This window comes from Typopeltis vanoorti, chromosome 19 (genome assembly GCF_054136105.1).
Source record: "Typopeltis vanoorti isolate ZY-2024b chromosome 19, IOZ_Tvanoo_1.0, whole genome shotgun sequence".
NCBI lineage: Eukaryota > Metazoa > Arthropoda > Arachnida > Uropygi > Thelyphonidae > Typopeltis > Typopeltis vanoorti.
The window spans coordinates 35,410,642-36,531,447 of record NC_143567.1 but is presented as its reverse complement, the minus strand read 5'-3'; the positions used below and the strand labels follow the sequence as shown (position 1 = coordinate 36,531,447).

Genomic DNA, 1,120,806 nt, shown 5'->3' with positions numbered 1-1,120,806 from the left:
ATGACTCAATCATATCTCCCCTTTTCCGCCTATCAACTAATTTCTGCAACCCACAAATCTTCAACCTGTTCTCATAAGGTTCATTTCATAGATCTGCTATCATCTTGGTCACTCGCCTCTGGATCCTCTCCACCTCCTTCCCATCAAGAAGAAACCTAGGTGACCAAATCGTGGCACAGTAGTCGAGATTAGGTCTTATCAATGCTCGATACAGAGGATCAATAACTTGCTTATCTCTGTTTGTAAAAGTATTCTTCACCATCCAAGTGATTTGATGAGCTGATTTTAGCTACCTTTGCAATGTGCCCACTAAACTTCAAATCCTTTTCCTCCAACACTCCCAAGTCCCGGGCCTCATCAATCTCCTGGAGTACAGTTCACCAATGTGATATACTCCTGCTAATCTTTTCACCCCAAAGTGCATAACCTTACATTTTGTCACATTAAATTGACATCCATTCTCCTTAGCCCAGAACTCCAATCTATCCAAGTCGTCCTGCCTGCAAGATTGTGACATCTTCTGTATTCACTATTGCCCTGCCCAACTTTGCATCATCAGCGAACAAATGAGCTGTTCCTCTTAGATCCTTCCCTATATCGTTAATGAACAAATTAAACAGCAGTGGTCCAAGAACAGAACCATGCGGCACACCACTAGACACAGGCCATCTTTTGGACTCTATTCCTGAGTAAACTACTCTCTGGTATCTCTCCTTCAACCAACTTCCTATACATCTCACTAACCTTATTTCCATTTCCATATGTTGCAGTTTACTGATTAGAATTCCATGTGGTATCCTGTCAAATGGCTTAGCCAGGTCCAGCAGTATCACTTTAAACCCATTACCCTTATCCAGTTCAGCCGTCACTGTGTTATAGAACTTGAGCAAGTTACTGAGGCATGATCTACCCTTCACAAAGCCATGCTGTCCCCCATACAGTGTCTCATTTTCATCAATCCATTCCTGTAATTATCCCATCTCTGTAGTAGTTCTCAGTAAGATCAACAAAATACACCTCTACAGCTGCAATCACCTTTAGAAGAAAAATTCTGACCAGTGGGGTAGAATTTTAGTTTTGGGAAGAGATAGAAGCTAGAAGGAGTCAACTCTGGGGAATAGGGTGGATGTTCCAACAATTCATAATGTGCTGATCCCTTGATTTTCCCACTGCCAAAACACCTTTGTGGGCAAGTGCATTATCCTGATGAAAGACTATTTTTTTCTTCTGCAAACCGGGTCTTTTCTCACGGATTTTTTCGTTGTCTGGTTAAAAGATCGGAATAATATTCCCCGGTTATTGTTTTATCCTTTTCAAGATAATTAATAAACAAAAGCATCCTAAAACACCTATTCCATGACCAGGAGCGGCTTGTGCATAGGCACTACGGAACTGGATCACCCCCAATTTTTCTCGATATATAAATTTATTTATTGATGTATTCATATTTGCTTGTAATACAGGGTGTTTCAAAAAGAATGTCCCGATTTGAAAATTGTACATCTCTGTAACCACGAACCACAAATGAATGCGACTTATACCCCGTGAATGGCCTTGGCCCATAGTTTGATATGGCGACCGCTAGATGTCACTGCTAGCGCCCAATCAGAAGATGGCGTCTAGTCAACAGAATGCGTTTTGTATCTGTACCACATTTTCATTATTAAATATAATTATTTTAAATCGGGTCATTCTTTCTGGAACCCCCTGTATTTAATTTTATCATCGCAATCCTGTATAATTCTCTTATTTTGTATAAAAAATAATAAAAATCCATCTTGGAACACTTAAGAGGGCGAAGGACGCTAGCAGCGCAGTGTTTACCGGAGTGTCATATTGCTATGCGCGCAAGTATATGCACGTCATAGTGAGATGCGAGCTATTAGCGTAATTCGGCCCTGTTCTTTGCTGGTAACTGGTAACTTTTATGGCAAGATGGATGACAATCCCGTGAATTTTTATCCCTTCATCGCTAAGGAGTTGATTAAATGTATAAAAGATTGTCGGTCGAGCACCTGGCTTGCCCAATTTATGGCCGTGTGAGAGCGCTTGTACCGATCAGCAGAGCTGCCTTCAGGCGCTTGTGTTCTGTCGTTCTCATCATAGTTGGATGACCCTTGAATGAGTTGATTGCGGTGAATAGCCGCCTGAGCGATGTATGTAGAGGCAGTTCCGCAAAGCAACGTGGGTATATCCGGTATATTAGCATCACGATGGAGGAGATCATTCTTGACATAACACGGAGCATCAAAAATCATACAGAGACACTTATTTTGAATTACTTGTAGTTGTTTTTATGTTTCTGGGGAGAGTGTGACCCCAATCCGGTGATCCGTATGTTAGAGTGGGTCTGATGATTGATTTGTAAATCCGTAACTTGTTTTCAGTGCTAACTTGGCTTCTCCGGTTGAGAAGAGAGAAGAGCTGGGCATTTGCGAAATTTGATTTATTGCAGGTATGTACAATGCGAGGGTTAGAACTGAGGCCGTTGTCTAGTTGAATACCAAGATATTTGATTTTGGATTGCCATGGAATAGCTGCATTGAATAGTTTAATTTCTGCGCGGTGAGATGTTTTTTATCTTGTAAAAAGTATGGCTGTGTTTTTGTGAGCAATAACATCTATCCTCCATTTCTTAAACCATTTTTCCTGTTTTTTTTGCTGCGTTTTGTAATCTCTGAGTAGCTAAATGCGGTCTGAGAGATCTGGTCAAATTTGTCATATCGTCCGCGTAGCAAGCCATGGTGGTTGATACCATGCTTGGGACGTCTGCAACGTACATGTTGAAAAGCAAAGAGGGATAGCAACGACCCTTGGGGTACGCCTGCAGTGATTCTTTGCACAGAGAATCTGAGTCTGCACAGCTTAACTTGGAATTTCCGGTTTTTTAGATAACAGTCAATGAGTTTAGTAAGTTATAGTGGAATGTTGGCTGTAATGAATTTGTAAATAAGGCCTTTGTGCCAAACCTTATCAAAAAGTTTTGCAACACCAAGAAAGATAGCTCCTGTATGTTGTCTCCAATTAAAAGCAATTATTATAAACTCTATCAATCTCTGGACTTGCTGAGTTGTACTTTGCCCAGTATGGAACCCAAACTGCTCTTTCGGGATAAGGCTGTTTTTTGTTCACCTCATCTTGCAGATGGTTGAGAATAATTTTTTCCGCAATTCTCCCCAGGCATGACATGAGGCTGATAGGCGTATAATTCTGGGGGAACTGAGGTGTTTTCCCCGGTTTGTGAATGAGGATCATATTTGTTTGTTTCCAGCCAGTGGGAAAATAATTCAATCTGAACATTGAGTTTATAATGGATACCAGATGCATAACTGCTTTATGTGAGAGTGCCTTTATATTTTTTGTTAGTAATCTTGTCAGGAGCTGGGGCTATTTGTTGTTGAGTTTTCTGATGATAGAATAAACTTCGCTAAGCGAAGTATGACAAATATATTCGCGGCTGCAGGGCTGACGGAGCGCGCAACGAACATGCCGGTGGATTTTCTCGATGAAAAGCAAATCCGCATGCGTGTAGTTAGGACTACATTGAAGCTGCAGGGCGTCCGCAAAAGCTTCTGCCTTTTCATCATCTCTATAAACTATGCCCCTTTCTCCGTGAATAGGCTGGAAGTTGTAACGATCAGTGAAGAGAGCTTTAGCCAATTTCCACAGCGAGTTATCCTCAGCTTTTAAGGAACACAGCTTCCTTTCCCATTGTTGGTCTTATGATCACTGCATGGAACGCAAATGGACTGAGTAACAAAATTCTGGAATTGCAAGAGTTCACTCACAGACACGAACCTGACATAATATTAGTAAATGAAACACATCTCAGGCCAGTTAATAACGCCAAATTATGGAACTATATTATGTACAAAACAGACAGACTCACCAACAGTGGAGGAGGTACAGCCATATACATTAAAAACTACCAAACCACAATGTTCTGACAAATCCACAAACCAAGAACCTAGAGATAACAGGCGTTGAAGTTCATGCCAACAATGCTGGCAGTATCAAAATCTATGCTGTATACAATCCACCCAGCATTCCATTACTGGTATCTGATTTGGACACCATTCTCTGCTTCACGGACTCCATCATCATGGCTGGTGACTTTAATGCCAAACATACAGCCTAGTATAGCTCCACAATCCACGACAAAGGTCGATCTCTAAATCTTTACTCAATACAAAATTCTATAGTTGTAGCTGGACCCATAGAGCCCACACATCACAGCTCAGCTGGAAGCGCAGATGTTCTTGACATAGTCATCCTCAAAAACATCAGATACCAGTATCAGTTGGAAACATTAAATGAACTTTCTTCCGACTACAATCCCATTCTGCTTAAACTCGGTACACAAGAGCAATTCTCCCCTCTGCACTCTTTCATATCTTGGGACAAGCTCTCCAGAATTCTCCCTGACCACACTGGTCCAGTCCCTGTTATTCACACTAAAGAGGAGATAGACTTTACTGTAAACAACCTAACCAGTCAAATCAAAATAGCAATAAAGTCAGTCACCCAAACTAGTCTTTTACTCTAGTGGTCGGATGCCCGAGGAAATCATGGATCTAATCAGATTGAAAAACAAAGCCAGAAAGAGGTACCACAATACAAGAGCCCACAAGATAAAACAAATCTGTATAAACTAAAGAGACTAGCCGTGAAGCTCTCCAAAAACATGGAAACCAAGATTGGGAATCCAAGCTTACGAAGCTAATCCCAGAGGACAACTCCATTTGGAAGTTCTTGAGAACCCTCCGCACTAAAAGGCAACTTTTACCCTCAATTCAGACAAAGAAGGGAATAGCCCATACTCACAAGGAAAAGGCAGAGGCTCTGTAGACAGCTTGGAAACTCAATGTAACCCTTCTTATGAAAATTTGAACATCAATCTTATCTACAAGATTCACCGCTGAGTCAAGCAGGCCATAACACAACAAAAGGATGACCCAGAACCTCTTACACCAACTTCTCTAGCAGAAGTTCTGAATATCATAACCCACCTGAATAACAATGAGGCTCCAGGTTCAGACGGAATCACAAACAAAATAATCAAATTACTCTCCAGAAAAGCCATTGTGCATCTAGTCAACATAATCAATGCCATCATCAGACTCAAGTATTTTCCCTTAACATGGAAGATGGCAGATATCATGCCAATCAAAAAGATTGCAAAGGACACCCAGATTCCTGAAAGCTACAGGCCTGTCAGTCTTCTGTCCAGCCTTGGAAAGATTGCGGAAAACGACATCCTTAGAAGGCTTCAATGAGAAACGGATAAACTTGGTATTATTCCTAATGAGCAGTTCGGATTCAGAAAAAACCACACTACCATACAACAGATTCACAGACTGGTCGAATTTATCATCAGAGGCTTCAACTGGAACCTCCACACAGTTGCAGTCTTAAAAGATGCTGCGAAGGCTTTTGATAAGGTGTGGCATCAGGGTCTTCTCCACAAGCTCATCACATTCAATATACCAACTAATCTAGTAAAAATAATTCACTCGTACCTCAAAGACAGATTCATTCAAGTCAAAATAAATGAAACTGTGTCAACTAGATGCAAGGTCCAGGCAGGTGTGCCACAGGGCTCACTTCTGCCCCCCCCTGCTGTTTTCTATCTGCATAGCTGATATCCCTCAAAACCCAAGCTCAACAATCACTGCGTTATATGCAGATGATACTGCATTATTAGCAAGATCTCTCAGCCCGAAACTAGCCATCAAGAGACTCCGAAGCAGTATTCACACATTAGAGAAATGGTTGATAGATTGAGGGATCGAAGCAAACCCACAGAAGAGTTCAGCCATACTGTTCACTAGAAAGAAGTTTCAGACCAAGGAAGAATATATATCTACTAGGAGTAAAGATCCCATGGACAGTGTTAAGTCAAGTATCTCGGCGTAATGCTCGACAAAAAACTACAATTTGCCAGTCATATAAAACACATGAGCTCGAAGACATCCAAAGTAATTGCGCAGCTCTACCCCATGATCAACAGAAAAAGCAAACTGGACACTCAGAACAAACTACTCATATACAGGATGGTAATACGCCCAGTCATCACTTACGCATCTCCTGCATGCAGCCATACCTCGAATACAAATATTCAAAAGCTGCAGAGAATACAGAACAAATGTCTGAGAATGAGTTTAGATGCTCCATGGTTTATCAGAAACTCCCAGATTCACAGAGAAGTCAACATTCCCTACATTACGTCCCTCCTCCATGACCTAGCAGTAAAGTTCTTCATCAAGACAAATAATCATCCGAACCCGCTGATGAAGCAAGCCTCAGACTATAATGAAGCAGAATTCTGCAAATACAAAAGACCCAAGTCAATTCTATGCTCAGCTGAACACAGCTAATCAACCTGCCCTTTCAGGACAAGCTTAAAACAATAATTTCTCCACTCAAAGAACTTTCCTTCGCAGACAAAGGGGAATATGAAAAGCATTTATGCTTCAACCATCAAACCAGTATCGTTCTGCGTTCTGCCACTGTTGGTTCCTGTGATCTTTCAGCGCATAGCGGACTAAATTGGGTGTCCTATTTAGTTCTTAACGGTCCTGGGGAGATAATATGTTGTGATAACGGCGTCTGATTCTGTTTGTATTACGGATTAGATTTAGAATTTCTTCCGGAAGTAGGTTGTCTTGAGCTGGGGTTGTAACAGTGGAGGCTGCTGCCAAGCCAGTATGAATTGTACCTTCTAGATCATTGACCGCTGCGTCTATTTCTTCACAGGAGGAGATAGTTGGTACTGAGCCTACAAGAGTGCGGACTGCGATGTTGAATTTAGTGAAGCTTGTGCAGGTCTGACTGGGGATGAGTTCAGGGTCCCCTCCTGGGCTTAATAGTACTGGGTTGTGATCAGAACTAAGGACGTTAATCACCTGCAGCTGGAATTGATGAGAGGTGTTCTTGAAGATGGCTATATCCAGCACATCAAGTCTGCCTTGCTGTCCGCAGTGCGTTGATTCAATCGGACCTGCAATGACGATGTTTTTCTGGTATAGAAAAGTCGTAAAGATCCATGCCATTATTATTGAAACTTTGACTATTCCATCGAACAGTTGAGAGAGATCGGAAGTTAGGAGAGGTTTGCTAGAAGGATTATAATCTAGGCATATTCTTAGTCTGCCTGCGTTATTGGTGTGGATTTCATTACCAGTTTCTTCCAGATTTGTTGTAGTGGTCTTCTTGATTTCGTTTTAACAGATATTTTCTTGACAAAAATAGCTCTGCTGCCACCTCTGGCATTGAGTCTGTTATTTCTGAGTAGCGAATAATATTTAAGTTTATGGTTGTCGCAGGGCCGAAGATAAGTCTCATTAATTAAGAGAATATCAATTCTGAATTGGTCTGAAGATTCGTGTAGCTCCAGGAGTTTGTTACTGAGACCTTTAGCATTCCAGAATGCAACCTGTATGGAATTAATTGAGATAGTCTGATTATCCATTAAGCATTGAGAATATGACTTGAGTATTTTTCAGAAATTTATTTGTATCACTCTGGTTGGTTGGGGTTTGTTTTGCTGAAAGCAGTTAATGTCTCTCCTAAGGTAGTGGCTAGAATAGCAGCTGAGTTTTGACTGCTTGGAGCGGATTCTGCCGGTTTTGTTCGCGAGGAAACCACTGAGGCGTGCGATCTGTTAGTTGTAGTAGACTGCAGAGGGCTTTCTGTTGAAGAACGTGTTTTACGCTTCTGAGTTGATTGGGATCCTGTTTCCCTAGCTTTCATCAGGTTAGATGAGTGGAGGTGCAGCCTTTGTAGTCCGCTGGGTGCTGACTGTCAAAATTTGCGCACTTACCGGGAGTAGTGGTGGTTTGGAACATGTGTGAGAGTGGTGATTGTCTCCGTATTTTACGCATTTGTATTCTGCTCTACAGAGCTTCTGCTCATGCCCATATTTCTGGCAGTGGTGGCACTGTCCTGCAGATTTTTTCCTTCTGAGTGGTTCAGTCTTGATTACTAGATTACAAACAGTCTTCAGATCATAAATCTCACTCTCTCTCTCTGATCTTTGCTGTTTTCCACTAAAACCAGAGGCATGGAACGTTTGTCTTCTTGATACATACGCGAGACTTTTATCGGCTCTACTCCTTGTGACTTGAGGTCATTGGGTATCTCTTCTGGTGTTATTGTTTCCACTAGACCTCTGATAACAACCTTTAAGTTTTTCTCACTCTTTAGCTGAAATGTATGGTATGGAATTTCCAATTCGTCCATGAGCTTAGTAAGCCGACGGTAGTCCGCCGTCGGCTTACTAAGCTCATGTTTGCATCCATAAGCGTTGAATGCGGACTCCTTCATCGGAGTTTTTAGCCGATGTGAACTTAATTTCGGTGTTTTTCATCACCTCCCTAACTGCTACTATTTTTCTTTGGCTGTTAGAATCACTCTCTCTCTTTGGGCTGTTAGTGCACTCTCTCTTTGGGCTGTAACGCCGTGTCCATCGTTGCTACTCTCCCTTTGGGCTGTGCCACTGTGTCCATCGGTGCTTCAGGCTCTGCCTGAAGCCTCCTTCCTACGCTTTTTTCTGCTGACTACTTGCTGGTCGTCAGTGTCTTCTAAGGACTGAATGTCAGCTGTTGACACATTCTCTCTCGTGTTGTCTTGAGAAGTGCTAGGGAGAGGGTTCGTATTCCTCTGATTCAACTGCAGGGATCTTATGGAGCTCTACTCTTCCCGGCCATTTGGTATGTAGCAATGTTCCTACTTGTCTGAATACTGCGAGCAGTTGTTTAAAATTTAGGTCTTCGAACGGAAAGTCCATGTCTAGGCCTAACATGTGATTTAATGGGAGTTTTGCATGATTCAGGACTTGCCTTGTCCCTTCCTATCATCAAGTGTAGACCGACTGTCGAAATCTCCTTCTGGAGTCGGAAGACTCCAGAAGGAGATTTCGGACACTGGGAAGGGAACAGGAGAGGACCTGAAGAAGACGCATTAAAAGTCAAAAATCTTACCTTGCTCTGTACAATTACTGAAAAGAACCATGCTCATTCTATCACAAATCCCAATCTTCGACGATCCAATCACTTATTCACAATCATTCCACAATTACGATAAAACTCCTATTGACTACCACTGTCCGTAGCGTAATCCTACTGTTGTTTATATGCAGTTTGCACCAGTATTAGAGTGTTTGTAGTGCTTATCGTGTTTACTCCGTAAACACGATATATCCCATGGTCAACAAAGAACAACTTGGAACTGAACTTCGAGAATTCTACAGTAGAACCGACCTGCATGATTATTGTAAATTAATTGACTTGATAAAATTTATAACAGAAAATAAATTAGATTGTGTTCTTAGTGAAATTACTGTATAAATAAAAAATTCTCTTGACAATTCCTATGAAAACACCAGAGCCTGAATGCTGTTTTCAACATTAAAGAGAATAAAAACATTTCTGAGGATCACTATGAATCAGGATAAGTTAAATGCACGTGCGATGATTTCAACGGGAAAAAAAAATTCTTCAACAGTCACACAAACATCAAGAAAAAAGTTATTGAACTTTTCGCTCGAAACAAAACAAGAAGAATGGATTTTATTTTTAAGTAAATTTGAATTATACTAAACTGTATAATTTTATCGATAATAAACAATATTTTTTCATGTTTAATTTTTTAAAAATTGTTTACCATAATTTTGATATTTTATCCAAACGCATATACAGTGCACTTACAGTGTGTGTGTGTGTGTGTGTGTGTGTGTGTGTGTGTGTGTGTGTGTATTTCGAAAGTTGCAGCACCCCCCACGATTTCAAGCCATGAGCCGCCACTGGCCATGATCTTTCCTGTTGATGGAACGGCTTTGTCTTCTTTGGTTCTGAACAACCAGCTTCTGCCCACTGTTTTGACTGCTGTTTGGATTCTGGTGTGTAATGGTGAATCCAAGTCTCATCTCATAATAAATCGACGCATAAAATCAATTTTATTCTTGCTATATTGCTCCAAGCACTGTTCAGAGATTTTTAGGTGAGTGTGTTTTTGATCTGCTGTGGGCAAACATGGCACCCATCTTGTGCAAAGCTTTTTCATTTGCAAATCTTCATGCAAAATATATCCTACGCATTTTTTTTCAAATGCCTATAGTCTCAGCAATTTCACACACTTTGACTTGCCAGTCATCCAATACCATATCGTGCACTTGATCAATGATTTCTGGTATTGTTACACTTTTTTGGACGTTCTTCACGTGGATCACTTCAAGGCTGGTACGGCCACGTTTAAACTCGGCAGCCCATTTCTTAATTGTCGAAAACGAAGGAGAAAAAGAGTGCCCATAAATTTTTATGAACTTCGAATGAATTTCTTTTGGCGTTAAACCTTCTTTTACAAAGAATTTCATAACAGCACGATACTCCATTTTATCCATTTCAAGGGATATCGACAGCACTTTTGCTTCAGACAGGTGTAAAAACAAACTACTTGATAGAATGACCTGTAATTTCACATGTATGCTTATGACAGATGTATACCAAATTAGAAAAAAAATGCCGATAGTGTTGCATCTCAGGTCGAGGCCGAGAAAAGTTCTCGGCCTCGACCTGAGATGTCCCACCTGAGATGCCTAGATCACCCACATATAAGGGAAGAGGCAAAACCTTTAAATCCTATCTAGCTTTTGGAGACTGAGAGGGCAGTTCAATCTCCACTGGTAGTCTATCAGAGATAGCTGTCCCAAGATTATCACTAATGATAAGCAGTAACCGATGAAGAGACTGGCATACAAGTGCTCTCATCTCTTGGTGCCTATCCCTATCAGTCGAATTTCTTGAGTTTCTGAGACGAACAATCCGAGTTTCCGGGAGAACCAGAGATTGATTAACTCGGGAACCCGTCGAAGTAAGGCTTATAAAAAGTTCCTCCTGTTGGCAAATAAACTATTACTGAAGGCTATCATCAGGCAGTTTAGCACAGAGGATGTAATTGCCACTTGCACTGAGCTACACAAGCCTAGTAAGGAACTTGAGATTATTAGCATTCAAGACGGTGTCAGCTGAGCTGACCAAAGGTGGTATGACCACTTAAATTGAATGGATTAGGAAAGGTTAAAAAACAGGTGTTTGATGCCAAGATGGTTGAGAAGACCCAGATGAAGGTCTAGGTGGTTAGAAGTGGCTTAGAAACACAAAAAGTTAGATATGACAATATTGGAGTGCTCACAAGTAATATATTGATTTGGAGGAAAATTGTTGATAGGAGATTAATAATAATGTAAACTTATTCATGTAGTTCTGTCATAGTAACCTGAGCACCTTTTGAGGGTACATAACAGAATATTGATGATGGTGAGATCTTGACAGATGGTAAGGTGTCACCTCGGACAATGGTTAAGAAAAAAGAAGGAATAAGTTGATTTGTCTTTTTCTGTTAAGATGGTATGTGCTTAGAAATATACATAACAGAAAATTAAACAATGCTTCATGGCTAGGCTCATGTTGTTGTTGTTGTTTTTTTTTTCTCACTTCGGTATCACCCCAGGGATTAGTATCATTCAGGGTTTCTCAACCTTTCTAAGCTCAAGGACCAGTGAAATACCTAAATGAATTCTACGGACCATTAAGTTATGTAATTTTATTTTAATGTATGTGGGGTTTACCAACAATTTGGAAAAACTGTGCCTTTTATAACATAATAAATCTAAAAGCATGTTTTGAATACATATGGAAACATAATTAAGTTGGAAGAAAACGATTAGAAGTGTATCATCACTGAACAAAGTTTTAATTTTTATTAAACAAATAACGGTATCAGTTTCCAATTTGCGGTGGGTAAATGAATTGGTATGTCCGCACCGTTCTGCTGATACCCCATTCATCTGCCCACTGCAACGTTTATATTTTATATGATGTTTTAAGGATACTTGTGACATAAAGACTGAATAATGTATGAACGTAAACACAAGAAAGATATTTAATTAACCAAATATTTCCGTTTGGAAATAGCAGACCATCTTCAGTGGCACTACAAGAACAGTTTTAAAAAAAATACAAGGTGGAATACTAACAATATATCATTTAAAAATAGAACAAGCCGCATGATGTTATATCACTAAGTATTAAAGGAAATATTTTTAAGCAGAGACATGATTGAAATAAAGATATTAATTAATAATATTAAATAACATAAAATTAATATGAATTAATGAGTTATCCTGATTAGACTTTCCCAGATTTTTGATATAGATATACAGTCATTCCGATTCAGGTTAGGACGATGGAGTAAGGCCTCTACACTTTCTTTGAATATACATAACAGAAAATTAAACAATGCTTCATGGCTAGGCTCATGTTGTTGTTGTTGTTTTTTTTTTCTCACTTCGGTATCACCCCAGGGATTAGTATCATTCAGGGTTTCTCAACCAAATTAATTAACCAAATATTTCCGTTTGGAAATAGCAGACCATCTTCAGTGGCACTACAAGAACAGTTTTAAAAAAAATACAAGGTGGAATACTAACAATAGATCATTTAAAAATAGAACAAGCCGCATGATGTTATATCACTGATGTTATATCACATTCAAATTTATAACGGGATCTATGTAAGAGGCGAGTTTTTGATCAAAGGATGTGGCTAGTTTCAATCCCGTGCTGAGCCAATCCAGATTTTTCAGGTTTGTTGTGATAAATGGAGGATTGATGTTCTTAGATTCTTTTTTCAAGAGAACGTCCAGTTTGTCCAAAATAGGAGAGATCACAGTGGCAGGGAATTTGATAAACTCCATGAAGAGATATAGTTGAGCGTTTGTCTTTAGGAGAAGAAAAATGGGAACATAATTTGTTAATAGATGAATACGTAGCTGTTAACTCATATTTCTTCAGAATTCTTGCGATAGGTTCTGAAATCCCGGAGATATAAGGAATTGGAACTCGACGTATTGAATCCTCGTTGTTTTGTGGCGGATTATAAGAATCGAGAAGATGTTGAGTACTCTTTTCGGAAAAGCTATTGAGTTTCATCTGTTGTTGGATAGTAGAAAGTTTTTCTGTAGAAAATTAGAAGCAGAACAATTAGTTTTGGCTCTTCTGATTAGACATTTTATGATTCCTGTTTTTTGACAAGGATCATGGGCTGATTCTTTAAGAATATGCTGACCTGTGAACATTGGTTTCCTGTAAACTGTAGTTGTAAGAGCATTTGAAGGTGACCGGATGAAGAGAACGTCTAAAAAAGATAACTGGTTGTTTTCTTCCATTTCCATAGTAAACTTTATACGATAATGTAAAGAATTGATAGTGTTTTAAAAAAAAAAGAACGTATGGAGTCTTTGTTGTGCGGCCATACAGTAAAGATGTCATCTATATATCTTACCCAAAAGGATGGTTGAGGGAAAATAGATGAGAAGAGGACTTTTTCTAGATGTTCTAAATAAAAGTTGGCTAAAGCAGGAGAGAGAGGACTTCCCATGGCCGTTCCTTCTACTTGGCTGTAAAATTTGTTTTGACATAAGAAATACCCAGAGTGTATTACGAAATCGAATAGTTTTATAATGTCTTCTGGAAAGATGTCATGAAGTAATTTTAAAGTCTCCTTGATAGGTACATTCAGGGTTGGCCTTCTCTATAAAGGGGCCCAGGTCAAGAAACCTTTTGGGGTTATAAAATATTTTTCAAAGATAAAAATTATAGGATTCGAAATAAACGTATTGTAAAACCTTTTACCTGCAAATGATTTTGCACAGGAAAACAAAAAAACAAAACAAAAAAAAAACATTCGAAATTTAATACGTTTCCGCAAATGTGTACCGACTGTGCCCACTCGATCGTGGGGCCCGGGTGCATTGCACCCATCGCACCCCCGAGATGGGCGGCCCTGAGTACATTTGTATATAAATATTCTATATCAAAGCTCACCATAAGATCTGTAGGTTGCAATGAGACATTTTTTAATTTTTCTAAGAAATCTGAGGAGTTTTTTAGAAAGGAACTAGAGTTGCCTATGTGAGATTTCAATAATTTAGCTAGATATTTGGCTATACGGTAAGTAGGAGAATCAATACAATCTACTATTGGACGAAGAGGAAAGTCAATCTTATGTATTTTAGGAAGACCATAAAATCTAGGAGGTCTTGCAAAATGAGTTTTAAGTCTTTCAATTGTGCCTTTATCTAAACTGATGACTTCATCTAAGAGAGAATTTAATTTCTTTAGTTGTCTGTTGGTTGGATTATAATCAAGTTCTTGATATGTGGAGCAATCTCGAAGTAAAAGAGAAAGTTTTCTTCTGTAATTTGCTGCGTCCATAACTACTGTTACTTTCCCCTTGTCAGCTTTGGTGATAATGAGGTGATTTTTTTTCTCAAGGACTGTAAAGATTTCATTTCAGAAAGAGATATGTTGGAAGGAGGTAGTTTGGCCTTAAGTAGAGAAGAAGCGACTTCTAGGCGAAGAGCATTAGCTTTATCAGTAGTTAGATGACTGAGATTCCGTTCAATGTTAACTAGGAAATCTAGATATGGTATCTTATTAGGAACAATAGAAAAATCATGTCCTTTTGACAGGATGAGGGTTTCGCTATCAGTTAGAGGACGTCCGGATATATTAACAATCCGATTATCTGGAGTTTTGAAGGGCTTGAATTGTTTAGACGAAAGAGCTTCATATTTTCAGTTTAGATGTTGACTTAGTTTATTATATGCTAGTTGAGTAGAACGTTTAGCCACATTTAGAACTATGTGTGAAAGATGTGGATCTAAGTTTGTGGAAATATAGGTGCGAAGATCATAAATATGATGACTGTGAACAGCAAGATCACGTTTAGCAGCTTTAAGTTGGTTACAGATTAACGATAAACTGGTGTTCCGGTAAATATTATGAGCTCCAGGAGATTTTATAGTTTCTTTAATCTTAGCGAAATTGGGAATAATCTTGTTGTCGCGGCATTTTTTTAAAAAATTGATCTTTGCTCGTAACCTACCTTGTATAACTGAAAGTTTTCCTAATTTACCGGTAATTTTGGTGGCATTTTCCCAGTAAAGGATTAAAATTTTTCTCTTGAAAAAAGAATCCAAGAACATTAATCCTCCATTCATCACAACCAACCTGAAAAATCTGAATTGGCTCAGTACGGGATTGAAACTAGCCACAACATCCTTTGTTCAAAAATTCTCCTCTTACATAGATCCCGTTATAAATTTGAACGTTTATTCAAAGAAAGCGAAGAGGCCTTACTCCATCGTCCTAACCTGAATCGGAATGACTGTATATCTATATCAAAAATCTGGGAAAGTCTAATCAGGATAACTCATTAATTCATATTAATTTTATGTTATTTAATATTATTAATTAATATCTTTATTTCAATCATATCTCTGCTTAAAAATATTTCCTTTAATACTTGGTGATATAACATCACGCAGCTTGTTCTATTTATAAATGATCTATTGTTAGTATTCCACCTTGTATTTTTTTTAAAACTGTTCTTGTAGTGCCACTGAAGATGGTCTGCTATTTCCAGACGGAAATATTTGGTTAATTAAATATCTTTCTTGTGTTTACATGCATATATTATTATATTTTATATGTTATCCACATTCATCTGCCAAGACTCATTAAGCTCACCCCACAACAACTTTTTTAGTGCCCTTGGGATCATGGGCAAATAAATGGGGATTGTCAGCGACGTCCCCAGGATACCTTCATTATCTGCCCACAACGACGTTTATCTTTAATCCCCCTTCATCTACCCATAGCAATTTTATATTTTATATGTAATCCTCATTTATCTGTCCATACTCATGAAGCTAGCTCCACGATAACTTTTATCTTCATGCACTCTCTGATTCGACCTGCAACATGTAAACTGTTTCATTTGCTAAGAGCGTTGTGAGCCGAAGGGAAAATTTTGTTCTTATCTTACTCCATTCATCATAATACTGAATACGAACTTCACATCCATTTATTCCATCATGGATGACATCCCTTGTCTTGTCCAAACCATCCCCTGCATATACCCAAAAATTTCACTCAGAACATCCCAAAGTCCTTCCCGATATCTATAAACAGTCCAACTCATGATGATGTCAGTCGCAAAGTGGTCAGGCGCATTTTCCTGCCAGCGACCGTATGCCGTATATGCCATACGCATGTGATTTGTACTAATCGTGTTATGATGGTGATTTTAATTATATCCATCCTGTTTTATCCAGAGGCACAACAGTGGTCATCGTATATCTGGCAGATTCATTAATCGTGTGGTGGTTTTTCAGGGGCAGCTCATGCATAGGCACTGAAGAACTGCAGCACCCCCAATTTTTCTCGATATATAAATATATTTATTAATTTATTTATATTTGCTTGTAATATTTAATTTTATCATCAACAATCGTATACAATTCCCTTATTTGGTATAAAAAATAATAAAAATCCACCTTGTAGCACTTAGGGCATAGGACTCCTGCAGCACTGTTGACCACAGTGTCATATTGCTACAGGCGCAAGCGTATGTCCGCTAATAGCATTATGCTATTAGCGTAATGCAGCACTGTACGTCGCGCAGTTCCACTGTTGTTTATGTGCAGTTTGCTTCAGTAGTAAAGTGTTCGTAGTGCTTATCATGTTCACTCGATCTCTTTAAATATTTGGACATTACAATTAAAGGATTTAATTGTAATGTCCAAAAATTGTAAATGCATTCCTTTAATTACAATTAAAGGAATGGATTTTATTTTTAAGTAATTTTGAATTATACCAAACTGTATAATTTTATCGATAATAAACAATATTTTTTTATGTTTAATTTTTTTTTTAATTTTTACCAAAATTTTGATATTTTATCCAAACAAATATACATTACTTAAAGTGTGTATGCATATTTCGAAAGTTGCAGCATCCTCATGATTTCAAGCCATGAGCCACCACTGGTGGTTTTATTTATATCCGTCCTGTGTGCTTCTTGTATTCGTTACATTGCGATGTGTGTTTCTGTATAATCCATTATCATACGGATGTTGTTGTCTGCATGCGAGGGATTCGGTGTGCTCGGCTGCATATTCCCGCAAACGACCATACGAGATACAGAACTTCGCTAAACGAGACGCTGACAGCTATCCTTCAGCAGAACTGAGCCTCACCGTGACGTCACTTTATGTAACTTTCATTTTATCCCCGATTTTAGAAATGGATTAATTACAAAACCAGTAACGAGAATAATTGGAGACTGTAGTTCCAAATAAATAATATAATATAGTTATGTTACTACTTACTTTTAATGAGATGGTTCAGCTTCTTAGCCTTTGCAGAGTTGCTGGATATCTGGCTCAATATTGGCCGGCTTCATTCGAAGATCGGCACACACACACTAAGATGATTTCTGTATTTTGTTTTTATTTGAAGGAGCGATGAAAATCCTTTCCCACTAAGAAGGTTGTAGAAAACTGCATGACGATTTTCAGTGCTTCTTCGGATAAATCGGGAAATTCACTTCTCCCTGATGGCGTGATCCAGAATCGAGCCAAACCAAGATCACGGAATTGCATTTTAAGCCCACTGTCACTTGAAAGCTCAATTAACTATTATTTTTTCGATAACGAAAGGTTGTTCTCGTGACTATAAGCCCGAAATAGATCTCGAACCCACATTAATTTCTTATGAAAGTTATTGTTATTATTACATAACACCTCCCAGGTGTCCAAAGACTCATCGAGGGAGGGCACTACTATACAACTCTCCGTCTTCCTCACCAATCCACCACCAGCAACTACCTTCATCATCTACACCAACGCCATCTACCACCGACCACCACTAGTATTTTCACAGACAATCACAAACATCCATGTCCATGGCATGATTTGAACCCACAACCTTTTGGCTGGAGAGCGAATTCGCTAACCACTCGGCCAACCAGGTCTTGTTTCAAAATTCTGTTTCAGGGTTTTGAGGTAGTCACAAACCCTTTCCAGAAACTCAGAATCAATAAAAAAGATCATTTTCCACTAAATAGGATCCCAATGAAGGAAAAGGTGCAAATTATCTGTCTTTTACATAACTAATGCACAACGCCAGTTTCTTTTTTTTTTTTTTCCCTCGAATGCCTTTATTTTGTCGTAGGCATCAAGAACAGTTAAAGAATTTCCCTGAAGGAAGAGATTTAGTTCATTTAATTTCGAAAAAATGTCTGAAAGATGGTATGGTGTTAATAACCATGCTTCATCAACAAGGGTTGATGCAAAATTAGAATTACGTTCATTTACAAACAATAAAACTTCATGCCTTAATTGAAATAATCTTGTTAGTACTTTGCCCCTGGAAAGCCAGAGAATTTCAGAATGAAGCAAGCCTGTGTAGCTCAGTGGATGTGGCGTTTGCATACCACCGCGCTTGGCCGCACGAAGGAAGTCTTGGTTTCGAGTCTAGTCGGCGACTAGAGGAAATTTTTCTAAGCCTTTTTTCGACCAGTTCCCGAGTTAGTCGATCTCTGGCACGGGCAAGCAGGTTTTTCCTCCCGGAAACTCGGGTTTTTCGTCCTGTGAACTCAAGAAAATCGACCGTAGAACCCACATTATTTCAGACATTAAATATATTGTGGTAGGGTTAGGGACCACGAGATGGCGGCACATTTGAGCCGTCTCTCTTCACTGCGTACCGCTTAATTAGTGATAGCCTTGGGCCATCTGTCTCTGATTGGGTACCAGTGGAGATTGAACTGCCCACTCAGTCTCCAAAAGTTAGATAGGGCTAAATGGCCTCGCCTACTCCCGTATAAACGGGAATAAAAAGGCGTTAGCTGATTTTTTTTTTTTTTAGCAAAAGTTGTATATATATTCACTGCCCATTTCATCACAGAGTACTGAAAATAGCCTGTTATTTAATGGTCAAGCCTTAATAAAATGAACTAGCTTTACAGCGTTGTATAGCACAGTTTTAAATTCTGGTGGCATTCCGTTGGAGGCCAACTTTTCCCTGTGTATGAAACCATATATCCGAAGCTACTTCCTTGACAATAGAACAACCCCCCCCCCCCCCCAACCATACTTGCCTGTAAGGGCGTGAGCTCCATCCAAACAGAAGCCCATGCATTTTTCCCACTGGATCCCTTTGTGTATTATGTAATTATTGCGAGTGTGAAATATTTCTTCTCCAGTTGTTTGGGATGACAAAGTTCTACAAAACAGAATATCGTTATGAATGTCGTTATCTTGGGCATATCTTACGTAGCATATTAACTGCGCATCATCTGTAACATCAGTAATCTCTTCTATTTGTAATGCATAATAAGGGCTCTTCTTAAGTCTTTCGACTAACTGAGATTCTATGTCACCTGCCATATCATTAATTCTGCGACCTGCAGTGTCATTGAAAGAGGAATGAAATCAACATCTTATAGTAACTTGTTGTCAAACATAGTCTTTGCCACATCTTTTATAGCTGGAAGTAGTAAATTTTCCCTGATAGAATGAGCTTTCCCTGTTTTCGCTATGCGCAAACTTAAGAGATAGATGCTTCCAGTGTCTTGCTATTAATCGAACCCGTGGCCAAAAGTACATCTTTTTCATGATTTAATCTCCCTAAGCGTCGCTGAAATTGGCTTTTTTTTTTCAATTTGCTTATTTTTCACATCACGTTTAATTTCTAAATGTCAGTTTCGCAGGTTTCATGCACTCGTTCGACAACACTTCATAACATAAAATACATTGAGGTTCCTGTTCACCTTCATCTCCACATCAAGTAAACCCGAATTCCAAATATGAATTGTTATATTTCCTACTGTATTTTTTCTTTGAACTGATTGTTTCTTCTATTTTAATAGTATCGGATTAATTTGCCGTTACAACACGTGTATCACAATTAGGGTTAGCATCACCTGTTTCATTTGCTCTTCTTTTCAAAGTCCTAGTTCTAAGCTACTTTTCCATTATTAAAAAAGGTTTCCGAAAAATATATAAATACTGGGGTTAACTCACGACACACTTTGTCCAAGTATCATTTAGCACTTCTGAAGGTATACTGAGCCTTGGTTGAATTAGGAAAACCTCAGTACAGTCGACAGGATGTAGAATAGAGGCAGAGTGCCTCATGATGCGGCTTAATAAGGGCGCTCGTGCAGCCATATAGGTGCCGTCGTTACGCTAACAATTCCTGATAACGTAGCAAGTGCGGAAAGAAGTTTTCCAAACTTAAACTGGTTAAAAATTATTTGCGAACAGCAATGACCCAAGAAAGATTGCTTGGTCGAGCAACTATATCGATAGAGGCGGACATAGCTTATAATTTAAATTTAGAAGAGCTTATAAACAGTTTTATTGTGCGATATTCCCATAGAGCAAACATTTAATATTATTATGTAATCGTTTTGCATTAATGTTTCTCTTGTAATAAAAACAAAATAGAATTCGAGATTTCTTATATTTTTGTCTAATAATCCATCAGGGGTGATTTTTAATTGTTTGCTTCAGGGCGCAATCTAATCTAGCGACGGTCCTGGAAAACCTTCAGTAATAAAAATCAATAAACAAGCAATTGGTTGAAATGTGGATAACACATGTTCACTTCAAATCTGACAAAATAGCAAGGGAAGGCGGAAGCAATAAAACTAATTGTTGTTCACTTCACTCCTCTTATTATTCGTCATTCTGCTGTTTCAAATTATTGTAGTGCCAGAATGACACGTAATAAAAGAGGGGTGAAGTGAACAACGATATAGTTTTATGCTTCTGCATTTGCTTTTTTTGTTGTCTCCATTTTATTTCAATATTACTTACTTATTCAATTTCGATTTGTTTGGATAACTAAATAAATATATATTTATTTAATTTAAGTCTGCCTGCAGACGACCTGATCGATCATCACGGACCACTGGTTTAGAAACACTGGTATCATCAGATTATTAATACTCCATTGAATCTTATTTCATGTAGCAATACTGTTTTTTTTTTTTTTTTTTTTTGCATGTTCTTTTATTCCAATCAGTTCATACAAAACACATATGCCATTGGGCAAAAGGATTAGAAAGTGCTTATTTAGCTCATACTTTTGAGCAGTCAGTCTTCATCTCTCAGCCAACAGTGATGGTGAGAACATTATTTTCTGTAATACTGAGTTGTCGATTTTTGAGATGCAATAGAAAAAATTCGTTTATGAGAGAAAAATCCTCTAGCTGAGGGGTTCTCCAAACTGCGAGGTGTACTTCTCTTGGGGAGATACAGGAAGAGGCTAGGGGGATGTGTGAAGAACCTTTTAGGTGTACAGTTTGTTACAATAAATCCTGTTGTCATAAAATACTAGTTTCAAGCGTGTAACATGGTAATGGAGGCACAAACACTGCTTTTGCTTACAGTCGGCTGGTCGAAGTTGTACACCTACAAATCAAATCGGATTTGATGTATGATTCTGATAAGAAGGATGATCTCATTGAACTACAGAGCAAATGTTTGCTATGGAAAAATTTCGTTAATCAAAATCTTGAATTCTGGTGTTCCCAAATGGTTGCATATCCAGTTTTGACAATTAATGATCTTTTAGCCTTAACTCCATTTGCTTCATCTTATATATGCATCTTAACATTAGTCAGTGTGAAGACAAAGTTTAGAAATCGATTGAATGGCAGATATGTTATTCGTCTTACACAGTCATGTTGCTCGATTTTCTGTGTTAACTAGGCGAAAGCAGCAACATCCATCTCATTAAATTGTTATGATTATTTTATAATTGTTTATGTTAATTAATTTTGTTTCATTTGAACATTTTTATTTTTTATATCTTTATTAAAAATAAAGTTCATTGTATATAATTTTCATTGTTAATTTTAGTGCTTGGATTTTTAGGGATGGTATGTACATTAAGATTACACTCAAGGGAGGTGTGATGGCAAACTTTGGTAACCCCTGCTCAAGCTCATGTCAAAAATGATTTAACTCAGGAACCAGCAGAAGAAAGGTGTAGAAAAAGTTGCTCTACTCAGCAACTAGAACTGGGCCTATAATATTATTTCATCAAGCTGATTAGAGCTGTAGAAGGAAATTCCATTGGATTATGCAGGCACCTGGAAGATCTGTGATAATTATTTTCTCAAGTAGGTTAACTGTTCAATTATTATATTATTTCTTAAAATCCCTAAAGAAGCCAAATGTTGAGAGAGAGAGAGAGAGCACAGCATACTAAACACAAGAAAACGGCTATTTTTAATATGGAGAAAAACTAGCCAGTTTCTGTAATCTGGCTGACAGGTTGAATTTTTTTGAGATGTTTACAATGGGTTCATACAAATTGGCCATATGCATAAGCACCTTTGTGTTTTTTATGATTATCTAGTAGAGAGAGCTTTGTTCCACCAAGCATGCTGAAATGCAAATTCAGTTAAACTCAAGCAATTAGGGTGGAAGCAGTTGAGTCTGCGTGTATGAAAGCATGAATGGCAAGTGAGTGTAAGAAATCGCCAGTCACCAAGTGCAGAATCTAGTCTCTCAAGCTAAAATAATTGAATATATTTTATAGGGTAGTCAATTCAGGAAGTGAGGGTGATTGGGATCCTAAAGGGACGTTGCAGCTTCTATATACCAATCAGGTAGAAATTAGATGGATGAGTAATATCATTAAGCAGGAGCTGCAGAAGAAGAAAATGCTGTGGAGGATATATATATATATATATATATAAGTAGAAAGATTACCAGCAAACTCATGAACAGTACAAGGGTCAGACAAGAAAGGTGACAAGCATGGTAACGAAGGCAAAATAAGATTACAAGAAGAATCTAGTGAAACAAGATAAAGAAAATCCCAAAGTTTTTTTATGTGGCAAGAGGAAGAATGATTATGGAAGATTAACCTTAATAAGCACCGTTGGTGATGAGGTTACAGAAACAGAAAATAGTTTGAGTTACCATTTTGCAAGGGTATATTATCCAAGTGGGATTACTGCTGTGACAGACTTTATGTGGGAAATGAAGTGGATATATTGGAGATTCTTGGGATATCGCAGAATGTCATAGCTGTGGGATTAGATGGGATATTAGCTTGCAGTTTGCAGGAATGTGCAAGGGAACTGGAAATGCCTCTGACTAGGCTCTTTAAGTCTCAGCTCTGGTAGAGTTCAAAGGGAGTGGAAAGAGGGCAAAATAATTCCATTACATAAGGGAGGTCTATGCCTGCAGTAGCAAATTATAGCTTAATCAGTATTTCACGAGGGGGTGATAAAAGTACTGGAAAAATTGGTCAAAAAGAGAATTCAGGAATGGGGTTAAGATCATCACTCAAGTTCTTCAATGCCCATCTCATCAAATCATTCTCTTGCACAGATCTCGCTTGGTGGATGTAGGCAATTCATGTTAATAGAAGAAAGAGTCCTGTTGTTGCCATAAAGTTGGAAAAACAAAATTGTCTAGATCATCATTATAGGCAATATTAAGATTTCCAGTCAATGGAACTAGTGGTTCAAGCCCAATGATGCCTCCTCCAACCAAATTTCACAGTTGGCACAGTTCATTTGGGCAGATAGTGTTCTTCTGGCATCCTTCAATCACAGACTAGTCTGTTGGACTGCCAGATAACACATTTACACTGTTTCAAGGTCCAATGGTGGTGAGCTTTGCACCACTCCACCTGAAGCTCAACATTCCATTCTTCCCTTGCTAACAGGCTTGTGTGCAGCATTGGAAACCCATGTTCTTCAGCTCTTGATGAACAGTGCTTGCAAAGGCATTTTGGAACTCAGTAGCAAGAGGAGAGGTGATGTTTTTTGTGCTACATGCTTCAGAACTCAGCAGACCCATCCTATGATTTCATATGGCATACCACATTGCAACTGTGCTGCTGCACTTGTTTATACTTCGCAATGTCGCTTAGTTGATCAGAGCAGCTGCAGCAGGATGCCACCTTTACAAACTGAGTTGTAAAGGTGGCATCTCAAGATAGTGTCATGATGAATGTCGCTGGGCTCTTCAATATGGCCCTTTTACTGTTAGATTGCAAGACTGTTTCATTTTATACCTGTATGAGCCATATTTGTGATGTATATAGTCATATCAATTACTATGAAGGAGTGTCCAGATATTTTTGATCAAATAGTGTATTAGTGCCAAGTATATGATTTGTTACCAATGGTGCATTCTTTTCTAAGTTCATATTAGTAGATGTGAAATCTTCATATGATATTTAATATAGGTTATGAATAACTACATATCAGAATTAAAAAACAGAAGATATTATCATCTAAAAAAAAAAAAAAGTAGGCAGATTGTGATAATGCAAAACAAACAGCTGATTGCAAATTGCCTACAGGGAGAGTCTTTATTAGACAAGAGGTCATAAGATCAATCTGCTAAACATCATTTCCACATTTTGCATAATGACTGATTATCCCTCCCCCACACTAAAAAAAAATGCTATAAACTTGTAAGGATTTATACTGGATAGTATATAAAAAGATGGACTTCATAATAGCATTATTGGGTTTTTTTTCTTTGTCTCCCTCCCATGAAAAGTTGTAAACATATAGTAGAAAATAGTGTGGGTGGGCTAAGGAATTTATTTTTTAAAAATTTATATATATTTATATATTTTCATCTTTATTTTTTATGTAGACTGAGAACTTTGCTCCAGAGACCAGATACACAGACATCCAATAATCAGGACCGGTGTGATGAAATTCATCTCATATCTAAAGACAATCACAAAACATACCATGTTCACAGCAAGATTTGAACAGCAACCTGCTGGTTGGAAAGCAAATACATTCACTACTCAGTCAACCAGGCTGATATAATCAGAAATTGAACATGTTGTTTGTGGCATTGCTTATTCAGAGAATTTTGATTTGTTTATTTTTGCTATTAAAATATCATTCTAAATCATTCTTCTAACAAAAGCAGAATCATAATAAAAAACAAACACTTGCATCAAGAAATCAAAAAACTTTCACAACAAAAAGGACTGCACTACAGCAAAGATAATTATTACAAAGATAATTATTACAAAATTTCATAAGTCATACTGTAAAAGATGCACCTTTACAATAAAATTGAATTTAACTTTAACATCCTGCAATGCAAAGTTTCACACTTAAAATGCCTCAAACATTAATTAAGGTTAAGGCAGTTGCTCTCTCAACCATCCATAGAGTCTCCATAGCACTGCAAATAGGACTTAATGATGTAATAACACAGATCCATATGTCAGATCACTTGGGTATCATCATCATCATAAACCATAGGCACCAACGTTCCCTCTAAGCTGTGTGCGTGCACACATTTTACAACTAGCGCACAAAGCAAAAAATATGCACACACTAGATTTTCAAGATGAAATTAAAATTTATTAATTAAAGACGTTCCACTTAAACATTAACCTATAAATTCTTTAAAAAATATGGTAACTCAGCAATGCTCAAGCGTATAACCTCGCATTTTTTATTACATTCTCGAAGTTGCACAAAACTTATAAATTATTAACAGTAACCCTATTTGAGGCTAGCGATTTGATGCCAAAGTGAAAGGGGTGTGGCTTAAATGTGTAATTTTTAAGTAGTATATAGAATGGCGCACGGTTTGTTTACATCTCAGGCCTGACTCATGGAAAATTCCCAAACGTGATTGGCTGATCAAATTAGTTCAAGATCATGATGAATTAAAACAATGGTTTCATAATTTTAATAAAAATAATTAAATACTTTTTTAAAAGTATTTAATTATTTTTAATTAATATTTTTAATTGTACTCTAATTTAAGTTTTTAAACTTAAATTAGAGTACAATTAAAAATATTGCAGCGTTTCAAAATTCTCTAATTTTTAAAAGGAATTTTAAAATAGTAGACTAAATAATAACATTCGTGTACACGCATTGAGATACAACCAAGTTAATTAAATCTAGCCTCTAGGCATATCTTTTAGCTCTTGTGTTGCCCCCGGCAATGTTTAGTGTTGGTTCAGCTTTAGCCTTGCCAAGTTATTCAGTGAATAGTGTACATTTGTAAATTTATAAAAACAATAAAAACCATTCTTCAAATAACAAAATTGCAAAAAACTGATGCACCATGTTAAATTCAAAGGAAGCAAAAGGTGTGAAGCGAAAATGAACTGCTAGCTGCTTTAAAGGCTGTTTACTGGGGAGACTACTGCTGTGTGTGGGAACACAGTGGGGAGTTGGGGTAACCTGGCTGACATCCTATTGACACCAGAAGGTAAAGAGTGAACTAAAATCTTTTAACATTTTTGCTTAAATGATCAGTATGGTGACTCATATGGGTGTGCACATACTTTTCAAAAGAAGGCAAATTTTGCACACATGCAAATTTCTGTGCACACTCACAGCAAAAAATTAGAGAGAACATTGATGAGCACACTGCCCATTGGTGTCCGATGTCTCCTTCACTATCTTCTTCCATCTTTCTTTGTCCAGTGCAGTGTCTGTAACCCCCATTCCACACCAGTCCTTTATGTAGTCTATCCATTCTCTGTATGGTCTACCTTTTCTGTTTACACCATCCATAATACCAAACATGAATGTCTTTACTTCTTCCAATGTGTAATTGCAGCTTCCACTGTATAATCTTATGCATTAAATTCTCTTTTGGTTGTAGCTTCTAATAGAGCTCTTCATTTGTGATTTTCTGTACCCATTCTATTCTTAGGTGTCTTCCTTATTTATTACCCATGTTTCTAGTACTTTTAATTTCATTCGCAGGCTGATTGCTTTACTTTTCTAGATGTTACCCATGGCCTTCAGATTTGTTCTCCCCCTTTACATCCTGATCTTTATTTATTTTTTACAGTCCAAGTCATGTCATTTTACTTCTCAAATATGTGAATTATTCTACATTTTCTATATCAATTCCATCCACTTGTATCTTTTATTTCATGTTCTTCTCACCAAATACCATTGTCTTTGTTTTTTCCAAGTTCATAACAAGTCTAAATCTCTTCCCTTCCTCATTTAACAATTTCAATGATTTTTGTAGTTCCCTTTTGTCTTCTTCAATAATAACACGTGTGAATCTCAGATTGTTAATTCTTATCTCGTGTACTAATATTTCTTTTGCATCCTCCTTCATTTTGTCCATTGCTCTTTCTAAATGTACGATGAAAATGCTTGGTGATATTGGGTCCCCCTATCTAGTACCTCTGCTTGTTCTAAACCATTTTCCCAAATTCTCACCTAAATGCTACCATTGCATTCTTATAAACATCTTTTAATATGGCTATTAGTGTTCTGTCAATTCCATAGGATTCTAGCACTTCTAATGTCACTTTCTGGTCAATGCTGTCAAATGTATTCTGAAAATCAACAAACCAAGTATATATGTTTTTGCTTTTTGTCTACTTGGGTATAGGAAGAAAGGCATTATATTAATGCCATTTGCTGAGATCAACAAGGTTGGAAGAGTGATCAAGAGAAATTCAAAATGAGAATCATTAATGGAATATTTTGTGTGTTTGCATGCATGAGAGAGTGTAATCAGTAAAAAAGAACAGTAGTTAGGTTTTCCTAGGGAATGCCAAACAATGAGTAAAACCTCTTTTGCATAGGCCACATTGCCCAAAGATTGTAAAATTAAGGATTTGATTTGAAAATTTTCTGATGCTTTGAATCCACAAGAAAGTGAATGTTGAATTGAAGTCGTTAAACTAACCGTACAGTAATTAAAGGAATCCTCATTGTCTTTGTCATTGTGTAAATTATAAGCTGACAAATTATATTCTGATTTTCATCCTTTACTCGAGCATGAGCAAACAAAAGTTTGCAAGCAAAACAATTTCAGAACAAGGCTATTTGTATAAAGTTAGTTTACTTTATGTCAAATTGTCCCACTGGCCCATTATGTACAGCACACTTCTATTTGAATGTGTATATTGCCAAGCATTATGAGAAGAACCACTGCCTAGACCAGTAGAAGACAGTGAGAACAAAATTAATGACAGAATTTGTAGTCATGGGAAAGAATGTTCCTGTTGTCATTTGTCTTTATCCTTTGTTATCCCTTTTCATTTGGGCATAGCTATAGAATTCTGATATTCTAATCAACTTGTTCCAGAAATTTTGCCTTGGTCTTTCATATCATCAATTAGTCATTATCTATCTTTCAGAAATTATTTTCAAGAAATTTCTCTGCCTCAGAAGAGGTTCTATCTATTTACCTTTTCTATTTTCCACTGCCTTGGCATTTTTATCCTCTTATTCACCAGAGTACTTCCTCATTGGTCATTTTTTTCATCAATTTAATTTTAAGTAATCTCTTGTCAACACCACAACTTAAGTGCCTCCAGGCATAATGTTATTTCAGACTGGTTGGCCAAGTGGTTAGAATACCCACTCTCTAAGAAGGTTTGAATCCTGCTGTGAGCACGGATGTTTGTGATTGTGTTTAGGTTGGAGATGAATTTCATCACCTGGTGTGAGACCGTCATCCTGCTTAGTGGAGGACTGAAGTGGCTTGATAAAGTTTCATGTTTTAGTCTCTAGAGAAGGGCTTCCAGACTATGTAAAAAATAAAATTAATAAAAATAGAAAAAAATCATTAGCCTATCCATGATACTAATGTATTACAGGTTTACAACCTTCCATGGGTGGGACTTACATAAAAAAAATTATCATTCACTCAATTAGTAAATTGAATTGTGTCCCCCCCCATCAAATCTTCATAAAATTGGTGAGAATTTCATGGATTTTCTTGTGAAAAGATAGTTTTTGCTTTCTGTTTGGCCTCATGTCACACTATATTCTTATATATGTGACACTATATATAAACTGGTTCAGATTACATTAGGGTTTCCTCTTTTTTTTTTAAGTGAAAAAAAAAAACTGTGCAGAGAAATATTTATTTTTATCCCTGAAACTTAGAAGATATAGTGAAGAAGGATAAATTTTCACAGTCTTCAGAGTAAGCAATGAAGAAAAGAAAAACAGAAGTAGACATTATGATAGTACTTTAAAAAAATACAAGTTTTCTTTAACTGTACTGATGAAGATGATTGGCTTTATTTTACACAAATATAACATACACACAGTATAACATACAGTGTGCGTTCAATGCCAGCATGAAAAGAATGTAAACAAATGCAGCTGAAGGGCTTAATACCAAACATTCCAATAAACTGGGAACAACTGAATGTATCCATTTTAATTAACATAAATATATTGCAAAATTTCCAAATTACACTATTTACTTATTCAAAAGAAAAGGTAAACAATGCAAATGATATAATGCAATAATACAAACATGTTCAAAAGCAACTGTTTTAAAATTTGCTTCAATATTATTTTGAGCAACCAACAAATGGGTTTCAGGCTATAAATATACAGTATTTGTTAAATAACAGATATACATATATATATATAGTTAATACTTAACTATTTGCATTTCACCAGATTCATTAAAATTTAAAAACTGCAATAAAATCATTTTAATGCACACAAACAAGAAATTTCCTATGTAATGACTGGTTTAGGGGCATTTGGATACTTAAATTTTACAGATAAAATTTTCAAATGAGTGAAACAAACACCAAATGAAATTTTTGCATAAATGAGCATATCTGTAAGAAAAACTTGTAAACAAATTTCAGTTTGTTAACTCATGACATTAAAGAAAGGAAATTCAGATGACTGGGGCTGGAGAAGATCTGCCAAAAAACAAGCTGTTCCTGCAAGCCCTTCATATAAGCTATATGGGCAATCTGGGGTACGGGCATTTTTAAATTCATCAGTGAAAATAAATTCAGCAAATTGAAGTGCTCGGTGTAAATATTTTGGATCTTCAGTTAAACGGTACAACAAGAGAAAAACATATCCACTGCCTGCCACTCCATGACAGATGCCTGGTCCTTTTCGTAATAATCCTTTTCTCCAGACAAGTTCACCACATCTAATACAAGACTGAAGGTATTTTGGATCTTTCCACAATAAATAAGCTTTTGCCATCAGATATATCACTCCTATAAAAGAAAAAAAAAAATTAAAAAGATGATGATAATCAAAATCAGATGGTCATGAACAAAAATAACCATTATGTTTGGTTCAACTTGTTTATTAACATCTTACAACAATTTTTTTTTTAAAAAAAACTCTCTCTCTCTCAAAGCATAAAATAAATTTCAAGACTCAGCTAAACCAAGTTTTCAAAATTAATCTTCTCAGAGTTTTAGAGTTAGGACTCATATATAAATGTATGAGTCCTAACTCTAAAAAAGATTGTCTGAGGCAGCTAAAACATCATGTAATAAAATCAGGTATTCTATTTTTTATGCCATTTCATGAGTACAATTCTACTCTGTATAAACCATAATAAAATTTTATATTATATACATAGGCTGAAAATGATATTAGATTGGTAAGTTGTGAACATAAATGATTCTATCAGCAACAATACAGTAGACTGGTACCAACCAGTCTGCAGTATTACTACCTAGAATGATGGAGCCACTGACTCATGTAGACACATCTTGTTCTGATGTCAGAAAATACTCGAGGATCTTCATTCACTCCTTAAGTGTCCAGAGTCAGCGATACTATATCCAGAGTATCAACTATTTAGTTGACAGGACTGAAATTTTGCTGCTAATTACCATCTGTGATAGAGTCAAATTATGCATTCTGTAGAATAACAGATTGGCCACCATCAGTCACATGACAGGTCAATACAATAATGATCTGCAAAATAACATTTGCAGACCATTATTGCATTAGATGCTGAGGAGGCAATTATAATTATGGTCATGCAAGAGAGACATGAAGAATTTATTCATTTAAATAAATGCAACTGACATTTAAATGAAAACACTCACAACATACTGTAATCCTGTAGTGCATTACTATTGTGGATGAGCTAGGGATACTTTTTTCTATTTTTATTAATTTTATAACTTGCTTATACTTTTTATTTATTTATTTTTACATAATCTAGAAGTTTTGGTGATTTGAGTAATACAAAACTGGTCAAATGAAATAGCAGAGTACAGTATATAATATCTTCAGCAAAACTGTGGACTGAATATGCAGTCAACTATAGGAGGTCATTACAGAAAGTAGATAGGTGAAAGAACAGAACACTGTGGAACTCCAGCATTAGTTTGTGAATAATGATCCATCACCACATGCAATTTGCATCCACACAGAAAGATGGCTACTCAAGTTGCATAAGTTAGACCATACAATAAGAGCTTAGTTAATAGACCTCTGTGTTGAACCCACAAAAATTCCACTGTGATATCAAGAGCGATCACTTGTGATTCCACAAACTTTTCCATGGCATTTATCCACAGGTGGGAAATGTAAGCAAGAAGAACTACTGTTCGTTGAAAGTGAAAGAATCCACACTGGAAATCATTTATTAGTTTAGAGGCTTCAGGCTAGCAGAAAGTTGGATGCTAATGGTTTTTCTCCATTACTTTAGAAAAAAAAGAAGCGAGTAAAACTAGACAGTAAAGTGTTTACTCACATACATAAGTGAGTGATATGTTTATACTGCAAATGAAAGAGAGTATTTTTATTTTATTTTTAAATAAATATTGATAACAAAAATTTGTCACCTCCTCTCAAGAATGCAGTAAATATCCAGATGGAAAGAAACCAGTGGAATAAGAGAAAATAAGGCAACAGACTACAGGAGTCAAAAATAGCAGAAAAAAGAAACCGTCAGTATAATCAGAGTAATGATATTGGGATCAGGAGGCTTTTTAGTATCCAGTTTGGACAAGATTCTTCTGATCTCTTTCTGGAGAGAATTAAAGAAGGCATATTGAATGTTTGTTGCTGTGTTTGCAAGTTTAAGGGAAAAGCACAGAAATGGCAGTAGCTAGTTCATCTAAACAACCTCATGAAAATATCTATAGAAGAGGCATAAGGCAAAAAAGGGGCTGTGAAGTAATCTGCGTGAGAAGGATCATCAATTGATCAGATTCCCTCTAATAGAGAACAGTTTGGTTAACTAATGATCAGTATTAGGTGTAACATCTCAAATTTTAAAAATATGCCAACATTTATATGGAGTTAGAAGTTGTAGAATTGTAGTTTGAGTAGAAAAGGGCATCTAGTTTTTTGGAGTGGTGTGGATGTGACATGTTTATACCAGAGTCGGCTAGAAGTATAAATCAGCCCTTTATATTATGAAAGGTGAGAGAAGGTAGAGTTTTAATCTTTCTTGCATGAAATAAGACAGCACTATGTTTTAGTAGCACTGAGGCTGACATGATTGTCCTCACTCTACTGAAATATGGCAAGAAGGGAAGGGTTTAAGGCATTGGCTATGGAGGATTGTAACTAGGAATACCTGAGTACTGCAAGATTTTCCAAATGAAAAAGAGTGTTTTTTTAAAAAATAAATGTGAATCCAACCCATGAAAAGATGTTAGCCTATAATGCTATGATGGAATTAGTACTGTGTGTGTGGAGGTGGTTAATGTCAGAAACTGTTCAAGAGACCAAAACAAGGAACTTTTTTCCAAGCCACTTTAGACCTCCAACAAGTAGGGTAGTGTTGGTGGTCTCGCACTGGATGATAACATTCACAAAACATCCATATCCATGGTGGAATTTGAACTCACAGCTAGTTTTTAGAGCAGAATATAACCACTCAGACAACCATGCTGCATTTACTGTCATCAACAAAATTATGAACAGTTCAGGTTATTGAGAGAAATCATTTATGAATAGGAGGAAAAATCATGGCAAATAGTACGGAGTCCTGGAATATACTAGCATAGGTGAAGAAATCTAAAGAATGGAAGCCATTCATCACAACATGTGCTCAATAACTAGAATAGCAATCCAACTGCAAAACGTGAGTAGCAGATCATAAAGGTGGTACTTCTAGCATGTCGACCTCTGTCCAGACAAAAGTCCAGGGCACTTGTTTATGTTGCTCCCACCTATGGAAGACTATTTGTAAACCTATAGCACATTTTGTACCATGGATGAACTCAAGATTTTTTTTTTTTTTTTTTTTTTGTATCTTAATTTATTGTTTGCATAGTCCAGAAACCCTGCTCTAGAGACCAAACATTCAGAGTACCATATGAATTTCTCCATACCTTTTCCTGGCTTGTGACCAAAGGTAGGTAATACTGGCAAAGTAACCCATTATAAATTGATAGTGGCATAAATCACATTACTGGTGAATCATTAATTTGTGGGGATCTAGCAGGTAGTGAAAAATGCCCACAGTATCCCTCTTTATTTACCTATCTGATTTATATAGCTTGACATAAATATACAATTTTGTCTCTGACAAAACAATGAATCGATCCCATAGATGAGAAGGAATGTGTGCCTAATAAACTGACTACTATGTGTGTGCGTGCTAAATTAAGTGTCACAAAAACAATTTTTCTGTATCAAGCCTTCATGCCAGTTTCACTAATCAGTACAGAAAACCACAGTAAATCAAGTACTCACTTGATTTACTGTATATCTGGATCATCTTGTAAAGAACATTTATCATCTATAAGTGTGTATGTTTTATGGGTACTATATTTGTTAGAATTTCTTAGGGCATTATTAAAATTTCAGAATCTTTAAAACTCAACTGTTTCCTACCACATGAATTATTATCATTCAGCAAAAGAATTTACTGAGGAAAAAGCATTTATCTTATATAGCAGAGATGATAAAATGATGAGATGAGTATCACAAAACATTTGAACATAACAATAACACTGTTGCTTAGCCTTTTTGCCACTATGTTCAAGTTATCTCAAGCAGTTTAAAAATAGTGTCCTTGCTGAGTTAAAGTATTCTCAAGCATGCTTTTGCATTTAAAAAATCTCCACTAAAAGAACTTTTAAACCGGTTTGTATTTCGTTGGCTTGTGGTGAAAATGATTATGAATATAATTCATTTCAACTCAAGCAGTTCTTAGTCTTTGTCTGCTATCTGGAGGAAAATTGCACTTTTTGTATTGTGGCAGCAAAGGTTGGTCGATCGGTAGAGCCTCTGCTACTAATGGCTTGCAAAAATTTAAGCAAGTTTGAGCGCGGTTAGTAGTTGGCAGGGATTCAATCGTTCGATGCTGTTGGCACACTCTCCCGCGATGAGCCTTTGGACTCTCTGGAGGTGTCACATAATAATAATAATATAACAGAAATTTCCCAGCTGATGTGTCACATGGTCATGTTTTCCCAGGGATAATAAAAATAGCAGGAAATCTGCATTCTAGCCAAAGGCATGAAATCATCAGGAAAGAGAAACAGACCAATATCAGCCAATAATGAAGCCACAAATGTATAATAGAATACAATAACACAAGCAGTTGAAAGGTCAGACAATGAGTAGTTGAGCTGCTTTGTATAAGGCCTTTAAGTGGTCCAGGAGGTTTTATTTTCACCTCCTGGACATAACAGTTCTAAACTTTTAGACACTGTACAAAGCAAAAATGTGGGAAAACATAATATTTGCAGGAAGTAAACTGACTGTCATATGAAAAAATGTTCAAAACTTAAACACACAAAGAATAACCATTAAAATTAGATGAATCACCTGGTGATCAACCCATCAGATGGAAAGAAAGACACCTTCAATATTTCTGCAGAAAAAAGAAAAATTCCACCATCTTTGCTGTGTGTTCAAATGCTTAATTTGAACAGAGAGAGAGAGAGAGAGAGAGAGAGAGAGAGAACAGATGTATTTGTGGCAAATGTTGTGGTGCTCTATGTATGTACCGCTTGTTTTTTTTTTTTTTTAAAAAAAAGTCATATAATGGCTAAATGTTGAAAGGATGATGGAGAAGAATGTTAAGTATTGCTTATAAATACTCAGCACTAAATATGTTTTATAACTAAAACATAATTTATAGATCACAACCAAAGTTGTGACCTATAACTTAAATTGAAAACACAGTCATTACATGTTTTTATTTAATTTAAATTATAAAAGAAAATAAGTAAGCAAGGAAGTTTGCTGACTTCTATTTTCTTAGCAGTCATCATTCAGGACATTTGTTTATGTTGCTCCCACCCACAAAAGGAACTTGACACTATTAGCATTCAAGAATGTGTAAGCAGAGCTAATCTAAGGTAGTATGGCCACTTAAATAGAATGGGTGAGAAAAGGTTAACTAAACAGGTGTTTGATGCCAAGAAAGAGACCCAGAGGAAGACCAAGGTCTAGGTGGATTGATTCAGTCAGAATTGCCTTAGAAGAACGAAATGTTAGATATGACAATATTGGAGTGCTTACAAGTAATAGACTAATTTGTAGGAAAATTGTGGATAGAAGATTAATAATAATTTAAACTTAATCATGTAGTGCTATCATAGTAACCTGAACACTCCTTGGGGGTACATATCAGGAAATTGATGATGATCGCACAGACCTTGGAAAGAAGTCATTGGACACCACCATGGGCAAGGTGCATCATGCTATGTAATGAGTCACATGGATGGGTGCAGGTGTGACAGATGCCCAGTGAACGTCTCTTACCAGAGTGCGTAACCCCGACTATAAGATTTAAAGGTGGCAGTGCGATGGTATGGTCCTGTTTTTCCTGGTTTGAAATGGTTTGTGGACATTAATGCCACCACACTTGACTGGCCTCCAGAGAGCATTGATCTCAACCCTATTGAACATTTGTGACATGAACTGGAGCACTGAGGGAGGTCAAGAGACATCTGGTCCACAACAGTGCAGACCTCATTACATGCCTACAGGAAGAATGGCCCAAAATTCCCATTGCTCATAATTGTACACTTGTGGAAAGTATGCCCTGTAGATTGCTGTGGTCATCGCAGGAAAGATGGAAAATTTGTCAAGCGTAGATGAAATAACTTCAGAAGCACTAAAAGTGTGTGTGTGTGTGGGGGGGGGACTATCATAGATGCCCTGCTCAAAATTTGTCAAGATGTGTGGAACAATGAATCATGATCTAAAGATTGATGCATCTCAGTTCTGATTCCTATTCTTTAAAAAAAAGAAATAGTAAAAAATATAGCAATTATAGAACCATCAGTTTAATCAATCATCCCCAAACAAAATTTCCCTAAAAATCTTACTCTAAGATTGAGAGGAAAATAGGAAACCTACTTTCAGAGAACTAAGTAGGATTCTGTAAAAACAAGAGTACAATAGATCACTTTTACAATACAATCTCACTGGAGACAAATATATTGAACATAATAAAATACTATGTCACAATTTTATAGATATACAGAAGACCTTCGATGGCATGAGACATCGTAGAGAATACTGAACCAGTATGGAATAGATAATAAAATAGTAACCTTAATTAAAACTCTTCACGGTTGCTCAGAAATGTTCCTTCCTTTCCATGCGATGGTACAGTAACCCCCCCCCCCCTTTTTACGGGAATATACAGCACCATCTGAGTCCCTCCAAATTTTATCCAGTCTCCAGAACTGGCACAGCTGACGAATCAAGTCTATGGCTGGGTCAGTATTCCTGGCTGTAATCCGTGTGTGTTCAGAAGACCAGTTTGCCTGCTTGTGGGATGAAAAACCCCTGCTGTCCACGTCCAAGACCAGCTAACTTGGCTATGGCTGAGGAAGATCCTTTAGCTCCTCACGTCGTCGACGGGAATCGATCGATCCTAGGACACTCCTTCCCCAGGCACATGCCCAAAGCGCAAAGCCACTAGGCTAACTGCACGGACCTCAGAAATGTTAATAGAAATCAATGGCAACTACAGCAAACAGCAAGCCTTGTAAAATGGAAAGAGGCGTGCATCAAGGCCGCATACTTTTGCCAATGATTTTTAACTTTTATTTGGAATATATAATAAACTTAGCCTTGGAAAACAGTGGTATTGGAATTACAGTTAGTGGCAAAAAAACTGAGATATGCTGATGACATTGACCTAGTAGCAGAGAATGAACATCAGTTACAAGAATCAACAGAGTTTCTAAGGCATTTAGTGATTATGGATTAAAGATCAGCACTCACAAATCAAAAACAATCTCATCAGGAAATAAGCCTATGAAAATTTCAATTAACAATGAAAAACTGGAAGAAGTAAAAAGATTCACCTACATGGGAAGTGTATAACAGAGATGGCTGGTCTAAACGTGACATTAAAGAATGCATTGAATGATATAATCACGTAATCACAAGAAAGATATTTATTTAACCAAATATTTCGGTCTGGAAATAGCAGACCATCGTCGGTGGTATTACAAGAACAGTTTAAAAAATATACAAGCTAGAATACTAACAATCAGTCTTATGTCGCAAGTATCCTTAAAACAACAAATTCTTATCCTTCACGGGGAAAATGCTACCAAAATAACTGGTAAATTAGGAAAACTTTCAGTTATACAAGGTAGGTTACGAGCAAAGATTAATTTCTTAAAAAAGTGCCGCGACAACAAGATTATTCCCAATTTCGCTAAGATTAAAGAAACAATAAAATCTCCTGGAGCTCATAATATTTACCGGAACACAAGTTTATCTCTAATCCGTAATCAACTTAAAGCTGCTAAACGTGATCTTGCTATTCACAGTCATCAGACTTCTGATTTACGCACCTATATATCCACAAATTTGGATCCACATCTTTCTCACATAGTTCTAAATGTAGCTAAATGTTCTACTCAACGTGCTTATAATAAACTAAGTGAACATCTTAACCGTAAATATGAGGCTCTTTCGTCTAAACAATCCAAGCCATTCATAACTCCAGATAATTGGATTGTAAATATATCCGGACGTCCTTTGACTAAAAGCGAAACCCTCATCCTTTCAAAAGGACATGATTTTTCTATTGTTCCAAATAAAATACCATATCTAGATTTCCTAGTTAACATTGAAAGGAATCTTAATCATCTAACCAGCGATAAAGCTAATGCTCTTCGCCTAGAAGTCGCTTCTTCTCTACTTAAGGCTAAACTTCCTCCTTCTAACATATCTCCTTCTGAAATGAAATCTTTACAGTCCTTGAGAAAAAATAATCACCTCATTATCACTAAAGCTGACAAGGGAAAAGCAACAGTAGTTATGGACTCAGTAAATTACAGAAGAAAACTTTCTCTTTTGCTTCGAGATCGCTCCACATATCAAGAAATTGATTATAATCCAACCAACAGACAACTAAAGAAATTAAATTCTCTCCTTGATGAAGTCATCAGTTTGGATAAAGACACAATTGAAAGACTTAAAACTCATTTTGCAAGACCTCCTAGATTTTATGGCCTTCCAAAAATCCATAAGATTGACTATCCTCTTCGTCCAATAGTAGATTGCATTGATTCTCCTACTTACCGTATAGCCAAATATCTAGCTAAATTACTGAAATCTTACATTGGCAACTCGAGTTCTTTTTTAAAAAACTCCTCAGATTTCTTAGAAAAATTAAAAGATGTCTCATTACAACCTACAGATCTTATGGTTAGTTTTGATATAGAATCTTTATACACCAATGTACCTCTTAAGGAAACTTTAAAACTACTTGCTGACATCTTTCCTCAAGATATTATAAAACTATTCGATTTCGTTATACATTCTGGTTATTTCATATGTCAAAACAAATTTTATAGCCAAGTAGAAGGAACAGCCATGGGAAGTCCTCTTTCTCCAGCTTTAGCCAACTTTTATTTGGAACATTTAGAAAAAGTCCTCTTCACATCTAGTTTCCCTCTACCATCTTTTTGGGTAAGATATATAGATGACATATTTGCTATTTGGCCTCACAGTAAAAACACTTTATCTTCCTTTTTAAACAGTATTAATTCCTTACATCATCGCATAAAGTTTACTATGGAATTAGAAGAAAACAACCAGTTATCTTTTTTAGACGTTCTCCTCATCCGATCATCTTCAAATATTCTTACAACTACAGTATACAGGAAACCAACATTCACAGGTCGTTATATTCTGAAAGAATCAGCCCATCATCCATGTCATAAAACAGGAATTATAAAATGTCTCATCAAAAGAGCCAAAACTAATTGTTCTACTTTTGATTATCTACAGAAAGAACTTTCTACTATCCAGCAACACATGAAACTCAATGGCTTTTCTGAAAAAAGTATTCAACGTCTTCTTACATCTTATAATCCTCCACAAAACAACAAAGATTCAATACGTCGAGTACCTATTCCTTATATCTCCGGTATTTCAGAACCTATCGCAAGAATTTTGAAGAAATATGATTTAACAGCTACGTATTCTCCTATTAACAAATTGTCTTCTCATTTTCCTTCTCCTAAAGACAAACGCTCAACTTTATCTCTTCCTGGAGTTTATCAAATTCCTTGCAACTGTGATCTCTCTTACTTTGGACAGACTGGACGTTCTCTTGAAAAAAGAATCCAAGAACATCAATCATCCATTCTTCACAATAAACCTGAAAAGTCTGGTTTGGCTCAACACGGGATTGAAACTGACCACAGCATCCTTTGGTCCAAAACGCGCCTCTTACATAGATCCCGTTATAGGTTCGAACGTTTGTTCAAGGAAAGCGTGGAGGCCTTGCTCCATCATCCCAACCTGAATCGTAATGACTGCATATCTATATCAAAAATCTGGGAAAGCCTAATCAAGATTACTCATTAATTTTTTTTTTTTTTTTTTTTTTTTTTTTTTTTAATAGCAAATTCAATCATGTTTCTACTTCAAAATATTTCGTTTCATACTTAGTGATATAACATCACGCGGCATGTTCTAATTTCAACGATCTATTGTTAGTATTCTAGCTTGTATATTTTTTAAACTGTTCTTGTAATACCACCGACGATGGTCTGCTATTTCCAGACCGAAATATTTGGTTAAATAAATATCTTTCTTGTGATTACGTGATTATATCATTCAGTCTTATGTCGCAAGTATCCTTAAAACAACAAAGAATGCATTGCTAAAGCAACTGTTGCTCTTACTTACCTAACTACCTAAAATAACTTAAGATAATTGTAACTTACCTAAAATTGCACTAGAGGGCTATTTTACAAACAGAAAGATCAAAGCACATTAAAGATCGATCATGAATCAGTTAACTGTGAAACAGATGGTAATTAGGGTAGCTCTCAACTTCCAGACTGTTGAGATTAACTCTACAATCTGAATAAAAAATTCTAAGTTTTGCTACGGAGTGGTACTAGTGCAACATTCTTTGTAGGAAGAACAATAAACTTGTTTTCATTTATACTATACCACATGTACTAATGTATGTATTTCATTACACCATTTAATTTGAATTTAATACTTTTTAATTAATAATTCTATTTCATTGATACTAATAAACATGTACTGTTAGCATTTATGCTAACATATTTAATTTAATTACTTAATTCAGATTTGATTTACATTTAATATTTAAGTTTCTAGTGGTTCATGATGTTCAAGAGACATATGAGAGACATAATTGGTGAGTAAGAAGTGTATATACACTAGTGCCCAAAAGCTAAGGACAAGCTACATTTTTACTTATATATGAAAAAATGTCCACGATCACAGCCAAACGTGGACATACACTTATTGCCAGTATAATATCCTATGAGTGGTCCTAACAGGCACCTAAGTGCCCACGACCTTTCAAAGTATTCTTGAACTTTGCAACTGCAACTTGAGGATAAGGTGGTTAACCCTATGCCTCCCAATGTGTCCTATGACTGTAGATGCATATGTTCACGAGGCTGGTTCTGGGGGACAAAAAACCAGTTTCCTCCGTATGAGAGCTAATTCACCTTTCATCGAAAGAGACCAGATAAGGTTCCTTCCTAGATTACAGAAAAACTATAACACTCCCATACATTAAAGGGTTATCAGAAAAAAATCAATAGAATCCTACATCATTATAATCTTAATGCCACTTTTAAACCACCTTTAAAATTAAAAAACATATTCAACACCTCTAAGGATCCTCTCTCCCCATTGGCACACCCTGGAGTTTATTGCATCTATTGCACCTGTAACTTACCTTATATTGGAGAAACTGGACGTACAATCCCTATTCATAAAAAAGAACACAAACGACACATTAAATATAATAATTTTGGTGAAGCAGGCCTCTCAGATCACACTCTACATCGAACTGACTGGAAAAGTACTTGTTCTTTGCATCATACAAAAACTTGGTATGAATGGAAATTTAAAGAAGCCTGTGAAATTTTGATTAACCATCCTAATCTTAATAATAATGGGGGCTTAAAAATCCCAAGAATTTGGATGGCACACATTCAGTCCAGTTAGTTTCTAGCAAACCCGGACTTTAGGACTCTAAGCAATTTTTCATGTTTTATTGGCCACTATCCATACCAGTTGCAATTTATATGTATACTTATATAAGTAATTTTATTTTCTGTTTATTTATTTATCTATTATTTTATGCATGAACATGTTACTCTCCAGCTTAATTAACTTTGTAACCTAATAGATAATAATAGGGCTCTAGCTTTGATGTAGTGAGGGTTTTTTTTTTTTTTTTTTTTTGAACACCAGATGTCAGGTGAATAGTTTTAGCGGTTGATCAGTAACTTTAGCATGTCATGTAGATTGTAGTGCAGCTTGTTTCTTTGTATATATACGTATACTCCAGAAGATGACCTTAATGTGAGGGTCGAAACGTTGAGTGTATATATTTTGGTTTATATTAAACTAAAGTTTTACTCTAACATGGTAGTTACCATCCATAATTTTCATAATGTATTCTGATCACCATGTAAGCATGAAAGAAAGGATACATTTTTGTATACTTCCAGTAGGTCTTGAGGTCCAGGAATAGGTAGTAACCACTACCTATTAGTACTGGAAACGATCCATAAAATAAAAATTGAAAAATGTAGAAAAAGTAGCAAGGAAATAAATCTTAAGATAAAGAACTATAAACTAAAGAAAGAAGAAACAGGCACTGAGTATAATAGTAAAATAGAAGAGAAGATGAAAGAAGTAGAAAATGAGGTATACAAAGACCAAGGCATAAAATGCCTATGGCACAGGTTCAAAACACTTCTAGAAACAAGTAAAGAAATTTGTGGGTATATATCAATAAACAATAAACACAAGAAACATAAAACACCCTGGTGCACTGAAGAACTAAAAGAAGAAATTTAAAAGAAAAAGCAAAGCAATTGTGGAAGATATATAGTATCAAAGTTGCAGGTCGGCAGTGAGCTATACAACAATCAAAGAAATAAAATTAAAACCCTAGTGAAAGAAGAGAAAAGAAAGTGCTGGCAAGACTTTGGACATACTTTAGAACAAAATTTTAAAGAAAACCAAAAACTCTTCTATAATGTTTTAAGAAGAATGAGATCAGAGAAAGAATGCCCCATAAAGTTTATAAGGATGGAAAGTTGCTCACAAATCCTGACGACATCATGGAAAGGTGGAAACAGTACTATCAGAAATTACTGGAAGATGCAGGACATGGAAAAAATAGAACCCTAAGGGCAAGACACACAAGCAAAACAGAAGAAGATCAAAGTGAGGAAATTCAGTAAAATTAACTGCTAAGAGCAATAAGTAAAATGAAATTGGGCAAATCAGCAGGCCATGACCGAATAACACCAGAAACGGTAAAGAATTTAGGAAAGAAAGCCATAAAATTTTTATTACATCTATTCAATATTGCATAGAAAAAAAAATTATTTCCAAAGACTGGGAAGTAGCAATAATAATCCCTATATTTAAGAAAGGGGGTAACCATGAATGTGAATATCATAGCAAGATTTCACTTTTAAGCATTCCAAGAAAACTGTATGCCTGTATTTCAGAACAGACTTAGGAACCAAATAGAGGATACATTGGATGAAATGCAATATGGCTTTCGAGAAAATTGAAGTACACAGGATCTCATCTTCAGTTTTAGACAAATATCAGAGAAAACATTGGAATATGGAAAAGAATTACATGCATGTTTTATAGATTTTGAAAAGGCCTTTGATCGAGTTCCCAGACATTTAATATGGCAAATATTAAAGAAAAACAAGGTACATGATGACTTAATAGCGGCCATACAAAGCCTTTATAAAAGCAATAAAAATTATGTAAGAACCTGTAATGATATATCGAAGGAATGTGAAACAAATGTAGGAGTAAGGCAAGCCCCCTTCTGTTTATTATATTAATGGATGAAATTTAAAGGAATGGCAAACAAAAACAACAACAAAAAAAAGTTTCACCTAGGATACAGGAAACTAAAAGAAACCAGGATTTCACACATGGTTTTTGCAGATGACGTAGTGATTCTAGAATACAGCTGAAGATTTGCAGCATAATGTTAACATGATGTTAACACTGGAAAGAAGCAAAAGAACAAGCTTTGGACAGCATGGCATGGAAATCTCTGACAAAATCTTGACCCTTAAAAGCACAAGAGATCACAGATGAAGAAGAACAAAAAATCTTGTCTTCATGCTCTGTGGTAGAGCAAGGGCAACCTCTTAGCAAAGATCTGGAATACACTCCACTGGTTTGAAAGGCTGCCCAGAGCCTGGATATAACGCCATGTGAGATTCCAAACTCTGGCAATATCAGTAATTCTGCGGCCTTCTTGAAGCTTTCCAATAATTTTTCCCTGCATGAAATCATTCAGATGATGTCTGAGATATTACAAGACATCCAAGTTTGCAACTTTATTCCTTCAAGAAAAGAGCTTACTTCAAACACAATCACAATTTGCTTAGCACAGCCTTTTACTTTTTGTTGAGTGCTACCATATGACCCCTTTGCACACAATTTGAAATGTGTACTTGCTTTCTGCTCAAAATCATTAGTTATACAAATTGTCACAAGCTGATTCATCTGAATTTGCAACTGTAATCTTTAGGAATAATGTTCGCCCATAGGTTTTGGACACCGGTGTATGAATTATTAAGTGACATTTGTACCATCCTGAAAAATTACTAATCTGGCAAGCCTTTGGAACCAATAGTAATGGAAAAGCAGTGGTATAGGTGTGTGTGTGTGCGTGCGCGCGCGCACGAAATAATTAAATAAATTTAATGACTAGAAGCTGAGAGATACCAAAATAGAAATATTAAGTGCACAACCAGTTTCATTTTCTTAGAAAGCTTCATTGGGTGCATAACATGAAAAGAGAAATTCAAAAATATACATTACTAGAGAAACAACAGCTATAAATTAACTTTCAAACATATTGCTGACATTTGAAGGCATTGTGGATGTCATAGTACTGTTGGGTATGTTCACATGGGCATGATCTCATGAGCACCAAAACTAGATAGCTGAAGGGTGACAATCAGATAGGTTATAGCTAAGGTTAGTATTAAGATGAACTGGACTATGGACAATTTCTGTTGATTCCACAATTCTTCTCTCCAGTTCATTGTAGCATCTAAAAATGTTTTCTGATTTGTCCCAGATTACTGAATTAATGATGATCACTGGATGAAGGTCAACTGTGTTAAAACTGGGAAGGCATTAGGCTTTTAGACTAATTTTTCCACTTATAAAACTTTTGAATATCTCATTATGCTCTTGGGCATAACCTTTACACTTATCAGTAAGTGTAAAGTTCAATTATTAACATTGAACTGATAGCCATTATCATTTGCACACACACACACTCCCAACCTATTCAAATCACCCTGTAAATGTTGTACATCAGAAGCATCTTTCAGTTTTGTGGATCTACATCAGTAGATCAACAAACCTGATCTGGCAGATTCATCTCCCCCAACCCATATACCACTTTCTTATACCTGTCCATCAAGACACTCCCTTATGCAAGCCAACAGATTATATTCCAATCCCATATTCTCCAGTTTATGCAACAGTTTTTCATGTGATATCTATCCAATGCCTTAGCAAAGTCCAACAGTATCATAGTGTATTGATCCCTTTTTTCCAACTCAGCCATAACAGTACAAAATATGAGCAAATTGATTAGACATAACCTCTCTTCGGTAAACAAATGCAGTTGCTTACAGAGTACAGCTTGTCCTGTCCACCCAGTTCTTACCAACTTCTCTAAAATCTTCACAACCACTCCAGAGACATTGACAGGTGACTATTTTAATATGTGGGTCTTTGCACCACCCTTGTGCAATGAGGATATCATACATTCTTTCCATTCCTGTGGGATCTTTCCTGAGCTAAGACCCAAATTATACAAAAACGTCAAAGCTTAGCCAGTAACTAGTATATGTAACCTAGTATATGTTACATATACTAGGTTTATAGATCTTGGCAAAGTGAGCACTCATTATTTGAGTGCTCACTTTTGCATCTGTTTCTGATTGCAGAAGGATAAAATAAAGTCATTTGTCTGTATTTATTCCTTCTTTTACTTACAGCTTGACATTAAAATTCTTTTGAGTTGCCTTCAGCCTGTGCAGTCAATTTCTTTTCATACACTAATTTAGCTTTCCTTACAATACTCATAACTTTGATGACCAGTACTTTATATATTTCACTCCTTCACTCTTATTCTCACGACATTTCTTCCACATCATCATCTTATCAATGTCTCTTGCTTAATAAGATTGCACTTCCATTTCACTCCCATTCTATTTATTGTAGAAAGTTTTTTGCTTGGTTATAAATTAAATTAAAAATGCCAAGAAATTACATTCTTGTTTAATGAGGATATCATACAATCTTTCCATTTCTGTGGGATCATTTTCATTCCTGAAAAAAGTTGGTGTGTGAAGTTTTTTCACGACTAGACTACTTGTATATAGAAACTGATGACTTCACATCAATTACCCAAGTATCCTTAATGCAAAGCACTCATCTTTTCGGATATGCATAATGCAATGCATTATGGAAAGAGCCGATACCCAGACCACCGATTTCAACCTTTATTGAGGTCTCATCAGCAGGAGTCAGACCCAGAGGAGATAAACCTCGTTAAGTAATGCAGAAGTCATACAAGTGGAAAAAAAATTTCCACAACTTGCTCTAATCCAGAATATTTTATTTAGGTCCCCAACATCTTCACCAAAGGAACAAATTCAACCACTTTGTTTCTAATCCTGATTCCTAGATTTAGAAACTCCTGACATTTGTGTATACACATAAGTTACTCTCTTGCTTTTTCTTATACTTAAATGCACAGTTTTGTAATTGGCCCACTTGGGCAACATTTTATTTTTTCCTCCACAGACACGTTCCAAATGCCTGACCACAAAGCATAGTCCAGTCTTTGAGCAGATTCATGACCAAATTCACTAAATCTTTGTCTTCTCTCATTTCTTTGGCACACACCTAAAGCACTTTCTCACTGTTGTTTCTTGCCCTTTGCAGTTAAAGTCATCATCAAATTTCTGACATGTACTCTCAAGGAGTGTACAGGATATTGTGATAGTACTACATGAAGAACTTACATCATTACTAACTTTCTATCAACAATTTCCTCTAATTCACCTATGTATTGGTCTTCCTCTGGGTCTTTTTCCTGCCAACCTGGCAGAGAACATTTGTTTTGCTAATCTTTCCTCTCCTATTCTGTTTAAGTGACCATACCACCTGAGATTAGCTCTGCTAACACATCCCTGGATGCTAACAATGTCAAGTTCTTTCCTAATATCGTCATTTTTAATATGATATTGCCACTGATGCCATCTGTTCACACCCTAATCTGTCTCACTCTCATATCTGTGGTCTCTAGTCTTTGGTCAAGTGTTTTATTTCTAACCCAGCTCTCAGATCCATAAGTTAAAATTGGTTTGAACATTGTACAAACACTGATATGGTAGGACTTTCTACCATATCAGCTTTGTTGATTGTGTTGTCTATTTCCATATTTAATTTACCATTTTCACTAAAAATTATGCCTAAGTAGCTGAAATGTTTTACTTGTTCTATAGGTTCTCCATTCATGATGCAGTTGATATTTTCAATCTTTCTACAGCTAAAGTCTCCCATAATAATATTTGAATGAACTATCACTGAGTGTTGGAGATAATAAAAAACTGCCAATTTCTTCATCTGAATGATTGGAGGTAATGCAGATATATTTGTCTTAAACTTAAATCAAACCACTCATTGTTTTCAATCTAAGAATTGTAATTATCTGGAAGTTTAAATTCAAAAAGTTTACTTACCTCATTTGCCGACGTATAAACACACTTTTTTCTTTCAAAATAGGTCTAAAAAACAGGGTGTGTCTTATACGCCGATACTCAGTTTTTTATTATTTTCATTTCTGGAAATTTTCTCTGTTCCAATTTACGTGATTTCTTTCTTGCTTCCTTGTGGTGTGTGAGATTATTCCAGTTACGTAGAGTTCAGTGGAAGAACATGCACTGTGTTCTTGTTCGTTTAAACTTTCCAATTGTTGTCACAGTTGTCGTGAACGGTGATAAATTTCTGCCGTTAAATTTTCTCCAAATTTCTTGGCAAATTATGGCTGAAAAACATCAGCATTGCTACAATATTGCATGCAAGCTACGTGTGATTACATGTGCTAAAGAACACGGAAGCAGGGCTGCAGAGAGGCATTTCGGGTCAACCCCAACTGAGAAAATTATAAGAACTTGGCAGAATCAGGAAGAGGATCTAAAAAATCTTTTTTTTCCTAAAAAATGTGTACAAAAATGGGGGTGCACTTATATGCCGGCAAATATGGTAATTAAGGATTATTAATTAAATAACATTTTTGAATTTAAACCAGTACATATTTAATATACAACATTTAATCACTTGCCTGGTGCTCCATGACACCAATGTACTAATTCATTTTTTGGATCCCTTGGTACTGAAACTTCATCCATAGCACAGGGAAAGTTTCCACTGGGAGTCTGAAGACTAAGCATAAAATCTACAGAAGATTTAATATCACTCTCTGCACTAGGGTTGGATTTTAAGAAATCTGGAAAACTAAGCAATATCTGAAGTATTGAAGAAAGCCCATGAGCTGCTCCTAAATTGGTCAAAAATAGATTAAAAAGATTAAAAACAAAAACAAAACTGTCATGTGTGCATTTGTTCATAAACAAAGTCATCTAAATCTAATAATTAAAGTATAAAAAAGAGCATAAATGAACCAAATATTTCAAATACATTAATGGAACATCTTATGCTCAACAGATAATCCTCAGCTCAAAATGAATTAATATTAATTAATAAAATTCTTTGCACGGAGAGTGGTTGGCGAGTGGAATGTATTGCCTGAGTGTGTTGTGAATGTAGATACATTGAATCAATCTAAAGCACAGCTGAATGAGCATTGTGTGCAATAGCATATATCTCCCATGATGAGTCTCTGACTCTATGGAGGTCAGAAGTTAATAATAATAATACAGATTGTGTTCTCTAGTTAATGCCAGAGAATATATATACATACACTACAGAATTTATATCACTTTGACTGTATGATTGTATTCTTATCAATGTATGAAAGTTTTAAGAGTGTATAGCACATCAGTGCTCATCTTAATTGGTCCAATGCAATTAATTGTAACCAAATCTGCGCAGAGTGGGGAAGGATGTGTTTGTTTTAAGATACCATATAACGAAGGAGTATGCTATATTCGGTTGGTATATCGTCGCTTGGTGTCGCACTGATTAGATCGTCGGCTTGTCGAGAGCTCCTGAAAAGATTAGTATTATTTTGTGTTAACATTAGATATTTTACTAGAATTTTAAGTAGTATTGTTTGCTTTTGTTTCTTGGTATGTCTGTACAATTTTTGCGTGTTTTCTGTTATTTTAATTATTATTTTTAAGAAAAGATAGCGCACACATGGCACCGATAAAGAAAAAAATGGCGGCCAGATCGCCATGTTTGTTTAAGAGTATTGATGTAAACGAATTTATGCAATGTGCTGTCTGTGAGATGTATGCCTTGCGAAGAGCGGTGGGAGTCTGGTTAGAAAGTGATAGTGGAGTTAATATGTGTAAAAAGTGTAAAGAGAATGAGGACTTCAAGCGTGTTTCGTGTGTCGAGAGCGATATCGTGAACGATAGTCATAATGTAGAAAATGGCGGTGTGCTAGAGAATTGCGTGGTAGTGCCAGATAGGTGTGAGAGCATCGCCGAAAATGTAATTGAAGGTAGAAACACAGAAAGAATGGATGATTTGTTCGATAATGAAAATGGTGAGATAAATGCGAGTAGCGAAATTGCCCGTTTGAATGGTGCCATACACAGAGCTAAACGACAACTGGAGCGTATGGAAAAATGTGTGTTGAACGTACCGACAAATAACCGGCGGAAGTCTGCGACGGCAAATAATAGAATGTTTGCAAACGTCAATAAAATGAAGGAGCGAGTGCTGTATGGGGATTCGCTATTAAGAGGCGTAATAATTGAGAATTTAACGAAGTCGTACCAGCCGGGTGCGATCATAAAGGACGTCAGCGAATCTATTCGACTGCAAAAACAGAGGGTGAAAGAGATGATAATCGTGGCAGGAACGAATGATTTGAAACAGGACAAAATGGAAATGATAGAGGATGTGAGGGAGTTGTTTGAGGTAGCAAAAGAGAAGAGTGAGAGAGTTAGGATGGTGAGTATCTTACCGCGGTATGACAGTGAAGTGTTTAGAAGGAGGGCCATAATTGCCAATGACTTTATGCGTGGGTTATGCATGGAGAGTGGTGTGGAATTTGTGGATGTGTGGAATGAGTTCGATGGGCGAAAGGACTTATATAAGATGGATGGATTGCATTTGAATGGAGTTGGTGTACGGAGACTTGAAAAAGTGTTGATGAATGAAGTGGATGTACAGACTCAGGGAAACTAGATTTATTAAGAAGGGGGGGGGAGTAGATATGCTGACTTTAGGGGGGCAGTTAAGTGTATGAATGAGTATATTATGCCCGAGCGAGTACGACAGACAACAAATCAGAATGGGATAGTTAGTATAAGGCATCAAAGTAAGGATGGGACAAATGGGCTTCTGCGATTCATGTACACTAATGCCAGGAGTATTAGGAACAAGAAGGAAGAGTTTTTGGCCATGGTTGGCACTTCCAGGCCAGAGGTTGTCGGTATTAGTGAAACATGGCTGACAGAAGATGATAAAGCTAGTGGGATTGAATGCGACGGGTATAGCGTGTTCAGGAGTGACAGGGTGAATAAAAAGGGGGGAGGAGTGTTATTGATGATTGCTGATGATCTTCAGCCAAGGAGTATAGAAGTTGAACTGCATGATGGGGAAAAAAGCGCATTTGAGGCTGTTTGGTGTGAGATACAATCCAGCAGAACAAAATATACAACTGGGTGCTGCTATAGACCGGGTGATGGAGTGGATGGTGGGGATAGTATGCATAAGCAAATAGAAGAAATGAGTGCAAGAAGGGTAATTATTATGGGTGATTTCAATTATGGTAACATTGACTGGAAAGAGGAGAGGGCACATGGGAGGAAGGAATTGGATTTTATGCGGTTATTAAGGGACAACTATCTACGGCAACATGTATTGGAAAATACCAGGGGGCAGAGAGTGCTGGACCTAGTAATTGCAACTGAGAATGTGGCTGTAACGAACATGACCTTGTTGCCACCAATTGGTGAGAGTGACCATAAAGTCATGACTTGGGAGGTGGCTAAAAGAGTCGAATTTACAATTAAGACAGGGTACATGTGGAATTACCGGGCTGGTAAGTATGACAAGCTTAGGTGTGTGCTTGGCTCAATGCCATGGCATGTAAAACTGCAAGGGCTGGATGTTGATAGTGCATGGGAGGTGGTTAAGAACTGTTTGCAGGAGGCAATGGTTGACTGTATACCAAGAGTCCGAATAATAAATCAATTAGGGGTTAAATGGATGAATAACACTATTAAGCTTGAGCTGCAAAAAAAGAAACAATTGTGGAGGAATTTTAAGGAGAAGGGTGACCATCAGGCGCAGGAACAGTATAAAGCTCAGGCCAGGATGGTAACAAGGGTGGTAAGAAAAGCAAAAGCAGATTACGAAAGGAAATTGGCCACGCAGGCTAAAGAGAATCCCAAACAGTTTTTTCAATATGTTGCAAGTAAAAGGAAAAATGCTCATGGTAGAATGATCTTAAAAAATGCTGAGGGTAGGGAGGTAACTGAATCAGTTGATATTGTGGAATTACTGAGCGAGCACTTTGCAAGAGTATATCACCCAGGTGGTGACTTTGCAGGAATGGAAGAACCAACAGCTTATACTGGAATTGTGATGAATGAAGTAGAGGTAACTAGTCTATTACAGAACCTCAATGTCAATACATCTGTGGGATTGGATGGTATACCAGCTCGTGTCGTATGTGAAGCGGCCAAAGAATTGTCAGTGCCCTTGACCATTTTGTTTAATTTGAGCCTGAGGACTGGGTCAGTCCCAAGGGGGTGGAAAGAGGGGAAAATAGTTCCACTGCACAAAGGTGGTTCCAAGGCTGCTGTTGAAAATTACCGGCCAATCAGCATAACAGGAGTCATTATCAAGGTCTTAGAGAAAATAGTCAAGAGGAAAATACAAGATTGGATAGAAGAAAATGGGATACTGTATCGGGGACAGCATGGTTTTGTGAAGGGTAGGTCATGCCTCAGTAACTTGCTCACGTATTATAACACAGTGACGGCTGAACTGGATAAGGGTAATGGGTTTACGGTGATTCTACTGGACCTTGCCAAGGCCTTTGACAGGATACCACATGGAATTCTAATCAGTAAATTGGGGCATATGGGGATGGACATAGGGTTGGTGAGATGGATAGGAGGGTGGTTGACGGAGAGATATCAGAGAGTGGTTTACTCAGGAGTAGAGTCCACAAGACGGCCTGTGACTAGTGGTGTGCCACAAGGATCTGTTCTTGGACCACTGCTGTTTAATTTGTTCATAAATTATATAGGAAAGGATCTGAGAGGAACAGTTCATTTGTTTGCGGATGATGCGAAGTTGGGTAGGGCAATAGTGAATACAGATGACGTCAAATTTTTGCAGGATGATTTGGATAGATTGGAGGTCTGGGCTAAGGAGAATGGATGTCAGTTTAATGTGGCAAAATGTAAGGTTATGCATTTTGGGGTGAAAAGATTGGAGGCAGTTTACTGCATTGGTGGAACCGTGCTCCAGGAAATTGATGAGGCACGAGATTTAGGAGTGTTGGTAGATAAGGAATTGAAATTTAGGGGACACATTGCAAAAGTGGCCAAATCAGCTCATCAAATCACTTGGTTGCTGAAGAATACGTTGACAAGCAGAGACAAGCAGGTTATTGTTCCTCTGTATCGAGCCTTGATAAGACCCCATCTAGACTACTGTGCTCAGATTTGGTCACCTAGGTTTCTTCTTGATGGGGAGGAGGTGGAGAGGATCCAGAGGCGAGTGACCAAGATGATAGCAGGTCTGTGGAATGAACCGTATGAGAACAGGTTGAGGATTTGTGGGTTGCAAAAATTAGTTGATAGGTGGAGGAGGGGAGATATGATTGAGACATTCAAATTACTAAAGGGTTTCTATAAAATTAATTCAGAAGATATTTTTGAGAACAGGGCTGGTTGTGGGAGGACTAGGGGACATCCATGGAAACTGGGCAAAAGTGTGGTTAGTAAAGGTGTTAGAGCTGGGTTCTTTACTTTTAGAGTAGTGAATGAGTGGAATGCGCTCCCTGAGTCTGTGGTGGATGCTGTGACAGTGAATGAGTTTAAGGCGAGGTATGATAGGTACTGTATGAATGTCAAATAGTTGTGATGAATATGATTTGGGGCCTCCCTCGATGAGTCTAATGACTCCCTGGAGTTGCCCGTAATAATAGTAATAATAGTAATATTTGAATTACTCAAAAGGTGTAAAATTTGGAAGAGGAGGATGAGACCTACCTCCTTCAACTACAATACTGTTTCTGAAAAAAAGTTATAAATTTATCGAAAATTATATATTAAAAACTTGTCTATATTATATATAAAAACTTGCCTACCATGTCAGTTCACACTTCATGCATACAAAATAGATGAAACTCAGAAAACAAAAACAGCAACTCATGACAAATGACAATGTTCAATTGGATTGGTTGGCACAATAACCAACCACAGCCTCTAGGTGCTGTCTCAGAGCTCACCCCTGCCTTGCCTTCTGAGAGATTTAAAACTACCAGATTGCTAAGAATTTGACCCACTGCACTATCTGTATATCTTTTCAAAAGGTGTATGTATTTTGAACACATACCTGGGATATTAACACAGATGCGATGCAATGTTTACGCGTTGAAAAGTGTCCTTTTCATGAAGCATGTATATTGTGTTTACTTTTAGGAATCACACGAAGTCTGAAAATAATAAAAGGAGTCTTTAATGAGAATAAATGCAAAAATATAATATCAGCACATCTTGAATATTCACCTCTGATATATATATATATATATATATATACATTTTTTTTTTGTTAAAAACTTGCTAATCTAGTGGGTAAAGTCATCAACTTACACACTGGATTGATGGCAGTAAAAATACTGCTGTAATTATCTCAAAAGTATAAGAAGTATCCCAAACAGACAAACCCAGAAGCTATCAAAAGTCAAGTTATCATAAATCATTGGAACCATGAGTGCATAACATGTTAGTTTGTTTTGAAGTTTTTCACTCACTCACACACACACACACACACACACACACACACACACACACACACACACAGTAAACGATTGTATATTTTAATTGATTCTACTGTGTTTTCTGAACTTTTTTAAGTTTACTGTGAATACAAGGCATTAAATTTTGATTTATAATTACTACTACAACTGAACTTCCAAAAGTAAAAAGACTCACTCAGGAGGTCCACACTACACTTAATTCTTAACTTCTAAAGTTTCTATGAATGAAGACCTTCATTCTGATAAGAATTATTTCAGTAACTGAATCAGAGAAAGTGCTTGAAAGAGGAGAAGGTGGAATAGTGTACTCTGATCACATAAAAAGTAAATGGAAATCACCAGGCTTAAATCTCTGGGCACTACTATTTTGTCTATTGTGATGATGTGAGGCTGAGAGTGGCAGTGAGGTGTTCTACAGATGAGGAAGCTATCAGGGTATGTTCTGGGTTACCTAGAGAAAAATAGTATGAACATTACACTTAGAAGGAGAGATTGTTAGGAAAAAAAGATCACGATGTTGGATAAATGATGAATAACAATAAGGAGTCTTGTATTTTAGTTTGCAAATGGATGATGCATTAAATTACTACTTACAGCAAATTTGCCATTTTAACAGGTGTATTGGTGAAATAATTGGGATCTGGACATTGAAGTCATGTCCAGGAAATAAGATTGCAGAAAAATCAAACATTATGAATAAAAAGTTGCAGGCTGTGGAATGATTTCCTGATAAAAGCCAGTAAAAACAGCAAATGAATACAACGGAATGGAGTAAGAAAACTGATTTGCCAATAAATACAAGCATTTCCACATACTTGCTCCCATTCACTTTTAAAGCTACTATTTTGTTTCTCATTTGGGACATTTTTAGGACACCATCCTGGATGTGACAGCAATATTCTAAAGTTGGACAGCTTTATGTGATATGTTTATACCAAGATAGGCTAGATGTGGTTTGGTAGCATTAAAATTTACTAAATTAATCACTCCACTTTAGAATAGCTAGATCAGTGTTTAAGGTATCACCACATAAAATCTTGAAGCCTGAGTAAAAAGGTACAAGGTGGTTTTGTGAAAGACAAATAGAAATCGAGCATACTGTCAGCAGCAAAACTATGAATAGAATTAGACAGCGAAAGAAGATCACTGATGTACAGTAGAAAAGTGTAGGTAAAAGCACAGAGCCTTGGGAGATTTTGGAACAGATTTTGATTATCGTCTGATGGAAAAATCAGATGATAATCAAATCATATGAAATATATGAGAAATTAATTTATGGTGATTCTGATTAAAGAGAATGCATGAATTTAGGATAAATATTCAAATATTTATCCTAAAGTAATCCAAAAAGATGGTTTATATGGTTTGCAGCTGCAAAATATGTGAAAATAATAAAAAAAATATTGCTGATATTCTGAAATCTGGTGTAGGTAAACCTCTTGATTCTCATTAAGAAAAAGGGGGAAAAAAAAAGAGAGAGAGAGAGAGATAGATAGATAGATACTGAAACAATTAATGCAAACTGGAGGGAAAAAAAAAAAGTAATCTTTGTAGTTATCTGTGTTCTAGAAAGATTTATGAAATTCAGAAAACTCTTTGCTTGAATACTCCACTCATCCAAAATATCAATGATTTAATTAATTCCACGGAGGTAGAAAGAGGTATAGCTGACAGTGAAAAAATTGTAAAGTCATTGGCTACAATAGATCACAACAGAATAAAGAAAGAAATGAATGTGAAGAAAGAATGTGAAAACAGACAGGAGGAGTGCTGCTGAAGGTAGTAGAGGCATTATCCCCATCTAAGGTGGATATGAAAGAAGCAAATAGTGGCAGTAGTTTTGAAGCAATAAAGTGCGAGTGGGATTCATAATTGTATTTCATGCTCGTGAAAGTAACATCATGCAGTAGGAAGGGAGGAGAGGTTCACGAGAACTGAGTAAACTTTGATGTCATGTCCAGGTTGTAGGATTTGATGATATATCACATGTCTTGAGATAATGTTCCAGGGAGTCAATATCTCTAACTCACCTCTTTAACATGAGTCATAGATTTGCCAATGTCCCAAAGGAGTGAAAAGAGGACAAAATTATTCTGCCTCATAAAGGGGAGTGATAAGATTAAGGCTAATCTGTCTGAAGTTGTATTCAAGGTGTTAGAGAAACTAGTGACCAGGATTCAGAACTGGGCTGACAACAGCAACATTCTCTTTAATTGACAGCATGAGTTGGCTAAAGGAAGATTGCAATATACTTATTTATTATAAGATGACAGATGCATTGGAAGGGGGATGCATACACAATTGTATATTTAGATTTTTTTAAAGTCCTTGATAGACTGCCACGTGACAAGCTGGCAATTAAATTGGAACAGATGAGGTTGAATAGGCCGATTAATGCACCGTATTGGAGACTGGCTGTCAGAAAGGTATTAGCAAATTATGTATCTGAAAAGGAAAGTCACTAGTACTGTGCCCTAGGGATACATTTCAGAGCCCCATTGCTGTTTAATTTGTATATGTTATATTGGGAAGGCCGTGAATGGTGACATACAGTGGTTTGTGGATGATGTGAAGTTGGGAAGAACTATGAGGAGCAGAATGGATGTTGTAGTCTTGCAAGTGGACTTGAATAGACTATGAATGGGCAAATGAGTGAAGCTACAGTTCAGTGTAGCAAAAGTGTAAGGTCTTAAAATCTGAGAAACAGAGATGAGATAAAATATAAGAAAGGTGGGAATATCTTACAGGAAGTGAAGGAGATAAGGGATCTGGGGGTGTTAGTGGGTAAGGACCTGAAATTTTGAAAATATTTTGCTAAAATTGTGAGGACAACACGGTGAATTATGGCGATGATGCAGAAAACACTGACATGTAGGAGTAACGATGCTATGATTCTATTATATAAAGCTTTGATCAGACTGCATATGGATTACTGTACAGATTTGGCCACTTGGTTTTCATAAGGATGAAGAGATACTGGAAAGAGTTCAGAGACAATTGACTAAGGTGGTTTCTGAAATGTTGAGCATGAAGACACATTGAGGGAATGTGCAATCTGCAGTCTAACAGATAGGACAGGAAGGGGGGGGGGGAGAACATGACAGACATATAAGTTCGTAATGAGTTACTACCAGATTAATGTGGATGAGATTTTTCATAGAATGGGTGGAGAAAGGGTGGAAGAACGAGAGATCATTCCTGGAAGTTGTATAGGAGGATTAAGCAAGCGGGGTGAGGAGCGAGTTTTTTGCATGGCAAGTGGTTGGAATGCATTGATTGAAAGTGTGGCGAGTGTGAAGAAAGTGAATGCATTTAAGTCATGGTGTGTGTGTGTGCGCACGTGCAATAATAGACCTCCAATGATGAGTTGTTTGACTCCATGGAGGTCTGATAATCATAAGAAGCAGAAATGAAAAATTAAGAAAGAAATTTGGAATAGCATTTGACAATGTTTCAAGAAATCTATATATGGTAAACATATATTTTATCTATCTCCGTAGAGTGCATGATCCCTCTCTGAAATCTCAAATGTTCAAGGATTTTGACTTTTACAAGATATTACTGAAGACATTTCCATGTGATATAAAGAATATTAAAAAGAGTTTTTCATTTATGCTTCAAGATATTTCAACAAATACTGAAAGTTCAACTACTGACTTCTGGAAAAGTGAGAAACAAAGGTTAGTAAAATTAAGTCAATTTGCTCTCAACAAGCTTGTAATTCCATTATCTGATTGTAATGAAGGGTTTTTCAGTTTATATTGTAAAGTTCAAGATAAAAGATACCTCTACCTTTCTTATAAAAACCTAAGCCAGCTTAATGTATTCTTTATTAGCAAAGATTTAGTGAAGAATTTGAGTCCAGACAACGAATGCCAGTGGAATAAGTGGACTGCAGCATAATGAGTAGTTCAGAAAGTTAATAAGTGAGTAAGTTATAATTTTTCAATGTTTTGATGGCATCATCATGCACTTTTCCTATAGTACAATACTTTTTTTTGGGTATGAGAATTACTCTACAGTTACCAATATCAGATTATTATTATTATACAGGTATCCTTCATGGAATCAAAAGCTCATTGCAGGAGACCCATTATTCACACAACATGCATCATACTTCTTAAGCTTATTCACTGATGAAGCAATCACAACCACCTCTGGCAACACATTCCACCCATTCACTCCCCCCCCCCCTTCCTGAAGTAAAAAATCTAGTCCTAATACCCATAAAACTACGCTCTTACACATTTCCATGGGTGACTAGTTCTTTTCTTTCGTGCAATGAACCGAAATAAGTCAGTGTCAATCCTATAAAACTCCTTTAATAACTTATATGCTTGTATCATGTCTCGTCTTTTTTTGTCTATTAGGCTATTTTTGAAGTCCACAGACTTTCGGGCTATTCTCATAGAGGGCATTCCAAAGACTTGTCACAATCTTTGTCACTTGTCTCTAGATCCTCGCTATCACTTTATCCCAATGGAATCCATGTAACCAGATCTGCATGCAGTATTCCAGATGTACCGTATGAAATCCATATAAAGGGGGACAAGAGATTCTTAACCCTGCTTGTTAGTATCTTCTTCAACAACCACAAAATCTGATTTGCTGTTTCGGCTACTTTTGCAATATGCCCCCTAAAGTGCATCACCTTACACCTGATCACATTAAACTGGAAGCCATTTACCTTTGCCCATACTCTCTATATCACCTTCATTTATTATCACTATTCCTAGTTTTGCATCATCAACAAACAGAATATTTCCCATCAAATCATTTTCTATATCACTGATGTACAAATTAAACAACAGAGGGCCAAATACTGAGCCCTGTGGTACATCACTAGTGACCTGCTTTGTCCTGGACTCAGTTCCTACATAAACCACTCTTTGATATCTGTCTATCAGCCACCTTCTAATCAAAATCATCAGATCAATATTCATTCCCATTGGTTCCAAATTTATGCAACAGAGTTCTATGTGGATTTCAGTCAAATACCTTTGCAAAATCCAACAGTATCACTGAGTAGCCATTTCCCTTATCCAACTCCATTGTAACTTTATATAAAAAGTAGCAAATTACTAAGGCAAGACCTACCCTTCACAAAACAATGTCCCTTATAAGATATCATATTGCTGGCCTGGTTGGCCAAGTGGTTAGTGTATCTGCTCTCCAGCCAAAAGGATGCGTCGAATCCCACCATGGGCATGAATATTTGTGATTGTCAGTGAAAATAATAGTGGTGGTGATGGATGGTAGAATGCATTGGTGTAGTGGGTGGATTGAGTGGTGGACGGAGAGTTGTAGAGCAGATGCCCTCCCTCAATGAGTCCTTAGACTCCCTGAAGTGTCACGTAATAATAATATTCCATATTACTGCCATAGGATTAGCTGGCATACTGGCATTATTGTGCAAGGGAAAATTATTAGCTCCTCTAACCAATCTGTTTAATTCAAGCCTCAGTACTGGGAAGGTGCCAATGGAGTAGAAAGAGGGCAAAATAATTCCACTGCACTGAAGCCCCAAGACAGAAGTAAATTATAGGTCAATCAGTATTTCAGGAGTGATGATTAAGGTACTGAAGAAACTGGTAAAAGACAGGAATGGTGGATAGGAAAATTCAAATTTTTCCATTTTTTTCTCAATAACATCTATATACCTGAGTCTACAGTTAACCTTTGAAAGCTGCTCGACTTTAATTATTTAAAAAATTTTCTTACATATTTTTTTAAACTTTTTTTTACATATTTTTTCTTTCCAATATGACATTCATTTCTATCCTGCTCGAAACTAAACAGCAATCATTTCCTATTTCAAAGCCCCTTTATACTTGTGTCCTGAATCAGTGTGAAGATATCACTATCCACAATAGCACAGTCAATAAGACTTTTCTTATTTCTTATGCCTTCTCTCCATGTGAATTTGTAAAATTATGCTGAAATATGTATTAGTGATGATTAGCTCAGTCCTAACAAAAATATAGCAAGCACATCAGCTTTACTGTTTTCTCAAAATTTTTCTATATGGCTGTGATTCATTTTTTAATCTGCTATTTAAATCTCCAACAAGAACCAGCTTTTGTTTTTGTTTCTTTCTTTTGGTTACCCACCTTTTCTAATGACTTGAAAAATTCCTTAGCAGAACCTTTTGTGAGATCACAGGTACAAATAACTTGATCACATTAAAGACAGACAAGGCAAAAAGAGAGGAGGAGTGCCATTGATGATGTTAGAGGAGAATTGTGACAATCTAGGGCAGAGATGTAAGGAGCAAGTACTGACAGTGATTTTGAAGCAGTATGGTGTGAAGTGGAGGATGACAGGATGAAATATTTAGTAGGGTGCTGCTATTGATCTGGCTAATAAGAAAAGGGATGACCATTATGGTCAATTTCAATTATGGTAATATAGACTGGAATGAAGAGAAACCTCAGAAACCAAAGAGAAGGAATTTCTTGAGTTTTTAAGGGACAACTATCTTAAGCAGTATGTAACAGAGGCCACACATGGATCAAGGGCCTCGAATTTGATTATCTCATCAGAGGATGCTGTAAATGAAGTGTCACATCTTCCTCCATTTGGTGAAAGTAACCATGAAGTGATCAGTTGGGTGGTAGCCAGCAAATCAGGACTTTTGTGAAAAGGGTTATATATGGAGCTATAAGGTGGATGGTCCACACAGTTATCCTAGTGACTTTGCGCTTTGCAACCATATTCCTGAGGAAGGAGTGTCCTAGGTTCGATTCCCATCGACGACGTGAGGAGCTTAAGGATCTTCCTCAGCCATAGCCAAGTTAGCCGGTCTTGGGCTTGGACAGTAGGGTTTTTTCCGCCAGTTTATCTGGGGTTTTTCATCCTGCAAGCAGGCAAACTGTACCCGTGAATACACAGGCTACAGTCATAAATACAGCAAGGAAGGCAACGGGAAACCACCTTGCGTCACTATCTCCCTGGTAATCAGCTGCAACCCTCTCAAGAGAGGAAGCCACAGGATCAGATCAGAAGGTGAATGATTATGATAAACTCAGGAGGCAGCTTGCAGTGATATCATGGAATGAGGAATTAGATGGGAAGGAAATCACTGTTGCTTGGTCTCTACTAAGGAACTATCTGACAAAAGCAATGACAGTGTATTATTCCAAAAGTCATTAGGAGATTAAGTTAAAAGTTATTAAGAGATTAAATAAGGTATGTGTAAAATGGATGACTGAAGTATGCAACCTGGAAGAAAAAAGCATTGTGGAGGTGGCACAAGATGGATGAAGATAATCAGTTACATGAGAAGTACAAAGAGCAAGGAAGGTGATTTACTTGGTAAGAATAGCAAAAGTGCAGTATGAGCAGCAGTTAGCAAATGAGGCCAAAAGAAATTCTAGGGAGTTTTTTCCAATACATGGCCAGTAGAAGGAAGAATGATTATGGGAGGATGATATTAGTCAGTGATAATGGGAGAATGATAAACATTGAGGAGGATATAGTAGAGGTGTTTAATGAGCAGTTCATTAAAGTATTCTATCCTTGTGATTGTAACATAATGCAGAACTTGAGAATAGTTGGAATGGGAGAGGAACCACTGAGCAGGAGGTATATGAGGAATTGGGTAATAATGTCAACAAGGTCATGACACTTGATGGTATATATCACTGTGTGTGTGTGTGTCTTGAGGGAATGTTCCAGAGAGTTAACAACAGCTTAACGTACATTTTTAACATGAGCCTTAGATTAGCTCAGGTTCCAAAGGAGTAGAAAGATGGCAAAATTGTTCTGCTTCATAAAGAGGAAGGGGTGATAAGACTAAGGCTTCGAATTATAGGTCAATCATCTCTGGAGTTGTGGCCAAGGTATTGGAGAAGCTGGTGTTGTTATAACAAGGTGACGAATACATAGACAAGGGGGGATAAATATACAATAGTATATTTAGATTTTTCAAAGGCTTTCAATAGATTGCCACATGACAAACTAATAGTTAAACTGGAACAAATTGGGGTTGGATAATAGATTTGTGCTTTGGATGTCACTTCCACACATAACCTGCTGACAGGTATCAGCAGGTAATGTGTGGAAGTGACATCTAAAAAAGAGGAAAGTCACTAGTGGTGTGCCCCAAGGGTCTGTTTTGGGGTCATCATTGTTTAATTTGTATGTAAATGACATTGGAAAGGCTTAAATGGTGATATACAGTTGTTTGCAGATGATACAAAGTTAGAAATAGTTATGAGAAGTAGAGTAGATTTTGTAGCTTTGAAAGGACCTAAATATTGTCTGAACGAGTGAATGTGTGTGGAGATGTCAGTTTAATGCTGCAAAGTGCAAGGTTTTAAAATTTGTGAAGCAAAGATGGGATGCTGAGTATAGGATTGGTGGATATTTTAGAGGAGGTGGAGGAAATGAAAGATCTAGTGGTGATGGTGGATAGGGACTTGAAATTTCATGGACATTTTGCTAAAATTGTGAGGACTACACAATGGATTATGGGAATGATGCAGAGAACACTGATGTGTAGAAGTAAGGATGTTTTGATTCCATTGTAAAAGGCTTTGATCAGCCTGCATATAGATTACTGTGCACAGATTTGGTCACGTGATTTTCAAAATGATGATGAGATGTTGGAGATGGTTCAGAGGCGATTGACTAAAGTTGATTTCTGGTCTCTGAAATGTGGAATATGAAGACAGATTTAGAGAATGCAAATTATAGAGCCTAGTCAATAGAAGGAAAAGGGGAGACATAAGTTGGTAAGAGATAATTACCAGATTAACATGGATGAGATTTTTCATAGAATATCTGGAGATGGGGGAGAACAAGAGGCTATCCCTGAAAGCTGTATAAGGTGGGTATGAACAATGGAATGAGGAGTAGATTTTTTGCATGGAGAGCGGTGGGTGATTGGAATCCATTGCCTGAGAGTGTGGTGAGTGAAGTGACAGTGAATGCATTTAAATCGAGGTATGATGTACATGTGAGAGTGGAACCTCCTGTAATGAGTCTCTTGACTTCCTGAAGGTCTTGGATAGTATTAATAACTTTCATCATCCAATTCTCCATCTTGAAATCTGCCCACATCACTCTACTTGAAACTGTTAGAAAATCAAGAGGTTTGAATTATGTTGTAGCTACTCCTTTCTTTCTGCTAATCACTACTTCATAATTAATTCTCTTGAGTAGAATTAATTATGAAGACATATTTCTTTAGTTCTGAAAATTCTTTTTCATTAGTACTTCTTACAATGATGGTGCCTATCTACAATTCTGGGGATTTTGTGGTAGTTCGTTCCAGCAGCTGACTTCCTGCTGTTTGCCCTTGTTCTCTGATGAAAACAGTTGGGAACATCATTTAACTAGGTGATGTCTCAGCCAGCATGTTATTTTGGACCATCATTTTTTGATTTAAGCCAATACAGAATATACTTTGGTTGGCTAAGTTTCAAATTGCCAGCTCATCTTCAATCATCCAGTATCCTGATGAACTATACTTACTAACAAAGCACTCCATATGAAAGTGAGAAGTGGACATTAGATCAGAAGCACCAATCAATTCTCAGCACTCATTACATAGATGAAGGACCTCTCCCAGTTATCTAGTAGTGATCCATTAGCAACCCTGTTATTCACATCATAATAGTGTAAATAAGTTAAACGGGGTGAAATGAAGTCAATGGCTTCTCACCCATAAAGTGCCTCAAAACTCTACAATAAATGTGCAAGATTCAGTAACAGTTCCTTTACAGCTAAATCCAACTTGGTGATTTAGGATTATATGTATTGCATTAGTTCTACTTTTAATCAATATAAACACTGAACAGCCCATGAGACTCACATAATTCTGTTTTCATAGATTGCATAGATTGGCCGAGTGGTTAGCGTATTCGCTCTCCAGCCAAAAGGCTGTTGGTTCGAATCCCGCCGTGGGCATGGATGTTTGTGATTGTCTGTGGAAAAACTAATGGTGGTGGTTGGCGGTGGAGACAGAGCTGTAGAGCAGATGCCATGCCCTCCCTCGATGAGTCTTTGGACACCCTGGAGGTGTCAAATAATAATAATAACCACACTGCATGTGCAGTGTGGTTAAGTTACCTGTGGTTCATACCTGTGCTGGCATGAACTATGCAAAGTACTTGAATAAACAAATGATATTTATCTTTCTCAGCAGTAAGGCTGCCGACTGAAACCTGTTCTCAGGGAAAAACTGAACCATGAAATCCCATGCATGAGATTTCATGGTTCAGTACATTATAACAAACCTGAATAGGTTCTGTTATAATACAATTTTTTTAAAAAAACAGTTCCACCAAAAACTGCAGAACCATTATAATATCAGTACTGTGGAGAGAAAGAGCAATGAAAAGGAAAATACAAAAATTGATTGCTAAGATAATACAAAATTAAAAGTAATTTTGAACTTACCCAAATACTCTGTATTATAATAAGAATACATCAGTGGACAAGATGGTGACCTGTTTTTGGCATATTGCTTCCCAGATTGAATCATCACATCACACATTTGATGGACCTTTTGTTGTGGTACTATCTATTTAGAAATAAGTCTGATTAATAAGTACTAAAAAAAATTCTGTACAATACATTTATGGGGTTACATAAACTTTCTTTAGAGTACATATCATCTACATGATACAACAAAGTTTCACCAAGGGGGTTTGAGTGCTATTTGTAACAGCAGACATGCTGTGGCAAATCAGAGTTGAAAGATAGAATGAAAACACCAGTGGCTGTCTAGAATATATGGAATGAAATGGAGATGTATCATATAAAATATTTGATGGGGTGGTTGCTATGGACCAGGAAATGTAAAGGATGTTGAGCATGAGAAATTTAGACAAATTGGGTTAAATTAGGTTAGTGCAAAGTTTTCAACTATGACAGCACAGACTGGAAAGAGGAACTGGTGTATCATAATAAGGACTCGTGGAATACCTGAGGAAGGACAATAACCTCAGACAACATGCAGTGCAGAAACAAACATAAGTTTTTGGATATGATCACAGCATCAGAGAATGCCACTGTGAATGAGTTTTGTTCCTGCTGGAGAGTACAAGTATGTGGTCTTCAAATATTATATCAAGCAGGCTGAAGGGAGTCTGAGAACTAATTCAGTGAGAGCTTTTTCTATATACTTGGAAACCTACAATAGTCTCTAGAACATAATTTACAGAGTATATAAAAAAATAAATTAACAGAAAAATATTTTAAAAAAATAATAATAAAATCCTTAGCCCACCCAAGGTATTAATATATTATGGATTTACATTTCATGGGTAGGATGAAAAAAAAAAAATGGCAGAGGTAAAAGCAGAAAGGTAGAGAGATGTGACATGGAGAGTACAAAAGTCGTTAGAAAATAGGAAGGAAGGAGAAATTAGAATAAAATAGGACACTAGATAAAGTCAAGGAAAATACCAGAGAGTTCTTTCATAATTTCATTATGGATAGAGAAGGCAATCAGGTGATTTATGCAGAGAAGACTGAGGAGCATTCCCTCTGGCAGAAGAGTTTTATTCCTAGAGGTATCGCAAGTGAATGACAGATGTGTTTTGAAAATTAAGTATTATACATGTGAACAAGCCAGCGAAACAAAGTGAGATTTTGCCACGCATTTTAAGAGAATGTACTAAGGAAATGATAGAGCCCCTGACCTGATAACTGGTGAAGTCCATAGGGAGTGGAATGAAAATAACAGAGTGAAACAGCATAAAGGTAATGCTAAAATGGAAGAATTAACTATATAAGAGTTTGCATTTCCTTGGTAGTAGTTAAGATTTTGGAAAAACTGACAGGTCTCATATACAAGAATGGCTGGATGAGAGATGTTTTATGGAGGCCAGCATGGATTTGTTCAAGTCTGGTTTCTGTCATCTGATCATATTTATAATAATTTTACATGAGCAGATGACAAAGATATTCGTTATAGACCTCCTATAATGAATATCTTGATTCCAAGAACAGTGTCAATAAATGTTCAAATGCATAAATTTGCTTTTAGTGAAAATGGAAAACTAAATATAGAATTAACAAACTGGTATGGTAAGAAGTCAACTAAATAAATTTATATGGAATAAGAGAGAAATTAGTCATACTAAACTAGCTGTATACAAGACAGTGTTAGAACCATTTTTAACTTATGGATCTGAGAGCTAGGTGAGAAATAAAACACTTGATCATAGACTGGAGACTACGGATATGAGAGTTTTGAGAAAGATTAGAGAAGTGAACAGATGGCTTCAATGGCAGTATCATTTTAAAAATTAGGGAAAAAACTTAATGTTGTTAGCATTCCGAAATATGTCCGCAGAGCTAAGTTCAGGTGTATGGTCAACAAACAGAATGGAAGTGGAAAGATTAGCAAAACAAGTTTTTTTTTTTTTTTTTTTTTTTTTTTTCAGGGCAGAAGGAAAAATACCCAGAGGAACCAATATCTAGATGGACTGATACAAGTAAAACATTATTTTGTGACACCTCCAAGAAGTCCAAAGACGCATCGAGGGAGGATACCTGCTGTACAACTTCCTGTGTCCACTTAATCCACCAAGGGGGTGCTGAAGGTGTGCTGCAAAATGATGAAATGTGCAATAATTAATTGCTGCTGTTTGATTATTATTATTGCCGTTTCCAAGACATTTTTTGAGTTTTTTGTTGGTAAATTCTAAAGTGGTCCTTTTTTACATTAATAGTATTGAGTGTGTTATAATGTATTTCCCCATATTCTTGTTTACTCAACAAAAATGTGAAGCTTTTAGCTATGTAAGTGTTGTGTCACAGCTTGGCAAATTATAGGTTATGTTATATTGTAAGGATAATAAAATAAAGATTATTATTTACAAAAAAACTGTTTTCAAATATGTATGTAAGCTTATTTCTGCATGTTCCAGAATAGAAATGGCAGATGCAGATATGTCAAAGAAGAAATGTAGGCAGTATAGCATTGAATACCTAAAATATGGATGAATACCAGCACCAACAAACCAGCAGCTGCCAACGTGCCTGTTATGTGAAAGGGTCTTCTCTAATGAGGCCATGAAGCCTTCCAGAATAATCGAACATTTGAAAAAGGTACATCCTGACAAGGTAAATAAGAATTTAACTTTCTTTCAATCTCTCCGAGACAAATTTCAAAAGCGGCCAACAGTTTCAAGCATGTTTTGCAATGCTCCACAACAAAACACTGATGGTTTTTGTGCATCATATATTTCATTGTTGATTCCAAAGTCTGGAAAACCACACAGGATTGGTGAGGAATTCATTCTGCCAGCTGTTAGTGAGGTTCTGAGTACTGTTTTACATTAGTCATCATATGACATAATTAAGACGATTCCTCTCAGCAACAATTCTATGCAAAGGCAAGTAGATGAAATGGCTGCTAATGTTGAAGAAACATTATGCTGCATATTAAGGAAAATAGAATTTGCATTACAACTGGATGAGTCAACTTTAACAGGCAATGAATCTTTGCTTTTAGCTTATGTGTGCTTTGTAAAGGAAGAAAGTTTGGTTCAAGAGTTGTTATTTGCAAAACTACTAGATACATACACTAAAGGGGAGTTAATATTTCATGTTGTTGAGCAGTTCTTCAAAGATAAGGAAATCCCACTTATTAACATACTTTCTTGTGCGAGTGATGGAGCACCATCAATGACAGGTAGCTACAGTGGGTTTGTTGCCTACTTGAAAAAAGCAGTACCAAATATATTTACCATTCACTGTGTCATTCATCAACAACGTCTGGTTGCAAAAAACCTCAGATATATTTGCAAAATTTAATGAAATTAATTTGCAGCTGCAAAGCAATGATATCAATCTAATCAAGGCCAAATCTTCTATCTCGACATTTATTTCAAAGTTAAATCTGTTGAAGAAACCTAGGCCGTCATGAACTCTACCAATTTCCCAGTCTGTCCAAGTTAGATGGAAATCGTAGGGTGCAAACTGATGATCTGCAAGTTTACTGTGACCATCTGAATATGCTGCATGAAGATATGACTGAGTGATTTAAGGATCTACTTTCATTGGAAGTTCCAGATTGAGTAATAAATCAATTTTCTGATACCGAGGCAGTGGGAGCCATGGATGAAGAACTAATTGAGCTACAAAATGATTTTGCGCTGAAGCCAAAATTTAAGAAATCTTATCAAGAGTTTTGGTTGCAGAAAGAGATCTCTGCTTGCTATCTTTCACTGTGGGGAGTGGTTAAGAAGTTTCTCATTGCATTTCCAACATCATATTTGGTGGAACGTAGTTTAGTGTGGTCATGCAACTTCTTTCGAAACAAAGAAATAGACTCCAGATAACTCAACATGGAGATTTAAGACTCCTGCTAAGTGATATTAAACCAGGCATAGGAAAACAGTATCACTCCATGAAGCCCATCCATTGCATTAAGGATTTTCTGAACATTCAAGTCAATAGATGCTATTGAATAGCATTATAATACAGTGTTTTATTACATTTTAATGTAAAGTTGCTATTAAAGTTAAATGTTTTTTTGGATTTAAAATAAATGTAAATTGTAAATTAATAATTTGTTTTAAAAATATTATTACCGTTTCTTGTGGGATGTGTGAATCGCTTTTCTGAATGTAGGGTGGGATCAGGTAAGGAAGGGGGGCACTGACGATGAGTTTATGGAGTCGAGGGGGCAGTGGCCCGAAAAAGTTTGGGAACCACTAATCTACATCAATGCCATCTAATGCCTACCACCACCACTAGTATTTTTAATCTGTAAATTGCATGTGTTGTGAAGGCCGATTTGTCTGTATGTGGGATGAAAAACCTGAGTTTCCCTGCTACCTCCATAAAAATGCTTTAGAACAGTGGTTCCCAAACTTCTGGATGTCAGGGCCCCTTTGGAAAAATTAAAATATTTCATGGCCCCCCCCTCGAAAAAAATCCTTATATAGACATGTATTATTATAATATTTATTGTATTTATATTCAATACAAAACATACACAGCGAATGTTGCAAAAATCAAATGCAAATATTACATTTTTAGCATCTTACATACACATTTAACATGGGACATTGTCTCATATTTTTATTTAGAAAGATATCTTGTTATTGTACATTTGCAGTACAAGCACATGAAATGTAAAACGATTAGTAATAAAGAAAGAATTAAAAACATAAAAGAAGTTTAATAACAATTTAATGTGATGGATGTGTTTCAATACTGTTGCACAAAAAGTCAAAATCAGGTGAAATATTTGAAACTGCAATTCTCAGCTTTCTGCGTTGAAATGAAACTTATATGAATCAGCATATATTTACTAATATTCATTAAGTGCAGAAATACGCAGGAAGCAAAATTTGTGAACCCGCACCAATGTGTGATTTTTTCATTAAAATATAAAAAATAACAGAAAATAAATAATAAAAAATAAATACGTTTCTTTTAAGATAAAAAAATCTACTTAGTCTTAAAACATTTTAAATTTGTTTTCACTATTTGACGGCCCCCTCAACAAAACCTACGCCCCCCGAGGGGGCCGCGACCCACAGTTTGGGAAACGCTGCTTTAGAAGACAGAAATTTAAGATAATATTGGAGTCTTGATAGACAACAGATTAATTTGAAAAAAAATTGTCAAAAGGAAGTTAGTAATAACGTAATTTTTTTCGCGGTAGTACTATCATAATATTCTGTAGACCCTCTGAAGATATGTCAGGAATTTGATGATGACACATACATTTGTAAAAATGTCACAACTGTTCATTATATTTTGGAGTATTCTGATTTTTGTTAAATCATTACATTCTATGCTGCAGTGTGGTGCAAAAATTTTTATATCAGGACTTCTTTCAGTGTGAAAACTGTCTTTAAGACTAAGATTTTATTTATTATTTAAACATAAACAGTAACAGATACTTGAATAAATAAAATGCACAAAACTAGAAATGTCAAAATAATGCATCAAAACCATTCATTATGAACTAACTAAGATAATTATGATAATAGACAAAAGGTTCATCTTTTTAGATAATATGTTATTACTGAAATTTTTTCATAAAGCTCTTCTATTTAAAATTTATAATTTTCAAAATGATTATCTTTAGTAATTAATAAAGAAGTATTACACACAGGCTGCAGGTTCAAATCACACTATGAGCAAGGACACATGATTGTCTTTAGGTCAAAGAGATGAATTTCACTGCCCAATGTGAGACCACTGCTTATTATTATTATTATTATTAAAACAAGACCTCATGGAGTCAAAGACTCATCTAGGAGGTCCTTTTATCTCACACACATCTCATCATACCGGGTCTTAAACACATTCAAACTCCTTGCAGACACCACACTCTCAGGCAAGGCATTCCGATCATTCACAACTCTGCACGAAAAAAACCTGCCTCTCACTCCCCTACTCACACCCTCTTTATACAGTTTCCAGGTATGACCTCTGGTTCTCCCCTGATCTCCCACTATTCTCTGTAGAACTTCTCCACCATTGATCCTATAACAACCCCTTACCAACTTGTAGGTCTCTATCATATCTCCCCTCTTCCTTCTCTCCACTAGACTCTGCAAATTACATCTTTTCAATCTTTCCTCATACTCGACATTCCAGAGGTCAGAAACTACCTTAGTCAGTCGCCTTTGGACCCTTTCCAACATCTCTTCATCCTTCTGAAAACCAGGACCAAATCTGGGCACAATAGTCCATGTGTGGCCTAATCAAAGCCTTATACAATGGAACAAGAATCTCCCTACTTCTACACGTCAGTGTCTTCCTCATCATTCCCAGAAGTCTTTGTGTTGTCTTCACAATTTTGGCGATGTGTCCCCTAAATTTTAGATCCTTATCCACTATCACTCCCAGATCTCTTATTTCCTCTACTTCCAACAATATATTCTCACCAAGCATAAATTCTGCATCCCATCTTTGTTTTCCAAATTTTACAACCTTACATTTTGCAACATTGAACTCGCATCCCCATTTGCTTACCCAATCACTCAATTTATTCAAGTCTTCTTGCAAGGCCACAACATCTTCACTACTCTTTATGGTTCGTCCCAACTTTGCATCATCTGCAAACAACTGAATATCTCCATCCAAATCTTCGCCAATATCATTAATATACAAGTTAAATAGTAATGGCCCTAAAACAGATCCCTGAGGCACTCCACTAGTGACTTTCCTTTTCCTGGATATTGCACCCCCATACACAACTTGTTGATACCTATCAGATAGCCAGTCTCCAATCCAATGCACTAATCTAATATCCAACCCCATCTGCTCTAGTTTGACTGTCAACTTATCATGAGGCACTCTATCAAAAGCTTTTGCGAAATCCAAGTATATTACTGTGTATCCTTCTCCTCTGTCCAAGGAAGCAGTCACTTTATTGTAATAAGTAAGTAGATTACTAAAACACGACCTCCCTTTAGCAAATCTATGCTGTCCATCAAAGATTATACCATTGTTGTCAACCCAACTCTGGATCCTAGTTCTCACAAGCTTCTCCAACAACTTAACCACAACACCTGACACACAGATAGGCCTATAGTTTGATGCTTGAGTTCGATCACCTCCTTTAGGAAGTGGCACAATCTTGCCCTCCTTCCACTCTTTAGGGACTTGACCAAGTGCAAGACTCGTATTAAAAAAATATGTCAAGGCAGGTGTCAACTCTCTGGCACATTCCTTCAGAATACGCGGTGATATATTATCAAGTCCCACAGCCTTATTTACATCTAGTTTACTCAACTCCCCAAACACCTCTTGCTCACTTATAGTCAGTCTCTCCTCCCCATCATCAACTGCTCTTAATCTCTCCATGAAGTCACATTCACAAGATTGAAAGATCTTTATGAACTGCTCATTAAGTATCTCCACCACACATTCTGCAACAGCTGTCTTTATACCATTTCCTCCAATCAATGTCATCCTTCCATAATCATTCTTTCTTTTGCTGGCTACATATCGAAAGAACTCCCTAGGATTCTTTTTAGCTTCATTAGCTAACTGCTGTTCATACCTCTCTTTAGCTACTCTCACCAACCAAGTCACTCTCCTTGCCTGGTCTTTGTAGAACTCATGAAATTGGTTACTTCCACTTCTCTTATGCTGCCTCCACAATGCCCTTTTTCTCTGTATTGCATGCTTAATCTCTTTATTCATCCATCTCACACCTAACTTATTTAACCTTCTCACCCGTGGTATACATTTAGACATTGCATCCACTAAATATTTCTTGAAAATCCCCCAAGCTGCATTGATCTCTTTTCCAGCTAACTCCTCATTCCATGCTACACCTGCAAGCTGTCTCCTGAGCTCTTCATAATCACCCCCCCTTGTAGTTCCACATATACCCTTTTTTCACAGGGGTCCTTGCACTGCTGGCAACCACCCAAGTAATCACCTCATGGTCACTTTCACCAATTGGTGGATGATTTGATACCTCATTGATAATTACATCCTCCGATGAGATGACCAAATCCAAGACCCTTAATCCTCTTGTGCCCTCTGTTACATACTGTCTGAGGTAGTTATCCCTCAAAAACTCAAGAAACTCATTTTCTTTACTTCCAGTTGCTATCTCTTCATTCCAGTCTATATTGCCATAATTAAAATCACCCATAACGATCACCCTTTTCTTATTTGCTTGGCTTATTTGACTATACATTTCACTATCACCACCATCCACATTACCAGGTCTATAACAACATCCCACCAAGTATTTGATTCTATTCACCTCTATCTCACACCATACTGCCTCAAAACCACTGGCCCCATTTCCCTCTTGCATCTCTACCTTGTATGGACATAACTCTTTCTCTATCATCAAGACTCCTCCCTTTTTACCCCTTCTATCCTCACGAAACACATCATACCTTTCCATCTCTATTCCTGTCAGGATGTCATCCTCATCTAACCATGTCTCACTTATTCCGACAATCTCTGGGTGCACAGACGCAATTAGTGCAACCATTTCATCCGCCTTGTTTCTTATACCTCTAGCATTGGTATACAAACACAACAACTCATTTCTGGATCTACAGCTAGTTCCACTGATACCACTCACTCGATGTGATCTCTCCATGCTGGACTGGGGCCATTTCCCTTTCTGCTTCTTCATTTTAGAACCCTTTGCAATTCCATCTGTTTCCTTTTGATCCCTGATCATCCCATTTCTTTCCTGCCTACACATTCTCTCACCTCCTCTTGGAGCATCCACCTTTCTCACGCTGTGTATTATCAGAGATTTGAACTCACTAGAAAAACGTTCTGGGTTTAGTCCTTTCTTTCATGCTTGCACGGTGATCAGAATACATTATCAAATATTATGGAGACAACTACCATACTCTAACACGGTAGTTGTCTCCATGATTTTTGATAATGTATTCTGTATTTAGTCTCTAATATATAAAATTAATAATAATAAAAAAATATCCTTAGCCCATGGTACTAATGTACTATATGTTTACAAGCTTTTGCAGGTGGGAGTCACATAAAACAAAAAAGCAGCAAATTTAGGATAAACAAGTAAGGAAATCATTGTGGACAATTATAAATTGACAATAATAATATCATTCTTATAGAAGAGCATCACATGTATTATTCAGATAAATCTTATTTTTAAATATTTGTAATACTGCTAATCATTACTGGTGGTATTTTCCTTATTTCAGACTTTTTAATTGTTAATCTTATTATACAATATTGTTTAAAAAGGCATTCTATATGACAATGATGCATCTGAGCAAAATGGTGGACAAGATTTTTTTGCCCGATGGTGTGTTTGACATACTCATTGCTGAAAAATGAAAGTGAGAATATATATATATGTATGATGATTCATTGACTCGGTTGAAATACATATTGTAAAATAGAGTTGAATGACTTAAACCGAGAGTTAGGTAAAAAAAAAAAAAAGGGGTTTAATAGTAAAACGCGACTAGTTTTGGCTTATAACAACCTTCATCAGGTGACATTATAAAAGAAAAGAAAAAACACTAAACCTGAAGGTTAAAAAAACTATGAACAATATAGAGAGTCTCTATACATAATTAGAATGAAAATGTTGTAGTTGTATCTAAAGCTGTTCTTTCGTTTGTTGCATTGTTGGGAGAGTGCATGCTTGCAGCATCAGGTGAATGGCAGTACATGATTACAGCTGAATGACTATCTGGGAGGTTGTAGCTCAAGTTATTATTTAGATGTTCAGGGTTGAGGTTGATTTCCCTAGATTCTATGATTTCTCTCTCCAATTCATCATGGCATCATAGTAGATTTGTCCCAGCAGACTGTATGACTTGGGTTTTCATCATTAGGATCAGCCGAGAAAAGGATATGGCTTGATAAGACACTGGCTCGCTGTCTCTTGTAAGCAGTGTCCCTCATGTGTTCCTCCATATGTAATTCAATAGATTTGTCCGTCTGGCCAAAATAAGGAATATCACAATCACACTATATTTTGTACAGACCAGGATATTTAAGATGATGATGACAAGGTTTTGGATGACTTATTAAGGCAGATTTTTGGAAGTGGAGTGAACAAAGTTCTGATATTGTATTTTCTTAGAACCTTGGCTAATTTTTGTGAAATTGAACTTATGTAAGGAATAGATATATTGCCTTTAAATGTATTTATTTCTTTTGTGTGATGACTAGGAGGATCAAGAAAGAATTTTTCAATAATTCTTTCAGAATATCCATTAAGTACGAGAGTAGTTTTGAGATAGTTGATTTCTTTTTGAAGTTCATTTGGGTCATCAAGAAGAGAGCGAGCTCTATGTCCCAAGGTAGAAATTATTCCAAGTTTTTGGGGAGGGAAGTGATGGGACTGAGTATGAAGATATCTGTTAGTATGTGTAGGCTTTCTATACATCGAAATTTTAAGTTTACCAGAAGAGCGGGTCAGTTTTACATCTAGAAAAGGCAGGGAACTATCAGTTTCAAGCTCTGCTGTGAACTTTATATTTGGATGTCGACTATTGAGATGTTCCAGGAAATCCATTAGGGAATCATGTCCATGGCTACAAATGAGGAAAATGTCATCCACATAACGTTTCCAAACTTTAGGTGTTAAAGCAAAGGAAGAGATAGCCTTGGCTTCAAAATCCTCCAAGTAAATATTTGCAAGAACAGGGGATAAAGGATTACTCATTGCCAGACCATGATTTTGCTTGTATATAGTATCTTGGATTCTAAAGTAACCAGACTTGATGCAATGGGTAAGTAAGGCCAACATCTTTTTGGATAACTTGTCTTTGAGTAATGTTATGACTTCGTCTGTTGGGATATTAGTGAACAAGGAAATTATGTCGAAGCTAGCCATGATTTCATCTTCATTAATTGTCATATCCTTAATGTATGAAACAAAGTCCGCTGTGTTATTGATAAAGGATGAAAACTTTCCTGAAAAACATTTCAGGTATTTTGCAAGATTATTATTATTATTATTATTAAACAAGACCTCATGGAGTCAAAGACTCATCTAGGAGGTCCTTTTATCTCACACACATCTCATCATACCGGGTCTTAAACACATTCAAACTCCTTGCAGACACCACACTCTCAGGCAAGGCATTCCAATCATTCACAACTCTGCACGAAAAAAACCTGCCTCTCACTCCCCTACTCACACCCTCTTTATACAGTTTCCAGGGATGACCTCTGGTTCTCCCCTGATCTCCCACTATTCGCTGTAGAACTTCTCCACCATTGATCCTATAGCAACCCCTTACCAACTTGTAGGTCTCTATCATATCTCCCCTCTTCCTTCTCTCCACCAGTCTCTGCAAATTACATCTTTTCAATCTTTCCTCATACTCGACATTCCAGAGGTCAGAAACTACCTTAGTCAGTCGCCTTTGGACCCTTTCCAACATCTCTTCATCCTTCTGAAAACCAGGTGACCAAATCTGGGCACAATAGTCCATGTGTGGCCTAATCAAAGCCTTATACAATGGAACAAGAATCTCCCTACTTCTACACGTCAGTGTCTTCCTCATCATTCCCAGAAGTCTTTGTGTTGTCTTCACAATTTTGGCGATGTGACCCCTAAATTTTAGATCCTTATCCACTATCACTCCCAGATCTCTTATTTCCTCTACTTCCAACAATATATTTTCACCAAGCATAAATTCTGCATCCCATCTTTGTTTTCCAAATTTTAAAACCTTACATTTTGCAACATTGAACTCACATCCCCATTTGCTTGCCCAATCACTCAATTTATTCAAGTCTTCTTGCAAGGCCACAACATCTTCACTACTCTTTATGGTTCGTCCCAACTTTGCATCATCTGCAAACAACTGAATATCTCCATCCAAATCTTCGCCAATATCATTAATATACAAGTTAAATAGTAATGGCCCTAAAACAGATCCCTGAGGCACTCCACTAGTGACTTTCCTTTTCCTGGATATTGCACCCCCATACACAACTTGTTGATACCTATCAGATAGCCAGTCTCCAATCCAATGCACTAATCTAATATCCAACCCCATCTGCTCTAGTTTGACTGTCAACTTATCATGAGGCACTCTATCAAAAGCTTTTGCGAAATCCAAGTATATTACTGTGTATCCTTCTCCTCTGTCCAAGGAAGCAGTCACTTTATTGTAATAAGTAAGTAGATTACTAAAACACGACCTCCCTTTAGCAAATCCATGCTGTCCATCAAAGATTATACCATTGTTGTCAACCCAACTCTGGATCCTAGTTCTCACAAGCTTCTCCAACAACTTAACCACAACACCTGACACACAGATAGGCCTATAGTTTGATGCTTGAGTTCGATCACCTCCTTTAGGAAGTGGCACAATCTTGCCCTCCTTCCACTCTTTAGGGACTTGACCAAGTGCAAGACTCGTATTAAAAAAATATGTCAAGGTAGGTGTCAACTCTCTGGCACATTCCTTCAGAATACGCGGTGATATATTATCAAGTCCCACAGCCTTATTTACATCTAGTTTACTCAACTCCCCAAACACCTCTTGCTCACTTACAGTCAGTCTCTCCTCCCCATCATCAACTGCTCTTAATCTCTCCATGAAGTCACATTCACAAGATTGAAAGATCTTTATGAACTGCTCATTCAGTATCTCCACCACACATTCTGCAACAGCTGTCTTTATACCATTACCTCCAATCAATGTCATCCTTCCATAATCATTCTTTCTTTTGCTGGCTACATATCGAAAGAACTCCCTAGGATTCTTTTTAGCTTCATTAGCTAACTGCTGTTCATACCTCTCTTTAGCTACTCTCACCAACCAAGTCACTCTCCTTGCCTGGTCTTTGTAGAACTCATGAAATTGGTTACTTCCACTTCTCTTATGCTGCCTCCACAATGCCCTTTTTCTCTGTATTGCATGCTTAATCTCTTTATTCATCCATCTCACACCTAACTTATTTAACCTTCTCACCCGTGGTATACATTTAGACATTGCATCCACTAAATATTTCTTGAAAATCCCCCAAGCTGCATTGATCTCTTTTCCAGCTAACTCCTCATTCCATGCTACACCTGCAAGCTGTCTCAAGATGTTTAGAAAGTTTGTACGTTGGAGAATCTCTCTCTCTCTCTCTCTCTCTCTCTCTATATATATATATATATATATATATATATATATATATATATAGAGAGAGAGAGAGAGAGAGAGAGAGAGAGAGAGAGAGAGAGAGAGAGAGAGTGTGTGTGTGTGTGTGTGTGTGTGTGTGTGTGTGTGTGTGTGCAAAATATTTCATGAGTAAGTGCCAGAAATGCAAGGCATGTCAAAAGTGTGAAAATGTCCAATGCAAGGCCATGACCATAGTCACAACTGCAGATGCATTTTTTTTATGTTTTCCATGCAGCAGATGGTTAGCTGATTTTCCTGTCTGTCCATAGTAGAAAGTAATACACATAATACACATATAATAATCTTTCCATTTTCCTCTGGGTAATCCTCAACTTGTTGGTCAATTTTTTTAGTCAAAGTCCATGTTTCACTTCCATATGTCATGTCCTGAAGTATATAACTGTCAAATATTTTGCTTTTAAGGCAGATTTGAATGTTTCCTTTGAGTTCTTCCCAATTTTTGACTATCCAACCAAGTTCAATTCTACATATCATTTCTTCTCCACAGTCTCCCTCTACTGCAATTGTCCCAGGTAAACATAGGAGATTACTATATCAAGTTCCTGGCATTTGATTTTATATTGGTTTTTGGTGATCTATTTATTATGCATTATTTTTGTTTTGTCTTTGTTTATATTTAATCCATTCTTTTTTTACTTTCTGCATTCAATCCATTGATCATTGGATCTTCTGCAGAGTTTACTAAAAGAACAATGTCACCAGCAAATCGTATGTGATTTAGTTCTTTCCCATTTACCATAATTCCTCTATTTTTTCAACCCAGGTTTTTAAAATAACCCTAACCCTGAGTCTAAGGACTCCTTGGAGTTGCCCATAATAATAATAATAATGGCATATATATCATCAATAGTGCTGTGAATTTTTCTGAATTCTGCTTGTTCTGGAGATTGGCAAAAATCTAGTTTGTTTTGTATTCTGTTGCTAATGATTTTTGTAAAAATTTTGTATATTATTGACAGAAGATTGATAGGGTAGTAATTTTTAATATCTTCTTCATCTCCATTTAAAAAAAAAAAAACCACAACAAGGATAGCATTATTCCAACTGTTTAATATTCTCTCCTGTCTTAGGCATGATGTTTAAATTTACTTATCATAGTCATGATTAGTTCATCACCTGCTTTCCGAACTTCTACTGGTAATGCATTTTCACCTGGTGTCTTTCAATTACTCGTGCTAACAACTGCATACTGCACTTCTTTTAAAACAGAGCATATTTCTTCCTCTTCTATTTTGGGTCTCAGAACAGGGAAGATTCTTCAGGAATGGTAATCCCATTGCACAAGGGTGGTGTAAAGACTGATGTATCCAATTATCAACCAATCAGTATCTCAAGAGTGCTGATGAAGATTTTAGAAGCATTGGTTACAGCTCACATTCAGAAATAGGTTGACAGAGAATCTCTACTTTGCAATGAACAGCATGGGTTTACTAAGGAAAGGTCATGTTTTAGCAACTTGCTCACATTCTATAAATAATGTTACCATTGAACTAGACAAGGTAATAACCAGACAAGATATACCATGACACTTTTGGATTTTGCTAAGACTTTTGACAGAATACAGCATGTAAGACTGTTACATAAATTGGAGATTATTATTATTATTATTATTATTATTATTATTAAGGCCTCCAAGGAGTCAAAAGACTCATAGCAGGAGGTCCTTCCTAGGAAACACAGTTTATCGAGACTCATCATGGGAGATCCCTCCTAGGAAACACAAAGTCTATCATACCACTCCTTAAACTCATTGACCATTCTCGCTCTCACCACTCTATCAGGCAATGCATTCCACGGTTCAACCACCCTCCATGCAAAGAAACCACTCCTCACCCCCTTGCTCACAGTCTCCCTTCGTAACTTCCAGGGATATCCCCTTGTCATCACTCCTTCCTGCTGTTTAACCAAGCAAAAAGACTCTCAACCCTGTAACCACCTCTCAATCATATCACAGATTCTTCTTCTTCCATCCACCAAACTCTGCAGTCCACATTCCCTCAGCCGATCCTCATAACTAATACTGTACAGTCCTGAAACTGTCTTTGTTATCCACCTTTGTACCCTTTCCACAGTTAATTTATCCCCTTCAAATCCTGGGGAAAACAAGGGTTTGGATTATAAAATTAGCATGGATAAGAGAATGGCTGACTGACAGATATCAAAAAGTGGTATACTGGGGGATGTGAGTCTGCAAACTTTAAGGTTATTAGTGGTGTACCACAAGGATCAGTCCTTAGTCCAGTGTTATTCAATCTGTATATTGATGATACTGGGAAGGATTATTTGATAGGCATCATACAGCTATTTGTTAATAATGCAAAGATAGGTAGGGTAATCAGGAATGCTGCTGATATGCGGTATCTGCAGAATGATTTGAATAGGCTGGAATTGTGGACACGGGAAAATGGATATCACTTCAATGTCAGTAAATGCAGTCATACACTTTGGCTTGATTAGATATCCAATGTCGTATTATATAGGCAGGATTATGCTAGAAGAAACTTATCAGGCTAGGAATCTTGGAGTGTTAGTATATGCTAAGTTAAAGTTCAGGTGCCATGTAGCAAAGATTGCAAATACAACTCAAAAGATAATTGAAATGCTGAAACGAACTTTCACATTTAAAGATAAGGATGTTGTTTTGCCTCTTTATAAGGCATTGATAAGACCTGACTTGGACTATTGTGCACAGGTCCAGTCTCCTGGTTTCCATTGCGATTCTAATACAGTAGAGAAAGTGCAAAGGAGGGTGTTAAAAATATATCAGGATTGTGGAATACTGATTATGAAGCAGATTGAGAATTTACAGACTGCAGATACTAGCAAACAGGAGAAAGCGGGGTGATATGATTGCGACTTACAAACGGTCATACAGGATTTCAGTTGATGGAATTTTTCATTTTATGGAAGGTGGGGGAAAGAACAAGAAGGCATCCTTGGAAGCTGAGAATGAACGCTGCTAAGAAGGGGGTGAGGACTAGATTTTTCTCTCATAGGGTGGTGCCTGATTGGAATGGATTGCCATTAGATGTTGCATATACAAGCAGTGTGAATGAATTCAAGAATAAGTATGATAGCCGGTGCGTCTAGTATGTGGCCATCCTTGATGAGTTCCTGACTCCGTAGAGGTCTCTCTTAATAACATACAGTAAAACCCTGTTTTTATGTTCCAGCAATTTACGTTATCCTGCCATTTACGTCATTTTCCGTTGGTCCTGCCTTAAGGCCTATTCTTACGATATATTGTTTTCCCGCCATTAACTACTTGATGTGGACATTATTTCCCATGATTTGCGTTTTTTTCTTGGGTGGCAATACTGATTTTCGAATCGATTTCTGCCGAAATCTGTGCATTTTTTTCGGCTGTAGTTTCGCGTCCGCCATCACGGTGACCTGCACGCTTGCAGCAGTAATGTAGTGATGAGCGATACCGTGATTTTTCAATCATGGTATGAATTGATATTGCAGAATTTCTGCCACGCAATTTAGCATGTGAAAGTTGCTTTCAAGTTGCGGTGGTGGATTAATATATGGAGATAAAAGACAGAAAATGTTAAAAATACCAATGTATTTAGGTAGAAGAAAAGATGGCAATTCTGCGACGTGTAGATTGGCATGCCGGAACACGTGTGCACTTAGCAAAAGATCTTGGACTCTCTGTGTCCACTTTGAACACTAGTAAGAAACAGGTCAAGCATTGAACTCAATGCAAAGCAATCTGGTGCTATGTAAAAAAAAAAAAAAAAAATCAACAATTAAAGATTTTTTTAAATAGATAAATGTAAGTAATTGTAAATTCGTTTATTTTTAGTTATTAAATTTTGTAATCGAGTATGTAGACTCGCATACTAGCAGTAAGTCATCTTTTAGCCTTTTTTAAAATGTTTTTTTACATTTCCTGCTATTTACACTTTTTTCCATTAGTCCCCTGAAAAGTGTAAAAAAAGGGGCTTTACTGTGTGTGTGTGTGTGTGTGTGTGTGTGTGTGTGTGTGTGTGTGTGTGTTGTGTGTGTGTGTGTGTGTCTGCACGGTTAGCCTAGTAGCTGTGTGCTTCACAACCATATGCCTGGTGAAGGAGTGTCCTAGGTTCGATTCCCGTTGGTGACATGAGGAGCTGAAGGATCTTCCTCAGCCATAGCCAAGTTAGCCGGTCTTGGGCATGGACAGTAGGGTTTTTTCCCCAGTTTATTTTGGGGTTTTTCATCCTGCAAAGCAGGCAAACCGGCCTTGATAACTCAACACTATGGACATAGGATACACCGGGGCATAGGGCTGATCACTTTATCCTGTGAACAACTTGAGGCTCGATGATTAATAAACTCTCGACACCGCAAGGTAAAAGAGGGAAAGGAAGATGAGATGATATATATATATATATATATATATCGTATTTTCTGGTGTATAAGACACTCCTATGTATAGGATGCACCCAAGAAATTTAATACAATTTTCTAGAAAAAACCTAAACTTTAAAGTATGATTTAAAAAAAAAAAAAAAGATAAAATAATAGGTAATTTTTAATAGTAAACTGACCTTTCAGAAACCTGCAAAATCCATGTCACTGTCATCTGACTCTTCTCTATCATCATTAATTTCTTATAATACAGAAATAATTTTGTCTTCATATTCTTTTGGCATTTTTTGACAGAAAATATCTCAACACGTCAACTCAATACTGATCAACATCGGTAACTGATTACTCGAATAAGATATTATGAAACTTGAATAGGGGTTCCCCGTTCTTAGCCAATGACGTGCTAGAAGTCATGCATCAATTTGATTGCACCATTAACTGCCTACAAAGATCTTGGAACATAAAAGGGAGTGCGTATGACTTTGAAAAGAGGAAACAATCTTTACCTTCATTATATAAGACGCACCCCATTTTTAAGATGAATTTTTAAGATAAAAAAGTGCGTCTTATACACCGGAAAATATGGTATATATACACACACAGCAATCCTTCGATTAGTGCGCTCTTTAAAACAGGCACATTAATCGAAAACGTACTAATCGAATATAATAACCTATGGGAAAATGTATAATTTGTTCTTCAGATTTCTTTTTTGACCCTTGATTTTTTTTTTTTTTTTTTATAAAAGAATTAGGGTATGTCTCAGGGTCTATTAAAGGAAAACCATGAAGCTGAAAGACAATAAAACATATTCAGAATATAAATTTATTATTCTACTTCTTAACAAAGGATTGAGCTAACGTAGTTTGGTGGGCATTCTGTTTCTTTTTTTTCATACAACCGACGGTATGGCCCTATTGCCTCTTCTACTCTTCTGCAAATTTTACTGCTTCTCTCTTCATCAGGGTCAGCCTCTAAGCATTGCCGCTTAAAAACTTTGATTGTACGAAAAATATTTTCAAATTGTTTCTGTGAAATCTCTTTTGGCTGACTATCAGTGGTTAAATTTTCTTCATATTCTTTTGGATCTTCCCGCTGTGCATCTAAATTTAGCAGATCGGAATCACTTAATTCTTCAGAATGAGATTTAATTAACTCTTGGACGTTATCATTGAAGAGGAGAAAGAAATGAAGGATGTACGAATTGGTTGCCAACACGCGAAATCACATGCTTTATACGTAAAATTTCCCAATTGCTATACAAGCAAAATAGTTACCAACGTCAGAAAATCAAGAGAAGTTAATTTTCCGACGTGTAATAATAAACAACTCATCCCAGAAGACGGATTGATTACCCTATTATCGGAATGGATTCTCTTTTTTGTGACATGCGCAAAAGTGTCGAAGGATCTCGAATCTGTGGGCATACTATAGCAGAGGACATAAATTTTGGCAGTAAAAATTTGGAACATAGTATACATAGTGTATATGGAAGTAGTGTAGTATGCCATTAAAAATAACTTTGTAACTCTGCTATAATAAATTTTTTGCTTTCCTAAAGATAATAAAATTGTCAAATATTAAGGTACAGAGCAGAGAGGCTTCCATTTGGCATCAGTAAAATACAGAAAGGAGAGTTAATACCCTTCTTTCTGTATCTTACTGATGCCAAATCAAGTAGTGGTATGATAGACTTTGTGTTTCCTAGGAAGGACCTCACACGATGAGTCTTTTGACTCCATGGAGCTCTGAATAATAATAATAATAATTTATAGTCAAATGTAGAAGAAAAGTTACAAAAATTTGCCAGACCTTATGAGAACATATTCTTATAAGCTCTCTGGTAAATTTTTGAACCTTTTAAGACATTTGGATATAAAATACAAATGAATTCATAATATCCTCCATTGTAGTATATTATTTATTCTGAATTAAAGTATTCTTACTCTATGTAAAAATACTTTACATAGAGGAACAGAAGGGGAAGTTATTCCAAACTATGGTTCAGCTATTGACTGAACTGTGCACAGATACGATCACCTAAGTTTCTCCAGGATCAGGAGTGGGAAAGAATTCAGATGAATGATCAAGCTGGTGACAGGTCTGTGGAATGCTCCCTATGAGGACAGACTGAAGTCGTGTGGGTTGCAGTTTAGTGTAGTTGACAGGCAGAAGTGAGTGGACATGACAGAAATTTATAAGTTGTTAAAAGGATGCTATAAGACATGAAAAAGAAATTTTTCAATACATGATAGGTAGGGAGGTCATCCCTGGAAGCTGCATAAGAGTATGACTATCAAGGGGTGGGCCAGACTAGATTTTTTGCTTGGAGAGTGGTGAATGAGTGGAATGAATTGCCAGAGGTATTTGTGAGTGCCCCAATAGTAAATGAATTTATGGAGAAGTATGATAGCTGATGTGTGAATAATGGTTAGTGTGAGTCTCCCGCAATGCATCTTGAGTCATACTCATATAATGTACTCATATAATAAAACTGTGGTAGCATGCTTGCAACTGAGGGAGAATTCAAAGGTATACCTCAGATCCCAAAAATTGATTTAAGATTTCCACAAAGCATTTTGCAATTATTTTGCCACTATTTTATTTTATTTATTTATTTCACTCTCTCCTCTCCACTGTCTATTATAATCTGAAACTGCTTTAACCTATAATATGCCTTCAGTACTGCAAGTGCCAGAAAACAAACCAACAATTGGATTCTAGACACTATTTCTATGTGAACTTTTTTTAATATCAGTTCTGTATACAAGAGATTGCAGAACCTAATGTTTCCTGAATTTCCTGAACATCCTTGGACAATATTTTAGTGAAGAAGATTATTATTATTATTATATTAGTATATGGATGTAACTCGGAAAACTCATTGTGGGAGACCCGTTATTCATACCATACCACTCTTTAAACTCATTGTGGGAGACCCGTTATTCATACCATACCACTCTTTAAACTCATTGTGGGAGACCCGTTATTCATACCATACCACTCTTTAAACTCATTGGGGGAGACCCGTTATTCATACCATACCACTCTTTAAACTCATTGTGGGAGACCCGTTATTCATACCATACGACTTCTTAAACTCATTCACAACCAACAACTGCCAACCCATTTGCCACCCTCCAAAGCAGGATGATGGAATGAAGATGTGGCTGGACCATGAACTGATGTGCAGTAGCTGCTGCTTATGTTATTATATGGGCAGAAAAAAAAAATTAAGAACTTGATATTAACACCAATTAAATAAATCAGCACTTATGGAAATATCTACTGAAAAGGTATAAGAAAGAAAACGGTTGCAAGACAGTAGATGGAATAAGAGTATAGAAAAAGATTAGCCAAAGTGCCCTCTTTTAGACAGCATTGATGATTCTGTGGAAGATTTTTGATGCACTAATTCAAATGTGATAATAGTACAAAGACTGGATGAAACTGGAATTTTCTGAACAGGTGGAAAGCAATGTCTTCAGTAGAAAAGGACACAAAGTTTTTTTGGAAGCTGAAGAGGCTATGAGTTGATATCATCAGATGAAGTGGGTATTGAAGATTGGATGTGAAATTAATTTTTTTTTTTTTGTAAGAAGGAAGACAGACTGTGTTCTGCTGGTAGCAGTGAAGTTAACTATACTGCTTCACTTCATTACCATCTATACTTACGTATGCACATCTTTTTTTAATTTTTTATATCAATCGAATATATTAACAAAAGCAATGGTTGTAGACTGAAGCTCTGAATGCTTGAGTAATATAAGGTCTGCAAAATGGAGTTGTGCTATCATCAGCAAAACTATGGATCAGATTTAACATTATGTAGATAGAGGAGAAATTGTGAGAATATTATAAGATAGGAGAAAGAGCAGGACATCAGCAAACTGTCTAGCCAGTTAAAATGTAATGGAAATGTCATGACTGAATGCATAAGTTTCTCCAAAACGATGATACATTTTAGAGGCGAGTGTGATGTAAGCTACAAAATCCACTGAAGGTTGGCAGAATTGATACTGGTGTAATTGATTAACTGACATGATTTCAGATGATGAAGAAATTAACCATTAATGATAGGCTTGTGGAGCCCAACATTGAATACAATTTCTTTTTATAGATGTTGGAGAGAAGAATGATGCTAGGTCAGCTTTGTCTTTGGATGATGTTACAAACTGTTATGACAGAGATGGAAGCCAAGATGAGTAAAAGCTATATATAAAAATGGACTTTGCAATGGACCAGAAATAATGACTGCCATTTTACAGAGTTTTCTATATATGGCATTTCTAAAGTCAAATTTGGAGTGGTTAATTTTTTCATTATTTCATCCTTCAATATAGGTCGATACAGAAGCAAGAGTTTTTTGATGCGAGCCACCTATGATAAACTGAATTTTTCTCTGTACTGCTGGCCATATTTGTTGGAAAACCAAGGCTTAGTCAATAGCCAAGGATTCTGAATGGAGTGAGGGTTAATGATCTTCATTCTGGATTTCAAAGATTGATATTTTGTGAAAGGAAACTCTATTAAAAATTAATTAAGAAATGCTTACCTGCAGTATGATAAACTATAATTTTTCTCTCCCCTCCCCCAACAAGCTGTGTGGGCTCCATAAACAGTATCTGTAGTGTCCCTGAGCAAGCTTCCGTAGCTCAGTCAGTAGAGACTAAGCCCTTTGATCAGAAAGACCTGAGTTCGATTCCCCATCAGCGATGTGAGGAACCTTTATTTGGTCTCTTTCGATGAAAGGCGAGTTAACTGGTCTCAATACGGAGGTAAGGAATTTTTCACTCGGAAACTCATGTTTTTCAACCCACAGAACAGACAAACTGGTCCCGTGAACACACAGATTACATTCATGAATACATCCCACCCATATGCTGAGCCTGGATTGGTGAAGCAATGGTGAATTGCCCTGTAAAAATCTCATCAAGAATACTTTGTAGGCAAGCCTACAAAGTCACCTAGAGTCGGAAATGACAAAGGGATAAACCAACACCAGTTCCTACCCCCTCCCCTCCCGCAAACACCACCAGCACCCCTGCATGCTTCACAATTTTACAGTATGGTAGTCATGCTCCTAATGTTCATTAATGCATCACATAGGTTTTTCTATTTGCTTTTAGCATAGAGAAGCGTTGCTTAACTGCCATATTTTTTATATTAGCATGCTGCCTAAATGTATTTCTGCCTAAATAATCAGTGTGTTGATTTCTTTGATTCTATCAATAGAACTATAAGAGTGTTTCTCCAAAAATACTCGTTTTGATATATGTAACAAATCATAAGACAATTCTAAATTTGTAATTTTGATTATTATGCTGTACTTTGGGAATATATTTTATTACAGGGATAAGTACACGGCATTTGTTATTTGCCTTTTTTTTTTTTTTGCAATGAAATTCCCAGAGTACAGCATGTACAAAAACAACGCTGTACAATATTTTTTAAGTACTTACCTGTTTTTTAAACTTTTTATTTAACATTATTAGTCCACAGAGATATCCTGCTCTTCCAACAAATAATTCATCCGAACCACATCTCAAAAAGTTTATTGGCATACACAGATCAGCGAGTGATGCATACTGATTGAGGAAATCTTCACACTGCTCGTATTTGCCTAAAGCATCAGAAAGCAGGGCAGCGGTAGCAATCACACCAGCTGTACCAAGAAGAAATGATGGTTGATTTAACCGATCTCTAACGACACTAGGTTGTTCAACATAAGATAAGGCATAACGCATGTAGTTTTCTCCTTTGTAAAGTAGCTCCTTCTGTTTCTCTTCTAGACCTTGAACATGTGCTAAATAATAGCACATATATCCAACACCAGCAACACCAACGTATAAACCACCATCACAATCTTGGGCTGTAGTACCTAGCTTTTTGAAAATGGTTCCTACAACATCAAAGCACCGTTTCTTTAAAGTATCTTTGGGTATTTGAATATCATTACCCTCGAAATCTGGCAAATTATTAACGAAATACCTTTGCGCGTGAGACATTTTACATTGCAGTAAATTACAATTACTAATACTGATAACCTTTAATTGACGTTTAAGGCAATAAAAGTCGCAAGCGCTAAACGCAGATTTGTTATATTTCGTTATTTTCCACACTGTCCGCATACCGGCACACATAACATTGGTTATTTTTATTTAATAACTTTATTTATTTATTTATTTCTGAAAATAATTTATAAGAAATAAATGAAAGGAACGAACATCGATAAATATTAAAACATTAAATACAAAACATCTTAACTTTAACCTATTTTGCTATGGTATCAGCAAGATTAGCACAATGGATCAACTATTTCTTTCACAAGTATTGTAAAAGTTTATGTTTCAAATTTATGCAAGCCCAGCATACACTCATGGTAACCTGATGCTAGGATTGTAGAAGAATGAGCTTTATAAGTTTGAATTGACTCATTGATAGGAAATTTCTTTTAACTTTTTTTTCACCAGATTTCAGTGTTAGTTGATTTTCGGTACAGGTACACAGTGCCATTTCTGTAAATGGTGTACTCTGGGAATTTTATTTAAAAAAATAACAAATAACAAATGCAGTGTACTTCGCATCCCTGTAATAAAATCAAAAGAAAAATCAGTTAATGCTTTTTATTCCCCAGTAAAAAGGGGGTAGAGGAGGTCTTTTTAACCCTATCTAACTTTTGGAGACAGAGGGGGGGGGGGGGGAATTCAATCTCCACTGGTAGCCAATCAGAGATAGCTTGCCCAAGACTATCACTAATTATACACTGTATCTAGCATCCGGTGAAGCGAGGAGGCTGACAAGTGCTGCCATCTCGTAGTTCCTAATCGTAACACAATGTTTACTGTCTGAAAATACTGTGGGTTTTATTTTTTTTGAGTTTACGAGACAAAAACCCAACTTTCCCCCGGGAGAAGACACTGGCTTATCCATGCCAGAAATCGACTAACTCGGGAACCGATCAAACAAAGCTTAGTGAAAGTTCTTTTACTTAGCGACTAGAATTGAACTTACGACGCCTTTCTTCGGGCGAACTAGCACCATAGGTGGTACATGCAAATTCCACTGAGATGCACAAGCACGCCTGTAAAAAAACAAAATGTATCCCCAAATTCAACTCGTGTTTTTAATTACACATATCAGAAAAAATCGACTATAGAACCCACACAATTACATATAAATAAATATGACCTGAATTAGGAAACAGTGTCTGTTATATAACATACTGTGGGACTGCACTCGCCTTGATGACGAACAGAGGGGTAGTCGAATGCCTACCGATTTCTCAAAAGTAGTGCCAAAAAACAGTTTCGTGCTTTGTTTGGTGAATCAAAATGTGAGACCTTAAAAAATAATATATCTATCACCCTTGTTATGCAATGTGCTTTGTACTTCCCAAAGCGAGTATGCAGAATTCTTTTAGCACTAACTTTTCAAAATCAGTAGGATGCTCTCTCTTAGTCATCACCAATAGTTCATTTAAGGGTTACTGATAATTTTTAAAAAGAACTTCCAAAGTCCGTTGGCTGGAAATTCGTTGAATGGTTCGAATGCACTCCACGAAGTGAAAAACTCTTTCAATTGAAGGTGAAGGGTTCATACAGAGGTAAAAGGAAACTGCCACCTATCAGTTTATATCACATATAAAGGTTATTTATAGGCAAAGGACTAACCAGCTTATCCTAGAATTGCGGTTACAAAATCCAAGGATACTTGGAAGGTATTAGGAGTTTGTGTCTGTTACAACCACAAATGATGATGATGATGATGATTTTTAAACAACTAGGATATGAAATACAATTTCAACTGTTGTTATCTTGTGATTCAAAAACCTAATTGGTATTAAGTATGTTTGGAATAGTATGGATTTTTGAATTGAAATGAAATTTCTCATGGAAATGCAGATAAATATCAACATTTACATGAGAAAAAATATCTATTGGTCTGTGGCAAAATTCGAATAATTCATGGAACGGTTGCAAAGAAAAGAAATAGGAAAAGAAAAAACCTAGGAAAAAACATTCAACATGAATGGACTACTCATGACTTATTTTTCATGGTATTAACAACACCACAAACAGTTTTATCAACAAAGATGTTTTATTAACGCTTATATTTCGCCAATTTTCAACTCAGCATCATCAGAGCACAACACACTTGTAAACGCGACAGTGAGTGAGTGAAACAATATAATTGCAAAACACAAAAGATCTAAAGTCCTATTTTTGGCGCCCTCTAACGGGAAAAAAACAGCAGTTATCCAGGAGTTTTTCTCAGGATAACCGACTCCCGAATTTTTGGCAAATTAATGCAACCATATTTGTTAAGGTTTCGAGAATCCTTCAAAGCCATTGCTGACTCAAAAAAATAATCTTTCAGATCTATAACGACTCCTAAATAGCACATTCGTTTTCCTCTATCTAATCCTGTGTGAACGAGTGTCCAAAGCGTGGTCAGCCAGTCCCGACTTGCCATTAGTAATAGTAGCTAATGTATCTGTCATATTCTTCCAGGTGGGTATTGGAGTATAGTGGTCAGAGCTGTATCGTTAGAACAAATGGCTCTGGCTCTGTGTGTAAGTGTTTTTAAAATGCCGTACTGTTGGACTGGATGATGATGAGATTGTTTAAGTATGTATCTTCCTGTGTGTGTGTACGCTTTCTGTAAATAGAAAAAGATAGTGATTCATCTGAAAGGTGGGTAACTAATGTGTCAAGAAATGGTAAAGAGTTATTTGATTCTTTTTCTACTGTAAAGTGAATTTTGGGATGTTGGCTGTTTAGGCAGGTGACAAAAGCATCCAAAGTGTCTTGTCCATGGGGCCAGATGGCAAACACATCTTCTACATAGCGTAACCACACTTGTGGCTTGTATGTAGCTGTGGTAAGTACTTTGTTTTCAAAGTGTTCCATGTAAAAATTTGCTAACGGGGAAGAGAGGGGGAAACCCATACCAGTACCATTAATTTGTTTGTAGACTCCTCCCCATGTAAAGTAACCTACATTCATGATAAATTGAAATAATTCAAAAATATCTGGGGGAAATTTAGACTTGATTAAATCAAGAGTGTCTATAAGTGGTACATTGGTAAATAAGGAGATGACATCGAAACTAACCATTATGTCTGAATCTTTTAGGATTAGATTTTTAACCAGTGTTTTGAAATGGATTGAATTTTTTACAAAAGTAGAGGAGTTGCCAGTAAGGGGGGCAAGCGACTTGGCTAAATGCCGGGCCAGTTCATATGTGGGACTATCTATGCTATCAACTATGTGGCGTAGGGGAATATTAGTTTTGTGCATTTTTGGTAATCCATAAATAAGGGGTGGTTTAACATGAATTGGTTTTATTTTCCTGATGATTTCTTTGGGCCATGATGTCACTTTTTTCAGTAATTTTCGGACTTTTTTCTTTTGAGACATCGTAGGGTCTCGATGTATAATTTGATATGTGAAACTGTCACATATGAGATCTTGCATTTTTCTGTTATACTCTTCTTTTTTCATGATAACTGTTGCATTTCCTTTATCGGCTTTTGTAATAATAATATTTTTATTATTATATAACTTTTTAGGGCAGTTATTTGCTTACGTGGCATATTGCTTTTTGGAGGCTTAGCCTTGTTTATAATACTTGCTATATCTAGTCGCACGTTATTGGCCATTGCTGGCGGAAGATCGTGGATACCCCGTTCTACTTTCACCATAATTTCTAGTTTAGGAATTTGTTTGGGCGTGACGGCAAAGTTATGTCCTAGAGTTATGTCTCCATTACAAAAGCCGATAAAGGAAATGCAATAGTTATCATGAATAAAGAAGAGTATAACAGAAAAATGCAAGATCTCATATGTGACAGTTCCACATATCAAATTATACATCGAGACCCTACGATGTCTCAAAAGAAAAAAGTCCGAAAATTACTGAAAAAAGTGACATCATGGCCCAAAGAAATCATCAGGAAAATAAAACCAATTCATGTTAAACCACCCCTTATTTATGGATTACCAAAAATGCACAAAACTAATATTCCCCTACGCCATATAGTTGATAGCATAGATAGTCCCACATATGAACTGGCCCGGCATTTAGCCAAGTCGCTTGCCCCCCTTACTGGCAACTCCTCTACTTTTGTAAAAAATTCAATCCATTTCAAAACACTGGTTAAAAATCTAATCCTAAAAGAATCAGACATAATGGTTAGTTTCGATGTCACCTGCGTATTTACCAATGTACCACTTATAGACACTCTTGATTTAATCAAGTCTAAATTTCCCCCAGATATTTTTGAATTATTTCAATTTACCATGAATGCAGGTTACTTTACATGGGGGGGATTCTACAAACAGATTAATGGTACTGCTATGGGTTTCCCCCTCTCTTCCCCGTTAGCAAATTATTTACGTGGAACACTTTGAAAACAAAGTACTTACCACAGCTACATACAAGCCACAAGTGTGGTTACGCTATGTAGAAGATGTGTTTGCCATCTGGCCCCATGGACAAGACACTTTGGATGCTTTTGTCACCTACCTAAACAGCGAACATCCCAAAATTCACTTCACAGTAGAAAAAGAATCAAATAACTGTTTACTATTTCTTGACACATTAGTCACCCACCTTTCAGATGGATCACTATCTTTTTCTATTTACAGAAAGCCTACACACACACAGGAAGATGCCTACATAAACAATCACATCATCATCCAGTCCAATAGTACAGCATTTTAAAAACACTTACACACAGAGCCAGAGCCATTTGTTCTAACGACACAGCTCTGACCACTGAACTCCAATACCCGCACCATACGTTCTTAGCCAACAGCTACTATCCCTACCAAATATATAAAATACTACATTGGCCCATTATTCTGCCCTCCCCTAATACACAAGAATACAACATGACCATTTCTATTCCCTATATCAGAGGTACATCGGAAAAGATAGCCAAAGTATTGTTGAAACATGGCCTTCACACCACTTTCAAACCTCATGTCAAGCTGGCAACTCTGATCCCCTCGCTTAAGGATAAACTTCACCCTTTAGCACACCCAGGAGTGTATGAAGTTCCGTGTGACTGTGACTTGGCCTATTATGGGCAAACAGAAAGATCTGTGAACATCCGCCTGGAAGAACATGAAAGATACATTCGCTACTATTACTATGGCAAGTCCGGACTGGCAGACCACGCTTTGGACCCTCCTTCACATAGGATTAGATGGAGGAAAACGAATGTGCTATTTAGGAGTCGTTATAGATCTGAAAGATTATTTTTTGAGTCAGCAATGGCTTTGAAGAATTCTACCAACCTTATCAAATATGGTTGCATTAATTTGCCAAAAATTTGGCAGACGGTTATCCTAAGAAAAACTCTTGGATAACTGCTGTTTTTTTTCGTTAGAGGGCGCCAAAAATAGGACTTTAGATCTTTTGTGTTTTGCAATTATATTGTTTCACTCACTCACTGTCGCGTTTACAAGTGTGTTGTGCTCTGATGATGCTGAGTTGAAAATTGGCGAAATATAAGCGTTAATAAAACATCTTCGTTGATAAAAGTGTGTGTTGGTGTTGTTAATACCGTGAAAAATAAGTCATGATTAACCATCAACACCTCAGTTTATCTGTTAGATTAATGGACTACCTAGCAAACCAGCTGGCTTAGTACAAGTTCTATCTATACAGAATATGAATATAGCACCCACATAGTGTAATATAAATGCAATGCTGTTTTTTGATTTGCTAAATTCGTCATGAATTATAGTGCAAAGCAAATTCAGGAAGGAATAGATACAAAGCAGATCCACCTAAGAAACAAACAACGTAGAAGACATGCATAAGTAATTGAAGAAAAATAAGTTACATATGTTACTCTCTTTTTATGTGGAAAGATAATAATAACAAAGAATCCTAAATAGATCGATTAGAAGCAATTCAGGTTCTTTTAAGCATAAAATAAAAAGTTCCCTAATGCCTTTTATTTTGCAAAGTGAGTAGGCTATTCCTTTTAGCACTGTCGGTGCCAGGTTATTTTGCGCCATAGGCAAAGTTTACAAGTGCACCCCTTATTTCATAAACTAAAATGTTTCGAATTGACATTGAACAAAATAAAATTGTCTTTCAGGTTAAATTAATAGGTAAATTAATAGGGCTTTTTTTCTTTTTTAATTAATTTGAAAATTCTCTGTTATAATTCATTTACAAAAAAAGTTGTAAAATACCGAAATTTAATATTTTAAAATGGTAACGTTTTAAAATATTTATCTTAACTGAATTTTAAATTGCGGTAAGTTCAAATCCTTTAGGTAAGGAACAAAAAAGAACCAAGAGTTAAATAGTAAAATAGTGTGATGTGTGAGGGATAAGGAAAAATAATCGATACCTAAATCATATATCACTATTTCATTTTGATATTTTAGTCAAGTATGAATAAAGCATAGCTTGAAGTTTTGCACCCTAGGCGGTTGCCTAGTTTGCCTAAATGGTGGCTCTGGCCCTTTCTTTTAGGCAAAGCTTTTTAAAGAAAAGTGGCAGCCAAACTCCACCCGTAGCAATCACTGACACCTGGCCCAAGATGAGCATTTATTTTCATACACATCCAAGAAGGGGACCACAGTAGATAATTACTACCATAACGCCTAACACCAACTTTATATTATTACTTGAAATGACCTATCTAAGTTTTGCTGTTCGTTTTCTTAGGTGGCGTGATTTATCGTATTTACTCGAATATAACTCGCCCTCGCGTATAAATCGTACCCCTGATTTTACTTTACAAAAAAGAAATTAAAATGTTTCGCATATAGTTCGCACATGTAAAAATTTAAAACTTTAAGAAATAGTGAATGTTGTTAAGGCAGTGTCAGATATTTTGGAATTCGGTTGAAGAGAATCAGCATTTCAACTCAACAGTCGTTGAGTCGCGTGATGTTTTGTTAATACCGCACCAATCATATGCATAGAGATGAAAACAAATATGTGGGAGTGAGAGAATTGACTACTACTCGCTCTTGGATTGCGCGGGGTGGATTATAGATTACGAGACCGTCATTAGAACTATTGTGAACTGGATTGTAAGAGCTTGGGACATGATTTCGCCAGAAATAATGAAATTACAGAAGCATTGTTGCTAAAAGATTCAAGTATATCGAGTGATGAACATGAGGGACAATCGCGTAAATAACATTGATAATTAAAATTAAACCCATTCATTTTATAAATAATGTGAGCAATTATAAATTATAATGAATTCTAATGAATTTATAAATCAATTTAGTTTTTGCCTGAAAAAGCCTTAAAAACGTACAATAATTAAAGACTAGAATAGAACTTATGTCTATTTTCTAGAGGTTAGAGCTATGAAAGTAAAAGCTATTTCCTCAAGAATGACATAAGCATTTTTATGTATCCCTATGTATGAAAGGTTTTTTATAAACTAAAGTGCATTAGTACTGTAGATGGCATAAGGATTTAATTTTTTTTTTTCTGTCTGCGCTGCTAACACGTTTTCAGACATTAAATACTGCATCAAGATTAGGGACCATGAGACAGCGGGAATTGTCATCCTCTCTTTACTGGATGCAGTTTATAATTGGTGATAGTCTTGGGATAGCTGTCTCTGATTGGCTGCGAGCAGATCGAACTGTCGAACTGTTCCTTTAGTCTCGAAAGGTTAGATAGGGCTTATTTCTTTTATTTTTTAATGAATTTCATATATTTATTGCACTTTTTGCATAACCCAGAAACCCTGTTGTAGGGACAATGGAATTTTTTCAAGCAGTTCGAGGCCGCTATAAACGGGGTAGTGGTCTCACCCAGAGCAATGAAAATCAGCACCCACCTAAAGACTGCCATATACATCGATGTTCAAGGCAAGCATATGACACAAGCATTTTAATGCTGTTTGTATTAAGCTAATTTTGCATGAATTATTTTGTTGGTTCTGTTGACTTGCTTTTGTTCTTGCAGATAACAACGGTCCTGTTGTTAATACGTGCATTAGCCTTCTATCTTTTTAATAAAGATGGCAAGGTAAATTCCATTAATTTTGCAATTAAAATTCATGGTGCTCTTAATAAGTGAAAACCTTTCCTGTGAAAGTAGAGAGCAAGATAGAAAGCTGCTTGCAGAGTTTATAATGAATTTATTAATCCACCTTACTGTAGGATCTGAAGGGGGCCAGGAGAAAGATTATAGTCAGTAAATATTCAATGTGCTTTTCACAACATACTGCATTCTTTCTGTAGCAGATTTTACACACAAAAACCCGCGACTCTTTCAACAACTCATCATCTTATGCTGTGGGGACTATTGAGACATAGTTCGAGAAATTATGTGGAAAATTAGCTTATGTGAAGTCCCAATCTCATCCCAACAGAATATGTTTAATACGAACCATAAGTTTGAATGCAGTCAAACGGATGCTTCTAACAACGCTATGCGGACTGCAGCATGCCGAAGAAAGAATATCCACGATACTGAGTATATTATCACGAATCAGTTGAACCTGAAAGGTTGGAAGCATTGATCATGGTCATACACTTTAAACACAACACACCTTGAGAACACTGTCTTATGATGTGGTGTGCAATTTAGGTTTATCTGAAATATATCCTTATCCACCCCGGTAATGATAAGATAGTTGTAATTTTAAACTGAAGAAGGACTTTTAACTAAAACAGATTTAAGTTTGAAGACAAACATACCTTTGCTTCATTTTGATTCCACAGACCCAAAGAAAAATTTGAAAAGTCAGTTAACCATTTCCAGAGTTCATTTTCAAGATTCTTACTAATGGTGGCAAAATAGTATTTATTCTTTCTGACCAACCACTTATTCATGAAGAATTATTAGTATTATCTAAGTTTTATGTAACTGTGCTGTTCTCCATCTCTCGGCCCCTACTCACATGGTCTTTTTCACTCTATGGAAATAGAGAATACTCTATTAGGAGGAATATGATTTTGTGAAGGGGCCTTAGTAATTTACAAACTTTTATACTAGAATAACAGTTGAGTTGGTTAATGGAAATAGCTACATGAAGATTCTGCTGGATTTTGCAAAGACATTTGACAGAATACCACATGGAACTCTGTTATGCAAATTAGAACAAATGGGGATGGATATGACAGTGATTAAATGGATAAGAGGGTGACGGTTGAACAGATATCAAAAAGTGATATACGGAGAAGCAGAATCGAAGCGCAAACAAGTGATTAGTGGTGTGTCCAACGTTCAGTGCTGAGAAGATTGCTGTTTAATTTGTACATAAATGAGATAGGAAATAACCTGAAAGGAAATATTCAGTTGTTTGTTGATGAGGCAAAATTAAAAAGAAAATTAGCTAATGCCTTTTATTTTCTTATAGGGAGTAGACAAGGCCGTTTTAACCCTATCTGACTTTTGTAGACTGAGTGGGAAGTTCAATCTCCACTGGTAGCCAATCAGAGATAGCTAGCTCATGGCTATCACTAACTTAAGCGGCCAGCAGTGAAGAGGTGGCGTATCAAGTGCCGCCATCTTGTGGTCCCTAACCCAAACACAATATATTAATGTCTAAAATAGCGTGGGTTTTACCGTTAATTTTCTTAAGTTTACGAGACGAAAAGCCCGATTCGGGCTTTTCGTCTCGGGGAGAAAAAATCTGTTTGCTCGTGCCAGAGATCGACTAACTCGGGAATCGGTCGAAAAAAGGCTTAAAAAGAGTTCCTCTAGTCGACGACTAAACTTGAACTTAAGTCTATCTTTGGGCGGTTTAGCGCTGAGAAGTGCAAACACCACTTTTAATGAGCTATACAGGCTCCTGTGATGTAAAATTACCTTAGGTGGTATAATAGTTAATCAAGGCGATATAGAGAACTTGCAAGACAACTTAAATAGGCTGTCAGCATTGGCAAAAGATAATGAGTATCAGTTTAATGTGGAAAAATGTAAATTATTCATTTTGGGATAAATAGATTATAAGCAGTGTATGACATTGATGGCACTGTATTCTAGGAAATAGATGAAGCTAGAGATTTAGGGGAGGTGGTAGGAAGAGAGTTAAAGTTTAGAGGACGTATTGCTAAGTTTGCTGAGGTAGCAAATAATTTTACTTGGTTAGTGAAGAACACATTAACAAGTAGAGATAAGGAAATTATTCCTCTTTATAAGGCTTTGATGTTCCCACATCTGGATTACTGTGTCCCTGGGTTTCTTGGGGATAAGAAAGCAGTGGAGAGGATTCAGAGGCGAGTGACCAAGATGGTGAGTGGCCTCAGGAATGTTCCATATCAGAACAGATTGAAGGTGTGTGGATTGCAGAAGTTGGTTGATAGGAGAAAAAGATGGGATATGATAGAAGCATTTAAGTTGCTTAAAGGGTTTTATAGGATAGATTCAGGGGAAATGTTTCATCACTTGGCTAGAGGGAACAGAACAAGAGGTCATCCCTGGAAGTTGAATAAAAGTGAGGTAAGGAGGGATGTGAGGATTAGATGTTTTGCTAGGAGAGTTGTGAATGAGTGGAATGGGCTGCCAGAGTCAGTTGTGAGTGATTTGTCTATTAATGGGTTTAAGGAGAGGTATGATAGTTGTGTTGATATCTTGGATCTCCCGCAATGACTCTTCAGACTCCATGGAAGTACTGGGTCAACAACAATAATAATAATAGTAAAATAACAAAATAATAATAATAATATAGCTCATAAGATTCGTTTTGAAGCCGTTCAACTGCCTTTCAAAACTTTTCCTTCGAAAGGCACTTGAGTGGTGGCCGCTGATTCACTGTTCATTGTTCTCCACCCTTATTTTTCACTCAGTGACACCTGAGAGGGGGGGTGGAGAACCACTAAAGTACGGCTCTCCAAAAGATTAAGTCTAAAAGAATCCAATTCCTCTGTTTGGCGAATTTTTTTCATTTTTAGCATATAATGGAAATAATGTATAAACAGACTAATTCACTTATATAATATTTTTAAAGTTCACAATTCCCAGCCATCTTTTATAGCTATCCGCAGTATAAATTAAAACGGATAGAATATTCATTATAATCAAACAGTTTTCTTTGGTTTTCACATATGCTGCGAAGCATGAGTAGAACTTGACATGTACTGTCATTAGAACTAAAAGTAAAAATTCACTAGCATATGAATTAGAAAAAATCCTTTAATTCCAAAAAGAAGGGCGTTTAGCACTTTTAGTCTTAAATTTCGAAAATGAGAGGAAGGCTATTTTTGCCATCAGGCCAACAGTTGAGCTAATTGTTATACATTTGATAATTTCTGTGATTAATTAGATCATATAAGTGCCACCACCTTCTGTTCCTAAATGCTAACAGCATCCAAAAGTAAATTAAATTCCATGGTCGACATTTCCAAATTACAACGTTAAATTTCCGAATATTTACGAGTTAAAATACTGTTTACTGAAAAAGAGCGAATAGCTCGGGAAATGTATGAAAAACGTCCAGAAATAGTTCCATTCTAGGTCGTTATATTTATTAGGACTGAGAGTCAGGGGAAACTAGATCATCATGGAAATCACATCATTCTATGCGATGTCTGTTACATAAGTGTAAGGAGTATCAGAAAAAAAACAGGTAATGTTTTTTACTTGGTGAATATGTTATATACTTAAACTGCAGTTTTATGCAGTCATTGGTGAGATCTCGCTCTCAGAGGTATATATATTAACTGGAACTGAGGTGAAAAGGTGGAGTATTTTTAGGAAGAACAGAAAACGTTGGAGAGAGGATGGGGTGCTGCAAATGATATCATACAATTTGAGTCGCAATAGGGAAAAATATACACTGCTTGGAAAGAAGTCAACTGACATTCCCATGAAAAGGAGAATCGTGGCATGTAATGGGTCACGTGTTTATAGCCGGTATAAATTTGAGTAATATGATGCTTCCCAGTGCAACGGAGTCCGGGTGAAAGGTGAAATGGTAGCAAGAAGAGAACTGAAAGAATTTGAAAGAAGACGATGCTTTAGGATGCCAAGTTTCAGGCCTATCTGTTCAGACAAATTGGGCCATCCTAGGTCAACAATCAGCGACACCATACTGAGATGGAAGCTCAGGGAGTCAATTGCAAGCGTCAACTGCAGTGGATGACCCACCACACTCACCGAATGGGACAGTAAGGTGCTACGAAGTCAAGAAGCAAACCAAAAAAATAATAACTTTTTATAATCTTTGAAGGAAATGCTACAATTATCGGACTCCAGAAAGATGACCGAAATATAACAACCGGCATTCGTCAGTGGACTCTTTGATTGCGGAGTTCGGTTCATCGACTGGAACACGAATCTGATCTGCACTAAACCATTCAGAATATGGCTCACAAATAGATTTCCATAGTAGGACCGCAATATACAAGACCCGCATGACCCAAACTAATATGTAGCGTCGTTTTCAGTGGGGAAAAGAGTGTATCATGGGACATGGAAACTTGGAAAGGTGTTATATAGCGACGAATCACGCTACACCCTCTGCCTAGCAGATTTACAGTGTGGGTGTGGCTGATTTCTGGTGAACATCTCTTAACCAAGTGTATAACCCCAACTATGAAATTCGGAGGTGGTGGTGGTGGTGGTATGGTCCTCTTTTACTGGTTTGGTGGGGTGCAATTCTAGCTCGCCTCCTCGTGGTGCACCCTCGGTCACGCTAAAGAGCTAGAGCAACTGGCGGCCAGTTGTGCAATTGTGCAATCCCCTGACCATATTTACACATGGATCAAAACCTTCACAATGGTTCCCCCCCCCCCCCCAGAACCAGATGACAAGGAACATCGGACATAGTATCCATATCTGCCAGTTAAATGTTGAGGGTATTAGCGCATAAAGTGTCAATATCTTTCTAAATTTCTACGAGATGAAAACATCGATCTACTTCTCATTCAAGAATCACATATTGAATTTGAAGACCAAGTTAAATCTAGACCAACAATTCCTGGATATACGGTATTCTTGGAATAACATATAGTTATTGCTACGGCAACATAACATATGTCTGAAATGATATTGAGAATGCTGTGCTGATGACCTCTTCTACTGATGACGAAATCCATTAGATCGTTGTTAGAATAGCGGACATCACGATTGTGAATGTGTATAAACCACCTGCAACCATTTGGCCAAATGATGTTTTACAGATATATCCCCATCCAACGGTGTACTCTGGAGACTAATAGTCACCATACATCATGGAAATATGATTGGAATGATCAAATTGGGGAAACATTAGCTGACATGGGCAGATCTACAACGTCTCCACTTGGTTTTTGATGCCATGGAAAAAGGCACCTTTAGATTAAGAGTTTGGGAAAAGGAACATAACCCTGATTTGACATTCCTTTTCACTGATAGTGAAAATCCGCCTTTACAGGTCTCCAGACGTATTCTCGAGGTTTTTCCAAATAGTCAACACCTTAATGGAATTAGGCACCCAATTCCATTAAGACGTGACATCATTTCCTACACCAAGATGGAATTTCCAAAAAGCTGACTGGGAAAAATTTTACTGTGAACCTAGATGCATATCTTAGAAGAATTCCCCCGTCCCATACAAATTATACACGGTTCACTGGAGTAGTCATAGCCGTACATCCCTCGAGGCTACCGAAAAGAATATGTGCCCGAATGGACTAACGAAAGCGAATCCCTGTATCGTGAATTCATTGAGAGTAAGGATCCTGAGATAGGAGAAGAACTACTTCATAGTCTTAATGCTGCTCGAAGGGAAAAGTGGATCCAATTAACTGAGATCATAGACTCTAAACACTCTAGCAGAAAAGCCTGGTCGCTACTCAAGAAGCTCAATCACGCCCTTTGTACCAAAGAAACCTTCACCTGTTGACTCAAATCAGATAGCTGCTCGTATTGTTTCGCTTTCTAGAACCCCTATGAACAAAGAACAACTAGAGAGGTAAAACGTGAATTAAAGACCATGAAGGCTGTAATTCAAAAGAACCTACAATTCTCCTTGCCTTTTTCTTGTGAAGAAATATCTTTGGCGCTTCAAAACAGGGATGGCTCCTGGATTCGATAATATTCATAATGTATTCCTGATACATTGCGGACCTTATGCTATATTGTGGTAAGCCAAATTCTTTAGCGACATACTTGAAAGGGTTGCGTTCCTGTGGAATTTAAAAGGACGGAAATCATCGCAATGCTAAAACCTGCTAAGCCAGCAGACAGAAGTGAAAGCTATCGCCCCATAGCCCTTTTAACTGCAACCTACAAACTGCTGGAGAGACTGACTCTGAATAGGATCGGTGGGAAAATTTTGGAATGTGTTCCAATAGAACAAGCGGGATTCAAAAGAGATCGTAGCTGCACAGATCAGGTCCTTAGCTTAACAACTTACATTGAAGCAGGGTTTCAAAGATTCCTAGAAACTACTGCAATCGTTGTTGACTTGACAGAGGCCTATGATACTGTCTGGAGGGCGGGGACTCATAAATTCCTTACGATCATCCCATGTAAAACACTGGCGCACCTCATAAACAAATTATTATGTGATCGATATTTCAGAGTAGTAAATGGGGGAAGTATCAATAAACAGAGAGTGCTTAAAAATGGGTTACCACAGGGCTTGGTGCTAGCACCACTGCTTTTCAGTTTCTACATCGCAGACGTCCCTGAAACAGTTAGGAGAAAGTTTGCTTATGCAGATGATTTAGCTTTGGTAATCAGCGATAAATTTATAGAAAGAACTGAAGAAATATTAATAAATGATGTGTTGGCATTATGGCAGTTCTATAAAAATGGAGATTAACACCAAATCCTTGGATAGAATTTTGTCATATAAACACATGGGATAACCTTGGATAGAACTTTGTCATATAAACACATATGATTAATCTCGCTGCTCAAGTACGTACTAGAAATAATATAGTTCAAAAGCTCTGTGGTACTACATGGGACTCAAGTGCCATAACTCTATGGTGCACCGCTTTGGGACTGGTCTACAGCGCAGCAGATTATGGTGCCACCACGTCAACAAATTAGATGTTCAACTTAATTTCACTATGCGCTTAATAACAGGCTGTAACAGAAGCACACCCTTAGAATGGCTCCCCATGCTATGCTGAGACATATTTCTCCTCCAGAATTAAAATGACAGGATGCTCTGCTTCGTGAATATAAAATAATCTGAAATAACCAAAATCTCCCAATACGTGAGTTTATTCCAGATGCTTTATCTGATAGATTAAAATCCAGAAGACCTACGATAGTAATCTTCTGTCAGAATGCCAGCTTGATGAATAAGTGGGATGCACTGTGAACTCAAGCAGTATCACCTGAAGTCCGTAGCTACATAAATATTCTTCAAAAACCACCTGGATTTGACATGCCCTGGAATATATGAAGGACTGCTAACAGGATCCGTACAGGTCATGGTGTATGTGGTGACTTACTATCAAAGTGGGGAAAGACACCGAATCCCCATTGCCCTTATGGAGCCGAGACCCAAACCATTCGTCATATAGTTCAGGAATGTGAGTTAATGGCATATCCAGGTGAACTAAAGGACATTTTTGACTTATCCCAAGAGGAGATCAGTTGGATTAAAAATCTAAATGTAAAAATATGACTATTTGTTTGCTTGATGCTTGTCATATATTTTATCTGTTTGTTTATGTTTTACTCAGCTAAGCTAACGCCTTTTTTATTCCCGTATATAGGGAGTAGGTGGGGCCGTTTAGTGCTATCTAACTTTTGGAGACTGAGTGGGCAGTTCAATCTCCACTGCTACCCAATCAGAGATAGCTGGCCCAAGGCTATCACTAATTAAGCGGCACGCAGTGAAGAGAGACGGCTCAACAAGTGCCGCCATCTCGTGGTCCCTATCCATAACACTGATATTTAATGTCTGAAATAATGTGGGTTCTACGGTCGATTTTCTTGAGTTTACGGGACGAAAACCCAAGTTTCCGGGAGAAAAAAACCCGTTTGCCTGTGCCAGAGATGGACTAACTTTACTTTATATTTATAATTTTATATATTGTATCTTATCTATATTCATATGTATTTTATTCTATTTCCTTCTAACCATGTGTATATGCCATACCATAAATAAATAAATACTGGTTTGGCCGCGGATCTTTATTTGTAGTGCCGGGAAGATTGAACTCCTAGAGGTATCTGAACATTCTGGACAATGCAATGCTTCCTAATTTGTTGTGTTTCTATGGAACTGACCATTGTGTTTTTCAACAAGACAGTGCACTGTGTCATAAGGTTGCTTCTGTAACTGCTTTGTTTGTGGACATGAACGTCCCACACTTGATTTGTCTCCACAGAGTCCTGATCTCAACCATATGAACATTTGTGGGATGAATTGGCGTTTCGGGTGAGGACAAGGGGGTATCTTCCGCACAGCAGTCCAGGAGCTTATTACATGCTTACAGGAAGAATGGTCTAAAATTTCCATTGATTGCTATCGAACGCTTGCGGAAACTATGTCCCGTAAGGTTGCTGCAGTCATTGCAGTGTAAGAAGGTCATAGATCTTATTAAAGTTGGTGAAATTTATGTTTGTTCTTTCCATTATGGTGTCCGTTATCTTCTCTCCAATCAATGTGGATATAATTCTTAAACAGCAATTTATAATTTGACACCTCCAGAGACTGTCCTCTCAGAGATTACCAAGTATATCCCCGAATAGAATCATTTCAGGAAGACAATCAAGAAGCAAACCAAAAAAAAAAGAACTTGTTTACAATCTTTGAAAGAAACGCCACAATTATCGAACTTCAGAAAGATGACAGAAATGGCCAGAGGTAGAGCCATATGGCGAAGATTTTTTATTCATAGGAACTTAACTCGTGAACTGTGGGATGAAAAAGAAGATGATGAACCTTCTTTACCTATTAAATTAAAATTTCGGAAGCCAATGGTACTTAGACAGTTGTATGCCTTAAAAGGCATGAGGAATAGAACAGATTTGAATAGTATAGGAGTACATTAGACAGGAAAAAATATACTTTTAAAGTATTAACTTTACAAAGTGCTTGAAAATATAACAGGAACGAGTTATTAAATAATATTTAGTTCACTCATCGAAGCTTCACGGCTTTTTTTATATACTCTTCCTGATAAAGAGTAGCTTTTATTCAAGAAACGAGTCTCTTTTCTGCAGGTAAAAAACTACAGATATTATGACTCTTTAATCTTGTTTATGGAAGAAATCTATGTGCAGTTCAAGAACATATTTGTTCCGTTCTGATATCTTACATAACTCTGATCTGATGTTTTTTTAATGTTTTTAATCATATTGCCAACATACAATTTGTTACGTTAAGAAACATATTTTTCCCCATTCTAAATTTGCCATTAGAATGGTTTAATTTAAATGACTACTGAACTAGAGAAATTTTAGTAGAAATTCAAAATCGAAAAAGTATATTTCATGAGTTTTCGTTACATAACAGATTTCATTAAACTGAATAAAGGCCAGCTAGTGCAGTTTATTACATAATATGATATCGAATCGTGTGAACAAACTTAATCACTAAATATGCAAACCAAAATTAAATGTCACGTGTAAACATCTCAAGTTTTGTATGAAGTACAAACTTTAGATACCAAACACACATGAGTAAAATTCATCCAGATAGAGTACAGTAATTATACGCATACGGATAAAGATTGTTTATATGCATATAATAATTGCACATAAGAAATATATCTGACAGTTGCTTACATGCATTTCTTGAAACTTCCCTAAAAACCCTCTAAGCATTTCATTCCCTTACAGAGAGTAAGCGGGGATCTTCTAGCCCTATCAAGCCTTCGGAGACTGAGTGGGCAATTCATTCTCTACTAGCAGCCAATCAGAGACAGATTACCTACGGCTCTCACTCATTATAGACTGCATCCAGTGAAGAGAGGCCGATGACAGGTGCATCCATGACGTGGCCCCTAATTTTAACACTATATATTTATTGTTTGCGATAGGGTGGGTTCTACGATCGATATTCGTGAGTTTATTGACGAAAAAGCCCGAGTTTTCAAGACAAAAAACGGATTTTCCCTTGCCAGATATCGACTAACTCGGAAAAAGATCGAAGAATGTTTAGGAAATGTCCCTGTAGTCAGTGGCTAGAATTGAACCTAGGTCTTTATTCTGGTGGCTTAGTGTCACTGGCGTGGAAAAAAACACAGTTTCCACTGAGACACACGATGAGGTCTCCAAAAATCTATATGCATTTATCTTAATATCTATTGCTTTTGATCTCAGAACTGTAAGTAGGACCAAGAAAATCAGTTCATTAATAAAGGACTTTAACAAAGTGCAGTATGAATTTTAATATACTGAATATGAAATACGTCTAATTCAATATCGTGTGATTTCAAGTAAAGTCATTGAGATGTAGAAATATGTTATTTAATTAAAAAATCTGTACACTATTATGTTTATGCAACATGAGGTATTATGGTTAAATAATAATACAATTTAAATGAAAAATTACGATAGTACTGATTTGCATAAAGTATTTGCCAATCAGCGTCCTCTAAATGGCTTCTGATCACAAGGACAGTTACAATTTGACTGACGTCCATTTGCAGTGAAAACTGGCCTGCGAACAGGTCGTGAAAGCTCCATAAGAATTCCTTTCTTGGGTTCTGGTATGGGTTTACCTCGGACTCTTCTTGGCACAGGAGGAAGAATAGGCAGAACAGGCTTTTTGAACAAGTTCAAGTTATAGAGGCTTGCTGTAGTGGAACAGTTAAAGTGGAACCACCAATCACAAACGAAATATCGTTGGTGGAATACGGTGCCGTTCACACAAAGGAAGCTTGCGTTTCTGCCATCAGGAAAGCAAACATGGTATGCCTGGAATACAAGAATGTTCACATTAATAACATTATGAGGATTATTGTATGCTTTGTGTGTGTTATATTAAGATATACGGGGGAAAACAAACTGCTAATACTATTTGTATTCTGCAAACGAAATATTTCAATAATTTAAAATAATCATCTGGTTTAATGGCTTTTTTTATGATTCATAAGAGAATACATATAAATGATACATATAAACAGATCACAGCAAAATGAAAATGACTCGTAAATTATTTTGAAATATATGTCCATTATCAGGCAACGTGAAACTGTTCCATATTCTTCGGATCTTCTTGTTCCTGAACTATTGTCGGTTCCTTTATCCACATGAGAATATTTGAGTGTCTGTCAGCATGTGTGAAGAAGTATAAAATAGATCTTTTGTTTCAAGAATATTTTGATTCAAGAATATAAGGCCAACCAAACTAGCTCGATAAGCTAGTTTGGTTGGCCTAGTGCAGTGTTTCTCAAAATGTGGAACGCATACCCCTGGGAGTATGCGAAAGGTTGTTAGGGGGTACGTGGCAATTTTCGGCTATTCATAATTAAAAGAGTCATTATATTTTTCAACAAACAGTGCAATTAGAGACAACCGGGATAAAACGGCACTAACTAATGAATCACATCCCCTCTCCAACAGAAACTGCTATATACACCAAGCAAAACGATATGTTGCCGGTGGAACATATGGTTTTGTTTGATACCATCCCCGTCGTTAACGTGTTAAAACTATGAAATATATAGTGAATGGGTTTCAGATATTATGGAATTCGGTTGAAGGGAATTAGCATTTCAACTCAACTGTTGAAAATACTAATTTGTCTTTGGTTCACGCGATCTTTAGTTAATACCACACCAATCGTATGCAGCTCTTTGCTGCTCTACGTATTTCAAGTCTTGTAAATAATTGGTAATTTTTGCTTGAAATAATGGGAAAGAAGATGACGCTATTTGGGTAGATGACTTTGACGATGCACACAAAGAAACTGTTCTCGATGCCAAAAGTAGTGATAGCGAGTAGGAGCTTCTTGGTAAGTCGCACCATTTTCAGTTTTTTTCTGAAAACTTTAGTTTCCGAAAATTCACGCACGTATCTCGCAACACGATTTTTTAGCTTTAATTTTCGGAAAAAAGTGAGAGTTATATTCGAGTAAATACAGTATTTTTTTACCTTTCAAATTCTTACGTATGGATCATTGGTTAAAGATTGGATTTATAAAACCCCCAAAAGAGAGCAATATAGCAAATACAAGTAGCTGTAAGCAACAAGAAACATTGATATTGCATCTGGATCAAATGAAATTTATAAGAGTGTATCGTCTGACATCTCTAGAGAACCAAAATGTAAAAATAAATCATAATTTTTGTTTACATGAACATATAAATTCAAATAAAATAGATATTTAATTTTAATTAATATTGTAAATTAATTTATTATTTTTAATTAATGGATTTATTTTTTAATTAATTAATTAGGGGATACTTGGTAATAATGAAAATTTAAGAAGGGAGTGCGCAGATATCTGAAGTTTGAGAAACACTGGCCTAGTGGATAGTGCATCGCTCTTTGCACTGTTCATCCAGCAGGCTGTGGGTTCATATCCTATTGTAGCATAGGTGGTAAATGAGCTTCATCTCCCAGCATGAAACTGTTATCTTGCTTAATGAAGGCCTGAAATAACATGAAAAAGTTTCACAATTGTCTTTGGAAAATTTTTCTGAATAATCCAATCTTTCCACCATTCCTGGTACTAATATACTACAGTTTACCATTAAAAGGAGAAATTCGGCCTGTCTAAAAATTGAATGAGTAAGTTAAACACACGTGATTATTTTCTGAGTTTATCAAATCTGGGAAGAAATAATGTTATAAAACGTGATGTAATGGTGGTCTGCTAATACAGATGGAATCAGTTAATCTTTGGATCTGAAGTTTCTGCACAAAAACTGTTAGGTTTCGAAAAAAGCACACACAGCATAATAAAATAAATTATTTTTCATGAAATAATAAATCACATGTGACATATGACCCTGCGAAGATGGCGTTTGCCTCTTAGGTCTAGACGACAGAAGAAAGACCATTATACCTTCGATTTTATTCGAGGCTAAAGAAACGTTTTCTAGGCAGTTCCCGAGTTAATCCATGATTGTCATAGGTTACTAGGATTTATTCCTTCGGGGAATATCGTGTTTTTAATCCGCAATTCAAAATCCGACTGGGAATTCACACTATTTCAGACAATAATATATACCTGTTGGAATTGAGGACCAGAAGATGACGACGTTCTGCCTTGCTCTCTCTCTCTCTTTCTCTCTCTCTCTCTCTCTCTCTCCTCTGACACCTATGAAATCATTTATAGCCATGGATTCAGTGAAATCTAATGGTGGCAATCGGCTACTTCCGATCTCTGAAGGCGTTTCAGGATTTATTTATTATTTGTTTTATAAATGGCATTCTACTTTTCCTCAAAGATTTTAAAATTAATTTCATTTAAGCTAACTTCATTAAAATACCAAAATACAGTGTGAGTAACTTAAACACAATGAAATATCTTCAGGTAAAGGGTTTGGAACTAAATAATCATTCTCCGTTGTGTAAACAGGATGTCCCAGCTGTGTCCTAAAAATTAAGGAACCAACTGCAACCTCTCATGAGCTCAAAACTCATTTACGATATTATCATCTTACTCTAGACGAAAGGTACAACTTCCAAAATAGAACAAATACTAAAACTTTGCAGCTGTAACTTTAAATCAGGACTGCATTGACATAATTATATAAAATTTATGGTGTGAAAAATACATTAGACATACAGGACTCTCGTTTCTTTTTCAAGAATTTTTATCATTCGATCTTAGCGTAGTTTCATATACTTGTACAATCAGGAACAAATATCCCTTTTAACCATGATTTTTGAAGTGTCATGCAATCCGAGGATGCATCGTGAGCACAAGCCATCATAACGCTGCATATTTCGGAAGGTTTTTTTTTTTTCTGTATACATCATCTGCTGCACAACATTTTTGTCTGTAATTGCTTGTGGCACATTTTCATGCTGTATACCAACATTCTTGTATTACTATGCAATATTTAGCAAAGTGGTAATTTGTTATCATTCTTATAATTAGTTATTTATTTTTAAAAAATCACCTAACGTCTTTTATTTATAGGGAGTAGTAGGTGAGGCCCTATCTAACTTTTGGAGACTGAGTGGGCAGTTCAGTCTCCACTGGTAGCCAATCAGAGATAGCTGGCCATAGGCTATAATTTATTTAGCGGCCTGCACTGAAGAGACGGCTCAACAAGTGCCGCCATCTCGTGGTTCCTAACCCCTAACACAATATTTTTAATGTGTGAAATAGGGTGGCTTGTACGGTCGATTTTCTTGAGTTTACTGGACGAAAAATCCTCTTGCCTTGTGCCAGAGATCGGCTAACTCAGGAACCAGTCAGTCGGGAAAAAAAAAAAAGGCATAGTAAAAGTTCCTCTAGTGGGCGACTAGACTTGAACTCGATACCTATCTTCCGACATTTCAGGGTTGCTGAGTACAAACACCACTTCCACTGAACTACACAGGCACCACTAGGTATTTATTTAATAACTAAATTCACAGTTAGTTAGTTTTTAATTACATGGTTAATTCCAGTTGTGTATTTTTCTCTTTATTTTCCTTATCCAAAAATGGGAAATTAAATTAGATTAAAAAAAACAAACTGTAAATCGGAACCAATCTTCTATAAATAGAGGTCCAATGCCGTAGTTGCAAAAGGTATATCGACTGCAAATCCATTCTCCCTTTATAAGCACTGCTTTGCTGAAAATTGTACAGAATCTCTCCAAGGTGGCTTTTGGTGAGATGAAATTTTTCAAAATACATAATACGGAGGCCATATGAGTATATTAAAACACTTAATGAATTAATAACATTTAATTAAAATATTAAAACACAGTGAACTAATTTCATTATTATTTAAACGATTTTGATAACTTTTGGTTTAATTTGAATATTTTTATTACTTGGCATCCAGCATCCATATCACCAAAGTATCCAGCGTAATCATAATCTGCACAACGAAATTTGCTCGAGGGAACAGTGTTCTGCACCGGATAATCAACTCCTGCTCGTCCAGGAATATTATCTTGGATGATGTTTAAATCAGGATCCGCATATGCTGAATATAATGCATTTCTCAACTGCGACTGCTCCTATAATAAAAAAAAAAAAAAAGAAAAAAGAAAAACAGAAGAAGAAGAAGCAAGTGTGAAATGCAGTTTAGAACTAAATATAGGAAATTAACAAGGACATAGTGTTTTTTTTTAACAAGGACATAATTTAATAGTCGTGTGATTTTCAGTTTGTTTTGTCCAAAATAAGTTTTAGATTTATATATATGAACACTTTTAAACCAACCGGTGTTGTGTATCGTGTGGTAGCTTCTCTAACACTACATTGTTAGAAGAAAGATCATTTTTATTCATTCTGGTCATTAACCTGGAGAATGTTTTCCATGCGAATTTTCAGCCCGTTTTTGATTTAGATGAATGTTCGTGCAAGCAAATAGATTTTTTTTTTTTTTTCAATTTATAAACAGTGTTAATTCGAGAGGCGCACTAATCAAACCTTCGTTAATCGAGGGAGTATTGTATGTGTAAATCCTCTAACTCTTTTTCATTTTCCAAAAAAAAAAAAAAAAAGAAAAGAAAGAAAGAAATTTCCCATAGCCCTAAGCATTTGAAATCGATTGATAGCTTTGTCATCGTCGGAATTGAATGCACCTCACTGTGTGCTAGATAATATTGCAAATTCTCAATTCCTAACTATTATTTATTTGTATTTAGATGTACGATTGTTTCTGCTGAGTTCTGAGATTCAAAGTATTGCTTTGTTCCCTCCCCCGAAGAGTTTGAAACTTCCGGAACAAATTATGTTGTTCAGGTTGTTGCTGCGTTGTCCGGATATGACAGAATCAGTAGCGCACTCAGGGTTTGAGTAGACGTTTTGAGAATACACACTACGCATCGCATACGACCTATGACTGAGCATCTGCAATGATCGCTAATTCATAATCGGTATAAAAACAGAAGACACGACACAACATAAATAAAAAAAAAGAATTTTATTAATTAGGAAAAGGTTTTTGGAAATTTTTCTAGTATATTTTTCCCTTCTTCTTTGGGGGAGCGAGGACTTCATGCCCCCCCCTCCCCTTCTGGGTGTGCCACTGGACAGAATATACAATTCTAGCTTACCGGATGTGGACTCTCAATCTCAAAATACAAGACGAAGGGTATTGTTCTACTTTCTCTTGCCGAGGAAGCAAAACAGCATCGTCTATACTTATGGCTTATATTCAAGAATTCTTGTTGGATTTGTCCACTGTACACAATGTGAATCACTTCACTTTCGTTCCTGATAATGGCTTTTATTTGGGGAAGTTGTTAACTGCTTAGATTTAATGCTAAAGATAGGTTACATTTTGTTCTTCGAAAATTGAATTTTTAATTTTTTTTTTTTTTTTTTTTTTTTTCGTGTCTAAATTTCATCTGAGGTGAGAAAAGTTTTCCAGCGTTATAAAATGTCATTCCTTTTTTTCCCCCGCCTGCAGTTTCCGAACAAATTTTATCTAAAAAAAAAGGGAGGGGGAGGTAAATAATATTGTTACAGAGAATAAATACAACAACAGAAATAAGGCTAATTGAGTTTTGCAAATTATCACAAACGGTGACATTTTTCCTGTTTGGATATATTTCTATTGAAATTACACGAGTACATGACGTTTACTTTTCCCGTTTTTCTTTATATGGCATAAAGAGTAGGCCAAGGCATGCTAGTTGTGTATTTAATTAATGTTTCACCCATTTTTAAAAGAAAAGTCTTCAGGTTTTTACTGGAAATTAAAGGTTAAAATATTATGATCAATCAAGTATGAAACAGCTTAATAATATCGTATAAAAGTAGCTCTTAAACCAAAACAACAAACGCATTACTGACAAATTAGTTTTCTTGAGTAGGAAATATATGTCACTGCTGCGTTCCGAGATTTTTTTTTTTTTTTTGATAATAATGATAATTATCATTTTTATTTTTTATGAGCTTTTTCATATGCTGATTAACAAATCTAAAATTTGTAAGACGAGAAAGACAAGTGAAATTAAATTCCACGATGTAGTTTATTTCACATAAAACGAAAATTTAGATAATCAAATAATCATCTAAATTATCTAAATTTAACTTATAATTAATCCCTCATTTACTGTTTATTAACAATTTATGACGTTAGCGGTTCTAAAATTAGCCTAATTAATGAATACATAAAAAATTTAAAATAATTAAAACTGAAAATGAATTTTCGATTAATCGAAAATATATTCGTCGTGAAGATGAAGATCTGAGTATAGAAACTAGAACCTTTTTTTGCTAGTTCCATGAGAGTACACAGTAGCAAAACGACTTTAAAAATGAAAACACACACACAGACACACAAGTCCCCTTATCCGAGTGCAAGTGACTTAAAACAGGCCATTGTAGGATCCTAAAAAAGATCATCCTTATGAATACACTGCCTCGATGGTTGACTTTTTCCTATTGGCATTCATTGTGCAAAAGGTTATCCAGGGCTGTACTGAAGTCGATATAAAGTCATTTATACTATGCTGAAATAAAAAAGATAGTCTGCTTTTTGTTGTCTATTTGTCATATATACTAAGACAAACGGATATAATCTTATAATCAACTGCACTGGCACTTGGAGAAGAAAATAGTAAATGGTTATTATAGTAAATCTTATCGCTACTAGATTTTCTGTTCGAGTTTCATCATATAATACTAGAAGCTAACTGAATAAATCCCAAACTGAATGCACAAAATATATTTAGCAGACAAAAACGGATAAAGAAAACGATCCATGTGTTGTATATTTACTTATAGGATATTACCAGCTAGATGGGTTTATAATATTAAACAGGTGATTTCAGTTTAGCAGTCAGAAGGCTTAGAAATACACATACCTGCCACTGAATTAGAAACTTTATGCAGAATTACACAGCGTATATGCAAAATACTTGGTCACCTGCGTTACCACGTCTTCTAGGTATTGCAAGCTGTCCATAAAATAACTTTCCCTCTTTGGAGGCATCTGTAGCTAAAACCAATAAACGGAATAAAACCAAATTTTATATTGAGACTTTTGAAGGCACGGGGAGATGAATTCCGCGAAAAAAATATTTAGTACCAAAAGTCGCCGACAGGGGAAATTTTGTCGCTGGTAGAGCCGAAAGCACTCAAATATTTGCAGTAAACGAATGTAAAAAGGATTATTCAAATTTTACTGTGCGTACGTGACAGCATCGCCACCAGGTGAATTCCACTTAAAAAGGTGTCAGTCAGTTCTCAGTCAGTTCTTTCCGACGGCATGGCCGTCTCGATCCCCAGACATCATTCCATGTGACTTTTGGCTGTGGGGTATTTGAAATCCGTTCAAAGACATGCAAGTCAGTGGCGTTCCCAACTTGCATGTCTTGAAAGAGAACATAAAATGGGCTGTTATGAACATCCAATCCAACTCCTTACCCTCAGCTGTACAGCATGTCGCACACCGGATGCAATTTGTTGTACACAAGAAAGGTCAGCACATTGAAAATCGTGTATGTGGTCCAGGGGACCCTGATTCTGATGAATAAAACATTATTTCCTGTGAGTTCAATCACTACATTAATTTCTGTGTCTCTCGCAAATTGTTGTTTTAGTTAATTATTATTATTCTTATTATCATTGTAACGCGCCACATATCCAGCTGGAATGAGTAACGCGGCTGTTGCTTACACAGTCCAAATATTATTATTCCATTTTATCTGCCTATAATGTAATTATCCGCTTGTCTTTGGCTCCGCCAGCGCCAAAATTTCCCCTATATGCGACTTTTAGTACTAAATCTTTTTTTTTCGCTGAAATGATCTCCCCATGCCTTCAAAAGTGTCAATATAAAATTTGGTCTCATTCCGTTTATTGGTTTTAACAACAGATGCCCCCAAAGAGGGGAAGTTATTTTATGGCCACCCTGTATTTAAGGTTGTTGCTGGTCAGTAATCGGTAATAGCTTTGGTCACAATGGGAAATACAAAAGATCTTTCGGAGTTCGAAGGGGCCGTTAACGTCCGTCTGGTTGTAGCCACGATTTTCAAAATAGAAGAGCTGATTGGTTTCTCAATAAGTGGAATATCCAGGATGCTTAATCAGTGAGAAAATAACCCACATTACTTTTGCAAGACCAGTAACTGTATTTCTAAGACTGTCAAGAAGGAGATCGTCGTCGTCTGAGAAGGCTTTTACGTACAAACCAGTGGCGGCCGGCGAAAATTTTAAGTGGGGATGCTGCATATACAAAATAAGAAAAATACTTCATTTTTTCCTAATCAGTAACCGATTTATTAATAAATAAATTTATTAATAAATAAATTTATATATTAAAAAATTGCTTTATTAAAAATATTTCACCCGCACCACGAACACATAGCAATAATAAAAGTTTCGTATCTCACAGAAATAACGCGCGCAAGCATACAATTTACCTGTAGTGACACTACTCAAACGAGCAGTGTCGGATTCACTTGTTACGTGCAGTGACAAGTGCAAACGAATATCGGCGAGTCTAGCTGCAATTGGCCGAACGTGATAATTCCGACACTGCGTTAAATCGCAGTGCATTTGTTTCGTAATCGAAAGCATTAATCGAACAATTCCAATTATTAACTATTCGATCAATGCGAAACATAAGCTGTAACCCTTAACATGTTGTATTGCATTTATATAATGTTGTCAGTATTATTATTTATAAACACAAACAAAATTTATTTTTTTCGTTTTTTTCTTAGGGGTGCTGCAGTGTCGCAGTGCTTATGTACAAGCCGCCACTGATACAAACAGAACTTCTGTGTTCAGCAGTTGACCAAAGCATTTAATGAAGGCTGTTCCTAACCCATATCTTACCGAACTATGTGCAGGGAATTGAAGAATTAGCTTTCGCATGCTTTTATGGAAACCGCAGTATTAAATAAAAGATTCTAATTCAGTGATATGTGTAGAATTCACGTTGAATTTGCTGATATATTAGATTAGATATAATCGGTAACTTACCTTCGTAATCTTGAAGAAAAGAAATGTACCTATAAAATAAAAATAATATACATATATACATACATACATACACATACGGTATATTACAATACATTTATACAAATATTACTAGTTTTATAAAAAAAAAAAATTGAAGCCAAGAAATTAATGATTACTATTATCATTAATAATAGTAAATTTTACTGTTCGTATAAATTTCTTGGTTTTGTATAGTATTTGTATAGTATTTCTTCGCCTGTGTAGTTCAATAGAAGTGGCGTTTGCACTCTACAGCACTTGACCGCACGAAGAAAGGATTTGGTGGTTCAAATCTAGTCGCCGACTAGAGGAACTTTTTCTAAGCCTTTTTTCGGCCGGTTCCCGAGTTAGTCGATCTCTGGCACGGGCTAGCGGGTTTTTTCTCCCAGAAACTCAGGTTTTTCGTCCCGTAAACTTAAGAAAATCGACCGTAGAACCCACACTATTTTCAGATATTAAAATATTGTGTTAGGGTTAGAGACCACGAGATGGCGGCACTAGCTTGCCGTACCGATGAATCAGTGATAGCCTTTGGCCAGCTATCTCTCTGATTGGCTACCATTGGAGATTGAACTGCCCACTCAGTCTCCAAAAGTTAGATAGGGTAAAGTTGTTCTCCCTATACAGGAACAACATAGGCGTTAGCTGATTTTTTTTTTTTTTTAAATTTCTTCGTTAGTATATTATTGCACGATGTAATTGTTTAGTGGCAAAAATTTTGTAGAAGATTATATCGTATATTCTAGTTCGTCTCTCATCTCATGTAACCTTTCTTTGTAGGTAAAAGAATGATGATCAACTTTTCAAACTTTGCTTATATTTTCTTCCTTACTGAATCATTATCGTAATTAAAAGACTTCATACTTCTAAGTCTGGATATATTTCAGTGGAACTGCAGCCACTACAAGACAAATATTCGGTTTTACGTACCACAAAATCACAAATGACATCGCAAGTGAATAACTAATGTATATATGTGCTCTATAGTTAATTATTCATATGTTAAGTCATTTTGACGCCTTACGGTTACTCCCATACCTTACTGGGTTTTGGGAGTGAAGTCTTCTGCTAGAAGTGGTAAGGTTGCGGATGCCCTTTCTTCAAACAGTTAGTAGGACAATCACAAACATCCATACCCTGGAATGAAATTGGATACGCTAACCACTCGGCCGGCCATTTGCTCTATAAATTATTTTTTAATTTAAAGCATATTTTAAGAAAGAGTAGTAAGCGGAATTATCTTAAAAATATATATTAAAACCTATAGATGTTCTAATGTCTACAGACACCTTTACTTTATTGTTAATTTCTGTTAAACTCTCTCGGTAAATACTACCACAAATCAAACCAAAATAAAATCAAAATAAATTCTTGATTTTATCTTGATTTTTTGATTCAATTTTGATTTATTTTGATTTTTAATTCTATTATTTCTTTTTCCATCTGATAGCAATAGGGTCTAGAAACGTTTTGGAGAAGTTTTTGTCACCATGTCAATATTTCACTTAAATATTGTATTTACGTTAATTTTTCAGCGAATGCTTTTATGTCTGCTGGAAATCTATCTGAAAATCTGTAATGCATTCTTTGAATTGTATTACTTACCCAATATCACGTAATACGTAGACCTCTTGAACATTTTACTCAAATGGTTGAAGGTCAGGATTCAGTATCTGAAATGATAAAAGAAGAGGGAAAAGAGATATTTAATCATTATTTTATTTTTATTGTACACTCAGAAGAGTATTTTAAAGTTTTTTTTTTCCTTTTTATGGAAGAAAAAGTATAAAGATATGAACGATGAAGTTGCTCATAAAAGGCCATTGATAGATTGCTTCGATAAGACAAAATGTAGTTAACGTTCCAAAGTTTCGGACTGTTTTTTCTTGGATCATGTGATTAACCCCGTGACTTCGTACCGATGTTATTCCCGTTCCTCGGGGATTAAGCCACCATCTCTTACATTGAAGAGGGACGATTTCGTCTATCGCCGGTAGACGATTTGCCTTGCCTTACGGCAGGAAAGACACGAATTTGATTCAAGTCTTGAATGAGGAGAACCTTTATAAGAAGTTTTGATCTAAGGTGAGTCAGCTACTCTCATATGGTGGATGACAGGATTTTTGATTCCGCAAAACAGGACATGTGATGTTTTCCTGAGTAGAAAAACCAGTGAAATCAATAGATACAAGCATAAAATTTACTACATCCCAAAATTATGGTAACGAAAGCCAAAGACAATTTGGAAGGTCGTGGGCCTGATTAATTTCCAGTAAGTATATTATCTTCTTCCTAACGTGGATTTTAGGCCAGGTGTTTTTTCTGATCTCATGCCATCTCTTTCTTGGTCTTGCGATTCTTCTTTTCCCACTTATTTTATATCTGTATGATATTTTTGGTGGTCTGCTGTGTCCATTCGATTTAAATGTTCTATCCATTTTTGTTTATACTGTCTTACATAGTAATTAATTAGTTTTATACGATTACTCCCGTATCTCACTGGGTTTTGGAAGTGAAGCCTTCTGCTAGAAGTGGTAGGGTTGCGGATGCCCTTTCCTCAAACAGTTAGCAGGACAATCACAAACATCCATACCCTGGATGGAAATTGGATACGCTAACCACTGTCTGCTGTTTGAATTCATCTTTCTTTTTTATGGTCCATGTTTCGCTTCCGTATAGTAGAGTTGGTTGTGACAAGACATATAATCTGATTCTAGTGTGATTTTGTACTAAGGATGGCTTAAATTTATTATGCTATTTACTTTGACATAGTTTGATATTTTAGTGTGTATGTCTTTTTCTTCTTCCTGATAGATCACATCCCAAGTATTTGAAAGTAGTTCCTTGTTCTAATATTTTGTTATCTATCACCCTTTTACTTCTTATTGGGTTTTCTCCTTTGAATGCAATTATTTTTGTTTTTTCTTTAGATATTGTCATATTATATTGTTTTGAGATATCGTTTAATGATTTTAACAATCTCTGTAAATCATCTTCTGATGTAGCTAATGCTATTTGATCATCTGCAAATAGTCGTGTATATATCAAGTATGTTATTATTAGTAGTATTATATATGAATATATAATACATGCAAAAAACACAAATAAGTTGTATTAATCGTTAATCTCCCTCTCTTCAGAAAAGATAACTCTAGTTTCGAAGTTGGCGGGATTAATCCGCCTCATCATCCTTTTGCTATTAATATTAGCACTCAACTCACTTCATAAATTTATTCTATGCATAATTTACACGCAAAAAAAAAAAATACAAAAAGTATGTAATGTACGATATATAAAGGTTGGTCGATTGGTAGAGCCTCTGCTAATGGCTCACGCGAAAAGTTAAGCAAGTTTGAGCTCGGTTAGTAGTTGGAGGTGGATCAATCGTTCGATGCTGTGGGCACACTCTCCCTCGATGAGTCTTTGGACTCTCTGGAGGTGTCACATAATAATAATAATATTATATATCATTTTATACTTTCAGATCATACTTTGTTAACATTATACAATTACTCGTCTATCAAAAACGTATACCCTGGGCCTACGGCACCCAACCCCCGTTCCGGGCAGATAAGCAGGTTCTCCTTCAATTTTGATGACTCGAGACATGAGACAACAATGTAACAACCATGCGTTTGTCTCATGAAGGCAAACCCATTGTTGGACGTTTCAAAACAACGAAGAGACAAAAAACGTGACATAAAAAAAAGGTTTAAAATTTCGGCTTATATTTTTATATATATAGAATAGATATAGTATGTTCTATTTTTCATGGTATTTTGAACACTAATTATGCTAGCTGAAAGAGATAACAAAATATTAACGGTAATAAATCTGTGCAAACTAAAATAAAAACCAACTGCATATATGGAAACCAAAGCTTTGTCATCTAAAAAAAAAAAAATCTATTAGTGATAATCTTCGAATGATATAGCTTAAGATATTTTTGATTAACTTCGTTAATTACTAATTAAATAATATAAATCACATATTAGATTCATAAAAAGGGTTCGTTAAACACACAACAACTAAACATTGTAGAAAATGGACTATACAAGCACCTCAGGGCTGAACCTTGTTAACATCTTGGAATGTTACTTAAGGCTGTTGTATTTATGTTGTATATATAAATATTGCAAAGATCAATCAAACAATAAACAGAAATATAATCAGAAAATATAACATGCACATCATCGTATGCTTCCTTACTTCTCGTATTATGTCTTTACTCCAGGTTTCTTAATCTTCATTTGTAATTAATATTACTGTTATATTTAATGCTGTTATTTTTATAACCAATTATAAAAAAGAACTTTAAAAAGTTTCGAAAATTTACCAGAGAGCTTATGAGAATGTCAAAAATCAAAAACCGTCCATTACCGTCAGCTAACCGGTAAACGAGGTGCATGTCTGCCATTTCAGTGTTCGTAGAACGACGCATGTTCTTCGTACGACGTCGAAAGCTTGAATGAGGAAGCCCCAAATACTCACCTGGAGCGCTGGCGAACAGCGCCACCTATCACTTTCGGGTAGTGTTTCCAGTCATGCTTTCCTATGTGAATGTGGTTGATTTTGATGTTCTCTACCTCCCCCTCAAAGTTGGTAAGTGGAATTTTGAACTACCCTATATATGTGAGAGGCGAATTCTCCATGCTTGCTATGCAAGCTCATTAATTGAGAAAGAAGTAATATTTATTTGTTAATAAATGCATGCATTTATAAGCATTCCGTTTAGGCTTTTATTTTTGTAGACAGAAGACGTCTTAAGCTTGCGCGGCAATAAATGAGCTTTGCGTTATGTATCAAAGGCCGATGCTTGCTCGTCTAGTCAAAGCTACCTTGACTTTCTCGGTTATAGGAACTTCCAGGTCCTCGCTGCAGCACTGTGATTTCATGCGCGCGCATAGCCACCATTTCCGCTCCCTTCACGTCGTCTTAAACACAGGCCATACGCAGTCAAAGTAGCTCTAGCCAATGAGCTTCAGCCAGCCTTTACAAGTGTGCGTGTTGCTTGGGGAAATTAAATTACAACCAACATTTTATGACGATGTTATTGACCAGTTCATAAAGAAGAACTGTAGGGTAGAATTTGTATTCAAGTAGCTAAATTGAAAAAGATAGAATATCATTTGTAAACTAAATGTTGTATTTGTATGATTAAATGTACATGAATTTCTAAATATATAGTTTTAAATGATCAGTAATTCGTTATTTCGCCGATCAGACTTCAATCACACCTCTCACTCCTTGAATGATAACAAGAGCAAGCGTGAATTTCAAGACCAGCATTCTCCCCTGATACTATAAAATGATAAGCTGAAATTGGAAACGGATGTGACGTCGGCTTGAAACGGATGTAGGCTGTAACGTTTTTTTTGTGACGTTTTTGTCAAGTTATTTGAAACGTTTTGAAACTCAGGGGCTACCCTGAGTGTCGAGTGTTCAAAATTCGAGTCATCGGAATTCAAGGAGAACCGGCCTACCAGTCCGGAACACGGGGGGTTGGGGCCGTAGGGGTCAGGGGGCGGAGCCCCTAGTGTATATATATATATATATATATATATATATATATAGAGAGAGAGAGAGAGAGAGAGAGAATTCTAGTCTACTTTAGTTAGCTTTTTAGCATCTATTTCAGTTTTCTCATTCACTTAAAATAGCAGAAGCGAATTATAACTGCAATACTTTTTCTAAAAATACAAATTCACAGTCTAGTAGTCAGTTGATGTTTTGTGATTCCTGAACTGTCTTTCCTTAGCTAAGCAAAATATTTTACTTCTAGGAAGGATATTTCCAGTTTTTGTTTATTTACACATTCGTAAACTTTAAGGAAAGATAGTGAGATTTTTCCATTGAAGCTCTACAGTTTTTTTTTTTTTTTTCCGGTTTGAAAAGGCACGTCGCAATTCACTCATAAGCCGTGACGTAATTTATAGACGAGCCTTAAAAAGTAAGTCCTTCAGGAAGCAACATTCCCCCCCTCCCCCTTTTAATGCCTGAGACAAGAATATCACTGCACACGTGACAGGACTAGTAAAAGAGTTAATGTCGACAAAGTTCATGGAACAGGTCGAAAATAGTTTTTCGCCTGCTGTGAAAGGACAGTTTACAACTTGATCACTTAAAAACATGTCTTAGTCTAAAGATGTTGTCATTAATAACTATGTCAGTGACGGTTTAACGGTAAAAATTGGTATGAATGCTTGTTATGTTACTATGGAAATCAATAAGTATAAGAAATTGACAATGTTGACACGGAATTTGAATATCACTAGGATTACTAATTATCCAATAATGTATTGAAATATTTGTTCGTGCTTCTGAGTTCAGCTTTAATACTGTTAATTCTGCAGCTTCAAAAACTAAAATTACAGAACCCGAGATTTAGAAAAGGCACACTGAGGGCATTCAATTTTCTGGCTATTTTTCTGCATACTTCCTTACTTACAGATGTCTGTCGTATCAGTTCCTTGGATTTACTTTTGGATCAGGCTTTGTAATTAACTTAAAAGTCCGTGTGATAAATTCATAAAAACTGGTGACGAAAGTTTATGCAAAGGAGATAGACACAACGCTGGAGACACAATTCAATATGTTAGGTCCTCACAGAGCAAATGGAAGGTACTATTTGTTTCTAAGTTATAAGTTGGTGATTTTGTAATGGAGGGTAAGTTCACAATTACTGAATTGAGCGATATGCATTTATATTATGGACGTGCGAAAGGAATGCACTTGGGGCACATTGACTTTATCAAAAGGCTTTCTTTGGTGGTCGAATTCAATGTTTCAAATTCAAACCTGGTAGAAAACATCTTCCATAATGTGCCTCGATTATGTTTCCTTGGTGTAGAGAAACGTATTCCTACATGTTCCTACATCCGCCACATTTCAGTCGTGAGGCCCGAAAGTATTTTGATCAAAAGTTTCTTGAAAATTGGATTGGCTGGGGTTGAACTAATCATACAGCTTCCTCTTCACTTGTAGACAGCCTTGTGAATATTTATTTGTTGAATCCCATGAATCATTGGCGTTTTTTCTACTCCTACGAGGGAATGTTGACAGGAACGTGTTGAATATGCATAATCCTACATCAGGCGCCAACCAGAAACTTTCAAAGCTTGTTAAACTGTGAATAATGCTCGCAGCAGAGGATGTCATTTTGAATATCTGCTACGAGGTACGTTCATCTTGCAATATTTCTCTGGGCAGTCACTGAGGAATTCATGTTTTTTTTTTTTCCCTTCTCATTTTGATTTCTATCTGCATATCAAGTTTCTAAACAGTGGCGTTTGCTATACAAAAGGTTGTACTCGTGACTGCGCAGTTTCTGGACCCATATAAATTGGGACTTGTTCTTCAATTTTGTAGTGATAATATGCTATCCGTTAAGGTTTATGGCTGGATAATTAAATTATCTCATCTCTAATTAAAAGTCTTATACAGCTCATTTTAAGTGATAAAAGTCATAAAAAGGTTAAATTTTAAAAATAGGCTTGTTCAACAAAAAAAACACAAAAAAAAGCACTCAAAAACAAAAATTAACGCGGTCATGTGACAACCAGACGAGCACCGAAATTAAACATAATTAACATTTTTACCTGCTTTGGTAAGGAAAACTCACACTTACAAACACCAATGGACGACTTTTTGTAATAAATATGAATCATTATAAATAAAGTTGAGTCTCGATAGATGTACTCGTCCAGGCTGAACCAAAACTGAGTTTACACCGATTTAAGAGACAAAGGCCATGACACGGTTTTGTGCTGTACAGCGCCTCTGTAGCCATAAGATTCGACGTAATTTTTCGTTTGTAGATAATACCTATCGTTCGCTATTCTCAGTAGTAAAAACAAAAGTTTAGGCTTCTAGTTGTTTGCGATGCGTGTCTTTAGGCTTAACAATGCGATTTTTTTTTAATACAACTCAAACTGTATGTTATCAAAGAAGCAAGTCACGGATGAATGGTCTACTGTATATTTACTAATCCGCCTCCATAGAGTCATTTGCTTTATCCGTCTACAAATAAATTTGATGTACAGAACTGAAAGGATCGTTTAATTATTTCTCTTCATTTGGCAATGTTACGTGACCTAAAAAAAGGGGTCCACAACTTGTTCGTGATATCATCATCATTATCAGTATAGATTGTGTGTGTAATGAGTGGGAATTAAGCGACCAAGGTGAACAACACACAATTCCCACATCCACGAGAAGTCTTTCAGTATAAAGATAGTAGTTAATGAAGTAAGTCTGGCCTTGCAGCATTGTTTTATTTAGTATTATTTATTTATTTTCTCTTAGAGATTCGAAAAATGAGGTATAAACTCTCCGAATAGCTGATGGGTATAAATCAACACCCGAACATAACCTATTTTGAAAATCTTCCTTCTGATTTGGATCTTTCTAGACTCAGACTATTCATTTGTCCCTACATTTGTTATATACAAAGGTGATTAGATAATGAGGGAATCCTGTTCTAGACACTAAAAATGATATTCTCAAATCACCTTGGGCCTCTAAGAGGATAGGAGTGTTACATCGGACAATGAAATTCATCTAAAAGGCATTCACAAACATTCAGGTCACCTTGGAAATCGAACTCACCTTTTTTATTAGTTGGAGAGCGGATACGCTATTTATTCCTCTAATTAGCTCCCAAATTGTGTATATGCTTATACTCGGATTTTCTATTTGGCAGAATGCAAAAGGTGTGTTTCAGTCTACCTAGTCAACCTTCGGACAAGACCGGCTAATTCATCTTTAATTGAAAGCCTTCGTTCTTCATATTTCTGCATAAAAATTCTAAGAGAGAGAATTCGATTTTTCTATTGTTGCGTGATTGGAATGGATTGCCGTTGGAGGTGTTGAGTGCAGGTAATGTGAATGAATTCAGGAACAGGCATGACAGCTGGTGTGTTTAGTATGTGTCCTTCCTCGTTGAGTCTCTGACTCCCTACAGGTCTCTGCTAATAATAATAAACCTGATTTTTGTATCCGTATTTAAGAAATCATCTTCATTTCTGCAATGAATGATAAGTCGATTCTGGCTAGTAACGTTACTTATTTTCCCAGAGCTTATCCTTTGTGATTTCTGACTGTTCGAGGATATTGTAAAAGCATGAGAAGTGGCGGCTCGCGGCTTGAAATCATACTGCAACTTTCGAAATATACATACACACTGTAAGTACAGTGTATACGTGTTTGGATAAAATATCAAAATTATGGTAAAAATTAAAAAAAAAAAATTAAACATGAAAAAATATTGTTTATTATCAATAAAATTATACAGTTTAGAATAATTCAAAATTACTTAAAAATAAAATCCATTATCATAACCCCAGTAATCTAAAATAAAAACTATAACAAATGTTATGTCTTTAATTGTAATGCCCAAATATTTACTTGGAACTGCGCGACGAACAGTGCCGCATTACGCTAATAGCTCGCATCTCACTATGACGTGCATGTGCTTGCGCGCGTAGCAATATGACACTGTTAAACACAGTGCTGTTAGCGTCCTTCGCTCTTCTAAATGCTACAAGATGAATTTTTATTATTTTTAATACAAAATAAGAGAATTGTATAGGATTGTTGACGATAAAATTAAACATTACAAGCAAATATAAATAAATTAATAAATATATTTATATATCGAGAAAAATTGGGGATGCTCCAGTTCCGTGGTGGCTATGCACGAGCTGCCCCTGGGCATGTGCCCCACGTGTTACAGGACACTGAAAGTAATGCAATTACGGACAATATGTGTACCAATTGACTTGACGATAATGCTATTTTTCCCCGTAGTGGTGGGGATGTGAATGGCTCGTTAGTTTTTTTTTTTTTTTGGATTCATGGCTATGAGGCAAGTGTATCATGCCTAAATCGAAAAAAAAAAAAAATAGATTGTAACGACGGATAGACGGATGTGATTGTAACGTCAAGTATAGTTTTACATGATTTGATACTGAATTTGTTTTATTTCTCTTGAGTGTAATACTCAAACTTATACTTTATTTAAAATCCATAACTAAGTATTCTAAATACATTAAAATAGTTTAAAAATATTGAAAGAAAATAATAAAAAAAGGTAGTTATTGTATTGAAAAGATGACAAGAGTTATATGAGTTCTTAATGTTAGTGTTAATGCAATCAAATTATTATTATTATTATTAATGATTATCCATAATTATATTAATGATTTAACATCGTATGGGATCCAAGTTGTGCATATCAGCTAAAGTTGCCTCCTTTTTATCATTACATTGAATATTTGGAAATATTTTTATAACTGTGGAAGGACACTACGATCAGAAATATAATTGGCAACATTTATGTTAAAAAAACATTCTTTAAAAACATTAAAAAAGAAATGATTTTATTTACAACATAATTAACAATCTTCAAATCAAATTCCGATTTGCATTTCTTATCTAAAAATGTATGTAGTCATTGTTAAGCACTGTTTTCATGTGGTTGAGTCTATGTATCAGCAAAAATCAATGGTTTACAATTCCCCCCCCCCCGCCAAAAAAAAAAAAAGAACGCGGTATAAATGTTTTGAATTTATATATTTATTATTGAGCTATTGTGAGACAATTACCTTAGCAGCAGGTGACAGAAGTAACTCGTAGTCATAGAGTACTGCATTGGAAAGTGCGTAGGTTTATGAATGTTCCATTCATGGTTTCCGTTAATACCGTGCGATATATTGAAGTCTGAATGCTTAGCGTTCAGCTACCAAGAAACTTAAAATCGTCAGAAGACTCATCTCTCTTTATGCAATGTGCAAGTCTAATGTTGCACAAATCATCCAGGAAATGAGTGGTCAAATGGTAGCTTGCTGGAATTTCCTTGCCCAGCTTTAGTGAGACTTACTGAAAACAATAATTCACAAGGACGGCATTTCTCGTCAGACTTTTTCTAAAAAGTTATTCATACTCATTTCTTTTGACATGTATTAAGTTACTCAGTTTAGAGTCGAATATGGAATTGAACTTTTATCATCGTCGTTGATCACAAGTAACATTCAATACGAAAAAAATAATTCCATGAAAAAACTTTTATACATACAGATTAAAAGGAATTTACTAAAAATGTGTATATATAATCTTCTTCTTCTTCTGCAGCTTTTCCCACTTAAGTAGGGTCGCTGTTTGTAGTGAGTCTCCTCCACAACCTCCTGTCTTGGGCTGTAGCGCCATCCAAGTTCTTTATCCTCAAGTCCTCCTCCATCACCTCTTCTTTGGCCGTCCGCACTTCCTCCTCCCCTGCACATCCATCTACATGGCCTTTTTTCCCACATACTCTTCCTCCCTCCTTATCACATGACCAAACTATCTCAACCTTGCTTCCTGTATCTTCGCTCCTAAGTTCGTAACTTTCACTGTTCCCCTCACATAGTCATTTCTCAGACGATCCTTTCTGGTCCCACCGCACATCCACCTAAGCATTCTCATCTCCGCTACCTCCATCCTGCTGATGTTATTTTTCCTTAGGGCCACAGTTTCCATAGCATATGTCATAGCCGGTCTCACTACTGTTCTGTAGATTTTGCCTTTCAGATTGATCGGCACCCTCTTATCGCATAGCACTCCAGCCATCTCTCTCTCCAGTTCCTCCATCCTACTTGTATCCTGCATCCCCACTTCCTTCTCAGCCTCACCATCCACTTTCATTGTTGAACCTAAGTATCTAAAGTCACTGATGACATTTCCTTCCAGCTCCAGATCTATCTTCTGGCTGCCATCCACTTTGCAACACATATACTCTGTCTTACTTCTGCTCAGTCTCATACCTCTCCCTTCCAGTACTTTCCTCCAACTGTCCAGTTTAGTTCCCGCTTCTTCTCTTGAATCCGCACACAGCAAGATATCATCTGCATACAACATTGTCCAAGGCGCATCTTCTCTCACCTCCTCCGTCACCACCTCCGTCAAGGGTCAGCATTAACACTTGATGCAAGCCAACTGTTAGTTGAAAACTTTCTGTCATGTCCCAGACAGGTTCGAACACTTGTCTTCACATTTCTGTACATCTCCCGCACCAACCTGACATATTTCTCCGGAACCTTCTTCTCCCTCAGACACCTCCAGACTTCTTGCCTTGGCATTCTATACGCTTTCTCCCGATCAATAAATACCAGATGTAGCTCCCGTTGCTTCTCTCGAAACTTTTCCATCATCTGCCGTAACCCAAAGATAGAATCTGTCGTCGAAAAAGGTGTATATATAATATTCCGTTATTAAATAAATATAAAATTTCAGATAAAAGTAAACTTACTTTTTAAATTTATTATTTATTATTTATTTTATATAAATATTTATTTTATTATTACTAAAATCTGTGTAACAAGAGTACACAGATTTTAACGCTGGCTCATATTAATTAATTACAAAAACAATTTGCTAACTTAATGTTTTAATGCATGTCAAGCACAATTAAGATCAAAAGAGAAAAAAAAAAACAACTTGTTGTCGATTATATGTGACTAAAAATCTGAAAAACAAGTACCCTTGTTTTTCAGATTAAGTTATGGACACCACATGAAACACAACATAGCAATATTAACACTTTATGCCTGCTCTGCTATAACCGACAAAATATACCAGTGCAAGCAATTAACATGTTTGTCAATAATTAATATTTTTTATTAATGTACAATCACTTTCTCGTTTATATGTTATGGCATAATGATGTAAATCAATTCAGATTATCTGTTTTTAATTAAAATTGAATTGAAACTAAAATTAAATCCCCCTTTGTAGTTTTTAGTAAACATTACTGCATATCAGAATTTATTACAATCTTTCGTGCGATTTTAAAAGTAGATTTTTTTTTTTTTTTTTTTTTTTTTGTGTTGATAATCGATATATGTCCTTCAAGTTTTATCTTTCATTCTCAGATTTTCCAGTAAAGAACATTTAATAAAAACGAAAAATGTTAATAAACTCATGAAAAGTTTTCCAAACTTACCAAAAAAAAGCAGGTGAAAACTGAATTCAACTATCTTCAGTACCAGTGGGTGAGTGACGGTTTATCTGACAGCGAATCTTCAAACACAAATAATGCAAGTATCTAAAATCTGGACAATTTAAGATTTTCGCTTCCCCATCCTTTTGTGAGGAAAAGAAAAAAAAAGTATTAATAGCTTGAAAAATGTGTCGCGAACTCTTCCGCTGTCTCTTTTATAGAAATGCAAATATGAGAATAGGGAAGTTCTAAAATCCCGAAGAGTATTGAAGGGAAAGATTTTACCAATCAACCTACTTCACTCCCATGGATATACTTCGTGGAAGTCTCTTGACAACTGCGTACCTTTGGGACTTCGTTCTATCTCGTGGCTAGCGGCAACTAATTGCCAAAGGCGAAGTACGCCTACAACATGTGAACATCAGGAAACCAGCCAAAGTTCTTGACTTCCGAGAGGGGTCGTGTGAAGCAGAGGTGAGAGTGCTTCAAATGAAGCGATTCTAGGTATTGGGGTCACCGGGAATTTTTTTATATTTTTTATTATTTTTATTATATTTTTTCCCCCTTAAGATTTGCATGATACTGTATACGTTTTTGTATTCTCCAGTATAATTGCCTTCGTAACTGTTATTTCCTACTTTGTAAGCCATTTAGCAAATCAACGAAAATAATCTTGAGTTTGCATTCGAGTTTTGTTTTTTAAATTCGTGAAGTGTTGGAGCTTTTTTTTTTTTTTTTTTTAAAGAGAACAAAAGGTGAGATAGCTCAGTTTAAAGAGAATGTTTTTCTCTTTAAATTAGCATTCCATTTGGAACAAAAGAATGCTCTCTGGAGAAAGCTATTTACAAAAGTTACCTTTAAAAGAAGTGTAACGTAAGTCTCTACGTTGGCAATAGGATTAAGATAAAAATACTAAATTATCGTTACATTGCTATTGTAAAAAGTACAATAGAATAAATGATAAAGAAGAATTTATCTTTTTCTTTTAAGCTTTAGCTTCTTGTATCTATAATACAAGAAGGTATTAAGACAATCGGTATGCAGGCAGGCTGTGCATCATACTCATTGATCTACCCAGCTGGTCGTTGTATTTGGTTTCGTCTCAGGCTAGTTTCACTATTCCTTCTGGATCTATCCGATTAACATCATTCTATTCTTCATTTTTTTATCTGGTTTATGGGTGGTACTTGACATTCTTCATAAATCTTTTCATTTATAACTCTATCAAATTTTGTTTATTTAATAATTTTTCTTAATGTTTTCATTTCACACGTTGCATTTACCTTTTGTATTTTTGATGTTTTTATTCTTGTTTCATATATATATATATATATATATATATATATATATATATATATATATATATATATATATATATATATATATATATATATATATATATTATAATGTTTAAATATTACGATCTGACAGGCTACACGTGCATAAAAAATATTCACTTTACAAAATGATAGCTTTTGATAACTTAATGATAATTTGCTAACTTTATGAGCATAATAGGTTCCAATTATCGGAACCACAGTTATCTATCCTATTTTTTTAATTACTTGCTAACCTTCTTGGTTAGGAATGTAAAAGCCATCTGTAAGCAAGCCAAAACGAGAAGTAAAGTACACTAAAAAATCATCAAAATATCTTTCCATTATTCTTTCCTTTTAGCTAAGATGTACGACTTCCCAGTTGTGTAAAGAACCTATTGCACTTGGGGGGGGGGGGGGGTGGGGGGGGGGGGGGGTGGGGGGGGGGGGGGGTGGGGGGGGGGGGGGGTGGGGGGGGGGGGGGGTGGGGGGGGGGGGGGGTGGGGGGGGGGGGGGGTGGGGGGGGGGGGGGGTGGGGGGGGGGGGGGGTGGGGGGGGGGGGGGGTGGGGGGGGGGGGGGGTGGGGGGGGGGGGGGGTGGGGGGGGGGGGGGGTGGGGGGGGGGGGGGGTGGGGGGGGGGGGGGGTGGGGGGGGGGGGGGGTGGGGGGGGGGGGGGGTGGGGGGGGGGGGGGGTGGGGGGGGGGGGGGGTGGGGGGGGGGGGGGGTGGGGGGGGGGGGGGGTGGGGGGGGGGGGGGGTGGGGGGGGGGGGGGGTGGGGGGGGGGGGGGGTGGGGGGGGGGGGGGGTGGGGGGGGGGGGGGGTGGGGGGGGGGGGGGGTGGGGGGGGGGGGGGGTGGGGGGGGGGGGGGGTGGGGGGGGGGGGGGGTGGGGGGGGGGGGGGGTGGGTTTAAGTAAAGGTATCTCTAAATATTGGGTGATCCCCCCCCCGGACCACTCCCTACAAGTGGCAGAAAGATCGTCCAATTCAGCTTTGGTTCCACTCAGTGACAGGCTCACCCTACCACCGAGCAGAACCTTTCATTCCAGGGAAAAGCATTCACCGATAAATCCCCTCACGGGCCACGCCGGAAAACACTCTCCCTGGAGACTCAATAATCCCCCAATATCCCAAGACTCAATAAACCTAATCCCACCCCCTCACCGGTATCCATGTTTTACGATATTACTCATTTATTTTGCTAAATTAATTAACTCCTCAGAAATAGTAAAATCTGTAGACGAAGAAATGAACAAGTTTTTAATAATATACTAAAAACACTGGACTTCAAACCCACTGTACGGAACAGAAACCTACTTCAAATCAAACTGCGACGCGAGCAATGAATTGAAATTCGTACAACATCGATATATTTCGTTGTTGAAGTTTGAAATTTTTTAAACATCTGACTGTTTAAATATCCCGACAATTTCATTGTTGTGTGCCAAGTTTTAAATGTGGAGCAAACGTTTTAATTAATGGGGTCCAAATTACGCTTGCCTGAATAAAAGGTGGTCACTCATATTAAAATATTTAATTTTTCCACTTTATATTGCCAGTGATGACTTATAACGCGCGAGAAGTGTTTGAATAGCGAAGAATATATTTTTTTTGGCTAATGCCAGTCGGATTGCGTGGGTATGAGATCGTGGGGGGGGGGGGATTAACGAACAGTAAGAGTGGGGAGGAAAAAAAAGAAATCATGCTTGTGTTGCTGAATGTGACATATGGGGAGGTGAGAGAAGAGAAAAATATTAAACTCATATGTCCAACTCTGATGTTGTTGTTATTCGGTAGGAAGAATGTACTAGATCTGTTGGTGAACGTACCAGAACACTACAAATTTATAAAAGGTACCAGATCTAGTACGAAAGTACTAGTGGTGGAATTGCACTTTTCTATCTAACGAACCATGGAGCGTTTAGGATTATGACAGGATATCTTAAAGTTCTTAAAAGAACACTGGGCGATGGACTGAGTCCTTGACTCTTTATCCCGTCATCTGAATGAAGAAAATCTGTGTGGATGGGGTGTTATTGAGCTAAAGCTCTAATCATGGCTGGGTAACGGCAATAGCCAAGCCTCAATTAAAACTTCATTGGCTACAGCATTGCCATTCGTTACCCTGGAAATCCTGAAAAGGACTTTAGGTTGTTGGATAGTAAAATTATCTCATGACAGGATATAGTCCTTATAAGGACTGGCTTAAAGGGGCGAAGCAAGAATGCTTTTCATCTTCCCCGTTATATGTAGAGGACAGTGTATGGATAAGGTGTTATTGAGCAATTAAAGCTCTGATCGTGGCAGGAGGGTAACAGCAATAGCCGAACCTCAGTTAGAACTTCATTGGCTACAGCATTGCCATCCATTACCCTCCAAGGGTATTGGATTGAATGAATCAATCACCGCATCTCACGGTCGATTGATCCCCTCATGACAGGATAATATTTCGAAAATAATCTTCATATAATTGTAATTTGCAATAAACAAAATGGTGTATCTTTATACCATAATGAAATTCCAAAAAACAGAACAAGATATCAATAATATAATTTATTATATATTATGATAAAGTATTAATTAACGTTATTTTATAATTGTTTTATATATATATATATATATATATATATATATATATATATATAACAATTATAAAATAACGTTAAGTAATATAATTTAATGAACAGTGAGAGTGGGATGAGAACTTAACTGTTTCACACAGAGAGAGAAATTGACCATTTTATATTCTTTGAAAACGGCGTTAGAAAGCTTTATGTTGTAAGAACAGATTTTAATCTCCCCCATTTTTTAACATTAAGAGAATTTAAACGAAATATTATTAATACATTATGGAAATTATGGAGACAACTACCGTGTTAGAGCAAAACTTTAGTTTAATATAAACCAAAATGAACACTCGACGTTTTGCCCTTCATATTAAGGTCATCATCTGGAGCACACACATATATACAGAGAAACAAGCTGCACTACAATGCACATGGTTTGCTAAAGTTACTGACCAACCGTTAAAACTATTCACCTGACATCTGGTGTTCAAAAAAAAAAAAAAAACCTCACTACATCAAAACTTGAGCCCTATTATTATTATTATTATTATTATTATTATTATTATTATTATTATCTATTAGGTTACAAAATTAAATTGGGCTGGAGAGCAACATGTTTATAGATAGATAGATAGATATAATAAAAAAATAATAATAAAAACACTGTGATTATACATACAAATTTCAACCATATTGGCATGGAATAATTTCGAATAAAAGTTTCCTGAAAATTGCTCAAAATCCTAAAGTATGCCAGATACTATAAATTATAATCCAACTAACAGAATAAAGAAAAAAACTTAGAAATTACTTGAGTCCGTCACTTCTTGGCCGTCAGACACTGTTATAAAACTGATACCCCATTACGCCGTTCTCCCAGAATATAGATGTTCCTAAAGTACACAAACAAAACGTTCCTCTTCGGCCGATTTTTGAAGGAAGAAACAGCCCTAATTATCACCTAGCCAAGAAATTAGAGTCAACACTCAAGGAGTTGGTAGGTCATCCCCCCCCCCATATAAAGAACACACAACCCTTTATAAACAAAATTAAAAACATAACACTCAGCAAAGATGACTTATTAGTCAGTTTTGACCTTTCTGCTCTTTTCACAAATGTCCCAATCACTGACAATTCTTCTCCTACAGAACAAATTTCCGCCCGACATTACGGCCCTCTTGGTCCACGTACTACGGTCCGGTTACATCGTGTGGCAAAATAAATTTTACCTACAAAAAGAAGGTACGGCCATGGGCTCACCACTATTCCCCCCCCCCCAATTGCTAACTTTTATATGGAAGCTTTTGAGCAAAGTGCTCTTGATTCCTTGACTCTAAAACCTACAGTGTGGCTTAGATACGTTGACGATATTTTCGTTATCTGGCCACACGGCAGCCAAACGTTGAACACATTCCTTAGCCACCTGAACAAACAACATGAGTGCATACAATTTACTATCAAAATTGAAAATCAGAACTCGCTCCCGTTCCTGGATACATTGGTCGCACGTCTTCCCTCAGGCAGTCTATCCTTCACGGTTTATATATTAATAGGTTATGTTAATAATATTTCTTTCATGCTTACAGGTGATCAGAATACATTATGGAAATTATGGAGACAACTGCCATGTTAGGCAAAACTGTAGTTTAATACAAACCAAAATGAACACTCGACGTTTCGACCTTCATATCAAGGTCATCATCTGGAGAATACAAACCGACACATACTGGCAAATATATACATACTAACTCATATCACTACCCATCGCAAAAATTTGGAGTCATTAACACCCTTAAAAACAGAGCTATAACAATTTGCTCTAATCAGCAAGCTCTTAAATAAGAATTAAAGATTATTAACAACACATTTATAAATAATACTATAACAAAAATACTATTAATAAAGTTCTTCATAAAACTTCATCAAAAAAGAATATAGATTACAGTAAAACCATAGCCATCCCATACATTACCAGAAGTTACCAAAAAAAAATCAATGGACTCCTATCAATGCTCCTTTTAAAACACCTATAAAATTAAAAAAACATATTCAACTCCTCTAAAGACCTTCTCCTCTCATTGGGACATCCTGGAGTTTATTGCATCTACTGCACCTGTAACTTACCTTATATTGGTGAAACTAGACGTACAATCCAAAAGAATACAAAAAAACACATTAAATATAACAATTTTGAAGCTCAAATCACGCTCTCAACACCCTTCACCAAATTGATTGGAAAAGTACCCGCTCTTTACACCATACAAAAACCTGGTATGAAAGAAAATTTAAAGAAGCCTGTGAAATTCTGATTAACCACCCTAATATCAACAATAATGGTGGCATAAAAATTCCAAGAATTATTTAGATGGCACATATTCAGACTACTTAGCATAATTTAGGAGTTGAAGCAATTTTCAGCTCATTGGAAACTATTCCATACTAATTGGTTGAAATTTATATATATAATCACAGTTTTTTTATTATATATAAACATGTTGCTCTCAAGCCCAATTTAATTTTGTAACCTAATAGATAATAATAATAATAATAATAATAATAATAATAATAATAATAATAATAATAATAATAATAATAATAATAATAATAGGGCTCTAGTTTTAATGTAGTAAAGGGTTTTTTTTTTCACCAGGGACCAGGCAATAATTGTTGTAACGGTTGGTCAGTAACTTTAGCAATCCATGTAGATCGTTGTGCAGCTTGTTTCTCTGTATATATGTGTATTCTCCAGATGATGACCTTGATATGAAGGTCGAAACGTCGAGTGTTCATTTTGGTTTGTATTAAACTACAGTTTTGCCTAACACGGCAGTTGTCTCCATAATTTCCATAATGTATTCTGATCACCTGTAAAGCATGAAAGAAATAATATTAATATAACCTATTAGAAATCTAAATGAAATATTAACCGAAATGAGTCCAACATAAATCCAAAATTAATGGATTTATGTTTGACTAATATCGACGATGATTTTTTCAATTTCATAAATTATTTTGAACATTTCACGCACTATTAATGATATATACACAGCATAGCTGGAAACGTGATTAATACGATTCTCAGATGAAAAATCCAGGATCAGGAGAAAGCATGACGCCCTAACCTAGTGCCTAGTCGGAGGCCATACAGAGGAGGATACTTTGATCTGCGGTCTGAATAACACCCGCATTTTGTTCTCTGATTAAATTCTATGGTCAGCCGTTCCATAGGACCACTGCTGTTCTTCCTAGCATCCTTCTACTCTTGGAATACTTTGACTAGAAAATTCAGGGAACAGCCTATATAATACAGGCAGATTCTTGATTGTTGTAATTCTTCAAGAATTACAATTCGACCATGTCCTTTGCCCATGCCAATCAGCAATTTCATATGAAGGTACATCACGCACCTCGTGTGTATTGGGTTTCATCGTGATATGAGCGCCACCTGCCAGGGTGGAATGTTTGTTCATTTAATATGTGCTTTCCGAGACTGTTTATGTCGAGATGAGAAAAACAAATCCTTTAGGAAATGCAAATCCATCTGCATCTGTATGAGACTATCTAACTCACCTGCAATTTGAAAAGCCGTTAACAAAGATTAATTGTATTCTAAGCTGGATTTGAATCCGAGTCTTTCCGAATAAAGGACATCGTCGTTACTGACTGAGCTATAGATGCTTCCTCTGTAGTCCAGATACATGTAATGCCATTAATAACAGATGATCCGTACTCAATAAGGAATTAAACTCATTTTTTAAAGAGAAGAGGGGTTCAAAATGGAGCAGTGAGCATGCGTACGTGTGCGTGTGTGTGTGTGGGGGAGGGAGGGTGGTTGTGTGTATGATTTAATAAAACCATCCATATTATCGTTATCTTTCGATATGGTGCATTATTCCTCTTGTCGGATGAATAAACTAAGCGGGATATTCAAATAGGCTGGCATGCAGAAGCATAACGTCGCTCTTATCAATCAGCCCACAATGCTGCCACCTTGGAGTGATGGATTCATGAATTAATTTGGGACCTCAACCAAAACGGAGGTATGGTTGAGGTCCCAACCATTGTGGGATCACAGTGAATCAATATACAGAACCACCGGGACAAGGATTGGTTAGAACAGGAGTATATTTTTCCAACTCTTCAGCTGTCTAATATTGTTGGACTTCCTATAATCACTCTCTCTCCGTAGTTTGTTTTCAGCTGATGGAATGCAATCTCAAGAGGAATTGGTTGATGTTTGTAGTAACAACTGGTACTAATGGAACAACTTTGGAATTTTATTATAAACATATTATTTAAGTTAACTCGCCGGCCTGGTTGGCTGAGTGGCTGCCGTATTAGATCCCCAGTCAAGAGTCTGCGGAGTCGAATCCCGCCATGGGTATGGATGTTTATGATTGTGCTATTAACTCTTTGTGGAACGGACATCTGCGATCCTGCCGCTTCTTCAAGCAGAAGGCTACACTCCCAAAACTCAATGGGGTACGAGAGTGACCATACAGCGTCCATATGTGAATAACTAACTAAGCTAACCAGGAGTCTCAATGCTATATTTTTTATTTTATTTATAGAGAGTAGATGAATTTCTTCGACTGGTGAGAGCAGTGCCTTGCTTACTGGAGGGCACTTGAAGTGTTTTCAAAAGTACCGTGTTTGATTCCACAAATAGGAGTTGAGTATTATTCTACCCTTAGCACACGAACGGTAATGTTTATTTAATCCGTGCAAGATGCACATAAAGAAAGTGATTAAAAAAGTGGAATTTTCCATTAAACAAACAAAAATTCACGATAGTTTAATATCAAGATTCTAGATCCACATTGAAGCTCATGTTTATAATAAAAAAATATAACTCTGAGAGAAGAGAATATTGGGTACTCACTAACAATATGCTTAATCGTCTGCACCAAGTTGCCATAGTTACAGCATGGAGAATCACTCCACTGCCATTTATAGAACATCGCCCATATTCTTTCCTATAATGATCAGGTTATGTATAAATGTTTTAGAAACTCGTATGGTTAGATCAGGAACAGTGATATGTAACGAAGAGGTGTGTTCTTCCAGTAAAGACCGGGTTACTGTGATATCAAAGACCCAAGCTCTCTAGGCGAGGGGGGGGGGTCTAAATTTAAATCTCTGAGTGAATGTGCTAATGACATGGTTGAAGAAACGGTGGTGCTTAAAATATTGCAATACCTCAATGAGACATCGTCCATGGGATTCGATGGCATATCTGTTCGTGTTATTACGAGACTGTGCAAAGAAATTATCAGCTGTTCTGATCAAGCTATTGAATTAAAGCTTCAGAACTGAGAGGTGCCAGTGGAGTGGAGTGGAGTGGAACAGAAGACAAAATAGTTCCGCTGCATAAAGGGGGGCTTCAAGATAGAAGCAGCAAATTATAGGCCAATCAGCAGCTCAGGAGTGGGAGTTAAGGTATTGGAGAAACTGGCGAAAGAATTCAGTACTAGGTGGATATAAATATTATACTTTATAAGAGGTAACATGGTTTTGTGATGGGTAGGTCTTGTCTTAGTATTTTGTTAACTTTTTATGATATATGACAAAATGATATATCCTAACATCTATAACTTATTAAAAATATTTGCAAAGCTTCCGGTAACAACATGCGTCAGTAAAAGGTCATTTTCTAACTTACGCCTTTTAAAAACACCTATTTAAGATCTACCATGACACAGTCACGATTGAACGGACTGGCTTTGCTATATATACACAAAGAGATTAATGTAACCACGACAGAAGTAATTCAAGAGCTTTGTAAAAAGAAAAGAAAACTGGATTTTATTCTTTAAATAAATTTTTCTAATCGCCTAATGAATTTTATTGAATTAATGACATTTAACGAATTTTAGTTGAACGTATAAAAATATTTTTAATGTTTTTAATGCAAATTCATTGCATTAAAAATATTTTTATCCGTTCAACTCCCCCCCCCCCCAAGATTAAATCCTGGGTGCGCCACTGATCATGTCAGAAACATTAACCCCACTAGCGCCCAAATCACTATTTCACTCTACAGCAGACAATGTTTGACTCATTTTGCTTTTCCTAACTAATAAATGTCTTTTTCCCTTTTCCGCCCACATATTCCTTTCCTGTCAGGGGAAAAGCTATCTGTCTCCCCAAACCTCTTTAAAATTGCATTAGCCGTACCCAAGCTAACACCACACACTGACAAATTGTCTTCGAGTCATGGATATATGCTGAGAAAGAGCGCATATTTTCGAACACTTTCTTGGGGATGTATCCAGTTTATAGCTACACGAAATGAATGCCCCAAACTATTAATCTAAATAATCTTAGAGACAGTTAAAACACGCAACACTCAACCAAAATAGTAAAACTAAAAACGAAAATTTAAATGGAACAAAAACCACAAACTCGACAAAAATTCGGCTTGTTTGGATTAATTTGTTCGCTGCTGTAAGCTGAAGATTCAGTGGTTCTTCCGTTTATTAGAGTATCAGCAGTGTTTTTGTTGTTCTTTTCAATTCGCTCTCCTCTATTCTCTTAACGAAGTGCGAATTCTTAGCGAACCTGGGATTAGAAGACAAACTCGATGCGTTTGAAAGCGCGGGGAGTCAACTGCAAGCAATGGTACGCGTAGTGGACTACCCACCATACTTACCGAACGTAACCGTTGGTTGCTACGAAGGATAATATGTGAATATACAAGTCGGCAGTCACGTTGAATGCGGAGTTTCGAGTATCGATTGGAACACGAATCTGCACAAAAATATTCAGAATCGAGGCTCACATCATCAGGTTCCATGGTAGGACTGCAATATGCAAGCTCCACATTACCCGAACCAACATGCAGCGGCGTCTTCAGTGAGCTCAAGGGACGTTCGCCCTACAAAAGTCCAAAACCTCGTTATATGCCTAAAGGAAGTATGGTCGAAAAATTCGCATGGATTGCTCTCGTACACTTGAAAGTGTTCTCCCTATGTTTGCTGCAGTCATCGCAGAAAAAAGAGGCCCTACGTCTTATTAAGGTGTGCGCTATGGTGGCTGCTTGTTCCTCACACTATGGTGTCCGTTGTTTTCTTTCCAAGCAGTGTATTTCAAAAGATTTTTCTGAAATTGTTAATGAACAGTATTGGATTATTATTTTGCTCATTTACGTTCATTTCATACCATGGCTATTATTTATTTTTTATCTTCCGGCTTGATATCTTTAGGACGGAAGCAAAGTTTATTCAGTCTATATAGTGAAATATTAGCTAACACATACGCTCATGTAATCAGTTAAGTCTAGATAAAGTTGTATTCGTCTGTTCTTTCTACTCTTTATTATTAATTACTACTGTTATCGTACTTGTTATTAAGAGGAACTGTTTATTTTTAATTATACTTGTTAAGTATGTTTACATTTTAATTTTAACTTTAAAATGTTAAACTTTAAATTTATGGACATCCTGAAGCCCATAAAAGAGACACCGGATGTAATCATGGCGCTTTATGTGAATAATGTTACACTCTCCAACCCAAAGCAGATACCAAGAAACAAGTAATATACCCAGGGGCGGCTCGTGCATAGCCACTACGGAACTGGAGTATCCCAAATTTTTCTCGATATATAAATATATTTATTAATTTATTTATATTTGCTTGTAATATTTAATTTTATCATCAACAATCCTATACAACTCTCTTATTTTGTATAAAAAATAATAAAAATCCATCTTGTAATACTTAGGATGGCGAAGGACGCTAGCAGCACTGTGTTTACCACAGTGCCATATTGCTACGCGCGCAAGCATATGTACGTCATAGTGAGATGCGAGCTATTAGCATGCGGCACTGTCCGTCGCTCAGTTCCACTGTTGTTTATATGCAGTTTGCGCCAGTAGTAGAGTGTTCGTAGTGCTTATCGTGTTTGCTCCGTCTCTTTAAATATTTGTAAATCCATTCCTTTAATTACAATTAAAGGGATGGATTTTATTTTTAAGTAATTTTGAATTATACCAAACTGTATAATTTTATCAATAATAAACAATATTTTTTCATGTTTAATTTTTACCATAATTTTGATATTTTATCCAAACACGTACGCACTGTACTTACAGTGTGTATGCATATTTCGAAAGTTGTAGCACCCCCACGATTTCAAGCCACAAGCCAGCCACTGATTATATACCAAATGGTGCACTTTCTCACGAAGTGATATAAATTATTGCAATCGTGAGCCCAATATTTTACGGAAAAATTATGCTTTATTAAGAGCATATATAAAATATGCCTGTAATAAAGAGAAATAGTGAATGCAAAAAATTAATACGCATATCATTATTTTGAAAGCTGTTATGTGCAACCTGTTCGTTCTGTGATTTTGATGAATTTGTATTGTTTCAGTTATAAATTACTATCTGCTTTCATCTTCAAACAATAATTTTTATTTTTTTGTCATTTTAATTAAATAATTATTTAAGTTTTGAATAAATAAAATTTTAAAATATAATGTTGTTATATATTTGTAATATGAATTTTGGTTTTAAATAAAAATTCAGTTAATAATCTTTTAAGATCATCACACACCATTTATGAAACAAAAGAGTACAAGTTTATGAGATAAAATTCAGGAAAAGGTGCTCGATGGCAATGCTGACATCCTGGATATGCAAGACATTAAACTTCAGTAAGTATAGCTTTAAATAACTAAACGAGCTGTCATCGGATCACAACCCAATACTACTACAACTGGGAGAACAAGAAGACTTGTGTCCTTCTTCTCACTCATGCAAATCGTGGGACAGATTGTCTAAAGTACTTAGGGATCAAATTGGACCTGTCCCTCGCATATGGACAGAAGAGGATGTGGAATCTGCAATGATTAGCCTCACCCAACAGATTAAGTCCGCTATAACGGTTGCAACCTTCCACAAACATGTTCTCAAGCTTGGTCGTTTGCCCGAGGATATTATGGACCTGATCAGAGAGAAGAACAGAGCTAGGAAGAGATTTCGTAACACTCGCGCTCCTCAGGAGAAAACAGTTCTTAATAGATTGAACGGGGCAGTGAGAGATGCACTTACAACTCATAGAAACCAAGTTTGGGATGAAAAGTTAGCCTCTATCTCATCTATTGATCACTCTATCTGGGGATTACTGAAGTTACTAGTGCAGTGCAAACCTTCACATAACAACTTAGATTTCAATCACTTATACAAAATCCACAGACACATATTAAAACTCCCAGATACCTGTGCTGACCATATTGCACCCACATCACCTGTTAAATTATATGATATTATCAAAAAACTAAAGAACGACAAAGCTCCTGGACCAGACAGCATTTCAAATGGGGTGATAAAGCTGTAGTGCACCTGACCATTATAATAAATGCAATCTTAAGACTTCACTATTTTCCTTCCACCTGGAAACTGGCTGATGTAATCCCTATACATAAGCCAGACAAAGATCCACACCTACCGCAAAATTATCGTCCAATCAGTCACATCTCCAATCTGGGTAAGGTTGCGAAGAAGGTCATCCTCTCACGACTTCAAACCTCAGTAATGACCTAAACATCCTTCCTAAAGAACAGATTGCTTTTCGGCAACACCATAGTACTACCCAGAAAATCCACAGAATTGTGGAATACATCACCACCAGCTATAACTGGCGCCAGTACACAGGAGCTGTTTTCCTAGACCTATCCAAAGCATTTGACAAAATCTGGCATTTCGGACTCCTACACAAACTTATCTCAGCCGGTATCTCACTAAACATGGTTCATCTAATCCATTGATATCTTCAGAATAGATCAATACAAGTCACAATCAACGGTTCTACCCTCATCCCAGCGCCATATCTTTGCTGGAGTGCCGCAGAGATCCCTACTAGCTCCATTGCTGTTTTCTATATACATGTCGGACATCCCGCATAATCCGATGTCTTCCATTTTGGCCCTGTATGCGGACGATACAGCAATACTAACCAGATCTCTCCGACCCCATTTCATTACCAGAAAGCTTCAAGAAAACCTTCTAAAGCTGGAGGGTTGGTTCTCCAAATGGAGATTGGAAGTCAACCCCCAAAAAAGCTCAGCCATTCTTTTCTCGAAAAGGCCAATATCTCCTGCAGGAGATGTGTTACTATTCAATACTAAAATTTCCCTGGCAGACAGAAACAAAATACCTGGGTGTAATTCTCTACAAAAAGCTATCTTTCAACCAACATATCAAGTTTACGTGCGCAAACGCATCTAAAGCCATAGCTCAGATCTATCCGCTAATTAATAGAAATAGCAAGCTCAGCAACAGAAGCAAATCGCAACTATACCAGATGACGATTCGTCCTATAATCACCTATGCCTTTCCGGCCTGGAGCCACACCTCTAATGCTAACATTATCAAGATACAACGCGTACAGAACAAGTGCTTGAGAATGATTCTGAATGCCCCATGGTATGTTAGAAACAATCAACTTCATAGAGATACAAATATTCCTTATATTTTCTCTTTCCGACAATCTTTAGCATCTAAGTTCTTCCTAAAGACGTCCACACATCCTAACGATTTGGTTCAGCAAGCTGCAGCATACGAGGCAACGGACATATTCAAACATAGAAGACTATTTTAATCTCCTGCAGCGATGCATAATATCTATGCCCAATCAGGGCGAGCAAACTACTCATAAATGTTACCCTCACTGTAACCGCAACAGATAGCGGGGAATATGAAAAGCATCTTGCTTCACCCCTAAAGACATAAATGTCAATTGTCGGTTGTTCGATGAAACGTGAATAGTGAAATTATAGAGATGAAGAAATTTATCGCTGTTGATGCCTTTTATTGAGTGAAATTAAAGGATGGAAATCGCTGCCATTTGTATTTACATGAATTTCAAACATTACAGAAAAGAAAAAAATCCGAAGTGGTCGAAGTAATTAGGTATCAACTTCGCAAAAATAGTCCCGACCTGTTTTTGAAATCTGTGTATTATTATGTCGTGCACCAGTACATTCATTACTGCAAAACAGTCGCCTCGGCACTACTCCTATCCCGTGAGATTCCACCATCACTACACAACAACCAGCCTAACGAAACCAGCCACGCTCTTGTGTTTAGTGTTTACTTTGAATGGTCATTTATTTAACATTAGTTAGTGATAGAACTATCTTATTTTAATACATTTTGAAATCTAAAAGGGTGCTACAAAAAAGGAGCGAAACGTATTATTTGCAATAACACTAGCTGACTTATTTTGGGATGATAAAAGAAAAGTGTTTTAATATAATTAAATGTTTTAATTATAATAATTTATGATTACTAAATAATTTTTTTTGTAGATTCCCGATGTTTCTTGGCAAATTATTAAACTTCAGTGCTTTTATTTGAACTCCTTTATATCTGGTATATAGTAACGATTTAAAATCGATAAATTTTATAATTACCAATAAAATAAATATATTTTATTTTATTTTGCCAACTAACAGGCTGACAAATTAACACTTGATTTAATTCAGTAATTACTTGTTTTATTGTTCACGGAGAGAGAGAGAGATCAGTAAAACATATAACTCTCTATCAGAAATTGTTAACGTTATTAGTAGCACATTTAATTATGTAGCTTCGATAATATTAGCAAAGGAAATAACCGCATTCCATTCATATACGATCGATATCTAGATGAAGCGTGATATCTAGTTCACAGTTGACAATGGGCACTGCTCTCAAGGGAACTCCTCACAGTATAGCATTGTTATTGCGCAGGATGAAAATCCTGTGTTGTACACAGCATGGTTTTCATCAGATGTACCGACAGAGTATCTCCTGTGGCGCCATCTCACGAAGAGAAACTAAAACGTAAACTCTCTCTCTCTTCCTCATCGGTAAAAGAATGCTGTTCAGGTGCGATGTATATATATATATATATTCATGTGATTAATTTACGAGAATTAATCACACATGAACCGGTAATTATTAATACTACCCAACTATTGATGGTAAATGTAATAATACCAAGACATCGCAGTCTCTATGAAGCTAGGTTTGGCTGTAAAGCTAAGGTAGGTTTGAAAACATACTTGCCAGTCAATACCTTGTCAGAAATCACGAGTGAAGAAGATTTCGAGGTGATATTAAAAGATCAAATTAATAAGGATGTTGAATGTGAGAAGATAATCTCAGAGAGGGAAAGCGGTTTTAGGACAGAGAACGGTGACAATGGGGAAGAGGCAATAGATGACACGAGTGAAGACTTATCTGTTGGAGATCCAAACAAAAACAGAAATAAGAGTGTTAGCCAAATCGAAAGAAAGCAACATTCTTCTGAAACAGGAACGATCGACAAGGAAGATAACAAAATAAAAAATATAACTAATGTTGAATTAGAAAATAATGAAAAAAGTATGGAAAACACTTCTTTTGCACTCAAGGAAATCTCAGAAAAAATTCAAGAATCTCGAAACTCTGCTAAGCAATCACTTAAGAAGCAAGCTGAAAAAATGTTATGGCTTTCAATGACTAAATTTCCAATTGCAAATGTAGGAGAAAATGTTCGGATAAGAATTGCAGAAGTAGATAGACAGGGCTAAGACCGATAACCGGAATATTATAGCGGTTGTAATTTCTATTGAGAATGAAAACCTGTATAAATTAGGTACAAAATATGGTATTTAACTCTATTCGAGGAACGAATTTACCGTTTGTAAGAAAACTTTTATTTCAGTTAATGAAGTTCCTGATATTGAGATAAGTCTAAGAGAATGTGCCCGCAAGAATTCTAATTTAGGTGGTCAAGGTTACCAAGATTGCAATTGTACAGCCCATTGTAACTCAAATCGCTGCAAATGTAAAAAGTCTGAAATCCTTTGTACCTCCAAGTGCCACAGAAGTCTTTCCTGCAAAAATAAGTAAATTGTTCTTTACTGGACAACAATATAATATAATAAGGTATTTGTCGCCTACTTTTTCTGCTATTAAATAAAATATTTTTTATAAAACATGTTTTTATTTACATTTACCAGACTCCTCTAGGACTTATTAATAATTACCGATTCATGTGATTAATTCTCGTCAATTATTCACTTTAATCTCGTTGTTATTTCGTTTGTATTAATACTAACCGGATTTATTACTTTATCCGTAACATATATATATATATATATATATTATTATTATTATTATTCAATAAAAATATTAAAAAAAATACACTAAGGATGAGGATTGAACCAAATAAGTACATGTATAATATAATATAATACAAATCATTAAATTTATAAAATATTATTATAAAAATAAAATAATAATAATAAATAAATAAATAATAGTCATTCATTTAGATAATGAGGGAATTCTCTACTTATCAGTTTTCTATTGAGACACTAGAATCAATGGATACGCTTCTTCAAAGGAGAGGGAAATTTTAAATTATTAATACAGGAAACAACTAGCTCTGTATACTCTGTTTTACCCCTCTCTATCGTAGCAATAATTGACAATAATGAATTTGCAATAATTTCGCTTGTTTTAATCTTTATTGTAAAGTGAAATTAATTTGTTAAATTTTCTTCAATAAAAGGTTAATTGTATAAAAAAACATTTAAATTTTATATTATGTTAATTTTTTAAATAAATATTTTGATTTTATTCTAAACTTCTCTTTATAATTTTAATGTTATTAAAACACACCTTAAAAATTAAGCAATAAATGTATCTATGAAGCTAGGGAAAGCGACATGCTATTTCAGTTGAATTAGATTATTAAATCGACCATGAGATGCGGTGATTAATACCCTTGGAGGGTAACGAATGGCAATGCTGCAGCCAATGAAGTTCTAACTGAGGCTCGGCTATTCGCCGTTACCCAGCCATGACTAGAGCTTTTAGCTCAATAACACCCCATCCACACAGATTTTCTTCATTCAGATGAAGGGATAAAGAGTCAAGGACTCAGTCCATCTCAAAAAAAAAAAAAAAAAAAGATAACAGAAGAATGCTCAGAAAGTGCGGGATTTTTAATAGCAGCAAGAAATTCTTTATTTTCAAGTTATTGATAAAAATAAAAAAAAAAAATTCAAAAAGAAATAATAGAACAAAAGAAATCTCCGAAATACTCACATGAACATGATTTAGTGCAATTTCTGTTCGCTGCAAGATATTTCTTTCCGGTTCATCATAGTGTCTATATATGATTTCAGATTTTTCCCAGTTTACTGAGTGTTTAGTGGATTGGATGTCGTCGGGATCAAAAGAATTAAGAACATGACTAGTAAAGCCGAGGCCCTTATTCTGTCTTAGGTGATATCTTTGACATGCTCCTCTATACGAAGCTCAGTTCAGTTCTCAGTTTGCGCATAATTTATTTGGACGAAAAGTGGTTTATGTTTCTTGTATGTTTTCACAGTAAGAGGGGACTTTTCCAATCGGATTCAAAATATCGTAACCCTTTTCATTATAACAACAGTTAAGTTCCACAATTGTTCGTCTTCAGTCTCATAAGGATGCAACAGTTCTTTTGTAACTTTTTAATGATTGTTTTGTTAATATTTTGTACGTCATGTGTTTGTTTAACATGATTCAGTCATGTTAAACACAGTGATACCAGAAATTTTATTACGAAGAGCACAAAAATAAAACCAATTATCGAAAGATCTACGTCTGTGGTGTAGATCTCTCGATCATATATGTATCGAAGCTTATGAAATAAATCAGTACTCGTATATTCAAAACTATTTTCCATTAGAAAAATATTTTGATACTCATTTTTAAACCGAGAAATTTCAACTTTTCCAAGAATTCCGTGTTAGAACCGACTGTCTACACTACAGACAGCGGGCGATAAAGCCCTGCTACCTCTGTAGGAGACTGGCTAACTTCAACTAAACAAACGTCCATAAAAAACACCACAAAGACCTGTTCGCCTTCTTCCCAATGAAACTCAACCATCTACAGTCCAGCTATCCAACCAGCGAATTCATAGTCCAAGGTGACCCGAATGTCCACAACTCCAACTGGCTTCCCTTCTCCAACACTACCGATCAAGCTGAGCTTGTGATCTAACACAAATCGGGCACCTACGTTCCCTAATTCCACATAATCCTCTCCACTTTCCCAATACTCTTGATCTTTTTAAAATTAGAGATTTAATTAATACACTTGCAGTAGATCGTGCTCAGCTGGCACTTATTCCATTTCATGGAAACTAACATACACTGCTTGGAAAAAGTCAATGGTATAATATATATATATATATATATATATATATATATATATATATATATATATATATATAATCACCAGGAGTCGAAAACGACTCGATGGAACACAACAACAATAACATGTCTGATTGAAGGTCTGAAAAGAGACTTCTATCAGGATACCATTAGAATGTTACAAAAATGTATTTAAACCCGTGCCAAATTAAATATAAAATAAAAACGCATAAAGTAAATAAACTAAAGTGTAAAAGAATATATTAAAGTAAAAATATGACTGTAATTTACATTAATAAAGCAAAAATAAGAAATTATACAATTAAAAAAGAACACCTTTTTAATTTTAATTTCAAATTTATATTTAAGAGAACTATTAATAATTGAATTTGTGTTTCCCGTGTGGTGACCGGGATAAGAATAGTCCCAATCTATCTCATGCATGTCGTATGAGGCGACTAAAATGGGTGTCCTGGGAGGGTAATGGATGGCAATGCTGTAGCCAATGAAGTTCTAACTGAGGCTCTGCTATTGCTGTTACCCTCCTGCCATGATCAGAGCTTTATTTATTTATATAGCTCAATAACACCCTATCCTTCACTGTCCTCTACAGATAACGGGGAATATGAAAAGCATTCTTGCTTCACCCATCTAGCCAGTCCTTTTAAGGACCTGAATTTGTGTTCACATAATTTTAATTTATAGTAATATTGAACAATTTTATCTTCGCACAATGTTAATTTAGGAACAACGTTTCGTTAGTAAATTTTAATATTCACATTTTAAAACTGCTATTCATATTCATTTTAAAACTGACATTCATTCAAATTCCCAACGACCTATCAAAAATCATATTACTTTGTAAAGAAATCTATAATCCTACAATCCTCAGTTTATTTACATAGTTCGAGTCTTCTATGAACAATATTCGACCTTCCGTAATCGGATGCCATCCCCGCCCCCTTATTTTTAGCTCTTATATTGAAAACGTTTCTGAAGATATTTATGAAGTTTTATTTTCCAGTCCTGTTCTTTCCATTAAAAAAAGCTACATCTATGTTCCTTGCTAAAATAAACTAAACAAATTCCCAACGACCCATCACAAACTAATGATTTGTAAATGACCTTTAGATTAAAATTAAATCTAAATGAACAAGGTCTTCGTCTGTATAATAGTAAGTTTTTATTTTAATGAGCAACCATACTGATTGAAAGGTTGGTGATAATTTGGTAAGCTGAGGGTTACATTAGCGCCATCTCTCTGTGTCATCATCATCATCACGAACCATGGGCTCACTGCATGTTGGTGTCCGATGCCTCCTTCACTATCTTCTTCCACCTGTTTTTGTCCAGTGCACAGTGTCGCACTTTCTGTACACCCATTCCACACCAGTCCTTTATGTCGTCTATCCGTTATCTGCATGGTCTACCTTTTCTTTTTACACCATTCATAATACCAAACATGAATGTCTTCTCATGCACTTTCCTCACTCATTTTGAAGATGTGTCCAAATAATTGCGGCTTCCATTTTACGATCTTCTGCATTAGATTCTCATTTGGTTGTCTTTCGATAGAGCTCTTCACTGGTGATTTTCTGTACCCATCCTATTCTTAGAATCTTCCTGTAACAAGTTCTTCCAAATGCTAAAGTTCTTTTTCTTGATTCCTTATTCATTAACCACGTTTCCGATCCATACAGTACACCGCTAAAGATGCATGTTTCCAGTACTCTTAGTTTTGTTTGCAGACTGATCACTTTACTTTTCCAGATGTTATCCATGGCCTTCAGATTTGTTCTTCCCTTTACAATCCTGATTTTTATTTCTTGAAAGATGAATTGAAGTCAAGGACTCAGTCCATCCCCCCCCCGAAAAAAAAAGATCTTAAAGGATGTGATAGTCATCAAGTGTTTGATCTTTTGAGTTTGAAATACTAATGATACCAGAAAGAAAATAAACAAAAATGAATCAAGTTTTATAGACACAGCAATGTGCGCATTAGTAATAGCTTCAATGAAATTAGCAAAACAAGATGATTTACATTAAGAATGCTATTCTATGCAAAAATTTTGACACAAAGTTAAATCTTCTAAAGCATATCATCTGCAAATATCAGCAATCTTATCTAGTTAGGGTAAATGCAATGGGAAATTCAAGCAGATAATTAATTAATTAATTAATAAGAACTAAAAGAGAAATGCAGAAAAATATTAGTAGTACTATCGTTGAATTCAATACGATACGGATATCTGCTCAATCTGATTTATTGCATGCCAAAGGCTCAGTCAGTATCCATGAGATCCTTGGTTGCGAAAATCTGGATTCAAATTCCATCGATAATGCGAAAAACGTTCTGTTAAGAAGTTTTATCTGAATATGAGATATTTGGTTTCATATGGAGGCGAAAAGGTCTCCCCTCCCCCTTCAACTAAAGTCGATTTTTTCCCCTTCTCCTAAAACAAGCAAACTAACCATGAGACACATGGAATTAACAGACACAATATTCCAAATTGTAATAACAACATGTCATAGTGATGCGATGCAGTAAAACAAAGACAAAATGTATTCGCTGGAATACAGAAGGAACAACGAATAATAGTAATTATTATTATAAAAGTTATGCCTGAAAATAAAAACATTACTTTTTTCAAACACTACCTAACACTAAAAAAACGTTTTAAATTTTCACTGAATATTTGTAAATTTAAGACGTTTCACTTAAACAGATTTTAGTGTTCGAACTACTGGAACAATCAGTAACTGTTGAGTCAATTACCTCAATCATTATTTTTGTGTTTAAAAAAAAAAAAAAAAAACATATATTTGTGTAGTCTACATTACTTATTAATAAGCAGACTTTTAAAGATACTGTTAAAATGGTAGATCATGCAATATATTTTGACATATGAGTTAAATAAAATGATATAAATAACAATAAATAAAAATTGCATTTCAAATATAGGTTTATTTTATGGTGTACATTTTTCCTTTTCTACTATGATGATTTTAGAATGCCTCATTTTAATACCTGTTGCCAACTGGGTGCCACTCACCTAGGCCAAGTATCCCTGTTCTATTTTATCGTACGGCACTTCGAACTCACGAAAGCTCAGCCGTGCAAAGATTTTTATCACGAAAGCTCAACCGTGACAAAATAAAAGTTTCTAAAAAGGAAAGATGTTTTGCGGAAATGCAGTGTTCATTAATATCTCTAATGTGACTTCAAATAAAGATTCACTGAAAGGTGACATATTTGTATCGCTTCATTACCTATGGAAGTAGTTTATTTCATGTGTTACGGGGGAAAAAAATAAAAAAATAAGAAGAAGAAGAAAAAAGATAAAAGTACAAGGAGAGAATTCATCGAAATTCAGTATTCTCGATTATTCCCATATTTATATTTATTTTCATGTATTTATTCATTTACGTTTATTATAATTTGATTTATTTATTCTATTTGCACTGAAAAGTTAATTTTTTCCCCTATCTGGAAATATGTTTTTATGTATATATTTTAAATGTAGAATGTAAATGACCGTAGACATTTTGTAGTCCTAGTAAATTTTGAAAATTAAATTAACGCAAAATAAAGAGTCACATATTAAAATAATAAGAAGACAAGAAAGAATAATAAACATCCATTATTGTTTTATAGCTAAACAGCAAAACAGTATTTGTTGAAACTATTGGAAGTCACCAAAATATTACGATAATACAATCTTCTATTGTGAGTTAGTTTCGTATTTTATTTTTGTATGCTTTTTCACTTCCGAAACTTTCAATGATTTAAAGTTCTAAATATTCAGAGGTAAATAGATTTTATAATTTATAATGTCATTTGTTGCGTTTTATATGTTTTATATTGTTTCATGTTTTTATAATGTCAGATGTTGCGACATTGGTTTTATGTTTTAATTTTATATTCTGATTATGTATTTATTTTTGACAAATTTTAGATGAGGATAGCCGTTCTAGCTGTTCATATTATTATTATTATGAAACCCTTATAATCTTTATAAGGGTTTCATATATACGAGAATACAGCTATACCACTCTACAAGGGTACATTATACGAGACATTTCAAAAGTTCTGTGCATTATTTCCTATCTGGAAATATGTTTTTACGTATATATTATTTTAAATGTAGAATGTAAATGACCTTAGACATTTTGTAGTACTAGTAAATTTTGAAAATTAAATTAACGAAACATTTTTCATAATAATCTAAAATATTAAAAATTCTAATAAAATAAAATTTATTTATTTATTTATTCGTGACGAGTGGAACGAAGTATTACACATAGTGGCCAGTGAATTACAAACTTCACAGAAATCATTGGTTCTGTATAGGCATGCCAGCGCCAATATAGATCTTCAATTCCCTGTGCATATCGGTGAGATAAGGGTTAGGAGCAGCCTTCATAAATGCTTCAGTCAAAAGTTCTATTTATCCTTACAAGGCCTTCTCAGACTAAGGCGACCTAGTTCCTGACACTGTCTTAGGAGAGCACAGTTACGTTTGTTAGACAAGCAAAGTAGGTTATTTTTCCACTGATTAAACACTCGGGATAGCTGACCTTTTGAGAAACCAGTCAGTTCTGCTGTTTTCACAATCGTGGCCTCAGTCAGACGGTCACCCACAATATGCCCTCTATCGAACTCAGAAAGATCGTTTGTTTTTCGGAGTTCGATAGAGGATTCACAATGGGATCAACACTACTGACGATTACTGATCAGCAGCATTCTTAAATAGTTGTCTAGAACACGTGGTGACGCACGTGACCAAGTATTTTGTATGTACACTGCGTAAGTGACGTTTACGTACATCTGCATAAAGTTTTCTGGTTAAGCGGTCGATATGTGTAGTCTCCATCTTCGCCATCAGCTGTAAGCCAAATTAAGAAAAACGTCCTAACTGCTTTCTGTATCTGGTGATCGTGTTCAGCTAAGCAAAACTTTAAAATGGAGGAAGAATCCGAGTCAGGTCAGATATCATGCATTTTGCATGATAACAATGAGAGGCAACGTTTCACTTGAAGTACTGATCTTATGGAAAAGTATGAACGAAAAGTCTTCCCCACCCGTACAATCTTCAAGAGAGGTACTTCGACGGAGTTGAAAACGCTTCATTGCCACTGATGAGTTACTGCTGATGGTAGGAGCTTTTTCCTGCTTGAAATGCTCATAGAGGATTCGGCAGAAAACATGCAGTACATTGAGACTTCCTTATATAAGGACTGGCTTAAAGGGGCGAAGCAAGATTGCTTTTCATATTCCTCGTTGTCTGTAGAGGACAGTGTAAGGATAAGGTGTTATTGAGCTATAAAGCTCTGATCATGAAAAGAGGGTAACAGCAATAGCCGAGCCTCAGTTAGAACTTCATTGGCTACAGCATTGCCATCCATTACCCTCCCTGGATACCAATTTTAGTCGCCTCTTACTACATGCATTGTTGGTGCTATTCTTATCCCGGCAACCACACGGGAGTTCAGTACATTGAGACGACAACGTTTTCTAATTTTATATTTTTATATGAAAAATAAAAAAAGGTGTTACTTAATCATAACTAAATTCTGAATTATTTTATTTAAATTTACTAAATTATATATTATAATGTACAAGAAACTATTGTTATTTTTTTAAATATTATATGATAAAATCAAAATAATATAAAAACTTTTTATATATGATACGTATGATGTTAAAACCTTGGACTGAACGTCGCAGAAGTAAATGCATCAAACATAAAAATACCATTAAATTCACACTGCAACAAAAAATGTATACACTTTCAGCCAAAACAACAGCTATTTTAGTTACAATTAAGAAAGAGAAAAATTATTTAAGATCATATTTTAAATTGCAAATAATCTGTGTCAATGTCGAATGTTTTTCGCTGAATATTGTGTCCGATATTTGTCTCTGACACACATTCTACATTCTGTGTCGATAATTTTACAGATAAATATTTTATAACCTCACATGCTAGACCGTTATGCAATGTCCGTTGCATGTTATCTCTAAATACTTGTTGTTTTCTAGAAGTAATGCTTTACGATAAGCAGTAAATTGCTTTGAGTTGTAGAGTAGTAAATCACTTAGTGAGTGACCTACATTTTGCGAAGTTACTTTGTGACACAAAAATGCAGCAAATATCCAGTTTTCAAACCATTCCGAATGACAATTACAAGATGAAGTAGCGAGTTGTTGATAATCCTGATCAATACGGTTAAACAAGATATATATAATATAATATGCAATGTTTTAATTTTATATTTTTATATGAAAAAAAAAAAGTGTTACTCAATCATAACTAAATTGTGAAATATTTGATTTATACCATGAAATTCAGACTATAACAAAAATTTATACGCTTTTAGCCAAAGCAACAGAGATTTTAGTTACAATTAATCAATTATCGATATACTTTAATTTATTTATAAAATATCGAGATTAGAATTTACGTATTCCTATATCATACGCGTTCAACTAATTTATTTATTCAGTTCAATTTAATCGTTAAATAAGATGTCGATTTATATTATTTTAATTTATTTTTAATCAAAATCATTATAATTTATTTAAAAAAAAACTAAACCAATTGTAACTCGTTGTTGATGATGATGCAAATAAGTTAATGTTATATGCAAAGTAGATCTTTCACAATGAATCCTGTACTCAACGGAGTGAGGTATCAAGTAAAATAGTAGTAGTAGTAGTAATGATAATAATAATGTCATATACATAATAACCACCATTATGCTTATTACAATATATAATAATATTATAATAATTATTATATATGAAACATTAAAATTATCTATCGTAATTTTTTGAATTAATTTAGAAAAAAAAAAATAAATCGAAGGTAAAATAAAAAGTAAGATACTAAACCTTTTTTTTAATTAAAATAATGAAATTTAAAATAATGAATTTGATTAAAATAAATTACGATTAAACTTGAAAGAAGTTATGATTAAAATGAAGTATATTATATTGACATAGAAATATAAATAAAGTACTTTCCGAACTAAATTTTACAGTTCCCGATAAAACATCTGACTTTCTAGACAAGCTTCATATTTCTTTCCTTTGTTTTTGATGCCATTTCTCTCTTCGTCAATTATGTTTACAACTTACAATAGATTTGGTTCCCCATTGGAGTATATTTCCCACACCGAGTCGTTTGCTATCACAGTATTACATAACCCACAGTCGAGTTTGGACAAAGTTGTACAAAAATGTGAAATAATTTTTAAATAATCAGAATTAGATATTTCGAATTCTTATAAATGTTAAATTTAAATGTCGAAGGTTATCAACGGAATGTTATTTCTTTAAAGTTTTATTGGTTGATCAAATTGTGAATGCTACACAAATGTTTTAACCTTTTTTTTTTTTTTTTTTTTTTCAGTTACACGCTTTTGCTGCCAGTTACACGCTTTTGCTATATTATATATATATATATATATATATATATATATATATATATATATATATATATATATATATATATATATATAGAAACTTTCACAGATCCAGAAAACCCAGCTAATTATCTTTACCACCGATAAAGTGAAGTATCACTTTTGGAAAATCTGAAGGACCAAAGTCTTCGGAGATTGGAAAGTAGCATTAGAATTTGCTCCCGTTCAGCAGATCCTGTAGTTCATTTCATCGGTTCCTTAGCCTAAAAATCGTATGGCAAAATCGTATTTAGAACTATCTATGGAAATAGATAGTTCTAAATACGATTATGGGTTGATCAAACTCTTCCCCATGAAGAGTTTGATCAACCCATCTGTAGGATGATGATCATCCCATCTTTTAGTCGATTATTATCTGAATTTGATCAATAGAAATCCCCCTTTGGAATCCACTGAACATTGTTGATTAACCACTTTCGTTTTATTTCTGAGTGAAAGACAAGAAAGAGTGCAGATAATTCCTCAGGGTCATCATGATAGTAATGGCCAAATTCAAACGGTTTTCCAGGGTTTTTCACCACGGACTTTGAATATATGTCAGGAAAATTTCAAATAAGCCACTAAATGGGATATGCAGCTCGCCGGTGCGAGTTGAGGGAAACATGAGGTGTGTGTGTGGGGGGGGGGGGGTGGCTTGGTAACTCTTGTTGTAGGAAGTCAATTGAATAAATTCATATGGAATAAGAGAGAAATTAGTCGGAACACTAAATTAGCTGTATACAAGACAGTGTTCAAACAAACCAGTTTTAACTTATGGATCTGAGAGCTGGGTTAGAAGTAAAACACACGACCAAAGACTAGAGACGGCAGATATGAGAGTTCTGAGAAGGATTAGGGGCATGAACAGATGGCATCAATGGCAATATCATATTAAAAACGAGGATATTAGGAAAGAACTTGATATTGTCAGCATTCAGTTAGCAGAGCTAATCTCAGGTGGTATTGTCACCTAAATAGAATGGGAGAGGTAAAATTAGCAAAACAAGTGTTCTCTGCCAGGTTGGCAGGAAGAAGACCAAGATATAGGTGGATTGATACAGTACAAAGTGCCTTAGACGATAGAAATATAAGATCTGACAATATTGGAGTCTTGACAGGTAACAGACTGATTTGGAGGAAAATTGTAGATAGGAAGTTAGGGATGATGTAAGTTTCATGTAGTACTCTCTCTCTCTCTCTCTCTCTCTCTATATATATATATATATATATATATATATATATATAGAAGCAGTTGAGATAAGCATCGTTCGCTGTCGCTCGTAGTTAGTCTGCAGGGGTAGTTATAAAAGAAACACGTGTGAAGTTGCTTCGCCGGATTAATATCTAACGTTAAACTCGAGCAACGCATTAATCTGAAATCCAGACTTGCAGGAGAAGATCATCACACGTGATGAGACGTAGATTTTTCAGTACGATCCAGCAAGAATCAGCAAGTCAAAACTGAGGGCAATGCTGATTGTTTTTTTTTTAATTTTTTTATTTTATTTTTTATTTTTTATCAATGGCGTGGTATTGGTTGATTGGGTACCAGAAGGTCAGACAGTTAACCAATATTATTACCTCGAGGTTCTGGCCAAGTTGAGAACGAGTGAGGAAGAAGAGACCAGATCTGTGGGAAAACAATTCTTGGATTCTGCATCAGGAGAACGCTCCAGCACACAGTGCAATGTCTGTAAAAGCAGTATCAGGCTGATAAGAAGATCCTAGTGTTGGATCATCCATCTTACTCGCCGGACTTAGCTCCATGCGACTTTTACCTTTTTCCAAAGTTAAAATTCGCATTGAAGGGCAACTTTTTTCAGTCAGTGGATGAGGTAAAGGAGAAAACGGCAGCCCTACTGAAGCAGATAACACCTGATGACTTGCAGCACTGCTTCCAACAATGGAAGATTCATATGCAACGGCGTATAAGATAGAGGAGGGGAGTATGTTGAAGGGGATAACAATCAAGTTGTACCATTGTAATAAACCACATTTTTGAAATCAGTCTCGCTATTTAATAGTCACACTTCGTGTGTGTGTGTGTGTGTGTGTGTGTGTGTAATGAGACGTAGATTTTCTTGAAATGATACTGAATAAGAATTTTACTGTAAATTCATAAACATTATGAAGAAATTTTATATACGTAGAATATTATTTCTATAATAATCTACATGCATTTAATAATATATGACAATTCTTGGCTTTTATTAGTCTATGCTAATAAACGTCAAGAATAAACTATTTAAATAAACAATGTCAGCAATAACGCGTATCAGAGATTCAAATGCTGCGAATCGATTAGCTCCCTGTTTTGATTCATCATTTTTGCGTATTATATAATACATTTCTTCGACATCTGAGTTGGCCAATTTCAGATGGATCATAAAGACCCGTTCTTATCTCAGCCAGCATCCATACAATATACCCCCTTGATTGGAAAGGCCTGGGTTCGATGTATAGGATACAAGGAATTCTTTATAAGAACTTTCTGGCATTGACAATCACAGTCTAAAGAATTACTGGCATCATTCATGAAATCGCGTATATATATATATATATATATATATAGTTGCAACAAGGTGTTTTTATTTTTAACAAAAATCTCTGGAGGAGATATAGATGTAATAAATTTTTTAACTTGGGGATATTGTATATTAGGATAACCATGTAATTTTATAAATTTGGTTATTTTGACTCCTAATCCCAAGTAACATCTTTAGACTTGAACTTTGTTTCAGGCGCAAACTTAATTGTTTGCATACTTGGAATTAGGAGTTAAAATAACTATGTTTATAAAATTACTTGGTTATCCTAATATACAATATCCCCAAGTTAAAAAATTTATTACATCTATATCTCCTCCAGAGATTTTTATTAAAAATAAAAACACCTTGTTGCAACTTCTATAGGTAAAGGTGATAAGGCTCCGTATTACTAGAACCTTGGTATAGAATAATAATGGAACGAGAAAAGTCCTTTTTAGGACTCCCAGGGTAACAAACGGCAATGCTGTAGCCAATGAAGTTTTAACTGAGGCTCGGCTATTGCTGTTACCCAGCCATGACTAGAGCTTTTTAGCTCAATAACTCTCCATCCACACAGATTTTCTTCATTCAGATGACGGGATAAAGAGTCAAGGACTCGGTCCATCGCCTAGTTCTTTTAAGAACCTTGGTATAGGGGAATGATCGACCGTGAGATGCGGCTATCCATTATCCATTATCCCCTTGGGGGATAATGGATGGCAATGCTGTAGCCAGTGAAGTCCTAACTGAGGCACGGCTATTGATGTTACCCTCCTGCCATGATCAGAGCTTTAATAGCTCAATAACACCTTATCCCTACACTGTCCTCTACAGATAACGGGGAAGATGAAAAGCATTCTTGCTTCGCCCCTTTAAGCCAGTCCTTATAAGAACCTTGGTATGGTATATTTAGGGTCTAGTTACTCACTGAGGAGACCTCAAAAAAGGTTGAACCGGTCTGGGTAGTGACCCCACCCATAATGCATTGCAGTATATCTTCTAGTGAGATGTGCTTTACATTATGGGAAAATTCGTAAATATAGGATTTATTTATTAAATAGTACAGTGATATGAGATTTAAATTACTTGATTAGAAATTGGTTCGAATAATTAAAAAAATAATCTGAAATAATTTAGAAATCTTATTTATTTCTTAATTTTTTTATACATTATTTACTTCTTTAAGTTAATTACTTAAAAATAATGCTTTTCAAATAGTAAGTAAATTACAGTTTATAAATGAGTAATATATATATATATATATATATATATATATATATATATATATATATATATATATATATATATATATATATATATATATATATATATAATGTAAGTGTTGAACCGGGAAAGATTAAATCATAAAGTAAGTTGGTATTGATATTTTTCTATCAAATACTTCCCCACTCTGATATTCAGCAAAACAAGATTTAGTAATTTTTTTATTTGCACCAGTAGTCCAAAAAATATTTAAGGCAAACGATTAAAATTGACTGGCATGAGACCCCCCCCCCCATTCCCTAACCTCACCTTCCTCTCCACAGGAATACGAAACCAATGTGAACCGAACTCAACTCTTTTTGTTAAGTTTCAACTTCACGTTCACATAACCGCAATCTCGGATACGGGACACTAAGTCAGATTTCAAAGTACTTTATACGCGCACGTATCGACACACTTCTCAACCAGAGACAACTCTGTGGATAACTGACGAAGGTGCATAATCGTGAAATATGTCTGCTACGCTTAAACAGAGCGAACCACGACTGTATCGCATCGCTGCTCTGTTCGTGTCAGTGAACATTTCGGGGTGGGATAAGGAAAAACCACTAAGTGAACGATGTGTCTGTATCGTGACAAACACTTGTCGTAGTTCACGGTGACGTGTTATCAGGAAATCTTTGAAAAACAATTCGCTACACAAAACACACAAAACAGATGCAGTTAGAGCATACTGGAGGCTAACGAAAGTCATAGCCCTCCTTCGGAGAGAACGACACAAATTACTGAGAGTCTGGAAAGTTTTGTGAAGCAACGATGTTATTCATTGCATGCGGTGAACATCCCCGTTGCTTTAGCGTCAGTTTAAATCTGGCGGGGTTTCTTCTGGTTTTGAGCATATCAGGTAAGCGAACATTGCTAAAACATAAACTAAGTGTAATATTTTAATCACTTTAATACCGCCCTCTGGTGTTATGTTGATTTCTAAAGATCTGATTTGTGTTTTTTCTGTATAACAGTGCGAAATTCCTCGCATTAAAGTATTACCTGCAGAATTTAAGAATAATGTAAATAAATATCCTTATAAATAAATAAAATAAATATCTTTATAAATAAATAAAATAAATATCGTTATTCTATTAAAATTAATTAGAATATTGCAAGTAAATAGGTTTATTATATTACAATTCTAATAAATAAAATTCTCATATTTTAAACTCTTTATTACCGCCCTCTGGTGTGTATGATGTTGATTTCTAAAGATCTGATTTATGTTTCTGTAAAAGTAATAGTAAGCATTTCACTAAATTCAACAGTGTTACAAGTGCAATATTTAGAATACTATAAATAAATATCTTTGTTATATTCTATTGTAATTAAGTAGCACATTGCAAACAAATAGCTTTATTATATTATAATACTGTAATTAAATATGTTTATTAAATTTCAAAATCACTAAACATGAAATATATTTAGAGAAATTATTTATTTCTGTTTGGTTGGTCATGTAATATGTATTGTTTCACATTATGTGCCACTTCATTTACATAAAGAGTAAAAATAAATGCACTGATGGAACAGTGGTTACATGAAAACTCAGAAGTGTTTTTATTTGAAACTGGATTTAAAGTTTTAATAACCTTAAATTTAAGAATACTAATGCAGCTGTTAGGATAAAAAAAAAAAAATTAAAACACACAACTGAAATTCTTTGAGGATATCTAAACGAAAACCAACTCCTTTAAGTGTTTATTTTATGATATAATATTCTTTTATGGAATCTCATCATGATGAGAGAGAAATCTTTATATGGGCATTTTCAGAGGAAGATCAATTCGACCATCCCATAGAAGGTAGCAGAGATTTTCCCCAAAAAGTCTGGTTTTTCGTGAGAACGCACGCACGCACACACACACACACACACACACACACACACACACACACACACACACACACACACACACACACACACACACACACACACACACACACACACACACACACACAAATTTTCGATCATAATCGATGGAAAATTTGGAATGGGGGCGAAGGGGAAGGGAAAAAAATGATATTTATCAGGACACATATTTAATGGTAAAAACGAGTGTTTAGATTCATATCTAATTCTTACCGTTAAGTATCCGTTCTGATGAATATCATTCTCATCCCCCCCCCCCACATCCTTTGTCTGCATTCTTGTCTATCTGGTTCATTGAAGGTCGACCTGAATTCCCGTATTTAACGCTCGTTTTTCCATCAGAAATTTTTTGTCTCACATCGAATTTTCTTTATAAACCAACTGCAATTAATCATAAACATCCTTAAGATGTTCGCTGTTAGGTTCAAGCAAAAGAATTAATAATCTCATGTGTTCAAATATGCCTTTAGCTCTTTTCCTAACGAGGTTATTCGATTCATTAAACAACATCGGTGGAAAGAGTTACTTTGAGAAGAAACTTATACTGGCTATATAGTAATGATGACAGGTAACGACAGTTGTCATGTCACAAAAAAAAAAAGTTCTCAAATCAAAAATCAGGCATGGATGGCACTTTGGTTGAAATATTAAATATCAGATGTAGTGGGAAGATGGTCTCACACTGGGCGAAGAAATTCATCTCCCACCTAAATGCAATCACAAACTTCCATGCCCAAGCAGGATTCGAACCCGCGTCCTGGTGGTTGGAGAGCGGGCACCCTAATCACTTGGCCCATCAGGCTGGCAATTTCATTTTTGTGTTCGTTTCTGTAGAGTGTCTTTCTACTATCATCATCATCATCTCAAGAAATATGATGAAGAGACATTTGACTGCTTCATCTGAGTTTGCAGTACAAATTTCTTGTGATCGATCGAAAAAAAAAAAAAAAAAAACGTTGAGCGTAAATTTCACCATTGAACTCAATCGTTGAGCTTCCTTGTTTCCTTTGACAGGAGGAAACACATAATTGTTCTGATGCGTATTATCAAAATTTCAGAGGATTTTTTTTTTTTTTGTCCAATTTTTAGAAGAATTACACTTATGCTATTTTATACTTAATAATTGATCTCCAACGCACATAAGAGATTCGACCTTAAACTATAAATACTAACAAGTCACTGAACCATCCTACAATATAGTCAAGTACATAAAATTATGAATGGTTGTTCTAACACTGCAAGGTTTGACAAAAAGAGAAAGAAGAATTATTCATTATTCTTATCAAGCGTTGAACAGGATATGGCCCAGTGAAGAGAAGATAAGGATTCCGGATGTGATGATGTCGTTTTTGTAATTTGGACTGAATTTTATTTTTAATACACGCCTGGAATTGTTAACATTATTTATCTGTTTTATTTACCGATTGTCAGTGTCGAGTACTGTTTTGATCATTTCAGAGCAGTCATATTTCTTTAATAGGTTTTGCAAGAGGAAGACACTTTCAAAACTATTTAGAGGAACCCAGTACTTACACTCCGTACACAGGTAAACAAAAGTGCCTTTTAGATATAATACAGTTGTTATCAATCTTGAGTTATTGACGACCATCTGTTTTGAGACGTTCATAAATAACCCAAGATTTATTTTTATATTTTAATATATAAGGATTGATTTATCTGTGGTATACGATATGTTATATTTAATTAAGTATGTTAAATCCTACCTTAATTGAAAGGAAAATCGTTCGAGTATACTCCATGATTAGGATTGAAATATGGATTTTCAGTCCGAGTAGGAATATTAATTACAACACTAACGAGTGTTTCGAACAGAATTTATACTCGTCAAGAATCTTTAAGTGAATATGGTTCCTTGGAATAACATAAAAATGAAATAATAATAAATAATAATAATAAACACTTAGATGAACATATAGGTATAATGTATACTTACTTGACTACTTGAGTGAGCTTGGAAACTCTCTTTGTCTTTTTATTGTTATTATAAGTAAATATGTAAATTCGACATAAAATACATTATCGTAATTTTTAGTAATGAAAAAATAAATTATGACAGTGTCCTTAAATTTCAGACTTATGAATCCACTCAAAGCAGATTGAGTGATCCACGATATAAAAGGATTTTGAAGGCACAGTTATGGTGGTGACTTTGTCATAGGTGCTTATATATATTGTATTATCCAATACATTATATCTGCCAATTAGATTTGATTTACGGAATAAAAAAAAATCTTAAGTTTTATGGAGGGGAATAAACATGTATTCCCCCATCTTTGTGTATGACTATCCAACTCAGCCTCAGCTGAAATGCTTTTATGAATATTTCTCGCTTCCTAGACTGGACTAGACTCAGGTCTTTCCAAATAAAAACACAGAGTATTGTCCTTCCAGCTGGACTACGAAGGCAAGGAATAATATATTTAATTAGAATTAACCTATTGTGTAACAGTATTTTGCTGTATGATCCATAAAATAATATGAAATTAATACAACAAGAATATGAAAGAGTAGGCGCCATTTTGAATTGCTCCTTTGATTTGGAGTTGCAAATAAACGTGAGCCAAAGACCGCTTTTATATATATCTTTGAGGATATTGAAAATGTTTTAACCTCTGAAATCGCAAAGTTAAAACAGATTATTAGACAGATGATGCGGGAATTATAGAAAGTCGATGGCGTTTTAAAGGAACGCAGGAACAGTATGAAAAGTAAGCAGCAAAATGAGAAAGAAATAACCACAGAACAGTTGGCACACAACGAAAATTAGGTGGGTAAAGTCTGTTATGAAAAAATATATTATTTGGTGTGGTGACTATCCCCATTGATGCTCAGGTTATAACTGGAAGTTTTACCGGAGCAACAATTAAAAATATAGTACATGCAATTGAAAAACAGATAAAAAAAAACGAAAAGAGATCGTGATTCTGATAGGTACGATTCACTTAACGAGCGATAATTTCAGTACAAGAGAGGATCTGAAAGAATTACTAGAAGAAGCAAGAGTGAAAAAGTGAAAATCGTAGTATACTATCCGCATGTGATATAAATGAATTAAGAAGAAAGGCTATGATGAAAAATTATTCGATGCGTAGGCTACGTAGAAGGAATGGATGCGAGATCTTGGATATGGGAAGGGAGTGTGAAGAACGAATGAATTTGAATAACATGAACATTTGGATGCGTTTGATATCAGGAGACCTGAGATATTATTAATTGGTATGAGACTTAACAGACCCAGTTAAACTAGCTTATGATGGGAGGAACGGCGAGAATCTGTGTGTATAAGAGTAACAATGTTAAGTAACTGTTTTTGATGCAATGGGCATTATTGTGAAAATAATTGTGAGGTGAGAATGATTTTGCGTTCGTCTGGTTTGGACTTAACAAGCATGTGCAAGGATGTCTGCATAAGTAAGGCACTAGATAAGAACAGAGAGATGCAAGTTGTCAAACTGTGTAACGCAGACTACAGAGAAGAGTATACAAAAATCAAGCACGAAGATAATATATTATCTCTGGAGTGATGGTGAAGATTTTGGGAAAATTGGCTACGGCCTGCATACAGAAATGGGTTGACAGAAACTATACTTTGCAATGAAGAGTATGGCTAAGGGAAGGTCATGTTTCAGCAACCTGCTCACATTCTATAATAATGCTGAGTTAGGCAAGGAGGGGGGATGGATATACCATGATACATTTGGACTTTGCTAAGACTTGAGAGAATACAGCATGGAAGATTATTGCATTAATACGGGATTAGCGTGGATAAAAGAATGGCTGAATGATATATCGAAATATGGGGGATGTGAGTCTGTAAGAGTTAAGTTAACCAGTGGTGTACCACAAGGATCAGTGCTTGGTATTTTTTGTTGATGCAAAGATAGGCAGGGTAATCATAAATGCTGATGAATATGCAGTACTTGCAGAATGATTTTAATAGGCTGGAATTGTGGGTATGGAGAAATGGATGTCATCTCAATGTCAGTAAATGTAAAGTCATTCACATTGGCCTGATAAGATGTCCAATATTGTATTATATTGGTGGGATTATGCCAAAAGAAACTGATCAAGTTAGGGATCTTGGAGTGTTAGTAGATAGGATATTAAAGCTCACGGGTCAGAGATTGCAAATATAACTCCGAGGTTAAATTGCCATGCTGCAATGAACCTTACTGTGTAAAGATAAAGAAGTTATTTTGCCTCTTTACAAGGCCTTGATAAGACCTCCCTTGGATGATTGTACGCAGGTCTCGTCTCTTGGTTTCCAAGGGGATGTTGAGTGTGTTAAAAATAATATCAGGATTGTGAAATACTGATTATGAAGATAGATTGAGAATTTGTGGAGTGTAGCTACTAGCAAACAGGAGAAAGAGTAATAATATGGTTGATAATTACAAACTTCTCAAAGGTTTATACAGGATATCGGTAGATGGAATTTTTCATTTTATGGAGGGTAGGGAAAGGACGAAAGAGTAGCCTAAGAAGTTGAGAATGGATGCCGTCAAGAAGCGAGGGAGTGAGTGCTCGTTTTTTCTCTCAGAGTGGTGCATGATTAGAATGGATTGCCATTGCATATGATGAGTGCACGTAGGGTGAATGAATTTAAAAACAGGTGTGCCGGCTGGTGCGGATAATACATGAGCCCCTCTATTGAGTACTTGACTTCCTAGAGGTCTCTCTTAATAATAATAATAAATAATAATGTGATTCCCTCCCACGTACTGTCGTAAACCTGCAGTATATTAATACATGGAGCTAAAGAATTTCATTTTGATTATAATATATTTATTTATTTTTTTACATGATCCGGAAACTCAGAGAACAAACCGGGGCTGTGATTTCACAGCGTACGATGAAATTCTTTCCCAACTTGAATGTGCCTTCCTGATTGGCTAGGAAATAAACATATGTGAAATGGCTTTTCTTCCTGTGTTTTATCCGCTGCTCTCCGGGAAGAAAGGCTGTTCCAGATACGTGTACAGCTGAGCTGTAATTAGGACTACAGGTTCGAATCCCGACATGCACGGATGTATGCAATTACTTTTAGGCGAGAGATGAAATTCATTTTGTTCTGTGAGATCACCATTTTGGTTATTGGAAGCCTGAAATGGCTTGAAAAAAGTTACAAGTTTGGTCTGTGGAACAGTATTTCCTAACTAGGAATAAATGAATAAATACTACTAAATATTATAAAAATTAGTTAAGAAAATCCTTAATTCACCCACAGTATTAATGTACTATAGGTTTACACGCTTTCGTGGGTAGGAGTCACAAAGAAATCGTCCAAGAAGGCGATGTGATAGCCATAGTTTCTTTGACGTAATTCACCCCCGGACAAGTACAACTACAAGAATAATTTTTGCGCATCAGTGGAGTGCCTGACATATTCATCTAAAAAAAAAAAAGTACGAACTAAAATATACTTTGTTTATCACAATCGAAATGTCTCGCTTTTATACATAAAAATATCTCGACTGGCATTTGGAGGGAAGAGAAAATTTGTTATGTTTCAGCTGAGTTCGTGAGATCAGTTCACTAATGAACTGACTTGATAAATTACACTTCGCATCACATAGGTTGATTTTACGAGGATTGGTCCCGCTCTCTGTTGGAAATCTCGATTTAATGATGTATTTTTAGTAACGTATTTAATAACACTGAGCGTCTCAAGTTTCTATCAGATCAAATATATTTATAATAAAATTAGAATTAGAAAGAACTTCTATTTCATTCAAGATTAATATTTCAAGTTTCTCGAAGATTTTTGATTTTTTTTTTTTTACTATTTATTTTAGTTGAACCTCAGAGGAGCACCACAACTAGTTATTTTTTCTACAGACAGATTCCTGCCTCTACTTTTTCTACAACTCCAATCACTGCTGAATCCAGACCAAGTGCGCTAACGAAATCTTTTGAGCGAATGCATCAAACTACGAACTTTCCAAGTAGACATCCCACTAGAACATTACTGACTTCTAACATAAGTTATTAAAACATACAATGCAGTTTTTTTTTCTCCCTAACATGATACATAGTAATGATGTAAAAGATTGCTTTGTTTATCGAACCGAATAAAAAATAAATAAAAGCAGAAAATGTCTAAACATGTTTATTTGAATTATTTTCAAAGTGTTGATGAAACGAAAACACCTCGGATGGATACTTAGAAGCTGATTATTACTCTTGTTTATGCTTATGAAAATTCCCTCTCATTAAAGTATTTTCATAAACACGGGGTTATAGAGATGAGCACACAGGAGCAAAAGCAGTAAGGCAAACAACAAGCTAAGTTCAAAATGTCATGATTTTTACAGTGCTAATTGGCGCCCTCTATAGGCTTGGTGAAGGAACCGGCATTTAACTGACCTCATGTTGACAGTTCCTAGATAGCCTTATTAGTAAATTACAGAGTGTAAAAAATCGGTACAATGGTACAGATTATATCCGAGAGGTTTCTTTCTTTTAAATGTTATATCTTTTGAGAACGTGATGTTTTTTTTTCTGAGATATTCTGGTTATAAGGAATGAAAATGAATATTTTATATATTTTTGTGATCTGAGATTTCGAGAGCAGAATATAGATTTTTGTTGATTTTTTTAAAGGAGTAGAAGCAATTGGGTATAAACGTTTTTGATTGTATGGCTCGAACAGACAGAGTTATCTCTATTTTGTAAATTTTTACAAACAGATTACCGTTGGAAGGAGTGATGGTGTGAGGACTTATGTGGGTAGGTTTCTTATACATATAAAAGAATAAAGATTAAAGTAGCAAAGGTGACTGGTGTTAAGGAGGAGTATACTTATTTTCTTTTTTAATAGTAAAACAGATTTTACGGTGTGGGCCTAAAACTATCTAAAAAACCTACCTTGGCTATTTGACCACTCAAACAAGAAGACGTTATCAACATGGCATAGACATATTAAGGATTTGAGTGATGAAAAGTTTAGGAAAATCACCCACAGACTTCCACCCCTTTCCCCTCAACTAGATCAAACTTTTACAGTAGATTTCACTGCAAAATAAAATCTTTTAAGTCCAACAGGACGAACATCCTAATGCGGAAATGGATACATCAGTATCCACACACACACACACACACACACACACACACACACACACACACACACACACACACACACACACACACACACACACACACACACACACACACACACACACACACACACACACACACACACACACACACACACACACACACACACACACACACACACACACACACACACACACACACACACACACACACACACACACACACACACACACACAGAGAGAGAGAGAGAGAGAGATTTATATCCTTGTAACCCTCAAAATGCCTTTGTGACTATGGCAAAATATTGGTTAATAACTGAATAAAAAAGTAATTATCCTTCCATGTCTGTTTCTTCATTTAATACAAAACTCTCACAAAAATCAATGCAATTTTTAGTTTACCTGTTATTTTTAATGCAGTATGGCCATACCCTTCTGGTAACTTAAAAATCTTTCAAGTACTTGTGCGTTCAGCTCACACTCGTTTAACAAGCTTCTCTTAATATGATCCTCAACAGGAAACTATCTTTTCTGTGTGTTCGCTGCAGGTAAGTTATAAATAATCGTGTTATGCTAATTTATATCCCTAGACGTGTAAGTATTTTGGTTCTATTAATTGAACTACCTGAGTATTATTCAAACAACTAGATAATTCCACCGCTGATATTTATTAAAATGCTTTATGCTGACTGTTTTGGAAAACTTTGAGGCGAATTATTTACAGGAGACAGACCCGATAAAGCTTTAATATAAGGCTTATTACATTACTAAGTGAAATTGTGTTGCCAGAATTGTCTATCGTTTAGTTTATCCTCAATACTCAAATGTACAAGACATTTAGAACTTTTCGTGGGCGAGACTGACATTTAATAACTATTGGTATTATAATCCTTCAGTGAGTACAATTACCTGAGAGTTCTGTGTGGATGTCATCATCTCGATTTCTGCAACATAAACCTGAATGATCTTGGTCATTTTTTTAGTCTTTCAGACCTCAATATTTCCTCACTCATAATTCAGTGATTTTTAAATTCAATCTGATAATTTTCGTGAAAATCTACCCTGTTTAAGTCATTTATAGCATTCAGTCCGGTCAAGATTTATCACATCTCTGTTGCTTTGTATGCATTTTGCTTTTGAAGAGCATGAAATGAAGGGTTTTCACGTTCCATAATATGTGACGCCTATCAAAAAGCCAGTTTACTGTTAGTATTCGCTCATATTCTTGCTGAGGCCTCAGATACATAATTGAGAACATCAGTGATAAAATAAGATCAAGTCCCCTAATATCTTTTATTCTTCAAAAAAGATCATCGGAACTCTTAGCACTGGCTGTATGAGACATGCGGTCAACTTGCTTAAGGATCGAATGAAAAGGTGATAGGAATACCAATTCCTATTTTGGGGAGTAGTGACATCGCATCACATCAACATTATTGTATGATATTGTCATGTAAAACGATTTACAAAACAAACCCACATGTAACGAATAAATGTGTTATGCAAAACGCAGAACATTACTGTTTCATAGGATGAAGCAAGAGGCTTTTTATATTCCCCGTTGTCTGATACCTAGAAAACAATGAAGGGGAAAAAATTATGAGCTTTTAGCTCGCCCTGTGAGGGCAGGGGATTACGTATCTTCACTTGATATTAAAATGACTTTAAGTCTTTTATGATTGTAGAGATCTCTTTCATTGTAGTTTGCAGCTTGCTGTACCAGTTGATTAAGTGTTTAGTTGTCTCCGAAAAGAACTTGACTGTTAGAGTGTAAGAATATGAAGATATCAAGGATATTTGTGTCGCGGTGAATCTGAGCATTTCCGACGAACCACGGAGCAACTAGTATCATTTGTAAACATTTGTGTTGTACTCGTTATTATTTAATTATATTAGCATTAGAGTTATGGCTACAAGCTGGAGAAGTATATGTAATTATAGGCCGAATCACTATCTGGTAGAGCAGCAGTTTATTTACTTATGTTTAATTTGCTGTGTCTATTAATCAAGGGGTAGAGTTGGGGCCATAACTTTAGATATATTTGTTCATATGTTCCTAAAGCTATCGCCCAACAAAAAGCATAATCGTTTGTCTAGTAATATATATCGAGGCATTCGGTTTCAGTTTGCTAAGCAATTTTGGTATTAAACACGATGTTTCCTTTGGGAGATGTTCCCTTTGGGAGATTCTTCTAGTGAAGAATATGGCTACTATTTTCTGAGGCTTTACATTTATTCTCCAGTCCAGTGGCGCACTCAGGATTTAATCTTAGGGGGGGGGTGAGTAGACGATTTGAGAATACACACTACGCATTGCATACGACCTATGACTGAGCATCTGCAGTGATCGCCAATACATGATACCCATGATCTCCTCTGGCCCTGCTCAGGCAAACGAAGTAGCACTCGGTCTGCCTTGCGTTCACAGCAGCTGTGATTCCCGAGAGCTATAGGGTATACCCATCTTATGTGGTGATCGCTAATTCATAAGGCTTCTATTTTTAAAATGCTATTTTGAAGTTCTTTGATTACAAGGTACGGATGAAGTGATCTGGCTAAAACTGCCGTGTCATCTGCATAAAGAGCCATAAGGGACGACATAGGATTGTGTGGGATATCTGCCATGTAGATAGAGAATAGAATCGGGGCTAGTAAGGATCCTTGAACTCCAGCCAAAACTCGACGTTGGGTTGAGACTATATCATTTATCTTGACTTGCATCTTTCTATTTGTGAGATATGATTTGATTAATTGTATCATCTTCAATGGTATGTTGTAGATGATAAGTTTACAGAGCAGTCTGTAGTGCCAAATTTGGTCAAAAGCCTCTGCGATGTCAAGGAATACAGTACCAGTGTGTGGCTTCCAATTGAATCCCGTAGTGATGTGTTCAATCAGCCTATGAATATGAAATTGTTAGATGTTGCTATGATTTCGACGAAAGCCAAATTGTTCTTGTGGAATGATTTTTAGATTGCCCATTGAGTCTTGGAGTCTGAAGAGAATGATTTTTTCAGCACTTTTTTCTAGATTTGATAGCAAGCTAATGGGACGATAATTTTGAGTTAGATGTGGATCCTTGCCTGGCTTGAAAACTGGAAAAAACGTCAGCAATTTTCCAAGAGGGAAAGAAAATATTGCATTCTGGGGATTGAATTTATAATGTTATCAAGATTTACAATAGCTTTGCGGGGTAATAATTTGATAAGTTTGTGATGCCATCAGGACCTGGAACTTTTTTATTCTTGAGGAGCTTGATGATGCCCAAAATTTCCGCTTGTGAGATAGGTGTGATCGGGATAGAATTATTGTCAATTTGCTTTAGTGTGTCTGACTTGGCAATGAACCTTTATATATATATATATATATAAATATGATTGATATTTAAATTTTTATATGCGGTACTGCATTGTTTTTCCAAATGCCTTCCTATAGTTTCTGCTTTTTCAGCATCAGTGTGCAACTAGACCCTGATCTGATTGGAGAGGAGGGGGGGGGGGTAGATTTATTTTTGTTTCTGAGACTTTTTTAAGAGCATCCAGATGGAATGATCTGCAGGGGTAATAGAAGATAACTTGTTTTCCCATTGTTGATTTATGTTCATTCTGAGATTCTGTGATTTTTAAGAGCTTCTCTGACTGAGTTATTCGGTTTATTAAGGATTTCTTTTTTGTTTTGTTTTGAGGAGCACGTGTGTTATGTTATGATATCTTTTCCTTGCTTTGTTTTTCTTTCTTACTGAATTCATGATATCTTCTGGAAGACGATTGGGCTTGAGGTCAGCTGTAATTTTGTTGATTGCTGCTAGAGCTTTATTGATTTGATTTCTGAGATTTTTTACTGCTTTGCCAACTTCTTCCTTTGATCTTATACAGCAAACAGGGCCAATATTATATTCGGGAAGTATTTCAGCTTATTTTAAACAAGCTATGAAAGAGTGGGGGGGGGGGAGTTGTTCTTGTTTTCCTAAATAAAGTAGAATGGGTTTATTTGATGAGTTTCCGGTGAGTTGTACGCAGCATAAATTTTTAGTTTACGGCTGTGTTAATGTAAACTTCAACGCCTGTAATCTCTAGGTAAGTGGTTGGAGGGTTGGTTAATGAATGGTGTTTCATGTAATTTTTGATAACGATGGCAGTGCCACCGCCTCTGTAGTCTAGTCTGGTATTCTTTCAGTTTAGGGTTATCTGCAGGTCTTAGACGAGTTTCGTTTATTAAAATAATATCTGGGTGATATCTCCGTGAAAATTCTTGGAGTTCTAAGATCTTACTAGTCAGGCCTTAGGCATACCAAGCTATAATCTGTAGTGAATCCAGGAGAAGTCTCTTTCTGATCATTTGAGATTGCAGCAATCTCAAATGATCAGAAACGATTCCTTCAAGTGTTTCTTGAAGGAATCGGCAGAATTTAATGATGGGTTGGATTTACTAAATCCTTTGAGCATGTTAGCGTGAGAAGCTGTAATGATAGTACCCAGATTTGGATGTGATTGTGATTGGTGTCGATTCTGGTGCGTTACCTTCATTGGGCGAGGCACGTCGGCATAGGTCCTGTCCTGGCGGTGGTTATTTACCCTCTTAGAAACCTCTGCCTGCGGTTGGGGAGATTCTGCTTTCTTGTGTTGAGCTTCGTGGAATTGGGGAATCGAATCCTCGATACCTAATGAATGCGATAAAGAGAGATGGACTGATTATTTTTAACTGTCCTCTTATTTTTTGGATAGTAAATACATCCTCTATAATTGGATGTGTGAGGGCCACTGCAGTTGGTACATTTGGCCGCGGTGGTTTTGGACTTGGTGCAAGTGTTAGTGGTGTGGCCTTCACCACATTTTAGGCATCATGTAATCGGATCTGCAGAGCTTTTGTGCGTGGACGTATTTCTGACATCTGTGGCACTGTCCCGAAGAAGCTTTTTTCTTTAATGGTCCGGGTGTGAACTTGAGTCTACAGATCGATGTTAAATCTTAAATATTTTTGAAGGAGTTTTGAATCTCTACAAGGATTAGTGTCATCCGGCTCTTGTCAGCTCGTAACATTCTGCTGACTTTAACTGGCGGTAGTCCGTGGTAGCAGAGAATCTGCTGCTATCTCCTCAGTGTTATCTTAGTGTTGATATTCATTTGTAATAATGATTGATATTATTAATATGATATTGATATAAAAGAAGTGCTAAGCATGCCTGTCTCAGATTAATTCAGTTGTTTGGCTCCAATACTAGTTCAGCGAGAAAACAAAATTATTTATTTATTTATTTAATCATAATGATAAACTCTTTAGATGAATAATCTCAAATAGGGAAACAAATCAGAATGGGAAACTGACATTTAATTCATCAGATGGTTCTGGTAAACAGAAAGTAGCGGAATTCTAGTCATTAGCAGAAGCAGCTAACATAGAAACAGAAAAGCCAGTTCTTGTTGAAATCGGTGGAAGTAGAGTAAGAAAATGAACACCGTCCATTGAAATGTATGGTAAAAATTTCGACAAAACGGTAAAGATAATAATACTTGAATCTGCGATTTCTGTCCAGAACATGGACAGAAAACATTAATTATATTCTTAAAAGATGCTTGCAGAAGAACTTTATGCAGTTTTTAGTGATATGGCAAATTAAATATGGAAACAAATAATGGAATATGTAAAATAATACTAACAGTATTCAAGATTGCATTCAAACTAATTTTATTATAATTTATAATATAATTCTGTAACTAATAATAAAATTAAAATATAATAAATTTTAAACTATAATATTGAAAAAGAAAGAGTAATTTTAAACTTTTTATATATACTTTTTTTTGTAATATATAATTATGCATATATAAATAATTGTATGATATCAACTTTACCTGTGATCGATCAGTTTTTTCGAATTAATTTTTTTCGAAAATGTAAGCCAAGACATGGGCGAAAATCAAAGCAGATTTGTTTTTATTGGTTAGCAAAAGTTTCATGTCTAATAGCTAAATTGCTGTAGATAAAGCGTCAAAAGTTAAGTAATTTTTGAAGATTATGATAATCTATAAATTAAGCGCATCTTATATTTGTGAATATAAATTTCCTTAATATTCCATTCTGTTTAAAACTGGATACGATATATTAAAATAATATATAATTGTTCATAGTTAATTTATTCCTCAGGGGCTCACTTTAGTGAGTACGGGCGTGGCAAACCCGAGATACCCGATGCTGTACCATGCCTTACTTCATGTAATATATATCTGTTATATTATCTGTAGATTGGTCCTTCCTCGTCCTTACTTTCTTCCCCTCTTGCTCCTTACCTCCAATGCTATTAGAGTATTCGAGGGCTAGAGGTGAATCTTTCCTATTTTGCTGTGTCATTTCATCTTATGCACTATTGTGAGGCACCAAGCCGTCTGTCCAGCGTAGTGCTATAAGGCCAAATACCTCCCCATAAGGACAATGCAAATGATGAATAAAGTAGGAAAATTACCTACTGGCTCGTCCGTCGCCCAGCATAAAAAGGGACGCGTCCTGGACTTAGGCAGAGGGTCTAGGTCGAAAAATATGCTACCGTCTCCACTAGCTACAACGAGTCCACCTACAGTGCACAATGATAGAAGGATATTAGTAGGAACATATAACTGCAGATCTCTACGGGATGATGATAGATTGGAAGAACTGAAGAAGGAATTGGACCATATAGAATGGGATGTTGTGGGCCTTTCAGAGATAAGAAGGAAAGAAGAAATACGATTAATCATACGATTAAAAGATGAATATCTACTCTACCACTGTGAATGTGACAGAAACTCAACTGTTGGTGTAGGATTCCTAATAAATAAAACAATCAAGAACAATGTCCTCTTTGTTAATAAAATAACATCAAGAATAGCTGAACTAAGTCTCTTCATAAATAAAAGATACCAACTGAAAATTATACAAATATACGCCCCAACATGGACCATCCAGATGAAAAGATAGAAGATTTCTATGAAACATTAGAATTAAATAATTCTAAAGAATTGTACATAATTATAATGGGTGACTTTAATGCCAAGATTGGAAGCAGAGATGACCATCTGAACTCCATCGGTAAATTTGGATTTGGAGAGAGGAATGAAAGAGGAGAAAGACTTGTTGAATTCGCAGAAGAAAATAACTCTTTATTATGAGCAGCTTTTTCAAGAAGAAAATCAACTGAAGATGGACTTGGAGAAGCCCAAATTGACAAACCTACAATGAAATAGACTTCATCCTCTTCAACAGAAGATATATAATAAATAATACCGAAGTGCTTAACATGTTCATTGCCAATCACGCAATATCGCGCGATGCGAGTACTCACCAAACTTCCGATCGCGCGTTATCGCGTGGACGTCGCTAACTAAATAAAAAAATAAAAAAAATTTGGCCACCACACGAAATTCCAATTTTCAGCTTGGCAATGAAAGTGTTAATAGATTTAACACAGGAAGTGACAACAGACTAGTAAGGGCAAAAGTATGGATCAACAAAAAATGGGAACGAAATAAGCTCATAAGAAAAAAGTCCAATTTAGTGAATCTACAAAATCTCTACCACAATAGAAGCTGTTATAGAGAATCACTCAAAAATGAACTAAAAAATTTCAACACAGTACCACCATCGATGATGCTAATGAAATCTTAACAAAATCTATCTTGAATTGTGCACTAGAAATAGGAGGTGTAAAAAGGCACCAAAGAGAGGAAAAACTAAGACAGGAAACCTTAGATCTGATGAAGAAAAGAAGAGATATGAAAAGAGATTTGAATGACACCAATAAAATAGAATATGCGGAAATTTGTAAAACTCTACGTAAAAGGATGAAACATGAAATTAGATCGTATAATACTAGGAAAATTAAAGAAACAATAGAAAACAATAGTAATATGAAGGTCCTAAGAAGAACATTATCAGTTGGAACAAAGGAAATAGCTGCTGTAAGAGGGAAAAATGGTTATAAAAAATAGAGATGCAATAATCAAAAGAATTCAGGAAGTTTATACTGAACTCTATGAAGACAAAGACATCCAAGAATCATTTATGGATAACTCGAGTGAGGAAGAACAGGATGTGCCTGAGATCTTACAAGGTGAAGTGGAAATGGCACTGCGGGATGATGAAGAATGGAAAGGCCCCAGGAGAAGATGGAATTATGGTATATTTCTTAAAACTGGAGGAAGCCCTGTTATCAAACAGCTGACAAAACTCTTTAAAAAATGCCTAAAACAGAGAAAAATTCCAAAAAATTGGAACAATTCACTTCTAAAATTAATTTTTTAAAAGGGCAATAAGGAAGAAATTAAAAACTATAGACCTATAAGCCTACTCCCCACCATATATAAAGTCTTCACAAAAATTATAAATAATAGAATAAAATCTAAACTAGAGGAAATGCAATCCTGTGAACAAGCTTTGGAAAGCTTGTTCACAGGATTGCACCTTTTCTGGATTTAGAAAGAATTTCAATACTTTGGAGCATATTCATACATTAAGACAGCTCATTGAAAAATCAATCGAATACAATAAACCCTTATGTCTGGCCTATATAGACTACGAAAAAGCATTTGATTCAGTTAAAACATCTGCGACACTAAAAGCACTTAAAACCCAGGGAAATGAGAAACCATATATTGAAACACTAAAACCTATTTATAATAATGCAACTTCTGTAATTAAATTATATAAAAACAGTGAAAAGTTCCCAATACAAAAAGGTATTCGGTAAGGCGACACCATATCTCAAAAATTATTTACAGCTACACTAGAGGAAGTCTTTAGAAGCCTGGATTGGGAAACCAAAGGAATCAACATAAGTGGAGAAAGGCTGCATCATCTGAAATTTACAGATGATATTGTCCTAATAGCAGATAATCTTGAAGATCTGGAAGAAAGGCTAAATCAGCTAAATGAAGCCTCCAGAGTAATTGGATTAAAAATAAATAGAGGAAAAACAAAAATAATGATGAATAAATACATAAACCATACAACTGTCAAAGTTGAAAAAAATGAAACAGAACAAGTTACTTCCTGAATACAAGAACTGTATATTTGGGACAATTGTTATCCTTTGAGGATTGCCAAAGAAAAGAGATTGAACGAAGAATTCACCTTGGATGGATGGATGGCTTATGGGAAAATGGATGTTACTTCTGACATATTCAGAAGTAACATCCCTATGAGTATAAAAAGGAAAGCTTTCAACCAGTGTATACTTCCTGTCCTAACATATGGAGACATGGACTTTAACAGATGCCCTAAAAAAAAAGCTGAGAACAACATAACATCGCATGGAAAGAAGTATGCTAAAAATAACATTAAGAGATATGAAGACAAATACCTGGATAAGATCTCAAACAGATGTCATGGATATTGTAAAATGCATTAAACAGGCTAAGTGGAGATGGGCTGGCCATATTGCCAGATGCAGTGATGGGAGATAGACTAAAAAAACAACAGCGTGGAGACCAATGGATGGGGTAAGACAAAGAGGAAGACCGAGAAAAAGGTGAAGGGATGAACTGGAACAAATTGCAGGAGTGAGATGGATGGGAGAGGCAGAAAACCGAGTGGTCTGGAAAATCATGGGGGAGACCTTCGTCCAGCAGTGGACAGAACCAAAAGGACAGAAGAAGAAGTTAATTTATTATTATTATTATTATTATTATTATTATTATTATTATTATTATTATTATTATTATTGAAACAGTGTGTTTTATTATTATTATTATTGTACAAACTACAATAGCCTGAAAAGAGCTCTAAGGACATACTGAACAAGAAACACGCACCCAAAATACCATACAAACTTAATGAAACACAATATATTCGTTCAGGCTTCCAGATCAGCGACGCATCAATACATTTCAATTTATTGTGTGTGTGTGTGTGTGTGTGTGTGTGTATGTGTGTGTGTGTGTGTGTGTGTGTGTGTGTGTGCGTGCGTGCGTGCGTGCGTGCGTGCGTGCGTGTGTGTGTGTGTGTGTGTGTGTGTGTGTGTGTGTGTGTGTGTGTGTGTGTGTGTGTGTGTGTGTGTGTGTGTGTGTGTGTGTGTGTGTGTGTGTGTGTGTGTGTGTGTGTGTGTGTGTGCGTGCGTGCGCGCGCGCGCGCGAATTTCTCAATCATAGATTTCCCAACACAGCAAACAAACCAATAAATAGTAACTAACTGGTGTCATCCTCAGATAAGCTTACATATATGCTTCGAGGATGAAAGCAGAGAAATTAATTCTCATCCAAGATATATCACATGTAACCAAATGCATGTAATGTAGTTATCACATGTAAACCAATATACGCAATGTATGTTTTATATCTAAACAAATGTATGTAATGTATGTAATAACTGAAACAAATGTATATAATGTAATAAAAAAATTATTATTTTTTTTTTTATTATTATTACGTGAGACCTTCAGGAGAGTGTAAGAACTTATCATGGAAGCCTACTCTACAACACACTACGCCATCTACCACCCACTGGTATTTTTGTTACAAAAATATACATAAATCTGCGCGTATTCTCTGGTCGAATTGTTATATATGAGATGAATAAAACCATTGTTTCAGGAGGAAAAAACGAAGCTACCACCGCATGAGATCGGCTATTTGATCTTCACTTTCATCTGAAGACCGATAGAAGAAAAACCTTCATAAATTAATGCTTTGTGACATTTATTAATGGTTGCAGTTGTCCAAAAATACCAATACAATTAATCAATTGAATGAATCCTTTTTCCCCAGAAGTTATATATTTTTCTTTTCACGGGAACGAAGCAATAAACCCAAAAAACCTTCCTTAAATATCTTGCACACCCTATTTTAAATTTCCTGACGCACTTTCTACACAGAGAAGTTTGTTCAGTCTTTGGGTAACTGTGTAATGAAAATTATAGGGTCATATCGCTTCTGTCCATAGGCGAAAAATGTTATCTAATATTATCCTAAAGAGAATCACACCATATGCTGAAGGATTCATAGTATAATAGCAAGGATTTCGAAGGAATGGGTCCATAATTGGCCATATTTAAACGTTAAGATAAATTTTAGGGAAAAAAATATATATTCACTCTGTTCATATTCTATTCATAGATTTTTAAAAAGCATATGACAGCATTGAGAGAGAGAATAATAAATTTAACAAGAATTTGTATCACTGACAGCTGAAGCATGTTATTGTCTAAAGAAATTAGATCTGAACCTTTCGCTATTAAGATAGGATTGAGACGGAAAGATAGCTTTTCAACCACAACATTTAATTTAGTTTTAGAAAAATGTATTAGAGGAGCTGTAAAATAAAAGATAACCAAAGTAGAAATAATATTAGCATATGCAAGTGATATTTGCCTAATTGGAGAAAATACTAATTAATAACATTCAGAACTGTTGCTAAAAACTGGGATTACGCATCAACCAGGATAAAACCGATTATTTTTAAAAGTGCGAAATTGTGTGTGTGTGTGAGAGAGAGAGAGATGGCGGGAGGAGTGACCATTTATATAATTTCCATCAGATATCTAAGAACACTGGTCGTTAATTACTCGTTATGATAAAACTATTGCGGAAATACACGCCAGAATATGTGAATTCAATGGATGGTAATCATTTACTACATTATTTAATATGTTAATACAATTTTATTGTAAACAAAAACAAGAAATTTTGTTTACAATTTAATTGGGGAAAAGTTTTATTAATAACCGCATCTCACCCGAATCACCACGCACCGGATGAATTCCTTATAAGTCCTTATAAGGACTGGCTTAAAGGGGCGAAGCAAGAATGCTTTTCATCTATCTGTAGAGGACAGTGTATGGATAAGGTGTTATTGAGCAATTAAAGCTCTGATCATGGCAGGAGGGTAACAGCAATAGCTGTTCCTCAGTTAGAACTTCATTGGCTACAGAATTGCCATCCATTACCCTCCAAGGATATTGGATTGAATGAATCAATCATCAATCACCGCATCTCACGGTCGATTGATTCCTTCTCTCCCACCGGATGAATTAGCCTTATCCTTATAAGGACCGGCTTAAAGGGGCGAAGCAATAATGCTTTTTATCTTCCCCGTTATCTGTAGAGGACAGTGTAGGTATAAGGTGTTATTGAGCTATTAAAGCTCTGATCATGGCAGGAGGGTAACAGCAATAGCCGAGACTCAGTTGAAACTTCATTGGTTACAGCATTGCCATCCATATCCATTACCTTCCAAGGGTATTGGATTTTGGATTGAGTGAATCAATCACCGCATCTCACGGTCGATTGATTCCCCTCAATTTGAACTTCTGAATTTATTTGATATAATTTAATATAATTATAAAAAGGTGTACGAGATTTATATTATTTTATTTAAGAAATTTACTCAAAATTAAAATATTTCTACAATATTCTTAATTATTTTAAACATTTTTTCTAATTTATATTAATTTTATTAATAAAATTCTAAATTTTTTAATTCAAATAAATAATGTTTTGTCAATGTCAAAATGCGTCTAGTAGCCAATCAACGATAAGTTTGTCCTTTTACCGTTTCCTTTAGAAATTATCCCATGAGGTTTTTTTTGCAATGTTATGCAATGTTTCACATATCTCTTAGTTGCGGCAAATATGTAAGATATAATTACCTTTTCTCATTGGTGAAGATGCACTTTTAAGTAACATGACTTTTAAATTTATTATTTTTTTTTTATTTCTCTATCGAAAAAGGTAGCATTTCTTGCAGTGAGATTTAAAACTTAAAAAAAAAAAAATTAAGATTAAGTTTATACAGTATCATTTTAAAACTTGTTCATAATCTTTTCTTTTTAATTTATAAAGTATACAAAATGTGTTAATTTTATGTACATTTATAAATATTATGTAATATTCATAAACCATGCTTCAAAACACCAATTGAAAAATTAGTTTTTGTTCAAAAACTCATCGCTGTTGTTGACAATTGTTTCATTAACTAGAATGCATTTATTTGCAGTGGTTCTTTCAGTTTACCAATTTCCAATTATTAGATTCATGTTGTAATACCGACCATTAAAACATCTTTACTGAACATTTTAAGAAATAATTAACCTGCAAATTATAAAGTCGTGATAAAGGTAATTTTTATTTTTTGAACTTCATTAAAAGTCATTTATTTTGAAGTTAATATCTGAAGAATATCAATGTTGTTTGACAACAGCTTTTTGTCATAAAAGTATTCCACACCAGATGGCGCAGATGATGTTTTATGTTGCATGCTATCTGTGATGAACCAGACAACAAGAGATCTAAATAGCTTATCGTTGCGAATTGTTTAATGATTCTTCTCTGAATTTGTTTGTCAAGAATTATTTTACAGGATCAAAAATTATTACGTAGATAATTAGAGAATTATATTTCTTACTGCACAGTTCCTGTTCATAATGTTAGTATCATTGTTTTTGATACTATTATAGAAGATGCTAGCAGTTATGGGTGTCCAGAACACTTATTTTATTTATTTATTTTTTTTTCAAATCCCATCAGCTATCTATAACTTCTTAAAATGAACAATAATTTCCACTTGACTCTTTCCAATTTAAAAGCCGTATCTTAAATCAAAATGAGATACGGTACACTCGTGTGCTTACAATCATTTTTGATATCTGACCAGTGGCGTATTTAGGTATTTCCAGCCCCTAGGCCTGCAGAAAGTGCCGCCCCTCATGACCTGCCTATGGGCAGGTCATGATCTCAACCTGCTGTGACTGAATTTGCTTTAGAATTCCACTTGCTTCACATCGGGTAACTTTCTTCTGGGTGGTGTCATTTTCAATTTCGGACATAGTGGAAACCATTTCCGTCCATCCCTCACGAAGACTCCGACAGGCATTATCAAGACCCGACCAACGAGTAGGCGAAGGACGTTTGATTACTTTTGCAAAAGTTTCCAGATGCTTTCTTAGAACACTCCACCGATGTATTGAAGATGTGAAAAATACGTACAGTTTCTGAAGGACATCCAAAAATTCGAAAGAGTACGGAGAGGATTCGTCAGCTCAAGTACCTATTAGAGACAAAGAATGTCCAGCGTGCGTGTGAATTCTGCCAATGAATTTATTTCAAGAATTCTTGCTTGCAGTCCTGTGTACTTGCCTGACATGTTACTAGCATTATCATATGCCTGCCCTCTGCAATTTGCTACATCAATTCCAAGCTCGTTTAGTGAAGTCAAAACCGCCTCTCGTAACTATTCAGATTCGTCACTTATGTTAGGAATGAAACGCAAGAAACGCTCCACAGGAGTTCCATGTTCTTTCCCATATCGTACAATGAAGGACAGCTGATCAACATGAGACAAGTCTAGTGTTGAGTCAACACTTATGGAATAGTAATTAGTTATTTTAAGTTCTTCCACAATAAATTTGATTACTTTCTCGCCTGTTATTTTAATAAATCCCTCATGCGTGGCAAAGGAAAGATAGGAAACGAAACTTTTTCCTTTTTTTCCCCGTTTTTGGCAATGTGCTCAGCAAGAAAGGGATCAAATTCACTAATCCCTATTGACTTTGTGTCAAGTTACCGACAACAATACAGTAGCTTTCCGTGCACTTGTCTCGGTCTGTATAGTCATGCAGAATCTGATTACATGCCAATATGCTTGCAGACTAAACTTACAATGAGGAAAAGAAAAATATTTCTCTACTTGTGAGTAGATGCGGCATATAAGGAACATGTTAGAATTACAAAAATGAGAGCCTGGAAATTTCCGCCGATCCTCAAAATTTGCCGCTCTAGGCCCGGGTCTATACGGCCTATACCTAAATACACCACTGTATCTGACAAAATATTCTTAGTCATGAAGTAACAGAATTTTTCATTCTTTTAATATGCAGCAACTTTACCATACGGTATTACACTCTTTGCTAGTAACTGTCTTCTGAATCATTTTTATAAGATTTATAAAATAAAAGTATGAAAAAATTAATCAAAATACTAGTGGCGGTGGACGGTAGATGGCGTTGGTGTAGTTGCGGTTAGTTTACTGATGTCAATTATTTTTGTCAATGTCAACTATGTGACACTTCCAGGGAGTCCAAAGACTCATCGAAGGAGAGTGTGCCAACAGCATCGAACGATTATTTCCCTTCCAACTACTAATCGCGCTCAAACTCGCTTAACTTTTTGCGTGAACCATTAGTAGCAGAGACTCTACCAATCAAGCAACCTTTGCTGGCAGTTGGTAGATTGAGTGGTGGAGACAGACAGAGAGCTGTAGAGTAGGTATCACGTAATAATAATACAGTACAGTAATAATAATAATAATTTATTTTATTTTATTTTATTTTATTTTTAATAATAATAATTTTTTTTATTGATATCTAAAATATTTACACATATACAATGATCATCTTGAGTGACATTCTAACTTATAATTGAGGAACACACTAATATCCAGAGATAAAGAGGTTATTATTCTCCTTTATGAAGCGTTGATACTTCCACATTTGGATTACTGTGCTCAGGTCTGGTCACCTGGATTGCTTGGAGATGAGGAGGTTGTGGAGAAGGTTCAGAGGAGAGTGACCAAGTTGGCGAGTGATGTAAAAAATGCTCCCTACATTGATAGATTGAGAGCTTGTGGATTGCAGAGGTTGGCTGATAGGCGGAGAAGAGGGAATGTGATAGAAATATTTAAATTACTAAAAGGTTTTTATAAGATTGATGCAGGGGAAATGTTTCAGCTGTGTGATAGTGATGGAAGAATAAGAGATCATCCCTGGAAAGTAAGAGGGGTGTGAAAACGAGGTTTTTCGCCTGGAGGGTTGTAAATGAGTGGAATTCATTGCCTGACTCAGTTGTGAGTTCTTCATCTGTAAATGAATTCAAGAAGAGATATGATAGACATTGTTTTGGTAGTTTGGGTCCCACGCGATGAGTCTACTGACTCCAAGGAGATACTCATAATAATAATATTTTAAAATTAACCTTGAAATAAGAATGTAATGCAATTTAACATGTCTTGTTCATAAAAGCAAAGAGAGTTGTTTACGCAGTATATATAATGTTCAAACCTTACTTATTGCAGTAAATTTTAGTTCTAGCAGTTTTTGTTTTCTGAAATATTTTAAAAACAATAATTTCCACAATATTTTCTCTAGCACATCTTCCAAATTACACACACACACACACACACACACACACACACACACATATATATATATATAAGAAACAACCAACGTATGTTGACTTGGAATTTCCAATCTGCTATAGTTAAGTCATTCTCATTTTTTGCGATGTTCAGTTCATAAAAACAGCCAGAAAAATATCGTGCACTTTCTTAAAAAAAAAAAAAAAAAAAAAAAAACGCACAAAGAAAGTACATTATAAATCACATAATGTCCACTCATTGAACAAGAAAATACTACGTATATTTCTTATAATCATTATTATCTGGTATTTTCTTTTAGTACAAAGAAGTAATCACCGCATATTTGGAAAAGACATTTACCACTAAATTAGATTAGTGGCAAAGTAGCTCTACTTTTACTACAATTTTACACTGAAATTTATGACTCCACTCCCCAAGTGATTCTTGTTAACAGTTTTGAAATAAGTGGAACCTTGGTTGTCGAATGTAATTCGTTCCTAAAGAGACTGTTCAGAAACTGACTTGTCTTAAAACTGAAACCATTTTCCATTAAGAATTAATCCGTTCCTGAATCCCAGATGATTGCTTATTTATTTGAGAGTGTATTTGAGAAAGCCGATATAAAGATTCCTCCCGTCATGACAAGACTTGAACTTAAGCCTTTTCCAATTGAAGGGCGCCACATATCATCGTTCTTCCAATTGCGTTATCGAGGATATTACACGATTTTCTTTGTGCTTCTCACAATCACGAGCTCTGATAAACAACTGCTAATCTGCTGTTCTATTTTTGGTTGCTGACAGTGTTGCCAACCAGAAAATACCAAAAACCGCTACGAGTCTGTCAGAATTCCGCTACGCCACGTTGCAATAATGTTTGCTTGTCAGTCGCTGGAAGATAACGCATTACAGGAAGCTCCAATCCTCCCAGTCCCTTTCCTCACGCGTTCATAATCAGGCGATTGTCGTTATTGACTTTATATACATATTGAAAACTGTAAACAATTGTTGAATAATAATGGTGGCGTAATTACCGTAAAGGGAGAAAAGTCACAAAACAGAAAAATGTTCGTGGTCCGGGCCCGGTACATAAAAAAGTTCCAAGGGCGGGCCCAAGGCTGATTTTAACAACTGCGCTAATCAAACGTGACCATAGTATGAAACAAATCATTATATGTAAAAACCACCGTTCGTCGGCCAACACGTATGCGGGGGTTGGGGTTGTCGACTGGAATATGAATTTGAACAAAAACATTCGGAACCTATGCTCACAACATAGGTTTCCGTGGTAGGAGAGGCATATGCAAACCCTACATTCAGTGCCGACTAGGAGTTATGGTGCCCCAATGTAATTTTAAGTTGAGTGCCCCTTACTTTTTTTTTAATGTACTTAAAATTTAAAGGTAAAAAAAAAAAAAATCAAAGCACATACTTTTATTTAAAAATGTGTACTTTGAGAAATACATATATTAACCTCCCAATTGGCTAGGCTTTTTATATATGTCTAGCAAAATCTGGATGCGATGCATGATTTCTGTTGAAAGAATGTGGATACGAATTGCAATTTGGCCGTCATGTCCATTAAAAAGGACCATAATCCTTCACGCTAAGGAGAACGCTTAATCAGATAGGAAGAAATGCCGTTGCTTGCGGTTTGTTCGGTAACCGGTATCTAAGTTATTTTAGACTAAATACCTACAAGTTCTTTTTTCTCCTTTTATCGTATTATTGTAGTTTTTAATCCCAGTGCAAAATAAGAGATCGTTTCATACTTCACTAATATTGCATCACCTTAGAAGACCAATATCACTATCCATTTTTTTGCTGATCATCTGAGTTGTCAAATACATTTTATTGACCCAGAACTTGATTCAAGATAATTATTTTGGTCAAAGAATTATTTTATAAATTCATGAAAATCGAAATCTTAAAATAAGTATAGCCTCCATCTATTCCAAATTACATTTTCTTTATTGCTTATTCATAATCTTAATTCGAAGGTTAGTTCATAAATTGCGTGAAGATTCGCAGATTTACAATTTTGCTTTATAGAGAATCATACGTCAACTTGATTCATGTCACGTGATGTATATTTAAATGTAATCTGTAGTTCTTTCCACTTCAATTTTCTTGGTTTCCCCTAATCACTCATCGAAATATACGGTTATGACGTCAACTGTTATGTACATATTTTCTGCTACTTTTGATAATATGCGGCAGTTTTGAAGTAGCGATACTTTCTCTATGGCTTATCATTCGAAACATATAAAGGTGCATGTGTCGAAATCAAATTTTATTTCCAGAAATTTCATAATAGAATTAAAGCTGTATTTCACATTATTAAATTTTATTATTATAAATTAGCAAATTATATGTATTTTCTCATTAATATTATTTCCTGATAATTATAAATCATTAATCATCATAGGAGACCCAAACTATCAATATAATATAATAAATAAACAAAAATAATTGTTTAGTAAGCTTACTTGTATGCTCATTAACGTATATTTTAATAACTTTAAATTTATTATTAATGTTTGTAGCTCGAGTTTCTTGTATTCCTTTGCTTTTTTATGCAGATGTCGCTAGTCCTGCTATCTTGGAACTTAATAATCATCGACTTGATTTTGTCTTTATTTATTACGGCCACTCTGTAACCAGTTAAAATTTACGTTTAACATGTAAATTTATTGCGCGTTGGATTTGCGAGAGATATAATAGTTAATCGGAATGAATTATTATTAGGTTGGAATTAAAGCGTGCCGAAAAATTGGTGGTGTACCTGTATATCCAAGTATTGTTTCGATTTTTGTCACAGCTAGGCATTGCCTTGCTTGTTTACTGTGTTACGATGACCTCTATTGTTCAGTGATTTCTGCAATGGGCCACTTGAACACTACTCATCAGAGCAGCGTTTCCCAGATTTTTCCTACGACAGAACACTTCACAAATCCTGAAATTTTCACGGAACACCTTGGTTATTTTGTAATGTATTAATTATTAATACATAACAATATTAATAATTAATTATGACACAATCATAAAGGGTATTAGTATTTATGTATATGGTGTGACATGTTGACAAATATAAAATTACATTTAAGTCCGTTATCGATAACTGGGCTAATGAAATCTTGTAGCATATTGTAGTTTCCTCAGACTAACATCGTTAAATTAATTTTTGCTGATTTTCATTGATATATTCCATTCTGATCACCAAAAATTTATAATATACGTACTTACGAGTGAATGCAGACTCTCCTGTGTGCTGGTAGTTTTCCCCTCCTTTTGTACATCCTAGAGATCGCTTTGTAGGGTGGAGGTGGAAGAATCACTATGTGTTGCATCACAAACACCTTCAATAAGAGATTTCTTAACACCAGAATTATACAAAGTCCCTTGTCTCTTATTCATATTAAAATTTAAATCTGCGGGCCTATTACTTTTAAAAATCACGGCACTACGGTTTCGAAACGAGCACTTTCACCCTACAATACGAACTTGCGAAGAAACTATTAGGTATTACTAGATTTGAGAACCGGATGCAGATCTTCAATTTGAGTGGAAACATTTTCTTTATACTTCCTTGCTGATTCGTCACTAGCATTTGCAACACAGATGTTATTCTGTTCAGTTTTGAGAACAGAGGATATGCCGCCCATTGTTGTAATCGGCTTGCAGGCAATTTTTATGACTGGTCGTAAACAGCAATATTCCCTTTCCCGAATTACTTCCATGTTTAAAAATACACGGCTTGGTCACTGACATCACGGAACACTTATTCACTTTCTGCAGAACACAATTTGGGAAACCCTGAATTAGGAATCTATAGGAGACCCAAAATCGACCTCTTGAGAGCAAGTTGAATATTATCTCTCTGTAAGTTTTATTCGGACAATTTCAGCAAAAATGAATGGGCCATATTGTTTATTCATTGTCGACGAAATTAAGAGTATACTGCTCTTTTACATTTCTTGAAGTTTTCTAAAAGAGAATAGGCCTGTGTAGCTCGGTGGTAGTGGTGCTTGGTCGCTCGAAGTTAAGTTCAAGTCTAATCGCTGACTAGAGGAACTTTTTCTAAGCCTTTCTTTGACCAGTTCTGGAATTAGTCGATCTTTGGCATGGGCAAGCAGGTTTTTCCTCCCAGAAACTTGGGTTTTTCATCCCGTAAACTCGAAAATCGACCGTAGTACCCACATTATTTCAGACAATAACATGTCTTGTTAGGATTAGGTACCAAGAGATGGTAGCACTTGTTTACCAGCCTCATCATCGGTGGCTGCTATAATTAGTGATAGACATGGGCCAGCCATCTCTCATTGGCTACCGGTGGAGATTGAACTGCCCACTCAGTCTCCAAAAGCAAGATAGCGTATGAAGGCCTCACCTACTCCTTATAAGGGAATAAAAGGCATTAACTGATTTATTTTATTTTTATTATAAAAGAGGTTTGAATGTTTGTATGGGGGGGGGTCTTCCAAAGATGCCTACGGGTGGCACCAATGGCAGGTTTAACGGATAAGCTTAAAGCTGATGTAAAGCTAGTAGACCTAATATTTTCATAGAAAGACCTTTTAAAATGTATACTTTATGTGCAAAGGAATTTGCTGCATAATTATGTGCAAATTTGCTGCGTAAGATCTTCATCAGAGAAATATTGATGGTACGATCATTGTGAAGCACTTTCCTTCTACACCTACTAAATTTTTGTATAGGTTCTGTCACTGAAGAATAATGGTAAACTCAATATGTTTATGTAATAAAGCTTAATATTTAAACTTAAACTTAATTAAAACAGAATATTACATAACCCCTGTCCCGTTTTTTGGCATCCCAATGTCCCGTTTTCGCCTTAAGGAAATATGGTCAGTCTATTTATTTCAAACATTAGCAGGATGAATAGGTGGGCCTTCTTCCCCCACACCCTCGCAAAAAAAAGATGAACTCTTATGCAACACATGCACTTTTTTTTTTTAATTAAAATTCTTTCTTTACTAAATAACTGCATCAAATTACGCCTGCAATAATTAAAGTGAAATTGTGATTATTGTAAATTAAGAAATTATTTGATGTAAATATTGTATCAGACTATAATTGAAAACTAAAAAAGACATTGCTGATGTATTAAGCATTACTGCTCGAGTCTCTTTAGTGTCACTTATATCTCACTAGCACTGAGAGAAATCTAAGCTTTTAGCCTTTACCTCCAGTGGAGAAATTATTGTTATGCCAAACTTTTTTTTTTCATATATTTGTAATTTTTTTAAGAAAAAAAAAACACTACTGAACTTTTTTTTTGTTTGTTTGCATACATGTAAACGATATTTATATGGTGAAAATATAGAATAGAATTTCTAAAAATTTAAATAATGTTAACATGTAAAATCGATGCAGCGTCATAATCTTTCCAAAATTTTATTGCATCGACTTTTACAGGAACCACATCAAAAATTTACAAAAAGTAAACTTGTAAATTTTATATGTAAATAATGCTAACAGCCCATATAAATTAGCATGATGCTGCGTAAATAGAAGATATATGAATATGTACTTTAAGGGAAAATGTCCTAGAAATCAGAAATATGTTAGAATTTATCTATGTAAGTAAATACCAAAGCCCATCTATAGTGACCCAGATGAATTAAACATGTTAGAATAGAGTAAACAAATATCTTAAAATAGAAGTTCAAGGGCAGTATTTTAGAATTCGGAAATGTATTTGATGTTATGGGTGAAAAAGAAACCTATTGTAACCAAAGCATTCCGATACCGCCTTCAAGGTCAATAGCAAAAGAGGGTAGTATACATCAGAAGCTGTTACGTTATGCTGTAGAAGGGATTAAACATACACTTCAGGGAGATCTGGAAGTCTGCACTTTCTAGAAGGATTTGCACGTGAAAGGTACGGGGGGGGTGTCAGACCTTAATTCAAAGTTTGCGTGGGAATATCTGGGATCTAAAACCTTCGCGCAGGGTCCCACGAGAAGCCAAATAAAAGGATCAGAGAATCGACTATCAAGCATCGGCAGATTTGACGCCAGGAGAAAAGGAGTCGATCCATGGACTACGTCAGATTCCAGATGAAGTCGTGGAGGGTAACCGGAGGCGAAACCTTACAGAGCGAATAGCGGCCCAGGACCAGGATGACAAAGCCTTGACCGTCAGAACTTACGTCTGAGTGCCTACAACGCCGGAAGGTCGCGCTCCAGCCCCGCGAGAAATTCCAGAGGAAAACGCGTTGTCCATGAAACCTCTAAAGTGATAGATCAAGCCCTATAGCATAGAGGGGATCCGGAATAAGTCTGTAAAGGAAATACGACTAAGTGCATTGTACCTATGGAGGATTCATGTGAGTTGAATTTTGTTGAAAAACTTTTTTTTTATTTATGATGTGAAGGACTGTTTAGAAAGACTGAATTCATAGAACTGCTGTGTGCATTGGATTAAATACTTGTTCGCATTGAGAGAATGTGTTTTAAAGTAATTGTAAGACATTAATGAAAATTTTAACTTACATTGTATTGTAAAGAAATGGTTCAGAAGACCTCACAAGATTATAGAATTAAGAAATATAATGTTATGAGAAGTGGTTTGCTTGAAGAATGTTATATTTTTATGTGAAGGTTGGAATTGAAGATTATAATTAATCAGAGCATGGATTTTCCTAAACTGTACATGGGCTGAATTAATAGTTATCTAATTAAATTGTTTAATAATTTACGTCACTGGTATTTATTGCATGCCTAAGCATTTGTCCTATATGATGTTTTTTTTTTTTTTTTTTTTGTGCTTAGCTTAGAGATTAAAGGAAAGTAGCATCCATTTAGTGCATACCTTGTATTAATGTTTTAGTATAAATAAACATGTTTGTTATATTTAAAAGGAGTGCCGTCCGATCTTTTTCGCAACTGCACTGTTCTCAAAAAAAAAAAAAAAAAAAAAAACGATCGTGTGAGCGGGGTAGATTGGAATTTGGTACGAATTTTGAATTAAGAGTTAGCCACGACTGTATATAATTATAGAGGAGGAACTTTACTGGAAGTATAAATAATTTCTTATGCCATTTGGAGAACTTTAGTGTCGCAGCTAGTGATAATTAAATAAATTTCTAGAGATTTCCGGAATAGGGAAAGAACACTGAAAGTAGAGAAAGGAAAATAAGAGTACATGAAAGAAAAAAGAAAAGGTTAAAGTTTAACGAGTAAAAATATAGAAGTCAAGAGTAAAGGAAGCAATTTTATACAACAAATAGGCAGGTAAAAAAAAAGTAAACAAACGCATAATATTACAATGGCACAGACGGTAAGATAGAAAAACTCATAAATATTACAAACAGATGTAAACAGCTAAACAAATGATTCTATATTACGAAGAAACAGTCCGGAATTAGAAGTATCTGCTTCGCCGGATACAATAATATTATTGGCTTCTTCTTTTATCAAACAGTAAAATTAAGTAATAGGTATTGAATACTGTCTGTAAAAACTTTAGAATTCAGTTCCAGGAGTTCTATTCTGAAATAAAAAAATCAATTGAACAAAAATTTGGTAAGAGATGAAAAAATAAAAGTAAATAAAAAATAAAAATAAATGCATACATTTTTTCTTTGATTTGTAAAGCCTTTAGATTAAATTTTGAATCTACTTACCTCTGTGAATTAACTACACATTCACTGTGTGTAGTTAATTCACACTGTGTTTAGCAAACAATAATTCGATGATTTAAAAACAGAATTTAAGCCAGGTACACGTGCACACCTCACGACCTAACTGCCGTATACTTGCTGCATGTAAAACAAAGGAAGTTGTAGTGTAAGAGTGCTTCCCCCCCCTCCCTTAACACGACCCCCATGGTGAACACCTAGCTTGTCTAGTGCTTTTGCCAGCTCTATACTACACATACAGCGAAAAACAACTTGCAGTTTTTGCTGAATGTTATTGATGAAAGTCACAATATTTATTACAATATATTTAGTGCACATCCACATTTAGTAAACTCTAATATTAAAATGTCAGCTCTTTGCTTTATGCGGATGATGTTGTACTTCTAAATAAATCCGCTACAAGTCTGCAAGATTCTCTGACTAAATTGAATAGCTGTTGTAATAGATATGGTATGAAGGTCAGCAATAAAAAGACAAAGACAATGAAAATAGGCAGAATCATTGAAAATGTCAACTGTGTTGTGAATGGAGAACCAGTGGAACAAGTAAAACATTTCAGCTACTTAGGCACAATTTTTACTGAAGATGGTAAACTAAATATAGAAATAGACAACAGAATCAGCAAAGCTGGTATCGTGGGAAGTCAATTGAATAAATTCATATGGAATAAGAAAGAAATTAGTCGGAACACTAAATTAGCTGTATACAAGACTGTGTTCAAACCAATTTTAACTTATGGATCTGAGAGCTGGGTCAGAAGTAAAACACTTGACCAAAGACTAGAGACCGCAGATATGAAAGTCCTGAGAAAGATTAGAGGCGTGAACAGATGGCATCAATGGCAATATCATATTAAAAATGAGGATTTAAGGAAAGAACTTGACATTGTCAGCATCCAGGAATGCGTTAGCAGAGCTAATCTCAGATGGTATGGTCACTTAAATAGAATGGGAGAGGAAAGATTAGCAAAACAAGTGTTCTCTGCCAGATTGGCAGGAAAACGACCCAGAGGAAGACCAAGATATAGATGGATTGATACGGTACAAAGTGCCTTAGACGATAGAAATATAAGATCTGATAATGTTGGAGTCTTGACAAGTAACAGACTGATTTGGAGGAAAATTGTAGATAGGAAGTTAGTAATGATGTAATATTTTCATGTAGTACTGTCATATCCTGCACACCCCTTGAGGGCACATGGCAGGAATTTGATGATGATGATGATGATGATGATAATATTAAAATGTGTTTTTATTTTATTTTTTTCTGAACTTTAACACTACTGAACTTTTTTTTTGTTTGCATACATGTAAACGATATTTATATGGTGAAAATATAGAATAGAATTTCTAAAACTTAGAATAATGTCAACAGACAGGTAAACTTAAACCCGACTCGGCACGCGCGCGCGCGCGCGCACACACACACACACACATATATGCTGTCTAACCACAGATACCAGAACCTCGGTTGGCAATGTGCCAAGAAGAATCAATTCATGTTGAAAGGGAGAAAGAAATAAAGCGATGTACGAATTGGTCAACAACGCGCGAAATCACGTGCTTTATACGTAAAATTTTCCAACTGTTATATTATGCAAGCAAGATACTTACCACTTTAAAAACTACAATGTTCATGAAAGATAAGTTAATTTTCCGGCGTGTAATAAGAACTCATCCCACAATATGGATTCTCCTTGTGTGTGTGTGTGTGAGTGACCAAACACACATAAACAGTTAAATCTACACCTAGCTTGTGATGGGTATGAAAACAGAACCACAAAACGTCATCTATTAACTTCCTCAGATAAGCTCTGGCGAAGCTTTAGCAGAGCTTATGCATCCAAACAAACATTAGCATAGTGAAAATAGCATTGTGAAAAAGTGAAATTAATGCATTCGGCTTTCCTATTGCATGTTAACAGAAAAAAAAACTAACAATGTGAATTGTAAATCAAAAGAAAATGTAAATTAAAATTGGAGAAAGAAAAAAAAAATAGCAATGTTAAAAGTGAAATAAATCCATGCAGCAATCTCTCCTGATAACAAAAAATAAACTGTAAATATAATTTATGATTTCGAGTCTAGTCGGCGACTAGAGGAAATTTTTCTAAGCCTTTTTTTCGACCGGTTCCCGAGTTAGTCGATGTCTGGCACGGGCAAGTGGGTTTTTCCTTCCTGAAACGCTGGTTTTTCGTCCTAAACTCAAGAAAATCGACCGTAGAACCCACATTATTTCAGACATTAAAAATATATTGTGTTAGGGTTAGGGACCACGAGATGGCGACACATTTGAGCTGTCTCTCTTCACTGTGTACTCAATTAGTAATAGCCTTGGGCCATCTATCTCTGATTGGGTACCAGTGGAGATTGAACTGCCTACTCAGTCTCCAAAAGTTAGATAGGGCTAAATGGCCTCGCCTACTCCCCGTATACGGGAATAAAAAGGCGTTAGCTGATTTTTTTATTTTTTTTTAGATGAACTGCAGATTAAAATGTAAATAATCAAATGCAGAAAACACTTATGTATATGTACATAAAATTATTCCAGAACTGATATCGTTAGTAGGAAAATTCTCTCTTTTTCTCTTAACACATTAAATGAATCGTAAATATGTATGTGAAAAAACTTGTAAAATACAGGTAACTCTCGTATAACGCGGTACTTGTATAACGCAGTATACAAATTGTGGTGTCCCTTGTTCAACGCGGTTTCGATATAACGCGGTCTACACTTTCTAGTTACCCTTTATTTTTTTAATTTTTTTTTTCATATTTTTCACCGCAGGACTTAAAAATCAAATTTTATCTTCGTTAAATTTGTGTCTGCCCGTATCGAGTAAGTAGTTATAAGTATCGAATTTAGTGTTATTGTATCACCGAATAAGGTACTGTACAGAGGCTTTTGCAGTCTGTGTCATTCTCAACAAACAGTGCAATTAGAGACAGGTGGAATAAAAACGGCGCTAACTAATAAATCACGTCCCCTTTCACAGAAACTATGCTGTATAGACTCAAGCAAAACCATATGTTGCACTGAAACACAGTATCTAACTAAAAACTCTTGTCCAATTTTTCAATTATGAAATAGTGATTTTTTATTGCATTTGAAATTCTCGATGTCATGACAGATCACAAAGGCTAACTTAAAATAAAAGACTACCAAGAATTGAATGAATGTGCGAGTTCGCCTGCCACCTCAAACGCAAACAAGAAGCCATAAAATTCAACCAAGGGTTGAAACGTTTGTGTGAGTTGAGCCAGTCAGTAATGAGAAGTTCCATCGGAACGATAAATGACACCTTGTTGTGAATGTGTTAAAACTAATAGTGAATGTTTTTATGATAGTTTCAGATGTTATGGAATTCGACTGAAGAGAATTAGCATTTCAACTCAACACTTGTCGGTTGCTTTTGTCTTTGGGTCGCGCGATCTTCTGTTAATACCGCACCAAAACGTCTTTATAGCTGCTGTCTTGTGTAAAACAAAATTCAACTTGTACATATTGTAACAATTAAAAAAAATTTGAATAATTTATAAGTGTATAAAAGGATATCACCTGTAAATCGTTGACGTGCCAGCAAAATTCTCAGACGTGACACCTCTGGCACGAGTGCCATAGGTTCGCCATCTAGGGTTTACTGAAGAAAGTGTTTATTGTAGAAAATTGTCTTCGTTTTCTGCCAGGAAAGCGCATATATATATATATATATATATATATACAGACCGCAGATATGAGAGTCCTGAGAAAGATTATAGGCGTGAACAGATGGCATCAATGTAATATCATATTAAAAGGATATTAGGAAAGAACTTGACATTATCAGCATTCAGGAATGCATTAGCAGAGATAATCTCAGGTGGTGTGGTCACTTAAACAGAATGGGCGAAGAAAGATTAGCAAAACAAGTGTTCTCCGCCAGGTTGGCATCAAAACGACCCAGGGGAAGAACAAGATATAGGTGGATTGATACGGTACAAAGTGCTTTAGACGATAGAAATATAAGATCTGATAATGTTGGAGTCTTGACAAGTAACAGACTGATTTGGAGGAAAATTGTAGATAGGAAGTTATTAATGATGTAATTTTTTTCATGTAGTACTATCATATCCTGTACACCCCTTGAGGGTACATGGCATGAATTTGATGATGAAGTTTATTTTTGTTGTAATGGCCACTAAAACTGGAATGAAAGGGAAAAAACGAACATTGAAGAGGAAATTCATTTTTCTCGAAGAAAAAATTCAAATCTTGGATTGATTGAAAATTGGAGAAAAAACAGGAGTAATTGCAAGGACTCTGAATTTAAATGAATCAACAATTCGAACAATCAAACAAAATGAACATAAAATCCGAGAAAGTGTTATTGCTGGGTCAACGGTAAGTGCAAAGCGCGTTGCTCGTGTTCGCGATATTTTAATAGAAAAAATGGAGAAATATCCGATTTGGAAAGAAGATTGCACTCAAAAGAAAATTCCTTTGGATGGACACCTAATTAAGCAAAAAGCTCTCAAAGGTTATAAACATTTAAAAGAACCTGATCAAGATTCTTCAGAAGAAATCTCCCAGCATGGATTTTCTGCCAGTACGGGTTGGTTAGAAAACTTTAAAAAGCGGTTTTCTTTGTATAATCTTCGAATCCAGGGACAATCAGCATCAGCAGATGTTGAGGCTGCCCTGAAATACCCAGCAGAACTTTTAAAAATCATTAGAGAAGGTGGTTAAGTGCAGACCAGGTGTTCAATGCGGATGAATCTGGGTTATATTGGGGGGGAAAATGCCAAAACGCACCTATATTTCGATAAATGAAAGATCGGCTCCTGGATTCAAAGTTTCCAAAGATAGAATTACTCTACTGTTTTGTAGTAATGCATCAGGTGATTACATGACAAAACCAATGTTTATTAACCGATCTGCAAATCCTCGTGCGATGAAAGGGCTCGACAAGTCCATCCTACCTGTTTATTGGGGGCCAACAAAAAGACATGGGTTACAGCTAGCATGTTTGAAAATTGGTTTTTCAAGTGTTTTGTACCCGATGTACAAAGCTACACAAAGAAAAAGAACATGGACTTCAAAATTCTACTAATTTTAGATAACGCACCAGGCCACCCAACAAATTTAAGCCATCCGAATATTAAAATAACTTTTTTGCTGCCTAATACTTATTCACTTATTCAACCACTGGACCAAGGAATAATATCAACATTTAAGTCATATTATATTCGGCGAACATTCCAATTAATTCTGGAAAAAATGAAATCTAATCCAAACATGGCACTGCCTCAAGCGTGGAAAGAATTTTAAATATTGAATTGTGTAAAAATTATTTCTCTGTCCATTAAGGAATTACAACCCTCTATTCTGAATGCTTGTTGGAATGAAATTTGAATAAGGGAAGAAATTGTATTGTTAAGTATGTCTAATTCATAAGTTGCTTGTGATAATTTCTGAATTAGTGTCAGATAAGTATTGAATGTGTTAGAAGAAAGTTAATGTGATCCCTCTTGGAATATTTATGCATGACTGTAAGCCAAATGAAGTATGATTTACGCTTCTCTTCTTAATTTCCTACTTTTTTTTTTTTTTTTTTGCTACAGCACTTCAGCTTTTCATAATCAGCAATACTGCTCCCTCTGTTCTATCTTCCTTGAAAATATTGTACATACACTTCACATGCCAATAACCACATTTTCTGCTGTCAGTCAAGTTTTTCTAACTCCTAAACGTTTTGGCGAAAATTGTACTGATTAATGCCAAGAACTCGTTTTGCATTACTGTACAAAAACTGTAGATGCCTTTAAGTTCTTATACCGTCTTTACAACTGATATACATTTTGCTAGTTTCAGTATTCATCGTATTCCGATTTTTATCTGCTCTATTCTCCAAATCATTATAACCCAACTATCACGAGGACCTCAAAAGACTATATGCTAAATTCGGCCAGTGTCGCATTCATGGCAGGTTGCATCGATCAACAGCGCAGCATGCCAAAGCCGTTGTTTTCAATTCAAGAAAAACTGAATCACATTGATAATACAAAAATCGGTTTCGACGAATTTGAAACATAATCTTTCTTGCGACTAGATTCTGTGGACAATATCAGCCCAAATCGCAAAAATGAAGGGGTGGTTGTTGAAATTTTTTACAGACATTTCTATGGGCCACATTATTTAATCGTCTGTGCAGTCTTTTTTTAATTAAATAGCTGGTGTGTGTATGTTGGCTATACTACGTGTACATTATATCCCCTTAATATATGTGACAGGCAGAAGAAAGAATGACAGCCAGTTTAATTCACTACTTGTGCTCTTTTCCTTCTATTAAATGTGTAACATATTCTATCCAGTACTTTTTTATTATTATGGAGAACCCATTCACAAGAGGTTAGTCAACTTATAGTATGCTAGTATCATGGATGGGCAATAAGGAACTTATTCACATTTCACTTGAAAATCTGTGGGTTGTATTCCTTGGGAAACCTTGTGAAAGACTGTTCCAGAGGGCAGTAATAGAAGGGAAAAATGAAGAAGAGAAATTTATTCTATGAGTTTGGAGTTGAACTGTGAGAGGATGTTGGTTAACTGCTGCATTTGGATGGATTTACAAGAGTGGGGAGGGGGGGGGATTATTAAGACCAATTCTGAACAGTGGCCATAGAAGTATTTATAAAGGATTTAGGCTGAAGAGACTTGAATGCCTGTGTAAAAGTGAGTGGAGTGTATTAGTGAGAGAGGGGGTCATCAATCAATCTAACTACTCTTTCCTGTATAGAATTCAATATTTTCAGGGAGCCTCTTAGGGACACTGCCCCAAATATGAATGCAGTATTCAATGGTCGGATGGATTTGTGATTAGTATAAGATTAGGAGCTCCAACAAAAGAGAGTCTAATTTTTTGGATGCAGAGGCAACAATATTTGTGATGTTTGTGCCAAGAGAGATTTGAGGTTATTCCAAGAAGGCGAATCTAATTTTGAATAGAGGTTTCAGTATTGTCAAGGTTAGGATTGGAAGAAGAGATTTCTTTTTTGTTGGAAATGATGCAGAGCTGTGTTTTGCCAGCAAAGTTGAAGTGGGGGAATTAATCAAAGCCCATTGATGCATGTTTTGATGATCAGAATTTAAAGTAGTAGAGGTTTCAGAGATTTGTGCTATTATCAATTAATAATAAAAAAATCAGCTAACGTAACAATTAATTATTAATTAATACATTACAAAATAACCAAGGTGTTCCGTGAAAATTTCAGGATTTGTGAAGTGTTCCGGCGCAGGAAAAGTTTGGGAAACGCTGCTCTACAGCCTGGAAACAAGCCTGAACACAGCTCATTCAAAAAAAAAAAAAAATTAAAAAAGTGCGATCAATCTATTTGTTAAACCTATTTTGTGTTCGCACGAATTTTTAACTAAAACTTTATCCTTTCATAAATCACCAATATCATCAATTATAGCTTATAATTCTCAATTTTCCAGTTATCTGGAAGCAGTAGGTGGTGGTGGTGGTATATTTGTACCTTGAAATGGTATTGAAATATCGCGGGGATACTCATAATACTATGCAGTCAGCTAAATGCACAATCCTTCTCTTCATTTTTTTTTTTTAATTTTAAAACAAACTTTGTTTTGTAAAACGTTTAATGCTACGCATTATGGGAAGATATTAGCTTCTCTATATAAATATTCCAGTTATGAAGATACTTCAAGCGAAAACTTTGCTTACAATTGGAAAAATTTCTGGTCAGAAGTGTCCCACTAATCACGACACGAATCCTTATCTCTACCATCACCCATTATAACATACGCGAACCAAAACACAAGAACTGAAGCCATTGACACATATACCCTCAGGGAAATTCCTAACATTCCATTCTCTATAACAACAAACATTCACGTCACGATCCCTTATCTTATCTTGATCTTCATCTGGTTCAAAGTGTCCCACCAATCACAACACGAATCCTTATCTCTACCATCACCCATAATTCCATACGCGAACCAAAATACAAGAACTGAAGCCATTGACACATATTCCCCCAGGGAAATTCCTAACACTCTAATCCCAGGAAGCCACGCCCACAATGACGTCAACCAATCACGTCACGATTCCTTATCTTATCTTGATCTTGATCTGGTTCAAAGCGTCACCCCTACTACTCTGTTCCTAGACACATGAGACCACCATTAATGTCTACTCCTGTACAGCAGCCAAAAGTGATGTATTTCTTTAGGAAAAAACAGAGTACGTTAAGTTGAACATTATGTGCAAGATTTTAGAGCTATCTGGCCAGTTGTGTGTGTGTGTGTGTGTGTGTGTGTGTGTGTGTGTGTGTGTGTGTGTGTGTGTGTGTGTATACCATATATTTGTGAACAGTTCTTCATAAAATCTTGAAGGTTTGACTTTCAAAGGAAGAAGATAGGTGTACATAACTTATACAAGTAAATTTGTGATTATTTGTTTTAAAAAAAAATAATAATAATTATTATTATTATTATTAGCTTCGAGGAAGAAATTAGAAATGCTTCCCAAAGAAACAAAAGAAACAATTATTATTATTAATTATTCATTGTGTCTATAAAAGGCTCTATAAAAATAAGCTCTGATATTGATACTGAAAAAAAAATATGCACGTTTATATTAAAAAAAAATGACTGTACTACATTTTGTACAGAGCAGAAATTATAATAGTATGCTTTATCGTATATATGTAAATATCCTGTATGATGATAAATAAAATGTTATTACAGTTCAAAAAAATTATTGATATTAAACATATTTATATATTATTTATATGAATGATCATATTATGTATGCATATGATCATATTTTGTTCATTACACTTAAGACACAACACTCGCTTCCGTACATCTTTAAATATCCATAGATAAGCCCGTATTAACCGACATTTGAAAAAAAAAAAAAAATTAAATTTCAACACGCAATGTTACAGTTTACATTGCAATGTTAACTTTAACAATAAGTACACGTAAATTATTGTGGTATTATAATTGTTACTAATAATGCATGAATAATCCTGTTATAGAATTTGCACATTATGCAAATTATAATGATATTAATTAGAAATTGTTCTCGAATCACATGAAAGAAAATGTAGTATCATTGCTTAAATTTGATATTATATGTATGCAATTTATCTGAGACAAAATAAAGAAAATATTATTATTATTATTATTATTATTACTATTATTATGAGTCTTATAATTTGAGTTCCGTAAATTTATTACTAGAAAAAGGTTTAGAAAATATAAAAGCCAGCCTGGTAGATCTTGTCCAAGAACTATTTGATAAACAGAATAAACAAATAACAAAAAAATTAGCGAATATGAAGAGTTTGTTAAATTTAATAATTCAAAAGTCGAAGAAGTCTTACAAACGGTAAAAGACATTAAAACCAGCATTAACGCACTAACTGACAGGCAGCACAAATTGATAAAAGACACATCGGAACTCCGTCAAGAATTTAACTCCCTGAAACTATAATACGCAGTTTTAAACCAACAACAACATAAAGAAGACCTTGTCATAAACGGTCTTCCAGAAACTGAATCCACAGAAAATCTCAGAGAAGTAGTTTTAAAGTTAGGCCATGCAATTGACATCCCCCTACAGCATAATGATATTCAGACCATAAATCGGATTCCCAGGAAGAACAAAAAAACAAGGCTTGCCACCACCCACACCAGTAATAATCCGTCTGACAAGCAAGGCTGCAAGAGACAATCTCATAAAAGCCAGCAGACTGAAAATAAACAGTAGTCAAGGATTTAAATGCATCGCAAAACAATACGCTAATATTTCTATCTGAGTATTTAACAGCTTTCAATCAGAATCTTTTGAACCAAGCAAGAAAAGAAAAAACAGAAAAAAAGTATCAATTTTTATGGATCAAAATACTGCAAAATATTCTTGAGAAAGTCACAGACTTCAAAGTCTATACAAATAAAAAGCTCGGAAGATATGGATAGGTTGCCAGAGTGAAACAAAAGACTGCAACTTAGTTCAATAAGAAGATCTCAACACAACAAAAATGAATGTGAACCATCAGATAGATGTAATTACACCAGAATACATCAGTAATTGTACTTTCGAATCACTTGATGCATGGAAACAACACACAGTACAAGTGAGAGGTCTCTCAATCTTGCATATTAACATCAGAAGCATCCGAAAACATTGGTTATTGTTACAGGCTTATCTGAGGAATTACACTGATATTATTGATATATTGAGTCTAACAGAAGTATCCGTAACTAATGACGAAGCGACTGCTTTTCAAATTCCAGGCTTCAACAACATAGATCATGCCGCCAAACAAACAGAGGGGTGGAATATTAATATTTTTCAAACAAAAATTAATAGCAAAAGAAACGGCCTATCAGTTTGAGCATGCTGAAACCCTTTGCCTCGAAATCACTAATACCACCAATAGACAGCATCCCATAATACTTAATGCTCTTTACAGGCCACCAAACCTAAACATGATAAAATTCTTGCAAACTCAATTGCTGGCTTTCACGCCAAGAAATATGATCAACTGAATACCTAATGATAATTGGCGACATAAACATAAATATTGCAAACGAAAACCAGAACAACACTGTACAATACCTAGACACGTTATCCATGTATAATCTAATACCAACAATAACATCATATACTAGAGAAAAAATATTCGGAAATACTATCACTGCCTCCTGTCTAGATCATATAAACGCCCGAGCACCACCAAACAGTTACACTGCATCAATCATAAAGTGTAAAGTAGCAGACCATTACTTCACCGCTCTAAACCTGCACACAAAGACAATATCCATGCAATGTCCCACAGAAGAAAAGCGACAGAAAACAATAATAGACGAAGAAATAGTCAACCACGAAATAAGAAAAACAGACTGGGAACACCTGCCATCAGATTCAGCAGATATCTTATACAACAACAACATTAAACTCACACTGGAGGAAATATATAAGAAAGCTACAAAGAAAGTCAGAATTCGTTCAAAAACAACACAAAATCCTTGGATAACACAAAACTTAATCCTAGAAATACACAGAAAGGACTCTTTATGGAAAGAATTAAGGCGACATCCAAATAACACAGCTTTAAAAACTGAATATAAGATAACAAGGAATCGTCTTACAACACAAATTAGAAATGCAAACAGAAGCTAGTACAGAGACAAAATAACCTCTGTACAAAACAACATGAAACAAACCTGGCATCTGATCAACGAGATGCTAGATTGTGTTCCCAAAGCAACCGCCTCCGAAACCATAAAACACAGCTTCATTAAAGACGCAAAACTTATCCAACAACTAGCAAATGACTTTAACCAATACTTTGCAGACTCCATCCAAGAACTGCACAGAAATATTCCCCCAATCACAAAACGTGACCCTCCACTTGGACCACAATCAAAACAGACATTATGGTTCCCAACCATAAAAGAAGCAGAACTTCTCTCTGCAATACATCAAATCAAACCAAGCAAAGGCCCAGGAATTGATGGTATAAGACCTAAAGATATAAAGCAACATGCAACTAGTTTAAGTCCTATCCTACTAAAATTAATAAATAAAATATTTAAAACAGGACAGATACCAAGTATGCTAAAGACCGCCATAATCACACCCATATACAAACATGGAAAAAGAAATTTAATCAGTAATTACAGACCTATAGCAACATTACCAATTATCAATCAAATTACGGAGCGGATCATACTGAAGAAACTCACAGCATACACAGAGACCTTTCATATTATCCCCAAAACACAATATGGTTTTCAGAAAAATAAGAGCACAACATCTCTCTTGGAAGACTTCGCAGACGTAATTAATACCGTCTTAGACAAAAACAAAATTGCATGGTAGTCTTTATTGATCTAACTAAAGCATTCGATACACACACACATCAAACCTTGTTAGAAAAACTGAGGCATGTTGGAATAGACGGGCCTCTTCACAGGTGGTTTACAAACTACCTTCAAAATAGAAAGCATATCACACGTATCGGATCAAACCGAAGCAGACAGCTACTAGTAACCTGTGGAGTACCACAGGGAGCTGTACTCTCCCCAACTCTATTCAACATTTACACGCACAATATTAATCAGCTACCACTCAATGGTAAGATATTCCAATACGCAGACGATACAGCAATAATATCCATCCACAATAACGCAAGCATAGCCCAAACAAATATGCGACATGACATAAATCTGATCATAGACTGGCTCACGAAAAACTCCATACACCTAAACTCAGAAAAGACAAAATTGATGATATTCAGAAATCCACTGACGCGACCAGTTGATAACAAATATATAACCATCCAACATCCACTTTCCAACACAAAAAAAAAAACTACACAGAACAGCAAAACCACTACAATCACTCAGGTTGAAATAATACGATACCTTGGAATTTACTTCGATGCAGATATGAACTGGAATAGCCACATAAACCATCTACACAACAAACTCCGAACAATAAGTGGCAAACTCTACAGGTTAAAAGACATAGTTCCCAAACGCCTAACAACACTAATATACAAAGCACTATGCCAAAATATACTAAGATACGCTATAACAACGTATGCTTTCTGTGCACCCTACAAATTAAATAGATTAATGTCGCTACAGTGCAAAATGATAAAACTGATCTTTTGAGAACAAAGAGAAAATAACGACCTTATATACATTGCAATGTCAGAACACAAAACACTGACAGCAAAACATTTATGTCACTATGCAGCTTTGCTAAAACATTATTTCGATGCCAACCACAGGATAGTCAGAAATACATACCGTATAACAAGACCTCAGACAACTAATTATATCACATATAAATACAATAATCACTACGGAAAGGCCACACGAAACTTCTATACCCCAGACATGATAAACAAATTACCTTTAGAATACAGAAACCTTACAAACTACAACAGCCTGAAAAGAGCTCTAAGGACATACTGTGAACAAGAAACACGCACCCAAAATACCATACAAACTTAATGAAACACAATATATTCGCTCAGGCTTCCAGTTCAGCGACGCATCAATACATTCCAAGTTATTGTGTGTGTGTGTGTGTGTGTGTGTGTGTGTGTGTGTGTGTGTGTGTGTGTGTGTGTGTGTGTGTGTGTGTGTGTGTGTGTGTGTGTGTGTGTGTGTGTGTGTGTGTGTGTGTGTGTGTGTGTGTGTGCGTGTGCGTGCGTGCGTGCGTGTGCGCGAATTTCTCAATTATAGATCTGGTAGCTTCCCAACACAGCAAAAAAAAACAATAAATAATAAATAACTGGTGTCATCCTCAGATAAGCTTACATATAAGCTTCGAGGATGAAAGCAGAAAAATTAGTTCTCATCCAAGATGTATCATATGTAACAAAATACATGTAATGTATGTATCACATGTAAACCAAATTATGTAATGTATGTATCATATGTAAACAAATGTAAGTAATAACTGTAACAAAAGTATGCAATATAGAGTGATTATATCCATTGATATTGTATATATAGAGTGGACAATTGTAAAGAAACATCTGTAATAATCAGCAATATGAATATTATAATAATATACGTTGTAAACAGTTATTGTTATTATTATTATTTTAAAAAAACTGTATGTACGAGAAAGTATTTGTTATGCATAATTGTGTTCATATAATGTATGTAATTTATCTGAGAAATAATAATAATAATAATAATAATAATTAATATTATTAATATTTTGGAAGGCGTTAAAAGCATCTTTATAAGTGAGCATGCAAAACCATTGGACGTAAGGCTTTCGACGATACCATAACATAATGCATTTTCATGACGAAGAATTTCTGGTTGATAACGTCGGTAAAGACTTTCATTGGCATTTTTGTTATCAAGAGCTTTATGAAATGATCACTATACAAAGTAGTCAAAATTAAATGATCAAATTAAACATTCCCGTCCCCTTATTTTCTTTTATTATTTATACCCCTATTGCCTTCATTAATAATTATGTTTCAGTAAGGAAATACCGTGAGTAGACATATTACTAACTATTATAATAACGGAATCACATCACCATCCCAGCCAAAAGGCAGGTACTATAAAAACACTAGTTCATAGAGCTAACTCCTTTTGTTCTTCAGAAGGACTTTTACAAAAATAATATGTTAATTCCTCCTTCATATTCAATGGCTATAAGAAGTCTTTCATAAAAAGAGCTTTAAGTAGTCGTGTTCCAGCATCCTCTCCAAGTACAGAAGAACCTACACGTATACCTATCCCCTATGAACACGGGGTTAGTGAAAACATAGCTAAGGTGCTAAAACCACTAAATATCTGTGTGGCTTTTTGACCCATCAGAAAAATCTCCACATTCCTAATGTCTCCAAATGACAAGCTCCCACATCTCAGCTATCCAGGTGTCTACCATATTCCCTGCTCGTGTGGATTATCATATTTCGAACAAACAGGAAGATCTGCTCAGGTCCGGTTAGAAGAACACCAGTCGTACATCCAGTACCTTGAACCCGAACAGTCTGGAATTGCAGAACATGCCATCAACACCAGACATAGAGTTAAGTGGAACAAGACAAAAGTCATTCACAAAAGTCGGTTCCTAATGGAACGGCTATACAAAGAAATATGTGAAACATTACTTCACTCCCCCTAACCTAAACAGATCCGATGGTCTACGTCTTTCCCCCTTGTGAGAGATAGTACTTTATAAAGTAGTAAATCTTTCCTAACATATAATTATATATACACACGCACACACACACACACATATATATATATTTATAAATTTTAAATTATAATAATTGAATATTTAAATAATTATTATTTAAAAATTAAATAACTAATTAAATAAATTAGTTAGTAAATTAAATAACTAATTAATTAAATAAATTAATTAAAAGCTAATTAAATAAATAATTATTTAAATAATTAAATTTAAATAATTTTTAAAAAATAATAATAATTAAATAAATTTAGGAAATTTAACCTTAGCTACTTAGGTGGCGCTTTGTGAATATAACAGTTATTGTTTAATTAGCCTTATACTTGTACTCATGATGCCTGTGATTCTCAGGCGGAAATTCTACGAATAAAGAATAATTGACCTGAGTTAATTCCGTTATTATAATAGTTAGTAACATTAATAATTACATATTGAAATCTAATTAGTCTGTGCACACTCTGAATGAAACTAACTGAAATAACCTTTAAAACATCTTAATGCACTACTGCACGCACGTACTGTAACAATATAAGCAATTGAGTGAATCACGTGCGAGGGGATTTTTTAAACCAGACTTACGTAAAGTTTGTGAAACGTAATTCTTACGTAAGTCGGGGACATTCTGTATTTGGGGAATGATTTTTTTTTTTTTTTTTTTTAATGCTGGATGGTAAAATGGTGGGCGAGGGAAAGACAAAGTTGTGGTAGGATAAGGGAATGCAATTATAAATATCAAACTTTCAAAAGGAAATAAATTACAGGAATGCCGTAATTTTTTAATTGACAAATAAAAATAAAGCCTACCCAGCTCGGGTCTAGCCTAAAATGTATTCTGTTCTATAATTTGTCATAAACTGTGTTAGTATTTTTTAATTTGGAATTTTAAATCAATTGAAATAATAATAAAAAAAAAGGTATTAGGCTTCACGTATCAGCTCGACTTTACGAAATGAAAACTAATAAGATCAAAATCATCTTATACTAATGTTGAAATTAATAGATTAAAAAATAGTCTCATAGCATGATAATCAACAAACCACGTAACAAATAAGGGTTAATTTATTGAGATACAATATAAGAAGTTTCATTTTCAAATTTCAGGTTTTCGAAATTCGTATTTTAAATTAAGGCACAACCTTCATGGATTACCAAGTTTTATTAAATTCTCCATTGAAGTGAATTAAGCTGAATTGATGAAATATTGTAAACGAAGAAAACAACCGAGACATCAATTTTTAAATATTTAAATTAATTATATGCACTTAATTAAAAATAAATAGAAATTTATATATAATAACATGGTATCTAAATTATTCATATAAAATATCGCCCGCCAGTTAGCCTAGTGGTTATGCACTTGGCAATCATATGCCTGGGGAAGGAGGGTTCTGAGTTCGATTCCCGTCGATGACGTGAGGAGCTTAAGGATCTTTCTCAGCCATAGCCAAGTTAGCCGGTCTTGGGCATGGACAGCAGGGTTTTCCCCCCAGTTTATCTGGGGGGTTTTCATCCCGCAAGCAGGCAAACCGGCTCCGTGAACACACACGCACACACACTGCTACAGTCAAAAATACATACTTAATCCCTCATTAGGAAGGCTCAACCAGTCTAAAGGATGGTCGAGGAACGAGGAGAACCCCACACAAATAAATAAATATAAAATATCATATGAAAATAAAAATTTACTATTTGCCAGCAAAGATATAATTATTGGAGTTTGTCTGCTAATCTATTTTAATAATGCAAGAAATAAATAATATCAAAGGCATTGGGATTATTATGTTATCCGTGGGATGTAAAAAATGGATATCGATTTTTAAAAAAATCGGAACTGCTGAGGAGGATTCTAACTCCAAACAATATATATATATATATAGGTTTAGGGACAGAATTGCAATAGGTGCAGTAACTTCTTTTTTTTTTTTCTCTTGACAGACAGCAGAATATTATTATTATTATTTTCACCTTCAGGGAGTCCAAAGACTCATCGAGGGAGGGCATCTATCAACTCTGTCTCCACCACTCACAATCCACCAACAGCAACTACATCAAAGCCATCTACCGCCAGCTACCACCACCACTAGTATTTCCACAGACAATCACAAGCATCCATGCCCACGACGGGATTCGAACCGACAGCCTTTTGGCTGGGGAGCCGATACGCTGACCACTCGGCCAGCCAGGCCGGCAACTTTATTGAATGCTCCTTCTTTACTATAATTAGACATTATGTAGTAATTTGTCAAGCACCTTTGTCGTTCAAAATGGAATGAGATTTTTAAAAAAACAACAGAAATTGAAAACCAGCTTTAAATAAATCAATACTGCTTAATCTCTTTGTGTGCTTTCATGATTTAATCAGGTCGAATTCGAACTGCATTATTTTCCTTAAAAAGCGTTTTAAAATGAAGTTGATAGCTTCATCTCTGATTTAGGTCATTTGAGAGTTAATGATCGTTATACGACTAAAAAAAAATCGAAAGTGAAAAAGCACAGCGGAGACAGACAACTAAATGGTTCAGTTAACCCTCGTTTTGTATTAACGCAGTAATGAATTGGCATTCTGTAAGTTCCCCTAGCGGTAATTTTCGTAAAGTTTGATAAGAAGCATAACATGGCCGGAAATTTGTAATTTTCTTGTAGGCTATCTCAGATACGAATCTGCGGTATTGTTCTGTAGACAGGAATGCATGCTATTTCCTGATGAATTTCAGATGCGTACTTTTATTTGAACTCACGCGATAGATCTTTTACAATATAGGTTACGCTTCGAATCATAAAGAAGGGTGTGTTTGGATGATCGTAAATCAGAATATAATGAACTGATTTATTTAAGAACATAACAGGAAGTAGCGCATACTTTCTCTGTCTGAACGACAATGACTTTTCTCTTTCATATTAGTTTCGTATTCAGATCGAGTTCAAGAGCAGAAGATAAAATCTTTATAACTGAAACCTTGCTTGAGTTCCTATAAAAGACAATGAATGTTATTTTCTACTGGAATGGTATGAGGAAATATATCGCAGCCGTAAATAAAATATAAAAAATAACGTTATTTACATAAATAATCAAAATATTTTCCATATATAGTATAAAATAATTCTAACGTGTTTAGTGTCTACGGAAGACCAGAACCTTCTGATTCTAAAAAAATCTCATGTAGTATTGGTGTTGTTGAATCTCAGCGGAATGGCCAGTATTTCCAAATTACTATAACCAAAGTATTAGTAATAGAATTAGTATAACCAAAGCTGATGAAATAGCTTTGCCTGTTCCTTCTATTTGTTTGTATAATTCTTCTATTCAGTATCCTTCATTGATGATATCGTGGAAAAGTTTGGTTTGGTCCTCAAAAGTCTTAAATGAGACAATCTGAGCGTTTGGGTATCCTGCACTTCTGCTTTCGCAGTATAATGTTAACTGAATCCAGTTCAATCGAAGGATTGAACTGGATCATTCTCCTCCGAATACAGTCTTCTCCGAATAAGTTCAAAGGTCGAAGTTGCTAACAATTTATCATTTTATGTGTCCTTCAAAATAGAACAGATGCAGTGACTAAACAATAGTTTAGTCCCTTCATCTATTCTCGGTTTTCGGCTTTCTGCTTCCTTTTTAATGTTTCTTTATCTATGTAGAGTGCGAATGACGCTTCAACGATGTGATAGATACAGACGGCTGGAAATGCTGAACCACTGTGGACTCACTATTTCCGTCCTATATCTATATTGCTCTAAACATCAAAAATGGTTCTAAACATCATCGACAGATGGAGCACTAAATGGAATCAAAAACTAGCACGTTGTGAAATATCATGTTCAGCTGGGGAATAATCTCAATGGCTGCTGCTTTTCAATTCCACCTGGGGAAATCACAGCAGTAAGAGATGGAACCACGACTCTTGTTCACTTTTGCGAGAGACTTGATTCGTTTCCCAGCAAATATAAGTGTTTGGTGTATTGTCAGCAATCCAAAACAGGTTCACTAATTAATACCGCATCCCTGCATTATTTATTATTTTTTTATTGTTATATTTAAATTTAATCCTAAAAAAGCTTGGAAAGTCCGATGGATCCGAGTAAAGACAGAAATGTTCTCTTTTATTTCGATTAAAATTATTATTAAGTCTGAGAAAAAAAAAATCATGAAGATATCACCCCAAGTTTATGATAATTAGTTTTGCATGAATCACAAAATAAATTATTAACTCCAAACCGCACCGAAAACTGCTCTTAATGATATGAATATTGATATTTGGAAGCTGTGTGTGCATAAAATAAAAATACTCAGCAGTGTATAATGAATTAAACAGCATAGCGTATAATGAAACCGAAAATCACACCCACCCGTTAACAGTGACATGGATTATAGAACGAGCAAAAGTCAGTTAATGACAAAAAACCAGCTCATTGCTAAAGTAGCTGCATTGCTTGGAATTATTTCAGAAACCTAAGACAAAGAGGCGTCTATGTTATGTGCATGTACCTTATGCATGCTATCAGGTCAATTTAGTTGTTTTGCAAGAAGAAAAATTCGGGTTTCTAGAAAAATCTGAGACATTTTTCTGTGTATAGTGATAATTCAATTACCATACATGTCGACGTATAAGACAACTCTCTTATACGGCGGGTATAAAAAGGGAAGCTTAATTTCTTGGATGAACATTTAGGAAGTTACAATACAAGAATATATAAGAAAATAGGCAGTGTTTATAAACAAATCAGATTAATTTTTTGTTACATAAATTTATTTAAAATATTACAATAGATGTAAGTCTTAAAAAACAGATAATAATTATTAACCTAAATTTTCATGTTAATTTTCTTTATCATCTGTTGCAAATAGTTCTTCAGATTCATTGTTTAAATGACCGTCATATGGATCCCAGTTCGAATCCAGACTGATTTCGTTTTCATCGTCATCAGTGTCCCACAACAGATCATCTTCCATACCATCCAAGAGATTAGAGAAACCACACTTTTTAAACGATTTTATTACAGTCTCTACTTTTACTTCATTCCATGCTTTGATCACAAAATTGCACAACATATCAAGCGCGCATAGATTCACCGTTTGTAAATGATTTTTCACCAGTCAACATCCAATTATTCCACTCTTCCCGTATGCGATCTTTAAATGGTTTGCTCGAGAAGACGTCTAGTGGCTGCAATAGAAGTTAAACCACCTAATATAACAGCAATTTTTGTGTTTTTTTTTCTAGAAGATTTTTAGTATTCTCAGTTAAATGACTACGAAACATATCACATACTAATAAACTGCGATTCTTCATTATACCCCCCTGGTCGCGTGTTCCACACATTATTTATTCCTAATTTCACACCATTTTTCCATTCATCCTTTTTCGTGAAAATGTACAAAAATACCTGAAGGAAATTTTATCTGAGGTTTAGTTTTACGTTTGAAGATGATCATTGGTTTTAACTTGGTTCCATCCGCCAAACATGACAACACAACCGTAAACCTTGGTTTTTCATGACCTGTACTTCGAATTGGCATCTTTAGACTCCACTGTTTTATTGCTTATCATATCAAAGCTCATAGGAGTTTCATCCATATTTCCAATATTTGACAATAGAAATTTATGTTCTTGTCTCAACTGAATAATAAATTTATGGAAACTGGTAAGTTTGTGGTCAAGATCTGCTGGTAGTTTTTGAGCAATTTTCATTTTTTGTCGTATTACCAGATTTTTTCTGTTCATAAAACGATTACACCATCATGAAGTAGTTTGAAATTCTATACTTTCATCCGAGTTCAATCTTGACCATTTTAGTGCATATGCTCTAATCATATTTCTTGTTACAAGATAAAAATTCTGCCTTTGTCCGAATACCCATTCTACAACGTGATTTTCCAGTTGCGGCCATCGGGTGATCCCCGATGGCCGCAATCGGGTGATCCCCGTTCTCATCGCACATTTTTTCTTGGCAATTTTTTAAAAATATCTTCTTTCTTCCTCCATTCTCTTACCATCTTCTCGGTTATGTCAAACTTTCTTGCAGCAGCACAGTTATTAGTTTGCTTTGCCATTTCAATGACCCTTATTTTAAATCGAGCTTCATACTTTCTTCGTTTTGTTGCTGGTTCCATGATTTTAAATGATAACCATTTTAATAATCCTTAAATTAAAAAAAATGCAAAATTAATAATTAATTAAAATTGGGGCTAATCACTTTTAATTAGGGTAATTCGCGTAAATACTAAATCTATGCTATGCAAAAAAAAAAAATAATAATAATAATAACAGATATGAATAAATATAAAAATAACGGATATAACAACAATACAAAACGTTGCATTAATACAAGAAAGAAGAAATTGGGGGGGGGGGTCGTCTTATGCAACTGACATAAGCTTAAAACCTAAAAATAGCCTAAAATTTAGGCCTCGTCTTATACACCGACATATACGGTAGCTATATTATCAGCATACGTACAATCCTAATTTAATGCGGTTCTCTTTTATATTATTTTAAAGAATCATCTCAACTATTATTATTATTACCTACTCCCTATACGGGAACAACATAGGCGTTAGCTGATTTTTTATTATTTTTTTTTATTACTATAATTATGTAATTCCTCCAAGGGATCCAAGTATTCATCGCGTAAGAGCACTCACCACCACAATTCACATGCTAATTACGTAATCCCCCATCTACACACTACGCCATCTACCTTCGACTAACTTTCAGACAATTTTCTAACTCAGCAAAGACTTTTCAACTGAAGGTGAGTTAGCCCCTACAATAAAACCAGGATTTTATAGTTATACTTTTTAAATATTTTCTTCTAATAATTTGAACTGGCTGGAGGCTTGAAATTGAGCAGATGGTGCAACAACAACAAATAAATAAATAAAAAAAAAATAATAAATAAATGAAATAAAATAAGCTCGGTAATCGATAAAAAAAAAAGTTTTCTAAAAGAGAAAGATCTCTCTAGAAATTTTGGGAGAAAATCGCTCGACAGTAACATATATGGCATTTAAATTAGTTAAGGCGAATGTAAAATCCATTATTTAAATCTAATCAGTATAAAAGAAGCAAGCATCCCCTGTGATTTGTGTCCATCTGATATTTTTGTATAATTTCTATTGAAAAATCTAGCAGTAAGTTTGCTTATTATTACTATTGTCTATTATATATCGTCGTACACTTAGACTATTGTTTTATTTTTTTTTAATTATCCAGAGCCTTCAGATTCCGTATATATTTAAGTACTTTCAGTGTCAATGTATTCTGCAACAATAGATCATTAACTATGCCATAACATAAAAGATAATATTTATTAGTGATTGTTATCGACTATTGAACAATACTAGATAAAATAATGGTCCTTTGTACACAGGATTTGTTTACAAGCGAAGTTTTTTCCAGCAAGTGAATCCATTTATGCACGAAGTACCGATTATTTGGTTGTAAACTTTTTACTTCTTCAACGTTTAGAGCTTTCCAGATATAAAATGACAAACAGAGTGAGTAGTTTCCAGTGTCATTGATTACTTTAACATAGGAACTAAAAATATTTTTTTAATTGAAAACATTTTTTCTAAAGTCAAAATAACTTTTATTTTTCAAACAGTTTCTAACATGTTTCGTGAAATATTGGTGATTAAAAGGTAACGTGACTTCAGTGCAATCTTTAACATTATGTGAGTTAACAAGCAAAATTACCTAAGTAGAAATATTTGGTTCTAATGGACCATACAAACAGATGAACTATTCTGGTTGCATTGGCAGGTTAATAAAAAATATAAAGAAGAAATTGAACAAACTTTCATTAATTTTCAGATGTGTTTCTTAACTTACTACCTTCGCCTAAGGTCAGATAACTTAGCTTAGTTGAAGGAGCGAAGCATTGCCATTAATAAATAGCAATGCTAAACTTCTTAGGCCTTGTTAAAAGAAAAGGAGAAAAACAAGTGTCAAAACGAAGCACTACCCTCATTTTCGATATAAGAATAAAGCAGGTTCAACCGCAAGTACATTAAGATCCTTCAAATTATTTCAAATGCTATTTGAGGTTTTGTTCTTCTTTAGTTAGAAATGAAACATTGCAATGCGTTGTGTGCATACCCAGTGCAGTTCGACGTACATCATTCTGTTTTGACAGCTAAATATTGATTTTGCCTGATCACATTCTTTTAAAAGAACGCAGAGCTAATGAGCATTCATTTGCTGTAGCGTGATGGTCTCAGCAGAAAACTGGAACACAAACAGCTGTCAGCAGACACTTTCTGAATCGCATTCGACACGCACACGTTTTTAAAAGTATTAACAGTAATCGTTCAAGTTTATAAAGTTTTCAAAAGATAATGATATATTTTCTCCTCGCATTTTAATCAATAGAGAGCCAATTCATGGAATTTAAATATATCGGGCTAATAACAGTAACACACACCTATTTTGACCTGATTGCAGGGAATCAAAGCAATTCTAGACAGAATTGATCAGGCAAGAGTACAAGTTATTTGGACGAAATGATAAAAACGAGAAGTGTAACTGTAATAACTGAAAAAATTGAAATATTCAATTTGATGATGCAGTTGCTGCAGAGGATACACAAAACTAATATCTCAAGACAAAATTATTTTGTGTCGAGTAATAGAGAGAGGAAAAGGTAACAAATATAGAAGTGTATACATAAAAAGATTTGTTTCGATATTAAATTATCATGAGTTGGTATAAAAACAGATTAATAAAACCAGAGGAAAAAATCATACTAAAGTTATTTATTTTAGAATTTGAATACTCACTAAGTCCAGACTGTTCATGCTCATGCTATTTAATATAACGTTAATGTTCTTCAAGAAGAAAAAAAAATGATTTTCTAGTTTGTCTAAAATAAGATAAACTAAAAAAAAAAAAAACAATAATATATATAATAACAGCAATTATAATAAGAGCATATCTTATATCCAGACGCCTGGATGACCAAGACGTTAAAGCTTATCCTTACGAGATGTAAGAAAGTTGAAGATTTTTCTGATAGGGCGAAAGGGAACAAAAAATGCTTAGCAGTTTTAAAAGTTTTGCTGTGAGTTCGGAAATGCCTTGCACATAAGGGATAGGAATGCAAATTATTTTTACTAAATTAGAAGAAGCAGAAATTCCATCACTGTTAATTGCTTTTGTGATGAAGGTATCATTGAAACCATTTGATAAGAATCCATCTATCGAGCTATCAATATCTCTGGAGTGATTGTGAATTTCTCGAAGTTAATAAGAACTAATATACAGAAATAAGTTAACACATAAGCTATACTTTGAAAGGAAAGCATGAGTTCACTAAAGGGAGATCAATCCCATTCATGTGCCGTCTCCTGTCTAGAAGGGTGACTACCATGATGTGACTCATGGTTAACTACGGGAGTAACAACATGTGGTGTTTACCACTATCTCTTCGACGTATTGTCGTATGTGTTCACTGGGGCGGTTTTCCTGTTCTGAGGGACGACAAACCTGCGTTTCAGGGTGAAAAAACCCTCTACATCCGTATGAGACCAGCTAACTCACCTTTAGTCGAAAGAGACCAGATAAAAGTTCCTCACGTCATAGACGGGAATCGAACCCACGTCTTTCCGACCAAATGGCTTCGTCTATACCGACTGAGCTACGGAGGCTCATGTCTGAGTAATTTGCTCAGATTTTATAAATATGTTATGGCTGAATAAAGAAAATGGATACACTACGATATTGTTGGACACTAAGACATTTGATAGAATACCACATGAAATGCTGTTGCATAAACTAGAGAATATGTGATTGGACTATAAACTATTGGCTTGGATAAGTGGGTGGTTGAATGACAGAAAGTGGTACATGGAGGATGAGAATCTGTCAGATTTAAGGTAAGCAATGGCTTGCCTCAGGGATAAAGTCCATGGACCATTGTTGTTTAATCTATATTTTAATGACACACTATCTACCAATAATTGCCAGGAACCCCATTTATTTGAAGTTATGGTTCAATCCTGGTTTTTAATAACATAAAAACCGGTGTAAAGATAGTAGGAGGCAGTATTTCATCGTAGCAGGTGGTATGGCAATAAGAATACAGGTGGTATGGCAATAAGACGTGAACTGGATCACTTCTAGAAAGGTGTCATCATGGACTGTAACATTAGTGGCACGTCCGTTATTGCCACTCAACTTGAGTATCCAAAATCAACAGTTGTCGATGTTGTCAACAAATGGAGACGTTCTAGCATCCCCAGTGCAGGAAAACACCTAAGGCGGTTGCCAAAAATGACAGACAGGGACAGGAGGGTGTTAAAACGGGTGGCATGTAAACACCGGCTACAATCGGCACAGACCATTCGTGATGAGTTCCAGAGTACCACTAACAGCATGGTGAGCACTAATACTGTACCAAAAGAACTCCATTTACTGGGTTTCGGTGGAAGACCAGTGGCACACAAGCCGAACATCAAAACAACGAACAAGGCGGCTCTTCTGGCCTGGTGCAAAGAGCATGTTAACTAGAAAGCGGGTGAACCTTGATTTATCTGGAGCGATAAATCAAGGTTCACCCGCTTTCAGTCTGATGGTAGGGTGTGGAGGCAGCCTGGTGAACGCTTGTTACTGCAGTGTGTTGTACCCACAGTAAAGTTTGGTAGTGGAGGAGTGATGGGGTGTGGGGTGCATTCAGCTGGTTTGGGGTGGTACCACTGGTCATTGTACGTGGTTCCACGAAGGCAACTCAGTGCCTTGATATTCTGGATAATCAAGTGCTGCCTACATTGTGGAATTTTTATGGAACAGACCCCTGTTACTATTAAGACAACAATGCCTCATGCCAGAAAGCTGCAGCTGTTATGGAATGGTATGAAGAGATGGGTGTTAAACGACTGTCCTGGCCTGCACAGAGTCCTGACCTCAACTCTATAGAACACCTCTGGGAAGAATTGGAGTGGTGATTGAGGTCAAAATCAGCACGTCCTCGATTTGTCGCTGAACTCAGTGCTTTGATAGAGGAATGGAGACAAATTCCACCTGATGTCTGCCGCACATTCCTGGAAACCCTCCCTCGAAGGGTGCAGGAGGCGATCAAAGCCAAAGGTGGACATACCCGATATCAGGGTTTGCCTGGTGGTATCAATTGTAAATTACTAAAGTGTCCAGAAAGTTATTGGTAGATAGTGTAATTTTATTACGTAGTTAAGAAGAAGACATGCACCAGAGTATTCCCCACATGATCCAGTACTCATCTTTAGTACGGATACTTTAAATCTGGAGAAAAAGCAGTTTGTCTGATTGATACTTCTGCTTTTGCCTTCTTTTCTTAGACAGCCTATATAGACACGCTAAGGCATTTTCTACTTCTTTCTAAATAATTCAGTGTCATTAGCACCAAAAACCTGTTCTGGTTTATAAATATCAGGGTATCCTTCTCTCGATGGGCTTCTTGAGATGCACAGGGATAAAATGCACCTCCTGATATGCCGAAACAGGCTCCGAGGAATCTTTACATTATGGAGCAAATAATGCTTCTTGAATATCTGGAACCAACCTTTTCTGGCAATGAAAGTGTTTCCGTGATGCTTGCTGTGGATGAAGGGATTTTGATGCATAACTATATTGTAAAGAATTAGCGATATAGCAGAAATCACACCAATATTCACTGACAAGTTTTACTTGTGCTGGTCTTTGGACCAAATGAACAGTACATTCTTCATTTTTAACATTACTTTATCACGTATATAATCCGCACTTTCACGTTAAGAGTTATCATTTTCTTGGCCATTTTAGGCTTTTCTCCCTCACTAGATGCGCTTCTTTTAAATCCACGGGTATTCACATGTGCGCAGTAATATTTTAAGCATAGGTAGCCTAAAGCTTACTGCGAAACTTAAGACAAGCGCGATTTAATTACTGTAACTGCGAAAGCACGAATCTGCAAATACAGATGATGCGAATATGGAGACCTGAAACGTGTGAGTGTGTGAGATGATACGTTAGACGAAATTTATGACCTCTGAGGGTATGAGGGATAGCTGATGTGAGGGGGGGGGGACGAGAAGTGGAGAGAGGGTGATGTGTTCTTTGTTCTCGGGTACCAGATGGTCATATGTGGCTAGAGGGAAAGACAGGGAGGAGGGGAAGGGGAGAGGAGGCGAGGGAAGATTAGATGAGATGGGTGTGGTGGGTTGGCAGAGCAGCAGTATGTTGAGGGGTGCGATACAGAGGGCGACTTGTTCGTTTTCCCTGGGAGGGGAGAGCCGAAGGAGGGTTCTCAGGTGGGTGCATCTACTGTATTTTTGTGGGATGGTGGTGTGGAATTCTATGCACATATTATTTTTGTATGGTGGGGAGAATAGTTGTGTTTTCAGTTGTATTTTAAGTTTTCTTTATGTTGCGTTTGAGTTAGTGTGTTGTTCTCATGTTTTGTGGACGGGGAGGATTAGTTAATTTTGTTTGTACATACATTTTTTTATTTTAATGCACAGTAAGATTGTATTGATGTTTTGGATAAACACATATCATTCTTGGGTTTTGCATTTCTTGCAGAAGATGATTTTGATATTTCAGATTATTACCGATTTCTTGATCTTCTATATGTAGAATTGAATATTCGTAAGACTGTAATTGAATTTTGAGATTTATTTATTTTATTGATGTTCAGATACACTGCAGTGGAATTTCTTCAGGATGTCATGATTTTTCTATTGTAGCATCGATTACTGGACTTAAAAATGAATGACACAGTGAGGAATACAGAATCAAGTTCAGATCGTCCACAGGAAATACGAAACACAGAAAAATAACAACAGTACAATTTAAAAAAAAAAAAAAAACGCAACCACCAAGCAAGAAACTCCGATACATGCAGGGAATTGATCCCGACTCATCCTATGCATCTACAAAAACTCTGGCAGTCAAACAGAGCAAAAGTAGAAAGTTTTCCATGAATGCATACATTTTTCACATATTTATTTCGTTTAGTTTTCGGTTACTTGTGCTGAGAGTAAACAAACACCATAATTAAAAAAGCATGCATGACACAGAAAAGAGATCAAGTGTGAACCAGGATACGTGTTTATTTCCAAACTCAAAACATACAGAGTAGAAATCAATCAAAACTCTTCTCTTATTAAAATTTTTATTTCAGATAACATTGTCACCCCAGCATTATAAATCTGAAAACAATTCAACCGACTTCGTAACTGGTTCACTTTCATTAACTCAGTAAAGTAGTTCACAATTTCATAAGGGTATACAGTCCGGGAGTAATGTAGAAATATCATGAAGAAGGTTTATTCTTGGTCGAACTAAACGAATGCCGGTAGGTCTTGTCGCTCCACAGAGGTTCGCAGATGAATTGCAGTTACATAACCCATTATTCTGGAAGATGCACTTTCCAATTCTAAGAGCAGAAAGAAAGATTGTATGGGCTGCAAGATTGATGAATATCTAGTTATTTTTTCATCTTTACTCAGAGTAAAGATTTTTGAATCCCTATCTTGTTTGCTTCATGGAGAAGACATTCGTGTTACACTTCCAAACCAGAGTTTCATCCATTATAATGTTCGTGATGGTTCTACTAAGGTAGAAGTGGAGGAATTTTTTGAGTCTTTAGAGAAAGCAACTGACACAATGAAAAAGGAAAAGTTGGTCCTTGTTGGGGATCTAAATAACAGTGTAGCAAATGATTGTGAGACATACAAAAATATTTTGGGAAAATTTGGAGAAAAGAGCAAAGCTAATAATAATGGCAAATATCTGTTGGATTTCTGCTCAGGACATGGACTGATTATTACTAACACCATATTCAAACATAAAAATGTGCACAAATTATCATGGAGAGAAGAGGCTAGGAATAAGAAAAGTCTCATTGACTATGTTATTGTTGACAGTGATGTTTTCTCCCTGGTTCAGGACACCAGAGTGTACAGAGGATTTGAAATTGGAAGTGATCACCATTTAGTCTTGAGCAGGATAAAATTGAATTTCATATTCAAAAGAAGAGCATGTTAAAATGCTTTAAAGTGAATAAAAGTTAAGCAGCTCTCAAATGTGAACTGTAGACTAAAATACACAAATATTTAAAAAACGTTTAATTTTCTTGAGTCTTTCCAAAAAGCTCTGGAAAGACTTTTAATGGGATTATATTGATCAAGTGCATATAATAAACAACTAAGTTATACCAACTAGTTTCACCAACTAAGTCTGTTGGCATCTTCAGGGTACATAACTGATGTAAGGCACTAAAAAGTAAAAAACTGTTACAAACTACAATCAACTGATTCCAATTATATTAAACAAAGAACAGAGCGCGTACAATACATTCATAGAGCGTGGATGATATCACTTGCTGTTATTTAGGAACGTTCTATAGTTGGCACTATAATTCAGTTCTGGCGAGTTGAAGGATCTGATAAGGGTCTTCCAGATCACGGGCAAGATTAGTCCTTGGTTCCTGTTAAGGTTTTGTATACAGCGGGCAACTGTTGTGGCCTTAAAAATTCGGGAACGGAAGTCCTCCATGTAAGGAATTGTGCTTCTATCCCACTCTATGGTATGCTTCGTTCTTGAGAAATGAAAAGCTAACCCCGATTTTTCTTCTCTGTTATTATTGACGTCACCAATGTGTTCTTTTTGCCTAATTTCAAGGCTCCTTGAAGTTTGGCCGATGTAATTCAAGCCGCAAGAGCAGGGTATGTTACAAACTCCAGCATATTTGGAGAAAGGATGGCTATCTTTTGGAGATCTTAAGAATTGTCTAATCGTTTCTGTGGGTTTAATGGCCACTCTTATTTTATGTGGTCCTGTCACCACATTTCTCAGAAACTTAGTATTGTATACATGTTGAAGAACCGTGCCTCTCTCCTTACAACAGATAAACAAGACCTCCAGAAAGAACTATCCCTGATATCCACCAACCTTACCATGAATGGATTTCCTCGAAGACTCGTCCACAAGATACTTTTCTCTGAACCCCGACAAAGACAAGATGATATACGTTATATTTCTACCATCGTCGTTCCATACTTAGGGACAGTTTCCAATAAGATTGCTAGACTCCTTAGACCACATAAAATGTTAGTGCCTTACATCAGTTATGTACCCTGAAGATGCCAACAGCCTTAGTTGGTGAAACTAGTTGGTATAACTTAGTTGTTTATTATATGCACTTGATAAATATAATCCCATTAAAAGTCTTTCAAGATACACAAATATTATTCAAGAAAAAATGAAAAAGTTTGAGAACAGGAACAAAACTTTGGAGATTCAAAGGCGAGCTCTGAAGAAAACTTTGATTGATTCAGTGAGAGAGGCATGTGGTTAGATTATCTGCAAGGATAGAAAAATTAGAACTGTATGGTGAACACAGGAAGTTAAAGACGCAGTGAAGAAAAAGGAGAAAGCATATCAAAAGTTCCTGGCGAATAAGTCAGCTTGTGTTCTTAGAGAATGCAGAGACAAATTGAAACATATTGATTGAAAGGAAAAAGCCAGATGTGAAGTCTGAATAAAATCCTTCCCGATTCTAAATAATTTGAGAAAGAGGAAAAGGAGTTCCACAAAATATTTATATTTGCAGAAAAAAGAAACTAATACTGATTATGGATCTAGCAATAAGAAATTCATATTCTCTGAAGAAATACAAAAGTTCAAATTTAGCTTTTAACATTTTTTAAGGTATTAAAATTTTATAACTTTCGAAAATTTAAAACTCAACGTTTTAATTTTTTTTAAAAAAAAGTATAAAATTACAGATAAATTAATATGAAAAATTATCTTCTCAAATTTTACCACGAATAATTTCAATTTTTCTGGTCGTGGATTAGGCCTACTGGGGATACCACGTAAAAAAAAAAACGCGCCTCGTACTCTACCTCAAAGGTGGTGTGGAAAAGAGTATGACTGTCCCTTTTTTGTATATCTCTCTATTCGTATTAACATTATTGAGACTGAACTCAAAACTCACTTTCCACATAGCTTTAGCTGTTGCGATTGCAATTTTAGCCCTATCTCTTGTAGTGGGACATGATGGAATACCACATTGATATCCATCTGGGTCTTTCGCATAACATACCCACAGTGTAAACAACACATAATTGCCTAACTCCTGAGAACGTAACTTTGATTACAGCAAGGACTTCTTTGGACTATAGAAAGCACTTCGACATTATAACATCATCACACTTAACTTATGAGACGAGACATTGAGGTTAATGACTCTTTATTATTGCGGCCATCATGACTGAGCAATGAATACCTCCTGTTGATATGGCGTGTAGGACGGGTATTGTGCATGTCATTCTGTTGCAACCAATTGATGGGTTCTGCGTACAGTAGCAGTCATTTCATGGAAATCTTGAATTCCTCTTTCCAGTACTTTATCCAGGGAGGGACGTCAACTTATTTTAACACTCATCCATTCCTCTTCTTCCGTTCCTGTGGTCAGCTTGAATGTTCCGTTCATCATCTCTTTTCCGTATTTTGATGACGTTAACCACAGCTGATACATAATTTAAATGGCATTGCAGTCACATAAATTTATTAAAATACGAAAACGTCCGAAACATCACAGCATCTATCCACAATTGTCTTACAATAACTCTCTAACATAGCTGGCTTCCATTTCCATTCATTTCGTTTGTCCATTGGATAATATCTTAAAATGAAACATTTTTCACTTTTTGTTTATTGCACACATTTCTCAGACTGGCTGGAAAGAATATTTAGGTAAAATGAAGACTGAACATTTCACTTTTATGTCTTATTTTAGCACACAGGAAACTACAGGAATTCGACTTCCTCCACTGTTAACAATGGAATACGCAGGGTCCTACTAATGCGAAATCAGGTACATCTTATCAGAGCACAGTAGTAAAATTAGTGATTAGCTGTTTCAAGCTGTCCGCATATGAAGCAAGTTGGATTGTCTGTCTAACATTTATTCTATTTTATCTCGCTCCAGGACAGGAAAATACCAGTGTGCTGTTCTCCAGGACAAGCCTATCCAAGAAAGATAACGGCGAAGTTCGTAGAGGTCGCTTAAAAAATGTTTACATCCATATTCAAGTCAAAATATTGTCAATTGTCGAATACAATATAATAATAATAATAATTATTAAAAATATCAAATGCAATAAAAAAAATAGTGGATATTAAAGATCCAACATTATTTAAAAGGCGAATATATGTAGAAACTTCGGAAGTTTCGAAATTTTCACCAGATAGCTTATTGAGAATACAATCCTCGACATCAGAGTTGTCTTAGCTTGCACTACTTAATAGACTCGAGCATTGTCCAAGCATCTGTGTAGTCGCCTTTTATTAGTTCTTTTGATAAAGATTCACTGGCTTGACAGCTATTTCAAACTGGCTGGTTCTATTCAAAGACCAGGCAGTTCAAGTTGTTCAAATTGCCAATTTCCAGACTCTTGAGTTACCTAAAAAGATACTCTCAAATGGCTCCAATTCTTTAATGAATCTCTGCACTCCGTCCGATCACCGACCCGAACTTTAGCCGAACAACCAAAGACAAGTACCGCCACAGATTATGTTCAAGTGCAGGAATACCTCTCTACTCTAAATGATCTACAATAGGGCTGGCCAACCTTTGGTAATCAGAGAGCCGCGTTTACAAAACAAAGCTCTATCTGAGAGCCGCATCACAATGCGTCGTATCTAGTCATTTGGTGAGCAGCAGCAGCGACACAACCTCGATAGCTGAACAAACGAACAACACTAATCGCGCGCTGGCGTTCCCCGTGAGCGACCAGAGCATGCGCGTTTGAACAAAACAGTGTAAAAACGCTTCTTTGACACATCTAATATTTGGTGATGTGAAAACACCAAATAAAATGATCAACATCGGGATTATCGATTAGCGATAGAATTGAAATATCTACTACGCATTCGATTCAAATTGTTATTATTTTTTTTTTTTCGCTCGTGAAAATCAAAACCCACAGGCGGGCCGCGCTTTAGACAGCCCTGATCTACAAGATCACTCTGTATCTCACTGTTTGACCAAAAGGATCACTGCTAAACACAGCACTCCTGACCTGAATCGCTCCAGGACAGGAAACTCAGCGATGGTTCCACTCAATGACAGGTAAACACCAGCCATCGAGCAGACCTCTCTACCGCCCTGGAAGCAACATCAGTGGTAGTCACACCAGAAGAAATACGGGGATCACTTCAGATAGCTTGAGGGAACATTCGATACTAAAGTCCTTATCCTTATAAGGATTGGCTTAAAGGAGCGAAGCAAGAATGCTTTTCATATTCCCCGTTATCTGTAGAGGACAGTGTAAGGATAAGGTGTTATTGAGCTACTAAAGCTCTGATCACGGCAGGAAGGTAACAGCAATAGCCGAGCCTCAGTTAGAACTTCATCGGCTACAGCATTGCCATTCATTACCCTCCAAGGGTATTAATTAATCACCACATCTCACCATTATTTTCCTTATTAGAGTCCTTATAAGGACTGGCTTAAAGGGGCGAAGCAAGAATGCTTTTCATCTTCCCCTTTATCTGTAGAGGACAGTGCAGGGATAAGGTGTTATTGAGCTATTAAAGCTCTGATCATGGTAGGAGGGTAACAGCAATAGCCGAGCCTCAGTTAGAACTTCATTGGCTACTGTATAAGTAAAGCCATCTCTAAAAATAAGGACGATCACTCCATAGTGGCCGAAAGACCGTCAAACTCAGCGTTGGCTCCACTCAGTGACGGGCTTCCCCAACACCGAGCAGAAACCGCTCATATTCCATTCCAGGGTAAAGCATCCACCGACACAGCCCCCCCCCCCCACACACACACCGGAGAACACCCTCCCCAGAGACTCCAAATGCTCTCCCAGAGCAAACCCCTGAAATCTAAGCCCCCTTACTGGGAGCGAAATTTCGGAAGAAACCTGAGAGAGCAAAACTCAGCATCTCAGGGGGTAACAGCAACAGCCGAGCCTCAGTTAGAACTTCTTTGGCTACAGCATTGCCATCCATTATCCTCCGTGGGTCTTCAATTTCATTCCTACTCCTCAATACTAAAGCAATAGGATGCCGGAATATTCTATTTTTCATAAGTGAACTCCCGATCTGTGTATGATAGTAATTATCAAAGAAAGATACTTACGTCTTCACTTTGGTTAAGCAAACTACACAAAAACATTGCATATTAAAGATTAAACATTATTTCAAACTCGAATATAAGTAGAAATCCGAAATTTCTATAAAAAAATTCTAACAAAAGGCAATATAGGAAGCTTCGACAGTTTCGGAGTCTTTTAAATAGTGCAAGTTAAGTAACTCAGCCGTGGATTATATTCCCATAAGCTCTCTGGTCAAAATTTCGAAACCTCCGAAGTTACTACAAACATTCGGCTTTGAAATAAGGTTAGATCTTTAATATCCACTATTTCTGTATACTTTACTTCGTCGAAATGAAGCCGTATGGCTCTTTCTTTGATAATAAAATTCAATCATTGTACATATGAACCGACTTTACACGATGTTTTTTTTCCCTTGTTTACTTCCCTAGAAATAATGCGTTAAGAAAAACAGATCTCAAAGAGAAAAGCAAAAATAAATATGGATAAGTTAGTTTTCCACTTGTTTTTCACCCCCCCTCCCCCAGTTTTATACATTAAATAAACCGGATACAAATGATACAAACCTAAGAAGAACATCGAAAATATCTGTTATGTTTTCGATAATAAAATACTTGACTCCTAAACACGTGCGTTTGTAATTAAGTACTATATTATGGCTTTGCTTATTGTTCTTACATGCGTCATATAACACGGAAGTTTAAGAGAAACTTAAATCGTTGTTCGCAACATTTTTTTTCCTTTATAAATCCAGACTGTTATGATCGTTTTTGAAGGTTCAACGCCAATATTCATACGTGTTGAATATCATTTATTCATCAAACTTTCTATAAATAAAATAAATATTTAGAAAAGTTTTAAGAATTTTTTAAAATTTTTATTAATTTTTTTTTTTTTGTGAATTTCTATTTCTTCTAAATACTTAAATAATCTTAATATTTTTTAAGAATTTATATATAAAAAAAGAAAATATATAAAAACACCTTTTAATTTTATTTAGTATCATTATATTTCAAATAACAGTACCAAATGAAAAACATCCCAGGAAGTTTGAAGGTTGTTGAATGTGAAGAATGACCAAAAGTCCTTTTTAGGACTTCCAGGGTAACAAATGGCAATGCTGTAGCCAATGAAGTTTTAACTGAGGCTCGGTTATTGCCGTTATCCAGCCATGACTAGAGCTTTTTAGCTCAATAACACTCCATCCACACAGATTTTCTTCATTCAGATGACGGGATAAAGAGTCAAGGACTCAGTCCATCACCCAGTTCTTTTAAGAACTTTAAGAACTTAAGAAAAACATCCCATTACCTTTTGAAAACACCGAGTGTTTTCTTGATTGTTAAATTTCTTGATAATTAAAATTCATTATACCATTAACAATATTAGGAATTCTCTTCCTTGCGTGCTGTGTTACCAACACAAAAATTGCTCAATTCTCTCCACTGACAAACTCATTCCCTTTAAACTAAATTATCTATCTTTCAACGGTGAAGCAACAATCAGAACCAATAAAATAATAATGCTGTTACACACAATCAACTTAACGAATATCACAGACGCAAAGATTATTTATAGGTAGCTCATCAACTTCTGGAGTAATAGGAAACACGAGGCACGCAGGGCTTTTTCTCCATCTCCCCACCACGCAAGGAGGGTTTGCTGTGCCGATCTTGAAATATTCATATTTCACTAACACTGTTCGAACTATATGGAAAGCATCGCATCAAATCATCCACTGGCAATCTAATTAAATACTTCACTGGATATTTCCTACCCTGTTGGGATCACTGGCCACGCTAGACCACGTGAGGAGATGGTTCCAGAGTGGTGGTACTACACAATATGTAAAACACTAGAAAGATTGGGGACAAATGAGGTTCGAGTGCTTCAGCTTAGCCCAAGCAGCTGTGCTGGAAACGTTTCGATGTCTTCGGTTTCGAAACGTCTTATCTGGGCATGAAGGGAGAGGTGCAAAAACATCTGGGGAGAACCTCAAGGGGATTTGGCTTGTAGAATCGCTTATGGCCGACTCCCGGTGAAATTAGTGAAATTACAATATCGACCCCGACCTTATGACCCCTTTTGCGAAGTGTGCAATGCAATTGAAACTGTGGGATAATTGAAACTTAGGATCCCGTTGCCCATTTTTTTACTATTTTTTTCGGATAACTATTTTTTCTGATCAATGTTTTAAAATATCACATATGGAAAATACGTAAAAAACATCTCCTTACTGAGGAAGACAGAATTTACCATCGAATTAGGAACTGCTTCTCCCCCTATCTCCCTCATTTCCTGGAGCAGGAAAGATACCTCGTTGGCGAAGAACGGTTCCTAAGGAGATGATGCAGGCCATCAACGGTATGTCAGATTACACAGGGGAGAATTAAAGTGTGCATATACGGTATTTGTAACATTATTTTTTATGACCTTTTAAACTCAGATTTTATTAGCTTTGTCATTAGAATCTAATTTCATTTCATTCTAATATAGGGAGATCGGCCTGAACAATCCCGGGCTGCGAAGGCCAAGATCGAAGCAGTGCTGAGCCCTTTTAGGGCGGAATCTTCCCAGGCAGGTCTCTTCAACTTGTTTAGTTGTTTGTATCCGTTTATTAGGTTCTACTGACTTTTATACTTCGTATACTGCTTTTTATAGCGTTTTAAATATTATTTTATCTATTTACTTTGGTTAGATTTTTAGTGTATTTTTTTTCCTTTTTGGGACTTTTCTTTTAATGAGTGAAAAGTCAAACTATCTTTCTAAAAGTACCCGTATGCCAACGGCTAAAAGTAATCAAGTGAGGCCTCTTTCTCTCCTCCATCACTATTTCATTCTATCTTTTTAACTTCTCTCTGCTGAATCTCAGCGCCACTTTTATTCTCAAAAGGCCAATGACGAGAGACTTGACTCATGCAATATAAATAACCTCCTCGTATTTAAATTCTTGATGATTTCGTAATGTTAACAATCGTACCTGAAGTTCTTAAATTAACTATGTTATACTGTGATGTGATTTATATGTTAATAGCATATTATAAGTTAATGAGATCGTGCTATGATTAATGTGTATCTAGATAATATTATATGCTTATATCCTGATAACATGCAAACGTTTTACTAAAAACTTAGTTCACGTTGCTCCGGTAAAAAGGAAGTGGAGACTTGTGGAAATGTCTCAAGAAGTGAGACTACTCTCCCTATTTAAGGGTTTGAATTTTGTCTAATTGATACTGTTCATACTGAAGCTCCTAAAACGAAGTGAAATTCAAATGCGAGAGAGGGAAAGGTCTAGGTACTAGTAAATTGCGAGGGTACCCCTACAAAATATCTTCAGTGATCTACAAAATCACAAAATCTCACTGAGTGACCTAAGGAATCACTGGGAAACTCACCGGTCCTGACTTGAATCATTTCATGAAAGGATACTCAGCAGCGGTTCCACTCAGTGACAGGCAAAAACTCACCACCAAGCAAACCCCAAAGACGAATATTATTAAACTTCAACAGTGGAAGCCTTATGAATAAGTAAAGCCGTCTCTAAAAATTCGGACGATCCATAGGCCACTCAATTGTGGGCGAAAGACCGTCCATCTCAGAGTTGGCTCCACTCAGTGATGGCCTTCCACCGACCACCACCATCAAGCAGAACCGCTCATATTCCGAAGAAAAGCATTCAACGACAAAGCCCCTCACCGGGCCGTGCCGGAAAACACTTTCCCCGGAGACTCAAATTGTCCCTTAAGGCAAAAACCTTAAGAGAGCGCGTACTCATATCAGCAATAGCTGAGCCTCAGTTAGAACTTCATTGGCTACAGCATTGCCATTTTTTGCTTACAGGCAGCTCTTAATTTTAATTACATGTACTCGTTTTCATATATTTATAATCCTTATAAGGACTGGCTTAAAGGGGTGAAGCAAGAATACTTTTCATCTTCCCCGTTATCTGTAGAGACAGTGTAGAGATAAGGTGTTATTGAGCCAGTAACCTCAGTTAGACTTTCATTGGCTACAGCATTGCCATCCATTACCCTCCCAAAGTTTCATCATTCTCCTTATAATATAATAGTCTTTATAAGGACTGGCTTAAAGGGGCGAAGCAAGAATGATTTTCATCTTCCCCGTTATCTGTAGAGGACAGTGTAAGGATAAGGTGTTATTGAGCTATTAAAGCTCTGATCATGGCAAGAGGGTAACAGCAATGACTGAGTCTCAGTTAGAACTTCATTGGCTACAGCATTGCCATTCATTACCCTCCAAGGGTATTAATCACCGCATCTTACGGTCGATTTTCTTTCTCCCTACCCGATCTTTTTTTCTCGTTTTTCTGTTAAAGCACATATAATTCTTAATTAAATAAATAAAAGGTGTTTTTTAAATTTATATATTAGTGTATCAAAAACCTAAATTATTTAAAATTAAATAAAATTTATTTATTTAATACTTATTTAAAGCTTAAGCTTATAATAAAAATTATTTTAAAATTTATGTTTATTTTTATTAGATTTTTTTTAACTTTGAATACAGATATTGAATGTACAACGCCATACTAGTAAGAATGTGTAGTACTAATTAAAACAAGACTTTTTTTTTTATTAAAAGTGTTCAAAAAATTTACTACATATACTGTACATTATCTCTGGACACACCCTAACAGTAAAGCATTCAAATACCTGCAAGTGTTTCTGAGAATGTTTCTAAGTAAGGTTTTTAAATGGTTTCCGAAAACATGAAAGCAATTTTTTTACAAGATTTTGGAAATCCACATCAGCCTACATACATTTCACATAGCATATTGAAGAAACAGGAAAATGAAGGAAACGGCAGCTATTATTATTATTATTATTATTATTATTATAAGTGTAAAAACCCTCAGAATTCGAGAGGAATATTTCGTTTAAAAATTCATAAAAATATAGTTACAATAATGAACAGCAGAACACTGTTCGATGTTTTTTTTTTTTAAATAGGACCTTAAAAACAATTCAAATGGCCATAACTCAACATATTCTTGAATTTTTACAAGTATAAAAAAAAAAAACCTTATACATTTCATTTATACGGAGATACAAGCGATTCCTTTCATCCATTTAAGTGGTTATGTATATATATATATATATATATATATATATATATATATATATATATATATATATATATATATATATATATATATATATATATATATATATATATATATATATATATACATACATATTGAATCATATTGAAACTTGCAGTGCTCCTATGACTCATATTTAATATTTGAGTAAAGGATCGTGTTGACATCTAATACAGATTCACTTTAATGAAATTATTAAAAATAGTAAAATGAATAAAAAAAATAGCAGAAGAATAGCTGAACATCAGTTATAATTAGCTTTCATTGAAATTGAAGCATGAAAATAACTTCCATATTTTCCCCTTTTGTGAAACTAATAAATGTTTGAGAATTTTTTTAATTAATTTAACTAAACTTTTAATATTAAAACAAAAAAATTGATCTTAAAATAAAAAAATTATTATCATTATAAAGAAAATTAATATTTTAGATTAAAAATTTTCTCTTTAAATTAACATTAATATAATTAAAATTTTTATAAGATACTTATTTTTAAAAAGTTATTTTAAACTGATATATGAACATTCAAAACAGAAACGTCTACTATATCAGGATTTCTATATATTATTGAATGTTTAAAAGTATTAACTGACTTAAATACCGAAAAAAAAAAAATATATATATATATATATATAATGTTTAAAATTATTAGCTGACTTAAACACCGAGAAAAAATACAAAAGTTTAAATAAGGTTTTATTACTAGTTTCGTCGGAAATGCTGACTTCGTCAGGTGAATACAGTACCATGGAGAAAACAACATCCCAAAAATATATTGTACTTTAGACAAAACAGAGTTTAGAACAAGTAGTAGTTGTGTTTCAAATCGAGCGTTAGTTCTGGCGTGAAGCACTGTGTGTGTGTGTGTGTGTGTGTGTGTGTGTGTGTGTGTGTGTGTGTGTGTGTGTGTGTGTGTGTGTGTGTGTGTGTGTGTGTGTGTGTGCGCCAAAACTGGATTACAGCGCTATGTGAATCGGGCAGGCTGTAACTGAGATTGCTGTTTAGATAGTCAAGGTCGAGAGCTATTTCTTTGGATTCTAAGATACGTCTTTCTAATTCATCAGAGCATTTATGAATATTTGAAGTTGAGTTCCAGTCTATTTGATGTTGTCGTCCTTCAACATTAGTATTAGCCGAGAATAAAACGTGGCTGGATAGGGCACTAGCATGGACTCTGTTATAAGAAACTCTGAACTTCAAAGAGACCCCACGAGAGAACTACATAACCGGACAAATAATCTCCTCAAATCCACCTCAGAATTATCTAGGAATATCCGCCTATCGCTCCGCTCTCTTCATCTTCTTATTCCCCGTTTATATGGCCTTCCGAAGATCCACAAAGAAAACACTCCTCAGACCAATAGTTGAAGGCATTGATTCCCCTACATACAATCTCTCGAAATATCTCGCTTCCTCCTTAAAACATCTCACAGGAAAATCCTTTTCATATATCAAAAACTCGGCTGATTTTATTTCTAAGATAAAGAACATCCAACTTAACGAAGCAAACAGAATGGTAAGCTTCGACATAGTCTCAATATTCACCAACGTTTCAACTCAGGAATTACTTAGTCTTTTAAAAAGCAAGTTATCAAAAAAGAATTTTGGCTTACTTGTGCATTGTGTGGATTCAGGCTACTTTTTATTTGAAGACCAGACCTACAAACAGAACAGCGGTTTGGCAATGGGTAGTCCATTGTCTCCGGTGCTAGCCAACGTTTTTCTGGAAGATTTTGAGGAAAATGCCATTTTCATAGCGACACTGAAACCCAAAATATGGCTTTGTTACATGGACGACATTTTCCTAATTTGGAAGCACGGCTCAGAAAACTTACAAACCTTTCTGGAGCATTTAAACAAATTTCATCAAAATATAAACTTCATATCCGAACCAGAAATTAATGGTGTTTTAGCTTTTGTAGATGTAAAACTTACTAGAATAACGGATGGTCTCAAGATTTCTATCTTTAGATAGAAATCTTGAGACCATCCGTTGTTCTAGTAAGCCAACACACACCGACAGATACCTACATGCTTCGTCTCACCACTACCCCTTCCCCCTCAGAAATTAGGAATTCTTTCCACACTAGCTCATCGGCGAGATCCTTCTCAGAAGAAGAAGACTTCAACAAGAACTTAGTTACATCAAAAGGACTTTCTTAAATAACAGTTACTCTCCTAAAAATATCTATAATAGTCTTAGTGTACGTAATCAACATAGTAATGAAGATAACTCAACCCCAACGGCCTACATCTCCCTTACCTTATATAAGTTCTCTTTCTCCTAAACTAGCGAAAATCCTGAAGAAATTTAATGTGTTAAAGCATATTTCTCCACCTTTCCAAAACTCCGATCTTACCTCAGTCAACCTAAAGTAAAACACAACCTTCTTCATTTTCCAGGAGTATGCAAAATCATTTGCAGTTGCAACAAACCATATTATGGCCAGACAGAAAAGTCCATCTCTCTCTCTCTCGATGTCCGCGCTGTTAGCCTAGTGGCTATGCCCTTCGCAACCATATGCCTGGGGAAGAAGCGTCCTAGGTTCGATTCCCGTCGGAGACGTGAGGAGCTCAAGGATCTTCCTCAGCCATAGCCAAGTTAGCTGGTCTTGGGCGTGGATAGCAGGGTCCCCCCCCCCAGTTTATCTGGGGTTTTTCATCCCGCAAACCGGCTCCGTGAACACACGCAGACTACAGTCATGAACCCTTAGGGGATGCAGCAGAGGAGTGGCGAACCAACTGCGTTAATATACCAGTAACCCCTCATTAGGAAGGGACTCAACCCGTCCTAGGACGGACGAGGGGGATAGGAGGATATATATATATATATATATAAAAAGATAAGCCGAAATTTGAAACGTTTTTATGTCATGTTTTTTTGTCTTACCAGCTTACCAGCCCGGAACTCGGGGGAGGGGAATAGGTGCCAGGGGGCAGTTCCCCCTAGTATGTATATATATATATATATATATATATATATAAAATATATATATATAATATATAATATAATATATAAATATATAATATATAATTATATAATAATAATAAAAATAATAATAATAATAATAATAAAAATAAAAATATATAATATATAATAAAATATATATAAACCTGCTCCAATACACGCGTGTATTGGAGCAGGTTTAACGAAGTATTACGACCCCATGCTTCTCTAAATCTAACAGCCTGGCGAGACTGCATCACATACCTTCCTAGCCTTCTTCAAAAAAGACATCAGAAGAATTGTGATCAACTTCGATAACAAAAATGGCTTCTAGTCCTGATGCGATCCCACCAACTGTGAACAAGAGATGCTTTCCTGAACTGAACTAACGCCTGTTCTTTATTGTCTATATAATTTATTATATTCAGCTGGCATTCAAACTACATCATGGATGCAAGCTCATAGACAGTCGACTTCTTTAACTCCTGAAAAATGTCTAATCAGTGACTACCAGTATGAATTCAGAACCAAGAGTCACAGCGATCTTTTAGTTCACCTACCTCTTAACTCGTGAGTATCATGGATATGTTTGTAGAAAAATGCGCCCTAGCACTTGATGTTTCTTAATATTTTCACTTCTTTTCAGCAAATTGCCGTCTTTTGATCTGCTTTCTTCTTTCTTTTATAATTGGATTACCACTTTTCTCTAAGACTTCATACGTGTAATGGCAGAAGGAATTATCTGTTTTCTGATGATGTTCGTTTTTATACCGGGTTTCTCAGAGCTCTGTTATTTCAAGTACTCGCTTCCTCGTGTACGGTAAACAGCTTCTTTCACTAAGCCCAAACCATATTCACAGTATTTCTAATGATGGGGACAAACTGTGCAGTGATCAAGTATCTCAAGCTTGAAGATCGTCTTAAATGGTGATCTCCATTCCATCCTAGCCATCTTGGTGATCCCAACACACAAATTTGTCTTTCTTTCTCTCAAAAAACATAACTTAATTATTTTCATATCAAGATAATGTCAAACTCTCTCTTCTAGGACTGACTGACTTTCACTCGTTGACTTTTCTCTCATAATCAAATCAGATCTTAAGAATTCTCAGCTCCCATAAAGCTTGGTATTCTTTTCTCTTAAGACGTTATTTCATCTATCCAGTTAGTAATCCTATACAAATCCCAAATCCGTTAACTATTGAAGATGTTGGCGAGACACTTAAGACATCTCTCAAAACAAAAGCCGTATGCAGTGAAAAACTAATTAATGATCTGTGCACTAAAAACACAGAAGTAACAAATTAAAATACTCGAAGCTCAAATGAACGAACTGAAATGGGAAGTTAATGAAACTCAGCAGCGCTCTAGACTAAATAATATCGAATTGAACGGTCTACCAGAAGCTCGGAATGAAAACTTGCATGCTATTACTGAAAAACTAGTGAATATCCTTCGAGTAAAAAGGGGAAGACATCTTGCACGCCCACAGAGTACCCCCCAGCAGAAAAACAGACATCAAGCCACTTGTTATCCAATTAGAAAGCAAAAATATTAAAAATAAATGGATGACGGAGGCAAGAAAACTCACGATTACAGCTCAACAATTTGATGAACAGTTAAAACCGGTGCCCGTCTATATAAACGAACACTTGACCCAACTCAATAAGCAATTTCTTTATGAAGTGAAACGAAAGAATGCAAGTGGTGCAGTTAAGGATGTATGGGTAAGAGATGGTAAACTATTCATGAGAAAGAACGACAAAACAAAAGTGATACGGATAAAAACACCGGACGACCTCAAACGAACACAGTCAAAGGAGGGAGTAAATCTAAATGTTGCCTATGAATAACTGGAACAATGAAAACCTAAATGGATTTAAGATTCCACATAAATAGCTTAGATTCTGATGCAACTGTAAACTGTAAAAAAAATGTATAATCTAACTTCTGTAAAAAAAAAAAAAAAATTGATACTACTACAAACTCATCCAAGAATTTCAACATATATCATGTCAATATTAGGTCGATAAGGTCAAATTTTGATAATTTAATGTTACTTTTCACAGAGATTGAATCATATATTGATGTACTAGTCCTTAGTGAAATATGGATCAAACAACTTGAGGTTGATCGTTATTCTCTCGAAAATTACGACACGTATTATGATTGTCTCGAGTATAATCGTTCAGGTGGATTAATTCTATACGCTAGGAAAAATATTTATAAATTTCATAGACTGGAATAAAAAATGCAAAGCGCTGAAACTGTAGTTATTTACGACACTGCAATGAATATACTTATATTTGCTATATAACGTGCACACGATGGCCTAGTTGATATCTTTCTATTAGAGCTAAATAATGTCCTAAAAACCTTAAAGCACGACAATATCATATGGGAGATATAAATCTGGACCTAAATAAGAATAATATTAAAACTGAAGAATATAAAACTATACTATCTACTCATGGGTTTTTTGCTTACATCAATGGCAATACGAGAGAAGCAAACAACTCATGAAGTTGTATTGATCACATATTCATAAGAAACAGACGGGCCTATAAGGTATCCTCTGAACTCTACTTTAGCAAAATAACAGATCACCATTCGATACTGTTGAATCTATCCTTACCTAATAGCGTTGACATGATCTGTGCAGGTAGTCATAAAAAATTCGAAATTGGCACCAATTATAATAAATTTGAGAACTACATAAAACATCATCAACTGCCTCAAATCGACATACTAGATGCAAATCAGCTATATGAGGAATTTATCAATGATTAAATATGCAGACAGCAAATCGCAATATCACAAAAGAGTTACTATGAAAAAGGATGTTCACACACGCTTAAGCATAGGAAAAATCCCTACAATTTAATGTTTGAACACGACTACAAAAATTTCGCCTAAAGGAAAAAATAAAGCAGGCATAAGAACATTATCTCCTATCGAAATTTCTTTCTTGTATGAATGATAAATGTAAAGAATGGAGGTTAGTTAATATGATAATAGGAAACACAAAGCAGAAAACTCGCGAATTCCCAGAGGGCAATGATGTCACCGATGTACTAAGCAAAATGAACAACCTCTTTACAAACTACGGTAGTTGTGTTTTCGACCCTGCAGAAAGGGCAAAGTATGTCAGTCACCCTCCGTGGATTAAGAATTCCGTGTATCTACACGCAGTAAGCGAAGATGAAGTAAAGCGTTTAGTAATTGGATTTAAAAAAAAAAAGGGAAAAAATGGGATGTGACAATATGAACTTCAAAAAATTAAACATTATCGTTAAACACAAATTACAGTTCTTCACAAATATCATTAATAAATCATTTGAACGCGGTAAATTTATAGAACGCTTAAAGACCGCTTCAGTTGTACCGCTATTTAAAGGAGGTAACAGAAATTAAATCAAAAATTACAGACTGATATCTATACTATCCACAATCTCAAAAGTTATTGAAATCCTAATAAAAAAAACAACGCTTAAATAGCTATAAATACCACATCACATACTTTTACGCAACTAATCAATATGGGTTTAGATCTGGGTACAATGCTGAAAAAGCGCTATTGGAGTTTCATAAAACGGTCTGTGGTGGAATAAATAAAGGGAATGTACACAGCAGCCTTTTTTCTCGATATATCTAAGGGGTTCGACTGTGTTCATGATGACTTATTGCTACTGAAAATGTCCAAATACGGCATTAGAGGAATTACTAATAACTGGTTCAGATCCTATCTGAATAATAGAAAACAATATACCAGCTACGGTACATTTAAAAGCGCAACAAACATAATAAAATACGGAGTCCCACAAGGGTCGGTACTAGGACCCATCCTATTTATAATATATGTTAATGATCTATGTAAATACAAACTTTTTGGCAAAATGATATCCTTCGCTGACGATACGGCATTAGTATACACCGAAACGACCCTCGAGGATCTAAAAAAATCGGATTAATCGTGATATGTTAAAACTAAATAAATGGTTTAGTAATAATGGACTTAACATTAATACCCATAAAACAAGATATACGTACTTCACGTTAACAGATAAGCTAGACCACGATATAACCATAAAATAGCATGAAAGGAAATGTAGTGACATCCTAAATTGTAACTGTAGCTTAATAAAAAAACAAACAAACAAACTCCGTCAGGTATTTGGGCCACCATATCGATAGTAATATGAAGTGGAACTCCCACACCACTTTCTTACCAAATAAGTTCAGGTTCATAATTAACAGAATATATTATGTTAAAAAATTTGTAAATTCAGCATTCTTAAGACTTATGCTATTCTTGGGTAAATTCCTCACTGCAATATGGCATCACCTGTTGGGGTGGAGATTATTACAACAACCTGCTTCCATTAATAAGAATACAAAACAGAATACTTAGAGCCATAACCCCTACTGACTTTGCGCATTCAACCAACGATTTGTATGTCGTTCATAATATTCTGCCACTACAGAAATTATATCTCTATGGTTGTTTGTTATATGTAAAAAAAAAAAAAAAACCGCTGAAAATTTCTTGGTATACTGTATAATGGAATATGCTGCGGTCGGAACATGCTGGTAGTACCCAAGGCAAACAAAGAAATTTTTCATAAATCCTTCGAATATCTAGCGACAAGCAGCTACAATAAACTCCCAAATGAAATCAAATCTATAACCTCAGCTTATGCATTCAGAAAAAGATTGAGAGACTACCTCATGGGACAAAACAATGTTGACAATTACTTTAAACGTATAGTATAAGGGATCATTAGAACTCGCATATCATATGCCAAAAATAAGTGTAAGTACCAACAGAAAATGATAGTACTACTCGAATTGTAGTATAATACTGTGAATTGAATTGTACAACTTGAATTGTATTGTAAAATATTGTACATTGAATTATGCAACTTGAATTGGATTGTAAAATATTGTACATTTAATTGTACAATTTGAATTGTATAATATAAATATCTTGTAATAAATATGAAATAAATATGATTAGCAATAAAAAAAAAATTCGAGCCGCCTGTTTGGTCCGATGATGCCAAAATTATCACTGGAGCATCAACACAGTACGAAATATAACAAAATTCCACGTTTGGTCGAAATAGGTTGGACGTGTAACCCGTAAACTTTTCTCTGGCAAATGAGCTGGAGGAGAAGAAGTCAACGATGATTTATCGCCTTTTCCAAATTTTGTTACGTTTATGTACAGTGGTCCGCTCGGTTAGCCTAGTGGCTAGGCTCTTCGCAATCATATGCCTGGGGAAGGAGTGTCCTAGGTTTGAATCCCGTCGACGACGTGAAGAGCTTAAGGATCTTCCTCACTCATAGCCAAGTTAGCCGGTCTTGGACGTGGGTTCAGGGTTATTCCCCCAGCTTATCTGGAGGTTTCATCCCGCAAATAGGCAAACCGGCCCCGTGAAAACACACACACAGTGTGTGTTCACACAGGCTGCAGTCATAGGATATAGTAAGGCAAAAAAGGCAACGGGAAACCACCTTGCTGATTGTCATTTCCTTAGATGGTGGCGTATATAGCTGTCCCTAAACAGCCGAAAGGCTGTAACCACAACAACATATGTACAGTGCAAGATATCAAAATACTGTTTAGACAAACGTCAGTGGACTTGCTTGCAAAACCAAACGATGTATGAGTTATCTGCTGTTATATGTAAATCTTTTCAGTGTACATTAATTACATATAAGTAGCACACAACGATATCACACGAAGGTGACGCACTGACTTTGAGAAAGGAATGATTGTAGGTGTCACATGGCAGGTCTCTACATAGCAGTAAGGAAGACACGTTCAGCTGAGATGGCCAACGTCATCAGGGATGAAGGGGAACCGAATTCACCAGGAAGAACTTTTATTAAGGATCATAGAGGAAGGATGTCCCCATTTAACATTTGGGAGGATGTACAAGTTATGCATCATGCTCTAGAATAATGATCATCGTTTGGTGTAGTATACAGGGTGCTACTCCTGGAGCAATGGACAATCGTCATATGGACATTGAAATTACTCTACACAGTTCACCGATCGGATAGCTATGTGGTTGTGGAGAATGCCATGAAACGCATTCTGCATTGAATACCTGAGTGCATTGTGTTTATACAGTTCAGAGATGGCAGCGTTATGGTATGGAGGGTGCTCTTCGTGCCAAGGACTGCTCATTGCCAGCAGTGCCGAAAACCAACCTGTCTTCTCATCTTGTATAGTTCGGCACGCCTGATTTTGGGATAATGAAGTTTTCGAGATGCCCTAGCTTGACGAAGCTCCAGAAATGGTATTTCAATCCTTCGTTTAAAATACAGCATTGAATGAAAACTGTACTAAATCAGCCCTCTTTAGTGGAGTCATATCTAAGCAGCTATCTAACAAACTTAGTAGCTAGTGTGCTTACAGGGCTCAAGACATGTAGGAAGCTTCTCACTGTGCCACTTTACTAATTTTGTAAAATCAGGAGCACTTACTATTGGTAGGATAATCAGCGAATTTTCGTCTGCATAGTGCAATATTAGAACACTTCGGTTGAAGAGAAATTCTTCAGCAGTCTAAAGACATTCATCGAAGGCTCAATCTGAAGTAAGTTGCAATGAGGAACGAACTGTGGATTTGAAAAAGTAGGTACAATTACAAATCACAGTCATTCCACTGCTGACACTCGTGAGTAGCGTAATTAAAACAATAATATCAGTAGTTGTTTCTGGTTGGAATGGAAAACGTTGCTATCTATGACTGTGGCTGAAGAGAACGCAGCAAAATCGTAACCAGCAATTGTTTAACTAATCGTATTAATAAACCTCTTGAGGGCCTCTAAAGACTGAATTACAGAATCGTTTTCAAATGCTCTCACACTGACTGTTGGTCATAGTAGATGTTTTTCTTTCATTTAATTTCAGCTTACACAGTAGGAAGGAGAGATTGTATATTTTGATAATATTATATACAAACCCGTGTGCATGTGTTGTTTTTGTATAATTTTCCAACATACCGAAGATTGACTTTAGTAGTTCAAGTCTAGTCACCGACTGGAGGAAATTTTTCTAAGCTTTTCTTTGACCGGTTCCTCAGTTAGTCGATCTCTGGCACAGGCAAGCAAGTTTTTTCTCCTGGGGAAACTCGGGTTTTTTGTCCCTAAACTCAAGACAATCGATCGTAGAACCCACATTATCTCAGCCAGTAACATATCCTGTTAGGGTTAGGTTAGCAAGAGATGGCAGCACTTGTTTGCCATTCTCTTCATCGGTGGCCGCCTATAATTAGTGATAGACATGGGCCAGTTATCTCTGATTGGCTCCCAGGAGATTGAACTGCCCACTCAGTCTCCAAAAGCTAGATGGAGTTTAAAGTCCTTGCCTACTCCCTATAAGGGAATAAAAAGGCGTTAACTTATATATGAAACTTATATAATTAAACTGAAACAAAACCGAATTTTTGTACTAATCAAACATGTAATAATAGTGTATTTAACTGAATATGTGTAAATACTAATAAACTTTGATATTGTTATTGAAAAAAAGAAAACATTATTATTATTATTATTATTATTATTATTATTATTATTATTATTATTATTATTATTATTATCTCCTTACAATATTTGAAGAAACGCATAAATCAAACTAGACATTTACTTCAACATAAATGATTTCATTATCGTAAAAGTGATACTATTAAAATTTGAACTTTTACTTCTATTGGTTATTTTAAAAATGCGTTATTTTCAGTTAAATTTAGCATTTAAACAGGGAATTATGGGACATGTGCAACTTTGGGTTTAACGGACTTTATGTGCGCTATAAGGAAACAATCACAATAAAAAAAAATGCTAATTTCGTACTCACTTCTCTGTTATTGTAAAGCCATTATTATAACAGCGCACAAAGATGTCAACTAGGAAAGTAGAGGAAGATAAAATGGAAATTAAAATAAACATGATGAAGTGTGCCATGAGATATTTTAAGTCTAGTTGCCAATCTTATTACGAGTTGTTATAAAAAGTAGCCATGTGGAACGAGACGTCTGAAATTTAACTTTATAACAAAGGTGACCTTTGCATAACAACAAGGTCGTCGTTATAACAAGAGCGTCACGTCGCAAACGACAAACAAACTCATGTCAACAGTACCATTTAACAGTTGGAGTACTATGTTCAATTGGTATTGAAAGTGCGTTAAGATTCGCTCTACTTTACAAGCAAAAGAAACTTTAGTTTAAAACAATCTACTAGCAGTCTTACGCGACACTGGTATTTTTTATTGATCTGTTTACTAATTAAATTAAAAGAATTTCATAGTTATCGTAGTATAACACTTATTAAAAGCAAAGTTGCTATTCAACTTTAATTTTAAAATTAATTCCTTTTATGAAAATAAATTAAAAATAAATCAACAACTTGTCTTTTTACTAATCATTATGAAAATATCAACAATAGTTCGGAATTTCACCGCTAGAAGGAACAATGGTGCAGTTACTAATAAATTTATTAATTATTCTAAATTTTCTGAAATACTACGTGTTAACGAATGATTGCACTTACATGGTATAGAAAATAATAAATCGAACGGATTCACACTAAGTAACCCTTTCTCAGATCTGTTGTCATAGTTTCCAGAAAAATGAGTGTTGCATATCATGGTGAGGTCGCGGACAATCTTTGTTGCCTGTTGTGTGGTGGTTTGGTGCAAATGTTCTTGGAAATATCAACATAATAATGTTGATAAACGTCTTAATATGTTGAAGTATTTTGAGGAAATGGTGAGAATGACCATTTTAGATGCTTGTTCATGCGAATTCCATCCATGAATGATCACAGACCTATTGTACGTTAGCATTAGACCAAGTGAGTGGCATCTGTAATTGTAGACAAAGGCAAAAAAACAGTGAATTAAGATAGGTTCTAACAAAGAGTTTGTGAAACACTCAAGTGTGCGCATAATTTTTTAAGCATAGTGTGTATATATATGAATGTTTTCAATGTACGTTATGCTGGAAAAAATACTTCAGGTTATTCTACCTGAAGTATTGGATAAGAGTAAAGTTAAAAATTATATTATAAACTAGGATCCACTTAAAAGGACCAGCAAATGTATGGCAGGATGTTATTAAGATTTCTTCTTTTGTTGCAGTGAATACCAGATTTGCTAGTAAATCGTAGTTTTCCCAGCTTAAGTGCGGGGTTACCTCTCCAGAGATCCCTCGGATAACCCAACAATGAGCGACCCGCAGGATCAAAAGCTCAGCGTTGTTCCCCTCAGTAACAGACTCACCCTGTCACTGAGAAGAACTCTGAGTTTTGGCTCTACCCCGTGGCAGGCTCATCCCACCACCGAGTAGAACCGCTCATATTTCATCTAGGGGGTTATAGCGACAGCCGTGCCTCAGTTAACTTCATGGGCAACAGCATTCAGCATTGCCATTCATTACCCGGCCCCCAGGATCTCGGTGACAGCAACAGCCGAGCCTCAGTTAAAACTTCGTGGGCTACAACATTGCCATTCATCACCCAAGCTTCCAAGACCACAAAATAATAATGGAACGCAACTTTTAGTTCGTTTCAAACTTACATTTATTGCCATTCGTCACCCAAGCTTCTAAGAACATTCATTAATAATGGAACACAACTTTTAGTTCGTTTCTGTCCTTATAAGGACTGGCTTAAAGGGGCGAAGCAAGAATGCTTTTCATCTTCCCCGTTATCTGTAGAGGACAGTGTAGGGATAGGTGTTATTGAGCTATTGAAGCTCTGATCATGGCAGGACGGTAACAGCAATAGCCAAGCCTCAGTTAGAACTTCAAATTTGAAATAAACCTAGTAGGTTTTCTTCTTTTATGCAGTACAATCTCGTAGAAGGCAGTGTAACATGAATCCTGCTTTTATCCAAGAAACTGGCTGATAGTTGTTTCAATACAAATTGCGTACAAAGCATGAGTTGCTTGTTCTGTAAATCCAAATCAACGAACACCAAGCCTAGTAGAGAAAAGCAAGTTCTTATCGTATTAAGTTACTCTAATGATAAAGTAAAATATCCAGTTCTTATTTATATTAATTTATTTAGCTTTTTCTACTTCCAATATTTATTCTGCATTCGAAATACTCTTTATAAATTCAAGGCTTGTTGTCTAATATATCTAATTTTACTGATGATTTCCTCAATAGTATTCTAACACGAATTTACGTCTATTATGGCCGAAGTCCTTTTAAACGAAGACTTGGCTTTGTTTTACAAGATGATTTATATTGAAATACCTCTGGATAAACTTCGGATAATCTTGTTACATTGAAATTTTATTATGCAATATTAAATATAACAAACATTTTATTACTAATAAAATATAAAATGAACAAGATTTAACAAAAATAAAATAACAAACATTTTATTATTACTAATAAAATATACAGTAATCCCTCGATTAATGCGCCCCCGATTAGTGCGTCATTTTTTTTCCATACCCAAATTCGATTAGTGCGCCTATATACATCTTAAAAATAAATGTTACAAATTTTAAAAATTTTATATCTATACATTTTTATGGCTAACTATTTTAAAAAATCACTGACCAGGATGAAATAATTAGTTACCGATTTAAAACATTTTACAGTTATTTTTTAATGGCATATTGCATTATTTCCATGTACATTTGGAACATGTAACTATGTTCCAAATTTTCCGCCAAAATTTATGTCCTCTGCTAATTACATAGCATTTTGATGATCATATTTTGGTCCTCCTATGCAATTATTTTCCTTACTTTTTTATTTTAAAGTATTTTCCTAACCTTTAATCATGAGTAAAAGAATTAGCGAGAAAAAAAGTGGAAGTGGTTTAAAAAAAAAAAATTAAAAAAAAAAGATTCGGAAAATAATCTCACTTGAAATAAAAAGAAAAATGAACAAGGCGAGTCCAGAGAAAAGATACGACACGAACGCAAAAATGGGTGGATCAATTATAAGAGCAATTTTAAGCAAAGCTGCTGAATAAAAGAGAAAGGTAAGGCTGCTTCAAGTTCATCATGCATGCACTCGAAATCAAAGTATTATAATGATTGAATTAGTGAGACTTCTTTCTACATGGATCGAAGATTGCAACCCAAAACGGATCCCGCTAAGCAATGACCTTATTAAATCCAAAGCATTAAGTCTCTTTGCAACCTTGAAAGAAAGGGCTATCAAGGATGAAAAAAAAGGAGTATTCCACGCTAGTGCTGACTGGTTTGAGCGTTTCAAAAAGAGAAATCGCCCACATAATGTTCTAATCACAGGCGAAGCTGTAAGTGGAGATAAGGAAGTGGCCGCAAATTATCCAGAGATTTTGAAGAAAACTGTAGAAAACTGGGGACTATTGTGACCAACAAATATTTAACGTCGATGAAACTGGCCTTTTTTTTTTTTTTTTTTTTTTGGGAAGCGAATGCCTTCTAAGGCGAGTCCAGAGTCCAATTTTCTGGCCAAATCAGAGAAATCTCAGCCTGGTTATAAATAAAATCGCAAAGTCGAATGAAATTACTGCTAGAAATATGCGATCTATTTGGAAGCACATTCTTCCACATTGTGCAAATGATTTTAGAGGCTTTTCAAATGAATCGAAGTTAATTAAATCTCACTCTAAGAAATTGAGTGATTCCGACCTGCTAAATTTAGATGCACAGCGGAAAGATCCTGAAGAATATGAAGAAAATTTAATCACAGACAAGCCCAAAGAGATTTCACAGAAACAACTTGAAAATATTTTTGGTACAATCGAAGTTTTTAAGCAATGCTTAGAGGCTGACCCCAATGAAGAGAGGAGTAAAATTTGCAGAAGTAGTAGATGAGGCAAATAGGTCCATACCGTCAGTTGTATTGGAAAAAAAAAAAAAATAGAATGCCCGCCAAACTACGGTACCTCAATTCTTTGTTAAGAAGCAGAATAATGAATTTATATTCTGAATATGTTTTATTGTCTTTCTCCTTCATGTTTTTCCTTTAACTAAGCCCTGAGACGTACCCTAATTAACTCTTTTACAAAAAATTAAGGGTCAAAAAAAGAAATTTCAGGAACGAATTGTACTTTTTCCCATAGGTTATTATATTCGATTAGTGCATTAATCGAGGGATTGCTGTATTGAAGTACCTCTTTGTATAATCTTGTTATATTTATTATGTAATAATAAAATAACAAGATTTAACAAAAATAAAATAACAAATATTTTATTACTAATAAAATATTGCGAAAACAAAGTGGCATACGTTATTAAGGTAAAGTATCATAGTGTATCAAATAGATACGCACATTTCACTAATATGTACAATCGATTTTAAATGCAGATCACGTGTGTGTGTGTGTGTGTGAGAGAGAGAGAGAGAGAGAGAGATGACATAATAAGAACAAAAGTAGATGGACACAAACAGTAATTTTGTCATGAATTGTTTGAAGCCTGTCAGCGTAATGTAATATCTTTAATATTACTAAGTGCAGCTGTGTGGAACAAATACAGAGAATTTTCCCTTCGTGATAAAGGTCAACTATGGCTGAAATTCTGCACGACTGTCACGTTACAAATAACATTCAATTCATGTCTAGTAAACCCGCCTTCAAGTTATGTGTTATTATCCATTGCGCACTCGGAAGTTGTAATATGTTTGTGTGTGTGTGTGTGTAATATTACAACCTTGCTCCATGTTTAACTTATTACGACGAGAACATTTTTTTTTTTTGTTTAATATTTTCCTGCATTACCTCCTTCAAAGATAATTTAAATAGGCAATTCGCTATTAAATAGTAATATTACTTTTAACAAGCCCAAAAGCAAAAATAATTAAATAATTCACTAGTATCATTATTATGTTATAATTACTAAATAATTTTTATCTTGCTTTTTATGTTTCATCTCACGTAAAAGACAATCACAAACATCCATGCCTATGGCGGGATTCGAACCCGCAAGTTGTAGAAGGAGTACGCTAAGCATAAACTGTATGCAACAGCTGAACTTCCCAAAATCGTTCATTTGGAAAATTTCATTCTTCAATGAAAATTTCCTTATTAATATGCAAAAACTGTATTGATTACATATTAGTAAGGAAAATTTCATTGAAGTATGTTAAAACTTCAAAATACATTGAATTTTCTCAACCACAAACAACTCTTAGCTAAGATTCTGATTAAATTTATGCATATGAGAAATAAAACCAAGATTAAAAGATATAACGTTCCAGTACTCTTATAATAAACAGTCATATGTACAAAATATTTACCACAGCTTCTTTATTTTTAAACTTTTATTATAATCTGCTAAGACACCATACAATTTTTCTGATAACTTTATAAATAATAATGGGTTAATGATCAGTTTTGTGAATGTTTCAGAACAGATCAATGCAAGTAAAAATCAACGGTTCTACATCCTCCCAGCGCTACATCTTTGCTGGAGTGCTGCAGGGATCTCTACTGGCTCCATTGCTGTTCTCTATATACATGTCAGACATCCCACACAATCCGATGACTTCCATTTTGGCCCTGTATGCGGACGATACGGCAATACTAACCAGATCTCTCAAACCTCATTTCATTACCAGAAAGCTTCAAGAAAACATTCTAAAGCTGGAGGGTTGGTTCTCTAAGTGGAGATTGGAAGTCAACCACCAGAAAAGCTCAGCCGTTCTTTTCTCAAAAAGGCCAATGTCTCCTGTAGGAGATGTGTTACTATTCAATACTAAAATTCCCTAGCAGACAGAAGCAAATTACCTGGGTGTGATTCTCGACAAAAAGATATCTTTCAATCAGCACACTAAGTCTGCGTGCACAAAGGCATCTAAAGCCATAGCTCAGATCTATCCGCTAATTAATAGAAATAGCAAGCTCAGCAACAGAATCAAATTGCAACTATACCAGATTCGTCCTATAATCACCTATGCCTCTCCGGCCTGGAGCCACACCTCTAATGCTAACATCATCAAAATACAGCGAGTGCAGAACAAGTGCTTGAGAATGATTCTGAACGCCCCGTGGTATGTTAGAAATAATCAACTCCACAGAGACAAAAATATTCCCTATATTTTCTCTTTTCTACAATCCTTAGCATCCCAACGATTTGGTTCAGCATGCTGCAGCATACGATCCAACGGACATATTCAAGTATAGAAGACCAAAAGTTATATTAGCTTCCTTTAGTGATGCATAATCTCCATGCCCATTCAGGGCGAGCAATCTGCTCATAAATTTTACCTTCACTGTAACCACAACAGATAGTGGGGAATATGAAAAGCATCTTGCTTCACCCCTAAAGACATAAATGTCAATTGTCAATTGTTTTGTGAATGTGACGAGAATTCCAGAGGGTAACAGATGGCAATGCTATAGCCAATGAAGTTTTAACTGAGGCTCGGCTATTGCCGTTACCCTGGGACGCTGAGTTTCGCTCTCTTAGGTTTCTCCTGAAGTTTTGCTCCCAGTGAGGGGGGGGGCGGGCTTAAATTTCGGGGTTTACCCTGAGAGAGCATTTTGAGTCTCCGGAGAGGGTGTTCTCCGGCATGGACGGGTGAGGGGTTGTGTCAGTGGATGCTTTTCCCTGGAATATGAGAGGTTCTGCTGGGTGGTGTGGGACCCCGTCACTGAATGGAGCCAACGCTGAGTTGGACAGTCTTTCGGCCACTATGGAATGGTCTAGGGATCGTCCTAATCATAATTTTTATTATTAGTATGATTAATTTTGATTTTTTGGTTTTCACAGTATGTAGATAAACTTTCAATGGCTTTGTTTAAGTGACATTCTGCTGTTTCCAGCTTGTTGTGAACTGAGAATAGGACCAAATCATCAGCAAACATAGCTATCGTTGTTTCTGTATTTATATATTTTTTTCTAAGTCGTTTAAGTAGATGGAAAAAAAGGAGTGGGCTCAAAATGCTGCCTTGAGGAAGTCCCTGTCTTATTTTCACTTTCTTGGAAAAGGTATTATTTATTCTAACTCAAATTGTTCTATTTCTTAGAAAGTCATAAATCCAGTTTAGAACTTTCCTTCTATTCCAATATCACAAAGTTTGGAAAAGAGTTTCTACCGCCACACCTTGTCAAAGGCATTGCTAAAATCTATAAAAGCTGCAATGGTGGATTTGGTAGGTTTGGTCAGGAAGTTATCTTGAATTGTCTGGGTTAAGTAGAAAAGTTGATCAGTTGTTGAGTGATTTCTTCTAAAGGCAGCCTTAAAAAGTGGTAGTATACGATTTTTGTTTAGATAGTAATTCAAACGTTGGAGTATCATTTTTCCCATTAATTTGCCTGGAATTGAAATCAGTGAAATTTGTCTATAACTTTCTGGTTGGTCTTGCGGTTTGTTAGGCTTTAGGATTGGTATGATTGTGGCTGTCTTCCAGTCTTTCGGAACTTTTCCTTGTTTTAGGCTATTGTTGTATAGGCGAAGTAGTCAATCTAGGGCTAGGGTAGGAAGATGTTTGATCATAATTCCTTGTATGTTATCTGGTCCATATGATTTATTTATATCTAGTCTCTCCAAGGCATCTCTCAATTCAGAGATTGTGAATGGATCCCAGAATAATTTGTTTTTATATTTTGGGGAATTTGCAGCATTTTTCTGCTGTCAAGCCTGTTTTGACATTTCATTGTCTTTCCTAGTATTCATCTCTAGTTTGCTTATGTTTTGAAAATGAAAGGCCAAAATATTTGCGATCTCCCTGTCTCCAATTTTGATGTTTCCATCCAGATCTTTTAGCGTGTTAGTCTTATCTGCCTTCGGTAGGCCTCTGTAAATTAGCAGTCAGTTTCCAAAGTTTTGTATCAGAAGTGTTTGGATTTAAGTTGTGGCAAAATTCTTGCCACCTAGTTCTTTGTAATATGATATATTTTTATTTAACTTCAGCATTTATCTTGTAATCGATCCTGGTTTCCCAAGAGCTTCCAATTTTTATTTTTATTTTATTAAGATGTTAAATAATTCATTTCGTTTAGTTATTTTACTAGCAAGTTCTTGATGAACCTTTGTGTAGTTCGAAATAAACTTTTCTCCTGTACCCCTTTGTGATACTTTTCTTTGCTGCATATAGGATAGTATCCTTCCAAGTTATGTAGTCTTTGTCTAAGTCATCATGGTATGTGTGATTTTTCAGCATTTTACTTCCTTCATCCTTATATTTCTCCCAATTTGCCTCCTGGAAGTTCCAATGACATTTTCTTTTTTGGATGGGTCTAGTCATTTTTGGGTGCAGATTGATTAATATTGGGGTAAGGTCGCTTCCTACTGCTTCCAAAACCGACCAAAGAGCTTTGTCATGAAGATCTGGAGACACTGCAGTAATATATAGGGCATCATTTGTGCCATAAGAATGAGACAGATAAGTGGGTTCTCCCCTCTTAAGAGTTATTAATCCTGTTTCATCTAAGATATTACTCAGGTTTTCTCCTATTGGGTTTATTTCCTCCGAATTCCATAACAGGTGTTTGCTATTCATGTCTCCTAAGATAATGGAGTTTTCTTCAATGAGATGGGATAGGCTGGAAAGATTTGGTCCAGGTTTGTCAGGAGGATGATAACAATTGAATATGTTTAATGGCTTTTTACTTGGTTCCAGTATTTGGATTCCTTGTATTTCAGTTCCTTCTGCTACAATGTCTAGTTGAACAACTTTATATGACAAGCTTCGGATTAGTGTCAGAAGCCTACCTCCATTTTGGTTAGTAGGCCTATCTTGTCGTATTATATCATAGTTTTTAATGTTTAGTCTGCTGCTTTGTCGAAGTTTGGTTTCCTGGATGCAGATAATATCAGCATCGTGTTTGTCAGCTAGTAGTAATAGTTCATTTAGTTTTTCTTTGCTTGCTGCAGGAACGATATCATTTAAATTACATTAGATGATATTAATATTTCTTGTAAAGAGTAGAATCATTTGCTCATTTCTCAACTCTGACATTATTTCCAAATCAAGAGTCACGTCGGCTTCCCCGTACGTGGTACCATAGATAAAATCACTGAAATGTGTCTCCATGATGGGGAAAAAAGAAATGCTGCTGTCGTTAGATCATCCAGAGGGCACCACGAGGAGGTAACAGTCAGACTTTGCCCTCCACTAATAATTATTATTAATTATTAATTATTAACTATTAATTATTAATAATAATTCTTAAGAATTATTAATATTTATCATTTGTGATATGTGTATCCTATAAGTTGCTGGGTAAAGCGAATAGCACGATCCTATAAAGTCTATCCATGAATAAGTGAATTTATGATGGCATAATTTAAAAAAAAAACTAATGAAGAGAGAGAGAAAGTATTGCAGCAATAAATATCGTTTGATGGAGCAGCAAATCATCTGGTAAAATTTGTTGCATATGTTATGTGTATTTCCCTCGTTTGTGTATATTTCGCTCAGTTTTCCAAGGATTTTATTTTGTTTACTCAGACTCAGTATACATAACATCCGATCATTATAGGAATTATCCACACTTTCGGGATTCCTACCTTCATTAGTTTTTGTTTTTTTTCGTTTCAGTGGTTCTTCTGCCTTATCAATCTCGCATATGCTGGTATTTTGTTGTAGATCAACAACGTCTTATAATACACAGACTATTCATTTTTATTCAGGAATAGATATTTTTACTGTCTATTGTTTCCGAAGACTAGAATAAAAATGTCTCTATACCATTAAAAAACTTCGGAACCTCAACAGATGCTGAACTGCACAAGCAAAAGAAAAAACAGCCATCGGATATAATAATCTCTCAACTCATGACGACATTCAATTGGATTGGTTGACGCAATAACCAATCACAGCCGCTAGGTGCTGGGTGAGCTCAAAATGTTAGCTCACCCAGCCTCGCCTTCTCGGCGGCTTAAACATACTAAAACGCTAAGAATTTGATCCGCTGCGCCCTCTTTACATCTTTGCTCAAAAGTGTATGCATTTTGAAAGCACACCCGGGCTATTAATGCGAATGTGACGCAATGTTTACGCATCGGAAAGTGCCCACTTCATGAAGCACTAATGCTTTATTATCCTCCTGAAGAGGACAATGAAGCATTAGTATAGCGCGTTCAATTTTAGGAATCGCCGAAGTCTGAAAACAATTGGGTGAGTCTAAAATGGGAATAAATGCAAAAATATAATATCGGTGATATTGCTATTTCGTGGATGAGCACCGCACATCTAGCACACTCGGAATATTCGCTCCTAATATATACAATTTAAATAAACATCAAAAATTTTTCAAAGAAATAAAATATAAATAAACTTTGGATTTTTAGGGAAAATCGTTTTTAAAAAGAACTTTTTTAATTTTTAATAAAAAGTTAAAATTATATTACAAAGAAATATTGACAACAAAAATATAATAGAGAGAGATTCAGAAAAATTTCTTCTTAAAGGCCATTTTTGAAACTTTTCCATTTCTACTCGCATTTTATCCCAATATCTGACCGTGTTTTCCTGACACAATTTAAGTAGACAGAGTTTTGTATTTCAACTTTATAGTTACATTTATTTGTGTATATTTGCTACTTGCAGATACATTCAATGTTTGCTTTTTTGCAGTTGTTTGAAACTTAATGGGTTTTTAAGGTTGTTAACATATATTAACTTTCTGCTTCGTAAACTTCAAAAAATAAAACAATATGTCACGATTTCCTTGTTAGAATAACAAGGAAAACCTGACACACCAAAAAAAAAAAAAAACCTATAACAATAGCTGCTTTTTTAATCTGATTTCTATTTAGTTGAATGTACTAGCGCGTGTTGAACTGAAGATTTTGCTGAGTTCATGGAATAAAAACTAGAGTCAGTTCCAAGAGAAAAACACTTGATTTCTAAAAAGACAAGCTAACTCTAGACTAGACTGAAAACAGGTATATTTATTAAAAATTTTTCATCAGTAAATAAAATCGAACCTATATTGAAGTATCTTCGGATAAAGATGTCGAATTTGGTAAGAAGTTATTGCTTTATAATAATGATCCTGGGTTAACACTGTCAAAGTTATAAATTACTCGATATATCCCACACTTTTCTACTTTAAATATGCAGATCCATTTGACGGCGTATGACACAGGAAGTCAAACAGAACAGAACAGATGAAGTGACTAAAAGAACAATTTGAGTTAAACCTCACGGTTTTCGGCTTTTTGTTTGCGCTTTATGAAGCACACTGTGATGCAGCTTGTTCAGCTGGCGAATAATCTCTCTACTTTGCCAACAAAAATACAAAACCATAAAAACTCAATTTAGGTCATAAACTGAGTTTTGTATCTGCTGTAATCACAGCTACTGTTAATGGGTGGTCATGATTTTAATGGAATAGAAAATCATGACCACCCATTAACAGTGGCTGTGATTACAGCACATACAAAACTCAGTTTATGACATAAACCAGCTCCTTGTTACGGCATGGGCATTGTTTCGAAGTACTTTAGAAACATCCATGTTATGTGTATGCATACGGCATGCACATACAGAGTAAAATCTGCTGCTTCCAGAAAGAAAAGCTATGCTACTTCCTATAAACTGCATTATGAACATTCAATCTATAATATTCTGGCTCTTGTAGTTTGTTTTTTATTCTAAAGAATTAGATTACCGATAATTATCATTATTTTGTCTCATCCAAGGAGTCCAAGGTTTTATCGTGACGACAAATTTATTGACACTCTCGAAGCCAACTCATCGTCTAGTTATACACACCTCCGTCTATACACAGTACGCCATCTACCTTCGAATATAAGGTTCAGACAATTATCTCATGTATTAAAAGTTATTAAAAGGCTTTATAGAGATTGGTGTCCTAGACAGGATTAGAACCAGATCTTTCTAACTGAAAGATAAATGCTATTTCATCCTCGCGAATGTGCTGAGGAGGAGGAAGAGCCGGTATTATATGGAAATAGGTAACACACCATCAGAAGATGCCTTTAGTGAGATGTAGTTATCCTTCGAATCAGAAGATGCTCTATTTACAGAAACAGGACGCCTCTTATTCCTTTGGGATAAGGTTGCTAATAAAGAAATTGCTTTTCAAGAGAGAAACTACAAATGCATATTCTGGTTTTGTATTTCCCACCACCTCACCCCCCTGCGTGTGTGCTCTAAAATGATCTTTCCATTGAAAAAATTCACTTCACGTACTCAGTCATCTCTGTAGTTAATCATCGCTTGCCTCTTCCACACCAAAAAAACAACAACAAAAAAAAACCTCAACATAAAACGATTATGAATACCTCCATATACATACGTTGCATACACCCACTCCTCTCCTCTGCATGTATTAAATATATTAGGTTTCGTCTAGTTAGAAGAACAAAATGACCAATCACGGATGTGTTCCTCCAAGGGAAGTTCAAAGAAAAAGAAAAAAGATCAACTCGCAGGACGCCCAACAATGAATATAGAAAGGCACTATTTATATCTTCTTTCATTAGGCGTTATTCCCGCTTCCTATGCAGGGTCCGCGTGTTACTTAGATGCGATTTCTTGTTAGTACCACTCCCAACCGACCTGTTGCCTAGCCTGCCGCTTGGAGTCATACATACTAAAACTAAACATTTTAGAACCCACTTATTAGATACTTAAGGAAACAACCCATAAAGTATCATATGATGTGAATTTCATAAACTTTTATAGTCTATATATATATATATTGAATTATATTATGCACGAATTCTCCTACTGAAATTGCGAGTCACTACCCCGACTCTCTCGCTCCTTGCAGTAAACAATACGCCCTACACAACAGCAACTATACTGCAGAAACACTAAAACCAATTACTTTTATCATGTCACTGAATAAGGTTCACAGACATTTGCAGACTGTGTAATATATTTCTCAACAAATAGTGAAATTAGAAAGAAACTGCTGTATAGACTCGAGCAAAACCACACGTTGCCGGTGCAACATGTGGCTTTGCTTGACACTACCCCGTCATGAACGTGTGAAAACTAAGAAATATAAAGTGAATGCATTTTAGATATTATGGAAATCGGTTTAAGAGAATTGGCAGCTTGTTTTGTTTGGGTAGCGCGATCTTTTGTTAATTCCGCACCAATCATATGCACTTCTTAATAGTTGCTTTTTCTCTATTATACTGGCCTACAATCGCGCACATCTTTCACTTCTCATTAGTAATTTGTCAAGGATTGTTCATTTACGTATCTCAAGTCTTAAATTACTGGTAAATTTTGCTTCATATAATGGGAAAGAAGATGACACTATTTGGGTAGATATCTTCGAGTTGCGCACAAGACAACCGCTCTCGAGGACAGAAGAAGTGATGGAGAATAGAAGCTTCTTGTTAAGTCATACCCATTTTCAGTTTTTTTTTCCTCAAAACTTTAGTTTCCAAAAATCCCCGCATATATCTCGCACCACGATTTTTTAGCTTTAATTTTGGGAAAAAAGTGCAAGTTATATTCGAGTAAATACGGTAATTTTTTTAGCTTTCAAATTCTTAAGATGGATCATTGGTTAAAGACTGGACAAAACGCACAAAAGAGAGCAAATATAGAAATAAGCAATTTCACTCCTCTCATTGATGATAAATTATTTATATTAATTAAAAATGTATAGTATCTTTATAAACTTTGTTCTATTAAAAATAAATCATATTTTTTTGTGTTTAAATGTACATCAAAATTCAAATAAAACAGACATTTACAATGAAATCTATTTTTATTTATTATTATTATTTTGATAACGTACTTGGTAATAATAAAAATTAAAGAAGCGGTACACGGATATCTGGAGTTTCAGAAACATTGATCTATCGAAATATTTAATCTGAAACATAGGTGTATATTACGCAGTTCGTTTTCTTAAATTCCGTTTCGAATTTGGATAGACGAAACAGCGTGATATGCACTTCTTACATTTTTTTCAGCGTCATTTCAATTTTGAATGTCATATTGAGTATTCTATGTTTAAGTGACTTTGGACAATTTTTGACTTTGATTTTAATTGTATAATTATTGTTTGGATTTTTGATAGACAAATAAAATTTTGAAGATAATAGTTCATAAAATTATAAACATATTAATCAGAGGCGCATTTTGCTAAAATGCCAAAATCGCTCGTTGGGCAGCATACGTTATGTCTCACATTGTCCTCAATAATTAGAGTTTACCTTTAATTATCAAATTTTCAAATTATTGTATAAATTAATTATTTATAGTAAAAATCCTAGAAGGCAACTGTTTTAAATAGATTTTTTTTAAAATAAGATTTTATTGTTTTAAAACTCTTTAAAAATAATAAATTAATTAACTCAAAATTAATAATTAATAGAAAAAGAATAATTTATCAATGCGAAATTTATTGTCATTTAGATCAGTAATTTGAAAGAGAAAAAGTTATCGGGAGCTGCTTTTCTCAAAAGGTAAAGAGAAAAGTAAGAACAAGTAAAGAAAGCAGCAAGTGATATAAAGAGATTTGGAATTTTAACGAAAGACACTAAAGAGAACAAGTTTTCAACAGAACCAGCACCAAAAGTTATAAAAATTTCAGCACCAGCCGTTAGAGCAGTTTCTACGGTAATTCTCATTCACCAATACCAACGATCCCCCCCCCCCCCCTGTATCAGGCACTGATACTGACGTAACAACCATTTGTGGTAATTCCAAAAATGATGAGGTAAACGATGATAGCGACAAACAGGAATTACGAACAGATGATCCAATTAAAAATCAAGATTATTTTATTGAAACAGATCCATTCTACTGGCCAGAGAAATTTGATGACAAAACTAGAATTGAACTTATAAAAAAGGTCCTATTCAAGTAAAATTAAATAAATATCCTTTGAATGATCAAGGCAGAAAATTTTCGAATAATTATTATGAACGAATGCTTAAAAATTATCAAAATATCAAAAGTAGTGATGTTTCATGTGAAATTGAAACAGAAGAGAAAAGTACAATTGAATATCAAAACCATGAATTCGAGACGCAGTGTAATAATGATAATTATATGGTGGATGTTAAATTACAAGATATTAATAATGCAAAAATAATAGATTTTAATGACCCCGCAACATGGCACATAACTAACAGTAACATACAACTATTTGTTCAACATGGACCCGAGTTGTGCGATAATATAAGTGTTTATCCTGATACAAAAAATCGGCATTTCGATAAAAAATGGTTTGTAAAAACCATGTCAAACGGAGAACAAGCACTCAGAAATTGGTTGATATATTGCAAGCGACAAGATGCACTGTTCTGTTTTCCATGTATTCTTTTTGGAAAAAAAACAGAATGTATGGACCACTGCGGGGTTTCGAGACTGGCAGTATTTGAATCCTATGTTACCACGTCATGAAAATTCATTATATCATAAAAAAAAATACGTCGAATGGAAAACTTTCGAATCAAAAATTAAGAAAGGTGGTTTTATGGACGATCAATTACAAGAAGCAATTTTAAAAGAAAAAGAAAATCGGAGACATATTTTAAAAGTTATTTTGGATGCCATTCTGCACTGCGTAAAAAATAATGACGCTTTGAGAGGAACTTGTGAAAAAATTGGTCATCCCAAATGTGGAAAATTTTTGAACACGAGAGAATTAATTAGTCATTACGATCCTATTATTGCGCAACATATTCAAAGTCATAAGAAAAATCAAGTTTAATTATTTCTCTCCTATAATACAAAATGATATAATTAATATAGTTCCTTCTAAAATTAGACAGCCTATTATTTCAAATATTCAAAGAGCAAAATATTTTCATATTTTATTTGATAGCACACCTGACACTTCTCACCAGGAACAGATAACTCAAATTTTGCGCTCTGTTAACATTGATCCTAACACGAATACATGTAGAGTTGAAGAAGCCTTCATAGATTTTATTGTGACACATGAAAAAACTGGCGAAGCACTTGCGAATGACATCGAAAAAAAGTTAATATTAGACGGATTAAATATTAGAAATATAAGAGGACAGTCATATGATAATGGAGCGAATATGGCAGGTAAATACAAGGGGGAAAGCAAGAATATTACTTTTAAACAATATGGCGAGGTTTGTTCCATGCACTGCTGACAGTCTTAATTTAATAGGCGTTCATGCTGCACAAACATCTGTTCAAATGATATCATGTTTCGGAACAATTGAACAATTGTTTAACTTTTTTGTAAATTCTACTAGTTGATGGGATCTTTTAAATGAAAAGTTATCTGTTCGTCTTAAAGGTTTAAGTGACACGAGGTGGTCCGCGAAAGCTAACGCGGTAAAAGCCTTACGAAATTAAATGCCTTTAATAATACAACTTCTTAATGAAATGTGTAATGGACAAAGACAAGCTACAGTCGACTCTGTATCATATGCTCGAATGTTGCTAAAATTATTAACAAAATTTAATTTTGTTGCACTATTAATATTTTGGTACACAATATTAGGAAAGATAAATAAAGTAAATTTACTTTTACAAGTTTAGCCGAAATAATAAATATTGAAACTTACATTCCAGAAAAGAAACGGCGCAAAATAAAAAATATGCTTGGTGAGAAAGCTGAAACTGAATTACCAAAAAAAGAAATGTGTGAAGTTTTAGATCTAATATTCATACAACACAATGATAGATTTACTGCTTTACAAGAGGTCGCAAGCGACTTCAGTTTTTTAAATGGGCACGCTTTAGAAATTACGCAGCTAGATGATCTCAAACGATGCTCATCTGATCTGGCATTGAAATATAATAGCGACTTAGATGCTCCAGAATTTATGCGAAATTGAGAGTTTCAAATATCAAGCCATGGACGCTTTTCAAATCTTGCAAAAAAAATTACGAACTCTCATTACAAAACACGTATCCAAATCTAGACATAGCAATAAGGATTTTCATAGTAATGCCTGTAACAACAGCTTCCTGTGAACGTTCGTTTAGCAAAGTGAAAACTGTAAACTCATACCTTCGTTCTTCTCTTGGACGAGAGCGATTAATAAACATGTCTATAATATCAATTGAAAAAGATATTGCAAAAACATTAAATGACGATATAATAGATGTATTTGCAAATGAAAAAGCTAGAAAATTTTTTTTATAAAATATGCTGAACTTATTTATGTCTTTATTATATTATTTTATATTATACCTAACCTATGTCGTGTATTTCTTTAATTTATTTGTCATTGAATATGAATACAAATGTGTTCTTATTTAATAGATTATTTATTTATACAAATACATAATTGGATTTACAAGTAACTCATTTTGATGGGGTTAATAGTAAGTATTTAACATATCGCATTTAGTAAAATTTAACTTGTTACATTTAAATTTTTCCAAATTTTTGTCATTTTTAGGCTAGGGGAGCGCAAGTTAGACACTTGCCACAGGCGCTTCATACCCTCGTTACGGCACTGCTTGTAGGCAGCCTTTATTCTAACGAGCAACTGCATGCACAAAAACTCCAAATAAAATTTGCAGTGGAAATCTAAAATATGAGGGCAAAATATTATACAGGAAAAATATATAATTAAACTGTGAAAAAAAAATTAAACTGAAATTAAATAAAAGTAAAACCATCCGAAAATATACAGAACGTTCTGTAAATTTATTTCTCGAAAGATGTTTCACCCAGAACAACTGCTATAATAATAAAATACACGTATAAATATAATTTTAAAAATTATATTTTCTCTACAAATATTTGGAAAATAATTTTTTTAAATAAAATGTTTGTTTAAAATGGAATTTTTATAATAAAATTCCGTTATTAAATCATGTATCTTTAACACACCATTTATTTTTTTAGAGATTTTTTTTTAAATTGATCAACACATTTCTGAAAAATTTAATCCAGCAGGACCAAATTCTTCCAAACATGACAACAGTCATCACAGCCTCATTGGCAAACATGCTTCAAGACTTCAGTAAGTCAAACCCTTCACCAAATTCCACAAAGAGATTTCTAAAAGAAACTTAAACCATCTTATCAATGCTTGTTAATGAACAAAACTAGATTATTCCCAGACTCACTACAGATCGCCGCTTGGAACGAAAATGCCCTAAAAAACAAGACACTGGATCTTCAAGAATTATCTCACACACACAACCCGGACATCATCCTAATTAATGAAACTCATCTAAGACCTGCAGACAATCCAAAACTAAGAGGCTACACACTATATAGAAATGACTGACTGGACTACAGAGGTGGTGGTACAGCCATATTTATCAGGAACTGCATCAGGCCCAATGGAATACTCACCCCCTCCAACCTAGAACTCACCAGTGTCAAAGTCCACACAAACTCAACTGGAAGACAAAATCTACGCCGCCTAAAAACTCCCCCGCTAAGACCCGGCTATTTTCTGACTTGGATGCTTTACTAGGCAGAAATGAATCCATTATCGTCGCTGGGCACTTAAACTCCAAACATCCCTCCTGGAACAGCAGAACCACAAATAAAAATGGCCGTATCCTCTTCAGCTACACAGGATTAACAACGCTGTCGTAACAGGACCCACTGAACCAACCCACCACAGCCCAACTGGCACAGCCGACATCCTAGACATCGCCATGCTACACAACATCAAATACCAGCACAGCATTCAAGCACTGATCGAATTATAATCAGACCATAACCCAATCCTACTTCACTTAGGGAACAAAGACCAGTAACCTCCCCCACAAACCTCCACTGTCTGGGAGAAACTTAGCATCCTAGACATCGCCATCCTACACAACATCAAATACCAGCACAGCATTCAAGCACTGAACGAATTATCATCAGACCACAACCCAATCCTACTTCACTTAGGGAACAAACACCAGACACCTCCCCCAAATATCTCCATTGTCTGGGAAAAATTAGGAAAGTGCTATCGAACACATTGGTCCGGTTCCCCATATAAAAGCCAAGGAAGAAATAGACCGGGCAATAAAGAACCTCACCAATCAAATCAATAAAGCCATAACAGCAGCCGCAGTATCCATGATAACCCACAAACAAAATCGTTTCCCGGAAGAAATCATGGGCTTAATAAGGGAAAAAAACAGACAAAGAAAAAGATATCACAACACTCGTGCTCCCCAGGACAAAACAGCCCTCATCAGATTAAACAAATCTGTCCGAGAAGCTCTCCAGAACAACAGGAACCAACAATGGGACAACAAGCTCCCCTCCATCTCCACAGCAGATCATTCCATATGGAAATTCCTAAACAACCTCAGGAACAAGCAAAAGCTACCCCCACCTCTGCAAGCAGAACAGCACTTTGCATACACAAATGCTAAAAAAGCCGTAGGCATAGCAAGAGATCTAGAGAAACAATGCCGTCCTGCATATGAGAACCTAAACATCAGCCATGTATACAAGATCCATCGTAAAATCAGGTTCACAGTAAATCGTTCCGATGTCAATCCAAGCCCTATAATGCCTACCTCACCTACCGAAATAATCGGCATCATCAACCATCTCAAGATCAAAAAAGCCCCAGGTCCTGATGGCATCACTAACAAAGTCATCAAGGCACTACCACGCAAAGCCTTAGCACATCTGGCAAACATCATAAACTCCATTCTCAAATGGCAGCACTTCTGCCAGTCATGGAAAATAGCTGACACCATCCCAATTCACAAACCAGGCAAAGACCCGGCCCACATCTACCTGAAAATTACGTCCTATCAGCCAGCTATCCAACTTTGGGAAACTAGCTGAGAAAATCATCCTCATCAGACTCCAAAATCATGTCAACCAACTAAATATCATTCCACAAGAACAATTTGGCTTCCGTCAAAATCACAGCACCACCCAACAGATCCATAGACTGGTAGAATACATCACCACAGGATTTAATTGGAATCAACACACTGGAGCCCTCTTCCTAGACATCTCAAAGGCCTTCGATGAGATCTGGCACCAAGGCCTCTTCTACAAACTTATCATCGCTAACTTTCCACTAAACCTGATACACCCAATCAAATCATACCTCTGGAGGATGCAAGTCAAAATCAATGAAAGAGTCTCAATCCAACGGAAAATCCTGGCTGGAGTTCCTCAAGGATCACTGCTAGCCCCGATCCTGTTCAACATCTATATGGCAGACATCCCTCAAAATCCTCTCACATCCACCATCGCCCTTTATGGTGATGACACGGCTATTCTAGCCAGATCCCGCCAACCACATGTCGTTACCAAAAAAACTACAAGACACCATCCCGAATCTAGAAAAATGGTTTAAAGACTGGCGACTACAATTAAACCCCCAGAAAAGCAAAACGATACTTTCACAAGAAGACAAGCATCCCCCAAAGGAAACATCACCCTGTTCAACTCTAAAATTCCCTGGAAAACTGAAACCAAATACCTCGGAATAATTCTCGATAAGCGATTATGCTTCAACAGCCACATCAAGAGCACATGCACCAAAGCTTCAAAAGTGATCGCCCAGCTATACCCCTTGATCAACAGATACAACAAACTAAGCACAAGAAACAAAATTCTACTGTACAAGACAGTGATCCGTCCTACAGTTATATACGCCTCCCCAGCCTGGAGCCATACCTCCAAGACAAACATCCTCAAGCTACAAAGAGTACAGAACAAATGCCTGCGAATGATTCTGGACGTCCCGTGGTTCATGAGGAACGCACAGATCCACCGGGACATAAATATCCCCTACATCTCTCCATTACTACGCTCCCTAGCAGAAAAATTCTTTATGAAGACATCTACGCATCCAAACCAACTAATACAGCAAGCCAGAAACTATGACGGTAATGACGACTGGAAACATAAAAGTCGGAAACCATCCTAACACTCAACGACGAATAACCACTTCTTCCCGCTCAAGGCGAGCTAAAATAATTCACAAATCTTTCCCATCACTGCTCCCTAAACAGACAACAGGGAAAATGAAAAGTGTCAAGCTCATATAAGTCCTTATACAAGCTCATATAAGGACTTATATGGCTCTGCGCCATATATTTCCTGTGTCCTGTGTCTTGTCGTAAAATAAAATAGCTCAATAGCACCTTAACCCTACACTGTCCTCTACAGATAACGGGGAAGATGAAAAGCATACTTACTTCGCTCCTTTAAGCCAATTCTTATATAAGGACTATAAGAACTCGTAAAATTCAGGAGATGATAAGGTGACTTTTGACGAGATCGGGCTTTTTATATATTTTAGACAGAACCTGATTGAATGATTCAATTTTATATAAGGTTTTTCGGGAATCTCACATTTCACTGGAGCTAACATAGATCGAAACCCACTGTCTCCCACTCTGCATGAAAAATGCACGAGGTCTGATGGCCGTGTAGGCCCCACCTGCAAAGAGGACCAGTGATGGATGTATGGTACTTTTGGGAGGTAGGTTTTCGCTCTGTGACCAAGTGAGTTCTTGACACTCCTTTCCACTGTTATTAGGGCATTATAAACTTTGACATATATTGTTTTGCTGGTAGACACTACAAAGTCTGCAGGATTATCTAAAGTACCCGGAATATTCTTTGACAGTATACGGTGTGCAATGATGGAGAACGTAAAAAACATTAAGGACGCCATTCAAAATTTAAACAAAGAACTGACACTCGACGTTCTTAAATTTACCTTAAGAAAATTTGAGACAGAATATTATGGCTGTCTGAATCTCTACACTCAGGTTAATGACACGGAGGAGGAGGATGTGGACACTGAAGGGGGACTTCACACCTGTTCCACCACCAAAGACTCCCGACAGTACGATTGTTCCCAAACGGAACAATCAAACAAAAGACGAAGAACATGTGAATATGATATGGCAGAGGATGTATCAACACATGATACCAAGATAGTAAAGAAAAGGTCCCTCCAGTTATCCTCCTAGATAAAGAGAAGTGGACCTCAGTCTCAAGGTCCCTAGGAGAACAAACCATCATCTTCTCCAGGGCAAGAAATACTGATGAAGGTGTAAAGATTCATCCTGCTACTGTTTCAGATTATCGTAAGATGACGAAAATGCTGGACAGCTCCAAATTTTCCTATACATTCGCGCTAGCAAGCGATAAAAATCTTAAAGTGGTGCTTAGAGGGGGTTACTGAGGGCATCACAACTGATCAGATCACTGCCGACCTCATCAGTCAAGGACTAACCCCAATCAAAGTCAGCAGGATGCTGAGATCTGACAAAAGGACAATGCTGCTGGTGTTGGTCGAAATCAACAATACACAGAAAAGAACATATGATGTGAAAGGTATTTGCACGCTCAAAATTACAACCGAGCCTCTAAGAAAGAAGGCATCAGCAGTGCAATGTCACAGATGCCAAAAATTCAGGCATGTCCAAAAGCTGTGCAGAGCTGACTACAGATGTCTGAGATGTGAAGAGGGATACCAGATCAACACCTGCACCAAGCCAAGATCTACACCTGCCTGTTGTGCTAACTGTAGAGGACCACATCCCGCTAATTACAACTGGTGCCTTTTCCATACAAAAAATCGTGGGTCTGAACCATGCTCCCCCATGCAATGACAACATAAGCGACCAAGCAGGTTGCCTTCCTGATCGAAATAGCTCACATTCAGCAGCAGAGGAAGACACTCGACCTTCATCCATGTTCAAATCATATGCAGAGGCAGCATAAACTCAGATTCCTTCATCTCAAGAGCAAACAAGCTCCACACTAACATCACTTCTAACCGCTTCACTTGCCACAATGCTGCATGAATTCAGCAAACACAAAAAAGCACCTCACTATCTTCCAGACACAGATTTTATCTAGAAACCCAGTCCATATTGATAGTTCACTATAATGTTTAAAAAATTCAAACCAAACTCCCTTATGATTATAGAATGGAAAGCTAATGGCTTGACAAATAAAATTCTTGAGCTGCAAGAATTCGCAGACAGATACAAGCCGGACATAATCTTGATCAGCGAATCCCACCTCAGACCATCAAACAACCCAAGATTAAGAGGTTATGTTCTATATAAGACAAACAGACTTAACTCAACTTGTGGCGGCACAGCCATTTTTATTAAAAATTATTTAAGTCACAATGTTTTAGCCAACCCTCAAACTTTAAACCTTGAAGAGACAGGTTTGGAGGTGCACACCAACAACGCAGGTAGACTTAGAAATCTATGCAACGAACAATCCTCCCAGCATTCCACTATTGACATCAGATTTAGACTCCACGGATTCCATAATTATAGCAGGAGACCTCAACTCCAAACATACAGCTTGGTTCAGTTCGTCAATCAACTCCAAAGACCGTACTTTATTTAACTACACGTCACTCAACTAATCAATAGTAGCTGGACCTACCGAGCCCACCCACTACATCCCATCAGGAAGTTCGGATGTACTAGACATAGTTATCCTCAGGAACACCAGATATCAATATCAGCTGGAGACATTAGAAGAGCTTACTTCAGATCATAATCCTATCCAGCTCAAGCTAGGTACCCAAGATCAGCTCTCTAAGGTTCTCCCAGATCACATCGGCCCACCTGCTGTTATTCGCAAATAAAGAAGACATAGACGTAGCTGTAAGCAATCTAACAAGACAAATCAGCAGATCAATAACTTCAGTGTATTCTACCACTGTATTCTATGCGTCCAGTTGGATTCGGGAAGAGATAATATATCTGATTAGGGCTAAAACCAAAGCCAGAAAGCGATATCACACACACTAGAGCCCGCAGGACAAAACAACCTTAAACAACTTGAACAGACAGGTTCGAGAAGCTCTCCAGAAACACAGGAATTCCGAATGCTAATCTGAACTTACGGAAATCAACGCAGAAGATAACTCCATATGGAAATTTCTAAAAACTCTTTGCACCAAAAAACAACTTCTTCCCCCTATGAAGACTAAACATGGAATTGCACACTCCAATGAAGAAAAAGTAGAAGCCCTAATTGACAATCTGGAAAATCAATGCAGCCCAACTTACGAAAACTTAAATATTAATCTCATTTATAAAGTTCATCATCAAGTCGGAAAAGCCTTAAGACAGCCTAAGGATAATTCAGATCTCATCACCCCCGCAACACTATTCCAACAAAATTAAATAAATATTATATCCCAATTGAAGAATAAAAAGGCTCCTCGCCCCAACGGCATCATCAATAGAATAATAAAATTACTCCCAAGGAAAGCCATAATTCATCTAGTTAATATAACCAATTCCATATTAAGATCCCTGTACTTTCCCACAGCTTGAAAAACTGCTGACATCATCCCTTTGAAAAAGCCTGGTGATAACCCACAACTTCCCCAAAGCTATAGGCCCATCAGTTTTCTTTCCTGCCACGGCAAAGTAACAGAAAAGGACATCCAAACAAGACTACAATCAGCAGTGGACAAACATAAAATAATTTCCAAATGAGCAATTTGGTTTTCTCAAAGCTCACAGCACATTGCAACAAATTCACCGATTAAATGAACACATCACCCATGGTTTTAAGTGGCACCTCCACACTGCTGCTGCTGCGTTGTTGGACGTTGCTAAGTCCTTTGGTAAGATCTGGCATCAAGGCCTTATCTTTAAACTTATTGAAAACAACATCCCAATTAAGTTAGTAAAACTTATTTACTCATACCTTAGAGAAAGAAACATGCAAGTAAAGCTTAACGGAATTATTCCATCAAGGCACAAAATTCTAGCTGGTGTACCTCAAGGTTCTCTTCTGGCCCCACTACTGTTCACTATTTACATATTAGACATCCCTCTTAATTCAAGAACAACCATTACGATCCTATATGCCAACGACATCGCTATTCTAGCAAGGCCTCTCAGCCCTCGACTAGCAATCAGTAGACTACACGGAAGTATCAACGCGCTATAAAACTGGTTCAGCAACTCGAGAATTCAGCTATACTGTTCTCCAGAAGAAAGGTCTGCATTAAAGAAGACATCTTGCGCTCTGGTCGAAAGATTCCATGGCAATCAGAGACCAAATATCTTGGAGTATTGTTGGACAAGAAAGTTCTTTTTAACAAGCACATCAATCTCATTGGCTCCAAGACATCCAAAGTCATTGCACAGCTCTACCCAATGATCAACCGAAAGAGTAAATTGAACTTACAAAATAAATTGCTACTTTACCAGGTGGTTATGCATCCAGTTATTACCTACGCCTCACCAGCACGGAGTCACACTTCACGATCAAACATTTCAAAACTGCAAAGAATCCAAACTAAGTGCCTAAGGATGATCCTGGACGCCCCGTGGTTTATCCGAAATTCACAGATTCATCGTGAAACCGGCATTCCATACATCTCCTTCTCCGCGATCTCGCAGATTACAAGCTGTCCATTACAATGAAACAGAGTACTACAAATACAAAAGACCGAAGGCTATTCTGCTCCCAGCTGATCATACCTAATACTTTAAGCTCTCCCCCAGAGGGCGAGCTTAAAGCTCACAAAACTCCCTTTCCCAAATAACTTCCTTTACAGACAAAGGGGAATATGAAAAGCACTTGTGCTTCACCCATCCTGACAGTAGCGTTATGCGTTATACGTACAATTAAACACGCACAGATATACGCATGCGCGGTGCAACAATCGCTTGAAGATGCTTAAAATTAAGATACGAATGATTCCGAAATTTACCACAGTTCCGACTCTGGCAAATTTGAACTGCGTAATTTGAACTATTTGAATTCAAAGTTTGATGTTTAAAATTTAAAATTTAAAATTTCCTTTAATTTTTTTAAGTATTTAAACACTAATTGGGGTGCTTAAGGGTCAAAGCAGTATAACTGAGAGGAGACCTCCACATAGCCTTTAAAGGAATGCGGAGAACCGACCAGTGCTTCTGACCTAATTTCCAATCCTCACCTTCTCGTGGTGCACCCTGTTGGGCATCTACCTGCATATACTGAACGAACGAGGATGGGCTGCCAATTTGGGATTTAGCCGACCAAATTCTATTCTTATTTAAACGGAAATTCAAATGATGGTACAACATGACAAAATTTCATGCCGGCGCTGGGGCGTCTCCCGGTTAAACAAGGCCCCCGTTGTTTTCGCCAGGGAACCAGTACAAACAGCGAAAAGTCAGCTACTGGAACAAATCGGAGAACACATCCCAAGTCAACATCACCTGAGTTAAAGATCGGTACTATCAAAAAATACGAGTCTAATCTTCGTGAATGGCAGGCAGTCTCAAGCAGAGTAATGTGGGCAAATATGAGAATGGGTAACTGGACAATGAGACTTATTTGTGCCTATGGTCCCACATAAGGCTCTACTAAGATAGAAGTAGAGGAATTTTTTGAGGCTTTAGAAAATGCAACAGACACAATGAAAAAGGAAAAGTTGGTCCTTGTTGGGGATCTGAATATCAGAGTAGGAAATGATTGTCAGACATACATAAATATTTTGGGAAAATTTGGAGAAAAGAGTAAAGCTAATAATAACGGCAAATACCTGTTGGATTTCTGTTCAGGACATGGACTGGTTATTACTAACACCATGTTCCAACATAAAAATGTGCAAAAATTCACATGGAGAGAAGAGGCAAGGAATTAGAAAAGTCTCATCGACTATGCTATTGTCGATAGCGATGTAGTCACCCTGGTGCAGGACACCAGAGTGTACAGAGGATTTGAAATTGCAAGCGATCACTATTTAATCTTGAGCAGGATAAAATTGAATTTTTAAAGCAAATAAAAGTTGAGCCGCTCTCAGATCGGAACTGTAGACTAACATATTCAAAGATTATTGAAGAAAAAATGAAAGAGTTTGAGAACAGGAACGAAACCTTGGAGATTCAGTGGCAAGCCATGAAGAAAACCCTGATTGATTCAGCTAGAGAGGCATGTGGTGAGGTTGTCTGCAAGGATAGAAAAATCAGAACTCCATGGTGGACACAGGAAGTTAAAGAGGCAGTGAAGGAAAAGAAGAAAGCATATCAAAAGTTCCTGGCAAATAAGTCAGCTTTTGCTCTTAGTAAAACTAGCTAAACAAAAGTCATGGGAGGACTTTGGCAAGAACATAGAAAATAAATATCAAGAAAGTGGTAAGATATTCTGGAGGTTGTTGAAAAAGCTTAGGAATGGAGGAAAGAGTGCTGTAAAAGGAGTTAGAGATGATAAACGTGACATGAAAACAGGAGAAAAAGATATCCTTGAAGTATAGAGTAATTACTTCGAAAAATTGCTAAAGGAAACAAGCAGTGATAGTACAGTGGTAAAAAACACTGAACAGGCGTACAGTCAGGAATATATATGCATACTTGAAGTAGAAAAAAGCCATCAAAGGCTTGAAATGTGGAAAGGCAGCAGGAGTAGATGATATTCGACCAGCAAAATGCTGAAGTATGGTGGTATAAAAGTCTTACAGTGGTTACACTGCATAGTTCGGAAAGCCTGGACAGAGGGATGAATTCCCGATGATTGGAGTAGAGCTCTAATAGTACCTATATATAAAAAGGAAAATAAAACTGAATGTGAGAATTACAGACATATTTCCCAACTGAGTGTTCCTGGCAAGATCTATGCAAGTATACTTGAGAAACGGTTGAGAAGAATTGTGGAAGAAAAGCTTGGTGAAGAACAAGCTGGATTCAGGCCAAATAGAGGCTGTCAGGATCACATCTTCACTTTACGAAAAATATTCGAGAAAGCATGGGAATATAGCAAAGATCTGTATTTAAGTTTTGTTGATCTGGAAAAGGTATGACAAGGTGCCAAGAGAGAAGCTATTCAATACGCTACAGTTATATGGTGTCAATGGGGCATTATATCAAGCAATACTTAGTCTGTATTTGAGTTGTAAGTCGGCAGTAAGAATTGAAGGATGTACAGGTAGATGGTTTAATGTTAAATATGTGTGAAACAAGGATGTACATTATCCCCTCTGTTATTCATTATCTATATGGATCACATTATGAAGGAAAGTGGTATTAAACATGATATCAGAATCGAAGATGTTAATGTCAGCTCTTTGCTTTATGTGGACGATGTTATACTTCTAAATAAATCCGCTACAAGTTTGCAAGATTCCCTGACTAAATTGAATAACTCTTGTAATAGATATGTTATGAAGGTCAGCATTAAAAAGACAAAGACAATGAAAATAGGTAGAATTGTTGAAAATGTCAACTGTGTTGTGAACGGGGAACGTGTGGAATAAGTAAAACATTTCAGCTACTTAGGCACGATTTTTACTGAAGATTGTAAATTAAATATGGATATAGACAACAGAATCAACAATGCTGGTATGGTAGGAAGTCAATTGAATAAATTCATATGGAATAAGAGAGAAATTAGTCCGAACACTAAATTAGCTGTATACAATACAGTGTTCAAACCAGTTTTAACTTATGGATCCGAGAGCTGGGTCAGAAGTAAAACACTGGACTAAAGACTAGAGACCGCAGATATGAGAGTCCTGAGAAAGATTAGAGGCGTGAACAGATGGCATCAATGGCAATATCATATTAAAAAGGGATATTAAGAAAGAACTTGACATTGTAAGCATCCAGGAATGCGTTAGCAGAACTAATCTCAGGGGGTATGGCCATTTAAACAGAATGGGCGAGGAAAGATTAACAAAACAAGTGTTCTCTGCCAGTTGGCAGGAAAACGACCCAGAGGAAGACCAAGATATAGATGGATTGATACAGTACAAAGTGCCTTAAACGATAGAAATATAAGATCTGATAATGTTGGAGTCTTGACAAGTAACAGACTGATTTGGAGGAAAATTGTAGATAGGAAGTTAGTAATGATGTAAATTTTTCATGTAGTACTATGATATACTGTACACCCCTTGAGGATACATGGCAGGAATTTGATGATGATGATGAGCACTAATTATAGAACATACTCGAACTTATTTGCGACAAACAATCCTCCTCGTATCGACACTGAAATCTATAATTAGATTTTTTCAATCACCCACCTCATACAGCATGCCTCTTAACGGTCTTATTCCCCTAAGGGACTAAAATAATAAATAAAATAAAATAAATCCTTTCCTGTATACCTCTAACAAAAACTTCTAACTTCCAGAACGTATTCTGCTGTAATCAACAAACATCTCTTTCTCTCTCTGGCTATATCGAACTTCCTGTGCGGAAATACATAATCTGAGCAAGCGCACTACTGTTTGGTTTGGTGTTATTTCATCGCCTGTTGAAATACTTTCAACAGGCGATGTTCAATAATTCAATACTTCAATAATTCAATAAATAGTTTAATACTTTCTTCCTTTTTAAGTTTTTACAATGCATAAATAAAACTACTTTAGAGGTGAGTTATTTTTACTTTCTTGATACCACTAATTTTCGCATCTGAACTAAGTACATATTTCGTTTATATATATAAAACTTACTTTCTCTCACGACTCCAAACCTCAGTAAATGATCTAAACATCCTCCCTAAAGAACAGTTTGGATTTCGACAACACCATAGTACTACCCAGCAAATCCACAGAATTGTGGAATATATCACCACCAGTTACAACTGGCGCCAGTGCACAGGAGCGGTATTCCTAGACCTATCTAAAGCAGTTGACAAAATCTGGCATTTTGGACTCCTGCACAAACTTATCTCAGCCGGTATCTCACTAAAAATGGTTCATCTAATCCGTTCATATCTTCAGAATAGATCAATGCAAGTTAAAATTAACGGTTCTACATCGTCCCAGCGCCATATCTTTGCTGGAGTGCCGCAGGGATCTCTACTGGCTCCATTGCTGTTTTCTGTATACATGTCAGACATCCCACACAATCCGATGACTTCCATTTTAGAACTGTATGCGGACGATACGGCAATACTAACCAGATCTCTCAGACCCCACTTCGTTACCAGAAAGCTTCAAGAAAATCTTCTAAAGCTGGAGGGTTGGTTCTCCAAGTGGAGATTGGAAGTCAACCCCCTGAAAAGCTCAGCGGTTCTCTTCTCAAAAAGGCCAATGTCTCCTGCAGGAGATGTGTTACTATTCAATACTAAAATTCCCTGGCAGAAAGAAACAAATTACCTGGGTGTGATTCTCGACAAAAAGCTAACTTTCAACCAACATATCAAGTCTGCATGTGCAAAAGCATCTAAAGCCATAGCTCAGATCTACCCGCTAATTAATAGAAACAGCAAACTAAGCAACAGAATCAAATTGCAGCTATACCAGATGACGATTCGTCCTATAATCACCTATGCCTCTCCAGCTTGGAGCCACACCTCTAATACTAACATTATTAAGATACAGCGAGTGCAGAACAAGTGCTTGAGAATGATTTTGAACGCCCCGTGGTATGTCAGAAACAGCCAACTCCACAGAGACACAAATATTCCCTATATTCTCTCTTATCTACAATCCTTAGCTTCCAAATTTTTTCTAAAGACGTCCACACATCCCAACGATTTGGTTCAACGGACATATTTAAATATAGAAGACCAAAAACTATATTAGCCTCCTATAGCGATACATAATCTCCATGCCCATTCAGGGCGAGCAAACTGCTCGTAAATTTTACCCTCACTGTAACCACGACAGATAGCGGGGAATATGAAAAGCATTTTGTTTCACCCTTAAAGAATAAATGTCAATTGTCAATTGTCAAAACTTACTTTCGAGCGGTGATTAATACCCCTGGAGGGTAATGGATGGCAATGCTGTAGCCCTAACTGAGGCTCGGATATTGCTGTTGCCCTCCTGCCATGATCAGAGCTTTAATAGCTCAATAACACCTTATCCCTACATCTTCCCCGTTATCTGTAGAGAACAGATAACGGGGAAGATGAAAAGCATTTTTGCTTTGCTCCTTTAAGCCAGTCCTTATAAGGACTATGCTAAACTTACTTTCGTACTACATGACAGGCATTGCAGAGAAATTCTTCACAATCACAGATAATCACCCAAATCAGCTAATTCGACAAGCAGCAGACTACAAACCCTCAGATCGTTTCGAACATAAAGAACCGAAATCCTCCATCGCAAGAGAAAGCTGATACAGCCTCAATGCTCACAATGAGCGGGTAAATTACCCACAATAAACTCATCACACACAAACTAAAATCCAGATGAAGGGATAAGAGTCAATACTCAGTCCATCAACCAATTAAGTTCAAAGTTACTTTCGTAAGAGTCGACTAAAATGGATACGCAGGTAGGATAACGGATGGTATATAATGGTGTAGTCAGTGAAGTTTTAACTGAGGTTGGGCTATTGCTGTTACTCTCCTGCCATGATCAGAGCTTATACACTATATTACTCTATCCACACATTTTCTTTACAGATAACGGGGAATAGGAAAAGCATTTTTGCTTCATCCATCTAGCCAAAAAAAAAATAAATAAAAGTTACTCTAGTATTACCTATTTTCTAATTAGAAATTACAATTAGGTGTTGGTATTCATTAAGTAGGATGCCTGTAATAAAATTCGACCTGCAAAATTAAATGGATGAAAAACAAATACTGCGAAACCGACACCATCCAATTAAATAATTTCACCATAGAAAGTGTAGAATTCTACACATATCTTGGTCAAAAAATAAACATGGACAACGATGTTTCTGAAGAAATATCAAAAAGAAAAACAACTGCATGGACCTCCTTAAATCGTATCAAATCCATAATCACAGATCCTAAGCTAGATATCAAAATAAGAGCTAGTCTGTTCAACAGCTGTGCCCTTCCATTTCTAACCAATACCTCCGAAACTTGGAGCACTACACAAAAAAGCACTTAGTCTACAAACTACCCAGCATGCCATGGAGAGAAGAAGCTTAGGAATAAGTAAAAAAACACTCCATCACAAATACAGTTATCAGAGAATTAACCGGAATAAAGGAAGTAGTGAAAATCATATATTACAAGGCACAGTGGGCAGGTCATATTGCAGTATGACTCAACGACAACACGTGGATCTACCGTGTCACCCGTATCACAAATTGGTATCCAAGACCAACCAAGAGAATACCCAGTAGACCTCCACCTAGATGAGAAGAGCCTCCAACCAGAGTGATAGGAAACAAATGGAGAAGAATGGCCCAAGACTTCATTGCTGGAAACTTTGCGACCTGCGTTCGTGGAGACACCCAGAATGAAACAACAGGCCCATCAAGGTAATTTATGGATAAACCCTAAGGTTTTCTGTAATACATAAGAAACCTTCATGTAAAAAAAAAATAGTGGTATTTATTCCAGTAACCTAGAGATTTTAAGTGCTCCATGGATCCTACAATGAACAGCATGCCGAAGCATCCTGTACTGGCTTTTAGCTAAGTATGACATCAGTCATCAATCTTATTCCAAAGAAAGGGAACATTAAAAAACTTGAAATTTGTAATCCATCTATATTATAAACATGACTGTAATATAAGATGAAAAGTCATTTCTTACAGATACAAACCTGCTTTGAATGAAATAATAGATAGAGATTAGACCATTTTCACTCTAGGAAGCTCCATCCACGAAACCTGCACCTCCTCATTAGGATCTGGTATATAGCTGAAGAGAAAGACAAAAACTTGGGCCTTGTAATAATGGATCGAAGAAAAGCTTTTGATGGCATTGAAAATATTTATTCAGCTTTAGCTTATTGAAAGCCTACGGTTTTGGACTTGGCATCCTTCAAGCGATTAGAAGATGAATTTCGTCGCGTAAAACCACCTACCTTTTGAGCAACGATCCGATTGCTGATATTTTCTGCAAATATCAGTAATATAGGAACGAGAATTACACCCTCTAGTGCGAACAGTTTGCAGCATTTCCAATAATCCCAGAAGAATACTTCATCAGGGATTTATTATCGCAATAAACATCATTCTAATAGGGTCTGTCCTACCTAATAGAGCCACCGCATCTGATGCCTGCATACAGTGGAGAACATGACACTACACCCACCCTATTATTTTCACGTAAATAACAATTTAACCATTGAATAAGTTTGCTATTTTAATAAATATATAAATAGCTTTAGTTGCATGTTTCGAGCGCTGCTTTTTATTGTTATTTTATTTGATTTATTTAATCACAATATACAATACTCACGGAAAGGTTCTGTATATGTGTACGTTACTTACTACGGTTACATAAATTGAACTTTTAAGCAACTTTGGCGGCCGATAAACATAGTGGGTTAGAAGCAACGGAAATACATTCAATTATTTATATTTTTCACAAGATTATTTCAAAATAGTCATAGAAAACATTTTTATACTTTATTTACATAATAAAAACTTGTATTAAATTAAAATAGAAAGAAAATATTTAAAAAATAAATTAATTAACTTTATACACCGTTAATTTATTAGAGTATATTAAATACATTAATTTTACTAGAGGAAAGGCGTTTGTGATATTTGAAGTGAGTTTTGGAAGTCAATTAAAAAGCCGTATACTTTTTATAAAATAAAATAAATTCTTTTGCTAAAAAAAATAAAATATTTTAGGTTGTTTTCTTCCTTACTTTGGAATCGCTAACATGGTACTAGTCAGATAGTGCATGAATGGTATTACTCAATCTGATGAAACAGTTTTCAGCCAATGTGATCTAATATATACGATTAACTTCAAAACAATTATATCGAAGGTTTTTCAGATATTTTGGATATGACACTTTGGAACCAAGTGCTAACTTAAAATTACTATTCACTACTATAAAAAATAGCTGAGGACAATAGTTTCACCGTGATTATCATTCTCTTCGAGTAGATCTTTTTAAGCACTGGAAGTTGTGGCTAATTAGCTCTGCACTGAATTTGCGCTTCTGTTTCGGCATTGTTTACCTTAGTGGGATAGTAACTGATTTAATAATAACATTAAAAATGTAAGTTAACAACATTTACGATCACGTGAGAATATTGTGTACATCATTCACATGCATCTTTTTTTCCCACTGATTTCTCAAAATTTAAGTTCATTAAAGAAGGTATGTTCGGGGAAACGAGAAAGTATGGTAATAGCCAATTACCATACTTTCTTGGCTATTACCATATGGTAATAGCCAATTACCATAATTACCATATAACTGCATTGGCTGTAGCCAATGCAGTTATAACTGAGGCTCGGCTATTGCTCTTACACTCCTGCCATGATCAAAGCTTTATATAGCTCAATAACACCTTATCCCTACACTGTCCTCTACAGATAACGGGGGAATATGAAAAGCATTTTTGCTTCGCCCCTTTAAGCCAGTCCTTTTAAGAACTTAAGTTTACAATTGTTATCAGCCAGCCTACAATTGTTTTCACTAAATAAATTTATTATGGTTAATATTTATTAATTAATACTCACATATTCTTTGCTGATGAGGGCTTTCGATAATTCTTTCATCACGATGGATGGAGCGATTCTGTATCAGCCTCATCTAAATCTAGTAGAGGATTTATAATTTTCCCCCCCTTGCCTATGTATCCTTATAGCACTCGTTACATATTTTCATTATTTCTGCTCTATTGAATTGTATTATTCCTTGCTTATTTTTCAATTTTGGAATCCATTTTTTCCTTCCATATAACACTTATTTGATCATTTTCAGAAATTTGTATTGTTTTGTATGTTCTGAATTGTTTTTAATTTATATTTTCTGATGTTGTTTTTGATTTCTTTCTTTTCTAATTTTTGCATTTCCACAAATTCTATATTATTGCTAGTTTTGTGTCTCCTTTTCCATAATCCCTCCCCCCACCGCCTTTTATTAGATCAAGTGTCCATAAACTATGTTTTCCTCTAGAAGTTCTATTTGCTGGTAATGATTTTCTTAAACTTCCATTATTTCCTCAAAGCTTCTGGATGATGCACAACCATATGAACAAGAAGGATTCAGAGAAAGCGTCTCTGCAATAGATCATTGCAGAGACACACTGCTAACCAAGTAATAGAAAAAGAAAATCAATATAATTTTCCTGCAAGTGTTTGTAGAGTTTTTAAAAAAGTCTTTGATTCTCTATATCAGTAGAAATATTAAGCAGCTTAAAACAACAAAAGACATCACGTTGGTGATATCTGATTGATCAGACATCACCAACGTGTCAAGTGCACTGGTAAGAGATGCGGAATATCTTGCTTAAGTCAAACCAACATTTGTGAATTATGAAGTACTGTGCATTTTATTATTAAAACAATGGTATATTTTACACGATTTTATTATTTATAATGAGTAATGGAAGAATTCAGGTCGTTCATAAATAATAATATTTTTGTAAAGATTCTAAATTAGAAGGTTTCACAAAATCCGTCTCGATAGAATCATGGGATGACTTCATAGCGCAGTTGGGAGAATAAGTGTTTTTTTTTTTACCCCTTCATTAATATAATTTATATTGTCCACTCCTTAATGGTAGATAGGAATCGTCGGTATCTTTGTATAAATCAAAAATACAGATAATTTAAAATATTACTTAGAAAAATTCGAGAATACTGTTGAGAATATTGTTGAGAATACGTAGCACCGAACTTGAATATGGATACAGGAATATTTTTGAAGTAGCCCCTAGAAATTTCCTTCCTGGGAAGACCTGTCCTGGAGAGGAGCACATGGGTATTTTCCAGTGGAGTGGATAAAGTACAATTAATGTTAGACAAACATTAATTGTACTTTATCCACTACGTATGAAGTAAGACGAGCAGACTTACTTCATACGTAGACAGCTTGAAACAGTTAATCACTTATTTTACCACCGTCCTTTAATGGTTTCGTATTAACATGGCTCTACGTGTGGAAGTTGTACGTGTAGAAATACAACTTCCACAGTTGAGGAAGTTGTACTTCTGCAGCTTCCTCCACCAGTCACTAATAAAATCAAAATCATCTTTCTAATTATATCAAGTACAATTTATGGAAGGTTTTGCTTGCTCGGTTTTGTGCATCCAGAAACTGGATGTTCAAAACGTCACTTGCCTTCAGTTGAAAAGTCTAGAAAACATTCTTCCTTTCTTAGAGGGAATGCGAACTCATTCTTCTCAAACGATGGAAATTTAGCAGTTCTTCTGATTACAGCACTGAGGTGCTCTCTTACCAAGTTGTTTCCTCGCAATTAACACCACAAGCATAGCTGACGATTCTCAGATAATTGGAAGCTTTGTCCGCAACACTTACAAACAGGAATCTTCAAGATGTGCCTCGCACTTCTTTTATTACAGCATTTTGAGATGATTATGTTTTATTTTAGGAATAAAAAAGGAAAACAAAAAGAAATTAACGACTTTCAAACATAACATCTGATTGAAGTCTGTAATATAAAGAAAATAGCAAGAAGACTCAGAACGGAATGTAGAGACGAAATAAAACTGTTTAAAAATGCTTTTTAATTGGCTATTTTATTCAGCTAACTTGTTTGTGTTGAAAATAGATCAAGATTGATGGAAATAGACTGAAAAGAGAAAAAAAATCCATACAGGATCGATTTGAAAAATAATATTAACAAAATAGTTACAAGAGGGCGTGCTGAAAGGGTGTGATAATCACCATGAAGGAGATGAAGTAGAACCATGTCAAAACCATTTATCAGAACTTTCAGCAAATCCCACCTCCTCGTAGGATGCTATTCAGTAAAACGGAATTAATACAAATATTAAAATTAAATAATAACTAATGAGAATAAATCTCGTAAAACAATCATCATAGATATAGCAGCTTTCTTTTTCGTTTATGCGCATGTCTCGTTCATCTATGATACCACGTGATAAATGTTAATATAAAGTTAGAGAAAAACATTTCTAGAAAAACGTTTCAACGATATTATGTACAAGAGAGATTTTTGTATCAAATTTTTGATTGTTTTATAATTCTAACTCTCTCTCTGTTTTAAATTGGAATAGAGAGATAGACAGAAAAAGGAGCGTCGTACTCTTTTCCACACCACCTTTGAGGTAGAGTACGAGGCGCGTATTTTTTTAAGTGGTATCCCAAATAAGCCTAATCCACGAACAGATAAACTGAAATTTTTCGTGGGAAAGAAGACTTTCTCACAAGATTAGACTACTCTTTTATGTTTCATTAATCCACAGATTCGATTTTTCATTTCCATAACAGACAACATGTGGTGCCAACAGGAGGCCTGTTGCACACATACAAGACACTGAATTAGAAACTTTTATGCAAAAGGCTTAGTTGCACGTGTGTCACCACAGTTTCTAGACAACTATTTAAGAATGCTGGTCAGTAATCGTGAACATTGTTGATCACAATGGAAAAAACAAACGATCTTTCAGAGTTCGATAAAGGGCTTATTGCCGGTGCCCGTCTGACTGGAGCCACGATTTGGGAAACAGCAAAGCTGACTGGTTTCTCAAAAGGTGAGAGATCTCGGGTGTTTAATCAGTGGAAAAATAACCCATATTGCTTGTCTAAGAGACGTAACTGTGGTTCTAAGATAGTATATCAGGAACGAGGTCACCGAGGTGACTTGTACGGACAAACAGAACTTCCTGTGTGCAGCAATTGACCGAAGCATTTAATGAAGCCTGTTCCCGACCCATATCTCAGCGAGCTATGCGCATGGAATTGAAGAGTTCAGTATTGGCAGCATGCCTATACAAAAACCACTGATTTCTACGAAAGACCGGGAAGTTCGTCTACAGTGGTGTCAGGAACACCGTGAACGGACACCAGAAGATTGGAAAAAAGCACGTGGTCCGACAAGTGACGGTACATCTTGTTCTGTACCGAGCAATTCTGTACAATCTAGTGAGAACTTTCATAAAGTGTTCACAAATTAACTATAGTCCTTAAATACACCATAAGAATCTCAGAACTTATATCTCGACTTCAGTACCTACACTCCAAATTGAAATGCAAAAAGGACAGAGCAGAGCAGAGGTTAACAAGTGTAAGCGTATTTACTACCTAATTAATGGGCTATAAACACAATACCAGGAGCAATATTAGATTATACTTATAATCGACTTTTTTTATAAACATAATGTCGTTGAGTATTTTTTCCTCTCAATGCAAGAGGAGATGTTTTTGTGTTACGCAATAGAATAGTCCTTGACTAAGTACAGAAATACCATATAGATCTAATACTTCTGCAAAAAACAAATATCAACTAATCATTCAATTTATATACAAAATGAGCGGAGTGCTCATATAACCTTTATTACTCGCAGTCCAACAGCATCATGGAGCAGAAGTTAACTTAGCGTCCATCTTGGATCTCGTTACAAACTAAAAATGATTACAGACATAACAAGATTCGCCCAAAAATACCAAACATAATACTCTGCTACATAACACAACAGGATTAGAAATCTTGGGCTTCATAAAAAAAAAATAATAATAATAAAATTAAAAAAAAACATCTTTCCACCATTCAAGAACATGTCATAATAGCTGAGACTTAAACTGCACTCTTGACCAAGAAAAATAGCAAACTTCAATGTGCTGAATATCGTAGCCAATTAATAAACAAACTTCAAACACAGATAAACGATAACGAAATCAGTGATGGCTTTCGGCATCAACATCCAGATTAAGAGGTCCTACCCATGGAAGTCAGCAAATATGCCTCTCTAGCAATCATGATTGGACAGATGCTACATTTACAAACACACAGTTCCTCTAGTTAGAAGCATCTCACAAATTCCTTTGTACATCTTAGATCATTGCTTCATCAAGCTGCAACTTCTTCAGAGGCATCCAAATCAAGAAGCGCCTATTGGATCTTCAACAATACCCTCTTGCAAGATTACAATTATGTAATAAACATTTAGGCTTTCATATTTACAATCAAGCACTCGAAATAGAATATAGAACCAATGAAAACATGGTGGCCTTACCCTAAATCACACCAAATCCTTTGCACATATTTAAAGTCATCAGAAAAAAGTGATAGAGGAATATTATCATCCGGCAAGTCAAAAAACAGCTCCAGTAACTCCTAGAAGAAAGTCTTGAATATTAGCTTTCCAAACCATTCAAAGCCCTTAGAATTATCTGTAAAGTGTGCCCTACTTAAATCGCGGCAAACATATAAATCTCTCAAATAAGCTGAGGAAAAAACTTAGGCGTAAACCTTGGGTGTTGCCAAGGTGTACGCCTAATTTTCTAGTTTGTTTTGTTCCGAAGGAAACGTGTCATTACCTTTTGAATGCGATGAAGAAAGTCTTAATTGGGTATCAGTACTTTGGGGGAGTACCAGAGCATACTCGTAGCCATCTGATTGATGATTAGGACTCTTCTTCTAAGTGAAGAGGTTGTATGTATAAGAATAACTGAAATTGGGTTTTATTGGTCGGGATTTGATACAACTAGTAACCAACTAGTTTCGCCACGTTAACTAGTGGCTTCTTCTGGGTTTCATGAACATGCAAATATAAATTTAAAACAACAAGCTTTGATTATGAATCAAAACATAACTGAAAAAAATACCGAGGTCATAGGAACCGTTGCACAATATAAATACGTGAAGAGTGGATGTTGGCACATGGTCAGTCATTGTTCAGCAGTTGCATCCGATAGCTAGCCGCGAAATGAAATTCTGATGTATGGAGAAATCTTATAAGTGATTTCCAAATGTCACACAAAATCATCCCTTGGTTTCTGTTCAGGGTACCTTGTGAGCGGATTACCACTGTAGTCTATTTGATGTTGCGGGAGCTGTGGTCTTCTTCTTCTATATATGGCATGGAGCTCTTATCCCATTCAATGTTGTGGTGAGTGTGGGAAAAATGGAATGCCGCCTGAACTGTCCTCTCTGCTGTTGTTGACGTCTCCAATGTGCTCCTTTTGTCTTATTTCTAGACTTCTTGATGTTTGTCCGATGTTATTCAGGCCACAAGAACAAGGGATGTTGTAAACTGCAGGATGTTTGCGTTGTGGTCTTTAGGTGAGCGTAACATATTCCGTATTATCCTAATCAGTTTGAAGGCTACTCTGAGACCTTAGGAGATTGACAATTTTTTGTGAAAGTACGCCAACAAAAGGAATGGAAATTGAAGTCCTGGATTTGCTGTGGAGAGGGATCGGAGAGTAGTATTTTTTTTTTTTTTTGTTATTTTCGTAGGACATCCATTGCTGGTTAATATTTGGAGAATAAAATGTAATTTTTCTGTTAATATTCTTTCATCTCTTTTAATAGAAATCGCCCTGTTCTTCAGCATATGTATAATGCTCAATTTCTGTGAAATATGGTATAATGAGGCCAAATGCAGGTAACGACCTGTGTGGGACGGTTTGCGGTACGCATTACGATAAATGCTTTCGTCCATTTGTTTTGTAATTAAAATGTCCAGGAAAGGTAATTTCCCTTTATTCTCAAGTTTTAAGGTGAATTTGATTTTATGGTGAAACGAGTTTATGGATGCTAGAAAATCATATAACTCTGCTACGCTGTGTTTCGATATTATGAATATGTCGTCAAGATATCCCCACCAAATTGACGGTTTAGGATTTGTACGTAATATGATGTCATTTTCGAACTTTTCCTATGAATAAGTCAGCAAAAGGAGGAGATAGAGAGCGATTTTAGTAGATTTTTCCATTCTATCGGAAAATAATTGAGTTGAGAGAATGTTTATAGCGTTGGGAGATGTTCTTAAGGAAAAGGGCTATTGAATTTCTCGGCTAACTATAGGGCATATCTACTGCACAATGGCTGACCATGTGCTAGCATCCACTCTCCACATATTTATATTGTTTAACGGTTCTTATGCATTCGATATAATTTTTTCAGTTATGTATTGATTCATAATCAAAGCTTGTTGTTTTAAATTTATATTTGTATGTTCATTAAACCCAGAAGAAGCTACTAGTTAACGTGGTGAAAGTAGTCGGTTACTAGTTGTATCAAATCCCGACCAATAAAACCGAATTTCAGTTATTCTTATTTAATTATTTTTGTGGTCGAAAATAACATACTGATCAGGGTTATACGTATGCTGAACTGCACAATCGTTTCAAACTGGTGTTAGGAAAAGAGAACAGCATAAGTACAACGAGCTCACTTAGAGAAAGAGTCCCAATCATCAACTAGATAACTACGAGTGTATTCTGGCACACCCACAAAGTACTGACACCCTCTTAAGACTTTCTACATCGCATTCAAAAGGCAATCACATGTTTCCTCAAAAACAAAATTAACTAGAATTCTGAAAGATCTCGTCTTTCAGGGTCGTCTTAAAGTCACTTCGTACTTATGCAACAACCTTCCACCACATTATGAAATCATCCACCAGAGGACTTACACCTGCTAACAATCCTCAGAACTGCTAGTTCCGCACTATCTCCTCCTGAGGTATCCCCGTTTTTCAGATATGCTCTACTGAATTGGAAAAATACAGAATCCCATCATACACTAACAGAATGAACAGCAAACAGAAACATAACTAGTCCCGCAACTGGCCATCACTTTCTTTTCCCTACATGGAACTGGGCAGGAACAAGTTGCACAGGGGACTTCCTGACCCAGAACTTTAAGTGAAAGACGTTCACAGGCGTGTAGCTATATTATGCGACTTTTGAACTTCAACTTTCTATCCATTATAACTTCAAGATCTCTAGGCACATAGAAACTCCAAGTTCACTCCTACCCATGTGATATACTGCTGGATAACTTTACATTTACTAACAATGAATTGATAACCATTATCGTTTGCTCTCACTTCCACCCTATTTAAAAGACCCTTGTAAATACTGTATGTTAGTAACATCTGTGATCTTTAATCTTTACATCAATAGCAAATAACTGAATATCACCTGCAATCCCCTTAACGATATCATTAATGTATAGACCGAGCAACAGTGATCCAACGACTGAACCCTGGGACCAATGCTCACCTTTAATCTGGCAGATTCTCATCCCCCATATACTATTTTCTGATACCTCTCCTTCAACCGCCCGCATATCATAGCCAATAGTTTATAGTCAATTACTGAAAAAAGAGCCAACAAGCTTCACTTCGCCGAAGTGAAGCCTGTTGGCTCTTTTTTCAGTAATTGTATTTGTGCACCTTTTGACAACTCGTACAGTAAAGAATAAGCTCTGACTATTGAAACCTCAGTATTATATCTAGGTCTAACTACTCACTGATGAGACCTCAATAAAGGTCGAAACCGGTCTGGGTAGTGATATTCTCTCATAATGTAGAACAGTAATACATCTCTTAGGAGTTGTGTTTTACATTATGGGAAAATACTAAGAACAGTGATCGGAACTTGCTCCACCTTTACTACGAGTTGCCCTAGCATTGCGCTACCAGATGTTGGCTTACGCTTGGACTCGCCGAACTTTATATAGTTTTCAATATTCGGCATGAAACTCTTAGATTAGATTTTCTATCTTTGAGTTGCTTATTAATCTCCGAAAAAACCTCGTAACTTCTAGAGAGCGCGTCCCCTGGGTGGCGGATAGGGGAGCCCACCAGATATGGCGGGGTGGTCCGAATATGTTAAATAAGGACTAGTGGACCAACAGGGCCACAGGACCTATCATCTTGGTAGCAAGGGAAGTAGCTTTCCCATGGTCACCTAGCTGGATCAATTCTCTCTCTCTCTCTTTCCTCTTCTTTGAGGTAGGCCCCGTAGCGCTTTAATCTTTCCTATATGGCATTCCTCGCCCAACTCTTGTAACTCACGACCCTAATGCTATTAGAGTAATCGAGGGCTATGGGTCATTCTGTTTCTATCTCTACTCTATCTATGTCTTCTCTTTAAAATTCTCTCCTACCACTTAAGGCAAGCGTGAAGGCCTCAAGATGGCAGCCCCATCACCAACCTAGACTGCAGATGGCCAGTAACCCTCTCAGTCAAAATTTTAACCCACTAAAAAGACTCATGAAGATAATAAACGGACAGACTTTTTTGGTAACGAACCGGCTTGGAATAAGGATTCGAGAAGAAAATTACCGAAAACAAAAAAAAAAAGCAGAAATACAACTATTGGAATATAGCCACCTGGAATGTGAGAAGTATCCACCACAAAATCATAGAACTGGACCAAGCACTAGAAGAAAGAAATGTAAAAATAGCAGTAATTACTGAATCTAAAAAAAGCAGAGAGGAACAGACGAAACTGAAAATTATATCTATATATACAGTGAGGTAAACGCAGAAGAGAGAGCTAAATCTTGATCACATTTTGGTAATAGGAAATCTCAACGCAAGAATTGGCAATAAACCATATGAATCAAACATAGCACCTATCGGAGAACTTAACTGTAATAGAAATGGAAATAGATTAAGAGATTTTACTCTAAGCAATAACCTTAAAATAATGAACACCTTCTTCAAACATAAAGACATCCACAGATACACCTGGGAAGCATTATTGATTACATAATTAGTAATATCAAAATGTCAGAAATGATAATAGAAATAAGAATATACAGAGGATCTGAAATATAATCATATCATTACCTTTTAATCAGAAAATAAAATGGAAACAAAGATGGAAAACAACAAAAAAGCACAAGGAAAATAGAAATTTTGAATCTTTCAAAGTTAGACTTTTGGACGACAGTAGTATTAAAGACTTGTACCAAAAAAGAATAAAGAACTGGATGACAAGTATAAAACAAAATCAGAACATAGAAGAAGATGGTCAAACCTAAAAACCATAATGACAAAAGCTGCAAAAGAAAGTTTAGGAACAAAGAAAAAGTGGAAAAGAAAAAAAGGCCTTAGGGACTGGGATGATGAAATTAAATGCGTTATTGAAGAAAAGAAAAAAGCATATAAAAACTGGCTCAACCTAAAAACAATAGAATCAAAAATCGAATACAGCAGAAAAAAGCAATAGCAAAAGCAGCATGCAGGAGAATAAACAGAAACAGATGGAACAATTTTGTAACAAAATTAGAGAGAGATTGTACGCTCAAAAGACCTAATGCATATAAAATCCTCAAAGATCTAAGCAATGAAACTAGAGAAAAAGCAGATATTAATACCATTAAAATAGAAACATGGCAAAATTACTAACAAGATCTATGGTATGATGAAAACATTCAAAACAGAAAACTGCCCTTTGTAAACATCTCTGATAACTTGGAAAACATCACTGTAGAAGAATTAACAGAAGCATTAACCCAAAGCAAAACAGGAAAGGCTCCAGGAGAAGACAATATAAACTTGGAACTTATCAAATATGCAGGACTTGAATTCTCACTCAGGTTACTTAACTTTTATAATATGATCTGGAAAGAAGGAAAATGCCCACAAGATTGGATCAAAACAATAGTTATTGCCATCTACAAAAAAAAGACACAAATCTGATTGTAACAATTATCGTGGAATCAGCTTACTTAGTACCTATTATAAAGTATATGCAAAAATCTTAGCATATAAACTTAAACGTATAGTAGACCCAAAATTAATAGAAGAACAAAATGGATTCAGAAAAGGCAGGTCTTGCATAGACTCTGCATTTACGTTAAAATTATTATTTGAAAAACACAGAGAAATGTACATAGAAACACACACACCAAAGCATTTGATAAAATTATCAGAGAAAAACTATGGGAAATCCTAGAATATGAAATACCAAACCAACTCTTTAGAGCCTTATATAATATATATCAAGATAATAAAATATCTGTGAAGTATAATAATTCAACATCAAGCTGGAAACCAATAAATCAAGGAGTACGTCAGGGTTGCCTTCTCTCACCAATTTTATTTAATATATACATAGATAAAATCATAAAAGAATGGAAGATAACTAATGAAGGAAGATTCAAGATAAACCATAACACCAGATTAGCTACTCTTGTTTTTGCTGATGACCAAATAATCCTTGGAAATAATGAAGATGAACTACAAAAATCATTATGGAGTCTAAATAATCTGATAAAAACATATGGTATGAAAATATCAACAGACAAAACAAAAGTCATGGCCTTCAAAGGTGTTAATCCAATAAGAAGCAAAATAGTAATAAACAATAAAATAATAGAGCAAGTAAATACATTCAAATATTTAAATATTTAGGTTGCACAATGTCATATGAAAATGAAGCTGATATAGAACCAAAGATATCAAATTTTTAAAAGTAACAGGCATTATAAGTAAAATTTTTAAACCCAATTATGTACAAAAACACACACGAATAAGAATCTACAATACAGTAGCTAAACCAACTTTACTTTATGGCAGTGAGATATGGACAATAAAAAAAGCAGATGAAAGAAGAATTGAATCATCCGAAATGAAATTTCTGCCAGAACTGAAGGAGAATAATGGACAAAATGAAAAGCAGCGAAATCAGAAAAAAACTTGGAATTACAACCTCCCTAAATGAAACAGTGATTTGCTATAGAGAAAAATGGAAAGAACACATACTGAGAATGAATAGAAGCAGAATACCTAAGCAAATTCTAAATTACCACCCTAAAGGTACTCGATGCAGAGGAAGATCCTTAAAAAGATGGAATTGAGTCCGGAACAGACCACTTGGCCTATAAGCCTGGAAAGGAAGAAGAAGAAGAGTTTCTTATTCGGCTAAAAAATAATGTGGTATTCAGTATCCACTTAATTTTGAATAAGTTTATAGTCAATTTCTATAAATGTTCTTCTAACGAATATATATTTTTTTTACTGCGAAATTACAACAAAGTACCTTCTGATCAATTGGTTTCAGTAATATCTTCATCATAAAAGAATTTAACAGTAAGTATCTCGAGGTAGAGATACCATAACTGTCGCATTCCAATTCCCTTATGTGCAAGGCATTTCTGAACGAAAAACAAAATTTTTAAACCTCCGTGCATTTTTGTTGCCTTTCACCCCTTTAGAAAAATCTTCAACTTTCTCATATTACCTAAGGATAACATTTCGCCTCTTCATTTTTCAGACGTATAGAAGATTCCTTGCTCTTGTGGCTTATCTTATTTTGGACAAACTGGAAGATCTGCTTTTATTCTTCTTGAGGAATATTAGTCTTATATTAAATATCGTGAACAGTCTGGACTTGCTGATAATGCTATCTCCACTAAACATGGAGTTCATTGGCACAAGATAAGTCCTTCATACAATCGTTTACGCATAGAACGGCTTTATAAAGAAACGAATAAAACATTTCTCCATTGTCCCAATTTAAACAGATCCGATGGCCTAATCTTCTTTATGGGAGATATTGTTGACCGCTTTAGTTGTCTTACATTACCTACCATATTTTAGAATTTCTTATGATTGTTTGATTAACGTTTGTAATTCTGTACTAATATGCCTATAAATCTTAGAATTTATTTATTTAGATTAAATCTTAGATTTATTTGTAGAAAATTCTACAAATAAATAAGTTTCAATGCGAGTTTTCCTCGTTTTAATAGTCTGCTCTCATTATATGCCAATTCACGCCAATGTAATATTGAAACAAATCTTTCTATGTACACATACTGACTATTGAATTAGAAAACTTTATACAAATAGCTTATATGCAAAATACTTGGTCACGTGCATTATCACGTTATATAGGCAACTATTCAAGAATGCTGTTGGTCAGTAATCGTCTTTCGGAGTTCGATAAAGGGCTTAATGTGGGAGCCCGTCTGACTGGAGGCACGATTTTGAAAACAGCACGGAAGACAGGTTTCTCAAAAAGGTGAGATATCTCAGGTGTTTAATCAGTGGAAAAATAACCTACATTGCTTGTCTAAGAGGCGTAACTGTGGCCTTAAAACAGTCTGTTAGGAACGAGATCGATGTCGTCTGAGAAGGCTTGTACGGACAAACAGAACTTCCTGCATGCAGCAACTGACCGAAGCATTTAATGAAGGATGTTCCCGACCCATATCTCAGCGAACTATGCGCAGGGAATCGAAGAGAATTGGTACTGGCAGTCGCATGCCTATATGGAAACCACTAATTTCTGAGAAGAGCTGAAAAGTTCGTCTACAGTGGTGTCAGGATTATCATGACCGGACACTGAAAGACTGGAAAAAAGACATAGTCCAACGAGTCATGGTACACCTTGCTCTGTACCGAAGGTAAGCAGAGAGTTTGGCGGGAGCCGCAGGAAGCAATGAACCCAGCTTGCTTAGTAAACACAACTCACCCACCTCTATGTTCTATAGGTGATGTCATCGTGTGGGAAATGTTCTGTTGGTACGGAACAGGTCCCTAATATTGCTAGACGGTCGACTGTATTCCAAGGAATATCTGAACATTGTTGCCGATCAGGTTTCTCCTGCAATGTTGACTTTTTTTATCCAGCAGGTGACAGTTGCTTCATGGACAGTGCTACTGTCCATCGTGCAAGAATTGTTCAGCGAGCATGACAGACTTCCACCATCTTCCCTGGCCACCACAAAGCTCGGATCTGAACCTTATTGAGAATATATGGGACATGTTAGAAAATCAGATATAGGAGCAAAATCCTCTTCCCTCAAATATGAGCTAGTTAAAGGACTGTCTGATGAACGCCTGGCATGTTGTAGACGACGTAGATGCAACCCAGCACCTTGAGGAATCGATGCCAAACCGCATCTGTGCTGTAATTCGGTCTAAAGGAGGTTCAACATGGTATTAAATAAAAGTTTCTAATTCATATTCTTAGATAAGAATATCTAAACATTTTTTTTGAGACTTTTTTATTTTTATGTGTACTTTGCTGTGATTTCATCAACTGTAGTATCATATGTTATGCATCATAACTTGTGTTTGTGACCATTTCTCTCGCTCTTACTCAACAGAAAAAACATTTGTTTTGAGTAATGCCTAATTCTGTCGTTATTCTTTGTGTATTCTCCAACATACCATTCCGGCTTCAAATTATTAACAGTCCAATTTTTTAAGCGTATATTTGCATTATGGTGAGTATTTGCTTTTTAACTTCAATCAAATGCGATTACGTTTCCGATGCATTTCTGCTATCCTAATCTATTTCATTATTGTCTTAGTGAATATTTAGGTTCGCTTTTGTTAAATTACGATATTTACTTTTGCTTATACTTATCGGCTCTCTACACATTAAAATGCGACCAGAAGATATATAAGTATCCTTTGAAAACTTGAGAAACCTGAACGATTACTGTTAATACTTTTAAAAACGTGTGCATGTCGAATACAATTCAGAGAGTGTCTGCTGACAGCAGTTTGTGTTCCAGTTTTCTGCTGAGGTCATCACGCTACAGCAAATGAATGCTCATTAGCTCTGTGTTCTTTTAAAAGAACGTGATCAGGCAAAATCAATATTTAGCTGTGTCAAAAGAGAACGATCTACGTCGAACTACATTTGGTATACACACAACGCACTGCAATGTTTCATTTCTAACTAAAGAAGAACAAAACCTCAAATAGCATTTGAAATATTTTGAAGGATCTTAATGTACTTACGGTTGAACCTGCTTTCTTCTTATATCGAAAATGAGGGTATTGCTTCGTTTTGACACTTGCTTTTCTCCTTTTCTTTTAACAAGACCTAAGAAGTTTAGCATTGCCCTTGTCATGATGATCGTATACAAAATAATTGCAATGAACAAAATAATTGTAATGAATAGTATTTGATATTAATAGTACGTCTCTGTGGTTTAGCAGTTCCATAGAAAGCTTCCGATGTTGAGACCACATGCGTTAAGATTAATAGCAAGATTAATAAAACATAACTCTACAAGTTTCGTAAGTAGTCAGACTTACATCGTCAGGAGTATTAGCAAAAGTTGCACAAAAAACAGACTAGAAACAATTAAGTACAGATATTAGATGTTATCAGAACTTCAAAACTGGTACATATAAATAAATAACCAAAATAAAAACGTTTAATTAATTACTACACACGTATTGGAACAATGCCAGTTGCTGCTGCTGCCACGTTCTGTAGCATCGCGCGTATCCTATTCTAGGTGCTCGGCAATTCAATTTTTAATGAAAGCGGAACTTGGTGTCGGATTATGCTTTGAGTTTTGTTACTTTGTGTGGGCATATGCAGCATTTCCAAGGCTTTCTTGAACTTTCTTGTAAAATAATGATGATCAATATAAGACATTTTTGTTTGTTGCCAAACTGCTTGATAGCCTGTGGTAGTTGGAATACCCAACCTGATTTATGCTATCTTCTTTTTTTTTCGACATCTTTTACATGTTTAGACATGTAGATTTCTCCGACCGTCCCGCCTGGCCTACATAGCAAATGTCAAAAAAGCAAAGAATTTCATAAACGCCCGGTTTACCATGGGTTCGCTCCTATCTCCAGCCTTAGCCAACCTCTTTATGGAAAATTTCGAAACGAATGCAATTAAAACCATCAAAAGAATCCAAAAGCGTGGTTACGTTACACTGGTGATATTTTCCGTGATTTGGTATGGAACAATGGACGACTTAAATCATTGCAAAGACTGCATCCCAGTATAAAATTCCGTCTTCAACTGGAAGATCACAAAAATTACCGTTCCTTGATATCCTTGTAGAAATAAACGAAGGAAAAATATTATCCTTTTTCGGTATACAGAAAACGGGAAGATTTTTAAATGCCGCCTTATACCACAATCCATTACAAAAGATAGGCATAATTAAAAATCATGAAAAAGAGCATGCAAGATGTCCAGTACGTCAATTAACAGGAATGGAGAACTTCGCTATCTGAGGTATAAGCACTCAATGGTTACGAACCCAATAAGATCATCAAAATTCTTACTACACTTCCGACAGCTTATTTACTTATACTAGATTTTAAGAATGCAATCACACTACCTTGCATCAAGATTGCTACAGACAAAGTGATTGCTACAGACAAAATTAAAGCGACGTAACTTTGATAATTTATCTAAAAACATGTGGTGTTAATATAGGAAGCTGCCTACATTTTATACATGTCTGAATGTAGAAATATTTATGTTGTTATTTTAACTTCAGCCACCCTTCCGTTGGACATCTGTACCTTTAAGCGATCATCTTAACTCTTCCTTTGAATCTTATGGAGAATGCGGGATGCGTTATTAATATTTTTTGAGCTCATTCAAACAAGGCTGGGTTAATCAGTCTTAGGCTATGTTAGTAAATCAAGAAAAAATGCCTGAAAATTAATGAAAGTTTGTAACAGTCCTTTGTATACATGTCCCATCAAAACAGAATATTTCTACATAAATAATTTAGCTGGTTAATTAACATAATATTAAAAATTAGAATGAAGTCGCTTTACGTTCTAATCGCCAATATTTCAAGAAACATGTTATGACCTGTTTGTAAATTAAAAAATTATTTTGACTGTAGAAAAAATGTTAAATTTAAATTCCTTTAAAATTGCACCATTATTTAGTAGTCTCAATCATCTTCTTTCTCCAAGACTAATAAAACATAAAATAAAAACTTCGACATTTGTACACAAATCATTGTTTTATATGACATTCTTATATAAACTTCAATTATCAGCACGAATATTTAAGGTTGACAGTGAGATGCGGTGATTAATACCCTTGTAGGATTGTAGGATAATGGATGGCAATGCTGTAGCCAATGAAGTTCTAACTGAGGCTTGGCTATTGCTGTTACCCTCCTGCCATGATCAGAGCTTTAATAGCTCAATAACACCTTATCCCTACACTCTCCTCTACAGATAACGGGGAAGATGAAAAGCATTCTTGCTTCGCCACTTCAAGCCAGTCCTTATAAGGACTATAAGGACGAATATTTAAGATGCGGCCTATGCATGTCGTACGAGGCGACTAAAATGGGTACCCAGAGAGGGTAGTGGATGGCAATGCTGTAGCTAATGAAGCTTTAACTGAGGCTCGCCTATTGCTGTTACCCTCCTGCCATGATTAGAGCGTTTAGCGCTATATTATCCCATCCATACATTTTCTTCTACAGATAACGGGGAATATAAAAAGCATCATTCTTGCTTTGCTCAACTAGCCAAAAAAAAAAAAAAAAAAAAAAAAAAAACACGAATATTTAAATAATGCAGATTATCTGCTATTTCCGTAATCTAAAGTTGACATTCCTGGTAAATTTGAAACGGTTATATCATTTCCCAAGTTAAAGTAATTAATAACATTGAAAACTGTTGACTCACGTTGATAGCCATTTCCTAGTTAGAAAACCCTGAACGTTGAAGAAGTAAACATTTCACCTAGGCAGAAATATTCGATTCCTCCAATATTTAAATTGTTTCACTTGCTTGAAAAAAACTGTGAAAGTAAACAAATCCTCTGTTCTTAGAACAACTTTTCCAAAATCTTTACCACCACTCCAGAAATACTGACTGGATACGTCAGTCTTTGTAACCTCGTGCAAGCAATGGGATTATACATTTTTTTTCCATTCCTGTGGAATCGTCCCTGTTTGGAGACTCAAATTATATCGCTTGGTCAACAGAATAGCCACTTCAGCTTAACACTCGTTTAGCATCCGTGTTGATATTCCATCAGTTCCTCTTGCAGAATTCTTATTCAGTTTGTGCAACAGCTCTAATACCTTCTCCACATACACCTGAGTTTCTTCGTACATTGAAGAGGTAGTAATGAAAGTAGTTTTGCATACACCACGTTGATAGCTTTTAGCAAAATGGCTACTCACCCATTCGTTCTAAATGGCTGATTCATTCTTTCTTTTACTTGTAGCATGACGATAAAATTCTTTTGGATTGTCTTTAGCTTGCCAGTTTCTTTTCCTACTGAGACTTAACTTTCTTTACAACAGTTGTGACTCTTCTGGCTTGCTGCTTATAATATTTATAATGACAACATTCTTATACACGTGGTATTCCTTCCACATCATCTTTTTCTTACGAATCTCTTGCTCATTTAGATTACGATCCATTGCACTCCTACTCTGTTTATTCTTCGAACTCTCGGGACATATTCTGATATCGCATCATTAAATATTTTAAACGATTAACATGCACTGTTGATATCCTTCCATTCCAGCAACTGGTACTATGGCGCCGACTTCAACATTTTCTTCAGGTGGTCATAATTTCCTGCTTTGTAGTTTAGCACGTAACCTTTTCTGAACAGAACATTCATAATCTTAGCCACTTCCCAAGTGAGCTATTACATGATTTCTCTCACCAACCGGAGGTAGAACTGTCACATCTTTAACTAAAATCCCCTCTGACACTATAGTTAGATATAACACTCTTTGACTTCGAGTTTCTTCTGTTACATGCTGCTTGAGGAAGTTGTCTCACAACAGTATTTGGGTTTTCTTTATAAAACAAATAGATGAATTATGGGAACTACTTCTATGTTTTAGTAGAAACTAGTCATTACTGCAACTACATTTCGTTTTTAGAACTAACGACATTGTCGGGAGGGGGACGGTAGCAAATCTACCTTACGACAAAGGTCTTTCCGATCAAAGGGCTTCGTCTATACCGACTGAGCTACGGAGGCTCTGTATCCCTCCCTGCATTGATGTTTTGTGAATATGAATAGGCGAGACGTGAATTTCTGCGCACGGTGTTACGCTATCCGCTTATCGGAGGCATGGAGTGGCTTGTAAAAGTTCCTTGTTCGGTCTCGAGAAAAGGAGGTTTAGGATTATGTAAAAATAAATAAATAACAAAAATAAATGTAAAAATTAATAACCCTTTATTCCACCCCAACGGTTTTAAGTTACTATAGATTTCTTACTAAGTTCGTATAGAATGAGAGCTCTATTAAAGAAAAAAAAAAGTCAAAACATTGCTTAACTAATAGAAAAAAAAAATACTGAGTGGAAGGTAAAATACAATTCGATTAGATCGTGCTCTTCAATTATGCCATTCCGCACTGAACTCTCAACAAAAGCAGAAAATGCGAAATGCTATTAGATTAGCCCCATTACGACTGCTTACACTATTAATTATACTCGACACCTTTTTTTTGTGCTTATTAGCAAATCATTACTTCGCAAATAAATGTTCATTTCATATTAAATGTTTATGGTTTTTTGTTCTGTGTTTTTGATTTGGCAGCCAGAGGCATGCGCAGTGAAGAGGTCTTATCTACATGTATCTTACAGTTATGGTGGCATTCTCTGGCCACACACAAATAAAAAAGCAAACATCATTGATATAATGATGATTTGAATATAAATCATACTTTAATTTTTAAAAATATGCATAAATAATAAATAAAATATGATTTTAGATACGTCTATAAAAATACTTCTAAATATTTTATAAAAAAAAATTAAGTTTTCTTTTGTAATCTTAAATTTGTTAAAACACCTTTTATTTATTTAAATAATAGTCATATTTTAAATAACTGATAAGCAGCCAAATTATTACGTTGAGCGGAGGTAAATGAAATGAAAGTCCTTTTTAGGACTTACAGGGTAGGTAAAAAAATGGCAATGCTGTAGCCAATGAAGTTTTAACTGAGGCTCGGCTATCGGCTATTGCCGTTACCCAGCCATGACTAGAGCTTTCAGCTCAATAACACCCCATCCACACAGATTTTCTTCATTGAGATGACGGGATAAAGAGTCAAGGACTCAGTCCATCGCCAGTTCTTTTAAGAACCAAATTACGTTGGATTGATTGAATCTCGATACGAATAGATGTGTTTTACTTGCTGTGCTTGAAAACCGCATTCCCTTAGGCTGTACCACACAATTTACCTCTGTGTATGAGGTAAATGTGAAATGTGTATGAGGTCAATGGCCGCGTAGGCCTCACCCACAATTGATGACCAGCGGTGGATGTATGGTTTTAGAGAGGTAGGAAATCCGAGCTGAGCCAAGCAGTTTCACGATCTCTTCCCACAACACAACACCGCTTCTCGATCTTTGCTAGTTGACTGTTCAACTAAGGTTCATTCATATTTACGGAGGTATTCTGTGAATCTTGCATTGCACTTGCTCTAACCCTGCCCGAATTCCTACTCTCTCCCCCTATACACGAAATGTGTATGAGGTCAATGGCCGCGTAGGCCTCACCCACAATTGATGACCAGCGGTGGATGTATGGTTTTAGAGTGGTAGGAAATCCGAGCTGAGCCAAGCAGTTTCACGGTCTCTTCCCACAACACAACACCGCTTCTCGATCTTTGCTAGTTGACTGTTCCAGTCAACAGGATTGTGCTTGCAGGGCCTGCGGGAATATAATAGTAGGCTCACTGTCCTACTTTATTACCAAGTCTTTCACAGCCCTTAAATAACTCCAGGAGAATCTTGGAGGGCATCACGGAACAGATTCGGACTCTAAACAAGGAAGGGTCACTAGAAGAGCTAAGGTTCATCATGACAAAGTTTGAGATTGACTGGCCGGGTTGTTTAAACCTGTACGCCCCAACAAACGCTTCAGAAGGAGAGGATGAGGAATCTCAAGGGGAATTCATTACTGTTCAGCCATCTAAAACCCCCCGCCATAACAACTCACAAGGGGAGCATTCAAACAAACGGCGAAGAACAACAGAAGATCTTATGGAAGAGGACTCACCCACACAGGACGTTCCGAAAAATTCGGAGAAGCCCCCCCCCCCAGTCATATTACGTGATAAGAGAAATGGACGTCTGTCACATCAGCCCTCAGAGAGCACAAGATCACATACTCCTGGGCAAAAAACTCAGATGAGGGAGTCAAAATCCAGCCAGCTACTGTCACTGACTAGAGAGAGATGACGAGGCTAATGGACAACAAAAATCTTCCCTACCATACCTTTGCTTTACTTCCCTACCATAACTTTGCTTTGCTTTGCTTCCCTACCATACCTTTGCCAAGCGAAAAAAACCCGAAAGGTGGTGATACGCCGTATCACAAAAGGAATCACCCCCGAAGAAATCTCCTCTGATCTAAGCAAACAGAGCCTGATCCCAATTAAAGTGAGCAGGATGCTCAGGTCATCTGAGCATCCTGCTCAGATGACCTGAGCATCCTTTTGTCAGTGTCCTGACATCTGAGCATCCTGCTCAGATGTCAGGATGCTGACAAAAGGCCAAAGCCTTCAGTACTTGTAGAGATTGATAATACTCAGAAGAAGAAGATATATGAACTGACTACTATTTGTGGCCTTAGAATTACTACGGAACGTCTAAGAAAGAGAGCGTCAGGAGGAAGGACAGTGCCACAGATGTCAGTGGTTTAGGCACGCCTAAAATCTATGCCGGGCCAACTTCAGGTGCTTAAAATGCGGCGTAGGTCGCCAGATCATCGCATGAACCAAGTCAAAATCTACGCCGGCTAAGTGCGCAAACTGCGGAGGTCCTCATCCTGCCAACTACAAAGGGTGTGTAGCACACCCAAAGAACTGGGGCTCAGCAAAAGCCGCCCATCCACCGCCCAGCAGTGACACTTCGGGCAACCGTTCAGATCGCCATCCAGTCCAAACAATCTTCACTTTGAAACTCAGGAAGGAAAACAACCTGAAAACAGGACTAAAACATACGCCGAGGCTGCACGAGCCAAGGATATTTCCTCCAACGAACTCACAAGCTCCAACCTAAAATCAGTACTAACTGCCTCATTAGCTACCATGCTTGAGGAGCTCCACGAAGAAATTCCTGCAAGGTACCCATTCAATTCTGAAAGCCCTCAATCATGAATAAAAGGAAATATAAGCCTAACTCCCTTATCGTAACTGCGGGGAACGCAAATGGACTGAGAAACGAAATCCTGGAACTGCAAGAGTTCACTCACAGATACAAGCCTGATATAATCTTAGTAAATGAAACACATCTCAGGCCAGCTAATAACCGTAAATTACGGAGCTACATATTGTACAAAACAGACAGACTCACCACCAGTGCCGGAGGTACAGCCGTATGCATTAAAAACTATCTAAGCCACAACGTCCTGACCAATCCGCAATTCAAGAAGCTAGAGATAATAGGTATTGAAGTTCATACAAACAATGCTGACAGTATCAAAATCTATGCTGCTTACAATCCACCCAGCATTCCATTACTGGTATCTGACTTGGACTCCATTTTCTGCTCCACAGACTCCATCATCATGGCTGGAGACTTTAATGCCAAGCATACAGCTTGGTTCAGCTCCACAATCAATGACAAAGGTCGTATTCTAAACCATTACTCAACGCGAAACTATTGTTACAGCCGGACCCATAGAGCCCCACCCATCACAACTCAGCTGGAAGCTTAGATGTACTCGATATCGCCATTCTCAGAAACATCGGATACCAGTATCGGCTGGAAACGTTAAACGAGTTATCTTCTGATCACAACCCCATTCTGCTTAAGCTCAGTAACAAAAAGCAATTCTCTCCTCCGCACTCCTTGATATCTTGGGACAAACTCTCCAGAACTCTCTCAGACCACATCGGCCCAGTACCTATTATCCACAATAAAGAGGAATAGACCCATAGCCGTAAACAACCTTACTTTACGGCTATGTCTATTTCCTATGTCTATGTCTAACTCTCACTCTAGTGGTCGGATCCCTGAGGAAATCATGGACCTGATCAGATTAAGAAACAAAGCCAGAAATAGTTACCATAATACAAGAGCCCCACAAGATAAAACAACTCTGAATAATCTGAATAGTCCGTGAAGCTCTGCAAAAACATCGAAACCAAGATTGGGAAACCAAACTGACTAATCTAAACCCAGAGGACAACTCCATCTGGAAATTCTTGAGAACCCTCCTTACTAAATGCCAACCTATACCCCCAATACAAACCAAGAAAGGAATTGCCCTCACACAGATAAAGAAAGAGCCGAAGCTCTAATTGACAGCTTGGAAACTCAATGTAACCCTCTTATGAAAATCTGAACATCAATCTTATCTACAAGATTCACCGCCGAGTCAGGCAAGTCTTAAGACAACAAAAGGATAACTCAGAACCTATCACACCCACTCTCCAGCAGACGTTACAAATATCATAACCCATCTGGACAACAACAATGCTCCAAGTCCAGATGGAATCACAAACAGAATAATCACACTACTCCCCAGAAAAGCCACTGTGCATCTAGTTACTGTAGCACAGCATAATCAATGCCATCCTCAGATTCAAACATTTTCCCATAACTTGGAAGATGGCGTATATCACGCCAATCAAAAATATTGGAAAGAACACTGAACTCCCCGAAAGCTACAGACATATTAGTCTTCTATCCAGCCTTGGAAAGAATGCGAAAAAAGTCCTCCTTACAAGGCTTCAATCAGCAACGGATAAATTAGGTATTATTCCAAATAAGAAGTTCGGATTCAGAAAAATCCATTGTATAACAAATACACTGACTGGTCGAATATATCACGAAAGGTTTCAACTGGAATCTCCACACAGTTGCGGTCTTTATAGATGCTGCGAAGGCTTTTGATAAGGTGTGGCAGGGTCTTCTCTACAAACTCATCAAATTCTATATACCAATTAATCTAATAAAAATAATTCACACATACCTCAAAGAAAGATACATGCAGGTCAAAATAACTGAAACTGTATCAACCAGACGCAAGATCCTAGCAGGTGTGCCGCAGGGCTCACTTCTGGCCCTCCTGCTATTTTCAATCTACATAGCTGACATCCCTCAAAACCCAAATTCAACAATCACTGCATTATATGTAGATGATACTGATTTATTAGCAAGATCTCTCAGCCCCAAACTAGCTATCAGAAGACTCCAAAGCAGTATTTATACACTGGAGAAGTGGCAAATGGACTGGAGGATTCAAGAAACTCCCAGAAGTGTTCAGCCATACTGTTGTCCAAAAAGAAGGTCCATACCAAGGAGGACATATACTTGCTAGGAGTCAAAATTCCATGACAGACTGAAGTCAAATATCTCGCCGTGATGCTGGACAAAAAACTCCAATTCACCAGATAAAACACATGAGCTGGAAGACTTCCCAAGTAATCGCGCAACTCTACCCCATGATTAACAGAAGAAGCAAACTGGATACTCGGAACAAACTACTCATATACAAGATGATAATGCTCCCAGTCATCACTTACGCATCTCCTGCATGGAGACATACCTCGGATACAAACATTCAAAAACTGCAGAGGATACAGAATAAATGCCTGAGAATGATTCTGGACGCCCCATGGTTCATTAGAAACTCCCAGATTCACAGAGAAATCAACATTCCTTACATCACATCCCTCCTTTATGATCTAGCAGAAAAGTTCTTCACCAAGACAAGCAAATCATCCAAACCCGCTGATCAAGCAAGCTTCAGACTACAATGAAGCATAATTCTACAAATACAAAAGATCCAAGTCAATTCTATGCTCAGTTGAACACAGTTAATCTCACTGCCCTTCCATGGCGAGCTTAAAACCCTATAACTCTCCACTCAAAGAACTTCCCTCTCAGACAAAGGGGAATATGAAAAGCATTTATGATTCACCCACCAAACTAGTAACGTTCTGTGTTCTCTGCATTCTGCAAATTACGTTGTATGCGTAAGTAGGAGTAAACATAAACTAATTACATATCTTATCAAGAAAGTTCTATTTTTTTAATTTAGTTGAAAAGCTTGAAGCATTATTGTGGGTAAGATAAGGATAAAATAATCTCGAAACTTGTTCTCAGACGAAACATGGAGCGTTTGTAAACCGTTTTCAGACCTCTAGTAAGCAGGGTGGTTTTCTTAGGCTCGCAGATTAAACTATTTGCTACATAAAGATGCTGTCAGCCAACCAATCCGAAAATATTACTATAGTAGATATAATAATCTCTACATAACAAAAGTGTATTAGTATAAGGATATTTTAATGCTTGTTTACTATGCATAATACAAGTGATCGCAAATTAGAGTTTAATTCACCAGTTCTATGATACACACGACCTTGAAAGATAACAATTTACGTTTTGGTTCTCTGTTGAAATTCTTAATTCTAATTAATCTACGCGGCAAGCAATTTGGGTCTATCAAAAGACATCAAAATTGTTTATTTGAAGGGAACTTCTTATAAAACTTCTTAAGTCTGTAGTTAAACTGTTTAGAATAAAAAATAAAATATTCATTTAATTATTGTAATATTCATTAAATTTTTCATTTCTAAAAAATTGTTATTTCTTCTATTAGACTGGATTCAAATAATTCCAATTTCTTCCATATTTTCTACAGGGTTGCACTACATGAAAGAACTCTCGTTTCTTTTAAAATATTCGTGCGTATATTCGCTAATGATTTTAAAAAGACGATAATATAAAATAAATAAATCTTCAAATTATAATTATAAACTATAAATAACAATTAAAAATAAAATAAACCCTGCAACGACTTTTATTCTCAAGGTTAATAGATACAGTTCATTTAACCTTAACTAACTTTTTGAAGCCAAATGAGCAGCCAGTTCCTATCCTTCAGCCAGGAAGTAATCACTGAGAGAAAGAGAAGGAGGAAAGGAGGGAGAGAACAAGAGATAATTGGCGACATATTGTGACCCTAAACCCTAACAGTTGTAGTATTGTCTGTAATCTAATCGTGTGATCAGCAGGATTTTAGGCAGAACATTCACGGTCGATGTTTGGAATCGAACCAGTAACTAGCACGGAAGCAAATGCTGTTACTGGACTACACAAAAATTTTTGTTAAACTATCTGTTTATTTTAAAAAAATGGATACTGCACAGTAATTGAATTTCATTTGTTCTTTCTTAAATTTTGACAATATGTAAATAAAGCCTTTAATAACGTTCTGCATAAAAGCTAACTGATCAATATATACCAAATAGTGATGATTTGCCAAGTAGGATGGAGTTAAGAAACTGGTTGACTCACAGACGATAGTGTTCAGAGGAGAGTCTTCACAGAGACAGGTTGCTAGAAGTGGAATGCCACAGGATTCAATGTTAGAACCCTTGTTTTTAAAACATTCATATGAGATTTAATATTAAATATTAAGAGTGAAGTCAACTGACACCATGGTGTGAAGAACAAACAGCCATGGCGCCCACCTTAATAAGATGTAGGACCTCCTTTCGCTGCGATGACTGAACAAATCCTCTGGGCACACTTTCCACAAGCGTGCAATAGCGACCATTGGGAATTTTGGACTAGATATGTAAAGGGCTCCTGGACTATTGTTGGATCGAACGTCCCTTGACCTCATCCAACAATTCAGTTCATCCCGCAGATGTTAAATAGGGTTGAGAACAGGGCTCTGTTCTCAACCCTATTTAACATCTGCGTTAAATAGGGTTGAATAATAATATAATATTAATATAAATATTAATATAATTAATATTTATAATATAATATTAATATAATATTAATATAATAGCGTTAAATAATTAACAATATAAATATTGTTTTATATTGTTAATTATAAAATATTATATTATTTTTATATTATTATTTATATTATGTAGACTTTGTTGCTGTTTTTATCTAGAACATTTATTCTAGATAAAAACAGATGACAGTGAAAGTAATCGCCAGGATATAGCATGAGGTATTCTAATATCCCAGAATCAGTTCTACTTTTGAAACATTATAATTGGATGTTTCATTTGATCGGAGGTTTATCTTAAAATTATAACAATAAATCTGCACTCTGATGGTTGTTTAGTGATCTTTTATGAATATTTCAGATTGCGTTTACTGAGATATCAGAATTTGAGAATTCATAGTCATAAAACGTCTTTGACCCACCTCAGGAAACCGTAAATTTGTCTATTAATGCATGTATTACTAGTTTCAAGTGGCCTAACAACTGCTATTCTCATTACAGAGCATATAAAACAATTCTGCGGTGGCCAGAAATCTTTCGTTTCCATAGCGACTCATGTTTCAGACATACGAAATCTGTGCATAATTAAACTATTCTGTCCCTCACCACTCAATAAAAAAATTCTCATAAGCATCTATTTTATTGAGTGGTTAGGAACAGGCAGGATGGCCACCCAACAAAAATATTTAGTACTAACTTATGCAGGAAAAAGGTACTAAATCTGAAAAAAAAAAAGTACTAGATCTTTATTTGCTTTCGTTTCAATCTATTTTGGTTGGTTTTTTCACTGAGATTTAGAATGAAATTTAAATTTAGAAAGTTTTTCTTGCAAATTGTCCATGTTTAACAGGAAAATCTAAATAATAACATTTTTGATGAAAACTGAACAAATTTTTAATAATATACGAAAAACACTGGACTTCAAACCCACTGTACTGAACAGACACCGACTTCAAATCAAACTGCGACGCGAGCAATGAATTGAAATTCGTACAACATCGATTATATCTCGTTGTTGAAGTTTGAAATTTTGCTGCACACTCTGGAGCAACGGTTTACGTAATGGGGTCCAAAGTTACGCTGTGCATCAATAAAAGGTGGTTACTCATCAATGGTGGCCGGTGAAAATTTTAAGTGGGGGTGCTGCATACAAAAAAAAAAAAAAAAAAAAACTTTTTTTCCTAATCCGTAATGAATTTATTAATAAATAAATCTACATACTAAAAATTGCTTTATTAAAAATATTTCATCCTCACCAATAATAAATAATAAAAATAACAAACACCAATAATAAAAGTTTCGTAACCATAGCAACGACAAGCGCAAACGAATATCGGAGTTAGATCGCAGTGCATTTGTTTCGTGTAACGATAATTGAAAAAATATTATTCTTTTCATATTCTCAACAGTGACACTCGTCATAATTCAGCCCTGTATCTATAATAAATAAATAATTATATGTCATTTTAACAAAATAAAATAAGATTTACAAAAAAAACAGTTCACCAGGCACACGCACCAATGATAAACGTTTCATATCTCACAGAAATAAGGCGCATAAGCATACTAAAAATACACTGCCGTTTGAGCAGTTACAGTTGGGAATGACGTAAACGTGCAATGACAAGCGCAAAGTATCGGCGTTAGATCGCAGTACATTTGTTTCTTAATCTAAAGCGTTAATCGAACAATTCCAATTATTAACTATCCAATCAATGTCAAAACATAAGCTGTAACCTTTAACATGTTGTGCTGCATTTATATAATGTTGTAAGCATTGTTATTATTTATACAAAATTTAATTTTTTCATTTTTTCCTTGGGAGTGCTGCAGTGTCGCAGTGCTTATGTACGGGCCGCCACTGTTACTCATAGTAAAATATTTAATTTTTCCACTTGTTTTTATTGTTGTAATGATCTTAAAATGCGCGAAAAGTGTTTTGAATAGCGAAGAATATATTTCCATTGGCTAATACCAGTCGTGAGTATAAGATCAGGGGGGGAAGAGAAGGTTAGCGTACAGTGGGGAGGGAAAGAGAAATCATGCTTGTGTCACTGAATGTGACATATGGGGGGGGGGGAGGAATATTAAACGCATATGTCTAACTCTCATGTTGTTATTATTATTCGGAAGGAAAAAGTACGAAAGTACTAGGTGGTCACATTGGGAACAGGGTAAGTATCTATTTTAGACATAAATACCATATATTTATATTTATGCTATTTATGACTCCGTGGAGACACTGCTATAATAATAATAATAATAATAATAATAATTAAAGCTCAACCGAACTTAAGAAATTAGGGAACATAGATTTAAATAAATATAAACTGTATTTATTAAGTAACTGATATTTACATTAAAATAATAAAAATATTGAAGTATCATTTAAATAATTTAATTAATTTTAAAGATAAAAACTTTTATATAAAAATATATTTTATAAATCTTCAAAGGTTTTCAATATTTGTAAATAATTAATCTTCATTATTTCGAAGTTGTCAAATAATTTGAATATTTGAAAAAAAAAAAAAAAACATTTCGATCTTCATTATTTCAATATTTGTAAACTGCGTCTAATTACTTTGGATACACGTATATGTAAATATAACTACAGAAATAGTTATATTTATAAATATATATACGGTTTGTGCTTTCAAGTCAAAAGTTGGATGTTCATTTGCAACGAATTGAACTAAAGTCACTAATCGCACTTGCTATATTGTCCAACGTTTATTTTCTTAGGATATTACCGAAAATCAACTCGAGATATTTATGCATCAGATTAGCGTGAAGAAATTAAGCTCTCTTTATAATATTATGATAAGTATATTAATATTTTGTACTCATCCATTCTGTATTTTGTACTTTAAAACTGAATCATCCTATTAACCCAAGTTTATCTTTAAAGATCTCGATCTTTATAATTCATCTTATAAATATATCATCTTAATAAGTCTAATATTGAAATACAATTTGAACTGGCAGTTGATTTAGTGTGATAGATTTGGGATAAACAAAACGTCATAATTTTATTTATAGTTTTTCTAAAGTTGAAAATCATTTATGCAAAGTTCTAAAAAAATTTAGCAAATAAAATGAAACTTGGAACTAAATTTTTAATCTAGTTATTCCCCAAATTCTGTGAAAATAATAAAAACTTCTTTACATTCCTTTCTATAACTCACTAGACTAAATATTAAATGAACTTGGAAAAGGACCTCGTGTAGTGGCCGGTATAAGAATAGCGCCACTGTAACCCATGCATGTCGTACGAGGCAACTAAAATGGGTACCCAAGGAGGGTAATGGATGGCAATGCTGTAGCCCAATGAAGTTTTAACTGAGGCTCGGCTATTGCTGTTACCCTCCTGCCACGATCAGAGCTTATTGCTCCATAACACCCTATCCATACATTTTCTTTTTGCAGATAATGGGGAATATGAAAAGCATTTTTGCTTCACCCATATAGCCAAAAAATAAAAATAAATAAAAATAATAATAATAATAATATTGAAGTTATGTATTTGACTGTGAATTTATATTTTCGTTTTGATGGATTTGTTGATCTTATTTTGAACACATGAAAGAAACTATGATCAATTTTCAAGTCGCATATTAAAATTAAAAAAAATGTGATTGTTTCAATTTTAATATGTTCCTTATTTTCGAAATAATTGGCAGATTTGATAGGAAACTCTTCCACTTGTTTCATTATCAGCTTGGTTGTTATCAGTCGATGATTGAAATGGTTTCCCTTTCGTTCTTTCTTTTCCTTCTTTTTTTTTTGTTTAATCGTAGCCACATAAATAGTCGAAAATGTCATTTCCTGCTAACGAGGTTCCAGCCTGTTATGTTGTTTCAAGAACTTAAGATAAATTCAGAAATATGAAATTTTATAACTTTGAAAACCAAGCGAGAAAAAAAAACGAACCTTTTTTCTTCTTCTTTTTAATGCTATGTTTCAATATAGCATTAAAAGCACATGCGAAAGTTTTCATTAATATACTAAATTAGAAATTTAAAAGTTCCAATTTTTTAAATTAATATTTCTGTGTGTTATTTTACTTTTAGTTTGGTTCGACGTGTAATTGGGTACCATCAAAAAACTGTAAGAACATCTCAATTTTAATAGAATGAAATGAATGCTAAGAAAATTAGAGTTCATTGCTTTATGAGAGGTGTTGGGAGTGCAATATTTTTTTATATAAAAATAGGAGGTCGTTTCTTTAAGGCAGTGGCTTTCTTTTGAGAGCTATTCGTCCATCCTATCCTAGGATGATTTATCCTTTTAGGGGATACCGAGGAGGCTTACAGCTAATGAATGCAAGCTGGTTGCCACTATTTGCTGCATCCCCTAAGGGCAGTATTTCTAACTGCATGTGTATTCATAGGGTCAGTTTGTTTGTTCTGGGGGATGAAAAACCCGAGTTTCCGGGTAAAAGAAAACCCTACCTTTGTATGAGATCGGCTAACTCGCCTTTCGTCGAAAGAGACTAGATAAATAACTCACGGAAATCGAACCCAGGTCTTTCCGACCTGCAATGTAACAATTTTCATAATACAATAATACAACAAATTTTAGAAAACCTGTAGTTAGATGCAAAACGCTCCTTAAAACAAAATTGTACATCTAGAGTTTTTTGGGAATGTGAAAAATCCATTTCATATACAAAGGTCACCAAGATGTCGATATCGTATCTCATTGATTTCTTTCTTTCGAATTTTTAAAGGCTACTGTCTGTTGAAATCATGTTCAATACACCCCATGAACTATCAATATGTAGCTCTTTCAGTGTGTGTGTGTGTGTGAAGCATATGTAGTAGATATATCAGACACATTAAAACAAAATTCCATATTATTGTAATGTATCTTCACCCACTTCTACCAGATAAGGACAATGATTAATCTTTTCAACAAATTCTTAAACATACTATATTTTGGATATTGACGCAAATAACCTCAAAGCAAACGCTCACTGCAAACCTTTAGCTCTAAGTCCATCTCTAATACTGTATTTACTCCAATATAACTCGCCTTCGCGTATATCTCGCACCCCTAATTTTACTTTCAAAAAATAAATTAAAAAGTTTCGCATATACCTCGCACACGAAAAAAATGTTAAAACTTTAAGAAATAAATAATGAATGTTGTTATATCAAAAAAAAAAAAAAACTTTCGGATGTGAAGACCGATGTGGCCATTACTCCTGGGTCTTACACCTTGTTTACAGCCCTTGGATGTATCGGTCACCAAACCATTCAAGGACTACCTACGAAAATTCTACACGGAGTTGATGGCAGCCACCAATTACGACTTGACTCCGGCAAAGAAGATTAAGAAACTACCATTAGAATTGTTGTGCAACTTGAATTTGAGAGATTGGGACATGATTTCGCGAGGAAACCGCTCTCGAGACCGGAAGTAGCGATAGCGAATAGGAGATTCTTGGTAAGTCATACCAATTTCCAGTGTTTTTAAATAACGATGACCTTATGATTCCGAAATGATAAAAGGACAAGCAATAATGAAGTTTTTTTGTTTTAATCACAGAAGCATTGTTGCTAAAGGATTCAAATATATCGCGTGATGAAGGTGAGAGGCCGATGGCATAAATAATATTGATGATTAAAATTTAAATGCATTCATTTTATAATTAATGTGAGCAATTTATTTATTCATTTGTATGGGGTTCCCCCTTTCTCCCCCGTCCATTTGGACAGCTTGAGCCCACTTAATAAGGGATTAAGTATATGAATTTTATGACTATAAATCCGTGTGTGTTCACGAGGCCGGTTTGCTTATTCTGAGGGACAAAACAGGATGAAAATACCCTCTACCCTCTCCGTATGAGACCGGCTAACTCACCTTTAGTTCAAAGAGACCAGATAAAGGTTCTTCACGTCTTGGACGCGAAGCGAACCCAGGTCTTTCCGACCAAAGAACTTCGTCTATACCGACTGAGCAGTGGCGGCTTTATGTGAGCAATTCAAATTATAATGAATACTGAAGATTTAATTATAAACGTCAATTTAGTTTTTTCCCGAAAAACTTTAATTTCCAAAAATCCCTGCATGCATCTCTCACCACGATTTTTTAACTTTAATTCTGAGGAAAAACGTACGAGTTATATTCGAGTAAATACGGTACTCATTGCATATTGTCTTTACAGTATATCCTATTTGTCAGGCATCTAACCTGAACTGAAACTACTCACGAATTTCGGCTTTCAGCCATATCAAGAGAGAGAGAGAGAGAGAGAGAGAGAGAGATCCCAACGCCCTTACCACAGTTCCCTCGAAAGTAATGGAGATCTTCAACGATTAACTTCACCTGGAAGCCCACCTATTTGGCATTTGGATGGTCTCACATAGAAATCTACTTACTAATTTACCATTTTGTGATCTGCCTTCGCAGTTGGATCGCTAGTTTCTTTAGTGATAGTTCCTTACGTATCATCGTAGATAGCTTCCTCTCTTTAGTTTGCCTATTCTTAAAAATTCTTAAAACCCAATGTTGGAATACTATGCTCATATTTAGAATGGTGCACTAAAATCCTCACTAAAAGTGTTTCATGCTATCAAAAAAAAAAAAAAAAAAAAGCAGCCAATTAATAGCTGAACCTGCTTTCGTTATTTCCTCCGATCACTTTCTTTTTCTACCTTATCGGTTTTCTATAGATATCTTCATGAGTACTTTACTGTTGAACTGTTATCATTATTTCTCCACTTTCCTCAAAGTGGAGAAGTAATGATGAACAATTCCTCACACAATTTCCATTTCACTAAGGATCGCAACCCTCAGCTGTTGAAGATACACATTAGCATTGATTCTTCTTACCATTTAAACAGTCACACCTGACGTTTAACAGCGTAAAAAATTCTCAATATTTTAATACCCCTTTTATCACAGTGGCTAGACGGTTGTAAAATAAAATAAAATAATAAAAAACCCAAACCGAACTTAAAAACTCGAAGAAATAGCAACCGAAACACAAGGGGAAATATAAATGGCATTCAGATAACTTTCAATATCGATGTAAATAGAATTTCATGATGATCCAATGAGGCAGGCAAAATATTCGAGTCATTTTGTTGTTTTAAGGACACACCATCTGTCGAAATCGACTAACACTCTGATAGCACTTCAGAGTGCTTTTAGAATGAATGCACTTGTTTATGAATGAGTTTGACCATCAGTGAACTATATTGTTTATATATTTCTTTAACAATCATTGCTTCATTTTAACCGAAAATTTCTGAAAGAGATGATGTCACCGAGGTTTGTACTATGCTTCCTAATACCAAAGAAAAAGGAAATTAACATTTTATGGTATGTGACACCAAAAAATAAATAAATATAAAATAAAAATAAAATAAAACAAAGAACACCTGTTAGAAATTTCCTGCTTGAACACATTTTTTTGAGATTTTAAGATTACGTGTATGCAAACACAATGAACAAGTTCAAATGCGATATCGTATTTTTTTATATCGTATATCATATATATTGTATTTTGTAGTCCTTATAAGGACTGGCTTAAAGGGGCGAAGCAAGAATGTTTATCATCTTCCCCATTATCTGTAGAGGACAGTGGAGGGATAAGGTGTTATTGAGCTATTAAAGCTCTGATCATGGCAGGAGGGTAACAGCAATAGCCAAACCTCAGTTAGAACTTCATTGGCTACAGCATTGCCATCCATTACCCTCCCTGGGTACCCATTTTAGTCGCCTCGTACGACATGCATGAGCTGCATTGGTGCTATTTAGTTCTTAAAAGAACTGGGCGATGGACTGAGTCCTTGACTCTTTATCCCGTCATCTGAATGAAGAAAATCGGTGTGGATGGAGTGTTATTGAGCTAAAAAGCTCTAGTCATGGCTGGGTAACGGCAATAGCCGAACCTCAGTTAAAACGTCATTGGCTACAGCATTGCCATTTGTTATGTTACCCTGGTAATCCTAAAAAGGACTTTTTTCATCACATAATTCCATTTATAGTCCTTATAAGGACTGGCTTAAAGGGGCGAAGCAAGAATGCTTTTCATCTTCCCCGTTATCTGTAGAGGACAGTGTAGGGATAGGATGTTATTGAGCTATTAAAGCTCTGATCATGGCAGGAGGGTAACAGCAATAGCCGAGCCTCAGTTAGAACTTCATTGGCTACAGCATTGTCATCCATTACCCTCCAAGGATATTGGATTGAATGAATCAATCACCGCATCTCACGGTCGATTGATTCATCGGATTCATAATTCCATTTCTTATCTGTAAATTTCTTATCTGTGAAATTTTATTATAACTATAGTATATTAAAATAAAAATGGTGTATTAAATATTTTTAATAACTTTGTAATTTTAGGAAACCTATAAATTAATTTAAAAAAATTAAGTATACCATATTATAGTCTATAATAAAAAACATTAAAAACATTTAATAGTTCATGAAATTTCAACGGTATTATTATTGGATCGTTTTCATAGACGTAATCAGGGAGAATAACCTTTTTTAAATACTATAGTTAATTACTAATTGCACAAATGCGAGCAAAGATTAATATAAAAACATATCAAACAGAGGAAATCAGATAGAGAAAGTATAGCAACAGCTATTACTTGACCTATATTTTTTCTCATAAAGACGAGCATTAAAGGGAAAGCTAAGGAAAATACCTGCAAACAAGCATTCTGTTAAGTTCATTTAAGTCTCGTAATTACGTTTTAAATCCCCTCCCATGTAATATTTAAGTGGGATCATGACAAAGCTCTCTTTCATAATCTAGATCAGTGGCTGAAGGGTGAAAGTAGGCTACGTGACTGCAGATGTCCGAGAAGAAGGGAAGGCTATTAATCGAATTAAACCATCCACTTTGTTCGAAATGTAGGCCATTGTCCGACTGTTGCCGGATTCCTAGTCTATCGTTATCAGATCTTGGCAGGTGTTAACTGGTCAAGCCATTAGACTTCTGAGCATATTACATAGAAAAAAATTGGAACATCTTTAGATGTCATCCAACCGGAACGTCCTTCGCTTCCCGTCATCTTTACACTGTAAAGGAAAGAAGGGAGGGAGGGAAGGCAAAAGGACAGTGATCTTGCACTATATAAAGCAGTCAATGAGAGGTTGGACGACAGCTTTTAATCTGAAATTTAAGTGGATGTTCGTTTTGGGAAACCTCAAAAGGTAAGTGTGAAAATAATTTTTCAAGCCTATCAGGCTAATAATGGAGCGAAGTTACAGCAAATTAATCAATAATTCAAGATCATCTGCTCAGCTTTTGGGAAGTTTCTTTTATAATTTTAGCTTATTAAATAAAAACGGTGTATTATATATTTCAAGGAAACGTTATAAAATTCGCTTTATTTTTAGAAACATCATTGAAAATGAATTAGTAATATTAATTACAATATAATTAATAACAAATATGTAATAATAATATAAAGAGAAAAGCGAAATGCTAACAGATCCTAACCCCTAACAGATCCTTATCGCGAAATATAAAGCAAATAGAATGAATCAAAGCTGAGTTAATATTCCACGATAGCAGTCTACTAGTCGAGAAAAAAAGAAAGAAAGAAAGAGAGAGAAAAAAAGATAAATTACTGAGACAATATGTACAAATAAACCACTTATCTATTATGCTAGACCTCAGTAACTGATTTTAAATCATAACTTATTTATATCTTCATTTTATCTGTCTCAGTCCACAGTGTGATCTCATTATTCGTGTATGTAAACTGAAAGAGAAGGTGAAAAATTCAGCTTCTGGGAGAGTCTCCCCCTTTCGGAGTTTATCGCTTAGAGTTTGCCTTCGCAGCCCAGGTTCGCTTTGAACTTCCTTTTCGTTGAAGGAATTCCATTCCTTCAACGAAAAGACAATTTAAATTAGTGTTGCTGGTACTAAATAAACGAAAGAACAAACTGAATGAATGTGAGTTTACCTTGATCTCATTTTCAATGATAGCTGGGTTGTCCACTGTTCTACAAAGCCTGATATACTTAAAAGAGCTTTTCCAAGACAAGGAAGCCGAAAAGAGTGAGAGAACGCACCAATAATAGTATTATATAACTTTCTTAAAGGTCAAGTATGTCCTTTTGTCTGGTCTTCCAAATATGGTATTTTAATTCGCTAATGAGAAACTTAAATTTTGACTTAAGTATAAAGAGCTAATAAGCTTCATTTCGGCAATGAAAATATTACTTAAATTAAGGGGATATTAAATCCCGCATAGTTTTAAAACCGAATAAGAAACTCAAAGATCGGAATCAGATATTAGGTCTAGCTAATATCTGATTCCGATCTTTGAGTTTCTTATCGGTATTAGGTCTAGCTAATATCTGATTCCGATCTTTGAGTTTCTTATCGGTATTAGGTCTAGCTACTCACTGATGAAGCCTCAAAAAAGGCTGAAACCGGTCTGGGTAGTGACCTCCCTCCATAATGTAATAACAGCATACATTTCCTAGGAAATGTGTTTTTACATTATGGAAAATACCTAAGAATAGCGATCTGAACTTCCTCCACCTTTGCAACGAGTTGCCCGGTATTGTACTACGTACTAGGATCACTTGCATTGGCTAACGCTAGTGTCGCCGATACTTTATAGTTTACTATATTCGGCAAGAAACTCTCTGATTCCGATCTTTGAGTTTCTTATTCGGTTTTAAAACTATGCGGGATTTAATATCCCCTTAATTTAAGTTACATTTTGATTTTTTCCTTATTCATTTGGAGAGGGGGGGGGATTTATAAAGCCTTATCGATATTTATTGACGTATTCTGAGCAGATAGACAGTCATAAATGGAATATTGCATTGTTTCTATAGCACTGCATACCCAGTAAATGGATTTGTTTGCTTTTTTTTTTGTGTGTTTCCATTGAACTGATACATATCAGTTCAATGGAAACTGTCCGATTCTCCAAACAAGCCTTGTTTAGCTGGTTAACAACGCACTTTAGCGAGCTTTTCAAAGAATATATGCGCGTTAGCTCTTAGATCAGCCAGTTGATGATCATAATGGTCAAAAATTATCCAATATCTGTCTTGTTATTCGGCAGTGATTATGTTGATACATCTCTATGAGATTTGCCTTATAACTGTACAGATTTTCGGGTAGTAGTCTGGCACGGTTTCATCGTTTAGAGTTGTGAGACCCAAAAAGAGGTAGCGAAAAACCTAGCAGATAATGCATAACATATTCTTTGCTGGGGTGATCAGAGGGCGAGATTTACCGTGTTACTCATATAGCGACATTGTAATACTGGTAACCTTGCGTCTCCTTTTTTTTTAACTGTACGTCCACTGCTTGATTAGTTCTTGAAGGATAACAATGGCTGATATAGTGCTTTTCGTCAGCTTCTGCAATACCAGTAATTAGAATTACGTTCAGCAATACAATACAAGCAAAGCTACAACTTTAATAATTGTTGTTTGTTTCTCTTTTGATAACTGATAACTGATGTGGCATGATGGATATCAGTCCCATGGACTCCGATCCCTTCGTCGCTATGAAATAGTCTTGTATTAAAGATTAGCGAGCACCTGGCTCACCCTATTTAGGGCTGTACGGAGGCACCTGAACCGATAAGCAGAGCTGCTTTCGGGCGCTTATGTTTCCACCTGTCGTGTTCGTCATAGTTAGATGACTCTTGAATGAGTTGATTGGGATGAACAGCTGCTTTGGCAAAATAAGCAGCAGCACTGTTATGGAGGAACGTGGGAATATCTGAAATATCGGCATCACGGTGTAAGAGAGCATTTCTGACAAACCACGGAGCGTTGAAAATCATACGGAGGCACTTGTTTTGAATAACTTGTAGCTTTTTGATGTTGGTGGGGGAAGTGTGACCCCATGCCGGTGATCCGTAAGTTAACGGTGGTCTGATAATTGTTTTATAGATCCGTAGTTTGTTTTCAGTGCTGACTTGACTTCTTCGATTGAGGAGAGAATAGAGTTGCACAATTGCAGAGTTTGCTTTTTTGCATGCATAAACTATGTGGGAGTTAAAGTTTAAATAGTTATCAAGTTGAATGCCTAGATATTTGGTGCTAGTTCTCCATGGGATGGCTATGTTAAAAAGTTTAACTTCTCCAAAGTGAGATGCTTGTCTTCTTGTGAAGAGAATTGCAGTGCTTTTATCGGCATTTACAGAACCAGTTTTCTGAACCAGTCTCTGAACCAGTCCTCCAAATTTGTTGCTGCAGTTTGTAAGCGCTGCGTAGCTATATGTGGCCTGAGAGATCTGCTAAGAATTGCCATATCATCCGCATAACTAGCTATAGCGGTTAGTGATGTGCGAGGAACATCAGAAACAAAGATGTTAAAAAGCAACGGTGAGAGCAGCGAGCCTTGAGGGACACCAGCAGTGATTTTTTTTCAATGAGGATCGAATTCCACGCAACTTGACCTGGATTTTACGGTCTTGTAGAAAGGAGTCAATAATTTTAGTAAGGTAAAGAGGGATGTTGGCTGAAATTAATTTATAGATGAGACCTTTGTGCCACACCTTATCAAATGCTTTTGCAACATCTAAAAAGATAGCTCCTATGTGCTGTTTCCAGTTAAAGCCTGTAGTGATGAATTCAGTCAGTCTGTGAATTTGCTGTGTAGTGCTATGTCCGGTAGAAACCAAATTGTTCTTTCGGAATTATGTTATTTTTATTCACTTCCTCATTAAGTCGGTTGAGAATGACTCTTTCTGCGATTTTTCCTAGGCATGATAAAAGACTGATAGGTCTATAGTTCTGTGGCATTTGAAGTGCCTTACCAGGCTTGAGTATAAGGAATATATCAGCTTGTTTCCATCTTGAGGGGAAATAATTAAATCTCAGCATTGCATTAATAATGGCTACTAAATGCATGACAGCTTTGTGTGGGAGGGCTTTAATTGTTTTGTTGGTAATTTCATCTGGACCAGGGGCTTTTTTGTTTTTAAGCTTCCTAATGATTGAATAGACCTCTTTAGGTGAGGTGGGACAGATATTTTCACGGCTACAAGGTTGCCGAAGCGCGGAGCATACTTGATGGTGTATTTTCTCTATGAAGACCAGATCCGCATGCACATAATTAGGACGGCACTGAAGTTGGAGAGCGTCAGCGAAAGCTTCTGCTTTTTCATTATCTCTGTAAACAAGACCTCTTTCTCCGTGAATGGGCTGGATGTTAGAGCGATCCGTACGGAGAGCTTTAGTCAATTTCCACAGAGAATTATCTTCAGTTTTGAGAGAACAGAGTTCTCTTTCCCATTGCTGGTTCCAGTGATCTTTTAATGCGTAACGGACTAGGTTGGACGCTCTATTTAGTTCTCGACGGTCTTAGCGTGTTGTGATAGCGGCATCTGAGTCTATTTTTGTTCCTGATCAGAGCAAGGATTTCTTCAGGAAGTAAGTTTACTTGAGCTGGGGTGGAAATAGAACAAGCTGCGGATAAGCCAGTGTATTTTACATTCAAGATTGCTGACTGCCACGTCAATTTCTTCACGGGAAGAGATAGTAGGTACTGAGTCTATGATAGTGTTCATTTTAGCCTTGAATTTTGCAAAGTTGGTGTGCGATTGGCTGGGAATGAGCTCAGGCTCCCCTCCTAAACGATGAGTCTTTGACTCCATGGAGATTTTTATAATAATAATAATAATAATAAACTTAAAAGTACTGGATTGTGATCTGAGCTAAGTTCGTCAACCACTTGAAGTTGGAATTGATGAGAAATGTTGTTAAATATAGCAATATCCAAAACATCAGGTCTGCCGATCACTCCGTAATGTGTTGGCTCGATCGGGCCTGCAATAACAATATTTCTCTTCAAGGCAAAATTGTAGAGGATCATTCCGTTGTTGTTAAAACTCTTGCTGTTCCATCAAGGATGCTTGGAATTGAGATCTCCTGCTACAATTATTGCTTCATTGGTGTCTAGTAGCTGAGAGAGATCAGAGGGGAGAAGAGGTTTGCCAGGGGAGTTGTATACAGAATAAATCTTTAAGCTGTTGTTGGTATAAATTTCTATGCCTGTCTCCTCGAGGTTAGATGTATTAGTGTTCTTAATCTCATTATAGCGGATGTTTCTTCTGACAAAGATGGCAGTGCCTCCACCTCTAGCACTGCGTCTGTCATTTCTAAGTAACGAGGTAGTTTCTGAGTTTGGGATTATCGCAGGGACGTAGGTGAGTCTCGTTAATGAGGAGAATATCAATTTGTAAATGATCTGTAAGTTCCTGTAGTTCCAAAATTTTGTTGTTGAGACCATTTGCATTCCAGAATACTATCTGCATAGAATTTGATGTTGAGGCCGGATTAGTCATTAATCATAGAGAAGATGACCTGAGTATTCCTAAAGAATTTGTTGGTGTTGGCCTGGCTTGGATTTGTTTTGCTACAGGCCGTTAACATATCCCCTAGTGAGGCAGCGAGAATTGCTGAGGAGTTTTGACTGCTAGTTGCAGGGAGTATCTCGGTGTTACGCGAGGAAACCACCGAAGCATAAGATTTATCTGGCGTAACTACCGCGCTTTGATTTCAGGCGCAGATATAATGATACTTTTCTGAATGGATGGGACTGACTCCTGTCTAGACTTTTGGAGGTTGGATGGATGTAGAGAACAACCCTTGTAATTCGCAGGATGTAGACCGCTGCAGTTCGCACATTTAGCAGGTATGGTCTTTGGCTTGATGCAAGTGTGCGAGGGATGGTTGCAACCGCACTTTACACACTTGTAATCTGCTCTGCATAGCATTTGCGCATGCCCATATTTTTGGCAGCAATGGCATTGACCAGCCGATGCCTTTCTTCTCAGTGGCTCAGTCCTGATCACCAAGTTGCAGACTATTCTGAGATCGTAGATTTCTCTCTGATCTTTACTGATCTCCACTAAGACCAGAGGCATGGGACGCTTGTCTGCTCGATACATGCGCGAGATCTTGAGCGGCTCCAAGCCTTGTGATCTGAGGTCAGTAGCTATCTCTTTTGATGTTATGTTTTCTACCAATCCTCTGATAACTACCTTAAGGTTTTTTCACTTTTCAGTTGGTATGTGTGATATGGTAATTTCTGTTCATCCATAAGTCTGGTGAGCTGGCGGTAGTCCGTTGTTTCTTCGAGCTGTATGCGGACTCCATCATTTGTGTTTTTGGCTGATGAGAACTTGATGTTATTGTTCTTCATCGTTTGTGCAAGTGACGACCATTTTTCCTTAGATCTCAGGATTACTGGCGGAATCCTCTCTTTGGGCTGTGTCAGTATATCTGTCTCTGTTCTTGCACCAGATAGCGCTGATGTGTCCATTTGATATACTATTTCAGGCTCTGCTGCTGGTGAACTCTTCTTACGCTTTTTTCTGCTGACAACCTGATAGTCTGTAGAGTTATTTGAGTCCACTAGATTATGTCACCGGTCATTAACCGGTGACATAATCTCTCTGGTGTTATCTTGAGAAGTGCTGGGGAGAGGGTCAGGGGATTGACAGTCCTCTGTATCCACCTCTTCTACTTGGTGGATTGCCACCTTACCTGGCTATTTCCTTTGTAGAAGGTCTCCAATATGCTTAAAGACAACCAAAAGTTTGAAATCAAGCTCGTCGTATGGAGAATCCATAGTTTAGCTTAAGAGAAACTAGCAGTTTCCCGGGTAATCCTGTAGACTGAGAGTCTACTAGCAAATCCCGTAGCTTAGAATAAGCGTCTACCAGCAAAAGGTTAGTCTGTTATAGGAGACTATCCTAAAAACGAGGAAAAAGGAGTTTCAGGAGTTTACTTGGACACAGTGCAGCGATCTACCTCCCTAAAAACCATTCAACCACCACTGGTCCTCATTGCGGGTGGGGCCTGCCGGCCATTAGACCTCTGCATATTTTATACAGAGGGAGAGATAGTAGATCACGGACTGTGTTAGTTCCAGTGCAATGCGAGCTTCCCGAAAAACCCTATATAAAAATCAACTAGGCATAGTCTAAAGGAATACGTCCGATCACAGTGACAGCAAAAACCAGAATCCGACTCTTTTTCTCTTTTCATCTTTAGCAGCTCTAAACAGTTAAGCTTATGAATAAAAGTAAATGATGTATTTTCTGAGCTCTTTAATATCTTAATAAAAATTTAAAATTTGACAAATTATTTTAAAATAAATTGTTATTATTTATAAATTAATAATTGAGATATTATTATATAAACATTAAAAAGATTTAGGAATCAAAAGTGATTTCTTCCGCTTCAAAAAATATCAATTTGAAAGTCGTTTTGGTTTTTCAAAATGGATTCGAATCGAATTCGACCAAGTCTGCAGTTGGAACTGATGACTGGAGGTTAAATCAGTCTAAGGTAAGGAAGCACATTATCTCCACTCTTATTCATAATCTATATGGATCACATTATGAAAAAAAGTGGCATTAGGCCTGATATTATAATAGGAGACATCAAACTTGGCTGTTTGTTTTATGCATATGACCTAAACATTTCCAGTGCAAATCTCCTGGATTCTTCTAATAATTTTGCAATCATTTCAACTATTTAGGCAAAATTTTTAGTGAAGGTAGCAAATTAAATCTTTAAATAGACAATAGAATAAGCAAAGCTGATATTGTTGTGAGCCAGTTCAGTAAATGTATATGAAATAAGAAATAAATTAGCCAAAACACGAAACTAGCAGTAATATGGGAGTATTCAAACCAGATTTAAACTACGGATGTGAACAGCTGGGTTAGGAATAAAGCACTTGATCAAAGCCCACAGATATGAGAGTTCTAAGAAAGATTAGAGTAGCACACACAGATGGCATCAATGGCAGAATCAGATTACAAATGAAGATATTAGGAAGGAACTTGAGATTGTTAGCATTCGAGAATGCGTGAGCAGAACTAATCTAAGGTGGTATGGTCACTTAAACACAATGAGAGAGGAAAGGTTAGAAAAGTAAAACAGGTGTCTGATGGCAAGAAGGCAACAATAAAGATCCAGAGGAAGATCAAGATGGATTGATTCAACATTAGAAGACCGAAATGTGAGACACGACTATATTGCAATATCGTTTTATTAGGATTTAGGGTTCGGAGAAAATAAGTTATCTGTTATTACGACGAACAAACTGTATTTACATATCATAACGTAAAACTCAGTTTCTCGCAGGCTTCTTTATTCAAACCACTCTTGGGAGAATATCTAGAAATAATTAGCATTAACAGTGTAATCATATGGTGGTTACATAACTTATCTATGAAAATCTGATGGATTCAATCTCTTGATTATGGGATGTATTGTGCCCTTCTATATGCATGAAATGTTTCAACATTGTGGACTAAATTATTTGGCAACTGTAAATGGGCTAAGATTTCTATGAAGTTACATCGTTGAACGTACAGTTCAACAGTGATATGGCTTTTCTTCCCTCCTCCCCTTCAACTTGAATAATTTCCTATACGTCATTATTATAGTTTATATTATGATTGATATGCTCTTACAGAAGCGTTGAATTTATATAATTTTGAGAACATGCATGGTCATCGTGTTTTTATTTATTTATTTATTTTTATGTTATTCGAATTACTATCGTATAATTATTATATCTGTAAATGATAACAATGCACACTAAACAGTAATGACTATGGGCTCTGTATACAGGTAGCATTCTGTTCAATGTGGATGAAATACAACATTTACTTCGAAAATTGCGAGGCATGTCAGATAGAATCCAACTAAAATTTCAGTGTTCTGTAACAGGATGGTATTCCAGTTCAGTCAAAACAACACAAGATAAGCTTCAGCTTTTTGTTTCCAATAAATTCTATTTCCCAGATGCGCAATGAACAAACAAATAAATAAATTATTTAATATGTCAAAAATAAATAAAGAGTCACTCATGTATAAAACATAGTGGCAATTAAAATCCGTACACTTTCTATTATAGATTTTTCTATTATAGATTATTGATCTTTATGATAATCTCATTCCGAAAAGGTTATCATGTAGCAGATTAGTGCAGTGAATGGGAAGAGAATTAATGAAAATAGAAGATTCCTGTTAAGGTTGAATTTGAAGACCTGTAGGTTGTTTTCCTTAGGAAATAAATGGGAAGACTATTCCAGAAGACAACAGTAGAGGGAATGAATGGGGGATTGTTCTGTGAGTTTGGAGCTGAATTGACAAGTAGTTTTGAATAGTTAATGCAATCATTTTAAGAGATTTAGAAGCGGAGGATTTATGGATACCAATGCAGATGAACAGTGTCAGGAATATTTGTAGAAAATGCAAGTAGCGGAAAATGAATGTCAGTGAGAAAATAGATTGAACTGATTAGAAGAGAATCATTAATCAAGCAACTACTCTTGATATTATTAGTCAACTATTATGGACACTACCCTAAATATGAGATGCTCGAAATATGAGAGCAATATGCAATGCTTGGACGGATTTGGTGCAGAGAAAGAGAATCGACCGTGAGATACGGTGATTAATACACTTGGAGGGTAATGGATGGCAATGCTGTAGCCAATGAAGTTCTAACTGAGGCTCGGCTATTGCTGTTACCCTCCTGCCATGATCAGAGCTTTAATAGCTCAATAACACCTTATCCCTACACTGTCCTCTACAGATAACGGGGAAAGATGAAAAGCATTCTTGCTTCGACCCTTTAAGCCAGTCCTTATAAGGACTATAAGGATGGACGGATTTGTGATTTTTAATAGTATTACTAGTTCAGAGGTAAAGTCAAGTCTTGCGCAAAAAAAAAAGAGAACAATTTTTGGATGCTGAAAAGGTGATACGTGCAATATGCTTACGTCGAGAGAGAGAGAGAGAGAGAAAGTTGGAATAATTCCATGAAGAGAATTCTCGTCTTAACTAGATATTTTGTTATCGTTAGAATACCGCTGGAAGGAAATGATTTTCTATTTTTTTGCCAAAAATATAACAAGATCATAATCATCCCATTGAAGAATGGATCGGAGATGTTTGGACTAGAGAAGTTGATATTCTAGAAATTTGCATTTTCTGTAGTGAAAGATGTGTCAAATGAGCATGAGGAGTACAGTGTGCTGTCATCAGCAAAACTATGTTGGTTTTGCAGTCAAATGGAGATGGTCATTGATATATAGAAGGAAAGAAGAAAGCTTTGTTGAATTCCAGCATCAGTTTGCATACTTTGAGGATAAAGAGCCATCCACGATCACATACAATGAGTCCAGGGAGAAAGCTGGCAACCCAGTTTTAGAAGTCAGAAAAAGAGATCACATCATCGAAGTCTGCTTCAAACGTGCTTGTGCCAAACTCGGTAAAATGTCTTAGAGACATCAAGAGCAACCAATTAACTGTCCATCAACCAATTAACTGTCCATTAAATCTTTAGTTGATTTAAGAGTTTATGGGTGTCTTGTGTGAGCTTGGTACTGCCATTTATTATTATTATTATTATTATTATTATTATTAGATTAAATTTATGTTTTATAACTGTCATATATGTATTTGAAAGGTAGTTTGCAGTTTGAATGTGTGTATGTTGGGTGGAGAATGCTGGGTTGTGATTTAAGAAACAACTTCTAATTTCAGGCAAATTTGGATGAACATGGAGTTCTTGCTGGCCATTTTGTTCTGTAAGTATGTGATTTAGTATTTTAATATACTGTAATTTTGTCTATTTTTTAATTGTATTTTTAAATATGAAAAAAAAAAAATGCCAAGGTAGCAGATCACCTAGATGTCAATACTGGGTTTCTGCCAATACAGATTTTGTCAATGAAATGAAAATTTCATTTTGGAACATTGTGGAGAAAATATTATACTATGTTAAAAAAATAATAAAAATCAAAATAAAGATTTTTCAGTGAACCAAAAAGCATCATTAAAATTTTTCCAAGGTACTTCCCGGATCATGTCATCTTGTCCACGGATTTGAGGAATGCTTAATTAAGAAATTAAAATAATTATATTTAAATAAATTTAAACTAAAATTACAAAAATAAAGAGATTTGGTTTTATATTAAATTAAGTAAATAAGCAAATTAAAGAAATTTAATTACTAGAAGCTGAGTGATAAAATTAGAATAAACTATTTATCATTTGAACACCCAACTAGTTTCGTCTTCTTAGAAGACTTCATCGGGTGCATAACATGAAAGCAAAATACAAAAAATATACATTACAAGAGAACAACAGCTAGAAATTAACTTGATTCAATAATTCTTCTCTCAATCTCACCAAAACACCTAAAAATCTTCTCTCAATCTCACCAAAATACCTAAGAATTTATTCCAAGATCACTGGAGGAGTGATAGAATCGTCAAGGTTAGGATTAGCAGAATTAAGCTACGTGATTAGATAGAGTGCTGGCTCTAGTTCTTCGTATGGAAGAATATGTGAGAATTTATTCTTCCATACGAAGACTACTCAAGCGGTTTCTCCGTCTGACCAAAATAGGGTACATTGTAGTTACACCAAAGACGGCAAATTTCGGGACATTTTCGGCTGCCATGTGTCAGAAGATTGCTATAGAAAACCCATACATACCAATAGATACCTTAATTCGCAATCACATCATTATCCACCCCAAAAGTTGCCATCATTTCTACATTCGGTAAACAGACTCACTCCCTCCTCAGTGAAGAACAAAATATCACTAAAGAATTACAGTTTCTTCTTACAACCTTTCAGAAGAATAGTTATCGTAACAGACTATTGAGAAGCTGCTATTTAATTCATATGTTCACCATACCGAAGACAGTACTGATGTAAAAGGCTTTATATCGCCACCGTATATCAACTCCGTTTCATCAAAGTCATCTAAACTTCTCAAGAACTTTAAAAGCCGCACTTCTTTTACTCTATCCAACCTCCGTTCCTTACTTAGTACACCTAAACCGAAACATGAGAGCCTAAACTGTCCCAGAGTTTACCGTCTTTTGTGAACCGAAATGTGCCCTATTTTAGTCAGAGAGAAATTCCTTGAATTTCTTATGGAAGAATATGTGAGAGAGCCATCACGTATAGCAGAACTAGAGCCGGCACTCTCTCTAATTACGTTACTTAATTCTTCCCACCCTAACGTTGAAGATTCTATCACTCATTCAGTGATCTGGAACAAATCAGAAAACATTTTTTGATGCTACGATGAGCTGGAGTGAAGAATTGTGGAATAAACAGAAATTGTTCTCAATCCGGCCCGTCTTAATACTAACCTCAGCTATAACCTATCTGATTGTCACTCTTCAGATATCCGGCTTTGGCATACACAAGATCAAGCCCGCTTGAATGTGGCCAACAATACTAAGGAATCCAGAAAGCCGTCATTCATATGTTAGGAATGTATTTATTTCTCTTTTCACGTTACGCACTCCATTAAGTCTTCCAAGAAGATAAAACTAGTGCTTTCAAACAATAAATTGTTTTTCTAGTCATTAAATTAATTTTTTTTAATTATATCATATAGCCGAGTAAATCGATTGCATGATATAAGATCTGATTTCCTAGTTTCCTAGGTAATTCTGATACAGTTGAGAGAGCGCAAAAGAGAGATTGAGAATTTGTAGGCTGCAGACACTAGCAAACAGGAGAAAGATGGGTACGATTGAGATTTACGAGAGTGGTGTGAAAAGTTCTCGGCTGAAAAATCGAATTTATAATTTCAAAATTATTTTTATTTTTCAACATAATCTCCCTTAACACTGATACATTTTTTCCAGCGATGCTCCAGCACCATTATCCCATCCCTGTAGTGGTTCTCAGTAAGATACCCCTCTACAACTGCAATCACCTCTGCACCTCTTGATTCAAAGAAACACGCTGATCAGCGAGGAAGAGTTTTAGTTTGGGGAAGAGATAGAAGTTAGAGGGAGCCAAATCTGGGAATAGTGCAGATCCCTTTATTTTCCCATTGCCAAAAAACTTTTGTGAGCAGGTGCATTGTCCTGTTGAAAGATGATTTTTTTCTTCCGCAAACCGGGTCTTTTCTCACGAATTTTTTCATCTAGTCTGGTTAAAAGATCGGAATAACATTCTCCGGTTGTTTTACCCTTCACAAGATAATTAATAAAAAAATTGACTTTAGCATCCCAAAACACCGATGCCATGACCTTTTCTACTGATGGAACCGAATTTGTCTTCTTTGGCGCTTAACAACTGTTTTGACTGCTGTTTGGATTTTGGTGTGAAATGGTGAATCCAAGTCTCATCCATAGTAATAAATCGACGCACAAAATCGGTTTTATTCTTGTTAAAACGCTCCAAGCACTGTTCAGAGATTTTCATGCGAGTACGTTTTTGATCTGCTGTGAGCAAGCGCGTCACCCATCTTGCGCAAAGCTTTTTCTTATGCAATTCTTCATGCGAAATATGTCCTACACCTTCTTTTGAGATGCCTATAGTCTCAGCAATTTCACGCACTTTGACTCGCTGGTAATCGAATAACATATCGTGCACTTGATCAATGATTTCTAGTGTTGTTACACTTTTTGGACGACCTTCACGTGGATCATCTTCAAGGCTGTCCGCGTGGTTAGCCTAGTGGCTTTGCGCTTCTCAACCATATGCCTGGGGAAGGAGTGTCCTGGTTCGATTCCCGTCGCCGATGTGAGGAGCTTAAGGATCTTTCTCAGCCATAGCCAAGTTAGCCTGTCTTGGGCGTGGACAGCAGGGTTTTTTCCCCTAATTTATCTGGGTTTTTACATCCCGCAAGCAGGCAAACCGGCCCCGTGAACACACATGGATCTACAGCCATAAATGCTTAACCCCCCATGAGGGAGCTCAACTCGCCCAATAGGGACGGAGGAGAAAAGGGTGGAAACTTCATATAAATAAATAAATAAATCTTCAAGGCTGGTACGGCCACGTTTAAAGTCGGCAGCCCATTTCTTAATTCTCGAAAACGAAGGAGAAGAGTGCCCATGAACTTCGAATGAATTCCTTTTGGCGTTAAATCTTCTTTTACAAAGAATTTTATAATCGCAATACTGAATTTTATCCATTTCAAGGGATACAGATAACTTTTGCTTCAGACAGCTGTATAAAACAAACTACTTAGAATGACTTGCAATTTCACATGGATGTTTATGACAGATGCACCAACTTAGAAAAAAAAAATCTTACCGATAGTGTTACCATCCATGGTCGAGGCGGAAAAGTTCTCCGCCTCGACCATGGTACAACCATCGTACAAACTTGTAAAGATTATACAGATTTTCAGTAGATGGAATTTTTCATTTTATGGAGGGTGGGGAACCGAGGGCATCCTTGGAAGTTGAGAATGAATGTTGTCAAGAAGGAAGGTGAGGACTAGATTTTTCTCTCAGAGTGGTGTGTAACTGGAATGGATTTGCCGTTGGACGTGTGTGTGTGTGTGTGTGTGTGTGTGTGTGTGTGTGTGTGTGTGTGTGTGTGTGTGTGTGTGTGTGTGTGTGTGTGTGTGTGTGTGTGTGTGTGTGTGTGTGTGTGTGTGTGTGTGCGCGCGCGTGCAAGTATAATGAATGAATTCAAGAAGAAGAGGCATGACAGCTAGTGCGAATAGGATGGCCTCCCTGGAGGTCTCTCTTAATAATCATATTATTATTATTATTATTATTAAATTGAGATAAATGATATTATTCATTATTCAACTAAAGTGCCTAACATCCCTGCGATTGTACATTATACTCTATAGGATATTATTAAATCACTGATGTCATAGCCAAATAAGATAAAAAAAAGAGAAAAAACAGCAAGGTTTGAAATTTACCAAAGAGTTTATGAAAATGGGAGTTGCCTAACAGCTCTTTCAAAACGTTGGCTTCTACCGTAGAGACCAAAGGCAAACCAAAATAATTGCATCGTTATAAAGGAAAGTACGAATGTGAAAGAATTAGAAGCGGATGCGATAGTTCAAATAATGTGTACATTTCGCCAAGATCGAGCAATCCGGTTGGATGAAGAGATAGAAGTTCGTGAGCATGAAGATCATACGTTGTATAACCTGGATAAGCATTTGACAATAGAGACATACGCACACTAAAGAAATGTTCAGCGGAATTGGCTAAGCCCTTGATATATTTGTATAACTTGTGTCTAAGCTCAGGAAAGTTCCCACGGGAATGGAAAAAATGCATGATAGTTTTACTGTGCGAGGTTAGTGCAAAGACGTGTAACAACCGACCTGTAACGCTCTCTCCAGTGATCGTAAAGATTTCGGAGAAGTTGGAAACAAGTCCTGTACAGAAATGGGTTGAAAAGACAAACTATACTTGACAAGGAACATCATGGGTTTACTAAAGGGAGGTTATGTTTAGCAATTTGCTCATATTTTATAACAATGTTACAGCCGAGTTGGATAAAGGGAATGCATACACTATGATATGTTGGATTTTTATGTACATCCTATCATATAGGATGTACATAAAACGTTGTTTGCATAAACTGGAGAATATGGAATTGGAACATAAACGAACAAGTATCAGAAAGTGGTATATGGACGGTTAATCTGTCAGATTTAAGGTGATTCAGCGATCAGGCCATAGATCATCGTTGTTTAATCTGTAGATTAATGCTATTTGAGAGGGCCCGACAGGAGATCAATTGTTTGCTGATGATATAAAGATAAGCAGGGTATTCAGAGATGCTACTAATAAATAGCGCTTATAGGGTGATTTGAATAGGCTGGAAATGCAGGAAAATGATGCTGGCTATAAGTTAAATGTTATTAAGTGTATAGTTATGTTTGGCGTGATGTGATATCCAGTAGCACTTCGTATAGGTAGGATTATGTTTGGAGTAACTGACGAGGCTAGAGATATTGGAGATATGGTGGATAGAAAGTTGAAGTTCAAAGGTTATATAACAAAAATTGCAAATACAACTCAGAGAAAAATTGCGATGTTGAAGTGAACATTGACATATAAGGGTATCGAAGTCATTTCTCTCCTTTATCAGGCCTTGATAAAACCACACCTGGACTACTGTGCGCAGATTTGGACTCCTGGTTTCATGACATCAGGATTATGTAATGTAGAATACGAGGATAGAAGAGTTAAAAAAAAACATTTGAATGGAAACCATTAGGACAAAGGAAGAAAGGTAGACCAAGAAAAAGATGGATTGATGATATAAAAAAATATTTACAACTTTAAAAGTTAAGAATTGCAAGAATATTGCACAGCAAATAAAAGAATGGCTAAAAATTGTTTTGCAAGCTAAAACTCATAGAGTTGTAAAGCTAGAAGAAAAAGATTACCAGGATAGATTGAGAATATGCGGACTGCAGACACTGGAAGACAGAAGAAACAAGGATAACACGATAGAGGTCCATAAACATTGGAGAGGGCGTTATAGGATATCGTCCAATAATCGTTTTGCATTATATGGAAGGCAGGGAAAGATCAAGGGGAGCATCCGTCGGAGTTAAAAGTTTTGTGAAGTTAATAATAGGATGAGTGCTAGACTTTCTTTAACAGAAAAAGGGGTGAGTGGAACCGAACCGTTTGCATGTTGAAGTAGTGAGTGATGTAGTGTGAAGAAGTTTAAGAGAAGGTATGACAGTTGGTGTGGGGAATGTATGGCCTCCCTCGATGAGTGCTTGACTCCCTGGAATAATTTATTTATTTTTTAACATTTTTTTATTTCTCAGATAAATTACATGCATTATATGAACACAATTATGCATAACAAATACTTTCTCGTACATAAAGTTGTTTTAAATAATAATAATAACAATAACTGTTTACAACGTATATATTATTATAATATTCATAATGATGATTATTACAGATGTTTCTTTGCAATTTTACACTCTATATATACAATATCAATGGATATAATCACTCTATATTGCATACTTTTGTTACAGTTATTACATACATTTGATTACATATGCCCATTACTTACATCTGTTACACCATTACTTACATACCGTATGTCCTTAGAGCTCATTTCAGGCTGTTGTAGTTTGTAAGGTTTCATTCTAAAGGTAATTTGTTTATCATGTCTGGGGTATAGTGATTTTTTTTCCGTAGTGATTATTGTATTTATATGTGATATAATTAGTTGTCTGAGGTCTTGTTATACGGTATGTATTTCTGACTGTCCTGTAGTTGGCATCGAAATAATGTTTTAGCAAAGCTGCATAGTGACATAAATGTTTTGCTGTCAGTATTTTGTGTTCTGACATTGCAATGTATATAAGGTCGTTATTTTCTCTTTGTTTTCAAAAGATCAGTTTTATCATTTTGTACTGTAGCAACATTAATCTATTTAATTGGTAGGGTGCGCAGAAAGCATACGTTATTATAGCGTATCTTAGTATATTTTGGCATAGTGCTTTGTATATTAGTGTTTTTAGGCGTTTGGGAACTATGTCTTTTAACCTGTAGAGTTTGCCACTTATTGTTCGGAGTTTGTTGTGTAGATGGTTTATGTGGCTATTCCAGTTCATATCTGCATCGAAGTAAATTCCAAGGTATCGTATTGTTTCAACCTGAGTGATTGTAGTGGTTTTGCTGTTCTGTTTTTTTTTTTTTTTTTTTTTTTTTATGTTGGAAAGTGGATGTTGGATGGTTATATTTGTTATCAACTGGTCGCGTCAGTGGATTTCTGAATATCATCAATTTTGTCTTTTCTGAGTTTAGGTGTATGGAGTTTTTCGTGATATTATTACTGTATCGTCTGCGTATTGGAATATCTTACCATTGAGTGGTAGCTGATTAATATCGTGCGTGTAAATGTTGAATAGAGTTGGGGAGAGTACAGCTCCCTGTGGTACTCCACAGGTTACTAGTAGCTCTCTGCTTCGGTTTGATCCGATACGTGTGATATGCTTTCTATTTTGAAGGTAGTTTGTAAACCACCTGTGAAGAGGCCCGTCTATTCCAACATGCCTCAGTTTTTCTAACAAGGTTTGATGTGTGAGTGTATCGAATGCTTTAGTTAGATCAATAAAGACTACCATGCAATTTTGTTTTTGTCTAAGACGGTATTAATTACGTCTGCGAAGTCTTCCAAGAGAACGAATATATTGTGTTTCATTAAGTTTGTATGGTATTTTGGGTGCGTGTTTCTTGTTCATAGTATGTCCTTAGAGCGCTTTTCAGGCTATTGTAGTGTGTAAGGTTTCTCGTAATCATAATCAGGCATGACTTAGGTTCAGGTAAATATGACATGTTTATTGAAATATCTAAACAGAATACACAAAAAATTCATATTCAATTTGACTCAGTACTAACTAAAAAGACTCGATTTAAGAGGTTAACGTATTCTAAATTAATTCAAAGGTTAAGAAACATCGTAAAACACAGTAATTGAAAATTGGGATAGATAGCAAATGATATGAAGTTAAACTAAAATTCCTTTTTGTAATGCTGTTTATAAGATAATATAAAAGCATTCTAATGTTACTCAGTTACTAAAATTCACAATTCTGATCTCATTAAGTTAATCCTATCACATACAATTACTAAAGATCTTTTCCAAACAATTCTTCTTACTTTCTCAAAGGAGGTTAACTTTCTAATTAGAGACTGTCCACAGAGTTCTTTAGAATACTGTTCTTAATTTCACATTCGCAAACAATCTTCTCTCTTCTAATGAATTTTATACACAAAAATAGAGTAATTTCACCTTACCGAACTTTTTCCGCGTCTTTCAGCACCACGTGTACGTCTGGTTACGTCTTGTCTATTGGCTGTCCATACGCTAACGTAGGGGTTACGCTATCTTCATTATTTCTGCCGAAAACGGACTCAAATCTTTGCGTTTCAGGAACGATCCGATGGGACTTTTCAGCGACGGCTTGATTCTGCTAGGACTGGAAATTTTACCTTCAGCTCTGCGTAAAATCCTTCTCCATTTTCAAGAAAGCCTGCTGTCCGACATCTTATCTTAGCACTTACGTTTCTTCCCCCCCCCCCTTACGCGAACTCCCGCGCCACTAAACAGGAAAACGATATGACAAGAAGAGGTTTCTCGATACGGCGCTCGTCCCCCGGCTCCTTAGAGCGCCCTCTTTTTTCGGAGTCCCATTTGAACACGGCCCTTATCTTTTCACCCCTTGGGTTCATCCCTTGCTCTCCCTCCCCCCTCCCCGACGCTGTTATGCTCTTGTATTCCCTTCCAAGAATTATTATTTAATAACTATATGATGATTCACAGTTAATTTTACACAGCTTAAGTGAGGCTTAAATTAAGTCAGATTATCCCTCTTATAAAACATACTCTAATAAAATCTTAATATGAACACAATAGATTAAATATATGGTACATGAAATAAAGAATACAAATTTTATACAAAAAATGAAGAAGTTTCACTTTTGATTTCAGCTGATGTGCAGGTATATTTCTTTATTAGTAAGTTTAGTATGTTAGATTCTGAATAAACGATTTCTTTGCAAGATTCCCTCATTCAGGATTTAACAGTATTTACATATATACAATAAAGCATACTATTACAATTTCTGTTCTGTACAAAATGTAGAGTACAGTGATTTTTTTTTTAATATAAACGTACCTATTTTTTTTTTTTCAGTATCAATATCATAGCTTATTTTTATACAGCTTATTCACATATACACAATTAATAATAATTGTTTCTTTGTTTTCTTTGGGAAACATTTCTGATTTCTTCCTCGAAGCTAATAATAATAATAATAATAATAATAATAATAATAATAATAATAATAATAATAATAATAATAATAATAATAATAATAATAATAATAATAATAATAATAATAATAATAATAATAATAATAAATTCGAAACTATAAGGATGTTATATTTTTTTTAATAATTAATCCATTGATGTTATAGCCAGATAAAATGGCTACAGGTTTTTACATAATTTGTTGATTGTAGTCTACGAGAGAGTGGTTTCAAAACTTCTTGGTAAGAAGAACTTCGTTGTTTTTTATTACATTTTTTTATTTTTATATTTTTTTTCGTTATATTATTTTATTATTAATATTTCAGTAACTAAAAATATGTAAAGTAGACGTCTTAAATAAATGTGTGTCTTGGTGCATATTTATTAACCTCGGAGTTGCTTCTGAGTGACGACACAAACCCATTGAGACTTGCTGTGTTATAAGTGCACTTACTATCAATAACAGTGACTTCAAGTCATAGATGAAGAATTAAGTAGAGCTGTCACCGGTGAAAGAATGCACTGTTGTTGTACCTGTAATCCTAGCTTTAAGACAATGCATGTCACACTCAAAGAATGGGTTAAAAGAAACCTCACGGACTGTTCTGTTTTAATGACTGTTACTTCCTTAGTAATGAGTCAAGTCCTAAATGTTGGTTAATACGGGCTTATCTAAGGAGTATTTAAAGATGTACGGAAGCGAGTGTTGTGTCTTAAGTGTAATGAACCCAACATACAAAGAAGAGGTTTTTTCTTTCTTTAATCAAAAGTACAACCAACAATTAATATAAACAAAAACATCAGTAAAGCTTCAAGTTAAATGATGATTTAATCTGAATCCCCCCCCGCGGAAAAAAGCTACGAATATGGTGGGAGCTGCAAATAGCTGCGACCATCTTCGATGGGATGCGATTGCCCACATTCTTTGCTTTGTCACTGTTAAAAGTATCCATCTGTTATCATTATTAGAAAACAAACTCCTTAAACCATTTTAAAAACAATTAGTGATAACTCTGTATACTATTTTCAATATTTTCGAACATTCTATTAATAATTTCTAGTTTAATAATAATTTCTCATTCTTTATTACTAATTTAAATAGCACTTATTTTTGCTCGTTTCAGGTATCATCAACATGACTTTCTCTGCGGTAAGTATTATCTAATTTCTTTCCACATCATACATTTTAAATACAAGAATACTTCTCAAATTATATTATTTCATTATCTTTATTTCACTTAATATTGAGAATACTTCACAAATTATATCGTCCAAAGAGAAGCATTATCGTTGCTGCTATGTTATATCACCCTGTCTCATTTTTTTAAAAAAATAAGGTTGCGTTTCTTATATATCAAGACATAACTATTATTTATGATTGATGTCGTTGATTAATCAAATGTCTGTAAATAATTATTGTAAATTACAATTTTGTATAAATTTCCAAATTATTATTTAGAAACATTATTATTATTAAATTTAATTTAATATTATATTATTAAATAAATCATTTTTGTTAATAAAACATTTGTTATTTTGACATTTAAAAACAACAACTTCTAACTTACCAGTTAGTCTTCAAACGCGTCCAAAAGATACCTGTTAAGAACGCACTTGTCACAATACGCCAATTCTGTTAGAGGGCGCTTATCATTATAAAAGTACAACAGTGAAGAATTTAAGCGCCACTGTAGCGCAATTGGAAAAACGACCGACGGTATTATTTTGCGCCATTCGATTGGAAAAGGCCTAAGTTCGATTCTCGTCATGACGGGAAGAACCTTTTATGGGCTTTTTCAATCGAAGGTGAGTTAGCCGATCTCATACGGAAGTAGCAGGGTTTTTTCTCCCCGAAATTCGGGTTTTTCATCCACATATAGACAAATCGGCCCTTCAGAACACACGCAATTTACAGACAAAAACGTGACACCTCCAAGAAATCTTCGGACTCCTTGGAGGTGTCAGAATAGTAATAATAATAATTTTTCTACAGTCGACTTTGTTGTTTTCTCGTGAATTATCATGGTGTTTGCGACAAGGTTATGCTGTTCAAAGAATTCTGTCGAATGATAATACTTTCTAAAAAATTTCAACATTATTTATTTATTTTGAATTCAACATAGAAACACACACACAGCATTTCTAGATTACAAGAAACCTTTGATAGAGTTTTAAGGAACAAACTGTCGACCACACTGAAGATCTAAACATTACAAATCTGATACTGCAGCAATAACTAACATGTATAAAAACAACCAAACAGCTGAAAAAATCGAGTTACAGAATGAAAATCAACTGAGGAGTCCATCGAAACCAAATGAGGAAGCCCAATGGAACTACTCTTATTTAATATCTGTATGGATGAAATACTAAAGAAATGCAAGAAAAATATAAAACCAGCATAAACTGGATCTTGGAACTATACTTAATATCCTTTTGTTTGCAAATGACCAAATAATCATAGCAAGAAGTGAAATGAACTCCAGAGATCAATATATTCCTTAAACATAATTGCTAAAGAATTTGGAATGCATACATCAGCAGACAAAACAAAAATTTTAAAGGACCATCTCCAGTTAGAAGTAAAATCATGACTGAAAATAAAAAATTTTGAACTGATTAACTGCTTCAGATACCTTCGATGTGCTGTATCATATACAAAAGAAACTGGCACTGATATCAAACTTTTAAACTTTTTAGAGATACCAGGGATGATCAATAATATTTTCAAACCTAACCAGGTTCAAAAGCATACAGGAATAAAGCTGTGTAAGTTTTATCAAGACCTTCTCTACTGTGGTGAACTGTAGAGAAGGTCTTGCAATTCTACAATTCCCTACAATCTTCGATCTTGCAATTTTTTGGGAGAAAATAAAAGAAGCACAAAAATACGTAAAGAAGTAAAAATAGACTCAGTATTCGACAAAACATACGAATACCGAAAAAAGTGGATTGAACATATCGAAAAAATTGACAACTCGAGACTAACCAAAAAGATACTTTTATATCATCCAGTTGGATTGTCGACACAGAAGTAAAGGACGACCAAAAAAAAGAAAAAAGGAATGAGATCCGAACAGGCCATTGGGCCTAAATTCCTGAAAGGATGATAAAATTGTTGACTTATATACACTGTTTGGAAAGAAACCAACGTTCATCCCCAGAGGCAAGGTGCATCCTGCCATTTAACAGGTCACATATTTGTAGGTATAAATTAGAGGAACATGATGCCCCAAGTCAGTGCAACTGAGTCAGGGTGAAATGGCTGCAAGAAGGGAACTAACGGAGTTTGGCATTGTGATAGGATGCCATGTTCAAGGTCAATCTTTTCGGCAAATTGTTGACAAACTAGGCCATCCCAGGTCAACAATCAATGATATCATACTAAGATGGAAGCACAGGAAATCAACTGTAAGAGCTACCCGCAATGGACGACCCACCACTTGCCGTACATGACCTTAGGGTGCTGCGAAGAATAATACGCCATTCGTTGGCCGACACATTGAATGAGAAGTTCCGGGCATCGACTGAAACACGAATCTGCACAAAAACATTCAGAACTAAGAGTCATAACATGGGTGTCCATGGTACGACCACAATATGCGAATTCCACATTACCCTAACAAATATGCAGTGTCATCTTCAGTGGTGCAAAGAACGTGTACAGTAGGACGTGGAAGCTTGGAGAGCTGTGTTACGAAGCGACACACCACTACGCTTGTACCGAGCTAAGGGAGGGTGTGCGTATGGGGATGTTCGGTGAAACGTTTCTTACCTGCTTGCGTAACCCCAACTATGAAATTCGGAAGTGGCATTGTGATAGTATGATCCTGCTTTCCTGGTTTGGCCTCGAACCTCTGTTTGTGGTGTCACTAACATTGAACTCCGAGAAGTATCAACGTTCTAGCCAATGCAATGCTTCCTACTTTGTGATATTTCTAAGGAATTGACATTGTCTCTTTCCGCAAGACGATGCATCGTGCCATAAGGCTGATGCTGTAACTGTGTGGTTTGTAGACATGAACGAAGACACCACACCTAACTGGCTCCACAGAGCTCTGATTTCAACCCTATTTAACATCTGTGGGATGAACTAGATTGTCAGGTAAAGTCAAGGGACGTTCGATCCACAATAGTCCAGGACCTCTTTACATTCCTACAGGAAGATTGGTCCAAATTTCCCATTGATCACTGTCTTACGCTTGTGGAATATAGCCCCGTAGGATTGCTGCAGTCATGGCATTCGCAAGGAGGTCCTACATCTTATTAAAGTGGGCGGAATGGCTGTTTTGTTCCTCACACTGTGGTGCCCGTAGCGTTACTACAAATAGTGGCATTAAAACAAAAAATTGAAAAGACAACAAACTTTAATAATTATAATTATCAAATGTCATAAATTCTATGGAAAGAATATGAATGCAAATAGCTACCAACAGGAACAGAGAAATAATGATTTGCTCCCTAATCAAGGATTCTTGAGTGACTAGTCAGCAATGCATTATTAATAGTAATTTATTTTGCAATATTTTACTAATAAAAATGAGTCGGTTTAAGTTAAAATTGAATGACATAGACATCTTTTTTTCCTCTTTTTCTTTTCTTTTTTTAAATTCTTAATTAGAAAATTTTATTAAATTTCACGGATGTTTTCCCTGCATCTTTGGGGGTCCATGCAAATGGTCCAATTGAAGCAAAGATTAAAACGTCTCAGTAATTATTCTAAGGAATTAAAATGCATACCAGATATGAGTAAAATCTCTCATAGACACTGGATTCAGTTTCAGGTCTTTCCAACCAGCAAGACAAATTCGCAACATCACGAATGCGCTAAGGATGCTTCTGTAGTGCATTCGTGATTCACGTTTATATTAAAGCAATCCATTATTGAAATGACGAACTGTTTTATTACAAAGAACTGTTATGATTTTAAATTACTAAGGTTGTGGATTGTTAAATTTCCAAATAAATAATAATTTATTTATAAATGCAATATAATAAAATGTATTTTATTTGCAGCAGTACAACAATAACTTCCATTCTGATAGCAACTACAACCCACACGTTGACCACAACAGAGTCCCCACCAATAATCTTCCATCTGTGGAAAACAATCCAAGCATTCAAAATGGCTACCACAACAGGCAAGACAACTTTGTTCATCCAGGCAATTCGAATGGACATTACACACAAAACTATGAAGAAGGACCTGATTTCAGAAAAAGTAACAATGGTGCAAATGGCTACCAGCAGGAACAGGGAAATAATGGTTTATTCCCAAATCAAGTATCCTTCAGTGACAAGTCATTGACGCATAGTGACATTCCAAAGACAAATTTTCGGTGTGCAGATCAGGAATTTCCAGGTTATTATGCAGATATTGAAGCAGATTGCAAAGTAAGTGCTCTCTCTCTGTCTCTCTGTCTCTCTCTCTCTCTCTCTCTCTCTCTCTCTGCGCTTCCCAGGCTCAGTCGGTGTCGATGATGGTTGGCAAGATCCAGATTCGAACGTCCAGGTCGAGACGAATCACTATAATGGCTTTTCAACTAAGGATAGGTTAGCCAATCTCATGCGGTGGTTGAAGTTTTTCTGAAAAAAACTTCACGTTTTTCTTCCCACACAGCATAACGATCTTGTCTCTCAATAAATGGCAAGTGCGCATATTAACTGAGCACCAGAAATAGAGTTCTTGCTACACAGTACCTATGACTCAATAGTAGGCTTTCATACTTTGTTCAGACATATATTATACCATTTATCATCAAAAGACATAAACATCCCTTCTGCAGTAGAATTAAGCCTAATATAAATGCAAACAAACGTTTATATTTAGATCATGCTAAATATTGGGAATTTAGTTTATATTTAGATCATGCTAAATATTGGGAATTTAGTTTATATTTAGTCAAGAATAACCCGTTCTTTACTATTCTAAGTAAATGTAATGAAACTGCATGTATTTTAAAATACTATAAAAAAGAGCTATTCTTGATTCGACTTTTAAAATGGAATATCAGTACAAAAGTGTGATACAGCGGCGATATTCATAAAGTTGTAAATTGCAATTTTTTATCCAGACAATTATTATTCAAATATTATTCATTTGTGCTCTGATTATTTAATATTAATTTACTGTTTTTAGATTAAACACGAAATATTATTTACTGCTAAGTTATTGTTTTGTATCGAATAATAAATAACAAATAAAAGTCTAATTTAATAAAACGATTACATAATAATGTTAAAAACCATTTCTTAAATTAATAAAATAAAATAAAAATCACTTACATTCTTAAATATTATACTTTAATTACTGTGAAACTTTCAACAATAAATAAATAAATAAATAAATAATTGTTTGATTTTATTACAGCTTAAATAACGTTTGGTATTTCGAAGCACATACTTAAAATTGATTCTGTTCACTAACAAAACAGATTTGTTTATTTTGAGCGCAATTATGCCTTTTTTTTGTGAGTATCTTTTATTCCCTCCGCTTCTTTTTTTTTTTTTTTTTTACAAAGCATTATAAAACTATGTATTTCTGTGCTATATATATTTGTCATGAAATAATAATTTTATATTTAGTATACGAGAATATTACTTCAAAATTTAAGGATAAATTTTATTTATTATTTTATAATTGTAACTATAAGTATTTAGAATTTTTAAAATAAGTTATAAAAGTAAACATATTTATTACAAAAGTTTGAAATCAAATAATTAATTTATCATCAACTAAAGTTACCATTAAAATTTTTGAATCAGTTAAGTATATTAAAAGGGTTGTATAGGTTTGATGTAGAATTGGTTGTTGCGAGGTGACAATCGACCGTAGATGCGGTGATTAATGTTTAATACTCTTGGAGGGTAATGGATGGCAGTACTGCAGCCAATGAAGTTCTAACTGAGGCTCGGCTATTGCTGTTACCCTCTTGCCATGATCAGAGCTTTAATAGCTCAATAATACCTTATATCTACACTGTCCTCTACGGATAACGCGGAAGATGAAAAGCATTCTTGCTTCGCCCCATCAATCCTTATAAGGATTGATGTAAAATTAGGATTACTCTCAATACCTTTGGAGGGTAATGGCTGGCAATACTGTAACCAATGAAGTTCTAACTGGGGCTCGGCTATTACTCTCCTGCCATGATCAGAGCTTTAATAGCTCAATAACACCTTATCCCTACACTGTCCTCTACAGATAACGGGGAAGATGAAAAGCATTCTTGCTTCACCTTTTTAAGCCAGTCCTTATGAGGACTATATTTGATGTAAATGTTCTTAAAATTCTGAAAAATTTCAGATATGAAGATAAATGATACAAGAAACTCCAAAATTACATTTAGTTATAATAATATAACAATAACATGTGATCATTCGCACTGGACTATAATTACCACTGAAGGCAAAGAGATAAAGTATAATATTTTCTTAATTCCATATGTTCTCCGAACGGATTATCTGTTTGATGGAGGAGGAATAAAAGAAGGTCATCAATAAAAGAAAGGAAAATCCCTTTCAATTCAGTATGAGACCAACTAACCCACCTTCACTAAAGAAAAAAGTAGTTGTTGGAAACTGAGTCTGGGAATCTTAGGAAAGTCGCTAGAAAGTTTATTTTACTAGATTTTAATAAGAATTTAATTTGAAAATTAAATTTACCACCCAAAATTGTCATTATCAACAAACAAAGAACCTCAATTATAAACAAAACAAAAAGCAGATTAAATCATTAAATCTCGCACGCTTATTATGAGAATTTTGTTGCGACTCCACTCAGGATAATTCAAATTCAAAACCTAAGCTCTCTACTCTGTCATATTTGAAGAAATACTGTATTACTAAGGTCGCTTGCAAGACAAAGTTACATACTTGAAATCTAGATCACAGTGAAAGAGAGTAATCAAAGTTCAAAACGTTGATGATTTATAGCAGCAAATTCAAGTTATATTGAAAAGCATCACACACACACACACACACACACACACACACACACACACACACACACACACACACACACACACACACACACACACACACACACACACACACACACACACACACACACACACACACACACACACACACACACACACACACACACACAAAAGAGGAAAGAATTCAAAAAGAATATGCAATCGTAATTAAATTTATATGGCAGTTTTGTAGACAAATATATAACTCAGAGAGCACTGAGTTATTAGTATTTTTCACCATCCCCATTAGAACAGACTAATTACTGAAGACCTGAAAGTTCTGTGATAAATAAAAGAGAAACAAAATGCAAATTCTGAAGATATTTCAAAATCTGCTCCATGCACCAATGGCGAAATCTTTTAACTAATTTAAAATGGATTATTTTATATTTCATGTTGAAAGCACTGGTAACTGCGCAGAGATGTTTTAGTGCTATACAACTACTTCCTGTTTATGCGGATTTCAAAAACTGGCTTTCGGCAAAAAAAAAAAAAAAAAAAAAAAAAAAAAAAATCAGCAGCTTTGAAGAACTATTTGAAATCCTTTTAATAAAGTATATAAATTTATTTTCATAAAATAACTATATATTTAAAAGAAGTTAAATATTTTACTTAAATAAATAAAATGTTTTAAGAATTTTTCAAGTAAATTGAAATTATATTCTTAAGATAAATTATTTCTTTTATATAAATTGTATTTGTAGGTAATGAAAAAATTTAAAATATAATCGAGAAATTATGGATTAATACCCTTGGAGGGTAATGGATGGCAATGCTGTTGCCGATGAAGTTCTAACTGAGGCTCGGCTATTGCTGTTACCCTCCTGCCATGATCAGAGCTTTAATAGCTCAATAATACCTTATCGCTACACTGTCCTCTACAGATAACGGGGAAGATGAAAAGCATTCTTGCTTCGCCCCTTTAAGCCAGTCCTTATAAGGATATATCGATACATGAGTGGTTTTTGAAACTCGGATCTAGTGATTACGACAATGGACGTCTTCACCAAATAGCTCTTCTTCTTTAGGTTTTACTATTCCATTATCGGAGGTTTCGTGATTCTTGCATTGCACTCGCTAACCCAGCTTAAATTGCTACTCTCTCCCCCTGTACACGAAATGTGTACGAGGTCAATGGCCGCGTAGGCCTCACCAGCAAAGAGGACCGGTGGTGGATATCTGGATTTTAGGGAGGTAGGATATTTGCGATGAGCCAGTTAAGGTCACGGCACCCCCCCCCCCCCCACACACACAACACTTAAACATTTTCTTCTGTTAGCAGACTCCCTCAGTCTACAGGATATCGCTGACAGATCCCCGGAGCTGCGGGATATTAATTTGTGAGAAGTAGCGCCGTCATCACTATGAGCGAGGAGGAAGATGATGCTTACATTGAATCGCTGAACAAAGGACGGGTGCTCATCATTCTCAAAAAGAGTCTAAGAAAATTTGAACACGAGTGGTCCAGCATCCTTAATTTCTACTCCTTGCCAGGAGACGCAAGAAGCGCAAAACAAGACCACAGAGGCACCCAAGGACAATGGAATGGATGAATATGGCCCCATCACGGACTCCTCTGCTTTCCCAAAGAGAAGGTACCCCCGATCATTCTTTGTGAAAAGCGCAGATGGACATCCTTAAAGACCACTATGTCCGATCTGCAAATATCATACAAAATAGCCAAAAATGTGGACAACGGCATGAAGATCCAGCTCGCCACTGTAATGGACTACAGAAGATTGACCAAAGAGATAGACTCGAAAGGTGCACAATATCACACCTTCTCCCTCAGCTCAGAAAAAAACGAAGGTGTTTCTGAGGACATATCTCTGAAATCGCTGCTGATCTCCACTATCAAGACCTACCACCCATCAAAGTCAGCAGAATGACCACCGCTTACAAGTGCCACAGATGCCAGAAATTTGGCCATGCTCAGAAACTGTGCTGAACAGAGTTCGGATGCCTTAAGTGCGGAGTGAGCCATCCAACCAACGCCTGCACCAAGCTAAAAACCACCCTGACTAAATGTACTAACTGCGGTGGCCTCACCCAGCCAATTATAAGGGATGTATTCAACACCCGAAAAACAGACGGTCGGAGACAGTCAAACAGTCTTCCTCTCCTAGTACACGGATACCAGAGGCTCCTGCACCACAGCCAGAGGCTCATCAGCTACAGAGGCCTTCAAGAAAAGAGATCACCAATGGCAGAAAAGAACATATGCAGATGTGGCCCATTCAAACAAGTCAACACAAGAGCAGAATCAGCCAGCAGCACCTACAAATCTGACCCCTGTTATTACTGCCTCTCTAGCAAACATGCAAGAAGACTTCAGCAAGTCAAACCTTTCAGCAACCTCCACGAAAAGATTCCTACATGAAACACAAGTCATTCTCACAGCACTTATAGATGAATAGAAACAAACTAATTCCAGCCTCTTTACAGATCGTTGCATGGAATGTAAACAGCCTCAGAAACAAAATTTTAGAGGCTCCAAGACTTTACTCAGAGATGTTGTTCTAATAAGTGAGACACATCTAAGACCCCTCCGACAGCGCTAAAATAAGGGGATATCTCCTATTCAGAACCGACAGGCTAATCTATAGAGGCGGCGGCACTGCTATCTTTATTAAAAATTATATCAAACACCATTCTGTAAATAACCCTCCAACCACTAACTTTGAGGCCACAGGCTTGGAAGTATTCACTAGCTCAGCTTGCAGACTGAAAATCTACTCAGCCTGCAATTCACCATTAAAAACTCTACTCCATTCTGATCTAAATGCCATTCTAGGCGTTAGAGAGTCCATCATTATTGCTGGAGACTTAAACTCCAAGATGTTGGAATTGTAAAACCACACAAGAATGCTGCATCCTTTCCAACTACATAGGATCAAGCCATGCTGTTGTGGCAGGCCCCACCGAACTAACTCATCTCAGTACGTTTGGCACTGCTGACATCCTGGATATTGCTATTCTACAAAATATTAAATTTTAGTACAGCCTAAAATCATTGAACGAGTTTTCATCCGATCATAACCCAATTCTGCTACAGCTGGAAAACAAGAACATATGTCTCCTCCCTCTCACTCATTCATATCGTGGGAAAATTTTCAAAAGTACTCTGGGACTACATTGGACCTGTTCCTCATATAAGAAGATGTTGAAACCGCAGTCACAAGCCTCACCCAACAAATTAACTCCGCTATAATGGCAGCCACCTCCTTTAAATCTGTCCCTAAGCCTCGTCTGCCAGAAGACATTATGAAGTTGATCAGAGGAAAAAACAAAGCAAAAAGTTCTTAACAGACTAAATGGAATGAGAGATGCACTCAAAGCTTACAGAGATCAACTGTGGAAAGAAAACTTAGCTTCTATCTCACCTACTGATCACTCCATTTGGGAACTATTCAGGAGTATCAGAAACAAAAACCGATCCTTTCCTCCTCTACATTCAGACCAAGGCCTCGTTCATACAGATGAAAAAAAGGCAGAAGCTATAGCTAAAAATTTAGAAAAGCTGTGCCAGCCTGCATATGAAAACTTAAACTACTTGTATAAAATTCACAGACAAGTCAGATACTCATTAAAACTCCCTGTTACATGTACTGACCAAATTTCACCCACATCACCAACGGAAATTTATGATATTATAAGGAATTTAAAGAATAAAAAAGCTCCTGGTCCGGATGGCATCACAAACAAAGTGATCAAGCTGCTGCCCCGAAATGCTATAGTGCACATGACCAATATAATAAATGGAATCTTAAGCGTTCATTACTTTCCGTCCACCTGGAAACTTGCAGGCGTAATCCCAATACATAAGCCAGGCAAGGACCCACACCTGCCTGAAAATTATCGTCCCATTAGCCTCATCTCTAACTTGGGTAAAATTGCAGAGAAAGTCATCCTTTCCAGGCTTCAAGCTTCAGTAAATAAACTCAACATCCTTCCAAAAGAACAATTTGGTTTTCGGATACACCACAGCACTACTCAACAAATCCTCAGATTAGTCGAATATATTACTACCGGATACAACTGGCATAAATATACTGCAGCTGTTTTTCTTGATTTAGCCAAGGCGTTTGACAAGCTATGGCACTTTGGATTGCTCCACAAACTCATTTCAGCAGGCATTTCATTGAAAATGATACACTTAATTAAATCTGATCTTCTGGACAGACACATGCAAGTCAAGGTAAATGAGACGATTTCAACCCAGCGTCATATCCTAATTGGAGTCCCACAGGGTTCCTTACTGGCTCCGATATTCTTCTCAATATATATGTCAGATATTCCGCACAACCTAATGTCATTAATCATGGCCATCTATGCGGACGATACAGCAATATTACCTAGATCTCTTCGGCCACACCTTGTTACAAAAAAATTCAAGTAAACCTCAAAAGCTAAAGCAGTGGTTCTCCAAATGGAGATTACAAGTGGATTCCCAAACGAGCACAGCCATACTCTTCACTAGAAGATCGATATCCCCTGTAGGGGACGTCTTCCTGTTTAATACCAAAATTCCTTGACAGACAGAAACCAAATATCTCGGAGTTGTGCTGGACAAAAAATTAACTTTTAACCATCACATCAAGACCTCGTGTGCAAAGGCATCGAAAGCCATCACCCAGCTCTATCCTCTAATAAATAGGAACAGCAAGCTAAACATCAGAATCAAAGTGCTTCTATACCAGCTGACGATTCGTCCCATAATCACTTATGCCTCTCCAGCCTGGAGCCATACCTTCAATACTAATATTCTCAAATTGCAACGTGTACAAAACAAGTGCTTACAAATGATTCTAAACATTCCATGGTTCGTCAGAAACAATCAACTTCATCGAGACACAAATATTCCTTATATCTTCTCTTTCCTACATTCCTTAGAAACAAAGTTTCCTTAAAAACGTCCACAGACCCCAATGATTTGGTTTAGCAAGCTGTACACTACGATGAAACGGATCTATTCAAACATAAAAGACCAAAAACCATTTTAATGTCGTGTAGCAATGCATAACTGCAAGCCTATTCAGGGCGAGCAAACTGCTCATAAAATTATTCCCTCATTGTATCCCTATCAGATAGTGGGGAATATGAAAAGCTTCTTGTTTCACCCCTAAAGCCATTAATGTCAATAGTCAATAAATATCGATACATTTGTACGTAATTAAAAATTATAAAGCGCAAAAGTCCATTTTATTAATTGTGCACAGCAATATCTTATCTTTAATTTAATATATGGATTTCTTTTAGAAGCCGAAGCACTTTTGGTAAAATATTTTGCAGCATAGAACCCATTCCATCTTGACTGCTATGATTTATTCTTTCGTCTAGGATTCCTTAAGTTTTCTTTAGGATATTCATGTAATTGTTCTAGGCAATGATATTTAACGATTTATCTTGTAGATGCTTTCTCATATGACGGCTTCATTTCTGGCATCACGTGCAGCACTTGCAACCAGGACATTGATAATGGAGATCCGAGGTGTTTCCACGTTCGGTTTTTGTTGTTTGTAATCAAGCCAAAGCAACTAAGGCCTTAAGGCGCCTTTATAAGAGCTTTTCAACTGAAGACGAGTCAGAGGAAAACATTCTAGTTGTGTTGGAAAAAAGGATATGAACATCTAGCCAACTAGATCCATTTTACTATACGACTCCACTTTTCCTGACAAAAAAAAAAAAAAAAAAAAAAAAAAAAAAGAAGATAGAAATCTACTGAATGACATAACACGTTAAACAAGCATGAACAAAACTCTCTTCCTTCGTTTCAAAATTCGACGTAAAGAAAAGCATAGTGATTGGAATGATTATGTTGTCTCTGTAATATCATTTTCCCTACTGTTCAGTTTACCAAATGAATTTCCAGTGAGCCTGAAACTACATTTGTCATTATCTCTGTCATTAACGCACTACTTGTAAACAGAACCGAGTGAATTCGTGCAATCATGCACCCTTTAATGCAAAGACAAGCGCGCTGCTAATTGTTACAAATGTTATAGTACAAATATTACAAATGTGCTGTCATATTATTGTAATGCTATTATATTAAATTTAGTAAGGTGTATGACACATGATTTATATATTTTTTAAAAAATAAATATTAAAAATAAATTTAATTTTAATTTTTTATTAAAATATAACTTTAAATGTTATTTCTAAGAAAAATAACCTATATACAGGTTTATACAATTCTAAATTGTATAAACCTGTTAAAAGAGGTGCAAATGACATCACGTCTCCAACTATACAAAAAGTTTTTATAGATGGTAGGTCATAACAAACGATGTAATAATTTATTTGCAAAACTTGTGTCAACGATTATGTTTATCTTATTTCTGTTGTTTAGGTGTTCCATATTTGTCAAGCAGATGGACGTCAAAATTCATTCCTTTGTCCAAAGGGCACAGTTTTTAATCAGAAACATTTTGTGTGCGGTTGGTGGTTCGAATTCGATTGCTCCACAGCGCAAAGTCTATACGGTTTGAATGGAGAAATCTTGAGAGAAGCAACCAGTAACAAAGGACAAGGAAATGGAAACAACCACATCGATGGCGACTTTTCCAGAGACAGCGTACCGACTTTTGGTAAATACAACGGTGGACAGAACAACGGATTCCAGGAAAATATTCGCGATGATAGTAGAGGTAACTTTCGAGGTGATGAACAATATGGTTCTGTACGTAATGACTTTAGAAAAGACTTCGACGGCAACCAAGGAAACCACGAAGATAATCCCTTCAATCGCAATGGTGGGAATCATTTTGGTAATACAGGCTTTATTAATAATGAAGGAAATGGTGGTATTTATGGAAACGGTGGTTCTTTTAACAATCACAACCACGGCAACCAAGAAAATGGAGAATTTCAAGGGCATTCCAATAGCTATCAAAATGGTCCAACAAGTGTGGGACTTAATTATGTAAATGGTAATAACGACAACGGACATGAAGGTAAATATAACAATGGTGAGTTTGGTGTACAAGAAGATCACAGAAATGGTCATGAAAATGAAAATGATTTTCATAACGGCAGAGATATCTCAGGTAATGGAAATCACGAACCGAGTAATACAGAGTTCAATGGGGAGCATCCTCCTACCTTTAGTGACTCTTCACAAAATGGCGGATTTAATGGTGACTATGATGTATTTGACAACACAGACCACTCAGCTAATGGTGACTTCTCCAGCAGGGAAAATGCAGAGAGTGTGTATTTTCCTCCCGGAGGATATGGAGTGAGTTATGGCATTAATAATAATCACCAAAATTCAGAAAATAATGGGGTTCCATCGACTGATGGAAATAGTGGTTACGTTAATAATATTAAACACTAATTAACAAAAGCAGTAAATTTCCTATTGAAAAAAGATAAGAACAGTCAGGACAAATAAAGCATGTTAAACGAAGGTAAATGTATTTACCATTTAATTATTCAACAGTACTCGTACATGTACATTCATTTGGCAACGTAGTGTAGCCGTCAATTTTGTTAATAATAACTGTTTGATTAATTTGAAATGCTACTTATTTTAATGTCATCGTCTGCGAATGCTTCAATTTTATTTAAGAGTTTATGTTTAAATGCCAAAACTTGTTATTGTAGCTGTTTATATTAAGCTTGTATATTGTTATTTAATATGTAAAGTTTGTGAATGTATAATAAATAGTTTATTTCCCCCCGTTACTATATGGACTGCATTGTCTATTTTTTATCTGTATATTGTACTGTATTGTATTGTATTTATTGCAGAAATAAATTTTATTTAATCCCAGTTGATATCATATATCTTGTGAAACACGTTTGCTATTAAAAAAAAAAGGGCTGGCAACCAAGAGAAAACGATTCTACCATTACTTAAATTTAATCTTTAAAATAAGATAAAATATGAATTAAATTTATTATAAACCATAATATTATATAATTTTCCAAAAAAAAATGTAAAAGTTTTTTTTTCAAATTCCATAATAAAAATAAACTGAAACACCATTTAAAGTAATCCTCTTCGTCCCTCATCGTATTACGCTTTCGCGCAGGCCTACACATTTTACCGCGTAAGCTTCGGTAACCGATAATCCCGCGGAATAGGTCAGTTGCTCCTTATTTCCGGTGGTGTCCCAAGTCTGTCAAAGCGTGTGTTCACGGGGAGGAAACTTTGCTTTGCGGGAGAAAAAACCCCAGGATAAACTGGGGAAAAACCCTGATGTTCACGCCCAAAACCCGCTAACCTGACTGTGACTGAGGAAGATCCTTAAGCTCCCCACGTCGACGACGGAAATCGAACGAGGACACTCCTTCCCGAGGTATATGGTTGCAAAGTGCAACGTTGCTAGGCTAATCCCGCGTCCTTCACGTCACTTCTATTATTACCGTCAAGAGCATTTCCATCCGTTCTCATTTTGGAAACTCCCCAGTCTTCGATCCCACTTCTCAGAAATTATAATAAGTCACTTGTTACCATTTTATGTAAAACTCCATAAATATTTAACATTTCTGGGCGCATCAATAAAACAATTGTCGTGTCGTATCCACTGCGAAAAGTCCAGGAAAAAACTCGATCTCTAATTTGAGACCTTCGCATTGTTGGCATACACTTCTTTACCGCCACTATTTTTGTAAAGTTAACTTGCACTTCCACGTTTTAATCAAAATAACAACCGAAGCGAAAACTTTTAGAACCACAATACCACAGTACAATGATTATATCCAGTCTGGCTAACACACAAAAGGACTATTGTACAAATTTATACGATATAAGTAAGAAAAAAAAAATATTTTCATAGCACTGTTCAAATACACCGGAATTTATGATTATTATTATTCGTAGTATTATTACACAGGTATCTCACACAGCTCTATTATCTCATCCTCATACATCTGAGTTTCTTCATCCAGTATAGGGGTAGCATTAAGCTCCATGTTGCACACCTTAGGTTGATAGCATTTATCAGCATGGGCACGCATTGGTGAACAATCTCTTCTGCATCTGCCACCAGCATTGATGAGAGTTATTCTTTCACATTCATTCTTCCTATTACTTGCAACATAATGATAGATTCTTTGGGTTGCTTGCAGTGATACATTCTCTTCATACTCACAGTTTTCCATACAATAGCTGTAAATCTTCTGGCTTCGCCTTATAATTTTCATAACTGACATCATCCTTAGGCATACAGTATTCCTTCAACATCATCTTTTTCTTAAGAATGTTCCGTATCCGTTTCATTCCACCCAGTTTATGTTTGTTAATGAATATGTTAGAACAATGTTCTAAAGTAGGGAGGATTTGGGATTTATGTTAGATGTTAAGCGAATGTTTTGAGCAGAAAAAGATACCGCCTAGTATTTTATAGGGAGATGATGCTATGAATGTGACATGTTTATGGCTAAGAGAGGTTGGAGGTGTTCAGTTCAAGGAGAGATATGTGATTTTTCTTGGAGATTTAGGAATTATGAAAGGTGAAGAAGGCAGGAGTGTGCCTTTCTTGAATAGCATCAGATAAGATCGTATTCTGGACGCAACGAAGTTGCTAGAGTTGTCCACATGTTATTAAAATGCCGCGAGAAAAGCTGAATTTAAGGTATTGATTATGAAAGACTTTGTAACTTGAGCTATATGAGCACTTGAAAAAGTTTCAAGTGAAAAAGAGGAATAGAAAGAATTGTTGTTAGCAAAACTATTGATGGGATTTATGGTTAGTGACAGAAGGTCATTTATGAACAAAAGAAAAAAAAAGCGTTGGCAAAAGCACAGGGAGGTATAAGGACCTCCAGAATTAGTGAAAAATTTGAAAAAAATAAGTAATCCACCATGACACTTAGTGAAATACTAGATAGAAGGAGTCTTGATCTGGACACCAAACATATGGTACTTTTTTTGAAGACCCTTCAGACACCCATAAGGAGAGTGGTAGTTTCCCACACGGACGACGACAACTGTCTACTATCTAAAAGACTTTCATAAGGCCGGCCTGGTTGGCGAGTGGTCAGCGTATCCGCTCTTCAGCCAAAAAGCTGTGGGTTCGAATTTCGCCATGGGCATGGATGTTTGTGATTGTCTATGAAAATGCTAATGGTGGTGGTGGGTTGGAGGTAGATGACGTTGGTGTAGAGGATGAAGGTAGTTCAAAGTGGTAGAGATGGAGAATTGTAGAGTAGATGCCCTCCCTCGATGAGTCTTTGGAGTTCCTGGAGGTGTTACATAATAATAATAATAATAATATATGCTTCCATGTTTTGTTCCTACATTCCTGCTCAAGCAAATGACGAAGTAAAACAAAATGGCACTTTTTAAAGTGATTTCTTACGTGTATTTAGTGTAGCTTTATGTAGAATACAATGATTCCCCCCCCCCCCTTATCCGCGGGTTCGCTTCCCGCGGTCAACCCCGGTCGAAAATATTAAATGGGAAATTCCAGAAATAAGCAATTTATAAGTTTTAAATTGTGCTCCGTTCTGAGTAACGTGATTAAATCTTGCGCCGTCTCGCCCGGAACGTAAATCATCTCTTTGTCCAATATCCACGCTGTACCGTATACGCTACCCGCCCGTTACTCACTTAGTAGCGGTCAAAAAGTATTAAATGGAAAATTTCAGAAATAAACAATGCATAAGTTTTAAATTGCTCCGAACCCCTAGTATATTCTATTACATGCTGTCTCAGGTAGTTATCCCTTAATAACTGCATAAAATCCAATTCCTTCCTCCCATGTGTCCTCTCCTCCTTCCAATCAATGTTACCATAGTTAAAATACCCCATAATAATTACCCTCCTTCCACTCATTTCATCAATTTCCCTATGCATACTATCTCCACCATCTATTCCATCACCTGGTCAATAGCAGCACCCAACTGTATATTTTATTCCGCTAGTCTCAATCTCACACCAAATAGCCTCAAAAATGTGCTCTCTTCACTATCCTGCAGTTCAACTTCAGTTCTCCTTGGCTAGTTCATCAGCTATCATCAATAACACTACTCCTCCATTCTTTTCTCTCAGTCCTTCCTAAACACACTATACCCTTCACATTCTATCCTACTAGATATATCATCCTCTGTCAGCCATGTCTCACTAATGCAAATAACCTGTGGCCAAAAAGAGCCAACCAAGGCCAAAAATTCTTCCTTCTTGTTCCTAATACTGCTGGCATTAGTATACATGAAGTACAGAAGCTTGTTAGTCCCACCCCTATCTTGATGACTTATGTTAACTGTCCCATTCTGATTTGTTGTCCTTCGTACCAGCTCAGGCATATTATACACATTCTTACACTCAACTGCCTTCCTGATATCTGCATATCCACTTCCCCCTCCCCTAATAGTTCTAGTTTCCTTGATTCTGCACATCCACTTTCACTTCATTCAGCAACACTTTTTCCTGTCTCAGCACACCAAATTCATTCAGATGCAAACCATCCGTCTTATATAAGTCCTTTCGCCCATCAAACTCACTCCATACGTCCACAAACTCTACACCACTCCTCCTGCATAACCTGCACATAAGATCATTTGCAATTATGGCCCTCTTTCTCAACTCTTCTCTATCATACAGTGGCAACAGATTTGGGATTAAATTAATCCCAAATTCACAGCGAATAATAACCTTAGTACTACTTACAGTTTACTCTATCACCTATCTCCATAGCAAATGCCGTTTCCCAGTTTTTTTGACCATTTACTCCTTTATCAATAAATGTTCTAAATGCCAAGCGCCCAATTCATATAAGTGCAAACCATCTCTCTTAAAATATTCCTTCCTATTATCAAACTCATCCCAGACATTCATAAAATGAATATTCAGTTTCATTTCTTTGCAGAAACTTTTATACATCATTCCATTTACTATAATTTTTCTTCTGTTTAATTCATCACTATCAAATAATCATGTCATGGAAAGGTGGAAACAGAACTTCCAAGAATTATTGGAAGATGCAGGACACGAAAATAATAGAACCCTAAGAGCAAGACATGCAAGCAAAATAGAATATCAAAGTGAGGAAATTCATACAAATGAACTGTTAGCGGCAATAAATAAATAAATAAAACTGGGCAAAATCAGCAAGCCATGACCAAATAACAGAAATGGTAAACAATTTAGGAACGAAAGCCATAAAATTTCTTTTACACCTATTCAATGTCGTATGGAAAAAGAAAATTATTCCCAAAGACTGGGAAGTAGCAATAATAATCCGTATATTTAAGAAAGGAGATAACCATAAATGTGAAAACTATAGAGGGATTTCGCTTTTAAGCGTTCCATGAAAATTTTGCCCGTATTTTAGAAGAGAGGCTTAGGAACCAAATAGAAGATATACTGGATGAAATGCAATATGGCTTTCGAAAAAAATAGAAGCACATAGGATCTTATCTTCAGTATTAGACAAGTATCAGAGAAAACGTTGGAATATGGAAAAGAATTACAAGCATATTTTATAGATTTCGAAAAGGCCTTTGACCGAGTTCCCAGACACTTATTATGCCAAATATTAAAGAAAAATAAGATACAAGGTAACTCAATAGCAGCCATACAAAGCCTCTACAAAAGTAATATAAATTATGTAAGAACCTATAAAAATAGATCAAACGAATTTGAAACAAATGTAGGAGTGAGGCAAGGCTGTATCTGAAGCCCTCTTCTTTTCATTATAGTAATGGATGAAATTTTAAAGGCATGCCAAACGAAAACAAAAAAAGTTCCACCTAGGATACAGGAAACTGAAAGAAACCATGATTTCACACATGGCTTTTGCAGATGATATAGTGATTCTAGCAAATACAGCTGAAGATTTGCAGTACAACATCAACATTTGGTATGAAGAAACAAAGGAATATGACAATAAATATAAATAAAACTAAAACAATGATCATATCTAGAAACCAATCAAAACACATAATACAAAATAGAGAACCATCAACTGGAACAAGTTCACTCCATTCAATACTTGGGATCATATATACAAGAAGATGGTAGACCAGACACAGAAATTAACAGGATAACGGGGGGGGGAACAAAGCTATTCTATGCAATGAAAGGCCCACTCCTAGATAAGAAAGAAGTTACCCAGAATACCAAAATGGCAGTGCACCGTTCGGTGTTTGTACCAATATTAACATACAGTTGCGAGTCCTGGTGTTTAATAACAGGAAACACAAACTACAAATAATTGAAATGAAATATCTTAGGAAAGTGGCAAAAAAAAAACAAGACTAGACCGAATAAGAAATCAAACTCTAAGAGACAGCCTTCAAGTTGCACCTCTGAACTATTTCAACACAAGTCCAAAGAGGTGGTTTGGACATCTTAATCGAATGGAAGAAGGAAGAATAGCAAAAACTGTATATGAAAGCCAGAAAATAGGAAAAAGAAACATAGGCAGGCCCGGAAATGTTGACAAAAAAAAATTAAAGAAAAATTGGAAAAGAAGGGAAACTGGAAAGAAGCAAAATAACAAGCCTTGTACAGGACGGCATCGAAATCTCTTTGGCAAAATCTCGACGCTTAAAAGCACAAGGGATCATAGACGACGAAGAAGAGGAAAACATCTGTAGCAGAAAAGACGCTTAAAAGCACAAAAGATCATAGACGGTGAAGAAGAAAACATCTGTTGCAGAAAAGTTTTTTGTATCCTACTTTTTCTTCCATTACATCAGCTGAAGGCATCGTTTCAGTCACGTGCTTCCACACTGATGGCGTCACTAGTTGATGAAAGCACGTGACTGAAACGATGCCTTCAGCTGATGTAATGGAAGAAAAAGTATTGTCTCTTCGTTTGTCGCAGAGAAAATATACATTTTTGTATTAGAATAGTATTAGTATTTTTGTTTATTTTGAAAAAGTGAAACAAAAGACATGTGGCTACATGGCATAAAATATTTAATTCTTTCCACTGTGCTGTGTTTAATTTCAGTAACTGGAGATCGTATTTTGAAATCAGCGGAAAATTCATTGCTGCGTGCACTCGTCGATAGTGCAACTCATGCGTTAATAGCCGTATTCAGTTGGTATCTCATTTTATTAGACATAAACAAATATATTTCATCGAAGATTCTGGAGTCTCTTCTTTGTGGATTTGTTGCATCTTTTTTGGATATTGACCATTTTATTGCCGCAAAGTCCTGTAGCCTAAGAGTATGTATTAAAATATTTAGCACTGACAATATGGTATTTTAATCCTCTCAGTAGTGCGTCATATTAAGTATTTTTCCATTTATCCCATACATTTTCCATTTATCCAATTCAAGTGAAGGCTGGTTTCTACATGGTTATTTCATAAATTATGAATTTTGTAATATCAATCATCAATTGTAAATAAATATCGATTTTTATCAGTGAAATGAAATGAAATGTTTTTTAGTAGTTGGTAAGGTCATATCTAGCAGCACGCATTCACGCATATTTAAAAGTAAATATTTGTCTCTTACATATAAGTACAGTTCACGACTGTTCGAATGAGCATTGTGTTTGATAATGAGACCATCTCTGATTATGATCACTTCGTTGTCTGAGGATAATAACATTGGTATAAAATAACCTGTTAATGTAGAAAACCTATGAGAACAAATTCCTACTGGACTTAAAATTTTATCCTTTGTGATACCTTAAGAGAAACTTAAATATCTCTTTAAAAGCATACCCTAATTAAGTGTTAATTATACACACAGCTTTATTGTTAAGGAAAAAAACTTTAGAGATAAACTTTTTATTGAAAGTTCATCCTGTTATTTCAAATATTCTAAAAAGAGTCCAGAAATTATGTGAAATTTCAGTACTGTAAATCAGTGAAGCAGCATATAGTATCTGGTACAAAACAAATCAAATCATGAATATATTGCTCTTTATTAAATCATTTTTCTTAGTCACTGTAAAACCTTTTCATTTTCTCTTTATTCACCAGGGATAAAAATAGTCCACACCTCTTTGGCTTGGTTTTATATATGTTCTGTATCAGTGATCATCAATTGGCTGAAATGCTTATGCAATGGAAAATGTAGTAGCTAGACTCTTCTGGAACTTACCGACGAAAAAAAAGAGGCTTTCACTATGCTTTTGAGATGTGGTGTTATAGAAAGCAGTTGAGGAACTCATATACTGAAAGGCAGACAAATGGATGGGTGCTGGAAAGGATCAGTAGAATTTTAAGGTTCCTTAAGGATATTGACAGAAGACAGTTGAAATACTTTGGATAAATTGAAAGAATGGAAGGACTTTTCAGAAGAGTAATAGAAGGTGAAGTTCTTGGAAAAAGAGGAAGGGGGTAGACTGTCAATGAGATGGATGGATGTTGTGTCTGGAGTGCCTGATCTTCAGAGAGTTGAAGCCCTCAGCATACAACATGACCACATGGCGAGGACTGGTGGCACATCAGTGAGCATCTGAGTGACTATATGGCATCTGTTGATGTCTAGTGAACAGATAGATGATGACTATGCCCAAGAGAGAGAGAGAGAAAGGATATACAAAACCAGAAATGTTTGCAGTGCTTGTGCAAGTAGGTTGAGACTAAGGTGGCAGTTGAAACTTATTGTGGTTAGTGTCCCATAAAGATAGAATATTACACAGTGTTTTTCTCCCATAAACAGGTGTTTTTATTAAATGTATGGTATCACATTTATTATGAACAGCTTCTTCAGAATGTAGGTTTACAGAGTCAGTAGGCAAAAGCTGTGATATAAGAAACTACATATGTCAGATAACACAGCACAAAAATATAAATCTGTTAAACAACAAAAAATGATTTGACAGTTAATATCTGAAAACATTTGATGTACATGTCACAATCCTATTCTTAAGTTTAACATATTTCCTGTTTTGTGCTGATCATTTGATTAGCACAAAACAGGGGTTGCAAATTTTGCAAAGATTATCTGCTTTTTCATTCCCTTTCAACCCAACATACAGTGATATTCTTTTGATTATTATTAACAGACACTCTTGTTACTTTATTATAAGCAGCAACCAGTAATCTGGTTGCTGTTTAACAAGAGATGTTTATAAGGAAAAGGTAAAAACTCTACTTTTGCTTGATTTTTGTAAAGATATTTGATAGGATGCCACATGAAAACTTACTATTGAATTTGAAGTATACAGATTTAGATATCAGTCTTTGGATATAAGACAAAAACTCCAGCTTCTCTCATAGCTTACACAGAAGACAGATAGGCACATAACTATAATTAATAGGGCTAGATGGAGAAACTCTCTTCTTCGTATGCCATTGGTATTGTGCATTTTGTTCATCTATGCTGCCATCTTTGTCTTCTCACCCAGAAGGTATTATTGCAATATCACTAAAAATTAAGCACCCTTCCTGACATCATTCTTCTCATCCAACTCCTGCATAGATGACCAAGGCAAATCACTTCCACCTGAAAAACCAGAAGAAGAAGAATCTTGAACAACCTAGGTACCAAAAAGCCTTCTAGTCCTGATGGTATTCCACGATTAATGGGATACCATCTGGCCATGCCCCTTCTGCATTTTGGTGGGGAAGGGTATGACCAGATGAGGCAAAATGATATATATTGTAATGGTGAAACTTGAATTCAGGAGGTAGAGGAGACAAGGATCTGGACAGGGTGGAGTAAAAGTTGTAGTTCAATGGACATATTGCAAAAATTGGAAAAGTTAGGGATGAAATGATTATGCTAATGTTATAAAACACTAATAATGACCATATAATCAGCATATCAGGAGTTGTTGTTAAAGTATTGGAGAAGTTGATTAAAATACAAGAATGGATAGATGAAAATGGGATACTGTATGGGGGAACAACATGGTTTTGTGAAGGGTATGCCTCAGTAATAGGCTCACGTTTTATAACACAGTGAGCTGAATTGGATAAAGGTAATGGGTACAGGTGACCAGCTGTGATGCATAACCTTACACTTTGCCACATTAAATTGACATTCATTCTCCTTTGCCCAGACTGCCAGTCTATCCAAATCATCCTGCAAAATTTTAACATCATCTGTATTAACTATTGTTCTACAACAGCTTTGCATCATCAGCAAACAACTGAACAGTTCCTCTCAGATCTGTTTCTATATCATTAATGTACAAATTAAACAGTAGCAGTCCAAGAACAGAACTCTGCAGCACATCACTAGTCACAGGTCTTCTTTTGGACCTATGACTAGTGATGTACTAGAGATATCTCTGATATCTCTCCATCAACCATCTTCTTATTCACCTCACCAAACATATATCCATCCCCATGTGCTGCAGTTTACTGATTAGAATTCCATAACTTTTGAAGTTCAGCAGTATCACTATCCAATTCAGCTGTCACTTTATTATAAAATGTGAGCAAGTGACTGATGCATGATCTACCCTTCACAAAACCATGTTGTTCCCTATATAGTATCCCATTTCCACCTATCCATTCCTGTATTTTACTCTTGACCAACTTCTTTAATACTTTGACAACAGTTTCTGATATGCCAATCGGTTTGGTAATTTGCTACATCAGTCTTGGAGCCTCCTTTCTGCAATAGAATTATTTTCTCTTCTTTCCATCCCCTTGGGACTAACCCAGAGCTGAGACAGATTAAACAATGTGATCAATGGCACTAGCAATTCCCTAGCAGCTTCACATAAAACTAGAGCTGGTATATCATCCAATCCCACAGCTGTATTCACATTAAGGTTTAATATGCTATGCACCTCCATTTCATTTACCTTAATTCCCATGTAAACCTTTGCCTTTCTCGTTACTGCAATATCTCCACCTGGATGATAACTCCTGCAAATTGTTCACTTAGTAATTCTAGTATTTTGACTGATTCGGTTATCTCCCTACTATCAGCATTCATTAAAATCATTCTGCCATAAACATTCTTTTACTTGCAGTATATCGAAAGAACTGTTTGGGATTATCTTTGGCCTGCACTGTTAATTTTCTTTCATACTCTGCTTTTGCCTTTCTTACCACACTTGTTATCCTTCTGGCCTGTGCTTTTTATTGTTTATGTGCCTGCTGGTCACCTTTTTCCTTGAATTTCCTCCACAATTGTTTCTTTTTTTGCAGCTTCAGCTTAATGATGATATTCACATATTTATTTCTCACTTGATTTACTCTCCTTACTCTAGGTATGCAGTCTGTCATTACTTCTCTCAAATAGTCCTTTACCATTTTCCATGCACTATCACCATCCAGCCCTTGCAGTTTCACATATCATGCCACTGATGCAAGCAATCTCTTTAGCTTGTCATGCTTAACAGCCCTGTAATATCACATATATTTTGCCTTAACTGAAAATTCCACACGTTTAGTCACCTCCCAGATCAAGACCATATGATCACTCTCACCAGTTAGCAGCAACATGGTCATTCATTATAGACAAATTCTCAGGTGCAATTACTAGATTGAGCACTCTCAAATCCCCTAGTATATTCCATCACATGCTGTCTCAGGTAATTATTCCTTAGTAACTGCATAAATTCTATTTCCTTCCTCCCATGTGTCCTCTCCTTCCAATCTGTGTTCCCATAGTTGAAATCCCCCATAATAATTACTTACCCTCCATTCATTGAGTCTATTTGCCAATGCATACTATCTCCATTATCTTTTCCATCCCCTGGTGTATAACAGCATCGAACTGTATATTTTGTTCTGCTAGTCTGCATCTCACACAAAGATATCCTGAAATGTGCTAGTTTCACTGGTCAGCTGTTGAACTTCTACTCTCTTTGGTTGCAGTTCATCAGCTGTCATCAATAACATTCCTCATTCTTTTCTCTTTGTCCTCCCTGAACACACTATACCCTTCACATTCTATCCCACTGACTATATCATCTTCTACCAGCCATGTGTCATTAATGCCAGTGACCTATGGTCAGGCTGTTGGTGAATAACCAATACCAAAAATTCCTTCTGCTTGTTCCGATGCTCCTAGCATTAGTGTACATAAAGTGCAAAAGCCACTTATGCCCACTGTGATCCTGATGCTGTATACTATCTCATTCTGGTTTGTTACCAGTGGTACTAATTAAATACACATTCTTGCTCTTAACTGCCTCACTGATGTCTGCATATCCACTCAACAACCCCCCCCCCCAAAAGCTCTAGTTTTCCTGATTTTGCACTTCCACTTTCACTTCATTCACCAACACTTTCAACAGACACAACACCACAAATCCATTCAGATGCAAACCATCCTTCTTGTATAAGTCCTTTCATCCATCAAACTCACTCCACACCACTCCTTCATAACCTACACATCAAGTCATTCACCATTATGCTCCTCTTTCTCAGTTCTACTCTGTCATGCTGCGGCTACAGATTCACTATCTTGACTCTCTCTCTCTCTCTTTTCTTTTGCTACTTCCAGTAATTCTTTCATGTCCTCTCTCATGCCATACTTTTCTCCTTTCAAATCATTCATTCCAGCCAATATGATCATCTCTTTCATTGTACCCATTTGTGCTTTAATAGCCTCACTAACATTATTTTGTGCCTGGAAAGCATGATTTTGCCAACCTCTTGCCGATCACACCTTTTATGATTGAATCGCTGTACAAGACTCGCTCCTTGATTTTCCCTTCTCTCTTAGTCAAGCCATCATTTCTCTTATCCTGCACTTCTTTCTTTCTGATATCAGCTGACCTACTCGCCAGATGTTTCTGCATTCATTAAATTCATATATGATGCTTTCTTGTGTAGAGGCTTAAGTGTTGTGAGGACATTATGTTGGAGGTTTAATGGATTTTTTACAACACTCAGAAAGAATTAAATTAGAATTTAATACTCCTATATTTCGTCCTAGTCACTAGGACATCTACGGGGATTACAAACAATTAATGTAACATGCACACAAAAACTTACAATACTAAGCCCAACCACATGGGTGACTCTAAAGTCCTATCTAGGTGGAGCGCCCTCTAAGGGCGGTAGTAGGTGGCCTGGAATGTAAGGTGGGACCTCTGGTGATGAGTGTTTCCCAAATCTTCGGAAGCTTAATGCAACCGTATTTGTTAAGATTTGGTTGGTTTCTGAGAGCTGCTGCTGCTGCTTCTAAGAAAAGTCTCTCTTTCTTGAATTTGCTGTGGTGGAGCATAGTGGTTTTCTTCCATGATTTGGACACCACCCACAGAGTATCATGGAAGAAAACCACTATGCTCCACCACAGCAAATTCAAGAAAGAGAGACTTTTCTTAGAAGCAGCAGCAGCTCTCAGAAACCAACCAAATCTTAACAAATACGGTTGCATTAAGCTTCCGAAGATTTGGGAAACACTCATCACCAGAGGTCCCACCTTACATTCCAGGCCACCTACTACCGCCCTTAGAGGGCGCTCCACCTAGATAGGACTTTAGGGTCACCCACGTGGTTGGGCTTAGTATTGTAAGTTTTTGTGTGCATGTTACATTAATTGTTTGTAATCCCCGTAGATGTCCTAGTGACTAGGAACGAAATATAGGAGTATTAAATTCTAATTTAATTCTTTCTGAGTGTTGTAAAAAATCCATTAAACCTCCAACATAAAAATCATATATGATGGGAATATGGTCTGGCTGTCCAAGTAGTTAGTATATCCACTCACCAGCCAAGACATCCTGAGTTCAAATTCCACAGTGGGCATGGATGTGTTTGTCTATAGGTGGAAGACGAACGTCATCTCCCAGTATGAGATGTGTTCATTTATTGGAGGCCTGAAGTGGCTTGAAAAAGATCTATGTTTGATTTTTAGAGCAGGGTTTCTGAACTGAACTGTGCAAAAAATAAATGTAAAAATACAAAATAAATATAAATATTAATAAAAGTATAAAAAAATAATAATCTTTATCCCACTAACTGCACAGATTTACTTTAGGTTTACAAAAACCTTCGATAGGTTGAGAGCCACATTAAAAAAAAAAAGTTCATATTTTGAATGATTATGCAGCTAGATGATATTATACCTAATATTGCAGCCGAATTTAATCATATAATTTCTTGTTCATGTTAAGCTTAATCCACCCGTGGTACTAGGATACTGTACCATGAGTGGTTGTAGATTTACAACAACTCATGGGCCAGACACATGAAAGGTTATATAATATTTTAGTGCATAAATTAATTTACATTCAGTTCATATCTTAAGTGTGTTAAAAATTTATATTTTCATCATTAAAAATTAAATTTATAATGTTATTTTCTCTGATTGCAGGATGCTGTCAGCTTACTTCAAAGGCCACCATTTCACTGTACAAGTGCTGTTTGGCTAGCTTTATTTTCACTTTTTTCTGTGTCTTATGTTTTCCAACTGGAATGGTGCAAGAGATTACTTTGGATCATATTTGTTGCTGTGACTACACATCACTTTCGGGATGCACAAAGGCATGGACTTTGGTTTTGGCCTTATGGATCAACAAAGCCTTTAAATTCATGGATATACTTTATATTCAGTTGCGTACTACCTCTACTTTGTAGAAACTTTGTAAACCAGACATCATGGTCAGGAATTGGTGTGGGACAGAAGTTTTCCTCTCTGAGTGAAGCTGTAGTATAACTCGTAAGATAAATGGTGATATACTTGTAAGAATTTCAGTCATATGAACTACAAATGCAGTACATTATAGGATGTTTATAGTACTTAAAATTTGCATTGTGAACTCATTTTTAAAATCTGAATAAAAATATTTGTGAGATTTTTGAAGAAAGGTAGATTTGAAGAATTAAAAAATAAATGAATCATATTTTATAGGAATTTTAGTAGTAGACAAGTGTAGACAAAGTTCTTTGGTTGGAAAGACCTAGGTTCAAATGGCATCTAGAAAGCACAGAACCTTTATAATGACTTTTCATCTGCAGGGTGAGTTAGCCAGTCTCAGTAAAGTGACAGAGTTTTCTTTTTATTTGGAGGGAGGGGAGTGGGAGTCACAAGACTCGTGGGCAACCTATTTTAACACAGAGCCTGTCATACTACTACTTAAACTTGTTCCTTGCTTGTATCTTCACCACCTTTTCAGGCAATGCATTCCCTGGACCAGTCACTCTTCAGAAAAAGTCCCTACTCACCATCTTATCACTTCCAGAATGGTCTCTTGTCCTGTTCCTTCTCTATTTTTTACCATAAGAAAAATCTCAGTGTTATGACTGCTGTCCTGCTTAGAGAAAGTGGTTTGAGACTCGCTAAAAAAAAGTTCCATGTTTGGTCTCCAGAGCAGGGATTCAAAATAATTTCTGGATTATGTAAAAAATAAAAATACAGAAAAATTAGAAAAAAAAAATCCTATTCCACTTACAGTACTCATGTACTGTAGGTTTATAGCCTTTCATGAGTGGAGTCATAAAAAAAAATCTGCTAAATACCTCTTAATAGCTTAAATGGTTCAGTCATATCATCCTTGTCTTCTGTGTACTAGACTCTGCAGTTTGCATGCCCTCAGAACCAGCATTGTACAGTCCTTGATATCATTTTTGTTATCCACATCTGTGCCCTCTCCCAAGTTATTTCATCCTCTTCAAATCCCAATGATAATTTCTGAGAGACCATATCAAATTTCTGTTGACTGTCACCCCAAGATCTCTTCCACTTCCTATAGTATAGTTCCACCAGTAGTGTATGCAGCCTCCTATGAGTGGTTCTCCAATTTTAAAACCTTAAATGTGGTTGCATTAAACTGATATCCTGATTGATTCATCACCTACTTTCCTGTTTATTTGAGTCCTCTTGAAGAGCCTCATCATTAGCACTATTACTAATAACCTTCCCAAACTTATCATCTGCAAACTACTGAATATCTCCTTGCATTGCAGAGTGAAGATCTTAGTACTGAGCCTTCTGGAACTTCACTTGTGATCTTCCTTCTCCCCAACACTACTCACCCTATACAAAACTCTTCGTTATATTTTAAACAGCAAATTTCCAATCTAAACCTGTACATTGCATCTTAAATATCAACTTATGTAGTACCTGTCAAATACCTTTGTGCGCACGCACGCACGCACGCACGCACACACACACACACACACACACACACACACACACACACAAAGGCAATATTTACCTTTTCCTCATCAACTGCTCTTTTTGCTTTATTACAAAAGACAACCAAAGGGGCACTCTTGTTTCAAATTATTGAAACAAGAGTACCCCTTAATAAATCAATGCTAACACTCAAATAATATCATCCTCATCTGCCTGATAGTGTATACACTCTCTTACTAATTTCCCCAAATCATATCAACTGCAGAAGAAATAAACTGGCCCATAGTTTTTGCTGTCTCCATTCTACCTCCACCTGTATGCACTAGCACTATTTTACCCTCTTTTCACTCCTTAGGGACTTTTCCAGTAGCTATACTTATGAAACATCCAAGTCAATGAATCTGTTAGTTCCTTAGCATGTTCTCTTAAAACACATGGCGAAATCGCATCCAGTCTCACTGTCTTATTGACTTCCAAAATACTTAGCATTTGAAAGACATTCTCCTCATGTACTTCTAAACCTTCAACCCTCCCTATCTCTCTTTCTAGGAATAAAACCTGCTTTTACAGGATGAAATACCACAATAAAGTGATCATTAAACAAATCCACTATATCTTCATTTGTTACTTGATCCTTTCTCCTCTTGGTCCAACAAGGTCATTTGTTCATTTCTCCTCCTCCTGGCCACATAATGAAAGAGTTCCTTAGAATTTTCTTTGGATTGCTCTTTCTATATTGCAATTTTTTCTTCCTTACTATACTGTTTCATCTGGCATGTATTACATATTCCTCATGCAAGCTGCTTTCCACCTCTCTCTCTATCTCTTTATACTTTCTTCATCTCCAGTTCCTGTTTGATTTCATTAGTCATCCACTTGACAGCAAATCACAACTCTTTTTTACTCGAAGAATGCAATTTGCCATTGCTTCCGATAAATATTTCTTTAACTGGCTACAGTGCAATGCTGATATCCCTCCCTTCAAATTCTTCCATCCATACTGCCAAACTGGTTTCTGAGTCTATTATAAATCACTTACCTTATAATTCCATATAATTTTTTTCTCTTTGATACCAGTATGTTTGTCCTCCAAGGCAAGACTATGTGGTCACAATCACCAACTCTGGAAAGAGATGACTTCTCTGATGCTAGGACCAAATCCAAAAGTCTTGATCCTCCTGTTCCCTCTATCACATGTTGCCTAAGACATCTGTCCCTCAAGAATTCCAGAAATTCAGTTCCCTTGCATGTATGCCATTTCTTCTGCCCTAATCTGGTCACCTGGATTTCTTGGAGATGAGGAGGTTGTGGAAAGGGTTCAGAGGATAGTGACTAAGTTGGTGAATGATGTAAAAAATGCTATCTACATTGATAGATTGAGAGCTTGTGGATTGCAGAGGTTGGTTGATAGGCGGAGAAGAGGGGGATATGAGAGAAACATTTAAATTACTTAAAGGATTTTATAAGATTGATGCAGGGGAAATGTTTCAGCTGTGTGATAGTGATGGAAGAACAAGAGGTCATCATTGGAAATTAAGGAAAAGTGTGGTTAACAAGGGTGTGAGAATGAGGTTTTTCACCTGGAGGGTGGTGAATGAGTGGAATGCATTACCTGACTCAGTTGTGAGTTCTTTGTCTGTAAATGAATTCAAGAACAGATATGATAGATATTGTTTTGATAGTTTGGGTTTCCTGTGATGAGTCTACTGACTCCATGGAGATATTTATAATAATAATAATACTTGTTATATTGCTATAGTAAAAAATTTCCTATAATGATCACTCACTTTGCACTTGGTAGACTAATTTTCCTAAATATTTCCTTATCCCCCCCTCATGTTCCCTGGCTTATAGCAACATCTCACTACTTCTCTCAACCACATTTCACTGATCAAGTCATCTTTGTACAGGGTATCAATATCAAAGCCTGATACTCCTAGCATTTGTACAAAGAAATATCATTGCATTATTAGTATTTTTTCTAGACCTATTATTCCCCCAGACTCCACTTGATTCTGCAGTATACCATAAATCTCCCCAACTCTAGTCTCCCTGCCTTAACACTCTCACTTGCTCAGAGAACAACAGTCTCTCTCTAGATACCTTTGTCCTTTGATGTTCAAATGTATCTCTCTTTTCTGTCTTTAAATGCACTGCAATCATCTACATATCCCAGACCCCTTGTGACACATTCTCATTAGCAATAATGTCATTTTTTATTGCTGCTTTGAGTGATACACTCATAATCTTCCCTCTCATGCTGTTCTTCTATGCCATTCCTAACATTAACCGCAGATCTCTCACCACTCAATTCACACCTCCTCTGAGGTCGTTCTTATCAACCACTATTATTATCTCATATACATTCTCACCTCACTTCATTGCCATGTCCAGGAAAGCAGTCCTCTAATCTTTTACTCTTCACACCATGAACCCTTGGATCTCCATACATCATGCCCATCACAGATCCTTTCATTTCTTGCTTGCCTACATCTCTCACTCTCTCCTCCATTACACTCCCTCCTTATTCTCTCATTTACTTGCCTATCTCTCAACTTCCTCTCATTCTTTTTCTGGTTTCTCATTCACTCTCTCCTCCTCTCATTACCATAATTTTCTCTTACTTCTACTTATGTTTGTCTTACACCAGTTTGTTTGTCTAATCTCTCCCTTTGCATTCCTCAAATCATTTTTCATACCTCCCACTTTTCTCACTGATTTAAGTAATCTTTGGAAAGGCTATCAATAGTTGCCATTCCCTTTATTCCTGATACTCCTGGCATTTGTACAGAGAAACATCATTGCATTATAAGTTTTTTTTTTTCTATACCTGTTATTTCCCCAGACTCCACTTGATTCTGCAGTATACCATAAATCTTCCCATCTACCAAGTGACTATCTCCACAAGAGGCCACCTCTGCTATAATACCAACCACCATTATTATCTTATATACATTCTCACTACACTTCATTGCCATAGTCATGTTCTGCATTGTTCCTGTCTATTGTTCCAGTACCAGTCTCTCTCTCTCCAAGCATCCTATCCTCATATGAGATTCATTGACACTATCTGCCAGGATCTCTAAATCCATAGTTACACTACTAATATTAAGTCCATCACCATTTCCTGCTTGCCATTCCTCCCTTTTGATCATGTTACTTGTATTTCTCTGCCAGCACTCACTTGTTTCCATCACATTACTATTGCAGCACTTAAACCAAAGATACTGATATCAGAATCACCTAGCTCTTTCCATTGTTTACATTTTGTGCAGACATGCATTCTTTCATCACTTTTCCACACTTTTAACTGACAGAAAGCATACATGTCGCAGGTGCACCATGCATCAAAATCTTATATGATACTATGCAAAATGTAATCATTAAATGGTAGTGGACTGGACAACATGTCAGTTAACAGAGGCATAGCAGTTGCCATGCCTGGAAGAAAGAAATGCACAACACATACAAACACAACATATCAGAAAAAATACTTCAAATTTTCAAAAACTTCACATCCAGTCATAATTAATTCAGGCTAAATTTACAATAAAATCTCTAATAATATCAAAACTTTTATTTCACCTCTATCTGCACACTCTTAACCCTACAGCCATCTCAGTTTGTACATCACTTGTACAATACATCTGTTAATTTATTTTGGTAATAGTTATATTTGATACCCATTAGTAAACTGTAGATAATCTCATTTGAATAGTTTATATAAAACTTTTATAAAGTGATCTGTATAAACATAAGAAATTAAAATTAAGAAAGATAACTAACCAAGGAAGAAGTAGAGGATTGAAGATTTGCTTCTATATACTTAGTTATGGATTTATAAATTAGATATTAAACCACGTAATATATGTAGCCAAGTGGAGAGCATTTTTCCCCCATCCCATTATATTATGGATGTTTGTAGAATAATAATTTTCCAGTCATTAGATAGGTTTGTACTAATCCATGAAAATTGTCAGAGATCTGGTGGTTTGAAAAAGTACTGTATTTAGTCTCTAGATCAAGGTTCATTTCCTGACTTATCTATTCTTTGATAAAGAGCCAAGAGGCTATTTTTTTTTTTTCCAATCTATTCTTCCTTAGGTACACTCATACTAAAGTATATGCTGTGGATTTCCAATTGTTCATGGGTAGGGTTACTATAAAAAAAAATTAAAAAAATACAACTTAAAAGTGTAAGTACAAATAAAATATTATTTTCTTACTTAATTTTTATTTTGTAGAAATTGGGTGGACATTTTTAAAGACCTTTAAATGGTTTCTGCTGATTTATTTGTCTTTGTCAGTCTAATAACTTCATTTTGATTTGTGTACATGCTCATCAAATTACAAAAATACGTGAGCCTTACTTTAGAAATGAAAAGGGTGGGTGTTTTCAGAGTCTGCACATACTAGTTTAAATATGCAAAACTTCTTTTGGTTTGGTTTTCTCTCCTATAACCAATTAAATATAAATTTCAAGTAATTCATTCCAGAACCATACTGTATATAGCTACGAAATCTCACTTTAAAATAATTGATCTTCCTTCTTCAATGAGAATTACCTACACACATAGTAACACATTTCAATCTCCCCTTCTCACTTGCAAAACTTTACTATTTCCCTTTCTCTATACAACTTTTATGCACACCCTCTCATTCATCCCTCTTAATTTCAAATTTAGTTTGTGGTGGGAACTGCCTAGTCCTTATGTATGCAAAGGCTAGTCATAATACATGCAGTTTGCAGATATAATACACTAATGCTTTGTTGTTAGCCTTCCTGATTAAAATGTCTTAGCAATAATTTGAAACATTCCATCTAGCATCTTACTACCATAGTTCTTGATAGAAATCTCAGTGCAGAACATCTTATGTTGTATGTATTTATCAATCCCCCCCGCCTTCCTTTCCTGTATGCAATAAAACTCTGCAATCCACAAAATCACTGATGTAAATCAACAGTGTCTATACAGGGTGTCCCTAAATTCATGGCCCAAACGTGAGGGGATGGTAGTATACACTGAAACCACCAATATTCGCCACAGAATATGCAGCCACAAACACAGTGAGGAGTCAGAAATGAAGGACAGATCATTACAACAAATGCTGAAACGTCCACCCACCAATGCTGATACACGCTGCACAACAGTGGAGTAGTGATTGGCATACCTGCTTGTAAACACTGGGCTTGTTGCGCACATCGCCGGCTGCAATGGACAGTCGGGCTACCAGATCCTCTGCGGACTGCACGGGCATCTCGTACATGACACTCTTCAAATGTCCTACAGAAAGAAATCGAGACAAGAAAGATTGGCCGATCTGGGGGTGGAGGGCACAGGATGGGACCACCGCACCCAATACATCGGTTCCCAAATGTGGCATTAAGATGCTGATTCACGTCCATGCTGAAATGGGCGGGTGCCCCATCGTGCTGGAACCACATACAGAAGTGGATGGCGACTTGAACTTCCTGAAGCAATTCCAGCAAAAACTGTTGCAGAAAAATACAGCACGTTCACCCATCGAGGCAGTCCGGCAGTAGGTAGGGACCAATTAAGTAGTCATGCGCGATCCCCGCCCAGACATTGATGGTGAACCGTTTGCTGGTTCAACTGTGGATGGGTACCATGGGGGTTCTAGGCTGCCCACAATTGTGCATTATGGACATTGACTATGCCTTCATCTGGGTTGTACAGATGAAGTCGTAAAGTGTCGTACAGCAAATCGGGCTGTATGACACTTTGCTGCAGGAACCACTGGGCGAAATCCATGTGCAGGGGATAATCAACAGCTGTCAATGCCTGCACTCGCTGCAAGTGATAGGGGTGTAGCCCTTCTTCATGCAGTACGTGCTAGACAGTATTCCGATGCACAGTGAGGCTCTGGGCAGCAGATCGCATGCTTGTACCTGGATTATCTGTCACCATAAACAAGATGTCCTCGCTCATAGCTGGCATTCTGACCGTCCATGCTCGTCCGGCATCATGTTGACTAACGTGGAAGGTGCTTGCTTCACACAGCCGATGGTGCAGTCGTGCAAACATTTTATGATCAGGCACACGGCGCATAGGATATCGCTCACGGTACAGTCTTTGCACCTCTCTGCCAATGCCCTTGGCTACGCTGTACATCAGGTGCATATTGGCTTTCTCTGCATTCGTAAACTGCTCCATCTCGTGTCCGATTGACACTGAGAATACTGGGGTTTGGCTGATCCAGCGCTTTTAAGCCATGCCGCCTCGTTTGTGGCCACATATTCTATGATGAATATTGGTGGTTTCGGTGTGTACTACCATCCCCTCACGTTTGGGCCATGAATTCAGGGACACCCTGTATAGTTCATTTGAAGTCTGTGAAATTATGTAATATTGAATTCAAAGTAGGGTGGTCCTGGTGGTGTCTTTGAATTTCTTTCTCATCTTACCTTATACATGGACTATTATTATTAAGAGAGACCTCCAGGGAGTCAGAGACTCATCGAGGGAGGTCACATACTACACACACCAGCTGTCATACTTATTCTTGAATTAATTCACACTGCTTGCACTCACAACATCCAATGGCAGTCCATTCCAATCACGCACCACCCTCTGAGAGAAAAATCTAGCCCTCACACCCTTCTTGGTGACCTTCATTCTTAGTTTCCAAGGATGCCCCCTCATCCTTTCCCCACCCTCCATAAATTAAAAAATTCCACCAATTGAAATCCTGTATGTCCCTTTCAGAAGTTTGTAAGTCTCAATCATATCATCCCTCTTTTTCCTGTTTGCTAGTGTTGGCAATCTACAAATTCTCAATCTGTCTTCATAATCAGTATTCCAGAATCCTGATATTTTTAACACTCTTCTTTGTACTCTCTCCAATATATCAGAATCACAACGGAAACCAGGAGACCAGACCTAAGCACAATAGTCCATGTGAGGTCTTATCAACGCCTTGTAAAGAGGCAAAATAACATCTTTATCTTTACATGTGAATGTTCTTTTCAGCATTGCAATTATCTTTTGATTTGTATTTGCAATCTTTGCCACATGGCCCCTAAACTTCAACTTCCTATCTATTAACACTTGAAGATCCCTAGTCTCATCAGTTTCTTCTAGCCTAATCCCACCAATATAATACTACATTGGATATCTAATCATACTGAAGTAAATGACTTTACAATCATGATGGCCGAAATTAATTTCTTAGCATGTTCAGGTGCATACACTATATGAGACCAGTTAGTAGATCTCAATTTAGAAAAACAGACTAAACTAAAACCATGACAAGCATCAGTACATCTCAGTGTGTGTAGTGAGATGTACTGAAACAAATGCATGTATCATTTTGAGAGCACAAATTGCGTTTGCAACTTCAAAATAGCATCCCTGCATAATACTCAATTTTATGTTAAAAATGAGCCTTGAAATGTTTCCACAGTAGTGTGACAATTTTCAGTTCAGTTAATAGTAAAGTCAACACCTTTTTTATAGTTATTTCTTATTAACTTGAGTTTCACTAATTGATTTTCACAACTTGACATAGTTTTTCAGCTTTCACACTTTGTCAGTTACCTACCATGCAGCAGAGCTGTAAAGAAACATACAAACAAAAAAAATAAAAGTGCTATTATTTCATGACTAATCCTGTATATGAAATAGCTATAATTCTATGATTCTGATGTCGAATGAGACTTTTCATTTGATTGGAAAGGCTAGATCCAAATCATCACAGGATGCAGGAGTTAGTTTGTCTTCGAAGTCAGTCGGTCTCATATGGAGGTCACAGGATCTAACTGCAAATTTTTTATCCCTGCTAAATAGACAAACCAGCCTAAAAACACATGCAATTTAAAGAAGTTATGCACCTTCGTAGGCTTTGGCATATTTTGCTGACCTGGCTGGCTGAGTAGTTAGTATGCCTGCTCTCCAACCAAAATGCTGATTGAATCCCACCATGGACATGGATGATTGTGGTGTCTTTAGATGGATGAACTTCTTCACTCAGTGAGAGACCCCCCCCCCCACACACATTTATTGGAGGCCTGAAGTAGATTGAAAAGTTCCATGTTTGCTCTCTGGAGTAGAGTTTCCACACTTAGTAAAATTGAATAACAAGTTCAAGTTTTAAAAAATGTATATGAAATTAATAAAAATGAAAAAACATCATTAGTCTTCCCACAGTACTATAGGTTTACAATAACCTTTCGTAGGTGGGAGTCATAAATAAAATATATATATATATATATAGAAACTATCAATATACCATTTAAAAGTATTCTGAATTACAGCATTAGCCTCAGTAAATGGCCTCCATACTCTCTTTGGGAATAAAAGGTTCACTTCTTTCCAGTCTGATGGCAGGATGTGGGTGTGGAGGCAGCCTGATGAATGCTTGTTACCACAGTGTATTGTACCCACAATAAAATTTGGTGGTGGTTGAGGAGTAATGGTGTGGGGTGCATTCAGCTGGTTTGGAATGAGACCACTGGTCGTCTGTGGTTCTATGATTGCAGCTCAGTATCTTGATATTCGGGATAATCAGGTGCTGCCTACACTGTGGAGTTTTTATGGAACAGACCCATGCTACTATCAAGAAGACAACAATGCCCTATGCCACAAAGTTGCAGCTGTTATGGAATGGTATGAAGAGATATTTGTTAAAAGACTGTTCTGGCTTGGGCAGAGTCCTGACCTCAACCCCATCAAACACCTGTGGGACAATTGGAGTGACGATTGTGGTCCAGAACAGCAAGTCCTTGATCTGTTGCTGAACTTAGTGTTGCTTTGATGGAGGAATGGAGACAAATTCCACCTGATGTCTGCTGCACATTGGTGGAAAGCCTCCTTCAAAGGGTGCAGGAGGACATACTCAATATTATGGTTCACCTGCTGGTATTAATTGTAAATTGCTAAAGTGACAGGGACAATTGTTGGTAGATAGCATATGTTACAAGAGGAATAGTTTTTAGATAACAAATGTTTCCCAGTGGTTAACATTAATCTAGTTAACGAATGAACCTTGGTTCGATTCCAAGTGCAAAATGTGACAAAATAAAAGAAAGCAACAAGTTATCAGTATGATCCTTTATATAACTTATAAAAGCAGCTTCCAACTACTTTGCTATTTCTAAAAAAGTAGGCCTCCACTGCTCCCTATGAAAATGAAAGGGCATTATATGGTTTTCATTTTTATTGAATTTGTTAATTAGGATCACCTGGAATTACAATATATCACTCAATATGTAATAAATAATCTACAACCGTAATAAAAGAAATGTATCCAGAAATATAGTGTTTGTGAATAATAATTTATAAATCTTAAGTTTTTAATCGAATATAAGTGTACTGTTGCATTCTATCAGGAGAGAGAGAGAGAAAAAAAAGGGAGGGAGACTAGGGATCGAAGAAAGTCACCACTGACTTAGTGGTGTCCAACATGTCCACAATAGCCAGTCCTGTTTGGTGTGGTGTCCACCCCACATCCTGACTGACAAGACAAAAATGAAATTCTGGTGTTATTAGCCTTCAGTTGAAAATGTATGCTGCCAGTTGTAGATCAAAACTGATCCTCAACTCACTGCTTCAGATGAAAAAAATAACAGTAGCTCTTAATTATATGAATATCAATTAAAACTCTACATGGGCTTGCTGCAATAATAATGATGATAATAATAAAATCTTATTATTGCAATATGTAACTCATCCAAATAAAATGCCATCTTTACTCTTTTCACAAAGCTATAAGTTCAAGGAAAAATTTTTTGATTTTTATAAAAAATCATTTTTTTTTAAAAATAGAGGAACTCTTTTTAAACTTTTAGGTTGGCAAGTTAGTTGATCATCGGCACAGACAAGTATGGGTTTTCCTCTCTCTCTAACTTGGGGTTTTAGCTCCACAACTCAGAAATCAAAATAGAGCACACGCTATTTCTGGTAACAATACTAGCATTTGTGTTTAGGACCATGCAATGACATCTGTTGTCTGATGTATTCCATAGCCTTGGGCTCAGCTATTAGTAATGGCTAAAATCGGAGGCTGGCTCTCCAATGATTCCTTAATAAAGAGGATTTATTTTATTTTAGAAATAAATTGGAGCCACATAAATCAGTTATATTATCTAATGATAACAGATTTCAATAAGACATTTGTATTTTCTACATGCTAAGAACGTACACTATCTACCAATAATTGTCCAGACACCCCCTCTGATTTGAAGTTATGGAACATTCTAGGTTTGTTAATAACATAAGAACTGGTGTACAGATTGTATGTAAGCAGTATTTCATCGTAGTAGTTGAATACAGGTGGCATGGCAACATGATGTGAACTCAGTGACTTTGAGAGAGGTGGCATTGTGGGCTATTGTATTGGTGGTATGCCTATGTGTGCCATTGCTGCTCAACTTCAGCACCCAAAATCAACAAATGGAGACGTTCTGGCCATTAGTGCAAGAAAACACCCAGGGCAGCCACCAAAAATGACTGACAGGGACAGGTGGGTATTAAAATGGGTGGCATGCAAAAACTGGCTACAATCGGCAGACCATCTATGATAAGTTCCAGACCTCTAGTAACACCATGGTGAATGCTGTTATTCACCATGGTGTTACTGTATGAAAAGAACTCCATTTAGTGGGTTTCCAAGGAAGAGTAGCGGCAACAAGTCAAACATCACAACAATGAACAAGGTGGTTCGTGTGGCCTGGTGTAAAGAGTATGTGAACTTGACAATTAATGGAAACCAGTACTCTGGAGCGATGAATCAAGGCTCACCACATTTACAATGTGGAAACAGCCTGATGAATGCTTGTTACCACAGTGTGTTGTACCCACAGTAAAGTTTAGTGGTGGTTGAGGAGTAATGGTGTAGGGTGCATTCAGCTGGTTTGGAGTGGGACCACTGGTTGTTGTCTGTGGTTCCATGATTGCAGCTCAGTACCTTGATATTCTGGATAATCAGGTGCTACCTACACTGTGGAGTTTTTATGGAACAGACCCTTGTTACTATCAAGAAGACAACAATGCACTATGCCACAAATTTGCAGCTGTTATAGAATAGTATAAAGAGATATTTGTTAAAAGACTGCCCTGGCTCGTGCAGAGTCCTGACCTCAACCCCATCGAACACCTGTGGGATGATTGTTGTGGCAGTTGACATCCAGAGCAGCAGGTCCTTGATCTCTTGCTGAACTCAGTGCTGCTTTGCAGGAATGGAGACAAATTCCACCTGATGTCTGCCACATATTGGTGGAAAGCCTCCCTCAAAGAGTGGAGGAGGACACACTCAATATTATGGTTCACCTGCTGGTATCAATTGTAAATTGCTAAAGTATCTGGACAGTTGTTGGTAGATAGCATATGTTACAAGAGGAATAATTTTTAGATAACAAATGTTTTCCAGTGGTTAACATTAATCTAGTTAACAAATGAGCCATGGTTCAATTCCAAGTGCAAAACGTCACAAAAAAAAAAGAAAAAAGAAGAAAGCAACAGGTTATCAATATGATACTTTATATAACTTATAAAAGCAGCCTTTTAATAAAAAGTTCCTAAAAGATTATTATTATTATTTTTTTTTTTCAGAATAACTCAATTCATTTGTAGAGAGTGTGGTAATGCTATGACAACTATTTAAGTTATGGTATTGTTATTGTGTTCATCACTTGAACAGCAAATTTTAGTTCAGAACAAGGTATTAGATTGGGATAAACTGTAATTAGTTCTGTGATTACAATGATAATGATAAACTTTTATTAAGTAGGAGATTGTTGCAGTTTATTGTAGTATTTAAAAAATAGACATCTAAATCATATTGGCAATAAGAAGGAGAAAGTCTTGGTTCATGTAAGGTGTTGATGTTAAAATTGAAACTATAATTATATCAGTAGTACTGATGGATGGGAAAAAGTTGACTTATACTCATTTCCTTTAGCTGCTTAACTAATTTCCTCTTAATCTGATTCTGCCTCTCAGAATGCCAGTTGCCCTTCTTTCCCATGCATTGAACTACTCATTATCTTAACGATCACTTTCCCTTATTATGCTCCTCATTCTTTTCTTGCTATTGTTTCTCTTTTTTTTGTGTGTGTGTTGTGCATCTCCTGCTTATTGATGCTACCCCTTCATTTAACTCCACATGAGCTATCCTTCACTACCTCCAGCTGTCTTCTGAGTATCATAATCATTAGCTATGTAGTTCCACACATAACTCCTTTATTTAAACTTCCATATGCTCAGCTATCTCCCAAGGTCAAAACTGTATGATCATTTTCCCCAATTTTAATAAAAGCAGTTACCCTTTGTTATGGACATATCCTCTGAGGATATCACATAATCCAACATTATTAGTCCCCAGATCTCACATGCTATTCTTAGGTAATTAAATTTCAGTTCCATCTCCTCGTGCATTTTTTCAAGTTGAAACTTTGCATGATAATTACTTGCCTTTCTCTTGTTGAGCAAATTTTCCAATCCACGTCATCCGCATCTCCTTTTATATCTCCCACTCTCTCCCTATAGCAGCAACCAACCATATGATTTGCTCTGTTGGCTTTTTATCTCACACCCGATCTTCTTCTTCTGCAGATTCTCCCACTTAAGTGGGGTCACTGTTGATAATGAGTCTCCTCCACATCCTCCTGTCTTGGGCTGTCACCACATCCAAGTTCTTCATCCTCAAGTCCTCTTCTACCAGTTCCTTCCATCTCTTCTTTGGCTGTCCATGCTTCCTCCTTCCTTGCACATCCATCTGCATAACCCTTCTTCCCACATATTCGTCCTCCCTCCTCATCACATGACCAAACCATCTCAACCTTGACTCCTGTATCTTCGCTCCTAAGTTCGTATCTTTCACTGTTCCCCTCACATAGTTATTTCTCAGACGATCCTTTCTGGTCACACCACACATCCACCTAAGCATTCTCATCTCTGCTACTTCCATCCTGCTGATGTTATTTTTCCTCAGGGCCACAGTTTCCATAGCATATGTCATAGCTGGCCTCACTACTGTCCTATAGATTTTGCCTTTCAGATTGATCGGCACCCTCTTATCGCATAACACTCCAGCGATCTCCCTCCAGTTCCTCGAACCCGCTTGTATCCTGCATCCCACTTCCTTCTTAGCTCCTCTGTCTTCTTCCACTGTTGAACCTAAGTATCTAAAGTCCCTCACCTTCCTGATGACATTTCCTTCCAGCTCCAGACTTTTATCTCACACCTGATAGCCACTTCAAATCCACCTGTCTGCTGAACTTTTAACCCTTTTAAAGGATTCTGGTATTACTGTAAGAATCCTTTTGAAATAAATAGCAGCAAGCTCTTTTTTTTTTATAATAGCAGTTATGAGGTATCATGGCATAGCAGTTTTCTTAATTATTATTACTATCATCATCATCTGACCTCTATGGAGTCAGAGACACATTGTGGGAAGTAAACACTATTTCACACAATTCTCATCCAACTGTGCCTTTAACTGATTCAACATGTCTACATTCACAACATACTCAGGCAATGCATTCCACTCACCAACCACTCCATGCAAAGAACCTGCTCTCATTCCTCTGCTCATGCCCTCCTTATACAGTTTCCAGCAATGGCCTCTTGTTCTATTCCTCCCTCTCCCATTTTATGAAAAATCTCTTCCATGTCAACCTGATAACAACCCATGACTAGCTTATTGTACAATGAAACCTGTGGAGAATTCATGACTAAACAAACACATGTAATAACCACAGTAATAAGTTTTAATAAGTAAATATTTCATCCTAAGTATCTTAGGACATTGTCAGTACAGTTAATTCAAATAATGCTGGGAAATAACATACAATTAGGGTGCATGATTACAATGAAATCCCAATATGTGTGCAGTAGCGTGTTATAGAGTTGAATTAAAATATATCTGGAGGAGGAAAAAAAAAAGATTACATTAAAATAAGATAACATATATAAAAATTATTTTACATAATTTTATGACAATTTCCCATACTTTAGGAATAGCAAGAATGTCATCACGGTTTAGATTTGGTCTGTGAAGTAGGGCTTCAGCACTTTCTTTATAAAAACATAATGTAATCCCCCTTCCCCCAAGATATATTTTAATTTAATTCTATAACATGCTACTGCACACATATTGGGATTAATCATGCGCCCTAACTATATGTTATTCCTAGTATTGTTTGAATTAACTGTACTGACGATGTCCTAAGATACTTAGGATGAAATATTTACTTATTAAAACTTATTACTGTGGTTATTACGTGTATTTGTTTAGTCATGACTAGCTTATATGTCTCAATCATATCGTCCCTCTTCCTTCTAATCACAAGACTTTCTCAATCTGTCCTCATACTCCACATTCCAGAAACCACTTAACACCTTTGTGAATCTTCTCTGGACCCTTTCCAACATATCCTCGTCACCATGAAAGCCCGGCAACCAAATCTGTCACCAATAATCTATGTGAGGCCTGATCAAGGCCTTATTACAGTGGTATCATAATCTCTCTATTCATATTTACGAATTTAGGGACACAAAACACACATGTTGAAATGATTATTTTACTTATTATTAATAAAATAACACTTCTAAATAACATTTTATTAATAATAAGTAAAATAATCATTTCAACGTGTGTTTTGTGTCTCTAAATTCGTAAATATGAATGCTGATCACTGTAACCTTAAACGAAAGAATAATCTCTCTATTTCTGCATATTAGGGTCCTCTGCCTGCATCATTCCCATTATCTGATGTGACGTCTTCACAAATATGCAATTCAGGGGTCACATTGAATTGCAACATTGAATTGAAAGTTCCACTTACCTGCACATTCATGCAATTTATTCAAGTCCTCCTGTAAGGCCATAACATCTGCTTGACTCTACGTTGCTCACCCCAATTTTGTATCATCTGAAAACAGCTGCATATCACTAGTTAAACCCATCCCAATATCATTAATATACTAATTGAGCAACAGTGCTCCCAAAACTGACCCCTTCAGTACACCACTGGTGACCTTCCTCTTTTGGGATACTACCCCCCCCCCCCATATACAACTTTCTGATACCTATCTGACAGCCAGTCACTGATCCAACTCAGAAGTCTGTTATCCAATCCCATCTGTTTCAATTTATTTAAGAGGTTGTTGCTTGGGAGCCTATCAAAAGCTTTTGCAAAATCAGTGTACCACTGTATATATGCATCTCCTCTGACCAAGGTAATTGTAATGTTGTTATGGTACATAAGAAATTAGTAAAACATGATCTCTCTTTAACAAATCCATGCTGATAACAAGAAAGAATACTGCTGTTTTCAATCCATTTCTGTATTCTGCTTTTCCCCAATCTCTCTCTCTCTCTAGTATCGTCACCACGGCTTCAGATATACAGATTGGCCTATAATTTGAAGGCTACAGTCTTATCACCACCTTTATGCAGTGGCATAATTTTACTTTCTTTCCCACTCCCTTGGAACCTGAGCTGTTGTAAGACTTATTAAACAATTACGCCAATGCTACTGCCAATTCTCTGGAACATTCTCTTAAGACGTGTGGTGATATGTTATCAAAGCCTATCACCTTATTGACATCAAGTTTATTTATTTCCTCAGTTAACCTGTATATACATCTCCCCTGTCCAAGGTATGTCACCTTGTTATAGTACATAGGTAAGTTAGTAAAACATGATCTCCCTTTAACAAACCCATGCTGATAACCAAAGAGAATACTGCTGTTATGAACCCTTTTCTGCATCCTACTTCTCACCAATCTCTCCAGTACTTTCACCACAACCAAATATACAGATTGGCCTATAATTTGAAGCTACAGCCTTATCACCACCTTTATGTAGTGGAATAATTTTACTCTCCTTCCACTCCCTTGGAACCTATGCTGTTGTAAGACACTTATTACTGTTTATTAGTAGCATGCCATTCCCTGGAATTCCCTTAAGATGCATGGTGATATATCATCAAATCCTATCACTTTTATTGACATCAAAGTTATTTATTTCCTCAAATACCTCCTTCTCACTCACAATTAAGCTATTCTCTCCTATGTCCTCTACACTTAACTGCAACCAAAGAGAGTAGAAGTTCAACTGCAGACCAGTGAAAATAGCAGATTTGAGGCTATCTTCATGTGAGAAGAGGCTAGTAGAACAAAATGTACAGTTCGATGCTGATATACTCGTAGACCAGGGGATGGAAAAGATTATGGAGATAGTATGCATTGGCAAATAGACTAAATGAGTTGAGGACGGGTAATTATTATTGGAGATTTCAACTAGGGAGCATAAATTGGAAAGAGTGGTCACATAGGAGGAAGGAAATGGAATTTATGCAGTTACTAAGGAATAATTACCTGAAGCAGCATCTGATGGAATGTACTAGGGGTTTGAGAGTGCTAGATTTAGTAATTGCATCTGAGAATTTGTCTATACTGAATATGACCACATTGCCAACAACTGGTGAGAGTAATCATATGATCTTGACCTGGGAGGTGACTGAATGTATAAAATATTCAGTTAAGACAGGATATATATGGAATTACAGGGCTAGTAAGTATGACAAGAGATTGCTTACATCAGTGCCATAGTATGTGAAACTGCAAGGGCTGGATGTTGATAGTGTATGGGAAGTAATAAAGGAGTGTTTGAAGAAAATAACTGTAGACTGCATACCTAGAGTCAGGAGAATAAATTAAGTATTTAAATGAATAACATCAGTAAGGTGGAGCTACAAAAATAGAAGAATTTGTGGAGGGAATTCAGGGAGAAAGGTGATCAGCAGACACATAAGCAGTTGGTCAAGCACAGGCCACAAGGGTGACCATTGTAGTAAGAAAGGCAAAAAAAAAAAAAAAAAAAAAAAAAAAAAAAAAAAAAAGCAGAGTATGAAAGGAAGTTAGCAGTACAAGCCAAAGATAATCCCAAAGAGTTCTTTTGCTTTGTGTGCAAGTAAAAGGAAGAATGTCCATGATAGAATGATTTTAATGAACGCTGATGGTAGGAAATTAACTGAATTAGGCAAAATAGTAGAATTACTAAATGAATACTTTGTATGAGAATCGGCTGAGGGAATGTGGACTGCAGAGTTTGGTGGATAGAAGAAGGAGAGGTGATATGATTGAGACTTTTAAGCTGTTGAGAGGTGGTTACAGGGTTGACACTGGGGAGTTCTTTCACTTGGTTGAACAGCGGGAAGGAGTGATGACAAGAGGCCATCCTTGGAAGTTACGAAAGGAAACTGTGAGCAAGAGGGTGAGGAGTGGTTTCTTTGTATGGAGGGTGGTTGAGCCGTGGAATGCATTGCCTGATAGAGTGGTGAGGGCGAGAACAGTCAATGAGTTTAAGGAGTGGTATAATAGACTTTGTGTTTCTTAGGGGGAACCTCCCCTCGATGAGTCTTGACAGACTTTATGTTCTTAGGAAGGATCTTCCACGATGAGTCTTTTGACTCCATGGAGGCCTGAATAATAATAATAATAATAATATATGCTCACCTAAGCTGGTGAGTATATGCTTTAACTTTTTTTTTTTTTGAAGTGAATAATGAACTTTTGAAATTTATCAAGAGCAAAGTAAAAAGAATGTGACCAGGAAAAAGTCTGTGCCAATCGACATTACCATAAAGGCTACAATTACAGACACAAGCTTCTTGTCTTGGCACTGAATCCAAATATATTATACAATTATAAACAAATGTAAGCATAATGTAATATTATGCCTAGAGAATTTTTTAGGGAGATGAGTGAGATATAAGGTATTTGAAAAAAAGAAAAAAAAGAAAGGAGATGAAAAACAAATAAAATAAATAACGTCAGTGGTGTACAACCTATGACCTTCAGACCAAGCCTGGTCACTCACATTTAAAATGATAACTTAATCTTTTAATCTGACAGAACGATCCGTGTTTCATAGAGATTAAGCTGGCATAATATAAATAATAAATATGGATTATTTATGTCAGTGTTTCTCAAACTTCAGATATCTGCGTACCCCTTCTTAAATTTTCATTATTACCAAGTACCCCCTTATCAAAATAATAAATAAAGTATATTTCATTGTAAATGTCTATTTTATTTGAATTTATATGTTCATGTCAACAAAAAATATGATTTATTTTTGTTTAGATTATATTTGGTCATTCAAACATATAATTAAAATGAAATATTGATCTTTAATTGACCATGATTTATAAATATCTAATACCAAAATGTTTTGCCGACAGGGCTGTCTGGCTTCAGGGCTTATAACGGTAAGAGAAAAAAACTCAAAGTGGCTAGTACAGAGAAAATGGAGTAACATTATCATATAAATTAAACATTAAAACAGAACACGTAACATTACATGCATGGAGCATGTTGTGTTAGTCACTGTTATGAGAGCACGTTCTGTAGTTTTGAGCAAAATTAGATTCTGGCAGACTGTGAGTGATCTTATTAAGGTTTTCCACATGCCAGCCATTATCATTCCCTGATTTCTGTTAATATTATCTCCAGAACGGAGGACTACAACAGCTTCTTTGAAATTTCTACAACGGAAATCTTCTTCTAGGTAAGGCATGGAGCTGCTATCCCAATCAATGATTACAAACCATACTATTCATTGCTATGGTTAGTAATAACCATATAATTTATTGAGAAATATATACATTTATAATAATTATTATTTTCTTAATAATGATTCCATGTGTTAATGATGCATAGCCGAAAATTGCCATGTACCCCCTGAAGACATTAAGCGTACCCCCCCCCCCGGGTACGTGTACCACACTCTGAGAAACTGATTTATGTGAACATAAATCAGTTTCTCAGAGTCTGTTAAAAGTGTATAAGATATCTCTTATACACTGTGGGTATAAGAGATATCTTATACCCGCAGTGTATATATTACTTTTGCCATTTCCATACAACGATTACTAGAAGAAGACTAGTTCAATGCAAAAGCAGGTTCCTTAGGAAAACTGTATAAAGAATCTGAATAGATAAAATGGAATACATTTGCGTGGTCATTGATGTCTTAACATCTACAGCAGCCTCATATCTCTAGCTTACCAGGTTTTCTGAAAACAGATAGCATCTGTGCATTCTTTATGAATAATATCAGGTGAAACTAACAGAAATGCTTACTAATATAAAATTACTATTATTGCAATATGTAAGACTTGAATAGATTATAAAGCAATACATGATATTATTCACAAAACTTCCTTACATAAATCTTGTACATAAATGACCTACCTTTCAGTCATCACTAATCCTATTCTGAGCTCTGCATGATAGTACTTTCCATTCATCCTGCTCATTTGACAAACTATGCAATGTTAAGACACCCCTAGCTTCAAAATAATCTTCAACGAATCCTTTAAACACAATCTCCATACCATCCTTCAGTGGGGCAAGAATAATCTGGTCACCTTTAATGCCACCAAAACACAGTCCTGCCTTCTCTTTCACAAAAGTGATCCCAGCTCACCTGTCCTTTTCCTCATTAATACACTGCAGTGACTGTGAACCAGGTAAGGTGCAGCTGCACAGGCATCTGCCCTATGTCAGAATGGCCTCTGTTTAGGGGATTGATAGTAGCTTGCACCAGTCCTTGGCTAAGAAGTAGCAACTTCTAATACCTAACCTTGTCAAAATACGAACTATGGTATCCTGGACACTGCAAGAAATGAGCACACAGTATCGAAGTAGATATAGTAATTTGAACATTGCCAGGTTCACCATCCATAGCTTAGGCAGAGGGCTATGTTTGAAAAAGCACTAGTCTTCAAATAATTTCAGTCACCTTAAAAATGAATGAACACAACCAAACAAGAACACTGGGAATTGCCTTACTACCTCCTTCAGTTGAATATCGAGGGACTCAGATATACTAAATAATATTCTTACCAGGCACAAAGCAAATATTGTTACTCTACAAGGACTCATCATACCCCATAGGGAAATATTACCATTTCTGGCTACATTCTTCTTGCTGATAAACCTGATGAAAGACATGGCCTGTCTATGCAAAATCAAATTTGTAAAGAATCTCTGGACCATTCACAAAGTGACTTTTTTGTTGGTATCTGGCTGGACAACTCAATCTACAACATACAGGGTGTTCGGGATAAATTTGACAGTTTCGTAAGGAAAAAGAAAATCTTCTTTGTATCTATTAAATTTAATGAATTGACAAAAAAACATTACAGGCAGAGTTAATTACAATACTATCAACAAGATTTACTCAAAATAACCACCATTAGCATCGATCACAGCTTCAATTCTGCTACGGAACCTCGAACAAGCTGATGCTACAGTCTCCCTGGGAAGGGCCGCAAAAACTGTTTTAATTTTATCCATTAACTGGGCTTTTGTATTACTGGAAGTGCGATTGGTGTCTTTTTCAACTGCGCCCCATACAAAATAATCCATGGGGTTAAGGTCTGGGGAGTTTGGAAGCCAAACATTTGGACTGGTGAAGTCGTAGAAATTTTCAGACAACCATTTTTGACTTTTCCCAGAGGTGTGGCAAGGGGCCGAATCCTGCTGCCATACATACGGCCTACCATTGGCTACCCTTGTTATCCAGGACTTGACTACAGTTAGCAACTCCACGAACAAAGCCCGAATTCCAATGCCAGGGTTCTTCAACACCTGTTCCTGCAGATTTGCGAGGAATTCTGCTGTACAAACGCAATCAGATCGTCTGCTAGGGATCTTTCTTCTTGCTACATCCTCGTAGTCACCATTGCAAGTCTCTAGTTCATGCCTGATTGTTTTTACTGTATTCAGGGAGCATTGGGCAGCAGTCGTAATATCCTTATTTTGATGGCAGGCACGAATCATCATGATACAAGTTATTCTCTTCCATGATTCAGGTGGGTTCCAGCTATCCATCCTTTCTGACATCTTGTATATGAATGAAGAAGGGTCCAAACTTTTAAATGAAGAGAAGTGTGTGTTAATACATGTAACTTACGGAAAAATATAATTAATTATAAATATGTCAAATTTATCCCGAACACCCTGTATATAAGCCTCCTCTACTTGATTGGCCAAGCCCTGCATTTCCTCAGTTAGCCCATCCTGGCATCATATTTCGACATTAACTTGCACAGTACCTTATGGGGATTCAATAATGATGACAATCCAGGCCTGCAACTGAATGTTAGCAAACAGCTTCCAACCTGGAACTCTTAAATCTGTAAGATGAAGATTAGAGACAACTCCAGCCTGTTTTAGTACTGATATGGAAGAAATCTTTCCCTCAGCCTATCAGGCATTGTTTTCTTTTCTCCACAGCCAGCAGAGTCTCTACCTAATTACTTTAGGGCTTATAATCACTAGAATAAACAGATTTCAAATACCCTGATGGAATCTTAGGAAAGCAAACTGGCCAAAATTTACTGAATTCATTGAAAATAATAACATAATTCCACCTAAAATTGACAACTATGAAAGATTCACTAAACTTCTCATAGCATCTGGCAAGAAACACATCCCTCTTGGGATGTGTTTCGTGCCAGATTCAGAAAACTACATGCCATGCCGGTCAGTTGAAAGTAGTATGAACAACAAAATCATCAAGACACTGCTTCTGCCCTCTTAAGGTCTTTGGATGATGGTAGAAGAGGTTGCTGGCATGAAGAAATGAACAACCTCAACTTTATCAGATCAAGTTGCAAGGCTTGGTCACTTCTCTGTCGACTGGTAGGTACCCACACTTCAAACAGAACTAAAGGAAAAGTAAACCCTAACAGTACTGCAAAAATCTTAGCACAAAAAAGCTAAACCCAAAATTTAGCTTTTTTGTGCTAAGATTCTCACAGATACCACCAATGAGATCCATCATCTTTACAAAAAAGTTTTCTTATCAGGTCCTACATTAACAGCAAACTCCAATCCAGTAACTCTGGATGACGTTGATGCTGCACTTTAAAGTTCCTGATGTTTGATGGCATCCTTTCAGATTTTCTTACCCACCTTGGTCCAAGAACAAAATTCTGGTTATCTAATTTATTCTCAATAATAAATGACAAACAGCTTCCAAAACTTGGGCACAAATCAAAGATAATAGCTTTGCCAAAACCCAATAAGTCAACTGATGACTCTAATAACTTACCATCCTATGGCATTACTCTGCACTCCTTACAAACTTTTTGAGAAGATTATACTCACGAGGATTTCTCCAAAAATAGAAACCATCTCACCTGATGAACAGGCTGGGTTTTTACCTGCAACCAAGTCCTAGCTCTCACAACCCATATACAAGCTGAACACCAAAAAGGTTTAAAAACAGATAATGCCTTCATAGACCTAACATCAGCTTATATTATATTATATTATATGAAAACACGATTTACTGTATAAAGCAGCCAAGATAATCAACTGCAAAAAACTTTAAATGCTCTTCAGTAGGAAAATAAAAGTTCACCTGAATTCACAAAAAAGTAGTGCATTTATCCTGCGGGATGGATCTGTTTTCACCCCAGCTTCGTTCAACCTGCACACAAGCAATATCCCTCCAACTAGTCAAAAGTTTATCTATGCTGATAAAGATATCACCACCCAAGACAGCACTTCCAAGCCCATGAGGAAACACTGAGCAAAGATCTGAACTTTCCACAAAATTACTTTGAAAGCTGGGGACTATCTCCTTATCCTAGCAAAACTATTGTTTCTGTTTTCCACCTAAATAACCATGAGGCTCAGAAAACTAAAAATGAACTTCTGCAACAGGACTAATCCATGAAAGTAATTCTTGTTACCTTGGTGTCACACTTGACCCTAGTCTAACTTACTGAAAGAATTTGGGAAAAAACTAAGTTAAAGATATCTGCCAGGAATATCACATAAACAAGCTGACATACACTATTTGGGGTTATAATGCCTCAACTCTTAGAACATCAACCCTGGCTCTAGTCTTCCCTGTTGCAGAGTACTGTTCACCAGTTTGGAGCCAAAGTCAGCACACAATTCTCATGGACACACAGCTTAACATTACAATGAGAACCATCTCTGGTACCTTAAGATCTGCTCTTCTCCCATGGCTACCTGTTCTTTCCCACATCACTCCATGCTTCAACAGAGAAGAAGTTACCATCAAAGAAATAAAGAAAATCAGAAATAGCATGTACCTTCCTATACATCACGATATCTATTTACCAATTGATCTCCCACATGACTTGTGAAAATACCAGATGATGGTGCCCAAGACTGGAATGAAGTACAAACTACAAAAAAAGTAACTGAGTACAGACCCAACTATAAAACCTCCACGATTCAATCTACCTAGATACCTCTGGAGCTAGCTAAACAGATTTAGGACTGGACAAGGCTGCTCTCCCCACTTATGTATGGGGAATTTCACATTCATCCTTTTGCATGTGTGTGATGCTGTGCAGCATAATATCACTGATGACTGCCCCATACACTCCTTCCCTGGAGGTCTCAGGAACTTGCATTTAATTCCAGATAGTGTCATCGATTAACTGATCTGTCAGTCTGTATATAGTTTTGTTCATTAATTTTTTGTACCCCCCCCCTGCATATGCTAAATAAATAAATATACAAATCACCAGACAGGATGATCTCTCTCTGCTTGGATTAACATTACCTCCATTGGCATAAACACCTCAGATCAATAGCTTTTCCTCAGAGTTCAGAAAACTAGGTATTCTCTTCTGCACAAGATGCTAATTTACACCCACCTAGTTGTATACAACTATCAAATCTGCCCATCCTTAGAATACTACTCAAATGTTTGGAGTGGTGCACCTAAAATTTCCCTGAAAATTTTTGATGCTGCCATAGGAAAGCAATTTGGCTCATGGATGATCCCTTACAGACCTGGTTCATCCTCAAGTTCACAGATGCAATGTTTCAACACTATCTATTCTATATACCTCCATGGTCATTGCTCCACTGAACTAGCAACCATCATTTCTCCACTTTTTGTTGTAGCTGTTAAAGCAAGATTAACTGCTGCTTAGCATCCCTTTTCAGTTTAACTACAAACACACCTTGCCTATTTCTCCTTTTCCTCTTTTATTCCATCTACATCTCTTCTCTGGAACAGCCTTCCTCATGAAGCATTCCCAAACATCTGAATAAATTTCTTTCTCAATCTACACCTGGCACTGATGTGCTTATAGGTTCTTCAAACTCTCATGTATTAGATCAATACACTCAATGGACAAAACATTAGAGATAGGAGTGGTGGGAAGTTCACACTGGCATCCTCCGTGCAGAGTGAAACTTACCCAAACCGAACACAGGGATAAACAGGCACTCAACAGGGCTGCCCAACAGTGTATCGCAATCAACAAACATAGGTACATGTGGCGATCTTAGATCATGGATGTTGAATCATTATATCAGCCAAGTGGTAAAAACTCTAGGGTTCTTGAGGGCAACCATATCAAGGGTCTACTGCAAGTATACCATGCCAACACCACTTGCCATTGATAACCAAGGTTGATGAAGACTGTCCGGGCTCATACAGACCAACTGCAGCACAAATTGCATCGTTTCAATGTAGGAGGTTCAAGCAGCATCAGCGAGTGAACAGTATGGCATACCCTGAATACCACAGACTACAGGAGCTGACGCCCTAATCAGGTACCACTGTTGAGAGCTGGTTATCAGGCATTGCGCCTCACCTGGTGTCGGGACCATCAAAACTGGACCTCTGCAGAGGGGACCAGAGTCATGTGGTCTGATGAATCCCATAATCAGTTGTACCAAGCTAACGGGGGGGGGGGGGTGCAGGTGTGGTGTCGACAGCATGAGACCATCCCAGGTTGTTTCTAATGGTTTGGAAAGCCTCATGTGACACATTAGGTTCCTCAGCATGTTTGGAGAGGTCCTTAAATGCTGCAATCTACCAGAATGTGCTGAGTGATCACCTACACACTTTCATGGTCTTCCTGCAGCCGATGGTCTGTTTCAGCAGGATAATGTGCTACCCCCCACTGGGCTGCAACTGCCCAGGCATGAATCGAGGAACACTCATCAGTTTGGGACCATTCAGTTACCCCCAAGGTCCCTGGATTTAAAACTGATCAAATTTCTCTGGGATGCCATAGAGTGAGACATCAGATTCGTGTATCCAGGACTTGGTGCAGTTGTGGACAATGCTGCAACAGCCATGGTTGGAATTACCTCTGCCATTTGGTGGAGTTAATGCCTCAGAGAGCACAGGCTGTTATTGCACTAGAGGAAGACAGACACACTATCATTAGGTATCTCTAATGTTTTGTCCATTGAGTGTATGTGAATATATTTTTATTATTATTATTATGGGCAACTCCAAGGAGTTCTTAGACTCATCGAGGGAGACCATAACATCATGTCAAGAACAACTATTCAACATTCACACAGTATCTATCATACTTCGCCTTGAATTCATTCACAGTCATGGCACCCACAATAGACTCTGGCAAGTAAAAAAAACCTAGCTCTAACATCCTTGCTAACCACACTCTTGCCCAGTTTCCATGTATGGCCCCTAGTCCCCCCCCCCCCCAAAGTAAACTAATCCTGACTCTCAATCGTAAACTAATCTATCCACTCTGAAAAATGGCCGTAAATCTTCTGACATATATAAAGATGTGAAAATAAATTTTTTTAAAAAAAGCACAGTATTACCATTGTGTCACAACACTTCTACATATGAATATGCCAGCTGGGATTGTATGTATCTGTGACAATTTTTTTAGATGATATGCCTTTTGCCATAAACAGTGAAGATAATTATTGTGTGATATGCTATTTATTATTAAGAGAGACTTCCAGGGAGTCATGGACTCATTGAAGGAGACCACATAGTACACACACCAGCTATCATACTTATTATTGAATTCATTCACACTGCTTGCACTCACAACATCCAATGGCAATCCATTCCAATCATGCACGACTCTATGAGATAAAAATCTAGCCCTCACTGCCCCTTCTTAGTGGCATTCATTCTCAGCTTCCAAGGATGCCTTCTCATCCTTTCCCCACCCTCCATAAATTGAGAAATTCCATTAATTGAAATTCTGTATGATCCTTTCACAATTTTGTAAGTCTCAATCATATCATCCCTCTTTCTCCTGTTTGCTAGTGTCTGCAGTCTACAAATTCTCAATTTGTCTTCATAATCAGTATTCCATAATCCAGATATCAGAATCACGACGGAAACTAGGAGACCAGACCTGTGCACAGTAGTCCAAGTGAGGTCTTATCAATGTTTTGTAAAGAGGCAAAATGACATCCTTATCTTTATGTGAACGTTCGTTTCAGCATGGCGATTATCTTCTGAGTTGTATTTGCAATCTTTGCTACATGGCCCCTGAACTTCAATTTCCTATCTACTAACACTCCAAGATCTCTAGCTTCAACAGTTTCTTTAAGCATAATCCCATCAAGAGTGAATGCTGGTCTTGAAATTCATGCTTGCTCTTGTTATCATTCAGGGAGTGAGAGGTGTGATTGAAATCTGATTAGCGGAAAAATGAACTACTGACCATTTAAAACTATATATTTAGAAATTGATGTACATTTAATCATACAAATACAACATTTATTTTACAAATGATATTCTATCTTTTTGAATTTAGCTACTTGAATACAAATTCTACCTACGGTTCTTCTTTATGAACTCGTCAATGACATCGTCATAAAAAGTTGGTTGTAACTTAATTTTCCCAAGCAACACGCACGCTTGTAAAGGCTGGCTGAAGCTATTTTGACTGCGTATGGCCTGTGTTTAAGACAACGTGAAGGGAGTGGAAATGGCTATGCGTGTGCATGAAATCACAGTACTGCAGCGAGGACCTGGAAGCTCCGACAACCGAGCAAGCATCGGCCTTCGATACACAACGCAAAGCTCAATTATTGCCACACAAGCTTAAGATGTCTTCTTTCTACAAAAATAAAAGCCTAAATGGTGGAATGCTTATAAATGCATGCATTTATTAACAAATAAATATTACTTCTTTCTCAAGTAATGAGCTTGTGCAGGAAGCATGGAGAATTCGCCTCTGAATTTGACCAATATAATACAACATTGGATATCTAATCATGCCGAAGTGCATGATTAGATATCTTTACTTTTACTGACATCCATTTTCCCATGCCCACAATTCCAGCCTATTCAAATTATTCTGCAAGTACTGCATATCAGCAGCATTCCTGATTACCCTACCTATCTTTGTATCATCAGCAAATAGCTGTATGTCGCTTGTTAAATCCTTCCTAATATCATTAATTAGATTGAATAACAGTGGACCAAGCACTGATCCTTGTGGTACACCACTGGCTACCTTAAATCTTGCAGACTCACATCCCCCATATATCACTTTTTGATATCTGTCAGTCAGCCATCTCCTTATCCAAGGTAATATTCTATAATCCAAACCCATATTTTCCAATTTATGCAACAGTCTACCATGCTGTATTCTGTCAAAAGCCTTAGCAAAATCCAAAGGTATCATGGTGTATCCATTCCTCTTGTCTAGTTCAATGGTAGCATTGTTATAGAATGTGAGCAAGTTGCTAAAACATGACCTTCCCTTAGTAAACCTGTGTTGCTCATTGCAAAGTAGAGATTCACTATCAACCCATTTCTGAATGTGGGCCCTAACCAGTTTTTCCAAAATGCTATCAACCTTCACCACCACTTCTGAGATACTAATTGGTCAATAGTTGGATACATCAGTCTTTGCACCACCCTTATGCAATGGAATTAGCATACATTCTTTCCATTCCTGCTGAATCTTCTCTGTTCTGAGACTCATATTAAACAGCCTGGTCAAAGGAATAGCCAGTTCAGCTGAACACTATTTTAACACACATGCTGATATCCCATCAGTCCCTATTGCTGAATTCTTATTCAGTTTGTGCAACAACTCTAATACCTTGTCTTCATACACCAGAATTTCTTCATCCAGCAAAGAGGTAGTAGTGAGCTCAGTGTTGCATACACCAGGTTGATAGCTTTTAACAAAATGCACTCATTAGTTGAACAACCTCTTCTGCATCTGTAATCCTCACTCCATCTGCATTTAAAAGAATTATTCTTTCTTTTATTTTCAGCATATTGATGGAATTCTTGTGGGTTGTCTTTAGCACACAGAGCCAGTTTTTTTTCATACTCAGACTTTGCTTTCCGTACAACAGTTGTGACTATTCTAGCCTGCTGCTTATAATTTTCATAACGCACATCATCCTTATGCACATGGTATTCCTTCGACATCATCCTTTTCTTACGAATCTCTTGCTTAATAAGATTACACATCCATTTGATCCTACCCTATTTATTCTTCAGACTCTGGGGACATACTTTGATATTACATCATTTAAGTATTATTTAAATGCTTCCCATGCACTGTCGATATTCTTCCTATCCATCAACCAATCCTATTCCACTGAACTCAGTATACTCTTCAGTTGGTCAAAATTTCTTGCTTTGTAGTTCAGCATGTAACCTTTCTGAATGGAACATTCATAAACTTAGTCACTCCCAAAGTGAGTACCACATGATCACTGTCACCAACTGGAGACAGAATAGTTACATCTTTAACTGAAATGCTCTCTGACACTATATTCAAATCTAACACTCTTTGACCTTGAGTTCCTTCTGTCACGTGCTGCTTGAGGAAGTTGTCCTGCAACAGCTCAATAAACGTATTTTCATTCTTCTCATGAGATTCTACTGCTACCCAATCAATATTTGGATAATTAAAGTCTCCCATTACGATTACTCTTTTTGCACTCATCTTGTCTATTTGGTGATGCATTTTTTCATCAGTAGCAACCAATCCACCAGGTCTCTAACAACACCTCACTATGTAATTGATCTAACTGTTGAACTCACTATGTAATTGATCTAATTGAAGTCATCTAATGCAAAGTGGAATTCCACTTTGCATTAGATGACTTCAAACACGCTGCCACATGAAATACTGTTAGTAGTAGTACTACACTTATAGGCTTCAACTCATCCATATTTATACTTAAAAATTTTTCAATTTCAATGAAAAAAGTTTTCTTGCAAATGTATGGCAATAATTATGTGATAGATATTAGAACAAAAACAGAAGTAACAAATAATTTGGTTGTGAATGATGTGTGTGTGTTTATCACACATATGTGACTATTAAAGTGTGAGTGCTAGAAAGTGTACACTATCTGTTCATATCTTTGATGGTTTGACATTACATAGATGCTTTTTAAATCAATTTCTTGATATGTATATTCCCACAGGTGGATTGAAACCATAAAGCTGGCCAGATATGGTGCACAGGATTAGGTCCACTATCCTGTTACAATATATTCTCATTTAAATAAAAATCACCACAAGAAATCAATGAATATATTTTATTTTGACTCCATATATAATATATATATATATATATATGTAGGATGATTTATTTTACAGTAATACTTGAGTATGAAGGAACCTTTATGAACTAGATAGTTACAAATTATTTTAGTATTTTACAAAAGGCATCTAAATCATCATACCAGCAATAAGAAGGGGGAAAAAAGAAAAGCTTGGTCCACATAAGTAGGTTTTTTTCTCTGAAAATTTTCATTCAATCACTCAACTTGCATGCACGCACACATGCACTCATACACACAAACATTACAATATGCAAGAAATGAAAACAAAGTATTAACAATATTTACCAGTATCTACCATATGATATTTACAATGAACATAACTTTCCTGAGAAGTCTGTTCAACAAATGACTGACATCCAGCTGCCAATTTTAATAATATACATTTTAACAAGAAATGTTCTGTTGCAAGAAATTTAGCAGCACACACTCTTTTTAAAGCTGTGTAACATACTCTTGACTGCATTATGTATACACCCAATTTATTTCATTTAAACAAAAGTAGGATTTTTCAGTATAATGTATGATAAAAAAAAATAAAAAAAAAACTTTCCAATTAACAAACATTATCTAGTTTATTGTATCCTCCTGAATACTGAATTTTGGTACTTTTACAAACTTGCATACAATTTTATAAGAAACCTTTTAAAAAAAAACATGCACAAATGCAGCATATAATGATGGTTTCAAATGCATTCATCCATATCTATCCAATCAGTATGGTTATCATTATTCAAAAACCAATGTTTTATATATATAAAATGTATGATCATACAAAGGCGAAACTTGAGTACTTACTCTTAAATGAAAATAAACATCTCATGCTTTATTCTGATTACTAATAAATTTTGGCAGTTTTTTTTTTTTTTTTACAAACTTCTATCAAATTATACATGAAACATTTACAATAAATATATACAAATATGATTAACGAATATATTATTTAAAACTAGCCTTATGACAGTGATAAAGAAATTATTGCTTCCAGATGCATTCATAATTAATATTATTATGTGCATAAATAAATAAAATGAATATCATTAAATCATAACTTTCAGCTGAAAAAAAAATTTAAATTAAATTAAAAAAAAATATTGATGAATATAGAAGTGTCACTAAGTACAGTAAATCCTTACAAAGTTGTTTAGGTATGAGATTTAATAAAATAAAACCCAAATTAGAAAGGTTACCAAGTTTTCCTTGAGATCAAAAGCATATGACAGAAATCTGATTGACTATGAAATAAATGTAACACTAAATTGAAAATTTAATAAAACAATGGCTACCCCAACAATATAAGTAAAATTTACTAAATACTATAAAAGCAGGGAAAATTGTATTTTTTGACTAAGTCATTTTATTTTTTGAACTAGAAGTATATTTTCCCGTTCTAATATTATACTGGTGTTGCTTTCGTTCCTCTTTCACATATGCATAATCTGAAAGGCAGTGATAATCATTTAACTTCTCATTGTTATATATTATTAACACTAATGCTGAACCGCTTTTAAGAAATCTGGCAGTAGTTGCAAAAGACTAACAGCATGGGTAGATATACAATCACAGAAGAACTAGTTTTTGTGAGACAGAGCAAGAAATCTGCAACTACATAAACAAAACATAACATTTTAAATATATATGTATATATATAAAAAGGTCTATATAAATTATATTGATCAGATCACTATAACCATATATTGTTTGACGTCATAACACAAAACTGACATACTTTACTATACACTGTTAATGGAGATAATTTTATGCTCAATATATTAAAACCTACTGTAGCTAGTAATATTCTTGTGCTTTTTTGAGCTTTAGTTACAAACATATACTTCAAACACATGAAAAAACATTACTTTTAATGTACATCAGCATACGTTTAACTAAATTGTTGGGAAAATTTTCAGTATACATCAAATTTTCCAGCATGTATAATTTTTTTTAACTGCTACTGCTATCATTAGATATCTTAATGCAGCTTCTTTTGTTAATTTCTATTAAAAAAAAAAATTCAAGATTCTTAATTGGTTTTCCCTCTCAAAGAAAACTAATAACATATACAAAAGAACACACCAAGTTATTATAAAGTTTATGCAACTGTTATAATTTGATTGCCAACTCTTCAAATGCTATAGAATTTGACTAACAGGTCCATAAAATTCAAATGAATCAACAGACTGAGGCAATGTTCACCCAGAAACTGCACTTGGGAACTACTTTATATCCTTCAAATCAACTAATTTTTATTTTGTAATAAAAGTAAATTTAATTCGCACACCACACTCAGTCTAACCTGAAATATACTAACTTCATAAAAAATAATGCCTATTTACAGAAGAAACTAATTTCCCTGAAACTGGTTATTGGAAACTTCTTTTACCACAGTTTTTAACTTAGATAACACATAATTAATAGGGAAAGGAGAAGAAAGTTTATTGCATATACCAACAATTGATTTATTACCCTGATCAACATTAACAAAAACAATTAAGTTAAATAATTATTTAACCATTAGTTTTTCCTTCTACTAATGACTCATTTCAAATTCTTGCTATCAGTGACAATAATTTTCTCCCTGACAACCATATAATTTATTAGATATTCTAACTAGTTTTCAAGATGTTATAATCCTGTATTATTAATCTATTTTTAAATTTATCATATGCATTTGTAATCATGTTGTCAAGTTAATGTTATTAAATGGTTTACATTTTATAGTAGAACTTCAACTTTCTGACCATATAGTAACAATTATTTTAAACATAGCAACCATTATATGGTGCAATAAAAAATAAAAATTTTAAAAAATTAATAAAATAACCCAATATACAAATACTTTGAGAGAGATGTTATACAAGGTTTGTTATAGTGAATTTCCTTTACAAAGCATTCATGCTATGGGAAGCCTAGGACCTTCAGATAATAGAGTGAATGAATTCTCTACTGTGGTTTGCTTAGTAAAAGTTGACTGTATACACAGCCATATCGATGTTAGGTGGAGATTAACTTAACATTAGTTTAAAAAAGGAATGTTTAATGAAAGGGAATTAGCTCTTAAAAGAGTGTATAAATAATAAGTGTGCTGCTGAGCTCAGCAAATGTGAAAGTCAACATGTCCTCCAAATGCTATTTAAAAAAATTGCCTGTCTGGTAGAGTAAGGGAGTCTGACAAAACTTGGATACAGCAGCCATTCCACATTTGCCTAATTGTTTTTGTCTGCTTTGAGAAAATAATGTAGTCCTTATGTTCCGAGGGCTCTGCAATCTAACCAGAGTACCATAACCTGCAAGTGCACAATTATACCCTGATAAATGTGTTTAGTGGAGATAGACAGTCTTTAGAGAAGAGGGGGGGGGGGGGAGAGAGAGAGGATTTTCATGCTTTGTAGAAACCCACAATTTGTATTTATTAAGATTATAGTAATTTCTTTCATAATGGACTTGCCTCCACTTACATTCAGAAATATATTGATGCATTATATATATATAATATATATATATAATGAAAATTATTTTTGTAGCAAATCATGATAAAGATAACTGTTTTTCCTCCCCCCATTACTGTTACATTATTTATATTTTTAATGAAGCAAACATGCTTTGCTACCTATTCTAGCTGGTAGATTTTTCAAGGTAATGAACAATTAATCAAAAAAATAACTGATTTAAAAAAACAAACAAACAAAAAAAAAAAAACCCAGCTATAATACTAGTGAGCAACGAACTATAGAAGAGACCATCTCTTGCTTCATATGTAACATCATATAATCACAGCAAAGCTGGAATTTGTTGAAATAAGACTTAAAGTTTGAGCTGTCACAAGATTTAATTACTGATATCCAATTGCCATGGAAAATTAAGTTAAGTGTTGGCTTCTATTAAGGATATCATGTGAGTGGATGACACTGGATTCTTTGAAATCATGGAATTAACATAACCATAGGATTTGATAGAAGTCAAGGCTTAACTTAATTTTACATGGCAATTGGAAATCAGTAATTAAATCTTGTGACAGCTCAAACTTTAATTATTTTTTTTAAATCAGTTATTTCTTTGATTAATTGTTTATTATCCTGAAAAATCTACCAGCTAGAATAATCAAGCAAAGCATGTTTGCTTGATTAAATATATAAATAATATAACAGTAATGGGAAAAAAAAAAGCCCAGTTAACTTTACCATCAGTTTGGTTGATCATGACTGCCAAAACATGGATAACAGTATCAAATCATAGCATTTAAGATTCATATTATGCTGACAGTAGTACAGTATTTGAAAAAGACTTTACACAAGTCATGTCAAGTCTTTTTCAAATACTGTACTACTGTCAGCATAATATGAATCTTAAATGCTATGATTTGATACTGTTATCCATGTTTTGGCAGTCATGATCAAATTGAAAGACCAAACTGATGGTCCTTCTAATTATTATCATCTTATATTATTACTATAAATTTATTATTATCAAATAATAATTATTAATACTGTCATACAGGCACTTGCATTTGTAAAAAAAAAAAAAAAATCTTGGGCTTCACTACCTTTATTTTCATGTCATTCTTTATATATAGTTATCTCTGATGATGTCTGTGTGAAAGCTCAGAGTTAAATGATTTTATTAATTATTACATGTAACGCTTTTCATATTTAAAAATTTCTACAATATAAATAATCTCTGTCACTTCATCAATATAAATTGTAGTGTATTTTTAAATACATATTATATATTTGAATTATTTTCCATTCTAGTAATATTAGTAGACCAGATACATGAATTTTCCTACTCTGTAAATATATATATATATATATATATATATATATATATATCTAGTCTGAAAAAACTTGAAAAACCTAATAATAATAATAAATAATGAAATAACTTATTATTTTAAAACAAAGTGGCATTAAAATAAAAGAAACTTGATTGTCAGGGATGCAATGCAAAATAGAATACATTACCCAAGTCATATTAGAAGAAACATGCATGTTAATATTAGCACACACATGAGTTCATAGACTGATTTGGAGGAAAATTGTAGATAGGAAATTAGTAATGATGTAATTTTTCATGTAGTACTATCATATCCTCTACACCCCTAGAGGGTACATATATATATATATATATATATATATATCAGGAATTTGATGATGATGATGAATTCATTGCTGAAATTTCAATAGTAGAAAATAGAGTATAAATGTATCAAAATCCCCCCCCCCCCCCCAAAAGCAATTTTAATTACCTAGTTAATAGAATGCATGTTTAATGATGATTCAGCCTTAAAATGCAATGCCTGGTGATATTTCTTGCTATAAGTGAAAGTGTCAAGTGTAAATGAGATGCTTATTGTTGAAAGTTTATTTTTCACTTGGTCAAACTATAATAAATTTAGTTTAATCCTTTATCCAAGTGTGTGCAAACAAAGTTTGTGCCTGAAAGTATCTTCAGGACTGGGGTAAAGTGGTACAACACCGGGCGACTCCTTGCAAAGGTGGAGCAAGCTACCAAAGACCTCAATCTTTATTGAGGTCTCTTCCACTTGGGCCTGGCTCCCACTGAAGAGACCTCAATAAAGGTCGAAACTAGTCTGGGTAGTGGCTCTTCCCTTAATGCATAACATTATACATATCTGCAAGGAGATGTGTTTTGCATTATGGGAGATACTGAGATAGGAGTGTTGGTAGCTTTCTCCACCTTTGCAAGGAGTCGCCCGGTGTTGTACCACTTTACCCCAGTCCTGAAGATATTTTCAGGTGCAAACGTTGTTTGCACACACTTGGATAAAAGATTAAACTAAATTTATTATAGAGATGCTTATTACCTCCTGCAAAAATTTCATCCCCGAGTAAGTTCTTTACTAACAATGAATTCCTGCTAAAAAGTGAAAAACTTTTAATTAAACAGGATCATAGCATATATAACTGAAGTTGTTCATGCAATTATTTCATTTAAAAAATCCAAAAATTTCAGATATTGGAAAAAAAAAAAAAAAAAAAAGAATGAAAATCATTTTGGATTTAGTCAAAATATTATGCCATATTTAAACAAGATGAGTCTTCCTCCAAACAATTTCGATGGAGAGAAGAGTACACTTTCTGAAAGTGAAGTAATACCTAGGAATCACTATATTCTTAGTATTATTTCAAGAAAATGAGTAAATAAAACATTTCTTTATGAAATACTTTGACACAGCAAAACAAAAGTAATCTTAGTTATATAACTACAAATTCTGCTTAGTTAGATCTCCCCCCGCACTGTATACAACAAAAATTAACTTCTGTTGAGAGCTGCATCATAGTTAAGGTTGAAATATAGGTTGGTAGACATCCTATATTTCAAAGAGCAATCCTTTATTTTACCCAAACTGTCCTTGTCCTTTATTGAAGCAAGGAAGGATGCAGTTTATCCTTTATTTTCGTTTTTCATGCCTATGCCTCATAATGGCAGTGGTGGAGTTCCAAAGTATATGTTTGGGATCCTGCATGTGCACGGTCCCCAAAACTGACAAAGAATATAACTTTATTTCAAAGCTTTAACTCATATGAAGGCATACTTTAATTGGTTGAAGTAGCAGGACATTTTAAATTAATATAAAAAAAAAATAAAGTTGGTTATGAATGATTTATTTGATGAGGTTTTAGTACTAAAACAAATTATGAAACTGTCAACCACAAAAAAATGTAAAACTTGTTCGAGTTAATGGCATTTAATTTTGAAAAGCGGTGATTTTAAGCTTTCAAATATTTTCAAGGTTATTTCATGTTTTTTTTTCAGTGTGCCCAAGGACTTGGGCAAATTCAGAAAGGATTTTTAGTGTAATGAACACAAAGTGGAGGGATGAGTGAAATAGTTGTTCAGTTTCACTCATAAAAGCAAACTAATTAACGACTTTAATTTTAAAGATAACTGTTTAGAATTTTCTGAAAAAAAAAGAAAAAAGAAAATTAAAACTGATGCCGAAATTCATAAGGCTGCTCGAAGTACAAAATATATTCAATGTTGAATGATTTCTAGCTATTCAACTAGTACTACTATTTTTTCGCCTATGAAAAATTACTTCATCTTGATGTCAATTAATGTACTAAACTTGCATTAAAATATTTGGATTAATTCATGCTTTTTATATCATCCATATTGTGCATTATCCTTATATATCAATCCATATCCTTCTCCCCACAGTTTACTATTAAATATTTTAAATTCTAAATTAAACTAAAATTTGTAAATATTTATAGTCAATATGAAATTTTTAAACCAAATTCTAAAAAATACAACAGAATATTTAATATTAACTAAAAAATCATTCAATTTTACTTTTTTAGGGTGGAAGGATAGTAGGAAAGTGGTAACATTAATCATTTTTGAGTGTCCTTTAATCCAGTGGTAGAAGTTTTCGGTAGAAATCTGGAAACTCTAATCATACCACACAAAGCATGAAGCAAGCAAGCTCAAATCATTCTATACACATATAACATTTCTTTATGAAAAATGTTCAATATGTTCAAAAATTCTGTCCAGATAACTGATTGAAGTTGTCAGTTACAATATTTAAAAAAAATAAAATAAAAAAATCTTAAAATAAAATCCAGCAATCTTTTTTAAGAACTGACAAATCAGAACAATTAAAAAAAAAAAACATATATATACATACTCTATTCATTTAGTCAAAGTAATATCATTCTCCCAAATTACACTACATTATAATTTTGTCTTTTGCCAATTGAAGAGTCTCCTTTGCGATCCTTTCTACTTGAATCATTTTTTGAGCACCAAATATAATAAACTGATTTCTAAATATAATTTGTTTTGCCAAATTTTAAAGAACTCCTCCTCACCCATCACACAAGACATTAGCAAGAATAATTAAAAAAGCCATTTTGAAAAAAAAATTTCTTAATAATATTTGCATAGGGATAAATGATCAATTTTATACAAGTAGAAAAAAAATGCTCATTTTAATTCATGGTCTGATTTACCTTTTCTTTATTCTTAATCTAAAAAAAAGTACTGTGGAAATAGATTCCACATGTCCACTATTTTTAATATAATTTACATGATAATATATACTTTGAAAATAAAAGATCTCGGATCTTTCTCTCCCTAACATTTGTAGAGTTATTCAAACAGAAAGGACTAAAAGAAAAGAACAAGCCACAAAAAATATGGATGCAAAAGTTTTAAATAACAAAAAGTTCAAAATATCAATAATTACAAACAATAAAGAGAAATTTTTTCATTGGCAGATGTTTCCAGTGGCCTGGCCCTTTTAATGGTTATAAAAATTAAACTATATTCTAGTCATCATAGTCAAAGTTTAAATAGTGATAAGTGGCAGCAAAAGTTAGCAGAGAGAGAGAGAGAGAGAGAGAGAGATTGAAAAATCCTTCATGGAAGGTGAGCAAACTGACTGTTGAGCATTGCAGGCTGCTTCCTGCAACGAGCATTATTACAAATCATGGGAATTTTTGCCACGATGACTCCCCTTCTTCTCCCAAGACAAGTCAAACTTCTCTGTTGGGACGTTTGGAAATACCTGTATTATATCATATTATAACTAACTTTATAGGCAATATTTTGATTAATTAATCCGAAATAAAACAACTTAGTCCCTTCTTCAAGACTAATATTTTTCTGGGCACTGTGCAGAATATTAATAATGCACAAAGATAAAAAAAATCTCTGAGACAAAGACCAATTTTGAATTTTTTGGATATTTGACATATACTGACTGCAGATTAGTGGATTGAACATATGGGAACTTAACCAAGTATTTTTATACCTAATCCAAGTTATAAGATATCTCTTTGTAATATACATAACACAGAACATTGATTTTAGGATTTAGTCTTCCTAACTGTAATATCATTATTTTGATGAATTTAACAAAATGTAAACATTTTATTTATTCATTATTATAATACTGCAAACCAAGTATATAAACCCCCCCCCCCCCAAACAAACACTGAGAGAAAGAGGTAACACACGCACTGCATTTTGAGCATAACTGTGTACTGAACTTGATCTGAATATTCCTGAACAGTTTCCCTGGTCTTTGTGTTAGCTCTAACAATGCTAGTGTTATACTGGAGCACTATTAGCTGTAAAATATTTAATAAACTTTAACCGTTCAACATTTTTATCCAGTTTAATTCATTAAAAGAATCTTATGCAATAAACAAGCTTAAAATATAAATGCAACATGTATTATTCCCTTACCAGCACCCTACCTGAGACAGTTGCTTGAATGCAGTCTCTTAATATTTCAAGTGTTGTCATTATGGTGGACTTGCATAAGAATGGTGGGGGAAAGGTGTATAAAGCTTACGTTTTCTACTGTATGTGAATTTTTTGGTGACAAACAAATGTTATGCTGAGCTAAAAAATTACTTCACTTCTGAAGTAATTTTTTTAGCCAGTCATCTAACAATAGAGAATTTTAATTAGGAATATTTTAGAAATAAAATTTTGTTCACAAAGAATGAGATTGTGTTACAGTGAGTTATATGACTTGTCAAGGCAAGGGATGGAGTCCCTCCAGGAGATAAAACTATAGAAAAATGAAAGAATGCAGAAAAAAATAAAAAGTGGCAAAAAGATGTAAAGGTATGAAAATATAATGAATAACCAACTTTCCTAATGCTTCTTACCATTTCTCTAATGTTTTTCATCATTTCACTATTCTACTGCAATGGCATCTTGATTTCTTTTCTAAACTAATTCCACTTATTTTTCATTTTATTTTTGCTAAAATAATTTTATGTAATCCTATCATGTTTACTTAGCCTTATTTTTCTCTTCCCAGTTGTTGCTGTTCAAATGACTCTCTGCTAAAACAGTTTCAAGAAAAAAGATGTTCACCAATAAGTAGCACTGTGCCATTATACAAAACCATAACTCTTATTCAGGTCCAATTAGAACATCATATGCAATCAAAGTTTGTATTAGCAGAGATTCTCTCAATGTTTGTTGGTACTATTTAATTATGATATAAGAAGGCTGATCTGAAATACATTAAGTATACTATCCTGTGAAAAAGTTTTATTTTCAGCTTCCATAGAGTAATTTCAAAGAGTAACTTGGTCCTCTAACTGAACCAATTCCATTAGTTAGACCTTTAATTAATTGCTCTTTTTTAAAACAAAGTCTAACTTTTACCAGTTGCATACTATCTCTCCTCAAATGCATATATAATACAGCTAGCAACACACTTACATAATAGCTGTAGCTGACTACTGCTAAGCAAATGCTGGTAGTGAATTCATTCACTATAATAACTTTCAAAAAGTCCCAGCTAACCTCCAATAATGTGAATGCTATTCTAAGGGAAATTCACTATAGCACACCTTCCTTTATAATAAATTTGTTCTTTTGGTCCCTACAAGTGTGCGTGTGTGTGTGTGTGTGAGAGAGAGAGAGATGGCTGTAGAAACATGTTCAAAAAATCAGTAGTAGTTTTTTATTTACACTGCATAGTGGATACGTTTAAATACACCATCTAACCTATACCTTGTAAAAAAGTTTTGCATGGGTGGTATATATGAAGATTGGTTACAGCAGAGATTCTTAAATGGCAAAGGGGAGGTTGTCTTCTTTTATTTATTTTTTAATTATTATTATTTTTTTTTATGATAATCCAAATTACAAGTTGTAAATATATCATATGTTACTATCATGGGGTGAGGTAAAATTTGGGTAAGATGGTAAACCTTACTCTAGAGACTAAACATAACTTTTGCACTGGAAGATGTACTGTATCACTTAAGAGAGAGTCTGTTTAGAAAAGTGACACTGAAAATTGCATACACTTATTTAACAAAACAATAAGAAAATGAAATATATTGTTCTAGAAAATTTACTTAAACATCAGGATTGAAAAATAGCAAGTTTGCACAGGAACTCTTTGTTTAAAATCTTTGCATCAATGAAACCATAAATCACAGGTCAGTTTAGTTTGCATAAACATCAACAGCAATAAATATATGGGAAAAACTTAGTTATATTACCTAAGAATCTGAATGAATTATGTATGTTTTGGGTAACTGGTTTAGGTATGCACAAATAATGTTGTCAATTTCATACTTGTAGTTTTCCTAACTTTCCCTCAATAACATGTCTGAACTGTTCCTCCATAGCTAAGGAGTGTGTGGGATTGTGGGGAAATTTTGCTTTAGAGAATATGCTTACTTGTTTTTCATAGATAACAGGAAACTTTATTTCTAGCAGAATTTAGAAGAGTCAGAGTAATCTCTGGTTATATTTTCAGAAGCATCAATCAACTAATCTACTAAAAGAAGAGAAGGGAAAGATTATAAAGTTTACAAATTGTGATGTAAGCATGTGTTAATCAAATGCAAGAATTGTTAGGTGAATACTTCTTTTATATATAGTGGACTCATTATAGCAAACTTGTAGAGACCACAGGAATAGTTTATTATAGCAGATAGTTATATGGCGAATTTCTTTTAGCATAGCATTGTACCATAGGGTTTGGTTGGACTTTTTGGGAATTTGCTGTAGTGAATGATTATTATAACACCATTTGCTATAATGAGAGTCAGCCATGCTCTGTATGCTTTCCATTCATAACAAAACTATAAATAAAAAATAAATTAATCAACTTTTACAGATTTCATTTATACATAATACACATATATTATGAAAATAACTTTCCAATTGCCAATATCACCAAAACTCATAATTCATTTACTGTAATGTGAACTATTATATAGGATTACTCTTTCCTTTATAATATAAAATTAAGTCACAGTATGAGGGTAATCTCACTAGAGTAAATTTCGTTTAGCAGTGCATTGATCCTTTGGCTGGAACTCTTTGGTAGTTTGTTATAGTGAAAGATCACCACTGAACCTCAAGTCATATGCAAGGTAATCATTGGTTTATATTAACCTCAATATTCGACTGTTTAATGCATAACATACATTGTTTCCTACTTTATTTTTTTATGAAATTAAATTTACTTGGATATCTCAAATTTTAGTTATTTGTCACTAGTTATTTATTAAACTATACTGGTAATTTTCAATACTGGCCAGCCAATATTCAATTTCCAGAAAACATTCTTTTTTCAAATATTAATGATCCTATTGACATAAAATAACACAAATAATATTTTACACATATGCATTATATTATATATAATCAATATAAGAATAAGCTGGATAAATTTGAATATAAGCACTTTTAAATTAAATACTATGCTATGCTAGCAGGAATACATCATACAAAAAGGATTATTGTTTTGTTTTTTCATCCCCCCCTTAATTGATGATGCTTTTAATACACTTACAATTTAATGTATTATATACAGTTTGTCTTCCTTATAGGCTACCATTAACCTAGAGTATCCGATTGCTAGGATAAAATTTATATAAATAAGAAATACTGCAAAATCATTAGAATTACACTAAATATTTATTTAAAAATTAAACATTACAGTTGAACATCTTTAATCCAGCAAACTCTGAATACAACTTCAGATACCTAAATCCTCATCTCTCTGTAAAATAGTTGTAGGCACACAGTTACACTGCATTTAGCTGTATTGTACTTACAAAAAATAAGCTGGAAGGTATATTTGTTTATTTATAAAAGTTTTTATTGTTACATAATAAAGTGATATAGTAAACTACCAGGGAGCAGACTTGTCATGGAAGTGAAGGTCTTGGTCAAAAAGCCAAATATCTATCAAACTAAATCTTAAACTAGTTAACACTCCTGGATTTTCAATACACTAACTATGTCATCTGCATTCTCCTTGTAAAAAATGTACTGTTCACTGTACTCTTCACCACACCTTTACACAACTTCTAGGGATGGCTTCTTGTTCTTCCCCCCACCTCTACTACCCCTACTATGTATAATCCTGTAATCTACATTTCCTCAGCCTATTAGTAACTTATCTCTGGATCCTCTCCAACATTTCCACATCAAAATGGAAAAAGAATAACCATTTGCTTACCTCTACTTGTCACTGTGCTTATGTTGTCTTTGCAACACTTGCAATATAAGAAAATATCAGAAAAAATGCACAGTTTTAAGTAGGTATACAATAATAATATCCTGTGCTTACATTCTGTTGATCGACCTCAGGTCTACTTGTTGATCTGTTTACCATACTAGGGTTAAAATGACAGCATTAATGTCCGTTGAAAAATAATGCATGTGAGATTTAGGAATGTCACTCAATAACATGGCTAATCTGATCAAAGAGGCATGTCAGAAGAGAGAGAATGGTCAGAAAATAGAATGACAGGTTAAAGAAGTTCAACTGTATAATAAGAGTTTTTTAATAATTACAGTAATACAGTCAATCCTCACTATAACAAACTAATCCATGCTATAGGAATAGCCTGGATAGCTTGCAATAGCAAATTTCTTTAAGCCCCATACCTACTGGAAATCCGAGTAGGAATTTCATTATTTGTTAACTGGAGAGTTTTCTATAGTGAGAGCTAACTTGCTTGAATTCATTTTAATTTATAACATTAAAAGAATAGGAATGTTGTTTAGAAAATAACATATGCAGAGAGTAACCAATATTTGTAAATTATTTGATGGTGATATGAAGATAACTTAAACTTTTTTATTAATTCTATATTTTTTTTAAGGATAACCTTGTTCTCATATATTAAAAAAAAATTCGCCAGAAAAACAGAATAAAAGGAAATAAAACATATCCTGTTTCATTTTAAAATATGTAACAAAGCCACCACACATATCCATCCAAAATACTTATTCCTAAGCATGACACGAGTTTATAACAGTCACACTGGCTGATTAAACTTATGTATTATATATTGACGATGCCTATTTTATGAAACCTTTCATCCATACTTTTCAAAGGATGTTTATTTAATAACAGAAAAACAAAATTGAAGTTACTTGTCATGTAACTAAGTTTGGGGAAGCAATGGTAAATATATTAAAAAAGAGAAATGCCTAGATTGACAACTTTTCCACAAACATAGAAATAAATTTCACAAATATACAACTATAATGTGTTACTATATGATTGTAATCATTACTTACTTGTTAATCTAAATTGATATTACTTTTCAGGATTAACCTGAAAATGTCTAACATAATTTTATATCAATGCTCACACCATACATCAAAAATAGTTAAATGCCAGCAATTCTGAAATCACAGCAATGAAATAAATAGCAATGATTAGAAGTATGTTATTACATTATATTATTTATTATTATTGTTCTTACTTATCTATCTGGAAATGAAAGCTAAAGTATCAAGCAATTTTCAGAAACAAGATTTTAAAGAGAAGGGCAAGCACTTTTTCCTTTTTTATACTTTACAAAGATGCACACAAGTAAAAAATGTAATGTAGTAATGAACAATATTTACAATGATGTAATTGAGTAGCAGACAGTAAATACATACATACATGAGTGATCATCTGTGATAAAAAAAGTGACACAACACTCACTTCTGAGCAAAGTTTACCTGGCGATAATCAGGTAAGGCTTTTTTAACCTGACTGTGCATGCTGGACTGTAATGAGCTTTATCAGTTTTTTCTGATGTCCAATAACATTTAAATTAGAGGAAAGAAACTATAATATAAAAATCAATGTCATCCAAAACCTGCAGACGTGTGTATACACCCATATCCATACAACACACATGGAATTAATAATTTAATAACAATTTTTTTTAGTAATTTTCCAAATTCAAAGTTGTACTTGCCAAATGATTTTAAGTAACCTAAGCTCTTCAATATCTATGAATCACAAGATTTATCACACTGCTGTTTACCAGCTTATTCTGACAATAAAGCCCTTGCATGACGAGTCAGTTTCCGTAATCTCCCTCGACTACTAATTGAGAATACTTCTCTAACTTGAGAACCAACACTTTTGTCAGAGTCATCATCATATTCAAAATCACTTTCTTCTTCCTCTTTGTAACGCACTGTTCGCTGACCTCTGTTTCTAGTCTGAATCCGGACAGATAACCTTGAGGTAGCATCTGTCTGCCTTGAATGTAAGGCACTCCGAGTTGCTCTTGTGCAGTTTCTTGTAGTAGTCCGGGCAGATCTCCGAACAGGAATGTTTTGTTCAGAGTTATCACTTTCTTTGGAGCCTACATGGGATTCAGAGTCACTACCTGAGTTGGCTTGTATATTGGACTTTTCACTGGCACTTTTTCTAGAATCACTACTTGAACTTGATGTTGAGCTAGAGCTACTGCAGCTGGAATCAGAACTAGAACTAGAATCTGAGCTGTCTTCATGTTCACTTTCATTTTTGGTATCACTTTCATTGTCTGTTTTATCAGGAGATGGTATTCTTCTTAGCCTCCTTCCCCTGAGAGATCTAGGAGGTGACAGGGCTTTTGCCTTTGCTTTTCTGGTCATGATTTTATTTTGGATATTATTTTGAATTCTAGTCCTCATTCTGATCTTTCTTCTCCTCCTCATCCTTGTAACTTTTTCTTGTTCTGATTCAGATGCACTGCTAATTTCAGTATCACTATCCATATGATTTATTTCTTCTAATTCGTTCTGCATTAACTTCCCTTTCCATCTTCTTGTCCTCATACGTTCATATATTATAGGTTTAGAAACTGGTTTCTTGGCATTCATATTTTTTACTTTTGGTTTCATCTTTACCATTTTCTTTCCTTTCTTTACTTCACCATTGACAAGAGGAATACCTAAAATAAAATTTTATAAAATTATTATTTGCTTTCTGAATTATGAAACATATAACAGAATAATGAGAAAATAATGAAGTTAATATTTTACTACTACACAGGCATCTCCATGAAGTCTACAGACTCACAGCAGGAGGCTCACGCCATCATCACACAACTCCTATCATATCTCTCCTTAAATGTATTTACTGACAAAGCACTGATATGACAAACCTATTCCATTCAGTCATTCATCACTCTACAACCAAAAATTCTAGTCCTTCCACTTGTGTTAGCAGAGGTAATCTAAGGTGGTGTGGTCACTTAAACAGACTCATAGAGGTAAGGTTAATAATTTTTTGCACAAGTGTTTTTTGCCAGGATGGTAAGAAGGCCCACAAGACAACCAAGATCTAAGTGGATAGATAAATTAAGAAGTGCCTTCAAAGACCTATATATAAGATCAGATAAGGTCAGTCTTGACCAATAACAGATGAATTTGGAGGAAAATTCTCAATAGGAAGTTAGTAATGATGTAATGTTTTCATATAGTACTATCATAATATCCTGTATACACCCTAAGGGCATATATCAGGAATTTGATGATGATCTTCATATCAAGTTCAATGTCACTTTCCTTCATAATGCAATCCATATAGATGATGAATATAGTGAAGATAAGAGTACAGTCTCATCTTACATCAAATCATTTTTGGGTATCTCCATCAATTCTAACTGATTTCTTACAACTTGAATATAGACTATGTACTGGCTGATACGATGACCCATTTACTCTATATAATCATAAAATTTTGAACCGGTTTTCTCCTGCCACATTGTCATGTGCCTTTTCCAGTGTTATAAAACTTACATTTCTCATCTGTTTGTCTTAAAGTGAAAATCTGATCCTGTAAACCTCTAAATCCAGCCCTTTTCTTCTTGAAGTCTCTCTTCCACAATATTTCTTGCCTCTACTAAAGTAGACCAGCATAATTTTATGTGTGGTTCCTATCCACAAAAGGTTATTAGTAAAACTACAGTACATTTCTACCATGGTGGGATAAGGATTTTTATTTTTATAAATTTTATATATTTTTTATATAACACCATGACCCTTCCCACAATGCATAGCAATATACATGGTCAAAGGGAAGTGTTCTTTGCATTACTAAGACAATTGATGTGAAGTCAACAGCCTCTATATACAAGTAGACTTGTCACTAAAGTACTTCATATGCAAATTTTGCTCGCTTGCACTTGGTTAATGATTAAAACAAGAATATAGTCTTGTTAAGTATAATATACAGTAAGCTCTCGACTTACATAGTTAATTCGTTCCAGAGGTTTTCATGTAAGTTCAGAAATTCAGCTTACATGCAATGCATTTTTTGACATATATGTTCATTTCAAAGATAATTAAAGCTTCAACAGACTGTGTTTATCAAATGAAAGTTTATTCAGTATCCAATACAAAAAAATACAAAAATATATCTAAGTAAACTAATAGAAACAGTATTACATATCATTATGAATATGTTGATTGCATGTATAGTCTATACTTTTGCAGCTCTGTTCCCCACCTATCCACCTGCCGTAAATCAGTTTATAGCATGAAATAGCATATTGAGTTTTCTCTTGCATAAGCATAAGACTTATCAGCATTCAGTGTTGCCTATCAAAACCACCTCTTTTGCAAGTGATCACAGATTGCACTGACTGAACTTTCAATGTGTTGCATAATGCAAACTTCTAATGATCTATTCATCATTTCATAAGAGTACACAGTCCACAACTTATTACCTTTTTCATGTTGTTTAATAATTTCTACTTTTAGTCTCCATATTTATAATGCTCTTCTTGTTGCAATTGTAAATACATGTATTTATTCTCATTGCTTTTAAATGTTTCACAGACATAGTTAGGGTTTATATTCTGTTTACAATAAGTACCAATCTAGTTTCATCTAGCAAAAGGCAGAAATGAACAAAATGGCGAAGACATTATCATCAGTATGTCAGCTTACTAGGACAGTCATGTATTATATTAAAATGAAGGATATTATCAATCCAGCCATATTTTATAGCCAAATATAGAAGAAAACAAGAAACATTAAAATGCTTGTAAACTTCTCCAGAAGCCCGTATGTTCACCTAATAAAAGGCAAACATACAAACTCTGTGCCCAGAGTTTGTATGTTTGTCGCTGTATGTTATTCTTTAATTACTTAAAAATCAAGGCAATTCCAGTGCCAAAGGTTACATTCTCAAAATCTTCCCAGCAAATTTTCAAAAATTTTTCTAAGTGTCTTTTATATTGGGTTATAAAATATGAATTGATCCATAATATTCTCCATTTCAATACCTTACTATGTCAAACTGAAGCCTTTTGGTTTTATATATTTTCGTCATCTGTTATATGAGAGATTATGATAGTATACAGGATATTATGCCCAATCAAAGTTTTTGTTTATTAAACACAATCTATTGAAGCTTTAATTATCCTTTGAAATGAACATATATGTCAAAAATTATATACAAAAATGTATGTAAGCTGAACCTCTGAAATGAATTAACCATGTAAGTCAAGGACTTATTGTATATTATACTTAACAAGATAATATTCTTGTTTTAATCATTAACCAAGTGCAAGCGAGCAAAATTTGCATATGAATTACTTCTTCTTCTGTTCATTGAACATCCACAGATGCTGTATGGTCACTCTGATGCTCAGTGATGTGCCACACCAGTCCTTGCCATGCGGTCCTGTTGTATGCTTTTTTGGAGGCTTCAACTCACTGAAGATCAGTCACTCCACACACACACACACACACACACACCATCCATCTCATTGACGCTCTTCCCCTTCCTCTTTTTCTAGGAATTTTATCTTCTATTGCTGTTCTGAGAAGTCTTCCTTCAATCCTTTCAATGCATCCAAAATATTTAACTTTCTTCTGTCAATATCCTTAAGGAGCCTTAAATTTCTACTGATCTTTTCTAACACCCATTCATTTGTGCACCTTTCAGTATATGATATCCTCAAGAGCCTTCTGTAACACCACATCTCAAAAGCAGCTATCCTTTTCTTATCCGATTTCTTTAGGTTCCAAGACACACATCCACAAGTCACTGTTGAAAAAACAACTACATCAAAAATGCTCAACTTTCCCTTGGAGATAGACCCATCTTTCCAGATTTTAGACATCTCTGCTGACTGTTGTTTTAGCCATTCCTAATCTTCTAAACAGCAATTCTTCACACTAGTAATGGATCCCAGTACTCAAACTTGCTGACTTCCTCAATCTTTCTCCATTAAGGTGCACTTGTTTCTCAAGAGCTTCCCTGTTGTATTTCCTTTGAGAATCATAGTCTTTGTCTTGATAGGATTGAGTTGAAGTCCTCTATTATTACTGATCTTGTTAACATTATCAAGAATTTGTCCTAGTTCTTCCTTGTCATTACAAAGGAGTATGGTATTATCAACACGCCTCAGATTACTGATCTACCACCTACCCTAATTCCTGTCTTGAGCTCATGCAATGCTTCATGCATGATGTCCTCGGCATATATACTAAACAAGTGAGGAGAAAGTAAACATCCTTGCCAAACTGAAGCTAATCAGTTAATCCAACACCTGTTCTTACCGTGGCTTCCTGCTCTCTATACAAGTTGGCTATCAGCCTGATGGTGTGTTGAGGAAAACCCATTCTTTTCATTGCTTCCCACAGTTTCACATGCTGAACACAGTCAAAAGCTTTGGAGTAGTCTAAGAAACACATTACCAGAGGGAGTCTAAATTCTTTATATTTCTCTATGATCTGTCTAAGGCAAAGGATCAGATCTCTGGTGCCCTTACCTTTCATAAAACCTGTTTGTTCCTTGGGCATCTCTGCCTCAATTTTGGTCTCAATCCTATTTAGCATGAGATGGTGTTGCTAATCATAATTCGAGGTTCCATAACCACTTAGCTATAAATCCATGTAAGTCGAGTACTTTATAACCAAGTGAAAAATGTCTCTATAAGAAATCTATTCTTTTCATGCTGCTGATAAAAATAATGTAGTGCTCTTGAATTTTTCACAATGATAAAAAAAAAAATTGAGGCAAATTAATCAATCATTATTGTAAAAGGAATATATAGAGGAAGAGGAAGAAAATCCCACTCCATCTGGAGTTTTAACTGTAAAAAGTGGTAATTGAAATCAAGGATATGAACTTTGCATAAACAACCCCCCCCCCCCATAAACTGGCTCTCAGAAATGATTTTCTTGTGAAATATATTTTTAACATTTTCGCAGAACTTGCTATTCAGGAGATAATCATATGAATATTAGAACATATTCGTAGTGATGGCAAAGGCAATAAGAAAACTAGCCAGCCCTAGCTATCCATAGGCACAATCAGGAACTAGAATGCAAGCTTGAGTATTTTTGCATTGTTATGTACTGTTGCTGAATATTTCTATGATCATACTTTGAATGCTATACTCTTCAAGAATACCCTGGAAACTTAGGTGGTAGTGAATTTCATTAAAATTAGCCAGGTAAGATGTTTAAGGATCATACTTGCTTTGTTTCAGAATGCTGTTCTGTAACAGCATTGTGAAACAAATTTCTAATCTTCTAATCTTTTGTGAGTGGGATTAATAAAAACAAAAACTAAAAATATCACTCCCAAGGTTTGTATTATAAATTGTTTATTATAAATTATATGCTACAGAGCTCACAAGGATTAAAGGAATAATCTTAATGAGTCAGACTTTAAAATAAGATCGAAGATAAGAACCTCTGGAAGCCATGGGAAGAAGACAATTAAGTGGTTTCGCTTAAAAGAAGAGAGAGTGAGGAATCGTTTTAGGGAGAGAGTGTTAGAGAGGATTTCGGATGGACTGGAAAGTGTACAAGATTGGTAGAAACATAATTCAAAAGTAATCCTGAGTTGTGCAATCGAGGTGATTGATGAGACATCTGGAAAGATTAGAGAGCAGGAGGATTGGTGATGGAATAATAATGTACAAGTGGCAGTGACAGCTAAGAGGAAGGCAAAGCAGAAGTGGGATGAGTCAAGAGTGGAAGAGGACAGAGAGGTGTACAGAGAGAGAAAGCAAGAAGCTAAGAGAGATGTGGCACAGGCGAAGGCCATGGCATATCAAGATCTGTATGATCAATTAGAAACAAAGGAAGGACAGAGAAAAATTTACCAACTCGCGAAATGTAGAAATAAAGCAGCAAAGGACATCTTACATGTGAGGCAGATCAAAGACGCTGAAGGAAGAGTATTATGGAGGGATGTGGACATAAGAAACAGATGGAGAATATACTTTGAGGGACTTTTGAATGAGGAAAATGCAAGGACTCACAGAGAAGATGGGCAGCCTTCTGAGGGGATGGTGCAGAACATCAGTAGAGTGGAAGTGAAGGAGGCCATGAAGAGGATGAGGAATGGAAAATCGGTGGGCCCCGACAGGATTCCAGTGGAGGCATGGAAGGCACTAGGGGAAGAGGGAATTGACCTGCAGTGGGACCTGTTCATGAAAGTTTGCCAACAGGAAAATATACCCGAGGAATGGAGGGAGAGTACTCTTGTCCCCATCTACAAGGGTAAAGGGGATGCACAAGTCTGTAAGAATTACAGAGGAATAAAGTTGATGTCCCACACAATGAAAATCCTAGAAAGGGTTCTTGATGGAAGATTGAGGAAGGAGGTGGAGATTGCAAACGAACAATTTGGCTTCATGCCTGGTAGATCAACAACAGATGCTATCTTTGGGTTACGGCAGATGATGGAAAAGTTTCGAGAGAAACAACGGAAGCTACATCTGGCATTTATTGATTTGGAGAAAGCATACGATAGAGTGCCAAGGCAAGAAGTCTGGAGGTGTCTGAGGGAAAAGAAGGTTCCGGAGAAATATGTCAGGTTGGTGCGGGAGATGTACAGAAATGTGAAGACAAGAGTTTGGACCTGTCTAGGACAGACAGAAAGTTTTCAAGTAACAGCTGGCTTGCATCAAGGGTCAGCATTAAGTCCGTTTCCGTTTAATATTGTGATGGAGGTGGTGAGGGAGGAGGTGAGAGAAGATGTGCCTTGGACAATGTTGTATGCAGATGACATCTTGCTGTGTGCAGATTCAAGAGAAGAAGCAGGAACTAAACTGGAAAGATGGAGAAAAGTACTGGAAGAGAGAGGTAAGACTGGGCAGAAGTAAGACAGAGTATATGTGTTACACAGTGGGTGGCAGCCAGGAGACAGATCTGGAGCTGGAAGGAAATGTCATCAGGAAGGTGAGGGACTTTAGATACTTAGGTTCAACAGTAGAAGAAGATGGAGGAGCTGAGAAGGAAGCGGGTTGGAGGAACTGGAGGGAGATTGCTGGAGTTTTATGCGATAAGAGGGTGCCGATCAATCTGAAAGGCAAAATCTATAGGACAGTAGTGAGGCCAGCTATGATGTATGCTATGGAAACTGTGGCCCTGAGGAAAAATAACATCAGCAGGATGGAAGTAGCAGAGATGAGAATGTTTAGGTGGATGTGCGGTGTGACCAGAAAGGATCGTTTGAGAAATGACAATGTGAAGGGAACAGTGAAAGTTACGAACTTAGGAACGAAGACACAGGAGGCAAGGTTGAGATGGTTTGGTAATGTGATGAGGAGGGAGGACGAATATGTGGGAAGAAGGGTCATGCAGATGGATGTGCAACGAAGGAGGAAGCGTGGGCGGCCAAAGAAGAGATGGAGGGAGCTGGTAGAAGAGGACTTGAGGATGAAGAACTTGGATATGGTGACAGCCCAAGACAGGAAGATGTAGAGGAGACTCATCATCCACAGTGACCCCACTTAAATGGGAGAGGCTGCAGAAGAAGAAGTCTGCTTTAGTGAAGGACTATTCTGGAAATCAGCAAATGCTCTGTAGAACACTTGTAATTTAAATAAATTTGGCTGCAAGAAGCTACAAAACATCCAGTAGGAAGCTGCTCTAACAAAGGCTATAACAAAACTAGGCAGCCCTAGCTATCCATAGGCATAATCAGGAACTTGAATGCAAGCTTGAGTATTTTTGCACTGTCATGCATGCGTCGCTGAGTATTTTTATGATCATGCTTTGAATGCTATACTCTTCAAGAATACCCTGGAAACTTAGGTGGTAGATGAATTTCATTAAAATTAATCAGGTAATGCCCAAATGATGAGATATTTCATATATTTACCATCATGTATTCTGTATCGTCTTAAACCATATTGATAAAGTATTGATAAATGATTGCAGAATATTCCTTTGAAATAACAGGATCAAATTTGAAGCTGCACACACATTTTAGTTAAATATAAGACAAGGGTAAAAGTTGATGCTGTCCAAGGAATAGGCTTTCCATAATGCTACAGGATCATTCAACTTATATATAACTGTTATTCTACACAGAGCCAAGTCAATATTCTGAATAAGCTTTTGGATAATCATTTCCTGGAATGATGATCTTAAAAAGAAATAGTTTTTTATAATTACAAAACCATGTCAGTTACATAGCCTATCAATGGTTTACCAAGGTCAATATTTTTCTGTTTACCAATAACTGTATGAACAAACCTTAGCAAAAAATGACTTTTTTCCATCTTTCTCAATTTTGGGAAGAAGAATCATTAAACTGAAGTTTATAAATTATTATTTTATTTAATTTTTTTTGGGGGGGGGGGGTTTACAATATTCACTCGAATATAACTCACACCCCTGATTTTACTTTACAAAAAAAAAATCATCATCATCATCATCAAATTCCTGCATGTACCCTCAAGGGGTGTACAGGATATGATAGTACTATATGAAAAAAATTACATCATCATTAATTTCCTATCTACAATTTTCCTCCAAATCAGTCTGTTACTTGTCAACACTCCAATATTATCAGATCTTATATTTCTCTCGTCTAAACCACTTTGTACCGTATCAATCCACCTATATCTTGGTCTTCCTCTCGGTCATTTTCCTGCCAACCTGGCAGAGAACACTTGTTTTGCTAATCTTTCCTCGCCCATTCTGTTTAAGTGACCATACCACCTGAGATTAGCTCTGCTAATGCATTCCTGGATGCTGACAATGTCAAGTTCTTTCCTAATATCCTCGTTTTTAATATGATATTGCCATTGATGCCATCTGTTCACGCCTATAATCTTTCTCAGGACTCTCATATCTGCAGTCTCTAGTCTTTGGTCAAGTGTTTTACTTCTGACCCAGCTCTCATATCCATAAGTTAAAACTGGTTTGAACACTGTCTTGTATACAGCTAATTTAGTGTTCTGACTAATTTCTCTCTTATTCCATATGAATTTATTCAATTGACTTCCCACCATACCAGCTTTGCTGATTCTGTTGTCCATTTCTATATTTAATTTACCATCTTCAGTAAAAATCGTGCCTAAATAGCTGAAATGTTTTACTTGTTCCACAGGTTCTCCATTCACAACACAGTTGACATTTTCAATGATTCTGCCTATTTTCATTGTCTTTGTCTTTTTATTGCTGACCTTCATACCATATCTATTACAAGAGCTATTCAATTTAGTCAGAGAATCTTGCAGACTTGTAGCGGATTTATTTAGAAGTATAACATCGTCTGCATAAAGCAAAGAGCTGATATTAACATCTCCAATTTTGATATGTTTAATACCAGTTTTCTTCATAATGTGATCCATATAGATAATGAATAACAGAGGGGATAATGTACATCCTTGTCTCACACCAGATTTAACATTAAACCATCTTCCTGTACTTCCTTCAATTCTAACTGCTGACTTACAACTCATATAAAGACTAAGTATTGCTTGATATAACGTCCCATTGACACCATATAACTGCAGCGTATTGAATAGCTTCTCTCTTGGGACCTTGTCATATGCCTTTTCCAGATCGACAAAACTTAAATACAGATCTTTGTTATATTCCTATGCTTTCTCGACTATTTGTCGTAAAGTGAAGATCTGACCCTGACAGCCTCTATTTGGCCTGAATCCAGCTTGTTCTTCACCAAGCTTTTCTTCCACAATTTTTCTCAACCGTTTCTCAAGTATACTTGCAGAAACGGTTGAGAACTTGCCAGGAATACTCAGTAGGGAAATACCTCTGTGATTCTCACATGCAGTTTTATTTCCCTTTTTATATATGGGTACTATGAGAGCTCTACTCCAATCATCGGAAATTCGTCCCTCTGCCCAGGCTTTCTGAACTATGCAGTGCAGCCACTATAAGACTCTTATACCACCATACTTCAGCATTTCTGGTCGAATATCATCTACTCCTGCTGCCTTTCCACATTTCAAGCCTTTGATAGCTTTTTCTACTTCAAGTATGGATATGTATTCCTGACTGCATGCCTGGTCAGTGTTTTTTATCACTGTGCTGTCATCACTGCTTGTTTCATTTAGCAGTTTTTCGAAGTAATTACTCCATACTTCAAGGATATCTTTTTCTCCCGTTTTCATGTCACCTTTATCATCTCTAATTCCTTTTACAGCACTCTTTCCTCCATTCTTAAGCTTCTTCAACAACCTCCAGAATATTTTGCCACCTTCTTGATATTTATTTTCTATATTCTTGCCAAAGTCCTCCCATGACTTTTGTTTAGCTAGTTTTACACAGTGTTTAGCATTCTTGCATTTGTCTCTATATTCTCTAAGAGCACAAGCTGACTTATTTGACAGGAACTTTTGCTATGCTTTCTTCTTTTCCTTCACTGCCTCTTTAACCTCCTGTGTCCACCAGGGAGTTCTGATTTTTTTATCCTTACAAACAACCTCACCACATGCCTCTCTGGCAGAATCAATCAATGTTTTCTTCAGAGTTTGCCACTGAATCTCCAAGGTTTGATTCCTGTTCTCAAACTCTTTCATTTTTCCTTCAATAATCTTTGTGTATTTTAGTCTACAGCTCACATCTGAGAGCTGCTCAACTTTTATTCGCTTTAAAACTTTCTTACATGTTATTCTTTTCAATATGAAATTCAATTTTATCCTGCTCAAGACTAAATAGTGATCACTTCCAATTTCAAATCCTCTGTACACTCTGGTGTCCTGCACCAGGGAGAAAACATCACTATCAACAATAACATAGTCAATGAGACTTTTCTTATTCCTAGCCTCTGCTCTCCATGTGAATTTGTGCACGTTTTTATGTTGGAACATGGTGTTAGCAATAATCAGTCCATGTCCTGAGCAGAAATCCAAGATATTTGCCATTATTATTAGCTTTGCTCTTTTCTCCAAATTTCACAAAATATTTTTGTATGTCTGACAATCATTTCCTACTCTGCTATTTAGATCCCCAACAAGGACCAACTTTTCATTTTTCATTGTGTCAGTTCCTTTTTCTAAAGCCTCAAAAAATTCCTCCACTTCTACCTTAGTAGAACCTTCTGTGGGACAGTAGGCACAAATAAGTCTCATTGTCCAGTTCCCCATTCTCATATTTGCCCACATTACTCTACTTGAGACTGACTGCCATTCAAGAAGATTAGCCTCGTATTTTGTGTTGAATACTATGGCTACTCCTTCTTTTCCTTGATTGTCATTGCCTGAATATAACATTCTGTATTTATTGCTCAGAAAGATCTCACCAGTTTTGGTCTTTTTTGTTTCAGTCACCCCTATTATGTCGATCTGGTACTTATCTAATTCCTCAGCTAGCTCCATTTCTTTGCCATTCAGGCTTCTTACATTGATAGTACCGATCTTTAACTCTGGTGATGTTGATTTGGGGTTTATTTTCAGATTTGTTCCAGTAGCTGACTTTTCGCTGTTCGCCCTGGTTCCCTGGCGAAAACAACGGGGGCCTTGTTTAACCGGGCGACACCCCAGCTGGCATGAAATTTTGTCATGTTGTACCATCATTCTATATTTTGGTTTAACCAATAAGAATACAATTTGGTCGGCTAAATCCCAAATTGCCAGCCCATCCTCGTCTGTTCAGTATCCAAGTAGATACCCAACAGGGTGCACCACGAGAAGGTGAGGATTGGACATTAGGTCAGAAGCCCTGGTCGGTTCTCTGCATTCCTTTAAAGGCTATGTGAAGGTCTCCTCTCAGTTATACAGCTTTAACCCTTAAGCAACCCCCCCCCCCAAAAAAAAAAAAAAAAAAAAAAAATTAAAAATTTTCACATATTTTCAGACAAAAAAGTTTAAAACTTTAACTGTTCATGCCACTAATCTTTCTCAGGACTCTTATATCTGCGGTCTCTAGCCTTTGGTCAAGTGTTTAACTTCTGACCCAGCTCTCAGATCCATAAGTTAAAACTGATAAGTTAAAACTGAACACTGTCTTGTATACAGCTAATTTAGTGTTCTGACTAATTTCTCATTTATTCCATTTGAATTTATTCAATTGACTTCCTACCATACCAGCTTTGTTGATTCTGTTGTCCATTTCTATATTTAATTTACCATCTTCACTAAAAATCATGCCTAAATAGCTGAAATGTTTTACTTGTTCCACAGGTTCCCTATTCACAACACAGTTGATATTTTCAACAATTTTCCTATTTTCATTGTCTTTGTCTTTTTAATGCTGACCTTCATACCATATCTATTACAACAGTTATTCAATTTAGTCAGGGAATCTTGCAAATTTTTTGCGGATTTATTTAGAAGTATAACATCGTCCGCATAAAGCAAAGAGCTGACATTAACATCACCAATTCTGATATAATGTTTAATACCAATTTCTTTCATGTGATCCATATAGATAATGAATAACAGAGGGGATAATGTACATCCTTGTCTCACACCAGATTTAACATTAACCATCTTCCTGTACTTCCTTCAATTCTAACTGCTGACTTACAACTCAAATAAAGAGTAAGTATTTCTTGATATAATACCCCACTGATACCATATAACTGTAGCGTATTGAATAGCTTCTCTCTTGGCACCATGTCATATGCCTTTTCCAGATCGACAAAACTTAAATACAGTTCTTTGTTATATTCTCATGCTTTCTCAACTATTTGTCGTAAAGTAAAGATCTGATCCTGACAACCTCTATTTGGCCTGAATCCAGCTTGTTCTTCACCAAGCTTTTCTTCCACAATTCTTCTCAACCGTTTCTCAAGTATACTTGCATAGATCTTGCCAGGAACACTCAGTAGGGAAATAACTCTGTAATTCTCACATGCAGTTTTATTTCCCTTTTTATAATATGGGTACTATGAGAGCTCTATTCCAATCATCGGGAATTCGTCCCTCTGTCCAGGCTTTCTGAACTATGCAGTGCAGCCACTGTAAGACTTTTATACCACCATACTTCAGCATTTCTGGTCGAATATCATCTACTCCTGCTGCCTTTCCACATTTCAAGCCTTTGATGGCTTTTTCTACTTCAAGTATGGATATGTATTCCTGACTGAATGCCTGGTCAGTGTTTTTTACCACTGTGCTGTCATCACTGCTTGTTTCATTTAGCAGATTTTCAAAGTAATTACTCCATACTTCAAGGATATCTTTTTCTCCCGTTTTCATGTCACCTTTATCATTTCTAATTCCTTTTATAACACACTTTCCTCCATTCTTAAGCTTCTTCAACAACCTCCAGAATATTTTGCCACTTTCTTGATATTTATTTTCTATATTCTTGCTAAAGTCCTCCCATTACTTTTTTTAGCTAGTTTTACACAGTGTTTTGCTTTCTTACATTTGTCTTTGTATTCTCTAAGAGCAAAAGCTGACTTATTTGCCAGGAACTTTTGATATACTTTCTTCTTTTCCTTCACTGCCTCTTTGACTTCCTGTGTCCACTATGGAGTTCTGATATTTCTATCCTTGCAGACAACCTCACCACATGCCTCCCTGGCTGAATCAATCAGGGGTTTCTTCAAGGCTTGCCACTGAATCTCTAAGGTTTGGTTCCTGTTCTAAAACTTTTTCATTTTTTCTTCAATAATCTTTGTGTATTTTAGTCTACAGTTCACATCTGAGAGCTGCTCAACTTTTATTCGCTTTAAAACTTTCTTACATGTCATTCTTTTCAATATGAAATTCAATTTTATCCTGCTCAAGAGACTAAATAGTGATCACTTCAATTTCAAATCCTCTGTACACTTTGGTGTCCTGCACCAGGGAGAAAACATCACTATCAACAACAACATAGTCAATGAGACTTTTCTTATTCCTTGCTTCTTCTCTCCATGTGAATTTGTGCACATTTTTATGTTGGAACATGGTGTTAATAATAACCAGTCCATGTCCTTAGCAGAAATCCAACAGGTATTTGCTATTATTATTAGCTTTGCTCTTTTCTCCAAATTTCCCAAAATATTTTTGTATGTCTGACAATCATTTCCTACTCTGCTATTTAGATCAACAAGGACCAACTTTCCCTTTTCATTGTGTCAGTTGCTTTTTCTAAAGCATCAAAAAATTCCTCCACTTCTACCTTATTAGACCTTCTGTGGTACCATAGGCACAAATAAATCTGATTGTTCAATTCCCCATTCTGATATTATCCCACATCACTCTACTTGAGACTGCCTGCCATTCAAGAAGATTAGCCCCGTATTTTGTGTTGAATACTATGGCTACTTCTTCTTTTCCTTGATTGTCATTTCCTGAAGATAACATTTTGTATTTATTGCTCAGAAAGATCTCACCAGTTTTTGTCTTTTAATTTCAGTCACCCGTATTATGTCGATCTGGTACTTATCTAATTCTTCACTTAGCTCCATTTCTTTGCCATTCAGGCTTCTTATGTTGAATGTTGATAGTACCGATCTTTAATTCTGGTGATGTTGAGGTGGGGTGTGCTTTCAGATTTGTTCCAGTAGCTGACTTTTCGCTGTTCGCCTGGTTCCCTGGCAAAAACAATGGGGGCCTTGTTTAACCGGGCGACGCCCCAGCTGGCATGAAATATTGTCATGTTGTACCATCATTTTGTATATTGGTTTAAGCCAATAAGAATACAATTTGGTCAGCTAAATCCCAAATTGCCAGCCCATCCTCGTTCGTTCGGTATTGTTGGATTCTGAATGAAGAGAAATTAAAATTATTAATACTTCCTCCAGAATCCAACATAATCCATCATATCAAAGGCTACATTTGTAGATATTATTTAATGTAAATCTCTTGTTATAAACTATTATTCATATAATTACCTTTGTTTTTTTTAAATCTATTATATGTATTAATAATGGAAAAGACTATGAAAATAACGTTCAGATTATGTTGAATTTTTTCTTGACAATTATTCATAAGACTATTACACTTTTTTTACATATAATCTTTGTCTAGTAGCTTTATTTTATCCTCCTACATGTGTCGCCAATTTTTTCTATTGGCATCCTCAGGGAATACAAACTAGTAAGCTAAAATGAAGGTTACAGACTAGGTTATAACTGATGGTTCTAATTCATACCAAAAATTGGTATTGTGCATGACAATGGGCATGTCTCGTTAACGTGATTTATTTGTTATGGTTCATGACGTAATTGTTATGAAAGTTCATTTCTTTGATGTTTAATGATCTGATAAATGTTTTCCAAATTTCTGGTAAAATTAGTCCTTGATTCTTGTTTAGGTTTTCAGTTTTACGGGCGACTGTAGCTGCTTCTTTAAAGGTTCTTGAATGGTAGTTATCTTCTATGTATGGCATAAGGCTCTTATCCCACTCAATGTGATGGTTAGTAGAGGCAAAGTGGCATGAAAGGGCTGAAATGTCTTGTCTGTTATTTCTGACATATCCTATGTGTTCTTTCTTTCTCGTGTCAAAGCTTCTAGAGGTCTGACCTACGTAACTAATACCACATGTATGGCATAAGGCTCTTATCCCACTCAATGTGATGGTTAGTAGAGGCAAAGTGGCATGAAAGGCCTGAAATGTCTTGTCTGTTATTTCTGACATATCCTATGTGCTCTTTCTTTCTCGTTTCAAAGCTTTTAGAGGTCTGACCTACGATAACTAATACCACATGAGCAAGGTATATTATATACTCCAGAGTACTTGTAGAATGGGTGAGGATCTTTTGGTGATATTAAAAATTTCCGAATAGTGTCGATTGGTTCGAATGCCACTCTGATCTTGTGTGGTTTTAAAAGGTTAGCTAATTTTTTGAAAAGGTTGCTGACAAAAGGAATCGTAATTGTACTGATGTATTGGACGTCATCACGTTGTCGATGTGGTATATCAGTAAAGAGAATCTTGTTGTAGAGTCTTTTTGGGTAACCATTTAAAGAAAGTTCTCTGGATACTGTGGTTAATTCCGTTAGTAGGTCATTCTTGTCTGTCGTATACTGTATAGCTCATTTTCTTGAGACTATGGATAATGCTAAGTTTCTGAGCTGAGTTGAAATGGATGTAACGTCCAGTATTTGTAGGTTTTTTTGTATACAGATAGGTTGATACTATTATTGGTTTGTTTCTTTATTAAAATTTCAAGGAATGGCAGTTTTTTATCTTTTTCCATTTCTAATGTGAATTTGATGGTATTGTGAAAACTATTGATTTTGTTGAGGTAATTCATTAGTTCTTCTTTTGTATGATCCCAAAACTATGGGTAGCCCCCTCTCACCTCCTTGTGCTGACTTATTCATGGAAGATCTAGAGAAAAAAATCTTAACCCAGATCATTCCAAAACCGAAAATTTGGTACAGATATGTAGATGACATCTTTATCATTTGGGATCATACGAAAGAAGAACTAATGAATTACCTCAACCAAATCAATAGTTTCCACAATACCATCAAATTCACATTAGAAATGGAAAAAGATAAAAAACTGCCATTCCTTGACATTTTAATAAAGAAACAAACCAATAATAGTATCAACCTATCTGTATACAGAAAACCTACAAATACTGGACGTTACCTCCATTTCAACTCAGCTCAGAAACTTAGCATTATCCATAGTCGCAAGAAAAGAGCTATACAGTATACGACAGACAAGGATGACCTACTAATGGAATTAACCACAATATCCAGAGAACTTTCTTTAAATGGTTACCCCAAAAGACTCTACAACAAGATTCTCTTTACTGATATACCACATCGACAACGTGATGATACATCAGTACAATTATGATTCCTTTTGTCAGAAACCTTTTCAAAAAATTAGCTAACCTTTTAAAACCACATAAGATCAGAGTGGCATTCGAACCAATCAACACTATTCGGAAATTTTTAAGATCACCAAAAGATCCTCACCCATTCTACAAGTACTCTGGAGTATATAATATACCTTGCTCATGTGGTATTAGTTACGTAGGTCAGACCTCTAGAAGCTTTGAAACGAGAAAGAAAGAACACATAGGATATGTCGGAAATAACAGACAAGACATTTCAGGCCTTTCGTGCCACTTTGCCTCTACTAACCATCACATTGAGTGGGATAAGAGCCTTATGCCATACATAGAAGATAACTACCATTCAAGAACCTTTAAAGAAGCAGCTACAGTCGCCCGTAAAACTGAAAACCTAAACAAGAATCAAGGTCTAATTTTACCAGAAATTTGGAAAACATTTATCAGATCATTAAACATCAAAGAAATGAACTTTCATAACAATTATGTCATGAACCATAACGAATAAATCACGTTAACGAGACACGCACATTGTCACGCACAATATCAATTTTTTGTATGAATTAGAACCATCAGTTATAACCTAGTCTGTAACCTTCGTTTTAGCTTACTAGTTTGTATTCCCTGAGGATGCCAATAGAAAAAATTGGCGAAACATGTAGGAGGATAAAATAAAGCTACTTGACTAAGATTATATGTAAAAAAAGTGTAATAGTCTAACGTTCAGATTATTTTATTTATTCCTATATTAATAGTAGAAGAATTTGTGTTCATCTTATTTATTTGTATATTATTTGAATTGAAAAGTATCCTTTTCTTTTATTTCTGTATGTAAAGGTAAAATGTTATGTAATGCTTATGTACTGCTCTAATTGTTGTCATGGAGACAGATTTAAAAGTAGAAAGCATGAGCGTGGTAGCGCGTGCGCTATGGATATGAGATGGAATCGATATAAGCTAGATGGTGAGAACAAGTTTTGGCGGGCAAAAGGAGTGAAAGTATATAAACAGAAAGCTATAGTAAACAAGAGAGGAGTCGGAGAGTCAAGCAGTCAGCACTAGAACTGGAGAACTAGGGACTGAGTGCAGTTGGTACACTCAGCACAGTACAATAGAGATGAGGAAATTGTTTATTGGCAGCACGGAGTTAAGTAAGAGGCTGTAGTAATAAGAATTAAGTGCTGTAATTAAATTATGAAGGATCGAGATATAAATTAACTACTCAGAATATAGATATGGAATTCTGAAGTTTATGATGAATTCCAGAGCCTCCAAGGAAGATTAGTGGAAAGCTGATTCTATTGCAAAGTAGTATATGAGGAATAAGTGAATTTTCTAGTGCAAATGTGTGTCTGCATTTGTGATGTGCTGAGATTAATGATTAAGTTATTTTAAAGAAGATTACTTTTGAAATGTGTAGCTCCAGTGTGATAGTTAACTAAAGTTTTAAGTGTGCCTCAATGAATAATATGTGTAAGGATTTATTCCGGTAAGAACAGTTGTACTTTATAGCATTTTAGAGTGAAGTTATAAGAATTAACTCCTCCTGTTAAATCCTAACATTAACTGTGGTGCTTATGCTGAAATTAACCGAAGCTAGAAGATTAATAGTCTCCCCCCCCTTAAAATGATAACTACCTCTTGACTGAACTATGTGATTTCTGACTAAAGGATAATTAGAGAATACAATTGCTGTGAATTTCAGTGATATTGAACTTTAGAACTATCTTTGTTTGTTAGGGAGAAATCAGATTTTAAAGACTCAAAGTTTGATACCAAGAGTTGAGTGAATGTTATGAGTTGTTGAACTGAGTTATTTTTGCATTATCTTGTATCAAAAGTATGCTTATGTTTATATTATATAACCTTGCATTAAATGTTTTGTTTTATCGTTTTCAATTTGTTGTTAGCCTGATTCTTTTTCACTGCACCGTTCATAAAATTATCGGACCTAACAGGAACCTTAAATGTTGATGTTAAACTCGGCCTATATATATAAAAATTAGACTGCTAAAGTTAATTAATATTTGATTCCACTATTTTGCATAGACTAATATGAATATAGGGTGGCACAGTATAATAAAAATTTCCCTATATTTGGCTTAGTAATCAACATACAATTAATTAACCTTAATAAGAACAACGTTAAAACAAGATGGCGGATCAAAAGACAGGATGTACTATTACTACTATGAAAGGACAAACCAACAGTATCCAGGTAGATACCCAACAGGGTGCACCACGAGAAGGTGAGGATTGGACATTAGGTCAGAAACCCTGGTTGGTTCTCCGCATTCCTTTAAAGGCTATGTGGAGGTCTCCTCTCAGTTATACAGCTTTGACCCTTAAACACCCCTATAGTAGATTCTTGGTAAGTCATACCCATTTTCAGTATTTGTAAATCATGGTGATCTTATGATTCCAAAATAATAAAAGGACAAGCAATAATGAAACTGTAATTTTAATTTAATTACAGAAGCACTGTTGCTAAAGATTCAAATATATTGTGTGATGAAGGTGAGCCCCATGGTATAAATAACGTTGATATTTAAAATTTAAATGCATTCATTTTATAAATGATGTGAGCAATTATGAATTATAATGAATAGTGAAAATTAAATTATGAATGTCAATTTAATTTTTTACCGAAAACTTTAGTTTCCAAAATCACTGCATATATCTCACACCACGAGTTTTTGAACTTTGGGGAAAAAAAGTGTGAATTATATTCAAGTAAATACAGTACATAAAATAGTAGGAAGCAGGAATTTATTTCTTGGCTGAACTAAGCTCTAAAAGAAGGTATAATAATAAATACCTTCTTTTACAGCTCAGGTTTTTTTTGTTAGGATTGCAAATATGTAGAATGACTGTCAGTAATGGTTTAGAGTAGGTGTCAGCAAACTTTTTCTGAGAAGGACTGGATAGTAAACATTTTATGCTTTGCAGGCCAAGAGGTGAAATCAAGGATATTATGTACTTATATATAAGGGGAAAAATAAAATAAACTGTATTTTTTTTTTTTTTTGCTATTAACAAAATATAATTTTGTACAAATACATTTTTGCAAAATTAGTGAGAAATATGGATTTTTTTAATTATTTTTTAAATCAAACATAATTGCTGTTAACTGGGTTCAAAGTTAATGTTCCCAATCAACAAAGTTGGTTGAAAAATTCTCATCACATAAGGTTGATTTGCAATGAGATTTTATGTATTTCACCTTAGAAAATCTTTTCACATCTTGGAAAATGTCTGACATTTTCTACCAAATTCTGAGCTACCAAACTTGAATATAAACAAACATGTAACAATATTTACCAATATAAACTTGTGATACACGTGACTTAGAAATATGCGACACCAAAAATTATCTAGCTAGCATAAAACATAGAACTAACAATGTGCCTTTTAGTGGACAAAAACTATAAAGGTAATTTGAAGAAGTCAGGCTATATTTGGGTCTCAGATTGACTGTCTTCCAGATCTCTGGCAAACTAATGCAACTATACTTACTGAGGTTGGGAGAGTACTTCATAGCCAAAGCTGATTCTATATAGCCTCTCAGACCTATAGCAACTTCTATGCAGCACAAATGTCTTCTTCCATTTAATCCTGTGCGAAGGAACATCCAGAGCATGGCTGCCAGTCCCAACTTATCATATAGATGAAGTTTTATGTTCTTCAAGGAGGATGTTAACCAATCTACCAATCTGTCCAAAGTAGGCTAAACTTGCAGGCACACTCAAGGATGTGCAAGAGAATGAAGTTGATTCTTAATGGAATGGACGAGCTATCTGAATGAGTATTTGAAATCACATATCTCCCCAGCTGAGTCAATCAATGTTTTCTTCAGAGTTTGCCACTGAGACTCCAAGGTTTGTATAGTCGAGTCTACAGTTTACCCATAAAAGCTGCTCTGCTTTAATTCTTTATGAGACTTTCTTACATACTGTTATTTTCAATGTGATATTCATTTTTAGCCTAACTAAATGATGGTCACTTTCAATTTCAAATCCTCTGTACACTCTTGTACAGAGGATTATCTTGAGTAAGTATGAATAAATCACTATCAACAATGACATAGTTAATAAGACTTTTCTTATTTCTAGGTGTCTTCTCTCTACATGAATTTGTACATCTTTATGTTGGAATATGGTGTTAGTAATGACTGGTCCATGTCCTGAGCAGAAGTCCAGCAGATACCATTATTATTATTATTATTAGCCTTGTCCTTTTCTCCAAATTTTTCAAAATGCTCCTATATATCTGATGGGATTCACTTCCTACTCTGAGGTTTAGATCTCCAGCAAGAATCACTTTTTCCATTTTCTTTATGTCAGCTGCTCCTGCTCTAACAACTCAAAAAATTCCTCTATTTCTTCCTTAGTAAAATCTTCTGTAGGATTGTAGGCACAAATAAGTTTCATTGTCCATTTCACCATTTTGAAGTATGCCCCACACCACTCTACTTGAAACTGCCTTCAAATCAAGAAGTTTATTTTCATGTTTGGTGTTGAATGCTATCACTACTCCTATCTTTCCTTGATCATTATTACTCGAATATAACATCCTATGCTTATTATTCAGTAAGTTCTCACCTGTTTTTTATTTTCTTTGTCTCAGTTGCCAATTATGTCCACATGGCACTTTTCTAGTTCTTCTGCAAGAATGATTTCCTTTCCATTAATACTCCTTAATACTAATGGTTCCTATCTTAAATTCTTCTGATGGCTCAAGTTCTTCTTCTACCAGATGCTGTTTGTTTCAGTAGCTGACTTTTTACAGTTTGCCCTAGCTCCATAATAATAACAGTGGGGGCCTTGTTTAACCAGGCAATGCCCCAGTTGGGGCATTGCCTGGTTAAATGAAATCTCTTATATTGTACCATCATATATATTTGTGGTTTAAGTCAATAGACAGTGCAATTTGCTTGGCTAAGTCCCAAATTGCCGGTCCATTCTTGTTAATTCATTACTTAGTGGATACCTACTAATGGGGTGCACCATGTGAAGGTGAGAATTGGACATTAGGTTAGAAGTTCCACTTGGTTCTCCACATTCCTTAAAGGTGTTGTGGAGATCTCTTCTCAGTTATTTGACTTTGACTCTTAAGCAACCCCGATCATAACCAATGTTTAACATATTTTCTGTTGTTGTTGTGTCATTTTATTATTATAATTTTATAAATATTATGTTTTCATGGACTTAGAAGACTCATCACTGGAGACCATGTTAACCATTATTCACCTAATGGATAATTCGTACTTTGAACTTCTTTTAAACTCATTCACTGCGATAACAATATCCAGTAACACTGTTCAGATCTTGCTAAACCCTTAACCTTAAAATAAATAACAGAACATTATCAACGTATATCAAATTTAGCAATTCTAGCTCTTACATAACATTTGGGAGGCATTTTAAATCACAGACAGAAAAATCAACTCTCTGAAATATCCAACACATTTCTATTGTACAGGAATATTTACATAACTCATTTGGAGGAGAGCTGAATTTAATTCACCTGTTTTGTTTTTGTGGAGCATTTTTCTCACTGGTCTCAATGGGAGTTTACATTTTCGAGAAATCTGTTCCCTTTTCTCCTTATGTTCTCGACGGATGACTTTTTTCTTTTTCATATCCTTGGACACTAAAAAAATCAAGTTTGCAAACAGATGTAAAATACTACAATCAATCAGATTTTTATACAGGATGATCTAATATAATAATCATTTAAATTACAAATTTCTGATCAACGTGATTTTGTTTTTAGTAATATTTAATTAAGATCAACTGAGCTGCTCAATAAATGCGCTTACATATCTTGTTTCATAATATTTGATTCAGGAATGAATAAAATCACACAAATTTGATAAAAACTCAGCAATTCAGGATACAACCATTATTCTGAAAAATCCTCTTTTCTTCCTTGATTCATATTATTATTTTTTATGCAGTGCGTGTGTGTGCATGTGCACACACACACACACACACACATGCACACAGATTTTTCAGTGGAGCTACAGCCTTCTTATCACGGCTAATGGTTAACGTATTTTCTGTTGTTGCATCAGCTTATTATTATAATTCAATGAACATTTCCATGGATTCAGATGACTCATCACAGGAGACCCATGTTAATCATTATTTACATAATGCCTATCATACTTCTCTTAAACTTTCCACTGATAGAAAACACTCATGACTAGGCCTCCAGAAATTCAACTTGCCACAGGCGAGTTAACAGACACAAATGGCAAGTGAATTTTCAGCCTTGTTCTAAATGCATTCAAAATGTATTATTATTATTTTTTTTTCACATAATTTACACGTCATTTTAAAACATCATCTCTAATCAAGTTATTTGATCACAGGCAGCTGCCAACGAATTTATTAAAGAAGTGTTATTTCTAGAGAGTTGGAAATAAAATTTCTGGATCTGAAGTTTTATCCTCCCACCCCCAATAGTTGTTCTATTATCATTGTTGTAACCTAACAATTGATAACTTTTAAATGTTTTTCTTTCTATATGAAAGATTTCATAAATATTCACTTTCGAGTTCCAAAAACCTCATTTCTCTCACAGCAATATTACAGTGCTCTTTTCACTCCGTGCATGCTCCACTATACATCACACTTCTGGTTTTTATTTTGGTCATGAAGTGATAAAAATGAGCCCCCATTGTGGTGCTTTGCTTGAAAACAGTAAATCTTTCACACTTCATGTGTGTGCAAAAAACATGCACATTCTTCATTGCAAAACAAGTAAGTTTTTTTGTATCATATATACATTTAAATTATGTTATAGTTATCATTACCAATAAATTAATTTTTAATCAGTCATATGCATTCATTTAGTTTAGTATTAACCCTACAAATATATATATACAGTACGCACAACATATGCAATAGACAATCTATTATTTAAAGACAAAGCAGGTGCACAATATATGGCGAAGGTTTTTCATTTGGTTATGCTATAAGTTAAAGATGCCAAGAAATTATATTCTTAGATTAACACTTTATCCAAGTGTAAGCAAACAAAGTTTGCATGCGAAGTACCTTCATGAGTGGGCCACTTGTTAATGGATTAGCCCAAGAATATAATTTCTTGGCATCATTAATTTATAGTGTAATATAGTATTGTCATAAGCTTATTTAGTTTCACAGTTCACAACATGAATTAGCTTAATGCAGATTCTTTTTTAATACTGTTATTTAAAAAATACAAGATAATTGTATTTTTTAAATACCAAAATAAATCGATGACCGGATCATGTTACTGAGTGCTTTGTGAAAAGTGAGTCTGGCTCCACATCGAGTGCCACCTACTTTTTTGTTTCATGAATAGTCTTTCCTGTTAAATTATTGTTTATGGATAATTTATATAAATTCACCTTTCATCATAAACAATAAACAAAAGAACAAACAAAATGAGTTGTGATGAGCTGTATTGTGGCATACATTTTAAACCCACATTAAAGGAAAGCCTATTTCTGTATAACTATGTGTGATGTATAGTGAGAATTAAAGAATGTATTACTTTGTTTTGTCAACAAAATCGCCTATAACAACATTTATATAAAATAGACTGGAGATACCTTGAGCAAATAAGATTTTTCTTATCTAGTAGAATTAAGTCATATTTCTGGACCCTTGCTAAGGACTACCTCTGGCAACCCATTCTACATATTTACCACTCTCTAACCAAAAACTGAGTCCACAAGACCTTGTTAATCACACTCTTACACAACTTCCAGGGATGGTCCTTGTTCTCTCTGCTGTCTCATGATTTCACAGACATGTGACCATCTTGGTCACTCACCTCTGGATCCTCTCCACTGCTACTTCTTTATCACAAGAAACCCAGGTGACCGAATCTGTGCATAATAGTCCAGATGTATATAGAAATAAAAAAACAGGCCTTATAAAGAGGGGATAATAGCATCCTTAACTTTACTTGTCAGTGTGTTACTTAACATGCAGTGATCTTATGAAATATTCTGACAGTTTTTGCAATATGTTCCCTGAATTTCAACTCTCTGTTTACCTCATCTCCAAATCCCTAGCTTCATCAATTTATTGCAGTTCAGTTACATCTATGTAATATACAGCTGTATCCTCGTAGGCAAAGCTGGATTTTGCTCTCAAATCATTCTTAATATCTTACTGTACAAATTAATCAAGGAGAAGGCAGTGCCCCACCCACAAAAGGCTATTATACCTATAGCATATTAGTACTGAAGACTGGCTAAGTGTTTGACAATCTGGAAACAATCCTCTAGAGCAGTGATTTTCAACCTTTTTCATAATATGGCACACCTAGACTAATTATTAAAATTCTGCAGCACACTAAAAATATATTTTTTAATTTTGTGATGATCTGGCAAAAAAAGCAGGCATAATTATGATTGATTTATACACACGAGATAAATAAATGCACAAATTACGACATTATTTCTTTCAATTAATTTGTTTTCACAAATCTTGCGGCACACCAATGTGCCGCAGCACACCGATTGAAAATTGCTGCTCTAGAGACCAAACATGGAACCTCTTTTTAACTGAGTATTGAAGCTACTTTCCAAGTTCAATATTTCATGCTCAGTCTCGAAATGGAAGCAAAGTGATTATTTTGGTTATGGACAAATAACCAAATTCTTTTATGCTGTCATCAAGTTCAGCACACTCTCTCTCTCAAACATCACATGCTGTTTTTTTGAGCCAAATTCCATAAATTCCAAATCCTTCTGCTTATGTGCCCTTTCCTTTCACATCTCCATGGCTGAAGTTCCCCATAATAATTACAATTGTCCTGCACTTGTTGAGCATTGCTCATGCATATGCTACTCAGCCAATACCAAAAATTCACTATACCTTTTGTCCTGTTTACTTTTATGCTATACTATACTAGACAGCCTTGAATACACTAACTCTCTTAATCTATCATTACAATACCTGCCTGTTTTCCCCCCTTATTCAGTAAAAATACAACATCCCTTACATTCTATCCCTGTAACTAGAGCTTCCTCCATAAATCAATTCTCACTAATACCTGTAATCTTTGGCATAGTTGATCTGACCAATGCTTAAGAACTCCTCACTCTTGTTCCTAATACTTCTTGGTATTAATATACATGAACTGCAATATCCCCTAGAGCCAACAGGTGTCCTTGCATCTTTTAATGATCATCTCCCATTCAACATCTGAGAACTTAGAAACTATATTTCAGCATTCTTTATCTTTTAGATTCTAACATTCCCCTTTACATGTGTTCACCCCCCCCCCCACACACACACCAAACAGCCTGATTTCCGTTGTTCTGCACTTCCATTCCACAACACTTTCTATAGATATTTAACTCCAAGTCATCCATTAAATTCATTTCATAATCTAAAAACTTAACACTATTTCCCCCTATATAATCTGCACATTGCAAAAGAGCAAATTTTGGCAAAAGAATCCCGCCCATTTCCAGCCAGTACCTCTTTTATATCTGCTTGCAAAACTTCAAGAAGGAGCTAATATTTGTATCTGAAAAAACCATTAGCTCCTTCACTTTCCCCTCTTTGCAGTCTTATAGACAGCACCACAACACTTAATCTTTGCATCTGAAAAACACAATTTCATCACAAGCATACACCTGATCATGAAATCATCATAAAATATCATTTCTTTACTGATCCTTTCTTGCTTTCTGACTCTCCTTTCTTTTCACTCTCACCTCTCTTCTCTCAGTCTTCTTTGCTGTATCACTTGCAGATAATTCTCCATTCATTAAATTCACGATTTATCATATGGAAGACTATGTAAGAACTTCATTCTCACATTACAGCCAGCTTGCCATTTCCCCATCTTGTATTACTTCTTGTGTTATTTTTCTACAAACTAACAGTCCTATCATTTACATTTCTTTCACTTGCACTCCTCCATCATCCTTCTCTCATTTTCTGTGACCTTTGCATTTCACATTTTTTATCACATTCACCACACTGCTATCTCAATAATGTACAAATGCATATGCTAAGTTACTTGCCAGGAACTTTTGATGGCATTTTTGTTTTTCAGGACTACTCTTTAAGCTTCTTAAAACCACATGATGTTCAGATTTTTCTCTCCTTGCAGACTTCACATGCCTTCCTGTTGGAAATCAGGTTTTTGTTGCTGTCGGAAGAAAACATGTTTTCTTCATGTTTTAGCATTTGGTCTTTAAGGATTGGTTGTTGTTTTCAAACACAATTTTTCCTTCAATAAATATCCATATATTTGAGTCGACAGTTCACCCCTAAAATATGCAAATTCACTTATTCTTTTTAAACTCTCATACATGTTTTCCTTCTCAATGTAAAACTCATTTTTATTTTGCTCAAACTCAAAAGATGATCACTTCCTGTTTCAACTTTATCTCTTGTGTACTTTCTATCCTGAAGATATCACAAATAGCAATCATTAAGACTTTTATTCCTTGTGCCTCTTACTATGTGCATTTATGCTAGAACATGGTGTTAGTAACAACTAGTCCGTATCCTGAAGAAATCCAGCAAGTACTTAGCATTATTAATAGCTTTGTACTTTCTCCAAATTTTCCTAAAACATTTCTATATGCCTGGAATACTGTTGTTTAGGACCTTAACAAGAACCAGGTTTCTTTATAATGACTCAAAAATACTTTTTTTTCAGGTGTTTTTTGGTCTCATAGAAGTCCCAATGTACATTTTGAAAGAGGCTCACTCTTCTTGAAACTGCCATTTATCTTGCCAGTTAGTTTACTTTGTCTTGGTTGTACCAAATACATTAACTTAGTATTTCTATAATTTTGCTGCTCATCTCAGCTATTTTCTTGTGATGCTTTCTTATGATAATGGTGCCCATCTTTATTGTTGAGTTTGAGCTTGTTCCAGTAGCTAACTTGCCATTCTTCATCCTGGTGGGTTCCTAATAAAAACAAGAAATGCCTAACCTAGCAGTGCCATTTAATCATGTTGTACCATCACATTTTTGTGTGTGGTTTAAAGGCAATATAGGATACAATTTGGTTGGTTAAGGTCCAAATTGTCAGCACTACAGAATCGTGAGGAATGGACATTAGGTTAAAAGCTTTCATTGATATTTCTTACTGGGATGAGTTTTCTCTTGGTTATCTAGCTATGATCCTTAAATGATTAGTGATTAAAAAAATATGGTAAACAAATTTCATAGTGTGCATGCATATTTGTAAAACTGATATTTCTAAATTATTATGTTAACTAACATATATAACCAAGGGGGAAAAAAAAAAAGATAGAACATGCTATATTACTGATTATACCTGAGCCATTAGCTTTAAAGCTGTGTGAAGTCAAAATAGCACCTTTGTTTGAAGAATTTGTGCTTTCACGATGCAGAGTACTATTACGGCTTGTGCTTGGACGTGCAGATTCATCTCTGCTGCGATGAATAGAGGTAGACTGGGAAGAGGTTGTGGCACTTGTTCTTGTAGTGACAGAACTGCTATTGGGACGGCTTAAGGCACGAGAGGTAGAGGGTGATGGGATTAATTCAGTTCTTGCTTGAGGTAAAGGCCTTCTCCTACATTAAAAATGTATACTTTTTTAAAACCTGAAGTAAGAAAATTATAATCATCCAAACAATTTAATATACTGTATATGTCTGGGTATAAGATGATACCTGAAGTTTAAAAAAAAAATTGATAGAACCAGGGGGTTGGCATATATTCTGGGTATAAAACCTGAACTTTTGAATTCTGTGATAGAAAAAGCTCCTGCAGTAATGTATAATGGGTAGCAATGTTATGTTAGATGCATGTACTGTGTTCTATTAAGCTTTTAGTATGCTCAGTCTACTGATATATTAGGATATTAATATTAATATAACCGTCTTTTAAATTTCATTTAAAAGACAGTTAAGTAGTAAAAAACAAGGAGATGAAATTGAATATATAAAAAGAAGAGCAATAGCCAAAAGAGAAACCAGAAAGAGACATAGAGAAAGCTGGAAAAAATTTGCATCATATCTAGAAGGAGAAGATGGGATAAACTCTGAACTGTATAAATTTGCTGGAAAAAAAATTCATCTGAGATTATTAAAATTTTTAAATAAAATATATACAATGGACAAATACCAATAGAATAGAATACAAGTATATTATTATTATTATTATTATTATTATCTGAGACCTCCATGGGGTCAAGGACTCATCGAGGGAGGCTGTAAAATATCTATATTTAAAAAAGGGAGATAAAATAAAACTTGCTAATTATAGAGGTATTAGTTTATTGAGTACATGCTATAAAATATATAGTAGAATACTTAATGAAAAATTGAAAATATACAGTGAAAAAATATTATTAGAATGTCAAAATGGATTTAAAAAAGGATGCTCTACAATCTTTTTTTGTTTAAAACTACTTATGGAGAAAAGAAGAGAATTTAATTTAGAAACTCATCTTTTGTTTACAGATTATGAAAAAGCGTTTGACAAATTAAAAAGATATATACTATTTTGGTATATAAATATTTGTATTTGATAAATGTATTCAGTAGGACAAGCATGTAGTTTTTTCATTTAAATCCTATAAAGCCTTATTAGTAATAACATGTACAAAATATATGAAACCAAAGGTTGGTATAAAAGCAACAAACAGTTTTATTGATCATCTTGTACAGGAAGACAATGCTCATAAATGCAGCAGTAAAGAAAGCACCTGAGATGATTGCTATGTCTACATTATACTAAAGTGAAAGAAATGTAAGAAGCTTACAGTGTAAAAATTTTTTATTGCCTCATAAGTGGCTGGTCTGGTTGGCTGCATGGTTAGCATATACATTCTCCAGCCAAGAGGCTGTAGGTTCAAATCCCATCACAGACATGGATGTTTGTGATTATCCTACTAACTTGGCGACTCTACCACTTCTTGTAATGGAAGGTTTCACTTCCAAAACCCTTTGAGGTAAAAGAGTAACCATATGATGCCCAGTGATGTCACATATAAAAAGCCAACTAACTTATATGGTGAGATAACACAAAATGAACATTTTGAAAAGAGATTTTGGGGACTGTCTTATATATATCTTAAACAAGCTATAATACAGTTATTTATTGTATGTTTTGTGAAGCACACTCTTGATATATATAGCAATTAAAATAATACAGGTGTTACATACATAAAGAACTGTTTGATTATATGAGGGAGGGGGCTGAAAAGTTCTGATAAACACCTAGAACAAAAACGACTGGTTTGTGCAACAAGGGAAAGACTTTTTTCTCAGAGGATTGAAAATGATACAGCAGTGTTGTAACAAGTGTATAACACTTCTTGGGGAATATGTAGAATAATGTCGAAGTTACATAGTTCAACCTCAATTTCTTGATGGTGATTATCAAAACTTCTCGGCTCAACCTCGTAAATGCATAATTTTGGTTACTTTAGGAATAGCAAATGAAGAAATTACTTGGCAGAGAAGAGCAGTTTCTTCATTTGCTATTTCTAACTCATTACACTTGAAATAAAACACAAAATTCAAGTAACGAGTAAATGCAATCAGTTGTAATTGCAACTCTAGTAATAATAACATATATGTCCTTAATAACATATCTACTTCACTCGTGACCTCCTCTACTTTAGTAGAGAAGTCTGAAAAGAGAATGCCATCTGTCATTACACACAGAGAATAACCTCAAAGAAAATTGTTCCAATTATACAGAATGAATGACAGACCACAGGATGATAATTTGCTGAGAAGCCTCTATGTTAGACCCTATCAAATGCCTTGGAAACATCTAGTGTAGCAGCAAAGGTTTATCCCAATCTTTTCATGGCATGTATCCAGAATAAGTTCTTTAGATGAGAAGATCTGCTATTGATCTTGAGTAGTGGAATGTATCCTGATGGTCACCAATTAGCTGGCAGTTCTTCAAGTAATGAAGTGGACTGTTAATGACCTTTTTCCATTAATTTAAAGGGCACCAACAAGAGAGAGAAAGACTGATAGTTTGAGTGCAGACTTTTTTTTAATTTATTTTTTATGGGCTAAATATGGGTTCGCTTCCATGATGTGGGATAGATGCCAGCTGAGTATAATATAATTATTTTCATGAACTGAAACTTAAGTACAAATTTAACTATATAAAATTTTCAACCAACTATCAAGAGTATCTTCAGTATGAATTAAAATTAAACAAAGGCACAACACAACAAAGACTCAGCAATGAGAACTGCCAGCCACAAATAATAAAGTAGAGCAGTATAGTCCATATATATATTTAAAAAATATAAATAGGAATGCCTGTGTGAAAAACAATATCCCATAGAGGGAATAACTTAAGCCCATCTCCTCCAAATATAGGATTCCTTCAAAAAGACTAAAGTCCTACATAAAAGCCATTTTTCTTATTTGAAAAACAAATAAGAAAAACAATATCCCATAGAGGGAATAACTTAAGCCAATCTCCTCCAAATATAGGATTCCTTCAAAAAGACTAGTCCTACATAAAAGCCATTTTTCTTATTTGAAGCAATTGTATAAAGATCCAAATAGATCTAACAGGCTTAAGTTATCACCTTTATGGGAAATTGCTCTTCTCACAGTCCTCCCTAGTTAATTTTATTTTTTTTTAAAATAACGTATTAACTTTAGAGAAGATGGACTGTGCTAATCTTACTTTATTCATGTGTTGTAGAGTGCTCATTGTGTTACTTGTGCCTTGTTTTTTTATTTAAATAATATAGGATGAAGATAAAGAACAGATGTTAGTTCTACCATTACTAATTGTGCTCAAGAAGACATCTTAAGCACAATTAGTGATGGTAACAGGAGGGAGAACTGTCAGAACAGAAGAATCCTTCTTGATATCTAAGTTGTTCAAGATTCTTTTGTTGTCTTTCTGGCAGAAGGCTAGAGGCAGCATGACATGCATGTTCTTAGTATAGTTGGAGGTGATTTGTCTTAGTCACCTATGCAGGAGTTGAAAGAGGAGAATGATGCCAGGAAGTCAGCTTTGTCTTTAGTTATTGTTGCAATAGTGCCACCTGGAGGAGAGCACAAACAGATAGAAAATGTTTGTAATGGACCAAAACACACAACTGCCATTTGTGCACAAGGTTTCTGTATTTTGTTCTTTTAAAGTCAGACTTAGATTTGCAATTGTTGCAGGGTTCAGTGCAATTTGAGAATGAGGCTCGAGTTTTTGTGATATGCTGTTTTTAATTCCTGGCCTGTTTTAGTACACTTTTGATAAACCATGATTTGGATATTGGAAGGGAGTCCTCTTATTCCAACATACATAATTTCTGTAACATGACCACAGCAAGTATTTGAATCTAGAGATTATGGTGTATTGAGTTACTGAGAGGACAGGTAACCACAACAGTGTATCTGAAAGGAGGAACAGTTAAGAAAAGATAGGTAGTTGGGTAAGTTGAGAGGATTTTTCTCATATTCTGATTGGTAGATGAATAAAATAAGAAGTCAAAGAGATGAATGTTGCATGAAGGACAGTGTTAAGCAGGAGAAAGTCAAGAGGAGATTCAAGGATGGAAAAAAAAAAAAAAAAAAAAAAAAAAAAAAAAAAAAAAAAACGCCGAATGACAGAAGGAATCATACAGAGTGTAAATTAGACAGTTTAGACAGTTCAGGTAAGTGTGGATGCTGTAGTTGCAATTTGGGGTTCAGCCTAAAAAAAGAGGCCAGGTCTGGACATCTATACATCATTTTGGTAAAGTGAAAATGTGGAAGAGATTTTTTTTAAAAATGAGATGCAAATGAATGGTTTGAGCAATTTCCAAATCAAATCAACATGAAACTGATGATGCTATTGGCATAAAAACGGGAACAACCAATTTTTCAAAGTTATGAATTAAAAACATTTAAAATTTTGAAAGAATTCTGCAACGCCAAGATGCTAATAACAGAAGTTATTAGAATGTGATGATAGCAATGAAAGTTAAATTAAAGTCACTTTTCGTTTGCAAATACCACACATCTAGATACCTCAAACAAGAAGCATATTTGTTGTATGGTTACAGATTAAATAAAATTGCACAGATGAAGGAAGAAAACTATTTATGGAGTAGAGATCAGTAATCATCAACTGGCAGCTAAAAAAACAGCCGATGTGTTCTGTCTGATTATTTTCTGTTGGGCTAAATTGTGCAATAAATGTTTTCCTTATAAAAAAATAAATGTGCTATTGTATTTTAAATTATAAAATATATATATTATTATAAAATAAAAATATATAATATTTTATAATTTTATATATTTTTTATATATATATATATATATATATATATATATATATAATACAACTTATAAATATATATATATTATAAGTTGTCTGTAAGGATAGAAAAATAAGAATACCATGGTGGACACCAGATGTTAAAGAAGCAGTTCTAGAAAAGAAAAAGCACATATCAAAAGTTCCTAGAAAGTAAGTCGGCAGATGCCCCAAAAAAATATAGAGAAAAATGTAAGGAGCTAAGCTATGGATAAAAATAGCCAAACAAAAGTCATGGAAAGACCTTGGTAAGAATATATAAAATAAATATTAGGAAGGTGGCAAAATGTCCTGGAGGCTACTGAAAAAGCTTTGAAATGAAGAAAAAAGTACTATAAAAGAAATCAAAGGTGATAAAGGTGACATGAAAACTGAAGACAAGGATATCCTGGATGTCTGGAGTAATTACTTTGAAAGCCTGTTCAATGAAATAAACAGTGACAGAACTCTACTAGAATATTTTCAAGAGGAATGCAAAGAGAGTACATATCAATGCTTGAGGTAGAAAAATCCATTAAAAACTTGAAATGTAGAAAAGCAGCTGGGGTAGATGATATTCAACCAGAAAAGCTTAAGTATGGAGGTATAAAAGTTTTGTAGTGGTTACATTGCATACTTCAGAGGGCCTGGTCAGAAAGTCAAATTCCAGATGAATAGAGCTCTAACAGTTCCCATCTATAAAAAAGGAAATAAAAATTGAATGTGAGAATTATAGAGGAATTTCTCTACTATGTTCCAGGTAAGATTTATGCAAGCATACTTGAAAAGAGGTTGAGAAAGATTGTGGAAGAGAAACTTAGAGAGGAACACACTGGGTTCAGGCCAAATAAAGATTATCAAGATCAGATTTTCACTTTGTGACAGTTGAGAAGTCATGGAAATATGACAAGGTGCCCAGAGAAAAGCTTTTCAAAACATTACAATTATATGGGGTAAATGGAACATTATACAGAGCAATACATGAAGATGGTTTGATGTAAAATCCAGGGTAAGACAAGGATGCACATTATCTCCACTCTTATTCATCATCTATATGGATCACATAATGAAAGTGCCATTAGGTTTGAGGATGTCAAACTAAGCTTTTGCTTTATGTAGATGATGATGCTGCACTCTTAAACACATCTAGGACAAGTTTCCTGGATTTTCTAACTAAATTGTATAACAGCTGTAACAAATTTGGTATGAAAATGCAGTAAAAAGACCAAAACTATGAAAATAGGCAGAAACATTGAACACATCACCAGCATTCTGAATGGAGAGCCTATAGAAAAAGTAGAATATTTCAGCTATTTAGGCAGAGTTTTTTTCTTTTTTTTTTCTTTTCGTGAAGATGGCAAGTTAAATCTGAAAATAAACAGAATAAGTAAAGGTGGTATTGGTGGGTAGTTAGCTGAATAAATTTATATGGAATAAGAGAGATATTAGTCAAACACCAAACTAGCAGTATACAAGACAGCATTCAAACCAGTTTTAAGTTATGGATCAGAGTTGGAAGAATAAAACACTTGATCAAAGACTAGAAATTATAGATATGAGAGTTCTAAGAAAAATTAGGGGAGTGAACAGATGGTATCAAGGCAGAATCATATTAAAAAATGAAGATATTAGAAAGGAACTTAACATTGTGAGCATTAAAGAATGTGTTAGTAGAGGTAATCTACAATGGTATGGCCACTTAAGCAGAATGGATGAGGAAAGGTTAGTTTATTTATTCTTATAGCAAAAGCAGCTACAGGTCAATGTCCAGACCAGAAAGGCAATCCATGGCCTCATCTGTTACCCTGTGGATGTCCTGGAGGCCACCACCATGAAATTGGTGCCTTGAGCAGTCATTCACAATAAGGGTGGTCTGATATTCTCCATTTATGCAGTAGGTAGCCACATCTGTTCTGGTTAGTTCTGATCCTGTTGACAGATGACCAAATCTTCCTAGGAAGGGCAAAACCAGGATGCGAAGCACAAGGATCTTTAACCAGGAAACCATTTGTTGGAAGATTGTTGGACCAGTGTTCTCTCCACATGTCAGGTGTTGATGGTAAGGCAGCTGAAGAGAGTTCGTTCATGGACCAGAAATGGTTTTGTGATTTTAGGCGAATAATACTGTATATTATCGTGCATAATGCAAACTAGAAATTTTGTTTGAAAACTAGCCCTAAAATGCCATGTCCACGTATAATGCGATCTGTTAATCTTGTTCCATAACATTATAAATAATACAATACGAATTACCGAAAGAAATATTTATTTTAAAACAAAATGTCAAAATCCTTTAAATTCTTCTTAATCTTTTGAGTTGTCAAACATTTCATTTATAAATTCATCTGTAGGGATTGCGTCATTAGTGTAGCAGTTGTCGTCATCATCTTCATGCTCTCCAATTTGTTGTGCATCATCCTCGCTTTCGTATATGACGTTATCTTCGGATCCATCCACTGAATTACTTATTCCACATTTAAGAAATGAGCATTGAATCATTTCAGATGGTATCGAATCCCATGCTTCTTTGGAACTCCAGATCACCCCAGATGGTGACTAGGGTGATCTCAGGCTTCTGAAAATTCCTGCCCTTTGTCATCTTCACCAAACCAGATGACATCCATTCTCTCCATTTTTCACGTAAGTGATCTTTAAATGGCTTATTCAAGCTGACATCAAGCGGCTGCAAAACGGAAGTTAGACCACCTGGCATGACTGCTAGGTCTGTACGTAGCTCATGTGCTTTCTCTTTGCTTGCCTCTGTTAAATGCACCCAGAACATATCCCAGACTAGCATGCTTTGTTGATGTAACAAGCTACTTGGACGTATGTTCCATACTTGATCCAGCCACAATTGTACACCTTCTTCATCCATCCAACCTTTCTGATTGGCACGAACAATTACACCTGGTGGAAATTTCATATGCTTCGGAATTTTCTTCCTTTTAAATATCACTGTTGGCTTTAATTTGGTTCTGTCTGCCATGCATGCTAGAACAATGGTAAAATGCGTTTTTTCATGTCCCGTTGTTTTTATGAAGACACCCTTTTTACCAACTGAGTTTACTGTTCGATTCCCAGGCATATCAAAGTACATGGGCGTCTCATCCATATTGCCAATTTGGTAAAGTTCATATCTGTGACGCTTCCGTAATTTTATGATAAATTTATGGAAGACTGCACTTTTTCTTCAAGCTGCTTTGGTAACTTCTGTGCAATTTTTGTTCGGTATCATAACGTTAATGCTTTGCATTCCATAAATCTGTTGCACCACCCAGGCGAAGCAAGAAAAGATGAAATACCTGGTGTGTCCTTGAATTTACCATTCTTGAGTTGTAGAGCTTGAAAATGAATTGCATTTCTTGTTACTATAATGCCATCTTGTCGTTGCATCAAAACCCATTCATTTAGCTCTTCTTCAAGTTCTGGAAAGGATGCTACATCTCCACGATGGGCATGTTTCGTTTTGGGGATTTTTTCAAGGCTGTCTTTTTGCTTACGCCAAAGTCTAATATTACTCTCTGCTACACCAAATTATCTCATAGCAATGCTGTTATTATGTTCTTCTGCAAACTGCATGACACGCAATTTAAATCCTGCTTCAAAAGATGAACGTTTACATTTCTGTTGGCTCATTTTCAGGCTAGGTTTGTTTAACAAATAATATTTAAAATGAACTGTGGTTAAACCGATATACCTAACTGTGCTCTATCATTCTTCGGCAGTGGAGAGCGCATGCGCAGATACGATGAGCGCTCGGTCGCCGAATGCGAGTGGGTCAAGTAGATTTGGTTGCATAGGCATTAGGTAGTATATATTGTCTGTGCAAGTCTAATAAGATGTTATATTTTTTTTAGGATCCGCATATAATGCGAACCCCTAACTTTAAGTAGTATTTTTTACCATAAATTTTTCGCATTATACGCGATAATATACAGTAGGTGGATTTATGAGAGTCTGGTCCAGGGGTGGGCCAGACTCTCATAAATTCATTACTTTATTAAATACTTTAATTGAGGCTTGTCTTCTCCATATATTTGGTGAAGCAATATTAGATAGAACAGGCAGCCAGCCTTCCCATGTTGCCCCCCCCCCAAAAAAAAACTACCAGTAGTGTCATCCTTGTTGTACATTGCTGGTGCTTCAGACACAAGAAGCCCCAGAGATGTAGCGCTGGTAACATGAAGCTAATGTCTCAAAACCAGGCGTCGAAAGGTACCAAGCCTCCTGGACCACTGCAGCAACAATGATAAATGTTAGTAAAACAGGTGTTTGATGCAAAGATGACAGAAAAGAGACCTAGAGGACGACCAAGGTCTAGGTAGATTGATTCAGTCAGAAGTGTCTTAGAAGCATAAAATGTTAGCTATGACAATATTGGAGAAAAATTGTTGATAGGGGTTAATAATGTAAACTCAATCATGTAGTGCTGTCATAGTAGCCCGAACACCCCTTTGAGAGTACATATCAGGAGTTGATGACAATGATGACTGATTATAAACACAAACTCTTTCCTTCCCTTCCCAATTGTAACATCTTGTTTTTCTATTTTGAAATCTGAGTTCTTGAGTATAAACAAAAGAGCTATCACTGAAATAGGTCATGCAGGTGGAGCAGAAGATAGCAAGCCAGATAGACAAGTTTTTCTGATCATGTTATATCACTCAAAATCAAGTAGGCAAAAATATGAATTAAATGTATTTCTCTGCATGCCAATCAATCAACAAACAATGCATGCCTACAGTGGGCAGATGAATAATATCCATGTATGTATTATTTCATTTGGCTTTTAGAAGATACTACCAGATAGTTTTTTCTATCATTTCAGGGTGATCATGTTATACAGTTTAAAAGCATCATCTTTTAAATAAGAGAAATAAGTACTTTTTACTAACTGGTAACATATGCATATGAAGAAAGATTTTCCTTAATATATGTAAATTTTCATACCTATGGCTAACATATTGATTATTCCTAAGTTTTTCTTCATATTTAACTGCAGACCGCCAATCGCTAACAATACCCCGAATATGTTCTTCAAACATTGCAGATAATCGAATTGTCATAGAATATATCTGGAATGAGGATAAAAATGATTGTTTATATAGAATTTTCTTTAAAAACAATTTTGATAAAGGACACAGTTTCACAAATTTATATGTTAAAGACTGAATAGCACTGCATTAGTTTTAATCACTTTTGTTACATACAATTATTTTTTTAAATTTTCAATTGTTCACCAGATAATTTGCTATATTATTTTTGAAGACAGCAAACTAAGAAATTCAGATCTTTTTGCAAATGTAGATCTTTTTTTTAAGTACTTAACCTACTCAGAAAGGAAACAATGATACCAACGCAGAAACAGATATAATGAAAAATAATTAATAGGCTGTATAGTGAGAAAATAAGAAATGATAGTAGCCTGAGGTTAACAGGGTTATCAAAGAGAACTGGACTTTTTCCCTTATCATTTCAATAATCATTTTGGAACTTTCTGGAAAAGAAAACTATGCAGACACTAGAATATAAATAAATAATTTACTATCTAAAATTAATTATTTATAGCTGAAATTTCACAAGCTTAAGCTATAATTATCAGAGGCAATTTAACACTATACTCTCAGTGAAGACACAAACTAAAATGACCTGGATAACAAGGGTAGTCAAGTGGTGATTACTGTTGTCGATGCTGATGGGTATATAGGGCAGTGTAAAACCTGTGCCACTTCCAGGAACAGTCTCTCCAATTTAAACTGGGATTTTAGTTATTTATTTAGTGTATGGGGGGGGGGGGGAATACAGGAAAATTACTAAGCAAAACTATATACAGACTGACAGTTCAGTTAATCAGTTGATGGCACTGTCTGGGAGTAAATGCAAATTCTTGAGGACTCCAGGAAAGAAGTATATGGGGTAGTCATCAGTGATATGATGCATAGTCTGCACAGCACCATACATAGCAAAAGGTGACTGTGAAATCCCCCACAGATGTAATAAGTATGCACAGCAGCCTTGTCCAGTCTAAATCTGTTTAGCCAACTCCAGAGGTGTCAAGGTAGATTGAATCCTGGCAGTTTGATAGTTGGATCTGTGATGAGGTATTTGTTTGTACTTTATTCCAGAATCTTCTCCACCAGTCCTGAGGACCACCATCTAATAATTCCACAAGCCATATGGGAAATCTGGAGGCAAGGCAGTGTGCTGGAGGTAAAGAGATATCTTGATGAATAGGAAGATACATGTTATTTCTGATTTTCTTTATTTCTTTCATGATAGCTTTTTCTCTTCTGAAGCATGGAAGAATGATGTGGGAAAGAACAGGCAACAACGAGAGAGGAGTAAATGGTAAGGCACCACAGATGGTATTTACTGTTATGTTAAACTGTGTGTCTATGAGAGTTGTGTGGTAACTTTGGCTCCAAATTGGCAAGCAATATCCTGCAACAAGGAAAACTAGAGTCTGGGCTGCTGTTGTTTTAAGAGTTGAGGCATTGCAACCCCAAGTTGTGCCTGTCAACTTTTTTATGATGTTGTTTCTGGTAGATATCTTTAACTTCAGTTTTTTTCCAAGTGTTTTCAGTAAGTTAGACTGGAATTTGTAAAGTAACATGGAAGAAAGCTAGTCTAGTTTACAAATCCCAGTTTCACCTGTTTCATCACTACATAGAATCCAATTCTGATAGAAGGATCAACTCTGAACACAAATGTTTTATTCTGCAAACTGACTGTAACCCAATCCTTGTGATAAATATCATCTAGTAAATTCCTGATATGTACTGCTATGGGAGCAGAGAAGTAGGATACTATGATAAAGATAAGCTGAAGATAAGTTATGATTAAGATAAGTTGGCATTATTATCAGCTTCCTATCATCAATATTTTCCCAAATTAGTATGTTATCTATCAGAATTTGAATACTGTTAGACATAATAACTCAATCTTCTGTTCGGTCTTTACCTGCAAACCTATCATCAAACAGCTGTTTTTATTTAATGAAAAGTTCTTTCCTATTTATTTATTTTCTTATATATGATTCTTATACAGTAAACCCTCCTATAACGCGGTTTCCATATAACGCGGAGCCAAAACTGCGACAGCCCTCCTATAACGCGGTACTCTTATAACGCAGTTTCCATTCAACAACATTCCATCAACTTAATTGGTTTAAGAAGATTCTCTATAGCATGAATTTATCTATGTGTTAAATTTTTACAGTTGAAATTAACGGGGAATTCCCTTCTTTTTGGTGAAGGTACATCACCATTTTCCAATTTCAGTTATCAGGGAATTCCCCTATAAGCGAAGAAACGATGCGAGATTGTTCACAGTGCTCTGTTTTAATGCTTAAAATAGACCGTATGATTGGCTGTTGTGTATTTGTGTCGATTTTTTTTTTTTATCCAATAGCGCTGCCGAACATTCGCTGTTGCAACCACCCACTTTGTCATCAATTTTAAGTGCAACTTAGTAGGAAACTGTCTGTAAATCCGTGCAGACGTACATATCACGATTAGTGTTCAATAAAGGGCCTTTTGCTCGCTTAATTTGTGTTATCGTAATTGGACAACATTACACAATACTGTAGGTAATATTTTTTATTTGTTGTAAAATAATTGTTAACCCCAGGTTTGCATAATGTCAGACACAAAAGAAACAAGAAAACAGTTAAAAAGAAAGTTTATATCTCTTGAGGACAAAATCCAAATTTTAAATCGTTTAAAGGGTGGAGAAAAAATATCGTCTGTTGCAAAATCGATAAATTTGAATGAATCTACAACTTGAACCATAGAGAAAAATGCGGAAAAGATAAGGAAAACTATGGCAGATGGCTGTCCGTTAAGTGCAAAACGTGTCACCCGCGCGCGAAACATTAATATGGTTAAAACCGAGTTTCACTCCACGCGGTTCCCATATAACGCAGTATGAATCAATCTGATTCGTACTAATTCTGAGTTTCTTATAGCGCGGTTTCCATATAACGTGGCACGAATTAACCTGGTTTGCACGTTAAATCTGAGTTTCTTATAACACGGTTTCCATATAACGCGGTACGAATTAATCACGTTATAGGAGGGTTGACTGTAATCTGAAAACAAACCCCAACTCAACATCACCAGAGTTAAAGATCAGTACCATCAACATAAGAAGCCTGAATGGCAAAGAAATGGAGCTAGTGGAGGAATTAGATAAGTACCAGATCGACATAATAGGGGTGACTGAAACAAAAAAGACAAAACTGGTGATTTCTTTCTGAGCAATAAATACAAAATGTTATATTCAGGCAATGACAATCAGGAAAAGAAGGAGTAGCCATAGCATTCAACACAAAATACGAGGCTCATCTTCTTGAATGGCAGGCAGTGTCAAGTAGAGTGATTTGGGCAAATATCAGAATTGGGAACTGGACAATGAGACTTATTTGTGCCTATGGTCCAACAGAAGGCTCTACTAAGGTAGAAGTGGAGGAATTTTTTGAGGATCTAGAGAAAGCTACTGACTCAATGAAAAAGGAAAAGTTGGTCCTTGTTGGGGGATCTGAATAGCAGAGTAGGAAATGATTGCGAGACATACAAAAATATTTTGGGAAAATTTGGAGAAAAGAGCAAAGCTAACAATAACGGCAAATATCTGTTGGATTTCTGCTCAGGACATGGACTGGTTATTATTAACACCATGTCCCAACATAAAAATGTGCACAAATTCATATGGAGAGAAGAGGCAAGGAATAAGAAAAGTCTCATTGAATATGTTATTGTTGATAGTGATGTTTTCTCCCTGGTGCAGGACACCAGAGTGTACAGAGGATTTGAAATTGGAAGTGATCACTATTTAGTCTTGAGCAGGATAAAATTGAATTTCATATTGAAAAGAATAACATGTAAGAAAGTTTTAAAGCGAATAAAAGTTGAGCAGCTCTCAGATGTGAACTGTAGACTAAAATACACAAAGATTATTGAAGAAAAAAATGAAAGAGTTTAAGAACAGAAATCAAACCTCGGAGATTCAGTGGCAAACTCTGAAGAAAACATAGATTGATTCTGCCAGAGAGGCATGTGGTGAGGTTGTCTGCAAGGATAAAAAAATCAGAACTCACTGGTGGACACAGGAAGTTAAAGAGGCAGTGAAGGAAAAGAAAAAAGCATATCAAAAGTTCCTGTCAAATAAGTCAGCTTTTGCTCTTATAGAATACAGAGACAAATGCAAGAATGCTAAACACTGTGTAAAACTAGCTAAACAAAAGTCATGGGAGGACTTTGGCAAGAATATAGAAAATAAATATCAAGAAGGTGGGAAAATATTCTGGAGGGTGTTGAAGAAGCTAAGGAATGGAGGAAAGAGTGCTATAAAAGGAGTTAGAGATGATAAAGGTGACATGAAAACAGGAGAAAAAGATATCCTTGAAGTATGGAGTAATTACTTTGAAAAACTGCTAAATGAAACAAGCAGTGATGACAGCACAGTGGTAAAAAACACTGACCAGGCATTCAGTCAGGAATACATATCCATACTTGAAGTAGAAAAAGCCATCAAAGGCTTGAAATGTGGAAAGGCAGCAGGAGTAAATGATATTCGACCAGCAATGCTGAAGTATGATGGTATAAGTCTTACAGTGGCTGCACTGCATAGTTCAGAAACCCTGGACAGAGGGACGAATTCCCGATGATTGGAGTAGAGCTCTCATAGTACCCATATATAAAAAGGGAAATGAAACTGAATGTGAGAATTACAGAGGTATTTCCCTACTGAATGTTCCTGGCAAGATCTATGCAAGTATACTTGAGAAATGGTTGAGAAGAAAAGCTTGGTGAAGAACAAGCTGGACTCAGGCCAAATAGAGGCTGTCAGGATCAAATCTTCACTTTACGACAAATAGTCGAGAAAGTATGAGAAAATGGTGTCAATGGGGCATTATATCAAGCAATACTTAGTCTTTATTTGAGTTGTAAGTCAGCAGTTAGAATTGAAGGAAGTACAGAAAGATGGTTTAATGTTAAATCTGGTGTGAGACAGGGATGTACATTATCCCCTCTGTTCACATTATGAAGGAAAGTGGTTTTAAACATGATATCAAAATTGGAGATGTTAATGCTTTATGCAGATGATGTTATACTTTTAAATAAATCTGATACAAGTCTGCAAGATTCTCTGACTAAATTGAATAGCTCTTGTAATAGATATGGTATGAAGGTCAGCAATAAAAATACAAAGACAACGAAAATAGGTAGAATCATTGAACATGTCAACTGCATTGTGAATGGAGAACCTGTGGAACAAGTGAAACATTTCAGCTACTTAGACATGATTTTTACTGAAGATGGTAAATTAAATATAGAAATAGACAACAGAATCAGCAAAGCTGGTATGGTAGGAAGTCAATTGAATAAATTCATATGGAATAAGAGAGAAATTAGTCGGAACACTAAATTAGCTGTATACAAGACAGTGTTCAAACCAGTTTTAACTTATGGATCTGAGAGCTGGGTCAGAAGGAAAACACTTGACCAAAGACTAGAATGCTGATATGAAAGTCCTGAGAAAGATTATAGGCATGAACAGATGGCATGAATGGCAATATCATATTAAAAATGATTATATTAGGAAAGAATTTGATATTGTCAACATCCAGGAATGCATTAGCAGAGCTAATCTCAGGTCGCATGGTCACTTAAACAGAATGGGCGAAGAAAGATTAGCAAAACAAGTGTTCTCTGCCAGGTTGGCAGTAAAACGACCCAGAGGAAGACCAAGATATAGGTGGATTGATACGGTACAAAGTGCCTTAGACGATAGAAATATAAGATCTGATAATGTTGGAGTCTTGACAAGTAACAGACTGATTTGGAGGAAAATTGTTGATAGGAAGTTAGTAATGATGTAATTTTTTTTTCATGTAGTACTATCATATCCTGTACACCCCTTGAGGGTACATGGCAGGAATTTGATGATGATATATGATTCTGATATTGATGCCATTTTTTCATTCCTCTAATTTTAATCTTAAGGCTCATATCAGTGATCACTAGATACTGTTTTATTTCTAACTCAATTCTCCATAAATCAAAACTGGTTTGAACATTCTTGTATAAATAAAGCAAGTTTAGTGTTTTTGGCTAATTTCTCTCTTATTCCATTTATACTTTTTCAATTGCTCCTGACCATATCAGCTTTGCTTATTCTACTGTCTATTTCCATATTTAATTTGTTATCTTCATTAAAAATTGTGCCTAAAAATAATATTTTACTTGTTCTGTAGGCTATCAGTTGTCATTTTTCATGTTTTCATTGATGAATTTTTTCTGATTTGATCACCACCAATTCTGTTTTTTTTTTTAATTAACTAATACTGATCTGAAGTCAGATAAATCAGGGGTTCTCAAACTTTTTAAATTTTGTACCACATAAATAAGAATTAAAAAATGTATGTACCACCATAAAAGCATTTCCCGATTTAAAATAATACATCCTAAATGGAGTGTTTATAATCAAAGAATAAAACATTTTAAATTTATATTATTTATTTATATTCGTAAATGAAACTTTTACATTATAATGAAATATAGTAAATGGTGGGTAATAAATACATTTTTCTGAACATTTATTTAAATATTTTGTTTAAAACTTGTATCACCAAAAATAACATTACGTACCATTAGTGGTATATGTACCACAGTTTGAGAAACGATGAGATAAATAACACAGCTCTAGCTTCTTTGATATACCCCCCCCCCCAAAACCACACCACAGATCCGACTAGTAGTGTAAACAGTTGACCAAATCAGTGAGACCTCAGCATACTGTATGGTATGGTATGTAATATAGCTTGTCTCAATGTATGCATATATATACACTATCTGATCAAAAGTATCTGGACACCCCCTCTGTAATTTGTAAACTAACATCTAGATATTACTATGACTCACTTACCGGTATAAAAGGAGGCACAGAGCTGTGAGTTGTTCAGTGATAAGAAGTAAAAGAATGGGTAGGTCAAGGGAGCTCAGTGACTTTGAATGTGGACAAGCATTGGTTGCTACATCAGTAAGAAATGTCAGAGACATTTCAACCCTTCTCAAGTTGCCCAAATCAACAGTTGGTGGTGTGATTGTGAAGTGGAAACGTGAAGGCATACCCACAACAAAACTGTGGTCGGGTAGACCGCGTTTAATGACAGACGGGACCGTCGAACGTTAAAGAAGGTAGGTTCGTGGAAATCTGCTCGCCCTTGGACTCCCATTCCTCTTATCGAGAGTTAAGAGGAATGGGAGTCCAGGGTCAAGCAGCAGCCCATAAACCAAACATTTCTCCTGTGAATGTTAAGCACCATCTGCAGTGGTGTAAAGAGCGAAGCCACTGGACAACTGGAAATGTGATTTGGAGTGATGAATCACGCTTTACCATGTGGCAGTCTGATGGGAGGATCTGGGCGTGGCGAATGCCTGGAGAACGATTCATGCAAACGTGTGTAGTCATTCAAATGTCATTGACCACAAGTCATTCATGCAAGAATGACTTGTGGACAACAACATTGCAGAAATGGACTGGCCACCCCATAGCCCTGACCTGAATCACATAGAACACCTTTGGGATGAATTAGAATGCCGACTTCGCTCCAGACCCCAACAACTCACATCACGAACTGCTCTGGCTACAGCTCTTCAGGAAGAATGGGCTGCCATTCCTCCAGAGACGTTCCGACAACCGATAGAAAGTCTCCCTGGCAAAGTTTATAATCTGCTTGCAGGCAATTTTTATGACCGATCATAAACAGCGGTATTCTCTTTCCCAAATGTTGAAAGGTTTCGATGTGTGAAAATTAACGATACACAAATGTTATTAGGCATTCTGGGTTCTAGCTTTTCGAGCTATCATAGAAGCAAAGGGTGGACTCACCCCATATTAATGTCGACTACTGGAAAGTGTGTCACAGGGAAAGTCTCATTATAGTTTCGAGTAGATGTCCGGATACTTTTAATCAGATAGTGTATGTGTGTGTATATATATATATATATATATGAGGGTGGTCTGAAAAGTTCTCGGCCTCAACCACAGATGGCAACACTATCAGCAAGATTTTTTTTCTTCTAAGTTGGCACATCTGTCATAAGCATCCACGTGAAATTGTAAGTCATACAGGTGTCTGAAGCAAAAGTGTTGTCTGTATCCCTTGAAATGGATAAAATTGAGTACGTGCGGTTATAAAATTCTTTGTAAAAGAAGGTTTAATGCCAAAAGAAATTCATTTGAAGTTCATAAAAGTTTATGAACTTCAAACGAAACTCCTTCATTTTCTAAATTAAGAAATGGGCTGCAGAGTTTAAACATGGCCATACCAGCCTTAAAGATGATTAATGTGAAGGATGTCCAAAAAGTGTAACATTACCAGAAATCATTGATCAAGTGCATGATATGGTATTGGATGACCGGTGAGTCAAAGTGCATGAAATTGTTGAGACTATAGGCATTTCAAAAGAACGTGTAGGATATATTTTGCATGAAGAATTGCAAATGAAAAAGCTTTGCTCAAGATGGGTGCCACGCTTACTTACAGCAGATCAAAAATGCACTCGCATGAAAATCTCTGAACAGTGCTTGGAGCATAACTCTATCCATAACTTCATTCCTCCTCCATCCATCCAGCCTTTTGCATGAACATGTACAAACACTCCTTTAAGCAGTTTTTTCTTCGGGTAGCATCTTCCTTTTAAAAATCAATAGTGGCAGCAATTTTATCCCATCAGCACAGCAGGATAAAACAACCATGTAGTGAGTTTTTTTTGTGCCCAGAAGTTTTAACAGTAACACTTTTTGTGCCCTTGGAATCTACAGTTTTGTTTGAGGGTGCATCAAAAGTCAGCAGAACCTCGTCCATGTTTTCTATTTGCGCAAGTTCAAAATTTTCTTGTTTCCTTGCGTTAATGATGAATCGATGAAATTCAATTTGCAGACACTGAAAGTCCCGCTTTTCTGTAGTCTAAAATCCAAGTATTCAGTTCTGTCTCAAGTTCTGGCCATTTAGCAGTTCCACTTCGTAGATTATGTTTATTGTGAATTGCTTTTTTTTAGATCCTTTTCCTGATTCCGTCAAGTTCTTATAATTTTCTCAGTTGGGGGTAGCCCGAAATGCCTCTCTGCAGTCCTGTTTCCATGTTCTTTAGCATATGCAATCACACGTAGCTTGTATGCAATATTGTAGCAATGCCGACATTTTTCAGCCATAATTTGCCAAGAAATTCAGAGCAAATTTAACGGCAGAAATTTATCACCGTTCACAACAACCGCGACAACAATTGGAAAGTTTAAACGAACAGGAACACAGCTGTGATCGTCTATGACAGCGCATGGGCATCCACTGAACTCTATGTAACTGGAATGCTCTCACACACTGCAAAGAAGCAAGAAAGAAATCGTGTAACTCGGAACAGAAAAAATATCCAGAAATGAAAGTAATAAAAATCTGAATATCGGCATATAAGACGCACCTGTTTTTCAGACCTATTTTCAAAGAAAAAAGTGCATCTTATATGCCGGCAAATACAGTAATTATCTTAGTTTATATTAAATTAAAGAATAATGATACTTCTGAAATTATGGTAAATTTTCAGAAGTTTCATTAGGGAAATCTCCAGGGAAGAAGTATCCTCAAAATTTACCATAATAAATCTTCTGAAACTACATACTGGTAGATGAAATTTTCCATTTTATAGAAGGCAGATAGTTGAGAATTAATACAGTCAAGAAAGGGACAAGAGCTAGATTTTTCTCTCATAGAGCAGTTCATGACTAGAATGACTTATTTTATGTGGAGGTGAGAGCACATAAGAAACATTCTACAGCTTGGATATAAAGTCATCTGGTCCTGATGGTATCCCTCAAAAATTGTGCATTAAATTTAAGCTCCTGAACTAATGCCCATCCTGTACTATCTTTATAAGTGTTCATATTACTCATCTGGCATCTATTGTACAGCCTGGAAATAAACCTACATCCAACCCCATCCCTAAAGAAAGGAGATAAAAGTTAGCCATCTAACTATTACTCTATTGCATTAAAACCTGTCTGGGTAGTGACCTTTCCCATAATGCATAGCATTATACATGTTTGTAAGGATATGTGCTTTGCATTATAGGATACTAAGGCAAGTGATGTAAAGTCATCAACTTCTATATACGAGTTGCCCTGTCCTGAAGTTACTTCAGGCACAAACTTTGTTTGCTTACATAAAGGATTAAACAAAAAATATAATTTCTTAGCATCTTTAATTTATATATATCATCATCAAACTTCTGATATGTAGCTTCGGAGGGTGTATAGGATATTATGATAGATAGTACTACATGAAAAAGTTACATCATTACTAACTAACATCAATGATTTTCTTCCAAATTAATCTATTAACTGTCAAGACTCCAACATTATCAGATCTTATATTTCTGTCATCTAAGCCACTTTTTACTGTATCAATCTGCCTACATCTTGTTCTTCCTCTGGATCTTCCTCTGGATCTTTTTCCGGCCAAAGAATACTTGTTTTGCTAATCTTTGATCTCTGCATTCTGTTTAAGTGACCATACCATCTGAGATAAGCTCTGCTAACACATTGCTGAATGTTAACAATGGCAAATTCCTAATAGCCTCATTTTTAATACAATACTGCCATTGATGCCATCAGTTCACTCCACTATTCTTTCTCAGAACTCTCATATCTATGGTCTCCAGTCTTGGACCAAGTGTTTTTATTTCTAATCCAGCTTTCAGATCCATAAGTTAAAACTATAAACTGAATAAATAAATTTATTCAGTTTACTTCCTACTGTACCAGTTTGCAATTCATTTGTTTATTTCCATATTTAATTTGCCATCATTGAGGATACAATTGATGTTTTCAATGTTTCTGCTTAATTTTGTTGTCTTTGTCTTTTTATTGCTGAATTTTATTATTATTATTATTATTATTATTATTATTATTATTATTACGTAACATCTCCAGGGAGTCCAAAGGCTCATCGAGGGAGGGGACCTGCTCTACAACTCTTCATCAACTACAACTAACCGCAACTACACCAACGCAATCTACGGCCGACCACCACCACCACTAGTATTTCCACAGACAATCACAAACATCCATTCCCACGGCGGAATTCAAACCCGCAGCCTTCTGGCTGGAGAGTGGATACGCTAACCACTTGGCCAACCAGGCCAGCATTTTCACACCAAATTTATTACAACAATTATTCAATTTAGTCAGGGGAATCTTGGAGACTTGTACTGTATTTATTCAGAAGTATAACATCATCTGCATAAAGTAAAGTGTTAAGATTAACATTGCCAATTTTGATATCAGATTTAATACCAACCATATAGATAATATTCACCCTTGTCACAAGGCTTATTTAACATCAAATCATCTTCCTGTGCTTCCTTTAATTCTAGCCGCTGACTTACAGCTTAAATAGAGACTATATTGCTTGATATAATGTTCCATTTACACCATGTAACTGTTGCATTTTGAAGAGTTTTCCTCATAGCACTTTGTCATAAGCCTTTTCCACATCTATGAAATTTAAATACAAATCCTAGTTATATTCCAAAGATTTCTCAATTTGTCTTAAACAACCTCTATTTGGCCTGAATCCAGCTTCTTCATGAAGCTTCCCTTCCACAATTTTTCGTAGCTGTTTTCTCAAGTATTCAAGAATTCAAGCATAAATTATGGCACACATCTTGCCAGGAACATTCAGTAAGGAAATACCTCTCTAATTCTCACATGGAGTTTTATTTCACAGGTGGGTACAATGAGAGCTCTGTTCCAATCATCCAGAATTCAATCCTCTGACCATGCCTTCTGAATTATGTGGTGCAGCCATTATACAACTTTAATACCTCCATATTTGAGCATTTCTGGTCAAATTTCATCTACTCAAAGTGCCTTTCCACATTTCAGGTTTTTGATGGAATTATCTACTTCAAGTATGGATATTATGGATATGTATTCCTGATATGAATATGAATGAAACACTGCTTGTTTCATTTAGCAGTCTTTCAAAATGATTACTTGAGACATTTAGAATATCTTAATCTTCAGTTTTCATGTCAATTTTATCATCTCTGATTCCTTTTACAGTGCTCTTTCCTCCATTTCAAAGTTTTTTTCAATAGTCTCTGGAATATTTTGCCATCTTCCTGATATTTATCTTCTATGTTCTTATGACTTCCCATGACTTTTGTTTAGCTAGTTTTACAGAGTGCTTCAATTACATTTTTCTCTGTATTCTCCAGGAAGCAGGAACTTTCGATATGCTTTCTTCTTTTCCTCAACTGCCTCTTTAACTTTCTGAGTCCACTATAGAGTTCTGATTTTCTATCCTTACAGACAACTTAGCTACATGTCTCTCTCTCTCTCTCTCTCTGGCTGAATCAATCAATAAACAACAAATTACATGATAACCACAATAATTAACTTTAATGAAATGCAAGTACAGATATTCACTAAAGTTAATTACTGTGGTTATCACGTAATTTGTTGTTTGTAGTCATACCACAGGTATCTTTAAAGATTGAAAAGATTGAATCAATCAATGTTTTCTTCAGGATTTGCTACTAAATCTCCAAAATTTGGTTCTTGTTTTCAAACTCTTTCACTCTTCTTCTCAATATGAAATTCAATTTTATCCTGCCTATTTCAAATCCTCTGTATACTCTTGTGTCATGAACCAGTGCATAAACATTGTTATGAACAATAACATAGTCAATGAGATGTTTCTTATTTCTTGCATCTTCTCTCCATGTGAACTTGAGCACATTTTTATGTTGGTATTAGTAATAACTAGTGCATGTCCTAAACAGAAATCCACTAGGCACTTACCATTATGATTAGCTTTGCTCTTTTCTCCAAATTTTCCCAAAATATTTCTATATGTCTAGTAATCATTTCCTACTGAGCTGTTTAGATCTCCAACAAGGATAATTTTTCCCTTTTTCTTTGTGCCAGCTACCTTCTCTAATGCCATTAAAAATCCCTCCATTTCTTCCTTAATAGAACCTCCCATGGAACCATAGGCAGAATAAGTCTCATCATCCAGTTCCACATCCTGATATTAGCTCACATCACTATACTTGACATTGCCTGCCATTCAAGCAGATTATCCTCTTATTTAGTGTTGAATACTACAGATGCTTCTTGCATCGATAGTACCAATTTTGAACTCTGATGTTGAGCAGATACAAGATCTTTGTTAAGAAATCATAAATACATTCCAAGGAAAAACTTAACTTATGCTTTTCCAGGAAAAGCACGAAACAATGCAGTTATCTTTTCCTTATTTCAAGCAATGAATAAACTATTCCACTCCCCCCCCCCTTCAGTTATGGCATTTTATACAAAAATAACAAAACTATAAAAATGATAAAAAGTTTAATTCACGAATACTAATTTCACAATGATTACAGAACTTACCCTAGATTTCTTATTAATATTATAATTCCTAGAATTCTGGAACATTAGTCTCATATCTTTACAAAATGCAACGGGATCACAATAATGGTAACTAATTAATCGTTCTTTTATTGTACTCAAATCCATGGGGGTGTCTATGATGTTCCTGTAGTCCTGTAATATAACAATAAATTATGCTGGTGTTACTTTTTGTAGTGATTTGAAAACTAATGAAAATTATGAACTAAATGTTATTTATGCAAAATTTCAAGAGATTATTCTTTTAAGGCTTAAATACATACCTATGAGCACATGCTCATAGGAAACAAAGGAAAAATTCAAACAAATGCAAATTATAAAGATTCAAGCAAATTAAACATTACATCCTGACTTTTCATTTCGATGATTGACATTAGACAGACATCTAAATGGAAAGCAAATAATGGAAAGATTGAAATCGTGTCTCAATTCGGGAACCAAGTTCAATTTTATAGTAATGTTTATGAATGCTGTAAAATGATTCAAAAAATCTGCCATCCCATTCTTTTGGCAAACCACCTGAAAACTGATAATTCATCAGCTAATAAAAAAAAAAAAAAAAAGATATTATTTGTTAGGCCAGTATCCAACCATAACTGTAAACTGTGGATGGAGTTGTAGTTGGAACACATGACAAGAATGTGTCATGTGCTCCAGAACCAACAAGAGTGAAAATATCAAATTTTTCTTAACCTTTCCCTTGCTTGTGTATAAATTGATTGTGGGTGAAATTGTACACTATTAATTAGGTGATGGGAGGAGAGGTGGTAAAGAATTTTGTAACAAATAACATCCATTATTTTTGAGAGAAATTATGTGGGAGCAATGAGGTGATGGTTTGATGGCAGACTTATCTCCTTTTATTAGGATGGGCTGAATATAAGCTTGCTTCTAAGTTATATGGATGACAGTCTCTATTGTATGTTTGCAAGACATGCACATTAAAGACAAATAGAGTTTCTGTTAATTCTACAGAATAAATTTTGAGCAAAACTGGAGATATCATCAGAAAATTTGTATCCTAAGTATTCAAGATTCTTTTGATGGCTTTCTGGAAAAAGATCAGATAAGACATGAGAAGATTTTAATCCCACACACACAAGAGGTATAAGAATCTATAGCCTATCAGTGCCGTGTGTAAGGTGCAGTAAGGACTGAAACAGAAGAAAGCAGACATTTTCTTAAAAAACTGTAAGGTGAAATTGTTGGAAAACACATCATGGGGAAGGCTGTTTCAGAAGACAGAGGTAGATGGAATAAATGAGGAAGATGAGATGAGAAACAAGTTTGATGAGTTTGCAGTTGCAATGTAAAGGGATGTTGGACAACTGCTGCTCTTATTTTTAACACACCTAATAGCAAGTGGAGGAATGATGTGTGCTGATTCACAGGAGTAGTAATCATGGAAGTACTTGTAGAAGAGACACAGAGCTGAAACACTGCATCTGTGAGAGAAAGATTGAAGCGAGCCTGTAAGGGAAGGATCATCTATGAGCGAAATTGTTCTCCTCTAGAAAGAATGCACCACCTCAAATGTGTAAACAGTATTCTAAGGGCGGGTGGATTTGTATAGGGTTAGTAGCTGGGTGGGTCTAAAGTACAAGGGGGGGTCTGGAAAGTTCTAATAACACCTAGAACAAAAATGATATTAAAGCAATTGATACAACCACAGAAAGAACATACTAGTAGCAGTTATGAAGGTAACTTATGTTCTTATACCTTCTTTTTTGTGGTTATATCAGCTGTTTTAATATCATTTTGTTCTAGGTGTTTATCAGACCCCCCCCCCCGCAACTTCTTGAGCAGAAAAGAATGCCCAGTTTTTTTTAGAAGCTGCCAGTGCAAGGAGAGTTCATCCTGTCTGGTGGCATGTATTACTAAGGATGAGGGAAGGTGAATTGAGCTCCCTTTTGCAAGAGAAAAGATAGGATTGTGTTTTAGCAGTATGGAAGGTCACTAGGTTATCCCTGCCCCGCTGAAGGACATGCAATGAATAACTAGAGGGGAAGATGGCTATCCAGTTATAGAGGGTGGCAGGTAGACCAAAGGCAGTTTGCAAAGCAGGCCTTAATGCCAAACATGATCGAAAGAGTATTGAAGGCCACTAGGTTATCCTTGCCCCCACTGAAGGACATGCAATGAATGACCAGAGAGGAAGATGGCTATCCAGTTACAGAGGGTGGCAGGGAGACCAAAGGAAAGCAGTTTGCAAAGCAGGCCTTGATGTCAAACACGATTGAAAGTCTTGGAAATATCAAGGGCACACATTTCTCTGAATCTCTCCATGGCACATGTCCAGTGATGAGTAATGTAGGTTGAGATATCAGCTGTAGATCTGGATTGGTGGAATTCATACTGGTGGTTGCTGATTCACTGGTGAGCTTCTAGGTAGTGAAGAAGTTGCCCACTGACAACTTTCTCCATTATTTCAGAGAGGATTGAGGCAATGGTAACTGGTTGGTACTTGAAAGGTAGGTTTTGTCTCTCTTTTCTGGAATGGATTGGATATATGTTAAGTATCCATGGGGTAGGTGCCAACTGAGTAAAGAAGAATAATAATAATGGAGGACAGGTGTTAGCTCTGGAGCACAACATTTGAGTTCAATAGGAGAGATGCCATTGGGAACAGATGACTTTATAGTGTTCAGGTTACCTAATATTCTTCTTATATCTTCCTGCCAAAAGGTCACAGGAGGCATATGGTGCTTAGTACTGGTATGGAAGGAGGTGATTTGGGTACTGAGTACAGGTAGCAGTAGTTGCTTCCAATGGCTTTTTGCGAGAGACCAGAAGGCACGGCTACTGTTTGGACAAGAGATGAGTTTTCTGTTATTGATATGAAGTTGGATTTGGATATCCTGATAGATTTATATTTACTGCAAGCTTCCACACAGGCTGTGTATAAAGCTTAGGTTCTTGATGCAAGTCACCTGCGGTAAGCTGAGTTTTTTTCTTCGACTGCTTTCATACATCTTCTGTTGAACCAGGGTTTTTGAAAGTGGACAGGAATTTTGGATGGAATAAGGGATGAATGCCTTCATGCCACTGTGGATGATTTCTGTAACTCACTCAGTGCAGGTTTGGGTCAGAGGAGCAGAAACAATAGTCATTCTATGGTAAAGAAGAGTAGTAGTTGTAGTTCCAGAAATCATCCCATTTTATAACTTTGCAGTGACAGAGAAAATAAGTTTGGGTGTGGTCAGAAGAGAGGGCACTTTGTGAGACTGGAAGCTTGCACAACATTGTAGTCTGAGTTGCTGATAGGACACGTAACCTCTACAGCATGTCTGGAAGGAAAACTAGTTAAAAAATGATCAAGGGTATTGGGAAAATGGAGGGGATTACCTGGAATTTTGGTAGGTAATTGATTGAATTGTGTTAGATCATTACTTACAGCAAAACCTTCTACATCACGTCCAGCTTGATCAGCAGTGTTGGAGTGTAGACATTCAGGTCACCTAGGACGATGACTTCGCTGTTTGGATAGCTGGATTGTAGATGGTTGAGTTTCATGGAGAGAAAGTTGAAGAGGTCTTTGTGGTTTTCAGATTTTGGAAACCAGTAAATGCAGCAAATGAATGTTACTAAGCTGGGCAAGGTCAAAAGCAGGGAATTCTCTAAATTTGGCATTCTCTGGCAGGCAATGTCAGAACATACAAAAGCACAGGTGCCACCTTTGTGGTGAAATGAATTGCAAAGAGTATAATTTGGGTTGGAGGTGAGGTAAACAGTGGTTGATGTAGCTATAAATTAAAGGTACCAAGAAATTATATACTTGGCTTAATCCTTTATCCAAGTGTAAGCAAACAAAGTTTGCACCTGGAGTATTTTCAGAACTGGGGTAACTCGTATAAAGAAGCTAAGACTTCACATCACTTGCCTCCTTAGTATCCCATAATGCAATGCACATCTCCTTGCAGACATGTATAATGCTATACATTATGGGAAGGGTCACTACCTAGAGCTGCAATTTGTGTTTCTGTTAAAAGAAGGAGGTCTAGTTTGGATGTCTGTAAGTGGTGATGAATATCGTTTATGTTGAAATTTATGCTGCAGATGTTTGTAAAGTGGATGTAGAAATGATTTTTTTTTTTTTTTTGCGTGAGGATCCTGGTATGTTTGGAATAAATATTGTTTGATTTGTTTGGATGAATTGGTTGTTCAGGGAGATTTATTTTGTTTGCAGTGTTGCCTTCAAAACTGTCTGTTTGTTTTGTTTTTCATTTTTGGTTTTTATTAGATGAAAGTGAAGAGTGGGGACATGCAGTGGGGATATACTTATGAACATGACACCTATACAGAGAGCGACCAGTCACCTTGCTGATTCCATAGTCTTAACAGTGCCTCCCACATACCTCAGCTACTATGAACCATTACATTGACTCACTGCAAAATGGGAGTTTCTGACCTCATCCACTTTTAGGAATGCTGAATAGCACTGCTAAATTTTAATGAATCCATTTTCATGTGAATACTTTTCCAACTGAAAAATTATTTGTATCAAAATTGGTTAATATTAAACCTTAATTTTTCTAAATTACCTTTAATATTAAAGAAAGTAAGTAAGTTAAATTACCAGTATAAAAAGTAATTACTGTGATGATAAAACAGTTATTTTTTGACCACAAGAACTATAGGAGAATGAATGACTACTATTTGGGATTTTTTTTTTGGTCAAATTTATTTTAAAACTAAGTTATACCAACTGTGGCTGTTGGCTTCATCAGGGTAAAAGATGTATAAAAAATAAGAACACTTAAATGCTAAAAACTGTTTACACTAAAACCATAAAAGTAGACACTAAACCCACAGTTTGGTGGAGATAATTTTGGTGGGATTTAATATCCCCTTAATTTAAATAATGTTACATCGCCAAAATGAAGGGCTCTTTTATTTAAGGATCTGTTTGATTTTCTAAGCAAGATTAACTTGTTGCATCAAAAAATTAAATTCACTCTAGAACTTGAGAAAGATAACCAATTACCATTTCTGGACATTTTAATCAAGAAACGAATAGATGGTAGTATCAGCCTTACAGTTTATTGCAAACCCACCAATACAGGTAGATACTTGCACTTCACTTCTTCACACCATATTTCTCAGAAACTTAGCATTGTACACATGCTAAAAAATAGAGCCTCTCATATTATGACAGATGATAAAGACTTCCAAGATATCAAATAACCTTACAAAGAATGGTTATCCTAAAAAATTGATACACAAGATTCTTTTTTGTGACTCCCCCCCCCCACAAAGACAATCTGAAGATATACATTATAATTCTACCATAGTGATTACGTTTGTGGGGACAATTTCCAATAAGATTGCCAGACTCCTTAAGCTGCATGGAATGCGAGTGGCTTTTAAACCTGCACAGACCATTCGCCAATTTTTATGATCTCCGAAAGACAGCCATCCGTTTTTTTAAATATGCCGGAGTTTACAACATACGCTGCTCGTGCGGCTTGAACTATATTGGCCAGACTTCAAGAAGTTTTGAAATCAGGAAGAAGGAACACATAGGAGACATCAATAGTAATAGAGAAGACAAATTGGGGTTAACCTTTCATTTTGCTAGGACTAACCATATGATAGGATGGGATAAAAGCTCAATGCCCTACTTAGAGGAGGACCTCTGCTCCCGAATTATAAAAGAAGCCACAACAGTTCTCCGTTCAGAACAAAACCTTAATAGAAACCACGGATTGATTTTGCCTGAGATCTGGAAGACCCTCATTAGATCTTTCAACATGCCAGAATTAAATTTTGCTACCAACTACAGAATGTTCCTACATAACGATTAGTAGATCATACACGCGCTATGCGTGTCATGTATGCATTCTTCTGCTTTTATAAATATGCAATTGTATTCAGTTCATTTTATGGTTTTAGCGTAAACAGTTTTTAGCGTTTAAGTGTTCTTATTTTTTTATACATCTTTTACCCTGACGAAACTAGTTGGTATAACTTAGTTTTAAAATAAATTTGACCAAAAAAACCCAAATAGTAGTCATTCATTCTCCTAAAGTAATTACTGTTCCTAGCTTAACAACAGATGAACCTGCTATGTTACACATTGTGAACTCTTACTTTAGCAGAGGACACACCAATACAGCAAAATACTCACAATACCAAACAATTCTTTTAGTTCTTAAGAGTTCGCTATAGTGACCGTGACATATTTCTACATCCAGTTTAAAAATTGATATATACAAAATTAACTGGTCATCCATCTCCTCAGAAATCTCACTGAAGTTGTTGTTTATACCTATTCTCTCTCTCACTCTCTTCTAAATTTCTCAACATCTAATAGTTGGTTGTTTGGTCCCATTATGAAGGAAAAAAGAAAGCCAAGAGTTGTCCCGCTATGCCTTTAAGGATTGCTGATGGCAGAGAAGTTGGAAGTCTGATTTCTGATGCTGCTATGACAGAAAAACTGTTACATTTTCTTAGGTCAGCTTTAAGCTAGGGTCCGTTAGACAGTGGTCAATTTCAAGATTGCTTGGCTTGTTAGTCAAAAAGAGAAAATAGACTATTCTTTAGATGCAATTTTCTGACTTTAGACATGTGGAATAAATTAAAGCCATGTCCATGTGGTCATTTAGATTAAATTAAGTTCAAATTATTATTATTATTATTAGACACCTCCAGGGAGTCCAAGGACTCATCGAGGGAGGGCACCTGCTCTACAGCTCTGTCTCCACCACTCAATCCACGAATGCCATCTACTGCCGACCACCACCATCACTAATTTTTCCACAGACAATCACAAACATCCATGCCCATGGCGGGATTCGAACCTGCAGCCTTTGGCTGGAGAGCAAATACGCTAACCACTCGGCCAGCCAGGCTGGCCGAGTGGTTAGTGTGTTTATTAGTGGTTATTATCATCAACCCTTGAAGATGTCATAATCGTTTGTTCAAAACCGAAAATTTTATAGGTTTTGAACAAAAAAAGAAGTGGATGATTATAGATGGCAGTTAAGTCAATGGACCAGTCTATATGGACATTTATTATTCTACATCTGATTATTTAATGTATTACTGAGAGAACTGAGTTTCAAATTTGCCACTTATAAATAATTATATTCATAAACACAAAAACATTACAAATGAAAAATTTAAACGCTGTAATACCAACCGGATATTCAAACAAGTCAACAGGATGTCGAAAAGGTGTAGAATCTTCACATTGGAAAATGACATTTAAGAAATCCAAACATTGTTGTCCCCAACTTTTTGATGTATATTGCTGGGTTTCTAAACGAACTCTTTTGCTTGGCTGCTGAGTACTTTCCTATAAATAAGAGGTAAATTAAGATAAAAATGAACAATGAATTAACTGATACATCATAACATTTATGAACACTTTTTTAAGAGATATATAATAAACCCTTTAAAGCCTTTTTTTCATTCCCCAAAATGATCTTTTTTAGTCCTAATTTTTTTTTGAAAACTGGGAGGTAGTCAGTCTCTGCCTATCACCAAAGCCAAATGCTGACTACATTTCCTATGACATTTTTGATAAAAAGAATGTTCCTAATAATAACTTGTGTGTACACATAGATGCACATGTGATTGTGTGGTCTTTGAATGAATTTGCTGAATTGTGGTATTAAAAACCTATTAAAAAACATAATTAAATAAATAAATCTGCATGCTTTTAGCATACACCACTTTTGAAGCATTATAATTTTTAACATTATTTTTTTTCCAGTTATTAATATACAACTAATAGTCAAACAGACTGCAGAACAATTTATTTTGGCAGATTTTGCATAGAGAAGTATGCATAGCAGTAATGACATCTACAAAAAAGAGTAATGCGGTAATCTGATATCATTTGCAAGTAATTTAGCCTGGAGTACATGGGTTGAGGGAGAAGCAAACCAATATCATTAATCATTGGGTGGATGAAACACAACAGCCTTTGGCTGACACATTCTTGATGTTTACAGTGCTAGTGATATGGATAATATAAGTGTTCTATAAATATATTATGAGATGAAACATGCCTGTGACTAAATTTTTGCCTCTATGATTTTTACTTGACAGATTTTAGTATAACATATTAGAAACACATGTATGTTAGAAGGAAAGCTTTGTTTGTTTGTTTGGGATTTACTGGTACAAGGACAACAGAGGTCATACTGCAACAATACAAAGGCTCAAACAGCAGACAAGAGAATAAGTAACAAAGACTTAAATAAATAACATCTTACCTACAGGAAAATTGTTAGTAATTGTAGCACATAAACAAGTATAAAAATAGGTGTAAAAGGAATGTATAAAAATAAGTATAAAAGCAGGTATTAAAAAAAAAAATCAACACTAATGCAATCTATAAATAAAACACATATACAATCTATATATGATTATAAATATTAATCCTCTCTAGAAATTTATGAACAAAATGAATACTTCAGGCATCAGATAAAATCTATCTGGGTGTATAACACTCAGACAGATCTTTAGAAGCACTAAAATAGTGATTGTGCTCATTGATGAAAATGAGAGCAGTTAAATATGATATGCCTTAATAAAACTGAAGCACAGCACTCACGCATGCACACACACAAGCATGTCATCACTAATGAATAGGAAGGAGTGTGTAAGATGACTATGACCTATGCAGAGGCAAGCAAGAACAAGTTCCTTTTTACAGACCATGTACTGACTAGACTGCCATAATTTAATTTGAGGCTTCCGTACCGCTGGGATAAACGTTTTTGTCCTATACCTTACACTAATTATATGCAGATGATGATATCCTGACAAATGAGCTGACCTAGTTGCAGTATATGCAACCTAATTTTCCTTAACCATAGTATTCCAGACTTCTTATTGCCTGCAGAGAGTTGAACGAGTCTCAATCTTATGTAGTTTAATGCAAATTCTATGGCATGCAGATCTGCAGTAAAGTTACATCTCAGTGTGACCTCAGTAGATATACTGTCTGGGAAAACAGCTGTAGACTACACTATAGCCTTTGAGTTTGAACCATCTGTGAAGATAGGTGCCAAACCCAGACATGGCTTGGGATACAACAGAGGCACACATCATGATGTAGTCTCCATAACTGAGAGAACAGATGTTGGATTCAAGAGAGAGAGAGCATGAATGGTGTTGGCATTCCAGACTTCTTATTGCCTGCAGAGAGTTGAACGAGTCTCAATCTTATGTAGTTTAATGCAAATTCTATGGCATGCAGATCTGCAGTAAAGTTACATCTCAGTGTGACCTCAGTAGATATACTGTCTGGGAAAACAGCTGTAGACTACACTATAGCCTTTGAGTTTGAACCATCTGCGAAGATAGGTGCAAAACCATAGTATTCCAGACTTCTTATTGCCTGCAGAGAGTTGAACGAGTCTCAATCTTATGTAGTTTAATGCAAATTCTATGGCATGCATATCTGCAGTAAAGTTACATCTCAGTGTGACCTCAGTAGATATACTGTCTGGGAAAACAGCTGTAGACTACACTATAGCCTTTGAGTTTGAACCATCTGTGAAGATAGGTGCAAAACCACAGTATTCTGTTCTGAGAATGAAAGAGCTGCTGGTTGATTGTGAGAAGAGTGCAATATTTGGCTAACCTCTATATAGGAAAGCTGCAAGCTGTTATGCATGAATACCACAGTGGTGTGTATTTGGTGGAGTCCATGAAATGTTGTCTGCTCTGTTATGTCCAGCTTCTAACGATGGTACAAATTCTTCCATAATGGACAAAAATTAATTTGCTATGTGGAATGGTCTGGCAGGGATTTTATTTTGGAAGCACATAATATGGACAGGTCGCAAAGGTAGTTCATTTTCTTTGATGTAAAGACTAGAAATTGGTGAAGTCTGAAATGCTCCAGTTGCAGTTCCGATTACTTGATGGTAGATAGGATCTAACCATCAAAGAGGCACATATTTAGGACTCAAAATAAGTTTTGATTTGATAAGGGCACAATACAGAAGGAGCAAACATTTATTGGGACCTCAAGAGATGGACGCTAGGGTGAAGAGGATGTTCATCACTCTTTGGCACTCATCATGCACTTGGCATGATGAGCAGCATAAATTTGTTTGTCAAATACAAGTCCCAAGAACTTGGCTTTTGTTGCAATTGGAATTACATCTCATCCTAGTCTTACTTCTCCACCAGGGTGAAGATCATGTCTACTACAAAAATGTAAATCACCAGAAGTTTTCTGAGGTGTAAGAAAACTTCTTACACCTCAGAAAACTTTCAAAATGTGCATTTGTAAGCACATTTTGAAACATGGTCAATCGGTTGTTCAGCTGTTTTATGATGACCTCTGTAAAAATCTCTCATAATTGTTTTACTTGTAATGTTCTTTTTTTACGGTATCATATATGATGAGTAAAAATTTCATTAAAAAATTCACACATTTTGCATTTTGTAATGAAACTGTACAGGAACTGCCATGTGTTAAGCGGTAGCATAGCAAAAGGAGACTTAAATATAGTTATAAGTAGTAAAGTTGCTTACCATATATTGTAATCCTTAAGGAATATCACAGAAATTATATATGTATAATATTGTATGCTTGTTTACAAAAGTGTTTGTATGTCACCCTATTATTGCACAACATTTGAGTGCTGCAGTAATGGCAGTCCATTACTGCAGCACTCAAATGTTTATCAAACTTAAGTGTTTATCACTTAAATTTTGCTCTGAATCTCGTTATCAGGCATGCACATTATCTGTTGTTTTAAGAACTGCTGTCACTGAGTAATATGTATGCTAGCAAGAAAAGAGTAGGTAAGCAGCAAAAGGAAAGCCAGAGTCTAATAAATTACCAAGTTCTCTAATCTCAGAAGAGTTTTTATATGTTCCAAGAAGAAAAGTGGAACTGGTAGTAAAGTTCCTTTTATTGGAAGTGAATTTGGAACTGTTTAATTAATGTATTCCTATTGTTTGAGTGAGTTTTCTTCATGTCTACGTCAGCAAAAATTGATGTTTAAGGAAACTTGCTTACCGAAAGAAGATATATATGTAAGTATATTAGTTAAGTGAGACTTTTTAATTTGATTGGTGTAGTCTAAGGAATTTGAAAGATAAGTGAGAGTGAATAAATGATTAAAATTTACTATTTTTATAATTGAGCTTCATTCTTTGAATATACACAACATGATCAATGAAGTCAATGCACCATCACAGATACTAATCTGAAACATTCTAACCAACTAAAATAAAAGTACAAACTATCTTACTCCCAAACTGACTTTAATATATAGGTTGGATATAGGTGGGGAATAACAGAATTGAAGCAATCAAGCTTCAAACATAACCTGCATATTACATGAATAACAGAAGATGGCAAAGTCATTCATAAAGAGGAAATTACTTAAATTTGCAGGGAGTTGTCTAGTTATAAAGTTAACCTGATTGCAAAAAATGATAGTATTTACTGAACCTTTTGGGATTCTCGCCTCTTGAACATATAGTTAGGAAAGATTGGTTCCCACATGGAATATTTGGTTAGAGAAAAAGTTCTTGATAAGAAGAGGAAGGGTTCCATCTATGACCAAAGTTGTGTATGTTTTCAGCATCAAAAATCTCCATGCAGAGTTGTATGCTTTCTTTATATCAAAGAAAATTTCATACTAAATGCTCGTGCTTTCAGAAGGCATCTCTAATGGATGCTTCCAGTCAAACTAGATAATCAATTGTTGAATGATATATGTGGAGATCAGACTATGTTCTGTAAAAAAAGAGGCTCTCTTTTACCAGAAACCTAAAAGATGAAACTCTCACCCTCTCCAGGATTTTACACAGGCAGCAGTCAGAGCAACTGGACTAATGTTAGTTTAAATTTTTGGTTCCTTCCCTGGCTAAGGAAGGGCAATAATTATTATATTTTCTAGGATTCCAGAAACATATTCTCACAGATAATTTTGTTGAACAGATAGAGGCTGACATTAAAAGATGTTCAATCATCTTATAATGGATTGTTGTCTGGTCCAACAGTTGGGCAACATTTTAGCAAATTAGTTTTCTGTTCTTGTTTTGTGAATAGCCTGTTGTAATCTTCCATACTGTCTGAAGAGAACAGAATTTGGTACTCTGCTTTTTTGGGACAGTAGCTTGGGGAAATAAGAAGATAGTGCTGATAATTTGGGAAAAAATCTTTTGAAGAATAATAAAAATGCTACTGGGTGAGCAATTTTATATCCAGTCTTCAAGGACAGAAAGTGGATGAGTGGTATATCTTCCCTTCATTTTCCATATTTTCTCTCAGAACTCTTTGGTATTAGTTGATCTGGTTATACAGGATGTGTATAGCATTCAGTCTTTCTGGCTCCAATGAAGTCATATCCTGCTAGGGAAAGTATGCTTGAAAGCAATAAGATGTGCTGCTGTGAGGTATCTGCAAAGATACCCAAGCTTTGTTCTGAGCTTCCTTGGTTAGTATGTAATCAGCATTCCAGCATGGTTCAGGAAAAAGTGGAAATTGACTACGCATTTTAGGTATTGCACTAGCAGCAACTTGCATAATATGCAAAAAGATATTGCATGATTAACTGTGGCACTGAGAGGAGACGAGTTGACTCACATCATCAAAATTCTGCTAAGGAAGATTATGTAAGCATGCTATCAAGGGTATTGTGATACCATTGATAGTGGTAGAAAATATTGAACGGTCTGAAGGTCAAATTCCAGATGACTGGAATAGAATGTTCATAGTATGCATTTATATAAAAAAAATCAATTCAGGCCACCAAAGGTTGTCAGAAACAGGTTTTCAATCCAAGATGGTTAAGAAATGATGTGAATATTACAAGTATCACTATTTAAGTTTTCATTCAGCTGTAATTAAGAATTGAAAGAGTTACAGGAAAGTGATCTGGTGTAAAGTCAGGTGTGAAACAAGGGTTCACACTATTGCCACTTATTCATCATCTAAATCTTTTTGACTAAAAGGTAATTTAGCTAGTCTCATATGGAGGTAGAGGGGTTTTCCACCCAGAAACTCAGTTTTTTCATCCTTCAGAACAGACAAACTGGCCATGTGAACATGCATGGATTTACAATGAATACTTATGACAATATGTGGAAGAGATAGGGTTCTCACCACATGTCATTATGCCTGTAGTCAACCATAAGTTACATTATGGCAGTCAACCTTCTGGATAGGAGATGGCACATGAATGGAATGGGATATGGATTGCATTATGAAGGAAATTAGCATTAAACCTGAATTTGGAGATATTAATCTCAGTTCTTTCTTTATGCAGATGGTGTTGTAAAACAGATTGTCAAAGACTGGAGACCCCAGATATGAGATTTCTGAGAAAAATTAGGGGAGCAAATAAACAGCATCAATTACTAAATCACTTAAGGAATTGACATGCATAAGAATATAAATTAAATTACACTTTAATAAATATTTCCGATATTTCGGCAACGTCACGTGCATGTAGGCACCAAAACACAGTAACTGAGAATGAAGTGAGGAAGCTATTGTTCTCCTAAAAGTCCTGATGGTGCCCCCCTCCCCCCCTAGCGGACTATGTAGGTGTTCTTGGCCATTGAACTGAAGGTCTGCTGATGTAAGCCTCCCAAATTTGGGAACAGTCTCATGCAAACCAAATTTGTTGAGGTTTGGAGAGTTTCTTAAGGCTGAGGCTGATTCCATGAATAGTCTTTCGAATTTGAACTTGCAACGGTGTATTATTATTATTACGGGCAACTCCAAGGAGTCGACAGACTCATCGAGGGAGGCCCTAACATCATGTCAAGAACAACTATTCGTCCTTCACACAGTATCTATCATACCTCACCTGAAACTCATTCACGGTCATAGCACTCACAACAAGCTCTGGCAGCTTATTCCAATCATTTACCACTCTCCAAGTAAAGAACCTAGCTCTAACACCCCTGTTAACCACATTTTTGCCCGGCTTCCATGTATGGCCCCTAGTCCTCCCAACACCAGTCCTATTTTCAAAAATATCTTCTGGATTAATTTTATAGAAACCCTTCAGTAATGTGAATGTCTCAATCATACACCCCTTTTCCACCTATCAATCAATTTTTGCAACCCACAAATCTTCAATCTGTTCTCATAAGGTTCATTCCACAGACCTGCCACCATCTTGGATCCTCTCCACCTCCTCCCCATCAAGAAGAAACTCTGGCACCCATATCTGGGCACAGTAGTCCAGATGGGGTCTTATCATGTCTCGATATAGAGGAACAATAACTTGTTTGTCTCTGCTCGTTAAAGTATTTTTCGGTAACCAAGTGATTTGATGAGCTGATTTAGCCACTTTTGCAATGTGCCCCTTAAACTTCAACTCTCTATCCACCAACACTCCCAAATCCCTGGCCTCATCAATCTCTCCTGGAGTATGGTTCCACCAATATGATATACTGCTGCTAATCTTTTCACATCAAAATGCATAACCTTACACTTTGTCACATTAAATTGACATCCATTTTTCTTAGCCCAGTCCTCCAAACTATCCAAATCATCCTGCAAAATTTTGACATCCTGTGCACTCACAATTGCTCTACCCAACTTTGCATCATCAGCAAACAAGTGAACACTTCCTCTCAGATCCTCTCCTATATCGTTAATAACAAATTGAAAAGTAGTGGTCCAAGAACAGAACCCTGCGGTGCACCACTAGTCACAAGCCGTCTTTTGGACTCCACTCCTGAATAAACCACTCTCTTGTATCTCTCCATCAACCACCCTCCTATCCATCTCACCAACCCTATATTATCCCTATCAGTTTACTGATTAGAGTTCTATGTGGTATCCTATCAAAGGCCTTGGCAAGGTCCAGTATAATCACTGAAAACCCATTACCCTTATCCAGTTCAGTCGTTACTGTGTTATAAAACATGAGCAAATTACTGAGGCATGATCTACCCTTCACAAAACTATGTTGTTCCCCATACAGCATCCCATTTTCATCTATCCAGTCCTGTATTCTTCTCTTGACTAGTTTCTCCAAGACCTTGACAACGATTCCTGATATGTTAATCAGTCGGTAATTTACAACAGCAGTCTTGGAACCTCCTTCATGCAGTGGAACTATTTTCCCCTCTTTCCACCCTTTCGGGACTAACTCAGATCAGAGACTCAGATTAAACAGAATGGTCAAGGGTACTGACAGTTCTTTAGCCACTTCATGTACGACATGAGCTGGTATACCATCCAATCCCACAGATGTACTGACATTGAGGTTTTGTAATAGACTATTCACCTCCACCTCATTCACCACAATCTCTGTATAAACTTTTGGTTCATTCATTTCTGCAATGTCACCACCTGGATGATATACTCTTGCAAAGTGCTCGCTCAAAGTAATTCAACTATATCAACTGATTCAGTTACCTCCCTACCATCGGCATTCTTTAAAATCATTCTGCCATATACATTTTTTCTTCTACTTGCAACATATCGAAAAAACTGTTTAGGATTGTCTTTAGCCTGCATGGCCAATGTTCTTTCGTAATCATTTTTTGCTTTTCTTACCACGCTCGTTACCTTTCTGGCCTGTGCTTTATATTGTTCATGGGCCTGCAGGTCACCTTTCTCCTTAAATTCCCTCCACAGTTTTTTTTTTTTTTTTTTTTTTTTTTTTTTTTTTTTTTTTTTTGTAGCTCAAGCTTAATGGTGTTATTCATCCATTTAACTCCTACTTGATTTATTATTCAGACTCTAAGTACATAGTCAGCCACTGCTTCATGCAAACACTTCTTAACCGCCTCCCATGCACTGTCAACTTCTAGCCCTTGCAGTTTTACATGCCATGGCACTGTACCAGTCAATCTCCTAAGCTTGTCATACTTACCAGCACGATAATTCCACATGTACCCTGTCTTAATTGTAAATTCCATGCCTTTAGTCACCTCCCAAGTCAAGACCCTATGATCGCTCTCGCCAATTGGTGGCAATGTGGTCATATTCTTTACAGTCAAATTCTCAGATGCAATTACTAGGTCAAGAACTCTCTGACCCCTAGTATTTTCCATTGCATGCTGTCGCAGATAGTTATCCCTTAATAATTGCATAAAATCCAATTCCTTCCTCCCACGTGTCCTCTCCTCCTTCCAATCAATGTTACCATAGTTGAAATCTCCCATAATAATTACCCTCCTTCCACTCATTTCTTCTATTTGTTTATGCATACTATCTCCACCATCTATTTCATCACCTGGTCTATAGCAGCACCCAACTGTATATTTTGTTTTCTGCTAGTTTCAATCTCACACCAAATAGCCTCAAATATGCTCTTTTCTCTATCCTGCAGTTCCACTTCTATTCTTCTTGGCTGTAGCTCATCAGCTATCATCAATAACACTCCTCCACCCATTTTATTCTCCCTGTCACTCCTGAACACACTATACCCCTCACATTCAATCCCACTAGCTGTGTCATCTTCTGTCAGCCATGTTTCACTAATGCCAATAACCTGTGGTCTGGAAGTGCCAACCAAGGCCAAAAATTCTTCCTTCTTGTTCCTAATACTTCTGACATTTGTATACATGAACTGAAGAAGCCGATTTGTCCCATCCCTATTTTGATGCCTTATACTAACTATCCCATTCTGATTTGTGGTCTTTCCTACTCACTTGGGCATATTACACACATTCACATACTCAACTGTCTCCCTAAAATCTGCATATCTACTTCCCATCCCCCTTAATAACTCTAGTTTTCCCTGGTTCTATACATTTACTTCCACCACATTCGACAACACCTTTTCAAGGTAATTAGTTTACGGAATTAACAACGTATATAAAGTATATTAATTAAAGATAACTTTAATGAATAACTTCTATATTTCGGCAATGTCACATTGTCATCTTCGGGAACATAAAGATATGGTATGTGCACTCAGGAACTAACACAAAGCGAATGAGGAAGAAAGCAAGAAACTAATATTGTTCCTAAAGTCCTAATGGTGCCCCCTTGCAGGCTAATTTGGTAGTCTTGGCAGTTGGGCTGAAGTTCTCATAATGAAAGTCTCCCAAATTTGGGGCAGTTTCATGCACCCAAATTTGTTGAGGTTAGGAACGTTTTTTAGAGCTGCTGAAGATTCTTTGAATAATCTTTTGTATTTAAACTTGCTGCGATGGATTATTACTATTATTATTACTATTACTATTATTACGGGCAACTCCAGGGAGTCATTAGACTCATCGAGGGAGGCCCCAAATCATATTCATCACAACTATTTGACATTCATACAGTATCTATCATACCTCGCCTTAAACTCATTCACTGTCACAGCATCCACCACAGACTCAGGGAGCGCATTCCACTCATTCACTACTCTAAAAGTAAAGAACCCAGCTCTAACACCTTTACTAACCACACTTTTGCCCAGTTTCCATGGATGTCCCCTAGTCCTCCCACAACCAGCCCTGTTCTCAAAAATATCTTCTGAATTAATTTTATAGAAACCCTTCAGTAATTTGAATGTCTCAATCATATCTCCCCTCCTCCGCCTATCAACCAATTTTTGCAACCCACAAATCCTCAACCTGTTCTCATACGGTTCATTCCACAGACCTGCTATCATCTTGGTCACTCGCCTCTGGATCCTCTCCACCTCCTCCCCATCAAGAAGAAACCTAGGTGACCAAATCTGAGCACAGTAGTCTAGATGGGGTCTTATCAAGGCTCGATAGAGAGGAACAATAACCTGCTTGTCTCTACTTGTCAACGTATTCTTCAGCAACCAAGTGATTTGATGAGCTGTTTTGGTTTTTTTTTGTTTTCTTCCAACGGATTTTATGGTGGGTATCTAAGGCATGGTCTGCCAGCCCAGAGCGGCTGTACTGGTGAAATCGGATGTAGTCTTGGTGTTCTGAAATCCTGATATTTGTTGTTCTGCCTGTTTGGCCAAAGTAGGACAATTTGCAGCTGCAAGGGACCTGGTATACACCATTAATTAATATACTTTATATGCGTTGTTAATTCCGTAAACTAATTACCAATTATGTCTAACCAACGTATAAGTCTTACTACTAGAAACACCTTTTCAAGTCTCTGCACACCAAATCCATTCAAGTGTAATCCATCCATTTTATATAAATCCTTTCACCTATCGAACTCATTCCACACCACTCATCAAACATAATTCACGCATAAAGTCATTAGCAATTATGGCCCTCCTATACTCTTCACTGTCATGCCGTGGCAACAGACTCACCACCATCCTAACTCTCTCACTCTTTTCTTTAGCTACCTCAAGCAATTTCTTCACATCCTCACTCATAGCCTTTTTGTTTCCTTTCAAATCATTTGTACCCGCTACCACTATCAGTTCCTTCACCTGCTGTTTTTGCATTCTAATTGACTCGCTTACATTCTTTATGGTCGCAGCGGGTTGGTATGATTTTGTTAAACTCTCAACTAACACACCTCTTACTAGGGAATCTCCATACAACACACGCTCTTTCATTTTGTTTACACTCACTATCATACCCTTATTTTTTCTATCATTCTTTTGCCGATTATTAGTCGCTACGCTTGTTAAAGATTTTTGCCAACATTCCAGTTGCTGGTTTACTACATGTATTGCTCCGCGTAATACAGCTATTTCACTCATTGCGTCAGTTTCATCATTTTATTTTCCGATGATTCATTCAATCGTTCTGTATGCTTAACTTCATTCTCTCTTACAATGCCACTCTCACAGCTATACCACCTCGCAAATATCCCCATTCATACCTCTAATATCGATGTTATCCGCGTAATAGAGCTATTTCACTCATTGCATCAGTGTCATCATTTTTATTTTCCGATGATTCATTCAATCGTTCTGTATGCTTAACTTCATTCTCTCTTACAATGCCACTCTCACAGCTATACTACCTCGCAAATATCCTCATTCATACCTCTAATACCACTGTTATCTAGATTCTCACTTTCGACAATGTTATCACTCACACGACCTGAAACACTCTTTAAATCCTCACATTCTTTACACTTTTTGCACACATTCACTCCACAATCATTGTTTAACCAGACTCCAACCGCTCTCCTCGATGCATACATTTCACAAACGGTACACTGAATCAAGTCTTTTAAGTTAAGATTTTCAGACAAATATGGCGACCTGGATGCCATCTTTGTATTTCTCTTTATGGGAGCCATGTGCACAGATAACACAGTCCAACACAATTTTTGCTGACTTTTATACGAGACTTGTTTTTTACTAATTTGGGTGTGCTGATTTCAAATATCAAACCCATTTTTCTCTATCACGTCAGGTTTTTATTCTATGGCATTTTCTTTTTGCTAATTTGTAAGTTTTTGATAGTTTTAAGGAGGCAGTACTATTCAGAGGATCAAAAAAAAATCGATTTTTTAATATTATTTTCTGAAAGTATGTACTTTTAAAAATCTGTTCCTAACTTTTTATCAAGAAATTTGAAAAATTCCCGAAGATATAGCCTATTATTCAAAGCGGTGCGCAGATCAGAATCGGAGCACTCACTGCTCTCGCTTGTTAGTAAATGAATAAATGCGTAAGAACCTGCAACGGCACGTACTGGCACTTTGAATGCGAGAGAGGCCGATAATTAGATATAACAACTTAACAATATTCGTTAAAAATTACAAGAATATTTATAAAAAAATAACAATTTGTAGCAATTTCTGCTGTGTGTTCTATTTTGGCAATCCCTTTGAATACTCCAACAGTAGTCGGCCATCATGTGAGAATCCCATCTTCCTTGGTACTGATCTTCCATAGTTTTTAAGTCTTGATGAAATCTTTCGCCTTGTTCATCGCTTACAGCACCTAAATTCTTGGGAAATCTATCAAGATGACTGTATAGGAAATGAAACTTTATGCTCATGTTGCAACCTAGCATTGTTTCCACTAGATCTTTGTAATTGCACGCTTTTTTGTTTCCAAGAAAATTATTCGCAACCATCGTAAATGAAGTCCAGGCCTCTTTCTCAATTTCGTTCATAGAGTTGATGAAATTTGGGTCTCTCATTAAAGTTCTAATTTGCAGCCCATCAAATACACTGGCTTTAATTTTTTCATAACTAAGTCGTGGAAATTTTTCACATATGTATTGGAAACAGTCACCTTGTAAATCTAAAGCTTTAACATACTGCTTCATAAGACCTAGTTTGATGTGTAGAGGTGGAAAAATGATTTTTTCTCTGTCGATTAAAGGTTGATTTATAACAGTCTGCTCTCCAACATTTAAGGATATTCTAAGAGGCCAATGTTTCTGACTCCAGTGTTGGTTTCTAGCTCGACTATCCCAAAAGCATAGAAAACACAGAAACTTTGTATATCCTCTTTGAAATCTAAGTAAAAAGTTCACCATTTTAAGATCCACACAGATGATCCAGTTATGGTCTGTATATTTTAATAACTTCAGAACCTTTTTAATGTCCTCATATGTTTCCTTTAAGTGGACTGAATGGCCAATAGGAATTGAGCCATATACATTCCCATTGTGTAGTAAGACACACTTGAGACTTCTGCTTGAACTGTCGATAAATAAATGCCACTCATTTGGATAATATTGTACAACACTCATTTCAGTTAGTAAACTTGACACATTGTTACAGTAAACAAACCCACACTCGTGTTTAAAATATTGTACAAGATTACTTTCCCTGCTACGATAAAAACTTATCTTCATATCTTGCTCCAGTAAGTTTTTTCATTTAATCTTGAAGCTAACAATTCCGATGATTCCTTTGATAGGCCCAAATCTCTTACTAAGTCATTCAATTCCGCTTGAGTAAAACGTTGCAGTCCAGAACTAGAAATTAAATTTTCATTGTCTAAATCAACATCCAGGTCTTGCTCCTCAAGAACATCTGGCATATCACGATCATGCTCGTTCTCAAGTAAAGGAAGTCCTTTATAAATTGGCATGGCTATTTCATTGGAATGAGCAACTGGCTGAATTGCTGAGTCGAGATTTGGATACACAATTTTTTCTTATTCTTCTTATTATAACCAGAAGTCTGAACTAAACAAAAATAGCAATCATCTATGTGATTTTTCGGTTCATGCCAAATCATTGGAATGCCAAAAGCTAATTTTTGGTGTTTTCCCTTGCTCCACTGTCGTAAATTTTCTACACGACTTACACACTTTATTTGGAGCCCATGAATTGTCCTGATCTGCAAGTTTTACGTCAAAGTATGCAAAGTACACTTTCTTAACGAAATCAGTAATATTCGTCCTTTGACTGGAAACAGTAAAGCTGCCACAAATGTAGCAGAAGGAATCTAAACTATTGACATGTTTTCGAGTAGTAGACATGATGTATTTTCTTCACTGCCGACTAACATGCAATTAACAAGACAAAAAAAACTAGAGACTTTATTGAAACATTATAAGCGCTCATCATACTTTCACGATCGATTAACGATTGGCTGATTTCGATCGTTCTTTGTCAGCTATGACGCATATAGCATTCATTTGTTTTAGGCAGTTGTCATCGCCTACTTTTCATCACCTAAATGTATTAGGTCGGTTATCGGCCTCTCTCGCATTCAAAGCACCAGTACGTGCCGTTGCAGGTTCTTACGCATTTATTCGTTTACTAACAAGAGCAGTGAGCGCACCGATTCTAATCTGTGCACCGCTTTGAATAATAGGCTATATCTTTGGGAATTTTTTGAATTTCGTGATAAAAAGTTAGGAACAGATTTTTAAATGTACATACTTTCAGAAAATAATATTAAAAAATCGATTTTTTTGATCCTCTAATAGTACTGCCTCCTTAAAACTATCAAAAACTTACAAATTAGCAAAAAGAAAATGCCATAGAGGAAAAAATCTGATGCGATAGAGAAAAATGGGTTTGATATTTGAAGCACCCAAATCCAAATTAGTAAAAAACAAGTGTCAGATCATAATCAGCATAAAAAAATTTTTTTTTTGTTGGCTAGTGTAATCGATCTATCAATCTATTATTCATTTTAATTCATCAATTTTTACTCAAAATATCACTTATCTGGTCAGGAGCTATCCTCAGACACTACATACCATATAGCCATTTAGTGGCTAATTGTTTCTTTCTTCCACCATATTCTGTGGCATGTATCCAGAGCATGGTCTGCAAGACCCAAGTGGCCGTACATGTGAAACCGGATGTAGTCCCTGTGTTCTGAAATTCTGATATTCGCTGTCCTGCCTGTTTGGCCAAAGTAAGACAGTTTACAGCTGCAAGGGACTTGGTATACACCAGGTAGGTCTAGAGCAGTGGTCGCCAAAGTGGTCAATATAATAACCCCTAGGGGTAGATATAACATTGTTAGGGGTCAATTGGGGTCGATAGAAAAATATAAGACATCATTGTATGGGTAATATTTAATTCGGTTAACTTGGATTACCTCCATCCTGAATGACAATGCAATTAAGAGTGAATCGTAGGAACAGTGACATGAATAAGACCTGTAAGATGGAGCAGGGTCATGAAAATAGTTACGGAGGCCAATCAAGTTGGCCAAAATGACATTTTTACCAATAAACGGATGTCCGTGGTTCCCGCCCAGTCGGCGCGGCAAGAGCGAGATGGCAACACGTGCACTGTTGCTTATTTACTTATACTTACACGTATTCGATCCCAGTCTCATTTTTGCACATCGACATACAAGTGAGTGTTAATGTTCTAAAATTCATCAACATACATATTATAATTCAATCGTTATTCATTCACGAACTAAACTTCTCTATGTTGAAGAATTGAGAAGGGCTGGTAGTAATACCAGTGATATTAATACCAGTATATTAATATCACTAGTAATACCAGTGATATTACTAGTGATAAGTAACAGTAGTAGTAATAGTAATATAATAATATATACTATATTATACATACAATAAACACTGTAACCATAAAATAAACAATCTAAAAACTCACATAAGCATCTTTTTCGCTTGTCCTATTATAATTATGTAATAGTAAAATAGAGGGGGTCGATAAAACATCAAGAAACTCTTCAAGGGGGTCAACGGTCCTCTAGACCAGGGGTTTGGTGACCCCTGGTCTAGAGGAAGTGGTTGGAAGAAAGCTACAATAATACACCGTAGCAAGTTCAAATTTGAAAGACTATTCATGGAATCAGCCTCAGCCCTAAGAAACTCTCCAAACCTTAACAAATTTGGTTGCATGAGACTGTCCCAAATTTGGGAGGCTTACATCAGCAGACCTTCAAGCTCAATAGCCAAGAATACCTACATAGTCCGCTAGGGGGGCACCATCAGGACTTTTAGAGAACAACAGCTTCCTCACTTCATTCTCAGTTACTGCGTTGTAGTGCCTACGTGACATTGCCGAAATATCAGAAATATTTATTAAAGTGTAATTTAATTTATATTCTTATGTACATTGTCAATTCCTTAAGTGATTTAGTAATGCATAACCAATGTATAAGCTTGTCTACGAGAATTACCATCATCCACGGAGATTCCATCGCACGGAAGGCCCACCGATACAGTAAAATGAAGTTGAGGTTATCAAGACAACTAAATCATCTGATTTTCCTAAAATGCTGCCAGGATAATCAGGTAATCCCAAATTGTGTAAAATTCAAGCGCCGTTTCGTTTCACAAAAAGCTCTCTGTATCTATAACCATGGCAGCTAACAAATCGCCGCCACACAGTTTCTCTTAGCTGATATTAAAAAAGCTATTCATGCACTTGAAGAAGAGCTTTTGGAGCTTTGGTCAATTTTACTTGATGTCTCGTGTACCGCAGCAGACAAAGAATTTGAGAAAATATGGGGTCGACATATCAAAAAATTAAAAAAGAACTCTACCGTCAATCCAAAACTTCTTCCCAACATTGTAATCAACCTTTCTTCAGTCACCCTGAAGCACTCAACACGCTTTCACATGGCCACAACTTCGCCGTTGCTCCCAGAAAAATACCTAGTGAGGATATCATGATCCAGATTGAACGCAGAATCTGCCAGCTTTCGAATCAAATCGCCAACAGTGTAAGCCTGGATATAGCTTGTGCCCTCTCCAAAGCAAGACCACCAAAAACCAACATATTCAATAAGGAGTATAAAGCTCTGCAGGAAATGAGGAATAATAAAGAAATAGTTATCACCAAAGTGGATAAGGGAAATGCAACTGTAGTACTTAACCAAACGGACTACACAGGCAAGCTTAATGCTCTTCTATTAGATCGGGCTACTTACCTCCCTATCGAATACAATCCCACCAACTCACAAATCAGAAAACTTCACAGGCTCCTTAAGAAGGTCACTTCTTGGCATGTAGAAGTTACTAACAGATTAAAACTGTTTAACTCTATACCCCCCCCCCCCATATTTATGGACTCCCAAAAATACATAAAGAAAATGTGCCATTACGTCCCATACTGGATGGCATTGATTCCCCCACATACAAATTAGCTAAACATTTGGCCAAAGCACTCACACACTATATGGCAACACACCATCACACAAAAAACTCAGCCCACTTCAAAGCCAGCATAGAAAACCTTACACTCCAACATACTGACACAATGGTCAGCTTTGACGTCTCCTCCTTATTCACAAATGTCCCACTCAAGGAAACTTTATAGAGCTAATCCAAGCTAAATTTCCTCCCGATATCTCAGCCCTATTTCAGTTCACAATGAACTCAGACTATTTTGTTTGGCAGGGAAAATTCTACAAACAAATAGAGGGAACAGCCATGGGTTCACCACTCTCCCCACCCTTGGCCAATTTCTTTATGGAGACCTTTGAAGAAAAAGCCTTAGCCTCTGCCCCACAAAAACCAACCATATGGCTTCGCTACGTTGATGATGTGTTCACTATTTGGCCACATGGCTCTGATACACTCCTCTCCTTCTTAACACACTTAAACAACCAACACCCCAGAATCAAGTTCACTCTGGCAAAAAGAGGAAAACAACAGCCTCCATTTCCTAGACACACTAGTCACCTGCCAGCCTGATAGAACCTTGGTTTTCTCAGTTTATAAAAAACCTACCCATAGAGTCAGGTACATTCACCAACAATCCTCCCCCTCCACAACAATATGGAGTGGTGAAAAAAATGTACAACAGGGTTAAATTAATCTGTTCTAACGACAAGGCCTTAAACACTGAACTAAATTACATCTTCAACACTTTCTCAGCCAATGGCTACCCCCCCCCCCCCATAAAATCCAAAAAATATTGAAACCAACAACCCCCCCCTTCACAACAAGATTACTCTAAATCCATCACCATTCCCTATATCCGAGGCACCTTGGAAAAAATTATCAAAATCTTAAAAAAACATGACTTGACCTCCTGTTACAGACCATACAGAACATTGGCATCCCTTATCTACTCCACTAAAGACCAATCACTTTCCCCTAGACCTACCTGGTGTACACCAAGTCACTTGCAGCTGTAAGCTGTCTTACTTTGGCCAAACAGGCAGGACAGCAAATATCAGAATTTTGAAACACAAGGACTATATCTGGTTTCACAAGTACAGCCACTCGGATCTTACAGACCATGCTCCGGATACAGTGGAAGAAAGCTACAATAATACACTGTAGCAAGTTCAAATTCGAAAGACTATTCATGGAATCAGCCTCAGCCCTAAGAAACTCTCCAAACCTGAACAAATTTGGTTGCATGACACTGCCCAAATTTGGGACACTTACATCAGCAGACCTTCAGCCCAATGGCCAAGAACGCCTACATAGCTACTAGGGGGCACCATCAGGACTTTTAGGAGAACAATAGCTTCCTCACTCCATTCTCAGTTACTGTGTTGTAGTGCCTAAGTGCACGTGCCTTTTTTGTAAGTTCCTTTCGAAGATGGCAACGTGACATTGCCGAAATATCGGAAATATTTATTAAAGTGTAATTTAATTTATATTCTTATGTAAGTTGTCAATTCCTTAAGTGATTTAGTAATGCATAACCAACATATAAGCTTGTCTACAAGAAACAGCATCAATGGCAGAATGATATTAAAAATGAAGACATCTGAAAAGGAACTTGACAATGTTAGTATTCAGGAATGTGTGAACGGAGCTAACATCAGGTTGTATGGTGACTTAAACAGAATGGGAGAGGCAAGAATAGCAAAGTAGATGCTTGATGACAAGATGGCAGGAAAAAGACCCAAATGAACACCAAATTGTAAGTCAAGTGATGCAGTTAGAAAACCAAAATGTAAGCTCACAGTATTGGATTCCTAGCAGATAAACTAATTTGGAGGAAAACTGTCAACAGGAAGTTAGTAATAATGTAAACTTTTCGTGTGGTACCATCACAGTATCCAGTAGACCCTTGGAGTGTACATATCAGGAATTTGATGATGTCTATGATGTAGTAAACGATTGATTGATTAGTCTCATCTGTCACTTTAGGATAGGTAGAATCTCCTAATAAGGGATTCATGACAAATTATAATGTGGCCAGTTCACATCACTCTTTGCTGCATCCCCCAAGGGCAGTATTCATGACCGTAATCTGTGTGTTCACGGGTCAGTTTGCTGTTCTGGGGGATGAAAAATCCGAGTTTCCAGGTGAAAAAACCCCTACCTCTGTATGAGACTGGCTAACTCACCTTTTGTCAAAAGAGACCAGATAAAGCTTTCTCGCATCATTGACAGAAATCGAACCCAAGTCTTTCCAACCAAATGGCTTCATCTATACTGACTGAGCTACGGAGGCTCAGTAAATGGTTGCCAAGACAGAAAAGTGAATACCACAGGGAAAATTACTCCCATACAAGTTGCCATCAGTTCCCCACTTAAACAGTGGGTATAGGTAAATTGAGCACATTGTGAAGTAAGTCCAAGGCAGTGAACATTCAGGTTGGCATATGGAAGATGTTACTTCTTGTGTTTAAGGAGAGATTTGTTGTTGTTAAATGTATGCTCTACAATTCTCCCTCTGATCTTAGTATGGGCACTACTTACCCAGAGCAGTGTGTTCTTTAAATCCTCCATTATACAGAGGATGATAATTACAATATGAGGTCAACAAGGTCATCCTATAAGATATCTGCACCAGGAAGTAAGTAGACACAACATACTGTAATAATACATCCGAAATGAGCCAGATGGTAATTACCTCTATGCATGTGTCAAGTGGGACTTGCTGACAAGGATGGCAACAACTCTGTGGACAGATCCATTCCTCATCATGGCCCTATGAATGATGTTAACACATCACAGCGTGTGATCACAATCGGGCTTCAGGTATCGTCTCCTACGGGCAGCAATGCACCAACTTATACTTCTGCTAGAGAGCTTTGATGTTGTCAATATTTTGATAGAATGCTGAAAATTCCATTGAAGAAATGCTATCATTATTGATTTCTGGTGGATCCATCTGGTTTCTGATGTTGTGAAGTCTTGGTTCTAATCAGCCTTGTATTCTTTCTTTTTGGGGAATTTTGACTCTGTTTCTCCTCAGGAAAATTCTCCTGGATATTTCCAGGACATTATCAAATTCAATTTTGTCCAGGATACTGGATATTTTAATGTTTTTTTTTTCTTGTATGTGTCTGTATGTAGTGGGGTTACAGAATTATTCATTCCATCAGGTCTGGAAGCATGTTCTTGATTTTCCAAGATGCATGCTCCATTTTAACTTATGGGTTCTTATATAGCAAAATCATTTAATCATTTTTGGTATATCCTCAGGATCAAGGACATATTCATTTTTTTCTCTTATTTGATATAAGAAGAGACTGCAAGCAAATATTCGAAGTATAATGCCTCCACAGCACAATGGTATATTGTGCTCTTTGATTGGAAAATGCCCGAGTTCGATTCTCATCATAACAAGAGGAATCTTTATATGGGCTTTTTCATTTTGAAGGTGAGTTAGCCGATCTCATATGGAGGTATCAGGGTTTTTCCTTCCAGAAACTCAGGTTTTTCATCCCACGTATAGGTAAATCAGCCATCAGGACATGCATAATTTACAGACAAAAAATGCTGTTGGTGATGGTGATCATGGGCTGTAGATGACGTTGATGGTAGTTGTGTATAGTAGGAGAATTAAGTAGTAGACAGATGTGTGTAGCGGAGTGGAGCAGAGTGTCCTCCCACAATGAGTCCTTGGGGGTGTCACGCAATAATAATAATAATATTGTAATTGAGAGAAGGTGGAATAGTCATGAGTTATGATGGCTTTGTAGACTAAGTTTGCAGACTGCAGACACTAGCAAACAGGAGAAAGAGGGGTGATGTGAATGAGACTTACAAACTTCTGAAAGAGTCATACAGGATTTCAATTAATGGAGGGTGGGGAAAGGATGAGAGGGCATCCTTGGAAGCTGAGAATGAAGGCTGCCAAGGGCTAGATTTTTCTTTCAGAGGGTGGTGCGTGGTTGGAATGGATTGCCTTTGGATGTTGTGAGTGCAAGCTGCATGAATGAATTTAAGAATATGTATGATAGCTGGTGTGTGTAGTATGTGGCCTCCTTTGATGAGTCACTGACTCCCTGGAGGTCTCTCTTAATAATAATAATGATGATATCCTTTGGTGACTTTATTTACAATTGTCATCTCGGTATAAGAAGGTTTACCACTAGGTGCTGTTACTATTATTGTAATATACATCCTCTTTATCTTCTTATACAGCATTTCTGTTTGGTTCTGATTTTCTGAATATCCATTTTATCCTTCCACCTTTGCCACACTCGAGAGTATGCCAAGTGATCTCCTTCACAATTAAGACATTTTGGTGTTTTGCACCTAGTCTTTGTTCTCATGGTTCTTTACTGCCACAATGGACATATATGGCAGAGCTATGACAGGCAGTCTGGGAATGATCATATTTTTGATATTTACAGTATCACAAAGGATATGGGATATAGAGCCTAAGAGGAAGGTTGAGATACCTTGGCTTCAAAGAATTTGAACATTTAAATGTTCAAAGAATTTAAACATTTAAATGTTTAAACTTTGAAGCCAAGGTATCAAAGTTTAAACATTTAAATGTTTAAGAACATTTAAACATTGTCTTAGATGCCAGTAGGTTCTATTCCTTGAAGAAGTATAGGAAAAAAGCTATTCCAAAAATACAGAGACAAATGATATGCAAGTCAAAGAACTGATCTGGTGAGCTTAAGGTTAGATTGCATAAGGATATTAATACCTATATAAATACCTATAATGGATGAGTATGGGTGGATTCCAGTTCTGTTTAAATGCACATGAAAGCACCTATAGAAAAGGTGGAAAGTATAAATATAGTACATTCATGAGAAAAAAGTGATCAGTAAGGAGGGGGTCATCAAAGAGCTGAACAGAATTGGAGGAAAAATACCCTAAACAGGAGATTTGGCATTTGCACAGAGTAAGAAGTTCATTTATTTTTATTTATATCAATTCCAAATGTGTGGACAAGTCAAGAAGAAAAAATGGACATGTTCATATGTTCTTTCTTCTTGACCATAGTTTTCTCACAGGACTACAATCTTCAGTTGTAGTCCTCCAAGGAAACTGTATGAGGAGGACTGTTCCAAAGCACAGTGGTAGAAGGTATGAAAGAGTTGGACAAGAAGATTTTTTCACATGTTTAGAGCTGAAAAGTGAATGAATCTTGACCATCATCTGCTAATATGTTTATGAATTTGAAGAAAAGTGGAGAAATCGTGTCTGCAGTTTAGTGGAACAACACTCATAAAAAATGTCTATAACTAGGAGATAGTGGATGGAGTACAAAGTATTGACTGAATTACTCTCGCATTCTTAGAGAATTTTTGGTAGACAATTCCTTATGTGTAAAAAATTTTCAAATGTAAGATGGATTTAGAATTTATAAAGCATTAAGTGCATAGGTGAGAATTTTGTCTTGAGTGGCAAAGTACATCTAGTTTTTAGATGCAGAAGAGGTTATGGATGTGATGTACTTATGCCAGGAGAAACTGCAGGAGTCAGTCCAAGAAGAGATAAATATCTGATCTTGAATGGAAGTCTGGGTATTATCAAAGTTGAAGGGATATGAAGTCTTTCTTGAGTGAAATAAGACAAGATGGTATGACAGCATTAAGTTTGGTTGCCCTCACCCCATTGAAATATACAGTCTTGCCCTAAATACTGTTACAACTTCTACCCCCCCGCCTGTGCTGCCTACAGAACTGCACAAGCCCAGTTCTGTTAGTTGTGCTGTGCATAGCCAACAATCATGTGTTTATCAGGAGAGAGAGAGAGGTCTAGCTGTAGGGGTTAACATGCACTATGGGATTATGAGAACTGCATAGCTGTAATAGCACCTCACAAAATTGGAATACAGCCACCTGTTATTTTCAACATGTTAAAAACACTTGGGATCAGTAGGACGTTTCTATATCAGACTATCAACCATTATAATGATACAGAAGATGTATCTGACCACCAAAGAACAGGTCAACCACACTGTTAGGATGCAACAGCTTATGAGAACTGTGAAGGCATGCTTCTACCATAATCCTGTGAGAATGCAGAAAGTGATGCAAGAAATGAATATTTTGCAGAGAATGATAGCACATGTACTGACTGATGACCTTGGGTTAACCTATCGTCATTCTACTCTGAACACTTCCTAACACCACAACTTATGCAGCAGAGGGTGATAAAATTAAAGGCACTTCTCCAACGGTATGTGAACAACAGATGCAAAGATATCCTCTTTACAGATGAGAAGATTTTCACCACTGAAGAGTTGTTTAACAGCCAAAACGATCAGGTATGTGCCATAGCACCCAGGATTCAGAGAGGTCATTACCCATGTCGGTGATGGTTTGGTGGGGGTGTCCAAGTTACATTTCTCTGAGAAGAGAGTCAAAACTTCTACCAAAGTGTATCAAGACACTGTGCTGGAATCATGGCTGGCAACAGATCTTCCAAAAGGACTCAGCCCCTGATCATAAGGCAAGGACTACACAACAGTAGTTGGAGGTGATTGTGTCAAACCACATATTGCCATCTGATTGGCTGTCTGAAAGTCCTGATCTACATCCATTGGACTTAAAATTATGGTTGGAGCTTGAGAGAGTAGCTGGAAGAAACAACACTCCAGCATCGCCAGCATCTTTTTTTTTAATAAAAAAAAAAAAGTTAAATAAAAAAAGGTTAAAGTTGTTCCATGCTCTGTCTTCATTTGTAAGGAATATGCTTCAACTTTATAAAATGACATCATTCTTAATATTCACACGAGTGTGGCATCCTTTGATTTTTTGGGAGAAATAAGACCAGAAAGTATTTTTTGGTTACACAAGTTAAAAGTAGACTAAGTTGTTCTAATTTCAAAGATGATCAACATTTGTCAAGATATGAGGTTATGAAATAGAATAAAGGTGTACCATCATATAGACCAGGGGTCTTCAACACATGGTCCGCAGGCCATTTTGAAAAAATAACTACTTAACTTTAAAACGCGATTAAATAAAAAATAATTTCAATGAAGCCCGCAGGCCACTAAGCTATACTGCAGCATTTAGAATTGTAAGATGCTTTCCAGATTCACAAGGAATGCTGTGCATTTGATACTTTACATAAAATCCTATAAAAATAAATATTAAATACACATGCTTCTTCGGCTATCTACCAGTGCCAAGCGGTACTCAAGTACTAGTACTAACGTCGCAGGTTAGCTGCAGCAGCAGTTCATTCGAGTGCACTGTCTAGTGCCTTCCAGATACATCTCGAAGATTCTCAATACTTCATTACTTTCATATAAATACAAGAGGATCTCATCCACGGTCAGTCGGTCGTGATAAGTGTGATATTCATGTATAAGCGTACGCAGGTTCGTCGTGTCAGCATAGCCTATTGTGGTTTTATATTGCCAGACTTTTTTCATTAGTGTGAGACATATTCAGTGGATAATAACCATTACAATGCCATTTTGGATTATTTTTTTGAGTTCACCTTCCATCACTATGGCGTCTATGAGTAAAAAGCTTAAATCAAGTGATTCTTGTCGGGTTTTTAATGAAAAGTGGACCAATTTGTACTTTTTTGTGCCGATCGATGATAAGCCAGTGTGTTTAATTTGTCATGAGTCAGTGTCAGTATCAAAAGAATACAATATAAATCAACACTATGAGACAAAGCATGCATCCAATTTCGATCACCTTCAAGGGTAGCTTCGTGTGGACAAAGTAAAGCGTCTCCAAATTGATTTAAAATGCCAGCAGGTACGTTTAAAAGGCAGAGGGAAGAGAGCCAAGTGTGTATCAAAGTAAGTTATGTAATAGCTGAAAAAATTGCTAAAAAATCAAAAGCCTTCTTGGACGGCGAGTTTGTGAAAGAGTGTCTCATCGCTGCTGGGGATATTCTGTGCCCAAATAATAAGGAAGCGTTTCAAAAACGGAGTTTGTCTGGGGTAACTGTAGCATGACATGTCGAAGAACTTGCCAATGACATTGAAGGAACTATAAAAAAAAAAACGGTCGTCTGAATTTCCATCATATTCACTTGCTTTAGATAAGAGCACAGATGTGAAGGATACAGCACAACTGGCTATCTGTCTGTGGCATTCATCAACAAATCAATGTGACAGAAGAACTGCTAGCGCTTGTACCTATGAAGGGAACGACGAAAGGCAATGATATTCTTGAAGCCGCTAAGAAAATGCTCCAGCATTTCAACCTCAGCTTAACCAACTTCGGGGGTGTGATAACTGATGGTGCACCTGCTATGGTGGGAAAGAACAAAGGGTTTGTTACGCTGATACAGAAAGAACTGGAACTAGAAGGAATAGATTTCGTCCATTACCATTATGCAACCCACCAGGAAAATCTGTGAGCGAAAACTATTCTATTTGAGAATGCCATTAAAGTTGTTGTGACTGTCGTCAACATTATTAAGACAAGAGGATTGAATCATCATCATCATCAATTCCAAGAGTTTCGACCCAAGAGTGCGAAGCTGATCATGGTGATGTGGTTTATTACAGTGATGTGCATTGGTTGAACAGAGGGAAGGTTCTTAAGAGTCTTTGACTTAAAGAGCGAAATACAGCAGTTCATGCAAACCAAGATTTGGATGACAGACTTTGCCTTTGTGACTGATATCTCGTTGCATATGAATGACCTAAATACGCAGCTACAATCCAAAGATCAACTGGTGCATACTTTGTTTGATCACATCAAAGCTTTTGTGGCTAAGCTCATACTTTGGGAGGCACAACTTGCAAAAAAAGACTTAACTCATTTTCAGCTTCTTGCTGAGTTCACTGTTCGTCTCTTGATGAATATGTTATAAAATTAGCTGTGTTGCGAAGTGAGTTCGAAGAGAGAGATTTAGTGATTTTCATAATCAACAGTCTTCTTTAGATTTATTTTCAATGCCACATTCAGTGTCAATTCTGCCAAAATGCCAGGCTCAGTACAAATGGAGCTGCTTGAACTATGAAACAACTCTTCTTTGAGAGAAAAATTATTCATTGTGCCCTTGCTTACATTTTACAAAGACTACATTTCTGAGGATGCATTCCGTAATCTTGGTGGCATGCTTTGAAGATGTGCGCTTTGTTAGGAAGCACATACTTATGTGAGCAGTTCTTCTTCAGAATGAAGCATGTGAAGTCGAAGACAAGAACTCAGATTACGGACAAACATCTTGAGAATACTCTGCGCATAGCGACTTCCAACATTGATGCCAATATCAACAAGCTGGTCAAGGAAAAGCATTGCCAAATTTCCCATTGCCATTGTTAAAAATGAATGTTTTCTTCATTAAATTATCTTTTTTCAAGTATTGATTATATTTACTTATCATGAACCCGACTCCTACCTACGCTCTTAAAGCTGAGTTTGTTTATTTTTATAGGAGTTTATGTAAAGTATCAAATGCACAGCATTCCTCGTGAATCTGGAAAGTATCTTACAATTCTAAGTACTGCAGTATAGCTTAGTGGCCAACGGGCTTCACTGAAATTTTTAATGCGGTCCGCACCGTCTGAAAGGTTGAAGACCCCTGGACAGGATGGACAGGATGTGTAATCAATCATAAAATATCACTGATACATGGCAAAGAAGTCTTCCAGCAAGACATGTATTAGTGAGCACAGGTGAAGAAACCAGCTACTCAATCATAAAACGACGAAGGAATGATTAGAGAATGGGTGCATATGAAAAACCATTATACACTCAAGTGGTTATAACAAACAACAAAGAGAAAGATAATATCTTCGAAATTACAAAAATTTTAAATCATAATTTCACTGCAGCTAACTGCATCACCTGTTCACGAATTTAGGATTAGCTTAGATTCATGAGATTACTTTGGGAGCAAGACATGAGTGTGGTTTCATATGGGTTATCAGAAATACAGCATAACTTTTAAATCTAAAATTTAACCTCAACGTCTTTGTTTCTCCGTTTACACTTCCATTCTTTTAAGATCATCATGCAAAGAATGTAACATTATTAATATTCAAGAATGTGTGAACAGAACGAGACAGGCAAGGTAAGTAAAATAGGTATTCAATGATATAAACAAAGTAAGTATAGTGGAGAGTCAAATGAATAAATTTATATGGAATAAGAGAGAAATAAGTGTATTCAAACCTCAACTTATGCATCTGAGGTGGGTTAGAAATAAAAGTTGATTGAAGATTAAAGTTCAGAGATATGAGATTTCTGGGAAAAATTAGGGGAATGAACAGATTGCATCAATGGTGGCATCATAATAAAAATGAGGATATTTGGAAGAGTAGACCTAAGCTCAATTAGTATGGTCGCTTAAACAGATGGCAAGGAAAGGTGTAATTAAATAGGATGCAAAGATGGCAGAATAAAGATCCAAAGGAGAACTAAGATATAAGCAGATTAATGCAGCTAAAAGTGCCTTAGATGACTATAAGATCTGACAATATTGGAGTCCTGACAGATAACAGAGTAATTTGTAGGAAAACTGTCAATCAACAGGAAGTCAGTAATAACATAAATTTTTCACTGTATTTTATACATCCCTTGAGGGTACATATCAGGAATTTAATGATGATGATAATAAAGTAATAAAAATCTCAATATGAAATTTATCTTACAAATCATTTTTCTTTTTTTTTTTTTCAGCAAACTAATTTCCACTCTAAAAACAGCTTATTTTCAATTCATCTCAAGTTCATTTGTAATAATTTGTATGGTCTGCTTATTTGCTTTAAGCTTAACAATGTTTTGTTACCAAAACTAATTTATGAGAGGATGTCATAGAAAATTATTCAAGCTTAGTGATGTGACTGCAGGGATGACTGTGAAGAACCCCATCCTCCACCCCAACTCACCCTCAGAGAATTCCCTTTCATATTTGCCAACCTGGAGTGAACTTTTTTGTGGGACAAAAATGTAAGGAACAGAAGAAGTAATATAAGAGGCAAGAAATTATATAAAAATAAAGTATATAAGAAGTAATGTTTGGTATTTATGTCTCTCAGAAGCACAAACTGACCAACTCTAAAACATAAAAAGTACAAAAAATTGATGATGTTATAAACATTGTTCTTTAAAATTTAATTTGAAATGTACAAACAAACAAATATTCTACAGTGAATTATTTAAGATGTTGGTCAGTCGTTTGGTATCTGAAAAGTTAAGCACTAATCATGTGTACAGATACTACAAATGAGAAATTTACAAAAAGTGGAGTTGATCAGTTGATCTGGCCTTCAATGAATCGGGTAGTAGTGGTTTCACACTGGTCAATGAAATTCACTTCCTACCTAAAGACAAGAAAACACCCATGGTGGGATATGAGCCTGTAGCCTGCTGACTGGAGAGAGGGTAAGTTAATCACTTGGCTAATCAGATTGGTAAACTAAATCACAATTAAAATCAAAGTTAAAATAGACAATTCATTATTTGAAATCTACTAGTTTTGTGTATTATAATAATTAGTCTTCAGGAAGTGAAATAAAATTACTTGATATTATAGCAACTCCATTAAAACTCTGTTAACTCTGTCAATAACAGAGAACTTAAATAGACCCACAGTACCATGCATGTATGAGTCATAATACATGACTATGTATAACAAGGTAATGCATAAAATGCCTGAGATGTGCGTGTTCTGGATTCTTGATGAAACAAGACCACACCTGATGTAGGCCACTTCCTTGTTTCGTATTACATTGACTAGAGTGCCTTACCATTTTCAACCATTCCTTCAATGTCCAATTAAGAAATTATAATCAATAAATACATTTCTGCACACTGCCACTTGATGGTTGTCACTGTCATAAGACTCATCTTGATTTATCTTCTGATAGCCTGTTTGTAACACATTTCTCATAAACAAACGATTCTGTAAATATCCCTGGTTTATTGAATTGTTAATGGGCAGATTTTGGAGGAAGAAACAATAACAGAAATGGTGGGAAACTTCCAGTATCAAGACCACATTTTAAGATAAATAATGAGTAATAAAAATGAGCAATTATAACCCTGCAAGTTTTGTAAGTCTGAGGGTTATAATTGCTTATTTTTATTAAACTCATTATTTACCTTAAAATGTGGTATCAATACCAGAAGCTTCTCACAGAAACTTAGATTTTCATTTAAAAGGGAGGATGCCACCTAATTAAACCCTGGTTATCACATATTTAAAGATCTTACCCATCACAGAGTGGATATAATCATAATCAAAGTCCTGATATGTACCCCCAAAGGGTGTGCAGAATACTATGATAGTACTGTTTATATTACTAACTTCCTCTTGATAATTTCCCTTCAAATTAGTCTGAACTTCAACATTGTCATCTCTTAGATTTCAGTCTTCCAAGGTCTTGGTCATCTTCTGGGTCTTTTTTCCTGTCATCTTGGCATCAAACACCTACTTTGCCAATCTTTCCTCTTCCATTCCGTTTAAGTCACCATACCATCTGATGTTGGCTGCATTCACGCTCCTGAATGCTAACAGTGTCAAGTTCCTTTCCAGGTTTCTTTTCTTAATATGATCTTGCCAGTGATGTTATCTGTTTGCTCCCCTAATTATTCTCAAAAATCTCATATCTGTGGTTTCAGTCTTTCGTCAGCTTTACTTCTAACTTGGCTCTCTCTAATAGAATTAGCGCTTTGCTAATTCTATTGTCTATTTCCATATTTAATTTCCCATCTTCACTAAAAATTGTGCCTAAATAGCGAAATGTTTTACTTGTTCTAATAGGTTTATCATTCAGAATGCAGCTGAAGTTTTGCATGTTCCTGCTTATTTTCATAGTTTTGGTCTTTTAATTGCAAATTTTCATGCCATATTTGTTACAGCAATTATTCAATTTAGTTAAGGAATCTGGCAAATTTACAATGAATTTATTCAGGTATATAACATCATCTGCATGAAAAAGAGCTGAGATTAACATCTCCAATTTGGATATTTTTAATGCCACTTTCCTTCATAATGTGATCCATATACGATGGTGGTCTGAAAAGTTCTTGGCCTAACAATGAAAAAACGAATTTATAATTTCAAAATTATTTTTATTTCTCAACATAACCTCCATTAAGACTAATATATTTATTCCAGCAATGTTCCATTGCCATTATCCTGTCCCTGTAGTGGTTCTCAGTAAGATCTGCAAAATACCCCTCTACAGCTCCAATCACCTCTTGATTCAAAGAAAAACGCTGACCAGCGAGGAAAAGTTTAGTTTTGGGAAGAGACAGAAGTCAGGAGTCAAATCTGGGGAATAGGGTGGATGTTCCAACAATTCATAGTGTAGATCCCTTAATTTTTCCATTGCCAAAACACCTTTGTAGGCAGGTGCACTGTCCTGATAAAAGATGATTTTTTTTCTTCTTCTGCAAACTGGGTCTTTGTTCACGAATTTTTTCATCTATTCTGGTTAAAAGATCGAAATATTATTCCCCAGTTATTGTTTTACCCTTTTCAAGATAATAAACAAAATGCCCTTAGTATTACAAAACAATGATGCCATGACCTTTCCTGTTGATGGAACCGACTTTGTCTTCTTTGGTGCTGAACAACTGGCTTCTATCCACTGTTTTGACTGCTGCTTGGATTCAGGTATGTATGGGTAAATCCAAGTCTCATCCATAGTAATAAACAGATGTACAAAATCGGTTTTATTCTTGTTAAAATGCTCCAAGCACTGGAGATTTTCATGCGAGTGCATTTTTGATCTGCTGTGAGCAAGCCCGGCACCCATCTCGTGGAAAGTTTTCTCATTTGCAATTCTTCATGCAAAATACATCCTACATGTTCTTTTGAAATGCCCATAGTCTCAGCAATTTCACACTTTGACTCGCCAGTCACCTAATACCATATCATACACTTGACAATGATTTCTGGTGTTGTTACACTTTTTGGACGTCCTTCACGTCGATCATCTTCAAGGCTGGTACGGCCATGTTTAAACTCGGCAGCCCATTTCTTAATTGTTGAAAATGAAGGAGAAGAGTGCCCATAAACTTTTATGAACTTCGAATGAATTTCTTTTGCCATTAAATCTTCTTTCACAAAGATTTTTATAACACGATACTCAATTTTATCCATTTCAAGGAATATAGACAACTTTTGCTTCAGACAGCTGTAAAAAACAAACTACTGTCTGAAGCAAAAGTGTTGTCTGTATCCCTTGAAATGGAAAAAATTGAGTATATTGAGGAAAAAAAAAAAGTCCTGCCTATTGTGCTGCCATCTACGGTCAAGGCCGAGAACTTTTCAGACCACCCTCGAAGATGATGAACAGCAGTGGTAATAGTGTGAAAACTTGTTTCACAGTTGATTTTCATCAAATCATCTTCCTGTAACTTCTTCAATTCTAATTACTGCTGAATTACATCTTAAATATAGATTTTGTATCACTTGACACAATGACAATTACATCATATAACTGTAGTGTTTTGAACAGCTGTTCTCTTGGAACCTTGGCGTATGCCTTTTGAATCATGTAGAAAAACTTTAAAAATTGATGCTTGTCCCATAATTTCTCAACTATCTGCCTTAAAATGAAAATTTGGTCCTGACAGTTTTCAGTGGCCTGAACTCAGTTTGTTGTTTTTTCTTTGTCATTTTTCTTAGCCTCTAATCAAATATGCTTGAATAAATCTCACCTGGAATGCTCAGTAGGAAAATGCATCTGTAATTGACACATTTGGTTATTTTTTTTTTTTAACAGAATGCAGAATAAATGACACTATATAGCTCCAGCAAATGGGCAACAGAGTAGAAAGGATAACTCCCATTTGGACACAATGCAAGCTGCCTAATTATGTTTCTTTAATACATCATCTTCATCAAATTCTTGCCATGTACCCTCAAGGGGTGTACATGATATGATAGTACTATAAAAAATTTACATCATTACTAACTTCCTATCTACAATTTTCCTCCAAATCCGTCTGTTACTTGTCAAAACTCCAACATTATCAGATCTCATATTTCTATCGTCCAAGGCACTTTGTACAGTATCAATCCACCTATATTTTGGTCTTCCTCTGGGTCGTTTTCCTGCCAACCTGGCAGAGAACTCTTCTTTTCCTAATCTTTCCTCGCCCATTTTGTTTAAGTGACCATACCACCTCAGATTAGCTCTGCTAATGCATTCTTGGATGCTGACAATGTCAAGTTCTTTCCTAATATCTTCATTTTTAATATGATATTACCATTGATGGCATCAATGGCAATATTCATGCCTCTAGTCTTTCTCAGGACTCTCATATCTGCAGTTTCTAGTCTTTGGTCAAGTTTTTCACTTCTGACACATCTCTCAGATCCATAAGTTAAAACTGGTTTGAACACTATCTTCTATAGAGCTAATTTTGTGTTCCGACTAATTTCTCTCTTATTCCATATGAATTTATTCAATTGACTTCATACCATACCAGCTTTGTCGATTCTGTTGTCTATTTCCATATTTAATTTACCATCTTCACTAAAAATCGTGCCTAAGTAGCTGAAATGTTTTACTTGTTCGACAGGTTCTCCATTCACAATGCAGTTGACATTTTCAATACTTCTACCTATTTTCATTATCTTTGTCTTATTATTGCTGACCTTCATACCATATCTATTAAAACAGTTATTCAATTTAGTAAGGGAATCTTGTAGCAGATTTATTTAGAAGTATACCATCATCTGCATAGAGCAAAGAGCTGACGTTAACATCTCAATTTTTGATATCATGTTTAATACCACTTTCCTTCATAATGTGATCCCTATAGATAATGAATAACAGAGGGGATAATGTACATGCTTGTCTGACACCAGATTTAACATTAAACCATCTTCCTGTACTTCCTTCAATTCTAACTGCTGACTTACAACTCAAAGACTAAGAATTGCTTGATATAAAGCCCCATTGACACCATATAACTGTACCATATTGAATAGCCTCTCTCTTGGCACCTTATCATATGCCTTTTCCAGATCTACCAAAGTGAAGTACAGATCTTTGTTATATTCCCATGATTTCTCAACTATTTGTCGTAAAGTAATGATATGATCCTGACAACCTCTATTTGGCCTGAATCCAGCTTGTTCTTCACCAAGCTTTTCTTCAACAATTCTTCTCAACCATTTCGCATAAACCTTACCAGGAAAACTCAGTAGGGAAATACCTCTGTAATTCTCACATTCAGTTTTATTTCACTTTTTATATATGGGTACTATGAGAGCTCTATGCCAATCATCAGAAATTCGCCTCTCTGTCCAGGCCATCTGAACTATGCAGTGCAGCCACTGTAAAACTTTCATACCACCATACTTGAGCATTTCTGGTCAAATATCATCTACTTCTGCTGCCTTTCCACATTTCAAGCCTTTGATGGCTTTTTCTATTTCAAATATGGATATGTATTCCTGACTGTATGTCTGTTGAGTGTTTTTTACTACTGTTCTATCACTGGTTGTTTCATTTTGCAGTTTTTCAAAGTAATTACTCCATACTTCAAAGATATCTTTTTCTTCTGTTTTTATGTCACTTTTATCATCTCTAACTCCTTTTACAGCAGTCTTTCCTCTATTTCTATGCTTCTTCAACAACCACCAGAATATTTTGCCACCTTCGTGATATTTATTTTCTATGTTCTTGAGAAAGTCCTCCATGACTTTTGCTTAGCTAGTTTTACAGTGCTTTCTTACATTAGTCTATGTATTTTCTAAGAGCACAAGCTGATTTATTTGCCAGGAACTTTTGATATGCATTCTTCTTTTCCTTCACTGCCTCTTTAACTTACTGTGTCCACCATGGAGTTCTGATTTTTCTATCCTTGCAGACAACCTCACCACATGCCTCTCTGGCAGAATCAATCAGAGTTTTCTTCAAGGTTTGCCACTAAATCTCCAAGGTTTGGTTGTTCTAAAACTCTTTTATTTTTTCTTCAATAATCTTTGTGTATTTTAGTCTACAGTTCACATTTGAGAGCTGCTCAACTTTTATTAGCTTTAAAACTTTCTTACATGTTATTCTTTTCAATATGAAATTCAATTTTATCCTGCTCAACACTAAATAGTGATCACTTCCAATTTCAAATCCTCTGTACACTCTGATGTCCTGCACCAGGGAGAAACATCACTATCAACAATAACAAAGTCAACGAGACTTTTCTTATTCCTTGCCTCTTCTCTCCATGTGAATTTGTGCACATTTTTATATTGGAACATGGTGTTAGTAATAACCAGTCCATGTCCTGAGCAGAAATCCAACAGGCATTTGCCATTATTATTAGCTTTGCTCTTTTCTCCAAATTTTCCTAAAATATTTTTCTATGTCTGACAATCATATTTAGATCCCCAACAAGGACCAACGTTTCCTTTTTCATTGTGTCAGATGCTTTCTCTAAAGCTTCAAAAAATTCCTCCACTTCTACCTAGAACCTTCTGTGGGACCATAGACACAAATAAGTCTCATTGTCCAGTTCCCCATTCTGATATTTGCCCACATCACTCTACTTGAGATTGCCTGCTATTCAAGAAGATTAGTCTTATATTTAGTGTTGAATACTATGGCTACACCTTCTTTTCCTTGACTGTCATTGCCTGAATATAACATTTTGTATTTATTGCTCAGAAAGATCTCACCACTGTAAAAAACTCACCAGTTTTTGTCTTTTTTTGTTTCAGTCACCCCTATTATGTCGATCTGGTACTTATCTAATTCCTCAGCTAGCTTCATTTCTTAGCCATTCAGGCTCTTATGTTGATAGTACCGATCTTTAACTCTGGTAATGTTGAATTGGGGTGTGGTTTCAGATTTGTACCAGTAGCTGACTTTTCATTGTTCATCCTGGTTCCCTGGCGAAAACAATGGGGGCTTTTTTTAACCGGACAACGCCCCAGTCGGCATGAAATTTTGTCATGTTGTACCAGGGGTGCTTAAGGGTCAAAGCTATATAACTGAGAGGAGACCTCCACATAGCCTTTAAAGGAATGCGAAGAACCAACCAGGGCTTCTGACATAATGTTCAATCCTCACCTTGTCGTGGTGCTCCCTGTTGGGTATCTACCTGGATACTGAACGAACGAGGATGGGCAGGCAATTTGGGATTTAGCCGAAAAAATTGTATTTTTATTGGCTTAAACCAAAATACCAAATGGTGGTTCTTTAATGCATTCAGTGAAAATGTTTGAATATTAAAACTAAAAACAACAATCCAACTAAGGAAATAAGGTACAAAAACCATATGGATGAGAGTGGCTATGCAAATATCTACTAGATGACAAACAACCACTCAGGTTATTAGTGAAAAGGATCTAGGGTGTTTGGATTATCTGGTATTCTGGTCAGCATATGATCAATTTGCATAAGATCACTGGTGATAGGATATGCCTTGGCATCTCTATCTGCTAGATCAATGCAACTGGAAATGAAAAGCAAAGTTGGAGCTGTGAAAATTAATATTCAAAGAATTTAAATATTTAAAGAAAGAAAATCAAAAAGTTCAGAACATATGGATGCATTAGGAGAGCAGTAGAGAGAAAATGAATTTGACAGAATAGAATAAAGAAATTTTCCAATGCAGATCAAAGGAGGAGATTCTAAGTTAGAAACTCTATGGCATGATATCAGAGTGAGCATATGACAAATGCCACCTTGGAGACAAAAGGAGTTAAGAACAGATGTAATTAGAGGAAAAGTTCCAAACATTTCCTTGTCATATAGAATTATACTTGGTCTATGAATATATCTAAATGCACTTTTAAATGCATTCAGCTTAAAAATAAAATTATAACATTTATCTCTGATGCTTGCAACTCTTAGCATGCATAGTTGTAATAATGAGTAAATAGAGGTGCCATTTTATTCACTTTTTTTTAGTTCATTTTTATGGTTCAAACTACCAGATAGCATGTTTTTTGAGCTTTTTGGTTTTCTTTAATTTTAGTAGGAGCCCATGTTATTAATGACTTACAGTATGATCTATAAGACGCAGAGAAAAGACAGTATCAACAGCTAATTGCACTGTATTCCTATTGGGTCAAAAATAGGAATACAAGCCTCATGCTAAAATAAATACCATAATATATTCCATCTGAGGTCCTACATCTGCTGTGAATATGATCAAGATATACATAGTATTAGTTTTCAAAATTGGAGAATATTTCTACCATGTTTAAAATGAATGACTTCATTAAAAATGAGTATTTTGTTCATACCTTTTTCCTCTTCAAATTGCTTCGGTGCTCAGCAACTTCTTCTTCGCTTTCAGTACCGCTGTCTTCTGAATCAAGATCTGTGGAAGAATCCTGTGAACGAGACTGTCTGCTTTCCATCATTTCCTGATATAGCTGCATGGGATCTTCACAATTAGTATTCCTAAAACAACATATTTAAAAGCTCTTATTGCATATATGTATACACACACACAAAATGCACAATTACAAATCTGAACATGAAAAAGTATAAAGTATAATAAGTGTGTGTGTGTGTGTGTGTGTTCCCCCCACCCCCCAAATGTGCTAATATTGTTACTGTTTGAGAAAAATCTTGAGATCTATGTATTAATTCTAGTATTGTCATTGCAAAGACAATGCTGGAATTTTGAATGAAAGGCTGTATGAATGTTGAGCTAAGAAAAACATTACTTAAAGGATTACTTAACATTAAAGGATGGTGCAGTACCCCCCCCCCTTAAAAGGGGGCTCACAGCCGCTGTATCATCATACAAAATAAAATAAAAAAACTTAAAGGAAATATACCACCGAAAGGATATGTGCACTTGCACAGACATCGAAGTGATGCATTACTTAAAGGAGTTATTATGTAACTATTATTAACTACATCATACTTTGTTTAAAACATAGAAAAATCTAAGAAGCATGGAACAATGAATTAATAATAGTTTACAAAAAAAGATGAAATGGAAAATATTAAAAATTATAGGCCCATTAGTTTATTACCAACAGTGTGTACAACATATCTGCAATCAGAGAAGGTAAGGTTTAGACATAATTACAGTACAACTGATCATATCCACAGTCTTAGCCAAATTATAGAAAAGGCAAACTAATATAATACAGTCACCCCTCGACTTATGTCAGGGTTCCGTTCCATCTGGCAGGACATAAGTCGATACATTAAATCAATAGAGTTATAGGGGTTTAGGGACACCATAATAAGCATACTCTCATTTTAATTGTTAAACTTTATTATAAACTTGTACTGTGCATTACTGCCACTATAAAACAGGAGAATAATCACCCAAATCTTCTTCCACAACCACATCTTCATTACCTTCCCAATGTGAAGGACCAGGTTGCAGCTCTTCTGGTGTAGCCTTTGTTTTTATTTTTATGCAATGTCCAATGTGCTTTGCTTATTCCTCTTCTTTTCATCAAAAATTTGTTTATAGCAAGTAAACATATTACGTACTTTCGTTTCTATTAATAAGTAGTGTTCAACATTGGGATCAATGTTTTCAGCCATTTTGAGAACATCGCTAACTGCAAAGAACATTTCCGCAAGACCCTTTACTGTGAATTGTTTAACTACCTCTTCTTGTTTCTCTTTTCCATCTTCCTTTTCTCATTCTTCCTCCAGTTTGACTAATTCTTTGTTGGGTCAACTCTCCAGGGGCACTCTATGAGTTGAACTGTGTCGTCATCGCTCACTTCGAGATTCAGATTGCTAGGCCCACTATTTCTTCACTCAATTTACAAAGGTCTTCATTTTTTTTTCAAAACCTCCAAAATCGGGCACAAAGCTTTTTAATGTCTTTTTCCATCTGCCACTCATATATTGAGAGGTCACTTCGTCCCAAGCCACAGCAATATTTTAAATAGCATGAAAAATGATGAACTCTTTCCAGAATTGCATGTGAGTCCAATCATTTCCTTCAGTGGCAGAAATGGCTTGTGAAAAAGTCCTCTGTAGTGTTTGCCTTAAACACTGCAAGAACTTCCTGATCCACCAGTTGGATCAATGAAGTAGTGTTTGGAGGAAGAAACATGACCTTGAACTTAGTGAAGATCAACGATATACACCCTCTGTCCAAAAAGAAACCGAACTTTTCAAAAATAGAAGAAACTAGTGACGCCACGCTTGTATCTTTTTGTTGTCAACCTTCATTAGTGTTGTGTCACCTGTTTATGACATTTGTTTCATTAGAAGCCAAGTTATAGTGCCAAGAGTGACAGTGTGTTCTGACAAGCGGTCGGAAAATGAATTTCAACCAGAGAGCTGCAATCGACTTTTATGTTAAACTTGGTAAAAGTTTTACCGAAATGCATCAAATGCTTCAAAAAGCATACGGTTATGAATGCTTACCCCATACTCAAGCTTACAAGTGGTTTAAGCGATTTCAAAGTGGTCGTGAGACACTTAAGGACGACAAACAGCCAGGCCATCCAAAAACTGGACTTAGCAAAGTTAACATCCAAAAAGTGCATGATTTCATCAAAGAAAACTCGAAATTGTCCGTGAGATTGATTGAAGATGAATTGGGGGTTCCAAAACCAACTGTGCACAACATTTTGACTGAGAGTTTGGGCCTTTGTAAATTGAATTCACGATTTGTCCCCACAAGTTGACTGACGACCAAAAAATGTATCGAATTGAACACTGTAAGGATCGCATTAAAACTACTCATAAGGACTCAAACTTCCTTGAAACGATCATTACTGGTGACGGAATGTGGTGTTTTGAGTATGAGCCTGAAACAAAGCACCAAAGTGCTGAGTGGAGACACCAGAAGAGGGGCATCTGAAAAAAAGTTGCTTGGAGAAGTCAAAAGTAAAGACAATGCTGATTTGTTTCTATGATTCCAAGGGCATTATCCACAAAGAATTTGTTCTGCCTGGCCAAACGGTCAATGGTGAGTTTTATCTCGAAGTTTTGAAGTGATTGATAGCGAGAATTTGTCGCGTATGACATGAATATCATGATGCAGGCAGCTGGTCACTTTTGCACGATAATGCACCATCTCATCGTTCGAATATTGTGAGACAGTTTTTGAGCAAAAACCAAGTTTGTGTGATGGATCACTTGCCGTATTCACTTGATTTAGCACCCTGTGACTTCTTTCTCTTCTCCCGACTTCATTTGCCGATGAAAGGAAATTGATACGACACCATTGAAAACGTTCAAGCGACAGTAACCACGACTCTCAACAGTATAGCAAAAACCGATATAAAAAACTCATTTAACGAATTAATTGGCTGTGCCAAATGCTGAATCGAAGCTGAGGGAGAGTATATTGATTGAAATAAATAATTTGAATAATTATAATTGGCCTGTGTTTTATTTTCTATCAAAAGTTCGGTTTCTTTTTAGACAGAGGATGTAAGACGGATGACCTGGAGCATTATCTAGAATTAATAAAATTTTATATTCTACATTTTCTTTCACATAATAGCCTTCCATTTCACTTGTATAACAGTTGATTAAAGCATCCACAAACAATTTTTGAGTCATCCAAGACTTCTTGTTGCTCCTATAATGAACTGGAAGAGTATGCTTTCTAATGTTTTTGAAGGCTCGTGTATTATCACTGTGCCATATCACAAATGGTTTCAGTTTATATCCGGTCACATTATCCCCTAACACAATCGTAATGCAGTCTTTAAGAGCTTTGAAATCAGGGATAGATTTTAGCTTTTTGCAGATGAATTTTTTTCTTGGGGATTTTTTTCTGAAACAAGGAGGTCTCATCTATATTAAATATTTGCTGTGACAAATAATTTTCCTCTGCAATAATTTTATCCAATTTCTCCACAAACTCCTTGGCAGCCTTCTCATCAGCACTTGCAGATTCACCATAATTTTCACATTATGCGGTGCAAAACGCTACTTGAATCTCATGAATCAACAGGAAAAAGCATTGAATTCGTAGTCATAATCGAATCCTGCTTTCTCATTCAACATACTGAAAAGACTTAGTGCCTTAGCAGTTATGGTCATAGTGCTAAGGAGCATGCACTTTTGGTTCAGGTCCTCTATCCATTATGCAAGCAGCTTTTCCATATCACTGATAGGACCTTGTTGTTGCTTCGTCACTATCATCGATTTAATGGAAGCAGATCCTTTCACAGCCTCTACAATTTTATCCCTATTTTTCAAAATGTTCGTCACTGTAGAATGAGACCATCCAAAGCTGTGTGATCACATTGATGGGCTTACCAGCTTTATATTGCTTTATAACTTGCAACTTCGTTTCAAGATCAATTGTTTACCTCTTTTTCTGTGATTCCTCTCTAGGTTTTTTGATTGTGTGTGTAGAGCTACGCTGCACAAAATATCGTGAAATAATTAACGATAAATACACAAATAACCTATTTCTCAAACACAATATCAATAGAGGAACTGCTGAAGACACATGCCGACTGCCGAGGGAGGTTGCCGCTAAATGTGCTGTTGCCACTGTGCATGATGCACTGTTGCTAAATAGAAACCTTTTTACTTTACACTTGCTTGTGTCTTGTTTGAAAGTATAGCCGAAAATGCTATTTATTCCCTTATGGGATCGCGGACATATCTCCAAACGGACGTAAGTCGAGGGATAACTGTAAACCTATCTGTTTAGCTATTATGGACTTTGAAAAAGCATATGACTCAACGAAAACCTCAGCTATTCTAGAATCACTGTTAAAAAAGGAAATATAAGAAATAAACATAGAAACCTTGAAAAAAAAATATAATCATGCCATTTCTGTTATTAAACTGCAAATAGTGGAATAAAATTCCACTATTTGCAGTTTAACATACAGGGAGTTATATATTAGGCAGTTTAATATACAGGGAGATATATCCTCCAAACTCTTTACATCTGCCTCAGAGGAAGTTTTTCATGAATTGAACTGGAAGAATAGAGGAATTAAAATTAGTAGAAAGATTCTAATTCTTCTGGGTTTTGCTGATGACATAATTCTCTTGAAAGAAGATGCAAAAGATCTAGAAATAATATTAAGTGAATTAGCTCAAGTGTTCATTAAATTTGGTTGAAGATGCATATATAAATAAAATGAAAATAGAGGATGAATGACAAACACCAAAAAAAGAATTATGCTTGAAGATAGACAAGAGAGGGTAAATTCACATGTCTATCTGGAACAAATCATAAAAATTAAAGATGGACAAATAGAAAAACTAAAAAGGATACAAGTAGGTTGGATGGCTTTTGGGAAGATCTTCAAAGGCTATATTCCCATTAATTTATAGGGGAAAGCATTCCATCAGTTTTCTTTCCTGTAATTACATAGAAAGTGAAAGAGGTCTCTTTATATATGATCCACAAACTGAAAGGGGGTGCTTAAGGGTCAGAGCTGTAATAACTGAGAGGGGACCTCGACATAGCCTATAAAGGAATGTGGAGAATCGATCAGGGCTTCTGACCTAATGTCTAAGCCTCAACTTCTCGTGGTACACCCTGTTGGGTATGTACTTGGATACTGAATGAATGAGGATCGGCTGGAAATTTGGGATTTAGCCAACCAAATTGTATTCTTATTGGCTTAAACAAAAATACAAAATGATGGTACAACATGACAAAATTTCATGCCAGCTGCACGTCACCCAGTTAAACAAGGCCCCCATTGTTTTCGCCAGGGAACCAGGGCAAACAGTGAAAAGTCAGTACCGGAACAAATCTGAAAACACAGCCCAACTCAACATCACCAGAGTTAAAAATCGGTACTATCAACATAAGAAGCCTGAATGGTAAAAAAATGGAGCTAGCTGAGGAATTAGATAGGTACCAGATCGACATAATAGTGGTGAATGAAACAAAAAAAGGCAAACACTGGTGAGAACTTTCTGAGCAATAAATACAAAATGTTATATTCTGGTAATAACAATCAAGGAAAAGAAGGAGTAGCCATAGTATTCAAAACAAAATATGGGGCTAATCTTCTTGAATGGCAGGCAGTCTCAAGTAGAGTGATGTGGGCAAATATGAGAATGGGGAAAGTTTATTTTTCACTTGGTCAGACTATAATAAATTTAGTTTAATCCTTTATCCAAGTGTGTGCAAACAAAGTTTGAGCCTGAAAGTATCTTCAGGACTGGGGTAAAGTGGTGCAACACTGGGCGACTCCTTGCAAAGGTGGAGCAAGCATAATGAAAAAGCATATCTCCCATAATGCAAAACACATCTCCTTGCAGATATGTATAATGTTATGCATTAAGGGAATGGCCACCACCCAGACTAGTTTCGCCTTTTATTGAGGTCTCTTCAGTGGGAGCCAGGCCCAAGTGGAGATACCAAGGCAGAAGCATTAGCAAGGTCATCTCCTCCTATAGGCGCTGCCAAACGGTGTGCCACCTTTTTATTAAATTACTTTGGATTTAGAGAAAGATGTTGAAAGTTTATTTTTCACTTGGTCAGACTATAATAAATTTAGTTTAATCCTTTATCCAAGTTCCTATTTGGATAAAGGATTAAACTAAATTTATTATAGTCTTGACGGATATTATACATATCCGCAAGGAGATGTGTTTTGCATTATGGGAGATACCGAGATAGGAGTGTTGGTAGCTTGCTCCACCTTTGCAAAGAGTTGCCCGGTGTTGTACAACTTTACCCCAGTCCTGAAGATACTTTCAGACGCAAACTTTGTTTGCACACACTTGGAGAAAGGATTAAACTAAATTTATTATGAGAATGGGGAACTGGACAATGAGACTTATTTGTGCCCATGGTCCCACAGAAGGTTCTACTAAGGTAGAAGTGAAGGAATTTTTTGAGGCATTAGAAAAAGCAACTGACACAACGAAAAAGGAAAAGTTGGTCCTTGTTGGAGCTCTAAATAATAGAGCAGGAAATGATTGTTAGACATACAAAAATATTTTGGAAAAATTTGGAGAAAAGAGCAAAGCTAATAATAATGGCAAATATTTGTTGGATTTCTGCTCAGAACATGGGCTGGTTATTACTAACACCATGTTCCAACATAAAAATGTGAACAAATTCACATGGAGAGAACAGGCAAGGAATAAGAAAAGTCTCATTGACTTTGTTATTGTTGATAGTGATGTTTTCTCCCTGGTGCAGGACATCAGAGTGTACAGAGGATTTAAATTTGGAAGTGATCATTATTTAGTCTTGAGCAGGATATAATTGAATTTCATATTGAAAAGAATAACATGTAAGAAAGTTTTAAAGCGAATAAAAGTTGAGCAGCTCTCAGACGTGAACTGTAGACTAAAATACACAAACATTATTGAAGAAAAAATGAAAGAGTTTGAGAACAGGAACCAAACTTTGGAGATTCAGTGACAAGCCTTGAAGAAAACCCTTAATGATTCAGCTAGAGAGGCATGTGGTGAGAATAGAAAAATCAGAACTCCATGGTGGACACAAGAAGTTAAAGAGTCAGTGAAGGAAAAGAAGAAAGCATATCAAAAGTTCCTGGCAAATAAGTCAGTTTTTACTCTTAGAGAATACAGAGACAAATGTAAGAAAGTGAAACGCTGTGTAAAACTAGCTAAACAAAAGTCATGGGAGGACTTTTGCAAGAACATAGAAAATAAATATCAAGAAGGTGGTAAGATATTCTGGAGATTGTTGAAGAAGCTTGGAAATAGAGGAAAGAGTGCTGTGAAAGGAGTTAGAGATGATAAAGGTGACATGAAAACAGGAGAAAAAAAGATATCCTTGAAGTATGGAGTAATTACTTTGAAAAACTGCTAAATGAAACAAGCAGTGATGACAGCACAGTGGTAAAAAACACTGACCAGGCATGCAGTCAGGAATACAGGTCCATACTTGAAGTAGAAAAAGCCATCAGAGGCTTGAAATGTGGAAAAGCAGCAGGAGTAGATACTATTCGACCAGAAATGCTGACGTATGGTGGTATAAAAGTCTTACAGTGGCTGCACTGCATAGCTCAGAAAGCCTGGACAGAGGGACGAATTCTCGATGATTGGAGTAGAGCTCTAATAGTATACCCATATATAAAAAGGGAAATAAAACTGAATGTGAGAATTACAGACGTATTTCCCTACTGAGTGTTCCTGTCAAGATCTATGCAAGTATACTTGAGAAACGGTTGAGAAGAATTGTGGAAGAAAAGCTTGGTGAAGAACAAGCTGGATTCAGGCCAAATAGAGACTGTTAGGATCAGATCTTCACTTTACGACAAATTGCTGAGAAAGCATGGGAATATAACAAAGATCTGTATTTAAGTTTTGTCGATCTGGAAAAGGCATATGACAAGGTGCCAAGAGAGAAGCTATTCAATACACTACAGTTATATGGTGTCAATGGAGCATTATATCAAGCAATACTTAGTCTTTATTTGAGTTGTAAGTCAGCAGTTAGAATTGAAGGAAGTACAGGAAGATGATTTAATGTTAAATCTGGTGTGAGACAAGGATATCCCCTGTTATTCATTATCTATATGGATCACATTATGAAGGAAAGTGGTATTAAACATGATATCAAAATTAGAGATGTTAATTCAGCTCTTTGCTATATGCGATGTTATACTTCTAAATAAATCCGCTATAAGTCTGCAAGATTCTCTGACTAAATTGAATAACTGTTGTAATAGATATGGTAATGAAGGTCAGCAATAAAAAGACAAAGACAATGAAAATAGGCAGAATCATTGAAAATGTCAACTGTGTTGTGAACGGAGAACCCATGGAATAAGTAAAACATTTCAGCTACTTAGGCGTGATTTTTAGTGAAGATGGTAAATTAAATATCGAAATAGACAACAGATTCAACAAGGCTGGTATGGTAAGAAGTCAATTGAATAAATTTATATGGAATAAGAGAGAAATTAGTCGGAACACTAAATTAGCTGTATAAGACAGTGTTCAAACCGGTTTTAACTTATGGATCTGAGAGCTGGGTCAGAAGTAAAACACTTGACCAAAGACTAGAGACTGCAGATATGAGAGTCCTGAGAAAGATTAGAGGCATGAACAGATGGTATCAATGGCAATGGCAATATCATATTATAAACGAGGATATTAGGTAAGAACTTGACATTGTTTCAGACAAATGCAGGGGGGGGGTGTAAATACAGTCTAATTGTGATTTTTTGAGTTTATTTTCGTGCTCTCTTTCAGTAAGTGAAATTGACTTTAAGTGCTCAATAAAACAGTCTTTAGCATTATGGCAGAAGCAAGTAAAACATGTAAAGATTTATCTTTCCAAGAAAAGCAAACAATTTTGAAGGGCTACGATAAGTTGCGGAAAATGAGTCAGTGTACTGTGGCATACATTTAAAAATTTCACTTTGTGTAAGATCTTAAAAAACAGATCAAACATTGAAACTTCAGCTCTTACTAATAAGAACATGGATAGGAAAAGAGCCAGATCTGGTAAGGATACTCAAGTTGAATCAGTATTAAAAATTTAGTTTAGTAATGTTCGTGAAAAAAATGCTTCGATTAATGGGCCTTTAATGCGTCAAAAAGCAAAAGAACTTGCAAAAACAATGGGCAAAGAAAATTTCACTGCAACTGATGGATGGTGTAATAGGTGGAAAAAGTGAGAGACCATGTGACCTAGTCAAACGTTTGTCTATTGACTACTGTTCTAGTGCAAATGCTTGGATGACTAATGACATTTTCAACAATTGCTTAGTTAAGTAGGAACTTAAAGCGAAAAATTGTCTTGTTTAGTAGACAACTGTACTGGACACACAAACAATTTATAGTTAAAAAACATCAAAGTAATCTTCTTGCCTTCGAACACCATCATCAATTCAACCATGTGACCAAGACATCATACGAGCTTTTAAGGCTTATTATCGCAGGGAAGTTCGTGCGAGAATTATAGCTGAACTCAATTATATAAAAGACCAATCTGATGAAGTCTCAGAGAAGGCTATTGAAAACTGCTTCCAGAAAGTTGGATTTTTTGTAAGACAAACTCTGAAACTTCTCCCAAAGAATTTGAATATCCCAGACATCCCAGATATTATGTCAAGAGAAGAATTCGAAAATTGGTTGAATATTGATAAACAACGTGCTTCCAATGAGAACTTTAAACTAATAGAAGAAAGTGAACCTAATACAAGTATAGAAGAACAAATTTTAGAAGCTTCTCCAACCAACACCCAGATGCAAGAAGCTCTATGAATACTCCATTGAGGTGTGCAACATACTTGTAGAGCAACAAACTTCGAAAGGCATTATGAGTATGAGCAATTTATTCATGAACTACTCTATTCAAAGACATGACAGACAACACTAGATACATTTTTAAAATAAATTTTATGTTGTTGCTTATTAAAAAGTTGTTTATAACAATAAATTAAATAAAATAATGTTCATAACAATAAATTGAAATAAATGATTTATATCCTTTGCTTAATATTATCAGCCGGCTATTGTTATTGAAAAGCGACTGTCCCAAAGTGATCACAATAAGCAACATCTACTGTATTAATCTGCTATCCAAAATTTTCTTCTAATTAGTCTATTACCTGTCAGCACTACAATATTGTTATATCTTACTTACTATTATAATAACGGAATTAACTCACGTAAATTATTCTTTATTCTTAGAATTTTGCCTGAGTATTACAGGCATCATCAGTACAGGTACAAAAGCTAATTAAACAATAACTGTTATATTCACAAAACGCCACCTAAGTAGATAAGGTTAAATTTCCTAAATTTATTAAAAAAAAAAAAATTTCCCAATATATATATATAAATATATATATATGTGTATACAATTAGGAAAGATTTGCTGATTTATAGAGTACTATCTCCCACAAGGGGGAAAGAAGTAGACCATCGGATCTGTTTAGGTTAGGAGAGTGAAGTAACATTTCACATGTTTCTTTGTAAAGCCGTTCCATTAGGAACCGACTTTTGTCTTGTTCCACTGAACTCTATGTCAGGTGTTAATGGCATGCTCTGCAAGTCCAGACTGTTCAGGTTCAAGGTACTGGATGTACGACTTGTGTTCTTCTAACCGGATCAGAGCAGATCTTCCTGTTTGTTCGAAATATGATAACCCACAAGAGTTGGGGATCTGGTAGACACCTGGATAGCTGAGATGTGTGGGAGCTTGTCCTTTGGAGACATGAGTAATGTGGAGATTTTTCTGATGGATCGAAAGGCCAAAAGGCCACACAAATATTTAGTTGTTTTAACACTTTAGCTATGCGTTCGCTAATGCCTTGTACATAGGGAATAGGTATATGCGTAGGTTCTTCTGTATTTGAAAAGGATGCTGGAGCACGACTACTTAAAGCTCTTTTTATGAAGGAATTCTTATAACCATTGGATATGAAGGAGGAATTAATATATTTTAATTCTTTTTGTAATAGTTCTTCTGATAGAACAAAAAGAGTGGGCTGTATGAACTAGTGCTTTTATGGTACCTGCCTTTTAACACACTGGGATGGTGATGTGATTCAGCATGGATGTACTGGCCTGTATGAGTCTCCTTCCTATAGACTGTGAGTTGTAGGTTACCATCTGGTTGATGAAGAATTAAGAGGTCTAGAAAGGCTAACTGCTTATTTACTTCTACTTCTAGAGTGAACTGAATCCTTGGAAGTGTATTTATTTTTGAGAGAAACTGTTGTAATTCTTCCGAAGTGCCCTTCCATATGGCAAAAATGTCGTCCACATATCATTCACAAAAGTCGGTTCCTAATGGAACGGCTTTACAAAGAAACATGTGAAACATTAGTTCACTACCCTAACCTAACAGATCCGATGGTCTACGTCTTTCCCTCTTGTGGGAGATAGTACTCTATAAATCAGCAAATCTTTCCTAATTGTATCTTGTAATTGTATACACACACATATATATATATATATTTATATATATTGAAAAAAAAAAATAATAATAATAATAATTTTAAAATAAATTTAGGAAATTTAACCTTAGCTACTTAGGTGGTGCTTTGTGAATATAATGGTTATTGTTTAATTAGCCTTTGTATCTGTACTGATGATGCCTGTGATACTCACGAAAATTCTACGAATAAAGAATAATTTACGTGAGTTAATTCTGTTATTATAATAGTAAGTAATATGTCTATTCACAGTATTTCCATACTGAAACTTATTGTTATATCTAACATTTAGTGATTCTAATGCAATTCTGACTGAATCAATCCACCTAGACCACGGTCTTCCTATAGGTCTCCTTCCTGCCATCTTGGCATTAAAGACCTGTTTTGTTACTTCTCACATTTTGTTTAAGTGACTATACCACCTTAGATTAGCTCTGCTTACACATTCTTGAATGCTAATAATGCCAAGTTCCTTTCTAATATCTTCATTTTAAATATGATTTTGCCATTGATGCAATCTGCTCACTCTCCTAATTTTTCTCAGAACCTCCCATATCTGTAGTCTTTGATTGAGTGCTTTATTTTTAACCAAACTCTCAGCTTCATAACTTAAAACTGGTCTGAACACTGTCTTGTATACTGCAAGTTTGACGTTTTGGCTAATTTCTCTCTTATTCCATATAAATTTATTCAGCTGTCTACTCAACATATCGGCATTGCTTATTCTGTTGTCTATTTTCAGATTTAACTTGCCATCTTCACTAAAAACTGTTCCTAAAAAATTCTAATATCGGACCAAATGCCACTTTCTTTCAAAATGTGATCTATATAGATGATGAATAAGAGTGGAGATAATGTGCATCCTTGTCTTACACCTCATTTTACATCAAACCATCTTCCTGTATTTCCTTCATTTCTAACTGCTGACTTACAACTTAAATATAGACTATGTGTTGCTCTGCATAATGTTCCATTTACCTCATATCATTGTAGTGTTTTGAAAAGCTTTTCTCCGAGCACCTTTTCATATGCCTTTTCCAGATCTAAAACTAAGGACAGATCCTTGTCATATTCCCATGATTTCTCAAAATTTTTTCAAATATTTGAAAATCTGGTCTTGATGCTCAGGCCTGAACCCAGCTTTTCCTTCACATTCAGCTTTATTCCCTTTTTTTTTTATAAATGGTGGGTATTATGAGATCTCTGCTCCAATCATTGGGAATTCAAACTCCTTACCAGGCCCTCTGAATTACGCAGTGTAGCTACTACAAAACTTTTATACCTCCATATTTAAGCATTTTTAGTCTGCCTTTCCACATTTCAAGTTTTTGATGGCTTTTTCTACCTCACATATTTATATATATATACTCCTCTTTGTATTCTTCTTGAACATGTTCTAGTATGGTTCTGTCACTCCTTGTATCATTTAACAGTCTTTTAAAGTAATTACTCTAGACATCCAGCATATACTCATCTTCAGTTTTTATGTTACCTTTATCATCTTGGATTACTTTTACAGTACTCTTTCCTCTATTTCTATGCTTTTTCACTAGCCTCCAGAATATTTTGCTACTTTCCCGATATTTGTTTTTTGTATTCTTACAAGTCTTCCCATGACTTTTGTTTAGTTACTTTTACATGTAGCTTAGCTTTCTTATAATTTGCTCTGTATTCTTTTAGAGCATTTGGCAACATATTTATTAGGAATTTTTGATACATTATCCTATCCATTTTCTAGAATGGCTTCTTTTACTTCCTGTATCCACTGCGGGGTTCTTATTTTTAATCCTTATGGATAACTTCACTACATACTTCCCTTGCTGACTCAATTAATGTCATCTTCAGAGTTTGCCACAGAGACTTCAAGGTTTGGTTCTTGTTTTCAAGCTGCTTCAAATTTTCTTCAATAATATTTGTATAGTCAAATCTACAGTTTACCTGTAAAAGCTGCTCAACTTTAATTCTTTTTAAAACTTTCGAAAACACTGTTCTTTTCAATGTATTATCCATTTTTATCCTGCATAGCACTAAGTAATGGTCACTTCCAATTTCAGATCCATAGTATACTCTTATATCTTGAGCCAGCATGAAAACATCACTATCAACAATGACATAGTAAATGAGACGTTTCTTATTTCCTGTGTGTTCTCTCCACGTGAACTTGTGCAGATCTTTATGGTGGAACATGGTGTTAGTTAATAACGTGTCCTGAGCAGAAATCCAGAAACTACTTATCATTATTATTAGCATTGCCCTTTTCTCCATTTCCCAAAACATTCCTATATGCCTGGTGGGATTCATTTCCTATTCTTCTGTTTAGATCTCCAACAACGGCCACTTTTTCCATTTCCTTGGAACCATAGGCACAAATAACTTTCGTTGTCCATTTCCTCATTTTGAAGTGTGCCCACATCACTCTTCTTGAAACTGCTTTCCAATCAAGCTTATCATTTGGTGGTGAATGTTATTGCTACTTCTTCCTTTCCTTGATCATAATTATTTCATTACTTCTTCCTTTCCTTGAAATAATGATCAAGGAAAGGAAGAATATAGAAAGTATAACATTATAGAGGTAAATATAGAAAGTATAGTAAGTAAGTAAGTAAGAATAAGTATAGAAAGTATAACATTCTATATTTATTATTTAGTAAGATCTCACTTGTTTTTGTCTTCTTTGTCTCAGTAATGGCAATTATGTCCATATGGTACTTTAAAAATTCATAATATCTATTTTCTATATTCTTCTGAACATTTCCTTGCAACTTTTGTTTAGCTACTTTAGAACGTAGCTTTCTTATATTTTTCTCTTGTATTCTCTAAGGAAATATATTGTCTCTGGCTGCATTAATCATTGGTTCTCTTCTTATTGAGTCTTAGGTTTGGTTCTGGTTTTCATGACTCCACTTTTCTTCAATAATATTTGTATATTTTAATCTATAGTTCTTTTCAGAATGCTGCTGTTTGACTTTGATTCTTTTCCATACATATTTTACTTTTTAATATGTTAGTTCATTTTTATCCTGTTCAAAACTAAATGGGTGATCACTATTTCAAATCCTCTATGTATACTCTTCTATCTCAAGATAGAAGAGTATACATAGATTTGTCTTATTTGTTGTGTGTTCTCTCCATGTGAATTTATTCAAGTTTTTATGTAGATGATGTCAATAATGTCAAGCCAATGTTTTTTTTCCAAAATAGTACTCGTATGTTTGGGATTCATTTCCTCTGTGCTTAGATAGAGAACCAGCTTCTGTTTCTTTATGCCAATTGCTTTCTCTCTCTCTCTATAAAAAAAAAAAGAGCCTTCTCTACTAGAACCTTCTGTAAGAACAGAGGCCAAAAGTCACTGATGCCCAATTTCTCATTTTGAAATTTGCATGTCACTTTACTAACACCATTTTCTGTGTAAATGCAATACTATTTTCTTTCATTTTTTTAAAATAATTATTTTTATTGTTTTCATTGTCATCATCATCATTATTATTATACTGGGTATGCTTTTTAAATTTAAATTTAAAGGTGATTTTGTATTTTGTATACAAATGTTAAATCTGGAAGACAATCACTTAAATTGTCTTTCAGTGTTTCATTCGGGATTTAACTGAAATGCAACATCTTCCTAAAAAAAAATGACTTGTAAATAGATAATAGTTGAATCTTTGTACATATAGTATTAATAGTCCTTTCATGTAAATTTTTTGTATAATTTTGTAAATGGTCCTTAATAAACGACAAGAAATAAGGTATTGCAAAGGCGACTTTGTAACAAGAAGGTTGAAGTTTAGCATAAACAATCGTAATCCGATTAATAACATGACCACGGGTGATTGCGATATGAACCAAAGGCACATATAAACCAACCTCACGAAGACGCAATGAGAAGGAAGGTGCGATGTGCAAAATTTGGCTGGTGTCTGCAAAATCAATGACATAATAGGGAGAACAGACGCAGAGCCTATAAAAGTTTTAGCGATGCTAGTTCGAGGCTTCTTTTTGGTAGTTATTTTTCAACTTGTTCAGGTTTTGGATGTTGGCTGTCCCCTGCGGTTTTCTGTGGCTAGTTGCTTCGATGTGATGGGAATGAGCAAGTGATGTTCGGCGGCAACGATGTGGCTAAGTAGCGGGCTTATCCAAGCATAGTATTTCATGCGACGAGACGAACAGCAAACGCCAAGGTTTTGAGTAGCACCAAGCGCACATTCCTGAGCATAAGGTTAGAAAGAAGCACATGGCTGAAGAATAATCGACTGGCCAAGACAAGGAAGCGATCGGAAGAAAGTCTAAAGGAACAGAATGAGAAATATCGTCTAATTGAATTCGTCAGGCTGGTAAAGTAGAGTTTATGTCTTATTGTATATTATCTTGAAGTCAGGGTGAGCAATTGTGTGTAAAATTTGTAAATCGGACTCGTTAAAGCAGAATTCAGGACTTTAGCACCTATTCCTTTAACAAGGATCTTTAGTATTAGAAGTGTAAAGTTTCAAGCATTATTGTTAATTTTTGGTCGATGAATTGTATTGAAGTTAATTAAGGAGAAAGTGACACTAAATCTACTTATTTGTATTAAGTAAATGGGATATGGGCAGGTTGAAATTTTGTTATATGTCATCTGATGAGAAATACCTATTGTGAACCTTATCTTGTGTGTTAGTTTAGCTTATTTAATTTTGAGGACCTTTCAACTCATTTAAGTTTTGTTTAACATGTATTGTATTTAGTATGAATAAATTTCTTTGTCTTTTAACCTAAAATACATGTCTGATCAATTAGGTCAATGCACCACCTGCTTTAATTAAAGAACCTGTATATGTAAGAAGCACAGGAGTTTAAGAAGGAAACAGTTACGACTGCAGTTAAGAGTAAATTAGTAAGGGCTTGAGTAATTCTGATAGTTTTGGAAATCGTTATAATCTGTGAATCATATCTGACAAGAAATTCTATCTTGTATAGGAACTAAGATGGCGCAGCTAAACAAATAAATTCTCTTAGTTCTGAAAAGGATTTGATACCAGATTTTTAATCAGGGAGAAATTGGCTCTAGCCTGAGGCATTCTCTTTGTTTGAGAGTTTTGCACATGATTCTAATTCTAGGATAGGCTACGAAAAATCATAGAAAGAGCGCAGCACATAAGAACTTGATTGGAGTTTTGATGTAAGATAAAAATTTTGTTATTTAGAAATGAAAGAAGTAATAAGTTTTACAATAAAAATATAGAAAAACAACAACGTTACACTAAACATTAATGCACAAAAGATTTTTCATAAAAATTAATAATAATAATTAATTTATATAGTACAAAATATAAACAACAAAAATCAATTAAAAATTCACTCACATAATAAATTTCAGACATAACTCAACCATACTCCTAGCTTGCTTTACAATATGACTTCCTGGTTCATTGAATTTTTTAGCATTAGTCAGAATAAACCTTACATCAAAAGTTACTGCTTGCAATCTCCTAAACAAGAAAAGTGAAGATTTTAAAATCACATAATATACTATAAAGCAAAATAATTTCAAAATAACTTCAAAACAAATTAAAAACTGTATAATAAGACATTAAATTGGATGTTTAAATGGTAGTTCACATCTTTATCCATTATACTGTAGAAGAAATTATTTTCACCTGATACTTTATCCTGCTATAAACAACAAAGTTTTGCACATGAAATACTTATATGACTAGCTGCATGCATAATGAGAGAGCATTATGGTATATAAAGTAATAATGCAAAGCACATATCCCAAAACATACAGTATATATCTTCTTTACAATAGAGAAAGATTCATTCCCCAGACTTTACTGTCTTGCCAGTGGGTATCTAGATATATGGAGTGATGGAGCTAACTTAACATCAGACATATTTTTCGCATAACTAACAAAATGGTGTATTTATTGCATGTTTTTACTAAGCTTCTGATTTTGGACGTAACAAGTTTACTGCTACTTAGATGATATTAGATAAGAAATTATATTCTTGTTTTCAGAAAAATTTTATTCTAATACTAAGTATTAAGTGAGTAAACAAAGGCTCAAATATGAAGTATTTTCATGACTAGCTATGGAAAATGAAAACACACATCCTGTAATGTGTGTACTGTTTTACATTGTGGAAGAGTAATTCCTCAGATGACTAGTTATAAAAAAATTTTCTTCCCATAATGCAGGGCCATATATACATTCAAGGATGTGTGCTTTGCATTATAAGATACCCGAAACAATTTGAAGTGAAGGTACTTTCCACTAAACTGTTATTGTGGCTTACATGGTGAAATACAGATAACAAAAGAATATGATTTTAGTCACTGTCAATTTCACAAATAAATTTAAACATAAGTGATTCTGGTAATAACATTTTATGATGCATACCTGAGCTGTTAGATGCAGCTCAGGTATGCATCTAACAGCTATTGATTCAAAACAGATGCATCTAACATCTGTTTTGAATTATGTTTGAAACAATTATGTTTATGAGGATGGTATTTGTTTGTCTGTGTTCTATGACCAATCTGCCTGATTTAAGGATGAAAAACCAGTTTTTGGGAGGTAAAACCCTGCCACCTCTGTCTGAAATTGGCAAACTAACCTTCAGTAAAAATCCCTTATAGAGATTCTTTAAAGTCCTACATGGGATTTGAACTCTGATCTTTCCAATCTAAGGGCATTTTCAATACTGAATGAGCCACAGAGACTCAACAGTAGCATCTTCAGGCATAAACACTCCAGACAAGCATCAAACAAACTAGGCATTCTCTTCTGTTCAAGAAGGTGTGCTCAAGATGAATACATTAAAAAGAATCTGACATGATAAAGCCAACAGCTTTTAATCTCAGAAAACTGAGATTAAAGATATTCTGAAATCAGGATCTTACAGAAATTATTTATTGGGGTGAGACTTAATTCAGAAAGTCAGGGAAAATAGATCATGGAATAAACAATGAGAATCCATGTAAGTTCAGCTAAGGTATGAAAATATGCTAATGATATGAAATATTGGAAAAATAAAATATTATTTTTAACCCTTTGTCAGTGATGTTTCATTCCATTAAGCCTCTAACATGAGTTTTCTCCTAGCACTTTAGCCTGAACACACAGATTATGTTTCAGGTAAGATTATGCAAGCATACCGAGAAGAGGTTAAGAAAAATTGCGAAAAAAAAACTTGGAAAAGAACAAGCTGGATTTAGACAAAATAAAGGTCATGATCAGATTTTCATTTTAAGACATTGAGAAAACATGGAAATATAACAGATCTGTACTTAAGTTTTGTACAACTGGAAAAGGCATATGACAAGGTCCAAGAGAAATGCTGCTCAAAGTGCTACAATTATATGGATGAGAAGTAAAATACAAAGACTTAAATCTCATTGCCTTTGCGATTATTGGTTACTATGAGGGTGGTCTGAAAAGTTCTTGGCCTAACAATGAAAAAAATAATAATTTATAATTTCAAAATTATTTTTATTTTTCAACATAATCTCCCTTAAGTTTTGGGAAGAGATAGAATTCAGAGGGAGCCACATCTGGGGAATAGGATAGATGTTCCAACAATTCATAGTGCAGATCCCTTAATTTTCCCATTGCCAAAACACCTTTGTTGGCAGGTGCATTGTCCTGATGAAAGATGATTTCTTATTCTGCAAACCGGATCTTTTCTCACGAATGAATTTCTTTCAGCATTAAACCTTTTTTTACAAAGAATTTTATAACCGCACGATACTCAATTTTATCCATTTCAAGGGATACAGACAACACTTTTGTTTCAGGCAGCTGTATAAAACAAACTACTTGATAGAATGACTTGCAATTTCACATGGATGCTTATGACAGATATACCAACTTAGAAAAAAAAATCTTGCCAATAGTGTTGCCATCTATGGTCGAGACCACCCTCGTATTTCTTTTTAGATTATAAACAGTTGGAATTTACATATGAATGAACAATTTGCTCTCTCTCTCTCTCATGCATTTCAGATTTAAGCAACACCTGTTCAATGAATTGACTGTCACATGCCTTTCATGCAAAATGAAACTAATCACAACATGGTAACAACCAGTTCATGGAAAATTCAACAATAAACAACAAAAACTACTAAAGTAGGACAAAATTATATATGATTTCAGCATCATCTTACATAATATCACCAAGGTAAGTAGTTTTGTTATTCATTTTAATTTGCATCAAATCTTTTTGTTGATGCACATAACAAGTTTAGAAACAACATCAATAATATAAATGCAACAAGAAAAACACCATGACTTACACGAACAAAATTTAAATGCAGAACAAAGTTTATGAATTAATATATTTGCAATACAGCAAAAAACTTAACTTGCATTTATGAAATTTTTGCGATACTACTTGTCAGACAATGTTTTAACTTTAAGATTTTCCTGCACATGCACACAACATCAAATTCCTGATATGTACCCTCAAGGGGTGTACAGGATATGATAGTACTATATGAAAAACTTACATCACCACTAATTTCCTATCTACAATTTTCCTCCAAATCAATCTGTTACCTGTCAAGACTCCAACGTTATCAGCTCTCATATTTCTATCTTCTAAGGCACTTTTTCTGTATCAATTATATCTTGGTCTTCCTCTGGGTCTTTTCTTTCCAACCTGACAGAGAATACTTGTTTTGCTAATCTTTCCTCTCCCATTCTGTTCAAGTGACCATACCACTTGAGATTAGCACTGCCAACTCATTCCTGGATGCTAACAATGACAAGTTCTTTCCTAATATCCTCATTTTTAATATGATGTTGCCATCTGTTCATGTTCCTAATCTTTCTCAGGACACTCATATCAGCTGTCTCTAGTCTTTGGTCAAGTGCTTTACTTCTGACCCAGCTCTCAGATTCATAAGTTAAAATTGGTTTGAACACTGTCTTATATATAACTAATTTAGTGTTTTGACTAATTTCTTTCTTATTCCATATAAATGTATTCAATTTGCTTCTTACCATACTTGCTTTGTTGATACCATTGTCAATTTCCATATTTAATTTACCATCTACACTAAAAATCTTGCCAAAGTTGCTGAAATGTTTTACTTTTTCTATAGGGTTCTCTATTCAATTTGGAGTTGATATTTTCAATGCTTCTGCCTATTTTCATTATCTTGTTATTGCTAACTTTCATACCATATCTATTAAAACAGTTATTCAATTTAGTCAGGGAATCTTGAAGACTTGTAATGGATTTATTTAGAAGTATAACATCATCCACATAAAGCAAAGAGCTGACATTAACATCTCCAATTTTGATATCAGGTTTAATACCCCTTTCCTTCACACTGTGATCCATATAGATAATAAATAACAGAGAGGATAATGTACATCCTTGTCTGACACCAGATTTAACATTAAACCACCTTCCTGTACTTCCTTCAATTCTAACTGCTGACTTACAACTCAAATAAAGACTAAGTATTGCTTGATATAATGCCCCACCGACACCATACGACTGTAGCATTTTGAATAGCTTCTCTCTCTTGGCACCTTGGAATATGTCTTTTATAGATATACAAAACTTAAATACAGATCTTTGTTATAATCCAATTATTTCTCAACTATTTGTTGTAAAGTGAAAATCTGATTTTGACAGCCTCTATTTGACCTGAATCCAGCTTGTTCTTCACCAAGATTTTCTTCCACAATCCTTCTCAATCGTTTCTTAAGTATACTTGCATAAATCTTACCAGGAACACTCAGTAGGGAAATGAATCTATAATTCCCACATTCATTTTTATTTCCCTTTTTATATATAGGTACTATGATAGTTCTACTCCAATCATCCGGAATTCATTCCTCTGTCCAGGAATTCTGAAAATGTACTGCAGCCACTGTAAGACTTTTATACCTCCATACTTGAGCATTTGTGGTAGAAAATATCATCTACTCCAGCTGCCTTTCCACATTTCAGGCTTTTCATGGCTTTTTCTACTTCAAGCATGGATATATATTTCTGATTGCATGCCTGATTAGTGTTTTTTTACCACTGTGCAATCACTGATTGTCTCATATAGCAGTTTTTCAATGTAATTACACCATACTTCAAAGATATCTTTTTCTCCAGTTTTCATGTCACCTCTAATTCCTTTTACAGCACTCTTTCCTCCATTTCTGAGCTTTTTTAACTACCTCCAGAATATCTTGCCACCTTCGATATTTATTTTCTATGTTCTTGCCAAAGTCTTCCCATGACTTTTGTTTAGCTAGTTTTATGCAGTGTTTAGCTTTCTTACATTTGTTTCTATATTCCCTCAGAACATAAGCTGGCTTATTTGCCAGGAACTTCTTTTCCTTCACTGCCTCTTTAACTTCCTGTGTCTACCATGGAGTTCTGATTTTTCTATCCTTGCAGACAACTTCACCACATGCCTCTCTGGCTGAAGCAATCAATGGTTTCTTCAGAATTTATCACTGAATCTTCAAGGTTTGGTTCCTGTTCTCAAACCCTTTCATTTTTTCTTCAATAATGTTTGTGTATTTTAGTCTACGGTTCACATCAGAGAACTACTCAACTTTTAATTGCTTTAAAACTTTCTTACTTGTTCTTCTTTTCAACATGAAATTCAATTTTACCCCACTCAAGACTATATATCATGATTACTTCCAATTTCAAATCCTCTGTACATTCTAGTGTCCTGCACCAGTGAGAAAACATTACTATGAAACTATGAACAATAACATAGTCATTGAGACTTTTCCTATTCCTTGCCTCTTCTTTCCATGCGAATTTGTGTATACATTTTTACATTGGAACATGGTATTAGTAATAAACAGTCCATGTCCTGAGCAGAAATCTAACAGGTATTTGCCATTATTATTAGCTTTGCTCTTTTTTCCAAATTATTTTTGAATGTCTGACAATCATTTTCTATTCTGCTATTTAGATCCCCAACAAGGACCAACTTTTCATTTTTCATTGTGTCAGTTGCTTTCTCTAAACCCTCAAAAAATTCCTCCACTTCTACCTTAGTAGAACCTTCTGTGGGATCATAGGCACAAATAAGTCTCATTGTCCAGTTCCCCATTCTCATATTTGCCCACATTACTCCACTTGAGACTGACTGCCATTCAAGAAGATTAGCTCGTATTTTGTGTTGAATATTATGGCTACACCTTCTTTTCCTTGATTGTCATTGCCTGAATATAACCTTTCGTATTTATTGCTCAGAAAGATCTCATCAGTATTCTTTTTTGTTTCATTCTCTATTTTTTGTCTCTATTATGTCGATCTGGTACTTATCCAATTCCTCAACTAGCTCCATTTCTTTGTCATTCAGGTTTCTTATGTTGATAGTACCGATCTTGAACTCTGGTGATGATGAGTTGGGGTGTGTTTCAGGACCTGTTTCAGTAGCAGACTTTTCGCTGTTCACTCTGGTTCCCTAGAAAAACAATGGAGGCCTTGTTGAACTGGGCGACACCCCAGCCAGCATGAAATTCTCTCGTGTTGTACTACCATTTTATATTGTGGTTTAAGCCAATAAGAATACAGTTTGGTCAGCTAAATCCCAAATTTTCAGCCCATCCTCATTTGTTCAGTATCCATGTAGATACCTAACAGGGTGTACCAAGAGAAGGTGAGGATTGGACATCAGGTCAGAAGCCCTGATCGGTTCTCCATATTCCTTTTTTGAATCACGTGCAAAGGTGTGGCACCATCGAAACGATGCATCGCAGCAGGTTAGCTCCATTCAAGCACAGGTACATGGATATCTCAACAAACTGTGGCAAGACGTCCAAGCATACAAAGCCTGTAGCCTGCATCCCGTTATCCATAGTTCATCGTAGAGCACGTTTTCAATTTTGTTGTGTCCATAAAATTGGACAAAGACACTAATGAGTTAATGTACACTTGACAGATGAAAGTCATTCTAGTTTTTCCTCCGATTCTAGATGACACTTGATCTGGTATGAAAGTGGTTCTGCTTACCATTGTGAGAATGTTCTTGAAAGGAATGGATATGGTGGTGCTGAGGTCATGGTGTAGGGGAGGCATTATACTTAATGAATGAACAGAGCTACAAGTGCAATGAAGATACTTCTAGAGACCTAGGATATTAATTGGATCGAGTAGCCAATAAGTTCCCCAAATCTCAACCCCATAGAACAGGTTTGAGACGCAATAGGGAGGAACACTTCTGCTTGAAATTCATCTCCAGAAAACTGCTTCAAACATTGCAGAAGAGGTTTTTATGAAAGCATAACATCTACAAAAGATAGTGGTGGCAGAGTTGAAGAAATTTTTTTAACACCAAAAGGCGTGATCAACAGTCAAAGTGTTAATGTTACCTTCTCTTAACAAAATAAATTTAAAACTGTCTCAGAACTTTTTTTTTCTTTTTTAAAGTAAAATATTGACTGATAAACTATATGTACCTATAAAAACGGTTTTCAAGGCGTGCCTTAATGGTACTCAGATCTATTGGGTATTCTACTACCATAGCATACATTGGGTATCGGTTAAGATCTACTGGAGCAGTAAAAGGTTCAGCTATAGAAAGTTCCATTATCCTTTCAAAGCCATGAATAAGTCTTTCTGATTCAGCATCACGCCCACATGATGGCCATTCTTTACGACTTGGCACATACATCATAGCTTTTCTTTCTGCAGCTGTGATTTCTACGCTTCCACCAACTTCCTGAGGCATACCTATATTCAACAAAAACAAACATATATAATATCTATATCACATTTCAGTAATATTGATTAGTAATTACTTTTACACATGTATACATTTACTGGCCATATTAGTAAAAGATAACGTTACTTTGGAATGTAAATAAAATCATCAACTAAATTTATTCCTTAGAAGGTATAAGTCAAGCTCATTTAACCCTAGAAATCCATGGGAGTTATGGAAATCAGTGGACATCTATTTTACACTCTTAGATATTACCAAAAGCTACTCATGACTATTTGATGAATTTCAAGGAACTGGGAAGAGAGTACAGGGAACAACTGCCACTATGTAATGATCTTAAACTCTAACATTCCTATCATTGAAACAGTGCAAATTCTAAAGCAATTTTTCTGAGATGCAGGATTTAAAATCCAAGTTTATGGGAGGAGAAAACTCTATTTGTCTACATCAGAGATCAAATGACCCAGGAACTAGCTGAAAAAGTTAGACTAGTTAACAACTAGAATTGAACTTAGAAAAAATCTTTCTTCTGGAAGTCTAGCATAATGGTACTAGAAAGCACACCTCCACCAACTTCCACAGGTATAACTGTAACTCAATAAAAGACATATATATATATATATATATATACAGAATATCTAGATTGTATTATTATTATTATCTAAGACCTCCAAGGAGTCAAGGACTCATCGAGAGAGGCTATATATCACACAAACCAGATGTCATAACTTCCCTTCACACTAGATGCACTCACTGCTCTGTAAGAGTGGGTGAGTTTCTGCTCAGGAGTCCACACACTCACTCTATCCTCATAAGCTATGTTCCTGATATAATCTATGTTACTCTTCTTTGCACCCTATCCACAGCTTCTTTGGAACCCAGAAGACTAAATCTGTGCACAGGACCAAGTAGTCAAGGCCTTGTAAAGAGTCAAAATGACGTCCATATCCTTACATATCAAAGTTTGTTTCAACATCACAATTATCATACTCTGAGTTGTATTTGAAATTTTTGGAGGAAAGATGGGCTGGTGCTAATTATAATGACAAGAACCTGTTAGATTTCTGCTTAGCACATGGACTAGCCATTACTAACATGGTCAACATTAAAACATGCATGAGGGCAAACATGGAGAGAACATGCACTAAACATGAAAAAGTTCAATATCATCCTGACAGGTGCAGGATAATATAATAGTTCTACATGAAAAAAGTTACATCATTACTAATTTATGATCAACAAATTTCTTCCAAATTAATATCGAGTCTTGACAGACTCCAGTATTAATTTGGAGGAAATTTGTCATATCTTATACGAGGTGTGACAATTTAATTCCCAGAATGCACCTGTAAAAAAAACCTATGTTCAGAACTACACATTAGTGGCTACTGTCACCTTCGAAGTAGCCCCTTGTGCATTTATACATTGGTTTAGATGGCGTTCCCATTTTTGGAAACATGCCTGGAACTCTTTTTCCAGAATACTCGAGTTCCTTTATCATATTATGCTGGATATCAGTGATGTCAGAAAATCTTCATCCTTTTAGCACAGTTTTTAATTTTGGAAACAGCCAGAAATCACAGGGAAGGGTAAATAAGCAGGATGACTTAATTTGGTAATCGATTTTTTGGCCAGAAACTCTCTCACAATGAGTGCACTATGGCTTGGCGCATTGTTGTGAAGGATGATCCACTTGTCAGGCCACAATTCAGGTCTTTTTCCCCAAACAGAATCTCGTAATCTTTTCAGCACCTCTAAATAGCATTGTTGGTTGACCCTTTTGACCATGTTCTATGAATTCATAATGGACTATCACCTTTTGATCCAAGAAACACATCAGCACGGTCTCGATCTGCGAAAGTGACATGCATGCTTTTTACAGACGTGGTGAACTCAGGGTTTTCCACTGTATGCTCTGTTTCAGGATTGTACTGGAAGCGCCAGGTTTTGTCACCTGTAATTACTCTTGGAAACATACTTATTTACAGAAGATCAGTTGCAAATTGAACTCGCCGCTGCTTCTGTTCGTCCGCCAAGATCCAAGGCACAAACTTTGAGGAAATCTTTCGCATACTCAATTCTTCAGTTAAAATTACCCTGACTGTTTCTCGATTCATTTGCAAATTCATCATCCATTAATTACACACTTAATCGTCTGTCAGACCATACCAAATCTCGAACTCTGTGCATATTTGCACCCATCATTTTTGTTTTTGGCTGCCCATTTCTGGGGTCGTCATTCACATCTTCTTGCCCACCTTCGAATCTCTTATGCCACTTAAAGACACTTGACCTTTTCAGGGCATCCATACCATATGCCATTTTCAGCAGCTCCAACATTTCAGTAGCAGTGTTGGAGCTGTTGAAAGTGGCAATATTTTGGTAGCAGTTTTGCCGATTTCTACACAAAATTTGATGTTAACACACCGCCCCAAATTTTAATCACACATTTTTATGCCAAAGTTTACATGCAGATCTCTATTGTTTTTGCAATCACCAACTAGCAAATGACTATCAGCTTGAGGTTTATGCACGCATTAGTTAAAAGATGTACTAATACGATTACTCACATGACTCCAACCAAATCACTACATGGGCGACACTACACGGTCGTTCTGGGAATTAAATTGTTACACTTCGTATGTATTATAAGATCTTATATTACTGTCTTCTAAGGCACTTTTTATTATATTAAGCCACCTAGTTCTTGGGTTTCCTCTGGGTCGTTTTCCTGCCAGTTCAGCAAAGCACACTTGTTTTGCTAATCTTTACTCTTCCATTCTGTTTAAGTGGCTATACCACCTGAGATTAGTTCTGTTAAAACATTCCTGAATGCTAACAATGTCAAGTTCTTTCTTAATATCCTCATTTTTCATATGATGCTGTGATTGATTCCATCTGTTCACTCCCCTAATCTTTCTCAGATCACTAATATTTGTGGTCTCGAGTCTATAATCAAAGGTTTCATTTCTAACCAAACTCTCAAAGGTGAAGGGACGTCTGCCCAAATAACAGTCCAGCACCTCATTGCATACCTGAAGGAAGAATAGTCCAAAATTCTCATTGATTGCTATTGTATGCTTGTGGAAAATATGTCCCATAGGAGATGGGTGTCATAGCTGTTTGTTCCTTGCACTATGTTGTCTGTTGACTTCTTTCCAAGTAGTGTGCTTGTTATTTGGAAACATATCACCTATCTGTCTTCTTCTTTGTTTTGGTAATACAATTATGTTGACTTGGTATTGCTGCAATTCTTCTGCTAGTTCCACTGATGCTTCTTACACTGCTGGTGTCAGTCTCAAATGGACAGGAATATTGGTAAAGAGGCTATTACACGAAGACTAGTTGTGGTGCAAAGTTGCAACTGTTTTCTCACTTTAGTGATCAGATGCACAGATTTTTATTTTTTTTAGTGAAAGATGGAATATTTGTATAGTCTTAACAGCTTGGCTAGTTTATTATTATTATTTTAAATGTGGATCCCACTGATGAAAGGTTTTATACCAAGAGCATATTAGTAACCATGGGTGGGCTAAGGTGTGCTCTTAAGATCAAATACGAAATATTTCAAGACACTTCAAGATGCTAATAAACATGAGTTTCTCATACCAAGAAATGAAATTCATCTACCATCTAAAGGTAGATGAACTACCATCTACCTTCTAAAGATGAAATTCTAAAGGTAGAAGGTAGATAACAACTGAATGCAAGATCTCATTCTATCTACAATGGAATGAACTGGGACTACTGGTTTACAAATGATGCATGGAGTTCAAGAGTTTTGGACCTGAATTTTTTATTTTTTGCATTCCATCAAATCTTTTGTTTATTGAAATGGTTTGTTTTTTTATCATCATCATCAAATTCCTGCCATGTACCCTCAAGGGGTGACAGTACTACATGAAAAAAATTACATCATTGTTAACTTCCTATCTACAATTTTTCTCCAAATCAGTCTGTTACTTGTCAAGACTCCAATATTATCAGATCTTATATTTCTATCGTCTAAGGCACTTTGTACCGTATCAATCAACCTACATCTTGGTCTTCCTCTGGGTCGTTTTGCTGCCAACCTGGCAGAGAACACTTGTTTTGCTAATCTTTCTTTGCCCATTCTGTTTAAGTGACCATACCACCTGAGATTAGCTCTGCTAACGCATTCCTGGATGTTGACAATGTCAAGTTCTTTCCTAATATCCTCATTTTTAATATGATATTGCCATTGATGCCATCTGTTCACACCTATAATCTTTCTCAGGACTCTCATATCTGCGGTCTCTAGTCTTTGGTCGAGTGTTTTACTTCTGACCCAGCTCTCAGATCCATAAGTTAAAACTGGTTTGAACACTATCTTGTATACAGCTAATTTAGTGTTCCGACTAATTTCTCTCTTATTCCATATGAATTTATTCAATTGACTTCCTACCATACCAGCTTTGCTGCTTCTGTTGTCTATTTCTATATTTAATTTACCATCTTCACTAAAAATCATGCCTAAGTAGCTGAAACGTTTCACTTGTTCCACAGGTTCTCCATTCACAACACAGTTGACATTTTCAATGGTTCTGCCTATTTTCATTGTCTTTGTCTTTTTATTGCTGACCTTCATACCATATCTATTACAACGGCTATTCAATTTAGTCAGAGAATCTTGCAGACTTGTAGCTGATTTATTTAGAAGTATAACATCGTCCGCATACAGCAAAGAGCAGACATTAACATCTCCAATTTTGATATCATGTTTAATACCACTTTCCTTCATAATGTGATCCATATAGATAATGAATAACAGGGGGGGGGGATAATGTACATCCTTGTCTCACACCAGATTTAACATTAAACCATCTTCTTGTACTTCCTTCAATCTAACTGCTGACTTACAACTCAAATAAAGACTAAGTATTGCTTGATATAATGCCCCATTGACACCATATAACTGTAGCTTCTCTCTTGGCACCTTGTCATATGCCTTTTCCAAATCGACAAAACTTAAATACAGATCTTTGTTATATTCCTATGCTTTCTCGACTATTTGTCGTAAAGTGAAGATTTGATCCTGACAGCTTCTATTTGGCCTGAATCCAGTTTCTTCTTCACCATGCTTTTCTTCCACAATTCTTCTCAACCATTTCTCAAGTATACTTGCATAGATCTTCCCAGGAACACCCAGTAGGGAAATACCTCTGTAATTCTCACATTCAGTTTTATTTCCCTTTTTATATATGGGTACTATGAGAGCTCTACTCCATTCATCAGGAACTCGTCCCTCTATCCAGGTTTTCTGAACTATGCAGTGTAGCCACTGTAAGACTCTTATACCATTTATGATGATGATTTTGGTATGGTTTTAATAGTGCAAGGACAGCAAAGGTCATACTGTGCCATAACGAAGATTATAGCAGTACACAAGGTAAGACAATCACAAACAACCATGAATGCAGTGGAATTCAAACCCATGATCTGTTGTTTGGAGAGTAGTATGCTAACCACTCGACCTACCAGGCTAGCATCATTTTATGATCTACATCTAAATATGTACGATTTCCATTTCCAGTAACAATTTCTATATATTTTTGTTCCAGTAGGTAGTCATCAGTTTTGATATTGATATTTGCTGTTATCTTTATGCTCATTTAAAATCAGAATATTTTGCTATGATAACATGTTGCATGGTTTCAAAATATGCCTTGTGGAAAATTCTGTACAAAGATAATGGAGTATACTGTTTAATGGCATAGAGATCACAATTCTTTTTCAGAAGTATTTTTTTCTGCTGCTGAGGTTTCTATTTGGATAATATGCATAGCTTGTAACCTATAGGGAGGCTCAACCATGGCACAAGATATCTAATAGCATGAGATCAAAGGAGACAATGCAAGCCTCTCTGTGACAAAGTAGCATCCACCACAGAGAAAGTTTTGAAAAATATAAAAGATAACACAAAGGACAGACAGCAAAATGTTTTGAGCTACTTAGAAATGGAGGAAAGAGTACTAAACCAAGAATCAAAGATCCCAATAGTTACTTAAAAACTGAAGCTTTTCTGGATGACTGCGACAGTCTCATCTAATCATTCACTTTAATGTGTTAAGCTCAATGACCAGTCATAGCCATGTATAACATGTTAAGCTAATTAATGATATTTGGACAATAAATCAAATAATAGTAGTCCCCTATATCTCAATTGTATGTCTTCTCTGATAGGTCTGTCTGTTTTGTGAATGAAAAACCCAAGTTTCTGGGAGAAAAAAACCTTTAACATCTCCATGAGACTAGCCACCTCATCTTTTGCTGATGTGTCAAGACAGGATCTGAATCCAAACTTTTCAACCAACCAAAGGGCATCATCATTACCCACTGGAATAAGGAGATCTGTTTGTAGCAATTATTTAAAAAAAATTATTGCATAAGATAACACACAACACAATCACTGTAGAAAATAGTCAAAAGGAAAATTGACAACATGAAATGTGAATAGGCAGCTGGAGAAACTGCCTATCCACATTTGACAAGTTTTAAGTGTTAACAATACATAACTTTGAGAGACCTCATCAGATCAAATTCCAGATAATTAGAACAAGGTCTCACTGTATCGAATTTATTTTAAAAAAATGTTTTATTTATTTATTTTATTGTTCATCAAGACATCCAAGATAAGATAGAATTACCCAACTTCAGCTCTATGTAAATTATATTTTGTATGGCACAGTTTCAGTAAATGAAAAGAACTCTTTTCCTTAAAATATACAGGAAACCAATATATTTGTCAGACAACCTCTGTGCCATATTTTATGTTATTTCACACAAAATTCAAGTATGAATTATGTGTGAAATAATGATATTCCACATAAAATTCATTATAAGATGAACAAGCAAAATGCAGAACTAAATCTCCTCCTCCTACATTTATTAATAAATGACTACAAAAATAAATAAATAAAATAAAATAAAAATTAAAAAATTGCCATTCAAAGGAAATGTTGTAATCTTCTGTATGTGTCAAACTAGATACAAAAACACTCTGGGACTAGTCTTTGATTACCTTCAGAAACTGATTCAGTTATTGTTATACTTAAAAAAGATATATTTTCTAGTGAAACATATCCAGAATTATACCAACCAAATGCAAATTGCAGAATGTGTCCCTAGAGTTTGAAGAATAATGGGTAGGAGAAAATGGATATGTAATCTAATTAAGCAAGACATTCGTAAGAAAAGATGATGTGGAAGGAATAATGCACGGGTGAAAATTATAAGCAGTAGGCCAGAAGAGTCATAACTGTTGTAAAGAAAGTTAAGTATGAGTATGCTGGCTCTGTAAGCTAAAGATCCCAAAAGAATTCTATCATTTGCCAAGTAAAAGAATGATGAATATGAAAAAATAACTCTACTGAATGCAGGTGACTGCAGAAGAGACTGTTGAATAATGGTCAACATATTCATTAGTTGAACAATGAGGGAACATTTTCCTAAAAACTAACAATCTGGACCATGCAATATTGAGCTCACTGCTACCTATTCACAGTATGAAGAAACCAGATACATGAGGAGGCAGTACTAGAACTGTTGCACAAATTGAATAAGAATTCTGCAATAGGAACTGATGGGATATTAGCACAAATGTTAAAAGAGTGTTCAGCTGAAGTGACTATTCCTTTGACCAGGCTTTACAATTTGAGTCTCAGAACAGGGAAGATTTCACAGGAATGGAAAAAAAAAAAAAGTATGGCAATACTATTACACAATGGCGGTGCAAAGACTAAAGTATCCAACTATTGACCCATTAGTATCTCTGGAGTGGTGGTGAAGATTTTGGAAAAGTTGGCTAGGGCTCATATACAGAAACTGATTGCCAGAGAAAATAAATGAACAGCATGAATTCAATAAGGGAAAGTCATGTTTGAGCTACTTGCTCACATTCTATAATAATGTTACCATTGAGTTAGACAAAGGAGAATGGATACTCCAAGATACTTTTGGATTTTGGACAGAATACATCTTGAAAGAAAGTTGCATAAACTGCAGCATATGGGATTGGATTATAAAATATTGGGGGAGTGGATAAGAGAATGGCTGATTGATAGATAAAGTGGTATAAGGGGGGGATGTGAGTCAGCAAGATCTAAGGTGTGTGTCACAAGATCAGTCTTTGGTCCATTGTTGTTCAATCTCTACATAAACGGCATTGGAAAGTATTTGACATGCAACCTAGCTATTTGCTGTTAATGTAAAGGTATGTAGGATAATCAGGAATGCAGCTGATATGCAGTACTTGCAGAATGATTTGAAGAGGCTGGAATTGTGGGCATGTGAAAATAGCTATCAGTTCAATGTTAGTAAATTGTAAAGTCGTGAACTTTGGTGTGGTTAGATATCCAATGTCATATTATATTGATAGGATTATGCTAGAAGAAACTGATCACTTTACAGATCTTGAAAGTTTTAGTAAACAGGGAGTTGAAGTTCAAGGACCACATAGCAAAGATTGCAAACAAAACTCAGAGAATAATTGCAATGCTGAAATGAACCTTCACATGTAAAAATAAGGAAGTTATTACTAAAATAAAGAGCCAAAAGGCTTCAGTTCAGCGATGCAAAATTACATAAGCAAAGTGGATATTAGATCCAGCAGTATTTCAAAACTGAATGTAGAGACTGCAAAAGTAGTTTCTATTTGGCTTCCATTGGTTGACACCAACTTCCAAAAATGCACATCATTCTTGGAAGTTGAGAATGAATATTATCAAGAAGGGGGAAAAACTGCTAGACTGTTCTCTCATAGAATGTCTAAATTGGAATGGATTGCCACTGGATGTGGTGTGTGTGTGCAAGTGGTGTGAATGAATTCAAACATAGGTATGACAGTTGGTACAGATAGCATAGCCCTTCTCTATGAGTCCCCGATTACCTAGAGTTTCTCTCTTAATAATAACAATAATAATAATAATTTGCACATTCAAGTTTAGAAATAATTATTAATAAACATTCTGCTATAATAAACTATTTCTTTGATGCTTAAGAATTCATTACAGTATTCACTAAAAATGAAGCAATTTGAATGTTTTGCAACAAACTTACGTCTTTCGTCTACTGGTTCAAAATCCCAGGGACTCATTTGCTCCCTTTCTCCATTATCCCATTTGACTAGAAAACACTGGAACATAGATTCTGGATACATTTCATTGAGAGGTTTGTGCTCTTCCACAGTTCCAAGCCACCAAGCATTATCTATGGCAGACCTAAACCGATCACCTATATTGAAAAATAGATGAAAGTAAAAAAAAAGTAACAAGATTTTAAACTGCACAGAAAATTTACATACATATGCAGTTACCAAATTAATTAATAACAAAACTTCACAGTGGTATTATTTCTGTATAAGAGGAAGAAATGGGATAGATAAATGGAGGAAAAAAGTGTGCAAGGGAAGAATATATATATTTGTACGTGATTTAAAGCATAGAAAAGCACTAAATTTCTATTTGCAAAGGACAGTAAGATTTGAGATTAATATCTAATTAGTTAAGGCCATCAGACATCAGTGTATTATGTCATAGGTTCTCATGATTTTGCAGCTATTTGTGAAAACATCTTGTCAATCTCCTATGGCCTAAATCTGCTTCTTTTGCACCAATTTTGCCATTCAATTTTTCTTAGCCTTTTGAAACACAATATCAAAGTTCTCCTATCTCATGTTAGCTTTATTTCCCTTTTTTAGAAATTGACATGAAAGAAACTTTGCTCTGATCCCTAACAATTCAATCTTAAGACCAACCTGTGATATGCTACCTCATGATAAAGATTCCATGAAAATGCATCTACACAATGTTAAACACACACACACACACACACACACACACACACACACACACACACACACACACACACACACACACACACACACAACATTAATTACATCATTCAAAAGATAAAACCTACTATTATAGATAGCTTCCTTTAATAACCCATTTATTAGTAGGAGTGTTGCCAGCAGTAAATTTCAGCTCACAATATAATGATTCATATTTATGTATCAGTCTGAATGAATGTCTTTCATAAGAGAAGGTAAAGACTGTTTTGAAACATGTAGAACCATATCCAATAATTTGTCGTCCATAGTCGTGCCTTCAAGATCAGAAATAGATTGAATATTAGATGCTAAATCTTTTTTTAGCTGCAAAGTTGGTTTTGTATCAAGGAAAAACTTGCGCAAGTATAAACTGCATGAGTTTCTAGGTGACGAAACTAGTCCTAAATCTAACAAACATAAGACAATCTGAGCTTACCTTGTAAAATTGATTTTTGAAACATCTGAATAAATCTTGTTCTCATTGATTCATCCTCTTTGATTTTGTTACATAGATGATGATTTTGCTGCTCGGCCTGAATGAACTTACCACCTTCCAATTCACCATGGAAAAAGAAAATGCGGATAGTTTACCATTCTTGAACAACCTTCTTACTTGCACAGCCTCTGGTACTTTATCAACTAGCATTTATCAGAAACCTGACTTTACTGACAGATACACTCATCAAAAGTCAGCTGATCACACCATCCACTTCTTCTCTCAGTGCTTTTATCTCTCTCTCCAAGCAACCTACTTCCCATTCAGCCACATAATCATCACCAAAGCTACACTTGCTAATGAAATATCCATTTTTACATGACGCTCATCTTTCTCATCCTTGATTACACTACTCATCTCTCTCTGCCAGCATTCACTCATTTCTGACATAGCTACTTAAATTGATGTAATATCTGTGTCGCCAAGTTCTTCCAACAAACTCTTGTAGTATACAATACATTCAAGGACTGCACTATAGTATACAGACGAATCCTTGAATGCTGGCAGGCTGGGCAATAATTTATTAGCAGACTGACTTAATGACGATCATCATTACTGAAACACAGTACAAAGAACACTGACAAGATATACTAAAAAATACAGTAAACAGCAAAAACCTCAAAATGTAAACTATTTGCAGTCATTTATAACCTAACTAGACAAGATTCCTCAGCTGTTGTGTTTAAAGCTAAAGCTCAATTTTTTTAAAATCTGAATTATTGCCATATATAGATTATTATTATTATTGTTATAAAGGCACCTCCATGTTGTCCAAAGATTCATATCATACCTTTCCTTGAACCCATTAATAAAGTGCTAACAACTGACTCTGAACTCTTGTTCTGCTTCCTCTAGCTAAGTGCTGAAACATTTCCCCTGCATCAATCCTATAAAACTCTTTAAGTAACTTAAATATATAGCCTCTGTAGTATAGGTGAAGCCCCTTGGTTGGAAAGACCTGGGATCGATTCCCAGGTCTTTCCACCCACCCACATGGATCTTTAGTCATGAAATACATAATTAATCCCTCATTAGGAAGGCTCAACCCATCCTAAAGCATGGGAGAGGAAGGGGGGAACCCTATACCAAATAAATAACTTAAATGTTTCTATCATATCCACTCATTTTTTTTTGCCTATCAACCAACTTCTGCAGTACACACACCCTCAATCTATCCTCATAGGAAACATTTCACAGACCGCTCACCATCTTGGTTGCTCATTTCTGAATCTTCTCCACCACTTCCTCATCCCAAGAAATGTAGGAGACTAGACCTGAGCACAGTAATCCAGATGTGGATGTATCAAGGCCATATAAAGAGGAATACCAACTTCCTTATCTCTACTTATTAGTGTGTTCTTTAATAGCTAAGTAATCTTATGAGCTACCTTAGTAACATGTCCTCTAAACTTCAACTCTCTGTCTACCACTACCACCACCCCAATATCCTTAGCTTCATCTCTTTCCTGGAGTACAGTGCCATCAATGTGATACATGGCTGTAATCTGTTCATCCCAAAATGAATAACTTTACATTTTTCGACATTAAACTGACATCCATTAACTTTTGTCCATACTGATAGCCTATTTAAATCATCCTGCAAGCTCTCTACATCACCTTGATTAACTGTTACTCTACCTAATTCTGCATCATCAGCAAACAACTGAATATTTCCTTTCAGGTTATTTCCTATATCATTTATGTACAAATTAAACAGCAGTGGTCCTAGCGCTGAACCTTGCAACACACCGCTAGTCCTTTGCATGGATTCTGCTCATTTATATACAATTTTTTTATATCTGTGCAGCAACTACTCTCTTATCCACATAACTAGTGTCATATCCATTCCCATTTGTTCTAATTTGTATACCAGAGTTCCATGTGGTATTCTGTCAAATGCCAGCAGAATCATTGTGTAGCTATCTCCTTTATCTAACTCAGCTCTATTATAAAAAGTTAGTAAATTACTAAGGCATGATTGAGGCTTCACAAAGTTATGTTGCCCCTCATGGAATATCGTATTCCTATAGATAAGCTATTTTAAAAATGAATATTAAAATTACCAATATATATATATATATATCACAATTTGACATATTCTGTGGTTTATTATTACTATTCACATCAGATCTCGATGTAGTCAAGAGACTCATCATGGGAAGTATAATACATTAAGCTGTACTTGAAACTATGCCCAGCTAAATGCTAGCAGGCGAAGACAGAAGAGAAGATTAGCACCATCTGTCTTAATTTACTGCCCATTAGACATTCATGGCGAAGGATTTAACACAGCACACCATGCCGGCTCGGACGTCGCCCGGCTCAACAAGGTCCGCATTGCCATTTGGTAGCAGCTCAAGAGATAGCAATGAGAAGTTAGCGACTGGCGCTATCACTATCACTGACAAAAATAATGGAAAAACTGGATCCATATTCAGACTCCACAACCATTTAATGACCAGAACTTGGAATATTAGGACTCTACTACAATCAGGTCAACTCAATTACTACAGCATGAACTAAAAAGATATGAATGGACTATTATGGGACTTTGTGAAATTCGATGGCCCAAAACAGGAGAGCTAACAACAGATGAAGGACATTTGCTTTTTTACTCTGGATGTGACTGCAGCGGAAAAGAAGGTGTCAGGTTTTTTGATACACAAATCATCACGAAATTCTGTCATGGAATTTAACCCTATCAACAGCAGAATTGCTCTAGTCCGCCTGAGAGGAAAACCACTCAATATCACCATCATAGAGGTCTATGCCCCAACCACAGATCACGAGGACTCCGAAGTAGAGGAGTTTTATGGTCAACTTAATGCAACAATCACCAGAGCGAATAGAAAAGACACCTTTTGATTGTACAGGGCGATTGGAATGCCAAAATTGGGACAGACATTGGCAAGGATTATCTCCCATTTGTCAGACCGTATGGCTATGGGGAGACAAACGAAAGAGGTTTTGAATTGATCAATTTTGCCTCACAAAATGAACTTACCATTACTAAACACTCTATTTCCCTATAAACCTTCCAGAAGATGGACATGAACTTCCCCTGATGGTAAAACACACAACCAAATTGACTTTATCCTTGTAAGCACAAGATTTAAAAACTCCATCAACCTCACAAGAACCAGATCATTTCCTGGAGCCGACATTGGCAGTGACCACAACATGGTCATCGCAACTATGAATATGAAAATGAGGGAAAGATTACCTACAAAATCAACTGGTAAAATATATAATATAGAAAAATTAAAAGATCCCCAAATAAATACAATATGTAAATACAAATTAAAACAAATTTTTGACACAAGCTTCAAGAAATAGAATAGTATCGAATTTAAAATCAAATACTTCTCACAAAAGATACTGAGACAGCTGAAGAAATCCATGAATACAAAAGGAAAATAAATAAACCATGGATAACCAAAAATATTTTGGACCTATGCGACGAAAGAAAATATTTGAAATCTCATATTAATAGCGGTGATAATAGAGAACAGTATAAAAATATTACTGAGATTATTAAAAAAGAAATCAAATATGCTAGAAACTTATGGATATTGGATGAATGCAAAAACATAGAAGAGGACTTAAATAAAAATAATTCTAAAAGTGCTTTTCAAATTATCAATAAGTTAACCAAACCTTTTACCGCAATTAATTGGAGCATAGAAGATGAAGATGAAACTCCTATCACGGATAACCAGAAAATAGTTGATAGATGTTACGCAACCAAACTTTTTCTAAAAGACGCTCAACTGACTGATGATATTTTGGATGGAATTTTGCCAGGAGGTTTGGAGGATGGAGATTACCCGATATTAAAAGAAGTTATTGCAGAAGTTAGCTCCTCAAAAAATAGGAAAATCATAGGGAAGTGATGGTGTCACAGTGGAACTGATACATGAAGGAGGTGACATCATCATAGACACCTTGCTAAATTTATTCCAGGATGTATGGAACACAGAGACTTGGCCTTCTGATTGGTGGACTTCTGTCCTTGTACCTATTCCTAAAAAGGGAAACAGCAATAAATGTAGCAACTATAGAACAATAAGCCTTATTAGTCATCCAAGCAAAATCCTGTTAAAAATATTATTGTCAAGAATCGAAAAGAAAATAGAAAGCAGACTATCAGATGAACAAGCAGGTTTATGGAAGTCCAGAAGAGACAATTGACCATATTTTTACAATACTAGGTGAAAAATACATAGAACATAACAAAATAATCTGTCACAACTTTTTAGACTTTCAAAAAGCTTTTGACTCAATATGGCACGAGGCATTATGGAAAATTTTAGAACATTATGGTATTGACAACAAAATTATTAGGATTATTAAATCTCTTTATTCCTCATCTGATATGAGAATTGACATTAAAAATTACAGCAGTGAACCATTCCCGGCAGAACGGGGGGTAAGACAGGGATGCATCTTGTCCCCCTCTTCTTTTTAATTGTTTTCTGGAATATGTCATAGATGAATATGACACTGGAATAGTAGTTGGCGGACTAAGAATAAATAAGCAAATTGAGAATGTAAAGAAGTTCACTTATCTAGGTAGCACATTGAATCAAGATGGTCGTTCAAAAACCGACATTAAATACCGAATTGCTAAGGCAACCGTAGCCCTACAGAAGTTAAAACCACTGTGGGGAGATAACAGAATAGCAATCACAACCAGACTAAGACTAATTGACACCGTGGTGAATTCTGTCCTCTTGTATGGTTGTGAAGCCTGGACTTTATTGAAAGAAGATGAGAGAAGACTCCTGTCTTTCGAAATGAAAACTTACAGAAGACTTTTAAGAATTCCCTATACCGCTCACGAAACTAATGAAAATGTCTGAAAACTGATTGACTCATAGATGGGAGAAAAAGGGAAAATATTCTGACAGTCATCAGAAGAAGACAGATGAAATGGTTCAAACATGTGGAGAGGGCTAATGGCATTCCAAAGCAAACCCTAGAAGGATCGTTCTGGGATCAAGGGTTAGGGGCTGACCTCAATTAAAATGGACTGATAACATCAAAAAATGGACAAATTCCTCCCTTTCTCAACTGACATCAAGAACAAGAGACCGAGACGACTGGAGGAGGCTAGCAAAGAGTATCACCTACCAGCCATGAATGACCCAACGGTTCATTTAAGACTATGGGAGAAGAAGAAGTACTTTAAACTCATTCAACTGCATTCCCCGTACTGTCAGACAATGCATTTTACTCACCAATCACTTCATGAAAAAGAACCTGATACTTGCTCACACCTTTCTTATATACAGTTTCCAGGGATGGCTTCTTGCTGCTCCCTCTCCCATTCTAAGAAAAATTTCTCCCACATTAATCCAGTAATAACACCTTGCCAACTTAAATTCAATTATATCCCCTCTCCTTCTCCTTTCCAGAAGGCTTTGCAAATTGCATTCCCTCAGTCTGTCTTTATACCTCACAATTCCAAAGACCAGTTAGTGCCTTACTCAATCTTCTCTTTCTAATATATCCTCATCACCACGAAAACCAGGTGACCAAATCTGTACATAATAATCTATATAAAGCCAGATCAAGGCCCAAACCGTAACCTCTTTATTTAAAAGTCATTCACATCACTGCAATAACCTGATGTGATGACTTCACAACTTGTGTAAAATATTCCTTAATTTCAGGTCTTTGTCCACCACCATTCCCAGACCTATTTTCTCCCCAATCTCTCCAAAAGCAGCTCTTGCATAATTATGTAATTTTGATTCACTCAGTTATATAATCAAGTCTACTTTGGTTTGAGCTGTAAAAATTTTGCAATTATTAAATAATGAATTTGACTAAGAGCATGAGATTGACTAGACAGATCCCAATACTTATTAATAATGATCAACAAATGTTGCAATGAGTTTTCCCTCTCCACTCTCTTTGTTACAAAGTAAAACATACTTAACAAGAAATTATATTATTTTTATCCTTTGCTAAAGAGTAAACATGTGAAGCAAAATGACAGGTTATTTGTATATGGAGAGAGATGATTTTTGTATCAAATTTCCCTAATATCTCATAATGTGCAGACCACTTCTTTTGAACATGTATATTGCCATGTATTATGGAAAGAGTGACCCTATCTACAATGACAGATTCATAACTGCATGGTGTGTTAAATTGGAAATGCAATATGAACAAAATATTTGCAAAAATCATACCTGACTTCCAATTATGACGCATGGCTTGATCATAAGTCTGACGAAGAACAACAAAATCAATCACATCAGCCATATCATGATATTTAATAACAAATGCATCTCCAAGCTCTCCAGAAGGATGAAGAATGGCCATTTTCAAGCAGCAAAGACGAGGAGGACGGATCTCATATTTAATATCCAAAATTTTCACCACTTCTTGTTCCTGAAATAAGCAATTTATGACAAAAATATATTAAAACAATGAAGACAATTAAGTAATAAGTAATAATAATACAAAGGACTCAAGATGAAATAAATACAGAGTAATATGGATATGGTTTAGTAAGAGTAAAAACAAGACATTATTTTCATCAGCCTTGCAGAAATTTTTTTCTAGGATACTATTTAATCCTACAGGGAGAAATAGTGCCAAGAAAGAACTATGGATTTCAACTAATATTTGTTCTTTCTATTAGTATGCAATATATATATATTTTTTTATTTCATAATTTAGTCAGAATTCCTCCATGCTTTTGCTGTTATGTAATATATTTTGATAGGAGCACATTGATAAATTTGTACTCAAAAATCACATCCAGAAACATACTAAGTGCTGCTGTAATTCATCTAATTCAAGTATGACTTCTTTTTTTTTTTTTCTTTAAAAGAAATAAAAGTCCATTAGTATTAAGTCAGGAATTCTTTGAAACCAAAATTCATCCTTTGTGGGTAGATGTTGAAGTCTTTTCAGTCCTCATTCTTGTTGTCCTTTTACATAATACATCATAAAAGGAAAAGACAAAATATCACTGATTTCAACCTCGGAAGGAAAAGTCCTTCAGAGGTTGAGATCAGTGATATTTTGTCTAACAGGATACTGTTGGACTACCAAAGCAAATTGCTTCTTACTATCCCCTCTGATCTTTCTGCAGATAGATATCTTAATCATCTGGATATCAACAAGTCTTCTGGTATAGATGATATTCTACTCTTCCCCTATTGAACTCAAATTTTGTGTTTCTGAATTAACACCCATCCTATATTGACTGTGCAAGTTGTGATACTCATTTGGAATTTACCTGGAAGCTCAGATGCAAGTCTGTACACAGCATATTCCCCCAAAGATAGAGCATAAAAGTCAGTAATCAAACTCTTGTCTCATAGCACTTCAATCTTCTCAAAAATAATCAGGAAGGACATCAACAGGTAGCTTCTTCACTACATGAAAAATTATTGGTGCTAATTCTTCACTACATGTGGAATCCATATTTGTTATGTACTGGTAGGTAAACTGTTGATAACTGGTAGGCTGGTGGCCATCAGTTAATTAGTGATCACCAATAGGGATTCCACCACTCTCATTCCACAATAGATCTCCTAGCCAACTTAACCCCTTTTGACACCAGCTATGAAGAGGTTTGGATAAATTTGTATGGTTACTCTTGACATTTCCAGTAATTTGATTGGCTTGGAAATGTCAAGAGTAACCATACAAATTTACAATCATATGGCCTGAATTCTCCCATTTGTAAATGCATCACCAATTTCATCTCATTTGCCTACAGTGAAAATTAGTTCTTCCTTTTTCTTTGCATGGGCAAAATTATAGTGACTTAGCATATTCCAGACCAGAGCAATGCACTTTCACATAACACTCTTCATCCTATACATTAATAACCTTCTCACACTAAACTCAAATTTTATTTATTGCTTTGTTGATCTCTATTCCTCTTCTTCATTTCACAAGCTTCATAATATTATCTATAACTATAAACACTGCTTCCTTGTCATTCTCCAGTGGAGTGAGGAATACTGAGTGAATTGGTGCCCATTAAGTCTGAAAGCCCCACTTGAAACTGAGTCCTTATCTATTCCCTTAAGGATGGGAAAAGTGTCTTTTTTTATTTTTGTAAAACAATAAGTGCCAATACTCATTCTTAGCCAGATGGAAAAATTGAAACTAAAAAAAAAAAACTAAATAATTATTTACTGATATTTTTATTTTATAGTTTGATAATGTTTTTAGGAATAAGAACAGCAAATTAAGTACATAACACACAGTTTATTAAGTATACATTTATGATACATAAATATAAAATGCACATAATTTTAATAAAAATTTTATAAAGCAAATCTAAACAGCTTTATATAGCAAATATCTTAACAACAGACACATTGAATGCAAATATAAATTTTATTAAATAACTAAGCTTATTTGTATACTAGGTAAATGAGTAAAAAATTACAGGATATTATAAATTTCTAAATATACTTGCATCTGAATGTCACACATCACTGTTAATGAAGGTGCAGGTATGCCATACTGTTGCATATCATTCCCAGAAATGCACTATATATATATATATATATATGATATGATATGATAAAACTGATTTACTCGGCTGAGAGACATTTTCGAAATAGATTAAATGAGTATAAGCTGAGAGATTAAAAAAAAAAAAAATAGAAAGACTATTCTCATTTAAGTAAACTGCACAACCAGTTTCGTCTTCTTAGAAGACATGATTATATATAGATTAAATACATATGATAAAAATCAGGATTTTGTCTACTAAGTTTCACTTTAATCTGTGCTGCAGGTGTGTGGCAATTTTATATTGTATTCCATGATGTCTCTGTGACTGTGATAAAATACTAAAGGCATTAAACACTGGTTTGACTCTTTCCCTGTCCTGTTCACTTCATTAAACTTTTAACATGAATTCAAACCAAGCACTTAAGCAATAACCACACAGTGAGTAAATTCAACATTATTGTTGGTGTTCTCACATTTGGAGGTGTGCATCAAAAGCATCTCTAAAAATGCTTGATGTTATCCAGAATTTCTCCACTTTCCTCTAAATATTTAAAAACTTCAGCAGTTTCTACACAACACCCATGCAAGTTCAGCTTCCAATTAACAAAACCAATTCCCCGTATTTCTTTCTCACTTCAGACCCCTATTCTTTGAAACAGCACAACTTTCCTCACATCATTTTAACTAAGGACTGCAACATTCAGATGTTCAAGGAGCACATCAACAGATTCTTGCTTCCTCCTTAAACTACAGGTTTGCATGATGCTCTTGTTTATAGGATTCTATGACCTCTCATATGTAGGACTGACATATAAAACAAAAAATACAGCTGATAATCACTATAGCAAACACAATTATAACAAACCTGCTAACTCTAACAAACTACTGAAAAGTCCTGAACAATGCTATGCTAAAAGATACTCATAAAAGCAAACTACCACTGTAACTAAACATTTTTGAAGTCTCTACAAGTCTGCTATTAATGACAAATGCTGGTATTCTTCATTGGACACTGTTATTTTGAAATTTTATGTAATACATTAACAGAGATGATCTGTGATTGTATTCCTGTTTTAAAATAAGTCCTTTAAAGTTTTTTTTTTAAATATAATTTCATTTATGTACTGTATGTATATATAAACTTTAAGAAAGGTAATAGAGATGACCCTAAAAACTATAGAGGTATCAGTATACTAAATTCCTGTTGAAAATATATAGCAGAATCTTAAATAATAAACTAATGAAATATTCCAAAAACTTTATTCTAGAAGTACAGAATGGATTTAGAAAAGGACGATCATGTATAGACCCAGCCTTTTGCCTAAAATTAATAATAGAGAAAAGAAGAGAATATAATTTAGAAACATATATTGCATTTATTGACTTTGAAAAAGCATTTGACAAAGTTAAAAGAAATATATTATTTAACATATTAAAAGAAAGACAAATACCAAATAATATCCTAAAAGCTATCACAAGTGTATTTGAAAATAATCCAATACAAATAAGATTAAATCACGAGCTATCATATACAAGAGAGATAAACCAAGGGGGGTCCGACAGGGATGTCCCCTCTCAGCAACTCTTTTTAATATCTACTTAAACGAAATAATAATAAAATGGAGTAAAAATTTACATCAAGGAATTAAACTTTCACCTACAGTTAACTTAAACACTCTCCTCTTTGCCGACGACCAAATAATAATTACAAATTCTGAAGATAACTTACAGAAAGCTATTTTAAATCTAAATGAGATATCCAAAGATTATGGTATGATAATATCAATGGAAAAATCAAAAACTATGGTCTTTGAAGGGCAAGATCCAGCAAAAACTAAAATAGTAATAGATAACAAGATCTTAGAACAGGTGAATTCATTTAACTACCTAGGATGTATGATCACATATGAAAATGAAAAAGATATAAATGTAAAAATTGCAAAATATTTAAAAATGACAGGTGTAATTAACTCTATATTTAAACCAAACCTAGTTCAAAAACAAACCAGACTAAAAGTATACAATACATTAGCCCTACCGGTCTTAATGTATGGAAGCAAAATCTGGACAATAAAACAAAAAGACAAAGATTAACAATAGCAGAAATGAAGTTTATGAGAAAAACTGCAAAGTATACCCTATTTGATCACAAAAGAAACGAAGATATTATGAAAGAATTAAACCAAGAACCAGTAATAGAAAAAATTAAAAAATATAAACATAAATGGATGGAACACGTTCAAAGAATGAAAACAGAAAGATTACCAAAACAAGCCTTAAAGTACTTTAAGGCCAGGACGTCCTCTTAAACGATGACTTCTAAGGCCAGAACAGGCCATGCTAGGCCTAAATCCTTGATACGTATGATGATGATGATGATGATGTATACATAAAAAACAGGAATGAGCTAAGTGTGCTTCAAGAACCACACTTAAGGAATCAACACCAAACTAGAGCTAGGGTGAACAAACGGTAAATAAATAAATATATATTAAACATAAAATGACACATACGAAACAATATGCAAATCGATAATGTGAAAGCAGTATTATGTCTTGTTTGCTTGTACAAATCAGGCTTATTTACTATAAGGACATTGATATGTTGTAATAATCTAGTAATTTTAACTACAGTAATCTATCATTCAGCTGACTGTGTTGTTAGATTTGATTCAGGATCATTCTTGAAGAAATGTTGCATGTGCAGTAGTGAAACACTACTCTTGGGGCTAACAAATGCTTTCTATGCTATTGTGAAATTATACACATGTGTATAATAACTGAAACTTTCACCTGGTTTCTTCAAAAATAGTAAATAGAAAATATTAATATTTTTGACATAATAGCTTTCTCACAAGCAAACAAACAAAGAAGGTAAAAAGGTAACAGAAGATTCTTGAAGCAGGGAGGGAGGATTAATCACAACAAACTGTAAACAGAAGAGATAATGGCTTTGTTATATAATCAGTCAGCCTAGTCAGCAAAATGGTTTCACAGTTTCCATACAACAAGCTATAGGTTCAAATCCTATTGTGACTATGGATGTTAATGAATAGCTTTATTTGAGGATGAATTTCAAGACATTGGTCTCATACCAGGCAATGAAATTCATCTCTCAACTAAACATATTTAATGAGTAATTTGAACAATTTCCACAGGTCTCTGGATTATATAAAAATACATTCATGAACCAAAACATTATGACCACTGGGATCATAACTGGCAACCAGACTGCACAGTTCTCTGGAAACGGGCCAATAGTGGTGGCATCCTGTATGGAGGTTGTTCTCTTAGACATTACTGAATCCTCTCAACCACACTTAACACACCTTGACCGACACTATTACTTACTTGGAATTGTTTCAGACAAGAAGTGAGTAAATTTGATAAAAATTTTGAAATTTTGTAAGTGGGTTTATGAACTTTTGGAAAACCATACAATTTTTTTTTTTATCAAATTTACTCACTTCTTCAACTAGAAGAACTGATACTTATATAAAAAATACTTTGGATTTCAAAAATAAAATTTCAAATCTTCATTTGGACGTTTCGGATACCATGATCAGTTTAGATGTTGTCTCTTTATTTACAAATGTTCCTTTATCTGAAAGCATTGAATTACTGCAACAGGAATTTCCTTCAGACATTGTAAAAATATTTAATTTTGTAATACATTCTGGTTATTTTTCCTTTAAAAATAAGTTGTATCAACAAATTGAAGGAACAGCAATGGGCAATCCTCTTTCTCCTGCTATCTCCAACTTCTTTATGGAGCATTCTGAACAACGTATCTTTGACACCATTTCTCCAAGACCTACTCATTGATTCAGATATGTCGATGACATTTTTGCTATATGGAATGGCTCTTTTGATGAACTTAAACAGTTTCTCTCTAAGTTAAATGCTTCATCCAAGAATCCAGTTTACTCTAGAAGTAGAATCAAATAAGCAGTTAACCTTTTTAGATCTTCTAATTCTTTGCCAACCATATGGTAACCTACATTTCTCAGTCTATAGAAAGAAGACTCATACATGGCATTATATCCATGCTGAATCTCATCACCATCCCAGTCAAAAGGCAGGAACTATTAAAACACTGGTTCATCTGGCCCACTCCTTTTGTTCTTCAGACAATCTTTCACAGAACGAACCGCAATATATTACTGCTTCCTTTCTATCTAATGGATATAAGAATTCCTTCATCAACAGAGCTTTGAGTCATTTTAATATGTCTTCCTCTTCAAATACAGAAGAAATAATGTGCATTCTTATCCCTTATATACAAGGCATTAGTGAACGTATAGCAAAAGTTTTAAAACCACTGAATTTTTATTGCCTTTTGACCGTTCAAAAAAAAAAAAAAAAAATCTCCACCTTTCTCACTTCTCCTAAGGACAAGCCTCCACATATTAATTTTCCAGGTGTCTACCAGATTCCTTGTTCTTGTGGATTATCTTATTTCGGACAAACAAGAAGATCTGCCTCTATTCAGCTAGAAGAACACCAGTCTTATATTCAATACCTTAAACCTGAACAGTCTGGACTTGCAGAACATGCCATCTTCACTAGACATAGAGTTCATTGGAAAAAGACAAGAGTCCTTCACAAAAGTCATTTCCTCATGGAACAGCTTTATAAAGAAACATGTGAAACTTTACTTCACTCTCCAAACTTAAACAGATCTGGTTTATGTCTATCCCCTTTATGGGAGATAGTACTTTATAAATCAGCTAATCTTTCCTAACTTTTTATTATGTGTGTGTGTATATATATATATACTGTATTTGCTGGCGTATAAGATGCACCCCCCTTTTTTTGAACACATTTTTTAGTGAAAAAAGATTTTTTAGATCCTCTTCCTGATTTCGGCCACCCCCAACTGAGAAAATATCATTTTCTCAGTTGGGGATGGCCAAAATGACTTTCTGCAGCCCTGTTTCCATGTTCTTCAGCATACGCAATTACACGTAGCTTGTATACAATACTGGAGCAATGCCGACGTTTTTCAGCCATAATTTTCCAAGAAATTTAGAGAAAATTTAACGGCAGAAATTTATCACCGTTAACAACAACTGCGCCAACAATTGGAAAGTTTAAATGAACAAAGTTTAAAGGAACACAGCTGTGATCGGCAATGACAGTGCATGCGCATCCACTGAACTCTATGTAACTGAAATGCTCTCGCACACTGCAAGGAAGCTAGAAAGAAATTGTGTAACTCGGAACAGAGAAAATGTCCAGAAAAGAAAGTAATAATAATAATAATAATAATAAAAAAAAAAAAAACTGAGTACCAGCATATAAGTTTTTCAAAGAAGCTATTTTCAAAGAAAAAAGCATCTTATACGCCGGCAAATATGGTATATATATATATATATATATATTTTTAGTTAGGAAATTTTATTGACCTTTTTAGTTATCTTACATTAGCTACTTAGGTGGCGCTTTTTGGAATTGTCAGTTATTGTTTAATTTGAGCTTAAAATATACTGAAAATGCCTGTGACACACACAGGAGAAAATTATACTATTAAATAATCTTTTTACGTGAGTTTTGCAGTTATTAATTTTATAATTATGTCTACTCACGGTATTCCCTTATTAAATCTGACTCGGTCACATGCATCACCACATGTTCTTGGCAACTATTTAAGAATGTTGCTGGTCAGTAATCATCAACAGTGTTGATCACAATGGGAAAGAACAAAGGATCTTTCAGAGTTCGATATAGGGCTTATTGCAGGTGCTCTTCTGGCTAGAGCCCAGAGCCGACAAGTTTCTGTAAAGGTGGTGAGATATCCTGGGTGTTTAATCAGTGGAAAAATAACCCACATTCTTGTCTAAGAGGCATAACTTTGATCCTAAGAAGGTCTCTGTCAGAACAAGATTGCTATAATCTGAGAAGGCTTGTATGGACAAACAAAACTTCATGCAGTGCAGCAATTGACTTAAGCATTTAATGAAAGCTGCTCCCAAACCATATCTCACCAAATTATGTGCAGGAAATTGAAGAGTATCAGTATTTGCAATCTCATGCCTATACGAAAACCACTGATTTCTGCAAAGAGCCAGAAAGCTCATCTACAGTGGTGTCAAGAACACTACAACCGGATACTGTGAGACTAGAAATAAGTCACGTGGTCTGCCAAGTCACGAAATGCCTTGTTCTGAATTGATGATGGTATGAAGAGAGTTTGGCAGGAGCCCCAATGAAGCAATGACCACAACTTGTCTTGTAAGCACAACTCAAGGTTCTGGAGGTGGAACAGGTTCCCTGATATTGTTAGTAGGCTGGGTGTTCTCCAAGAAATATCTGAACTGTTGCTGATCAAGTGCATCCTGTAATGTTGACTTTTTATCCACCATGTGATGGCTGTTTCATGGAGACAATGCTACTGTCCATTGCATAAGAATTGTTCAGCAGTGTTTCAATGAGCATGACACAGCCACTTCCACTATCTTAGAAAAGGACATGTTAGAAAAACGAATCTGGAAACAAAGTCCTCTTCTGTTAAACCTGAGCCATTTAAAAGACTGTCTGGTGAATGCATGGTATGTTATAGACATAGATGCAATCTATGTGGAATCTATGCCAAACTGCATATGTGCTGTAATTCGGACTAAAGGAGGTCCAACACTGTATTAAATAAAAGTTTCTAATTCAGTGGCTGGTATATGTAATAAATTTGTTATAAAAATCCACCTTTAAAAGACTATTAATTATATTTCCAGTAAATTAGTAATGCATTACCTAATCTAAGTGACAGAACAGCAATAGAATAGAACAATTCAACTACATGTAAGGCACAATTTTTAGTGAAGATGGCAAATTAAATACAGAAAAAAAAAATTAACAGGTTAAGTGATGTCATGCTGAGGAGTCAGCTGAATAAATACATATGGATTACGAGAGAGGTTACCAGTTTTCAAAATGCAGATACTTTATACTAACCTTTCCTTTCTTTTTGCATTCTTTTAAGTGCCCATAAATTTCATTCTGTTCATGTATTCTTGAATGTGTGAAGAGAGGACATGAAAACCAAACCTCTGTTTGATTTTTAAATATGAAAATTAGATATGAAAATTTCTATATTCATATAGAAATTTTCATATCACTTAGATAAGGAGGCCAAAGGACATTTAAAAATTTGTTAAATATAACATATGATTCGGTTTTAATGCTCTGACAATGTCAGGAGAATTGGAAATCTGTCTTATTGTTTAGGTAAGGCTTAGAAATTTTGTGATTTAGGTAGACTTCATCATTAATGTTGAGAAACACTAGCTTAGGCTTACTGCGCATGTGAATATTATGCCTGTGTGAGCACTTTAGTATTTTAGCTTTCTTAGTAATTATGTGAATTCACTGCATTCTCACTAGAGGAGAAACAATCAGACAATCAGAATGCTATCACATATCTCAGTGTCCAGAGCTTAAACACAACTAAATGGTTTTATGCTCAACCAAACCATGCTGAAGGAGATTCAAAATTTTAAAATGAGTAGCATGAAAAGCATAAACAATTTTCAGATTCTCATCTTCGAAAAATGGTTTATATAATGTTATGTCTGTTGTGTGCAGAAATGAACATTTTCTGCAACATTTGTAGAGAAAGCACACTGATTATCATGAATTATGAGTTAACATAAAAAAAAATGACATGTAAATCATACCCTAATATTCAACCTTCTCCAAGGCTGATTTTTTATATTGATATCATATATCTTGGACTTTCTCACTGCTTGACAATAGAGTTCATGACCTTGCCTAAAATATACCACCTCATCTCCAATTTGTGGGACATAGGGTGCTTTGTGTGGCATCACATCAGTTAACCATTCTGGGGGCCGATACTCACCAGGAAGTTCCTTAACACGTCCCTAAAAAAAAAAAAAAAACAGAAATACAACTTATGAACAGGAGAGAAAAGAAATCAAATATGAATATGTAATTTACTTTTATAAGCTGTAAGAACAAATCAAGATAAAAGAAAGAAACTGATATTTATAAAGAGCAGCATGAGAAAATGCAATAACACAATAACATCTATTAATTAGTTCGTTTTTTTAAAAATAGAAATTGATAGGGAGAAATCCCAACACTAATTACCATTGCCATCTGCTTGAAAATTAATACTGCAAAAGATTATGAACAGTGGAATGGGGATAAAAAAATATTTCTTAATGGCTAAGAAATGGCTTAGCATCTTCATAGCATCTGTGCAATTACGTTAGCTGCTATTTGCAATTATTTTGACCTTTATCTAAAAAAAAATTCAGAAATTAAAAAAAAAAAAAAAAAAAAAACAGAACAAGCTGATGTAATAATCTTTTATAAGCATGACTATTATACTACATCATAAGAATGTGAAACTGAAAGCAGAGAAAGATTCTGGAGTATAAAAATAAGTCTTACTATTTTCTTCCTTGACTTTTTAACATCCTTCTTGGTTTTAGTTTCTTCTGTCTTTTTATCACTATCATGCTCTTCTTCTGTTTCATCATCATCATCAGTTGAAACTTGCCTTCGGGCACGTGATGATGTTGATGAGGAGGATGTTGACGGCTTTGCTTTCTGTTTAACTGGCTCAACAGTCACTCCAGCATCAGCTGTCCAATCAGAATATTCACCAGAACCACTAATGGAATAAATGTAAAGAGTACACATGGAATAAATGTAAAGTGTAAAACATGCATTTATTTAAAAAAAAAAAAAAAAAAAAAAATCCTGTTGTAAATTTTACAACCAAAGCTTTAAACTTAAATGGACATTAGCATAAATGTTAATAATTACTAAAGTTGGCAAAAAGAATGAGACCTTTGGTCAACTTTAGTAATTATTAAAATTTATAACAGCATACCCATATCAGAAGCAAGCCAGCTAACATATTCTACCTTTTTAGATAATTAAGATTCCCCATCTAAGAACAGTATGACAGAAACATTTTTTTGTTTTAAAACATTTCTACAAAACTGGATTATCCTACTATCTTAAGTTTTGATTTTAATTTATAAGGATCGGATGAAAAAATCTATTTATTATTTGAATTGTAAAATACACGGCTCGACAAATATGCTTGCCTACTTGCCTGTGGCGAGTAGCTGCAAACTGGACACAAAAGAATATGTTTTATTCAACGAAAAAATACAGAAGAATATCATAATAAAAAGAGGCCATTATTGTAACAAAAATTAACTTAATAACTTATTCCAAAAAAATTAATGTTTTACCCTTCTTTCTATTCTTATTATTTATTGACTTCTTAGAATAGTTCTAAAAAAACAAACAAAAAAACTAATGTTCTCCAAGCAACAGTACAGCACCACAAATCATTTTATGAAATGCTCAATGATTTGGGACATATCATTAAAAAATGGTGGTGAGGGGGTGATCAAATACTTTTTTTTTTTGTGACGAGTACAATTTTGCAGAATTTCTTGAGCCCTGGTAAAATGTGATATTCCAAACACTTGTAAATGCCAAAAATTTAGAAACATTAAAAACAAGATACTGGTAGCAGAAAAATGAATCCAATATTTCAAATCTTTGTGATACTTTTTTTTTGTTTACATTAAGACACAAGACAGTCAATCTGAGATAAGCTTCATGATAATTTCTACTAACTCCCATATGTAACCAAATGATTAGAGAACAATTTTAAGTGACCCAGTAGATATAATTTTTGATAAGACCATTCAACTTAAATGGAGATTGGATAAACAAGTTTCATAACATATATATATACACCATAAACAAAAAATACTGACATGACATCTGAGATCAGTAAGCCTGGCTTCCTATTATATTAGCTGTTATTAATCTTAGCAATGCAAAAAGTGTTAGAATATAACAAGTGAGGCAAAGCATACTGCATGTCATCACTTCAAGATATTAGATGATGTTAAAGCATATCAAAATATCCTGTTGTTTACCCCATACAACATACGAGGGTGGTCTGAAAAGTTATCAGCTAAACAATGAAAAAACGAATTTATAATTTAAAAATTATTTTTATTTTTCAACATAATCTCCCTTAAGACTAATACAGTTATTCCAGCGATGCTCCAGTGCCATTATCCTGTCCCTGTAGTGGTTCTCAGTAAGATCTGAAAAATAGCCCTCTACAGCTGCAATCATCTCTTGATTCGAAGAAACACACTGACCAGTGAGGAAGAGTTTTAGTTTTGGGAAGGGATAGAAGTTAGAGAGAGCCAAATCTGGGGAATAGGGTGGATGAATAATATTCCCCGGTTATTGTTTTACCCTTTTCAAGATAATTAATAAACAAAATGCCTTTAGCATCCTAAAACATTGGCTGGAAGCCGGTTGTTCAGTGAACAACCCGGCTTCTGGCCACTGTTTTGGCTGCTGTTTGGATTCTGGTATGTAATGGTGAATCCAAGTCTCATCTATAGTAATAAATTGACTCACAAAATCAATAGGTGGATATACATAACACAAGGTATAGTTTTATTCTTGTTAAAATAGTCCAAGTACTGTTCAGAGATTTTCATGTGAGTGCGTTTTTGATCTGCTGTGAGCAAGCACGGCACCCGTCTTGTGCAAAGCTTTTTCATTTGCAATTCTTCATGCAAAATATATCCTACACGTTCTTTTGAAATGCTTGCAGTCTCAGCAATTTCATGCACTTTGAGTTGCTGGTCATCCAATAACATATCGTGCACTTGATCAATGATTTCTAGTGTTGTCACACTTTTTGGACATCCTTCATGTGGATCATCTTCAAGGCTGGTATGGCCACATTTTAACTCGGCAGCCCATTTCTTAATTGTCAAAAACGAAGAAGAGAGTATCCATAAACTTATGAACTTCGAATGAATTTCTTTTGGCGTTAAATCTTCTTTTAGAAAGAATTTTATAACTGCCCAATACTCAATTTTATTCATTTCAAAGGATACAGATAACACAGACAGCTGTATAAAACAAACTACTTGATAGAATGACTTGCAATTTCACGTGGATGCTTATGACAGATGTATTAACTTAGAAAAAAAAAATCTTGCCGATAATGTTGCCATCTATGGTCGAGACCGAGAACTTTTCAGACCACCCTCGTATTTACTTTTTTAACTTATATTTTTAATTCTATACACTATTTATATATAGAAGTAGAAAGTTTTTTTAACCTTGTGGCAACTTGTTTAGGTAAAATTCATAAGCTCTGCATTACTTTAACCTTAGCATTGTCAGGTCTGGCTCCCACTGACGAGACCTCAATAAAGGTCGAAACCGGTATGGATAGTGACCATTGTCTTTAATGCATAGCATCATACATCTCAGCAAAGGGATGTTTTACATTAAGGGAAAAATACTAAGGAAAGTGATCCGAGCTTAACCCACCTTTACCATGAGTTCCCCAGAGTGGCACTACCACGAGTTGTCTCAGACTTGTGCTACGTGCAGGCGCAAACTTGACTTACTGGCGTTTGCTTACTTGGGAAATAGGAATAAAAACCAAGTTTATATAAAATTACTCGGTATCTTGAATACTATTTATATAGTTTTATATAATGTGTAATCCAGCAGTTCTAAGGCTAGTGATATAATCAGATATACTATGAAATAAAATAGCTAGTTCCGTGATTGTACATATGAGTCATTCTCATGCACTTCACTTATTGCTACCTGCCTGTGATACACTATCTACCAATAATTGTCCAGACACTTGAGCGATTTACAATAGATACCAGCAGGCGAACCCTAATATCGAGTATGTCCACCTTCGGCTTTGATCACCTCTTGCACCCTTTCAGGGAGGTTTTCCACCGATGACAGACAGACATCAGGTGGAATTTGTCTGTATTCCTCCCTCAAAGCATCACTGAGTTCAGCGATAGATTGAGAACGTGCTGCTCTGGACTTCAATTGCCACTCCAATTTGTCCTGCAGGTGTTCGATGGGGTGGATGGTCAACTGTCCAGTGTTGTGATGTTTGGCTTGTGTGCCGCTGCTCCTCTGTGGAAACCCAGTAAATGGAATTCTTTTCATACAGTATTAGTACTTGCCATGGTATTACTGGCACTCTGGAACTTATCACGAATGGTCTGTGACAATTGTAGCTGGGTTTTGCGTGCCACTCATTTAACACCCTCCTGTCCCTGTGAGTCATTTTTGGTGCCCACCCTGGGTGTTTTCCTGCACTAGTGATGCCAGATGTCTCCATGTGTTGACCACATCACCAACTGTTGATTTTGGATGCTCCAGTTGAGTAGCAATGGCATGCATGGACATGCCACTAATGTGACAGCCACAATGACACCTCTCTCAAAGTCACTGAGTTCAATAATAAATTTAGTTTAATCCTTTATCCAAGTGTGAGCAAACAAAGTTTGCGCCTGAAAGTATCTTCAGGACTGGGGTAAGGTGGTACAACACCAGGGCACTCCTTGCAAAGGTGGAGCAAGCTACCAACACTCCTATCTCAGAATCTCCCATAATGCAAAACACATCTCCTTGCGGATATGTCTAATGTTATGCATTAAGCACCACCTTACCCAGTCCTGAAGATACTTTCAGGTGCAAACTTTGTTTGCTCACACTTGGATAAAGGATTAAACTAAATTTATTATACTCTAACCAAGTGAAAAATAAACTTTCAACACTGAGTTCAAGTCGTGTTGCCATACCACCTGTATTCAACTGCTAGGATATACTGCTTCCTACTATCAGTAAAACCAGTTTTTATGTTATCAACAAACCTGGAATGTTCCATAACTTCAAATAACAGGGATGCCAAATAACAGGAGTGTCCAGATACCTCTGTATCTGGACACTCCTGTTATTTGGCAGTGCATTTGTTGACTTTCATACAACCTGATGACAACTTGTTAACTTAAGAGGTAGTAGAGACAAAAGGTGTGTGTGTGTGTGTGTGTGTGTGTGTACTAAATTTTTTGAAATGTTTAAATCAGCATCAGGAAATGAATGCTTGTGTGTGGCAATTTGTGCCATTTAGAGTTCTGAATAAGGCTATGGCTATGAGGGCAGCAAGTTATTAACACACATTTTATACAATCTGATTATACAACTTGTCAACTTAAGAGGTAGTAAAGACAAAAGGTGTGTGTACTAAATTTTTGAAATGTTTAAATCAGCATCAGGAAACGAATGCTTGTGTGTGGCAATTTGTGCCATTTAGAGTTCTGAATAAGGTGTTATGAGGACAGCAAGTTATTAACACACATATTATGTACGTTAACTGCATGTGTTCTTCTGGCGTTTGCAGGATAAAAAAAAAAACCTGAACTTCCAAATGAGACTAGTTAGCTAGCTCAGCTTCATATGAAAAGCTGTTATAACAGTTCCTTCTTTAACAGACTGAATTCAATACCAGGTCTTCACAACCAAATATTGTGTTAGTCAATGAAACAAGCAGTGATAGAATAGCAGCAGAAAATATTCAACAGGAATTCATGGGGTGGGGGGGGGGGGTAAATAGATGATACAGATGGAATAGATGATATCTGATAGGAAGAAATGCTCATATGTGAGCATCTTAAAGTGGCTACACTGCATAGTGAAAAGGTCTGGTAAGAAAGTTGAATCCCAAATAACTGGGGCAATGCTCTCACACGGGGAAGAAAAATAACTGGGAGAATTATAGAGGAATTTCTTGCCCAAGTATTGTAAGTAAGATTTATACAAACATACTTGAAAGAAGGATAAGAAAACCGTGGAACAGAAATATGTGGAAGAAAAAATTGCATTCAAACATCAAAAAATTATGGGAATACAACAAAGAAGGTTTAAAAAGAACCAAAGATGAGCAGCTTTCAAAAGGTGAACTGTAGACTCAAATATACAAGTATTATTCAAGAAAAAAATGAGAGTTTGAAGACAAGATTCAAACCTTTGACACTCAGCAACAAGCTAGATAGAAAACACTGAACGTGGACTGAAGAAGCTCAAGTACATCCTAAAAAAGAGAAAGAGCATTGAAAGTTTTTAGCAAGTAAGTTAGCATGTGCCTCAGAGAATATAGAGAAAATATAAAAATGCAAAGCAAGGCATATAAAAGTAGCTAAAAGTCAGAGGAAGACTTTAGTAAGAGCAGAAAAGACAAATATCAAGACAGAAGAATGTTCTGGAGACTATTGAAAAGTTTAATTGTGTGAGTGAGTGGAAGACAGTGCAGTAAAGGGACTTTAAGATGGTAAAGGTGAAATGAAGATAGATATTCTAGATGTCTAGGGTAATTAATTTGAAAGATTGTGAAATAAAACAAGTGATGGAACAGTGGTATAAACTATTCAAGAGGAATGCACATCCATATTTGAGATTGAAAAACCATTAAAAACCCTGAAATAAACCAAGGAGCTGGAGTAGATGATATTTCACCAGAATGTTCAATTATAGAGGTATAAACTTTTTTTTTTTTTCCAATTATGCAGTGCAGCCACCACTGGATAAATTCAGAAGGCTTGGTCAGAAGGTAGAATTTCAAATGATTGGAGTAGAGCTCTTATAAATACCCATCAATAATAGAGGAATTTCTTTCTCTACTGATTGGTCCAGGTAAGATTTATGCAAGCATACTTGAGATGAGGCTAAGGAAGAAAACTGAAAGCACAAGATGGGTTCAGGTCAAAGATTGGTTGTCAAGATTAGATTTTCAACAAACAGTTGAGAAAATTGTGAAATATAACAGAGATCTGTATTTAAGTTTGCACCACAGATCATATTAGACTGTAGGAAACAGAAATATACAATAATAGTAGCCACCCTGTAATAGGAGGTGGCACATAAAGAAGAGGAATAAAACCTCAATCACATGAAGTTAATATCATGTGTTTTAATATTCGATGATTGTATGAGTATGCCAAGAGAAAAGCTAAATGGGATATTATAGAGTACAATACATTCTATAACTTTTCTAATATGATCTGTGGTGCAAACTTAAATACAGATCTCTGTTATATTTCACAATTTTCTCAACTGTTTGTTGAAAATTGACATTTAAGTCAGTAATTTTAGAACTGAAGGAGGCACAGGAAGATGGCCTGATGCAAAATCATGTGTAAGAAAAAGATGCACACTATCTCCACCATAATTCATCATCTGTATGGTTCACATAAAATGAACTGGCATTAGGGGCCTGATATCAAAATTGGAGATATTCAACTCAACTTGTTATTTTATTCAGAAGATGCTATACTCTTAAATAAAATGAGTATAAGGCTATGGGATACTTTAACTGAACTGAATAACAACTGTAACAAAATAAGCATAAAAAGACAAACAGCTATGAAAACAGGCAAGAACATAGGATGTTATGGGACATGGAAAACATCAGCTGCATCCTGAATGGGAAACCTACAGAACAAGTGAAATATTTCATCTGTTTAGGCACAATTTATAATGTAGATAGCAAATGAAATATGGAAATATAGTAGACTACACAATTAATAAAGTTGACATGGTGGAGAGCTAGATGAATAAATTTATATGGAATAAAACAGAAACTAGTCAAAATAAACCAGCAGTAAGCAAGACATTTTTCAAACCAATTTTAACTTATGGATTTAAGAGCTGGATTAGAAGTAAAAAAGTTGCCAAAAGGCTGGAGACTACAGATATGAATTTCTGAAAATTAGGCAAGTAAACAAATGGGAAAACAAAGATATTAGAAAGAAACTTGATATTGTTAGCATTCAAGGATATGTGAACAGAGGTAATTGAAGGTGACATGATCACTTGAACTTAATAAGAGAGGAAAAGTTAGCAAAACAGGTTTGATGTCAGGAAAAAAAACATTCAAGGAAGAAAAAAAGATATTGAGTGCATTGATGCAGTTAGAGGTACCTTCATCATCTGTTCATTGGACATCCTCAGATGCTGTATGGTCACTCCAATGCCTGGTGATGTGCCACACCAGTCCTCACCATGTGGTCCTGTTGTATGCTTTTCTGGAGACTTCAACTCTCTGAAGATCAGTCACTCCACACACAATCCATCAATCTCATTGACAGTCTACTGCTTCCTCTTTTTCTAGGAACATTACCTTCTATTACTGTTCTGAGAAGTCCTCCTTCCATCCTTTCAATGTGTCCAAAATATTTTAACTTTCTTTTGTCAATATCCTTAAGGAGCCTTAAAGTTCTACTGATCTTTTCTAACATCCATTAATCTGTACACCTTTCAGTATATGATATCCTCAAGAGCTTTCTGTAACACCACATCTCAAAAGCAGCTATCCCTTTCTTATCCGACTTCTTTAGGTTCCAAGACTCGCATCCATAAGTCACTGTTGGAAAAACAACTGCATAAAAAATGCTCAACTTTGTTCCCATGGAGATAGACCCATCTTTCCAGATTTTAGACATCTCTGCTGACTGTTGTTTTAGCCATTCCTAATCTTCTGAACAGCAATTCTTTACATTAATAATGGATTACAGGTACTCAAACTTGCTGACTTCCTCAATTCTTTCTCCATTTAGGTACACTTGCTTCTCAAGAGCTTCCCTGTTTATATTTCCTTTGAGAACCATAATCAGTGTCTTGCTAGGACTGAGTTGAAGTCCTCTGTTATTACTGATCTTGTTAACTTTATCAAGAATTTGTCCTAGTTCTTCCTTGTCATTACAGAGGAGTGTGGTGTAATCAGCATACCTCAGATTACTGATCAATCTACCACCTATCCTAATTCCTGTTTTGAGTTCATCCAATGCTTCATGCATGATGTCCCCAGTATATCAGAGGTACCTTAGAAGACTGAAATATAAGATATAGCAATACTGGAGTCCTGATAGATAACTGACCAATTTGGAGGAAAACTGTTAACAAAAAGAAGTCTTCTTCTTCTTATTGTGCTATCTTCTATCGAAGGTCAGCGACCATCTTGGCGAACAAACTGCGCTCTTGTGCTAATCTGAGCAGTTGTGCACTGCTCTTTCCTGTCCACGTCTTGATGTTGTCAAACCATGATATTCTTTTTCTTCCTCTAGTTCCTTTGCCATCAATTCTTCCTACCAAAATAGTTTGTAGAAGTTGGTATTTGCTGTTTCTCATGATGTGTCCAAAATATGATGTTTTTCGTTTCTTGATTATTTGTACAAGATGTTTAGCTTTGCCAATGGATTTTAAGACATCTTCATTGGTAATTTTTTCTGTCCATGATATCTTTAGCATTCTTCTGTATAGCCACATCTCAAAGGCTTCGATTTTCTTGATGGTTGTCGCCTTCAATGTCCATGTTTCAACTCCATAGAGCAGAATAGACCACACGTAACATTTCAGCATTCGGCATCTGACTTCCATGTTTAGGTCTTTATTGCAGAATAGTGTTCTCATTTTCATGAAGGACTGCCGTGCAACTTCAATACTTGTCTTTATATCTATTTCTGGATCCCACCGTTCATTAAGCCAGCAACCAAGATATTTATATCTTGACACTTGATCAATATTTTTCCCATTGAGTGTCAGTTTCATTGATGAGGCTGGATGTTTGCTGATGATCATGTATTTTGTCTTGTTGATGTTTATATTTATTCCCATTCTTTGGCTTTCTATGTATACTCTGTCAACGAGTTTTTGGAGATCCATAATGTTATCTGCAATTAGCACGGTGTCATCTGCATATCGTAGGTTGTTAACAATCTTTCCATTTATTGTGATTCCCTCTGGACATTCTTCCAATGCTTTTTTAAAGATTACCTCTGCATATATGTTGAACAGGAGTGGTGAGAGCACACATCCTTGTCTCACTCCTCTTTTGATGTTAATATCACTGGTGGTAATGTTGTCTAATTGAACGGTAGCTGACTGATTCCAATACAGATTTGTTATTAGTCTTATGTCTTGTTCGTCTAGCCTTATTTGTTGAAGGATTTCTATTAAGTTGGTGTGTCTGACTTTGTCAAATGCTTTTTCAAAATCTATGAAACACATAAAGACAGATTTCTGTTTTTCTATGCATTTTTGTATCAATATTTGGGTACAGAAAAGGGCCTCTCTAGTACCAAAACCATTCCGAAAGCCGAATTATGTTTCACTTAGAGTTTCTTCACTTTTTCTATAAATGCGATTCTGAATTACTTTCAAAAATATTTTTAATGTTTGGCTCATTAGACTAATAAGTCTTAAGTCACCACAGGAATTCGCTTTGGGTTTCTTTGGGATAGTGATAAATGTAGATTTGAGCCAATCTGATGGAAATTCATCACTTTCATATATTTTATTAAATAGTTTTTCAAGAAGTTTGATGTTATCTGGTTCGATTAATTTTAAAAATTCTGTTTGCACACCATCTGGTCCACTGGCTTTTCCTGTTTTACTTGTTTGTATAGCATTCTCTATTTCGCATTTCATGATTGCTGGTCCTTGAATGTTATCTTTTATATTTATAGGCTTCTGTCTCGTATCATTGAAAAGTTCTGTTACATATTTTATCCAAATCTGTGCTTTATTCTCTTCTTCTAGAACTATTTTTCCATTTTCGTCTCTTAGAGACACTATTTGCTTTTTCCTCAGTTTTCCGGAAATTTCGTTGATTTTCTTATACAGATTGAAATTATCATGTTGTTTCTGAAGCAGTTCAATTTCAGTACATAAATTTTTCATCCAATTTTCTTTGGCTTCTTTTATTTTTTTCTTGATGATGTTATGTGTTTCTGTATACCTGGCTAGGTCTTTGTTTTTATACATTCTTCTTGTATCAATAAGAGAAAGAATCTCATCTGTCATCCATTCCTGTTGTTTTATATTATTCACATAACCTACTTCTTCAATACTTGTTGTTACGATGGCATTCTTTAAGCTATTCCAAAGAGATTCCACACTTTTATTTTCTTCTATGTTAATCTGTTGTAATCGCAGGTTAAGCTGTGTCTTGGCACTTTTATTTATGTTCGGGTCTTTCAGTTTTTCTACATCAATTTTCTTTTTCTTCTTTTGTGATTTTTTAGCTGATTTTAATCTAAGACGTACTTCTGCAACTATGGGATTGTGGTCTGATGAGATATCTGCTCCAAGATAAGTCTTTGCACTCTTTATACTACTGTGGAATCTTTTATTTATCAGTATATAATCAATTTGATTTCTGACAATATTATGTTGGTTATTTTGAGGCGATTTCCAAGTGTACAGTCTTCTGGGTGGAAGTTTAAACCAGGTATTTGCTATTGTTAGATCTTCTTCCTGACAGAATTGGACTAGGCGATCTCCTCTGTCATTTCTGGTGCCTAAGCCATGTTCGCCAACAATTTCTCCATCACCCCCTCTTCCTACTTTTGCATTGAAGTCACCCATTACTATGTTTATATCATGTTTCTTTGTTAGGTTTTTAATCTCTTTTAGGTGTTCATAAAACTCTTCAACATCTTCTTCACTTTTGTCAGCTGTGGGTGCATAAGCTTGGATGATATTTATGTTAACGGGGTTTCCCTTAAGTTGTAACAGCATTATCCTTTCAGAAAATGGAATCCAATTTATTACTGATTTCTTCATCTACTATTACAGCTACACCATGTCGATGTTTGTTCTCATCATTCCCAGAGTAATACATTGTCATATTATCTTGTTGACACTTTCCAGATCCTGGCCATCTTGTCTTGCAAATTCCCAAAATCCAGATGCCCAGCCTCTTCATTTCTCTTGTGGCATTTCTTAATTTGCCAGCTTCATACAGAGTTCTGACATTCCAAGTTGCAATTTTAAAAGTGGACACCATTTTGAGCCCGGAGATTCTTCGCACCCCTGTCCCATTTAAGGGACGCCGGGAACTTGGGGCCAATTGTAAGGGTTTGCTCGCCATGGTGGTTGTTCTGGAGATAAGGTAGAGCAGTAGTTTCTCCGTTTGCTTTCTGCTCTGCAGTATTACAGACGTACACAATATAATCATATTGCCATCTGCAAATCTCTGATCACAAGCTTTTCCGTCATCATTTGGCTTCAACCTTGTGTCAGTACTGACAATGCTGCTTCCCAATGTCAGGGGCGGTGACCCCAGCAGGTACTTATTTAATGGCGGCACTACTTGCCATGTCACCGAGTTGTCATTGGGCTTTGTGAGGTTTTAAGTGAGACAGAGTTGCCACTTCTGCTCCCCCATGCCCTGATAGCTATGTCGCTGTTGGTCCACGGCTGCTTATTCGCCAGATTGCTCTGCTTATATCGCAGCTAACCTCCATATCTGAAGGCTGTTCCCCGATCCGCCACCTGGGGACGCACCCGGTAGTAGTCAGCTCTGCTGGTAATTTTCGGCTATGCATAATTAAAGGAGTCATTATATTTTTAAACAAACAGTATAATTAGAGACAACCGGGATAAAAAGGCACTAACTAATGAATCACATCCCCTCTCCAACAGAAACTGTTGTATAGACCAAGCAAAACCATATATTGCTGTTGGAACATATGGTTTTGCTTGCCACCACCCCCATCATTAACGTGTTAAAACTAAGAAATATATAGTGAATATGTTTCAGATATTATGAAATTTGTTTGAAGGGAATTACATTGCAATTCAACTGTTGAAATGCTAATTTGTCTTTGGTTCGTGTGATCTTTTGTTAATACTGCACCAATCATATGAAATCATATGAAAAAAAGAAGTCACCATAACATAAACTTTTCATGTAACACTACCATTGTATCTCGACCTCCCCCTCCCTTGAGGTAAACAAACTATAGCAGTATTTCTCAAAGTGTGGTATGCATACCCCCGGGGGTACGTGGTAATTTTCGGCTATGCATAATTAAAGGAGTCATTATATTTTTAAACAAACAGTACAATTAGAGACAACCAGGATAAAAAGGCACTAACTAATGAATCACATCCCCTCTCCAACAGAAACTGTTGTATAGACCAAGCAAAACCATATATTGCTGTTGGAACATATGGATTTGCTTGCCACCACCCCCATCATTAACGTGTTAAAACTAAGAAATATATAGTGAATATGTTTCAGATATTATGAAATTCGTTTGAAGGGAATTACATTGCAATTCAACTGTTGAAATGCTAATTTGTCTTTGGTTCGTGTGATCTTTTGTTAATACTGCACCAATCATATGAAGTTCTTTGCTGCTCTACGTATCTCAAGTCTTGTAAATTACTGGTAATTTTTGCTTGAAATAATGGGAAAGATGATGATGCTATTTGGGTAGATGACTTTAACGATGCACACAAAGAAACTGTTCTCGATGCCAAAAGTAGTGATAGCGAGTAGGAGCTTCTTAGTAAGTCGCACCATTTTCAGTTTTTTCTGAAAACTTTAGTTTCCGAAAATTCCCGCACGCATCTCGCAACATGATTTTTTAGCTTTAATTTTGGGAAAAAAGTCAGAGTTATATTCGAGTAAATACAGTATTTTTTTTAGCTTTCAAATTCTTACATATGGATCATTGGTTAAAGATTGGATTTATAAAACCCCCAAAAGAGAGCAATATAGCAAATACAAGTAGGCAACAAGAAAACATTGATATTGCATCTGGATCAAATGAAATTGATAAGAGTGTGTTGTCTGACATCTCTAGAGAACCAAAATTTAAAAATATATCATATTTTTTATTTACATGAATATATAAATTCAAATAAAATAGATATTTAATTTTAATTAATATTTTAAATTAATAATTTTTTTAATTACCACTAATAACTTTATTTTAATGAGACCATAAGTTTTTTAATAAAGATCATACACCAGCCAACTAGTTTCGCTAGCTTTCTCAAGGCAGTAACTGTGCTAATACAAATGAAAAAAATTAAATGAATACAGAAACGTCAGTAACTGTCAAGCAGCTCCATTTGATATTTTATGTGGTGTAGCGTGCATGCGTTCGGATGCTTCAGTCAGTATCAAGTACGTGACTACGCGTCACATGTTTATTCGCTAATTGTAGTTCTGTTGAGCTGAGAGAAGAGATGAGGTTTTTCCATATATCTTTAAGGATAATACCCTGATTTCTATTTAAATTATTGCCTGTGCGTAGTACTACGCTACTTCTTTGTAAGTTCGGTGTCTATAGTCATATTCGATGTAAGGCATAGAGCTGTTTTTCCAGTCTATAACGTGGTTGGACATTGAAAAATGATGAGCTAAACCTGATGTAATGATTCTGTTGTGATTGACATCCCCCCCGTGTTCTTTCTGTCTTATTTCAAGACTTCTAGAAGTCTGTCCAATATAAGAAAGGCCACACGTGCATGGAATTTCATACACCCCTGGATATTTAAAAAATGGGACCTTATCTTTTAGGTGATCTTAAGATTTGTCTGATCGTGGTAGTTGGTTTTGAAACCACTCTGATGTTATGATCCTTCAACATTCTTGCTAATTTCTTGGACACTGTACTCACATATGGTATGACTGCTGTGGACACGTGTTGGGGCACTGTTTCACGTTGTTGAAGGTTATTTTTAAACAGAAATTTCTTTAAAATGTTTGTAAGGTAACCATTAAGAGATAAGAGTATTTACGATTTGAGCCAGTTCTAACTATACATCTTCTTCTTTTGAAATAAACTTTTGGGCTCTGTTGCGTAGCATGTGCATTATACTCTGTTTCTGTGACCTATGATGGTTTGACAAATAATGTAGATATCTTCCTGTATCTGTAGGTTTCTTGCAGATAGAAAGTTGGAAATTGTTATAGTGTCTCTTAACCAGTATGTCCAGAAAGGGTAGTTCTTTGTTCTTTTCAAGTACCATAGTAAATTTGATCTTACTGTGTAGTGAGTTGATTTTATTAAGAAACACCAGGAAGTTTTCCATATTATCTTTCCAAAGGATGAAGATGTCATCCACGTATCTCCACCAAATCGAAGGTTTGGGAGAAATGTTAGAGAAAATATCATTTTCAAATTTTTCCATAAACAGGTCTGCACATGGTGGTGATAAGGGGCTGTCAAACAGGCTCGATGGAATAACACTTTTTAACATCACTAGTATGAGCATTAAAAAAATCTTTATACATTTATTTTAATGACAAATTATTAGACTTTATCCATTTTACGAAATGCAACTTTATTTTCTATTTAAATTTAAATTTTTTAATTAATTAATGAATTTATTTCTAAATTAATTATTTAGGGGGTACTTAGTAATAATGAAAATTTATTACCAAGTACCCCCTAAATTTGAGAAACCCCTGAAGTTTGAGAAACACTGAACTAGAGAAAAAAATCTAATTACAAAGTAAGACTACTAAATGATTCAAGTATAAGAAATTTATACCAACAGAGGATTAATAACTACTTCAAAGTGAAGACATTGAGAAAGAATGGAATAATATAAAAGAAATTATCGCATCAGCAGCATATGAAAGTCTAGGAATACACAAAAAATATTATAAAAATAAAAAATTACATATATGGGACAATGAAATAAAAACAATAATTGAAAATAAAAAGCTGGCTTTTAAAAGATGGTTAAGTAGCAAAAAACAAGAAGATGAAATTGAATATAAAAAAAAGACGAGCAATAGCCAAAAGAGAAACCAGAAAGAGACATAGAGAAAGCTGGGAAAAATTTGTATCATATCTAGAAAATTACATATTTTCTAGATATGATAATAATGAAAATTTAAGAAGGGGTACGCGGATAGAAAGTGAGTACAAAATACTAAAACACATGAATGTAGATATAAAAGAAACTGCAAATATAAATTGTGAAATAGATGTAAAAGAATTCTTGGATCACTTTACAAATCTTTGGACGGATAATACTGGCATCAAAAATAATTACACCAGAAACTTACAAAATACCTTAAATGATATGATAAAAATGAAAGAATTAAAGGACAACCTAAATAAAATAGAAAATGGCAAATCAGCAGGAGAAGATGGAATAAACTCCGAACTGTATAAATTTGCTGGAAAAAAATTTCATCAAAGATTACTAAAATTTTTAAATAAAATATATACAAATGGACAAATACCAATAGAATGGAATTCAAGAATAGTAATACCTATATTTAAAAAAGTGGATAAAACAAAACCTGCTAACTACAGAGGTATTAGTTTATTGAATACATGTTACAAAATATATATAGCAGAATACCTAATGAAAAACTAAAAATATACAGTGAAAAAATATTATTAGAATGTCAAAATGGATTTAGAAAAGGACGCTTTACAATGGATGCAGCTTTCTGTTTAAAACTACTTATAGAAAAAAGAAGAGAATTTAATTTGGACGCTCATCTTTTGTTTATAGATTATGAAAAAGCATTTGACAAAGTAAAATGATACATACTGTTTGTTATATTACAAAGAATAAATATACCTAATATTTTACTACATGCAATATTGAATATATATAAAGATAATGAAATAAAAATAAATGAAAAGTTGCCTGAAAAACAATCTATAAACCAAGGAGTAAGAGAGGGATGCCCTCTGTCTCCTCTATTGGAGACAGAGGGCATCATTTTTCAGTATTTACATTAATAAAATATTAATACAGTGAAACACCTTAAACAATCAAGGTATAGACATTTCTGGAATAACAAAATAAATATGCTATTATTTGCAGATGATAAGGTAATAATATCAGATAAGGAAGACAATTTACAAAGAGCAATATATAATTTAAACATTATAGTAGAATGGTTTGGAATGAAACTTTCCATTGATAAAACCAAAACAATGACATTTTGCTTCTAACTGGACAAACTCCAGTTAGAAGCAAAATAGTTAATAAAAATAAAATAATAGAACAGATAAATACTTTCAATTATCTTGGATGTAAAATATCATATGAAGGAGAAAAAGACATAAAATTAAAAACTTCAAAATTTTTACAGATTATAGGCCTGATAAATAGAACACTCAACCCAAATATAGTACAAAAAAGAAACATGCTTGAAAATATACAATACTTTAGCAGTGCCCACATTATTATATGGCAGTTGAAATTTGGGCAATAAACAAACAAGATAAACAAAGAATAAAAACAAGTGAAATGAGATTTATGAGAACTGCAAAATACACATTATTAGATCGAAAAAGGAATGAAGACATTTTAAAACAACTAAAAACAAAAATGGATTGAACATGTAAACCGAATGGCCAACACCTGATATCCTAAACAAATACTAAAATATAAGCCAATTGGAAAGCGAGGACAGGGTAGACCTCTAAAAAGGATATTGGATGGATAATGAGACCTGAACAGACCAATATGGTTTATACCCGTAATTAGTGTTATGATGATGATGATAACTACCATTGTAACTCGAACCCCCCCCCCCCCCCCCCGAGGGTACATATGAGGAACTTGATGATGATAATGATAATGACAGCTCATACATTATGAGGTTTAGTATGACAAGATATGGCACACTAAACAACCTGCATAGTCAGGTGGATGGTGTCTTTTCTACTCTCTAACCAACAGGCACTGGTTGAAATCCCACTGTAGGCATGGAGGTTTAGGGATGTCCGGTCAGGTGGATGTGCACAAAGTTTATTTTTGTAGATAATTTTTATCAACCAGTTTGAGACCAATTTATTGTTTACTGAAGTCCTGAAATGGCTTGCAAAAATTTGATGTTTGGCCTCTAAAGCAAGATTACTAGATTAATTCTTAGCCAGCCCTACATATGGAAGTTTACATTTTGTGAATGGTATTCACATCTCATTTAGGTTAGGACTCAAAATACTGTTTAACAGTAAAGCAGTGAGTTTTTGCCAACTACTTTGTTGGAGCCTGGCACTTGCATTGAAAGTATCATAGATATCACTGTAAGAGAAACAAGAGCTCCTGATCTAGAGATAAATTGGAAAAAAAGGAGTTTATTTTTACCTGCCACTGTCGTCTGAACTGTCATCCCAACCTCTTCCTTCAGTGTCAGAGCTACTGCTACTACTCAGATTTATATTCTCTGGATTCTGTTCAGAAAACAAAAAATTTTAATTTAGAATTAAAATGCATGTGAAATCATATGCAAGCATTAATATTTTCTTAATTTCTTGAACAACAGAAACTTAAGATTTCTGCAAGCAGTATTCAAGAAAATACAGCTATCTAGCCGCAATCACTGATGTTTTTATTAAACATCAGTGATTGCGGTTGATATCACCAGGAAATTTTAATATTTGAATTTTTTATTCATATAGTATAAAAAGTGTTATTAAACTAAATTATATAGATGGTTAGACAACATAGACACAGATTAGTTAAAAATACTTTTAAAACAATTTACATTTTATAATATGATATATAGTATACAAAATCAGAAATTCACACAAAGACAATCACATTGATGCTTATTGGTCAGATGGATTTCCAACTTAACTAAATGATATAATTCACAGTTGATCATGATTAGATTAAAATCCTAAACAAGAAGAAAGACACTCATTTAGTATGTGATCAAGAATGCGGAGTCAAGTTTTCTTTAGAGCAACACTGATGACATGGCTAAGACTTTTCAGCAGTTTGTCATAATAAGGAGTTCAATCTTGAGCATCTTCATGGTATCAATGACTCACTGTGGGAGACCCACTCCAATCCCTGTTCACACAACTATCACTACTCTCCTGGAACTCATTCAGCGATGCTCCTTATGGCCATTTTTGGCAACCCATTCACTACCTTCCAAGAAAAATATCTAGCACCTTTCCTAACCATACTTTTATAGAATTTCCAGGAATAACCCCTTGTTCTCTTCCTTTCTGCAATGTATTTTAAAAAAGTCTTTGGTGCCAATCCTATAAAATCCCTTTAATAGCTTTATATGCTTCTATCCTGTCCTCTATTATTCACATCAGCAAGCAATAACTGATATAATTTTGGCTGTTTACCTCCGGATCCTCTCTGCCACTTCATTTCCAAAGAATCAGCAGGAAATCCAATCTGTATGCAGTAATCCAGATGTGTCCTTATTAAAGCATTATAAAGAGGAATAATACCCTCCACATTTTGGAGTGACATCACTGCAAGAAAAAAATGGCAGGGTTGCAGAAGCCCTTTCCACATATCTGAAAGGTTTTGGTCCCAATTCATCCCATGTTGCCCAGGAGGGTTGGGACTTCAGCCTACTAGGTGACACAAATATCTAGGAGAAAAGGCACTCTCACTGCATAAGACAAACTAGAAAAAATTCACCCCTATCCCCTCACATACTACAATAGTATTTGGGGAGGGGGGAAAGGGGCAAGAAAAAAGAAAGAAGGGGAGGCTTCAACAGCCACATAATATGATATAGCCTCAAAACTTCACAACTCCTTGTTCACAATAATCACCATATCCCCAGCCTCACCAATTTCCTGAAGTTTTATCAATCTAGTACACAGCTTGTGATCTCTTCATCCCAACGTGGATGACTTATATTTGGCCACATTAAAAGTGACAGATATGTTAACTTTGCCCACACTGCCAGTCTATTTAAGTCATACTGCAGGATCTCTACATCATCTTCACTGACCATAATATTACCAAGCTTTGCATCATCAGTGAAAAAAAACAACAACAACAACTGAATATTTCTCCTTAAATCATTACCTATGTACAAATTAAACACAGAGGACATGTACTGAGCTCTGCAATACTCTATAATTACTTGCCTCCTTCCATACATCTCTTTTTGACATCTGCCCATCACCCAGTCTCTCATCCAAATCACCAGCTTTATATCTTACCTCACTTGCTCCAATTTATGTAATAGAATTCCATGTAGAATCATGTCAAATGCCTTTGCAAAGTCTAGCAGTATCAATGAATAGTTATTTCCTTTATCCAACTTGATTGTCACTTTATCATAAAAACTAAGTCAATCACCAAGGCAAAACCTACTTTCACAAAATCATATTGTCTCCTATAAAGTATCATATTCCTGTCCACCCATTCCTGATTTCTTGATTTCTGTCTCTTACCAACTTCTGCAATACCTTAACTGCCACTCCTGAGATATTGATTGGTCTGTAATTTGCTATTTCTGTCTTTGAGCCTCCTTTATGTAGTGGACCTATTTTTTCCTCTTTAAGCCACTTCCTTGTTGTCTTATCAGAACTGAGTCTCAAATTAAACAGCTTGGTCAAAGGTGCCAATTCCCTTGTTCATTCTCATGTATTATGGGAATGTGCAAGAAACTGACCATCCAATCCCATGGCTATGAAATTAGATGGCCAATTCGTCTACCTCTATTTTCTGAATAGTCAATGCCACATATGATATTAGAATATCTCTCCACTGGATGGAACACATTTGCAAAATGATCACTCAGTAACTCAACTATTTTGTTTCCTTCTCTTACATTACATTACAGTGCCACCAGCACCGGCTTTAACAAGTCATTCTACCTTTACTTGATGTAATGTGAAAGAACTATTTGGAATTTCTTTTGGCCTCAGCAGCTAGCTTCCTCTAATAATTAGCTTTGGCATTCCTTACCATACAGATCATCAACATTTTTGCCTATGCCTTGTACTGCTCATTGTTTTGCTAATCAAATTGTTCTTTATATTCCCTTCACAGCTCTCCCCCCCCCCCACAACTCCTGCTTAATGATGTGATCCATCCATCTAACCCATACCAGATTTATCTTCCTGACTCTGGGTATACAGTTTGATACTGCTTTCTTCAAACAGCCCTAGTAAAACAGTACAGAAACAGCACAATATTCTTTGCATTCTCTTTTATTTTATATAACATTATTCCATTAATATAAATATGTTTAAAATATTTAGATCTGCCCAAAAACAATACTTTTGTAATATGATGCACATTCACACTTGAATCACTTATCCAATTAAACTTATTTTGTTAAGACTTTACAATATATTTTGAAGCATTTGCATTTTTAAAGAAATTTCACATCAATATTATAAATTAAGTATGTTTTCATATTATTCTATGATAATATTCTAAGAGTAAGATCAATGGTTTGTGAGCAGGTCATACAGAATAATTGCTGACCATAACATTATAGAGGCATTGTGAAGAATGTTTAAAACATTTCAAATACAATTAACACATGATGTACAATTGTTTTGCAAGGTTTGCGAGAAACATCACATAAATACACATACACCACAGAGCAGCTAACATGTTAAACAGAGCTACAGCCGACTTTCACTATTGCAAACTAGTAAGGATCATAGGAATAATTTGTTATAGTGGATAGGTTGCTACAGTGAATCTCTTTTTAACAGAGTAATACACCCATAGTGCTTTGGTCGAGACTTTTCAACAGTTTGCTATAGCGAATGATTTTGTTATACTAGTATTTTCTGCAGTAAGAATTGACTGATCATTGTTAATTAAAGAAAGCAGAAGAGGTTGCCTGTCATTCAACAACAGCAGTCAATCAACATAAGGTCTCCCATTTCTGTTTTAGGCTGATTAGTTATTAATGGAAAATAGGAGAGAAGTGAGCAAAAAAAGCTTTCTTCCTCTTGGTTAAGCAGAAAATTTTTCCACCCATCTCCAAAATCCTAAACAGACACTGTCTCACACGTTCATGTTAACTGGCTATTAGTGAACTATATAGTCATTTACACAGGAGTTGGAGAAAAAGAATGATGCCAGGCGGTCATCTTTATCTTTAGATGTAATAGTGGTGTCATCTGGATGAGAGAGAGAGAGTGAGGTGGAAGTGCAAGAATGAAGAATATTAATTCACATTTACTAAAATTGTGCTGAAATAATGTTGGATTTAACATCCACTTGATTTATATAATTAATTCACATAGGGAGGCATGCAGTATGTGGTGAAGTTATCTGCAAGGAGAGAGAAATCACAAGTACAGAGTAGATGCTAGAAGTTAAAGAGGCAGTCCTGGAGAAGAAGAAAGCATATTGAAAATACCTAGTAAACAACTCAGCAGATACCAAACAGAATACACGGAAAAAAATAAGAGAGCTGAGGTATGGATGAAAGTAGCTAAACAAAAAGTCATGGAAAGACTTCTGTAAGAATATAGATACATATCAGGAATGGAGAAATATGTTCTTGAAGCTATTGACAAATAAAAGAGTACAGTAAAAAAAAAAAAAAAAAATCAGAGATGATGAAAACTAAAATATTCTGATATCTGGAGTAACTTCTTTGAAGGACTATTAAGTGAAATAATCAGCAACAGAACAGTGATTGAAAATATTTAAGATTACTGTAACTAAGAATAAATATCAATACTTCAGGCAAAAAAGCTAACAAAGTCTGGAATATGAAAAGGCAGTTGGAATAGATGATATTCAACTAGGAATGTTCAAATATGGAGATTATAAAACTTCCCAATTCCATATGGCTGCTATAAAAAGGGAGAATTACACAGACATTTATCTACTAAGTGTTCCAGGTAAATTTATGCATGCATAGTTAGGCTAAGAAAAATTGTGGAGGAGAAACTTGGACTAGAAGAAGATGGATTTAGGTGAAACAGAGTCAAATGGTTGGGAGATCATGGGAATAAAACATAGATGCGTGCGTAAGCATTGTGGATAAGCATATGAGAAGATGCCAAGAGAAAAGCTGTTCAGAATGCTACAGTTACATGGGATAAATCAGACACCATACAAACAATATATAGTCTATGTTTAAATTGTAGTCAGCAGTTAGAATTGAAGGAAGTACAGGAAAATGATTTGATGTAAAATCAAATACAAGACAAGGTGCACCACCATCTTTACCTTATTCATCCTGTAATATGGGTCATATTATGAAATTGAGTAGCATTAAACCTGATATCAAAATTAGAGATATCAAACAAAATAGCTGTTTGCTTTATGTAGATGATGTACTCTTAAACAAACTCAGTGCAAATCTTCAGGATTCTTTAAACTGAATAACATCTGTCACAAATGAGGTGCACTCTAAATTAGCAATAAAAAGAGCAAAATTACAAACATAGACAGGAATATGCAAAACTTCAGTTGCATTCTCAATGAAGACTCTATACAAATAAAACATTTCAGCTATTTTGGCACAAATTTTAGTGAAGATGGCAAATTAAATATGGAAATAGACCACAGAATTAACAAAGCTAGTGTGGTGGGGAGCTAAATGAATAAATTTATATGGAATATTAGAGAAATTAGTCAAAACAATAAACTAGCTGTATACAAGACAGTGTTCAAATGAATTTCAACTTATAGGTATAAGAGCTGAATTAGAAATAAAATAGCCAATGAGAGATTATTGATCACATACAAACGTTCTGAGAAATATTAGGCAGGATGAACATATTGCATCAATGGTATAATCATATTAAAAACAAAGATATTAGGTTGGTGCATGACACTGTTAGTACTCAAGAATATGTGGGCAGAGCTAATCTTAGGTAGTATGGTCACTTAAATAGAATGGAGCAAAACAATATTTGATGTCAGGATGGTAGGAAAAAGCCCCACAGGAAGATCAAGATTTAGGTGAATTGCTGCATTTAGAGGGTTAATATATAAAGATCGCAGAATATTGTAGTCATGACAGATAACACACTAGTGTAGTGGAAATTTGTGAATAGGAGGTTAGTAATAACATAAACTTTTCATACAGTACTATGATGATGAAGTAAACTGGCAAACAAGACAAAGGAGATAGTGATGGGAAGTCCTCTTTCTTTCACTTTGGCTAATTACTTCATGGAGAATTTTCAATGTCTTCACAAAATGCATACCAAGCTTCCAGTGTGATACAGGTTTGTTTATGACTCTCCCCCCCCCACTATAGTAAGGCTCAAAAAGTTTTAACAAGTAATAGTTCCAAGAATTTAGCAACAAAATGTCTTTTGCTATGAAGAATGCAATTAGAAATTGTACGAATAATTGTATTTCCTTTGCAGACCTCATCGTTATTTGCCAACTAGATGGAAATCTTTTGTTCTGAGTTTTTTTTGGAACACACACACACACACACACACACACACACACAGAGAGAGGCATTAGTCCGATCAAAGATCTGAAACTGTGTGGAGCTTCATTCATTTGGCCCACTCTTCTAGACACATTCAGATAAGAAACAAAACATGTAAAATCTATTTTTTTTTTCTATCCAATGAATTCAGTGATATTTTCATCCACAAGCCTATGAATAAAAACAGGATGCTCTATCTTCAAGCACTCAAGAATTAATTAATGGGTTTACCATTTCCTTACTTTTGGAGAATCTCAGATACATCATAAAGATAGGTGTATATGCAAGTCTTGGCATCCAAGTTGCATCCTGTCCTGTTCAAAAGTTTTCTCCACTAGCATTTCCTGATATATATCAGACCCTTTCCAATCTGAAACTGTTTCTTTTGAGGAATATAAAAATCATATTAAGTGCAAGGGGTTTGCAGAACAAGTTATTACCTAAACAGAGTTTATTGAAAGACTTAAGTTCCTTCACAAGAGGAGATTCCTTGAAATAATGTAAGCCATGGAGAATTATTACATTATCCTAATCTGAAAGTTGCAGTTATCATCCTTATTGTGAAAATGGCTTTGCTTATCACTGCATATTAGTTATTTTATTTATTATTATTAATCTTCTCATGATTTCTTACCTACATTATTAAGCCTGACATATAAACTTATGCTATCGTATAAAATTTTATAAATATATTATTTATTTTTTTTATGAATTTTTTTTTGTGATTTTTTGAATTATTTTTTATGATTATTTATGAATCCAAATGGTTAAATGTAACAGTATACATATTTTTTCTTGTGTATGTATGCAATTTTAGCCTTGTAAAAATAGATTAGTCATGAAGTTGCCTTAATTATATAACCAAAACAAGACAACAATTTATAGTAAAAATACTGCAATAATTTATTGCACTATGTTTTAAGTATGAAGGACCTCATCATGTAGAATAATTGACAAGAAATTTGAAAAAGACAATGGAGGTAGCCAAATTGCAGTAACAAAGAGCTGCTTTGAAATGAACAGACTATGTGAATCTTCCTATCTAAACGATTTTAGATAGGAAGAGATTTTCATAGTTAAAACACTATGTTCAAGTCTTCAAAATAGGGTTCTTAGATTATCCTCTGATTATTTCTGGGCTTTAAACTGAGCCCATGAACAAGATGGTGATGTGCAAATACATAGCCTCTTCCAGCCAAATTAATCCCATCTTCCTGTGGTATGTAGCTTGTTTACTGAAAGCAGATCTACCTAGGCTTTATTACTGATATTGTGCAATCACTTTGGCAATGAAGCCCCCAGTAGTACAGAAGCACTAAGGTAATCATTGAGACTATGCAGGCATCAAATTGTCTGCTGGCAACCTTTATTCATGTGTGGGTTCCCCCTGTTCCTTGACCACCCCCTTAGGACAAGTTGAGCCCTCCTAGTCAAGGATTAAGTACGTATTTTATGACTGTAAATCAGTATGTGTTCACAGGCCGGTTTGCCTGTTGTGAGGGACGACAATCCGAGTTTCTGGATGAAAAAATCCTCTACCTTCATATGAGACTGGCTAACTCACCTTTAGTCGAAAGAGACCAGATAAAGGTTTCTCGCATCATGGATGAGAATCGAGCCAAGGTCTTTCCAACCAAAGGGCTTTGTCTATACTGACTGAGCTATGGAGGCTCTACTGCTATACTGCAATGTACTGAATTATCTTCCAATCATCTTATGGGCTCCCTCGAACCCTTTGTGAGTGGATTGCCAGTTTCTTCTCTGGTTATTAACTGTATGTCATAGTGAATAGAGAAGTGTATTGCAGCTAAAGAACTTTTCAGTCATTCATTGTATTGGATCTCTAAGAAGCTGCCCTTCTAATAAGTGGTGATATATACATTTAACTAAATAAAATGCGAGTATTGGGAATATCAAAACTCAGAAATATATCAAATCTACACGTTTTCCATTAAAACTCTAAACTGAGATTGGATGCAAACTTTATCAGTAAACAATTATATCATCATATGTACCCAAACTGTGATATTATTTCAAATTCAAAACAATAATTAAATTTCTGATTAATAAGCGAGTAGTTTTGCAGACTACTGGCCCGCTTTTTCAAGATTAAACTTGACATATACCTTGAATTTCTAACTCAAGAGTAATGTTTAAATATCTTGAGTTAGAAATTCAAGTGGACTGATTGATGGGAAGTAGCTTCTGAAAAGACACTCCAAGTAAAGCTCCAAGATACAATAAGAGATTTGGGATGGATGTAAAGATTAAAATTCAGATACTATTCTGATCATTTTTATGTCATTTTCTTTTTGATCAAGCAATCTTAAAGAGAAATTAAGGAGTAATTTCTTTTATATTCAGAAGCAATAATATGAATGCATTTTTCACATTATTTCACATGCATGTTGATTATTTCATTAACAATTAACTCTCTATAGCAAACTTATAGGGACCACGGGAATACTTTGATATACTGAATTTTCTTTAGAGTGGTATTGTGCCTACTGGAATTCAGTTAAAACTTTTCAAAAGTTTGTTAGAGTAAGCAAGTTTGTTATAATGGTGTTTGCTATAGTGAGAGTGGACTATATCTGTGCATCATAAACTTCAAGTTTCACTAAATACACCAAATACACAAAACAAAACAACAACAAAAAAAAGATTTAAATAAAAGAAGAAATAAATAAAAAACAGTTACCTCATAAAAACCAGTTACCTCATAATCATCGCCATACATTCTATTCTTTCCAGAGTTCTCTCTTTGAGATCTTGTATGCAATGAGTATTTCTGCTGATTATTCCGCCTTTTGCGCCTGCCATTTCGCATTTCCAGGTCTTCAGAAACCTTACAAGAAACAGAAGAGAAAAAAAAAAAAATTATATACCAGCATGCTTTTCATTTTTAACAAAGATAAAAAATACATGAAGTGTATTTCTGGCAAGTCATTCATGCATTTTTCTTTTGTAGCTAAATGATATTTAATACTAACCTTGTTAAAACCTGATCTATTGATTAAATGAAAAAATAATGCTATTTATGGCACTATCTATATTTATTTACATGTAAAGTATATTTACTTTACATTCCTTGCGTCAAAGCTATATAACTGAGAGGAGACCTCCACATAGCCTTTAAAGGAATGTGGAGAACCGACCAGGCCTTCTGACCTAATGTCCAATCCTCACCTTCTCGTGGTGCACCCTGTTGGGTATCTACCTGGATACTGAACGAACGAGGATGGGCTGGCAATTTGGGATTTTGCCGACCAAATTGTATTCTTACTGGTTAAAACAAAATAAAAAATGATGGTACAATATGACAAAATTTCATGCCGGCTGGGGCATCGCCCAGTTAAACAAGGCCCCTGTTGTTTTCGCCAGGGAACCAGGGCATACAGTGAAAAGTCAACTACTGAAACAAATCTGAAAATACACCCCAACTCAACATCACCAGAGTTAAAGATCGGTACTATCAACATAAGAAGGCTGAATGGCAAAGAAATGGAGCTAACTGAGGAATCAGATAAGTACCAGATCGACATAATAGGGGTGACTAAAACAAAAAAGACAAAAACTAGTGAGATCTTTCTGAGCAATAAATACAAAATGTTATATTCAGGATTCACTGTAGCTATTCAATACGCTACAGTTATTAAATGACAATCAAGGAAAAGAAAGAGTAGCCATTATTCAACACAAAATACAAGGCTAATCTTGAATGGCAGGCAGTCTCAAGTAGAGTGATGTGGGCAAATATGAGAATGGGGAACTGGACAATGAGACTTATTTGTGCCGATGGTCCCACAGAAGGTTCTACTAAGGTAGAAGTGGAGGAATTTTTTGATGCTTTAGAAAAAGCAACTGACACAATGAAAAAGGAAAAGTTGGTCCTTGTTGGGTATCTGAATAGCAGAGTAGGAAATGATTGTCAGACATACAAAAATATTTTGGGAAAATTTGGAGAAAAGAGCAAAGCTAATAATAATGGCAAATACCTGTTAGATTTCTGCTCAGGACATAGACTGGTTATTACTAACACCATGTTCCAACATAAAAATGTGCACAAATTCACATGGAGAGAAGAGGCAAGGAATAAGAAAAGTCTCATTGACTATGTTATTGTTGATAGTGATATTTTCTCCCTGGTGCAGGACACCAGAGTGTACAGAGGATTTGATATTGGAAGCGATCACTATTTAGTCTTGAGCAGGATAAAATTGAATTTCATATTGAAAAGAATAACATGTAAGAAAGTTTTAAAGCTCATAAAAGTTGAGCAGCTCTCAGACGTGAACTGTAGACTAACATACACAAAGATTATTGAAGAAAAAATGAAAGAGTTTGAGAACAGGAACCAAACCTTGGAGATTCATTGGCAAGCCTTGAAGAAAACCCTGATTGATTCAGCCAGAGAGGCATGTGGTGAGGCTGTCTGCAAGGATAGAAAAATCAGAACTCCATGGTGGACACAGGAAGTTAAAGAGGCAGTGAAGGAAAAGAAGAAAGCATATCAAAAGTTCCTGGCAAATAAGTCAGCTTGTGCTCTTAGAGAATACAGAGACAAATGTAAGAAACTTAAACACTGTGTAAAACTAGCTAAACAAAAGTCATGGGAGGACTTTGGCAAGAACATAGAAAATAAATATCAAGAAGGTGGTAAGATATTCTGGAGGTTGTTGAAGAAGTTTAGAAATGGAGGAAAGAGTGCTGTAAAAGGAGTTAGAGATGATAAAGGTGACATGAAAACGGGAGAAAAAGATATCCTTGAAGTATGGAGTAATTACTTTGAAAAACTGCTAAATGAAACAAGCAGTGATGACAGTACAGTGGTAAAAAACACTGACCAGACATGCAGTCAGGAATACATATCCATACTTGAAGTAGAAAAAGCCATCAAAGGCTTGACATGTGGAAAGGCAGCAAGGGTAGATGATATTTGACCAGAAATGCTGAGGTATGGTGGTATAAAAGTCTTACAGTGGCTGCACTGCATAGTTCAGAATGCCTGGACAGAGGGATGAATTCCCAATGATTGGAGTAGAGCTCTGATAGTACCCATATATAAAAAGGGAAATAAAACAATGTAAGAATTACAGAGGTATTTCCCAACTGTGTTCCTGGCAAGATCTATGCAAATATACTTGAGAAACGGTTGAGAAGAATTGTGGAAGAAAAGCTTCGTGAAGAACAAGCTGGATTCAAGCCAAATAGAGGCTGCCAGGATCAGATCTTCACTTTACGACAAATAGTTGAGAAAGCATGGGAATATAACAAAGATCTGTATTTAAATTTTGTCGATCTGGAAAAGGCATATGACAAGGTGCCAAGAGAGAAGCTATTCAATATGCTACAGTTATATAGTGTCAATGGGACATTATATCAAGCAATACTTAGTCTCTATTTGATTTGTAAATCAGCAGTTAGAATTGAAGGATGTACAGGAAGATGGTTTAATGTTAAATCTGGTGTGAGACAAGGATGTACATTATCCCCTCTGTTAGCCATTATCTATATGGATCATATTATGAAGGAAAGTGGTATTAAACATGATATCTGAATTGGAGATGTTAATGTCAGCTCTTTGCTTTATGTGGACGATGTTATACTTCTGAATAAATCCGCTACAAGTTTGCAAGATTCCCTGACTAAATTGAATAACTGTTGTAATAGATATGGTATGAAGGTCAGCATTAAAAAGACAAAGACAATGAAAATAGGTAGAATTGTTGAAAATGTCAACTGTGTTGTGAACGGGGAACCTGTGGAACAAGTAAAACATTTCAGCTACTTAGGCACGATTTTTACTGATGATGGTAAATTAAATATGGAAATAGACAACAGAATCAACAAAGCTGGTATGGTACAAAGTCAATTGAATATATTCATATGGAATAAGAGAGAAATTAGTCGGAACACTAAATTAGCTGTATACAAGACAGTGTTCGAACCAGTTTTAACTTATGGATCCGAGAGCTGGGTCAGAAGTAAAACACTTGACCGAAGACTAGAGACCGCAGATATGAAAGTCCTGAGAAAGATTTGAGGCGTGAACAGATGGCATCAATGGCAATATCATATTAAAAACGAGGATATTAGGAAAGAACTTGTCATTGTCAACATCCAGGAATTTCAGGTGGTATGGTCACTTAAACAGAATGGGCAAGGAAAGATTTGTAAAACAAGTGTTCTCTGCCAGGTTGGCAGGAAAATGGCCCAGAGGAAGACCAAGATATAGGTGGATTGATACGGTACAATGTTCCTTAGACGATAGAAATATAAGATCTGATAATGATAATATTGGAGTCTTGACAAGTAATAGACTGATTTGGAGGAAAATTGTAGATAGGAAGTTAGTAATGATGTAAATTTTTCATGCAGTACTATCATATCCTGTACACCCCTTGAGGGTACGTGTCAGAAATTTGATGTTGATGATGATAAATTGAATAAAGAAATTCTAAGGATTAACCACCGTACTTGCCTGGAAGTGTATGTACATCCATAATTACATGGATGCAAACTGAAGTCAAGATAACCATTGGATATTATAGAATAATATGATGTAGATATGACGCATATATTTCTGATATATTTGATCCATTTGGCCAGTTGGCTAGTTAAAGTTACATAACCGAAGAAAGATTATATTCTATAAGGAATGTATAAACACCGATCAGGAATTTCAATTTGATGTCCAATCTTCTTTCACTGTATTCACTTTGTTAATAAGTATTTATTTGGTTACTGAACAAGGATAGGCTACTAACTCTTCAGTGAGCTGTATTTTACATTAGCTGAAAACTAAATACCCTATGGTATATTATGTAATTATGGCTTGTGCTGACTCTGAAACATGATCTCGGCTGTTTTTGTGAAACTGGAATAAATTTAGGTCAGCTATTTATAAATTATTTATAAGAAACTTATTGATGCAAAGATGTGGGAAAGTTTCATAATGAAAAAGTGGATAATGCAAATTATCTGTGCCTAATCTCCAGTACAAATTATCTTATAGGAGACAGGTATCATTTCTCTCCCTCTCTCACTTATAATGAATAAAAAAAGAGAAATAATGAGCTGAGCAGGAAATAAACTGGAGAAGACAAATTTGTTATACTTCCATTATGGACAAAGATTTGCATGAAGTGACCACAAAATGAATAAAAGCCTGACTGATTATATCTGTGACCCATAATTTTCAATACTGTTCATTCTTAACTTCCAAGAGTGCCCTCATGTCATTTACCCGCCCTCCATAAAATAAAAAAATTCCATCTACTGAAATCCTGTATGATCCTTTCAGAAGTTTGTAAGTCTCAGCCTTATCACCCCCCTCACTTTTTCCTGCTTCCTGGTGTCTGCAGTCTACTTTCTCGACTTGTCTTCATAATCAGTATTACACAATCCTAGTATCATTTTTAACACCCTCCTTTGCACCTCTCTCCAATGTATTAGAATCACCACAAAAACCAGGAGACCAGACCTGCATGATATAGCCAAAGTGAGGTCTTGTCGAGGCCTTGTAAAAATGCTCCTTATCTATGCATGTCAGTTTGTTTCAGCACTGCAATTATTCTCTGAGTTGTATTTGCAATATTTGCTATATGGCCCTTGAACTTCAACTCCCTGTCTACTAAAACTCCAAGATTTGGAGTTTTAGTAGACAGGGAGTTGAAGTTCAAGATTGTAGATTGATCTGTTTCTTCTAGCATAATCTCACCAATATAATATGACATTGGATATGTAATCACACCAAAGTGTATGACTTTACATTTACTAACATTGAACTGATTGCCATTTTCACATGCCCACAATTCCAGCCTCTTCAAATCATTCTGCAAGTACTGCATATCAGCTGTATGTTGCATGTCAATTCTTTCCTAATGTTGTTAATGTACCAACTGAATAACAATGGACCAAGGACTGATCCTTGTGGCACACACCATTGGTTACCTTAAATCTTGCAGACTCACATCCCCAAAATATACCACTTTTTGATATCAAGCAGTCAGCCATCTCCTTATCCATTACAATATTTTAAAACCTAATCCCATATTCTCCAATTTATGTAACAGTCTTTCATGTTGTATACTATTAAAAGCCTTAACAAAATCCAAAAGTATCATGGTGTATCTATTCCCCTTGTCTAACTCAAATATAACATTATTACAGAATGTGAGCAAGTTGGCAAAATAGCCACTCATTAGTTGAACAATCTTTTTTTTTTTTTTTTTGCATCAGTAACCTGCATACCTTTACATTAAGTAGATTTATTCTTTTATGTTCATTGGGTTGTCTTTAGTTTGCAGAGCTAATTTCTTTTCATACTCATACTTAGCTTTCCATACAACGGTTATGACTCTTCTGGCCTGCAGCTTATTATTTTCATAACCGACATCATTCTTATGCGGACAGTACTTCTTACACATTATATTTTTCTTATGAATCTCTTGCTTAATTAGATTAAACATCCATTTCACTCATACCCTATTTATTCTTCGAACTCGAGGAACACATTCTGATATTGTCACTTTTCTTGCACTATCGACATCCTTCCCATCCAACAACTGATACCATGGCACAGAATCCAGCATATTCCTCGGCTGGTCATAATTTCCTGCTTTGTAGCTCAGAACGTAACCTTTTCTGAATTGAACATTTATACACTTAGCTACATAATCACTTTTCACCAACAGGAAGCAAAACAATTACATCTTTAACTTATTTTGTTAAACAAAGTTAAACAAAAATTATGAAAAAGATCAGAGATGATAAATTTCATGGAAATGGCAAAATGTTCAGGAGACTACTCAAGAAACTTAGTAACTGAAGAAAATAATGACATTCTGGTCTGGAGAATCATATTTATAATCCATTCAGTTATTCAATGAAGCAATCAATGACAAAACAGAAAGAAAATATATAGCAAGAATCCAGTTATGAATATATTTCAATATTTGGAGTAGAAAGTTGGAAATCTGAAATGTAGAAAGGCAGTTTAAGTAATCAATGTTATGACAGAAACAGAGAACTCTTGTGCCAATCTATAAAAAAGGGAGGATTATATTAAAATCAGGAGATTACTGAGTAATTGTTTAGGTGTTATCAAATTAATCATCATAATCATCATCATGCATATCAAGGATTTTAGGCCTAGCATGGCCTATTCCGGCCTTAGAAGTCATCGTTGAATCGTTTAAGATGATGTCCTGGTTTTCTTTTTCCTAATGGCTTGTACTTTAAGGCTTGTTTTGGTAATCGTTCCGTTTTCATTCTTTGAACGTGTTCCATCCATTTATGTTTATATTTTTTAATTTTTTCTTTTACTGGTTCTTGGTTTAATTCTTTCATAATTTCTTCATTTCTTTTGTGATCAAATAGGGTATACACTTTGCAGTTTTTCTCATAAACTTCATTTCTGCTGTTATTAATCTTTGTTTGTCTTTTTGTTTTATTGTCCAGATTTCGCTTCCACACATTAAGACTGGTAGGGCTAATGTATTGTATACTTTTAGTCTGGTTTGTTTTTGAACTAAGTTTGGTTTAAATATAGAGTTAATTACACCTGTTATTTTTAAATATTTTGCAATTTTTACATTTATATCTTTTTCATTTTTATATGTAATCATACATCCTAGGTAGTTAAATGAATTCACCTGTTCTAAGATCTTGTTATCTATTACTATTTTAGTTTTTGCTGGATCTTGCCCTTCAAAGACCATGGTTTTTGATTTTTCTGTTGATATTATCATATCATAATCTTTGGCTATCTCATTTAGATCTAAAATAGCTTTCTGTAAGTTATCTTCAGAATTTGTAATTATTATTTGGTCGTCGGCAAAAAGAAGAGTGTTTAAGTTCACTGTAGGAGAAAGTGTAATACCTTGATGTAAATTTTTATTCCATTTTATTATTATTTCATTTAAGTAAATATTAAAATGAGTTGCTGAGAGGGGATATCTCTGTTGAACCCCTTGGTTTATCTCTCTCGTATCAAATTAATATATATCAAATTTTTAATGCAATTCTTATTTTTCCTATACAAATAATTTACTTTTTTAGAGCTGTGAAATGAAAACTTTTTTTTTGGCTCATTTCAGCTGTGAACTAGAACAATTTTCTGAATTTTTATTGGACTAAAGTAAATCGCAAAGCTATGAACCATCCTTAAACAGAACCTCTTTAAAAGTGTTTGGAATGTACTAGCTGAGCTCAACAAATACATTTCCCAATCATACATGGTGAGTACATTTTGCCAGCTCATGAGACCAGATAAAATAAAATAAAACTTATATATGACCATAGGGTGTAACGAAGGAAAATATGTAAAAACCACCATTCCTCAGCTGACATGGTGAACGCAGAGGTCTGGGCATTGACTGGAACATGAATCTGCACAAAAACTTTCATAACTGAGGCTCACAACATGGATTTCCATGGTAGGACAGCAATATGAAAGCCCCTCATTACTTGAACTAACATGCAGTGTTGTATACAGTGAGATGCAAAGCATAAAAAATGTATAACTTGGAAAGCTATGTTATGGAGTGACAAATCTTGCTACATCCTCTTTTAAGCAGATGGACAAGTGGGTGTGACATATATCAACTGAATGCCTCTTACCAGAGTATGTAACCCTAACTATGAAATTCGGAGGTCGCAGTGTGATGGTTTGGACTCAGACCTCTGTTTGTGGTGCCACGAACACTGAACTCTAAGAGGTATCTGAACATTCTGGACAATACAATGCTTACTACTTTGTGATTTATCTATGGAACTGACTATCTTCATACTTCAACCATGGTATCCCTTCTGGGTCTGGCTCCCACTGATGAGACCTCAATAAAGACCAAACCAGTCTGGGTTATGGCCATTCCCATATGCTTAGAATTATGGGATACTAAGGATACTGATGGGAAGTCATTAGCCTCTATATACAAGTAGTCCAGTCATGAAGATACTTCAAGTGCAAATTCTGTTTGCTTACACTTGGATAAAGGATTAAACCAAGAATATAATTTCTTGGCATATTTAATTTAGTATTATATAATCTGTTTTGGGTTTCCAACTTTTTGTAGATGGAATCGACATCAAAGAAAAAAAATAATAATAACAAAGTGTAATCAGAAAAAAAAAATGTTTATATATGTGCACAGATATAGGTAATGTAATTACCTCTGAAAGATAAACATGGGGTTTTTTCTTTTTTTCTTTGCTATAATGCACCTGCTCTTGATCAGCTAAGTGAATGCGTCTCTGATTTTCATGCATATATAAGTGAAGAGGCATTGGTTTCACAACAACACGCTTAGTCCAAGCAGGCAATTCTCCTTGATTTCCCCGAGACTGCCAATTACCAACAGACTGTCTGACTCCCTCTATATCACCACTTCGTCGCATACCAACTCTACTGTGACCTATAAAATGAACAAGAAAATTATTCAAAATTTTAACTTTATGCATGAAAGAATTTATACAATTTTCGAATATAAAATACTTATCTTTAGCTTACTTAAAAGAAACATTGAAATATGCATATTACCTAAATTATTTCAAATATTTTTATTTGTTCAGAGATTCATTCCCCCTCCCCTTACATAGTCATATTTTAATGGAAACATTAAATGTCTGCTTATATAGTAATTTAGATAAAAATGATTTACTACACATAATAGGCCAGTCAGAGAATTCATACTTAAGCAGAACACAACATATATGCAATATATGTATAGAACATAATATTCAGACATAACAAAACAGAGGCTAGTTGTAGATATTATAGTACAAAATAATAATGAAATTGTACTGATTGTTGTTTCGGCAACTGCTGTATTACTTCTTGACTTTACTGTGTGTGTGTGTGTGTCCCACCCACAAAAGGTTGTAAACCTACCTATAGTAAATTCTGTTATAAAAGTGTTTGCTATAGTGAGAGTTGGCTGTATTGTTATTAATATACTGCATTAAAGTGTTTTTTTTTTTAATTTTATTTTTTACATCACATTCTAATGCTATTCTGCTAGATGAAGGAATGAATTGAGTCAACATATATGCAATATATGTACAGAACATAATATTTAGACATAACAAAACAGAGGCTAGTTGTAGATATTATAGTACAAAATAACAATGAAATTGTACATCGCATCATTAGCATTACTCTAATATTATCATTGTTATTATATATTATTATTTTTTTAATAATAATAATAAAAAAATGCTGCTGATTGAAAAACTTTACATGCTATCCACAGGCTTCAAAATGCTTTTGATCAGATTTGTGAAATAATGAAAGCACTCTAAATAAAAAGCATTCACATCAACTTGATCAAAAGCAACAAACATAAACCAAACAGTGAAATAGTCACACCTTCAAGAGATATTAATAAACCCAAAACATACACATATCCATTCAAGAAAAAAATATGAAAGAATCAATTACATTTAACAATCATTTCATCAATCTATCAGAAAGTTTATGTTCTAACAATGTACCACTTAAATGTAAGCCAATCATATTATTTATATTTCATGCATGTTCTTACATGTGTGCTCAAATCTGGTAGTAAGCAAAAAGAGAAAACTAAGACAAGCAATGAAAATGAAATTCAAAAGAAGAATGCTAGTTAAAACAAGCAGGACTGCATAAACAACTACAGCCATTATTCAAAACACTATTTGCTAGTGTTTTGAATATGGCATGACATCATTAGCATTACTTGAAAATCTTGAATTAAGCATATAGCATTGTCAGCAGCATCACAGAAATCTGAAAATGACCTGTACTTAAAATCAACATCTGTTTTAATACAATACCATAATGCCCATATTTCTACTACATAATGCTGTTATGTTAACAACATGCTGCTAACCAATGAATTAAGCTCCATAAATAGCTATACAGGAAACTGATTCTAGGATCCTTGCAAGCAGAGAATATAACTCTCCCCAGTTTTTTAAAGATAATGCTTATGGCAGAAATTGCATTCTTTGCTTTTATAATTTGCACATCAAGGATCAAACAAAATGACACATTTGGAAAAACTCTTTCGTTACAGATATTAAAATGGGGAAATTGTATTTTAGTCTGTTGTTTCATTTTCACATGATTCTAAAGCTTTTAATTCATTTTATAAACTTTAAGGTACATTTAACGTTAATAGCTTAACTAAAATTTATTGAAAATAATGAAATTGTCAAGAGATCATTTGAAGGAAGCACTCTAAGGCTGAATACCCAGTGTAAGGAGGATAAATCATGCAAGTTAAACAGCTAAGAAACATCATTAAGCAGGAGTTGCAAAAAAATGCTATGGAGGGAGTGTAAAGAGAAATGTGATCAGCAGGCTCAAGAGCAATACAAAGCACAGGTGAGGAGCATAACAAGCATGGTAAGGAAATGAACATCAACAGAGTAGGATGAAAGAATCCCAAAGACTTTTTTCCTGCTATATAGCAAGAGAAAGCATAATTATAAAAATCTTTAATGTACTGTTTCATCATACTTGAACAGTATTAACACCATCAAAACAATACTTGTTAACTGGCTAAAATTTTGATGGCCTTTTAATTACTATTTTCAGAGACAACTACTTTCTGTGATACAAAAGCAACAATAAGTATAGGAAACAATTAAAATTGTAATGGACAAAAGACCCAGAGTCCCATTTTAGCACCTTTTAATGGTTTATAAATAGAATTTTTAGAGTTGTGTTGGAATTCATCTTAAAATAACTGTCAATGCTTCAAGATTCATACCCGAGATGGTGCTTTGATTTTAAAATCAGTATATTGTATATTCCAAAGAATAAAGCTCAAGTATAAAAAAAATTAAAATTGCTGGAAACACATGCACACACAAAATGCAACTGATACTGTTCAGTATATTAAATCATTCTCTTCATTGTTTTAAGGAAAAACTAACAGAATCATGATCTCTATACATTTACAATTAATAAATAATTTCAAATATTTTGCATGTATATATATATATATATATATATATCAGATTTTTGGAAGTGTAGTGAATAACGTTCTGATGTTGTACTTCTTAAAGACTAGCCAATTTCTTCCAGAATTTCATCTCATTTAATGAATATATATATATATATATAAATTCTTATTACACACAAAAAATAACTATATAGTCATTGTATCTACAAATTACACAATATGAGCTCAAAGAAAATTCTCTCACTCTCTATTCTTACAGTTAAATTCAATTCTCCGGGTTAACATGAAATACTACACAAAAATATTAACATAGCACTCAGCAAAAAAGTTCTTTAGCTTCACTTGACTAAATGGGACCCCTCTTCTGCAGCATTTATTCCACCATCATTCTTTTTATCTTCCTTTATTATATATCAAAATCATGAAATTCCTGGCATAAACCCTGCAGGATATTATAATAGTAACGATGCAACTTTTTCATGTAATACTAACTTCCTGTAGATTATATGTGAAGATTCCAATATTATCATATCATATAAACACTATCTCTCTGAAAATATTTCATGTTGCTCCTCTAAAATGCAAATCAATACAATATAACAAATTTACCTATATACTTAAGGGGTGCCCCAGGTATAGAAACACTCCTGTGATTAAACATTAAAACATGATATATATATATATATATTCAAAATTCATTTTTACTTGGTTGGAATATTATAAAAAAAAGGTTTAATGACTATTACCGAGAGAAAAGATGACAAGATATATTTAAAAAAGATACTACTAGTTTACTAGTTTCGTTACATGAACATCCTCAGGTATCACAATCAAAGAAGTATATAAAAAATTACAGACTTAAAATTGTACTAACAGAACAAGTATAAAAAACAGTAGCGTGTTTGAAAAAAATGCAAGCATGAGTTCCAAACAAACGAATACTACGCGCTGTCACGAGTGCGCCAGTACTGAACAGAAGCAACGTGTGCATCAGAGAGATTGTAACTCAGGCTGTTGTTGATATGAGAGGAATCTAGAGAAATTTCCCTAGATTCAACAATCTTTCTTTCGAGTTCATCATAGCACACATGGATGTTAGAAGTTTGAGTCCAGTTTACAATGTGCTGGCGGCCTTCATCTGGATGAACACCGTAGAGATATCTTCTATAACAGGACTAGAGCTAACGCTCTCTCTAGCCACGTTCTCTTTTCAGCTAACTCAGACTTTAGTGACTCAGAATTTAGTACAGAATTTAGTATACAGACCATCGTACCACAATATGCTCAAGGACAAGTATGCACATCAGAGATGCTTGTCTTCCACCCCTGGAGAGTCATGGAATGTTTGGGGTCTACAGATGGGTACTCTTGAGATTGTCTGTAAAGAGATGGATAGGTATAAAATTGACATCCTGGGAATTACAGAGACCAGATGGAATGGAGAAGGTCACTTCAAAGACAGGATGCTAAGCTAGTTATTTACTCAGGTGGTGACTCAAAACATTATGGGTAACTGTGATACTGAAGACAGCTCAGGCAAGAAGCCCTCTTGGTTATAATCCCATTAAGATAGGATACTTTCTATTAGACTTAAGGCTCAGCCTACCAGTGTATCAATTGTGGTAGTTTATGCACCCCCACACGAATAGGCCTGAAGAAGAGAGTGAGGAATTCTATGAAAACTTACAAACTGTTTTGGACTGCCTATCAAGGACATAATGAACTAATAAAAAATAAAAATTATGGTACATTGGCCATTTCGAATGGGAGTCATCTTCAGAGGGGGCGAGAGAAAATAAATTGGTAAAACTGGTTTCAACACTGTCTTGTATACAACTAGTTTAGTATTTTGGCTAATTTCTCTCTTATTCCAAATCAATTTATTAAGATGACTTCCTCCCATAACAGCTTTGCTAATTCTGTTGTCTATTCCCAAATTTAATTTACCATCTTCACTAAAAATTGTGCATAAAGATTATTTTCCCTCACTCTTCTGAAGATGACTAAGTCAAAATGGCCCATTCAACATAATTTTGTTTTTTTGCTAGTTCATTCTTCATGGAAGTCCATTATGTCACACAGTATGTATTCCACTGTTTTTTAAAATAATTTTCCATATTTTTTTATCTCTATTTTGTTCCCTTCTAATTAAGAAAAAATTTCAATACTTTTTTCATCTACATTAAAGGTTTTAAATTCCTTTTGTAAATTATTTTTCTCAGTGGGTTCGATTCCTCTTGTAATTTATTCTTTTAAGAGTTCGGGTTATGAGTTAATCTACCAACATTGCTCTATTAAAATTATGTTCCAAAAATTTTAAAATCAACAAGTCAAGAATATGAAGATCTTACCTAAGGTATATCTAAAAAACATCTTTCATGCAATCACATTTTTAATATATGGCTGAATATATATTATTATTATTACATGACACCTCCAGGGAGTCCAAAGACTCATCGAAGGAAGGTACCTACTCTGCAACTCTCTTTCTCCACCAATGCATCTAACACCCACCACTACCACTAGTATTTTCACAGACAATCACTAACATTCATGTGCACAGCAGGATTCAAACCTATAGCCTTTTGGCTGGAGAGCGTAAACGCTAACCACTCAGCCAACTATGCCGGCATAATATATATATAAATATATATATAGATGTTACGGTTAAAGTGAATAATTCCTAGAGGAGTCTGGTAAATGTAATAAAAACATTATAGGTTTTCATTCTAAATAGAAATTATAACAGCTTAGGATAGGTTAGTTTATAATGAAAAAAAGTAAGGAAAGTACTTCTTTTGCACTCAATGAAATCAGAAATCATTATAAACTAACCTAACCTTTATTGGTTAGGTTAGCTTATAATAAAAAAGTAAGGAAAGTACTTCTTTTGCACTCAATGAAATCAGAAATCATTATACACTAATCTAACCTAACCTAAACTAACCTGGATGTTGCATGTCGAATCAGAGTGTAGTCATAGTTTGTCATGGGCAGATTAATGGGGATGAAAGATAAACGTTGTTGAGGGCAGAGCTTAGCAGGCAGATAAATGGGGATAACAAATAAAAGTTGTTGTGGGCAGATGAATGGGGATAATAGATAAACATTGTTGCTGTACCTCTTTCCTCATCAATGGAGAAAAACACTGATCACTTCCTCTCTGATTTATCTATTATCCCCATTTATCTGCCCGCAATCATTAAGTTCGGCCTGCAACAACATTTTTCTTTCATCCCCATTAATCTACCCACGACAAACTACGACTACACTCTGGTGTGACACGTGACATCCAGGTTAATTTAGGTTAGGTTAGGTTAGTTTATAATGATTTCTGATTTCATTGAGTGCAAAAGAAGTACTTTTCTTACTTTTATCATTATAAACTAACCTAACCTGTTATAATTTCTATTGAGAATGAAAACATATATACAAAACCAATAAACATGTTTTTATTACATTTACCAGACTCCTCTAAGAATTATTCACTTTAACCGTTAATTATTAATAATAACTGGATTTATCACTTTAACCGTAACACACACATATATTACTATGTCATACTGATTATCAGATCTTACATTTCTGTCTTCTAAGGCACTTTTTTCTTATCAATCCACCTAGATCTTGAATTTCCTTGGAGTCTTTTTCCTGCCATCTTGTGCATTACTAACTTTTCACATCCCATTCTGTTCAAGTGGTCATAACACCTGAGATTAGCTCTGCTAACAATGTTAAGTGCTTTCCTAATATTCTCATTTTTAATATGATATTAATGATATAAATATAATTTTTATATTATATACTAAAATTGGTTCGAGTTTCATTTCCAACCCAGCTCTCAGATCCATTAGTAGTTAAAATTGGTTTCAATACTGTCTTGTATATAACTAGTTTAGCATTTTGGCTAATTTCTCTCTTATTCTGTATATAAAGTTATCAAGATGACTTCCTACCAACCAGCTTCACTAAAAATTGTGCATAAATTGCTGAAATGTTTCACTTGCAGGATGTGGTTGATATTTTCAATGTTTCTGCCCATTTTCATTGTCTTTGTATTACTGATTTTCATACCAAATTTGTTACACGGTTATTTAATTTACTCAGGAAATCCTGTTGATCTATACTGGATTTATTTAGCAGCATAACGTCATCTGCATAAAATAAAGAGCTGAGATTAACATCTCCAATTTTCATATCAGGTTTAATACTACTTTTTTTTCATAATGTGATGCATATAGATGATAAATAACAGTGGAGATAATATACACCCTAGTGACACACCTGAATTAACATCAAATCATCTTCCTGTACCTTCTTCAATTCTAACTGCTGACTTACAAATCACATACAGATTAAGTATTGCTTGATATTATGTCCCATTTACACTGTATAACTGAAGTGTTTCGAAAAGCTTTTCTCTTGGCAAGTGATCATATGCTTTTCCCAAATCTAAAATATAAATAGAGATCCTTGATATATTCCCATAATTTCTCAACTATCTATCTTAAACAAAAAACCTGATCGACAACCTATATTTGATCTGAACCCAGCTTGTTCTCCAAGTTATCCTTCCACAATTTTTCTTAACTTTTTCTCATAAATCTTACCAGCAGTAGAGAAATTCCTCTGTTATTCTCACATTCAGTTTTCTTTCTCTTTTTATAGATGGGTACTATGAGAGACCTACTCCAATCATCTGGAATTCGACCCTCTGATAAGGCATCTGGATTATGCAGTAGCCACTGTAAAACGTTTATATCAATACCTCCATATATGAGCATTTCTGGTCAAATATCATTTACTCCAGCTGCCTTTCCACATTCATGTTTTAGATGTCCCCCACCCCAATTCAAGAACCTATATGAATTCCTGCTGAATGCTTTCTACCACTATGCTGTAAATGCTTGTTCTGCAATCTTTCGAAGTCGTTACTCCACACATCCAGAATATCTTTATCTTGAATTTCTATCATCTTTGACTTCATTTTTTATTTTGTATGTTCTTACTACAGTCTTCCCATGATCTTTGTTTAGCTAGTTTTAAACAATGCTTTGCTTTCTTCTATTCTTCTCTTTATTCTCTAAAAGCACAAGATGACTTACTTGCCAGGAACTTTCAAGACCGCCTCTTTAACTTCCAGAGTCCACCATGAAGTTAGGAACTTAAAGAGGCAGTTACATATAATGCAAGCATGCATATTTCTGTTTGTTTGACTGTTCCTACTCATTCATTTAGTTTGTCTTTCTTCTCAAATTCCTTAGATCACAATAAAAGAAGATGAAAGTCTCACTTGACTTACACTTGGAAATATCTTTCGGCAAGTTTCTGAAAAATGTCTTCCCTTCATGTGCTGGAAGTAGGGATGAAGTAATCGTTTTGAACAAGAGGAGTACATTTAATTGAGCAGTTCAAAAAGCATTTACAAGAAAAATAACTTTACTGCAGATTCCATTTTGCTACATGGAACATATGCCACTTGTTTACCAACTGAACACATAACATTCTCACTGATATTGATTTCAATAATGAATACTGTGAGTAAGCAATTTAAAGTAATTATAATACTGGAGGAAAACTCACATAAAATACTTTATTAAGCATAGAATTTTTGCCTTAGTATCATAGACATCGTCAGTACAATAACACAAAATGGCAATTGAACATTAACAGAATATTATCATTTAGTATTTTACACGATTTTTCTCCAGTATTATAATTATTTTAAATTCTCACTAATAAATGAAGGCTTGATACATTGTACTGACTGTTAACATTAACTTCACAGTTTCAACTTGGAGAATAAGAAGATAAAGATGCATACAAAAAGTTTTCTGAAATCAAAGAATATAATTCAGCATTTTTCCCCTCAGCTCTCCTTCTTTCCTTCCTCTCATGCTTTCTGGCTAGCATTTCGTATTTGCTAAGTGACAGCTGATTAAAAAATTCACAACTCATACATAAGACCATTGCAAAGATCCAAAGTGAAACTCAAGTAACAAGATGGCAGCTTTTACTACAGTGATTGTATGTAAAAGTGTATAGTACTACTATAAATAAGCATACAATAACATATGCTATCAATAGTACATACATCAGGTCCCTAAGGAGTGTAAGCAAGCGAGTACTAAGCTTCTTTTGTATTGCCACCACTTACTGCAATGATGTTACTAAACAGAAACAATTTAAAAAAAAATTACTTGCATAACAAAACATAAATTCTATTTATGAAAATTACACTCAATTTATATACTAGTGAATGAACATAAGTGAATCATGATTATGTGAGATTTTTATATACTACTTGGTGTAAGACCACAATCCTGTTGCTTATTAGAGGTCTTAAAAAACCTCTAGAGAGAAGCTTTTCATATTACTGAAAACCCTTAGTTGTTCCAGAATACTAATAATATATAGGTTTTAAATCTTCTGTGAGTAAGACTCACATAAAGACCAATGAATTTAGCATCTTTATCTGGTTATATATAATTACTGAATATGGTATGAGGTATGGTACTGTAAAAGTTTTTTTTTTTAAACATATTTAAGTGTTACTTTTTCATCCTTAAAGAGAAAAACAGGCATTTTTTTTTTTTGTTTTTCTAAACCTTATTTGACTTACTTTGTTGTGATCGTGAAGCTGATCGAGGAGAAAATGGAGGATCTAGAAAATTTCTTTCTATATTTTCACCACTCCCTGATGCAGCTGCAAGAAGATTATCTTGTCTTTGTTGCAGTCGTTCTATCATATCATCAATAGTGGCACGACTTGGGTCCCCAAACACATCAATTGGTCGCACAGGCTCAAGGATTTCACTTTCTCCTAAGCATCATTAAAAAAAAAAAAAAAAAAAATTAAAACTTATGAGAATAATTATATTCTTATAGCTAAATGCAGTCATTCTGCTTATACTAAATGCACAAAAGCTGCAGCTTTTGTGCATTTAGTATAAGCAGTCTTCAACTTACAGAGGTTACGTTTTGATAATCCCATTATAGTTGAAAAGATAATAAGTCAGAAATTACTATTTGAACCATAAGGATATGTCAACAATTAACATGACAATGCTAAATGTGTAGTTTTTTTTTTTTTAAACTAATTTGACTATTTGTATAATTATAGTTGAACTTGGTTATAATGAGCACCAGGGAAGAACTGACAAAAGTTCCTCATTATAACTATTATTCACTACATCAGCGATCAGTTAAATCTACCTCCTATTTTCTTTTAATTCTCAACAACTTGATAAAAAATAGATTCAAAAAAAGAAAAGTATTACAGAGAAAATATAATCACATACCTAGATATTGTTTGTATGTATATATATATATATATATATATATATATATATATATATATATACACAGGTAACCCTCATATAACGCCGATGTTAGGTTCCACAAAAATGTCGCGTTATGCGAGACTCAGATCACATAGAAAAAGTAGGGTTAGGTTCCGAAATCGTTTTTTTTTAAAGATTATATAAACAATGACATATCCAACAAAAATACATTTTTATTTAATTCAGGTAATTCATGTAAGTTAAGAAAACATATAAACCATGAAACAAATACATAGTATAAAATTATAAAAAATTATAAATTGTACATAAACTTTATTGCACATAATACATAAATGTTTTAGGCAAAATTAAATGAAGTGTACATTTCATTTGTCATTACTTTCTTCACAACTAACATTTCGTAGATGTTCTTTATTTACGAGTGGCCGGACGTCGTCATCACTTGAAATCACTTGGACATAATTTGTATATTTCTCATTGCATACTTCGGTTGGTTTAGTTATCAAGAAGTCAGTAATAAGATCTTGCTGTTTTTTATTGCAATTTTTTATTAAGTTCATAATACGGAGCTAAACAAATATCCAATTGTCTCGTGAATTTTCCGGAGCGCTCTATTGGGAGATCATTATCTATAAAATAACTTTCTTGCCAAGTCCAATCCTGCTAATTTCTTTAAATTGAATTCTTTAATGGATTCATCACAATCACAATCTTCGGTAGAACTTTCCTCGCCATTTGGTTCGACATCATCTATTAATTTTACCAGTTCCTACTCATTTAAATCTATTTCTCTATCAATTAATTCACTAATTTAGTTTTCAACCATATTGCAAAAGCGCTCTAAATGGCCATTACTGTAAATTTTTTTTTTTTTTTTTACAAAAAAATAAAGCATTACATATTGTATGTAACTCGCCAAAAAATAAAGTGCTCAGCTTGAGATTAACACACCTATGATTTTTAATGCGCTTTCCTGGCAGAAAACGAAGAAAATTTTCAACAATAAATACTTTATACAGTAAATAACTGATGTACATGCATGCTAAGGGGTATTTTCCCCTAATATAAATTCGCTACTTATAACTACATGCGATATGGGCAGACACAAATTTAACGAAGATAAAATTTGATTTTTAAGTCGCGCGTTGAAAAATATATGAAAAGATAAAGGGTTACTACAGTTTGTAGACCGTCTTTTATCGAAACTGTGTTGTATAAGTACCGCGTTCACAAGGGTTACTACAATTTGTAGACTGCGTTATATCGAAACCGCATTGCATATGTACCGTGTTATATGAGGGTTACCTGTACTTGTAAAATTGTAATACACTTCATATTAAACACAACGTATTTGTCCATAATTTTAAAACCATAGACTTATTATTAAATACAGTTTGTTTCTCCATAATTAAAAACAATACTAATTAATAATAAATGTGATTTCAATTATCCAGCCAACTGTTGTTTCATACAAAATTGGTGCATCCAAACTGTTTAGCAAATTTTTCTGCTCGAGACTTCCAAGATCAGACATTATACTGAGAATCCACACTTCTTTGTGCCACGAACCATAGAATGCTTCATTGACATTTGTAAGCTTGTACTTTTTAAATTTTTTTGCTCTGGTTATGTTGTTTTCCAGTGCTGATATATAAACATCTTTATTCTTTCACAATGTCAATACTATTGAAGAAGACAAAGAAAACTTTTCATTCACTTCAGCATTTTTTGTGAACTGAGAGACACTTTTTTAGCAGACATGATTCCAATGGACGGGTTCATTTTTAACTGATTTTATAGTCATGGCAGTGTTTGGGTAAAGTAAGAGAGGAGAGCCAGAGGCTCTCCACCTTGTCACTCTAGTCAGAGAGGTATGTAGAGTGGGGATGGTTTTAATATATGCTTAAATAATTTTTAAATAAAAAAATAAAATAAGTTAAAAAAATCAAAAAGTTAATTTAATTTTACTTATTTAATCTCTGAAGGTATCTGTGGAATAACTATAAGCAACAAACTATGCGATAACCAGTAATTAACTTCAATGAAAGTACATATATTTCGTACTGAAAATAACAGTACATCAGTATATAGCACAGGTGGCCAAACTTTTAGAAGTTGGGGACTACTTACCTAGTGAAAATATCTCTGCGGGCGACTATAGATGCGACCAAAAATTGTGGAATATTTTCGAGATTTTTAAAAGTTTATAAGGCAATAAATATAACAAAAAAATAATAACAATAAAAAATACAAAAAACTAAATAAAATTATACAAACAAAATTGAATATTTTAATTTAATTGGATGATACTTGACATCGCATAGATGCAGCTAAGCGATCATAATCAGGATCGTACAAACTTAAAGAAATTCGTAAACACGATTCCAGATGTTGATCACTTTGCTGCGAATTATGCTTTCTCTTAATAGCATTCATACATGAGAATGCTGATTCGCACTAATAAGTTGATCCAAAAAATGCGTTAAAATAAGCGACGATTCTCCAAATATTTGGATATTTACTTTTGTGGATCAACTTCCAAAAACTATTATTTGAAGCAATTGATTTGAGGTGGATATCGCATTTTATATTTATAATTTCTTCTTCCAAATCTACTCTATTTGTGTCAAGAAATTCATTCAATTTTGAAGCTGTATTCTCAGCATTAATATTTTCATTGAAGGGATATGATAAAAAAGCGATATCATCGGGTTTACTGATTCCTACAAATCTTACCTCAAATTCGTTCATTAAAAGTGTTATGCTTTCAGCATGTTTATTAAAGGTGATGTTTTGTATATCCCTTGACTGGTCGGCCAAATTTTTAAAATTATTATTATTATTCAGGCCTCCATGCAGTCAAAAGATTCATCGTGGGAGGTCCCTCCTAGGAAACACACAGTCTATCATACCACTCCTTAAATGCATCGACCGTTCTCGCTCTCACCACTCCATCAGGCAATGCATTCCACGGTTCAACCACTCTCCACGCAAAGAAACCACTCCTCACCCTCTTGCTCACAGTTTCCTTTCATAACTTCCAGGGATGGCCTCTTGTCATCACTCCTTCCCGCTGTTCAACCAAGCGAAAGAACTCCTCAGTGTCAACCCTGTAACCACCTCTCAACAGTTTAAAAGTCTCAATCATATCACCTCTCATTCTATCCACCAAACTCTGAAGTCCACATTCCCTCAGCCGATCCTCATAACTATCCTTGTACAGTCCTGAAACAATGTTTCAATTCGTACCGATTAATTGTATTTCAAGCATGTTTTATTTTTCCTTGAATGATTTTAAGGAGCTTATCATATGTGATTGTTTTATTTTTTCCTTGTAATTCTAAGTTTAGGTTATTTAGTTTTTCTGCAATGTCACAGAAAAAGGTGAGGTCAAGTAGCCATTCCTTATCATGTAATTCTGGATGTGAATCATCTCTTTTTTTCAAAAACGAATTTATTTCTGGAAGAAGTTCTCTGAATTTTGCTAAAAATGTGGTGCAGCTTAACCATCTTATGTCACTATATAATAATAATTCACTATGATCACTCTCGCATTCTTTTAGCAAAGCCTGAAATTGATGACGCAGCAAGTTATTTGATCTTATTGAATTAACAATTTTGAAAGCAACATTCATAACATGATTGAATTTCAGTACTTTTGAACACAAGGCCTGCTGATGGATGATGCAATAATAGTCCACAAAACTTGGTATATCTTCATCGTTTTTACAAAGAGTGACGAAACTGATTTTATTACCTACCATTGCAGGCTCTGTCCGTAGTTATTGACACCTAAGTTATGAATTGGAAAACTTGTATGTACAATGTAATTCTTAAATAAATCATAGATATCTTGACCTCTTGTTCGTCCTTGAATTGGAATAATGGTTAATAATTCTTCTGTGGCCGACATATCCTCAAAAACCATTCGAATAAAAATACATAATCGTGCAGTACCACCATAATCAGTAGATTTGTCAAACTGTAGTGACAAAAAATTGCACTTGTTTATGTTTTCATGCAGAATCTCTTCAAGGTTTCGGCTGGTTTCTTCTGCTCTACGCATGATTGTGTTTCGTGATAATGACATCTTGTTAATAGCAGTTATTATTTCTGATTTATTCTTAAAATTTTGAAATACTATTTCACCAGCTTTGATGAAGGCTTCTTTCCATAATTCTCCATCTTGAAACGGCTTATTACGTTTAATTAAAGTTTCAGCAACTTTAAATGATGCAATTGTAGCAGTCTTTGTGTTTGTATTATACTTGACGAAAATATTTTGTTGTGCTGCCAGTAGTGTCTTCATTTGATGTACCTTTGCTTTTCTTAAGGTAGTGCCCTGTGGATAATCTTCTTCATAGTTTTTATGAACAGTTCAATAGTGTTTTTCAACGTTTGCTTTTTTTCGGTAAAGCCACATTCGCATTGCAAATTATACATACGCATTTGTCTTTCATCATAATAAAGAAAAAATGTTCTTCCCATTCTTTATGATAGTGATAAGTTTTTATTTTTTTCACACTTGTTCTTAGCTCACTCATTGTTATCCTTAATTTTATTTTATTTTATTTTTTAACAATACTAATTGCATTCACTTGCTTAATTTAAAATAATATACACTAAAGATCGATAAACGGAAAATGATTTCATGGGATTACTCGGTACTAAAATACTAGATAATCGGGACACTTTGGCTGCAAGAGTCTTGATCAAGAACAATACACAGATGGACTGTCAAATGCCAGTGTGCACGTCATAAAACATGTTACCATTGGGTGCGTTCAGAACGAACCGTCAAGTGAACGTTTCTGGATGAAGCAAATCATGTGACTGCTGTAAAGCGATGGCTTAGTTGTTAACTGCTAAATTATAAACTTTACATCAGATTAGAAATAAATTAGTTTGGCATGTTTGACAATTTTTTTATCAATTAATAATTTTGATTATCATTTATCTATTCATTTTCAATCTATTAATTCATTTAATTTGCTACATTCGTTAAGAAACGAATAATTTACTACATTCAGGTGCCTTGCAGTCGACGTCATGGCCATCCCTGATGTATATAGTGTGCAAATCAAAGAACAGAATACAAGCTCACAGCAACTGTTTTTAATTGGTAAACTGATTGTTGTATGTATCTTGGATTCCTAATCTTTGATTTGCCTGTTTCTACACACTGATGATGTACTGTTATTTTCAGTATGAAATATCTGTATTTTCATTAAAGTTAATTACTGTGGTTATCGCATAATTTGTTATTTATTTATTTAGTTTTAATATATACTTATATGTATATATATTGTAATATATATGAGTTTTAATACGTACTATGGCCAGAGAGGTATGTAGAGGGGGGATGGGTCCCAAAGGCAAGATTAAGTTATAAAGTGGAACGTAATCTGATGCAGGGGGTCATAAAAGCTAAATCACTCCTTTCATTTTTGCCTATCCCAAGAATTGGGTATTCCCCAAAATTTGTATGGTATATCCATGTAGTATACTCATTATGGCGTTTTGCTCATTACAGTTGTGATCTTGTTATTTCTGTGCTTGTTATAACAGTTTGACTGTAGTGGAGTAATAAAATGTACAAATCATAACAAAATGTTTGTATATAGTACTGTACTGCAATAAATAATGAGTCACAAGCACACACAGGTCTTCTATACATTTATCAGTAAAATAACTGGATGGAAACACATAGAACAAAAGTAATTCTTCATAGCTGCTGCATTATTAATTGGACAATTCCCCTGAAGAGGCAGGGGAGGTTAGGTAATCAACAACAAATTCTTCAAATTCAGGAAATGCAACAAAATGTTCTAAGGATTATTCACCAGATGCATAACTTGTGGAAGGGCTCATCTTCAGGGAATAAAGTAACAAAGAGGAGTAGACTACAGTAAAAATTTGTATATTATGTCCGACTTAGTCTACACAGGTTTCCTTTTCTTTTCTGCATAAATTTCTCTGTAGCAAGCAACTGCAGCTTGAATCATTCTGTCCCCTTTGAAAAATCTCTCAATGTTTTGAGATCCATTCCCTCAAATAACTAAAGTGACTATTAACACGTTTGCTACCATGCTACTTCAGCATAGTCTGTTCCCGCACGCCGAGTAATTTCACTTCTTCAAGGTCAGTACGGTAATCTCGTTGCCGACGGTAAGCATCATACAAGTATTACTTGTAGTTGGCAGCGAACGTATTAAGAGGTGAATACTTCTGCTAATTTTTTCAATGTAAACTTTTTTTTTTGGAAATACTCTACTTCCTGTTCTTCTACTTTTTTCTTTCTTCTTTTGCAGCATCTATCCTTCTAATTCTATTAGGTCTTGTTTGAGAGCTGTTCTTTCACAGCCTCCAACAAATGCTCTACATCTTAATTTTAAGCCTCCAACTCTTTAGTTAGCAGCATGATCACATCATCAATCTCTCATAAGGCTGTCTCTTTCACATCCTTTGGCCGTCAGCAGCTGCTTCTAAACACCATTCATACACTGCTGTTACTGCACTTCATGTTACATCTGCATGATATTATATTGCTTCCTCTGAGGGTTTTCTCATCTTCAGTAGCAGCAACAGCATGAGCAAAGTATTTCTTAAACAATATGCCTTGCAGACAGCAATAACACCCTGGTCCTAGAAGAGGGAGGCGGTATTCAGTGAATGTGTTAATGAGATGGCTGTAGTAAGCAGATAATTTCTTTCGTGAAGAGATGGGATAACGTTTATGGTCTGCAACTGTCTGCTGGTCAAATAAGGAGCACCTCCACTTTTCAACCAATAGGTTGTAGGTATAGATGTTTGAGAATCTCATAATTAGGTGGCAGATAAATTTCACTGCAAAGTTTGAGACTACTACCTTGCTTAGTAGGCCTGAAGTGGCTCAAAAAAGTTTGATTTTTGATCTCTAGAATAGAGCAATTCTGGATTACCTAACCTTTGCCCTTAGGTAATCCTTATGAAATCCAGGTTTTTTTCAAACCTTTCATTTGTGAAATTCACATACAGTATAGAGTTTAATGAGATGCTTTATATCGATTTTTAGCAGAAATGAGTCCTTAACTCATATTTAAAATTAAAAAAAAAACATGTTTTTTCAGTCTATTTTTTTAAATGATTTTTTTTTTCTAAAGTCATTTCTCAGAATCTTGATAGCATTTCAAAACTAACTCACCAATTGTCACACTCTCCCCACATTCCACTTCAATAAACGTTATCTGGAGAAGTTCATCTCAGTCTTATTCCAAATGTGAATTCAGAGTATTTTTACCTATGAATTTTCACATTATCATCATCATCATCATCATCATCATCATCAAATTCCTGATATGTATACTCTCAGGGGAGTACAGGATAATTATGATAGTACTACACGAAAAAATTACACCATTAATTTAATCAATTTTACTACAATGTAAAATGATGGTACAACATGACAGAATATTCTCGAAAAAAGTAAAGCATATTTTTCTTAAATAATTTCTTAAAACAGCAAAATCACTTCTTGAACTATTCAGTAATTGACTTTTTTTTAGCTGCTATCCTTTGCTGATTTGGGAGAAAAAAATTACAAAGAGAAAGGAAGAAAACAAATCTCTGGTAAAATTTTTGTGATATTCATTTTGTTTTCAGGAAATGACAACTTAGAAGATTTAATAACTGATTTAATTAATAATTCTAATATGTCAACAAAGTTAAATTGGCATTGTCAGGAGAACAACATATCTATACTATTGTGTAGCAAGCAAGCACTATATAAGTGAGATTGAAAAAAAAGAAGAAAAAACACAGGGAGGACTACAGTCCAAAATAGAACTACCTATTGAGATTGATTGTGTGTTCTTGGCTACTGGTAAATGCAAATATGTGGCAAGTCAAAAGCACTGCTGCCAATATTGCACATGCTTTATTGCAACGGTATGAAGATATATTTTCAGCAGCTGCTTCTAAATACCATTTATATACTCTGCTGTACCTCACTCCATGCTGCATCTGCATGACGAATTCTCAAACAAGTGGAAAGGGTTGTGTGTTGACAATACATGTTAGTCTATTTCCATGGTACTGATTACAACACAGAATGATAAGAAAATAATTAATATTTATCAACTTATTAGATGATATTCTGCTGGTATTATATCCAGCATCTTCAGAGCAGAAGAACAATTTATCACAGTACACAAAACAACAACAATTTGGTATAACCGGAACTAGTTTAAAAAAATTGTAACAGATAACACAAGGAACTAAAGTCCTAATTGGCACTATCTATGTTGTAAAAAGAGAGAAAACAAGTATTAATTAGATCCTACCTTGTGTGTCCAAAATTTTATTTCTCTGGTTTGGACATTGTAATATGTTGTTACTATCTTGACTAATGGTATCTAACCATCTTGTTCTAATTTTTCTTGGTCTTTTAAGCAAGAATTTTGATAATTATTGTCTTCTTAAAAATACTGTCATTTTCCATACAAAAAACATGTCCTGCCCACTGCAACTTTTGAAACTTGATTAAACACTAGATATTGTGGGTTCTTGATAAAGTTGATGTAACTCACAGTTGTATCTGATCTTGCAGAGAACATTATCATTAACTGAGCTAATATTTTCTAAGTATTTTCCTTTCAAAAGTTGAAATCAAATTCTCTCCCCTCACCATAAATATGTTTCACATCCATAGGTAACAAATGGAAAAATTATCAATTTATATATTTGTACTATAGTCCTCAAATGAATATCTTTTGAAGTGAGTACACATGGAGAGAATAAAAAGCCTGATTACCCCTCTTTAATGTCTCTCATCTGGTTGACTTGTAATCGTTACTCCTAAATATTCGAGCTGTTCCACATTTCTTATTTCAAGGTTCCCAGTTTTTACACTTGTAGCAACAGTTGACTGATACTGCCTAGTATCCACCATTATTTTAATTTTTTGTTGATTAATTTTTGGTTCCACCTCACATGTTAATTTTTCTTTCCAAACAGGTTTCTTCTGCTTTTCTGTTTGGTTTTTGAGATGACATTCATGTCATCTGCATATGCTATGATCTGCACTGACTTGTTTATTAAAGTAGTTTTAGTATCTACTGGCAACGATAGGGTCATATGTCCAAAGCTAAGTTAAAAAGTATTGGAACTAGACTATCTCCTTGTTTTAACCATTGAGTTACTGGAAAGTTATCTGTTTAAATCATTTTGTATTTTAACCTGTATGTCTGAATTTTCTGTTGTTAAGCTTGTAAGCCTTACTAGCTTATCTGTTATTCCAACTTGTATCATATAATCTCATATCATTTTCCTCTATTAATGCTGTGGAAATCAACAAAAATCTCATGACATTTATATCAAGTTCCCAAAATTTCTCTAATAGTTGTTTGACTATAGGTATCAATTGTGGATTTGCCTTTCCCAAAACCTCCTGGATCAACAGCAGACAGAGTATTAGAAAAACTCAATAGAGTTAAGTACAACCATTGGTTTGATGTGGAATGTAAATGTGTGACTGTATTAAAACATGAGGCATATAAACATCAAAGCAGCAAAGGAATCACATTCATAAAACTGTGGAGATATTCATCATTTGGCTAGAAAAGAAGAAAAAAGAGTGCATAAGAATAGAAAGAAGAAACACTATGAGGATGAACTTAAGGAATTTCAACATCTCAGAAGTATGAATGAAAGCTGATTCTTTCTATCAAAAGTTAAATAGTAGTCAGAAAGATTTCCAGTCTAAAACAACGTTATGTAGGGATAAGGAGAGTATAATTTTGAGTCAGAATGAAACGATACTAGGAAGATGGGAAGAGCATTCCGATGAACTATTGAATTCAAATATATCTGGCCAATTAGATGATATGATATGATCTAGAAGCAGTTGAACCAGTACCAACAGATGCAGAAGTCGAGGCAGCTATTAAAAAAATTAAGAACAATAAGGCCCCAGGAATGGATAGGATACAAGTAGAATTAATTAAAAATGTAGGTACAGAAGAATACTTCAAGCAGCTGTGTCAACTTATCAACAAAATCTGGATTAATAAAACAATTCCAGAGGAATAGAATCTGAGTGTCATATGCCCCATCCATAAGAAAGGTGATGTAATGATATGTTCTAACTATAGAGGAATTAATTTACTATACGCGTGGATAGGCTATGTGTTCATCAGACATTTTTGTAATAGATTTCACGCTTTGATATGAACACAGATGATTAAGAAAATAATTATTTATTAACTTAAAAGCTAATATTTTGCTGGTATTATATCCAGCATCTTCAGAGCACACAACACAAAGTTTGTTACAAAAGCAAAACAACCACAATCCGGTGTAACAGTGGGGCTAGTAAAAGTAATTGCAGCGTGCAACACAAGACTAAAGTCCTAATGGCGCCATCTAGGTTTAAAAAAAAGTTTTGAAATAGTAATCCAAATGATAGTCTTAGAAAGTTTGAAAAAATGAAATAAAATAAAAGTAATAAATGTTAATTTGGTCTTAAGATGACTGTCTCCCAAATCTTTGGTAGATTTATACAGTCATACTTGTTAAGGTTTGGAGTATGTTTTAAGGCTTCTGTTGATTCCAGGAACAACCTCTCTGACTTGTAGAAGCTTCTGTGCATTACTTTTGTTTCTTTCCAATTGATCCTGTGTGCAGGGGTATCCAAAGCATGGACTGCCAGACCCGAGTTGCCATAGTGAAAGTGTCGGATATATTTTTTGTGTTCACTGAGGCGGATGTCCACAGTTCTTCCTGTCTGTCCGTAGTAGGCTTGATGGCAAGAACAAGGCACTTCATAGACTCCTGGATGTGATAAAGGAGTGCATTTGTCCTTAGGTGAACGGATGAGAGTTGCTAATTTTACATAAGGTTTAAATACTGTGCATAGTTGGTGTTTGTTAAGCACCCTAGATATCTTTTCAGATGTGCCTTTAATGTATGGGATGGTGATAGTTTTGTTGTAGTCTTCTGTGGTAGATAGAGGGGATTTCTGGGTAGCTACTATGTACAACTTATAAAATTTTTTCTAACATTCTAATTAAGAGACTTTATCCCTATGTACAGAATATTATTGGCGATTATCAATATGGATTTCATCAAGGAAGATCTACAAATGATCAGATTTTTAATATACACCAATTACTTGAAAAATGTAATGAATTTGGAATTGAAACACATCACCTTTTCATAGATTTTAGAGCTATGATAGCATAGATAGATCTAACTTATTTATTGCAATGGAGAAACTGCAGATTCCACAAAAACTTATTGCTTTAGTTAAAGCTACAATGAGAAATACTGATTGTCAGATCAAAATTCAGAACATGTTAACTGATCCAATATATATAAAAAATGGTTTTTGACAAAGAAATAGTTTATATTGCTTTAACATAGCACTTGAAAAGGTTTTCAGAGATGCTGGCATTAATACAAGGGGAAACTATTTTCTACAAGTCAGTACAAATTATGGCATATGCAGACAATATTGATATTATAGGAAGGACATGAAAAGCAATGGAAGAAACTTTTATCAGTTTAGAAAAGGCAGTAAAGAAGATGAAATTGCAGATTAACCAAGAAAAAACAAAGTATATGCCAGTAACTAGAAAGATTTGTAATAATAATCCTTCTCAAATTGAAATTGGTTCTTATAAATTTGAAATTGTATATACATTTTAAAAATTTTATGGAATTTACAACCGTGTTAAAAAAACTTTTTTTTATTATCCCAACGTTTCGATCTTCACATCAAGATCATCATCTGGAGCGTACATAAATATACAGGACAAGCTGAGTTACATCATTAATTGTAAGCTAGAGAAACAATGATTTGATCACATGTTATTCTACTGGCATGACCTCTGGTGGAAAAAAAAAAAAAATATATATATATAATAAAAATAAAAAATAAAATAAAATAAAATAAAAAATAAATTTTTACATCACGCTAAATTCTATTTTACAATGACAGGAATAAACATTCTTTTAGATGGTTTTCTTTCAGAAACAATTGGTGTCCTATTTTTAGTATTATAATTCTTATTTTTGATTTACAATACTGGATTTTCTACAGCCCTGTTTATAGTTGTTCTTGGTGAGGAAGGTCGAATATATACCTTCCATATGTTTGGGATTTTTAAACCATCATTGTTGTTCAGATTAGCGGCAACACTCAAGGAGTTGGTAGGTCATTCCCCTTCCTATATCAAAAACACACAACACTTCATAAACATCATCAAAGACATTACATTAGAAAAAGATGATTTATTAGTCAGTTTTGACGTCTCTGCCCTCTTTATGAATGTCCCAATCAATGACACAATCCTTCTCCTACAGAACAAATTCCCTCCAGATATCACGGCGCTTTTTGTGCATGTATTACGGTCAGGTTATTTTATATGGCAAAACGCCTTCTACTTACAAAAAGAAGGCACAGCCATGGGCTCGCCATTATCCCCCCCTATTGCTAACTTTTACATGGAACATTTTTAGCAACTTGTCCTAGATTCCTCTCCTCTAAACCCCAAAGTCTGGCTTAGATACGTTGACGATGTTTTCGCGATCTGGTCCCATGGCCGGCAGACATTAGACACATTCCTTAGCCACCTAAACAAACAACACAAATGCATACAGTTCACAATTGAAACACAACACACTTCCGTTTCTAGATACACTTGTCACACATCTTCCCTCGGGCAGCCTTTCCTTCACCGTTTACCGAAAACTGACACATACGGGACAATGTATACACATAAACTCCTACCACCACCCAACACAAAAACTAGGTGTCATCAACATGCTAAAAAACAGAGCTCAGACGATTTGTTCCAGTGAACAGGCAGTGAAAGAAGAATTTAAAATTATCAGTAATAACTTACAAAAAAATGGATACAGCCAAAACACTATAAACAAAATTCTCTACAAAACCACAATAAAAAACAAAGACAAACCAGACTACAGTAAAACTATAACCAATCCCTACATTAAAGGAATATCAGACAAAATAAACAGAGTACTACAAAAGTACAACCTCAAAGCCACCTTTAAACCTCCTGCAAAATTAAAAAGCTTACTCAACTCATCCAAAGCCCCACTCCCTCCACTAGCTCACCCTGGAGTATACCGGATTTATTGTACTTGCAACATACCACATATAGGAGAAACAGGATGCACTATTCCTATTAGACAAAAAGAACATAAACGACACATTAAATATAATAATTATGGTGAAGCTGGCCTTTCTGATTATGCCCTGAATACCTTACACAGAATTGACTGGAAAACCACCAGCTGTCTACATCACACTAGAACCGGGGTCGGCAACCTTTTGAGTCGGAAGAGTCAAAAATTACAATTTACAAAATTTCAAAGTTTTTAAAGAGCCACAAAATTTTAAAAAGTTTTTAAAGAGCCACAAGATCTTATTGTCTTCAAAGCATTTTTGCACGGCATTCGCTATATCTTCCCCTCTAGTTTGTCCCGAGAGCGGTAGCAATCTTAGAAGTTCTTCTTTTGGACCTTGGGAAGACATATACCTGACAAAAAGGGCAACTTGTGCCGTGTCTTTTATGTCGCAAGACTCATCTATAGCAAGTGATAAGGCAGAAGAAGGTTGAATATCTTCCACCTGCAAATATGTTACATTTGAAGACATTTTAGTTATTCTATCTTGAACTGTTTTAGCGGATACGAGAAGCTGGGCATAATGAAATATAATTTATCAAAAAACATTTTACAACGATATTTCCCAATTAAAAATACCTACCTAAATAAAATAAATAATTCTCTAATAATTTAATTATTAAAATAAATAATTTAGACACGAAACACTGTTTATCTCACTCTCTCACGTACTGATTGAATATAAGTACATAGTTTCGTCGCATCTGTGGTCGCCTCCCGTGTGCGGTGATCGCCGACTGGCACGAACGGACTTGTCAGAACGTGTTTATCACGGCGCAGTCTGCACATTAGTTTTTTTTTTTAATTTTGGCAAATATTAGATACTTAGTTTACGAGTAAAGGTATTATGCCCAGCTATGCCGAAATCAATGAAAATTGCCAAACATATAAACTTCCGAGAGCTTCCGACGGACTGACGACAGTGACGATGCGTGTCACGGGTGCATTGAAAAGCGAGTACAAGTGGCTGAGAGATAGAATCGGTGCCTAATCCTCGTTAATCGATTCAGAACGATTTTTAAATTTTTTTTTTTGATAAAATAATATTTGCGTATGGAACTAAAGAGCCGCATATGGCTCGCGAGCCGCAGGTTGCCGACCCCTGCACTAGAACATGGTATGAACGGAAATTCAAGGAAGCCTGTGAGATTATCAGCAACCACCCCAATCTGAACAACAATGATGGTTTAAAAATCCCAAACATATGGAAGGTATATATTCGACCTTCCTCACCAAGAACAACTATAAACAGGGCTGTAGAAAATCCAGTATTGTAAATCAAAAATAAGAATTGTAATACTAAAAATAGGACACCAATTGCTTCTGAAAGAAAACCATCTAAAAGAATGTTTATTCCTGTCATTGTAAAAATAGAATTTAGCTTGATGTAATGTAAAAATTTATTCTTTATTTTATTTTATTTTTTATTATATATATATATATTTTTTTTTTTTTTCCCCACCAGAGGTCATGCCTGTAGAATAATATGTGATCAAATCATTGTTTCTCTAGCTTACAGTTAATGATGTAACTCAGCTTGTCCTGTATATTTATGTACGCTCCAGATGATCTTGATGTGAAGATCGAAACGTCGGGATAATAAAAAAAGTTTTTTTAACACGGTTGTAAATTCCATAAAATTTTTAAAATGAATGCTGATCACCGTGTAACCCTGAAATGAAATTGTACATAATTTTATATACTTAAGATCAAAAGTTAATTGTAAAAATCATATCAGTACTGAGATTTAGAGATGTATTCTTTCTGCCAATATATTCTTTTGTGGACTTAGGAAACACCTAAAGTCACATCACATCTCAAGAAAAACAAAGAGAATGATGCACAAAGTACTTGTAAGACCAATGTTAACTTATGCCTTTGAAAACTGGGTATTCTCAATGGCAGATGAAAGATTGCTAGATGTTTTGAAAGAAGAGTTCTCAGATATAATTTTGGAGCAGTACAAGAGAATGGTTTGTGGAGAAAAAGACATAACCATAAACTATTAAGTACATAAAAATAAATAGATTAAGTTGGACTGAACACATTACACACGTGGATAGTAATAGAATAGTTAAGATGTTTAATGCTAAGCCAGAAGGAAAAAGAAAAATTGGAAGACCTAAATTAAGATGAGAAGATGGAGTGATGCAAGATATTAAGGTTTTAGGAGTCAAAAATTGGAGAAGTTTGGCTTTGAATAAGGAAGGCTGGCAGAAGTTTCTGAAGACGGTCATGGCCCACATAGGGCTATCGAGCCAATGATGATGAGAAAACCATTTGGGTAGATACCAATTATCATCTCTATAAATGGGTTTAATCTCTTCTTCAAAATAGAGATAAAGACTTTATATGGTGTACATAACAAAGAAATACATCTATAATTTCCACAAAATTCTTCTTATGTATCAGAAAGATTGGACTCTTTCTTCATTCTTTTGGCATTTGTTCTTTCTTCTATATGGTTAAAATAAATCTATATCTTTTGTCTTCTGGTTTCTTCCTCCTGCTTTCATCAATTCTGCAGGAATTTTATCTATTCCTGAGGATTTGTGTTCCTGAATGAATGTTTACTGTTAAGCTCTTGCTTTGATGGTAGTCTACAAAATTATCTTCATCAATAGCAGATGGCATGTGATTTTGAGTTGCAGAGGTAATTTTTGTATTCAGCGATTCATGGAAATATACTCTCCATCTGTTTTTTTTTTTTTTTTACTTTTACTTTGTTAAAATACAACCCACACTTTTGATTAATAATTTGATTAATTATATTATAAGCTTGTCTAAGAGCATTTTTATTCTTCATTTCCTGTTCTACTGTGCATACTATTTCATGACTTGTCTTTTCTTCCTTCAACAAAATGTTATCTGCATCTCGTCTTCATTTTTCTTTAAAATATATTTTCCTTCTTTAACATAGTTGGTCTTGTAGTAAATTCTATGTATGCTTTATTTCTTATTACTGCTTGAGCACATTCTAGCATTCTTTTTATTTTGCTTATTTCCATATCTTGGATTTTCTTATCAGAATTCATCGTTTAATGTATCTCCAGCTTATTTCCATATCTATATTTTCAGCTTCTATTTTTTTTTTTTTTTCTAATTTTGTTCTAGAAATTGGTTTTAATTTATTTTTAAGATTCCACAAATTAAACTTTGATGCACTTTCATTTCTTTCTAGTTGTTTCACTAAGATTCTGCACCAATATTTAATTTTGACCAGATAATGATCGGAATCACAGCAAGCTCCTCTATATAATCTTACATCCATAATACTTGATTCCAATCTTTCATCTATAAGCACATGATCAAATGTAATTTAATGTTGCACCATCTGATGATATCCATGTCCTTTTATGGATGCCTTTATGAGAAAATATATAGAAGATATGACCATATTTTTACTTATAGTAAAATCTCCAGTTTCTCCCCATTATTCATTAGAGTGCATATGTAAACTGCATTTTCCAATTCCTTTAGAAATATCTTCCTGCCCAACCATTGGCACTGAAAACACCAATAATCATTTTTATTGTCATTAGATGGTGCTGAATCATACAACCACTCTATTTTGTCAAAGAAATTTGATTTTCCCATATCATCCTTTTCTTCTATTGGTACATAAGAGGTATTTCAGAGGTATATATAGATAGCAATGAAAACTTGATTCCAATCTTTCATCTATAAGCACATGATCAAATGTAATTTAATGTTGCACCATCTGGTGATATCCATGTCCTTTTATGGATGCCTTTATGAGAAAATATATAGAAGATATAACCATATTTTTACTTATAGCAAAATCTCCAGTTTCTCCCCATTATTCATTAGAGTGCATATATAAATGGCATTTTCCAATTGTTCCTTTAGAAATATCGTCCTGCCCAATCCTTGGCACTGAAAACACCAATAATCATTTTTATGTCATTAGATGGTTCTGAATCATATAACCACTCTATTTTGTCAAAGAAATTCGATTTTCCCATATCATCCTGGTATAATAACTGTTATTCAGTTATTTAACTGAATACCAGAGATCTATGAAAGCATAAATTTCTAAGAATCCTTAGAGAATGGTTGAAATTGAAATATCAGGAAAGAAATCATATACAGATGGGAAGCACTGGGAGTGATATTTGCTCCAAATAAATATAAAAAAAAACACCATGAAGGAAATTATTTTATTGCGAACTATAAGTAGACATGTGTTTTAATTCTATATCAGCTGTGCTTTGCATAGATGTATTTCTGCATATATTTGCAACAAATACAAAGTGTGTCAAAGTTCTTCACATCTCTGCTCAATAGCATACCCATAGCTGCAAAGCAATTACTATGAATCTTCGAGATAGAGATTGCTAAGGTTTAGGATATAATGAAATTATATACAGGCACCTCCATGGAGTATGAAAACTCATTGCAGCAGACCCAATCTATCCACACAATCTATCATACCTCTCCTTGAACCCATCTATTTGCAACAAGTCACAGTGTGTCCAAGTTCCTCACATCACTGCTCATTAGCATGCATATAACTACATAGCTGCAAAGCAATTACTATGCATCTTTGAGAGAGAGAGAGAGAGAGAGATTGTTGAAGTTTTACAGACAAAACACTCACAACTGACTCTGGCAACCCATTCCACTCATTCAAACAACTCTCCAAGCCAAAAATCTAGTCCTCACACTCCTACTAACCACACCTTATTTCAACTTCCAGGGATGACCCCTTGTTTTGGTTCCTCTACCAAGTACTGAAACATTTCCCCTATATCTATCATAAAAAACCCGTTAAGCAACATATCCCCTCTATTTCTCCTATCAACCAATTTCTGCAATCCTCATAGGGAACATTCCACAGGCCACTCACATCTTGGTCACTTGCCTCTGAATCCTCTCCACTGCATCCTCATCCCCCAAGAAATCCAGAGGATCAGTGCCCTTGCACTGGTCCCCTGTGTTTCTTGTGTTTAAATACATTATATTATGTTGTCTATACAGTAAACAATCTAGATGTCGTTGTTGTTTAAATTATGACCAAAACAACAAAGGCTACAAGGCTAATATACTGTGTTTATTAACTGCATGATTATTTTTCTGGATGAAAAGCCCTTATAAAGGTTCATCATGGCCTAGATGGGATTTGAACTACTTAGGTCTTTCCAATTAAATGACATTGTTGATAATGAGTAAGCTAATAGACAATATCAGGATAATTAATTTCATCATTATTTTAGATCTTCCACCACTTCCTCTACTGTACACAAAACTTCTTCAATATCAAATTTACTGGTTTTTTTTTTTTTTTTTTTTTTTTTTTTGTTTCTGTGTCATTTGTTAATTCCCATTTCACAAAGAAATAAAATAATTATATATATATATATATATATATATAAACAGCTAAGCAAATAAAACCTATGATTATTATAGCATGCTTTGATACTTGAATCATTTTTATGGTATAATTATCATGATCATTTCCAGATGTATCTTCAAAAGATGTACATGATACCATAATAATACTATATTACTTAATTTTTTTCCCAATTAATCTGTTATTTGTCAGGTCTACACAATGCTTACATTTTATTTTTCTAAGAGATATTACTAGCTGCATCAAATCCACCAGTTTCACTACCTTTCTTTCCTCTTGCATTCTATTTAAGTAATCATATCACCTTAGATCAGCTCTCTTCAGCAGAGATTTTATTTAAAATAAAAATCTCTTCTCTTTCTAGATTTTTTAAAGATTTTTTTTTTTTTTTTTGAGAAATGAACAAGAATGCTTGTATATTTAAAGTTTTGGTAAATAATAACTCATTAGAATAATTTTATTAAAAAAAAGACAAAGAAAACGTGTAAGTTCTAATGTACACCTACATACATACAAGAAACCCCCACAGGAGTTATTATTATTCAATGTAATGCAATTTCAAAATTAAATGGTTAATAGAACTGATTTTTTATGCTCAAATTGAAAGTTAAAATATGAAATGTCCTAACTAACTTACTGAACCAACTTCTAACCCTTTCCACCTATCCACCTCTATTCTTCTTCTTCTTATTATTATTATTATTTGACACCTCCAGGAAGTCCAAAGACTCAAATTCTTTGGAACAGTCTTTCCCATACTATTTCCCCTTGAAGGACTATGACCTCCAAATATTCAAGAAACTCATCAACACCTTCCTTCTTTTTGAACTGAAAGTTTTTTTTTTTATAATTAAACTTTTTTAATATAACAACATTTTTATAATTAAAAAGTTAATTACTGTAGCGTATGTGTGAATTTATATAAGAAAACAATTTGTCTTCAGTTGAGAAGCTATTATAAATGTTCAATGAAGCCTAGACAAATTCAAATTCAGGTCTTTCCAATGAAAGGATATAGTCACTATCAAATGGCTAAATGTGCTTGAACTAAATTATGCAATCAAAATATCATATCTGATTAAGTAACTTATGTTAATTAATAATCCACAAGTACATACCATCAGCAGATACAGCAATATATGGAATCAGCTGAGCATCATGACAGTGTTCTCTTCCAGGTACTAACCGCTGCAAATGAGGTGGATAGGGATTACCATCGATGTCAACAAGGAAAGGTGGAGGCATAAGATGAGGAGAACACTGTGTTTGTTCATCTAAAACATAGTTGTTCAAATCCCGTATCAAAGGGCGATAATCTGTATGGAAAAACAGTTCTTCTGGAACCTGCAATATGTGCACAATTATTAAGTAATGAAATGCAAATAATAATAATAATATTATTATTATTAGACCTTTATGTAAGTTTTAATTATAGGAGATCCATTCTAGCTGTCAACTATGACTATCATACCTCTTCTTAATTTCATTCATTAACATCAGCACTCAGTGCCTATTCTGGCAATGACACCTTTCTTCATAAGAAAAATATAGTACTTATGCACCTGCATATTACAATTTTACCCAATTTGCTGAAGGGAATCAAAGGCTAATGAAAAAAAAAAAAAAAAAAAATATATATATATATATACATATATACATACATACATACACACACACACAGTAAACTCTCAATTAAACGGACTATTAGGGGGCTAAGGGTTGTCCAGAAAAGCGAAAGTCCGTTAAATCGTGAATCTTAGGAATAGTATTGGAAATAAAGCACTTTTAGTGGTACAGTATCAATATATTTTAATGAGAACTTTTATTGTAAATGCAATTTTACCGAGGATTGGGCTTGAAAAAAAAAAAACATGAAGTTTCAGTTGCTTTCCACTTTTATACTGTTTCTTAATTGCTGAAAATGTTTGTAATAAGCAATCACTTCTGGATCTGAAGATGCGCTATGAACGAGATGATGTTGTCCATGTGTTCTCTAACTACCAATAATTTCGGACCAGCTGGAACAGCTTCTTCTTATTCCTCATTGTCAACATCCTGATCACCCCATAGAACATTTTCAGCAATCTCTTACTGGCTGAGAGTTTAGTAGCCTGGGTTGCCCTTGTTCAATGTGCCATTCTCACTGACATTTAAACCAGCTCGCATCAAAGTTTCACGGAAATCAGAGGTTTCAAGACCTCTGAAATCGTATTCTGATTCACTCCCATTCAGCAACTTGGTCCAGCCATTAGCCAATGTTGTAGTCTTTATCTCCTTCCAAGCAGAAGCAAAATTAAAGATGGTGGACTTGATGTTGTATGAGCACAAATTTTGAAGTTCTTGGCTCCTCTTGTATCTTCTTATGTAAGTTTTAATTACATAAGAAGATACAAGCCTAGCCTAACCTAACCTAACCATTATAATCTCCAAGACAACCATAACCTTTTCAAAGATCTTCAGGAGAGATTTTCAGGACCTCTTCTTCTTGGTAGTTTTGAACTTCAGGTATGAAGTGATTGAAAAACCAGTCAGAAAAAATGTCATTTGTAAACCTGGCATTTCTTCAATTGGAATAGATGACAGGCAACTGGTTCATAACATTCTTCAAAGCACGAGGCTTTCGTGCTCTTCAGACTACCATCAGCTTGAGGCGATGTGTACCACCGGCATTAGCACAAAGTACGGGTGAAATGCACTCCTTGTTTAATTTGCGGCCAGGCGTGCTAATCTCATGTTTGTTAGCGAGGGTATTTTCGGGAACAGCACAATAGAACAGTCCATTCTAATCAACATTGTAATCTTGACACAAAATAAGACCCATTGATCACTGATGTATTTTCTGAAGGGCTGATGTCAATATAGGCACTCAGTGCTTCACCACATGTTTGCCTGTTTGTAATGCTATGGCGTTTACAAAAGCGGCAAAGCCAGCCATCACTCGCCTGGAACTGTATGCCCATGTGCTGTGCCAGTTTATCAGCAGCCGACCTTAGTTTAACACCACAAACAACTACGCCATTAGACTGCTGTTGAACGAACCACTTGTAAACTCCTAAATTCTTATGCTTGGTCAACTTCACATTTCTTATCTGCCACAGTGAAACCACTTTTGGAGCTCTCAATGCTATATTTTAGCAAAAACTGATAAGTTTTGTCTTTATTTTTGCATATGTCCAAAACTGTTTGTTTTTTCACCCTGTAAAGTTCACAAATATGGGCAACAGATGCACCACCTTCCAACTTACTTATTAACCTCAAGTTTCTGAGCTGTCGTCAAGTTTACTCGTTTTCTTTTAACCCCAGACATATTAACTGATAATAATAAGGATTAATAACGGTTTAACTAAAAATTACTCCAGCAATAGCCTAAACACGTGTTTTGCGCTAGCAATGCTACCGAACCAAAGCACATGCGCACGCATAAATTATTATGAGTACGCACGAAATATCACGAATGTATCCAAAGACGCAATTTATAAACACCGCTGATCGCTTCCGATTAACCATCATATTATTTATTTATTTTCATTAATTATTTCATTATCTGTATTTATTTGTCAAATTATGTCTGTTAAATCCGAAATGCATTGAATTGGGGTACGTTAAATTGAGAGTTTACTGTGTGTGTGTGTGTGTGTGTGTGTGTGTGTGTATGTATATATATATATAACAATTTGTAGTATTAACTCAGAATTGGGATATGTTCATATTTATATATACTGACTGTAACCGAGACTAGAATAACAATTAAATTTATTCAAAACGCAACATGTTTCACTGGATTGTCTGACTTCTTCAGGCGTCGGAACATAGAAAGCAAATAAACACTATAAGAAACATCGTATCACTATAAAAACGACTATTATAAAATTCAGTTAGCTTTGAACTGTAGATACAGTCCGTGTTGAAGTTCTATTGTTAGGCAGCTGCGTGCGTCTGATTTCACGAGTGTGCCAATATCGGATAGCAGAGCTGAAAGAGTCCGGTAGATTATAGCTAAGGTTATTATTTATGTGATGAGGGTCCATAACAATTTCCATATACTCGACTATGCAGCGCTCCACCTCGTCACAGCATATATGAAGGTTTGAAGTTGTTGTCCAGTTTATCTCATGTTGATGGCCTTCATCATTTGTGTTTACTAAAAACAGTACATGGCTTGACAGGGCTCTTGCTCTAGTCCTTTTGTAGGCAATGTCCCTCTGGTGTTCTTCCAGACGTAGGAGGATGGAGTTTTCAGTTTAGCCATAACATTGCTTCCCGCAGTCACAAGTGATTTTGTACACTCCTGGGAATAGTAGATGGTTGTGAGCTTGTTTGTATTTGCTTAAAATCAATCTTAGTTTAGGAAGAGTAGAGAAACAGGTTTTTATGTCGAACTTTCGTAAAATTCTTCTTAGTTTCATGGAGAGTGAGCTGATGTATGGTAAGGAGATATAACTTTTGGGGTTGTCTTGTGTTTCTGAGTTGTTTTGATGGCAGTGGTATAGATGCTTATTAATAGTTTTCGACGAGTAGCCATTACTTGTGAAAGTTCTTTGTAGATGTTGTAGTTCATTTTTTTAGCTCTTCATTATCTGACAGTATAGATCTGGCACGATGTGCTAGGATTGAGATGATACCCACTTTCTGTGTGGGATAGTGATGTGAGGATGCATGCAGGTATCTATCTGTGTGTGTAGATTTTCTAAAGATTGAGATTTTAATAGAATCAGATATCTTAGTAAGTCTTACGTCCAGGAAGGGAAGAGATCCACTTTCTTCAACCTCCATTGTTAATTTGATATCTTGGTGGAAGTTGTTTAAATGATTTAAAAAAGACTGAAGGTTATCGGTGCCATGTTCCCAGATAAGAAATATGTCATCTACAAATCTCAGCCAAATTTTTGGTTTAAGAGTAGCTGAGGAGATTGCCTTTTGTTCGAAATCTTCTAAAAAGATGTTAGCTAATATAGGAAACAGGGGGCTGCCCATTGCCAATCCCTTATTTTGTTTGTAAACTTTTTTCTCGTATTGAAAGTAGCCGGAGTGAACGCAATGTGATAGCAAGGAAAACATCTTTTTTGAAATCTTGTTCTTTAAAATATCGAGAACCTCTTAAGTTGGAACGTTTGTAAAGAGAGCCACCATGTCAAAGCTCACCATGATATCTGAAGGCTGGAGTTTTAAATTTTTGATTTTTGAGAAGAAATCTGTTGAGTTTTTTATATATGAAGAAGAATTTCCTGTAAAATCTTTTAAAGATGAAGCCAGAAACTTAGATAAGCTGTAGGTAAGCGAGTCAATACTATCTACAATTGGTCTCAGTGGGCAGTTTTCCTTGTGTATCTTTGGGAGACCATATAACCTTGGGATGAGTGGATGTAAAGAGTGAGCGGCAAGACGTATGTTTCATAGAAGTTCTGTGGCTTTTTGTAAGAGGTTGTTTGTTTTGTTATGTATCTCCTACCTTTGCTACGAGTTGCCCGGTGTTGTACTGCCTTACCCCGGTAAGGCAGTATAACACCATATTCAGTCCTGAAGATACTTTCAGGTGCAAACTTTGTTTGCTCACACTTGGATAAAGGATTAAACTAAATTTATTATAGTCTAACCAAGTGAAAAATAACTTAAAACATCTTTCTCTAAATCCAGAGTAATTTAATAAAAAAAAAGGTGGCACACCTTTTGGCAACTCCTATAGGTAAGGATGACCTCGCTATTGCTTCTGCCTGGTATCTCCACCTCAGGGTCTGGCTCCCACTGAAGAGACCTCAATAAAGGTCGAAACTAGTCTGGGTAGTGGCCAATCCCTTAATGCATAACATTATACATATCTGCAAGGAGATGTGTTTTGCATTATGGGAGATACTGGGATAGGAGTGTTGTTAGCTTGGTCCACCTTTGCTATAAGTTGCACGGTGTTGTACTGCCTTACCCCGGTAAGGTAGCACAACACCATATTCAGTCCTGAAGATATTTTCAGGTGCAAACTTTGTTTGCTCACACTTGGATAAAGGATTAAACTAAATTTATTATTGTATCTCTCTCAATTTCCAAGTATGTATCTGACTCTAATAACTCTTATTAGAGTGGATAGCATCTTTGCTTAACTATAAGCTGCATGTTTGAATCCTAATATTTGATTTTTTATGGTGCAAAGACAATCAAGGGTCATGCTGAACCAGGACACAGGTCACAGTAATGCATATGGTAATTGGTTAGTAGGACAATCACAAACATCCATGCCCTTGACGGGATTCAAACCTCCAGCCTCTTGGCTTGAGAGCAGATGCATAACAACTCGGCAAATCCTAATGTAGCATATTTGAGAATACCTTTAAGTGAAAGAGGAATTTCATGACTCAGTGCAAAATCACTACCCACTGCAGTACTGAGTGGCTTGAAAATATACCATGTTTTGTTTGAAGGAAGTTTGGTTTGTTTAATAGGAAAACCAAACTTCCTTCAAACAATTATTTATTCTAGGTATTATTTCTGGGAAAATTCCCATGTTGCTCCTCTAAGTAAATATTATTTTTGATTATTTAGCCTATTTTTGCCACTGAAAAAGAAGACAGCCAGCAACATCCCACAAAGGTATGTCTGGTTTTTCTTCCTATATATTTTTTCCTTTTCATATATCTTCATATATCTGTCCATATAAAACATCAGCAATGCCCTAAAATTTGAGTAAAAAGCCAATGACATTATAAAAAGGAGTACTCCTAAACAAAAATAGGCTAAATAGCCATAAAAATAATAACTATTTATTCTTTGCTAAAAAATCATCATCATGGCAACTTAAGAAATAGGAAAAGAACATTAGTTTAAATGGTATTTTTACAATAATAATATTGTTAATAATAATCTGTGATGCACAGTTAACTATGTGCATGTATATGTGCTATATGAAGCAACAACTACAAACTTGGCTAATAGATCAATATGTATTATCTCTTCCTTACTAAAATGTTTTTTAAATTTGTGTAATATGAGAAACTTCAAATGTTATAATAGAAATATTTTCCCATCTAGGCTAACATACACTGATACAAGCTTCCTTTCTAATATATCTTAAATGGGATAATTTTGCCAAAAATAATCTCTTCATATATATCACATCCTGATGAAAAAATAAGTCAAAAACTGCTGCTTTTTAGTTACATCACTTTAAAGCAAGTCATATGAATGCACATTAATCAAGAGAACACAAGCAAGTCATTTACAATAATCATTGTTGGAAAATAGAATCATCATTTACCTCTACAAGTGAAATGACTATATACTGCCACTGGATGGTGGCATCCTCAAATGAATCCAGGTTATATCAAAGTATATATGAAAAAAAATAAAAAATAAATAAAATAAAATAAAAAAATAGCAATAATGCATTTAGAGTTGAGATATATTTTTAAAGCAGGTACAATTAGTAAGGGTCCCTTTCTAATGGAATTAGAAAGGGACCCTTACTAATTTCTAATGAAAATGGAAGGTCTTCATGACATAAAATATCACAAGTTAAAAAAAAAAACAAAAAACAAATAATAAATATTTCCCTGCAAAAATTTTGCATCGTAGGTTTGCATACAGTAGAGACAACTTGTGAGATCGATCATGCTTTCCTAAAACAATCATCCATATCCATAATTTCAACAGACATCAGCACAGTACTTTGGTGAGTGTCACAAGAATTTCCAGGTGGACCTATTGTAAGGCTTTTCTTGAAGCTTCGATTCTTCAAAGGCCAGTCTCTCCCATCTTATTAAGGATCTACGTCTTCCCCTTTTTTCATGAGTTTTACCCACTATTACTGTTTTAAGAACCTCCTTCCATTCTGTAATTCTATCAATACTCTTAAGGTGTCTTAAAATTCTATCAATCCTTTTTAGAATCCATTTACCTGTCTGCCTTTCAGTGTATGAGATCCTCAACAGTTGTTTTGTAACAACTAAACGACTGTGAGATTGAATCATGCTGTGGGCATTGGTGATTAGTTGGTAGATGAAATTCAATACTCAGCATGAGACTATTCTGCTTGTATGAGGTTTGAAAAATTTTTATGAAGTGGCTTGAAAAGAGTCATGTCTAGTGTCTAGAAAAAGATTTCCAGATTATCTAACTCTTAGATAATCAGAAAATCTTCCCATTAATGTATTATAGGCTGACAACCTTTTGCAGAGTGGATTAAAAAAAAAAGTCAACTGAGGAATGAGTACAAATAACTTGCATTATTCAATTTCTTATCCAGAATGTTTTTCAGATCATCCTACTCGAAATCTTAATTTTTTTATCTTTTACCTTCATTTTTAATGTTAAATATTATACCTATACCCCTTCACCTCGATTTGTATTGTTTGCATAAACCATCTCTTTTATAAAGTGGCTTTTCCTTACTAAAATGTTATAATACAAATAGTGTTTTCAGAGAGCTCCCAAAAGCTAAGTATAATTTTGAGTGAAAATTAGAATATTGGTTTAATTCATAGCGTAATATTGTCGATTTTTGGTAGCTTGTTGTATCTGTGTGATTTTAGTGTAAATTCCATTTTATTTAATTTAGTATTTAATGATACGTTTCATAGAATAGCACATGGCACCAATGCAACTTATGATAATGGTGTCCAAAAATATGATGCCTTTGTTCAAAAACTGTAATGTGAGGGAGTTTGTCCCATGTGATGTGTGTGTGAGATGTATGCATTCCCGAAGGATGCTGAAGTTTGGATGGAAAGTGATAGTGGTGGGAGAATGTGCAGAAAGTGTAAGCAAAGTGAGGAATTGAAGTATGTGTCAGGTCATGAGATAGTTATGGTTGAAGAAAGCCAGAATGTGAGTGAAAATTGTGGCTTGATAGGGAATTGTGATGTTGTACAAGATAGCAATGAGAGCGGTGATCAAAGAGAGAGTGAAAGCAACTATACAGAGAGAGAAAACGGTTTAAATGACGAAAAAAAATGAGGAATTATTTGTAGGGAGTGAGATCGTTAGGTTGCGCGCAGTGATACAAAGTGCACAGCGGCAGTTAGAGCACCTGCAAAACTCTTTCCAGAGTGCCTCGGCTAATGGAAATAAACAAGTGTTTGAAAGGAAAAATAAGCGTAAGAATGGGAGCGTTTCTGAAATGAAGGAAAGAGTGTTGTATGGTGACTCATTATTAAGAGGAGTGATAGATGGGAGTTGAACTAAATCGTACTTACCGGGTGCAAAATTTAAGGATGTAAGTGAGAGTATTAGAGCGCAAAAACAGAGGGTGAAAGAACTGATAGTTGTGGCGGGTACAAATGAATTGAAAGGAGATAAATTTTTTATGAGAGAGGACTTGAAAGTATTGTTAAAGATAGCGAAAGAAAAGAGTGACAGTTAGGTTGGTGAGTCTGTTGCCGCAGTACGACAGAAGAGTTTAGAAGGAGGGCCATAATCGCAAATGACTTCATGTGCAGGTTATGCAGATGGTGTGGTGTGGAATTCGTGGACGTGTGGAATGAGTCTGATGGAATGAGAAAGGATTTATACAAGATGGATGGCCCACATTTGAATGGATTTGGTGTGCAGAGGCTGGAAAAAGTGTTGCTGAATGAAGTGAAAATGGATGTGCAGAACCAGGGAAACTAGAACTACCAAGGAGGGGGAGTGGAGTGGATATGCAGACATCAGTGAGACAGTTGAGTGTAAGAATGTATATAATGTACCCGAGCCAGCACTAATGACAAAAAATGGGAATGGGTCATTTAGAATAACGCATCAATATAGGGGTGGGACTAAGGGATCACTGCATTTTATGTATACTAATGCCAGGAGTATTAGGAACAAGAAGGAAGAATTTTTGGCCTTGATTGGCTCTTCCTGGCCACAGGTTATTGGCATTAGTGAAAAATGGCTGATGGAAGATGATATAGTTAGTGGGATAGAATGTGTTTAGGTTATAGTGTGTTTAGGAGAGACAGAGAGAATAAAATGGGGGGGGGGTTATTGATGATAGCTGATGAACTACAGCCAAGGAGAACTGAAGTTGTATTGTAGGATAGTGAAAAGAGCTCATTTGAGGCTATTTGGTGTGAGATTGAGACTGGCAGAACAAAATATACAGTTGGGTGCTGCTATAGACTAGGTGATGGAATAGATGGTGGAGATAGTATGCATAAACAAATTGATGAAATGAGTGGAAGGAGGGTAATTATTATGGGGGATTTCAACTATGGTAATCTTGATTGGAAGGAGGAGAGGACACATGTGAGGAAGGAAATGGATTTTATTCAATTATTAAGGGATAACTATTTGAGACAGTATGTAATTGAAAATACTAAGGGTTTGAGAGGGCTTGACCTGGTAATAGCATCTGAGAATTTGACTGTAATGAATATGACCATGTTGCCACCTATTGGTGAGAGTGATCATAAGGTCAAATTCCACATCTTTAGCCACCTGGGAGGTGGCTAAAGGTGTGGAATTTTCGATTAAGACAGGGTATATGTGGAATTACCGTGCTGGCAAGTATGACAAGCTTAGGAGATTGCTTGGATCAGTGCAATGGCATGTAAAACTGCAAGGGCTGGATGTCGATAGAGCATGGGAAGTGGTCAAGGAGCATTTACAGGAGGTTATGGCTGATTGTATACCTAGGGTCCGAATAGTAAAACAAGTAAGGGTTAAATGGATGAATAACACCATTAAGCTTGAGCTACAAAAAAAGAAACAACTGTGAAGGGAATTTAAAGAAAGAGGTGACCTGTAGGCACACAAACGATATAAAGTGCAGGCCTGAAGGGTAACGAGTGTGGTAAAAAAAGCAAAAGCGGATTATGAAAGGAAACTAGCTATGCAAGCTAAAGAGAATCACAAACAGTTCTTTCAATATTCTGCAAGCAAAAAAAAAACTGTACACAACAAAATAATTTTAAGGAATGACAATGGTAAGGAGGTCACTGAATCAGTCAATATAGTGGAATTACTGAGCGAGCACTTTGCAAGAGTATATCATCCAGGTGGTGACATTGATGAATGAAGTGGAGGTGAATAATCTATTACAGAACTGTGAATTCATCTCTGGGATTGGATGGTATACTGGCACGTGTCTTACGTGAAGCGGCTAAAGAATTATCAGTGCCCTTGATCATGTTGTTTAATCCGAGTCTCGGGTCTGGTTTAGTCCCGAAGGTGTGGAAAGAGGGGAAAATAGTTCCGCTGCATAAAGGAGGATCAAAGACTACTGTTGCAAATTACAAACTGATCAGCATATCAGGAGTCATTGTCAAGGTCTTGGAGAAAGTAGTCAAGGGAAAAATACTGGAATGGATTGATGAAAATGAGATACTCTATGGGACAGCATGGCTTTGTGAAGGGTAGATCATACCTCAGTAACGTGTTCAAGTTTTATAACACAGTGACGGCTGAACTGGATAAGGGTAATGGGTTTACAGTGATACTGCTGACCTGGCTAAGGCATTTGACAGGATACCACATGTAATTCTAATCCGTAAACTACAACATATGGGAATGGACATAGGGTTGGTGAGATGGATAGGAGGGTGGTTGAAGGAGAGATATCAGAGAGTGGTTTACTCAGGAGTAGAGTCCACAAGACGGCCTGTGACTAGTGGTGTGCCGCAGGTTCTGTTCTTGGACCACTGCTGTTTAATTTGTTCATTAACGATATAGGAAAGGATCTAAGAGAAACAGTTCATTTGTTCGCAGAAGATGTCAAATTCTTGCAGGACGACTTGGATAGATTGGAGTTCTGGGCTAAGGAGAATGGATGTCAATTTAATGCGACAAAATGTAAGGTTATGCATTTTGGTGTGAAAAGATTAGCAGCAGTATACCACATTGGTGGAACTGTACTCCAGGAGATTGATGAGGCCAGGGACTTGGGAGTGTTGGTGGATAGGGGGATGAAGTATAGGGGGCACATTGCAAAAATAGCTAAATCAACTCATCAACTCACTTGGTTGTTGAAAAATACTTTGATGAGCAGAGACAAGCAAGTTATTGTATCTCTGTACCGAGCCTTGATAAGACCTCATCTCGACTACTGTGCCCAGATTTGGTCACCTAGGTTTCTTCTTGATGGGGAGGAGGTAGAGAGGATCCAGAGGCAAGTGACCAAGATGATAGCAGGTCTATGGAATGAACCTTATGAGAACTGGTTGAAGATTTGTGGGTTGCAGAAATTGGTTGATAGGCGGAAAAGGGGATATATGATTGAGACATTCAAATTGCTAAAGGGTTTCTATAGGATTAATTCAGAGGATATTTTTAGATCAGGACTGGTGGTGGTGGGAGAACTAGGGGACACCTGTGAAAGCTGGGCAAGAGTGCGGTGTTGTGTCCCAATTTATGATTATTAGGCTTTCAATTATCCTTACATGTGAAACTCTAGTTATCTTTATCAAAATCTTATCTATATACGAGATATCACCCGAATACAAATATTCACGCTTCTTCTCCCCTTAGTGTTCCTAAATATTTATTTTTATACTGCACCTTTCAGGACATTTAGTTTAAGATATAAAATTCAAAAACAAGGAGCAATTACCAAAATATGTCTGAGTGTGAAACTAATATGCAGTCGTGACCTTTATCTCGTAACTTAACCCCCCCCCCACGTGATTAGGTTCGTACGTTTTTACAAGTGGTGCATTGAGAGGCAATCTCAGACAATAGTATTTTCAATGAACAAAAGTTTATTGAACTCTTAAACATGGTACAATTCATTTTTTATCAAATAAAACTCAATTCAATACTAAGAATAAAAAATACAAATTAACACTAGCTAAACACAAGTATTAGGCTAAGATCCTATATGGGAACTGCGATCATGCTGCCGTAACAGATTCTATACATACAAACTTATATATATATATATATAATCCCAGAACTAGTTAACACTTTACTTAACCCTTTGCTAGTCTGAATGTGCTATATTGCTGCACTACCATTGACATATATAATCAGTTTATTCTATCTAACTTACTAAAACAGTATAGTTTAAACTATCCTTTCGCTGTGCTAATACACACTTTTAACCTTTAAAACTCTCTTAAATAAGATACAATGTACATGCATAAATCTCTAGGCACATGAATACTTATTAATTAATAGTAACAAGCTTATTCTCATTCTAGTCTGACATGCACTAAAGTCCTAATATAATTCACATTAATCCCTTCAAATGTTCAGTAATTGAACAGTGATTACAGTTACATATGATCTGAATTGACACGAGATTTTTACAGTACCTTATGACTTGGGGCTTCTACAATGATCTCTACCTTTTCTGATTGTACCTTCCTAGAACGAACTCTTCTATAACTTATCACTCCTAAGTTCCTTTGGCATTAAAATGGGCTTTCACGATCTTTACTTTACACGCTTCAATCAAGGACACACATAGGATCATCTATTCTATGACTGTAAAATTCACCACGTGGGCACTGACTTCTTTATAGATTTCTTTCTCTCATTATGATCACTGGGTGATGAAACACACTTATATTATCTTCTTTCTTTTAACTAAATGGCATTCCTCCATTCTTACAACACGGAATCGAAATCCCGCACACTTTGTTTCCTTATTGTGTCAGACGGAGAAAACTCCTAACCCGTCACTCAGGAAAACCCCGTGAGACCTATACGAAGACTCGTGAAGAAACTCTGAGGAAAAAGCCATTGGGGGGGGGGGGTTCCCAACCGTTTTATACGATGACCCCTACCAGCACCTTCTTCAATTTCTTTCCCCCCCCACCTTACTGGAGTCGAAGTGGTGTTTTTCTACCAAAACATCATGCGGTCCGTGTACACGCAACTGACACGTGATGAAGTCTCAATTCGGGAATTATGACCTTGAGCTTTAGTTTTTGTTTAAGCTAACTTCTATGTCATCTATACTAAATTAATCCCCTTTCCAAAATTTTCTAAGAATTAACTCGAATCTTTAATCTCTTATTTCAAGTGTAAAAACTAGCATCTCACATAAAATCCTATGACTAATCTTCTTTGCTTTACTTAACCTTATTTTATCATATCACAACTGTAGTAAAATTCCCTTCTTTTTTTATTTAGTTCAACAAACAATTTCAGCTATATTTTTTTACTTGCATGCAAGCATATTTTTCTTTCTTTTAATTTTTTGTATTCGTTACTTTCAAGGGCTCTTTACGATATCTGCTCTTAGGAACAACTTTGCTTACTTAGTTATCTATACAGGGGTTTTTATTTCTTCTCTTATTACATCATGATAACTGAAATTTTCACATTCTTAAATTATCAGGGTGTAACAGTGGTTAGCAAGGGTGTTAGAGCTGGGTTCTTTACTTTTAGAGTGGTAAATGAGTGGAATAAGCTGCCAGAGTCTATTGTGGGTGCTATGACGGTGAGCGAGTTTAAGGCAAGGTATGATAGATACTGTGAGAATGTCGTATAGTTGTGTGGACATGATGTTTAGGGCCTCAATGAGTCTAAGGATTCTCTAGAGTCGCCCGTAATAATAATCTCACCTGCTTCCATTTTTTTTTTTAAATCTGAGTAATACTTATTATTTTATTATTATAATATTCACATGTCGTTAAATGAGACTCCTTTCTAGTTATGGTCAAATCTTACACCTGGAGTTCCTTCTTTCACATGATACTTGAGTAAGTTGTCTCACAACAGCCCAATAAATTTTTCTCCATTCTTATGAGTTTTTTCTATTTAAGATTATCTATTTAGTACCTATCAGGGTAAGTTGGCAATTCATTTTGCCATCACTAATGAGTGAAATGCCAGATCTATAGCAGCACTCCAGACAGCATCCAACTCACTGCTATATAGAATGTTATTATTGTTATTGCTTACTTTCGTTTTTATCCTAACTTGACTCAAACCATTTAATATCATTAGTAGTATGAACCAAGTGGAGTTTTTCTTTGTGCAGGAACTTGTTTTATCATATATAATGTTCTTATATATGAATTTCAATACACACAGCATGTTAATTGCAATTTTTTGGCAGAATTTAATTTATAAAATTGTAAAATCATCTGTACAAAACCACCAGTCAAGAATTAAGTACGATACCCAGACATGGAACATCATTACTCAACAAGTAGTTAATATCATCAATAGCATTGGGTCAACATGCCTTCGAACATTACTAGGATATACATGGCAAGATCACATTCGCAATACTGTCATTCTTGAAGAAAGTCAACAAAGGTCTCTAACATAAACAATTAAAAAAAAAAAAACTGAGATGGTTGGGACACCAACGTAGACATCTGTGTTTACCTACATTCAGTGTTTTTGCTCTCTAAAGGCCAACTAATATATAGGAGAGGAAGACCAAGAAAACAGTTTTGGCAATATATAAGCAAACTTCTTTTTAAAGATGAGGCCTGTGAACTATTTGACATTTAACAAAATTGGTACAAAACAGAGCAACTTGGCTCACTTTCATCAGACTAACTGTATGAGGGTTTTTTTTTTTTTTTTTTTTGCTATATGAATATTTCTGTATATAATTCCCTATTCATACATGAATAAATGATGACCAAACAAATACAGGATTATCCTAAATTACTGGTTTCTAATATATCTTGACCTCCCCCCCCCCACACACAATTTGGTTATAATTGAAAAAGCTATCTTGGTGGCACATCCATCAAGATAGCTAATCATGCAAACACAAAGTGGAAGAAAAACATCTCATCTTGCTGCAAGGTAAAGGTTGGTACAAGAAGTTTCTTCTCACCTTGACATGAACATGTTAATGTCCTATACTTGGATATCAAGTTTTTGATATCATTTTCTTAAAATCACATGGCCCAAAAGATAAAATGATTATAAATAATAGAATAAATAGTATACAACCTTGCATTATATCTGATTTTTTTAACATCAAACTATCTCTATACATCCTTCAATTCTAAACGCCAATTTTTAAGTGTAAGGTACATAATTTTTAGGTTAGTTAAGTGAAAGTTAACTTATATTTGATAATGACAGTTAATTGATATTTGATCTGTATGAAGTGCATTTACACCTTTCTATATACTTTGCTGGACTCAATAAAATGAATATGCAGACAAAGAAAGTTGCAAAATCTATCACACATGAATGCCATGAATGAGCAACAGAAGAAGAAATATTTTTGGTGTTTCTTGAACAGCTAAAGGTTGTCTTTATGGAAGAGACAGTGAGGAATAATTATGAATTAAATAATGGTCAGCACAAAAAAAAAAACCTTCCATATATTTCTTCCTTGTTCCAAGGACACTGTCAAAGAGAACAGAAGATGAGTTGACAACATTCAAAACAGATACAAGTCATGTGGTATATATTTACTGTTCATATTATTAGTGTTGAAAGGGAACAATAGTTCATGATGAGTGTGTTGCTTTTTTTTTTTTTGACCAAAAACGAATGTAACATAACTAACACTGGATTTATAGGTCATAATAGTTATTTATACTAGTTTTGCCACATACGATAGTGGCTTTGTCTGGGTTAGGAAGAACAAACAAATATACAATAAGTGGTAAATATGAATCATTACATAACTAAAAACCAAATATGTAGGAACTGTTACACAAAAATTAACAGTAAAAACAGAAACAGGTAGGGCATGGAAGCTGGCATAGGTCAGTCATTGTTCAGCAGGTGTGCATGATAGTTTGCAGAAAAATTAAAGTCTGATGGGTTGAAAGATCTAACAAGTGACTGTCACATAAAATCGTTCATTCATTTCTGCTGAGAGTGTCTTGCAAGTGGATTACCATTGTAGGTTATGATGTTGCAGCCGTTGAAGTCGTCTCCTATGTAAGGCATGGAGTTCCTGTTCCATTCAATATTGTGGTAAGTGTGGGAGAAATAGAATGCCAAGCCTAGGGGGAGGAGGAAACTTTATGTATAACTATTCCCTGTGCAGCTGGGACATCTGAATGCACAGGTAAGATTTTAAGATAAGTTACTATTAAACAATCTATAAACTTATTCAGGGAAGTTAAGGCAAAATTAGATATGTCACATGCTAGTGTTTACTGTATTCTGATCTTGTTGCCTCATTGGCACACATATCTGATAAGGTATGTAATGTGCTGCAAGAATCCAAGGTATCCTCAGAAAAAGACAATCATGTTGTTAATAGATATCATAGGATCATCTGCTACACAGATCTGACATCATCCTCCCATCATCATCATTATCTCAACTTGTCTGGAACACATTTTGAATCCAGTAACAAAGTGATGGCAGCAGTGCTGTAGCATAAACATCAATGATGCTAGAGTCTAGGATAAGGAAATATAGAAACTAGTTTCATACTGAATGCTTTAATTTTAATGGAGATTATGCAGAAAAAAAAAGAAAAGAAAAAAAAAGTAGATATTCTGTAATATGGAGTGCATGTTACTCAGGATACATGGTAGATACTCACTATAGCAAACTCCTAGGGACCAGAGATACAGCTTGTTATAGTACAGTACTATAGTGAATTCTGGGAAAAAAACTCCATCCCCCGGAAAGAAATCACAAAAAAAAGGAAACTGCAGGAAATGATAAAGGGAAAAAACCACAGGAAATAAAACAAAAGAAATTGCAAGAAATAAAAAGGAAATAGAACAAAGGAAATTGTGGGAACTCATGCAATGACAACAAAACACATAGTATTGGCAGCAACAATACATAAAGCACACAAAATTACAACATGCAAACAATAATACAAATATAAATAACTGGAAGAGCATGAAATTATAAAAATGAAAATCCAGAATTAGAGTTTTAATTTTGAAATGCTACATCATCATCATCAAATTCCTGACAAGTACCCCTCAAGGTGTGTACAGGATATGATAGTACTACATGAAAAATTTACATCATTACTAACTCCCTATCTACAATTTTCCTCCAAATCAGTCTGTTACTTGTCAAGACTCCAACATTATCAGATCTTATATTTCTATCGTCTAAGGCACTTTGTACCGTATTAATCCACCTATATCTTGGTCTTCCTCTGGGTTGTTTTCCTGCCAACCTGGCAGAGAACACTTGTTTTGCTAATCTTTCCTCACCCATTCTGTTTAAGTGACATATCACCTGAGATTAGTTCTGCTAATACATTCCTGGATGCTAACAATGCAAGTTCTTTCCTAATATCCTCGTTTTCAATATGATATTGCCATTGATTCCATCTGTTCACGCCTCTAATCTTTCTCAGGACTCTCATATCTGCGGTCTCTAGTCGTTGGTCAAGTATTTTACTTCTGACCCAGCTCTCAGATCCATAAGTTAAAACTGGTTCGAACACTGTTGTATACAGCTAATTTAGTGTTCCGACTAATTTCTCTCTTATTCCATATGAATTTATTCAATTGACTTCCTACCATACCAGCTTTGTTGATTCTGTTGTCTATTTCCATATTTAATTTACCATCTTCACTAAAAATCGTGCCTAAGTAGCTGAAATATTTTACTTGTTCCACAGGTTCTCCATTTACAACACAGTTGACATTTTCAATGATTCTGCCTATTTTCATTGTCTTTATCTTTTTATTGCTGACCTTCATACCATATCCATTATAACAGTTATTCAATTTAGTCAGGGAATCTTGGACTTGTAGCAGATTTATTTAGAAGTATAACATCGTCCGCATAAAGCAAAGAGCAGATATTAACATCTCCAATTCTGATATCATGTTTAATACCACTTTCCTTCATAATGTGATCCATATAGATAACGAATAACAGAGGGGATAATGTACATCCTTGTCTCACACCAGATTTAACATTAAACCATCTTCCTGTACTTCCTTCAATTCTAACTGCTGACTTACAACTCAAATAAAGACTAAGTATTGCTTGATATAATGCCCCATTGATACCATATAACTGTAACATATTGAATAGCTTCTCTCTTGGCACCTTGCCATATGCCTTTTCCAGATCGAAAAAAATTAAATACAGATCTTTGCTATATTCCCATGCTTTCTCAACTATTTGTCGTAAAGTGAAAATCTGATCCTGACAGCCTCTATTTGGCCTGAATCCAGCTTGTTCTTCACACAGCTTTTCTTCCACAATTCTTCTCAACCGTTTCTCAAGTATACTTGCACAGATCTTGCCAGGAACACTCAGTAGGGAAATACCTCCATAATCCTCACATTCAGTTTTATGAAATGAAATGTTACATTAACTTAAGATTACTTAACTAAACATTGAACTAAGTCCACGCGGTTAGCCTAGTGGCTATGCGCTTCGCAACCATATGCCTGGGGAAGTAGTGTCCTAGGTTCGATTCCTGTCGGTGACGTGAGGAGCTGAAGGATCTTCCTCAGCCATAGCCAAGTTAGCCGGTCTTGGGCGTGCACAGCAGGATTTTTTCCCCAGTTTATTCTGGGGTTTTTCATCCCGCAAAGCAGGCAAACTGGCCTTGAGAACTTAACACTCCATAGGATACACCGGGGCATAAGGCTGACCACCTTATCCTGTAAACGGAGTGAGGTCCGATGATCAATGGACCCTCGACACCGCAAGGTAAAAGAGAGTATAAGGAAGGAAGAGGAACATTGAACTAAATATATGCATATTGTACCATTAAAAATCAAAAATAATCTCATAACTTAAGCAGTCAATCAAACTTTATAGTTACTCACCTGCAATTACAAAATAGGATACATGTGATGAATATAATCTGCATTAATCAGAATTAGTCAATTTGGGAGGGGAAAAATTATTGACATGGCTTGTGTGAATGCCAGCTTTCTAACTGTGCAGAGATCCAATGATATACAGCTGGTATATAAAAGTAATGAAATTTGTTGGAGTAAATGCTCATTTTGTGTTTGAAAGTTCTTCTTTACCCATAAGGTAAAAAATTCTGACTTTCTAATTTACACTTTTTGAGTCAGCAAAATTTTTGATTTCAACGGCAGAGTCTGCACATATTTAGTGTATTATGAATATTTCAGGTAAGCGACATCAATTTAAGCATTTAACATTTTGAAATTTAAACATTAATTTCGGACTATGTTTCAAAGACTTCTGTGGTATATGAGAACATAATAAACTGTATTGTCATTATTTAACCACATAAAAGTTGATAGTAAAAAATGTTTAAGTTAGGCACTCAACTAGTTTCATAAAAATCACATATTGAGGAAGTAGTAGTGAATAAAAAATTAAGCTGCAAGCAGGTAACAATAACAATGTTAAATTTTAAGCCTAATTTTGGATTTTCCTTTTATAATTTCATACTCTTCTAGATCTTTCTTATATCCCCCATTAATTATTTTGCTTCTATACTTTTTCATGTTGTCGTTTTATATGGTTTATGTATGACTCTCAACAATCTTTTGTATACTGTTGTCTGTGTGCAATTTCCCACCATTTCCTTTGTTCTGTTTTCCACCATTTCTTTTGTTTTATTTACCATGATTTCCTCTGTCCTGTTTCTCACAATTTGTTTTAATTTATTTCCACTGACTTGTTTTGTTCTATCACTGTGATTTTCCTTTGCATTCTGTCGTCAATGTACAATTTTCCACTGCTTACTCTACTGATTGTAATGCCCTATGCTAAGAAATTCAGTTTACTATTATGAAGATTTTGAGCTTTTACTGTTTGCAATAGTGAGCTTAAAATAGCACTGTTTCACATGTTTGGAACTTGGACAGGAATTCCGCTAGTTCATTATAATTCATGATTTTGTTATAGAAATTTGCTATTGTGCAAGTCCACTGGTTTTTCCATAAGGAATCTTTATTTGTTGATTAACTATTATATCATATGTACTGAGTCAGAGCACACTTGTAAAACAGATTTCTGTTTGTGGTGGAAACAAATTAGATAATTAAAAAACAGTTAAACCCTGTACAGGTTTAACTACTATAACTATGATTCCTTATAATAAATTATAAAGTATATGTTAATTATTAAAAGTAAACTGCATACTAATATGGGAATATGAGAGAAAAGCATACTTTTTTATACTTGTCATTGGACCCAAAACCAAATATACTGAGGTGTCCATGGGAATCAGTTGAAGCAAACATGAAGCCATCTGGAGAGAACTTGCAGTCAAAAACAGCTCCATGTCCTTGGCCCTCAATCTACAGAGAAAAAAATAATATATATATATATAAAACATTATTTTATATTAAGTTTACAATACAAGATATCAAAATCACTTATATTAATTTGCAACATAAGTTAAACTAGATGTGACTCATGTAAAATGTAATGTTGTGCAAACTATACATAGCACATATTCAATTAACAAATCAATTGCACCCACAAAATTAATAGCTATTTACAAACTAGTTAATAATTCAAAAGAAACTTTTTTCATTTAATTCTGATTTTAATCTACATTAATTTCAATTGAATTACTATAATGTTCATGGATTGGGAATATTAAAATAAATAATTTTGTCATGTCGTACCATCATTTTTCATTTTGCTGTGGATTGATATGGTACAAAGTGCCTTAGATGATAGAAATATAAGATCTGATAATGTTGGAGTCTTGACAAGTAATAGACTGATTTGGAGGAAAATTGTAGATAGGAAGTTAGTAATGATGTAATTTTTTTCATGTAGTACTATCATATCCTGTACACCCCTTGAGGGTACATATCAGGAATTTGATGATGATGATGATGAAAATAAATAATATTTTCTTAAAATAATCTTAAGCAGTCTAGAAACTTATAAGTCATTACTTCAATTCCAAAGAATATTTTTGATTAGTACATAAATGTTCTAAATAATGCATTTGGAATTCCTTTGCAACTTTATTTTATAACAATGATTTTAAATGTAGTATTTATGACTATACCCAAACAGATGTATACATGTCTCTTGCTTTATGCGATTAATTGGTTCTATGAAATAATTGGGAAAAGTGAGTTGAATTTAGCATGGGTGAGACAGGGATAGGGGTTTCTTCAGAGGATAAAAAAAATGAACTTTACACCTGTGAGCAAAAGAAATTTTAATGAATGAATTTAATTAATACAAAGTCATAAACACCTAAACATCGCATACGTCTGACAGTCTTCAATTGGATAATGAATGGACCAGGTCTGGTGAGTCTGGATCATCACTCTCTTGCTCTCTTGAAGTCCCTGGGATTTCAAGAGTTGAAAGCTGAAGGTTGATGATCTTCAACTTTTTTAATGAAACAGTCGAGACTCAGCTGACGGGCAGCATTCATCCTCTCTCTCTATAAAGTTCTTTGTAGCAAGTCAAAGAATTCTGAATTTCTTTGGAAACTTTGCCACTTCTAGTCTCATTAGGAAAATTTTCTTTAATTATTTTGATGGCACTGTCAATGTGTTTAAAAAATTCAGCCATTTGTTTTGTTGAAAGCTGTTTGATGGGCTCGGCAACAAAGGGCTCCTGACTTTCATCATTCACGTTGTTTTCCATTTCCAGAAGATCTTCATTAGTGAGCTCTGATGAGTGGGACTTGAGCAGTTCATCCACATTTGTCTCACCTACATCTTCAAATCCAACAGATTTTTGCCATTTTAACTATGTCATGTCTTGAGTTGGCAAGCTCACTTTCAGGATCAAAATCATTAGAATCAGAAACTCCAGGCCAAATTTTCTTCCAAACTCCCTTCATGCAGGACTGCTTAACTTCTGCCCATGCCTCTCCAACGTTGTCAATTGCCATTTTTATGTCATATTTCTTCGAAAATTCTTTCACTGAAATTTTATCTTCACCGTCAGTACATGTAGCTTGAACTAGCTGCGAAAATGTTCTGTGGAGATAATAACTCTTGAAAGTTGCAATAACACCCTGATCCATGGGTTGAATGAGGGATGTTGTGTTTGGTGTGGCAGAAAAAATAACTGATATTCTCATCAATTTCAGCGATGCTTGGAGGATGTCCTGGTGCATTGTCCAGAAGCAGAAGAATTTTGAAGGGTACATTTATCCTGTCACAATAAGCCTTCAATTCACGATGCAGTTCATTGCAAAAGTAGGACTCAAACACAGCTCCGGTAATCCATGCTTTTTTATTTGACCGCCAAACAACAGGCAAATCCTCATTGAGTAGCCCTTGAGTATGTGGGGGTTTTCAGAGTGATAAACCATCAGTGGTTTAGTTTTATGAAGGTTTTGCTGTTAGGAGGAAATGCGTCTCCAGATGTATTTCATCCTAAGTGAGACATCCTAAGTGACAGCAAAGTGAGGCAGTCCTTGAAACTTTAAAAACCTGGTGCCCTCTTTTCTTGCACAGATAGAAATTTCCTACTAGGCATACACTTCCAGAACAACCCCGTTTCATCAAGATTGAACACTTGCTGAGGCAAATAACCATGTTCCTGAACACTTAGAAATTTTGCTGGAAAGTTCCCAGCAGCAACAGCATCAGCTCCTGCAGCCTTGCGAGTCAGCTTGAGATTATGGAATCCATGTCACATCTTGAAATGTTCAAAAAAAAGGGTGACTGCAAAATTGCTACTGGTTGCAATTTTTTAAATGAACTTTTTAAAATTGCATTATAGTGAAATGCATAAAGTGAGATCGCATATACGAGAGATACCTGTATATCAAATCAAGAAGTAGATATGAATTCAGCTAATAAAATAGCTCTATACTTGGAATCTGAAATTTATGAGCCTTGAATACTGCAGTCATTTACACCATTAAATAAATCTCAATAGCTGTAGCATCAAAGTAACTTTTCCACCTCTGAATTTCACAACCTAACACGTCCTTCTAAAACAAGCTTGTATCTCTTCAAATAATATATAGAACTTAAAGATGCCAAGCAATTATATTCTTAGTTTAATCCTTTATCCAAGTGTAAGCTTACAAAGTTTGCACCTCAAGTATCTTCAGGACTGGGCAACTTGTATATCAAATAATAATAATAATTATTATTATTCATGACACCACCAAGGAGTCGGAAGACTCATTGTGGGAGGATAATAAATGTAGAAATCTCTCTCTCTCTCTGCCACTACACCAAACCTCTACAACCATTCATCTACATCAATGCCATCTACTGCCTACCACCACCACAACTAGTATTTTTTGTCTGTAAATTGTGTGTGTTCTGAATGACCGATTTGTCTGTATACGGGATGAAAAACCAGAGTTTCCGGGAGAAAAAATCCTGCTACCTCCGTATGAGATTGAGGCTTTTTCTTTCTTTATTTTCTTTCTTTATGAAGTCTTTCATATAGAAAGAAAAACAATGCTACGAACCATAAGGGATTTAAAAGGGCAGAAGAAGGTGAAGATGGTTAGTTTACGTTATGACTTTTAGAGAAAAATGGCAATTAAAACTGCAAGCATTTTTGGATGCCATTCATAATCAAATAGCTTGACAATGAATGTGAGATTTTAAGATGAAAAGAGTGCAAATTATTAAAAAAAAATAATATATTTTGAAAATGCATTTAGAATGAAGCTGAATATTCACTCACCATTTCACTCTCTCTGATAAATGAATCTGTGGTGAGTGGATTTCTGGAACCCTGGGTATAAGGGATGAAAAAAATTTTTGCTGCGATATTGTGCTTTGTGTGGAAGAAGTGTGTGTGTGTGTAACTAGCATGTTTATGAAGGGAAGATAGTTGTTTATTTCTTTTTCTACAGTGAAATGTATTTCTATTTCTGGATGTCTGCTTAAATGTGCTGAAATGCATCTAATGTATCTAGACCATAAAATCAAACAGCAACCGTGCTGTCTACATAGCATAGCCAGACTGTTGGTTTGTGTAGTGGTGTTCAAGTATTCTAAAAATTCCATACAGAAACTGACAGAAAAAAGATGGGAAACTATTGCAGCCCCATCCAATAGTTGTTTGAATGTTTACCCTTTCCATGAGAAATAACCTATGCATATGGGTGAATTTGAATGATTCAATAAGGTCAATCGTACATTTGGTAAATAATGAAGTAATATCAAAGCTGATCATGTCTGAATTTTTCTTTCTATCTTTCTGTTTTTTTCTTTAAATTAAAGTTTTAAAGTTAACAGAATTTTAAATGAAGGAGAAACAGTTACCTATGAGGAAGAAAGTGATTTTGCTGTTCAGCAAGTTTACAGATGGAGAAATCTATGATATCGACTATCAATGAGGAGGGGGAGAAAGAGGAGTTTGTGAACCTGATATTCAGTTGGTGACAGAGATCATGCTGTACTGACATGGGATGTAGCTAAGTGTATGGATATTAGATTTAGAAAAAGTTACATGCTGAACTTCAAAGCAGGAAATTATGCCCACCTGAGCAAAATACTAGGTTTGATCTCAAGGTATCGGTTGCTAGATAGAAAGGATATCAACGCAGCATGGGAAGTAATTAAAAAATACATCAAAGATGCAATATCAGAATGTGTCCCTAGAGTTTGAATAATAAACAGGTTGAGAGAGAAATGGATATGCAATCTTATTCAGTAAGAGATTCTTAAAAAAAAGATTACGTGGAAGGAATACTGTGTGTATAAGGATGATGTCAGTTATGAAAATTATAAGCCACAAGACGGAAGGATTACAACTGTTGTATGAAAAGTTAAGTGTCAGTATGAAAAGAACTCTGAAAGCCAAAGACAACTCAAAAGAATTCTGTTTTTATGTTACAAGTAAAAGAAAGAATGGATGTCAAATAATGACTCTCATCAATGTGAATAGTATATGGATGGCAAATATAGAATGGATTGTTTAACTAATGCATGCCTGTATATGCCATGGATGTCTTCTCAACAGTGTCACATACATCAAGTTATTGACTTGATGTATGTGACACTGAGTTTAATGCTACCTCTAACATTGGGTGAAGAAACTCAGTTGCATGAGGAGGAGGTACTAGAGCTGTTTCACAAACTGAATATGAATTTAGCAACAGGGACTGATGAGATATTAGCATGGATACTTAAAGAATATTCAGCATGAACTGGCTGGATAATTTGAGCCTCAGTGGAAAGAATGTATGATAATCATGCTATAGGTTCCTACTATACGAGGCATGACAATTTAATTCCTAGAACTGCCACATAGTGTCGCCCGTCTGATGATTTGGTTGGAGTCACGTGAGCAATTGTCTTTGTACGTGTTTTAACTAATGCATGCATAAACCTCAACTGATAGAGCCATTTGCTAGTTGGCTATTGCAAAAAGAATAGAGATCAACGTGTAAACTTTGGCATAGAAATGTGTGATCGAAATTTGGAGCAGAATGCTAACATCAAATTTTGTGTGAAAATCAGCAAAACTGCTACTGATACACTGCAGCTGTTGAAAGTGGCATATGGTGTGTATGCTTTTAAAAAGTCAAGTGTCCCTGAGTGACACAAGAGATTCAAAGGTGGGCAAGAAGATGTGAATGACGACCCCAGAAATGGGCAGCCAAAAACAAAAAATGAAGCATGCAAACCTGAACACTTAATGGTCTGACCGAGATTAAGTGTGCGATTAATTGCTGATGAATTGCAAATTAATTGAGAAATAGTCAGGGTAATTTTAACTAAAGAATTGGGTATGCAAAAGATTTCTGTGAAGTTTGTGCCTCGGATTTTGACAGACAAACAGAAGCGGCAGCTGGTTTAAGTTGCGACTGATCTTTCAGCAAATAAGCACATATTTCCGAGGTAATTACAGGTAATGAAACCAGGTGATCCCGAAACAAAACGACAGAGCATGCAGTGGAAAACCCGAGTTCATCATATTCGAAAAAAGCACACGTTATGTTAACAGTTCAAGACCATGTTGGTGTGTTTCTTTGATCACAAGGGAATAGTCCATTATGAATTCATAGAACAGGATCAACCAACAATGCTGTTTAAAGGTGCTGAAAAGATTATGAGATGTTGGAGCTGTTGAAAGTGGCATATGGTGTGGATGCCCTGAAAAGGTCAAGTGTCTTTGAGTGGCATAAGAGATTCAAAGGTGGGTGAGAAGATGTGAACGACGACCCCAGAAATGGGCAGCCAAAAACAAAAATGACGGAAGCAAATGTGAACAGAGTTCGAGATTTGGTATAGTCTGACAGATGATTAAGTATGCAATTAATGGATGATGAATTTGCAAATGAATCAAGAGACAGTCAGGGTAATTTTAACTGAAAAATTGGGTATGTAAAAGATTACTGCGACGTTTGTGCCTCGGATCTTGGTGGATGAACAGAAGCAGTGGCAGGTTCGATATACATTATGTTCCATAATGTAATGCATATCCTTGCAGGCATGTATAATGCTATGCATTATGCGAAGGGTCACTACCCAGACCGGTTTCAACCTTTATTGAGGTCTTGTCTGTGGGAGTCAGACCCAGAAATGATTCCAAGGTTGAAGTAATGCAGAAGTCATATTTCCAATAAAGGTCGAAACTGATCTGGGTAGTGACCCTTCCCATAATGCATAGCGTTATACATGTCTGCAAGGATATGTGCATTACATTATGGGATACTAAGGCAACTGATGTGAAGTAATTAGCCTACATATAAGTAGCCCAGTCATTCGAGATACACTTTGCATACACTTGGATAAAGGATGAAAAAAAGAAAATAAATTCTTGGCATCTTTAATTTATCTCATAATATCAGCACCTTAGAAATCAAGAAAATATTGCTTATTATTATTCGTGACACCTCCAAGGAGTCCGAAGACTCATCGTGGGAGAACACCCACTGTACAACTCTCCGTCTCCACCACTACCAATCAACTACATCAATGCCATCTACCGACCACCAAAACAAATATTTTTTGTCTGTAAATTGTGTGTGTTCTGAAGAGCCAATTTGTCTGTATGTGGGATGAAAAACCCGAGTTTCCGGGTGGAAAAAACCCCGCTACCTTCGTATGAGATTGGCTAACTCACCAAAGGTGAGTTAGCCGATTATACCAAAGGCATATTGGAACATATCTCTAGGGTTCTAAAATTTTTGATTTCCAGACAACATACAAGCAGGGCAAGTAAACAAGATCTCTTTTATCCTTCAGCGAGGAAAAATTCATCTCTTACAGATTTTGAGATTCCTTGTTCCTGCAATATTTCCTGTTACTTCAAGACTTTGTAAATTTCAATCATAGTGATGGTTTAAAAATATCAAACTTTTGAGAAATGATTACTATCGATGCTACAATTAATCTACAGGGTGTCTCAAAAAAATGTATACATACATTGATTTGATATGTACACTTCAACAGCTGATAACTAACTTAATTTTCGTTATTTTGCAGGTTTAACGGAGTTGAAATAATGACTGAAACTAGACTAAGCTTTGTGGAAAGAAACTTTATCCGAAAATGCTACTGGAAGTATGAAAACGTAGTGAACGTGCAAAGACATTTTAGAAGAGAATTTCAACGAGATCCACCTATGAGACTTACTATCACTCTAATTAGAGATGAATTTGAAGAAGATGGAACTGTTCAAAAAGTCCATAAGTAATGTTCGGGAAGACCACGAACAGCTATGAGGCCTGCAACAGAAGAACGGTTGATTGAAACGTATTGTCAAAGTTCAGGAAAATCTGTGCGACAAGCGTCTCATGAGATAGGAGTATCAAAATCAAGTGTCCATCGCATGTTGAAGCACAGTCATTGGAAAAGTTACATTCCAAGAAGAGTACACGCTCTCAACAAAGATGCTCTGGATAGGAGAATGCAGTTTTGTGAGTGGTACTTGGAAAAATGTGAAGAGGACGCACAATTTCCAAGATGAATTGTGTGGAGTGATGAGGCCACATTTAAATTAAATGGGTCAATTAACCGGCACAATTGCACTTTCTGGGCACCTGAGAATCCGCATGTTATGGAGGAACATCATGTAAATTTACCAGGAGTGACAGTGTGGTGCGGTTTATCAGCACACGGGATTAATTGGACCATTCTTTTTCGATGGTATTGTAACTGGTGCCAATTACTTGAACTTGCTGCATGAAGCTGTCATGCTACATATTCAAGAGGAGTTTGAGGATGAGGACTTTTATTTTCAACAAGATGGGGCACCCTCACACTACCATCCAGATGCGAGGGCCTATCTTGATGAGACTCTACCCAACAGATGGATTGGAAGAAGAGGTTCTGTAGAATATCCCCCACGTTCACCAGACCTCATGCCAATGAACTTCTTCTTATGGGGATTTATCAAGGATAAAGTTTACACTTCAAAACTGGCAACAGTCGACGACTTGAAAGCAGTAATCGAAAGAGAATGCGCCAACTACAAGACAAAATGATTCTCAGTGCCTGGACCAGGATGGTCATCAGTTTGAATACAGACACTGAGATATGAAAAGTACATTTATGTAGTGTACTTTACAATGTGAAAGGTAACTGTATTATAATAAATACCAACTTTATGATCATTCGAAGTGTGTATACATTTTTTTGAGACACCCTGTATTTTTTTTGTTGTTGTTAATAAATATTATTATGCACCAAGCTCTTGCATCTCATTGCTTATTCCCTATGTTTAAACTGCTCCTTAGTTACCTAATAGTATTATACTGCATATTTCATGTATTTTGTAATGTTCATTTCTGAATTCCATTCTTGCTCCTTGTAACAGGTCTAACTGTTGTGTGTTCATTCTGAAGATGTGTTGAGAGACTCAACGCTAAATATAAATATTTTCACATTAAATACCTTACTTTTCTAATTATATAAATCATGCGTATTAATTATTTAATAAAATAAATTAATTAATCATGTTAGCATAATAAATTATAGAGAAACATTTTTGCAAGATAATCTTGTAAGATCATTAATAGTTAAAAAACAGTATTAATCCAAGGTCATTTACACATGCAATTAAACCACAACATCACTTATTGTGTTATTAATTTAATTTTTTGAACTGTATTATTACTAGTATCGTAAAAAAAAATATTTTCAAAAATGAAATTACATCAATAGGTGAGATTATTATTGTTGAGTTTATGAATTTTACATAGTTGACAATGACTGATCACATTTAAGCATTCTCTAATTTATTAACCTCAAGTGCCTTGTGCTAAAGTCATAATTACCATATTGAAGAAGCTCTTAACCATTAATCCAGAAAACAAATCCCACAGAATTATTCTTCCATCATGACCACCACTAAGCAGTACACGACTATCAGTAGGATGTGCTTCCAGAACAAATACTTCATCTTCATGACCCTAGAGAAAACAGTGTAAACTAATCAGCATCAGAAATTATATATATAATACTAATTGTCACATGATTAGGTTATTTCACATACATCCTTTTTATACATTTTGATACTATTTTGATTATGGCACATGTTGATACTATATCTGGCAAGATTAAATTATAAAACTAAGTAAAGGCATGGTTAATCTTTAAAATAACACAACAGAATATAGTATTGGAAGTATTGGAATATAGTACATGAGAGGAACCATGCCGCCTTTAGTTGAAAATCCTTTCAAGGACTGTTGTGTCATAGGCAGGATCGACCCAATCTTTCAAACCAAAGGACAAATGTCTATGTGACTACACTTTGGCATACTGCAAAGAATGCATACAAATTATCTCCTCCCACACAGAATATTTTAAACAGTATCCATACACACAACTTTATAGCCAGGAATGGATTGCATGCCATGCACTCCAAACTGTTCCTGCCCATGATCAATTTGTGCATGGAAGCATTTGTAAAGTCAGTATTTTCACAAGCCCCACTCAAGCTCACTATTTGGTAGAGACATAAATGATGCTAATTAAATGACAATATCAGAGAGATATTTCAACCAACCAACAATACCAAAAAATGACATTTATCTTGAAAGCAAAAATATTTTATTATTTATTATTATTACATGACACCTCCAGGGAGTCCAAAGACTCATCGAGGGAGGACACCTACTCTACAGTTCTCCTATCTCCACCACTCAATCCAACTACATCAACGCCATCTCCTGCCCACTACTAATACCAGTATTTCCACGGACCACCGCAAACATCCATGCCATGACAGGATTTGAACCCACAGCCTTTTGGTTGGAGGCCAGACACTCTAACCACTCAACCGACCAGGCCGGAATATAATGAAATTAAATCCCTAAACATCTATAAGAAGTCCCATATATGCCGGTAGATACAATCTTATATCACCGACCCATACAGAAAATTGTGGTAAAATAGATATGACGATAATCTTCTTGTTTATCGTCATATTTAGCAAATGGACAATGACTTATTTATGCTTATAGCCCCCAGAGAAGGTTCTACCAAGGAAGAAATGTAGGAATGTTTTGGGACATTAGAGAAAGCAGCTGGCTCAATGAAAATGGAAAGGTTTGTCCTTGTTGGAGATCTAAACAGCAGAGTAGGAAATGATTACAAGACATAGAAATGTTTTGGGAAAATTTGGACAAAAGTGCAAAGCTAATAATAATGGTAAATGCCTGCTGGATTTCTGTTCAGGACATGGATTAATTATTACTAATACCATGTTCCAAAATAAAAATGGGCTCAAGTTCACATGGAGAGAAGATGCAAGAAATAAGAAAAAGTCTCACTGATGATAGCAATATTTACTCAATGTGGACGCAAGAGTATACAGGGGATTTGAAATAGGAAGTGATCACTATTTAGTTTTCAGCAAGATAAAATTAAATTTCATATTGAAAAGAAGAGTGTGTAAGAAAGTTTTAAAGTGAATTAAGGTTGAGCAACTTTCAGAGGTGAAATGTAGACTGAAATACATAAATATTATTTAGGAAAAACTGAAAGAGTTTGAAAACAAAAACAAAACCTTGGAGATTTAACGGGAAGCCCCAAAGAAAGGTTTGATTGATTCAGCCAGAGAGGTATGTGGTGAGATAATCTGCAAAGATAGCAAAATCAGAATTCCATAGTGGACTATGGAAGTTAAAAAGGCAGTTAAGGAAAAGAAGAAAGCATATCAAAAATATTAGGCAAGTAAGTCAGCTTGTGCTCTTAGAGAATACAGAGAAAAATGTAAGAATGCAAAGCACTGTGTAAAACTAGCTAAACAAAAGTCATGCGAAGACTTTGGTAAGAACATAGAAAATAAATATCAGGAAGGTGGAAAAATATTCTGGAGGCTAATAAAAAAGATTAGAAATAGAGGAAAAAGTACTGTAAAAGAAACCAGAAATGAGAAAGGCTGCTAAAATGAAACAAGCAGTGTCAGCATGATGGTAGAAAACTCCTAACAAGAATGTAGTCAGGAATACATATCCATACTAGAAGTATAGAAAGTCATCAAAAAAAAACCTGAAATGTGGAAAGGCAGCTGGAGTAGATGAAATTTGGCCAGAAATGCTCAAATATGGAGGTTTAGAAGTCTTACAGTAGCTACTTTGCATAATTCAAAAGGTGTGGTCAGAGGTTCATATTCCATATGATTGGAACAGAGCCCTCATAGTACCCATCTCTAAAAAGGAAAGTAAAACTGAATGTGAGAATTACAGAAGTTTTTCCCTACTGAGTGTACAGAAATGTGAAAACAAGAGTTCAGACCTGTCTGGGACAGACAGAAAGTTTTCAAGTAACAGTTGGCTTGCAAAGAGTCAGCATTAAGTCCGTTCCTGTTTAATATTGTGATGGAGGTGGTGAGAGAAGACGTGCCTTGGACAATGTTGTATGCAGATAACATCTTGCTGTGTGCACATTCAAGAGAAGAAGTGGCAGCTAAACTGGAAAGTTGGAGGAAAGTACTGGAAGCAAGAGAGGTAAGAGACTGAGCAGAAGTAAGACAGAGTATATGTGTTGCAAAGTGGACGGCAGCCAGGAGACAGATTTGGAGCTGGAAGGAAACGTCATCGGGAAGGTGAGGGACTTTAGATACTTAGGTTCAAAAGTGTTCAACAGTGGAAGAAGATGGAGGGGACTGAGAGGGAAGTGGGATGCAGGATACAAGCGGGTTGAGGAACTAGAGAGAGATGGCTGGAGTACTATGCGATAAGAGGGTGCCAATTAATCTGAAAGGCAAAATCTATAGGACAGTAGTGAGACCAGCTATGATGTATGCTATGGAAACTGTGGCCCTAAGGAAAAATAACATCAGCAGGATGGAGGTAGCAGAGATGAGAAGGCTTAGGTGGATGTGCGGTGTGACCAGAAAGGATCATCTGAGAAATGACTATGTCAGGGGAACAGTGAAAGTTACAAACTTAGGAGCGACGACACAGGAGGCAAGGTTGAGATGGTTTGGTCATGTGATGAGGAGGGAGGACGAATATATGGGAAGAAAGGTCATGCAGATGGATGTGCAAGGAAGGAGGAAGCGTAAGTGGTCAAAGAAGAGATGGAGGGAGCTGGTAGAAGAGGACTTGAGGATGAAGAACTTGGATGTGGGGGAGACTCATCATTAACGGCGACCCCACTTAAGTGGGACAAGCTGCAGAAGAAGAAGAATAAGGAGTGTTCCTGGTAAGATTTATACAAGTATCTTGAGAAACGGCTAAGGAAAATTGTGGAAGGGAAGCTTGGTGAAGAACAAGCTGGATTCAGAAAAACAGAGGTTGTCAGGATCAGATTTTCACTTGACGACAAATAGTTGAGAAATCTTTGGAATATAATTCATAGATCTGGAAAAGGCATATGACAAGGTGTCAAGAGAGAAGCTATTCCAAACGCTACAGTTATAGGTCAATAGGGCATTATATCAAGCAATACTTAGTCTTTATGTTAATTGTAAGTCAACAGTTAGAAATGAAGGAAGTACAGGAAGATGGTTTAACACCCCAACCAATCAGGATGTATATATATATACGTCCAGATAAATCTGGATACGATTCTGTATTACCTATTAAATAACATGGATAAGAAGTGCAAGTTGTTCTGACTATTTCATCCACCTTGGCCAGTAGAGAGGTTAATGTTAAACAAAGCCTTGTGACACGGGTACACATTATCTATATGGATCACATTATGAAGGAAAGTGATATTAAACCTGATATCAAAATTGGAGATGTTAATCTCAGCTCTTTGCTTTATGCGGATGATGTTATACTTCTAAATAAATCTGCTAGAAGTCTGCAAGATTCCTTGACTAAATTGAATAGCTGTTATAATAGATATGATATGAAAGTCAGTAATAACAAGATAAAGACAATGAAAATAGGCAGAAGCATTGTGAATGGAGAGCCTATAGAACAAGTAATACTTTCTCTGACATACCTTGCCAGAGAGCACCCAACTTTGACCTCCTTTAGTTGAAAATATCCCTTCCCCAATCAGTCCAATTCATCTGCTGTTTCTATTGCTCCCCCAACACAACCAACCACCATGAGCTCTTTAATTTTCTCTCCCTAAAAATCGACTTTCTCCAATCCCACTTTCCCAACAGCAAAATCATCCTCCTAGGAGATTTTAACATCCACAACACTAGCTGGCTTTTCTCCTCCAGCTGTACAGATCTTGCAGGCAGAGATGCCGAAACATTTGCCATCACTAACGACCTTACACAACTTGTCCAGATGCCAACCAGAATACCAGATAACCCAAACACCCTAGATCTCTTCCTCACCAATGACCCCTCCAAATACACAGTGAAAATAGTGAGCCCACTGGGCAATTCTGACCACAACCTAGTACTCATTTCCTCCTCGATGCAACAACGTTTACATAGACACTCCCACACAAGAGTAGTTTGGCACTATAAAAGTGCCAAGTGGGAGCCTCCACAACTTTTATGCCATATTCCCATGGTTGGACTATTGCTTCCGGCCTTCCAACCCAAACATATGCACCGAGCTTATCACCAAAGTAATTCTTACCGGCATGAATATTTACATTCCACACAGCACACTGAACTGCCATTCCCTAACGAAACTCTGGTTCTCCAAAAGATGTGCCAAGGCTGTAGAGATGAAACACCAGACATACCACAACTGGCTGAAATCAAGAACTCCATCCTCCTTCAAAACTTACACCAAAGCCCATAATAAATGCAAAAAAAAAAACAAAAAACAAAAAACAAAACAATCAACACTTCCAAAACAGAGTTTGAGAGAGCAAAAAGCAGGAAACTAGCAGCCTGTCCAAACGGCAGCCGAGCCTTTTGGTCTCATGCCAAAGCAATTGGCCATAATTTCTGCCAAACACTATTTCCACCCCTATCACACCCCGATGGCTTTACTGCATCATCACCCACAGAAAAAGCCAATCTTCTGGCCTCATACTTTGCTTCAAATGCATGCATAACTGACAATGGTAAATGTCCCCCAACCATTCCAGACACCCAACATACAATGCCCACCCCCCATATCCTTTTCCTAGGATGAGATCAGAAAAATACTGTCCAAATTAGACACAAAAAAGGCTCCTGGCCCCGATGGCATTCCCCCAATTGTTCTGAAAGTTTGCGTTCCAGAACTAACCCCTATCCTATGTCACCTATATATACTCTCCTACTCCACTTGAATCTATCACACAAACTGGAAATTGGCCTATATTCAGCCCATCCCCAAGAAGGGTGACAAGTCACTGCCATCCAATTACCGTCCTATCTCGCTTACCTCAGTCCTGTCGAAGGTAATGGAAAAAATAATCAATTCCCAACTTCTATGCTATCTTGAAGACACTCACCAAATAAATGACCGCCTGCATGGATTCCAAAAACTGCCAAACAGCAGGAGATCTATTCACATACATCACCCATCTCTGGACGAAGGCTATGGAGAGGTTTGGTGAATCACAAGTGGTTGCACTAGATATCTCCAAAGCCTTTGACCGGGTTTGGCACAAAGGCTTACTAGGCAAACTACCATCATTCAGTCTGACCCAGGGCTTCTGTAGGTGGATCATCAGTTTACTGTCTGGACGCACACTCTGTGTAATGGTGGACGGCTCCATATCCTCCCACCACTCAATTAATGCTGGGGTCCCACAAGGTTCTGTCCTCTCACCAACCCTCTTCCTGCTATATAACAATGACCTCCAACCCAATACACAGTTTTGCAGACGACAGCACACTACACTCTTCGCTGGTATTTGATAAGCATTACCCTACACTTCAACCTACAGAACATCAACTACCATGACCCTCAACTCCGATCTCCAAGCCATCCTCCAATGGGGGTTCAGATAACCTCATAAATTTCAATGCCAATAAAACCCAGTTCTGTACTATTTCCCATAAAAAAAGAACCATTTTTTCCCAACATCCTTTTTAATGATATCCAAATCTCCAGATAATTTGAGATTTCACTCCTTGGAATCACCCTCACATCAAAACTTTCTTGGCACAATCATATCTCAAACACCGAACAGTTATTAAAATTATACAATTCACAAATCCACCCAACTATTGAACACTGCTCTCACATATGGGGTGGGGCCCCAAAAAGCTCTCTCAAAATGCTTGACTCAATACATCATCATCAAATTCCTGCCATGTACCCTCAAGGGGTGTACAGGATATGATAGTACTACATGAAAAAAAATTACATCATTGCTAACTTCCTATCTACAATTTTCCTCCAAATCCGTCTGTTACTTGTCAAGACCCCAACATTATCAGATCTTATATTTCTATCGTCTAAGGCACTTTGTACTTTATCAATCCACCTATATATTGGTCTTCCTCTGGGTCGTTTTGCTGCTAACCTGGCAGAGAATACTTGTTTTGCTAATCTTTCTTCGCCCATTCTATTTAAGTGACCATACCACCTGAGATTAGCTCTGCTAATGCATTCCTGGATGCCGACAATCTCAAGTTCTTTCCTAATATCCTCGTTTTTAATATGATATTGCCATCTGTTCACGCCTATAATCTTTCTCAGGAGTCTCATATCTATGGGCTCTAGTCTTAGGTCAAGTGTTTTACTTCTGACCCAGCTCTCAGATCGTTAAGTTAAAACTGGTTTGAACACTGTCTTGTATACAGCTAATTTAGTGTTTCGACTAATTTCTCTCTTATTCCATATGAATTTATTCAATTGACTTCCCCCCATACCAGCTTTGCTGATTCTGTTGTCTATTTCTATATTTAATTTACCATCTTCACATGGCAGAGAATACTTGTTTTGCTAATCTTTCCTTGCCCATTCTGTTTAGGTGACCATACCACCTGAGATTAGCTCTGCTAACGCATTCCTGGATGCAGACAATGTCAAGTTCTTTCCTAATATCCTCGTTTTTAATATGATATTGCCATTGATGCCATCTGTTCACGCCTATAATCTTTCTCAGGACTTTGATATCTGCAGTCTCTAGTCTTTGGTCAAGTGTTTTACTTCTGACCCAGCTCTCAGATTCTTAAGTTAAAACTGGTTTGAACACTGTCTTGTATACAGCTAATTTAGTGTTTCGACTAATTTCTCTCTTATTCCATATGAATTTATTCAATTGACTTCCTACCATACCAGCTTTGCTGATTCTCTTGTCTATTTCTATATTTAATTTACCATCTTCACTAAAAATCGTGCCTAAGTAGCTGAAATGTTTTACTTGTTCCAAAGGTTCTCCATTCACAACACAGTTGACATTTTAAACGATTCTATCTATTTTCATTGTCTTTGTCTTCCTATTGCTGACCTTCATACCATATCTATTACAACAGCTATTCAATTTAGTCAGAGAATCTTGCAGACTTGTAGCGGATTTATTTAGAAGTATAACATGCTTGTTTCATTTAGCAGTTTTTCAAAGTAATTACTCCATACTTCAAGGATATCTTTTTCTCCCGTTTTCATGTCGCCTTTATCATCTCTAACTTCTTTTACAGCACTCTTTCCTCCATTCCTAAGCTTCTTCAACAACCTCCAGAATATTTTCCCACCTTTTTGATATTTATTTTCTATATTTTTCCCAAAGTCCTCCCATGACTTTTGTTTAGCTAGTTTTACACAGTGTTTATCATTCTTGCATTTGTCTCTGTATTCTCTAAGAGCACAAGCTGACTTATTTGCCAGATACTTTTGATATGCTTTCTTCTTTTCCTTCACTGCCGCTTTAACATCCTGTGTCCACCAGGGAGTTCTGATTTTTTTATCCTTGCAGGCAACCTCACCACATGCCTCTCTGGCAGAATCATTAAATGTTTTCTTCAGAGTCTGCCACTGAATCTCCAAGGTTTGATTCCTGTTCTCAAACTCTCAATTTGTCTTCAATAATCTTTGGGTATTTTAGTCTACAGTTCACATCTGAGAGCTACTCAACTTATATTCGCTTTAAAACTTTCTTACATGTTATTCTTTTCAATATGAAATTCAATTTTATCCTCTTGAAGAGGATAAAATTGATCACTTCAAATTTCAAATCCTCTGTACACTCTGGTGTCCTGCACCAGGGAGAAAACATCACTATGAACAATAACATAGTGAATGAGACTTTTCTTATTCCTAGCCTCTTCTCTCCATGTGAATTTATGCACATTTTTATGTTGGAACATGGTGTTAGTAATAACCAGTCCATTTCCTGTGCAGAAATCCAACAGATATTTGCCATTATTATTAGCTTTGCTCTTTTCTCCAAATTTTCCCAAAATATTTTTGTATGTCTCATAATCATTTCCTACTCTACTATTTAGATCCCCAACAAGGACCAACTTTTCCTTTTTCATTATGTCAGTTGCTTTTTCTAAAGCCTCAAAAAATTCCTCCACTTCTACCTTAGTAGAACTTTCTGTGGGACCATAGGCACAAATAAGTCTCATTGTCCAGTTCCCCATTCTCATATTTGCCCACATTACTCTACTTGAGACTGACTGCCATTAAAGAAGATTAGCCTCATATTTTGTGATGAATACTATGGCTACTCCTTTTTCTTGATTGTCATTGCCTGAATATAACATTTTGTGTTTATTGCTCAGAAAGATCTCACCGTTTTTAGTCTTTTTTGTTTCAGTCACCCCTATTATGTCGATTTGGTACTTATCTAATTCCTCAGCTAGCTCCATTTCTTTGCCATTCAGGCTTCTTACGTTGATAGTACCGATCTTTAACTCTGGTGATGTTGAGTTGGGGTTTGTTTTCAGATTTGTTCCAGTAGCTGACTTTTTGCTGTTCGCCCTGGTTCCATGGCGAAAACAATGGGGGCCTTGTTTAACCGGGCGACACCCCAGCCGTCATGAAATTTTGTCATGTTGTACCATCATTTTTTATTTTGTTTTAACCAGTAAGAATACAATCTGGTCGGCAAAATCCCAAATTGCCAGCCATTTCCTCGTTCGTTCAGTATCCAAGTAGATACTCAACAGGGTGCACTACGAGAAGGTGTGAATTGGACATTAGGTCAGAAGCCCTGGTCGGTTCTCCGCATTCCTTTAAAGGCTATGTGGAGGTCTCGTCTCAGTTATACAGCTTTGGCCCTTAAGCACCCCCGACTCAATACAGAGGAGAGCAATTAGTCAATGATGCATCCCTTGCCAACTCCCCCCCCCCCCCCTCTTTCACACAGATGCATGGTCTCTGCAGTATGTATATTCTAGAAATATTTCCATGGGAAATGCTCATCGGAAATATCATCAATAATTCCTCTGCTCAGTACTAAACTCATTGGAACATGTACACTACTGCACAACATCCCTTCACAGTTCACCTAGAAACAAACAGAACAAGTTTCTTTTCCTCTTCCTTCATCCCTCCAACTGCTGCACTGCGGAATAGTTTCACAAGGATACAATTTAAAGTCATTCAAATCAAATGTAAACAAATTTCTCCTTTCCCAACCCACCTCCTGTGTATAGGAACGATTTTTAGCGAAGATGGTAAATTAAATATGATATTAGACAACAGAATCAACAAAGCTGATATGGTAGGGAGTCAACTGAATAAATTTATATAGAATAAGAGAGAAATTAGTCAAAACACTAAATTAGTTGTATACAAGACAGTGTTCAAATGAATTTTAACTTTTGGATCTGAGAGCCGGTTCAGAAGTAAAACACTTGACCAAAGTGTTTGGTCAAGTGTTTTACCAAATATATGAGAGTCATGAGATAGATCAGGGGCATGAACAGATGGCATCAATGGCAACATCATATTAAAAATGAGGATATTAGGAAAGAACTCGACATTGTCAGCATCTAGGAATGCGTTAGCAGAGCTAATCTCAGGTGGTATTTTCACTCAAACAGAATGGGAAAGATTAGCAAAACAAGTGTTCTCTGCTAGGTTGGCAAGAAAAAGACCCAGACCAAGATATAGGTGGATTGATATGGTAAAAAAGGGCTTAGAAGATAGAAATATAAGATTTGATAATGTTTGGAATCTTGATAGGTAGGAGACTGATTTGGAGGAAAATTGTTGATTGGAAGTTAGTAATGATGCAACTTTCTCATGTAATACTGTCATAATTATCTTGTATATCCTGTGAGGGTACATATCAGGAATTTGATGGTGATTTCCTCGAGTCTAGATCCAGATCTCATCTTACTGACATAAATTTAGAGGAAAAGCTAAGATGCTCTTTGAGCAAAGATATAAAGCCAAATTTCATGAAACTTCTTGATGAAAAACCCCATCAGTTTTCACACTGAAGGTAAGGTGAAATGTAATTATTTTGATTAAAATAACATGTTTCAATTATTACTATTATTATTATTATTAAGAAAGAACTCAAGGGAGTCATTAAAGGAGGCCACATACTACACACACACACACACACACACCAGCTATCATATGCCTCCTCTAATGGATCACGTTTTCTCACACAAGACACAACTGCTCTCTACTTAAACCTTGGATACAGCTACTTTTATGTTGTGAAGTGTTGTGAGAACATGCAGCCTTGTCATACTTGATGCAGCAGGACGATAATGGTCCCTGGCTTAACTATGACAAGTTACTTTTGCTTTATATTTAAAAAAAAAAGGAAAGACTTAGAAAGCAGGTTGTGCCTTTTATGTAATGAACATTTATATGTTAAGATTTTCATCATTTGTTTCTGGAAATTGTGATTGTACTTTTCACTTACCAGTTTTCATGTAGCCATAAGCATAAATAAATAAATATTTATTCTTGAATTCATTCACACTTCTTGCACACATATCATCCAAAGGCAATCCATTCCAATCACGCACAACCCTTTGAGAGAAAAATCTAGCCTTCACACCCTTCATTCTCAGCTTCCAAAGATGCCCCCTCATCCTTTTCCCACCCTCCATAAATTGAAATCCTAAATGACCCTTTCAGAACTTTGTAAGTCTCAATCATATCTCCCCTCTTTTTCTTGTTTGCTGGTGTCTGCAGTCTAAAAATTCTCAATCTGTCTTCATAATCAGTATTCCACAATCCTGATAATTTTTTAACACTCTCCTTTGTACTCTCTCTCCAATATATCAGAATCACAATGGAAACCAGGAGACCAGAATTACACACAATAGTCCAAGTGAGGTCTTATCAAGGCCTTGTAAAGAGGCAAAATGACATCCTTATCTTTACATCTGAACATTTGTTTTAGCATTGCAATTAACTTTTGAGTTGTATTTGCAATCTTTGTAACATGACACCTGAACTTCAACTTCCTATCTATTAGCACTCCAAGATCCCTAGCCTCATCCCACCAATATAATAGGACAGTGGGTATCTAATCATGCCTAAGTGAATGACTTTTACATTTACTGACATTGATGTGACACCCATTTTCCCATGCCCATAATTCCAGCCTATTCAAATCATTCTGCAAGTACTGCATATTAGCAGCATTCCTGATTTCCCTACCTATCTTTGCATCATCAGCAAATAGCTATATGCCACTTGTCAAATCCTTCCAAATATCATTAATGTACAGATTAAAAACAGTGCACCAAGCACTGATCCTTGTGATACACCGCTAGTTACCTTAAATCTTGCAGACCCACATCCCTTGTATACCACTTTTTTGCTATCTATCAGCCAGCCATCATTTTAGCTGTGCTAATATTCTATAACCCAAACCCATTTTCTCCAATTTATGCAACAGTCTACCATGCTGTATTCTGTCAAAAGTCTTAGCAAAATCCAAAAGTATCATGGTGTACCCATTCCCCTTGTCTAGTTCAATGGTAACATTGTTATAGAATGTGAGCAAGTTGTGAAAACATGACCTTCCCTTGTTTCTCATTGCAAAGTAGAGATTCACTGTCAACCTGTTTCTGAATGCGAGCCCTAACTAATTTTTCCAAAATCTTCACCACCACTCCTGAGATACTAATTGGTTGATAGTTGGATATATTGTTCTTTGCACCACCCCTGTGCAATGGAATTACCATACATTCCTTCTATTCCTGCAGAATTTTCCCTGTTCTGAGACTAATATTAAACAGCCTGGTCAAAGGAATGGCCAGTTCAGCTGAACACTCTTTTAGCACATGTGCTGATGTCCCATCAGTCCCTATTGCTGAATTCTTATTCAATTTGTGCAACAGATCTAATACTTCGTCCTTATAGACCTGTGTTTCCTCATCTAGTGAAGAGGTAGCAGTGAGCTCAATGTTGATAGCTTTTAACAAAATGGGCACTCATTAATTGAACAACCTCTACTGCATCTGTAACCCTCATGCCATCAGGATTTAGAAGAGTTATTCTTTCATATTCATTCTTTCTTTTACTTGCAGCATATCGATAGAATTCTTGTGGGTTGTCTTTAGCATGCAGAGCCAGTTTCTTTTCATACTCAGACTTTGCTTTCCGCACAACAGTTGTGATTATTCTAGCCTGCTGCTTATAACATTCATAATGGATGTCATTCTTATGCACACGGTATTCCTTCCACATTGTCCTTTTCTTACGAATCTTGTTAATAAGATTACACATCCATTTGACTCCTACTCCATTTATTCTTCAAACTCTCAGGAAACATTCTGATATCACATCATTCAAGTGTTGTTTAAATGCTTCCCATGTACTGTCAATATTCTGTCCATCCAGCAACCGATCCCATTCTGCTGAACTCAGTATACTCCTCAGTTGGTCATAATTTCCTGCTTTGTAGTTCAGCATGTAATAGTTTAGTTAATAGTTACTTAATAGTTTAAAAAGTTTACTTAACAGTTTTACATAATGTGGCCAACATTCCATTCATTTGGAAAGGAGTGTTGGATACATCGGTCTTTGCACCACCCTTGAGCAATGGAGTTACCATACATTCCTTCCATTCCTGCAGAATCTTCCCTGTTCTGAGACTAATGAATAGTGGCCACAACTATTTTTCATAGTTGTGGCCACTATGAAAAATAAGTTATTCACGCCTGGTCCAGAATGCTCTGATATTTCTCAAAGTTCAATGTTTGTTGCACCCCAAACAGAGATCTGAAACCAGATAAAGCAGGACCATACTATCACACTGCCTCCTCCAAATTTCATAGTAGGGTTTGTTGATTTATCATTTATTGGCATAAGAACTCATATTGCACCCCGCAGTTGGGGTTATGTGCTCTAGTAAGAGGCATCCATCACACCCACACCTGTCGATCTGCTTGTTAGATGGTCTAGCTTGCTTTGTCGCTACATAACACAGCTTTCATGTCACACCGTAAATGTCTTTGTAGCACTGATGACAATACAGCATGTTAGTTTAGGAAATGTGAGGCTTGCAAATTGCAGTCCTACTATGAAAACCCATGTTGTGAGCCTCAGTTCTGACTGTTTTTGTGCAGATTCATTTTCCAGTTGATGTCCGGAACTCTGCATTTCAACATGCCAACTGTTGAATGCTGGTTTTTCATATTATCCTTTGCAGCACCCTACAGTCACATTTGGTGTAAGCATGGTGAGTCATCCATCACTGGTAGCACTTGCAGTTGACTCTCTGCACTTCCATCTCAGTATGGTAATAATTGATTGTTGACTTGAGATGAACCAATTTGTCAGCAATTTGCAGAACAGATAGGAATGCAACATGGCATCCTATCACAACACCACTTTCAAACGCTCTTGCAGCCATTTCACCCAGACACAGTTGTAATGACTTGGGAGCATCATATTCCTCAAATTTATACCAGCTACATACACGTGCTTCATTACATGGCATGATGCACCTTGCCCATGAGGGTGTCCATTGACTTCTTTCCAAGCAGAGTATGACAAAGTGCTGAAATTCAATTACTGTAAATTGGAGCAATGCTAAGTAAAGTGACATTTCTTCCCAAACAATTGGAGAATGTTTTCCAGAAGAAAATTGAAAGCTGATATTAATTATTTAAGTAAGAACTTGTAGAGACTTGTTAACAATATATCTACTAACAAGTCTCTACAAGTTCTCACTTAAATAATTAATATAAATCTTTGAATAAAATGTGAATAGAATTAAAAATCAACTACACTTTCTGAGTTACCCATTCTTTAAAAGATTATTACCATATAAAATGGTACTTACATTAAGCACATGTCGTAATGTTCCTGAATATGAATCCCAGACCTTTATACAGTGATCATGGACAGCTGTAACAACCATGCTATCATCTATATTCCATCCTACCATAGTAACTCTTAATTTTTGTTTGGCATCGTCTTCATCATATTGACATCTATTCAGAGAAAGCAAAAAATAAATATTTGGTTTGAAAACAACTGCATGCATCAGTTGAATTTTGAAGTTAATTATATTAGTTAAAAATCAAGTACATCTATGTAAAACATAACAGTGTTTATTGTTTCAAGTAGTTTCAAGCCTCTAATAAGTAAAAGTAGTCATACACTAGAGAATAAACTTCATCTTCAACTTTGACAAACATCAGGACATTGTAGAATACTCAAACTCAGAGCCTGTTTGCAAAAGAGAAAAGATACTAACCACTAAGTCAACCTGATTAGCAATTTATATATTGCACTGCTACTGATACATGTTCAATATAAGTAGTTTAATTCAAACATTACATGTTAACCATATGGAAAAGAGAGAACTGGTATCACTTAACATTATGAATTAGGTAAAATATACACTGATTTTAAAGCAATTATTTCCCTTGGAGCAAATAATCAAAACATTCAGAATGCTTTGCAGGTGTTATTGCATATAATATATAAGATCTATATTATTACCTTAGAGATCTTAAATCTACTGAAGCAGTAAATAATACTGCCTTCAGTAGATTTTGTTATAATATTCTACCTGCAATTCTCTTTCACCCATGTTTTCTCTTTTTTGAATTTCATTATGACTATAAAGTAACAATATTTACTTTTAATTCTTCATCTATTTTAGTTTCTTTTGTTTTTTTCAGTACTTCCACTTATTTATCCTGAATAACATATGCTTTGTTTGACATTGGAGTGGTAATGGGTATCCCCCCACACTCCATTTTAATTTAGGTTCTGAACATGAGTATATGGTACATAGAAAATGAAGTACAAGAGAAGTATGAAACAGGACAGGAGGAAAAGTGTGCCAGTAGTACAGAGGTTCCAGTTTGCATAGTATGATTGTAATTAACATGCGTGTTACTGATAATTTGAATACTGATTCTTCCCATTTTTCCTCAAACAGTAGGCATTCAGTAGAGCATTCATTACTAACGCTGTAGAGACATTGCATGGTTATATTCAATTTAATCACTGTTACAGTAAGTTTGAGCCAGATTTTCCCATGCATAAAATGAAACCCATTTCTATGTGAAGATGCAAGGTAGCTTTTTTCCAGCTATGTGATCTCTTAAGTTCACATTTTTCACACAAACACCACAGCAGAAACTAAAGAATAAACCTGTGGTGGCTGGCTCCTACTGGATGAGAGGACTCTAGTTCCTCTATTTCTATTTGTTGGATTTGTAATACTTAAGGAGAGTAACATACATGCCCATAAAAATTACATGGGTTCATTCTTGTGAATAAAGAATCCTGTGTAACTTTTTGTTCATAACTAAGCATACATGAATATAAAACTTTCAAATAAGTTACACTGATCAATTTATATGTTTTTCACTAACCACTGTCATACTTCACAGTTCATTACCATGATGTATAATCACGGTTTGTCAAGTTGCATTTTGAAAGACCATCTAGTAGACAAATCCCACTAATAAAAGACTGCAAACCTATTATGCATTGCTATCATGGGGAGACTAAAAGTTAAATAATTTGGAAGCACCACACAAACTCTTTCAAGTTACCTCATGCCTCCAACAAGCAGGATGGTGTTCTCACACTAGGCAAGGAAATTCAGCTACCACCTAAAATTCATATGTACAAATGAACAATAATTATGATATCATTTTAATATGGTGCAAAAAAACATACCAAATACCATCATCTATCATCAACCACCTATCAGTGTGCATTAAAACAATGACCACATTTCAGCAATGGATTCTGCAGGTCATTTTTCTGGTACATGAAGATCACAATATTAGTTCCAACTAGAATTGCAATAAAAAAAAAAAAAAAGGGGGGGGGGATTTGTCAATTTTTTTTAAAAAAAGAGGTCTTGAAAAAAAGTCACTATACATATATAAACAGAGGTGTCTTAAATGTCTGCATATTTGAAATTTAATATGCACACTTGACAACCAAGATGCACAAAAAAAACAGGAAATATACATTAAACAGTCCTGATGGTCATTCTGGGAAATGCTGTCATTCTTCTATGGTTCTCCAAGTTTCAGCTCCTGTTATCTTTTTTTTTTTCTTTCAGAGAACAGGATGCCACAAAGATTGAAAGAATGCTAGTTATATAATCCTGGAAGCACTACACTTGTCAGGCTGCTACATGCTACAACAATCAGTACTCAGCAAAATGACACTGATCACTCCCCCTACCCCCCCCCCCTCTTGTCTGTATGCAGGATTTCCATGTTTTAAAAATAACATTGTTAAATGTTATTGCACTTTGGTCATTGTTAAGTGCAAATCAGGTTTTCTCCATGCTTACTCACATGTAACTTTCCACACACGCACGCACGCACACACAATTAACCCTGTTGAAGTATCTCACGATTCTTTACATGTATGACAATCTCAGTGGTCATAAATTTTCTGTATCACAGATTGATGCACTTCTCAGTCTGACTTGGAATTTTAGCAATTTTAATGGCAACCTAACTAATGCAAGCTAATTAGCTCAATTGGATAGAAACACTACCTTCAATCACTTCTCCTATACAACATAATCCCTGGTCCTTCTAAACATCAAGTTATTTACTGCACTGATGCAACAAGTAAATGAAATACTTTTTGCTTAGAAATTTACTTCTTTATATTATTATTCTGATAACTCATGTTTCTTCTCATAAAAATATCCCATTATCCTTAGTATGCTTAAATAATATGACATGATACACCTTGTCACACAACAAAGTAATATAAAACTGGTATACCAAATATGCATAATGTATATTTGAATTGCAGTATTTATTTATACAGAATTAGATTATAGTATTTCAACAGCATAAGTTGTTTTTTTCAGTTGGTGCAATGACTTGAAATTTGCTTCTCTTACAATACAGAAAATGATTAACACCATAAGACTGAATGAAACAGTTTCATCAAGCAAATATAATTGTGTTTTATTATATATTTTTGTGTTTTTAGAGTATTTAGTGTCTTTATAATATTTTTATTTTGATATTTATTGCAATATTGTTGGCATGGCACCAATGTGATGAACAATGGCAGCAAAGACCACGTTGTCCGGCGATTTGAATTTGCAGGATTTTATTCAGTGCAGTGTGTGTGTGAAATGTATTTATTGAGAAAATTAAAGCATATGTGGAAGGAAATTGAAACTGGAGACAGAGTGTATGTATTAAGTGTTTCAAAAGTGAGTGTCTGTTTGGTGATGAGAACGCAGCAAATACCAACAGTAAGATGGAAAATGATGTTATTAATGTTGAACGTGCAGCCATGGAAATAGAGAACGAAATGTACATTAATAAAGAAATATTATTATTATTATTATTACATAACACCTCCAGGGAGTCCAAAGACTCATTGAGGGAGGGAGGGCACTTACTCTACAACTCTCTGTCTCCACCACTCCACTAACTGCAACCACCTTCATCATCCACACCAGCACCATCTACTGCCAACCACCACCACCACTAGTTTTCACAAACATCAGTGCCCAAGGCAGGATTTGAAGCTGCAGCCTTTTGGCTAGAGAGCAGATATGTTAATCACTCAGCCAACCAGGCCAGCAAACAGCATGCTTAAATGTTATCCTTCATAGGAAAAAGTGTGAAATTGAAAAATTGCAGCAGCAGCAAGAGATTAGCAGGCCTGAAAAGAGAAAAAAGCATGTGATCCAAAGAAATAATGAAGGCCAACAGAACAAACAGGAAAACAAGTTATGATGAAAATTATGTATGGAGACTCAATGATCAGAGAAGTACTCAACAAAAGTGTGACAAAATTGTGTTTCCCGGGTACAGAAATTAATGATATTAGCCATGCCATCTGGATGCAAAAATGTAAGTTGAAGGAAATGATTGTCTTGGTTGTACAAATGATTTGAGATGCAAGAAGTATTCTATGAGGGAGGATGTAAAGGAGTTGTTAGAAGAGGAAAAACTGAAGAGTGAGAAGGTGAAGACTGTAAGTCTCCTACCATGCTATGATAAAGGTGAACTGAGGAGAAGGCTGTTGTTAGCCAATGAGTCTATACATAGATTGCGCAGAAGGAATGATGTAGGCTTTATTGATCTGTGGTCTGTGTTTGATGGAAACAAGGATATGTACAATGCAGATGGACTGCATCTAAATGTTTTGGTGTTAGGTGTCTGGAGAAAGCTTTGTTCACCGAGCATGCTGAAACACAAAGTCAGGAAAACTTAAGCAATTAGGGTGGAAGCAAGTGGGTTTGTGTGAAGACACTCATGAGGTGAGCGAGTATAAGAAAGACCAAGTGTGGAATCTAGTCTCACAAGCAAAAATAGTGAACATGATAGTAAATACAGGAAGTAAAAGTTGGTGGAGGACTAAAGGGATGCTGCAGTTTCTATATACTCTTGTTCCTGATATTAGTATCAGGAACAAGAGGAAAGAGTTTTTGGCACTGGTTAGTGCAACCTCACCAAAAGTTATAGGCATTAGTGAGACTAGGCTAACATCAGTTGATATAGTTACAGGGGTTGAATGTGAAGGGTTTAGTTATTTTCAGGGAAGATAGGATGGGAAGGAGGAGTGCTGCTGATGATAGCAGATGGATTGCAGCCAAAAAGAATAGGAGACAGGTGGTAGGGTGGATGTTCAATTGAAGCAATCTGGTGTGAGATTAAGGCTAGTAAGAAAAAATATTCAGTTGGCTGTTGCTATAGGCCAGGGAATTCGACAGATGATCTGGAAGACATGTATTGCTAAATTAGTACAATGAGTACAGGTCGAGTAATTATTATGGGGGACTTCAACTGTGGAGATATAGACTGGAAAGAAGAAAGATCACATGGCAGAAAGGAAATAGAATTTGTACATCTGTTAAGAGATAATTACATAAGGCAGCATGTGATGGAGAGGACTATGCTTGTAAGAGTATTGGACCTGGTCCTATTGACCATGTCCAATATTCTATCCACAATCAAGGTGACTACATTGTCTCCAATTGGTGAAAGATTGGTCGACTTGGGAGAATGTACAACATGAGGAAATTCTATCAAGAAGGGGTATATGTGTAACTACAAGGTGGGTGATTATGACATGCTCAAATCTGTACCATGGCATAAAACACTGCAGGGTAAGGATACTAGTAGTGCATGGGATATAGTTAAGGACCATCTAGAGGAAGTAGAATTAAATTGTATACCTAGGGTAAGGAGGGTTAATTAGGTAGGAGTTAGATGAGTAATATCATTAAGCATGAGCTGCAGAAGAAGAAAATGTTGTGGAGGGTATATAAAGCCAAAGGTGACCAACCAGCATAACAAGGAAGGCAACAGACTATGAGAATCAAAGAGACAAAGGAAATCTCAAAGAGTTCTTTTGTTATGTGGCAAGTAAGAGAAAAATGACTATGAAAGATTAACCTTAATGAATGATGATGGTCATGAGGAAACAGAAGCGGATAAAATAGTTGAGTTACTGAGTGACCACTTTGCAAGGTTATATCATCCTAGTGAGGTTACTGCTTTAACCTATGTGGCAGACTTTACTTTAATCTATGTGGGAACAGAGGTGGATGAATTGGAAGTTCTTAGAATATTGCAGAATCTCAATGTAAATACAGCTGTAGGATTAGATGGGATATCAGTTAGGATTTTGCAAGAATGTGCAAGGGGAACTGGCAATGCCTTTGACTAGGCTCTTTAATTTAAATCTTAGCTCTGGTAGCATTCCAAGGTAGTAGAAAGAGGACAAAATAATTCCCTTGCATAAGGGAGGTTCTAAGACTGCAGTAGCAAATTATAGAACAATCAATATGTCAGGCCTGGTAGTAAAAGTACTAGAAAAATTGGTAAAAAAGAGAATTCAAAAATAGGTAGATAAAAATATGATACTGTATGTGGGTCAACATGGCTTTTTGAAGGGTTGGCATGCCTATTTACTAAATTTTTATAATAGAGTAACAGCTGAGTTGGATAAAGGAAATGGCTACATGATGATTTTGTCAGATTTTGCAAAAGCATTTGACAGAATACCACATGGAAGTCTGTTATGCAAATTAGGACAAATGGGGATGGTGACTGATGGACAGATATCAAAGTGGTATATGGAGGGGGAGAATCAAGACAAAAACAGGTGACTAGTGGTGTGCCACAAGGTTCAGTGATGGAACCTGTTTAATTCATGCATAAATGATATACAGTGGTGCCTTAGTTAACGACGGTAATCCGTTCCAGGATTACCATCGTTATCCAAGGCACGATTTCCCATAAGATTTAATTGAAAATCGATTAATTTGTTCTGGCTCCTCCCCACAACCATAGTACATATTAAAAATGCAGATAAAACTCATTTAAAATATCATAAAAATATGGTAAATATCATTTATTTATTATACGGTATATATATTTGCTACAAAAAAATTAACATTAATAAAATGAATTGTTCATGAAAACAGTTTTTAATTATCAATCTTCACCAGAAGGACAATTGGGCTCACTTCAGAGTTTTTTGACAAATCGACCTGTAAAAAACATGTCTGGGGGGGGGGGGGTTGCTTCTGCCTCTTTTTTAATATGTTTCTGAAGAACTGCATGGACTTTTCATTATGCCCTTGTATGACCAGGTGTGTTATCCAAGGTTAAAATGGCTTTTAGAGGCAGATTGTTTTGCTCAAGATAGGCTTTAACAGTTGGTCCAAACACTTTGCGAATCCAGTCTCTAAATTCTATTCTTGTAACCCAGGCTTTGCTGTTAGACTTCCACAAAACACCGAGATTGGATTTAGAGACATTGAACTTTTTGAATGCTCGGGGATTCTCTGAGTGGTAGATTAACATTGGTTTTACCTTGCAGTCTCCACTTGCATTTGCTGCTAAAAGCAATGTTAACCTATCATTCATTGGTTTATGTCCAGGAAGTGTTTTTTCTTCTTTTGTGATAAATGTCCTGTTGGGCATTTTCTTCCAAAATAACCCAGTCTCATCACAACTGAAGACTTGTTGAGGTAGGTATTCTCCTTCATCTATAATTTTTGTAAAGCTATTGACAAATTTATCTGCTGCTGCTTTGTCAGTACTAGCTGCCTCTCCATGTCTGACCACACTATGAATTCCTGTTCTTTGTTTAGAGTTGTCAAACCAACCTCTGCTACCTTTGAAATCATCATCATCAACCTCAGAACTTGATCCCGAAGTCTTCTTTTTTCAAATCTTGATAAATCTGTTTAGCTTTCTGACAGATTGCATTTTGAGATGTAGTATCACCCGCCATTTCTATTTCTTTGATCCAAATTAGTAATAGATTTTCCATTTGCTCAAAAAGAAGCCCTCTGACATTCAACCTTGAAGTTCTCTTAGCAACCTTATGTACCATAAGTTCTTCTTTCTTAGCCAAAATGGTTGATATTGTATAATGACTGGTTTCATATATTCAAGCTAGCTGCATAACTTTCACACCTTCATGATGTTTTGCTATTATTTCTTTCTTCTGTTCAATAGAGAAAATTTTTCTGTTTTTTTTTCCCTCACTAGCTTTCTTTTTTGGGACCCATTTTGTCACATGGTAAAAAAATTCACTCAATAAAAAAAAAGATATGCCAAATACGGTATTATTACAAATTGTACAACACTAAGACAAGGGATCCAAAGAACATATCGTCAAATAAAAATAAAAGTAAAAGTTCAAAAAAAAAAAACTTTTTGAAATGAAAGTTAAAAGTTAAATTTGAAACCTGCAATTTTTGACTTAGTGCATTTTGCTTGTAAGGTGACGATATTATATACAATGATTATTATATAGATGAGATTTGATTTCGCCTTTTGATGGCAGACGAACAGTGACACGCACCCGCCGATTTATTGTCTATATGAACCAATACATAAAAAATAAATGCTTACATACTCATTTTCATCATAAAACGCATTTATAACCACAAATTTTAAAATAAAGCACAGTACACTACAAGAAAAGAAACAATAAATGGAAAACGTAACGTAAACAGCTGGGTTGGGTCAACCTATGATGGGTCAACCATATTTGAGCTTCACAGCTATGCCGAGTGGCTGTTCTCTATTTGACAATGTCTTCCTGCAGGTGGTTGAGTGCGATCGGAAAATTCCGGTTTTTTAGATCGGATAAAGGTTCACATAATTGAGAATCATTAACCAAAGCCTGTGTCGTTAACCAAGAGATTTTTTCTTACAGCCACTCGTCGTTATCTGAGGCCGTTGTTAATCAAGGCACCAATGTATGAAATAACCTGAAAGGAAACATGCAGTTGTTTGCTGATGATACAAAGTTAGGTTGAGTAATATTAATCAAGGCAATGTGGAGGGCTGTCAGTATGGGCAAAAGATAAAAGTATCAATTTAAGGTTGAGAAATATAAAGTTATGTATTTTGAGATAAATAGATTACAAGCTGTGTATCACATTGATGCAGTGTACTGCAGAAAATAGATGAAGCTAGAAATTTAGGAGTGGTGCTACACAGAGAATTAAAGTTTAGAGGACATATTGCTAAGGTAGTCCATAAGATTACTTGTCTATTGAATAACTTCCTTATTTCTAACAAGTAGAAATAAGGAAGTTTTTATTCCTCTTTAAAAAGCCTTGATATGCCCACATCGGGACTACAATGCTCAAGTCTGGTCCCCTAGGTTTCTTGGAGATGAGCAAGTGATGGAGAGGATTCAGAGGTGAGTGACCAAGATAGTGAGTGGCCTGTGGAATGCAGAAGATGGGCGAGTGACAGGAGAAAAACAGAGGATATGACAAAAAGATTTAAGTTGTTTAAAGGGTTTTATAGATGTAGGGGAAAATGTCTCAACACGTGGCTAGAGGGACCAGAACAAGGGGTCATCCCTGGAAGTTGAATGAAGGTGTGGTTAATAGGGGTGTGAGGGACTAGATTTTTTGGTTAGAGTGTTCTGAATGAGTGGAATGGGTTGCCAGAGTCAGTTGTGAGTGCTTTCTTTGTTAATGGGTTCAAGGAGAGGTATGACAGATTGTGTGGATAGATGGGGTCTCCTGCGACGAGTCTTTGGACTCCATGGAGGTGCCCATATAATAATAATAATATAATAAAATACATAGTGACAAATGTATGTTTGAAATTTATAGTCTAATGATTTATTTATACCATTTTAAACCATTCAGAGCTAAAAGGCCTTATAAATTAACAAAGTGATATCAACAATCTGACGTTTTTTTTTTTTAATTATCACTAAATAGAATTAACTGATACCACCTAGCAGATTCAAATTTCTTAGTATGCAGGTAGTTCTCACATTACGAATTCCCGCTTCACGACTTTTTTTTTTGGATTGAAATTTTTACTTCAAAATATGCACAGCAAAGGCGATTAGGGGTGTACGGGGAATTACGCAGTATATAATGACGTAATACTCAGTTAGAACGAGCCTCAGTCACTCGCAAGCCTAGGCGATGCAAGCGTGTTATTCACAGTTTTCTTCAATTACAACTGATTTTTTTTATTTTGTTTTCTTTTTAAAGACATTCTCCAAGTAATATAGAAGGCAAATAAGAAAGCTTGGCTCATGGGCTCTCTATTCGAAGATTGGCTTATGAATCACTTTGTTCCTGAAGTGAAACTTTAAATTCATTTGAATTGCTTCTGATAATTGTCAGTGCAGCTAGCCATCCCTCATCTGCCCTAATGTAAAAGTAGTCTTTTTAACTCCAAATACAACTTCTCTTTTATAACCAATGGATCAGGGAGTGATCCATTAGTGATCCTCTCATTATCTCAAACAGACTTTTGAAATGTTAATAGAAGCAACTGATAAAGATGGAGACTTTCCTATCAAAGAGTTTTGGAAGAGATTCAACATTTTAGATGCAATTCGGGTAACGCAGAGCACCTGGCATAAAGTTTCCGAAAAACTCTGAAAGGAGTATGGCATAAACTTTGTCCTCGGTTTAATTATAATTTCAAAGGCTTTGAAGACCCAACAAAGATTGTGAATTTTGACACTCAAGTGATCTTAGGTATGGCTAACCAGTTGCAAATGGAAGTTTCGGAAGGTGATGTTAACGAGCTGCTTCAATCTCACACAATGAACTCTCACCCAGTAATCTTCTTGAATTAGAGGAACAAGAAAGAAATGAAGAAGAAAAAGACAAAGAAGATAATGAATATGAAGCTCCAACTCAGATTTTCACTTTAAAAGGCCTAGAAGAGCATTTAAACTTCTCGAAAAAGCTCAAGCAATATTTGAATCACAAGAATCAGACTTTGAATGATTTAGTAAATTTTCCTGCAAAATAAATAATGCTTCTGCTGGCTATCGAGCTATTTTAAACGAAAAGAAGTGAAAGTCAATGAAACAGTTGACACTCAAGGCCTTCTTTGAAAAAAAAAAAAAAAAAAAAAAAGATGCATCAAATCTTTATAATATATCTCCTACTACCTCAAAGGCTGCTGATTCACCCGGTGATATAGAAATGGGCTAATATTTTTTTTCAAAGAATCTTCATCATCATCATGATATCAAGGCACTTTTTACCATCCACCTATATCTTAGTCATCCTCTGGGTATTATTCCTGCCAACCTGGCAGAGAACACTTGTTTTGCTAATCTTTCCTCTCCCATTCTGTTTAAGTGACCATACCACCTGAGATTAGCTCTGCAATACATTCCTGGACGCTGACAATGTCAAGTTCTTTCCTAATATTCTAGTTTTTAATATGATATTGCCACTGATGCCATCTGTTCATGCCACTAATCTTTCTCAGAACTCTCATATCTGCGGTCTCTAGTCTTTGATAAAGTGTTTTACTTCTAACCCAGCTCCATAAGTTAAAATTGGTTTGAACACTGTCTTGTATATAGCTAATTTAGTGTTTTGACTAATTTCTCTCTTATTCCATATAAATTTATTCAATTGACTTCCTACAATGATTCTGATTCTGTTGTCTATTTCCATATTTAACTTATCATCTTCATTAAATATCGTGCCTAAGTAGCTGAAATATTTTACTTGTTCCATAGGTTCTCCATTCACAATGCAGTTCATATTTTCAATGCTTCTGCCTATTTTCATTGTCTTTGTCTTGTTATTGCTGACCTTCATACCATATCTATTACAACAGTTATTCAATTTAGTCCAGGAATCTTGAAGACTTCTAGTGGATTTATTTAGAAGTATAACATCATCCGCATATAGCAAAAAGCTGAGATTAACATCTCCAATTTTGATATCAGGTTTAATATCACTTTTCATCATAATGTGATCCATATAGATAATGAATAACATCCTTGATCTTCACACCTGGGAAACATGCTTTTATCATTTTCTCATAAGCATACATCTTATCATCAAATCTCCACACAATACCTTCTTCTTATTTCCAGTTTCTCCCACTTCTCCAATCGCTCTAACTCCCATTTTGTTCTGTGAAGGATGTTGCATAAATGTGCTATTTCACTCCTTACTGTCACCTCATCATCCACTTATTTCATGCTCTCATTCATATTTCGCACAGTGGCATTCACTACTGCCACATTCTCAGAACACACCTTTTCTATTTTTCCTTCCATTTCGCCACTCTCCACACGACTCACATTTCTTGCACTCACACATGAAACATTTATGACATCCCCCCCCAATGCTTTTGTACCATAAGCCATTCACTCCAGTCATTTTGTTCGTATGCATCAGTGTCATGAAAAAACGTTTTCTAAACAATATCCTGCTATAAGATATAATCAAATATATTACTAAAATTACTAAACATTCACCAAAACAAGACATTCTGTGGGATACATGTAACAAATTTTCTACCTAGCAGATAATATTTCAATTTACTTTGGTTTTTGTTTAAGAGTTGACAGTCTCCCAGCCAACAAGATATTTTATTTGTATTAAGATTACTCATAATGGTTTAGGCCAAGCCAATACAGAACACAATATTTGAGCTAAGTCCCCTATCATTTGTTCAGTGTCCAATGGATACCTAGTAACGATGTGCACCATTGGAAGGTAAAAATTAGACATTAGGCCTGAAGAACCATTAGTTCACCATATTCCTTACAGAATACATGGAGGTCTCAACCAATTGTCTAGTTCTGGACCTTAAGTGTCACCTTTTACTAATTTTCATGTTATTATAGTATAAATTCCATCCCATCTTTCTTTGTATACCACGTTCAACAGCCTTACAGCTAAATAACTTTGCTTTTATTCTAAACATTATACACCAAAGGGAAATATAATGCATGGTTCCACCTAGCTACAGTTTGGTGCAGCTAGGAGGAACCATGTATTATATTTCCCCTAGCCAAAGAATATGTTATGTTGAAGAAAAACTAAAAAGAACTACTGGTTCTCATAATTGTTTTTTCTTTTTAAATCCTATAGAATTTTAGGAGGAGAGCTCATGGAGAGGATTTTGTAATGGATGAGATTCATATAAGGATGATGGCTATATTAAGTCTGATACTGTTAGCAATACATTACAATACAGAATCAGTGTCTGAACCTTAGTGCCATGTAATGCTTGGCAACATCATCAGTCTTGATGTAGCTAAAGTCATTAGGTGAAAACCTTTATAAGCCAACTCAGAGCACTAAATGATATTAGTGAGTACAGCAACATAAAATTAACATTTTACTTACATATCAATAAAATCATTTCTTCACTAACTCCTAAAAACCACTTAAGATTACTCAAAAAACAACCTCCTACCTCCTGGCTATCTTAATTAACAAAAAAATTTAACCATTTAATTTCCTTTCCTGGATATATGGATTACCAAAAAATCATATACGAAATAACACTCATTCTCTGGCCCACAGCGTGTGTCATCAATTAACTTTCTTCAGATGTGCTAAGCAATTTGCCAGATCACTCTCCACCTCTTCCTTCAATGACCACAACTTTTCACACATAAAAATTAGCCATACATAAGAAAATGTTAATTCTAAATAGAGTTAACATGGTCCGTATTAACTATCATGTCTCATTTTGAGGACAATTTCCTCGACATTTTACAATCCAAGCTGATTACTTCACTTGGAAGAAATAGCAGCGACTACTATTTGTTTATATACTGCTATGGATTTCTCCCCTCACCACCTTCCTCTAGCCAATTCTTATAGAGAACTCTGAAAAATTGCTCTTAACACAGTTTATACTTACTATCTCGTTAAGATATGGTGATGATAAATTCTCTGTTTGGCCACATTTCTCCACCATCGCAACAACCAACACCACAGAATTTAAACACAATAAGAACATGTCTTCCTAATGTTACAGTATATAGAAAAACTAGCAATATATTCACAAACATTTCCATCATCCTCACCCTTCTAACAATATTTCCAATTTCTGTGTTAGACTCATAGAAACATATCATGGTTAGGTAATCTGGCTTCTTAGCCAAACGATAGGGCAGTTTATACTATTTGCATTATGTTATCTCTGTAAACCATGTGTGTTCTCCTGGCCAATTTGCATGTTTTGCAGGATGAAAGACTCTGCCATTAGCTAACAGAACCACCAATTTCTGTTCTAACCTGACATCTCTTATACTGAACTTAACCATATCCAACATGCTTTCTCATCTAATGGCAACAATTCTTCCAGAATTAATAAAATACTTAATCTTTGCAAACCCAACACCCTTTCAATATAAAGATTACACTAATGCTGTTACAATTTCCTACATAATGGGGCATCTCAGCTTTCAAATCCCATATGGAGCTTGTTGTTACACGCTTCTCTAGGGTTCAGCTCTTTACCTCTCGGCTACAGTTATACAAAGTTCTTGTTAGCCTGTTATGAACATTGGAAGATTTGTCCACATCTGTCCAGTAAAACATGAAATACATCAACCATCATAACTACGGACAGTCACATATAGCAGATCATGCCATGGCCACTACTCACAGAAACAAATGGAAAATAAAACTACTGTGCATCATTGTAACAACTAAATATATGAGACTTTTTTATTTTTTTAGAATCAGCAGTTGTTTCTAAAAACTAACCTGATCTAAATATGGATAACTGTGCATTTGTTTGCATTAGGTTTATATGGTAATCCTCAGTGACATCTAATAAGACTCAAAATACTGAAGTCATTAAACTACTGTTTAATCCATGCCTATGTGCTATGTTTCATTTTAATTAAACTGCTGCAGAATCACAAATAAATACATAATTTTTCATGACACGTGCATAATAGAAATCATAAATACCCATATACTTCATTTCGAAACTCCAGAAATAGGATACAGAATTAACGACATTACTATTTACTTGGCTGTTACAATCCAGGAAATAAGGAAAAACAGAATCAGTATAAGTACATAAAAATAAAACAAATACTTTGATTTCTACAGGAGATAATACTATATAACTCTTACCCTGGAAGCTTAGTAGTCATTCTCAACTGAATGTTGTGCCATTGTTGGCGTTCATATCTCCAAATATTTGCTGTACCATCTTTGCTTCCACTTATAAACCTGCAGCCAGTATTACAGAACTGCAGACTGTCCACGCGATCCTGCAAATATCAAAAATATAATGCTAGTTTATATGTTAAAACATGCCATAACTGTGGAAAAATTAAGCATGCAATTCAAGTTAGATGCACAATCTGGAATCTCTTCTAGCCAGGTAAGAGATGACAGACACGAAGAAAAGAAACACATGGCACAACATACATGTTTACACTGGTGTCCAAAAACCTAAGGACAAACACTGTTTTTCAAATTACAATCGCAAATTCAGATGAATCAGCTTGTGGTAATTTGTATAACTGACAATTTCAAAGAGAAAGCAGGTATGCATTCAATTCAAATCTTCAAATCATTTGCAACAAATCATTTTTGTTGCAAAGGCGTCACATAGTAGCATTCAACAGGACAAAAGGCTGTGCTAAGTGAATTGTGGTTGGAGGAAGCTCTTTTTGTGAAGGAATAAAGTTGTGTCTTGTAATGTCTCAAACACATTATCTAGATGATTCATGAGGGAAAGAATTATTGGAAAGCTTGAAGAAGGCAGCAGAATAACTGATATTGCCAGAGAGTTTGGAATCTTACATAGCATTGTATCCAGGCTCTGGGCAGCATTTCAAACCAATGGAATGTGTTCCAGATGCTTGCTGCGAGGTCGCCCTTGCTCTACCATGGAGCATGGAGACAAATTTTTGGTTATAACAGCAAAATGCGATTGACGCACCATGGCAGATCAGATTACAGGTCTGTTCCATTCAAGCACAGGTATGTGGATATATCAAACTGTGACAAGACATCTGCAACAAGTAGGCCTATACACCTGAAGGGCTGTAGTTTGCATTACTTTATCCACAGCTAATCATAGAGCAAGTTTTCTGTGGTATTGTATCCATAAAAATTGGACAAGACACCAATGGGCTAATGTACTCTTTATATGAGATTTGTTTTAGTCTTTCCTCCGATTCTAGACAACGCTTGATCTGCATAAAAGTGGTATTGCTTACCAATGCAAGAATGTTCTTGAAAGGGATAGATACAGTGGTGTGGGGAGTCATTATGCTTACTAGATGCACAAAGCGATAAATATGGAAAAAGGAACTATGGCTGGTGAACAATATTACAACAAAGTTCTTTGATGCTAGAGACCAAGGATATTAATCAAACTGAGTGGCGAGCAATTTCCCCAGATCAATTTTGGACGCAATAGGGAGATGCACTGCTGCTCACAATTCTCCTCTAGAAAATAACATAGACATTCTTGCTCTGAAAGAGGAATGGGCAAGTTTGCCTCAAAAACTCCTGAATCACTTGTTGCTTAGCATGTATGATGTTGTGAGAGCTGCATCACAGTTCAGGGTTGGCATATGCTATAGTGAAATGTCTCTGCATAGTTTACTGTAAGAACTGTGCATTAATTCTTTAACTATGAGGGATGTCCAGAAAGTAAGTTCCGATGGGCTGTCAGAGAAACAAAAATATACTTACAAAAAAACTTTATTGGAAATTAAAATAGATATCTTTCACTACTTTTCTACAAAATTTCTGCTATTGTTCATGCACTTATCATAAGAGGGCACCAAGAGTTGTATATCTTCATCATAAAAGGTTGCTACCTGTGATGCAAACCACGTATTGACTGCTTCTTTGACCTCGTCATCGTCGTCTTGAAACCACTGGCCACCAAGGAAAGATTTTGATGTTTGAACAAGTGAAAGTCGCTTGGCACGAGGTCAGGTGGCGAGAAGTTGTTGTGTTACGCTGGTCGTGTGTGGGTGGGCATTATCATGAATCAAAACAACCCCCCTGGTAAACGTGCCACGTTGTTTATTCTGGATCGCACAATGCAGTTTCTTAAGGTTTGGCAGTACATACTCGCATTGATTGTGGAGCCTTGACCCCAAGAAGTCTACCAGCAAAATTCCTAGTCTGTCCCAAAACACAGTGCACATGATTTTCCGAGTGGAAACCATTGTCTTCAATTTCGTCTTGACTGGTGATGAGGTGTGTGTGCCTCCATTCCATGGACTGTTGTCTGGATTCAGGGGTTGCGTGCAACACCAAAGTCTTGTCCCCCGTGACAAGTCTGCTCAGGAAAGCATCGCCATCCTCATGGTAGTGTGTCAAGAATTCCAATGCACTGCCCAGTCGATTCACTTTGTGTTGTTCTGTAAGCAACTTCAGTACCCAGCGTGCACACAATTTTCAATAAATCAGTTTCTCTGACACAATTTCATGAAGATATGAACATGAAACTTCTGGAAATTGTAGCGAGAGTGACGTCATAGTGAATCCCCTATTCTGTTGAATCTTCTCTTCAACTGAATGCACCAAGTCGTCAGTCACTAAAGATGGTCGCCGGCTCCATTCATCATTGTGCACACCTGTCCTTCTCCTTCCTTCATTAATAAGTCTTGCCCATCTTCATACTATTGAATAACTCACTGCATGTTCTCCATAAACCTCAATAATTTGCCAATGAATTTCAGCTGCTTTAACATTCCTCACATTCAAGAAACAGATAACTGACCTAATTTCAGGTAATTCAATTTTCTTAGACATTATAAACATACACCAAGAAGCATATGCACTGCGAGAATGTCTGAAAATGGCACCAACCCCTTGCTAAGAAACCAACAAACTCAGCATGCATGTGCACCATTGCGATCATATCGCTGTAGTGAAAATATTTAAAATGGAACTTACTTTCTGGATGTCCCTTGTACATCCTTTGGAAATTTGTAACTTTTGCTAAAAACATATCGCAATTTAATTTGTATTTTTTGTGTAATATAATTTATTAGTATGCTGGCAATAAATTTATGTCCACATTTCACTGTTGTAATGAAATTTTTTTTAGCTTTTGGACACCAGTATACTATATCAACGGCATGAGTATAATACAGTCAACTGATGAGATACTGTATTTGGGAAAAGTAGTCTTAAATTTAGATAAATTTCATTGCCAAGTGTGCTTACTAGAGACTTGAACTGGTTAAAGTCTCAAGAGCAGGGTTTCTGGATTCTCTGACCCTTTTATTAGTACCATTGGTGGTATTCGAATACAAAAAATACATGTTAATTAAAATTTGTATTCAAATATTAGACCAGGAATGATTCAATTTAAAAAAGTTATAATCTGTGACAGACCACAAGATCTTTTATTCCTATAGAATCAGCTATGTAGCACAGGAACAAGCAAGATAACAGTTCAAATTGTGTCAGTAACTGATCTTTTAGTAAGCATCAGCCTGATTGGCCCTGTGGTTAATGCACTCACTCTCCCAACAGGCTATGGATTCAAATTCCACCATGGCATGGATGTCTGCGAATATTTCTGGGTGTAATATGAATTTCATTACTTCCAGTGTGAGGTCACAGCCTCTCTTATGATGGCCTGAAGTGTCTTGTAAAAGCTGGTCTCTAAAGAAAGATTTCTGGATTACGTAAAAAAATAAATAAATAAAATAAAATAAAAAACCTTGGCCCATCTGTGGTCCATAGATGGGCCGAGGTTGTAAACCTATAGCACATTAGGTACTAATGTACTATAGGTTTACAACCATTCACGAAGTGATAAATCACAAAAAACACAAAAAGTTATTCCAAAAGAAAAATCAAAAACTACACATCTGTTCATACACATTTTCATTATAAATTCATTTCTAGCATTGTTAAAATTGAGAGATTTTTTTATTTTATTTTTTTTTATAGAATTTGTTATATAAACACAGATAACACTTATGCAAAGTTAGCTAACATTCACACAAATGTCTGATTCCAGTTTAGTTGGAAGATGATATCTGTGCTCACTGAAAAACCCCCACCATATTTACTGAGGCCTGAAATGGATTAAAAAAGCATCCTTACTGAAAAACTGGTGTTGTATTAGGTCATTATGATATGAATATAAAATAAAGTGAACTGACTAGTTTCTTCATCTGCACTTATAGATTATTCTTCTTTTATTATTAAAAATTCCACTCATTTCAAATTTTTAATCCAAAATTTAGTTTTAGACAATAACAATATCATGATTAGCTTTATCACTCCTTTTTTTACTAATATCCCTCTTTCTGAAACTATAAATTTGCTAAAAAATGTTTTACCCCTGGATTAATCTTTTTAATTTTATGATTCATTCTGGCTACTTCACTTAGAAAGATACTATTTATAAACAGACTTATGGAGCATTTTGAATTTACCCCCAGCTAATTATATGGAGCATTTTGAAAAATTTGTCTTGATACTGCTATTCTTAAACCTATCTGGTTAAGATACGCTGATGATGTGTTCTCTATTTGGCCACATGACTTAGACACGTTAGACTCCCTCCTCCTCCATCTCAAGAGACTGCACCCCAAGTTCACTATAGAAAAAGAAAATAACAATACCCTGCATTTTCTAGATACTCTAATTATATGTCTACCCAATGGCACCCATTATTTCTCAGTTTACAGAAAATCCACCCTCATCATTCTCCATCCCCCCAACAATATAGCTTTATCAAAATCCCTGTTAATAGCTTCCAATCTCTGCTCTGCAGAGGCTGATGTTACTGCTAAACTCTCCTTTACTCACAGTTCTTTCTTGTCCAATGGTTATTATGTCAAAAATATTTAAAAAATTCATTGTTCCTCCTATCTCTTCTCATCTCTCAACATGTTGACTATAGTAATGCTATCATTGTGAATGCACTGGTGAATGCACGCAACATTGAGCTCACTGTTACCTCTTCACTAGATGAAGAAATGCAGATGTGTGAGGCTGAGATATTAGAGCTGTTGCACAAATTGAATAAGAATTCAGTAATAGATACTGATGGAATATCAGCACGTGCGCTAAAAGTGTTCAGCTGAACTGGCTATTCCTTTTACCAGGCTGTTTAATACTAGTCTCAGAACAGGGAAGATTCTGCAGGAATGGAAGGAATGTATGATAATTCCATTGCACAAGGGTGGTGCAAAGAGCGATATATCCAACTATTGACCAATTAGTATCTCAGGAGTGGTGGTGAAGATTTTGGAAAAATTGGTTAGGGCCCACATTCAGAAATGGGTTGACAGTGAATCTACTTTGCAATGATGTTACTAAGGGAAGGTTGTGTTTCAGCAACTGGCTCACATTCTATAACAATGTTACCATTGAACTAGACAAGGGGAATGGATACACCATGATACTTTTGGATTTTGCTAAGGCTTTTGACAGAATACAGCATGGTAGACTGTTGCATAAATTGGAGAAAATAGGTTTGGGTTATACAATATTAGCATGAATAAGAGGATGGCTGACTGACAGATATCAAAGTGGTATATGGGGGATCTCAGTCTGCACGGTTTAAGGCAACAAGTGGTGTACCACAAGGATCAGTGATTGGTTCACTGTTATTCAATCTGTACATTAATGATATTGGGAAGGATTTGACATGTGACATACAGCTATTTGCTGATGATGCAAAAATAGGTAGGGTAATCAGGAATGCTGCTGATATGCAATACTTGCAGAATGATCTGAATAGGCTGGAATTATGGGCATGTGAAAATGGTTGTCAGTTCAATGTCAGTAAATGTAAAGTCATTCACTTAGGCATGATTAGATATCCAATGTCGTATTATATTGGTGGGATTAGGATAGGGATCTTGGAGCGTTAATAGATAGGAAGTTGAAGTTCAGGGCCATGTGGCAAAGATTGCAAATACAACTCAAAAGATAATTGCAATGCTAAAACGTTCACATGTAAAGATAAGGATGTTATTTTGCCTCTTTACAAAGCCTTGATAAGACCTCACTTGGACTATTGTGCACAGGTCTGGTCTGGTCTGGTTTATGTTGTGATTCTGATATATTGGAGAGTGTTAAAAATTATTGTGGAATAATGATTAAGAAGACAGACTGAGAATTTGTAGACTGCGGACACTAGCAAACAAGAGAAATAGGGGTGATATGATTGAGACTTACAACCTTATGAAAGGGTCATCCTGTCCTGTCAGGTGACTTCTCCCTCCAGGAGATTGACTACCATGAAAGGGTCATACAGGATTTCAATTGATGGAATTTTTCAATTTATGGATTGTGGGGAAAGGATGAGAGGATATCCTTGGAAGCTGCCAAGAAGGTGTGTGAGGGCCAGATTTTTCTCACAGAGGGTTGTGCGTGATTGGAATGGATTGCCTTTGAGTGAGTGCAAGAAGTGTGAATGAATTCAAGAATAATTCTTTCTTTTAGGGTTACACGGTGATCAGCACTCATATTTGTAGATTTAGGGACTCAAAAACACACGTGTTGAACAGATTATTTTATTAATTACAAATAAAATAAAACTTGACGTTTCGACCTCTATATCGAGATCATCATCGGAAGAATACAACTGTATGCAGAACCAAGCTACATGCTCATGCTTTCTATACCAGTAAACTAAATCTACGTAGTTAATAAATCTTTTTTCTAGCCTGACCTCTAGTGATAGAAAAGAAAAACAAATGAAAAAAAAAAAAAAAATATATATATATATATATATATATATATTATAAATAGATAAATGCAACTCCAATAAACTGTTAGAATCCTCCTGTATTAATATTCTGGATAGTTACAAAATGATTTCTTTCAGTTGCTATTGAATGTTCTAAACACTTCACCAAGTCACCAGGTTGTCTTCTTGTAGTGGGAATTTTTCTAATGCATTTGGCCCCACGGCCGTGAAGCTCTAAATACATTCCTTAGCCACCTAAACAAACAACACAAATGTATCCAATTCACCATTGAAATGGAAAAAAAATGACTCTCTTCCTTTCCTAGACACACTTGTCACACGTCTTCCCTCTGGCTGTCTCTCCTTCTCAGTTTACAGCAAACCTACACACACAGGCCAATACATACACAAAAATTCTTACCACCACCCAACACAAAAATTAAGTGTCTTAAGTGTCATAAGCACCCTTAAACACAGAGCCTTAACTATCTGTTCAAATGAACAGGCTCTAAACCAAGAATACAAAATCATCAACCAAACATTTATCAAAAATGGATACAATAAAAAAACTATTCACAAGATCCTTCATAAAGACACCAGTAAGAACAAAAAAGATTTCAAGAATGCTATTGCCATTCCTTATGTTAGAGGCATTTCTGAAAAAATAGACAGAACACTTCGCAAATACAACATTAAAACCACCTTTAAACCCCCAAATAAGCTAAGACACCTACTCAGTTCCTCTAAAGATCCTCTTCCACACCTAGCACACCCAGGGGTATACAAAATACACTGCACATGTAACATACCATACATAGGGGAAACAGGGCGAACTATCCCAATCAGACAAGACGAACACAAACGACACATTAAATACCTCCACTTCGGTAAAACAGGCCTTTCTGACCATGCACTCCAAACATACCATAGAACTGACTGGGAAAATACCAAGTCCCTACACCGCACCAAAACCTGGTTTGAGAGAAAATTTAAAGAGTCTTGTGAAATGCTCAAACACAACCCAAATCTCAACAAAAATGATGGACTCACCATTTCAAGAATGTGGAGGACCCATCTACAACCTATATAACATCCTAAACTAGCATTAGAAAAATTCCCACTACAAGAAGACAACCTGGTGACTTGGTGAAGTGTTTAGAACATTCAATAGCAACTGAAAGAAATCATTTTGTAACTATCCAGAATATTAATACAGGAGGACTCTAACAGTTTATTGGAGTTGCATTTATCTATTTATAATATATATATATATATATATATATATATATATATATTATTATTATTTTATTTTATTTTTTTTTCCATTTGTTTTTCTTTTCTATCACTAGAGGTCAGGCTAGAAAAAAGATTTATTAACTACGTAGATTTAGTTTACTGGTATAGAAAGCATGAGCATGTAGCTTGGTTCTGCATACAGTTGTATTCTTCCGATGATGACCTCGATATAGAGGTCGAAACGTCAAGTTTTATTTTATTTGTAATTAATAAAATAATCTGTTCAACACGTGTGTTTTTGAGTCCCTAAATCTACAAATATGAATTCAAGAATAGGTATGATAATAAGTGTGTGTAGTATGTGGCCTCCCTCGATGAGGCTCTGACTCCCTGGAGCTCTCTCTTAATAATAATAACAACAATAATAACAATGTCCAGGTTATCTCAAAAAAAGTACAATCACTGCATGGCCTTTCATCCCTTATCTAGAACTGAATACTTGTTGAAAATGTTGAAAATAATCTGTTCAACACGTGTGTTTTTGAGTCCCTAAATCTACAAATATGAATTCAAGAATAGGTATGATAATAAGTGTGTGTAGTATGTGGCCTCCCTCGATGAGTCTCTGACTCCCTGGAGCTCTCTCTTAATAATAATAACAACAATAATAACAATGTCCAGGTTATCTCAAAAAAAGTACAATCACTGCATGGCCTTTCATCCCTTATCTCGAACTGAATACTTTCATCTGCTCTCCCAAGGATCCTCTACCTCATAAATTAAAGATGCCAAGTAATTATATTCTTGGTTTCATCCTTTATCCAAATAAATAAAGTAATATATAATAAAGTGTAAGCAAATAAAGTTTGTATGTGAAGTAACTTCACGACTTGCCTACTTGTACATGACCACATCAATTGCCTTAGTATCCCATAATGCAATCATTATATCTTCATGGACATGTATAATGCCATGCATTATGGGAAGGGCCACTACTCAGACCTGTTTTGACCTTTATTGAGGTTTCATCAGTGAGAGTTAGACCTAGAAGTGATACCAAGGTTGAAGTAATGCAGAAGTCCTCTATCTCCTCCATCAGTTCCAGGTGTTTACAAAGGTCCTTGTTCCTACAACTTATTTTATTAGAGTCAAATTGGGAGATCTACTAACATCTGTCTAGAAGAATAAAAAATACATCCGTTGCCATAAGTATGGTTCGTTAGGGCTTGCTGATCATGTTTTGATCAGCAAGCCCTTGCACAGAATCAAATGGAAAAAAACTACTATGTTTCACTGCAAAAAATACAAATTTGAAAGACTTTTTTTTAGAATCAGCAGCAGAATTTAAAAACTGATCTAATGTTAATAAGTATGGATTAACCTTCCCAAGATTTGGGAAACTAATTCTTAGGTGTCCTGTCCAACACAGCTAAGGTTAGCCAACAGCACCCATAGAGGTTACCAATAATAGGACTTGAGGCTTTCGGTCTAATAATTTCCACTTACTATTTGTACAAATTTGTGTGTTTTTGCAATTTTAACATTGTTTCCCTGAGATGTCTCAGTGACTAAGATGAAATATAGGAATAATTAAACGTGTTTTTCTAACTATTTATGTGCTGTATTTATTTCATTAAACCCCATAATAAGTTCCAACAGCACATAAATCTAAATAGTCGATTGGAGGAAATACTGTAAAAGGAATCAAAGATGATAAAGGTGACACGAAATCTGAAGAAAAGGATATCCTATATATCTGGAATAATTACTTAGAAAGAATGATAAAATGAAATAAGCAGTGACAGAACCACAGTAAAAAATTTTCAAGAAAAATGCAAACATGAGTATACATCAATATTTGAGGTATTGATGTATATTGATAGAAACTTGAAATGTGGAAAGTCAGATAGAGATATTCAACCAGAAATTCTCAAATATGGAAGTATAAAAGTTTTGCAGTTGCTACTGTATAATTCAGAGGCATGGTCAGAAGTTTGAATTCCAGATGACTGGAGTAGAGCTCACATAGTTCCCATCTATAATAAAAGGAATAAAGCTAAATGTGAGAATTACAGAGGAATTTGTCTACTAAGTGTTCCAGGTAGTATTTATGCAAGCATGCTTGAAAAAAGATTGAGAAAAATTGCAGAAGAGAAACTGGGAGAAGAACGAAATGGGTTCCTGCCAAACAGAGGTTGTTAGGATCATATTTTCAATTTATATGAGGGTGGTCTGAAAAGTTCTCGGCCTAACAAAGAAGAAACGAATTTATAATTTTAAAATTATTTTTATTTTTCAACATAATCTCCCTTAAGACTAATACATTTATTCCAGCGATGCTCCAGCACCATTATTCCATCCTGTAGTGGTTCTCAGTAAGATCTGCAAAATACCCCTCTACAACTGCAATCACCTCTTGATTCGAAGAAAACACTGACCAACGAGGAAGAGTTTTAGTTTTGGAAAGAGATAGAAGTCAGAGGGAGCCAAATCTGGGGAATAGGGTGGATGTTCCAACAATTCATGGGTAGGTGCATTGTTTTTCCTCTGCAAACCAGGTGTTTTCTCACGAAGTTTTTCGTCTAGCCTGGTTAAAAGATCGGAACAATATTCCCCGGTTATTGTTTTACCCTTTTCAAGATAATTAATAAACAAAATGCCTTTAGCATCCCAAAACACCGCTGCCATGAGCTTTACTGTTGATGGAACCGACGTCTTCTTTGGCACTGAACAACTGGCTTCTGTCCACTGTTTTGACTGCTGTTTGGATTCTGGTGTGTAATGGTGAATCCAAGTCTCATCCATAGTAATAAATCAACGCACAAAATCATTTTATTCTTGTTAAAATGCTCCAAGCACTGTTTAGAGATTTTCATGCGCGTGTGTTTTTGATCTACTGTGAGCAAGCGAGGTACCCATCTTGTGCAAAGCTTTTTCATTTGCAATTCTTCATGCAAAATATATCTTACACGTTCTTTTGAAATGTCTACAGTCTCAGCAATTTCACGCACTTTGACTCGCCTGTCATCCAATACCATATTATGAACTTGATCAATGATTTCTGGTGTTGTTACACTTTTTGAACGTCCTTCACATTAATCATCTTCTACGGCCACCCATTTCTTAATTGTCAAAAACGAAGGTGAAGAGTGCCCATAAACTTTTATGAACTTCGAATGAATTTCTTTTAGTGTTAAACCTTCTTTTACAAAGAATTTTATAACTGCACGATACTCAATTTTATCCATTTCAAGGGATACTGACAACACTTTTGCTTCAGACAGCTGTATAAAACAAACTACTTGATAGAATGACTTACAATTTCACATGGATGCTTATGACAGATGTACCGACTTAATAAAAAAAAAAAAAAAATTGTGCCATGTATGGTTGAGCCCGAGAACCTTTCAGACCACCCTCGTATTTTCACTTTCAACAAATAGTAGAGAAATCATGGGAATATAAGAAGAAAATGTACTTTAGTTTAGTAGATCTGGAAAAGGCATATGACAAGGAGCATGATGATGATGATGACTTTGGAGATACACACTCAACAAAGAGTTAGAAAGACATGATCTTGAGAACAATGACAATTGCATGCTTGGAGGAAGATAGTGGTGCTCTTCTGTGATTATTACCAATGGGAAGATAGAGCAATGCCCCAAAACTTGTGCAGGATAACACTATCAGTTCTGTTGAAGTTAACTAGGGTCTGCAGAACTTCTGCTTCCAGGAAGAGACTGTGATTTAAATTCAGATATGTGTAGTAGCCAGCTTTCTTTCACCTAACAAAATGGTCTTTCAATCAAGGAAAGTTGTGCTAGTCTGCTTTTAAGTTGCTCATACCAAACATACTTTTTTTTTTTTTACAAAAAAAGCACTCTGCCCACCCTTATAAATAATATGTGTATATATTATATAAAAAAAAAACGGTTTTTTTTCAAATTAATTCCTCCACATTGCCTAAGCCCCCCCCCCCCCCCCTTTCAATACCAAAACAGCAGAAGTATGCACACTGCAGAAAGAAGACAGGCAACAACATCCAAGAAAAGGTATGTGCGAATTTTCTTCACCTATGCTACATATATATTTGTCTCTAAAATACATCTGCAATGCTCTAAGAATTCTTGAGTAAAAAGCCAATGAGATTAAAAAAAGGGACACTCCTAAAAAAAAGCAGGCAAAATAGTTTTTAAGAAGAGTAACATGGGAGTTTTCCCAGAAATAATACCTATACCTTTTTTTTTATGTTTTGTTTTTCTGACCAAGGTCTGAATGTCCATATGAAATATTGGGTGAAACAATGACAAGGGATTCTGTAGAAACCTGAGACGGGAGGAAAGAGAGAGAGCATCCTCAATTTGTCTAAGGAAGGTGGAAACTTAATTCTATGTTGTTTTAGGTGCAAGCTTAGTATCTTTGATGAATTGTCTGATTTGAGGATGGGGGATGTGTTTTTAAGAAGTTTGGCAAGGTTTTTACACTGCATTGATTTTGTTTAAAAAATATAAGCAAAGTTTGTTGATCCATATGCAATGCTGGTTCTGAGGACAAAATCTGCTCTGTCCAAGAGACTAAAGTTGTGAAAATTCCAAGTTTCTGAGCAAGGTGGTAATATGAAGTGGCATGAGGTATCTGCCAGTATGTGGGCATGCATGCACAAGCATACACACAGTAGAGTGAATACAAGAGAGACCCTGATTATCTTGTAACAAAAGTATTCAAGAAGGCTTGAATCCACTTTTTTCCTCCCACTTTAACAGAGGAGCAAAATGTTTCCCCTACAGAGCACAAAAAAAAACTATGCAGTAGAATACATGTGTGTCAAGGTGGAATGTTGTGATGTGGCATTTATGCTTTGTAATTTTAACATTATTTTGATACACAAACCAAAGAGGCACATGGCAGTCTGACATATAACACAAGTTTTTCCAATGTGGACAAAAAATACTTGTCCATGGTCTGGTCTGGCAGGGATTTTATTTCAACTCCATATTGGAAAGACAGCTGAAGTTGAAAGAAGAGAAGAGAGATGATTCATTTACAACAAATAAAGATTAGGAATAGGTGAGGTTCAAAATGCACTAGTTGTGGTTCTGATTGACTGACAGTGGAACTGTCAAACCAAAGAACCAGCATACTGCTCCTTGTGGAGATAGATCTGAGATCTATAATTAGTCCATCAGAGAGGTGCTTAGTACAGATGGAGCAAAGCACTCCGATCAGAATCCTAAGAATAGAGGACGGGATACAAAGGCTATTGAATGCTTTCTGGCACCTATCTTGTAGCTGGTGTACATGGGTAGAAATGTCATTATTTTATTTTATTTTTTTTTATATCAAAAACAAGTCCCAAGAACTTTTCCTCTGCTGCAACTAAGATTATCAGCAACTTTGCAGCAAAAGTACACAGTCATCTGTGGTGAGAATTTATCCATTTGCGAGTGTTTCATATTACAAAAATGGAAAAGTCATCTACAGAGTAAGCACTTACAGTAGTAGGAATCTGTTATGTTCTTAACACACAAAAACACTATGGCATTCCCTCCTCTTGGAAAAAGAATTGCGGTGGAAGGGGGGGGGGGATAAACTCCACTGAGATATTTCCTGATGAAAAGAGGGAGATACTGTCTAAGATCAAATGATTTTTGTTTTAGGAAAGCATATTTGATGGATGTTCTTGCACTATTCCCACAGGCCATTTATATTTCCACAATGAGTATTGGAGATGATAAATGAAACACAAGATAATCAAGGCCTTTCTCATGTGGTAGTTGGATACAGAAATTATGATAAGGGAACTTACTGAAAAACAGATACCAACTGCCTCCATGTCGGCATTAACATATTCACATTAAGCATGGCACAAATATCAATTGGCACTCAATTATGGAGCAACATGCAGTACATTATCTCATACTTCTGATTTGCCATCTGTTGGGCATGTGGTGAATCATTATATGTGCTTTCTAGAGAAACCATTATTAGAAGGGAAAAGATCTTTCTTTTTCAGTTATATAATTCACTGATAATAAGAGAAATTTTATAACTGCTTATATTTTTAAATTTATAAAGGAGTAGGTATATCATGAAGACAGTTCACAAATATTAGTTTTACAAGAAAATTCTACTGAAAAAAACTTGATATTGGCGTGTGATATATATATCACACGTCATATATAACACACACTATTGAATGTATAGAAATGTGCCTGCATGCCAAAAATGGATGAAACATGCTGAAAAGTCAACTGTGCTCCTGTCAGATGTGCAAAACACAGCCCAGTGTGAATGTGCTAAGATGAACTTATTGAAATGGGTATGGCTGCCTAAAGATGGCCACTCATTTGTGGGCAGGTCCATCCCCTATCCTGTCCTCATGGGTGAGTGGCATACCATAATGTAGGATCCTCGCCAAATTTCAGGCATGTCACCTGTAGACAAAGGCAGATTGGCTTATGCACCTGCAAGAGATCCTTGATGTCATCAATATTTCATGAAATTCAGAATAGTTCTGCTGTAGGAATGTTTTCATTATCATTATTTATGTTTAGTTTAGTGGATCTGTCTAGTTTCTGGTGTTGAGAGTTTTTGCTTTTCCCAGTCTTGCAGGAGAATTATGGATGGCTAGTGTTCATGTCTTCCTCCTCAGGTAAAATATCCAAATCACCATTGAATTTAACCTGTCCAGGATAGTAAGAATTTTTTAACAGTTTTAGATTCCTCTGAAAATAGAGATATCCATTTTTTTCTGCTGCAACATGGAGGCTTTTCTTTGTATAATGATAGTGCTAATGCCATCATTATATTAAACTAATTATTATTTTAAACTAAAGAATCCACATGGACTTGTATGATTTTCGGTGTATTTTCTGGAACAATACAAATGGATTTTTCATTTGATGCAATGAAAAGCACAATAAATGCTAACATTTCAGATAATGTAATTTTTGAGAAAGTGGGAGATCAATACCAGTTCATGTCTCTGTAGATACGTTTTCACATTACTTCTCAGTGTAAGAGAGTTTCACTAGATGTAGTTGTGGTATACTTCCCTCAATCAAGAAAGATCAAGAGTTCAGCTCTTTCTTGATCTTCTGAATCTTAGTCATCCTTCCACCTTTGACATGCTATATGAAGAAGCTATATGTTCTCACTTACACAACCCTTGTTTTCAGGCAGTTTACTACCACATCAGGCATACATGACAGGCAGTTTGGGCATGATTGCATTTATGTTGCTTGAAGATCTTAAAGGATTTGGGATGTAGAGTATGACAAGGCAGTTCAGATGGCCAGCTTTTGGCAAATGAAAGTTTGGGGGTATGGCCTGCCACTCTTTGGTCCTCTAGTTCAGAGGACGAAGGAGCAACAAGTTCTATCAATATGTGAAACTTTCAAAGCAACATCTCCAAGGACTCATTGTGAGAGGGCACTCTACTCCTTGCAGGGCAAAGAATGCTGTAAAGGGATGCTGTTTTTGATATCGCCAACATCTCTTTTAGTATTCGCGTCTGTCTGGAGTGGAAAGAATGCAAAAGCAGATGACTCTCTATAAGGGTCACTCATAAAGTTTTGCTGTCTGCACGGTTAGCCTAGTGGCTTTGCACTTCACAATCACATGCCTGGGGAAGGGGTGTCCTAGGTTCGATTCCTGTCGACGACAAGAGGAGCTTACGGATCTTCCTCAACCATAGCCAAGTTAGCTGGTCTTGTGCGTGAACAGCAGCGTTTTTCCACCAGTTTATCTGGGTTTTTCATTCCGCAAGTAGGCAAACCAGTCCCATGAACACACACGGATTACAGTCAGGAATACTGACCCAGCCATAAACCTGATTCATCAGCTATGCCAGTTCCGAGCCCAGATAAAATGGGGGAGACTGAGATGGTGCCATACTTCCCTGTAAAGGGGACTCAAAGCTATTATTTCATCATACGATAATAATAATTATAATTATTATTACTCCATTGCACATGAATCACCATCTCTGCTACTTAATCCTCCAACTATACTACTGCCCACCATCACAAAGCATTCTTTGTCTGTAAACTGTGTGTGCACTTTGTCGGCCCATTTGCTTAAATGCAAGTTTCCACTTCTGGAAACTTGGGAAAAATCCAAGTTTCAAGAAGGGGAAAACAAAACCTACTACCTCTGTGTGAGATCAGCTAACTGACTTTTAATTGAAAAAGGCCATATAATCTGATTATAGACACTCCCCACTCCATTCCCAAAAAGATTTCTGGGAATGGAGTGGGGAGTGTCTTTATTTCCTTAAATCACCATACCAAACCTGGCACTATAATAAAAATTGCTCTGGTCCCTAAAGAATTCACTATAGCAAGCATCTGCTGCATTTTCCTTGCATTCAACCTGAGAAAATTTGGTGCATACTTATATGCAGATTACTTCTGAAGGTTAAAAATGAATCTACTTACCGAATGTGCTTCTGTCTCTAAAATTTTTTCTGGTCCATTTATACCCAAAAGGTTATATACCCGCACATGATGATCTGTGCTGCCTGTAGCTAGAAATATTCCACCTAAAAATTAAAAGTTTCATAAAGTCAAATTTATATACTGGTAGATAAATAGAAAAATAGTTCAAAAATGCAAGTGTTGAATCAAAATTCTTCAAGAGGTTGTTTAAAAAGCATTTAGTCATAAACAAATATTGTTTGTGAATAAATTTAAATTGAAAAAGAAAAGAAACCTCTGAGCAGAATAAAAAGCTATATATTAATTATTAAAATGTGTAAATTGGATTCAAACAGTTGTTTTCCATTTCACCATCCTCATTTTCCAATGAAACTTCCTTTTTCACAGACAATGCTTGCATATTCCATTTCCTATATTTTTGCACAAGCATGGCTATTCTTAGCACTTAGTAAATTAAAGAGAAACCACTGTTAATCACTGTTGATGAAAACAACATTATTATTATTTATTTAGTATTAAATAAATAATAAATAAGATGAGGTTTACTGAAATGTTGAATGAAATTTCAGCAAACCTCATGGTAAAGAAGTTCAAAAACTCCAGCATAATTTATACAAAATTCCCTAAAAATTCAAATTCTGTTTTGATAATTTTTAACAATTCAGCTGACTCTGACAATAACCACCATCATTATGGTGAACTTACTCACTACAATAATAAACTATTAAAATATCCGAGCCAAAATTCCATAGAATCAATTCTATTCTAAAGGAAAACCAAATTTGACAGGTGTGCATGTGCACGCACGCATGCACACACACACACACACACACATTGCAGCCAATACACTTTAAGGTTCATATGATTCAACTAAGGATCATGTGCATAGAGTCATAAGCCAGCAATAATGTGTTAACAAAATACATAAAACAGACTTGTTGAAAAGTAAGGTTACTTGTTGAAAAATAAGGTTTCCTTTATATAATAAGGAAAATTATATAAATCTGTGATTGCTGATTTTTTTGAATAACAAGGATACAAGTCTAACAGATAAGCTTAGGTGTTGACAGTTATTCATAACTTAATTTTTTAACGGTATTAACAACACCATGCAATTTAATCAAAACATCTTTTGATCAAAATGTGTGGTGTTGTTAATACTGTTAAAAAATTAAGTCATGAAGGAAACAAGTGTACTGTAGTCTACTTTAGATTTGTAAAAGTTACCAATCTAAAGTAGGTTACAGAACCACAGCATTTAGTTAAGGTATTGTGCAAAAAAACTCTTATTATATATAATGAAACTTGGAGCAAGCGGTTTGGATACAGTCAGTAATTTAAATTCCCCTCAATTCAAGATGAAACAGGACAGTATATGTAGCAATTCATAGACCTCATTTAAGGTATAAGGAAAAATCAAAACTGAAACATGTTAAATAATATATAAGGCAAGGGTGTATGCTATCTCCACTGTCATTCATCATTTACATGGATCACATAAATATAAACTACCGTATATTATTGTGTATAATGCGAAAAATTTATGGTAAAAAATACTACTTTAGTTAGAGGTTCGCATTATATGTGGATCCTGAAAAATATAGCATCTTATTAGACTTGCACACGCAATATATACTACCTAATGCCTATGCAACCAAATCTACTTGACCCACTCGCATTCGGCGACCGAGCGCGCATCGTATCTATGCATAAAGCTACTTACATTACTGGCATTATGCGCAGATATGATGAGCTCTCTGTCGTCGAATGATAGAGCACAGTTAGGTATATCAGTTTAACCACAGTTCATTTTAAATATTATTTGTTAAACAAACCTAGCCTGAAAATGAGCCAAGAAATGTAAACGTTCATCTTTTGAAGCAGGATTTAAATTGCATGTCGTGCAGTTTGCAGAAGAACATAATAATAGTGTTACTATGAGAGAATTTGGTGTAGCAGAGAGTAATATTAGACTTTTGCGTAAGCAAAAAGACAGTCTTGAAAAAATCCCCAAAATGAAACGTGCCCATCGTGGAGATGTAGCATCCTTTCCAGAATTCGAAGAAGAGCTAAATGAATGGATTTTGATGCAACGACAAGATGGCATTATAGTAACAAGAAATGCAATTCGCTGTCGAGCTCTACAACTCAAGAATGGTAAATTCAAGGACATACCAGGTATTTCATCTTTTCTTGCTTCGCCTGGGTGGTGCAACAGATTTATGGAACACAAAGCATTAACATTAAGACACCGAACAAAAATTGCGCAGAAGTTACCAAAGCAGCTTGAAGAAAAAGTGCAGTCCATCCATAAATTTATCATAAAATTATGGAAATGTCACGGATATGAACTTTCCCAAATTGGCAATATGGATGAGACGCACATGTACTTTGATATTCCTGGGAATCGAACAGTAAACTCAGTTGGTGAAAAGGATGTCTTCATAAAAACAACGGGACATGAAAAAAAGGATTTTACTGTTGTTCTAGCATGCATGGCAGACAGAACCAAATTAAAGCCAACAGTGATATTTAAAAGGAAGAAAATTCCGAAACATATGAAATTTCCACCAGGTGTAATTGTTTGCGCCAATCAGAAAGGTTGGATGGATGAAGAAGGTGTACAATTGTGGCTAGATCAAGTATGGAACATACGTCCAGGTAGCTTGTTAAGTCAACAAAGCATGCTAGTCTGGGATATGTTCTGGGTGCATTTAACAGAGGCAAGCAAAGAGAAAGCACGTGAGCTACGTACAGACATAGCAGTCATACCGGGTGGTCTAACTTCCGTTTTGCAGCCACTTGATGTCAGCTTGAATAAGCCATTTAAAGATCACTTACATGAAAAATGGAGAGAATGGATGTCATCTGGTTTGGTGAAGATGACAAAGGGTGGGAATTTTCAGAAGCCTGAGATCACCCTAGTCACCAGCTGGGTTAAAGAAGCATGGGATTCGATATCATCTGAAATGATTCAACGCTCATTTCTTAAATGTGGAATAAGTAATTCAATGGATTGATCTGAAGATCACGTCATATACCTTCTACTCATATACGTCATAAACCACTCTACAAAGCGAGGATGACGCACAACAAACTGGAGAGTATGAAGACGATGACGACAACTGCTACACTGATGACACAATCCCTACAGATGAATTTATAAATGAAATGTTTGACGACTCAAAAGATGAAGAAGAATTTAAAGGATTTTGACATTTTGTTTTAAAATAAATATTTCTTTCATTAATTCGTATTGTATTTTGACATTTTTTTAAAAATAAATATTTCTTTTGTTAATTCGTATTGTATTATTTATAATGTTATGGAACAAGATTAACAGATCGCATTATACGTGGACATAGCATTTTAGGGCTAGTTTTCAAACAAAATTTCTAGTTCGCATTATACGCGATAATATACGGTACTATTAAAATTGATATCAAAATAGCTTAATAACTATTTTGATACAAATTATTATTTTCTTAAGACGAAGTCACTACAAGCCTTCAGGATTCATTACCTAAACTGAGTTAATGTGTAAAAAATTTAGTATGAAAATAACAGAAAAAATTACTGGATGCAAATGGTTAAATGCAATTTGAATGAGAAACCTATAAAAAGTTTAAAATATTCTGCTATTTAAATACAATTCTTAGTGAAGATGGAAACAGAAAATAAAATAAGCAAAACTGGATGGTGGAAAACCAGAAGAATAAATTTATGTGAAATAAAGAGAGAGGTTAGCTTAATCCTCAAACCACTCTACAAGACAGGGTTCAAAACGAGGTTTAACTTAAAGATCTGCAAATTGGGTTAGAAATAAAATGGCTGTTAAAAGACTAAAGACTACAGATATGAGTTTTGAGAAAATTAAGGTTATTCTTGTTTAAGAATTACAACTGAAGTAAATCAGGCTGTGAGGCTGGTGAATTGTCTGTTTACTGCACGTGTTCTTCTGGCCTGTTTGCTTGTTTTTTGTGGGATGAAAAATGAGAGTTCCAGGAAAAATAAAAAAGCCTTGCCACTTTCGTAAAAGAAAAATTGTGAGAGGGAACTGGTAGCATTAACCACCCAAATGGCCATTTTGTTTTAAAATAAATATTTCTTTCGTTAATTTGTATTGTATTATTTATAATGTTATGGAACAAGATTAACAGATCGCATTACACAGATAAAATATATCAAAAATAAGCTTCATAGCCATGCTATTACAATAATATCCAATTGTTATTATATTAACTCCAATGGACACTTGGTATCCATGTAATTACTGATGTGTATACATGTCAAGGCCAGTTCAGTGGTTAACAGTAGTCTTAAAAATGACGACATTAGAAAGGAACATGACATTATTAGCACTTGAGAATGTGTATGCACAGCTAATCTAATAGTAGTCACTTAAAAAGAACTGGCAAAGAAAGTTAGCAAAACATGTATTTAATGCTGGGATAGCAAAAAAAGACCCAGAAAAAAGGCCAAGATCTATGTATCAAACTTCTTACAGGCACACCCAGAAGAAACTAACAGCAACATGATTATTAGCTAGCCGACCTGGAAGAATTACCATTAGGTCAAGTATACTGTTTGGCAGTCAGTCTGTGGAACAACTGTTTTAAAGCTTACGCTTTAAAAGCTTTAAGTTTTAAAGTTTTTAAAGCATAACCTCAAAAGGAAGAAATGTGGAGTGTTTTCCATGATGAATATATCACTCATGCTTTGTTTGGAAATTCATAACATAGTTGTTGGGCACCTATGATAAACAATGTGGGCTATCAAACAACAAACCATATCTACAACCTAATTATGATTTAATGCTGGTTCTGCAAGAAATATTGCCTTCCAATGATTCTCTCTGCAAATGAATACTAGATAGTTGCTATATTCATGTTATCGAGAGAGAGAGAGAGAGAGAGTAAATATATTCTAAAAATGGGTCATAAATGTAAAAGAAGATATTTATTGCCTCTAATATTTCATCGCCTGTTATAAGAACATCCAAAGAGGTAGTAAATATCATTTTAGGTGTGCTAACCATTATTCACTTTACAAATATGTCTGAAACATGGTTCAGACTACATTTTACTCTCATCCTGAGATTTTTATTTATAAGGTCAAAGCACCTTGTGGCAACTTGTTTAGGTCTGGCTCCCACTGACGAGACCTCAATAAAGGTCGAAACCAGTCTGGGTAGTGGCCCTTGCCTTTAATGCATAGCATCATACATCTCCATATTGGGATGTGCTTTGCATTAGGGGAAAATACTAAGGAAAGTGATCGGTGCTTACTCCACCTTTATCACGAGTTGCCTCAGACTTGCACTATGTGCAGGCGCAAGCTTGACTTACTTGTCTGTTTGCTTACTTGGGAAAAAGGATTAAAGCCTAGCTAATAAAATTGCTTGGTATCTTTAACATAGTATATACCCAAGGTAAAAAACTTTCTATACATTTACTACCTCTTTGGATGTTCTTATAACAGGCGATGAAATATTAGAGGCCATAAATATCTTCTTTTACATTTATGAACCATTATTCACATTACAAAAATGTACCAGATGACTGGAATCTTGACCATCACTCAGGTATTGTCATGGAATCTAGAAGCTACATTGCAGAATGCTTTATTACAGGACCAGAAGATTCTGGGCCCACATATTGTATTTGGAATTAAATGATATCACTTACAGTGCATGTAAGATGATGGAGGGACTATAACCAGCATTCAAACATTGTATTGCCACTTCAGATCTCCAATAAGCAAGGTGGTATTTCTCTCCCTGATGAAAATCATTTGCCACACATTATAACATGCTCTTCCACCCCTGGTCATGATAACTGCTTTGATGCATCATGGAAAATATTCTACTCATTTCTGATGAACAGTTGATTCATCAATGAAGACAGCCATTTTGGCATGCCCAATTCCATGTTCCCACTCTATAACAGAAACAATCATTGGATAGCATAAAACATAGCATCGTGTTGAGGGGTGTTGAAGGGCTGCTATTATCCATAAAAAGCACAACAATGTGAAGCATGTGCAATAACCAGTGAATCCAATCCTTATAATGAGAAGTAACTCCAGTTCATTACAACAGCCTCTAAATTTTGGTGTTGGGACCATGCACTCTCCTGAAATCCTCCATAATCAACCATATCAATCAGATAGAAGAATGCATGTGTAGTGTGACATTCCACACATAAAGCTGATTTTCACTGCTTCATAATCAAAACCCTATGCGCCTCAGCCTGCGCCAATTGATGATGCATATATTTGTTGTTGTCGTAGAAGGGCTATAGCTCTTTGACACACTGTTCATAAACTCTGGAGTCGGAAATGCTTAAATGCTATCAGTGGCATGCACAAACATTTATCACAAATGACATTTGTGTATTATCCTCTTCAAAAAAAATCTTAACTCTTTTCATGTACCCACTTTCATGTACTCAAATCCTAAAACACACCCCAACTTAATATCACCAGAATTGAAGATCGGTACTATCAACATAAGAAACCTGAATGGCAAAGAAATGGAGCTAGCTGAGGAATTAGATAAGTACCAGATTGATATAATAGGGGTGATTGAAACAAAAAAGACAAAAACTGGTGAAATCTTTCTGAGCAATAAATACAAAATGTTATATTCAGGCAATGACAATCAAGGAAAACAAGGAGTAGCCATAGTATACAACACTAAATACGAGGCTAATCTTCTTGAATGGAAGGCAATTTCAAGTTGACTGATGTCGGCAAATATCAGAATTGGGAACTGGACAATGAAACTTATTTGTGCCTATGGTCCCACAGAAGGTTCTACTAAGGTAGAAGTAGAGGAATTTTTTGAAGCTTTAGAGAAAGCAACTGACACAATGAAAAATGAAAAGTTAGTCCTTGTTGGGGATCTAAATAGCAGAGTAGGAAATGATTGTCAGACATACAAAAAATATTTTGGAAAAATTTGGAGAAAAGAGAAAAGCTAATAATAATGGCAAATACTTGTTGGATTTCTGCTCAGAACATGGACTAGTTATTATTAACACCATGTTCCAACATAAAAATGTGCACAAATTCACATGGAGAGAAGATGCAAAGAATAAGAAAAGTCTCAGTGACTATGTTATTGTTGATACTGATGTTTTCTTTCTTGTGCAGGACACTAGAGTGTACAGAGGAGTTGAAATTGGAAGTCCTCACCATTTAGTCTTAAGCAGGATAAAATTGAATTTCATATTGAAAAGAAGAACATGCAAGAAAGTTTTAAAACGAATAAAAGTTGAGCAGATCTCAGATGTGAACTGTAGACTAAAATATACAAACATTATTCAAGAAAAAAATTGAAGAGTTTGAGAACAGAAATCAAACTTGGAGATTCAGTGGCAAGCTCTGAAGAAAACATTGATTAATTCTGCCAGAGAGGCATGAGGTGAGGTTGTCTGCAAGGATAAAAAAAATCAGAACTCCCTGATGGACACAGGAAGTTAAAGAAGAAAGCATATCAAAAGTTCTTGGCAAATAAGTCAGCTTGTGCGCTTAGAGAATACAGAGACAAATGTAACAAAGCTAAACACTGTGTAAAACTAGCTAAACAAAAGTCATGGGAAGACTTTGGCAAGAATATAGAAAATAAATATCAAGAAGGTGGCAAAATATTCTGGAGGTTGTTGAAGAAGCTCAGAAATGGAGGAAAGAGTGCTGTAAAAGGAATTACAGATGACAAAGGTGATATGAAAACCTGGAGAAAAAGATATCCTTGAAATATGGAATAATTACTTCAAAAAATTGCTAAATGAAACTAGCAGTGATGACAGCACACTGATAAAAAACACTGACCAGGCATGCAGTCCATGCAATGTATTCCGTGCAATCAGGAATACATATTCATACTTGAAGTAGAAAAAACCATCAAAAGTCTGAAATGTGGAAAGAAATCTGGAGGAGATGATATTAGACCTGAAATGCTCAAATATGGAGGTATAAAAGTTTTACAGTGGCTACACTGCATAGTTCAGAGGGAATGGACAGAAGGACGAATTCCAGATGACTGGAGTAAAGCTCTTATAGTACCCATATATAAAAGAGAAATAAAACTGATTGTGAGAATTAGAGAGGTATTTCTCTACTGAGTGTTCCTGGTAAGATTTATGCCAGTATACTTGAGAAACGGTTGAGAAGGATTGTGGAAGAGAAGCTTGGTGAGGAACAAGCTGGATTCAGGCCAAATAGAGGCTGTAAGTATCAGATATTCACTTTACAAAAAATAGTTGAAAAGTCATGGGAATATAATAAAGATCTGTAATTAAGTTTTGTAGATCTGGGAAAGGCATATGACAGGGTGCCAAGAGAGAAGCTATTTGAAATGCTACAGTTATATGGTGTTAATGGGGCATTATATCAAGCAACACTTAGTCTTTATTTGAGTTGTAAGTTAGCAGTTAGAATTGAAGGAAATACAGGAAGATGGTTTAATGCTAAATCTCTTGTCAGACAAGGATGTACTTTATCACCTCTGTTATTCATTATCTATATGGATTACCTTATGAAGGAAAGTGGTATTAAACCTGATATCAAAATTGGTGTTAATGTCAGCTCCTTGCTTTATGCGGATGATTTTATACTTCTAAATAAATCCGTGACAAGTCTGCAAGATTCCCTGACTAAATTGAATAACAGTTGTGACAGATATGGTATGAAGGTCAGCAATGAAAAGACAAAAATAATGAAAATAGGCAGAAGCATTGAAAATTTCAGGTGCATTGTGAATGGAGAATCTATAGAACAAGTAAAACATTTCAGGTACTTAGGCACGATTTTTAGTGAAGATGGTAAATTAAATATGGAAACTGACAACAGAATCAACAAAGATGGTATGGCAGGAAGTCAACTGAATAAATTTATATGGAATAAGAGAGAATTTAGTCAAAATACTAAATTAGCTGTATGCAAGACAGTGTTCAAACCTGTTTTAACTTATTGATCTGAGAGTTGTGGCAGAAGTAAAACACTTACCAAAGACTAGAGACCGCAGATATGAGAGTCCTGAGAAAGATTAGGGACATGAACAGATGGCATCAATGGCAATATCATATTAAAAATGAGGATATTAGGAAAGAACTTGACATGGTCAGCATCCAGGAATGTGTTAGCAGAGCTAATCTCAGGTGGTATGATCACTTAAACAGAATGGGTGAGGAAAGATAAGCAAAACAAGTGTTCTTCTCTGCCAGGTTGGCAGGAAAAAGACCCAGAGGAAGACCAAGACGTAGGTGGATTGATACGGTAAAAAGTGCCTTATAAGATAGAAATATAAGATCTGAAAATGTTGTAGCTTTGACAGGTAACAGATTGATTTGGCAGAAAATTGGAGGTAGGAAGTTAGTAATGATGTAAATTTTTCATGTAGTACTATCATATCCTGTACACCCCTTGAGGGTAAATGTCAGGAATTTGATGATGATGCACTCACTGTTCAGCCTAAAAAAATAAAATGGCTCAAGTGAACTGATAATCTCATTTTAGAGGGTATAAAATTTATATACTACATTAGTATATACATTTTATCCCTGAGTGTGTTTCTTTATAATGGTAGAAATTAGCACTTCTACCATTATAAAGAATTACAAACAGCCAATTTTTAATAGGCTTTTTTGATATAATCATTTAATAATTACTGTATTTGCCGGCATATAAGATGCACTGGAGTACAGGACACATCCCCTTTTTTGTACACATTTTTTAGGAAAAAACTTTATCATTGAATATTATAATGAATTTACAGTATTTCAAATATAAAGTAATAAGTAGACCTACTTTCAACAAATACCTAATTTAACTAGGAAAGAGTACCCACCTTTTAATCGTCAAAACCCAGAAATTCATCTTCAGAGCTAAATGAAGAGACACTTGAAACCTCTTCTAAATCAGAATCTGAGTCCTCATACAACAAATTGTCCTCTGTACCATCTAGTGCATTACTAATCCCACACTTCTTAAATGATTTAACCACTGTCTCAGTTTTCACAGCATCCCATGAAGCTTTGACTCACTCACAAACTTGTGAAATGCTAGGCCCCTTCATTCTTCCTGATGGTGTAACCTCAAAATCTGAAGACTGCATCCAGCTCTTCCACTTCTCCTTTATAAATCCCTTAAATGGTTTATTAATACAGACATCTAAGGGTTGAAACTGACTAGTTAGACCTCCTTCAATTACAGCTACCTGAGTTTCATTTCTTTGAGTTTATTTGTAACATCGTCTGTTCTGTGAGAACAAAACTGATCCCATACTAGCATGGCAGGCTTCTTCAACAGTCCACCAGGGCACCTAGACCAAATTTTATCTATCTATAATTTCATTCCTCCTCCATTCATCCAGCCTTTTGCGTGAACATGTTGTACAAACACTCCTTTCAACAGTTTTTCTTTGGGTAGTGTCTTCTTTTTAAAAATCAATAGTGGCAGCAATTTTGTCCCATCGGCACAGCAGGATAAAACAACCGTACAGTGAGTTTTTTCGTGCCCTGAAGTTTTAATAGTAACACTTTTAGTGCCCTTGGAATCTATAGTTTTGTTTGAGGGCACATCAAAAGTCATCAGAACCTCGTCCATGTTTCCTATTTGCGCAAGTTCAAAATTTTCTCGTTTCCATGCATTAATGACGAATCGATGAAATTCAATCATTGTTTCTTCATATTCAGCTGGCATCTTTTGTGATATTTTTGTTTTAGTTTGCATACATAGCTGGTTTCTCTTCATGAATCTTGAACACCATGATGTTGATCCAGTAAAGTTGGCGATCCTTCTGTTAGTGGCTATTGCTTTTGCTTCATGAATAATCATTTTTGTAGACACAAAAAGTCCCACTTTTCTGTGGTCTAAAATTCAAGTATTCAGTTCTGCCTCAAGTTCTGGCCATTTTGCAGTTCCACTTCGTAGGTTATGTTTACTGTGAATTGGTTTTTTTTAAAATCCTCTTCCTGATTCTGTCAAGTTCCTATCATTTTCTCAGTTGGGGTGGTCCGAAATGCCTCTCTGCATCCCTGTGTCCATGTTCTTTAGTATACGCAATCACACGTAGCTTGTATGCAATATTGTAACAATGCCGATGTTTTTCAGCCATAATTTGCCAAGAAATTTAGAGAAAATTTATCACCGTTCACAACTGCTACAACAATTGGAAAGTTTAAACGAACAGGACACAGCTGTGATCGTCGATGACAGCACATGCGCATCCACTGAGCTCTATGTCAGTGTTTCTCAAAGTGTGGTATGCGTACCCCGGGGGTATGTGGCAATTTTTGGCTATGCATCATTAACGCATAGAATAAAATTCAATGCATCCGTAAAGTTCGAGATCGTAAAACATTCCTATTGTATTACTGAATAAGGTACAGAGACATCTGCAGGCTGTGCAATATGTTTCTCAACAAACAGTGCAATTAGAGACAACTGGGATAAAAACGGCACTAACTAATGAATCACATGTCCCCCCCACCACAGAAAATGCTGTGCGACTCAAGCAAAACCATATGTTGCTGGTGCAGCATATGGTTTTGTTTGAGTGAATGTGTTAAAAGGAAGAAATATATAGTGAATGTGTTTCAGATATTATACAAGGAATTTGGTTGAAGAGAATTAGCATTTCAACTCAACTGTCGGCTTGTCTTTGTTTTAGTAGCACAATCTTTTGTTAATACCGCATGAATCATATAAACGCGGGTGTCTGAAGTTTGAGAAACACTGCTCTACGTAACTGGAATGCTCTCACACACCGCAAGGAAGCAATAAAGAAATCGCATAACTCGGAACAGAGAAAATTTCCAGAAATGAAAATAATAAAAAACTGACCTGTCTGTCTGTTTGCTTACTTGGGAAATGGAGTAAAACCAGGTTTAAAATAGCTTGGTATCTTTAACATATATATATATGAAAAAGCTTTAATGACTGATACTGAGAGAAAAAAAGATGACAAGGTATATTTGAAAAGATACTACTAGTTTACTAGTTTCGTTGAATTGATCAACATCTTCAAGTATCACAATCAAAGAAATACATAAAGAATTACAGAAACTTAAAATTTTAATAACAGAACAAGTACAAAAAGACAGTAGCATGTTTGAAAGCAAAATACGAGCTTGAGTTCCAAAAAAATGTATACTACACGCTGTCGCGAGTGCACCAATACTGAACAGAGGCAATATGAGAAGAACACTGTATGAGAAGAATCTAGAGAAATTTCTCTAGATTCGACAGTCTTTCTATTGAGTTCATCACAGCACACATGGATGTTAGAAGTTTGAGTTCAGTTCACAATGTGTTGGCGGCCTTCGTCTGAGTTAACTGAAAAGAGAACGTAGCTAGAGAGAGAGAGCGCTGGCTCTAGTCCTGTTATAGGAGATATCTCTACGGTGTTCTTCCAAACATAGAAGGATGGATTTATCAGTCAGGCCATAGTATAGCTTTCCACAATTACATAAAATCTTGTACACTCCTGGAAACTGAGTTGGAAGATGTTTCTCTTTAGGTTTACTAAGTATTGAACGAAGTTTTGGGAGCGTAGTGAAGCAAGTTCTGAAGTTAACTTCTTGAGAATTTTTGCCAGTTTTGGTGAAAGAGAGCTGATGTAAGGCAAAGAGATGAAGGCTCTGGGGGAAGAGGGATCTTCAGAAGTAGTTGAGTGACTGGGGGAAAGAAATTTGTCAATTTTCTTATGAGAGAAACCAATATTAATAAAAGTTTTTTTTACGAAAAAGGAGTTCATGTTCAATTTCTGTTTCTTTTGTATGTAAAGATTTTGCTCAGTGAGCTAAGGTGGAAATAATACCAATTTTTGTGGGGGATAGTGATGGTAGGAAGCATGAAGGTATCTATCAGTATGAGTAGGCTTTCTAAAAATTGAGATTTTAATACTCTCAGCACATCTGGTAAGTTTCAGGTCTAAAAAGGGGAGGCAGACATCAGATTCCAGTTCGAAGGTAAAAGAGATTTTTTCATGACACTTGTTTAGGTGGTCTAAAAATAAATTGAGGTTGTTGACACTACCTTCCCAGATGAGGAAAATATCAATATAGTGATACCAGAATTTTGGTTTAAGGTGGAAGGAGTTAATAGCATTATCTTCAAAATCGTTGAGAAATATATCTGCAAGAATTGGAGAGAGCGGGCTGCCCATGGCCAGACCTTCCCTATGTTTGGAAGAACACTGTAGAGATATCTCCTATAACAGGACTAGAGCCAGCACTCTTTCTCTAGCCATGCTCTCTTTTCATTAACTCATGAAAAGAACTACAGATGAAGGCCGCCAACACATTGTGAACTGGACTCAAACTTCTAACATCCATGTGCTATGATGAACTCGAGAGAAAGAATGTCGAATCTAGAGAAATTTCTCTAGATTCTTCTCATATCAATAACAGCCTTAGTTTCAATCTCTGACACGCACGTTGCCTCTGTTCAGTATTGGCGCACTCGCAACAGTGTGTAGTATACGTTTGTTTGGAACTGAGCTCGTATTTTGCTTTCAAACATGCTACTGTCTTTTTGTACTTGTTCTGTTATTAAAATTTTAAGTTTCTGTAATTCTTTATATATTTCTTTGGTTTCAGTTATTGGCTGTTGTATGTGAGGCCTCCAGATCACTTTTGAAATAATTTTGCTACGTAATGTTTCTATTTTTGCTAGATGGCTGTTAATTGTATTCCTATTGGTTAAACCAAAATACAAAACGATGGTACAACATGACAAAATTTCATGACGGCTGGGGCGTCGCCCGGTTAAACAAGCCCCCCCCCCCCCCGTTGTTTCTGCCGGGGAACCAGGGTGAACAGCGAAAAGTCAGCTACTGGAACAAATCTGAAAACAAACCCCAACTCAACATCACCAGAGTTAAAGATCAGTACTATCAACATAAGAAGCCTGAATGGCAAAGAAATGGAGCTAGCGGAGGAATTAGATAAGTACCAGATTGATATAATAGGGGTGACTGAAACAAAAAAGACAAAAACTGGTGAGATATTATTGAGCAATAAATATAAAATGTTATATTCAGGCAATGACAATGAAGGAAAAGCAGGAGTAGGCATAGTATTCAACACAAAATACGAGGCTCATCTTCTTGAATGGCAGGCAGTGTCAAGTAGAGTGATTTGGGCAAATATCAGAATGGAGAACTGGACAATGAGACTTATTTGTGCCTATGATCCCACAGAAGGTTCTACTAAGGTAGAAGTGGAGGAATTTTTTGAGGGTCTAGAGAAAGTTACTGACACAATGAAAAAGGAAAAGTTGGTCCTTGTTGGGGATCTAAATAGCAGAGTAGAAAAGTGATTGTCAGACATACAAAAATGTGGTATTAAACATGATATCAGAATTGGAGATGCTAATCTCAGCTCTTTGCTTTATGCGGATGTTATATTTCTAAATAAATCCGCTACAAGTTTGCAAGAGTCCCTGACTAAATTGAATAACTGTTGTAATAGATATGGTATGAAGGTGAGCACTTAAAAGACAAAGACAATGAAAATAGGTAGAATTGTTGAAAATGTCAACTGTGTTGTGAATGGGGAACCTGTGGAACAAGTAAAACATTTCTGCTACTTAGGCACGATTTTTAGTGAAGATGGTAAATTAAATATGGAAATAGACAACAGAATCAACAAAGCTGGTATGGTAGGAAGTCAATTGAATAAATTCATATGGAATAAGAGAGAAATTAGTTGGAACACTAAATTAGCCGTCTACAAGACAGTGTTCAAACCAGTTTTAACTTATGGATCTGAGAGCTGGGTCAGAAGTAAAACACTTGACCAAAGACTAGAGACCGCAGATATGAGAGTCCTGAGAAAGATTAGAGGCATGAACAGATGACATCAATGGCAATATCATATTAAAAACGAGGATATTAGGAAAGAACTTGACATTGTCGGCATCCAGGAATGCATTAGCAGAGCTAATCTCAGGTGGTATGGTCACTTAAACAGAATGGGCGAGGAAAGATTAGCAAAACAAGTGTTCTCTGCCAGGTTCGCAGGAAAACGACCCAGAGGAAGACCAAGATATAGGTGGATTGATACGGTACAGTGTGCCTTAGACAACAGAAATATAAGATCTGATAATGATAATATTGGAGTCTTGACAAGTGACAGACTGATTTGGAGGAAAATTGTAGATAGGAAGTTAGTAATGATGTAAATTTTTCATGTAGTACTATCATATCCTGTACACCCCTTGAGGGTACATGTCAAGAATTTGATGATGATAATGATGACAAAAATGTTTTGGGAAAATTTGGAGAAAAGAGTAAAGCTAATAAGTCTAAGTTCGATTCTTGTTGCGATGGGAGGAATCTTTATCTGGACGATTTCAGTCGAATGTGAATTAGCCGATCTCATACAGAGGTAGCAGGGTTTTTCATCCCGCATACAGAGAAATTGGCCCTTCAGAACACATGCAATTTACAGACAAAAAATACTAGTTGTGGTTTGCATTAGATGGCATTGATGGAGATGATTTGTAGTAGAGGTTCGGTGTAGTGGTTGAGACAGTTGTAGGTATCCTCCCGCAATGAGTCTTAGGACTCCTTGGAGGTATCAGGAATAATAATAATAATAATAATAATTTGATGATGATGAATTCCAGTCTGTATTTTTTACAAGGTTGTCGACAATGCTCTTTAATATGATCAAGTTTTGCGGTGTTGGGGTAGGGGGTGACATAATGAAATGAAGATGAGACAAAGTAGCGATCGGCAATTTTGATCTTAATTACTGATGATGTATATGTATGGATGGGAGTTGTATGCTGATATGGTCAATGAATAATTGTGTTAGTGAATTGTTGAATATTTCTTCTCTTGTTGGGGAGTTCATGGTAGGGTTTATGTTGTACTGGCTTAGTATATCAAGGTATGTGTTAGTGGTTGAAGAAGCATGGTCAGGAATAATTATGTTAACGTCTCCTATTAGGATGAGCCGATATGTTGTACAGAGCTCAATGCTGTTTAGCCATGATTCTAATTCATACAGAAAGTCAAGTTGATTATATCATCTGGGGATCTGTATATTATGTTTATTGTGTATTTGATCAAAAGTTGTAGGACTGGTGGTTATTAATGTTGTATGCATAAGTTTCTGTATCATTTATGGCAACTTCAGTCAGTATTAGTACATCTATGTTTGTCAAGGTGTAGTTTAGTGTTATTATCAATGTAAGTCAGTGTTCCTTTATACTTCTAATGTTTGTGTGTATGATAGTCAAGTTGGTATTATTATGTAACACCTCCAGGGAGTGAAAAGACTCATCAATGGAAGGCACCTACTCTACAACTCTCTATCTCCACGAACTACTATGAACCGCAACTACCATCATCATCATCTACACCAATGCAATCTACCACCCACCACCACCACAAACATCAATGCTCATGGTGGGATTCGAACTCAGCTGTTTGGATAGAGAGTGGATACGCTAACCACTGGGTCAACCAGGCTGGCAAGAGTATTGGTGGAAATATTGTCTGTCCATTTCTTCAAAGAATCAAAGACTTTGAAATTTATATTTTCTGACTGTATATGTTTGCCTAGTTTTGATATCTCCATGATGTAGTTTTTAAAATAATTTTAAATTTTGTTCTTAAGGATGGGGAGAGTTAATGTATTTCATTGGTAGAATGTGTAGGTCGTATTCTCTTGCAATTATATAAACTCAAGTGTTTTCATTCTGTCCCATAAATATCTGTGAATCCTTAGTCCATAGGAACTTGCAGTTTTTCTCTGTTTTTGTTTTCCTTGCGTGGTATAAAATATTTTTAAATTGAAGTTGAAGTTGGGAGTTTCTTGTCAGTTAGGATCGATTTTGTCGGCCTTGTTTTCTTGCTTGCTGCTCAATTTTCTTGAGTTTATGGGACTAAAAACCAGAGCAGGTTTTTTCCTGGAGAAAAAACCCGCTTGTCCTAAATAGGCAGAAGCATTGAAAATATCAACTGCATCGTGAATGGAGAACCTATAGAACAAGTAAAACATTTCAGCTACTTAGGCATGATTTTTAGTGAAGATGGTAAATGAAATATGGAAATAGACAACAGAATCAACAAAGCTGGTATGGTAAGAAGTCAAGCGAATAAAGTTATATGGAATAAGAGAGAAATTAGTCAAAACACTAAATTAGCTGTATACAAGACGGTGTTCAAACCAATTTTAACTTATGGATCTGAGAACTGGGTTAGAAGTAAAACATTTGACCAAAGACTAGAGACCGCAGATATGAGTCCTGAGAAAGATTAGGGGTGTGATATAATATGATATTAGGAAAGAACTTAATATTGTTAGCATCCAGGAATGTGTTAGCAGAGCTAATCTCAGGTGGTTTGGTCACTTAAACAGAATGGGAGAGGAAAAGTTAGTAAAACAAGTGCTCTCTGCTAGGCTGGCAGGAAAAGACTCAGAGGAAGACCAAGATATAGGTGGATTGATATGGTAAAAAATGCCTTAGAAGATAGAAATATAAGATCTGATAATGTTGGAGTGTTGATAGGTAACAGATTGATTTGGAGGAAAATTGTAGATAGGAAGTTAGTAATGATGTAAGTTTTTCATGTAGTACTATCATATCCTGTACACCCCTTGAGGGTACATATCAGGAATTTGATGATGATGTATTTTAAACAATTTTTTTCTGATAACTTGGCCCTTAAAATAGTCCAAATGAAAACAATTCAATAAATAAATTAATAAATAATATATATATATTTTTTGAAACAGATTGAATGACTAGAAGTCAAGAGATAAAAATAGAAACACTATTTTATTTTATGTAAACTGCAACAACTAGTTTTGGTAGACTTCATTGGGTACATAACATGTGAGAAATACCACCAAACATTGCAAGAGAAAAAAAATCCATAATTAAAACATTAACGTATTAACAGTTGAAGGCATTCTGTGTATCTCTTCAGTGTTGGGCGTGTGCCAGCATTGAAGATCTCATAAACACTAAAGTTGGATAGCAGCACAATAACAGTCCAAGAGATTATAACTGAGGTTAGTGTTGAGATGTACTGGATTGAGGATGATTTCTTTAGATTCTACAATTTTTCTTTCTAGTTCACCATATCAATGAAGGATCTTTTTCAATTTATTCCACATGACTGGGTGAGTGATAGAGTTTCTGTTATTAGCGTCAGCAGAATTGAGGACATTGTTAGACAGAGCACTGACTCTAGTTCTGCCATATGAGATGTCTCTGTTATGTTCTAGACATAACTCAATGGATTTTTCAGTCTGGCCAAAATAAGGCATGTTGCAGTTGCACCAAAAATGGTAAATGGTGGGATATTTCAAGTTGTTATGTTTTTGTTTGGACATACTGAGTAAGGAATGGAGCTTGGGTAGAGTAGCAAAAGAAGTCCAGATGTTAAATTTTTTAGAAAACTTTAGCTTTAGGTGAAATGGAACTGATATATTGTAGGGATATGTAGCCTTTTTCATTTTTTCTATCTTCAATATGGTGAGGAGATGGACTGAATAGTAGATTCCTTTAATGCCAAGTTTTTGATACAGATAATGATGGGACTGTGCATGGAGATCTTCACTTTTTCAGATACACGAGTGCGTTTGCCATCTAGGAACGGGAGAGAGAGTCATCAATCTCTAATTCTGTGGTAAATTGGATTTTTGGGTGTTGACTGTTGAGATGGTCTAGGAAATTCTTTAAGGAATCAGGACCATGACTCCAGATTAGGCAAATGTCATCTATATATCTCTTCCACAACCTACATTTCAATGGGAATGAAGAGATAGCGTTTTCCTCAAACGATTCTAAATATAAATTCACCAGTAGATAAAGGATTGCCCATGGCTAAGTCAAAGTTCTGTTTGTAAATAGTATCTTTAAACTGGAAATAACCAAAATTATACAACAGATTAATAAAGACATTACTTTTTTCGATAATTTATCCTTTAAGAGTTAGAACTTGTTCTGTAGGCACATTTATGAAGAGGGAAACAACATCACAACTCGCCATAACTTCCTCTTTTTGAATGTGTAAGTCTTTGACACTCAAAACAAACTCTACAGAATTTTTTAGGAAAGAGGAGGTCAAGCCGAATAAACATTTTAGAGATTTGGCTCAATACTTTGAGAACTTTCAACTGAATATTTCTAGAAAACTCTGTAGTGGTTCTCAGAAGGTCATTGGTACAGTTATGGAGCTCATGAGTTGGACCTCTGTTAAGAAGAGAGTAAGTATCCCTGTGATAATAGAAACATTCTGTTATTCCTCAGTATCCAGGATGCCAGTGGATTTATCTTTATTTTTGCAGGGAATTATTATCTGTTTGTTTTTTGTATTTTTTTTTTACTGCTTGATGTTCTGCTAGAGAGATATTATCTGTAGGAAGATTTCGATTATTAATTATAAAAATGGATTCCATATGAAATAATTTAGCTTCTTGAGTAGGAAGGAAAGAGGTAGCCTTTTCAATTTTTGTAAGTAACAGCTCCTTTGGAAATTAAAGCCTTTATTAAGAATATTCTTTTCAACATTAGAAAGCTTTGTAAAGAATAATTTTATCAGGAGAGAGTTGAAACTTTAATTTAGATGATTTTTCTTGTTCTTGCTTTAGAGCTCTGAATTTCTTAATTAATTTTATTTTGTTTGTATTTTGAATCTTGGTAGCTTGTAATTTGATCTCATCAAATTACAAGGTACATTTATAGAAAACCCACTCACAAAAATATGACAATGTGATTAACAAGGTGACAAAATTCTTAAGTGAAAATGGTCAAATGATCAACTGAAAGAAATACTAAGATGTGTGAATTTAACCCGTTTATTTCTTTTCAGTTTTTCTGTAAATTTAATGAGTTTTCAAATGGCATCAGTTAATATAAAACTTGCTGATATGAAATAATCTTTCTGTCACAAATTAGTGAAACACTAATGAATACCAATGCCAGTCAAGGTTAAATGTAATGTTAACTTACCTGGACTAAATGAGGAGCACACCATTTGTGCATTGGCTCTATTCCTTTCGGTGAACTTTATGGGTTTAGGGCTAAAAATAAAAATACAAAATTATGTTTGCAATGCACTGTATTACAGTTAACCTCTTACACAAGCAAACTCATAAGGATCATAGACAGTGTTATAGAAGATAGTTTGCTACAGCAAATTTCCTTTAGAATAACATTGTACCTATAGAACTTGGAACAAGCCTTTTTATAGTTTGTTATTTAAGTCAGTATTTACCAATAACAAAAATTTAATATGTATACTACCATGGATAACTAGAGTAATAAACAATTTGCAAATTCATTAAACAGAACCACTAATGCACAATGTATAGTCTTTCCCAGAAAGTATCATCCCACCTTCTAACTTGTGTAACTTGTTCTAAAAAAAAAAAAAAAAAAAAAAACTACTATTCTGTTTACTGAAGTCATCCCCAAGCAGTCAATGCCATGTTTAGTCTCTAGAGCAGAAGTTCTAATCATCCTTTCCTCCTCCATCATCTTCTCATACACAACGTAAGTAATACTATTATTAAACATGTCAAATATACTTGTGAAGAGCAAGCGAATTCCTCCATTAAAGATGTATTCAAGAATACAGCAGTAAAAACATTTGCACAAACTAGAAACTAGATAGCATGCATAACAAAATATAAGAAGGCTCATAACTGAGTAGAACATAATCTTGCTCCCACTAGCTCTGACAGATTTGCTACCAGAGGGTCTGGTTTGTGACATGTGAGAGGTGCTACAGAAGCCATGTCAGCAGACTAATATACTCTCTGTATGGACATCATGTCCCAGAGTTCAACAACCACTTGATAGCATGCTCCTATTTTTCAACTCTTTGTTAGCACAATGCAGTAAAAAAAAGTCATGCAAATCAACAGTAAGAAAATCGCTTTCAACTCTGCCAAAATCATAAAAATATCAACAACCAAATCCAGTAACTCAGCAGATACAAAAAAAAAAAAAAAAAAAAAAAAAAAAAAAAAAAAAAATCCAACCATAAAAAAACTTGTGGTATTAACAAACACAAAAAAGCAGGAATCACTTAAATGTCAAAGTGAGATAACTGGGTAGAATTACCCATTTAAACTATTCTTACCACACGGCTGAAGTGGTTTGGAAAAAAGTTCTATCCTTGGTTTCTAGAACAGGATTTCCATGAATATGGCTACTGTTATTCAAGGAGATGGTGTTCATGTTGCTTATAAGGATTGCTGGCTCTTGCTTGACTTAATCACTATTGCCTGAATATAACATCATAGGTTTTATTTAAAAATATCTCACTTGTTTTAGTCATGTTCGTTTCAATAACACTAATTCTGCCTTCATGATATTTGTGCAGTTCTGCTGGCTTCAACTCTTTTCTACTGATGCCTCTTGTGATGGTGCCAATTTCAATGAATTTGGGATTGTTCCCATGTCAGACTTTTCAATGTTGCCATGATTCCTCAAAATCAGAAGGGGTTGGTATTGTTAAGCAGGCAATGTCCCAGCTGGCATGACCTTTCATTATGTACCATCATATTTATCTGTAGTTTAAGTCAATAGAGAATACAATTTTGTTAGCTAAGTCTACTTGTTCTATATCCAGGTAACTATCTGGATATAGAACATGGATATAGAGAAGTGATGGGTCTTCAATGTCCAATCCTAGTGGCGATCACCTAGTTATGATTCCTAGTTTTGGCACTTAAACTCCTTGACCAGAAAGAAGTCATCAAATATTGTATTAGATATCATAATATCTGGTAGCCCCCCCCCCCCCCACAACCTCCCATGAGAATATACAAAAAAAAAAGATGTATATTAATTCATAGCTTACATGAAAAGAAAAGTATATATAGAAATATGGATATAATAACAACTAATGGAGATCAAAGCAATTAAATAACGATGAGCCAAATTGCTCTATTATGTGTCAACTAGCATATGTCAGTGAATGAGCACTGCTTTCAAAAAAAACGTATGTATTAAAATAACTAAACACTGGGTTTATTGGTCATATACATTTAAATCTACTAGTCACCTGCTAGTTTTGCCACATAACCTGGCTACATCTGGGTTTGGATGAATATACAAAACAACAAGAGTTAATTATGAATCAATACATTACTAAAAATACTGAATGTGTAGGAAGCGCTACACAAGTAAAACAGAAATATGTGGAGCATGGATGTTGGCACGTGGTCAGTAATTGTTCAGCAGGGGCATCTGATAGTTAGCAGAGAAATTAAACTCTGATGTTTAGAGATCTAATGAGTGATTTCCAAATGTCACACAAAATCATCCCTCGGTTTCTGTTTAGAGCAGATTGTGAGTGGCCTCTTTGATGTTGCAAGAGCTGTAGTTTTCTTCTATATATGGCATGGAGCTCTTATCCCATTCAATGCTGTGATGAGTGTGGGAGAAATGGAATGCCAAGCCTGAACTATCCTCTCTGTTGTTATTGAAATCTCCAATATGCTCCTTTTGTCTTATTTCTAAAGCTCTCAAAGTTTTTCCATTAAGGCCACAAGAAAATGGAATATTGTAAACGCCAGGATGTTTGTTGAAAGAGTTGTGGATCCTGGGTGAGCCTAACAGATTTCATACTGTCATGATGGGTTTGAAGGCTACTCTAATGTCATGAGATTAGCAATTTTTTGTGAAAGTTCACCCACAAAAGGGATGGAAATTGACGTTCTGTAATGAATGTCAATTCATTACAGAATGCCAATTTTTGTGCCAATTTTTTAGGATATCCATTGCTGATCAATAGTCAGAGGATAGAATGTAGTTCTTCTGTTAATGTTCCTTCATCTCTTATAATAAAGATCGCAATCTTTTTCAACGTATGTACAATGCCCAATTTTTGTGAAATATGGTGCAACGAGGAGAAATGTAGATAATGACCTGTGTGGGTAGGCTTACGGTATACACCAAGAGAAATGCCCCCGCCAGTTTGTTTTGTAATCAAAACGTCTAAAAAATGTAATTTTCCTTCATTTTCAAGTTCTAAGGTGAATTTGATTTTATGATGGAAGGAGTTAATAGATGCCAGAAAATCATGTAATTCCACTACAGTGTGTTTCCATATTATGAAGATATTGTCTATATATCTCCACCAAATTGACGGTTTAGAACTTGTAGATAACAATACATCTTTTTTGAACTTTTCCATGAATAAGTCTGCACAGGCAGGAGATAGAGGGCTTCCCATTGCAAAGCCTAAAAGTTGTTTGTAGATTTTTTCATTCCATTAGAAAAAATTTGAGTTGAGACAGTGTTTATATAGTTGAAAGACGTCTTGAGAGAACATATTATCTATAAGTACCATAACTTTGTCAACAGGAACATTCATAAATAACAATACAACAGCCAGACTAGCTAGAATTTCTGTACATGAGAGAGAAATTTCTCCTAGTTTCTCTACAAAGACTTATGTCTTTGTAGAGAAACTAGGAGATGCTATGTATTTTTGATATAGGTGTTCATGTGCTCCTTAAGAAGACTAGCAAGATGTTTTGATAACAAATAAGTCAGTGAGCTAATACCATCTATGATCGGTCGAAGAGGAATATTAGTTGTGTGCTTTTGGCGATCCATATAGACGTGGAGTTAAGGGATGCACTGATTTAAATTTTTTCTTAAGATCCATGGGCCATGTAGTCATGTTGCATAAAAGGTTATTGATTTCCACATGGTTTATCCAAGTAGGGTCATAATCTAATGGAGAGTAAGTAGAGTTATCAGAAAGTAAAATTGAAATTTTGGACATATAATCCGTCAAGATCACAGTTGAATTGCCTTTATCAGCCTTAAGTACCATAATTTCTTTATTTTTCTTTAAATTAGACAGTGCACTTTTTTCTAAGGAGCTGATGTTCTTTTTAGGATGATGAGAAGATGAGAAAAGAATTGTGGTCTTTAATCTAATGTCATTTGTAATATGTTCAGGTAGAAAGTAAAGGACCTTTTGTACATTGCACATAATATCTATTTCTGGAATGTGCTCTGGTGTGACTGCAAAATTGAACCTATTCTTTAAAATGCTAGCTTCTGCAGGTGTCAGGTTGTGATCGGAAAAGTTGAAAAGTACCTTAGGGTAGGGTAGCTCTCGATTTTAAAATCTTGTATATAAAGTGTTAAATATCTTGATATGCCTGTTTTTGGTGCTAAGATAAGTTTTATTGTATGTATTGTTGCTTATATTATCTAGATCGGACCATAGGTGAGCATCTATGCTTTTAGATAGAGTGTAATGTAAATCAAGACACAATGAATCAACTTTGTTCAGAGCATACCTTGTGAATTGTATTCTCTCACGTAACATAACTAATGACACTTGTCGATAAATCTGTTTAGCTCTTCTAGAATGGAAACGTCCTTTGAAAAGTAAAAACTTCAGAATTATATTATTGTTCCTGCATTATTTTTAGAAACAAAAGCTAATTCAGACTTGTGTATTTCCAAACCTGCAACTCCTACTTCCATCTGAGTGTAGAAAGAAAGGAAGAGCATGAATATAGTGAGAGTGTAGATATCTAAGTTGGTATTCAACACCCTCAGTGGACTTTTTTTTTTTAGTTATTTCTATTAGAGTTACTGCTGGCTTTCTCCAAGAATGGCAATATTGGAAATATGGTCTTGCCACAGATATCCAAATTGAAGTCATGTTGTCCTAAAACTATTTAAGTGAATGGTTGAGGAGTGATATTCCATGTCTGGGAACCATAAGTAGGCTTCACTAGCTGTTTTGTAAATAGAAATTCTAGTGTTTATGGTGATTGGTTGTGATTTACAGATATTATTAGGCTTTCATAATACTGAAAAGAACTGTGTTTTCTTTCCACTTGTCAGAGTAGGCACTGATCATTTAGTTTAATGTTTCCTGCTAATGAGTGTAATCCAATTAATGCTGCATTTTTTACACAGATAATCTAATGTTTTGAGCAGCCTGAACACTGGGATTTATTAGTACAACATCATTATCTGCAAAGTCATCATCAAATTCCTGATATATATACCCTCGGGGAGGGGGGGGTTACAGGGTAATTATGACAGTACTACATGACACCATGTGGGTTTAGCTATTGAATCTTCAAGTCATTCTAAACTCATTTCCTGTGAGTCTGAAACATAGGCAGAAGTAATAAGATATATGATGCCAAACATTTCCCTGAAGAATTCCAGTGGAAATCAGAAAGTTCCCAGTCACTATTCCATGAACTATTATATATATAGTTTTGGTATAGTTCTGCAACTGCTTTTATTATTTGCAATGGTATGTCATAATACATGCATGTAAAAGAACCATACCTGAACTAAAGATAACAGTTAATGTAGTAGTTCAAACTGTTGTTGCAGTTAAACAAATAACTTTTAGCTGGTTTACACACTCTAGTCAGCCAATATATAATTTGCAATTAGCCATATATATCAATTAATAGGAAACTAGTAATAAACTTAATCAGTACTATGTTAGTGTCCTACAGAATAGTCTGCTAGTATAATATCCTACAGTATGTTATTATTACACCTCTTGAGGTACTATGTTAGTATCTTACAGGATAGTCTGCTAGTATAATATCCTACAGTATGTTATTACACCTCTTGAGGGTAAATAACAGGAATTTGATGATGATATACAGTGGAACCTCAGTTGTCGAACTTAATTTGTTCCCGAAGGCTGTTCAGAAACCAAACTGTTCGAAAACTGAAACCATTTTCCCATAAGAATTAATGTAAAATGGATTAATCCATTCCTGAACCCCAGATGATTGTTTATTTAAACCTTTACAACAGTACTGCATGCATAAGATCGTATACAAACATAATGAAAATGCATAAAATCTTACATAAAAAGAATAAACACAATAAATAGATAAAATAAAAACGAAAATTTGACTTCACTTTAACTATACATATGGAGGTGAGTTGATGGTGTATGTGGAAGGAGGTGAGTAAGGGGAATCCCCTTCCATAAAAACATCAGGTTACTGTCCTTCTGGGGTTTTTTCTCTTTTCCTTTTTTGTCTCTTGGCGCCACTTGACTCTGCTTGAGACACACTGGGCTTCTGTCTCACTAAAAACCTGTCCAATGAAATTTGTTTTTGCCTGTGTTTTAAAATATTTCTGAAGTGAGACATGGCACTGTCATTGAAATGATTTATGATGTGGTTTGTTACAGCTTTGTGAGGGCGATATCTTGCCACAAAACTTTGCACCTCACCCCATTTCGCACACATTTCTTTGATCAAAGAACTAGGAACATCCTCAATCTCTTTCTCTGTGTCTGAAGACATTTCTTCCACCTCCATCTTTTGCTGCTCACTTCTGAAGGGGTTCCAGTTTTTCCGTGGTGAGCTCATTCCTGTGATCCTCCACATCAACATTGTCAACTTTCAAGCCCATGCTTTTGCCCAGAGACACAATATCATCGACAAGAGCAACATGTTCAGCCTCAATGTCTCTGTCTGCTACATAGTCTGGCCACAATTTCCTCCAGGCTGAGTTCATTGTCCTGTAAGTCACTTGCACCCAGGCTTTGTCAAGGATATTTAAGCAATGGAGGATGTTGAAGTGATTTTTCCAGAATTCTCTGAGTGTTAATTCTGTGTCAGAGGTCACTTCAAAACACCTTTGAAACAGTGCTTTGGTGTAAAGTTTCTTAAAGTTTGAAATGACCTGCTGGTCCATGGGCTGAATTAGAAAAGTTGTGTTAGGGAGCAGGAACTTCACTGTGATAAAATCAGACTCCTCTACTAACAAGTCCTCTAAGCCTGGAGAGTGAGCAGGGGCAATCACAAAAGGCATCTAATTGGCAAATTTTTTTCTTGAAGGTATTTTCTCACACTTGGGGCAAAGACTTCATGGATCCACTCAATAAACAATTGCCTGATTACCCAAGCCCTACTATTAGCCCTGCACATAACAGGCAAATTACTTTTCATCACATTATTTTTCTTAAACACCCTCGGATTCTCAGAGTGGTATACAAGCAATGGTTTGACCTTGAAGTCCCCACTTGAGTTTCCACATAGCAGCAAAAGAGTCAGCCTGTTCTTCATTGGCTTGAGTCCTGGCAATGCTTTTTCCTCCTGGGTAATGTAGGTCCTCTCTGCCAATTTTTTCCAAAATAGGCCAGTTTCATCACAGTTGAACAGTTGTTGATTAGAAAACCCTCAGCTTTTATATAGTCACTAAATTCTTGCACATATTTCTCAGCAGCTTCTCGGTTCGAACTCACAGCCTCCCCATGCCTAACCACACTATGTATGTCGCTTCTCCTCTTAAATTTCTCGAACCATCCTCTACTAGCTTTGAACACATCAGTATCAGCACTCATACTATGGTTTTTCTTTAACAGGTCATCATGTAATAGCCTCGCTTTTTCACAAATTATAGCCTCAGAAACACTATCACCAGCTAACTGTTTCTCGTTTATCCAAATGAGCAACAATTATTCCACTTCTTCAATCGTCTGTGATCTTTGTTTAGTAAGAACTTTCACTCCTCTTGCAACATCAGATCTCTTGATCACCTGTTTATTTTTGAGTATTGTACATACCGTTGATTTCACCATAACAAGATTCGAGACATGAATGCCATTTTCATGTTTAGATATGATTTCTTTTTTCATCTCTATCGTGGTTCTAACAACTTTTCTTTTTGCTTTGCTGCTATCACTATTCTTCTGTGGCCCCATGGTAGCTTAATTAATAATTTATGAAAAAAAAACCCCAACAAAACACAAAGAAAATCAAGAAAACTCACTGCAAATTCGAGAAGGTGTCTGCACTGAATGAAGGCTGCCGCGTAACTGATGCTTTCCTGCCTTGCAGCTCAGCACGCAGAGCACGTGGTTACTGTTTGCCTGTTCGGGAACTAATATTCTGTTCAGAAACCAGTGCATTTTTTGTTCGGAAGATATGTTCGAGAACAGAGACATTCGACAACCGAGGTACTACTGTATATCAGGTAGCTCCTATAGTATAGTATGATTAATGTGTACCTTTCATTTAGAAAAACCTTTTTATAAATTAAGAATGAGTTATAACTCTCATATGGAGATGACACGGTTTCTCTCTTTGGAAATTTGAATTTATTTTCCCTCCCCCAAAAAGAAACAAACCAAAAGGAGAGCCCATTAACTGAGAGACTATGGAAATATGATTAATCACTTTATCCTAGTAAAAATCAGTTTAGGAAAGGAACAGATCTTTTGGCCTAAGATACAAAATGGTATGTAGATATGAACAACATACATACACTATCCTACAAAAATTCATAGGATATATGCAAAAATAAACAAAACATGTCCATGTTATAATAAATTTAGTTTAATCCTTTATCTAAGTGTAAGTAAACAACGTTTGCGCTTGAAGTATCTTCAGGACTGAGGCAACTCGTGGTAAAGGTGGACCAGTCTGGGTCTGCCTCCCACTGACAAGACCTCATTGAAGGGTGAAACCGTTCTGGGTAGTGACCCTTCCCTTAATGCATAGCATTATACGTCTGCAAGGAGATGTGCTTTGCATTATGGAAGATACTATGACAAGGAGAGATGAGAGATTGGTCCACCTTTACCACAAGTTGTCTCAGACCTGAAGATACTTCAGGTGCAAACTTTGTTTGCATACACTTGGATAAAGGATTAAACTAAATTTATTATAGTCTAACCAAGTGAAAAAAATTTCAAACATGTCCTTATTATATTTTTACACCTAAATTACTCTCATTAAATTTATTTAAACTCAACATTGTTTAGTCTAAATTCACTACCTTTTGATAGCACAAAATGTAAAAACATCTCGAACTCACTAAAAAGAATAACTGTTAACAGCTATTCTTCTTACTAATATGAAAAAGTCATTATTCTTCTAACTAAAGTGAGTCTTCCAGTCTAGATATCTCTACATTTCCATGCGTTTTAACTGACATAATGATTCATCCTAATAATGAAGTTATAAAAAAGAAAATCCTAAAACACAGCCTAACTCAACATCATCAGAGTTCAAGATCAGTACTATCAACATAAAAAGCCTGAATGGCAAAGAAATAGAGCTAGCTGAGGAATTGGATAAGTACCAGATCGACATGATAGGGGGTGATTGAAACAAAAAACTGGTGAGATCTCTCATCATCATCATCATCAAATTCCGGCCACGTACCCTCAAGGGATGTACAGGATATGATAGTACTACATGAAAAAAATTACATCATTACTAACTTCCGATCTACAATTTTCCTCCAAATCAGTCTATTACTTGTCAAGACTCCAACATTATCAGATCTCATATTTCTATCATCTAAGGCACTTTGTACCATATCAATCCACCTATATCTTGGTCTTCCTCTGGGTTGTTTTCCTGCCAAACTGGTAGAGAACACTTGTTTTGCTAATCTTTCCTCGCCCATTCTGTTTAGGTGACCATACCACCTGAGATTAGCTCTGCTAACGCATTCCTGGATGCAGACAATGTCAAGTTCTTTCCTAATATCCTCATTTTTAATATGATACTGCCATTGATGCCATCTGTTCACGACTATAATCTTTCTCAGGACTCTCATATCTGTGGTCTCTAGTCTTTGGTCAAGTGTTTTACTTCTGACCCAGCTCTCAGATTTATAAGCTAAAACTGGTTTGAACACAGCTAATTGTATACAAGACACAGCTAATGTCTTGTATACAGCTAATTTAGTGTTCTGACTAATTTCTCTCTTATTCCATATGAATTTATTCAATTGACTTCCTACCATACCAGCTTTGCTGATTCTGTTGTCTATTTCTATATTTAATTTACCATCTTCAGTAAAAATCGTGCCTAAGTAGCTGAAATGTTTCACTTGTTCGACAGGTTTTCCATTCACAATACAGCTGACATTTTCAATGATTCTGCCTATTTTCATTGTCTTTGTCTTTTTATTGCTGACTTTCATACCATATCTATTACAACAGCTACTCAATTTAGTCAGAGAATCCTGCAAACTTGTAGTGGATTTATTTAGAAGTATAACATCATCCGAATAAAGCAAAGAGCTGACATTAACCCCTCCAATTTTGATATCATGTTTAATACCACTTTCCTTCATAATGTGATCCATATAGATAATGAATAACAGAGAGGGATAATGTACATCCTTGTCTCACCCCAGATTTAACATTCAACCATCTTCCTGTACTTCCTTCAATTCTAACTGCTGACTTACAACTCAAATAAAGACAAAGTATTGCTTGATATAATGCCCCACTGACACCATATAACAGTAGTGTATTGAATAGCTTCTCTCTTGGCACCATGTAATATGCCTTTTCCAAATCGACAAAACTTAAATACAGATCTCTGTTATATTCCCATGCTTTCTCGACTATTTGTCGTAAAGTGAAGATCTGAACCAGGCAGCCTCTATTTGGCCTGAATCCAGCTTGTTCTTCACCAAGCTTTTCTTCCACAATTCTTCTCAACCGTTTCTCAAGTATACTTGCATAGATCTTGCCAGGAACACTCAGTAGGGAAATACCTCTGTAATTCTCACATTCAGTTTTATTTCCCTTTTTATATATGGGTACTATGAGAGCTCTACTCCAATCATTGGGAATTCGTCCCTCTGTCCAGGCTTTCTGAACTATGCAGTGCAGCCACTGTAAGACTCTTATACCACCATATTTCAGCATTTCTGGTCGAATATCATCTACTCCTGCTGCCTTTCCACATTTCAAACCTTTGATGGCTTTTTCTACTTCAAGTATGGATACGGATTCCTGACTGCATCCCTGGTCAGTGTTTTTTTCCCACTGTGCTGTCATCACTGCTTGTTTCATTTAGCAGTTTTTCAAAGTAACTACTCCATACCTCAATGATATCTTTTCCTTCAGTTTTCATGTCACCTTTATCATTTCTAACTCCTTTTACAGCACTCTTTCCTCCATTCCTAAGCTTCTTCAACAACCTCCAGAATATTTTGCCACGTTCTTGATATTTATTTTCTATATTCTTGCCAAAGTACTCCCATGACTTTTGTTTAGCTAGTTTTACACAGTGTTTAGCATTCTTGCATTTGTCTCTGTATTCTCTAAGAGCACAAGCTGACTTATTTGACAGGAACTTTTGATATGATTTCTTCTTTTCCTTCACTGCCTCTTTAACTTCCTGTGTCGACCAGAGAGTTCTGATTTTTTTATCCTTGCAGACAACCTCACCACATGCCTCTCTGGCAGAATCAATCAATGTTTTCTTCAGAGTTTGCAACTGAATCTCCAAGGTTTGATTCCTGTTCTCAAACTCTTTCATTTTTTCTTCAATAATCTTTGTGTATTTTAGTTTACAGTTCACATCTGAGAGCTGCTCAACTTTTATTCGTTTTTAAACTTTCTTACATGTCATTCTTTTCAATATGAAATTCAATTTTATCCTGCTCAAGACTAAATAGTGATCACTTCCAATTTCAAATCCTCTGTACACTCTGGTGTCCTGCAACAGGGAGAAAACATCACTATCAACAATAACATAGTCAATGAGACTTTTCTTATTCCTTGACTCTTCTCTCCATGTGAATTTGTGCACATTTTTATGTTGGAACATGGTGTTAGTAATAACCAGTCCATGTCCTGAGCAGAAATCCAACAGATATTTGCCATTATTATTAGCTTTGCTCTTTTTTCCAAATTTTCCCAAAATATTTTTGTATGTCTCATAATCATTTTCTACTCTGCTATTTAGATCCCCAACAAGGATCAACTTTTCCTTTTTCATTGTGTCACTTGCTTTTTCTAAAGCCTCAAAAAATTCCTCCACTTCTACCTTAGTAGAACCTTCTGTGGGACCATAGGCACAAATAAGTCTCATTGTCCAGTTCCTCATTGTCATATTTGCCCACATTACTCTACTTGAGACTGACTGCCATTAAAGAAGATTAGCCTCATATTTTGTGATGAATACTATGGCTACTCCTTTTTCTTGATTGTCATTGCCTGAATATAACATTTTGTGTTTATTGATCAGAGAGATCTCACCGTTTTTAGTCTTTTTTGTTTCAGTCACCTCTATTATGTCGATCTGGTACTTATCTAATTCCTCAGTTAGCTCCATTTCTTTGCCATTCAGGCTTCTTACATTGATAGTACCGATCTTTAACTCTGGTGATGTTGAGTTGGGGTTTGTTTTCAGATTTGTTCCAGTAGCTGCCTTTTCGCTGTTCGCCCTGGTTCTCTGGCTAAAACAACAGGGGGCTTGTTTAACCGGGAGACGCCCCAGCCGGCATGAAATTTTGTCATGTCATACCATCATTTTTCATTTTGGTTTAACCAATAAGAATACAATTTGGTCTGCTAAATCCCAAATTGCCAGCCCATCCTCGTTCGTTCAGTATCCAAATAGATACCCAACAGGGTGCACCACGAGAAGGTGAGGATTGGACATTAGGTCAGAAGCCCTGGTCGGTTCTCCGCATTCCTTTAAAGGCTATGCGGAGGTCTCCTCTCAGTTATACAGCTTTGACACTTAAAAACTCGGTGAGATCTCGCTGAGCAATAAATACAAAATGTTATATTCAGGCGATGACAATCAAGGAAAAGGAGCAGCTATAGTATTCAACACAAAATACGAGGCTAATCTTCTTGAATGGCAGTCAGTCTCAAGTAGAGTAATGTGGACAAATATGAGAATAAGGAACTCGACAATGAGAATTATTTGTGCCTCTGTCCCACAGAAGGTTCTACTAAGATAGAAGTGGAGGAATTTTTTGAGGCTTTAGAAAAAGCAACTGACACAATGAAAAAGGAAACGTTGGTCCTTGTTGGGGATCTAAATAGCAGAGTAGGAAATGATTGTCAGACATACAAAAATATTTTGGGAAAATTTGGAGAAAAGAGCAAAGCCAATAATAATGACAAATACCTGTTGCATTTCTGCTCAGGACATGGACTGGTTATTACTAACACCATGTTCCAACATAAAAATGTGCACAAATTCACATGGAGAGAAGAGGCAAGGAATAAGAAAAGTCTCAATGACTATGTTATTGTTTAAAGTGATGTTTTCTCCCTGGTGCAGGACACCAGGGTGTACAGAGGATTTGAAATTGGAAGTGATCACTATTTAGTCTTGAGCAGCATAAAACTGAATTTCATATTGAAAAGAATAACATGTAAGAAAGTTTTAAAGCGAATAAAATTTGAGCAGCTCTCAGATGTGAACTGTAGACTAAAATACACAAAGATTATTGAAGAAAAAATGAAAGAGTTTGAGAACAGGAATCAAATCTTGGAGATTAAGTGGCAAACTCTGAAAAAAACATTGATTGATTCTTTCAGAGAGGCATATGATGAGGTTGTATGTAAGGATAGAAAAATCAGAACTCCATGGTGAAGGAAAAGAAGAAAGCATATCAAAAGTGCCTGACAAATATGTAAGCTTGTTCTCTTAACGAATACAGAGACAAATGTAAGAAAGCTAAACACTGTATAAAGCTAAACAAAAGTCATGGGAAGACTTTGTTAAAACATTGAAAATAAATATCAAGAAGGTGGAAAGATATTCTGGAGGTTGTTCAAAAAAGAAAACGCTCAGAAATGGAGGAAAGAGTGTTGTAAAAGGAATTCGAGGTGAAATGAAAACTGAAGAAAAAGATTTCCTTGAAGCCTGGAGTAATTACTTCGAAAAACTGCTAAATGAAACAATCAGTGACAGCACATTGCTAAAAAATACTGACCAGGTATGTAATCAGGAATACATATCCACACTTGAAGTAGAAAAAGCGATTAAAAGCCTGAAATGTGGAAAGGCATCAGGAGTAGATATTCGACCAGAAATGCTGAAGTATGGAGGTATAAAAGTCTTACAGTGCTTGTACTGCAGAGTTCAGAAGGCCTGGACAGTGGGACAAATTCCAGATGAATGGAGTAGAGCTCTCATAGTACCCATATATAAAAAGGGAAATAAAACTGAATGTGAGAATTACAGAGGTATTTCTCTATTGAGCGTTCCTGGCAAGATTTAAACAAGTATACTTCAAAAATGGATGAGAAGAATTGTGAAAGAAAAGCTTGGTGAAGAACAAGTTGGATTCAGGCCAAAATAGAGACAGCCAGGGCCAGATTTTCACTTTATGACAGTTAGTTGATAATTCATGGGAATATAACAAGGATCTGTATTTAAGTTTTGAAGATCTGGAAAAGGCATATGACAAAGTGCTATGAGAGAAGCTATTCAAAACATTACAGTTGTATGGTGTCAATGGGGCATTATATCAAGCAATACTTACTTAGTCTTTATTTGAGTTGTAAGTTAGCAGTTAGAATTGAAGGAAGTACAAGAAGATGGTTTAATGTTAAATCTGGTGTCAGACGAGAATGTACATTTATCCCCTCTGTTATTCATTATCTATATGGATCACATTATGAAGGAAAGTGGTATTAAACACGATATCAGAATTGGAGATGTTAATCTCAGCTCTTTATTTTATGCGGACAATGTTATACTTCTAAATAAATCCACTACAAGTCTGCAACATAATCATCAAATTCTTGATATATACCTATACCCTCAAGGGGTGTACAGGATATGATAGTACTACATGAAAAATTAACATCATTACTAACTTCCTATCGTATCTACAATTTTCCTCCAAATCAGTCTGTTAAATGTCAAGACTGCAATATTATCAGGTTTTATATTTCTGTCTTCTAAGGCACTTTTTACTCTATCAATTCACCTATATCTTGGTCTTCCTCTGGGTCTTTTTCCTGCCATCCTGGCAGAGAATACTTTTTTGCTAATCTTTTCTCTCCCATTCTGCTCAAGTGACCATAACACCCAAGACTAGCTCTGATAATGCATTCTTGGATGCTGATAATATCAAGTTCTTTCCTAATATCCTCATTTTTAATATGATATTGCGATCTGTTCATACCACTAATCTTTCTCAGGACTCTCATATCTGTGGTCTCTAGTCTGTGATCAAGTATTTTAAATCTAACCCAGCTCTCACATCCATCAGTTAAAATAGATTGAAACACTTTCTTGTATACAGCTAATTGAGTGTTTTGGCTAATTTCTCTCTTATTTCATATAAATTTATTCAGTTGACTTCCAACCATACCAGCTTTGTCGATTCTGTTGTCTATTTCTATATTAAACTTACCATCTTCACTAAAAACCGTGCCTAAGTAGCTAAAATGTTGTACTTGTTCTATAAGTTCTCCATTCACAGTGCAATTGATATTTTCAATATTTCTGCCTATTTTCACTGTCTTTGTCTTTTTAATGCTTACCCTTCATACTATATCTATTACAACAGTTATTCAGTTTAGTCAGGGAATCTTGCAGACTTGTAGCAGATTTCTTTAGAAGTATAACATCATCCGCATACAGCAAAGGGCTGATATCAACACCTCCAATTTTGATATCAGGTTTAATACCACTTTCCTTCATAATGTGATCCATATAGGTAATGAATAAGAGAGAGGTTAATGTACATCCCTGTCTGACACCAGATTTAACATTAAACCATACTCCCTGTACTTCCTTCAATTCTAACTGCTGACTTACAATTCAAATAAAGACTTAGTATTGCTTGATATAATGCCACATTAAAAACATATAACTGTAGTTTTTGGAACAGTTTCTCTCTTGGCACCTTATCATATGCCTTTTCCAGATTTACAAAACTTAAATACAAATCTTTGTTATATTCCTATGATTTCTGAACCATCTGTCATAAAGTGAAAATCTGATCCTGACTGCCTCTATTTGCCCTGAATCCAGCTTGTTCTTCACCAAGCTTCTCTTTCACAATCCTTCTCAACTGTTTCTCAAGTATACTTGTATATATCTAAACAGGAACACTCAGTAATGAAATGCCTCAGTAATTTTCACATTCAGTTTTATTTCCCTTTTTATGTATGGGTACTATGAGAGCTCTACTCCAATCATCTAGAATTCATCCCTCTGTCCAGGCCTTCTGAACTATGCAGTGCAGCCACTGTATGACTTTTATACCTCCATACTTGAGCATTTCTGGTAGAATATCATCTGCTCCTGCTGCCTTTCCACATTTCAAGCGTTTGATGGCTTTATTTCTACTTCAAGTATGGATATGTATTTCTGACTGCATGCCTGGTCAGTGTTTTTTACCACTGTGTTGTCATCACTGCTTGTTTCGTTTAACAGTTATTCAAAGTAATTACTCAATACTTCAAGGATATCTTTTTCTCCTGTTTTCATGTCACCTTTATCATCTCCAATTCCTTTTACAGCACTCTTTCCTCCATTTCTGAGCTTCTTCAACAACCTAAAGAATATCTTGCCATCTTCTTGATATTTATTTTCCATGTTCTTGCCAAAGTCCTCCCATGACTTTTGTTTAGCCAGTTTTACACAGTATTTAACTTTCTTACATTTGTCTCTGTATTCTTTAAGAGCACAAGCTGACTTATTTGACAGGAACTTTTGATATGTTTCCTTCTTTTCCTTCACTGCCTCTTTAACTTCCTGAGTCCACCATGGAGTTCTGATTCTATCCTTGCATACAACCTCACCACATGCCTCTCTGGCTGAATCAATCAGTGTTTTCTTCAGGGCTTGCCACTGAATCTCCAAGGTTTGGTATGTGCTGTCAAACTCTTTCATTTATTCTTGAATAAGATTTGTGCATTTTAGTCTACAGTTCAGATCTGAGAGCTGGTCAACTTTTATTCTCTTTAAAACTTTCTTACGTGTTCTTCTTTTCAATATGAAACGCAATTTTATCCTGCTCAAGACTAAATAGTGATCACTTCCAATTTCAAATCCTCTGTACACTCTGGTGTCCTGCACCAGGGAGAAAACATCACTATCAACAATAACATAGTCAATGAGACTTTTCTTATTCCTAGCCTCTTCTCTCCATGTTTGTCACATTTTTATGTTGGAACATGGTGTTAGTAATTACCAGCCCATGTCCTGAGCAGAAATCCAATAGGTATCTGTCGTTATTATTAGCTTTGCTCAATTCTCCAAATTTTCCCAAAATATTTTTGTATGTCTGACAATCATTTCCTACTCTGCTATTTAGATCCCCAACAAGGACCAATTTTTCCTGTTTCATTGTGTTAGTTGCTTTCTCTAGAACCTCAAAAAATTCCTCCACTTCTACTTTAGTAGAACCTTCTGTGGGACCATAGGCACAAATAAGTCTCATTGTCCAATTCCCCATTCTGATATTTGCCCACATCACTCTACTTGAGACTGTCAGCCATTCAAGAAGATTAGCTTCACATTTAGTATTGAATACTATGGCTACTCCTTCTTTTCAGAAAGATCTCACCAGTTTTTGTCTTTTTTGTTTCAGTCGGCCCTATTATGTACATCTGGTACTTATCCAATTCCTCAGCTTTTCTTTGCCATTCAGGCTTCTTATGTTGATAGTACCGATCTTGAACTCTGGTGATGATGAGTTGGGGTAAGTTTTAGTTTTTGTTTCAGTAGAGTTTTCGCTGTTTTCCCTGGTTCCCTGATGAAAATATTAAATGTGGGGGGGCCCTTGTTTAACCGGGTGACGCCCCAGCCGGCATGAAATTGTGTCATGTTGTACCATTATTTGAAATTTTGGTTTAAGTTCATAATAATTTGGTTGGGTAAATCCCAAATTGCTAGCCCATCCTCTTCCGTTCAGTATCCAGGTAGATACCTAACTGGGTGCACCACAAGATGGTGAAGATTGGCATTAGGTCAGAAGCCCTGGTCGGTTCTCTGCAGACAATGAAAACAGGCAGAAGCATTGAAAATATCAAATGCACTGTGAATGGAAAACTTATAGAATAAGTAAAACATTTCAGCTACTTAAGGATGATTTTTAGTGAAGATGGTAAATTAAATATGGAAATAGACAAGAAAATCAACAAAGCTGGTATGGTAGGAAATGAAACTGAATAAATGTATATGGAATAAGAAAGAAATTAGCAAAACACTAAATTAGCTGTATACAAGACAATCAAACCAGTTTTAACTTATGGATCTGAGAGATGGGTTAGAAGTATAACACTTCACCAAAGACTAGAGACTGCAGAAATGAGAGTCCTGAGAAAGATTAGGGATGTGAACAGATGGCATCAATGGCAATATCATATTAAAAATGAGGATATTAGGAAAGAACTTGACGTTGTCAGCATCCAGGAATGTGTTAGCAGAGCTAATCTCAGGTGGTATGGTCACTTAAACAGAATGGGTGAGAAAAGATATAATCTTTAGCAAAACAAGTGTTCTCTGCCAGTTTCTTGCCAAACACCCATGTTGGCAAGAAAAAGACTCAGATATAGGTGGATTTATATGGTAAAATGGGTCTTAGAAAATAGGAATATAAGATCTGATAATACTGGAGTCTTGACAGGTAATAGATTGATTTGGAGGAAATTTATAGTTAGGAATTAATAATGATGTAAATTTTTCATGTAGTACTATCATATCCTGTAAGTATGAAGATCTTAATGATGATGATAAAAAAAGAGAATTATTTGTATTTTGTTTAAATAACTTAAGCATATACCCAAAGTCATAGCATAATGACTGTCAATATGATACAATTACTTCAAAAACTCCCTGACTGACAGAAGTTAACTTGTTGTCCTGTCTTTTCTTTTCTTTTATTAATTTCAAGAAACTAGTACTGTTGTACTGCCTTGATGGAGGAAAAAACTATTCCTCTGGTTGGTGTACTGTACTGTACTGCATGCCATTAGGGTATTAGTGAGTTTCACTTATGAAGAGCCCCACTTTATCCATGCCTTAATTCTGCATTCCACCACAGACGTTCTATCAGGTTGTGGTCAGGACTTTTACTGTTTGAATATTATTCTCTTCAAACACCCATGTTATGCTTCATTGATTGTGTGGAGCATATAACATGTTAGAAGGTGCAAGGGCCATAAATCATGATAAGCCAGTGAACCTCCATACCATGAGACAACTCTCACATTACACTGCTGAGACAACACTCAGATAAAATAATGGCTTAACAGATCCAGACTGGAAGAGTAAGTAATTTCACTTGTGGCTCCTCAGGACTAATTTCCCTTTCCTCAAAGAAACTGGTCCTGTTGTTGGCTCATGCCAGCAAACAATGCATAAAAACTGTTGATTACATATAGCTAAAAGGATTACACATTGCAGCTCTGGAAGGAAAAAAAAAAAAAAAAAACATGGGTGTGCAGTTTCTTTATATCCAGAAACTTTTGCATGAGGCTGTATGCACTTCCAAATACAAATTCTCTATTGGAAATGCGTAGGTTTGAACTGATCTCTGAGTCAAATCATCTTTATAGCATATAAAAATGATCATCTTAATAAACCACAAAATTGCACAGAGTTACATACATTTACCTACAATTAGAGGTAGAGGATATGGTAACTTTTGGCAACACACTATGTTTCAAGAGTATATAAATTATAACAAACTTACTTAAAGCTATTTGTTTTATTGGTCCACTGCCAAAAGCATACACAGCCATCATTCCCAGTTGATATAAGATAACTTGGATCACCTTTCGGGTATGGACAAAACTGAAAGTTTAAAAAACATGCTATTTAATCCATCAGTGAAAATTTTTAAACAGATATTTCTATAGCAGGAGAATAGATGTATGCATAATATATGTATAAAATCAAACAAACCTGAAGTGAGGTAACCATGCCTGTGTGACCAGCAAGAACTGCCACAGGTGACAAAGTCCTCAGACACCACACACGAATAATTTTATCACAACTTCCAGCTGCAAGTAATGTATTTTCAAAATTCACAGCCATATCTGTAATCTCTGCAGAATGGCCTCGTAATGTGGCTAAAAGACGACCATCAGAAGAACTCCAAATTTTGACTAGAAGATCATCAGCTCCCTGAAATTAAAAGCATAAAACTTATTTTGTGTAGAATTTATGATACCCTAAATAGTATGGAAAAATAATATTAATAATAAATTGATAACAGAATAAAAATAAATAAATACAATAATTATTTTTAATAATTCCATCCAATGAAGAAGATTAAAACAGAGCTATATATTAATGCTGAAAACAGAACAGAAATTCTCAAAAAATAGTACTGCCAATATTAAAACAATATACAGGTGTCCCTTGCTTAATGCGGCAAAATCAATTGCAGCAATCCCTTGATATACACAGCAAGAGTTTTGATTAACATGCCTTTATCCTGAGGAGCTCGCAGCTGATCTGACAGATACATGCAAAATGTTTAATATAAATATTCTTACACAATTCAGTGCATAGCTTGGAGGTCATGAGTAGCTGTGCATTCATATGTTAAGAGTGATATTCCGCACTGTTTTTTGCTGTCAGTTTGGTTTAATACATGTCATGTAAAGGTTTGTGATATTTGAACAGTAAACTGATCTGAGAGATACCACGACCTGCGATGTCAGTATAGTATGGTTTAGTTGTTGTTGTTTTTTTATTCTTTGTTCAATAATTTCTAGATTGTGCCTGAAAATAAATAAACCATCCTGTATTACTGAAATAGAGAGCCAAAGGCTTACTTATTTGATAAATTGGGATTGCTAAGAATTCTAATTTTATCATCATTTAACAGGAAAAGCCTTGTAGGGAATATGCTTGCTTCTAGGTATGTGCTGTATGCAACTGGTAAAATATAGATTACATTATTATAAAAAAAAAGATTGTGAATATCTCAAGGAAGGAATACGTACTTGATTGTATAATGCCAGTGATATTCATAAATTAATAATATTTTGTTAGAATTGAGAGTACAATGTATTGTAGTATGACTTGCATTAAGCTGCTGTGAACAAAAGTTCAAAGTGTGCAGGCACGCTAATGGAAAGAAAGGTTGCCCCCAGGCAGTCGCGCGTGCCCACGGCACGTGCACAGTGAGTGGTCAGAAAAAACAAACGATACGAAACTAGACCCACATGGGAGAAATTATACACGTTGGGTGAGCTACATGAGTCACGATGATTGCCGATAGGTGAGATGATATAAAAGGGTTAGGACCCCCCCCAAGAGGCTTTTTTTTCTTCTCTCTTGGCTGAGAGTCTCGGGTATTCTGGTGGTAGACAGTTGCACAGAGGAGCATCTCTGTCCAGGAGTGCTCGGAGGGGAGGAGAAGGATCAGCGAAGAGTTCTGTTAGGAATCCCGAGGGAGGTAATAAGAAATGCTGCTTACGAGCTGGAAGGATCACGCGCTCCTAATCGTACGATGAAAGAACATATCTCCGTTCGACTGACAGGCAATCCATGGAAAGGGCTCAGAATCTAAGCAACAGGCCTGACATAAACAGAATTGCCTTATGCCATTGTTCTATCTGGAGTGGGCTAGTTATGCTGGGATCGTGTGGACTTACCTTTGACCAGAGAAGTCCATGCCATAGCACCGGCTATATGAATCGGAAGGGGATCGATCAGAGAATGGCAGTCAGAAGTTGAAGGAACAAGTATGAAGAACTAGTGTGTACGGTAACGTTGAAAATTCTTTGTCTATATAATGTGTATAAGAAAATTTAGATGTTATGAATGAGATTAAGGGAAATTGAGGATTGCGGACTTTCATATAATTAAGACAGGACTGTAGCACTTTAATAGTAGAACGCATAGTGAGGTAACTCTTATACGGTTAAACTAATGTGTATGTTTTGGAAAGTATTAAGAAGGTTTAGTCTGAGTAATGTGATATGATATGAAGATTAATGTGAATATTGCAGTCAAGTTTTGTCAGTTTGTGAAATAACATATTGATGTTGTTTCTTGATGTCCTTACTTAATAAGGATACCTATAATTTTATCTGATTAACATTGAAGTTTTGGATTGAGTTTTTGTATTGTAAATTATATAAATGTGTCAAATAAACCTTTGCTATCTTTAATCCGAGTGTCTGAGTATTAGAATCTGATTCACCACTTGCAAATAGATACGAATCTAAGCGGCAGAAAATAGATTATGTTATGGGTCACGATTGCAAATCAGTAGTCATTATAGTACACCTTTGAGATCACTTCTTGAATAAGGCATGTTTAACTTAATCTAATAGCTTAGCTGGCACAGCATAAAAATATAAATATTGCTAATGTTTTAAGAGTAGTGAGATTTCAAAGACTTTGCCACGTTGGTTTTGGTTCTCGACCCTGAGGCAATTCCTTTGTGTTTTAGGGGTACCACGTGACTCCTTAGGAAGGACTAAGCGTATAGTACATATATTAATAGAATTTGAGAAAGTGGGACACAACAATACATCTCCTCTAGGAGATGTGCTTTACATTATGGAAAATACTAAGGAAAGTGATCTGGTGCTTACTCCACCTTTACTACGAGTTGCCATAAGGTTGCTTATGTTTGCATCCGCCGAAACTTTTAGTTTCTATTTATTTGGCACGAAACTCTTGTAGTTTCTATATCTGGCTATGAAATAATGTTGGATTCAATATCCACTTAATTTGTACCATCATGTATTATATCTGCAGTGTTTTTTTTTTTTTTTTTTTTATTGCTTGTTTGCTGAGGTCTGGAGAGTCATTTTACTTGTTATCGTAGAATTTATGCCGATAAAAAAAAAAAATTAAAACTGTTCAAACAACTCTTGATAACTTCTTTTATAAAAAAATTGCAGTAACTAATGTAGGTGCAAGTATTTATTAAGCATTCATTTACTTTGCATTCATTTTTTATCTTTCCTAAAAGAGTACCATATAAAACGAATTATTAATACAGTAATCAATCATGGACGATTACTGTATTAAATTTTTACCATTGATTATTAGATTTGATTAACACGATTTTGATATATGTGGTAACATCGAGGGATTAATTAACCGAGGGATACCTGTATATTATTTAGTTCAGTGTTTTCCAAAAAAGTCACAATTCAGTAGTAGAGTTGGTGTAAAATTTAAGTATTTCTTTCTTTCATATGAAGAAATCTTTATAAGAATATAAATAATAAAAAAATATAAAAGGTTGGAAAGCATTGATTTAGTTATACCTATTCAAATTACTAATTTGATACTACTTTCAACAGTGAAACCTAATACTTAAGCCTGACTTACTTGTTGACTTGAATCTCATGTTACCATCATTGCCATTGTATATATACTCTCAAGGGGCATAACAGATACGATCATAATCCAACTAACTACTTTGTGACTAATTACTATTGACAACTTTCTTCTAAATTAATCTATTCATCATCATCATCATATCAAATTCCTGATATATACCCTCAAGGGGTCTCTAATTTAATCATACATATGTATTCTTATCTGCTAGATATCATATACATCATAGATTTAATGGAAATGAAACACATCATATAGGAACAAAATTAATTTTTCATCCATGTCAGAGAATATGTACAAGCAGACAAGCAAGAACAAAAGAAACGAAATTAATCAGGTTTAGAAATTGAAGTCCTAAGTCCGCGCAATTAGCCTAGTGGCTATGCAGTTCACTACCATATGCCTGGGGAAGGAGTGTCCTAGGTTCGATTCCTGTCTACGATGTGAGGAGCTTAAGGATCTTTCTCAGCCATAGCCAAGTTAACTGGTCTTGGGCGTGGACAGCAGGGTTTTCCACCCCAGTTTATCTGGGGTTTTTCATCCCGCAAGCAGGCAAACCGGCCCCATAAACACACGCTGCTACAGTCAAAAAGTACCCCCCCAGCAGCAGGCTCGGTGACAGGTCGGTTGGGGGGTTGTACCAACAAAAAGTCACATCAAAATGTAACACGTGGACCCTGCATTGGAAGCGGGATAAACGGGTAGAGGAAGAGGAAGAAGAAATTGAAGTCCTAAGAAGAGCATGCCCTTGATGGTGCTAGTCAAGGGTAGGATGCCTTAAAATTAGAGTTTACCATTTCTTGCAGGATTTCACACATCCATATTCAGGTTGGATTGAAGAATATGTGAAGATTGTACACAAACTCTCTTGCATTCAAAACTTGATACAATGAAGTAATGGAGTGAGTGAGTATTTCAGCATTCTGTTAATTATGTTAGACATAGTCACTGGGTAAGAAGGTCTAGTGAATATGGGTGAGTTCAGATGTGAGGTATGTCTAGTGGAATAGGGATTATTGATCCTGTTAATAGTGATTTTGCAATAGCATATTGTTGTGTGTGAGGAGAAGGTAGTATTTGTACTAAACTATGTTTAGTGCAAATAGCATGTTCAGCAAGTCCAGACTGTTCAGGCTCCTGGTATTTAATATAAGACTTGTGTTCTTCTTGACAAATAAAAGCAGATCTTCCAGTTTGTCCAAAATAAGATAACACACAGGAGAAAGGAATCTGGTAGATGCCTGGAAAACCTAGAGGTGGCAGTATGTCCTTAGGAGAAATGAGAGAGGTGGAGATTTTTCTGATGGAACAAAAGGCAATAAAAATATTCAGTGGTTTTAAAACTTTTGTTATGCATTAAGAAATGAATTGCATATACTGGGATAGGAATGTGAGTTATTTCTTCTGTATTGGAAGAGGTAGGGATAGCATAACTGCTAACAGTTTTTTTTTTGTGAAAGAATCCTGAATTTAATATGACAGAAAAATGTCTATTACTTCAAGACTATTCAACTTATAGGTCCCTCACATCTGATCCTATGTGTAGTCAGCTAAACAGACTTAATTCACTTATCAATAATGTTTCTAATTGGGATAAGATCAAAAGAAACAGCTTAAAACCTTTGGTTGTCCACCCAGATTATACAGTCTTCCGAAAGTTCGTAAACCAGGCACTCCATTAAGACTACTTGTTGACTGTATAGGATGTCCTACTTATAAGATATCTAAATTCTTATCCAATTTACTTGCTGCTTCAACTATAAGAACTGCTACTTATATAAAAAACACGTTGGATTTTAAAAATAAAATTTATGATTTTCAGCTAGAGGCTTTGAATATCATGATTAGTTTAGATGTTGTATCCTTGTTTACTAACATTTCTTTATCAGACACCACTGAATTACTTCAAGAAGAATTTCCTTCAGATGTTGTTATACAATCTGGTTATGTTTCCTTTAAAAACAAATTATATCAATAAATTGAAGGAACAGTCATGGACAATCCTATTCTCTTATTACTGCCAACTTCTTCATGGAACACTCTGAACAACACATCTCTGATAACCTTTCACCTAGAGCTACACATGGCTACATATATGTGGATGATATTTTTGCAATTTGGAATGGCTCTTCCTCTGAGTTGCAGCAGTTCCTTTCCAAACTAATGCACTTCATCCCAAGATTCAATTCACCTTGAAAGAAGTAAATAACCAATCAGCCTTATTAAATTTTTAATTCTTCATCAGCCAGATGGAAGCCTACAATTTTCAGTTTATCGGAAGAAGACTCAAAACAGGCTGCTATATCTATGCTGAATCTCACCACCATCTTAGTCAAAAGGCTGGAACTATTAAGACATCGTGCTGATTCTTTATGTTCTTCAGATGAACTTTTACAGAAAGAATTACAACATATTAAATTCACCTTTTTATCAAATGGTTTCAAGGATTCTTTTATCAAAAAAAGTTTTTAACAGTTATAGTATGTCTACCTCTTCTAATACAGAAGAAATAACTAGCATTCCTATCCTGTATGTGCCAGGCATTTCGGAATGCATAGCAAAAGTTTTAAAACCATTTGATAAAAAGGTGAATTTAATATGTTGTAATTCTTTCTGTAAAAATTCATCTGAAGAATCCAAGTCTTGTTTACTGGAACAAGACAAGAGCCCTTCATAAAAATTGTTTCCTCATAGAATGTCTTTATAAAGAAATACGTGAAACTTTACTTCATTGTCCCAACTTAAACAAATCTGATGGTATATGTCTATCCCCTTTATGGGAGATGGTAATTTTATAAATCTGCTAATCTTATCTAACTTGATTTATGTATATGCATATATTTTTAAGTTAGAAAATTATTAACCATATTTACTTATCTTACATTAGCTACGTAGGTGATGCTTTTTAGGATTGTCTGTTATTGTTTAATTGCCATTCCATGATCCTGTACTGAAGATGCCTATGACACTGAGGTGAAAATTTTACAATGTTTTTGACATGAATTTTTACACTTCTTTTGATTATTAACTTTCATATAATATAATTTTTAAATAATAGCTTCACACATGAAGAGAAAACTAAATATAATTTATTAATCCTAATTTCACTCAATATATTATGAGCTTCTTTCAGGGAGAAGGCGGAAGGAACTGGTAACATTTAAGTTCAGAATATAACAATGAGTCATACAGCATGACTATGATATCTTGTGTCTCAGTCCCAGCTGCATAGTAGGAGGAAGCACTATTAGAGTTTCAGAGGTGTGGGAATAAATTTTTAATTAATTAATTTTAAAAAAAGTATAAACAATTAGCAGCAATAACTTCAATCTTATATATCTGTATACAGAAATGTAAAACGGTACCTGGAAAATGTATGAGTTGATTTAGCTGCTACAGCTACAGTCTCATTTCACTAAAATCCAATATGGCCAAGAATCCAACACAGCTGAATTTCAAAATTAAGGACCTTAAATTTGTACAATAGCTGTAGAATCACCCAAAGCACTGGATGTGGATTATACACAAGAAATGAGAAGCCTGTAAAGAACTCAATGAGTCTGTATAAATTATACACTTTTGTTAGCCATTTTCTTTTATAAGTACAAGCTGAAGTGCATAAAATTCTGCTGTATAATTCCTACAATAGAGTGGGAACTGATTAGAGTCAGGGAAAAAACAGCAATACAATTATCAGAGATCTCAGATCTTGAACCACCAGTATACATGGGAAGGAAATCTGATTATTCTGCTCTGTACACATTAAATAACTGCATGATCAAGTGAAATCTTAGGCTGGAGGAATGCAGTTATGTTTGGTGTGGGCAATGTTATCAAGATTCATGCCGAAAACTTGTATAATCTCTTTAACTCACATACCAAAAGGATGAATGGCAGTTTGGTTTGTGTTATTGTATCTTTTCTCTGCTTTGAGAGGTTCAAAACCAAAATACATAGGATGTATACATAGGATGCTCTGGAAGAGACCATTTTTGGGGCATAGTTAAGATACACTGTTTCCATCTGATTAACAGAGCAGGTTCATTCACTTTTAGTATTATTATTATTACGGGCAACTCCAGGGAGTCCTTAGACTCATCGAGGGAGTGCCTAAACATCATGTCCACACAACTATTCGACATTCTCACAGTATCTATCATACCTTGCCTCGAACTCATTCACTGTCATAGCACCCACAACAGACTCTGGCAGCTTATTCCACTCATTTACCACTCTAAAAGTAAAGAACCCAGCTCTAACACCTTTGCTAACCACACTCCTGCCCAGTTTCCATAGGTGTCCCCTACTTCTCCCACCACCAGTCCTGATCTCAAAAATATCCTCTGAATTAATCCTATAGAAACCCTTCAGCAATTTGAATGTCTCAATCATATCTCCCCCTTTTCTGCCTATCAACCAATTTCTGCAACCCACAAATCTTCAACCTGTTCTCATAAGGTTCATTCCATAGACCTGCTATCATCTTGGTCACTCGCCTCTGGATCCTCTCTACCCCCTCCTCATCAAGAAGAAACCTGGGTGACCAAATCTGGGCACAGTAGTCGAGATGAGGTCTTATCAAGGCTCAGTACAGAGGAACAATAACTTGCTTGTCTCTGCTCGTCAAAGTATTTTTCAGCAACCAAGTGATTTGGTGAGCTGATTTAGCCACTTTTGCAATATGTCCCCTAAACTTCATCTCCCTATCCACCAACACTCCCAAGCCCCTTTATATAAAGACTGTGAATGGGCAATGTGCAAAAAGCACTAGTAGCTATCCATAATCCTTGATATTGGATCCTGCTTCCCTCTCAGACTTGGAAGACTCAATTGCACAAAAGATTTTTTAATAAAAACAGCAATGAGACCCTCTGAGATCTAGGTTAAAGAGGTCACTTCAAATGCTATATCTCCAGGCTGTGTCAAACTTTTTCCACATCAAAGAACAGTGAAACCAGATGTTCTCATTTCAGGAATGCATCTCTTATACATGTTTCTAATCTCACCGAATGGTCCAATGTCTACAAAAGCCCCATTGTGTGTTGAAGAGAAGAATGTTCCTTTCTAAATACCAGAGAAGAGTGGCATTTTCAGTTTTCTCCATCATCTTACAAAGACATCTGGTCAGGACAATTAGTTGATAATTGTTGACTTGTGTTGGATCTTTTCAAGTTTTTGGATAGCAATGGCAGTTAGCTTATGCCTCTGAAAATGTTTCCTCACTAAGTATCTGCTGTATAGTAATACTATAAGATCCAGAGAGCATGATGGAAAATCTTTTATCATATCATCAATTTCTTTCAATATTCAAAATTCAGGAGGATATGAAGCTGATGTTGAGATTCCAGCAAAATTTTCTCCCAAAGTGTCGACAGTAGCTTTGAAATCAGCAACAGTTTGGAACATCCATTATATTCCATGGTAAACAAACAAACGATATAACGTTACACTTTATATCCACTTTTTCATTTTCCAGATTTTATCCCATACAATTTTTGCACCGGTTGTTTGATTAACAATGATAGAAACTGGATGTAAGATTGTTTATGATTCTGATGTCTCACATAATGTGCTTTGGCCTGAGCACGTTCAAAAGCTATTAGATTTAATGTAGCAGGGAATATATGAAATACAATCCCATACTCTATCTTGATGTTTTTTGCCTGCTTAACACTCTGAGTTTCATCATGCCCATGGATACAGTGGAAATCAAAATGATGTTTTTGGAATTGTGGCTGTTGCTGCCTGGACACAACTTGTGACAGACTTCACTGTTTCATTAATAAGTGTTTGACTGCTTCAGCATTAAATTTTGAAAGATGGAAAAAAGTATTTCAGTGAGCCTGGTCCATTTTCCACATGGGGGTGTAGGAGAACGTTGTTGCAAATACAATGCAAATAACAGGAAAATTAATTGCTTCCATAGATATTCTCTTGAACATCCCAAATGAGCAGTGGAAAAATAGCAAGCAGGAGAGAAGAAATTATAAGATCTAGTGCAGAATATGAGCAGGTAGACATATGAAAGAAGGTACTGACTATTATTAAGAAGGGAGAGGTCATAACTGTCAAGCATTCTGCAGCCCAGGCATGCACCAAGCTAATTCTGGAGCACAAACCTTCAAAACATTCAGAATGACATCAGGACCAGATTTTTTGGAGTCCAGTGGACAAAATTCTTCTGATTTCTTTCTGTTAAAAAAAATATATATATATAAAAAATAATAATAAAAAATTGAATGCTGTGTCTTGTCTTTGGAATGGCAAACCTGCCATACCAGTCAGACATGTATCAAGTATTTGGAATAACCAATTTATAACTGAATCTTAAAAGATTGACGTCCTCATCCCCTATTACATCTAACATAATTTGGAACATATTCATTTTGCATGCTGGAAAAAATGACGAAAATGCAAAATGGTCTTGCTCTGAAATCAAAACATGGTTTCTGGCTACTTCAAGCTTCCAATAAGAAAATGATAATCACACTGGATAATTAAACTCTACTACCTAGTGGAGTGCTGCACCACAAAGGTGAAGTGAAGGATGACAGTACCACACCTTATCCTCAGCCTACATTAGTTCACGTCTCGATAGTTTCCTCAAGTCTGACATTTTAACGCCTTCTGGCTGGTATATCCAAACCGTCTAATAGGTTCAATGAGAAAGCTGAATGCATAAGTTTTAGTTATTGTACACTGATTGATTTCACTGAAGTTTGGTGCACTGACAGTGAACTGTCACAATCAGTTTCATCAACATTTTAAACTTCTTTAGCCCTAGACACTACAATTATGCAATGTCTTGGTTCTTCCCAAGATGAATCAGTTTAGTCCCCAATTCAGTTCCAAGATAGTCATATCCTTGACAAATATCTCTATAAGTGATATAATTGAACTGGTTCAGACCAAATTTCAATATATAACTATTTCCAACATGACTGAAGTTCTTTGGTTTAATATATTCAGTTTTTAATTTCTCATCATCATCAAATTCCTCACATGTACCTCAATGATATCCTGTGTACAGGATATCATATTACTACATGAAAAACTTACATCACCACCAACTTCTTATCTACAATTTTCAGATCTTACATTTCTATCTTCTAAGACACTTTTTACTGTATCAATCCACCTATATCTTGGTCTTCCTCTGGTTCTTTTTCCTGGCAGAGAACACTTGTTTTGCTAATCTTTCCTCTCCCATTCTGTTTAAGTGACCATACCATCTGAGATTAGCACTGCTAACATATTCATGGATGCTAATAATGTCAAGTTCTTTTGTGATACTCTCCTTTTTAATAACATATTTCCATTGATGCCATCTGTTCATGCCCCTAATCATTCTCAGGACTCTCATATCTGAGGTCTGTCTTTGGTCAAGTGTTTTATTTCTAACCTAGTTCTCAGATCCATAAGTTAAAATTGGATTGAACACCATCTTGTATACAGCTAATTTAGTATTTTGACTAATTTCTCTCTTATTCCATAAAAATTTATTCAGTTGACTTCCTACCATACCAGCTTTGTTGATTCTGTTGTTTATTATCATATTTAATTTACCATCTTCACTTAAAATTGTACCTAAGCAGCTGAAATGTTTTACTTGTTCTATAGGTTCTCCATTGACAATGCAGTTGATATTTTCAATGCTTCTGCTATTTTCATTGTCACTGACATGTTATTGCTGACCTTCATACCATAATTATCATAACAGTTATGCGATTTAGTCAGGGAATCTTGCAGACTTCTAGTGGATTTATTTATTATTATTATTATTATGTAACACCACCAGGAAGTCCAAAGGAAAATTAATAACAAACATTTTATTTATTCTAAGTCATTGCAAGACATATAAAATAATAATATAATGATTATGACAACTCAAAAAAAAAATTTTAAAAAATAATAATAATATAAGAATGGGTTGCTTAAGGGTCAAAGCTGTATAACTGAGAGCAGACCTCCACATAGCCTTTAAAGGAATGCAGAGAACTGACCAGGGCTTCTGACCTAATGTCCAATCCTCACCTTCTCGTGGTGCATCTACTTGCATCTACTTGGATACTGAACGAACGAGGATGGGCTGGCAATTTGGGATTTACCTGACCAAATTGTATTCTTATTGGTTAAACCAATATAAAAAATGATGGTACGATATGACAAAATTTCATGCCGGTTGGGGCATCACCCGGTTAAACAGGGTCCCTGTTGTTTTCGCCAGGGAACCAGGGCGAACAGCGAAAAGTCAGCTAGTGGAACAAATCTGAAAACAAACCCCAACTCAACATCACCAGGGTTAAAGATCGGTACTATCAACATAAGAAACCTGAATGGCAAAGAAATGGAGCTAGCTGAGGAATTAGATAAGTACCAGATCGACATAATAGGGGTGATTGAAACAAAAAAGACAAAAACTGGTGAGATCTTTCTGAGCAATAAATACAAAATGTTATATTCAGGCAATGACAATCAAGGAAAAGGAGTAGCCATAGTATTCATCACAAAATACAAGGATAATATTCTTGAATGACAGTCAGTCTCAAGTAGAGTAATGTGGGCAAATATGAGAATAAGGAACTGGACAATGAGAATTATTTGTGCCCATGGTCCCACAGAAAGTTCTACTAAGGTAGAAGTGGAGGAATTTTTTGATGCTTAAGAAAAAGCAACTGACACAATGAAAAAGGAAAAGTTGGTCCTTGTTGGGGATATAAACAGCAGAATAGGAAATGATTGTAAGACATACAAAAATATTTTGGGATAATTTGGAGAAAAGAGCAAAGCTAATAATAATGGCAAATACCTGTTGGATTTCTGCTTAGGACAGGGACTGGTTACTGCTAACACCATGTTCCAATATAAAAATTTGCACAAATTCACATGGAGAGAAGAGGCAAGGAATAAGAGAAGTCTCAATGACTATGTTATTGTTTAAAGTGATGTTTTCTCCCTGGTGCAAGACACCAGGGTGTACAGAGGATTTGAAATTGGAAGTGATCACTATTTAGTCTTGAGCAGGATAAAATTGAATTTCATATTGAAAAGAATAACACGTAAGAAAGTTTTAAAGCGAATAAAAGTTGAGCAGCTCTCAGATGTGAACTGTAAACTAAAATACACAAAGATTATTGAAGAAAAAAATGAAAGAGTTTGAGAACAGGAATCAAACCTTGGAGATTCAGTGGCAAACTCTGAAGAAAACATTGATTGATTCTTCCAGAGAGGCATGTGGTGAGGTTGTCTGCAAGGATAAAAAAATCAGAACTTCCTGGTGGACACATGAAGTTAAAGAGGCAGTGAAGGAAAAGAAGAAAGCATATCAAAAGTTCCTATCAAATAAGTCAGCTTGTGCTCTTAGAGAATACAGAGACAAATGCAAGAATGCTAAAGACTGTGTAAAACTAGCTAAACAAAAGTCACGGGAGGACTTTGGCAAGAATATAGAAAATAAATAACCAGAAGGTGAGAAAATATTCTGGAGGTTCTTGAAGAAGTTAGAGATGATAAAGGTGACATGAAAACAGGAGAAAAAGATATCCTTGAAGTATGGAGTAATTACTTTGAAAAACTGCTAAATGAAACAAGCAGTGATGACAGCAAAGTGGTAAAAAAACACTGACCAGGCATGCAGTAAGGAATCCATATCTATACTTGAAGTAGAAAAAGCCATCAAAGGCTTGAAATGTGGAAAGGCAGTAGGAGTAGATGATATTCGACCAGAAATGCTGAAGTATGGTGGTATAAGAGTCTTACAGTGGCTGCACTGCATAGTTCAGAAAGCCTGGACAGAGGGACGAATACCCGATGATTGGAGCAGAGCTCTCATAGTACCCATATATAAAAAGGGAAATAAAACTGAATGTGAGAATTAGAGAGGTATTTCCCTACTGTGGCAAGATCTATGCAAGTATACTTGAGAAACAGTTGAGAAGAATTGTGGAAGAAAAGCTTGGTGAAGAACAAACTGGATTCAGGCCAAATAGAGGCTGTTAGGATCAGATCTTCACTTTACGACAAATAGTCGAGAAAGCATGGGAATATAACATAGATCTGTATTTAAGTTTTGTCGATTTGGAAAAGGCATATGACAAGGTTCCAAGAGAGAAGCTATTCAATACGCTACAGTTATATGGGGTCAATGGGGCATTATATCAAGCAATACTTAATCTTTATTTGAGTTGTAAGTCAGCAGTTATAATTGAAGGAAGTATAGGAAGATGGTTTAATGTTAAATCTGGTGTGAGACAAGGATGTACATTATCCCCTCTGTTATTCAGTATCTATATGGATCACATTATGTAGGAAAGTGGCATTAAACATGATATCAGAATTGGAGATGATGTTAATGTCAGCTCTTTGCTTTATGCGGATCATGTTATACTTCTAAATAAATCCGCTACAAGTCTGCAAGATTCTCTGACTAAATTGAATAGCTGTTGTAATAGATAAGGTATGAAGGTCAGCAATAAAAAGACAAAGACAATGAAAATAGGCAGAATCATTGAAAATGTCAACTGTGTCGTGAATGGAGAACCTGTGGAACAAGTGAAACATTTCTGCTACTTAGGCATGATTTTTAGTGAAAATGGTAAATTAAATATAGAAATAGACTACAGAATCATCAAAGCTGGTATGGTGGGAAGTCAATTGAATAAATTCATATGGAATAAGAGAGAAACTAGTCGGAACACTAAATTAGCTGTATACAAGACAGTATTCAAACCAGTTTTAACTTATGGATCTGAGAGCTGGGTCAGAAGTAAAACACTTGACCAAAGACTAGAAACTGCAGATATGAGAGTCCTGAGAAAGAATATAGGCATGAACAGATGGCCTCAATGGCAATATCATATTAAAAACGAGGATATTAGGGAAGAACTTGACATTGTCAACATCCAGGAATGCGTTAGCAGAGCTAATCTCAGGTGGTCACTTAAACAGAATGGGTGAAGAAAGATTAGGAAAACAAGTGTTCTCTGCCAGGTTGGCAACAAAACGACCCAGAGGAAGACCAAGATATAGGTGGATTGATACGGTACAAAGTGCCTTAGACGATAGAAATGTAAGATCTGATAATGTTGGAGTCTTGACAAGTAACAGACTGATTTGGAGGAAAATTGTAGATAGGAAGTTAGTAATGATGTAATTTTTTTCATATAGTACTATCATATCCTGCACCCCTTGAGGGTACATGGCAGGAATTTGATGATGATGATGATATAAAGAATATTTTTATTATATTAATATTTACAATAGATAGCATTTAATCCAAATTAACTTTTATTTGAATAAAACAAATATTTATATATTTATACTTACTAAAAAAAAGTATAAACTCTCATTAATAACCATCACAAAAATTTACAGAGCCTCCTGTTAGTTTGAAATTTTTTGTGTTTGTGTTGAAATAAAATAGTTCTATATATATTTGGGGGGGGGGGTCAATATTTTGAGGAATTTTTTAAATGTTACTGAAAAAATTTTTTTGAAAAATGATATTTTCGGGTTAAAAAATATATATATATATAGATACTTGCATAATATAATTATAGTAATTTAATTTCAGTAATTTATTTTTTTCCCGACACTTGATAAAGTTTATAACCAGCCTGCCAAAATTTGGACTCAAAGATTGTGAGCACATGACCTTCATTATGGCAGAAAGGTTGAGATCGGTTAATCTTGATCTGTGGGCTGTTTTGTTACCTTTCATAGATGAGAATAATTGTTCACGTAAATAGGTGCTTTCAAAATAACAGAATTTTTGCTGCAAAATTTTTTATTTCCAGATATTTTTGTGTGTATGTATATATATATATATATATTATATTTTTAACAGTATACTTTTAGTACACCAACTTCTTGGTATTTCGCTTTTAGAATGGAATCATTTTGGAAATCAATAAGTTCCATTTGAATACAAATAGGAGCTTTTTTCGAAATTAAAGGAAAAAGGACCTGTAAAAAGCGAAAAACTTCTTCTTGCTCCTTAAAATCTTTAAATCGCCTATCAAATTCTTCTTTTATCTTTTCTAGTTTGGGACAATATTGAGAAAAGGTAAAACTTTGATTCTTATTGTTCAACTGTTCACACATAGGAAAATAATTTAGAATATTCTCTTTTAAATGATTTTGAAACAAAAGTAACTTACATCTAAAACTTGCCAGTGCATCATACATGTGTTATTAACTGATCTTTCCCCTGAAGTTTGACATTTAAATCATTCATGTGTCCTGTAATATCAACTAAGAATGCTAGATCTTGTACCCATGTCTGATCATTAAGAAATGCAACATCATAATTTTTTATTTCTAGGAACAATTTGATCTACTCTAAATGTAAAAAAAAAGCTTTTTTAGAACCTTATGATAAGATAACCAACAAATCTCTCTGTAATAAGGTAGCCCTTCCAATTCACTCTCCAAGTCTTTCAGAAATTGTGCAAACTGGCGGTGATTGAGGCATCTGGATTAAATGAAGTTCACAGTATTTGTCACAGACTTGAGTATGCTGCTCATTTCCAATACTTTGGAGCACAGGACCTGCTGATGAATAATGCAGTGGAAAGTTGTGGTTTTGGAATGTCTGGATACATTTCCTTTAACTTTGCTGAAGTCTTGACACAAAACCTTTATTTTTGCCTGTCATTGCTGGAGCACCATCGGTTGTCACTGCTGCGAGCCTGTTCAGAGGAAGTTGGTATTTTTCCAAAATGCCCCACATGGCATCAAAAATGTCTTCCCCTGTGTGGTTCCATGGATGGGAATCATTTCCAAGAACTCTTCAGTAATATTCATATTGTCGTTGCAAGCCCAAAGAAACAAAGCAACTTGAGCCACATCGTTAATATTGAAACTTTCATCAAGTGCAATTGAAAAGCACTGTACGTTTGCAGATATTTCTTGCAACTGGTCATGCAGATTATCTGCCATTTCGGTTATTCTTTCGATCACAGTATTTCTGGACAAAGAAATATCGCGAAATACTTGCACATTTTTTGGGACATACGTTTCCGGCTGCTTTTATCATACACTCCTTAACCAAGGAACCGTCACTAAAAGGTTTGGAACGTTTCACCAATAAATAGCTGATTCAATCTTTCATAATTTTTGAAAATACTTGTTGTTGACTTTGAAGCGAATTCTTCATACTTTTTAATTTTTCTTCTCTCAGTTTACCCTCAAAGCATGAATATTGTTCTTTGTGAATTTTATCGTAGTGGCTTTTTATATTATATTCTTTGGCGACACTAAATGTGCATTACAAATAATGCACACAATTTTGTCCTATGTTTCAGTGCAAAAGTAATTCAATTCCCATTTTTCTTGAAATTTTCTCCCCTCATCAGCAATTTTTTTTTTTTTGTTAGCTTGGAAAGCGACATTGCCTTGGTGAATAAATATATTATTAATATTATTAACAATTTTATAAAAATGTTCGAATAAAAAAGCACAAAACTGTATACCAGTGCACAATACAATTTAAAATAAAAATAAAAAATAATAACAAAAGGGATTTTCTCACTGCTAAGTTGTCGTTGAATCGTGTTCAGCACACTGACTTCAAAGATCACTAATTGACTGCAGCAAGCAATTATAAACTCAGCTGGATTCACATGAGTGCGTATGCTGCGCTTCACGTGAACAGCTGGTAGCCAATAGAATTCGACTTTTTCAGCACGCTACCAGCAGCGTGCTATACATTAACAATGAAAGCATAAATATAGTTTATGATTGATTAGGATTGGATCTAACATTGAAATTGCAATATAAATTTTTATTACTGCAATTATATTATAGCAGGTCGTTGCATCCATATTGTAAATGTCGTATGAAAACGAATAAATCGATACCGTATTTACTTGAATATAATTCGCACTTTCCCCCCCCAAAAAATTAAAGCCAAAAAATCATGGTGCGAGATATATGCGGGGATTTTTAGAAACCAAAGTTTTCAGGAAAAAAAACTGAAAATGGGGATGACTTACCAAGAATCCCCTCTTCATTATAGCTACTTCCAGCCTCGAGAGGGGTTTCTTTGTGTGCATTGTCAAAGTCATCTATCACAATACCATCATCTTCTTTCCCATTATTCCAAGTAAAAATTGATAGTAATTTTCAAGATTTTAGATACGTAACGAACACCCTTCACAAATGTCTGAGAAGTGAAAGCAGAACGTGAAATAGACAGCAATGGTAGGCCAATAGAGATAGAACTGATATGAAGATGTGGATATGATTGGTGTGCTATTAACAAAAAATCGCGTTACCAAAACACAAAGTCAAGCCGACATTTTTGAGCTGAAATGCTAATTCTCTTCAACCAAATTCCATAATATCTGAAACTGTCATAACGACATTCAATCTATATGTCTTAGTTTTAAGATGTTTACGGATTTTATTGCAGCTTTGTGTTTGAGTTAGTGGGCACTCATACACATCTAACTAAAAATATTGATTTTAGTTAGATACCGTGTTTGCTGGTGCAACATATGGTTTTGCTTGAGTCTAAACAGCATGGTTAATATGGGAGGGGACATGTGATTCATTAGTGAGTGTCGTTTTTATACTAGTTGTTTCTAATTGCACTAAAGAAATATATTACAGATGTTGAGAAATATATTACACAGAGAGCAAATGTCTCTGTACTTCATTTAGTGGTACAATAAACTACTTGTTTTTCTTGCATCTGCAGTATAGTGGCAGTTGGGGAAAGGCATGTTGTTTACCATGGGGAGCGAGTTATCGTCCTGACGTGAAAGTGGTTAAACTTTATTTTCGTGTGTAATGTATATGCAAAACTTTTTAATTTCTTTTTTTCATAAAGTAAAATCAGGGTAGACGGATGTGAGTCATATCAAGGGCAAGTTATATTCAAGCAAATATGGTATTTCTTTTTATTACAAAAGCAACCATTCTTTTTTTTTAATCTTTCTTTGAGGTGTCAGAGGACACAAGAAATTGCTTTGGGGGCTGCACGTGGATTGCCAGTTTGACACCCCTGATATAGATAATGAATAACAGAGGGGATAATGTACATCCTTGTCTAAAACCAGATTTAACATTAAACCATCTCCCTGTACTTCCTTCAATTCTAACTGCTGACTTACAATTCGACTAAGTACTACTTGATATAATGCCCCATTGACACCATATAACTATAGTATTTTGAATAGCTTTTCTCTTGGCATCTTGTCATATGCCTTTTCCAGATCTACAAAACTTAAATACAGATCTTTGTTATATTCCCATGATTTCTCAACTATTTGTCATAAAGTGAAAATCTGATTCTGACAGTCTCTATTTGGCCTGAATCCAGCTTGTTCTTCACCAAGCTTCCCTTTCACAATCTTCCTCAACTGTGTCTCAAGTATATTTGCATATATCTTACCAGGAATACTCAGTAAGGAAATACCTCTGTAATTCTCACATTCAGTTTTATTTCCTTTTTGTATATGGGTACTATGACAGTTCTACTCCAATCATCTGGAATTCGTCCCTCTATCCAGGCCTTCTGAACTATGAAGTGCAACCACTGTAAGACTTTTATATCACCATACTCGAGCATTTCTGGTTGAATATTATCTACTCCTGCTGCCTTTCCATAATTCAGGCTTTTGATGGCTTTTTCTACTTTAAGTATGGATATGTATTCCTGATTGCATGCCTGGTCAGTGTTTTTCACCACTGTGCTGTCACTGATTGTTTCATTTAGCAGTTTTTCGAAGTAATTATTCCATGCTTCAAGGATATCTTTTTCTCCAGTTTCATGTCACTTCTAATTCCTTTTACAACACTCTTTCCTCCATTTCTGAGCTTTTTCTTTTTTCAACAACCTCCAGAATATCTTTCCACCTTCTTAATATTTATTTTCTATGTTCTTACCAAAGTCTTCCCATGACTTTTGTTTAGCTAGTTTTACACAGTGTTTAGCATTCTTGCATTTGTCTCTATATTCTCTTACTTATTTGACAGGAACTTTTGATATGCTTTCTTCTTTTCCTTCACTGAATTTTTAAACTTCCTGTGTCCACCATGAGGTTCTGATTTTTCTATCCTTGCAGAGAACCTCACCAAATGCCTCTCTGGGTGAATCAATCAATGTTTTCTTCAGGATTTGCCACTGAATTCTTCCAAGGTTTAATTTCTGTTCTCAAACACTTTCATTTTTTCTTCAATAATGTTTGTGTATTTTAGTCTATAGTTCAGATCTGAGAGATGTTCAACTTTTATTCACTTTAAAACTTTCTTACATGTTCTTCTTTTCGATATGAAATTCAATTTTATCCTGCTCAAGACTAAATAGTGATCACTTCCAATTTCAAATCCTCTGTACACTCTGCTGTCCTGCACCAGGGAGAAAACGTCACTATCAACAATAACACTGTCAATGAGACTTTTATTATTTTTTGCCTCTTCTCTCCATGTGAATTTGTGCACATTTTTATTTTGGAACATGGTGTTAGTAATAACCAGTCCATGTCCTGAGCAGAAATTCAACAGGTATTTGCCATTATTATTAGCTTTGCTCTTTTCTCCAAATTTTCCCAAAATATTTTTGTATGTCTCCCAATCATTTCCTGCTGTGCTATTTAGATCCCCAACAAGGACTAACTTTTCCTTTTTCATTATGTCAGTTGCTTGCTCTAAAGCCTCACAAAATTCTTCCACCTCTACCTTAGTAGAACCTTCTGTCAGACTATAGGCACAAATAAGTCTCATTGCTCAGTTCCCCATTCTGATATTTGCCCACATTACTCTACTTGATATTGCCTGCCATTCAAGAAGATTAGCCCCATATTTAGTGTTGAATACTATAGCTACTCCTTCTTTTCCCTTATTGTCATTGCCCAAATAGAATGTTTTCTATTTATTGCTCAGAAAGATACTTATCCAATTCCTCAGCTAGCTCCATTTCTTTGCTATTCAGGCTTCTTATGTTGATAGTACCGATCTTGAACTCTGGTGATGTTGAGTTGGGATGTGTTTCAGGATTTGTTCCAGTAGCTGAGTGTTCACTGTTTGCTCTGGCTCCCTGGCAAAAACAATGGGAGCCTTATTTCACAGAACATCCCAGCTGGAATGAAATTCTGTCATGTTGCACCATCATTTTTATATTGTGGTTTAAGCCAACAAGAATACAATTTGGTCAACTGAATTCGAAATTGCTAGCCAAATCTCATTTGTTCCATATCTAGGTAGGTACCTAACAGGGTGCATCACGAGAAGGTGAGGATTGGTCGACTGGTGAGGTGAGGTCAGAAGCCATGGTCGGTTCTTCACATTCCTTTAAAGGCTATGTGAAGGTCTCCTCTCAGTTATACAGTTTTTAATTTCTTTAACCTTATAATTTGATTACTTTTAGTATTCTTTCTTCCATTTCTAAGCTTTTTGAAACAGCTTTTTTCAGAACATTTTATCACCCTCATTGACACTTTTACAAAAAAAAAAAAAAAAAAAAAAAAAAAAAAAAAAAAAAAAAATTTGTATTCTTTCAGGATTGATTTTCATTTCTTGGTTTCCAAAATCCTGTTTAACTTCTGAAGTCCAACAGTTCAGATTTCTCTATCCCTGCAGATAACTTCAGTATATTCTTCTCAGTACATTCTTTGTATTCATGTGTCCTGAAGAGTTTGGAGATGTCTCTATCAACAATAACTTAATTGATAAGATTTATTTTTTTGTATGTTCTTTCCATGTGAATTTATGTGCTTCATGTTGGAATATGGTATAAGTAATGAACAGTCCAGATCCTAAACAGAAATATAGCAGGTACTTACCATTATGATTAACCCTGTCTTCTTCAAATTTTTCTAGAATATTCTGTATGCTTATGATTCATTTCCTACTCTGATATTCAACAAGAATTAATTTTCTTTGAGTCAATTATACTCTCTAACAATTTAAAAGAATTACTCTACTTCTTCACTACTGATACTTTCTGGGATAACAAGCAGAGATAATTTTCACTGCCCAATTATCTATTTTTGAAATTATTCCAAATCATTCTATTTGAAAGTGTGAACATTCTGATATTACTAGCAAGGAACTGCTACATTTCCTTTGAGGACTGCTTCTTTAGCATTCCTGTGTTGCCCATAAAGTTTTTATTTTTCAATGCTTGCAAATATCTCCACTACATGCTTCCCTCCTTCAGACATATTCTTCAGATTTTGTGACTAACTCTCAAGATGCATAAATCTCATGTAACATAAATTATATATATATATATATATATATATATATATATATATATATATATATATATATATATATATACATCCATCAATTTCCAAGAATAAAGCATAAGCCACATTAAAGATAATGTTTTTTCATCAGCTTATTTTGCAGCCACAAATGAAAAATGTTACTATAACCATTTGGTAAGAATACCATGCTTGTAGTGGTGATATCTCTTTTTTTCTTCTTCTTCATTCAAGATTTAGGTCATAAGCCCATTTTGGCATCTAAAGAAGTTACTTTCATTATTTTCCTAAGTCTTCCTATGTCTCTTTTTCCTTTAGGTTTACATGTACTTATTTTCTTTGGTAGTCTTCCATCTTTCATTCATTGTATACGTTCTCTCCAATTCTTCTGATGTTCTTTTACAATTTATTGAACTTATTTGTAATTCATTTCTTATTTCATATTCAATCCATTCTCATACATCCTTTACCTGCTCAAAGGAATTTCATTTCACCGGCTTGTGTACTACTTTTATTTTTCTCCCTCTTCTCTAACCAACTTTCTAAACCATATAATATTGTTCATATTGAATGGTTCCATAAAATTTAAATTGTGTTTTTTTTCTTGTTCTGCCTTTTGTTGTTCAACATTATACTGCCACAGACTGCTCAAAAATAGTATAATTTATTATTTACATCATTATCAATTTCATAATTTATATCACATCCTAAACATTGAAAGTGTCACTTGTCCTACAGTCTGGATTTCAATTACTATTTGGGTTCTGGAATACTGTTCCCAGAATGCCAAACTTTTATTTAATGAGATTTGCAAATCTGTAAATGGTAACCAAATCTTTACCTGACTTTTTAATGATTACTTGAACATCTGCAAAAAAAACATTGTATTTACAGTGTATGTTACAGAATGATATTTATTTCTGGATGACTACAGATTTCCACTTCCTTATCAGATCATCTCTCTCTCTATATATATATTAAATAAGATAGAATAAAAAGTTACATTCCTGTCAAACTCCTTGATTAGCTTATATTTGTGGTGTTATACATTCAATAATATTTATGATTACTGTTGTATTCTTATATAAATTCATTTAATAAATGTTCTGGATAGTGACCTAAATTAAAGCTAAAAAACTGTGTTGCGAGATACGTGTGGGAATTTTCGGAAACTAAAGTTTTCAGAAAAAAAAATTAAAATGGTGCGACTTACGAAGAAGCTCCTACTCGCTGTCACTACTTTTAGCATACTGCAAGTGACATAAAAATTATAGAAACTATTGAGTGAGAATATTTTCATGGAGATAGGGAAGGAATTAATGGCAGTAATAAGTTATTTATAATTAGAGGACAGTATTCGAATGCTTTGAGACATGTAAATGCAATCAGTTTAAAGTTATGTCTGTTCATCCAGGATTGGGACAACATACTGGATTTTTTTTTATTTTATTTTGTATGTTTTAAGTATTTCATATCATAGCAGCATAGTTTTCTGAAGTACATTTTAGAATTACATCAAAGACTTACAGTGAATATATATCTTCCTGTCCTGTCAAAGAGAACACAATAAACAGAAGAGAGATGACCCAACAGTCGACGGTACATTTGCTGACGAGAATATAACTTGCAGGAAAGAGAATGTAAATGGCTGGCAGATCCACTCAGTTCCCTGCACATCAAAATTTGTGCTGAAATAAATGAAATATTTGACACATAAATAAACACACACAAGTTTATAAAAGTTTTAAAATAAGATAAAGATAAGATAAAACAAATATTATAATGATGAACTTACTTTTTTTAAATACTTCATCCATGAAAATATATTGATAATAGCTCCTTAAGTCTAATTATAAAATTTCATCTAATAATGAAATTAACTAATATGTATACCTGAACATTTAACTTCTTTAAAATGTATAAAACTATCGTTCTCCTTTTTACTCATTAAAGATATTATATCAAAATATATGTATTTAACAACTACATGTAAATGATCAGAACAGCTTATCTCAACAAGAGCATAAAGTATTATTATCTGAGCCAATAATGTAGCATTATACTTCGCTTCCCCTACACCCACAAGATCTTGAACTATGAATAAATTGCATCCAGTGACATACTTCGTGTGAGCAGAACGCGACATTCTAATGGATTCTAAAAGCTTAGAGGAGATATTTTAGAAAATCAGAAATTATAGAAAGTATTTTTAACTTGGGTATAATTATGTTAAAGATACCAAGCGATTTTAAACCTGGTTTTACTCCATTTTTCCCAAGTGAGCAAACAGACAAAATGTCAAGTTTGCGCCTGCAATTGATGCAAGACTAGCTGATCCCACAGGATCAGACCAAGGTCAACGTGCAAGACCAAGACCTTGGTCTTGCACTACCTGTGGGATCAGCTAGTCTTGCATCAATTGCAGGCGCAAACTTGACATTTTGTCTGTTTGCTCACTTGGGAAAAATGGAGTAAAACCAGGTTTAAAATTGCTTGGTATCTTTAACATAATTATACCCAAGTTAAAAATACTTTCTACATTTAGATCTCCTCCTGAGATTTTTATTTAATAAGGTTAAAACACCTTATGGTAACTTGTTTTGGTAAAATACTTATAAGCTCTGCATTACTAAATCTTGGTATTTCTAGCCTGGCTCCCACTGATGAGACCTCAATAAAGGTCGAAACCGGTCTGGGTAGTGGCCCCTTGCCTTTAATACAAAACATCATACATCCCCTTCTTGGAGATGTGTTTTGGCATTAAGGGTAAATATTAAGATTAGTGATCAGAGCTTGCTCCACCTTTACCACGAGTTGCCTTGGTCTTGCACTACCTGTGGGATCAGCTAGTCTTGCATCAATTGCAGGCGCAAACGTGACATTTTGTCTGTTTGCTCACTTGGAAAAAATGGAGTAAAACCAGGTTTAAAATTGCTTGGTATCTTTAACATCAGAAAATAGGCAGTAATACTAAAAACACCTGCTGCATACTGAAAGGATAAGCTATAAAATCAGCAAAACATTTGAGGTATTTAAGCATAATTTTTAGTGAGAGTGGCAAATTAAATATGGAAATAAACAACAGATTAACTAATGTTGGAATGGTAGGTAGTCAAATGAATAAATCAATATGGAAGAGACAAATTAGTCAAAACAGTAACTTAGCAGTATACAAGACAGTGTTCAAATCTGGACTGAGAGTGGGTTAAAAAATAAAGCGATGATCAAAGATTAGTATTCACAGATATGAAAGTTATGAGAAAAATCAGGGGAATGAACAAATAGCATCAAATGCAGAATCATTAATGAAAATTAATATATGTTAATTTTTAATTTCATTCCTGATGATGCATTTAATTTAAAGGAATTTCATTCAGGAATGTGAGAGCAGAAGTAATCTCAGGTGGTATGGTCACTTAAAAAGAACAGGAAAGGATAGGTTAGCAAAATCGGTCTCTGGTGGCAGGATAGTGAAAAACATCAAGAAAAAGACCAAGATCTAGGAGGATTAATGCAGTAATGAGTGCTTAGAAGATCAAAATTTAACAGCTGATAATAACAGAATCCTAGCAGACAATAGCAGATTAATTTGGAGGAAAACTGTTTGTAGGAAGTTAATAATAATGTGAAATTATTCATGTAATCGGTCATAGTACCATGTACACTCCTTGAAAGTACACATCAGGAATTTGAGATGTGGAGCGCGCACACACCCACCCACCCACCCACCAACCCACACACACACACACACACAGAGAGTACTCAACTTGTGATATATGCAAATATGCAATCCATGACCAATTATACAACAGTCATCACATGAACACATTCATACATTCACCATTAATGCTATCCATAGACCAAGATGTTATTGCTGCCGTCAAGAAATATTTATTTAAGAAATGCTTCTGCTCAAGCTACTGTGGCCATTGAGAGTGAGAAACCTCTCAGGGACTTTTGGTAGGAATATAATATCTTGCAGATGCAGCAGAGAATGAAGTGACAGAACTAAAACCAAATAAGTGAAATAATTTTTATTAGAATGAAGGTGTTCATCTCCCATTTCTACCCAAAAGTCCAGATTGCTATCCAAACTTAGATTTTCTGACTATGCCAAAGCAGTTTCAAGAAAAGTATTCAGCATATGGCAAGTAGATGGAAATGAAATATAAATTAGAAATTCACATACATAAATTTCTAATAAATAAAATAAAAAAATAATTATTTAAATTATGGGGATATTAAATCCCACATTGTTTTTAAACCGAATAAGAAACTCAAAGATCGGAATCAAAGAGTTTCATGCCGAATATAGTAAACTATAAAAGTATCGGCGACTACTAGCGTAAACTAAAGCACATAGTCCAAGTACGTAGTACAAACTAGTGCAACGCGTAGCAAAGTGGGGAAGTTCTGATCGCTATTCTTAGTATTTCCCATAATGTTAAACCCATCTCCTAGGAGATATATGATGTCATACATTATGGTGGGAGGTCACTACCCAGACCGGTTTTAATACCAACTTAATTTTAATTTGGTATTAAAATTTTAATACCAAATTAATACCAGGGGGTTTATCCCCTGGTATTAATTTGGTCTAGTAACTCACTGATGAGATCTCAATAAAGATCGAAACCGGTACGGGCAGTGACCTCCCACCATAATGTATGACATTATATATCTCCTAGGAGATCGGTTTTACATTATGGGAAATACTAAGAATAGCGATCAGATCTTCCCCACCTTTGCTACGAGTTGCAAAGGTGGGGAATATAAACTAGTAGTATAAACTACTAGTTTATACTACATACTTGGACTACGTGCTTTAGCTTACGCTAGTAGTTGCCGATACTTTTATAATTTACTATATTCGGCATGAAACTCTATATTTTTACATAAATATAGAGCCTACTGGCTCTATATTTATGTAAAAAAAATAAATTTTTTATTAGGAATTTACTGACCAGCTACTATGTTATACTGCAGAGGTGTTTTTAAAATTAATTATTTTATTGAATTTTGTGATTCTATTGTTAACATACTGAACTTACTTAGGCTCTTTGATTCCGATCTTTGAGTTTCTTATTCGGTTTAAAAACAATGTGGGATTTAATATACGCTTAATTTAAATAATGTTTACATTGCCGAAAGGAAGCCTACTGGCTCTATATTTATGTAAAAAAAATAAATTTTTTATTAGGAATTTACTGACCAGCTACTATGTTATACTGCAGAGGTGTTTTTAAAATTAATTATTTTATTGAATTTTGTGATTCCATTGTTAACATACTGAACTTACTTAGGCAAAAAATTTACATTGATAGAATTTACTTCCATGAAAGTTTGAGTTTCGGTCTTTAATTTCATCAAATAAAGAAAGAGAGAGAATCTCAATTTATAAATAATTGATTGTTGGAAGTTTTTTCCCACTTGGTTAGACTATAATAAATTTAGTTTAATCCTTTATCCATGTGTCATAGTTGTATGTTCCCATGAAGATGGCAATGAGACATTGCCGAAATATAGGAGGTATTTATTAACGTTTCTTTTAATTAATATTCCAGTATATGTTGTAAATTCCTTAAATAATTTAATAATCATGTGTTACCAATATATAAGCCTATCTAAAAGAATCATGACCTTTATCCAAGTGTAAGCAAATCCTCATGGGCTCACTTTAGTGAGTACAAGCATGGCAAACCCGAGGTACCTGATGCTGGACCATGCCTTACTTCATGTAATATACATCTGTTATATTATCTGTAGGGTGGTCCTCTCCCCTTCTTTCTTTGCTTCTTTCTTCCCTTCTTGCTCCTTACCCCCAATGCTATTAGAGTATTCGGAGCTAGTATGCCATGAAGGGGGGGGGGGGATACTAGCTCCAATTGGTGCCGGTTCCAAGCCCGGATAAATGGTGAGAGTTGACGTCAGGAAAGGCATCTGGTCGTAAAACTTCACTGCCAGCTCTAGCTATGATCAAATGAGTCTAAAAGAAAGTGATACAAAGGCTAGGACATACCCCTTAAGCGACATGCAACCATATTGCCCTACAGCTGCAAGAAGTGGATCAGGGCTACTGCATCAAGGGTGGGTGCGGTTAAAGAAGCGAGCCCAGTAAGTGGAGAGAATGTTGCAAGCATGACTGGAAGGGGAAGAGAGGTGGCAGACATGATGAAGACGAGGAAGTTGGACATTTTATGTGTGCAGGAGACAAGGTGGAAGGGGGAAAAGGTGAAGGAACTAGGAGACGGGTATAAATTGTTCTACTCTGGAGCGAATAGAGGCAAGAAATGGTGTCGGAATTGTGGTATGTGGCAGAATGAAGGACGACGTATTGGAAGTGGGTAGGAGGAATGACAGGATCACACGAATGAAACTGGGTCTTGAAGAAGAACAACTGATCATCTTATGTGTATACGCCCCACAAGTTGGCTGTACAGCAGAAGAGAAAGATGAATTCTGGAATGTGCGAGATGAAGAAATGAGGGAACTGGATTGTCAGAGGAGACTTGAACGGACAAATAGGGAGACAGAATAGGGAATGTGAAAGGGTGCATGGTGGCCATGGAGTGGAAATGATGAACCAGGAAGGAGAGAGAGGATTTTGGACTTTGCAGTAGCGTTTGATCTGGCATTTGTGAACTCCTTTTTCTGCAAGAGGGAAGAGCATTTGATAACTAACATTCAGAAGTGGCAACAATAGTTCACAGATAGACTACATTTTGACTAGAAGAAAACATCTTAAGGCAGCAACAAATTGTAAGGTAATCCCAACAGATCAGGTGGCGCAGCAACACCGGCTGCTGTGCACAGACTTTAAAATAAAGTCAAAGATAAGAACTTTTGGAAGCTATGGGAGGAAGAAAATTAAGTGGTTTTGCTTAAAAGAAGAGGGTGTGAGGAACCGTTTTAGGTAGAAGGTATTAGAGAGGATTTCGGATGGACTAGAAAGTGTACAAGATTGGTGGAGACATAATTCAAATGTAATTCTAAGCTGTGCAATTGAGGTGCTTAGTGAAACATCCAGAAAGATTAGAGAGCAGAAGGAGGGTTGTGGTGGAATGATAATATACAAGATGCAGTGACGGCTAAGAGGAAGGCAAAGCAGAGGTGGGACAAGTCCAGAGTGGTAGAGGACAGAGAGGAATACATAGACAAAAAGTGAGAAGCCAAAAGAGTTGTTGCACAGGTGAAGGCCATGGCATATCAAGACCTTTATGATCAATTAGAAACAAAGGAAGGACAGAGAAAGCTTTATCGACTGGCAAAATGTAGAAACAAGGCATCAAAGGATATCATACATGTGAGGCAGATAAAAGACTCTGGAGGAAGGGTATTAAGGAGGGACGTGGATATAAGAAACAGATGGAGAATATACTTTGCAGGGCTTTTGAATGAAGAAAATGCAAGGACTCACAGAGAAGATGGAGGAGCCTAATGAGGGGATGATGCAGAACATTAGTAGAGTGGAAGTAAAGGAAGCCATAAAGAGAATGAAGAATGGAGAATCGGTAGGCCCTGATAGGATCCCAGTGGAAGGCACTAGGGGAAGTGGGAATTGACCTGCTGTGGGACCTGTTCATAAAAGTTTGTCAACAGGAAAATATACCTGAGGAATGGAGGGAAAGTACTCTTGTCCCCATCTACAAGAGTAAAGGAGATGCCCAAGATTGTAAGAATTATAGAGGAATAAAGTTGATGTCCCACACACAATGAAGATCCTAGAGAGGGTTCTTGATGGAAGACTGAGGAAGGAGGTAGAGATTGCAAAGGAGCAATTTGGCTTCGTGCCTGATCGATCGACGACAGATGCTATCTTTGGGTTATGGCAGATGATGGAAAAGTTTCGAGAGAAGCAACGGGAGCTACACCTGGTTTTTATTGATCTGGAGAAAGCGTATGATAGAGTGCCAAGGGAGAAGAAGAAGGTAGCGGAGAAATATGTCAGGTTGATGCAGGATGTACAGAAATGTGAAGACAAGAGTTCGAAACTGCCTGGGAGAGACAGAAAGTTTTCCAGTGACAGTTGGCTTGCAGCAAGGATCAGCATTAAGTCCATTCCTGTTTAATATTGTGATGGAGGTGGTGATGGAAGACGCGCCTTGGACTATGTTGTATGCAGATGACATCGTGCTGTGTATAGAATCAAGAGAAGTGGCAGCTAAACTAGAAAGTTGGAGGAAAGTACTGGAAGAGAGGTATGAGACTGAGCAGAAGTAAGACAGAGTTTATGTGTTGCAATGTGGATGGCAACCAAGAGACAGATTTAGAGCTGGAAGGAGATGTCATCAGGAAGGTCAGTGACTTTAGATACTTAGGTTCAACAATGAAAGAGGATGGTGAGGCTGAGAAGGAAGTGAGATGCAGGATACAAGCAGGATGGAAGAACTGGAGAGAGATGGCGGGAGTGCTATGCGATAAGAGGGTGCCAATCAATCTAAAAGGCAAAATCTACAGGACAGTAGTGGGACCAGCGATGACGTATGCTATGGATACTGTGGCCCTGAGGAAAAATAACATCAGCAGGATGGAGGTAGCAGAGATGAGAATGCTTAGGTGGATGTACGGTGTAACCAGAAAGGATCGTCTGAGAAATGACTATGTAAGGGGAATGGTGAAAGTTATGAACTTAGGAGCAAAGATACAGGAGGCGAGATTGAGATGGTCTGGTCATGTGATGAGGACGGAGAAAGAGTATGTGGGAAGAAAGGTCATGCAGATGGATGTGCAAGGGAGGAGGAAATGCGGACGGCCAAAGAAGAGATGATGGAGGAGGACTTGAGGATGAAGAACTTGGATATGGCTACAGCCCAAGACAGGAGGTTGTGGAGGTGACTCACCACAAACAGTGACCCTAAAGTGGGAAAAGCTGCAAAGAAGAAGATCCAAGTGTAAGCAAACAAAGTTTGCACCTGAGGCAACTCATGGTAAAGGTGGACCAAGCTCTCATCACTTGTCTTAATATCTCCCATAATGCAAAGCACATCTCCTTGCGGACATGCGGGTATTAAGGGAAGGGCCACTAACCAGACTGGTATTGACCTTTATTGAGGTTTCATCAGTGGGAACCAGACCCAGGTCTGGCTCTGGGTAAAGGTGGACCAAGCTCTCATCACTTGTCTTAGTATCTCCCATAATGAATTTATATATACACACACACACACACACACACACACACACACACACACACACACACACACACACACACACACACACACAGTGATACCCCGAAGTTACGTGGGACCAACAAAAAGTGCGCAAGTCGAATTCGTGTAACTCGGGGTATAATTTTGCATGTAATTTATATATACAAACATACAACTGGGACCAAAGGTTTACAAAAACACCTATATTTTTAAGAAATATAATCATAATTGTAGTTTTTCATACATAAAAAAAAGAAAGTTATTTCTGTGTCAATGGTTTCATAAAATCTAATAGATTCATCTGACGGCATAATGTCTTTTTCTTGTCGTGCAAAATTTCTTCATAGCAAGCCAGTGATTTTTTTATTCCTTGCCTTGTGGCTACAATTCGTTCGTCATTAGAATCTATGTCCTCCAAAATCTGTAAACCTTTCTTAATTAAGCTGAGACCTTCTGAGATCTCCTACCATATTTCAATATGCTCTAATAAAAAAAAAGGAAGCAAGCATTCTGGGGGAAACAGATGCAATTTTTTTTTTTTTTTTTTTTTTTTTTTTTTTTAAATAATTCTCTTAATATCAAAAAGCAAGAAGGCAAATGACAAGAATCATAAAAATATTGAAATTCTTTGTCACCACAAATAATCAAAATATGATAATGAATTTACATTTAATGTACTTACTTATGTTGGGAGGATAATTGTAGCGAACTGCAGGTGATGGATAAAATGGTGCTCCATGATAACGGGCAGCTAAGAAAGAACATTGTATTCTGGGACGTAAAAGACCTAACAATAATTAAAAAAAAAAATTCAAATTTTCAAAAACAATGTTACAAGTAATTACATTAATGAAAACAAAACAGCCTAAATTGACTTCTTTTTTTTTTTAATTATTTTTATGTTGTGCTCACTCACAAAAGGTTATTTGCAAACCTATAGTACAATTTTGTACCATGGGTGGGCTACGAATATTTTTCCCAATTTTTATCAAATTTTTAATTTATTCGTAACACAGTCTGGAAACTATGCTCCAGAAACTAAAGATAGCACTTTTTCGAGTGCCACTTCAGGCCTCCCATAAACAGAGCAGTGGTCTCATATCGAACAATGAAATTCATCTCCCTACCTAAAGACAATCATAAACATCCATCACAGCAGGATTTGAACCTGCAGCATGCTGGTTGAAGAGCAGGTACACTAATTATGTGGCCAACTAGGCCAGCAAAACCCCTAACATAAAAATATTAATATATCACAATTAAGTAAATGATCATAAAACCACAAAAATGGCAAGTTTCATAACTGCATTTTTGTATGCCATCATTCATTATCACAACAACTGAACTTGGACAAAATTATATCTATGTGCTGAAGACAATTTTATTTTATCTAATTTTGTCATTCACATGATCCAAAAACTAAAAAAGTTACCGTATTTTTCGGACCATAAGACGCACCTTTTTACATAGAAAAATTGACTGAAAATTGGGGTGCGTCTTATGGTCTGAAGGTAACATTAAAATACGAATCTTTACACCATACCGAAGCTGTTAGCGGAGTTCATTTACTGGCACAATATGTTAATAAAATTAGTAAGTACGCCACTGAAGGTAGGTACCTAAGTTATCTCACTGCATGTGGGTGAATTACCAATTTAGAGCATCAACAGTCATTAGTGTGTAAACATATGCACTTTTGTACGGCTCATTTGAATTATTTTTTTATAAGTCGTTAAAATTTTTATCTTAAAATTAGAAAAAATGAGTGTAAAACAAAAAAGACTTTCATATAATGTGAGTTATAAATTAAATGTGATAAATTATGCAAAACAATATGGAAACAGAGCAGCAGAAAGACAGTTTGGTCCACCACCAACAGAAAAAATGGTTCGTGAGTGGAGAAAACAAGAGGAACAATTAAAACTGCCTATGTAAACACAAGAAAACATTCCGTTCACACCTAGAAAAATGGTCAGAATTAGAAGTACAAATGAAAAATTGGGTAACAAATCATCGAAACATGGGAATATCTGTTTCTATGAAAATGATAATTTTTGAAGTGAAACAATGGGCTAATAGAATTTTGGATTTTACTGGTCTTGGTGCTTTAGATTTATGAAAAGACACAGGTTATGCATGCATACAAAAACCACTCTCGCCCAAAAAATGCCAGCTGACTATGAAGCTAAAATTATAGAATTCCATTAATTTGTCATATCAGCAAGAAGGAAATTTAACTTTGAGATTAATCAAATTGCGAACATGGATGAAGTGCCTCTAACTTTTGATGTTCCTTCAAATCAGACAGTAGATTCAAAAGGCACCAAATCAATAGTGATCAAAACAACAGGTCAAGAAAAAACTCACTACACCGTAGTTTTAGCTTGTTGTGTGGACAGAACAAAACTACCCACCCCCATGTTAATCCTCAAGAGAAAAACGTTACCGAGAGATGAAATTCCTCGTGGCATTATTATCCACATTCCAGATAAAGGCTGGATGGATGAAACAGGAATGAAAATATGGATACAAAAAATATGGGCAAAACGTCCAGGTGCGTTGTTTAAAAAGCCTGCGATGGTAGCGTAGGATCAATTCAGAGCGCATAAAACAGAATCAACCAAGAAGCTTTTAAAAGAAATGAATACAGAATTAGCTGTCATTCCTGGAGGCCTTACAAGTCAATTACAACCCTTGGATGGATCTATTAATAAACCATTCAAAAATTTTATGTGGGAAGAGTGCAACAAATGGATGGCAAAGCCAAATCATGATGTTACAGCAACAGGACGTATGAAACGCATACAATTTCAGAAGTATGTACCTGGGTGAAAAATTCATGGGAAGCTGTAAAAGAAGAGATGAACATAAAGTCATTTAAGAAATGTGGGATAAGTAATGTGATGGACAGTACCAAAGATGACGGTTTTTGAAGGGAGTGACAACAATAGTTCAGACGAAAGTAATACGAACGGTGACATTAACGAGACGAGTGAGAGTACCGAGAGTGAAGATGAACTGAATATTGCTAATACAAATGATTGTAACAATAAATAAAAATTAAGTATGAATTTGTAAATATCTTTATATAATAAAATATTTTTTTCTAAAAATCATCTCACAAATTTGGGATGCATCTTATTGTCTGAAAAATACGGTATATATATACATATATATATATATATATATTAAACTTATTCTGGGACATTCACAATTACCTCTGCCAATTCATTCCACTCACACACCACTCTCCAAGCAAAAGACCCTAGTCCTCAAACCCTTATTGACCATACTCATACACAACTTCCAGGGATGCCCTTTGTTCTCTCCCCTACTCCTCATGTATTGAAAAATTTCTTTTGTGTCAATCTTATAGAATCTCTTTAGTAACCTTTTTTTTATTATTATTATTATTATTACAGTCGACTCCAGGGAGTCCTTAGACTCATCGAGGGGGGGCCCCTAAACATCATGTCCACACAACTATATGACATTCTCACAGTATCTATCATACCTTGCCGTGAACTCACTCACCGTCATAGCACCCACAACACTCTGGCAGCTTATTCCGCTCATTTACCTCTCTAAAAGTAAAGAACCCAGCTCTAACACCCTTGTTAACCACACTCTTGTTCAGCTTCCATAGGTGTCCCCTAGTTATCCCACCACCAGTCCTGATCTCAAAAATATCCTCTGATTTAATCCTATAGAAACCCTTCAGCAATTTGAATGTCTCAATCATATCTCCCCTTTTCGGCCAATATTATCAAATGCTTTTTTGAAAGTCCATGAAATAGCAGTATATCTTTTTGTTCTTTTTCAAGCTTTCTCTGCTATTAATCTTAGTGTGAGTATTTGTTGCACTGCACTTCAATCTTTTCGAAATCCGGCTTGCTCATCAGGAAGATGTACCTCCATATGACCTTTCATGCATTCTGTAAGTATTTTCATCAACACTTTGCCAAGATGACTCATCAGTGCAATAGTTCTGTAATTGGTGCATTCTAAAGCACTGTCTTTCTTATGAAGAACAACGAAGACCGATTTTTTTCACTCTTCGGGAGCATACCCTGATCTCCATATTTCATTGCATAGCTTATGCATATTTTAGCATCTTGCCTATTATGTTATCATTTCCAGAACTCTTGTTGTTCATGAGATGTTTTATAGCCTTATTCACCTCCTCCTCCTCCAAGATGTCATTTTCAAAGATCTCTGCTGGTGGAGAGATTGCTTTTTAGTTCTTTGATTACTTCTGTTGCAGTATTATTTAGTTGATTTTTATATAGTTTACTGCAATATCTTGTCCATCTGTGTATGAATGATTTCAGTCTTGTCCATCAACTTTACCTTCTTCATCTTTGACTGCTACTGATCTGGTTTGCCACTTCCTATTGGCATTTCTTATAAGTTTATAGACCTCTCTAGTTTTGTGTTCTCCATAGTACCGTGTCATTCAATGTCTTTGCATTAGTCCTTCAGCCATTTGGCTTTATCAGATCTTGCTGCTTTCCGTACTTCATTGCAGTTTTGATGGTATAACTGGTCTGCTGCTTCTGAATTCTCTCTTTTAAGTTTCAGTTCTCTTTTCTCTTGAACCAATTTCAGGGTTTCCTGAGTTATCCATTTCCTATTGATCTTCTCTTTTTTTCAGGAATTACTTCCTCTACTGGCATTTTTAGTAATGTAGTCAGTAATTCTGCTCTTGTGTTTATAGTTTGTTTTTCACTTGTGGTCTTAAACTTAGTTTCCAGTATGTTTTGATATGCTGGTCTTAGCCTGTCTTCATTTAGTCTTGAGATGTCTCTAGCCTTTTGGAACTTTCCTTTGTATTTCTGTTTCAGTTTTATTCTTATATTCACAATCACTAAGCTGTGGTTTGTGATTGTGAATCAATATCAGCTCCTCAGAATGATCTGCACTATTGAACTGATGTTCTCCATTTCTGATCTTTGGTTTAGGGCATGGACCAATATTACTTATGCCATGTTCCAGCATACAAGTATGAATAAATTTACGTGGAATACAAAGAAATAAGACTAAGAGTTGTCTTATTTTTACTTTATTTACTTTACAGTAATTATTATTTTACTTACAGTAAGGTAATAATTACTGTTGATAATGATATCGGACTTTCAAGAAAGAATAGGATAAATAAGATCTGAAATAGGAAGTTTAAGAAACCGCTTAGTTTAAGAGGTAAAACGAATATCACACTAGGAGAAAATAAAAGTGTACGACAGTTTTAAAAAAGAATCAAAGTTGACCAGTTTTCAGAGGTTAACTATAACCTCAAATATACAAATATAAAATGAGGGATTTAAAAACAAGAATCGCAATGTCAGAGTTATTGTTTTGTTATGTTCCATCAAGTCATTTTCGACTCCTGGTGATTCTATGAACATGCACTCTTCATTCAGATCTGTCCCTGGCCATATCTTTTAGAATTTCCAGGTGCATTCCAGTTGCTTCATCCACCTATCTAATTCCATTCACCCATCTAATTCTTGGTCTTCCTCTTCTCCTCCTTCCATCAACTTTAGCAAGTATCATCATCTTCTCCAGACTCTCATTTGCTCGTATAATATGTCCAAAGTATGACAATTTTTGGTTGATGATCATAGCTTCAAGGGAGTAATCTGGCTTTATTCTATCTATCACTGATTTATTGGTATGCTTTGCAGTCCATGGTATTCTTAGTAAGCATCTCCAAACCATAATTCAAATGCATCTATCTTCTTTCACCCTTTCTCAGGGTCCAACTTTCACATCCATACAGTACCACACGGAATACCATTGCTTTCACGATTCTGATTTTTGTTGCAAGGCTAATATCTTTAAAGATCATAATAAACTTAGTTTAATCCTTTATCCAAGTGTGAGCAAACAAAGTTTGCGCCTGAAAGTATCTTCAGGACTGGGGTAAGGTGGTACAACACCAGGGCACTCCTTGCAAAGGTGGAGCAAGCTACCAACACTCCTATCTCAGTATCTCCCATAATGCAAAACACATCTCCTTGCGGATATGTCTAATGTTATGCATTAAGGGAAGGGCCACAACCCAGACTAGTTTCGACCTTTATTGAGGTCTCTTCAGTGGGAGCCAGGCCCAAGTGGAGATACCAGGCAGAAGCATTAGCAGGTCATCTCTACCTATAGGTAGAGATGACCTGCTAATGCTAATAAAGGTCGAGTTATGTTATGCATTAATGCTAATGCTAATAAAGAGACCTCAATAAAGCATTTTGAAAATTATGGAGACAACTACCATGTCTGAATAAAAACTTTAGTTTAATATAACTAAAATCTACAATTCGACGTTTTGACCTTTATGTCAAGGTCATCTTCTGGAGCATACAAATATACACATGAACAAGCTATACTACAATCAAACTGGCTCGTTAAAGACATTGACCAACCACTACGACAATCGTTGGCCTGACCTCTGGTGGAAAAAACCGACAAACGGTCGAAAACTGACACACACTGGCCAATACATACGAATTCATAACACCACCCATCACAAAAATATGGAGTCATTAACACCCTTAAAAACAGAGCCACAACTATTTGCTCTAACCAGCAAGCCCTGAAACAAGAACTAAAAATCATTAGTGACACATTCATAAATAATGGCTATAACAAAAATACTGTCAATAAAATACTCTATAAAACTACAACAAAAACAAATCTAGATTACAGTAAAACCATAGCCATCCCATACATTAAAGGGTTATCGGAAAAAATCAACAGAATCCTACAACATTATAACCTCAATGCCACCTTTAAACCACCCACTAAACTTAAAACCATATTCAGCTCCTCTAAGGATCCTCTCCTCCCATTAGCACATCCTGGAGTCTATTGCATCCGCTGCACCTGTAACTTATACATTGGTGAAACAGGACGGACAATCCCTATACGCAAGAAAGAACACATTAGACACATTAAATATAACCATTATGGTGAAGCAGGCCTCTCAGACCACGCACTTAAAACCTTACACCCAATCAACTGGAAAAGCACCTGCTCCTTACACCACACAAAAACCTGGTACGAAAGCAAATTTAAGGAATCCTGCGAAATCCTGATAAACTGCCCAAATATCAATAACAAAGATGGCATGAAAATTCCAAGGATCTGGATGGCACACATTCAGCCTACCTAATATGAAAGATTCAACATAAGTTGGGACTCTAGCCAATCCGCTAGTATTAGAAACCATTCCACTCCAACTGGCTGGAATGATGTTAATATATGTATATAGTAGACAACACAAATAATAGGACTCTAGCATTGATGTACAATTTTTTATGTTTAATTTTTTTTTTTTCCACCAGAAGTCAGGCCAACAATTGTCGTAGCAGTTGGTCAATGTCTTTAACAAACCAGTTTGATTGTAGTATAGCTTGTTCCTGTGTATATTTGTATGCTCCAGAAGATGACCTTGACATAAAGGTCAAAATGTCGAATTGTAGATTTTAGTTATATTAAACTAAAGTTTTTATTCAAGCACGGTAGTTGTCTCCATAATTTTCAAAATGCAGACCTCAATAAAGGTCGAAACTAGTCTGGGTTGTGGCCCTTAATGCATAACATTAGACATATCTGCAAGGAGATGTGTTTTGCATTATGGGAGATACTAAGATAGGAGTGTTGGTAGCTTGCTCCACCTTTGCAAGGAGTGCCCTCGTGTTGTACCACCTTACCCCAGTCCTGAAGATACTTTCAGGCGCAAACTTTGTTTGCTCACACTTGGATAAAGGATTAAACTAAATTTATTATACTCTAACCAAGTGAAAAATAAACTTTCAACATATTTCTCTAAATCCAGAGTAATTTATTAAAAAAGGGTGGCACACCATTTGGCAACTCCTATAGGTAGAGACCTGCTAATGCTTCTGCCTGTATCTCCACTCGGGCCTGGCTCCCACTGAAGAGACCTCAATAAAGGTCGAAACTAGTCTGTGTTGTGGCCCTTCCCTTAATGCATAACATTAGACATATCCACAAGGAGATGTGTTTTGCATTATGGGAGATACTGAGATAGGAGTGTTGGTAGCTTGCTCCACTTTTGCAAGGAGTGCCCTAGTGTTGTACCACCTTACCCCAGTCCTGAAGATACTTTCAGGCGCAAACTTTGTTTGCTCACACTTGGATAAAGGATTAAACTAAATTTATTATACTATAACCAAGTGAAAAATAAACTTTCAACATTTATTTTTCCATTTTCTTCCATTTTCTCCCCATCTACTTCAAAATCATTAAGTTCACATGTTGCCATAACTTTTGTCTTTATGAGGTTAAGTTTAATGTCAGAGACTCATTGGTAAAATCTGAAGATGACACTGATTCGATTCAATCAGCAGCATAGTATGCATTGAAACTGTCGGCAAGGATAGAAAAAAAAATCAGAATGTATCATAATAGACTCAAGAAGTTAAAAGCGACAATCCGGGAAAATGAGATATCATATTGCAAGTTCCTGGTAAGTCAGGAATTAAAAGTATTTAAACTAAAGTCCTTGCAAAAATCAGATTTAGAGAAGAAAACCCACATCTATGGATAATTAACAAACTTTATTCAGTTGTTAAATTATTAAGCCAGCATTTCACCTTGGATCACTAAGGCAGATGTATTTGTTCAGGTTCGGATAATGTCGAAATGCTGTAGTGTACTCTAGAAATAGTCTTTCAGATTTGAATCGCCTTCTCAATCAATGGCATAATCTGCATCAGAAGAGATGTAGTGTAGAACTGGATATAGTTTCTGTTCTGTATGTTCTTCATTTGTCTTTATCCAGATAACTGGCTGTTTTTCCAGTTTGTCAGTTTACAGGAGCAAGAACTATTATAGACACTAGGATGATCATGATGTTGCAGAGAATTCTTTTGGTGAGCAAATAAGGATAGCTAATTTTTGGAATGGCTTAAAGGAAGTCTGTGTTATATATCTTTTATGAAAGCATGAATTTTTTTTCTGAGGAGCCCCACATGCAAAGTGACAATGGATTATTCTTTATGATCCAGAATTTTTTTTTTGAGGGGGGGGGGGGGGAATAAGGGCAGAGACTTCTGCTAATTTTGCAAAAGGGGAAGCCACTGGATAAAAAGTGCAACTTTTATATGGAAAATGCATCACTTTGGAATTCATTCAACCTTGGTATCTTCTTGGAACTGGTTCCTGCTGATATGGTCTTGGACAGTAAGCCTTCCCATAATGCATAGCAATATACACACATCCACAAGAAAGTGTAATTTGCAATACTGAGACAACTGACATGAATCCAACAACTCTACATCCAAGTAGCTTAGTCATGAAGAAACTTCACACACAAACTTTGTTTGCTTACACCTGGGAAAAGGACTAAACAATATGATTTCTTGGCAAGTTAATTTACTTTGTAACCAAGTGAAAAAACTTTCTATAGGAATATATAACATTTGATCTGAAATGCTACACTCAATAATGGTAGTATAAAAGTTTTGAAGGTGGCTAGCTACACTGCATAATCCAGAAGCTTTATTATTAGATAAAATCCCAAATAACTGGAACAGTCCTATTTATTTATAAAAGTAAATAAGTGGATGTGAGAATTACAGAGGCAATCTTCAAATGGAGAAAGTCTCCAAATTAAATAACTTGCAACAGACTTGATATGAAAATCAGCAACAAAAAGTCTATAACTATGAAAAAATCAGCTACTTTCTCTGTTGTGAACCAACAAACACATTTTAGCTAATTAGGCACAATTTTTAGTGATGATGGAAAAATTACATATGAAAATAGATAATAGAATAATAAGTAAGGCTGGTACATTTTTGAAGCTAGCTGAATAAATTCTGATGGAACGAGAGACAGAGAAAGAAAGAAAGAACAAGACCAAAAGAATAAGCTAGTCATACAATAAGTGTTAAAATTAATTGCAACATATGGAAAACAATTAATAGCCATAATAAACTATCTACATAATCATAACTCCCCTATTATAGCATTAATTAGGTTTCTATAAAGGAAAGTTACATGGCTGTGATATGCCATGGAGTCTAACAAATAAGAAGATGAAGATATACTACCTTATTTAATGCTGAATTCTTTTTTATCATCTCTCTTCTGTTGCTACAATGAAACTGAATGGGGGTGACAGATTTTCCCTTAAAATTATTCTTTATCCCCAATAAAATAGATGGGACTAACTTGAGAATACTTTAACATACATTATGCTTGCCTGAGTTAATAAGGGGAGTTTAATATATATGATTAATGCAGAAGGAATTACAAGAGTAAACAGAAGCCATAACTGGAATTTGTATAGTATTGTATTAAGGGTATAAATTAAAGCTACCAAGAAATTATATACTTGGTTTAACCCTTTATTGAAGTGAAAGCAAACAAGTTTGTTTCTGAACTATTACATGTCCACATGGAGATGTGCTTTGCATTATGGGATACTAAGGCAAGTGATGTGAAGTCATCAGCTTCTTTATACAAGTTGCCTCAGTCCAGGAAATAGTTCAGGCACAAACTTGTTTGCTTACACTTGGATAAAGGATTAAACCAAGTACATAATTTCTTGGTAGCTTTAATTTATAGTATAAAATAGTGGAAAAACTTCCAAACAACTGTATTAAGGGACTGAGCTAGCAATAACAAAGCAATTTTCAAGCCAATTTTACAAATGTATCTAAGATTTAAGTTAAAAATGAAATCTCATCAAAGACTGGAGACCACAAATATGAGAGATCTAAGGAAAATGAAGAAAATAAAGTATTAATGATGACACTATATTAGAATCATTTTACAAATAAAACAGTCCAATTATAGTGCAAGAGAAAATCAAAATGTCTGTGATAGAGCCCTAAGTGGTATACTTCTTTAAAAAAAACATGACAGATCCAACAAAAGTGTTGTTGTTTATAAAATTTTAACTCACTTTTGTCTTCATCAATATCAAATTCCTCAAGGGGTGTACAGCATATGATAGTACTACATGAAAAATTTACATCATTACTAATTTCATATCTACAATTTTCCTCCAAATCAGTCTCTGTTACTTGTCAAGACTCCAACATTATCAGATATTATATTTCTATCGTCTAAGGCACTTTGTACTGTATCAATCAACCTATATCTTGGTCTTCCTCTGGGTTGTTTTCCTGCCAACCTGGCAGAGAACACTTGTTTTGCTAATCTTTTCTCATCCATTCTGTTTATGTGACCATACCACCTGAGATTAGCTCTGCTAACGCATTTGCGGATGCTGACAATGTCAAGTTCTTTCCTAATATTCTCATTTTTAATATATTGCCATTGATATCATCTGTTCATGCCTCTAATATTTCTCAAAACTCTCATATCTGCAGTCTCTAGTCTTTGGTCAAGTGTTTTACTTCTGACCCAACTCTCAGATCCATAAGTTAAAACTGGTTTGAACACTATCTTGTATACAGCTAATTTAGTGTCCCGACTAATTTCTCTTTTATTCCATATAAATTTATTCAATTGACTTCCTACCATACCAGTTTTGTTGATTCTGTTGTCTATTTCCATATTTAATTTACCATTATCACTAAAAATCGTGCCTAAGTAGCTGATGTTTTACTTGTTCCACAGGTTCTCCATTCACAACACAGTTGACATTTTCAACGATTCTGCCTATTTTCATTGTCTTTGTCTTTTTATTGCTGAACTTCATACCATATCTATTACAACAGTTATTTAATTTAGTCAGGGAATCTTGCAGACTTGTAGCGGATTTATTTAGAAGTATAACATCATCCGCATAAAGCAAAGAGCTGACATGAACATCTCCAATTTTGATATCATGTTTAATATCACTTTCCTTCATAATGTGATCCATATAGATAATGAATAACAGAGGGGATAATGTACATCCTTCTCTCACCAGATTTAATATTAAACCATCTTCCTGTACTTCCTTCAATTCTAACTGCTGACTTACAACTCAAATACAGATTAAGTATTGCTTGATATAATGCCCCATTGACACCATATAACTGTAGTGTATTGAATAGCTTCTCTCTTGGCACCTTGTCATATGCCTTTTCCAGATCGACAAAACTTAAATACAGATCTTTGTTATATTCCCATGCTTTCTCGACTATTTGGCGTAAAGTGAAGATCTGATCCTGACAGCCTCTGTTTGGCCTGAATCCAGTTTGTTCTTCACCAAGCTTTTCTTCAACAATTCTTCTCAACAGTTTCTCAAGTATACTTGCATAAATCTTACCAGGAACGCTCAGTAGGGAAATACCTCTGCAATTCTCACATTCAGTTTTATTTCCCTTTTTATATATGGGTACTATGAGAGCTCTACTCCAATCATCTGGAATTCGTCCCTCTGTCCAGGCCTTCTGAATTATGCAGTGCAGCCACTGTAAGACTTTTAAACCACCATACTTCAGCATTTCTGGTCGAATATCATCTATTCCTGCTGCCTTTCCACATTTCAAGCCTTTGAATTCTTCTTTTCCTTCACTGCCTCTTTAACTTCATGTGTCCACCATGGAGTTCTGATTTTTCTATCCTTGCAGACAACCTCACCACATGCCTCTCTGACTGAATCAATCTGGGTTTTCTTCAAGGCTTGTCAATGACTCTCCAAGGTTTGGTTGCTGTTCTCAAATTCTTTCATTTTTCTTGAATAATGTTTGTGTATTTTCGTTTACAGTTCACATCTGAGAGCTGCTCAACTTTTATTCACTTTAAAACTTTCTTACATGTTCTTCTTTTCAATATGAAATTCAACTTTATCCTGCTCAAGACTAAATAGTGATCACTTTCAATTTCAAATCCTCTGTACACTCTGGTGTCCTGCACCAGGGAGAAAACATCACTATCAACAATAACATAGTCAATGAGACTTTTCTTATTCCTTGCCCTCTTCTCTCCACGTTGTTTGTTTAATTTCTTTTTATTATACTTTTTCTATTATATTTTTATTAATTTACTAAATATTATATTACTAACATAACTGAATTTCTTTTATAAACTAATTTTCTTGGCCCTTTAATTTAACCATTTTTTTTATAAATTAATACCTTTAATGATAGTGTCGCATGTATTAAGTATTTTTATTGTTTCAAGACCAATTTCATTTGAGTTAAGGAGCAATCACTGTTAGATAACCTACATGAAAATACATTCACACTTTCAATTTGATATATCGATAGTTTGTTCTGAATGGTGAATTAGGTTACATAAGTGCTTTGCCCGATGTAAACAATGATCACCGTATACTGGAGTTGTTCTGTTTTTTTTTTCTCTCTCCCCATGTATTGCTTTTGTTTTCCTTTATTTATGTTTTGTGCTCAAGTTTTATTAGTCTAATGTTGATTTATCATCTTTTTTACATTTTCTATTTTATAGAAATTTCTAACCATTAAAATGTGGAAATTTTTGAATAGAAAAAATCCAGACAATTCTGAAGAGGCTAGTGATGAAGAATTAACATCTCATACTGAATTTCAAAACACAAATACAAAAACAAATACAAAAAGTAGAGGAATAGATATATTCAATATTTTATCCTCATATTTGAAAACAAAAGGTCTTTCTTGGAAGAACTGTATTGGCATCTGTACTGATGACTCCATCCATGGTTGGCTCCATAAGACGTTTTGTTTCTCGTGTAAAAGAAGAAAATGCTGATATCTCAACACACTGTTTTATTCACAGAGAAGTGTTGATGTCAAAATCTCTTGGAGATGAATTGAAAAAAGTTTTTGATGATGCCACAAAAATGGTCAAGCAAAGGTGTTTGAGCTAAAAGATGAATTGCAAAGATATTTTCAAGAAAACAATAAACAAGATTTTGCCAAGTGTTTTGAAGATCAAAAGTGGGTTCAGATGCTAGCCTATTTAGCTGACATTTTTCATTACATTAATATGCTGAACAAGTCACTGCAGGGCCCTGGAGAAAATATATTAACTTCAAGTGACAAGATTCTTGGATTTAAAAGAAGGCTGAATCTCTGGAAAAATCATGTTGCAAAAGGGAATCTTGATATGTTTCAATTATTGGTGGGGCTTAAAAGTAAAGAAGGATATCATCAAATTTCAAGTTTTATTGTAACCCACCTGGAAGAACTGATGATAAAAATTGAACATTATTGTCCGTCCCTTCCAACACAAATGTATGATTAGGTGAGAGAGATCCATACCTGGAATCTTCTGCTCATCCTGAGAACTTGACTTTAAGAGAAGAGGAAGAACTTTGTGGGCTGCAATCTGATTGTACATTCAAGATGAGATTTACTGACCTATCCCTGGACAAGTTCTGGATTTCTGTTAAAGAAGAGTATCCTACTATTCATAGGAAAGCAATAAACATATTGCTGCAGTTTTCAACGTCTTACATGGGTGAGCAAGCTTTTTCTTGTTTGACAAGTATTAAGAGCAAAGACAGAAATTGTCTCCTTTCTGTTGAAGATGAAATCTGTGTTTCTTCATCTAAAATCTGACCCTGAATTAAGTATTTGTGTATCAAAAGACAAGCACAGGTTTCACATTTAAACTTTATTATTCATATTTGTTTCAAAAATAACAATTCTTTGGCACATATTTTTGTTTATATGACATTTTACTTTGATTTATCTTATTATTTTGAAAATTTCAAATAAACAATAAAGTTATTATAGCACTTATTATTTGTTTTCCTCATGATTTTTAAATTCATAAATAATAAAGAAAGATACAAACAATGATATATAATAATTATGTTGGGGTTCCCTACAACATGGATATTATTTCAAGGGTTCTGCAAGGGCAAAAAGGTTGAGAAATGCTGCTGTGGACAACTCAATGAATCTATAAATTAATATACTTTTGGTATAGGTTTCCTTTTATATGCACAAGCTTAATTGCATGCAACTCTGCTGTATAATTACTGCAATCGAGTGGTATCTGATTGGATATGATAAAGTCAGGAAATACAGCAGCAGCACAACCAACAGAGGTCTCAGATTTCGAACTATTAGAATAGATGAGAAGATCAGAGTGCTCTGCTCTGTGTGCATTAAATAACTGCATGTAGATGAATGGAGTGTAGAACTGTCGTACCTGGTATACAGTGAGAGGTTGCTTGAGTGCAAACCTGCCATGAAAAATGCTGTTATGTTTGGAGTGAGTAATGTTGTCAACATTCATGGCATAGCCTGCATAATCTCTTTAACACGTATACCAAAGGGATGTGTGTAGTAGTAGTCAGCCTCCCTATGTAGAGAAAAGCTGCTAGGCCACGTAGAATGCTCTGAAAGTTCATTTTTTTTAGGGTATAGTTAAGAGACAACTGTTTCCCTATGTGAGAAAGCAGGTTTTCTTGCTTTGACATAAAAGGCTCTGAATGAGTGATGTTTGAAAAGCACCAGTAGCTATCTGTAATCCTTATTTATTACAAATTTTAATTAATAGGATCCAACCATCATAGGCTACTCTGCCTTGCACAATGGTAGGCCTGTAACCCATAATCCAGCTTTTTTTTTTACGTACAACTGATTAGGTATGAGGAAATCATAACCAACAAGTAGCACAGGTAAGATTGGTTATAGACCAAAAAAAGTTAACTACTGTTTTTATTTACAAATGCCAGGTGCATCAGAAATAACAGAGATATGAAGTTACTGACTGAGTTTATTCACCCAAAAATTGTTGGAATATGTGAAACTTGCTTTGATAAGTATGATATCCTGATGGGAATAGAAATGGAAGGGTATGGTTTTTTGTGATGATAGAAAGGACAAAAAAAAAAAAAAGGGGGGGGGGGCTGTTGATGATAGCAGGCAAATCATGTCTATGCAAGTGGAGATGTAAATATTGTAAATTGTTGCAATAGTTTTAGGTCAGTATGGTGTGATGTGGAGGTTGATAGGAGGAGATATTTAATGAGATGCTGCTTAGGCTAGGGAAAGAGAAGGGTGGTGATGAAGAAATGTATGTGCAACTCAGGTATACTGAAACAAGGGAAGGGTGATTATTATGGGAGATTTTAATTATGGCAGTATATACTGGAATGAATAGATAGCATTTAGGAATAAAGAAAATGAATTTCTTGAAAGACAATTAACTTAGGCAGTATGTAAAGAAGGGCACATAAGGATCGAGAGTTTTAGATCTGATAATTACATCAGAAGATGGGATTATGAATGGAGTAGTTTTGCACTTCACTTCCCTCCAGTTGGAGAGAGTGATCATGAAGTGATCACCTGGCTTGTGGCTAGCCATATGAACACATTTGTGAGGAAAGGATATATATGGAATCACAAGGCTGATGATTATGTAAATGTTAAGAGATGGCTTGAAGCAATAGCATGGAATGAGATGTTAAGTGGGAGAAAGTTAAAGACTGCATGAGAACCAACAAAAAGATATTTAACAACATTGATGTGCAAGATTTTGAAGGTCAAAAGACTGAATAAAGTAAGTATTAAACAAATGAATGAAGAGATTAAGCACAAAATTTGGAAGAACAAGATACTGTGGAAGCAGCACAAGATGAATTATGGTAGCAATCAATTGTATGGGTATAAAGAGCAGGCCAAAAAAGTAACTCAGCTGATAAGAACAACAAAACTACAGCATGAGTAGAAATTAAAAAATCAGGCTGAGAAAAAATCGAGTTTTTCAGATATATGGCAAGTGAAAGGAAGAATGATTATGATATGATGTCAGTGGAACAGTAACTGCTGCAGAGAACATAGCTGAGGTATTCAGTGAACAATTTATAAAGGTGTTTCATTTTTGATAAGGGTGAAATCATAAGAACCTCAAGTGTAGAGGAAACAGGAAAGGATGGCATAATTGAGTGAACAGGAGGTATGTGAGAAAATAAACAAGCTTGATGTCAATAAGGCATTAGGATTTAAGAACATATCACCATATGTCTTAAAGGAATGTTCCAGAGAGTTGGCAGTAACATTGACATGTCTGTTTAATAAGTTTTACAACAGTACAGTTTCCCAAAAGGTGGAAAAAAGGTAAAATTGTTCCACAGCATAAATGTGGTGATACTGTAAAAAATTGATTGTAGCTTAAATATTCAAAAGCATATTGCATCGATTTTTTTACAGAGGTCCAGTCCCATGAGAATGTTGTAAAAATAACTTGTCTCTGTATATTTTATACTAGATATTTTTGTAAATAACCCTTTGGAAGTTAACTGTATATACTCCTATAATAAGAATATTTTAGAGTGTTAAAAACAAAGGTAATGTTTTGCAGCCAGAGCTGTATGTAATAGATCTACATGGCGGCACAAGAAAGGTAGTTTATAAAATTTTGTGTGTATGTGAAAGGCTTACAAGCTCTGCACGTAAACACCTCCGAAGTCAGTCAGAAAGGTTCAAACAACTTACAATCAAAAGAAAGCGGAGGAGAACAGAAAACAGGCCAAACTTGAAAGAAGATGAAAGAGTCATGCCGAGTTCTTTGGGGATTACAAACTTCGCGCGAGGTCTCAGAGAAGGCATAATAAAAACGGACAGAGTCAAGCATAGAGGGCTTCCCGGTTCAAGACGTCGGTAGTGCGAGACAACTTCCAGGCCAGAGAGAGAGAGGGCTTCCAGACATTGCCAGAGAGAGGGAACAGATTCGGGAGTCCATGAGAGAGTCAGTTGGTGGTAATTACGGTCATTGGAGGTGACAGTTAGAGCTATTGGAAATGGCAGATAGAAAAGCCAGTCGTCCAGGCCTTACGGCGAGCCCAAGCAAAGAAAATAAGGCGATGTAAATTACTCGAAGCAACTTCGCTCGGAAGATTTTCTTTTTCACCGTGGGAGAACAACCTTTTGCCGGTCACAGTCCACAGCCCACTATTTTTCCCGATGAGATATTACTGAACCAGACATTCCTAAGGAAGCTCAAGATCTGAGATGAAAGAAATGCCATAAGACTGTAGTGAAAGACTTTTGACTGAATGTGCAACACAGAGTCTTTTGTAAGTTCAAACCTCTTGTGTCTTCCCTCTCATAGTAGGTTGTAGATGGACTTTTAAGAGATTGTCATTAAGAGAATCGATTGGCATATTGGAAGTTGATATAATAATTATAAAAATAACTTAACAGAGAGTTAGCTAACCTCTTTGCGAGTATACTAGAAGTTTAGTAAGTTGGAATTGTAAGCAGAGATTACATAGGTTTTTGAGCTAAAGAGATTAATGTAAAAATAACTCTAACTTCTTTGCAAGTAAACTAGGAGTTTAATAAGTTAAATTTGTAAGCAGAGAGTTAATAGGTTTTTGAGCTAAAGAGATTAATTAATGTTGAAGTAAGAAGGTTCTAATTTATGCAAAAGAATGTTTATAGATGGATAGAGAAAGCAATCTCCCTATTATTTAATTCATGTATATTTCATAGTAATGTAAACAAAATGTGTTTTGATTTTTTTGTTAAAGAAGTGCTGCCTGATTGTTTATTTTTACAACTGCACTGTTCCTAAATAAATCAAACTTGTGAGCAGGAAACTAAATGAGATAGCCGAAGCATAAAGTTAAGTAAAAGAATAGACCACGACTGTTTGTGTAAAGTTTAATTGAAGGAATTTGTGTTAGAGAGAGAAATTTGCCCACCGTATTATTGAGTTTTATGCTAATTAAATGATATTAGTGGCGCAGTCTAAATTTAATACATTTTCTAGTATCTTAGGCATAAGACTCGTAGTGCGAAGAGTAGATAAACATAGTACGAGTAGAGTAAATGAGAAAGGATAAGAGAGAAAAAGCGCATTAGAGTAAAGCTATAAAGTATAAAGATAAATATTTTAAGAATAACGGTATATAAGGTAATAGAAAAAAAAATAAAGACACTTAAAATAAAGAGAAATTAACAGCATATGATTACAAAGGTGCAGTAGCGACAGGATAAAATCCACAGTAGTTAAAATAAGAAAAAGAATGGATTGGAACAGTTTTGTAAATAAAGAACAGGCAAATAAATTTAAAGTGTATATTTTAGTGTAAGAAAAAATTTTTAACCATGAATGTCAACAGCGGTAATTCGGAAGCTAGTACTAACAAGGTGGGGATGTAGAATTCTTTAGGACAGTAAATCCTCACCTCATCATCCCCCAATTCTCTTGAGAGGACCATGATGATGTATTGTCTTTCTTCAGGTTTGTAGAAGAGCTAAGGAATGTTAGAAACTGGTCGGACTTTCAGCTTCTAATAATACTTAGGAATAAACTGATTTGAAGGGCCAAGAATTTTTTGTATTCCTCTCCCATACTGAGAGACACTGGAATACAATAAATTGAAAGATACTCTAATATCTCAGTTTTACAAAGTTAAAAGCATGGGTCCGAACCTGTGGAGGCTCCAAAAATGTAAACAAGAGAAGAAAGAATCCATTACTGACTATTACAACAGGCTGCTCACCTTGGCTAATAGCATGAGCATGTCCAGTGATGAAAAGAGTCACTTTGATTTGATTGGGCTGTCTTCAACCAGTTCAGGTTAGGAGTTAGAGAAGAATATAAAGAGACAGCATACAAAAGGAAAATAAACACTTTAGAAGAAAGCTATCAGGCCATAAAAGAAAAAGAAGAAATGCTAGGCGATCTTCATCTTGACTCTAGTGCCAGCCAGATAAACAATATTACAGAGGTGACAGATCAAAAAACTGAGATTAAGAAAGAAAAAAATAAAGGCAATCCTAAAGAAAAAAGCAAACAGAAAGAAGGAAAAGAGGAAAATAAGGCCACAGAAATAAATAACATAGACCACAGCGGATTGAATGTTGCAGAGGCTATTAATATGGAGGAAGTACACACTTTAATTAGACAAGAAGTTGAACGGCTACAACAGCCTATTATGGACCGTCTTGAAGCTATACTGAAGCAGCTGGCGGCAGTAACAGAAGGGATCTCTGAATCAGCTATACCTCAATCACAGAGGACAAACGGAATAAAAGACAGGAGGGAACCTCCCAGATGTTTTAGTTGCAATAAGATTAGGCACATAGTTCGCAACTGCTTTAAAAATAAAAGACCCTCCAACAGAAATATGAGTCAAATTTTGGGCACCCTCATCATATTTATGCAAACAAACTATGGAGAGGAGAGAACAGAAATCAAAAACACCCATGGAAGTCTAAAATGATCATAGAGGGGAAGGTACAAGGATCGTATTGTGATGTATTATTAAATACTGGTTCCCATGTCTCAATCGTAACTGAACATTTTTTTCGAGGAATAAAATCCAAGATAGGGAGAGGCATTACTAAGCTAAAGCGACCAATCATATTATCGGGACTTTCATCTTCTGTGTTTCATGTAACCAAGAAAGTTAGGGTAAAAATTTACTTGCCAGAATTTAATTTGTGTGTTTGGCAAGAGTTGTTGGTCCTTCCCAGGACACCTCACACAAGAGCACAGATTGTCCTAGGAACTAACTTTCTAGAGAAATACAGGTTCTCATGCGACTTCTCTAGAAATGAAATATGCCTAATGGGTAGAAAACGGTCTGGTAAAGGGAACCGTAAATGTAAAAATAGAGTCGAGAAATCTCATGAAGAGAGAAAGCAGAATGAAAGAAATGTCAGGCAGACTGAAAGAGGTAATTAAATATCTCGAAATAATCATACTGATCCTTCAATAGCTTCAACATCCGAAAGTAATAGTCAATCTAAGACTTACCTCATCTCAAGTGTAAAATTAGTTAATGATCAGAGCATAAAGAAAAAGAAATTAAGGGAGGTTAATCAAAAGGTAGTAGAAGTAAACATTATAAAGAGAAGTAGTAATGAAATTCACAGCCCAGACAGAAAATTCAGCGAGAATAACACACAGAGCGACTGCTCCCAGTTAGAAAAGGAAAATAGAAATTTTGATCAGAGAGACAGGGAAAATTTTTTGCCTAATCCCCAAACTGTTAGGGGTACTGAACAAGCAAAGGGGAGGAGACCTTTCACATCTCGAGTGTCAAGGTAGTGGCCAATGAGACGGAAGTTTTAGAGGTCACAAATAAAAATATAAAATTTAGAAAAAAATGATTGTGAATGTCACCACCCAGGCAACAGGAGAAGTTGAGAGAGAGAGAGAGAGAGAGAGCGCAAGCAGTCGGAAGGGAATTAGACACCCAGAAGATAGGGAGAGGCATTACTAAGCTAAAGCGACCAATCAGATTATCAGGACTTTCATCTTCTGTGTTTCATGTAACCAAGAAAGTTAGGATAAAAATTTACTTGCCAGAATTTAATTTGTGTGTTTGGAAAGAGTTGTTGGTCCTTCCCAGGACACCTCACACAAGAGCACAGATTATCTAGGAACTAACTTTCTAGAGAAATACAGGTTGCTCTCCATCTGTATTTCTCTAGAAATACAGAGGGAGAGCAAGCGGTCAGAAGGGAATTAGATGCCCGAGGGATAATAACAAACATAAGTCACAGCGTCAGTCGCGGCAAGACGACCCATCAGATCAGGCTGACGACATCCCCCTGAGTATTGTCCGACACAGAGAAAGCATAAGACATAATAAAGAAACACTATATTTAAAAATTTTTAACCCTTTTCATGGTTTAAAATTTTTTCATGAAGGGATGGGCCTTTGTAAAAACTCGATTGTAGCTTAAATATTCAAAAGCACATTGCATCAATTTTTTTTACCGAGGTCTAGTCCCATGAGAATGTTGAAAAAACTTGTTTGTCTCTGTATATTTTGTACTAGATATTTTTGTAAATAACACTTTGGAATAAGCATTATTTACAAAATAATGCTTATTCTGTATAACTGTATATATTCCTTTAATATTCCTTTAATAAGAATATTTTAGAGTGCTAAAAACAAAGGTAATGTTTTGCCGCCAGAGCTGTATATAATAGATCTACATGGTGGCATAAGAAAGGTTGTTTATGAAATTTTGTGTATATGTGAAAGGCTTACATGCTCTGCACATAAACACATCCGAAGTCAGTCAGAAAGGTTCAAACAACTTTCCGATGGCCGGCAACTTACAATCAAAAGAAAGTGGAGGAGAACAGAAAGCGGGCCGAACTTGAAAGAGTCATGCCGAATTCTTTGGGGGTTACAAACTTCGTGCGAGGTCACAGAGAAGGCATAATAAAAAGGGACAGAGCCAAGCATAGAGGGCTTCCAGACTTTGCCGAAGAAGAAAAGGCTTCCAGTCATCGCCAAAGAGAGAGAACAGATTTGGGAGTCCATGAGAGAGTCAATTGGCAGCAATTATGGTCATTGGAGGCAGCAGATAGAAAAGCGTTGTCCAGGCGAGCCCAAGCAGAGGAAATAAAGTGATGTAAATTCCCCGAAGCAACTTCACTCGGAAGATTTTCTTTTTCGCCATAGGAGAACAACCTTTTACCAGTCGCAATCCACAGCCCACTATTTTTCCTGATGAGATATTACAGAAGCCAAACATTCCTGAGGAAGCACAAGATCTGAGATGAAAGAAATGTCATAAGACTGTAGTGAAAGACTTTTGACTGAATGTGCAACGCAGAGTCTTTTGTAAGTTCAAATCTTTTGTATTTTCCCTCTCATAGTAGGTTGTAGATGGACTTTTAAGAGATTGTCATTAAGAGAATCGATTGGCATATTGGAAGTTGATATAATAATTATAAAAATAACTTAACAGAGAGTTAGCTAACCTCTTTGCGAGTATACTAGAAGTTTAATAAGTTGGAATTGTAAGCAGAGAGTACACAGGTTTTTGAGTTAAAGAGATTAATGTAAAAATAACTCTAACTTCTTTGCAAGTAAACTAGGAGTTTAATAAGTTAAATTTGTAAGCAGAGAGTTAGTAGATTTTTGAGTTAAAGAGATTAATTAATGTAGAAGTAAGAAGGTTCTAATTTATGCAAAAGAATGTTTATAGATGGATAGAGAAAGCAATCTCCCTATTATTTAATTCATGTATATTTCATAGTAATGTATATAAAATGTGTTTTGATTTTTTTGTTAAAGAAGTGCTGCCTGATTGTTTATTTTTACAACTGCACTGTTCCTAAATAAATCGGATTTGTGAGCAGGAAACTAAATGAGATAGCTGAAGCTTAAAGTTAAGTAAAAGAATAGACCATGACTGTTTGTGTAAAGTTTTATTGAAGGAATTTGTGTTAGAGAGAGAGAAATCTACCAGCCGTATTATTGAGTTTTATGCTAATTAAATGATATTAGTGGCGCAGTCTAAATTTAATACATTTTCTAGTATCTTAGGCATAAGACTCGTAGTGCGAAGGGTAGATAAACATAGTACGAGTAGAGTAAATGAGAAAGGATAAGAGAGAAAAAGCGCATTAGAGTAAAGCTATAAAGAATAAAGTATAAAGATAAATATTTCAAGAATAATGGTATATAAGATATAGAAAAAAATAAAGACACTTAAAATAAAGAGAAATTAACAGCATATGATTACAATGGCACAGCATTCATTTACAATATTGTGGTATTGTAAATGTGGTGACTGGCTGTCAGATAGGTTTCAGAAAGTTGTATATAGGTATCCCAAAAGAGGATGTCACTAGCAGTGTGCTGCATGGATCTGTATTGGGGCCATTGTTGTTCAACTTGTATATCAATGACATTTGGATGGGTTTCACTGGTGATATGCAGATGGTGCAGAATTGGGGAGAACAATGCAGAGTCAAGCAGGTGTTATGGCTTTACAGGAGGCCTTGATCAGGCCTCTTATGGATTACTGTACACTGAATTAGGATATGTGCCTGGTGATGAGGATATTTTAGAAAGGGTCCTGAGAAGATTCATAGAGATGATAACTAGTTTGGGAAATATGGAGTATAAAGACAGATAGAATGTAATTTGCAAATCCTCGTGAATAGGAGGAGGAGTGGGGATATGATTAAGACATATAAGTTGATCAGGAGTTGTCATTAGGTTAGCACAGAAGAAATTTTTTTATAGAATAGAAGAGAGAAAGAGAGAGAGAGAGGTAGAACAAGAGGCCATCCTTGGAGACTGTATAAGGAGAGTTTCTTGAATTAACATGAAAAAACACAAGGGATAAGTAATACTATTTATTTAAGGCCATATATTTCAGCCTGAATATTACAAGCCATCTTCAGTGGTGACAATAGTTAATGACAAAATAGAATGCACACAACAGATGATTTCGTGTTAACTCACAAAACCTCTCATGGCACAAGTATCTCTTAAACAATGTATAAGGTGGGTATGAGCAAAGGATTGAGAAGCAGGTTTTTTGCATGGAGAGTGGAATTTTGTGTGTTGTGAATATAGACACTGAATCAGTTTAAGCCATGGTTGGAGAAGCTTTGTGTGTGTGCATCCGACAATGAGTCTCTGACTCCATGATGGTCAGATGTTAACAAAATACACAAAAAAAGGTGAAACAGTAAAGAGGGATACACACCCCATTCATAATAGAGGATAGAGCATAAAGGAAAATCAGCATTCTCTTGCACGTTTCCCTTAGTTGACGAATATGTGCAAGGAATATAAGCTTTCCTTTCTGTCAAAGATGAGTCTTGAGAACTTGGCTTCTGTTACCATTGAAATAATACTTTGTCTGATTCTTAACTCAAGATCTAGGTGAGGATTGCATTTTCAGCAGTGTGTAAACAGATACTTTTTTCTACTGAAAAATTGAACCCATTACTAAGAGTCCATGAAGAGATACAATCAATTGCTTGTTGAAGCTGTCTTTTAATTACCCTCATGTTACATGAGTGACAGTAAATTGTGAGGTCATCAAAATATAAAGCATTGCTTACTGTGGGAAGATATTCAGTGACTGAACATCTTCTTCCCATACTTCTGAACACCTGAGACAAATTCTTGAGGAATGAACACCCTCTTCTCGATGATATGTCCAAGTTAATGTGCTTCCCATTCAGACTTGGAATTCTCAGTTGCATAGAAAATTTTTAATAAAAACAGGAAGGTGTTCTCTGAGATCTAGGTACAGAGGTTACTTCAAATGCTCTATCTCCAGACTGTGGCATAAGTTTTATCCACGACAAAGAACAGTGAAACCAGATGTTCTCCTTTCAGGAATGCATCTCTTATACATGAATGACTATAAAAGCCACATTGTTTTGAATAGAAGAATGTTGCTTTCTATCAGAGAAAACTGGCATCTTCAATTATCAACATTATCTTACAGACAACTGGTCAGAGCAATTAAGTCGATAATTATTTGCTTGTGTTGGATTCTTTCCTGGTTGTTAGGATGGCCATGGCAATTTCCAAATTCTTGGCATAAGCCAATTATCATTGTATAGTAACACAAGATGATCCAGAAAACATGATGGAAGATGTTTCATCATCTTATAATGGGTGTCATCAGGATCTACTGCACTGGCATGAGATAGTAAAGGAAATCTTTTCCATTTCTCCTTAAAGAATGAGAATGAGTAATTGTATAGCTCTAGTCCATTTGCAGAAAAGGTTGGCCACTATTTCTCTTGTTTTTCAATATTAAAAATTCAGGAGGATAAGAAGCAGTTGCCAAGATTCGGTCAAAATTTTCTCCCAACATGTCTGAATAGTTTTGGGATTAGCAACAACACATCCATTATGGTCTAAAGTAGACAAACTGTGTGTTCGATATCTATCTTTCATTTTCCAGAGTTTATCTCGTACGATTTCAGCACTGGTTGTTTTGATTAATCAATAATGTAAATTGGATCCAAGATTTTTTTTTGACAATGACACCACCACCACATGTAATGTGCCTTTAGCTCAAGCATGTTTAAAAGATTATATTCTGAAAGTTAGGAAAAAGTACTTCAGTGAGCCTGATCCATTTACCACATGGGCATCAGTGTAGGAGAGTATGGTTCCTGTGAATACACAGTGCAAATAACAGGAAAATTATCACTTCCACAGATGTTCTCATGAACATCCCAAATGAGAAGTGGAAAAATAGCAGGGGAGTAGATCACAGAATATGAGTGGGTAGGCATATGGAAGAAGGTATTGACTCTATTATTAAGAAGGGCGAGATCCTTATTGTCAAGCATTCACTCAATGATGTGACTCATTTGTCATGTAGAAATTACTCAACAAACTGTTATATCGATTAAAGTCACCCATAAGAAGTATGGGCTGAAGCAGTTGTAATTAAGGTTATCAAGATCGAACTCATTTTAATTAGAACCCAGTGCTAAATAAATGAAACATATGATAATAAGAAATTTCATGGACAAGCACTCTGCTACTACTTCCAGAGCAGTATAAGCTGGATGTGTTGGAAAGGAGTATGATTGTCCACTAAAATAGACACTCCAACATCTCCAGTTCTGTCCCAGAGAAACTCCTTAAGGTCGGGTCCTCCAAGAGTTTTAAATGTGTTTCTGGAGACAGAAAGCTATGTGTTTCTGCAGCAGAACTTTGATATCATGAATATTTCTGCAAATCTACAACAGTTCCACTGTAAAACTTTTCTTATTGTTTTGGCTTTGTAGACTTGTCCTATTTCTGATGGGCTGAGGGCATACATCTCTTCCTTTGGAAAAATGTTCCCTACATCATTTAATGTGTCAGGATCACTGTTCACTGAAAGTGAACTGTTGACTATAGTTCACTTTCAGTGAACAGTGAATACAGAAGTCTCTATTTCTCCTGTGTAGATGTCTAGTGGTTTATCTTTCATTGATGTCCCATAATTTTCTTGGCAAGTGGGTTCTCATTGAACAGGTTAATTTTTGTAGTTGTTTTAGGAGTGAGATGATAATAGGTTGTGTGCAACTAACTTGCAAAACTGGAACACTCCTGTTGCCAATTTTCATGCCAAGGTGAAGGGCAGTGGACTTGATATCCCTTCCCTTTGCTGGCTTATCCCATGGCTCCATTATAATAGAATTAAGAAATTAGAAATATCCACTTCTCAAATTTGCAGAGATGCATTTCATTGCTTTGTTATCAAGGAAGACTTTCGGCATACTACAAGGTGGACAAAGTATCAAGGTCAACTGATAGAAACTACATTGGCAAAGCATAAGAAATGGACTGCACAGCAATACAGCTCTATTGATAGTGCATCACTTTATGGATCTAATCTAGTGTCTCCCCAGCATCAATAAGTACAAGAAGGTACTAGGCTCCTACCTAGTCACGAATTTACTGATAATCAGGGCTAGGATTAATGCCCTGCCAATGAGAGCCAGTACAACCTGAGTGGCAGAGGTGACAGAAGTTGTAGGGAAGGTTGCCACTACTGTGAAATCCTTTCTCATATTGCCCAATATTGTTTTGGAATTCATGATATTCAGTGAAGCAGCATGATGCAGTGATCTCCGTATTAAATAACTGGTTGAAAAACAAACTTTGGGAGAGTGAGGTTGGCCTGCACTATAGACTTTACAGCTGATATTAGAAAGCCCAATTTAACTGCAAAAAAGGATGAAAGAGTCTGGATTATTGATGCACAGATAGTGGGTACTGGGTGCCCACTTGTTGTTGGTCATGGAATGAAGTCTCATATTATGAGCAGAATATAGATCTTTCTTGAAAGAATGAAGAGGAGTTTGGGGAAGCTCCTCATTTCATTAGTGCTACCATCTCCCTTCATGGTGTATGGTGCAATAAGAGTTACAAAGACGTTATTTCTATAGGCATTATTTTGACAGACATTAAGATCTTGCTCCTTAGAGATTTGCAGTACACACTGGTGGCATGGCGTTGTCACCAATAAATGACTTCTAGAATACCTCATACCGGCATGGGATGGATCTTGATGTATTTTGGCTTCAGTCTTTCTGGCTATTAGGACAAAGGCATCGGCCATTGCTCTGGTAGACCATAGCATGCAGCAGTGCATTTCGGGGTGAAGATTTATAAAATAAAATATATGATTGCTACCCAAAGCTGTATAACTGAGAGGAGACCTCCACATAGCTTTTAAAGGATTGCGGAGAACCAACCAGGGCTTCTGACCTAATGTCCAATCACCTTTTTGTGGTGCACCCTGTTGGATATCTACCTGGATACTGAACGAACGAGGATGGGCTGGCAATTTGAGATTTAGCTAACCAAATTGTATTCTTATTGGCTTAAACCAACATACAAAATGATGATACAACATGACACAATTTCATGCCGGCTGGGGCGTTCCTCAGTTAAACAAAGCCCACATTGTTATCGCCAGGGAACCAGGGCGAACAGCAAAAACTCAGCTACTGGAACAAATCTGAAAGCACACCTCAACTCAACATCACAAAAGTTAAAGATCGGTACTATCAACATAAGAAGCCTGAATGGCAAAGAAATGGAGCTAGCTGAGGAATTAGATAAGTACCAGATCGACATAATAGGGGTGACAGAAACAAAATAGACAAAAACTGGTGAGATCGTTCTGATCAATAAATACAAAATGTTATATTCAGGCAATGACAATCCAGGAAAAGAAGGAGTAGCCATAGTATTTAACACAAAATACGAGGCTAATCTTCTTGAATGGCAGGCAGTCTCGAGTAGAGTGATGTGGGCAAATATCAGAATGGGGAATTGGACAATGAGACTTATTTGTGCCTATGATCCCAAAGAAGGTTCTACTAAGGTAGAAGTGGAGGAATTTTTTGATACTTTAGAAAAAGCAACTGACACAATGAAATAGGAAAAGTTGGTCCTTGTTGGGGATCTAAATAGCAGAGTAGGAAACGATTGTCAGACATACAAAAATATTTTGGGAAAATTTGGAGAAAAGAGCAAAGCCAATAATAATCACAAATGCCTGTTGGATTTCTGCTCAGGACATGGACTGGTTATTACTAACACCACATTCCAACATGAAAATGTGCACAAATTCATAAGGAGAGAAAAGGCAAGGTATAAGAAAAGTCTCATTGACTATGTTATTGTTGACAGTGATGTTTTCTCCCTGGTGCATGACACCAGAGTGTACAGAGGATTTGAAATTGGAAGCGATCATTATTTAGTCTTGAGCAGTATAAAATTGAATTTCATATTGAAAAGAATAACATGTAAGAAAGTTTTAAAGAGAATAAAAGTTGAGCAGCTCTCAGATGTGAACTGTAGACTAAAATACACAAAGATTATTGAAGAAAAAATGAAGGACTTTGAGAACAGGAACCAAACCTTGGAGATTCTGTGGCAAGCCTTCAAGAAAACTCTGATTGATTCAGCCAAAGAGACATGTGGGGAGGTTGTCTGCAAGGATAGAAAAATCAGAACTCCATGGTGGACACAGGAAGTTAAAGAGGCAGTGAAGGAAAAGAAGAAAGCATATCAAAAGTTCCTGGCAAATAAGTCAGCTTGTGCTCTTAGAGAATACAGAGACAAATGTAGGAAAGCTAAACACTGTGTAAAACTAGCTAAACAAAAGTCATGGGAGGACTTCGGCAAGAACATAGAAAATAAATATCAAGAGGATGGTAAAATATTCTGGAAGTTGTTGAAGAAGCTTAGAAATAGAGGAAAGAGCGCTATAAAAGGAGTTAGAGATGATAAAGGTGAAATGAAAACAGGAGAAAAAAGATATCCTTGAAGTGTGGAGTAATTACTTCGAAAAACTGCTAAATGAAACAAGCAGTGATAGCACAGTGGTAAAAAAAATACTCAACAGGCATAAAGTCAGGAATATATATCCATACTTGAAGTGGAAAAAGCCATCAAAGGCTTGAAATGTGGAAAGGCAGCAGGAGTAGATGATATTCGACCTAAATTGCTAAAACATGAGGGTATAAAAGTCTTACAGTGGCTGCACTGCATAGTTCAGAGAGCTTGGACAGAGGGACGAATTCCCGATGATTGGAGTAGAACTCTCATAGTACCCATATATAAAAATATATATATTTAGAACTATAACATCGTCTGCATAAAGCAAAGAACTGACATTAATATCTCCGCTTTCCTTCATAATGTGATCCATATAGATAATGAATAACAGAGGGGATAATGTACATCCTTGTCTCACACCAGATTTAACATTAAACCATCTTCCTGTACTTCCTTCAATTCTAACTGCTGACTTGCAACTCAAATAAAGACTAAGTACTGCTTGATATAATGCTCCATCGGCACCATATAACTGTAGTGTATTGAATAGCTTCTCTCTTGCCACCTTGTTATATGCCTTTTGAAGATCGACAAAACTTGAATACAGATCTTTGTTATTATTATTATTATTCCTGATACCTCCAAGGAGTCCGTAGACTCATCGTGGGAGGACATCTACAACTGTCTCTAAACCTAACCTCTACTACGAATCATCTCCATCAATGCCATCTACCGCCCACTTCCAACACCACCACAACTAGTAATTTTTGTCTGTAAATTGCGTGTGTTCTGAACGGCCGATTTATATGTATGCGGGATGAAAAACCCGAGTTTCCGGGAGAAAAAACCCTGCTACCTACATATGAGATCGGCTAACTCACCTTCGATTAATATCGACCAGATAAAGATTCCTCCCGTCGCGACGAGAATCGAAAATAGGCCTATTCCAATCGAAGGGCGCAATGTACCATCGTTCTTCCAATTGCGCTACAGAGGCGCTCTATTCCCATATTATATTCCCATACTTTCTCAACTATTTGTTGTAAAGTGAAAATCTGATCCTGACAGCCTCTATTTGGCCTGAATCCAGCTTGTTTTTCACCAAGCTTTTCTTCCACAATTCTTCTCAACCATTTCTCAAGTATACTGGCATAAATCTTGCCAGGAACACTCGGTAGGGAAATACCTCTGGAATTCTCACATTCAGTTTTATTTCCCTTTTTATATATGGGTACTATGTGAGCTCTACTCCAATCATCAGGAATTCGTCCCTCTGAACTATGAAGTGCAGCCACTGTAAGACTTTTATACCATCATACTTCAGCATTTCTGGTCGAATATCATCTACTTCTACTGCTTTTCCACATTTCAAGCCTTTGATGGCTTTCTGTACTTCAAGTATGGATATGTATTCCTGACTGTATGCCTGTTGAGTGTTTTTTACCACTGTGCTACCACTGCTTGTTTCATTTAGCAATTTTTTGAAGTAATTACTCCACACTTCAAAGATATCTTTTTCTCCTGTTTTCATGTCACTTTTATCATCCCTTTATTTTACAGCACTCTTTCCTCCATTTCTAAGCTTCTTCAACAACCGCCAGAATATCTTACCACCTTCTTGATATTTATTTTCAATGTTTTAACAAAGTCTTCCCATGACTTTTGTTTAGCTAGTTTTATACAGTGTTTAGCTTTCTTACATTTGTCTCTGTATTCTCTAAGAGCACAAGGTGATTTATTTGCCAGGAACGTTTGATATGCTTTCTTCTTTTCCTTCACCGCCTATTTAACTTCCTGTGTCCACCATGGAGTTCTGATTTTTCTATCCTTGCAAACAACCTCCCCACATGCCTCTGTAGCTGAATCAATCAGGGTTTTCTTCAAGACTTGCCACCCGTTCTCAAACTCTTTCGTTTTTTTTTTCAATAATCTTTGTGTCTTTTAGTCCACAGTTCACATCTGAGAGCTGCTCAACTTTTACTCGCTTTATAACTTTCTTAAATGTCATTCTTGTCAATATGAAATTCAATTTTATCCTGCTCAAGACTAAATAGTGATCACTTCCAATTTCAAATCCTCTGTACACTCTGGTGTCCTGCACCAGGGAAAAAACATCACTATCAACAATAACATAGTCAATGAAACTTTTCTTATTCCTTGCCTCTTCTGTCCATGTGAATTTGTGCACATTTTTATGTTGGAACATGGTGTTAGTAATAACCAGTCCACGTCCTGAGCAGAAATCTAACAGGTATTTGCTATTATTATTAGCTTTGCTCTTTTCTCCAAATTTTCCCAAAATATTTTTGTATGTCTGACAATCATTTCCTACTCTGCTATTTAAATCCCCAACAAGGACCAACTTTTCCTTTTTCATTGTGTCATTTGCTTTCTCTAAAGCATCAAAAAATTCCTCAACTTCTACCTTAGTAGAACTGTCTGTGAGACCATAGGCATAAATAATTGTCATTGTCCAATTCTCACATTCTGATATTTTTTTATTATTTTATTTTTTGTTAACAACCAGAATATTATTTGAACTGCACTGATATTTTTGTAACCCAGTATTAGACATATCTTGATATATTTGAAAAGAAAGTATTGGAGGCAGGCATCTTAAAATAAAAATAAAATGAAACAGATAACATTGATCACAGATACACTACTAGTAGCCACCATGGAGACGAGTATGCAGGCACTGCATAGGAAATGTGCAAGACCTTTGCAGTCATATGCTCCACAGAGCCTTGCATATCCACTTCAACATCCATGGCTTCAACTTGAACCTTAAGTGTCCACCAAACTCCACCTTCTTGGTAGAAACCCAAATTTCACCTCTCTCTAGACCAGCGTTTCCCAAACTGTGGGCTGTGGCCTCCTTGGGGCCCGCAAGTTTTGTTGAGGGGGGGGGGGTGAAATAACAAAAACAAATTTAAAATGTTTTAAGACTAAGCAGATTTTTTTTTAATCTTAAAAGAAACATATTTAATTTTTATTATTTCTTTTTTGTTCTTTTTTATATTTTAATGAAAAAATCACACACTGGTGTTGGTTCACAAATTTTCTTTCTTGTGTATTTCGGCGTTTAATGAATATTAGTAAATATATGCTTATTCATATAAGTCTCATTTCAAAGGTATTGATAAGAAACATAAAAAAGATTATAAACGCAAAATGTTGAATATAAATTGTATTGAATATAAATACAATAAATATCATAATAATATATGTCTATATTGCGATTTTTTTTCCGATGGGGGCCGTGAAATATTTTAATTTTTCCAAAGAGGGGCTTGGCATCCATAAATTTGGGAAGCACTGCTCTACACTATTCAATCTCAACTTTCAAAACTACACAATCTTTAACTCCTTTTGATGGTGGGTGGCATATGTGCATACGAGGGTGGTCTAAAAATTTCTTGGCCTAACAATGAAAAAACGAATTCATAATTTCAAAATTATTTTTATTTTTCAACATAATCTCCCTTAAGACTAATACATTTATTCCAGCGATGCTCCTGCACCATTATCATGTCCCTGCAGTGATTCTCAGTAAGATCTGCAAAATACCCCTCTACAGCTGCAACACCTCTTTATTTGAAGAAAAATGATGACCAGCGAGGAAGAGTTTTTGTTTTGGGAAGATACAGAAGTCAGAGGGAGTCAAATCTGGGAAATAGGGTGGATGTTCCAACAATTCATAATGCAGATCCCTTAATTTTCCCATTGCCAAAACACCTTTGTGAGCATGTGCATTGTCCTGATGAAAGATAATTTTTTTCTTCTGCAAACCAGGTCTTTTCTCATGAATTTTTTCATCTAGTCTGGTTAAAAGATCAGAATAATATTCCCTGGTTATTGTTTTACCCTTTTCAAGATAATTAATAAACAAAATGCCTTTAGCATCCCAAATCACCGATGTCAGGACCTTTCCTGCTGATGGAACCGACCTTATCTTTTTATCTAAAATAATGGGGAGAACCACCAATTCCCAATTCCTACGCTACCTCAAAGGCACCCAGCTAATAAATGACAAATATATCATCCATTTTTGGACAAATGCCATGAAGTTTGGTGAATCTCAAGTAGTTGCACTTAATATCGCCAAGGCATATGACCAATTCTAGCATAAAGCTTACTAAGCAAACTCTCATCATTTGGCCTGTCCCAGAGGGTAAGGAACCATCCACAATCAAACATAGCATAATGGTGGATGGTTTTCCTTATTCTCTCACCATTCAACAAATGCCAGGATTCCACAAGGTTCTGGTCTCTCACCAATCAATGACCTACTTCAAGTGACTTCCAATCTAATACATAGTTTTAAAAATGACAGCACGCTGCACTCCTCCCTTTCAATTGATAAACCTTGCTCTACACAAATCACTTCAACCTACAGAACATCAACCAACCATTGCCCTCAATTCTGATCTCCAAGCCATCCTCCAATGGGAGCTCAGATAACCTCGGCAATTTTAATGCTAGCAAAACCCATTTCTCATAAAAAAAGAAACATTTTCTGCCAGTATTACATTTGACAACCTTCAAATTGTCAGACAAGATGAGATTTCTCTTCTTTGAATAACCCTGACATCAAGCCTCTCCTAGCATAAACATATTGCAACCAGTGACTACTAAGCTTCCAAAAAACAAGGATTTCTCTTTTGCTCAAGACGTTACTTCATCTGTGAACAGCTGTTAACCTTATACAATTCACAAATCTGCCCAGCTATTGAATACTGCTCTCACATTTGGGGTAGGGCCCCTAAGAGCTCCCTTGAAATGCTTGACTCAATACAGAGGAGAGAAATTAGATTGATTAATAACTCATCTCTTACCAAAATCCATTTACCTTCACACAGGCATTTGCTTTCTGCAATATGTGTATTCTATAAATATTTCCATGGCAAATGTTCATATGAAATAGCATCAATAATTCCCTCATCTGGTACTAAGTCTGTTGGAACAAGTGCGGATGCTGCCCAGCATCCATTGATAATACACCTTGAAATCCACAGAAAAAATTTCTTTTCCTCCTCTATCCGTGCTACTGCTGCATTGTGAAAAGAGTCTTCCCCATGTATTTCCCTTATGTGTTTCCCAAGGAATATAATATACAGGCTTTTAAATGAAATGTAAACAAGTTTCTCCTTTCCTAATCCACTACTCATACATGGTGCTAACGTGTCAACATAAAAAAAGAAATTAAAAAAAAGATAGAACTACATATGAAAATTAGGACTGAATGAAGTTGATTATTTCCTATACCTTGGGAGCACAAATAAACTAAAAAGGAAGATGCAAATATAAAATCAAAGCGGCTCACTAGAAAGAATAGAAATATCATAACTACAGAAAAATTTGACAGATAGGAATATCTCACAAGGTACAAAAATTACATCGGCTAACTCTTATAGTTTCTATTGCCTTGAGCAGATTTGTGAGATCTTGGACTCGCACAAAAAAAAAGACAAACAGATTTGAGAACCAGGCATGTCAATGAGAATGCTTATGATTTCCTAGATAAAAAAACAGAATTTGCTAATCAGATAGATAAAAACCAGACAATGGCATAATAAAAAATAACAATAAAAATAAAACTTTGAATACATAAGAAAATTTTTTCTTATATATTCAAAGTATTTATCCAAATTATGTATCCAAAGTATTAATTCATTTGAATTAAAAATACCCTGCAGAAACAAGAAGCAAAAGAGACCTCAATTCAGATAGAGACCAACATATAAAATTAACAAACTTCCAGCAGAGAGTGATTAAAGATATTTTATAGAGCTAAATGAAAAATTACAAATATAGATACGAGCCCTCAGCCATGAGATTAAGGACTGTTGCAATAAAAATATTGCGTGCACAGTTCAAATGAACGACCAAGATACCAAGATAGTGTGGAGCAATCATGTTCATGTGTGTCTGTCTGTGCGTATTTTACATAATGTAAAACGGACACAAATCAAACAAATCAGGGATTTTTTTTAACATTCTGGTGAAATCTCTTTTAATCTTAATAATTTACCTTCTTTTGTCCTTAATAAAGACTGATGGCCTGCACCAAGCAGAGAAACTACTCCGGTTACATTGGAAGGAATTTCTTTGTCTAAAAGTGGACTTATTCTTGAACATATTTTTAGCAGGTAGTCGGCAGAAACATGAGGAAGACTTTGTTCCTTAATATACAAATGAACAACTATATAAATAACATTTCTTGGGTATATTTTGGTGTACATATAATTTACAGTCAACTCTTCATGTAGAAATTACAGAATAGTAAGCAAACTCATTAACAAACTAAACTACCAAAAGGCTCCAGCTAAATTACCACAAGTACTAATTCTATTTTAAAGGAAATTCACTGTAGCAAATCTCATACAATAAACTATTCTTTTAGTTCCTTGGATTTGCTCTCACTGCAGTGATAATTGACTGCACTTCTTGCAATAATCTAGAACAGGGATCATCAAACTATGATTTGCAGAAAAGTGTAACCCAGTAAAAAATGAGAGAAAGCAATTAAAATTATGTGCAACTGCATTTCTGTAAATTAAGGCAAATAGAGATGAGTACACAGCAGGCCAAATGAATTTAAGTGTTTTACTACTAATTTTATAAATTATTAGCATCTATCATGATTATCTAGCTTTGCAAAAATTTGGATCACTTGTCCAAAAAAGTTTGAAGATGCCTGTTCTAGTATTCAAGAAATTAAACACTGCAAGAATTTAAAAGCATTTAGTCCCAGTTTTCTAATTACTCAAGACTTGTGGATCAAATATTTCAATTAATTAATGGATAAGTACTATTAGAGATAACATCCACATGCACAAATAAATATAATAAAATAATCAAACAGAGTAAACTTCTAGTATAATAAGTTATATTATAAACAAACCCATATTAATTTTTAAATGTATAGAAAAAAGCATAGTTTTAAAATTTTACCTGTCATAATCAGATGAATTATAAAGATTATCTAAAGCGTGGAAATTCATTTAAGCAAATCATTAGGTACCACCACTCTGGCCCTACAAACAAAAGAAAATGTTAACTTCCAATGTCACTCATAAAAGTGACCTGTGAAAGACCAACGAGCATATCAGATTTAATAGTGGCAGTGAATGAATTCAAAGCCCACATCCCCAAGTCACATGTAGGCATCCCATCCTAACCTTTCCTTCACCAAGCAGGAACAAGACCATCTATTATGACAACAACCAAAAAAAAAAATGCCAAAGTGGCAACAACAGTTGGTTCATCAACTACAAGAAAGGAATATTAGTGTAGAATCATGTGCTACTACTAGCTACTATGAAAACCACTAAGCACTGCATGAATAGAAAGCATGAATGATCTCATCCCCCACACAGAACCTTCCAAAAAAAATGCAAAAATATGTGATCTCAGTTCTTCCAACAGTGTTCAGTGCATCCCCATCCCCCTCTAGCACTACTCATTTCAGGTTTCCCAAATACACACTCTATGACTCCTTTCAACTCAAGAGTGGTATCTGTGCATATGTTCACTCTGACATACTATGCCAGAGAGTATCCAACCTAGCAAATTTTCTTTCTTTTTTTAAAAAATAATTATCCCAAACATGAGAGCAACAAGAATCTATAGCACATTAGTGCCATGTGTGGGGTGCAGGTAAAGATTGAGAAAGAACGAATCTATTGACATTTGGGAAACATATTATGAGGAAGGCTGATCAAGAGGATAGCAGCAGATGGAATAAATTTTTGGAGAAAATTCTTAGGAGACAAGATGAAAAGAATCTTCCAAAAGGTTGAAGAAACTAAGGTGATGTGACCAGTGTTTTATCTCTGTTACTGTGTGTTCTTTTGGCCAGTTTACCTTTTTTGCTAAATGATAAAGTGGGTGGAAAAAACACTGCCATATGAGACCAGCCAGATCACCTTCAACTGAAAAATCATTATAAAAGTTATTCTCATCCAACACAGGACCTAACATCAAGTGGTAACAAATATAAATTAGTTAAGAATTTTAATAATTTACCATTCAGCAGAAATAATTTTCTTTACTTGTTAATGAGTCATTATCACTAGAAGGCTAAATGAGCATAATAATTATAGCAACAAATCACGTTTCTCACAATTTTCAATAGTTCTGTCAGATGTTATTTGATGTTTGTCACAGCCAAAGAACTAACTATCAAGTCAGTGTATTAGGCCTATTAATTGCATGTGTTCTGGTTGGTTTGCCTGTTTTGATGAAAAATGAAAGCTTCTCAGAGGACCTCCATATGAGACTGGCTAACCCTTCAGTTCATGTCCTAGATGAAATTTGAACCCAAGTCTTTTGAACAAAAGAGCAGTGTCAATACCAAATAAGCTATGGAGGCTCTATTATGCAAGTGCAACTCATATCTGCAAATGGCATCTAGTTATTATGGAAAACTTGGTGGAAAACTTTTAATAAACACGTTAACACAAAACTATTTTAATATTTGCTAAATAGTTCAGTCTGAAATTAACAGACTATCCTCAGTGGCTTGATAGGAACAGTTTTTACAAGGTGGAATACAAACAATTGATCATTCAAAAGTAGAACGAGCTGCATGATGTTACCCTGCTAAGCACTAAAGAGAGGCAAATTTCATCAGAGTGATGAATAAATTATAGGTATTAATTCACATTTTCATATAGTAATCTTAATTTATAAATTCAATTAAAGATAACGTTAGATTAATGTAGGAATTAGACAGTCTCAATTAAAAAAAAAAAAAAACCTAGTGTGTTATCCAGATTAAACTTTCCCATATTTTTGACAAGGATAGGCAACCATTTTGATTCAAATTAGGGTGTTGAAATAAGGCTTCAACATTCTCTTTGAATAGGCATTTGAATTTATAGCAATATCTGTGTAGAAGGAGAGTCCTGGACCAGAGAATGTTGTGGCATGTCTCTAACCTGTGCTGTGCCAATCCAGACTTATTGATTTGTTGTGAAGAATGTACGATTGATATTCTTGTATTTTTTTCTATAGAGTGACCCGTTTGTCCAAAGTACGACAGATTGCAGTTACAAGGAACTTGATATACACCAGGCAGCGACATACTTGAACGTTTATCTTTAGAAGATGGGAAATATGTGGATATTTTGTTAATAGGGATACAAGTGGCTGTTAAATCACATTTCTTCAGAATTCTTGAAATTGGTTCTGAGATTCCGGAAATATATGGAATTAGAACTCAACGTAAAAATAGATGACGATTTTTCAGTGTGACCTCACAACAGAGATTCCTTACCTTCCTTTTTAGCCAAAATCAATTCTCTACACCCTCGTATTAAGTTTAACATAGAGATTGAAAAAGACAACAAATTATCCTTTTTAGACATCCTTCTCACCCGCTCACCTTCAGGTATTCTGACAACAGTTTACAGAAAACCCACTTTTACTCGACGTCACATTCTCAAACAATCTGCCCATCATCCTTATCAAAAAACAGGAATTATAAAATGTTTAATTTGATGAGCTAGAACTAACTGCTTAACTCCCCACGAATTACAGAGAGAACTTTCAACTATAACATCACATGAAATTAAATGGCTTCTCCTAAAAGACTACACAACATCTGTTCGATTCCTACAATCCTAACCAGAACAACAAAGAATCAATACGTCGAGTTCCAATTCCATATATTTCCAGAATCTCAGAACCAATTTCAAGAATTCTGAAGAAATATGATTTAGCAGTCACTTATATCCCTATTAACAAAATATCCACATATTTCCCATCTTCTAAAGATAAACACTCAAGTATGTTGCTGCCTGGTGTATATCAAGTTCCTTGTAACTGCAATCTGTCGTACTTTGGACAAGTCGGTCGCTCTCTAGAAAGAAAAATACAAGAACATCAATCGTACATTCTTCACAATAAATCCGATAAGTCTGGATTGGCGCAGCACAGGATAGAGACAAGCTACAACATTCTCTGGTCCAGGACTCACCTTCTACACAGATGTCGCTATAAATTCGAATGCCTATTCAAAGAGTGCTGAGATTACTTCAATGCCCTAACTTGAATCGAAATGATAGCCTATCCTCCTTGTCAAAAATATGGAAAAGTTTAATCCGGATAACACACTAGGTTTTTTTTTTTTTTTTTTTAATTGAGACCTTCTAATTCCTACATTATTCTAATGTTATCTTTAATTAAATTTATAAATTAAGATTATTATATGAAATTGTGAATTAATACCTATAATTTATTCATCATTGATGAAATTTACCTCTCTTTAGTGCTTAGCTCATTCTACTTTTGAATGATCAATTGTTTGTATTCCACCTTGTAAAAACTGTTCCTATCAAGCCACTGAGGATAGTCTGTTAATTTCAGAATGAAATATTTGGCAGATATTAAAATATTCTTGTGTTAACGTGTTTATATTTCTTAATTTAATGTCACAAGTATCTCTCAAGAATAGAAAAGTGGTTATTAAAACATTGCTGTTAATTAAATTTGAGTTATTACGACCATGGTAAGTTTTCTAATTGTATATTTTTGCCTTGTGCATGCAACAGTTTGAGTTTATTACCACTTTAACATAATAAATGCATTATTCCATTCAGATGAATGGCTGGAAACAATATAACAACTGAGAAAAATAAATAAGAAACTTACTTATTTATGCTTATGGCTACATGAAAACTAGCAAGTGAAAAGTACAATCACAATTTCCAGAAACAAATGATGAAAATCTTAACATATAAAAGTTCATTACATAAAAGGCACAACCTGCTTTCTAAGTCTTTCCTTTTTTTTAAATATAATGCAAAAGTAACTTGTCATAATTAAGCCAGGGACAATTATCGTCCTGCCGCACCAAGTATGACAAGGCTGCATGTGCTCACAACATTTCACAATTCACAACATAAAAGTAGCTGTATCCAAGGTTTAAGTAGAGAGCAGTTGTGTCTTGGGTGAGAAAACTTGATCCTTTAGAGGAGGCCCATTTTACATTGTATTATCATCTTCTAACATGAGGAGGAGTTCAGCTGATACTATGACGAGGACTATGAGAGTAACTATGAGGAATAACATCCTCATGGTGAGACGGGACCGTGATCTTTTTTTTCCTCCATAACCACCGCCACCATCATACCAACTACAGGTCAAGGTCCAGGCTGGAAAGCCAATTCAAGGCCTCATCCATCACCTTGTGGATGTCCTGTAGGCCACCATCATGAAATTGGCGCTTTGGGCAGTTGTACACAATATGAGTAATCATCTGAGCCATGGGAGAACAATCACAATAAAGGTGATCTGATAGCCCCCATTTATGTAGACGATAGCCACATCTGCCCTGACTAGTTCTGATCCTGTTTATGGATGACCAAATCTTCCTAGGAAGATCAAAACCAGGCTGCAGAGCACAGGGATTTTCTACCAGGAAGCCATTTGTTGGACCAGTATTCTCTCCATATGTCAGATATTGATGGCGGCGCAGCTGAAGAGAGTTTGTCCATGGACCAGAGAAGCTTTCTAGATTTGAGGCACAGACTAGGTGGGTTTATAAGAGTCTGGTGTAGGGGTAGGAGTGGGTTGCTCATTGCTTTATTAAATTCCTTAATCATGGCTTGTCTTCTCCGTATGTGTGGTGGAGCAATGCTAGATAGAACAGGCAGCCAGGAGAGAGAGGGGTGCTTCTCACTGTCCCACTAATTTTGCGCATGGTAGAGTTCAGCTGGGTGTCTATAATGTTTGTGTGTGCTTCTTTCCCAGACAAGGGCACAATATTCTGCTGCAGAGAATGTGAGGGCTAGTGCAGACGACCTTAGGACTTCTGCACCACAACCCCAAGTTGTTCCAGCAAGCCTTGAAATTATGTTATTTCTGGTTTTAATTTTATTGATGGGTTTATAGCCTTTTATAGGTTAGGCTTCTACCCAGGCTCACTCCAAGGTATTTTGGGTGAGGCTCATGTTCTACCATTTTTTCACAGAAGGAAAGGTTGAGTTGTCGATCTGCCTCTGCATTATACAGGTGAAATACCGAGGACACTGTTTTCGTTGGAATTGGCTTCAAGTACCACTGCTTGAATTATTCTTCCAGGGTGTTCAGGTCTATATTCAAGGTTGATTCTAGGTTGGTAGAGGAGGTGGATTGATGCAAGATCGCTAGGCCATCAGCGTACATATACTTGCTTGATCTGGTATAAGGTAGATCATACACATAGATGTTAAAAAGTATAGGGGATAACACAGAGCCCTGAGGAAGACCGCTGTGAAGGAATCTGGGCCTGCTCTTTTTTCTGCCAATATGGACCCGGATCATTCTGTTGGAGAGAATAGATTCAAAAAGTTGTAGAGTTTTTTTACACTTTATAATATTTCCTAGTTTTAGGAACACAGCATACTGATATCGCAGTACCATCCTATGAGAGCAGAATGCAAGATAAAATTATGTGCAAATTATAAAACAAAAATTAATATTAACAGTTTATTTTTATAACATGTTCTCAAAATTAAAACAATAAATAGAGAATTGTCACAAATGTGAATGATATAAAATTTCTCAGCAGTAATTTTGACTAGATGCTGGCTGTTACATGCACCAACTAACTATTCCAGAATGTCATTTTTTGCTTGCAGAAATGTACAAAACTCCACCAGGAAACCAAAGTACAGAAGACTAGGTATTATTAACACCAGATCTCCATGGAAGTCAAAAGACACACAGCAAGAGGCACACAATGCCCCCCCCCCCCCACACACATACACAAAGCTCACCAAAACCATGCTCTTTAAAACGCATTCATCATGCCTGCATTCACTACACTCAGAAGTAATGCATTCTGCTCATTAATGCATCTATGAAAATTGTCTTCTACATTAAATTAGTAACAATCCCTTATCAACTTATAATTCTTAATTATATTTCATCTCCTCCTCTTATTCACAAGGTTCTACAAATTGCAGTCCCTCAATCTGTTTTCATACTCCACATTCCAAAGACCAGATACTATCTCAGTCAATCTTCGCTGGTCCCTTTCTAATACATCCTCATTCCCATGAAAACTATGTGACCAAAATCTGTGTACAATAATCCAAATGAGGACTGATCAAGGTCTTATACAATAGTGACTTTCACAATTAGTGCAAAGTGAACTATAAACTTCAGGTCCCTGTCCACCACCACTCCCATCTCTTATTTCTTTAAAAATTTCTGCACCAAGTGTATACTATGCATCCCATCTTTACCTATCTAATTTCAGAACCTTACACTTTGCAACACTAAACTGACAGTTCTGCTCACTTGCCTACTCATAAAACCCACTCAGGTCCTCCTGTAAGGACACACTGCTTGACTCACTGTTCTCCACAATTTTGCATCACTTGCAAACAGTTGCACGTGATGCAAAATTGTGGAGAACAGTTAAACTCTTAGAGTCTAAGTGAGTCTCTAGTTAAACCTGTCCCAATGTTATTAATATAGAAGTTAATCAACAATGGCATCAAAACTGACACTAACAGCATTCTATTAGACACTTCATTTTTGGGATGCCAAATCCCCATACATAACTTATTGATACCAATCATAGAGCTAATCACCTATCCAACTCACTAATTCAGTTTCTAATACCATCCATCCCAACTCAGTTACCAACTCGTCCTGTGGCACTCTATCAAAAGGTATACCAAGCACATGCATGTCCTTGCTCCAATACAATGTCACTTTGTTGAAATACATGGCCTTTCTTACCCATGCTGACCATCAGAGAATACAGCTGTTATCCATCCACTTTTGTATCCTACCTTTCACCAACCTCATCAGCACTTAAACAACAGCTCCAGATAGGCTGGTCTGTGATTTGTAGCTTCAAGCTAATCCCCACCTTTGTAAAGTGGAACACTCTTATCCTCTTTTCACTCCATTAAGACTTGTGCTATTGCAAAACTTCTGTTAAAAAGATTGCCAAAGCAACTGACCATTGACTCCCTGGAACATTCTCTTAAGACACATGGTAATATGTCATCAAATTAATTTAATTCCTTATAAACCTATTAATATTTGTATTATAAACACTTGCTCGCCAATATCTCATCTCCCATTTCCTTTATGCATGAGTTTCTCATGTTGTCACCAATGAGGATGAAACTTCCTGATGAATTACTCACTAAATATCTTGACCATTTTTTATGTGGGCCCAACATAAAAAAGATGGATTTTTCCACATTAAATGGTGAGAAAAGCTTCTCAGTTTCACTGTATTCCACATTACCTATTCATATTCCATTCAACTCCAAAAACTGGATATTCAGTCAGATACTTCACACTTTATGCTTTCTTCCTCTTCAGACATGAAATTGCTTTCTAAATTAGAAGACAATTACGATCATCATCACCGGAATGGCAGAGCCCTTCATCACGTGGAAATCCCCCCCCCCATTTTTATGCAACTCCGAATCCCCAAAAGGATGTAAACTTACTGCACATTACGGCCATGTGTAGGCTACGCTTTTTTCTTTCTTTCTTTTTTTAATTATATTGTTATTATTATACAGACATCTGCAAGGAATTTCATTATTCACACAATACCTATTGTACCTGACCTTAAACTTTCATTGACAAAGTACTCACAATCATCTGCAGTAACAAATTCCAGCCATTCACCACTTTCAAGCATTAAAAATCTGGTCCTCACACCTGTCCCGATACTCTCACACAACCTTAGGAGAAGATCCCTGGTTCTCTCCATGCTATACTGTGCTGAAAAAAATTTCCCCACATGAATCTTATACAGCTCCTTTAGTAATAAGTTTCTATCCAATTCCTTCTTTACTGCCTATCAACTAAACCTTGCAACCCAAACACATTCAATCTTGTCTCTATTATCCACTCTACCTCCTCATCTGCAAAAAACTCAGGTGACCAAACCTGTGCATATTAGTTTATATAGCCATATTAAAGTCTTAAAAATGGATAATACTATCCCCATTTATACTTGTATTTAATGCCTAAGTAATCCTTTCAGCTACTTTATGAACATTTGCAATATGCCATCTTCAACACCTTGTGTAACATTACTCCAAAATCCATAAACATCATCAATTTCCTGCAGTCCGGTGCCATTCAACATAATATTATTATTAAAAGAGAACTCCAGGGAATCAGGAAACACATCGAGAGAGGCAATAGTCCTGAGGTCTTATCACAGCCTCGTAAAGAGGCAAAATGACATCCTTATCTTTACATGTGAATGTTTGTTCATCATTGTGATTATCTTTTGAGCTGTATTTACAATCTTTGCTATATGGCCCTTGAACTTCAACTTCCTATCTATTAACACTCCAAGATCCCTAGCCTCATCAGTTTCTTCTAGCATAATCCTACCAATATAATATGAATTCATCATCATCATCATCATCAAATTCCTGCCATGTACCCTCAAGGGGTCTACAGGATATGATAGTACTACATGAAAAAAATTACATCATTATTAATTTCCTATCTACAATTTTCCTCCACATCAGTCTGTTACATGTCAAGACTCCAACATTATCAGATCTTATATTTCTATCGTCTAAGGCACTTAGTACTGTTCAATCCACCTATATCTTGGTCTTCCTCTGGGTCTTTTCGCTGCCAACCTGGCAGAGAACACTTGTTTTGCTAATCTTTCCTCGCCCATTCTGTTTAAGTGACCATACCACCTGAGATTAGCTCTGCTAACACATTCCTGGATGCTGACCATGTCAAGTTCTTTCCTAATATCCTCGTTTTTAATATGATATTGCCATTGATGCCATCTGTTCACGCCTATAATCTTTCTCAGGACTCTCATATCTGTGGTCTCTAGTCTTTGGTCAAGTGTTTTACTTCTGACCCAGCTCTCAGATCGATAAGTTAAAACTGGTTTGAACACTGTCTTGTATACAGCTAATTTAGTGTTCCGACTAATTTCTCTCTTATTCCATAAGAATTTATTCAATTGACTTCCCACCATACCAGCTTAACTGATTCTGTAGTCTATTTCTATATTTAATTTACCATTTTCACTAAAAATCATGCCTAAGTAGCAGAAATGTTTCACTTGTTCCACAGGTTCTCCATTCACAACACAGTTGACATTTTCAATGATTCTGCCTATTTTCATTGTCTTTGTCTTTTTATTGCTGACCTTCATACCATATCTATTACAACAGCTATTCAATTTAGTCAGAGAATCTTGGAGACTTGTAGTAGCAGATTTATTTAGAAGTATAACATCGTCTGCATAAAGCAAAGAGCTGACATTAACATTTCCAATTTTGATATCATGTTTAATACCACTTTCCTTCATAATGTGATCCATATAGATAATGAATAACAGAGGGGATAATGTATATCCTTGTCTCACACCAGATTTAACATTAAACCATCTTCCTGTACTTCCTTCAATTCTAACTGCTGACTTACAACTCAAATAAAGACTAAGTATTGCTTGATATAAAGCTCCATTGACACCATATAACTGCAGCGTATTGAATAGCTTCTCTCTTTGCACCTTGTCATATGCCTTTTCCAAATCGACAAAACTTAAATACAGATCTTTGTTATATTCCCATGCTTTCTCAACTATTTGTCGTAAAGTGAAGATCTGATCCTGACAGCCTCTATTTGGCCTGAATCCAGCTTGTTTTTCACCAAGCTTTTCTTCCACAATTCTTCTCAACCATTTCTCAAGTATACTGGCATAGATCTTGCCAGGAACACTCAATAGGGAAATACCTCTGTAATTCCCACATGCAGTTTTATTTCCCTTTTTATATATGGGTACTATGTGAGCTCTACTCCAATCATCGGGAATTCGTCCCTCTGTCCAGGCTTTCTGAACTATGCTGTGCAGCCACTGTAAGACTCGTATACCACTGTACTTCAGCATTTCTGGTCGAATATCATCTACTCCTGCTGCCTTTCCACATTTCAAGCCTTTGATGGCTTTTTCTACTTCAAGTATGGATATGTATTCCAGCTTGCATGCCTGGTCAATGTTTTTTACCACTGTGCTGTCATCACTGCTGGTTTCATTTAGCAGTTTTTCAAAGTAATTACTCTATACTTCAAGGATATCTTTTTCTACTGTTTTCATGTCACCTTTATCATCTCTAATTCCTTTTACAGCACTCTGTCCTCCATTCTTAAGCTTCTTCAACAACCTCCAGAATATTTTACACTTTCTTGATATTTATTTTCTATATTCTTGCCAAAGTCCTCCCATGACTTTTGTTTGGCTAGTTTTACACAGTGTTTAGCATTCTTGCATTTGTCTCTATATTCTCTAAGAGCACAAGCTGACTTCTTTGACAGGAACTTTTGATATGCTTTCTTCTTTTCCTTCACTGCCTCTTTAACTTCCTGTGTCCACCAGGGAGTTCTGATTTTTTTATCCTTACAGACAACCTCACCACATGCCTCTCTGGCAGAATCAATCAATGTTTTCTTCAGAGTTTGCCACGGAATCTCCAAGGTTTGATTCCTGTTCTCAAACTCTTTCATTTTTTCTTCAATAATCTTTGTGTATTTTAGTCTACAGTTCACATCTGAGAGCTGCTCAACTTTTATTCGCTTTAAAACTTTCTTACATGTTATTCTTTTCAATATTAAATTCAATTTTATTCTGCTCAAGACTAAATAGTGATCACTTCCAATTTCAAATCCTCTGTACACTCTGGTGTCCTGCACCAGGGAGAAAACATCACTATCAACAATAACATAGTCAATGAGACTTTTCTTATTCCTAGCCTCTTCTCTCCATGTGAATTTGTGCACATTTTTATGTTGGAACATGGTGTTAGTAATAACTAGTCCATGTCCTGAGCAGAAATCCAACAGATATTTGCCATTATTATTAGCTTTGCTCTTTTCTCCAAATTTTCTCAAAATATTTTTGTATGTCTCACAATCATTTCCTACTCTGCTATTTAGATCCCCAACAAGAACTAACTTTTCATTTTTCATTGTGTCAGTTGCTTTTTCATGTTAATCATGTCAAAGTGAATGACTATATTTACTGACATCCATTTTCCCATGCCCACAATTCCAGCCTGTTCAAATCGTTCTGCAAGTACTGCATATTAGCAGCATTCCTGATTACCATACCTATCTCTGCATCATCAGCAAATAGCTGTATGTTGCTTGTCAAATCCTTCATAATTTCATTAATGTACAGATTGAATAACAATGGATCAAGTACTGATCCTTGAGATACACCACTGGTTACCTTGAATCTTAAAGATTCACACCCCCCATATACAACTTTTTTGATATCTGTCAGTCAGCCATCCTCTTATCCATGCCAACCGTTTATAATACAATCCCATATTCCCCAATTTATGCAACAGTCTTCCATGCTGTATTTTGTCAAAAGCCTTAGCAAAATCTAGAAGTGTCATGGTGTATGCATTCCCCCATTATTATAGAATGTGAGCAAATTACTAAAACATGACCTTCCCTTAGTAAACTCATACTGTTTTCATTGCAAAGTGGAGATCCTCTGTGAATTCATTTCGGAATGTGAGCCCTAACCAACTTTTCCAAAATCTTCACCAGCACTCCTGAGATGCTGATTCGTCGCTAGTTGGATAAGCCAGTTTTTGCACCACCATTGTGCAATAGGATTACCATACATTCTTTCTACTCCAGTAGAAAGAATGTATGGTAATCTTCCCTGTTCTGAGACTCAAATTATATAGCCTGGTTAAAGAAATAGCCAATTCAGCTGAACACTCTTTTAGTATCTATGCTGATATCCCATCAGTTCCTGTTGCAGAATTCTTATTCTTATTCATAATATTTCCTCCTCATACATGAATTTCCTCATACAGTGAAGAGGTAGCAGTGAGTTCAATGTTGCATATACCAGGTTGATAACTTTTAGCAAAATGACTACTCATTAGTTGAACAATCATGCCTGCATCAGTCACCCGCATACCATCTGCATTCAGTAGAGTTATTCTTTCAAATTCATTCGTTCTTTTATTCACAGCATAAAGATAGAATTCTTTTGGGTTGTCTTTAATTTGCAGAGCCAATTTCTTTTCATACTCAGACAGCTTTCTGTACAACACTTGTGACTCTTCTGACCTGCTGCTTATTTCATAAGTGACATAAGCACATAGTATTCCTTCCACATCATTTTTTTGTTATGAATCTCTTGCTTAATTAGATTACACACCCATTTCACTTCTACTCTATTTATTCTTTAAACTCTAGGGACATATTCTGCTATCGAATCATTTAAGTATTTTTTAAACACTTCCCACACACAACATCCTTCCCATCCAACTACCGATACCATGGCCACAAAACCTAGCATATTTCTCAGGTGGTCATTGTTTCCTGCTCTGAAGTTCAGCACATGACCTTTTCTGAATGGAACAGTCATAAATTTAGCCAATTCCCAAGTTCATTCAAATTCATCTGCATGATCACTGTCACCAACTGGTGGCAAAATAATTACATCTTTAACTGAAATCTCCTCTGACACTATAATCATATGCAATATGAATATTTTTTTCTACATCAACTTTATTATCTACTGCTGTCCCAAGTTTTACATCAGAGAGCAACTGGCTATTCTCTACCTCAAATCATTCCCTATATCATTAATATACTATTAAATAACAGCACTACTAGTACAAAGCCCTGTGCTATTCCACTAGTAACTCTCATTCCTCCGAATTCTACTCCACCACTTCTGTGAATTAAACAGCATTGCTAAGGGGCATTGCCATTTCTCTTGCACTTTCCTGTAACAACAATAAGCAGACTAATATCAAATCCAATTCCACAGCTATATTTACGGCAAGATTATTTAATATCCTTGACACCTCTCGTTCATCTACCTCTATTCTCATAGCAATCCCTGTCACATCTATCACTGCATTATCTTCATTTGGATGATACAAAGTGATCCACCATTCTTCCATAATTAATCATTCTTCCTTAAACCTGCTGCAAAGCAAAATAACTCTTTAGGATTTCCTTCAGCCTGCTTGGCTAATTTCCTCTCATGATCTCATTTTGTCTTCCTCACAATGCTAGTGCTTGCTTGAGTTTTGTAATGCTCTTAAGCCTACTAATAACCACCTTGGTCTTTATACATACTCTTCACTTTTTTTTTTGTTGTTGTTTCAGGTCCCAATTAACATTTTTAATGAATCATTTACCCCCCACCTGATTTCTCCTCATGACCATAAGCATCGAAATGATACTTTCTTTAAAAATCTCTTAACCATTTCCATTACATCCTTCCCCCTGCAAGTTTCTTAAGCCACAATGCTTCCATGCTGTCTCCCTAGTCTGGCATAATTACCATCTTTGTAGTCCCACATATATAACTCCCTTTATCATCATCAAATTCCTGATATGTACTGTCACTGGTGTGTATGTGTGAGACTCTGCATCTTTTTCCTAAATTCTGGCAAAAAAAAAAAAAAAAAACACTTGTTTTAATAACCCTTTTCTTTCTGAGATTAGCTCTGCTCACACATTCCTGAATGTTAACAGTGTTAAGTTCTTTCCTAATACCCTTGTTTTTAATATGATATTGCTACTAATGCCACCACTTCACTCTCAGAATCCTCATATCTGTGGTCTCTAGTCACTGATAGAGTATTTTATTTCTAACCCAACTCTCAGATCCATACATTAAAATTGGTTTGATATGACAGCTAAATTAGTGTTTTGACTAATTTCTCTCCTATTTCATATAAATTTATCGAGTTGACTTCCAACCATACTGTGTTGCCAATTCTGCTGACAATTTCCAAACTTAATTTGCCATTTTCACTAAAAATTGTGCCTAAACACCTGAAATGTTTTACCTATTTTATGGGTTTTCCATTCAGGATGGAGTTGATGCTTTCACTGTTCCTGCCTATTTTACCGTCCATATATAGGTATTACCTCTTTTTATTTTGTTTGATAATGTGCAACTATTATTAGATGTATAATTCATTTGTGTGCATCAAGGGGGGGTGGGGGAGGAACTGACAAAGAACTTGTGAATGTTGTAAGAGTATCTTAAATGTATTGTGAAATCAGAAATAATGAATCATTGAAGGTTGTGCACATAAATTTTTAGGAGTATCCTACTAATATTGAGAAAGAGGATTAAAGATCGACACAATATGAATCAATGAAATGCAGCTATTATCCCTTTCTATAGAAGAATTCATACATTTATATCATAGAACAGTATCTCAAGCAAATTTGATGAGATGTGATATGCATATATATATATATGTATATATATATATATACAGGGTGTTCGGGATAAATTTGACATATTTATAATTAATTATATTTTTCCGTAAGTTACATGTATTAACACACACTTCTCTTCATTTAAAAGTTTGGACCCTTCTTCATTCATATACAAGATGTCAGAAAGGATGGATAGCTGGAACCCACCTGAATCATGGAAGAGAATAACTTGTATCATGATGATTCGTGCCCGCCATCAAAATAAGGATATTACGACTGCTGCCCAATGCTCCCTGAATACAGTAAAAACAATCAGGCATGAACTAGAGACTTGCAATGGTGACTACGAGGATGTAGCAAGAAGAAAGATCCCTAGCAGACGATATGATTGCGTTCGTACAGCAGAATTCCTCGCAAATCTGCAGGAACAGGTGTTGAAGAACCCTGGCATTGGAATTCGGGCTTTGTTCGTGGAGTTGCTAACTGTAGTCAAGCCCTGGATAACAAGGGTAGCCAATGGTAGGCCGTATGTATGGCAGCAGGATTCGGCCCCTTGCCACACCTCTGGGAAAAGTCAAAAATGGTTGTCTGAAAATTTCTACGACTTCACCAGTCCAAATGTTTGGCCTCCAAACTCCCCAGACCTTAACCCCATGGATTATTTTGTATGGGGCGCAGTTGAAAAAGACACCAATCGCACTTCCAGTAATACAAAAGCCCAGTTAATGGATAAAATTAAAACAGTTTTTGCGGCCCTTCCCAGGGAGACTGTAGCATCAGCTTGTTCGAGGTTCCGAAGCAGAATTGAAGCTGTGATCGATGCTAATGGTGGTTATTTTGAGTAAATCTTGTTGATAGTATTGTAATTAACTCTGCCTGTAATGTTTTTTTGTCAATTCATTAAATTTAATAGATACAAAGAAGATTTTCTTTTTCCTTACGAAACTGTCAAATTTATCCCGAACACCCTGTATATATATATATATATATTTATAAAAATAAATTTAACTGACTAGAACCCGAGAAAGTATAACAAAAACCTTTAATACATCACAACTAGTTTCATCGGTGATCCGACTTCTTCAGGTGAGAAATAAAAACATGAGACATAAAATAACACGGTAAAAAATGAACTTTACAGCTTAATAAAAAGCAGAATAATAACAGTCATATTTGAATAGGTGACCGCGTGCTACCGTTGGCATGAGTAGAATGTGTGCGACAGCTAATTTTACGCGGTCACCTATTCAAATATGACTGTTATTATTCTGCTTTTTATTAAGCTGTAAAGTTCATTTTTTACCGTGTTATTTTATGTCTTATGTTTTTATTTCTCACCTGAAGAAGTCGGATCACCGATGAAACTAGTTGTGATGTATTAAAGGTTTTTGTTATACTTTCTCGGGTTCTAGTCAGTTAAATTTATTTTTATAAATGTATACATCCCGAGTAAATCCTAATTTCAACAATATATATATATATATATATATATATATGTATATATACAGGGTGTCCCTGAATTCATAGCCCAAATGTGAGGGGATGGTAGTACACACCAAAACCACCAATATTTGTCATAGAATATGCAGCCGCAAATGCAGTGAGGAGTCAGAAATGAAGGATGGACAAACACAGGTTTCCAAAGGGAGATCATTAAAACAAATGCTCGAACGTCCACACACTAACGTTGATACATGCAGCAGAACAGCGGTGTAGTGATTGGCATACCTGCTTGTAAACACCGAGCTTGTCGCGCATCTCGGACACAACACTCTTCAAATGTCCACACAGAAAGAAATTGAGACAAGAAAGATCGGGCAATTGGGGGGGGACACGAGATGGGACCACCACGCCCAATCCATCAGTTCCCAAATGTGGCATTAAGATGCTGGCACATGTCCATGCTGAAATGGGCAGGTTCTCCATCGTACTGGAACCACATACGTGAGCAGGACTTGAACATCCTGAAGCAATTCTGGAAAAAACCTGTTGCAGAAAAATACGGTACATTCACCCATCAGCACGGTTCAGCAGTAGGTAGGGTCCAATTAAGTAATCATGCACGATCCCCACCCAGACAATGATGGTGAACCATTGCTGGTTCGCCTGTGGATGTATACCATGGGGATTCTGGGCCGCCCACAAATACGCATTATGGACATTGACTACGCCTTCACGTGAGAAAGTTGATTCATCCATAAAGAGCACATGAGAGGGGAAACCAGGCTGTACAACACTTTGCTGCAGGAACCATCTGCAGCAAAGTGTTGTACAGCCCTGCGCATGGAATAATCAACTGTTGTCAATGCCTGCACTCACTGCAAGTGATAGGGGTGTAGCCCTTCTTCATGCAGTACTCGCCAGACACTGTTCCGATGCACACCCAGGCTCCGGGTGGCGGATCACATGCTTGTACCTGGGTTATCTGTCACCATACACAAGATGTCCTCGCTCATAGCTAGCATTCTGACTGTCAGTGGTCGTCGAGCATCATGTCGACTGACGTGGAAGGTGCCTATCTCACACAGCTGACGGTGCAGTTGCAGAAACATTTTATGATCGAGTACACAAGGTATCGCTCACGTTACAGTCTTTGTACCTCTCTACCATTGCTCTTGGCTATGCCGTACATCAGGTGCATATCGGCTTTCTCTGCGTTTGTAAACCGCTCCATCTCATGTCTGGTCGACGCTGAGAATGCTGGGGGTTTGGCCAATCCAGCACTTTTAAGCAGGGCCGCCTCGTCGGCATCCACTACTGGCACTGGGCTACATTTGTAGCCACATATTCTATGAAGAATATTGGTGGTTTCGGTGTGTACTACCTTTCCCCTCACGTTTGGGGCATGAATTCAGGGACACCCTGTATATATATATATATCACTGATTCCAAAAAAGATATTCCCAACGAATACAAATATCTATCACAGTTCAATTTACAATTGAATTACTGATTCTTATCAACAATTTTCTTCCAGTTTAATTTATTATTTATTAGATTTCTTTCATATCTATCTTCTAAGGCAATCTAAGCTGCATGGGCAGCTTAGATTGCCTTAGAATATCTGTTAGATATCTGTTAGAATATCTGTTGGAAAGGCTTAGGTGTTGGAAGTTATTTAAGGAAAGATAGCAAAACATATTTTCAAAGCAAAAAAATCTTAATGACTAAAATATACACATATTGATCTCAATGTTTAAGGATATAAATACAATATCATAAGAACAAAATAAATTAATAATAAATATGATTCTTTAATAATAAGTTGTTGATATTTTGGTGAATTTCAATGGCATCTTCAGAGCAAAAATAAATAAATAAAATAAAACTCTTGCAATACAAGAGTATTTGTACAGTATAATCAGTATGTATTATTATTCTTCTTCTTATCGTGGACTTACGCCAATGAATGATTTCAACATCATGCTACTGCTTTCTTGGTGTTTCATTTCTTTTGCTATTTATTTTCGATGTATACAATATTTTTTTTAGTCTTATTGTCTGTTCAATTCAGATGTTCTAACCAGTTTTGTTTATTTCATAATTTATTGATTTTATATTCAGAGACTAAAATTTATTTGCTTGATGGATCCACAGCATATATTCAATTTTCTAAAGAATTACATTTCTGCAGTTTTTAATTATTTATTATTATTATTTTTTTTTTGTCCAAGTTTAAACAAGATACTGTATAATCTGATTCTAGTATGCTTTGGTGCTACAGTTAGCTTAAATTATATATTTAGTTTAATCCTTTATTCAAGTGTAAGCAAACAAAGTTTGCGCCTGAAGTATCTTCAGGACTATGGCAACTCGAAGCAAAGGTGGACAAAGCTTCACATCACTGGCCTTAGTATCCCATAATGCAAAGCACATCTCCTTGTGGACATGTATAATGCTATGCATTATGGGAATAGTCACTACCCAGACCGGTTTCTACCTTTGTATAGGTGAAGCGGGTTCTAAAAATTAGATGATCGCCCAACTCAGCGTTGTTCCACTCAGTGACAGGTTCACTCCGTCACCGAGAAGAACTTCTTAGCATTGGCTCTACCCAGTGGCAGGCTCACCCCAACACCAAGTAGAGCCATAATCTCAGCGGTGGTCCCACTCAGAGACAGGCAGCAACCTACCCTGAAACAGAGCCTCTCGGAGTCAGACCAGAACCGGTTTCGACCTTTGTTGAGGTCTCTTCAGTGGGAGCCAGACCCAGAAGCGATACCAAAATTGAAGCAATGCAGGTCATGTTTACCTATGCGAGTTGCCAAAAGGTGTCACACCTTATTATTAAATTACTCTGGATTAGAGAAAGATTTCGGAAGTTTTTTCCCCACTTGGTTAGGCTATAAATTATATATTTAGTTTAATCCTTTATCCAAGTGTAAGCAAACAAAGTTTGTGCCTGAAGTATCTTCAGGACTAGGGCAACTCGTAGCAAAGGTGGACAAAGCTTCACATCACTTGCCTTAGAATCCCAGTCCTGAAGATACTTCAGACACAACGTCGAAACCAGTCTGGGTGGTGACCCTTCCTATAATGCATAGCATTATACATGTCCACAAGGAGATGTGCTTTGCATTATGGGATACTAAGGCAAGTGATTTGAAGCTTTTGTCCACCTTTGCTACGAGTTGCCCTAGTCCTGAAGACACTTCAGGCACAAACTTTGTTTGCTCACACTTGGATTAAGGATTAAACTAAATATATAATTCATAGTCTAACCAAGCAGGAAAAAAACTACCAACAGTTAGCTTAAATATATTATTTTATACCATTTACTTTAAAAAGGCTGAAACTTTTATTGTCTAGACCTTTTCATGTTCACATGATAGAGTAGATCAACGTAGATCTAATAAAATATTATGACACAGATTTCTTATTATCTAATATCTTATTATCTACCACCATTTTACTTTTACTTCTTATGGAATTTCTGCTTCAGATGCCAGTATTTCTATAATTTAGATATTTTTATTATACTCTTCTGAGATTGATTAATGTTGGAGATAATTATCAAATTCCTGACATATATCCTCAGGGGTATGCACAGTGCCGGAATTAAGGAGCGGGCTGACTGGGCACCCACCTGGGGTGCCAAACATAGGGAGCACCAAAACTACAGTTATCTAAACTAACTAATTATCTTTTATTTTATTTTTATTTATTTTTTTTTTTTGTAAAAGTCTAATAGTTCTTATCTAAAATAGTAGTGACATTGACAAGAACGAACTCTTTGAAGAAATTAAATCTCTTAAATGTTTACTTCCGGAAAACATCAATTTGCCGTAAGAAACTTTACAATTTTTAAAAGCAAGCAACTTGCAGAATATAGTTCCAAATATGTGGGTCACATTGAGAATTTTGCTGACAATTCCTACAATGGTAGCAAGAGCTGAAGGAAGTTTTAACAAATTGAAACTTTTTTTGATGAAAAAGTTTAATTTTCACTTGGTTAGAGTATAATGAATTTAGTTTAATCCTTTATCCAAGTGTGAGCAAACAAAGTTTGCGCCTGAAAGTATCTTCAGGACTGGGGTAAGGTGGTACAACACCAGGGCAATTCGTTGCAAAGGTGGAGCAAGCTACCAACATTCCTGTCTCAGTATCTCCTATAATGCAAAACACATCTCCTTGCGGATATGTCTAATGTTATGCATTAAGGGAAGGGCCACTACCCAGACTAGTTTTGACCTTTATTGCGGTCTCTTCAGTGGGAGCCAGGCCCAAGTTGAGATACCAGGCAGAAGCATTAGCAGGTCATCTCTACCTATAGGAGTTGCCAAATGGTGTGCCACCCTTTTTTAATAAATTACTCTGGATTTAGAGAAAGATGTTGAAAGTTTATTTTTCACTTGGTTAGAGTATAATGAATTTAGTTTAATCCTTTATCCAAGTGTGAGCAAACAATACCATAGTCCTGAAGATACTTTCAGGCGCAAACTTTGTTTGCTCACACTTGGATAAAGGATTAAACTAAATTCATTATACTCTAACCAAGTGAAAAATAAACTTTCAACGTCTTTCTCTAAATGCAGAGCCTTGTTGTCTATTGAAAATGCTGCTGCTGCTCAGAAAATAGACATTAGTGAAAGAATAGAACCTTTTGCAGATTTAAAATCAAGAAAAAAAATATACCTAATTGATTAAATTAAAATTGAGTGTAAAATCAATAATTTTTGTTTGTAATCATTTTTCTTTGTTTCTTTTTTATGTAGTATATCTGAGTGCATAAAAATGATAAGTTGAAATAATGAAGTTATGAAATTATTAATAATTCGAAAAAATATTTATACTTACAATTAAGAAAGTACTTAAGTAAAAAAAATAAAATTAAAATAAAAAATTAAAAAAACTTAGGAGCATCACACATGGAGTCTGCCCTGGCACAAAATTATCTTGGTTCAGCTCTGGGTATGCAGAATATTATAAGAGTACTACATGAAAAAGTTACATCATTACTAACTACCAATTGGTCAAGACTCTAATATTATCAGATCTTATATTTGTCTTCTATGGCACTTCTCTGTATCAATCTATCTAGATTTTGGACTTCCTCTGGGTCTTTTTTCCTGCCATCCTGGCATAGAACACTATTCTATTTAAGTAGCTATACCACCTAAAATAAGCTCTGCTAACACATTCCTGAATGCTAACCAGGTCAAGTTATTTCAAATATGCTCATTTTTAATATGATACTGTCATTGATGCCATCTGTTCAGTCCCCTAATCTTTTTCTGGACTCTCATATCTGTGGTCTCCAGATCTTTGATCAAGTTTTATTTCTAATCCAGCAGTCAGATCCATAAGTTAAAATTGGTTTAATTTATGGATCTCTCTTATTCCATATAAATTTATTCAGCTGACTTTCTACCATACCTGCTTTGCTATTCTGAAATGTCTACTACCAAATATAATTTGCCATTTTCACTAAAAATTGTGCCTAAATAACTAAAATGCTTTACTTATTCTATACATTTTCCATTCAAGGTGCAGCAGTTTTCAATGTTTTTACCTATTATTATTTTACCTATATTGATTTAGTCAAAGAATCCTGAACACTTTTAGTGGATTTATTTAAAAGTATAACATCATCTGCATAAAGTAAGGAGCTGAAATTAACATCTCCAATTTAGATATCAGGTTTAATGCTACTCTCCTTCAAAATGTGATCCATATAGATGATGAATAACATTGGAGATAATATACAACCATGCCTCACAACTGATTTTAAAAATTATCTTTCTGTATTTCCTTCAATTTTAACTGCAGATTTACAACTCAAATATAAAATAAGTATTGTGTGATATAATGTCCCGTTTACACCACATAAATGAAGTTTTGAACAGCTTTCCTCTTAGCATCTTGTCATATGCCTTTTCCAAATCTACACAAGTTAAATACAGATCCTTGTTATATTCCCATGTTTTTTTTAACTATTTGTCTTAAAGTGAAAATCTGATCCTGACAGCCTCTGTTTAACAAGAACCCAGCTTGTTCTTCTCCAAGTTTATCCTCCCCAAATTTTCTTAGCTGTTTTTCAAGTATACTTGCATAAATCTTACCAGGAACATTCAGTATGGAAATTGCTCTGTAATTCTCTCATTCATTTTATTTTATTTCCTTTTTTTTATAGATGGGTACCATGAGCACACTACTCCAATCATCTGGAATTCAACCCTCTGAATTATGTAGTGTAGCCACCAGAAAACCTTTATACACCATGTTTGGGCATTTCTGGTCGAATACCACTTAGAACAGCTACCTTTCCAGAATTTAAGATTTTTGATAGCTTTTCCTACTTCAAATACTTTATATATATATATATATATATATATATATATATATATATATATATATATATATATATATATATATATATATATATATTCCTGATTGCAATTCCTGTTGAGTGTTTTCTACCACAATGCTTGTTTCATTTAGTAATCTTTCAAAGTAATTATTCCAGGACATCTCAAATATCTCTATTTTCATTTTTCAAGTTACAATTATTATCTCTGATTCCTCTAACAGTATTCTTTCTTCCATTTCTGAGCTTTTTCAATAGCCTCCAAAATATTTTACCAACTTCCTGATATTTATTTTTTATACAAATTTTCAACAGCACTTGTGGCATAATGTTTATTAGACACGTTTATTTTCTATGTTCTTACCAAAGACTTCCCATGCCTATTGTTTAGCTAGTTTTACACACTGCTTTGCTTTCTTATATTTTCCTCTGTATTCTCTAAGAATTCTTGTTTTCAAACTCTTTCATTTTTTCTTGAATAATGTTTGTGCATGCGAGTCTGCTGCTCACATCTAATAGGTGTTCAACTTCTGATTTGTTTCCAAACTTTCTTAAACACTCTTCTTTTCAATATAATATTCAATTTTATCTTGCCCAACAATAAATGGTGATCACTTCCAATTTCAATTCCTCTGCGTACCCCTGGATATTGAACCAGTGGGAAAACATCACTGTCAACAATAACATAGTCAAATGAGAGTTATCTTATTCATTGCATCTTCTCTCCATGTGAATTTGCGTACATTTTTATGTTGGAACATGGTGTTAGTAATAACCAGTCTATGTCCTAAACGGAAATCCAGAAGGCACTTATCATTATTATTATTAGTTTTTCTCTTTTTCTTCAATTTTTGCAAAACATTTCTATGTCTGGTAATCATTTCCAATTCTGCTGTTTAGATCTCGAAAAGGATCATTTTTCTTCTTTTTTTCATTGAGTCAAATGCCTTCTCTAATGCCTTGAAAATTTCCTCCATTTCTTAATAGAGCCTTCTGTGGGACCATAGGCACAAATAAGTCTTATTGTTCAGTTTCCCATTCTGATATTAGCCCACATATTCAAGAAGATTATACTCATATTTCGTATTGAATTCTATAGATACTCCTTTTTACATGATCGTCATTGTGTGAATATAATATCTTGTATTTATTACTTAGAAAGATCCCATCTGTTTTTGTCGTCTTTGTTTCAGTAATACCTATACATTAAGATGCCAAGAAATTATATTCTTAGTTTTATCCTTTATCCAAGTGTAAGCAAACAAAGTTTGTGCATTAAGTCACTTTGCGACTGGGCTACTTGTATACTGAGGCTAATGACTTCACATCAATTGCCTTAGTATCCCATAATGCAATGCACATATCCTTACAGGACATCCCTTGTACGGAAATATACAAGGGATGTCCAGAAAGTAAGTTCTGATGTGCTGTCAGAGAAACAAAAATATACTTACAAAAAAAAACTTTATTGGAAATTAAAGTAGACATCTTTCACTATTTTTCTACATAATTTCTGCCATTGTTCAAGCACTTATCATAACAGGGCAGCAAGAGTTGTATACCTTTGTCATAGAAGGTTGTGACGCAAACCATGAATTGACTGCTTCTTTGACCTCCTCCTCGTCTTGAAACTACTAGCCACCAAGGAAATATTTCAGATGTTTGAACAGATGAAAGTCACTTGGCGCAAGGTCAGAACTATATGAGGGATGATGGAATTGTCCTACGCGAAAGGTGGCAAGAAGTTGTGTTACGCCAGCCATGTGTGGGTGGCGTTATCATGAATCAAAACAATGCCCCCTGGTAAGCATGCATCATTTATTCTGGATCGCATGAAACAGTTTCTTAAGGGTTTGGCAGTACATACTCACGTTGATTGTGGAGCCTAGACCCAAGAAGTCTACCAGCAAATTTCCTTGTCTGTCCCAAAACATAGTACATATGATTTTCTGAATGGAACCATTGTCTTCAATTTCATCTTCACTGGTGATGAGGTGTGCCTCCACTCCATGTACTGTTGTTTGGATTCAGGGGTTGCATGCGACACCCAAGTCTCGTCCTGGTGACAGGTCTGCTCAGGAAAGCATCGCCATCCTCATGGTGGTGTGTCAAGAATTCCAATGTACTGCCGAGCTAATTCACTTTGTGTTGTTCTGTAAGCAACTTTGGCACCCAGCATGAAAACAATTTCCGATAATTCAGTTTCTCTGACACAATTTCATGAGACAAGAACATGAAACTTCTGGAAATTGCAGCGAGAGTGACGTCATAACGAATCCCCTATTCTGTCGATTCTTTTCTTCAACTGAACACACCAAATCGTCAGTCATTAAAGATGGTTGCCTGCTCCGTTCATCATCGTGCACATGTGTCCTTCCTTCATTAAAATGTCTTACCCACCTTCATACAATTGAATCACTCATTGCGTGTTCTTCATAAACCTCAATAATTTGCAGATGAATTTCAGCTGCTTTAATGTTCCTCGCATTCAAGAAACAGAAAACTGACCTAATTTTACATGTGGTGGGCGATTCGGTTTTCTTAGACATTATAAACACACACCAAGAAGCATATGCAATGCGAGAATGTCTGAAAAATGGCACCATGCCTTGCTAAGGAATCAACAAACTCTGCACACACGCATGTGCACCATTGCATTCGCAGCGCTGCAGTGAAAATATTTAAAAACAAAATTTACTTTCTGGCCGTCACTCATATACTGCTATGTATTATGGGAAGGGCTCCCCAGAGCAATTTCTACCTATATCATCATCAAATTCCTGACATATACCCTCAATGGGTGTACAGGATATGATACTACTACATGAAAAATTTACATCATTACTAACTTCCTATCTACAATTTTCCTCCAAATCAATCTGTTAAATGTCAAGACTGCAATATTATCAGGTTTTATATTTGTGTCTTCTAAGGCACATTTTACTCTATCAATCCACCAATATCTTGGTCTACCTCTGAGTCATTTTCCTGCCAACCTGGCAGAGAACACTTGTTTTGCTAATCTTTCCTCTCCCATTCTGCTTAAGTGACCATAACACCTGAGATTAGCTCTGCTAATGCATTCCTGGATTCTGATAATATCAAGTTCTTTCCTAATATCCTCATTTTTAATATGATATTGCCATTGATACCATCTGTGGCGGGCGATTCATACTCATATGTTTTCTGTTCATACTTGTAATCTTTCTCAGGACTCTCATATCTGTGGTCTCTAGTCTTTGGTCAAGTGTTTTAAATCTAACCCAGTGCTCAGATCCACCAGTTAAAATTTAAACACTGTCTCGTATACAGCTAATTTAGTGTTTTTGCTAATTTTTCTCTTATTCCATATAAATTTATTCAGTTGCCTTTCTACCATACCAGCTTTGTCGAATATGTTGTCTATTTCCATATTTAACTTACCATCTTCACTAAAAATCGTGCCTAAGTAGCTAAAAGTTCTCCATTCACAATGCAGTTGATATTTTCAACGTTTCTGCCTATTTTCACTGTCTTTGTCTTTTTAATGTTTACTTTCATACCATATCTACTACAACAGTTATTCAATTTAGTCAGGAAATATTGCAAACTTGTAGTGGATTTATTTAGAAGTATAACATCGTCCGCATAAAGCAAAGAGCTGACATTAACATCTCCAATTCTGATATCACGTTTAATACCACTTTCCTTCATAATGTGATCCATATAGATAATGAATAACAGAGAGGGATAATGTACATCCTTGTCTCACACCAAATTTAACATTAAACCATCTTCCAGTACTTCTAACTGCCGACTTACAACTCAAATACAGACTAAGTATTCCTTGATATAATGCCCCATCGACACTATATAACTGTAGTGTATTGAATAGCTTCTCTCTTGGCACCTTGTCATATGCCTTTTCCAGATCGACAAAACTTAAATACAGATCTTTGTTATATTCCCATCTTTCTCAACTATTTGTCGTAAAGTGAAGATCTGATCCTGACAGCCTCTATTTGGCCTGAATCCAGCTTGTTCTTTGACAAGCTTTTATTCCACAATTCTTCTCAACCATTTTTCAAGTATACTTGCATAGATATTGCCAGAAACAATCAATAGGGAACTACCTCTGTAATTCTCACATTCAGTTTTATTTCCCTTCTTATATTTAGGTACAATTACAGCTCTACTCCAATCATTGGGAAATCGTCCCTCTGTCCAGGCTTTCTGAACTATGCAGTGCAGCCACTGAAAGACTTTTATACCACCATACTTCAGCATTTCTGGTCGAATATCATCTACTCCTGCTGCCTTTCCACATTTTAAGCCTTTGATGACTTTTTCTACTTCAAGTATGGATATGTATTCCTGACAGTTTGCCTGTTGAGTGTTTTTTACCGCTGTGCTATTACTGCTTGTTTCATTTAGCAATTTTTTGAAGTAATTACTCCATACTTCAAGGATATCTTTTTCTCCCATTTTCATGTCACCTTTATCATCTCTAACTCCTTATACAGCATTCTTTTCTCCATTCCTAAGCTTCTTCAACAACCTCCAGAACATTTTGCCACCTTCTTGATATTTATTTTCTATATTCTTGCAAAAGTCTTCCCATGACTTTTGTTTAGCTAGTTTTACAAAATGTTTCGCTTTCTTACATTTGTGTCTGTATTCTCTACAAGCAAAAGCTGACTTATTGCCAGGAAGTTTTGATATTCTTTCTTCTTTTCCTTCACTGCCTCTTTAACTTCCTCTGTCCACCATGAAGTTCTGATTTTTCTATCCTTGCAGACCACCTCACCACATGCCTCTCTGGCTGAATCAATCAGTGTTTTCTTGAAGTCTTGCCACTGAATCTCCAAGGTTTGATTCCTGTTCTCAAATTCTTTCATTTTTTCATCAATAATCTTTGTGTATTTTAGTCTACAATTCACATCTGAGAGCTGCTCAACATTTATTTGCTTTAAAACTTACTTACATGTTATTCTTTTCAATATTAAATTAAACTTTATCCTGCTCAAGACTAAATAGTGATCGCTTCCAATTTCAAATCCTCTGTACACTCTGGTGTCCTGTACCAGGGAGAAAATATCATTAGCATTTTTATGTTGGAACATGGTGTTAGTAATAACCAGTCCATGTCCTGAGCAGAAATCCAACAGGTATTTGCCATTATTATTAGCTTTGCTCTTTTCTCCAAATTTTCCCAAAATATTTTTGTATGTCTGACAATCATTTCCTACTCTGCTATTTAGATCCCCAACAAGGACCACCTTTTCCTTTTTCTAAAGCATCAAAAAATTCCTCCACTTCTACTTTAGTAGAACCTTCTGTGGGACCATAGGCACAAATAAGTCTCATTGTACAGTTCCCCATTCTGATATTTGCCCAAATCACTCTACTTGACACTGCCTGCCATTCAAGAAGATGAGCCTCGTATTTTGTGTTGAATACTATGGCTACTCCTTTTCCTTGTCATTTCCTGAATATAACATTTTGTATTTAATGTTCAGAAAGATCTCACCAGTTTTTGTCTTGTTTGTTTCAGTCATCCCTATTATGTCGATCTTGTACTTATCTAATTCCTCAGTTAGCTCCCTTTCTTTGACATTCATTCTTCTTATGTTGATAGTGCCGATCTTTAACTCTGGTGATGTTGAGTTGGGCTGTGCTTTCAGATTTGTTCCAGTAGCTGACTTTTCGCTGTTCGCCCTGGTTCCCTGGCGAAAACAACGGGGGCCTTGTTTAACTGGGCGACGCCCCAGTCGGCATGCAATTTTGTCATGTTGTACCATCATTTTCATATCTGTTTAAGCCAATAAGAATACAATTTGGTCGGCTAAATTCCAAATTGCCAGCCCATCCTCATTCGTTCAGTATCCAGGTAGATACCCAACAGGGTGCATCACGAGAAGGTGGGGATTGGAAATTAGGTCAGAAGCCCTGGTCGGTTCTCTGCATTCATTTAAAGGCTATGTGGAGGTCTCCTCTCAGTTATATAGCTTTGATCCTTAAGCACTGCTCATCATAGACCTAGAGTAGTTAGTATAGGGGTGTAAGAGAGATTGATAGTATTAGGAGAATGAAAAGACAGATAGATAGTATGGGAGACAAAGAAACATCCTAAGCCCTTTTATATCATCATATAGCCAAAGGCTATATAACAGGGATGTTCAGCCCGTCAATCGGTTGAACATCTCTTTTTTGGTCGATCTGTTGTGTATTCCTCCTTACTTACAAATTTAATTAAAACTGAAAACATAATATTTTATTTATCATCATTTTGTATTATTTTTAATTCGCTTTAAGTGTATTGCTATTGTTTATTTATTTTTCATTAAAATTGTGAAATCAATAATTTTCTTATAAGTCCGGGTAAATGAATTAATTTGGATCAGTGGAAGTCAAACAGTGAGCGAAGTGAATACGATTATAAGCAAAGTGTAAAAACTCGATTGTAGCTTAAATATTAAATATTCCAAACTACATTACATCGATTTTTTATTTAGGTTAAGTCCCATGTGAATATTGTAAAAAAATAAACTTTGTTTGTCTCGGTATAGTTTGTATTAGATGTTTTTGTAAATAACTCTTTTGAAGCTAACTGTATATACTGCTTTAATAAGAATATGTTAGAGTGTTAAAAACAAAGGCAATGTTTTTTTCGCCGAAGCTGTATATGGCAGCATTAGAAAGATTGTTATTGAAACTTGTATGTATGAGAAAGGCTCGCAGTCTCTAAGTGTAAACATCTCTGAAGTCAGTCAGAAAGAGTTTAAACAACTTTCCAATGGCCGGCAACTTACAATCAAAAGAAAGCGGAGGAGAACAAAAGGTGTGCCGAACTTGAAACTTAAGATGAAAGACTCATACCGATTCTTTGGGGGTTGCCAAACTTCATGCGAGGTCTCAGAGGAAGCCTAATAAAAAGGGACTGAAGGAAGCAGAAGGGGTCCCTGTTCCGAATTGCTGTCAGAGAGGAGGCTGCCCAGTCCCGAGTCGCCATCAGAGAGACTGCCCAGATCCACGTTGCTTGAGAGAGGAGTTTCCCACTTCCAGAAAGGAGTTTCTTGGATCGAGATGCCGCTAGAGAGAGACTACTTCTATGCCACAGACAAGGTTCCAAATTGCCGAAAGGAAGAGTTCCAATTACTGGAGAAAAGTTTCCAGGCCAGGTTAATGTCAGTCATTCACCAGTATGTTGCGTTTTCATTACAATTTGATGAATCAAATGACATCACTGATATTGTTCAGTTAATGGTATGTATTCGTAGGTATTTCAAGATTATTCAAGTAAAGAAGAACATTTGAAAATTATACCATTACTGGGAAGGACTAGGGAAGAAGACATTTTTTCGGCATTTGATGAATTTGTGAAACAACACACACTTCCACTTTTTAAACTTGTGTCTATTACTACTGATGGTGCTCCTGCAACGATAGGTAATAAATCAGGCTTCATTTCATTATGTAAAAACGATGACAAATATCCAGATTTTTTAACGTACCACTGTATTATTCACCATCAAGTACTGTATAGTAAAAGATTAAACACAAAAGATGTTTTGGATATTACATTTAAAATTGCAAATTCTGTTCGAGGAAAGCCCTGCAACGCCGGTTATTTAAATCACATGCAGAATGATAGGGAACTTCTGTTGTACAATAATGTTCGCTGGTTCAGCAAAAGTCAATTTTCAGAAAGATTTCTTGTATTAATTAAGGATACAAAAATTTTTCTTAATGAAAAAGGAAATATTTATCCACAATTGAGTGATAAAAGATGGTTGTTAGACTTATCATTTTTAGTAGATTTCTGTACGAAATTAAGCAATTTAAATTTAGAGTTACAAGGTAGAGATAAAAATTTAATTGACATATTAAGTTCAATAAAAACTTTCCAAAGACTTACTTTTATTAAAGAAAATACAAATGACCACGAATTTAGACATCTCCCATATTTATTAAAATTTTTTGAACAAAATCAAGAAATCCTTCGCTATGATTTAAAAGAATTTATTTGTGAAATAGAATTAGTTGAGGAAGAAATAAATTCAAGATTTAAAGATTTTAATAAAACTGAAATGATTGTATCTTTTATTAATAATCCATTTCAAGAAAACTTGAACATCACAGAAATTTCAAATAAAATTAGTGGGCTGTTTGATATAAACCAAGCTGAAGTAGAATTTGAGATAAAAAACATTCAGAATAGTTTATGAAGTCATTTGGAAGTATGCACATGAAAAATTCCCAATATTAACTGATATTGTGCGAAAAATTCTGTCGTGTTTCAGATAGACATACTTGTCAGAATCTGCTTTTTCAAATTTGACCGTCATAAAAAATCAATTAAGAAACCAAATTAGAAATGATCATTTGGATGATTGTCTGTGATTGGCCACTTCTTCATATCAACTTGATTATGAAAATATTGCAAGGTCCAAACAATGCCAAATTTCACATTGACTTTTTTTTTTTTTTTTTTTTTTTTTTTTTAATCAACCAGCATTTCCTGTAACTTGTGAGTCTGTAATCAATCTGTTGGTTTTTCTAACTTTGGTTTTCCAAAATAAAAAAATAAATATTTTATTCCAATATATTTGGGTTTTTTTGGTGTATTAAAATAATTAAAAGTGATAAATAAATTTTTAAATACATAAATAAAGTTTTTAGTTATGTATTTTTTTTTTAGTTGTTCATTTGTGTGTAATCAAATATCAGGTTGAGGGAACGTGATCTATATAAGAGAGTAGATTGGCGATTAACTTTTTATAGAGAAGCAGCTCGCGTAGTAAAAAAGGTTGAACACCACTGCTATATGATTATATAGTTTTACTTTTTCACCAATCTCATTTAAATGAAAAACCAAATGACCAACTAAAACTAAAGTGCAAAGATGACTGATACCCAGGTACCTTTATCTGATTTAACTGCTTTGAGTTGGCCTTCTCTGCCTGCGACTGCTCTCCAGTCATCCCTGCAACTGACCATAAGCCCACATTGAATTAAGAGAATGGAACCATTTAAAAAACTCTCATAGCAAAAATAAACAGAATTTCATCTCTCCCAGTGAATACTGCATAATGTAGGTGGCGTACACCACTTAGCCAAAGATTTGATGTCTTCTAGAATGCTTCTTTCTTAATATGAAACTCGTCATTGAACAATAAAATTTCCACAGTACAATATTATAAAGTATTTGAATGGTTTTTGAATTTGAATAAAGTATTGCTGGTGGTTTTCAAATCCATGTTTTTTTCTAACCTTCCATAAATGGTATTTTAATTCATTAATTATAAAAATCAAAATTCTCTTTCCATTCCTGACAGGGAGTGGGTACTGCAAAAAAAATAATCTGCTCTGTTGTGAATAATGGAATGCTAGACTCATTATGAAAGCTGTTCAAATATGCAGGGCAAGAGAGCAGCTGTAGAATGCATGTTCTACTGTTTCCAATCAGTAACATATTGGATCTCTGATGCTATAGTACCTCCATTTGGTGGTAATGACTGGAAAGTGATCATATGCAATTCTCCAAGCAAGATCCCCCCTGTTAGGTTATTCTTGAACTTCAATAAGTTATGAAACAAAACATTGTTGCCAGTACCCAACTCGGAAATTCACAGCAAAAGAGAATACAGATTTCTTTATACCAAATTTTACTTTTTTAATGGAAAGAATGTCAATGCCAGTGTTGTAGCAATCTTTGAATTAAGCACAGAATGTTGTAGTATTCTGGAACAATCTCAGCTTTTGGACCTTTAAAAATAATTTATTCCAAACAGGGAAAGATGTAAACCCAGGTAGTACAGGAGAAGGTTTGCACATGTGTGACTGGTCTGCAAGTTCTTTAGGACCATAAACCCCCAACAAATTTTCCCTCAGTTCTCTGGCGAAGACTCTGACGATGTGGGAGCATATTTTGAATATGTAGAAGAACTTAGGAAGATAGGGAGGTGAAGTGACTTCCAGTTACTCATTTTGCTTCGCAGCAAGTTAACTGGAAGGCCAAAGAGCTACTTCTACTCCTCTCCCCTATTGAAAAATACAATGGACTACCAGAGGTTTAGGCAAATTCTAACCTTACAATTCTCAAAAACCAAGACAGTGGGGCCAAACCTCTGGAAGCTCCAAAGTATAAAGCAAAAGGATAAAGAAAGTGTAAATGAGTATTACAACAGGTTACTCACGTGTGCTAACACACTAAGTGTACAGGAGGAGGAGAGACGACATCTAGATTGGACAATATTTCAACAATTCAGAGTAGGCCTGAGACAGGAATTAAAGGAGGTGGCGTTTGCAAGGGACATATTCAACCTGAAGGAATGCCTTAATGCCGCCACAGAAAAAGAGCAACTGCTTCGGGACATCTACCCCGCAGCCACTGCAAACTACGTACACGTAGTAAGTGATAATAAGGGAGATAATAGATCTTTGAACCAAAGAAAGGAAGAGAGAGAAAAAGAAAAAGAAATAGAAAGGTGCCATGAAGTACAAGAAAGCATGGAAGGAGACAAAATAGAATCAGTTTGTAAGGTCGATAGTGAAGCATGTAATCTCAACGAAGTCCGTTCCTTAATTAAGATAGAGGTTGAGAAATTTCAACAACCACTTATGGAACGACTTGATTTGATAGCAAGCCAGTTAATGGAAAATCAAACTAACAACAAGAATCCTCAAATGATTCCGGAGGAGAGAGTAACGGATCTCATAAGGCATGAAGTAAATAAATTACAGCAGCAGTACTTGACAAGTTAGAGTCCCTAATGGACAGGTTAGCGAAGATGTCTACCCAATGTGGCTCGAGCCCTCCTTTGTCTGTAGACGGAGAGGTTAGACGAGATTTCCGACGTGAAATCCCTAGATGTTATCGTTGTAACAAACTAGGACACATTGCCCGCGACTGTTTCACAGCACAAAGATCCTCAAGGGTTAGGCACCAACCTGAGGCCACATCTTACGTCTGTGCCAAACAGTCTGAAAAGGGAAAGGAAAACCTCACAGGTATGAAGATAACAGCAAGAATAGGCAGGAAGGATTTAGACACACTCTTGGACACAGACTCCCAGGTTTCCACTGTATCTGAAAACTGCATCAGGGAACTGAGTGAATTCATAAAAGTAAGGACTAAGAGATTGAGGAAGCCGATCAGACTATTAGGGATATCACCCCCTGTGATTTATGCCCAAAAACAGGTAAGATTAAGGATAGAATTGGTCGGACAAGGCCTACATGCATGGCATAACTTCCTCGTGCTGCCTAGAAACGTGTGCCCACACGTGGAAATGATCCTAGGTGAGGACTTCCTGAAAAAGCATGGTTTTTCCTCCCAAAGCAACTGTGATGTTTCATGGGGGAAAGAATGACTCAAAGACCGATCAAAAACTTGTAGAAAAAAGGGTAGAGTCAGAAAATTTAAGTGAAAGTCAGAGCACACATCAGAATGAGAAGCATATACAAACCAAAGGGACCCCTACTGATGTCATGACATTACCAAAAGATAGAGTGGAAGTTAGAAAAATGTCACCCCACCGCAGAGAACTGAGAGAAAATATTCATTCGGGAAGGATTTCTAGAAATAATGAAAAGAAAATAAAGGGAAAGAGGGCAAAGAAATTTTGTCATAACCCAGTTAAGAAAAAATTTTAATTAAAGGGGGGTGCCTTTGTTGTGTCGGAAAAAGGTGATGAGTCATCCCCTTTTCCCACCCAACGTTACGTTACCTCAGAAGGAAGGGATAAAGACATGCTTATGCCTCCTGATGGGAAATGTACCGAATAATGTCCCAAGAAAATGTAAATAACCAGATGTGTAAATTCTAAACACTGTTAAGATAGCCCATATGTTTATTGAGATAGTAATTGTGTATGAATTAAAGTAGAAAGTCATTTAGTATTAACAAATAAATAAGTATAAGCTAAGTACAAGTTTAAGTCATGTAAAGACAGTTCGTAGCCACAGCGTCCATTCGGCTGCTGCCATATGCGTGATGACACCACCGAGTGAGGGAACTGTTCCGGAGTATAAAAGTTTCGGCAGGAGTTCGAATCGCTCTCTTATCTCTTGTCTCTTACTTCTCATCGCTTGTCTCTCGTCTCAGAGTTTCGTCGGCACCAAGTTTCCCGTAGGAGAGCTATGTAGAGCTTGCCGCCACGTGTAGCAAGGATCTCCCCTTGCTATGCATGTTACATCGGTCAAAGCTGCAACTACAATGTGTTCAAACACATAAGGAGAAAGAGCCGCTGATGAAATCCACGTCAGCGTACAGATCTGTGCATGAGTGTTTTCGGTTCATGTAGAACAAAGGAACAAAGCCCGCCATCGGAGGAGGTACAGTGAACAGATCAGAATACCTAGTCAAAGCAAGAACGGTAAGCGAAGATTTTCTTATATTAATGTAGGATTAAAGTATCAGTGAAGTAAAGAAACAGAAGTTAAGAACACACCCCATTTACGTGTTGTGCTATAAGAACAGTTTGCAATTTGGACACGTGTCTACTGTTAAGAAGGAAACATATTAGGCTCCAGCCGAACAGGAGGCCCAGCTCCGGACTGTTTAAGTGATTTAAGAAAAGTAATGTCATACGTTCAGAAAGTAGTTAAGTGTTAACAGATATTTTGGGGGAGAGAATTAAGTAGAAATAAGTACCATTGTCCTAGAGAATTACATGTCAGATTTATTGAATTGTCTAATGTTTATATGTAATGTTTCATGTATGATATTATCAGATAACTTAATTGTGAGTCTGAGGATAGATATATGTACAAAAGTGAGTAATTTATGCCCAGTAAGAGATCATAGTGCAGAAGTTTAAATGTGTTTAATTAAGAAAGGGGAACCCAGACTCTATTAAGGTTAAGAATTTAAATAACACGTATACTTGTCTTTGTGAAATAATAAATGTGTTTCTTTTTACATAATCAATTGAGTTTGTCATACCTTCTGCGGATTTGAATTACTGTTTGGAAAATTTCATACCATGCATTTAAAGGGGAAACCAATAGTGATATGAGAATAGGGACCACGACTGCATATATCTTGATCCCTACAATTTTCTTTAAGTATTTTAGATAGTGTATCAGAATTTAGTTGCCGGCTGGCGCAGTCTTTAATCTATGCAAATTTGGTGGCAACCGAAGTCTGAGAAAAAGAGATACAAAACTATTTGTAGTTGTATCGGTACAGTATGTGGTGTTATTTCAATAATTATTAAAAGATAATATCTCATCTTTTTCAAATGTGCAATATTTGGTTAATACTTAAAATATATAATTAAAGGTAAAATCTGTTGACGAACGTTTAGTATTTCAAATGCCACTGTTTCTATACCTAGCATTATCCCCTCAAGACTCCACTGGGCTCAGCGTTACCTGATGTTGTCCCCCTTCTCCCAAGTACCCATTCCCACTTTCATTGCGGGTATTTGGTTTTACAAAATAACTATCAAAAACTTTTGGAACTCAAACTTAAAATGCTCAATTTGCGTTTCTGAGTGTTAATGTGTTGTGTAATATCTGATCGTCCCAATTTGAAATACTAAACGTTCATCAACAGATTTTGCATTCAACTTCGTCGTTACTTTCCTTTTGCAGTAAAAACCATCTTTCGAATAATCATCGTTAAAAACACACTTTCGTTTTGGCATTATTAAGAGCTTAAGGAAAGAAACAAAATTTAATTTACCTTTGTATAATTAATAAAGAAAATTAATTTACCTTTAATTATATATTTTAAGTATTAACCAAATATTGCACATTTGAAAAAGATGAGATATTATCTTTTAATAATTATTGAAATAACACCCACATACTGTACCGATACCGTAAAATGTCCAAATAAGAACTGTTTGAAAATAAGCAAATATATCTGTAGAGAATTATAAATAAAATACATATACTAAATAAAAAGCGACCAATGAAAGGGACCGTCTCTGCCAAGCCACCACCGTAAACTGTAAACACAATTAATTTCCTTGAATTGTCAGTTTTTATGGCTTACAAATCAATTTAAGTTGGATTATTTGAAAAGAATATTGAAAATTATAATTGCTTAACATAATATTTATAATTTTATCTTTTCATTAAAATATGGGACAGCATAATTCGACGTAAAATATGGGATGTCTGGCAAGCCTATTTCTGCATTACTCCAACCTTAGTATCACTTCTGAGTGTGGCTCCCATTGATGAGACCTCAATAAAGGTAGAAACTGGTCTGGGTAGTGGCCCTCCCATAGTGCATAGTATTATACATGTCCATAAGGATATGTGCATTGCATTATGGAATACTAAGGCAATAGGTGTGATGGTCATTAGCCTCTATATACAAGTAGCCCAGTCGTAAAGTGGCTTCACGCACCTTTGTTTGTTTACACAAAAGGATAAAGGATGAAACCAAGAATATAATTTCTTGGCATCTTTAATTTATAGTATAACCAAGTAAAAAAAACTTTCAACAGTAACACCTATTAAGTGAGAGTATTATGCAAAAACAGAGGGTGAAAGAATTGATAGTTGTGGCAGGTACGAATGAATTGAAAGGAGATAAATTTTTTATGAGAGAGGACTTGAAAGTATTGTTAAAGGTAGCGAAAGAAATAAGAATACAATTTGGTTGGTTAAATCCCAAACTGCTAGCAAGTCTTGGGTACCCCTAACAGGGTGCAACCAAGAGAAGATGAGAAATGGAAATTAGGTCAGAAGCCATGGTTGGTTCTCTGCATTCCTTAAAGTTATATTGAGGCCTTCTCCCAATTATCCAGCTTTGACCCTTAAGCACTCCTGTCTCGAGGTAACTTAATTTAAAGTTAATTATTTAATGATAAAATTTAATGTTTCTTTAATATTTAATGTTTTAATTTGGAATAAACTCACAATCTTTGATTGTGAGTTTATTCCAAATGTATTCTGCTTCTTTGAAATTGTCACACATGTATATTAAAAAGTAAAGACGATGAAGTACACATATATCTTTACATTATAATATTTGTTATAGATTAACTGCTATTTTATTTTCCTGCATATATTTCTTCAATTGACTACAAGAGTTAGTAGTCAATTGAAATTGTCTTTTGACATATTTTAAAAATATGTCAAAGTACAAGATGGATAAAGTCTATATGTGGTAATTTTAGAAATTCTCTTTTTAATAAATCAAAATCAGCTAACACCTTTTATTCCTTTACAGGAAGTAGGTGAGGCAGCTTCAACCCTATGCAGCTCAGTAGAGGTAGCATCTGCATCTTACATGTTAGGTTCAACTAGACTTGAACTTAAGACAGACTTAAGTTCAAGTCTAATTGCTGACCAGAGAAATTTTGTCTAAGCTTTTCTTCAACCAGTTAACAAGTTAGTTGATCTCTTTGACACGAGCATGTGGGATTTTTCTCCCAGAAACTCAAGAAAATTGACTATAGAACCCACACTATTTCAGACAATAACATATCCTGTTAGGGTTAAGGACCACAGGCTGGCAGCACCTGTTTGCCAGTCTCTTCATTGGTTACTGCTTATAATTAGTGATAATCTTGGGCCAACTATCTATGATGGGAGGAGATGAACTGCCCTCTTAATCCCTTTTTAATAAAATATTTCAATAAAAATTAAGGCTATACAAGATTAGCATTTTTGAATCCATTTCATTATTTTTCCAACAGTTTGTTCTCTAATTTTGCTTAAAATCTCTGTCTCAATTAACTGACCACAGGGGAAAATTAATCTACTGTTCAGATAATTGAAGGGTTGGATAATGGAGGTACAGTCATACAGTGCTGTACAAGATGGAAGGCACACTTATCTGATCAAGGGTTAGTGAAACATAGGTTCAATAAATGAGAGTTCACTGAATTTTGTAACCTGTAGTTAATATAAAAATCCCCTACAATCATCTGTTTTTTCTTATAAACTAGCATAACTGGTTCTTTTTTTCTATAAGAAGTTTCTCTCTGGTATTTTAAATCTTATTAAAGAATTTTTGAAGTCTTTAAAAATTTCTTGCCTGAATTTTTTCATCATTAGCAAATTACTGATATATAAGGGTTTACAGGATACTATGACAGTACAGCACAATTAAGTTTGCATTATCATTAAACTCCTATCAAAAAATTTCCTCCTAACTAGTCTGTTACTTGTCAGCACTCCAATATTGTCATCTGTTGAATGTCTTTTTATGACACTTCAAAATGCATCCACAAGCTATTTTAATGGTATAACACAAAGAAAATTTAATTATAAAATGTTGTTTATAGCTTTTATTTTGCTGGATTTCAAACCAGTGATACCGATTTGAAATCCAGCAAAATCAGTATCCCTGGTTTGATATCACTTTTCTTCTTAATGTTATCCATACATATCTTGATTAAAGTGAAGAGAATGTTCATCCTTGCATTGCACCTTACTCAACATCAAACAATCTTCCTATATTTCAAATCTCACTGCTAAATTGAAACTTATAGGCTATGCATTGCCTTTGTTTAATGTTCCGTTTACCTCATATAACTGCACTGTTTTAAAAATTATTTTTTTTTATTTTCTTGGTGTTTTGTATGCATTTTCCAATCTACAAAAGGTAAGTACAGATTCCTGCTACATTCCTGTGATTTAACTGTATGTCATAAAGTGAAAATTCTGATCCTGACAATCCCTAGTTGGCCTGAACCAAAATGCTCTAAGTTCCTCTTCCACAATTTTTTTGTATTTCTTCAAAATACTTGCATAAATCTTACTTGAAACACTCAATACAGAATTCCTCTGTAATTCTCATATTGTTTTCTATATTTTTTCTCATTTTTATAGGTGAAAACTAAGAGCTCAATTCCAATAATCTATAATTCAATTTTTAGACCATTTCTTCTGAATAATGCAGTAAAGCTACTGTAGATCTTTTATACCTCTATATTTGAGTATTTCTGGTTGAATATGTATTTATGATGATAATTATAAGCAGCAGGCCAGAGTGTTGTATGAAAAACTAAGTCTGAGCATGAAAAGAAACTGGCAACTTGCTCGAATTCTATAATAATGTTACTGCTGAAATAGACAAGGGGAATGGATATATCATCGATACTTTTGGATTTTGTTAAGGCTTTTGACAAAATACAGCATGGAAGACTGTTGTATAAATTGGAGAATATGGGATTGGATTATAAACTGTTGGCATGAATAAGAGGATGGTTGACTGAAAAATATCAAAAAGTCATATAATGGGGTGGGGGTGAATCTGCAAGATTCAAGGTAACCAGCAGTGTGTTTCAAGGATCAGTCCTTGGTCCATTGTTATTCAACTGCACATTAATGACATTGGGAAAAATTTGACATGCAACATACATCTATTTGCTGAAGATGCAAATATAGGCAGGGTAATCAGGAGTGCTGCTGATATGCAGAATGATTTGAACAGGCTGGAATTGTGGGAATGTGAAAATGGCTGTCAGTTCAGTGTTAATAAGTATAAGGTCATGTGCTGTCAGTTCAATGTTAATAAAAAAAGAGGGTGAGGAGTGGTTTCTTTGCATGGAGGGTGGTTGAACCGTGGAATGCATTGCCTGATAGTGGTGGGAGCAAGAATGGTCAATGAGTTTAAGGAGTGGTGTGATAGACTTTGTGTTTTCTAGGAGGGACCACCCGCGATGAGTTTTTTGACTCCATGGAGGCCTGAATAATAATAATAATAATAATAATAATAAAATGTAAGATCATGCACTTTCATGTCATTAGATATCCAATGTCTATTATATCAGTGGGATTATTTTAGAAGAAACTGATCAGGCTATGGATCTAGGAGTTTTAGTAGACAGGAAGTTGCGGTTCAAGGGTGATATAGCAAAAATTGTAAATACAACTCAAAGAATAATTGCAATGCTGAAATGAACCTTGACATGCTGTGTATGGGGGAGCGATATCCAGGAAAAGGAAAGTCATTAGTGGAGTGCCTCAGGGGTCTGTTTTAGGTCCATTGCAATTTAACTTATATATTAATGATATATTGATGATATATACTTGACCAAAGACTAGAGACCGCAGATATGAGAGTCCTGAGAAAGATTAGAGGCATGAACAGATGGCATCAATGGCAATATCATATTAAAAATGAGGATATTAGGAAAGAACTTGACATTGTCAGCATCCAGGAATGCGTTAGCAGAGCTAATCTCAGATGGTATGGTCACTTAAATAGAATGGGAGAGGAAAGATTAGCAAAACAAGTGTTCTCTGCCAGGTTGGCAGGAAAACGACCCAGAGGAAGACCAAGATATAGGTGGATTGATACGGTACAAAGTGCCTTAGACGATAGAAATATAAGATCTGATAATGTTGGAGTCTTGACAAGTAACAGACTGATTTGGAGGAAAATTGTAGATAGGAAGTTAGTAATGATGTAATTTTTTCATGTAGTACTGTCATATCCTGTACACCCCTTGAGGGTACATGGCAGGAATTTGATGATGATGATGATGATGATGATATATTTGAAGATTTGGATGGAGGTATTCAGTTGTTTGCAGATGATGCAAAGTTGGGACGAACCATGAAGTGTAGTGAAGATGTTGTGGCCTTACAGGAAGACTTGAATAGATTGAGTGATTGGGCACGGAAATGGGGATGTGAGTTCAATGTTGCAAAATGTAAGGTTTTAAAATTTGGAAAACAAAGATGGGATGTAGAATTAATGCTTGGTGAGAATATATTGTTGGAGGTTGAGGAAATAAGAGATCTGGGATTGATAGTGGATAAGGATCTAAAATTTAGAGGACACATCGCCAAAATTGTGAAGACAACACAAAGGCTTCTGGGAATGATGAGGAGGACACTGACGTGTAGAAGTAGGGAGATTCTTGTTCCGTTGTATAAGGCTTTGATTAGGCCACACATGGACTATTGTGCCCAGATTTGATCACCGGATTTTCAGAAGGATGAAGAGATGTCGGAAAGGGTCCAAAGGAGAATGATTAAGGCAGTTTCTGACCTCTGGAATGTCGAGTATGAGGAAAGATTGAGAAGATGTAATTTACAGAGTCTGGTGGACAGGAGGAAGAGGGGAGATATGATAGCGACTACAAGTTGGTAAGGGGTTGTTATAGGATCAATGCTGGAGACGTTTTACAGAGAATAGTGGGAGATCAGGGGAGAACAAGAGGTCATCCCTGGAAACTGTATAAAGAGGGTGTGAGTAGGGGAGTGAGAGGCAGGTTTTTTTCGTGCAGAGTTGTGAATGATTGGAATGCCTTGCCTGAGAAAGTGGTGTCTGCAAAGAGTTTGAATGTGTTTAAAACATGGTATGATAAGCTGTGTGTGTGTGTGTGTGTGTGTGTGTGATAAAAGGACCTCCCAGATGAGTCTTTGACTCCATGAGGTCTTGGGGTGGTAATAATAATAATGTAAAGATAAGGAAGTAATTTTGCCTCATAACAAGGCCTTGATAAGATCTCACTTGGACTAATGTATGCAGGTCTGGCCTCCTAGTTTCCATGATGATTCTGATACAGTGGAGAGAGCGTGTTAAAAATGATATCAGGATTGTTGAATACTGATTATGTAGACAGATTGAAAATTTATAGACTGCAGACACTAGTAAACAGGAGAAAGAGGGGTGATAATATTGAGAGTTACAAACTTCTGAAAGGGTTATATAGAATTTCAGCAAATAGAATTTTTCATTTTGTGGAGGGTGGGGAAAGGATGCGAGGGAATTCTTGGAAGTTGAGTGAATGGTATCAAGAAGGGGGTGAGAGCTAGATTTTTCTCTCATAGAGTGGTGCATGATTAGAATGGACTACCACCGGATGTTGTGTATGCAAGTAGAGTGAATGAATTCAAGAACAGGTAAGACAGCTGGTGTGAATAGCATGTCCAATGAGTTTCTGACTCCTTGGAGGTCTTGCTCTTAATAATAATAATACCATCTACACTAGCTTATGCCATTTCAGGTTTCTGACTGTCTTTTCTACATGACGGATTGATATGCACTCCTGACAGCATTCATGAATAATTTCCAGACAGTTCTGTGACTGCATGTATCATTTCATAATTCAAAATATCTTTATCGGAGCCTGTGTAGCTCAGTGGATGTGGCGTTTGCACACCACGGCGCTTGGCCACATGAAGGAAAACTTGGTTTCGAGTCTAGTCGGCGACTAGAGGAAATTTTTCTAAGCCTTTTTTCGACCGGTTCCCGAGTTAGTCGATCTCTGGCATGGGCAAGCAGGTTTTTCCTCCCAGAAACTCGGGTTTTTCATCCTGTAAACTCAAGAAAATCGACCGTAGAACCAACACTATTTCAGACATTAAATATATTGTGTTAGGGTTAGGGACCACGAGATGGCGGCACATTTGAGCCGTCTCTCTTCACTGTGTACCGCTTAATTAGTGATAGCCTTGGGCCATCTATCTCTGATTGGTGCCAGTGGAGATTGAACTGCCCACTCAGTCTCCAAAAGTTAGATAGGGCTAAATGGTGTCGCCTACTCTCCGTATACGGGAATAAAAAGGCGTTAGCTGATTTTTTTTTTTTTAAATATCTTTATCATCCGATATCTTTTATATTTGCTCACTTTTCAATACTTTCCAGAACATTTTGCCACCTTTATGATATCTGTCTTCTATATTCTTACCAAAAAATCTTCCCATGACTTGTCATATACCCTGTATACACTTGTGTTCAAATCCCCTACTTTTTACGAACAGCTCTTACATTTTTCTCTGTATTCTCACAGGCATCTGATGACTTATTTGCTAGAAAATTTTTATATATTTTCAGCTTTTCCAGCACTTCCTCTATTACATCTACCAAGAAGTTCAGATGTCTGCCGGTTAGTCGAGTGGCTAGGTGCTTCACAACTATGTGTCTGGGAAAGGAGTGTCCTGGGTTTGATTTCCGATGCTGACATGAGAAGCTTAGGATCTTTCTCAGACATAGCCAAGTTAGCTGGTCTTGGGTATTGACCTCAGGGTTTTTTCTCCCCAGTTTATCTGGGGTTTTTCATCCCACAAGCAGGCAAACTGGCCTTGAGAACTCAATGCTTCTACAGACATAATATACACTGGGAGGCATAGGGCTAACCACCTTATCCTTGTGTACGGGTTGTGGTTAAATTAACAGAAAACCCTTGACACTGCAAGGTAAAAGAGGGGAAAAAAGGAAGAAGTTCAAATTTTTCTATTCTTGCAAAGAATTTTACCACCTGATTCCCTATCTGATTCAATGTTTCTCCAAGGTTTGGTTCTTCTTTCTAAAACCTTTCATTTCAAAACTTTTATTTTAACTTGAATAATATTTGTCTATTTGAGTATATATGGTCTTTAAAACCTGCTGGACTTTGTCTTTTTTTTTTTTTTTTTACATAAATGTTTCTTTACAACATATTCATGTTTATCCTGTGTAAATCAGTTTCTGTGTCAAATTCCCTGTATGTGTGTGTGTATTCTGAACCAGCATGAAAACATCACATCACTGTCAATAATGATAGTAGACAACAGAAATCCAGTAGGTACTTACCATTAGTATTAACTTGGCTTCCAAATTTCACCTAAACAACATTTATGTCTGAGACTTATTTCCTGCCATGCTCTTCAGATCTTCAACAAGTCTCAAGTTCTTCTTTTTCTTTGACAGCTGCCCTCTACACTGATTGATCTGAAAAATATTTCTACCTCTGCCCTAATAGAGCCCACTGTGGGACCATAGGTAAACAAGTCTTATTGTCCAATTCCCCACATTAATATTTGCCACATCACTACATGATACTGCCATCAAGAAGCTTTCCTCCATGTTTAGTGTTGAATGCTATCACTACTTATTCCTCCAAACATAACATGCAATTTTTTTGGAGGATATCATCTGTTTTAGTCTGTTCCATTCCTATTAACACCAATTACATCCACATTGCACTTCTCTAGCTCAGCCAGTTCAGCTTCTTTTCCACTGATGCTTCTCATGTTGACTGTGCTAATCTTCGATTCTGCTGACAACTTTGTTCCAGTAGCTGACTATTCACTCTTGTTTAAGAGTGAGCTATATTTTGGGATAAATAGATAATAAGCCATGTAATGCATTGATGGCACTGTACTCCCTGGAAATAGATGAAGCTAGAGATTTAGGGGGGGGGAGGATTAGACAGAGTTAAAGTTTAGAGGGCATATTGCTAAGGTTGCCCATAACTAAGCTATTAAAGAGCACATTAACAAGTAAAGATAAGGAAGTTGTTATTCCTCTTTATAAGGCCTTGATATATCCACATCTGGACCACTGTGCTCAAGTCTTGTCCTCAGGGTTTCTTAGGGATGAGGAAGTGGTGGAGAGGATTCAAAGGCTAATGACCAAGATGCTGTGTAATGTCCCTATGAGGATAGAGATTGAAGGTGTGTAGATTGCAAGGTTGGCTGATGAGAAAAAGAGAGGATATGATAGAAACATTTAAGTTGCTTAAAGGATTTTATAGGATTGATGCAGGGGAAATTTTTCAGCATTTGGATAGAGGGAACAGAACAAGGGGTCATCCCTGGAAGTTGAATAAAGATGTGGTTAGTAGGAGTGCGAGGACTAGATTTTTTGCTTGGAGAGTTGTGAATGAGTGGAATGGGTTGCCAGAGTCAGTTCAAGGAGAGGTATGAGAGATTGTGTGGCTAGACTGGGTCTCCCACAACTTCATGGAGATACCCATATAATAATAAACCACGAGTTGTTCCACCTGGCATGACATTTCATTGTTTTGTACTATCATGCTTGTTTCTGGTTTAAGCTGATATGGAGTATAACTTGATTGGCTATGTCCGAAATTTTCAGCTCATTCTTGTTCTTTGGTATTTATTATTACGTAACACCTCCAGGGAGTCCAAAGACTCATCGAGGGAAGGCACCTGCTCTACAACTCTCTGTCTCCACCAACTGCAACTACTTTCATCATCTACACCAAGGCCACCTACTGCCAACTACCACCATCAGTATTTTCACAGACAATCACAAACATCCATGCCCACAGCAGGATTTGAACATACAGCCTTTTGGCTGGAGAGCGAATACACTAACCACTCGGCCAACCAGGCTGGTGATTTAGTGGATACTAAAAGTTGCACCACATGAAAGTGAGGACTCGACATAAGATCAAAAGTCATAGTCTGTTCCTTGCATTCCTTAAAGAAAATATATGGTGTTCTCCTCCTAGTTTTTGACCCTTAAGTGATGCCTCTCCAAGATTTTGTACAGTTCAATATTTATATTGCCTTCTCCAAATGTAATTACTATTTCTGTCTACTTGTGACTAATTGTTTTATTTTTTTTAAATTTCTTTATCTCCATTAGTTCAGAGATTCTATAAATAGTTTACGTATTTTTTTTTGTATTTTTATATAATTATTGCTTTTATGTATTTTATTAGTTTACGTTTTTTTTTTTTTTTTTTTTTTTTTTTTGTAGCATTCATATATTTTCTTCCGCTAAAAAATTATTTTATCTTTCTATATATTATTTTTTACTTTTTCTTAACGGTCTTGATCTATCCATTTACTCTTTGTTTCTCAACTTTCTGTTGCTGCTTTTATTAGGATTTGTTTCAGATTTTTCCTATTCATCTTGTATGTCAATTGTTGTTCTGCATCATGAATGCATTTTGATGTTGCTGATTAATAACAGAAACAATTTCTTAACCATATTGATCTGCATTTTTTTTTAACCATATTGGTTTAAATCATTAAAATTTAATTCAAAACCTCAATATGATCTTACAATCTAGTATTTGTTAAAGCAATTCAAAATTGTAACAGATAAAAAAACTAACATTTACCAGAATGCCCTCCATGTCTGGATAAAAAGAAGTTTACAACTGTTACACTGCTGACTCCAAAAATATCCTCTCAGACTAGTAATGTCTATGTAACACTAGTTCTTTTTTTGCAGGATATCCAAGAACATGGTCTGCTAGTTATGACTTGATATAATGACAAGGTAATCTCATAAACAAGTGCATGCTAACAAATGCATTTATGTTCTTCAAGGGAGACAAGAGATATTCCTCACTGTCCACAGCAGGCTAATCTGCAAGCACAGAGATAATAGGATATCTCTTTAGATGAATGAAGGTAAACAAATCCAGAAGGATCAATTTGACTCTAGTGTCATTAAGAAATATGAATGAAGACTGACAGTCTGAAAGCACCAGTTCGACAACATTTAAATCTGCCAATCCCTATCATGTATTTTCAAACAAGAATTTCAGCAATAATATGTGAATAAATTTGTACTACTTATATAGCACTTTCCTAAAGGCTATCAATGCTCTAAATGAGGACCTATATGAAACTTTAAATCCAGAACTGTAGTCAATTCTTTATAACATCTCTGAAGCTGCAGCAACTAAAAGAATTTGAAAAAATTAAAAGCTTTAACACCAAAAATTTGAAATCCTAAAAACACAATACAACTTACCAGCTGCAACTATATCAGGATCATGCAGCTTAATTTATCATGATTATAGCTAAGATAGCTAAGAGAAGAAGCCATTATTACCCTCAAGTTGAAATTATAAATTTGCATCACAGCCAGACAAGTACAGGTTACTCTCATTGTGAACAAGGTTTGCATTTTCAAGAATAGCCTCATATCAAAAAGGTATGAAATAGGAGTCTTGTTTCCAAACAAGCAAGATTCTGATCTTGTAAGATTAATTTAATCAAAAATGCACCAATTTTTCATACATATTAAAGCATAAGAGTAGTAAATAAACTATTCCATATGTAAACAAACAACTGTTGAAGCAGTTCTTCTTTCAAAGGAAACCTGACATGCAATTTTCATCCTCTGATTGTAGACATCATTGTAGCATTTTAGGATGTTTCCAATCTTCCTTTAAAATTAAAAACTCCTCATGTTAGAACATAAACATGTGCACAAATTCACATGGAGGAATAATGCAAGAAATAAAGTCTTATTCACTATATAATAGTTGATAGCAATGTTTTCCCACTGGTTCAGGACATATTTAGTTTTGAGCAGGATAAAATTGAATTTCATATTGAAAAGAAGAGTGTGTAAGAAAGTTTTAAAACGAATCAAGGTTGAGCAACTTTCAGAGGTAAACTGTAGACTCAAATACACAAACATCACTGAAGAAAAAATGAAAGATTTGAAAACAAGAACCAAACCTTAGAGAATCAATGGCAAATCCGAAAGAAAACACTGATGATCCATACAGAGGCATCTAGTGAGATAATTTGCAAGGATAAAAAAAATCAGAACTCCATGGTGGACTCAGGAAGTTAAAGAGGCAGTTAAGGAAAATAAAAAGCATATTGAAAGTTCCTGGCAAGTAAGTCAGCTTGTGGTCTTATTGAATACAAAGAAAAATGTAAAAAAGTGAAGCACCTGTGTAAAAGTAGTTAACAAAAGTCATGGGAAGACTTTGGTAACAACATAGAAAAAAAATATCAGGAGGCTATTAAAAAGCTTAGCAATGGAGAAAAAGTATGGTAAAAGGAATCAGAGATGATAAAGGTGATATGAAAACTGAAGATAAAAGATGCTCTGGATGTCTCAAGTAATTTTCAAAGGCTGCTAAATGAAACAAGTGGTGTCAACATGATGGAAGAAAACTCACAACAGGAATGCATTCAGGAATACATACCCATACCTGAAGTAGAAAAAGTCAACAAAAACCTGAAATATGGAAAGGCAGCTGGAGCAGATGAAATTTGGCAAGAAATGCTCAAATATGGAGGTATGAAAAATTTACAGTGGCTGCATTGCATAATTCAGGACTGGTTAGAAGGTCAAATTCCAGATGATTGGAGCATAACTCTCATAGTACCCATCTATAAAAACAGATTAAGCTGAGAATTACAAAGGAATTTCTCTACTGAGTGTTCCTGACAAGATTTATGCAAGTATTCTTGAGAAACAGCTAAGAAAAATTGAAGGAAGGGAAGCTTAGCAAAGAATAAGCTGGATTCAGGCCAAATAGAGGTTGTAAGGATCAGATTTTCATTTTAAGGCAAACAGTTGAGAATTCTTGGAAATATAACAAGGATTTGTATTAAGTTTTTTTGTTGAAATGGAAATGCATATGACAAGGTGCCAAGAGAGAAGCTATTCAAAACATTACAGTTATATGGTGTAAATGGGATATTATATCAAGCAATACATAGTCTCCATTTTAGCTGTAAGTCAGCAGTTAAACTTGAAGGAGATACAGGAAGATGGGTTGAGGTAAAATCAGGTGTGCAACAAAGGTGAACATTATCTCCACTGTTATTCATTATCTATATGGATCACATTATGAAGGAAAGTGGTATTAAATCTGATATCAAAATTGGTGATGTTAATCTTAGTTCTTTACTTTATGCAGATGATGTTATACTTCTGAATAAATTCAGTTCAAGTATATAAGATTTCCTGACTAAACTGTAGTAATAAATTTGCTATGAAAATCATCAATAAAAAGAAACAAAGACAATGAAAATAGGCAGAAACAGTGAAAACATCTACTGTATCCTGAATGATGAACCTATAGAATAAGTAAAACATTTCAGCTATTTAGGCACAATTTTTAGTGAAGATGATAAATTAAATATGTAAATAGACAATAGAATTAGTAAAGCTAGGAAGTCAGATGAATAAATTTATACGGAATAAGAGATAAATTAGTCTAAACACTAAATGAGCTGTATACAAGACAGTTTTCGAACCACTTTTAACCTATGGATTCGAGAGTTGGGTAAGAAGTAAAACACTTGATCAAAGACTAGAGACCTCTGAGAAAGATTAATGAAGTGAATAATGGTAGCAATGGCACTATCACATTAAAAATGAGGATATTAGGAAAGAACTTGTGCCATTGTTAGCATTTAGGAATGTGTCAGTAGAGATAATTTCATCTGGCATGGTTTACTTAAACAGAATGGTAAACAAAAAATTAGCAAAACAAGTGTTCTTTGCCAGGTTGGCAGGAAAAAAAACCCAGAGGAAGACCAAGATGTAGATGGATTGATACAGTAAAAAGTGACTTAAAAGATTGAAATATAAGATCTAATAATATTGGAGTCTTGACAGGTGACAGATTAATTTGGAGGAAAATTGTTGATTGGAAATTAGTAATGATTTTACTTTCTCATGCAGTAATATCATAAGTATCCTGTATACCCCCCATGAGGGTACACATCAGTAATTTGATGATGATGATGATGATGAACTTCTCATGTGGCTAGTCATGTTCTTCAAAGAAAGCAATGGCACTGTCAATTTAAGTTTGAGACATGACTTTCATTGTGAGACTTTTCACAGGCTCAACCTCCACAGAACTTAACTCACTTTCTTACTGATGTACTTTTCCATAAGCAGATCTTGCTCAGTTCACAGAAGTTATATACAGATAAAGACAATACCACATACACCAAAAAAGTGTAGAGACACAAAATGGACAATAAGCACAGCAGACAGAGGTAGGAAACAAGGCATATGCATGGAAGCTTCTATGATCTTGGATAGGAAACAGCAATAGTCCCTATGTACTGAAATGAAACTGTCTATACTCAAAAATGCAGAAGAAATAATGAACATGAGGTCTATGATTTACTTCCCATAGTGCAACAATATCTTTTGGAAGCAGCTAATATCCTGATGTCCCAAAAGGCAACATTAAAAAAGTCACACAACAAGAAGCTTGTTATAATGAAGACTAATAAGGGTAAAGCAACTTTCATAACAAATCAACCTGAACAAAAAGCTTAATCTTCTAAAAGCTATATAGAATTCTATGCAGGATTATAGACAAATTAAAAAGAACAGGTTCATAAATTATTAACAAGTCATAATTTAGCTGAAAGAAATCATTAAGCATCTGATATTTTATGTTAAACCAACAAATATCCCCCCATGCACACACACTTTCTCCACCAGTTGTTGGATTGCTATTTTTCAATACTGTCAGATCTTATATTTCAGTCTTCTAGGTGCCTTAGAAGACTGAGATTTAATCCTAGAGGGCACTATGATAGGATGCTAATTTTTATCTTAACCATTTTAAATTGCTTCCACAAATATGGTATTTAATTGTGCCTTGCTTATATGATAAGTGCTTGTGCCCAGACAATGGTCTAAAATCCAGCAAAATATCAGAAGCTACATAATCTTATTTTGTTCTTATTATGTGTTTATACTCTTAAAAATTAAGATGAATATCAATTATATTTTTGTCATTGTTGGGATCTTTTCCTTGCCATTTTTACTAACTTTCCTTCTCCAATTCTGTCTAAATGTAATAACAGATTGTAAAACAAATTTTGGTTTATATTAATTTGAGAACATTGCATGTTCTATTTTATTAAGAAAGATGGCTACTTTATTTTTTAATAGTGAATCCTCAATAAAATTAAAAGAATGGACCTTTTCAAAAAATGCAATTTTATTATTAAGTTTCAGTGCTCATTTTTAGTAAAGCTTTAAGGAGCAAGGCAAGAATGTACATTTTATGATTGGATTCAGACACATATGCATGAACCATGAGCGTAATCTTTTCTCATCTTTTACTGAAAGAAGCGATTGTGATCTTCACATTTCAGATATGCAGTTGCCTACATTAGATGATGCAAGGGTTTTTCTTTTTGTTAGATAGTGCAGCATACTGCTGGCCAAGCAATTAACATTTTTCTTACATCAAACTGTGAGTTCAAATCCCATTGAGATGGAAGCTCATAAAACATCATTTTGGCTACAGATTTTTTTTTTTTAATATATTTGTAATAACAAGTTAACAATTTTATAATCCCACAGGATATTCTCTTGCTTTACAGAGACCTAAAATGACATTAAGAAGAAACAGAGACAGTTTTGTCTCCAAAACAGGTTTCCCAGCTAATGTAATTCATGGCTTGTAGTACTAATGTATATAGGGTTTCAGCCTTTAACGGATGAGAATAATATCATGATTATCATCATCTAGTGACATCTCTTTAATAGAGTTATAAACTAATGACCTCCAGAGGAATTTCCAGCTTAAATCTGACACATCCATTACACTAATGTATTATAAGTATTTTTGTATTATTGAACTTTTGTTCGTGGAATAATTATTTTAAAAGATCATACCACATTAGATTAGATCCACTTAAAGATTCTTGAATATTAAGAATGCCTTATTAGATGTATTATTAATAATCAATATTCATTCTGATATCTTCCTTTTAAATATGGCTATGCCCATCTGGACTTTTATATATTTGTGGTCAGCCGTCAGATCCATATGAAAAAATCAGTCTATAATATGTCTCAATATGCCAGGTTTGGCACAGGGCATACTCACCAAATTGCCATCCAATGGTCTGCCTTCCTCACTCTGCTAGTGGATCGCCAACTTTCTTACTGGTCACTCACTATGTGTCATGGTGGATGGTTTACTCTCCTCAGATTTCTCCACCAATGCAGGAGTCTGTTCTTTCACACTCTCTCTTCCTCTTGTATATAAATAACCTGCTCTCACAGACTTCCAATTCTATCCATAGCTTTGCTAACGACAGTACACTCCATTACTCCTTTTCATTCGACTAACCTTGTAGTGTGCTTAAGCGTTAGAATCCTCAAGATCTACAATGACCAGGGACCTGAACTCAGATCTCCACTATATCCCAGTGGGCGAATGACAAACTTGTAAACTTCAATGTCCCCAAAACTCAGTTCTATCTGATCTCTTGTAAGAAAGAGCTCACATCCCTTCAGTAATACTGAGATATCCAAACACAATCAGATTTCTCTTCTTTGACTGACCTTCACTTCTGATCTTTCCTGGCACAACCATATTTCAACTACAACTTCTGCAGCCGGAAAAAAACTTGGTGTGCTTTTTCATACAAGACAATACTTGAACTTTCACTAGCTGCCAACTCTATACAAAGTCCAAATCCACCCAGCCATGAAATATTGCTGCCATATTTGGGGCAGTGCACCAAAATCCTCTCTACGATTGCTCAATTCTATCCAGTCAAAGGAAATCAGCTAATTAATGATTCCTCCCTCTCTCTCACAACCAACTTCAATCCCTCTCTCATAGACATTGTTTCTGCCTTATGCCTCTTCTACAGTCAGATACTTTCATGAACAGTTCTCTGCTGAATTGGCCACTATTATTCCCCCAATCTCTTCCAAAATCATTAAAACAAGACCCACTATTAACCAACACTCTTTTACAGTCCATCTTGAAAAACTCACCAACAACTTCACTGCCTCCTCTCATTCCATCTACTTCTGTCCTCTGGAACAGTCTCCCCCCACTCTGCCTTCCCCAAAGATTACAACTCTCAGCACTCTTTTACAGTCCATCTTGAAAAACTCACCAAAACAACTTCACCGCCTCTTCTTTCATTCCATCTACTTCTGTCCTTTGGAACAGTCTCCTCCATTCTGCCTTCCCCAAAGATTACAACTCTCAGCTGTTCAAGTAAAATGTGAACAGACTCCTCCTCTCTTCTATTTCTCTTGCCCACACATGGCATTAATGTACCATACATCTTGTGGCCTTTCGTGTGTGAATCATATATAAATTCATTGGGTGATTCTCTCTTGCTCCAAAGATTATTCAACAATTTCTTCACCATACCAATTTCTTTATTGATTAAAAACTTAATGCTAATATGTGCCACCTGTTTTATACAGCAAGATCACTTATGTTTCCTGTTTATTTTTTGCTGATTTTTATTTAAAAATTTTTATAACAGTTATTTAATTTCACTAATGAATATATGACAGGAAAATATATTCATTTGAATATATTTTCATATATTCAAATAAATATATGAAAGAACAAGCCTTCCATCAGAAGGCTTGTTCTTGCTATATAGATGTACAAAGAAAGCTGTAACCCCCCCCCACCTCCTATAAACCAAATTAAAAAGAAAAAAAAAGTGTTCCAATTCCGTTAACTATAAATATAATTATCCCTTTCTGTTTTAAGCATTGTGGATCTAAGACTGAGCTTACTTGCCTGCAACTTTATGTACACTACATCGTTATAATATGAATTGAACTTACTGTTCATTCTATGCAAACAATCATTCTTTGCTAGGTTACATGTATGAGATTACAATGAAAAATTACAGAAAATATTGCTGAAACTAAAGTGGTTTTTTATTAAAGATTTTTGATTATTTATTGGTTAATGGATGATGATAAAGTTTTGGGATTTCATTTAAAGGATGACATCTACACAAAGTGACATGGTTTGTTTAGTGTCATAACTGTGTTAATTAATGTTATCACTGATGAAGCAGTTATAGCCAAGTCATGAGTACTGCATTCTGTCAATTGCATTTATTCTCTGGCAATGCAATATTTGGCTTCAATAATGAATTAATAACACAATTTTGAGCCCAAGAATTACAAGATATTTGTAAAATCTGACTATTTAAAAATTACAAGTTTTAGCACGTAAACTGTGCAAAACTAACTGCATTATTATTACATGACATATCCAAGGAGTTTGAGGACTCATTAAGGGAAGGCACTCTCCTCTACTCTACAACTCTCTATCTCCACTAATTAATCCACCAACTAAATGCACTGAATACACTTTTTGCTGTAATGCTTTGCACAGTAAGGTAAAGTTTTGGTATAAATAACACCAAAATATTAGATTTTTTCTTTTTACTCGAGTATATTGCATTTAGTACAGCTCTAAAAATGTTCTGAACTTGGGAGGGCAGGATTTACTATTGAAATATCAAGAATATTTTCCCAATAAATGGGAAAATATGAACATACACTGAAATTCATTACCAAAAGAACACTATACTTTATTACTAACTAGGGTACCTTTACAAATGTTTTTTCATATTATGGAATGTAAGGTATTTCTAACATCATTTATTTCAAAACTAGTTTAAAAACCTAATCCTCAAAAATTCAGATATCAAGATCACATTCTCTGTTTACTATTCACCATTAAAATTCACTATTCACCATTTACTATGCACAATTAAAAGATACTCTTGATCTTATCAAATACCACTTTACCCTGACATTTTTGAATTATTCAAGCATGCTGTTCACTGTCTATCTTAGTTGTTTTTAATGAAAGGCAAAAATATACAAATAATCGGATAGGACTGCATGGATTCCTCCCTTCCTTTAGTCAATATTATTATTACTGGTATCTCCATGGAGTCAGTAGACTCATTGGGAGACCAAACTAGCAAAACAATATCTGTCATATCTCTTCTTGAATTCATTTACAGACAAAGAGCTCACAACTAAGTCAGCCAATGAATTCCTCATTCACCACCCTCCAGGCAAAAAACCTTGTTCTGACACCTTTGTTAACCACACTCTTCTTTAATTTCCAGGGACGACCTCTTGTTCTTCCATCACTATCACACAGCTGAAACATTTCCCCTGCATCAATCCTATAAAAACCTTTCAGTAATTTAAATGTTTCTATCATATCCCCTCTTCTTCGCCTATCAACCAATCTCTGCAATCCACAAGCTCTCAATCTATCAATGTAGGGAGCATTTTTTTCACCAACTTGGTCACTCTTCTCTGAACCCTCTCCACAGCCTCCTCATCTCCAAGGAATCCAGGTGACCAGACCTGAGCACAGTAATCCAAATGTGGAAGTATCAATGCTTTATAAAAGGGAATAATAACCTCTTTATCTCTGGATGTCAGTGTGTTCCTCAACAACCAAGTAATCCTATGTGCAATCTTGGACATCTTAGCAATGTGTCCTCTGAACTTCATCTCCCTATCTACCAACACCCCTAAGTCCCTAGCCTCATCAATCTCTTGGAGTACCTTTCCATCAATGTAGTACACAGCTGGTAATCTTTTAATCCCAAAATGATTGATTTTACACTTTTTCACATTGAACTGACATCCATTATCTTTTGCCCATTTTACCAGCTTATTTAAATCATCCTGCAAACTTTCAACATCAGCTTGATTTTTTATTGCGCTACCCAACTTTGCATCATTAGCAAACAACTGAATATCTCCCTTTAAGCCATTTCCTATATCATTTATATACAAATTAAACAACAATGGCTCAAGCATAGAGCCCTGAGGCACACCATTGGGCACCTGCCTCATCCTGGACTCTGCTCTTCCATATACACATAGAAAACTTAAAGACAGAAAACTCAAACTAACTGATCAAATTTTCAATCTGGATGTGCCATATTAAATGTTTGCTATTTGGTCCTAGAAGCCCAACTAGCAAATACGTTATTAACAATGACATACAAAGGTGAGTCTATGATTCAACCAATGACAGTTCATGCCAATGAACTTAATGACTGACACAAATACAATTAAGGCATAAGGCCAGTATTTTATATATCATATGTTTGTTAAGTATGGATATTCTTCTGGCCAGTTTGCCTGTTTTTGCTGGAGGATAAATCCAGCTGACTCCATATGAGACTGGCTAATTTCCTTTCATTTGTAAACAGTGTTCTAGAAATTATTATAACTCAAGTCTTTTCAACTAAGAGTTAACATCACATAGTCCTTGCAATTACACCACTGAACAATTTTGCTACACAATACAATATCCTTGCAAGCATTGCTTAGCAATTTAATGAAAATAATGTATCACCAAAAGAAATTAACATAGGCATGCAATGTAACAGTGAGATAAACCTAGTATACAGAATGAAAAGCATAGATACTATTCACTAAGCAGAGTTACTTTATACACATAATATCCTTAGCTTCGGTTATCACTAATAATGCTTTTTGTGAAATAATTTCTTCCATGACTAGGTTTTTTTTCAATACATAGCATCACTATGACTCAGACACCAAACAAAAGTCGATGGAGTGGAGACACAAAGGTTCTCCATGGCCAAAGAAGTTCCGACCCAAAAGTCAGCAGGGAAAGTTCTTGCTATTATCTTTTGGGATATATGGTGCAATCCTTACCAAATACCTCAAAAAAAAAAAAAAAAAAAAAAAAAAAGTGAAACTGTTACAGCAGCAGTTTACTTAATAGCTCTGAAGCTGTTAAGTAGACTGCTTAACATTTCCCCTGGCATTTTTCCTTACTGAAGGAAAAATGCCAGGGGGAACTGAGCAGAGGTATGTTGCTTTTGCAGGACAATGCACCTGCTCACAAAACCTGACAGACTACACAACTTGGGCTTTCAATGTCTACCTCACCCACCCTATTTGCCAGACCTGGCCACACTGACTACTTCCAAATTTAAAGAAACACTTGAAAGGAACAAAATTTACCACAGATGATGAAGTCATATCTACAGCTGAGGACTGGTTTGTGCAATAAAGGAAAGACTTTTTTTCTCAGAGCATTGCAAATGATGCAGCAGCATTGTAACAAGTGTATAACACTTCATGGGGAATATATAGAATAATGTGTAAGTTACATGGTTCTACTTCAATTCCTTCATGCTGATTGTCACAACTTTTCAGCACACCCTTGTACATATATATCCACACATGCACCTTTCACCAGAATTCATACTATGGATAAGTAAATTCTTTTATGACTAGTAAATTTAAGTGGCATTTCTGTATCTGGATTTTTATTTATCACAAAATAGCAGCTTATTCTATAAATCTATAAATGAATACTATTACTCATTCAAATCACACTGAAAGAAAGGACTGAATAATGCTGATGTGAATAAAATCAACTTTATTCAAATTCCAACTTTACTGCTTTCTTATCACCACTTCTGTCATAATTTTGCATTTCTACCCATTCAAGATAACCTAGACAGGACTTGCGCCCATAGGACTTTGAAAGTTGACTGACATTCACTTTAACATTCCTTGCCTGAGTGGAGTTGTACTCTGCATGGCTGTGGATGATTCTGTGGGGGAGATGAGGCTCATCTTCACCTGAACAGAGCTGTGAATACCAACAACTGCCAGGTATGAGCTACACAAAACCTGCATACAATATAACAAATTCTTTTGCACTCACCAAATTTACTGTGTGGTGTAAATTTACAGTTTTGTTTATCATTGGATCATTCTTCTTTGAGGACATTTGCCAGTCAGGTCCTGTGACATGCTCAGCTACTACTAAGAGCTATCATGATATGATAAACAATTTTATTGTACCACAGCTACAGCAGCACCTGTGCATAGATTCAGTCATTTTCATTCAGGATGGGGCCCTTCCACACATTGGTCAATCTGTACAGGAGGTTCTTCAAGAACACTGCACAAAATCCAGAGTAATCAGCTGTGAATTTCCCACTGCATAGCAACCTCACTCAACTGATATGAACACCTGTAACTTCTGACTCTGGGGGATTTCTCAAAGAAAGGGTTTATTGAGATCATCCTGATAACTTGTGGGTCCAGACCAGCTGTGTTCTGCTGTTGAATACACTGTGCAAAGGATGCAGTTTTTGGCATACCGGGAAGGGTAGCACATTAAATGGTGCAAACCATGAATGCATAATAGAAGTGAATAAAAACGTGTTATTTAGAAGTGAATAAAAATGTGTTTGGTTCCTTATGCACACACACACACACATTTGGTACATCATAGTGCCCCTGGTGGTGAATTTTGAAAGTACTACTTATTTTTCTCAGATATCACTTCAGCATGATGCACAAGGTATTTCTCAAAGTTTGAATCACTGGATGCTCCACAAAGCCTTAAACAAGGATACTTTAATTTTGATTAGCCTGTATTTACCAATATTTGTGACTGGAACATGCCTTATTTTCTTAAGATTTGTCTGGTTTGCACATGAAAAAAAAAGCTTTAACCCTCCCCTCTGTAAATGAGATGCCAATGCTAATCTAAAGATGTTTTATTTCTTATAAACGCCCAAATCACTAATAAGCCTCAACATCTTAGAACCAAAAGATTCAAAAATGTGGTTTAAAAAAAAAAAAAACTGCAATATGTCAAATATTGCAATGCTCTTCTAACAAGCTAAGAAAGTTTTATATGTATTAATTAGATGGCTCATTTTTTCTGATTTTTAATTCATTGCTTTTAATGTTTCAAAAGTTTTATGATTAAAAATATTAAAATTAATTACAATTTGTATGCTGTTCTAATTATATAATTTTAAGAATTTGAGGCTATTTAAAAAAAAAAAAGGAAATGTACTATTCTTTAAAATTTTTATCTGAACATACTTGAGAACTTTTATTAGAATGTTCTTGTTCTCCCCTATATCCCTAGTAAATTGAATTATCACCTATTGTAAGCATACAATCAGGCTTTGCAAATTGTTAATATATATATGTATTACTATCATCATCATGACAATGAATGTGGAATGAATATGACAAGCTCATTATATGCCAAGTTCAAAAAAAAAAAAAAAAAAGTTTAATTTATCCAAATATGAAATTGTGTTGGTGTTTCTGAAAGAATAACCTTAATAAAATTTAGGTGTTATATAAAAATCATGTTACTATTTATTTATTTATTAATCGCAAAGAGATATATACTTCTTTGTGTACTTCAATTTTGCACTGTCACGTGAGTTGCCACGCTGTCATGAAATTAATACGTAGTATATAATTCTAACACTAGATGGCACGGTAATACGTCAATCGTTTCCTTAAGATAGCATTACGAGCAACGAAGCTGGCAACGACCTGATTGGACAACATCCTTATTACATATGCTTGACGTCATATATGAGATGCAGGTTTCTTATGTTAATACCATGGACATACCAAGAGGAAAACGTTTATTTCGGAGAGGAGAACCGATTATTTTAACTAAATTTATATATTTCATACAAAATAGTCATCTAAATAAGCATAGCTAGCTTTCATGCTTGAGCATTACAGTGTATAATCAGTTACCATACACAATGCAATACATTCCAGAAGTAAAGTGCTGTATTTTTTATAAAAGTAAAAGTTTTTGACTTACCAACTCAAAAAAACTTCGCCGATGTTCATTTCCAACCCAGTCAAGACGTTTCGACAATAACTATAAAAAAATATTTTTTTAAAAAAAAATTCACTTTTACACATGATAGTTCACATACTATGTAAACATGTATCAGAAACATGTGCATCTAACAAACCGGCTATGTTTTGGTGTCTAAATAGACCACGTGCAGTGCACGAGGTACTATACTTAGCAGTAGTGTACGAACAACTCACCCCATGTTCCTCGATTTCTTGCTTCAAAATCTGTAAAAGAGAGAAAATATTGTTAAACAGTGAAGATAACAATATAATCTACAATATTCTAAGAAACTGTTTCTTACCTCTGCACTCTTTCTACAAGGTCCTGCGGCCAAATATTTTGCGATGAGTAGGTACAATTCTGCAAACAAGCAATCAGTAGTTAGTACGTTTAGCACTCGCAAATGTTCAACTCTACAAAACAAGCTTTGTACTGAAGCGTATACTAACCTGCCTCTAGAGACGCTGATTTCTTATCATTCTGAACATTCCCAGACATCTTTCTCTTAAACTTTTTAAGTTCGGTATTGAACAATGACATATAATTTGTCAAAACACTATGTTAACAAAGTCGACATTTTACTGCAGAATCCTATACAAACATGAATCACCCTGAACGACATTGAACACGGAATCAGGTTAAGGAAAGGAACTCATTACGCTATTCAAGATAGTTCGTTGTGAGCTATGTCATATAATTTTCATTAATTAAATAAAATATATAAAATAACACCATTACATAAATATTAGCCTACGTGGAAGGTAAATAATATTGGAACATGCTCAAATATCATGAAAATCAAAGGATCGTAAGTACATGGGATCTCTTAAGCAACGAGCGATCTTGCTGCGCATGAGTAGTGAAGTCATGGCGGAACCGCCTTCAGTGTGAAAGGTAGGATGTCGAGTTTGTTGTAGGTGTTATGCCGTTAACGTTTTATAACTGTGCGTTTTTCAATTTTCAAATTTTAAACCCCTGCAAGTATGTACTTTAGGATTTATTGTTTTAATCTGTCTATACATATATATCAGTGGTTAATATTACTTTCGTTGTAAGCTAATGCTAGCACATTTCGGACTCGCGGAATGGTCCAAATGCATTTGTAGGGGAGTGTAAATAACATAAAATCTTATAGAAACATTACATCTTTTAAAAAATATCATGAATTTCTTTTTATGTAATAATTTCTGAATTCATTTTTTCACGTTTGTAAATTCAAGCTATAAAATGGCTAACTCGGTATATCATTAGTTTATTAAATTTAGATAAATAATATTGCTTGCTTTTGTATACGTCAAAATAATTGCTGATGTGTACAGATATTTTTACTCCTTTATTTTTAAAATTCATTACGTTGTTCACATTAAACCTGTTATGAGAATTGGTCACTATTTTCAAAATTATATGCAAAAAAAGAAAGGGAAGTAAGCTACACGTTGTAATAACAGTACATTTTATTTTGTCATTTAAATTTGCAATATTGCAAAACTATAGCAATATTATTAAAATTGATATTAAGAATGAGTCATTTTAGTATGATAATAAATCGTACAAAAATTTCTACATATAGCATGAAATAAATTTTTATGATTGTGCATAGGGGTCGAAGAGTACAGCATATTACGGGAAGAGACCGGTGTTCAAGTAGCGAATTTGGGGGAGAGGAGGGATTCGCTGCAAATGACAGCAGATGATGAGTGTGCCCATTCAAAATGAAGAACCAATAGGAAAATGGTGCTAGTGGTTTTGGAGAGTGGCATACAAAATATGTAGTGGGTGTTTCTATAGGGTAGAAATGTAGATGATGATGAGTGTGAGTTGCTCAGTATAAATTGCAAATATGGGGAAGCCTACTTAACAGATTGTAGTAACGGTGAGAAGGACATTCACCAGCAGAAATAAGAATGTGGTGCTGGTTCCAGCATATGAAACATGAGCATACTTTATATGCTGGAACCACCATATACAACCTCTAGATTACTCTATGTAGATCTGGTCACCTATATTTCAAGGAATTGGAAAAACTTCAAAAGAGATACAGTAGTGGATTATGAAGATAATGCAAAGACTTTCGGTATGGAACAAAGGAAGGAAAATGTAATCTGTATGGGAGAAGGAGATGATGGAGAGATATCATTGTATGACATAAATAATATAAAACACTTCCATGTCAACTTCATGGCCTTAAACATAAATGATTACTCTGTCACCATTCATATAGTTCATAGAGAAAGGAATGGGGGGAAGGAGTGTAATTGATGATAGCTGATGAACTACAGCCAAGGAGAATTGAAGATGAACTGCAGGATAGTGAAAAGAGCTCATTTGAGGCTATTTTGTGTGAGATTGAGACTAGTGGAATAAAATATACAGTTGGGTGCTGCAATAGACCAGGTGATGGAATAGATGGTGGAGATAGTATGCATAGCCAAATAGACGCAATGAGTGGAAGGAGGGTATTATTATGGGGGATTTTAACTATGGTAGCATTGATTGGAAGGAGGAGATCATGGGAGGAAGGAATTGGATTTTATGCAGTTATTAAGGGATAACTACTTGAGACAGCATGTAATGGAATATACTAGGGGTTCGAGAGTGCTTCACCTAGTAATTGCATCTGAGAATTTGACTGTAATGAATATGACCGTGTTGCCACCAATTGGTGAGAATGATCATAATGTCTTGACTTGGGAGATGGCTAAATGTGTTGAATTTTCAATTAATAAAGGGTACATGTGGAATTACCGGGCTGGTAAGTATGACAAGCTTAGGAGATTGCTTGGATCAGTGCCATGGCATGTAAAACTGCAAGGACTGGAGGTTGATAGTGCATGGGAAGCGGTAAAGGAGCATTTGAAGGAGGTAATGGCTGACTGTATACCTAGAGTCCGGATAGTAAATCAAGTAGGGGTTAAATGGATGAATAACACCATTAAGCTGCAAAAAACTGTGGAGGGAATTTAAGCAAAAGGGCGACCTGCAGGTCCATGAACAGTATAAAGCACAGGCCAGAAAGGTAACAAGTGTGGTAAAAAAAAAGCAAAAGCGGATTATGAACGGAAATTAGCAATGCAAGCTAAAGAGAATCCCAAACAGTTTTTTCGATATGCTGCAAGTAAAAGAAAAAATGTATACGGCAGAATGATTTTATGGAATGCCGATGGTAGGGAGGTAATTGAATCAGTTGATATAGTGGAATTACTGAGTGAGCACTTTGCAAGTGTATATCATCCAGGTGGTGATATTGCAGGAATGAAGGAACCAATAGCTTATAGGAATTGAGGTGAATGAAATGGAGGTGAATAGTACAGGGTGTTCGGGATAAATTTGACATATTATTTATAATTAATTATATTTTTCCGTAAGTTACATGTATTAACACACACTTCTCTTCATTTAAAAGTTTGGACCCTTCTTCATTCATATACAAGATGTCAGAAAGGATGGATAGCTGGAACCCACCTGAATCATGGAAGAGAATAACTTGTATCATGATGATTCGTGCCCGCCATCAAAATAAGGATATTACGACTGCTGCCCAATGCTCCCTGAATACAGTAAAAACAATCAGGCATGAACTAGAGACTTGCAATGGTGACTACGAGGATGTAGCAAGAAGAAAGATCCCTAGCAGACGATATGATTGCGTTCGTACAGCAGAATTCCTCGCAAATCTGCAGGAACAGGTGTTGAAGAACCCTGGCATTGGAATTCGGGCTTTGTTCGTGGAGTTGCTAACTGTAGTCAAGCCCTGGATAACAAGGGTAGCCAATGGTAGGCCGTATGTATGGCAGCAGGATTCGGCCCCTTGCCACACCTCTGGGAAAAGTCAAAAATGGTTGTCTGAAAATTTCTACGACTTCACCAGTCCAAATGTTTGGCCTCCAAACTCCCCAGACCTTAACCCCATGGATTATTTTGTATGGGGCGCAGTTGAAAAAGACACCAATCGCACTTCCAGTAATACAAAAGCCCAGTTAATGGATAAAATTAAAACAGTTTTTGCGGCCCTTCCCAGGGAGACTGTAGCATCAGCTTGTTCGAGGTTCCGAAGCAGAATTGAAGCTGTGATCGATGCTAATGGTGGTTATTTTGAGTAAATCTTGTTGATAGTATTGTAATTAACTCTGCCTGTAATGTTTTTTTTGTCAATTCATTAAATTTAATAGATACAAAGAAGATTTTCTTTTTCCTTACGAAACTGTCAAATTTATCCCGAACACCCTGTATATTACAAAACCTTAATGTGAATACAGCTGTGGGATTGGATGGTATACCAGCTTGGGTCTTACATGAAGCAGCTAAAGAATTGTCAGTGCCCTTGACCATTTTGTTTAATTTGGGTCTCGGGTCTGGGTTAGTCCTGAGGGGGTGGAAAGAGAGTAAAATAGTTCCACTGCATAAAGGAGGTTCCAAGACTGCTGTTGCAAATTACCGACCGATCAGCATATCAGCAGTCGTCAAGGTTTTGGAGAAAGCAGTCAAGAGAAAAAATACAGGACTGGATAGATGAAAATGGGATACTGTATGGGGACAGCATGGTTTTGTGAAAGGTAGATCATGCCTCACTAATTTAAGTTTTATAACACAGTGAGGGCTGAACTGGATAAAGGTAATGGGTATACAGTGATACTGTTGGACCTTGCCAAGGCTTTGACAGGACAACACATGGAATTCTAATCAGTAAACTGCAGTATATGGGGATGGATATAGGGTTTGTGAGATGGATAGGAGGGTGGTTGATGGAGAGATATCAGAGAGCAGTTTATTCAGGGATAGAGTCCAAAAGACGACATGTGACTAGTGGTGTACCACAGGGTTCTGTTCTTGGACCACTACTATTTAATTTGTTCATTAACGATATAGGAAAAGATCTGAGGGGAACTGTTCATTTGTTTGCTGATGATGCAAAGTTGGGTAGAGCAATAGTGAATGCACATGATGTCAAAATTTTGCAGGATGATTTGGATACATTGGAGGACTGGGCTAAGGAGAATGGATGTCAATTTAATGTGGCAAAGTGTAAGGTTATGCATTTTGTGGTGAAAAGATTAGCAGCAGTATACCACATTGGTGGAACTCTACTCCAGGAGATTGATGAGGCCAAGGATTTGAAGTGTTTGGTGGATATGGAGTGGAAGTTTAGGGGAGCACATTGCAAAAGTGGCTAAATCAGCTCATCAAATCACTTGGTTACTGAAGAATACTTTGACAAGCAAGTTATTGTTCCTCTGTATCAAGCCTTGATAAGACCCCATCTTGACTACTGTGCCCAGATCTGGTCACCAGGGTTTCTTCTTGATTAGGAGGAGGTGGAGAGGATCCAGAGGCGAGTGACCAAGATGATAGCAGGTCTATAAAATGAACCTTATGAGAACAGGTTGAAGATTTGTGGGTTGAAGAAATTGGTTGATAGGTGGAAAAGGGGGGTGATATCATTGAGACATTTGAGACTTATGGAAACCCTTCAAATTACTGAAGAGTTTCTATAAGATTAATTCAGAGGATATTTTTGAGAACAGGACTGGTGGTTGGAGGACTAGGGGCCATCCATAGAAACTGGGCAAGAGTGTGGTTAGCAAGGGTGTTAGAACTAGGTTTTTCACTTGGAGAGTGGTGAATGAGTGGAATAAGTTGCCAGAGTCTGTTGGGGTGCCATGACTCTGAATGAGTTTAAGGGAAAGTATGATATTGTGGTTGTTGAGTAGTTGTTTAGGGCCTCCCTCGATGAGTATAAGGACTCCTTATGGTTGCCCATAATAATAATAATAATAGCTTAATGTAAATAGTGTATCTTAATCCTGTTGTTTCTCCAGAATCTTCACAGACAGCGTCAAAAATGACTGCCCACCTCAACTATCCAACAACACTTTACACAATTTCATCCATAAAAAGTGGTACTTAGGCATTAGTCAGATCTGGTATTTCAATGTCAGTGAATGTGAAACCTAGAATTTCCCCTTTCTTATCTGTTCTATTCCAAAATGGATTTTCCACACTTTGATGCATTCATTGCCTAGCAAAGGTTGGTCGATTGGTAGAGCCTCTGCTATTAATGGCTCAGCAAAAAGTTAAGCAAGTTTGAATGTAGTTAGTAGTTGGAAGGGTTCAATCGTTCGATGCTGTTGGCACACTCTCCCTCAATGAGTCTCTGGACTCCCTGGAGGTGTCACATAATAATAATAATTTGATAGCACTGTTACCTCTTTGAACCACTATATCTCAAGCTAAATTTTCTGCAAGCTAATTATCTGAACAGTGAAATTATCCTTGGGGGAGAATTTTACTTGCACTTCAGTTGTCCAATCTCTATCTCCGTCATTCAAGCTGGAAGAGATGTTGAAGTATCAAACATTTGCTCTTAATAATGATCTAACACAAATTGTTTGTCTATATTAAAACACTGGATAATCCTCAACATCCACTTGACATGCTGCAGTTTTTTTTTTTAAGTAACCAACTGTCTGTCCAAATATACTGCTGATTTCAGCTCATCTCAGTAACTCAGACTATAACATATCTGAGCTAACAAGATGAGTTCTGTGGAAGAAGTTGCATTTAATTAATGTTTCCACTCTTCCGAGACAAACAGCTGCTCCAACCAACAAAAATAATCTTTCCTGGGATGAGTGCCTTCAATCTGCACTCTGCCCCGCTAGTATCTAAAACTTGATTCTCCAACAAGTTTGTCAGAGTCATGTTAGAGGTTTAATGGAGTAAAGCAACACTGTGAAAGGATTAAAAATATGATTAAATTCTTCCCAAATTTTTTCTCGGTCACAGCAGTGTAGTATTGTTACAGACCTAGTGGAACAGATAATTAGTGTGAAAGTAAACATCATAGGTAATTTTAATTATCTGAACACTGATTTGTTTGCAGTGAAATCTCATGAGAAGAATGAAACTGTTAATATTCCATTTAGAAAAGATTATATGCTGAACTACAAAGCAGGAAATTATGACCATAAATTAAAGATACCAAGAAATTATATACTTGGTTTAATTCTTTATCCAAGTGTAAGTGAACAAAGTTTGTACCTGAAGTATTTTCAGGACTGGGGGCAACTCATGGTAAAGGCAGTTTGAGGTAAAAGACTTCACATCATGACTTCATTCATGAGTTGCCCCCAGTCCTAAAAATACTTCAGGTGCAAACTTTGTTTGCTTACATGTGGATAAAGGATTAAACCAAGTAGATAATTTCTTGGTATCCTTAATTTATAGTATAAGCAAGTGGAAAAACTTTCAACAATGAAATTATGACCATTTATGCTGGGTTCTGCATCATGGTATTATTATTATTATTGTTGTTCTGGGCAACTCCAAGGAGTCGACAGACTCATCAAGGGAGGCCCTAACATCATGTCAACAACTATTCGACATTGACACAGTATCTATCATACCTTGCCTTGAACTCATTCATGGTCGTAGCACCCACAACAGACTCTGGAAGCTTATTCCACTCATTCACCACTCTCCAACTAAAAAACCTAGCTCTAACACCTTTGCCAACCACGCTCTTGCCCAGCTTCCATGCATGGCCCCTAGTCCTCCCACCACCAGTCATATTTTCAAAAATATCTTCTGGATCAATCTTATAGAAACCCTTCAGTAATTTGAATGTCTCAATCATATCACCCCTCCTTCGCTTATCGTCCAATCTATGCAACCCACAAATCTTCAACCAATTCTCATAAGGTTCATTCCACAGACCTGCTATCATCTTGGTCACTCGTCTCTGGATCCTCTCCACTTCCTCCCCATCACGAAGAAACCCTGGTGCCCATAACTGGGCACAGTAGTCCAGATGGGGTCTTATCAAGGCTCGATACAGAGGAACAACAACTTGTTTGTCTCTGCATGTTAAAGTATTTTTCAGAAGCCAAGTGATTTGATGAGCTGATTTAGTCACGTTTGCAATGTGCCCCCTAAACTTCAATTCCTTATCCACCAACACTCCCAAATCCCTAGCCTCATTAATCTCCTGGAGTATGGTCACCTTTCTCCATAAATTCCCTCCATAGTTGTTTCTTTTTTTGCAGCTCAAGCTTAATGGTGTTATTCATCCATTTAACCCCTACTTGATTTATTATTCGGACTCTAGGTATGCAGTCAGCCATTGCTTCATGCAAACACTTCTTAACTGCCTCCCATGCACCATCAACTTCTAGTCCTTGCAGTTGTACATGCCATGGCACTGAACCAATCAAACTCCTAAGCTTGTCATACTTTCCAGCCCGATAATTCCACATGTACCCTGTCTTAATTGAAAATTCCACACCTTTAGCCACCTCCCAAGTCAAGACCCTATGATCACTCTCACCTATTGGTGGCAATGTGGTCATATTTGTTACAGCCAAATCCTCAGATGTAATTGCTAGGTCAAGCACTCTCTGACCCCTAGTATTTTCCATTACATGCTGTTGCAGATAGTTATCCCTTAATAACCGCATAAAATCCAATTCCTTCCTCCCATGTGTCCTCTCCTCACTCCAATCAATGCGACCATAGTTGAAATCTCCCATAATAATTACCCTCCTTCCACTCATTTCTTCTATTTGCTTGTGCATACTGTCACCACCATCTTTTCCATCACCTGGTCTATAGCAGCACCCAATTGTATATTTAGTTCTGCTAGCCACAATCTCACACCAAATGGCCTCAAATGTGCTCTTTTCTCTATCCTGCAATTCAACTTCTGTTCTCCTTGGCTGTAGCTCATCAGCTATCATCAACAATACTCCCTCCCCCCATTTTATTCTCCCTGTCATTCCTGAACACGCTATATCCATCACATTCAATCCCACTAGCTATATCGTCTACAGTCAGCCATGATTCATTAATACCAATAACCTGTGGTCTGGAAGTGCCAACAAATGGCCAGAAACTCTTCCTTCTTGTTCCTAATACTCCTAGCATTAGTGTACATGAATTTAAGACCCCCCCATTAGCCCCAACCGTACCTTGATGCCTTATATTAACTATCCCACTCTGATTTGTTGTTCTTATTCGCTCGAGTATATTGTATTCATTCATACATTCGACTGCCTCCCTAAGGACTGTATATCTACCCTCCCCCCTTAATAAATCTAGTTTCCCTGAATTTGCATATCCACTACATTCAGCAACACTTTCTCAAGTCTCCTTACACCATAACCATTCAAATGCAAGCCATCCATCTTATATAGATCCTTTCACCCATCAAACTCACTCCACACATCCACAAATTCCACACCACTCATCATACATAACCCACGCATAAAATCATTCGTAATTATGGCCCTCCTTTTAAACATTTCACTGTCATACCGTGGCAAAAGACTAATCATTCTAACTCTCTCACTCTTTTCTTTTGCTACCTCAAACAATTCATTCAGGTCTTCTATCATTTCCATTTTATCTCCTTTCAAATCATTCGTACCTGCCACAACAATCATTTCTTTCACCCTTTCCTTTTGCTCTCTAATAGACTCAGTTACATCCTTTATGGTCGCACCAGGTTGGTACGATTTTGTCAAATCCTCTGCTAACACAGCTCGTACTAACGAATCTCCATACAGCACTCTATCCTTCATTTTGTTCATGTTCACACTCATACGCCTATTTTTCCTGTCATACTTTTTATTATTGGCTGGTTCAGTCAGTCGACTTTTGCTCATACGCTCTAGCTGCTGTTTTGCCCTTTGTATCACACCATTCAACAACGCGATCTCACTCATTGCATCTATCTCATCTTTTTTATTCTCTGTCAAACCATTAATACTATCATTCACACTCTCACAATTATCTGGTACAACCTCGCCGTTTCTTGTCATATCCCTATTTTCTTCATTTTGAAGTTTGACAAAATTATCACACTCACGATCCGAAATACACTTCAATTCCTCATTCTCCCTACATTTTCTACACACATTCACTCCTTTATTATCATCTAACCACACTGCACTCTGCAAAGCGTACATTTCACAGATAGTACACTGAATCATCTCCTTTACATTACCGTTCTTGAAAGAAGATGGCGAACCATCATTACTGACCGCCATTTTCCTTCGTACTGGAGCCATACTTACTAGTAACGTATTTTATCAAATTATAAATTATAAACACCAAAAACACACAAATAGACGCACTAAGATACGCAAGGCAAACAAAACTGCGCAATATTAAAGTAAATTTATCAACGATAACTGAAAATAACACTTATCTTATCAGGAGCTTTCACGAACACTACACACTATGAATCCTTCTAGCGACTTCCCGACATAGATTATGTTATAAAACACTTTAGCACACTAATAAAACTACAATATACTAAATATAATATACTAAAATTACTCAATTAAATCTAACAAAATATTTAATAAATCAACAAAAATCACAAATCTTTCAGGAGCTCTCCGACAGTACGTCTCTTCACCAGCTAGCCTCGACACCAACCTTTATCATTTGTTGGATGGGAGATCTTTAAAAATACTGAAATGATGCAGTATCAGAATGTGTCGCTTGAGTTTAAAGAATAAATAGAGTAGGAATGTAATGGATGTGTAATCTAAGCAAGAGATTTGTAAGAAAAAAAAAAAGATGTAGAAGAAATATCATGTGCATAAGGATGAGATTATATCAGTTATGAAATTTATTAGCAGCAGGCCAGAAGAGTCGCAACTGTTGTATGGAAAGCTAAGTGAGTATGAAATGAAATGGGCTGTGTGAGCTAAAGACACCCCAAAAGAATTCTATCATTATGCTACAAGTAAAAGAAAGAATGAATATGAAAGAATAACTCTACTGAATGCAGGAAAGAGATTGACTAATGCATGCCTATATTACTAAAAGCTATCAATCTGGTGTATACAACATTGAACTGAGTGCTACCTCTTTACTGGGTGAAAAAACTCGGGTGTATAACGGAGAAAGCACTGGAGCTGTGGTACAAATTGAATAAGAATTCGGCCATTGGGGACTGACGGGATATCAGAACAGATGATAAAAAACATTCAGTTGAATTGGTTGTTTCTTTGACCTGGCCATATAATTTGCATCTTAGAACAGAGAAGATTCCACAAGAGAGGAATGATAATCTCATTGCATTAAGGTAGTGCAAAGACTGATGTGTCTGTCTATTGACCTGTCAGTATTTCCGTAGTGCGAAGATTATGGAAAAGAATCCTCTTTGTCAAAGCTTGCATACAGAAATGGGTTCACAGAGAATCTACACTTTGCAATGTGAACAGCTTGAGTTTATTAAGGAAAAGTCATGTTTGAGTAACTTACATTTTATAATGTAACTGTTAACATAGACACGAGGAGTAAATGTACCATGATACTTTTGGACTTTCAAACGCTCTTGGCATTGGAAGACTTGCATAAATTGGAAAATATGGGATTGGAATATGAAATATTAGCATGAATATGAGGATGGTTGAGTGACATATCAAAAAGTGGTATGTGAGGATTGTCAGTCTGCAAGACTCACGTGGTGTGCCACAAAGATCAGTTATTGATCTAGTGTTATTCAATCTGTATATTAATGAATTGGAAAGGATTTGATATGCAACCTATAGTTATTTCCTGATAATGCAAAGATTGGTAGAGTAATCAGAAATGCAGTACTTGAAGAATCTACTTGTCTGGAATAAGCTGGAATTGTGAGCATGTAAAAATGGATGGCTGTCAACTCAATGTTAATAAATGTCTTCTTCATCAGTAATTTTCTGTCTACTGCTGGACAAAGGGCCCCCAACCCAATATGTTCATTCTGTTCTATCTTGACTTTTTCTATGCCACTGAGTTCCTGCCATCACTTTAATGTTATTCTCTCACTGTCTCTTTGGTCTTCCTATATCTCTCTCTTTCCTCATCTGGGATATTCTGATATCAAGTTTGCCCTTTTTTGAATGTGACCCTTTGCCATTTGGATCTTTTAATGTCTGTTATGATGTCTCTCACCATAGTTTGAGTTCTAACCCAAATATTGCATGTCTTTCCATTTTCCTGAGTAAACCTCAAATTGTCTGAAGTTTTTAGTTAAAATCCACGCTTCATTTCCATATGTGATGACCAGAAGTATACTACCATTGAATATTTTTCTTTTAATATAGACTGGGATGTTTCCTTTGAATGCTTCATGGAGTTTTTCCAAAGGCTGTCCAGCAAAGTCGAATTCTCCATACTTCTACATAGCCTCCCTCTACTGTGATCTTTTGTCCTAGGCAAACATAGGTTACTACATCAATTTCCCTGTGTTCAATTTGTACTGGCATTTTGGTGATGTATCTATTATACATTATTTTTGTTTTGTCTTTGTTTATATTTAATCCTTTCTTTTTACTTTCTGCTTTCAGTTGATTTATCATTTGTCAAGTTTTTCTGCAGAGTTTTCTAAAAGAACAATGTCATCAGCTAGTTATAGGTGATGGTGTGTAATTTGTTATGAGGAAATATCTATTATTATTATTATTCAAACCTCAAATCAAACCTGTAACACATGCAAAATACCTTGATCTCTACATAGATTGCCACCTTAAATGGACAAAACTTATAGAATACCTACATACCAAACTCTGGATCATCGCAGCAAAACTCTTCCAAGTAAAAGACATTATTCCATCCAACATAAAAAAAACTCTTATATCACAGTATCTGTGAATCCTTACTCAGATACAGTATAACAGTCTATGCAAACACATCTAACAAAATTAGAAATATTAGAAAATTGTGTCAATGATTTGGACGCCTTATATGTAACAAGCAATATCCAACCAGCACATGGTGACACACAAAATCCTGAGCATTAAAAACCTGAAACACTACATAACATTAATAAGGAATTACTTCAACATCACCTATCGAAACAACAGAGACACATATCGTATAACTCGACCTACAACAACAACTCTCTACATCCCTACACCCTTCAACAACTCATACGGTTCTTTTGTGAGATCACATAAGATACCCACGCAAGTACCAAGAAATTTAAAACACATATTATAGATAACTATAGAACATTAAAAGGGGTGCTTAAGAGTCAAAGCTGTATAACTGAGAGGAGACCTCCACATAGCCTTTAAAGGAATGCAGAGAACTGACCAGGGCTTCTGACATAATGTCCAATCCTCACCTTCTCGTGGTGCACTCTGCTGGGTATCTACTTGGATACTGAACGAACGAGGATGGGCTGGCAATTTGGGATTTAGCCGACCAAATTGTATTCTTATTGGTTAAACCAAAATAAAATATGATAGTACGATATGACAAAATTTCATGCTGGCTGGGGCATCACCCGGTTAAACAGGGTCCCCGTTGTTTTCGCCAGGGAACCAGGACGAACAGCGAAAAGTCAGCTACTGGAACAAATCTGAAAACAAACCCCAACTCAACATCACCAGAGTTAAAGATCGGTACTATCAACATAAGAAACCTGAATGGCAAAGAAACGGAGCTAGCTGAGGAATTAGATAAGTACCAGATCGATATAATAGGCGTGACTGAAACAAAAAAGACAAAAACTGGTGAGATCTTTCTTAGCAATAAATACAAAATGTTATATTCAGGCAATGACAATCAAGGAAAAGGAGCAGCCATAGTATTCAACACAAAATACAAGGCTAATCTTCTTGAATGGCAGTCAGTCTCAAGTAGAGTAATGTGGGCAAATATGAGAATAAGGAACTGAACAATGAGACTTATTTGTGCCCATGGTCCCACAGAAGGTTCTACTAAGATAGAAGTGGAGGAATTTTTTGAGGCTTTAGAAAAAGCAACTGACACAATGAAAAAGGAAAAGTTGGTCCTTGGAGGTTCAGTGGCAAACTGAAGAAAACATTGACTGATTCTGCCATAGAGGCATGTGGTGAGGTTGTCTGCAAGGATAAAAAAATCAGAACTCCCTGGTGGACACAGGAAGTTAAAGAGGCAATGAAGGAAAAGAAGAAAGCACATCAAAAGTTCCTGGCAAATAAGGCAGCATTTGCTCTTAGAGAATACAGAGACAAATGTAAGAAAGCGAAACACTGTGTAAAACTAGCTAAACAAAAGTCATGGGAGGACTTTGGCAAGAATATAGAAAATAAATATCAAGAAGGTGGCAAAATATTCTGGAGGTTGTTGAAGAAGCTTAGGAATGGAGGAAAGAGTGCTGTAAAAGGAGTTAGAGATGATAAAGGTGATGTGAAAACAGGGGAAAAAGATATCCTTGAAGTATGGAGTAATTACTTTGAAAAACTGCTAAATGAAACAAGCAGTGATGACAGCACAGTGGTAAAAAACACTGACCAGGCATGCAGTCAGGAATACATATCCATACTTGAAGTAGAAAAAGCCGTCAAAGGCTTGAAATGTGGAAAGGCAGCAGGAGTAGATGATATTCGACCAGAAATTCTGAAGTATGGTGGTATAAAAGTCTTACATGGCTGCACTGCATAGTTTAGAAAGCCTGGACAGAGGGACGAATTCCCGATGATTGGAGTAAAACTCTCATAGTGCCCATATATAAAAAGGGAAATAAAGCTGAATGTGAGAATTGCACAGGTATTTCCTTACTGAGTGTTCCTGGCACGATCTATGCAAGTATACTTGAGAAACGGTGTTGAGAAGAATTGTGGAAGAAAAGCTGGGTGAAGAACAAGCTGGATTCAGGCCAAATAGAGGCTGTCAGGATCAAATCTTCACTTTACAACAAATAGTGGAGAAATCGTGGGAATATAACAAAGATCTGTATTTGAGTTTTGTCGATTTGGAAAAGGCATATGACAAGGTGCCAAGAGAGAAGCTATTCAATACGCTGCAGTTATATGGTGTCAATAGGGCATTATATCAAGCAATACTTAGTCTTTATTTGAGTTGTAAGTCAGCAGTTAGAATTGAAAGAAGTACAGGAAGATGGTTTAATGTTAAATCTGGTGTGAGAGAAGGATGTACATTATCCCCTCTGTTATTCATTATCTATATGGATCACATTATGAAGGAAAGTGGTATTAAACATGATATCAAAATTGGAGATGTTAATGTCAGCTCTTTGCTCTATGCGGATGATGTTATACTTCTAAATAAATCCGCTACAAGTCTGCAAGATTCTCTGACTAAATTGAATAGCTGTTGTAATAGATATGGTATGAAGGTCAGCAATAAAAAGACAAAGACAATGAAAATAAGCAGAATCATTGAAAATGTCAACTGTGTTGTGAATGGAGAACCTGTGGAACAAGTAAAACACTTCAGCTACTTAGGCACGATTTTTACTGAAGATGGTAAATTAAACATAGAAATAGACAACAGAATCAGCAAAGCTGGTATGATGGGAAGTCAATTGAATAAATTCATATGGAATAAGAGAGAAATTAGTCAGAACACTAAATTAGCTGTATACAAGACAGTGTTCAAACCAGTTTTAACTTGTTTTAACCAGTTTTAAATTATGGATCTGAGAGCTGGGTCTAAGTAAAACACTTGACCAAAGACTAGAGGCCGCAGATATGAGAGTCCTGAGAAAGATTATAGGTGTGAACAGATGGCATCAATGGCAATATCCTATTAAAAACGAGGATATTAGAAAAAACTTGACATTGTCAGCATCCAGGAATGCGTTAGCAGAGCTAATCTCAGGTGGTATGGTCACCTAAACAGAATGGGTGAGGAAAGATTAGCAAAACAAGTGTTCTCTGCCAGGTTGGCAGCCAAAACGACCCAGAGGAAGACCAAGATATAGGTGGATTGATATGATACAAAGTGCCTTAGACAATAGAAATATAATATCTGATAATGTTGGAGTCTTGACAAGTAACAGACTGATTTGGAGGAAAATTGTAGATAGGAAGTTAGTAATGATGTAATTTTTTCATGTAGTACTATCATATCCTGTACATCCCTTGAGGGTATATGGCAGGAATTTGATGATGATGATGATAGAACATTAAAACACGAACTCTGGAAAATATACCAACAAATGTTAATATACCATCAACGCTAATATACACATCACAAATCACCAGCATCCAATGCCTACATCCCATACATAACCAGTAACAACAACAACATATATAACGAAGGCTAATCTCATTCTCTTCATAAAAGCTAACCCAAGCTTTGTGGCCCTTCCCTTAATGCATAGCAAGATACATGTCTGCAAGGAGATGTACTTTGCATTATGGGAGATACTGAGACAAGGAGTGATGAGAACTTGGTCCACCTTTGCTACGAGTTGCCAGGGGATATACCACCTTACCTCAGTCCTGAAGATATTTTCAGGTGCAAACTTCATTTGCTTGCACTTGGATAAAGGATTAAACTAAACTTATTACAGTCTAACCAAGTGCAAAATAAACTTCCAAAATTATTATGTGACATGTCCAAGTAGTACAAAGACTCATCCACAGAGGGCACCTACTCCGCAACACTCTGTCTCCACCACTCAATCCACCAACTACAGTGAGCTGCACCAATGCCATCTACTTCCCACTATCACTACTAGTATATTCACAGACAATCGTAAACATCTATTCCCACGGTGGGATTTTAACTCGAAGCCTTTTGGCTGGAAAGTAGATACACTAACCACTCGGCCAACCAGACTAGCAAATTTAATATATTATATTAGATTATAATAATATAATTTAATATAAAGGTGAAGTTCAAGGGCCATATAACAAAGATTGCAAAATAACTCAGAGGATAATTGCAATGCTATTACGAACCTTGAGATGTAAAGATAAGGAAGTATTGTCTCTTTACAAGACCTTGATATGACCTCACTTATACTACTATGCAGAGGTCTGGTTTCTATAGTGATGATGAAAAATGGAAAGAGTGAAAAGGAGATTGGTAAAGATGATATTGCGATTGTAGAATATGAGTTGAGAATTTGTGGACTGCAGTTACTAGCAACCAAGAGAAAGAAGGTTGATAGGAGGAATTTTTGGAGGAGGAGTGAATGAGAGGCATCCATTTAAGTTGACAATGAATGCAATCAAGAATGGTCAGCTAGATCTGACTGGCCATTGTTTCAGCAGATGTATTTCTTCTGTTCACCATGGTGGATATTAGCAGATCTCTCAGTTTGACCACAATATAATAAGTTGCAAGAACATGGAACTTGTAAACATTGGCAACAGAGAGAGGATGGAGAAGTGAGGCCAGCTTCAAATGAGATGTGAAAGCAGTGCAGAGATTATTTCTTTAAATTTCCATTTCCAGCTGTTTTTTTTTTCTGAGGTACCCCAAATAAAGGGAATAGTAATAGTATTACTGCAGTCTCTGTTTTGAGGGGGATGCAAGGAACATATAATTTGATCATTTTGGCATTGTAACCATTGGACTTGAATGTATGGCAAATAAGAAAGAGTTTCGCTGTAAGGGTAGAACAGAAGTTGAAAACTCTGCTCACAAGGATTTTGATAACACCATATTTGAAGAACCCTGGAAGTTATGAAAGGAAACTGTGAGCAAGAGGGTGAGGAGTGGTTTCTTTGCATGGAGGGTGGTTGAACCGTGGAATGCATTGCCTTATAGAGTGGTGAGAGCGAGAATGGTTAATGAGTTTAAGGAGTGGTATCGTAGACTTTGTGTTTCCTAGGAGGGACCTCCCACGATGAGTCTTGATAGATTTGTGTTTCCTAGGAAGGACCTCCTGCGATGAGTCTTTTGACTCCTTGGAGGCCTAAATAATAATAATATTGATGAGAAGAAAATTTATGTATCTACCTATGTGGGCAGGTTTTCTGTAAACTTAAAATGAAAGTGTGCCATTGCACAGACGTAATTAGAGTATCTAGAAAAGACTGTCTATTGTTATTTTCTTTTCCTGTAGTGAACTAGATTCTGGATTGCTGGCTTTTGAAATTGAGGAGGAAAGAGTAATGTGCCTGAGTGATGTGGCCAAATGAAGAGCATATCAATATATGTGAGCCAGATAGAAGGTTTGAGAACTGTAGTATCAAGATTCTATTTTTCAAAATGCTTCATATAGAAATTGGCTAGAGGAGGGGAGATCCCATGAATGTACTTTCTCTCTAAGGTGTCCTTCCAAGAAAAGTAACCAGTATACATGGCAAAATTATAGAGATCAGTAATGTCATTGAGGGGGGGGGGGGAACACTTCAGTAAATTAAAGTAATGGAAAGGAAGATATTTGTAAATAAGGAATTGACTTCAAAACTCACCATGAGATAGCATTGTTTGAAACTAAATTTTGGATTAAAGATTTGAAACGAGTAGAATATTTTTTATATAAGATGAAGTCTGACCAGTAAGTGGAATTAAAGATTTTGCTGTTTGGCTAATTTAAAAGATGAAGGATCAGTAACCTCTACTGTGGGATGGAGAAGGTAATTATTATTATTCCATGGAGTCCTACCTGACTGTGGGAGATTGAAACCATTAACAGACAAAGCACTCACAGCTGACTCAGGCAACCCATTCCATTCATTCACTACTCTCCAAGCAAAAAGTCTGGTCCTCACACACACTTACCCAGCTTCCATGGATAACTTCTTGTCCTGCCAAGTGCTGAAATATTTCCTTTGTATTAATCTTATAAAATCTTTTAAGTAACTTAAATGTTTCTATCATACCCCCTCCCTTTTTTTTTTTTCACCTATCAACGATCTTTTGCAACCCACAGATCCTCATTCTGTTCTCCTATGGAGCATTATACTGACCACTCAACTCTTGTTCCTCTCCACGACGTCCTCATTCCCAAGAAACTTAGGTGACTAGACTCGAGCACAGTAATCGAGTATAGTTGTATCAGGGCTTTCTATAGAGGAATAGAACCATGTTCTTCAATAACCAAGTAATTCTATTAGCTGCATTGGCAGGATGTTAGCAGTATGCCCTGCAAATTTCATTTCTATATATACTACTACTACTGAATCCCTGGCTTCATCAATTCTTGGAGTATAGTTCCATCAATATGGTACATAGATTGTAATCTTTTTATCCCAAAATGCATAACTTTACTACACTTTTCCACAATAAACTGACATTCATTACTAATGTAAATAACTATTAGGGAACATTGATCGAGTGTAAAGTTTTTACACTTGATGAATGTTCCCAAATAGTTATTTACATTAGTTCTGTGATCAAGAAAATACATGCTCATTATGACATTCATTACATTTTGCCTATACTGCCACCTATTTAAATCATCCTACAAACTCTCTTCACTCCCATCCCTTGGTTAACTATTACCCTATGCAAGTTTGTGTCATCAGCAAACAACTATCTCCTTTGAAATTATTTCCTATATTATTTATGCAGAAATTAAACAGCAAAGTATACCAGATTGACATAATAGGGGTGACTGAAACAAAAAAGACAAAAACTGGTGAGATCTTTCTGAGCAATAAATACAAAACATTATATTCAGGCAATGACAATCAAGGAAAAGAAGGAGTAGCCATAGTATTCAACACAAAATACGAGGCTAATCTTCTTGAATGGCAGTCAGTGTCAAGTAGAGTGACTTGGGCAATCAGAATGGGGAACTGGACAATGAGACTTATTTGTGCTGTGGTCCCACAGAAGGTTCTACTAAGGTAGAAGTTGAGGAATTTTTTGATGCTTTAGAGAAAGCAAATGACACAATGAAAAAGGAAAAGTTGGTCCTTGTTGGGGATTTAAATAGCAGAGTAGGAGGTGATTGTCAGATATACAAAAATGTTTTGGGAAAATTTGGAGAAAAGAGCAAAGCTAATAATAATGGCAAATACCTATTGGATTTCTGCTCAGGACATGGACTGGTTATTACTAATACCATGTTCCAACATAAAAATGTGCACAAATTCACATGGAGAGAAGAAGCAAGGAATACGAAAAGTCTCATTGACTTTGTTCTTGTTGATAGTGACGTTTTCTCCCTGGTGCAGGACACCAGAGTGTACAGAGGATTTGAAATTGTATTGATCAATATTTAGTCTTGAGCACGATAAAATTGAATTTCATATTGAAAAGAATGACATGTAAGAAAGTTTTAAAGCGAATAAAAGTTGAGCAGCTCTCAGATGTGAACTGTAGACTAAAATACACAAAGATTATTGAAGGAAAAATGAAAGAGTTTGAGAACAGGAACCAAACCTTGGAGATTCAATGGCAAGCCTTGAAGAAACAGCAAAATTAAACAGCAAATTCAGCTAGAGACCCATGTGGTGAAGTTGTTTGCAAAGATAGGACACAGGAAGTTAAAGAGGCAGTGAAGGAAAAGAAGAAAGCATATCAAAACTTCCTGGCAAATAAGTCAGCTTGTGCTCTTAGAGAATACAGAGACAAATGTAAGAAAGCTAAACACTGTGTAAAACTAGCTAAACAAAAGTCATCGGAGGACTTTAGCAAGAACATAGAAAATAAATATCAAGAAGGTGGCAAAATATTCTGGAGTTTGTTGAAGAAGCTCAGGAATGGAGGAAAGAGTGCTGTAAAAGGAGTTAGAGATGATAAAGGTGACATGAAAACTGGAGACAAAGATATCCTTGAAGTATGGAGTAATTACTTTGAAAATTTGCTAAATGAAACAAGCAGTGATGACAGCACAGTGATAAAAAAAACACTGACCAGGCATGCAGTCAGGAATACATATCCATACTTGAAGTAGAAAAAGCCATCAAATGCTTGAAAAGGCAGCAGGAGTTGATGATATTCGACCAGAAATGCTGAAGTATAGTGGTATTCAAGTCTTACAGTGGCTGCACTGCATAGTTCAGAATGCCTGGACAGAGGGACGAATTCCCAATGATTGTAGTAGAGTGCTCATAGTACCCATATATAAAAAGGGAAATAAAATTGAATGTGAGAATTATAGAGGTATTTCCCTACTGAGTGTTCCTGGTAAGATATATGCAAGTATACTTGAGAAATGGTTGAGAAGAATTGTGGAAGAAAAGCTTGGTGAAGAACAAGCTGGATTCAGGTCAAATAGAGGCTGTCAGGATCAGATCTTCACTTTACGACAAATAGTTGAGAAATCATGGGAATATAACAAAGATCAGTATTTAAGTTTTGTCGATATGGAGAAGGCATATGACAAGGTGCCAAGAGAGAAGCTATTCAATACGCTACAGTTATATGGTGTCAATGGGGCATTATATCAAGCAGTACTTAGTCTTTATTTGAGTTGCAAGTCAGCAGTTAGAATTGAAGGAAGTACAGGAAGATGGTTTAATGTTAAATCTGGTGTGAGACAAGGATGTACATTATCCCTTCTGTTATTCATTATCTATATGGATGACATTATGATGGAAAGTGGTATTAAACATGATATCAAAATTGGAGATGTTAATGTCAGCTCTTTGCTTTATGCAAATGATGTTATACTTCTAAATAAATCCGCTACATGTCTGCAAGATTCTCTCGCTAAATTGAATGACTGTTGTTATAGATATGGTATGAAAGTCTGCAATAAAAAGACAAAGACAATGAAAATAGGTAGAATTGTTGAAATTGTCAACTGTGTTATGAATGGAAAACCTGTGGAACAAGTAAAACATTTCAGCTACTTAGGTATGATTTTTAGTGAAGATGGTAAATTAAATATGGAAATAGACAACAGAATCAACAAAGCTGGTATGGTACAAAGTCAATTGAATAAATTCATATGGAATAAGAGAGAAATTAGTCAGATCACTAAATTAGTTGTATACAAGACAGTGTTCAAACCAATTTTAACTTATGGATCTGAGAGCTGGGTCAGAAGTAAAACACTTGACCAAAGACTAGAGACTGCAGATATGTGAGTCCTGAGAAAGATTAGAGGCTTGAACAAATGGCATCAATGGCAATATCATATTAAAAACGAGAATATTTGGAAAGAACTTGACATTGTCAGCATCCAGGAATGCGTTAGCAGAGTTAATCTCAGGTATGGTCACTTAAACAGAATGGGCGAGGAAAGATTAGCAAAACAAGTGTTCTCTTCCAGGTTGGCAGTAAAATGACCCAGAGGAAGATTAAGATATAGGTAGATTGATATGGTACAAACTGCCTTAGACGACAAAAATATAAGATCTGGTAATGTTGGAGTCTTGACAAGTAACAGGCTGATTTGGAGGAAAATTGTAGATAGGAAGGTAGTAATGATGTAAATTTTTCATGTAGTACTATCATTACCTGTACATCTTTTGAGAGTACATGGCATGAATTTGATGATTTGATTTTTTTTTATTTTTTTGGTACATTCACAGAGCCCTGCAGTACATCACTAGTCACCTGCCTTCTCCTGGATTTTATTCCTCCGTATACTACTTTTTTGGTATCTGTCCAGCCACCCTTTTATCCCTATCACCAGTTTCACATCCATCCCAATTGGTTGCAGTTTGCCCAATGAGTTCCATGTGGTATCCTGTCAAATGCCTTTGCAAAATCTAGCACTATCATTGTGTAGCCGTTTCCTTTATCCAGTGTCATTGTATTATAAAAAGGTATGACCAGCTCTTCACAAAGGTATGCTGTCCCTCATAGTCTTCTTCTTCTTTTCAGCCATTTTTTTGTCCACTGCCGGACGAAGGCCACCTCCAGTTCTTTCCACCTTTCTCTGTTCTTGGCAATGGTTTACCAATTTTTCCCAACAAAATTTGACAGTTCATCACTCCACCTTCTTTTAGGACGTCCTCGGCCTCGTTTTCCTTCTTTTGGAATCCAGTTCATTAGTATGGTGGTCCATCGCTCATCTTCTCTTCTGGATAGATGTCCAGCCCATTTTCATTTTAGTTTCTTATGGTGAAGAATGATGTCAGTGATATGAGTCTGGCTTCTTATCCAGGTGTTTCGCTTTTTATCTTTTAATGTGATGCTTAGCATCAACCTCTCCATTTTTCTTTGAGTTGTTGTTAGTTTATTTGCCAGTTCTTTTGTTAGCAACCAAGTTTCATAACCATATGTGATGCCTGGAAGTATACACTAGTTACATGTCTTCCTTTTTAAACAGAGTAGGACATCATTGTTTTGAAAAATGCTTTTCACTTTTCTGAATGCACCCCAGGCAAGTTGAACTCTCCTATTTATTTCCTTTTGGAGTCCACAGTTTAGATCAATGAAGATGACCTAAGTATGTATATGAAGAGACTCTTTCCAAGAAATTGTTTTCTATTATTATGTTTTTTGGTGTTACAAAATGATTAAACATGATTTCAATTTTTTCTCGGTTTATTTTTAGACAGACTTTTCTGCTTGCATGATATAGGTCTTCTATATTAAGGTCTTCTGGAGTGTTTGCAAAAATTATGATATCATCTGCATATCTTAGGTGTGTTAAGTTTCTGTTATTAATTTTTATGCCAAGGTTTGTCCAGTTTATATTATTAAATATTTCTTGAAGGACTGCTGTAAAGATTTTGGGTGATAGTCTCCTTGTTGGACACCTTTTTCAATTGATATTTTATTGATATTTACTTTTGTGAAGTTGGATTGTTGCTGTTGCAGTGTGGTATATTTCCTGGAGGAGGTCCATACATTCTCCAGCAACTCTCTGATTATGGAGTGCTTTGATTATTGCATTAGTTTTAATGGAATCAAATGCTTTTTCATAATCAATAAAGATTAAACAGAGAGGCAATTGGTTTTCTTCTGCTTTTTTCTACATGTTTTTGTTTTACTGCATGAATATAATCAATTGTGTTAAAGCCTTTACGGAATCCTGCTTGTTGTACCTGTTGTACACACGGGTTAACCTGTTTGTTATTACTTTTGTGAGAATTTTGTACAGATTGGAGAGAATACTAATTGGTCTATAGTTCTTTATTTCTTCTTTGTCCCCTTTTTTAAATAGCAGTATCAGAGTAGCATTTTTCCAGTTTTCTTATACCTTCCCTTCTTCTAGGCATAGATTTAATAAGTTTGTGAAATGGTTTTAATTATATTCTTTTAGGTATTTATATTTATTTTTCCCAAAAATAAATTTTTGGGAAAAATTATGGCAACAACTACCATGTTTGAGTAAAACTTTAGTTTAATATAAACCAAAATCAACACTCGACGTTTTGACCTTCATATCAGGATCATCTTCTGGAGCATATACACTATATACAGAGAAACACGTTGCACTACAATATACATGTTTTGCTAAAGTTACTGACCAAACGTTACAACAATTATTGGCCTGACCTCTGGTGAAAAAAAAAAAACTTTTACTACATCAATGCTAGAGTCCTTTGTTATTATTATCTATTGGTTACAAAATGACGTTGGACTGGAGAGCAACATGTTTATATATATATACTAGGGGGGGGCACTGCCTCCTACGGCGTCCAACCCCCTGAGTTCCGGGCTGGTAAGCCAGTGAGAGCTGGTAAGACAAAACACGTGACATAAAATTTCTGCTTATCTTTTTATGTATATAGAATAGATATATTAAACATATGATTATGCATTCAATTTTCAGCCAGTTGGTATGGAATAGTTTCCATTACTAGCTGAAGGTTGCTTAAAGTCCTAAAGTATGCTAGATACTAAGTATTAAGTAGGCTGAATATGTGCCATCTAGATTCTTGGAATTTTCATGTCACTATTATTGTTGATATTAGGGTGGTTAATCAGAATTTTGCAGGCTTCTTTAAATTTTCTTTCATACCAGGTTTTTGTATGGTGTAAAGACCAGGTACTTTTCCAATCAATTTGGTGTAAGGTGTTGAGAGTGTGATCTGATAGGCCTGCTTCGCCAAAATTGTTATATTTAATGTGTCTTATGTTTCTTTTTTATGTATAGGGATTGTACGCCCAAATAAACTCCTGGATGTGCCAATGGGAGGAGAGGATCCTTAGAGGAGTTGAATATGTTTTTTAGTTTTGTAGGTAGTTTAAAGGTGGCATTGAGATTATAATTGTGTAGGATTCTGTTGATTTTTTCTGATAATCCTTTAATGTACGGGATGGCTATGGTTTTACTGTAATCTAAATTCTTTTTTGAAGAAGTTTTATGAAGAACTTTATTAATAGTATTTTTGTTATAGCCATTATTTATAAATGGTTTGCTAATAATTTTTAATTCTTGTTTAAGAGCTTGCTGATTAGAGTAAACTGTTATAGCTCTGTTTTTAAGGGTGTTAATGACTCCATATTTTTGTGATGGGTGGTGGTATGTTTAGAATATATATATTGGCCAGTATGTGTCGGTTTGCAGTAGACCATTAAGGATTGACTGCTTGAAGGAAAACGTGTGACCAGTGTATTCAGGAATGGGAGCAAGTTCTGATTTTCAATTTCGATAGTAAATTGTATGCGTTCATGTTGTTTGTTCAGGTGGCTAAGGAGTGTGTTTAATGTTTGTCGCCCATGTGGGCAGATAACGAAAACATCGTCAACGTATCTAAGCCACACTGTAGGTTTTAGAGTGAAGGAATCAAGAGCACTTAGCTCAAAAGCTTCCATATAAAAGTTAGCAATTGTGGGGGGGGACTAGTGGTGAGCCCATGGCCGTACCTTCTTTTTGTAGGTAAAATTTATTTTCCACATGAAGTTACCGGAACGCAGTATGTGGACAAAGAGGGCTGTAATGTTGGGCAGAAATTTGTTCCATAGGAGAAGAATTGTGTCATTGATTGGGACATTTGTGAAAAGGACAGAGATGTTGAAACTGACTAATAAATCATCTTTGCTGAGTGTTATGTTTTTAATTTTGTTTATGAAGTGTTGTGTGTTCTTTATATAGGAGGGGGAATGACCTACCAACTCCTTGAGTTCTGATGCTAATTTCTTGGCTAGGTGATAATTCAACAGAAAAAAATCAACAGAATCCTACACAATTATAGTCTCAATGCCACCTTTAAACCACCTACAAAACTAAAAAAACATATTCAACTCCTCTAAGGATCCTCTCTTCCCATTGGCACATCCTGGAGTTTATTGCATCTACTACACCTGTAACTTCCCTTATATTGGTGAAACTGGATATGCAATCCCTATACGTAAAAAAGAACACATAAGACACATTAAATATAACAATTTTGGTGAAGCAGGCCTCTCAGATTATGCTCTCAACACTTTACACCAAATTGATTGGAAAAGTACCTGCTCTTTACACCATACAAAAACCTGGTATGAAAGAAAATTTAAAGAAGCTTGCGAAATTCTGATTAACCACCCTAATATTAACAATAATAAAAAAAAAAAAAATCAGCTAACGCCTTTTTATTTCCATATGCGGGGAGTAGGCGAGGCCATTTAGCCCTATCTAACTTTTGGAGACTGAGTGGGCAGTTCAATCTCCACTGGTACCAATCAGAGATAGATGGCCCAAAGGCTATCACTAATTAAGCGATACACAGTGAAGAGAGACGGCTCAAATGTGTAGCCATCTCGTGGTCCCTGACCCTAACACAATATATTTAATGTCTGAAATAATGTGGGTTCTACGGTCGATTTTCTTGAGTTTACAGGCCGAAAAACCCGAGTTTCCGGGAGGAAAAACCTGCTTGCCTGTGCCAGAGATCGACTAACTTGGGAACCGGTCGAAAAAAGGCTTAGAAAAATTTCCTCTAGTCGCCGACTAGACTCGAAACCAAGTCTTCCTTCGTGCGGCCAAGCGCCGTGGTATGCAAATGCCACATCCACTGAGCTACACAGGCTCATTAAAAATAGTGGCATTTCATGCCACTATTAACAATAATAGGGCATGAAAATTCCAAGAATCTGGATGGCTTATATTCAGCCTACTTTATACTTAGTATCTAGCATACTTTAGGACTTTAAGCAACCTTAAAGATTCAATATCGGAAACTATTCCATACTAACTGGTTGAAAATTAAATATATAATCATGCTTTTAATGCAACCTTCAGCTAGTATTGGAAACTATTCCATACCATCTGGTTGAAAATTAAATACATAATCATGTTTTTAATATATATATATATATATATATATATATATATGTATATAGGAATACCTTGTATAGCGCGGTTTTGAACAATGTGGGTTTTTGTCTAACACGGTTTTTATTATTACACATCATTATTACACTAACATTGTCAACACTGACCGGCGACTCCTGGGTGCCGCAAGTGATAGTCGAGAGCCAGGTTTATGCAATAGTTATTTGATTGGCTCTCACGTAGACATGTTCTTTCCCCGTGGCATTTTATTATCCACATTCACATTAATATTTTTTTATTATTTAAGTATGAGTGAAAAGAGACAAAACAAAGAAGACAGTGTTGGAGTAACAAAAAAAAACGCAAATGGTTGACATTAGAGTAGAAACTTGAAATTATAAAATGTCACGAGAATGGCGCTTCGTTTGCTAAAATAGCACGTGAGAATTCAATGAATGAGTCATCTGTACAAACAGTTATTCAGAGCAAAGAAAAGATGAAACAACATGAAATGAGCACTGCTTCTTATATGTCAAAAGTGATCACGAGAAATCGATCTTCTACAATGGAAAATATGGAATGCCTTCTAATGATCTGGATTGAAGATTGTAATCAGAAAAAGATTCCTTTGAGTCAAATGATAATCCAGCAAAAGCAACAACTCTATATAACAAAATAAAAGAAAATGAAAGCAAAAATGAAGGAGGTACAACCAGTAAAACTTTTATAGCAAGTCGCGGGTGGTTCTACAATTTCAAAAAACGTATGGGACTCCATAACATAAGAATCCAAGGTGAAAGTGCAAGTGCTGACACTATAACTGCAGAATTATTTTCCAATGAATTGAAGGAGCTTATTGAGAAGGAAGGCTACACAGATGATCAAATTTTTAACGCTGACGAGACTGGCTTGTTCTGGAAAAGAACGCCATCGCGCACATTTCTAGCAGAGAAGGAAAAAACACAAGCTGGGTATAAAGTGTCCAAAGACCGATTGACACTTTTACTAGGAAGTAATGCATCAGGTGATTTAAAATTGAAGCCGGTGTTAGTGTACAGAGCAGAAAACCCAAGAGCTCTTAAGGGCTTTACAAAGAACAATTTACCTGTTCATTGGCGTTCGAATAAAAAAAGCATGGGTGACTCGTTCAATTTTCGAAGACTGGTTTAAAACTTGTTTTTGCCCTGAAGTTAAAAGCTATTGTAAAAAGAATGATATTCCTTTCAAAATTTTGCTTTTATTAGACAATGTGTGAGGCCATCCAACTCTATTTTTTCCCAACGAGCCTATGAAGCAGAAGAAGATAACCCCACTGATGTCATGGTTGAAGAATTTTCCTTTGCTGACCTTTCAACTTTTGTGAGAAAAAAATCGACAAAGCTTCTGACTTTCTCATAAATGCCAACTCGAATTTGGAAAGAAGCAGCATCAAAGTGAGACTAAGTCTGATTAATGCCATCAAATTCTACAGAGATCTAGTACTTGAAGAGACAAAGAAGACAAGGATGGTTCAACAAACACTAAAAGACTACTTTAGTAAAAAGTAAATTATTGTATGCCAATATTTGTTTTGTTTTCTAAAACTTTTATATCAGTTTAAAAGGATTTTATTTGTTATTTAGTTAACATTTGTTTTTCATTTTTAAGCATTTTTATTATCCTAAATTTTTGTAATAAACAAATTCAATTGAAAACCTTTATAAATAGACCTAGAACAACGCGGTTTTGCATAGCGCGGACGCTTCTTGGAACCAGTTAACTGCGCTATACAAGGTATTCCTGTATGTATATATATGTTGCTCTCCAGCCCAATGTAATTTTGTAACCAATAGATAATCATAGGACTCTAGCATTGATGTAGTAAAAGTTTTTCTTTCCTACCAGAGGTTAGGCCAATAATTGTTGTAACAGTTGGTCAGTAACTTTAGCAAACCATGTAGATTGTAGTGCAGCATGTTTCTCTGTATATAGTTCGTTCGTTGTTCGTTGACTGATGGTTGGATGAATGAAACCCTGGAAGGGTAATGGATGGCTTTTAAGCGCCTCTGTAGCGCATTTGGAAGAACGATGGTACATTGTGCCCTTCTATTGGAATAGGCCTAAGTTCGATTCTCGTCGCGACGGGAGGAATCTTTATCTGGACGAATTTCAATCGAAGGTGAGTTAGCCGGTCTCATACAGAGGTAGCAGGGTTTTTTTCTCCCGGAAACTCGGGTTTTTCATTCCTCATACAGACAAATCGGCCCTTCAGAACACACACAATTTACAGCCAAAAAATACTAGTTGTGGTAGTGGTGGAGGTGGGCGGTAGATGGCGTTGATGGAGATGATTCGTAGTAGAGGTTCTGAGACAGTTGTAGGTGTCCTCCCGCGATGAGTCTTCGGACTCCTTGCAGGTGTCACGAATAATAATAGTGTATATATTCCAGAAGATGACCTTGATATGAAGGTTGAAACGTCGAGTGTTGATTTTGGTTTATATTAAACTAAAGTTTTACTCGCACATGGTAGCTGTCTCCATAATTTTCCCAAAATGTGTTTTTAATTATATTGTTTCCTCCCCATTTAATTAATTTTATGTGAATTAGGTCTTCACCAGGACATTTTCCATTTGTTTTAATGCTTATTTTATTTCATCTGAAGTGAAGGGGGGGGGGAATTCTATATGCAATGGACAACAGTTATTTATATTTGATTTATTTATTGAAGGATCGCTATAGAGCTCTATAAAATTCTTCTAGCCTGCTTAGGATTTGTTCTTGGTTCCTTATTGTAGTTCCATTCTTATCTTTTATTGCGGTTATTTGACTTTTGCCAACTGATAAATATTTCCTTAGTATTATCATATTTTTATTGTTTTCAATTGGTTTTTTTTTTTTTTTTTTTTTTTTTTTTTTTTTTTTTTTTTTTTTTTTTAAGTGTTATAAGTTCTTATTTCATTTCTAATATTTTTCCTTATTGTTTTGCATATTCTATTTTAGAAATTAAGTTTTTGTCTCGTTTCGTTTGAAAGTTTATGGTCTTTTTGTTGTTTCTTGCTTTTGAATTCATTAGCTGCGGAGATTATTATTTCCGTTAGGTTTTTGCTTATTTTATTTGTCTTTTTCAAATATATTTATTAAGTCTAGTTTTTGATTGAGTTTTTCTTCTTAATCCTTCTTCTTGTTTTCAATAGATTTTAAATCAAAACTTCTTGATTTTTTCTCCATTTGGACTTCTCCATGACCATTTTGTTTTGAAGTCTTTCTTAAAAAAATTTATTCATGATATAAAGCTTGTTACTGATAGAGAATTCTGGAGCCATTCTGAGTTGCTGCTTGTACCATATACGTATGGTCCTATTGTGTCTATTTGGTGTATGGGATGACCTACTTTGGCGTTAAAATCTCCCATTACTATAGTAAAGTTTTGATTGCTATTTCTTTTTTTGTCTAGAGTGTTCTGCAGTGATTCATAAAATGCTTCTATCTCTTCATCGGTGTAGGATGAGGTGGGAGCATTTATTTGGATGATCCTGATTTTAAGTTTGGAGTTTATTTTAAGTGTGATTTCTATTATTCTTTCATTTGTATAATTAAACTTCTATAAGGTGTGCAATTGTCTTCTTAATTAGAAATCCAACTCTGTATTGTCCTTTAGTTTTCCCATAATAGTATAAGTAGTCTCCATTTTTTAGCTTTATTAAATGTTCTTCTTGCCTGCGAACTTCACTTAAACCTATGATATTCCATTCAATATGTTTTAGTTCTTGCTGTAAGATGGTAAGGTCTTCCTTCTTCTTTAAGTGTTCGACAATTAAATGTTCCTATATAGAGGAAAAGAGGATTGTATTGATTACTGTTATATTTATGAATTCTTTGGGCTATTCTGGCATTGCTTATTATTTGAGGAAACTTCCTCACTGCATCATGCTCTGGTCTCCATAAATGGTTTCGATCATAGTAGTCTAGTTGGGCAAATTTAGTCACATCCAGTGTTTGGCCATAGCCTTTTACGGGCTTTCTTTCTTCTTCTTGGCATTGTAATGGAGAGGTTGTGGCCTAATTTCCCATGCTGGCCACATAACGTCTTGGGAGATGCATTTTATAGCTTTCTGCCAGCTCTTTGCTCAGTATCAACTTTGCCTTGGTTCATTACAACACCATGTTTCCTGGGGTCATCATGTTGGAGGATTAATGGATTGTATACAGCACTCAGAAAGCATTAAAACAGAATTTAATACTTTCTATATTTCATCTCAGTCACTGAGATATCTTCAGGGATTACAAAAAAACTAATGTAACGTATACAGAAATACCACACAATACTAAGCTTAACCATGTGGGTGACTCTCGAGTCCTATCTAGGTGGAGCGCCCTCTAAGGACAGTTGTAGGTGGCTTGAAATGTAAGGTGGGATCTCTGATAAGTGTTTCCCAAATCTTAGGAAGCTTAATGCAACCGTAGTTATTAAGATTTGGTTGATTTCTTAGAGTTCCAAAAATAGTCTCTTTTTTGAATTTGCTGTGGTGGAGCATGGTGGTTTTTTTCCGTGAGATCCTGTGGGTTATATCCAAGACATGGTCAGCCAGGCCTGACTGACCATAGTCGTGGTTGCAGATGTATGACTTGTGTTCCTCTAGGCCAGTTGTGTTCAACCTTTTTTTAGTACGTGAGCTACTTTTCTATAAAAAGTTATTTGCCGATCTACTCTCTTATATAAATCACGTTCCCCCAACCTGATATCTGATTACGCACAAATAAACAACTGAAAACTTTATTTGTGTATTTAAAACTTTATCACTTTTAATTATTTTAATACAATAAAAAAAAAAACAAATATATTGGAATAAAATATTTATTTCCCTATTTTGAAAAACCAAAGTTAGAAAAAACAACAAATTGATTACAAACTCACAAGTCATAGGAAATATTGGTTGATTAAAAAAAAAAAAAAAAAAAAAAAACTTAATGTGAAATTTGGCATTGTTTGGACCTCGCAATATTTTCATAGTCAAGTTGATAAAGAAGTCGCCAATTGCAGACAATTATCCAAATGATCATTTGTAATTTGGTTTCTTAATTGATTTTTTATGACGGTCATATTTGAAAAAGTGGATTCTGACAAATATGTATATCTGAAACACAACAGAATTTTTCACGCGCAATATCAGTTAATATTAGGAATTTTTCATGTGCGTACTCCCAAATGACTTCATTGTTTGTTAATTTTAAATGTAAACTATTCTGAATGTTTATTATCTCGAGTTCTACTTCAGCTTGGCTTATATCAAACAGCCCACTAATTTTATTTCAAATTTCTGTGATGTTCAAGTTTACTTGAAATGGATTATTGATAAAAGAGACAATCATTTCAGTTTTATTAAAATCTTTAAATCTTGAATTTATTTCTTCCTCAACTAATTCTATTTCACAAATAAATTCTTTTAAATCATAGCAAAGCATTTCTTGATTTTGTTCAAAAAATTTTAATAAATATGGGAGATGTCTAAATTCGTGGTCATTTGTATTTTCTTTAATAAAAGTAAGTATTGTTGGAAAGTTTTTATTGAACTTAATATGTCAATTAAATTTTTATCTCTGCCTTGTAACTCTAAATTTAAATTGCTTAATTTCGTACGGAAATCTACTAAAAATGGAGTCTAACAGCCATCTTTTATCACTCAATTGTGGATAAATATTTCCTTTTTCATTAAGAAAAATTTTTATATCATTAATTAATACAAGAAATCTTTCTAAAAATTGACTTCTGCTGAGCCAGCAAACATTATTGTACAAAAGAAGTTCCCTATCATCATCATCTGGCCGTAATTTAAATAACTGCCATTGCAGGGCTTTTCCTCGAACAGAATTTACAATTTTAAATATAATATCTAAAACAACTTTTGTGTTTAATCTTTTACTACACAGTACTTGTTGGTGAATAATACAGTGATACGTTAAAAAATCTGGATATTTGTCATCGTTTTTACATAATGAAATGAAGCCTGATTTATTACATATCATTGCAAGAGCACCATCAGTAGTAATAGACACAAGTTTAAAAAGCAGAAGTTTGTGTTGTTTCAGAAATTCATCAAATGCCGAAAAAATGTCTTCTCCACTAGTCCGTCCCAATAATGGTATAATTTTCAAAAGTTCTTCTTTACTTGAATAATCTTGAAATACCATGCAAATAAATACCATTAACTGAGCAATATTAGTGAAGTCGTTTGATTCATCAAATCATAATGAAAACGCAACACACTGGTGAATGTGTGACATAAACGTGGATTGGAAACTTTTCTCCGGCAATTGGATCTCTTCCTTTCAGCAATTTCAAACCTTGTCTGCGGCATAGAAGTAGTCTCTCTCTAGCGACGTCTCGAACCGAGAAGCTCCTTTCTGGAAGCGGGAAATTCCTCTTTCAAGCAACTTGGATCTGGGCAGTCTCTCTGATGGCGACTCGGTACTTTGCAGCCTCCTCTATGTCAGCAGTTCGGAACAGGGACCCCCTTCTGCTTGCTTCAGTCCCTTTTTATTAGGCTTCCTCTGAGACCTCACATGAAGTTTGGCAACCTCCAGAGAATCGGTATGAGGCTTTCATCTTAAGTTTCAAGTTCGGCACACCTTTTGTTCTCCTTTGCTTTCTTTTGATTGTAAATTGCCAGCCATCGGAAAGTTGTTTGAACTCTTTATGACTGACTTCGGAGATGTTTACGCATAGAGTCTGCAAGCCTTTCTCATACATACAAGTTTCAATAACAATCTTTCTAATGCTGCCATGTACAGCTTCGGCGAAAAAAACATTGCCTTTGTTTTTAACACTCAAACATATTCTTATTAAAGGCAGTATATACAGTTAGCATCAAAAGAGTTGTTTACAAAAACATCTAATACAAACTATACCGAGATAAACAAAGTTTATTTTTTTACAATATTCATTTAGGACTTAACCTAAGTAAAAAATTGATGTAATGTGCTATGGAATATTTAAGTTACAATCGAGTTTTTACACTTTGCTTATAATCGTATTCACTCGGCTCGCTGTTTGATTTCCACTGATCCAAATTAATTCATTTACCCGGACTTATAAGAAAATGACTGATTTGACAATTTTAACGAGAAATAAATAAACAATAGCAATACACTTAAAACGAATTAAAAATAATACAAAATAATGATAAATAAAATATATTTTCAGTTTTAATTAAATTTGTAAGTAAGGAGGAATACACAAAAGAGCAATCAAAAATTGCTCCGCGATTGACGGGTTGAAAACTCCTGCTCTTGGCAGATGGTTGCTGATCTGCCTGTCTATCCGAAGTACAGCAGCTTACAGGAGCAGGGTACTTTATAAACTCCAGGCACTGAGAGAGGAGGGAGCTGATCTTTTGTAGAACAGATAAGGGTAGCAAGGTTTGTGGTGGGGCTTAAATTCTATGTGTAGGTTGTACTTTTTTTTAAAATCTTGGCAATTTTTTCCGATACGCCATGGATGTAGGGTATGGTGATGGCATTTCTAAACTCTTTCTGAAGAGAAGACTGGGGAAAGGGGAGGAACTGATTATTTTTTTAATACTGATCGCTGTAGCCATTGGAGAGGAAAGTGTTGTGTGTGTGGTCAAGCTCAGTTTTAAGGGCGATTCCACTGGAACAAAGATTGTGGGCTCTCTTGGTTAGAGTTTTAATAATGCCATATTGTTGGGACGGGTAGTGGTCGGAGAGTTTGTGAATGTATCTGCCTGTGTGTGTAGGTTTTCTACAGTAAGGAAAGTGTACCATTAGGAAGGCGTCTAACTTAGGTATCTAGGAAGGGTAAACAATTGTTCTTTTCCTTTTCCATCGTAAACTGGATTCTTCGATGTAGGCTGTTGAGGTGACTGAGGAAGGAGTCTAATATGTCTGGGCCATGAGGCCAAATAGAGAACACATCATCTACATATCTTAGCGATGGAAGGTTTGAGATGTCATTCATCTACATGAATGACACTAAGACTTCCTGGGTATGGCCCTCCAGACTTCACTAAAATATTGGCACTACCATCTATATCAGTTCCATCAGGGTTTTTGACTGTGTTGTAGGTTGTTAGCCCACACGGAAATCTATCCCAGGCTTAACTGTGCTCAACATACTACAAGCATGACTGATGGCTAGTCAGCCAAGATCCTGGTAGGAGAACACGGCTAATCTTTCCCCCTCATAGCGTATCATATTATTATCTACCCATTCCTGAATTTTTTTTTTTTTTGATCAACTTTTCCAGTACTTTTATCATCACTCCTGAGGTACTGATTGTATATAATTGCTACCATAGACCTAGATCTTCCTTAACGCAAAGGAATATTTTGAACCCTTTCCAATCTCTTGGGACTATGCCATACCTGATACTTAAACAGCTTAGTCAAAGGCATCACCAGTTCCACTGCACATTTTCTTAAAATGCAAACAGATATCCTATCCATTCCCACAGCTGTATTTGCATGTAGATTCTGCAATATCCTACTATCTCTAGTTCAACTTCTGTTCTCACATCAGTCCCTGTTACCTTTGTCATAACTAGGGCTTGACAAATACACTTGCCCATGGCAATTAGCTGCAGACTGCTAAAATAGAATATTTTTTTATTTAATCATAACTAACTAAATAAAAACTTCTTCAACCATGGTACAGCACTATTCTTACTGATTTATTTGGGACATATCATTAAAATACTGGGTGATCTTGGGCGAGTAGGATTTTGCATAATTTTTGTCTCCAAGTCGTATCAATATCTTCACTTGGATGATATACCCTTGCAAAGTGGCTACTCAATAGTACGTCAATTTCATCTGTCACCTCTCTACCAGTTGCACTCATGAAAATTATCCTTCCATAGTCCTTCCTCTTACTTGCCACATAATAAAAAAAAACTTTAGGATTTCATTTCACCTGTTAGGCTAATTTCTTCTCATAATCTGATTTTGCTTCCATACCATGCTGGTCACCTTTCTTGCTTGATCCTTATATTCATAAGTTAGCTTGTCACCTTCTTTTTTTTGCAGCTCATGCTTAGTGATACTACTCATCTGTCTAACTCCTTTCCAATTTACCTTTCTGATCTTGATTACATTAGTGTGATATTACTGCCTCCAGTTACCCCCTTGATTATCTGCCATGCACTGTGGACATCCTTCCATTGCAGATCCTTATGCCATGGTACTGCTTTAAGCTGCCTCCCAAGTGTGTCATAATCACCTACCTTGTAGTTTTACATATACCCCTTTTTAACTGGAATTTCCACATGGCTTACCTCCAAGTCAAGACTACATGATCACATTCCCCCAATCAGAGGCAATGTAGCCACCTTAGTTTTGGACATGTCTTCTGATTCTTTAACAATATCTAAAATTCTCATACACAGGTCCCCTCTGTGACATTCTGCTTCAAGTAATTATCTCTCAATAAGTGTGTATAACTTCCATTTCCTTCCTGTCATGTGATCTTTCCTCCTTCCAATCTCAGTCTCTGAAGTTGAATTCCTCCATAATAATTATTCGACTTGCTTTCATTGTACTAGTCTGCTGATGCATATCTTCCACATCATCCCTGGTCTCGATCTCACACCAGACTGCTCAAAAGAACTGCCATCTATATGAATGACTAATGGTTATCCATATACTGTATCTGCTTTAATATCGATATGTAAGTTGACATACTTAGAAAAATTAAACACAACTTATGTGAAATAAATTTATTAGCTGTAAAAATCTCCTGAAGATATCACTCAGATTCCACTCCCATATATTAAAGGTATTTCTGAAAGTTCTAAAATCTCTTAATATTGTTATATCCTTTCATCTTATCATTAAGATTTCCGCTTCCTTTTTTCACCTAAAAAGACAAGCTTTCTCCACTTAATCTTCCAGGTGTCTTCTACCAGATTCCATTAATTCCTGTGATTTGTCTTACTTTGGACAGTCCAGCAGATCTGCAGCCATCCTTCATGAAGAACAAATCTTACATCCAGTACCATGAACCAGAACAGTTTTCTAGTAGAACATCTTGACTAAACATAATTTTTTTTTTAGAAGAAAACTAAGCTTTTACATAGAAGTAGATTCCTTGTAGAGCACTTATATAAAGAGAGTTGCAAGATCTTACTACTCCGAACTAACTTTAATCAGATCTGATGGCCTTCGCTTATCCACTTTATGGGAAATATTATTACATCATTTTTATGCAAATTCCTGATTATTTTATTATTGTAATTTTAGTGACCATTTGTTCTCCTATTAATGCTACATATAGTGGCACATTTTAAAAATGATTCTTTAATTATTTTATATTGTGTTCCATTTTCAATGTAGTGAGGATGGCTGTGATGCATAGGTGAAAATTTTACAGCTAATAAATTTATTTTGAATGTGTGTTTTTATGTTTAATTTTTCTAAATCCATATATCCTGGGGTGGGGGATTAAAATGTTTGAGTTTTTAACAACTTCAGTAGACCAAGATGTGATATTTTCTAGAAGCCTTTTTACTGTTTATTTTTTTTTTTTTAGAATTGATGAGCTCATAATCTAGTGCTTTATAAATAGTGCAGTCTCTTAGAATTGGTATTGAGGATAGCAATAGCACAAGAAACTTGTGAAAAAAAGAAGTACATCTGTCACCACAACTATGATCACTCAGGTCTAGCTGACCTTGCACAAGATCAGAATGAAAAAAAAAACTGTTGTGCTTCATCACAGCAGATACACACTTGAAACACTCTTTTCTGAATTACCAGGAGATTCTTTAAAAAACAATAACAACCTAATCTAAATAAATAAGGTTGTGTTAAACTTTCCAAGATTTGTAAACTTTAATTCTCATCATCATCATCATCAAATTCCTGCCATGTACCCTCAAGGGATGTACAGGATATGATAGTACTACATGAAAAAAAAAAATTACATCATTATTAATTTCCTATCTACAATTTTCCTCTAAATCAGCCTGTTACTTGTCATCACTCCAACATTATCAGATCTTATATATATAAGATCTGATAATGATATGCAACCTAATCTAAATAAATAAGGTTGTGTTAAACTTTCCAAGATTTGTAAACTTTAATTCTCATCATCATCATCATCAAATTCCTGCTATGTACCCTCAAGGGATGTACAGGATATGATAGTACTACATGAAAAAAAAAAATTACATCATTATTAATTTCCTATCTACAATTTTCCTCTAAATCAGCCTGTTACTTGTCATCACTCCAACATTATCAGATCTTATATTTCTATCGTCTAAGGCACTTTGTACCGTATCAATCCACCTATATCTTGGTCTTCCTCTGGGTCGTTTTGCTGCCAACCTGGCAGAGAACACTTGTTTTGCTAATCTTTCCTCACCCATTCTGTTTAAGTGACCATACCACCTGAGATTAGCTCTGCTAATGCATTCCTGGATGCTGACAATGCCAAGTTCTTTCCTAATATCCTCGTTTTTAATATGATACTGCCATTGATGCCATCTGTTCACGCCTATAATCTTTCTCAGGACTCTCATATCTGTGGTCTCTAGTCTTTGGTCAAGTGTTTTACTTCTGACCCAGCTCTCGGATCCATAAGTTAAAACTGGTTTGAACACTGTCTTGTATACAGCTAATTTAGTGTTCCGACTAATTTCTCTCTTATTCCATATGAATTTATTCAATTGACTTCCCACCATACCAGCTTTGCTGATTCTGTTGTCTATTTCTATATTTAATTTACCATCTTCACTAAAAATCGTGCCTAAATAGCTGAAATGTTTTACTTGTTCCACAGGTTCTCCATTCACAACACACTTGACATTTTCAATGATTCTGCCTATTTTCATTGTCTTTGTCTTTTTATTGCTGACCTTCATACCATATCTATTACAATAGCTGTTCAATTTAGTCAGAGAATCTTGCAGACTTGTAGCAGATTTATTTAGAAGTATAACATCATCTGCATAAAGCAAAGAGCTGACATTAACATCTCCAATTTTGATATCATGTTTAATACCACTTTCCTTCATAATGTGATCCATATAGATAATGAATAACAGAGGGGATAATGTACATCCTTGTCTCACACCAGATTTAACATTAAACCATCTTCCTGTACTTCCTTCAATTCTAACTGCTGACTTACAATTCAAATAAAGACTAAGTATTGCTTGATATAATGCCCCATTGACACCATATAACTGCAGCGTATTGAATAGCTTCTCTCTTGGCACCTTGTCATATGCCTTTTCCAGATCGACAAAACTTAAATACAGATCTTTGTTATATTCCCATGCTTTCTCGACTATTTGTCGTAAAGTGAAGATCTGATCCTGACAGCCTCTATTTGGCCTGAATCCAGCTTGTTCTTCACCAAGCTTTTCTTCCACAATTCTTCTCAACCGCTTCTCAAGTATACTTGCATAGATCTTGCCCGGAACACTCAGTAGGGAAATACCTCTGTAATTCTCACATTCAGTTTTATTTCCCTTTTTATATATGGGTACTATGAGAGCTCTACTCCAATCATCGGGAATTCGTCCCTCTGTCCAGGCTTTCTGAACTATGCAGTGCAGCCACTGTAAGACTCTTATACCACCATACTTCAGCATTTCTGGTCGAATATCATCTACTCCTGCTGCCTTTCCACATTTCAAGCCTTTGATGGCTTTTTCTACTTCAAGTATGGATATGTATTCCTGACTGCATGCCTGGTCAATGTCTTTTACCACTGTGCTGACATCACTGTTTGTTTCATTTAGCAGTTTTTCAAAGTAATTACTCCATACTTCAAGGATATCTTTTTCTCCCGTTTTCATGTCACCTTTATCATCTCTAATTCCTTTTATAGCACTCTTTCCTCCATTCTTAAGCTTCTTCAACAACCTCCAGAATATTTTGCCACCTTCTTGATATTTATTTTCTATATTCTTGCCAAAGTCCTCCCATGACTTTTGTTTAGCTAGTTTTACACAGTGTTTAGCATTCTTGCATTTGTCTCTATATTCTCTAAGAGCACAAGCTGACTTATTTGACAGGAACTTTTGGTATGCTTTCTTCTTTTCCTTCACTGCCTCTTTAACTTCCTGTGTCTACCAGGGAGTTCTGATTTTTTTATCCTTACAGACAACTTCACCACATGCCTCTCTGGCTGAATAAATCAATGTTTTCTTCAGAGTTTGCCACTGAATCTCCAAGGTTTGATTCCTGTTCTCAAACTCTTTCATTTTTTCTTCAATAATCTTTGTGTATTTTAGTCTACAGCTCACATCTGAGAGCTGCTCAACTTTTATTTGCTTTAAAACTTTCTTACACGTTATTCTTTTCAATATGAAATTCAATTTTATCCTGCTCAAGACTAAATAGTGATCACTTCCAATTTCAAATCCTCTGTACACTCTGGTGTCCTGCACCTGGGAGAAAACATCACTATCAACAATAACATAGTCAATGAGACTTTTCTTATTCCTTGCCTCTTCTCTCCATGTGAATTTGCGTACATTTTTATGTTGGAACATGGTGTTAGTAATAACCAGTCCATGTCCTGAGCAGAAATCCAACAGATATTTGCCATTATTATTAGCTTTGCACTTTTCTCCAAATTTTCCCAAAATATTTTTGTATGTCTCACAATCATTTCCTACTCTGCTATTTAGATCCCCAACAAGGACCAACTTTTCATTTTTCATTGTGTCAGTTGCTTTTTCTAAAGCCTCAAAAAATTCCTCCACTTCTACCTTAGTAGAACCTTCTGTGGGACCATAGGCACAAATAAGTCTCATTGTCCAGTTCCCCATTCTCATATTTGCCCACATTACTCTACTTGAGACTGACTGCCATTCAAGAAGATTAGCCTCGTATTTTGTGTTGAATACTATGGCTACTCCTTCTTTTCCTTGATTGTCATTGCCTGAGGCATATGTGTTTACAAGATTTTAGAATTGGATTTGTTCTTATCCTCACAGAATGTGATTGTGAAAGAGGTATCAACAGTACTGCTGGTTGGTGAAAGTAATAATGATTGTACTGGTTGAGAAGCTCTTAGTTAACTAGCATAAATACTATGACTTAATAAGCTTCCATAAAAGTTGACCAAGCATAGGGAATTGAATAAGAAGCATCTAATACAAGCAGTGCACAATTGCATACCAAGAGTTATCTGAATGAATGAATAGAGTAGAGTGAAATGGATAAAAAGTGAAATCAGGCAAGCATTGTTGGGAAAAAAGATCTTATAGAGGAGGTACGAGACAATTGATAGTGATGAGATGCCTGAGGCATATAAAGTGCAAGATAAAAAGTGACAAGTGTGATAAAGAAAGGAAAAGAGCAGTGGGAGGCTAGTATAAGATTAGCCAGTCAGGTCAAATATAATTCAAGGGAATTCTTCCGATATGTTGCAAATAAGATGAATTAATATCGAAGTGTGATATTAGTGGATAGCTGTGGGATAGAGTGATCATAACAAAAGATGCAGTGGAATATTTAATGAGCACTTTATGAGTGTAATATCATACCTGTGTAAATGATGCTGTGCAATGCATAGAAAAGAGGGAAAAGAATCAGAGTTGAATCAAATGTTGATTGGGTTAGATATTAATAAGGCTGTGGGAATGGATGATGTATTGCCACGTATATTTAGTGACTGCACAAAAGAGTTTGAGTTTTAACATTAATGTTTTCCTTCATGGTTACAAGGTGATCAGAATTTATTATAAAAATTTTGGAAACAACTGTGTTAGAGTAAAACTTCAGTTTAATATAAATCAAAATAATCACTCGACGCTTTGACCTTCACATTAAGGTCGTCATGTGGAAAAGGAAAGAAAAAAATAAATAAATAAGAATTTGCTTCTTTTCCTTGATACACTGTTCACACATCCTCCCTCAGGCGGTCTGTCCTTCACTGTCTACTGCAAGTCTTCACATACCAGCCAATACATACATGCTAACTCATATAACCACCCCTCGCAGAAAAACTCATTGACACCATCAAAAACAGAGTTATAACGATTTGCTCTAATGAACAAGCTCATAACAAGAAGTACAAATTATTAGTAATACATTTATAAATAATGGCTACAGCAAACATACTACCAATAAAGTTCTTCATAAACTTCATCAAAAAATGCATGTAATATAGATTACAGTAAAACTATAGCTATCCCATACATTAAAGGGTTATGAGAAAAAATAAATAGAATTCTACACCATTATAATCTTAAAGTCAATTTTAAACCATCTATAAAATTAAAAAACATATTCAGCCTCTCTAAGAATCCTCTCTCCCCATTGTTTAACCCTGTAGTTTATTATATCTATTGTATTGTATTATATCTATTATGTTGCACCTGTAATTTGTCTTATATTGGTGAAACACCGGGTGTATAGGCCCTATCTGTAAAATAAATAAATAAATAAAAAACCAACGCATTAAATTTAACAGTTTTGGTGAAGCAGACCTCTCATACATGCTCTTAAGGATCTGCTTCTATTAAATTAACAATAGTGACAAAACAACAACAAGATCCTATTGATGATAATGGAAAAGCTACTTGCATCATGGATAGAGAACCTAACCAAAAGTGCATACCCCCTTAGCATTATGACCATAACCACTAAAGAACTAGGTCTCTTCAACATGTTTAAGGAGAAAGCAGGACCCGATTACAACCATGAATTCAATGTTTCTTCCGGTTGGTTCATGAGATTCAAGCAGCATTTTGCGCTGCATAATGTGAAAATGTATGGTAAATCTACAGGTGCTGATGAAAAGGCTGCCAAGGAATTTGTGGAGAAATTGGATAAAAGTATTATGGAAGAAAATATTTAATATTTTTAATCTCATCCTTATTAAATATTTTTAATCTCATCCTTATTAAATATTTTTAATAAGGATGAGACCATCTTTTTTTTGAAAAAAAACACATGCTTGAGCGGATTTCAGCTTTTTGTGGATATTCATCCACAAAAAAGCTGAAATCTATGCTTGGTTTCAAAGCTCTTAAAGACCATATTATGATTCTGTTAGGGGGTAATGCGGCTGGATATAAACTGAAACCATTAGTGATATGGCACAGTTGAGAATCCACAAGCCTTCAAAAACATTAGAAAGCATACTCTTCCAGTTCATTATTGGAGTAATGAGAAGTCATGGATGACTCAAAATTTGTTTGTGGATTCCTTAATAAATTGTTATGCGAAAGAAATAGAAAGCTATTGTGTGAAAGAAAATGTAGAATTTAAAATTTTATTAATTCTAGATAATGCTCCAGGTCATCCGTCTTATATCGGTGATCTTCACCAAGTTCAAGGTCATGTTTCTCCCTCCAAACACTGCTTCATTGATCCAACCGATGGATCAAGGATTCTTGTAGTGTTTACGGCTTATTATCTACAGAGAACTTTTTCACAAGCCATTTTGCCACTGAAGGAAATGATGAGACTCTCATGCAATTCTGGAAAGCATTCAATGTTTATCATGACATTAAAAATATCACTGTGGCTTGGGACAAAGTGATCTCTCAATGTATGAGTGTCTTATGGAAAAAGACATTAAAATGGTTTGTGAACGATTTTGAAAGTTTTGAAAAAAATGAAGACCTTTGTAAATTGAGTAAAGAAATAGCCTAGCAAACAATCTGAATCTCGACGTGAATGATGACATAATTCACCTCATAGTAGGTGTCCACGAAGAGTTGACCAACGAAGAATTGGTCGAACTCGAGGAACGTGTTGCACAAGAGGAAGAAAACGAGAAAAGGATTTATTCTTATGTGAAGTATACAAGTAGCCCCAGTCCTGAAAATAGTTCAGGTGCAAACTTGTTTGCTTACACTTAGATAAAGGATTAAATCAATTATATAATTTCTTGGTATTTTTAATTTATAGCATAACCAAGTGGAAAAACTTCCAACAACGAGAAAAGGAAGAAAGAAAAGAGAAACAAGAAGTGTTAATTAAAAAATTTACAAAATGGCTGAAAACATGGACCCCAATGTTGAGCTCTACTTATTAGTAGAAAGAAAAGTACATGATGTGTTTGTTTGCTATAAATGAATTTATGAAGAAAAGAAGAAGAGGAATTATCAAAACACATTGGACATTTTAATTTAAAAAAAAACAAAGGTTACACCAGAAGAGCTGCAGTCTGGTCCTTCACATAGGGAAGGTAATGAAGTGGAGGAAGATTTAGGTGATTATTCTCCTGTTTTTTAGTGGCAGTAACACAGAGTGCAGTTTTATAAGATTTAAAAATGACAGAATACTTATTATGGTTAAGTCCCTAACCCCTATAACTGTTGATTTAGCGTATCAACCTATATCCTGCTGGATGGAACGGTACTCCAATGTAAGTCGAGGGATGTCTTTATATGTATACTTAGGGTGTTGACCTTAATATGAAAGTCGATACATCGAGCGTTTTTTTAATTTTTATTATTCATTGCGTGATGCCTCCAGAGAGTCCAAAGACTCATCAAGGGAGGGAGGGCACTTACTCTACAACTCTGTCCACCACTCAATCCACCAACTACAATGAACTGCAACTACACCAACACCATCTACTGCCCACTACCACTACTAGTATTTTCACAGACAATCAGAAACATCCTTGCCCATGGCACTGAAGTTTTATTCTATCACAGTAGTCGTTTCTATAATTTTTATAATGAATTAAATGATGTTATTTAATGAAAGTCCTACAATGGGAAAGTTTCCTAAGGAGTGGAAAGAAGTAGTACCATACCACAAGCAAATTAATGGGTGGTCATTAGCAAAACACTGTATTGTGTTGGCATTCAAATGGTGGAGGTACGTATTTCCTACTGTAGTATGCATACCCCCCCCCCCCCAGAAGCACATGAAAAGTCTTCACAAGACATTAATTAACGTTTTTGATTACCTTTTTATATATACATCATCATCATGCATATCAAGGATTTAGGCCTAGCATGGCCTGTTCCAGCCTTAGAAGTCATCGTTTAAGAGGACGTCCTGGTTTTCTTTTTCCAAATGGCTTCTTTCCTAAATATATATATATATATATATATATATATATATAAAAAAAGAGATTTAATGACTAAAACCAAGAATAATTGTAAGGCTTTAATGATATAAAACACTACTAGTTTTGGCTTTTGACAGCCTTCTTCAGGTGTCTTCTAAAAATAGAAAACAGCAATAAAAACACTGAAGTTTAAAACTGAGAAGCACAGGAAAATTGCAGTACATAATTGACATGAAAAAACGTTATTTACATTTAAGTTGTTCTTTCAAACGTGGTATTGTTTGTTGAGTGCGTGCTTCCAGACTCTCGTGAACACCAGTACTGTACAACAGCAGAGTGGCTATCAGGGATGTTGTAGCTGAAATTGTTATTTAAATGTTCACGATTAAGGATGATTTCTCTGGACTCCACAATCGTGAACATTTAAATAACAATTTGAGCTACAACATCCCTGATAGCCACTCTGCTGTTGTTCAGTACTGGCATTCACGAGAGTCTGCAAGCATGCACTCAACAAACAATACCATGTTTGAAAGAACAACTGTAAATAAATGTAAATGCAATTTTTTTCATATCAATTATGTACTGCAATTTTCCTGTGCTTCTCAGTTTTAAACTTCAGTGTTTTTATTGCTGTTTTCTATTTTTAGAAGACACCTGAAGAAGGCTGTCAAAAGCCGAAACTAGTAATGTTTTATATCATTAAAGCCTTATCGGTTTTAATCATTAAATCTCTTTATAAAAATGTATCAAAACAACCAAGGCAATGTTCCTGAATGCATATATATATATATATAGTTTTATTGCCATGTTGAAAGCTTAAATTCAAATAGTTTGCACCATAGTCAGAACTCTGCTAAATTTCGGAATAATTCCTGTCTTAAGTTGTAACAGTCCTCAGCAATTGTATCATCACTAATGTGGTGTGGTTGATTATTAACAATTCATGAAGTGCAGTCTAATAATAATTAGTATTATCTCTCTCATATTTCTAAAATCCTTTAAATATGAATCATTGGTTAAAAATTAGATGTTTGTAATGCACACTAGTTTTATTGCCATGTTGAAAGCTTAAATTCAAATAGTTTGCACCATAGTAATATGAAAATGATTGTGGTAACTGTAAGAATGAACACTGATGCTTCAGGATCAAATATTTGTACTGAGTGTGAGCCATCTGTAAGTTTCTTAAGAGTCAGCCACAAATTGTAGCTGACTTATGAAGAAAAGAAGAAATAAATCTGTAAATAAAATGAAGATTATGTAAAATTTGGATTTTCATGGACTGGCAACAAAGAAGTTTCTTCTAGTATGTTTCATTTGTTACAAAACTCTCAGAAAAAATATGAAACCATCTAACCTAATTACTGTTTCAAGACAGAACATAAAGAGTACCAGAAATAGAATTTTTTGAAAAATAGATGTGAAGATTTTAAAAAATTCCAAATATAATAATATGTGGTGTGATGGGAGGAGAATACATGCAATTTACAGACAAGAATACTTAGAGGCATAGACAGAACCGCCTTATCCTCATATTACAGTTAGGAAATCTAAGGATACTTCAAAGGCTATGGGTGCTTAAGTGCCTGTCAAAAGTCACATGATGATGATGTGGTGGGAGTAGAAAATATGAAAGATTTGGAAGCTTTGTATCATGTGGCATTCTGAATAGCAAAATCTGGAGCAGCTGGCAGTTAACAAAATGCTAGTGAAACCTAATGTCATAAATGGTGATTGGAGATAATGCATGCAAAGTTATAGATTGTATTCCCCTCTCAAATAACACTCTTCATCATATAACCTACCCTAGCCTGATTGGAGGAGTCATTGTCATGTGTGAGACCACGTCCTACTTTTTGGAAGCAGCTTGAAACAGTTCCTCATTTGGTCTTCTCTAGTTCAGTGTGTCTAGACCAGATAAAAAATGCAAAAAAAAAAAAAGTTACAAACATTAGGTTTGCAACCTTCCATGGGGTGAGAATCACATTATTAAAAAATAAATAAATAAACCAGAAATGGCCAAAAATCTAAAGCAAATATTGTTACATATCCAGCAGAGCCATTATAGTTCACTGCAGGCTAATGAATCTATTAGTATTGTAAATCTTTAACATTTGTCAGATACAAGGTAAATAAAGTAGCAGTACACAGTAATATTTTATTTTGCCATTTTATGCCAAATGCAGAAGCTAGTTTTAAAGTTAGGGATGATTTTATTATTATTATCCAGACCTCCATGGAGTCAAAAGACTCATCGTGGGAGGTTGTTTTTAGGAAACACAAAGTTTATCATACCACTCCTTGAACCCATTGACTGTTCCCGCTCCAAACCACTCTCTCAGGCAATGCATTCCAAGGTTCAGCCACCCTCCATGCAAAGAAACCACTCCTCACCCTCTTGCACACAGCCTCCTTTCGTAACTTCCAGGGATGGCCCCTTGTCATCGCTCCTTCCTGCCGTTCCACCAAGTGAAAGAATTCTCCAGTGTCTACCTTGTAACTGTCTCTCAACAGTTTAAAAGTCTTGATCATATCACCTCTCCTTCTTCTATCCACCAAACTCTGCAGTCCACATTCCTCTCGGTCGATCCTCATATCTCATATTGTACAGTCCTGAAACCATCTTTGTTATCTGCCTCTATACCCTTTCCACAGTCAGTTTATCCCCTTGAAATCCTGGGGACCAAATCTGAGAACAATAGTCTAAGTGTGGTCTGATCAGATTCTTATACAATGGAATGAAAACTCTTATCTCTGCAGGTCAGCATCCTTCTCAGTATTGCAGCAATCCTCTGAGTTACCCTCACCACCTTTGCAATATGCTTCCTGAATTTCAATTTTCTATCAATCATCACCCTCAGATCTCTTGTCTCCCCTACCTCCTCCCATCGATGGACCCCAAACCTCAAGACTTGACATTTTGCTGCATTGAACCGACACCCCCATTCATTTTTCAAGAAAATTCATTAATTCATTATTCAAGAAAATAAATTGGAATGGATACAAAGGCAATTAATGCAAAGTCATTAGCCTCTCTCTTTCTATATATATAAAGTAAGCTAGTGAATGTACTTCACATGCAAATATATCCAAATGTAAATAAATTTTGTTTGCTTACACTTGAATAAAGTATAAAACAAGAATATGATTTCTTGCCAAGTTTTATTTAAATGGAACTGGCGTCAGTGTGTTGAAATACACACAGATTGAGCAAACTCTCTGATTGGTTCAAAAAAAAAAAAAAAAAAAAGACACGTATTCAGGATGTTGCATCAGAGGCAAAATCAACATGTATATACTGAGAGGTACTCTATGTATAATATGCATGTAGTCCTAAAAAAAATGCTAGGTTAAAATTATAAATTTTGTAAAAGGTTGCCCTGTGAATGCCCAGCTTTTTTTTCTCTCTCTCTCTCTCTCTAGCTATCTGATGAAATGTGTAGTGATTCTATTCGACTTCTTTTTCACACCAGAATTGTATTGGCTTTTATTGGAAAGTTAAATCAACTGTTTAAACTTTGGGAAGAACTGTACCTTTTTCTCAGAGAAAGCTTTTAGCTGAAAAACAGTTTAAGTGACTAGGAAATGGTTTTGTAAATTAGCATACATGATGAATATCTTTTTGTCATATAAACAATCTCGATGTGTCTTCATGTGGAAAAGAAATTTCTGTATCTCACATGCATCACAAAAAGAATGCATTGATTGCAAAATTGCAGTTATGGCAAAAGCAATTTCTAGTGGTGAATTAAGCTCTTTTTCATTTTTCCACAAGTTAGTAATAAATTTGACTAGGTCAAGTTTATTATTAAACAGTGTACTGAAAATTATGAGGCGACATTTTGAAATTTTGCAGAGAAATCTTCGCGTGGACTGTGAGTTTGAATGCGAACAGTGTACCGAAAATTATGAGGGGACATTTTGAAATTTTGCAGAGAAATCTTCACGTGGACTGTGAGTTTGAATGCGAACAGTGTACCGAAAATTATGAGGGGACATTTTGAAATTTTGCATAGAAATCTTCACGTGGACTGAGTTTGAATGCGAAACAGACTGAAAGTATAAAAGCTAGCATTAATATGAGTGGAAAATACTTGTGAATTAAAGAATGAAAGCAAGTGAGATTGTGAAAGGAAAAGAACCTATGAATGAAGAAATGAATGTAAATGAGATTTTAACAAAAGAAGATATGAATGAGGAAACAAAAAAACGAGTGAAAGAAAGGAACAGCAGAATGAGACTACACAGGTAACAGAGGGAAATTTCGGGATGCAAGATTTCATAAATGAGTTCCTTCAGAATGAGAAATGAAATTAGGAATATGCATAATGATATTAGACATTTGATGGAAAGCAATGAGAGTGCAAAGGGATAAAATGAAAGAGAGTAGAGAAAAATTGAGAATAGATATATGGAAATTCCATTATTGGAGTTGTATTTAATGAGAGTCCACAGAGTTTGTTGATGGATTTTGTCATTAATTATTATTATTATTACAGGTATCTCCACGGAGCCAGTAGACTCATTGCAGGAGACTCAAACTAGTAAAACAATATCTATCATATCTCTTGAATTCATTTACGGATGAAGAACTCACAACTGAGTCTGGCAATGAATTCCACTCATTCACCACACTCCAGGCGAAAAACCTCGTTCTCACACCCTTGTTAACTACACTTTTCTTTAATTTCCAGGGATGACCTCTTGTTCTTCCATCACTATAACACAGCTGAAACATTTCCCCTGCATCAATCTTATAAAAACCTTTTAGTAATTTAAATGTCTCTATCATATCCCCTCTTCTCTGCCTATCAACTAACCGCTGCAATCCACAATCTATCAATGTAGGGAGCATTTTTTACATCACTCACCAACTTGGTCACTCTTCTCTGAACCCTCTCCACAGCCTCCTCATCTCCAAGGAATCCAGGTGACCAGACCTGAGCACAGTAATCCAAATGTGGAAGTATCAATGCTTTATAAAAGGGAATAATAACCTCTTTATCTCTGGATGTTAGTGTGTTCTTCAATAACCACGTAATCCTATGTCTTGGACACCTTGGCAATGTGTCCCCTGAACTTCGTCTCCCTATCCACCAACACCCCTAAGTCCGTAGCCTCATCAATCTCTTGGAATACCATTCCATCAATGTAGTACACAGCCGGTAATCTTTTAATCCCAAAATGCATAACCTTACACTTTTCCACGTTGAACTTACATCCATTACCCTTTGTCCATTTTGCCAGCTTATTTAAATCATCCTGCAAACTCTCAACATCAGCTTCATTTTTTATTGCGCTACCCAACTTTGCATCATCACAACTGAATATCTCCCCTCAAAGCATTTCCTATATCATTTATGTACAAATTAAACAGCAATGGCCCAAGCACAGAGCCCTGAGGCACACCACTGGTCACCTGCCTCATCCTGGACTCTGCTCCTCCATACACCACCTTCTGGTATCTCTCCCTGAGCCATTCTCCTATCCATATCACCAGTTTAGTATCCATTCCCATCTGCTCCAATTTGTGTAACAGTGTTCCATGTTGTATCCTGTCAAAAGCCTTAGCAAAATCCAGAAGTACCACTGTGTAGCCAGTTCCTTTGTCCAACTTAGATGTCATTCTATTATAAAAAGTTAATAGATTGCTAAGACAGGATCTACCTTTAACAAAACCATGTTGACCCCTATAGAGTATCATATCCTGATCCACCCATTCTTGAATTTTGTCTTTAACCAGCTTTTCCAATACAGACCAATCACTCCCAAGATAGTGATTGGTCTGTAATTAACTACCACAGTTTTAGAGCCACCTTTACGCAAAGGAATTACTTTGCTTTCCTTCCACTCCCTAGGGACTATACCAGAGTTCAAACTTAAGTTAAATAACCAAATAAGAGGCGTTGACAATTCTTTTGCACATTCACGCAACACCCAAGCTGATATTCCATCTAAACCTACAACGGTGTTTGCATTTAAATTTTGCAATATATTAAATACCTCTGATTTCTTAACTTCAATTCTCACATTAGTTATTGCTACAGGTATAGAGATATCCTCACTTGGGTGATAGACTTTTGAAAAGTGATCACTCAGTAACTTGACTATAACATCCGAATTTGTCATCTCAGTACCATCTGCACCCACTAAAGTTATCCTTCCGAAGTCATTCTTCCTTTTACTTAGCACATAGCGGAAGAACTCTTTGGGATTACCCTTGATCTCATTGGCTAAGGTCTTCTCGTAATCTGATTTAGCTTTTTTTACTATGCTGGTAACCTTCCTAGCTTGAGTCTTGTACTGCTCATGGGTGTACTGATCACTTTTCTCCTTGTACATTCTCCATAACATTTTTTTTTTTTTTTCAGATACTACTTATTTGTAGATCAAGCATGATCCTACTGCTCATCCATCTAATGCCTACCTTGTTTGTCTTGACCATGGGGACACATCTGATATTGCTTTCCTCAGATACCCACTTATTTTATCCCATGCACTGTTAACGCTAACAACGTTCCACTGCAATATGTTCTGCCATGGAATGGCTGCAAGCTTACTCCGAAGCTTGCCTAACCTGTAGTTCCATATATACCCCTTCTTAACAGAAAAATCCACAGATTTTGCAACCTCCCAAGTCAATACCACACGATCGCTCTCACCAATTGGAGGTAACGAGGACACCTTACTTATGCATATATCCTCTGAACCAATGACCAGGTCCAGTAATTCAAGTAATTATCTCGCAGAAGATGAATGAACTCCATTTCCTTTTTGCCACATGATATTTCCTCCTTCCAATTGATATCACCATAATTAAAATCCCCTATAATAATCACTAAACCTGCACTCATTGCACTAATTTGCTGATGAATGAATTCATCATCCCCCCCCCTGTACCCCCTGGCCTATAGCAGCAACCAGCTGTATATTTGGTTGCGTTGGTCACTATTTCACACCAGACTACCTCAAATGAACTCTCATTCACATGTCTATCACCTTGATATACTACTTTCTTTGGCTGCAATACATCAGCTATCATCAACAGTACTCCTTACCCTGTTCTATCTTCTCTATCCTCCCTGAAAATACTGTACCCATCACATTCAATTCCAGTGACCACATCTTCTGCTGACAGCCAAGTTTCACTAATTCCTACAACTTTTGGTAAGATTGCACTGACTAATGCCAAAAATTCTTCTCTCTTATTTTGAATGCTTCTTGCATTGGTATACAAAAATTGCAGATTCCCTTTAGTTCTTGTACTAGCTTTAGAACCGATATACATGTCACTAATTTCAGTAGTCCCGTGCCGATTTTTATCCTCTCTGTTCTGCAATTTATTCTGTGAATAAGGATCAACAAATATACAATCACTGCTTAAGTTTCTCTGTCTTACACTCAACCTTTTCAATTTTATACGCGTAGATAGGCTTATGTGTTCATCAGACATGTTGTAATAGCTTTCGCGGTATGATAAGAACACAGATGGTTAAGAAAATAACTATTTATTAACTTAAAAGCTAATATTTCGCTGGTATTATATCCTCCAGCATCTTCAGAGCACACAACACAAAGTTTGTTACAAATGCAAGACAACTACAATCCGGTGTAACAGTGGGGCTAGTAGAAGTGATTGCAGTGTGCAACACAAGACTAAAGTCCTAATATGGTAAAAAATAAAAATAAAATTTTCAAGTTTTGAAATAGTAGTCCAAATGATAGTCTTAGAAAGTTTGAAAAAATATAAATTAAAAAATAAAGTAATAAATATTAATTTGGTCTTAGGATGACTGTCTCCCAAATATTTGGTAGATTTATACAGCCATACTTGTTAAGGTTTGGAGTATGTTTTAAGGCTTCCGTTGATTCCAGGAACAACCTCTCTGACTTGTAGAAGCTTCTGTGCATTACTTTTGTTTCTTTCCAATTGATCCTGTGTGCAGGGATATCCAAAGCATGGTCTGCCAGACCCGACTTACCATAGCGAAAGTGTCGGATATATTTTTTGTGTTCACTGAGGCGGATGTCCACATTTCTTCCTGTCTGTCCATAGTAGGCTTGGTGGCAAGAACAGGACACTTCATAGACACCTGCATGTGATAAAGGAGTGCATTTGTCCTTAGGTGAACGGATGAGAGTTGCTAATTTTATATCAGGTTTAAATACTGTGCGTAGTTGGTGTTTGTTGAGCACCCTAGATATCTTTTCAGGTGTGCCTTTAATGTATGGGATAGTGATGGTTTTGCTGTAGTCTTCTGTGGTAGATAAAGGGGATTTATGGGTAGCATTTAGTATGTTATCTATTTTATGGGGATTATAACCATTGATTAAGAAGGTTTGACGTAGGTGAGAAAGTTCAGCAGTGAGAGCAATGTCATTGGAACAGATTGCTCTAGCTCTATGGGTTAGTGTTTTTAAGATACCATATTGTTGAGAAGGGTGATGGTGTGATTGTTGTGTAAGTATCTCCCTGTATGTGTGGGTTTTCTATAAACCGAAAATGATAAGGAACCTTCTGGAAGACATGTGATCAGTGTGTCCAAGAAGGGCAGGCAGTCATTAGCTTCTAGTTCCATTGTAAAGTGGATTTTAGGGTGCTGGCTATTTAAATGCACTAAAAATGTATTCAATGTGTCTGGGCCATGTGGCCAAATAGCAAACACATTGTCAACATAGCATAGCCAGAGACTAGGTTTGAGAGTGGCTGTGTTGATAGCTAATTTTTCCAGATGTTCTATGTAGAAGTTGGCTAAGGGGGGAGAAAGCTGTCCCATCTAATTGTTTGTATATTTTCCCTTTCCATGTAAAATAACCTGCCTGTACTGTGAATTTAAATAGCTGAAATATATCTGGGGGAAATTGTGAATTTAGCAAGTTAAGTGTTTCAATCAGTGGTACATTAGTGAATAATGAGGTGATATCAAAACTCACCATTAGGTCTGAACTATTTAAGGTGTGGTTTTCTAAAATACTTTTTAGATGGGTAGAATTTTTAACAAAAGAGGGAGAATTGTTTGTGTAAGTGGTTAGTAATTTTGCTAAATGTTTAGCTAGTTTATATGTAGGACTGTTTATACTATCTACAATAGGACGCAAAGGTGTACCTTGTTTGTGTATTTTAGGAGCACCATATATTCTGGGTGCTTTAACGTGCATGGGTTTGCGTTTTTTGACAATTTCTTTAGGCCAGGAAGTGATTTTGTTCAGTAACTTGCGCACCTTATTCTTTTGTGAGTTGGTGGGATCTCAATCTATGATTTGATATGTAGACCGGTCTTGGAGCAGTGCATGCATTTTGCTTTCATATTCTGTTGTATCCATTACTACAGTGGCGTTTCCTTTGTCTGATTTGGTTATTGTAATGTGGTTATTATTGCGTAGTTCTTTTAGAGCTATTATTTATTTATGTGGGATATTATTTTTGGGAGGCTTAGAATGGATAAGGATATTGGCCACGTCTAACCTAATATTATTGGCTATGGCTGGAGGCAAGTGGTAAATCTCACATTCAACGGAAGCCATTATTTTGGTTTTAGGCACATCTTTTGGAGTAACGGCAAAATTGTGTCCAAGACTTAATGCACTCATGGCCTCTTTGGATAAGGTTGTCGATGATAGGTTCACAACGACTGTTACACCGGATTGTAGTTGTCTTGCATTTGTAACAAACTTTGTGTTGTGTGCTCTGAAGATGCTGGATATAATACCAGCGAAATATTAGCTGTTAAGTTAATAAATAGTTATTTTCTTAACTATCTGTGTTCTTATCATACAGTGAAACCTATTACAACTTTTCAATTTTAGTTTCCCTTCCCAATTACTTCAACTTGTTCAGAAAACAGTAACGTCTTCAATCGCTTATGACCTTCCATGTTCAGATGCAACCCATCTCTAGCATACAACTGTCTTTTTCCTTCAAACATACTCCAGACATCAACAAATTCCAGACCTCCTGTTTTGCACATTCCTGTTATCATATCATTCATTAATATCGCTCGTCTACTTAACTCATAATTGTCAAAACAAGGCAGCACACACACACTATCCTCCCATTGACACTTTTCTTCTTCACAATATCTAACACTGTTCTTAAATCTTTTGCTACCCGATTTATACTACCACTCAGGTCATTTGTACCCATCATAACTATCATCTTGTCTGCATCATGCCCTCTCTTTATTGCTAAAGCCACTCTCTATTGTCCCACCAGCCATGCACTCCTCAGGCATACTGCTCTCCATACCCTTAATCATAGAATCACCATATATTTTACCACTCTTAACTTCATTTATGTCCAAACAAGCATCACCCATGGTCTCATTTTCAGCATGACTCTCCCAGTTTCATTACTCAATATTCTTTTACTTACCCCTCACTTTCACGACATCTCATTTCTTCTAGACCTCTTGTGCAGTTAACTTCTAGTACCTCCTTGCTGAGCACTTAGAATTCCTCTTGCAGAAGATGTAGGTCACTTTTCATTTTCATGAACTCCTGCTGAAGTTCCTCCGCTACGGTCCAGATGTCTGCTCCCATTCCTAAACGCTTCAGCCTATCCCGACACTTCTCACATACATCGACATTTTCATTCTTCTCATTAACTATACCTTTAATAATGGAGAGGAAAGAGAATGGGCAAGATAATTGATGCTTTGGATATGGGAAGTAAATCAGCAAGAGAGTAAGTGATGAGTGTGAGAATAAATATTTGGTTAGACTGTGGGAGGGTGCATTGTGTGTGTTGTGTTATTAGCGCTGCCAAAAGAAAAGCTTTATTTTTTTTCTTCATGTTTTATGCCCTCCCTTGATGATCTTTGGACTCCCTGGAGGTGTGATGTAATAATAATAATGTTTTAGATAAATTAAATCATTTTAGCTTTTGTACAGTGCAGTGTGTATGAAATATATTTATCTAAAAATAAAAAATTTAGGTAAGGACAGTGAAAGTGTTGAAAGTGTGTATATTAAGTGTTTTGACAGCAAGTGTCAGTTAGGTGGCAAGAATGGAACTAATGTTAGTAGAGTAGACAGTAAAAATGGAAAATGTTAATGTCAAAATTAATATTGAATAGAAATACAGGAAACAGGTGGTAGAAATACAGGAGAATGAAATAGACCTAAACAAGGGACTAGCACGCTTGCATGCCATCCTTCATAGGACAAAGCACAAAATCAAAAAGTTACAGAAGTGGTAAGAAATTAGCAGGGCTGAGAAGAGAAATAAAATGATCTAAGGTAAAAATCGAGAGATCATGTGAACACACGAGAAAAACAAGGAGAAAATTATGTGTGGAGAGACTATGATCAGAGACTGTGGATAGCAATGATGAAGAAATGTATAAGCAACTTGGGTTTAGTGAACATGAGAAGTGTGACCATTATGGGTGATTTTAATTATAGGAATGTAGATTGGAATGAAGAGAGAGCATTTGGAAATAAGGCAAATGAATTTCTTTATATACAACTGTCTTAAGCATTATGTAAAGGAGAGGGCACACGAGTGAGGATGTGAGGCTTAGATCTGATCAGTTGATAAGAGGATGTGATTGTGAGCAGGGTATTGCATTTCCCTCTTATTGGTGATCACTTGGGTTGTAGCTAGCCATATGAGGACTTCTGTGAGAAATGGATATATGTGTAACTACAGGGCTTATAATTATGAAAAGCTTAGAAGACAGTTTAGAGTTATAGCATGGAATTAAAAATTAAGTGGGAAGGAGATAATGCTGCTTGGACATTGACAAAGAGACTCTTAACACTCTACACCAAACCCTACTGTTGTTTGGTGTAGAGTGTTAAGAGCGTGATCTGAGAGGTCTGCTTCACCAAAATTGTTAAATTTAATGTGTTGTTTGTGCTCTTTTTTATGGATAGGGATTGTACATCAAGTTTCCCCAATATAAGATAAGTTACAGGTGCAATATATGTAATAAATTCCAGGATGTGGGTGGGAAGGAATCCTTAGAGGAGTTGAATATGTTTTTTATTTTAAAGGTGGTTTAAAAGTGGCATTAAGATTGTAATGGTGTAGGATTCTATTAATTTTCTCTGATAACCTTTTAATATATGGGATAGCTATGGTTTTGCCGTAATCTATATTATTTTTTGATGAAGTTTCATGAAGAATTTTATTAATAGTATTTTTGCTATAGCCATTATTTATAAATGTATTGCTAATAATTTTTAATTCTTGTTTAAGAGCTTCATTAGATAAAATTGTTATAGCTCTGTTTTTAAGAGTGTTAATGACTCCAAATTTTTACAAAGGGTAGTGATATGAGTTAGCATGTATATTATTGGCCTGTATGTGTAGGCTTATGGTAAACAGTGAAAGATAGACAGCCTGAGGGAAGATGTGTGACTAGTGTATCCAGGAAAGGAAGCAAGTTGTGATTTTCAATAGTAAATTATATGCGCTCATGTTGTTTGTTCAGGTGGCTAAGGAATGTGTTTAAAGTTTGGCGACCATGTGGCCAGATAATGAAAACATTATCAATGTATCTAAGCCAAACTGTAGGTTTTAGAGTAAAGGAATCAAGAACACGTTGCTCAAAAGCTTCCATATAAAAGTTAGCAATTGGGGGGGGGGGGGGAATAGAGGTGAGCCCATGGCTGTACTGTAGGTAAAATTTATTTTACCACACGAAGTAACCGGAATGTAGTACGTGGACAAAGAGAGCCGTAATGTCGGACAGAAATTTGTTCTATAGGAGAGGAATTGTTGGGACATTTGTGAAATAGGCAGAAATGTCAGAACTTACTAATAAATCATCTTTGCCGAGTGTTATGTTTTTAATTTTGTTTATAAAGTGTTGTGTGTTCTTTATATAGGAGGGGGAATGACCTACCAACTCTTTGAGTGTTGATGCTAATTTCTTGGCTAGGTGATAATTAGGACTGTCTATTCCCTCAACTATCGGCCAAAGCAGAATGTTATGCTTGTGTACTTTGGGAACACCATATATTCTGGGAGAAAGGATGTAATGAAGTATAAGTTTAAGCAGGCCTCTCAGATCATGCTCTTAATACCCTACGCCAAATTGATTGGAAAAGTACTTGCTCATTACATCATACAAAAACCTGGTATGAATGAAAATTTAAAGAAGCCTGTGAAATTCTGATTAATCACCCCAATCTTAACAATAATGGTGGCATAAAAATCCCAACAATTTGGATGGCACACATTCAGCCCACTTAGTTTCCATCATACTCTGACTTTAGGACTTTAAGCAATTTTCAGCTTTTATTGGCCACTATCCAATATCAGTTGGCTGTAATTTATATGCATACTTATATAAGTAATTTTTAATTTATTATTTATTAATTTTTCCCTTTTTGTAAACATGTTGCTCTCCAGCTAATTTAATTTTATAACCAAATGGATAATAATAGGACTCCAGCTTTGATAGTAAGGTTTTTTTTGTTGTTGTTTTTTCACCAGAGGTCAGGCCAATAGTTGTAACGGTTGATCAGTAACTTCAGCATGCCATGTAGATTGTAGTGCAGCTTGTTTATTTGTATTTTTCCTATGTTTAAACTCCAGATGATGAATGTGAAGGTCGAAACGTCAAGCATCTATTTTGGTTTATATTAAAAAGTTTTACTCTAACATAGTAGTTGTTTCCATAATTTGCATAATGAATTCTGATCATCGTGTAAGCATGAAGGAAAGGAATATGTAAATGCATTTTAAAGTTCAAAAGACTGAATAATGTAGACATTAAATGAAGGGATTAAGCATGAAACCTGAAAGAAGGCACTGGAGAAACAATACAAGTTAATGATAATCGGCTGCGCAAAGAGTATAAAAGGCTGATTAGGGAAGCGTCTCAGCTGATAAGAATGGCAAAAGTGCAGTACGAGTAGAAATTAGAAAATCAGACCAAGAAAAATCCTTTTAAGTGTTTTGATATGGCAAGTAAAAAAGAAGAATGACCATGACAAGATGATGTTAATAGATGAAAATGGTAGATTGGTAACTGCTGCAAATGATATAGTTGAGGTATTCAGTGAGCAATTCATCAGTATAAAATCATGTGAAGCTGAACCTGTAGAGCAAATGGGAGAGAATGGTTTACTGGTGAGCTTCCAAGATATGAGAAGTTAAATAGGTTTTCGATAAGGCAATAGAACTCGATGACATTATTCTGAACACCTCCATAGAGTCCGTAGACTCATTGCAGCACACATTTCCTAAGGGAATGTTCCATAGAGTTAGCATCAGCCCTGGATTATCTATTTAGCAAAAGTCTTTAGCCTTATCATGAAGGCAATGATAGGGCTTAAGTTACAAATTATCGGTCAGTCTGTATATCACAAGTTGTGGTTAAGGTGTTAGAGAGGTTTGTAATATCTAGAATACAGATGTGGATTGTATTAATCACAGTATTCTCTGTCATTGTACCAGTTTACTTATGTACTATAACAAGATGTTGAGTGTATTGAGAAATAAATATATGATGTGAGTCAAAATGACGTGAGTGATTTCTGCCTATTTTTATAAATAAACTATTAGCAATAGGAAAATGCAACATGCATTAATTGAAAAAGAAACTCAAAGAGTTTCAGATTATGCAAGGCAGTGCTCCATCTTTCAGCAAGATGGAGCACTGCCACACATCCATCATGAAGTCATGTCCCTTTTGAACATCCAACATTGTTCTCCCCAGAAATTTTTACCAGCCAGGTGAAATGAAGCATTGGCCGGGCATACAAAAATTTTGAATGAGTTAAGAAAGACCCTTTTTCATAACAAATTAAAATAGTAATTTTATTAGAAATTACTTCAAACAAGGATAATATTTTATATAGTAATTATAACAAACAAGACTAGGATTTTTCTTATTTTCTCATTAAGTAATGAAAAACCTTGTAATGCTCACAGCTTAAAATTCTATACATTAATTCTTCTTTTCTTCTTAGAAGCCCAGTTGTCAGCAGCTTTTTAATTAAATCCAACAGATTTAATTAAAATCTGTTGGATCTGGTCCCTCCAGTGAAATCAGCATCAGATTATTTAGTGTTCTGACGAATGCGATTCCTTATACAGGTTTTTATCCTTTTTAATGCAAAGAAACCCCTTTCACATTCAACTATGGTCACAGGTATGGCCAGTCCAACAGAAGAGCTAGTTTTGCTAAATTTGGAAAAGACTCCTTAAGCTCAGATGTTGTTGCTAATTGCAGCAGTTTTGTCTTGGATCTAGATTTTTGTATGACTGTCATTAATCATTTTTGATGCAACTGCCCATTCTAGTTTAGTACTTTCATAGTTTAAAACTGCAGGACTTCCATTTCTAGAATAATAATCAAAAAGAATCTCAGAAGCCTCGTGTTGATCATGACTTTCTGCATTGAAAAGTCTTGAATAGCAGGAAATGATTGGCATATCTGGAAATCTTGCTTCTAGGTGTTTAATAACTGTTCCTACATATTTATCGTATATTGTCGTCTTAAACGTAATAACATTAGAATCTGAATAATCAACGTGAAGGTCTGACCATTCACCTGAAAGACATGCTGATGAAGATTTTGAAAATGACTGCCAGGAGTGTCTTTCAATTCCATGATGGATAGTTTCTGGCTTCTAAGACTGGCTCTATTTCAGTTAAGTCAACATCTTGCCTTTGCCATGATCTGGACAAGTTAGATAAATGTGGTAACACATTTGAAAGCATCATTAGTGAAGCTACGAAATTGTATGTTCTGATATATTTACTTAAACCTTCAGCTGTGATAATATTTCGTTCGGTGGCCTCTCTTTCCAATGCAGCTATAACACTCACCATGCATTATCTTAGAGATGCTATTGCAGAATCATGAGACAGCCATCTAGTGTCACTAGCCATTTTAAGTTTAATTTGAGGACTGTTCGGTATATTTTGGATTTGGGTTAAACCAGCCATCCTGACTGAGGAATTTTGGAAGAAGAAAAACAATTGCCTTAAGATATCATTAAACATGACCAAATAAGGCACTTCAGCAGCTGCTTGGGCACTAGCAAGAGCCAGTTGTAGGTTTACACAAAGACAGTTGACCATGAGTCCATTTTATCTTTGAGCAGTTTTGCAACTCGCTTTTGCTTTCCAATCATGACAGCTGCTCCTTCAGATCCTAGGCCCACCAGATTACAAGTTTTCAAGCCTAGACTGTCAAGGGTTTCAATTACTTTGTTAGTTATAGTCTCAGCTTTGCCATCAATGTTATTACAAGTTTATACAAAATTAACCGTGGCCTCTTTTCTAAGTTGACAAACATATTTAATGTACACAATCAGCTGTTTTAAAACTGAGATGTCTGTAGTTTCATCACATAAAACACTGAAATAATCTGCAGAATGTATATTTTTCAGTATTTCAGATCTAATTTCCGATGCTAAAATATCAATCAACTCTTGCATTATTCTTTCTGAGTTATAATGTGCATTTTTATTAATGTTAAGATGTTTTAAGTGGGAACAGCCCATAGCCTTGCAGTGCTCAAGCAATTTTTTTTTCAAATAATGTAGTATGTGGTAACTCTTTTTCGATAACTAACCCAGAAAAGCTTATCTCTGCAAGTTATTCAAAATCGAAATTGATTTTTCAATTTGCTCTATTCCAGTTACTTGTAGTATACGTTTTTCAATTATATCTGAACAAGAATCAGTATGTAACTTGCTTTGTTCATGATCAACCATGCTTTCTTTTTGAAGTCTTGTGCATGGCATAGTTACCCAAGTCACTTCCTTGTTTGTGGGTCTTCTCTTTCCGTATTTTATACATGTGGAACACATTATTGCATTATCTTTCACCACTAGCCAATGAAATTTTTTAAACCACTCACTGTTAATACCCGATAAATGGTGTTTAGACGCATGCTTTACATTTGAAAGAGACTCTACAGAAATCGACGATTCTGTTGTTGGTTTGGTGTCTTCGCTACTATGCTTATCGGTTTCATTTTTCTTAAAATAACTTAACAGTGTAGTTTTCTGACTTTACTTTTTACTCATTATGGGGTAATTTAATAAATACAAAATATCATTGTTATTAAATTAATCAGAACAAATCACCGAATTGTGCACTGACAGTAATACCCAAGACACATAATGCATTATGTCGCAATTTTACTATTTATAAGCATTAATTACTAGAAATGGGAATCGGTATCACTCGAGACTGGCGTCATAGTCCTCGAGAGTTTTGAGAATTCCCTGAGATCACAACCATATTTGATGTGCAGGCCTATTTTCTTTTACAAAATAAAATATTAAAATACTTGACTCACGATCTTCAGACAAAAACCATTATTAAGAAAAATTAAATGTAGATTTTTAACATCAATTTTTGCCTTCGATTCGAATTCGCTCAATTTTCACAATTTATTTTTTTCAAACATCAAAATTATGTCTCTTTTGTAAAAGATCTTCTTTGCAACCAATACTGTTGTATACGAGATCCCGATTTTTGTCTTCTTCCGTGTACGGATGGGTGTCCATCAAAGTGATCTGAAGCTCTTGAGATTGGCTTGCAATGCAAGAAATTGAACTGTTCTCACGAGTATCGTGACTCTCCAGTTCGATTTCTCATCACTATTAATTAAAAAATGTCTTAAATTATTTTTCCATTCTTCCTCATTATTTAGCCATGTCAATTCACAACATTAATTAGCCGGGCGGTTTGCCCATTCAAAAGGTCTTGGGGAGAACATAGTCCAACTTCCTGGCAGATGGATAGGCAGAATGGATCCTATAGCCTGGCCTACACGGTCACCGGACCTTATTCCCTAGATTTTTTCCTCTGGGGTGTATGTAAAGGGCAACGTTTATGTGCCATGTTTGCCACAAAACTTGATCTATAGGATTACATACGCAGAGCTGTAGAAATGATTAATTGTCAAATTTTGGTTCTATGTTGCCAGAAGTCATGTATCATTTTGACGTGTCTTATAAATCAGGTACAAAAACTGTTGCAACTAATGCATGTTTCGTATTGTTGTGCTCAATAAATATTTCTAATTGCTCAGGTCATTTTAACTCACCCTGCATTTATATTTTGCAAAGGCTTTTGATAGATTACTACACAAGAAGTTGGTAATGCACCAATTTTAAAACACTGTGCATGATAGATGGCATCATCTATGGGTTAGTGTACCAGTTTCAACTCTCTACATGTATCATTCAGTTGGAGGCACTTGTTTGATTAATACATGGCACACTAAGTTGCTGTAATGTTACAAATTGAGTACCGTGCTGTGATAAAGTTTTTCACCAAAGAAGCACTTTCTTCAAGTGCTCTCAAACAGCAATTGGATGATGTTTATGTGGAAGCTTCTCCTTCATATTGCACCACAAAGGAATGGGCTATACAATTTTGCTTAGGAAGGGAGCATTGAAGATGATCCTCATAATGGGCAGCCTGTGGAAGTAATGACGAGGAAAATGTCCCTCTTGTTGAGGAGGAACTGCTCAATGACAGATGGCTGAAGCTCAAAGAAATCTCAGCAAGGTTGGGGATTTCTATAACAACCGTCTTTCGCATCATTCACGAATAGCTTCACATGACAAAAGTCAGTGCAAGATGGGTTCCCTGATTTCGCTTCAATTCAGAAGGAGCATCTTGTAACACTTGCAAGTTTTTAGAGCTTTCCAGTGGAATCGATTGTCACAAGGATGAAACTATATTCCTTTATTACGATCCTCTTTCCAAAAGGGAATCCATGGAGTGGTGCAAAGCACTGCTGAGAAAAGTCAGGATCACTCATTCCACCAAGAAATCATGGCAACAATATTTTGGGATTTTCAGAGAATTCTCTTGATTGACTCCAAGGAAAGGAATACCACCGTGAATGCAGAATATTATGTTTCACTCCTGCACAAACTGTGCAATGTCATAAAGGAGGTGAATCGAGGAAGACTTAGTCACAGTGTTCACCTGCTTTGTGACAGTACTTCCATCCATATGGTTGTTGTTCTGAAGGCTGCAATGGAGGACTGTGACTTCCAGGAGATTGAACATACACCCTACAGCCCAGATCTAGCACCCAGTGACTACTACATCTTCTTGAAACTGATGAAAGACCTTCGAGGAAGAAAATTTACAGATGACAATGAGTTGAAAGATGCAGATTTAGGCCATTTTGCAGACAAAAGTACAGACTATTTTTTCAAGGACATAGAAATGTTAATTCAAAGATGTGAAAAGTGTTGAAGTAAAGAAAGATTCTGTTGAAAAGAAGTGACATAATTGTTTACTTTCTATCACCTCTAAAAGCTAGCCAGGCCAGAAACTTATGGAACCACCCTCGTAATTGCCTTATTCCAATTTTCTGGGATATTTCCTTGCTGACAGATATTGTTAAACAAATTTAAAAGTCGTTTGACGAACAGGATGCTTACATATTTAATGTATTTCTTTCATCTTCTCCAAGGGGAGTTTCATGATTTTTTTTTGCTATATAGCTTGATGGATTTCTTGTAATGTTTTTTCTTCCACTATATGGTTGGTAGCTAGCATTATATCAGTTTTAATTTCATTATAATCTGCCATGACTTTGGGAAGAAGTGCAGTCAGTTCTTGTAGATAAGCTTATACACATAGCATTTAATTTTTCAGGAAATAACAACATATACTAGAATATTAATTATAAAAAAACTTTAATAACTTCCTATATTTCAAAAATATTACATTGCCATCACAGGGATCACAGAAAACAATGATATGCACAGAAAGGCACTAAACTGGACAAATCAGGCTGAAGAAAGGAATAAAGTTGGGCGTAGAGTCTCCTAAAAAGTGCCCCTAGTGAGCTAAATTGGGTTGTCTTGGCCATGGGCTGACAGTCTTAAAATGTATGCTTCCCAAATTTGTTGAAGTTTGGGAAGTTTTTCAGACCTGGGACAGATTTGAGGAATAGTCTTTTATACTTATATTTGCTGTGGCCTTCTTCCAGCATATTCTGTGGTGGGTGTCAAGAGCATGGTCAGCAAGTGCTTAGTGGCCGTATTGATGGAACTAAATGTAGTCTTTGTGTTCGGATATCCTGATATTGGCTGTCCTGCCTATTTGGTCATAGTAGAACAGTTTGCAACTGCAAGGGACCTGGTATACTCCTGGTAGCTCTAGAGAATGTGGTTGGTCTTTGGTGGAGCGGATAAGAGATGCCAATTTCTTATGTGGCTGATAATTGGTTTTAAGGTCATATTTCCTTAGGATTTTTGTTAATTTTTTGGGATGTGGATTGGATATATAGAATGGTGATAGATTTTGAGTAATCTCTACTTTGAAGGTAGGAGAGGGATTGCGGTTACATGGTTTTAATATTTTTTTGGATTTCTTCGGGGTTGTAGCCATCAGCTAAGAAAGTGTTAAGGATATGGTCAAGTTCAGTAGTTAGGGCTCTGTTATCTGAACAGATTGATTTTTCTCTATTGTATAGGGTTTTTATAATCCCATATTTTTGGGAGTGGGGGGTGATGAATGTATCTACCTGTATGTGTAGGTTTTCTGTAAACGGAGAATGCCAGGGATCATCCTCCATCCGAGCATGTAATCAGAGTATCTATGAATGGGAGACTGTTGTTGTTGTTGTTTCCCTTTTCCACTGTGTAAATTGGATCCTAGGTTGTTGATTGTTTAGGTGTGTTAAGAAATTGTGGAGTATATCCAGGCCATGCTGCCAAATGGAGAACACATCATCCACATATTGTAGCCAGACAGTGGATTTATATTGTGCAGAGTCTAAGGCTTTTCTTCGAAGGTCTCCATAAAGAAGTTCTGCTTTGTGAACATTTGCAGTTTTGCAAAAAATTAAACTTTGTTTTTATATTCAGTTCCCCATCACAGTCCAAAAGAAAATGTGCAAAGAAAAAAACAGAAGGTGATAGTAAGCATGAATTCAATGAACAGTGGCAAAATGAGTTCTTATTTATAATGAATTCATCAGGAAAAACCATTGTGCATTGTTGGTGAAAACACTTTCTTACAAAATAAAATACATGATGTAACAAAAAACAACTAACACTGGGCTTATAGGTCGTAATAGTTATTTAATTAAACCTACTAGTTTTGCCACACTAGTGGCTTTGTCTGGGTTAGAAAGAACAAACAAATATACAATAAGCAATAAATATGAATCATTACTAACAACTGAATATGTAGAAACTGTTGCACAAAAAAAAGTTAAAACAGAAACACAAGCATGGAAGCTGGCATGGATCAGTTATTGTTCAGCAGATGTGCACGATAGTTTGCAGAAAAATTAAAGTCTGATGTTTTGAAAGATCTAATAAGTGACTTACAAATATCACATAAAATCATTCCTTGGTTACTGTTGAGAGTTCCCTGTGAGTAGAATGTTGCAGGTGTTGAAATTGTCTTCTATGTAAGGCATGGAGCTCATGTCCCATTCAGTAGTGTGGTGAGTGGGTGGGGGGTGGGGGGGAGAAATAGAATGCCAGGTCTGAGCTGTCTTCTCTGTTATTGACATCTCCAGTATGCTCCTTTTGCCTTATTTCTAAACTTCTAGATGTTTGCGCTATGTAAGTAAGGCCATAAGAACATGTAATATTGTAAACTCCTGAATATTTGTTGAAAGGGTTTTTTCCCTTAGGTGTGCGTAACAGAGTTCTTAGTCACAATGGATTTGAAAGCCACTTTTAGGTCATGAAATTTCAGGAGATTTGTGATTTTTAGAGAAAGTTTGCCAATATAAGGGATAGAAACTGAGGCTCCGTATGGTACGTCATGAATGTGTTTTGAAGAGAGAGAGAGAGTATAGTATCCACAACAGATTCATGAAATTCACTATAGAGCTTCCTTTTTTTCTTTTACCTCCCTATTCAATTTCTTACGACTTAATTTGTCTTTGGTCTCTTCACTGTAAGACTTTCTTCCTATAAAATCCCACTGATGAAACCTCAATAAAGGTCAAAACCTGTCTGGGTAGTGATCCTTTCCATTATGCATAGCATTTTTACACATTCAAAAAGATGTGTGCTTTGCAGTATGGGATATGTACTAAGGCAAGTGATGTGAAGTCAATAGCCTCTGTATACAAGTAGCTCTGATGTGAATATATTTCACATGCAAAACATTGTTTTGCTTCCTTGGGTAAAGGATTAAAACCAAGTACATAATTTCTTGGTATCTTTAATACCCAATAGAGCTAGTTTCTTGGATTTGGCACTTTCATTTTCTCATTGAACAGCACTTTTTCCAGACAGCTGATGCTGAATTCATGAACGTACAATCTATCAGCCATATATATAACTCTTTTCATTCCTTACAATCACTCCATATATCTATAAACTACCCACTATTCTGCTGATGTCAAACATTGTAAGTAGACTTACAGTTTTAACTTTCTCATTCTTTTTTAAATCTTTTTAAAGTAACCCTCTTATATCCTTCTAATAATATATACCTCCCAAAACTATAATCCCTTTCAATTTCCAAAAGTGACATTCACATCATCTTCACACTATTAAAACATGAATTTGTCACACTGTCATCAAGACCTTCCAATCATTGGTGCACCATTCAGTACAGTCTCCTTTCATATGCTCTTTTCTATTCTCTTCCAATAAGTAGATACTGTAGATATTATAGTAATAACAACAGAGCTATATAACTTCGTTACGCCAGCCTGGTTGGCCGAGTGGTTAGCGTATCTGCTCTGCAGCCAAAAGACTCTGGGTTTGAATCCCACCATGGGCATAGATATTTGGGATTGTGAAAATACTAGTGGTTGTGGTAGTCAGTAGATGATGAGGCTTGCTGTAGTTGGTGGATTGAGTGGCAGAGTGGGTGACCTCCCACGATGATTCTGTGGACTCTCTGGAGGTGTCACATAATAATAAAATATTCTCATTTTCTTTTTTTGCAATTGCTGTTTTGTATTTATAATTTCTGCTTCTAGTGATTTTGTATTTATCCATTGCTTATGTGCTTATTTCTTGTCTTTCATTATTGCTTCAATTTTTTCATCCTAGTTAGTTATTCCCCTTCTCCACTTCCATTTACTTTTATTTCAAGGTATTCTGCTGCTCCATTTTTTAAATTATTCCATCCTATCTTCAAATCATTTTATTTTATTTGCTCAAAATTTTTCATTTTATTTTTTGGAAATAAAAGTAGTTAATGCTTTTATCATCCAACAGTTGAACTCTAAAAGGTTCATTGATCTGGTTAATTTTAAACCATTTTGGGGATATTCTTAATTTTCCATTAACATGATATCGAAATTGGAGATGTTAATGTCAGCTCTTTGCTTTATGCGGATGATGTTATATTTCTAAATAAATCCACTACAAGTCTGCAAGATTCTCTGACTAAATTGAATAGCTGTTGTAATAGATATGGTATGAAGGTCAGCAATAAAAAGACAAAGACAATGAAAATAGGCAGAATCATTGAAAATGTCAACTGTGTTGTGAATGGAGAACCTGTGGAACAAGTAAAACATTTCAGCTATTTAGGCACGATTTTTACTGAAGATGGTAAATTAAATATAGAAATAGACAACAGAATCAGCAAAGCTGGTATGGTGGGAAGTCAATTGAATAAATTCATATGGAATAAGAGAGAAATTAGTCGGAACACTAAATTAGCTGTATACAAGACAGTGTTCAAACCAGTTTTAACTTATGGATCTGAGAGCTGGGTCAGAAGTAAAACACTTGACCAAAGACTAGAGACCACAGATATGAGAGTCCTGAGAAAGATTATAGGCGTGAACAGATGGCATCAATGGCAGTATCATATTAAAAACGAGGATATTAGGAAAGAACTTGACATTGTCAGCATCCAGGAATGCGTTAGCAGAGCTAATCTCAGGTGGTATGGTCACTTAAACAGAATGGGCGAAGAAAGATTAGCAAAACAAGTGTTCTCTGCCAGGTTGGCAGCAAAACGACCCAGAGGAAGACCAAGATATAGGTGGATTGATACGGTACAAAGTGCTTTAGACGATAGAAATATAAGATCCGATATTGTTGGAGTGTTGACAAGTAACAGACTGATTTGGAGGAAAATTGTAGATAGGAAATTAATAATGATGTAATTTTTTTCATGTAGTACTATCATATCCTGTACACCCCTTGAGGGTACATGGCAGGAACTTGATGATGATGATAGATAATGATCCGATTCTATTTCTGCACTTCTAAATACATGGCCATCTAGAATCATATTAGATATTATATATTAATCATATTAGCTATTATATCATATTATTATAGGATAATAAACTATATTATCGTATAATATAGTTTATTATACTTGTTTAGGTTTATTGTGTCTGAAGTGAATTTATGAAGAATTTATTAATCAGAAATTTTAGTATCTACTTTGGACAAGATTCTTCTGATCTCTTTCTGGCAAAACCTAGCAAATTATTGATCACTTACTATCTTTATACTTTATACTTGAAAAAAATATTAGTAATTTTTAAATTTTATGTGGAAAAATCCCTATCTGTCTGTATCCATCTCTTTTGCTTGTAGTTTTACCATTTGTTCCTATGTTTGTGTGAAGTGGAATGTTCCCTACTCTTAGGTGTTGAAATCTACCATTATTAATAGATCTCATTTAGGTTTATTTTATCTTTAATTTTTTGTAAATCTGAATAAAAGGCATTGTTATCTTTCTCTCTTCTCTGGGGCATAGACACCAATAATAGTCAGGAAGCCATGACTTGTAATCTTAGTTCTAGAATTCTCTTACTCCGGTATTTGTAGTGTGCGATTTCTTTAAGTGAGTTATGAATAAAAATCATTACTCCTCCTTTTGTCATTTCATTCTTTTTTGACTCCATTGTAAATATAGATATAATTATCTATTTCATCTGACCCTATTTTCTTTTTCTTTTGTTACTACTGCTAATTTGGTATTTCTTTCCATTAGAGTTGTCTAGATCTTAGTATTTGTGAGGAATACTCCTCACGTTCCAGGTAGCAACATTCCAGATATTCCTGCTTAATTTCATTCTGTTTCCTGCTGATATCAAGTAAAGCTGTCAGTCATTTTCCAGAGTGACAGTCCAGTTATTTCTTTCCCAAAATTTTGGAATAAGAAAAGATTCAGCTGGATTGCTTACTGGCAATCTGCAGCCTAGTTTGGTGGTGGGGCTGCCACCTTAGGGCCTCCAAACTTGCCCTGAGTCTCCCTTCTCTTATTTGTACCTGATGAAGCTTTCCACCGGATTTAGTATCCAATCTTTCATTTCGGTATACAGATTCCCACCACATGGAGGTGAGAGTTGGATTAGGGAGGAGAATCTAGGTGATCTTACTTGGGAGCATCATATATTGCGCATCTGTCCCCTTTGAACCCCTATGCAGAAAAAAAAAAGTTTAATTATTTATTATTAATATATAAATCAATAACTTCTCTGAAATTGCCTTTGCCTGGGATGGCATATGTCGTTGGTACTAAAGGTTTAGAAAACACTGGAGTATGGCATTGATATGTAGAATAATGGGGATGAGTGAGAGAATATAACCTTGCACAACCCCAGCATTAGTTGCATAGTCAGAAGATAAACCATCTGCCACTATTATACATAGTATGTATCTAGTCAGAAAGCTGGCAGTCCAGTTCCAAAAGTTACTGGACCAGGACAGACCAAATGATGGGTACTTATCTTAATAGACTCTTGTGCCTGATCCAGTCAAAAGCTTTGGAGATATCAAGAGCATCCACATGAGATTTGCCAAACTTTTCAATGGTATGTTAGTCCAGAGATAGGTGACATTAATCAAGCAGAACCCTGTTGGTCGATAGTAATTGCAATCCATACTGTTGATCATTTATTAGTTGAGTGCTTTTAAAGTATAAGTGCTGAGTGTTGATGGTTCTCTCCATTACTTTAGAGAGGACTGTTGTGAAAGAAATTGGGCAGTAGTTAGAAGGCAAGGATATATCACCCTTTTTAGGAATTGGTGTTAGATGAAATTTTCAGGCTACGGGATAGATACCAGTGGAATAAGTAGGAATAAGAATAAAATAAACTGACATAGAACAGGGGTGAACTCTGAAATGCACATCCTCAGAACACTTGGAGAAAGGCTGGAATTTTAGTATTACTTTGGACAAGATTTTTCTGATCTCTTTCTGGCAAAACCTAGCAAATTATGGATCACTTACTATCTCATGATTAGTGGTTAAGGTATTGAAAAAGTTAGTTGTAGGAATGGGTATAAGCATATGATGCTCTATGGTGGGTAGCATGGCTTTGTAAAAGGTCCTGCCTTAGTAATTTACTCACATTTTATAACAGAGTGACTCGAGAATTAGATAAGTGAAATGACTACACCATAGTACTACTGGATTTTGCAAAGACATTTGACAGAATACTGCATGAGAAACTATTGCATAAGTTGGATCAAATGAGAATGGATGTAGGAATGGCTGGCAGAAACACAAAAGAGTAGTATATGGTTGATTGGAATCTAGGAGAATGAGTGTGACTAGCAAAGTGTCTCAAGGCACTCTCTTAATTACACTACTGTTTAATTTGTATATTAATGATATGAGGAATGATGTAAGCAGGGAATATTCAGTTATTTCATGGTTATTAATTCAATCATCATCATCATCATGCTTATCAAGGATTTAGGCCTAGAGTGGCCTGTTCCAACCTTAGAAGTCATCATTGAATCTCTTAAGAGGATTTTCTTTTTCCTAATGGTTTGTAATTTAAGGCATGTTTTGGTAATCTTTCTGTTTTCATTCTTTCAACGTGTTCCATCCATTTATGTTTATATTTTTTAATTTTTTCTATTACTGATTCCTAGTTTAATTCTTTCATAATTTCTTCGTTTCTTTTGTGATCGAAAGAAATTGTATGGAAGTGATCAAACTTTCACTTCCATACAATAGGACTGGTAGGGCTAACATACAAGGTATGGCTATTAAATAACGAGACTGTTTACAAAAATGTTTATTATCATCATCATCATCATCATCAAATTCTGCCATGTACCCTCAAGGGGTGTACAGGATATGACAGTACTACATGAAAAAATTACATCATTACTAACTTCCTATCTACAATTTTCCTCCAAATCAGTCTGTTACTTGTCAAGACTCCAACATTATCAGATCTTATATTTCTATCGTCTAAGGCACTTTGTACCGTATCAATCCACCTATATCTTGGTCTTCCTCTGGGTCGTTTTCCTGCCAACCTGGCAGAGAACACTTGTTTTGCTAATCTTTCCTCTCCCATTCTATTTAAGTGACCATACCATCTGAGATTAGCTCTGCTAACGCATTCCTGGATGCTGACAATGTCAAGTTCTTTCCTAATATCCTCATTTTTAATATGATATTGCCATTGATGCCATCTGTTCACGCCTCTAATCTTTCTCAGGACTCTCATATCTGCGGTCTCTAGTCTTTGGTCAAGTGTTTTACTTCTGACCCAGCTCTCAGATCCATAAGTTAAAATTGGTTTGAACACAGTTTTGTATACAGCTAATTTAGTGTTCCGACTAATTTCTTTCTTATTCCATATGAATTTATTCAATTGACTTCCCACGATACCAGCTTTGCTGATTCTGTTGTCTATTTCTATATTTAGTTTACCATCTTCAGTAAAAATTGTGCCTAAGTAGCTAAAATGTTTTACTTGTTCCACAGGTTCTCCATTCACAACACAGTTGACATTTTCAATGATTCTGCCTATTTTCATTGTCTTTGTCTTTTTATTGCTGACCTTCATACCATATCTATTACAACAGCTATTCAATTTAGTCAGAGAATCTTGCAGACTTGTAGCGGATTTATTTAGAAGTACAACATCATCCGCATAAAGCAAAGAGCTGACATTAACATCTCCAATTTTGATATCAGGTTTAATACCACATTCCTTCATAATGTGATCCATATAGATAATGAATAACAGAGGGGATAATGTACATCCTTGTCTCACACCAGATTTAACATTAAACCATCTTCCTGTACTTCCTTCAATTCTAACTGCTGACTCACAACTCAAATACAGACTAAGTATTGCTTGATATAATGCCCCATTGACACCATATAACTGCAGCGTATTGAATAGCTTCTCTCTTGGCACCATGTCATATGCCTTTTTTTTCCAAATCAACAAAACTTAAATACAGATCTTTGTTATATTCCCATGCTTTCTCGACTATTTGTCGTAAAGTGAAGATCTGACCCTGACAGCCTCTATTTGGCCTGAATCCAGCTTGTTCTTCACCAAGCTTTTCTTCCACAATTCTTCTCAACCGTTTCTCAAGTATACTTGCATAGATCTTGCCAGGAACAAATGTTTATTATTACAATTTAATTGTTATCCCCTTCAACATACTCCCCTCCTTTATCTATACACTGTCATAGGAATTTTCCATTGTTGGAAGCAGTGCTGCAAGTCATCAGGTGTTATCCTTCAGTAACACTGTCATTTGATCCTTTACCTCATCCACTGACTGAAAATGGGTGCACTTCAATTCGGATTTCAACTTTGGAAAAGGGTAAAATTCGCATGGAGCTAAGTTCAGTGAGTAAGGTGGATGGTCCAACACTAAGATCGTCCTATCAGCCAGATACTGCTTTACAGACAGTGCGCTGTGGGCTGGAGCATTGTCCTGATGGAGAATCCAAGTGTTGGTCTTCCACAGATTAAGTCTCTTCTTCTTCCTCACTCATTCTCTCAGCTTGGCCAGAACCTCAAGATAATAATGTTGGTTAACTGTCTGACCGTCTGGTACCCATTCAACCATTATCCTGCCATTGATATTAAAAAAAAAAACAAAAAAACATCAGCATTGCCTTCAGTTTTGATTTGCTCATTCTTTCTTTTTTCATTTTTGGTGACGTGGGAGTTTTCCAGTGTATCAATTGTCTCTTTGTTTCTGGATCGTACTGGAAAATCCACGTCTCATCACATGTGGTGATCTTCTCCTGCAAGTCCAGCTCCGCTGTTAGCCGTTCCATGATATCAGTGCAAATTTGTTTCCTAACGTCTTTCTGCTCCTGACACAAGTTTTTGGGAACCATTTTGATGCAGACTTTGTTCATGTTCAATTGCTCATGCAAAATTTGTCATACAGTCTCCTTATCAATGTGCACCCTGTCTGCTATCATCCGAATGCTTAATTGGCGATTGTTGCGGACAATTTCATTAATTTTTGGAATGTTTTGTTCAGTTGCTGCCACGACAGGGTGACCTGCTCGTTCGTCATCTTCAACATTTTCTCGACCTATAGCAAAGCGTTTGTGCCATTCAAACATTGTGCCCGTGGCATTACATTATCACCGTACACCTTCTGCAACAGTTTCAAACTCAGTCAGTGATTTCTCCAATTTCACGATGAATTTGAGATTAATGCACTGCTTGAGTTTAACGTTAGACATTATTCTGGCAAAAGCAACTTCGCACGTTTCTTTTATAACTGCCTACAGACTAACTACGAGCAACAGCGAACAATGCTTATCTCAATTGCTTCTAGAACTTTAAAGGTCATTCATGGTGCAAGTGCATCCCACTGCTACAAGTACATGATTCACAGTGTACCTTGTTTCATTATTTAATAGCCACACCTCGTATTGTATACTTGTAGTCTGGTTTGTTTTTGAACTAGATTAGGTTTTAATATAGAGTTAATTACACCTGTTATTTTTAAATATTTTGCAATTTTTAGGTTTATATTTTTTTCATTTTCATATGTAATCATACAACTTAGGTAGTTAAATGAATTCACGTGTTCTAAAATCTTGTTATCTATTATTATTGTAGTTCTTACTGGATCTTGCCCTTTAAAGGCCATAGTTTTGGATTTTTCTATTGATATTATCATTCCATAATCTTTGGCTATCTCATTTAACTTTAAAATATCTTTTTGTATGTTATCTTCAGAATTTGTAATTATTATTTGGTCATCAGTAAAAAGGAGAGTGCTTAAGTTCACAGTAGGAGGAAGTTTAATACCTTGATGGAAATTTTTATTCCATTTTATTATTTCATTTAGATAAATATTAAAAAGAGTTGCTGAAAGGGGACATCCCTGTCAGACTCCGTGGTTTATCCCCCTCATACATGATAGTTCATAATTTGATGTTATTTGTATTTGATTATTTACATATATATTTATGATAGCTTTTAGATTGTTATTTGGTATTTGTCTTTGTTTTAATATGTTAAATAAAATGCTTCTTTTAACTTTGTCAAATGCTTTTTCAAAGTCAATAAATGTAATATGTGTTTCTAAATTGTATTCTTTTCTTTTCTCTATTATTATTTTTAGGCAGAAGGCCGGGTCTATACATGATCATCTTTTTCTAAATCCATTCTGTACTTCTAAAATAAAGTTTTCAGAATATTTTATTAGTTATTTAAAATTCTGCTGTATATTTTTTGTAACAGGAATTTAGTATACTGATACCTCTATAGTTTTTAGGGTCATCTCTATTACCTTTTTAAATAAAGGGATCACAATTGCTTTTTTCCATTCTATTGGTGGGTTACTAGTTGAATAAAAGTCTCCTGTTATTTTTAATTAAAAAAAATTGGAGACTTTCTTTGAACCTTATTTCTGCATACTTACACAATTCTGAACCTAACCCATCCTCTCTGGGTGATTTTCCATTTCTTGTTTCTTTCAGACTGATTTCTAATTCTTATTTATTTCCTTTTCATTTTCATTAAATGTTTGCCAGTTATCTTTTTCCAAAGTGAGGAGTTGAAGTATGTGTCAGGTTGTGAGATAGTTATGGTTGAAGAAAGCCAGAATTGCCAGAATGTGAGTGAAAATAGTGGCTTGATAGGGAATTGCGATGTACAAGATGGCAATGAGAGCGGTGATCTAAGAAAGAGTGAAAGCAACCATACAGAGAGAGAAAATGGTTTAAATGATAAAAATAATGAGGAATTATTTGTAGGAAGTGAGATCGCTAGGTTGCGCACAGTGATACAAAATGCACAGCGGCAATTAGAGCACCTGCAAAACTCTTTCCAGAGTGATTCGGCTAACGTAAATAAACAGCGTAAGAATGGGAGAGTTTCTGAAATGAAGGAAAGAGTGTTGTATGGTGACTCGTTATTAAGAGGGGTGATAGATGGCAGTGTAACTAAATCGTACTTACCGGGTGCGAAATTTAAGGATGTAAGTGAGAGTATTAGAGTGCAAAAACAGAGGGTGAAAGAATTAATAATTGTGGCGGGTACGAATGAATTGAAAGGTGATAAATTTTTTATGAGAGAGGACTTGAAAGTATTGTTAAAGGTAACGAAAGAAAAGAGTGACAGAGTTAGAATGGTTAATCTGTTGCCGCGGTATGACAGAGAGGAGTTTAGAAGGAGGGCCATAATTGCAAATGACATTATGCGCAGGTTATGCAGACGGTGTGGTGTGGAATGAGTTTGAAGGGCGAAAGGACTTATACAAGATGGATGGCCTGCATTTGAATGGACTTGGTGTGTGGACACTGGAAAGAGTGTTGCTGAATGAAGTGAAAATGGATGAGCAAACCCAGAGAAACTAGAACTACCAAGGGGGGGGGGGGAATGACTATGCAGACACCAGTGAGACAGATGAGTGTAAGAATGTATATAATGTACCCGAGCCAGCACTAATGACAAAAAATGGGAATGGGTCATTTAGAATAACGCATCAATATAGGGGTGGGACTAAGGGATCACTGCATTTTATGTATACTAATGCCAGGAGTATTAGGAACAAGAAGGAAGAATTTTTGGCCTTGAATGGCTCTTCCTGGCCACAGGTTATTGGCATTAGTGAAACATGGCTGACGGAAGATGATATAGTTAGTGGGATAGAATGTGTAGGTTATAGTGTGTTTAGGAGGGACAGAGAGAATAAAATGGGGGGAGGGGTATTATTGATGATAGCTGATGAACTGCAGCCAAGAAGAATTGAAGTTGTATCGCAGGATAGTGAAAGGAGCTCATTTGAGGCTATTTGGTGTGAGATTGAGACTGGCAGAATAAAATATACAGTTGGGTGCTGCTATAGACTAGGTGATGGAATAGATGGTGGAGATAGTATGCATAGGGAAATTGATGAAATGAGTGGAAGGAGGGTAATTATTATGGGGGATTTCAACTATGGTAACATTGATTGGAAGGAGGAGAGGACACATGTGAGGAAGGAAAAGGATTTTATTCAATTATTAAGAGATAACTATCTGAGACAGCATGTAATTGAAAATACTAGGGGTGTGAGAGTGCTTGACCTGGTAATAGCATCTGAGAATTTGACTGTAATGAATATGACCATGTTGCCACCTATTGGTGAGAGTGATCATAAGGTCTTGACCTGGGAGGTGGCTAAACGTGTGGAATTTTCGATTAAGACAGGGTATATGTGGAATTACCGTGCTGGCAAGTATGACAAGCTTAGGAGTGTGCTTAGATCAGTGCCATGGCATGTACAACTGCAAGGGCTGGACGTCGATAGAGCATGGGAAGTGGTCAAGGAGCATTTACAGGAGATTAGGGCTGATTGTATACCTAGGGTCCGAATAGTAAAACAAGTAGGGGTTGAATGGATGAATAACACCATTAAGCTTGAGCTGCAAAAAAAAGAAACAACTGTGGAGGGAATTTAAAGAAAGGTGTGACCTGCAGACACACGAACGGTATAAAGTGCAGGCCAGAAAGGTAATGAGTGTGGTAAAAAAAGCAAAAGCGGATTATCAAAGGAAACTAGCTATGCAAGCAAAAGAGAATCCCAAACAGTTCTTTCAATATGTTGCAAGTAAGAAAAAAAACTGTACACGGCAAAATGATTTTAAGGAATGACGATGGTAAGGAGGTCACTGAATCAGTTGATATAGTGGAGTTACTGAGCGTGCACTTTGCAAAAGCATATCATCCAGGTGGTGACATTGAAAAAATGAAGGAACCATTAGTTTATATGGGAATAGTGATGAATGAAGTGGAGGTGACTAGTCTATTACAGAACCTTAATGTGAACACATCTGTGGGATTGGATGGTATACTGGCACAGGTCTTGCTTGAAGTGGCTAAGGAATTATCAGTGCCCTTGACCATGTTGTTTAATCTGAGTCTCAGGTCTGCTTTAGTCCCGAAGGTGTGGAAAGAGGGGGAAAATAGTTTCACTGCATAAAGGAGGATCCAAGACTATGGTTGCAAATTACCGACCGATCAGCATATCAGGAGTCGTTGTCAAGGTCTTGGAGAAAGTAGTCGAGGGAAAAATACAGGAATGGATCGATGAAAATGAGATACTGTACAGGGGACAGCATGGCTTTGTGAAGGGTAGATCATGCTTCAGTAACTTGCTCAAGTTTTATAACAAGGTGACGGCTGAACTGGATAAGGGAAATGGGTTTGCAGTGATACTGCTGGACCTGGCAAAGGTGTTTGACAGGATACCACATGGAATACTAATCCGTAAACTACGACATATGGGAATGGATATAGGGTTGGTGAGATGGATAGGTGGTTGGTTGATGGAGAGATATCAAAGAGTAGTTTATTCAGGAGTAGAGTCCAAAAGATGGCCTGTGACTAGTGGTGTGCTGCAGGGTTCTATTCTTGGACCACTGCTGTTTAATCTGTTCATTAACGATATAGGGAAGGATCTAAGTGGAACAATTCATTTGTTCGCTGATGATGCAGAGTTGGGTAGGGCAATAGTGAAGGCAGAAGATGTCAAAGTCTTGCAGGATGACTTAGATAGATTGGAGTTCTGGGCTAAGGAGAATGGATGTCAATTTAATGTGACAAAATGTAAGGTTATGCATTTTGGTGTGAAAAGATTAGCAGCAGTATACCACATTGGTGGAACTGTACTCCAAGAGATTGATGAGGCCAGGGACTTGGGAGTGTTGGTGGATAGGGAGATGAAGTTTAGGGGGCACATTGCAAAAGTAGCTAAATCAGCTCATCAACTCGCTTGGTTGTTGAAAAATACCTTGACGAGCAGAGACAAGCAAGTTATTGTACCTCTGTACCGAGCCCTGATAAGACCTCATCTCGACTAATGTGCCCAGATTTGGTCACCTCGGTTCCTTCTTGATGGGGAGGAGGTGGAGAGGATCCAGAGGCGAGTGACTAAGATGATAACAGGTCTATGGAATGAACCACATGAGAACAGGTTGAAGATTTGTGGATTGCAGAAACTAGTTGATAGGCAGAAAAGGGGAGATATGATTGAGACATTCAAATTGCTAAAGGGATTCTATAGGATTAATTCAGAGGATATTTTTGAGATCAGGACTGGTGGTGGGAGAACTAGGGGACACCTATGGAAGCTGGGCAAGAGTGTGGTTAGCAGGGGTGTTAGAGCTGGGTTCTTTACTTTTAGAGTGGTAAATGAGTGGAATAAGCTGCCAGAGTCTGTTGTGGGTGCTATGACGGTGAACGAGTTCAAGGCAAGGTATGATAGATACTGTGAGAATGTAATTGCATAGTTGTGTGGACATGATGTTTAGGGCTTCCCTCGATGAGTCTAAGGACTCCTGGAGTCGCCTGAAATAATAATAATAATAATTTTTTTTAAAAGATTTATCTGTTCACAATTCTGTATAGAAATTTAGAAATTCTTCTAATTTCAATTCGGTGTTTAATTTTACATTTTCTTTAGTATGTGTATTTAAATGTTTCAAAATCTTATATACACTGGGGCTTATTTTATATAAATCATGTTCTAAATTAGAAACAGATTTGTTCCACGATTCTCTGTCTTTTCTGACTTCTCTTTTAGCTATGGCTCTAATTCTTTTATATGCTATTTTATCTTCTAATATTTTACTGCTTAAACCATTTATGATTTGCTTCTTTTTTCATTTTGATTATTTCTTTGATTCTATCATCCCATATCTTCAGTTTTTTCTTTTTATTGATTTTTTTGGTCTTTTTTAAGCTTTCATTTGCTGCTGTATTTAGTATCGTTTTTATATTAAGCCATTCTATTTCTTCATTTCGTTTTATTTTATCTAAATATTGGTTAATTCTTTGTTCATATAGCCATTATATATTTGTCATTTAATAATCTAGTTTTATAAACAAATGTTTTAAAATTTCTTTCTGTTTTTGTTATTTGTAGCCATTTAGGTGGTAACCAGTTTTATTTTAATGAGGAAGTGGTCACTACTTATTTCATATCCTCTGTGAACTCTGATATCTAAAGAGAACTTTGTCTTTTCATTTAGGATAAAGTAATCTAATATTGATTTCCATCCTCTTGCTGCCTAAGTATATTTATGTATGTCTTTATGTTTATAGAAAGAATTCATTATTATTATTATTATTATTATTATTCAGGCCTTCAAGGAGTCAAAAGACTCATCGAGGGAGGTCCTTCCTAAGACATAAAGTCTGCCAAGACTCATCGAGGGGAGGCCCCCCCCCCTGAGAAACACAAAGTCTATCATACCACTCTTTAAACTCGCTGACCGTTCTCGCTCCCACCACTCCATCAGGCAATGCATTCCACGGCTCAACCACCCTCAACACAAAGAAACCACTCCTTACCCTCTTGCTCACAGTTTCCTTTCGTAACTTCCAGGGATGGCCTCTTGTCATCACTCCTTCCCGCTGTTCAACCAAGCGAAAGAACTCCCGATTGTCAACCCTGTAACCACCTCTCAACAGTTTAAAAGTCTCAATCATATCACCTCTCCTTCTTCTATCCACCAAACTCTGCAGTCCACATTCGTTCAGCCGATCCTCATAACTATCCTTGTACAGTCCTGAAACCATCTTTGTCATCCGTTCCTTTCCACAGTTAATTTATCACCTTCAAATCCTGGGGACCAAATCTGAGAACAATAGTCCAAGTGTAGTCTGATCAGAGACGTATACAACGGAATGATAACCCTCTTATCTCTGCAGGTCAGTGTCCTTCTCATAATAGCAGCAATCCTCTGTGTTACCTTCACCACCTTTGCAATATGTCCCCTAAACTTCAGGTTTCTATCAATCATCAACCCCAGATCTCTTGTCTCCCCTACTTCCTCCATTATAACTCCTCCCATAGAGTATGCAGCATCCCATCGATGTTTCCCAAACCTCAAGACCTTACATTTTGCTGCATTAAACTGACACCCCCATTCATTTGCCCATCTATCTAGCTGATTTAAATCCTCTTTGCAGGGCTACCACATCTGCACTATTACTAATAATCCTTCGCAGCTTCACATCATCTGCAAACAACTGAATATCCCCCTGCAATCCACTGGCTATGTCATTGATATAAAGGTTAAACAATATAGGTCCTAGTACTGAGCCCTGTGGGACCCCACTTGTAACCCTCTGCCTCCTCGAAACTGCTCCACCATACACAACACTCTGATACCTATCAGACAGCCAATCCTGAATCCAGTTGACCAATCTGACATTCAGACCCATGTGCTGCACCTTAAATATCAGCTTATCATGTGGCACCCTATCAAATGCCTTCGCCAAGTCTAAGAAAATTGCAGTATGTGCCTTACCCTTATCTAATGTTCTTGTAACTTTATTATAAAAGGCTAGCATATTGCTAAAACAAGAGTGTCCTTTCACAAATCCATGTTGATTCTCACAGATAACATTACCCTCATCTGCCCAATGCTGTATACGGTCCCTCACTACTTTCTCCAAGATCTTAACAACTACTGATGACACACAGACTGGCCTATAATTAGACACTTCCAGTCTGTTACCACCCTTATGCAATGGCACTATCTTACCTTCCTTCCATTCCCTGGGCACCTTTGCTAAAGCCAGACTTTCATTGAAAAGCCACGTTAAAGGCACTGTCAATTCCCTAGCACATTCTCTCAAAACTCGTGGTGAAATACCATCCGGTCCCACAGCTTTACTGACATCCAGAGTGCGCAGTATCTGAAACACACTCTCCTCCTGTACCTCCAGACCTCGAACCAGTCCTATCCCTCTAGCATTAAAACTGACTCCTCTAGGATGAAATACTACAATAAAGTATTCATTGAACAATTCCACTATGTCCTCTGCATCAGTCACTCTATTCCCATTTTTATCCCACAATATCATTCTTCCACAGTCATTTCTCCTCCTACTGGCCACATAGCTAAAAAATTCCCTAGGATTTTCTTTGGATCTTAGGGCCAATCTCCTCTCATATTCCAGTTTCGCTTTCCTTACCACACTAGTCACTCTTCTGGCCTGTGTCTTATATTCCTCATGCATCTCTTCACCTGTCTCCTTATATCTCTTCCATAGCCTCTTTTTCGCATGCAATTCCTGTTTAATATTGTTTGTCATCCACTTTACTCCAAATTGCGTCCTCTTCTTCACTCGTGGTATACAACTTACCATTGCTGATAACAAATATTCTTTCACAATTTCCCACACACTAGTGATATCCCGGCCTTCCAATTCCTCCCTCCATGAAACTTCCCGAAGTTGACGTCTAAGACTATTATAATCACCTGCCTTATAATTCCACATAAGTTCCCGTCTCTTTGATACTCCTGCATGTCTATTCATTTTCCAAGTCAACACCATATGGTCACTCTCTCCAACTGGCGGGAGAGACGTCAACTCAGTTATTATCAACTCTTCTGATGCTATAACCAAATCCAAAACTTTTGAACCTCTTGTTCCCTCTGTTACATGTTGCCTAAGACATTTGTCCCTCAAGAATTCTAGAAATTCGATTCCCCTATTGCTACATGCATCTTCCTCTCTCCAATTAATACTACTGAAGTTAAAATCTCCCATAACAATCATTCTTCTTGCACTTGCCAAACTTAGCTGTCTAAACATCTCCTGGTCCCCATCCTCTGTGCTCCTGGGTCTGTAGCAACACCCCACTAAATATCCTGTCTTGCCTACCTCTACCTCACACCATACACTCTCAAAATCATTTGTCTCACTTCCTTCCAAATTCTCCACTCTTAGAGGACATAGGTCATCACTTATCATAAGCAGTACCCCACCACCACGCTTTCCCCTCCTATCCTGACGAAAAATGCTATACCCAGCGACTTCTATTCCTGTTGTTATATCCCCTTCTGTCAACCATGTCTGAGTGATCGCAATAATTTTTGGCCCTGCTGATGCTATTTGCGCCACCAATTCCTCTCCCTTATTCCGGATACTCCTGGCATTAGTATAAAGCATATAAATGTCATTGTTTCTATACCCAGCATTATCCCTTCTAGACTCCACTGGGCTCAGTGTTACCTGACATTTTCTCCCTTCTCCCAAGTATCCATTCCCACAAGAGGCCACCCCTGTTATCATCCTCCCTGGGACACACTGACTCGTTCAGAACAGCAATCTCTCCAGATGCCTACGTCCTTCCTCATTCAAATGTAAATGGTCTCTCGCATACAATTCCTCTCTTTCCTCAAACGCACTCCAAGCATCCACATATACCAGTCCTCTGTTGTCACACATTCTCGCTATAATGCCATTCAATATCACCGCTCTTCTGCTCAGCTCATCATTATCATACCTAGGCAACACGCACACTATTTTTCCTCTCTCTGTCTTCTTCCGTACAGTCTCAAGCAAAAATCTCATATCTCTCGCTACCTGATTTACATTACCACTCAAGTCATTCGTTCCTGCCATCACAATCATCTCATCCACCCTTTCACCTCTCTTAATTGCCATAGCCACCCTTTCTATTGTTCCTCCTGGCAAACACTCCTCACGCATCCTATCTTGAACACCACAGATCATTGAGTCGCCATACATTATACCTCTTACCATTCCCTCGCTCCTATTGTTTCCATTCTCTCCTCTTCTTTCATTCCCATACCTCTCTCTTCTACTGTTTCCATTCTCTCCTCTTCTAGCACTCCCATACATCTCTCTCATTCCCTCTCTCCTACTGTTTTCGTTTTCTCCACTTCTAGCACTTCCATATCCCTCTCTCATTCTGTCCCTCCTACTACTGTTTCCATCCTCTCGTCTTCTAGCATTCCCATACCTCTCTCTCTCATTCCATCTCTCCTACCGTTTCCATTCTCTCCTCTTCTAGCACTTCCATATCTCTCTCATTCCGTCTCTCCTACTGTTTCCATCCTCTCGTCTGCTAGCATTCCCATACCTCTCTCTCATTCCCTCTCTTCTACTGTTTCCATTCTCTCCTCTTCTAGCACCCCTATAAACTACAAAATCGATTAATTTTTTTACCATTTCTGTTTAGAGTATGTTCTCCATATAATCCTATATTATTATTAATTTTCGTGTTTCCAATTCTTTGCATTTAATTCTCCTGCTAATATTACATAATCATTTTTATTTATTTTATTATATATATTTTGTAACTAATGATAGAATTCAGTATTTTCATCTTCTCTTCCTTCTTCTGGTGCATATAAACCGAATATTGTTAAATAAACTCTTTCTTTTTATTCTGGCTTCTATTATTCATTCATTCCATAATGTATAATATTTTAACTGTTTTGAAAAGGAATTATGGATCCATATCATAACACCTGATTGTGCTCTTTGGTCTCTGTCAACTCCACTATATATTACATTAAAATTTTCAGTTCTCATGGTTTCTTTTAATTTCTTTTTTGTTTCAGTGATTACTGCTATTTGAAATTTTTTTCATTTAATATTTGGTCTAATTCTGTTTCTTTATATGCTATTCCTCTTACGTTCCAGTTTGCTATATGTATTATATTTTGTCATTTCCATTTTTGTTTTACCTTTTCCATTCCAGGGTAGTTTTCCATAGATTCGTTTCAGTTACCTTTCTCTGTTGGCTTAAAAGTAGATTAATGTTCTCCATGTCAGGTGACTAGCCTGGCAATGGATATTCCAGTGGTAGGGCTGTTACCTTTAGTCTTCTGAACTAGCCTTCTTCCAAATTTAAACCCATAGGAGGAATAGGGTATATTGAAGGGGAAAGAGTAGATTATAGAGGGGACATAGATGTAGGCTAGAAATGAAAAGATCTCATAACCCTTGAGTACTCTAATAGCATAAGGGTCATAGAATAAGAAGAGTTGATTGATAAGGCCTAATAGGAAAGATTAAAATGAGTAGATCTTCCTCAAAGTAGAAGAGGATAGATCCAGCTGGGGGACCATGGGAGTCCCACTTCCCTTTACAATCAAGATGATCGCTCCTTATGACCCTGTTGGTCCATGAGTCATTATTCAATATATTCGGACCACCCCCACCATATTTGGTAGACTCCCCTATCTGCAACCCAGGGAACACACTCTCAAGAGGTTACAGGATCTCCCAAAAGGTTATTAATTCCACTACTGTTTAGTTTGTATATTAATGATATGGGGAATGATTTAAGCAGGGATATTTAGTTATTTCGTGGTTATACTAAACTGGGAAAGGGGGGATAATTAAAACATCCTGCTGGATAACTGGCAGTGTGGGTGAAGGATAATGGTTGTTAATTTATTGTTGGAAAATGTAAGGTTACGAATGCTGGAATGAAAAGATTACATACCGTGTGTTATACTGATGATACTAATTACAGGAAAATAAGGCTAAGGATGGCGATGGATTAAGATTTGAAGTTCAGAAGGCATAAGTTGGCAAAATAGTTTAAAGGATTACTTAAATGTTGAAGAATACATTGAAACAGAAATAGGGCACTCATTATTTATCTGCCCATCCAAGGCTGTGATAAGGCTGCATCTTGACATTATGTGCAGAATTGGTTAGCTGGATTTCTTAAAGTTGAGGTGCTGGAGAGAATCCAGAAATGAATGAACACGCTGCTGACAGAACTGAAGAATGTTCCTTGTGAGGATAGATTGAAGATGTGTGGGTTGCAAAGTTTAGTGGAATGGCAGAAAAGAGGGGCCATGATAGAAACTTATAAATAGGTTCTATAAGATTGACACAAAAGAAATATTTCAGTACATAACAAGTAGAGAGAACTAGGGGTTACCCCTGGAAGTTGTGTAAGAGTGTGGTTATTAAGGGTGTGAGGACAAAGTTTTTTGCTTAGAGAGTTGTGAATGAATTGCCAGAGGTAGTTGTGATTTTCCTGGCAGTTAATGATGGCTGGTCTGGGTCTTCTGTCCTGTGATAAGGCTTCTTGATGCCATGTAGGTATCCATATAATAATTCTTTATGGCTGCTACAGATCATAGGTTAGGTTCTAGACTTATGAACGAATCCCCTCTTCCCCAAGTTATAATGCCATTTTTTATTGGCAAAATAGTTTAAAATAATATTAATAATTCCAACCTGCCTTACTGGTTGATGATATTTAGGATCACTATTAAAATTCTCATTATTTTCCTAATTTTGATGGCAAAATTAAGAAAAACAAAATTGTTTACAGTACATATGCTGAAAACTGTGGGTTCAGTCATGTAATAGATGACATGACTTTGAAATATGCGATTACACGATGTACTTTTGCATGATTGTATATGATAATTTCCTTACTTTTTTTTTAAGCCTTATGTCTCTTTAAATAATGAATATGGATTAAAAAATATCACATGAAATTATAATGACTGATATCTTTATTTATTTTAGATATGTCTTGGTTTCGAGAAGGGAAAAGAAGTTGGTTGGAGTCATTTTGCATAAAAGTTTTAAAAAATGGACCAATTCCAAGACACTTGGCTTTTATTATGGATGGAAATAGAAGGTATGCCAATAAACTGAGCCTTCAAAAACTTGATGGGCATGTACAGGGCTTTCAAAAGTTGACTGAAGTAAGATCCTCCCATCCTTTTTTATGAAGTATCACTAATCAGAATCATTTTTGTTATGTAGATATTAATGAAAAGTTTGGAACTAGATTAACCTTTAACAAAAAAAGTAACAGAGTATAAATTCTGCATAGCATTACTTCATGGGAAAGGAAAGTTTCATCCTTATAAATAAATATTTAATATTGTATTAGAAAGTTATTATTTCTCTTTCTACATGCATTGCATAGTTATTTCAGTTGGATCAGCTTAAATAATTTAAGCCAAGTGGATAGCTTCTTTGCTCTCCAACTAATATGACATTCATGCCATATGTGATTTGGCATGGATGTTTATGAATTTCTAGTGATAGATGATTTTCATCTCTTAAATAAGTTTTTTGTTTGTGTGTGTTGGGGGGGGAGATTATTGAACTCTTTTCTCCATTGTGTTAATGTATGATAAATTTATCACCTTTCTTTAAAGCCCACAAGAAAACCCTAAGATGTTTGTAGAAAGGTTTTCGATCTTTAGATGAATGCAATAAACCTCATATAGTCATCATGGGCTTTAAAGCCATCCTTATGTCGTGAGATTTGAGGAGACTGGCATTCTTTAGAGAACATCTACTTTCCTGAATGTTTATTTCCAAAAAAGCCAGAGAAGGCTACTTAAATGCAATCCAACTCATACAGGTTGTTACCTACACTCATTGTCTTATGGGTGATCTTAAAAAAGGAGATGAAGAAAAACTGAAAACAGATATTCTAAAAAAAAAAAAAAAAAAAAAAAAACGAAAAAAAACTATTCTCAACATCTGTTTCCTTACATTGGTAAACTTTCTTTCAAGATTGCTAGTCTCCTCAAATCTCATGACATAAGAGTGGCTTAGAGTGGAATTTCTCCCACACACATCATAACATTGAATGGGATAAGAGCTCCATGCCTTAGAGACTTCACTGTTCACAACATAAAAGAATCTATTATGGTCATCTGTTCACAAGGTATATTCAGTGGAACCAAGGAATGATCATGTGTGATATTTGAAACTTTATTAGAAATTTGGCTCATGAATACAATAAAAGTTAAGGATCTCACTTGATTAATATACTGGCATATAACTTCTTCTAGTAAACAAGTTTCCTTAAACACAACTTTCCTTTTGCTTAAGTAGACATGAAGAATAATTGCTCTGGCAATAAGAGTACATTTAATTGCATAGTTTCAGGGACTTCCCAGAAAAAGAACTTTGGTGTAGATTCCATTTTGTTTCATTGAAAATATACCACCTGCTTCTCATCAAGCACATAGCATTCTCACTAAGATACAAAGGCTTGAAAAAGTTCCATATTTGGTTTCTAGAGCAGGATTTCTGGACTATGTAAATATAAATAAAAAGTTACAAAAAAAATATAAAATTGATAAAAATGGGTGGGGGGGGGGAATCCTTAGCTCATCCACAGTACCAATGTATTACAAATCTATTAATAACCTTTCATGGGTGGGAACCACATAAAAAAAAAAAAAAAAAAAAAAACACCTCTTCCTTGCTTGTTTGTCCTGTTACCAAGCAATAACTGTTCCAAAACTCACAACTAACATGGTTGCTAATACTACAGTGATTGCATGTAGAATATCATATAGCTTAGGAACATTGCTATAAATAACCATACAATAATATATGTACAATGTTATTTCTATGTAAATCTCTGAAGATCACAATGTTATGGTAGGCAAATGGACCACTTAAATTTCCTTTCATTATGCCATCACTTAATCACATTGTGGTTGTAGTAATACTAAGCATCCATCTGCATTAGTATATATATATTTTTTAAAGATTACGTTATCATATAACAAACATAATAAGTAAAATGATTGTGAGATTTTTACAGTGGCATGGATTCTATAAGACTCTTGAACATTGCAGGAAGTATGCTGTGCGACATCATCAGGATTGTTTCCCACAGAGCTATGAGTGTTTGGGTGGAGGATTCCATTCCCACATCTCAATTCTTGTAATCCGAGAGATGTTCTACAGGATTCATATTTAGCAACCACAGTAACACCTGGAAGTCGCATCATATTTGTCAAATCACTCTCAAATGATACCAGATAGCACAGGTATGTTTCATCCTGATGAAACATGCCTGTGTCATCTGAAAAGACCACCTTTGAGGGAAGGAAGATACTTTATGAACAACATTGGATATACTTTGTAGCATGCATAGTATGGTTCTCTACAAGTATCAGAAGTCTCCAAGAGATTTCCAGGAAAAAAGCAACATTTTCCAGTCTTAAGTGATCAAATGTGACACTTCTCGGATACAAACTGTACATGTGGTTATCAGTGATTAGCATAAACATTATGTACCTTGGCTGAGCACTGCTTCAAGAGGCCCATACAGAAGAGGGTATACTGGATTGTGGTCTGGGCACCTCCACCATTTATTCTCTGGCTATGGTCAGCCATTCTACAATTTTTTGTTTGTGAGTTTACACAAGATGCAACAACATGTGTTCAATCTATGCATCAGTCATGGATTGCTCTTGAAATTCCTTAACTACAGCATCCACAAATGGCCTACAATACCGGCAGCTTCCTGGATACTGCAACCCTTTAACCAGAACCATGTCTTTTTCAAAGTAAGTCAATCAGATCACATTCCTTGCTCATGTAAATCAGGAACTTTGAATGGATAGTACATCATACACCTCCAATATTTTGCACATTGGCTTTCATTATAATATGAGTGTCACTTGGTGAGCAAAATGGCTGATTCGAAAATAAAAGTGGGTGGTCATAATATTTTGACTGGACACTATATATATTTGCAAGCTTATCAATCTCTGAGACAAAAAAAAAAAAAAAATCCGTATATTTTATAAATAATACATGACCATTTATTAATGAAACATGATCATTTTCACACATTTTTAGATTTAATATAAAATGTCTCAAATTTACGAAAAAAAAATCAAAACAGTTTCTTTTTTTTTTTTTTTGCCATTATAAACAAATGTTGAGGGGGTAAAAACATGCAATCATAAAAATTCTCAATGAAATAAACCTTTACGTCTTCAAGTATTCATTATGTTAGTAGGTTTTCAGAATTCAGAAGACAAGCCAGTGATGTCATACGATGGTAGCAACTAAGAAAGCAATTGAAAAACATTCAGGTTATGTTTTTAGAATCAGTATAAGAAATTATATATTTGGGGAAAATAAAAATAAAAAATTCTGTAAAGTTCTTTCTCATAGTTTTTTAATAAAGTTCCTTGTGTCTGCAGTTTGATCTACTTTGAACACAAAAATTACATCCCATGATCATCTTTATGACAAGTTGAGAATATCAGACCCTGCTTTGGATACTCCTTCAGATGGGATAAATGGAGGAGGACATTGGTATTACACAGAAGTTGCCATAGGTCTGAAGACTATTTTTAGAATAAGCATCTGTTATGAAGCCTCTCAATAGTATGATTGTATTAATTTGCCAATGATCTGGGTGACAGTCATTCTGAGACCAGATAGCCTCACTATTGTACTGGTATGGTGCCCATAGAGGGCACCATGCTAGGACATTAGTTTTGTTTTGGTTACAATTTGAACTGCTTCTAATGATGTAGCTTGTATGTGTGTCACAATTATAATTTGATCTGATGATACTGGGTAGAAAACTAATGAAAATAAGTTCAGGAAATTAATTTATTTTGATCTCTCTTGGTGGTGTTCATACCATGAAGCACTATAATGAATGATCAAGACTTCTGATACTCTCCTCAAATGGCAGCTGAGCTTTCTGGTCCCTTACCATGGCTACTGAGTGTAACATCTGCCCTTCAATGTTCCTCTCACTCACATACCACAAACACACCCTTATAGAGTATAATGGCAATGCCACCTAATGATAGGGCAGTTTTGCCATTAGTCATTTCCTTTAACTTAGAATATCAAGGAAAATCTTCTCCCACTATCTCACAAATCACCCATAGTATACCTCCTCTGTCTTTTGCCAAAAGGGCATCAGAAAAATGCTTAGTCTTGATACCAGAAAGTTTCTCCGGTTCTGCTAAAAACTTGTTCTTAGTATAACTGGAGTCTAGTGAATTTCTTCAGAATTAACATCATCCTGTATTGCCTATATATGCCATTATGCTCATCTGGCATCCATCCAACAGCACAGAAGCAAACCCTTATTCAGCCTGCCCCTAAAAAAAGGAAAGGAAAGTAAGCCATCAAACTGTTCATTGCCCTCATCTCAGTACTCTTGAAAGTGATGAGAAAGTCATCAGCAACCAGCTTCTTTACCAGGAGATACCCATCACTTAATTAATGAACATCAGTACAGATTCTGCCATTCTTTTTCCACGGCAGATCTCCTTGTTAGTCTCACCCAACTTTGGACACCAGCCAAGACAAAATTTAAAGAAATTCATATGGTCAGCCTTAATATTTCCAGTGTACATAATCTTGTCTGGCATTGAAATCTTCTTACCAAGCTAACCTTGCATGATCTTCCTCCTGCCCTTTGTAATTAGATTGCCAGTTTCCTCTCATTTGGTGAAGTCCTTCCTAGCAAGCTACCATCTTATGGTTTCCTTTCACACCCTTTGTGAATGGATTATCACCTTTCTTTCGGGTCATCACATGTCATAGTGGATGACTTCTTCACATCATTTCTTTTCATTGCTGCAGTACCTCAAGGTTCTGTACTCTTGTGTGCACTTTTCCTATATGTCAGTTACTTTCTCTCTCTCTGACTTTGAATCCTATCCATTGTTTTGCTAATGACGGTATTCTCCATTCCTCTTCTTCATTCAAGAAACCTTGTAGTACTTAAATGATTCAAGCTTCAAGATCTTCTATAACGAGTATCTTGAATATTGTTCTCCTCATCATTCTGAAGTGGGATGAAAATAATTTAGAGAATTTCATTGCTATCAAAACTTAGTCCTATCTTATTACCAGAGATCCTGTTTTACTCCCTCTTACTTTTGATAATGTTCCAATTTCCAGTCGAGATCAATTTCTCTTAATGTGCTGACTTTCATACATTTCACACACTTATTGCGTGCAGCCTAAATATACGACACCCATAGCTTTATTTTTTTTTTCTGCACAAGTACTAACGTTATAAATGCCAAATCTGATCAGCCTTAGAATATGGTTCTCACATTTAGGTTTGGTGTACCCAAAACTTTCCTAATAATTCTTGATTGTATACAGAAGAGCACAGTCTGCCTAATAGGTGACCCTTCTTTCACAAACTTCTTTCAGTCACTTTCTCATTAGCACCATATTTCTGCATTATGCCTTATATAGGTATCTATATATAAGGATTGAAAGTACCTATATTTATAGGTACTTTCATTGCATTTCTCCACAGACTGCCGACTACCATTCCTTTGCTTTCCTATAATCATGTAAGAATATCAGTAGGCACTCTTCAACATCTGTACATAATTCAATTCCAAACATATTGAACCATCTTGTTTTCATGTTTCACTACAAATTATAAGCTTTTATGACTATTATTTTATTTTTGTTAATAATGGCAGATAAAAATCAAAATAAGGATATGGTTGTTTCAAGTGAAAAGAAGGACGATGCAAACCTATTCAAGGTCTGAAGATGAAAAGTATTAAATTAATGATGAGAACATACTGTATTTTAGACCAGTATGCCTTTTATAGTATACAGAGAAAAGAAAAGACAGTCTATCATTCAATGTTTCTAACTTTTTTATTTATGAAAATTATTCTAAATTTTTAACTTGCATAACTGACATAACTAAATGCTTTATCTATTCAGTTACACACAAGCGATGATTTGGCTGGGAGGGGCTGTATATTGCATTATCACCAGCCCTTAATGAGCATGAAGTTGCCAAGACAGATGTTTTCTTAGTATCATAAGAGTGTAAGGATTTGGTTGAGCTTTGCATTATAAGAATTGGAGATTCAGTTGCTCTCAACAGATTATCTATTTGAGTTTAAGCAAATGATTTATTTTTATAGTAATGGTAAACAGAGTACAAGCTTTACACTCTGTTTACAGTAAAGATATACAAAGCAGAATATTCTAAAAAACCTTTTCTATTAGAAAAGATTTTTCAGGATATTCTACTTTTCTGAACAGAAATTCAAATTTTAGCTTCGTTAAGCACTACTCACCTCAGTTTTTCATTATCAAATTCCTGACAATCTGCCCTCAAAGGTAGAGATGCTGAGACATTTGCTATTGCTAACAATATGGAATGGTCTTTGAACTTCTGTATCTCATTTCCTTGATTGAATTATTGTTTTCAATCATTGGATATGCTTGCACTGAATATATCATAAATAGTTCTCATTGGTGTGGAAACATTTATTTCACATTCCACTTTAAATTCCTTATCCCTTAGCTGAGTGTTAGTTCTTCAAGCTGAGTGTTAGTTGTACAAGAGAAGAACAGGTGAATGAATGGAATAGTTTGCCTTTGTGGGTAGTGAGTGCATGTGATGTGAATGAATTTAAGAGAATGTATGACAACTAGTTTGAGAGATTTATAGCCTCCCTCGATGGGTCCTTTACTCCTTGGAGGTCTCAGATAATAATAATATTGCAGTTGGCTTTCATTGAAATCTACACTCTCCCTTGTTCCAAAGCACAAAATAGCTGCACACAATCAGCACTTCCCAAATGATTTTGAAAGGATTGAAAGCAGGAAGCTTGCATCATGTCCAAATGTCAGTCATGCTTTTTGTTAGTTATTAGTCATAACTTTCATCTTTGATGGAAGCCTTACTTCCAGCTTTTTTACACTTCCATGATTTTATTGCATCATTACCCACAGAAAAAGCCAGTCACCTGACTTCTTACTTTTGCTCCAATTCTTGTATTGATAAGTTTGGTAAGACTATTGTCATCCAGAACACATCTGAAAAGATAGCTAAAATTATTCTCAAATATAATCTCCATGCTACTTTTTGAACCATGCATCCCACTAGCTGCCTTCTTCCATTCTCTTAAGGATCATCTTCCTCTCACTCATCCTGGAGTGTATAAAGTTTCTTGTACCTGTTACTTTGGACAGAATATAGAGCAAAAAATACGCTCTGTGACTATCTGTATGGCAAGTCAGGACTGGCAGACCATGCTTTGGATATGTCTTAATACAGGAATGAATGGAAGAACTGTACTGCACACAAATTACTATAGGTCTGAGAGACTATTTTTGGAATCACTGTCAACCATGAAACAATCCTCTAACTTCAACTGGTATGGCTGCATTAATTGCCAGAAATCTGAGAAGCGTGGCAAACACTTCAATGCATATTATGCTTGAGATTTTTTTTATGTATGGAGTGGGTTTGAAGAAAGAAGGGATTTATGTAAGAGGGACACATGCTTTTGAATGAGTATGGTATTAGAAGCCTAGAAATTATTTATTGGTATGAGTCTTAATATGAAGAGTCAGGGAAACTGCATTATGATGGGAAGAATGATGAGAGTCTGTAAGGGTGATGAAGCTGTGCAACAATGTTAATGATACAATTATGCTTAATAATGGAAGTCATGATGTGTCTTTGTCTGGTTCAGCTTACTAAGTAAAAGGGGTACCCAAAAATAACTGGAATCTGAATTTGGTGATACGATTTCCCTCGAGAACCCTAGGGTTCTTACCACTTGGGTGATAGAATGACCCACCTGTCTTGTACCAATAATATGTCCATGATCAAAGTTGCCAAGATCTCCACATTTACCCATGCTCATTAATTATGATATGCTGTTAGGAAGTCCTGATGTCTGTCTATTTACGGTCTGCATTTAGTTTAGGTATGTTTCACTCTGCACAGGGGATGCCAGTGTCAGCTTCCCATCACCCCTATCTTTAATGTTTTGTCCATTTTTTAAATGCATCATTGATGCATTTAAAAAATGGAATTTTTTAAATGCATCAATATCAGAATGTGTCCCTGTAGTTTGACAATTTGTCCAATGCCTGTAGTTTGACAGGGACACATTTTGATGCAATATCAGAATGTGTCCCTGTAGTTTGACAAATGAACAATTAGGAATGTAATGGATGCAATAAATGCAATCTTATTAAGCACGATATTCTTAAGAAAAATTGATATGGAAAGAATACCATGTGCATAAGGATGTCAGTTATGAAAATTATAAGGTGCATTCTAGAAGTGTTAAGTGTGAGTTGGAAATCAAACGTGCTCTGCAAGCTAAAGACAAGGAATTCCAAAGGAATTCCATTATGTTGCAAATAAAAGAAAGAATAACTCTCGTCTATATGGGTGGCAGATGGCAGAAGAGATTGTTCAACTAATGAGTGCCCATTTTGCTAAAAGCTATCAACAGGTTAATAGCTTTTAGCAAAATGGGCAGACATTGCTATCGCTACAGAAGAAGAAACTCGAGTGCATGAGATACTAGAGCTGTTGCATAAACTGAATATACATTCGGCATTAGGGATTGATTAGATACCAGCATAGATGCTAAAGAGTGTTTATCTGAACTGACTGTTCCTTTGACCTGCTGTGAAATTTGAGTCAGCACATGAAAGATTCCACAGGAGTGGAAAGAATGTATGATAATCCTATTGTGTATGGTGCAAAGACTGATGTGTCCAGCTATCAACCTATCATGATCTCTGAAGTGGTGGTGAATATTTTGGAAAAGTTGGTAAAAGATCACATGCAGAAATATGTTGAGCAAATCTATACTTTACAATGAACAGCTTGGGTTTACTAAGGAAAGGTCATGGTTGAGCAACCTGCTCACCATTTTATAATAATGTGACAGTTGAGCTAGACAGGGGGAAATGAATGCACCAATGATACTCTTGGACTTTGCTAAAGTTTTTGATAGGATTCAGCATAGAAAGCTGTTGCATAAGTTGGAGGATGTGGGAATCATTGTTATATAGTTTATCACCAGATTATAAACTACTAGTTTGGATAAGAAGATGGCTGTAAGCAAAATCTGTAAGTTCTTTGCATTAATATAGCATTTCGTTGACTGTGACTAAATGTTGCAGTAATAACTATCAGACTGGCTTGGATGAAACCTGTCACCTTCCCAAGAACAGTAGCAGTTCAGGATGCTTTATTCTGTTGATTTTATCTTTTATATGCTTGCATTTATAGAAACCAGGTCAACTTTCAATTATAAGCATAAAGCCTAGTATATAAGGTACATTATTGTCTGCAGAATTAAGAATACCTGTCTTTCCATCATTTTATTGTATAAAATTAAACACTTTTATTAAGTAATAGTTGACTAGTTTGTAATTTGTTAGTGTCCTTCTTCACTTACTTTTGTTTACTGAAACTGCCAGTTATTATTGCTTCAATTCCATTTTTCATTTAATTTCCAGACGACTTACTCCAGCATTTTCAAATTTAATGTTTTGCAGTCTTTCAGTTCTCTTTTCATTTGCCAGGCACCTTTCATTCAAGATTCTAATATTTTACAGACTCAGTCCAGGTTCCTGATGTTTCAGACATTGGATTTTGAAGGCATTGTCTCAGTCTCCAAAATCTAGGTTCTAGTCTTCCTTAGAGGTATCCCTCAACCAGTACTCTCTACTTAGGTCTCTTTACATGTCTATTTTACTTCCTGATCTTCTTGATTGAATTTTGTTGTATCTCCTCTTCTCAGGCTGATTTATGCAGAATGAGAAACTAGAGTCATCTGAGTGGAAAAACCTTACCACCTCTCTATGAGACTGGCTATCTCACATTTTCTGGTGAAACTCATTCATTTCAGCAAAATGTTCAGTTAAATAACACATGAAATAATCTTTTCAGTTATGATTTGATGTTGGCCAAAACATCACATGATAATGAAAAGATATATTTCATAATGAGGAAAAAGCCATTTAAAGTTGTCTAAGAGATGTGATGAGAAAAGGGTTGAAGAGTAATTTTTTATGTTAGAAGGTGATATATGAGAGGGAATAGTGAGTGAAAATAGTACCAATAAATTTAAGTGAAATTATAATAGACATAGCTAGAGTGAATTTTTCATTATGAGTCTCATTAACTCCATAAGATCTGTAGCATGTCAGTAACAGTAATACAGCGATATCAGGTCATTCCAAAAGTAATGTCGCTTTTTATACTGTACTTGTTCAAATGTGTCTCAGCTTGTCTAAACATGAATTTTTAAAGCTTTATAAGTACTGCTAAGCTGAGGCAGCCTCATTCTAAGGAATTCCACCTTGCAAGAACATCATACATAAGTTATTGTTTAAATAATCCTTTATTGCTATGGAGGTCACTGAAGAGCACATCATGCTTTGAGGCAACAATGCTGCTAACACTGTAAAAAATGCAAGAAGTGTATGGTAATAATATTTTTTGAATGTGCAAAAGTGCCCGCAATGGTTCCAAAAATTTCTACAAGGGGACTTGAGCTTGAAAGACTCCCCTTGCTCTGGGTACCCTGTCTCTCTCGATAATGATATGCTGGAAGCCACTATTGCAAGAAATGCCAATGCAACTGTTGAAGATTTAGCAAAAGATCTTAATTCATCGTCATCGACCTTCCATCACCATTTGTAAGAACTTGGAATAGTGTCTGAGATTGGCAAGTGGGTTCCTCACAAACTGATGAACAACAATCGAAAAGAGTGTATCAACATCTGCACTGCTTTTCATTCTCGAGAGGGTCAATCTTCATTTTTAAGTCATGTAGTCACTGGTGATGAAATGACTTTACAAGAATGTCAAGCACTGAAGGCAGTGGGTTCATTCAGGGGAACAGGATAAACCTCAGCCAAAACAAGACTTTCACCCCCAGAAGGTTTTGTTTAAGCCAGGGGTCTTCAACCTTTCCAACGGTGCGGACCGCATTAAAAATTTCAGTGAAGCCAGTGGGCCACTGGCTTCAGTATTTAGAAATTGTAAGATGCTTTCCAGATTTACAAGGAATGCTGTGCATTTAATACTTTACATACAATACTATAAAAATAAACAAACTCAGCTTTAAGAGCATTGATAGGAGTCGTGTTCATGATAAATAAATACAATCAATACTTGAAAAAAGATAATTTAATGATAAAACATTCATTTTTTTACAATATCAATGGAAAACTTGGCAATACTTTTCCTTGACCAGCTTGTTGATGTTGGCATCAATGTTGGAAGTCGCTATGTGCAGAGTATTCTCTAGATGTTGGTCCATAATCTGAGTTCTTGTCTTGGACTTCACATGCTTCATTCTGGAGAAGAACTGCTCACATAAGTATGTACTTCCTAACCAAAGGCACATCTTCAAAGCATGCTGACGAAGATTAGGGAATGCATCCTCAGAAATGTAATCTTTGTAAAATGTAAGCAAGGGCACATTGAATAATTTTTCTCTCAAAGAGTGTTTTAGAGTTAAAAGCAGTTCCATTTTACTGAGCCTGGCATTGAAAATAAATCTAAAGAAGACTCTTAGTTACAAAAATCACTAAATCTCTCTTCGAACTCACTTCTTTGCAAAATTAACAAGGTTAATTTTGTAGCATATTCATCAAGAGACGAACAGTTGGACTCAGTAAGAAGCTGAAAATGAGTTAAGTCTTTTTTTGGGAGCTGTGCCTCCCAAAGTTTGAGCTTGGCCACAAAAGCTTTGATGTGATCAAACAGTGTGTGCACCAGTTGATCTTTGGATTGTAGCCATGTAGTTAGGTCATTCATATGCAACGAGATGTTGGTCACAAAGGCAACGTCTGTCATCCACTTCAGATTGTTAAATTCCGCAATCGGATTCCCCTTGGTTTTTCATGAACTGCTGTATTCGCTCCTTAAGTCGAAGACTTTTAAGAACCTTCCCTCTGTTCAACCAATGCACATTGCCATGATCTGCTTCGCACTCTTGGGTCAAAAACTCTTGGAATTGACGATGATTCAATCCTCTTGCCCTAATAATGTTGACGACAGTCACTGTAACTTTCATGACATTCTCAAATCTAATAGTTTTCACGCACAAATTCTCCTGGTGGATTAAACAATGGTAATGGACGAAATCTTTTCCTTCTAGTTACGGTTCTTTCTGTGGCAGCGCAACAAACACTTTGTTCTCTCGCACCATAGCAGGGGCACCATCTGTTACCTTGCCCTCGAGGTTGGTTAAGCTGAGGTCGAAACGCTGGAGCGTTTTCTTGGCGGCTTCAAGAATATCAGTGCTTTTCGTCGTACCCTTCATAGGTACGAGCGCTAGCAGTTCTTCTGTCACATTGAATTGTTCATGAATGCCATGGACAAAGATAATCAGTTGTGCTGTATCCTTCACATCTGTGCTCACATCTAAAGTAAGTGAATATGACGTAAATTTGGGCAATAGTTTATTTAAAGGTTCCTTCAATGTCATTGGCAAGTTCTTTGGCACGTTATACTACAGTTACCCCAGACAAACTCAGTTTTTTAAACACTTCCTTTTTATTCAGGTACAGAATATCCCCAGCAGCGATATGACACTCTTTCACAAACTCGCCATTCAAGAAGGCTTTTGATTTTTTAGCAATTTTTTCAGCTATTACATAACTTACTTTGATGCACTTATTTCGCTCTCTTCCCTCTGCCTTTTAAACGTACCCTGCTGGCATTTTAAATCAATTTGGAGACAATTCACTTTATCCACACAAAGCCGCCCTTGAAGGTGATCGAAATTGGACGCATGCTTTGTCTCATAATGTCATTTTAAATTGTATTCTTTTGATACTGACAACTGACTTACGACAAATTAAACACACTGGCTTATCGTCGATCGGCACAAAAAAGTACAAATTGGTTCACTTTTCATTAAAAACCCCAGAATAATCACTTGATTTACGCTTTTTACTCATAGACACCATAGGGATGGAAGGTGATTCCAAAAAATGATCCAAAATGGCCGTGTGTAACGATTATTATCCAGTGAATATGTCTCACACTAATGAAAAAAGCTGGCAATATAAAACCACAATAAGCTATGGCTGACACGACAAACCTGCGTACCCTTATACACGAATATCACACTGTTCACAACTGACTGACTGTGGATGAGATCCTCTTATATTTATATGAAAATAACGAAGTATCGAGAACCTTCGAGATGTATCTGGAAGGCAATAGACAGCGCTCGAACAAACTACTGCTTCAGCCATCTACCTGCGACGTTAGTATTAGTACTTAAGTACTGCTGGTAGATGGCTGAAGAAGCATGTCTATTTAATATTTATTTTTATAGGATTTTATGTAAAGTATCAAATGCACAGTGTGCTTATGAATCTGAAAGCATCGTACAATTCTAAATACTGTATAGCTTAGTGGGCCTGCGAGCTTCATGGAAATTATTTTTTATTTAATTGCGTTTTAATGTTTAGTAGTTATTTTTTCAAAATGGTCGGCGGACCACGGCAAAGAGCTCCGCAGGCCATGCGTTGAAGACCCTTAGTTTAAGCATTTGGTGGGATATGGCTGGTATTATACACTTTGAACTCTTGCCACAAAACCGAACAATCACAGCTGAAGTATACTTGGAACAACTCAATCAATTAAATGACAAACTGAAAGATAAGAGGTGTTCTTTGGTCATTTGAAGGGGTGTTGTTTTACATCATGATAACGCACACCTTGTAGTGCAAGAATCACCTGTAACAAGATTGATGAACTTGGCTAGGAAAAGCTTCCACATTCTCCATAAATCTTCTGATCTTGCACCTTCAGATTACCACTTATTTGGAAGTTTGCAACATTTCACTAATGAAAAACAATATGATACATTAGAGGCATTGAAATTGAACCTGTGCAACTTCTTTGCCTCCAAACCTCCTGAATTCTATCGAAATGATGTTATGAGGCTTTCACAACTTAGGAAGAGTCTTATTGATTCAGATGGAGAATATATTCGTGATTAAATTAGCAAGTGATTTATCTTTTATATCCTTTCAAAACCTAATGCTAAAAACTACATTACTTTTGGGATGACCTGATACATCTCTTACTACTAGAGATACTTTTAGGAAAGTTTCTATATGAACATTACATAGTTGCTGGTCACTATGTTTACTAAGTATTAAGCTTAGATCTTAAATTTCACTGTGAGTATTTTAAAAATCAGACATTTCCACTTTTAGCACTATCTTTATGTATGCACCCTCATTTCAGAGTTTCAAACATTCAAATGTCAAATCAGAAGTAGTCTTGGACAGCAGTTGATTTGCATGAGAAATCCACTTATCATGGGTGTAAGAGATTTTTCATACAATGGGAGATGGAGGTAGAACAAGAGGCCATCCCTGGAAACTGTATAAGAAGGGTGTGAGCAGAGGAGTGATGAGAAGGTTTCTTACGTGGAGAGTGGCTGGTGAGTGGAATGCATTGCCTGAGTATATTGTGAATGTAAACACATTGAATCAGTTTAAGGCATAGTTGGATGAGCTTCATATGTGATAATGATAGCCTTAGTTTAATGGAGCTGTTCACCAAATGCCAGTGTGAAAAAACCTAGTTTAAGTGCTGAAAGAATTCAACAGTGCATTGGGGGGGGGGGTCATCTTAAGTATATAGCAGCTTTTTTTTTTTTTTTTTTTTTTCGTGCATCGCCCCAAACATATGTACAGTGTCCTAAGGTCCGGCAGATTTAGGATACAGAGTTAGCAGCTGGATGGGTGAAGAGTATCCTCTTGAACAGAAAAAGATGCCCAGCTTTTCAACTGCTGTGGGAGCAACTAATTAAGATGTCGGTCCATAGGAGGAGGTATGATTCTGTTCGGTGATTTGTGTATAATCAGAAGGTGAATTAAGATTCTTTTTGGAGGGCAAGACTACATTTTAATAGTATAGGACAGTGGTGTTCAACCATTTTTACTACGCGAGTAAAAAGCTACTTTTCTATAAAAAGTTATTCGGCGATCTACTCTCTTATATAGATTACATTCTCCCAACCTGATATCTGATTATGCACAAATAAACAACTAAAAAAAAATACACAACTAAAAACTTTATTTGTGTGTTTAAAAATTTATTTATCACTTTTAATTATTTTAATACAACAAAAAAAAACACAAATATATTGGAATAAAATATTTATTTCTCTATTTTGGAAAACCAAAGTTAGAAAAAACAACAGATTGATTACAAACTCACAAATTACAGGAAATGCTGGTTGATTTAAAAAAAAAGTTAATGTGAAATTTGGCATTTGGACTTTGCAATATTTTCATAGTCAAGTTGATATGAAGAAATTTCCAATCGCAGACAATCATCCAAATAATCATTTGTAATTTGGTTTCTTAATTGATTTTTTTATGACGGTCATATTTGAAAAAAACGGATTTGACAAGCATGTCGATCTGAAACATGACAGAATTTTTTGCTTAATATCAGTTAATATTGGGAATTTTTCATGTGCATACTTCCAAATGACTTCATTGTTTATTGATTTTAAATGTAAACTATTCTGAATGTTTATTATCTCAAGTTCTACTTCAGCTTGGTTTATATCAAACAGCCCACTAATTTTATTTGAAATTTCTGTGATGTTCAAGTTTTCTTGAAATGGATTATTGATAAAAGATACAATCATTTCAGTTTTATTAAAATCTTTAAATCTTGAATTTATTTCTTCCTCAACTAATTCTATTTCATGAATAAATTCTTTTAAATCATAGCAAAGCATTTCTTGATTTTGTTCAAAAAATTTTAATAAATATTGGAATGTCTAAATTCGCGGTCATTTATATTTTCTTTAATAAAAGTAAGTCTTGTTGGAAAGTTTTTATTGAACTTAACATGTCAATTAAATTTTTATCTCTACCCTGTAACTCTAAATTTAAATTGCTTAATTTCGTACAGAAATCTACTAAAAATGATAAGTGTAACAACTATCTTTTATCACTCAATTGTGGATAAATATCTCCTTTTTCATCAAGAAAAATTTTTATATTGTTAATTAATACAAGAAATCTTTCTAAAAATTGACTTTTGCTGAGCCAGCAAACATTATTGTACAACAGAAGTTCCCTATCTTCATCTGCCTGTAATTTAAATAACTGCCATTGCAGGGCTTTTCCTCAAACAGAATTTACAATTTTAAATGTAATATCCAAAACATATTTTGTGTTTAATCTTTTACTACACAGTATTTGTTGGTGAATAATACAGTGGTATGTTAAAAAATCTGGATATTTGTCATCGTTTTTACATAATGAAATGAAGCCTGATTTATTACCTATCATTGCAGGAGCACCATCAGTAGTAATAGACACAAGTTTAAAAAGTGGAAGTTTGTGTTGTTTCAAAAATTCATCAAATGCTGAAAAAATGTCTTCTCCCCTAGTCCTTCCCAATAATGGTATAATTTTCAAAAATTCTTCTTTACTTGAATAATCTTGAAATACCATGCAAATAAATACCATTAACTAAGCAATATCAATGAAGTCGTTTGATTCATCAAATTGTAATGAAAATGCAACACACTGGTGAATGTCTGACAATAACGTGGCCTGGAAACTTTTCTCCGGCAATTGGAACTCTTCCTTTCAGCAATTTGAAACCTTGTCTGCAGCCTAGAAGTAGTCTCTCTCTCTCTGGTGACGTCTCAAACCGAGAAGCTCCTTTCTGGAAGCGGGAAACTCCTCTCTCAAGCAACATGGATCCGGACAGTCTCTCTGGTGGTGACTCTGGACTGGGCAGCCTCCTCTCTGACAGCAATTCTGGAACCGGGACCCCTTCTGCTTTCTTCAGTCCCTTTTTATTAGGCCTCCTCTCAGACCTCACATGAAGTTTGGCAACCCCCAAAGAATCAGTATGAGTCTTTCATCTTAAGTTTCAAGTTTGGCACACCTTTTGTTCTCCTTTGCTTTCTTTTGATTGTAAATTGCCGGCCATCGGAAAGTTGTTTGAACTCTTTGTGACTGACTTGGGAGATGTTTACACTTAGAGTCTACAAGCCTTTCTCATGCATACAAGTTTCAATAACAATCTTTCTAATGCCGCCATGTACAGCTTCGGAAACAAAAACATTGCCTTTGTTTTTAAAACTCTAACATATTCATATTAAAGCAGTATATACAGTTAGCTTCAAAAGAGTTATTTACAAAAACATCTAATACAAACTATACCGAGACAAGCAAAGTTTATTTTTTTACAATATTCACATGGGACTTAGCCTAAGTATAAAATCGATGTATTGGAATATTTAAGCTACAATCGAGTTTTTACATTTTGCTTATAATCGTATTCGCTCGGCTCGCTGTTTGACTTTTTGATCCAAATTAATTCATTTACCTGGACTTATAAGAAAATTATTGATTTGACAATTTTAATGAAAAATAAATAAACAATAGCAATACACTTAAAACGAATTAAAAATAATACAAAATAATGATAACTAAAATATTATGTTTTCAGTTTTAACTAAATTTGTAATTAAGGAGGAATACACAAGAGATGGACCAAAAATCGCTTCATGATCGACCGGTTGAACACCCCTGGTATAGGATATGACCAGGTTATCCTCACTCCACTGAAGAATGATATAGGAATCAGTGTTTGAGACACCTAGTTGTAGAAGATATTACAAGTTTGTGATTATTGTGCACTGCATGGTTGAACAAATGAGTTCAACGAATGGAGTATATCATCAACAAATCTATGGATAGGATTATCGGTCAGTCAGAGGAGGTTATTTATGTTATAGGGAAAATAGGGTAGGTGATAGAACAGAGCCTTGAGGCACTCTTGCTCTGGTGGAAAACGTTGAAGGAAAGTCATCTGCCATGGTATGCTGTGTTCAACTAGAAAGAAAGCTGGCTACCTAGTCACTGAGGGTGGAAGATGTTGACTGAAGGATACCAGTTGACTGGAGCAGGTCATGATGGCAGGTTTAATCAAATGGCCTGGACATGTCATGAGTAATAGCACAGTGTTAAATTGTGAATGAAACTACGTTGTGTAATTTATTTTTTTTTTCATTCACATTTAACGTTGCTTATTATGTATTAATCATGATTTGTATAAAAATTATTTATTATTCCTTAATTTAGGATTACTATTTAAATATTTATTCTAAACTTAACCTACTATTAATTTATTAAACAATAATATGTGCAGAATTTATAATAACTAAAATATATAAGATGTAACGAAAAGTATTATTATAATTAATTCTATACGTAATGAAAAAATTGATTAAGTAGCTCAAATATTCTGTTTATTCTTATTTGTGAAAATTTAACGTTATGTAATCACTCATGTAGTAGTAGAGCATTGTATTACATTAGCGAAATGTTTGCGTTCATTTGTTGTCATGGAGACGCATGAAATAAACAAGCATGAGTCGAAGAGAGCGTGACCTTCGGACTGAAAGGAGAAGAAAAATAATAGAAGATTTTTAATTAGAGAGAAGAGAGGAAGTTTTTGCGGAACGGGAAGGAAGGTAGGATACAAGCAAAGGAAGTGGAAGAAAATTATAAGTTCTCTAGGGCAGAAATTCATGAGAATAGTGCTTAGAAGTGAGCCAAAACATAGTGAATCATATGCTTAGCTGCAAGTGAAGTCAGCTGTGTTGTAAAGGAAAATTAATGCCGTAACCGGATAAATAAAGAACTGGACATTCATTGGAAAATTCTGATTAGTTCCAGTTAGTCTAGGATTACGACTTAATTCTATGTTGCCCTGAGAAGAATTATATTGAAATTAACTAGTTTGAGAAAAGTAAACAAGGAGAATTATCGGTGCCTTATTGATGTGTTTTTTTTTTAGAGTAGTGAAGCGCGATTAACAGTAGTTCAGTTAAATCGTTGGAGAATCTTTATTAATGTGTTCCGCTAACGTAAATAAGTTAATTCATAAGTGTGCTCACAATTAATTGATGTATTGAAGATTGTATCTGGTAAGAGTAGTCATACTTGTTTGTTTATTCTAACATTAACATATCTTCAAAGTTCAAAGTCCGAAATAAGATTGCTTGGAATATTGTCTACCTTGATTAGTGCTTCCTGTGAATTTAAACATTAAGTACAGCTGATAGATATTTGGAGACTGTTTAAATAAGAAGTTTCGTTTTACTAACTTGAGTTAAGAAAGCTTGTGGTTTTGAAACTGTGAATTGTATGTGAAAGTTTAGAACATTGAATTGGCATGAGTGACTTAGCAAGATGTATTAAGTTGATTGTATTGTTTCATTTTAAAGCAGAATTCTTGTATTTGTTATATATATCATATATTAAATGTTTTATTTTGTTAATCTAAATATTGTGTTTGCCTGAATTCCCTTTTATTGCACCGTTCATAAATATTCGAATCTTGCAGGAACCCCAAGTGGAATAGTAAATAATTCGGCCTAAATAAATGAGGAGACTGCTAACTTAATTAAAAATTGATCCTACTATTTTATATAGACTAATCTAAAAATAGGGTGGCGCAGTATAATTATAAATTTCCCTACTTATGGTTCGTTGATCAATTTGCAATTAGTTGTTATATTGATAAAAGTGACTTGAACCAAGATGGCGGATTTAGAACATAACATAAAAATAGAACGTCACGACAGCAGGTTTAATCAAATGGCCTGGAAATGTCATGAGTAATAGCACAGATTTTTTCAAACCTTTGTCATCTAGATATGCATGATGTAGGATAAAAAAATCTTTTTGTGGATCTTTGGTGTCAGAATCCATACTGATGGTCATTGATTAACTGATGATTCTTAGGCAGTGAAGAAGTTGACCTCTGAAGATTTTCATTATTTGAAGAGGACAGTGACTCAGTTTGATGGCAGACTTATCTTTTTAAAATATGCTAAATATAGGCTTGCTTCCATGTATTGGGATAGATTCCAGATGACAATATAGGACAGATGTTGGTTGTGGAACACATCTTTTGAGTTCAGCTGAGGAGATACACATCAGGACCATAAAACATTTTGATAACCAGGTTATTTAAGATTCTTTTGCTGATTTTGTTGATAGCAAATTCACTATAATATACTAAGATAGTCTTTGTCTTTTGGAAAAGGGTAACAGATTATGAATTTGGTTAATAGGTTTGAAGATAGTGATAAGTTAGTATTTTTTATAATCTTTACAACTCTCTCACAGATGCCTTTTGATATAAGGTATGGAAGTCCTGTGTTGTTCTATTTCTCCTCTTGGATGTTGCCTTGGAGTGGTGTTAACTATTTTTTTGTGTTGTTCTTGAGTTGAATCCATTTAGTAGAGCTGTTTGTTTAATGGTTTCCAATTCCTATTTGAACAACCCTTTAGAAGAACAAATCCTGTCTGCTCTGGTCACTAAGGATTTTATGATATATTTCTGAGATGGGTGGTTCTCTGATGTATTACGAATATAGCATCCTGTAAAGGTTGGTTTTCTGTAGACAGTAGTAGAAAGTGATCCATCAGGGTATCATTGGATATGAATGGAAGAAAGGAAATTCCACTTGATGTTTCTTTTTCTAATGTGAATTTAATTCGAGGATGTAGATTGTTGATTTTTTGTAAAAATAAATGGAGTGCTGACTTGTAGAAACTGAAAGTTTTGTAAGGTAAAATGATCAGAGAACTTACGGGAATACATTCCCCAGCATTCACTAGTTGCCTTAGTATGGACCATATAGAAGACATACGTGCTGCCCAGGCATCTATATATTTGCCTTTTATCGGTCCATTTTGATAAGATTTCACTGACCTGACAGCTGTTTTGAATGGTTGGTTCTCCTCGGAGATCAAGTAGAAACCTTAAGGGAGAAAAAACTCTCGTTTAGTACTAAGGAATTTGAAATGTCAGAGAGATGTATTTTGACCATTGAGCTTATGGAAATTCGTTCCCTGTGAATGTCGGGGAATGAATTCCCGTTAGCTCACTGGTCAATTTACCTTACGAAACTTTAATAGTTTTTACATTTGGCTTTGAAATAATGCTGGATCTAATATCCACTTGACTTGTATAATTTTACATCATTGAACTGAAGCATTTTAGCTCTTTATTTTAGTAATTACTTTTGTGTAGTTTTGTGCTCTGTATTTTCTGAGAGATCTTGCATGGTAAGTTCTGAATTTTGTTTAACAATTTCTTGGGCTGTGGATGTTGTTTTGTCCAATAACTTGTTAAGCTTATTAAGTTGGCTTTCAATAGGATCTTTATTAATTTTAGAATATGTGTTCCCATCATGTAAGAGTAATTCCATTTTTCGTTCATAGGATTTGGTGTCTAGCACTACTGTGATGACTATATTGTTATTGCATTATTTGTAATGACTATATTGTTATTGCATTTTAAAGACTTGAGGACTCTCAGTTCAGAAGATGGTATATTCAGTTTGGGTGGTTTCACATCATAAATGATTTTTGCAAAATCAAAATGAAGTCTGTTACCTTGATCACTGGAGAGATGACTGATGTTCTTTTCAGTGTTATGCATGAAATCTAAATAAGAAATACTGGTTAAGATATATTGATGATGTGTTCTCTAATGAGAAAGAGAGGGTATTAGTGGTACCTTAACATAAACTTTCCCACCATTCCCCTTCTCAACAATATGGAATGAAGAAAACCCTTGTCAACAGCGCCTACAATCTCTGTTCCACCCAAGCTTTCCTTGTTGCTCTGTGGAACTTGCCTTTATTTGCCAAACCTACAAATTATCTGTCCCTTCCACTTCCTCACATCCCTCTCAACATGAAGACTACAGTAATGCCATTCATCATCATCATCATTGCTAATGGGTCCAGTGCCCGTTAGTATCTGATGCCTGTCTCTCCATTCTTTGCCACTTCTCTCTGTTCACTATCAGATGACTCAAATCCTGCAAACTCTTTCCACACCACTCTTCCCTTGGGCGTTCTCTTCTATTTATAGTCCATTATACCAATCATCAAGGTTTTGATCTTTCTGCCTTTATCCATTCTACAGATATGCCCACTTTAGTTTCCTTTGAATTATTTTCTATCTTGGATTTCGTACCTTTTGTACCCATCCAAGTCGAAGAATGTTTCTATGACATGTTCTTTCAAAAGCCAATATTTGTCTCGCAGTCTTTGACCATTACCCATCACTCACAACCATAGAGAGTACTTGTAAATATGCATGTTTCCAGTGGTCTCAGCTTTATGAGAAGGCTCAGTGATTTACTTTTTCATATCTTTTGTTATCCAGAATCTTATTTCTTTCTTACGGTCTGAATCATGCATTATGTTGCTCCCTAGGTGTGTGAAGTTCCTAACCTCTTCCAGCTCTTGTCCATTGACCTTTAATTGCTTTTTCATCCTCTTCTTTCCAAATATCATTTTTTGTTTTATCGATGTTCACTATCAGTCCATATCTCTTTCCTTCTTCACTTAACTTCAGCACTGTTCTTTCTAGCTCCTCTTTATCTTCTTGAATAATGACTGTCATCTGCAAATCACAAGTTTATTTTGGTACCTTGAATTGAAATTCCCCTTATATTATCCTTTATGACGTCCACGGTTCTTTCTAAAAGCAGGATAAAGATGCTTGAGGATATTGGGTCTCATTGTCTTTTGCCTCTTGCTGCCTGGAACCATCTTATTTCTCCAGTTTCTCACAGCAGCCTCTGCATTGTCATTTATGTTCTACAGGAGACATATCACATTCTTGTCCACTCTATAAGATTGAGTACAATCCATGCCACTTTCTGATTTATTCTGTCAAATGCTTTCTGCAAGTCAACAAAATAGGTATAAACATTTTTATTTTTACATAGAGCTTTCTCCACAATTAATCTTAACATTAGTTTGGTGCACAGTACTTCTCTCTTCTAAATCCTGCTTGCTCGTCTTCCAGATTTTCTTGAAACGAGCAAGCAGGATTTGTTTCCTTATTCTTTCTGTTAATATCATAAGTACTTTTCTAACATGACTCATTAGATCAACTGTAGTGTAATTTTTGCAATCCATTTTACTTCCTTTTTTTGTGAATAGATATTAGGATTGATCTTGTCCATTCTTTTGGTGTTTTGCCTTTCTCCCATGCTTTGTTACACAGCCAGTACAGTTCATCTATTATCACCTCGCCACCATGTTTCAACATCTCTTCAGTGATGTCATCATTCCCAGGACTTTTATACTTTTTCATTTGTTTTACTGCCTTTACAACCTCATCCCTCAGTATATCTGTTTCTCCATCTGTGCTTGGATATTTCCCCTCAATTCATCAATTAACTTCTTCCAGACCTCAACATCTCCCTGTGTCTTATATAACTCTGAGCAGTATCTTGTCCATCTCTCTCTCTCTCTCCCCCTCCTATTTCTTCTATGTTCATCAAGATTTGATCACTTTCATTATTTATGGCTCTCTGCTTTGGACTTACTTTCTTGTTGATGTTTCTGATAATTTTATATACTTCTCTTGTTCTGTATTCGCCAAAGTATTTATTGATATCCTTGCTTTAGCCATTTTGATTTGTTTCTCCTAACTGCCTTCTTCACTTCATTGCATTTTGCTCTATACTCTTCTTCCATATCCACAGAGATCTCTCTCCTAATCTTTAAAGCTCTTTTTCTTGAATTATCTTTAATGTCTCCTGTGAAATAGTCCACCTCTTCTTTGGCTTTTCTGTCTCTAGGATTGTTTGTTCCAGTGCTTTCTTAATTGCAGACACCACTTTACTTTTTCTATCTTCCAGTTCCTTTTCCTTATTGGATTTCAGTTCTTCCTTGAGCACTTTCCTGTACACTCTCCCTTTAATTAACTCATTGCCAATTTGATATTGGCAATCACTAAGCTATGATCCGATTCCATGTCTGCTCCTTGAAATATTTGACACTACTGAACTGATGTGGCCGATCTGCAAATGTGTGTTATGAATGACCATGTCATGCTTCAAGGCAAATTCAAACATTCTTTCTCCTCTTCCATTGCTTTCTTTCAAATCCTTCATCCTTTCCAATCTTCGCATTCTAATCTCCTCCAATAATTAGTATGTCTTTCTTTGGTACTGATTTAAAGGTTATTTCCAAGTTTTTATAAAATAAGTGTATTTTTCTTCAGTACTGTCTGAAGTAGGTGAATAGACCTGAATTGCTGTGATGTTAAATAGACTTGCTGAAAATCTTGTTGTTATTATTCTGTCATATGCATTTGCTGGTTTGTATCCTAATAATACTTCTCTTCCTCTTTTACTTAGAAGAAATCCAACTACTGCCTCATATTTTATACTTCTATATTGCACCAGATTTCAATCTTGTTTTGTTTTTACAGTCAGTGCATCAACATTCATCTGACCAACCTTAATGGTTCTTTCAGCCACCCACTATGGATCAGATGCTGCTGTTGCCTTTTGGTCCATGGTAGGCATTTCATTTCCCTTCTGCCACCTGGAAATGTGTCCTCTAGGGATTTCAGGCTCCTCCGAGGGTGTAATGCCATTATAAATTAAAGATGCCAAGAAATTATGTTCTTGGTTTAATCCTTTATCCGATTGTAAGCAAATAAAAATTTGCACATGAAGCAACATCGCAGCTGGGCTACTTGTATATAGAAGCTAATGACTTCACATTAATTGCCTTAGTATCCCATAATGCAATGCACATATCCTTATGGACATGTATAATGCTATGCATTATGGGAAAGGCCATTACCCAGACCAGTTTCGATCTTTATTTTCAAATTTTATTTGCTTGACTTTATTGAGGTGAAAAAGTAAAGGGGTGCTTATCATAGGCCTAGAGTAATTAGTATAGGGGTGCAAGAGAGCTTGATAATTATCATATAGCCAAAGGTTATCAGTTTTTCTTTTTCACCAATCTCATATAGATGAGCAGCCAAAAGACCGATTGAAAGTAAACCGCATAGATGACTAATACCCAGATGTAAGCGTTATCTGAGTTAAGTGTCTTGAGTTGGTCTTCTCTGCCTGGGATTGCTTTCTAGTCATCCCTGCAATTGATGATAAGACTACATTGAATTAAGAGAATGGAACCATTTAAAAAAAAAAAACTCTCATAGCAAAAATAGACAGAATTTTATCTCCCCGTAGTGAATATTGCATGTGGGTGGTCTACACCATCTAGTCAAAAATTTGATATCTCCTAGAATGCTTCTTTTTAAATACAAAAATCGTCTGATTGAACAATAAAATTTCCAGAATACAATATAAAGCATTTGGATGTCATATTGCTGGTTTTCAAATCATTGTTTCTTTCTAATCTTTCATAAATGGTATTTTAATTCATTAATTATAAAAATCAAAATTCTCTTCCCATTGCTGACAGGTGGTTGGTACTGCAAAAAAATAACCAGTTCTGTTGTAAGTAATGGGATACCCAACACATTGTATATTCTGTTTCAAATATGCAGGGCAAGAGAGCAGCTGTAGATGCATGTTCTACTGCTGTTTCCAATCAGTAACAGATGTCACAGATTGAATCTCCAATGTTAAAGTACCCCATTTGATTGTATTGACTGGAAGGTGGTTATATGCAATTCTCCAAGCAAGATCCCTCCTGTTAGGGTATTCTTTGAACTTCAGCAAGTTATGAAACAAAGTGTTGTGGTCAGTACCCAACTGTGGAAGTTCACAGCAAAAGAGATTAAAGATTTTTTTAATACCAAATTTTACTTTTTTAATGGAAAGAATGTCAATGTCAGAGTGTTATAGCGGTCTTAGAGTTAAGCACAGAGTGTTGTACTATTTAGGAATAGTCTCGACTTTTGGACCTTTATAATCATTTATTCCAAACAGGGGAATGTTTGGAATAGATGAAAACTCAGGTAGTACAGGAGAAGGTCTGCAATATTTTATGGATTTTTGAAGCTGTATTGCTTAAATAGCAGACATTTAAGACTAGAAGCCAAAATCCTCCATGCTACTTTGATAGTTGAAGAAATTCCTTTTTAACTTCTTGATATCAGCTGGACCATAAAAATCGCACAGAATTATATATAATTGCTTTTCTTCAGCATCTGTGATTCTGTAATATTTATTATGTATCTTTTCCTTTCCCTATTCCATCATATTCTGTTTTGCTGCTTGTTTGAATTTTAACCTCATATCCCAATTCCAGGTAACATTATTTCAATTTGAACAGAGGGTCAGGAATTTGGTTGAAAAGATCAATGGATAATTTGGTGGAAGTCTCCATGGTCCAGAACTGATCTGTACTTGTTTCATGCAATGGAACTTAAGTAGAACTGGATTATGATCTGACGTGTTGATGTCAAGATGTTTTATCTGAATTATCCTATTTATAAGGGAAGAAAATATATAAATTTAATATAAGGGAAGAAAAGATATAAATTCGATCAAGATACCAATACCTTTATTCATGTACATATAAGCCTGGAGAATCCTCATATATCTACTAGTTGAGTATTGTTGAGACAGTTTTTAACTGTGCATATCCAACTTTTCCTCTTCTGGGATGTCCTCCTATTTTGTCTATTGTGGGGTGTTTTCAATACAATTCAGTCTCCAGCTGCTATGATGTAGTGGGCTCCAATTCTTGGAAGAATTTTTGTCTAACTGCATTGGATGTAGCATAAACATTTATAACACATCCACAGAGTTTCCAGTCTATTGTCAAGATTCTTCCTTCTGCATTCCTTTGGATATTATAGAATGACCCAAGGAGGAGGACAAGAATAAGAACTCCTATTCATCATCATCACGAACCATGGGCTCACTGCCCGTTGATGACCGATGGCTGCTTCGCTATCTTCTTCCACCTTTCTTTGTCCAGTGCACAGTGTCGCAGTTTTTGTACACCCATTCCACACCAAAATGGACAAACTCCTATTCAGCCCTGTTAAATCTTCCAAAGCTCCAATAACAAAGAAGTGGATATCTGTCTGTTAAAGTTTTCATATATCTTTATACCTGCAGAAGTATGTTTCATAAAAATAAAAAAAAATAAATAATAAATAAAAAATACTAATATTATGGCATAGTTTCCATATAGTTTCTTGTTTAATTTGCCTGTGAAATCCTCATACATTTAATGAGGCAATGCAGAAAGGAGATGCTATGATTAATGAGATGTCACTGGTAAGTCTTTAACTTCTAAATTTTGGAAATGAACCTGATAAGGTCTTCATTCTGTGAAGGAGCAGTTGTGTAGCCTGCTTCTTGTAAACTGTTTTCCAGTTTTTTTACAGTTGCTTTCCATTATTTTAATTTCATGCCCATCATTCTTGATTTGGAAGCTAGTTATTTTCTTCTCATGTAGATGATAATCATACTGAGAAAACTTTGAATCAGTAAACTTTTATTATCATTTTTTCTTTAATTGCATTTCTTGCTTTCCCTTTATTAGCATGAGATAGTTCTTCATAGTCTATAAACTCTTCTGAGCCTGAAAAGTTTTCATTTGATAATCTGGAACCTTCTTCATCTTTACATTTTTTATTACTTCTTTTTCTTTTAGATGTAGTTCCATTTTTAAATTTTTTTTGTTTATCAATTTTTTTTTTTATTAATTCATCTTTCCTTTTTGATGATCTTGTCTGCATATTAAGTTCTTTCAGTTGTCTTACTTGCTTTTCTGTTCCTTCTCCAGTTTCTCCTTGTAGAACAGTTTCATGTTTTTGCATTTCATCTTTTCTCAGTAAGACCTTATCAGGTTCATCTACGTGAAAAGAAAATAACTAGCTTCCAAATCATGAAACTGAAATAATGGAAAGCAACTGAAAAAAACTGGAAAACAGTTTACAAGAAGCAGGCTACACAGTTGCTCCTTCACAGATTGAAGACCTCATCAGGTTCATCCAAAATCTAGAAGTTAAGACTTACCAGTGACACTTCATTAATCATAGCATCTCTTTTCTGCATTGCCTCATTAAATGTATGAGGATTCCACAGGCAAATTAAACAAGAAATTGTATGGAAATTTATACACCATAATATCAGGTTTTTGTTTCTTCAAGAATATACTAGGTTCATTATTGGTAATTTCAACTTGTTCCATCCATATTTGACTAGGAAAGTGGCTCCTGCAGATCTGGTATTTTGGATCTAATTTCTAGTTGATTTGTTCATGCACTTTTTGTGATTTTACCAAGTGTAGTTTGTTTGAAAGCACTGTCTTTACTAGACTGAATTGGAAGATCCGGGAACTCTTCATTATGCCTCTCTGATATATACTATGTTCTAATTGGCTCTACAGGTGCTCCCACTCTTTCAGCAAAAGTTCTGAAAGGACAGGTGTTAACACGGTGTCCAGAACTTTAACATTTCTGACAGGGTTTGAGACACTGATTAGTGATATGTCCGATCTCTATGCAGTTGAAACATGTAGATTTGGGGCAGTTACCACCCAGGGGATCGTATGAACCACAATGCAGGTAGTGCCTTTGCACTCTGAGATAGTTTATCATAACTCGGGTTGTACCAATGTTGACAAAATTTGGTACGGGTTTCTTCATATCCATTGTGGAGGTGACATCACCAGAAAACCAGTTTGGATCTTCGCCTGATAAACCCTTTTGTATGTTACTAATCTTACCCCATTTCGGGAAATCTTTCAATTTTTACTGTTTTTACCCGGTTCTGGACCATTATAGGAATAACTGTGCTGCCTTCAAAAGTAAAACACTAATAATTTGTCCCTTGTTTCCAGATCTTTAACTACAATTAAATATTTCCCTCCACTCTACAGGATGAAAGAATAAATATTATTAGCACCAACTATCTATTTTAAAACCTGTCACTCGTCTCACTCTTCACATCCTGGAATTTCAATTCCTAGAGTTCCTGCAATTCCACCCTTGGAGGAATTGGTGCCATTATCTCAGATGGGAAAGAAGACTAAAAAACCTCATCAATTGATCATAAGAGAGAGAAAACAAAAATCTTTTCAGTTGTAAGACAGAATTAAATAATTCCATGATATAGAAATAATTCTACACCTCTGGCAAATGCTCTATTTAAACTATTATACTACTATAAAATGGCAGCCATGATACCTGCCAAAAGTAATCCAATAATGCAGGTATTAACTGCACTACTAGCAATCTTAATATTTACTTAAAAAAAAAAAAAAAAAAAAACAGTGCCATTGGGTACAAAACCACCACTAGTACCAGTAAAATAAAATCAAAGTGAAAAACAAAAGAAAACCAAATTACTTGTCAAAATCCAAGACATCATCAGTGTGAGCCAGACCCAGAAGTTATACAGGTTGAAGTAATGCAGAAGTCATATCTCCATATACAAGTAGTCAAAAGGTGTCACACCTTATTACTAAAATACTTGGGATTTTTCACTTGGTTATACTATAAATTAAAGATGCCAAGAAATTATATTCTTGGTTTAATCCTTTATCTAAGTTTAACAAATAAAAATGTGTACGTGAAGTAACATCATGACTGGGCTGCTTATATATAGAAGCTAATGACTTCACATTAATTGCCTTGGTATCCCATAATGCAATGCAGATATCCTTACGGACATGTATAATGCTATGAATTATGGGAATGGCTACTATCCAAACCGGTCTGGGTAGTGGCTCTTCCCAATATAATTTCTTGGCATCTTTAATTTATAGTATAACCAAATGAAAAAACTTTCAAAGAGCAATGCCATTACAGTAAACCCCCGATTTAACGGACTTCGGATTTAATGGACAAAATTTCCGGTCTGTATGTCACATGAAAATTAACACTGTTAATTTAAAATGCTTATAACCAAGATTTGCTTATAATTAAATGAAGTTTTTTTTTGTTATTAATTTCCTGTTTTAACAAATTTTGGTGAATAGGCCATCATATGTTGGAAAAACGCCGTAGTAATTTAGCCTACATAAATGAGTCACCGCTTATAAAGCGTCTCGTCCTAATCATTCGCCGAATGATTAGGACGTGATCACACCAATTGCACTGTAATTGGTTCTTTTGTCGTGTGGCATGACTTTCTGCGCAGTTTTATTACACACATTTTTGTAATTTTTGGGAGTTAATTATAAAAAAAGGCAGCAGAATTCAAAAGTTCAGAAAAAACTTGATAGTTTTTTCAAACCAAGATTACCTAAACGAAGTGCCTCGACATCGAACATTAACTACACATTAACTTATCTAAAAGTGTGTGTAAAACAGTTTTTTTGTTATTACAGTGACAAAATTGCAATATTGACAAAATTGCAGTACAGGTATCCCTCAATTAACGCAGTTAATTAATCCCACGATGTTACCGCATATATCAAAATTGCGTTAATCAAATCTAATAATCAATGGTGAAAATTACAATTCGTCCATGATCGATTACTGTATTAATAATTTGTTTTATATGGTACTCTTTTAGGAAAGATAAAAAATGAATGCAAAGTAAATGTTTAATAAATACTTATACGTATGTTATGTACTGCAATTTTTTTATCAAAAGAAGTTATCAAGAGTCGTTTGAGCAGTTTTAGTTTTTTTCTTATCGGCATAAATACTTCGCCAAGCAAGCAATAAAGCATTAAAAAAACACTGAACAGTTTTAGGTTTTTTCTTATCGGCATAAATACTTCGGCAAACAAGCAATAAAGCATTAAAAAAAAACACTGCAAATATAATACATGATGGTACAAATTAAGTACTTCGGTAAATAAATACTTCGGCATTTATTTAAAAGAAGTTATCAAGAGTCGTTTGAACAGTTATTTAAAAGAAGTTTGTCCCTCGATTAACACAGTTAATTAATCCCATGTTAATCCCTCGATTAACGCAGTTAATTAATCCCGCGATGTTACCGCATATATCAAAATCGCGTTAATCAAATCTAATAATCAATGGTGAAAATTAGAATTCGTCCATGATCAATTACTGTATTAATAATTTGTTTTATATGGTACTCTTTTAGGAAAGATAAAAAATGAATGCAAAGTAAATGTTTAATAAATACTTATACGTATGTTATTTACTGCAATTTTTTTATCAAAAGAAGTTATCAAGAGTCATTTGAGCAGTTTTAGTTTTTTTCTTATCGGCATAAATACTTCGGCAAGCAAGCAATAAAGCATTAAAAAAACACACTGCAAATATAATACATGATGGTACAAATTAAGTGAATATTGCTTGTTTTAAATCCCACATAAAACTATGTGGGATTTAATATCCCCTTAATTTAAGTAATTGCTTGTTTTAGTTTTTTTCTTATCGGCATAAATACTTCGGCAAACAAGCAATAAAGCATTAAAAAAAACACTGAACAGTTTTAGTTTTTTTCTTATCGGCATAAATACTTCGGCAAACAAGCAATAAAGCATTTAAAAAAATCACTGCAAATATAATACATGATGGTACAAATTAAGTGGATATTGAATCCAATATTATTTCATAGGCGAATATAGAACCTACAAGAGTTTCGTGCCAAATATATAGAAACTAAAAGTTTCGGCAGATGCAAGCATAAGCAATCTTATGGACAACTCGTAGTAAAGGTGGAGTAAGCTCCAGATCACTTTCTTTCGTATTTTCCTTAATGTAAAGCACACTCCTAAAGGACATGTATGATAAATATTAAATCTGGTATTATTTCATAGCCGAATATAGAAACTACGAGAGTTTCCTGCCAAATATATAGAAACTTAAAGTTTCGGCGGATGCAAGCATAAGCAACCTTATGGGCAACTCGTAGTAAAGGTGGAGAAACCCAGATCACTTTCCTTAGTATTTTCCATAATGTAAAGCACATCTCCTAGAGAGGACATGTATGATAAATAAGCCTTTGGCTCTCTATTTCAGTAATACATAATGGTTTATTTATTTTCAGTTACAAACTAGAAATTATTGAACAAAGAATAAAAAAAAAAAAAAACTAAACCATACTATACTGACATTGGAGGTCTCGGTATCTCTCAGATATGATTTACTGTCAAATATTGCAAACCTTTATATAACGTGTTAAACCAAACTGACAGCAAAAAAACAGTGTGGAATATCACTTGTAACATGTGAATGCACAGCTACTCATGACCTCCAAGCTATACACTGAATTGTGTAAGAATATTTATATTAAACATTTTGCATGTATCTGTCAGATCAGCTGCAAGCTCTACAGGGTTAAAGGCGTGTTGATCAAAACTCTTGCCGCTTATATCAAGGGATTGCTGCAATTAATTTCGGCACGTTAAGCAAGGGATACCTGTATAATGTTACAGATATTTTTATTTTAAAAAATTTGCGATTTAATGGACACCCCTTAGCCCCTATTAGTTCATTAAATCAAAGGTTTACTGTACTATTCCCTATATCAGGGCACTTCAGAAAAAATAGCCAGAACTTTAAAGAAATATAATCTCTTCACTGCTTTCAAACCTCATTTGAAGCTGGCTTCCCTTCTCTGCTCTCTTAAGGACCCACTTCCTCCCCTTTCTATTCCAGGTGTTTACAAGATTCCTTGTTCTTGCAGCTTATATTATGATGAGACTCAGAGGTTGCTAACATCCTCCTAGAAGAACACAAAACATCTGCCACCACCACACCTCAACTATGGTCAATCAGGTCTAGCAGACCATGCACAGAATCAGATTGAAGAAAATCATCACCATGCTCCAGCGCAACAAATTCCAACTTGAAAGACACTATAGAATCAGAAAAAAATTAAAAAAAACAGCCTAATCTTAATAAATATGGTTGTATTAAACTTTCCAAAATTTGGAAAACTTTAATTCTTAGGCCTCCTATCCAACATCTAAGGCTAGTCAACAGCACCCATAGAGAGCAACCCTCGTAGGACTTTAGTCTTCATTTATTCTAATCTTGTTTCTTCCACTTTTTTGTTTCTTATGTGTTTTCACAATTTTAACATTGTATTCCTGAAGATGCCTTCTGTGACAGACAAAATGAAACAATTAAACCTGTTATAATAAATTTAGTTTAATCCTTTATCCAAGTGTAAGCAAACAAAGTTTGCACCTGAAGTATCTTCAGGACTGAAAATACTTCAGGCATAAACTTTGTTTGCTTATACTTGAATAAAGGATTAAACTAAATTTATTATAGTCTAACCAAGCAGGAAAAAACTTACAACATCTTTCTCTAAATCCAGAGTAATTTAATAATAAGGTGAGACACCTTAGTGTCACTGGTTCACCAACTGGAGGATTCAAATAAACCCCCTCAAAAGCTCTGCCATGCTGTTCTCTAGAAGAAAGGTTTTGCTACAAAGAGGACATCCTGCTTCCTGGTCAAAAGATCCCATTGCAATCAGAGACCAAATATCTCGGGATAATACTGGACAAGAAACTCCTTTTTAATAAGCACATCAATCACATTTGCTTCAAGATAGCCAAAGTAACAGCTCAGCTCTACCCAATGATCAACCGTAAGAGCAAACTGAACTTACAAAATAAATTACTACTTTACCGGATGGTTATACGTCCAGTTATAACCTATGCCTTATCAGCATGGAGTCACACGTCATGATCACACATTTTAAAACTACAAAGAATTCAAAATAAATGCCTAAGGATGATTCTAGATGCCCCATGGTTCATCAGAAATTCACAGATTTATTGAGAAACCGACATTCCTTACTCCTCCTTTCTTCATGATCTCGCAGAAAAATTCTTCGTCAAATCAAGTTCGCATTCAAACCCGCTGATCGTAAGCTGTCAATTTCAATGAAACAGACTACTTCAAATACAAAAGACCAAAGGCTATTCTACTCCCAACTGTTCTTAGCTAACACAACTGCCTCCAGCAGGTGAGCTTAATTGCTCACAAGATTCCCTTTCCCAAGCAACTTCCAGCACAGACAAAGGGGAATATGAAAAGCACATGTGCTTCACCCATTCTGACAGTAGCGTTATGCTTAGTGTCACCACCTCTGGATCTGGCTGCCACTGACAAGACCTCAATAAAGGTCGAAACCGGTAATGGCCCTTCCCTTAATGCATAGCATTATACATATCCACAAGGAGATGTGTTTTGCATTATGGGAGACACTAAGACATGTGATGAGAACTTAGTCTACCTTTACCATGAGTTGCCTCAGTCCTGAAGATACTTCAGGTGCAAACTTTGTTTACTTACACTTGGATAAAGGATTAAACTAAGTTTATTATAGTCTAACCAAGTGGGAAAAAAACAACTTCCAATTAAACCTGTTGTTTAATTATTTCTCTTTGTGCTGCAGTTATTCCATTAAAGTGTAACATGAATGCATCTGATGGCCTTTGCAAGGGATCAAAAAGGCTTTGACTGCTATTTGGACAGGAATCAATTTTTTTTTTTTTTTTTTCCCTGCTATTGGTTGTTACAGGTCTGATTTATATTTGTTGCATGCTTCAGTTTAGTCTGAGTATGAAGCTTGTGTTTTTATCACAGGCAATTATTGCTTATAGCAATCTACAATATGCTGTTTTTTTTGTTTTTTTTTCCCCTTGCACTGCCTTGGAATATCCGTTGTTGAACTGTGGCTCAAAAAGTGAGTGGGGATTTCAGATGGAATGGGAAATGAAGGCTTTTCATGCCAGTGAGAATAATTTCTGTGATTCACTCACACGCTTTTTACATTTCTTCTGTTCTTTATAATCTCAATTGCCTAATACATTTTATTATCAAAGATTAATAAATGCCATTTTCTGTTTAATTTCAGACATTAGAGTGGTGCAGGGATGTTGGAATTTCTGAAGTAACTATCTATGCATTTAGCATAGAAAACTTCAAGAGATCAAAAGAAGAGGTTGACAGTTTGATGGAACTTGCTCGAGAAAAATTTAAAGCATTATTAAATGAGAGGTAAGTTAGAATTTTCAAAGCATCTTTAACAAAATATTTTGGCTCTAGCACAGATACTTATTAGTTATCAAAAGCTTATTGTTTATATGAGTGACAGTGAACCGATACAGTCTAATCTTATGTTTCATGACCAGTTTCCTAAATGATTCTCTTCCAGATTTGCCTATTATTTTCAACTTTTTGGCTTGAACAGCTCTTTTTGATCTTTAAAAGCATTTCTAACTGCATCAGCCCATGAATTTGATCTGCGTCTTTTTTTGTCATTTTTGCTTCAACCACCGACTAATCTCCCATTAGTTATTTTATGTGGTTCTCACCCACAAAAGGTTATTAGTAAACTTATGCTACATTTGTACTATGAGTGGGCAAAGGATTTTTTTATTTATTTTTACATAGTCTGAATACCCTGCTCTAGACTCTAGAGACCAAACATGGAACTTTTTCAAGCCACTTCAGCTTGAAAAAGTTCCATGTAATGAAATTCATCCCCCACCTTAATAATTCCTAGTTTTTTATGATATCTTTTTAATATGGTTTGGCCTTTGATGCCATTTTTTCACTCTTCTAAATGTCCTCAAGAACTTTAGATTCCAATCTTTGATCAAGTGTTTTATTTCTAACCTAACTTCCACGTAAAATAAAATTGGTTTTTGAATGTTGGCTTGTATAGTGCCAAGCTTTGTGTTTGGCTGATCTCTTTCTTGTTCCACATAAATTTCTTCAGATGATTTAAACAATGTTTGATTTTTGTATTTCACTAAAAATTTGCACCTAAATAACAAAAATGCATAACTCAGTAGTTCTATCAGTTCACTACTGTGAATGCAGTTCTTTTTCTGCTTTTCCAGTCTATTTTCATTATTTTTAGTCTTTTCTCGTTGATTTTCTTACTACATACACTAGTTTCCATAAATTAAGGAACAAAAAGAAAAAAACATTATGATAACTCAAAATCAAGATACCAAGAAATTATATTCTTATTATCTTCACAACTTGGTTACTTATATACAGAGACTAATGACTTCACATTAATTGCCTCGGTATCCTGTAATGCAAAGAACACATCCCTTCAGGTGTGTATAATGCTATGCATTATAGGAGGGCCACTGCCCAGACTGGTTTTGACTTTTATTGAGCTGAAAAAGTAAAGAGGTGTTCATCATAGGCCTAGAATAGTTAGTATAGGGATGCAAGAGAGTCTGATAGTATTAGGAGAAAATTCATCTCTTTTATATCATCTTTTATACCAAGGTATTGTTTATTCTTTTTTATCAGTCTCATGCAGCTGAACAGCTAAAGACCAATTGAAACTAAAGCAACAAAACCTGAGATTGCTCTCTCCAGTCATCCTTGCAATTGACCATAAAAGTACAATGAACTAAGAGGGTGAAATCCTTTTAAAAAACCTCTCATAGTAAAAATAAGCAGAATTTTATCTCTCCCCGGTGAATATTGCATAATCTGGATGGTCTACACCATCTAGTCAAAAATTTGATATCTCCTAGAATGCTTTCTAAATACAAAAAAATCATCTGACTGAACAATAACATTTTCATAATGCAATGTTGTATGAGGGCAGTTCAATAAGTCCGTGCAAAGTCTAAGAGATGGTTCCACCAGTACGTATTAAGGTTATTTTTAATTGCTGGCAACTGTTGGAGGATCACACACACTAAGTTACAGTCAGATAGATCTATTACTCTGTGTTTGGTGTTCATTTGAATCGATCAAGTACCATGATTTGTGGAAAATGGATGAGAAAGAATTTCGTGTAGTGATTAAACATTAGTTTTTAGCTAAGTTTGATGAACATTATGGTGCATCTGCACCTTTTGATTAGAATGGTTTATAAGTGATTTAGTAACTTTCGAAGTGGCCATATGAGCACAAATGACGCTAAACGTTCTGGACACCCTGTTGAGGTCACTACTCAGAAATTATTGAAAAAATCCATGATATGGTGATGGGTGATAAAAGAGTGAAGGTGTGTGAAATTGCTAAGACTGTGGGCATCTCAAATGACCGCGTACATAATATTTTACATGAATATTTACATATGAAAAAACTATCTGTAAGATGGGTGCCACGTTTGCTCACACTGGATCAAAAGCACCAATGTGTGAACTGTTGCAAGGACAGCTTGAAGCTGTTTCAATGGAATCCAGAGGAATTTTTGCATCGTTTCGTAACAGTGGACAAAACATGGATTCATCACTACCAGCCTGAGGCCAAGGAACATTAAAACAATGGGTTGCAAGCAGGGAATCTGCACCAAAGAAAGCGAAAACCGTTCCTTCAGCAGGAAAGGTTATGGCCACTGTCTTCTGGGATGCTCATGGCATAATCTTCAGAGACTTCTTGAAAAGGGGCAAAACAATTACCGGAGTGTATTATGCATCTTTGCTGGATCGTTTAAACAATGAAATAAAGGAAAAGCAACCCCACTTGGCAAAAAATAAGATTTTTTTCACCATGACAATGCACCCACCCACTCACTCTTCTGCAGTTGTGACCTCAAAATTGTTCGATTTACACTACAAAGTCCTTTCACATCCCCCCCTCCCCCATCTGTTTCCAAACATGAAAAAATGGCTGGCAGGAAAGAGATTTTCATCAAACGATGAAGTGATTGCCAAAACAACTACCATATTTTCGTGTATAAGATGCACTTTTTAGCTTAAAAATTCATCTTAAAAATGGGGTGCGTCTTATATAATGAAGGTAAAGATTGCTTCCTCTTTTCAAAGTCATACACACTCCCTTTTATGTTCCAAGATCTTTGTAGGCGGTTAATGGTGCAATCAAATTGATGCGTGACCTTGACTTCTAGCCCGTCATTGGCTAAGTACGGGGAGTCCCTATTCGAGTTTCATAATATCTTATCCATCGTGTAATCAGTTACCAATGTTTATCAGTATTGAGTTGACGTGTTGAGATATTTTGTGTTCATTTTGATATTTCCCCGTAGATTTTAGTGATGGAAAAAAACAGGCGACGTTCATATACTTCAAGTTACAAATTGCAGGTTGTAAAATATGCGGAAGAACATGGGCATAGGGAAGCTAAAAGACATTTTGGACATCCGCCTACAGAAAAAATGATTAGAACTTGGCGTGGTCAGAAGGAGATTTTGTACAATTTGCGTAATGAAAAGCACACGGAACGTGGAAAAATTGTGAAGTGGCCAGAACTAGAGGCCGAAGTTTTGAAATGGGTGCAAGAAAATTGGCAAAATGGCATTGCCATATCAACAAAAATGATTCGTACACGTGCAGTCAAAGTAGCCTGTGAGCATTGTTTTCGTTTATGTAAAGTTTAGGTTTTTTCCAGAAAATTGTATTAAATTTCTTGGGTGCGTCTTATACACCGGAAAATACGGTATCTATTTTGAAGAGTTGGACAAAACATACTATATGGACAGGATCAAAAAACTCGAGCATTGTTGGACTAGTATATAGACCTCAAAGGAGACTATATGGAAAATAAAAAATGTTTGTCCCAAAAAATTATGTTTTCTTCAATTTTTGCACGAACTTATCGAACAACCGTCATAATGCATTTGTATGTCATATTGCTAGTTTTCAAATCCATGTTTTTTTCCTCCCATTTTTCCATAAATGATATTTTAATTAATTATAAAAATCAAAATTCTCTTCCCATTGTTCACATGTGGGGGGGGGGGGGGAGGAATACTGCAAAAAGAAAAAAGAACCTGTGTTTTTTATAAGTAATGGAATGCCCAAAACATTACATTATCTATTCCAAATAGGGCAAGAAAGCAACTGTAGAATGCATGTTCTGCTGTTTCCAATTGGTAACAGATGTCATAGATTAGATCTCTGATGTCAAAGTACTTCCATTTGATAGCATTTAATAGGTGACCATATACAGTTCTCCGAGCAAGATCCCTCCTGTTAAGATATCCTTGGAACTTCAGCAAGTTATGAAACAAAGTATTATTCTCAGTACCCGACTGTGGAAATTTGTAGTGGAAAGAGGTTAAAACGTTTCTTTATACATTTTGCTTATTAATGGAAAGAATGTCTGTGCCAGAATGTTGTAGCAATCAATTGGAGAAGGTCTGCACATATGTGATTAGTCTACAACATTTTTGTAGAATTTTGAAGCTGTATTTATTAAGGTATGTTAAAGTGCAGGGATGCCCCTCCAAAAACTGAGTGATTTACAAGATCGTTCTAAATCATCTCACTGCCTTAGTATGGGATACTAAAGTAATTAATGTGATTTAGTATGATTTCTTCTCTTCAAACGGCTGCCTCTTTAAATTCTTGAGTTTGCAATAGTGTTTTGATTATTTTTCTCCTTGTAGACAATGTCACCATTTGATTACTACTCAATCAGTAGATGTTTTCTTCACATTTTGCTTCTGGTACAAGTTACCTATATAAGCTGCTCAAGTTTTATCATTGTCATAGATTTCCTGATATGTACAAACAAAGGGTCTTTTCAGACTACTATGACAGCGCTACATGATTAAGTCTGCATTATTATTAATCTCTTATCAACAATTTTTCTCTAAATTAGTCTATTACTTGTCAGAACTTGAATATTGTATCAAACATTTCATTCTTCTAAAGCACTTTTGAATCAATCCACCTGGATCTAGATCTTCCTTTGAATTTTCCTGTCATCTTAGTGCCAAGCACTTTTTTTGATAACCTTTCCTCTCTCTCCCATTCTGTGTAAGTGGCATATACCACCTTAGATTAGCTCTGCTCATGCTAACTTGAATATCTTCATTTTTAATATGATTCTGCCATTGATGCCATTTGTTCACTCTTGTAATTTTTCTCAGAATTCTCATATCTCTGGTCTCTAGGTCTTTCATCAAGTGATTTATTTCTAACCCATCTCTCAGATCTATAACTTAAACTTGATTCATACACTGTCTTGTATACTGCCAGTTGGATGTTTTGTCTAATTTCTCTCTTATTCCATATAAGTTTATTCAGCAGGCTCCCAACTATACCATCATCATCATCATCATCAAATTCCTGCCATGTACCCTCAAGGGGTGTACAGGATATGACAGTACTACATGAAAAAATTACATCATTACTAACTTCCTATCTACAATTTTCCTCCAAATCAGTCTGCTACTTGTCAAGACTCCAACATTATCAGATCTTATATTTCTATCGTCTAAGGCACTTTGTACCGTATCAATCCACCTATATCTTGGTCTTCCTCTGGGTCGTTTTCCTGCCAACCTGGCAGAGAACACTTGTTTTGCTAATCTTTCCTCTCCCATTCTATTTAAGTGACCATACCATCTGAGATTAGCTCTGCTAATGCATTCCTGGATGCTGACAATGTCAAGTTCTTTCCTAATATCCTCATTTTTAATATGATATTGCCATTGATGCCATCTGTTCACGCCTCTAATCTTTCTCAGGACTCTCATATCTGCGGTCTCTAGTCTTTGGTCAAGTGTTTTACTTCTGACCCAGCTCTCAGATCCATAAGTTAAAATTGGTTTGAACACAGTCTTGTATACAGCTAATTTAGTGTTCCGACTAATTTCTTTCTTATTCCATATGAATTTATTCAATTGACTTCCCACGATACCAGCTTTGCTGATTCTGTTGTCTATTTCTATATTTAGTTTACCATCTTCAGTAAAAATTGTGCCTAAGTAGCTGAAATGTTTTACTTGTTCCACAGGTTCTCCATTCACAACACAGTTGACATTTTCAATGATTCTGCCTATTTTCATCGTCTTTGTCTTTTTATTGCTGACCTTCATACCATATCTATTACAACAGCTATTCAATTTAGTCAGAGAATCTTGCAGACTTGTAGCGGATTTATTTAGAAGTATAACATCATCCGCATAAAGCAAAGAGCTGACATTAACATCTCCATTTTTGATATCAGGTTTAATACCACATTCCTTCATAATGTGATCCATATAGATAATGAATAACAGAGGGGATAATGTACATCCTTGTCTCACACCAGATTTAACATTAAACCATCTTCCTGTACTTCCTTCAATTCTAACTGCTGACTCACAACTCAAATAAAGACTAAGTATTGCTTGATATAATGCCCCATTGACACCATATAACTGCAGCGTATTGAATAGCTTCTCTCTTGGCACCTTGTCATATGCCTTTTCCAAATCGACAAAACTTAAATACAGATCTTTGTTATATTCCCATGCTTTCTCGACTATTTGTCGTAAAGTGAAGATCTGATCCTGACAGCCTCTATTTGGCCTGAATCCAGCTTGTTCTTCACCAAGCTTTTCTTCCACAATTCTTCTCAACCGTTTCTCAAGTATACTTGCATAGATCTTGCCAGGAACACTCAGTAGGGAAATACCTCTGTAATTCTCACATTCAGTTTTATTTCCCTTTTTATATATGGGTACTATGAGAGCTCTACTCCAATCATCGGGAATTCGTCCCTCAGTCCAGGCTTTCTGAACTATGCAGTGCAGCCACTGTAAGACTCTTATACCACCATACTTCAGCATTTCTGGTCGAATATCATCTACTCCTGCTGCCTTTCCACATTTCAAGCCTTTGATGGCTTTTTCTACTTCAAGTATGGATATGTATTCCTGACTGCATGCCTGGTCAGTGTTTTTTATCACTGTGCTGTAATCACTGCTTGTTTCATTTAGCAGTTTTTCAAAGTAATTACTCCATACTTCAAGGATATCTTTTTCTCCTGTTTTCATTTCACCTTTATCATCTCTAATTCCTTTTACAGCACTCTTTCCTCCATTCCTAAGCTTCTTCAACAACCTCCAGAATATTTTGCCACCTTCTTGATATTTATTTTCTATATTCTTGCCAAAGTCCTCCCATGACTTTTGTTTAGCTAGTTTTACACACTGTTTAGCTTTCTAACATTTGTCTCTGTATTCTGTAAGAGTAAAAGCTGACTTATGTGCCAGGAACTTTTGATATGCTTTCTTCTTTTCCTTCACTGCCTCTTTAACTTCCTGTGTCCACCAGGGAGTTCTGATTTTTTTATCCTTACAGACAACCTCACCACATGCCTCTCTGGCAGAATCAATCAATGTTTCCTTCAGAGTTTGCCACTGAATCTCCAAGGTTTGATTCCTGTTCTCAAACTCTTTCATTTTCTTTTCAATAATATTTCTGTATTTTAGTCTACAGTTCACATCTGAGAGCTGCTCAACTTTTATTCGCTTTAAAACTTTCTTACATGTTATTCTTTTCAATATGAAATTCAATTTTATCCTGCTCAAGACTAAATAGTGATCACTTCCAATTTCAAATCCTCTGATGTTTTCTCCCTGGTGCAGGACACCAGAGAGAAAACATCACTATCAACAATAACATAGTCAATGAGACTTTTCTTATTCCTAGCCTCTTCTCTCCATGTGAATTTGTGCACATTTTTATGTTGGAACATGGTGTTAGTAATAACCAGTCCATGTCCTGAGCAGAAATCCAACAGATATTTGCCATTATTATTAGCTTTGCTCTTTTTGTATGTCTCACAATCATTTCCTACTCTACTATTTAGATCCCCAACAAGGACCAACTTTTCCTTTTTCATTGTGTCAGTTGCTTTTTCTAAAGCCTCAAAAAATTCCTCCACTTCTACCTTAGTAGAACCTTCTGTGGGACCATAGGCACAAATAAGTCTCATTGTCCAGTTCCCCATTCTCATATTTGCCCACATTACTCTACTTGAGACTGACTGCCATTCAAGAAGATTAGCCTCGTATTTTGTGTTGAATACTATGGCTACTCCTTCTTTTCCTTGATTGTTATTGCCTGAATATAACATTTTGTATTTATTGCTCAGAAAGATCTCACCAGTTTTGGTCTTTTTTGTTTCAGTCACCCTTATTATGTCGATCTGGTACTTATCTAATTCCTCAGCTAGCTCCATTTCTTTGCCATTCAGGCTTCTTACGTTGATAGTACCGATCTTTAACTCTGGTGATGTTGAGTTGGGGTTTGTTTTCAGATTTGTTCCAGTAGCTGACTTTTCGCTGTTCGCCCTGGTTCCCTGGCGAAAACAACGGGGGCCTTGTTTAACCGGGCGACGCCCCAGCCGGCATGAAATTTTGTCATGTTGTACCATCATTTTTTATTTTGGTTTAACCAATAAGAATACAATTTGGTCGGCTAAATCCCAAATTGCCAGCCCATCCTCGTCCGTTCAGTATCAAAGTAGATACCCAACAGGGTGCACCACGAGAAGGTGAGGATTGGACATTAGGTCAGAAGCCCTGGTCGGTTCTCCGCATTCCTTTAAAGGCTATGTGGAGGTCTCCTCTCAGTTATACAGCTTTGACCCTTAAGCACCCCTTAAGCACCCAACTATACCAACTTTGCTTATTCTGTTGTCTGTTTTCAAATTTAATTTGCCATCTTCATTAAACACTGTGCCTAAATAGTGAAATATTTTACTTGTTCTATAAGTTTTTCATAGTTGTAATCTTTTTATTACTGAATTTCATGTCAAATTTGGTACATCTGTTATTCAATTTAGTTAGAGAATTCTGTAGACTTACACTGTATGTATTTAGGAGCACATATCTGCTTAAAGCAAAGAGCCAAGTTTGATATCTCTGATTATAATATCAGGTTTATCCACGTCGCCATCAATATGGATAAAATACACAACTCCTCTACACTTTGTATCCATCATATAATTCAATGTAATATCAATGGTATTACAATTTTAATATGTACTTCTCATCCATGGTAACATGGACGTATATATACTTCTTGAAAGTAGTTAATGCCACTTTCTTTCATAATGCAATCCATATAGATGATGATGGAGAGTATAGATAATGTGCATCCTTGCCTTACCCCTGATTTTACATCAAACCATCTTCGTGTATTTCTTTCGATTCTAACTGCTGCCTTACAACTTAAATGTAGACTATGCATTGTTTTGTATAATGTTCCATTTATTCCATGTTTTGAGAAGCTTTTCTGTAGGCAACTTGTCTTATGCCTTTTCCAGATTTACAAAACTTAAGTTCACATCCTTTTCATATTCTTATGATTTCTCAACTGTTTGTCTTAAAGTGAAAACTAATTTTTACAACCTCTAATTTGTCCTGAACCCAGCTTGATCCTCAGAAATTTTCACTTCCACAATTTTTCTCAACCTCCTTTCAAGAATTCTTGCATAAATCTTATCTGGAACACTTAGTACAGAAATCCATCTGTAATTTTCACATTCAAGCCAACTGTGATGCAGCTATCTCACATCATATCAGTCCCAAACCCAGGTAAATAGGTGAGGGTTGAGCGAAGGGTTAGCAACCCATCCTTGTAAAAAAAATACTTTGCTATGGAAACCTGGATGAAAGAAAAATCTGTCCAAAAAGTTACCCTAAATGAAGACAAACTGTTGAGAATGACATCCCCTAGTAAAAGCTCTTATGGAGAAACTAGAGAATTGAGTAATGAAACAGAAAATTCATGCAAGACACCAAAACCAAAAGAGACATACAAATTTTTTGGAGCCAAAAAAACAATACATTGGATGTTGGAATGTAAGGGCTGTATGAAACATCAAAAGCAGCCTATATAGCCAAAGAAATGAAAGACTATAAAATTGAAATATGGGAATAAGCGAGACAAACGGAATGGACAGTGATTGATCCAGTTGAGTTCATAAGAAATGATAATATCCTCTGGAAACAAAGATGAAGAGAGTGAACATGCAAAAGGAGAGGCAATAATGATGTCCAGTAAAGTTAGAGATGCGATGATAGAATGGGAACCAATTACAGAAAGATGCATAAAAGCAAGATTCAAGATTCTGTAAAGTGACAATTATAAATGTACATGCACCAACTAATAATGCAGATGAAAAAAGAAAAGCATGAATTTTATGATATATTATAAAAAACAATAGATGCTACAAATCCTATTTTCACTATATTATTTCAGGAAATTACAACGTACTAGTATATACATTAAAATAAATTTTAATATATTTCTATATTTCGGCAACGTCACGCTGCCATTTTCAAGAACTTAGGTACAAGATACGTGCACGCAGGCACAGCAAAACAATAAATGAGCAAGAAGTATGAAGCTATTATTTCTCCTAAAGTCCTGATGGTGCCCTCTAGCGGGCAATGTTGGTATTCTTGGGCGATTGGGCTGTAGGTCTTCTGATGTAGGTTTCCCAAATTTGAGGAAGTCTCATGCAGCCAAATTTGTTGAGGTTTGGCTCATTTCTTAAGGCTGAAGCTGATTCTATGAAAAGCCTTTCATATCTGTATTTGCTACGGTGTATTATCCTGGCTTTTTTCCACCATATTCTATGGCAGGTATCCAGAGCATGGTCAGCAAGACCAGAGTGGCTGTATTGGTGAAACCGGATGTAGTCCTTGTGTTCTGAAATTCTGATATTTTCTGTCCTGCCTGTTTGGCCGAAGTAGGACAGCTTACAGCTGCAAGGGACCTGGTACACACCAGGCAGGTCTATTGGGGGAGGTTGGTCTTTTGTTGAGCGGATAAGGGATGCCAATTTTTTATATGGTTTGTAACAAGAAGTTAAGTTATGTTTTTTTAAGATTTTTGTGATTTTTTCTGAGGTGCCTCGGATATAGGGTATGGTGATGGATTTAGAGTAATCCTTGTTGTGAGGGGGAGGGGGAGTTGTGGTTTACTGGTTTTATTATTTTTTTTTGGGGGGGGGGGGGTAGCCATTGGCTAAGAACGTGTTGAGGATGTGGTTTAGTTCTGTGGTTAGGGCATTGTCATTCGAGCAGATAAGTTTAGCCCTGTTGTATAGTGTCTTAATGACTCCATATTGTTTGAGGGGGGGGGGGTTTCTATGTACTGAGAAAACCAAGGTGTGTCTAAGAACGGAATGCAGTTGTTTTTTTCCTCTTCCAGGGTGAATTTGATTCTGGGGTGTTGGTTGTTTAAGTGTGTTAAGAAGGAGAGGAGTGCATCGGAGCCATGTGGCCAAATAGCGAATACATCATCTACATAGCGAAGCCAAATGGTTGGTTTTTGTGGGGCAGAGTTCAAGGCTTGCTCTTCAAAAGTCTCCATATAAAAGTTGGCCAAGGGTGGGGAGAGTGGAAAACCCATGGCTGTCCCCTCTATTTGTTTGTAGAATTTTCCTTGCCAAACAAAATAGCCTGAGTTCATTGTGAACTGAAATAGGGCTGTGATATCGGGAGGAAATTTAGCTTGGATTAGCTCTAAGGATTCTTCGAGTGGGACATTCGTAAATAAGGAGGAGACATCAAAACTGACCATTATGTCAGTGTGTTTGCGTGTAAGGTTTTCTATGCTGACTTTGAAGTGGGCTGAGTTTTTTATGTATGAAAACCCCCCTGGACCTACCTGGTGTGTACCAGGTCCCTTGCAGCTGTAAGCTGTCCTACTTCGGCCAAACAGGCAGGACAGAAAATATCAGAATTTCAGAACACAAGGACTACATCCGGTTTCACCAATACAGCCACTCTGGTTTTGCTGACCATTCTCTGGATACCTGCCATAGAATACGGTTGAAAAAAGCCAGGATAATACACCGTAGCAAATACAGATGTGAAAGGCTTTTCGTAGAATCAGCTTCAGCCTTAAGAAACAAGCCAAACCTCAACAAATTTGGCTGCATGAGACTTCCTCAAATTTGGGAAACCTACATCAGAAGACCTTCAGCCCAATCACCCAAGAATACCAACATTGCCCACTAGAGGGCACCATCAGGACTTTAGGAGAAATAATAGCTTCATACTTCTTGCCCATTTATTGTTTTGCTGTGCCTGCGTGCACGTATCTTGTACCTAAGTTCTTGAAAATGGCAGCGTGACGTTGCCGAAATATAGAAATATATTAAAATTTATTTTAATGTATATCCTAGTACGTTGTAATTTCCTGAAATAATATAGTGAAAATGCATAACCAACGTCTAAGCCTTTCCACGAAAGCTACAAATCCTAGTGTTATAATTATAGTAATGGGGAATCTAAATGCTAAAATAGGAAATGACCATACAGGTAAAGAAATGATAGTGGGAAAGGAGGTATAGGAAATATAAAGGAGAATGGAGAGAGATTACTGGATCTGTATGGCAAATGAATTAGTAATAGGAGGATCCATCTTTAAGCATAAAAATATATATAAAGTAACATGGAGAGCACCAGATGGGAAAACTTATGAACATATTGATCATATAATTATACAAAGAAAATGGAGAGGATCTCTTTTGAATGTGAGATCAAGAGGAGTAGATGCTATACAGACCATTTTTTTTTAGTAATAGTAGAAATTAAAATAAGAATAATGACCATAAAGAAGGTAATGGGCAAAAATAGAATGTATAACATAAATGAACTACAAGATATGGAAACCAAAAGGGAGTATGCAGTAGACATTAAAAATGGATATGAAGTTCTCACTCAGAATGAACATAAAGAGTTCAGAAGCATTGAAGAAATCTGAACAAAATGTTAAAAACATACACCATGCAGCCAAAGAAAAAATACTAGGAGTGCATAGAAGAAAAGACAAAGAATTGATATCTTCACACACAAAGCTTAAAACTGAAGAGAGAAATTAAAGAAAAAAAACAAGATAAGAATAACATCAGATTACAGGAGAAATATAAAGAAATACATAAAGAGATTAAGAAAAATGCAAGAAAAGATGTGAGAGTTTATTGAAAGCCTTCTAAATGAAGCAGAAATTATAGCTAATAGAATGATACTAAAACATCATATAATGTTATGAGAACAATGACAGGCAAGAAAAGAAGAGGAGGAGGCGATATTAAAGACAAACAAGGAAATAAAATAAAGAATAATAAAAATAAAATAGAAAGATGGGTAGAATATTTCAAAAGGGTAATGAATAGAGAACCTGAAAAAGAAATTCAAATACTGGAAAGGAAAGAAAAAATATTAAAAATAGACATCAAAGAAATAATTTTAAAAAAAGCGAAATATAAAAAAAACAGTAAAAGAAAGTAAAAATGGAAAAAGCAGATATAGATTTAATGGTAAATATACTTTAACAAGTTACTTAACCAAACATGGATGCAGGAATAATGGCCAGATTAATGGAATATTTGGTTACTGATAAAAATAACAGGGGAAAAAAAAAAAAAAGATTTAACCCTTTAACTGCTGAGAACGTATTATTACAGGCTTGGAAATACATGCCTGCTTTGCTGAGCCCATATATGTATGATTGGTGTGCCTCCCATATTCAGACAATTTTTTAGTATGGAAAGAATCATAAGATATTCAAACTTCGCGGGTAGGTTCCTCCATCTATTGCCAACCAATTAAAATTTATTTGACTTGGGTTTCTGTCCTTGTGTGACATCTAAAGAGAAAAATTTGAACTGGTGCGACTAATCATGTGCAGCACGATGCATAAACCACGTGACTGCAGGGATTTCAGGGATGGCACAATATGGCGTCTACCAGTAAATATCCGTGTTATCTTACTGATGATCAAATTGATGAATTGTTAACAACAAATGAGTTGGGAGAAGAATTGTCTGAGTTTAGTGAATTGTGTACTTCAGAAGAAGAAGATCCTGGTGATGTAAGTGTTACAAGCGAGCAAAATAGTGACAAAAGTCTCGATACGAACGTGCGTAAGTGAATGCGTACCGAAGATGTATTGTTCAAGTGGCGTGATGTTGCATTTACTCCAAGTGTACACGAATTTGATAGCAGTAATTCAGGAATAATCACAGGTAATATCACTGATGATTCTTCAGCTTTAGATATTTTTGAACAATTTTTTACCATATAATTAATGACAACAATAGCTGATGAAACAAACAAGTTTCATACCTTCACCACAAACAATAGACCATCTTCACGACTAAAGCAGTGAAAAAACACCACTCCTCAAGAACTTTACATTTTTCTAGCTATTACACTGCTAATGACAAGGGTAAAAAAACTTAAAATTTCTGAATATTGGTCTACAGATCCTCTCCTCTCAAACTCCCAGTTTTCTGATTTGATGGCCTGGGACAGATTTTTGTTGTTACTTAGATTATTGCATTTTAGTGATAATGAAAATCAACTTGAAGGAGACAGATTATATAAGTTGAAATCTGTAATTGAAAGTCTAAAAAAAAAGTTTCAGTGAAATGTTCTACTCCTTTCAAAATTTGTGTCTTCTTGTTTTCAAAGGTAGATTATCATTTTCCCAGTACATTCCTTCAAAAAGAAGTCGATTCGGAATAAAACTATTTCTCATCTGTGACTGTGAAACAGGTTTCACCACATATTTCATAGTGTACACTGGGAAGGACACAGACCTCTTCCCTGAGCGTGACCTTGGTGTGTTGGGTGCAGTTGTGAAAACACTTATGATGAAATATTTACATAGGGGTCACACACTATGGATCGACGACTGGTTGCATAAAAACAAGACCAATGCATGTGGTACAGTCAGGAAAAATAGAAAGGGAATGCCTAAATTTTCACAGAAACTAAATAAGGGACAAATAGAAGCAAAACATACAGACATTATGCTTGCAATAAAGTGGCTTGATGGGAGAGAAATTTCTATGCTGACAACATTGCATGAAAATGATGTTACACAGATGGACAAAAAGATCGACAGACAGGAGAGAATATTGTGAAACCACAATATGTAATCCACCACAATTGTGTGGTGGATTGCAATGTCAACATGGGTGCTGTAGACAGGACAGATATGATGGTCACTTCTGTTGAGTGTATGAGAAAAACTATGAAGTGGTACAAAAAAAGTATTTTTCCCCCTTCTGGATATGACCTTACTAAATTCCCACTGTCTCTATAATGTAAAATTTGGAAAAAAACACAAACTTAGCAGACTACCAACTCATTCTTATCAGGGGAATAATTCAAAAGTATCCCCAGAACAACAGAGAGGTTGAAAGGACGTCCATCACCTGGAGATCAACCACTGCATCTCAAAGAAAGGCATTTCCCTTCTCTTGTACCTTCTACTGAGAAGAAGAAGAATGCAGCTCGAGTTTGTTATGTCTGTTCCAATACCACTCTTGAGCAGAAGAAGCGTCGTGAGAGCCAGTATATGTGCATCAAATGTGACATTGGATTCTGTGTACAGCCCTGTTTTGAAAAATATCATTCCATGCTAAATTTTTGGGAATTTTCATACTTAGTAATAACTGTGTTGTAAATAATAGTGCTCTTTATATATTTTGAGGGAACAAGTGTATATCAAGAATGTATGATGCTGTCCGGACTTCTTACTTCAGTAAGAATTTTAATTGATTTTATTTATAAATTTTTTGCAAAATCAATTCAGCACATGGGACAATGTCTGTAGATATAAAATTAGCAGTTAAAGGATTAACTGATTGCACTAATTGGAAAGGAATATCATTATTAAACACAAGTAAAATACTAACAAGAATAATATTAGAAAGAATTTTAAAAAACAAAAAAATAGACAAAAAGCTAGGAGAAACAAACACTAACAGCATTTAGAGCCATGTATAGATTAAATAGCAACACTCAGAATAATAATAGAACAGTCAATGAAATGGCATGCAAATTTTTATATAAACTTTGTTGATTTTTTAAAATAACTTTTGACAGCATTGACAGAGAAGCAATATGGAAATGAATGTCATATTATGGCATACCATGTGCAATTATCAACATAGTTAAAAACATTTATGAAAAATACAAAATGTAAATCATACACGTGTAGAACTTTCAGAAAAGTTCTACACGTGTATTGAATTTAATTGAATTAAAACTGGAGTTAGACAGGGCTGCATTCTCTCCTTGATAATATTTCTTATTGTTAAGAAGAAATACCAAAGGGATACAATGAAATATAATGGAACATCTACATAACCTGGATTTTGTAGATGATATGTCTACTGGCACAACAACATATGAAAAAAAACAAAACAATAAAGCTCAATAAGAAGCCTTGACTGTTCGATTAAGGATAAATAAAATGAAAACATAAAGGACAGTATTTGCACTTCGTCTTAGTCTTTTTCCATCCTTTCATCATCATCAAATTCCTAACATATACCATCAGGAGATGTACAGGATCTTATGATAGTACTACATGAAAAGTTACATCATTACTAACTTCTTATCAACAGTTTTCCTCTAGATTAGCCATTACCTGTCAAGATTCCAATATTATCAGATCTTATATTTCTGTCTTCTAAAACACTTTTTGCTGTATCAGTCCACCTACATCTTGATCTTCCTCTGGTTCTTTTTCCTGTTATTCTGTTAAAGTGGCCATACCACCTGACATTAGTTCTGATAACACATTCCTGAATGGTAACAATGTCAAGTTCTTTCCTGATAACATTTTTAATATGATACTGCCATTGATGCCATCTGTTCAGCTCCCTAATTTTTCTCAGGATCATGTCTATGGTCTCTATTCTTTGATCAAGAGTTTATTTCTAACCCAGCTCCCAGATCCACAAATTAAAATTTGTATGAAAGCTAGTTTAATGTTTCAACTAATCTCTTTCTTATTCTATGTAAATTTATTCAGTTGACTTCCTACCATACCAGTGTTGCTAATTCTGCTGTCTATTTCCATATTTAATTTACCATCTTCACTAAAAATTGTGCCTCAATAGCTGAAATGTTTTACTTGTTCTATAGGTTCATCATTCAGAGTAAAGTTGATTCACAGTTGATGTTTTCAATGTTTCTGGCTATTTTCATTGTCTTTGTCTTTTTATTGCTGATTTTCATACCAAATTGCAGACTTGTACTGGATTTATTCAGGAGTATAACATCATCTGCATAAAGTAAATAACTAAGGATTAACATCACCAATTTTAATATCAGATTTAATACCACTTTCTTTATAATGATCATATAGATAATGAATAACAGCGGAGATAGGTGCACCTTTGTCACACACCTGATTTTACCTCAAAAAATCTTCCTGTATCTCCAAGTCTAATGCTGATTTGCAGATTAAATAAAGACTATATATTGGTTGATATAATGTCTTATTTGCATCACATAACTAGCATTTTCAAGAGCTTTCTTCTTGGCACTAAAGTGAAAATTTGATCCTGACAACCTCTATTTGGCTGGACCCCAGCTTGTTCTTCTCAAAGCTTCCTGTCCACAATTTTTCTTAGCTGTTTCTCAAGAATATTTGCATAAATCTTGCCACGAACACTCACTACAGAAATTTCTCTGTAATTCTCACATTCAGCTTTATTATCTTTTTCATATATGGATGCTATGAGTACTCTATTCCAGTCATCTGGAATTTGACCCTCTCACCAAATCTTCTGAATTATGCAGTGTAGCCATAATACTTTATCCTCAGTTTTCATGTCCCCTTTATCATCTCTAATTCCTTTTACAGTACTCTTTCCTCCATTTCTGAGCTTTTTCGATAGTCTCCAGAATATTTTACCACCTTCCTGATCTTTATTTTCTATGTTCTTACCGAAGTCATACCATGATTTTTGTTTAGTTAATTTTACACATTGCTTTGCTTTCTTGCATTTTTCTCTGCATTCCATAAGAGCATAAGCTGACTTACTTGCCAGGAACTTTCAATATGCTTTCTTCTTTTCTTGACTGTCTCTTTAACTTTCTGAGTCCACCATGGAGTTCTGATTTTTCAATCCTTGCAGATTATCTCACCACATGCCTCTCTGGCTGAATCAATCAAAGCTTTATTTAGAGTTTTCCATTGAATCGCTGAGGTTTGCTTCTTGTTTTCAGTTGTTAATTCAGTTTTTCTTGAATAATGTTTGTGTATTTGAGTCTGCGATTCACATCTGATAGTGTTCAACTGATTCATTTTAAAACTTTCTTACATAACTTTCTTTTTTAGTATGAAGTTCAGTTTTATCCTGCTCAACACTAAATAGTGCTCACTTCCTATTTCAAATCCCCTGAACACTTATGTCCTGAATCAGTAAGAAAATATCATTGTAGACAAAGTCATAGGTGTAGGTTTCTGTGTTTTAGCAGTTTAAAAGAAAGATTTCAGTATTGTGACCACGTGTTTATTAAGATAAGTAAAGCTAAACAAATCTCACAAGTTTTATATGTCGTTTGACTTGCATCTTCAGGGGTTACAAGTAACTAAAAGTTTAAACAAAAGAAATGAGAAATTACTCAAATTAGTCCATTAGATGTTGTTATGGCAGTCTAACTGTTCATCAAATTAAAAAATCCAAATGCAGAATCTATACATATGTTAATGCATGCTTTGATTGAACAATGCTGGATATTGTCATGTTCTGTTGTTCACGTTCACTCTGTCCAAGGTCTAACTTAGGTATATTTTTTATGAATGCTGACCAAACTTGGTGTAGAATTAGGCCTTGGTTTTTGTTGCATTGAGTTGGGATTCTAAGCATATTTGCAGCTTCTTTAAATTTCCTTGTGAAACAGTTTTTTTCAATATAAGACATGTTCGTTTTATGCCAAAGCACATTTTGGCCGGTAGAAGTTGTGTGGGATGCTAGGCCTGATTTGTGTTCTCTCCTTTTTTTGTATGTCTTTTTGATGTTCATTCATACGAATTTCCCCTGATCTTCCTGTCTGGCCTACGTAACTGATGCCACATGAACAATAAATTTTATTGACACCTGGTTGTTTTTTTAAAGGATGATGTGGAGGTTTTGGGGGATGTAGAAATCTTGATATTTTTCATAGCAGTAGAAAAACTACTTTAATGTTATGCTTGTATAGTAATTTGGCCAATTTGTCTGTAACATTTTTGATGTATGATAGCGTAATTGTGTTCTTGAAATCTTGCTTTTGTGAGATGCTTGTAGGAGGTGTGTTGAGGATTTTCTTGATTATCTTAGGTTCAAAAGCTTTTTTTTTTTTTTTGAGAATCTGTGTTAAATAATGTAATTCTTCATTCCACTTTTCTTCTGTGCTAGAATATTGTAAGCTCTATCCCTCAAGGTTTTTATTAAACCTATTTTTTTGCATGGGGTGATGGTGTGAGGCAGCATTAAGAAATCTTCCTGTGTTGGTGGGTTTTCTATAAATGGAGGAAGGTAATCTGTTTTCTTTTTCATTGATTTCTATTAAGATATCAAGGAAAGAGTTTTTTATGTTCTTGCTGTTCTAAAGTGAATTTTATGTTATTGTGCAGATTATTAAGATAATCTTTAAAAGCAGTGAGTTCCTCTGTTGTTCCTCGTTATGTGGACGATATAAATATCGTCTACATAACGAAGCCAAATTTTTGGTTTTTTATGATAGTTGTTAATACATTATTTTCAAAATTTTCCATATATAGGTTTGCTAAATCCAGGGAGGGAGGAGGCCCATTGCCAATCCTTTTTGTTCCCAAAATTTGTCTTGATACATGAAAAACGTATTTTTTATGCAATGTTTATATAGTTCTACAATGTCCGGTGGAAAAAGATCTTCAAGGAGATTCAATTCACTGTTTCATTTCTGGGAACATTTGTAAAAAGGCTGACTACATCCAAACTTGCCAAGATGTCTGAAGGTTCTATGTATATATCCTTTACCTTCTTAATGAAATGTACACTGTTCTTAATGAATGATGTTGTTTTTCCTATGTGTGGTGAAATCATATTAGTGAGGTGTTTTGCCAGATTTGAGGTCGGAGAGTCTCTTCCATCTACTATCGGTCTTAAAAGGAGTATCTTTCTTATGTATTTTTGGTTCTCCGTATATTCTAGGAACTAATAGGTGTTTTGATTGTAGAGTTCTTTTTAGTTCTTCAGTCCAATTGGGTATATTTTTAATTAGATCAGTGGTTTTATTGTGAGCAATATTATATGCAACAAAGCTGCAGCGATGTCTGACCAAAAGAAACGTAATTTAATTTAAAAATTTAATATACTTCTTCAAGAAAAAGAAAAAGAAAACATCTAGATCATTTCAAAGTTGTAATTAACCTTTCTTAAAGAGTCCTATCAACCAAAAAAAAATCTACTTTTGAAAGGTTTCAACTTCTCTTTAATGCCACACCACATCCCAAAAATTGATATCATAGCTCAAATCGAAAAAGGAATACAAAATCTACCTGGAGATGCATTGGATCTCATCTGCATACAAAGTACAACATTACTATTACAAAGCAAATTACCACCCAGAAACTTACCATATACGGAATCCACAGCCCTCAAAGAACTAAAATCAGACTAAAACATCGTTATAATTATGGCGAATAAAGGGAATGTGAAGGTAGTCATGAACTCAGAGGACTATAACAAAAAAATTAACATTCTTCTTGAAGATTCCAATACCTATATACCCTTATACAGATATCCCACTTGGCGAGCTTACAATAAAATCAATGATCTGATTAAAAATATACTCAATTGAACTGAAGAACTAAAAAGAACACCGTACAATCAAAACACCCATAGTTCCTGGAATATATGGAGTACCAAAAATACATAAGAAAGATACTCCTTTAAGACCGATAGTAGATGGAAGAGACTCTCTGACCTCAAATCTGGCAAAACACCTCACTAACATGATTTTATCACACATAGGAAAAACAACATCATTCATTAAGAACAGCGTACATTTCATTGAGAAGGTAAAGGATATATACATGGAACCTTCAGACAGCTTGGCAAGTTTGGATGTAGTCAGCCTTGTTACAAATGTTCCCAGAAATGAAACAGTGAATCTCCTTGAAGATCTTTTTCCACCGGACATTGTAGAACTATATAAACATTGCATAAAAAATATCTTTTTCATGTATCAAGACAAATTTTGGGAACAAAAAGGAGGAGTGTTTTGAAAATTTGGCTTCGTTATGTAGACGATATTTTCATCATATGGCCAGGAACAACAGAGGAACTCACTGTTTTTAAAGATTATCTTAATAATCTGCACAATAACATAAAATTCACTTTAGAACAGGAAGAACATGAAAGACTACCTTTTCTTGATATCCTAATAGAAATCAATGAAAAAGAAAACAGATTATCTTTCTCTATTTATAGAAATCCCATCAACACAGGAAGATTTCTTAATGCTGTCTCACACCACCACCCCATGCAAAAAATAGGTTTAATAAAAACCTTGAGGGATAGAGCTTACAATATTTCCAGCACAGAAGAAAAGCGGAATGAAGAATTACATTATTTAACACAGATCCTCAAAAAAAAAAGAATGGTTCAAAACTTTTTTTTTTTTTTTTTTTTTTTTTTTTTTTTTTGAGGATAATCAAGAAAATCCTCAACACGCCTCCTACAAGCATCTCACAAAAGCAAGATTTCAAGAATGCAATTACGCTACCATACATCAAGAATGTTACAGACAAATTGGCCAAATTACTATACAAGCATAACATTAAAGTAGCTTTTCTACTGTTAGAAAAAATATCAAGATTTCTACATCCCCCAAAACCTCCACATCACCCTTTAAAAAAACCAGGTGTCTATAAAATTTATTGTTCATGTGGCATCAGTTACATAGGCCAGACGGGAAGATCAGGGGAAATTCGTATGAACGAACATTAAAAAGACGTACAAATAAAGGAGAGAACACAAATCAGACTCAGCATCCCACACAACTTCCACCGGCCATAATGTACTTTGGCATAAAACGAACATGTCTTATATTGAAAAAAACTATTTCACAAGAAAATTTAAGGAAGCTGCAAATGTGTTTAGAATTCCAATTCAAAGCAACAGAAACTAGGGCCTAATTCTACACCATGTTTGGTCAACATTCATAAAAAAATATACCTAAGTCAGACCTCAGACAGAGTGAACGTGAACCAGAACATGACAACATCCAACATTGTTCATACATAGAATGCATTAACGCATGTATAGATTCCGCATTCGGATTTTTTAATTTGATGAACAGTTAGACTGCCATAACAACATCTAATGGACTATTTTGAGTCATTTCTCATTTCTTGTGTTTAAACTTTTAGTTACTTGTAACCCCTGAAGATGTAAGTCAAACGACATACGAAACTTGTCAAGTTTGTTTATCTTTATTTATCTTAATAAACATGTGGTCACAATACCGAAATCTTTCTTTTGAATAACATAGTCAATTAGACTATGAGTTTCCTTCTTTTCATACCATGAATATGTTTGTGATAACAGTGAAGTCCACTTGATGATACTTTCCATTGCAATTTTCTATAGCATATTTGACAACCAACTGTCAGAATTGCAACAAAGCATTCCAGTGATGTAGAAATCCATCACTGTGATCTGTCACTGGATCACAGTGATGGATTTGTACCATCAACTTTCTCTGCAGTTGCAACTTGAATCATTCTGATCACTTTTCTAAAAACTCTTTTATGATTGGTCTCCATTTCCTCAAACAACCAAATTGTCTTAACATAGGCACATGTCTGTACAATATTTCATTGTAAACTTTGTTGATAGATTGTCTTTTTCATGTTCTGCTTTTTTCTCTCTTCTTCTTTTGCTTCAACTTTCTGTACTTCTATCTCTGTAAAGTCTTCATTTAAGAGCTCTTCTTCCACTAACTGCTCTACTTCTTTGTTGTCACCCTTCAGTTCTTTCTAAAAAACTGAAGATCATATTCATCAAAACCATACCTAAACAGAGAAATGATTTCCTAAAACTTTCCCAATTTTGGGAAGTTATCTTACTTTATACCCCTCTTGACTATATTAATTTTTTTTTTTTTTTTTCCATTAGTGATTTCAGTGTGATTTTCTGAATTCTACAGGATCAAGCTCTCCTCTTGCTTTTAACATCGTACGTTATAACATGTCCTATACTTTTCAGTTGTTATGATATTTTAGATTTTCTAAGCATTAACAGTGGTCTTCAAACAAGATCGAAAATTCTACTATCATTAAATTATTTATTCTCATTGTAAGTATTGGCTTTTAATTAGTTTTATTTAAGTTTATATAATTGTTTTTAGTATGTTTATACATCATTTATTGGAAATATATGGATTTAAAATATTTTTACAAATTTGAAATATCTTAGCAGAAAGTTAATTCATGGAAAGTTACTCTTGATGTTGTCTCCCTGATTACTAAACATTAAATTGAAAATGAAAGAACAGGGTTAAGATGCTTACTGTTGTTATGTATTTTTTAATTCTCAGCAGTGAGTTTTAATGGAAATATTTTATAAGTAGAGATTTTTTGAGAGAAAGTAGTAAGTTGGAGAGATGAGGTTCATCTGTTGCATCCCTTCTGTAGGGAAGGGATACAACAGATGAGCTCTACCCCCCCCCACCTTTCCAGCAATCACTTTCCAGTGATTGCTGGAAAGGTGGGGGTGAGGGTAGAGAGTAGTTGTTCACTGAAAACTCCAGGCCCACTTCCATTATCCAGCCAGAAATTTCCCTAATCTTTATATATAAACACTTTTATAGATAATCTGTTCTCTCAGCTGAGTATAATTAATTTTTAAAAAAATAAAAAACTCAAAGATGCATTTTAACTCGGTTTTGTTTTTCGTTGTCATTAGAGAGAAACTTGATAAATATGGTGTTCACATCCAGATTTTGGGTAACTTAAGTCTGCTACCACTTGATCTGCAGAAGATGATTGCTGAAGTAATGCTATATACCAAAACATATAATAGGTTAGTTGCATTTAGTATTGGTATCTCATTTGCTATTACTGTAGTACATTAGTGATTGGCATTGTTTTGACTAAGTAGTTTTAATTGTAGCAATCAGTTCTTGTGATACATGCATGTGATGATGAAGTTTGTTGTTTATTTCATTAGAAATACAAGTTGCTTGATGAGCCTAAAGATTTTGTACGGATGATAACTAAATGCTACTTTAACAGGTTTTATTCTCTCTCTCTCTCTCAACTTTTCTCTAAATGTTGAGAGTGTTCCAGCACCATTATCCCATTCCTGTAATGCATGCTTTGTTGAATAATGTTAATAAATGCATCTGTAGAAAAGTTATAGGTGCAGAAATGATCAGTTGAATTTTCCCTTTCTGAACAATATCTAAGATTTTTTCAGAGAGGTTTTTTGTCAGAGTGGATTGGGGAGTTTTAAAGGGTAATTTTTTTTTGCAGGGGTGGGTAACATTCTACAAGAAGATAAACTGTTTTCTTGGAGGTTTAGATAGAGATATATAATTAAACCAGGGAAAGGGCAGAGATTAATGCTTATTGAAGAAAAATATATAGGTGTTATTAATTGTAAAGAGACAGAAATGAATTTTTTTTAATTTTTTGTGAAAAATAAGATAGGATATTTTAATATTTTATCTGATAAATCTAATAAATAGATAGATTTGTTAACTCAATTATGAGATTGTGTGCTGATCAATAATTATGGCTTGATTAGCTGATTTTTTGAAGCTTTGATAGGATAGGATTTGTTAGCAACAAGAAAATATCGTTAATGGACAGAAGTGGTAAAAAAAAAATAATAAATAATGTTTTTTGAAAAATTGGGATTATACACATTATGAAAAATGTTATGGGGGGGCTGTTCCAAAAAACATGGGATGATAAACCCAGACTAAATATTTGAGAATAGTTTGGGGCACAGTCATTTTAAGATCAATTCCAACCCAGCAAATGTAAAAACCTCTATTTACGAGGGTGGTTTGAAAGGTTCTCGGCCTAACGATGAAAAAACGAATTTATAATTTCAAAATTATTTTTCTTTTTCAACAAAATCTCCCTTAAGACTAATACATTTATTCCAGCGATGCTCCAGTGTCATTAAACTGTCCCTATAATGGTTCTCAGTAAGATCTACAAAATATCCCTCTACAGTTGCAATCACCTCTTGATTCAAAGAAAAATGCTGACCAGCAATAAAGAGTTTTAGTTTTGGGAAGAGATAGAAGTCAGAGGGCGCCAAATATGGGAATAGGGGGATGTTCCCTAGTGTAGATCCCTTAATTTCCCATTGCCAAAAGACCTTTGTGGGCAGGTGCATTGTCCTGATGAAAGAATTTTAAGTTATTGTTCTTGAAAGCTGGATCTGAAATCAAACAGTTGCATAGGGACTGGAGGCCACAGTATGAGAGTTCTGGTGTAATTAGAGAGAGTAAATAGATAGCATCAGTGTTATAATCCTGTTGAAATTAAGATATTGGAAAAAATCTTGACATCATTAGCATTCAAGAATATGTGGTGGTGGAGTCACTTAAACAAAATGGAAGAGGGAAATTAGCTTTGTGTTTTATACTAGGATGAGGGGAAAGACGCAAAAGAAAACCACAATCTTTAGGGATTTTGTATTGCAGTTAGTAGATGTAGAAGACTGAAATATAAGATATGACGATATTGGAGACTTGGCAAATAATGGATTAATTTGGAAGTGGTGACAGAAGCTGCTGCTGCTGCTAATGATGTATCCTCATTTATGTGATATTTCCATATTATCCTGTATACCAAATTCTCAACTTGTTTACTTAATTATAAAATCATACATGTGCCACAGCTGAAAATTATTTATTGTATAATTATTTTATCTTATGCATTATAAGACATCAGCATAAGCAAAGAACAACAGTAATAATTTGAGCAAAAGAAACGGTAGAGTGCATGTTCATTAACCACGCTACCGGCCAAGACGTCAAGGTTATCATGGATGCAAAGTGCATATTAAAATTGTAATACCATTGATATTACATTGAAATATATGATGGATACGAAGCATTTGAGGATGCGTATTTGATCCATATTGAATGGTAAGGTGGTTAAGTTAAAAGCAATTGGGCTAAAAATAATAATTAAAAATAAAATTGACCTATTTAATACAGTTGAGGTTAACAATTTCCAAACTTTAGGGAGAATTAGACACTCATTGCAATTAAGGTTTTGTCAGTGAAGTAGGGCTTCGGCACTTTCTTTGAATAAACATTCATATTTATACATAGATCTTTGTAATAGTTTGGTGTTTTTCCATTGGATTAAGTTGACTCTTAGCAGGATCCCTACATAATCTAAGAGTATGTATTCCAATCACACAGGAATGATTTCATTTTACATTCACTGGGATCCTACCAAAAATCAACTTAATAAACTTAACGTTATTGGATAAAACATCATCCATTGATCAATAAACTATTAAAAAACTCAGATGCTGTCATGCATGACTCCCCCCCCCCTCCCCGAATATATGGTACACCAAAACTACAAAAAAAGTAATGGCCCACTTAGATCTATTGTAGATTCCATAGGTAACTCCACTTGCAAAATCTCAGGATTTCTGTCTTAACCTTCTTCGTCTTCTTATTGACCACTCAGGGTCTTCAATAAAAAAAAAATTTCCACAGAATTTCTCACAAGAATAAAAGATATTAAACTGACATCTTCAGATACTGAAACAATAAAATTTCTGTTCCAAGAATTTGATTTGAATTAATACAACCTTTTAAGTTTATATCCAACCAGCTCAAAATGTTTTGTCATCTAGACAAAAAATAATTTGATACCTTTGTTTTAATTAAAATTTTGCAGCAGCCTTGGGAAATGTCCTCATTTGCCCACCTCTAATATTTTTCATTGGAAAACCACAACATTCAGCTAGTTCTTAAAAAACATACTGTGCATTAGTATGTCAATGAATGATAAAATATCAAGAGATTTGCACTTGCACACTACTTATAAAATGGTTGTGCATACAAGAAGTATTTTGTATCAATAACATGAAAAGAATAATGCATACTCAGCTTTTTGGAACATGCATTTCTTTATTTTACTTTACTTTAGTTTTACTTTCAAGACTAAAAGCTATTACACCAACATATGAGCGGGGGGGAGGGTCTAGTAAACACCTAGAACAAAAATGATATTAAAGCAACTGATATAACCACAAGAAAGAACTTACTAGTAGCAGAGTTATGAAGGTAACTTATATTCTTATATCCTCATATGTTCTTTCTTGTGGTTATATCAGTTACTTTAATATCAATTTTGTTCTAGGTGTTATCAGATACCCCTCGTATATGCTAACTCTGACAAGTTTGCAGTTGTTTGTTGCTCTCTCATATACTATCTGAAAAATAAGAGGACTACACTGTGTGTGTATACCTACGTGTGCACACACGCACACATATATATATATAATTTATAGTATTCCCACACATGAAAAGTTGTTCAATATATAGTGTTAGTACTATTTATTCTCATTATAGCACACTTGTAGGACAGCCAGTGGCGGATTGCCCATTAAGGCAATGAGGCTCGTGCCTAGGGGCCTCCAAGCCAAGACATTTTCCTATAGTGTTTTAAAATAGATTAATGTTTTCAATAAACATCATAAAAATCTTGATTATTTTAAGCGAAAATTTTTTCAAAACAATTATTACATTTTAATACATATTTTGAACAGCGCATACTATCTACACTTTAAATAATGCAGCAATACCAATGTTGGCGTTAGTTGATAAATTTTGTATTTTGAACAGCACGTGCTATCTACGCTTTAAATCAAACCGCATTACCAATGTTGGCTCACGTCGCTGTTGACAGCTTCGAGTTCACAAAAACTGATTGCATTGCCGAGATAGAAAGTTTCACCTGGTTGCTCCTTAACTTCATTTGTTATTGAATCGTGTAAGAGTGAGGTGTTTGTTTCAAAAATAACTTTTTAGTGTGACTTTTTGTGTTTTCATTATTTGAGTGTAGTGCAAGTAAAAAAAAAACTTTGTAAAATTATAAAAAAACTGATAAAAAAATTTTTTTAAATAAAAAATTAAAAAAAAGTTTTATTATTATTTATCATCCTTTAACTTTTTAACAGGCAGAAAAATCCAGAAGTTCAAAAAATTCAAAATTACAAAATTTCATTTATTTGCCACCTAACTTTTCTTTTTTTATTATTATTATTTTTTGGGTGGCCCCCAAATATAATTTGCCTAGGGGCCACAACTATCCTTAATCCGCCACTGAGGACAGCACAGGAACAGTTTGTTATAATGGATAATTTGCTATAGTGAATTTTTTAGCATAGCATAGCATAGCATTATACCTATGGGATTTTGATGAAAATCCTTTCCTACTACTTATATGACAAACTTTGTAGTGCTCAAATATCTCAAGCTTATTGTAGCTGATTTTCAAGCCCTAAATCTGATCTCCATACAATCTTTCTGTGAGGTGGTAACATTCTAGTCACTTTTAATGCTTCCAAAACACAGTTTTGTCTTTTTCTCACAAAAAATACCTTAGTTCTTCCTTTTACCTTTAATAATGCTCAGCTTAACAGTTAAGATCAGTTCTTGGATTAACACTTACTCATAGTCTTTCCTGGCATAACTTCATCACTTCTGTAGCATCCTTTTCACTTCTATATAATTATTTTTTATCTGTCCAGGTACTAACTCAGTAAAAATCACAAATCTTCAATTGTTCTCATATCCTTGATGGCACACATAAGATCCTAGAAATATTCTTAATACTATTCAGAAGAGGGCATTTTAACTTATTCACAGCCCTTCTTTCACTGATTTTCTCCAGCCAGCATCCCACAGGCCTGGTTGGCTGAGTGGTTAGTGTATCTCTCTCTCTCTCCAACCAAGAAGCTGCAGGTACGATCACGAAGGGCATGGGGTGTTTGATTGTCCTACTAACCTGTTACCATATGTACTGCTGTGACCTGGCACAGTATGACCTTTGATGTCTTTGTGCTATAAAAAGCAAATTAAAAAAAAAAAAAAAAACATCTCGCAGATGGTCAGTTTCTTCATTATCTTTTCCATGGACTCAATTCATACTCATCATCATCAAATTCCTGCCATGTACCCTCAAAGGATGTACAGAATATGATAGTACTACATGAAAAATTTACATCATTACTAACTTCCTATCTACAATTTTCCTCCAAATCAGTCTGTTACTTGTCAAGACTCCAACATTACCAGATCTTATATTTCTATCATCTACGGCACTTTGTACCGTATCAATCCACCTATATTTTGGTCTTCCTCTGGGTCGTTTTCCTACCAACTTGGCAGAGAACACTTGTTTTGCTAATCTCCTCGCCCATTCTGTTTAAGTGACCATACCACCTGAGATTAGCTCTGCTAACGCATTCCTGGATGCTGACAATGTCAAGTTCTTTCCTAATATCCTAACATTTTTTAATATGATATTGACATTGATGCCATCTTTTCACGCCTCTAATCTTTCTCAGGACTCTCATATCTGTAGTCTCTAGTTTTTGGTCAAGTGTTTTACTTCTGACCCAGCTCTCAGATCATTATCATCATCATCATCAAATTCCTGCCATGTACCCTCAAGGGGTGTACAGGATATGACAGTACTACATGAAAAAATTACATCATTACTAACTTCCTATCTACAATTTTCCTCCAAATCAGTCTGTTACTTATCAAGACTCCAACATTATCAGATCTTATATTTCTATCGTCTAAGGCACTTTGTACCGTATCAATCCACCTATATCTTGGTCTTCCTCTGGGTCGTTTTCCTGCCAACCTGGCAGAGAACACTTCTTTTGCTAATCTTTCCTCTCCCATTCTATTTAAGTGACCATACCATCTGAGATTAGCTCTGCTAACGCATTCCTGGATGCTGACAATGTCAAGTTCATTCCTAATATCCTCATTTTTAATATGATATTGCCATTGATGCCATCTGTTCATGCCTCTAATCTTTCTCAAGACTCTCATATCTGTGGTCTCTAGTCTTTGGTCAAGTGTTTTACTTCTGACCCAACTCTCAGATCCATAAGTTAAAATTGGTTTGAACACAGTCTTGTATACAGCTAATTTAGTGTTCCGACTAATTTCTTTCTTATTCCATATGAATTTATTCAATTGACTTCCCACGATACCAGCTTTGCTGATTCTGTTGTCTATTTCTATATTTAGTTTACCATCTTCAGTAAAAATTGTGCCTAAGTAGCTGAAATGTTTTACTTGTTCCACAGGTTCTCCATTCACAACACAGTTGACATTTTCAATGATTCTGCCTATTTTCATTGTCTTTGTCTTTTTATTGCTGACCTTCATACCATATCTATTACAACAGCTATTCAATTTAGTCAGAGAATCTTGCAGACTTGTAGCGGATTTATTTAGAAGTATAACATCATCCGCATAAAGCAAAGAGCTGACATTAACATCTCCAATTTTGATATCAGGTTTAATACCACATTCCTTCATAATGTGATCCATATAGATAATGAATAACAGAGGGGATAATGTACATCCTTGTCTCACACCAGATTTAACATTAAACCATCTTCCTGTACTTCCTTCAATTCTAACTGCTGACTCACAATTCAAATAAAGACTAAGTATTGCTTGATATAATGCCCCATTGACACCATATAACTGCAGCATATTGAATAGCTTCTCTCTTGGCACCTTGTCATATGCCTTTTCCAAATCGACAAAACTTAAATACAGATCTTTGTTATATTCCCATGCTTTCTCGACTATTTGTCGTAAAGTGAAGATCTGATCCTGACAGCCTCTATTTGGCCTGAATCCAGCTTGTTCTTCACCAAGCTTTTCTTCCACAATTCTTCTCAACCGTTTCTCAAGTATACTTGCATAGATCTTGCCAGGAACACTCAGTAGGGAAATACCTCTGTAATTCTCACATTCAGTTTTATTTCCCTTTTTATATATGGGTACTATGAGAGCTCTACTCCAATCATCGGGAATTCGTCCCTCTGTCCAGGCTTTCTGAACTATGCAGTGCAGCCACTGTAAGACTCTTATACCACCATACTTCAGCATTTCTGGTCGAATATCATCTACTCCTGCTGCCTTTCCACATTTCAAGCCTTTGATGGCTTTTTCTACTTCAAGTATGGATATGTATTCCTGACTGCATGCCTGATCAGTGTTTTTTATCACTGTGCTATCATCACTGCTTGTTTCATTTAGCAGTTTTTCAAAGTAATTACTCCATACTTCAAGGATATCTTTTTCTCCTGTTTTCATTTCACCTTTATCATCTCTAATTCCTTTTACAGCACTCTTTCCTCCATTCCTAAGCTTCTTCAACAACCTCCAGAATATTTTGCCACCTTCTTGATATTTATTTTCTATATTCTTGCCAAAGTCCTCCCATGACTTTTGTTTAGCTAGTTTTACACACTGTTTAGCTTTCTTACATTTGTCTCTGTATTCTGTAAGAGTAAAAGCTGACTTATTTGCCAGGAACTTTTGATATGCTTTCTTCTTTTCCTTCACTGCCTCTTTAACTTCCTGTGTCCACCAGGGAGTTCTAATTTTTTTATCCTTACAGACAACCTCACCACATGCCTCTCTGGCAGAATCAATCAATGTTTCCTTCAGAGTTTGCCACTGAATCTCCAAGGTTTGATTCCTGTTCTCAAACTCTTTCATTTTCTTTTCAATAATATTTCTGTATTTTAGTCTACAGTTCACATCTGAGAGCTGCTCAACTTTTATTCTCTTTAAAACTTTCTTACATGTTATTCTTTTCAATATGAAATTCAATTTTATCCTGCTCAAGACTAAATAGTGATCACTTCCAATTTCAAATCCTCTGATGTTTTCTCCCTGGTGCAGGACACCAGAGAGAAAACATCACTATCAACAATAACATAGTCAGTGAGACTTTTCTTATTCCTAGCCTCTTCTCTCCATGTGAATTTGTGCACATTTTTATGTTGGAACATGGTGTTAGTAATAACCAGTCCATGTCCTGAGCAGAAATCCAACAGATATTTGTCATTATTAGCTTTGCTCTTTTCTCCAAATTTTCCCAAAATATTTTTGTATGTCTCACAATCATTTCCTACTCTACTATTTAGATCCCCAACAAGGACCAACTTTTCCTTTTTCATTGTGTCAGTTGCTTTTTCTAAAGCCTCAAAAAATTCCTCCACTTCTACCTTAGTAGAACCTTCTGTGGGACCATAGGCACAAATAAGTCTCATTGTCCAGTTCCCCATTCTCATATTTGCCCACATTACTCTACTTGAGACTGACTGCCATTCAAGAAGATTAGCCTTGTATTTTGTGTTGAATACTATGGCTACTCCTTCTTTTCCTTGATTGTCATTGCCTGAATATAATATTTTGTATTTATTGCTCAGAAAGATCTCACCAGTTTTGGTCTTTTTTGTTTCAGTCACCCCTATTATGTCGATCTGGTACTTATCTAATTCCTCAGCTAGCTCCATTTCTTTGCCATTCAGGCTTCTTACGTTGATAGTACCGATCTTTAACTCTGGTGATGTTGAGTTGGGGTTTGTTTTCAGATTTGTTCCAGTAGCTGACTTTTCGCTGTTCGCCCTGGTTCCCTGGCGAAAACAACAGGGGCCTTGTTTAACCGGGCGACGCCCCAGCCGGCATGAAATTTTGTCATGTTGTACCATCATTTTTTATTTTGGTTTAACCAATAAGAATACAATTTGGTCGGCTAAATCCCAAATTGCCAGTCCATCCTCATTCGTTCAGTATCAAAGTAGATACCCAACAGGATGCACCACGAGAAGGTGAGGATTGGACATTAGGTCAGAAGCCCTGGTCGGTTCTCCACATTCCTTTAAAGGCTATGTGGACGTCTCCTCTCAGTTATACAGCTTTGACCCTTGAGCACCCCCCTCTCAGGGGGGTGCTTAAGTTCTCATATCCATAAGTTAAAACTGGTTTGAACACTGTCTTGCATACAGCTAATTTAGTGTTCCGACTAATTTCTCTGTTATTCCATATGAATTTATTCATTTGACTTCTTACCGTATCAGCTTTGTTGATTCTGTTGTCTATTTCCATATTAAATTTACCATCTTCACTAAAAATTGTGCCTAAGTAGCTGAAATGTTTTACTTGTTCCACAGGTTCTCCATTCGCAACACAGTTGACATTTTCAATGATTCTGCCTATATTCATTGTCTTTGTCTTTTTATTGCTGACCTTCATGCCATATCTATTACAACAGTTATTCAATTTAGTCAGAGAATCTTGCAGACTTGTAACAGATTTATTTAGAAGTATAACATCGTCTGCAATACCACTTTCCTTCATAATGTGATCCATATAGATAATGAATAACAGAGGGGATAATGTACATCCTTGTCTCACACCAGATTTAACATTAAACCATCTTCCTGTACTTCCTTCAATTCTAACTGCTGACTTACAACTCAAATAATAATGCTCCATTGACACCATATAACTTTAGCATATTGAATAGCTTCTCCATATCGACTTAAATACAGATCTTTGTTATATTCCCATGATTTCTCCACTATTTGTCGTAAAGTGAAGATCTGATCCTGGCAGCCTCTATTTGACCTGAATCCAGCTTGTTCTTCACCAAGCTTTTCTTCCACAGTTCTTCTCAACCGTTTCTCAAGTATACTTGCATATATCTTACCAGGAACACTCAGTAGGGAAATACCTCTGTAATTCTCACATTCAGTTTTATTTCCCTTTTTATATATGGGTACAATTAGAGCTCTACTCCAATCATCGGGAATTCGTCCCTCTGTCCAGGCTTTCTGAACTATGCAGTGCAGCCACTGCAAGACTTTTATACCACCATACTTCAGCATTTCTGGTCGATTATTATCTACTCCTGCTGCCTTTCCACATTTCAAGCTTTTGATGGCTTTGTCTACTTCAAGTATGGATATGTATTCCTGACTGCATGCCTGATCAGTGTTTTTTATCACTGTGCTGTCATCACTGCTTGTTTCATTTAGCAGATTTTCAAAGTAATTACTCCATACTTCAAAGATATCTTTTTCTCAAGTTTTCATGTCACCTTTATCATCTCTAACTCCTTTTAGAGCACTCTTTTCTCCATTCCTAAGCTTCTTCAACAACCCCCAGAATATTTTGCCACCTTCTTGATATTTATTTTCTATGTTCTTGCCAAAGTCCTTCCCATGACTTTTGTTTAGCTAGTTTTACACAGTGTAGCTTTCTTACATTTGTCTCTGTATTCTCCAAGAGCACAAACTGACTTATTTGCCAGGAAGTTTTGATATGCTTTCTTCTTTTCCTTCACTGCCTCTTTAACTTCCTGTGTCCACCATGGAGTTCTAATTTTTCTATCCTTGCAGACAACTTCACCACTTGCCTCTCTAGCTGAATCTATCAGGGTTTTCTTCAAGGCTTGCTACTGAATCTCCAAGGTTTGGTTCCTGTTCTCAAACTCTTTCATTTTTCCTTCAATTATCTTTGGTATTTTAGTCTACAGCTCACATCTGAGAGCTGCTCAACTTTTATTCGCTTTAAAACTTTCTTACATGTTATTCTTTTCAATATGAAATTCAATTTGATCCTGCTCAAGATTAAATAGTGATCACTTCCAATTTCAAATCCTCTGTACACTCTGGTGTCCTGCACCAGGGAGAAAACATCACTATCAACAATAACATAGTCAATGAGACTTTTCTTATTCCTAGCCTCTTCTCTCCATGTGAATTTGTGCACATTTTTATGTTGGAACATGGTGTTAGTAATAACCAGTCCATGTCCTGAGCAGAAATCCAACAGATATTTGCCATTATTATTAGCTTTGCTCTTTTCTCCAAATTTTCCCAAAATATTTTTATATGTCTCACAATCATTTCCTACTCTGCTATTTAGATCCCCAACAAGGACCAACTTTTCCTTTTTCATTGTGTCAGTTGCTTTTTCTAAAGCCTCAAAAAATTCCTCCACTTCTACCTTAGTAGAACCTTCTTTGGGACCATAGGCTCAAATAAGTCTCATTGTCCAGTTCCCCATTCTCATATTTGCCCACATTACTCTACTTGAGACTGATTGCCATTCAAGAAGATTAGCCTCGTATTTTGTGTTGAATACTATGGCTACTCCTTCTTTTCCTTGATTGTCATTGCCTGAATATGACATTTTGTATTTATTGCTCAGAAAGATCTCACCAGTTTTGGTCTTTTTTGTTTCAGTCACCCCTATTATGTCGATCTGGTACTTATCTAATTCCTCAGCTAGCTCCATTTCTTTGCCATTCAGGCTTCTTACGTTGATAGTACCGATCTTTAACTCTGGTGATGTTGAGTTGTGCGCGATTGTGGACAGTATAAATAGTCCCACATACAAACTGGCTAGACATTTAGCGAAGCTACTAGCCACTCTCACAAACAATTCTTCCTCGTTTGTCAAAAATTCAGCACACCTAAAAAGCATCTTACAACACCTTACCCTGAAAAGCTCAGACTTAATAGTAAGCTTTGACATCACTTCGCTATTCACAAATGTACCACTAATCTACTGAAGTCACACTTCCCCCCTGATATATTTGAACTATTCAAATTCACAATACATGCAGGATATTTCACATGGAAAGGGAAAATATACAAACAAATTGATGGGACAGCCATAGGCTCCCCCCCCCCCCCCAGCCAACTTTTACATAGAACACGTGGAAAAACAAGCAATCAATACAGCCACTCTCAAACGAACACTTTGGCTACGCTATGTTGACGATGTGCTTGCTATTTGGCCACATGGCCCTGAGACATTGAAAACATTCTTAGCACATTTAAATAGCCAACATCCAAAAATCCACTTTACTATGGAACTGGAAGCCAATAACTGTGTGCCCTTCCTGGATACACTCATCACACATCTCCCAGATGGTTCCTTATCATTTTCAGTTTTTAGAAAACCCACACATACAGGTAGATACTTACACAAACAATCACACCATCATCCTTCTCAACAATATGGCATATTAAAAATGCTAACCCATAGAGCGAGAGCAATCTGTTCCAATGACAAGGCTCTTACTGCTGAACTGACTCACTTACGCCACACCTTCTTGGCCAACGGCTACAATCCACATAAAATAAACAAAATACTAAACACTCCTAAGAAACTCCTCCCACCATCCACCACAGAGAACTACAACAAAACAGTCACCATCCCTTACATTAAAGGCACATCCGAAAAGATCTCAAGAATTCTCAATAAACATAAACTACGCACTACATTCAGACCATGTAGCAAATTAGCCACCCTCATCCGCTCACCCAAGGACAGCATTCCTCCTTTATCACATCCATGAGTCTACCAAGTACCCTGCTCATGCAATCAAACCTACTACAGTCAAACAGGAAGAACTGTGAACATCCGCATCAGCGAACATAAAAGATACGTCCGGAATTATCATTATGGGAAGTCGGGCCTAGCAGACCATGCTCTGGATACCCCTGCACACAGGATCAACTGGAAAAACACAAAAGTACTACACAGAAACCCGTATAAATCAGAGAGATTGTTCTTAGAGGCGACAGAAGCCCTAAAACACACTCCAAATCTCAACAAATATGGCCGTATTAACTTGCCGATGATCTGGGAGACAGTCATATTAAGAAAAAACTAGCACTTTTCTAGGACTCTAGTAATATATGATAGCTTTTTTTTTTTTTTTTTTTTTCAGATAGAGGGCGCCAAAATCAGGACTCTAGTCTTTGTGTTGCTGCTACAATTTTGTTTAAGTACACCATGTTGTTTTAGTCTCGCGTATTGTGACAAACAGTGTTTTTGTGCTCTGAAGATGCTGGTTATAACACCAGCGAAATATCAGCATTAAGTTAATAAATTAATTATTTACTTAGTTTCTGTGTTCTATTATACCGTTAAAATAATAAACAACATGTTTGACGAACACATAAGTCTGTCCACACGTTTGAGATAGACCAAATCATGGCAGTTTGCTTAGTAAGCCCTTGTGCCAGACCCAGCCAAACGCCTTGGAGATATCAAGTGCTTGAGATTTGCCAAACTTCTCCATGGCATTTTTCCAGAGATGAGTGACGTGTGAGTAGATCTCCTGTTGATCAGCAGCAACGGAATCCATACTGGTGGTTGTTTATTAGACAGGTAGTGTTGGAGTTGGGAATTGATTATTTTTTTCCATTACTTTAGACAATATGGAGGTGAGCGAATGGGGCGGTAGTTGGATGGTACTGGCTTGTCGCCCTTCTTGGGAATGGGTTGAATATAGGCCAATTTCCAGGCTGTTGGATAGATACCAGTGGAGTAAGATAATATATATAGGTGACATAGGACAGGAGTCAGTTCTGGTGCACAAGCCATGCAACAATACTTACACAGCCACTCCCATACACAAGTTTGGCATTATTGGAGGAATGCCGTCAGGGCCAGGAGACTTTTTTGTGTCTAATTTGGACAGGATTTTACTGATCTCTTTCTGGCAAAAGGATATAGTGGGCATTGTATGAGGGGGAGATTTGCTATTGTCAATTATGCATGCATTGGAAGCAAAGTATGAGGCCAGGCAATTGGCCTTTTCTGTAGGTGATGATGCAATGGAGCCATCTGGGTATGATAGAGGTGGGAATAGTGTTGGGCAGAAGTTATGACCCATTGCTTTGGCGAGAGACCAGAAGGCTTGGCTGCTATTTAGACAGCTGCTAATTTCCTGCTTTTTGCTCTTTCAAACTCTGTTTTCAAAGCATTGATTGTTTGTTTTTGTTTTTGTTTTTTTGCATTTATTTCGGGCTTGGGTATAAGCTTTAAATGAGGATGAAGTTCTTGATTTAAGCCAGTTATGGTATGTTTGGTTTTTCATTTGTACAGCCTTGGTGCATCTTTTGGAAAACCAAGGTTTAGTTAGGGAATGGCAGGTCAGAGTACTGTGGGGAATGTATGATTCCATTGCCAGTATTTTACTGATCTCTTTGCTTCCAACTATTGCTTCCCACTTGGCACTGTTATAATGCCTGACTACTCTTGTATGGGAGTGGCTGTGTAAGTATTGTTGCATGGGGAAAGAGATGAGCACTAGGTTGTGGTCAGAATTGCCTAGTAGGCCCTCTACATTCACTGTGTATTTGGATCATTGGTCAGAAAGAGATTAGGGTATTTGAAGAGTGGTTCAGGTCAGGTATTCTGGTTGGCATCTGAACTAGTTGTGTAAAGTCATGATGGCAAATGTTTCAACATCTCTGTCTGCAAGATCTGTAAGATCTTGTGGACAGAGATAGTGGAGGAGGAAAACCAGTTAGTGTTGTGGACATTGAAATCTACTAGGAGGATGATTTCGCTGTTGGGAAAGTGAGACTGGAGGAGGTCTTTTAAGAAATTTTAATTTCCTCTTTCTAAAACAGTTTATAGAAAGAGGAAATTAAAGAGCTCGGAGTGGTTAGTTGCATTATGGGAGTGATAGAGACAGAAAATGAATTTGACTGAGTTGGGTAGGGATATTTTCATCCAAAGAAGGTCAAAGTTGGGAGATTCTAGGTTGGGTGCTCTCTGGCAAGGTATGTCGAAACAAATGTATGCATAGATGCCACCCATCTACTGGTGTACCTGTATTTGATTATTCTTGAATGGCCACTGCTAAAATTTAAATGAACCAATGTTTCCATTGCCATAGGAATTGTTTTAGTAATACATTCAGTGTAAATGTTTTAATCAGAAGAGCAGAAATAAATATACAATTAAGGAAATGAAGCATAGAAAGCATGAAGACTGTCTGCTTGTTATTCTGATGATGCCAGACAGCACAAATAAGTTTGGCTATGTAAGGTAAAGAAATTAATACCAAGTTGCAGCTGATCTGCCTAGTGAACAAACTGTATGCTTAGACTAATCATTAGCCCTTCTACTGTCCATATTAGTATTTTTAATCATTGCAGTTGGAAATAATTCTGCTGTTAGTATAGTTGGATGAGAGAAAATTAGTAATTGAAGACAATTAAAATGTTAGTGACATAAGGAAAACAATAGAGAGAGTAAATGAATTTGACAAAATGAGGTAAATTGATTTTTAGCCAAGGACAAAAGGAAAAGATTCTGATTTCAACACACTCGGATTGTCACAGGATTGTCGAACCTGCACGTGCACAAATGCTCCCTCTGAGATTAATAAAGTAAATGAGAACTGAAATGGATAATGACTGTAGAAACTAAAATTGTTTGGATAAGTCATTGTAATCTATTTCTCATTTCTTGACTGTTCAGGATTGTTGTGACATACGACTCTTGCTCTCTATATAATAAACACTGTTACAAGCATACTCACAATAACAAACTACAAAAAATCCTGACTACAGCTCCATTAGCATAATTCTGTACTAAAAGCTATCACTGTAGCAGACTATTATAAATTATTTCTCTGATTCCTCTGAGTTTGCTATATTGAAGGTTGACTGTATATTCATATTTAAATATGAATGTGTATGTAACAGTCTTGTGATTGTGATCTGTGTCAAACTGAATTTATTTATAATGAACTATATAATTTTTCTTTTTAATTTCAGGCTTTATTTAAATGTTTGTCTAGCCTATACCTCCAGGGAAGAACTCTGCAATGTGGTAAGAGATATGGCAGAAGGTGTTCAGCATGGTTTAATTTATTCTAGGTAAATGTTCTTAAAAATTTCTGAAATACATTTCATTATTTTTCTACTTTAGACTTAAGTGGATCAGATCAGCTTACCTTTAGCTTGACACACTAATATTGTGTCACTGTTGCATCATCAGTGGCATTAACAGGCACTTAAGCACTCACAGCTTTCCAAGGATCCTTGGATTTCTTAATCGTAATACGAGGATAAGGTGGTTACCCCCATACCTCTAAGTATTCTTGTCTGTAAAAATTATGTGTGTTCTGCTGGCCAGTTTTCCTTTCTGAGGGACGAAAAACTAGAGTTTCTGGAAGGGGAAAATCCTTTACCTCTGTATGAGACCGGCTAACTCACCTTTATTCTCGTAGACAGGCTTACACATTGGTTATGCATTATTAAAACGCTTAAGGAATTGAACAACGTAGTTAAGGATATAAATTAAATTATACTTTAATAAATATTTTCCAATATTTCGGCAACGTCACGTTGCCATCTTCTAAAGGAACTTACAAAAAAAGTTACGTGCACGTAGGCACTACAACACAGAAACTGGGAATGAAGAGATGAAGCTATTGTTCTCCTAACAGTCCTGATGGTGCCCTCTAGCGGGCTAAGTAGGTGTTCTTGGCCGTTGGGCTTGAAGGTCTGCTGATGTAGGCCTCCCAAATTTGGGGCAGTCGCATACAACCAAATTTGTTAAGGTTTGGAGAATTTCTTAGGGCTGAGGCAAATATTTATTAAAGTATAATTTAATTTATATCCTTAACTACGTTGTTCAATTCCTTAAGTGTTTTAATAATTCACCTTTAGTTGAAAGAGACCAGATAAAGGTTCCTTATGTTTCTGACTGGAATCGAACCCAGGTCTTTCCGACCAAAGGGCTTCGTCTATACTGACTGAGCTATGGAGACTCTACTGTTGCATCATAGTATGTTATTTATGTTGAGGATACTGCATATTATATAATCAGAAAAAAAGGATAAAATATAAAAAAAAAATTATTATACAATTGACTTTCACTAGCATCACCATTAAAAGAAACTACCAAAACATCCTAACCAAACTATATATGCAATGTTAAGCAAAAAAAGGAAATTAACTACAGCAAGCTATATTACTGTAAACTATGGTTCCTACAAGCATGCTTGTGAGAGTAGTTTTTTATGTGCATGTTCGTGTCGGGAATTGTTTTGCACAATTATTGTACCTACAGGACTTCTCTCTGCTTCTGCATAAGGCAGGCTCACTGACACAAAGTTTATATGGCATGTTAGTTGCAACTCTTTCAGTAGAATTTTATTTCAAGTTAACATTGTGATCTGTCTTAACAACATTGAAAATTTCAGATGCAGTAGAACAAACACTTATTCATGTAATTGAAAACTTGTACCTATGCTAGGATAATTGATTTTAGTTAGATACTGTGTTTGGTGGTACATCAAATGGTTTTGCTTGAGTCTGTGCAGCATTGTTTCTGTGGGAGGGGACTTGTGTTTCATTAGGTGGTGCTGTTTTTATCCAGGTCATCTCTGATTGCACTATTTGTTAACAAATAGTGCAATCAGAGATGACCAGACTGCAGATGTCTCTGTACCTTATTCAGTGATACAATAAAATTACTTGTTTTTCTTGCATCTGCAGTATAATGGCTGTTGGGGAGGGCATGTTGTTCATGGGGAGGGCATGTTGTTCACTATATAGGGATAGCTGCTTCCAGTCTTCAGACAGTATACACATAGGGAGTAAAAATTGAAAGTGAAATATATATATATATATATATATATATATATATATATAAGAAAGAAATACACATAACAAACACAATAAATTGTACAAGATGATTTGCTCCTTCGTCAACCCACATGAATCACCTGATTATAGAATAAGCTCCTCCCTATAGTTATTTACTGAGCTAGCAATGTATACAGTTGCTGTTTCTTGTTGGTTAGTTATTTATTTATTTTTAAATTATGCCTTATAAATGTGAATATGAAAGTCTAGAGTTTTTACAATACTGAAAATATTTTTATTCATGCCAATTCTCTCTTTTTCTTATATTTACTATTCTTTACATCTTTTAGTGAATCACGTATAGTAACTAATAATCAAATATATTAGTATTTAATTATTATTTTTTAATATATGTTACCTCCCCCTGCTATGTGGGATTAGTTACAATGAAAGAAACTGTCATGAAAAGTGGTGTGACCAACGACATGTAGGAACGAAATTGCCAGGTGGTACAGTAATTCTGCTTGCTTCGCCATGACAAGAGAGCTGCGATTGCCCCGACAAGAACGTGTTAAAAGAAATTTGCTGTCACAAACTGTTCCTGTGATCTTTCTATTGCTATAGTGAAAGTCAGCTGTAAACTCATTTATTTATAAGCATAGATGGAGCTGATGGACCCTGTCTGGTGGAGCTAAATTCATTTTATGTGCAATGTTTGAAATATTCCTTTTAAACTGCATTATGTTGAGATTACAGATATCCCCAGATAGCAAAATCCATTGGATTTAAGTTAAAATTCTGACCGAATGTCAAATTTTTGCCTTCACATGGTGTGCCCTATTAATTTGGTAGACACTGGGTACTGAATGAACAAGGATGGGTTGACTTAGCCAACCAAATTGTACTCTCTGTTGTCTTAAACCAGATACACATATGATGGTACAACAAGATGAGATTTCATGCCAGCTGTGGCATTGCCTGATTATTATTATGTGACACTTCCAGGGAGTCCAAGGGGCAATTGCAGCTCTCTTGTTATGGTGAAGCGAGCAGAATTACTGTATCACAGGAGGGCAATCTATTCTCAAGATTAAGGAAATGAGCAAATAGTGAAAAGTCAGCTACTAGAATAAACTCAAACTCAGCATCTAGGGAAAAAACTCCACTGTCAGAAGAATTGAAGATATAAGAAGTATTAATGGAAAGGAAATCAAACTTGCAGGAGAACTGGTACCATGTGGACAAAGTATTTATTACTGAGACATAAACAGTCAAGATATTACTAAATAATAAGTATAGGATGTTATATTCAGATAAATAACAATCAATGAGAGAAAGGAGTAGCGATGGCATTCATCACCACACACAAAGATAAACCTCTTGAATGGAATTTATTTATTTATTGTATGGCCATATACACATGGTTAAAAGGAAATAGAATAAAATACATATGAATATAGATAAGATACAATATATAAAATGATAAATAAGAAGTAAAACATAAACAAGCATATAAAATACAGATATTAAAGGTATTAAATGACAAGCATCAAGCAAGAATTTAGTCATATTTTTACATTTAGATTTTTTATCCAATCAATCGCCTCTGGGGATAGGTCAAAAATGTCCTTTAGTTCACCTGGATATGCCGCTAACTCACATTCCTGAACTATATGACGAATGGTTTGGGTCTCAGCTCCATAAGGGCAGTTGGGATTTGGTATCTTCCCCATTTTGATAGTAAGTCTCTGCACACACCATGACCTGTACAGATCCTGTTAGCAGACTTCCATATATTCGTGGACAGGTCAAATCCAGATGGTTTTTGAAGAATATTTATGTAGCTACAGACTTCAGGTCATACTGCTTGAGTCCGCAGTGCATTCCACTTATTCATCAAACTGGCATTCTGACCGAGAAGGTTACAGGTGGTTTTAATGGCAGGTCTTCTGGATTTTAATCTATCAGATAAAGCATCTGAAATAAACTCATGTATTGGGAGATTTTGGTTATTTAGGATTCTTTTATATTCACGAAGCAGAGCTTCCTGTCGTCGCAATTCTGGAGGAGAAATATGGCTCAGAATGGGGAGCCACTGTAAGGGTGTGCTTCTGATACATCCGTTATTAAGCGCCTAGGTGAGATTAAGTTGAACATCTAATTCAGTGATTCTCAACCACTGTGCCGCAGCACTTTGGTGTGCCGCCACTGCGAATACTCATACATAAGTGGCGTCAGACAAGTAGTTCAATCAGTTCAACCTTCCTAGCAGGGACTGGCTGAACCAATGCGCATGGCTATTATAGTTCTGGCTACTGGCTAACAAAGCTACATATTAGTTTAGTCTACTAGTCGCCTGCTTGATGTGTGCATATGGTTAGTTACAACTTATATATTCGTTTTCGTATGTGCAATACCAATATTGTGTAGTCAAACTTAATTAAAACGGGTTCAAAGGCAATATACAATATGTCGTTTTTAATAATTTTTTGACAAAATTATTTTTATTTTCAATGAACCCCCTAAAATGGATAAATGGATAAAAAAAAAAAGAAAGCTTAACGACGATAATGATGATGCTAGCGATCATGCTAACGAGCCCAGTACAAGTAAAGATGTTTCCTCTGCCAAAAAATGTAATGTTCATCATAAGTATAATGATGACTGCTTAAAATTTGGATTTACATCTACAATGGAAAATGATAAAACTGTTCCAGAGTGTGCGGTATGTGGTTGTAAATTATCAAACAGTGCTATGGTTCCGAGCAAGCTCCAACATCACCTGCTCACTAATCATCCTTCGCTAGCATCAAAAGACAAAGCCTACTTTCAAAATTCATTATCTGCAAGATCCAAACAATTAAAGATTTTTAAAAAGCAAATTAGTGTCTGAAAAAGCTCAGGTAGCTTCTTATGAAGTGGCTGAATTAATTGCTCTCAAATTAAAATTTGGCTGAAAAAATTATATTACCTGCTTGTCGTAAAATTGTAAAAAGAAAGAATGATCGGTGAATCAGCAGAAATTGATGTTTGTAAAATACCACTTTGAAATGACCCAATTCATTGCAGAATTATAGACTTGTCCCAAAATATTGAAGAAAATACTGCTAAAACTCTTGCAAATTCAAATTTTGCTTTACAAATCGACGAAACAGCTGATATTACGGGAAAAGCACACTTAATTGCATTCGTTCGATTCATTCACGAAAATGATATAATTAATCAATTTTTATGTTGTCGTGAATTATCTGATTTCACAACAGGAAAACATATTTTCGATGAAATTAATTATTTACAAGAAATTAAAATTTCATGGAATTTGTGCATTGGCATTTGTACAGATGGTGCTGCAGCTATGACAGGATCTATAAAAGGATTTGTAGCACATGTAAGAGAAGATAATGCAGATATTAGTTACCCATTGTTTTTTTGCATCGGGAAACACTCATTACAAAACAATTACCATCAGAATTGAAAATAGTGCTGGAACAATGTGTTAAAATGATTAATTATATAAAATCAAGACCATTAAAAAGTCACCTGTTTAGTCAGTTATGCCAGGCTATGGAGTCTAAATACGAATCATTGTTACTACACACGGAAGTCAGGTGGTTATCCAGAGGGAAAGTTTTGTCTTGCATGCTTGAATTAAAAAACGAGATAAAGATATTTTTTGAACAAGATAATAATGATTTTGTTGGTTTGTTGGAAAAAAAAATTACTTTATGGTAGAATAAAGCACAAGAAGGTAGTTTAGAAAAGTTTGAGTCAGTTCCAAAAGATTGTTATAAAATAATTCATAAAATAGTTATTGATCATTTGACAATACTAGAGCAAAATATTGTTCATTACTTTCCAAATTTAGAAATAAAAAAATTTGATTGGATTTGGAATCCATTTGTGATAAGCGACACATCGGTGTATGAACTAACTTTGAAAGAAGAAGAAGAACTGATTTCTGTGTGTAATAACTGAGATTTAATTTCAAAACATTCAGAAGAATCAATTCGTTCTGGATTAATCTTAGATACGATTATCTAACAATATCACAAAAAGCTTTAAGTGTGTTATTACAATTTTCCACATCTTATTTGTGCGAATTCGGATTTTTGGCTTTGACCGATATAAAAATGAAAAAAAGATCCAGACTTTTAAATCTGGATCACAAAATGAGAGTAGCATTATCATTTATACGCCCAAATATAAATGAAGTTATCAAAAAAAAAAAAACATGCTCAAATTTCGCATTAAATGTAATTTACCATTAAATAAACATTTTGTTTACTTTGTAATGCAATATCATTTTATATTTTATTGCAAATTATTATTGTATGCTATTTTTACAAAATATATTATAGGTACATGAATTAATTAACCAAATAAAATTCTTTTGAATTTATCTTATTGTTAGTGTGCCACCAAATTTTAAAATTATTAAAAGTGTACTGTGACGAAAAAAAGGTTGAGAATCACTGATCTAATTTGTTGATGTGGTGACTATTAAGCCAGACAGGGGCACCATACTCTGCTGCACTGTAGACCAGTCCCAAAGCGGTGCACTGTAGAGTTGTGGCACTTGAGCCCCATGTAGTACCGTAAAGCTTCTGAACTATATTATTTCTAGTACATACTTTAGCAGCGATATTAATCATATGTTGTTTATATGACAAAGTTTTATTAAAGGTTATCCTCAAGTATTTAGGTGTTGGATTAAATGAGATTAATGTCCCATCAACATATATCTCTGGTTTTTGATTTGCAAGTCTGTTATTAAGGTGAAAACAAGAACATTCAATTTTACCAGGATTTGGTGTTAATCTCGATTTTTTATAGAACTGCCATAAGGCCGACATATCAATTATCAATATTTCTTCAGTTCTTGGTATAGATTTATCACTGATACTTCCTCCATTTACCACTCTGAAATATCGATCACATAATAATTTGTTTATGAGGTGCCCCAGTGTTTTACATGGGATGATCTTAAGGAATTTGTATACGAGTCCCTTCCTCCAGACAGTATCGTAGGTCGCTGTCAAGTCAACAAAGACTGCGGTAGTCTTCAAGCATCTTCGAAACTCCCTTCAGTGTAAGTTGTTAAGCTAAGGACCTGATCTGTGCAGCTATGATCTCTTCTGAACCCCACTTGTTCTATTGGAACACATTCATTCCAAAATTTTCCCACTGATCCTATTCAGAATCAGTCTCTCCAGCAGTTTACTTAAAAGGATTATGGGGCGATAGCTTTCACTTCTGTCTGCTAGCTTACCAGGTTTTATCACAGTGATGATTTTTGTTTCTTTTAAATTCCCTGGGGACACAACCACTTCCACGTACATTGCTAAAAAATTTGGCCAACCACAATGTATCAGGAATTCATTATGAATATTATCGAATCCAGGAGCCTTCCTTGTTTTGATGCGCCAAAGATATTTCCTCACAAGAAGAAGGCAAGGGGAATTGTAGGTTCTTTTGAATTACAGCTTTCTTAGTCTTTAATTCACGTTTTACCTCTCTAGTATGTTCTTTGTCTATAGGGATTCTAGAAAGCGAAACAATATGAGCAGTATCTGATTTGAGTTGACAGGTGAAGATTTCTTTGGTATAAAGGGGCTTGGGCCAAGTTTTTCTGCTAGAGTGTTTAAAGTCTATGTTCTCAGTTAATTGGATCCACTTTTCCCTTCAAGCAGCATTAAGACTATGAAGCAATACTTCTCCCATCTCAGGATCCTTATGCCCAAGGAATTCCCGATACAGGGATTCGCTTTCTTTAGTCCATCCAGGCACATATTCTTTTTGGTAGCCTCGAGGGATGTATCTTTTTGCCACCGTTATGACTACTCCAGTGAATCGTGTATAATTTTTATGAGTTGGGGGAATTCTTCTAAGACGTGCATGTAGGTCCACAGTAAAATTTTCTCAGTCAGCTTTTTGGAAATTCCATCTTGGTCTAGGAAATGATGTTATCACTGGAATTTGGGTGCCTAATTCCATTAAAATGGAACAGTGTTGACTATTTGGAAAAACCGAGAATACGTCTGGAGACCTGTAAAGGTTGATTTTCACTATCAGTGGAGACAAATGTCAAATCAGGGTTATATTTCTTATTCCAAACTCTAAAGGTGCCTTTTTCCTTGGCATCAAAAACCAAGTGGAGACGGTGTAGATCTGCCCATTTAGCTTATGTTTCCCCATTTTGATCATTCCAATGATATTTCCAAGAAGTATGGTGGCTGTTAAAGTCTCCAGAGTACACTGATGGATGGTGTATATCTGTATAACATCATTTGGCCAAGCGGTTCCAGGTGGTTTATACACATTCACAATCATGATGTTCTCTATTCTAGCAACGATCTTATGGATTTTGTCATCAGTAGAAAAGGTTATCAGCACAGCATTCTCAATATCATTTCGGATATATGTTATGTTGTCATAGCAATAACTATATGTTATTCCAATATCGTAACCAGGAATTGTTGCTCTAGATTTAACTTGGTCTTCAGATTCGATATGTGATTCTTGAATAAAAAGTAGATCGATGTTTTCATCTCGTAGGAGTTTAGAAAGATATTGTCACTTTGATGCACTAATACCCTCAACATTTAACTGGCAGATACAGATACTATGTCCGATGTTCCTTGTCATTTGGTTCTGGGAGGAATCGTTGTGAAGGTTTTGAATTTCCATGTGCAAATATGGTCAGGAGATTGCACAATGGTTTGGCCGCGAGTTGCTCTAGCTCTTTAGTGTGACCCAGGGTGCACCACGAGAAGGCTAGCTAGAATTGCGCCCCTCTTGAATGGAAAGCCATTTTACATAGAGTTATATGGGAAAACTTCAAAATGGGAAAATTGACAATGAAATTTATTTGTGCCTGTGGTCCTACAGAAGGTTCTCCTAACGAAGAAGTGGAAGAATTTTTCAAGTCATTAGAGCAGACAGCTGATAAAGAAAATGGAAAAAGTGTTCCATGTTGGAAATCTAACCATCACAGTAGGAAATGAATCCCACCAGACATAGAAATGTTTTGAAATGGAGAAATGGAGCAAGGCTAATAATAATGGTAAGCATCTGCTTGATTTCTGCTCAGGATATGGATTAGTCATTGCTAATACCATGTTTCAATGAAAAGAAGTACACAAATTCACTTGGAGAGAAGACAAGAAATAAGAAAAGCCTCACTATGTCATTGTTAGTGATGCCTTTGTGCTGGTTGGTTCAAGACAAGAGCATACAGAGGATTTCAATTTGGAAGTAACCATGACTTTGTTTTAACTAGGATAAAAATGAATATCATCATATTGAAAATAACAGTATATAAGAAAGTTTTAAAAAGAATTAAAGCTTGATAGATTTTATAAGTCAACTGCAGACTCAAATATACAAATATTATTCAAGGAAAAAAAATCAGCTAGCAGATTTTATTCCCTTATAGGGAGTAGGCAACGCCTTTTTCAACCCTATCTAGCTTGTGGAGACTGGATGAGCAGTTCAATCTCCACCAGTAGCCAATCAGTCATAGCTGGCCCAAGACTATCACTAATTATAAGTGCCAACCGATGATGAGACCTGCAGACAAGTACTGCCATCTGTTGGTACCTAACCCTAATAGGATATGTTCTTGTCTGAAATAGTGTGGGTTCTACATTCAATTTTTTTGAGTTTACAGATGTGATGGGACGAAAAATTTGCTTGCCCATGCCAGAGATCATCTAACTCGAGAACTGGTCAAAGAAAGGCTTAGAAAAAGTTCCTCCATTCAGTGATGACTAGACTTGAACATAGTCAATCTTTGGGGGGCCTAATACAAAGGATGCAACTGCCACTTCCACTGAGCTCTACATGCCAGAAAAAAAAAATGAGAGTTCAAAAACAAGAACCAAAACTTGGAATCTCAGTGGCAGACTCTGAAGTAAACACTAACTGATTTAGCTACAGAGGCATGTGGCGAAGTTGACTTCAAAGAGAAAAAAATCAAAACCCCATGGTAAATGCAAGAAGTTAAAAATGTTCTTGGAAAGAAGAAAGCAAGAGAAAATGTAAGAGAGCTGAGCTCTGTGTAAAGTAGCTAAACAAAAGTCATCAGAAGTCATGGTAAGAAGATAAAAGATAAATATCAGGAAGGTGGCAAAATGTTCTTGAGGCTATTGAAAAATTCAGAAAGTGGTAAAAGGAATCAAAGATGATAAAGGTGATGTGAAAACTGAAGAGAATGATATTCTTCATATCTGGAGTAATTACTTTTAAAGATTTTTAAATGAAACAAGCAGTGATAAAACAGTAGCAAAATTTTTCAAGTGAAATGCAAACGGGAGCACATAATCAGTACTTGAGGTAGAAAAAACTTGGATTGTGCAAAGGTGGAAAGACTAGTGATATTCAACCAGAAATGCTGAAATACTGAGGTATGAAAGTTTTGCACTGGCCACACTGCATAAGAAGGTTGAATTCCAGATGATTGGAGTAGAACTCTCATAATTCCCATCCATAAAAAAATAAATGGAGTAATTCTAAATGTGAGAATTACAGAACAGTTTTTCTATTTAGTGTTCTGAGTAAGATTTATGCAAGTGTTTTTGAAAAGAAGCTGAAAAAAATTGTGGATTAGAGAGACACTGGGAAAGAAACCCAGCTGGGTTTGGGCCAAATAGAGATTGTCAACATCAGATTTTCGCTTTACAACAAATGGTTGAGAAATCTTTTCCAAATCTAGAAACCTAAGTTTTCAATGGGCAGGATGATGGTGTGATGTAAAATCAGGTGTAAGGCAAGGATGCATATTATCTCAACTCTTATTCATTGTCTATGTGGGCTGCATTATGAAAGAAAGTAGCAATAAACCTGATATTAGAATCAGAGCCATCAAACTTAGCTCTTTGCTTTATGCAAATGATGTTTGCATCCATGCATCTGGTGCAAGTCTCCAGGATTCTTTAAATTGAATAACATCTGTAACAATTTAATGCTAATGAAAATTAGCATTAAAAACACTAGTATGAAAATAGGCAGGAACATAGAAAACTTCAGTTGCATTCTCAATGAATAATCTATAGAACCAGTAAAATGTTTCAGCTATTTAGGCACAGTTTTTAGTGAAGATGGCAACTTAAATCGGAAAATAGATAACAGATTAAGCAAAACTGGTATGGAAGAGTCAGTTGAATAAATTTATATGGAATTAGAGAGAAATTAGCCAAAACACTAAACTATCAGTATACAAGACAGTGTTCAAACCAGTTTTAAGTTTATGGATCTGAGGGTTGGATTAAAAATAAATTACGTAATCAAAGATTATGAGACTAGATATGAGAGTTCTGAGAAAAATTAAGCAAGTGAACAGATGATATCAATGGCAGAATCATATTGAAAATGAAGATATTAGAAAGGAACTTGACATTGCTAACTTAAGAATCTGTGAATCTAAGGTGGTATGGCCACTCAAAATAGCAGTATATATCAAACACAGTGGTACTTAATTATTGTATGCAGTTAGATATTAATAGAAAATGGCTAACACTGAATTTTTTACTAAACCCTTTGTAGTGTGCAAATCTTGAAGAGTTCTTGATTTATGTGTCCTGTAGGAAGAAATTATAGTTGTCTCTCCCTATAAGCATGCTCATTGGAACCAGAGGAATTTATTATAGTAAATTCTTTTAGAATGGTATTGTACCTATGAATTTATCTGGTTGGGACACTTCTTAGTAGTTTGTTATAGTGAGTTTATAATGCTCTTTGCAATAATGAAAATTGACTATATTATGGAAAAATGGCCTTGCTGGATGGAGAAGGTGATCAGGCAACTGATAAAGATGACAAAGCAGAACTGTTTAATAATGTTGACCAGACTGTTTTGTTATGGCAAAACAGGTGTTATTCCTAGTAGGAGAGAATGGGATGAGAATTGCAGGTTCATTAATTGGCTGTAATATGAATGTACTATTACTGGAATATAGACTTCGTTTCTTATCAAAAGTTATGTCTCACTCTTTGAAGAGAATAAAATGCATTATAGATATTGTCTCTATAATTTCATTATAGACTATAGATTTATTATTATTATCTGAGACTTCCAGGGAGTTATGGACTCATTGTGGGAGGCTGTAGATCAACCACACCAGCTATCATACTTCTCTTAAACTCATTTACACTAGATGGCACTACTGTGAGAGAGTAATGGCTAGCTCTTATTCCTTTCTTAACTACACTTACACTTAACTTCCACAGATGTCTTTTTGTTCTCTCCTGACCTTCACATAACGAAAAATTTCATCAGTTGATAACCTCTCATACTCTTCCTCCTGTTTACCAGTCTGCAGTCCACATCCTCTCAGTCTGTACTCATAATCTGCAATCCATATTCCCAATATCATCTTTCTCTTTTTTACATTCTTTCCACAGCATCTTCATTCTCTCCATACCTAGGAATCCAAATCTGCACAATAGTTAGTCCATGTGAGGCTGTATCAAGACCTTATAAAGAGGCAAAATGACATTCTTATCCTTACATGTCAATGTTGGAGGCTTAATGGATTTTTTACAACACTCAAAAAGAATTAAAATAGAATTTAATACTTCCTATATTTCGTCCTAGTCACTAGGACATCTACGGGGATTACAAAAACAATTAATGTAACATATACACAAATAACAAACAATACTAAGCCCAACCACGTGGGTGACACCAGAGCGGATAAGGGTAATGTGGTTGGGCTTAGTATTGTTTGTTATTTGTGTATATGTTACATTAATTGTTTTTGTAATCCCCGTAGATGTCCTAGTGACTAGGACGAAATATAGGAAGTATTAAATTCTATTTTAATTCTTTTTGAGTGTTGTAAAAAATCCATTAAGCCTCCAACATGATGTCCTCACAGTACTTAAGCCTCTACACACGTATGTCAATGTTTGTTTCAACAATGCAATTATCTTCTGAGTTATATTTGCAATTTTTGCAGTACAACCTTTCAAATTTAGTATTTTATCCACTGTACATCCAAGATCCCCAGCATCATTAATTTTTTGTAACATAATCCCATCAATTTCTCTTGTTCCATGTAAATTTATTCAACTGACTCCCCACCATACCAGCTTTTCTTATTCTGTTGTCTATTTCCAGATTTAATTTGCCATCTTTTCACTAAAAACTGTGCCTAAATAGTTTAAATATTTTGCTTGTTATATAGGTTCTCCATTAAGAATGCAGTTGAAGCTTTCCATATATTCCTTTTCATAGTTTTTGGTCTTTTTATTACTTATTTTTATACCAGATTTTTTACAGCTGTTATTCAGTTAAACCTTTAACTGAATCTTTAACTTGCAGTCCAGTGCATGTTAAAGAGACTTGCATTGGATTTGTTTAGGAGTTCATCATCTACATGAAGCCAAAAGCTAAATTGAATATCTCCAATTCTGATATTAGGTGTAATGTTGCTCTGTTTCATAATTTGATCCATATAAATGAAGAACAAGAATGGAAATAATGTGCCCTTGTGTTATAACTGAGTTAACATCAAGCCACCTACGATTTAAATATAGGCTATGAATTGCCCTGTGTGACATGCCATTTACCCTATATAATTCTAGTGTGCTGAAATAGCTTTTCTCTTCCTACTTTATCATATAACTTCCATGTCTACAAAACTTAAGTAGAGATCCATATTATATTTTCTGGAATTCTAAATATTTGTTGTAAGGTGAGAAACCTGATCTTTGACAGCTTTATTTGTTATTCTTCTCTGTGGTTTTTCTTAGCCTCTTTTCAGGTATGCTTGCATCTGGCTTACCTGGAACACTTAATAGTGGAATTCTTTTGTAATTCTCACATTCAGTTTTATTTCCCTTTTTATAGATGGGAACTACAAGAGCTCCACTCCAATCTTCTGGAATTCACCCTTTTGACCTTCTCAATTATGCAGTGTAGCCATTGCAAAACTTTGATATATCTGTTGTTAATCATTTCTGGTATCATCTACTTCAGCTTTCCACATTTCAGGCTTTTAATAACTGATTCCTTTCGGATATTTTCTGTCATTGTCACTGTTTGTTTCATTTAGAAAGTCTTTCTAAGTAATTACTACAGATACCTAGAATATCTTTAGTTTCACTTTTCATGTCATCTTTATCATCTCTGATTCCTTTTAGAGTACACTTTTCTCCATTTCTGTACTTTCTCAATAACCTCCAAACATTTTTTCCACCTTTATGTTTATCTTCTATATTCTTACAAATATTTGGTTAATTAAATATCTTTCTTGTGTTTACGTGCATTTATCATTCATTCTTACAAAGGTCTTCCCATGACTTTTATTTAGCTACTTATAGCTTAGTTCTCTTATATTTTTCTCTGTATTGCCACAGAGCATCTGCTGACTTACTTGTTAAAAACTTTTGATATGCTTTCTTCTATTCAAGGACTGTGTTAACTTCTTGCATTCACCATGGAGTTCTGATTTTTCTCTCCTTGGAGACATCGCCACATGCCTCTCTAGCTGAATCAGTCAGTGTTTACTTCAGAGTCTGCCACTGAGACTCAAGGTTTGGTTCTTGTTTTTGAACTCTTCATTTTTGCCTGAATATCTGTATAGTTGAGTCTACAGTTAACTTATAAAAGCTGCTCAACTTTAATTCATTTTAAAATTTTCTTACATATTTTTTTTTTCAACATCACCTTCATTTTTACCCTGCTTCCAATTTCATTTCTTCTGTTATACTCTTGAATCCTGAATTGGTGTAAAGATATCATTATCAACAATAATATAGTCAATAAGACTTTTCTTTTTTTCTTATGTCTTCTCTCAGTGTGAATTTGTCTACATCTTTGTACACAAATCTGTGTCCTGAATAGAAATCTAGCAGACTGTCCATTATTATTATTAGCTTTGTTGTTTTCTCCAAATTTTTCATAACATTTTTATTTATTAGGATTTGTTTCCTACTCCACTGCTTAGTCTAAAAAGGACCAGTTTTTCTGTTTTCATTATGTCAGCTGCCTGTTTTAATGACTTGAAAAATTCCTCCACTTCTTCCTTAGAAGAAGAACCTTCTGTGGGGATGATATGCACAGATAAATTGCATTGACCAATTCTCCATTTTGAAATTTGTCCACATGAGTTTTGAAATTGCTTGCCATAATTTGTTATCTTGTTTGATGTTGAATTCTATCGCTACTCCTTGCTTTCCTTGATAACTATTGCCCAAATATAACATCTTATTTGTTCTTTAGCAGGCTTTTTCCACCATTGATGATGCCTATTTTCACTTCTGCTGACTTTCACTTCTGCTTAGAGTTTGTTTCAGTAGCTGACTTTTCACTGTTGCACTTGCTCCTCGACAAAAACCACAAGGACCTTGTTTAACCTCAGGTAATGCCTCAGTTGGCATAGAATTTCATCATCTTGTACCATTGTGTTTGTTTCTTGTTTAAGCTAGTAGAGAAATACAGTTGGTCATCTCACGTTTCTATCCCATCCTCATTTGTTCAGTATCCAGGCAAATACCTACTAACAGGATGCATTGCGCTACCTTAAGGTCAGGATTGGACATTACTCATAGATCAGAAGTCCCAGCTGGCTCTCCCACATTCTTTAAATGGTTATGTCGAAGGTCTTCTCCTTATATATCTTTGATAAGTAGAAGATCCCCTTGCTGAAGAATTTAATTTGCATGGTGCAGATATCTCTGTGAATCTTGATAGTTTTTGAAGTATTGCATGAGTGGCAAAATTTGTCAGGGTTACTTAGTCTACTTTTTCATCATCTTCATTGAATCATTAATATGAATATAATTATGACAGTGAGGCTTATTCCAGTTTTTATTAGAGTGATTCATCATACCAAGTGATACCAAGAAATAGCCTGTGTTATCACAGTTGGCTATGGTTTCATTTATTTGGATTTTGGCAAAAGCATTGATATTCTTCCACTGTTGATTAAAATATACTAAGTAGGTATTAATGATTACTTAGTAAGGTGGTCATTAATAGGAAATTGGTTGACAGATAAATGGCAAGAAGTAGTGTTTAGAGGGTAATCTTCAAAGAACTAGGTTCTTTGAAGATTACCTAGTTGATGGCAGAATTTTGTGTTTTGGCCATTGTTGCTTAATATATTGCTGATGATATGATGTGGACATAGTAGTTAGCTGTTTGGATAATCTAATTTTACAGGATCTTAAAAGATTGGAAGAATGTACAGGGAAGTGAGGCTTAAATTTAATGTGAACAAATGCAAATATATGTGATTTGATAATAAGGTGGTATTAAACAGATATAAGTTGAATAGACATGCTTTAGAAAAAGTTAACGCAAGGATTTGAATATTTTAGTTAATAGGGAATTGAAGTTCAATAATCATATTGGTAAGTAATATACATCTAGTGAAGCTTGGCAGATTGTGGGCTTAATTAAAGGAAACTTCACTTATAGGAGATAGAACTTAAAACTTTTTGTGATGGCTCACCAGTCAGGCAGATATCTCACTAATCAGATGTCGACCTGGATATACTCTACCATCGTTGCCTAACATAGTCATGTGTTTAATACTGGATCTGGTCAGCTTATAATCTTTCATTAAGTTGACCAGATCCAGGATTGTATTAGTGTATCATCTATTGTATTAGTTTTCACTCTGCGAAGAAAAAATGCATGCATTTTATAAAAGATATTATATTTTACTAAGTTTTTGTTAATACTTATGTCTTGAATCATTTTTATGGAAAAAATCAATTTCTTCTCTTCTATTATAAACAAACATTGAGAACATTCTTCTTCTTCTGCAGCTTTTCCCACTTAAGTAGGGTCACTGTTTGTAGTGAGTCTCCTCCACAACCTCCTGTCTTGGGCTGTAGCCACATCCAAGTTCTTCATCCTCAAGTTCTCCTCCACCATCTCATTCCATCTCTTCTTTGGCTACCCACGCTTCCTCCCCCCCACACACACACATCCATCTGCATGACCTTTTTTCCTACATACTCTTCCTCCCTCCTCATCACATGACCAAACCATCTCAACCTTGCCTCCTGTATCTTTACTCCTAAGTTCGTAACTTTTATTGTTCCCCTTACATAGTCATTTCTCAGACAATCCTTTCTGGTCACACTGCACATCCACCTAAGCATTCTCATCTCTGCTACCTCCATCTTGCTGATGTTATTTTTCCTCAGGGCCACAGTTTCCATAGCATACGTCATAGCTGGTCTCACTACTCTGTCCTGTAGATTTTGCCTTTTAGATTGATCGGCACCCTCTTATCGCATAGCACTCCAGCCATCTGTCTCCAGTTCCTCCATCCTGCTTGTATCCTGCATCCCACTTCCTTCTCAGCCTTGCCATCCTGTTTCATTGTTGAACCTAAGTATCTAAAGTCACTGATGACATTTCCTTCCAGCTCCAGATCTATCTCCTAGCTGCCATCCACTTTGCAACACATATACTCTGTCTTACTTCTGCTCAGTCTCATACCTCTCTCTCTCTCTTCTAGTACTTTCCTCCAACTTTACAGTTTAGCTGCTACTTCTTCTCTTGATTCTGCACCCAACACGATGTGATCTGCATACAACATAGTCCAAGGTGCATCTTCTCTCACCTCCTTTGTCACCTCCTCCATCACAATATTAAACAGGAACGGACTTAATGCTGACCCTTGATGCAAGCCAACTGTCACTGGAAAACTTTGTCTCTCCCAGGCAGGTCCAAACTCTTGTCTTCACATTTCTGTACATCTCCTGCACCAGCCTGACATATCTCTCTGGTACCTTCTTCTCCCTCAGACACCTCCAGACTTCTTGCGTTGGCACTTTATGATATGCTTTCTCCAGATCAATAGATACCAGATGTAGCTCCCGTTGCTTCTCTTGAAACTTTTCCGTCATCTGTCGTAACCCAAAGATAGCATCTGTCATCAGTTGACCAGGCATGAAGCCAAATTGCTCCTTTTCAATCTCCACCTCCTTCCTCAGTCTTCCATCAAGAACCCTCTCTAGGATTTTCATTGTGTGGGACATCAAACTTTATTCCTCTGTAATTCTTATAGTTTTGTGCATCCCCTTTACTCTTGTAGATGGGGACAAGAGTACTTTCCCTCCATTCCTCAGGTATATTTTCCTGTTGACAAACTTTTATTAACAGGTCCCACAGCAGGTTAATTCCCAGTGGCGTCATATGACACAGCTTCAATTGAAAACAAAAAAATAAATTAAAAAAAAAAAAATTTGGTTAGAATCAATATAAAGAAATATTTTAGGAAAATAAGTTTCATTTTTCAAGGTTTAATGTTTACCGTAATAAAGGTCATATTCTGCATATTCTATTACTGGATAAGAAAGAAGCTAATTACCACAGCTGCACATCTCTTTTTGGTTTTTGTGTCTATTAATTGGTTGCCTCATGGTATAAATGAGTGTTCTCTGAAAGTAAAATAATGCATTCATATCCTATTCTATCCTCTCAATGATCGTATTCCATTATGAAAAATCAGTGATAATCGACAAAACAGGCATTTGTAATGATTAATATTGCTCACTAGATGCAGTAAGTAAGGTAAACATACAAAAGCTGTTTAATGACATTAAACTGAAGCTTTTCTTGTGGGTTTTTTTTTTTTTTTCCCAATAAATTCTCACTTGTTACGGACAAGTAGACAATCACATTTTTCAAGATCTATACAAGTCTCCTATCAAGCCACTTGAATATGGCTCACTACTTTTATAAAGTTTCTAATGAATGTCAAGAGAAGATTATAATTCAAGAAGATTTACTGTGTGTATGTTTGAAAGGGGTGGTGATCACACACTTCACCGTGAAAATCATCTACCACTTAATGGCATTCAGAAGCATCCATGTTGCCATGGGATTTGAACCCACAACCTTGGTAATTGAAAAGCAGATGCTACCCAATTAGTCACCAGATAGGTTAGTTGTAACCTGATACATTTATCTAACAGGAGGTGGCAAACTGATTTAATTGAGATTTATAAGTCAGGACATGTATAAAATAGGCAAGGAGTTTGCTGTGTGAACTAGGCTCTACCAGAAAGTATAATAAAAAGATCATGCAAAAGAAATATATGAATATCAATTTTGCTATTAAGATTAAAAATAGAATTGCCTTCAGCATCTGGTTATAGAAACAATAAATTTGTGACATAATTTTAAGAAATAATCAGATATTTGTTATGGGTGGAAGATAATGAATTATTGAATTAATGAATGTATAATGAATTTTATAGTGTTGAACATTATTACATTATTGGTATTATTATGCATCTGCGTATAAATACATATGTAGAATAAAAATGAAAAATAATTAAAATAAGGATGTCAGAGAATGAAAGAGAAGATAGCTATGAGTGGATATACAGAATTCAGTCTGTCACACATGGGTCAGTGAATTTCATGATCTGCATATTGGTTTGGCCATCATAGTGATTACTTAGTATATGGTTCACTTGCCTTTTTTTTTTTTTTTTAGCATTGAGTTAGTCACTGTCTGAGCACTCCAGTTTTCTCTCATATAATTAAACCAGACCTCAAATATCATCTGTAGTGGTTACATGTACTCTCTCTATCTCAATGGATTTAACAGGCCTTTAAGGCCCACACCCCTCCAAGCATGCTTGGATTTCATAACCGGAATACGAGGATAGAATGGTCACTCCAATGCCTCGAAGATTCCTGTGTGTGTTTGCGGGATGAAAAACCCCAGATAAACTGGCGGGAAAAACCCTGCTGTCCATGCCCAAGACCGGCTAACTTGGTTATGGGTGAGGAAGATCCTTAAGCTCCTCATGTCGTCGATGGGAATCGAACCTAGGACACTCCTTCCCCAGGCATATGGTTGCGAAGCGCAAAGCCACTAGGCTAACCTCATGGATGGTTACATGTACTGCCCAGGTATAAATATGAATTTGGGTAATATGCTGGGTTTATCACCCAAAAGAGACTAAAGTTTATTGGTGAAAGGCAAGATAATAATATCTGTATTATAAAGATATAATGCACTGGTTAGTTTCATGTTGTATGTTGACAAGTTTTAAGAAAAATGTTACAAATATATCATATATAATTATCACATTTCGTTATAATTTTAATGTTATATGTTAACAGGTTAGAATTATAAAATATTTGCAAAAATTATTATTTTTTTTTAAAAAAAAAGTCATTTCAGTGCCAGAGAATCAGAATGGATTCTGCAAGGGCAGATCCTGCACACTACTATATCCAGATAAAATTACTAATTGAAAAAGTACAAAGAATTCAATAACATGTGGTATTTATACTTTAGGAACGTTGTCAACTGTGCAAACAGAAATCAACTTTTAGTAACTCTTGCTGATGATGAAACTCCAAACCAAATGATAATAACAATCTACCGTTCTAATAGATGTGACTTCATAGCAATCAAATTGGGACATGAAATATCAAGTTGGAAATAATGAGTCATGTCATCTGACATGCTGTCCTTTATTGCCACTGTTTTTTATAGTATATATCTAGGCCAGTCAGACATTGACTGATAGTTTATGAAAATATGTCATTACGAAGCAATAGCATCTTGACATAACGTTATATTCAGATGACAATGTACTTCTGGCCAACAGTGAAGATGAATTGCAGTATTGTGTACATCATTTAAACCTTATTGCTGAAAAATTTAATATGGAAATATCAACTGTGAAAACCAAACTTATGGCATTTCAAGCAAAGAAACTAATTTGAAGTAAAATATGTATTAAATACAATTCTTGTGGAAGTAAGCTGCTTTAACTATCTTGGTTATAGTTCAACTTACAAAGAAGAAAATTACTTTAATTAATTAATATAATTTAAAAGAACAGCAGAGTACTGAGAATAATTAATGAAGTTTTTAATCCGGCAAAAGTACAGACACATACCAGAATTAAAGAATACAAGACATTAGGAAGACCAGCACTTACGGTAGTGAAGACTGAGCTATCAGATAAACAAGAAAACTGAAGGATATACGTTACTGAACCGAATGAAAAACAAAGATATAGTGGATGAACTAATTATTATTATTATTATGGGTAACTCCAAGAAGTCCTTAGACTCGTCGAGGGAGGCCCTAAACATCATGTCAGAAATTATCCAACATTTGTGTAGTATCTATCATACCTTGCTTTGAACTTATTCATAGTCATGGCACCCACAACAGATTCTGGCAACCTATTCCACTCATTCACTACTCATCATCATCATCAAATTCCTGCCACGTACCCTCAAGGGATGTACAGGATATGATAGTACTACATGAAAAATTTACGTCATTACTAACTTCCTATCTACAATTTTCCTCCAGATCAGTCTGTTACTTGTCAAGACTCCAATATTATCATTATCATCATCATCATGCATATCAAGGATTTATGCCTAGCATGGCCTGTTCCGGCCTTAGAAGTCATCATTATAATAAGTTTAGTTTAATCCTTTATCCAAGTGTGAGCAAACAAAGTTTGCACCTGAAAGTATCTTATGGCAAGGGCCCTTGCCATAATGCATAGCATTACACATATCCTCAAGGCGATGTGCTTTGCATTATGGGAGATACTGAGATAGGAGTGATGAGAGAGCTTTCTCCACCTTTGCAATGAGTTGCCTGGTGTTGCACTACCTTACCCTAGTCCTGAAGATACTTTCAGGTGCAAACTTTGTTTGCTCACACTTGGATAAAGGATTAAACTAAACTTATTATAGTCTAACTAATTGAAAAATAAACTCTCAACAACTTAGAAGTCATCGTTGAATCATTTAAGAGGATGTCCTAATGGCTTGTACTTTAAGGCTTGTTTTTGGTAATCTTTCTGTTTTCATTCTTTGAACGTGTTCTATCCATTTATGTTTATATTTTTAATTTTTTTTCTATTACTGGTTCTTAGTTTAATTCTTTCATAATATCTTAGTTTCTTTTGTGATCAAATAGGGTATTCTTTGCAGTTTTTCTCATAAACTTCATTTCTGCTGTTATTAATCTTTGTTTGTCTTTTTGTTTTATTGTCCACATTTCGATTCCATGCATTAAGACTGGTAGGGCTAATGTATTGTATACTTTTAGTCTGGTTTGTTTTTGAACTAGGTTTGGTTTAAATATTGAGTTAATTACACCTGTTATTTTTTAATATTTTGCAATTTTTATGTTTATATCTTTTTCATTGTCGTATGTGATCATACATCCTAGGTAATTAAATTAATTCACCTGTTCTAAGATCTTGTTATCTATTACTATTTTTGTTCTTGCTGGATCTTGTCCTTTAAAGGCCATAGTTTTTGATTTTTCTGTTGATATTATCATACCATAATCTTTGGATATCTCATTTAGATCTAAAATAACTTTCGGTAGTTTATCTTCAGAATTTGTAATTATTATTTCGTTGTCGGCAAAGAGGAGAGTGTTTAAGTTTACTGTAGAAGAAAGTTTAATTCCTTGATGCAAATTTTTATTCCAATTTATTATTATTATTTCATTTAAGTAGATATTAAAAAGAGTTGCAGAGAGGGGACATTCCTGTCGTACCCCTTGGTTTATCTCTCTTGTATATGATAGCTCATGATTTAATCTTATTTGTATTTGATTATTTTCATATATACTTGTGACAGCTTTTAGGATATTATTTGGTATTTGTCTTTCTTTTAATACGTTAAATAATATGTTTCTTTTAACTTTGTCAAATGCTTTTTGTATTAATTTATATAAATGCTTCCAATATTATCAGATCTTATATTTCTGTCATCTAAGGCACTTTGTACCGTATCAATCCACCTATATCTTGGTCTTCCTCTGGGTCGTTTTTCCTGCCAACCTGGCAGAGAACACTTGTTTTGCCAATCTTTCCTCGCCCATTCTATTTAAATGACCATACCATCTGAGATTAGCTCTGCTAACACATTCCTGGATACTGACGATGTCAAGTTCTTTCCTAATATCCTAACATTTTTAATATGATATTGCCATTGATGCCATCTGTTCACACCTCTAATCTTTCTCAGGACTCTCATATCTGTAGTCTCTAGTCTGCGGTCAAGTGTTTTACTTCTGACCTAGCTCTCATATCCATAAGTTAAAACTCGTTTAAACACTGTCTTGTATACAACTAATTTAGTGTTCTGACTAATTTCTCTCTTATTCCATATGAATTTATTCAATTGACTTCCTACTATACCAGCTTTATTTATTCTGTTGTCTATTTCCATATTTAATTTACCATCTTCACTAAAAATCATGCCTAAGTAGCTGAAATGTTTTACTTGTTCCACAGGTTCTCTGTTCACAATGCAGTTGACGTTTTCAGCGATTCTGCCTATTTTCATTGTCTTTGTCTTTTTATTGCTGACCTTCATGGCATATCTATTCCAACAGTTATTCGATTTAGTCAAGGAATCTTGCAGACTCCTAGCGGATTTATCGATGAGTATAACATCGTCTCTATAAAGCAAAGAGCTGACATTAACATCTCCAATTTTGATATCATGTTTAATACCATTTTCCTTCATAATGTGATCCATATAGATAATGAATAACAGAGGGGATAATGTACATCCTTGTCTCACACCAGATTTAACATTAAACCATCTTCCTGTACTTCCTTCAATTCTAACTGCTGACTTACAACTCAAATAAAGACTAAGTCTTGCTTGATATAATGCTCCATTGACACCATATAACTGTACCATATTGAATAGTTTCTCTCTCTTGGCACTTTATCATATGCTTTTTCCAGGTCTACAAAACTGAAATACAGATCTTTGTTATATTCCCATGCTTTCTCGACTATTTGTCGTAAAGTGAAGATCTTATCCTGACAGCCTCTATTTGGCCTGAATCCAGCTTGTTCTTCACCAAGCTTTTCTTCTTCAATTCTTCTCAACTGTTTCTCAAGTATACTTGCATATATCTTACCAGGAACACTCAGTAGGGAAATACCTCTGTAATTCTCACATTCAGTTTTATTTTCCTTTTTATATATGGGTACTATGAGAGCTCTACTCCAATCATCAGGAGTTCGTCCCTCTGTCCAGGCCTTCTGAACTATGCAGTGCAGCCACTGTAAGACTTTTATACCACCATATTTCAGCATTTCTGGTTGAATATCACCTACTCCTATTGCCTTTCCACATTTCAAGCCCTTGATGACTTTTTCCACTTCGTATGGATATGTATTCCTGACTATATGCCTGTTGAGTGTTTTTTTTACCACTGTGCTATCACTGCTTGTTTCATTTAGCAATTTTTCGTAGTAATTACTCCATACTTCAAGAATATCTTTTTCTCGAGTTTTCGTGTCACCTTTATCATCTCCTTTTACAGCACTCTTTTCTCCATTCCTAAGCTTCTTCAACAAGCTCCAGAATATTTTGTCACCTTCTTGATATTTATTTTCTATGTTCTTGCCAAAGTCCTCCCATGACTTTTGTTTAGCTAGATTTACACGGTGTTTAGCTTTCATACATTTGTCTCAGTATTCTCTAAGAACACAAACTGACTTATTTGCCACGAACTTTTGATGTGCTTTCTTCTTTTCCTTCACTGCCTCTTTAACTTCCTGTGTCCACCATGAAGTTCTGATTTTTCTATCCTTTCAGACAACTTCACCACATGCCTCTCTAGCTGAATCAATCTGGGTTTTCTTCAAGGCTTGCCACTGAATCTCCAAGGTTTGGTTCCTGTTCTCAAACGCTTTCAGTTTTCCTTCAATTATCTTTGGTATTTTAGTCTACAGTTCACATCTGAGAGCTGCTCAACTTTTATTCGCTTTAAAACTTTCTTACATGTCATTCTTTTCGATATGAAATTCAATTTTATCCTGCTCAAGACTAAATAGTGATCACTTCTAATTTCAAATCCTCTGTACACTCTGGTGTCCTGCACCAGGGAGAAAACATCATTATCAACAATAACATAATCAATCAGACTTTTCTTATTCCTTGCCTCTTCTCTCCATGTGAATTTGTGCACATTTTTATGTTGGAACATGGTGTTAGTAATAACCAGTCCATGTCCTGAGCAGAAATCCAACGGATATTTGCCATTATTATTATCTTTGCTCTTTTCTCCAAATTTTTCCAAAACCTTTTTGTATGTCTGACAATCACGTCCTACTCTGCTATTTAGATCTCCAACAAGGACCAACTTTTCCTTTTTCATTGTGTCAAATGCTTTCTCTAAATCCTCAAAAAATTCCTCCACTTCTACCTTAGTAGAACCTTCTGTTGGACCATAGGCACAAATAAGTCTCATTGTCCAGTTCCCCATTCTGATATTTGCCCACATCCCTCTACTTGAGACTGCCTGCCATTCAAGAAGATTAGCCTCATATTTAGTGTTGAATACGGTGGCTACTTCTTTTCCTTGATTGTCATTGCCTGAATATAACATTTTGTATTTATTGCTCAGAAAGTTCTCACCAGTTTGTCTTTTTTGTTTCAGTTACCCCTATTATGTCGATCTGGTACTTATCAAATTCCTCAGCTAGCTCCATTTCTTTGCCATTCAGGCTTCTTATGTTAATAGTACCGATCTTTAACTCTGGTGATGTTGAGTTTGGGGTGTTTTTTCAGATTTGTTCCTGTAGCTGACTTTTCGCTGTTCACCCTTGTTCCCTGGTAAAAACAACGGGGACCTTGTTTAACTGGGCTACGCAGCAGCCGGCATGAAATTTTGTCATGTTGTACCATCATTTTGTAATTTGGTTTAAGCCAATAAGAAATACAATTTGGTCAGCTAAATCCCAAATTGCCAACCCATCCTCATTCGTTTAGTATCCAGATAGATACCCAACAGGGTGTACCATGAGAAGTGAGGATTGGATATTAGGTCAGAAGACCTGGTCGGTTCTCCGCATTCTTTTAAAGGCTATGTGGAGGTCTCCTCTCAGTTATACAGCTTTGACTCTTAAGCACTCCTCATTCACTACTTTCCAAACAAAAAACCTAGTTCTAACACCCTTACTAACTACATTCTTACTCAGCATGGATGGCCCCTAGTTTCCCACCACGAGACCTGTTCTGAAAAATTTCCTCTGAATTAATCTTGTAAAAACCCCTCAATAATTTGTATGTCTCAATCATATCATCCCTTTTCCGTCTATCATCCAGTTTCTTTAACCCACAAATCTTCAACATATTCTCATAAGATTCATTCCGTAGACTTGCTACCAGAGGATCCAGAGGTGAGTGGTCACTCACCTCTGGATCCTCTCCACCTCCTCTTCGTCACCAGGAAACCCTGGCACCCAGATCTGTGCACAGTAGTCAAGATGGGATCTTATTAGGGCTCGATAAAGAGGAACAATAGCCTGTTTGTATCTGCATGTCAAAGTATTCTTTGGTTAACCAAGTGATCTGATGAGCTGCCTTAGCCACTTGCTATGTGCCGCCTAAACTTTAACTGCCTATCCACTAACACTCCCAAGTCTCTGGCTTGTTAAGATACGATATCTATAATACAATATGGCCAACACTATAGACAAAAGTAGTTATAGCATGTAAACAGGTTCTTTGATTAGCACTAAGGAAGGGAGACTGAGGAAGATCAGCACTATCAAGAGGTGGCTTGAGACCATAGCAGATATCTGCTGTTGAACAGGATGATGTTAGAATTATAAGATTGCATAGAATAATGAGTGGTGCTCCCCCCACCCCACACACACACCACCCTACCCCATGCTCAGTGGTGCTTGCTAAAGCAGTCATTGTTTGTGTGACTTTAAAAATTTTTCACTTACATATTTACTGTTATAAAAGAAGTGGTTTTTTTAAAAGAAGATAGTGAGAAAGGAAATTGATTTTATTACATGAAAGTAAACCTTTTTACCGAGTCCAGAAACTCCGCTAAACCAAACAGAACTTTTTCAAGTCACTTCAGGCCTCCAGCAGTAAGCAGTACAGTGGTCTCACAATGGTCGATGAAATCCATCTACCACCTGAAGACATTCACAAACATATATTCGAATCCCACAGTGTGGGATTCGAATCCACAGCCTGTTGGTTGGAGAATGGATATGCTATCCACTTGGCCAACCAGGCTAGCAAGTAAAACAAACTTGCAGAAATATAGTGGCAAATCTGTGGTGATATGATGATGCTCATAAAGAAAATTGCTTATAATTAATGCATGAAACTGAACACTATTTTGTGATTTCCGTTTCAAAATCCTGTGGACCCTTATCATGCAGAGATTGGTTTATCTATTACATAGAATAATGGATTAAAAACTCCATTATTTCAGAAAAAATAGGATGTATTTTATACATATAAGTTACACAATTGCATATACATTTTCAATGAGCTACCAACAGTTATGTTAAGCAAAATGGTTTTGTAACATAAGCCTCCACCCCCATTCTCTGCTCTCTAAAGCAGGGTTAGAGAGCAGAGAACATTTTCAACACAAAATATGCCTGCATAAATCTTTCTTGTAAAAGATTGTTGAATCTCTGAATATATGAGAAAACAGCGTATTTGTTTTGGAAAATCTGAGTTAAACTTGTGCCAAAATAGCTAAATTTGCAATATGAACTGTATTATTAAAGCAGTTTTCTAATCTTATTAATTATAATTTATGTACTTCTTTTTATAGTGATATTTCAGAAGAGTTAGTGGATCATTGTTTTCAATGTTCGCCTCCTGATCTTTTAGTTAGAACATCTGGTGAAGTTCGCCTTAGTGATTTTCTTCTTTGGCAAAGCAGTTACTCTATATTATCTTTTTTAAAAGTATTATGGCCAGAATTTACTATTTGGCATTTATTTGCTGCAATTATTTTATATCAACACAACCTTCATATATTAAAGGTAAGAAACATTTCCATTTCCTTTTATATTTACTGTGTTATTTATTCTGTGATATGTGGCATAATGGATTTACTCAGCTGAAAGACATATTTTTTAAAAATATTAAATGACCGGAAGCCGAGAGATTAAAGTAACACTGTTTTTATTCAGCATGACTAGTTTCGTCTTTAAGACTTCTTCAGGTGCACAAAAAATAGAGAAACAACCTACAAAAACTGTAAAAGAATAAAGTCTAAATAACAAAGCATTAGCATGAAAAAAAATTAACATTAAAATGCTAGCATCTGAATATTTGAAGCTGTTCTCTGTATAACCTCATTGTTGGGTGTGCACATGCTTTCAAGATCTCGTGAATGCAAAAGTTGAATGGTAGCACAATGACAGTCTAAGAGATTATAACTAAGGTTGTAGTTAAGATGTATTGGATTAAGAGAGATTTCTTTAGATTCAACTATTCTTCTTTCCAGTTCATCATAGCAACTAAAGATATTATGAGATTTTTCCCATAAAACTGAATGGATGAGGTTTTCCACATTAGTATTAGAATTCAGAACATGGTTGGATAGAGAACATAGTTACACTGGATCTGGTGTAACTGTGATAAAACTTATTTTCGCCAGACAGAGAAATCCATCGAATTATGCACTGAAGAACATCAAAGAGACATTACATATGGCAGAACAAAAGCTAGTACGACCATGTTCTGAATTCTAACACTAATGAGGAAAACCTTGTCCATTCAGTTTTATGGGACAAATCTGATATCTTTTGTTGCTACAACGAACTGGAAAGAAGAATAGTTGAATCTAAAGAAATCTCCATGGAGTCAGTAGTCTCATCGCAGGAGAACCAAACTATCAAAACAATATCTATCATATCTCTTCTTCAATTCATTTACAGATGAAGAACTCACAACTGAGTTAGGCAATGCATTCCACTCATTCACCACCCTCAAAGTGAAAAACCTTGTTCTCACACCCTTGTTAACCACGCTTTTCCTCAACTTAAAGGGATGACCTCTTGTTCTTACATCACTATCACACAGCTGAAATATTTCCCCTGCATCAATCGTATAAAAACCTTTTAGTAATTTAAATGTTTCTATCATATCCCCTCTTCTCTGCCTATCAACCAACCTCTGCAATCTACAAGCCCTTAATCTATCAATGTAGGGAGCAATTTTTACATCACTCACCAACTTAGTCACTCTCCTCTGAACCCTCTCCACAACCTCCTCATCCCCAAGGAATCCAAGTGACCAGACTTGAGCACAGTAATCCAAATGTGGAAGTATCAATGCCTTATAAAGGGGAATAATAACCTCTTTATCTCTGGATGTTAGTGTGTTCTTCAATAACCAAGTAATCCTGTGTGCAATCTTGGACACCTTAGCAATGTGTCCTCTGAACTTCATCTCCCTATCTACCAACTCCAATCTTAACAACAACAACCTTAGTTATAATCTCTCAGACTGTCATTGTGCTGCCATCCAACTTTGGCATTCACGAGATCTTTGAACACGTGCACACCCAACAATAAGGTTATACAGAGAACAGCTTCAAATATTCAGATGCTAATGCTTTAATGTTCATTTTTTTTTCATGCTAACACTTTGTTTAAACTTTATTCCTTTTACAGTTTTTGTTGGTTGTTTCTCTTTTTTGTGTACCTGAAGAAATCTTCTTAAAGACGAAACTAGTCGTGCTGAATAAAAACAGTGTTTTATTTTTCTCTCTCGGCTTCCAGTCATTTAATATTTTTTAAAAATCTGTGATATATTATATATATATATATATATCATCATCATCAAATTCCAGCCATGTACCCTCAAGGGTTGTACAGGATATGATGGTACAATATGATGAAAAAATTTACATCATTACTACCTTCCTATCTACAATTTTCCTCCAAATCAGTCTGTTACTTGTCAAGACTCCAACATTATCAGATCTTATATTTCTATTGTCTAAGGCACTTTGTACCGTATCAATCCACCTATAACTTGGTCTTCCTCTGGGTCGTTTTGCTGAAAACCTGGCAGAGAACACTTGTTTTGGATCTTTCCTCTCCCATTCTGTTTAAGTGACCATACCACCTGAGATTAGCTCTGCTAACGCATTCCTGGATGTTGACAATGTCAAGTTCTTTCCTAATATCCTCGTTTTTAATATGATATTGCCATTGATGCCATCTGTTCACGCCTATAATCATTCTCAGGACTCTCATATCTGCAGTCTCTAGTCTTTGGTCAAGTGTTTTACTTTTGACCCAGCTCTCAGATCCATAAGTTAAAACTGGTTTGAACACTGTCTTGTATACAGCTAATTTAGTGTTTCTACTAATTTCTTTCTATATGAATTTATTCAATTGACTTCCCACCATACCAGCTTTGCTGATTCTGTTGTCTATTTCTATATTTAATTTACCATCTTCAGTAAAAATCGTGCCTAAGTAGCTGAAACATTTCACTTGTTCCACAGGTTCTCCATTCACAACACAGTTGACATTTTCAATGATTCTGCCTATTTTCATTGTCTTTGTCTTTTTATTGCTGACCTTCATACCATATCTATTACAACAGCTATTCAATTTAGTCAGATAATCTTGCAGACTTGTAGCGGATTTATTTAGAAGTATAACATCATCTGCATAAAGCAAAGAGCTGACATTAACATCTCCAATTTTGATATCATGTTTAATACCACTTTCCTTCATAATGTGATCCATATAGATAATGAATAATAGAGGGGATAATGTACATCCTTGTCTCACACCAGATTTAACATTAAACCATCTTCCTGTACTTCCTTTAATTCTAACTGCTGACTTACAACTCAAATAAAGACTAAGTATTGCTTGATATAATGCCCCACTGACACCATATAACTGTAGTGTATTGAATAGCTTCTCTCTTGGCACCTTGTCATATGCCTTTTCCAAATCGACAAAACTTAAATACAGATCTCTGTTATATTCCCATGCTTTCTCGACTATTTGTCGTAAAGTGAAGATCTGATCCTGGCAGCCTCTATTTGGCCTGAATCCAGCTTATTCTTTACCAAGCTTTTCTTCCACAATTCTTCTCAACCATTTCTCAAGTATACTTGCATATATCTTACCAGGAACACTCAGTAGGGATATACCTCTGTAATTCTCACATTCAGTTTTATTTCCCTTTTTATATATGGGTACAATTAGAGCTCTACTCCAATCATCAGGAATTCGTCCCTCTGTCCAGGCTTTCTGACTATGCAGTGCAGCCACTGTAAGACTTTTATACCACCATACTTCAGCATTTCTGGTCGAATATCATCTACTCCTGCTGCCTTTCCACATTTCAAGCCTTTGATGGCTTTTTCTACTTCAAGTATGGATATGTATTCCTGACTGCATGCCTGGTCAGTGTTTTTTATCACTGTGCTGTCATCACTGCTTGTTTCATTTATCAAATTTTCAAAGTAATTACTCCATACTTCAAGGATATCTTTTTCTCGAGTTTTCATGTCACCTTTATCATCTCTAACTCCTTTTACAGCACACTTTTCTTCATTCCTAAGCTTCTTCAACAACCTCCAGAATATCTTGTCACCTTCTTGATATTTATTTTCTATGTTCTTGCCAAAGTGCTCCCATGACTTTTGTTTAGCTAGTTTTACACGGTGTTCGGCTTTCTTACATTTGTCTCTGTATTCTCTAAGAGCACAAACTGAACTTATTTGCCAGTAACTTTTCATATGCTTTCTTCTTTTCCTTCACTGCCTCTTTAACTTCCTGTGTCCACCATGGAGTTCTAATTTTTCTATCCTTGCAGACAACTTCACCACATGCTTCTCTAGCTGAATCAATCAGGGTTTTCTTGGCTTGCCACTGAATCTCCAAGGTTTGGTTCCTGTTCTCAAACGCTTTCAGTTTTCCTTCAATTATCTTTGGTATTTTAGTCTACAGTTCACATCTGAGAGCTGCTCAACTTTTATTCGCTTTAAAACTTTCTTACATGTCATTCTTTTCGATATGAAATTCAATTTTATCCTGCTCAAGACTAAATAGTGATCACTTCTAATTTCAAATCCTCTGTACACTCTGGTGTCCTGCACCAGGGAGAAAACATCATTATCAACAATAACATAATCAATCAGACTTTTCTTATTCCTTGCCTCTTCTCTCCATGTGAATTTGTGCACATTTTTATGTTGGAACATGGTGTTAGTAATAACCAGTCCATGTCCTGAGCAGAAATCCAACGGATATTTGCCATTATTATTATCTTTGCTCTTTTCTCCAAATTTTTCCAAAACCTTTTTGTATGTCTGACAATCACGTCCTACTCTGCTATTTAGATCTCCAACAAGGACCAACTTTTCCTTTTTCATTGTGTCAAATGCTTTCTCTAAATCCTCAAAAAATTCCTCCACTTCTACCTTAGTAGAACCTTCTGTTGGACCATAGGCACAAATAAGTCTCATTGTCCGGTTCCCCATTCTGATATTTGCCCACATCCCTCTACTTGAGACTGCCTGCCATTCAAGAAGATTACCTTATATTTAGTGTTGAATACAGTAACTACTCCTCTTTTCCTTGATTGTCATTGCCTGAATATAATATTTTGTATTTATTGCTAGGAAAGATCTCTCCAATTTTTGTCTTTTTTGTTTCAGTCACCCCTATTATGTCGATCTGGTACTTATCTAATTCCTCCGCTTGCTCTATTTCTTTGCCATTCAGGCTTCTTATGTTGATAGTACTGATCTTTAACTCTGGTGATGTGGAGTTGGGGTTTATTTTCAGATTTTTGTTCCAGTAGCTGACTTTTCGCTGTTCGCCCTGGTTCCCTGGCGAAAACAACAGGGACCTTGTTTAACTGGGCGACGCCCCAACCGGCATGAAATTTTGTCATGTTCTACCATCATTTTTTTTTTTTTATTTTGGTTTAACCAATAAGAATAAATACAATTTGGTCGGCTAAATCTCAATTGCCAGCCCATCCTCGTTCTTTCAGTATCCAAGTAGATACCCAACAGGGTGCACCACGAGAAGGTGAGGATTGGACATTAGGTCAGAGGCCCTGGTCAGTTCTCTGCATTCCTTTAAAGGCTATGTGGAGGTCTCCTCTCAGTTATACAGCTTTGAGAGAAGGTATTTGAAGAGGAATCTGCCATACTTCAAGTTCAGTTAAATCTTTAACCGATTTTAAGCAAAAAAAGTTTACACATTACAATGTCTATGTATACTCTTTGTGTGCAAATCTGTTTCACTCCACACTGCATACCCTTAAACCTTCCCCACTGAAGGTAACAGCAGCAAAGCAATTTTCATGCCATCCACTAACTACTGTCATGGAACTATACCTAATACAATACATTGGGAGGCTTTCTGACCAATTTGGACATTAATAATCTGCAGTGGCTTCATAGATTGAGTACAGTGGCATGCAATGGAGGCTCTGCCGAGACCATGCAATGAACAGGAAACTAGTTGTCTCATCTATGTGCAAACTTCCTATTGAAATTTTTCCTCCAAATAAACTTCTTTTTCAGGGCTGCAGTATTATTATTACGGGCGACTCCAGGGAGTCCTTAGACTCATTGAGGGAGGCCCTAAACATCATGTCCACACAACTATACGACATTCTCACAGTATCTATCATACCTTGTCTTGAACTCACTCACCGTCATAGCGCCCACAACAGACTCTGGCAGCTTATTCCACTCATTTACCACTCTAAAAGTAAAGAACCCAGCACTAACACCTTGCTAACCCACTCTTGCCCAGCTTCCATAGGTGTCCCCTAGTTCTCCCACCACCAGTCCTGATCTGAAAAATATCCTCTGAATTAATCCTATAGAAACCCTTCAGCAATTTGAATGTCTCAATAATATCTCCCCTTTTCTGCCTATCAACTAATTTCTGCAACCCACAAATCTTCAACTTGTTCTCATAAGGTTCATTCCATAAACCTGCTATCATCTTGGTCACTCGCCTCTGGATCCTCTCCACCTCCTCCCCCCATCAAGAAGAAACCTAGGTGATCAAATCTGGGCGCAGTAGTCGAGATGGTCTTATCAAGGCTCGATACAGAGGTACAATAACTTTCTTGTCTCTGCTCGTCAAAGTATTTTTCAACAACCAAGTGAGTTGATGAGCTGATTTGGCCACTTTTGCAATGTGCCCCCTAAACTTATCCGATCTTATATTACAGTCTTTTAAGGCACTTTGAACTGCACCAATTCATGTAGACCTTGGTCTTCCTCTAGGTCCCCCCCCACATCCTGGTCATAAGCACATGTTTTGCTAACCTTTTATTTCTCATTCTGTATAAGTGACCTTATCTCATACATTAATTCTGCCTGCATATTCTTGAATACTCTAAATGTCAAGTTCCTTACTACTATTTCTGCCACTTGATGCCATCTGTTCACTTTCCTACTTTTTATTCAAACTCTTCAATCCCTGATCTCTGAATAGCTGTTTTATTTTTAACTTAACTCTCAGATCCATAAATTGAATTGGTTTTAAAATCGTCTTGTATACAGTTTATTTAGTGTTTTGACTGATTTCTTTCTTATTCCTTACAAGTTTATTTTTCACTTGGTTAGAGTATAATAAAATTAGTTTAATCCTTTTTCCAAGTGTGAGCAAACAAAGTTTGCTCACTAAGCTGTTGTACCACCTTACCCCAGTCCTGAAGATACTTTCAGGCGCAAACTTTGTTTGCTCACACTTGGAAAAACGATTAAACTAATTTTATTATATTCCTTACAAATTTCTTCTTTTGATTCCCTAACCATATTAACTTTGTTTAATTTGTTGTCTATATCCATACTGAATTATTCATCTTCACTAATAATTGTGTGCCTAAATAGCTACAAGTATTTTAATTGTTCTGTGAGTTCTGTTTTCATGCTTTTATCTTTCTTTATTGTGATTGTTGTTCCAAATTTGTTTCAACAGTTATTCAGTTTAGTTATAAGGAATCCTAAAAATTTGTACAGATTAATTTAAAAGTATAACAAAATCTCCATAAAGTAAAAGTTGATTATCATCCCGAATTTTGATATCAGGTTTAATGCCACTCTCCTTCATAATGTGATCTATATTAAAGATTAATAACAGTGGAGATAGTGTTTTACACCTGATTTTACATCAGATGATATTCTCATACTTCCTTCAGTTCTAATTGCTTACTTACAGTTTGGTTTGAATATAGTCTACAGATTGCTTTCTATAATATCCAATTCACACCATATAATTGTAACATTTTGAATTTTGAACAACTATTGAATGGTATTCTGAACCTTATGTTCGTGTTGCTCCTTAACTTTAAACAAACTTATAAGTAAGATTAAAAAGTTTGCTTATAATATTCTTCTTTTGAACAACTTGCCTTTTCCGGATCTACAAAACTTACAGATCCTTGTTATATTCCCATGAAATAATTTTCACATTCAGTTTTATTTCCCTTTTTATAGATGGATACTATGAGTGCTCTACTCCACTATATAGAATTCAACTTTATGACCAGCCTTTCTTGAATTATGCAGTGCAGCCACTGTAAAACTTTCACATCTCCATATTCAAGCATTTCTGGTTGAATGTCATCCATTCCAACTGCCATTTTGCACTGGTTTTTGGTGGCTTTTTCTCTCTCAAGTATTGATTATTCCTGACTATATTTTTATTCATTATTTTCTACCACTGCTATGTTGCTGCTTGTTTTATGTAGCAATCATTCAAAGAAATTACTTTAGGCATCCGAATATCTTTTTGTCATTGTTTCATTTCTGATTACTTTTGTAGAACTATTTCCTCCATTTCTAAGCATGTTTAATAGCTTCCAGAACATTTTTGCCACCCTTCCTGATATTTAACTTCTATATTCTTACTAGTTTTTCATTTATCTATTTTTCCACACTGCTTAGCCTTTTTTACATTTTGTGTATATTCTCTCAGAGATGCAATTTTGTTGCTAAGAACTTTCAGTGCACTTTCTTCTTTTCCATGAGTATGCTTCCATGGCTGAATTAATGAATGTTTTCTTGGTTCTTGTTTTTAAACCCTGATTTTTTCTTGAATAATATTTCTATATTTCATTATACAGTTCACCTCTAAAAGGTGCTCAAATTTTATTCTTTTGAAAACTTCCTACAACTTTTGTTTTCAAAAATGATATTTTTTTTTTTATTCCATTGACAGTAATGGTAATGATTCCTTACTTCAAAATTCCTGTATATACTTGTATTCAGAATTGATGTGACGATGTCACTTATCATTGAACAGCATAGTTCATAAGACTTTTCTCATTGTTTCTGTGTTCTCTTCTCTCTCTCTCTCTCTCTCTCTCTCTCTCTCAATCTGTGTTAATTTGTTCATGTTTGTCTGTTGGAACACATTATTAATAATGACTAGTCCATGTCCAGTCGATAATTTTTCAGATTAATTTGGAAAAAATGAAGAAATTAGGAAGTTACTAATAGTGTAAACTTTTTGTGTTGTACTATCATAATATCCTATAGACCTGAGGGTACATATCAGAAATTTGATGATGATAGTCCATATTCTGAAAAGAAGTCCAGTTGGTGCTTATCATTATTAGTACATGTACTGACCACTGAATTTGAAACTTTTATTTAATACTGTGTTGGACTTCCTTTAGCCTGAATTACAGCACATGTGCAGATTGGTTTAAATTCTACATGATGTTGGATTACATCTACAACATACCAGACAGGCCTTTACCTGGGTCAGATTTGATGGAAGAGGACTTTGCTCCTAGATCTGCTGTTTTTCTAACATCTTCTCAATGGAGTTCAGATCTGGGCTTTGTGATGGCCAGAGAAGATGGTGAAAGTCACTGCCATGCTCACTGAATCACTGCTGAATAATTCTTGTGTGATGGACAGTAGCATTGTCATCCATGAAACCACCATCACCTGCCAGATAAAAGTAAACATTGCAGGATGGACTTGATGTAACAATGTTCAGATATTCCTTGGAAGACGCTCAATATTCCAGCAACATTAGGGGACCCGTTCTATAACAACAAGTTTGGCATGGTGGTGGCATCATGGTATGAGCATGATACCACCTCCAGAACCTTAAGTTTGTGTTAATAAGGCAAGTTGGGTTCATTACTTCATAGGGCTCCTGCCAAACTCTCTGCCTACGTTGGTACAGAATAAGGTGTACCTGACAACACTGTAGCCAAACTTTCTGGTACTGCACAGGAATCAGTGGTTTCTGTATATGCAATATTGATCTGCTTCAATTCCCTGTGCATAGTTCAGTCATTTTCTGCACAGGAAGTTCTGTTTGTCCATACAAGCCTTCTCAGACAATGGCAGTCTCGTTCCTGACTGTCTTAGGACCACGTTATGCTTCTTAGACAAGCAATGTGGATTATTTTTCCACTAATTAAACATCCAGAATATCTTACCTTTTGAGAAACCAATCAGCTGTGCTGTTTTCAAAATCATGGCTCTAGTCAGTTGGGCATGCACAATAAGTCCTTTATCAAACTCCAAAAGATTCTTTGTTTTTCCCATTGTGATCGACACTATTGATGATTACTGATCAGCAACATTCTTAAATAGTTATCTAGAAGAAGTGGTGATGCCTATGACCAAGTGTTTTGCATATACACTGCTTAAGTGATTTTACTTATATCTGCATAAAAGTTTCTAATTCAGTAGCTGGTTGTGTAGCTTTACCCTTTTCTTCAAATTTTTCGGAACATTTCTGTATATGTCTGGTATTCATATCCTACTCTGTTGTTTAGATCTTGGGTTCTGCAACAAAGGATTTTTTTTTTTTTAGCTGTCTCTCTCTCTCTCTCTCTCTCTCTCTCTGTTCTTCCTTCCTTCTTCTGCTTCTTCTTCCTTAGTAGAGCCTTCTATGCGACCTAAGGCACAAATAAATCTCATTTGAATTCTCTATTTTAACATTTACTCACATCACACTGAGATTGCCTGCCATTCAAGAAGAGTATATCTTTGTCTTTAGTGCTAAATACTATAACTACTGTGTTTAAGAACTTACTTTAATAAAAATTAAATAAAATTCAATGTTTCAATCTTTATATCAAGGTTGTCTTCAGGAATACATATACACAAGGGATCACAAGTTACATTAGTGCATATTACACTGGATTTAGAGAAAGATGTTGGAAGTTTTTTTCCCACTTGGTTAGACAATAATAAATTTAGTTTAATCCTTTATCCAAGTGTAAGCAAACAAAGTCCTGAAGTATCTTCAGGACTGAGGCAGCTCATATAGGTAAATATGACTCTCCATTACTTCCATCTTGGTGTCACCACCTCTGGGTCTGGCTCCCACTGATGAAACCTCAATAAAGGTCAAAACTGGTCTGGGTAGTGGCCCTTCCCTTAATGCATAGCATAATACGTGTCTGCAGGAAGATGTGCTTTGCATTATGGGAGACACTAAGACAAGTGATGTGAGCTTAGTCCTCCACCTTTACCACGAGTTGTCTCAGTCCTGAAGATACTTCAGCTGCAAACTTTGTTTGCTTACACTTGGATAAAGGATTAAATTAAATTTATTATAGTGCATATTACAGTGGGCTGAGAATAACTGCTTGGTCAACCATTGATCATAGCCTGCCCTCTGGTGAGAAAATAAATAACAAAATTTAAAAAAAAATTAAAAAATGAAATAAAATAAAACGTAATTATTTTAGTAAAACTACATCAATAGTAGTTTGTTTCTTAAAGCTTGTAACTTTAAATCTCTATCCTATCTGAGTTACTGTGTTATCCAATTAAATTTCTTTTCTTTTAGTATTCACTATGTGGATAATTCTTTTTTTTTCTAGATGTAATATTGATTGTAGGTGAGCCATCTGAATTGGACTTTTAGGTCATCATTTTTGTTAAGATTTGGTTGGTTGAGCATTGGTCTGGTAGCATGTTTCAAGTGCATAGCTCAGAAAGACCTGCTTTTCTGTGATGACAAAGGTATTTAATGTGTTTATATTCTTCTTTTTCATTCTGGGATTTCATGGCCTGTTTCACCTATTCTATACCTATTTGTATACCAAATCCACTAGATTGTAGTGGATTTGGTATACACCTGGGTCAGCAAGGGGAGGAAGGGGGAGTCTTTAGAAGAACTTAGTATAAAGAAATTATCATAATTACAAGTGTAAATCTTTTTAATTGTTTTTGTACATTGGAATTATTATAATTAATTTGGTTTCATTACTTCACATGATCATCACTTGCCATGTGCTCAGTTAGAGATTGATAAATGCTTAAAAAATGGAGACTTTTTTTGGATTAAATTGTACTTACCAGAAACCCAATGTTTGTTATAATTCACTGGTGAAATGTACAGTGATATGGTTGTTTGTCATGAAGGCATTCTTGTTTCACTAATAACCATGTGACAGTCATTATTAACTTCTCACTTGCCTCTAGTCGAACATTGCTCAGCAAGTTGATTCGTAAGAGATTGACAGCTGGACTTAAAGAGAGTCAGTATCCAGACAGATGGACAGGAGATAAAATTAAGAATGGAGATCAGATTATTTGTTTTAGAAGTTTGTATAAAATTTTTTGACATCTTTGAAAATGAATTTTTAATAAAAGTGAATACTATGGCTGATAAATTAATGTTGTAATTAAATGGACAGTACTAGAAAGGACAAACTCAACATTCTATTTCAATGTTAGAAAAAATGCTAAAAGGAAAGGTTTCTTCTGTCTCAAGGACATAAGTGAAGGAATTAAACAGTTTGAGCTATAGTGCAAACAAAGAAGCACTGTCCATTTAATTACAACATTAATTTATCAGCCATAGTATTCACTTTTATTAAAAATTCATTTTCGAAGATGTCAAAAAATTTTGTTGATTTGATTGTACTTACTAGTTTAAGATTACCTGAGGTAAGAGTTTGGAAGGTGCGTGTGTGCGCATGCATGCGTGTGCCAAATGAAGAAATAATGCATCATCTTATGAGTTAAAATAAATTACTTTTGGAGAAAAAGCTTGTTAAATAACTTAGTCTAATGAATAAACAGTTATTCTCTATAGAATTTTGTGTTTGAGAAATTAGTCTTATCAAATATGTATGTGTATATATATATATATATATACACACACTTCATTTTTTTTTCATTTGGTCTTGAGTCAGTCAGTCATTTCCTGATTCTGAAAAGAATTAAGTTTAAACTCATTGCACCAGTTAGTACTCAGTATGAACACAAAGATATGTTAACAAACCAACTAAATTGGTACATCATGAAGCATGTACATATCTTCATTCCTCATTCCACTCAGAACTTCAAATCTTGGATTTTGAGGATGCAAGTTCTTGAAGATAATTCAAGAATAAAATTCATATCTCTAGTGCCTCCAAACCACTCCAGCTGCAAAGAAAGCAAATCTAAATCAAACTTTAAATGGTCACATATGAAGAAACTTGTCTCCTACTCAAAGGCATTCAAGCTTTCCTGTTCCTTACCAGGGCTATTATATCCACTGCTTTCACATCCAAATGTTATTATTGAAACATCATCACTTAAAGACAAGGTTAACCTACTAGCATCGTTATACTCCTCTAAATCCTACACTGATGACCAAAGCAATGCACCCCAAACTTGACCACTGAACACTTCACTGCATGCCTCCTGTGGGCTTTTCTTATCAGAAATATCATTAGAAGGATCAGAAGAATCCTGAATAGCCTGGATACCCAGAAATCTTCTGTCCTTGATAGTATTTCCCCTCCTCATGCACAAAACTTATTCTCCAGAATTAATACCAGTCCTGTATAAAATTTAATATTGGAAATATAGGATTGGTATTAATTCCTACAGCAAGGAAACAAGCCAATATTCAACCCAAAGAAAAAAGAGATTCAAGCCAGTCATGAAACTGTTATACTGTAGCACTCACCTCAATTTTGTCAAAAATAATGGAGAAAGTTATCAGTAGTCAATATCTTAACCATCTGGAAGTCCACTTGTGGAATCTGCTTGATGTTTTCTCCTATCTAGTACTCAATCTATGAAAAGGCTCAGAGAAACTTAAGTGTTACTTTAAATATGACTTACGGCTTTCTTACCGAATTGACCATCTTCTAACATCCACCCTTTGCAATTTGCCTTCTCTCACTAACTTTTTATTAGATAAAAAAAGAGTAACAGTAACATTTTATGGAACAGAAAAGAAGAACATCTTATGTCTGGAATGTAGCATTGGCAAATCCATAGATTGGCTGAAGGTACATTCTATTCTTGATTTTTATTTGATAAACCTTGCTGTGCTCAAACACTGATTTCCTTGCAATCTTTAAAGATTGTTCTTATTGTTGATTCACTTAATTTAAATTTATGTGTGAACAATCTTAAAACCAGACTCGAGTTTTTGTATGACTGTCTAAATTGATAACAGCACACCTCTTTTTATGTGCCGGTGTATTCTCCTCATTGCGACTTTCCTTCGCTGGTCTTACTGGCATGTTTAATAATGATGCAAATTAAACCTGTAATAACTTACATACATGTGGAAACAATACACTAGAAGTGTATCGAACTGATGTTTGCATACCTCTGTTTTTAAAATTTATCTTCAAATCAGCAACAAATTTTGAACTTGCAAATATGAGGTGCACACATAGCATGTGCATGCAGCAACGTACAAACAATGGCGTAACATATATGTATATAGTGGCAGGGAAAAATTGCATGAAAGCAAATCCATGTAAATCATTGGTTATTTGTACTTGAAACCATCATTAAAAAGACTTGGATAGAGCTAAATATAGAAAACTTGCCACCTGTGTCAGTGGCAGTCATGCCTTCTAGTCTCTCTCAAAGGTCGTTAGGTATAACTTTTGTCCATCTGTGCTTCCACCTCTTTCTCATTCAATTCGTAGCATTGCAACATCACCTAAAGATAAGGCTGACCTCCTGCGTAGATGAAGGTAAATCACCTCTTCCTTTACCAGGACATTGCATTGCATGCTTCCTGTAGCCTTCTGCCACAAAGACATAAAAAGAATCTTGAACAACCTAAATACTAAAACGTTTCTATTCCTAATGGAATTTCACCAGTTTTGCTCAGAGATGTACTCCAGAACTAGCACCTGTTATTTATCATCTGTAGACCATGTTATACTCAGCTGGCATCCACTGTATAGCATGGAAGCAAGCTTTCATATATTTAATTCCAAAAAAGGTGATAAGTGTCTACCATCCGAATATCATCCTATTGCTGTCATCTCAGTGTCCAAAGTAATGGACAAAGTTGTCAACAGTCACCTTCTTCGATATCTGAAAACTGTCAACTAATCAATGACCAACAGAATCGATGTTGTTAGTTAAGATCCACAGCAGATCTCCTCTTCATCACTCACCTCTGGACATGTGCCATGGAAAAATTTGGAGAAACTTGTGTCATTGCCCTTGACATTTTCAAAGCATTTAATAGGATCTGGCATTTAGGGCTTCTGAACAGATTGCTATCTTATTGTCTGCCTTCCTTCTGTTGTAATTGGTTTGCCAATTTTCTCCCAGATCAATCACTATATGTAATGGTGGATGGTGTTTTCCTCTTCCTTATATAAATGACCTGATCTCACTGACCTCAAATCCTATTTACAGTTCTGCTGATGATAGCACTCTACACTCATTCTGCTCATATGATAAACCCTGCAGTTCTCAAACATCTCAAGCTTCAAAATCTATGATAAGTACCCTAAACACTGATCTTCATACCATCCTGAAATGGGATAACAACCTAGTCATCATACTTCCAAATCATCTTTTTGCCTGTGTTCTCACAAAAAAAAAAAAAAAACTTAGTTCTTCTCCACTTACTTTTGATAGTGCTCAGCTCAGCAGTCAAGACCTTATATCTCTTCTTGGTCTGATTCTTGCTTCTAATCTTTCCAGATATACTTTTTTTGCTCAATAAATTACTCTCTCCTGTCCAATTGCCAACTCAAATCTCTCTAATCCTGGAATATATCTCATTTGGGATTTTGTATACCTATGACTTTAAAAATTCTTTATGCATCCAGAAGAGAGTGGTTTGAAAGATTGATGATTCCCAGCCCTCTCTTACAGACTCCCTTCTGCCATTGTCTCATAGATGGCTAGTTTCCGCATTGTGTCTCTTCTGTAGATATTTCTGTAGTCACTATTCAGCAAAACGCATCCGTTATTGAACCCCCCCCCCATTCCTGCTAAGCTTACAGAAATACGAGCATCAGTCCAACATCTTCATCTTTTTACAGCTGAACTGCAGAATCACTGAACCTGTTACTCACAGTCGTCTTTTATTCCATCTACCTCAGTTTTGTGGAACTCCTTCCCTCGTGAACAATTTCTCAAGGACTACAGCTCGTAAAGAAAAATATCAACAGATCACTTTGCTTTTGACTCAGCTCACATACATGGCATTCATTTACTTATAGGCCTTGTAGTTTCTCGTGTGTGTAGGAGTAATATAAAAAATAAATAATATTTCTTACATTATTCATAACTGTGATAAGGCTTGGTTCTTCCCAATACATAGGACATCTTCTGCAGTCAAACATTTTGCTGTGTTGGAGATGTCAGTGATCACCATTCCATGCTTTGCTGTTTTATTTCTGGATCCTATTGGAAGCACCACAATTCATCACCAGGCACAGTTCTCTCTAAAATAATGATATCTTTGTCAGTCATTTTTTGAATTTTTGCCACCTCACTAACAACTATGCAAGAACCAGTGAAGTTATTGTACTTGTGCTTATCGAAAAGAGTACACGGTAGTGGTTAAAATGTATTATTTTGCTCAAGTTATGTTTGCAGTATGCCCGTTAAAAAAAAACTGCCTTGTTATTTAAAGGGCACGCTGTGTGTGATGGTTTAATCTGGAGAGACTTAAATTTGTTTAACACTTGAACAAACTTGTTGAGTTTGTTAAAGTGGTTGTTAAGGTGTTTGCTATAGTGAAAGTTGACTGTATCTCGCTGAGTCAGTTATACTCTTTCAGAGATGCCATTAACTACATGAAGAATAGATATAGGCTGTAACAAGTTTGCCTTTTTTTGAGGTACTTGGTAAGGATTACACCATCCATATCCCAAAAGACAATGCCAAGAGCCTTCCCTACTGCCTTTTGTGTTTGGAACTTCTTTGGCTGTGGAGAACCTTTGTGTCTCCACTCCATTCGTGTTGTTTGGTCTCTGGGTCATGGTGATGAAGCCATGTTTCATCAATAGTCACAATATGAGCTAAAAAGTTACACCTGATTTTTCAAAATGACCCAAAATCCCTTGAGATGAGAACTTCTGCATGTCAAAATGTTGGTGGATGATGACCCCCCCCAACTTGTTTCCTGGCTATCCCCAGTCTTTGCAATGTTTTTGGCTGGTATTCATCTATCATCAAGGATCATGTCATGCAGTGCATCGATATTTTCAGGTCTGATCTCTGTGCAGGTCTTCCTGAGCTGGGGGCATCTGTTGTCTCAAGATGCCCAGTTTTAAACTTGGCCACCCATCTGGCAACTGTTGGATATGGGACAGTCCCCTAAAGTCTCACAAAATTTGGTGAATCTCATTTGCAGACTTTTCTTACAGCAAAAAAAACTTGATGATGGCCCTCACCTCTGTCATCGAATTTCTTCAAAACCTCTGACATTAGTTAACTTCTTATATATCCTAAGAGAAAAAGAACAAATTATTACAATTTGATTAAGCATGGGGGTTCAAGGGTTTTAAGATATGTTCATTCTTGTGGTTATATCAGTTGCTTTAATATCATTTTTGTTCTAGGTATTTATCAGAACTTTTCAATCCCCACCCCCTCATACATTGGCAAATATAGATAAGAAAGTTATTATTCCTTTGAGACTTTGATAAAAGTCTTTCAGACAACCACATCTGAATTGTTGCACACAGATTTAGTCACCTGTTTTTTCTTGGGGGATGTGGAGGTAGAGAGGATTCAGAGATGAGGGAAAAATGATAACTGGTTTGTGGAGTGTTGCTGCGAGGATAGGCTAAAGGTTTGTGGGTTACAACATTTAGTTGATAAGAGAAAAAAAAATATGCAATATATATATATATATATATATATATATATCAGGGGCAAATATTCCAGGTGTGCAGTGCTCATCCACGAAATATCAGTATGACCGATATTATATTTTTGCATTTATTCCTGCAGACTTCGCACGATTCCTAAAATTGAACACAATATATTGTACTGATGCTTCATTGTCCTCTTCAGGATGGTAAAAAAGCATTAGTGCTTCATGAAGAATGCACTTTTCTTTGCGTAAACATTGTGTCACATTCGCGTTAATAGCCCGGTTGTGCTTTCGAAATACCTTTGAGCCATTCGAAAAGATGTAAAGAGGGCACAGCTGGTCAAATTCTTAGCTTTCTAATATTTTTAAACCGCTGAGAAGGCAGGGCAGGGTGAGCTAAAATTTTTAGCTCATTCAGCACCCAGCATCTGTGATTAGTTATTGTGTCAACCAATTCAATTGAACATTGTCACTTGTCATGAGTTGAGCTCTTTTCGCATCCAATGTATATTACAAACAGTTGTTACACATGTTTTCTGGAACTGAAAATTTGAAAGTGGATGTTAGGAGAAAAACGCTAATTGTTTTTTCTTTTGCTTGTGCAGTATAGCATCTATTGAGGTTGCAAAGTTTTTTAACGGCATATAGAGACATTTTTATCCTAGTCTTTGGAAACAACAGACTAAAAAATATCTATTCCTGAATAAAAATGAATATTCTGTATATTATAAGACGTTGTTGATCTACAACAAAATACCAGTATATGTGAGATTGATAAGACACCGATACTAGGGAAAAAAAAATGAATTTAGGATTCCTGAAAGTGATAATTCCGATAATGATCGGATGTTATGTATAAAATTCTTGGAAAACAGAGCAAATATACACAAACCAGAGAAATACACATAACGTGCAACAAATTTTATGAGATGGTTTGCTTGCTGCTCCATCAACCATATTATTCCTGCAATTCTCTCTCTCTGCTCATAAGTTTTTTTTTAATTATGGCATCATAAATTTACTTATTCATGTTTAGAATTTATAGGATCGTGCTATTTGCTCTACCCAACAACTTATAGGACACGCATATCACAAATGATAATTATTAATTATTCTTTACCATTAATGAAAGTGTTTCTACTCACACTTATTCTTTCCATTCTTTCCTATTCTCACGTCTTATAAATGACGTGTGAGAATAGGAAATAGGTTCACATATTTTCATCTTTGAGTATTTCAAATATACCAACCAATTATAGCATTCTCCTTTGTTGTTTTCTAATAAATCCTAAAACAGATTGTTCCCCGACTTTACGCAGAAGTATTCAAAGTTATCCTGCAATTAATTGCATTGTACCAATTAAGATGAGTGCCAATGTGCTATGCCCCCTCAAAACTTTTATACATCGATAAAATGCAATCACACAGTTAAGAGCGTTTGCAGGGGTGAGGGGAACTCTCCCCTTGGGATAGAAAAATTCCACAAATTATAATCGTAAAATTGATTGAGATATGTAATCTTACAACCTCGATCCTCGGAACACTTTGTCTGTCTTAAAAATTTATTATGGGTTGACCTGTTTTGGCTTACTGTGGGGTAGCCATAGAACAAGTGTTTTATTGCAGCAATAAAACACATGTTCCTGTTTTTGGTTCATCTTTTTCTGATTTGTGAACAGTGACAGGTTAGTTTGCCTTCTGTGTCTAGTGCATTACTGAGTGAAGTGTGAATTGTAAATTTATAGTGAAACAAATTTAAACAGAAAAATACATTTTTAAAAGGTAATGTATGTAATTTAATGTTCTTTTACTTGTTAGTTTTATGATTTTTTCCCTTTTAAACTGAAATAATTTAATTTAGGATTCATTAATTAATTTGATATCAATTTTTTTATATATGAAATTCTGCTAAAAACTATTAATTCTGAATACCTTTTCTTTTTCAAAGAATTAAAGATCATTAAAATCGATGCAAAATGAAAATAATGTATTTATGGTTTACATTGACAAATAATTACATCAAAAAAAAAGCTAAAAGACATTTATTGATGTAACTATTTAATTAAATCAATAATTATAAAAATTTATTGATGTAATTATTTGTCTCCAAGCTTTGCCACCCCACCCCCAGGAAATTTTCTTGGGGGGGGGGGCGGCAAAGACGTGCGCAGAAAAACATGCATACAGTCAAATTGACATGAAATTTGTAGCATGGGCATAACCCACATGACAGCACACCCAACCGAAATGAGCACGCGACGCCACTGATATATACAGGGTGTTCGGGATAAATTTGACATATTTATAATTAATTATATTTTTCCGTAAGTTACATGTATTAACACACACTTCTCTTCATTTAAAAGTTTGGACCCTTCTTCATTCATATACAAGATGTCAGAAAGGATGGATAGCTGGAACCCACCTGAATCATGGAAGAGAATAACTTGTATCATGATGATTCGTGCCCGCCATCAAAATAAGGATATTACGACTGCTGCCCAATGCTCCCTGAATACAGTAAAAACAATCAGGCATGAACTAGAGACTTGCAATGGTGACTACGAGGATGTAGCAAGAAGAAAGATCCCTAGCAGACGATCTGATTGCGTTCGTACAGCAGAATTCCTCGCAAATCTGCAGGAACAGGTGTTGAAGAACCCTGGCATTGGAATTCGGGCTTTGTTCGTGGAGTTGCTAACTGTAGTCAAGCCCTGGATAACAAGGGTAGCCAATGGTAGGCCGTATGTATGGCAGCAGGATTCGGCCCCTTGCCACACCTCTGGGAAAAGTCAAAAATGGTTGTCTGAAAATGTCTACGACTTCACCAGTCCAAATGTTTGGCCTCCAAACTCCCCAGACCTTAACCCCATGGATTATTTTGTATGGGGCGCAGTTGAAAAAGACACCAATCGCACTTCCAGTAATACAAAAGCCCAGTTAATGGATAAAATTAAAAAATTTTTTGCGGCCCTTCCCAGGGAGACTGTAGCATCAGCTTGTTCGAGGTTCCGAAGCAGAATTGAAGCTGTGATCGATGCTAATGGTGGTTATTTTGAGTAAATCTTGTTGATAGTATTGTAATTAACTCTGCCTGTAATGTTTTGTTTTCAATTCATTAAATTTAATAGATACAAAGAAGATTTTCTTTTTCCTTACGAAACTGTCAAATTTATCCCGAACACCCTGTGTGTATATATATATATATATATATATATATATATATATATATATATATATATAAATGCAGTTTTCCAGTACATTAATGGATGAGAAAGACAACTTCTAATTACCAAGTGTATAAGAACCAGATTCTTTTTTTTTTTAACTTAGACAGCGGTGTATAATAAAATATACTTCTAGCAGCAGTTGCGAGTGCTTTTTATTATGTTAATAATGGTTAATCTGGGTCTCCGTGAAAAATGTTCAGACTCCATGGAGAAATCTTTGTGATAATAATATAGCAAGATTTAGTATGACTTTTGCATGTGTGTGGTGAGTCTCATTCATTATTATTTGTATAATGATGATATAAATTTAACTTATCAAAATTATTTTTTGTTTGTTTATTTTTATGTACAGAGAATAAAAGAGAAGAAAGCCATTCCTGAGGCAAGCACTCATGAGAATTTAATATGCACAGACTCTAATATAGATAAATATTGTGAAAATAAAGATTTGAGTAGTCAACAAAACCAAATGGTTAGGATAAAAGAATTTTTAAAGCACCTTCAGGAGAAACGATATAAACATTTGCAAGAATTAAGAGATATTAAAATTTAATCAATTAAACTTTTTTAAATGAAGAAGTATGCAATCTGACAATTAAAAAAAAGACTGTTGAAATTTTGTGTGAAATTTTTATATTCAGAATTGCTTTAAAAGATATTGAATATATTACAAACAAAAAACAGCCAAATGTTGCAACAAGATCTCAAACCCTAAAAGAATACAATTCATAATTCAGTAAATCTTCCTCCTCTCTCATTCTCGTAGTTTCTAGTTCAGTTAAATGATCATAAAAGAAGTACGTCTGTTATTAAAAGAATTGAAAATCATTGAAAAGATGCTTTAATGAAATCTCATTATAAGCCATTCTTTTCAAAGGAAATTTTTCCTTAAAACAAACAGCAAATATGGTAATTGTTATTTCATATATACTAGTTACACTACAACAAATTTAATTAATTTAAAATGCTGCACCTATCATACTGATAATTTTACATACAGTTCATAAGAGAAAAATGTTTGTGAGTTTTAATCAGGGGTTGAAATAAATATCTGAGGAATGAATTGTTTTGATCCTCAGACAAGTATTCCAGTGAAACGAAATATATTTTTTTTGCGAACACATTTCTATCCTACTGAAACAATTGATTTTTAGGTTCTAGGCTATCCATCTTTGAGGATTTAATCCAGAGGAGTGAAATTTTTTTCGCTTCTGAAAAAACATTTATATATATTTATTTTTCAAAAAAAAAAAAAAAAAAAAAAAATCCATGACAAAACACACACGCACACAGGTTGCTTATATCTTCTCTATAAATAAAACGTTTCTTTTATTTCTTTTCCTTCCTGGCCACACAAGATCAGAATTCATTGAAAAAATTATAGAAACAACCCGTGTTAAAGAAAATATTCAATTCAGATGAGCATTAGTTTCTGAAACAAATTTTTTGCTTCAACCTGGAGCAAAAAATTTTCTTTATCTTCCTATAGCCTATATTTCTTATATCTTCAGAGGAGAACTAAATTGTTCCAGTCTGGATAGATGTCTATTATCTATCTGGATGTCTGGATAGATGTCATTCACGATGACAAAAAATTTTGATCCAATATTAATTTATACAGTTGGTGGTGGGGGGGGGTTTCCTTTTGAATTGTTCCAAGAGGAACATTTTATTTTGATTCAAAATCATATCAGTCTCTGGTTTCAACAACTGTGGAATTCGTGTACACATGCAGCTAATGATGCATGGCAAATGTTATGATGTTCCGGAAGACAGTATCTATGCTCAAGAAAAGGTGATTGCCAAAGGTTAGTAGAAGCCAGACAGGCTAGTAAGAATATGTTGAGAAAAAAACATCTTTGGTATTATGAACAGAAAAGGTGATTGATGCAAGAGACAATGGAAGATCACAAAGTCCAAAAGACATTTGCTCCAAACTTGGATCCTAATTATTTTAATTAAAAAAAAAAAAAACTGGTAATTACAGCAAGTATTTTACCTTGGATATAATAAATGTTAAAGATACCAAGCTATTTTAAACCTGGTTTTACTCCATTTCCCAAGTAAGCAAACAGACAAACAAGTCAAGTTTGCGCCTTGTCCTGCAAGTGTTGCAAGTCTAGCTGACCCTGTACGTAGTGCAAGACCAAGGCAACTCATGGTAAAAGTAGAATAAGCTCTGATCACTAATCTTAATATTTACCCATAATGCAAAGCACATCTCTTGGAGGAGATGTATGATGCTTTGTATTAAAGGCAAGGGGCAACTACCCAGACCAGTTTCGACCTTTATTGAGGTCTCATCAGTGGGAGCTAGGCTGGAAATACCAAGATTTTAGTAATACAAAGCTTATAAGTATTTTACCAGAACAAGTTATCATAAGGTGTTTTAACCTTATTAAAAGGTCTTGCACTACGTGCAGAGTCAGCTAGACTTGCAACACTTGCAGGACAAGGCGCAAACTTGACTTGTTTGTCTGTTTGCTTACTTGGGAAATGGAGTAAAACCAGGTTTAAAATAGCTTGGTATCTTTAACATTTATTATACCCAAGATAAAATACTTTCTATATTTATATCTCCTCCTGGGATTTTTATTTAATAAGGTTAAAACACCTTATGGTAACTTGTTCTGGTAAAATACTTATAAGCTCTGTATTACTAAAATCTTGGTATTTCCAGCCTGGCTCCCACTGATGAGACTTCAATAAAGGTCGAAACCAGTCTGGGTAGTGGCCACTTGCTTTTAATACAAAGCATCATACATCTCCTCCAGGAGATGTGCTTTGCATTATGGATAAATATTAAGATTAGTGATCAGAGCTTATTCTACCTTTACCATGAGTTGCCTTGGTCTTGCACTACGTGCAGGGTCAGCTAGACTTGCAACACTTGCAGGCGAGGTGCAAACTTGACTTGTTTGTCTGTTTGCTTACTTGGGAAATGGAGTAAAACCAGGTTTAAAATAGCTTGGTAATTGCAGCATAAAGTTTGAAAACAAAACTGTAAAGAATCAGCAAAACAGTTTTTTTTTTGTTGTTGTTCAACTTGTGCATTACATGTGATATCTAATATAATATCTTCTTTCTTATGAACCAAAAATAATTATGTGAAAATGTTACTTTTCATTCCACATTTGAAATTATTGAACTATTCTATTTAAACTTTTGTTACTGGAATACAGATCCCAGTAACAAAATTCAGCCTGCAATTCTGCGAAATTCATTAAACAACAATTGGACACACCATTCGGATAGTCATGCAAAAATCTTATAACTGTAACCACTTATTTTTTGTAATTATCATAACTTAAAAAAATCATCCTCAATTAATTTTTTTTTTTTATATGTGAAAGACTGTATCATAAAACAAACTTCCATATATTTTTCATTTTCACAGCTAATGTCCTCCCATACTGTTCTCCTTTGTGCATGATCCACATGCATGTTATATGTCCAGTTTCCATTTAAGTCATGAAGCATTACTGATAAATTGGCATTACAGTTCATGATTGAAACACATCTTTTAAAAACAGCAATTTGCACTCTGAGTTATAAAGCAAGTACTTTTTTTTTTCATTTTTATCACTTATAAATACATTCAGAAGTTAATGTCAAAATTTAAAATTATATTTTTCTAAAAACAGTTTCAGTTAAAAAGTCACTACCAAGAATGATTTTGACCTTTAGAAATGAGAGTTCTATATCATCAATTTCTTGATATGTACCCTCAAGGGATGTTCAAGCTACTATGACAGCACTACATGATAAAGTTTGCAGTATTATTAATCTCCTATCTGCAATTTTCCTCCAAATTAGTTTATTACTTGTCAGCACTCCAATATTGTCATATCTAACATTTCTTTCCTTCTAAAGCACTTCTGACTGAATCAATCCACCTAGACCTTCATTTTCCTCTGGGTCTCTTTTCTGTCATCTTCACATCAAACATCTGTTTGGCTAACCTTTCCTTACCCATTCTATTTAAGTGTCCATACCACCTTAGGTTATCTCTGCTGACACGTTCTTTGAATGCTAACTTGAGTTCCTTTATAATATCTTTATTTTTAATAAGATTCTCTCTCCTAATTTTTCTCAGATCCGTTACTTAAAACTGGTTTGAACACTGTCTTGTTGTATATGGCTAGTTTAGTGTTTTGGCTAATTTCTCTCTTGTTCCATATAAATTTATTCAACTGGCTCCCCACAATACCAGCTTAGCTGATTCTGTTGTCTTTTTCCATTAATTTGCCATCTTCACTAAAAACTGTGCCTAAATAGCTAAAATATTTTACTTGCTCTATAGGCTCTCCATTCAGAATGCAGTTGATGTGTTCATCAGCTGCATTCTGATGAACAATTATACATTATATTACTGTATAATGTAGTTTTGGTCTTTTTATTGCTGATTTTCATGCCAAATTTCTTACAATTGTTATTCAATTTAGTTAGAGAATCTTGGAGGCATGCACTAGATGTGTTTAAGAGTACATCAAGATCAGCATAAAGGAAAGAGCTAACTTTGATATCTCCAATTCTAATATCAGGCCTAATGCCACTTTCTTTCATAATGTGTAATCCATATAGATGATGAATAAGAGTTGGAGATAATGTGCATCCTTGTCTTACTCCTGATTTTACATCAAACCATCTTCCTGTATTTCCTTTAGTTCTGACAGTTGACTAACAACTTAAATCTAGACTATGTACTGTATAATGTTCCATTTACTCCACATAATTGTAATGTTTTGAAAAGCTTCTTTGGTCACCTTGTCATATTCTTTTTCCAGATCTACAAAACTAAATACAGATCCTTGTCATATTCCCATGATTTCCCAACTATTTGTCGTGAAGTGAAAATCTAGTCTTGATAACCTCTATTTGGCCTGAATCCAGCTTCTTGTTCTCCTTTCCACATTCTTGCTCAACCTCTTTTCATGTATGCTTGCAAAAATCTTACCTAGAACATTTACTAGAGAAATTCCTCTGTAATTCTCACATTGTTTCATTCCCTTTTTTTATGAATCGGTACTATGAAAGCGCTACTCCAATCATTGGGAATTCAACCTTCTGACCAGGCCCTCTGAATTATGCAATGTTGCCACTGCAAAACTTTTATATCTCCATTCTTAAGCATTTCTGGTCGAATATCATCTACTCCAGCTGCCTTTCCACATTTCTGGTTATTGACAACTTTTTCTACCTCAAGTATTGATGTGTACTCTTTGCATTCCTCTCGAAAATTTTCTAGTATTTTTCTGTCATTGCTTATTTCACTTAACAGTCTTGCAAAGTAATTACTCCAGACATCTGGGATATCCTTATCTTCAGTGTTCATGTAACCTTTATCATCTTTGATTTCTTTTACAGTAGTCTTTCTTCCATTTCTAAACTTTTTGAATAGTCCAAAACATTTTGCCACCTTCCTGATATTTATTGTTTATATTTTTACCAACGTCTTCCCATGACTTTTGTTTGCTAATTTTACACATTCTTCTTTTTCAGGACTGCTTCTTTAACTTCTTTTGTCTACCATGATGATCTCATTTTTCTGTCCTTACTGACAACCTCACTACATACCTTTCTAGCTGAATCATGTCTTCTTCAGAATTTGCCACTGAGGTTTGGTTCTTGTTTTCAAGCTGTTTGATTTTTTCTTCAATAATGTTTGTATAGGCAAATCTACAGTTTACCTGTAAAAGCTACTCAACTTTAATTCTTTTCAAAACCTTTCTTACATTCTGTTCTTTTCACTGTAATATCCATTTTTATCCTACTTAGCACTGAACAATGGTCACTTCTAATTTCAAATCTTTATGTTGGAACATGGTGATAGGATTGACTAGTCTGTGTCCTGAGTGAAATCTAGCAAATACTAACCATTATTATTAGCTTTGCTCATTTCTCCAAATTTTCCCAAAACATTCCTATATGCATGGTTGGATTCATTTCCTACTCTGCCGTTTAGATCTGTAACAAGAATCACTTCTTTGATTTTCTTTGTCTGCCTGTTTTAATGACTCAAAAAAGTTCCTTAACTTTTTGGGAGAACTTTCTGTGGGACCATAGGCACAACTAAATTTCATTGTCCATTTCCCCATTTTGAAGTTTGCCCATGTAACTTTTCTTGAAACTGCCTTCCAATCGAGAAGTTTATCTTCTTGTTTGGTGTTGAATGCCATTGCTACTCCTTCCTTTCCTTGATCAGTATTGCCTGAAAATAACATCCTATTATTTAGTAATCTCACCTGTTTTTATCTTCTTTGTCCCAGTAATGCCAATTATGTCCACATGGTACTTTTGCATTTCTGGTTGCTTATGTTCTGATTTGGGTTTATTCTTCTTCTTTTATATGTTCAGTTGGAACTTGTTCTAGTAGGCTGACACTTTGCATTGTTTGCCCTGGTTCCCTGATGAAAACAGCAGAGGGCCATGTTAAACTGGGTATTGTTGGATCCTACTTCTTAATCTATACCTTGGATCCGACATGATTACAATTACAATGTTCTTAACTAATTGATAAGTTGTGAGTTGATTTCTAATTCAAATATAGAGAAAATTTATATTTATAGACTGCGCCACTCTATATCTGGATTATTTCAAGAATTGAAGATAAATCAACCCTCAACTATTACTCCTTAAAATATATACTGGCCGAGTATATTTGACTTACTTAATTTTCCCACTTTGGTTCGAATATTTTATGAATGGTGCAGTAAAAGAGATTCAGGCAAAATACAACTTTTCATTAACAAAAACAAACATTTAATTTCAAAATCATAAATTTTACACTTAACTTCAAATCAGTAATTAAGATATCACAATCACTTCAGCTTCTCCGATAAGTACAATCAAACTCTGACAAGATAAATCTGTTATCTCTATATCACAGTCTTTTCATAGTTCTTTAAGTTCCAAATACAACAAAATTTGCAGTAATACCTCTTCATAAACAGACACTTTTAATTTTATGCTTCTTTTAATTCTCTGCGATAGTTACTGTTAACATCAGGGAATTCTAAGATGAAACTCGCACACTTCTCTGAACAGAAATATTAAAGTTGGAATAATCTTACCGTTAATCTTCTTCTTTCATCAACATACACACAAACACTTTTTATAACTGTAAACACTTTTAACAATAGACAGCACTCATTAAAAAAAATCTTCTAGCATTAACTAAATTAATTTACGGGCACAATACATATAATCAGATGTTCTTGTATGATGCACTACCGATTACTCTTGAATTAGGGCAATACGCAATAATTCTTTAACTTGGGGTTTTATATGTACAGATGTTCATTCCTCCGGCATTCAAATAATTCTTTAGGCACTATAATTCTAAACACCGCTATCATTAAACACAACCCTGTTGCCTCTATTTATTCTCTAGTTACTTCTTACTATGCTTCACGTTTCAGTGTGTCCTTGAAAGGTTGGCCCGGAAAATAAATCTCAACTAAAATATCGCTAGTCATTCAGTAGTCAGTCAGCTATCTTCCGTTGCTTTATTTGTTATTCCGAAACTTATAAGCTAACGCTTCTCGACTAGTAGACTTTATTTAGCTGCTTGAGTGACTTGCCGACTCACTATTATCGCACTGTGATTTTCGAATTCCCGATTCCAACTTAATGCCAATCTCTCTCTAATGCTCTAATCACCTCATTAATAATTAATAACTGTTAACTTCTTTGTGGCTTGATGGATATCAGTCCCGTGGACTTCGCTCCCTTCATCAGTTTGAGTAATTTCCGGTTATTGGAAGATATTTTTGAGTGCTTGGCTCACCCTAATTAGGGCTGTGTTGAGAGATTTCAATTTGCAATCAGGGCCGCCTTTGGGCGTTTATGCTTCCATCTGTCTTTCTCATCATAATTTGACGACTCACGAATGAGTAGGTTGGGATGGAGTGATGCCTGAGCAAAGTATTTGGTTGCTATCTGGAGGAGAAATGTAGGTATGTCTTGCAGGTTTCTGTCTTGGTGGAGAATAGTGTTTCTTACAAACCACGGGGCATCAAAGATCATTCGGAGGCACTTGGTTTGGATTAATTGTAGTCGATTGACGTTGCTTGGAGAGGTATGACTCCATGCCGGCGAACCATAAGTCAGAATAGGTCTGATGATTGCTTTGTATATTCTTAATTTGTTTTCTGGACTGACTTTGCTTCTACGGTTGAGCAGAGGGTAGAGCTGAGTTATTACAGAGTTTGCTTTGTTGCAAGCATGAGTGATGTGGGAGTTGAAGCTGAGATGATTATCTAGTTTGATTCCCAGGTATTTTACTTCTTTTTGCCATGGAATAACAGTATTGAACATCGTGATTGCTCCATGATGGTCTGCTTTCTTCCTTGTAAATAGAATGGCCATACTTTTATCTGCATTAACATCAATCCTCCATGACCGAAACCATTTTTCAAGATTCTTCATTGCATTTTGTAATCTTTGTTTGGCCAGGTATGGTCTGAGTGATCTGGTCAGTATCGCCATGTCCGCATAAAATGCCATGGTGGTTGATGTCGTGTTTGGGACATCAGAGATAAATATGTTAAAGAGCAACGACGATAATAGGGAGCCTTGTGGGACACCTGCTGCGATGCTTCTTGTGGTTGATCTGAGCCCACGAAGTTTCACTTGAAATTTTCGGTCTTTCAGGTAAGAATCTATGATTTGGATGAGGTTTAGCGAGTATTTTGCAGTAATTAGTTTGTGGATGAGGCCTTTGTGCCACACTTTATCGAAGACCTTTGCCACATCTAAGAAAATTGCACCTGTATGTTGTCTCCAGTTAAATTCAATAGTTATGTACTCTATAAGTCTGTGGATTTGTTGAGTTGTGCAGTGTCCAGTTCGAAAACCAAATTGTTCTTTTGGGATTAGACCTAGATTGTCCATTTCACTTTGTAGGCATTTTAGAATTACTTTTTCTGCTATTTCCCCCGGGCCTGACAGGAGGCTGATAGGTCTGTAATTCTGGGGGAACTGAGGCGCCTTTCCGGGCTTGTGGATAAGGATTACATCTGCCTGGTTCAAGCGAGTGGGGAAGTAGTTATGTCTTAGCATTGCGTTAATGATAGCCACTAGATGCATTATTGTTTTGTGAGGGAGTGCTTTTATAATTTTGTTTGAAATCTGATCAGGGCCTGGTGCTTTCCTGTTATTGAGGTTCTTGATGATTTGGTATATTTCATTTGGTGTGGTATAGTTTGTGTTATCATGGGTGGTGGGATGATGAAGTGTATAGCGTACTTGCTTGTGGATTTTTTCAATGAAGCTCAAGTCCGCATGAGTGTAGTTTGGTTGAAATTGCAGCTCCAGAGAGTCTGCAAAAGCTTCTGCTTTTTCATCATCTCGGTAGACCATACCTTTTTCTCCATGTATTGGTTTTATGTTGGGGTGATCGCTGCGGAGGGCTTTAGTCATTTTCCATAGTGAGTTATCTTCGGCTTTTAAGGAGCTTAGTTTTCTCTCCCATTGCTGATTCTTATGGTCTTTTATTGCATATCGGACTAGATTTGTTGCTCTGTTAAGCTCTTACTTATCCTGAGGTGATAGTGTTGTATGGTACCGATGCCGAATTCTGTTTTTGCTGCGGATAAGCTTTAGAATCTCTTCTGGGAGCAGGTTAGTTTGGGCTGGAACAGTAACTGTGGAGGCTGTTGCAAGGCCAATTTGGATTGTGCTTTCCAGTTTGTCGATCGCTATGTCTATTTCTTTGGGTGAGGAGATAGATAGGATGGGGCCTATGATGTTCTTGAGAGATGAGTTGAGCTTCTTCGGATTTGTGTAGGATTGCTCAGGGGTGGTTTCTGCTTCTCCGCCTAGGCTAAGCAGAACTGGATTGTGGTCGGAGCTAAGATCGTTAATAACCTGCAACTGGAATTGATGGGTGTTCCTGAAAATGGCGATATCCAGCACGTCAGGTTTGCCGAGTGGTCCGTAGTGTGTTGGTTCAACAGGACCTGCTATGGTGATGTTTCTTGTCATAGCGAATTTGTGTAGGCTCTTCCCATTATTATTGGTGTTTCTACTGTTCCATGCAGGATGTTTTGCGTTTAGGTCTCCCGCCATTATTGTTGTTTCGTTTGTGTCAAGGAGCAGGGAGAGGTCAGAGGCCAGAAGTGGTTTGCCTGGAAGGTTGTAGACTGAATATAGTTTTAGACTGCCTGTGTTTTTTGTATGTATTTCAATTCCTGTTTCTTCCAGGTTTGTGGTTGCTAATTTCTTGATCTCGTATCATGCTTTTTTTGACAAATATAGCAGTTCCGCCCCCTCTGGCATTGAGTCTATCTGATCTTAGCAGCGTGTAGTGCCTTATTTTGGGGTTGTCGCAGGGCCGAAGATGCGTCTCATTGATTAAAAGAATATCTATCTTATAACTTTCAGCAAATTCTTTTACTTCCAGGAGATTGTTGTTTAGCCCGTTGGCATTCCAATAAGCAATCTGTAATGAGTTAAGTTGATTGTATTATCCATTAATCATAGAGAAAATGACTTGTGTATTTTTGAGGAATTTGTTGGTGTCAGCCTGATTGGGATTTGTTTTGCTAAAGGCTGTTAACATTTCTCCTAAAGTAGCAATTAGGGTTGCTGCGGTGGTTTGGTTGCAAGATGCTAGTTTGCTATTTGTAGAGACCGCAGATGCATATGACTTTTCAGGAGTAACGACCTGTGTTTTGGTTTCAGGTGTAATTCGCTTCTGATTGGGCAGGGGATGTTCCCCTCTAGCCTTCTGCAGGTTGAAAGGGTGGAGTGGGCATCCTTTGTAATTTGCCGGGTGAGGGCCGCCACAGTTCGCACACTTAGCAGGAGTGGTTCGTGGTTTGGCGCAGGTGTGTGAGGGATGGTTGTTACTGCATTTCACACATTTGCATTCCGCTTTGCATAGCTTCTGCGCATGCCCATACTTTTGACAGCGATGGCATTGACCAACTGAAGCCTTTCTTCTGAGAGGCTCAGTCTTGATGACCAAACTGCATACTATTTTACGATCGTAAATTTCTCTATGCTCTTTACTTATCTCGACCAAGACCAGAGGCATAGGGCGCTTGTCAGCACGATACATTCGTGAAATTTTGATCGGCTCTAGGCCCTGTGATATGAGGTCAGTAGCTATTTCTTCTACTGGAATGGTCTCAGCCAGCCCTCTAATCACGACTTTTAAGTTTTTTTCGCTTTTGAGCTGAAATGTATGATATGGGACTTTTAGTTCGTCCATAAGTCTGGTGAGCTGGCGGTAGTCCGAAATTCCTTCAGGTTGGATTCGGATTCCTTCATCTGTGCTTTTGGCTGATGTGAATTTGATGTTTGAGCTCCTCATCGTTGTTGTAATAGCAGACCATTTATCCGTTACTCTTAAGATTACGGGTGGAATCCTCTCTTTGGGGTGTATCTTGGAGACAGACTTTGTCCTCTCATCAGGTTGTGCTGTTAATTCCATTGGAGTTGTTTTTTCCAAGGGTTGACCTACTATTTCAGGCTCAGCTGCTGGTGAACTCTTCTTACGCTTCTTTCTGCTAACAACCTGATAATCTGTAGAGTCATCTGAGTCCACTAGGGGCTGGTCGTTAACCGGTGACATAATCTCTCTGGTGTTATCTTGAGAAGTGCTGGGGAGAGGGTCAGGGGATTGACAGTCCTCTGTATCCACCTCTTCTACTTGGTGGATTGCCACCTTACCTGGCCATTTCCTTTGTAGAAGGCCTCCAATGTGCTTAAAAACAGCCAAAAGCTGTTTGAAGTCAAGCTCGTCATATGGAGAGTCCATAGTTTGGCTTGAGAGAAACTAATAGTTTCCCAGGTAATCCTGTAGACTGAGAGTCTACTAGCAAATCCCGTAGACAGCTTATCCTGTGGACTTTTGAGGGTCCACTAGCAAATCCCATAGACACACTAAGGTGTCTACCAGCAATAAGATGTGGCGATATAAAATACAACAATGGCGATACTAGCGGCAGTAGGCCTAGCGTATCTCCCTTGTAAATTCAATAGACTTACATGGATAAACCAGTATAGAAAATAAAGTGCCTGTTTATGGCAGCAAGTAATTAACTGATATTATTAATGAATATAAGCATAAATCTCTAAAAACATATCAGTCAAATTCACAATTCACCATCAAAAATACACGACACGAAACACTAACACGCGAGCCGCCATCTTTACAAATCTCCAATAATTAATAAATCCAGCGTTCGTCGCTTATATATCAGTTTTTCCCCCTCAATTGCTCACGTCATTTCTTTCTAAAGCTCTTTTCAATAAACCTCACGTGGTGTTCCAAAACGTGCTCGCTCACTTACATACGTTTCCATGACAACAAAACAAATAAAATTGAGCTATTACATAACGTTAAACTTTCACAAACAGGAATAAATAGAGAATATTTACATTTCAAATAATGCGCAGTTAAATTATCAAATACAAGTTCTTATAATATTAATATAGTAATAAATAAAATAGCTTAATATTTAAATACAGTCTTTTCATTATTAATACATATATCTTTGATTAAATAATTAGATATTAGACAAAATTAAAGTAGTTACATGAATATTAAATTGTAAAATAAGTTGTTTACATTAAATAATATTTACAAGTCTAGCCTTTGTGATGGAAGATCATGTTGGATTCTGAAGCAAATAATAATTACTTAAATCTCTACATAATCAGAATCCAACAGTATCCCACTGGCTGGAATGAAATCTCATGTTACACGATCATATGTGTTTGTGGTTTAAGCCAGTAGAGAGTACAGTTTCGTCAGCCCATCTTACTTCGTTTGGTACCTAGTAGGAGGGGACCTCAACATCGCCTGAAAGGCGATGTTGAGATCTCCTCCCAGTTATTTGTCTTTGACATTTAAGTTTCCCCACATTTTAAATCTATTTTTTTCCCTTGTGAAAAGTGCATTTCCATATATTAGTCAGAAAATTATATGTGACCACTCTAATATTAAAATACACTGAATGAGAGATATTTGTAGCAAGTTTATTTGCTTCATTGAGTAGTGAATTTTACTTGACAGGAAATTACTTTTATCCTAGTCATGAGATTTATTCACATTCAGACTTTTGTTTCTTCGTTCCTGGGTAAAGGATAAAAACAAGAATATAATTTAAGTATAATTCAGAGGTTTTATATGAAAATGTATATAAAAGTACAATTTATTTACAATATTATTATTATTATCTGAAACCTCCAGGGAGTCAAGGACTCATCGATGGAGGTTATAAATCACCCAAACCAGCTGTCATACCTTCCCTTAAACTCACTCACTGCTCTGTGGGAGAACAACCTAGCTCTTAGCCCTTTCTTGATTGCGAACAAACTGAACTTCCATGGATGCCCCGTGTTCTCTTGAATGGGTGTTATATTCTATGATAATAGAAGTTTATAGACTTCTATTATCATATCACCCCTCTTTCTCCTGTTAACCAGTCTGTAATCCACATACTTGCAATCTGATAATCTAAATCCCATAATCCAGATATAATCTTTGTAACTCTTCTTTGCACCCTTTCCACAGCTTCTTTATCTCCTTGGAATCCAGGTGACCAAATCTGCATCTTATCAAGCACTTATAAAGAGGCAAAATGACTTCCTTATCCTTACATGTCAAGGTTCGCATCAACATCGCAATTATCCTCTGAGTTATATTTGCAACTTTTTCTCTGTGACCTTTGAACTTGAAATTCCTATCTACCAGGTCCTTTGCCTCCTCAGTTTTCTTGTAGCATAATCTGCTAATATAATATACTGCTGGAAATCTCATCATGCTTAAGTCCATAACTTTACGCTTAGTAACATTAAACAGATAACCATTTTCGTTTGTCCAAATTTCCAGTGCTGAATATCAGTAGTATCCCTGATTGATCTGCCTATCTGTATATCATCGTCGGCAAACAATTGCAGATCTCCAGTTAGACTGTGCCTAATGTCATCAATGTATAGATTGAACAATAATGGCCCAAGGACCCTGAGGTACACCACTGAACTCATATTGTTATCAATATACCCTTATAAATAAATAATTGTCATCAAGGTGTATTATGCCTTCTTTATTAAATAAGTGTTATTAAAGTTTTGTTTAAAACCTTATTTTCAACAATGGACTTGAATCTTAATAGTGGGAGAGTGACAGTTGCAACCTTCAATATGCAATCTGATGCGAGGAATGATGGACAAAATAGTGATTACTGTCTTCTCTAAATTGGAATATAATGGATTATCTTGTTTTACTTCAAAACTAATCTATCACTTGTTAAAAATGTAACAAACATGGCTGATGATTTGCATATTTTTCCCAACCATAAGAAGTAGGCTGTCATCAACTACTTAATAGCTCCTAGTTTAGATTACAAGTGGTGTTTAATTATTTAATCTGATTAATATGTAAGAAGTGATGCTATTTTGGGCAGTGTAGTAGACCATTTTTTTTTAACAACTAGGCTTAAACAGTTGAATTTAGTGTGGTTAAATATGAAGGGTATTAACATACCTGTGTCTTGAAGGTAAGGATGGTGAAAACGTGATTGGAGCCAAGACATTATGCAATTTAAGGTGGTGGATATAAGATAGCAACAAATGTTGCTCTCTTAAAAAGTTAAAACAAAAAGATAAATTTGTAAACTTTGGATTTTGAAAGACACAATAAAAAACCTATTATATACACAGCAAGCCAGTAGTAAACATGATAGGTGCTTGCAGTTTCATTACATTAAAATGTCATCAGATGAGTAAAGAAAACTAACTGTGAGTCAGTTGCTTGGCCTTTTTGTACACAATGTTAGGAGTTTGGTTTGTTTGAGAGTACAGGTAACCCTCGTATAACGCGGATGTTAGGTTCCATAGAAATGCCGCGTTATATAAATAGCGTTATACGAGACTTAGATCACATAGAAAAAGTAGGGTTAGGTTCCAAAATCTTTTTTTTTTAATTATATAAACAACAATGACATATCCAACAAAAACAATATTTTTATTTAATTCATGTAAGTTAAGAAAACAAACTATGACAAATACGTTAGTATAAAATTATAAAAATTACAAATTTTACATAAATTTCATTGCACATAATGCATAAATGTTTTAGACACAATAAAATAAAGCTCATTTTAATCGTCATCACTGTCTTCAGAAATAACATTTTGTAGATGTTCTTTAAGTGGTCGGAGGTCGTCACCACTTGAAATCTCTTGGACATCATTTGTATAATTCTTATTGCTTACTTCGGCTGGTTTAGTCATCAAGACGTCAGTAATAAGACTTTGCTTTCCACTATGTTGCAATTTTTTATTAAGTTCATAATATGGCGCTAAACAAATATCCAATTGTCTCGTGAATTTTTCTGAGCGCTCCATTGAGGGATCATCCGTAAAATAACTTTCTTGCCAAGTCCAATCCTTCTGCTAATTTCTTTAAACTGGATTCTTTAACGAATTCATCGCAATCAGAATCTTCGGCAGAACTCTCCCCGCCATTTGGTTTGACGCCATCTATTAATTGTACCAGTTCCTCATTTAAATCTGTTTCTCCATAAATTAATTCACTAATTTCGTTTTCAATCATATCGCAAAAGCCCTCCACCAAAAATGTGTGCGACGTTTATTATACGACGTAGCTCGGCATTCAGTGGAGCTACGAAATTTTGTTCCATTACGGCTTCAGACCATATTTTTTCCCCAGCAAGCATTCAGTGTAGAGGTTAGTAATTACTTAATGGACAGAGAAATAATTTTTACACAATTCAATATTAAAAACTTTCCATGCTTGAGGCAGTGTCATGTTTGGATTAGATTCCATTTTTTGTTGTGTGGCCTGGTGCGTTATCTAAAATTAGTATAATTTTGAAATCCATATTCTTTTTCTTTGTGTACCTTTCTACATTAGGTACAAAACACTTGAAAAACCAATTTTCAAACATGCTAGCTGTAACCCATGCCTTTTTGTTGGCCTGCCAATAAACAGATAGGATGGACTTGTCGAGCCCTTTCATCACATGAGGATTTGCAGATCGGTTAATAAACATTGGTTTTGTCATGTAATCACCTGATGCGTTACTACAAAACAGTAGAGTAATTCTATCTTTGGAAACTTTGAATCCAGGAGCTGATCTTTCATTTTTCGAAAAAATATAGGTGCGTTTTAGCATTTTTTCCCAATATAACCCAGATTCATCTGCATTGAACACCTGGTCTACACTGTAACCGCCTTCTTTAATAATTTTTAAAAGTTCTGCTAGGTATTTCTGGGCAGCTTCAACATCTGCTGATGCTGATTCTCCCTGCATTTTAAGATTATACAAATAAAACCGCTTTTTAAAGTTTTCGAACCAACCCTTACTGGCAGAAAATCCATGCTGAGAGATTTCTTCTGAAGAATCTTGATCAAGTTCTTTTAAATGTTTATAAACTTTGAGAGCTTTTTGCTTAATAAGGTGTCCATCCAAAGGAATTTTCTTTTGAGTGCAATCTTCTTTCCAAATCGGATATTTCTCCATTTTTTCTATTAAAATATCGCGAACACGAGCAACGCGCTTTGCACTTACCGTTGACCCAGCAATAACACTTTCTCGGATTTTATGTTCATTTTGTTTGATTGTTCGAATTGTTGATTCATTTAAATTCAGAGTCCTTGCAACAACTCCTGGTTTTTCTCCAATTTTCAACTGATCCAAGATTTTAATTTTTTCTTCGAGAGAAATGAATTTCCTCTTCAATGTTGGTTTTCCCCCTTTCGTTGCAGTTTTAGTGGCCATTACAATAAAAATAAACTTTTACATTAAAAAATAAAAGCATTACATATGTATATAACTCACCATAAAATAAACTGCTGTGCTTGAGAATAACACATGATTTTAAATGCGCTTTCCTGGCAGAAAACGAAAACAATTTTCAACAATAAACACTTTATACAGTAAGCCCTAGATGGCGAATCTATGACACTCGTGCCAGAGGTGGCACGTCTGAGAATTTTGCTGGCATAAAAGCTGGTAAATTCAAGGTTTTTTTTTATTTTTTTTTATTTATTTTTATTTTTTTAAAATTGTTACAATACGTACAAGCTGAATTTTCTTTTACACAAGACAGCAGCTATAATGATGTGCATATGATTGGTGCGGTATTAACAAAAGATCGCGCGATCCAAAGACATAAGCAACCGACAAGTGTTGAGTTGAAATGCTAATTCTCTTCAATCGAATTTCATAACATCTGAAACTGTCATAAAAACATTCACTATTAGTTTTAACACATTAACAACAAGGTGTCATTTATCGTTCCGATGGAACTTCTCATTACTGACTGGCTCAACTCACACAAAGGTTTCAACCTTTGATTGAATTTTATGGCTTCTTGTTTGCGTTTGAGGTGGTAGGCGAACTCACACATTCATTATATGTCATGTTTCAATTCTTGATAGTCTTTTATCTTAAGTTAGCCTTTGTGATCTGTCATAAAGACATCGAGAATTTCAAATGCAATAAAAAAAACACTTATTTCAAATGGAATAATTGGACTAGAGTTTTTAGTTAGATACTGTATTTCGGTGCAACATATGGTTTTGTTTAAGTCTATACAGCATAGTTTCTGTGAAAGGGGACGTGATTTATTAGTTAGCGCCATTTTTATTCCATCTCTCTCTAATTGCACTGTTTGTTGAGAATGACACAGACTGTTGCAAAAGCCTCTGTATACAGTACCTTATTCAGTGATACAATAAAACTAAATTCGATACTTATAACTACTTGCGCGACACAGGCAGACACAAATTTAACGAAGATAAAATTTGATTTTTAAGTCCTGCGGTGAAAAATATGAAAAAAATTTTTTTAAAAAAATTAGGGTTACTAGAAATTGTAGACCGCGTTATATCGAAACCTTATTGAACAAGGGATACTACAATTTGTAGACCGCGTGACTCACTAGACACAGTTCTAGTGAGTTGTTCACAATAGTAATGAATGTTCTTTTTACATATCTGAAAAAGATGAACCAAATAACAGGAACACGTATTTTATTGCAATCGATGAAACACGTGTTCTATGGTTACTCCGCCGAGGCCGAAAGCTGCCAACCCGTAATAAAATTTAAGACAGAAAAAGCGTCCAATGGTCGAGGATGTAAGGTTACATATCTCAATCACTTTTACGATTATAATTTGTGGAATTTTTTATTCGATCCTGGGGGGGGGGGGAGTGCTCGTTACTTGGCTTCTTAGAAACTTGATATTGCTTATCATAGGATTGGCAATCCTATGTACATTATCTTCTATTGCTGTAAATTGCGTGTGTCGCTGGTTTGCTTGTTATGCGGCATGAAAATACCCTTCCGCACCATATGCGACTGAATAACTCACCTTCTGTTAAGAATAAGAATAAAGACAATCATAACTTTTATTAGATGTCCTTTCCAAAAAAAGCCTGAAGTGAATAGGGGAAATTTTTTTAAAATTAAATTTACTTATTTCTGGGACAGTTATGTTACTTTCCTATGTATAATATTGTGTATCATATATTTTCTTGATGAATATATTTTGCGGGTAACGGCTCATTGTCATATGAAATTTCCATAGAAGTTCAGAAAAAAAAAAATTGTAAAGGAGTTCTTCAGTCTCAAAAAGTCTAAAAGGCACTGTCTTATAAACTGTTGCTTGTTATTATAATAAAAAAGTGGGCCAAGAAAGCATCAAATTCCTTATATATGTTATATCAGGGGGGAACGTACAGGCTATATGATAGTCCTACGTGAAAAATTTACATCATAACTAACTTCCTATCGACAATATTCCTCCAAATTAATCTGTTTTCTGTCGGAATTCCAATATTATCAGATCTTGTATTTCTATCTACTAGGTCTTCCTCTGGGCCTTTTCCCTGCCATCCTGACAAATATATATATATACTGTATATATATATATTTTTTGCTAACTAACCTTTCCTTTGAGATTATGTTTAAGTGAACGTATCAAGTGATATTAACTCTGTTAAGTTATTTCCTAATAGCCTCTTTTTTTTTTTTTTTATATGATACAGTCCCTGAACTCTCGTATATGATCTACAGTTGATCAAGTGCAAATCCATAAGTTAAAACTAGATTCAACGATGTATTATATACAGCTTGTTTGGTGTTCTAATTTCTCCCTTATTCCATATAAATTTATTCAGTCGTCCTCCTAGCATACTCTTTGCTAATTCTGCTATTTCCTTATTTAACTTGCCATCTTTACTAAAATTTCGTGCCTAAATAGCCGAAATGTTTTACTTGTTCTATACTTTCAGGTTCTCCCTACAGTGGATGTGTTCAATGATTCCCGCTTATTTTCATACCAGATTTATTGCAGCATTTATTCAGTTTATTTTAGGGAATCTGCAGACTTGTACTGGACTCATTTAAAAGTATGATATCATCAGCATAAAATAAAGGACTGAGATTGACATATCTTATTCTGATATCAGACCTAATGCCACTACTTTCCTTCATAATGTGATCTATAGAGATGACGAATAGTAGTGGTGATAGTGTGCACCCCTGTCTTACACCTCATTTGAATCGAACCATCTTCGTGTATCTCTTTCAATTCTAACTGCCGATTTACAATTTAAATATAGACCATGCAATTCTTGATACATTCCATTCACACTATATGGATGCAATACTTCAGCAGTTTTTCACTTGACTCCTTATTGTTAAAATACACATCCGTACAGAAAGCATGGTGAAATTTTTAATGTGGCATGCCAATATATCGACACTTACCCTAAATGCAAAACTAAAGCAGTTACTTTATTTTGCGAGACGTTCGATACTTAAATGTGTCCAAGTGCTCTGCTTATATTGTTTAGCTGAAAGACCAAAATTTGTTGAAAATATTATTTTTCAACCTGATGGTCAAATGGATAATGTTTCCACTTTCCAACTAACAGGCTGTGGATTAGAATCCAACTGGTAGACGATTGTCATTAATGGTGTGAGCATTCTGGATGCCTAAGTTCCATGTTTGATCTTTACAGCAGAGTTCTCGAATTACCACAGGGAAAAAAAAAATATATATATATATATATATCTTTGAAATCTGATATGAGTGGGATTTACATAAAATTTCTTTAAAACAGCGCAATATATAATTCTCACACAATTTCTGTCTCTCTCTCTTTTTTTTTTTTTTTAAACCTCAACCTAGCATCTCCCTACCATAAGTACAAATTAACTCTGGTGCATGGGATATCTACACAAAATAAATATCTTCCTTTTCCTCTTTATCAATGACTTTGTTTTAGTGGTCGGACTCTATGGGGAATTAGCTACTTCTGAGCTTCAAATAATTACTTCACGAACAGACACCTGAAAGACATCTGACATTATATCCCTGCTAGATGTCTTTCAGGTATCGTTTAATCTAATTCCTGGTGGAATTTATGATGATAGTTTTTAATATGAAAAAAGAAAATAAAAGTGTTCTGCCTAGTATTTCCAAGCAGCTAGATGAGAAATCTATAGTAATAAACTAGTTGAATAGCTTGTAATATGTTGCCACTAGTTCATTTATGCTCGAGGCCATTGTATAATTTTGGCTTACTCAACAGCTCGTTATTTTATAAAGACAATAGGTACACGCAAACACACCTGGTTTCGTGATGAGGCAAGAGATTGCTCCATCATGATGTCTTCATACAGTCAGCCTATGAAAGTGACTGTAATTAGGACAAACTTTATTGACTGAATGTCACAGCTTAAAAGATTTTATGTAAAAATTTACATATGATAATATCCAGCTTAAACATCAAAGCATAGGAATATCTTGCTTAATTTCTACCAGATTAAAAAATAAATAATCTTAACGCAATTCATAAAGGTTTAATGAATTACTAACGTTCGTAAAATGATACGAGAGTTAAAAGAACTAATATTATTATTCGTGACACCTCCAAGGAGTTCGAAGACTCATCGCTATATTAGTGCCATGGATGGACAGAAAGCTAATGAGAAAGAAGAAACTTTGATGACATTTAGATTGCAGTCTCTAGAAGTTCATAAGGAGGGCGACTGTTCCATGATCTTCGTAAAAGAAAAGAAAGAATAAATGAATGAAGAGAAAGAAAAATTTCTTGTTTCGTGAGTTTGGAGTTGAACGACAAAGGGATACTGATTGTATAAATCTTCTAACGAATATGGGATATGTTTCTCAAATTGTTCGTCGTTTTATCATGCTCATGTATCGTTATATATTTCCAAATGGACAAAGACGGAGGTCCTTTTCGTCCTAATTCTTTTAACTCTTTTAAAGCTATCAATTCGTCAGAGTTTTTATAATCGATACTCCATATTTCTGATGTATTCTATATTCTATATATTCTATATATACCTTATCCAAATGTTCTTCATCTCCTCCAAATCCAGGCCCTCTGATCTGTATACCGTAATCAAGGAGGCCCAGTCAAGACAAAAGTGGAACCACTACATCATTATGTTCTGGTTATTGTCTTTCTAATTCAATTATCTGGTGGGTTATCATCACCACCTTCACAATGCCCACTCTGAACTTCAATACCTTTCTACTGTTATCCCGATATCTCTTCTCTGTTTCCTCCAGTCCCGCCAACAGAACACATGGCTTGCATCTGTGAATTCAAGTTTAATACACTATATTTTAACTCCATTATCAACTCATTTGTCCACTTTTTAAAAATAAATCCTTTAACATTTTTTATTTCTCAACGGGAGTAGACATTATAGGATATACCGTTTAGCTCTAACTTTTTGAAGAGAAGTGGGCAGCCAGTCTATCCATCCTTCAGCCTTCATAGCAAGCTCAAGCTATAGTGAGTCAAGGCTTTTCAGGACAGTGAATACAGCAGACAACTGCCGCCATCTCATGGCCAAAACTGTAACACTTGTATTATTGTTCATCCTTCCATATTATTTAAAATTTCCTGAAGAATTAGTACATCCATCTCATTCCTAACAATGCTTCCCAGTTTGCATCATTTGCCAATTAACTGAATATCTTCTTGTAGTCTAATGGAAAAGTGGCAATACCGTTGATACTGCGGCTACATAACAACGGTCTCAAATTCTGAAGCCCGCATATCTCCACTCAGTCCCTTCCCCTGTGCCCAATTCTTCGATATGATATCTGTCAGATAGCCAATTGACAGTTCAGTCTTATCCAATCTACAAACCTGCTATGTTAACGTATTCGTTGTAACTTAAACATCAACCTTCCATACATCAGCTTGTCGAATTATGTGTAATCTAACTTTGTAATTTTAATAAGTTTATTTTATTTTATACGTTATCTATCAATGTTACTTTTAATGCTATATTTAAATTCTTTATGTCATTCTTTTTCCTTATTATGATTTAAGTCGTTAGGTTAATTTATGTTGTATTTTGCAATTCCATAACCTTGGCTGGGGAATTGCAAAATAAATTGCAAAATATGAATTATCAGTAATGAATTTTTTATGATCCTGGGGAAATTATTATTTACAATTACAACATGTAACTGGAATTTCATCACTATCGTTTTGCAATAGTTCTATGATTTATATAGTTTTTTCACGTATAAGGAAAAGTAACAAAGAAATACTGAAGTGCACCGAAAGCTATTGCTATATTTATATACACGCTATTTGATTATAAGGTACTTAGATTTATTTAACCTACTCGTAAGTATCTTATATATAATATAATTATATAATTAAGTTACAGTTTATTGATTTAAGCTGTATTGAGGTGTGAATATCAATAAAGTCATTAAGAGAGCATTAATTGCCATTCTGATTATGTTCATGAACCCCAATACATTATGCGTTAATCTGTAAGCTCTTAATGTTAATTTGGTATAATAGTTATAACGATTGGTTGTTATAGCTATTTTATTTATCAAAATTAACATGATGATGATATTCGGCCTGTATCTTTCCTACTACTGTATGAAGGCCTTCCCATTGGGGAGGGGTTGAATCTACTTCTTCCATGGTGACCCGCAGACCATATTGAGAGAGTGATTATAAGATATTTGTGCTCATCAAGTACAAGAATTTCTAAAATATGCATAAACTATGCATATACTTATTTCTTTTCATCTTAGGGGCCAATAATGTAAACGTGGGAAACAGTATGAAAGCGAGGCCTGAGTATAGCATATTTGGTCTGAGTAAACATAACACTCATGATGAAAAACTGTTGGAATTTGATCTTACTAACAGAATGGTCATTTTCAATACCTGCTTCTAGAAACTCGCACGACGGACATCTAACATTGCTAGGTCAAAGGCATCAGATTGATTACGTACTCTGGCTCTCCAGCGATGGAAGACAAGCATCTTTGATGTGCATACTTGTCCATGAGCAGACTGTGGTATAGACCATCAGCTAGCAAAGGCCAAAGTAAGACTAAGATTCCGGAACCTTCCAATCAGGCCCATCCCGGAATACTGGATGTCAAGGTAATCCCTAATGTGTTCACAGAAAAAAACATCAACACGGTTAGATGATCTTTTGGAGACTAGTGAGGAGAATTTATCTGAAATGCTCTGGGAAAGGGTCAAGGTTATTATCATAGAGGATACAACCAAGAAGTTTCTACCCCCCAATTACAAGACCAAGAACCGATGGATATCAGATTCAACATGGGATCTGACCGAAAGGAGGCAATTGGAGAAACAAAGAGACACAAGGACTGAAGAATATAAAAGATTGCATAGACAAGTCAGAAAAGCCATCAGACAGGGCAAGGAAATTTTTGTGCTAATAAATGTGAAGACGTAAAAGGATGTTTCGTTAAGCACAAATTGAAGTAAGCATAAATTGAATGCAATCAAAGACAGGAATGGAGCAGTACTAACAGAAGAACTGTTGAGGAATACTGAAAGGCGATCAAATGAATCAATGCTAGGAAAGATTGGCAACATTTTAAGGACCCTTAAAGATATTAACAGAAGAAAGAGGGAATACTTTGGACACATTGAAAGGGTGGAAGGAGGACCGCTCAAGACAATGATAGGTCAAGTTCCTGGGAAAATAGGAAGGTAGATCTTAAATGAGATGGATAGACACTGTGTCTGATCTTCAGCGAGATGAAGCCCCCAGAAAAGCATCCAACAGGACCATCTGGAAAGGAATGGTGTGAAACATAAAGGAAAGAATGGCAGCAAATAATGTCCTGAACAAATGATGTCCTGAGTATAGCATGTAATGTTATACTCTCAGGACATCAGCAGGGAGTATAACATTATATCGCATAAACATACCACAAGTGATTAAATTCGCATATCTACGATCGTGTGTCCAAAGAGATGGATACTTGACTAAGAACTCAATAGGAGGATCCAGTCATGGTGGATAAAGTGGAAGAAGGTTTCAGATAGAATCGAAACTGAGAAAATGCTAGTGGAATGGAGAGAGAGAGAGAATAATGGTTCTAGTATATTAGAACAAAGGTGGTATCCAGTCCTGTAGTAACTAAAGCAGGATTAAACTCATGAGTCATGCCACGAAAACATGAGAAAAGGTAATTGAGAAGCGATGATATTACTTGGTGTCAATCAGCGGCTATCAGTTTGGGTTTATATCCGGCCATGGAAAGACAGAACATAACAGTTTTGTCTTGGAGCACATGTGCCATTTTTACTGGGTAATTTTCTTTTACCGTACCAGGAGAGGAACATGGAACTTGTTCTGGTCTTCGTTTATTTGGAAACGGCCCTTTGATAGAGTCAAAAGAAATATGGAATAGCATGAGGAAGAAAATGACACCAGAAGGGTATGTACATCTTGTATGAGACGTATATGATGGTAGCAAAACACGGTGAGACGTGGAGCAGGAGCCACTCTGGCTTCTTGGTAAAAGTGGGAATTCGTCAAGGGTCAGCTTTCAGCACATTCTTATTAGTCATGGTCTTCGATGTACAAAACAGAGACTGTAAGAACTGAATCACCCTGGATGATGATGTTTGCTGATGATGATACAGTGATTTGGAAGAAAGTAGCTTGAGGATCAGTAGAAATGTGACAGGTACATCTTGTAGTGAAGCAGCAGGGAGTATAACATTACATGGCATAAACATACCACAAGTGACTAGATTCGCATATCTACGATCGTGTGTCCAAAGTGATGGATACTTGACTGAGAACTCAATAGGAGGATCCAATCATGTTGGATAAAGTGAAAGAAGGTTTCAGATATCTTGTGTGATCCAAAAGTGTTTAACAAGTTAAAAAGGAAGTTCTACAGAATGGTAGTAACATTAGCACTGATGTATAACAGTGAGACTTGTCAGAAGACCAAGAGATGGGAGAAGAGAATGGACGTATCTGAAATGAGAATTCCCAAACTTGCAACTGGCATAACAAGATTGGACAAGATAAAAAATTGTCTGATCCGAGGGACAGTCAAGGTGACCCAAATATCTGGGAAGATTAGGGAGTCAAGAAGAAGCAAAGTTAGACCTAAACGACGATGGCTGAACAGCTTGACAGGTGACCCCCCAAAACCTCAGACTATAGAAAGCCTTAGACAGGGCTGAATGGAGGACGTTGATCCGCTGCAGTGAATCCACTTCAGTGGGAATGAAGAAGGTCTTTTTATTTTTATTTAATTATTTATTTTATTTTATTTTTTATAAACTTCGATCATTTCTGAAATCAATAAATTCTGCTTTCATCTAGCAGACTGAAATTATCTTTACGAATCAACATCTTTTACGCGATATTCTTTTTTAAAAAATGCCTAGATATATCTATATTCGATATTTAGAAAAAATCCCGATGAAACCACTTGTCTAGGAGGATCGCGAAATGAGAGAAGCTGTCTGCTGTAATCTCGACTTGAAATCTTGAAATTCTTGGTAGCTGAACTACCGACAACGATTAAGAATAGACTGGCTGATTTCTAAAAGTAAGGTCTCTAAAAATATTTATTATTATTATGAAGAATCCATCCACGAAAGATTGGTAAGCTTATAGTTTTACTAGTACTATGGATGGGCAATATGAACTTGTTCACATTTGATTTGAAAAGTTGTGGATTGTATTGATTGGGAAACACGTGAGATGGCAGACTCCTTAGTAGAGGATAGAAAAGAAGACAGTTTCGGAATGGTTTGCAGGTAGTGCGTACATTAAATTTGTGAACTCGTGTGATTCGTTTTGATGTCCCTGTAATGTAGTGAATGGCCACAGTTTTACCATGTGATTGTGAACTTCTTGTTTAGAATTCTGTGAACAGAAGCGTCGTCGTATCCATTAGCAGTCATAGTGATTTTTTTATTCTTAGTTCTAATTCAATGAAACAAATTTATTTATTTATTCATATGGAGTTTCCTTCCCCCCGTTCCTATTGGGGAGAGTTGAGCCCCCCTCATGGGGGGTTAAGTATTTATGGCTATAGATCCGTGTGTTCACGGGGCCGGTTTTGCCTGCTTGCGGGATGAAAAACCCCAGATAAACTGGGAGAAAAACCCTGCTGTCCATGCCCAAGACTGGCTAACTGCTATGGCTGAGGAAGATCCTTAAGCTTCTCACTTCGGCGACGGGAATCGAACCCAGGACACTCCTTCCCCAGGCATATGGTTGCGAAGCGCAAAGCCACTAGGCTAACCGCGCGGACAGGGTATTCAGTAAAGTTGGTAAAGAAGGCCTGGACATCAGTGGTGGCCAGTACATAAGCACTGCAACACTGCAGCACCCCCCCCCACAAGGAAAAAAATTAAATTTTGTTTGTGTTTATAAATAATAACAATGCTTACAACATTATATAAATGCAATACAACATGTTAAAGGTTACAACTTATGTTTCGACAGTGATTGAATAGTTAATAATTGGAATTGTTCGATTAACGCTTTAGATTACGAAACAAATACACTGCACTCTAACGCAGTGTCGGAATTATCACGTTCAGCCAATTGCAGCCAGACTCGCCGATATTCGTTTGCGCATCTCATTGTACGTTACAAGCGATTCCGACACTGCTCGCTTGGGCAGTGTGTCGTATGCTTGCGCGCGTTATTTCTGTGAGACACGAAAATTTTATTATTGGTGTTTTTGTTGGTGGTGAGGGTGAACTATTTTTTGCAAATTTTATTTTATTCTGTTAAAATAACATATAATTATTTATTTATTATAGATACAAGGCTGAATTATGACGAGTGTCACTGTTGAAAATATGAAAGGAATTATATTTTTTCAATTATCGTTTCACGAAACAAATACACTGCGATCTAATGCAGTGTCAGAATTATCGCTTTTGGCCAAATGCAGCCAGACTCGCCGATATTCGTTTGCACTTGTGATTGCACGTTACAAGTGAATTTGGGCAGTGTATCGTATGCTTGCACGCGTTTGTGATATACGAAACTTTTATTATTGGTGTATTAGTATCTGTTCGCGATGAGGGTGAAATATTTTTAATACAGCAATTTTTTAATATGTAAATTTATTTATTTATTAATAAACTGGATTAGGAAAAAAAGATTTTTTTTCATTTTGTATATGCAGCACCCCCACCTAAAATTTTCACCGGCCGCCAGTGGTGTTATGAAAAACCGTACTGTTTAAAACATTATTATATTATATTATATTATATTATATTATATTATATTATATTATATTATATTATATTATATTATATTAGTGTGACGCGTTCCATGCAATTACAGTATTGGTGGTGGTGGGAAAGGATAATGACTACGCATCATTTGTTTAATGCAAGCTCACCAGAAATATTAATTAATGTGCACAGAAGATTTAACAGAAGAAAATGAAGCGATGAAATAGTAAAGATTTTTATTAACTGAACACGAGTTTTTATTTGCAAAAACTGCTTTGGAATTATGTATTTTGTACAAGCCTATACGTTGTAAGCCTTTTGTAATGCTTGCTGAACTTCAATGCTTCGTGCAATATTAAGATCGACGTTCATAAGGAAATCAGAAGCATTTAGAAAAAATTAAAAAGCTCATTTAATGAGAATCCTTTTGTGGGCGCTTCAGCGACAGTTTCGTCTAATTAACTTCCTCTGCTTCATTTTTAGTTCTACTGTCAGCCATTTACGTTTGTTAGTTCCACAAGGTTTGTTGCAATTCCTCTTCCCTCATAAGTGCGTCCAGAAGGTTACTCGTATGGAATAAAGAAAATAAACATTTCGTCGAGCGACCGCCATTTTGCTGTACCAAAGTTGAAATAATGTTAAGGGTGTTACTGCGATATGTTAAATCACTACGGTGTTGTGTTCGTGGAGTCGGAATGTTAATTCAGTGCAGTACCGAACTACTCTCCAAATTTTTTAATTATAAAAAAAAATCAAAATCAATTTTCAAATTGTTAAAAATTATAAACCGTGCGAAAGCTGCGTTGTTCAAAACCACGATGCAAGGTATTGCTGTTTACCTTACCAGAGTAGTATTATGCAGCTCAAAGTAGATTTCTGCACATAAACACACTCACGAACGGTCTTCTGATGTGAAAATTGAGGAAAATGAAGGAAAACACTTCGGTAGGATATCACCCAACTTGAATGGCAGGTGAATTCGGCTGATATCAACCAATTCACTGCCGTGGGATGTTCTGCAATGTGTTGTGAGATGCTGACACACAAACACAACGATGCACAATGGATAAAGCCAAATGGAAGTAGGATTTATAATTCAATGTTATATAGGTATAATTAATTATATTTTATTTCGTTAAAATATGACTGAAACTTCATGAATAAATTCAAACAAAATCTCTATTTTTTTTTCCATAAATAAAAAGCAACATTAAAATATCACCAGATTGCTATCAGGTCCTTATTAATTTCTGTATACTTTTCAGATAAAAACACAAATTTCTGAATTTATTCTAACAAAGATATTCAAACAGATTTCAAATCCAGTGGTGGCAACAATAGAATGAATGAATGGTTGCGATCTTTGTATTAAACAAATGTTTATTGTCAGTCTGGTTTACTTGGTTATTTGTAACAATGCACAGTGTCATTTCCTTGACTTCTTCTGTGTGCAATAGAAGTGTTTTTTTCAGCTCTAATAAAGTATAACATTTTCAAGAGATTATTTCGAAAATTTTATATAATGACAGTGCCATTTACTCCCAGAATAATTTAGTATGGGAGCCGTGTTGACATTTTTAATATGTAAGTATTTGACAGACTACTTGATGGTTTTTAAGTGCTGTATTTAGTAACGAAATTTTTTTTTTTTTTTTTTTTTTCCTCATGTGCAATCTTAGCCATGAAACATGGTTCAAGAGTATTGTGTGAATTTATTTTACCCACTCCTGAAAATTTTTTCTTTATTGATCTACCCTAACAAGCGTTTAAACTTAACAAATCGAGGGTAAACTTTGAGTTGTTTAATTAACTTGAGTTGGTTCTCTGGGAGAACCAACTCAAGTTAACTGTTTGATTAATATAAATACGTTATCGGCTATGCAAATTTGCAGTTCCGTATTGTTTCCTCCATTGGACAATTGCGAATCCCCCCCCTCCCACATACACACTGGAACGTAAAGCTCTAAATTATACGTTAAATTACACGATATTTAAAATTTACAATTATCATGCACACTAAAATGGCTCTCATTTTGCATTTCTCGCAGGACTTTTTCTGAAAATGACTCACATTCGTCATTTCGACATAAATGCTTCTCCTTTCTGTATGTTCGTTTATATATTGCAGACATAATTTACCAGCTACGGGATTTCTCCTTCCTTCGATATCCAGTTTCAAAATATAGGAACGATCTATAATTACCTTCTATTCTTTAGCTCAGTGTAATCGGCTCTCACTCTGAAAAAAATAATTGAAAAAATAAAATGTTGATCTAAAATGCTACTGATATTATTACACGAAGATAAGAATACGATTTTCATTTTTCATGTAGCCATTTGCCCAAGATGTGAATCATCATCAGAAAATGATAACTCAGACGAAGGTACGAAGGAACATCCTTCTCACACCCTGAAAGTACAAAATGGGAAACCCCTTAAAGACCAAATTTCTAAAGTGCAAGATTTCATGGAATCGACTAAACTCGAGTCAGCTTACAAAGATTCATATGAAGAAGAAGAAGAAGATAATTTTGAACTTTCTCCTGAATCTCTTTTTCTAGAAAGCAATGATCAAGGCGGCGATGAGATGGGATCGACTAATCCCGACTCAGCTCGCAAGGAGACATGTGATGACAATTTGGGACATTCTCCTGATGCTCTTTTACCAGAAAGCAATGGTCAAACCGGCGATGAGATGGGATCGACTACTCTCGACTCACGTCGCAATGAGTCATGTGAAGAAGACAATTTGGGACATTCTTCTGATGCTCTTTTACTAGAGAGCAAAGGTCAAGGCTGCGATCAGATGGAATCGACTAATCCCCATTCAACTCACAAGGAGACATGTGAAGAAGACAATTTGGGACAGTCTCCTGATGCTCTTTTACCAGAAAGCAAAGGACAAGGCGGCGATCAGATGGGATCGACTAATCCCGACTCAGCTCGCAAGGAGACATGTGATGACAATTTGGGAAATTCTCCTGATGCTCTTTTACCAGAAAGCAATGGTCAAACCGGCGATGAGATGGGATCGACTACTCTCGACTCACGTCGCAATGAGTCATGCGAAGAAGGCAATTTGGGACATTCTTCTGATGCTCTTTTATTATTAGAGAGCAAAGGTCAAGGCTGTGATCAGATGGGATCGACTAATCCCCATTCAACTGACAAGGAGACATGTGAAGAAGGCAATTTGGGACAGTCTCCTGATGCTCTTTTACCAGAAAGCAAAGGACAAGGCGGCGGTCAGATGGGATCGACTAATCCCGACTCAGCTCGCAAGGAGACATGTGAAGAAGAAGACAATTTGCGACATTCTCTTTATGCTCTTTGATTAGAAAGCGAATGCCATGACAGCGATTTGCTGAAATTGACTTATGGTAATATTCCCGCCATGGAACTGCCTGATAAATGAGGAAAAGGAGATGATCTTGACGCTCTGAAAATAGTGAATGGTGAACTGCATATATATGGTGCAAATGTGGACCATTCTATGGAACCTGCTCATCTCCTGATTCTTTTTTTTTTAATCATAGTGTTATTGCTGTATTTCCTTTTTCATTTTTTCTATTCTTATTATTTTAAGTTTCTCGCATTGGTTTAATTCATCTATTAGGTTATTTTTTTCCTAAATTAATGTTATATGTAAGTTATTTTAGCGCTGTATTTGTTTTATTTATTTATTTATTTATTATTATTATTATTATTTAATTTTATTTGCAAATTATATTTGTAAACAATTCGGACTCGAATAAAAATATAAAAAAGTATTGTTATTATTATTATTTATGATATATATATTATATATATATCGCGCACATGGGCTGGCAAAGATTAGAGGGAACATTACTGATATCATCATGCTAATATTATAACTCGAAAATGTTTAAGAGAATATTCCTTTCTTTCTTTCTTCTTTTTTTTGATTACTGCAATGACAATTATCAATATTATATTCTGTGATTTCTTAAAGAAGAACATGATCGTCTTCCCTTCAGATCTACTCCTGTCTTCTCCATCACTGTTATGCTTCACCGATGATTTCGTTTTCCAAGACAAGTGTATTGAAACACACGAATTTCCTTTTATGAATTAGCAACTTTGTTCCTTATTATTATGAGCTATGGTTTGATTTATATATCGTAAAAAAAAAAAAAAATCATTCCTGAAATATGACTGAGTGTCAGGCTCTGCGGCACATTTTAGCATATTTAATTTACATTGTCCCACATTTCCTTTCTCAGAATAATAAACTATGCTCAAAGTAAGACTCGTGAAGGTCTTACTTTGAGCATAGTTTATTTTTCATTTCACTTATCACATTCTCTTCAAGAGTCGTAAATTGCCATTCTGAATATTGTTCCTGTCATCATGATATCATTAATTTCAATTTTAATCGCGCCTGGTGGCGATCTCTGTTTAATTCCAGGTAGTTTATGCGCTAATTAAGGCTAGTGGATAATGAGAATGATAACAATAACTGCCAATATCCAGAAAGTTAATTAGATTACATCATAGATGTTTCAGACCTCTTGTTAAGAACATACTGTAATTTCTCATGGCTTAATGTACTCTTACATTTAACAAATTATTGAAAGTTTCTGAAAATAAATTAGTAGAGGCAGATATTTATTCATTTCATTTCATTATACCGTATTCAAAGATCAACGCAAACTATAAATATTCTAAGCAAATATTCCAGATGTCAAAAGCAAATAGTAAACGTATTTTTATTGCTGGTGTCGTTACCACACTATGTGACTGAAATTAAAATAACATTAGAAGTGAAAAATTATAAACGAAAATGTGTTTTCTTCTTTGGTAACATGTTTTATTTTAATAACTATAAATGCAGATTGCTTGAACTCATTGACGAGGTATTAGTAAATCAAATTTGTTTAACATAGCGAATATCTGGTTAAAAAAAAATCGATTATTTAATTTTTATCAATGTGTCCTATTCCTTTCTAATAACAATCAAATTCTTAAATTAAAATAATACAATCTCAGTTCTGAATATTTTGGCTTAGTAGAATTTCTCTTTCCTCATCGCGACGTGCTTGTTTAAAGTATAAATAGAATTTGTTATGTAAGTTTGAATTATTAGACCAAAGAAGCTGTTGGTTTATTTAGCAACCAGCCACATCTGCCGTGAAATGTGGGTTCTAAATTTAAATAATTAATCGTCCTTTTACAAATGTTTAATTAAGTGTATCGTCAAAAGGTCCAGATTTTGCAGTAGTACCTTGTCGTCTGCCTCATTCAGATTTTATGGTAGGTGTAGAAAAAGATATTACATACAGTATAACATTACGTGTATTATGTATAAAAAAATATTCAAATACTGAGTATTTTTTTTATCTGAATTAAAAGCTCGTCTCCGTTCTTCACGCCAAAATAATAACATTGTAATAACGAAAAAATTGTAATCTATGTGGATCATTTTATTTTGCTGCCATAACGCTTGATATTTGGTTTCAGTTGTTTGAACCGCCCGTCTTGTTTCCGAGTTTATTTTTATTTTCTCTCCATTATTGATTAATAAAATTATTCTATCCCATCTGTTTCATTCATGTGGAATAATACAAGCAAATACACTTCTAATATGTCCTGGAATGGTATTTGTTTATCTTAAGTTTCCGATTTTTTTTTTTTTTTTGTTCTTGGATAACCAAGAACACAAACTCATTCGTGTTGCATAATACAATGTAAACATAAGAATCTTGTTTTGTGCAGTTGCACAGAATTTATGTTTCAGATCGACTACACATATTTGCAGAATGTTCAAGATTCCCTGATCAAGTTCCTGTTCTTTATATTAGGCTTCGTTTCTTAAGAGATTACATTCAGGGGCGGCTTGTGCATAGGCACTACGGAACTGCAGCACCCCCAATTTTTCTCGATATATAAATATATTTATTAATTTATTTATATTTGCTTGTAATATTTAATTTTATCATCAACAATCCTATACAATTCTCTTATTTTGTATAAAAAATAATAATAATCCATCTTGTAGCACTTAGGAGGGCGAAGGACGCTAGCAGCACTGTGTTTACCACAGTGTCATATTGCTACGCGCGCAAGCATATGCACGTCATAGTGAGATGCGAGCTATTACCGTAATGCGGCACTGTCCGTCGCGCAGTTGTTTATATGCGGTATGCCAGTAAGAGAGTGTTCGTAGTGCTTATCATGTTTGCTTCGTCTCTTTAAATATTTGGACATTACAATCAAAGGATTTAATTGTAATGTCCAAAAATTGTAAATCCATTCCTTTAATTATAATTAAAGGAATGGATTTTATTTTTAAGTAATTTTGAATTATACCAAACTGTATAATTTGATCGATAATAAACAATATTTTTTCATGTTTAATTTTTTTTTAATTTTTACCTTAATTTTGATATTTTATCCAAACACGTATACACTGTACTTACATTGTGTATGTATATTTCGAAAGTTGCAGCACTCCCACGATTTCAAGCCACGAGCCGCCACTGCTCGACATTATGTACATATTCTCAATCTTGCAGATGGGTGTTGTTAAAGATCCAGTAGGTGCTTCCTGGTTTGGATGCCTTGTGGATTAATGAGAATTCCAGTTTAATGATACAGTGATCTGAGATATAGGATGGAATATGAGATATGTTTCTTATCAGAGGGATAGTGTTTTTAGAAATGTAGAATCTGTGCATTAAAGCCTCATAGCGATGCCTATTAGATGCTGTAATAGATGAATTCCAGGTGTAGGACTTGGAAAATGACTTCCAAAGTTTATCGCTGGAAACCACCAAAGAAACAGAGCAATATCGATAAGTTCAAACAGCAATTGTAAACGCTTTCCAGACATTAGTACATCACAAGGAATTCCCTAGAACCTATGTTTCAAATCTTGCTCTCTGCAACTTCTCTTCCGCTTCTGTCTAATAATTTTAAGAAAGTATATTACCACCTCACTTCATTACGTCCTCACTCACCTTTTGCACTTGCATATCTACAAACGCCACTCAGTTTTCGGTGGGATCTTCCCTACAGGACAATGTGTACCAGGCCAGATGCAGACATACAGTGGAGGTTATGCCATAACATCTTACCAATCCCCAACAAAGCTCCGTCTATTGCATTAGATCTCTGTGTGTTCTATAGAGATCTGATATTCTATGTCTGTCAATAAAATGATCATCACATACTTCCTGGCCACTGACTCTAGCACCTCTAACCATCCACACAGCCATGAAGACTACTGGTAACTTGTACACACAGAGCAGAGAAGACACAAAATATGCAACTTTCTTTTCATTGAGGCGAAAGCTGTCTTTTCAGTTTTTACCTAAGGAACAAAAGAGAAAACCAGAATCCCTCAACTACTGAATCCGAATAGCAACTCATGCGCAGCCTACGTAGGAAGCTGAACAGCCAGCTGTTACTGGAATATCATCACCACCGTGAACAGGGGAATAAACTAGTAACAGTTGGCTGTTCAGCTTTCTACGTAGCCAGTCAACAGAAGCGTACCAAATGGTACAGTTCAGTTGAGTGGAGAAGATGACGTAGCTCACCTTATGTAAAAAAAAAAAAAAAAACCGCTGCTTGTATGGACCAGAAAAACAAAAACAAAACACGTGGTTGTTAGCGACACAAAAATGCGGTGCCTTTTCTTTGATAACGACTAATCCTTTCGACCTTTATTTGGTGCTTATGTTTTTTTTTGTTTTATTTTATGCTATTTTTATAGTTTATATTATTATTATTACGTGACACCTCCAAGAACTCATCACAGGAGGACACTCTACTCCACTACACACATATAACCGTCCCTGCTCCTAATTAATTCTCCTGATTAGCATCAACGCAATCTATCGCTCATCATCACCAACAGTATTTTTTGTCTGTAAATTGTGTGTGTTCTCACGGCCGATTTGCCTGTACGCCTAACTCATCTTCAAATGAAAAAGCCCAAATAAAGATTCCTCTCGCGACGACGAGAATCGAACTCAGGCCTTTACAATCGAAAGCGCAATATACCCTTGTTCTTCCAATTGTACTACGGTGGCATCTGTTTATTTTCATGTATATCATGTAATTTAATATCAGTTTTAAAGTGTAAGTACTTTGTTGTTTCGAGTTCTACCTTTTTATACCTTTTGTGTGTGCGTATGTGCAGGGCTATACTTACGCTTTTTCCGATGCGCTAGAGTGCTCCGAAGCCTCTCTCTCATTGTTTGAGGCACTATTTTTTTAGGGCAGGACCCCCCAACTAGAGCCTCGTGCACCTGTGAATAATTGAAATCAAATGACAAATGATATAGAACAGTTTCCTACTATAGCTTTTCCTGCTGTATTAGTTCCAAGCTATCTTTACTTTAACTCTATAATTCCTTTCCCGTCTTTTGCGCTTGCTGCACTCCTCACCTGCGGCTATCGCCATGACAAATGCACATTCCTCTACCACCACTACTGTTTGATTTTCAATGCTAACAAGTTGCACTTGCTAGCATTGAAAGCATTGTTTTTGTTTCTTTTAATTTTTTTCTCTTCAACATTCTGTCTCTCCTATGATGTTTTGGGAGCATTTACCGAATCGCACTTACAAAACATTAAAAGAAAGATAAACTATATGCACCATTGTATTACCAAACAAGGTATGACCAAGGTGCATATAGTTTATCTTATTATCCTCGTCATATCTTATATGACGCCACAGAGAGCATCTGTAGCACAGCCGGTTTGAAGGATGCCCTTAGACTGGAAACACTTGGATTAGAATCCCGTCTGGGACTTTATCCGATCTCGTATATGAAAGCAGGATTATTTCCTCCCCGAACGTCATGTTTTTTTATCCCTCAAAACAAGCAAACTGGCTAGGAGAATACACGCAATTTACATATAAATAACCTATACTATAACTCTAACCATCGTATCCTGGAATAACGGTTAGGAAATTCAAGGTTGCCTGAAGGTTGGGACGCGTAAGGGCCTATGAAAACCAGAAGAGATATAACGCAGTACTTAAGACTAGGGGGGGGGGGAATATACGCCATATAATAAATACTTAAATCACTACTGCCAACATTTTAAATTGATATTTTAAAACTATGGACATTTCAGAATATACAAAAGAAAACGAAGTGTATCATTATTATTATTATTGTTATTATTATTATGACGGTGTCTCCATGGAGTCAGAAGACTCATCGTGGGAGAGCCCACATTGACACACTAACTATTATTCACACAATATACTTCTTAAATACATTAACAGACGAAGCATTCACAACCACCTCTGGCAACGCATTCCACACATTCACCACACTTCAAGAAAAAAATCTAGTCCTGATACTCTTGTTAACCACACACTTCCAAAATCTCCAGGGATGACCTCCTCGTTTTCGTACAGTGCTGAAATAAAAAAGTTATCAGTATCAATCATAAAACCCCTTTAATAACTTAAATGCTTCTATCATATTCTCATCTCTTACGTCTATCATCTAGTTTTTGCAACCCACAGACCTGCAATCTTTCCTCATAGGAAACATTCCATAAGACCTGCAAGAGGAGAGTGACAATCTTTGTCACTCTCTTCTGGAACCTCTCCACCATTTGTTCATCACCGAGAAATCCAGGCGACCAGATCTGTGCGCAACAGTCTAGATGTGATCTTATTAATGTCTTATAAAGTGGAACAATCACATCACTTCCCTATCCCTATATAATATAGTTTTGACAACTTTTGCAATATTCCCTCTAAACTTAAGTTCTCTGTCCACAATAACCCTCAAGTCCCTTGCCTTGTCAACTTCTTGCAGTTCAGTTCCATTAATATAGTAAACAGCGTGTGATCTCATCCTCTAGAAATGCATCACCTTACACTTACCCACGTTAAACTGACAGCCATTTACCTTAGCCTATACCGCCAGCCTATTTAAGTCATCCTGCAAGATATCAACAACACTTGAATTGACTATCTCTCTCTCTCTCTCTCTCTCTCTCTCTCTCTCTCTCTCTCTCTCTCTCTCTCTCTCTCTCTTTCTCTCTTTTCCAACTTTTGCATCATTAGCAAACAAGTGGATATTTCCATTCAAATTATTTCCAATATCATTACTGTACAAATTAAACAAACAGGAGATCAATTGTCAAGCCCTGAGGTACATCACTAGTTACCTGCTTTCTTTCTCCTGGACTCAGCTCCTCCATAAACCACTCTTTGATATCTGTCCATCAGCCACCCTCTAATCCAAGTCACCGGCTTCCGATCCATTCCTATTTAGAGTTAGAGTTATTAGAGTTATTAATGTTTATTATTCACATCACGTATACAAATTATACATATTATACTATTCAATTTGTACAATGATGACAATATTTCACAATACAATTCAATGTAGAGTACAATGTTACAAAATAAAATTCAAGTATTACTATCATATTCTGTTGGTACTAACACTTATTTTGGCTATTATTTTAGCCATACTAGAAAAAGTAATTAGTTACTAGAAAAGTAATTAGCTTAAAAGATATACTGAGAGTCCAGGGGACCACATCTAAGAGGGCTCCCTTACCAGTTATAATAATGTGCATGTTGATATTTTAATTCCTAATTGAATGAACCAATTTGCAAATCAATACCTTAATTGGTTATGATATATGAGTTATAATGATCTCTTATACTATACGTTTAAAATAATTGTCAACATTCTTTAATCCCATAAGGTAGTTTTTCAATCTTTTTCTGAATACATATTCTGAGGTTATGGATTTAATTTCATTCGGAAGTTTATTATAGCTGCTCGTCGCAATGTACTCGAAAGATTTATGAAAAATTTCTTTGTTAGCCTTAGGTACTTCCAGCGTGTTTCGACCGCAGCGCAATCCATAGTCTGCATTCTATACCAAGAAACTTTCAGTGTTTCTTTTTACATATAACAGACAACCATAGAGATATAGTTTCTGAAATGGTAGAATATTATGAACGATATACAGATCATTGGTTGAATGTGCAAAGTCGATAGTAGTTATGGCTCTAATTATTCTGCTTTGTATTCTTATTAATGGAAGCAGATTGTTATAATAGTCTCCTTCCCAACAGATGATGCTATATTGCAGTGAAGAATTTACCCAGGAATAGTATAAACATCTTAAGAATGCTGCATTTACAAATTTTTTAACATAATATATTCTGTTAATTATGAGCCTAAACTTATTTGTTAAGAAAGTGGTGTGGAAGTTCCACTTCAAGTTGCTATCGATATGGAGGCCCAAATACTTGACGGCTTTTGTATTTTTGATTAAGCTACATTTACAATTTAGAGTATCACTACATTTCCTTTCATGCCATTTTATGGTTATACTGTGATCTAATTTGTCTGTTAATGTAAAGTACATATATCTCGTTTTGTCGGTATTAATGTTAAATCCGTTGTTGCTAAACCATATACTTAGTTTTAACATACCGCTATTAATCCGATTTTTTAGATTTTCAAGGGTTGTTTAGGTGTATATACTAAAGCCGTATCGTCAGCAAAGGATATCATTTTGCCAAAAACTTTGTATTTACATAGATCCTTAACATATATTATGAATAGGATGAGTCCTAGTACCGACCCTTGTGGGACTCCGTATTTTATTATGTTTGTTGCTCCAATTTATGCAACAGAAACAGAGTTTCGTACGGAATCCTGTCAAATGCCTTTGCAAAGTCCAGCAGTATCACTGAGTAAGGATTTCCTTTATCCAACTCCACTGTTATTTTATTATAGAAAGTAAGTTAGTAACGCAAGACCTGCCTTTCACAAAATCATGTAGGCCCTTAAAAAATATCATACTTCTATCCATCCTCTCTTGAATTCTAATTTGTATCGATTTCTTCCACCACTCCTGATATGCTGATTGGTCTACAATTTACTATTTCTGTCTTGGAGCCTTCCCTTATGCAGTGGAATTATTTTTCCTCCCTCTATGCACTCTATTGGAATTTTACCAGAAGCGAGGCTTAAATTAAACAGCTTGGTCAGAGGAGGTGCTAATTCTCTTGCACATTCTTGTAACACAGTAACACATGGGCCGATATGCCATCTAATCCTATGGCAGTACTGGTATTAAGGTTCTGTAATATACTAAGCATTTCTATTTCTTCTATATCTGTACTTTCATCAGTAAGAGACACATTCGACACTGCAGTATTACAACCAAGATGGAACACTTTTGCAAAATGAATCACTAGGTAACTCAGCTATTTGATTTGGTTCTGTTACTTCCCTACCATCAACACTTTTTAAAGTAATCCTTCCATAGTTACTCCTCCTTTTATTTGCAATATAGCGCAAGAACTCCTTATGATTTCTTTTGTCCTCATCAGCTGGTTTCCTATCATAATTAGCCTTTGCCTTTTTTACCAAATATATCACCCTCTTTGCCTGTACCTTGTTCTGCTCATGGGTATATTGATCACCTTTTCTTTATACTTCCTCCAAAACCTTTTTTTTTATCAGCAACTCCTGCTTAATAATACTATTATTATTAAGCAAGAGTCATCCATCATACTCCTACTTGATTTCTCCTCCTGACTCTGGGAATACAGTCTGATTGTGTTTTCCTTAAACACTCTTTGACAATCTTCCACGCACCATCAACATCTCTCCACTTCAAATTCTCACGCCATAGCACTGCTGAAAGCTGACTTCCCAGCTTGTATAATCATCAGTCTTATAATTCCATATACATATCCATATACCGGGTGATTATAAAATAACGTCAAGTGTTCAGAGCCCTCTAGCGAGTAATGTATTGAACGAAACACACCAATATTCGGTAGACGTACAGAGTGGAACATGGGGATTCGACTTAATGAAAAAAAGTACCAAAAGTCGCCAACAGGGGAAATTTTGGCATTGTTTACCGAGTAAAATGCATTAATTTGCATTATCGGGTTTCTTGTGAGCGATCATGCAATAAAAGGAAAGCCTGTGAGATTTCTTATCATTCGTAGACGAACTGCTTTTTGATGCCTCTTATCTTACGTGAGCGTGCTTTGTTAGTCAGACTCTATTATCAGCGGAACCATAATGCCAGTGCTTGTCTTCGTGATTTTCGACGTATGAAAAATTTACGAAAAGGACCGATTAGCGTAACAAACTTACGAAAACTGATTCGGCGATTTGAAACTACTGGAACTCTAGCAGTGCAGGTAGGCAGGGCACGCAAACCAATCAATCACCAGCAAGTTGAACAAGTTGCAACTGTTATTGTTGAACAGGAGATGACGAATGTGCAGGGTACTAGCAGTGCACGAGCAATATCCCGGCAAACGGATATCGCATACACAACGGTGTGGAAAATCCTACATCAGATGTTGAAGTTTTACCCCTATAAAATCAGTCATGTTCAAGAATTGCGCCCTGGTGATGCAACCACACGAATCGACTTATCTTTGAGATTCTTAGCGCGCATGGAAGTGGATGATGCATGGCCATGGCAGATTTTATGGAGTGACGAAGGGCACTTTTATTTGAACAGCGATATGAAGACACGCAACTGTCGCATTTGGGCTGCAACTAATCCGCACGTGTGTCTGCAGATGCCTATCCACTCGCCCAAAGTCACAGTGTGGTGCGTATTTGCGGCATCTTTTATCATCGGTCCATACTTTTATGAGGAAAATCGCTAAAATGGACCAGTGACCTGTTTCGTCAATGCTAACAGGTATGCCAATATGCTACAGAACTTTGTGGTTCCACAACTGCAGCAAACAGGATGTCTCGATTCGACCATCTTCATGCAGGATGGTGCACCACTCCACATCGGACTTCAGGTACAGCGTTTTGCAACAACATTTCTCTGACAGACGAATCATTAATCGTGCATTTCCCACGCCATGGCCACCGAGATCGCCTGATCTCAATCCTTGTGACTTTTGGCTGTGGGAATTTCTTAAAAGCATTGTGTATCAAATACATGTACCCGATATTCCAACTTTGAAAGATCGAATAACGTTACACGTGAGACAAATCAATTCCGATATGTTGCGAGTCACTGTGGAAAATGTGCACCGTATGCAGTTCCTGGAACATCAGAATGGTGGTCATATTGAACCTCATTTGTAATTAACAATGAACGTCATGAAATTGATGTGTGCTGTCTCTCATTTGCCATTTAGTCATTCATTAGTCACACTTACTAAAATTAATTTGGCAGCGCCAAAATGTCCCCTGTTGGCGACTTTTGGTACTATTTTTTTCGTTAAATCGAATTCCCATGTTCCACTGTGTACGTCTACCGAATATTGGTGTGTTTCGTCCAATACATTACTCGCTAGAGGGCTCTGAACACTTGACGTTGTTTTATAATCACCCGGTATATACCCCTTCTTAACAGAATATTCAGCACTTCTTACAATTTCCCAGGTCAAGACCACAAGTGGAGACAGTGCAACTAAATTGGTTATTGATATGTTCTCCGATGTTATGGCCTGATCCAACACTCTCGAACCTCTTGTCCCTTTCGTTAAATGCTGTCTTAGGTAGTTATCTCTTAACAACTGTATAAACTCCATTTCCTTCCTTCCTTTCTTGAGACTATTCCTTCTCCCAATCTATGTCCCCCATAATAATTACTCGACCTTCACTGATCCAGCTAGTTTGCCAATGCATACCATCTACATATCCCCTGGACTATATCAGAAACCGATTACATTCTGTTGATATCTATTTCACACCCTCAAATGAACTGCCTTCTGTGCCCGTCATCTTGAGGCATGTCTACCCTTTTTGGCTTCAACACTTCCTCTATCATTAGATCGCTTGAGATCGCTTGTTGTCGCACTGATTAGATCGTCGGCTTGTCGAGAGCTCCTGAAAAGATTAGTAGTATTTTGTGTTAACATTAGAAATTTTACTAGAATTTTAAGTAGTAGTATTGTTTGCTTTTTGTTTCTTGGTGTGTCTGTGCAATTTTTGCGTGTTTTCTGTTATTTTAATTATTAATTTTAAGATAAGATGGCGTACATATGGCACCGATAAAGAAAAAAATGGCGGCCAGGTCGCCATGTTTGTTTAAGAGTTTTGATGTAAACGAATTTATGCAATGTGCTGTCTGTGAGATGAATGCCTTGCGAAGAGCGGTGGGAATCTAGTTAGAAAGTGATAGTGGAGTTAATATGTGCAGAAAGTGTAAAGTGAATGAGGATCTTAAGCGTGTTTCGGGTGGCGTAAGAGTGATATCGTTAACGATAGTCAGAATGTAGAAAATGACGGTGTGCTAGAGAATTGCGTGGTAGTGCCAGATAGGTGTGAGAGCGTCGTTGAAAGTGTAAATGAAGGTAGAAATACAGAAAGAATGGATGATTTGATTGATAATGAAAATGGTGAGATAAATGCGAGTAGTGAAATTGCCCATTTGAACGGTGCGATACACAGAGCTAAAAGGCAACTGGAGTGTATGGAAAAATGTGTGCTGAACGTACCGACAAATAACAGGCGAAAGTCTGTGACGGCAAATAATAGAATGTTCGTAAACGTCAATAAAATGAAGGAGCGAGTGCTGTATGGGGATTCGCTATTAAGAGGTGTAATAGTTGAGAGTTTAACGAAGTCGTACCAGCCAGATGCGAACATAAAGGACGTCAGCGAATCTCTTCGACTGCAAAAACAGAGGGTGAAAGAGATGATAATCGTGGTAGGAACAAATGATTTGAAAGAGGACAAAATGGAAATGATAGAGGATGTGAGGGAATTATTTGAGGTAGCAAAGAGAAGAGTGAGAGAGTTAGGATGGTGAGTATCTTACTGCGGTATGACAGCGAAGTGTTTAGAAGGAGGGCCATAATTGCCAATGACTTTATGCGTGGGTTATGCATGGAGAGTGGTGTGGAATTTGTGGATGTGTGGTATGAGTTTGATGGGCGAAAGGACTTATATAAGATGGATAGGTTACATTTGAATGGAGTTGGTGTACGGAGACTTGAAAAAGTGTTGATAAATGATGAGTAAGTGAATGTACAGACTCAGGGAAACTGGATTTATGAAGGAGGGGGGGGGAGTATATTATGCTCGAGCGAGTACGAAGGACAAAAATCAGAATGGGATAGTTAGTATAAGGCATCAAAGTAGGGACAGGACAAATGGGCTTCTGCAATTCATGTGCACTAATGCCAGGAGTATTAGGAACAAGAAGGAAGAGTTTTTGTCCATGGTTGGCACTTCCAGGCCACAGGTTGTTGGTATTAGTGAAACATGGCTGACAGAAGATGATAACGCTAGTGGGATTGAATGCGACGGGTATAGCATGTTCAGGAGTGACAAGGTGAATAAAAAGGGGGGGAGGAGTGTTATTGATGATAGCTGATGAGCTGCAGCCAAGGAGTATAGAAGTTGAACTGCAGGATAGAGAAAAGAGCACATTTGAAGCTGTTTGGTGTGAGATAGAATCTAGCAGAACAAAATATACAATTGAGTGCTGCTATAGACCAGGTGATGGAATAGATGGTGGGGATAGTATGCATAGGCAAATAGAAGAAATGAGTGGAAGGATGAGTGATTTCAATTATGGTAACATTGACTGGAAAGAGGAGAGGGCACATGGGAGGAAGGAATTGGATTTTATGCGGTTATTAAGGGACAACTATCTATGGCAACATGGTGGAAAATACCAGGGGGAAGAGAGTGCTGGACCTTGTAATTGCAACTGAGAATGTGGCTGTAACGAACATGACCATGTTGCCACCAATTGGTGAGAGTGACCATAAGGTCATGACTTGGGAGGTGGCTAACGAGTGGAATTTACAATTAAGACAGGGTACATGTGGAAATACTGGTAAGTATGACAAGCTTAGGTGTGTGCTTGGCTCAGTGCCATGGCATGTAAAACTGCAAGGGCTGGATGTTGCTAGTGCATGGGAGGTGGTTAAGAACTGTTTGCAGGAGGCAATGGTTGACTGTATACCAAGAGTCCGAATAATAAATCAAGTAGGGGTTAAATGGATGAATAACACTATTAAGCTTGAGCTGCAAAAAAAGAAACAATTGTGGAGGGAATTTAAGGAGAAGGGTGACCATCAGGTGCAGGAACAGTATAAAGCTCAGGCCAGGATGGTAACAAGGGTGGTAAGAAAAGCAAAAGCAGATTACGAAAGAAAATTGGCCATGCAGGCTAAAGAGAATCCCAAACAGTTTTTTCAATATGTTGCAAGTAAAAGGAAAAATGCTCATGGTAGAATGATCTTAAAAAATGCTGCGGGTAGGGAGGTAACCGAATCAGTCGATATTGTGGAATTACTGAGCGAGCACTTTGCAAGAGTATATCATCCAGGTGGTGACATTGCAGGAATGGAAGAACCAACAGCTTATACTGGAATTGTGATGAATGAATAGATGGTATACCAGCTCGTGTCATACGTGAAGCGGCTAAAGAATTGTCAGTGCCCTTGACCATTTTGTTTAATTTGAGCCTCGAGTCTGGGTCAGTCCCAAGGGGGTGGAAAGAGAAGAAAATAGTTCCACTGCACAAAGGTGGTTCCAAGGCTGCTATTGAAAATTACCAGTCAGGGACACGCTTACCATATTTTCTCGAAAATAACTCGCCCTCGCATAGCACTGGTACCCCTGATTCTACTTTACGAAAAAAGACATTAAAAAGTGTTGCATATGCCTCGCACACGAAAAATTTTTAAACATGTTCACTCGCTGATGTTAATAACATGCCCTCCCCAAACAGCCATTATACTGCAGATGCAAGAAAAACAAGTAGTTTTATTGTATTCCTGATTAAGGTACAGAGCCTTTTGCAGTCTGTGTAATATATTTCTCAACAAATAGTGCAATTACAGACTGCTGGAATAAAAACGGCGCTAACTAATGAATCACGTCCCCCTCTCACAGAACTTATGCTGTATAGACTCAAGCAAAACCATATGTTGCACAGGAAACACAGTATCTAACTAAAAACTATTGTCCAATTTTTCAATTATATGAAATAAGTGCTTGTTTTATTGCATTTGAAATGCGCAATGTCATTATGACGGCTCACAAAGGCTAACTTCAAATAAAATTCTACCACGAATTGAAACATGCCATATAATGCATCTGTGAAATCCTGTGCCAGCTCAAATGCAAACAAGTAGCAATAAAATTCAACCAAAAGTTGAAACTTTGTGTAAGTTGAGCCCACCGATAAAGAGAAGTTCCGTCAGAATGATAAACGACACTTCGTCGTGAATGTGTTAAAACTAAGAAATATATAGTGAATGTTATGACAGTTTCATATGTTATGGAATTCGGTTGAAGAGAATTAGCATTTCTACTCAACACTTGTAGGTTGCCTTTGTCTTTGGGTCGCGCGACCTTTTGTTAATACCACCAATTATATGCACATCTTCATAGCTGCTCTCTGGTATAAAACAAAATTTAACTTGTACTTATTGTAACAATTAAAAAAAAAGTTGAATAATTTATAAGCGTATAAAAGGATATCACCTGTAAATCGTTATTGACGTGCCATCAAACTCGGACGTGCCACCTCTGGCACGCGTGCCAGAGGTTCGCGATCTATGACATAGAGCATAACAAAATAATCTGTCACAACTTTTTAGACCTTCAAAAAGCTTTTGACTCAATATGGCACGAGGCATTATGGAAAATTTTAGAGCATTATGGTACAGACAATAAAATCATTCGAATTATTAAATCTCTTTATTCCTCATCTGATATGAGAATTGAAATTAAAAATTACAGCAGTGAACCATTCCAGGCAGAACGGGGGTTGGACAGGGATGCATCATGTCCCCTTTTCTTTTTAATTGTTTTCTGGAATATGTCATAGATGAAGCTCTTCATGAATATGACACTGGAATAGTATTTGGCGGATTTACTAAGAATAAACAACTTACGTTTTGCAGACGATATCGATCTTCTGGCAGAAAGTGAAGAAGAATTACCAGAGATAACCAGCCGCGTTTTCGGAACATTAAATAAAATATGAATTATACATAAACCTACAAAAACAAAAACAATGATAACCTCAAAATCAGACATTGAACTCTTAAGGATACAAATCGACAATAAATAAATTGAGAATGTAAACAAGTTCACTTATCTAGGAAGCACGTTGAGTCAAGATGGTCACTCAAAAATCGACATTAAATACCGAATCGCTAAGGCAACCATGGCTCTACAGAAGTTAAAACCATTGTGGAGAGATAACAGAATAGCAATCACAACTAGGTTAAGGCTAATTAACACTTTGGTGAATTCTGTCCTCTTGTATGGTTGTGAGGCCTGGACTTTATTGAGGGAAGATGACAGGAGTCTTTTGAAATGAAAACTTACAGAAGATTTTTGAGAATTCCCAATACCGCTCACGAAACCAATGAAAATATCCGAAAACTGATTGATTCAATAGACGGGGAAAAAAAGGGAAAATATTCTGACAGTCATCAGAAGAAGACAGATGAAATGGTTCGAACATGTGGAGTGGGCTAATGGCATTCCAAAGCAAGCACTAGACGGAATCGTTCCGGGATCAAGGGTTAGGGACCGACCTCTATTAAAATGGACTGACAACATCAAAAAATGGACAAATTCCTCCCTTTTTCAACTGACATCAAGAACAAGAGACCGAGATGATTGCAGGAGGCTAACAAAGAAGATCACCTACTAGCCATGAGTGACCCAACAGTCCCTTGGTCACTTATGGACCATTGAGTCTTCATCATCTTCATCTCTTCTTCATCGTCGAAGAAGAAGAAGAAGATTAATTTCTCTTTGTTCATTGTATTCAGTATGTCTCTGCCAATCTGATAGATCATTATCATTGTTGAATAATGAAATTAAACTAATTAATAAACTAAAATCATGAAATAATGTTCATTTCTTTTTTAAAAAAACAAACTAAAATACACTCGTAGATATTGCTTCAGCACAAATTGATATGTTCGGTATATTATATTAGAAAAATAATTGTAAAAAAATACAGAATATAAATGTGTAGCTCTTATACCGTTTTCTTCATTATTATCAAACATTAAAATCCTCATCCCCAAGTGTTACGTTATTTACGTACAAGCTAAATTGCGCAGGTTGTCAGAAAGGACAGAAGTCATGATTGCTTAATATTATTTTTTTTAGTGTATTTTTTTTAATTTGTTGAGAAGGACTTTCTTTTTATCTTAGCAGATAAATCGTGCTGTTATCGAGCAACACGATGCTTTACATTCCTCTAACATTATTTCTTAACTTAAAACAACAATTTCCTGGTTCCTTTCTGAGAAAATTTTCTGAGTGGGTACAACAGTCCTAACATTGGATTACTGTCAGTGATTACAAAACAGATCATTTATGTTGTATGATAGGTTTCCACAGCTCTCTTTAAGCATAAGACACCGGTATAGCCTCTTCCAACCGCGACACGTGTCTTTTGTTCCACTCACTCGAAACCAGTTCAAGGACATAATGAACTTCTAGACATTTTCAACATCGGTTTAATTATACGATGGCCTGGGGAAAAAAATAATAAAAATAAATAAATAACAAAAAATAAATTAATACATACATAAATAAATAAAATAAATAAAAACAATAAAAAAATCTCAAATTTCATAAAATTTTAAAAGATTTAAAATTTTTTAAAGATTATTTTAAATATTTTTAAAATGAAATTCGCTTTAAACTTGATATAGACACATTGGAGACATTCAGCTCTGTTCTTTAGTTTATACACATGATGTTATACAAAATAAATCCAGTACAAGTCTTCAGTATTCTTTAATTAAACTAAATACCTGCTGTAACATATTTACAATGACAATTGGCAATAAAAAGTTGATACCTATGAACATAGGCAAGAACATGGAAAACAACAATCAACTGCATCCTCAATATACATAAGTAAAATATTTCAGTTATTTATGTTCAATTTTTAGTGAAGATGGTAAATTAAATATAGAAATAAATAACAGAATAAATAAAACGCTGATATAATGGGAAACCATTTGAATAAATTATGGAATATGGAATAAAGAGAAATTAGCCAAAACTAACTGGCACTACAGAAGAATGTTCAAACCAATTTTAACTTTTGGATCTAAGGGTTGGATCAAACCCTTAGATCCAAAAGTTGAAACAAACAGCTGATAAAAACATACGGAATAGCATATGAGAGTTCTGAGAGAAATTAGATGAATGAACAGATGGCTTCAATGGGAGTATCATTAAAACAAGGATATTAGGAAAGGAAGCAGAGCTAATCTCATGTGGTATGGCCTCTTAAACAGAATGGGAGAGGAAAGGTTTGCAAAGCAACTATTTCATTACAGGATGGCAGGGAAAAAAAGGCCCAGAGGAAGACGAATATGTAGATGAATTAAAACATTTAGAAGTGCCTTAGACGAAAGAAATATAAGATCTGATACTATTGGAGTCCTAGAAGAATAAGACATTCATTTGGAGGAAAATTGTCGATAGATACTAAAAAATAAAAATAAATTCCCTAACGACTTTTTGTTCCCTGTAGGTGAAGACAGTAATGAAAATATTTCATGTTATAATTTTATAGGATTTCTACATCTCTTTCAGGAATGATGATAAACGTGTTGAAAAATAATGGAAATATGAAGTTTGGAGAAATATGAAGGATGAAGATTACTTAGATATGTATGGAAACAGGGCCAATCAAATCGCAAAAATTGGGTAGAAAACAAATGTGTGTGTGTCTATGTTTTGCAGTAAACCCATGTTCATAACTTGCATGCAGCAGAAAAACTGAAAATTCGATTACTAAAAGGTTTAGTTGAAAGGTATAAGCTTTACTGGCCCTTAATCATCACCCTGCTTATAGAAGACGGTCTCAGGTGGCTTCAAAAAAAAAAAAAAAGTGCCTTGCACTATATGAGTTTGGATGATATTCACATCAACAAACAATACATTTTATACATAAGTGCATTTTTTTCCCTAAATGATTTTTGTTACTTTCAATGAAAGTTTATCTAGTGTACTTAATTACATAAAACGTTTTGTTAATTGGCATATTTATAAATTACTACCTGGAACAAATTACATATTTTCCAGCCTTTCGTCATATTCTTCGGACTTGACCCTATTTTTTGTCAAAAATATTAGAAACCTACCTCATGCAATGGAACTTTCAGTCTATTAAAAATATCCAGAAAAATACAACTTAACAGAAATTGACTTCCATGTTGGCATCTGTTTTCTTTATTTCATTTTTATTTTATTCATTATTGAGGGCTGTCAGAATTGAGTGGGTACCTTGTAGGAATCTTTTCATCGAGGATGGCGAAGGATTTGTCCTGCTGAATTCTTGTAACATGGTAGCTAGTGAGGCAGTTAATACTGATGTTAGATTTGAGCTAATTTGATCATGGGATGGAGCAGTCTTTGTTCGTGCTGCCTCTGCATAAGTTTTGAGCATTTGTTTCCTTTCCTGAGTTGTCAAGCTGGAGATAATTTGGACCAGGGTGCGATCTGCACGGCTGTCTTGAGCCGTGCAGATCGCACCCTGGTCTGCACGTTTTTGCTGACCCTCTGTTATTTGGGTATGTAATTCATCCCTTGTAGTTGGCGGGGTGAGGTCCTCCACAGTTGGCTCATTTAGCTGGTTTGGATCTTGGTACACATGATGGTCTGGTGGCCATCGCCACATTTTAAACACCCTGTAATTTGCCATGCAAAGATTTTGGGCATGGCCAAAAATTGGCGCCTATGGCACTGCCCAGCTGACGACTTTTTCCTTAGTGGGTCAATAGAAATTCTGAGGCCACAGATCGCAGTCAGTTCACATATCTCTTTCTGTGCCTTGTCAATTTATACGAGTACCAGTGGCATTGGCCGTTTATCTGACCTGAGCATCTGCTCACTTTTACTGGCGTTAGGCTCCGACTCATAAGATCAGCAGTGATTTCCTCACAGGTGACACCTTTGGTTATCCCGCGAAATACTACTTTGAGATTCTTTTCACTGGGTAAAGCAAAAGTGCGATAATTAAGACTTTTGTTATCCATCAGTTTTGTTAATTGTCTGTAGTCAGTGACTGAGGATGGCTGGATTTTGACTCCATCTTGATTTTCAGCCCAGGAATATGAGATTTTGTGTTCCGTAAGGGCTGATGTGACAGTGCTCTATTTGTCCTTGTCCCTTAGTGTAATAGGTGGAACCTTTTCGGTGTTCCTTGGGACATCTGGTGTCGGTGAGTCTTCATCCATCTGGTCCTCTGTAGTTCTTCTTCTTTTGTTAGAATGCTCTCCCTGAGAGTTGTTTTGACAGGAGGATTTTGGTGACAGAGCAGCAGCGAGTTTATCTTGTGAAATCTCATTCTTCTCCTCCTCTCCATCGTGATCATTGGAGTGAATGTACCGTTTTATAAAAGCCGGCCAGTCAGAATCGAGCTTGCCTATTATGAGTTTCAGTACCTCTAGGGACTGCTCCTTATTAAGGATCTGGATCTACTCTTTGATGTTTTCCATATCAAATTGGCGATTTGCTGCCAGCAGAAATTGTGACAGCAGTATGAATAATCCTGCAGGGCTAGGGACCTGCCAGCAAAGTATCCTGTAGACCCGGATGGACTACTAGTAGTAGTATATGATCCCGCAGGGTTTGAAGCCTGCCAGCAAAATTCCTGTAGACTGAGTTGGTCCACCAGCAAATTTAGTCTTGTTGCGACCTACTAATTGGAGAAAGGAGTATCAGTATCTCCCTTGGCCACAGTTTGGAAACGTACCTCCCTATAAAACTTTAAATCCACCACTGGTCCTCATTGTGGGGGTGGGGGATACTGGCCATTTGACCTCTTGCACGTTTCGTGCAGAGGGGGAGACAGTAGGAATCAAAGCGTGTCAGCGCCAGTGCAATGTGAGATTACTGAGAAACCTTGTATGCAATATAATCAGGCTCAGTCTAATATAATACGTCCGTTCTCATCAAAAGCCTGTCTTCTATTCCCTCACACTCACACTCAATCATCTTATTCCCTTATAGGAAGTAGGTGAGGCCTTTATACCCTATCTAGCTTTTTTGGAGACTGAGTGGGCAGTTCAATCTCCACCGGTAGCCAATCAGAGATAGCTGGCCCGTGTTTATCACTAATTATAGCAGCCACCGATGAAGAGGCTGGCAAACACGTGCTGCCATCTCTTGGTACCTAACCCTGACAAGATATGTTACTGTCTGAAATAATGTGGGTACTACGGTCGATTTTCTTGAGCTTATGGGATAAAAAATCCGAGTTTCCAGGAGAAAAAACCCGCTTTTCCCGTGCCAGAGATCGACTAATTCGGGAACCAGTCGAAGAAAGGCTTAGAAAAAGTTACTCTAGTTGGCGACTAGACTTGAACTTAAGTCTAACTTCGAGCGACCAACCGCATAGGATGGCACTTCCACTGAGTTCAAAAAGTTAAGTTATAAAAATAAATAAAAATTTAAGTTGTAAAAGGCGTTGGAGGATTAAATAATTCAGTTTTATAAGCTGGAAAATGTAACATTGAAATATATAAGAATATATAAAAATGATAAATTCTGTCTTCTTAAGTATTCTGCAATTGAGCAGGTTCTTCTCTTAGTAGCAAAAACTTTCCTTCCACTCTCTTTTGTTCTGAGCTTTCTCTTTCAAGGTTGTGTTTCAAGGTAATTTTTTCCATCCTTCTCCAAATCCAGATCTCAAAGCTTCTATCTTAATTTCTTAATTTCTTCTTTCTTCAATGTCCAAGTTTCAGCTGCATAGAGGGCAACACTCCACACATAACATTTTATTAGTCTTTTCTTTAGGTTTCTCTCCATTATACTTCTGAATAAATTCCATTTTCTATTAAAGGCATCTCTAAAAAATGCTCATTGGTTGTTATGCTAATTTATTAATAATATATACATACAGGGAGTTATCAAAATAATGGAAACACCTACAACTTTTTTGGAGAATTTTTTATTAATAAGCTGTACGCCCACCTCGGGTTTTAAGAACACCATGAATTCGTCGTGGAACAGACCGATGCACGTCATGTACATAAGATAATGGAATTTGGGACCATTCTTGCAAAATATGTCTCAACTGTGGCAGTGATTTTGCAGGCTGAAAATGTGATCGACCCTTGGAGAACCGATTGGAGACAACGCCTTGTCCTTTTCCACACCTTGTCATAAGCTAATTCAACATCGATCATAGCCGATGTTGAATTAGCTGTTGTGCAGTGAGTGTGCAAAATTTCAGACCGCAGTGATCTCCAAAAAGGTATGATCATTGCAATGTGGCTTGCACCAAAAAGGCAGAAATCGTAGGTGTATGACGAGCCACAGTATAGAATATTATGAAACGGTATGGAAATGGACAAGGTGTTGTCGCCAATCGGTTCTCCTAAGTTCTATAACATGTTCCGCCTTTAACATCACTTGCACAGTTAGAACATATTTTGCAGGAAGAATGGTCCCAAATCCCATTATCTTGTGTATATGACTTGTATCAGTCTATTCTACATCGAACTCATGTTGTTCTAACAGCCCGAGGTTGACCTACAGCTTATTAATAAAAATTCTCAAAAAAAATTCTAGGTGTTTCCATTATTTTGATAATCCCGTGTATGTGTAAAATCAAAAAGCTGCGTGCGACTCTTCAACTGCGGTTTATGTGCATACATACAGTATTTTTTATAAAATTATCTTTATAAATATTCACCTGACTCATACACAGATGACGCATTATTTTCTTGTCCTGAAGTTGACTTACATTATTGCATTCACATTTGGTAGAAGTAGATAAATGTATGTAGAAAATGAGATCGTTTGTTACTTGGTTCAATAGATGGCGCTGCATTTTTGATATTTTAGAAAATATATTGGTATTGGTAAACGTTTGTAACAAATGCAGAAACAGTTATCATTAGGCATATCCTCCCTAACATGTACCAAAGTATGGGAGGGATGGGTAAATCATAAATCATCAAGATATAATTATTAAAGATTTACCAAACTATGGCAATTTAGTTGCCTTCTAAATTAAAAATGTCTGAATGCTAAAAGGAAGTATTTCAGAAAAAAAAAAAAAAGGATATTATTGCATTCGTTTTTCAACTTCAATCAATATTGTATTCAGAAAGTATGTTTTTCCCATTAAATATCATTGCGAGAGTATTACTGGTATATATAAAACGTCCCAAAAAATAATACTTTCCTTGCATTAGAGGGAAACTTATTTTATAATTATAAACAGGAGCTACTTCTCTCCTTCAACGACAGCAACAACAACAACAACAACAAAAAAGCATATTTAAATACTTTCAAATTTTCAAATAAAGCAATCAGTTCATTTAGTCGTTTTTTTCACAGCAATTATTATCTCTTTTTTTCAGGAAAAGGAACTTGTAATATCTTCAGTGGATTGTCATAGTTCGCGTCGGCTACCACAAATATGTTAACCTCGCCTTGAGTAAATCCTACAAATAATTGTCCCATTTAAAGACTACGCAATCCACTTGTGTTTTACGACCTCGACGACCTATGTCACTTCTCTAAGTATAGTTTACCTGACCTCAGTTGTGCGTTAGTCGGTAGTTATTATAACAGTTTTAATTTAAAAGCAAATCTTTCTCGCAGTAGTCGGTGCACATAATTCCAGCATGAGGAAATGTAAGACCAATCATCCTAATTCGTTTTGCATTTTCTGATAACTTCCTTTACAGAATTAGCTTGTTATCCTCGGTAATCAGTATGTATTATCCCCTACAGAGAGGCCTCCCTCTCCTGTCAACCTCAATTCACTACATATCCTGAATATGACGACACTTTGGTATTTCTTGTAACTGGTTGTGCATACTCCTGTGATAAGCATAAAAAAAGTGTAATTAATCGGGGGAAAGATAAAATTTTCCTCTTCCGATCAGTTGTTACTGGTGTCTAAAACATGTTAATCATGGCCTTCCTTTGAGTCGATATTTTTTCATCGGTTCATCCAGCATCTGATGCACTAGTCCTTTGGTGCATTCTGGCTATGTGACCTCATTTGATATTTTCCATAATTGTAAATGATCTATTCAGTTCATAATTAATTTGTTCTGTAAGCTATGATTGTAATTAAATACGTTGACAAATGTAGTGAAAAACAACAATTTCTATTTTAAAAAAAAATTCAGCTTTTAAAATATAATTCTACTATTAATAAAATACTGTATGTTCATAGAATCACCAGGAGTCGAAAACGACTCGATGGAACATAACACAGATAATAAAATACCACTTAATTATGGACCTGAGCCAGTTCGAGTAATAATATAATAGAGATATAGTAATATATCTCCATTCAGTGCATCAATTGCCAGTGTATCCTAGTGGTAATTTCCATAATGTTAGATGAGCAAAAGAAAGATTGCTAACGGTTCCACTAGGAGCTTTTTATAGCTGGTTTCCTAGTTAGTTGATCATGCTCCGAGAGAAGTAGGATTGGAAACTCCGTTATCTAATCCTGCATCACACACACACACACACACACACACACACACACACACACACACACACACACACACACACACACACACACACACACACACACACACACACACACACACACACAAATAAATAAATTAAATTAAATTAACTCATGCTACACTATTTAGGAATACGAGATTGCAGAAGTTATCCTCTGTACTGAACTCAACCCAGTGAGAAATAAGGAAATTACCTACAGACTGCCTACAATTCCCCCCCCCCCCCCAAAAAAAAAAAAAAAAAACTAGGCTGAATGAAAGAGTTCTGCTTACTCCGTTTAGGAATAAAAGGTGTTAGAAAATTTATTCTTCAATAGTATAAAAAAAAAAATTTTTTTTTTCATTCATTCCTTTTGTCACTGAAATAAAACACATCCAAAACATGTTTTCTTTCTTATATCCCAATACGATCAATCTTTAACTTAATAACTGAAATCATACCCTGGTTGTAATTCCTTTGAAATGAAATACACGGGCTTGAGCTTAAAAACATGATCATTAAAGTGTTTTAATTTCACATAAGAATTGAATATTTTTAATTACGAAAAAATTGCAACAATGGGAAACAACTGGACAGTCCGTATTTAAGTGAAAAACCCGACCCTTTCTTAGGTTAGCAACTTAATTGGGGGGGGGGGGGGGACCACAACAACGAAACAAGAATCAAAATTATACGTAGAACTGGAACGAAGAAACAAAACCAGTAATGGCAATGATAATTATGGTGGCATTGTTAAGAATATAAGCTACATGACTATTCCTTCGATTTACTTTCGTACTCTCGATAAGTTTTAAATTTGGCTTCTATCATCTAATGTGATCTAATCTTCTTCTTCTTCTTCTTCTTCTTCTTCTTCTTCTTCTTCTTATTATTATTATTATTATTATTATTATTATTATTATTATTATTATTATTATTATTTGACTTATAAAGAAAAAAACACGTTAAAATTATATTTGTCATAAACCCTGAAAAGTAATATTTGACTTTTGCATCTTTTGCCAAATAGAAAACGTATATTTTTTTTCACATTTTTCTTACCCCGAAGTACAAAACACTTGTGCTTTTCAAAATTAAAATTAAATTTTCGAAACTATACGAGAGAAATTGGTCCCCGTCCTCTCCTCAGATTTTTTGTGCATCCCATCACGCCACTGGATTCCAATTACTCATTAATTTTTCAAAATGCTTCCAAAACACCTACGATGGGCCCCGCAACTCAATACACGGTTCAGTTCCCGTGAAACACTGAATTAGGATCCAATTCACTTATTTCATCAAGATTTTTTTAGTGATCTTTTATTGAACGGAGAATGATTCTGTTCTTTCTTCCGGTTCAGTAGCACTTCAACCTTTCGTCGGACATTCGTCACATAAAATATATTTTTGATTATAAGATTTTGAAAGACCAAACACATTTTGCACAAGTTCGCCAAATATGAAAACTGGAAATGTTTCTGACAATTGGTTAATAAACATTTCGTAAAGAAGTGGATGTTTATTTACTCCTAATTTTAAAATAAACATTCCCTACTTATAAAATATATTTTAAGACATGTGTCTGAAGAAAATGTCTTAGAGGTTCAATGACAAATGTCCGTTGATGTTTCCAAATTTAAGCGTAATGATCAGCAGAATGTTTCCTCCTTCTTTCTAGTAACGCCTTTAATGGAGGTTAATGCAACCTTTTTGACTGTGCACCGTTATTTGGGAAGGTGTACGTGACCTCGAATTTCTAGTTATAGCTTACCGTAATTGCGGGTTGGAAGTTAAGCACTTTAGGAAAAATGTATTAGGTTGCGCAAACATTCTGCTGCATTCAGAAGGCATCAAAGTGAATTAAACGCTAATTCTATAACTTTCTAACACCACATATCGATTATTTAGCAGTTTCTCAAGATTCTGAGTTCAAATTTGGTAGATATTATTATTATTTTTTTTATTATTTATTTATTTATTTATTTATTTTGTTGTTGTTGTCAGATCTCCATGAATTTCTTGAGAAAATTAATTCAGTAAACCCAAGAATCGAGTTTCCATTTGAAGTAGAAGATAAAACTGTCTTCCTTTTCTGGATTGTTCGGCTGATTTTCTTTCAATGAATTTCATATTACCAGAGATACTGATACCTTCATCGCTAATGGTTATAATGCAAAAACAATCGATAAAATAATGAATAATGATGGCCTTCATATTAATCTTCTTCGAGAAGAAGTTCCTAGAATTTCTCTTCCATACGTTAATGAACTATCAAAAAAAAAATTGCAAGACTTCTTCGCCAGAAGGATATGTGT

At 35.6% G+C, this 1,120,806-nt stretch overlaps 5 protein-coding genes across 8 annotated transcripts; 3 read left to right on the top strand and 2 right to left on the bottom strand.

Moving 5' to 3' along the window:
- Nucleotides 1-28,912: 28,912 nt before the first annotated feature.
- LOC150095998 (lanC-like protein 3) lies at nucleotides 28,913-87,825 on the bottom strand. Its single transcript, XM_090409110.1, has 4 exons — nucleotides 86,780-87,825; nucleotides 63,763-63,886; nucleotides 47,506-47,721; nucleotides 28,913-29,890 (listed from the first exon to the last, which is right to left on the bottom strand). Exons 1-4 carry the CDS (start codon nucleotides 87,458-87,460, stop codon nucleotides 29,526-29,528), a joined length of 1,386 nt encoding a protein of 461 aa, XP_090265236.1. The 5' UTR covers nucleotides 87,461-87,825; the 3' UTR covers nucleotides 28,913-29,525.
- A 71,504-nt stretch (nucleotides 87,826-159,329) lies between these two features.
- Nucleotides 159,330-166,547, top strand: LOC150095997 (uncharacterized). The gene is made up of 3 exons (XM_090408897.1): nucleotides 159,330-159,454; nucleotides 161,949-162,014; nucleotides 166,285-166,547. Exons 1-3 carry the CDS (start codon nucleotides 159,367-159,369, stop codon nucleotides 166,479-166,481), a joined length of 351 nt encoding a protein of 116 aa, XP_090265023.1. The 5' UTR covers nucleotides 159,330-159,366; the 3' UTR covers nucleotides 166,482-166,547.
- A 184,863-nt stretch (nucleotides 166,548-351,410) lies between these two features.
- On the top strand, nucleotides 351,411-359,299 carry LOC150095996 (transmembrane protein 267). The gene is made up of 2 exons (XM_090409412.1): nucleotides 351,411-351,787; nucleotides 358,807-359,299. The coding sequence occupies exons 1-2, from the start codon at nucleotides 351,509-351,511 to the stop codon at nucleotides 359,146-359,148; spliced, it is 621 nt and encodes a 206-aa protein (XP_090265538.1). The 5' UTR covers nucleotides 351,411-351,508; the 3' UTR covers nucleotides 359,149-359,299.
- Nucleotides 359,300-404,627: 45,328 nt separating this feature from the next.
- Nucleotides 404,628-855,943, bottom strand: BRWD3 (bromodomain and WD repeat-containing protein). Its single transcript, XM_090409588.1, is given in 33 exon segments — nucleotides 404,628-405,625; nucleotides 432,965-433,224; nucleotides 442,865-442,989; nucleotides 456,371-456,523; nucleotides 463,530-463,685; nucleotides 499,933-500,092; nucleotides 516,825-516,950; nucleotides 523,893-524,166; nucleotides 533,237-533,410; nucleotides 540,705-540,906; nucleotides 550,673-550,852; nucleotides 551,415-551,637; nucleotides 568,764-568,849; nucleotides 577,532-577,660; nucleotides 585,991-586,232; nucleotides 595,390-595,590; nucleotides 615,752-615,977; nucleotides 635,567-635,695; nucleotides 644,581-644,715; nucleotides 658,832-658,982; nucleotides 673,370-673,515; nucleotides 689,612-689,715; nucleotides 709,592-709,662; nucleotides 729,044-729,144; nucleotides 729,256-729,477; nucleotides 752,403-752,563; nucleotides 752,671-752,721; nucleotides 760,704-760,808; nucleotides 795,520-795,670; nucleotides 855,357-855,416; nucleotides 855,593-855,622; nucleotides 855,700-855,758; nucleotides 855,848-855,943. Coding segments are annotated over 33 exon segments (5,580 nt in total). The 5' UTR covers nucleotides 855,939-855,943; the 3' UTR covers nucleotides 404,628-404,729.
- A 213-nt stretch (nucleotides 855,944-856,156) lies between these two features.
- On the top strand, nucleotides 856,157-1,064,240 carry LOC150095994 (dehydrodolichyl diphosphate synthase complex subunit DHDDS-like). 4 transcript variants are annotated; one of them, XM_090409669.1, is made up of 7 exons: nucleotides 856,157-856,292; nucleotides 941,631-941,812; nucleotides 976,300-976,442; nucleotides 999,867-999,983; nucleotides 1,015,593-1,015,694; nucleotides 1,043,000-1,043,213; nucleotides 1,063,836-1,064,240. In XM_090409669.1, exons 2-7 carry the CDS (start codon nucleotides 941,633-941,635, stop codon nucleotides 1,064,034-1,064,036), a joined length of 957 nt encoding a protein of 318 aa, XP_090265795.1. In that variant the 5' UTR covers nucleotides 856,157-856,292; nucleotides 941,631-941,632; the 3' UTR covers nucleotides 1,064,037-1,064,240. The 4 variants fall into 4 exon arrangements, with proteins under 4 accessions (XP_090265795.1, XP_090265794.1, XP_090265796.1 ...); XM_090409668.1 differs by having other exon boundaries at nucleotides 856,286-856,379; XM_090409670.1 differs by lacking the exon at nucleotides 856,157-856,292 and adding an exon at nucleotides 867,552-867,662.
- The last annotated feature ends 56,566 nt before the right edge of the window (nucleotides 1,064,241-1,120,806 follow it).

Coding starts and splice junctions, on each gene's coding strand:
- LOC150095998 (XM_090409110.1), bottom strand. CDS start 87,460: ATGTGTGCCGGTATGCGGACAGTGTGGAAAATAACGAAATATAACAAA. Junction 47,722..63,762: donor TTATAATACAGAGTATTTGG/GTAAGTTCAAAA, acceptor TGACCAATTTAG/GAGCAGCTCATGGGCTTTCT. Junction 29,891..47,505: donor TTGGTGTCATGGAGCACCAG/GCAAGTGATTAA, acceptor TTTCTTTTATAG/GAGTGATATATCTGATGGCA.
- LOC150095997 (XM_090408897.1), top strand. CDS start 159,367: ATGTTATTCATTGCATGCGGTGAACATCCCCGTTGCTTTAGCGTCAGT. Junction 159,455..161,948: donor TCTGGTTTTGAGCATATCAG/GTAAGCGAACAT, acceptor TTTCTTTAATAG/GTTTTGCAAGAGGAAGACAC. Junction 162,015..166,284: donor TACTTACACTCCGTACACAG/GTAAACAAAAGT, acceptor TATTTATTTTAG/TTGAACCTCAGAGGAGCACC.
- LOC150095996 (XM_090409412.1), top strand. CDS start 351,509: ATGTGGCTACATGGCATAAAATATTTAATTCTTTCCACTGTGCTGTGT. Junction 351,788..358,806: donor CAAAGTCCTGTAGCCTAAGA/GTATGTATTAAA, acceptor CTCTGATTGCAG/GATGCTGTCAGCTTACTTCA.
- LOC150095994 (XM_090409669.1), top strand. CDS start 941,633: ATGTCTTGGTTTCGAGAAGGGAAAAGAAGTTGGTTGGAGTCATTTTGC. Junction 941,813..976,299: donor GCTTTCAAAAGTTGACTGAA/GTAAGATCCTCC, acceptor GTTTAATTTCAG/ACATTAGAGTGGTGCAGGGA. Junction 1,043,214..1,063,835: donor ACAACCTTCATATATTAAAG/GTAAGAAACATT, acceptor TTTTATGTACAG/AGAATAAAAGAGAAGAAAGC.